General features: G+C 39.6%; 5 protein-coding genes across 7 annotated transcripts; 1 reads left to right on the top strand and 4 right to left on the bottom strand.

Annotated features, from left to right (window-relative positions):
• Nucleotides 1-28,740: 28,740 nt before the first annotated feature.
• On the bottom strand, nucleotides 28,741-71,137 carry LOC127015619 (melanopsin-like). The gene is given in 12 exon segments (XM_050895666.1): nucleotides 28,741-32,017; nucleotides 32,020-32,074; nucleotides 36,341-36,490; nucleotides 38,200-38,286; nucleotides 40,524-40,698; nucleotides 46,522-46,629; nucleotides 47,780-47,935; nucleotides 50,332-50,503; nucleotides 50,934-51,137; nucleotides 52,664-52,797; nucleotides 55,148-55,290; nucleotides 71,049-71,137. Coding segments are annotated over 12 exon segments (1,740 nt in total). The 5' UTR covers nucleotides 71,073-71,137; the 3' UTR covers nucleotides 28,741-31,685.
• Nucleotides 71,138-103,211: 32,074 nt separating this feature from the next.
• HPGDS (hematopoietic prostaglandin D synthase) lies at nucleotides 103,212-134,797 on the top strand. The gene is made up of 6 exons (XM_050895975.1): nucleotides 103,212-103,250; nucleotides 116,416-116,557; nucleotides 127,383-127,475; nucleotides 130,103-130,212; nucleotides 133,610-133,708; nucleotides 134,385-134,797. Exons 2-6 carry the CDS (start codon nucleotides 116,425-116,427, stop codon nucleotides 134,547-134,549), a joined length of 600 nt encoding a protein of 199 aa, XP_050751932.1. The 5' UTR covers nucleotides 103,212-103,250; nucleotides 116,416-116,424; the 3' UTR covers nucleotides 134,550-134,797.
• A 2,665-nt stretch (nucleotides 134,798-137,462) lies between these two features.
• SMARCAD1 (SWI/SNF-related, matrix-associated actin-dependent regulator of chromatin, subfamily a, containing DEAD/H box 1) lies at nucleotides 137,463-184,471 on the bottom strand. 2 transcript variants are annotated; one of them, XM_050896018.1, is made up of 25 exons: nucleotides 184,366-184,471; nucleotides 183,813-184,071; nucleotides 173,723-173,897; nucleotides 169,691-169,868; nucleotides 167,588-167,651; nucleotides 163,114-163,202; nucleotides 161,008-161,097; nucleotides 160,260-160,344; nucleotides 159,044-159,046; nucleotides 158,437-158,828; nucleotides 151,346-151,548; nucleotides 149,989-150,079; nucleotides 148,646-148,745; nucleotides 147,053-147,112; nucleotides 146,765-146,840; nucleotides 146,154-146,289; nucleotides 144,943-145,080; nucleotides 144,535-144,630; nucleotides 143,563-143,680; nucleotides 143,179-143,300; nucleotides 141,854-142,042; nucleotides 140,836-140,954; nucleotides 139,169-139,351; nucleotides 138,330-138,439; nucleotides 137,463-138,027 (listed from the first exon to the last, which is right to left on the bottom strand). In XM_050896018.1, the coding sequence occupies exons 2-25, from the start codon at nucleotides 184,012-184,014 to the stop codon at nucleotides 137,966-137,968; spliced, it is 3,081 nt and encodes a 1,026-aa protein (XP_050751975.1). In that variant the 5' UTR covers nucleotides 184,015-184,071; nucleotides 184,366-184,471; the 3' UTR covers nucleotides 137,463-137,965. The 2 variants fall into 2 exon arrangements, with proteins under 2 accessions (XP_050751975.1, XP_050751973.1); XM_050896016.1 differs by lacking the exon at nucleotides 159,044-159,046.
• Nucleotides 184,472-278,149: 93,678 nt separating this feature from the next.
• ATOH1 (atonal bHLH transcription factor 1) lies at nucleotides 278,150-279,031 on the bottom strand. The gene has a single exon (XM_050896595.1). It carries the CDS (start codon nucleotides 279,029-279,031, stop codon nucleotides 278,150-278,152), a length of 882 nt encoding a protein of 293 aa, XP_050752552.1.
• A 17,861-nt stretch (nucleotides 279,032-296,892) lies between these two features.
• Nucleotides 296,893-1,040,762, bottom strand: GRID2 (glutamate ionotropic receptor delta type subunit 2). 2 transcript variants are annotated; one of them, XM_050895938.1, is made up of 16 exons: nucleotides 1,040,675-1,040,762; nucleotides 886,968-887,123; nucleotides 609,309-609,593; nucleotides 592,599-592,804; nucleotides 536,587-536,640; nucleotides 528,396-528,569; nucleotides 523,119-523,280; nucleotides 514,780-514,899; nucleotides 457,334-457,435; nucleotides 437,211-437,408; nucleotides 429,925-430,237; nucleotides 408,132-408,270; nucleotides 397,557-397,752; nucleotides 368,033-368,199; nucleotides 301,623-301,863; nucleotides 296,893-297,516 (listed from the first exon to the last, which is right to left on the bottom strand). In XM_050895938.1, exons 1-16 carry the CDS (start codon nucleotides 1,040,760-1,040,762, stop codon nucleotides 297,094-297,096), a joined length of 3,024 nt encoding a protein of 1,007 aa, XP_050751895.1. In that variant the 3' UTR covers nucleotides 296,893-297,093. The 2 variants fall into 2 exon arrangements, with proteins under 2 accessions (XP_050751895.1, XP_050751896.1); XM_050895939.1 differs by lacking the exon at nucleotides 609,309-609,593.
• Between the last annotated feature and the right edge of the window lie 75,005 nt (nucleotides 1,040,763-1,115,767).

Genomic DNA, 1,115,767 nt, shown 5'->3' with positions numbered 1-1,115,767 from the left:
CTGCACCATACCCACCCATTGCACCCAGGCCAGTGCCACTCCCAGCTCAAAGCTGGGAGTCTCATCTTTTAAGTCCGTCGTCGCTTTTCTGCAGCGTGATCAGTTTGTGACAAATGAATCTGTTTTCCTTTGCCTCCAGAGACAGGGCACAGAAATTAGAGTTAACTCATTAGTTCAAGATCTCTCCGTTCTTGGTCACTTTTCAAATATTCTCCTCTTTGAGAAAAAGCTTTTCATTAGAGCTGAATGGTGAAATAAGAGATAGCAAGTTAAGCAAGAAACCTCAGCAGCAGCCCGAACTGTGGCCTGCCTGTTCTTTCTACCACCACCAGATTTTAGACAGAGCTTGCATTTTTCCCTCTGAACAAGGAAGGAAGAAGTCTGGAAATTAATTAAATGCAGTAGTCAGCTAGCCATGCAGATACAGCCTATCTCAAAATTACTCAGGCACTTAAGTCTTGTTTAAATGCTAATGAAACGCCTTAGGTGCCAGATAATGGGCACTGCAAAACTCTGTCAGAGAATATCACCTGCGGTCGTGAAGTACAAAAAGGCACTCGTAAATGGAAAAAGCAGCCCATAAATTATGAACAGATTAACAATGCACAGTAAAATGATTCTCAATTAAGCTGCAGTTAATCTAACATTAGCTTTCTGTGTACTAAGGCACTGAACTATGAGCTGTGCTTTTACAGCACTGCTACTTTCGCTTTTGCTTTTCTTCCAGAGGTAAAGCTAATGCAAATATTTACAGTCAGCATATAGCTGGGGTTCAGCATAAAGTAATGTGAATATTGTCTATAGCCTAACAGCTCATTTCCAGTTCCAAGCTAGCTCTCTGGCCAAACAAGAAATAAATTAGATATGTTCCAAGTGTTTCTGAGAAGCAGGGGCTGCAGTCAGCTTTTGACAGGGCAAGCTGTTATGCTTGGGTCATGGTGAAGCCCAAACTGCCTCGAACTGGTATCACAGAAGCACTTTTGGGTTTTTGTTTGTTTGGTGTTTTGTGGTTTTGGGTTTTTTTTCTTTTTCCTGTCCCTGGTTTGGAAAGATACCCAGTCCTGAATTACATCCTCTCGCATACATCCTGTCCACCACAGTAACTCCAGTTAGCCGAAAGACTTCCTCGTGCGGGAGGAGCCAGTGGTGGGGCACAGAGCGACCGGCCAGGGGGTCAGGATCCGGCCAGCTGGGCAGCTACACCCACCCAATTCACTTGGGGTCAGCTTTGCCAGCCAAAAAAACCCCATGGTCAAGTTCACTCTTACTTGTCACCTCTTTTTTTCTCCTCTTAGAGCCCTGTTCCTCCTCTGGCTGTGCCGACCACCTTCACTTTTCATCAGCCCATTTTTCCACCAGGCACGTTTTCTGGCATTACTCCTTCTGTAGCTGTCGTCCTCTCTGCCTGCAGTTCACTCACCATGTCAGTGGTCAGGCCAGTTTTTAAGTCCGTGGCTTTCGTCAGATTGAAACGTTACCAGCATAGGTCTGCCCACTTTAGATAGTTAGCCATTAAAGCTCTTAATGTTATAAATGGATTTATGGTCTTTTTTGTATCCTGATTTCTTCTTTATTTTACCTTATCAAGCCTTCTTTAATTTTTCTGGTGCTTTTCTTTTTAAAGAAAAAGTAATATTTACTAATAAAATACTCCTTATTTATAATGTCCCCCAGAATCTTGGTAAATTGTGTAAACAAAGGAAATAAGTGTATGTTATTACTGGACTCCTTTGTAGTGACTGAACGGACGCATCCGGAGCCTGGTCATTCATCGAGAAGCTGTAAGCTAGGCAAATCTGGTTTATTCCCTCCTTCTCAGGTAAAAGAAGGACCACCTATGTGGCAGCCACAGCCTGTGCTACAGGTTAATCATTTCCTCCCCACAAGTCCAAATCAATGAAGCTTTTAATTCCAGGGAACACGAGAAGCCTTTTGAGGAACTCCAGGTTACGTACTTACCACGTTAAACATGGCCCGTTTTAGGGACTGAAACCAATTGGAAGCTTCTAAGTACATCACAGCCTGGACAGCTTCATCCTCAGCCCCGCTGTGAAGCATTAGCCTCATTTTACAGATGGTGACCAGAGGCAATAAACATTTACACATGCGAGGAATCAACTGTCAGATAAAGAATTGAAACCAGTTCTTCCAAATTCCTGCGCAGCTCCAAACTACCAGATTACCCTACCCCGGGCTGACATAGCCCTTTCTGCTTCTTCAACCACAGCGATGCATGGGAAGAAAAAATTTAAAAAAAAGAAAAAAAATCAGACTTCATATTTACCATTCTTGACAGAGCCATGCATGTTACAGGAGTAATGCCTTCAGTTATCCACACTCTTACCTCTTGAAGCAAGCCACCTGTTTAAATTTCCTTTTCCTTAACGGCAGGGAACGGTTAATGCAGAAATCCGTGACTTGGTGTGGTTTAGTTACAGGCCATCAGCTGCACAGGAAGGGCTTGCTGAGCGATGTCTTTGAGCTACGTTTGACATACACCGCGAACACCAATTAAGTAGGGTTTGGCAAGGAAACAGCCAAACTTTCAGAGCGAACCCTACAGTTATTTATATTAATTAATGTCATGGGAGAAGAGGTGCAGCTTCGCCTATAATCTTTTATGTAATATATTGCCTTAGCGAGGGAGGGAGCGGGTGCAAGCTGTGGCATGAAGAGCGCTTTGCCTGGCAGGTCGGGAGCAGCCCAGCACACAGATTTGGACAGACATCGCAGGAGGGGAGCAGGCAGCTCCCCTGCATTATTCCTCTCAGCACCACTAATTCACACAAGCACGGCTAATTCACACAGCCTTTTCACAAGACAGGTCTGTTCTGCAGTTCAGGCATGGGCACCCTGGTAGATGCCGTTTGGGGTTCAGCCACCACGACCCCGTGTCACCTTCACCAAGTCAAATCACTTCAGCCAGTTCATGTAACTGAACTGGTACAAAAATGAATGTGGTCCAAACTAGTGAAATCTCAGTGCATCAACAGGTCTAACAATACATTTACAAGCGTATGGAAATAAACTAAGGAAAAAAAAAAAAATCAACATAGCTTTCCTGCTGCGTTAACTGACCTGGATTTTATAACTATTTAGGTAAGTCCATACAAAAACCTCTGCATGCAGGGAAACCTCTCTAGGCCTTTGTAACCACCTCTAGAGTTATATTTCTCTGGAAAAAAAATAATGAAACCAACCATGAGAACAGTAAGATCTGAGAACACGTCAAGGAGATCTTATTTTAGCTGCTGCCCACAAAAAATATTAAAGCAGCTAATAGCTATTCCCACAGTAAATAAAATACATCTAATCTTTACTGACAGAGGAGAATGGGAAGGAAAAAAAAACCACCAGAGAAGCTTATATTTATACATTTTAAGAATTTGGATCAAATTTGCACACGCCAGCAGCATATTTATGTGTGAACTACGTTACAATAATTTTTGTGAAAACACCAGTTTCTTGTTGGCTTTGCAAGGCTGGCTGCCACATAGATCTGGGTCTCACCAGCAGAAGAATGAAACCCGCATTGTGCCAATATTTTTGACTGAAACGCTGTACATAAATCAAGATGAGCAGGAGGGACGGAAGGGACCATAGGCACCTAAGAGCATCCTGCATCCCTAGCTGGCAGTCAGAAACTGTCACCTCTCTATGCACTCCTTGGGTGGATCCAGGAGTCACACAAACATGAAGTGTCACCAAGCCTGAGCCTGAGCCTGAGCCTTTCCCTCCCAAGGTGCTATAGTGTTTCTTCCCAATTGAATTTACATCTTAAAAGTGCTTGCGCTTTTCTGGTCCCAGCTGTTCCCATCGGAAGGCTGTCCTAGCCTCTGTTTGTTTTAATGGCCAGCAACCTGCATCTTATTTCCAGACTAAGTTTAGTCACAGACAAGTTTAAATAGTTGTTCTCCCTCACCACTGTTTCACTCCCGGGTATTTTTAGATGGAAACCGTATCCCCTGTCAACCTTCATTTTCCTGGGCTGAACAAGTTGAGCTTGCCTTGCCTCCATTTGTAAGGAAAGATCATGGCACTCCTGGCGATCTCAGTAGCCTTTCTTTACACCTGTTCAGATTTGTATTTTCCTTGGACATGAGACATCAAAATCATACGTAGCGTCCTGAGGACACCTTACTGATGTTGTCTTCTGTAATGGATATAGTGTTTCCACTGGAAACATCTCATTTGTCATGTCCCAGAATGACATTTCCTTCTTCAAAGAAAATCGTATCGGTGCTCCAGAGGTACCAGAGAGTTGCCCAGTTGATTCATTTTTTTCTACTTTTCTTCCATTTTCAGCTTATTGATAAGTAATCTCCATATATATGCTTTTGTCATATATGCTTCGGAATTTAGCTTCATTGCATTTTTGTTCTTCCCATAACATTTTTCAGATCTTCCTCCCTCCTGATAGTGCCTCCCAAATTTTTGTCATCCACAAATGTCATCAGCAAACTTGTAGTCTTTGTGCCTAGTTTACTGATGAAAACATTAAGCAGGAATGATTCCAAGACCTTTTAATTTTATAACCATATATTTATATAATTATATATATGTACATATATAAACTCCATTAACTACCTTTCTGCCTGGTACTTTTTGTTGCAGTATTACCTGCAGCAGCCTTCCTGCTCACCTTGCACAAAAACGATGGCCTTCAGCAGCATAAGGATTGGAGCAGGACATCAAATGCTGTCCTAAAGGCCAGACAAATGGGGTCTGACACATCCCTTTTGTTTATAATCACAGTGACGAAGAAAGCTGTGAGGTTAGTCCGACACAAGCTGCCCTGGGCGAGCCCAAGAAGCCGTGCTGGGAGGAAAGCGCAGAAGTGCTGCAAGCACTGTCTGTAGAGATGTTCAGACTGGAGCCAGCAGGAGTCAAAGGCCACTCAGAGGTCTGAGGGAAGAAGGAAACAGAGAGCGCCAGTATTAAAATATAGAGAAGTTTCACGATGTCTTAGGCACAAAACATTGCCTTATCATGCCAATGTTGGCAAGGCAGCAGAAGCAGAGAACTTGGCAGTGTCATAGAATCATAGAATAGTTTCGGTTGGAAGGGACCTTTAAAGGTCATCTAGTCCAACCCCCCTGCAATGAGCAGGGACATCTTCAGCTCGATCAGGTTGCTCAGAGCCCCGCTTGTTTCAAAACAGGACAAGGAACAAAAGAAAGATGGGGAAAACAGTACTTTAGAGTTGGTTTTAGGCTGTTAAAGCAAGGGTAAAAAACTTCCTTACACAGATTAAAGAAAGAGGAAAAGAAAGAAAAAGCTGTTGTTGAGAGGCAAGTATCTCTCATCCCTGCTTCCTATCAGCAAGGTGGTGGCCTAACATGGATATATCAAAACTGTGGATATCTGGGTTATTCTCTAAGAGCTTATTTACTATACCCACCTATGGAAAAACATATCAGCCAGTTCCTGTAGAGGATGGACAACATATAAACAACCACAAGTGAAGCAGGACCTAATGCAATTGGCTTTACATGCCGCCTCGTGCAGTCCGCAGCATCTGTGCAGCTACAGGTGGGACACAGTCAGATTAATCAATCCAGGGATAAACAGGAGCTGACAGTACTTTGGCGGAGTGTGAAGTGCCTGCAATGTATTAGCCATGCACAGGCCTGCACTTTCCTTCTCTTCGTATAAGGACAACCATCCAAAGCACAGTGATACAATACCCTCATTCTCTAAGCTTTCATTTGAAAGAAAATATGACAGTGACAGGAGGGTGGCATCAATCACCTTTGGCATGGCGTACATGTCGAATGTGTGACCCAGGTTGCACAGCAGTAGCTGCGGTGTCTGTGCTACATGATAGAAACATATATTAGAGACTAATTAAAGCAAAGTGGTGGAAGGGGAAAAAAAAAAGTGAAAATGAGAGGGGGAAGAGTGAAAAGTTTTAGCCACCACCAATTGCCTCTAAACTCATTTCTAAAAATACAAAAGCAGAAAGCCGGTATGAAATGTTGATGCCAGTAGCAAACTTTCAGCAGATAAAGGGCCATGCTGGTGTCAGTGTAAAACTGAGCCGCCTGAGCACTGGGACTGAATGTCCTAAAGCCACTGCTCAGCTCCACCATCAGCTTGACTGAAACTTGAAAGCCTATTAAAATCAAATAGAAACTTTCTGTGGCTCCAGCTCCTAAGTTTAAAATTGGCACTGGGCTTTGTCTCGCATTTCGCCTCTTCCCCAGCCCTGTAGCTCGATACCCCTTGTTAGCCCGCCCGGGATGGTTTCTGTCCGTCTCTCTGGAGAACATTTGTCACCTGGGACCGCTCCAGCCCCTGCTTGTTTCGCAGAGAAGGAATTTTGGCAGCAATTAGCTGAAGTGAGTTTCTGGACCTTCAGCCTGTTTGTTTGACCTCTGGAAGTAGGTGGCTAATTCAAGGACAATGGAAGCTGTCGTGTTACCTGTTTCCAACATGAAATCAATCAGGGGAGAGCGGCAGTGAAGTCAGCCTTTCTGTTTTGATAACAGGGTGGCCAAAGATCTCTGGAATGAGAGGCACTCCAGCAGCCACCCGGGCGCAGGGATGCCTGCTATTTATACACCCCGGGGGCAGGGCTGGGGAACAAAGTGGTTCTTCTGCTCCCATCTTATTTTTATTTGCCTGAAACTGAAGGGGAAGGGCACAGCCTTTATCATCCAGAAGCATGCATGGGCAATGTTCTTTTTTTTTTTCCCTTTTTGGTTAAAAAAAAAGTTATCAGTATAGCATTACGTTCTATACATATTATTATGATATGTCTAAATATTGTTTCAACTTTCAAAACCAGAATCATTCTAGAGACAACCCTTTTTGAAAAAAAAAAAAACAAAAAAAACCCCTGTGTCCCATGTGTAATGACGATGTACCTGGTCTGTGCTCCGCACATCAGCAAACAGAAGACTGCTTCGCTCGGGAACCGGGTGCCTGAACGACAGACACAGAAGGACAGGGATAGCAAAGCAGAACAGCTGAGAGAGACATAAGGCACGCACCAGTTCAGATTTTATCTGACAAAAGTCAAATTAACAGTGTTTTGTAGAGTTTAATTCACGTGCAGAACTATATTTGAAACTCAATTATACACATTTATGCTAAGCCTCATTGGAACCAGATCCAAGTCATCCCAAGGGCTGGGATCTGTCAAACCGACCCAAGACATAACTTACACTCATTGCAGTGTTTTTTGCCTTTGAGGAAGGGAGCGGTAGCACTTAATTTCATTCAAAAGTGCCCTTTTCCTGTTGACAGAGATAAGCCCCAAGAGAATTGCATCCAATTCTCCTGTGGTAAATATGACAGAAAAGAGTCTTTGGGAAAAGAAGCCCAGCACAAAACCCTAGAGAACACTAATTGTAAGCTTATTTTGAGCATCTTGCGTGGTCTGAATAGTTTACAAGGCTGTACCAGTTGCTGAGAAGTCCGAAGTTTTGGTAATAAAGACCCTTGGGAAACGGATCCATCAGTTTTACAAGTTTACAGCGCTGGTGGAAAAGGGCCAGCGAGCTGGTCCCTGGAAATGAATGAAATATTTCTGTATTACCTCATATAGCTTGCAACACTGTAGTAGCCGAGTAACTTGCAAGCGTTACCGCATTCATCGTTGCAGTATCTGAATAATCCAGGGAAGTGTAAGCACAAGCGGCTATAAAGTTTCACCTCTCTTTTGTGGGCAGGATTTCCACCACTCCTAGGCTAGCAGGGAAAAATCTCCTTAAAAAGCTTCCCTCCGTGGGGCATGACCCAGACCCTAAGCATGGAGCCTGGCCCTCCCCCAGGCAGGTTGCTCTCCCATTCCCACTCCAGCCTGCTCCCAGGCTGGCTCTAGCAGGGCAGCAATGCTCACCTAACCTCAATTCCTGTTTCTCACTGGACTAGCCAGTGGATTAATGACAATTTTCTGGGGAAACAGAGGCACATACAAGAATTACCAGATTAGCCTCTATGGGCTGGTTTCCTTCATCCCACAAACCATGTGGACTGAGACAACATGAACCAAACATGTTGCAAAGGGCACTTAGGAGCCATAGGAGCTTTTCATTAATAGTTACATGACCTATAACTTAGGCCTTCTCATAGATTATTACCACTACGTTATTTTTAACACTAGCAGTCACTGGGTATATATCTATGTTTTCAAACAAAAGCATGGCTCCAGCCCAGAGGCTTTTTGCAAAACAATTTGCTGCTCCTTCCCCCTCCACCTCCTCTTTTCCTTCCCTCTCCACCCATAAAATTTACATCCAGATTCAGTTATCTCTGTTTAGCTGACAGGAAGGGCAGAAGAAAAAAAAAATAATTGATGATAGATTTAAGAAAATAGCACATCGTGTATGCAGTACATACATACCATAAAACGCTTTAAAATGCCATAAACCAAAATATGTGCTAGGAGGAGGCTAATCAGACTTATTTCAAAATAGCTGCTGTTAGAGGAAGAAAAAGAGATGAGAGGAGCCGATTGCAAACAGAGAGAACAGAGCACATTTTCCATGTCTCACCAAAACTTTTGCAAAAAAAATGCTTCTAACCAGCTCTGTTTACGAGAGGGAAAACAGCATGAGAAATGACTTTTTTTCCTTCTTGCACAAATCAGAACTTGACTGCCGAGAACAATACGCCCTGTCCCGCAGCGTTAACCTTACAGCTTCGGGTGCTCTGCTTGAAATGCCTCATAAAGCAAACAAACCTTTCTGGAGTGAACCACCTCCTTATCTACTCAGCGAGAAAGGAAGAGGTAAAGGATGAGCAATGGCAGGAAACTTGCATTTCATTCCAGTGACGAATTTTGACCAGCCTTTCATTCCTGTTGCTGGAGATGCAAGCGCTTAAGAGGACCACAAAGACAGGGATGAATGTACACAGCTCCTTGTAAGGAGGAGAGAAGTTCTCTTTTTGGCAAATAAATGTGTTTCCACTGTTGTTCAGTCATCAGGATCACCAGACGGAGGGTGTGGGCTTATGTTTTTTCTTTTTTTGGGTCTGTCTAGCCAGACTTTTGCATAACTTCCCCCACCCTGCCTCACTGATCTCCCTGCAACGATTTGGGCAGTCCATCTGCACAACTTGCGTGTTCTGGCTAACCCGATGAGTGATTTTGTAGGAAATCAGCTGTGTCAGGTATGCCTTAATCCCTGCGTAGGTGCACCGCCGATCCAGGGGTTGGGGCAGGTCCCCACATCGCTGGGAACAGCTCTCATCACCACAGACAGCTCCTGGGGCTAAAGCAGCCTTGGGCAAGGCGGGCACGCCAAACCGTGACTACCAAAATTGTGGCATCTCTAGCAGGTGGGGACTGCAATCAGTCGCTTGAGATGGTGTTAGTAAGGTCTGACTTAAGAGCAAATGTGTGGGGAAAAAGGTGAGCTTAACAGCTATATATAGTTATTGCAAGCCCAGAAATATGCAAGACTGTAAAGAAGCTTTTCATATGACGGAGGTAAATACAGATGTGAATGAAAGATAGGACAAAACGAAGGATATTGGCTAAAAACAGGTGCTGTAGGACTCACCCCATAGCTCTCCGGGATAGAAGAGTCCCTTTGCTAGACTACGGAAATGAAGTAGATTTTATCTCCCTGCACTTCAGGAAAGCATCAGATCTAGGGCTGCTTGGGAGGCTATTAAACAAACTGCAGGAAATGGGGAAGTCTAAAAAAAAAAAAAAGGAAAGTTGGTAAGAAACTCCCAAACGGGAAATTTCAAAGAAACTCACGAGTCTTTGTAACAGTGTTGAGAAGGGATGTATGGGGCTGCAGGAGGGCTTCGTGTGGACTTACTCAGGCTAAGTTTTGAAACGGAAAGTATTACATATCCCATTGACTATGCTAATGCAAAAAAACTGTTTTCTTCTTTTTGATGATAAATAACTAGGGGAAGTATTCTTAACCTGGAGAGAGGGTGGAATAAATTAAGGCTGGGCATTGGCAGCCTCGCAGCCATCAGAGGACTGAAATCCTGGAGCAAACTTCAAAGCAGCTGGGACAAGGCAAGCTCACTGATTTTTCTGGATGGTGTTTGGTCTGTTTACAAAAGGCTGTGTGGTAGGAGCAGAATAGGAAAGCAGTGAACAAGGCTGTGTATCACAAGTTGGCTTGCTGTAGGGGAAATCAAATTTAAAGAAAATGCATTGCAAGTTCTCCACCTGCTTGAATACAGGTAGATCCTCTTCTCACCCCCAGACAAAATTCTCGACTTAAGTGTAGTTTCTGAAACATCTTCCATTTTCTCCAAATAAGAGCAGCCTGGCCCATCAAACTTACTGCTATCTCCTCATTCTTAATCAGAAAGAAAAACTACTGAACCTGGAAAACAGTTTTGGCTGTTGCTTTCAGCCTGCGCCTTTGGTGATTGCTGGCCAACCTCTTCATGGCTGGATGTGGCTTGTGAACCGTGACTTGGTCCCTTCAGCCTTTGGGAGCGTTTCGCTCTCTTAAACACCTCCATGTGTTGAGACTGACAAAGGGTTGGCGTCTACTGCCAGTTGTGATGCGGGTTTGCTCTTTAGGAGCAAAACCAGGAGTGCCTGTTTTTCACACAGCCTTGCAACTTCCAAGCGGAAAGCTGCAATTACTCATCGGTGAATTGGGATTGTTAAGGCCAAGACAAAAAGTCTGACAAATACCTTGTGAGGTGCTTTGCTATCATTCAGACTGCAGACATTGATAAAATTAGAACCTATTGTACCCGTTATCAGGAATAATAATACACACTTGCCCTTTATACATATTAATTGGTTTCGGAGGACAGCTATTTTCAGAGGAGAACGTCCTTGAATAATTTTACGTTTTCACTTTGTCTTAAAAATTTGTGATATTGAACATAATCTTTGATCCTTGAAACATTTAAAATATCAGGAATAAATTATTAGTTTATGGCTTTTCCCTCTTCCCCATATCTTTGGGAATTATCCATTTCTCTAGCTAAGGACAAGATACAGGATGTATCATTTCAGTAGTGATCGTTCTTCACATTCAACTTTATTCCAATGGCTAGAAACCTGGCTTGACCCTAGCTAAATTAAAAGAGGGAACTAAAACAAGCAGGAGTTTTAATAAAAGTAACATTGCATCAGGTGCACAAACTTTCTGGAACAGCTAAAGTTTGCAAACAGAGTCATGGATTTTGGCAAAGCACTGGCATGCTTTGATGAGGCCACCAAAGGTGTAAAGTGACCGTAAGGCATTGTATTTGATTATCTCTTAGATTTATGGAGGATTTGCTTGCTTGGAAAGAATTTTTAGAATGATTGGCATAGACAATTTGTGTCAGCTAACGATGTTGGGATTTTATATACAATTCTATTTATATACAAACTGAGGGTACTTTTGCCTCTTGATCTAAGCTTGTGCGTAGGCAGGGGGTGTGAGTCTCCATTTGCTGCTTGCACGTTCATTTGGACACATCCCCACACCGAATGCCAAATGATCCCACAGCAGAAGGGCAGCATTTTACTCCCACTTCAGACTGCCAGAGACCTAGTCAACAGCCACCAGGGCAATAATGAAATTGCTCTGCTGAGAAATGGCATTGGCCAGCAAGGAACTGAACAAGATTTATTAGTGGCCTTTATGCAATGACGCAGAAGACTTTGTGTACCTTTATTCTATCTATAACCTATCCAAGTGACGAAAGGAATTTAATGGAAAGATAGCTGTAGACCCTTGGTGCTTTAAAAAAACATGTCCTACGCTCTGAGTGTTTACTCTGTCTCTTTGCTTGCCCTCATCTTTCAGTTCCACTCAAAGGTATGTTTAGGCCATGTACGTATATGTCCATAAATTCCCTGAGGCTTACAGTAAAAGCAAGGAAAAAAGTATTCTTTTTAAGATATGAAGGGGACTGGGTGGAGTTACTCTGCTGACATTAAGTTATGAGTCCTCTTCCAAAGGACAATGGTCTCTTCCCAAGGTCTCACCACCCAGGGTCTGGTGAAAAAAGGATTGAACAAAATCCTCCCTTTTCCCATAAGTGTTCCTCAAAAATGGATCTTGAGCACCTTTAAAGGTAACTAACTGCTTTCTTCCCTCTGCAGATGAGTAAAGCCACACCTAAAGGAACAACCCCAGCATATCTCAGCAGGAGCAGAGGAACAACAGCAAAGGACTAAACACAAAGACTTCCTACTTTAGAAGCAGGGATTGCTTACTAGAAAAACGGCGAGAAAGGAGGAGGATCATGCCATAGGGCTTTTAGCTTTTTCCTTTTTTGTTTTTAAATGCTAGAGAAAGCAGTTTCACAGGGATGGAAACGACATAAGGGGTGAAAGGGAAACAGGCTGAAGATGGGGAAGCAGATGAGAATCAGAGAAACAAGGCCTCTTACTAGTGTGCTGAATATGGGGGTGGAGGAGAAGACATCACAGAGTTTGTAGGTGAATTTGTTGGATTCACTCCACTGTTGCTCTCCAGCTGAGGCACCTAAGTGAGAGGCAACCCTGTCATCCCTGTAGATAGAGAGTTCAGAGCAATAGAAATAAAGTTTTTGCCAGCTAAATTTAAAGGAGAAAAAAGCAGCTGAGAAAAGGCTGAGCTAATGCATCCCATAGGTCCACAATCGGTTTTCTGCATCTCTTGTTTTAAGAGTGATTTGTAAGGCACATTGTTAGTAAAGGACTATTTTGAGAGCTGAATCAGAGGCAGAGATATGGGCAAAGAACTGAAAAAATGGCCAGCTGTATAACAGAGGACAAAATGCAAACAGTGAAGCATGATTTTTTCCAGTCCCTCCTTCTCCAGAAGCACTGACCTTCTCCCAGAATTTACTCGGTGTTTAGTTGCAGTCATCTTGAGAACCACATTGCCCACCTTCCCTCTGGCTTTGTGAAACACAGCCAGTGCTCAGCAGCACGTGTGGCTCAGAATTACCACCTAGAGTCATTCAGGCTAGGGAAGTGAAGCAGACTATGGAGAAAAATCTGTTTCTTCATCAGATGGGGAGGAAAAACTGCTGTTTAGAAACCATTTTAGTTAGGAAGTAGCTACAGAAACTGGATGCTAACTGCAGAGCGTGATACAGGATCGTGGCAGCTAGCACTGTTCTACGTGGCGGTCCTTTTCCTAACAGGGTCAACTCAAAACCTGCTTCTCTGCTTAACTGTAATAGAAAGCTATTTTATCATTTGCAGCGCTCTCAGCTTTATTTTGCCAATTTCTATTTACAGCAGCATTCTCTCCCACAGATGCTGCCATCTCCTCTGCTTACAGCTAATTCCTCATGCGCTGCAGTTTCCTGAATGACTTCTTGTTTTTTTCATGAGTTAAGTGTATCCTTACTGTCTAATCCAGGATTTGCACCAGTCAGCTAAGGGGAACTGGACTAGGCCATACATTTACTTTTCAGATTCTGTGAAGAGAGTCTGCTTTGTTTTAACAGATGTTAGATTCAATTTTAGCTTAAATATAGATATTAGTTTTATAGATGCTACCACTTGAGCCACACTCCTTTTATAGAGGGGGTCTGAGATATTGCCGAAGCTGGTAGGGGAGGCAAAAGGGTTTTCTTCTAGCCCAGAATGCACGCTTTCTTGTGAAATGTGATGTTATAGAGGTTTTTGAACCTATATTATGGCTAGACTGTGTGTGCCAGGATTTGGAAGTCTCTAGTGCCACTACAGCTGACACCTGCAAGAACTTAATTGAGGATTTGGAGCGTCTGTGGCAAGTTTAATCCCTAAACACAAACAGATGAAGCTCCCTCATTCCTAGCAGCTCAGAGAGTGGATCTCCAAAAAAAGAAAATAAAAATCCTAGCGACCTAGAGGGTACTGAAAAAACTCTTCTATTTAGTATTAATCATACACATACATGTCTAGGAAAAGAAGTGGAAAATAGATAAAATGACTTTTCTCTTTTTGGCTGCCACCTCCATCCTTGTAATCTTAGCACCGGAGATGACCAGGAGGGAGAGAAAAAGAGCAAGGATCATTATCTAGAATGAAAAAAGTGGCCGCCTTCTTGTGGTCAAAAAAAGCCCCTTTTCTTCTCTGGGGTTTGGAGGACTCAGCAGGGGACAGTGAAGTCAGAGCAGAGGCAAAAGGAGATTTTTTCCTCCCTGAGGAGTTTTAATCTCTTTGAAAGTTGTTGGGGCAGCTTCAGCTCCTTGCATTTGTCTCTGTTCTCCTTGTAATTTTTATGTTGACTTTTTTTTTTTTTAATCAGTTTTTTAGTGAGTTCCCTGCCCTCTTTGGGGACAGAAAGTTCCTCTCAGACCAGGAGGCTGAGCTGTGCAGGTGCACTGCTGTTCACGTCTCAATGACAGAAAATAGCCTCTCTGAATGGCAAGGTAATTCCCATTTTATTTTAGGGACACAGTACTGCAACAGGGGGAGATTCGTGCAGAGAGGAGAAAGAGCAACAGAGAGAAAAGGAAAAAAAAATCCTCAATAAGATCTAACTGATAACTAAAAAACAAATAAAGGAAAAATTCTATTTCACTTGGTATTTTAATGATGTTTTCATTCTTCATAAAAATAGGCTTTAAAAAATAGCCTTCTATGCACTTAAAAATCAAACCTAATCCTGACATAGTTTTTACTGGACAACCTGAACTCTTGGCTAGACTTGTCTGGGATGGGGATTTCAGAGACTCTTCCTGGCTTTCCTGTAAAAACGCATCAAGATCCTGGGCAACTGCTCTATCAACAGCATTGCTGTGGGTTCTCGAATGCAGATGTTACTGCTGGAAAAAGAAACCTCACTGATGACACCTAGTGTTTTCCCAAATCACAGTTGAGAAGACTTCTTTAACGGGTACCCAAGAGGCCTGTCCTCCCACGGGTGGCCCTGCGAGGAGAGCGCTGGTGGGTGAAGCTGCAGGTTGTGCCCAAGGGCTCGCTTTTCCACAGCGACATCCATGAAGAATAGCTACCGAAACCACTTTGCTGCCATCATGTCAGTGGGGAAGGAGACCGAACCTCAAGGAATTCACATCTGCTGACAAAGCACAAAACCCCACCGATTACAGGCTTTGTCACTTTCCCAGCAACCTGGTAACCAATTCTTCTAGAGAATGTTTGTGCAAGGAGGTTTACTTGCATAAAAAGCAAATCACAGCCTTAGATACAGTAACATGCAACTTCCAAGTTGACTACGTGTGCTATAAACCCATAACAGCATCTGATAATAAAAACCACTGGAGGTGCAAGAAATGGTTTCTACTGATCTTCAGTAGAAGAAACGGACTTCTGACTGTGGATATGTAATGAGCCTAAGAATAGAATCTTCTCTTTTTACTAGTTTGAAGAAGAAGCTATAATGAATTTAACAGTGACCACTTTTAGCAGCAGGTATACAACTGTGTTTCCTGACAGGGCCTATTTAGCAGCTGAACAGTAGAAAAAAATTTAGAGTCAGACTTTTCAGCTGATGTGAAGCACTCAACATCAATATTACGATATGAAGTCCGAAAGCGCAGCTAGGAAAAAGCCAGATCGGGTGCAAGCCCGTCGTACAGGAGTCCTGCTGGTTCCTGCCAAGCGACAAGTGGAAGGTTTTGCTGGTTGTGGGAGTGGATGTATAAAGACTCACACATCTTTGTTTCCATCTCGCCCCTTCGGGCAGGGAGAAAACCAGCCAAAGCCACTGAGAGGATCATGAAAGAATGAAAGAGTGAATGAGTTTTCCCAAATCTCTTAATCCTCAGACACCAGCCCAAACAAACAGGACCAGTCACATGCATCGCAAAAGGCCGGTACCCAGCTAATTCCTGCAGAGTTAGAGACAGTCGATAAAGCTTTGCAAGCTTATTGTAAAAAAAAACCAAAAACCACACAAAACACCAAAACCCAAAAACCCAACATGTTTTTAAAGCATAAGAGCACTGAGACTAGCTGAAAAGGGGAGAGAGCAAATTTGTCTTTGCCTTGCACCATTGCACAGCATCCTGTAAAATTCAGCCTAGGTCTATAGATCTTGAAGGCAAATGAAGAAAGATACAGAATTCACACGTGGGAATGCAGATGCTGAGAATAAATCAGCGGAGACATTTCAATAGAGGTACAAGGCTGGCAGAGCAATGCATTGGCACAGCCTCTATTTAACAAATGAATCCTCAGGGCTGTGTATTTCTGGGAAAGCTTTTGGTCATTCCTTTCTCATCACTCCCCTGCACCCCGAGTGAAGCGACGACTGAGTATTTACAGCCTGGCCGTGTCAGGGGGTTGACAGTCCTGCTGATTTAAAGCATGGTTCTACTAGGAAAAGTGACTCTCTGAATGATAACCTCATGGCTTTCTATTTATTGCATCTCACTGATTTCCAGATCAAGTGAACTGGAGGGAAAAAAAAAATTTACAAATAACTCAGCCAGATAGGGTTCTTTCTTTTTTACCCATCAATGGCAATTAACAACCCATGAGTCAAGCTCTGTCTTTTTTCATGGCTGAGCAAACCAAAACTGAAAGGTTCAGTGTAGCTTTTCTACTTTTGCCGTTTAAATGAAAGAAATGCCTCCCTCCAGAGCTCCCTTCCCTGCAATATACAGCTCCTCCTTGGCAGCCAGGTGCGCTGGAGCCCTTCTCCGAAGAGGAGAGGCTCCAGGGTGTTGCCTCCCAGATAGCAGAGGAAGGAGAAGGGGATGTTGTACCTGCTCATTTCTTTCTTATTGTAGAGAAAAGCGAACTTTAGGCACAATTTTAGTGAATGCATTCCCCTCTACTCTTTTTTTAAGCTCTCCTTCCCGCCCAAAACTGTCCTGTACACTTGAAATGCCCATTGTTCTTTTACCTTAGTCCTACTCTGCTAGCTATATATATTGCATGGCAACATAAATCATTAGTAACTCCATCAAAGTAGGTGGGACCAAGCCAATAGAAGAAAAAGAAAAAACAGTCCCATTTTTTTCCTATTAATCTGGCCCATGTGTTCTCCATTTTCTTTTCCATTAGGCAAATAGCCATTGAGTATTCAATGCTGTATATAATATACTGCAAAAATGTAACCAGGCAGCTTAGTTCAGCTGCTTGAATCATGCAAGGCCATCAGCATTTTAAGACTGTCTCTCAATTTGCTCTTGATGAAACTCTAAGAGGGCTGAGATTTCATGGACCAGGACCAGAGCTGGCCACAGAATTTATTTTTTTGTTTTTCTTTTATTCCATTTTTGCACAAAAATATTGAATGCAGAAAACTCTGTTCTGAAGAGATTTTTCAGCTTTGTTTGTTTTCCATCAAAGCAGAAAAGGCTGGATTTTCTGTTGCATTCTTTCCTCCTGCTCACCCCCTTCGCTCTGCTACGTGGCCCAGAGATCCTTTTCCATCAGTTTGCTTTGTTATGCTGCAGCTTTTCAAAATTTGGCTATGTTTAGGAAAGCGTTGGAAAACAGCAAAAGGAAAAATGAAAAAAAGGGAGAACGGCCAAGCCATAGATGCAATTGACTCTATTACCTTCAGTGAGGAAGCATGGAAACCAAGGAAGAATCCTTTTAAGATGTAAATACTTCCTTTAGAAGTATTTCATGAGAACTGGGAGACAAACAATCCATATAAAGCAAAGCTTTAACATGTTTAAGGAATCTCGGCTTTCCTTTCTCACAGGAAGCTGAACTCGAACTTTGACCTCCAGTTCATCCCTCTCTCAGCTTTAGGTAACAGATGGGATCCTGAGACACTCTTGGAGCTGTTTCCATTTTTACGAGTTAAAAATGGAAAAAAAGGGGGCTCTGGTAATCCCCAAGGAAACATTGCTTCTCTTTGGGCAATATGCTTGAATAATAGCTTATATAAAAAAAGATTCACCCTGAAATCACAGGGTGATGCTGAAATCACAGCACAGAACCAGCAATTGGATTTCAACTTTTTCTTGCTGTGCTCATTTTGCATTTAGGGTGTGCGGCCACTATCGGTTCTCCTGCAGGTCAGAGCACATGAAACTAGGAATAGAGTGACAAGCACCACTTCAAAAATCTCTGTTTTCAGAAGACTGCTCTTCAATTAGCACATAGCTCTTCTGTTGATAAACTCCCTTGTATCTCTGAACACAACTAATGGTGAGCTGCAATCTCTCCCAGAAAAGACCCTGAAAGCAGTTAGTGGAAAAATGAGTAACTATTATTAATAGTTACATTTTCTACATCTACTGCTTTAATAGTAACTCCTGCTGCTATCTCATCCATTATCTTCTAGCAGCCTGATGGGTGGCCACGAATACTGATCAGACTGGGATTTTTTTACTGCACTGAAGAATTGGCACTTGATAGCAGACAAATAAAGTGGCAGAGTATCCTTTCTGTCTTTTTATAAATTTTGTCTGTCTAGCCCCTTCATCTGCCCTTTGTCTACTCCTCATCACTGCCAGCATGCTTCCCATTGGTATGATTGCAACCACGTATTAACGCCAGCAGTAATATGGTAACGGCTCCATAAGTGGCAAGACAGCCTTGGCAAAGCACATCAATTACTGGGATGCAGAGCATGACAACGAAGGAGCATCTTGATTAAAGGCTTAATTTGCCTGTACAACTCACAGTTACTGACCTATTAGTGGCTTCCTATATTACTATTAGTATTTCAAAGGCAAGCTTTCAAAGACACAGCAGAAAAAAGGTATTTTTCCTTGTTTATAGGATTTAATAATTTTCATGATAATTTTCTCCCAAGCTGCTTTGTAGCAACAAGGTTGTTAGAAGCCAGTTCTGTACTTCTTGCTGGCTGCAGCAGAAGTTATTATCAGCAGTGATTTTGCAGAAGAAATTCAACTCACCTATCACCTGCAGCTCCAGTAATTGAAGGTATCTTGTTTTCAGCTGGTAGCAAACACTAAGCATTTTTGAATCCGGATGTAAATAAATAATGTCCAAGTATAACAAAGTACCAAGGGCTGCAGGACAGACTGGAAAACAGTGCTAGAGACTTTTTCCAGGCCTCATAGTTGTGGCTTATGAGTATCTGAGATTGAAAAAAGCACAACACCTCTTCAATATCTCCTACACTAATAAAAGCAGCTGAGAAACCCCATAGATGTCTCTTGTACAACAGAAAAGGGGCTCAACTACAGATGTGTACTAAGGATTTTCTCCTGGGAAAATAGCCCTGTAACATCTTAGCATCATTTTTGCTGGGCCTCAGGGAGATAAATGTATGCTGGGAGGAGGAAAGCGTGAGGCACAGCACGAACCAGAGCCTGTGTAAGCGGGGGAACATCAGAGGCTCCCGCACCCCCAAGCTCCCCATGCTGCCTGCATTGGGCCATGACGGAGGGGATGCCAGGGGCAGCAGGGCCGTGACAACCACCAGTCCATGGTAAAATGACCTACAGCATGCTGCTCAGCCAGACAGAGCACCAGGGAGAAATCAGTCCCTCCAACAAATTCTCCCTCATTGCATCAGTTGAGCATATATATATATGTACATGTGCAGCATTTAAAGGCCACACTGGCAGGCACATTCTTAGACTGCTGCCTACTGAAGGGGTGCTGTCTGTAATCATGTTATCTGCCCCCTCAGATTTGCCTGTTCTTTTGAGTCTTTCTTGGCAGCATATTTGAAGGATTTCTCACTTGTCACATCTTATTTTGCTCACACTGAAATAGTCCATTATTTATTTCTTGTAGGAACTCAGAGAAATAAAAAGAAGTGTTACCTGACTCAGAGCTGTTTCTTCAAACCCTTTCTTTGCAGGAGTGCCCCTCCCAGCCCCAGTTTGTAAGGGGGAGCAAAATCACTCTGGTGTTGCCTGATGTTAACTTGAGACACCTGCCACGGTGGCAGAGCTGTAGCAGAAGAGTGTCTGAAAGAAAGGCTCAAGAGCTGAAACCGACTGTGAATTATCTTCCAGGTTACCTTGCTGTGCCAGTTTTAGGCAGTTTTCATCCTGCCTCCCTTTATTCTGCACTTGCTTCTTCCCCACTGTATTCCTGCTCACTGCTCTCTTCTGTGCAACTCTTCCAAGTTTCCGCTCACACCACTAAAGTTTTCTCGCTCACTTCTTGGTCCATACCTTTCATGCTTTAAAATGCCAACACCTCTGTCTCTCCCCCCAAAACAGTGTGCCTCCACTATACAATAGATTTTAGCTATACCATAGCTTTCAGTTCCGTTGCATACTCATCTTTCTTAAAAACTAAATTTTAGAAGGCGATGATCCCTGGTGCTTTTGCTCTGGACCGGGCTTTGCCAGACACTTTCTCGTTATGTCACTCAGATTCAATTTCACTTTCCTTCGGACTAAATATTGCCGCAGACACCTAACACTTTACTCTGCTATATAAAAATAGAGAGACCTTTCGTCCCTTTTTTTTTAAATCTATTGCGGTTCATGTGTAATACAACAGAAACCTTTGCAGCGAGCGTTTCTGGTTTCTCCCCAAACTACCAACCAGTTGCTTGCATTTAGACGTCTGGAATCAAGCCCTTCATTATTAATGCGGCAAGAAGCGTTTCCATTCACCCCAGTGCCCGGGAGCTGGATATAGCCTCTGCGTCACCTGAAATCCAAGAGCACCCCTGTGGCATGTGACACAGGACATTCCCGGGAGCTGCAGGCCTCTGCCTTCTTTTTAATGTGCTTATTTCCTCTGAGTGCTTTAGAGCAGCATGAGAATAAAAGGTTATATTTTTAAAAGATATTGCTGCTTCAAATTGCAGTAACATATGTGGCTTTTCCCTGGATAATGCCACTAAAGGGCTTTACAGCTTTCCTTGTCCTTTACCTATAAACCAGCCTCCTTGCTTTCACTGCTCCCCTCTTTTGCTGCTAGCGGAACTGGGAAAAGGTGTTTTTACTGGCAAAAAACCCCATGAAGTAGATGTGGAGACACTCATGATGAACTTTGTGTAGAGAGGGACTCAGTGGGACATAGCCAGGGGTTCAGGTGTGATACAAAATCCCTAAATCAATCATGAGGAATTTAAAAAATACCTGAAATATACACTCTTGTTGTGGAAGGGAAGAGATTAAGCCCAAGGTCCTGCCTGCCTGCCCCAGGCAGCCTTTGCAGACAACCAGGTGATGCATAGGTGGGTGCAGTTTGGGTCATAGCAGCATGAAAACACTCAGGACGTATCAGCTACAGAAGCTGAAGTTATCGACGGAAAGGTTTTTTTCATAGAATCATCATAGAATCATAGAATGGTTTGGGTTGGAAGGGACCTTAAAGATCATCTAGTTCCAACCCCCCTGCCATGGGCAGGGACACCTTCCACTAGACCAGGTTGCTCAAAGCCCCATCCAACCTGGCCTTGAACACTTCCAGGGATGGGGCATCCACAACTTCTCTGGGCAACCTGTTCCAGTGCCTCACCACCCTCACAGTGAAGAACTTCGTCGTAATATCTAATCTAAATCTGCCCTCTTTCAGTTTAAAGCCATTACCCCTTGGCCTATCACTGCATGCCCTTGTAAAAAGTCCCTCTCCAGCTTTCTTGTAGGCCCCCTTTAGGTACTGGAAGGCTGCTGTAAGGTCTCCCCGGAGCCTTCTCTTCTCCAGGCTGAACAACCCCAACTCTCTCAGCCTGCCTTCATAGGAGAGGTGCTCCAGCCCTCTGATCATCTTCATGGCCTTCCTCTGGACTTGCTCCAACAGGTCCATGTTGTTCTTATGTTGGGGGCCTCAGAGCTGAATGCAGTACTCCAGGTGGGGTCTCACGAGAGCAGAGAAGAGGGGGAGAAACACCTCCCTTGACCTGCTGGTCATGCTTCTTTTGATGCAGCCCAGGATATGGTTGGCTTTCTGGGCTGCAGATGCACATTGCTGGGTCACGTTGAGCTTCTTGTCAGCCAGCACGCGCAAGTCCTTCTCCTCAGGGCTGCTCTCAATCCATTCTGTGCCCAGCCTGTATTTGTGCTTGGGATTGCCCTGACCCAGGTACGTTTTCTGTGTAAAAAAACACTTGCCCTCAATAGGGGTGGCAGCAGCAGGGTGGAGGCAATAACCGCAATATTTGACAGTCTGCTCAAAAGCAAGCCCTCTTCCCTGGCGGTTAATGACCCTCTTTTTTCTCACCCCATGGTTTTGCTTGTGGGGCTACAACAGATCTGGTGATACCAATATAGTCACCACAGCAGCACCTAACTGTAAGCATTAGCCACAAAGAACAGCGTATGGAGAATAACTGCTCATTAAATAGGCTATTACTTCATGTAATGAATTCCAGGAAAACGCGTTATATTTTGATTACGGGCATTCAGAGCGGGAACTGCTAGTACAGCACTTGAGATAAGGAAGAGGCCAGATAGACTTAAATAGCAAATCTTCGTATGACTTCTTATGTAATTATCTGCCCCCCATCACCATGAGGTCTGCATGTCTCAGGCAGCTAAAAATAGAGCAGCCTCCCCCCGCCTTTCTCTCTGTCCAGCCTGTGGGCGGAAAGACTTGACTCACTCACTTATGTTTGGGTGAGCCCTGCGAGCCGCATTGGCAATGGGAAACAAGGGTCATGCATGCTGAAGCAATACTGGTCTCTCCCTAAGCTGCAGCAGACAGACAGACAGAGAAAATATATTCACCCAAGTTATTAGTTGACCTGAATGGGTCAGAGGCCGCCCCTGGAAAGTGTCGTTTCTCCATGCCCCAGCTCTGGGAGATGAATACCTCCTGCTGAGGCACCCCATGCTCCCAGCCACTTTGGGCTGCAAAAAAACAGCCAGGGCTTATAGTCACTTACCTTTGGGGTGTTTGGGGTTTGCTGCACCAAAAATAGACCAAGACTTTTCCTCGTCCACCTGTCTGTGAGCCTAAGTGAGGCAACGCCTGCCTGCAGCGGTGGCTCTGGCAGGGCACACTGTGCTGGCGGAGGCAGGATGGGGGCTGGGGATGACAGTGTTCCTCGCGCTTTACGAGGGCAGTACTCCAGGTCAGTACGAGGACATTTAGGCAGACGTGCTGCGCGTCCTCACCCTTATGCCACCCTCGGCTGTTTCCTTTCCAAGACAATATAAGCATAATATTGGTTTTCTAACAGGACAACCCATGCAGCACACTCACAAGACGCTGGGACTGTCACTCTCATTGCCAATGTTTTATAACATTGAGACTAGAAAGTTCAGTTACTATGCAAAAAAGAAAACATCCTATAGGCTGGAACAGAAGCATGGGCAACATGCTAATATAATATATTATATACCCTTAGAAATACCATTTTTATATTAGTTTCTGGTTACTGCCATGAGGCATGCCAGATTAAGGAGTGAGGATAATATTAAACCAGTGCCTGCTATTTAGTCATGTGTCCTAGAGCGGGTCCTAGGCATATGTTTTGGTGACAATTCCAGCTGTGCATTTGAATCTGTCATTGAAATTCACCGTATTATAGAAGTAGAAATATTAAGTGGCAAAAATTGGATCCCGATTGAGATCCAACATCACGGTTGTTGCATTGTTTGGATCTACGGGTTTGTTTTGTATTTTTGATGCAATACCTACAGCTGAAACCCAAGTATTTTAGTGATTTTGACCATGTGCTGCAGTCAGGGACAGTGAAGGGTCTGGTGTCTGGGCTTGGGATGGGGAGAGGAGGAGACTGCCACAACGCTGCTACCATCTGGGCACACACTCATGCTTCGTCCCAGCCTCTGCTAGTGTTAAATGAGGATAATTACATTTTCCTCCCTCCCAGAAGAGCTGGGAGACAGCCTGTTGATAAGTTATTCCCCAAAGTGCTTGCCAACTGCTTAAATAGTCTGTAAATATTTTGTAGATACTCTTTAACTGCAAGCACATCACATTTCCGCTGCAAGTTTTTCAGGCTTTTTCCCAACTTCCCATCGATGCTGTTGGAAGAGCAGGCGGAGGGGAGGGGCACACCAGGGTAGGAGAGGAGGGGGCAAAGGTCCAGACCAGGGCATCCAGGTGCAAGGACAAGGACAAATGACCCAGGACCTCCTCCTGGGATGAGCAACCAAAGCAGCTTTGCAGTTTGCCCGTGGTATCCAGTGGCTTCACTGTGCTGCTGTGCCGATGGGATGGAGCTTCTTGGTTCAGGTGGACAGAGCAGGACCCCTCAGCTGGGAGAGGAGACAATCAGTGGAGATGATGCAGCCTCAGTGGGTCTCCAGGGAAGGTGCCCACCAGGCAGCAATCATCCACTCTCTCACACCCTACAAGAACTGGAGGGCATCAAATGCAATTACCAGGCATTGCCTCAAAACAAGCAAAGGGAGGCTCTGTTTCGAGTAAATCGTGATTAAACTGCAGAGCCCATGGGATGTTTTGATAGTTAGGCTTTCACATGAGTCCCAGAAGTGATTCCATAAATCCATGGAAGAAAAAGAGGTCTGTGAAAGCTCGTTAAATACAATTTCTGGCATAGACCTGCTGAAGGCTGGGAGAGCACAGCAGAAAAGTATCAGTACCTCTTTTGCTTCTCTTCCTAGACACTTGTTGCTGGTCACTGTTGGAGACAGGATATTAAGTCAACTGAACCCTTGGTCTGAGTCTGCATGATTTTTTTTTTTTTTCACTTTTCTGCGCAAAAAATCATGTTTCTGTCTATTCAGGCTGGAGAGCAAAGCTTGAAAAGAAGGTCAAGACTCATGAAAATTCACTGTGGTAGTCATCTGCTTTTTACCCAGTTTCATGATTATTTTAGAGTTTGGCTTGTTTGAGTGTTTGCAGTCACCCGTCCTGAACCTCAGTGTGTTCGCTGGAGTCCAGGCCTGGACTTGAGGAGTGCAATGGAGGAGTCTTCTTTACTACCTGCCCTTTACCCTGATATGTCCATTGATTTCCACCTACAGACAGATTTTCTCCCTTTTTTTCCTTGGGTTATTGAAACCGCTGTTTTCTCAGTAGCCTGTAGTATCAGAGTTTTCAGTATTTTTAACACCAATGATGTTCCAGCAGTGCACAACAGCCTTTTTTGAAACAGAGGCATGTGAAGAAGAGAGATTCAAACCAGCAGACTTTGTGTGGTGGTTAAAATCACCCTTCAAATTTTCCATTTTCAGTCCTTCTCTTACACAAGTTTGGAAACAGCACCTCAGTCAAAACGGAAACATGCCATGGGAGTTTCTCCTCTGGAAATCTTAGTTGCTAATTCTTGCTGGACAGGAAGAGCTTCACCGAAAAGCAAATGTCTCGGTGCATCAGCAGCACCCGAGTGTGGCAGGACAACCCGACCATGAAGGACCATCTGCCAGGCACCTTCAGCAATGCTCAGAAGTTGTTCCAGGAAAAACCATCACGTGGGGAAAATAAATCCAGACGAGCACAAAAACAAAAGCTTTCTGAGGAAGCATCCTGTGCCAACAGGGATGCATGCCAAGGCATCCACGAGAAAAAAAGAAGAAAGAACAAAAGAAAGAAAGAAAAAAACAACCAGTCACTCCCAAAATAGGCAAGATAGTGAAACCATGGAAAACCACAGAAGACTTCTTTTCACCTGCCCATTTCCCTTGGCCTTGCAGACTGGCACATCTGGTAGACTAAAGGCTGGGAGGATAAGGCATGTAGCGGAGAGCCCCAGGGGCCTGTGAGGGGGTTCGTCACTTGCTGCCGGACTCTCTGATGCTGCAAAATAAGGTCTTAAGCTAGACTGTGATTGTAAACACAATTTGGGGCCAGGAGGAGAAGGCCAAACTAGCTCCACTCCCAGCCCCAGAAAAGTGTGTGGCTTTTAGGCAGCGTGACAGCGAGGAGGGAAATATAACAAAACGCAGGCTCGGCCCTTCCAGGCAGCTGAAGCTCAAGTTATTTTCACATTGCAAAATACCTTAGGGGACAGGCAATTTTTCCACTAAAGTTTGCAAAAAGGATGACAGAGATCCTACTGGTCGCTCAGCAATTTTTCCCCTCAGCAAATCGGAACCAGTTATTTGTTCAATGGCTGTACATTGTCAGGAAATTTGCTGCATTTCTCCAGCGAGACTCCTGCCTTGTGCACTCTCCTGACAGTCACCTGTGCACTGAGAGTCAAAACAACCTCAGCCTACTTAAAACCGTCAGCAAATTAGTCATCTCAAGACATTTTTAATACCAGGATTTGCTTCTGTGGGTATTTGCACTTTTGAAAAATTTATTATTATTCTGCTGAAGCAATCGGTGTCTGAGACTGGCCACTGATGGCTGTCACTGGGGCAACAGCTGGCCAGACGGCACCGCTTGTACAAGGCTTGAGCTCAGTATAAAACACAGTTGTTTCTTTTGTGTCCCCACAACGCACATGCCGCAGGCTCAAAAAAAACCCCCAACACTTAAAATCCCATGTAATTTTCAGAATACATTAATTCACAGTTTGTGCTAACTTATTCCTGTGCCAAAATTGACACTTTGCTTGAACAGCCTGTTTTCCTCCCCAGACACGTGTAAAGAGAGCAGTCATATCCCCCTCTGTCTTCTTCTGCTGGGTTTAACAAGGTGAATGAAGTTTGCTTTTGTAAGAGAAACTTTTCATCCCCCTTTCCTCCACATGCTGGTGCCCAGACAGTTGAGTCTGGTGACAGTGACCCAAGCGTGAAAAAGCTGCTGGTGGCTCTGAGTTCATTTCTGTTGGGTTGCCCGTAGATGGGGTTAGGCAAAAAGACCTGGGTGTATTAATTGGTTGGATACAGCTTTTTACATCTTTTATGAAGATGGAGTTGGCCATTTTGCTGCATTCCTGGTGGCTCAACAATTTCCACTGTAAGCTGCTGTTTTCATTTGTTTTACATTTACTGAACTCGAATGTGTTCAGTCTCACATTTTCCACACTTGTAGTCTGCTCTGGGCTGGATTTTTTTTTCTCCATCTCAGGAAGTAGGGATCATTTGTTTCCAAGAGCACACCCGTGGAAAATTAGTTGTCAACGTTAAATACATCCATCTGTTCCTTTGAAGAGCTTTACCACCTGCTTACAGTGGAAAGGAACCTGAAATTTGGCAAGGAGAAACTCTAGGGAGGCATCTTCTGCTGTCCCCGTGAAAATCTACCTACACTTAGTTCCTTATAAATTTCTGGAAAATACCATTTTCACATACACCCACTAGCACATGTGTCTGACTGTTCCATGGGGATCAGACATGCTCCTCGGCATGGAGGGAAAGGGCTGGGGTGCGTCACCCTAAGGACCATGCACCACTGGTAACGGCACCAGCCCATCTCCTCATGTGTTACTGCCTATGTCTTTGGCTCGTTCAGTCCAGCACAAGGTCCTGAAGATGACAAGGGTCTTCTGAAGCTTTGCTTTAAGGCGAAGAACACACCTGACTTTTTAAATAAAAATGTCTACATGATACATAACCACAAATAGAGAGTAAAAATGTTTCAGAATAAAAATGTCAATGTATTGTATAAGACACTGTCCCCTACAGAAATTTTCTCTCAGGAAATTTTACCATGAAGTATGGCACCAGGATTGCTGGCACACAGATATATCCCCACGCTGGCACAGGGGAGGATTAGTAATGGTGGAATTACACCTAACTTTTTGACATTTTGCAGTTAGCTTGTCATGTCCTGCTACCACCTGTAGCACTAACAAGTGCAACCAGAGTGCAGACATGAGTGCAACCCAGGCACATCATAAAGCAAGTAAAATACATGGACAGACATCCGAATTCTTAGTAAGCCATAGTGTATGTTAATACACAGGTAAATGTGACAGGCACAACAAAGACATCCCAGCACCAAACTCCCCACTTAAACACTTGTCCATTCAGGGTGTGCAGACAGAACATTGATGTATAGTCTGAGGCTATGGATGAGGTGCAAAGCAAGAAATAATCATCAGCTTGTGTTGACTTCATCCTGCAGTTACCTGATACATGCACATGCTAAACCAAAGCACTATGGTCAATTTTGATCTACTCCTATGTGAGAAAGGAGTCCACACTTAAAACACGGCATAATACACACCTAAGTTTCCAGCTCCCCACTAGCTTGCATGACGTTCACATATTTGTGAAAAAAACAGACAAAAAATGTCAAGGATAACCTATGCAGGGAATCAGTAAAGAGCAGCTGTAAAAGGGGGCGGGGGGGGGAGTAAGGAAATTAAGAAAGAGGGTATTTGCCTCCCAGTATTTTCCAGTTTTGCACATCACAACATAAACATTTTTCAGACAACAGATTGGAAGGATTTTCTTGTTCAGGGGTGTCTCCTGAAAGGAGGAAAATGCATGGATGTCTGGGAACTGAATGAGCTTTCTGGAAGAAAGTGGTATTAGGTCCTGCGTCGTACCAACCCAAGGCAGCAAGATTCATTAAGATTCAACTAAGTAATTTTTTTCTTCTTATTTGAAACCTTTATCTAACCATTGATTTAACTATAAAAAATAAATTCGTTGTCCATGCTAAAAGAAAATGTTTACACTTGTGGTCTGAATTTTCTCTTACTCATGAAAACTGGAACATATCCTATAACGGTGCTATACAAAGATTTAGCAGAAACAAACAATTGCTGGTTAACTGTGATTCAGATATAGGACAAAGATCAAAGACTGCTGTCACTGTTCTGATGTATTGACTTTGGTTATTTTTTTTCAATTTTATTTGTGTGATTCCTGACATCCCAGTTGAAGTCATTGTATTTCAGAAGTTGCTGAGCAACTTCAAATTTTACCAAGTCAGTGAACTCTAATTTTAGATGGTCTGCACTCAAGTAGGTGAGTGCTTGGTTGCACGTGAGCAGTCTAAATGACTTGAAAGGAGCTGCTCATGTAAATAAAGTTATGTATGTACCTTACTATTCACAGTATCAGAGCACAGGTTTCAAAAGCTTTGACTCAACTTTTTTGTTTCTCCTCCTGGCTCCTGAAATTAATGATTAAATAAGAAAAACAAACAATGGTTAGTTTAGTTTAACTCCTAAGAATTTTTTTATTCCATTTGAGTGAACTGATACATTCCTTTGTGAAATGGGAAGCAACAGTTAATATTGTACATTTTTATGTGCCATCTATTCTAATGTGGCAACAGAGAAGTTTGCAAAATTTTTCTGCATCGTGGTAGTCAATTTAAGACTCATTTACTCTGTGACTGATGTTTCTGCAAAAATCTCACCGTGAATGTAATAAGTCTATCCGATATTTCATACAACTTTATGTTTTATCTCTCTACTGCTATCTCATTTGGCATTCTAGCTTGCATCAGTTGAAGTAACCAGTAATCTCGACATTAGCTTCAGAAGCAATGGTAGTAATAGTGTATGACATTAACAGTATAAAAGTGAAACACTTCTTTGCACATACCTCAAGCCCACTAGTTTTCTGAGACACTTTATTAGTACCAGCACATATGCAAGAGATCACTGGAAAGTCATCTTGTAGGCTAACAAGTAGAATGCAAGACTTTGTCTGGATACGGAGGAGTTTGTTGACTGTTACTTCAGGGCTTACTTTCTTCATCCCATCGGAAACTACGGCAATATCCTGCCTACAGTCTTACCAGTACAAGTCTGTCAACATCTGACTGCACAGTTGACGGAGGGAAAAAAAACAAATCAGAGAGGACAGGTTCAGCAAAAAAATGAAAAGAATCAGAGATGGCAGGACAGTATGTTTAGCCTAGGATTAAGCCTCCCCCGTTTTCCATGAACATTGTATTTAACTAACATTTGATTACTCATTGTGGCCAAAACCACACACTGGATGAAAGCTTGGCACCAAGGAGCTGCAGGCAAGCATGTCCCCATCCCAGTCTGCAGCAGCTGCCCAGTGCTGCCTGCTCATTGCGCCAGTCCTCTAATGGAGGAATTGCCTTTGGAAATGCTGAGCTGATTGCAGATGACCTTGGCATGATTCCTGGCCCCGGTAGAAAGCCCGGCACCCGGTGGGCACAGCCTTGGCAGCCTGGCTGTGGGTACTGCAGCATGGTGCTGTCCCGGCTGAGCCCTGGCCCCTGGCACCACACGGCGGGGCTGCATGCAGACAACCACACACATGATGTGGCTCTACCACCCTTTTCCCCACTTTTCTACAAGGTAAGGAGGTATGTTGGCCTTGTTTCTGATGAGGGTCTCTAGACAGCAGAGTATGTCAAATAATAGCAGCATTAAGAGTGTTAGCATTGCAATAGGCAGCCTGTCTCAGCAATCACCTCTCTAACCCACCAGCATTTTTTTTTCCTAAAAAGAGCACAGCCTGTACCAAAAGCAAGTGTCTCAGTCCTCTCGAAGGTCTCCTGTGCCGATATCCTGCAAACCCTCGGGTCTGCAAGTTTGGAGGCATTCCTCTCTCTCCTGCACTGCTTTGGGTTTTAGTTTGTTCTTCAATGGTGTTCCTGTCTAGCTAGTTGCAAAGCAGATTTGTGTTATCTTCTTTTGTAATAAAAAATAACTTAAAAAAATACTTCTACCCTTTCCGTCTTTCCATCTGTTTTTGTGCATCAGGAGAACAGGAAAAGAGAAATTACTACTCGTGACCAGCCAGTGCATACACAAAACTTGGAAATGCTCTCAGTGGTCTCTGCACAATCTAGGATACAGTCAAGGGAATAAACCGAGACTATGAACATAAACTCTCATGCTCTTGTTGGATGTCTGAATGCTACTAGACTCACTGGACCAAATATTTGCACTACTATATCCAGAGAAACACCTGCTTTCTACTAAGATATACTGATATTATGTGGAGAACAATATAGTTCAACTTGTTGTCTACATTTGAAAGTCAGAGGCTGAAAGGGAGGATGTGGAGAAAACGTTATAAAAAGGGAAAATGAGTAATGAAAGGAAGAATGCAGTTAGGAGTAAAATGCTAGGAAGGTCTTCTGAGCCTGAGCCATAATGTGAAGCACAGATAAAATAAGCACAATCAGTAACCACAGATAATGGTGACTGCAGATCCTGTAGCAAACACCACAGTACTGTGGAGTTTTCTCCCCAAGATGATGTTTTACCTGCTCTGAAGGCCTCTGGTAAGTGACCTGTAGGAGAAGACATCTGCTGGGTCTTTTTAGAAGAGGAGAGGAGAAGAATCTCCTCTGAAGAGACAAGTGATATATAGCAGCCAAGGCTTTATTTTTATCAATGACTTGTCAAGCCAGCTGTGAACGTTAACCCTTTTAACCACAGACTCATTAAGAACCATACATATTTAATCAAGACCAACTCTGAAGGTGCTGTAAATGCTTCTACAGGTAGTAGTATATGTTTTAGCATATAGCACCTTGCATTTCGACATTCAGGTGATCGTGCTAATGCTGAGGTAAAATCCAGACTTCTAGCACTAAACTTTAAAAGCAAGCGGTCACTTCCCAGTTACATTGTCAGTTTGTTTATTTACGTTTAGCAAGCTGCCTATTTAAAAAACAAAACAAACCAAAAGCAATGCTGAAAATAATTTGATTAAAAGATAGTTCAGACCATCTAGCCGTCTGTGTTACCGCTGGGGCTGGTGGAAGCTGTGGTCTTGTGGCGCTTTCCATCACCGTCCAGAAAAGTGTTGCCAAAACAGGAATGCTGTTTCATGCACAGGTAGCAGAAACATTCAGCAGCTGCCCTTGCTCTTGCCCAGTCATTTTTCCTTCTGCTGGCACCTCCATCTGTAGTTACAAATCAGGGCCCCACGAAGCAGGCGGCCAACTCGACCGATGCCACTCGATCATGCTGCCAGATCTTCCACTGTTCATTTCCTGCAGCACAATCTGAAAGAAAGCCTGTTTCCATGCCTGAGCTGGTCTGAACAAAGATAAATCTGAAGGCTGCCTAGTGACTACCGTATAAACATACAAAAAGTTTGATGATCTAACCTACAAGGCTTTGGTTATTTGGTGTAATTAAGTGGAGAAGATGCCAAGAAAATAATTACCGGAAAGTTTTCTTTTGACAAACTCATGATAGAAATTTCTCAACAGCTTCAAGGAACTCCATGGATGAGCTAAGCCCTTCCAAGTCCAGCAGATTGCCCTTTTTGTCATGAAAGTGGAATAATTCAGTCTCTTCCTCTTCCAGTTCTTCTCGGAATAGGTTGGTCTCTGAGGTAGGAATGATGATGATGCGAGGGACTGTATTGCTAATGATAGAGCCCAGGACTCCATTAGCTTGACTTTCTTGAGTTGCCATCTGTGAAGTACCTGAGTGTCCTTCTCTGCTGATACTGCTGCTATTCAAACCGACAGGCAGAGAAGCTGCTCTTAGGGAGCTGGTCACGAGTGTTGCAGGGGACTGTGTAGGACTGGTTGCCCAAGCACCTTCTCCAAACAGCTGGAGGAGAGCGAAACCTGGAGCGGAGACATAAGTTTTAGTGTTGTCATACAGCATATGACTATGGAAACCAGTATTTGAAATATTCATTACCACTAGTCACTATTTGAGTCACCAGTCGTATTTTCTAAACACTTGAATCATTGACTAGAAGGAGGGAAAATCATGATGTGTTAACATCTACAGCTTGGAAAGCAGGATGTTAAATGAAGCAAAAGAAGACATGCTCAAATATCAGCAGAGACCAAAAAGAAAAAAAGAAGAAAAGAAAAGCCCATTCCATTTTATTTTATGTTTAAAAAAAAAAAAATTTATCCGTTTTTAACACATCTCAAGGTACTGGATAATTATACTTCTCTCTCTCTCCTGGAAGAGATCTCGCATAACACTCAAGCACACTCTATTCTTTATTTGCCTGAAGTTTCAGCATCCTTGTGACAATCTCTATCATGGTGTCCCCAAATGGTTCCTGGTACTTCCTTGGGGCAGTCAGTGGCTTTGCATTCATATATTGGACAGTATTTCCACCAACAAAGAAGGGAAAAACAGTGACTGTGATTTTGCTTTGCTAACCATTTCCCATCTGCCTATTTTGGGACAACTCTAATTTCTAACTTGACCCTGATGGCAACTCCCCTGTGACCTTTCCATAACTCTTCGTGCACAGTATGCAAATCCAGAGTGAACTAAGTAAGCTTTGAAAGTGTTAATATTTAAATACACTGGCAATGGAAGGCATGAATGATCAATTTTGGCTTGCTTTAGAAAATGACAGTTAAGGTTATAAAATCACTGTGCCAGATATAGACAGATGTTAGAAGTTCCTCCTTCCTGGGGAAGATCAACACTTAAAGTAAAATGCAGTTTTTACTTCATTACTATGTGAATTCCCATGAAGCCTAATGGAATTCAGAGTACAACTAAGCTTTACTTAGATTGCTATAAAGCCTCTTTCAGAGTTCTATTTATTTCTCTTAATACAGTTGTAAAGCGTATTAATTAGTTACACTGAGTCTCTCCATAGCTTGAGCTTCACATAATAGTTTTGTAAAATTTTTCCTCTATTGCAGATATTCCTGTTCTAGTCATAAACCTCATTAATTCATCTTTAGTCTTCTTGAAGCATTCAGGCATGTAATTCCCGTGGATTTATATGGGTTTGGTGCTGAAACATCTTTTAGAAATGTTAGATTAGTTTCTAGCATGATTACAGCCCACCAGGGGCTGTAATCTTGGCCCTCTTTGTCTCCACCTAGTCCATGGCCTGTGATACTGCCTTTATACTGACAAACTAAATGGTTCCTTAAGTCAAAAAAGGAAGGCTTTTTTGTTTGGTTGGTTTTTTGTCTTTATTTTTTAAGATTTAGGGGTCATAATCTCAGTCTTAGCAAGTAGTTGGCAGAATATGGTATTGCATAGCATAGATCTAGTCTGATTTTACAGACAGAAACCCAAACGCGTTTGTTTTTCACACAAATTTTGTTGTTTTAAAAAAAAAAAAAAATCAAAATTTTTAGTCTCTCTCCCCCTCTGTCTCTCTGTCAGTCTGGGTTTAAAATTAGGTACTGATATATACTGAAGCATTGTGTAGTTCTACTCCACAAGCAGGAACCATTTACCAATCCCTATCAATAATGATTTCTCCAGCCACTGTACCTACCCAAGTGGAGGGAAGCACAGTGTGCTAAAAAAAGTGGCTTAAAGCAACCTGACAGAGAAGAAAAGTCCGTTCTTCCAGATCAAAGATAACAATAGAATGAAAAAATCCAAATCCAGATCCACTCCTCCCTGCTTCCAGTGCTGTTTTCACCGCGGCAGAAGGATGGGTTTGTTTTGGATATGGCTTAGTGGGCAGGACACCACTTCCAAGGTTTTTTTAATAGTTTTCACGCCGGGTGATTCCCTTGACACAAAACCTGAATGCACAGAGCACACTTGGCAACTCTCCTTTGAAATCAAGTATACAGACCTATCTTATCCTCATAATACGTGCCTGCATTTCAATGCTTCCAAAAAGGCCTCTTCACTGCCACGCCAGGTTTCCAGGTGTCAGTCTACATCAAGTCTGTTACCATCCTAACTAACTGCAGTAAGTCAGCCATGGGGCTGGATCATATCTTTGTGGCAGCACAGAAAACAGTTGTGTCGTGCGTTTTTATGCTCTGGAAAGCACCAAGCCTGGGACACTGATAGGCTTTTTTACTTTCACTTGAGGGATGCCTTTTCTTTTTTGACAATCCATCTGCAACTGTGCATTAAGGAGTCTTGATCTCAGTCAGTGAAAAGAAATCAGAGGTACATGAATTTTTTAGATGTTGTTGAGATGGTCTTCTTAAAGAAAACAAAGGAAATGTAAGATTCTTTTCCTAAAAAAAAATTTATATTTTGTTAAATCAAAAAGTTAGGTGACCTTTCACCAAATTCATGCTTGTATTTCCATAATTGAGCATTTTTGGAAGTGCTATAATTGGAATTTAGTCATAGACAATCCAGTAATGCTATTAAAACCTTAAAATAAATATCTAAAAATGCAGTGGGGTTTCTTTAGGGTTGGTTGGGGTTTTTTTAAGGACAAATGGGTGGCCTCATAGTGAAACATTCTAACTGAGCTTGACAAATAAATATTTATTCTCATAGAATGAATATTGATGCATTGCATTTAGCTAACACACAAAGGACCTTCACACCACACAGGAATCTTTGCTGAAAATATTCAGAAAAGCAAATGAGGCTTTGAACATTCAGTGTAAATAAACTCCACACATCTCTGTGAACACCACTGAAAGCCTCAGCATGAAGGTACTCTGTTTAAAGGTTGTTTATCAAAATAATCCAACAGATATCTTTCAAAGACAAAGTATAGCATCTGAGCCTTCTTGTGGGCTACTCAGTTGCTAAATTCCAGAATACAGGAATATTTATTTAATTACTGAACACTTTTATGCAGACCACCTCAGATTTATTTTCCTTCTCCTTCCTTGTGAGACCGAAAGCCAGTGGTTCTCCAGAACCTGGAGACAATCTCTTGTCTTTGCCACTTCCCTACAACCTTGGACACACTGGGCTACTGATGGAGGGCAGCGGAGGTGGGTAGTAGATTTGAGCCCCTGCTGCCTGCCACCACATTTGAAGCCATTGTTTTTCCATCAATACTATTCACAACAGTTACAGGAAAAGACCAAGGTTTCTCAGGACTTGATCTTAAGGAGACACACAAAAGAAGACAGGGCAGATGCATGCAGGAACCGGGTCATTGGATGGCTGGAAATTTCCAGAACAGCTCCTGCTTTAAACTACGCTGTCTCTAGACAATTAGCCTCAGAGCTGGAAGGGAGCACGGGGGACAGAAGCAGATGCTGTAGCTGCCCAAGGTGCGGGTGTTTGGTTACACACACTACAGTAAACCCGTGAAAGGGTGCCTCCATCAAAAAGTGGGTGCTACTCAGTCCAGCCACAGACAGGGGATTGTAAGCCTATGTCTGTCTTTTCTTGAAAATGCAGCACTGATATATGCTTGACATTGTGCCACCCATACAAATACTCGTTTTAAAACTGGTGTTACGGTTCTGGCAGAAGCTGACGCATGGGTGGCCTACTGCTGCCATCCTCAGCAGTTCCTCAGGGAACGGGGTGCTCCTCAACAGCATGATGCCAAACCTCAGCGGTTTGGGCAACAAGCGTGATGCATCCACAGAAGATGCGCTGAGTACTCACCGTCTCCGCTTTCAGTGAGGGAAGTGTGGCAGCTGCCAGACTCTCCCACCCTTAGGGAGAAATTGGAGTTTCTTTCTCATCTTCCCCCTCAACAAAAATAAAACGTTTTAATGTACACGGAAAAGAAGAAAAAGGGTGGCTTCTATCACGTCAGATTCCATTTTGCAGCCCTGACTGTAATAAAAGGAGGCTGCCACAATGTGGACACAAGGGTCAGGATGGGAGGAACCAGAGCTGGGTTAGATAAACAGGCAAAGATGCAAAGTTAACTTCTTACATTTGATGGTACTGACTGTGCTTTAATGCAGCTTTAGAACTATGAGCTGATGCTGGCTTTCCAAAAATGGGCAACATATCAGTGAAAAAATTAGTAAGGCGTTATTGGCATTTTCATTAGTCACAAAAAAAGAAATAACAACAAGGATGAAGAGGCCATTGGAATCAGTATAAATAAAGCCTACAGATGAAACAGATGGGTATAAAAGGCTGAATTATTATTCCAGAGATGATGTACTGTAGCAAGATTAACACTAAAATGGAGAGTCACCAAGCAGAGACTTTTTTGTTACCTTTTTTGCAGTTGCTGCATCGCAGCTGCAGGTCTTTGGGAGCAGGTCTCTCTTCTCCTGTCTCAGACTTGTTGAGAAGGAATGGCTTCGGCAATGCTGCAGTTTCTTATGAGCTGGCTCTACAGGGTCAAGCTCTACATCACTGCAAGTCTAATCACAAATGATGAGGGATTTCAGACAGTTACATCCTTTCTCAAATTCTAAAAGTTCTCAAACTCTAGCAGAAACCATGCATTCTTACAGAAAACTAAAGATGTTCTAACACAGGTCTCACACTCAAAACTCCCCTGGGAAAGGCTTGATTTTTAATCTTGTTGCTTACCCTGGACTTTTTTCCTGAACCAAAAAAATCTTTGAAATAATGAAAAATCACTTAATGTCTTTTCACCAGGATGTTTCTCACCTTTTTTTATCTCCTTGCTTGTGCTATGCTTATAGCTGCATAGCACCTGAAGCCTAAAGGTGGGAGCAAGTACAACCAATCTGTTTAATATGGCTTATGGCATTCTGCATGACCATCAGCTGGTACAAAACTGTGGACATGGACAGGTCCAAAACCACATTTGTATACATCCCAGCTAGATACCCAGAACACACAGGGCTTCTCAAGCCCCATAAGTGTGCTGCTTCTCTGAACCATCATTAGTGGATGGGAGGCAATGGGTGAGCTCTGCACTAATTTTCTAAGAACATGCCAGTAATGGAGCACAATCGTGACATTGCAACCATGCTGTTCCATTTACAGGCTTGGGCAGAGGCCATCCATCATCCCTAACTTTGTGGTGACTTTTTGATTGACTATTAATGGTGAGATCATCCCACTATTTTCCACACCAGCTTTTAGATAGAGATAGATAGATAGATAGATAAATATGTAGATAGATAGGGCTCCACACAAGTGTGAAGCCAGTGCATAATTCCAGTGCATCACTTTGCTCATACATCTATGTATTGCCACCTGTTTATTTCTCCTCTCTTGTAGAATCAAACTGTAAATACAACTTTATATGACTCACGAATATGTCGGCTCCCTACACTAACGTGTACACAACACACAGAGGAAAGTGTTGGTGGCAACAGCTGCAAGCTGCGTCTTTTACAGTGTTGCTGGTGTCATTCCTGCCCGTCAATACTTTATTGGAGCATTCCAAAATCTCACTCAGTCCTGCTGTCATGTGAGAGTTGTTGAGCTTAGCTTTTATTTCAGCAGCTGCTGTTTCAGCTAAAATCTGTACAGCTGCACTGAGCTGTCAGTTGCCCCAAGGACAATTACCTTTTGCTACATCAACTCAGCACAACACAGTGCTGCGCATCGCTAACAGCAGGTGTTTTATTTGAGACTCCTAAGCCAAAGTTGTGCCAAAGGCTGAAGGCTCTTATCCAATTATCCCTTCTCTTTAAACAGCAACCCCAACCAAACACACACAATAACCTGCTAACCCCAATGAACCAAAATCAAGTAGTGACCAACAGTGAAGAACAGAAAGCTTCTTGGATCAGGATGGGTGATCCAGCTGAAATTACCTCATTTGACGTCAAACAAAGGATTAATGGGGAGAGAATTTAGGAATAAACTTTAAGTCAAGGAAAAATAAGAGACAAAAGGGGCAAAAAAAGGTTGGAAATAAGTAAATGAGGAGTCTCCTTGTTTTAAACTATGTCATCACATTTCCATTTTGCTACACGTGCTATCTACAACCAGTGAATGAAGCACAAGTGTAAACAGACAAGTAGTCCCCATGATCTCAAGGGGGATACAGATATGTGTGGGTGCTCTGTTTGCTCAAGCTGTTAAGCAATTCCAAACAAAATATACTCTTTTTTTTATGATAGGATATTGGCATGTTGCATATACTAACCTCATATTGCAAGGATAATCTGGGTATTTTACAGTTTGTGAAATCATCACGGTTGATACTCTCATGCATCATTGTGTAATCAGTGGTCTGTGAATGGAATTAAATCAGCAGGATAGATTATCTCCTTTTCATTTACATTGCAGCAGAAATATTTATGCATTTATTTATATCTTCAAGAGCCAAGACAAACGCTAAATTTCATAGTCCATACAAAGTGAGTCACTCTTTTTTTCTATCTCATTAAGGTCTTTTGCCCTAATATAGCAACAACCAGATAAACATGAAAGTGCTCCCCATGCCTTGAAGACTATGAGAGCCTAGGCAAGCAAATTTGGGGATCTTCATGCTGTGCAGTGTGGTACAGTAGCATCACACTCCACAAGACTCCCATCATACACTTCAAACTCACTTAGGGACAAATCTGAACAACAGTACACAAAAAAAGGCTTTGCCCAGGCTAAGAGAGGCCTTTCACTCTTCTATTTATTGTTTTAATTTAAAAGAAATTTTGTGGTAGACATATTTTATGAAACACTATAGAAAAACTTGTCACTTCCAGACCAGGTCTTTCCTGGGAAGTCGCTTGTCCATTGCATGGTATTTAAACACCTTCTAATTTTGAATGACAAAATGTGCCCCATTTAAGAGATTTCATGATCTTTAATTATCATCATTATTACCTGTCTGTACTACAGTAACCTGTAGGCTGTTTAGTGATAGCCAGGAATGCTGCTGGGATACGTGACATACAGTCACAAAGTGGAAGAAGATCCTTGTCCCCAAACAGTTCACAACTTCACAAGCTGTACGGCTGAGGCTACCCAGTAAAGCACAATTAGTCATTTTAACTGGAAGTCTACCTGATGCAGCTGTATGGTTATTGTGCAAGACAGGCAGCAGCAGGGACTGCAAAGTAACCTGTCTTTTGTAATGGGATAGATTTTGTTTCATTAGGGCTCAGGCAGTGAGCCTTCCCTTCAGGCACGTAAAGTGGTTTTTTTGTTCTGTTTTTTGATTTCACAGCCAGAAGGCCTGAACTTCTTGTCAGCACCCTGGACACAGTGCTAGCATTGGCTGGGACTGCTTGGTTTCCCAGTGAACAGTGCATTTTTTGCTCAGGTACGTTTGCTTTACTGTCTGTCTGCCATGAAACAGTTCAGAAATCTGCCTGGTGCTGTTACCTGAAAGGAACAACTTCCATTCTCCAGCAGAAAATTCAGTGCAAAATTATCTTGTTTGAGAATGGTGCACTGTTCAGGCTGGTTTTCCTGGTGGTCCTAGGTCCATTTCCAAATCAAGGACCCCAGTCTTCCCAAAAATACTCAACATAGTTACAGCCTCACTGAAATGTAGCTCCACGGCCTGACTCTCAGCGACAGCACCCTGAAAGCAGCAGCCTGCAGGCTGCAGCACGCAAAAAACCAAGCCCCATCCTTGCTCAGACCGCCGCCACCTGGCTCAAGGGGAGAGCCAAGAGTTTGCCACTCAGCCCGTCACAGTGATTTACACCTTTGTGAAAGGTTACTGACTGCAGCCGTCGCTCTGGGATGTTTCTTATGCCCGAGCTAAGCACGGAGCAGCGCAGGTCTCCGGGAGGGCCAGCCTCAGCCCAGCCCCTGCCACGGCTGCCATGCCTCCCCGGGAGCCGCCTTCCCAGCACTTTTGCAGGCAAGGCTGGCTTCTTGTGACTTGGAGAGGCAGGCGAGGTCATGCTGAGAGGCACTGTGAAGAATACCAAGGGATCCTTTTATTTCTACCTCCCTCAATCACCAGCCTTACTGAGACTTGGGGTGTGCTGCTTACAAAACACCCCACCTCGCTCCAGGTGCAGGAGTCTTCCAGTCCTCATGGTTAAAATCCAGGGAAACAAAAAAATTTCCTGTCCTACAGAAAATGGACTTCCTTTAAAATAATAAGACAGCTTTTGGATAGGTTAGAAAACTTTGGATGGGACACTGTTTTCCTGTCCTCCAGCCCCCTCAGATACTGAATTATAGAAAGTGGTGGGTGCCATGGGGAGTGCCTATCAATGGCTCTTTTAAATTCACATTAAAGACTTAACCTTAACATCCATGGTCCCAGTAGGCATCTGAACCATGCAGATATGCTGGTCTTGATGCTTTTTCTGATCAGAAATCATCACACATGAACTCCGAGAAAGGCTTTGCAGAAATGACCTCACATGACCCCAAAAATTTAGCTACATGCCCCCCCCCCCCCTTTTCTGTTCTCTAATTTTGAATATGTATTTATAGAGTCACTTATTTTGGGAGTTGGAGAAACATGATACTCACTTTCCTTCATGGAAACAAGAAAAGACTTACAGCTTCTCCAGTGGAAACTGATGAAACACAAGTGCTCTTGGTTCTGCCAGCAAGAGATGGATGGCTGGAGAGAGAGGTCCTGAATGATGACTCATTTATGGAGCCTCTCAGGAGGTCGTTCTTCGATATTCGTATTAGGAACCTCAAGCAGGGAACAGCATTGTGGATTGTTTTTCTGAAGGAAAACAGGAGAAGAAAAAAAACAAACGGCACATTGACGACGCGGCCTTGAAAATCATGTGGTGAAAGTACCGTCTCTTTCCATAACCTCAGCAAGGCTTCTGTTTTGGTTGAGGAGGTCTTAAAGGCTACATGGAAACAGCATAGTATATCTAGTGGAAACTACTCAACAGGCTGAAAGGAAAATAGCAGGTGGCTTCTGGGCCTTGGGTCAAAACACGTGTGGAAGAGCTGCATGGATAAGTAGTAAGAATTGAAAATATCTTGAAGAGCGTGATTGCTTCTGATTTAATTAAAAGGTTAACCCAGACAACTTTCAGGTTATCTGGTTCGAAGGTCTTCACTGTGCAAAGGCACAGAATGAGTGGAAAAAAGGAAGGGGGAGAGGGTCAGAAGAATCAGATATTGTTATTTATTTATATCACAGCAGCTCCTGTAAGTTCCTATCGGGAATTAACATTCCATACAAGCACAGAGGAGAAAGATGATCTAGGCCTCAAAGAACTTAAAACCTGCCTTATTCATTAAATAATAATCTCAGTCATGGTTGTATGAGTCTATTCCTCCTGGCCCCAGCCCTGGCCCCGCATGGAGCAGAAGAGTCCAAGAGCCTCCCCTGTGCGATGCCAGCTGGACTTGCTCCTCGCTGCTGCTGAGGACTGGCAGGCTAATGCTAGCCAGAGCGCTGCATTTGGTGCAACACCTCCCCAGTGCCTCCCGATCCATTATTTCAGCCCAACAGACAAAGCTAATACTGGCACAAAACTAAATGAACAAGTCAAGAAGCAAGGCAGCAACAAGGCGTATGGAAAACAACGGATTCACGGGACTTATGGATCAGTGGAGAATGTTAATATATTGACTTTATACTGAGATGCAAGTCAAGTCGACGTATGTTGTAAAATCTTTGCTTCTATAGTCACCAGGTTTGTTGAATAACTAGTACATTTAAAATCATCATTTCTATTCTCAGAAAAGATCACACACGTTAAAGTCTCAGAGACCTGATTCTGGGATCACAAGATGAGATCACTAGTTTGTCAATCCAAAAAAAAAAAAAAAGAAAGCTTTCTGCCCTCAGCATCAGGAAGATTCTGCCGAGATGCCTGCCGGTGAGCTGGCAGAGCCCCACCAAGCTGCTTGGGGGTGCAGGAGGCTGCCCACATGGTGCTGGATAAAAAAAAGAGCTAATGTTGTGCAGAAAGTAAAAAGTTTTGAGAATCAGCAAGGGTTTACAGGACACGAGAAAATGCCAGGCCCCCATAAGTTCATTTTCATGTTGAAGACCTCAGGCTAGTGCTGAAAAAGCAGCTGCCAGCTTTTTTCCCCAGCTGAGAAGCTGAACCACTTCCCTCAGACATAGACGTAGCTTTTGATGTCTGCCACAGCCTACCTGGGGCTGTAAACTATTCAATAACTTCAAGCTGGTGTAAAACTTACCATCCTGTTTATTAAGTGCGATTTCATGCAGAGACCTCCTCACGCTGGAGGTTCAGGAAATATATGTCTGATGGTGAATTTTCAAGGACAACGTAAGAACATTTTTGATGTCTTGAGGGACCAGAGTTTCAATTTTACTAATATTTGGGAGGACTGTTGAGGGACATTTTGTGGGCTGGGATGAAAGTACAGATTTTGAAGGGAGTTTTAATGCTGTATGGGTGAAATACAAAATAGGTATAAACTGAGGTGCTTATTTAATGATATTTTTATAATCCTCTGAAATAAGAGAGTCACCCAAAGTCAAATATGTAGTACTTGCAAATAAATTTTTGAGAAAATACTGCAAATCAAAATTATTCATGATTATTCAGTTACTTATGATGCAGCAATTTTGAACAAATAATTTTTGTATAATTGTGCTTCACTTGGGAGCAAGTTGGAAACATGGAGATGCAGAATTTCCCTGTTTGCTATGAACGAATGATTACAAAACCTAAAACTTCCAAAATCTAAGGAAGTTTCTGCAATAACTCTAACACAGCCAAGTGACATTCTCTCACATACAGGTTGTTAAAGGAGTGAAAACTTTCTTCCCCCACAAAACAGCATTTCATGAATTAAAACTTTGCAGACATTTCCTTACTTACTCACATTTGTTACTTCCAGTGATACCTATCAGGGAGAGAAGTGTTTTTCTCCTTTATACTGGTGGGGAGTGGATGGGCAGGGGTGTATAGAACAATTCACTCCTCAGACCAGTTCTTAAAAGCCAAGTGCTAGCACAAAGGTCACTATTACATTTTCAGTTACATTCATTGTAATGTACTTTTTTTTTTCATTGCTTAAGGTAAGGAAACCCCACAAAAAGACTTGTTTGATTTGTTGGGGTGTTAAGATGCAGTGACAGCAATTCTCTGTGCAAAAAAGCGTCTTGCTTTGGTGGTGGTACATCATTGATTTAAGCCATATCTGAACTCTTTAGATCCTGATTTCTAGATGCCTCTTTCCAGAAAGATTTGGAAAATAACTTAGATTTAACTCGGTTCAGTAGTTCCAATAAAAAAATGGCAATTCATCCCCTGCCCAAACCCTTAAGTCCTGGGCCTGAACAGACTGGCCCATTTATCTGTCATTGGATAAATTACTTTCAAGGCACAACGTGAATTATCAGAAGATTTGGAAATTATGCAGAAACCCTGATGTTTACATACATATACATTATTCACTGTTCAAGCAAAATTGGTCCTGCCAACATATTTTCACCAGCTGACTTGTTGGTGTACTGTAGCTGCTTTTTCAGTTTTAAAACTGCATGCTTGATTCATCGTGAGGGACCCAACATTACTTCTTTTCCTGACTGAATGACTCCCAAGTCTATGAAATGTCTTCACAACAATTCCATAAACACTTCTTTTGTTGATATGTCTAGAAATACAAATTAGGAAGCAGGGAAAAAAATAAAACAAAACACTTCAAGAGAGTGTCTGAAATCCTGTTGTGGACACCAGCCTTTTTCTTAATACAATCTTACTTAGAAAAGCCGATGCTGGTTGGAAAAAGCTTAAATGAAGCAGTTCACTATACAGTGTCTGCTTTGGAAACACTCACTTGACCTTGCAAAAATAATATAAAGAATCACTGAACACAATAGCTTTGGATCAGAAAAAAAATACCAGGTTCACAATGTGTCAGCCAGCCATGCAAAACTTCTCATTCAACTTCTGCAAGCCATCAGAGACTAGTCATTCTCCTATTCTAAACTAAAATGCTCTGCAACCTTCAAAAAATAAGATGGACTCAGGTTTTTGGAGGATGCAAAACGGTGTTAGTTATGATAGCAAACATTTTCAAACAAAATATGTTTTCACCATTTCTGGGTGTATTTCCACCAGCGTTCTGAGAAACTCCAACTGTTCTTACAACCACACAGTCATTCATCAGACGTACAAAACAATGAACTCAATTTCCAGCTCCCAAATCCTAGTTTTCAGGCAGTATATCTTAGCAGCTTTTCCACTTCTTGGGTGAGACAAACCTCATTCCGACGACTAACCCTGCCATCTAGTGGCATTTATACATTTATCACATTTATCACCATGGCATCCCCATGTTTCATCCGAACTTTTGATGCAGCATCTCTTTGTGGTAGATACGCTTTGAAAGACGTGCAGAAAAGTCGAGAGATATGCTGAATAGCAGTTCTGTTACAAGCATTTCTCCTTTCATATAATACAGTATTTTTCACTGCCAATGTTTCAAAAACACATTACATACATTATGGGAGGAAATTGCAAGGTCTGAACTATATCTTCTGTGTGAGGTATAGCTTCTTCTGAGTACACTGCTGTGAATTGTGAAGGTGAAAAAAGACTATTTAGGAGCCCACCTAATGCTGGAGATAGGGCTGAGAACACAATCGAGTTGTATCCCTTTCCTTACGTTAAACAAACAAATGAAAACTCAAAAAACAAACCCCAAAAAACTATTTTTGCTAGATTTTTGGAAACCAAGTATTTTGGAATTTTTAACAGAAGTGACTTACTTTGCCAGTACTTGAACATATTTCTCAGCTGAAGCTGGGAGGACATTTCTAAATAAAATGTTGACTTCAAAAAAGAAGTTTTAGCTTGCATAGTGTCTGGGAAGTGCAGGGTAAGTTTGTCCTTGTTTGAAACCATTCAGCAGAACACCATGCCAACTTATTCCCTTGCAAAAGTACTTTGTAACTCCTTTTAGGACCACACGACTGAAGATACAATCATTTTTGGTGTGTCCATACTACGCATGCCTCCAGGTCCTAGCTAGCTCAAACAGCAGATGACATTTCTGAAATGCAAGGTGATTCCTTCTCATGCTTTCCCTAAATGTTGCAGAAGGCTGAGCTGGTCTCTGGAGACCAATTGGGATGCTCTAGAGAAGTTATTAAAGGAGATTATAATGGACCTTCTTCTGCAAAGGGAAAGGTTTCTAATTCTTTGAAGGAGTGTATTTTACGGTATATTTAATTATCATTCTGTTCACCTAACCATCTTGTACGTTTCCCATCAGAGCAACAGGATAGAGATCTTTTTTTACAGTGCATTGTTACCTTTCTAATCATCTACTCTGTGGGAACAAGTTCTCTTTATACTCTCTATCCTTTACCTTACTGCAGTCAAAGGGCCTGGATAGAAAGCAGGATTCATACCTTTCAACTCAGAAACTCATTCACTGGCTGTGAAAGGCTTAAGAAGGGAATAAAAAGGCAAGAAAAGTTGGCTAACCATGCAGCTTATTGAGACTCAATAGTTCTTGAGTATTTGTTAGTGAAATTGTGCTGGGTTGGCACAGTGTTCTGTTTTAAAATATACAGTAACTGATATCTGTAATAGTAAGTAGAATTATAGTATAATTTGCTTATGAAGGCATAGGTTCAGAAATATTTCATATCTGCAAAAAAACATTGAAGCGTTTCAGAGAAGTGATCAACATTACATTTTGCCCATTGATACCCATTAGTGTAGTGTAAAACTTATACTTTTTTTTAAGTCAAAGCTAATATTTTTGAAAAAGATAAAGAATGGAAAGTCTTTTCCCTGAAACAACTAAATGAAACAACTATGAAAACAGCCTTCAGAAGAGACTTCTTTCCACAAAGTAGAGTACTTCAGAAATGTCTGCTTCGTTTTTTGAAGGCAAATACTTGACCAAAGTTAGCAAGGCTGCTGATGAAAAAGCAGTATTTTCAGTATATTTGGAAAACTTTCTCATTTGCAGAGAGCTCTGTCTGGATTACCAGCTTCCTATAGCTCTCACTTTGCACAAAACTTCTATGAAAGTGCTGTTTGCTTCTTACAGAGCTTCTCCCAAAGACAAGCAACTTGTTTACATTAGTACTGAAGTTGGTGTAAAGAGAATAACTTAAGTGCTTTAGAAAACCAAACGTCGAACATATGCATATATAGCCCCTTAAATTGGTGATGATGTGATTTTTGAGCCTCGTTGGTTGGGACCTATTATCTGGAGAGTGCTCTTTAGCAGCCGTCCCTGATATGGCAAAAGATGACCCTGAGCATCACCTCCTCCTCCTGTCAGTCATGGTGTTGTGCAGCTCCACAGGACAGAGCAGGGTTGTGAGGGGGAGGAAAGGTGAAGGGAGGGACTGTTCTCCTCTGCTGGCCACCCCTGAGGCCACGTCTGGAGCTCCATGTGCAATCTGGGCTGCCTGTACCAGGTGGATGCGGTGCAGGGTCTGACCACCTGCATCCCGTCATGGGGTGGTCAGGGCGGAAGCCTGCACCGCATGGGGTGAGGCTGAGGGAATGAGGGTAGTTCGTTCATTGTAAAAAACACATTTGCATGTACAGTTATACACATACCTATATGTTTACTGTACCTGTATCTTGGGTGAATTATTGCATATATGATGGGGTTGTAGATTGCAGAAGCTTTGGCAATAACTGCTGGCACAGATTTGGAATATGGTGTTAGGGTGTTGCCTCGACTAAAACAAAGCAAAAACGTTACACACAGCTGTGTCATGGATTAATACTAAATTACTAAAACATATTACTCTTTTTGACTGGTTTTGTGCTGTGATCTCTTTATAAGAAATACCTCTGAAACGTTAATTCATTCAAATGCATTCTTTGCTCAGATGAAAGGCTTGCATTTGACAGCATGTACTTGGTTTCATTCATTTGGAGAAGATGAAAGACATGCAAGTAATTAGTTATCTATTTGAGGATGACCAGGAACACAACGAATCACCTTCCCTGTTTCTGCACTAGGCAACGCCCCCCCCCCCCTGCCCCAAACCACCAAAACAGCCCCCATTGTGACCATCTGGGAAAAGGGAATGGCCATAAAAAAGAAAACAGAATCAAACCTAAAAATCTTTCAGCAGCAACATCCATGCTGCACAGTAATGGGTGTGAACGATTCAGTTGCAAACACTGCAAAAGGAAGAGAGGACTGGAAGTGGTTTGAAACCAATATTCTCCTCTTGACTGTAAGCTCCCACAGTCAATCACGTGTGATCAATGTCAGCACAGGATAATCACAATTAATATCATAGAATCACAGCATGGTTTGTGTTGGAAGGGACCTTTAAAGATCATCTGGTCCAACCGCTCTGCCATGGGCAGGGACATCTTTCACTAGATGAGGTTGCTCAAAGCCCCGTCCAACGTGGCCTTGAAATCAGGAACATGCATTGACAAGACAACAAGTCCCTTTGGACCAGAGAGCAGTTGAAGGAAGACGGGAGCTCAGGGGTGAATATCAGGGAATATAACCTCTTTTCTGCCCTCTGGCAGAGGCAGCAGTGTATGGAGGAAGCTTCTTAAGAGAACAGGTGTTAGGAGAGAAAAGAGGTAACTCCTCCAATTCATACAAAGAAAGTATCAGAGGGGAGAGGAAACAATGTGTACTAAAAATGCAGATAAAAAGTCATAACAGTTTTAAAATACATAGACAAATAATCCCTTTTCTGGCTTTATCCACAAGTATATAGTGAAGAATGCAATATCACCTCTAATGTAACAACTATTTAAAACCCTTTCAAGAGGGAGATCTGCTTCTTGTGGGTGACAGTGCTAATCATATTTATATTTCAGAATAATCCATGCTCTTTGGATTACGTTTCCACTTACCCTGCCCAGGCAATCAAGGTGACACAAGCATATGGAGACCAGGACAAGACAAACACAATGATGACGACAAAAGCAATTTTTGCCAGTTTCCATTCATTCTTCATGGACTGAGACAGGTAGGATTTCCGGCTGCAGGACCCCAGCTTTTGAACATCTCTGTGAGGGGAAAAAAAATACAGATATGTCAGCAGGAGGATGAAAAAGCGAGGTGCAAGATCTCTAATACGTTCTCAGCAATATGCAAAATGAAGCACATTTCATCTTTCCCTGCTCTAACTCTTCTTTTGTCCTCTGATATTTAAAAAATCTAGAAGGTAATTAATGTAGTAAAATGGTCCCAGGCATTCTGTCTGAGCTTTGTTTGCCTGTGGGACTGAGCCAGAAGAACCCCTGGGACTACCCGACGGGACTGCCATGTCCTTAACCTAACACAGGAGGGTTTCAGATTGGGAGGGTGAAGAAATTTGTACCCCTTGCCCTTCGTTGCATTCAGAGGTGGAGCAAGCAAAGGCACAGCTGGATGCAAAAATCAAATCTTATGGCTTTTCCTTTTCAAGGGAGGAACAGCTTGCAGAAATTCCAGCTCATAAGGCAACATGTACTGGAATACCCTGACTACTCTGACGAACCTGGCCCCAAAAGCTTACAGGGATATTTTTACTTCCCTGCAGATTTATTCACTGGAGAAGAGTATTTTCAGAGGGGAATACAACAGGCAGTCCTGATATTTTTGCCAAAAAATGTCTCATCAAATTCTCTTCTCACATCAGATAAACACCTCACACTTTATTAAAAAAAAGGTTTTATATGGTTTAGCATAGAAATAACAATTTTTACATATCAGTGTTGTTAAATGAAGATATATTTCAGGCTGAAGACAGTAATTACCAGCCAGCAGGGTAACAAACTGCTTCCTGGTTGTCATGGTTTAACCCCAGTCGGCAGCCAAGCACCACGCAGCCACTCCCTCACTCCCCCCACCCCTGCTCCCAGTGGGATGGGGAGGAGAATCGGGAAAGAAGGTAGAACTCCTGGGTTGAGATAAGAACAGTTTAATAACTAAAGTAAAATATAATACTAACAATAATAATAATGAAATATAATAATAATAGTAATGAAAAGTAATCTAACAAAAAAAAAAAAGAGGGAAAAAAAGGAAAAAAAAACCCCAGTGATGCACAATGCAGTTGCTCACCACCTGCTGACCAATGCCAGAGCCACGATCTGTGCCTCCTGGCCAACTCCCCCCTGTTTATATACTGGGCATAATGTTCCATGGTATGGAATACCCCTTTGGCTAGTTCAGGTCAGCTGCCCCGGCTGTGCTCCCTCCCAGCTTCTTGCACACCTGCTTGCTGGCAGAGCATGGGAAACTGAAAAGTCCTTGGCTTAAGATAAGTGCTACTTAGCAACAACTAAAACATCAGTGTGTTATCAGCATTATTCTCACACTAAAATCAAAACATAGCACTGTACCAGCTACTAAGAAGAGAGTTAACTCTGTCCCAGCCAAAATCAGGACACTGGTGCACTGTGAACGTAGTCATAAAGTGAGTTGACTGTATTAGTGAGCAAAAGGCATAGAAAAATCTTGTGGCCACTGTGCTTCACAGGTGTACAAGACACCATTGTTTTAAGGATGCCTTCTTTGCTCCTTCGCTTGGTATCAAATATGCATACACAAAACATAGTAAAAACCAAGACCAAGGCCAAAAACCAGAGTTCAGTAAGAACTTCAATTTAGCCATACAGCTAAACATGCTTGTAAAAACGGAATTTAGCCTTGTGAAACCAAATGACTTCAACAAGTGCCTGCAGATAGGCGCAGAGAAAAGCCATCGGAGCTGATGACACTGTGAGCAGCGGGAAGGACTCACAACTCCAGCTGGTGTTGGATCAGACCAAAGATAAATCATGTGCTCATTAGGAGAAACATAACTGACAGAATGAAGTTACTTTACAGACCTAACACCGTACTGATTTTTTATTTCAAATATAGACCAAGAATTTGGGAAAAAAAAAGGTGTCCTAACAAGCATAGACAGATATTGTGCGTGCAGTTCTGATGCTTGAGTGAACCACAAGGTTTTGTGGGATGCCTGCCTTAAATAAAACTGCCAAAAAATATGAGGACTGTTATGTTTACAGAGCAGCTCAAAAGCAGATGATGCCCCCATTGCTACACGCTATTTATCATCCCTTGGGGCTGAAAACTGTGCTGGAATGCACAAGGACCGTGTTCTTTGCATTGCAAATCTGAAATACAAATAATCCAAACTATCAAATTATCTAATGTACTATTAATTACCACACTCTGAGATAAGATTAGAACCATCAGAGACTTCTTTCCCTACTCCAGAATACATACATCCATTCCAGTTTTTACATTGGTAAACATATTTCTCCAGTTACAGCTGTTAATGATCTGCCACTTTATTTCCAATTTCATTTCAGATTAATATTTGATTCAGATTTTTCTGCAGCTAAAGAAATTGAGAAAATCTTCTAATAGAAGAAAAGGGAGATTTACTTATTTCAGCTACATTGCTTACCTGCCAGTACGTCTTATGGCCAGGAACATAAATAAATAACAATGGAATATTATTATCAGGGGAACAAAAAACACGCAGCAACACAAAATCATGGTGTAACTTCTGTTTGCAGGGGAGTAGGTTACATAGTCCCATGTACAGGATATCATCAAGCCCTCAGGCACATAGGAACCTATGAAATACATGGAATACATTATTCACACATACACCCAAAGCTTGCTCAGTTGCTGATCCAACAACTGAGCACTTAAAATAAACCCCGTACTGTATACATAGTCTTCAAGAGCTATGCTGGGCGTATTATATATGTGGTCTGAGAATGTGAGTGCAGACGTGGAGAGGAGGTCCTGCCTGCCAGACTCTCAGATACACCTAATACTCCATCTGCAATTTGTTCTGCTTGAGTACAACCTGGGGGTAAGGGAGGAGGGGGGTATCTGCACTGCAATAGGTGCAGATATATGGTATGACAACAAACCATCATGTGGTGGCTAGGCATCCACCCGAGAACTTGTCAAAAAACTCATTTTTTTAATGCCCCGAGCAAGGCTAAAACAGACCACGTAGGGAACACCAGAAGACACAGAGAGCAGACAACATACTCCACCCGAAGAGTGGAGCCACGCTCCATCCCAGCGAGTACAGCCACACGATGGAGATGATCTGCACGGTGCGTTTCTTTGAAGTCCACTGTATGGATCGCAGGGGCTTAGTGATCACAAGGTAGCGGTCAACAGAAATAGCTAATAAAGTCATCATTGAGGTTATTCCGAAGAGTGCCCCACAGAAAGCGTACAAGTCACAGCCTGAAGTAGAAAATGGCAATGTCAGGGATTTTCTTAAAACAGACGCATGTTTTCTCTCAGAGCCTGACATGATAAACCTCCCATTTTTTTCCTGGCTCAGGACTTCTCTCCCATTAGAAGAATTTTCTTAGCCTCACAATTTCATAGTTATTAAATGTTTGTTAGAAAAAAACCACAAATAGTAATAAAATACGAACGTATGTAGTTAACAAGTCCTACTCTCCACTGCGGCCTGCAACTGGGAACCTTTTGTCAATGGAAAACTGCCTCAAAGAAAATCCAATCTAATTAAAGTTACATTTTCCTGGACTGTTGCCCAATATATTGATCTTAACAGGCTGCAGCAGACATCTGTCTGCTAATGACAGATGGGTGTTTCAAAAAATGACTTTGGTTTATGTGGCTTAAAAATGTAGAAGTGGTTTAAATTTGATGGCTAAAAGACCAGCTGTAGAACATAGCTCCAGCTCCTATATTTAAAAGGAGCACTTTTTAAAAAAACTGACAGTTTTTACACGAAACAGGATTTTTTCGCCTTCTTTGCATTCAGGCATTGCGCTAGCAGATGAAAACTTGTAGAGCTACACTGTTCCTAATTTGGTTCAGAAACCTGTGTCAAATAATCATTCATTTTTTGAGATCTTGCGTCACTCCGTGTAGTTATAGACAACAGCCCACTGGGAATGGGAGGCAGTCGAAATACCAGAATCAACCTTAAAGCAGATTTCCTCTAAAGTCTTTATAAGTAACCTGCAATCAAGGACCAAATGCCACTCAACCCAAATCAATTGCTTCATTTGTGGCAGCATGATAATTTACACTGATTTTATCTAAGGGGATGAACAAGACCAAAAACGTCCTCAAACTAAAGAAGAGGGCCTGCTGTACTGCTGAATAATGCGTGGTCTCTGGGCTTGCTCCACCAATACACAGCCACTGCTTGGTGCAAATTTTCACCCAATGATGTGATAAGCAGTACCAAATAGAGCATCAAGCCTTCTGAGGAACTTGCTATACTCACATTTCAGCTATAATGTGAGCATGCATCACCTTTTCTTTCTTGCAGTTGGAAAGAAGGGAGCTCATATTTGCAGAGTCCTCAAATGACTATCGTTATTTAAATCTCTTAATTAAATGTGAGACTCCTAGAAGCATGCTAATGGATATCAACATACATTTCTAAATAAAAATATTAACTCCCTCTTAAACTAATACAGACAAAAATATTTATGACTTAATAATACTTTTCTACACATCTTTAGCCATAGCATCTGCCCTTACAAGCTAAAGGGTAACATGATTACATGTTGATGTTGACGCCTTTCTTTCCAAAATAAGTAAGATGAAAGAATCAAACCTATCACACATAACATGTTCCATCATGCTGACTGATGATGTCGAGAACCGGGGTTGTCACTCAAGAGTCTTGTGCTGCTGTCTCCACAGCACAAGCCAAGATTGTTATGGCTAAAATAGGCTGCAGACAGTGTAGAGCTGGTAAGGTATGAATTAGTGTTGAAAAGTACCTATATCTCCAAGTATCCACCCTCTGTGCAAGCTGTTGACGAAACATATGGGTGCCTGAGAAGCCGACATCAGGAAGTCGCTCACAGCCAAATTCATTATAAAGTAGTTTTGGGGTGTCCTCAGCTTCTTGTTGCTTAAAAACATGAGAAATACGTGATTTTAAATAGATAAAGTGCACAGTTAAATTTATAACTTTGCTTACCAGCATAAACAAATACCATCCAGGTTGGAATCGGTGGTTACTTACAGTCAATCAATTGCTAATCATCAGTCAATTATTGCAGCTACAGATGTAATGATTTCAAAATGACTGACAATAGCAGGGGGGATAAAACGGTTTGTTTCCTCTTCAAACTGAGGAGAATTCCTGCTGTCTTGAAAAATATGGATTTGTTCAGGAGAAGAGAAGTTCCCTGTAAGTGCGGTAAAATTGAATGTGTCCTGCACTGCACAAGACCAGGATCTGAAGCAGGTTACAGGGCCAAAGGACCTGCTTTTGGTGAATTTTTAAAAGCTGCTGACCTGAAGAGTTGCCACATTACCGCTAACTAAATGACCTTTTGCAAAGTGCTATGGCACAAGCAGAGCACGCACAGAGATTTGAAAAAAATACTTTTGTTCACATATGTCTCATAAGAGAGAACAAAAGCTTTCAGCTGCGAATGAAGAGGCTACATTAAATGCCACAAGGAGTGTGAAAGCAGCAACCAGTCTGCAAGCAAAGTTTATCCAAAGAAAACAAACATTAATTCCAGTTTTTTTCCCCACATGTCACCACCTCACATAGTCTCACTTCTTAGGGATATCCGGAGTTACAACCTCCTTGGAAACTTTCAGCTGGTATTCAAGATTACCCTTGGCTCTGGCTAAGAGGAATAAAGATACTGGTAACACGATAAAGAACCTCTCACTTTTACTTGGGGTTATTTGGTTGAATATGCCCTTGTTGCTCTGATCAAATACTATGTCCCACTAGGAAAGTTAAATTAATTTGTGACTTCAGCTCACCCAAATCTACCTTAAAACTGGCACTTTTAAGGGATATACTGAGAAGGTGTAATGCTGAACTAGTAGTCCCTCAACGTGAACCACTGTATTGGTTGCATGGTGAAGTAAAGAGCTTTGATACCTAGAGTTTGAATTCAGGACTTTTCACAGTGTTAGGTACATATAATACAAAAAGAGGTGACTTGGCACACTCTGTGAGACATAGGGAGGAAGCAGGATTTTATAAATAGCTTTGTTCTTGCTATCTGCATGCAGTAATTCTCAATAGTTTGAAATAATTGTTTCTTTTCCCCCAAACGCCTCCTTCAGTGTAGAAAGCTAAACAACTGAGGCCTTTCTGATGTGCTTTAAAATATCAGTATTTGCAGCTAACATGAATTTCTTTCATCATGCTGATGAAGAAATACTGAAAAAGAAATTGAGAAAGCCATTTTCAATGCTGCTGCAATTCTAACAAAATCTTGGGTCTCATAACTGCCTGCAACAACTGGGTGAGAGAGGGTGCAGAGTTCACACCTTTGCAGGTGCTCGTCTGCCTATGGAGATTTTCCTACTTTGACAATTTAATGCTTTTATTACACCAGCTAAAACAAACAAATTTCAAGAAAAATGGAGAGCTTGTGCTGCATTTCAAAAATCATGAAAGTATCTACAGCTGCAGGGAATTCAATTTCTCTTCTATCTCATATTAAAAGCCAGTTATTCAAAATAACTAAACTAATTTATTTGTCTTAAACGTTTAAGAATAGGAAACTTAACGCTTGGTTCATAACCCCACCGGTGCTTCTAGCGTTGTAAGCCCCCTCTGCATCAACATGCATGATGACAGCAAGCAGTGAGTGAGGAGGATTTTGAAATCCAGCACCGCAGTGTGGGACAGAAGGCGGCTATTTATTTTTTCCATGAGATTTTTGCATACTCCAGCTGCAGTAGCTTTGGCTGTCTATTACACTGTCAGAAGCCAAGCGAGCACACAAACTGACAGAAATCCTATGATCTGCCTGAAGCAGGGAATACACTGATGGCATGAGCTCATTTCATGTAGTGCATTGCTTTCTTGGTCCTTCCAGGACATCTGGGCTGCTGGGAAGAGTGTCAGTTTTTGTCAAGTATGTTCCTGCAAATCCTACAGGGTGAGTGAAGAAGTCTGCAACAGGGAGACCGTGGTTTCTATCATTAAAAACATTAAATTCTTCTTTAAACTTTCCGTTGGAATTGTTTAATTCCAACCAAGGAATAAACACCATGGTTTGTTTTCTCATTTTCTCTGGTTCCTTAAAACATGAGGAATTTACACTGAGGTTATCAGTGATGCGCATGGATGGGGGGGGGGGGTTGCCTTTCCCCCCCGATTTGTTGCCATCAGCCTTTGCTTCGAGATTTAGTCCAAGAGGGAACCAATGCAGAACATCTGCACACAGGCAACACGTGAACCTCAAGGCCAGTCAGATTAACTGTAAAAGGAATTTTTGTACCTGTAAAATGCGTAGAGAACTAGCAGGTTTCCGATGATGCCAATGGAGCCAATAATGAGCACACACGTTCCTACGGTATAAAGAACATGGTCGGGGATCTCTGCCTTGGTCACAGTGTGTGGCTGGGTGCCCATGTTCAAACCCTGAATGGAAAACAGAGGAAGAGGAAAGCTTAGCCCATTCAGGATACTTATTCCATGGGACACATGCTCAGCTTGTTGAAGCAAGGCAGAGCATTTGCTTCCACAGTTCACGCAAATCAAATACACACCCCTGAGCTCTTTTCACATGCCCTGTAATCAAATTTCCCTCAAGTAGCCTTCATTACTTTAACAGTACATATTTATATTAAAAAAACAACAACAGGAAAAACAGAATGGAAAAAAATACTAAGGAAGTTATGATGATGATGTGAAAAAGGCAAAGATGTGCTAGCATAAAACTCACTCTGGGTAACTGCCACACTTTAAGGGGCAGAGCTGGCTGACAACACAAACTTCAGTTCAACAAGGAATAGCCCATCATACTTTCGTTTTATTAGAAGCACTGATATCAAATCCCACACTTACAAACATTAAATCCCCCAGGTCTCCCCAAGCTCCCTATCCAGTATCTTATGGTGCTGCAAAACCTGGGAATTCCCCACGGAAAAGGTAGGAGACCAGAGGTAAAACAGCAGCAGTAGCATCGCCTGTCTAAGCACAAATACATTAAATAGTGTTGACACCTCTTTCACTGCCCTTTATCTCCAGCACATGAATAAAATCCCACCAACTCTCTACATATTTTTTTTTTTTAATAAATTCAGATTTATCACCGCCTAAATTCAGCAGCAGGGCAGCCTACAGCTAATCCACTCAGCTCTCATTAGCATTATTGATGAGTCCGAATTGCCTGATGAAGATTCTTATTTACTGAGTCAAAAGCAGCTAAGGCATGCACAGCGCTCACGCACGCAGTCAGATCTGGACAGCCTAGTCAAAGGTATGGCACCTTGTCACAGCTGAGGACCTGCTTCCCATCACCATGTTTTGCCGCTGGGCAGCTCAGCGATGTGCGGGGTGTGGGACAAGGCCGATTTTGGCCTGCGGGAGAGGAGCTGGGTGACAGAACAGGTTCAAGATGATAACTATCGCCCCACTGATAGTATTTAAGCGACCATTTGAAAATGGTGAGAACAGCCTTTTTTTTCCCCTGTTGCTAGCTCCTGATCTCCCATACTGCTGCTTCTCCTTTCTGCTTTCTATTATTCCTCACTCATCTATGAAGTGCACACGCTACAGCTCCCTCCTTGTACAACAGTTCTAGCTGTGGGCATTATCCCCTTAACTGCGTGATCCCACTGGGAGTACTCCCGAGGGCAGGTTGCATTCGTGATAGGGAGCACCCAGTGAGATGCATAGCACACCCTGATCATCCTCAGAAGAGCAGATCTGGAGCAGAAACGCTGACAGCAAAGCTCCTGGGGCTGAAGTGATGTAGTAAATGGTACAAAAGCTATGGCTTCAAAGCAGAAAGCTGCTTTCAAGCCTTCTCAGTGGTCTGACAGACTCTACCCGTAATAGGATGGCTACCACCAACGTGACACTTCACGAAAGTTAACATCACTGTAAAAGTAGAAAGAAATGAAAGGGAGTGTCTGCTGGTGCTGGCTGCACTAAGGGGCTGTCACTGGTATTTCCCAGTGATTAGGCAGAAAGAAAAAACATCACCCTGTATAGCATTTACCCTTGAAGAAGGTGTGAGAGGTAGTGTAAGAGTGGGCAGTGCACGGGGAGGTGGCCCAGCGAGGAAACACAGCTGTGGCCGTTCGGTAGCACCAGGCACAGACGGCCCCATGCTTTCACAGCGGGGCTGCCTGGGCATGCAAATTAACCGTGTTAAACTCCTTTCCTCTTCCCTCAAACCTAATCTTCTTAGCAGCATGCATGCACTAAATTGGAACCCTGTCTCATTTCTGACAATGCATACCAAAGAGGCTAAACTGAAGAGAAAGGAAAAAGATCCTTTTTTTTCTTCCTTTCCAGCTTATCTGTTAGGCATGCTCAGGATTTATCCCTATATAGAGGGTTATTATATAGAGGACTATTATATAGATGTTGTAATTCAGGGCAAGTAGTACTTGCCTGTCGTACGCATTATGCTTTACTTCACCATATGGGAACTCACTGTGGCAGAAACTCATTTGAGAAATGGACTATGAATTTCACACCCAAAGGCATCTCGCCTTATCTCTCTGCTGAAGAGAAGTTGACTTGGACGTTTTGGCCTCGTTTATTCAGTTACAGGTGGTGAGCTGTGTCAAAAGCTGAAAAATGTCCATGTGACACATTTGTAAACTCAGATTACAGTTTGCTGGCAATACTGGATGAAATATAAACTATTGATTCTTACAGAGTGGAATTTGGAAGGCAATAAATACCGGGGATTACACAGAGCCTGCAATCTCAGCAAGAAGCTAAAGTGAGGGATGTTTAGATTACACAGGCTTTGGAGAAGGGATCTTGCCTTCAGGGGAGTCCATAAAATACCATGGTCACTTTTGCTGCAATGTTAATAGCAGTAAGAACAACTTTAAGATCCGAATGAAAAGACAGCTCCTTATTCACTCTGTCGGTGCTACCCTGAGACAGCAGGATGTGGCAGGCATCCAGCTGTATGAAATGTGGCAAGCTGATAAAGACAGAAAATCATTTATAACACTGAAATTTGGGTCTAAGAAGATAAATGTGCATATCTATGTGTGTGTGTATATATATATTTCAACAGAAAACCTCAACTTTGATAAAAAATAATTTCATTAAACTAGTGGAAATTTTCTAAATAAAACAGGCTAAACCAGTACAAATAGGTGCAAGCTAATCAAAGAGAATTTATACCTCATTTTACTCACAAAATTTATTTCACTAATTTGATGTAATTTCACAATAGAAAACTTTAAGAATAAAGATTTAAATACTCTTAAGGCTGAGAATTTAAAATCTACTCTGTTGAACAAATGGTGATTTTCTAATACAGATCTGTTCTTGGTACAGCATAACACCCAACTGGAGACAAACCATCAGTATCATCAAGGCTTTAAGATACTCACAAAATTTAAGCTTTTTCTCTTTTCCCACAGTATCATCTCTGAGAAGCTGGCCTTTTTGGTAATTTCAATTAACAAGATAAATACTTGCTCATATAAATATTTTGCTGTATGAAGATGAGGACTAGAAATAGGAAAAAAAAATCTAAGCTTGGTGAGGAGCTCTAATGACAAGCTGTTTTTTGCTGACATTCTCAAAAGCTGTTACCACTCTATGCATTTTTTTGGTACTTCTAGTTTCTCCCGAATAACAGGAATAAAATAAAATATTCCAAGTTGCTGTGACTCTTTCCAACCCAAGAAAACCCAAATAACTATTACAAACCCTTCTAGATGACTTGGTAAGCAGGACAGCAGCTAAGTACAGCAGGTTGCATTCACTATAGTCACTGTTGTGTCTTACCAAGTTTTGTCTATATTAGCCTCTCTTAGCACCAAAATGATGTCTGGTCAATGACAGCTGGTATGAATCAGCAAAAAAATCAGTTGATACTAGTGGAAGGGTCCTGCCGTTTAGACTTAGCAAAGCACGGATTTTGGATCCATCTCACACCACCGCTCTCTAACTGCTAGAGTACACTGTGCAGTTATACTTCAGGCTGTTCATTTTCATTTTATTAACAGTGAACTTAGACCCCATGAGAATGCAATTGGAAAACTGACAAAGTTAAAAGACATGCTGTGAGATGCTGCCCCAGCTACAGCTCTTTGACACTGCCATGGTAATGCACGGCTGCCCTGGATTCAGCATATCCATCTCAATAAATTGTGTTTATGGGTGCTCAGTATCATCGCAGCCACGTAATGTAGAATGAAAAGCCTGTTCTGTATAACCACAGTCTTGCTCCTTCTCTTTAATGATGTGATTTAACATAAAGATAATGAAGGAAGGCATTACATTCTATTCAACCAATATATGGAATCTTTAATGGGTGAAGCGAGTTTTCAAGGGCTCATGTGGGATGTGTTCACCTGTCCCTTTTTCCCCCAGGTTGGCTTTGCCTCCCTCCATTTGTGGTCCTGCGACAGAATCCCAAGCACTCTGCTGAAGACACGTCGATTTCCTGAGTGAAGATTTTAAAGACACCGTCCAGAACGACCTGATTGTTTCACTCAAAAATACAAACGTAAACAAGCAGCCCATGAAGATGCCAGTAATTGCAGCAGGGCCAGCTTCTGGCATACTTGCCTGTCCTGTACTCGCTTTGTTTGGCTCCTTCTAAATTAATGCTACAATCACTTGTGTTTTGACTCTGTGAGATGTTGGACCTGACAACTCACATAAATCATGATGTGGCTTTACCCTTATATGCGATGTGACTACAACATCAAAACACTGTCACCTACGTGGCTGCTTGGAGGGCTTTCCTGGCAGGGTAACTAACAGATCTGCAGGCAAATGGAGGATAAACAATTAACAGCTGTCCCTCAACTAGCTGGCAAAGGAAGCAGGCACCAGATATAAAAATAAACTTGGTCTATTTCTCCCAAAATAAAGATGGAAAACTTAACAGATGAGGAAAGTTATTCTATGAAATCTTTTGTAATTTGATTTTTTGTGATGAAACAATGTCCAAATAATTAGAGCCATCTGTTTCTGCTTTCCAGCTGATAAGATTAATAAAGATTGCAATGCAGAAGACAAAAAATTGTGGTTAAAAAAGGAGGGCAACGGCAGGTCCCCTTCAATGGGTATGGGTAGAAAATAATGGATCAAATTCAGAAATGGTTGTATGATTGGCTTTAGGTGGATATAAGAGTATCTAAAGCTTTATTTATGCTCTGATTTTGGTCACGGATGCAAGCTTATCTTGTGGAAATGATTTAAACTGAAATGAGCTTAAGTAAGGGCTTGCTTACATGGGGGATTAATGTGCACTAACAAGGGAGTGAATTAACAGCATAGCAGCCTCCCTGTGCTGACCTGCTACATGGATTCACAACGCAGAAGTTTGATTTTACTGTAGAAAAAACTTAAGTCTATACAGTTACACTTGGAAATCTTAAAGAAAAATAGTAAACAACACTTAGGTATGATGAGATAGGAGCAATCCGTGTGTGTCAGCTACCAGATAGTACTTGCCAAGTTCCTTGTAATTTCACTGATGGTCAATGTAAGAGGTAATTTCAGTATGAAGCACCATCTGGTTTGAAATGATGACAAAATTTGAGGCTTAATGAATATCTTGTACGTAGGAACTTCTGAATCAGCAAACAGAAGACCGTTGCTATGTGGTAGCTATAGTAGAGCTAGTGATGGTCAGCTATTTTTCAAAACATGATGTATTTACAATGAATACTTATGGAAAACATTGTTAATACCTTTGGGTATTAAAAAAACAAAACAAAACAAAACAACTTTGCTGGTTCTGGTTAACAGTACTGCATTAAAACACCACACAGTAAGTACAGATTAATTCAGTCCTCAGAAAGTCAAATCAAACCACAATCATCCACATGTGGAAAAGTTACTTTTCTTATCAGTCTCCCCACGACACTCTTCTTCCACAGTTCATTCCAATCAGTTCACATGCCAAAGCCAGAAGCACTCAAACACATATTTATAGCATACATTTAATCAAGACGACAGTTGGTTTAGCAAACCGAACTGTGAATTTGATGCAGTTCATCCAAAAGTGACAAACAAGAACAGGAACTGCCAGTGCTGTGTACAACAGGACAAATAGCAAAGGCAGCCGGGTACCAGTCAGGCATCTGCTCGAGACCTAGGCGGGTATTTATCCAGACTGAGGTCGTAAGTTTGTGGAAAAACCTTGAGAATTTTTTTCTATAGTAAAATATGTATCTAGTTAATTCCATTCCACCAAGTGCTTCTGGGCTGTTACTGAAATGAACAGCCAGCTGAAAAAAAGCATTTAATATTTGACTTCAAGACTCATTTGGGGTATATATCCTTAAGATCTTGTGTTTAGCACAGCCCCTGCTTTGACAAGATGCTTTCTTTCAGGCCCTCGATATCTGTGCTTAAACTTCTTCTCATAGTTGCAAGAAATCTAATGGCACATGGCTAGGGGGGTAGAAAAATCTCAAAAAAACGCAAAGAGAAAACCATCAAAACCTGATTAAGTTCTCAATATCATGAAAATAAACCAGTTAGATACTCAACAAGGTAGGCAAACTCAGATGTCTACATATCCAGCCTTATGAGTCAATGAAAGCAAGGGGTATTAATAATTCATGTGTTTTATAATTAATAAAAAATGATATAAAAATTATTCACATAAGAATAATACAGCAATCAGAAGTAAACAATAAAAGTCAAAATAAGTAAAGTTTTAATATGTCTGCTTGTTACAAAGCTATCTAAGGGCATATTTTCATTTCTCTGGAGACCGACTAAAAGAACCTTAAAATGTAAAGTCTGGAAAGCACATGGACATTGCTTTCTATGCACATCCCCAGCCACACCACTGAAATCAGTGATAAAAGACACATTTGCTTCTCTGAGTACAAAAAAAAACCCAAAACCAACAATAAAAAATCAGCCCAGCTGAAAAACAAGCTGGCTTGTGTTCCAGCTCGAGCACTATCTGCGCGGCTTGGGCAGGGGGTAGCAAAAGTGACAGTTTACTCAAAAGTTTTACAAGTTATTCTACTGAGCGTGCCTGCACAACCCGGCCTTGGGAGGAACACTGTGTTACTCGCTCCCTTGTTTTTGTGGGGAAGCACTGGCAAGTAATTAGCACTTTTTTTTCCCCTGCCTTAGTCCGGGTTACTATAATCAAACCTTGAGGCAACGGATTTTTATTCCAAGACCTAAAAGTTTTAAAGCAAGATACCAAAGGCATGTTTTCTGAGGGCATTTCTGTTCCAGTACTGGTGTACTTGTACAATCAAGACAGGTGGCATTAACCAGGTCTTCACAACATTTTCCTCTACAGAAATTTTGTGTTCTATTTAAACACATCCACATCTAACCTGAGAGCGCAAAACCTAAAAGAACCAAATTCAACCATGACTTAGACTTAAGTGTTTTTGAAAAACAAGCAAATAAAAGCCCACTACCAGAAGCTGTTAATACTCAGTTGAGTTGAGGGCTCAGTCCATCTTCCCCCTCTCATCTCTCACAAGCTTGCACGCCAGCACAGCCAGTTCCTTAATGTGACCCCTGAGACACTCACCATATTGTCCCCTTGGCCATAAATGCGTTCAAAATTATCTTATGCTATGTCCAACTGCACCTTAAATTACAATACAAGCTATGCATGCTTAGGCAGGTAGCATGCTGAACAAATCTAATCAATGCTAACACTGCATCAAAATTAGCTGGACTATTACAGTTCAGCGCATATTTGTTTGGCCACAAGGGAACGGATGACTGTTAGCACAGTGCAACAACAAAGCAGTAGGCAGAAATCTCAGGATATATTTTTTAGAGCGTTAGAGCATGTTGAAGAAAAGCATATGTAATCAAAACATGATATCGGAGTTATTTCCTTCAATATAAGAAGTTTTGCAGCCTTCAGGGAGAAACCATTTATACGCTACAGCAAATATTTAAGTTTTTATCTTATTATGCATCATACTTTCATAGGTTATTTTTCTCCCTCTGAGCATCTTACTGCTAACTGCAGCTCTTTAGTAATCACACAAAGTTCACCTGAAAAAAGAAATCCCTTTGTTGTACGTTCGCCACTCGGTGGCAAGAGTGCTCTGAACTTGCTGGCACTGTAACCCTTTGGCATAACACGGGCTCTTCACCTGAGCTGCTCTCCCCTCTCTTGCCTCCTTTGAGCTCCTGTAGCTCGTCCTGGTCCATTTTACTCATCCTAGGCTGCCAGATGACTGCTGTTCCCATTTCACCAGCCACGGATGCCTCTGACCAGGATGCTCCAGCTCCAGCCTGCCCACCACGCTTCAAAAGCAATTGCATGGGCTGCCACTGTTTGCTGATGGCAACGCAGTGCCACAGCACCCATCACCTGCCCGGACCAAGCCCTCTCCTGCTCCCGCAGCCCCAGGCTTCAGGCCAAGCAGCAGTGAGCAAGACTGCTGTGCGATGCTCACATGTTACTGGTTTTAACAGGAGCACACAAAGAAATGTCTTTGCCTGTCCACAAATGTTGGCACCGCATTTTGAAATTCTGATCTCTGCCAGTGGATATAACATCCTGCCCTGAGGATTTTATAATAAAATATAAAATTTATAGTTTATTTAAAAAAAAGAATATTGTCTTCCTTACTATTGATAACTGAGAGTGAATCCTTCACCAGCCACCTCTGGCTTTATGCATCTTGTCTAGACGTTAGTAGTCTTTTCATTGCACTGTTCTGCTTCTCGGGGAGACCCACTCAGCTGCTGCCAGAAGATCTGTGTGTGAAAACTGCTCTGAGAAGTGGGTCCTGTGTTTTAAACAGATCCCATGAAAACATGTGCTTATTTTTAAGGGTTGTGGGAAAAAAAAAAATCATCAGCTGACATCAGCTTTTCAAAGGGTGATTACAAAATGAAAACACATCTTATTAAACCAGTTAAGGCAAGATGTTAATAACTTATACTAATCCTATATAGTCTTTCCAATGCTACTTTTAAAAATACATATAGCTAATATTTTTCATCAGTGTGGTCATTTGGTTCCTGCTGGATACTCTACTCCATATTTTTTCTATTCTGTCACCTATGACGAAGCCTGGTAAATGATGAAGGAAGTGCAATGATAATAGTAGAAATACACTTCCTCTATTAACTACATTTCAGTGAACTTTTATTTACAATTTTTACTAGCTGAGTTTAAAGAACTGCAGTTTTATCAAAGAATTCATCTCACTCTCTACCTTCCCCTATTTATAAACAAACTGATTTTTCTTCTGCAGGAAATATTCTTAACTGAAGGCCTGAAACCAGAGACATTCTTCACCAACTAGGGTAATTTCCATATTTCAACAAGAAATTTTGGTCATGGGTGGTAGGGTGGGGATGGAGGGCAATTTAAAGCAACCCCAGCTTCTTGATGCCATTGGCATCATTCCATTGTGTACGTTTAGGAACATGAAAACTGCTAAAAGTAGTCAGATCAGAGGCTCACCAACTCCTGTATCTTACACCTGACAGTGTCTGGCAACAGATGCTTTTAGGGGAGGAACATGGGGAATACAGCAAGTGCACATTCTCAATCTGTTATCTTCAAGCACATTTGTGATATTAGTATGAACATATGCAGCATTCAGTTTCTGTTTAGATCAAAGAAATGTGTAATCACTCTAAGCTGAGGATTATTCCCATGTAATATCTGCTTGCTTCTGTTTAATATTCCTCTATGCATGGAAGGGGGGTATGCAGAAGGCAGAGCCAAACTCTTCCCAGAGATGCACAGTGAACGGACAAGAGGCAACAGAGACAAGTCGCAGCAGGCAAAGTTTTCAATGAGATTGGTGAATCACAGAAACAGGGGCCCAGAGAGGCTGCACAGTCTTCATCCATAGCGAATATCAAAATGGTGAAGTTAGCCCTGCTTGGAGCTAGGAGTCAGTCTCTTGAGGACAGGTATGCTGTCTCAGTAAATTGAAATTCTTCCTACCTACCTTCTTTTACTTTCACAAGGAACTGGGAAGAGACAACAAAAGCCAAATGAACCTATATGCATGTTTTGCACCCAGACGCTGTAGATTAACTTCAATAGGTAATCTGTACAGGGACCATATTTCTTGGATAGGAAGGCTGCAGTAAGTGCTCCACTTCATTTGTAAGTTTTTCACACTGTGGCTTTAAGTCCTGCATGAAAAGACATATTTCCAGAGGTTTTTAGGCACTTCACACCTATTGATTGCACTGGTAGCAATACACCTGCTCTTCTCCTGTGTTGTTGAAAATACTCCTTGGTGTTTATCTATCTGCACTGTTAGATGCCTAAGTATCATGAAAATCTGGCTTTGGAATATTTTATGATTAATTTTAGAGAATGTAACTAGATCACTGATACACTGTTTAGTCCAACAGCCTATGCATTTTAGTCTGACAGATTCCCACTAGATATTCTAAATACTCTGTTTAGAATAAAGCACGTAGCCACCACAGGTAATGGAGATAAAGGAGATGACTGGGAAGAGAAGGAAATTATCAGGCGGGATATATTCAAGATGACCCATCTCTGCAATGAAAGGCAAATCTTTATTGCCAAATGAAAGCATTTGGCAGGAGCGCAACGTCCCTTAACTCTCCAAAACAAGAGTAAAACAAACTCTTATCCAGGAAGGAGATCATTGCTTTTCTAGTCGCCTGGAGGGTGAAGCACTTATGAATTCCTTGTGGATTTAGCATTGCTAAAGGAACAAACAGACCAACATCCAATGAACAAGTGAAACTGGCAACTCCATTTACGATTAGCAAGCTACTGCAGTACTGAAGACTTATTTCAGAGGAAGATTGAAGCAGCACTGGCAAACTAATAAGGAATTGCAGTACGGGCATAATTAGAGAGAAATTACAGCAATCAAAAGACTCCCAGATTTATAAAATACTGAAATAATGGAGCATGCTTTGACACATTTGGTGGGAATAAAGTAACTTCTGTATCTCTCAGAAAACTTAATTATCTCATGGCAGTAGTCATCTTGGAGGAAGAAACAATATCTCGTACAAAAGCAAGTGCCTCTACTTTGATCTGGAGAAGCATCAAGACAACTTTGATGATAGAGCAGTGAAGGAGCTTCATCCTTTCCCTCTCCACTGCTGTGTGTAGCACACTGAAAATAGGGATGATGTAGTTGTTTTAATGTGGTCTCTTGTTTTAATTCTGCAGACCACTTTTCAAGACTCTGCAAAAGGTAACAAAAGTTTTAGCACATCTATATTAGGAAACATCATCTTCCTCTCACCCTCACAATAATCTCCAGATATGAGGTGCATTTGAAGCAACTCCTACATTGCTTTTGCAACACCAGCTTGGAACCATGATCAACTGCCAGAAAAGAAAATCTCAGCACAAGGCAGCTTCCTTTTCTGAGTTAAGGAGAAAGTGCCATTTTACAAAAAGAGAAGGTTAGGTTGAAATCTGTTTTTACTGTGCCAAGTCAGAAAGCCTCAGGGAGTCCCCACAAGTTTTTTCTGCAGAGCCCTACCTCTCATCTCAGATGAAAACTAGCTGCTTCTGAACTTTTTTTTTAAAAAGCATATAAGCAAACCAGCAAAGTAATATGCACTGGAAAATCTTACAAAACAAACAAAAGTAAGTCTAACAAAGCATTGTGTGTGTCTCCAGTCATGTTCATACTAGATTTAAGCCCACACTGGGCCTTTCTCAGTCCATCCAACTCCACAAAAGCATCGCACTTAAGAGCATCTCTCCACGGAAAAACGAGCAAAGGGACAATCTGTTCACAACAGCTGTGGGGGTATGAGAGATACTCATTTAAGATTTCTCCACAAGTAAAGAGCCCATTGAAAACAAACAGTTACTGTTAATTGCAACCTTATATTGAACTTTAACAGTAGTTTATTGCTGTTAGTTTTGTTGTGATCAAACGGTAAACACTGAGCTAACAACACAGTTGAAAAGCAATTTCACAGCACTTGAACAGTCATTACGGCTGAGTACAAAATAATTCTATTGCAAATGGATTACCTAAGGGACTTGAAGCATCATCCAGGACACCATCAGACTGCTACCTTATGCACTGTTGAAGAGGGACTGCAAATACTGCAGACCTTGCAGCCCTCCAGCATTTGAGACAACCTGCCTTCCCTCATCAGCTGCTTTAGGAGTAACTGACTGGCACTTACCTGCAGCAGCGCCACTAGAGTTTTCCAAAGCACCAGCATTAATCCAGGGGCTCCCTGGCGCTCTTGCTGTGACTGCTAACCTTCATTTGCTAACGCTCGTCTTCTGTGCAATCGTCTACTGCAATGCCATGGAGGGAGGGGCTTTTTATGTCACTGAGGGCATGGTGAGGCCAACCCTGCATGTTTCTAAGCCATGTTCACTCTTTCCCTATCATGGTGAAGGTTTAGTCAGCTACGTTATCTGAATATTAGCACAAGTTTCAGTATAGAAATCTTAGCAAAAGTTATCAGGTATATAAGGAACTATGCATATTTTTCTTTCTAAAAAAAGACAAGTAATTTATTGATCACTAGAGTTATTGTTTGCAGAAAGTTCAATGGAAGTACTTCGTCCTTTTTATAATTAAAAACCAAATCAGTTTCCTTCTCACTTGAGATCAAGTCCTTTTTCAGGCATTGCTAACTTAACAGGGCGCAAAGAAGGCATGCTCCTTCCTGTTGCTCTATTAGCTCTAGACTAGCTGTAGCTGTTTCAATGTTGTTCATTTCATCATCCAGTCAGCATGGACTTGGTTTCATCTAGCCAGTCATTTCATTGGCAGCACAGCTGTGCTGATGGCCGTCAGTAAATTTCCATAGGCATCAGGCACGTATCCCTGCCTGGCATTCAAGTCCTCTGGTCTGCATCCTCCATTAACACAGCAGCCTCTTGCAGTGCTCTGTCCATTTGCACAGCAAACGTCAGAAAGGTCCATCTGCCTATTTCTTGGGCTTTCTACTAGGGCATGTTTCAACTTTGCAAATGCTGTCAAACAAAGCAGCTGATACCATTCCCTGGGTCTGCTCGCAGCAGGAGAGCCGGTGACTCCAGGCTTGGACCTCACTGCAATAGTCTGCCCCAGAGGTGTATGTAGTGATCCAGCTGCACAGCAGCCCAAGTCTGCGTACTGGAACCATGCCAAGCATCCTGCATGTGTCACATCACATGTTGAACTACTGACTACCATCTGGTATCAGGCATTTCTGACTAGTTACTTATCTACTTGCTAGGCATGCTCTCAAGTCCCAAGCTGCACGTGAAGTTTGAACAACATCTTTTTATTTCAGTGTTTCCCAGGGTGACTGTCCTCATCACAGAATTTATAAAAGGTGTCTAGCAGCCATATTCTTGAGTGCTTTAGTAAAGTGCCATCAGCTCGTGCAAGTCAGCCTGACAGTTGTGTCTCAGCTGCATTATGAGTAACTCCTTCAATTCACTTGTACCAGTATACTAAGATTTCCTGCTTTTCAGGGCTCAGAGAGCTTGGCTTGTATTGCCGCTGCAAGGTCTTTCAATACCATGGTTCTTGTTAGGTTCGCATAACTTTGAGAAACTCTTGGGTACATTGATATCAAAGGCTGAATCATCTCATCTAGTAACATTGCTTTGTCATGCTCTGGTGATTCAGGAATGTTATTAGCCTCATTTAATCACCTGCAACGATATGCAGACACACATTTCTATTCTGGGCCCAGTCTGGCATATGCAATGAATTCTGCTTCAAACTCTGCTTGGCCAAGGACTGCTGGATTAAGCAGACCATCTTCAGCAGTCACACTCTCTCTGCAGGCTGGCACCCCAGCACTTTGGAAGTACAGGACGTCCTGGCGGGGATAATTTGCCACCTCTGAAGGCAGTCAAACAATGTCAAAAAAATTGCAACTTTAAATCCCTTGATCAATTTACTGAGGTATATTTGCACATACACATGTTTTTGTACAGCTAAGTTTATGGCAAGAGAAAGTAATACAGAATGTGAACTAGTTCAAAATTTGGCGAGTATATAATGACAGGGAATAAATCTTGGACTTCTAGGAAACTTTAGAGAAAGTTCAACAGCAAAAATAACCCACACAGCCACCATGATAAAGATGTGATTAAAAGACAAAATCAATTAAAGTGAAGACCTTCAGCAGTGCCAGAATGCACTCAGTGCATTTAAATAATTTGGAGTTATGAGTTACATGCTTAAACTCCTGTTCACTTGCCACTTATTTATTACTTTGCTTAAGAGGACTCTATAAAAACCTTGCCCAACTTTTTTCTTTCTGATTTATTCCAGGACAATGACCTGTTGCAATGAGATGACATCCACAGCTTCCCTCCCAAGCTGGAGTTTCTCCCATACCATTCCCATAACCCTTTCTCTTCCACTCTTAAGACCAGAAAAAGAAACAAATATTCTTGGCAGACTTCTTTGAATGCCAGGGCTGGCTGGCTAATGAGATTAAGTTCAGGCAAGTCATCAAAGATTTATGAGGAAATCTTCTATCCTAAAATCTGTACAAAGTATTGCAATGGTATAAGGTCAGGGGTATACAGGGACAGGGGATTATGAGAACAGGGCTACACAAATTCTTCATATTTAGTTTGCTGACCTATCTCAGTCTTCTGCCCCAAATCATCATAATTAATTTGCCATGCACAAGAAAATAATCTTTTCTTTATGAATGTTTTCAAATAATCCTAGCTAAACATATAAACAATTGACAAACCTTCCTACAGTGCTTCATTTAGGTCACTTTACATTACATTAGTTGGCTCCACAAAAGGATAACAACTCTGAAATCTGCTTTAGGACTTCATTTATATTTCCTTTTTCATTGAAATTTTCCTGCTATTAATGACCAGATCACAATAAGGTTTAATCAACTAGATCTTGATGACGCAACAAGTACCATCATAAGCAATCACCTGCTACATCCTCCGCTGCATAGCCAGTTTTCCCATCAGCCAAAACTCCAAATCCATCCTAAAGATCTAAACAAAACAGCACAAAGAAAATACATATCCCTTTGGAGAGAGCTGGGTCAGCTGCACAAAAAAATAAATCAAAATTCATTACATAATAACAACTTCAATGAGATATTTTTTTCCTTTTAAAGGAGAAGCAATTCATTTAAACCATTCCTTAGAAAACAAAGCAGAAAAGAAATGCTCCCTTTCCTTCTCCCTGCCCAGCTCCCACTTTCTGAAGCCTTCCTCCTGGCACGTACTTTTTGGGTTCAGCCGAAAGCATCTCCCTTCCCTCCGCACATCCGCTCTGTGCAGGACCGCCGAGCTGCGACTCATCCCGACGAGCATTTGAAATCCGAGGGTTTAAAAAGCCACTCGTAAGCAAGCCCTCCTCCACTCCCAGCCTGACAGCTCCAGGAGCATATCGAACCGCAGCACTAGCCCCCAGCAAACCACCGATCCTATCATTCAGCCTGACTAGCCCCACCACAACTGTTTCAAGTGCAAAAAGGTGACTTAAAAACTCCCCAAAACAAATACCCCACAATTTTGAAAATAATTTTTTCTCTTTTTTTTTTTTTTTTTTTTTTTTTTTAAAAAGGATGGACACCCAGAGGAGCTCGTTTCCAGGGCATCCCAGCCGGCTACCTCTGCCCAGCCCAGCCTGGGAGCATCCCGAGCCCCCAGGGGTACCACCCCCGAAGCTGGGCATCCTCGGGCAGTCAGTGCCCGGGGCTCTGCTTGCTCTGTACCTGCTCGCCGCAGTCCCGGGTGGGCACTGTGGGCAGCCAGGGACGGAGGGTGGCGTCTGGGATTTCCCTTGCAGCAGCTCGCACCCGTGGCCTCTTATGCTTTTGCTGTGAGGAGCCTGGCTCTGCCTTCCCTGTAACCCCCCTTAGGTGGCTGAAAACAGCAGCTGGGCACCCCCGCCACACCACTACCCCCCCTCTCCCCCCGCCTCTCCTGGCTGGTCAAACCCAGCTCTGGCTTTCTCCTTGCATACCGTGTGCTCCGTCCCCACGGCCCATGAACCCCCGTGGCTAGGTCAGGGTGGCTCTGCCCTGCGGCACATGTGAGCAGCCACATGCCCGAACCCACAGTTGGGTTTCTTGCAGGGCTGTCAAGGAACAGGGACTGGGTATAAAACACAGCTGCTTCCCAGCAATTCACCATGGAGTTACCGAAATTTCATCTGCATCGTATGCCTTGACATTCAAGCATCTCCTGTCCTGGAGACGCTTGAATAACCACAGAAAATAAAGTGAACGGCACCAAATGGGGCACAGGAATTTCTTACCTCACAGCCTCTTGTTGGTGTCATGTTTGTAAAGCTGAGCTCTTCAGAGGCGCTGAAACGTGATGAAAAGAGCAGGGATCTGATGGCAGGCATGCTCTTTGAGAGCCTCTTTCTCTTACACTCTGGCCAGAAAGACATCGCAAAAATTGTTACATTTCTATCCCTATATTTTTTTCTTCAATGCATTGACAATATTTTCAACACAATTGGTTTCAGTGTTCCCCTTTTAAAAGACATGAATGGAGAGGATTTGTGAGACTGAGCTTTGTCTGGAGAAAAAAAGGCTCAAAGTAGTAGAGAAAGGAGTAGAAATAGTAATTTAAAGATCTTATTCAAGACACTTGCATGCCCCCTCCATCTGGGGCATGACAGCAGTCACAGCTTTGCAGGAGAACCTTAAAACTATTTCTGCCCACAGATTAGCTCTTTTAACTGATGATTTTAAAGATGACTGATAGAAATTCAACTACAGACATAAAACTTACAAGTATGGCGAACATATACCACACAGATAATCTGTAAATGCTGGAGAATACAGCAGAACTTCCTAAATTGGAGGCTTAGATTTCAAAACAAAGTTTGCTTTGGTGTTTAATATCCCAAAGACATGATAGATAAGTTACAATAAAATGAATAATGTGCCAGAACAGAAAAAAAATAATATGTGCTTCAGTGAAAACACAATATGCTGTTATGCATTGTATTATAAAAGCCAAAATTATGGTATCATTGTCATATATTGTCCTGGTTTTGGCTGGGATAGAGTTAATTTTCTTCCAGTAGCTGCTATAGTGCAGTGTTTTGGATTTAGCAGGAAAATAATGTTGATAACACACTGATGTTTTTAGTTGTTGCTAAGTATCGTTGATACTAAGTCAAGGATTTTTCAGGTTCTCATGGCCAGCCAGCAAGAAGGCTGGAGGGGCACAAGAAGCTGTGAGGGGACACAGCCAGGACAGCTGACCCAAACTGGCCAAAGGGATATTCCATACCATATGACATCATGCCCAGTATATAAACTGGGGGGAGTTGGCTGGGAGGGGCAGATCACTGCTCAGGAACTAACTGGGCATCAGTCAGCGAGTTATGAGCGATTGCATTGTGCATCACTTGTTTTGTGTATTCTAATTATTTTAATATTATTATTGTCATATTATTATCATTATTTTTCCTTCCTTTCTGTCCTATTAAACTGTCTTTATCTCAACCCATGAGTTTTTTTTTTTTCTCAATTCTCTTCCCCATCCCACTGGGTGGGGGGGAGTGAGTGAGCGGCTGCGTGGCGCTTAGTTGCCGGCTGGGGTTAAACCACGTGTCGTCCAAAACACAGCACTGTACCAGCTACTAAAAAGAAAGTTAACTCTGTCCCAGCCGAAAACAGGACACCACGACATATATGAATGTTTAAACATCGGTATTGTATGTTGATCATTATTACTTCATCCTTGGTTTTCATTCCTTATTGAACCACCTTATTTCCATTCAATTATTTGACTTGACAGGTTCTGCTTCCCTCCTCTGAAGATGCCCAGTAAAACAAAAGATCAGTGTTAGCTGCTGTCTCGTACAGTCAGTTGTACCTTGGCATCTTGATGCTTTATTTTTCAGGCCCCTCTGTTGACTTGATCTCTGTGATCTGCCAGTTGCAGACAGGTTTGGAAGCAAACTACAGTTCTTTCTATTGCTTTATATGCTCCAAGCTCAAATCCACCAAATGACACATACTTTAGACATCGTAACAGTTACAGTTATTTTTTTCTTTGTTCATTGCATCTCTCTATTACCTAAATGATGTGATCCATTAGATTACCTTTGTTGCCCTTAAAAATCTTATGTTGATGTTCTAGATGTATCATGAGGCATAAAGTTTTTGCTTACCTTACAAATTTTTCCATAAACATTCGCTTTCAGAGGAAAATTTATACACAATTTCAGAAGTACTATATACTGTCTTTGCAGTTTCAGAACCTGTAGATTCATCATTTGTTGGCTGATGATAGCATATTTTATCACTAATGTGTTTTAAATATTTTTTAAGGCAACAGAGGCTGCATGAGAAATGATCAGCCCTCTGACATCCACAGGCGGGTTCCCTTTTTTTCTTTATTACAGAAATGTGGAAACGCTGCTCTCTGAAACAATGAGTGACCTCACAAACTGTTCAGATGTCCTTTCTGAGGAACTGCTCGCTTTGTTCATGTTGTTGTTCACTCCTACATCTGCAAGTTGGAGCTGAAACTTCTCTGAGGTAAGACCACTACACACAATACCTCACAGAACTGGACTCAAAACGAACCCTATTTTGTGTGAGATATTCTAATTAAAGCTAAGAATTGGATGCCAAGGGAAAGTTAAATGCCAACTAAAGCAAACTTTTTCAAGCTTCAGACTTGTTTAGACTGACAGGTTTTTGATTGACGGTTTGACTTGGCTCCATGAGTGACAGCATTTAGGGGCAACTAAGCCTCCAGTTAGAGGCTTACTGGACCACTGTCTCACACATCTCTCTTCCCTGCCCTCACACCAAGATTAGTTCTTCATCAAGCCTTTCTGTTTCAGCTGTTTGTAATTAACCCTGGGACATGGGAAAATACGGTAAATCAATCAAGTGAGTACAACCAGACAAAGTATTTGGACTCACTGAGCATTATGAAGTGCATTTACATGCTTAAACTCATGATGTGTTTGAGTAAAAAGCACTGAAAATCAGTGCCTTAAAATTAATTACAGAAAACAGATTGCTCAAGTAACTAAAGAAGTAGGTAAGGTAAATAACTGCTTAACAAAGGTTAGAAAAATGTCCTTTCTGAGGGTAGTCAAGATCCTAGGCTAAGGGACTAATGGGAGTAGTTCCATGTGGAGGCTTAAAGAAACAAATGAAATGTTGAACAAAATGCAGGAAAGAAGTATACATCTTTTTTTTTAGAAAATGGAGCAGAGTCATTTAGGATGAATAATAGCATTTTACATTTCTATGACACCTTCCATCCCACAGGCTCCCAAAGCAGTTGGCAAATTCAACAAATTGAAGGACATTATCTACCGTACACCAAAATAACTTTATCTGTCACTAAAGGCATCCCTGCAGGAGCAATAAGCAGTATCTGTTTAACAGGTTAGATCTGTTGTGACAAACACCACATCTAAGCAAAGCTACAGGGAGAGTATAATTGTCAACAGCTGGAACTGATGCTGAATCCTGGATTGAGCAGTTTTTGGGAAAAGTCTGCTAGTATTTCTCCAGTTACCACTGGATATGAAGACTTTAACACAGATCTTGCAGACGTGCTGTGCCCAGGGCAGGCATTCTCACGAGCCAGCTCCTCAGGGCACCCACCTCAGCACGAGGTACTTTCATAACCCATAGCCCCCCTCCCTGCAACGCTTGAGTGTTATATTCACCGGACAGGGAGAAAGCAGAGATTGACTGTAAACACCCAGGCACAAAGACAGACCCAGCCAAGAGGTGCTGCACACTTCAACAGTCAACTTTGATCTGAGCCTTCACCAAGGTCATCTTTCTTTCATTGCAGCCTGAACATAGGCACTCCAGAAAAAACATTACTTCTGGCAACACAGCGACGTTCAAAGGTGTTTCACATCCAACAGACGATTCACATTTGCCCTTCCTAGGGCACATGGGTCTGACAACAGCCTGCCTGACCAGCTCCTCAGAAATCTGTGAACACTAGCAATACAGGGTAGCAAAGCAAGCTAAATTCAGCGTACATTAAGGACTATTATCTAGAACAGCAAAGGAAGCAGAGTCGCACTGAAAAGCTCCTCCAGGCTACAGATTCAGTGGGATGGGAGCAAGTTGCACACTCCCCTTCTCTCACAGTCATGCTAAGGATCTCAGTCCTTTGAAGGAATTATGGCCATACTTGTGGCCACTGATGCTATGATCACTGAAGAGTGCAAAACAAGGTGAACATGATTATTTAAAAAAAACCCAAAAACCCCAAAAAAAACCTGGCAGAAAGAAGAAAGTGTGATGAAAGAGAAATACATGGCCACTGAACTGGTATATTCTAGCTTTAAAAGGAAAAGAAATAGCATCCAAAGCCCTTTCCAGATTTGCTGTCGGACCAAAAGAAAGCCTAGGCTGTCAAAGATTGATGGATAATCTACAGTCACATGTTCATTTTGGGATGGCATAAAGGCATGTTTGGAAATGTGTTTTGAGCTGTAGAATAAGGAAGAGTGAAATAAAAAGTGGGAACAGAATCATATGCCAATGAGCAAAATGAATTAATTCAGCAGTCTGTATTTTCCACTGGTTTAAAATAGCTACAAGGTTGATCTGGGAATTAATCTCAGGATTGTTATAAACTGCAGTGCAAACACTCAATGTCATCCCACTGAGCTTCTGACAACTCTGAAAAGTCTCACATATTTCACATGGCAGATGAAACATTTTAATTGCAAAAGAAAATGAAGAGTTAGCATGGGCCAGGCCAGCTTGTCTTGTGAATGAAAGAACTGTAGAAACTTAAGGGCTTGGAAAAGCTCTCAAGAAATTGCCTAGTCAAGTGCTTCTCAGGTAGGGTTAGTCATCATGGAAAACCAACAATTTTTCAATTGCTGAACATCTAAAGTATAATCTAAGCTTTAGGATATGAATGAAGCCAGTTAATATCAAGGTACAGGTTAGATTCAATCACAGGATTAGAATGCATGTCTGTTACAGTTTGCTCACGAGGGACAAAGAAGATGACATGGCACTGCTTATCTAGGATACATTTTATGTACAGGTCATCTCACTAGCAAAAGTGGAAAGCTGTACAAGCTTGACTTTTTTCTTCTCCTCCCCCACTAACAGAGGTCATATGTTAATGCCAATGGTGGAATTTAATTATGCATTTGTCTTTTCTTTCTACTTTGCGTATGCCAAGCCTACAGAAATCCTTGCTTGCTGTCACTTTGATAGGGAGAAGCTGGGGGTTCCTAAGGTGGAACAGGGGCTTCCGCATAATTCCTATCCCCTTCTCCCAGCCTCCTTCCCCTTACCCCATAGGGGCTGATATCCCTCCTATCCCTTTATTCCACCAGCAGGAATGAGTTACCAGGACTCAGCCATGACTTTTCATCCGAGGTTCATCCTTTCCTAGAGTCCCTTCCATGGAAAGAAAAACCCAGTCAAGATCCACTTCCAATCTCATTCCTCAGGTGAGGACATTCATTTTCTCAGGTGCAGCAGAGGATTTTTACCCACATCTTATAGTCTTCATGGCCTTTGAAGCTTCTGCCTCCCAGGAGAGGGGCCTCAGCACCAAGCCACAGCCAAGGAGCGTTATCTGTGTTGGACAGACAACGGCAGAGGAAGAAATGCAAGCGTCAAAGGGCCAGAGGGCAAGGGAAGAGGAATTCAACTTCATAGTCCCCTGGGGAGACACTCACCTGGGGGACAGGAATCCTGGCTCTTAGTTGCTAGTTCTAGCACTGTTATGTACCCTCTAGAAAGGGTGTTTGAACTGGAATGGAAATGGACCTGTCCTGGAACAGGGTCCTCAGATCAACATCTTTGCTGCGCCACCAGTCCTGTAAACCAACCCCAAATTACGGTTGGTTGACAAAATTTCAGTAAACAAAATAGAGTATTTTTACTTTTAACACTCAATTTGGTTGAAAAACACATTTTGTGATACCAGAATTTTCCACAGGAAAGACATTCTGATTTTTTACTAAAACTCATACATTTTCCTGTGGCCCCATTCAATCACAAAGTTTTCTCCAACAACTTATGGAAAAACCCTAAAAGTCACAACTTTTGCTGTCAAAGTCATGGCAGTGACAGCCACACAGACATTTTTTCATTGTACTGTTATCTTCTATACTGAAGTTTTCCATTTCTGGTCAAAGGTGACTTATTTCTATAAACGGAAACATTTTCACACTTTAAATGCTTAAAACAAAATCCTTTTGCGTAAAAAGCCAGCCTGGAGAATTTCATCCTGAAAGCTGAGTGCATCAGAGTTCTATCAACGCTTACAAGGGCTCTTGGTAATGAGGTTAAAAAAAAGAAACCCAAACGTGGTACTGGCTCCCTAATTCAAACACTGTTTTAAAAAGAGACACGCAGAAACAAGGAAGCCTTTATAGGTCTTCAGTTTCTATATGCTAAAGGAGGGAAGAATATACTTGGATGTAAAGTAACTATGACCGGCACGTCCTTGAAGAGCCAGAGGAACAACTGTTAAAATCCAGAAGGAATACACGTTAGGCAACAGCCGTGCTACCGCCCCGACGTCCCAGCGCCGAACACTTTGCAGAAAATGCTCTACCCTGTTAAGTGTCAGCTCCAGGGGATCCACCACGGCACCAAACACAGCTCTGACAGTCCCTGGTGATATGGTGACATTGGCTCTGCGTGCGCTAAGCAGTATGCTCGTAGGTAATGGTCTGCCTTGTTCTAACTATGGCACTTTGCAGAGTGTGGCGATGGAAGCATGTGTGGTGTGACCTTCTTGAGCTTTGCCCTGACAGATAGCACCTCGGTGATCAGACACCAGTTCCAGCTCTGCAGGTCCCTTCATAGTGACCTGTTCCCACAAGCCAACTCTCAAACCAGGGGAACTAAAATCCAATTCCCCTTAAAATTAAGAGATAGTAATAAATTTCAGAAGCTCTCGATGTACTGTGATGCAAAGACCAACACATAACAATTTCTTCAGCCATTTTAGGCCCAATGTGTTTTGAATTGCTCTTCACATAAAATTGTCCTAAAACAAAGGCTGACTCAGAATAAAATAGAATTTGAACTACAAACTCCTTTAAAATGTTGTTTAGAGTCTTGTCTTAAATATCTTCAAGACTCAATGGCAAATACAAGAACCACTGTTGATTCTTACCTCAGAAAACAGAAGTAATAGTGTGCAGTAACTGAATTAGATGCATAATAACACATTTATCCTGAAGTGAGAAGAAACGTGAATTTCATCTCCGCTCTGAAAATAAGCCATCAGTAATACCTTCTGGATGACAATTTGACACGTGAATCTGAGACTGGTTTTCAAATGCAGGTGGCTAAAATTAAAGAAAAACAAACTCAAATTATCTAATCTTTCTTTCAGGCAGGATCTTCTGTGATTTTTATCTTCATGAATTTCAATTCTGCTCCAGAAAAAAAGAAACACATTTTGGAAGAAACACTTTAGAAAGAGATTTAATACTTAAATTCACTTTTTTTCCAGAAGAAACAACAAAAAGTAGGCTACTCAAAACCCTCTTCTTCCCTTCACCATACAATCTCTGGTCTATAATCTGTTCTCTGTCACAGATTGAGCCCATTTCTGGGCTTTTCTTGGTCTAATGCTACATGAGTTTCTGTAATCCCTATCCCATCTGGTGCAGAAGTCATCAGGTTGCACTTACCTTCTGCAGCAAAATAGATATTACTGAAAATCCAGCACTTCATTAAAATCAAACATTTAAGATAAACCCCCTTTCCTAAGAGCAGGGCATACAAATGAAGAGACTTGATGAATACCACGAAGGAAGTTGGTATGGGACTCAGGTGTCTGGGCTTCTGCGACCAGCTGGTGTCCTCCTTCCCTTTGCAACAGGCATAAGCAAGAACAGCTACTTCCAGAGCTTCTTTCCCACATTTCTCACAGAAACCGAAACACAAAGGTACATGTTCCCCGGGGAGGAGACCAAGCTTTGCTTCCTCTAGAAATAATTCATGAAGAAAGCTTTGAAATTAGTTAAACTTTTTTTTCCCCAAACACACAGTGAATAAGGGATAGCCAGAATGGAAAAGCAGCTACCAGTTCTAGGTGGTTTCAGGGATAGATACTCTTCCCCAAAGCTCAAAACTGCAGTGCAGAGAGAGAAGCAGATGGAATAAGATATTAAAACAACAGGCTAAAAGGAGATTTTTGTCAGGAGATGTGGTGAATTACATAGGGCTACTTTGAGGACCATTTCAGGTATATCTGAAACAGGGTTCATATTTCCTTTAAACCTTTTAAATAGAGTGGGGGTTTTAAAACCACAATTTTATGCATAAATGTTACAGAAAATTTTGGATTAGAGCTATAAGCAGGTCAGATTATACACCCTAAACTGCTGGGAGTGCCTGCATGTGTGTGCATGCACATACACACTTTGATAAAAATTCATTTCAGTTAAAGAAACATTTCCTAATATAGTGAATAATTCTCATTGCTGAAGTTAAGTGTGCCTTTACTGATCATTTCTTCTGGCAACTGCAATTCTGAACTCTCCATCTGACTGTTCAGCTCAGGAGAAGGCTGGCCTACAAAAGAAAACATTTTTAGCTCTTTCAAAAACATAATAGGATGTTAGACTGTAAAGTAAGCTTTGCTACAGTTAAATTCAATAAATATAGCTGCATAGGATAACAGGGAAACAGTATTAAATAAATTCTTCAGTTCTTTTATTCTTTTTAAGCTTTTTCCAATGCTCCCAAGTATTCTCCCCATCTTTTCCCCAAATGATACAAAGAAAAGGAACTAAATGTTTCTTTGTCAGAGGTACGCTCTGGCAGCAAGGCACGTGTCTTTGAGGTTTTAATACTTTAACAACAGCTATACTTCTATCCAAACTAAAAGAAAGGAGTAGAACAGTATGAAACAAAAAATTCAGAGATGGAAAAGATCCAGCTAGATTTTCCAATTCTCTCTTGCCCGCTTCATCAGTCAAAACAGTGTATTGCCATCATTCAAGCAATGACTGGAACTGGACTACAAAAAGAATTTACCAGATTTGCTTCAGAGGAACCAAAGCAGCCAGTGCCTAATGCAGATTCTGTCAGGCAGACAGCATAGGTTTGTGAGCTCTCAGGTATGTTTAATGTTGTAGTATTTGTCCAGCTACAGCATTAAGTTCAGTGTTGCAGCTCTGTCAGAAACCAACGGCTAATGCTGAGGAAACAGATGAAGACACCTCATGCAGCATCACAGCAATGGTGTAGCTTCATAAGCCAAGGAGGGAAAAAATCCTGTGCTCAACTGGCAAGATTTGCCATGGTTTTTTTTGTTATTAATAAAATAAAAATTACATTAATGTGTCACTCCCTCCGTCTCAATCTAGTAAAGACAAATGATGGCAAATTTGGATTTGGTATGATACACAGGAGAAATACTAAGCTGCTTTTCAGTGAAAACTGTTCATACAAATTCAGTTTTGTTATTCCTCCTATCGGTTTCTCCTTTAGCCATCGGGAGCTGAGTAACAAATCACTTTCCTTAAATCATGGAATCAAATTCTACTGTTATATCACAAGCTTCATTTGGGCTTATATATTTGTGTTGGGGTAGTGAGAACAGAAGTTGGTCTACAGCACTGATCTTCACACATGCATTAAAAACACAGCCTTATTCTATTTTCACGTTGCTGATGAGAGCTATTTCTGGGCACAAATCACTAACTGTTAGCCTTTATTTCGAGAGTATTGGCCCTTCTTTTTCTAACTTCTTCACTCTGTTCACTTTTTTCCCCCACCTAATTTCCAAATTTAAAAGTCTGCCCAACAGGGAGCTGTTCTCATCAAGCGCCTGCCAGGGCTTTCGGGCGCTGCAGTGGCTAACAGTCCTGGCAGAAAATGAGAATCTACCACCAATTTTGGAGGAAACAGATTTTCCAGGAAGCAACAGACCCTGAGCAGATATTGAGACGCTTGCGAACGTGGCGATTTAGGCTAGTAGAGTTAACTGCCAAAAGGAATTAAAAGTTACTGCAGAGTAATGTGCTGTGCTAGGAACCAAAAATGTGATTACTCGCTCAGGGCTTCTGAGTTTCAACACGAAGGTCAGATAAACTTAAGTCAGTGCTGCCTGCCAACAGAGCCCAGGATCCCTCAGGATATCTAGCATGCTGCCCTAAATCTATATTCAGTGACTGGAAAACAGTACCTCGTTCCATCACCAGCGAGATCTGCTCAGGTCAGGTTTCGTACAGAGAGTGCAGAGTAACAACCAACGTCCTGAGAGAGAAGGGTTTTGGCAACTTGGCAGTGCAGAAGAAAAGTAATACATTAGGCTACGAGAAACTGGCTGTGGAACAAGAAAACAAAATTGCTACAGCTCATGTTTCATGGCACTGCCTTGCAGATTTTAGAAGTGAGACAAAAACCTGCAAGTGTCATGTAGCCCTCCCTCTCCGGGCAACTTTTACAGAGAAACTCAGCGAGCAGCCCATACACAGCTTCCAAGTACAAAATGGTTACATACTGGCTACATTCAGTAGCTAGCTAAGACTGAAGAGTTACTAGAGCAAGGATTAATATGTTTTCCCCTCTCGCTCAGATGTCCGCTGAGCCTTTGCTGCCAGGTCTGCCGGGCAGGGGGCAAGGGCCAGCCGCCATCCCACTTTGGGCAGGCTGGTCCTTGATAGCACTGACCTACCAACTTCTAGCTCCCCGTCTTCTCCTTCGGCTTTATACCTCTTCATATCACTGTGTTTTTTTCCTTGAACCTCTGAGCTGCTAATCTTGCCTCTGCCTGCAGTTTTACCTTTCTTATCTTGCATGGCTCTCGTCTCTGTACTTTCTCACAATTAAGCTATTTTCTCAGAAGTCTGAGCCAAGGTTTTGCAGCTGTGCTGTATCACAGCAAGGTCTTGGACCACAGACAACTAAATCCTTCAGAAGAGGGTCATGGCTCTAGAATCAGGGCTACAAAGGGTAACTGGAAGGAACTGAGGTACCAGATGAAACGGCCAGCAGATTAAGCCTTTGAAAAGTGTCATGGTTTAATCCCAGCCAGCAGCTAAGCACCACACAGCTGCTCGCTCACTCGCCCCTCAGTGCGATGGGGGAGAGAATCAGCGGGGTAAAAGTGAGAAAACTCGTGGGTTGAGATAAAGACAGTTTAATGGGTAAAGCAAAAGCCACACGCACAAGCAAAGCAAAACAAAGAATTCATTCACCACTTCCCATCAGCAGGCAGGTGTTCAGCCATCTCCAGGAAAGCAGGGCTCCATCAGGCATAACGGGTACTTGGGAAGACAAACGCCATTACTCCAAACATCCCCCTCTTCCTTCTTCTTCCCCCAGCTTTATATGCTGAGCTTGACGTCATATGGTATGGAATATCCCTTTGGTCAGCTGGGGTCAGCTGTCCCAGCTGTGTCCCCTCCCAACTTCTCGTGCACCCCCAGCCTACTCGCTGGTGGGGTGGTGAGAGAAGCAGAAAAGGCCTTGACTCTGTGTAAGCACTGCTCAGCTATAACGAAAACATCCCTGTATTATCAACACTGTTTCCAGCACAAATCCAAAACATAGCCCCATACTAGCTACTATGAAGAAAATTAACTCTAGCCCAGCCAAAACCAGCACAAAAAGCTAGCCAGAAAAAGGCTACCAGGTAGTTAAAGGGGGAGGAAGAAGTGAAAAGAAGAGATAAATTACCAGTTGGCTGGGCTCGTAGGCTGGAGACAGAAGTGAAAGTCATTACACAAAGGAATCGTAAGGAAAAAAAGCAGAGCACAAGGAAACCTCTGTCTGACTATGACAAAGAAACAGAGATGAGCAGCAGATTGGAGGAGAAACTAAGGGGTAGGAGAGAATATGGTCAAACATAGAAATAGGCAAAGACTATTCAAATATGGGATGTAACATCTTTGTATGTCTTTTATTGCTGCTCTTCAGAAAGCAGCCATCTCAGACATGAAACTGCCAAAAGGGTCTTATTCATATAGGGCTTATAACGCAATGAAAGAAAAATCTCTGTTTTCTGTCTCCTTTGCAGCTGTGGATAACTACATAGAGATTTGAAATACTCCCATATATGTTTGTAAGATCCAATTTTTCCATTGGCCAAACACCACATAATGATCACAGAGATGATAGCTGAGGATGTAGTTTGGTGTGACCAAACTGTTTGCATCCAAAATGATTTGATAGTTTTAACAGCAACAACAGGAGTTGATAAATGGAGATTTGACCAGAATATTCCAGGCTCTCTGGATCCCAGCAACGCTGGATGGTGAAGAAATGTATTCTTGCACAGGCAGCTGGATGTCTATGACCTACTGATCCTGAAGGACCATCTGTCCATGGGCATGCCTCTCAGGATACAGGGAAGCAATAGCACCTGATGGTGTTACCACAGCCTCATGAGTTCCTGACTCAGCTGAGCAACATGAGCTGCTCACGCCTTTGCTCCTGGTCCATTGCATATCCAGATCTCCTTTTTAATGCATATTCACACATGGTAATTTGCAGCTGAAATAGGCTAGAAGCATAGATGCAACTGCTCAGTTAATTATAACATAGTAGATTGTGATAACCAGGTCAGGTGCAGTTGTCCCTGTTTGGGCAGGGACATGATACAGGCCATTGAGAGTCTGTTTCTACCGTCTGCTGTTGGGTGCAGCTTGCGGTTCCTCCCCTCTGCTTGGGGAGGCTCTTCGTACTAGCTAAGCATGGCCAGAAAGGGCTGCTCAAGTGGCTGATGTAGGAGCTCCCAATGGTCCTTGCCCAGGTGGGCTTCAGCCTCCCAACAACTGGAAAACTTCTTCCAGTGGCTGACTGCCTGGTCTCCTGTCAGGAGTTGTTTCACACTGTCTGTAAATAATACCGGTGAGCCCCAAAGCAGCTTTCCTACCTGTAAGGGGTATGGGAAACACATGCCCTGGGGCTTGGGAAAGCCTAACCCATGAGTCACCAGACTTGACTTTAAATGCTGGAGAAAAAAAGTAAAAGGAAAAGCACCAAGTTTATTCAATAGAGTCAAGGTTTAAATTTTGGATTACAAGCATGAAACAAAGCTGGAAAAGAAAAACACAGACATGACAACACTTAGAACAAACCTAACCACAGTCTGTCCTTCTAGCTTGACCAGGGATTTCTCCGAGGCATATCTTGGCCCAGGAAACCAGGATGGTGACTCAGCATGCCATCTCCACCAGCTTGTCTTGCCTGCCAAAGCTGACCTGTGGCCTTGTTCACCCACAGAGCCAAGACAGCAGCCCCCAGACCCATCTCCCTCCCAGGCACTGTCTTTCAGAGCCAACTTTTCGGTGTAACAGGCACCTCTGCCCCAGCTGCCCCTGGGCAGCATTGCCTGAGGTGCAGCTGAGGCTGCATCTTCTGCCTGTGCCTCTCACTTCAAACCTCCCTGATCCTGGTTTGGTCTAACAGGAACATAGCACGGTGCACAGTGCAGCACCGTGCAAAATTGTACAACCTCAATTTTACCCGTGCACCAACTTGTTTTTATTTCTTTTAAGCGGCCTCATTGAAGGCATGACATTTTCATTACCATTGTAGGGCTTTATAAACCATATATCAACCAAAGGATTAACTACATAAACATCTTGTTAAATTTGCTGTCATTATTTCACTGTGATCAGATGATAACTGCATAACTTATTGCTAATACTAATTATTAGTCTTGACAGATTTGGCATGTATAACGATTTCTACAGTCCCTTCCCAGCATAAGCATTTCCCTGCCTCCTGATCACCACTGACTTTGTGTCACCTGGAGAGCCTCCTGCTTTCTCCACAGGATTTCTTAACTCTTTCATCCGATCCCATAGATGCTCTACATCCACCTAATTGAAGTGGTCACATCTGGAAAGGAAATGTAAGCATGAGTTGATACCATATGATTGCTTCTGGACATGGTATTTTCTAGTGATGTCATACATCTCATGAGAAGACTGCAGGCAAAATGCATCACAGGCAGAACTGAAAAGAAGAATTAAAGTCAAAGAAGAGGAGTTGATGAAGGCATCTTTTTTTTTTCCTTTGTGGCAGAAAAATTACAGCCACTGACCTGGTTTAATAGTTGGCTCGTTAAAAGATGTACTAAAGTCAAAACTCTGACAACGTAGAACCTTTTTTTTGGTTTATAAAATTTACTTTAATGATGATAAAGTATTTTTATTTAAAAGTGGGAACTCAGCACACTTAACCAGGGTGCCAGCAAACTGATAATTTTAGCTTTACAAATACTACTACAAAATGTCTTCCAAAAAACTTTTGGCTTCAAGGTATGAGAAGTATGTACCTAGCAAACTTAACCTGGGGTTTAGATTTACTTTCCAAAACTATGTTTTTTCCGGGTGCTTATACCGACAAATAAATTTTGTGGTTAACAGAGGTTAAAAAAGGCACTGCTAAACCTTCTGGTTTGGATAAAAGGATATTTGGTACATTCTGGAGAGAAGTATAAAAGCAGATTTTCTGAATGAGAGCATGCTAGCTAGTGCATGTCCTTCACATTTTATAGAAAGCAAAGACTTCCCAAAAAGAGACCAATAGTTTCCAACTATGAGTTTATTGCATAGATTTATCTTGTACCTTTTTAAGAATTAAATTAATTTTGCTTCAGAGCAAAAAAGTATCCATATATATACTTTTCATATTAACTATATAAAAAATTGCTCAGACCTTTAGAGTATTACTACTGTAGTAAAAGCCACATTTCTTAAAACATGCTAGCATATATTAGCTAACAGATTTGCACAACACTTTAAACCCTCAGGATTCTTGCTCAGTATAAAGAACAAGGAAAATCTGTTAACAAAGCTGGTGCTGTTCTGTTTGTAAGGGCCAGCATAAAATGGTATTACATTCATAAAATGGTATTACATTCACCTACTGCTTTGCACTCACCCATAGATCAAAACGTGAATACAGAGCAGTATGACTTAGCTAAATATAACGGATTTGCGATGATTTCACCCGGCTATAAAGAACTGTTGAAATTTGATTAACCTGTGAAAAATGAAGAGACAATAAGTTATGGAGATTGCACTCGCTTCTCCCATAGTAAAGCATCTGCCGCATTACGCTGTTAAAATAGTGCTACTATTCAGGAGGCACTTTTCACAAAAGAATTGACACCTTACACACCACATGGTCTGCCCTTCAAAAACCACAGCTAGATGACAGACATCCTACCTCAGCAAATAGACTGCAACATGTTCACATCCCAGCATTAATGGCACATTCTTGTCCATCAGTGGCAAAATCCTGTCCAGCCTAGCTTTAAAAGCCTGTGGGTAAATGAGGGATAGAATCACTATAAGTTTAGCACATCTAAAAATGTATTAACATACTAGAAATTACTTAAATGGATTAATTTTTGTAGCCATATTTGATTGTATAAGTGCTTTTTTTCCTTTGACTTGCCTGCTTAAGAACTCTCTTAAGCTGTCTTCCAAAATGTATTTGCAGACATTTTCTATACTTAATCTGTTGCTGGTTTTTCCATTTCCTACCCTGGCTAAAAATTTAAAACATTTAATATTGCTTCTTAGTTCTAACTTAGAAAGTCAGTAATGCAATGAAAAAAAAAAAATCAGTGTGTTATTGCAAAGATATATTAATATTACTCAACATTCAAAGTTTTGCTAAAAACAAGAACTCGACAAAGGACTAAATACATCTTCAACATATTACATAGAACTAACCAAGAGCTCTTTATTGGGGTTATTTCAAACAGAAATACATTTTCAGTTAACTTTTTCCAAGGAAGCACAGATTATATGGGAAATTTTCTGTATTAATCTAGAATATTAAAAAAAACCAACTGTATTTAATTTCAGGTTGGCTCATACAGAAATTAGTGTATTTCATTTTGCTGAGCTGACTGACATGATTTACTTTCTGGCAGTTAACAAAACAGGAAACTACCTCTCCCTTTGCCCTAGACGTAGTATATTGACTCCCATTCTCATCCAAGGATGACATTACAAGTTTCTCTCTGGCTGAACTGCTTGATGTGTGGGAGTCACACAAAAGTAAGTGATTCACAGGAAAATTATTTTGGTAAGGAAAGCATATCTATAAAAGTTTTTTACTTTTTTTAAAGGACAATTTTCCCCTTGACCACCCCTCCAAGGCACTCACAATGGGAAAATCTGGATAAGTACTTAAGTTACAAAGTGTCTTGGGAGATTTCAGTAATTCAAGTCATGTGCAATTTATGAACTTGGAACTATTAAAAGATCTTGTTAAGATTGAAAATATTTCTACGTTTGTAAATTCTTGATTTTTAAGGACTTTGATTCCCAGGAAAAAAAACCTTGAAACATGAGCATTTCATATCAGCAAAGCTCTGCATGAAAATACCAGACTTTCTTGTGTAGAGCAATTCAAATCCTGCTTAGCTCTCGTAATAGTGCCCTTCAGTCTGAGAGATTTCTGTAGCATGCATTGGGTGAGTGTAATTATTGATCTCCCAGAAATTCTTCTATTAACACTTTCTGCTTATACTTCAAGGTAAAGAACATTTCCTCACTCAGGCTACTACTCAATGATACAACTGCAACTTCCTGAAGCTGAGATTCGTGTGTATCACTCTATAAATCCAATAAATTTTTTAAAGACATTTCTCAACTACATCCTGATTGTGCAAACACAAGTCCATGGAGAAAACAAAACAAAAACACACCCCAGAGCAAAAGCAGTTGGGCACCTGGAATTTCTTTGGACCTGCTGTCCATTGAAATGCTTGAAAACCAAAGAAATTCCGGAGTCTACTGATGTCTAACATTTCTAAAAAGTACTCTCATGTGTTTACCCATAAGGACACAAGGGATTCCCCATTCCAGCTCAGCAAAGAACTTATTCTGTGATCAAAGGGTAAAGCACCCATTGAAGTTTTTTGCAGTCCCATTTTTCTCCCCATGATATAAATCTGGATACATCAAAACAACGGCATCACTATTGCACTGACAACCCCTAAGACTGAGCTGTCGCTCACGTATCACTAAGTAAAACCTGTCAAACTGTTCTATGACTGCTAAACTAAGACTAATGACTTATTCACCAGCAGCCCCTAGGCTCTCACAAGCAGACAATGACTTTGATCTTAATCAGATCAGACACCAGCTTCTCTCCACTCTATCTCAAAGTCTATTTGATTTCATGCTTCATTATAAAATCAATTAATTGTTTCATTGCCTAATCATTTTATATTTTATTTATAAAACATATTGTGTTGATATTCAAAAGATAGCAGGCAGTCAGGATATTTTGTACTAGCCCCAGCAGTATGCGTGGAAAACAGCATTATTTTTAAAAGATGCAGCACATATAAACCAATGCCATGAATGAGTTCACCTGATCATCCAAAGTGGCGTGATCAATTGTACCAGCCAGCGGGCATTTCCTGCATGCCTAAAAGCCCTGCTTTCACTGGGCCTTCACAGCCTTTGACAAGGAGAGAAGTGCCATTCACAAATCCATCCTCAGCCTCACCTTTTGCCAGTGCACTCGCACTTCCCCGCAGAAAAGCTCAGCCTCCTTAGAGCTGAGAGCCGAAACATTCAGTGCGGTGAGGTATTTTAGAAGCTGAAACTAAGCATGGAACACTAAGTTAATTAGTACAGACATTGCAACATGATGGACATGTGGAAAATTTAAGCCACAATGAGGCTCTTTTGTTGTTTTGCAATAATTATTTCATTTTCCAAGCAACTTGGAAATTCGAGTGGATGTTTATGGAAAACGGGATCATTCACTCAAGCATGTGTTTCCAAATGAAGTTTATTTTTAAGGAAGTTATTTATAGTTTACTCTATCAAGTTTTTCATTTACATCTAGATTCAGTAAAGCACTTAGCCATGACGCATTTGAGTTCAAGATGCACTTCCATGAATATATAAATGGAAACATTCATTTCAGACAAACAGGATTCTAACATTAACAATAAGAGAAAGAATTTGCTAAGCTTCAACCCTGCAAAAAATATGCATATATCTTTTCTCCTGCAGGTAGTCATTGCAATGGGTGTGGGCTGGAAAACTGTATTTCTGCTTTTATCTTAACTTTTGTCCCAGTTGTCATGCACATATTCCAAAGAGCACTTGGCCTTAGCTTTCCTGAATAAGTGCTCCTATAACAAAGATTTGATTTTTCTACCTTGGATTTAAATTATACAGTGTAGTTTTATCCACTATTCCTTAAGCTTATTCAGTGATAATCTGTCGTGTTCTCTTCTTCTGTGATTTACAAATATTCTTTGGAAGTGGCAAAATGACATTACTTTAACCCTGCCCCACTTTTGAGGTATCAATAAGTTATATAACCCTGTCTTGCACCTCTTCTGAAACCATTCCCTATTCATATTGAAGCTGTACAAGTCGCAGTCAGAGCTGAGTTTCACCCAGCACAGTATCCTGCTTTTGACACTGACCACCACTAATTCTTTCAAAGGATGTGCACCATGACTTACAAAGAGATGGAATAGCTTGCTGCCTATAGAAAAATTCTTTGCCCTATTAATTGGAAGCTGATTTAGGTTTCCACCCACATTTTTATTTCGTTTAATCAATATCATGGCAGCTTTTGATAGTTGAATTATCTGTAAAAGCATGCCCTGGGTGTCTAACAGGGCACAATTGAGCATCCTGGGACACCTGCAAAGGCAGTCCACAGCCTTTCTCAGGCAGGACATCTCCTGCCAGTCAATATGATCCACCCCACAGACCTGACTTCAGTTTGGCAAGTACCTTACTGGCAATGCAGGGGAATGACTGAAATTTACAAGTGACTGAATGGCTTTCAATAAGCTAAGTAATATTCACCCAGAACACCAGTATTCTAGGGCGAAATATTAATGTCAAACCAGCTTAAAGTATCTTACATTTTAGGTGTTCCTCTGTCTTTTACACAGAGGCAGCTGAAGTCCACAGTGTTTCACATCCTCCCCGCTAGGTCCTTGTCTGCTGGTCAGAGTCTCATTTCTATCCATTCCCAGAAAGTGATCCTTACACATATGTTATATTTCTTGAAGCTTCTTCACTACTACTCTGTCCTCCTTTCCCAGTACAAAGCCCTAACAGCTGCATTTACCTGGATTGCTTAACTGCTGAGAAATTGCCTTAATCAAATTTGTCCAACTAATGAAAACCCCAAGTGCATAAGTTGAGGTCACATGAGGAGGACCATGTCTTGTGGTCCATGACAGATATGCCCCTGTGAATGAGATAAGCACACTTCAATGCTTGATTGCTGCTAGGGAACCTGCCTTCAAAGGACACGTTCCACCAGCTCACTTACAGCTTCTGCTCTGACTCTCCAAGGGGCCTGACTTATTTGGCATGTTGAGTAGAACCCTACCTACCCCATGGGCTCCCAGAGTGGGAGGGCAGCAAAACTTCCATGCTACAAGTGTAGTAAATGTCAGCTGGAAAGCATTGGAAAATAGGCTCTGAAGGAATGAATCTCACTCTGAACACCAGAGACTAGATAAGCCAATTTGACAAGTCCTTAGCTTCTGGAAGATGAAAACTATTACTTTTCTGGAGTGAGGATGTGCATATTACAAGTAAACACTTGGCCTCACCAAATTACGGATGGTTTCCATTGACTTGGTGAGGGATTTAATCATTGTTTAATTTAAACTATGTGCTACTAGGAGACATTTTTTTTAAATATCAATTTCCAATATTCCTCTGAGTCATAAAGGTCTAATACAGCTGGATTACTTATTCAGCAGTCTTTGTTCTCTTTGCTTGAAAGATACCGATCTCTAAGAATTAGGTAAAGTATTTCTTCTGGCAAATCTACTTGCAACAGCACTTTCATAAACTTCCATAAGTTAGGTTGATTGTATACAGTACTCATAAACTGAGAATTACATTTCCTCATGTATGTCATTCATAAGAACACGAAACTTTGCTTCCAGGCTTCTGCCTTCACTATTTCAGAATCAAAGAGTGATTCAAGACTTGCTAAATAACCCTCCCACCCTGTGACTAGGAAGATAGTCACCGATTTCAAATTCAGAGAAGAGACCACTTTCAGGACTATGCCCCAATAGGGAAGAGGAGAAAAATAGCTATAGATCATAACGTCAGTGCTTTTGACATCCACGATCTGTCTTCTCTACTCAGTTTATTAAAAATTAACATCACCATTTGGCCACTGCAAGGATGCCACTTAGAAATAAATGGTTTAAGCCTAACTTAATCATGAACAGGCCAGGTTGTTTTCACTTTTCTGTTGTGTAGAATTCAGAAGTCTTTTGCTTAGTGCTAAGAGCTCACATCAGTTGCTACAGAAATTGAGATTGTACGACACCTTCCTGGAATAAGTCCTAAATTTGCATAATTTACTTAGGTAGCCAAAGCTTTCCCAAAGGATAGCACAAGTCCACAAATATTTTTAGGTTCTCACTTCTGGTGAGTGTATGTTCACCAGCTCCAGTCACAGTTCTGGGCACCCCAGTAGAAGAAAGATGTGGACTTACTGGAGTGAGGCCAGCCCAGGGCCACAAAGATGACTAAGGGACTGGAGCATCTTTTGTACATGGAGAGGCTGAGCGAGCTGGGATTGTTTGGCCTGGAGAAGAGAAAGCTCAGGGGATCTTATCAATGTATATAAACACCCAAGGGGAGGGGGGTGAAGGTAAGGGAGCTAGACTCTGCTTAGTAGTGCCCACTGACAGGACAAGAGGCAATGGATCTATATTAAAGCACATGAAATTCTATCTGAACACAAGAATACACTTTTTACTGTGAAGGTGGTCAAACACAGGAACAGGTTGCCCAGAGAGGTTGTGGAGATATTAAAAACCCCACTGGACATGGTCCTGAGCAACCGGCTCTAGCTGCCTCTGCTTGAGCAGGAGGGCTGAACTAGAAGATCTCAAGATGCCCCTTCCAACCTAAACGACTCTTAACATTAACACCATAATCTGCAGCAGCAACACTAAAAAATTATTCTATTACTGCTATGTTCTTGCACATATAACATCAATTTTTGCATCATCTGTAGTTTTCTTTGGGCTACAAGTAACTGCAAATAGTTCCTATTGATTAGCCTCCAGTTGGCGGATAATGTGAGGAAATGAGGTCAAAGATAGCTTCAGCAATGGAACAAACACGTCATCTGCAGCATTAGTGGTCAGCTAAAGTGTTCACAGCCAAAGTCATACAAAGGGCAAATCCTCTTTCCAGCAACTCATTGTGCTAAAAGAGATAATCCTTGCATTGCCTGTGATTGCTTTTGGTTCAGTTCTCTGCTTAGGAGTAGAAGGACCTACGTAAAATAAACCTTGTGAGAAAGTGTAAACTATGCTAAACTTAGAGGGTGCGTGCCAACATTTTTTACTTTTTTCCCCCTGAAGAATACAAATACATTCCCGAGCCACTGAGTAACTAAATCAACAAATGTACTTCTGCAGGTGACAAAATTCTCCCTTGCTTTCAAAGACTAACATGCACATATAGCTGTTCTCAGATAAACTCTTACTGTACTTTCATTCCAGAGCACTGAGCTGTGTCTCATGCAGTGTCCTTGAAGCCCGTACCCCTTCTGATTTCTATCAGAAGGTAACTGATCCATCTCAGGCTGTAAAGAGAAATGTCACTCTTCAGCTTCTACTGGTGATAGAAATCTCCAGAGACAACTCAGAAAAGAGGGATCCTTACCTCGCTAGCTGGATTTTATCATCTGTGGACTCTTCTCATTTCCTTCCTGGCCAGAATTATCCTCACTCACGGTAAGAGCTCAGCAGTGCAAAGTGTAGGCAGATAACACTGTTCCTCTTTTTTTTTTTTAATATCAACTTCCTTAAATGAATGTACAACTTTAATTTCAGTTACTTTAACTCAACAGCTTTCAAAAGTTTGCAAAATATTGTATTAACTATCAAGAACACAAAGCTACTTCCATTTCTTTCAATACTGTGGTAAAAAAGTCAGAAGAACTCTCCAATGTTTTTACTGTTTCTTTAGAGGAAAAATAGAAGTGTATTACTGAAAGCCTGTATAATAGCAGAGTTTGGCTAAAAGAAAAAGTAAAAGGAACTTAGTAAGCTTACTGACATCTTAACAAAAGTGGAAATTTCAAAGCAGAAAGTACTCAGTAGGGAGCACTTTAGTATGGAAGAGCCGTACACAGCATAGTGAACATATTCTGCAATGTTTCTCTATTGCCTGAAGACAAGAAATCCATTTATCAGGATTATGTATTCTGCAGTGAGAAGCAGATAGTATTCACCACTTAAGGAGACTTTATGCTTTTCACACTCAGTACAGAAGGAAATGATACAGTATCAGGGAATCAGTACAGTATTCCATGTCAGGGAATGCAGCAATTGGGAAAACAGAATAAGGGGAAAATCGCATCTGAAGAGAGACAGCGGTACCTGAGCAACTGCTCTCTGTCTCTCTCTCAGGCGTACGCCAAGACTGCAAGCCTGCTTGCACACAGGCGAGGATCTGTGCAGGACACGGCACTCAGCCTGTGAGCTCTCAAATGTCTTAGCTCTCACTTGGCCGTGACTGTAGACTGCATCTCTCCAGCTCTGACTGCCACCCTTCAAGGAGGGATCTCATGCCCTGTCTGAGCTACTGGCATTTGCTGCGTGATGAGAAAGAAGCAGCTCTTGCTATATGTAAATCAGCAGAGAGACTGAGATGGAATTAAGACGAGGGTGGCTTGGGTGACTTCTAACAAACTCCGGACACTACCTGGATAAGCAAAAACTCCCTAATCACTCATTCAGACAGGTCAGGAGATCGGTAAAGAGGTGAGAAAGCTGCCTGCAGGCAAGCTGTCGACTGACAGTGTAACATTTAGGGTTGGACAAACACCTCTGCTTTATCTTTAGGCATGCAACCGGCCTGGTGCAACCATACATCTGATATTCAACCCCACCCTAACAACACAGACAGCTCCTCCAAGCCCCGTGTTGCAACCTGCTTTCCTCTCTTCCTGCTGCTGTCTGAATCAGTGGAAACAAAAGGGCGCATTGTCTGAACGGGGGAGTGGTTTCATCACGACTTCCAGAAAAGCTGAACACCGAAAAAGAAAACAGACAGATACGTTATCTTGTCTCAGTTTCAGTCCCCTACAGAAGTGCAGTGATTTTTTTTAACATACAGAGGGCTGGGGGGAGCCTCTATTGCTTGTGGGCTGCTGTATATTCACAATTTTGCTTAGTATAAAATAAAATTGTATGTCAAACCATGTGCCATGCAGTAAGACACTGACTCCACAAGAAATTGCAAGTAAGACATCTTAGTTATCAAAACAGTAAAAAAAAAACCAAACCACCATGGAGACAAGGACAACTTACACAGGTACTTAACGCTCTTGGAAAAATCTATTTTCACTAAGAAAAACACACTTACAGATAAAGATAATGTTGCGAAAGCCTTAAGATTACAGCAAATATTTTGGATAAGACATCAAAATAGTCGTAGTTCAAGCAATTTATGTTTTCCTACGACTTTATGAGGGTAGATGGAATGGTCCAAAATATGTACGAGTAAATCAAATGTTTTACATCAATGTCCAAGTATTTTTCCTTCCCGCAGTAGACAATGGCAAAAATATCAATGTCTACAACACTGCAGAACTTGGTCTTTTCACATGGTGCACTTTTAACTTTTTTGTTGTTGTGGTTCCTTTCTGTTAACAAAGGACTCTCAAACACCAGTTGCACCCAAACCCAGAAACATTTCTGATGAAGTGCCAATTGTACTTGTCTAACCCTTTAAGTAGTGCAATAGTAACACTCTCAGTACATGCAGCAAACATGAAGAGCGAGCTGCTGTGCAAATACCACTGCAGTTTGCCACTAAGGCTTTCTGTATTTTAAAATCAACAACAACAAAAAAGTGCTATAAATTTAACAGCAAAATATATGTAGCCCCTTTACAGTCCTCACAGGCAGTATTCAAAAGCAGGAGGCTCTCTTCTTATTTTCACTCCTTAAAAGTCCGCAGTTTATGGAAAAAAGGAGAGGAACAAATAACTGAAGTAGGGTGGCCATTTGAAAGTCTTAATATTGCTCAGAGACTGTTATGCTATCTGCACCTCCTGAAAAGCAAATTGGAAGGAGGAGGGAGGGCAGAAACAAACATTTTCACAATATCATGATTGATGGAGGACAAAGCAAACCTCTTAGGAACAACTCACCAAACAGGAATCTTGATCATTTCAGACTTCTGCAAGGGAAGCAGATGGAAGGTGGAACATATTCTGACTTTGGTGAGGCAATAAAAGTACTGATACTGATCTTGAAAGGCTCATCTCTGGAAAGTTGGAGGCATTTCACATTATTTTCTGTTACGCTGAGGAGAAAAGACAACAAATCCAGGAATACTAACAGGGCAAGCTCTGGTCTTCATATGAATTAAAGCTCAAATCACTGAAGCTGATGAATAAGTTTGCACTGAGAGAAAACAGTAATTGAATTGGTTTTATATAAGATCATTTTACCCACAAGTGACTTCCTCCAGCTACGTCACTTTGCTCAGTGCCATCTCTGTCACTTTGGAAACTTTACTGTTATGAGCAAATATCTCTGGCTGATTGCTGATGATGGACACATCTTGTCTACCCAAATGTATCCGAGGCACTTAATAATACCTCCAAATATCTCCCCAAAGCTAAAACGAGCATGTTACCAGAAAAGATAGTTTTTCTTCCATTTTGCCTCTACAAAAACAGTGTAAAGAGAGAGTGTTTGCAGTTTTGCTCTGCACTTTCATAATTACAACTATGTCTGGTTATTAGAGCGGGAACATAGAGCACAACTGCTGTTGGAAACTGCATTTTGACCCAGATCATCCTTCCATGCACCATGCTGGCAGGGCTATTTTGTGCTCTCTGGCACCTGAGAAAAAGGAAAAGGGCAGACATCCATCTGTTTTCCGGAGCTGCGAGAGGAGAGTCTGAAGCCAAAGGCAACCCCTGTTGCTCTCCCTGCAGAGCTCTTCCCAACTGATTCTCGTTCTAATCATGCCTGGTATTTCTTAATTTTTAATTGGTTTTGCAGTTTACACCTGTCTAATGTCAAACAATTACTAGCTCCCTTCCCCTTCTGCTGCACTAAACAAAAGACATTGCGTTAGTATATTTAACCTCTGGGCCTCAACAACTGCAGACAAGCACAAGACAGAGATAAAGCAGTAAAATATTTATGGCTAGATTTAGAAATGGCCTCCAGGTTTATGCACCTAGCTTTGTGCTTCTTTGCTTTCTATGGGCAAATCAGGAATGCAGTACCTACCGCACGCGATTACCTGTGGTTTTGCACCCAGAATTTCAAGCAACTGGAAGCAAGTAACCTTAAAGACATGCCCACAGGTCTGAACACAGCATCAACCCAAAAGAGGACGCAAACAAAAGGCTGGGAGGCCAAGTGATTGCACCATGGGGCAGGGCAGCACAAGTTAGCTGAAGTCCCCATAAGCCTCAGCCAGCCACAAGAACCACCATGTGCTGCGTGTGGCTTGTGCACAGCACAGCCAGCTCATCTGGGAACACACACGCTACGTGATCAAGCTGTGCTTGGGCAAGAGCTGTCTGTCTGCGGCTTCAGAAACCATCAGACAAATGAATGGGGCAAAGAATAGAGGAGGCTAAACCCCTTTTACCTACCTACTTTGCTTTTTCCATACCCAGTATAAATTCAGACAAAGAACACCTGAGTAATGTCTGTTTAAGCACTTCAGACTATTGCTTAACTCAGAGAGGAAGGAAAACAGTTACTAATCCAAATATGAGATTATTTTTATTTTGCCATGGTCTTTGAGAAGCAGAACACGCAGAAGCTCTTTCTCCTTAAGCACAAAAGAATAAATGGATGATTTCTTTGCTCATAAATCCAAGACAATTTTCTGTCCACTTATGCTAATTTTCTATTGACTTCCATACTCAAAGCTTCCCTGGTTTTTGAGCTCATGTTTGCTTCTGGTGCACAGAGACAGAGATTCATCATTCTTCTCCTCATTCTTCCTCCTGTCTCTGCAATTGGTTCCAAGAACTGCCTCAGTCCCTTGGTGTTAATTCTTCCTTAAGATTAACCATTCGTCAAAGACATCCAGTGTTTCAGCTAAACAAGTTCATTCCTCACCTAGTACTTTCAATAGGGTTTCCTTATATATATTATACGTATACTTCCTCTAACCTCCTTCAGCATACCAATACACTGAGAACACAGTGAGCTTTAAATGTAGGCTAGCTATGGAACTGGGCAAGTTCTGCCATCTGGAAATAAATGCAAGTATTCCCCTAGTGCATTTATGTTGGATTTACCAGTACTGGTTTCTATTGTGATTAGAGCAGTTGATGCTGGAAAGTCACTACTGGAGCCATGGGCGATGCCTCGCTCCTTTAAAAGTACAATTCTGGTTTTCAGGCAGGATGAAACATTTCACTTAGGTGCTTCGCAAGGCACCTACGGCTCTGTTGCGTGGTAGTAAAACTAAGGCTTAGACATTGATCCTTTTGTCTCGTTCACTTTGCCAGATCACCCCCACATACTTCCAGGAACAGAAAGCTTCTAGAGCAATAATCTGGAGAAGAAAAAAGAAACCCATCCAGCCAAACCCCCCCCGCCCCAACCCCAAACCGAAACACACAAAGTTTTTAAACCTGTTCTTCTTAATCCACTTTAGTTTCCTTGACAGTGATTGGGATATCAAATGATTCATTGTGTTGAATCACAAGGATGGCATACAGAGATTTTTGGGGGGAAGTCTCACATTTCAAAAGGTTGAAGTGAAGGACTTCTCCTCCTTCAGCCTTTCAGTGCATATCTGTAAACACAGAGTATGCCCTTCCTGCCCAGGTCCTGTGCCTGCTCAGGACTCCCCAGGGGCTTCCTAGTGAGACCATCCAGTACTTGTTCATGAGATGAAGCAGCTTAATGTTTTTAAGAAGGCTTCTCTTTAAAAGCTTTTGATATTTTCTTGTTAAGCAACAAATTTGTGTAATGTTATCCCTGCTGAAACTGATATGGATGGAATGGGGCAGACAGCACATATTATATTACATTTCGAGGCTTAACATTTCACTAATTGCATTGGCCTACTTCTGTGAATCACAGATTATTGTCCTACTCATAAAGCACATCTGATTCCTTTACATAGTCGTTCATGCAATGTGATACAATTGCAAGGGTCCACAAGGGGGTGAAACCTTGTGATTTAACTATCCAAACATAAACAGACAGCATCTCCAATTTTCATTAATACTTTGACCACATGCACGAAATGAGGAACAAAGCTCTCTTATCTTCTGCAACTTGTACACAGATATTTATTTCTTAACTCTTACTTCCCTTTTACAGAGGGATAACAAAACATTCATTGAAATAAGAAAAGCAGCTGACTGGCCCTGACACGGTTATGTGGTTTTTTCACCATGAGGAAATTTCTGCGGGATGTAATAAGAAACAAAGCATCAGTACAGAGACCACAAATGGGTATGGGTCAGTTGTCAGCTGACATACCAAGGACGTCCACTCTGTGTCTCTATGCTGAACTGCATCTTCTGAATAGATGGATCCTCTGGCTATTCATCAAGAATTTGTGCTTAAATGTCACGTATGTTTGTAACTCCCTATGAGCTGGGAAGAGTGTCATTGCTCCTCTGCTAAGCCAGAGAAGCTATTAGGATAAATGCATTCTACAGGGTAATTGGGTTTTCATTACCTTGGCCAGTTTCTCATAAATAGGAGTGCTAAGATAAAGAAAGTAAATAGTCTGCCAGCTAGCTCAGGACTGAGTGTTACTTACATGAAATGCTGAAGCAAATGCACTAGAAAAAGTAATTCCAAATGCTTCAACTAAATGAGCCATTATGGTCCTGCCCAAATTCTCAAGCGCAAAACCAGCACCCAAGACAAGAGCCCACTGAAGTTAGCACAAGTCCTTAAGCCAGCTTCACTGGGCTTTGGATCAGAGTCTTTCATATAGAACCACCTGCACCCGTGAACTTTCCTACTTCTTATGAATAAAACCAAGAGACCACTTCTGAACATAAAGAACTGTGTCTAATGGTCTGCTTTTTACTGTTCTTGCTCTCCATGTAGCAATTTGAAGATGAATCTTTCAGCTGATGCTTTCCACTCTTCTATGCACAAAAGCTCCCTGCTGCCAGAAGCAGAGGAAAAAAAGTTGTCAGCTAAACTCAAAACCCCAAAATTGCAGGCTTCTCTGTAGTTGATTACTTCTCTAAGCTGCTCTGCTTCAAAAGCAAATCTCATTATTGCTCATGTAACGATCTCATTGATCATTAAACATTGCCTTTTACTAGAGCTACAGTAACACTGCAAGGACGTTTGATTAAGAATGGATAATTGCTTTCAAATGCATTCATGACCCCTCTGTATACTTTTTACAAAATGTCGTAAACAAAGCAATGCAATATACATGAGCAAAGCGAGCTGCAAATGTTAGAACGTGGTTATATTCACACAGATAGTTTTTTTAAAATACACTAACCTTTTTTTTTTACGGTTATATTTCAAATTAGAAAAAAGCAACAAGAACATTAATTCACAATAAAAAGTTTAAACGTATGAACTTTTCCAAAAATAAATACCTGGTATTTTCAATCTCCCCACAGCACTTCTTTGAGAAAAACTGTTTGTAAACTTAAGTTGCATTTGCCAAACATTAGGTTTTTCTGAAGCTGTATTTCTCTGGCTGAATTTACTGCTTGCTAAAAGAAGGCAAATTGCTGAGCTCTATTAGATATAAACATAAAAGGTCAAGCACCTTTACTGCATTTGCAGGTTTCTAAATACAGGCCTAATATCCCTCATTAAGGGGCTTAAAAATTATGAAAGGTATCATTATTCACTTCCTATGTCTTATACTAAATATTAATTTGCTCAAGTCTGTAATAGCAGTATAACACTGTAATTTAAAAAAAAAAAAAGGCGGGGATGGGGCGAGGAAATTGCTAAGGAAGTGAACACGATGGCTATATCTAAATTTATAGTGAAACTTCTGGCTTGAGTGAATTTATTCTCCTGGACACACAAGTAGATGCACTAACTGCATGTTACCAGTCTCGGTAAGATGGTCACGTCTTGTGCGGTGCAAAAGCTGGCTCACCATAAAAGCCTGGTTGGGATTTCCCCTCCAGCAGGGAAAAGCCTGCAGCATGGTCATGTACTTTACTCCCATTTCAGCTCAGGGGGAGCTGGACCCTTACTGTTCCCAAAGCGAGCCATCAGGAAATGCTTCTGCTGCAGATGCTTCTACTGACACACACAGTAAGCAAGCTACCTCAACCTAGAGACTTACAACAAAACATGGGCAAAAGCATGAGATGCTGTGTCTTGTTTCAAATATTCTGCTTAAGTGTTAACTCTGGGGTGCAAGGCGGAGCAGCAACTGGGAAAGAAGAGGTGGGGAAGGGCTGGCTGCGAGTCAATAGCCAGAGTGATACCGCAACGCTTAGGGAATCTCGGGGCACGAGATCTGTCCTGTAGCTGATCTCGTAATAGCCTGTGAATGCTCTGAAAGGGACATCTGCCGAACTAAATCTTGGATTTAATTTTAATCCATGTGACTTCCCCTCCATTTATCTAGGGCTTTCGAACTGAGAGGAGAGCCTCTGTGCTGACCAAGAAAGAAAATGTGTCATTTAGCTAAGGTCTTTGTGTCCCTGTGTAAAACACACAGAAAACATCCTTTTGCTGACTTGGTGACCCCACGCAATCACCAGACACACACCTGCAAAGCTGTCCACAGGGCTCGGCCAACCGCGAGAAAACTAGACGTTGCTCTGGGACCAAAGGACAAATTGTCAAAATGCAAACCGCTGAGTCGCAGGGCGTTTCACCGCAGATCCTCCCATGAAAATGCCTCTGCCACAGTCCAAGGGGAAGGTGACCTGAACGGATGTCTCTCCATCATTTTATACACGCTTTATTTAATACATCATGATCTTGACTGGTTTGTTCCCCCAAACCTAAAGCTTCCAGAAGTTGGACAGAAGCAAAAGACACTTTAGGCGAAGAGCCTCGTGCAACAAACTGATACTCAGTCCCAGCTTGACTGCATACAACTGGCAGTTCAGCAAATTTTTCATGCCATCAACAGCTGTTGCAGGCCGAAAGGGCAATACAAATGAAGAGCTTAATCTGTAAGAAATCATGAACAGAGGGAGCTAAGGTTAAATCAGTTCAGCGCATTACTAACTTCATTATTTTAAACTTGCAGGCACAAATCACTTCCCATTTTAGGAAGCGCAGGAATTTATTTGATCATTCACATGTGCATTGAGCAGAATCTGGCAGAAAGGAAGAATTTTTCTTCAGAAGAAGGATACCTCCTGATCTCATAAAGAGCTCTACTCTTCTGCCTAATAGGTGCTCCTGAGCACAGCCTCTGTAAATCCCACTGTTTGTATAAACACACTCCCTGCCAGACCCTAAAGTGCTCAGAGCAACACCAAGGGCAGGGAATAACACCTGCCCATGATGCATGGCCTGAGCACGGCTTCCACTGGACAGGGACTGAGTTACCCATTCAAAACATGAAGTTAAAAATTTGGTCCCAGCACAGTTCTGCCACAGGTTGGAAAGCTTTTCTCCCTGATCCACACTGAAGATTTCCTACAGACAAAGGGAAAAAGGGCTTTTTACTGCCTTGTCAGTCATTTGAGGTATAATTGTAGCACAAAGAAGTGCTTGTGCTTCATACCAACTCAACAAAGGAAACTCTTGGAGTGAAGGTATAGTTTTAACTCATTAACCACCTCACATGGAAAGTGAAAGCTAGAGTACCAATGTTCTTACTAATGCTTTACCATGTATTATCACTGGTGACCTTGCCAAGGTAGGAGTAAAGTGCTGCCTGCTGAAAACAATTCCTGGAGAATACCTTCTGCTTCCCTTTGAGAAGGTTGAGAACCAGATCCCACAACATACTGCTGTGTTCCACACTCTGCTCCAACTTAAAATAAACTAAAGTTCTTAGTGGCTCAAAATCTTGCAAATATTTGTAAAATAAGCTTGTTTCATATTCCATTTGTCTCCAAGAGCAAAGTTTTTGAGAACCATAAATATTGCTTCAGTTTTCTGCTAATCAATTGAGGAAAAAATCTCAGCTGCTTCTCTGCAACTGAAGGAACTGTCATACCCCATAGAGGCTGCTTTATGTACAATCAACAATTAAAAACTTGTAAAATATGGTTTTAGCTAAACCACTTTAAAACTTCCCTTTTTGGGATGTACTCAAAACCACCACCCCCACATTGACACACTGGAGAAAATGAATGTTAAGGCATAAATCTGCAGCCAAGGCAAGTCCAAAAGCAAGGAAGTGCCACCGTTAAGGTAAGCCTTGGCAATTTGGCTCAAAACTCCGATTACACCAGTCCCAATTAGAATACACTTTGGTTTGGGTTTTTTTTTTTTAACTTTCTCTTAGCTGTAAAGACTGCTGGTGGTCGAAAACTCAGCTGTTGACACCAGGGAAAAACATACATTGCATCGAAATGAGTTGACCTGTGGCAAATGATTAATGGTGCAAGCTACAAGAATCTGGCACCTCCTCATCCCAGGGGAGAGCACTTTGGTTAGTGCTGCTCTCTGCACCTGCGAAGAATGCCCACAACCATTTGTTTATACAAAGTGAACAAGGCCTCAAAGCAGATTTGTGCGGTACATATCAGACCTATCTCTTTAGCACCAGAAAGCTTTGCTCCAGTGCTGCTGCATTCTGGTTGCACACAAAGAGGAAAGTGAAGCACAGCAATGTTGAATGGACTTTGTTAAGGTCAAAGTACAAATGAACTGGAAAAGGAAAAAACAAACAAAAAAGCACAATATCCATGACAGATAAGAAGCAGTAACATCACAGAGCTCTAACTAGTAATGTGCATTACTCATGGACAGAGTTTGCTCGAATTCTCTTTCCCCTTATTCACTGATAACAGCAAAAAAAAAAAAAAAAAATCTTAAATCACTTTGTTCTTTATGACAAAGGCTTGGAAGTTGTATTTTCTTTTTTTTGTTTTTATTTCTGACTCCTCTGTTTTAATGAGATTGCAGCTATTTAAGGCATTGTTCTATGATTAGATTAGCTACTGTAGGGCTTCACATTAGTTAGAAAAAATCGAAGACAGACTTTTCTTGGCTTGCTCCACACTTCTTACATTTAAAAAAAAAATCACCCATCATCTGACTCAGCTCCCCAGTGTCTTTTTTTTTTTTTTTAAACAGCACTTTAAAGTATTTCTTGCCCTTGAACACAAGCTGAAAAACTCCAGTACCCAATTTGCCATACTAGTCCAAAAAGTCACAAAGCTTGCTTGTTATCTGAGGTAATGATGCATTTGCTTTGTGTGTGTCTGTGTGTGTGTGAGGGGGGGGGGAGAGAGAGTCATGATGGCATACTTGTCACGGGGAGTGGTTTGCATATTAATAAACAGTATATATGAGCCTTTTCCACCGAGGCCGGCACTCAGAGGGACTCCTGTGCACTGAGGAAAGGACCACGTATCACTGCACCAGAGTGAGTTCTGTTTCGGCTTTGCTTACTGCCACAGTCTGGCTCCTCTCTTTCCCCTTTCTTCTTCTAATCCTGTTCTGCCCTCCCTAGGGCTACTGTTATACCAGCTGTGTGGGGGTTAGTCTTGTCAAATTATGCTACATGTAGAGCAAGTACTGAGAGCATTTCATTTTTAGAGTCAACATGACTCTCTGACTAGTACTACTGGCATAGTGAGGGATAACCATGAGCCCTGCACAGCGGCTGCAAGTGTAACTCAAGTACCCCATCTATAAACCTTCTTTGCTACTTAGAGGCGTCTTTAAACTGCCTGCTGTACTTAAGACATCTGTACAATCACACGCACTGCTACAATCAGACTTCAGAAATTATGAACTGCTTTTCTAGAGGCAAAAAGGCAGATCACTAGCCTGTTTTTACAGCGAGCCCCCGTTTCTCACCAGTGCCTGCTGCTATCAGTACTGAGCTACTTCGATAATCAGGGCACATGTCAGAGAGACACTTTCCAAAGAAAAGACAACCTCATCAGCATAGCAGCAAAAAGTTAATGTGGGGAAGCTCTTGGCATTCTGCAGGGAGTTTTCATTAAGTGAAAAACCATTTCAAAGCAATATTCTATTAGATGTAAAGGCTGACTTATACACATTCGCTTACATAACCAAGCCAAATCTAGGCTAATGTCAGAGGAATTAGATGAATATTAAGCAGCACCAACCAATTTCTCCAGGTCATTTCTGTGCACTGTTCTGTCCATTTTCCAAATTCCTGTCTTCTGGTTCACCAATGGATTAACATACGCTCATCCTAATTCCCACCATTATTCTATAGAGGAAAACCTCCTGCATCTGCTTCCACTCTCTCCATTTTTCTCCTTATCAAAACTCACAGGGGTTTTTTTGCTGTTGATTTTTGTCTTTTACTTCAAAATGATACTCTGAATAGCTGTTCAGGATTTTTTTTTCTCTAAATTCTAACTGCCATCATTTGCCTGTGTGCATAATCCTGCTGCACACATTTCCTCTGTTAAAAGCCATCTTTTATTCACTGCTCATTTCAAACTATCCAAGCAAACAAACCGTAGCTATAAAGTATTTTTCCTGGACTTCTATGGTCCTCAGAACTGTTTGTAAACACTGGTACTTTCATACTCAAAAGTTGCAACTTTTGTAAAGCAAAAAAAAAACAGATTAGACACAGAGATCTTTTGTAAGTTTACTTTCGTTTATTCTTTTGTTTTCTTTAATCCAAAATATAATCCACCTCTCCCTAAAAATGCATACATAGTGTGAATTACTCTCTGCTGCAGATGCACTCATGCACACCCAGACACACAATCAAATCTATTTGGATAGAAATAAGACTGAAGGTCTCCAAATTTTTAACCAAAAATATACACAAAGTAATTCTTAGAGTTCTGGGTTTGTGCACACGCAAGCATGTTAGCCAGTTGTCTTCAGTGCAGTACACTCCTGTGCCACCGATGAGCATACTCTGCTGCTCTAAGGGTTTGCTCTTAAGGTTTCTGGTTGCTGTCTGCCATACACAACCTTCTTCTAAGCAGTTAGAAAGCAGAAGTAATTGAAGACAGCGCTCACTTTCAAAATACCTTTGATCAAAATCTCACCGGCAAGTAATTACACTGCCTAGGAGCCACTGACATATTGCTGGTGTTGGATTAGCAAGTGGCACACCATGCCACTAAAAGCTGTGCTTATTCACATCAGCTGAAGACTTATCATATATGCTGCAAACCTCAAATAGGTGAATTTTTCACCCTTTTGCCAGTTAGTCCAAGAGGGGGGGGCGGGAAAGAAGGCGGGGGGGGGAAAAGAACCTGCTAAATCTCACATACATATTTTAAAGTGCCATCATTTTGAAGAACCTCACTTATCTGGAGTCAATCTGCTAAAACTCCCATAAAATAAGCTACAACAATGAACTGAAAAAAATGAAATGCTTAATTTTGCACCTCTTTAGAAGTAACTAAAAACATTGCTGGAATGACAGTAAAGCATGAGCATGAAGTGGGATAGGAGAGAAAACAAGGACATTCAGCAATACCAGACAGACACATCTACACTTTGGATTTGGGTAGCAGAAGGCAAAGGGAGAAGGAAAACAGAGAAAGGTATACAGAAAGGATGGTCTGAACTGTCTCACAATCTTTCGTTAGTTAATGTTTGACAACAGGAAAGAACAAATGTGGGATACCAGTCTCTGTAACTGTATGCCTCAGGTGAAGGAGCATGGGGTTTTGTGCCAGGGTACTCTGGGGCAGAACAGGGAACCCGCAGCAATGGGCACTGCCCCAGAGCCAGATTCTGCCTGGTGTTTCCATGAACAAAGGTGAAATCGGCTGCAAACTGCTGCTCACAAAGTACTTTCTTCTTAAGGGTAGGGACACATAGGTTAGGGTTTTACATACCAAGCAGTTTGTGACCATAACTCATGGGGTCTTGGACATTTACCACTTACAGCCAAATCTAGGTGGTCCCCAGGCTTCTGGCCAGGTGTTGCTCAGGGCTGTGGGTCCACACTTGCCAGCACTGGTCCTCTCAGGACAACTGGCAATGTCCAAAGAGCGCTTAAGCGAGGTCCTGGGTCTCCTCAGGCTCACTCTGGCTGTGAAAACAATTTCAAAATATCCAAAAATACAGGAGATCTGTGCCCCAGCCCACTGTGCTGGTGCCTCCTGGGCAGGGTGGTATGCACCAGACACCCCAGGGCAGAGCAGGAGGACACCAGGGATTCGTGACCAGGAGACCTGGTGGGTGGTGCTGGAGAACTCTGCAAAGTGCGTAAAACCTTGCCCAGTCTCACCCGTGCCGGCTACAGGGAACATCTATTGTGCTGAAAAACCTACCTAATTCTTTTTCTTTCATGCCTGTAATCTTGTTTATTTTTGGCAAGTTGGACAGCAGATTCACAACATGCAACAGTTCAAAAGCAAAGTAGTTTAGACTAGCAAGGGGACGGATTTGGTGTTTGTACTCCCCCTTGTACATATACACACACACGTACATGTGGCTGGGATAGGAAAAAAAGCTCGTTTTTTCACATCCAAGGGAAGATGCTAGGTGGCCAAGACAGTTGTTATACAAATTACTGTGCTGGACAAGCTTGAGAGTTCAGGAAATGGACATGAAATCATCCTGGCAAAACCAGCAGCTGCCTTTGGAGAGCTGACTAAACCACTTAACACACAGCAACATGACTCACAACTGCGCTCTTTGCTTTGTAGGGATATTGTGAGGGGGTGCTGATTTATCTGAAGACTACAGAGACAGATGCAAGGCATGAATTTTACAGGAATGACTGGTGTTGACAAGATTTAAGATTATTTAAGCTTTTGTTCTACCACAAAACGCTTCAGGGAATTCTTAAAACATCTGATGAGGAAATAAAAGGCTTAAATAGCTCTCCTGAGAAATTATCCTAACCACTCCTTCGTCTGCATCTTTCCTGAGATCTCTCCTCTTGCAATTTTATTTACCAGTATTTCGTGGTCTCAGGTGTGCAATTTATACATTTGAAGTTCATTACAGCTTGGGAGGCTGCACAAAACAATTTTAGAAGTTATTTACATAAAACTGGGGTCAAGTAGCTGCAAATCAAAAGACCGAGGATCAGACAGAAAGCAAAGTCATCACAGATGCTCAGGCCCTAAACCAAAGAGCCTGGCATGCGAGGCAGAAGGAGCAGCACGCTGCCGAGGCAGCCCAGTGAAGCCCTGTCCATCACCGCCTCTCTGCCTCCTTGTACCTGCTGACATGTAAGCACTCCCTCATTCACTTCGGTTAAAAGGAAGGGGTGAATATATGAATTCTTATCATTTTGACTGCAGTTGCCTGAGGGGCAGTCACATGAAGAGCAGCAGCTATGAAGTCACCTTAGAGAAACCCAGGAGACCCTGGTGTTCTCCTTCACAAGAGTCTTGACAGTGACCACCCATTCACTGTCCAGTCACATTGGACTCTCACCTTCAAAAAAAAAAATCTCAGAATAAGTATTTTTCTAATCTCCCTCTTTCACCGAGGTGTGTTTTTTCCCTGTGTTCTTGAAGGATTCTTCTAGAGCTTGGATTTCCCACATCAACAAACCAAGCCTGGAGCTTCCTTGGACAGATAATTGCTTTAAGCTCTCCTACAGCCTCTTTTTTAAACCCACACATTGACAGATCAGGCTTTCAAAAGCCCTTGCTCACACAACAGAGTTTTACTCATCAGGTCACTTAACATACTCATACAATTAGTACTCCTCAGCAATCCCACAGCAATGCCTCAAAAACTCTTCCCGTGTTAGGAGGCTAATTTCCACCACATGTTGCAAATAACCAGCACACTGGGTAAAGACATGCAAAATCCCACCAAAAAAAATATATGTGCTTTAAGCCATACACATATCTAATCTTGACAATCATGCTAAGAAGTATCAGGCCACAACCATCACATTCGGGATTTGTTATTTCAAAACTCAACCCTACATCAAATTGCATAAACATTTACTTCAGATGATTTGTGTATTAAACAGAAAGAGTGTGCAGATTTTTTCTCTTCAAGGTCCAGATTGCTATCTGGCATAGAAAAAGAAGGGATCAAATTAAAATGTTTATTTTCTATAACTGGGGCGGAACAGGAAAAGAGACCATCGCTTTTCAGAAAGACAGTTTATGTCAGACTGAGAGCTGACAGGAATTAGATAGAATTACTTAAAGCTTTTCGTTTTGTTCTCTGTCAAAACACAGACTGCTGTGGAAACCTTCCACTGGAAGATTTGCAGTCTTCCATTAATCTACCAATATTCTCCTATCCTTCTCCCCCAAAAGGGGGGCAGAAATTTTCTTATTTTCTTCACTAAAAAAGAATTAATAAAAACGTCTTTTGGCAGAAAAAAATCCACAAACCAACAAATTATTACTATTTTTAGTTTTCAAAGGCTGAAAATATCTCTTAAACCTCTAATATTTTTTACTCCATTTTAAAAGCAGGAGAAGTTTATGCTTAAGAAAAGGAAAATGAGCATTTTTCTTTTTTTGCTGTGCAATAAGAGAGGACCATCCTGATTCTTCAATTCTCTGTTTCCTAACGGGAATCCCAAGGTCATTAGCTTCCCCATTCAGGGAGTATATCATGTAAGACGCCTACTGTACTCTTCGTTTTTTTCCAGGGAAAGGCAGAAGTTATTCGTCTTAGCGTTACTTACTTACATCCCAATAAATAGCTTGGATTAAGCCAGTGCCTTCTCCAGGCAGAGTCGCCAACCTTCCTCACAAGTGAGGAGTCAGAAGGGGACCAACAGCCACCCCGTGGCTGGTTCTTGCTGGCACGGACGGATTTCTCACCATCAAACTCTTTTCTCTCCAAAAAGGGCCAAGACATCACTATTTCTGTTTGTAATTTCAGCTCTGAATTTAGACATGAAATATAAACACAGAGAGTCTTTAGACAGAATAATTTTTCATCCGAGAGAAAAAATTTAAGGCATTTCTGCAGCAACCAATTTGATCAGCAACCAGAAGGAGAGCTGCACCGTCCCCTGCAGACAGGGCAAGGCTGCTTTCCAGCTGGCTGCTGCCTTTTCAGCATTGCTCAAGCAGGAGAAGGTAACCAAGCATGCCTTTCCTCAAACCTTTCTGACTGTTATGTTAGGTTGGTTAAATAAAAAGGAAGTAATACTGGACACGGACATTTTCTATCTTTCCTACCTTGCTAAAACTGCAAAGTGCATTTTATAAAGTTATAGCTGTAGAAGCTTTCCTTTACTTGCCTTCTACAATAACTATTTAAGTCTTGTCTCTCTGGTTCCTTCCTCTGAAAACTGAAAATTTAAAAAATGAAGACAGGAAGACTCACTTGGACAGGGAAACCATTTTTAAAATTGAGGAAGGAGAAAGCTGCTTTAATATTCGGCTCTCCAATTATAGGGATGAGGAATTCACATATCTGAGAAGGACAATAAGCAAGACAGGCAAAAATGAACTTAATATTCCTAATGTTTCTCAGGTGAAATAAGGCAGAGTAAATCTCTTTCCTGGTTAAAAATCTTTCTTTCTACTCCATAAAGTAACACAACTCTCCCTGACCCCTAAGAATCAGAACCAAAAATCCATGCTTCATACTTGGGTAGGTCACTCCTGAGATAATAGCCTAAGGAAAAACTCTCCTTTAATGTGTAAAGACTCTTTAGTCTATATATACAAAGAAAAAAACTCATAGACCCAGCCAACTTCTCTCCTTTCCCTTTCTAAATTGAGTTTCCTAATTGACATTAGCACTACTGGGCCCTGTGACTGGGATTAAGAAAGAGAAGGAACAGTTTTCCCTCTGAAATGCCAGTGTTGCCATTAATGGAAAGTGTTCAGCTGATACTGGTTATAAGAACTTTGAGCTGTATATGTGGCATAGTACATCTAGGACGTCACAGAAACACATGAGTAAATATATGAATTGGCTGAAATTGCAGTGTCCCCTCCACACCAAGTCAGGCTGTTGGGTATGCATCTATTTCAAACCTACTCATCTAATTTCCAGGCCAACTTTGCAGAAACACCTTGTAAAGAAATAGCAACTGCTTTAAAAGCAGCACTAAGAACAAAAGGAAAGAAAAATGTCCACCAAGCTTTTCAGCTTCAGCTAAATTATTGCTTAGAGAGGGCACAAGCTCTGTTTCACACTTCATAAAGCAAGATGCTTCTTGGCAGAAAGATACCTGTAGGCTTACATGAGTGGAAGCTGATTTGTGGAGAGACTTTTTCACCTTCCTCGTCAGACATGGCAGTACCTTCCCTTCTCACACCCTTCTGCAGGCACTGTTTTTCCTCTGCGAGATCCCAAGGTCCAGCCTGCTCTCCCAGTGGCCAGTCACAGGCCCTGAGTTCACAGATGCAGCCCTAAGTTGTATTAGCAGATAGAAATGAAGTGGAGCTCCCTCAAGGACCACGTCTTGGTCTGGTTGCAATTCAAGCGAGGATGATGACACTAGACAGCTGAGACCTCCAGCTTCCCCTTTTTGGCAGGCCCACGGCCAGGGCAGCATTGTGTCAGGTGCTAGCTGCGGTGCTTTCCATAAGTGACTCCTAAATTAATGAAGAACCATCATGTTAAATAAATATACATAGCGCAATGCATCGTCTCTTCCAGGCAGACAGTTCGCATCTCAGATTTTTAGAAATACCCAGATGAACTTTAACCCAACCGTACCCTACTGGCCTTGCTTGCTGGAGGGAACAGTTGAGCTTTTTTAAATCCTCTAACAGTGATGAAACCTTAAGGCAAGAAAATCCTTAATTTCTCACAGTGCAAAGTACAATTAAAGGGGACTTTGCACCAAGAGGTCCTTTGTTAGACTTTGGATGGATGTGAACAAATAGCTCAACTTAGCTGGTTTCTCCCCCTCCACCCCAAGCTCAGGGAAAAGCTCTCTGCTGCCTGTCACCGCAAACATTAATAACATTATCCAAGGAAATGAAATGAAGTGCTGCCTTTTGTTTTCTTTTTTTTTTTTTTTCCTGAATTCACATACTGAGTATCTGCATCCAGGTTGTGGTGTCTGTTACTAGCCTGAGGAACATTTCCTTGTATTACTTTGAGGGCTGGATTTTCCAAAACAGAGATGAAACACTGTTCCTCTATGAAGTCCAGCAGAGTTTTGGTGTTAACTTTCACGGGGCAAAGACTCAGGCTAGGCGTGCACTACTGTGCACCGGCTGGCAGAGGCAGCCTGCTCTGGGTTGCACTGGGCACACACCCGAAACTCATCTTGAGCAGGCGAAATGCAGGCAGTGCACTTGTGAATTACCCTTTAAAACAGAGCAGGGACACATACACTGTCATCCAGTAAAAGCAAAAGTATTGCGTACCTTGCAAACACCGGGACTGTTTGCTTCTGTATCCTCCTGGTATGTTCATACAGTTTCCAGTCTGCTAGTGCTTTTTCTTTTCTGTACTAGTGCTATCTGAAATTCAGCATTTTAGTTCTTGGAGAATGACACTGATTCTTTCCTGGGCTCTGGTTTTTCACTCCAATCTTGCTTGAAGTTTTCAAATTGATTCCTCAGTCCTGCTTCAACTGGAGTAAAAGTATCCCAAATTCATCAGGTAATACAGTATCTCCATAAAGACATGAACAGTCTTAAATAATTTGAAATCTGTCCTAAGATGTCTGAGACGCTTGTAACTTCAACCTGAATTTTGACTCATGAGTAACACGGAGGATGCCACTTTTTACACATATTTGACCTTCTCTCAGATTTTCTGTTTGATTTTGTCACTGAGTGGCTCCAAAAGTTGAATTTAATCACGAGATCCACTAATCTTCTGTTTAAAGGTATGTTAAAGCCAGTTAAGCTGGCTTTAAGAAAGCCACAAAGGAAAGCTAGAAAATCAGCTAAGCGGGTCAACAACTTTAAAGTATTAAAGCTAATTTAATAGTAAATTCAGACTAGCTGAGTTCACTGCTTTGAAAGTTGTATGCAATAAGACTGAGGCTGAGGTTTCAGCAGGCGCTGTCAATATAGGGCAGGGCAGGTGTACAGGTGGGTCCTGGCGACATATTCATCACTTTAGAAACTGAAAAACCACTGCTTAGATGGCAGATTTATTGGCAGGAGGTAAATCAGCGCCCTCCTGCATTTATACACACTTGGCTTTGCAACAAACTCACCCAAACAGATTTAATAGCACTAAGCAGGTGGCTAAATGTTTGCAAGTCTGGGGACTAAGGTCCTCCCACCACCAACGTCTTCCAGTGTTTTTAAGCCATGACTAAACCTAAAAAAAGAGAAATAACTTTAAATAGTTTTGAAGATTCCCCTGCCCCCTCCCATAAAAACAAAAACACAAACTCAAAGACGCAAAATAGACCTTTTTCCCCTAGAAGTGACATTTTGCAATCATTTAATAATTTTGGACATTTTTAAAACTGTTTTAATTCGTTCCTCATGATCCATTCCTTTACAAAACACACTGGGAAAATGAGGTAAAGAAGGATAAGGAAAAAACCCAACAACTTACTTTGTATGTTTGGCAAAAAGCTATTCTGAACACAACCATTTCTTTCATTTAGAAACGTATCTGTAATTGTTTAGGAAGCGCTACTCCTGACATTTCACAATGAATACAAATAAAAAATAAAACCTACAAACATTTACAAAAACATGCTTACAATAAAGCTATAGAGGCATTTAAAATGTCAAGTATTTTTGGTAAACTCCTTGTAGGGTTAGGTTTTTTTTGTTCACAGATGGAAAAAAATCGTAAGCTTAAATGTGCATCAGCACTGCAAATATTTGATTACTCATTACGGTGTATTCATTAGAAATTTGTTTAGCTTTGCTTTAGAGATTTCAAACAGTAGTTTCCTTGACAGACCAAAATATTCCACAGGCTACTACAACATCCAGAAAGACTTCCTGATCTTCAGCCAAAATTCCCTTTTCTTTACATCATCTCACTACTCCTGATTGTACATGTCTTTGTATATAAAGTTCTCCCACGGTAAGAATTAGACTCTTTCAAAATACTCGCCACCAGAAGTGTTATGCTTCACTCATCTCCAGCCTGCTCTATATATAGATGACTATGTCATGACTTCCTCATGACTGTACCTTAAAATTTTCTATTCTTGTGCTTTTACATGCCGACAAAGCTGTTGACAACTTTCCACTAACACAGGGCTAAGCGGGCGAGAGGTAGCTGAGATACTGGAGCTATGTGTAAGAGGTGTACTAAGTCCAGGGCACTGGAGCTTCTGTTGCTGTTTATGAAAAAAGCTCTGCGGAGACCCCTAAAGAAGGGAAGCAGACATTGTGGGGTTTGCATGTTAAAGGTCATATCCTCTCCAAATGCAGATTGAATCAGTAGTATTCGCTTGCCTTTAAAAAAATTGGAAAGTAAGAATCAAGTGGGTTTTTTTTTTTTCCTCTTTTACTCCCAAATCACTAGGTCATGTCTAATTTGAACCTCAGATAACACATGCTCTTTTAAAAATACCATTCCTCGCTCTCAAATGACCACACAAAATCAGAAGCAGGAACAAATGGGAAAAAAAAAAAGCTATAATCTCATCCTCTCTTGTCCTGGTTTCAGCTGGGATAGAGTTAATTTTCTTCTTAGTAGCTGGTACAGTGCTGTCTTTTGGATTTAGTGTGAGAATAATGTTGATAACACTCTGAGGTTTTAATTGTTGCTAAGTAGCACTTATCCTAAGTCAAGGACTTTTCAGTTTCCCATGCTCCGCCAGCAAGCAGGTGTGCAAGAAGCTGGGAGGGAGCAAAGCCAGGACAGCTGATTTGCACTAGCCAAAGAGATATTCCATACCATAGAATGTCATGCCCAGTATATAAATGGGGGGAGTTGGCCGGGAGGGACGGATTGCTGCTAGGGCATCAGTCAGCAGGTGGTGAGCAATTGTATTGTGCATCACTTGTCTTTTCTTGGGTGTTATTTCTCTTTTTTCTTTTTTTTTTGTTGTATTCCTTTTCATTACTATTATTGCTATTATATTTTTGTTATTCTTAGTATTATGTTTATTTTACTTTAGTTATTAAACTGTTCTGATCTCAACCCATGAGTTTTACCTTTCTTTTTTCGATTCTCCTCCCCATCCTGCTGGGAGCGGGGAGGAGTGAACGAGCAGCTGTGTGGTGCTTAGTTGCTGGCTGGGGTTAAACCACAACATCTCTTCTTACATTAACTTTGTAGACATAAAATCCAAACTCATCCTGCATAAATGAAGTGTAATAATATATAGTATTATTACATAAGCGCAATAAAGCATAATAAGTAATAAATCTGGGCACAGAATTTGAAAATAGACTAGCAAAGTTTTGCCGCTTACCTAAAACACACTTGAAAATTTGAGAAAGAAACAGTTACACCTGCAATCTGCGAGCTGCATTTGCCAAGCAGCAGACAAACATATTTTCTGGTAATTAACACATCTAGAAAATTAATCACATCCTAATGTATCTCATTTTGCCTGCAGTTTCCCTCTTTTATACAGTGCAAAGGAACACACTTGCTTGACTTACTTAAAAAAAAATAATTGTAGTGGTGTCTTTGTTTTGAAGGACTTGTAGATAACTCCATCGGTAACTCGTCTCTGCTCCTGCTTCTCTGCTTGGCCATCAGCTGTGAAAAATCTCCATTTACTAATAATCTCTTCTGACCCTGCTGTAGGGGAACAGGTATTTTTCACAATAAATTAAGCAGCCTCCAGTGTGCTCATTTGCTGTGAATTTTTTTTTTTTTTGCCTTTGCTACTCTGAGGACAGAAAGTAGATGTTTTTACTTTTGAGGAGAAAGTGGCAAAGGCAGTTTGCTCTTTTCAGCATGAGTTAAGCACAAGCTTTCCCGGTTTCTGAACAAAGAGCCTCTCCCTCTAAAGTGAAAGCTGATGATACATCTGCCCTCAAGCATATGTTTTCAAAGGCAAGATGACTAAATAGGGGGTTGTTTCTATTGCAAGGTTATGTAGTAGCACTTACTCATTAAAAAAAAAAGTTCCCTTTCTTTCCTAGTGCAGATGACCTGTGTTGCGTGCTTTATTAATAACACTCTGAATCTGATGGATATAAAAGAATGGTAAATGACATGCAAGGTCTACTTTAAGGCCAAAATGAGAAAGAGTTTTGCTTTGAGTGAGGAGGTGGATGGTTGTTTTAGTTTCCTAGCCAGTACATTTAAATGTAAACTGAACTCATAGATCTTTCTTATTAAGGTCCTATGTGTGCAGAGTTTAAAAGCTTACTTTTAGTTTAAAGCGGCCTTAGCTGTTCACCTTTCCTGCACCATCCTTGTACAATCAAACTCATCAGTATTTTCTTTTGTTGCCTGTTACACTGAGAAACAAATAGAACCTTCCTGTTACATGACTCCTAACTAGAACTAAAGGAAAAAAAAGTCACATGAAAACCTAACAAAGTCATTTCAAGTTTTCTTTTGGCTTCTGTACAGGAAACTGAGAATTTGATGACAATTTTCTCAAAACAACAGTGTAGACTTGTTTCCATAGCAATTTTTCCTGCTAAGATAACGTGGGTGACATGGTTTAACCCCAGCCAGCAACTAAGCCCCGTGCAGCCGCTCACTCCTTCCCCCTCCCAGTGGGATGGGGAGGAGGATCGAAAAAAAGTAAAACTCGTGGGTTGAGATAAGAACAGTTTAATAACTGAAGTAAAATAAAATATAATACTAACTAAGAATAATAAAAATATAGTAATAGTAATGAAAAGGAAGATAAAAAAAAAAGAGAACTAAAACCCAAGAAAAGACAAGTGATGCACAATGCAATTGCTCACCACACACTGACCGATGCCCAAGCAGCAATCCACCCCTCCCGGCCAACTCCCCCCCCGCCATTTATATACTGAGCATGACATTCCGTGGTTTGGAATATCCCTTTGGCTAGTTCGGGTCAGCTGTCCTGGCTCTGCTCCCTCCCAGCTTCTTGCACACCTGCTTGCTGGCAGAGCATGGGAAACTGAAAAGTCCTTGGCTTAAGATAAGCGCTACTTAGCAACAACTAAAACATCAGTGTGTTATCAACATTATTCTCACACTAAATCCAAAAGACAGCACTCTACCAGCTACTAAGAAGAAAATTAACTCTATCCCAGCCGAAACCAGGACAATGGGTGAATTGCCTACACAACTAGGGTAATAGTCAATGAGAAAAATCGTAACAGGTTGGCAATTCTCATGATTTGGTCTTGGATGAAGGTCTCCGTAAGCAATAGAGGCTGAGCATGGCAGGCTTGAACAAAATTGCTGTTCAAGACAGCAACTATCTTCTGTTACAGTATACGATTTTAGATTTGCACTCTGAAAAACACTTTATAAAAATGGCCTGAGTTTGGAGTCACAAGAAAAGTAAGTGAAAGCTGAAAGTTCTTAAGGTGTCTGAAAAACTCAAGCCATCTTTCTGGAGATACACAAGGAGGAACCGCAAGTTTAACTGTCATTGTCCACATTTGAATATTGTGGCTGACAAATGCAGAACAAAAAGGTGTGACTAATGCAATGATTGCAAAGTACAACACATCATGGCTTAGTGTAATATGTCCTTTGCATTGTACAAGCATATGTTTCAAAAACAAGCATATGGTGCGCTTTTGTAAAAAGGAGCTGAGTTAGTCATATCTAAAGCAACACGGTGTCTTCCCTTGCAGGGATCCAGCATGCCACAGTACAAGCTGACATACTTCAATCTGCGAGGACGAGCAGAAATCAGCCGCTACCTGTTTGCCTATTCAGGCAAGAAGTATGAAGACCACAGGATAGAAGCAGCAGACTGGCCCAAAATCAAACCAAGTAAGTAGCAAGGGATCTTCTATCCAAAGCTCCGCAGAAATGCTGTCAAAAAGCAAAGCAATTGAAGAGGTACCTATATGTTTCATGAGCAGAAATACATTTAATTCCTAGCCTTAATTAAGCCTATGGGAATTTTATTGTCTAGACAGCCAAAACGTCATTCCTGATGCTCTCACAGAAGTCTGGATCCAAATTTTCAGACAATCTAAAATGACTTACCTGCTATCATCCAGCTGGGCTTTTACTCCTTGTCAATTCAGTTCAGCTTTTGTCTACCTAAAGCTAACCAAATGCATGCTACTCAGCTTCTTTGGAGGATTCGCTCTCAAAGGCCACGCTGCAGCCTTCACCCTGGTTTTAGAAAGCCAAATTGGAAATAAGTGTCAAGAAGGACACTCCTTTGCAACCAGAAAGGTCTTCAGAGAGGGAAAGTGATGAGAAAAACAAAAGAAATCAGTTGATATAGCAAAGAGATAATAAAAGGGTCAAAAGGAGTGCTAGAAAATAATTGTTCCTAAGAACAAGCCCTGCCAGCCCTTCCAAGAGTACTCTGCAGGCTACTATACCCCATCAATTTCATGTTTTTTAGTTAAAGTGACCTCTTTCCAGCTATTAAAACTATTTGTTATTTCTGTTCATTAAATTAGCCTTAGTTCAAATGAAACAGATCTTGAGTTTGGAGACTGGGGATATGAAATCAGAGATATCTGTTTCTTCATTTCATGTATTTGGCCTGTGTTTTGCTACACAGGCTATGACTTTTCACATTCAGAATGAAGAATAACACCTTTAGTTTGGGGAAAAGGCACAACTAATGCACAAGGTGATTTCTATTAATCAAGCAGTGTTTCTTGATAGGCTTTCACACCATTTAATAAGCCCAGCCACCAGGCTACCAAATTCTTGTAGGGTGCAGTTAAATTTGGTCTTTCCCATAATGTTCGCAGTGACTTGAATGACAAATACTCAAGCACCGCTGCTCTCCAAGTGGCAGCTGAAGCCCATCTGTGGTGCTCAAATCTAGAAAACACTAGCTAACAACCCACAGAAAGGAGTGTAAATGAAGCAGTGGAAATGGGATATTTTCAGTTAGGGATGGCTGACTTCTGAAACTTTTTCTTTTTAAGAGCTTAAACCTGTTGACCATGTGATATAGCTTATGTCTCTCCCACTGCAATTCTCAGGGAACCAAGGCAAAGCTAAAGGTTAGACTGAGAATTCAGAGGAATAGAGGAAAGCTCTGCATAGGCCTTTTCCATACTTAACTATGCACGTATTCACACATACATACACCCACTTATGTCCTGAAATAAAGTTCAGAGAATATTAGCAAAGTATAATTCTATGTAGAGTTTTGCATACTGATTTTTTAAGACAGACAAATTAAAAAGACAAAGCATAAGTAGTGACTTAAGGGCTACAGAGGCATTCATATCCTAGGACAAGATGTTCTAACAGCAGCTCCATCAATCAATATTGATGATGTCCCCAACGTCCAAGCCAGCACAAGAAACAATGCAGGAAAACCTTTCCTATGCTTTTCTTCAGTGCTCACATCATGAACTTCCCAGTGAAGCTTTATCTGTATGGTACTTGTTCACTACAGTGTATGCCCAGCTGCAACACCATTACCACCAAAACACTGGGAGCAGAGGCATCCTAGAAATCCTAAGCCATACGGTTTGTAGCTCTATCTGCTGCATTAATGAATGTTGGTCAAGTCATTTAACCTTTGGATGTCTTTGTTTCTCTTTCTGTGATGTGAAAAGTTTGTTAGCAGGTTTACCAAGGGTTAATTAAGATTTTTCATTTTCTCTGCATAATGGCCTTTCATAGCAGCCTCTACTATGACTGATCCCTAGATTAAATTCCAAAGCAGTTAAGAAGTTTAGTAAAATGTGGGAGCTGCTGCTCTCAGACATGTGAAATCATCTGTGCAAAATTTATGCTGGCCCAGGAGTTCTTTGAATTTCAGGCTTCTGTAGACAGTGTGCTTCCAGTCAGTCAGTGGATGGGAACTGGAATGTATTGTGCTATTTGACCAGGAAAATGTACACTTACAAAGAAATAGTTGGATGCATGTTTGAAAGTGCTATTACATCTCATACCAGGATGCTAAACTTTTGCTTCTGGAAGGCTACCTGAATCCTAGCTCAAGCACCAATGTAATGATGGCATTTGCCACCAGTGGCATCTGCATTGGAGACAATATGCAAGTTAAGAGGTTCATCAACTAAAACAAGAGTAAAGGTATCTTATTTGTATGCATAACAATGTAATGCTGCTAAGGAAATTGCCTGGAGATCAGCTAACTGATGATTACCTCCTCCTCCTCCTTTGTGAAGCCATCATTACTCATGGTATTTCCAGACAAGGTAATCTCCCACAGGCAAATCATTCAGCAAAACTCTAAGTAAAAGGTAGCAACAGGGCTTTGCAGTAAACAGCCTTACACTGTACAAGACGACCAACAGGCACTGCCCCAATCTGCCCTAAGGTATCTAAACACTGACTTTGCAGGCCATGACTCCACATGAGAAATGGTTGCCTCCTAGCTAGGGACTAGGTTGTATAGGGTTTGTGTGTCTTAACACTACAACAATGTTGCATACAGCAGAGATGCACCATTTGCCATAAGGAAAACATACCACTTGCATTCTCCGCTATCCTGAATTTTCAAAATGTGCCTCAGCTGCCTCTGCGGAGGTGGGGATTGAACAGGAAAAAGCACCAGTCCTCAGGAAAGCAGGTAAACAGAATCCTTGCCAAAAAAGTTCAATTACTGCTGTGTTCAAAAGTAAATATGAAATGAGGGGATCCCTCCAACCCACTGAGCATACACAGGCATAGTTCACTCTGTTCAGAAATCTTCTGCACTACTGTCATTCATATTCTGTGTTCAGATCTTTCTTATGAAGCTCAGGATTTTTTTTTTTCCATTGTGCCTGGACTGGGTCTACTTCAAAAAGAATAGAAATAAAGTAGCAGAGGCCAGTCAGTCTTATCCTGGTGAAAAGCAAACGGTGGTAAGTGTTTAGCAATGATAAGGGGAATTACGGCTGCGTTTGATGTAACAGCAGCTAATGTAATAGCAGTTTGGTACACCGCTTGTTTTGCAACTCTCAAAAATCATTAAAATTGGTTCAATTAATTGAACTAATTACATAATTATATATTGAAGTGAGATTAAGAAATACCACACAAATTGCTATGCACACTTGCATACAGTATGTTTGCATTTACCCACTTGCCTATGAAAGTTCTGAAACCAGTTTTGACTGCAGAATCTGCAAGTGCAACATAATGTCCCTCTCTTTAAAAACTTCAAGTATGATGAAGTAAGGTAAAGAAAAAAAAGACCTAGGGAAGAGGAAACTTTGATCTCTTAACAAGTTTGGACAAGGAGAGCCTCTTCATGATTCTTGAGCTACTTAGGGAACAAATCAAAGAGTTTGAGTTTCTCTAAGAGTACAAGCAGTCAGGTCTCTGCACAGAGGATAGGTTTGCTTCATCAATTTTCACAAAATTAGAGAAGGTTTTGCAACAAATACCACCCTCCCACGCAAATCATCATACCATATAAAACAGAAAATACTGTCATTATTCTGAAGAAAAGACTTAGTTGTTAGTTCTCCTGTAAAATTGGAGGGAAAATAGAAAATGTATGCATTAAGATTAATGCGCAGAAAGGCTATTCAGAAAGCAGAGTTGCAGCTGCTGCAAGTTTAATTTTGACCTGGACTGAAAAGTGCGATGGTTTTTGTTGTTTGTTTTGGCATTTTTCACGCGGCTCCCCTAAGCAAGCTATTGTCTTAATGGTCCTTCAGGCAAATAAGTAACTCCTCGGTCCTCAAAATACTGTCTCACTTGATTTTGTTTACACCTAAGTGGTGCTTTTTTTTTTTGTACAGGAGGAAGGCATATTATAACATAAAAACCTTTGTCATTTGGCTTATACACTCTGAAATTAAAATTTCTGTATCTCAACAGGTTATTTTTTTTCCCCTTCTGTCACTAATCAGATCAACTTTGGTAAATTTTCTGGTTGCTAATTTCAGGCAAGGATTGTAGTTTATAATTCAAGCAAGCTAGTATGTAAGTATTAGTGTTGGCTAGCTTTAGCACAGAATTTCAAGAAACAGCCGAATATCAAGTAGCAGCTTTACATGACTCTTCACTCGTTATATAGTCAATAATTGTTTAAATAAGTAAACAAACTCACATTTTACTTTTCCTTTTGAATAGACTTTGACTTGACCGTGCCACCATCGAAACCATACTTAATTCAAGATCTATGCACTAGCACAAATAGACTCATTCAAGATCTGTATTACCACGTAATGGGCTCCTCGCAAAAAAGCATTCTTGCACTGACATAAGTCATGATATAGCAGAGAATCCATTGTAATGGTGCACAAAGTTACCACCCTCTTGAGGTATCAGGCTAGCACGCAGTGACAGCTTTTGCTCTGTGGCTCATTCAGGGAATTTGAAGCAATGGCAATAACGCAGACTTTATAGTCATTGCAAAGGATGCTTTCATTGCTCTGATGGCTGTAAATGTGCCATAAACTGTTTAGGAGGGGTGGAATGGTGCTTGAAAGGTCCTCAGGAAACTTGACAGACTAATTACTGCACTGAAAATACTTCCAACATAATAGATAAATCTTGAAAGATACCTGACAGCAGACAAGAATTCCTCAAGGGAGCACTCATCCTGTTTCCTGAGTGATTTGCTGCTATGTAGCTCTAGCTAAGATGTGTAAATAGTTATCTTTGGGTAAAAAGCAGGGCTTAACAATCACTTCCAAGGAGAATCTGAGTTGTAATAGCTACAGCACTAAAGCTGGGCTGAGGCTAGATCAGAGCACCATTCTGGTCATCCCTTTCCAGAAGATATGGATTATGGATGTCTCTAGCTTGGGGCTAATCACTTCCCAGGGGCCTTGCTCCTCTGCCAGCCTTACAAAAAATAAATCTTTTATATACTTCTTATTGAAAGATGCAAAGTATCTCATATATTTGTTTCTTATGATCCAATTTAAATATTAATGGAAAGGAAAAGCAGTTATGATTAGTTTTCAAGGCAAAGAACTTATTTTGACAGAGATATTGTAGTAACAAGCATGGCTGTGACATTTATTTTCCCCCATCTTTGACCAATCCAGCTGCCTTACTATGACATCAACCTAAGCTGCTTGATTGAAAAACTGTTAATTATTCAGATTTTGAGGAACATTCAAATACTTAAAGACAGGCTGCTTAGTATCAAGCCTATGGACGATTGCAGTACAGGCAGGAGGAAGCAAAGAGGAGGTCAACTCGGGAGTGTTGGTCACAGGAAATAGGGGAACCTGAACTCATGTCTGGGAGCAAAGCTGAGGCAAGTCAGGATAAACATGGGGAGGAAAGAACAGAGATGAGGAGGAGAAGAATAATGAAGAAGAAAAGATGAGTGGAAAAGGAAGAAAGAGCTAAGGGAAGGAGAAAATTAAAAACTGTATCTGCGTAGGGGCTCCTCACTGGCTGGGGAAGAGCAGCGGTGAGAAGCATAGCACAGCACTAAGCTCTGGTTTCTCCCCACCAGCAGCCAACCAGCCTAGTTGCCAGGCTTGGACAAAACTGTGCTCAGCTCTGTGTTGTGTTTCCCCTCCCTGTCCTTGACAGAGAAACAGGCCCACATGAGCACCATGCACTGGGTCGTGCCCAGGAGGATAAGCGAGGAGCTCGTGGTCAAAGGGAAGGCCTGAACACTAGTGAGAACCTATAGGCATGCCAGGATGGGAATAGTTATCACAGCCCTTAGGGACTTCATGGGATGGAGACAATTTATACAGATGTCCTTCCTTTTAACACACATCAGGCCTCATCTCCCCTGCTTAGTATCCAGCAGAGACTATATAAACATCACAGTTCCAGTCACAAAAGCCAACCAAAATTAAAGTATGTATAAAAAGGAATTCATCCAACTCCTAAACACTGCACAGATACTTCAGTGAGTCCTTCCTAAAAGGAGAAGAGAGACTGCAGATCAGTCTGATGACTTACGCTCACCCTCTGTCAAGGTTTTCTTCATGGGGAGTGTAAAGTCTGTGCAGATTTCATTCCAGCATGCAATGCTAAAAACAATGAATAACCAAGATAATAGGAAAAGCAAGAATTTGCTGATGAAAGTTCAATTTAAAGAAGACTACAGGTTTAGTTATCCAAACAGCATGCTTTTCAAAAACCCTGTTCCTCTTTTTCAGTGAGTTTTCAATCTAAATCTGGAAATCAACACAAGCGTTCGTAGTGCCTTCTACTTCAGATGAGCAACAAAACAAGCAGAAACTAAAAGGGAAAGGTCATATATTTTGTGCATGCCTGAGAAATGACGCTGTTTGTATGATGACGGCAACAGATTTTTCTAGTTTTCCTTCTTAAAATGTATTTGCTCAAGTGGGAGTCGGAAACTTTGCAAGACAACATTGTTTTGAAAAACATGGAAAGGACATCCAAATGGATACACAAGGGTATAAACTGACATAAGTACGAAGCAGCCCCCTAACCGATCAAGGTTAAAGAAAAACTAGCAAAGTGACACGCACATCCTTTCAGTCTGCACCACTTTGGCTTAACTGTTCATTCACAATTGCTCTCCGATGCGTGTTGTTTCATGATTTTCCCCCACAACCCTCATTCTACACAAATGAGATCCCTCTCACACTCCAGCTTCACGTGCCACCTCTTTCACTTGCTCATCTAATGTAAGAGCCTGGCAGGAACCGACCTGAGTGCTTTGTTCATCTGGAGTCACACAAACCATGCCTTTCATCAAAACCATGTAAAATTTAGCAGTTTGAATACAATGCTTGTACACATGGCACATTCAGACATCCCCAGAGTTCCTTGAGTGTGTGTTGTCAATGAACAGAGCTAGAGCCAAAAGCACCACAGGAGGCTCAAAGCAAGCCACAGAAGCCCACATCCATGAGTCTCAGGGTAACACTGCTTCAATTCACGTACAGAGAGATGGTTTTCTGTTGTATTTTGGAGCCCCTGAGTAGATGGCCTGGCTGTGGGTTTTGCTGCGCTTCAAAAAATGGGCTACGGGCAAGGTGTCTAGAGGCCACATCAAGGTCATTTGTCACTCTGACCTTGCCTCCAGCAATCAAACTGCACCTGTCCAGTGTGAAGGCTCTTCTCATCCTTCCTTAGGATGAACTGTGTGACACAAATCCACCACCCTCTTGTCCACTTGGAAAAGGAAGTCTCCAGTTTTCACAGGGAATACATTCCTGCCACAACAGCCAAACTTATATATACAATCAATCTCCTGGTTTTGCTATGAATTTATCAATATAGGAAATTGTTCCTTTAAGTTACAAGAGCAAAAAGTTACTTCACTGCAGGTTACTAAAAACTTTGGTCTTGTTACATGAATTTTGGATAATAATGTTTCAAAGGCAAAGAGATTTTTTTTCCCCCCCCTAAACTTTTCCAGACTGAAAATGCAACTTTATAAGCCATTATACCTTCTCCTCCAATATGGAAGAGACATACTAGAAATATTTTCTCCCCCTTGACTGTTCTTTGCTATTTTCTTCAGCTGTAAAGCAGCCTGGATATCTGCCATACTTTCTGGTGTGCAAGAATAGCATGCCCTGCACCCAAGAAGAAACAACAGATTTTTACAATGATCCACACAGCACAAGTGTGATTTCTTTAAACCTCTCAGAATTGCACTCATTTACAGCTTATTAACTCAATACTTGACAAAAGTCAGTGTATAATCATACACATACCCTCTATCAGCAAGAAAAAAAATAAACTGTTTATATTCAAACCACAAATTTTTTTTCCTGTTCTTTAAAAGAAAAAAAAAAATCAAATGGCATTTTGAACACACAAGAAAGGAAGGAACATCTCCCATTTACCATCTGTTATGCTTTAAATAGTCCATTGTTTAGTAATGATGGGAATAGATATGCTGCCTCTTAGCAAAAAAACCCCAAGCCTCATTATAAATCAAAGCATAATGCCTTTTGGACATTTAAGGCTCATGGAACAATGTGCAATAAAATCTGCTCTCTTTTATTAATTTTATACTTGCATTATGAATCATGCAAGTGTATGAATATTTCTATTGCACACAAAACAAAGCTGTATTTGTATATTTTTAATTGTAAACTCAGTTTCTTTTCCAGGAACGAATAACCAGATCCTAATGAAAATAGCTCAGCACTGAGGAGGAAGCACTTTGTAGGCTTCACTCATGTTTTCAAGGAATGAATAGCAATTCCCTTGAATTGTGTGGACTGCTAGGGGGTAAAAAAAAAGTGAATCCAGAAATGTCCGAATTGCTGAGAAACAGAACATGAGAGATTACTACCATTCTGCGACCCAGCTGCCTTTCATACCTTAATCCGTGTTCCTCAACTGTCAGAAAGATGCCTCCGTCCTTTTGCTGTAATCAAGGGTTTCTTAAAAAATATATATATATCTCTATACAAACAAACGGGCTTTCATTTTCCTTGTATTGACTGACAAAGTGAAACGTCAGTCAAAACTGTGGCTTTTAGACTTTCCCCCGTATGTAAACACAGTGAAAAATGGTCTGTTCGGTTTGTAGATGAAGCAATTGTAGTTTCCCAACCTGAGCGGCGATCATCATGTGTTGACAGTTATTGGTACAGAGGCTGGCTTAGTCATGTTGACCTAGCCAAAACTGCATCAGCACAGTGGCACTCCTACTGGGGCCTCCGAAAAAGGCTGGTTAACTCCTTCAAGGGCGGTGGCTATTGCTCCTGACATGGCTGCACTTTTGCTGTTACCTGTTGTCAGGCATTGGTGTACAGCCTTTATGTGGTCTGGGGGGATCTGAAGATGGCTGTAGGCTGACCATGCTGTCGTGTCCAGCAGTCATGCACGCTCTCAACCCTTCTACTCGTGCTTGCTTGAAAGATGCACTGGTATCCTGCATAAGCAAACATTATTTTACAGCTCTGTGGCTTTGGAGGCAGTGATGCTCAGGGCACTCTGCACCATTAATCCACAGCACAGAACCAAGGCTCTTCTCATTTTCACAACCAGAGAGCTTTTCAGTTTAGCATTCGGGGATGCATCTTTTCCTCCCTGGATTCTCAATGAAGAAATACATGGACTTACCAGGACCTTGCTGCTCTCTGGGTAATAAACATGAAGTCTTCTGTGCAAGAAGTCTATTATTGTTTCAATAACTAGCAGTGCACACTTTCTCCCTGGGGTAGAGCAGCTAACGCCTTTGAGCTCTCTTGCTTCTGCCAGTCATCAGCATCAAAATTTATACCAGCTTCACAGTGTGCTGAACTTAGGGGGGAAAAAAAAAAGGGTATAATGAGTACTATGTTCAGATGCAAGAAAAAAATGCACAGAGGAGTCCTAGATGTCTTGTGCAGCTGCCAAATTCATTTTGCAGATACAGATTTGACATCTAAGATGCCGTACCTAATGTGATTCACATACTGCATGCTAAACCACAGAGCCACGTGGCAGTATTCATCATTGATGAAGTTGCCTTGATAAAACAGGTCACAAATGTATGAGGTTTCACTGTTTTTCCCTTTTCATTAAGAACTAAAACACCTCATGGAATAGAAGTGTCATTCCAGCTGTCCCATAAAGACAGTTCTCCTGGGTTTGAAAGCACCTTGCATGTCTCCAATAGCCAACGTTCTCACTTTTCTGCTACTGCCCTTTCACATCGCAAGACAGTCTTAAGATGGGCATACAACTTATTTACATAAAGTGTAATCCAGATGAAAATCGGGTACAAAGCATTTGGCTATGAACAGCGCTTGCAACCACATACTTGGAATTTATGAAATAGCATTGAAACGTAGAGGTTTAAAGTTCCTCCAGCGAACAGCACTGGGTTCCCATGAGTGGATTCTCACCGTGCTAAACGCGACAGTTTTTCCCAGCTTAAGCTTTGCTCTGAGGTTCCAGCCCCATTTGATATCATGCCAGCAGCTTCTCCAAAATGTAGCAAAACAGCAGTCCAAGTTTTCACGTATGTTATGCTACTAAATTAATAACTGAAAAATAAGATTGATTTCTTATCTCAAACTCTCTTACAGATATCCATGATGCCTGCTTAGTTTGTCTTCCCCTGTACTTAAAGTCTGGAGGCTTCTTCCCCATGACTGACTGAATTTTTTCTTGAATGCAAGCCAAGTCAAGTAAATTGGAGTATCTTCTTAGCATTTGCGGTTCAGTGTGAAAGCGGTATTTGTCTCTTGGTGATGACTGTCAAGTGAAACGTCTTGTCACAATATAAGTTCTGAAATACAGCTCCTTCTCTGAATCACTGCTTCTGAATTGAAAACGAGTGTAAATGAAAAAGCACCTTTGTAACCTTTACCCAATCTCTTACTTCATACCCTAGCTGGATCCTGCAATACAAATCTTCAGTAGTACTTTGCTTAACCTTGGCAGTCACTCTCCTGGGGAGGAAAAAGCAGGGAAGAGAAGGAAAAACCAAGATTCCACTGAAGTTTCCCTGCATAAAGAATTCAAGATATGTAGGAGCACATTCAGCCTTTACAGCACAAGGCTAGGAAAGAGCAAATGCAGTACCTGCTTTCTACGCTATAGTGGCCTTCTTGCAGTGCAATCTGGTTATACCCTTAACCTTACTTTTTTTTTTCTAGTCCATGCATTTCCCTACAGAAATACTGTGAAACTGTTAAGTGCTATAATAATGCATACCCTCTGAGCGGCAAAAGTGCAACTATTACAGACTCCCGCTGTTAAGGGCTATGATTTAACTTTTGGTTGTTTTTTCTTTTTTTCTTTCTCCTCCAAGCTATCCCATTTGGCAAAATCCCCATTCTGGAAGTAGATGGAGTTATTATTCACCAGAGCCTGGCAATAGCAAGATACCTTGCCAGAGAATCAGGTAACACATATTTGACTATTTTCTTGCTCTGTTCTGCACCCACCTTTAATGCTCAGGAAAACTACATCCACAGCAAAACCAGAAACAAACCAGCAGCTTGGCAAGCCCAACCACGCAGAAGTCAACAGCAGCGTGACAATACTGGTACTAGTGCTTTTCCCAGGCACAAACAGCTAATAGTTACCAGCCTCTCGTTGCATCTGTAGTTTGTCTGCCAGTGCCAAGGGCTGACCACAGAAACGCAGCGTACCATATAGGATGGTATTAGAGGTGCCACTCAAAGAGCAAAGGTTTAAAAAGCACTGAGGAGCACTGTGTGGTGGCATGCCCATGTTCAGCAGCCTTCTTTACCATAACTCGGTGCCAGTTTTGCTTGCTGGGTTGGGGCTACTGTGGCCATCCTGATGAGATCTCAGGCTGCATCCCCTGTGGTTCCAAGATCAGAAAGAAGAAACAGAGCAAGGCACATCCACTAGGATGCTGTATGACAGGGTTTAGAGTCACTCAAATGTCACATAGAAAGTAAAAAAACAGATAAAAAAAGATTCAAAGTAACAACCTGTAGTGTGAAATGCTATGATGTTCAGAGCTGAAGTCATGTGGTTGAGCTCCGTATTTGCACTGTAAGTGTGTACACCTAAAGCAAAACTCAGAAATAATCCCCCCTTACGTCTGATTGAGTTTCCCCTCTGCATACAATACCTGGGGTTTGGACTGACTTCTCCAGCCAATAAACTTTACTTACCTGTCACTGCACGACAGAAAGCGTGTACCTGTGGCTTCCCTAAGGCTCTCAGGGCAGTTTCCCCTGGAGCTAAACTTTGAGCTGCCAGAGATGACCAGGAGGAGGTGGGTTTGGAAGCATTAGAGATTATCGCAGTCAGCAGGCAGAGCGCTCTGAAGCAGATTTAGGTAACAATTCTGAGCTGGCAGAGAGATTAGATCAGATGGTGACATCACTTATATCTTTAAATACTTACATGCTATGGAAGTACTTGACTAGTTAGATAAAGTGATATAAGACTTAGTAATGCAAGTAATCAAAGAGAGTAGTCAGGGCTTGCTTTAGGTCAGCAAGCTGTCATTCAAAACCATCTGCAAAACTGGTCTGGCTGAAGGCAGATGTTTTCGTGGTGTGCTGAACGTCAGCAAATTGAAGAGGGGGGCTGGGAAGCAAGTACTATCCTACTTTTTTACACTCTGAGCAGAGAAATGTAACCTGCCTTTCAAAATATCTCACATTTTCCAACTGAGGAAACAAGCAGAAGTGCAGAGCGTTATTCTTCAAGGCGCTAGCACAACGTATTTTCAAGCTTGTCTGCAATACTGTGTTCCTGCCAATTTCCTCCATCCTTGATACAATCTACTACTTGCAAGAGAAGAGAATGACGAGCGTCCACCTGGTAATGAAAAACAATGAGAAAGTCTGCTTTCCACCCACGCTGCCTCCCTCCCTGTCTCCTATCGGGAGACTGATCTGGAGCTGTGCTCCTTTTACGGTCTGAAGTTCTGACTTAGGCATTCCCCTAACGCCTTTTCCATCCGCTTGCAACAGCCACAAAGGCTAGGGTTCTGGAGCACACTCAGACCATGCTGTTCTCCTTTCAGTGTTAATTGCACTGTCAGCTACAGCAGGAAAAAGAGCATGCATGGAAGGGGAAAAAAAATCTTTTCAATTTCATAGTCAAAACTTGCTCGTTCTGCCTTTAAGTCTGAATACATGTCACTAATCCTTTAAAATTTAGAAATGGTATTTTTAGGTGCCCATCACCAACAACTCTTTACTGAAGGCTCACAGAACTTGATGCCCAAAAGGAGAGGCACACCCCTCACCTTCAAAAGCATAAAGTTTCAGTAAGGGAGATGACTTGGCAGAGGAAGGGCATATGGTTTATGGGAAACACAGAGCTTTCAGGTGAGGCTTAAAGAACAGAGAGGAAGAGAAGGATGACCTGAACCTGCACAGAGGTGAAAGCATGAACGCAGGTCTGTGAAATGAGAGTGAGGGGAAAAAGGTAGTAGCATTAAGATGACTGCAGGCAAGCCAAAAAACAACAGGGGAGGAAAGCAGATTTGTAAACAAGACACAGTTTGGCTAAGGTGCCTGATTACAATGAAGTAATCAAAAGCAAGCAGGATGTCATGAGGAAGTTCTAAATGGGGCTGAATGGGCAGGATAGAGGGAGAGAGAAGCCGACTTTCACAGAAGCACTTTTGGAGGTTGTGTTGACCAAGATGGAAAGATCACAAGATAGAGAAGAACATTGAAAGCTAGGATAGAGAAAGATTAACAGAAAGGAATTAGTGCTGATCCTCACTGAACGTGCTGGGATGGTGGAAGGCAGAGAGAAGGATAAAGAAGCAGTAGTCAGGCTGTGGGCTCAGGTGATGGAAAGAAGAACTCACTACCTTGGATGGCTGTATGAGGCTGAAGGGGGAAAAAAGCAAAGGTAGATGAGATTGCATCTGGATACAAGGAGTCAAATGCATGTTGTCGGCATCAAAAAAGCCCTGAAGAGCATGTATTCTCATGGAAATGTTCACAAAGAACAGAGGTTACCTTTGGGATATCAAAAATGCCTGCTGATGCTGTCTCTAACCTCACTTCATATGCTTGCTTCCCATAGGTCTGGCAGGTCAGACGCCCGTGGAACAGGCGCTAGCTGATGCCATTGTGGACACCATAGATGATTTCATGACGCTGTTCCCTTGGGCAGAGAAAAACCAGGACGTGAGAGTAAGACAATCACTAATTTAAACAAAGATAGCACGTAAGCCATGACTCTGTACCTGAGCATCTCCTCTGGAGACACTGCCATGTGTCAGCTGCTGGGTCCATCACCTCACCTCAGCAAAGCTGAGCTGCAGGAGCTCTGTGGTTCTTCCTCGAGGCTAATCCAGCCAAGGCCTTCTGCTCCCTCCCACCTCCTCCTTCACCAGATTTTTTTCCCCCTTGGTGGTCATGATGAGGCCATCATGAGCCGCCCCTCACTAGTTTACCTTGAATCAAGGATGCCATATGTGCATACATCAAACTGCTCTTCAAAGGGGAAAGACAGGACAAGTACACTTCCACCCCAGCTGGCACTGTGCAATATCCGTATCTTGTCGCAAACAGACTAAGCTCAAATCTATCTTTCTGCTAACTCAACAAGATTAACAGCCCCATCCCATCTTCTTTTTGCGCTTCTGCATCTTGATTTCTTCTTGGTTTTTAATAAGTATCAGTCTTCAATAACATCAGCTGCCAGGGACAAATGCTTTTCAGTTACCAGAGTAGTGTAAGACAGTGGGCACCGCTAAAGAGGGGAGGTAGCACATCCCTCACTGTCACTGCAGCCGTGTTCTTCAAACCACTGCAGCCCCACCTCAGTCCTCTGTGGTGCTTCTGCAAATACTGATGCCGGGCTAACATCCTGCCGCGGCTACTTTAACACACAGTCACGGGCAAATCCTACAGTATTTGGTTTTTTTTTTTTTTTAGCATCAGTCCAGTCCCTCTCACCAGAGCCCCAAATGCAAGCACGCAGATCAGCTGCTGGGGGAGGAGGGTGATGGATGAGTTAACTCCAGCATCACAATGGCTCCACACAGCTCTGACCCAAGCAGATGACCTGACGCTTTTAGAAAAGTGGTAGTGTAACAACAGGTCTCACCATTAACTACCAGTGCAGTCACCTTCCATTTATTCAAAGGTAATGTTTCAGATCAACTAGGGTATCTTATTACAGAAACCATGGAATACAAAATGTTGCGCCAAACCAATAATAAATAATGAAATGATACAAAAGTGCTCTGAAATCTTGCAGGGGAAAATCTGAAAGTGTATTTGGAGGTTTTAGTATTCAAAAATGTGAATTACTTCATTTCCTAGCGATTTCCTGAAGTTTCCTAATTTGGGCAGGGGAGGTTGACTCATGATTTTTAATCATTTAGGAACAGCCACACTATTGCTAATGTGTTAGTGTAGAAGCAGCTCTACTGCCATAGTACTGCTACTCCTTTACAGGGAAATTCCCATGATAACGCCTGCATGTGTCCCAGCTCGTACTGAAGCACTTCTCCAAAATAAGGACCCAGATCATGTCACCAGTGATTAATTTCAAAGGGAAGAGAGTTCGCAGGCAACCCTTATATGCCTGTATACACATATGCAAGCAAGAGAGCATTTTGGGGCCAAGGAAGATTAAGAAACTTACTTTCTGGGAATCTCTAATTTTTCTCACTATTAGCTGTTCTCCCTCTCTCCTCCCGGGTCCACTGCCACCACCTTGTGGTAGAAGCGGCATGTCATGGTCTCACAAGGCCAGATTTAAGTAATTTACACACAGTAAAGTCAGAAAACTTCCCCAGGCCTGACAAGTGATTACAGGAACACACATCCCTCAGAGAAAGATGAAAGGATGCGTTATGCCATCTACCCAGTAGCAAAGAGAAAACCAGCCAAGGTTAAGGGAGCAGAGGTGGAAGTTGCCCATGGAAGCTCCCTCCGTGCCAGGCACAGACTCTCCCTTTACCCTACACCCCCCCCAAAAAATAGCTGGCATTGCAACAGCTTTGTCATGCATTACTGGAAAGCTCCAGGGTTGAGACAAGTAGGTCATGCCACTCCAGAAGGTGGATCCTGGTCATATCCCCACCAGCTTCACGGGTTGACTGCGTACTTCTGTAGTTGGGGGAGGTCATTACTGTCATGATCACACAATAGTTCAAGGGGTTTTTTTCCGGGGGCGGGGGAGAACTTACCTAAAAAAAGGAAATGCTACGGCACAGGGTACAAACATGAAATTTCTGGACTGCAAACTTCTGGCTAGTACGTGTAGTCACCACATTCAGTTACTAAGCTCTTAACAGACAGCAGAAAATGATGTCAAGTCTTCGAACGCATCTGCAGAAATACTGATTTTATTTCAGCCTGCATTTTTTGGGACCGTTCAGGCTGCTGCCTCTTCTACATTTTATTCTTTTTTTCATTAACCTGAATTTCAAAGCTGTTGAAATAATTCCATTCCTGTATAGCAGTGCTTATTTAACCAAGCCTGAGTATGTTCCTCCAAAATCAGGCCAAGCACATTAACTACACAAACTGTGCCACATGGGTCAGACCAGATGATCACAACAGTCTGCAATCTCAATTGCTTCCATACAGGTGAGAAGAGAAAACCAGAAACAGTTTCCCTCTCCAAAGGAAACAGCTAATCCTTTAAAAGCAACCTTAAAACTTTCTGCTATGAGGAACAGCTAGCGGAGAACCACCACCATACACAACCTCAGCCTTCATCCTTTAACATACAAATACTAAGGCCCATACCCTTCAATGCAGACTTCAGCCTTTAAAAACATATTTTAACCACCTCAAATCTCATTGCTGCAGAGACAAAAAAGCAGAATAGCCTGCTAACATAAAAGTTCAAAGATAAACCCAGCAAAAGCTCAAAACCCAGGTTCCACATCTCACACGAGAAGGGCTGGTAAGGAAAGAGAACTGACCAGCATCTACCTGACAGCACAGAAAGACTGAGCTTAAGGGATTCTGGAAATTTGAGACCCCGTACACTAGAAAACATAACATCCAAAAAAGTCCCCCAAAAATGACCGTGAGACATTAGGAATATATTTTATAGATGGATTCTTCCCATATCTATGGCAGGGGTCCTGTCTTGCCACAGCAGGGTGACTGTTAGCACAGATAAACGAGCAGCATTGCCCCCCACACCATGCCCCAGCATCTGGGAGCTCTTAGGTGTTCATTAAGGGAGCAATTGGCTTAAGTCATAGCTCACTGAGCCACAAATGCTGTGTTTTGGGCATCTAACCCACCTCATGGGTAATTACCTCAGCTTTCCTAAATTCTATAGTGCCCTTTTGCATGTATCCAAATGACAGTTACCTCTGCATTTCTTTACTTATCTTAAATAATCGCTGTTTGCTGTATTAATCCTTACTTGGATGTTAACACATTCCTTCTTCCAAAGAGAAGAGAGTACTCTGAAGTTTGAGTCAGACCAAATGATTTCACTGTCACCTTTTTCAGATTTCAGCTTTTTCAGAAGTAAGAAACCCCAAAAATTCAATTTTGCCGACTGCTGTGCTTATGCTTTGGTGTGCATCTTTGTGTTTCGTCCTTCCCCCAGAAACAAGCATTTGATGATATCCTCACCAACAAAGCACCTGAGTTACTGAAAGATTTGGATACTTTCTTAGGGGATAACAACTGGCTGGTAGGGAAGTCTGTAAGTATAATTTTTGTTTCTCCCATTCCAATCAGGTTGCCAGAAAAATAAAATCATTGACTATTGCTGAATTTCTGGATTTCATGCCAGCCCATGAAACAACTCGCCCCACTCTTTTAACTCTTTGTTCTTACCAATACATAATTGGTTGCTCAATTGCAAAGTGAAAATTGTTTTCCATACTATTAGAAAAGTGAGGCAAACCAGGACTAGGATCTGCATTTTCTAAACCAGTTTAGAAGTATGTTGACACAAAACATTATAAATGCCTTTGTACTAGTCAATACAGATGGGAGTTGTTTAGAACTCTACTTATAATCACTGATCAACTTATAGGACAATATGAAAAAACACCTCTGAAAATGTAATCCTCTTTTTTACCCAAAACTGTTTGGAACCTAATTAAAACACTTTTCTGCAGCACAGTTTCAGCAGGAAAGATTGATAATATAATGCAAGTAATATTTGTAGCAAGGGCTTTATTTAACCAATTTTTACTTAAGTCAAGCCTTGCATTGCAACCTAATTACTAGCTCTGTAATTATAGGCTTTAAAAGAAAAACAACTTAGACAAAACGGAACAATTTATATTTCTGCAGTTTGCTGAGAATATTAGTAGTCCCAGCTTTTGAGATTACCAACTAAAATTTACTGCTTTCTCTCCCATTTCCACCAGGTAACATGGGCTGATTTCTACTGGGATGTGTGCAGTACGACACTGCTGTCCTGTAAACCTGACCTGGCAGACAACTACCCTAGGCTTTTGGCTCTCAGAGACAGAGTGCAAGCACTTCCAGCTATTGCAGCCTGGATCCAGAAAAGACCGAAGACTATAATGTAGATCAGCTGTTCAGACTGGAAAAAACAAATGCATGTTTAATTTTCAACATGACAAGTATCCTAAGTTATTAATTTTAGAATCATTTAAATTAATTTCAGATGGGTATGCTATACCAAATCAAAATCTACCACTTGTATTCATTTATAGGAGAGAATCTAAAAAGCTGATTTAGTAGAGTCGAGTCTGAGGGAGAGGTGTGGTTTCAACCACATTCCCCCCACTACTAATAAAGTGCTTGATCAACCAAATTAATGTTCGGTGGGCTCTCAAAGGGAGAAGAGATGAATGAACCTTCCTGGAGAGGTGCAATCTCAACAATACTTTGTTTATTGTAGACTTTCAATCTGGAGGAAAGTAGGCTAATTAACAAGATAAATGTGTGGGAGGACTAAGGACACTAAGCAAAAAAGAAAAGAAAAAAAAAAAGACCCACTTAGTCCACAAACTTCAAGCTTCTCAAGCACTTTCTTTAGCCTCTTAAAGTTTATGCTGTGCCACTGCAAAAAAAAAAAAAACAAAACAAACCAAAACCCAACAACCACAAAAAAACTGAAAACAAAACAAAAAAACCCCAAACAAAAACAAAAAGCAGCTGCCCAGCTGAGCTGGTGCCCACACCAGCACCAGTTCTCCATAAGCACGCCAGCTGCAAAAACATCCAGCAGCTCAGTATCTCTTCCAGTAAGTAGGAGACACAAATTGAGGGGCGGTGGTGGCAGGGGTGAAAACCAGGCTTCAAATGAACAAACAAACAGTTTGTTCTTCCGGCACTGGGGAAAACAGGTAGGTGGAAATCCTGGCAATGTGGACAGTTGTAGATGCAAGCGGTTTACACAAACTCAAGGGGAGACAAGTGCTTGCAAGAGGACTCCACTGTGTGGTTTAAGCAGATAAACCACAACAAACTTGGGCAATCCTCTGGGCTGAAAGTGGCCACTGTTGGGAAAGTATTTCCCTTCACACTTGCTTCTCCCTCCCACCATAAGTATTATTTCATTGAATCACATGAATGACACCAACCAACCACTAACAGTTCAGAGACAAACCAGGTATTGGCAGAACTGAAAGCAAGGTCCAATCTTTTGCTCATTCCAACATAGTACCTCCACCTGCTTTGCAATTCCTTGCATGCTTTGTTCTAGCTCTTCACAGATTTTTCCTTCTTCAGCTCCCACTCTCCTCTCTTCTTCAGCAACAGACTTCAGATAGTTGTATTTTTTTTTTCCCCCTGTACATCTTTCCCAACCAGAGACATGGAATCACAGAATGGTTGAGGTTGAAGGGACCTCTGGAGGTCACCTGGTCCAAACCCCCTGCTCAAGCAGGGCCACCTAGAGCCAGCTGCCCAGGACTGTCCCCAGAGTATCTTTTGAGTATCTCCAAGGATGGTGACTCTACAATCTCTTAAGACCCCCAATTAAAGCGGGTAGAAACAGTTACAACAAACAAAAAGGCAGAAACACATATCAGCTTCATAGCACTTAAAGACAGATATCGACCCCAGGGGTCTAGGGATGTGATTGTTTAAGGAGTAACCACTGCTCAGCCAGACTACATTAACTGATTACACACACACACCAAACTGAAACACCACACAAACCACCCTACAGGGCAGGCATTTTGTTTCATTTCACAGCTGAAGCAAACAGGTGAGAACATGCAAATACAATGGGATAAGAGTTGGGTTAGGATCATGCTCAGCAGAAACAACCAACCTAATTAACTGCAGCATTAAACACTGGTGGTTGTCTTTAATCCACTATTTAGTCCAACAAAACAGGTGGAATTAAAGCACGGTAGACAAACTGATTCTTACCCTTCTCCCTTCCTATATAATAAGCTATTTCTTTACCCTATTTCGGCTGTGCATTTTGGAACATGCAGCACAGACAAGAAGTTTTCTAGTAAAAGCCAAGTAAAGTTTAGTTCAAACTTTGAAAACATTGTAAAAGCTTTAATTTTCCATCCATTTTGTACTTGCAGAAATCATGCATAGTTGGAAGAAACATCCACAGCCATAACCAAACCAAAAACACCAGATGCCCAGCTCACAGATCACCTCACTGACTAATCACAGCAGTATCTGAAGACAGGCTGAAATACTGAGCAACCATGGACTCCAGCTCCTCTTCCCTACTCTTCATATAAAACTGTTTCAGTTCCTTCAAAAGATGCAACAAGTGTCTTCTGACTGTGATAACCACATATAGAAAAGTGGTAACTATCAACCCCATACTGCAAATCAGAGTGGATTCTAGGACATAGTCCTCTGAGAGATTCAGCCTGGTACAGATTTGCTGTGCTCTGCACAGAGCATACAGCAGCTGAGGCTTTAACAGACAGCAGGAGCAATAAGGACTTCCCCATACTTTGCCTTCTCCCAGTTTCTAAAAAAGCAGCAGTCTGAATCTTAACTCCTTCGAGTTCAAAAGTTCAAATTTCAGTCTTTTCCTCTGTCCAGGGAAAAGGACATCCTCCTCTCCTACCTCCTCAAATCACATCCTTGCCAGCAGATTATAAACTTCAGGTGGAGGCACACCTCATCACTGACACCACTGAAGCTCTTCATTTCACAGAGGTGAATTCACAATTCACTGAAACTTCAAGAAGAGAGCAAGACATAAGCTTTGTGTTTAAGGCACTTCAATGCCAGGGCACAGATCTGGTATCTACACAAAGGACTGACAAAAAAATTGCAACCTGGGTGGAAAGTTCCATTTGGCAGGAATTCTGTTTTTATAATCAATATCCTAACACAACTGTGATTAGAGTATAATGAAACATCAGTAATTAACTACTGCCGGATAAAGCCAAGTCAGTACAAATGGAACATTTCAGCTAGTTTGAAAGCTGCCTATTTGATTTATAACATGCAGGTTATCACACACCACCCCCCCCCCCAATAACCACAAAATGAAAACATTTTGTTAATCTATGGAATTTTATTTGAACAAGTTGATACAAAACCAGTACGGTACATCAAATGAACCAAAACAAGCAGAAAACAGACTCAAGCATTGTCAAATAAGGCACATATAGAAAAATCTACACGCGTAATCCAGTGAAACAGACAGTTTATATATATATATTTGGAGGTAGAAATAATTACAAAAATACTGACAAATCTTAAGCAGTAGCAGATTTGTTAAAACAATTACTACTTAGGTCCCCATTTTGAAAAGTGATCTGTAAAATAATGTTTATTCAGCATCCAATGTTGGCACATTTGGGCCATTTATGTTTTTAAGCATCAAAAGAATGCTATTGGTGTTAAAAAGTTTCAATACCATGAGGAATACAATAAAGAAACTACAAAAAGTTATAAATGTTCATAAAACTCATGGTCATCAGTAATGTAAGAGTCCTTGGGGTACAACATCACCTTTCTTCCTTGAATTCCACAACATATTTACATTTTAGAGACCTAACGAAGCTTTTAATAGTGTGGCTATATCTGCTGGAATGGTTCCTTCTTCTCCTGCGGAATAAAAACAAGCATTAGTACAGCTCAAAATATTTCGCATAAACAGACAAAAGTCTAGATCCCCAAAACAGTACAAAATCCTCTACTTGTAGGAGTCTGTCATTGATTTCTGGGTCAGATTCAGAGGGCACTTCCGGTCAAACCAAACAATAATCAGCATAAATACGTCTTTCTAGTTTATTTAACATGAAAAAATAAAAAGGCTTGTCTGCATCAAGAACCTTGTTTTTTCAGAGTAATATATTGCAGAAACCTTAATTCACTTAAGCGGACACCATTATGTGCAAGAGACTTACCTGAATCTGCTGCAGTCATATCTTGTTCTAACTTCAATTTCTGCTGGCTGATTTTGAGCATGGATTCCTCAATAGTCCCCTTACTAATTAGCTTTATGACTTTTACTTCTCTGAAAACCACAAAATAGGATAAATCCATTTTTATAGTTTCTTTGGATTAGTGCAAAAGAGAAGGATGCTATGCCTTTGCTCAGCTGGCAGTGGTTTAAAACGAGAAGGAGGAAATGAACAAAAAAGGGCAATACAAAGAGCTTCTAGTTTTTCTGTCTGGACCAACTGTGTTCCGTACTGCCAAAAAACTTGTTTTCTCCTGCACTCCCAACCACTGCAGTCTGGACGGTCACAAAAATCTCCGTTAACAGAAACAACTCCACTTCTCCCTCATCCCATACTACAGTTGAAATATCAGTCATTAAACATATTCTATTGCTCATGTTAGCTTATTCTGATGGAGGACTCTAAAACAGTCCATGGTTTCACTCTACGATAGGGTGGCACTTTAGAGCTTAGCAGTCTCCTAAAGAGACCAAACAGCTTTGCCAACAGTCCCCAAGACTTCAGATCTGCCTTGAAATACTTCCTAGCACCAGAAATTTGAGAATTATGGAGAATTTGACAGTTACAGAGAACTGGGAAAAGGAGGAGAATGTAAATAAGGTTTGTTCTGGCAGCAACATGTGCTAAGACAATTACAATTACCTAGCTCTCATAGAACCCAGAGCTGGTTTACGCAAGTCTCTGCTTAAAATGGAATTTTTAATCATAAAATATTGTCCTTTTAGCCTCCTTTGAGAGCTTGCCTCCAAGAAAAGCCAAGCATTATCATTAAAAAGTCTTACCTTGTCTGACCTACTCTATGGCATCGGTCTTCTGCTTGCTTATCATTGTATGGGTTGCAATCAATGTCATGAAGAATAACAACATTTGCTGAGGTCAGATTAATTCCCAAGCCACCAGCTTTGGTTGACAGGAGAAAGACAAATATACCCATATCTGTATTGAACTGATCTATTAGATGTATCCTGCAGAACACAAGAAAACATGCATCAGGCCTTGGAGAAAGCACCACACCGGCTCCAGAGTTGAATACAGAAGTTAGGATGATGATCTTTTGAAAGGGAGGACAGCGGCACTACAAAGCAGCTCAAAAGTACAGATGCTATGCAGAAGGAAAAAGGGTACCAACACTCTTCAGCAGGGACCAGAGAAACATACTGAGTGACAGACTGATAGCAAAGAATGAAAAGAGGCTTGGACAAAGATTTTTGGATGATCATAGAATACAAAGTTGGAGGACGAGGGAAGACTGAAGTACATGAAACAAAAGCGGGGGGGGCATGGGGAATTTAGCTTCATGACTGTCTTCTGTACTAATTGCACATACAAGGGAAGTAACAGACCAGCTGTAAGTGGGAAGTAATACCACAGCAAGAATGACAGTTTTTTGAAATGAAGGAAAGAGCATCTAAAAAAAGTTTTAGAAAATCATGAAACAGGAAACAGCAGAAAGCCAGCACAGCTCAAATAGAAGAAAAGCATTGCTACATTTTCAGCTGTGAAGGACAGAGTAAATGATTTGTCCTAGAGAAAGAGAGAGGCTTATCTGCCTATTGTAATAGAGATACACTATACACTCAAGGAGTATCTACAGGTGAGCTTTTGTTATGGCATGCTGATACACAAGCAAATCGAACGCACCACGAACTGCTGAAGATACAAGTTTTCCGTTTCAATGGCTAAGACTGTAACCTGATCATCTAAAACTCACCTTTCAGCCTCATCCTTACTAAGGCAATCTGAAATCCAACATTAAACCCCTTCTATAGTCAATGCCCAGTGACCACAGAATTCTATACATCTGTCATGGTTTAACCCCAGCCGGCAATTAAGCACCACGCAGCCGCTCACACACTCCCCCTGCCCAGCGGGATGGGGGAGAGAATCGGAGAAGAAAAAAGTAGAACTCATGGGTTCAGATAAAGACAATTTAACAGGACAGAAAAGGAAGGGAAAATAATAATAATAATAGAACATACAAAAGAAGTGATGCACAATACAATTGCTCACCACCCGCTGACTGATGCCCAGTCAATCCCCGAGCTGCAGCGTCCCTCGGTCAACTCCCCCCAGTTTATATACTGGGCATGACATCATATGGTATGGAATACCCCTTTGGCCAATTTGGGTCAGCTGTCCTGGCTGTGTCCCCTCCCAAATTCTTGTGCACTCCCAGCCTCCGCTGGCAGGGCAGTGTGAGAAGCTGAAAAGTCCTTGACTTAGTATAAACACACCTTAGCAACAACTAAAACATCAGTGTGTTATCAACATTATTCTCATCCTAAATCCAAAACACAGCACTGTATCAGCTACTAGGAAGAAAATTAACTCTATCCCAGCCAAAACCAGGACAGTATTGGAAAACAAAGGTAAGGGTTTTAAGTTGCCTCCCCCCCTCCATGCACACATCCATTTTCTCTCTCTCATCTTCAGCAAACAAGTCACATACCGATCAGAAATCTGTGTTTTTCCATCCAACCTAATATATCTATGTTGCCAATGTTTTAAGAAAACTTCCAAGATATCCAGCATCATAGTAAACTGGCTAAACAATACAACTCTGTCACCCTGGAAATGACAAAGCAAAACAAAAGTTTTAAAACATGTCAATTACAGATAACAAACTACACAAATACTTTATTTGTGCAAATACGTGATTTTACTTTGACTGAATCCCTGTTTCCAAACTAAAAGACTAAGCTGAAATTCATCAAGTCAGGACTGACTTTCAGTGAAGATATCGTATCCAGTATTTCTGCTGCATTAACCCACCTTTTGTCGGTACAATAATTCTTTTAGTTACTTTGTACTTAGGTGACTCAAGCAATCTAGAAATCACATGTCAAATGCCTAAATGACAGATCTATAAACATCAACAAAATATTTTCATTAAAAACTTAAATTTAAGCTATATTCCATATAATACAGAGCAGTAGCACTCCTTTGTCTGAAATAATTGAACAGATGCACAGCATACACTTGTGCAAATTCAGGATACTCTGAAGTATTATGGTACAAGCTTATTTGTAAAATAAGCCACTTTGAATCTACGACTCAAAGCAGTGACCTGTTCTTACCTTTACACTGGCTTAACACATACATGATTATTCTAATGTAATACAGTCTTATTCAATTGCCAAAAGAAGGTCAAAGTTCATGAGCTGTGAAAATGATGCTAGCCCTCCACACACTGAGAAAGTAGTGTTAACTCGGGATGAGTATTCTGAAACTTGGAAAAATGGGAAAGCTTATTTCAGCTTTCTCAAGTGACATTCACAGGCAGGACTGCATATTAAAAGCTGTAAGTATTGCTTTGCAATACTGCACATGCACTAAATCACATTGTAATACTCCACAGAAAAGCAACTGGGTTACATATACAACTAGCAGATGTTAATTTAACCAGTTATTTAGAGCCACCCTTTAGATGGACAGGAAAAGATGTTTCAGCCATCTGTAGTACCAACCTTCTCTTTAAGGTCAGAGAGAATGCGTTCCAGTGCTCTAAACTTTCCAGAATCCAAGATCTGATCCATGTCTAACTTGAAGTCACTGACGTGAGAATATTGCTTACAAAGCAAATGTAGCTCAAAATCTGTCATTACTGTCATATCTTCAAAGATAAGGTCAGGGTTAGCATCACAATGTGTGGGTTCCTGTTAGCAAAACCGAAGGGAAATAATGCAATACACAATCTCACCAGACAGACAAGAAAAAACAAAAACACCACACAATAACATCCAAAGTTTCTGAAAGAACAAAGTAGCACAACTAGACATGGACAAATGCCAGAGCGTGGCTCATGCAAGCAACAAAAGGTGAACTCTGCAATCCCAGGTTTATAGTAGAGGATCATTACTTCGCAATTTAGCTTTTACAAGAACTTGTACTACCAAAAACTAAGAAGTATATGCTCAACCTCCATAGCAATTACCTAGTTCCCATCAAGCCCTACGACCTTTTACCCCTGTATCAGACCTCTTCCCCTGAAGACACATTCCCTAAAAGGGAGGTCCAATCCTTGGATAGATGGTAGAAGACATGGGAAGCCCAGCCCAAGATGTAGGGTGGGTAGAGGGATGTCATGCCTGGAAGAAAGAGGAAAAGAAAAGCCACATCTGGAGAGTACGATGGTATGAGTAGGAACAAAAAGGGACAAAAATCCTTCATAAACCAATGGGTCACTTCTTCCCTTCCCCCCAGCCTTGACTGGCTTTATTTTAAAACAAAGCTAAAGATATTCAAAGCCAGCTACAATTTTCTTAGAGCACCTGCTGCACATTCAGATTTTTTTTATACTTTAGAAAGAACCAACAGTTTTCCCCAAACTCCACAGGCATTACCCCCAGCCAAACTACAAAAAAAAAAATCCTCAACAGTTCAATACTTATGTCTTCCCTATTTTAGTTCTGTACAGCCTAGATTTCTTGCTACTCAGAAAATACCAGTAAACTCAAGTGCCCACCCAAGATTTTTTTCATAAGTACTTTGGTTTTAAATTTTGGGGTGGAGGGAAGAGGTGTTAAGGAGGAGCTAATGAAAAGGAGATGACTGCAGTCCCACAACTGTTCTCTCCATTCTAATATCTGATACAAAAATCAGTGTTAAACACATACAGAGCTTGATTAGAGCACTGGATAGATGCAGAGAAATAAAAAGCAGCAACAATGAATTAAGTTTTGCAAAGACACACTTTCAACCAGAGGACTGACAATTAAAAAAAAAAAATCTATTTAAGTTGCATTAAAAATTCTGGGAAATTAAGGATTGCTTCTGAATCTCACCACCTTACCTTGAGCATAAGCATGGACATTGTCCTGAGCTTGTCAGTCGTGTAATACTGACGATGCAAGAGAGGGTGATTAGCCATTTTTCTAAGTTGCATCATTACATTTCCCATATCAGAGTTTTTCTCTGTAAGCAAAGAAATAAGGTATATTCAGAAGTAGTACATAGATGCCTATCTGACACATATTTATCTCTCCGGAGAACTTTAATTGTAAGAACTGAATTTGACATTTCACCTATTACCTGAACTTAGGAAAAAATTTATAGAAAGGATATAGTCAGTTTATGAGTATTAGACATTTCTACAAAGCAAGGGCTTTGTAGTCACATTCAACAGATGCCTTGGCATGAAAAAAATCCAGCAAAAGGAAACGAGACCCTCACATACCATTACTGTTAATAGTTTTCTTGAGCTTGTTTAAGAGATCACAGTATAGTTGTTCCTGTTTCTCAGACATGGCACATAATTCAATGAGATCTTTTTTGGGAGGTAGTTGTTTAAGGACCTGATGAAATAAAAACATACCAGGTAAAAACTGTACTGTAGTGAACAGTCAGTAATTCTGTACTATCTTACAAGCCTGCTTTTAAGCTACTCCATTCTCCCCATCCCAACTCCTTTAATTGGCTGCAACTTCACTGAGTCAGCAGGTCGACTTATTCAGAACTTGATTTGGATTATACATCACCCCTCCATCAAGTAACGTGGTCTGCACACTCCAAAACTGCATGAAATAACAATACATGGAACCTACTCTCCTGTTAATCAGAGATACCCTCTTCCAGCCACTGACTACTAAAGTATGCAAGTACGCAGAAACACTTTCTGGATCACTATTAAGTTTTCCCTTTCTTTTATATATGCAATTCTAAATAGAAGAATTTAAATAGGTTTTGGATTTTAGAATGAAAAAAAAATTTTGATGATAGCAAAATAACTTAAAACACACATTTCTAGTCATACATATACACAAATACATACATGCACATTCACTGCCTTAATCCTTTCAGTTAAAATAAAACGTCATTACTATGAAGTCACAAATATTTTTGTGGTTAATGTGGAGGATTTCTCACTTCTCATCACTTAGCAGTGCACCGAATCATCTTTCGGTGATCCTTCCTAACTAAAATTCCCAACTGTAAATAGTCAGCAAACAATAAGCATCAAAACCCAAAGCTGCAGCAGGTCACATTTTTACTTACAAACTCCTGAAAGATAGCTCAAGTTTCTTGCTCTTCCTAGATAAACAGCTAAAACTAGCACTGACAAAATTTGACCTTAAATTCTACTGTTAGTCTCAAAGATTATCAGGCTTTTTGATAATATGAAACCATTATTTTAAAGATAAAACATTACCTCATCTTTTACTCTTCTCAAGATGAATGGTTTTATTATCTGCTTTGCATGTGCAATCCTCTCCTTTTCATATATACTTTGTTCTTCAGCACTCTTCTAAGGAAAATATTGCAAGAATTCAATTACAGTGTGAGGTTTTCAGTTGTAACAACAGTACCTTAACTATTCTAACTTGATGGAAAACCCAGCCAGAACAGACAGATCTAACAGGACCATTAGTATTCTGAGATACCCTGTTATGACACGTTGTTACTTTAAATGGTTTATTTCATTGTTTCATTTTCTAGATTTTCATAATCACATTACCTGTTTCCATAAGATACCAATAAAACAGAAGTTATGCAGCAACAGCAGTGTTCTAGCAAAAAAAAAAAAGTTATTTTCAAGAAGAGAATATATAATACTTACTGTTTTTGAAGAGAACATCCTTCGGATTTCACTTGTGCTACTGCTGAACATGTGCGGCATGACAAAATTCAAGAGGGACATCAATTCCAACAGATTATTTTGAACCGGAGTCCCTGTTAGCAGTAAGCGATTCTTTGCCTGTTTGTCCAAAGTGGAAAACAGCAGTGAGAAACATTAGTCAAACAGGCTAAAAATTAATATTGGCAGAAACAACACAGCTATGGAGAACTGAGAAAATGAGCTTGGTTTAAATTATAACTGTTTAAACGTAATATACATTTAGATCTCATGGAATAATTTCCTGGTTAAGTCAACAAAACGGTTTACAGACCTGTGGGGAACTGAGCACATATCAATTTAAGACTATTCAAGAAGCCTAATCCAGATGTAAGAAAAGCCATCCTGGCTCTATTAGGGTTTTTCTTGTTTGTTTGGGTTTTTTTCTGTTTTGTTTTTTTAAATTAATGTGCTAATTGTTGCTCCCATATCATATCTTTTTGAATGTCATACAGTACTTATGCACAAGTTTTGAATTGCAAGTACAAGCCATACTTTAATTGCTTAAAGATCAGCTTCTTAAAAAAGCTTTTGACGAAAATTTGATCTTGAAAAATAAGTTGTAGTAAGTGATCATAAGTATAGTATTACTGTACGAATACTACAGTGCTAAGTCACAATAATCAGAGAAAGAGCTGTACTCAAATTTTCTCTTTTTCAAAATGCTGCTGACTCAGGCTGCAAGCTACAAGAAAAAATTATTTTAAAGCTAGCTTTTCTTGCACAGTCCTATCAAAGGAGGTCCTTAAATACTACAATGTTTCAGCACAAGTCATCAGAACAGCATTTTTACTATCTTTACTACTGTGGGATAAAACTGGAAAATTGCTTAATACTGAAATGAACCACTACCATCATTGTAACAATGCTATAGGAAATTTATTGCATTTCTTTGGGATCTTGTCTCCCTGAAAGAGTTCACAATGCAGGGATCCACTCCTAAGACCACATCAACACTTGCATACTGTAGTGGCTGGAACTTGCATATCCACAAGTATCTGGACACTTGCATATCCACTTGCATACTGTAGTGGCTGGAACATCATGTGTATATGAACTTTACAGTTAATACTCCATTTTCCCCCAGCCTGTAACTACAAAACAGAAAAAACAGCAGTTGTCCCCTCTAACCCAACAATAACTAAAGCTCTTACATTAATTGTCATAAGGTGCTGGTAGCGTACAGAGCTCATGTTCTTGAGCATATGACCTTCATCAAAAATTGCATAGTTAAGCTTCAACCTGCGAAACAGTCCTCGATCATCTGAGCTGCTAATTGCACAGTTGTATCTGTCAGAGAAAGATATCATAAAAGACACATTAAATGCAAATTTAACACGAACATACTGTTATCACAATCAAATTCAATTCTCTAAAGTTGTTAAGAGTTATGGAGAGAATACGAGGGGCAGTAAGTAAAACTGCCTAGAAGTAACCAACCATAACACAGTTTACTATTGGCAAATAATTACAGTTTACTCAATGAGCCAGTGCTCTCAGTAACACTTTCCAAAAAACTGTGCAAATCTATTACAAAGTAATATGTATCTATTAGCATGTATGATGTAATTAATAGATAATATCTAAAGCATCTATTACATAGTATCTGTTACACATTAATAAAACCCTAGTTAACGATTACCTGAAACCAAAAATAAGTTCCCTTCCCATCTCACCAAACTCCAAACATTGTTTGTTTTGTTGTACCACTAGAGGTCAGCAGGAGCTAACTAAATCTCACTTGTTATTTAATTACTGTACTTACGTAGTTACAATCACATTGAAATCCACAACTTTATTACTAATGTCCACCCTGAGATGTTTCCTATCTTCTTGGGATCCTACAAAAGGACAAAACAAAATGAGTACAATTACATATATTTATGTACATATAAAAATTAAGACAGTACACAGAAATACATTCAGCAATACATATGTGTATTTAAGCAACTGTCTTTAAAAAAAAAATGCTTCCATGAGCAATTCATCTTTTCTTAGGCTGACCATGCAAGCAACTGTATTATTGGATTCATTTCTAAATTAGATTCCTCACCATAGTAAAAAAGGACATTCAGTTCAGGACACCACAGATGAACTTCTCTTATCCAGTTATCTGTAAGACATAATTAAAATAAAAACCAAGTCATTTATACTTTGTTATGCCTTACATAACTTCAGACACACCTCAGCATTAAACCAAACATCTGATTGTAAAGCAAATGCCTTTAAATTCTCCTGAAGGTTAAGAAACTTTCTGTCTAAACACTGGAAAACTGGTAATATTTAGGGAAATTAACCCACAACTGGGCTTTAAGTAACTCTTGCTTAACCAGCTTGCAGTTTAAACTCCTACAGAAACAGACCCTGCATGGTCTGTAACCATCACGCAAAAATAATACAATGCTTAACTTTTCAGCCTGATTTCCTTCCTAGACAGTTAATTCCTCAGAAAGCAAAACACTTCATTTGTCGGTACTCGCATCCAGAAGTGTTTCATCAGGAGAGACAGTGCCTCTGGGAGTAGGCAAGGAAGCCTGACAACTCGACCCAGCTCCAGGCGTGCAGCCAGCAGAGGGGCCACTGGCAACATTACCATGCCCAAGGGGAAGCTGCTTGACAGCCAGCACAAACGCTGACCCCAAACCATTGCAGAAGGGGGTCTCTGGTAAATGCCACTTGACCCGGGCCAGACCCAGATCACAGCTGAGGAGACACATCCAGAAAAGCGTCGGGAAAGCTGCAGGTAGACTGCACTTCCCGGGCATCCCCATGCTGGATGGCTTGGGCCAACCTGCCACTACGATTCATGAGCCTTTATGATTCACTTCACAAAAGCACTTTCATTTACACCTTTATGTACACCTCAGGTTTTAAGTAACGTGCATTTTTAAGAGTTATTTAAAAAAATGGGTTCTAGTGGATTTTAAAAGCACACTGAAAATGGCAATTTCGAACTGACATTGAACAACCGGAAGCTTTTCTGATGTGTGAAGAGAAATTTTTGAAGTCCAAATAAGTATTTTACATTAAAAGCAGTATTTTCTTTCTAAATTAAACTTGCTACTTTCTCCTTTCTATAATCATTCAACAAAACCAAATTTAACTCCACAGAGAACTAGTTTCTGCTCAAACTCATCAGCTTCGCTGACATATTTTATTCCATCATATTCTTCCTGCTTTCGACTGAGGTCATTAAACAACTAAAACACACAACTAAGACAGTCAGCCTCATCGTTTTAGGATTTTGATCTGCTTTGACAGATTCTGTGCAGCAGAGAGGAAAAAAAGACACTGAATGTCTCAAATGCTGTGAAACCTAATCCTAAGCACAGCCTGAAGACCAGGAATTTCAGCCAATATTCAGTAAGTAAAAAGACTGCTTTGCTAAACAAGTTCAAATTGTAACAAGCAGCTTTATTTTTTTTGAAGCATACAAAGCATATTAAAAAAAAATTCCATGTTAGGTCTAATTAATTCAGAACAAGCATGCCTTCAGTATGGTTTGCATTCCAATTCAACTTACTTAAGGAGTTGAATATCACCGTAAGAAAATTAAGTTTTCTTTCACAAAATTACCTTTGTTTCACAGTCCGTCCATCTTTTTTTTTTTTTAAACAAACAAATAATTTTGAAGCTTGTAACTTACCTAATGTTGAAGCTGGCACAACTATCAAATGGGGACCCCTATTGCCGTCTTGGTAGAGATAAGCTAGAAATGCAATAGCTTGAATTGTTTTTCCTAAGCCCTAAGAGAACACAAATCCGTTTAAACAAAATTTACAATCTGTAGAATATAATAGTGTTTTGTACTCATAAGACAATTACAGTGTACTTAATCTTAACTAAAGATTACAAATCTGCATAGAAAAATTGTTCTGTTTAGCTGCATTGTTTTACAGAAGACAATTCCTTCTTAAGTACAATCACACTCAAACTCAATTATCCTTTCAGCTCAACATTTGAGCATCAGGGATTCATCTTTTCCATTTATAAAGTTTTTCATTTTAGTTCAAGTTCATCCCTCAAATCTTCAAAAATTTACCTTCCTGAAACAGTGCTGCAGACAAAAGATTACTTGGAAACTAATTGCTTCTTTCCATTTAAGCCAGTTGTACAAAGGATGTTACAGCTATTCTGAAGTGGAATTAATATGGAAATCAGATTTCTTTAAGATAAGCCTATGTTTCTGCCAATACTCACTTTCCTGTCTTCTGTATCATGGATTTAAAAATTTATCTTATCTACCACAAAATATGCACATAAGGTAGTTCTTACAAATACAAAACATAGAGAAGTTGAGAAACACTGCCTAAGTCTTAGTGAAGCAAACTCATCCACTCACTCATGGTTCGTCACAAGATGAACAGCAGCCCGGATTGAAAGCAACTGACAACAAATTTAACATTTAGTATCTGCATCACTAAGTTTGTTCTGTTGTACAATTACTGGTGGTGTCAGCACCAAACAAAACCTCAAACCCATAAGCTTTTCTCTTATTTCAAAATGGGGACCATAATGACAAGAGATGGTTGAAATGCTGGAGAAGCAGAAAAGTTCCTACCCACTTAGTTTTTTCAGTATTGTTAACTATCTGTTTTGAAACTGATGGAGAAATACAGAAGATAGGGGCTTACTACAACTAAATGCTGGACAAGTAGAATGAGTTATATTTATGGGCAAGGAGCTATTAAAATGAATGGTTTGAGGATAATCTGTTGTGGTAGAAACTGCTTCCATTGCGTCAGAAGACACAATGTGACTTGTAATTACCAGTGTCCATAAATCTTAGGCTACTTTTGACTTTCAAATTGAAAGTAAGAAAGAGCTCAGCAGCTTCTAAACATCTGGAGAAACTGTTTGCAATTTAAGTTATATTAGCTAAAACAAATTACTTATAATCTGCTTGGGGTTTCTAGGAAATGAAAGAATTTAACAAAGTCATTTTAGTAAAACTTTTAACGATTCTTAAATAATCGGTTTCACACTTACCATTTCATCAGCCAATATGCCATTCAATCCGTGTTTATGCAGCAGTGCTAACCAGTTCAAACCAATCTTCTGATACGGCTTGAGTTCCAAACTGTTAAGAAATCAAGCTTAACGTGTTACCATCTTTTACTTGTTTCTCCGTGAAACACAACTTTACACTTATGTTATTCACAGAATGGTAAGTGTAACATTGACTATATTTTAATGCACTCCAGATCTCCTCGTGTAGTGAAAAATTTATCATATTTTATTTAATCAGTCACCTGAATACCAGACAGCATTTCTGAACTAAGTAGTTTACCTGAATTTTCATACATCTTAAATGATCAAAATGAACATTACAATAAATACCTTTCTTCTAAAATCAGTGATCCACAACCAGTCAAAAGCAGTTACACAACTGCTAATTTTTAAAATACACAAAAAATTGAGTGGCATTTAGCAGCTGCACCACTAAGTTTGCTCTGTTGTACAATTACTGGTGGTGTCAGCACCAAACAAAAAACCAAACACACACAACCCACAACATACACTCAACAGCAAGTCACCTAGTTCAGCATTTTTTGCCAAAAAAAGAAACATCACTGCTAAGCTCCCTCCAAACAACTCCCTCTTCCTCTCAGGTTTTATTTTGACACAGCTGAAAATCCTTTTGCTATGTAGAACGAACAACCTCCAAGTCTAACCCAGGTTGCTACTCCGGCCATGCCCACTTCACCTCAATGCTTGCTAACCCTTAGGATAATGCCCCCCACAATACCTATTTCCATTCCTTCCTCCTAAGCTCTCTATTCCCAATATCCATTTGGAGATCCTTACCATTTACCTCTCTGAAATAAATCCTTCCCCCTAACGCAGCCCCAGTGCCCCTCCCACTGGATAAAGAGTTCCAGATCATTTTGTGTATCTGAACTTCCTGACCAAGGTCTTCAGTCCAGCTGATAAACTTTACACATTTGCTCAGATTTATTTCAATTTGGCATCTTTGAAATATAAGGTCCCCCATTAGAAAAGCAGTTTTGTTCGGCCTTTTGTTCGAAATAAGTTGACAACTCATGATCCCATCGCTCAGGGTTGGCTTCTACATTCATCAAAAACTGGAGCAAGTAAAACAAGGTATTGAGCAGCTGTATCTTTTTGGTTTTATGTTCTTCTCCTCCTCACCAGCTTTCCTGATATACTTAAAAACATTGGTTGGATTCCCTCAAGTATTGCACGTCACTATCTAGTTCACTGAGAGATGCTAAGTGTCAAAAATTTGCAACTCTACATTTAGAGACTACAGGTTTGAAAACCCCAGTCTTCAAGTGTACCTTATTATCCGACACCCTTGTAAGTATAAAAAAGTGAAAGATACCTCTGATTCAGAATGGACGGTTGCTCTATGTTCCATCCACATCCTCCATCTTCAGTAATCCTGGTTACTTGTTTTGTCAGTTTATTTGAAATGTCTTCACATTTATTCATGAGCTTTAGAACCACATCCCTCTCCTTCAGCAGTATCTTGCAGTTCCACACTATGTCTTCTGATAAACCAGTAGTCTTAGTCATTTTTGTAAACTGCAAAATAATAATAATAATAAAAAAAAATACTATGAACACTGGTAATAGCAGCAAAGGTGCTACAGTGAAAATCCACAGCTGCTGCAGGCAGCAAGTAATTCAAGTAGCAGACAGCAACAGCATCCCAATCTCCTCTCAAAACTGCAGATATTCCTTACACACTCGGCCCACTGCAAAACTGTGTGAATCCACACTGAAGGTCAGCATTACAGCTCCTCGCGCTGTAAAACATATCTTAAAAGAGACAATTTCTCTGAAGAGTTTCTAATGTAAAATATAGGGGCTTTAAACTCTTAAAATCCTCAAGGGGAGGCAACGTACAGTGCAAAGCAAGCTTTGAAGGCCAGGCCCACTAACCGAACAAAACCACAAAAGGAAGAAAAAAAATGTACTGATTATCATCAGATCTCCTTTTAAGCAATCCCTATTAGATACTAAAGATATAAGACGTAAGCATAATGTAGGCATCAAGGCAAACCAACCTATGAAGAAGGCTACTAAGGTTTTGTTATGAATCTGTCCAGAGCTCAGCATTACTCGGTCCCAGTTCTAACTGTACCACAAACGGCACATTCAAACCGGACTTCGGCAGACTGGGAAAAAAAATAAAGATTCAGGGATAAGAAGTTTCCCAAAACTACGTCAGGTTTTTTTGTGTTCACCAAGTACTGACAGGCCCAGAAGATCAGCAAGAATTGGTTCATTCTTTTCAGATCTTCACATTTCAGTGTTGGAGGAGAATTTCTTCACCAAGCTAAGATTCACCTAAATTCTTTTTTCTTGCAATGAACCCGACCTCCTGTGAAATCTATGAAACACAAACTTACACAAATCTACCAGGTCATTAGCACTTACCGATACATTTTCATGGGCAGTACTATCATCCTGACCAGGTTTTAGTACCATTCAGTTTCTCCATTTTTTTTTTTGCACATGCACGTTTCAAGTCAGTATTGTCCTCATTTTACAGAGGGACAAGGAAGATAAAACACACAAATACATTTTCTAAATGTCATAGCAAACAAGCTGGCAGAGGACAAGTCAAGATACTAGAATCTCAGTGTAAATACAAACTAACACAAGGCCTGTCCACCGCTCCTGAGTGCGCATGGTTTACAAAGATGAAGCACACCAGTGTCTGAATCAAAAGCTTGCAGCTGAGCCATGTGGACAGCCCACATTCAGTATCACTGTGGCTCCCTATCCCGCAATAGGGTATTCCCTATCTTGGCTGAGAAGAGATCTTTGTGCTGTAACTGCTCTGCCACCATGTCCTCATTTTCTCAAAACACGTGTTCCCACCTTGACCAAGGCTAACTTCCTCCACTGCTTTGTACCCTGAGTCTACTACTAAGAGCAGAGGTTGCTTCACTCATGCTTGCTAGAAGATGTATCTAATCTATCATCAATTTTTATTTATTTTTTTTTTAAATAATGGCTCCATGTCACAATCCTTCCTACATCAATGATGAATACATGCTTTCTCCAAGAGCTCTTGATCTCTTTGTTGCTGTGAGAATTGCTACTCACAAGTCTCGTTCTCACAACCTTGTCCCAGCCACAGACCTACCATGTGACACCCTGTCTTTAAAACTTAAATTTTCCTTTTAAACTATAAGGCATTATTGATTTTGACATAGAAGCCACTTGCTTCCTCAAGTCCACACTAGTTACTTAATATTTCCTTCCTCTAAACTTCATATCTTCACTACAATATGGATATTCTCTGTTTCAGAGCCAAGAAGCCTGGAGTTGTGTCAAAACAGGCCCTTCAGGCCCATCAAGCTTCTCCTGGATTCCATGTAGGGCTGTCTGCAGAAAGTGTAAAACCTTCTAATAAATTTATTTCTGCAGTAACTGGGTCATATTTGTAATTACAGTATTTTCATGCGTATTTATGCATAAAGTTATTTCACGGTAAAGAACAGAAATCTTCCTGGTTTATTAATGGACTTAAAGAATTGAAGAATACAAGATCCTTTGGATTTGCCATTCTTTTGTTAAAACAGAAGTAATTTCCACACAGATTTTTCTGAATTTTAAATCAGGTACTTGTTAAAATTTAGCACAAGACTTCACAGGCATATATCCTCCTAGAATTCCTTCCTTAAAAAAAGAAGGGGTTGTATGACCCAGCTATTACATTTTAAGTAACTGATCAATATTGCCACATTGCAGAGTAAAAGCAAGCTTTGTTAAGCTGAAGTGCACAAGCAGGCTATGCTTTGACTCAAAAAAAAAAAAAAAAAAAAAAAAAAAGATAAATGGAGTGATACCCTCTACTGACAGCCTGCTGTTACAGTTTTGGGGGTTTTTTGGTTTGTATGTGGTTTTGTTCCATTTTAAACAAAACCCAGAAAGTTTACCAACACTCATAGCTTAAATCAGGCTATCAGGCTAAGGCACACATGTCAACACTTGCGAAGAAGTTTTCTAAATAGACATCTCTATTTAGAAATAAAAAGACATAAAGGACATAATTTTTAATAGGCGATTAAAAAATTTCAACATTTGTTTTGATGCCTAAAGCTTTGGTTGGCATGAATGTAAATCCTGTAAACTATAAATAAAGGCGTGGAGAATGAAGCCATCTGTTATTAACAGAAATTGTATTGTTTTGTGTCAGCACATTAACATTCATCTCCAAGTTACAACAAGAAAAACTTTAGCCACTGGTTTACATGTGAAATACACGATGTTACCCTGTCGTGCAGAACACGACGCAGATCCTCGAGTGGCCTTTGGTTTACTAGAGGTTCTAACACCCTCCCAGGTTCATTTTTTTCAAATGAGGTCCAAAAATGCGAGACCATCATGGACAACTGAACCTATGGGCTTCCACAGCGTGCTTTGAAGAAAGGTCCACTGGAGACCCGGGCTGAAGCAGTGCCCCATGCCGGCATGCTCTGCTCAGGCTTACTTTACACCACTTGAACATGACTTAGGATTTCACTTTACTGCTTAAGGGTGAAAGTCAGCCTTAACCTCAATCAACAAACTCCAGTTCCACTTTAAGCAGCTCCCATTTCTAACCTGATGCATTTGCTGCTTCCCTTCAGTTTGCTTTGGTGCAAGGTGCTTCTGGATTTCCTGCTAGTTTGGTTTTTGTAGCAGTTTGTACGTGTGCAGCCAAACAAAATGAGAGATGATAAAAAAGTCGAAGCTGTCCTCCCTTGAGTTTATATGTCCTAGCTCATATACTATTGCAGTATACAGAATATGATGGACAAGTTCATCTTTGACTGCTCAGTTCTCCCACTCCCCTAACAGTGATAAGCTAAATATATGCTATGTCAGAATTTCTCTGTAATATTTTGCGTCAGTTTAACTTGCGTGCACTCCTTAAGAATTTGTAATTTTTAAAAACAATAGACATTGTTTAATTCACATAAAGTCTTTAAATGCTAAAAGAGATGGCTTATTTTATGATAGAATAATACCGCGAATGAGAGAAATGAGAGGATACAGCAAATCTCACAGATACATATGTTTCTACGCTACAAGGAAATTCAAGTAGTTAACAATTATAAACCTTAAAAATAAGAAACTAAATAGCATTAAACTCCCTCCAGTTCGTACCTCTGCATTTACCAGACGCAGCGTGAAATTGCATTGGGCACACACAACAGGCCAAGGAACAGAACACCTCCCCAGACCCCAAAAGCTCAGCTGGGCTCCTGCTGGAGCCAGTCTTGGCTCTGCCCTTGTTCCTTGGCACGCACTGAACACAGGCAGGCATTGCTGTTACATGACCGTGTTTACAGCCTGTCTGCTGAGGAAACGGCGCTGAGAGCTGCTGTTTCCAACACTGGCCAATTCCAACAGTCTGGAAAAGAGAGCGCTGTTAAGCGCCAACAAGGTTTTTTAGAGGTGTGAAGGTGAGGAGGAAGGGCGATGAGTGCCCAGAAGTGCTTCCACCAAGGAAAGAAATCGTGCTGTCTGCTGGCCCGCAATGTGTGCCAGTGGGGTGTCACCAGGACCCCGAAGCAAACAGGAGAGGAAGGTGGGAAGCCAACATAGGAAAGAACCCGCCAGGAGGGGAGGTATCTCTAATGGCTGTCGGTTTACTAACGCATGTCTATCCCAAGGAGGTGTAGAGCATGAAGCTGGTACAGAGCAGGCCTGCACCATGAGAGGAAAACGTCTCTGAACACTGGCACCTTCCACAAAAACTACCTAACACCTGACATCAGACCAAGACACAGGGAGGTGAACTTTCCTCTTCACCCTGTCCTGCAGTCTGCTCTGAACCCTTGTCTTCGCCTTGCCCTCCACAGCGAGCCATGTTATCGGTGCTCCTCCCTCCCTCTCCTCCTAGCCCTCACAGCCCCACTTTCTGCTGCCCATCCTTTAGTTTGCCTACCCCTACATCCCCATCTGCTCCCCTTGTGTTATAATCCCCAATTCCCAGCAGGGGAGAGCTGCGGCTCATGAACTTCTGCTCTGGCATCTCCCATTTGGGCATCACACCTCCTCTTCGGTCTCAGTTCCACACTTGGGCTTGCTTCTAGAGCACAGGCACCTGGGACCACCCTTCCAAACCTTCTGCCTTCAGAAAGCAACGTGCAATTTTGAGTTGTGAATATGAGGAGTACTCAGAAAGGTGTTCTCTCAGAGCACACATCCCAGTCTATTTTGTTACCTACTACTCTCCCTATGCACACAATGTATTCTGGAGAGGGGCCACAGGTCCTTGCACAGAAAAGCATCACTTGTCCGAATGAGGAGACAGACACCTAAAGCCTCAAGGACATACCCGAGCACTCTTTATGCAAGTTAGTGTTTGAGAGGAGGCACTCCCATCTACACATCTCCAGCACTGAAGACTGGATAGAAATACCCCCCTGGAAAATGTAGTTGATCTACAGCATGGGCATTTCTAAATTGCCCAAGGAATTAATCCTTGTGAGTAAGAACGTTTTCAGCTCTCTCCATTTATTTTTTGAGAACCATGTTTGTTACATTTCTTCTGTGTATTTTAAGTGTTACTAGATCAAGTTAAACATCTGTCTTAAATATCTGCTCTAAAGAATAAGTATTTTCAAGCATTCTTAACTTCACAAGCTTGAAATTCATTTAAATCCATCTGAAAAAATGTTAGTCCAATTTAAAAAGCTTTTCTAGAATAAAAAAGCCATTTTAATTTACGTTTTCCTAGAACAACATTTCAATTTCCAAATAAGTAGGCTTTAGTCCTAATCTCAGGCTGAGAGCCTTAACATCTTCCTCAATTCTAATAACAAATAAGTGGTAACAACTTCTAGTGCTTTACACTATGCTACAAAAGATACCATTACAGTAAAAAGAGACCTTAAAACTAAGTCAATTTCTTTAATGCTGAAACTGAATCAGCTCTCTCCATTATTCTATCACTCTCATCAACTAGTAGGAAAAACGTTGGGTCACTGAGCTACTGGATCTTTATAACAATTAAATCCACACTGATACGAAACATCTGCTAAAATCTGCTGCAATACTCTGGGCAAGTATTCACAATACTACATAAACATGTGGTTGCTGACAGCAGCAATCTTTATGAAAGACAAATTTTGAACACAAACACGCCCATGCAGCTTTTTTTCTGTTAAATATTTTACACAGAAAAAAAGTAGAACAGCCCTGTAGCAAATATTTCTGCAAAGAATTAAGCTCAGGCAAAATCCAACAAGTTTAGAAAGGAATAGCCATACGACAGATGTTCTGTGAGAAGCCAAAGGCTTGGGGCAAAACGGATTTCTTTTGCAGCATACCTGCACCTTGTATTTTTTTCAAGTATCCTCCTCCTGTCTCCCCCCTTGCAACACAACACACAAAGATAATTTTGTTTTCCTTAAAAATCTGTTTAGTATCTCTTACTGTTTTGTGGTAAAACATTTCACACACTGAATAATAAATGCTATTGTTTTACACATATTGAAGAAGTTCTATTCTGCTCTGAAAAAATAAAAGCGGATCTTGCATACATCAGCGGGGGAGGTTTCAGAACACATACTGATGAAAAAATACACCAATTACCCTGTAAGAGGGCCTACGCACAGTTACTGCTTTAAAATCCAAAGCACTAATAAATTAAACCAAGAAAATCTGCCGTAATACACTTCAAATTTCTTACCAGAACATTGCTCTTATCAGGTCTGATGTCTTGCAGTTAACTAGAACTGCATGAAATGTGAAGGCAACAAACAAACCATGGGAAACATTTGAAAGTAACATCCCAGTGACAGTAGATAATCTACTTACCAAGAGACATCATTTTCCCTTCTGTTGTGGATTGTGGTTTAGCCTTCTGATGCTTTACCTTTTGTTAATAAAAACACAGCAGCTCGCTCCACTAAAAAATGGCTGCGTTGCTTAGCTAGCAAAACCATGCTAGAGACTAAGCTGCAGTAGATTAAAGAAAAAAGACAAAAAAAAAAGAAAAAAGACAACAACTGGTTCTTGTATGAAACTGAAAATATCCATGCTGGCACCTTCAATCATGGAGCTACCCTGGAAGCTGCTGCTATTCAAGTGTCTGCAGTAAAGGTCCTGCCACGTTCTTGCCTCCTGCATGGGTTTTCAGCTACAAGAGCTCAGAACAGGCTAGCAAACACCTCCTTCCCAAGTGAAAGCTCTAATTTCTTCTTCTGCAGTGAAATCAACCAACTTTCTATGCTACAGAGTGAGTGACAGTAATGTCAGCCAATCAGCTTGAGATTTCCAGGAAAATCACCCCTTAATTCATTCAAAATCAGGTCATATGACACTATTTGAAACGCTATTGGCTTAGGAGGAACATAGCATTTTAGCCTAATCAGGATAAGGCCACCCATTTAAGCCTCCCTAGGCTGAAGCCACCTTGACTCTAGGCAGGCTGGGGATAGGAAAAGAAGAATGCAGACCTACCAGAGCCTCCCAGCTGTTAAAGGGCCGGAGCGCTATTATCTTCTGAGCCTTTTTCTGAGAACACTGGGGAATCAAAGTCAGTTCGCTCAGGGAAGCATCCTGCAGGAAGCTGAGGATTTTCGCTTTGTAGCCATCCTCCATCACTTCGTCACCGCTGCTGTAGTCCTCATCAAGGGAGCTACCACCGTCTTCAGAAGATGACTCGTCCTCCGAGTCTTCTGTTTCTCTTTTAGTACTCCAAATGCTCCTTTTGCCTTTGTCCTTTTTCCGAAAGCCATTCTGCTCTTTCCCGGAAGATTTCTGCTTCGGCTTCTCTTTACTCTCGTCACTTCTGCTCTTGGTGGAGGCTTCGGTCCAGTCAGAAGCTTCACTTTTGGGAGGAAATTCCATGCCTATGCATGCAATATAGAAGGCAACAAGTCAACACATACCGATTAAATGTGAATTAAAAACCCACTGTTCTTCCAAAACAAAACCTACATAGATATAAAACACAATTCTAGTATTTAATACACAACTCAACAGCAGGTGAATAGTACCAACTGTGAATATGAGATGAGCAATGCTAATTTGTATACTGCTCAAATAGCTGAAGGTTTTAAGTAACTATCTTAAAACACAGATGATCAACGCTATGTAATATGTGTGAGCTGCAGAAGCTCTGAGGTAAGAGCAGATAGCTAAGAATGTATGTGCTGTATCGCTGGGATGAGATACTGGTCCAACTCCATCCAACTGCAGAGATATTAATTCTGCTGATTTCAAAAAACAAGCCTACTTTCACCACGAAAATTACATATTTTTTTCCGTTTTAATGCATCTCAGTACAGCAGTAGAGGTGGGACAACAAAAACATGCACTTGTTAAAGGAACTGGAAGAATGAGGTATTTCCAACCAAAATAACCCTACTGTCCTAAAGTAAGATAGAGGTTATTTAACAGAATGTGAGCAAGTCATTTTCAGAAGTGACTCATATGGCTTTTTCCTCCTTCTTTGGAAGAAGGCACTTGCAACGCTTTCTCTTCTGCCCAATCCCAGCTTGCTGCTGACTGAGTCCAACCCCAATGTCTACCTTCTCAGAACCAGCAGCAAGGACCCAACCTCATGCATACTGATAGCCCTCTCCACTTGTAAAGGATCCGATTAAGAATACTATCCTATCCCAAGAAGACTTAAATAGCTGACACAGCAAAACATATACATATCTGACAGTTGTATAACACTCTGAAAAGTAATCAACTCGTTAAATAGTATTTAAGTTATAACTTGCAGATTTACCTGGAATCACGGTTCTTGCTCCCTACCACATTTAATGCACTGGTATTTATAAATTGGTTGCATAATTTAAGGCCTATTTCTAGTGTTTGTCTCTCCTAGAATATATTTTAAAAGGATAAAATAGCATATGTCACTTGTCACCTATGCAGTTATTTGCAATTACTGATTAACAAGTTACTCCAGTTAAAAAACAAAACTTATTTTTAAACAAGCAGGAGGGGAGCAGGTGTCAGCTTTGACATTTCAAAATGTATTTTATGATATACCCATAGGTAACTACAACTTCTTATGTAAATCGGTATTCTCAAGGCAAAGATATTTATCTCTACTTGCAGAGCAAAAAATAAAATAATCACAACACTTAAAAATACATAAAAATTGAGCTTCCTTCTTTTATCCTCCCCATAATACTAATTTCAAGTATCAGCGCAAGTTTCTAGGCACAGTGCTGTCAGGACTGTCGTTGCTGGACATTAGAAAAGATTTGTATCACAAGTCTGTTTGTTTTATCTTGGGATAAAATGGATTATAAATCTGTCTTTACCCTCATCATCTTCTGCAAATACTCTCAGGGCCTCCAGTGCTTCATGAAACACCCAGTTATGTTCCTGAAGTACATCTCTCAGTTCCTAGTAAAAGATAAGAAATTTTGTACTGTGGTAAGATAAGCAAAAACTAAATTTCTGCGCATAATAATGTTAAGGCACTAACACTTAATTTTAATTGCACAAGGCAAAGAAAAACCCTGTGAATCAGATGATTCAAAATAAAGGAAATCAAAAGGAGAAAACCCTTCAGTTTATCCTCACACATTCAGTTTAGGCAGAGCTGCACTTCACTTTTCAAAAGGGTAAGAACACACATAAATAAGCTTTGCTTCCAATAATTTAAAGCACAGTATTAACATGCACTGACCAGCTGCTGAGTATCATCAGGTACTGAACTAATACAAAGTGCACAGTATATCTAGTCGTCCAGGGGAGAAGAGTGTGAGAGAGAGGGAGGGATAATTTCCCCATGCATTTTTATAATAGGTCATCAAATTTGACTATGCCAGGCTTGTCACGGGACCAAAAAAGTAGGATGAGAAGTTCCATATAGTCCTGATTACATCCAACTGCTCTCAGTTCAGGGCAAGTTACATTCCAAAAGCAGCAACAGCGAAGACCTTCCTACCCTGGGCTCTTTCCAAGAGTGCTGCTGGTGTAAGGACTGTTTCACTTGGACTATGAACAGCTGCAATTGTCTTAAGAAGTCAAAACCTGATGCGCCATCAGGAGACATGAGCTCACCTCCTTATCCAATCCAGGGAATGTATTTTGCAGCTTCTTCACAAGCATCTCTTGCCTCTCCCATTGTCTTTGGGGTTCTGACTCATCCAGCTACGTTAAAAAAAGAAATCTATTAGGTTTAATGTAAATTACAAGCATAGAAACAGAAAAAAAAATTATAAACAATCAAACCTAATCAATATTGCTTATCCTTAAAGACCCACTCTAAATGACAAAAGCACTTAAGACAAATCCAAGTTGCAGAAGTGATTCCTCATAGTCAACGATCAAAATAAGACCAAAACCTTCATAAGCATAGAAAATATCTTGTCATGAAAGACCAGCATTCTTTACTTGATAAGCATACACAGTGCAAAGTTACATACCAAAATATAAATAATTTAGAACTATCTAGTTTGTATTTCCTTAAAATAAAAAGTTAGTAGTGATGATTGATGATATTTAAGGCAGAAGATGGCAGGGTTAACAGTCAGTCAGTTAGGTTAGATTACCAAGCATGCAGTATTTAACCCACCAGAGTCTATAAACATGTCAAATGGTGTGTTTATATGAAGATTTACGGGTAAAAAGTCCACAAATACTGTGTCACAGCACCATGGAGTCACATCAAAAGCTGGCAAAAGTTTTCATCAACAATAGCTTCACTAACAGCTACTATCAGCCTGCAAAAAGGGAGGTTTCTTATGAACAAGTGCCAAAACTTCTACATGCCACAAGCTGCTGTTATGTATTCACCACAAAGAATTATGCAAGTTTCTTCACACAGCTTTGAATGCAAAGTGGTTACAGATCTACTTATCTACAGCAGAGATGCCAACAGGTTTGATCAATATTTACTTCGCTGAATGATGCTATTTGCTGAAAGAACACAAACCAGATCACCCAGAAGCACTCTGAGTAACAGAGGACATGGTTTCTTTCCTCAATGAGCCTATGGTATCATTAAGAGCACAGCTACAGTACGTACAATAGCTGGCAAAGTATGCTCTAGTCTTAGGAACCAGAGGAAAAGCAAGAGCGAGAAAAAAAACCCTGCAAGTTTTCTCGCACCAATTCTCTATTACGAATTCTAAAAACCCGTATTTCAGCTTTATTTTTCCCAGTCCTTCCCCTTTTAACTGTAATGGAACTGTTAAGCACAGAAATGAAACCAGGTCCAGTGAAGCACTGTTTGCTAGGCTGGCTGGGTCATAATTCAGTAAAGTCTCCTTTGTAACCTAACCCAGGGGTTTGGTGAGGAGGAAGAAACCCAAATCCCAGCAAATCTTGCCTCACAAAATTCACAGCTCTCCTCCAGGAAGCAGGGGAATATCAGAGTAATATTATTTTTGCTTTCATGGAAAACTCTGCATTTTCTTCATTTTGTTCTGACCGAGGACAATATTTGGTTAAATTTCAACACAAAGATAGTCACCATCCTCCATCCAGCCTCCAGTGTTTACTGTAGAATTCTCTTTCTCTACCATAAGTGGTTTTCAAGGATGACTATTGGGATGCCTGGGAGCTGGCCTCATGACAGCACTGTAGGACTGTGCATAAGATCTGCTAAATACCAACCTGAACACACCAGGATCATTACATAGTTCCTATTTATTAGCAGAGGTCAAAGTAATCATTCCTTTAAACATAACCAATTCATTCCTTTTAAAGATTTCCCTAAGTCACAGTTTCAAATATATACGTAAACAACATTACTTCTATAACATAGATGAACAGTAGCAACAGATGTTGAACTTCATCTATTTGAGGAAACATAATGAATGACCTGATGAGGCAAGGTGATCCACAGCCTACAACTCCCACTAATGTTCACAAGAACTGAATAGTACTCAGGGCCTCACATACTGCTACCTGTCATCAACCACTTCCACGAAAGCAGTGAACAGGCTATTGGGATACAAATCCACAAACGCTAAAGAACAAAGCGGGTAATTCCATTCAGAATTGCCAAGGAGAAGAAAGTAGAAAAACCTCATTCAGATGGCAAGATTTGAGTTTGATTGGATCTTCTGATAAAACACACGAAGTTCATGATACCACTGTCATTGACCAAGTCAGGTAATTCCACTTATTTTACAATGCACAGAGAGAAAAAACAGTACTTACATAATTAGCTTTTGGCTTTTTTGTGACTTGCTCATTTCTGGTTTTGCAATTTGTGGGAGAACCTTTTAGTTTCCTTTTACGAGAGGCAGCTTTAAAAAGAATCGAGGCAGAAAAGAATTAATTACTTTCATTAAGTTCAGCCCAAACCAGTAGGATCATTCAAACCAACGCTTATTAACCGCACAAGATGTTGACCAGTCTCCATAACAGTTTCCTATTATAGTCCACAGATACATTGAAACTTCAAGCAAAGCAGATGCTTGAAAGTACATGTTTATTTACCTCTAAGTTTTCTATAGTAATTTGTCAATTAATCAAGCAATTACCTCTCATACATAAAAACTGAAATAGCCTTTTTTTTTTTTTTTTAAATAATTGCCAAGGGTTTTACACACAAGTTGCATAAAGGCATATGCCTGTGTGTTTTTATTCAAGCTGACTGCTTTTGGAAAGTTGTATTTAATCAAAGCTGAACCCCAATTGTGAGTTGGAATATGTACATCGCTGCCAATCTGGAAGTGCTGATGACTGATTTCTGGCTCAGGTGCATACCTGAGAGGTTACCACCAAACAGTTTTCAACATTAAATCCAAATGTCTGAAAGAAAACTATGCATATTGAGTCGGTGATAACTAAATATCAGTGATAACCATACTACTTATGAATAGTTCATATGAGCCAGAACTTTCTGAGTATCTTTGGGCCCTGGTGATTATCAAGAGATTATCATCTTCGCATTAAGACCTGCCCAGTCAGGTGCATTTTCTGACTGCTGCAGCGCACAGCTCGTGAAGACAAAAACACATAACCACTGTTTCTGCACATTAGCTTTGCTTTGAAGCAACAATGGTTACCACACCGAATTATTGTAAAAATTTCTAGTCCATGATCTGAAATAGTACTGCAAGTTAAACCTTTTTTGGAAGAATAACTGCCTGCAGAGCTTTGATGTCTGATACCAGCATCTCTGGCCAACTGCCGCTCCCAGGCTGCCAAAGGAGACCAGTGAACAAGCTCACAAACAAAAAGCACGCTTGCTTTCCAATCCAAAAGACTGCCTGGATGATCAAAATAGTTTTAGCTGTGGAAAATTAAGTAGCCACATCTTTGCACAAAAAGACATTTTGTGTGGAAGTACTTTCAAATAAATTTTCTACTAGACTCATTCCCTCTGACATCAAACAGAGCTGTGACATAGACATATTTAAAAAAAAAAAAAAAATCATTACAACATCCCAAAGGCACAAAAGTAAAGCATCAGCAATTCTTCCTTAATTGAAGGATCTGGCAAGAGATACCAGAGAACACTGATAAGATTTTTTTCAAAGTCTCTGTATTTCTATATATATGTATAAATATATACAAGAGGCATAGTCCAAACCATCCAGAGAATGTGCCAATGGAGGGCAGGTGGCTCTCCTTCAGCATTCAGACCTTGACCTTTCTGCCCAAGAACCTTGTTTAAACAATATTGCCAGGAAAAACCATGCTTAAGTCTGAGAAATGTGCGTTTGTCTTGATAGCAAAGCTAAGGGCTGTCAGGCTGCTGTTGGGTAAAGCACTAGAAGTCATGGAGGCCTCATGCTATTACTGCTTAAGCTCAATTAAAACTGCATTCAGGATGGATAATTCTGAGTAAGAACAGTGACCCTGCAAACCTCCTTGCTCTAAAAAAAAAATAAAATACATGGGTTCCATATAAGAGTATTTTGAAGATCTCCCTGCTTTGAAGTCATGGGCTAAGCACTCAATAGTCTTTGAAGAAAGCCCAATCGCGAGCAATTTTAGAGGCAATTAAACTGTAGCAAAGGATCTGGATAGCCATGGTCTCGGGAACCTATCAACACAGAATTATTTAGAAATCAACCTGTGGTCTTCTGAAACCCCCCCCCATCTGCAAATGACAAAAAAAATCCCAACTTTCTGAAGACATTCACTTTGCAAGGTACACTTAATTATTCCTTCCTGTGCTAAGGGAGCATACAGCTGAGGGGATGAAAAAACTCTATTACTGCTAGACAGGAACTATCCTTCGAGTGGAGGCAGGGCACACTGGGCCTTCCAGAGGAATCTTTGTTCTCTCTATAAACTTTATTATTAACAAGCAGTGAGAAAAGCAGCTCCAGGGTTTCAACTTTATTATTAACAAGCAATGAGAAAAGCAGCTCCAGGGTTTCAAAATTTAGCGAGGCATCTGTAATTACTTCCACTGTTATTTGCTGCTACCACTAAAAAAAAAAACAAACCCTTATTACTGTGACTTCCTTTGCCATTACAAAACAAACAGTCATTTCTGCCTGTTCAAAAAGCAGTGAACATCAGACAGGTTTACATGAGGCTTCAGCTCAGAAGCAGCCTCACCGATTTCATGGTTTTCAAGATGTACAGAAAACAACAGCAGAAACAAATCACAAGCAGCAGGTATTACTATACCTTCACATCGGTCATTCTTACACATATTTTCAGTGTGTCACATCTAATCTTCATACCTGTAAGTCATCTGCAAGGCTTCTTGTTTTAGCTATATACAACTACTGAATTCAAGCTATAAATACAAGTTTTTATCATTTTGAAAGGACAGAAAAATTTGAGGATGACTCAGCCACACTTTTTTAGCAAAGCCATGCTTCACAAAACTGTATCTTGTCCCTGACCTCTCACAGTCAACACTTCACAAAAAGTAAAGCGTATCATAAATTGACATAGATAAGCAGATGTTCAGTAATGTCTCCATTTTTAATAAATGTGTCCAAAATGAGGTGATTTATACCATCACTTTCAGGCATGCTTACTCCTAACTAAATATTTTATACGACAGCTGTGATTAGTGAGAATTTTGCTGCCAAGAAGATTTTTCTGTGGGCTCGTATTGAAAAGATGTGAAACAGCATTCTTAGATCAACACAAAAATGGCCAAAAGGCAGGGCCTACATACCAGAAATCAAAGTGTTTTAGTTCAAACACTGTGAACTGCAACAAAGTTTAAGGATATATATTAGCTTAAATTGGTTTAATATTAATTAAAACCCTTGAAAAGTAATCATAGTCTTCCAGGAAGGGATTTTCCAGGAGCAGCAGCACTCAGAAGTACTGTGTCCCTCAAAAATATGCCAGCTTTAGTTTTCTATTGCCAGCATCCAAGAAGTCCCATCTATAGAATCTGATCATGCACACAGTGATAACCTCAAAATGTTAGTCTGGTTGGGTAAAAAAAAAAAAAAAAACCAAACCAAAACATAAAAGCAACACTTTATTAAAATTAGCCCAATGTTTTAAACCTTTCTGATAATTGTTAAAAGTCTTTGAAGTTGTATATAAAGATCAGAAAATGAATATACAATAAGTACAACAGGGGGAACTGAATTAGCAAAAAATCTTCTACTTTAGAAAGGGAGTAAAACTGTTCACCCTCAGCACACAAGCTTCCTAGACATATTGCTTCTGAATTCATAGGATACTGCATGAAAAGACACATGAACCACTTAGAACAACTAAAATAATCAAGAGTGATCACAAATAGCTTTTTCCATCGTATCCAAACCATGAAGATCTCTCAGGAAAACCATGGACAACTGAACTGCAAACAGATGGAGACTGCTGAAACGGATCAGCTTTTTATAATTACATTAATATTCATACCCACTTCCACTCTTCCCCCACCAACCCCAGTAAATCAGTCAAAAAGATTAATAAAAGAGATTTAACTCTGGACTTAGGTGATGTCAAGAAACAAACCCAAAGCCCAAGAATTATGACCCTTTTACATGCTTTCCACTTTCTACACACTCCCACATCACGTGTTGGGTTTTTTGGTTTAGGTTGGTTTTTTTTTTTTTGGCTGGTTGGGATTTTTTGATAACAGCTTGAGACTGCATAAATTCAGATGCAGAAAAAACCCCTAAATAAACTCTGAGGGCTCAAAGGCATGGTTTGGGGGATGTTTTCCTAGAGAACTGTGAGGATTTGTCTAATGTTTAACACTAATAGTTCTTATTTAGAATTACAAGCAAGTCTTGAAGTCAACCTGAAGAGAAAATTGTGATGGGCCTTGACATAAACAATATCTAGTTATGAGTGGCTACATACTCCAGTATATTTTTTCCATACCACCAGATTTCTCACCTGCAACATTTAGAATTACTATTGCTAACCCACTACTACTTGCCTCAACTTCTGGGCAAAGCAGGAACCAGCAAGAACAGAAATCATTTAAGGACCCACATGTAAAGCAATCCTGAGCTTCACAGAACAAATTCCCCTTTTTTGTTCTATTTTTGGATTTTGGTCCACATCCTTTTTTCATCTTTCCCCTTGCAAAGCCTGTAATTTCAGTTTTGTGTTATTACAATAAAGAAACAATAGTATAACTTTTAGCGTATGCTTTACTATTTTCTAAATACCTCCCAACTAAGTTTATTTCACTGAATTAGCTACAGCTTCTAGTTTTGTTTTTGGGTTTTTTTGTTAAACATACCTTCGTCATTGAACTTCAAGCCAGCAGCTATTGCTTCATCCATTGTGTGTGCTGATTCTATCAACTACAAAAAAAAAAGTCAACTGCTAAGTGGTGAGATTTAATCCAGTTGAACAGAGGAGGACAATGATAGATCAGCGTGATTGAAACACACTTTAAAAAAACACCCCAAGAATACATGTATTATAAAATCCAAGAACAAAATTAACAGGTACCAAATTAGCTAGACTGATCACATAAGCTGTATTTGGAAACACTTCAAAAAAACCTACTGGAAAACATTTTTAATACAATCTCATTTATTATCGCTTTTTTTCCTACTTCACAAACATACCATGCAGATTTATTTAAAAGCTTTTTTTCAAAAACTATTCAGCTTTACTATCACAAAACTAGATGATCCAAACTCCTAATTTCTTAACTGATAAATGTCTGTATACCTTTATGTCACATTGGTTGATTTCCTGAAAGTACATGTATGAAACTTATAACATGCCTCAAAGTTTATCTATACTTCCTTGCAGTCCTAGATTCTTTCTCTATCTATGTGTAATCTCAAAATAGATCATTTTTACAAATCAATTGGATGTTGACACTGTTAGAATGCTTTTTGCAAGTGAGATAACTGCAACAGAAGCAAATGGCCTAAAGGTTACAAATACGAAAAAACACAAAAAAATGAAGTTATGAGGAATCCTGATTCCCAAGTATCTGTCCACGTCTGTAAACAGCATCTTACAATTTTGCTATAAATACACGATTTCCTTTTCAAAAGGCTCATGATTTTTCCTTAATAGCCTACATCAGTTGCATAGAGTTTGTCAGGACAGACTGTTGCGGATCCTTCATGAAGGAAAAATAGGTTTGCCTAATATTCCTCCGTCTTCCTTCAAAAGTGTTGTGGATATGTAACTGCGGACAAAAATTTGCACAGCTTCTATGTACAACAAAGTTCTGCTGATACAGGAGCTATCTTCTACTCTCCTAAGAATAAATGCCATCAGCACTACATACCATCGAGTAGTTAAAAACACCACTGAAGTCACAAAACAGCAGTCAGACACACCACGTGTCATTTCTAGCTAGTTTCTAAGCTACAATGAACTGTTATCACTCTTTGGTTTAAATACATTCTACGTGGCCAAAAATTGAAACATCATACATTCCGGACATCTACAATGTAAATTTTATTACAACATCCAGGAGAAAAATTCCAAAACTGCTATTTGTAACCCCTTCTTTCTTCCTAAGTAGAAAGCCTAAACATAAAGCTTGATCCACTGGGAAAAAAACACCCAGCAAGGAGCACCAGTAAAATTTCTGTATTTCTTTAATGACATTTCAACAACCAGGAAACTTAACAGATTAATTTAAAGACATCTGGCTTTGAAAACTAAAGCAAGTGAAAACCTAGTTACATATCAGCACTGAAAAGTAACCTTGCTAAAAATATATTTTACTGTACTGAAGATATTTTACTGTAATAAGTTACCATAATGTTACCGTAGATTCATACTGTACATTGGACAATGGCCAAGAGTATCTCAGGTTCATATGCCAGCGTAATGAGAATAAATTATAGTAAATTCAAACCTACTCTCTTTTTGCCTCACTGGAAGTACTAAGGGCTTTGCGTACTAAATTTCATAAATGCAAGGGTGCGACGTTTCATCTACTGGAGAAGATGGCAATATCATCACTCATTCTGCATTTAATCAGTTAGTTGCACTCCAACAACAGCAGTTATCAATAGTTATCAACCAAGACAGCTATAACTAAGATTAAATGTCACAACAGAAAGAAATAATAGAAAAATTTTCTATACACTGGAATTCACTGTTGCTGAGTTGATCTAAAGGTTTTTATATATATATAAAAAAAATAAAGTGTGTGCGTATATATATTCATTTTTATATATACGTGTCTGTGTATGTATGCATATATGGAGACATCGCATGGCTGTAGTTCCCCTAAAATACATTGCTTTGATATACCCTTTTGCTAGTAAGAATTAAGGCTGTTCCCTCTAATAAAGCCAGAGGCTTAGGAATACTGCCTACAAAATAGTAATCAGAATAAATCAAAAGAACAGAGCATTATTACTTGTAGTAATTCTTGGTCACTTCTTTGGGGAAAAAGTTCCTTCAGTGTTTGCAGCTTTGCATCTCTGATGTCCTCCTCTACACCCTTCTTCACAGCTGGCAGCTGATCCCCACCATTTACATATGCCAACTGGGGTAGTTCATCTTGAGGCTCTTCATCATCCTCAGACTGTTCAGAGCTACAATGTATGGGGGAGGAGAAAAAGAATTAAAATTTATTTTTGCTTATGAATGTTTTACTCCATCAGAACATTACTGTAAACCAAAAACCAACAGGATCGCACAAAATGTGTTTAGATGCATTCAGTAACACCGAGTCAACTTGTACCCAAAGTGATACCTCCTATTCAGGACAAAATAAAGCTTACTTGATTAAGTACAGTCTTCTGTTTGCAGTAAACACATTTCAACTTCACAAAGGAAAGAAGAAAGGAGGAACAGACAAGGGAAATACCATGACTTACTCTCGTATTGTGCTATAAAAGGTTACTTGCCAATTTAGCAACAAACATCTCAACACATTTCAGCTACCTGACTTACATCAGACCATCTCAAGTTTGTCTCAAACAGTCTTGCTAGTATTTATTTGCCCAATAGACAAATGGATGTGTGTAAGTTCTTTGTAAACACTGTCCAGGTGCAGTATTAACTCTCTGTCCTAGTTCTCAGCTCATTGAGAAAGAAAATTCAAATATTCTTATGCAGCATTTTAAACATCTAAACATGGGAAGAACCTTTCTGAAAAAAGCAAAGTCCTGAACTTACTGGAAGATTTATTATTAGAGCTAACCTGCAGGAAAAGCAATCCTTATATATTTTTCACGATATTCAGTTGCACAGACAAGACTGAACGTAAGCACAAGTCTCCCATCCTACTGCCCTCCATAGACACATAAAAATCTCCTTTCCTGAATGAAAATTAATTGAACTGTATAGAATTTGGTATTTCATACAGACTTCACCATGAGAAAGGCTTACCTGCAGGTCTCTTTACACAGATATAAGTAAAAGACTAAAAATAAACCTGTTTTTCCTCACTATATCTTTCTTCAGCAGTTGCAACAGGCAGATTGCAATACCATTCTGAAAAAAGTAGTAACATGCCACTTACATAGAAGATACACACTATTTTGAGACAACTTTTCATCAAATAATCCTTTTCTCCCTATCCTGTTCAAAAGGCACACACAGCCACATGGACTCTCTGGTTGTGCTTCTTAGAATAAAAAAATCCTCAAAACAAAAAATAACCCAAATTCCTCTTCAATCCACCAAGCCATCTAGTTGTAAGCTTCAGAAGGGGAATCCAACATCCACTTTAAAAAAGTCTTAGTGAAATGGCATATTGTCCTGGTTTCGGCTGGGATAGAGTTAACTTTCTTCTTAGTAGCTGGTACAGTGCTGTCTTTTGGATCCAGTGTGAGAATAGTGTTGATAACACTTTGATGTTTTAGTTGTTGCTAAGTAGTGCTTATCTTAAGCCAAGGACTTTTCAGTTTCCCATGCCCTGCCAGCAAGCAGGTGTGCAAGAAGCTGGGAGGGAGCATAGCCGGGGCACCTGACCTGAACTAGCCAAAGGGGTATTCCATACCGTGGAACGTCATGCCCAGTATATAAACAGGGGGGAGTTGGCCGGGAGTGGCGGATCACTGCTCGGGCATCGGTCAGCGGGTGGTGAGCAATTGCATTGTGCATCACTTGTCTTTTCTTGGGTGTTATTTCTCTCTCTTTTTTTTGTTATCGTCCTTTTCATTACAATTGTTGTTATTATTATGTTATTATTAGTTAGTAGTGTATTTTATTTTACTTTAGTTATTAAACTGTTCTTATCTCAGCCCATGAGTTTTACCTTTTTTTTTTCCCCCCTCTTCCCCATCCCACTGGGAGGGGGGAGAGGGAAGCGGCTGCATGGTGCTTACTTGCTGGCTGGGGTTAAACCACGACACATATTAAAATTCTGTTAGCATATTTCAGAACTTTTTGCCCTGATAAGGAAAAAAGTTTCTTTAGAAACTGCATTTAAAAAAGAAAATCAATCCAAATGGAAATGGTAACACTGCAATTACCCTATCCTTTCCTATCGGGGATTAACATCTAGATACTTGTCAACAAAGCCAGAGTTGCACACATCATAAATCTTGTCCTCTCTGTATAATCACATTCTTATCAAGCATGAAGAAATACTCATTTAACCACTAAACGAGTATGACTCCGACCCACAAAACCTCGTGTTGGAGTTCTGCTTTTTTCCAACAGAGTCCAGACAGTGACTCTGATAGTGAAGCTTGCAGCACACTGCCTTTTAGGAAAGACATGCTTTCTGCTCTGAACTTCCTGCTTTCTGCTCTATCCCTTATTCAGGATAAGGGGGGCTGGGATACCCTGCAAAAAGAAAAAAATTCACAAAACCCCCAAACACTAGGTAACACATGCACTAAAACGCACAGTGCAAAGACACTCGATTGACTGATTCTGTGCAAAGCCAGGCTACATTCAGCACAAGCCAGAGCTCATAAGCCTGGCCAGATCCAAGCTAACTCCTGCCACGCTCTCAATTCGTTTATTAGCTCAATCGGAACGCCACTTGTGAGACAGCTTAGTGGGTTCAGTACACATCGATTAGCACCTGAGCCAACACAGCATGCCAAAGTGTCAGGCACTGGGGTGCCTGGTGCATAAGAGACCGGTGGCTACACAGGAATAATGAAGAGTACAAGAGGATGTAGCTTATGTTCATCAATCCCACTAGGAGCCACTTTGCCGTCCGTCTCTCACTTCCAGTAATCGGAACACAGCATAGAAATAGCAAGCTGTGGCTCTGCAAGTTGGATCCTGTATGGCTTATTAGCATCGGCTCCACATGGTACAAAACCGCTTGTCCTGCTTCCAAATTGGGTTGATCCCAGAAGCAGTGTAACTATGTTTACACAGCACTGCACACAAGCCAATCTGGTGCATGCAACCAGCTTGCCATCTCCGTATCCTTGCACAATCTACAACTTAAACCATAGACAGAAACAAGAGTTCACTCTGCTAACTACTAATTTTTTTTTTTCCTTACCAAATATCTACTTTAAGTTGAAACTTTGGGGAAGATGCATTAAAAAAAGTTCAAGAATTTCAGATAATAGCAGTAGGGAAAAGCTTTACTTCACTTCTGCTGACAAGCTCCAGTAACTCCATGCTCTGCATAAGGACTGAAAATCTGACAAGAGACTATGCCTGTTAAGGCTGCTATTCCCATAAAAGTTTTCTGCAGATTAGTTCAGCCAGACTATCAAAAAAGCAGGTTAAGCCATCTTGTTTTGCTCAGCACAAGAACATTTGAGGGGCACAGACAATTATCGCATTTCGGTCACAGAGACATATAACTAGCAGGTAATAAACAGCAGGGGTTTCTTTAAACCATTCTGAGTGGTTGCGCAAGATGTCTGTCTACATCTTGTCTCTCATGCACTCTCAATCTGCCTTTTTAGCACCCACAGAAGTGACTCTTGCACACTATTCTCCTCTCTCCCAGCTTACTCAAAAATATAAATTTCCAAATCACTAAAAAAAAAGTTTTCACTAAGCATAGCAAACACATCATGCAACTAATACTTAACTTTAACTCGGGAACTCTTACGCTACACACTGAAGCTCTACTTGCTTTCCTGTCTAGTATGGTTTCACAAAAAAATGAAACAAGCTAAAGTCAACTCCAACACAGTTTAAAACTAATAAAGCAAATATTTTATGGTTAAGCTTTCAAGTGCCAGTAAAAGGATTTCAGAGGGTCAAATGCACAAACAAATAATGAACATCACATGTATCATTCAACTTCACAGAACTCCTCCCTCCTAAGTGTCTTCTCTGAGAAAATGGCTTAAGAGCTGGATTCTTCTTCCCTGGAAATCCAGTAAAGTCTAGTTAGGGACAGGTAAATCACAAACCAGTAAATCAGAACCTATCCTCTGATTTTCAATTCAGTATTTCAATTTAGAACGTCACATCAGGTTGCACAAACATTACAGAAAACTGGCTTAAAGCATACATTACAACCGCTTCTCTCCTTGGAGCCCTGTTTTCTTTTGCAGCACTGAAGTTTCTCGGTTCTTCATCTTCACTGTCTGAAGACACATCTAGGAACTGTACCCCTCTTTGATGCTTGAAATAAGATCGTTTTCTTGTCCTCTTGGCTTCAGGAGTTTCCGGGATGGCGGAGTAACCTGTGCAAGCCATTTCAATAGGAGAAAAGATAAGAGACAATGACTTACGACTTCAAATATTTTTCTATACTTAGAGCATCAGATAGCTATGATTTCTTCCTCATACATAGCAACCATTTAAACAGAACTCCCATCCTTATGCACGGAAAATTCCTGTATTCCTTAAAGTAGTAACTTACCTGGCAAAAGATCCTCAGCCCTCTTACATCAAACAAATAATTTTTATACCACAAAGTTTAAGAGATCATGTATTTTAAGTTAATAACTACTTATAAATAAATTTTTATTTTTGGAAAAATGAATAATCAGCAAAATCCTCTGAACTACTCCCAGGCTGATCAGGGCACGGATAGAAACATACTGGTGTATCTGATGGCTGATTTATGATCTGCTTGTCTCGATAGCTTTTCGGAAAGGGAACGTCAATGTTATACTACAGAAAATTAGGAAGCTACACCAAGGAACTTGACAGGTAAGTTACAACTCCTATAGAGATATAATGTATTTAGCCACTCTTTTCCACATTATGCTCCAGATGATTCTTAACAAGGAAACTTAGCATATGGAAGGATGCTTCATGTTATATATGAAGCATCAGGATATACAGAATCTATACACAATCAGGGTATGTCACTGTGAGGACATCTCACAAATCATATACTACCTTCAATGACACTTGCAAAATTGACCTACTATGCGTGCATTGGCATGTATTAACTTATCAGTTCTGAACATGCTTGCAGGACAACCAAAGGCATAAGCAGCCAGTCTATTCATAAAATTCCTGAATTAGTCATGAATAATGCATGACTAAGTCCCTCAATATCAGCTACACCTGAAACCAACTCCATGTACATATCTAGATGGGGAAAACATGACCACACAGGGAAATCTACACAAAACCTGACATACACAATAGGTCTTGAACCTGAAGTGGAGAGAGGATTAAAACACTGTAAAACAAAATCAAAAAGCCTATGCTTTATTAGACTTTGCCCTGTTGCCCTCTTTCAGCACAGTACCAAATGCAGCTAAGGCACAGTATGCTCTAACTGCGTATATTGTGTATTTCAAGCTGGTTCTAACTAAAACTGATGCTCCCATATAAGCCTGGGCAATGCAAAACACAGGGTTCATTCCATTGCCTATGGAGGCTAGAACTGTTCTGCTACCATCTCTAGAAAACCCTAAGGGAAAAAACCCAATTTTTAGTTGATGCGTGTGGACTTGAACATGCAGCTTCTAGTTCTTCTGTCTTTAAACCTGCATTAAACAGAACTAAATACTTGGACGCAATTGCCATCTCTTAAGTGTGCTATTTCATGTCAGTAATTGAAGAAAAGCACTCAAGGCGTTTTGTGAAAAGTATGAGCCAAGAACCGTACGCAGCCTGACCTAGTGCAGCAGTCCCACGCATTCAAGACTTCATTCCTTTCTACTGCTTTACCATTTTTACAGCCAGTGCGGGAAAGAAAGAATAGCTGGTAAGCCAAGTAATTTTGTTTAAGACCAGACAAATTATGGACCCTGGAGGCATATGACTGAAGAGAGGAAGAAGAATGCATGGAGCTGAGAATGTGACAGCTGCAGGGAGCATTTTCTGTATGAGAGTAATCTTGCAGAAAATAAATTTAAAATAACTCACTGTGGCAACATTTGATGGAAACAAAGGTAAATCCTAAAAGTACAAGCAATTTGCTAACACGGGAAACTAGCAGGTGATACTGACTTTGAAAGGGAAAGGTACCCAATAAACTAAAAAAAAATGGTACCAAATGTTACATAGCACACTACTGAAAAGGAAGAAAAGAACTTGAAAATGGAGCTTAACACTGGTTAAAAGGATGGGAGTAAGCGTAACTCAAACTTCTTTAATATCCAGGAGGAAATGTAAATAAGGGTTCAATGACAGTTCAAGAAAGCAATCATTGAAGTCTAAAGTCTTCAGATGACCTTAGCTATGCATAGGAAAAATCCTATTGAAAATAGGAAACACACTTCTAACCAGGCATTAGTCCATCAGTTTGGAAACAGAGAAGCAAGAAGAAGGAAGAGCACATAATTATCGTCATCTCAGCTTTTAATTCACGAAAGAGCACCACAGTCTGTCAGAGAGTTAGTTACAAGTAGTAATTGTCTTGTTTCGGCATCCTGTTTCAGCAGAGAAACCCATGTTTTAATTTCCATCTTGAAACCTCTATAATCTGGTATTTCCATATTTCTTACTGACCAGGTTTAATAAGAAGGGGTTTGTCTTTCTTTCGTGCCAAAGAAGAATCTGCTTCCCAGGTGACTGGCAAGTTTTACCTCCTACCTGCTGCTGCTGCCACCCAGCCTGCACTCACTTCTCTGCTCCAGAACCAGGGGCACACAAACAACGGCCGCCTCCTGCTCCCCTCCCGGCTGATCAGGACAAAGGTCCGCTGGCAGCAAACACACACACACACACCCGGGACCTCTCCAGTTGCTGGCCTTAGACAGCCAGTCCACCCAGGATGGATCCTCAGTCTCCTGGCTTGCTGGCACCGGAGCCCCCAGGGCCTGCCCCACTCCGGTTGTCGGCACAGACCCCCTTGCACAGGCTTGCAGACACACACGCCGTGAATCTCTCCACCCTCTACCCAGTGGCTGGCACTGAGTCCCCTCATCTTTGGCTGCCCCATGCACAAACGGGCAACTCAGACCCTCTGGTCCCTCCCTGGCTTCCCAGGCCGCTTCACTCGCTTGCTGGCTTGTCCCCTGGCACCCCCACTCCCTCCGCAGTGGCTGCACAGGGGGCGGCACCACAGACACACAGGCCTCTGCAGCCCACACTGGCTGTCACTTGATTTTCCACTCACTTTGGGCTCTTCAGCTGCTGGCACCCCAGACACATGGGCCCCTGTGACCCCTGGTCCTCACCCCAGTTGCTGGCACTTAGACCCCCATGCACACAGAACAGACTCCCCTCACCCAGGAAAGCAGCTGGAAGAGGATTTTAACGAGACAACAGGACTGACCATGGTGATCACAAACAGGGCATGGCCAGACAAGTATACTGACCTGTCTACGTGTAACCAACCCCTGTTATCCCCTTATCCCTCTATTTTCCCCACACTTAGTCCTCTTCAAACCACTCTGATCCCATCCCTTCCCCACCTTCGGTTCCTCCCCTTAAACATCCCATAGCAAGTTTTGTATGAACCTAAAAAGCTCTTATCTGCATCTCATAATAAGTCCCATACCCCCAAAGGCAGCAACTGCCCTCAGTCTGAATGGTGCTCCCAACAGCCTTGCTGTTGACTCACGGTGATGGGCATCACCCTCAACTCATGGGGCTGACAGCCCTCCTGCAACAGCCCTGGGAGAAGCCAGGGTAGGGGCCATTCCTCTGACGGGGTTATTCAGGCTCCCCCACCCGCCACTATGCCTTTGTGCAAAGACAAGCCTTCTACCCCGTAATGTGACACAACAAATCCCACCTATGTGGCTGGTACCAAAGAAACAGGAGCTCCCCACTGTTGACAGCGTCTGATTTACATTGTAAGAAGATGCGTGGGAACACAGAGCAAGAGAGAACAGGTAGAAGAGACCCCAAAATTAGAGAAAGAATAGCTATGGTTTATTAAGAGCCTCAGTGAAGGATGACAGACAGTAATACACTCTGAACTGGGGTGGCAGATGGGTGAAAAAAAATCTCCGCACTCATTTCCTACACCAAAGAGCTTTGAATCACGAATAAGAAAACAGACCAAAACAATTACACAGGGAAGGTGCAGGAGAGTCAGCTACAAAACTCCTGGGAGAGTTAAGTTTTAATGGTACAACTGTCAGTGTTAAGTCCTCCTATGAAAGGATTTTACATCGTCATAATACAAATACAGCATCATGGGCATCCTCTCCCCTCTAGCGCGTCAATCCTTTCTTAAAACTCACGTGTCTATAATCCAAACACCAGTGGTGCTTTCTCAGCTGCTAACTCCGGAACCATAATTTTGGCTGGAAATAAAGGTAGTTTCTTCTGCCTCCATTCACTAATGCAAAAACTTGCTGAGTCAAGTTACTACAGAGCGTAACGTCAGTTTTCAAAGCTGATTTGCCAAGAGACTAGACACAGAAGAGACTAGAATAAATTAATCTGATAATCAAATGCAGAAATGAGCTACATGGTGTCTAATTCCTTCATCTGTGATAAAAGACCTCAATTTAATTAAAAAAATCTAAACCTTTTCTATCACTTTCAAAACATGATAGAGGATTATGGTAATGATTCTTAGAAGAGGCAACAGTCTCACTTTGCAAAGTAATCTTGTTATATTGAAAAGCTCATACATGCGTAAACTTTAGGAAGGCCTAAAAATTACTAGTTCTGAAGCAGTAACATACTGTCCCAAGACAGGCCTCCCTGCAACCAAGACCAACATGCAGTAGAAAGTTCCTCAGCGGTACCTTCTTCTATCTATCCATATTTGGAAGGAGACATGTCATCCTTGACATAGTCTCTTTGCTTTATCTGAAAATCATTTAAGTTTTAAGATGAATACAGGAGAAGAGCAAGAGACACCTTTGAGAACGTATCAAACATTTTTATTAGATTTAAACATAAAGATGTGGGCAAATTTATTTCAGCAATTCCTCTCTAGTAAAGAAAAATAAAGCAGAAAAATTCTGAAGGTTAAAGTTGGGCTAGCTGAGCAAGGGCTATCAAAATAGGACAGAAATATGAGATGCATAAAAAGATGTGAATGGAAACATCAAAACAGGTCTATAAGAAACATGAGTAGTTCACATCTCTACTGAATTAACAGAATTGATCAAGCCAGTTTTCATGATCTTTGCCTTGTAGGTTAGACTACATTCCAAACATATTCTTCCTGCAAGTAGCATGACACGCAAATAACAGGTACTCACGACAGCTTTGCTAAGAAGCATCCTTATTGGACTTTAAAAAAAAAAAAAAAAGGAAAGTTTACAAAAATAACATGGTCTTACAAATAATTTTACTCTTTACAATATAAAACTTGGAAGAGGTTTAGATTTAAATAAAAAGAGAGTATTTACTGTTTCACTTCATGACTTTTCATTTTATTTTTACTTTAAATGGCAATCACTGTCCAGTCTTCACAACGACTCCTAACTCCTGTATCTATGAAACACTGAGTTGCCTGGAAAAAGCGTTCTCCCTCTCAAGAAAGCAGTATTTCCTTCTCCCCCTCCTCCATCTATTCCACCGAACAGAATCTCAGGGGAAGAGAGCTGAAATCACCTATGTGATAAGGAGTCCTCATATTTAGAGCAAATTACAACCTTGTAGAGTAGTAACACATTAAACAGTTATTGCCACAGCATGTAATTATTGGAGGCAGAATTTCCTGATTCTAGGAGATTAAAAAGGACTACTAAGGAATACCTGTAATAAGACCAGTGTTTGACTCTAAGGCCAGAAATAAGAAAACACAGAAGTATCCCCAACTGGAGATGTAAACAACAAAACCAAAACCCAACAACAACTGATTTTTGCTATCATACAAAGAGACTCCATGAGAATAACTGGATCAAACTGTCTATGATTATATGGAGACAGCGTTAAGTTATGGATGAAGGTACTCAAATGCAACTGTTTTTATAATGTTAGAGCAAATATTTTGTTTAGTGTACTCAGTAAATGCACAGCTTCAACTGCTCTTTAAAAAACTTCACCTTGAAATTTTTTTTTTTTTTTAAATCATACTCACTACAGTCTTTCAGGAAGCATATACCTAGTACAGAGCTGTAACACATTGCCCTATAATTCTAAATATAACCTCCTACACAAACCATACATCACACTCAGAGAAAGCCAGCCTCTTCTCTCCCAAATAAAAACAAAACTGAGGTAATACTTAGAGGCTTACCACATTTACTAACACCGCACAACAAACACTGTCAAATGGAAAGTAATTTCCACCTAGTTTCGGAAAGCAGTATCAAATGCGTGCTGCTCAAGTCTACAAGCTAATTAATATTCCATTTGCAAAGGAAAGTCTTTTTCATTCGCTAAAATAATCCTAAATATTAAGTGTTACACTAAGGTGCTTCTTAAAGAGACCATTTTTAAATGATGATTACTTCAACATATCTTCCCATGAATCCTCAGAAAAGTTCACTAGGTACCGCAGTCACTACTTTTCTCCAGAAATGCTTTAAGTAGAATTATACCCTACGAACTGTGACATAAGCAAGAGACATGACTTCCTCAGATCATAAAGAAAATGACAACAGATGAGAACAAAAAAAGCAGTCCCAGTGCAAGTGAATGACGTGACACTCTCAACATCGTAACCTGAAAGTGCACTCATTTGAGTTATATATTTGAGCAGTACAGAGAGGATATCAACAAAATCAAACATCAATAACAGGATTATATATAATAGTTTAGTTTCATCTACAACTTTTATTTCAATTCATTGCTGAAGCTTTGAAAGCATGCTTTGTGAATACAGATCTCACTTTGAAATTCATGATCATAATTATTCTAATTTGTATAGTTCTAATACAGTTCTGCTCCATTTCTACAATTGGAATAATCTCATTATCTTAGTACACCAGGCTATTTACATAATTAAAAACATCTCACTGAAAATTAAGACGATAGCATCACTGTTTTCTTAACAGACTAATAGAAACCAAATGTGTGTATTTAGTAAATACTAATTTTTACAGAAAATTGTAGTAAGCCACTCCAATGCATTTTTCCAACTCTTTAGAAAAGTATCTTTCAGATATAATTTGGTAACTACCCCCATAGTTGGTTTGTACCCCTCAGTTAAGTGATTTTCAGAATCACCACCTACAACTTGGCTGCAAAGTCACTGCAAGCCTGTGTAATTTTGAATATACACAAGTGTATAGAGACGACCAATTCTTCTGGCCAGCATACTACAAATTGCTTATTAAAGTGTAAGGTATGCATGTTCAATACAAAGCAACAAGCAGCATTACATACATACATATCCAGGGTGCAGAACAATCTACAAATATTAGTTTGTTCCGGGAAAACAAAACAAAAAAATTAGCTAAAAAGATAAGTGTTTCATGACACATGATCTGACTATTTTTTCCAAGATGAATGAAATTAAAACAATCATATCTTTTCGTTAGATGCCTATTTCAGGACACTTGACAAAAGAGAAGTCTAAAGAAATCCCTAGAAAATGATACCGAACCACTTGCGCTCCTGAAGGAAAGTCTGATTTCAAAATTCTTTTTACATACACAATATGATTGCATGATACCAAATGAAATAGGACAAAAAAGCCAGCAGCTATTTAATTTTTTTTTTTTGGTGTAAGTGAAATAAAGAACACTCTCCCCTTGTTTCCCCAGTTTCATGTACCAGTATTTTGTGAATCCACTGTGCTTGTCTTCAGAAGAAATATGAGTAATTTTTGTCCTCACATGATTTATTGATCCTAGGGGCAAGTTATTTTTAGTTAACTTGGTGTAAACTGCTTCTTGTACAAAACAACTCAATACTTTGACTTATGTATTTAGCAGTAGAGAGAGCACACAGTGCCATAAGCTGGTCATCTCTGTACCTTTTCCATGATAATACAAGAAAAAAAAAAAAATAGCTGTCCATTTTATTTGATCCAAAGCAAGAAAACTTCTGTCTTCCTGTCGCTAATTAGGAAACAAGGAGGACAGGCATCTGCTAATCAAATCTAGTTCCTCTTTTACACTTAAGTGCCTCGTATCCTGCAGACAAAATTTGAGTGTTTTATTTTCGATTAACTTCTACAGATGTAGAAAATGTTATTTGATTTTTAAAATGGTTAATCAATTCCTTTAAATGGGTTACATAACATTGATGGGCCAATAAGTGAAAAAAAGTCACTAAACTACTCCATCTTCTTTAAACGCTCAATATCTGTGAAAGATGAAGCATTATGTAAATGCAAAGTACTAGCAATTACATCTCAATTTTAAATGTGAATTAGCACCCCAGTTCTACACCAGCATCTGTGTCTATGGACTCTTACTCAAGTTGGCCACTTGCTGTAATTTTGTCTGCACTTCCACTCTACTCTGTTTTACTGGTAGCCACCATCATCTCTCACTAGTTTTCCTCACAATTACTTAGCCTTCCACAACAGTTCCTCTTTTAGGCTGCCCTTCATCTTTCCTTTTATTGCCTCATGTCTAAACTCATGCCTCTAAATTGGATATTACAACCCTTCTCCTCCTCAGTCCTACCCCTGTAGGATATAAGCCAAGGGAGACCAGCATTTTGAAAAAACAAGCTCCAAAGTTTGCTGGCCTTGGTAGTTATGGTGTACCCACATGCTTCCACTGACAAAGCCAAGTCCACAGGCAGATTAAAGGAAAAAATATAATATTAAAAAAAAAAAAAATCACAAAGACAAGCCACAAAACAAGCAGCACCATCCATTACTTCACATCTATGTTCACAGTTCAAGAAGGGTACCTGCAGCATTTAGTAACTCCTACACCGCACAAGACAGTGACTTATCACAAACAGGAAGACGACACCTGTTCCAAAGTGCACTTCCTCAGAGTGCCAGTTTTTTCATGCAATGCATTACAAAGCACACACATGCAGAAACCATAACTAACAATTGCTTGCTTCTTGTGTTAAGTTCTTCCTGCCACCAAAACATCCTCTCTGCTAGTGGACAGGCTACCTAACTCCAGACTGACAACTCTCAAGCTAAGATTTAGATGTTTTTTATATTTTTTTAAACATAAAGCACCAACTGATATTGACTAATGTAAACGTGAGAGCACTCCAGTCAACTGAAAACAGTCAACCTGCACAAAACCAAAATTCATGGAATAGTAAATATCAATCTACTATAATATTGATTTGACTCACCCCTAAAAGAGGAACTCCTCCTTGTACATGAAAGGTTCTCTTTTATCGCATAGATAAAGTACTATGATAAACTGCCTTCCACCAAGGGAAAGTTGTATGCAAAACAAAGGTAGTTAAACAACACCAACTGATTTTGTTGCTCCATCACTGACTAAATGCATAGTCAAAGTCTGTCTGATTTCTCCAATAACACTTGTATCTCGACATCTGTATCAGAAGTTATATGGAATGTCTGAAATGTATAAAATAATCAGCAACAAATGATTTTTGTTCTTCCACTTACTCCTTCAGTAACAGAAAAGCTACTGGTGAATGTGATTATGCAGTTGACAGCCATTACAGTTGTTTATTAGTATTAACTGATGAATCCTAACAGAAACAGCACATCTCTAGCCAAACCAACCAATAAATTACTACACAAGCAAGTTTTTCACATTTCCATGAAAACCACAAGCTACTGCCAGAAAAGAGGACAAACACTGCTACAAAACTATTAACACAATCAGCTTGTGAGAATGAGCAGCAGGTTTCTCAGCTCTTTACAAAACCAGGCCCAACTGAAAAGAAACCGACTTCTTTCTTTTCAGTTTTATCTGTGATACTCCACATTCCATTAGCCTAGGACTCCAGTGAAAAAGTTAAGTTTATGTAGTGTTGCATTTATCAGACAACTAAAACGTTTTTTTTTCCTTTGAAAACCCTGAGATACTATAGTAACATAAGTATCAGTAAAGATAATTAATAAATAGGGAAGCATAACATACTTTTAACATTTAAATGGTAACTAGTTTACTCAACTAAAAAAAAAAAAATCATTTCAGCTTTAGTTATCAGAAGGTTTCCAAGTTGACTGTAAATGCACAGGTTCGGTTACAGCAAACATCGTTACAAATAAAGACACTTTTGTGGAAATTGCTGTGAAATATGTGTGCATAAAAAAGCACATTTGTAAAACAAGCAAAGAGGAAAAAAAAAACCAAACCAAAAGACAACAATTATTTTATTTCTAGAAATGACGTACTTACACTGTTCTTACGCTACATGCAAAACACCTGACTCACCAGTTATCTCTGCCACATCCGAAGCTGGAGTATCTGGCCTGTTGCTATCATCTGTAGCTTCATCCTCATCCCCTCCAGCAGCACCACCCGCTGCAGTAGAATTAGCTGCCTGCACCTGGGCTGCCGAAGGAGACGCAGTTTCCTGCTCCGCGTTTTTTCTCTTCCTCTCAAAGCGAAAGCGGTCCAAGTTGTAGAGACTCATATTCTTAACCTATGGCTCCTGTCTGCAGGAGCGAAGACGGGCTCGGCTGGGCAGCTTCTGTGGGAAAAAGCCAGGAAGAGGAAAGAGGCGGCAGGGCTCATCAGATACAGCTCAGAAAAACGCCGGCGAAGTGACCGGCGGCCGCGGGAGCGCCCGGAGGGCCCCGCCGACCGGGCGCTCCCGAGCGCGCGCCCCCGTTCCCACGGAAACGGGAGGCCAGCGACGCTGTCAGGCAGCGGGGAGGCACCTGCCCACCCCTGCCCACCGCCTTCCTCCCGCTCCCCCGGCCTCCCTCCCTCCCCCCGCGACGGCCGGCACCCCCCGGACCCCGGCGACGGGCCCCGCACGCACCTGCCGCGCACCGGGGCCGACACCGGCGGGGCGCGGGGGGCCGCGGGCGGGCAAGGGAGGGAGCGGCAGCGCCGCCGGCCGGGCCGGGCCGGGCCGGCCCCCGAGGCACCTGGCCGCCGCCGCGGCGGGGAAGGAGGGGCTGGCGGGAGGCGGCCCGGGCGGCGGGGAGCACAACGCTCCCCGATGGCGGCGGCAACGGCCCACTCCCCTCGGAATCGATGCGCGGTGGCGTCGGCGCTCGGTTATGACGTCACCGGCTCCCCACCAATCACCTCGCCCGCACGGGGCGCGCGGGCGCGTGCGCCTTCGCGCCTTTTCCCTCGAGACCGGCGCGAGCCGGTTCTTTCGCGGCGCGCGGGGCAAGCGTTGGTCTCCGCGGGGCCAGCGCAGGAGCGGGGCGGCGGCAGCGCCGCGCCGGCTTCGGGGGGGTCCGGTGTGGTGGCCGCGGTTCCTGAGGGTCCCCTCGGGTCTGCGGGTTCACGGAAGTCTCACATCCACGTGTGGGCGCTCCCGCGGGGCTTGAGCAGGCAAGGCGGCGGCAGCGGCAGCGGCAGCGGCGGGACCCGTCCTGTCAGGGCAGCTGGGCCGGCCCCGCCGGGGCTGCGCCTCGTTGGCGGGCTTGGCTTTCGCTGCCGCCTCACGCAGCTTCGCTACCGCTGTGACAAAGTAGAGTGGCAGCTTTCAGCGCCTGCTGCTGGGTGAATGCCGTTTTGATACCAAATGATAGTGTATTCGTCTCCTACCACCCCCCGCCCCCAAGTTGAAAAGTTTGGGTGGGGGACTGCAAAAAGACCATCATAAAAGCTCTGGAGCCGTAAAACGCAGGATTTAGGGCAGTTTCCAGCCTCGGTTCCTCAGCATGCTTCCAGGATTGTGTCCTGATGGCAGGATAGATGGAAAAACGCCTCCTTTTGAAGTCTTGGGTCAGGACCCGCTGCCTGACTCTGGATTTTGGTTGATGCCATGTGGCGGCGGTGCACAGGCAGCGTGGTCTGTGCAGGCAAAGGCCCGTGGGGTTAGCTGGCATTGCACTGAGAACGTTGCCGGGGCTGAAATGGTGTCCTTAAATACTGTAAGCGGCAGAGAGGTACCAAAGCTACCTTTATGCATCTGTCCTTCAAATACTAGCCACCTGTGAAATCAAGTGCTTCAAGGCCTGGCAGAAATGAATAAGTACTGTACTGGGGAGCCAGGTGCAGCAGCTATTAAAAACATTTTGGAGAGGTTGTGCTAGCTAACAGAAAAACAAAAAAAGCCACTTCCCCATCTGTCGCGCCAGCTCTGTAGCACCGGGCTCTCAGAGAGCTCCTTCACCATTGGCGTTATTTGCCATTTAAATTGCAGTAGCCCAAACGCCAGAGTGAGGGTCATGGCTGCGCTGTACTAGGTTATGTGCTGCTGTCAGCATTACTTACTACCAGGCTGCATGGAGGCAGGGCTGACTGTGTTGTCTGACAAGCTTGCTACAGCCTGAAAGCTGGAGGTGATCCAGGTATTTCCAGAAATGCCACCTACACATACATTGCCTCTACCTGGAAATTTCTTTCTATCAAAATTAGTTTCTGTCACCAGTAGTCAGCAAATCTAGGTCTTGCCTGCCTCATACTGAATCATCATCATCATCATCTTTATAATAAAGTTTGATTTTCTGAAGGGGACTCTGATGGAAGTTGTTTGGTGCTCCCTGTGCCACTGTGCCGTTTACAACACATTGTGGTGCTCGACAGTCTTGTTCACCCAGCATGAGCAGCTGGTTCGACTCATTTGTGCCTGATTCCAGTTCTCCTGCCCTTTCCATCAGGCAAATGGCAAGGAGAAGTGGTACGGGCTTCAAAAGGCTTTTCCATCTCACACATATAAGTGACACACCCATCTCTCATATTTATCAGTAGTGTCTCCTCTTACTCCAGCCTCAGGGCTGCAGCAGAACAGTTTGTCATTTTGGTCTGTGCTAGAGCAAGAAAATAAGACCCAGTACTGAACAGGCAGATAAGCTTTGAGGAGCAAAAGGATTTGGAGGAACCATTGTGTTAATCCCAAATTCAAAAAACAAGTTGCAGCTGAACATGTAAATTGAACGGAAGACAGATTTCCCCCGCCAAGGTGGATGCCAAGGCACGGGTGGATTTGCAGACACAGCTCGTGGTGGAACATTAGATGGTGCAGAGATCATCTGAGGTTATCCCCTGAGGTTAGCCTCTGAGGAGGGCTAAATTGTGCTGGAGAAAGATGAGTGCCTGGGCTAGAGGCACTATTGACGTATAAAAAGGCAACTGGTCTAGGGCTCTCATAGGAGAATTCTGCTTTGCAACTCATATCTAAGATAAATAATGCAAACAGCAGGTCAGTCTGAAAAGGGGAGAGGGACTTGCCTGTTAACACAGGGTCAGGCTACTACCAACTTGAAATTCCACCCACTTGAAAGGCAAGTTACCCCCAAAAATGGGAATAAAGCAGCTCGTAGGTACATCAGAAGCTAAGCTGGGTGAGGGTTGTAGGAGGAAAAAGGATGGACCATGAGGACATTTTGACTTGAGCATGTGGGTTTAGCTCCTTCCTGTGACCTGATAACCATCACAAAGCTCTTCAGCTTCTTTGCAAAGTGCTAGTACTGGTGTTAGCATCTCTGATGTGATTGCCTCACACAAACTTATAGCAACAGATATAAACATCCATAGTTTAAGAACCCTGACAAGACTTAGACCATTCTTTCCATGAGGAGAGGATAACAGAATACACGTGTGATAGATGTTAAGCGACGTTGCTTGACTGACTTCGAGCACACAGTCAAACGATGGTAAATGTACAGAGACAAATAGGCTGTGAAGCTGAAAAGCTGAAAGAGTAATAATAGAAGAGTTGAGAAAAGAGAGATGAAACTGGAGAAAGCAAGCGTAAAGGGGAGCATACACTCAGATCAGTCTGTATTTGTGACTCAACAAGGCAGTCAGGACCACCAGTCTTGCGGGGGGGGGGGGGGGGCGGGCAGGAACCAAACATGAATTCCAGAACTTAGGAGAGAAAGCAAGTACAAGCTAAGAAAACGGTGAAAATGGAAGGGATTAAATTCAACACTCCAGGACATGTCAGACTTTAAAGGCATTGTGTTAACAGGAATTAGCATGAACCTAGAAAATGCTGCAGCAGATTATTTCAGTTTTTTACAGTGCTTTGAACTTGAAAAGACTAGGTGATTGGTAGGTATTAGTATTATTAACAAGCTGTCTTGAATTCCTGGCAAGCAAGGCAGGCAAAACGTCTTTTTTGAGGTGCTAATGACACCAGTTAGACAGCTCATGCTTACTGGAGAACTGACAGCTTGCTGTCTGCTATTGTTTTGAAGGCTGATTTGTGAGATTTTTTGGAAGAATGGTAGCAGAAATTTCAGAAGAATATTTATACACAGAATTGCTTTACATGCAACATTAGAGCTGTTAAATTTGACTTGTTTTTACTTAAGCTACAGTTTTGTTGCTATGCCAGTGATAAAGAGGAACATACCAGATGGTATGTAGGCCTTCTGAGATAATTATGAAGGTTTATTGAGCAGTGATATATATTAATGGCCCAAACACTGAGAGGAGCAAAAGAAAACAAAAATACCAGATTAAAATTACTCTTTTTGAAATTGATGCGAATTGAATTTGCATTATCTTTAGTAGAAGTAAATTCAATTTTAAGGGTTTGATAATAGAAGTTAAAATCTGTCCAGATATGGAGTCACATTTTATGTTACATTTTACAAATTTACAAGGCATTAGTAAAATTGTTGTTCATTAGCAAACAATGAGCCAAGACAAAATGTGTCTATAGCCATTCCTAACAAGTCTCTTTTGTTTCAACTATTGTTCTTTCATCTTTGATTCATGCCCTTTTTGTGCCCTGTCACTTCAAGGAGTATTGGTCAGGGTGCTGTTTTGTATTAAAAAAAAAAAGTGAGGGGGGGAAAGTCTACATTAACTACAATGTGGGAACACACCGAAGTTGTACTGTGGTATAAAATCAACAGGGTCTGTGACATAGGTAGATCCTCATAGCACATCTGTTGGGGCTTGCCCCCAAATATTGTATAGGATTGGTGGGAAGTGTTTCTGCTTTGTTATGAATTGTGAGCAACAAGACAAGCTGTCAAATGCAGATGGGTTTGTACTTGATCATAAATTAAAAAAAAAAAAAAGAAAAAATCTAATAAAATGTTGAAACTAGTTTAGCTGCAGCTGGAAAGGCGATGGAAGTTGTACGTAGTACATGATGTTGCTGTAGCAACCTCACCATACCTAAATATACGAATATCCAAACTATTTTGATGTGTGAACTGCACAGTGATTACAGAGTAAGGCCTCAGGTCGGAACTGTCCCAGAGCTGTCTCTTTTCTCTCTTACCCAAGGGGGTGTTCCTTTTTATTGTCCATTGAATAGACAGCTTATTCTATTCAGCAGACAATAAAAAAGAACACCCTTTGGGGAAGAATAAGAGAATAAGACTGGTTTTGTAGTATGACTGGTTTTGTATTGGTATTACTTTACATGAGTCTCATTTTTTTGTGTCTGAAGATACTTTAGAAGTGTCTAGTGTGGTTCACATTTACTAGGAAAGTGTTACTCCAGTATCTTTTTTCTCACCTGAGGTTATTTGAGATCGTTTATTTCAAGCACTATTATTTCAAGATCTTACAGAAAATAAATTTTTTATGTTTTACTTGTAAAAAAATAAACACATCTTAGTTATTTTAATTTGCTCCACTTCTCTGAAGTAGTCAATTGCTCTTTTTGGTTTTATATGTATTTGATTAAGAAACAAGAAAGAGAAGAACTGACTGTAGAATTCAGGACGTTGTGCTTGTTACCCATTTCACTCACTTGGACAAGTGCTATCTCAGAAGTCAAGCTAAACATATTTTAAAACTGACTAGCTCTCAAATCACTATGTCTTGTCAGAAACTATGCATCTATGATACTTCCACTGATTTTTTTTTTTAGTATTTTGAGGTTTATTTTCATGTGTTTTCCACCATGATGCTCTGGAAGAAATAAGCAATATGATTCAGTACTTAATCATAGAATAAGTGGATTCCGCACCAGTGAAGATGGTGCTTATTTCTCCAGAGATCGAAATGACAGCATGCTCAAGCCTAATATGCACCACTTTCCGCCCTTCCGTGCTGTGCTGCCCTCCTCCTGCAGAGACTTAGATGCATTTTAAGTAGTCCTGCTGCTTTGTATGTTATTGTTTTACTTTGTAATGGCTCAATGAGAAGGTAAACAGCTTTATTTGGGAACAGTAGAGTTCATGAAGCTTGGTTTCCTATTAGTTTAGGTCTTTGTCCTTCAGCTCCTCCTCTCTGCCTCTTACTTAGTGTCCCAGCTCCTACTTAAATGTCCCACATGATACCCTCACCTAGCATAGAGAGCTGCCTCACCATAGCACATACTGTATATGCTGAGCAGCTGACTGTGGAACAGAAAAGTTCTACCTTGTCCTCTCCGAGTTTCACTTCCAAGGAACTTCTACTTATTGTGAGGACTTCTGTGTCTCTTTCAAATTTGGTTGAAATTTGGATGTCCATTTCAGAAGTTTTTGTGGAGAGCAGGAAGGGAGAGTTTGCCTGATTGGAAGCTTGTCCTCCTTAGGGAACTGGGCTAGATGTTACAGCAGCCAAACAGTCCCCTGTAGTAAACTACAGTCATTTGAAGATGCCATTTTGACACTTGTGAAATTATTTATTTACAATAATAATTATAGAAGGAAGGTGCTAAATTTTCTCTAAGCTCTTGGGAGACTTCAATTCTTAGGCATTCCCATTAAAACTGAATTTTTTTTTCTGTCAAAACTAACTTCGTTTTGATGAGAGAGGGTTGGGTATGTATTTGGAGGGAGCAGAGCAACAGGGGGCTATACTCAGAAAGCAATCTCAGAGAAAAGCCCAAAGGGCATTTCTGGACTGTTTAGGTGCTGAGAAGTTGCATCAGCACTTGATACCTTACAGGATCATGGTGGCATACCACGGTTAGGGGTGCAAACTAGAGTATTTGCACTGTCAAGCTCTCCTGGGGCATCACCTCTGGCCTTTATATGCAAGGTCTTAGAAGGGACACAGCAAGATCATGCCTACCTCCGGGGAGTTCTTCTTCGGCCAGGTATTACCTGTTAATGCTCCTGCATGCTTAGATAGGCTTTCCTCATTGTTTCTGTATCTTGCTGTTCATATGTAATATGATTCTTACAAATTTTCCTACACAAAGCAGGAATTGCTCCTGAAGCATGCTAAATGGTACTGATACAAAGGAGTAATGCCCAGTCTGTTGCTGATTGCACAGAGTAGAATTCCACTAGTTATTTCCCAGAAATATTTTCTACCTATGAAATAAAATTTTGAAAACATTTATTTTATCTAAATATGGAGACATTTATAAATTGTTTGCTTACAAAAATGTGAATATTACTTTTAAAGTGCTATATATTTTCTCAAAGTCCATTCATGATCTTAAAGTAATTAACCTGTGTGCAATACCAGCACTGGAATAATTCCTTAGGTAGGGGATTCAGTCCAGGGGAAAAAAAAACCAAAACAAAACTTTAGTGCTTTCCATATCTGTTGGAATAGCAATTGTATTGTGAGTGGCAGCTACAAAGATTGGTACCACTTCCATTTTATGTACCTCTTGAAGGTGTGGACCTTGTGATGTTACAGTTGACATTTCCTCTTGTTCTAAGAAATGAAAGCAGACTAGTCTGAACTAGCCTTGTAGGTTGCCTGATGAAAAGCTCAGTTTCATGAAATACGTTTAAGTCTATGGTTTATACCAGGTTTCTTCTGTCCAGATCTGTTCCTTACAAGCACATGCTGAGTTGTAGATAAATCTGTCTGAGGCTGGAATATCAGTTTCATTGGAACAATCAGGGAGTTTCACATTTCATTCTGCTCCTGCTGTATTTGCATTTGGGCACAGCAGATCACCCATGCAGAGTTCACCACAGGACTGCAGACTATCTTTAGATCATTTAAAACATTCTTGATAGGGCATAGTCAAGGATTATCATCTACTGCATGATTTGCCTCCCCTCAACACCCCTGATTTAGTGGCATCCTACATATCCTAAGCACTTAGAATCAATATTGGGTCAGAAAATTATGCTAGAAAGGAAAGCAGTCATTGCTGTTTATTTAATACTTAAGGAGTTAAATACGTTTGAAGAAAATGCAGCTTCCTCAAAATCAGTTTTGCCTGAACTGCTGAATATATGGCTGTTGGAACAATAAGCAGGGACATACATCTTCTATTCAAAGTAATTGCTGGTGTTATTAACTAGTGAAATACACAGTATAATAGTAAGCCTTGCCATTATTTTTAAAACAGCACTGGTCAGGAAGCACACTGGATTACATTTTGAAGATTATTCTAAGGTTAAGATGTTATTTTAAAAACTGGGGACATTTCTTACATTATAGACCTTTGTATGACAAAACCTGCTGTAACAACTGGGGAAGTTTCTTTTAATACGGATCTGTGGATGACAAAACCTGCCATAACAGTTCCTAAATTGTTTGGTTGCTAGAAACTTGACATATCTAAAAAAACCCAGGCATATGCTTAGGGTTTGATTCCACCAGATGACCACAGGATGCTATGGCAGTGAGCTTAAGCTGCTCTCTATAAAGCTGAGAATGGACCCAGAATGAGAACCTTAGAAAGACTTTTTGAAGATACTTTTCTACACAGCACCTTCATTTGCTAAGTTACATTGCAAAAAATGCCCACATTTTATTAATTAGATACAGTTCTTCAGCAAGACAGTTTCCATTGTTCATAAACACATTTTTTATTTCTCTTTATACTATATTCAGAGTTTGTACATTACCAGGAAAACTACTGGCATGTTAAGGCTATCAATAAAAGCCCAAAGTCAATATCTGATGACTGAAGAAATAACCATAACAAGGCTTTAGAAGCAAACTAGTAAGTATGATAAACTGGGTTTTAAAGGTGATAGCGATCCTGTGGACATCAGTTTGGCAGTCCTCAGGACTTTAAAGGGAACTTAGGTTCAGAAGTGCATGAACATACATCATTCTCAAGGATCTTGGGTTGGTCACCCGCAGCTGAGACCTCCCATATTATTTGCAAATCACAGAATAATCACATTTTGTTTCAAGGAACAATTTGATGAGGACCATAAGCTCGAAAGTGCATGCCAAAAAATATGTTAGTCCCTCTGACTCAAGTGAAACAAACAAGTTTCCGATGTATGCTTGCTTGTTTGCTTTTTGGCTTACTGCTATAAGGCTAGACTGCTATAACTCTCCTATACTGTTGCATTTTTGACATTGCATAGTACATAAGCTGAGAGAGTAAAAATGAACTGTAAAAAGGAAATGAAAGTTCTTTGGCCCAGCGTTCATAGAACTCTCCATATTTCACCAAAGCAATGTCACATAAATACAAACATAGATAACTACACATAAGCAAATACACATTTGCACAAACACACTTTTTTTTTTTTTACAAATTGTATTTGTAAAACCTGATCCAGCTGTTTTTTCCCAGCTACTTTTGAGAGAGAGGAGGACTGAACTGGACTTCAGAAAGAGTATCTTTCAAGGCAGAATTTGGCCTTAAGCAAATAAAATTTATTCACTGGCATATTATTAATGCATAAGCAGTAACAGAGTTCTGTCATGTAGTGTTCTGAATGTCAAAGAAACTGGAGCAAGGCATATACAGTCTTTCATTGGATACATTTACGTGTTATTTTATGCCCCTTCATTTGTCTTTAATTCATGCTTTTAAATTCTAAAACCTCATTTTACTGCGAATAGAGTGCTAAAAGAAGCCTTGCCTGCACTCGATAAAAAATCAGCTAACTCTAAATATACTTTAATCAGTTTTTTTCCTAAAATAAAAACTTAAATAGTTCTTCGCACTATTTTTATACTTTCCTCAAGTTTCTTTGTAACCTATTATAATTTTTTGCTTCAATTTTTGGTATTTAAAAACTTGAGTAAAGGTTTGGGTAAATGCCTTATTTTGCATACAGGAATAGATAAAATACAGGTGCACTTCTGCTCCTAGGATCAGTGTTGCTTCCTTCATTTCTGTTTCTGTAATTGGATTAATGCACTTTGTTTCATTTTATTTTGCTTTCCAGGAAAATAAGCCTTATTCCTAAAAACACATCTTAATATTAGAAAAATATTTTTACTTCTTGTTGCCAAACGATAATCTTGTTAAGAGGCTGTCTTTAAAACTTTGGAATTTAGAAAAGCTCACATTGTTAAACTGGGATTTACATAACATCTATTTTATTTACATAACAGTATTTTAATAGTAACTGCTTTTTAATTCAGTTTTGTCATAGTATTATAAACTTTGCAAGTAACAATTGCTGTTATTAGGCTGCATTTAACTGTTTGCCTACAGTAAAAGATTCACACATTTGGGGAAAGGATGACAACTTCCTGTTGGTATCTGTGTAGTGAGATCTTGTATTTACTCTAAAGTGACGGATAATTTTCAGGGCCACAACACGACCAGCTAAAGCTTGAAACACTTTTAATGAGAGGGAATGATTATGCCAATAAAATGCCAAGAAGTTATAAGCACTTAACGCACACCCACACACATGCCCCCCCCACACACCTAAGGAGCAACAGCCAGCATGGATTTGTGAAAAAGCAATGTCAAACCAATTTAACCTCTTTTGAATCAGAGCAGGAAGGCTCATGAATATGGGGAAAACAGCAAATGTTATATATGTTGACTTCAGTAAGGCTTTTTGCAGTGTGTCATTATGACATATCCATAACTTGGGGTATCCTATAGCATACCCATAAGCCATAGAAACACGATCCAAATTAAACTCCAGAATTGGTTAGTGGCCCAATAGTGAATAGTCAGCATAGAAGAATGTATCAAATGGGGTGTGTTCACATGGCTTCTGTCTAGCCCTTGTGTTTACAGCCCAGGTCAAGGGACACACACTGCACATACAAAATTTGAAGATGACACCAAACTGAGATGGGACTGTAAGCATGCTGGAGGTCAAGATTAAAATTCAAAGTAGTCTTGCAAATTAAAGACGTTGTTTGAAAAAATTACATGGTATGCAACAGCAAAAAGCACAGGTTCCACACAGGACAAAAAAAAGAGTAGGACAAATACAGCTGAGGGGAAAAAAAAAAAGCCTACATAACCATTCTGCAGAAGCAGATCTGGGAGTGATAACAGGCCATGCCACTATGAAAAATGGAAACACCATGTTTGATTGTATGAAAACAAGTACATCCCCAAGACTGCTCTTTTCTTTGAGTAGAACTCTTATAGCCAGTGCCCAGTAAGGCAAGAGCACTGTGTCCAGTTTGGGACATAGTTTGGGACATACAGCTTTTTTTGTTGTGGCTGAGTAGGAGATAGTTCAGAAGAGACCTCTGTTTATTCTCATTTCTCTAGATCATGGCCTTTAAAGAAAGATTAAATGAACAGGACGTGCTGAATATAAAGCAGAGAATACCGAGGAGAACATATCTGCAAGTACACAGAAAGATACTGCAAGAGGTAGAGAAACATCTGTCCCCTATTTTCATGAAAAACAGAACAAGTAGTGATTGCGTTAGGCTTAAGAAATTCTTTTAAATCATACAGATAATTAAACACTGTAGTATAACATCTGGTGAGGTTGTGAATTCGTCATCATTGGAAACTTTTAAGAACCAGTTAGGCAAACATCTGTCAAAGCTGACACAGGTATAGTTGATCCTGCCTTCAGGCAGAGAAAGGACTGGATGATCTCCTGCAGCCACTTCCAGCTACATTTTATAAATTATTCTTTCTCTCTCTTCCTCTGTTTCATTAGTATGCTTTTCCCAGCTTCTTAATCTGCCTTCTTGCACCTGATTTTAACAAGAACAACACAGGACAACTCAGAAAGCCATGTAGGCCTCATGGAAGCTTTCTTTAGTTTAGCCTTTTAATTAATTTTTACCATGTAAGACAACAATATCACATGAACAAGCCCATGCAGTTGATGTTAATACATTGCAGTTTTCTTTGGTCAATATGTATATACTTCAAATGAAAAAAAGTCTGTTTACAATATGGGTTGTAATTAGATTATTAGGGATGTAACAAACCACCAAATTCCCAGTTCCTGCTTTTGAGGTAAGAACAAAAAGAGAGAAAAGGCAAATGCTGAATAAGGGCTCTGTTTCTCAAGCTATGATGAACTGAAGTACAGCTCCTAGAGATAGATACTACTGCCTCTAGCTGCCTGCCTCTTCTCCCCTCCATGGTCTTTGCCTCTCTGTAACGTAGGGACAAAACGAAAGACAGGCCATGGCTTTGCGGGCAGGCTTCACAGCCCCGCACAGTAACTGCAGCTGCTGCTGAGGTCAGATGCTTGCTGGTCTGCTAAGGGCTGGGGCTGACAAGAGTTGTCTTATCCCTGCTGCCAACCACGCTTTGTGATGAACATCAAAAAGACAGACAGATAACCATGGCCAGCATGGAAACACGGCAACTTTCCTACTCCTCCTGCGATCCCAGCAAAGCCAAGAGCTGGAGCACAGAGGTCGTCTGGCTAATACATCTCCAGCCCCAGAGGTGGGGAAATCAAGCTGATGATATAGCATTCCATAAAGCAGCTATCAACTAATGGACATGACCCTATATAAATTCAATGTTCTCCCTGGTTTGTTCCTGTACTGCATGTTTATAAAAGGTCCCTTTTTCACTGTGAGAACCTGCACAAAAGGAGCTCGGTACCACACAGAATTCATCTCCAGGGTTTTTTCAATTTCTGACTTTTTATATTCGCTTCTTTTTGGAGGGCAGGACAAGGGGAATATTTAATAAGTGTTTCTGAAGACATGCTTCACATTTAAGGCTTTGTTGAGATTTTCAATTAAAACAGAATAAACCTTTTGGGATGAAAACAAATGTGCCTCTTAATTGGCATGGCACATTAAACACAAATAAACACATTGTATTGCCTACATAGCAAAAGCCAAGAGGATATTTGCTAAGTATTCCCTAGCAAGTACTGTGGTGCCTTATTTTCTAACTCATTGCTGACAGCTCAGTTTTCAAATACTCATTAAGTGAGGTCATTAACATTTCTGTCACTTCTGTCAGCTTTATAAACAAATGAATTTAAAGTACATTCTCTCCTTTAAAAAGACCAAGAATAATAAAATACATATTCTTAGGCTTTTGTCTTTTCTATGGCTATTTAGTTAAACAATCCAGTCATGGCAGAATTTTCCAGCAGAGCAAGGCAGGCTCCATCAGCTGCATGTCAAGGATTTCATTACTGCTCCATTAATGTCTTGAGTGCCACTGTGGAGAAATCTCTCGCCACTGCTATCTATAGCAAAGAATGACTTCTGTGCTAAATATTGGCCCACTAGCAATTTTCATTTTCGGCAGAAATCCTGTCGTCAAGCGCCTAAGCAGGGAGAGCGGGATCAGGGATGCTGCTGATGTGGAAACCGGAGCAAGCTCGTTCTCATGGCCACCAGGGGGAGAAAGCTGCCCCTGGGATCTGTAAGGCGCTCACTATCAGGTTAAAGACACACCTTTTTTTCTTGCTGAGACTTTTCAGAGACTTAGGTCCATCAGTTGTAGTAGTAGTAGCCTTACTGAATTAGTTACGAGAAAATGATGCATTTTAGTTTTTTTCTAAAGTACTGTAAAGCCCCCATGCAATACAATTTTACTTAATAAATATAAAATAATTTATTAGATGGATCATGTCCTCTCCTTTTGTTAATGTTGCATATTACCTTATTTCAAAATTAATCCTATTACTTTTAATAGGACTAAATGCATAGTAAGATATAGATTAGCGTAAGCAATTTAGTGCTTTAAGTGGAAAGAACAAATCTATTCAAAGCAACTATATAGCATAACACATACTTACACCTTGGCCTATAATAAACTCTGAGTAAGAATGTGAAAGAAAAAAAAAAGAAACATAACTCATTTAAATGTCGACTTGATACTCAAAAAGAGTAATGTGCGCTCACATTAAATTCAGAATGTAAGGAAAGAAGAAATTTAGGGGGCTCACATCTTGTTGAAACAGCTAATAAAAATGTATTTGACATTAAATGACAGTAATGTGAGTTCTTCCCATAGTACCTTTTATGGATATTGTATCTTGCATCTCTCATTCTGAGCAGGTATTCAGAATTATTTCCTCATATGTCTTCTGATTGTTTTTTCCACACATTTACGTTCATTGTGGGGAAAAAACGCGGAAAATAGGATGTATGGCACCAAAGCAAGTTCCATGGAGGAGCTATTTAAAATAGAGCTCAAATGCACCTTTTTAAGTGGCAACTGGTCAGATTTAAGAGCTGGCATGAATTTTTAACGGCAATTAGGACTAAAGCTGACTACAGCTTGTGGTCAGGCACGCGAACTTAGGGTCAACACCAGTTTTGGGGTGGTGTATAGGTAGCCCTCAGCTCTACTAACCAAAAAGGTAGAAGTGATGCAACAGCTAAATGTCCACTAGATGCCAGGCTTCCTTTGCGGAGCGGAGCAGAGCAGTCGCGCTGGCTTTCCACAAGCTTTGTACAGATGGCCTCTGTGTTCACGCTCTCACTGATGCAGTGGACACAAGCTTTAGTGTTTAGCACCAAATCCTGATCCCATTCAGGTTCAATGGCAAACCCTCCGGATTTATCTCTGGTATCTCCCAGAAATTTCCAAGAGAGGCAAAACACTTTTCAGAAGGATTAAAAATAGGAGTTATCAGTAAGAAGAATTGGGGGGTTTCTGTGTCCTTCTTTTCTGTATCAGCAGAAAGCTCCCAGTGAAGAGAAGGGGATGAGTTTTGTGATTGACATCCTCAATCAGCAAACAAACTTAGTTGAACAGTGGCAAGGAAGATTGCTGACTCTGCCTCCTGTGCTCCTGGTGCCGTCATCGACAGGTAGGTGACCTCCAACCTCTGGCTGTCATCAAATAGGCCAGGCAGCAGCTCAAAATATTGACGTAAAGCTACATTGGGGCAATATTTGCTTTCTGATTATCTCACTTCTGTAGTTGAGAGAGGCTTCCAGAGTGCAAGCATCCCTCTGCACGGGGGGGAGCAGGGGATGACGGACCAGTAGCTCTCCCACCACCAGCAATGCCTGGGGCAGGGCACGCTCCATCTCACGTGATGGACCAGCCAGAGCACCAGCGTGGGGCACACCATACTCCAGCAGGACCACACACCTCTCCAGGAGGTTACAGCTCTTTATGGTGCTACTCCCTCGTGCTGGCACAAATTCAGGCTTTTCTGTTGGGATTTGGGTTACCTCTAAGAAAACGGCATGGCGATCGGAAGCCACACTGGCTCCAATTTCTGAAGAGACCAGAGTTGTGTGGTGCTTGTTGTCTTATTAAATGGAGGGTCCGGTGGTCTGACTCCCTCATCATTAGTTCAGCTCAGTAGTTGTCTGCTGTGAGTAGACACCTTAATTTCAAAGGGCTGCTTCCAGGAGAAGAAAATACTTGATCTGAGTAAGGGCCTCTGGCAAGTTAAAAGCTACAATAGTTAAATTACCTGTTGCTAACTTAGAACATTAACTACTCAAAAATGCCTACCTATATTTTTCAGAAAGCCCTTTCTTGAATTCAAAATAGGATAACGGATATGAAATCTTTCTGGAAAACAAAACAGACCAATTAATTTGAGAAAAATCACTGATGGAAAATAATAATAAATGCTTGCTTCCATCTAGGAAGTTGCAGAACTCTGCAACTAACACATTTTCTTTAGTTTCATTTAAAAAAAAAAGAAACTTCTTTCGTTCATTCATTAAAATGCACTTTGGTGAGCGGACCGGTTTCCAAGTATTTAGTATTCGTATCCGTATTTCTCCTCTCAGCTCTCAGATTTTACCTCTGGTTCTGTGGGCCCTGTGTAGCTTTATGGCTTGATTTGCAGAGAGTATCCTGCGCAGCTCCCACAGCCTCCGAGCAGAGATCCAGGCGCTTGAGGGTTTTGAGAAAATCACTCGGAGTGGAGCAGTTCTCTGCTCACCTTCTGGCTCTTCCCGATAACCCTGCCATACACTACACGCTGGAAACAATTAGGGGGGATAGAATAGGGCTCTCTGCCACTTTGCCTGTCATCAGCTTCCCTGTTGAGATAAAGTTGCATAAATGTTAATGGTCCAGCCTGTCTCGTGCTTGTCATTGTCGCATCCCTAAACCCAGCAAACTCTGTGGTATTGAGTCAGAGTAATCAACATACATGAAAGGATTGCTGCAGTATTAAACTTTGTCAGCACCGTGAGCTGGAGATTTATTTTAGAACTCCATTTTCCTTGTGAGTAAAAAGGAAAAATGATAAAATCAGCTACTACTATCGCATACAGGAAAAAAGGTTATTATCTAAACACGTTCGAGAAACCAGCCGTTTTACACTGGGCAGATCCTCGTAGATAGAGACATTTCTTTATTCATGTATCTCAGTGAGTGGTAAATGAGGCATGCTCACAGAAGTTATTTGGGATGGAAATGAGTCTAATTAGTCTGTCCAACTTAGGAATAGCACTATGAGGCAAGTCTGGGGAAGATGGGAGTTAGCAACAGAAACAGCAGTGGAGAAACAGAGTTATGCGCTTTCCGCGGTTAAGCAGAATATTTATTTGAGGTTTCATTTGACAGAATAAACAATAGATAAGCGGACAGTTCAAGCAGGCAAACATTTCTAAGAAACTAGTTTAAAAACATTCTTTTTTTAATTTCAGGGTCTATAAGTAGCCTCCTACATATTCCTACCTTAGTTTTCAACGTCATAATTTGTTGTACAGTAAACAGTAAAAAGCTGCTCAGTTACTTCAGAGCTTTCTGAACGGGGCAGGGGCAGATGTGCTCCAAACTTAAATTATACTAATGAAAATTGGTATCTTTTAAGGTTAGCGAGGGCGTAACAATGATTTTAAAATAAGCTGCTAGAATATGTACATGTATTTTATATACTGACAAATCTTTTAATCTGCGAGAATCACATCTAGTAATGAATCACATTCTTGGAGTGAATAATTCAGCCCTTGACGCCAACCTCTGAGGGAGAATATTGTGGTCATGGTGTCTGAACAGTGTGGTAGCTATGGCTACCTATATAATTCTTAGCAATGGAAAAAAAAGTGACAATGACATTAAATTTAATCAGGTTCTCCTTTTCTGTGGTTCCCACTGGGATGAGCCACTAGTGTCTTGCCTTAAATATTCAAAGCCTTCAAAGTTTGCATGTGTTCATATACTGGGACAATATCCTGCTAATACAGAACAATGGATCTGTCATGTATTTCTCCTGTGGGTAGCCGTAAGTCTGAATTTAGTTAGTATAGGGTATTATGATTGCTGCTTCTTTAGCGATTGTCTTTACATTAGTCTTCACTTAGAAGGAAGAAGAGCAGTAATGAAATGTAGGCAAAAATACAATGAACTTGGCTATTTTGGTTTGGAAATATGGAGCAAAGGACTGTGTCTTCTTAAAAAGATCCAGCTTTATTTCCAGTCACACTTCATCTGATATGAATGAGCTGGTACTACATATCACATGGCTGAATACATTTGGGAAACACGACCTAATATATATTTAGGAAAGAGAGCTTAGAATCAAACTAGAGTAGTTAAATGCACAAATGCTTTGAATTTTCATTTGGTAAAATTCATAAATACTTCTTGTGTTTTGTTGACAGAGCTGTGAAAATGTGACTTTTATTAATAGTTACTAGTGCAGGAACTTTCATTTGGATTTCCTTAATGTGCAGTGAAAGTCAGTAGTGAAAAAGTTGAGACTGACTATAAATATTTGTGAGTATTGATTTGAAGTAGATGTTTTAAAACATAGTCCTTAAAAACCATTTGTTTTGTTTATTTCTAAGTGGGAAAGGAAAAAAAGAAAGGTATTTTTTGCTATTAATTTGGAGGTAAAAGTTTCACAGCAGGTAAATATGCCACAGTGAAAAACTGGCCTGTAACTCTGACAGTTAAGCACATTTGACAGAAAATTGTTCCCTCAGTTTATATTTGTTTTGAGAGTCCCTGTGATTAGAAAATTGTCAGATCTGTGATGATTTTATATTCTTTCTCTGACTTTTTGGTAGCTTAAAGGTGCTTATCTCTGTTTGTCTGGCATAGTAAACCCAAGCCTGTTCTTAATACTTTCTCAGAGAATCAGAGCTGCAATTTTGAAAGCATCCCTAGTGAGGTGTACCTTCTCTCACGCACATACTGACGAATACTAGTAAGTAAGTGAACACATAAGCACCTGCCACTATTTCCACATGCAAACCAAAACACTTGACAAGAGGTGACTACCTCTGCGTGCCACATTCTTACAATCTGTATCTCATTAAACAATGTGCAAATAGGATACCTATTTGTCCTATTGGAACTCAAACTAGAGAAAATGCGACTCTGATCTACAGTACAGTACATCATAAATGAAACAGGATGTTATCCACCTTTATTTATTTTTCTAGGTTATTATACGGTCATTTATGCTACTCATGATCTTGCTACCTGAATGCTTCTTATAGTTATGATGTGTTCACGTGAAAAAAAAAGTTTATTTCTGTTGCCCTTTCTTCGCTCCATTCAGAACAGATCAAGGACCCAGCTTTATTTTATGTTGTTTAGGTCACTTAACATGAAAGAGTTAGATGTGTATTGATCATGTAGCAAAGACTACGTGCTCTTCCTTTTATTTTTACATCATAAAATCCATTCTCTAGGGAAAACAATTTCCAAAAAGCTTGTTTGAGCCAGTGCAGTTTGCATCCTAGCTAGAAAACCAAGCTTCATTGTATAATAAGGGACATCAGTCTCATCAGCTTCAGTCCCTGAAGCTGCAGCACCATAGGTATAATCTAACAGTAGAAGTTTACGTTTAAGTTTAATTGAAAATAACAGCATCTTTTCAGGCACATTCTATCCCTAAGGGGTCACAGAAATGCCTGCCCAAACACTAGCAAGAGTAGGACTGTTCATATTTCCCAGACACACTTGCTTTCTCCACATGGAGATTTTCTCCAGGTGGGATACAAAAACTTTGGCCTTTTGTCGTGGTTTTTACAGGCTGCCCCACTTAGCGTGAGCCTCTTGTTCTGAATGCAAATTTCACACCAGTGGCTTTTACACATGCACAGACTGATGACACAGCATGCATGCACTAGTTACAGTTCTTCCTCAATTTAACACACACATGAAGGTCGGATGTCTCGGGCTCCCCATGGATGTGTGCTGCATAGCACATGCTTCTATCCAGGAGATGCCAGATAAAAATGGCAGATCTGCTCAAGACTTCTGGTTATCTTTAAGGATGAAGAGAGGAATGAATTCAGCCTGCTCCTCTGTTCCTCCTTGCTCGTTACCCAGATATTCTTGATGATGATTGCCCAGCCCTGCTGCATGTAATACAGATGTTGGTTTGAGATCCATCTACATTTTAGTCCTGTGTTTGGTCCTGTGGTATGGACACCAATTCAGATTTTGAACAGGACTAGATAAATTTATGTTTTCGAACATCTGTAGGACTAGTAATCCAGTTTTATTTTAACATACATTTTACTTATAATTTTCCTTCAACCCCCCCTCACCAAAACCAACCTACCCCTCCTACTGCCACTTCAAAAGCTTTGCTTTGCAGATTGTATCACTGATATGATAATGCCAGAAAAAAGGCTTAGGGGAATAATCACCCGAAACCTGTTGACACCACAAAGTGATGTCTGGTCTAATTAAGACCTAATAATAAGCTACATGTTAAGATGCGGAACAGTATGAATCAAGTCAGGAAGACTGAAAGAGAGTTTTACCTCTTGCCGAGTCAGAGTTGTTAACTGGACAGTAGTGCAAGAAACGACATCTGCTTTGACAAAACAACTTTTGCATCTCCAAAAAAGTGACACCCAAATTTAATCTATTTAAAGGAGTGCCAGATCTTTCTCTTAAACAGAGCAGTAGCAACTACCTGACTAGTAGTAGCAAGTTGAACAGATCAGAAGGAAATAAAGGGCTGGGCCAGTTGGTTAAAAACTGCTGTGCCCCCAAAACTGGCCACACACTTCCTACCTCTCTGCTGGCACCAGGGTTTCCTTAGGAGCTCAGAGGTATAAGGTGATTCAGCTCAGTTTGCTGATCTGACTGAGATCTAAAATGGATGGCAGGGGGAAAAAAATCCCATTTCAGATTTAATCTTGATGCGAGTAGATGGTGTGTTTTCCTTCATCTGTATCTTTTATGAATATTTGGAAGTGTATCAGCTAGTTGCGATGCTTTAAACAAATATTTTTATTAATATTTCCCCCTGGAATAAGTAAAGGGTGAGTTCAAAGTAAATGACTATTAACCAGGCATTTCTTACCCAGCCACGTAGCAATTCTATAAACTGGGACACCTAGATATGATAACTCCTGCTAACCAATATGTTCTTAGATGAACCCAACTGATAAAAAGGTATTTCCCCACAGGAATTGTATAAACTGGTTTGGGAGCAGATATCAGAGAGGTTGAGAGGAAGAAGAGTCTTCCAAGGAAGTGGTGACAACAGGAGGGTTCACTAACAGCCAGCAAGGTGTGGGCACCACATCTGAACCACAGAGATGCTAAGGGGAATTAGCATAATCATGAAAATATTACATTAGAAAAACACTATTCTCTCTTCCCTGGACAGATCACATCACTGACGGCCAAAACACCTCTCCTAATTGCCTGATGATCACTAATTGATACCTAGTTGACACAACTATACATCTTACAATTAATTTGTCATAAAGACTTTTTAGCCATGTTTTTTTCCTGCAGTAATGTATACTGATGATATAAACACGCTGACAGGCTTAGTTCTCATTTGAAATTGAATGATATACCACCAAGACCAAGAAAACAGCAAACTACAAAAAGAACAAATTTACTGTAAGAGAGAGTAGAAAAGCAGGTTGTGACAAAATGTTGTGCTCGATACAGAGAGACATAAATTCAAATATTGGGATATCAGTTTGAATTTTGTCAGAGATTCCTACAGCAATGGCTACAAGAAAGCATAATTTACCATTATCAGTTTTTTCTAAAAATTAGTAGTGGGCCAAGAGAGAAATGTCAGGGACTTTTTTCTTCCCCCTCCTCTTAAAAGTCAAGTCAGGATCTTAGCATTAATACAAAAATTACTTCAGAGTTAAACTTCCTTTGTGCATTTAGGGAAACAATGATGTTGCCATCATTTATTTTCTTTCTGGTTACACAATCAGATCTTAGTGCAGGCCTGTTTAAAAAATATATGTATTTTTCCAAGTAACTGCATACTTTAAGGCATGGTTGAATGAAACTTTTATAAGAATACATCTGTGAGAATGTTTAAATCGTCATTTAAAAAGTATGGATACTGGGATTCATTCTGCTATAGCATGATATCTAAACTTATGTTTGATGCATGTTCTATTTCCAGTGACACCAAAGAATACTGCACATTGTTCACTTATCCTCATTTGAATCTTAGAATTACTTCACCAATTGTTTCATTATCATCGTATTTAACTTCAAAGTCCTAATGTGGGCACAAGAATGAAATGAACTTCAGTGTACATATATTTACACTCTAGGATCTGTATGTGTTTGCATAAGTATTCAGTCCCGGTATATCAGCTTCACTCCTTGCATTTTCGCAAGAGAGGCATAAAATGTTTTAGATAAAATACCCAAAATGCTAAATCTGGCAAATGTGATCCCCGAAGAGGTAAAAGCAAATGAAATGTACTCACAGTGACCACTTCCAAAGCATAATAACAGTCTTTAAAATAGTCACATCATCAATAAAGCCATTTAAACCAGAGGGAAGTCTGATCATCTCAAGATTTAGTAGAAGAGCTGTGTTACTAAAATAACATTACCTATGGATAAAAAAAACAAACAGGAAGAGCCTTTCGAATCAAGGCAGCTAACAAGAGTCAAGGGATTTCATCTTGACCAAATGGTCAGAGAAGATGTAGACTCAGGCATAAATGAAGGGCTGGATCCTCACCACCCCACAGTAGCTGAGGCAGGATAATCTTATGTTATGTATAATATAGATTTCAGATTATATGGCTAATGGGCCACAAATTAATGCTTTTGCCTTCAACTGCTAGCTTCTCCAGCCCTGTTGTAAAAAGCATGCATACCCCAGCTATCTTTTTGTACCTTAGATGTATTCCCTTTTTCATGCAAACTCGGTCAATCACACAATCTTATCTGAGTATGATTAAAATAGTGGTTGGCCAAAATTAAAAACTCTTCCTTCGACTTTCTACATTAACCGTGGGGGAACCACCTGACTCGCTTTCTGAGGTATAAAAATGCTAACCAAAAATGATGCTGCTACAAACTGAGGCTATGCAGGCTTAATGAAGGTGTGGTTTTTTATTGTTCGATTCCCTGGATCCCTGTGATAGCTCTCCGGGGGGGAGCAATGTAATAAAAAGGGTAAGCTGATACAGCCCTTTACAATAACAATCTTCTTAATTGCTTTACGCATCTCTTCCGTGGACTCGCCTCAGGGGAGCACACCCTGTTGGCAAACAGCAGGTTCTGTAATACAGGTATTAAACGGTGATTCCAAAGTGCACCAACTTGCGTGTGCCCAGCAGAGGCCAGCTGATGCTTTATCGGCTCAGCACAGGGGTGATAAGGTTATTTATCGTCCGGCGGCGCAGCAAGGCTAGTTGTAGCCAATTCCAAAACACGTTCCTGCAAATCAGTGTAAGATTGAGTGTTGGGACCATGTTAAGCCTGGGGCAGGAGCTACACATCTGCAGCTCTGAATGTCCTGAGCTAACGAAACTTCTGACCTGGTGCCAGGTGTGTCCGTTTAACATCTTGAATCCCTTCAAAATGGGGAATAGCTTTCCTGGGATGCTGGGGACCACAGGCATACTATTGTTGTCACAAACTGAAACGTACAGTGTGATGTCTTTGGTGCCCTCTTTTTGGGTAGGATTTGGTGACAAGCAAATATTATACCTTTGTCATTATGACAAAGACTCACTGTTCTTCCCATTGCGCTAAAATAAACCAGCTAAGTTAGCCCAGTTGGGTTTCAGATTCCAGGGGACAGTGAGTCTCACTTGGGAGAAACTGTTTTTTATTTCACAGACTGACCGACATGGACAATATCAGTTGGAGACACACTGATTCTGTTTTGTTTTTCTGGTATTAGTGAACTGGCCTGTAAACTCTGCTTGCTTCAGAAGCCAGTCGCTCCAGAGCTGGTGGGATGCATAGCTTCCTTAGTCTCATAAAGGATCAAAGCCCCAAGCTTGCCATTATGATATGAGGAATTTTTAGCTGCAGTGTTTAAATTAAGAGAATCTGTGGGAAATCCAGGAATACCTGAATCATTTATGAACAATTAACACCATCAGATTAATCACAGGTCGAAGGGGAGAGGAAAATACAATATATATAGTGATTAGAAGTGGTATTACAGGCTAAGGATAATTTGATACAGTTGAAATGCTGGTTTATACAGTTTGCACAGATGCCACAAACACAACAAATAATTTACAAAAACCATCCTGTCAAATATGAACACCACTATCCTTCAGGAGAGTAACCACAAGAGTAAGGTCCTTTTGAAAGAGGACACTGGCAAATTAAGATTTTCACACGTACTTTTTCCCAGTGTGATTTTATGCTAAAAGCCAGGAAGTAAAACTCATAACTTCTCTTCTGGGCTTAGCATAATAACTGACTAGATGACTAATGGCTGGAATACATTTGCACTGCTCACTCCTCCCTGTGACCCTGCAAGGACTAAGGCAGCTCTGACAGGAGGAATGGATTCTGCACCGTGCTGGTGGGCAGCTGGCTGCAGCCTCCAACTTCCTCAGCCTTGCACTAAGTGTATTTTAAAGGGAAGGAGAAAAAGGTCTTCCCTTTTCATGGTGGGTCCTTGTAAGACTGTAGACAGCATTTCTTTTGTTTGCTTTGAGACTGAGAAAGTATTTCATGGGTGCTTCTCTCCGGCTTTGGGAGAAAGTCTACTCAGAATTGCAGCTTAAGATGACCTAATCAGGATCTGTGTCTGCATGGGTGGCAGAAAAAGCTATGCCCGCTGCTTTTAGAAGCCAGAAATAACCCGATAAACTTTTTTACTTTCCAGTGAAATAAGAGGACAGAGCTGTGACTGAGTAATAAAAGAACCCTTCCTTAATTTTTGCAAACAGACATTTTATGCCCCAGCGTGTACGTCACTTGAATCCGGAAAGATTTTTGCAGCTTTCATAATATGCTTCCTTGCACCATAGTTCAGTATCAAATGTTACGTACACTCTTTGCTTCTAAAAATATTTTCCCTTTTTTTTCGTACCGAAGATACTTACAAGAGCAAATCTGGTTGAGGAACAGGGAAAAATTCTCTTAGTAAGGATAAATAGAGAAAAATAGCTTGCTAAGAGATGTAAGCTGCTAAAAATTCACCAAGGCTCACCAAACAACATAAGGACGGTTTTTTCTTATCTTGTAATAGCTTGCTGGTTTGCAAGTACATTCATCTTTGTTCCTTTATGTCACTACACATTGCCTAAAATATGTGTACACGTGTATTTCCTATATTCAGAGTTAATATGAGCAAATAAAAATTTGTCCCATTAGGAATCTTTGATCTATTCCTGTATCGTGTTGATACTGTGATAAAGCAGACACCCATAGACAAACAGTGACAAACAGTGTGCTATTTCTCATATTGTGCCTATTACAGCCTTTGAACCTGCAACTTTGAAAAAGAGTGGCATGTGGCAATGTGGGAGTACAGTGAATCTGCATCAGTCAGGCAAAATTACTAGTCCAAGGGTTTTTGTTGTTTGTTAAAAAGCACTGACTCTCTCTGACCCAGCTTAGTGCTGTTTGCTTTTGTGTGATGTCAGGGAAATTCTTCGCGGTAAATAATAAATATTTAGTGAGCTTCCCATAGATTAGATATGTCAGCTTCTAGATACCTGAACATTTTGAAATGGAATAGGAAAGAAGGGGCTGTTGTTCCGTTAATAAAATTTTGTGTTTCAGAAGACACCGAAAATGGCAACACAGAGCCTATAACTTTCTTGATGATTCTTCTGGTGGCTTTCAACCTTTTTACCTCTGAAAGAGTCTCCCAAATTGCACAGATTAATGTGAGAAATCCTGCAGCTGAGTTGCTCTGTTTGCGCAAACCCTGGAGAAGCAGGGGCACCTGACTCCTGCCTGCTGCAGACATTGATGGATGTCCCCGAGCAGCGCTGGGTTCAAGTGCTGGGATTCCTGGCGCACAGACCGTGCACCGCTCTTCTCTCAGATGCCGTATCAAGAGCTAATGTGGCGACAAGGCGCGCCAATCCCTAAGGTTCAGTGTCTGGTAGTTAGACTCATTACAATTAGTCAACTTGATATATTGTTTACAATTTACACCAAACAAGCTTGGGGCTAATTATGACTTAGCTAGTTTGTCTCTTTGATGTCAAGATCCTCTGCAGGAGGCCCAGCTAGTGAACAGCAACTACGTTTAGTCTCAAGCTCAGGTACAGAGAATCAACATGGCCTTCAAATTCAATTGTAGCTATGCAAAGTCCTCAGACATTAAGAATTGTATTAGCACAGCTGATAAACTTGCTGTGAATAGATTTATTTCTACATCCTCTTAAAACACCTGCTATCCAGGAAAGCAGTGATTAAGAAAAAAAGCCCACAGCTGTGAATTTCAGCCATTGCTTAGTGCATTCAGACACAGCAAGACTTCATCCACACAAAATGCAATGAGAGTCCCGAATATTGCTTCATTTCACTGAAATTTATGGATTGCCTTTCTGGTTAAAGTTGCATTATTATGAAAGCTATAGCATAAAAGAGAGATGGTTTGATGCTTTCACACAGAATTCTAGGTTTACTCTACCATAGTGTTGCTAAAATAATATTGTATGAATGAAAGCTACGTGATCAGACATGCCAGTGTATTTATTCTACAATTTCAAATCACAGAAATGAATTAGTAAAGTTTTTAAGGAAGAAACTAGATCTAGTCAGAAGTGAAATAAGAAAGTAAAGGGTTTCCAACAGAACACAGTGCTCTTTCCCTCGATGAGAATAGTGAGTCGCAAAAATCCCCTTTGCCGTGGTCACCGCTGTCGGATCATTGACCTTGACTCTCACTCTCACCTTTGGCACTGGGTGCATAACTCACACTAAAACCGATTATCCCATCGACATGCCCACAGTGGCAAGAAATGTTGTGGTAAGAAAAGTCTAGCATCATATAAGCTTTCTTAACAACTCCTAGATGAAATATGTACATTTTGTAGCTACAAGGTTGGTTTTTTACCCTTCATTTTTGCAGCTCAGCATAGGAAAAACGTTTCATACTTCTTTTGACTTGGTAGCAGCAATAAAGAACCTGCAGCTAGAGTTTAGCTGACAACTATGGTGGTGAATCATGAGACAAAATAGCATTCCCTTTGTTCTTGCATACTTGGATGGAGTCTGCCCTGCCTCTCGCAGAAGTCAAAATGTACATCTATTCCCACAGTAAGGCGACATGCTGGAGTGTGGGTTTATTCACTAATTTGTGGCTTACAGGTCTAACCGCACTGGGATTATAGACAACATTTAAAAACTATAATCAGAATTTTTATTTTCACAACACCTAACCTTACAGAATCAGTTTTGAACAAAACCAGAAAAGATCCCAGCCTTGGCCTAAAAGATTGTCACCTTTGGGTGACAACTGTCACCAGTTGGGGGGGTGGAGGGAGTGAATTCAGTGGAAATGTCTCCTATCTCTCCCTGAAAAGTTAACTAAAAAACAACAATAAAAACTTAGGATTTCCCAGTAAACTCTACCCTATTCCTGAACAGTAATTTTATCAATTAGTACATGAATATTTTAAAAAACTGAAAGATGGGTGAAAACGAGTGTTAGAAACAAACTCTGAATAGTTTGAATTTTATGGTAAATTCCCAGCCGTTTTGTATTCTTTTACCTCTCTGTATTTTTATGTAATTACAGCAAAATTTGTTTAACAACTGAGGCAAAATGTAGTTAATGGATGGGATAAAAATTGTGGTCATAAAAACATTAAAATCGGACAAGATGGTGCCTGTAAATGCCACTTTCCTTGTCTGCCTTCAAAAAAACCACTGTGAGAAGCACTGACGAGGGAGAATCCCAGGTAAAGTCCCTGAAAAAAATACCATGCCTAAAGTGAAATCAGCTGCAGACCTTATTTTTAAAAGCTATTTCAGTTGCGGATTTATCCCTTCAAGTGTCAAAAGAAGAGATATGCCCCAAACTTGCAGTCTGAAATTGGATGCAAACTTTCCCCACCATTTTAGATAGCCAGTCAGCTTATCCACAGAGATGGGCATTAACTGCAACTTTCAGACCCACGGTTTGCATTAACCCATCTCCGCTACACAGAGAAACCTGCAAATTGAAACACCAATATCTGAGAAAGTCCTAACCAGCTTCCTCATGAGACTTCAGCATAAAAAAGGAGCTTTCTACTGGATCCCTTTGGGGAATTGCACACCGGGTCAAATTCTTCACAGGAACTGAACTGAAGTCCTCGTGAAACCTCACGTGCATATCTGAGAAGATAACTGCAGTCACAGCAGTTATTTTCAATATTGAAAGAAATGTAATGGAAAGTTTACTAGTTACAGATGGGATCTTCTGTTTCTTTTGAAGCTGAGCGACCATTGTTTTGCAGCTATGGCTGCTGTTATCTGCTATGTTTATTCCACTTGAAAATCTCTGACCTCTGCATTCCCTGTGTCATAAAAAGAACAAAGCAGTGAAAATTGATTAATAAAAGTCTTCGACTCTACTAGCAATGCAGCTACAAGCATTGGGAATTTGTTTGAGTTGAAGAGTATGTCCTTTGAGACTAAACACTTCTTTCCAGTCTTTTGACCCACAGGAACCTGCTCTGCTCTCCCTCCACTGAGTAAATTCACCTGGCCAGCTGGTAGCAAAATTGTATTTCCATCCCTCCTGCGATAAAGTTAAAGGAATGTTATAGTGCCTTTATAACATGAAAACCAGTGGTGAATCTGAACCACCTGAGTTCTGTCTCTGCAGGACAATGATAAATGTGTGCTTGAAGTGCAAAGATCAAGTGCTGGGAGAGCAAGGTCAGATGCTTTACATGACATCTAATGTGACTGTCATTTCTCAGGCTCGGTAGCCGATGGAAATGTGGCGACAGGATGAACCAATCACTAAGGTACCATGTCTGGCATTTAAATAGAGTGCTGTAATTCCAGCAGTGCCAAATGATTAGAGATCTAATTGCCATTGTCTAATGAATTCCTCTGTGGCATGGCGTGTATGTTCAAAAAAGTGTTAAGCTGAGTCTGGCAAGGTACTCTCACTAAAAATGCGTTTTTAAGAGATTAAATTCTGGTTTTCTACTCCTAAATAGTCTCTTGAATTAATAAAAGGTTCCGTACAGGCATATCTATAAATAATGGACGACTGTTTTGCTGTTTTATTGGGAATTACCTTTCTATAAGTTCCAACATTTGGCTCTAGGGAAATACAGTTGTCTGTATTAAATGCCCCTCCAAGATCATGAGAATTATACAATTCAATTTTTTGTTTTAAAAATCATTATCAACTTCTTTTCTTTGAAGAGTATATCACCTTATGATTGTTTCAATGTACTGGTGACAGATACAAGATATAAAGCATCGATTAAAGGAGTGGAAAATATAATTTATTGAGAGACTGAAGACCTCCGTGTATTTCAGTTAAGGTGACTTGATCACACCCTCTGAGCACCTCTGGGGGAACAGAAATTTGGTGACAGATTGCTCTTCAGTTGATTTAACGCAAGCCATTACACCATCCAGTGGTGTCATATAACAAGTGTAACTTGGGTAAACTCATCCACAAAATTAGATGTCCCTTTTTAAAATGGGATAGTAGTTAACCAGTCACACAGTTCCCAAAGACTGACATGACCTTTCTGTTCCTGGCGATGTCTAAATACAGAGGGAATTTTTTTTTTTTTTTCTAAAAAGCTATGTTCTGTTTCAAAGAAATACGAACAAAGTCAGGCAGTCCAATGGCCTGTGTAACACCGAGGAATCCCGCAGGCTGCAGCAGTGTGATTCCTGTCTGCTCACGTAACCTAAACATTTGCACTTGGATACAGATTTTGACACTTGCGTGTGCCACCTCCTCTTACAAAAAAATGCATTCTCTAGAATCCTGATTTTGATTCATTCCTATTCCTGAAAACTTTAAAAATCATGCAGATAACTAAAAGTCCTGTCAGCTGAACATACGCTGATGTGGGGTTTTATCTGCCACCGAAGTCCGCCTTCTTCATAAATGGGGAGGTCTTCTAAATGCCTCTCCACATCACTTTCTGGTCTCCTCCTAAAGGTCAGATCAAAGTGAACAAATGTAGGCAGATAAAGTTGAATGCAAAGGGTTCTGAGCTTTTTTCAGATCCTGTGATTGACAGCTAAGGCCTTGCACAGTGACAGTGTCACTTGAGAGACCCTACACTTTTTTTCCCAGGTTCTCTGCAGTCTCTGGTGTCACGGGGGGACAGCCCCCTGTGGTAATGCCAGGCTCCTCACTGTCAGGGGGCTAAGACCTGGACTAATTCATTGCGGTGCAGTTTAATTAAACTGCACCGGAGTTGTTTCCCTGGTAAAATAAGTGTGGGAAGAGAATGTGTGTCAAAAGAGACATGCCTCTTACTGTGTGTGCTTTATTGTTACACCACAGCTAATATATTGTGGGAATTCCCATGGAGTCAATGATAAACTATATTATCAAGCTCCATAAAATAGGCATTCTACTAGTGAGGGTTACTGTAGCCCACAATTCCATTAATCCTCCTAATTTATTATATTATAGCTGTATGTGAGGTCTCATAAATTTATTATACCCCTTTCATCTTGATAAAAATGCTTGTTTCTCCTCTCAAATAAAAACCCTTATTATTTGTTGTGGCTGTCTCTAAAAAAATAAATGTATCAGCCACTTGCAAGAAAATATGATTATTGGCTGAGAAATGTAAACTGCACTTGACATGTCTTCTGCCATAAAATTAAAGAATTTTATTAAACCTTGCTTTCTGAGTACAAAAACCAGTATATGAAGGCCCATTGAATTTTTATTTGCTTTTGTTTTAAAGCATTGCATTCTCTTTTATTTTTGTCTATATCTCTACAAGGTTTTTTAATTTAAAGCCGCAAAACCTGCATCTGTCAGCTTTGCCTTTTATGAAGAAGGCAATTTTTGAGACTCAACATTACATGTCTCTTGGAAATTGATCTAGGTGGCAAATAAAATGATTCCCTCTTTTAGGGCATTTCACATGAGTAAAATATTTGACAACGGGTTATGTTGCAGTAATCTATACTGAAACATTTGATGTATGCTGATATATGTGCTATGTTAGGTAAGTCTATATGATGAAAAGTAGCAAACCTTTCCCCTAGAGCTTGCGTCCCTGAAGGGGATAAAGTGGCCTCCATCTTTCACTGGGACTTAATGGGTGGGATAGAAAGCTTGCTTCAGCCATGGTCTAAAGAGAGGAAGTCCTCTGTCATGGTTCAAAGCAAAATATGAAGATGATCTTGATTTAGTGGTCTCACAACAGGCAATGTCACGTTTGGTTGGGGAACACAGGAAAGGCCATGGTGATTCAGCCTGAGGGCCCCCCTAGGCCAGTATCTCTGATGGTGGCCAGAAGCAGGTGCCTGACTGAGAAAAGGGCAAAGTATATGACACTTTCCCAGTCTACTATCTCAGACTGCTTTCAGCTCAGGAGATTTCTCGAGAGTGATGTGGTTTGTCTTATTTACTAATCCTCCATGGATCTGTCTTTCAAACATTTCTCGTTCTCCTCTTGAACCCATGTACTCATTTTAAATCCACAACATCCTTTGGCAAGGAGTTCCATGCAGCTACTTCATGTTGGGGTGAAGAAACCATCTCCTTGCATTCATTTTGACCCTGGTTCTTCCTCACATCATCTGAGAGCCCTAGATTTTGTATTAGGTGAAACAACAAACAGCACATCCCTGTCCATTCTCTCCGTGCTGCTCCTTATTTTGTTGATCTCTGCTATCCTCCCACTAAGTCCCCTCTGTTGCAAGCTGAAGAGTCCAAGCCTGCTCAGTCATTCCTTGTGCAGAAGCCACTCCTTGGACACCTACATTTTAAGAACAGGATTTCCTCACTTTCCTGTATCTTTCTTCCTTTTTGGATTCTACTCCCAATTACCAAGATATATTATAAAGCTTCATTATGTGATGACCACCTACTAATCCAGCCCTCCTTGTGAGTAGAGTGCAAGAAAAGTGCTTATCCAGAGCAGCCAAAAATATGTCAGCTTTTTCAGTGGATAATCTCTCTTCTTACACCTTGCAACAAATAAGGCAACGAGGTTGTTCGATATTTGTGCACTTATTACTGCAGTGGTGTTTTTCCCCTGCATACTCGATGCTTTGCACTGTCTGTGTTCTGACATGCACTGCTGTGGTTGAAGACTTTTGTCAATAACTTACTGAAAGAATCTCTCCATTTGTCCTCAATCAGACCTTAGATTTATGTTAAAATACAAAGGAGGAACAATTAATAAGCCCACTTACTGCCTGCTAAAAGCTAGGAAACTGCAGAAATGGGGGCACTTGTATCACATAAGAGGTACTTAAAGCTGGAAGGTCTTTGTGAGGAACTTGCAGGATCAGTGCATTAAGCTGGCTCAGACTGCTCCAACAGGTCACAGCCTTTCTGCCATAGTAGCCAGGAATAAATTGAAGCTCATGTCACCTGAAACATAGGGAGCCAGTGCTCTTAGTAGTTCTTAATGCTGGAAATACCTACCACCCAATGTACAGCCCACGGCATTCACTATCAGTAAATGTAGTACCGAAATCTGGTTCCAAATCCTGATGAAAAGGTTTGAAGCACAAGGAAATGATGCTGAAATCCTGCTGAACAGGAGACTTCCAATACTCGAGACAGGATAGTCTAAATGAATCGACCAAACGTAAGTCTCCCCTAGGTCACATTACAACAAATGTTGAAACTAGCACATCACATGGATCTATAAATTGTAAAAAGTTGGTAGCGTTAAAGATTACTTTTAAACATAAACAAAAAGGCTGAGGGAAAAAATTTGAAATGTTGTGATATGGTCTTTAAAGAGGAATAGGGAGGAACGGTAAGAAGGCTAAGAAATGGTCTAGGCAGAAACTCTAATGTGGAAGAGGATTCAGTGTTATCTCAAAAGCCACCCAATTTTCTGTTTCAACAGTTTCCTGTTCCAAGCCAGAAAAAGTAGTTTTTTAGAAGACTATAATTCCAAGAAAAGTGAAGCTGTTAGAAGTGTCTGATTTGGTGTAATTAACTGCAGTTCAAGAAATGAACGTGAAACAAATTATTTCATTGGGAACCTGGGAGGAAAATAAAGTATTGTTTTCCTAACAGCCTGAAAAATAACGTCTGGCAGGTATTTCCTAAGCATGCCTTTGTTGAGATCCTTGGGGAAGAAAAGGACAGATTTAAAACTGCATTGAGAGTGTAGCATCATGAGCCTGGGCAATTAGTAAGAACAGAAACAATGCTAAGAGAACAGTACCTAGTATCCGTGCTGGTGCTTACCCGGGCTGTGTGTATTGGGGGGTGGGAGGTGAAAAAAGCTCCTGTTCGCCAAACAGATGATAGCCTTTGTCACCATGGGGGAAAAAACTTTCCCCCTCAAGCTGTTTAGAATAACCTGATGAGAGTTGTTTTCTATAAATCTTTATGGAAACCCTCAATGTGGAATGTGCGAGTCCAAGAGCGGACTCACCCATTTTTGTGCTGATCTGCACTACAGTGCATGTTCGGACAACACTACTAAAACTAACAGAACGATGGGATTTTCTTGGAAGTGACAGAGATAAGAATCTGCTTCATATCATAAAATCTGCCTCTCTCCACAGCAGCCTCTTAGCTGGACCAGGATGGGATACTGGACTCTTAGCTGCCTTGAAATAACATTGTGTTCAGTAGAGAATGAGCTGCTACTCGTGTCGCCTCCTGGTGTGGCCACTTCTAGACTGTTTGTGTCTAAAAGCTTCTGATCTCGTAACAGAAGAAAGGACTTTTAGATATTAAACCAAGTACATGCCTTGAAAATCAAGAACATGTTATTAGTTCAACATTTAAACTCCTTAGCCACATTTCTGTTACTACTTCTGAAACTGCAGTGAGACATACCTTCCACAACTGCATTAAGCACCACAAGATAGAGAAATAGTTGTGGAAACCTGAAGTAGATCATAGGCTGGCTGTGCCATGAAATGTGGTACTACTTTGGCTGTCTATCAAATCTGTTAAAATTTCAACAGAAATTGTAAGGCTAAATAAGAGTGAGGTCTTGCCCACAGAGCTGGTACATCCTGGGACACTGCTTCATAGAGAAACTCACTGTTTGAATGGCAACATTTCACACACTGTTCCCCCCCTCGACCCTTTCCTTTCTGTCAAAAGATGATCTTCATTCTTCAAATAAATACATTGCTTGTGGTGATTTTATTGGGCAGCACAGGCCTGTGCTAAGTTGTTTTCTCAGTTAAGGACATCATCCTCCGATGTTAGGTGTGGATTTCCACTGGCCAGCAGATTATTTCCTGCCTAAAGATGCCTGGTTTTTTAAATGCACGTATCCACATCCTCCTTGTAATGACCAAAAAAAAAAAAAAAAAACCACTATGAGTTGACAATGTGAGACAATTTCTCATTCTGGATTGCAAAAATTGCTTTTTTATTACTGAACAGAGTTCAATAGCTATTCCTTACACTGCAGTCTTAAATTTGCAGTCCTATTTTCAGTATTTGAGCTTAGTCATATTTAGCAGCCAGGTGATGAAAACAACTGAAGTCTTTAAACCTCTGTACAATTGGTATCCTCAAACGCGAGCAAATTTTTTTCCATGCTGTATTAAAACGATCCATTTTCACATAGGAAATCGATCCATCAGAATTGCCAACCTAATAAAAAGTGTGGTTCAAAATCAGTTTTGTGCAATAACCATTAAATACAACCACAGTTCATGACTATCACCTTAACTGTTAGCATGGAAAGACTTTTAAGCAGTAGTTGGAGAACACGCCACTGCTTTCACAGAGAACATTTACTGCCTGCCTTTTTTTCTTTTAAACTACGTGAAATTTAATTCTAGATTTTGGCTAGCCAAAATCCAGTATTTGAGGCAGAAGGAACGTGGACCAGAATACGACCTTTTATCCCATTTATCCTTTTAGCATGATGCTAATAAGATTGAGTAACGCTCCCTGTTATTAACAGACATTGGCTGATTTGGGTGTGATTTGCATTGCTCGAATGTTTTGGGATACCTGTATGACTACTGCCATCACTGTACAGGGGCAGAGGAAATGGTCTTCACATAAATTGATGCTTTGCTTTTTTCTGCCTTAGTATACAAAAGTGATACTTCACGTACAAAATACTTGGCTTTTAAAGCCAAGCTGCACAGGTTGGAGGAGAATATAAATACACTCACTGACTTGCCTTGGCTAACATCTCCCACAGACAGAGTAACACTCCATTAGTCACAGATACAGGAGATAGGCTCAGGAGAGAGTTTAGTATGAACATAATCCAGTGGAGAGATAGGATTCCGATTCAAAAAGGCATTTTGGACTGACTGCCATTAATTGCAATAGAAATGAGGCATTGAGGTAGTATGTGGATGTGGGTATGAGTACTTCTGTATTACAGTAAGATTAATGAATATGCAAAGGCAGCAGGAAGAACTTTGTAGGACAGTTTTCTAGAAGTCTAACTTAGATGTATAGACTAGAGCGAGACTAGGACCACGTGGAGATTAAAGCTTTGTTTTCTCAAGAAGAAGGAAAGAAAATTCAGTAGGATTTACTGTGCACAGCTACAAAAGCACAGTTAGTGATTTTCACATAAGTCAGCAAGAGAAGGCAAACCCCACATTTTTCACCAGTGTTTAACTCAGCTCACTGAAACTTGTAAATTCTTTTGCCTAGTAGAACAGATGCTATTATTAGTTAATTAACTTGGAAAATGCGTGCTTAGGAAAAACATTGCCATTTCCATTTTGTAAGCACCCCTAACCCTGTAGGCTCATAGGACCCAAACTGAAATTGGGAAAAGAGATAAATAAGATGTTCATAGAATTAATCCATTTTTATCTGTAGGATGATTTGATATATTTGATTAAATTTGGAATTAACCTGTTATACAAGACAATTTTCCTTAAACTGTAGTGGACAGGTATGAATCTATCGCATGTGCTGCACATCCTATCTTATTGACACATTGAGGAACTACAACAGCTGCACATCTTGTTCAAGAATAGAAATGCACCAACATACTAATGAAGTTACCTCCAGCCCGGACAGCAATCTGAATCTCAAAGCTCACCTCATATACAAATGTTTGGAAGAACTGATTTGAAGCATGCCCAGAAGGTTGACACTGGAAGGCACTGTGAGAAAAGTGAACACTACCAAAAAGGACACTTCAGGGAAACAAGCATGCCACAAGGTTCCTTGCTCTGGAAATCAAGAGGCTTCTGCTTCGAGTCTATAACTTGGCTGAACTCAGTTGTGACATGAAGGGGTGAGAAGGGGTGATGCAGGCTAACGGTACAACTTTTATATTGCTTTCTATTTGGAGTCCAGAAATTTAGTTGGGAAAAAAAGATCAGAGGCTTACATGACTTGGCAAGGAAATAGAGATTTGGGGCAGAGAGGTATGCGGGCAGGGAAAGGGTCCAAATGTGAATTACTCTAATAAAGTTGAGAAACATTCAGTTCATACAAGGTTCTTCCATGTTTATTGGCAGCGGTCCTGAATTGATAGCATGTGGTGAGGCTTGAATTTAAATAGCCTCCAATGACAGCCATTTGAAGAGGTTGTTCAATCTTAAAACAAAAATAAAGCCATTACACTCTTTGTCTGGAGGAAAGTTCAGGGAAAAAAAAGGGATGAGAAAGCTGTGCAGCTGGTCAAGGTTAGGAAGAAGTTCTAATAGAAATATATGACACAGTTTCTCAGCCTGGGGAATTTTTTTCACTGTACTTCTGTGGGGACTTTGTTGGACTTGGTTTTTTTGCAGTACTGCTGTAACTTGCAAGTGCTTTTGTCATGACTAATACCTAGTGAATAGGTGAAGTGAATAAAGTTTCGCCCCTGCCTTCCAAATCTGTATATTACTGTGGTGGGTTGACCTTGGATGGCTGACAGACACCCACCCAGCCGCTCCCTTAACTCCCCCTCCTCAACAGGACAGGGGGTGAAGATAAGATGGAAAAATTAGTGGGTTGAGATAAAGACAGGGAGCTTGCTTACCAGTTACCATCATGGGCAAAACAGAGTTGACTTGGGGAAAATTAATTTAATTTACTGCCATTTAAAATAGACTTGGATGGTGAGAAACAAAGATTAAGTTAAAACAACACCTTCTCTCCTCCCCATTTTCCCTGGCTCAACTTCACTTCTTCATTCCCTACTCCTCTACCTCCCCAGCCCTCCTCCCTGAGCAGCAGAGGGGGATGAATTTGGGGGATTGCGGTCAGTTGAAACAGCCCCTCTCTGCCGCTCCTTCCTCCTCACACTTTTCCCCTGCTCCAGCGTGGGTTCTCCACAGGCTGCAGTCCTGCAGGATAAACCTGCTCCACCATGGGCCCTCCATGGGCTGCAGGGCAATCTCTGCTCCAGTGTCTGGAGCAACTCCTCCCCCTCCTTCTTTCACCTTGATACTTTCAGGGCTGTTTCTCACACTGTTTTTCCTCACTCCTCACTGCTGGGCAGCGTTTTGCCCTTTCTTAAATACATTTTCCCAGAAGCACATCTGTGCCCTGCAGTAGGTCTGTTGGAGCCAGCTGGCACCGCCTGCGTCCAGCATGGGTCAGCCCCTGGCCTCTCCCCACAGAAGCCGCCCCTGCAGCCCCTGCTGCCAGCACCTAGGCACCTGTACCCAATACTATTACTCATGAAATTTTAGTGATAAGGCCATAAGTTCACCTTTTTAAAAAAAAACCAAACAAACAGTTAAAGAAAGCGAAGGTGAGCGTATGCCAAGGGACAGAAACCCAGATATACATGTGATCTCCCTCCAGCACCTCCTGCTTTTCCCGTGCTTGACTGCTTACACTTCAAATTCCTCTTAATACATTAAAAGGGATATGTTAACATGTTTGCCATTGATAACCAACCGAGGCAAAGCAATTACAAATTATACTGCAGGTGACAATCCTGCCACTGGGCATCCAAGGAAACTTCTCCCAAAGACTTTTTAAACGTCTCCCGCTGAACTGCAGTCCCAGCGGGAGGAGGAAGGACTCGCCGCTAGCAGTTTCTGTGCTTGCCCTCAGGGCAGGCTCGATTCCCATACTTGGCGCAAGCACAGCCTGTCTTGCAATAACCTGAAATTCGAACACGCCCGATGCAACCCAAGTCCCACTAGACATAAATTTTACTTTCACATCTCCAGCCTGCCGCCGGGGCTGGTAGGAGCCTTGTGTCTACACTGAAGATGTGCTTCCAGGGGGTGGTGACAGCTCTCAGAAGAAAGCAGCGAGTGAAAGGGAGACATGACAGGGGGCTCTGTCTGACATGGACCTTAGCAGCATGGGAGAGGTTGCAGGGACGGCGGAGGGAGTCAGCGCAGCCTGGCGGGGGACAGGGCGGTCGGCATTAATTCTCACCCTCAGACAGAGCCTTCTACCAGCAGCTTGAATCAAAAAGAAAGTTTGCTTTTAAATCATAAGGAAAGTTTCAGGGTGTTTAAAAAAAAAAAAAGTAGTCCACCATAAATAATGTAAATTACAATAAAGCAAAATTTAAAATGGACTAAGAGTAATATACGTTTCTGATCAAAACAAAGACTATTTACCTCAAACTACTCACACACAAACCAGTATTTTTTGATAACAAGATCATCTTCTGCCTTGACTGTTGATGTATTTATTGATTTGTTTGAAACTCTTGTTGGGGACTGTTAAGAATTTGGAGTAAAGCAGTGTGTTGCTAGAGACCAGAAACACCATGTGTGTGAAATAACTGAGCGCGCCTTTTAAAACCTCAGGAACAGTCTAAGAAATAACTTGAATATTTTCAAATATAAGTTTTCTATTTGTAGAACTAGGAAGTGAAAATTAAAATCAGAGATCATAGCCAATGTTAAAGAAGGTAAAAGCTGAAGCTCAGCATTTGCATGTGGATTAATTTCAGCTGTTGTGATTGATTACTCAAGTCAGAGAGCAGTTTTGCTTCCACTATAAGCTGGCTTTTTCACTTACAGAATTCATCTTTGCTTAAGTGAGAAAAATGCCTGTTCACAGGTAACGCTTTCACCCCAGACACACTCTGGAAAGAAAACAGGCAGTGAATGTAAAGGCAATGGCAGCTTTCGGACAGAACGTCTTGGATTCCCAGGATTTTGCATTGCTCTGCCTGCTCTCGCAGATGGAGCGGGCTGGTGGAGCAGAGGCTACAGAAGATCACACTCCCGCATTTGTACCACAGACACACTTGCTGACTGAAGAGCAGCCAGCTTCATGAATCCAGCCTTGAACTGAGAAGTCTGAGTGCTGTTCCTTTGTTCGTATTTTGCTGGTTTCGGTTTTGGGGGGGAAATATCAATGCAGATCTAGCATTCCTAGATAAAAACTATAGTACAAAACAGTAAGTAAGGGCTGGTGGTTTTCTCTGCTTTAGTCGGAGAATCGGGGGAGCTGGCAGTCATTTGAAAGAATAATATCTTTATATTATAATAAATAAATGGGTTTGGCTGGGGTGGCGTTAATTTTCTTCATAGCAGCTGGTATGGGGCTGTGTTTTGGATTTGTGCTGGAAACAGTGTTGATAATACAGGGATGTTTTTGTTATTGCTGAGCAGTGCTTACACAGAGTCAAGGCCTCTTCTGCTTCTCACACCACCCCACCAGCGAGTAGGCTGGGGGTGCACAAGAAGTTGGGAGGGGACACAGCTAGGACAGCTGACCCCAACTGACCAAAGGGATATTCCATACCATATGACATCATGCTCATCATATACAGCTGGGGAAAGGTTGGCCGGGGGGCCACTGCTCAGGGACTGGCTGGGCATCGGTCAGTTGGTGGTGAGCAATTGTTTTCATTTGCATCACTTGTCTTTCTTGGGTTTTATTTATCTCTGTTATTTTCATTTTCATTACAATTTATTATTGTTATTTTATTTTATTTCAATTATTAAATTATTCTTATCTCAACCCACGAGTTTTCTCACTTTTACCTTTCCATTTCTCTTCCCCCCATCCTGCTGGGGGCGGAGGGTGAGTGAGCAGCTGTGTGGTGCTTAGTTGCCGGCTGGAATTAAACCACAATACAGAGATGCCCTTGAAGAACATTATTATGAGTTGGCTTCTGATGACTAGTGAAGTATGTTAAACATAGGATCAATTCTTCTTTAGAGTTCTCTAAACATAATTGCACAAATTTCAGTAAGTTTTAAGGTCATGGTAAATTAGAAATATGCACTTATCCTATTACAAAGTTCAATCAGAAAAAAACCAATGGTTTGTCATGGAGCAAAACCATCAGTATTTTGATTTTAACACAAATTCTTGGAAAACTAATTGAAAAACAACTTCCAAAAAACATATCTCACTTTCCTCATATATGTAAGCAAGCAGTGAACATCTTTATTAAGTGCAGAACACAGTCTTAATAGGGAGACACTCTTAGTACCACTGAATAAAAACCACAGTAAAACGTATTTCAGAGACATACTGGAAGTGTCTATCAGCAGTAGATTGCATTGCTACATTCAGAAAGCCAAATTGAGTCCCAGCGTTACCCGGCTGGTAAGATCTGTGAACAGCACCAAGATAATGTCTTAAGTTTGTTAGGGAAAAAAGCACGTCACCTATCAGCTATCATCTTTGGCCAGCACCTGGAATAAAACAAAATAGCTCTGCAAGGGGGCTTCATGCAAGTCTCCTCTGCCACAACAGTGCAAACACAAGAGGAGAGGTGGTAGGAGAAGTTGCACGACAGGCTGGAAACTCATCTGGAAAATAAGCAATTAAGAATAAGCAGCTGTCAGTCACTGGCCATGCCATCAGGCCCTTTCTGAGCATGCCATTAGGGCTGTACATGTCACGTCTAGCATCCCCAAGCATTTTGCTTGGCTGGAGTCTTTTAGGGACAGAAATTCAACTAGGACTCCCAGAAGAAGTCAGGGTCCATCCTGAATGAATAGAAACAGAAATACTGTCTCACAAGGGCCATGCTCAGAGGTTATAACATGTGAATGCACATAAACATGATGCTTCACTGGAGAGGAACTAAAATATTTGCCAGCACAGACCATCTTGAGAAGGGAAGGGCTAAGAGGAAAAAGTTCTTCCAAAAAAGAGGCTTACTCGGTCAAAAAAACAACCCAGATTCACCAACCTGGCCACTTCCCAGGCGTTTCCTAACGCAAGCCAAAAAGAAAGTGAATTTTTTAAAATGTTACCAGAAAGAATTACAGGAGTGGTAATTCTGAGCATTTGTGCTCCATGGACTTACCCTCCTTTTAGAGGAGTAGGGAAAGGGCTAACTCGGTGCTCTGGCAAAACTCGGTGCAGGTAACTCCATGCTGACTACTGAATTTCTCCATGTAGTGTCACAGCTGGACCTCAATGACAACAAGAGACCACAGTCCCTTTCACAGGGAGCTCTGGAAAAGGTCTGTCTGAATTAGTCTTGCAGGCACCATTTGTGAAACTCTATGAGCTCTTCCAAGTTCTCTAGCACATAAATTGCAATATAACTGCAGAGTGGTTATTGTTAAAGGACAAATAATTATTTAGCAATGAGTTGAAGACAAAAGAACAAGTAATTGCTCGTTTTCTTTATAGATTACTTAGACTATGAAATAGAACTTTAGGCAAAAAGTATCATTCGCCATTAATTTCTAGCTCAGTAGATGCAAAATATTTGCGGTATAAAGTGAATGTGGACCCCTGTTAAAGTGCAATATTTTCTCCTGTCTGTTTAAAGATATCAGAGAGGAAAGTGCAAAGGAGAAAAGCTCCTAAGAAAAGCCAGCTAAACTCTGCTTGCAATGAGAAGAGCCTGGAATATAATGTGGTACCAGCTCTCCAAACCAATCTTTGTGCGAGGAAGTAAATGTTAAGGCTTGAAATGGGAAACTGAAAGAGGTCACTCTGCTTTTATTGAGCTTTTCCTTCTTGTCAAACCAGTGGGTTGTGTGTTATACTCCTTATGGGTCACTGATAGCCTATCACAAAGCCCCCTCTGTTTGGATACCGTCCCCGAAACCCCACCAGCCAGCAGAGCAGAAACACTAAGGTGGAGCTACCATCCAAAAAGCTTCCCGGCACAATAGCTGCTGCTGTCACAGTAGGACAATAAAGTGGATTTTATGCTGGTATATTTTTCTCATCATATGCATGACAGAAAGTCTAATGGGCCTTGCTAGTTTCTTAGTGGCTTTTAAGGCCCTATAAAATAGCCTACTATCAGTTCGATCTGTGTTCTCAAGATGTCTGCCTGAACATCAGAGAGCTCCAGCAGGAGCTATGTTTTCAGTCCCCCAACCTGCATGGAAGAGATAAGCTAATTAGCTGAGAAATTAGAGAGGGAAACTATTAGCATCACAGAAGTGAAAACAAAAGCACTATGAGAATTTATAGATGGGGAAGACCTACCCACCTACTGCTCTCTAAGGTCTGGAGGGGTTTTGTTAACATACCTTTTATTTTCCAGGGGAAAGCTGTTCCTGCCAACAGTCCCGATCAGCAGGGACTTGTTTAGTGTTGGTGGAGAAACACTTTATCCTTCAATAGCCTACTTGCAGTTGAATCTCCAACTTTATGGAGTTTCAAAAGGAGCCTATTTCCAGAGGACAAAAAGATTGAGCTTCAAAATGGAGCTACAGACAGAGATTTGGGTAAACAAGTAGATCTCTTCTGATCAATACTTCATGTCTGGCCACTAAAGTTGTACCCCTCTCCCTTCTCTCTCGGCAGCCTAGGACTGTCCTGTGTCAATTCATTTGGTGCCAGCTCTTTTTGTGGGACTGGTACACCCTCATCATTACCCCGTATCCATCGTTATCCTCAATTCAGGACCAAGTACAAAACTTTTTATTTTTCCTTTCTCTCAGTCTTGGTTATACTGGGCCGACCTACTGCAGCTGAGTATGCAGAGACAGTGATCCAAGAATAGAAGACAGATGGATTGTATAATGTTTTTTGCAGCATAACTTAGTAACTTCATTCTTAGAAAACAAAGAGATTGATTTATTCTGTTTTCAGTTTTACATGGATCCAGATTTGCTGTCTTGCTCCTACAATCACACCTGATAACTTATTAATGAAAAGATGCATGTCTGAATATATCTACTGCACAAACACATGCTATCATTGACCCAGATTCTGCCAGACTCCCTCATAGTTAGGAATACCTTCCTTTTCAACAATTTCCCACAGATTTAGCAAAGTTTTCCATGGACTAAGCCTCATACAATTTGAACATCATTAGCAGAGTCAGAACGGTGGTCTGGACGATGCTGAAGTTTCACAGAGAACAGTTAAAACTTGTCTCTGAAATAGCTCACACGCAACTTCAGACTTTGAAAACTCTCAGGTTCAGGTTAATTTCCAGAGGTTACTTCCATAACTGACATTCATCCTATCTGAAATGAAGGCTGCAGAAAATGTTACACTGGAGTGACATTTATCTTGCAGGAGCTTATATTTGGACCTTACAGACTGATGGCAAAATATATCTCTATCCTGCAAGCAAGTGCATCTAGATGCTGAAGTTCTGCAGAATAAATACAGTCACATGGTTTTGACGATACAAAGCAGAGAAAAATTGGAACAATGAAATTTTTGTCTTCTCTTAAAAAAATGCAGAATATATTTTAAGTTCTGTAGCCACCACGTGAAAAAATAGGCAAAACAAAAGCATACAATCAGTGAAAGTCCAACAGATATTTCACACATACTGATCATACATATAGAAAGCTGCAAAACACTTCATTTTTAACTCCTCCCCTAGGAGATACGAAAATATCCTTGTCTCTGCAAAACACTGCAGAAATCAAGGTTGGTGGTAAAAAGGAACATAGAGACAGGAGCAGACCTCGTTCACCTAAAGTCGTTTCTCTCAGAAGTTTTGTTCCTAGCCCTGACCACAGTTGACTTTTCTTTCTGACTGACAAGGCGATCCCCTTTCCTGTCATATCTCCTGCCACATCTCTTTCCTGAGTTACGTTCCGGGAGGCTCCAGACCCCTAACAGAGGGAGTACTACCAGACCTGCTCCAGACTGCCCTAACAGCACTTCTTCATGACTATTCCCATGTTCCCTTCTTGCTGCTTGAGCGGTTCTCTTTTTTCCTCTTCCCTGTCTCACTCCAGATGCATTCCCATAAATAGATGATAAGGACCAAACTCATTCCCTTAAAGGAATTTAAGGGAACTATGTTTCTGAATAACTCCTTTTTCCCCCCAGCTCCTTCACAGAAAACTTCTGTACATAGCAGCAAAATGAATGCAACAATCAATGCTGCATCCCTTTCCACTTAATGTTCCTTTAAATACTTAAAACGCCTTCCTTGAGATATGCCCAGCTTTCTCACTGCCAGTTCCTGGAATTCCTCTTACCTTCGTGTGGGTTCACAAATGCAAGCGACTGTCTAGGGAGAAACATGCTCCAGGAGCCAGCTCACAGAGGGAAAGATACTGCTTCGCTGCAATGGTAAATTTGACGGCAGGGTACCCAGACTACTTCTACTTTAGGCTGAACGAATGAACAACTGCACTAACTCTGTCACTGCGCATGGGACTACTCAGCTCAGTGAGGTAATTACAAGTTAACTTTGCTGCAACATGTCCAGTACTTCCCATGTTGTTATATACAAAAAACCCTTGCAGCAGCTACCAGTGCTATTCCAACAGTGTCATGAAACAGGGGGCAGGCAGAGACAGCCCCACTTGTGGAAGTGGAGAGGTGTGTCGGTTTTTCCAGAGTACCTAGGTCGGAAGAGATGAGTATGCATCACAGCATGTTTTTCCTGGTGTGCCCAGGCCATTTTCAGGACAGAAAACACTTGTTGTATTACCTAAACATATGTATTACAGTGGTACCCAGCTCTTTCACAGACATCTGGGAACAACCTGGCTTCTGGCACTCCCCACCCCTCTCCTATGCATCGCAGTGTAAAGACACAGGATTTTGCGGCCCAATGTCCTACAATAGTCCCTTTGAAGAACATGGAAAAACGTAGAAGTTAATAAATCTCTCTCAATACTCTCTTGAAAAGGCAGAAAGTTTTTCATCGGCTGTTAAGGAAATGTTTCTTCTGTTGGCTAGTACTCACACTAAACATATATATATTTACATAAACATTTTGTATATTTACTGTTGGTTTTGAGAGACATGATACACATGTCACTGAGGTCAATAACATTTTAATTGCTAAAGAGTTTTTTTTCAAAGCCACCTGGGAATGGTTAAAACAGGATACAGGGCTTTTATTCCTGCTTGCCTTCACGAAGCGAGCTCTATTCTCTGCTGCACACATGATAGTCGCTATGCATACAGATAGAGTCTTAACAATACTATTCTGACATTTAAGTATTTCACCCTCTGCGCAGGACAGCCTGTTTGTATTTTTAAGCTTGGTTCTTGGGCCAAATGCAAAGAGACCGCTGTGTGACTCTGAGTTTATCTTCTGTACTCCCATCTAAAAAGTTAATGCGTGGGTGTGTCAGGTATCACCTGGGGATTTAAGCAAGAGGCTTTTTGCAGTTAACCCAATCCCATGACCTGCTCTGAATTACCTTTGATTTGAAGGCAGTTTAGTTAACTACCAAACTGCCCCTTCCATTAATTGGAATCAAATTCTCCTGAAACATGGGTGCACAATAATTCCTATTTTGTCTCCTTAATGGCTCTATACATACTCTGTTACACCTTAGAGCAAAGGTACTGGTGAGACACAGGTGGAGAAGGTTGTTTTGTTGTGCTCACCTTCTCGAATCTGGTTTTCTTTGCTGAACGTTTTCGAAGCATCAGCATCTAGTTATCCTGGCAGTTGTCTATACAGAGGTTAGTGCCTCCTTGGTAAAAGTGCTTTCTTGTTATTAAGAGAAACAGTTTATTCATGACCGGTTTCTATGATCAAACTCACTTTTGTCCGTCTTTCAGCACCTGGAAAAGCAGGGTAATAGGCATGAGCTCTGTCTCATTTCTCCTCATTACTGATTGCAAAGTTGGTATCCAACCTGTGTGCAAAGAGTGGTGGCCCTGGTCACTAGACAGGCACGCTTCTTGTTTGTGGGCTAAATAAAACCTTATATATGCCCCTAGTCAAGGGCTGCAATAGGATTTGGTATTGATGCCACAAGGGAACTGAGCAGGTAATGGAAGACAGTCTTTACAGCAAATTGTACAAAATGGCATAGGCAGCGGCTAAGTTATCATCAGCTGGATTTTAGACTCAGGCAGGGAGCTCTAGGGGGTTTTTCCAAAAGGATTACTGCTCCAGTGTCACTGTGAGCCGGGCTCATCATCCCACGCTGGGTCACTCCACGCTGTCGCTGTGTTAGCCCACAGAAGGCACGGGCAACTGCGGCTGCACTGACGTGACTCCTGCGGTGCCCTACAGCATCCATGGGATCGACTCTACCACTACAGCCAGGATCAGCTTCTCTTGCAAGTCAGATTACTCCATCACTCTGCGGCAATACCTCCTTAGTTCTAGCCACAAACTATTGCATTGTGCAGAATAGGCAGCAAGGGGATGTTTTAAGAAGTTATGTTTCAGAAAAGAGGGATATTTGATGGAACATCAGTGCCAGTTACTTTCAACAGTTTACCAAATTGTAACTGTTTTATAAATCCTTACTTAAGGCAAGAATAAATAGCAACTGAAAAAGGAGCATCAACCAGAATTGTGCCTGGAGAGCTGGTACGTTGCTAGATTCTCCATCCTTCACTATACCTGCTGGTTTTGTCACCTCTATAATTAGACTGTCAGAGACACATGGCACGTATCCCATCTCTTTCTTCTGCAGGCTGACTTGCCCACTTAGGGGACTATGTATATGATAGATATTCTGTGTCTTACTTCCACAACTGATGGCAGAGACAGAGGCTTTACAACAGAATCACTTATGTTGACCTAGGGGACACATGGACATGCTTGTACACAGCAGTTGTTATCATTTTGCCACTCTAATCATTCCTTGAGGACTGGTGCCTTTTGCTTACTGCCCTCTAGGTTTTTAGAAGCAGCCAGATTAGCGGTTATATTTAAGATATACATTAAATATAACTTTTGGTAAATGAACACCACCTCTTGAAAATCCTGCTAGGAATTGTCCCCAGGGTATTTCCTTTGGGAGAACCTAACTCAATTTTGGTGATTTAAAGGTTCTGTCTAGTTCTTTTAAATATTCCTTTGACGTTGTACTGCTCTGCTTGTAATAGATTGTTATTGCCCTATATTGAGTTTGCAGAGTGAAGGTAAATCTTTTGTGATGTGATTGTGCTACCCCAAACTCAATATTGTTCAGAGGTTCTTTATAACTCTCTGGTTTCACTGCAACAAGCAGGACAAATTTTCATTTTTACTCTTTTAGATTTTTATTCTCTGTTCTGAAACTCTAAGGGACCATATTTACAGGCAATGTCTAGTGCACTTTTCATGAACTGAGAACTCAAATGCCATGGTGGGACCACTGTTATTCCCTTTCCCCCCACCACTGATTTACAATATATATAGGGAGAGAGAAGGGGAGAGAGAGCACATGTGTGTCCTGGCATCTTATAGTAGTATTCCTAATACTGTAGAAAACAAAAAAGCTTCCGGTTCTGATATCAAGTATATCATGGCAATTCTTGCTTTAGAAATACATAACGTATACATTTTCATATAATATCACCAGCCTAATTCCTTATATTGGTACTGTAGGTATGGTAACTAGGTACATACCACAAAAGACTTGTTGATTTAGGTCATGAGCAAACGACAATCAATATACTATACAATATATAGCTATGTTTTTTCTATACTGTATCTATACATGCAAATGCATACATAAACACACATACAGTGGAAGATTTGCCTGTTTTTATGTATGCCCAAATGGGTTTTTTGAGGACCCGTCCTAGATGGACAAGTGGAATTTCACAAGTGTGGTGTCAGGTACAAGCACACAATACTGACATCTACATGTCAGGAGACCTTTCCTTTTTGATGGTATGGGCCCAAAATGTCCTGAAAGCATTCACAGCCTCTGAGTGCACAGGACTGTGGCACAAGTCTTGAGTTTCTTCCTAGGTTGCATGCACAGAGCCAGCAAGAACACCCGCTTGGCTCCCCAGCTCCTGTCTCAGATTGCCAAGAGCTCTCTGGGTCAGGGAGGGTAGCCCTAAGACTGTTTTTGCAGTAGGCTTTACAATTGCATTTCAACAAGTATGTATGGCAATCCCGCTTCAAGGGCACCATCCCTATGCTTGCTCTTGTTCATCACACACCTTGTGTCCGAACGGCTCCCCTGCTGCCCGATTTCCTAACAGAGGCTTAAATAAAAACAAGCAAAACTTTGGAGGCAGATCACATTTCTTAAATTAGGCAATCCACATATTAAATTTCCTCTCCCCTCTTTTTAGAATATTTGGTAATGACAGTGAATGTAGGATGGGGTTTTAAAATTTTGTCAGGGAATTAGTGTATTTTTGTATGAGGATATTTTCATTTTGCATTCTGCCAAGTAGCTTACTAAGACAGAAAAATAAAGAAAACTCTCAGCTTGTGGAGGGATCTCTTTAACTGTCAACTGTCCCCAAAGTCTTTGTGTTTCCCTAAATGCTTTGACCCCTTTTAATGTTCAGGTTTAATTTGTAAAGCCACACAGACTGCAGAGGCAGTGTTTCTTCCGAGGAAAAAAGGAGCATTCTTTTTTTCCTCATCCTTGTGTTAGCAAAAAAAAATCTGTAGTGCCTAAGGCTATTTAGGAAAGAGGCTCGACATTTATGCAGGTTAATAAAGCAAAGAAAGAAAATAGTTTGTCACTATTGTGTCACTCTTCTTGTTTCATTTTGGTTTTCATTTGGGGTCCCTGTTTTTTGTGTGCACACATACTTCTGGGGAGGTAGGATTTCATTAGAAATGCTAAAGAAAACCAACCTTAATTAGTCTGAAACACATCAGTAAACTCAAGCTTGCTGGCGCAGAGTCATGTAGTGTGAAAGGCCAATACACTGGGGTCAGTCATGGTGAGTTAGTGGTTTAGTAAGACTCCCATGAGTCTACCCTCTCAAATCTATAAGCGGTCAGCAAGACAAAATAGCCTTGATCAGCATTCAAAGTCATGCCTCTCTGGACAGGATGGTTAGCTACAGTTTTCTCCCTACTAATGTTGCAATTATTCGTGGTGCCCTTTGTATCCTGGGTCTCTTATTCTAAAATGTTTGGCTCAGACCCTTTTCCCAGGTGAGTGTGCTTTGACTTTCTGTAAGTTAAAGGTCCTTTGTGAGATGTGGCTTTGACTCAGAGAACATGATCTGCAAACATTTTATAAGACATTTTGGGCTACAATCTGCTCTGACATTCAGGCAGATACCCCATGCAGTACAGGCAGTGCTGGCTGGGCCAACAGACGTACCTGCAGTGTAGCAAAGACCTTGGGGTGAACTAGTCTGAGTTTTTATTGAGACCCTCAAAACATTTAGAACACAACAAAAATTTGTAGTGTTGTTTTGGTTTGGTTTTTTTAACATGCCCAGCTGAAAAACTGAGACTTTAGACTTGTTGGGAACGCTTGTAGGAGAGTGGAGATTGACACTCATCAGGAAAGGAAGAAGCTAGCAGGCAGGGAAGTTCCAGGTTGGATGCAATGAGGGTGTCTGTGTTTGGCATTGATGAGGGTGTCTGTGTTTGGCATTGGGCCACAGATGTTACAGAGGGGATAATGTCCTCACCCAGACCAGTAACTTGGCTCGATTCAGTCTATTTCAAATATTGGGACTCCATTCCAACAGAACAAGGGATTTGAAAACAAAAGTCTCTTGAGGGTATAATTTCTTATTTGGTGACTTTCATCTGGTCACAAAGCTGAAGCTGTCTTGGGAGGGAGGACGAGAAGGTCTAGTGCAGAGATTGCTGGGCATTCACATGAAGTTTGGAGCAGAAGCTTGGCAAAAAAAATGGGGGAAAAAAAAAAGAAAAAGTTTCAATGCTGCTCTCAGAATTCTGTGTTCTGCAATAATGTGAACTGAAAGAAATGCCCGGTATTGAATCAAAAAAATATCAACATTGTGAGACACGGAGCAGCACTGCAAAGCGTTGGCAGCTATAGCCTAAATAGACCCAACTAAGATAAGGACCCACAAAACCCCAAATGTGTTCCAATCTTACCTGTCTATTTCCTGAACATAAAGCAACAGACTCACTGAAGAACCCAAAAACATCCTTGCATCCTCAAGAGTTTCTGCTTCCCCTAAGAAAGCAAAGGAAGAAAAGGCATGTTCCAGTGTTCCTGCTGACATGACTGGAGAAACCACAGAAATGACCCTGGAGAGACTTCAGGGGGAGGTTTATTGGATTATGAGAAGCTGCCCAGAGTACTGCAAGGAACATGGTAAAAGTGCAAGATGCAAGACAACGGCCAGCACAGCCCAGTGGAGTCAAGCTCCTGGGGAGGCAGGGAGAAAAAGGGGCCCCAAGGCCAGTTTTGCCTATTTTGCTGGTTTTTTTACTTCCTTATCTATGTGGAGATCTCTCTGGCTGATGTTTAGCTTTCTTTGTAGCGATTTTATCGCTGCTACATAACACATCCCAAGGCATTAACAAAAGAATAAAGCTGCTGGGACAACTCAGCTGATCACGAGGCTCCGATACGCCGAGCTACCATCCTCTGTCTTTTCACCGAGTGCCTTGACTGAAAGGAAGCTGGAAATAAGAGGCGAGGAGCCAGTGCCCAGTGACACTGCAGGGACCACAGGAGGAAGATCACCTAACGCATTTTGCTTTCTTATTGTTAGCTTTGTCTGATCCTGAAGTACAGGTGCTGGTAGGTGAGTTTTTCTAGGGTCACTCCCCCTCTTCACACTCTGCATTAACTCCTTCGCTGCCCCATGGCGACAGCTGTCACGCACCCCGTGTACAGCATTTTGAGAAGTTATGCGGAAAATTGACAAAGAATTTACAAAAATCTTCCAGTGGTTAAGGATTTGGGATGGCAGAAGTACACTGAAAACAAGAAAGACTATACTTCTAGTCTTCCTGGAGCCTGCCTCCTTTGGGTCACGTATGTGCAATAAAGCTTAGTGATTTTGTTTCTTAAGGAAAATCATAGCTTAATTTACACAAACTGGAATTTCTGAATTGTGGAATGATTCTTTCTGCAATGGGTAGCAGAGAAATAAAATCAAGCATCACCTTTCCCTCCTTTACAGGTCCTTTCCCCATCTTCCCCAGCCTTTGTAGGATCTGTTTTTCCAAAGAGTTAAACTGGGTGGTTCTCAGGGGTTTACAACAGGCATAACTATTCCTGAAAAACAATCTGATACATTCAACTTAGCAAGGCCCTGCTCTTTCCCTCTAATCTTTCAGCAAGACCCAAGGGAGGCTAAAGCTGAGATCAGCCTATTCTCCCCTCGAACTTTGATTCGCTATTAAATTCCGCCTAATGACGATGCCTTTGCCATCTCACGTTCATCAGCGGGCTATGCACAGAACAATGCGGGCCCGGTGGTGTATAGAGGGACATTGTTGCTCCCTCCCAGTTGCTCTGTTTGAGCAGCATCGCATGAAAATCCTCATACACGAGAGACATGTAAAACCAGCAAGCAGTATTACTCTCCAGGGTGCGACAGTAACTCAAGTCATACCTTGTGCATGGGCGTTTGTATTTATGTGATCTCCTGTTGAGTTTAGAAAAACAACAACAAAACCTACAAAAGAATAATGTATAAGGAAATACCAGAGAACTCGGAAAGTAAAATGCAGCACTGTGACAGAGGAGTCTCACACACGTCCGCTGCCCAAGTGACTTAATGATCTGTGCTAAAATCCTATACCTCAGTTTGAACATTTATGCATGGCAGAAAACAATCTTTATAGCCTTTTAAATCCCTGATTCCTTACCTGTTTATAAATAGCACAGCCTTTAGCAAGTCGACAAGTTCCTCATCACTACTAACCACTACACAAAAATTCACATGCAGATTTCTATGCCATTTTACAACAGTGCCCTAGCCAGGAACAGCACTCGTTACTCCAAAGAATAACTCAGTTTTCTTTACTGTGCTGAGAGTTTATCAATTTCTGTCTGAGATTTCCCAAGCAGACACATGTGCATGTATATCTTATGTGATATCGGCAGATGCCACAACCCAAGCCGCACAGATCGTGCTGTGGGACGCTGTACACTTGAGGTCGGCACACACAGCAGCTCTATCCCTGGGACTATGGGACAATCATAAGGTCAGGCAGGTGGCCAAAATCCTCTTCTCCACCTGCATTATTCCACCAGATACCAGCCCTACCATACTGTAATAAGGACCACAGTTCTCAGTATTTGTCTGTCTGTTTTCTGCATCCCTATTCTGCACTTCCAAAGTTATGGGTAGGCCATTACGGGTGCACGTTGTAAGCAGCAAGAGCTGAATCTTCCATGTTACTTTAGTAGATACAAGGCAAGAAAACAACAAAAGCCTTACGTTTGCTAGACTCGCTTCCCTCTTCACACACTATGTAACTCTTTCACTGCCCTGCTCCAATAAATAACATGCTCAGTACACGAGCATTGTAAACTCTCTGGGGAAAAACCGACAAGGACTGGAAAACAGTAGTCCAGGCATGAAGCATTTTCGATGCTAGCAATTGCTTGGAAACTACAAGGATTCTGTGTCTTTCCATCATTCCCTCAGCTCTGTCTCTAAAAAAAACCCCATACCTTTAACAACAAACTCAATTTCATTATTTCAAATATTTTTCTAAACTACTTTTGCAACTAAACTAACTAGTTTAGTTTTCTGTTCACTGAAGTGTATACAGCTACTCGATCTAGGTGCTTTTTTGAGCTGGAGCCTGAATGTGTTAGCTCAACTTTTTACCAATCCAGCTCAAAGAGTATCCACTGCAAACAGGAGTTGTGTGCCCTTTATTTCTCTTTCTTATTTTTTTACACTAGCGAAGACATTTTTAAACATTTCATATAAGATGATCAACCCAAAGGAGTAGTTCATTACCCAGAGGCAGCAGCAAGACAAAGTAGAAGGAAAGTAAAAGAAAAACCCTAATGCCACATATCGAAAAGTATTAGATATTTTTAAGTTGCTCTGCATGCACACACATCAGCTTGGCTCAGGAACACAATGTCTAAAATTATGCTAGCATCAACATTGCTTAGCGACAAAGAAATCCATTCCCCCAAGCGCAAAGCTTAATCTGATTTTTCCTCACAAAGGCTATTATGAGTTTTTCACTTGAGTCACTAGAACAAACTGATGCGGACATCAAATCAGGTACTAGACCCAAATTTTCTGAAAATCAAATTTTAACAGGTTTGTGGAAGTTTAATATACAGTAATTAATATCCAGAATAACTGATCAGAAATAACTGGTGAAAATAGAACTTTATCCACGGGACTATCAACATCACTAAAATAACCAAGGTTGAAGCTACCTGTTCATTTATGAAAGGACTTAACATAGGCTCACATTTCATGAAGGCACTGAAATTTGTGCGCATTAGAACACAAAATACTGTAATGATATTACTCTCACAAGGGAAGAGAAACTGAACTTCAGAAGCTGGCTTTTTTTTTATTATTGGCTAAAAGGTCTTTTAGTCCTTTTTCTGATTATACCAACAAAAGAACAAAGAAAGATCTAAGTACTGGCAAAGAATGTTTTAACCCATGTTCCCATCAAAGAGAAACAAATTACTCTGCCCTTATCTCTGAAAGGAGATCCAGTCTCAGAGTAACTTGGCCTCATGCAAGGATGTGCCCAGTACCAAAAAGGAGAGCTCCAGAGTGAAAAGGAAACCATTTGGCCTTGTGATTATTTTTGTTACCTGCTACATCCTTTTCCATATCAGGCATTCACGTGTTAGGATTCATTTACTTAACTGGCCACAATTTCTCTCCCTTTTTAAGACAGTGACAAGTAAACCTCAGCTCACTTTGCGTGCATCTCACCCATTTTGAAAGATAAGGCACAGTCCTCCTGTGGGATTATCGCTCAAGTTTATCCCTCAGTTTATCAACCAAAAGCCAGAAGAGAGAGCATGTAGGCTAGAGAGCGCAAGGATCAGCACCGAGAGCAGTGCCTCATCACAACCTGCCTTCGGAACGAAAGTGCAGAGCCCCCATGAAACGCCTTTGCTTCTGTGGTTGCCATTTCATTCTTCTGTTTGGCTTATTTTGTCTGGTTTCTCAGCTGCTTGCTCCACAAGCCTGTTTTGTACTTTGGAAAGTGCTCAGCAGTACGCTGAGCAACCTATCAGACCTGCGGTCTTCCAATTATAGCAATTTAAGTTGGATACCAGGCAGCTCTGTTAAAGCTATGGATCTGCAAACCTCACATAGATGAGTCTGCTTGCAATGTGGGAAGTTTCTCCCCCACCTTCCCTGGGACAAGCAAGTCCTACCCTCGTTCCCAAAACACCCCGGGTTCAACCCCACACACATTACTCCCAACAACTTTATTGGTGGCCTGTGATGGATTTCACATCAAAAATTAAATTCCAGTTTATCTTGCATCGAAGCCGCACCCGTCATGACTTCTGCTCAGCTCAAACCACCTTGTACCACAGTGACACCTCGACTTGTCATTGCAACAGGGGCGGAAAGTGGCATTTCTTTACTACATACAAATATATAGGCAAGAGCCACCTATAATAAACAAACAGATAAATGATTCCTCAACATCTAAATCCAACCCGCACTGTCAGTTACATTCATGCAATTACACTGAAGCCAGGACAGGTAACGGAAACGTGAAATCACGTTGCTGGCCTTTAGGAAACAACAGACCTTTTAAGTATAAGTCACTTTTTAAAATGGTCTTTGAACAAAATATAACTACTTTGATCAAGAGGATTTAAACTTTTTTTTTTTCATTTTCCTTCTTTTTTTGGCAGAAGTGTTTGCAATCAATAATTATTTCATAAAGCAAATGTTATTTCAGATAAGAGGCAAATTTCAAATCTCCAGCTGGCCTATTAATCATAAAAATCGCAAAATCCTAAACTTTGGGTCAATTGTTTGCTGTGCAGGAGAAGCAAAAAGATTGCAGTAATATCATGTTTTCTTCCATCTTTCACTCATCTTTCAAAACTCGGATGTGAATGGATTTTTCCCCTCTCAAAGCCTCTCCCCTTTAAATGCTTGTTGTCTCTACCACTGATCAAGTTTCTGAGAAATGACTTTATGTAAGAGATTGAGCAAGATAAAGTTGCCACATTTCGTTTTATCTTTTTGGTTGAATTATTAGGACTTAAAGTTGTGGTGACAAGACTGCTACCTTCTAATAGGCCTTGTTGCCATGGGAGTGGGCTTTTTGAAAAGAACAAGGCCCACGGCCACCAAGACCTTTTTTGCTATTATTTCCATCCTCGGCCAACACAGAAATCCTTAGTCACAGACAGGAAAATGCGGTGTAGTATACACGGTAACACTTGCTGACAGTGAAAAACAAAAGGAGTGGAAACTAATACTGCAGAAAGCTGAATTGCATCACAGCCTACAAGCAAAAGCATTTCTCTTCTGTAAAAGAGATGCTTTGTGCATCTAAACAATTCCCTTGCTCTGGGTCTCTTCGGAGATAAAAAGGAAAGAGGGCTGTCATCGTACAAAGTAGGCATTTTGGAACCGACAGGAATTTAATTTCCTATGGGAAAAGAAAACACCATGTGGCAAAAACAGGCAAACGAGCAAAAAGCGTCTGCCAGTGGTCCACCAGCTCTGGTGCCCGGCCACCACCTACACCTGAAGCGGGATTAGCCACACAGAGAGGATTAACGGGGAAGGATTGCTGTTCGTGTGGACAGGGAGACCTGCTTCTGCCACCCGCATCCTGAGAAATGCCTTCAGTCGAATAAAGAGCGTTTAAAGCCCAGCTGGTGGACTCCATCCAGAATCACCCACGGGAATACAAAGATCAGGGGACAGGCTGGGAAAATCTGGTGCCTTTCTGTAGGCAAACATTTCACAGGCTTAATGTCTGCATTCAGTTAAACCTTTAATTAAAGAGGTCTATCAGGTAAAACTCTGACTGCAAACTGATTTTTGCGATTTAGCACATTCTTCGTGGGTGAAGACACTGAGATTTGCCTGTAGTTCAGCAAAGCACATTGCAGACTTCTGGTAAGAGAGTTGTAAATATCGTGTGGTGGCTGATGAAAACTGTAAACAGTTTACCTGTGTAACAGACATTCACTATTATTTTCTACTCACAGCAATAAAAAAAAAAAATCAGCTTTACTAATACCTAAGTATTCTTCTTTTTGAGGAAGATATTAATTTAGCTGCAGTCTAAGACAAAAAAAAAAAAATCAGAATGCTAGAAAGGGAGGTCTCCATGGATCATGCTGAAGACAGTTATCCATGCATTCTATCCAGCTTTTATAAATACAACAAAAATCCTAAGTGCTATGCTCCTCAGGAATTTCTCATATCAAAAATGGGCTTATAAAAGCACAAAAATATTTTTGAAAGAATGCATCAGTAGCAAATTTCACCACACACAGACATAACCACGCACACACTTTCCTAAGAAGCTATCTTTCCAGACAAAGGGTGAGAACAGAATTACACAAACAAATCAGCATGAAAGAGTACCTTAAATTGTAAAACGCATCTCATTTGGCAATGCCAGGTTGCTCTCAAAAAAATATTCTACTTGGTTTATCCAGTCAAGTTTTAAATGATGGTGCACTTATTCTTCCTGCGCATTCTCAGCACAGCTCTGAATATGGCATGTTTATTTGAAACCAGGTATCATAGCAAGAAAAGACTTAATTTTTATTACCCAGAACTACAAGTTAAAATTAAAATGTTTCCAAAAGGAACCACCATACTGCACACCTTTTGCAATTTTCAGATTCTTTTCAACAAACTCCCAGGACAAGGGATTGGACACTAGCTCCCCCGTAGTGCTCTCCTGAGCACAGGTTTGCCATATTGAGGCCAGTTAAAGCCCAGTGTTGAAGCAAAGGGTAGCAAGTGACCTCTGCCTCCCATGTCTTCAAGGATGATTGCTGTGTTTGAAATTCAAGCCCCACAATTGTGACAAATGCTACTCCGATTCTGCAGTGCATCTCCTGCGAGTACCTCGGAGGAATAAAGACTCCACAGGGCAGTAACCCACACACCTTAGCTGAGCCTTATGGCTGGAAGGCAGGGAAGCTGCTGACAGTAAGTGACTTGTCTTAAAAAAACAATAAGAAGAAAAACTCAACCAAAAACATCAAGACCAGCAGTGTATTGCACGCCAAGATGCAACAAGAACAAAAAAAGAACCAACACCACTGCTTTCTCTTCCTGCTTGTGTTACCATCTAACACACTGGTACATAAGTAAAAAGTTACTGGGTAGAAAACGCCTAGTGAGTGTCATCCCTTGGGAAACAATATTCAAAATTGACCAAAATATAAAGAAAATATTTTTTTTCCCCCAACTCTGGTCCTTAGTCCCCACCTTTAAAGCAACAGTACCAAGAAGAAAACTTAACCAAGCACCTTTACTTTACTGTTGCTTTTTGGAGGGTGACAATTGTTTCACCTCTCTGGGTTAATCTACCTGAAATTTGAAAACATCTTAACAAATTAGCTCAGTTAAAGCCAGGTTTATCAAAAAAAGAAAGCTTGATTAATATAAAAGAAACAAGATATTCAGTGTATGCCACCTATTTATCGCAGTATGGCTCCTTAAGGCTTAGCTCTTCCCATTTTTGCTGGTTGGCAATGCTACTTCTTATCAACAGAATGGGATTTTTTTTTTTTCTTCCCATGCCAGAAGATTTACTGCCAAGTCCTCTGAAATTAAATTGTATACAATGGTATTACTGCAGTTTGCACTGGAAGAAATTGTTTAGGATGTCACCAAAGGGCATAGTCCTGGAGAAGAGTTTAATCAGGCAAAATTACTGCTTACTGGTAGTTTGTTATAAGAACTGCAAGAATGTGTAAATCTGTAGGTAAATGAAGCTGTTCCCTTGTTACATCTGTGGATCTATACTAGTTTAATTGCTCTGTCTAGAGCAACTGTTTAGTTTAATACTCCGCCTTGAGCGGTTGACCTTGAGCAGCTTTTATTTCCTGTGAGTGAACAAACAGTTGCATTGAAATAAAAGACACATTTTTAATTGGAGAAGCAAGCAGCTGATACTGCAGGTTGAGCTGGATGGATCAAGGCATCTCAGCAGCTCTGGAGAATGGGCCAGAGCAAGTCTCCTGGAGCAGAGTCAGGATGTGGATGTGGGTGCTCCAGAGGAGGGCTCCAGGGATCGCAGGGGTTGGTAGACAAGGCAGTTTCTTTTCCTTTCTCCCCCCATCTGCCGCTACTGATCTGCACTGCTTCTGCAACACCCTCCTTCTCCTCTTATGTATGGGACACCCATCTTCAATCAATGTCTTTTGCTCAAAGAGGTGCCTGTATTTGCATTTACACCCCTGCAAAATGCTCTTTTGATTCTCAGTCTCCAGTGCATCCCCCAGTCACTTTCAGGCATCTGCCAAGTTTTTGGGAAAAGGGTTAAAAAAGGGATTGGGGCCAGGAGGAAAGGACCAGATACACTTTTAAAAGAAGGGTCAGGACCACAGGACTTCCTACTCCCGCATCCATGGGAAAGGGCACATGATAGCTGTTGATGCTTGGGATAAAATGTGAAGTACTGGTATTACTATCAGCTGTTATATATGTGACTAATTCATGCTTTGAGTGTAAATAGGTAGTTCATAATGAAACAATAAGCTATCTCTGAACCCTTGCTTACTGTTTGATGAGTTTACAGCTGGACTTGATGATCTTAAGGGTCTTTTCCAGCCTAAATGATTCTAGGATTCTCTTCTATGATTCTATGAATACAATGTTTAGTCAAAAAGTGTACACAAAAAGAATAGGTGTTACAATGTGAAGTAATTCTGATGGCTGTCATAATCTTTTTTCAGAATATATTAAGAAATATTCAAGCAAAATAAAGTCTCTAATGACAAAGCAAATCAAATAAATGAGGCTTATGAAACATAGATAGGTCACTCAAATCATACTGAAGAAGGATGCATATTTTAAGGATTAAAAGATTACGTAGGGAATTGAGGACTGGAAAGTACTGGTAAGATATTCACTAGCTAAGGAACATCACGGTTCTCTACTTTTCTTCTGACTACAAAGAAAAACATCAATTCATTTCCTGGTACATCTGTGCATACAGTGTTATTCCTCATATACACAATGTTGTTCTTCCCACTAAAAGGCCTATTTCATATTAGAAATACTTACTAATATCAACAAAATGCCAGCAGTTTTCTTGAGAGGCGCGGGGAGGTGCCTCTAATTCTCTAATCCTAAATTACATAGACATCACTTCAATTTAATTTATGTAGGAGAAATGTCAAGTGTCCATGAGAGTGGACCTCCTGGGAAGCATTCAGAAATGTAGATGTAAGGCCCATGCCTGTTCCTATTTAATCACATACATCCTTAGAAGCAGAGACTTGAAACTGAAACTGAATAGGGGTATTCTCTTGATCCACACCTTTTTCCAGGCATTTATTTCAGAACTGCCTTCATTTTTAGTGCTCAACTTACACTTAGTATTGGTCTTCTAAGGTAGTTTCATAAGGATCTGGATATAGCACTTTGTAAAGAAAATTGTCAGACATCTCTATAAAGGTCACTGTAATAAGTTCCACTGATATTTCCAACTATGCTCAGGTGGCTGAACATTTACACCAGGCACTTCCTCGCGGACCCCGAGCACCTCCCATGCAAGTAAACAGCTAAACAGATCCACATTTCCATCTTACCTCCTGCCTCCTACAAGCACATGTTTTTACACCGACTTTCTTCTTTTCTCTGAGGGGATGGTGTACTGTGGGGAAGCACAAATAAAAAGCCATGGTCTTTAAATTTGATTTGAAGGTGGCAAGTTCTGTGGTGGTTTTGATCTCCTCCAGGCATTCCATAATCGTGGGCCAAGTTGCCTAGAGATCTTTGTCTCCCACACTTCCAAGTCTCTCTGTTGTGGCTGACAGATCCATTGTTTTGGAAGCATGTAGCTGTCATGGGAGGTCATGATCTCCCAGGCGTGAGGCAGTCCCTTCCCTACTTTGGGTTGGGCTTTGAAGATAAAAATGGTAAATTTGAACTTGGGCACGAGTGCGTTTGATAGAAAGCCTTCCCTTTCGCTCCTTCAAAGCTTATGCCAGTAGGCAGTGGGCATTGCAACACCAAACCACAGATATGATGATTATTATTAACATTATGGTTTAATAGCCAAAGTCAGCTGGGTCAGGGCCCATAGCATCTGGGATAGTGCAAACATATAGTAAGTGGCAATTGCTTCGCCAAAGCACTTACATTTGACCTCTATATTCCTTCCGTTGCATCCCCTCACTTGTCACCAAAAAACATCTGCAATGACATCAGTGTAACATCAATGTGATATAGCCTTATAAATTTAATCTGAGAATGAAAACTGGAAGTTCCTGAAAGTGAATCCAGTGCAAACCATTTAGAAATATAGACATGAGGCTCATGCCTGCTCCTATATGATAAAATTAAAGAAAATCCACACCAAACATGTTTATATTACACCCCTGGTGTGGACTCTGTGTCTTCCTACATTGTATCCGTAACATTTACCATTTCAGGGCATATTACTTCCCTCTGCAGAGGGGAGGTAACATAAATATAAATACAGGCAACATTTGCTACCACTAAGCTAACGGGCACATGCTCAGTTGGTCCCGACAGAGCCCTTCCTTATGGATTTCTCAGGAACCAACCCTGCCGCTTGTTGTGCAACTTCAATTATTATTTTTTTTTTTCCTTCCTACGCTGATGCTCTGTCATCTACGGGTACCAGCAGAGTGGATTAGAGCTGCCTGTCAGCTTTCTCTGCCTGTGCGAGCTCACAGAATAGCCTGGGCTCACGGCGCGCTGGCCCTGCTCCTACTCCTCTTGGCAGAGGAATAAGCTCCAGTTTCTGGCAGTGCATCCCCCTGGCACACGACAGATGTGGGGCTGCCCTTGCCCTGGTGCAGCTGGGTAGCCTAACAATGGGACCAGCCGGGTGCTCCCCCAGCTTTTTCTGCTGTTATACTGGAAGAGGAATGAAGCATGTTTATAGCGGTATATCAGCGTGCATACGAAGGACTGAACTGGCGCAACCACACTGGAGTAAAACAGTTAAAAAATACAGACAAATTCTACAAGATTTAAGAAAAACACCTTTAAAAGCAACAAAATTACGTTGGCTCAAAAACTGGTTAATGCTGCCTGCACCCAACATCCCGTGCCCGCTTGCTCCCCAGCCCGCATCAGCAGCTCAGGCTTCACTGAATGCTGACCCCTGGTCATATAAACCAGAGAGCCAGGACTGGAAAAAAGCAAGCTGCAAAGGGAGCAAGCATTTGTGCTCCAGCCTGCTCTGAGCCACCTGAAGGAAGCTGCAAGGCAATCCCTCTGCTGACCACCGTCACACTTGAAAGCTGCTGGATCCCCGCTTTCAAAATAGACTCACCCAGTATGCACCCTCTTGTATCGAGGGCCACAGCTATACACATTAATCAACCAATGCTGCCTAAAATGTAGACTACTGCTGGAAAGGCAACCTGTTGCTGGCTTGTTATCCTAATGTGCAAACCCCGTCCTTCAGGGAGAGCAGGCGTGCCGTGCTCGGGGCCGTGCAGGGGGCTGGCAGCCTCCCGGCACGCGACATCGCTGCCTGGTACCACTACGGGCACGCAGTGCGCCTGCGACAGCCCTGCACCAGAGGGGGCTTTGGGAAAGAGCTGGCCACTAAAAACCCTCTGTGTCCTCAACGGTGCCCTGAACTGCAGTGTACAAAGGTCAAATTCTCCCTCGGCCAGGTAGCACTGCTGCATTACGAAGCCAAGCAGACGGGAACATTAAATTATAGTAGGTAAACACAGTCATCTCAGGGGCCAGTTTGGGTGACTCAGGAGGAAAGGAACCTTACTGGCATTGTTCATCCCTTGTTCACCCATAAAAAGTTTTATTTAGCTAAGTTGCCAGCCACTACTTATTCACATGGTTTACAAAATCTATAGATAAGTTGTCATTTAGAGATGAAAGTGTTGTTAATCATACTAAAATCGGAACAAACAAGGCACCGTATCATTTGTCCTTGCCAAGAAGATGTACTTGGCAGATGCTGCAGGTAGAGGTAGTTCAAAGTGCTGAAGGAAGCCTTACCAAGTCAACTAATGCCTCCCAGGAGGTGCGCTTGCTAAGCTTTTCAAGATGCACACTGGTTCTTAACAAGGGGGTAGATTTTGTGGTGCTTCCCCTTCCCCAAATGCATTTCTGCATAGAGGGAGTTATTCTCACCAAAGTCCAGGGCAGCCTTTTGCCCTCACTGGGCAGTGTTTGCAGGTCAGCATGCTTGGGATGAGGCAGCTGCACCACAAGTGAAATTTGAAACAGGAACCCAAACTGAAATACCCCAGTCAGTATGGTGGAGCAGAATATTTTGGCTTGGGGACAAACATTGTGGGTTTAGATTTTAATTTGCCAAAATCTCAAAAAAATACTATGGAAAGTATTAATGAAAACACGAAACCTTTAAAAAAATAAATCATTGGCTTTTCTTGTCAAGAAAAGGGGAATAACATAGCTTCTGCCCAGCTTTGCTTGCATCATTATCTACCAGGCATGAATGGCACAACTTTTCTGCTTTTTTCTTCTGTCTTTTTCTGCTTATACAGAACAGGAGCATTAGTACTTGCAAGTACAGTAAGAAATAAATAAATGTTAGTAAAAAATTAATAGCTTACAAAGCTGAATTACTTAGTGCAAAAATTGTCATTCCTGCTAGTAATGTTATAATTTTTTTATTTCAACTAGATTAGGTGATTTTTTTTTTTTTAAGGTTAAAAAAAAAAAGGATTAGTACTGGGGTTTAGGTTTTAAAAATTAAAATTCATCCATTATTCAAGTAATTAACTACTTGATGAGTAACACTCCTTGGAAGCTACTTCATTGCATTATCATTGTTTCTATTTTGTAATCATGCCTTCTCCTGCTGTTTTATAGTATGAGATCCTCTGAAAATGAGGCAGCTTTGGGTAGCCCAGGGTCCAGAGTTTTCCAGATATGGGATGAGACAGGAATTATCACCCAGCATGGAAAGGGACCCTGAACACTGGGGTAAGAGTCCACATATTAGTGGTTGAAGGGCATGGGGTAACTGTGGTGGGGAAGTGGGGAAAAGAAACCTGATGCGGAGGAGATGACGCCTTTTGTGATATCCTCATGTGTGAACAAAGGGAGCGAGGCAGCAGGGAGAGCTCTCAGCTACAGCTTCCAGTGACCCACTTGCTCTGGCAGGGCCTGAATTTGTTGACCTTCAGCGTCTAATTCAATTGTTAACAAACACTTAGGCTGCTTGCGAGGACGATGTTTGGAGAGCTTTGTCCTTTGAATTTTTATTTTGCCAGTTTATTCGGTTCAGTCTCTTTGGGTTTATAGCACAGGTACTTGTGAAGATCAAAACTGACAGACTGCAGTGTAAAAAGAGAACATGAAAAAATAAATTCTTCAGAGCAGAGACTGGGAAAAGGGAGTCTCAAGAGCTATGGAACACGAAAGTGCAGAAAAAAGTAGCTCAAATCTCAACCATGATAGCTCAATTTTGTTATAGCAATAAATAACCCTCTTAGTCTCTGCTTTAGTTTAATGTACATTAAATGCAAAATTAATTCTCATAGGTAAAGTCAAGAAATGCCAATTCTTTGAGAAGTAGACTGGGATGAGAGAAATGAACTCACCTGACAAAGTACAGCAGAGAGATTCAAAAAAAGAAATGAAAGAGAGAAAAACCCCCAGCAGAGAGGGATTGGGAGAGGTCTGCCAGAAGGACCGATATTCTGAACATCTGGCTTTTCAGTTGTTGATATCTTTTATGTATCTTCCAGGGTTTTTTTAAACTAATTCTTTTATAGCCAAAAGTACTTACGGACCTTTTCATCCCTAAAACTCAAGGCAGACAAAATGCTTTCTCCCTTTTAAATGGAGGGGAAAGTGATGCACAGGTGCAGTCATTTGTTCAAGGTCCCCCAAGGAAGTCACTGACAAAGTCAATTAACGTCTTGTCCACTAAGCTATAGTGCCCTGCAGAGAAGGCGCTTCTACGTGATGTGGGTCAAATTCATTGAATGAGCCATACCCACAGATATTTTAAGCCTATTCCTCAAAAAGATGGATAAAGCACAGATAACTTTTTATTTCCAAGTATTCCAAAACTTCCTCCTAGATCAGAGCTTCATCTTATGCCAGTGTTTCACCATCATATGTTACATTTATGTAGATGTATGTATCTCTCCATAAAATATACTGATGATGCAATATTTCCATTGTTAAGCTGTCAGCAGAACGTTGACCTTTGCTCCTTCTAAAACAAACTTTCCTGTCAATCAAAATCTTGTTATACATGGATATGACATTAGACCTACGAATAACAATCTTGTTGATGGACAGCTCATCTGCAATGACTCTCTTTTTAAATTGCCCAGAGTTTAAAGCCTTGAACAGCCAACTAACCACACTCCCCTCTAACCTGAGAGCTATACTTGAAAAAATACAGTTAATAGTCATACAGACTGTAATTTTCCCAAAGCAAACAAGCAAGCTGGAGAGTCATAAGCATCTGGAGCTACACCTGAAAAGCAGGGGAAACAGAGAAAAAGTGCAAGAAAACAGCTGAAGGTTTGGTAGAGCTTTTTTTTTTTCCCCTAAGGGGGCTGAGATTTAAAGTGGGAAATTTTCAGCACATTACTTTTAGCAAATACCGGTTTAGAAAAAACAAAAAGGTGAAACAAATAGTAAAATTTAGATCAAAAACCCTAGCTGATTTCTAAACCACGAGAGTCAGTGACAAAAATTAGAGTCATCTTGGGACTACAACTTCCACCAGCTTGATGCAGTCACTCTCTAGGAGACTTCACACCTTCTTTATCACAAAAGTAGTAGTAAAAAGCTAGCACCATTGGTTAACATGCATTTACCACTCAACAACAAAGTATGTGGTTACAGATGAACTCCTTGACTTCACGTCACAGGGTAATTTGGGTTGGAAGGGACAGCAAAAGGTGTCTAGTCCAACCTCCTGCTCAGATCAGGGTCAGCTAGGAGATCAGACCAGGTTACTTGGGGCTTTATTCAGTCAGGTCTTTAAAACCTATTTATTTTGGTTGAAAATTATCTCATTACTAGAGTAATTCCATGGAGCATGACTTCCAAAGAACTCTGCCTCTCCTACCTTTTATCAAATAAGGACACCAAAAATTACTATGATAGAAAGGGGGGGGGGAAGCATTCGTTCATCAGGATAAATTAGAAAGGATACGCTTGTTTGAGCCGATCGTTATAGCTTCCAAATAGACACCTGACTGCATTTTGTGCCATTTTGCTTGCTCTGCTGCCAGAACGGCATCAAAAAGGCTTGTCTGTTTCCTGCTATACCATTCATACGCTCTTACCCTCCTTATAACTAGAAAGACTTCAGTTAACTTGCCAGCAGTCATTCAGGCTTAGCATCTTACTTTAAAAGCTCCAGAGAAGCAAAGCCATGTAGGAGTGCAGAACCCCAGGGGTCCATGCAGCAGAACCCGTTCACACCACAGTTCCCCAGCATCCAAAACTCACCCACCTCCTGGCTGCTCCTGCCCAGCCAAAAGATCCTGCCCTCTCCCGTGCACCAGACTCAAAGACAACTACAGCAGGAGAGAGAATGGTATTGCTGCCCATTTAGTACACTGAAACGGCTTGGTAGAAAAGCACTAAGCTTCAGAGGCGAGCGAAACACTATGCTGCTGGTATCTACGGGAGCTTTTCAGCATCGCTCAGTTTTAGTCATGCCCCGGCCAACAGGACTCCACCGTGGAGAATAATTCTCAAAAGACACAACATGGTGGAAAAGGCCCAACTCCTACATGTGTCGGATGCAGAGTGATGCAGAAGCACCACGTTTATTAAGCACCCTGTCAGACACTCACACCAATATCATTTACATGCACCAAGACCATTTAACCTCACAGCTTCCTTTGGAGCGCTGAGGATTTCCTTAGGGTGCACTGGGATTAGGAAGTGGCTTATTTCCCAAGAGTCCACAGTGTGGACTTTCCCTTCGTCTTTCTCACATATACTCTCTTAGCTCTAACTGTAGTCCATGCTTCAAAGCTATGGGAAGGGAAAGCTTTAGAAAACAGAACATGGCTTGCTAATTTGCTTTTCTCCCACTTCTGCCAGCTTTGCAAATGTAACCAATTTTTTCTGTGCTAATGAGACTTCTCTAGGTGTAGGGGAAAGACAACACTCCTTAGCTTTATATGGGAAGAATGAATGTACTTGGGCTCTCCAAAGAATAAAGGATCTGGGTCTTGGGGAATATGGTGAAGCTAAATCATCTCCTTGCACTGCAGGAACTTAGTCATTGCTGAGTACCAGGACATCACCATCCTTGGTCAAAATCTGGAGTGCAATGACTGGGGATTCTCTCAAGTTGCTCAAATTTTAACTGAACACTCACTTTGTGATGATTTTGTGGAACTGCTAAGAAACTGGATTTGGGGACAGTCATTGTTATATTAGTGCAGTTTTTGTTGTATAAAGCAGTAAAAGTTGAAAAGTGCTGGGTGCTCTTTGACATTACCAGATCCATCCCTGCTTCTGTGCAAGGCAACAAAAACATGTTCCATCACCTACAACAGGAGCAGACTCAGGTACAGCCAGGTGGCTTGCAGGACAGATTTCCACAAACCTACCCCAGATGCTTAGCCACAGGGCTCCTCCATTCACACCTCTTTCCTTTCTGCAAACCTCTTCTTAAAAAAAAAAAAAAAATCATGTCTCGTATCTCAGAGAAAAGAGAGTCTACATTATTCATTAGAGCCACAACACAGGTCTGTATGATGTACAGATCCTGTAATTTAGGAGAAGGCAAGAGAGGGGGGATTGAAAATGGAATCAAGAAAGAAGGAAGCATTATGTTATTCTACATTTGGTAATTATAATGCTATAGAAACACTACTGTAAGCAGCAGTGTTTTGGTGTAACATCAGAGAAGATTCACTTTTACTAAACAAAAGTTTTGAATTAATGGAAGTTTCTGATGAGAATTAAGAACTATACCCCACAAGGAATCCAAAGCAAAAAAAGTTGAACGCACAGAATGCCATACCTGAAATATTAGAGTCAAAGTGTTGTTGTTTTTATGGGTGTCGCTTTCAGATTTGGGAAATTACAGGCACCGTGATAAATATTTCAGGCAGTTGATTACAATGAAAAGTAATTAACCCAGCTACAACAACAGGTGTTGTATGGGGAAATGCTGGCTTTTATCATGAAGTTGTGGGTGCATGTGCTAAGTGCATTCGTCATTTTCTCCTTTCTTTTATTCAGAGAATGCCCTGGGGAAAGTATTCCAGTGCCAGCATTTATAGGATATAATGAAACCCCATTAAATATGTATCTGACTGCTAACAACTGTGTAGAGAAAGAATAACTTAACTATGGTTATGTAAGGCTGTCCATTCAGCTGGCTTTGGTAGTAGTAGTAGTCCCGTCTGATCTCATTTACCCTGTACTTAACTGCTGGTTTTGAATTGAGGGGGAGAACTATTATTTTTTGTGTCACTATTTCATTTTCTAATTAACAAATGCACACAACAGGATTCAAAGCTCTGCTTGTTTTAACAGAAATAGTCCAAAATACCTGTAAGTATGAACATGGCTATCCGTAAATAATTAGAGAAAAATGTTAAAAGTGCAAAATAACAGATGTTCAGAGAGCTAGCACATAGCACACATGTGGGTTTGAATGTTGTTACACTTGTTCACTCAGAGCCCACTCCTGACAGCCAGGCTTAGGCACAGACTCAAGCACTTGCGAGGGGAGGATGCTGGAGTCGCTGTCAGAACTGCACTCACGTTTTTGATTCTCTTTTCCCGCAGAAATCACCCTTACATAGAAGATGCCAATGGACATACGGCAACCTTTTTTCCCCCCAAATAATGCAAAATATATGCAGAAGCTTCACTCTCCCCCTCCTATCTGCATTTGGAAGGAGATGGAGGAGCTGTGTGTCTGCTTTTCCTGGCTTCCTCTGACCTTCCCCGGGCTCTGAAGGTCTTGAACAGAAGACGAAATACAGGTGAAAAATGGAGCAGACAAGCCAGGTGAGCTGCTCCTGAAGAATGGCAGGGAGAAAACAACACTGGTTTTACTGAGCTGAGCTTTCTTCTCTTCCCAACAACGAGACCCCCATCCTTTCCTGTTTTGCAAGAGACATCTTGGGCTCCCTGGGCTGGTGCGTGATTGGCAATGGGTCAGGAGCAGCAGTTTAGTGCAGGGCATCCTCTGTGCATATGGACTCCTCACAGCCGATGGGGAGAAGCAAGCTCCTGACTCTTATGGGGGCGAGAAACACATATAGTCAGCATTAGTGAGTTGCAAACTCTCTGAACTCATAAACTTGGCATTTTCTTTCCCCTTCACGGGTTATTTCTCATTAGGACTATGCAGCAACATGGAAAAGAAAAACATTAGTATAGATTGCTGTGGTTTTCCTCGCCAATAATAAACTTAGCTACATGCATTCCCTAAGGAAAAGGGCAAAGAAAATATTTATGACTGCACTTGTTATTTTTCTCCAGTAGGAATAGATACAGGGGATGTGTTTGCAAGGCGGGTTTGTTTGTCTAAAGATAGACAGAGTTGTCTCCCTTAAGCCAGTTACGTGATTTATGAGGGAAGACTTTTCAGCCTCTAAACAGCCTTAACAGCCTCTAAACATGCTCATAAAGTGTAATGTTCCTCCCGTCTGAGGCTGCGTGAGTTCAAAAGTCATCTCCCACTTGTGCAGAGATCACTGCTGCCTCATAAACTGTGAATTTACGGGGAACAGGTTACATCCACTGACCCCCAGAGACAAAAGCCAAACCTGACATTGATTATTTAATATCTTACTGACAAATGCAGCTCAGAACAAAAAAATATTTGACTCTGGGCATTTGTAAGTCTGAGCTTTTGGGTTTCGGTTGGACTTGCAGGGGTTTTTTTGTGGTGCCTGCCATGTTACTTCCCATGATCAAATACAGACATGAGCATCCTACTAAAAAAAAAAAAAAAAAAAGAAAAGAAAAAAAAGGCATTTTCCTTATCACAAATGTAAAGTGGTTCAAAAAGCATCCAGTCACATGAAATGACTATGACTACTTACGATGGCTTCAAGAGCACACTTTGGCAGGTTGAAAAGAAAGAGCAGACAACGTGAGGCAGGTAGAAAAGATATTTGAGGGTAAAAGGCCCATTGCCACTAGCAGATTTGGGTTTCACTGTTAAGCGCCTATCTTAAACCTGCTACCTAAACGGTGACAAGCAGCTTGCAATCCAAGTACAAACACATTTATCTGTCAGAAAAGGCTTCTTGGGAAGACTGTGCCTTGACATCTCAAGATTGGCTGATAATTTTAATAAAGTCTGTTATCTGGCAGGGGGTTGTTTACCCCTGACATTCAGTAACACCACGTTGGTGCGTACGTGCATACGCACACCGCGTGTGTGCCAAAACCACGGTCGTTTTCTGGCACCGGGAGCCTTCCCCTTGCAGAAATACCGCCGTGCTGACAGAGGCAGAACGACGTTGCCTGGACGGCTCTGCCCTTCCCCGGCCCATCAGCACAGGTCCCAGCAGCCCTGTGCTCGGCACATACCACCATGTCATCAGCTCCCCGGCGTGCCTGGGGCTGCCCCTGCTTGCCTGGCTCTGCGAGGCTCCCCAGGAAGGAGCAAGAAACCCAACTGCAGGCAAGCAGCTCTCTTTGTTTAACCAAATTCAAACAGTCCCACTGGAAGGGAAGGATGGATGCTTCCTAGGAAGGGCCTGGCTGCCTGGTGTCTCCCACAACTGAGGCTGTTCTGTGCCGCACCGAATAAGGTCTTATGCACATTACTGCCCAGAGGTTTCTGCACACCACCACATAATCCTGACAGCTGGAAAGGCTGGTGAATATACTTGCTATTCCTCTCACAAAAAGACATCCATAGAAATTAAATCCATCATCAAGAAAACTAATTTCACTAAGAAAGCAAAGTAGCTGTAATGACAGGCAAGTGCCAGGTAGCTGTTGAATAAATTCCATGGTCTGAAGCTAGTAAAAGCCAAGCAATTTAGTATCTTTGGGGAGATTTTTCTCCCCATTTTATAAAAGGAAAAGTTAAAAAGATTTCACCTAGGGTCTGTTTTAGTATTATACATTGCATAATTTTGTTCACTTTTCCAATTCATCTTTGGAAAAACCACAATCCCAAGTGGGATATCTGGGAACAGCTTGAGAAATAGCAAGGCTAAGCGTCTTCAGTTGTAGCATCTCTTGCCATACATGCAAAAGTCCACCTGACTTGACCAAATTATAAGCCCCTGAAGAACTCTGCTTACAAAAGTTCAAATTGTTGACAGATGCACTCTCTGAGCTACTGAAAGGATGTGCATCCCACAGCTCTAGGGACTAAATAATCCTAAAGAGGTTCCCCTGCAGCTGCAGGCCTGGGCAGAGGAGCTGAGGGCAAGGAGACCATGCTTGCTCACACTGCTGCCTCTCGAAAAGCAGGGAGGACGGCAATGAAGACAGCTGGGACAGCAATGCGATGGGAGAGGGGAAGCAGGTCAAGCACGGGAGGAGCTGGGCTGCTGCAAGGGTGAGCAGTGCACGTGTGAAATCCTGGCAGACAGCTTTGGACCTGCGAGCCTCAACACTTCCCTGGGGGCAGCAATGACTTCTGAGCCCTGACAGAAGAATGGACTTTTAACCATCAGTAACAACAGTTTCCTTCCAGCTTGAGACCTGACTACGGTTACCTGTAACCCCGTAAGCTCAAGTCACAGAATAATCTAGTCCTGTTGATGGCCAACATAAATGTTAATATGAAGACACACAACAGAAACTCTAGTTTGTTTTACTAACAACTTAGAAAAATTAAACATAGAAATCACAATAAAGACTTTTGAGGGTGCAACATCACAGCCTAAAAATTTAGGAAATACTAGAACTGAAGTTGCTGTTACAAACATACTGCAACACCTCCTTTAGTTACGTTAGCACGGACCATTTTCTTTTTTCTATAGGATAATTGCCTCATTTAATGCATTTGGGGAACGAACCAGGACTGTGTAGCAAGAAAGGCTGTTGCCTGTCTCAAGGATTGCAGAAATCACAAGTGGCCGAGAAAGCAGTCAAGGGGTGGCAGAGTGGCCTTGCACTTTAGAGCAAGCACCAGAGAGAGCCCTTCCTAAACTGTAGACATGTCCTCTGCTACAAACATGCTTAACACTGGTGGGCAAGAACATGGCCAAATTCTTCACAGGTGGGATGTGATATCTATCCCTTTTGGAAAATGCTGCTTCTGAAAAGCAGAGTGGCAACAGCTGGGCTGAAGCAGTGATAGCTGTGATGCCTGCTACAGGACCATAAGCATCTTGGACTGACCACCCCAAGTTGGTCCAGACTTTAGGCATAGTCTCATTATTTCTCTTCCTGCCTCTGCCTCCCCCAAAAAACCCCAAACACCCCACTCTACTGCCCTATCCCAAAGAGTAGTCTTAGAGCTAAACCAGTATCTGTGAAGCACTCAAGATACTGAAAAGAAAACCCTGCAGAAAAAAAAAAAATCACAAATAAAATAGCTGCTTTGTATACACAATAGGATATAAACTGTGTACAGTAAGTAAGGGGCCAACTGAACCACGTATTCAGTAGGTCAGTACATACTCTCAAAACAGCAGTTACCCAGCAAATTAACCAATATTGGCATCTTGTGTGGAAGATTAATACTCCATGATCATGTAATTAACAAAAATAATAAAAATCCCATGAGCATTTAAAGACACTAAAACCAGCCTTAGGAAGTGAGTTTTCGTGACAAAAACTAGTCTGGCACCCTGTAACTTCTGTAAAAGTTGGAAAGACAAAGATTTAATTGTTTATAAAATACTTCATAGATGGTTACTTTTTGCACCTAACTGAGTGTGCAGAACGCCCTTCAGAAGGATGCATCAGCTCAGCTCCCGTACACAGGGGGGTTATATTACTTCTGGGAACCAGCTGCTAGAAGACTGCAGAACACACAGTTTTGTTTTCAGAGTGTTTTTAGACATCAATTTATTTCTAAAGAGACCCCTTTTGGGTTGCTTTTAACTAATTGAATGAAAAAAAAAATCAGATCACTTCCTTTAGCCTAGGCTTCATTCTTTATTATTTAGAAAAAAAATAAAGATCAATAAACTGACAAGCAATTCTTTTGTGATACGGACTCTAATTTAAACCTCACTTTAGCCAGGCAGCAGGCACAGAATTTGTGGTACAAGCTGTCGAGAGATGCTGAAAGTGCAGCCTTGGCAAAATAAAGGTTTGAGGGAGTGTATCTGTAGTATTATTTACAGACAGGACAGCTGTGCCGGTGACTGAAGTAAAACACCCTGACTAAATATAATCTGAAGCCAGAGATAAGTAAGTGTTTCAAAGCTACGTCCCTACAAGGGGCACATGTTTAGCTTTTCATGCATCACAATGGATGTCCCACATGAACTTTTTTCTTCTTCAGGTTTCCTTCAGCCCCCGACTGTCCCTGTCACCCTGTGCCAGATGGGAAGTGAGAGCTAAGCCGATCCACCTCTTTGTGGTGGAAACCCCCGAGCTTCGGCTACAGGTTACTGAAGCCTTCATGAAAAATTCAGAGCTGGTATAACAAGCTTGCTGAAAGTGAAATGCGTGTCACATTATCCACCCTCCCTTTTTGCTAGCACTGAACTACCATCACTGAGAGGTAGAAAACGTGCCTGTAACAAACTTGTACAGGGATATAGATGCAAAAATAAGTATTAAACTCATTCCTGTTGTCACCTTTTTATTTTAGCGGTAAAATTAATGCCGTGTTAAAACTAAGGAGCAACAAAAGAACACAGAAAATTGATTTATAGAGATGCATAGGGGAAATGGGCACTGAAAACTGCTGAGCTGCTAAAAAGATTGGGATGTGGAAGTATTTCGTGCCTTTCTCACTAGCTAAGCCCTTGTTGTCGTCATGCATTAGATGTCATTTATGAGTGGTTGTATACCACTTAAATTTTTGAAACTATTTCAGATGCTAAATTTACTGCCTTTTAGAGGTGTTATTTGCTGTAAGAGATCAAGTGAAACAGTGGAAGACAGAATGGCCTGAGTAGAAACTAGTTTTGTAATTTGGCCCAACCTTCCCATTTGTGCTTTCACCCTGCAAGTGCAAGGGGACACACGCTCCCAGCGCTTACTGCGGGCAAGCGGGCAAGCTCGTCCCTGCCGTCCGACACACGAAATACTTGAGATGGGCTATGGAAGTAATATAAATGCAGCACGTGGCTCTGTTCATTAGAGACTGTGGGCTCAGGGAGGTGGGGAGCAGCATTCCCCTTTCAGCTGACTGCCTGCCGTGTCACCCCCTGCGGACTTTGCTTCTTGCCTACATACTCTGTATTTGAGTATTTGTAGGGAAAAGCATAAATAAGAGTTGTGGATAAACCAGAGAGAGGCTGTATAGGGATATATCCTGGTTGGGATAAACAAGGACTGTGTAGGACATTGCTCCTTTCCTTAGCAAGGCTCCAACTTCCAAGACTTTGTCCCATATCCATTTGTCACTCAATGATATTTTTTCCCAAATTAAAATGAAGTCAAGCATGTCTCTAGATGTCCCCTCATATGGTGGAGAAGAAAGCCAAATGCAACGGGTGCCCCACATGCCACCTCCGACTCTGCCTGCCAGGAGAGCCCCATGATAGGCACACACCCAGCTCGCCGTGGAGAAAGCAGCGAAGTCCCAACTCTGGTTTTCTGAAGAAAACACAGTTCCTCAAAGATGCAGTTTGTCCTTCACATGGGAAAATCCCATGCAAGTGAAGTGTGGGCAGAGAGATCTCCATGGTCTTCTTAACACTTGACTAAAATCAGTGCTTCTTTCAGCCCTGGTGCTGACACGCACAGTTCATTTCAGGTCACGCACACCTATTCGTGGGGGCTCAGGCACACTTCAGAGCCCTTGGAGTGATCACAGACTCTGTTCAGCTGTTTCAGATGTATTATCAAGCTACCAAGATTACAGGCAAAACAAAAACCTTACAGCAACTACATAATTTGAAAACTGATTCTCAGAAAGTAGCATTAGTAACAACTGATCATTTAAACAGAAATCACATTATTACAGTAGAGAGAATAATCTCAGTGGACCTTTAACGTTGGGCAGGGCTTGACCCAAGTACGATGGAGATACAGGGAAAATTTAGCGCCAACACACAAACAAACTCTGCAACTGCCTACAGCACCAGTACTCTCTTCCCAAGTAAAGGGAAACCTGTGCTGCTCCCACAACCTACCCAATTCGCTACTACACACATGGGTGAGCATTGTTCTTTTTTTCCTTTTGTCTTTTTAACCTGCAAGTCTCCATTAAAATGTATCAACATCTACATCTTAATTTAGAAGTGCATTTACCTCAACAGTTTCAGTTCTGAGGAGTAAACTTACCTTTTTCTAAAGACAAAATTTAACAATAAAATTATTTCTGGCTGTGCATATAAATTGTATTTCTAAACATTCAGTGAGTATCAAAAGTCTTCCCTATCCAGAGAAATAAATATGGGGATTCAGGATAAGTATTCATGAACAACTTTAATGATCTCAGAGGGTCTATTGATGGAACGAATTGGGAAAAAAAAAAAAATATATCTATGGAGGGATCTTGTTATTTGCCACAGAAGGGCAGCTGTCTCTGAGGTGAAACAGCAATTGCCAGTGCTGCGCTGCAGCCTTACACAGCAGCTTAGGTCATGATTTGCGGATGTTGTATTGATCTGAAATGGCATGGGTAATCAAATAGGTTAAAAAAAAAAAAGAAAATAAAAAGAGAGGGAAACATGCAATGTTACTGTTGTTAAAAATACCACGAGACCATTAAATGCTTGAGATAACCTGAACTCAGAATCTAAACATCATCTTATAAAACAGCTCCCACAACAGAGTCCTCTGGAGGCAGAAGGTGCATGGTGAAGTTCAGGAGCATGCTTCAAATCTTAAAGCCCTCTCCTCATTAAAGCATTATGGAAATGATCTTCACTTACATCCCCCTCTACTATGATGTTTTATGCTTTGCTTCTCATCAGGTGAAAATATTATTACCTGCAATCCTAGTGCAGAACAATTTAATGGAGACAAGAGTGTCACTAAGTCACCTAACATACTTTTTATAGCACTTACACGGTAGCACGTGCTGCCTTAAACTCTGAGGCTATCGGTGGAGCCTAGAATTCCTGTTTTATATTTCATTTGCTGTTTAGAAAAGTAAAAAAATGCCAGACCCTCCTGGGAGAATAAAACAAGTCTTCAAGACATTTTATGTGCTGTCCCCTGCTGTTCCAAAGCCTCACACCTGCCGGGGGGGTACAGGTGTTGAGCGGAGCCTTCTCTTGGGCATGTGGGATGGCGGGAGCCAGGGTGGAGCAGACCCTTCTCCCATTCCGTCCCCATTAATTCCTTGCAGGGGCCAGCACAGCAGAGGGGAGGGACCTGGGAAGAAGCGGTTGCAGCTGCATGATGCCCCCAGCTTTTACTGCCTGGGGAAGCAGAGTTGAGCGGGAAGGGGTCGCAGAGGTGGCTGGGCATGCAGCGGCCAGTGGATTTCAGTAGCTCCATTTAAAAGGTGGGACCCGAGCATGCTGAGTGCAGCATACCCCAAGTCCACAGCAGGATAAGCAGCATCCACCTCCCTTGCCCCAACCCCTTTTCCCTGGAAGAAAACGTGGGTGCACGAGTCAGAAGGGCGCACAGTGCTCCCTGACCAGCTGGGCAGTCAAGGCCCAGGGTGGCCGGTCACACCGCAGAGCTCTCGTACCTCCTGGGCAGGCAGCAGCACTGCCAGGCTGGGCAGCCCTTCGACCTGCCAGCTTGCCTCGGCCAAGCCGGGACCCCATGTACAACAGCAGCCCTAACAGACACCACAAATATAATCTCTCTAACAGTTAAATTGTGCATGAGAAAACAGATTCCTGGAAGGCATCTCACTTACTTCTCGTACATACAGGCAACAACAAGTGTCACTCCATATCATTTATAGCAATTACTGTCTCCTGGAAAAACAGACCTTTGCCTTTATTAAATAGCATTTGGTTCAAGATACAATTACATGCTTGCTTGGAGAGTTTAGATAAGAGGTTTCAGGCTAAAGAGTAGCTTGTGCAGATATCATGTTATTTCTACACACGTGTTTCTTGCTTTTCCAATTCCTTCTTGCCAAGAAAACTTCAGCGTAATCATTTCTGCATGAATACTCACTGATAGGATGCCACATAAGACTCATATGCACACAGGCTACTGAAAGCATGTAAGTAGTCTCAGACACACTAGAGAGAAATCCACAAAGACTAGAAACTCATATGACCACGTCTGTCTTTCTACTCACTACTTCCTCCTCTTGCTAAACGCAGAATTTTAAAAAAGAAAAAAAAAAGGTAAGTAAAATTCTAAGCATTTTTTGTCCTAACCAAATCTGAGATTTGTGACATGGTTTTACTCAAACTTGAGGTAAAAAATGCTTGCAACTGTTTCCCCAAGTTACATCTTTTCTATTGATGTTTTGTAAAACTCTGGCTTTTGAAGTCATATCCATCATATCCAACTCTGTCGTCAAACACTGGTGCAATTACCTTAATGAAAATCATTAATAATTCACAGATGTTTTCTTTTACGGTATAGGAAGGCTTGTGACAGTTATGAATAACATTCAGTTTTGTTTGCTAGGGATTTTTTCCTTACTTTCCTCTATCTCTATTATCTTACAACCTAATCCTCTACCTACCTGCCCTGGCTGCTTTTACACTCCCTCATTGTTTACAAAATGAATAATTAATGGCTGATAACCTGCAGCCAAATCCCTCCCACCCTATTTCTCCTGCCTGGTCTATGCCATTTTCTAGTTTATTCCAGCAGCTTGGTTTACAGGACTCGATATCACTTACATGTTTGAAAGAAAGAAATGGGAGCAAATAAAAGTGTAACAAGGTGAAAGTTCATGTTAACATGAGCTATAATACTTATCTATTTGTAGGTCATTTTTGTAGCATTTGTTATATAGCAAAATTAAATATGTCTAGCCTTATCTTTAGAAAGTAATACAAAACCACACAGACCATCTAGAGCAGCAAGAATATCACTGCAAATGCCTTGACCAGTTTCTGAAACACTTCTCCTGTTTTCCAGCACCAGCCTATATCATCCCTGTCCCTCAGGGCATCTTCCCAGCATCCACAAATGCCATTTGAATTCTCCACCTCTCGTGGCTCAGCACAACACTCACATCCACTTATCACTTGTACTGTCATATTTTGTCAGTCAATGCACAAACGTCAAAAAATGATCTTTGCCCCAACCAGCACGTGACAACTTACAAGAGTCTATGAAGCAGAGCCATCTCATGTGCACGCACAGCCCTCCATGCAGGGACGAGCTTCCACTTCCCTGCACAGCAACAAAAGCTGGGTCAGGGGATGCTCATTTTGACTTTCCTGTGATGGCCCTGACTTCTGAAGGCTCATTTTTAATTTAATTTTCCAGCTCAGCATCTAAACTAAGACCTGGCCCTCTTCTGGCTTCCATTACTTTGCACTAGGAGCAATTTTGTTCGAGTCAATTGTGGGCATCAGAGCCCAGGTGCTGGCTCTCAGCTTGCCCTAGGTGTGTTCCTGAACACCTGCATGAGGAAGGTGAAGCTGCCCAAACTGCAGGTGAACAATAAAAAAAAAAAGTACATGTGATCCGGACTAAGCATGCCACGAAATTCAAATATTGGGCATCCATTTTTCTTTTTCACGCTAAAGTTGCGTACACTTCTTTTGGCATCAAAGAGGCACCCAAACTTTGGCTACAGCTGTACCAGGAGCGTTCGGATACTGCACTAGCAATGAATGCACATCAGCCCAGTTTAAGCCAACTGAAGCGGGCTTTTGCGTACAGAGTAGTGCTGATGAACTTCATATTGTTCACACAATACCCATTCAGTTGGGATTTTATGAACCAAAACAGTAAAGCATGTATTCGCGGTTTTGCTGGTGGTTCAAAAAGTTAAGACGACACACTTTTACAGTTGTCCCACTGATATACTTCATGCAAACAACTACAAAGCCTGTTAAAATTGTTAATATATATATAATTAAATGCATCACATACTGTGATCTTACCAACAAAGAGAACATGATGATAGAACAAACAAGTGAAATGCAAATAGTGAAGCTAAGAATTATTAAAATGCATGTAAATTGTAAAAATTGGTAATTTAGAGTTTACACTTTTCATGGGAAAGCCAAATTCATGCCCGCTGACAAATAATAAAAAAAGAAGGCTCTCTCACTTACAATTAATTTGGGGCCTTATCCTCTGTGATGCCCTTAGCAGAGGGCAGAATCAGATTTCTGGGTATTAGTGGCACTTTCACCAACACAATGAGCTGGTGGTAAATCCTCTGCCTTTTAAGAGAAGGAAATTAGTCAAGCTGGCTGGAAGATGAATGCTTTGAGACTTGATTTTGTTGCAGTGCCCATTCACTGGAAATTCAGAGAGAGACATGGTTTTCAACATGCCACCTCAGAGTTTCTGAAATGAAATCTATTGTGCATGATGCCTGTGCAATGAGAGAAATGGCAGTTTCTGACCGCAGCTGCCCTGCGGAGTCCCAGGCTCTGGGCTAGGTCCAGACACTGCCACTGCTTCAAATCACTTTTGTTTCAGGCTTCCTCAAGATAATCCAAGACCCCCAAACCATCCCCTATGGGATTTCAGGGACTTTTGCTGCCCCAGGTTAATGACGGTCCTGACATTGGGGGCTTCCCCCATAGCCATGCACACTGGAAGGTCTGAGTCTCTCTTCATCACGGCTGACTTCTGAAGGGCAGAAGACCTTCAAGCCTCAGTACCTTTGACAGAGCTACCGGTTCCTGGCAGCCTGCAAAACCTACCTACATCTCAAGAAATGTTACTTGAAACTGAGAGGTTTTCTGCAGAACAGTTTGCAAAACACGCTACAAAACAACACTTTTTTTCCACAAAGTTATTTAATTAGATAATCCTGACAAGTTTAATCGTTTAAAGTTAGAACTTAAACAGAGGGGCACTTGAGAAGGTTACAAGGGCAAGAGGGTTGAAGAAATGAAGAGTGGCCAGTGGGACATGAACACCTGGCACTACGTTCTGGAAACCCCTGGCCAAAATACCATTGCTAATGTCTCACTAGGAGGCAACATCTAACTTGTGATTGTTTCTGCTTTCAGAGACTAGCATGTAGCAGTAGGATGTTCAACTGCGAGTCAGGAGGTGTTGGCTCATTCCTGACTGTATCACAGAGCTTAGACAAGGAGCTCTGAATCAGGTCCTCCACATCTAAAATGGAGATTTTAATTCCAAACGTAATTCATCAGGATACTTAGGCTTGCTTCATCCAAGTGCGTAATAGGACTTGTAGTTTTTGGATGGCAAATGCTATGAAATACAAGAAAAGTTTAAAGAAAATAGAGTGGGGCTCTGTTGAGAGGAAAAGAACAGGAAGAAGGTAGAAAGCTTCCTGCAGTCACAGGTGAAGGAAAGGGGTCAATAAAAGATGGTGTAGGTATATGGCAGATAAAGAGAGCCTGAACATTTTTTTTAAGGAAGATATCAGAAAACACATGAAAATTTAAGATGACATGTGAGGACATAAACAGATAGTTGGAATGAGGTAACTATGAAACTACCGCATGAAATGAAGGGGCAAGAAAGGAAGCTTTTAGAGGGTTTTCAGAATAAGCAACATTATGTCTAGTCCAAATCCCAGATGCTAAGGAAAAAATGGAGAAGAGGAAGAGAGAGATACACTGGGAAAAGAGAAAGGAGTAATGATATCATCATGACAATACAATAAATCAAAAAGTCATCTCTTTCTTAACCTAGCAAACAATCAAAGCATTTTTGTAGGAAAAGCTTGTACTAAGAAAATGCATAATTGCTTAATTTCGAATTAAATCCAACAGCTAAACCTTTATATTCTTTGCATTAAAAAAATCAAATACTGACAAAACAACTTCTGAGAAATTTAATACTCTAATCCTCTCAAGAGACTTTTATAAAAGGATTTTTAGACTCAGCAGTTAAACAATTTCCACTAATAAGACCAAAAACATACAAAGACATTTTGAAAAATTATATCCACCTGTGTGTCCCATGCAGGGTTTGGGGCTTTTTTTGTATTCATGCTATTGCCAAAGTACCTGAGAAATAGAAGTAACCTATTAAGAAACTAAAAATTTTTTTTCTTTTCTTTCTGTGACGCAAGTTTTACACAAAGCTTCAAAAGGAAATTCTTTCCGTGTGTTTTATTTCAGCCATAAAATACACATTATAGTACCACTGAAATGCTACAAGACACGTTTATGCTGTGCTCATATGGCTTTATGCCACCTGGCCAAGAGACGTTGGTAAGGCAGTCAAGCACACACCCTGTTGTGTGCACTCAGTTTTTATTGCCCATTCAGAAAGCATCATTTTCATCATCTTGAAAAGGAACAGAACTAACGCCAAGAAAACCCCAACCTGGATAAAATTAAAGTCAGCTAAACTTACAGCCAAAATGCAAAGAAATCTGAATACCAACTCCGTAAGCTGGAAAAATATTTAGCTGATTCATTGACTTTTCCATTGTCACACTGTACCTCCCTGTTACAAGCAGGACTAAACCTTTCAGTGCTATCGATACCAAGTGAAGCCGCTCTTGAGTTATCCAATTTATCACCTTTTCTTCGGAACTACTTACCACCTCTTTTCAGGCTGAAAAATAGCATGCACACACATGTGCAGCTACGTGAATTTTCAAAACAGGCCCAGCAACAGGCTGGGCTCAGTACTGCACGCCGGGCTCTGCCTACCCTCCCGAATCCCCATCTGCTAACTGAATAGGTATTCATTCGTGTAGGGGGCTTTTGAAACACCCCTTATGGCTGCGTAGCAAAGGGCAGACATCCACTATAAACACCATTGTTTTGGAGCCCTCTAGTAGAAGATTCACACAGAGTTGTAGTAGCAGCCCTTTCAATGGGCAGCTCCCGTGCCAGAAGAAATTGCTGTGCTGGCAAATTAACAGTTGTGTCTGCTACAAAAACGGGAAGGAAGTAAATTTCTAAGTGAAGGAGATGAACGTTCCTATTTTGCTTTCTTCTTTTTTTAAGTAGGGATCTGTCCCACATGAAATGGCCCTGAAAATAAGTACTTTGGTACTTCAATAGAAGTATGAATCTGGTAAGGGATCTATTTCTTTTGCAAGGGGAGAGATGCGTTTTATGACTTAGAAGATCATCCAGTTTTCAGAAACCTAAATGGCAAAGATTAACTTTTACAAGGTTCTCTCAAAACGCACCACGAGTTGGCATTTGTGCAGTGTGAAAAAGACCTTCAAGGCACTGATCCCGTCAGTTCACCTGCTCTAATTTCTTTCAGATACATTCGTACATTAAGTGCATAAACGATTACGAGACATTCAAAGCCAGGGCTTACCACCCTTATCCGAGTGATCACATTAGAGTCCTAAGTGAGACACCTGTATGACTCCAGCTAAAACACACATACATTTGTTTGTGTGAGCAGGGCTTTGCAGGCCCTAAAGCCGCCCCCCTAAAATCACCAAAGCTAGAAATACATAGTGAAACTTCAAGCACCAACATCAACATGAAACATGCTATGATAGTTTTAAAAATGTTTTATAACATCAACAACAAGGACTTTCCCTTCATGCACGGGATCCTTGTTTTAATTACATTGGATAGCTTGTTTTAGCTCAGTTTATGGGCACATCCTGTGCACTCTCACACAGTTGAGTAATCCCACTCAATTCCAAAGGCTTATTTATGAGCGTAAAGATGACTTACAGTAATAAAGAGCTACACCCTTGTCGTTCCAGTGCTCACCTGCTTACCGAGAATGTTATCATAATACAAACAATGAAAAAAAAAAAAAAATCAGATTCCGTTTTCAGCCATGCCTGAGCAAAGCACAACTACGCAGGGAAGGATAAACAAGGATCCTCTCACAGCCTCCAATTCCTGCACTGGTTCAAGGTGAGAGAAGGAAATTGGAAGTACAGTTCTTAGAAGGATGAAAAGTTCTTGTTTCACTGTGGATCCAAGACACACGCTTCTGCCATTGTTTCTTTCATAGGAATGAAACACCTACTTTCGAATGCCATACTTCTGGTTTTTGGTTTTTTGGTGGTTTTTTTCATGCTAAGAGCATTTCTTTCTTTCTGATTTTATATCAAAACTAAATTCTTACGCAAAACAACATAATTTTATCAACATGCTGCTTTGTAATACAATTGCAAATTTGAACAGATTATAGTTCTGCAGGAACTGTGTTTTTTTAATCCTTGCTTTTGTTATATTTTGTTTTACCTTTTATACCTACTTATGTCAGTGGTTTTATTTCAACCAGCGATAAGCTTCTGTGTCTCTGTCTTACTTTTTTTCCCTATGGAAAATACCCCTCTCCTACCCAGTTTTTCATCCTGTTTGCTTCTCGTCTCTCTCAGATGGGGGCCCTGCTGCAGCAGAGGACAGGTTAACATCCTGGGGGTAGACCCAGCTCAGAAGGCTCTTTCCCTGCAAGCCACAGACTATTGGGATTCTCCCTACACAGAGGCAACTCAGGGAGAGGCTCCTGCCAATATAAATCCACTTGGGCTGTGTAAACAGAGAGAAGGACCAGCAACTATGAGCTCCAGAGAGAGATTTCTTCCTTGTCATAAACTAAGCTAATAAGTAAGTTTTAAAAAGATCCAGACCTCAAATGTTGAGAGCTTCGAAGAAGGATCGGGTTATGCAAAAATCGTGGGTGATATTTTGGGCAAAAATGTTACTTTGTATCAGCCAATTGCATCCTTTATTTAGGCTTCAGAGACTGATGAGAAGGAAATCCAGTTGAAGAAAGGAGGAAAAGAGCAAAGACCTTGCCTATAACTCCCCAGCTTACCCCTGCCAGTGCAACGTGCTACACTGGCATGTCAGAGCCAGATAGGGAGACACTGAAAAAGTCTGTCCCCTGGTTTGTGCCACCTGCTAATGTCTCCTAACCAATGTTAGCTTACAGCAGAGAGCTGCTGTTTCATATCAGCTAGCAGACTGAGGCACTGAGAAGAGCAAGGAGAGACTTCCAGTCATTTCAAACACCCGCACTTCTTTTTTCTCTGGGGGGTTGTGCTGAATTTTATCTTGATGCTTTGGGTCTATCAGCTCTGTGCTCTGAAAATATGATCCATGCCACACACAAATAATTAATTACTACAGTTACCAGTCCTGTCTGGTCCTTGTATCTCTCTCTCAAGTATATGCCAAAAATCACTCACTCAACAGCCCAAAGGATTTACTTTGACATGGTACTTTTTTTGGAAGAACAATATTGTTAAATTAAATCACCGAATGATAGATCTCTCTATGGACAGCATTCCTAAAGATTCAACAGTCTTAAGACTGGTTCTTAGCACAGTTATTGTAAGAACTTTTTATCTTTATATTTCATTCTGAGCATTTATTTTTCTTCAATATTTTGTTTCATATTAAACCTCATAAATTGAAATACAGATTGGATCAATATTGTCTGTTTTCAGTTATATCATAATGAAAATCATCTTGCACAGTTTACACAAAAGACAATCTGTAGACCCCAGAAGAAATTACTACTATGTCACCTGTGTAACGAGCCAAGCTTCTATGCTTCACGTCTCACTCAGGTCTTACGGCTATGGATGCGATATAAATTAAAAATAGACACTGCATTAAACAGGGTGGGGTGAAAAGGTTTTCAGTGTGGTGTTTGGTTTTGGTTGGTTTGTTTGGGTTTTTTTGTAGGAGTCGGTATGAACAGGAAGGGACTAAGCCGAGGGAAAAAAAACCGGAGTTAATCAGCAGGGATAAATAAATTTATTTTTAAAAAAAGGAAAGAAAAAGACACCACAACCCCCCGACGAGCCTCTAGAGCCCGCAGCACGGCGGCAGAGCTGGGCGGGGCCCGGGCGCGGGGCGGGGCGGGGCGGCGGCTACCATGGACAGAGCCCGCCGCGCCGCCCGGCCCCGGCCCCGGCCCCGGCCCCGGCCCCGGCCCCGGCCGGCGGGAGCTCCCAGCGCGGTGAGAAGGTGCCGTCCCCGGGCAGAGCAATCCCTGCAGGGCAATTTTTCTTCGTGCGGGAGTCCGAGGCGCGCCGCCGCCGGCTTCGGTGCTGGGAAGGCGCGTTACAAAGCAGGCGACGGGAGCGAAGCGGGCGGTTTTATTGGCGCGGCTTCGTGCTTTTTTTTATGGCGATTTCTGACTTAGGTCAGACTTCACTCTGTTGATTCAGGGCATCCTGCGGAACACCTGCCTCGGAGCAGTTACCGCGTTATTATTAGGCAAGCGCGAGAGCCATGAAGCTCAGTTGCAATAAAAGGTTAATAAAAAAGTTTATTGCAGGGTGTGTAAACCTAAAATTTTAAATTAATCAAGAGAGCAGCTTATAGGCAACTTCAAAGGTTATTTTGTTAAACATAAGTGTGTCCTACTATTTACAATACAAAAGCTTTGTTAAATACATTTCGTTTGGGGCAAACTATCCTTCCTACAGGTTGATCCTGTAGAAGGGGAAATCATGACCCCCTCATGGATTTTCATTTTGGGTATGCAGTATACTCAACACGAGAATTTCCTGTTACCAATTTTGTAGCCTATTAGTTCCGAAAGATGGTTGCCATTAACACCTACTTTTCATAGCTAATGTGATGCTAAAGGGAAATCTGAAACGACAACAGAAAAACTGAAATGGATCTGCTGACACTGCACTTCAAATACTTTTTCAAAAACTCCAAAAGTAGAGCTAATATCTTTAAACAGCTCTGCAGGGGCCAGGTGCTAACACTGTTATTCAAACCAATTAAGTATCATCAAAATCTGAAACCGAACTCAGAGGTAGAAATGAAAATATGTAAAGCTGATTAAACTACCTGATGCTGCCCATTAGTGAAATAAAATATTTCTTGCCCCAACTGAAGATTTTTCTGAGGGTATCAATTTTCTCTCCAAAAGATTAACGCTCAAGTAACCTCACCAAAAAGCCAGTGATCTTAAAAACAAATTAACCAAAATGCAAAAATGCATTAATTATCAGAACCAGTTTGCTTCATCTTACCATTAAGATTTGTAAGATTTGCAGGAAATGCAAACTGAGATTTACATGTAAGTGGGCCACAATTTTTGGTGAAGCCTGGCATTGCTCAGAATTGCCTCTGTAATTTTTTCTTTCAGTCAAATAGACACCTTGACTTGATATTTTTCATTTACATTTCTCAAATTTTAGTTTATGAAAATCAAGAGGATCCATCAAAATTGATGCTTTCATGAAAAAATGTTCTCAACTTTAATAATCATCTGGGTTTTTATTTGAATAAACAAATTAAAGGTCTGCCAAAGGAAGACAGCAAGCTATTTGTTCCCAATATTTGCTGCAGACTTTAAAAAGTCATATTCAGTGTCGCCTGCTGATCCTCTGTGTAGACCCTGATCCTGCACCACCATCTACTTCAGGAATCTCAGGGTCAGGTCCCTGCATCATCTCCACCAATGCTGTCAAGGCATGCAAGTATAATAAATACAACTGCAAAACGCACCCACAGATACCGCTTCAGTATTTAAGTAAGAAAGAGGCTGAATTTTCCTCCCCTGCTAAGCGCCCAGCTGCCACAGAAAGAACCGAAAACCTCTGAACACTCAGCAGCTTTTGAAATCCAGAAGCCTGGCTTTAGATGCTCATCTTTCATTTTTCTTATTTCTATTTTGGGGAATAACTTTTCTTGCTCCCTGTTTTAAGAACACTTGAAATTACAACCACAGAGCCTCAATGGTAAGCTTTGACCCACTGTTTTCAGTTCAGCCAGGACGATGCTCTTCTATTTATTTGCTCTTCTTTGATTACTTGGAAAACAAAAGGAAACCGAAGATAGAAGTATTCTTTCCAGCTGTCACTTCCCCTGGAGGCGGGAATACTAGTGGAAAAACTATGAATCACTTTTTAAACTCTTGTTTAACCAGGAATATGCGGAGGTTAGCGTCCCCTACACACACACCTCTATAGCTGAATAGCCACACACACGCACAGCCAGGGACCCTTCAGCATTGGAGAGGTTGTGCTCTGGGGCTGTCACCACAAGCTCCGGCTGTGGAAGTGCTGCAGGTGCAGGCCTAGGGATACCTGCCGTGGGGGTGTCACCCAAGCATCACAGCAGCCCCAGGCAGGTGCGTGGCAGTACTAGGAACTTCCTAGCATGCTGCCAGTCCCTCACAGCTGCTTAAAGCACACTGAACCATGCCCAGCCCCTGGAGCAGCCCAAACCTGCAGGCTAAGGTTATGAAATTACCATTAAAAACACAGCACAGAGTCTTCACACCCCTAAATCCTAAAGGAACCCAGCTAAGAAATGGGTTGATAGAAAAGATACCTGGTAGTCTTTCCAGGATTAGGTAATGAAACTAACTAAAACTGCCTTTCCTCAAAACATGCATCACTCCTGCAGCCTTGGCTTTGAATACTGCTCACTACAGTTCCCCTGCGGGGTGTCAGGGATGGAGTCAGCAGTCACAGGCAACAGCAGCATCCCAGTGAAGCGATCTTGCTAACCCCAAAGTTACAGCCAGCAATGCTTCTGAGCTTTCGCTATCTTTCTCAACAGGCAAACCCTGGGAACTTAATGACAATTCAGAGCCCTTCTGCCCCAGTTTCCACCCTCACAGCACCAGACTTCAGTTTTTCAAGCCTTTTTAAACAAAAAGCTTTCAGGATATTCTGCAACGCAAAGAGGAAGTCACCAAACTGTAGGGTAGGGAAGAGAGTTACTTGGATGCTTTGCTAGCCAAGTAGTAGAAGTATAACTGATTTCATCCAGAAGTCTTTCCATGACCAGAGAAGAACCACATGAAAGTTTGCTATGAGAGTATTTTTGCAAGACATTCTGACAAGTGGTGCAACATAACTATGCAAGTCTGGCTGTATTTATTACAGCTTCACCACAAACATTGCAGCACTGGTAATTTCAGAAAAATAATAGATATTCTTCCTACCTGAGAGGTGACTGAGGCCGGTGGGTACGGCATGTTCTCCACATCAGACTGTGCCTTACCCTCTCACATGCCCTGGAAAACTACCTCAGGCCCATACTCTCACCCACACCAGAGAGGAAGCTCTAACAGAAGCAATTGGTGCAGCCTGGTTTTGGCTGCTTCACCTCCAGGTACTCCTCATCAAACTTAACGAGGGAACAACCTATGGGTCAGGAGAATGATTTTGCTTGCAGAAGCCTGCATCTAGTTGCCATCCTTCCCAAAGTGTTGCCCATCTTCACCCTGCAACAGAACACTCCGCCTCTCCTTCCCTCTCAATCCGCCCTAAATAACAGGCTACGGCTGGGGCAAGGCATCTGCTCTGCATCCTGCTTCCCGGGCATTGGGAAAGGATGACCCTGCCAAGAGGCATGGTGAACCATCTCTCTGCTGGTGAAAAGTCAGCTCCAGGCTGAATATCCTTTGCTTTGAACAAAGTCTTGCAACTGGAAATGCTTTTGAAGTGACTGGAAGAAAGTGCGTGGTGTGAGAAGGCGGTGGCACGCAGCCTGCACTCATGCCCTGCCTTTGGCCTTGGGCTGCTGTTGTCCACAGCAAGTCGCTTAACATTGCTGGGCCTCGGGTCCTTCTCCACAGACAAGATAATACCTCCCCAGGACACTGAGGAGTGGCTTAGGGACTGAGAACTATACGAGTAGCCCCTATATAAGCTTTAGGCAAGCTCTCAACTGTACTATTTCTGTAGGGTTGAATACATAGTTATGACAGTCATCCTACAAATCATCCCAGCTTGCTGAGAGTCAGTATTTGGGGGGACCTTCATATAACACTGGCCCTTAGTTCAGCGTTAGTACTTGCATGAGAAAAATAAAATAATAGTAATAATAATAAAAGAGTATGTCGGTAAATACAAAACAAATACTACAGTGATACTTTTGTCCACAGCAGCTGAAATCCAAAGAAAACCATCTGTACGGAAGTACTTAGCCCACTTTCCATTGCTTTTTTAAAATGGAGCACAAAAGAGCCCAGTGCCCGCTCTGACAAGGATCCCTGCTTCCCTTGGCTCCCAGCTTTGCTCTAACCCTGTCGACAGCCTAATCCCGCTCCAGTGGAAACCAGCAGCAATCCTTCTCCCAGCCTCACCGCCGGCAGTAACTCTCCCTGCAAAACACTTAGGCAAAAGGACTAGCCTTTCTATGTTAAAAAAAAAAAAAAGCACCGTCACCACCCCTTTTTAAAAGGGGACTTTAAAGAAAAGTTGTTGCAGGAGACATTATCGTGCACGGCTCTTTCAGAAGCTGGGCTGGTGGATTTAATCAATAAATAAATAAGCCGGGCTCCTCGCACAGCTCCCAGGGAGAAGCGGGGGCGGCTCCGGCCGGGGGGAACCGGTGGCCGCCCGGCGGCCGGGGGAGCGGCGGGAGGCCGGGGCGTAGCTGCTGGTCGCGGATGCCGCCCTGAAGCCGGGAGCGAGTAGGATCCCTCCTCGGGGAGGATAAAAATATTGACTGTAGATAAGCGAGGTGCAGGTGGGGACTGAGGGCACGGCGCCGGCTCCGGGCGGGCGTTAGCGGCGCTCGCTCCTGCCCGGCTCCCCGAGGATTGCTTTTGGGGTTTTATGGGAAGCAGGTGATGCCGCTAAACCGTCTCAGGCTTATTTCAAAGTATCGCCTGAACCAGAAAACTCTACACCTGGGAGGGGGGCGCGGAGTAGCCGAGCGCTTCGTCAGTGCATCTATCTCCCGGCTCGGCAGAGCCCTGGAGGAAGGAAGCAGAAGAAATAATAAATAAAAGTTCAGAAACTTGCGGAGTCAAACGCTTTCCCCTGCCCGGGGCCGGAGCTCCGACAGCTCCGCTGGGTCGTTGTCGGGACGCACCCCCGGGGGGTGCCCGGGGGCCGGGTGCAGGCTGGCCCCCGCTCGGGATCGGCCCCGGGCGCACCGGCCCCGGACGGGGTAGAGGGACCGGCCACCCCCCGCGGCGTGTCCCGCCCCGGCGCGCTGCCAGCACAGCGATCACCGGCAGCGGTGACGGGGTCCTGCGCTGCCTGCCCGCCCGCGCGCTCCCCACGCGTGCCAGGGTCCCGCAGCGCCGGGGAGCACGCCGAGGGGCGACATGCCTCCCGCGCCTGCCGGGCAAGGGCTCGGTTACTACTCTTAAGAGGATTTCGCAGCGTAGTTTTGCACCACAGACCGTGCGTGATGCGCTGCTCGCTGCCCATCCTGTGCACCTCTTGCTCCTGCCTCTGGGTAAAACTGTGTTGCTGAGCACTGGATGGGAACAAAAACCCCCAAAACCAAAAATCTTGAAACATAAAAATATTAATGGGTGGTTGGAGATTAAATGATCCGCGCTGACCCGTTGGGATCGAGGGATTTGCTTGTCCCAAACAGATCTTTTAAACACCAATCTGGCAAGTCGAAGAGGGGGTTACCGGGCCGGTGGGCTGGGTGTCTTATTTCGGCGAGTCACGTACCATTAAAAAGGCACTTTTACAAGCTTGCGGTGAGGCGACGAGGCATTAAAAGCTGCTCGCTCGGGAGGAAAACCCGCGGCGGCAGCGCTTGGGGAAAGGGTTAACCCGCTGGCCGCCCTGCCTATGAAATGATGGTAAATTACCCGGCGCGTTCTCCCGGGGAAGAAATTAGACTTCAAAAGGGCTGGAGCCCTCCTGAATATATATCAAGCAGATGGGCTGATGCGCTGTCTCGCTGATGTGCAGTTGATTAACCGCCCCATAAAAGTGCAGCAGCCCCGCTCGCCCGCGGCGGGTGCGCGCCGCCGCCCGCCGCTCTCCCGGGCACCCCGGCGGCCGCGGCAGCAGCAGCGCGCCTCTCCGGGGCTGCTGCCTCGGTACACAGCAAGGGGGGGGGGGAAGGGGGTGTCCGCCGCAAGGGACCGGGAAAGGAAAAGAAGAAGGGAGCAGAGGGGAAATAACGAGAGGGGAGAGCCGGGGGAAGGAGGGGGGAAAAAAAAAGAGAGCGGGGAAACAAATTGGGGTGAAATGCAAAAAGAAATCTCTTCATAAGCGGAGGGGATTTGCTCTCCCACTCCCAAATCTCGCTTTCCCTGGCAGCGCTACAGAGAGCCCGCCCTCGTCTCGGCACAAGCTCCCGTCGCAAGTCCCGGTTACCCGCCGTGCTGAGGGTTACACACCGAGCATCCCCGGTTAAACTAAGCCGGGGGCGAAAAGCTGCGGGGGGCGGCAGAGGAGCTGAGCGCTCCCCGCTCCCGACTGCAGGACGGGGCAGGAGGGGCCGCTCCGCCGCTGGCGGCCCGCGGGGAAGCGCCCGGCTGCGGCACCGGGCTGGGGGGGCTGGGGGGGGGGTGTCGCACCCATCCCTGTAGCAGGTCGGTCAAAACGCCTTCTCCCTCCTCCCGGTCCTAAGCGGGGAGGGAGAAAAGCACACGCCAGAAAGCCACCCATTGTAGCGTTTAAATGCCTCGCCGCTCAAACCGCCTTTGACACGCCTTGGCTGGGCTCCCAAAGGCGTCCTGTGCCATTCGATAGCACTTCAGAAGAGGCCTCTCTGCCTTCCCCGCTCCGGGGCAGCCTGGCAATGGCCAACGCCGAAAGAGGCAGGGCATTCGCCGTGCAAGGGCAGCGCACTCAGCGGAGCCGCGCTCTCACCTAAAACTCCCCCGGGGGTGCAGCAGCTATGAAAAAAGGACTTTGGGAGAGTCAGCCCGAAGTTAAACGGGGGGATGGCGGCAGGACAGCATATATATGGCTTTCCGGGGCCGGACCCCCAGCTCCGGGAGGGCTGCCGGCTGCGCGCCCCGGTCCCGGCCCCGGCGGACACCCAGCCCCGGGCAAAGCCCCTCGCAGCGTTGCAAGGACTCGGCCAGGGCCGGACAACTTGCCCCCCTTGTCCCCGGGTTGCACCGGCGGCTCCTCGCCCCAGCCTGGGCGCTGCGGGGCTGGGCTGCCCGCGGAGCGGATGGTCCCCACGCCGGGCTGGCAGGGTTCCCGCCTCACCCACGCACAAGCCGCCCCCTCGCCCCTTTCCCCGCATTTTTCTCTCCCCGCTCTCCCGGGCAGGCAAGTCCCGGGCAGATGCAAGGGCGGGTGGCCGGACCCAAGGACGGCTCCTGCCGGGTGCCGGGGTCGGTGCCCGTGGGTGGCAGCGCCAGAGGTGGGGCCACCCGTGTCGGGGGTGCACAGCGGAGCCCAAGCCGGGAGGTGCCCCGCGCAGGGACGGGGCTGTGGGGTGGAGAGGAGCCGGGGCGCTTGCCCCTGCTCCTGCACGGTGGGAAGCGGGGAGTGACTGCCTGTCTCCATCCCTGCTGCAGCGGCTGGGACCCCCGTGAGCGTGTGCGCGCCCGTGCGTGCCGGCCTCCGCGTGGGCTCGCCCGTCCCTCTGTGGGCGCCTGCCTCTCCGCGCTGTCGGAGCAGACACGCTGGGCCGTTCCTGCGTATCCTTTTCTCCTCCTTTGTCTCCCTTTCTTTGGCTTTGACTCTTTCAGGTGCCCCGGCGGTGCCCTCGCGTGCTGCTGGTTGCTGGGAGGTGGCGTGGCTGCCACTGCGCTGCTGTTGTGCGAGGGGAGGGAGGGAAGGGGGCTTGAATGCTGGCTGTTGTGCTCGGCCGGGGTGGGGGGCCGCCGAGGAGGAGGAGGAGGCCGATGATGATGATGATGGAGGGGAGGGGGTGACGATGGAGCTCACCGCGGGCGCGCAGCTCCCTGGGGAGCCGCCTGAAAGGCCGCTGCGCTCACCAGCTGACAACGCGTGCTCCGCTCCAGACACGGCGCACCGCGGCCGGGAGCGAGGCCAGACCCCCCCCCCCCCCCGCTCCCCAGCCCCCCTGTCCCCCCATTGTCCGCCCCATTGCATTGTCCGCCCCGCTCTAATTAAGAAACACTGGCCCCACGGCCAGCTCCCCCCCACCCTCCCGTGGTCTCAGCGCTTTTCTGGTCTCCCCTCGCCGGGTTTAACCCTTTCTCCCCCTTCCCTCCCTCCTCTCTCCCCGAGGCCAGAGGTTGAGCAAACAGCAGCCGGAGAGCTGCAAGGCGGCGATGCCCTCCGGCCGCCGCGCTGCAAACTCGCCCCCCCACCCCCGCTATCGCCGCGCCTCGCCCCCCTCCAGCCCCCCGAAATCCCCGCGCTAAACCCCGCCGCCGAAACGGGGGGCAGAGCCCCGCACCGGAGCCCGCGCCTGCGGTTTATCCGGCGACCCGGGCTCAAAAGGCAACGGAGCCGCCGTGCGCCTCGCACAAAGGCGACCACCAACCCCAGCCACCACCCCCCCCCGCGGTCGTTTTGCACACCCCGGAGGATATTTAGCGTTCAGCCAAAATTTAACGCTCGGATAGTGCGCTTCTGACTCGCCCTTTTCAAATAAAAGCCCGTTTAAGATGATAAAAACCCCACGAAGCAAACCGGGCGAAACTGCTTCCAGGGGCTGGTGCGCGTCCCTGCTCTTGTTAAAAAACTTTGCGCTAGTCTATACAAAACAAACACTGTCGCAAGCTCAATAAAGCGATTTATCCATCTTCATTACTTAAAGAAATGTTGTCTCTTTGTTTGTTTGGGAGATATTAAGCATGCTTAGCTTGCAACACATAGTTGATTCCTTTGCTAGTATCTTGGATACTTGGATCTGACTTTGGAAGGTAGGAGCTAATTGCTAATAATGGAGAGAAAGGAACCAGCCAGCATAGCGGGAGTGGCCTGGCATATGGGGAATGAGCCGTCTGAAATACTCAATATTCAAGTTTCCAAAATATTAATGAGATTATAGCAACCTGCAGCTATACGTTACAGCTTGTTAACGGAGTGTAAGAGAGGGGGGCTGCCAAGCGGTTGTTATGCAAACTCTATAGCTGAACCTTAAAATGGAAATGCGGCTGGGTATCTCTTTCAAAGAAGTGTGTAAAAAAAAAAAAAAAGAAGAAGAAGAAGAAAAAGACCCTCAGACAGCAAGTGCCGCGCTGTAGCTGCGAGCACCAACTGCGCCATGCGGTGCGCTCATCTGTCGGGGGAAGGGACCCCCTCCGAGGGAGCGGGGAGGATTTTCATCTGCGCTTTTCAACCCCTCCGCGTGTCCGCAGCCGCGGAGGCAGCGCCCGGGACGGCGGGGCCGAGGGAGGGGGCGCGCACCCCTTCAACCCACGGCCGCCCCGCCGGCAACCCCGGAACCCTCTCCGCGGGGTGCTGCCCCGAGTCACGGCGGCGGCCGCTTCACCCGCGCTGGGCACACACCCAAAACAAAACAAAAAAATCCAAAACAACCCTCCCAACCCCCCCCAAAATTGGTGATGTTTTGCCCCGCCGCATGACTCCCGTGCTGGGAGCCCACGCGTGCTCCCTGAGAAGCGAGACCAGCTCCCACAGCCCAGAAAAAATGCGGTAAACCAAAGGTGACAAGGTGGCGTTTTTTAGGACGGGAAATGACCCTACCGATGAACTTTTCACCCTGCGGGACCGTACCCCGCCTCGGCAGGTACGGGGCGGCGGCAGCGGCGGCCGCGGGTGTTTGCGGCGGGCAGGGCAGGGCGGCAGCCCGGGGTTACCGGGGGGGCAGGTGCCCTGTTTCTGCAGGGGAAAGCGACACTCTCACGGGCTCCGCTCCCGCGGGTGCTGCTCGCTCCCGGCCGCGCCTCATTAACTGATGGCCCCCTAGCCCCCCCCCCCCCCAAGGTGTCACCTGCTGAACCCAACGGGACCCCGGCACCGGTACGGCACCGGTTTAGCCCCGGGTCTGGTGTCACGGGCAGGCTGGGCAAAGCATCAGCCCCTCCGCGGGGTTTTTGCCCGAGCCCAGGGGCCACACCCTGCTCCCCCGGCGACCCGCTGCGCGGCTCGCGTGTCCCCAGAACCCCGCCGGCTTTGCCCACCCGCTCCCAGCCCTTTCCTCGTGGCTTACACCTCCCCCGCGAGGCTCCGTGGGGGGACCCGCTCGTGTTCCCGACCGGGGGAGCGGGAGAGAAGGGAACGATGAGAGTCGAGCGGCGGTGCGGGGACAGGCGGCTACCGAGCAGCGCCAAGCCCCTCGCCCTGCGCTTGTTGCAATTACCCCGGCTCAGCTGGGAACGGCGGGGCGGAGATGGGGCCCGATCCCGGCGGTGCAGGCGGCGGGGCAGCCCAGCCCCACGCCGGGCACAGACCCCCCCCCGCCGCCCCCGGTCCCGGGGTCCGCGCGGTCCCTCTGCAGGGAGCCGGGGCGTCCCGCCTGCCCGGCGCGGTCTGCCGGCTCCCAGGGGCATCGCCTCCCCGGGGCTGCCCCGCTCGCCCTCCGCCGCCGGGTTTTGACACCGCCCCGACTCGGGGCGTGCGAGGAGAGAAGCTACACCCGACCGCGCTTGCAGGCTGGTTTTTGGTTTTTTTTCCCCACGTTTATTTGATCTCAAAAAAAATTTTAAAATTAAAATACATAAAACAATGGCAGCTGGCTTTTCTAAAATTATAATAAACGATTCTCGTCGTAGAAAAGTTGTTTTTTTTTTAAAAAAGAGAAGCAGAAATAGTAGCACACACTCCATAATAAATACTTTTCCTATTATCACAAAAGCAAAATAAAACGGACATAAAAGTTTGACACGACAAAAGTGTTTTCGTTTTGAAAAGAGCGTTAGGATTAAGTGGCTTAATTAAATATTGGTCTCCAATTGGCAGTTAGTTAGTAGCTTTCCTCTTGAAACCGCATCTCCAGCCGCTGATAAAGTGCTTGCGCCAAGTTTCCCCCCAAAAGACGCCGACATGGTGCGCTAAGGAAAATCCACCTTTTCTCCGCTATTTACAGGACAAGACGGTGCGCTATTTACTTGTGTGCGCGCGCGTGTGTGTTTGCACAGCAATACGACTCAGGGCAGGATCAGTGTCCTGGAAGACGCGGCTGTCAGCACGGCTGCACGCCCGGGTGGGGAGGGCGCCGGGGGCACCCCTGCCCGCCGGGCAGCAGCAGCAGCAGCAGCGGGACCAGACTTTCTCCTTGTGCATCGCCTGCTCGCCGGCGGCGCAAGCCAGGCTCCGCGCTGCAAGGTGGCGTGTTGGCAGGCGGGAACGGCAACGACTTCTAGGCAAAAGAAACTTTAAAAGTGGTAGCTAAAAATGAAAAAAAAAAAAACCAAAACCCCCCAACCAACCCTGACAGATAGGGCGGGTACAGTCACTCGCTAACAGCCATTCCCCTGCACAAATCCAGGAGCTGCCAGGGGTGGGAGGAGAGGGGGCGGATTTCAAAGCGGCCGAGGGCAGCCGATGCCATCCGAGACGGCACCGCGGCCGGCTGCTCACCCCACGGCGGAGTCCGTGCTCCGAGGGGCGGCCGCAGCCCCGGGTCGGCCCGGGGAGGTGCTGGGGACGGCGCCCCCGCCCTAGCTGGCCTCGTCGGAGTCGCTGTAGTGGGAGCGGGGCGAGAACTCCCCGTCGCTCCTGTGGGACCGGGGCGACGTTTTGCTCCTCTCCTGCGGCGGCTGCCCGGGCTGCGGCATGAGGAGGGCGGGGGAAGGGGCTCTCTGTCCCATCAGGGCGCCCTCCGCAAAGGAGGGGAAGTGCAGCGGGTCGAGCTGCACCGAGTAGCCCCCCGCGGCCGGCGGCGGGGGGAAGCGAGTCCTGCCGTGCCCGGGGGGCGAGGCTCTCGGCGGCCCCGGCTGCGGCGCCGGCGGCCCCGGCGGCGGCCCGGCTCCGGCGGCGCAGGGCGGCTCGAAGGGAGCCCCGCGGTGCTCGGCCTTGCCGGGGGCGTCGGAGGGGGCGGCGGGGCTGTGCAGCAGCTCGGCCAGGGCGCTGATGTAGATCTGCGCCATCTGCAGCGTCTCGTACTTGGAGAGCTTCTTGTCGTTGTTGAAGGAGGGGATGACGTTGCGCAGCTGGTCGAAGGCGTGGTTCAGCCCGTGCATCCGCCGCCGCTCCCGCGCGTTGGCCGCCAGCCGCCGCTGCTTCTGCACGCCGCTCACCTGCGCCCGCAGGCCGGGCCCGCCGCCGGCGCCGGCGCCCCGGGGCCGCCCGCCGCCCGCCGCCGTGCCCCGCGCCCCGCCGGGGCCGCTCCCGCCGCCCCGCGCCGCGCTCCCCTCCGCCGCCGCCTCCTCCTCCTCCCCGGGCAGCAGGTAGCGGGGCGAGGCGGCGGGCAGGCGCGCGGCGCAGCACACGCCCAGCCAGCCCGGGGCGAAGCCGCAGCCGCCCGCCTCCGGCCCCAGCGGCGGCTCCGGCGCCCCCGGCTCCCGGGCGCCCTCGGCCCACGCGGCCCGCGGCAGGCTCATGGCTCTAGCGCGGGCGCCGCGCGCCCATGGGGGCAGGGCCGGGCCGGCTCGCGGCAGCGCCCGCCCGCCTCGCGCGTGGCGGCCCGACGTCTCCGGTGTCGGCCGGGCGCCGCGCCCCCCTTTAAGGAGCGGCACGCGCCGGGGTCCCCCCCCCGCTCCCCCCTTCCCTCCCTCGCGCCCCACCCCTCCCGCCGCCCGCCCTCCACTCGCGCCGGTCGCGTGTCGGCGCGGCCAATGGCGCGCGCGCGGGGGACGGCGCGTGCGGGGCGCCAATGGCGCGCGGGGCGCGGCGCGCCCGGCGCGCGGCGCGGGGGAACAGAGGTTGGGGATGGGGGGGGGGGGGGGAGGGGAGGGTGGTGAGCCGGGGCCGGCGGCACGCGCGGTCCCGCCCCGCCCCGCCCGGGGAGGCGCGCGCTTGGCGGCCGCCCCGCGCGCGGCGGTGCGGGGGGGTGGGGTGGGGGGTCGGGGAGCGCCCTGACAGCGCGGCGCCCCGCACCGGGCAGCAGCGGGCGGCCCCGCCGGCACAGGCCCCACCCCCCCACCCCCACCCCCGCCGCTGCCACCGCTGAGGACGCTCCGTCACGCGCGCCAGGGGAAACACCCGTTTCCGTCCCCGCCGCGCCCCCGGCCAGCCCCCGCCGGCCAAACCCCGGAGGCTCCGGTAAATGCCCGCCTTGGCGGGCACGGCGCCCTGCCGCCCCGCGCCGGGCGGGGGTAGCCGTCGGTCCGTCCGGCACTCGCTTCGGCCGCAGCGACGCTGCCCGAGCTAGCGGTGCGGAGCGCTGCCTGCCCCGGGGCGCTGCCGCGGGGTGCCCCGGCGGCCCGGGCGCTGCCGGCGGCAGCGAACGAAGCGCTGCGGTGCTCTGCAGGGGTTTAGCTGCGAAGCTGCCGAGTGCACGCCCTTGATTTTAGCACGTGAATCCCAGGGGCACGCGGGAAGCCCGCGCGGGACGCGGTAGGTGAGAAACGGCGGCGTTTGCAGCCGGGACGGCACATGTGCATTGCACCGGGAGCTGCCACATTTTCGGCAGGGTCCCGATCCCCCGCGAGCAAGTTCTTTTGTTCGGCCGACAATAGCTCCCCAAAGGTGGTGGGGAGGGAGATAACTACGTGCACGCATCTTAACTTCCCTTCCGAGCAGCCTCCCCTCCTGCCACTGCCGCCCGCTTGCAGAGGAAAAGTGGAGGTTTACTCATGTGAACCGGCGTGGTGAGAACAAAGTGATGGGCACAGTATGAGGTAGATACGTTTTTTCAAACGTGAATAACTCGCAAGGCAAGGAGGGAGCGAGGGAGCACAGCAGCTCAAAGCCACGCGGCGGTGACATAAAATGAGCAACCTTATTAGTTTATTAGGCTGGCTGAGCGTGCTTAGCGCATTGCAGGCGCCTGGGGCCCACCTTCCGCAAACAACTGGATGTTTTTGAGCAAACAGGACGCTGATGGTTTGCTTTAACAAGAAACCGAGGCAAGCCTTCGCTATTTTTTTCTGCTTGCAATTATGTTTCCAAGGCAAAGCTTCTGGATTCCTCCCCCCCCCCCCCCAAACAAGTCGTCAATTTCTCATCAAAATGAAAACGTTTACTTGGTAAGAAAGACGAAAAGCAGCAGAAGTTTATGCCTTGTTTCTGTATGTTACCCATGAAGTTGGCAGGCCATCTATTTGTATCCGGCAGCAACTTTTATCAGCTCTGATCGTATTACCGCACACACATAGATGCTTTTATCATTAAAAAAAATCCTCTCTCCACCGTGCTGAACGGTACTGTTTGCCAGCTAAGTACCCAGCCCTCTGGCTTTTCTTTCCGTCCCCAGGCACCACGCGTTCCTTCACCGGGTCCCGGTGGTACAAGCTTGCTTTGCGAGGAGCCCCGCTGTACTCTCCTCCCCGGGGTTAAGCCTGCGCGTCCCCGTTTCGAGCGCCGGGCGCCGTGGCTGCGAGCTGCTCGATGCAAGGACCGCGGGCCGAAGCCTGGAGATGAGCGGGAGCTTTGCCAAGCGGGAGCCGCTGACAGGCGTTTCCAGAAGCCCAGCAAGCTCGCAGGCACAGGGCGAGCGATGGCGGTGCGGTGTCGAAGTCTTGAACACCTCACTCCCGGCCGGTGGGCCACGGGGCTGTCGTTCCCTGACAGCAGGCCCAATCCTCCAGCCAACAAGCCACCCGCTTCCCAAGGCTGCCTGGCCAAGACCCCAGGCACGGAGGGGAGCAGCATCCCATTAGCATCCCACGCAGATGCGGGGTGACTGGTGCCCAGGAGGGCACCAGCCTCCGTGTGCCCCACGCTCCCGGCAGGGCCAGGGCTCACAGCACGTGCTGGGGGGCTGCCCTTAGCAGGAGCACAGTGATTTTACGGAGCGCAGGGGAGATCAGCCTAACGCCCTGGCACGCTCCTCGGACGGTCAGCCCGGATGAGAAACACTACCAGCTGCTTATTTTTCAAGCGCGTGTTTTGTGAGCACGTGCGTTGAGACTGGAGGCATTTGAGACTCGCTCGATAGTTTGCCTTTGAGAGGGCGCGCACAAAAAGCCGTTCTCCCCACCACCTCCACCGCTCAGAGGGGGAAAAAAACTCTTTCATTGAAACCCATCGCTCTGCGTATGCCCATAGCTGCTGTGCACGCACATGCACTCGGAGTCAAAGTCAAAGGCAAAGGGTGGTTTATGTCAGCGCTGGGTTTAGCTCTGCTCTCCCAGAATAAGATAAATGTAAGTGATGAAGAACTCCTGGGGCTGGCTGAACTCATTTTGTATTCAACGCTGCCCGGCCCTTTTCTCTTCCCCTTTCTCCCTCTCTTTGTATGTTCAAGCCTACTTGAGTTTCTTTTTTTCTTTTGTAGAAGTTGGTTCTTTTGAAGCGGTTCGAGGCACGCCCTGCCGCAAAGGGAACTTCACGGGAGTCGGAAACACAGGCACACCGGTCTGAAACACTTACTGTACAATAGCAGGAATGTAGGAAGCCTTGAAAATGAATCTGCTCTCTCTAAGAAAGTGTCAAAGCTTTCAGAGGAAAACAAACTGAACTCATCCCCGTATCTTTATGCAGATTTCCCCCTGCTCCTCCATTCCCCCCTCCAGTCTGGTTAAGGGCCGAGGCAGCAACTCGGGGTCAGGCATGTATTAGTGTTACAGAAAAATGGGTAACAAAAGGGGGGGGAGAACAGACTTGCAAAAAGCCTCCTCTATCATTACAGCCAGAGACATTTTCAAAGCACACAAAGCACATGGGTCAGCCCTCAGCTTAATTGTACTGAATAGTCTAATTGCTCATTCAGCCCCATTTCAAGATCAGCCGGCTGCTCTGCAGGCATCACCACCGGTTAGGAAGTATTTTATTCCTTCTCTTCCCTTGCCCCACTTTCTCCACACGTTCTCCCGTTTCCTCCCTGCCTTTTGAAAAGCAGGGGGGAACCCTCTCCGTGCCTCCCCTGGCTTGTGATCTGGTCTTCAGGCAGTTAAACGCACGAGTGGATAGAGACAAAGTTGTGAGCGTCGCTTACCAAGGTCAGGTAATCGTCGCTGAATCCCAGCCGCAACCTGCCCAGGCCTCCAGCAAGAGGAGGGAAGGGGGATTCCTGCCCACCTGGTGACCGACCTGCGCCCTGGAATGGCAGACCCCATCTAGAAGCTGCTACAGTGAGCTACAACAAACACATAAAGACAATGCACAGCCTAATAATTTTCAGTCCCGTCGACTGCATCATCAGAATATTCACCCAAAGAAAGTGTTCATATTTCCATTATTCAGAGCAAGTGAGCTTAAAGCAGAGGAGGGTCCAGCAGCAAGTCTTTCTTAGACTCCTCCTGTGATCAGTGCCTGATGCTTTACTGTCAAATGTGTTTTAAATACACAGTAGAAGTGACGACTGCAAGGAACACAAAAGCCCAGCTACCTGCGACATCACTACGGACTCCAACGTTTGTGAAACCTGCCCCTTTCCGCTTGTGAATCACCAGGACCACGTTGCCGCTGAAGCAGACGTGCCCTCATTTCTGCAGAGCAATCTTCCTGGGCAGATCGTTACAATTACCCGATGTCATTCGCTTCGACTCTTTGAGGGTCTATAAAATTAATTCCCATTTCCTGGTGACATTTACCCCCGTAAAGATCTAGTGCAGACCTACGCTCTGGGGCTAACCCTGCAGACACTTTCTGCTGTGTACACTTAATTCTAGCGCAAGTACTCCCACTGCCTCCAAGAGAAATGCAAAGCATCGCTACAACAATACTTGCCTACCTCCTGGGGTCATTGTAAGGCATAATGAATTCAGCTTTGTAATATATTTGGAAATCTTATCTATAGAATTTATACCTACATACACTTTGCCCTTTTATTTAAATGGCTATAACTGAGAATTTAATTTATGCTCATATTTTAAAAATAAAAAGCTTCATATTCAAGGAAGCATCACTAATACTAACAACATTTTTCCTTTGGTCACTTTGTTTTAAACACTGTCTTGTTTTTACACTCAGCTTGGCAAGGAGTTTCCACTAAAATTGCTAACTGCCTTCGGTCCCACCAAAGTCTCGGAGAGCTGAGGCACTTCTCACCTGTGGGACACTTTCAACAACAGGCCTCCAGAAAAACAAAACCAAACTATCAAGGACCACCACGCAGGGGTTTGCAGGGCTGTTGCCATGGTCTGATAAGTACTGCCATGGCCCCAGATGATCAGAGGACCTGGTTTGGAAGGCAGCAAGCAGTTCCCTCCTGTCCTAAGCTCGGAAAATCTGACCGCAGAGGTCTGCATTTGCTTGGTTACTGCTTCTGACAGGAACTGTAACCCAGAGAGCTGGCAATAGCTCAGACAGGCAACTTTTGGATTAGGATCGGCATTACCAAGTATATCCCAGAGCTAAGCTCTTGGAGGAAGATAAGTTAATGACTTAAAAATAATTATACCCTGCACAGAATTGGAAGCTTTGCCTTGCAGTGCAAGACTGCTTTAATGCAATGGAAACACTAGTATCAGACCCAAGGGATCTGTTTGTGTCAGAGGCTTTACACCTTCCCCATCCTTGAGCTCCTCATCTCTTTAATAGCGATGTTACTCCAGGTGTAGTTTGCTCGCGCTTTGCAGCAGGAACAATTCTGCTGGGCCTGTGTGCGCTCACACGCACCACCCACCGGTCCATCATTTTAGTCACTCTTGAAATGGGCAACAACAGAACGCTAATAACTGTCCCTACTTAAGACACTGCATGTTATAAAGTGCTTTAGAAACAAGTGTTGTGTAGCATGCTTTCATTAGGCTGTTACCTAATAGGTTTTACTGATATAAATCACTTAACGAAGAAAATGACCAGTGCCATCAACAGTTTTACAGCATAAAACAACACTTCACCTGGTTTAAGATCAGAGAATTAACATCCAACCAACTATCCATCCATCCATCCGTCCGTCCGTCCGTCCATCTACAGAGACAATATATTCCCCTCAAATCACATCTGGTCACCTCCACTTGCTCTCAATGTCTCTTGCACAAGAGCCCAGGGAGTGTAAGTACTCCAGATTTCTAGGCACGTAAAATTGCCGGTACTAGATTTTTTTTTTTTTAAATGATCACCACAGCATTCCCTCTTTCACTGTCGCTTTAGCCATTGCACAGAGTACAGTTATAAAGGTCTGCTCTGGGAAAAGACTCTAATCATAGGCTTGAAGTATAAACTAAAAATTTAGCTTGCAGACTCTCTGTGGCACAGTAGTAACATTTCAGTGGACAAGTGGGAAAAAATAACAGTTGACATGTAAGCAAGAGGAAAAAGGGAAAAATCTGACATCTTAAACAGTCTGTGTTGCCTCTCAACAACAGCGTTACTAGCGCAGTAACCTGGGAGCGTGGGGTTGTTGCTTCAATCGTACTGGGCCTTCGCTATGGTGTGCTCACATCCATCACCCGCGAAGCTCTTGGCAATTAGGCAGCCCTGTGCCTGAAGGAGGTTTCTTAGTAGTGGAAATGCCAGGCTGGAATTTGAACCTTTGCAGGTCTCCTGAGGAGAGGAGGTTTCTAAAATGCAAAGAGTAAATATTTACAGTCACAGAAGCCAAAATAATGCAGAGAACAGTGGTCCCTCTAAGGAGAGAAAAGCAAGTGAAGGGACCCAAGCTGGTGCTGATCGGCACCTCACATCAATCCCCCAGAGCAGAGAGTATTTCCCCACGAAAGAAACACTTGTCAGCCAAGAAAAAATACTACCTTGCCATCCATGGGAAATCCTCCTGTTTAATCCCCAACAGCAAAGAGCATAGGGGCTTCTAGGAATAATCAATTTCCAACACAACACAGAACCAACACAACTTTCAGGAATTACCCCTGTGAAAGACTGTGAAAACAAACCCCTCTGAAGACATCTTCATCTGGTCTACTACCTCGTAAATTAGGATGTCTTAAGAATTTTTGAATACTTGTTAAAAAGGTAGAACCAGAATCATTCTTGTTCTCTTTTTTTTTTTCTACATGGGGTTAAGACACACATACATCCCGCAGAACAGAAAGATTTTAAAACGCTCTTAAACAAACCCTGCATATGACAAAAATGAAGCATTTTAAGAGGCTTAAGCTTTAGGGGCATCTCAAAATGCCAAGCTGCGCAGAAGACTCTTTCCAGTCTATCAGACAACAGAGAGCTTCAGTGGAGCGTTGTTTGCAGTGCCTGCGATGGGTGTCCTGATCGGTTGTGTTCAGCGACAGCAATGCTCAGTTGCAGTCCTGTAGCTCTTCAGAAGCAGTTCTCCTGTGGCAGTAGGCTTGCAAAAGCCTGCCTGTGGCAAGATCTGTACCTCTGGCATACCCCCGAGCTGTAGATCTGATCGCTCTGGAGCTGGAGGGAAACTTGCTATAGTTTGTAAGCATTTCTATTTTCCAGGCAAGCAGGATGTTTTGAACTCCATAAAAGTTTTAGGAATTCCCACAGGGTGAAGCCTAATATTCATCTGCAGTGTGCAAGATCTATGTTGAGACAGAAGGCAAGGCTAGACACAGCCGATGGCCTGCTGAGGCCAGGCACTTGAGAGCTTTCATCAGGAGCCCCCAGTTTTCACTAGCCTGGGTGTATAGCTCTCACAGTCCATGTGACATCCCCTATGTGGGTCACACAAGTGTTCAGCATGAGAACCCGAATGGCTCAGCTTTGGAGGGAGGGATGGCAGGAGTAACCACCATCCCACCCTGCCTCTTTTGTGAGCACAAAACCGCACCTCTTGCTTCAGCGCGGCTGTTGCATCCATGCCACTAGAAATTATTTTTGCTGCAGGCCTGTGTGCGTTTGCATCCCAGTGAGAGCACGAGGAGACGACGTCTTGCTGCGAAGGCGGCGCGCAAGCAATGTCCAGCAAGAGCTGCTTTCCTAAACAAAAGCCTGGTGTCTCCATGGGTCCCTCCGTGCCCTGCCACAGCCTGCCGGGATGGGCATGCGGGCGTTTCTCTCCTACCTCTCCCAGCAAGACGGGTCTCCCTGGCTCGGGGCGCCCGCTTTGGTGGCGCAGCTGCTTGGTGGGCACCCTTTGCCAGTTGGGCTTGCAGAACCCGGGCCACGCAACCGAAGATGCCCCCCCCCAAAGCCTCACCCCCGTGAGATGGCGGCGAAGCCCAGCGACCCGTCCCCGTCCTCCCCCCCGAGCCCCTCGGGTGGGGTGTGCGCCCCGGGGCTGCCCCTCTGCCGGCAACAGGTTGAATATTGTAGGTGTGGGCGATTAAAGTGTCGCCGGCACAATGGCGGTCTGTGTCCCATTCGCCACGCCCGGGCTCCTCTTTGGAAAGCGCACACAAGAGGTGACACGGCGCTGGCCCCCGCCATTATCCCGGCGGCATAGCGGCGCGGCCCGCCCCGTCTCCCGGGAAATGGGGCTCCCCCGGCCGCCGCGGGACCACCGCGGCCGCGCACGGCTCCGCGCGCCCCGCCTCAACGGCCCCCCCCCCCCCCGCCCCGGCTCCCCCCGCAACGGCTCTCGCCCTCAACGGCTCCCCCTCCCAACGGCTCCCCCTGGGGAAGAGGGGGGGGGGGGGGCGAGCCCCCGGCGCGGGGGGGGGGGGGAGCCGAAAAGCCGAGGGCGGCGCCCCCGAGGCACTTCTCGGGGACAAGGAGCCCCCGGGCCGCCCCCAGGCCGCCCCCGCCGCCGAGGCCCCGGCGAGGCGGAGCGGGACCCGAGCGCCGCCGCCGCGGCCGCCGTGCGGGAGCCGGCGGCGGTGCCGCAGCGCCACCATCCGGGCGGCAGCGGGCAAGGCGGGGCGGGCAGGGCAAGGCAGGGCTGCCGGTCCCCGCCGCAAAAACCGTCCCCGTTCCCTCACCGCTGCTTTCCCCCGCCCCGGTTTCCCCGCCTTCCCCCGCTCAGCTGAGGGTAAAGGCGGGTCGAGCGCTGGTTGAGCCCCTGTCCCTGGCGGGGGCAACAGCCTCCCTGGCGAAAGAGTGACTCCTCAAACTCAGATTTGCTCCCACACGACGCGCAGAGCTGATGAAATACAGAGCACTTTCCGGCTTGGGTTTCCCTGAACGGCTTCGTGTGGGCGCTCACCCTGCTCCCGCGGGCGGCCGGGCTGTTAGCGCCCCCGGGATGCCCGCGCAGCAGGCGGGGCAGAGCTGGGAGCCTTCAGCAGGATCCTGCCTCCGGCCGCAGCACCCCGGGCTCCCTCCCCACGGGGAGCGCAACTCACCCGTGCGAGGCCGTTAACAGCAGTGAGGAGCCAGGTAAAGGCAGCAGTGAGTAAATGCAATGGTTATCCGAGGCAGAGATAGATAGATAGCAGTAAATTCAGGCCAGGCGAAGAGACAAGGACAAATGTAGCCCCTTCAGTCTGTTTGTCGCTAACAGAAGCGCTGAACCAAGCAATGTCACTTTTGTTTGAGAATTAACCAGATTAAAGCCAAGACTCTCCGTAAGGGAAAAATCCAGCTAGGTGTTGTACAAAGAAAACAGTCTGCTGGGTTTGGGGGCTTCCGACTCCAACAGCAGAGTAAGCCGTGCTAACAGTGGTTTTTTTCCATCTTTTCCCTTTTTTGGCCGTGCTTTTGCAAATGATCACCACTCACTCAGGAGGATGAAGTGTGGGGCAGTGAATGGAGATTTTGTATGCAAAAGCACTGCACCTGCTAGTTGCTTACATGGCTTCAACCTGTGAAATAGAAATTCATGTCTGTACTCCAGGTTAACGTCCATTTATACTCCAGCAAATTACTATATACGATGGATAATAATCCGCTGGCTGTAATTTTTAGAAGGAAAGCTGCTTGTATGTGTCAATATTTATGGGATAACTGTTTAGAAATATTTATGGAAATAAGTTTTCCCTTTTCAAACAACTCATGTAACAGGCCTAATATACATATGAATAGGCCCACATTTGTCAGATGATACAGCAAGCCTTTAAAACTGAAGATCACAGTGATATTTATTGAAGACAATAAATATGTCTTTCAAAAGTCAGATTTCCAGGTGATTTCCAGCTCTACTTCTACCTATCTTTCATCTGGATGTAGGAAAAACAAAGCTCTCTGTGTCCCATATCAGCTATACCTTCTGTATTGTATAGATAGTCTAAAAGGATTTTTTTTTATCATATAAATGTTTTAGGGAATTCTGTTTTGTCGGCGGTGGGGAGAAGAAAACTTCATCTGCAGTCTCCTAAACCTGCAGAGATATAAAACCGATCCAAGCAACAGCAGATATTATTCAGAAAGGTCTGTAAAAGTTAGAGCAAGGCAAACCATTCCAGTGTTGCCTGAGCACTATTTCGTAAAGCAACATGCTTTTCTGTTACACTGCATCAATTTCTTGCTGTGTTCGCTGTCACACCGCAGAGACTATTCCTTAAAAACGTGTCGGATAGTAGGAGTAGCAAGTAACCACATTATTAGCTTTGTTCACAGTATTTGCTTTCTTTCTCCCATTCCCCCGTGTGTAAGCAAAAGAATTAATTAGTAACAACACGGGTCAGCTGTGATTACTCTTACTGTGGTCCACAGTGAATATTCATATACAAGGAATATTCAAAACCAAACAAGACCTCCCCACTGTGTGTGTGAAGAAGCATGTCTCTGGCCAGTGGGGGAGGAAGGCAAGCTTACCAGTGGTGGCAGGGCTACAATGCACTCACAGAGCTGCCCACTCCCCCTTTTTTTTTCCTGGCACTTGACAGGGACGTGAGCTGGACTGGCAGAGCGAGGCAAATATAACACAAACAACCCGTGAGAGGTTTTTTTTTTCCAACTCTGCTTTTTAATTTCTAGCAGTCGTATAACATTTACCACCTTCACACCAGGCTCCCAGGCAAAATGCTTGCCACAGCATCTTCTGGCTGCCTCTGGCTGTGCCGAGTGGGAAAGGAGGGTCCCTCTGCAGTCGAGTAAGGGGAGTAAGTGGCACCTCAGCCTTTCTTTGAGTGGCGACAAAAGTTAGATTCAGGTGGGGCAATTTCCTGTATGTAGAAGGAGGATAAGGTATTTCCATTCATGAGGATGGTTCCTGTGGATGTTTGCAGACAGGGCTTTGGTCCAGCTGATGATACATCCCGTACATAGTCAGAGAGCTCACAGGAAAGCCTGCGTAGTTAGAAGAGGCTGCTGAGAAGGAAGGGGCTGCTTTCCACCTCCCTGGCTTGCTACATTTTTCCAGTGATGTCCCATCTATAGTCATGTGCCAGCGTGGGGGACTGGAATACTGCACCCTGCGTAGCAATGATGCTGCCACAACCGCGCAGGGAGAGGAAAGGCAGGCAAAGTTTGTCTGTCCTAGTGGGCAACCAGCTGTGCACCCTCAAATTAGGGGTGGGGGGCATCCTTGCCCTGAAATAAACACCCCTTTCCTTTCTCCTCCTGGTTTCCGTAGCCTCCCCTGACCCTGGTGCTGAGGGTCAAATGGAGGTAGAGGTGGGGGGCAAGCAAGCAGCTGAAGCAGAGCTGTGAGGGGGAGCCCAGCTGCAGAGCACTCACCTGGTGGGCTGTAACGTGAGGCACTTAGGAGGCTGCGAAAGCAAACCCACGTGTTACACCTCGGCAGAGGCTGTATCTGAGCTGCCAGTTTCCACGCCCGGTGAGGCCACGTGATGACGCTGCCACGCCGGCTGTGACTTGGGCCAGGAGAGCAATCTAGGTGTATTGGGTTTGCGTGGCAAGGTTTTGGTAGCGGGGGGGGGGGGGGCTACAGGGGTGGCTTCTGTGAGAAGCTGCTAGAAGCTTCCCCTATGTCTGATAAAGTCAATGCCAGCAGGTTCCAAGACGGACCCGCCGCTGGCCAAGGCCGAGCCCATCAGCGACAGTGGTAGCGCCTCTGGGATAACGTATTTAAGAAAGGGAAAAGAAGTTACAGGGGAATAGCAGTTGCAGCTAGAGAGAGAGGAGCGAGAAGATGTGAGAGGAACAAGTACGCAGACACCAAGGTCAGTGAAGAAGGAGGGGCAGGAGGTGCTCCAGGTGCCGGAGCAGAGATTCCCCTGCAGCCCGTGGTGAAGACCATGGTGAGGCAGGCTGTCCCCCTGCAGCCCATGGAGGTCCACGGTGGAGCAGATATCCACCTGCAGCCTGTGGAGGACCCCACGCTGGAGCAGGTGGATGCCCGAAGGATGCTGTGACCCCATGGGAAGCCCACGCCGGAGGAGGCTTCTGGCAGGACCTGCGGACCCGTGGCCCCGTGGAGAGAGGAGCCCACGCTGGAGCAGGTTTGCTGGCAGGACTTGTGACCCCGCGGGGGACCTGCGCTGGAGCAGTCTGTTCCTGAAGGACTGCACCCCGTGGAAGGGACCCATGCTGGAGCAGTTTGTGAAGAACTGCAGCCTGTGGGAAGGACTCACGTTGGAGAAGTTCATGGAGGACTGTCTCCCATGGGAGGGACCCCACGCTGGAGCAGGGGAAGAGTGTGAGGAGTCTTCCCCCTGAGGAGGAAGGAGCGGCAGAAACAACGTGTGATGAACTGACCACAACCCCCATTCCCCATCCCCCTGCGCCGCTCAGGGGGGGAGGAGGTAGAGAAAATCAGGAGTAAAGTTAAGCCTGGGAAGAAGGGAGGGGTGGGGGGAAGGTGTTTTAAGATTTGGTTTTATTTCTCATTATCCTGCTCCGTTTTTGACTAGTAATAAAGCTAATTTTTCCCCAAGTCGAGTCTGTTTTGCCCGTGACAGTAATTGGTGAGTGATCTCCCTGTCCTTATCTCGACCCACGAGCCTTTCATTTTATTTTCTCTCCCCTGTCCAGCTGAGGAGGGGGAGTGATAGAGCAGCTTTGGTGGGCACCTGGCATCCAGCCAGGGTCAACCCACCACACTAGGGAAGCACCTGCAGCTGTGTGGTTACTTGAGGAGCTCAACAACTGTCTCATGCAGACATGCATGTGCATCCCCCCCCCCTTTTGTTAATTAATGGGTTTACCTTAAACTCCTTATTTTGATTTGGGGGGTCAGTCTTATAATGGGTGATAGCGGGATTTGCAAATAAAGCTGTTGTTAATTTTTCTTTTGGCACTCCGCAGCAGTCCCTTATCCCATGTAGTGTTGGTGCATCACCCGCTTGGAACAAGGAATGGAACACATGCATTTTTTTTTTTTTTTGGGAGGGGGAAAAAATTATCCTGCATTAAAAGAAAGGTTGGCTTTACTAGTGCTGGTAGGAATAATTAGCTGCAGGAGCACTGAGCTGTCATGTCATGGTGGAGGGGTGTCCTGTGCTTGCTGGGCTGCAGGTAGCTTTCTTTTTCCACTGGTATGGCAGTTATTGATCCCAAGCATTTGTACCGGGGCTCATACGGTCACTGCGCCTGTTCACATACGCCTTGCTTTGGGCAGCATGACCAGCACCTCTGGGGAAAGCTCCCTGTTGTGGGATGCTATCCTGGCATACAAAGGCTCTCCTGCCCTGATACGTGGCACTCTCCAGCTGCTGGGCAGCTCACACATCACTTCTGGTGGGAGCTAGGGAGAAATGTGTGACCTACATACCTGCCTCTGTAGCCCTGCTTACGAACCTCAGGTATGTCCGTAACAGCCCCTGCTGTTTTTAAGGGGCCAAAACTGGTCTGAAATGACTGCTGGGGCAGAAGGAGCCGTGGTGAAAGCGTGTCTCTGGCCTGTGAACCGGACAACCAGTGCCTCTTCCCACTGCCAGCCCACCCGGGTGGTGCAACCCTCTCCTTGGCTCACTGCTTGCCTCTCTCTCGCCCCAGTATCCTCAGCTAAAAGTCCTTCTCTGAGCATTTGGGGTGGAAAGATTTATTTTTCCCCTTACAGCAGTGAACTGGTTCTGGGACACTGAATTCTTGCTTCTGCCTCACATTTCCTGTGTGACCTGGAGCACAGTAGTTAATGACTTGACAGTTTTCCAGCTGTGATATTTTCCTTCCTTCTGACGAATGTTGTAGAAATAAATTCTGTAGTACACGCAAAGCATCATGCCACTGTGATGAATGGGATGGGGGGGGCAAGTTTTGTAAGTCTTGACAGATAGTTAATTTATTTTTATAACTATACCTCTTGCAAGGTAATTTTTTTCATGAAATTCATGGTTCCTGTAATTTTGGGGCATTGGTACGGTTTTTTGGTTAGGAATTCATCAGGCTGTGAAACATTTTGCCTGCACTGACCTTCCTTTGGAGGCTTCTATTTCTGACCTCACGAACGATGCCTTGGGTGAGACATGGCAAGCTGATAGGTTGTGATGATGTGTTCGCAGTTGCCCACTGGTCTTGATGTGACATGTGGATGCGTGTGTTCGTGTCCCAGTGTTTATCAAAAACTTTGTCTATGACTCATGCTTAGGAGCAGAGACTTGATTTTGACATTTATTTCAAAACAGCTCCTCAGAGTGAAGGGGAAAAGTGGATATCGGGACTGAGAGAAAAACGGGTAAAGCAGGGCTGTGTTGGTATGATGCCTTTGTTGTTTTGGAGACTCTATTTTTTAATTAGCTACACCCATGAGCGTGCACGCGGGAAGCTGGTTTACTTTTCATGTCATTACCTTTGTGCAGATTTGAGAAATTAAACTTATCCAGGGTATTAAGCTGCAGTATGCTGTATTGACCCAGCTACAGTGAGTGTTCACAGAAAGGCAGCTTTACGTTCTCATTACTTTGTAGCATCCTACATGAGTGGGAAAGAAAGAGAAGAAGATACTTCTAAAAAATCTGATCTATTTAGGGAAACGACACTAGCACTTTGTTTTGTGAAGACAGGAGGGAAACCCAGGAGACATTGGCTCTGGTCATGCTGCGGCTGAGTCAGCGACAGCTATAATCATTCCCTTGATTGGCGCAGCAGGACTATTTTTTATCTCCAGGTATTTCACTGTTGGTCAATAGAAACATCTTGCTAAGTGATTCATTGAAATCAGATAAATATGTCTTCTTCCACTGCTTGCTTTTTGTTTGTAGCTGGTATGTCAAAATGATTGTATGACTGGAATCACCATGCAAACAACTCATCTTTATATACAGCTGGCTTGTATTTCCAGTGGAGCTACTGCAGCAGACACACCTGACAGTCTTTAACACTATTACTTCACTGGATTTTTATTTAAAGAAAGAGAGGAGAAGTGTCACGTGGGGTTCGCCTTAATGTAACCTGTTATAGGGAGTACGTATGTAGTATCTGTAAAACTACCTAGCTCTAGAGAGGTCTGTCTGTGCGCGTGACAGGGACAATGCCTATGTTACAGTGAATGACTTATGATGCCAGCAGGACAGCACTTTCCAAGAGGTCGTGATTACTTTACAGATCAGGAATAGCCTAAAGGTAGGACCCTGAGCATGCAAGCGTCTTTGTGGCTGAGGGAACTCCTACTAGACACACTGTAATGTGCATAAGGGCTTGTAGGGTCAGTGCCTCAGTTTGCCACAGCTCTGCCTCAGAGAAAATAAGTAGAGCTTGTCTCTTGGCTGATTTTTATGAAATAATAAAAGTAGCCTGATTCTAAAAGATTCTAGCATCCTGTTGCTAGGCATTTAGTGCCCACCAACATACGAGCCTATTGGCATTAGCGTGCAGGCACCTTTAAATTTTAACCTCAAGTCACTTTCACTAATCTAACTTCCTTTAGATTTTTATGTTATCTGGATTCAGATTTTTTTTTAACATAGCAATGAATTGAGGACTCCTTCCAATGTATTTTTGAAACTATAAAATGAAATCCCCTGAACGCTTGCTAAGCTTAATAGAAAATTGTAAGAGCTCAAAAATATTAAGTGAATGAAATATACTGAATGTAAAAAGACAGCAGACAAACTTTGGATGCTGCAAGTTAAATCATCATGGCTGATGATATTGCAGTACATTCTGCACAACTTACTAATGACTAGGCCATTAAATTTAACATGTTAATCAAACTTAAGGATTGAGAAAGCCATAATGAGATACGGGCTAAATTCTCTCACACTAAAACTTTTGTCAAATCTAAAGGCAGTGTATGTCCAATATCGGAGCAAACTAACTTCTGTGCAAATAAGAATGGCAGAATGTGATTCTATAAAAATAATGACCATGTTCCAAGAAAATTCCTAGATTATACTAAAAAGGATGGAGGTGGGATGCAGTACTTCTACACATCATGTCCTGTACATGTCAGTGCCAATGAACTCTAAAATCATTCTCCAAAATGCTGTCTGTATACGTCTTCTGAAATCTAAGCCTGACGTTGATAAACATGGTAAATCTCGGTGATTTCCATGGATGCTCTACACTGAGCTGACTCATGGCAGCCTGGCGAGCTCATCCCATCTCCGTGGGCTAAATCACCTTCAGTAATGGTGTGGCAAAAACATTCACGAGTGGGTGCCTTGCCACAGACCAAAAATCCCGCAGCACTCAGCAGTTAAACAGGAGGAAACACAAGTTTAGAAAACAATTTTATTAGACAAATTATTTAGACAAATTATACACAGAAAGCTCTGCCACTTGTAACTGAGGCCTCCAAAAAGTGTTTTGTGTATCTGTATAATAGGCAACACATCAAAATAGGCCTATTTTAAATATTGTACATGGTTAACAGATTTTTTTAATAGCTAAAATCACTGCAACATCTGGTATGTCCCTACGTAGCTTGTTGGAAAGAAATTGTCTTTTTTTTTTTTTTTTTTTTTTTAATTTTACTCAGAAGTGTGAATGAGTTCATGAATGTTACAAGGGGGAAGCAAGTTGTGCATGCTTTTAGACGCTTGCTACCCTGGAAACAAAATGGCCTTTTGCACGATAAGAATTTGTTCTGCCTTACACAGTAGACAATATTTGAAGATTTAGTACAAAAAACAGTGACAGTACAAGATGCTCCCCCAGAACAGAATTAGCATCAAAATAGAATAGATCTGAAGAATATACCTTTTAATTTATCCTAAAGCAAATCACATAGGCTAATTCCTATTAATCCTAGCCAAAGAATGAGTTAGGTTAAAATAAGTGTATGGTTGCATTAAAAACAAAACCAAACAAAAAACCTCATAGGATAAACTGCTTGCTTTCTACTTAACTGCATTTTTAGTTTTAAGGATTACAAATTGAAAGCTCTTCCTACGTTTCTAACAGGTAACAGTGTTACTTTAAAAAGCTGGTGCCAAAGTGGGTACTGGTTTTGCTCTCACTGCTGTTCTTTCTCTTGTTCTATACAGTTGGCACTAATGTAAAAAATACATAGCTCCTCTAAATCTAACTTAACATATAAAGGGTTAAAATGAGCGCCTGTTCATATTTTTTTTTCCTTAGAACAATATGTGATTATAATTAAGGCCACATCTGTATTTCTCGAGGGCTTCTTTTTTTCTCCACTAACACCATTATTGTATTGATCAACTGTACTGATTTGGAAAATAATTTATTAACCTTTGATCTATGTTTAAACTTCTCTAGAGCTATATTAGTTGTTCATGAACGTGGTATACCTAAGAGAGAGTTCCATTTGTCTAATTAATTAAAAGTAAAATTATCAAGGTTAGCCTTATAGAATGCTCAATAGCCAATGCAAAACCTAACCAAAGGAGTTACATCTAGGTACAAACGTTAAATTGCCCCGGATGTTCTAATAAAAAAGTATAAAATATGCTCTGTTGGCAAACGATGCAAGCCAGAATAACATTAAAGCAACCTGTCTTTTCTAAATGAAAAGACCCCCTGCACTGTACATCTTTCCTGTATACAACACATTTTTACTAAAGCTTTATTAAATGAATTGCAATAGCAACGGCTGCCATTTTATAGCTATATATACATGTATATATATATACATACCTGTGTGTATATATGTATATATATATGTATGAGATACTAATTTATTTAACACAACAGAGGCTTCTGCCATATGATACAGTTTACTGTACATAAGAAAAACTTTTAACACTGTACAATCACATAAAGGTCATATGCACTGTTGCAGTGCAAAAGTAGATTTAACTGTAGTCTTTACTGGCATAGTAATGGCTTTTTGTAATCCTGCAAAACTGCATTCTCGTGTTATGGGGCCTGAACGGTCTTTTAACTTCATTTGTTTTGCATTCTTTTTTTCTTTTTTTTTTTCTTTTTGCCTTTTTTTTAATTTTTCCATTTTTTAAACTGCAGGGTTTGCCTTTGGTCCACAGTTAAAAGGACACACAGCAGTGGAGCGCTGACTGGATGCAGCAGAATACGTGAAAAGGACTTAAGTTATTGCAATTATAGTAAAAAATAGGCGGTGGGGGAGGAGGAATGAATGCCCTTCTGTAAAGTAATCCTCAGGGTTTTTCTATGCATGAATCGCTGCACGTTTCCTATATTTAAAGTATATGAAAAGCCTGAAGTAACCAAAACCTAACATGGTGATAAACCAAAGAATAAGTGATTCAAGTAGTAAAGAGAACAAGGGGAGACAGAGCAGACCAGACTGAGAAAGCAGAGAAGAGGAGGAGGAAGAGTTGTTACTAATAATCCTGATTCTTAAATAAAATAAAGGGGAAAAAAAAAAAACCCCAAACAGAAAATAACCCCCCAACAAATTAACCCTCAAAAAACAAAAAATAAGGAAAAGAAAAAAGGTTACATCCATGTTAGTCCCACAATATTACAGCTGCTCCTTGCAAAGGGAGTCCTAAAAAAGAAACAGTGAAGAAACTTGGTCTGATGCTCAGATGGAGGTGCCTCGGTCTGGGTCACTACCGATATTCAGCCCCAGAGTAGGAGTTGGTTGGTAAGGGATAGATGACATTGTTTTGATGGGGCTTCTGAAAAACCCACCGTTGGGTGCCCTGTGCCTGAAAGGGCCAGTTCGGTGCTCGGGCACACTGCCGAAGGAGAAACCCGAAGCGGCTTTAGCAGACAGCGTGCGGCTCAGAGTCTGGATCTGTTCTGGTATGAAGGTGGTTGTGGTGATGTGAGTGTTTCTGAAGTCACTGATTTGCTCCAGTGCCTGACGTGTGGGTAAAGTGTCAATGTCCAGCGGGGTCAAGTCAATCGACGAGGTGGAGAACTGTTTATGGGGACTGTCGTCGTCTGTGCAGAGGCTGTTCACGCGCCTGTGGAGGTGCTCCAGGTCGATCTCCTTGTCGTCCTGGGGAATGAGAAAAACAAGAGGCACCGCTCACCATCACCATTTGTTCTGGATGGAAGCTTCACAGTGCGATCAGAACTGCTTGGGAAGCACAACGCACAATTAACTACAGCTGGCTGTTGGCTGACAGCATCTCTGAACGTCACCAGCAAACACCCCCACCGCCTGAAGCTGGGTGGGCTAAGCCAAACCGAGGCAGACCCTTACGCCACAGCTACCTTCAAACCCTGAATCCGAACAACAAAACTCCAAGCGCTACCGGTAGGTTTCTGTCAGGAAAAGCCAGGCTCGGAGCTAGGTGGCTTGGACTAGCAACGGCTGAATAACAGTAAACTTTGTGCCATGAAAGCAAAACATAATCTCGGACGCCTGGGATGATGCCAGTTCTTCAACTCCGCAATGAGGACTAAATTTGGATGTCAACATGGGAGGCTCTGAGGGATCAGGTTGCCGTCTTTGTCATCCTCTCAGGGCTTAAGGAAGGGCTAAAAACATCTCAGGTTGCTTTTTGCCTTTATAATATAAATTGTGGTGTGGAAAAGCTGAACTTCCAGACAAAAAAACAAGCACTGGTGATGCATTGACATCACACAGAAAGGAGTACAGCAGGCAATTTTAAATTACGATGCCAACAGAGGGATTAATTCTCCCCTTACCTACAAAGAAGCAATTCCATCGATTCTGATGAAATTACGCTCTTGTGGGTGACAAGAAGAGAAGGCGGCCTGGGGTATTTATTAGAATATATCATCCCTCCTCTTACCTCTGTCCCTTTTCCTTCTTAAATCTCTCCTCCCAGAGAACTCAATTAAACAGGTTTGTTTGTTATAATTGAGAATTTAAATGCATGGTAGTTAAAAAAGAGGAGAAAGTCCTCGGTGACACAGTAAATCACCTGTATTGTACATACATATTTCTACTGAACTGCAAAGCTTAACTCGAAGCGGCATTAACTATACACGTACAGGGGTATTCCCTCAGTCTAGGTAGCGCAGCTCTTTCAGAACAAAAATCGATTTCAACTAACCTTAAGATTTACCTTAATCTCTGTGAAATCTACTGGCTCTTCCAGGCCACTAGAAATATCTCACACTCTAGGACCTCACAGAGGATAATTAGGCAGCCGATAGATGTGCACTGATGACTTCCAGCCTTGATTACTGCAATTCAATGACTGGCTTGATCCAGAGCTCCCTGAATGAATGGCAAAACTCCTAGTATACCAAATGGGCTTGAGATCCCTCCTTTGTCTAGGAATGAAGTCAAGCACTCTGAAAAAGTCCACACCTAGAACAAACTGCAGGAGTTCATCTACTTAGCAAAATGGATCACCAAATATTTGCACTGGTACCACGCCGAACACAGAGCCCGACTGGAAGGACGCTGAGAGGCCAGCTCCCCTCCGGGATTTTACCCTCCGAGGGCAGGGACAGGGAGACAAACTGGGGGAAAAGGGGCAGGGAATGGGGCATCAGGGATCTCCCAGGGACTGGATGATCACTGACCACAGAGGCTTTCGTTTGAGCTCATCATGGGAGGGAAAAAATGCAGTGCTCATTTCTCAGACTTAACTTTCTGTCTATAGTTTATTCACATGTGGACATAGACATGGATGCACATAACAACCACACAGGTGACACCAAAACCAAACGCATTCACCGAACGCTCTCTCCTAAAAACTTTGGAGCTGCATATGAATGCAGGAGAACTGGGGCCACATTGGAAGCTAAAGAAATATACAGAGGCTCCGTTAGCGCGTGCAAGTCATGACTATGTCTCTGAGGGACAGTCCTAAATATTTTTCCTGGTTTTTTGGGGTTTTTTTTTTTTAGGGGTTTTTTTGTTGTTTGTTTGTTTTCTTCTTACATTTTGAAAAACATATAAACACTTTGTAATTTAAAATGCCAATTGGGAAACAATTGGAATTTCATCACTTCTGAGCCTCTATAAGTTACTCAAAATATTCTTCTTTCTTCTCTTACAGAGATGCATTTGGGGCTAGGGTCAGACCAGTGAAAATATATAAGCGGTGATATTCTCCCATGCTTAGCCCACAACCCGATCTCCACCCAATCGATACACCAAAATGAGACCCACTCACAGTAAGATTGTGCATATCTCCATAATATGATCTTTCCTCTTCTCTCTTGTGTGATCAGTAGTGAAATATTCAGTAGTTTTCATATTTAAATTATCATCAGGCTTCAGAGTCAACATCCCATTGAGATTACTGGGGCGGTTCATACTTCTCTCAGAGCTACTGTTTAAGGCTGTCTGCAGACTCAGGCAGACATCATTGAATGGATTACTTCTGGTACGCAACCGAAATGTTATCTTCGCAACCATAAGACAATTTTTTTCAGTATAAATGCTTGCATTCTGGAGCACAAGATGGCAGCCACCAGGAAAAAGGGTTGGCTTGCTGACCACAAACTGGCCCAATCTGACCCCCGACTCTGGACTAGTGGCCTGGAAGAGCCAATGGATTTCATGGAAGCTAAAATGAATTTTAAGAAAGTTAGTTAAGATGTATTTCTTTGCTGAATGACCCCCACATCCAGGACAGTGGGGACATTCAGCACATACGTCTACGTTAAACGCAGTTTTGAGCCAAGCTTTTCAATTTAGCGTTGAGATGCAATTTTAAATGCTAAGCTAATGACCACGTAACAAAGATCAAGGAGGCCAAATTATACCATTTGTGGAAAGTATACACTTGAATTTCTCTGTGTTTGAAAATTGAAATAGGAAATTTTATAGTTATATAAAATATCCAGGTTGTTTTTTTCTTTTCCTTTGTTATTTATTTTTATGTTTTGCACCAGATAAATATGAAGTTCTGAAAGTTTGGATAAACAACAATCTAGTAAATTTAATTTTTTAAAATAATTTACCAGTTGAAAATACATGGTTTCCATTCCTGAGAAACCCAATTTAAAGACTAGAGATTCTTTTTTTTTCTTTTAATAATGGTCCGGTCCAGATCTTGAACAAAAAAAGCTTGGGAATTAAAACAGGCAAGAAAAGTTTAAACGTATTCTAACATCAGTGCCAATGCTGTCTAATTAGGTAGAGTAATTAATCCTGCCTGATTACACAGCATTAGATTAGCAGGAATAAACACAATGGAGAAACTGCAGAGAAGGTGAGACCACTGCACACAAATTAACAGCAATACCCCACAAGCTACACAGATGTGTCTAAGCTACACAGATAGAAAAGCTGTAATTGATAGTGCCACATTAAAGCTCATATTTAGGTTCAGCTTTGGGCATCCTTGCCAAGTACATTTTAATAACTTCTTTTTTCCTAATGTTTTTCTAGTATTTTGTAGAGCTAAAGACTTAATTATGAAGGTAAGAAATTTGTTGTGAGACTGCATAAGGCTCAGATGGCTGGTAAAGGGACAGGTCGATTGCCATGGGAAGGAAAGCATTACACATGCAGGTGTAGAAGCAAACTCATCTCTGGTGTAAAATAACATATCTACCGTGGTCTCCATCCAAGATTTTCTGAAGCAGGTCTGTAGTAGATTTCAGAAATAAGTCTGGCCTGAGTCTGAAAAATCTAACATACTCTTGCTTCCCTGAACTTCAGATGAAATAACGAGAACTGAAGTTCATGGAAGTCTCAAGAGGTTAATATTTCTGAAAATGGGGACAAGCTTATTTAAGAAGCTAACTACTGATTAAAGGGCTAAACTTTGCAAATCTATTTTGAAAGACTCAGCCATTGAGCTTAGGGGATATATTTTTCAAGAAGAAGCCAAGAAACCTTTGAACTTACTGGTGAGAATTAGCTCTCACCAATGGGAATAATGAACTAAATATTGATGTATTAATAATGTACTATTCTACAAGTAACAGTTGTGTTTTACTCAGAATAGTTGCATATTTATACATCATCAATATACATTTTTTTTTCATTCAAGCTTTTCTAGAAAGAATAGCTAAAGAGATTTTGAGGAACAACATTTACCTTAAAAAATCAGGAAGCTAAGGAAATATCTCTGAATTTGATTCCCCACCCTCTCTAATGCTATAAAGTCAAGGCAGCAATCTTTAGGGTGCATGAAAATTCCCCAGGAGAAACGGAGGGTCTAATACCTCTTTTGATGGAACCCGTGAGCCTTTCCTTTTATTCCACCACGTTTCCAACATTGCAATGAAACAGGATAGGACAATCCCAGCAGCAAGGATGCAGAAAACACCTGCAAAACTTTTTATGTCCAGGGCACCTCCTTTCTGTTTGGTATCCACAGATGAGTAAAGATCACATTGACTGTTCTTCGGCCACCACTTATGCTTCAGTATGTCCATGTCGCCATTCTGCTGCAGCTCCAAAATCCTTGAGGAGAAAGCACAGAGTCAGGGGTTACAGAGGGGCAGTGGAGGTGGCGCCTGAGAGCGCGAGGATGTAATCCGACTACTTGCAACCTTCCCATGTGTCTTGGAAAGCCAAGCAGCTGATGAATCCAGACGGACTGATTTAGCCAGAAAAGAAAGCTTGAATCTGGGGTTGCCTGTAAGACTGAGCATATGGATATCTATGCTCCACTCTAGATACAGGAAAGCACACACAAGTCTCTCTTTCCTTCTTTTAAGACCCTTAATGAAAATGCTTTACTTAATATACTGTATTTTCTTGACCGGCTTTCAATACAGACTATGTCAATTGATTTTTGTAGTGCATTAGATATTTGACAATACATATTTTGCATTTTAATCGCTGGAGAAGAGACATTTCAATCAAAAAAAAAAGGAAAATACAGTTCAGGTGTACCTTCAGGTGTACAGTTCAGGATACACATTACCTTGTTGTAAACTGATCTTTATCAGATTACCTACTTGCTGCTTTGGAGAGAGAGCAGAACCGTCTTAGTTGCAGTCAGTGACGACCTAAACTAATCATGCTCAATGGGAGCATGCAACCTGCTGGTAAGTGATTTTGCTGAGGAATTCACTCGTCCTTGCACCTACATACCCAGCCCACCGCCAAAGATATACCAGGCAGCTTGCAAGGCCAATATATTTAGCTAGACTTCCTGTGGGATGAACACTTTGAGAAATGAGAATTTGGTTTGGAAGAAGATTTTCATATTTAGTTCATTTATTCCTGAGGAGAGTGTTTTTTAAAAAACATCCAGAAGTGACTAGAGTAGCGGCTGGGTGCATCTGGTTACCCAAAATAAAAAATTCAACGATTACACTTAAAAAGAATAAAACAGCAGGAATGTTTTCCTTCATGTAATAAATTTGTTTTTCATTTCAGTGTTGGAAGGCAAACAATTACTTGTGCAATCATTTGACACAGCATGCAAAAAATCCAAGTGCACACAAACCAGCAGAGGTCTGGGATGTTGCTTCGAGACTCTACTGCATCGAAGGAGGAAGAAAAGCTGTCCCACTGACTCAGGACTACCATAACAGCTCAATGCAATGGTGTACCTCAACCTCGGAAAAATACAGTATTATGAAAGGGAGTTTGAATGCACCTCGGAAGCACAGGGCAACTGCTCTACACAGAGATCATTCAATCTCTAATGCCACTTGAACAAGTAGTCATGTCAATGAAGCCACTAAATTTTCTATGGCACATCCAAATGACCATATACTTATGCTGTGGTCCTACCAGGAATGGGAGACTTCATGCAGCCATCAGTGGCTTAAATCCCAGTACAGCTCTGGAGTGAACGTCTGCTTCCTACCTAGGAGTACCTATGGCTGAGCTCCTGACCTGTTCAGAGGGGAACTGCTTGTCCACCTCTGTGCTGTACCAAAGGGAACAGTGCCCGTGAGAAACAGACTGCAGGTGATACGTGTGGCTTTGGAGATGCTAGAATCACCTTGTTCGCATAGCTTTGTGTTTGTAAGAAGCGGGACAAATTCTGCGCAATGCCTGCTGACAGTACATCACTGAAGGTCCAGCCCTGGAGAACGGCAAACAAGGTCAGAGTTGCCTGGGCTATATTTTGAATTGTCCCAAACCCAATGCCAACTTAGGGAAGCCCCATCCTGAAGCTTCCTGAGGGGGCAGGGATAAGTCAAGGATGGGAGGACTCTCCGTTCTGTTGCAAGAGACAGAATAGCTTTTATGAGACATCCATGTTGAGTGGAGCTTTGGAGGCATGGGACCATACGCAGGAGACCAGTGACATGTGGCGTTCCTCAGGGGTCAGTATTGGGACCAGTGCTGTTTAACATCTTTGTCAGCGACACGGACAGTGGGATCGAGCGCACCCTCAGCAAGTTTGCCGACGACAGCAAGCTGCGTGGTCCAGTCAACACGCTGGAGGGAAGGGATGCCATCCAGAGGGACCTTGACAGGCTGGAGAGGTGAGCCCGTGTGAACCTCATGAAGTTCAACAAGGCCCAGTGCAAGATCCTGCACATGGGTCACAGCAATCCCAAGCACAAATACAGGCTGGGCGATGAGTGGATTGAGAGCAGCCCTGTGGAGAAGGACTTGGGCGTATTAGTGGATGAACATGAGCCAGCAATGTGCATCTGTAGCCCAGAAAGCCAATCGTAGCCTGGGCTGCATCAAAAGAAGCATGGCTAGCAGGTCAATGGAGGTGATTCTCCCCCTCTACTCCACTCTCATGAGACCCCACCTGGAGTACTGCATTCAGCTCTGAGGCCCAAAGCATAAGAAAGACATGGACCTGTTGGAGCAGGGCCACAAAGATGATCAGAGGGCTGGAGGGCCTCTCCCATGAAGACAGGCTCAGAGAGTTGGGGTTGTTCAGCCTGGAGAAGAGAAGGCTCTGGGGAGACCTTCTAGCAGCCTTCCAGTACTTAAAGGGAGCCTACAGGAAAGATGGGAGGGATTTTTTACAAGGGCATGTAGTGATAGGCCAAGGGGTAATGGCTTTAAACTGAAAGAGGGTAGATGTAGATTAGATGTAAGGAAGAAGTTGTTTACTGTGAGGGTGGTGAGGCACTGGAACAGGTTGCCCAGAGAAGTTGTGGATGCCCCCTCCCTGGAAGCGTTCAAGGCCAGGTTGGATGGGGCTTTGAGCAACCTGGTCTAGTGGAAGGTGTCCCTGCCCATAGGAGAGGGGTTGGAACTAGATGATTTTTAAGGTCCCCTCCAACCCAAACCATTCTATGATTGCTGCCTACAGCTGCCTATTGGGAGCATGTAGAGAAGCTGGAGCCAGACCCAGTGACAGGAAGAGATGCAACTGGGACAAACAAACATGAGCAATTCTGACTAGGTAAAAGGAAAATGGGAGAGGTCAAACACTGGAACAAGGAATTTGTGGCATCTCCATCCTTGGCGATACTTGAAGGCCTACTGGGCAAGGCCCAGAGCAACCTGACCTAGAGCAGAGGGCTGGGCTGGAGACCTCCAGAGGTCCTTCCCCCCCATAATTACTCCTCTGCGACTGCAAACACAGTCTATACACTACTCTCTATCATGGCAGACAGACATAACTCACCATAATTCTGGTTCTCGCTGCCCTAGCATCCTGCATTAGGACTTACGTGAGTATTTTGGCACAAATAATCCAGTCTGTCAGGTTAGCAGGAGCAGCAGATAGTCAGCATAAACAGAACCTTTTTGTATAAGTTCTTGTGGACTAATAGAAGGTTAATTTTTGATGCCCAATCCAAACATCTGGCATATGTGTTTTTATATTTAGGAATTACTGTACTATCTACACAAGGCAGTAACAGAACAACATTGTGGGGCTTATTTCTTCCAGCAGCAGCTCTAATCCCTGAGCAGGGCTATTTTCTTTTTTATTTAGTCAGTAATGGAACAAACCATCCAAATGATTGCTCTATTCTCATTAATTAAATGATTCTTCACTTGTCAGTGTAATTCCTGATTACACAAGACATCTTTTTAACAATAGGCATTTACATAAAGACACTGAACTTTAGCTTGTTCCTTAACAGAGATTTATTCCTAATTGTACTCCTGCTAATTACTGGCAATTTTCTTTATGGATGTAACATATAAATTCAAATATTTAAAGGAAAACATAAAAAAGAAGCAGAAACCAGGGATAATAATTGTATCATTACATAGAAAAGTTTGAGAAATGGAAAGCTTATAATGAAGCCTTGTAAAACTGCAGCTGAAAACAGATGTTGAGAGATAAAATACATATTAAGAGAAATTATAAGAGCATGAATATCTAACTATATTAACTTCATACAGAGAAAAAGGGAGATTCCACTTCTATTAGACTTAGTAAACACTTTGTTTCTGAATTCACCTGTTTGTGGAACCAAAATAATAGTTAACACATTAAGAACATTTAACACTACCAACCTGTTCCTAGTTATGAAACTTCCTATTTTTGTAGCACATTTTCAGAAATGAAAATCGTACTTCTATTGAAATTCCATGAAAAACAACATGAGGAAGGGAGGTTTCTTGCAAGCGTGCACAGCACACGGGCACCGCTATACTTGCGTGCTGCAGGAGCTTCCCACACGATGGCACTCTTTCCATAAAAATATGTGCTTTTGCTGCAGTTCCTGGTGGGTGCCCTTACTCTAATCAGATACCTGTTGGGTGGCAGACACTACAATCAGTTTGATATTTGATTTTCAAATTTAATAAATGACTAAAATAATAATGCATTAACTAAATGCTCTGAATGATAATGATGTGCTAAATGCTATAATTCCAGCAAGTGCCTCTTCTCACAAGTCCCAGATTTTTACAACTGAACTTTTCCTCGACAGTCTTGGCTCCTTTGAGCCTGCTGTATTGGCATGGAGTAGTGTTGCAACACATAAGCCAGTAGTAAGAGTGGTGGAAAGTAATAAGTAGGATGCATGAGTTCCTGCTGTTTTGAAATACCATAGCCTTAAAAAGCTTACAAGAGAAGCCTATATATTGAAATAATCTGATTTGTCTGAAAAACATGACCTTTAAAACTTGCTTATGGATAGAGTGAGGGTCTTAATATATTTTTCTCTACCAGGCAAACTGTTACAGTAACATTTTTCAAGGTAATGATGTAAAGTTATTAAGCTGCACAAAATAAAATGTCTGCATGCACTTTAACTTGGCCCTGAATTCACAGTGCCAAGTGATGTCTAGCAGATATAAGCACAGAAAACTAAACTGCCTGTGGTTTCCAAATCTGATAGCAATGTGAACAAATCCTCCTGAATTAGTGGGAATAGGGCTAGATTCAACTCAGTAACTATATACTTTGCTGTTGGCAGTGAAGTGTAATTACTCCTGCAAAATACCCACAGATAAAAAACCCCAACTTATGATAGCAAGGTGTCACAAATGCTACAAAAATGAGATATCTGTGACAACACTGTTTTTATGATCTTGTTTTATTCTTTCTGATTTTTCAGTAGTGAGCAAGAGACACGACAGGCCATTTACAATGAGATCAGAAATGCCAATGCATGGTCTGAGATGTTGAAGGTTACTGAATATCAGCTTTCTGCACCAGGAACGTGTTATCCAGAGGGATAACTTCACCGCTGGCACTGACAAGGAAGAGGAGATGAAGAGGTACTACTCTGGCTCTAGTCTCCAGGATCAGGCTGCTGCAGAGAGGACATGCGCAGAGCTGTGCAACAAGTGCCCACTGTCGAAAGGGGGAGGAAAAGTAAATAAATAAGTAATTTTAAAAAGCTATTTGTGTACCTCCGTGGGCTGTGCCTTGGGGGCCCGAGCCAAGGTCCCAGCCCTTGCGCCGGCTCCTGGGGAGCTCACACAGGTCACATTTGGGAGCGCTCGGTGCCTGCAGAGAGGGCCAGGAGGTTAAAAGAGCTCATGTAACTTCTCCAGTGGCTAGCCAAGAGTCAAATTCCTCGGGCAAAACCTCCACACCAGCGCTTTTCTAACAAAAATCTGGTACCAGGTCTTCACAGAATTCTGTTCCCCTCTCATAAAACAAGATATAGGACTAAGCTGATTTGTGACCTTCCTTCAGTTATCAAAGTAGACAGGTAGGAACCCACAAGGAGGTTTTTTTGTTTCAGTGAAGCAACTGCCTAAATCTTTCTTATTCACAGCAATAACTGGAGTGATACCAACTCCTATCGCCTCTCCCTGAGCAGGCTTTAGGTTTTGGCAAAGCAGGCCCCCCTCTCGGCGGCAAAGCAGCTTTCGCAGGTGCCACCTGCAAGGCTGGCTCAGGGCTTCGGTGCCAGAAAGGGATGGCTGCTGCCCAGCCCAGCTTGCTGCCTCCTGCCTAGGGAAGAGGCAGTCCCAGCCATGGGGAGGGAAACAGGGAATAAGGATGGAGACAGGCAAGTAGAAGGCTCTTGGCAATCCTTTTCACCTCCTCCCCTGCCAGCAGCACCTCATGAGTTTTCATTATTTTGACCTTATCCTTGGGTCCTTGCGGGAGACACACGTTGATGCTCAAAGCCTTGACTTTGATGCTATCCCCAGTGCCAACAAGTATTGTCATTCCCCAGCCTCCCAACAGATCATGTTTGCATCATATTACAGCCATGGACCATTATGAAGCTGCTGAGGAGAGGGAAGGATATATCTGTATTCACCTACAGGAGGGGAATATTCCTGTGCAATTTTGTCTTGCTCAAAACACACAGAATAAAGAAAGAGGAAATGGTCAGAAATAAAACTCAGAAGTGTTTAGAGAGCTGGTAGGAAGGTGTTCATCCAGAAATGGCTGCTTACCCAGTTAGCCACCCCTAGATCTAAGCCTAGAATTAAAAGGGGCACCAGATCATTGAAAAATACAGCCCAGAGGCAAAGGAGGCATTGGAAGGTGTAGGGCAGAAGTAGCTGTCACGAGGTGAAAGAGGGGAGCAGTGCCAGTGCCTGCTGCCGAGCAGACTGAGGTGATGCTAGGAGAGTTTGCAAGATGAGCAAAGCACCTGGAAGCAGAGAGATCATTGCTATTCCAGTCCTTCCTTTGACTACAGGTCTTGATATCTGTAAACAAAAATGCTGGTTTTGAAGAGACTGTTTTCTGTGTGTGTGTGTTTAAGCCAGCATTTTAATGAGCTGCCAATCACAGGCTCCATGAGAGGAAATTTTTCACGCCAGCCAAATGTAGCTTGGGCTGCCAGATTAGACGAAGCTGTGCTCCCTCTCCAGCCATTCCCACCACTTAACCCAGCAAAAGAGCGCCCTTGGGTCCAGCTGCAAAGCCTGTTTTCTGGCAGAGACTCCAAGCAGATTTAAACCCAACTAACTTGTGCCCCACGAGGGTGGGCAGGCAGTTGCCTTCCAATCTGCCCTTTAGCAGCGCTCGGCATCACGCTGCTGTCACTAGGAAGTCAGTACGCAGAAACAAGGATAAGCATCTCACCTTCTAGATATGATAGAAGAAGCAATAGTAAACCAGACCTGCTGTTCAGCATTAAGGATTTGCATATCAAACAATATTAAAAGAGAGAAAGCAGCTGACCTTCTGTTTTGCGCAGCAATAAACCATTAGCTTCAGAAGATGCAGCACTCATGACTTGGATCCCATAAATTAGTATCACTTTGTTCAAATTAGTGAACTTCTTTTTACTTAAATCTGTTAAACTTACGTGGACACTTTCAAATACAGAAGGCTGAACATAAATGAAACAGCATCTGCAGTAATAAGAAATGAGATATTAACTATATTTATTATACAACTGTGGTGGAATTTTATAAGGACACCTTTGTAATAGTTTTATTGAAACTGCATAGTTTTGCTGAATACTAACAATTCAGAAACCTAGATAAAGACAAAAATCAAGTTACTCAAGATCTTCTGCTTACTTTTAATACAGAAAAAGTTGAAGTGAGCTTAACTGGCCTTTCACCATGCAGATCTTTCCTGCTCAGGAGAAAGCAGCGATAAAAGTATTAGTACCTATTTATAAATCCCAAATGACAAGAGAACATCTACAGACAGTTGCACAAATATCATGAGTTCATTAAGCTCAGTGCTGTTATTGTAAACACCAAATTAATTCATTATGTCAAGTCATGGTACGCCACCAGCCTTATTAAAACAAAGAAATGTACTTTCAAGGTATATTGGTTCCTATGCACTACCTGTATTCCAGTCCTCTTTTAGAAAATTACTTGAAAAGTGACAGTTACTAAGCTTTATTAAAAAAAAAAAATCAGTACTTCATGGTCACATGAATGCCTGGGGCCTAATTTTCCTCTTGCTTTCATAAACCATAAATCAAAAGCAAGTCCATGGACATGAAGGCAGGGACAGCTTGTGGAGTCTGCAGAAGAACGAAGTAGACTTTGATGCGCTCCCTGCAACCAGGACAGCTCTGCACCTCCTCTCTTCAGTTTGCACTGGAAAAGGCTGCCTTGCTGGCTGCCATGCTTCCAACATCATCTCTGAGATCCAAGATCAGCTGTGATGTTGCACATGATTGCCATGGAATGGAGATAGCACTCCTTCCTAAAATTACACTTTCTTCATCAAACTGTCCCCTACAATAATGCTTGTGTGTCGTGGTTTAACCCCAGCCGGCAGCTAAGCACCACGCAGCTGCTCGCTCACTGCCCCCCACCCCTGGGATGGGGGAGAGAATCAGGAAAAAAAAAACCCTCGTGAGTTGAGATAAAGACAGTTTAATAGGACAGAAAGGAATGAAAAACAATAATAATGATAATAATAATATGACAATAGCAATACTAAAAGAATTAAACTATACAAAGCAAGTGGTGCACAATGCAATTGCTCACCACTCGTTGACCGATGCCCAGTTAGTTCCCGAGCCGCGATCCCCCCTCCCAGTTAACTCCCCCCAGTTTATATACTGGGCATGATGTCATATGGTATGGAATAGCTCTTTGGCCAGTTTGGGTCAGCTGTCCTGGCTGTGTCCCCTCCCAGCTTCTTGTGCCCCCTCCAGCCTTCTTGCTGGCTGGGCACGAGAAGCTGAAAAATCCTTGACTTAGTATAAACACTACTTAGCTACAACTGAAAACATCAGTGTGTTATCAACATTCTTTTCCTACTAAATCCAAAACACAGCACTATACCAGCTACTAGGAAGAAAATTAACTCTGTCCTAGCCGAAACCAGGACATTGTGCAACACCAGAGGCAGTCATAAATGACATTTTGACTATACGAGGAGACAGTATGATTACATACAACTTGAGGACTTGAGTCACGGGTCCCAAGCTGCATGTAAGCAAATCAGTAGCTCTTTCCAGAACTGAAATAATTGACAATTTCACACAAAAATCAGGAAACCTCAATGTCCAAAGTCAGCGGGAGTTTCACCATTAACTTACAGACAGCAGAGACCAACATAGAGCACGCTTGGGAACGCAACCCTTCTGGTTAGGCTGTGACAAAAGTGGCATTTTCCTGCATCAGTACAGGATACCTGAACTAGCCAAAAAAGGAAAGCTTGGAAAGTGCCCTTTCAGTTACCACATACTTCATAGACATCTTCTCCCCAAAATCTCACCTGACTGAATATTTCCTCCAGTGTCACTTGTCAACTGCCCCCTGCCTGAGAAGCCCTGTGGTTAACAAGCCATGTAAAGAACTGCTCTCCTGCTTAGCAGGAGAAAGCAAACAATTGAAAAAAGTACTGTAGTTTGACTTTGTTTTTTTTTTTTTTCAAGAGTGACATGCAAACAGACACTTATGTGGGTCAATTACTACTTAACCTATTTTTTTTTGAAAACAAAGTGATAAATTAAAGACCAAAAAGTTTTCATTAAGAAAACACTAAAATGAAATCTTAAAATGTTTGTCTTTTCTTTTAAGGAAAAAATATTATTTTTTTAAAATTAGATCATAAGGAATAACTTTAATCTGTTTAGACCATCTGCTGATGTCCTGTGAGAACGATAAACAAACAGGGAGTTCACTAAACCTGACCTAGCACTGAATGAATATGCAAGCCTCATCTTCAGCTAAGAAGCAATTACATGAGAAATCAAATTACTAACATGATTAATCTTAAGAGTTGTGGTGACTAGTGAACTTTAATTTTTATATATTTTATATGTTTATGCTACCTCTAAAAAGTCAAGCATTCATTACAGCTATGACAATATGGTCTTTGCTAATATCAAAGTTGGGCTCCAATGAAATGATAATGAGCAGAATGAAAGCAAGCCAAAAAGACACAAGAGAGCTGAGAAGGAAAAGACAATAAGTCCCACAGAGACCCAGAGCATATCTGCAGTCAGAAAGGGAACACCTTGGGTGGTCTTTGAAAATGTCAGCATCATCCTTAAGCACACTGTGATATTTGGGTTATTGGGTGCAGGAAGAGATCTTTCCTTTCAGTGTAAGAATCTGGAAATGATCATCTTTGCTTGGAGTCATGCTTCAGGCAGCACAAAGCCTCATTCTTATACAAACTACCTACCTCCACATTTTGAGAAACAGAAGACACATCACTCGCATTAAGTCCTGTTAACTGGCAGTCTAGAACAGTTCATTTTTAAAGTAAGAGATCTAGGTGGCACTTGCATATTTGACATTCATTTGCTACTTACATAAGCAAAGATGACAAAATATAAAGCTGATGATTCTCTCAGTTTTTTTAAACTGTTTGTCCAGTGCCTTTTTAAGCCCTTAAAAATGGAAACCAAAACCTTCAAAATTTTCTTTTAGATAGTGTTTAAATGATTTACATAGCTTGATTTAAATGTCATAATTTAGATTATAAAGAACCCAAATCAATAGTTTAAAGCTATCTCCAAGGTAAACAGAGTTGTTGATAGAATAGGAGAAGCTAGACAGATAAATACAGAGTCTGAAGATCAAATCACAGTAATATGCTTTCTGTCTGATATTTGACATTTAAAAATATCTCAAAAGCTTTTATCTTCTAGATACTTGGTTACAGTAGTGAAAGCTTACCAGATCCATTCCCATCCAGGGTTTTAAACACATTGGGGTTTGAAATCAGTGCTACTGAACATGAACACTGCACTAACCAACCTTATAGATTAATGTTATCCTGAGGAGAGCCCTCTCCAAACAATCCTTTGGAGACTGAAAGTGAAAAAGTTTAAGGTATCCCACACAATATATTAGTGCTTCAAAATTTAAGTCATTACTTTGATTTGTTTTACCAAGCAAAAACATTTCATAGAAGAACCATTTCTAGAGACACCCCCAAAATACATTCTTTCTTTAAAGCATTTCTCAAATCATACTAATGAATACTCTTCAAATATGCACAGCAGTATAGTGCCTATCTGGGGAAGCCCAAGGAATTGCCACAATTCTGCCTAGGAAATTATGAGAGTCCCTACCAAGTTTGCAGGAGGCACTGAAGAGTGAATTTGACCATCCTTAAAAAAATATTAAGCTTTCTTACACTAAATCTTGCAGTCTGAGAAATGCTACTCCTGCTGTTCAGGCTAAACGTGTCAAACCACACTTTTGACACAAGCCTGACCCAAGTTACCAATAGATCTGCCAGAGATGGGTGCCCCTGGAAATATTGCCTAGGGCACCTCGGCTGCTCTGGGGCTAGCTCTGCCTACTTTCCCTTCCAAGGTGCATCAGGTAAGCCTTCCTCAAAGACACATGAGATCATAAATTTCTCTACCTTGATGAACATTCAGATCTTTTAACCTCCCCTAGGTGTAGAAGGAAATGATGAAAGATAGAGTAGTACAGCTTTGCAAGCAAAGAAGCTGCCTGACTGCTGTGCTACACTCCATCTGTGTGCGGCCCTAACCGATGCGATGCATTGCTGCTGCCTTTCGTAACTGTTGCTCTTATGTATGGGAGATAAGCTAGGAATTGGCCTAGTCGCTCTCCTTCAGCAGACTTAGCTATTACCTTCAATAATGCATCAGTGTGACAGACTGCTGACCCTGTGTACGTAGGTTTTCTGCCGACAGGAGAGCTTACTGACAGATTTTGAAGACAGAGCACCTTTCAGTGCCCTTGCAGGGCTACCAGCAATACCGAGAGGTGAAGAAGCCTAGCACAGAAACCCTGCTAGCTACTGGCAGTTACAGAAGTTAATAATCGATGGTTTATTGCCCACCTTCCACTGCACTGTGTGTCCTGAGGGGCTGCAGTCTACTTTGCATGATAGGAATCAAGGCTTTAAGCAGCATGGTGTTTACTCCAGGATCACACTACGTGATATTTCCATATTACAGAGAAATGCCTTGATAAGAACCGAGTGCCATTCAATCCAGATAACAATCTGCAGGAGGCCCAAGTGTTTATTCTGTTAATAAAGGCATCTCCCTGGTAATGCTGCAGTTTTTCAAGAGCTGCAGCCAGCTAGCTTGGCTGTATTCTTGTCTCCCAAACTTTGCCTAATCAGGTCCCCTGGTCCCTTCTGCATTGCAATAAGCAAGGGCTGAACCCGTTCACGTGTGCAACAGTATTTTTTTGGCCTCTGGGTTTTAGTGCTTTGGAACAAGGCAGCACAAAATCCAGACCTACCATTACTTTCGCTGCTGGAGGAAGCGGAGCAGGAGGAATTGGCAGGAGGATCTGAAGCTTTGCATTTCACCTCATACCTTTTTTCCCCTCAAATCTAGGCCTATGTTATTCACACAAACTTGAGGGATGCCTGTTCTGTGCAAAACAAATTTGTTAGGCAAAATATACATGCAGCAGAGCCACTAGCATACCTAAGTCTTCTGCCAGAAATTTCAGCCCACGCAGAAGCAGGAGGAAATAACTGCTTTTCTTTGCAACTAATCCATCCATGTCAGAACTGACACTTTTCCATAGAGTAAGAACAGTAAATAAGAGAGCAAGATTAAGTTCTTGCCACCCGCAAGAATATACCCCTCTTATGCCCTACATTTCTAATATTTCATATTGGAGGGTCCAATGATTACATTTAACAGCAAACATACAGAAGCATAAGTTAGAAAAAATGTAAACAGGAAAAGTTTTAAGGAGTAATCTCAAGCTTAATTTTTAAATTGAATGTTTAAAAAAAAAAAATCAGCTTCCTGACAGAGCAACAGTACAATCTGAATTTTTTTTTAAACTCTAGAATGATTTTAAAGCATTTGACATTGTGACAAACTTTAGTGATTTTCATGAGGAATTCTGCCTTCTCTCACTGTGCATCTTCATTATCAAAGTCCATGTGGTTAAATCAAGTGATTTTCTTACATTCTGTTCTTAAAAGTAAACAACACAGTTTCAGGATTTAGTTTTTCAACCTTAAAGCCCTCAGTTGTTTCCCAGTGTTTGGGGGTTTTCTATGTTTTTAGAGGTGTGGGTTTTTTTTTCCCCCCTCTCTCACCAATCCATTGATAACTGACCTGAAGATTATATTCCATTCAGCTTAGGGGAATAGGAGACATACGAAACATAGGCTTGCATAGCAATGACAGCACACATCATTTGTATCCTAAAAGTGTTTTACAGCTTGACTGACCAAATCTGCAATTACAGGAGATGCCTTGAAGCAAAAATCTTTCATAGTCAGCCAAACTGGATAATGGGCACACTTACGCTCTGTTATTGTACCTACTGTCACTTGTTTTATAAAATGATTAATCCCACTTGCAGTTATGCAATTTCTACCGTCCAAATCTCAGAGGAGGAAGCTTGGGAGCAAATAAGTGAACCTTTTCCTCCTCCCTTTCCTCCCTCTCCAGTAGGTACAGCCCACAGAGCAGCTTCCCACAGGGGCCGCTGGGCTTGCTCATGCCCTCATGACACCGTGCCACAGCAGACTGGCATGGTTCACTACTACTGACAGAAAGCAATGCCAGGGTTTGCCGTGTAACATTACAAAACATATCCCATCTTCCTGTGCTTTGTGCCGGATAAACTGTGGCCAGAAGAAATAACCCCAGAAATAAAACACAAGGTAGTCCCAGGTGCTATTTGTCAACTCCCCCCTGCAGAATGCCAATGGCTTCATAGGGAATTTAACAGTTCTATAGCATAGCTCAAAACCAAGCAACTTAGCACTGAGATTCAATTTGGATAAGCCGGTGAGCCTGCTTAGACGACCTGTGCATATCTTTTTCAAGATCAAGGGCATGAGATCAAATTCTTCAGCTTCTTTTTGATAGCACTGAGAAGCGAGCTCCTTCCTTCTGCCGGCAGAGGCGGATCCGAGAGCTGGATGAGGGCTCCTGTTGCTGTGCCGCTGCATGTTGCTCAGCTCAGAGCACAGGGCAGGTTTGGTGACAACCAGGTCCCATCAGAGAGTCTCCCTAGTAAGATCCACTGCAGTCAAAAGTAGAGTTTGGAGGAGACACATAAGAGAAAGGGAGCCATATAAAAAAAATAAAGTTTCCCAAGTTTAGAGGAAGAATCAAGACTATCCTGACTTCTCTTGAAAAGCTGTCTGGCAGGAGAGATGGAATTGTGAATGGCAGGATATTCCCAACCCTGATTTCCCAGTTCCAGAAAGTAAAAGTTTATTTGTGGGAGGGCAAAGGAAGATATTAACAGGTTCTTATTTTTACCCAGCCAGTTCACCTTTCTCTACCTCTGTGTCAGACTGAAAATTAGGATTCCACTGAATGGCCCTGTCACTGTGCTGCAAATTCACAGCTGCAGAAGATGACACACAGTAAATCACTGTCCTCTCACTGAGAGCTGCCATAAATAATGCCACAGGAGTTCTCCCTCTGCAACCAGCATCTGCCTGCAACTGCTGGGAGCAGAGCTGTAACCCAGCCCCCAGGTAGGGAACGGCAAGAAAGTAAAACAGAACAGTCTGAAAAATAAGATCCTGGCATTTATCATCACATTAACTTGTAAGCCTTTCAAAATATTTGTCTCTTCTCTCCCACAGGAGAATTTCTATAAGCAAGTTGTCATCACTTCAGACAAATTTCAGGAACACGCTATGTTAATTTTCTAAAAGTACCTAATCTTAAAAGTATTTTCATTAACAGCAAGTATTATCACTCTGCTTTTACAGAGGAGAAAGCTGAGGCAGAGACCATGAAGCAGGCATGGCAAGATCAAACCTCAGGTGAGTGGTGGAAGCAGTGGCAGAACCCGGTCCCTACTCTCTCTGTTCCCTTTCGCAGTGAGTATATTTATTTGTTTTCCTAAGAGAAGGAGGGAAAAAAAGAGAAGGCAAGGAAAAAGAGCAGTTTGGCGGGCTACATGACAGGTGGAAAAGGCCAAAGACATGAAAGTGTATTAGCCATGACTTCCCGAGCAAGCAGTTGGCTGACTCTATTGCTCAGCCTCTACATCAATGACAGCTTTTGAAGGTTTGTGCTGCAGCACAGCCTCTCTTTTGCTGGTCGTAGGCATTTCCCAGGCACGGGCACAGCCCCAGGGTTACCAGCAGGGCCAAGGTCTGGGCAGGCTCGGTCCAGAGGGGGACCCCCGAGGCAATGGGCTGCAGGGGAGCTGGAAGGGACACAGCCCTCATGGTGGCCAGGCAGCCCCGCAGCCCCTCTCCAGCTCTAGGGGGATTAGAGTGGCAGTCGTGGCCAGGGACAAAAAGGAGTGATGGAAAATCCTTCCTGACATTCCCAGCAAAGCCATAACATTTCCCAGCCCTTTCCATCCCCACCTAGCATCAGCCCTCCCTTGAAACTCTTCACCATTCCCACCTTGCATAATGTGCTGTCCTTAACTACAATTTTTTCACCTAACTTGCGTCAGGCCTCACAAATACCTGGAGACAAGCTCCAATGGATACTTCTCTCCCACAGAGCACTTGTCTGAAGATGGAGACCAAGGATATGTATTGCAGTACATCTCATGGACACTGCCTGCAGCTGGGGGTAAATAGCAAAAAACCTAAGGTAACCTCAGATTCATTCCTCTCATGCTTGGCAAAAAGTAGGAGCATGGGCTTTTTGCAGTGCAGTCATGCTGCTCTAAGATTCATATAACTATGATCAACTATATAAAACAGTTTTAATTAGGATTTTGCTAATCACCAAGCATCTGGCTAAAGTTTCCCTTGAACATTTTTCTAGCCAGCACAGAGGGAAAGTGAATTTGCCAGAGTTCTGTAAATACCTTTTTTTAATAAAGATGTACCCAACCTCTGAGAATTGGGTAAAAAAAAAAAAGTCCAGGAACATTCAGATATGGGTGTGATTAACTGTGGAGATAGTGATGCTAGAGGGAGCTTTCCATGGCAATTGTTATATGGATATTTAGGGCTGAGCAGATTCCAATGAGTTTTGTTTAGACTAGTTTCTAATTCTGATTTCAATTACAAACTAAGAACTCTTCCCCCTTCCAATCTCCCTTTTTGGTCGAGCTTCAGGTCAAATCGGGTATTCCGGCCCAATTTCTCAGAGAGAAAGACGCACATACAGGATGTAGGCAAACTGGGCTCCTACCCTGTTTGCCCAGTTAAAAGCAAGGACTGGAAGCCAGATCTCCTTTATAACAGAGATTATCAGGTAGAGAAGTCACACCAGAGACAGTGATAAGAGACTCTTGCCCCTGCAAGTAACTCTCTAGTTTAGGAAACTACTGCAGGGTGCACAAAAATCAGATATAGGAACCTGCCTGCATTAAGGAGAGCTGTAAGCCTCTGGAAAAAAACAGATACCGAAGCTTAGGTTTCTTCTTATTTCCACCCCCCCAAACCAGAATTTTTGCTTTCCAGCCAGCTCTTCCAAAAACTGGAATTAAATACTCAGCACAGCATTTCTCTGTTGGAGAGGGCCACCTTCAGCTGTATTGCTGTTGGACCAGAGCCTGCACTAGCTACTCATCATCTTCTCTGGCACAGGGAGGACATGGATGTGAAAAGGCAAAGCTGACCCACACTGCCTGCTCAAGAAGAGCTCTTTATACCAGTTAGAAGCATTACGGAGGGCTGGCAGCAGCACTGACTACTTTTCAGAAGTCAGAGCAATCCCTCTGCCTCCCGACACCTACCTTCTCTCCATTCCCGTCTCTTATGACGAACAGAGCGCTGCAGCCAGAGAGATCCCAACCAGCAACACATTGAGCACGTGGCCATGCCTGCATGGGGGAATGAACCAACACCTGGTACCAAAGGAGCCTGCAATCATGGGCTGTGTCTTTTTATTGTGTAATTCCAGTCACAGGTGAATGGGATCAAAGAAAATGGAACCAGCTGCAGAACAGGGCAGCAGAGATTTTCCCCTTGCTGGAAACAGAAGCCAGCACAGCAAGGCAGCAACTAGCATAACAGGGGTGGGACATGTATTTTGTTTTAATGCTGCTGCTGGCGGAGGGGAAAGCCAGGCTAGGCAGCCCAGCACAGAAAGCTTTTGCAGGCAAAAAGATACTTACACTGGCTAGTTTTCTTCTTACACCCATTTTACTTTAGAGCAGTAATACTGGCAAAACAGTTGGTTGTTGTTCATAGCTACAAGAGAAGTCAGGTTTTACTTCTTTTCCTGAATAGATGGGCTCCTTAAGACTGTGCACATATTTGCAAATTGAATAAATATTTAACATGTTACACTGTGGATTTTTTAAACTTATTTTTAGTGTAAGCTTTGAGTTTGACAAGGTTTCAAGTGAAACTTTTTAGAGTTAAGAATGAAGTTCAGAGTTACTGCTTGCTTTTTGTTTCTTTTTCATAAATAAATAAAGCAAAGAATAAATCCCATGTGAAGACTCACCAGCTGATGGGGGGATTCAGTAGAAAAAGAGATTCACATTTAATTTTAAAATAATTTTTGGGATGCACTACATTTTCAGGTTTCTCTTTCATAATTTTTGTTCGGAGGACATGAACCTGCTTTGCATTTGGCACTATTACCTGTCTTCCCAGTCCTGTGCATGGCCCTGAGGCTAGGAGGAGACTTTACCGGACAAGTGGCCACCGTACAGTGGCTTCTGAGATGCTTCAGCCTTGTTTACCTGCTTAGATTTTGAAGTCAGGGGAAGGAGGGCTCTGCTTGCAAGGGAGAGATTTAAGATCACAGGGCCGCTTGAAATCTTATGTCCAGAAAACACATGGAGAAACCTCCATGCTCCTTGGACACGCTGATCCTTTGCATCGGCAGCGTTTCCAACTCTCGTAATAGAGCCTTTTCCCTAAAGTACACGCTGAGAAAGGCCAGTGAAAATTTCAGGTTTGCATTTCGTTAGCTGTTCATTGCTTGCAGTCAGCCTTGCTAGGGGGGAGAACCGCCACAGTGTCACTCTAAGATGCTTAAAAAACAGAGAGCAAAATGGAAGATGCATTTACTTTTCTTTAAATGTATCCCTTTTGAAAAGCTAGTATCTTTTGGGGGGGGGGCTCTGATTCACAACTTTGGGGTGTGCAGTGCTTTAGACCTTCACTATTTCTCTTCAGCCTGCAAACGAGGGGATGCAATACACTCCTCAGAATATGCATACCTCATAATATCACTTGACTTCTGCTTTATAGATCATGGATTAAAAAGGAGGCAAAGAAAGATGAGAGGATAAAGGGTTATGAGCTGAGGCTGAGACAAGCAATTGTACATTTAGGAAAGAGAGGCAGAGATGGGACATGAGCGGAGACTGTAAATACCTGACAGGCAGCAGCGCACCAAACAGGAGATGATTAGACTGGTAGAGATAATTGGGTGGCTGAAGCTGAGATAGGACATTTAACCGAGGCCACCTACAACAGGGGAAGGAAATCCCAGTGGGGGACAGGGACCTGTGGCACTAACCCTGGTGAAGTCCCACTTAGCTGCAGGGAGATGTCCCCAGGCTGGGAGGGCCGGCGCACTGAGGAGGCATGGTGCTGGCAGAGTCAATGGCAAATTTTTCCCTAACCAGGGCCCAAGGCCCCGTGGGCATTTAGTGCCTAATTCTCTGTCAAGGAGATTTTGACTTTCTGTGCCTCGTTGGAGCTGCTCTCTGCAACTAAAGGTTTAGCGGAGGGGATGGAGTCGTCAAGCTGATTGACCTCATTCGGCTGGAGAGGGACCGGTGACAACATGGGTAAGTAGCCAAGGAAAGTAAACGGGCTAATTTTATAGTCTCCCTGCCTTCTATCTCAGTAAATCATGTATGAGGGCTTTTATGACAGTCTGAAAAAAACCAGAGTTACCTGGTAAGTGGCACTGGAGAGACAGGTGCTCGTGTGCTCCGTAAAGACATGGAAAAATGGCACAAAGCTTGTTAGTCATGGGGCCTTAAAATGTAATGAACTTAATTTCTTTTCATACTGACACACAGTTTATAACATCAGGACATTATCTCCCAAGATGAGAATTTCAGACAATGTTTTCCAAAGCAGCTAAATAACATCAGCATCTCAGGATTTTGGAAAAATAGACCATAAGTTTGGGCAATTTTACCCTTCTTGCCACATTATAAACAGTGGTGGTAAAGGTCCAGCCAATCCATCTCTAACCACCAGAACAAGCCGGGCCCATCACTGAATCCCTATTGAATTTTCCCTTATATGACCGCATCTTAGACTCAACTATATTCACGACTTATATCTGACTCTATCTTGTATGTCACTATGTTGCAGCAATATCCCAGTGGAGCGCTAGCAGGTTTGGGGAATGCCAGCACCTCAAAAGGGGTGCAACTAGATCACAAGGAGCACATGTTGCAACATTTTCTCATGTGCAGATGCAGTTCAAAGAGAGATGACCATTTCTCGCACTGGTGCTTTTTTCTTTGGTACGATACGAGATCCCAGTGCGGGCATTGAGACCACCAGACACACGCACGCGGCCGTGTTAGAGCAGGGTAGCAAGCAAATTCCATCATCTTTATGGAGCATGCAGTACCGCACATGGCAGTGAAGCAGCAAAGCTATTTTTCCTCTTGTAATTACTTACAATAGCACTTCTTAACCTGTGCAGCACCGCCCCTCTCCCCATCCCGCCCTGCTGAAATGCTACGAACAGCAAATGAGGTGTGAAGCCCCCACCTCACCTCAGGAGCCATCAAGTATGATAAGGTACAAAGAGCTCTTAATTAGGCTACCGTGGTTTAGAGGAGCAATTTATACAGAAGCACGCATGAAGCTTTTGAGAGGCACTGAGAGAGGTCCCTGTCTCGTAGTGCTCGTACAACGTGAGCTCCAGGTCATTACTGACCTTGACAGAAAATACAAGATGACTCCCCAGCTCCCTCTTGGTTACAAGGGGCAGGAGGGAAGAGCAGCCATACGAAGCTGTACTTACAGTGCCAGATTTTCCTCCAATATACAGTACCCACTGTGCAGAGATAAAAGTGATGCAGCCATAGCTATGTCGAGCTTAGCTCGATGCCTTTATGGTTTGCATCTGATAAGATGCTGGTTCTGAAAAGGTCTCCAACACTGCCACTTCATTAAGAATGGAGACCGTGGCCTTTCGAACATGGAGTCTTTCTTATTCACTAGCTTATTATCTGTTCCCACTGGGCTAAGTTAAGCAAAAACACCCCTCAGCTGACTCATTTCAGCAGCCAGCAGTTGCTCGGTTTTTCTTATTAGCATCTTGTAAAAGATTTCCCAACATGTTTAATTTCAAAAACTTAATAGTTGAAAAAAAAAAAACCTAGCTAGAAAAATAAGATAAAGGGCAACTATAGAAAAAAAATCATTATCTTAATTACAGAGCAGCTTTGTTCTCTAATGGGAAGGTAATTTTTTCACAAGACAGCATTGCTGTAATGGAGGATGCACTTTAAATAGGACCGCAGTTTGCACACTGCACTGAACTTCTAACCCCTCACAACTTGTATTTACTGCATTTCGGAATTGTACTAGTGGATAAAAAACACCCATTTTTTTCCCCAGGATTGCAGATTCATTTTGTAGAGCTCCCCTGCTATGGAACTAAATATCCCGTGATATTCAACAAAGTAAATCAATAGCTCAGTGGGTTTTGGGGGTTTTTGGTTGGTTGGGTGGGTGGGTTTTTTTGCCATGGCAAGCATTGCTCTCTCTTCTCTGCAAATACAACAGACAAACTTGCAGAGGTGGAAAACGTGATCCTCTGTCTTCTGCCCCCCATGTGGCTGTTGGTCTGCTAGGTGATTCTAGGAGACTGCAGCTGAGCCAAAAAGGGTCTTTTCATCCCCAAAGAAGTATTACCTGCACACACTCATCCTTCTGAGATTTGGTGCCTCAGCTGCAAGCTGAGGGAGTGCCCTGGAGCCCAAGCTCCCTTTTTGCACTCGAAAATGGTGCCATTGCTCTGCCCTGAGGTGGCAGGCTGTGCATTACTGGCTGCTTTTGTCCCTGCTCCCATCCCCTATGGTCCTCTTATTCCGTCTGTCTCCAAGGTAAAGCCGAATGTGGTGGAGTACTGTGGATGCCTACTCCACAAGAGACTGCTGAAAAGGACTTATTGGCAAACAACCTTTTTGTTCTGTGATCGCTCTTCTGTCTTCTTGCCTCCAGCAAAACAGAGAAAAGAAAGAAAGTAAAACTCCACAACCCTCCTTGATGTAGGAAAGTATCCCTTCGCTGATACTGGGTATTGCACTGCACTATCCAGTTGGGAACAAATCTTGATGTTAATTCTGAAAAATCACATCAGCTGAAATCATATAACTTAGAACAAAGTTGTTGCTTTGCATGTTTGGAAATTCATTAAGGCCACCCTAACATGCTGGATGCTCAAGCGGCTCTGGCCAAGATCTGTAGCAGATTCTGAAGATATAGCACTATTTTACACAGCTCATATCCTAACAGAAACAGCATTAAAAGCATTCATCTGCTACATTTTTTCCTGCAATATTGTAAATACTCAATTAAATTCTCTAGTAGGGTTATCCTTTTAGAGGGGAATATAGAACCTGTCATTTTCAGATCTTGCACAAAAGCATGTTTCTAGAGAGCATCAGGTTAACTCTGAGACTTAAGGCCATGTCCTAAGACTTACAGAGGACATGCGGGATGGAAGATTCATGCAAGTCTTAAGCTGAAGTCTTTACACGGGAGATCCTTCTGATCAACAGTTGCTCCTGAAAGGTTCGAGGGCAGTTTATAAAAGAGGCATGCTCTTTTATAAGGACTGAAATGCACAACCATAGCTTGGAGGAATCCATTGTCAGTGAGGTAAGAAAACTCATGTTCGTGATTACAATGAGAAGACGTGACATGAGTATGAGGACTCCTGAAGAACACTGAAGCGCTTTAAAGACAGGAAGCTACTTGAAGATTCATAGCACTCCATAGGTTGGAAAAGATGTTTTGTTGCCACTAGCTCACGCTGGTAATCGACATCACCATAAAGTTGTCTGCTTCCAGCAGACTCAGATGTCCTTTAGCTGGCAGAAAACACATTCTGTCTGCTGGCTTGGATGTAGGTGGGACAGAAAAGAACACCAGTGCTAAAGGCCAGAGCCACAGCTTCCCAGTAGTATCTGTAACATCTGTAATATCCCAAACAGGAAGTTGGAGGTGTTGTATGATATTACTCCTCCTTGCAGCTGGAAAGTATTTCTTATTTGCCCCAATAGCTCCTGAAAACTGTCTGTCAAAGTGGAGAGAGGGCTGAAGCACAGATCTGATCTTCTGGGGGTATGCCAGTGGGAGGATGCTGGATGGATGGTCCCAACACTGGTGCCAGAAGCGCTCCTAAAGCTTTCAAAAGTGTCATTGTAGAGTGCCACAGGAGCAACTGAAGTCTGAAGGAGGCCAAAAGTATATTTCCCAGCAGGCTTGTAGTCAGGTTTAGTAATCCGCACTACTACACCTTTCTTAAATATCCAAGGAACTAGGCTGAAGTATACCTCCTGGTGCGTCACTAGAAGAAGAAACCATCATTGGATTTGGTCACGAAGGTGACCAAAGCTATCATCAAAAAGGCTCCACAAAGAACAGCGGGACTCATGGAAACATACTGGTGGCTTTCAGACTTGTGGAAGATCTGAAGTAGGGTCGCCTAGCTCACAAAAGCATTTCCCACCTGGCACACGAGAGGCGCAGCCACGGCACTGTCACAGGCAGAGATCCCATACCAGAATCTCAAGCCACTCACCTCTGGCAGACCCTCAGAGATAACAGAAACAGGATTTCCACTTTCATCAGGGATAGACACAATTTCGGGTGCGGCACTGCGTAGAGAAAGTGCACCTCCTGAACCTAACAAGAAGAGTTAGGCCCAAAGGTCATTTTCCACTCAATTTTCATGAATGAGGTTTTTCTCTCAGTGGTTCACTTTGAGTTCACAAGATGAGTTATGACAAGGACATTTCCTTTTCTGTCAAGAATGCATCACCCACCATGGACCCGTTCTTGATATGGACAAACCATAATAAGATCTATTTCTGATCCTAAGCACTGCTTGGGAAAGTAGTTGCAATTCTCTTAATTCATCTATGTTAAAAAAAAAATATTCATTTACCTGCTCAACATCTGGTCAAGATTCTTTTTGGTAAAAGCTATATATGGTGCAACATAAATAGGAAATCTAAATATTCCATGCAAATGTCAAGACACACTCTAAATATTATGATCCTACACAATGCAGTGTCAAACGTGACAATGAAGGCAGGATTTACTGCTCACAGTCCAAATACATAAGCCACCATTAACTCAAGTGCTGCCAGTAGCTGATCTACTTTGTGTAGAAAAATTACACTCAAATGTGAATCAAAATTTGAGCTACGCAAGCTGAGCTTTCAAAAAAATACTTGAAAACATAGTGCTGCAATGGTAAAAAAAACCCTACAAATTGTATTTTCAGCACCCAGCTTGGCATATATAATTACTCATTTCCGAGAAGGCAGTTTGGCTCAATTTTTGATAATCTTAACTCAATAATTTATTCATCATGGTGGCTTGTGGAACATGAGTTAAAATGGGAATGCTCATACTTGCAATTCCTCTTTTTGTTCAAATAGAACTGCTTGTACTTGCAATTCCCGTTTTTGTTCATGCACTTGCAGTCATGGTTTTCTTGCAACATTTTTTCCTAGGGATAGGTGTAATATTTCTGAACCATCTGTAGAAGAGCTGGTTCTGTGTTAAAGATTCAGAAGTAATAGCCAAGCAATACAGATTCAGTTCTTTACCAGGGAACAGCCGCCCTGTGCTCTCATATAGGAGAGACTGATTTGCAACTTTGTTGAAAAGGAGGCAAAATAATGCAAAGTACAAATCGATCTTTTATTCTCAGCTGCCAGGGAAAAATACATTTCCTCTACAAAAATGTAATTCCTTTCAGAGTTTCTACATCCTCATTCAAATACAATGAATAACCAATAGGCTATATCTACTCTCCTGTCTTGATCCATAAATGTCATTATGGAAAGTGTTTCTGCAAAAGAACTTTGTCTAAGGGATACTGCAAAGCTTGACTCTCAATTCTAGAAATCTGGGTTCAAACCTTGGAAATTACAATTAGGTCTGTATAATGTTGACATAAATTACTTCCTTTCTTTCTGTACTAGAATAACTTAAAAACACATATCTCCAAAATTGAGAAAACAGTCTCTTAAATGATGAATCAAGCCTGGACATTCTTCCTTTAGGCAAAAGTCTAAGTTTTGACAATAAGCAATGCTGATTTTAGAAAGTAAAATATGCCATCAAACTTTAAGGCTATTGAGGCTAGAAAGGATCATCATCACAGCATGGTCTCCTGCAGAAGAGAGGGAGGGAGAGACAATTCCGCCCACAGCTCCCACCGCAAGCCCAGCTGGTGCTAGAGCAAAGGCACATCTTTCTGAAAGATAAGATTTAAAATCTCTAACTAATAGAAGATCTTTCATGCCCCCTTCCCTGCCCATGGAATTGTTCCAAAACTTAATTACCATTGTTCAAAAGAAAAACAGGAACCAAAAAACCCAAACCCCAAGCTTTAACTCATGACTGAGTTCATCTGGCTTCAATTTCCAACCTCTAGACTTTGCTATGCTTTTCTCTTCTAGATTAGAGTACTTTGTTATCAAAATTTTCTTCCCACATAATCACGCTATAATCATACCACAATTGATCACCTTTTCTCTCTCATTTTGATAAGCTGAATAGCTTGAGCTTCTAACATCTTTCATGATAAGTCATGTTTCTCAGATTCCTGACTGCTTTTATAGCTCTGAATTTTTATGATGTATCTGTACCAGAAATGAACTTAGTATTAATGACCAATAAAAATCTCACCAGTGTTGCATACAGAAACAAGTCCTTTTTGCCTGCTCAGTAGCATCCAACCTGCATATTCAATTCCCATTATTTCTCCTTAGGACTCTCCAAATAATTAATTTTAGGGCCTGTTTGTAATAGAAAAAGATAATTTCATTTCTAACAGAATATTTCATCTGGCCTAAAGTAAAATGCTTTGTTTCAGACTTAAGCATCTAAGAACTTTCATTTTTTTAAAGTGAAATGAAAGACAACTAGATATAAAATTAATTGTGAATAGAAAAATTGTTATTAACATTTTTATGTCAATATTTAACATTCTTTTTTGGGCCCAATTTCTGAAAGAGAAAGAAATTTATGTCACCATCCCAGCATATTTTGTCTCCTCTTGCCTTCTTCTCCCTCCTGAAATAATCTCAACAATTTCACAATTTCTATGAGGGCTAATTCAGGTTAAGGCAAACTGCAAGACCGAGACACAATGACCACAAAGATCTCGTTTCAATGCAGTTTATTCCACTTCAGAGTGAACCAAGTAAGAACACGGCACTCATCTTTCTGAGAAATAATCTTTACGCGCACAGTTATTTAGATGAAGGTAGATTGTAACAACCTGAATGCAGGGCCCCAATACATGCCAAAAGACAAGGAGAGTGCACTGAGTTACTCAAAGCAAAATGCAGCTTGGAGAAACTTTATTAACTGTAATGCTAAGTTAGCACTGAGCTGGCGCAGCTGGCAGCTAGGGAAGCAAAGAAATATTCCTGTTTGAAACATGAATACCACTGATTTGAAAATTTTTGAAACTATAAACACCGGACCCAGTGATGTCATTTTAAAGTTAATTTTCAGAGAGCTAATACAAGAGCAGTCAATGCTGGAATAAACCCACACACCTCAGTGAACTATTTATTGTCAGAACAATAGCTCTTATACACACTGCCACTATTCTGGAAAACAGCCTTAGTGTTACTTTTTAAAAAGGAAACTAATGCAATAAAAGGTTCTCAGCCACTGCAAGAGCAATAACAATATTAATGTCATTTGAAAAGATGGTCAAAGCACTTTGCTAATGCTTATGAATCATCAGCTTCTTTTGCAATGTAATTGCTGTGTTTGGAAATTGCATTTCCCCACTCATTCATATTATTCTAACTGTTCTTCCAGTCTGTCTGGTTTTTAAAGAGTCACCACATGTCCAAGAAAAAGTAAACGTGAGCCTTGGATGTGCTTTTCTCCTGCTTTCATTACAGAAAGGGAAAATACGGTTGCAGGTGTCCCCTCTAAGCAAGAAAAGCTGTTCTTCCCAACAGGCAGCTCTGCAATGTGACCACGAGCTGCTGATGGAGTTGCTATGGTTATAAAGCAGTCCTCTGTGGGAGACATCTTCACTTGTGATTAGTTTTTGACAGAGGCAGAGGGATGCTTGATGTGGGAAGGAAGGAAGGAAGGATGAAAAGAGCTTCAGCCATTTTATCCACGTGAAAGCAGAGTTACGCTACATCTGAAGTGTGTTTGGAGAAAGCCCTGTTTCTCCAGGAGCAGTGCACCAGGACAAACCTTGTTTCCGACACACAGGGGATTTCCGTACAGGCCAGAAGTGACGACCATACACGGAAATAAAATAAGAAGTGGAGCTGGTCTTGATCTGTGGATTTTCCTGCAGTCTTCCGCAAGAGACCATTACACTTTCCAAAGGGCAATAAGACTAGAAAAAAACCTAATAGATGAGTGAGGACCTGGATGTGGCAGGTCCTAAGTGAGGGTTTGTGCCCCTGCACCAGAAGCACTAAAAGAAAACAGCATGTGGGCTTTTCATCCTAGCTGCTTCTACTTTTGTTCCTGAAACCGTGCCTCCTCACTAACGAAGGTTGCTAACGAGGGGAAAGGCAGAGAGGAGCTGGGGAAGACCGAGATGGCCTGCCCCAATTGGGGCAGAATTTAAAGGAATAAAATGTTGAGCATGGGACTGCAGCACTTACAGACTGCTGAGGAGACTGGTTAAATCATCAAACAATAAAAAAGCTCTCTTCCTTTATCTCCCTCTGCCTCTTCTCTGTCCTTTGGGATCTAGCCCCTTGCACAACAGTCCTTCTCTCTTCCTGCACACTTCTCTCCCTCCATCCTACCAGCCCCAGTCAAGAGGGATGACCATCTGAGACAGCGCTGGAGGGGAAGCTACGCTCCACTTTGCCATTTATTAAACTATTTGCCTCATCATATAAAACGCGTGGGTTTTGTTCCCTTTCCTCACATCCTCATCTTAGATCTTCAGAGTAGCCTTTTCCATGGGAGGATGGGGTAGGAGAGCTACATCTGCTATAACAGAGATCCACTCTTGCAAAAGGGAAAAATGAACTAAAATCTTTATTTCAAAATACCAGGAGAGCTCAAATACCGACAAGCAAAAATCCTTCCAAATGAAGTTTTAGTGAAATAAAGAAGGCTGACCAGAATGTTTCAGAGCATGAAAAATTGTGAATAATAAAAAATATGAGTTCTGTTTTACTAGCAAATCTCATCACATAAAAAAAATCGGTCCTGTGAATCATCCTTGATGATGGCTAGCCGACTCTATGTTCAGAGCACAATGTCTGCACTGTCCATAAATATTACTACGGCCAGTAAACTCAAGGCAATGGCAAGGGGGCTGTAAAACTATTGAGGGTACCATACACTGCAGTGGTTGTAAAAAATGCCGTAAAAGAAAAATGATCTTTTATTAAATCTTTTGTTTGGGAGGAACTTTGCATTTTAACAGGGCATTTAGCAACCAGGATAGCTTTCCAAAGTCAGCAGTCCCTCTGCCCACAGATTGGATTTGGAGCCCTATGAAGTCCTAAAATGACTTTAGCCAAGAGGTGATGGCCCATCCCCATCTGAAGAAGTAGGACGTTCAGTGCTAACACAAAGGTGAGCTTGCCATCCCCTCTTCCCTGGTCTTTTACAGCTTTTATCACACTTGATGTAAGGGGGAAGGCGAGATGCAGCAAAGAGCCTAAAGGAGCCTTTTCTGTTACAGTTTTGCTTTCAGCAAATGGAAACCCCAGTTTGCAAATTCGCTCTCTACCCAGATGATGCCCAGAGCCAGTGTGAAGCTTCACTGCAGGTGCAGAGGCAGGAGCTGGCCCCATGGCATGGTGCACAGTGTGAAGGACCACCGTTGCTTGTGAAGGAGGTACTTCGGAGCTGCTGCTTGCTCTCAGGACACACTTGACAGCTCAGGGTCTGTGGATGGCTGATGAGCCACATCTGTCCGTTGGTACCAATCCATCCATAGTTAGTATGGCAAGGCAGTGCGTGCCTTGCACTTGCAATGAATTCAAGTGAGAGTGTAGACTGCTAAGTCTGCCTGTAGTTTTCTACGTTCTCACCTGAGACCAAACCTCCGTCGCCTTGCTCAAATATTTTGAATTCAAATATGCAGAAGTTCAGGAAAAAAAAAATTATTTTCTTCTAAAAGCTCAATACACAACTGCAAAAGCTCAGTATGGAACTGCAAAGACTGACGTCTACAAAGCTACACACAAGCCAGCTAGAACTAAATCCCATCCATTTTATTTATCCCATATAGCTAAAGACAGTGGCAGTGTAAGAAAGTTGCGTGGAGCCTGACGGGCCAACTGTTGTGCTGTGGCTTAGCACCACAGCTGATAACCAGGCTTTTGTTATTCTTTTCCTGCAATGGGATACATCTGAAAGCACTCTGGGGTATCCATAAAAATCAGAATGGTGGGGGTTTCTGAAGTGCATCCGTCTTATAAGGTGAGAGAAAAATTTCATCTTGAACTCTAGACTGTTTCTTGGTCTTAAGGTAAATACTAAAGGACCTTCAATGCCCTGGCCAGGGTGGAGACAGCTCACGTGAAGACACAGATATTATAAAACTCAGTCGAACTGCCTTCAATTCAGGTGTCAGGTCTGGCAGGATTATGACCAAATTGAGGGAACTTTAATACTAGAAAGCCAGACACAGCATCCTCCCAGACTAGATAGACAGATGTTGATTATTTCAAATGAATAAAAATAAATATATTGCTTACAAAATAAATTAATATTTTAGAGGTTTGATAGCATTTGTCAACATGTGCAATCATAACAAAATACGATACACTCTAAAGATTAAGTATGACTCTCGTGTAATGCCAAATGAGTACTTTGGGAGTTGTTTTTGCATATCAGAGGTTTAGAACTTGGCCCTAAGAACATTAATATTTCCTTTAGGAATAGCACATTAACAGTAAATCCAGCAAAACCCTTCACAGTACACTATAAAACACGTCTAAAACAAACTCTACCTCACCCACAGAGATGTTAAATCTTTGGATAATTCAACACTTCTTATTCCTATTAAAAAAAATCCTTCAGATTGACATAAATTCAATCGGTATCATCTTTTCTATTACAACATAGTGTCTATATTAGGCTATGCACAGCCTATTCAAACACAAATGTTTACTTAAACTAGTCAAGCTCTGTGTATTTTGTACTAAAGCCAGCATATCGTATCTAATTAACCCTTCTGCTTTTCTGGCCATGTTGCTTGGATTGCATCTAACTGAGTACTAAACCTGTTACAATGGAATTTTAGTAAAGAGCTTATGAGGGAAAAATTGCACTCCGTTCACCTCAGCCTTTTGTCGCATCAGCTAGTAACATTTTTAATACGGCCTATATTCCACCAAAATGCATCCCACAAATACTTCTGCAACTGTGCTGAGGGGGGAAGAGGGCAGCACTGCTTTCATCCAACAAGATTTGCAGAATCACACTATAGGATATAAGAGTAGTATTTGCTCCTGCAGGCACAGTAACTGAATTTCCAGGCTATAATTGGATGATGTGGTTTGCACCATCTCCAGAATGCCTTGATGGAATTACATCTGCCTGATAAATTATATAGTTTTCAGAACTGTATTTTACACAATGCTTGGAGCCCTGTGTCCTAAAGTCTCGATGGGTATCATCTACCTTCTGCTCCTGACATCCCAAGAGGGGCTTAAAATACAATGAGCCGCCCTTTGCTCAGACGTGAGGCAGAAAGGGAATGCCCACGAGCTAATGGGAGCCTGCTCCTTGCCTAAAGGACCTTTCCTTTCACAGAGCACCGTTCGTTCTCCCTCCCTGGGCTAACAAGAGAGACAGGAGGCGGTGGGGAAATGGGACGTCTGCTGCTGTCTACAGCTCCTTTTCTTCCCACAGAAAAGCAGTACAAACCCACAGAGCATCAGCCACCAGGTTTTCATACACTTGGTAAACTGCAAACATGACCAGCATCAGTGACAGGCTGCTGAGTTTGGCTTGACCCATTATGTCTTTATTAAAGAATCCCAGTGTTCTTTTATAGCTGAAATTTTAATATGCTGAAACAAAGTGGGAATGAAGCAGGATTAAATTTTGGGTTCCTCTGATGCCTTTAAGTAGAGGACAGTATATGCCAAGGGAGTGGATTTCAATCTGAGAATGTAGAAGGAATTGAAAAATAACCTATATATAACTGTAATAGTCCTAATGGCAGCCTAAGCCCCTGAGAACCGATGAAAGAACAGGGTCTGCCTTCCTCTATCTATCCCATGACTAAAAGAGAATATGCAATGAGGTTGGACAGAGAATAAATGAATGAGAAAATAATCATTTAGTACACTTATTTAATTAGTTCTTTCCGCTTCTAATGGTAATGTGGCAGAATACAAGACTGAACAGAACAAGGTAGCTGCCTATGGCATAATTAGGCCTTTTAAGGAGGGGGAGAGAGGCGTCAGTCTGCACGGGCTGGCAGAGAAGGGAACTCCAGTGAGCACCTAATTTCCATAGCTGGAAACACGCAGCTTCTTTAATTAATGCATCTGATAAAGCATTTAGGTTGTTTTGTTTTGTTTTAAATTTTTACATAAAACACAACCGTTATCTGTCAGTTGAAAAGTACTTATTGGGTGTTCTTTACATTAGATGATAATGGAGTCCCCACACAAAAAGATGCTCCCTGGCCCTGAATATGTAAAAGATTACCTTAAGTTTTAAGACCTGAACGCTTTTTAAACAAGAGAGTGATTAGGAATGGAACATGAAGAATGGAGGTCACCAGAAAGGAGGACTGTCCCAAACCTCTCCTCCTCCTCCCCTTTAGAGCCAAAAATAACCACTTTGGATTTTGACTGAGTGCCCTGGAGCTGGGTGCTCTCCCTTTTCTAAGATACATAGAGAGGGGCATCTTAACACACAGCCACACCCCCCCACTGCCACCCCTCGCCCTGGGGGAAACCTGGGGAGAACAAATACCTTTTGAGAGGTTATTCAGCCCGCTCAGGACACTACTGGAAACACTCAGATAATTTGGTTACCAGCAGCTTGTAAAACAAAAGCAGAATAGGATAAAAAGCTGACCTTGTAAAAGAGCGCTCGTAGATCTGCGTGACATGTTCGACACACACCTAGTATCAGGAGCAAACACGCTGTCAAAAATTCTAGTTACAATAAAGAAGTGGCCTTAACCAAAATTCTTTAATTAAAAATACTATTTTGGGCAAAACATAAATATTTTCATTGGGCCAAAATGCATACGCATGCTTGCAAATACTCATCCCCAGGTAAAGTGTAACCCTATTATAACCCTACATCTGTAGCATTAAAATGCAGAGACTCACATAAATTGACTTTTTAATGGATGTTTGATCTCTGCAAAGAATCCTGCGCCAAATCTCTCTTTGCTGAGACTTCTCCTAATGTGTTAAGCCTCCAAACAGCTTCAGTGTCCATCTGCAATATACATTGCAGCTTGGCAGAACTCTGTCCCTTCAACTAAAGTTTTGCTCTAACCTACACTCCTGTGAGACGTAGGACAAGCATTATCTTAAGTGCATCTCTGTTCATTTAACAGCCTAATTTAGGGTACACAAGCACAGATCAGGGTCATGTCGGGCAAGAAGCTGCTCTGACTGAAGTTGATAAATACCTAGCAGCAGATTTTAGTTGGAATTGGATGGAACTACCCAATAGGTCAGTAAAATTAGTATCTACCTGAAAATTACTAGAACTACTCCAAATTGTCTCATAGAATTGCATAAAAATAACACACAGGATCAAATGAGGAATTCATGCCAGGAAATTGAAAACAGCCTAGAAAGTAGCATTAAAAAAATGTGGTCTGATATTGATTACAATACTCTATTTATTCCTAATCCAATGACATTAATGTTTATGTCTTTCTTGGTATTAATAAACCTGCATTTCCCTGCAACACACAGAGAGATACTTTAGAGATCCTTCAGTCTTATTTATCAGGTAGATAAGCATTTCATCAATTTTTTTTGCTTAGCCATGCTTTGCAGAGCGTTGCCCTTTCATCTCTTGCAACAGTCTAATTATGCAATTAGGCAGTTTTTTCCTTTTTTAAGATTCAACTCAGCCTTGTATTTCAGCACATTATCTTTATCTGGGGAGATGAGTAACATCTCTGCTTAACTTTTATGGTTAAATTTTCAAAGTCTGCTGCTGTTGAGGCCATTTCTGGCAGATGTTTGGCATCGGCTTGCTCCTGTAGAGCAGGTACCTGGATTTATCAGCTTGCAGGATTGCAGCCAGCCTCCCCAGCTGCTCATAAAGCACTGTATCAGGTCCCTCCACACTAATCTGCCCTCCTATCCCACCACCCAGGACTTGGACTTGACATTTTCAGTCCAGTCTGTAAAGGGGTGCAAATCGCTGTGACCACAGGGCACGTTACTCGCACCTTTGTGCAAACACAATAGGTATTGGTTAGACACCTGGGGGTCTGACTGCACCCCAAAATCAGTCTCTCTGGGCATCATGATGATGTCCACCATGCCTGCATAGGAGTGAAGACCCAGAATTGCACTGGTGGTAGTTTTCCGTTTGGAAACCAGAGCTGAACGGGCGGTCAGTCCATAGCAGGCAGGTAGCAGGCACGCTGCCCTCACGTGTGTGTGGCAGCGCTTGTGGCAACAGACTGCTTCATTTTCAAGAACTTATCTTTGTTTTTCTCCTAAAGGGAAAAAAAAAATCAGCAAATAAGCTGACAGGTGATGGGGGACTAAGCCAATGTCTACTAAATTCCTGGAAGGGAATAAGTGACTTTGGTGTGTTTTGGATCTCTCCCTCATTTTGCAGGATTACTATTTTATCTTATGTATGCATTGCTTTATATAAGCTTCAGTGCCACTTCTGCAAATACCCTGCTACACCTGATTTTGAAAAACCAGAGCAAAGTGTAATATCGTTGGCGAAGAGAGAGAGAGTTGATAACAACACTACAAAATGGACTGTATATCTTGCAAAAAAATATTAGTATCTGAAGTCACTGCCATTCCTTTAATCATACTAATTAAACTGGAACAGAGATTTTGCAATTTTCTGAGTGAGATTTGCTCACTGCTAGGAACAAAAAGTGAGCACAGTTAACATTAAACTGGGCAGTGCACCTTTTGGACATGTCTGTAAGCTTCTTACTGGAAGAAAATAGTCATACACTTTTCCAGTCATGCTCCTGGGACAAGGAGCAGCTCTTTCCCCTTTCAGATGGGTTTTACTTACAACGACATATTTACTGTTACATGTACCAAAGGGAACAAAATAGTAAGTAGGTTTTGGGTTTTTTGTCAGGTCCAAAGCATCATTTAAAATTGCTGCGCCTAGTATCACTTTAAAAAACAGAACAGGTGAACATAGCATTATTGTTTCCAGACCTATATGCATTTGTCTCAGAAACCAGAATATTGGGGGTTTTTTATAAGCAGAACTTTAGCATCTCACTGTTCTATTAAAACTGGGATTTGCTAGATGAATTAATGGATTTTGTTTACAATTTGTATTCAGTTTATTTATTCTAAATAAATACTTAGGTGAGAATGACACAGTATCAGCAAATTGAAGTGATAAATTTCATAGTTAGTTGTCATCATGTTACTTCTTTTTTACTATTAATTTATTAAAATGATAACATGTACTACATAAAACAATTTAATATATAACATGTAAATGTTTTTAAAAATGTACATAACAATTATTATTTATTACCAGCAGAAATAGCTGCTTTCAGGGTTGGATTCATGGAAGTCAGTGCAGAGCCCTGATCTAACCTGAATCAATAAGCCCGGATAACTGGCAGCAGCTTTCTAATATGAAGCATTGATACCAACCCAGTATGATGGTACAGGAACCGTAAAACTATTATTCTTTGAAAGGCGTTTGGCCCATAGGTTTCACACAGCGTGTCTCCATTTCTTCTGTCCTTCCTTCCATATCCTGGTCTTGCTGCCTGCTAGAGCCTGGCAGTGCATGTGATGTGGCTGTTCAATAGACCAAAGTATGAAAAATACTTAATAATGACTTTTTCTCACCACGGTTAGCATGCATGAAATGAATGAGGCTTCCTGCACAAGGGATAAATCTATAACGAAATGTCAAAAACTATAACTCTCTCTGAAGGTAGCTTATTAAGAATTTGCTATGGTTCATTTTACAGTGACACTTCCATATTCAGGAGTGTCAGAGTACAGAGGAGCAGCCTGGGATCAATTCATTCTGACATAAAAAAAAAAGGAGATTAAAAAAAAGGGAAAGGAGGGAGAACAGAACAAAGCATCTGGACTCATTCAAAGACAAAGCAGATTCAAGATTCATTATTGAGCCCCCCCAGTCCCAATCAGATAGGCTCTGTGACACAGTCAGGGTGGTTATAGCTCACTGGAGGAATGCATGGCAGTCCTAAAGCCCCATTTGCTTAAATAGCATGATATAGTTCTTCCTCCCAAATCACGTATTAAAGCTCTATAGAAAAATAGCATAAGAGTGAAATACACAGTATGCGTATGCCAGAAAAGACCAACACCAAGGCTGTGGGGAGGAAAGTAAATTAATGACTATAGTAAACTCAGGTTTCTGATACTATTAGTTTTTAAAAGCAATACTGGAAGCAACGCAAGGTTTTGCTTAAAGGCAAAACGCAGCTCTCATTCTGCAAACTGAAAGAAAGAGAGCAAGAACATAGGTTTGGGGTTAACAAGAAAAAAAATCAGTTCTAGGGGTGGCTAAAAAACTGCAAGTGAAAACTTCCCCTCTGGAAAATGACATCTTTGTAGCAGTGTACCAACGTCAGGAGCACACTGATAGGGAAAACTTCAACACCACTGGAAAGGGGAATGTCTCTCTATACTGCCTCCCCCAACACACAAACTTGATTACTGTTTTGTCATCATCTTCTGGGTGGAAAATGAGGGATGGCATTTTCCACCTTTAGAGAAGCTTTCAGACCTCTGTAAAACAGAAAAATTGCAATGGAGTTCAGGCGCAGCTTAAGGGAGCACTGCTCAGCTCGTTTGCTACCTCCAAACTGCTGCAGAGGAAAATGGTGAAAAGGAAGGGGAAATAGGAAAAGCCACAATGTGTCCCTGCTGGCTCAGCAGGACCCCCCGGCAACGTGTGTCAACAAATGCATGGTCCTGAAGGTATTTATTTATGCATTTGCTTTCACAATAGCTGCTTGATAGCTGAGATGGGACAGTTACCAAACTACCTGGGTGGTTATTGGCTGAGTACTCAATAAAAGAGAGTAAGACATGTTCTAGCAGCTCTGTGATATATAGCAGTATTCCTGGGAACTACCATCTCTTACTGCCAAAAGTTTGATGCCACCTTGTTTGCATTTAGTGCAAACTCCTGGAGCAAGCCTGAACCAGAGATGTTTGCAACATATCTTGGCTTTGTTCAGCTCTCAGACTTCTCCAGTTCTGGGGCAAACAGTTTCCCCACTTACATATCCTATTTCCACTGAGTTTTTACACTGAGCTTTATATCCTAGCATTTGTAAATAATAATAAAATAAATAAACAGCCATCTCTTAATCCTTTTTATCTTTTGGGGTTATTTGTGATGCCACATCAGAAATGAAACCCATCTTCTAATGAACTAAAAGCACCAGCACTCCCAGACCTGTGCAACTTTTATGGAGGTTGATGTGTAAGAGCCTGTTTATGAGAAAGAAAATTAATGCCTGGCCCAGAGCTTGGACTTTTAGGTGCTGCCTGCCTATGAATTTGCAGACTATCCATCAGAAAAGAAAACACAGGGAGAAAAAATTGGGATGCTCTTAAAGGTTCATAAAAGCAATGGTAATTGTAAACCACCCCACATACCTTTGTGGTCTTGAGTGGGGATAACGTTATCAGTAAAAATGCACAGCTATCTCTAATAAGCTAGCAATTTTCTCCTGGGGCCTCTCATCCCATATTGGCAGTGTCTCACCTCCACAGCTCTAGCTTTGTGTGTCAGTGAGGCTGGATGGGGCCTGGAAAGGAGAGATGGTGCAGGGCTGGGGGGAGGCCCCAAAGAAACAAGTCTGGGGAGAAGGTTAACACGGAGGGTCTCTTCTTGTCTCCTTTTATGAAACTGTAAATAAAAGTAAATGGAAGGAAAGGCCCTTGACTTTCCAGAATATAAAGTCTGGTCAAGGCCATGAGAAATTACCTGTGATTTCTAACAAGTGGCTTTTCACTCTCTCTGTCAGAGAAGATATCTCAAACTGATCACAACAGCATTACCCAGGCAAGAACAGCTCAAATGCCGCTTCTGCTGATTTATCTCTCCTTGTGAAAATAAGCAAAATCTGATGTTAAAGAATCACCTGACATTGCCAAGGTACCACTGCTGCATCCAGTGCCAGTTTCTCAGATGCTTTATACTGTTTATTAACGGAGAGAAAAAGTTAAACAAGTTTGAATATTTTAAACAATGAACAAGCCAACAACTGTCCACCACAAATAGATACACAGAGATCAAGTGAAAATGAAAAGATTAAAAAAAAAAAAAAATCATTCTTTTAAAAAGGATGTTTAAACATGTTGCTAAGGAATCTCCCAATTCCCAGGGCAACTCCACGTGCTCTCATGGAGGACGTGGCAGCTCTAGCGCCCGAGTACCTTGCTGCACAGAGACTGTTGCTACATGGACCATACTTAAATGCTCCCCATGTTTATTCTCATGTGTGTAACCACATTAACCCTGGCTTCCCTTTTGGCAGCGTACTGCCCTGCGTATTTGCTCTACGCTTCTCAGCGGCTGGAGCTGACTGATGGGCCATCAAAAGCAATGTGAAGGGCAGTGCTGGCTAGGGGATTGTCTCAAGCCCTACACTTTTTGCAAAACTCTTCCCAAGCACGTCCCGGCATGGCAGTGACTGTACCCACACTCGGGTCCTGAGCCTGGTGTAAATGAAGTGCCTGGAGAGGGACCACTGTGGTTTAAACCGATAGCAGTGTGAGCACTTCTAATGCCCTAATGCAGGATAAGAGGCTTCTTTAGTAGCTCCGTTAAAGGATGATTCACATCAGCAAAGTTAATTACACGAGCACATGTTTCGGGACAAAGCTGAAAAAGATTAGATAAATACTTCATTTCAAAACCCTTTCCACTCATGTTTTTTAAGTGGCTATTGTCTATTATGGCACTTTTGTGCATTTTTAATCACACATTTTTTGAGTACAGAGGAACAGGATATATAAGTAATATATATTACACATATATTATATTTTATATTAAAATGATTAAAAAGACACCTCTGATGCACATAATGCAGTAGGGAGTCTGTGCTCTCTCCAAGAGGCAAGGCAGGAGATTTCTTCTGGAAACTTCTGGATGGGAGACAGTCACATTTGCAAAGCAACAAACTGAGAAGCTCTCTTCTCCTCTCACCTGACAATTTTCTGCCTGCTTTCTTCTGCCTGTTTTAAAAGAGCTACTTTCTCACTCACATAGAGAAGAGATAATAAGTCTTATCCAAAAAAGCTCCCCTTTTAATCACATTAGCATTAATTAGCAGAAAAAAATTGATATTCTAATGACAATACTAATTACTTGCAGAGATCTCAATACCTTCAAAGCATTGCATGAGAATGAGTAGAGTAATGCATAACTGTGCATGCCTTTTATCAACTCCAGTATTTTTTGATGTTCATTAAATATTTTCTGGAATTAAAATGCATGGTACTTTATAACTGAAAGCCTAATTGTTTAAAAGAATAGAAGCCACAGAAGCAGCTTTCTATGATGGAAGAAAGTTTAATTTTCTCATCAGAAGAACAAAACATGTTTAGCTTAGCACATTTACTGTTTATCTTATTATTCGAGGGAGCACTGTACATTGCAGTTGTGTGTCTGTTTTTCAGAAGGACTGTGGATAAGTACAGTTTATTAAACCCTGCTGAGACAATCTGTTGTGTCTGTCTGTTTTAATGTTGTTATAAGTCAGTTAAGCATGTACCATACTTGTTAGCTGCATATATACTAATTTAATGTATTGATGGGCTGTCAGTACAAATACCTAATGAATATTAAAATACAAACTCAGATACAGAAATGCAAAGCAGAGCCAGCATGTGGTCAGCATTTTGAGGGACAGGCAGAGAAAGGAAAAGACCAGAGTTCAGAGTAAATGACAGTAAACACTCATGAAATGAACCTGAAAACAAATCACTAGCAGCTTCCTGGGAAAGATGGAGGAAAATAATAATTAACGGTCTCAAAAACATGGGCTCTAAATATACACTGTGAACTATGTCTTCTGCCAGCTGATTTCAATATAAATGAAACAAAGGACGGTTAGAAGACCAGTATGCCAGTAAGACAAAGAGAACTAGAGAAAACAGAATAAAGACACTGTACCAGGGGAGGGAGGGGAGGGGACAAGGAGAAATCTCCCACTGTCTCTTCCGCAATGCTAATTTTCTGTTTAACAATGACTCTAAAAATGGATAGCAGTCAATACTTTGCATGCTCCGCATAATACAGTCTTTCAGCAAAAGCATGTACGTACAAATCTCTCCTCCTCCAAGTGAATGTGGCAGGAGTTTGTTGGGCATGTTTCTCCCTATTAGATCATATTCAGAGCTGCAGCCAGCTGCTTGTTAGAGATTCAAAGCCTTGTACACCATTCAGTCCGAGCTCAGAGGCATGCTGTCTCTCCTTCACGAGGTTTGAAGTGAAAAGTGAATTACAAAGAGAAAGCCCTTGGGCCAGAGGAGAAAATATCAAACGGTTTTGAGCGGGGAGGCAGCAGGGTAGAGACACGTGAGCAGCCACAGGGCTGATGAAACCATGAGAAACAGCCCAAGTTGTGCAGGATCTGCTTGGAGTTCGACCGCTGCTTCCTTCTCCCTGTCCCACCTCTCCGAAATCAGAAAAGCATCTCGAGGGTGACGGGGAACTAGTACATCTACCAGTTGCAGAAAAGGGAAGAAGAAAAGAGCAGTTAAATAGCAGGAGAGCAGGAGGGAACTCATGGTGGGCTCCCACCTGGGAACACCCTGCCAGTGCAGAAGGGACACCGAAAAGGGCTCAGTCCAAAAAGCTACCCCCGGAGCTGGTGGCTCCTTCACGGGTGGAAAGCCTGTGTGGACCTCCTGCTCCCACCCTGCGGGGTGGTGACCCACCACTGCCCATCCAGCAGGGACTGTAGGGATCTGCAGCATCCTGGGGATGAAGGGACTGCAATGCAGATGCTGTGTGCTCATCAGCGTGCGGGGACACGCGGAGGCATCGGGAAATCTCTGCCTCCACAGGTGACAAGGGAGATGCAAAGCAGAAGCGGGCTCGATCCACGGTCGTTAGGGAGAGTGGTCAGCTTTGATTTAGAGGCGAGTGACGTTTCTCAGCGGAGACCTTCGCATAGGAGACAACGGTGGGAAAATCTGCAAATTTATCTATGGCAGAGTCTTCCTAGTTTGCAGCCAACAGCTGTGTTTGCTGATGGGGAAGAGAATATGTCTTCATGGATGAAATGCACAAGGGCTTGTCAAAATTTCAAGCATTACGTAAACCCTCAGTGGAAAGACAGACAGCAAACCTTTTGAAATGAAAGGGAAAATCAGTGAAATTGTAAAATTATGTTAAGAATCAGAATCCCATATCACATTAAATATATGCTTCCCTTGTGGCATCAGTCACAAAAAGATTTAACAATAATCTTCTGATTCAAATACAACTTAATATGATCAAATACCTCACCTTATTGTTTGAGCTAGAAGAGAAGGGTAAACATATAGGTTTCTTTAACATCTCTCTGCCCCTTTCGCTGCTCCTCTTCCCCAGTTCCTCTTCGAATGACTTCAAATGTCCCCCTATAAAGCTACGAGGTGTGAAAAGCTCTCTGCTTCCCCGATCATTTGGGCTCTGGCTGCTCCTTTGCCAGCCCAGGAGAGCAGTCACAGCAGTGGTCATCAGAAATCTGCTTGAGGAACCATGGCTGGGTGGCAGGCTGGGATAGTAAAGCAGAGGAGGAAAGACTAATCGTAGCTTGGCAAGAGGTACTTCATCACCTTGACTTTACAGGTAAGCAATCTCCCTGGGTGAAGCAGTACAGGCAGGGACATTCCTGGTAGAAGAGAAGAACAACCTGCTGGGAAACTTCAGGAAAAAATGACTTTTTGGTCCTCTGGCAGACGTTGGGTAGATGATGGAAAACCTAGCTACAGAGACCAGGTGAGGAGCAAGAGCACGCATTTTGAATCCAAGGGGACCTACAGTTTTGGGACAGTGAAGAGCTGAAGTTTGCACCCGTTGGAGCTTTCTTACTCAAACGAAAATGTGTGTTGCAGAGACCTCAGTGCAAAGCCACTACCAGACTTTTAGTGAAGAAAAATGGGATCTGGACAAGCACTACTGCCTAGGTCCAACCAATTTGTAAGTCACTGTTCTTATCCTAATTTCCAGGTTTTTTTTATTTGCTTTCTGCCATCAGAATAAGGCCTGGTACACAAAGTAGATGTCAAGCAAACATTCAGTTCAGTTTAATATGATAGAGTGTAAATAACACAGACTCTACATTCGACGCTTACTAAATAAGACTGCATTATTCCTGTCTCCTGTGGCTTTTTTCATTGTTTCTGGCAGGAAAACATAGAAAGGCAGGAAATCACTTACTCGGAGGTAGAGGCTTTGCTTCTGTAATAACTCACTAAAGGCCTAATCCTGTTGGGTTTGAAAAACTTTGATGGGACAAAGGATATTTAATTTAATCAAGTATTAAGGTCATGCACAAAACAAAAAATAAGGAAAATAAAGACGAAATAAAATGGAACCCTTCCACCAAGAGGCTGAAGGCAAGAAAAAGAAGTAATAGTCTAACTGATGGCTTCATGGATGAACGGCTAGAAATATTTGCTATGCCCAGGAAATAACTGAAACATCTCAAATCACCCTTTAAAACAGAAAACAGCTCCTATTGCTGGAAACAGACAAGCCTGTAAAATGCTTCACTGTGCAGCAGCAGCGCTGAACTGAGCAGCGGTGCAACTGTGAAAACAAGGCTGCACGCAGTAATTACCCTGAAACTAGGGAGGAGGGGAGGAACGCAGGCTCAGCTCCACAGGCCTCCACCCAGAGAAGGATGGCGGCTGCAGGCAGCTAGCGCGGCTCCCGAAGAGCGGGGCTAGAGGGAGATGGGGCCAGGGCACCGCGGGGATGTGCTGAATGAGGCAGAATAAATCCCCGCTCAGCTGAAGCTGACCTGGTGAGCACGGGGAGTTGTAAGTGTGCCCACTGGGGCGAAACATTTCCGAATTCAAGCAGCCATCCACGCATCCATCATCCAGGCACTGGGTCAATGAAAGTGACCTCACAATGACTCACCCATTTCCGTTGCTCAGTCGTCTTAACAGCAACAACAACAGAAGAAACCACCTTGAAAGATTGGCTTAGCTAATATATGCAAACTCAGGTTCTCACCCGTGTCACTGCTGCCTGCTGCCTTCTTCAGCCCTGCCGCATGCCAGGCCCACTTGTCTTGTGTTGCTATTACCTGGACACTAGGAGTGCGGGTTAGCTACTGTACAATCCTGCTGCTTCAGCTGCAGACTCGAGCATCATCTACTGAGAGTTTTCACAATACCTCTTTTCGCATTGCTTTGGTCTTGCAATTTCCGTGTTGTTAAAGGTCCAGAAAATAAACTGGTCTCTGGCACTGTCTTTGGAGGAATTGAGTAAATGGAAATGTATCGCAACTAAATTTCACATTTGAAGCTACATAAAGTTAGTTCCAATCAAGCCATCACTTGTCAAAAATTAAGAGAAGGCCATCATTAGGCCTCATTTCAGCTGGTTCGAAATCAGTAATTAACTTCTCAGAGAAAACAGATATTTTGCAGGTAATCAGAGATGACATTTTTATGTGTGATGTACTTTTTGAGCCAAAGGAGGCTGCACATTGACAGTAAATATTATGCCAACAAACCTCAGTAGGTTGGAAGAATCTTCTTCTGCCCTAATTGGGGACGGTTTTCAGCAGTGGGGAGATTAAAGCTGAAGTAAAGCAACACATTTAAACTGCAGTAAACAGAGCATTAGCAATGCGAGGTGTTCCTATTAACCGCTAGCAGAAACAACAGAGGAATAAACGCAGCAGCGATCAGCTCTGCTTTGCGCTGCTGCCAGCTGAGGAGCCTTGACCCTGGAAGAAGAAAGCAGGGAGGGAGGCAAAGCGACATTAGCCCATCACAAACCCTAAATTCCGGGTCCTCCAGGGTAGCAACGCTCTGGCTCACAAGTGCTTTGCTCTTGCTGGGATCTCATGTGGACCAGGCCGAGGAGCAGTTGCAGGCTACAAAACTGCTGGCAGACCTTGCTGGGTGAGTTGCACCAGTCACAGACGTGGAAAGGCTGGGTTTGTCTGTAACCACAGAGCCCAGCTGCTTTTGCATTGGTTGGTTAGTTGTTCCTCATTCACTTTTTTTAAAAAGCTGGGAATTTGGCAAATGATAGAAAGGCCTGTCTTATCTCACACTGGAAAATGCTGATACAGGCTAAAATCAGCAAGCTCTGTAAAATGCTGCAACTCATTTAAACAAACACATCCACGCACACAAGCATAAGTATTAAGAATAGAGCTGACAATCATAAATCATGCCAACTCACTGTGCATACAGGAAGGGAAAAGAAAGCTGTCACTTTGGTGCTTAGACACCACAGTGATGGGCACCATACAAATGGATAGTGCTCATCTAATATAAATTAGATAGCGGTTGCCTAAAAGACTACCATTACAGAGTACAAAGCACTGAAACTTGGGTAAACCAGTAATATAATATTTCCTGTAGCAAGAAAGACAGGAGTGCCACAGGAGAGTGAGGTTTTTCTTATTAATGACTAGATAAAGGACTTGATTCATTCCACTTAGAAAAAACCCAAGACAGTAGAAGCACAGGGAAATGCAGAGGACGGATGAAAAACCAGGAAAGGCAGAGGACAGATCTGCTTTGTCAGGGAAATGAACTGAGTGATCTAACAAGCCTTTTCCATCTCCAGCTCCTGTTCCTGTGTTAAGGGCAGGGTTTTGTTCAATTTGCAGAACTGCCTCTGCCCCATTCAGGGCAGCATGGGAGAAAGCATGCAAGGGCAAATTTCCTGGCCTCTTTCTTGCAGGGGTAAAAGCATGCAAACCTGCTATCCTGCACCCTCGCCTTGTCTTGGAGTGTCTCAGCTGCCACGGCTCTACCCAAGTACCAGTGCAGCCTTTGCCGCTCCAGCTAAGAATCAAACCGGTAGCTTTTAGGTCGTAAAATAAATTTAATACAACTGGGAAAATCAATTTTATTTTGTTTTGTTCTAAACTGAGATCTACTTGCTGACATGGATCATTAAGTAAAGTAGAATGAAAAGGACTGGGAATGAATGAAAACCTATTTAACGCAGCAGCAGCACTACCTGTAAGGAATAACAACAAAAAGACTATGCAGAGTATTTAAGGTGGTGGATGACATTCCATGTTCATCTCATCATGCTAGCATACTCCAGCTACTCTGAAATTTGTTTATGTAAATCAAAAAGACAGACACAACATACTGTGGCAATATGCAATTTGATGAGAGAAAATTAAATTCTGTACAATAGCGACACCCAGCACTGTTATGGATGTAGACCCTTGGAACATTTTTTATTATAATCTGTTATTCAAGGCTTTGAAATGTGGCCATAAAAAAATTGCTTCATAATAAGACTTGGCACACAGCACAAGAAGATCTTAGCCCAGAAAAGAGTTGTTGATTTCCTTTCTTCTCCCTGCACAGACCAAATCCTAAATTCACTTACAAAACGAAAACAAATAAATACTTTTTCATTAAAGATGAATTAAGCATGACAGTTTGGCCTGTCTTACACGTAAAAGAGAGAAAAGAAGGTTGTTCATCATTTAGAAATGTACTGCCTTCATGGGCCACGATGGCAGGTGGGACCTAAGCAATGAAACCTGGCAACTCTACGTAGTGAGTTAATTGCTTAGGGTATTTTAACAAGTTCCATAGCACACAGGATAGCTATCGTTAAAAACAGAGTTTGCTTTCTTAAAGCTCCCTATTATGCTTCATCTAAATATGTAATCAGAACTGGCCTAAAGCCATTGAAGCCTGTAAAGCTACAAGTTTTGTATTTCCACTGGGTCATGTGGGTAATTCAGCCCAAACAGACCTTGCAAAACCAGGGCGAGGGAAGGAATCTCCGAGATGTTGCTGAGACAGAAGAGCTCCACAGATCCCTCGTGGTAGTACAGCCCTTGTTTGGTCTACTTTCCCAACAGGGACTTTTTGCAGAATCTGACTCTTCTCCCCACAGAAAGGATGCTTGGCCTGCTGGAACAGATCTGTGCCGAACGGCAAGAAATCTTAAAGGAATAAACAAACCAGGGAACAATGTTTTTTACAAACATCCTCTGTACAGGCTGACATATACAAAAGTTCTAGTTTTAAGATGACCAGAGCCTGCATACTGCTATCTAAAAATGAAATCTGAGCATATTTATATTCATTAAAGAAGTGGCTGTCAAAAGCAAGTATCAACTTCAGCAAATAGTTGCTTCAGTAACAAATTGCACAAACAAAAACCCCCAAAGTTTGCTGCAATGAGCCGATCCTCAGGGCTCTAGTCAATGATTGAGCATAAGTGAGAAAAGACTGGCAAAATTCTGCATTATCCCTGCCTTTTATCCAGTCAGTCTGGAAGGTGATGTTTTAAAGTACTCTTTTAAAAAAGGGCTAGAAATTAAAGCTGATTTTGCAGGACATGGAAAACTGTGAATTCTGAAAAATGAAAATACAGCTCTCCTTTTTACAAATACGACACTGCACGAAGTTAAATGCTTTCCATAGTTACTCACGCATGTTTACAAAAGATTTAAATAGCAGCTTTACCAGTTTTAATGAAGGCAGAAGGCGTCCAACCTGTGAGACTGCTGTGTTAACAATATTGGCAGGGACTGTACAAAAGCAAGCATTTTCTAGTAGAAATGGGTTGCTCAGTATATGTAGCTCAGACTTTTGAAAAACAAAACAAAAAAGCCTCTCCATTTGGTGAATTTGATTCCTGGCTATTGTCTCCCAACTTTGCCAATGGCTATTTTATACAGGTATCCTTTATGCAATAGATCCCTCTATTACATTTTATTTTCTTGGCTCCCACCAACAGTTTCCAGAAAGAATGCGCTGTTATTCACTTAAATCGGACAATTCAACAATAGTGGAGGGAATAATGGAGAGGAACCACAATCCCTCAAAGTGATAATAACCTGCAGAGATATTTCACTGCTCATTTTTAACCAAAACCTGACATTTCTCATTATTTCAGAGTGCAGACTGCCTAATCCAGAAGTATATCTATCACAAGTAATTCAGTTACAGAACTGACATTGCAATTATTTTTACTAGTACTAGCCAAAAATGAACTATGTCTCAATGACCACATATCAAATCTCTCCTACAGATATAGCAGTATACTTGCATTGAAAACTTCCAATTATTGGAATAAAAACATGCAGTTGTTGATCCAAAGAAAATGTTTAGGGAAGAAAGTGTCTCTGACTGACTCCATTTATTACTTTCCAATAGCCCATCCCTGTCAAATAACAATAGTATTTTATATGTTATTTAACATGTAAAAATCCATCAGAAAGCATAATGAATTTATCTATCAAGCAGAGATAACAGTAGTTCTAGTGCAAAATGCTCACAATAAAATTTCGATCCACGGGAAATGCACCAGAGTCTGGCTTTTGCTGGAGACTCAAAAGCAAGCCCGGTTTTGCTAAAAGGTTCAGGACCCAGGTGAAGAGCGCTGAGACAATTTATGTTTTTCATCTCACAGCTCTTACATGAAACCAGGCTCTTGGTGGCAATCACAAATACTACCTCTATAAGAAAAAGAGAAAAATAGACTTTGTTCTACTTTCACCAAGGCTGTTCTGCACTTTTTTTGCAATGAAGTGTAGTAAGTCTCAATGGCACCATAGAAAAATTCAAGATTCCTGTAATTGTCCTACTACAATGAATAATCAGAGACCAAACGTTGTGTTATTATCATCAGCTACATCTCTGATGCAATCTGCATTTATTATTCTCCAGGTTTGCAAAGAATAGAGATTTGCTTGGAAGAACTATAAGCTTTAGTTTACAACAATGGCATTTTCTTCTGTGCTACCATTCTCTTTATGCTGAAGGAGTGTGGGTGTGAGAAAAGTGAATGGAATTGAGTTCTCTCTTAAAAAAAATTGAATAACCAAATAAAGTTTTTTTGCTGAACTACAGTAATACATTCACATCAGACCTTTTCCTACACGAATGAAGAAACTGATATTACTACATTGCTACTTAACTACATGATTGGGATTTTTCTACCAAAGGCCATCTTCAGTTTCAGAGTAAAAACAAAAAAAATAACAACACCCCTATATTTATGCCTCCTATATTTATCATTTTTACCAAGTTTTCAATAAAAATTATTTACCTCTTGGAGGGCTGGAGTGCACAGCTGATGAGGAACAGTACACCATACCAGCTAGGAATTCATCGCTTGGACATGAATGATGACAACAAAGGTTGGGGTGTAATAGTGACTAACAACCACTAGCACGATGAAGTTGCAAAATGGGCAAATGCTGTGCCAGAATACACTGAGCGAGGTATTTCTGATTCAAATTGTGGAAGGTACAGGCGCGATCTCATCCGACACACTCTGCACAACTGCTCTTACCCACCTTCAAGAAACCAGAACCAGTGCAGATAAGATACAGGGATGAACAGGAGAACAGAGACCTTATGTCAGGAGAATAAAAGCCTTTCTGATATGCATGAAAAAGAGGAGAACCGAGAGAGAGAGAAGGCAGAAACAGTGACAGAGAAAAGCAATATGAGGGAAAAGCCAATGTTAACAAAAGCAAACAGTTACACACGGGGTATGAAGAAATCTGGACTGTAAAGAATGCCCTGGGAGTAACACGAAGGAGGAAAAGCTTCCCAGCAGGAACAGCACCAGAAAAACAACAGACCTCCTAGGGGAAAACACTCAAGTGAACAAAAATCACCCAGACTGGTATTGAGATGGCACTTGATGAAGTTATGAAAGGGCTCATATGGTGTGCTTGCCTCTCATAGCAGGACAATGGATTCAGTGACCCAGCAGATCCCTTTGATACTTACAGTCATATAACAGCAATAAAGCAAATTGCCTGTAGCTTGCTCACTTGGGTCTTCTATCAGACAAATGAAGATCTTGGACTGCAGATCTAAAACAAGCACCCCAGCGCAACAGTAATGGGTTTTGACATGCCCCATTTGTGTTCCCCCAATGGTAAGGGAGACATGGGGTGGATAAAGGACACCAGACCTCTCATCTCACCGCTCCTCCCCTTCTCTGCTCTGCCCTCCTTCTGCCAGTGCCCCTTGGTGCTCCCCCTCCGTGAGCCTGCCTGGGAAACCCGGTGTGGGGCACCCAGCTTGCCCAGCTGCAAACCCCAAACCTAGCTCCTTGTATAGCCAAAACGTGAGAGGGATCTCTGCCCAAAGACCACATCAGAGGCAATTCAGAGCACCTAAGGGAAAGTAACCTCTGGAGACACCTGAGCGGTGCACAGCTGGCAATAGCTGTCTTTTGAAAACAGTTTAGCTTTCAATGGCCTAGAGTAAGTGGTCTTTCTAAATAAAAACGTCTATATAATAGTAATGAACCATTAACTTTATTAATGCCAACCAAGCTTACTTAAAATATTATTATAAGTGAGCATATAAATAGCTAAGTAAATGCAAAGTTATTTCAGAGCTCCGCAGGGGATATTAATAATGATAACTTCACTCCGGTGAGACCCTGAAGACTCTACTCAAAAGTTAAGGTTTCCTTATTAAAAACACACTTAAGGCTTCCTGGTCCAGCAGAGATTTATTTACAGCAACCCACTTTTAGTACTGAGGGCTTATAACACTATTACTTTGGCTTTATTATTAGTAGGTAAAACACATATACTAGTGAGCTGAAGGTCGAATCCAAGTGTTTGATGGATGGATGGTTCAGGGACCACCCCTCCTTTCTGTGAGGATTTTACATTCTTTACTCTGTGCTAATGTGATACTGGGAAGCACTTTTTTTCCTCTCACTCATTACCTGACCACAAAGGAATATAAGATTAACTCTCACTTCACCAGCCCTCTAAATATCTGTAATCTCAAACCACTATCTCTAGTGCCTTTTACTGATAATAATTCTTGATATACAATGTCAGCACAACTACGAAATTAAAGGATGTTACGGCAAAATGCCTTCGAACACTGTTAAAATTTTGACCTCCCACGTGAAATGAATCATTACAGTATTAGTTTCCTTTTGGCTTTGCTGTCAAGTTCTCTGTAGCAAAAAACTGCCAAGGGTTTTATAATGGCTCCTGTCACCTTGCATCCGACTGCCTCAGAAACACGTACAGTTGACTTCAGCCATCGCTTTATCCATAATTTCTTCCTAAACAACCCCAAGCCAATAAAGGCCACAGAAGAAAAATTCCCACTTTATTATCATATCAAACATGTCATGTTCTTGAAATAAACTAGCATCATGAGGCTTTAAGCCTCTTTCAACTTCCCATAAATGTCATCAATCAGAAAACTGTCAGCTCAAGTGTGACAAGAAACCTGCTTCCATTCCCCTGAGATGCTGGTGAAATGAGTATTATTAGCCCATTTTTTCCTTTAGAGGGGTTCATTACAAAAAGGTGAAGCATTGAGAAATGCAGTCTCCAGTACAAGACCAATATTGATACATCCCCTGTTGAGAGGTTTTAAAACGCTACCCAACATGTGGCAAAAACCTTTGCTGTTTTCCAAAGCCTGTGGTTAAGAAAGGCGCTGGAGAAGTGGTGGTGTGACTTCAGCAGGCGTGTAACAGAGTGTCCCTGCAGCAAAGGTGAAACATGTATGTGACAACCTGTGTGTAAAGACTCCTCTTTTCTCTCCATTATGAAAGCCAGACTCTCAATAGAGAAGCAGACAATGCTTGCCCAGACTTTTGCCAATCAATAAGCTAAAGATCCTTCTTCTCCTCTTTGCCTAAACATAAACCAACCATCAAGCAGCCTGGGATATTTCAAAACATCTGTTTGTGTCAAGCTGCTCAGCAAAATAACAAATCCATACCAAGATATGCCAGAGACATGATTTTGTCCTATTAGGTGTATCTGACTTAAAGGGCTGTGAAGCATTTTCTCCAAATTCTGACAGAAATTAATTTGATCCTGTCTATGGAGCTATGGACTGAACAAATTTATATGCACTTTTCCTTCCCAGACTTGTTTTGCATGGAAAGTGTTGTTTTATTTTAAGAAAAGAAGATCCCAGGAGATGTCGTGGTTTAACCCCAGTCAGCAACTAAGCACCACGCAGCCGCTCGCTCACTCCTCCCCCCTCCAAATGGGATGGGGAGAACCAGAAAAAAAGTAAAAGTCATGGGTTGAAATAAGAACAGTTTAATAACTAAAGTAAAATAAAATATAATATTAACAATAATAATAATAATAATTGTAAAGAAAAGGAATATAACAAAAAAAAAGGAAAAAGAAAAAGAAATAAAATCCAAGAAAAAAACAGTGATGCACAATGCAATTGCTCACCACCCGCTGACCGATGCCTGAGCCGCGATCCGCCCCTCCTGGCCAGCTCTCCCCTGTTTATATACTGGGCATGATGTTCCATGGTATGGAATATTCCTTTGGCTAGTTCAGGTCAGCTGCCCCAGTATGCTCCCTCCCAGCTTCTTGCACACCTGCTTGCTGGCAGAGCATGGGAAACTGAAAAGTCCTTGGCTTAAGATAAGCGCTACTTAGCAACAACTAAAACCTCAGCATGTTATCAACATCATTCTCACACTAAATCCAAAACACAGCACTGTACCAGCTACTAAGAAGAAAATTAACTCTATCCCAGCTGAAACCAGGACAGGAGAGCATATTTGAATAAGTATATATTGTAATATTGCTTCAAGGCCTCACTCTACTAATTTTCTCTGTCATTGTTTTACTGAAAGGAGCATTGATAGATTACTCTTATGAACAGCTGGCGTGTTGACATGATTTTCTTTATCTTGCATTTTGTCTATCAATTTATGTCTATTTACAAGGGTTTCAACTTCCTCAGTCAACACAGACAAAATTCCCATGGGGGAAATTTAGTGGGTGGAGAGGTTTAGTAGTTGAGGGTACGAAGCCTTCTATTTTGTGTTTATCATCTGGTAAAAACAATCCATAATTCAGTTAGTGGTAATAGCATGCTGTTATCACGCATGGATCTTCTTCAAGCTTATGCAAAGAAGTTTTCAGACTTAGTTCTGCCTCTGCTTCATAAAAAAAATAACCAAACCAACCCACCCATGTTAGAAGTGTCAATAGGTAGGCCCAATGTTTAAAAGCACTGAGATGGAAATAACAGCCTGTGGGCCCCATCCGCAACGTAACACAGTCAGATGATGCCAGATGCACCATCAGTCTCCACTTCTATAGTCTCTCTTCCCCAGAGCATCAGGGTAGCTGGGGCTAAGCATCATGGAGAGGCTAAGGGACACTAATGAGAGTCCATATTTTTTCAAACATGCCTTGGGGCTCCTTTGTAAATTATTTCCTACTAGAAAACGGACAAATCGCATGCAGGATGGGCAGATGTATGACTACTATACCAACTCGAAGAATGACTTCATAGAGAATGACCCATTTCTTTTATCAATTGTTTCAAATGTCATCTTGATTATTAAAACCCAATAATATTCATCTAGGAAGTCATGTGAAAGACACACAGGATATTGATTCAAGTCAAATGATCTACCAGCCGCCACAGCCCCAAACATTTTGGTCACTAAGCAGTATTAGTAACTGATATTTTATGCTTCTTTGAACTGCTGCTTCTTCTTCTGGCTATCATCTTTCCTACTCTCTTCCAAGCGTTCAAGTTTCAACCATCTGACAGTAATTGCCATGACAACCGGTGCTGGTCCCAAGAGTATGAAAGACAATACTGCCAGCAAAATTCAATAAGCAGTGTAATGAAGTAGAACAGATCAAGGGAAGTTAGTTGTGGGTTCATGGTATGGACCGTGAGCAATCTGGAGGATTCCCTGGGTGTCCCAGACTTATCCACGTCCCAGGCTGGAGCATTCACATATGCTGCTGAGGGTGACCTAAGTGCCCTGAATAAGATGGAGAGATGCTGCAAAGGAGCAAACTATAAGCTTGGAGGAGAAATGCAGCAGGCTGATGGCAGGGGAAGAGCAGTTTAAAATGAAGTGAACAGATTTGCAGACAGTAGGGCCGGAAAGGCCATTACAACACCTAGTCCAGCATCCTGGTCCACAAAGGATCTCACACTGATGTAGGAAAAGCCGGCGGAAGATTTTCAGAGCACAAATCAGGATTAGGCACCCTCCTCCCAAGCATTTTCAGCTTCCTAAGCTTTCAACTTACTCGTCTTCCCATCCCTGCCACAAAGTAATCAACTGAAGACAAAAATCTAACATGTTCTTACAAAATTGAAATGAAAAGAAATAAGCACACTTGTTTTTATCTACTGAAGTTCTAATAACTAAGGAAAAGCCTTAATTATAAGCATAGGTTATCTGCATGGCATCATTATAGGGCTGATTTGGAGTTGGCTGACTAAATTAATTGTATCCCTTACCTTCAGGTTTCTTTGATGTAGAACCGTAATTCAGACCTTCCTCAGTTTACGTTGACTGATTCTGGAATTAATATAAGCATTCTTTTCTATTTCTTTCTGTCCAATAATGGGTTTCTACTTTCAACTTTAACAAAGATTTCAGTTTAAAGGTTTCTAATGGCATTTAAGTATCTAGCTAATACTAGCTAATTCAGCTAACTACAGTGTTATCGTGGAGCAGACAGGGTAAAGCAGGAGAAATAGTGTGCTAAGAGCAGCAGTTCTGATTGACGAGGCCTTGAGCAGTCACCTCATAATTTCGTAATTTGTTCCCTATTTTGAGTTAAAAAATAATCCCTGAATATCATACTATTTCCTCCTTCAACCACAAATTACCCCATTTCATTAAAACCAAGTCCAACAACTTAGCTGAAATTTCTTTGAAAGAAAGCCTTGCAGTGGCTCAAGTTCAGAGTGAGTAATAAACCTCCAGCCAGGAAACAATTCTCTAGAAAAGCAAACGTTGCCAAGAAAGCTTCCTGCAACCCTGTTGTCAAAGCACTATGACTCAAGGCAATAACCACTAACGCCCCAAATGAAAGCGATGCAGACTGCCAAAAAGAACAGCAGACAGAAATAAGGAACTTTCTTGCCCAGATGCAATGTTTATATTAGTGCTGGCAGTATAGCAAGAGGCTCATGAAGTCCAGCATCAGGCCCACAGAGAAAAAGACTTTGGTTTGTAGGCAGCATACCAGGTATATTTCCATATCCACAAACAGTAAATCATCAGTTTTACCTCCAAGCATCACAAACTGAACTTTAGGAAGGCGCCTCCAGATAGGAATAAACTATCCTGTTTATCCAGATTAATATATCAGTGCAGACCTGCAGCATTTCTTCTGCTAAATAAAGATACTGCACTATTTACACAGAGATAACCTGCACCATTACTACTAAGATTCAGCCCTGTGATAATTCCAGCTGTAAAGGATTGGCTAGATGTATATTAGTGATCTAAAGGGCTGTAACATTTAAAAATTTCAGCAAGGAGCTTACCATTGCCTAGCCAAGATGAAGGGCTGGCATCTCTACTTTTTCCTCCATTTGGAAAAAGATACTAGTGTGTATGCAAGTGCCTGTGGGGGATGAGAAACCTTCTCTGTGAGCAAGCAAATCTTCAGAATTGAACCTGAAATGCAGCACTGTGGGAATCATCTTGAATTGCAATATGCTGAAAGGAGCACAGCATGGTCTGCTCCCAGTCCTGCCAGTCCGGGACAGAGGTCTCCTGGTGAGAGTCGCTTACCCAGGCTTTATTTCAAACACAAGCAAAAAGACGACAACAGTTCAGCCCAATGAACAGATAAATCACTCACAGTTCCTAGAAACTGGGAAAAAAAGGAAATAAAAAATCCTCTCTCCTTCACAATGAACAACAGTACTGATCCCAAACATCAGCTTTGTTTTTGAGATGGTTTTGAGACCACCACCCCAAGTGGGCAAGCACTTACAGCCCCCTCTGCACCTCCCGGACCCAGACCTTTCCCAGCTACACCGGGGGCTGCTCCCTTGCACCCACCCGGGGCTTCACCCCGCGGGGCACCACTGCAGGCCACCATCCCTATCTGGCAGCGGAAGGGACAACAGGTTTCTACACAACACCGAAGCAGCTAAAAGGGTCCGTGTTAACTGAAGCAGCGGTAGGAAAGCACTTTGGGCAGAAAAAAGGAAACAGTTGGTGGTGCCAAGGCACCAGGTAATTTGAAATAAAGCCAGCAGGAGGGAAAGGAAGGATGCTGTGCCGCGCACAGCCCGTGGCTGTGCTGGCTCTGCAGCCTGCAGCCTCCCTTAGCAATCTCAGCTATTGCAGCTCTCGGTGGAAGCAGAGAGGCTGCTTCTCCGAACCTCAGCCCATAAAAAAACCTCAACTCCAAAACGACCCTGGAATTTTTCTATGAAAAAAGGCCTCAGAGCATGTAAACATTTAAGCCATGCGGCCTGTGCTAGGAATAGAGAAGGAAAAGCTGGGAAAATGGGCAGAAAAGGGATGGTGAGAGAAGCAATGGCTTTGCTAGCTGGCCGAGTGATTTGTGGAGTTACCTTGAATGCGTCAATCATTCCCGCAAGCTTAGTTTCCCGCTGCAAGTTGGAGTGACAGCCCCTTCGCTTGTAAAGCAGGAGGAGAGGGTATTGCTACGCTTTATTCCTCTGCTCTCTGCTGCCAGCCCAGCTACGGACACAAACATTTCATTTTGGGGGTGAGAATAAAATACAAATGCTGCTGCCAGCACGGCGACTTACTTATATATACAACCATGGATATATTTGTTCTTGGGTTAAACACCTGTCAGTGGTTCTTTCTAAAACCCCTTATTTTCAAGAGGCCTTATGTATTTAACTTGGAGTAAGATTGCTACACTTAAAAAAATTAAAAATGAGCATTGTAGATGTTTCTAATTTAAGAGGGACATGAAGATCAGCAAACCTTCACTTCCTCTGGGTTTTAACCATGCTTCATTTTCAATTGCTTTTCTTCTATGGATTTTACAATTTTCTCGAGATTTATATAAAATGGTGGAAGAATGCAGGGGAATTTGATGCTGCGGGTGAACCCCGATGGCTTTCTGAAAGCCCTGATCGCTGCACAAAGCGTGACGGTCAGAGCTGACATGTTTCTGTAGCTTTGCAGAGTACTTCACAGGCAAAAAAAGAAATGAACATAAATTCCCTGTTTCATGGGGATGTTAATCTTGAGCCTTACATCTAAATTATGCCAGAGACACATTTATAGGATTAAATTCTCCTGTCAGCTAAACCAGGATAAATCTGGTGTAATTCCATGATCTGAAGATCCACTGCTAATTAACTAAAGTCCCCCCAAACCCAAGGAAATTAATACAACCAAATAGTATTAAAAATAGAGTGCATGCTTCTCAACTAACTCAAGGCTCAGTTCTGCACGCTTCCTCTCACATGTTGCTCTAGGAATACCCCAAGCAAAGCCAAATCAGTCCTGGACCAGGAACTTCTAATCCTTGTTCTCAAGGCTGCAAATCCGTGCTTACTACTCTGCTACTTTTCTCTCCAAATATTACTGTAATGGAATCTGTTTGGTTTTTTTAATTAAAAGATGTGAATTTTTAATTAAAAAAATAAACCCCAAACAACAGCTTATCTGTCTTACGGGCTTTCTGTAGGAATCTGATGTCTTTGGAGATACCGATGATCTCTTTGGTCATGTTTAGGCATCCCACCTATGAAACCGCAGCCAATGAAGTTATTTTGCCTTTTCGTGCTTGTTACTAGTTGAAACCTTTCTGCTTTGGTGGGAGCAGCTGTAGTATGTAGTTATCTACAAAGCCAGGTAATTAAGTGGCAGCTTTTCTTCGCTGCTTTGGAAATTCACCTATTGTTATACTATTCTTTCAGCTGAAGACAACAGTAGCAAATATAAGGAAAAAAAAATTAATTACAATAAGCATAAAAGGATCATTACCTTTCCAAACAAGTGTGCTTCCCCCTGGGTTCAGGTCTAAATTGTAAAGGCTTTTAGAGTGAACTAGCAAAGCCCCTGTATGCTATTAAGCACATGCGAGAGAGAGATGTGCTCATGTGCCATGATAAATTACTACCACTAGGACTTAATAAGGAGTGTAAGCACCCTCTTGGGCTAGGCCAAAACCCCTTGTTATACTGTGCTGTGACTATAATGGACTGATTATTAAAATCCTTCTATTGAGAGTGATCATTAGAGGAATATGATAAAGTATTTGATTAAGACAAAGTCCAAGTATGACATACTTTACTGACTCACTACCAGGCAGCAGAAGAGAGCCATTTTCAATACCTTGCATATGAAGTTAAAAACTTAGGTTTTTCCTGATTAATTCTATTGTATGGGATTATAAATCCTGCCTTGTCCTCTTCTCCTCCTTTTTTTTATTTTTTGGGCTGGTCATTTAAACCATCTATTTCTGTTCATTTACTCTAATTTTATTCTGTTCTATCTATTGTTTTATTGAGCAATTTCAATATTCTGGTTCTATATAAGACTTTTCCCTTAGTCAGGAACTGCAGTCTGTAATAACAGCAATCAAGGCAGTTCATTCTGACAAAAGTATGTCAGAAAAAGACTGCTGTGACTTTGAAATATTGAAAGTGACTGATAACATAATGTGTGAAGCAGAATAAATGCATACAAATGGAAGTTTTAGCTGAGCAGTCAAAGTATGAACTAAATACAGTGTCAGAGCTCTACACTGAAAGCTCTACGTGCAGGTGGTTACAATGGCAAATTACTAAATACACTTTGCAAAAGTGTTTTATGAATAAAGTGGCAAGCACAGTTTTTCCTCGGCCATATCATCCTTTTTTTCTGCTTGCACTTAGTCATAAAGCAGAATGAAGTCATGTTTAAGTAAAAAACCTGGGTCTGGAAAGGCACTTGGTTTTTAGAAAAGTCATCAAAGCTATGATGGCTGGGATCAGGGCCCTGCTTTATTTTGGGCTAACCTAATCCAACTGGCACTAAAGCAGCATATAAAACACATTGTGCAAACAAGGGTCCCCAACATATCTAACTGGTTCATGTTAGCAAATGCTTCTGTCTCTTTTGACCCCACAAAAAACTACAGAGCCAAATTGTGCTTGTTTGGGAGCCTGTTCTGAACCAGGCCAATGCTAGGGACTAAGTCTGTGAAACATTTCAAAGGAAATTTGGATCAGATTGGCACAGCCTAGTTAAGCACGCCTGCTGCCTGTGCCTGGGTTTCAATGTGCTGCAACCTCATGCTCCTTGTCGTGCTCGTGCCAGGACAAGCTGCAGCAGTGCTATTTCTCTGCCTGGGTTGGGCAGAAGGTCTGTAACACTTGCAGCAGCAGGATAGCTGGATGTGTGCTCCAGGTGCCTGTGTGCCCACTTCCTATGACTTAGACCTCTGGGGGCTCTGGTACATGGTGCAGCCCAGCCGGGCTATGTGGTAACTGAAGCACACAGCACAGAAGTTTTCCAAAGCCACTTACTGTTTACACCATGCTAGACAAAAAACTTGACACAAGCCTCTCTGCATCTTACTGCCTTGGTTTCCTTGCCACCACCAAGTCTTCTTTGGTATTTGGACAGAGGTCCTTAAGACCTTGTGATACCTCATCCCCAGAGCATTTTTTCCTCAAGGCTACTGAAGTCCCATACATTCAGAGAGTAAAGGCTTCCCCACCCCATCTTCACCTTCCAACTAATCCAATTCTTTCTAACCGCCATGCTCTGACATACTGGTGACCCTGCTGGGGACACAGTCCGACTGTTCCTCCCAGTTTCTACGTGATTGCTCTGGGGAGCAGCCTACCCCACGGGCTTGCTCTGAGACACAGCAGAAAGCTTCTCTGGGTAGTTTCCTTAGATTTCTCACTTTGCTAATCTCCTCCCTGCATGGAGCTGAGCAATAATGCAGGCTCCATTTATTCACCCCCCATAATCATTCACAAGCACCCAGCTCCTCCCTCTCCTTGGTGCCTCTCCTCTCACTCCCTCTGTCCCTGCAACCAGCTTTATTCTTCCTCACATCCTATTTCAGCAAGGGAAGACACCTCTGCCACAAATCCTGCTGCCACTCTTCCTTAGCTCTACGTTCTGGAGACTTTCCACACACTCTTTTTTCCTTTCCCTACCTCCGAACTTGACTGAAGTCATCAAGCAAGGCTAGCACCTTTCTTTGTCTACCAAAGATTCAAGGATGGGTGACAAATAGCAGATAGGTGGTTTACGGCAGGGGAAATCTCTGCAGGCTGAGGTAGCCCCTGTTGCAGCAGTTCCACGGACGGAAGCAAAATTCTTAGCTCAGGTATGGATAAATCCCTCCAGTTGTCATACCATCAAGTTCACTATTTACCAGAGCACATTTCAGCTTTGAAAACAAGCTTTATTTTCAGGCAAAAGCCTTTCATTTTTATCTGGAAAACAGGACCAGCTGAAGACTAGCTTTATGGTCCAGCTAAAGGTTAATTACCTTTTAAGCCAACAAAATGGGTTAGGAAAGATCTATTATTCTCTCCTGTTTTGCTACTCTTGCTTATTTTAACTGAAATAGGTTGACCTGTGTTTTGAGCAACTTAGGTCAAGAGTCAGGAACCTTTGGCAGGTAGTGCTGGTATGAGGTAGATGAGCTAACCCCTTATTTTTGTGGTTATTATGGTTCTGTTGTCAAGACAGCTGCATGGCTGGATCCTTCGTATTTCCAGGGAAAGCTTTGCACTCGTTTTCCACCCCACTTTAAAGGCAATGCTGCTGCCCAACTGAGTTGGAGTGAGTAGTTAAACCTGTTCCTCTCAAGACTGACACACACAAACGTAAAAGAAGTTAGCCAGAAAACAAAAAATGTACTACAGAAAAGTGTGCATTAACTGTAAACCTAATCTCTTTAGGAATTCATAAAAAGGCAAGTTCTTGAAGGGAAGCTACTCGCTGAGACTTCTTTTAGCTTTACTGTCATCAGATTTATAAGTTTCAAATTCTGCAGCCATTTATTGTAAGCTGCAAGTTATTGGCTTACAATAAATGTTGCTTCCATATAGTTGGATGAGCAGCACCACTTCCACTGACTGCACTGCACACACGTCGCTAGGTAATATCTGGTCATTTTACATGCCAAGTCTGAGGTGCCTCAGGCTATAGAAGTGGATAGAAAGTAATAAGAAATAGCTTGCAAAGTGATATCTACTGGCAATTTAACACATTACAATTAGACTGTTTTCTTTGGGGTGGTTCATAGGTAATGATGGGGAATTAATATGCATAAACAGCTTACCTGGCTTGCGTTTCTGAAACTTTGAATGCAGTGTCCTTTCTAAAAGCGAGCAGTGATTAGGAAAAAGAGAAGACATGAAGCTGTCTTTTTCATGGCACCTCTTTTCCAATGTGCAGCAACTCCTTCACCACAGCATCGTTTGGATGCAGAAGTGCCTTCCCATGATGAAGGTGGCAGGCAGCTCTCTGATTCTCATAGCTCTATGCTGTATGAATGCAAGAAGATCTAATGCCTTTCCCTTACGATTTTCTTTTTCATGCTTCATCTCAGTGCTGCTACTTCAGGATCCTTTAACTTACCCCATCAACTAATATTATGGTATATTTAAAAAGCCTACTAATCTGATCGCTGCCTTTATATGTTTTCATTAATTGATTTTCCATTATGTGCATGTTATAAACTTCAGACCTGCTGCATAATCTTTTAACCCACCTCATCAGTTAATATTACAGCAGATTAAAATTTGCTAAAGCCTGTGTGTCTGTAGGCGTCTCCATCTCGTTCAACTTCTAATCATGAATTTACTGTGAGACCTGCAAGCACCAGATACACACCATCAGGAATCAATAAAACCATTTTTCCTGCTCTTGCAGCGTGATATATGGGAGCATATCGCAGCTTCTCTGTGGTCCTACAGCCAGCAGCCCCCACTAGCAAGTGAGATGTGAACAGATAATAAAGCCAGGAAACACTTCTGATGACAGTGCAGGAATCTTCAAAACCTGCAGCTCTGCATTAGGCAGTTAGTGGAGTAGGATGCAAAGGGACAACGTCAGATCATCTGGTCCTTGGGGAAAGCTATTAGCAACGTGCTCATACAGGATTACAGAACACTGTAAGCTTGGATCAGATGGTCATGGGCTTGGCAGAAAAAAGAAGAGAGAATAGTGGTGGGACAAAAGCCTTCTGCTAGGGCTTTATATGAACTAATGGATGCAATTTTTATAAATCAGAATGAAGCTACATGTTTTCTTATGATCCATTTGAGGTTACAGGTCTTCAGCCTGGATTCGGTGGCCCGGGAGCGAGCTGTGCAGAATGTGACCACCCTGCGGCTCCGCCGGGGCAGACGGCTGGCTGTCTGAGCAGCCGTTCCACAAGGTGAGTTTCCTGCCATGAAGGCCAATTGCAGTTTATCTTGGAGGACTTGGGTCAGGAAAAAGGAAGGTGGACGTGTTTTGAGACCTAGGACCTGGTGCAATTCCCAGTTTCACCCCTACGAGTCTAACGTAGACAGCAAAAAATAAGGATAGACTGTGTTATTTAGGATGGTCAAGAAACATTACATTGGTGTGTTACTACAGGTTTTTTTATTTAGTATCCTGGTTATCTGAGAAACTATCTTGTTATTGTGTGCTACTCTGAAGTTAAAGCTTTTATTAACAGTGACTATATCTGAATCAATTAAGACTGGATTCTCATGTCAAATTGCTTAGAAATCTGGAATTAATTTTGGTTTTTTTTCCTCTCACTAATGTAATTTCAGTTATATGAACTTGTGACATGATCTAAGGGCAGGCTCTAAGAATTAAAGTTTTCTATTTAAATTCAGGAGTTTGCTTCAAGTCCAATAATTCTCCTAATTTACAGAGTTTTCTAATTTTCCAGAATAATAAGAAAAAAGTTCTTTGGGTGAGGATTTTACTAGTTTCTCTACTATGTTTTTCAGAATGTTATATATACAGTTCAGAATAGTATTTCAATTCTAAGCAAATAACCGAGGCAAAGCAAAGCTGAGCTCTAAGGCATCCACCGTTCTGCAGATGATCACTGTATTTAATCATGAAAAATCCAATTAGATCATTATTGTCAGTCCTCTGCAGGGTTAGGATGTAATCCAAACCTCTTATGTTCCCCATAGCTGGTAAAAGATAAATCAGAGAGTAAGGGGCACTCTCTTGCGTTTTCATTAAAAAAAAAAAAAAAAAAAAGAAGAGGAGGGGAAGATCTCCTCAAAGAAAGGGGTACATAGTCCCAAGGACTCAGAAAAAGAAATCAAGGTAGTTAGGAACAAAGTAATTTTCCTTGCGCTGGAGTCTTTGGACATCAGTGATCTCCAAGACACAGAATGAAAATCTAAGGAGAGAGAATTAATAGTGAGGAGACAGGAAGAACATATATTTATGACTCAGAGCAGGAACTTTCTAAAACTCACAGTTTTGCTGATGAGATAAAAAAAGGACAAGAGGAAATCCATACCATTTGTTTAAAGCATAGTGTTAAAGATTTGCTAAGGGGGAGTCTGAAATGCTACACGAGGGCTCTCTTCTTTGCCTCCAAAGTTTTGGACATCTGAAAGTGCAACACTTGCTGCTAGTGAGGTGTCTTTAGGTTTGCCATGAGGAAATCATTGTAAGTTTCCATTTCTTTTTCTCCCCAGGACAGAAAGAAGTGACTGGCTTCTCTAGCAGCAACACAAATTCTTTGCGACCTTTTGTGATTTATGCCAAATTCAATCTGAGGTTTCTGCAGAAGCTATATGGTAGTTGTACCTTCCATACATTACACCATCACATACCCCACCTCTCACAGATGACCACCAGTAGGTATGCAACTGCTGCTGCTTCTTTTGACACACAGACAACTTTAAGTGTCTGTAAGCTTGTGCTCGGCTGGGGTAAGTGCCATTCAGGCAAACACAGCTGATGAACAACAAGCAAGAGTCCCACACTGTGGGCTCTGAGGGCAACCTTGCCTTTTTTTTTCTATTGTCACTGTTTCCTTTTATTTAAAGGTGAAGTCTTTGGGGCAGAACGCGCATGAATGCTCTTGGGATTTGAGGAATGCAAAAAACTATGACTTGATTTTTCAGCAGTACTGGGTGTTGACAGCTTCTAGTTACTTAAGTGAAAAGCCGGCTGCTGGCCTCTGATGAGTATGAAATCAGTGTTTCCTCTCCCTCTGCCTCTAACGTGCCTTGTGGCCAGGAATGTAGTGCAGAAGAAGAGAGTCAGCCAGCAGAGGAAACGGGGACGTGAGCGGGATCTGAGCACTTTGCTGCCACCCCCTCCCTGACCCCCACCAAAAGCCAGCCATCAGTGCAGCACCTGAGCCATTGCTGCTGCACTGTAGGAAGCACAGACATCCTGTGAAATACTCTGAAAAGAGTTTGCAATTATATTTATACCTCCCAGGGGTGCAATGGAAGTTTTAAAGTTTAGGGCTGAAAAGACTTCTTAACAGGTGTCAAATTTAGTGTCAGCACACAGTTCCTCATGAACCAAATCACACATCCTCTTCAAACTCTCCTAGGAAATTTGGCAGTTCCTATTATTAAAGCCCCTGTCATTACCTTGAAAGAAAAATATATATAGAGAGAAAACTGACATGCTGCCTGGAGGCTGCTGGTGCTCAGAAGGTTAAGTCTTAGTGGCAAAGAAAAGGGGACAGCAATCTACCTGAGCACATCAACTGGCTGCCTAATGGCATGGCCAGATGTGTTGGTTAAGATCTGCAGCACGTGAATGAAGTCGTCAGGATGCTATGGCAGGTCCATCATTCAGATGTTACCCAGATTATTTTCTATATTATTTGTGCTACAGCCACACACCTATTTTCAGGATGGACTTGAAGCACCTGTTTTCAGAGAGAGCATTAGGCAGAGAGTGGTCACAGGCGCTGCGTGGGACCCCAGCTGGCCACTTTGCCATTCCAATACAGCAAAAAGCCAATCTCATTCTGCAGTCAGACCACTCACTGCTGCTCATGTCTTTGTTCTGGCCTAGAAGAGATTTTCTGCATGCGAAAAAGAAAGGTCTCAAAGACCAGTTTCTTCACAGTGCTTTCAGTTTGTTACCCTTCTCCTTCACTAAACTGTACCTGCACAAAACGCTTTTTTGAAGGCATATTGATATTGCACTTTGAACAGTATAACTTTTCTCATCAAAACCATTTTGTTCATCTCCAAAATGTTAGATTTCCTTGAGTCTGGAAAGAATAATCCTGAACAGCATTTCATCTTCTGTGGTGTGGCTGGAATTAATTTTTTAAAAGCCCAGCAAATGTGCATGGAGTTTCTAAGTGACGTGCATTTTGCTGCACTCTCCACTAGTATTTCACTATACCCAAACTTGCATTTGCAAGAATAATTCTGATTTTAAATTGCATCAGTTCAAATATGTGGGAGTACTCAATCTTCTCTCTAAAGGATATAGGCATCACCTTACACTTGTAAAATTATAAACACAATATGAACCAATGGAAGAAAGTGTACCTCAATGGCAGCACATTCCCGTATGATACCTGCTTAATTGCATCAATTTAAAATCAAGTATACATTGAACCTTTTGTGTTAATTTAGCTGTAGCCTAATATAAGCATTTTCACTTTCTGGTTCCTTGGTAACTGAAGGCTCGTTCCGTACTGGTAGGACCGCATCTCATGCAAATACACGGGCACTAGCTGGCAGCAGCAGTTTGAGGCTGGGAGCAGGGAGGCTGTCAGCACCGGCTCCGCACCGTGCTCAGGGCACTGCAGCTTGTCTGCTTCTTCAGCGCGGTGGGTACCAGATAACCAGCTGCATCATCAGCTGCGGTCCCACATCCCAAATGCAGGCACCCGGCCACGAGGATCATCACCACAGCTTTGGTTCTCACAATGTTCTCGGTTGTTTCAGGCTTCTTTTTAGCACCTCACAAACTGCCTGTGGTATAAAGGGGCACTCCATCACGATCAGTTACAGGAGGAAATGGCATCAGGGAATTGAATTTTTGCAAGGCCCTGGATGTCTTTTGATGGCACCTCAGCATTTCAAACTGGTCGCAGGTTTAATGCCGTTCTTAAGTGGCCTAACTGATGGGTAAACTCCCGTAGAGACTGGAATACTTCACAGAGCAGGTGAATATCATTGCAGTCCCCAAAGGCCACAGTATTCTGCATGTGTTAATCCCCTGGAGAACAACATAGCAGACATCCCAAACATAGAGTGTTTTTGGAAATCCCCAATGCCTAAACTTTACCACAGTGTTATCTTGACTGCAACTCATGCCCCATAGCATTGGAGAGAAGGGGTGGGTGTTTACACCTCTCTATCTCTTTTCCTGTTTCTCTGGGAATTGCCTGAATGTTCAGAAAAGGTAATGAAAAGCCTTAAACTCGTGCCCATGCTTCTTGCACTGAGACCAAAATCTCCTGTTAGCTTGCCAGACCTTTTACAGCTGTACCCTAGGGATTTAACACTGGGCAGCTTATGGGTTTATATGAAATTTCATAAAAGAAAAGCCCTGTATTTTCACATAAATATATTTATTTTGGGAAAGATCAAGAAATGTCAATATATTTCAAACCAGTTCCCTACTGCATTAAAGAATGTGAAATATCCATGTGAACGTTTGCTAATCCTATACAGTGAAATCTATTTCCCTCTCTGTTTAGCATGCAGGTTGCAGCAGCTGAAGGTTGTTCAGCCTTTTCATTAGGAGGAAAAGTAAGGATGATTTGTGAAAACCACAAGGAAGTAATCATAAGGAACAGTACTGAAGGGTTTTTAGAACAAAACCTTGTAAGCTACCTTGTAAGCATGCTTTCTCTTTCATGTGTTTGTTTCTTATATGGTGTTTCACAGCTTCAAACTGTAAATTTATATTTATGGACATAATTAGAAGTGCAATATAATATGCTTCTGTAATACAGAAATAAAAATTTAAGGGGCAGCACACACATTTTCAGAATATATATCTCAAGCTTTCTAAATTCTCCAGTAGGTAGCATCACTCCAAGTAAATTCCAATTTCTCTGTTCAACCATTACTCTTTATAATGTAATGAGTTACTTTCTCATCAGTGCTAAGTTTTGCGTATCCATCCAGACCCTCCTGTGGCCCAATATCTCACAAATAATCCCTTTTTTCATCCACCTGAACTCTGATAACTATAGCAGGAAATAGAAAGTGAGGAAATCTGAGTGCCTATGATCCCTGATTCCACCAGCGAAAAACACCTGACCTTGGGAATTCATTTAAGTCTCCTTATGCTATGGATTCCCTAAGCATTAAATGGAAATGGCATTTACTTTCCACTGACAGATGCTAATATTTAAATATTGCTTCGAAGATCCTCAGATAAAAAGAGCTATATATGTGCAAATTTTTATGCTTCTTTCTGCTTTCCTACAGCTTCAAGATATAATAATACACTGAAATGCCGAAATTTTGTTACGAAATAAAATTGTACTTGGAAATGTCAGGCCTGCACAGACCAATGATCCAGAAGTCACTAAAGGCAGTGTATCAGAAGAAGATGTAACCTAGCCTCTCCAGGTACTGAATACTGCGACGAAGAAGATAATTGCTTACCAGAGTCAGCCGTGACCATTTCCTCCATGTACCGAGAACTGCAGCAAGTACATAAATGATGTCAGAAGCAGTCCCTAAGGGGTGGTTTGGATACATCCACCTTGGCTTGGAGAGCGGTGGTGGCAGGGATGAAGAATGCTCATCTGTGTGGGCATGAGCCATGCCATGCCACATGGCAGGTTCACTGTATTTAGTAATAAAGACACAGCCTATGAAACTCCCCTATGTCTTCAAATTTTTGTACTCAAGCTTACATGGGTAATGGTCTGAAGAGGATGACTTAACACCTTGGCTAGCACCCAAGATCTCTAACAGTTGGAAGCATTTCTTAGAAAGATTACAGGAAGAAATTTTACTCCTTTTTTTTGCATGGAGACCCTGAACATTACAGAGCCAGAGATTTTTAGCAGAGCCAGCCTGGTCATGGCTGGAATATTAAAATATTACAGTATCCAGTAAATAATTGCCTATAATGTAATTGTAATATATAAAACATATATATATTTTTCATTGAAATGAAATTTTTCGTTGATCCTGTGAACTTTTGTATTATGTTACTGCTATGTCAGCACAAAATTCAGCCAAATCACTCCCAACATAGAACAGATTCAAAGAATTCAAGCCTTCTCTGTTCATGCAGTATGTGTGAGCAGACAGTGATTCCTCTGAATCTGCATATTGTTACTTATTAACTACTTTTTCCCTCTACCTCATATTATGGACTGAAGGCAAAGGCAATAGCCTGAAGGAAGCATATTCGTATGACATAAGAGTTCACGTTCATTATGGCAACCACACAAAAGAAATTCCATCACAGCAACTGTAAAACTTTGTTATGTGCATCTAACACAAACCATTAGAAACCAGGTTGAGAGAATAGGTTCAGAATGAAAAAGGATCGTGAGATTAGCCCACATCTTCCCCTAAAAGCCAGACCGCAGATATCACACTTTTTAAATGTTTGGTTGTTTTTTGCATTTCACCCACATCCTGATTTAGGACTCAATACTAGAGCGAAGCACAAACACTGCAAAGGCACAATGCATACAATTAATTTAGTATTTCCGATCCTAGTAGAAACACAGTACCAGAAGCATCTCTAGAGATCTCATTTTTATAGCCCAAGAGATCAATTAGTATTGGGATAAGCATCTAAGCTTTTGGGTACTAATAGGGGTCTTTTCACTGAAACATCAAATGTTCTTGTTCATCCCCTTCAGTTTTCCCATCAGTGTCCAAGTTTACTTTTTTCTTTTTAAGAAAAGGCTCCTGTAACAGGAAGGGTTGAGTTATGCTGTTCCACTATAACAAATGAATCAACTCTTTCCTCATTTTCCTGCTAATGAAGTTCAGCCTATCTCATTAATGTTTTCCAAAAGAAACAAGAACAATTCAAATAAGAGCAACACGAAGTATTTTTAATGCAGTTTCTAGAAAAGTGAATAATCCTATGTCTCTTAGGAAATGAATGCCTATTTAAGAAATGAAGTGGATTGCAAGCACATGATGTTTTCCCTTCACAGAAAATTAAATTATAAGAAGGGTCCAGAGCTGAGAGAGACCTTCCCTTAGGCCTGCTCCTCCTTCTCCAAACCCTTACCTTTGTGAGAAAACATCTCGGTAGGGGCTGCCGTGCTGCAGTGCGATCCCATATCCTCTGTCCGCAACAGTGTTCCCGACCGTGTAAAAAGAGCAGTCTGCATCATTGATGGCCACGTACTCCAGTACTGCTGCATCCCATACAAAGGCATAATTCCCATATTTCACCTGTGGTAAATAGAGGAAGAGTTCAGACAATGGACTGTCAAGTTCAAAGGGAGGTTAGTACACCTACAAATGTGGCAGTTTCAGCACAGTCTGTTCTTTAAAGAAAGTGAAGTTTGGGTGCCCAACAGCTGTCAGCACAAAAAGTGCACTGTGACTGGTGCCATGCGGTGCTTTGGCTGAGCACCTCAGCAGAAATGGAAGAAACGTGATCTGAGAACAACGTGCCGTCAGTGAAACCGCGCTGTGCAGGAAACCTGTACTGTCCTTCTTCAGGGAACAAAGGAAACATCAGGCTCCCTCCATCAATGCTAAATTCCACCCCAAATCCCCCACTAAGTCTTTTCTTTGAGCTGTAAAAACAACCATTTAGAGGGAAGGTAGGCGTTCACATTGGGAGAAGCGTGGGAGGGTAGGCATGGCTATCCAGATGGAAGACCACCGTTCAAGATGGTCCACATTTCAGTCACGCTTCAGGTTGCCGTAGACGTCGTGAACACCCATTTATCTTTTGGGCTCTGTGCATGATTGTGGGCAAGATCACGCCAACTAGATTTTTTGGGATTATTTTTCTCAGCATGAAGCATTTTCACATATCTTCAAAGACTTTCATACAGCAAGATCATGTAAGCCATTTTAACTGTTTGACTACGACAAATCCAAAACAACTCATTATATTGAAAAGCTTTTAAAGTAACATTTTACTATCCATTCAAATTTGAAACAAATCCAGATTTTTCTTTTCATTTAAATATATGGGATGTATAAAAAATGTCAGCATTTATTCAGCATTTATTCAGAAGCAAGCTTATCAAAATAAGCAATGTCAGTACATCATTTAGATTATGCTTTGACGATGTAGATCATGTTTTTAAAGACTGTTTACATACAAAAGTTACTGAAGCAAGCCACACTGGCTTCTTGCTCACAAGATGTAGTGCACAAGGAACGCTTGCATTTGAGACACATTCCTTTTCATGCATAATCAATCTGAATTAGACACTGCAGGCCTTGAAAGGGAATATTTCCTATTTCCATTTGTAGGCATGGTATGGGGAGGATTTGTGCAGATTTTGGAGCAGAAAGGGAGCCATATTGTCTGTGGACTCCGCATGATTGGCGGGATAAAGAAAATTCTTTTCAAAATACGTACACAGAGACAAATGCAGGACTGGGTCGGTTTTAATCTTCAGGCTCTAAAAATGGTCAAGAACGGGGTTTTTTTTGCCTCCCAATGGACGTTTAGGTCTATCTAAACGGCCAGAGAATAAGGGATAGAAGTGAACTTGCTGTTAACAAATAATACAACTTGTATGCTTGTCTTATAGGCACTGCAATTCACAGAGCTCTTCCTAGCTTGGGTTATTCTCATCTTCCTACAGGCACCACTAGGCTAAGAAATAGATAGCATGACTGAGAAAAAAGCCCTTCCTAGGAGCATTTAAAAGGATAATGACTCAGCCTGAAAAAGTGTCATGATGTGCAGACAGCAAGGGAGGGAAATAAGAGACAAAAGCAGAAGATCAGAAAGGGGGAAATAAATCCCGAAAAGGATCAGATGGACTTTCCAAACAAAGGAATTAAGGAAAAGTGGGGTTCAAAAGACGAGTAATTTTACATGCGGGGAGATAACCTTTGAGGTGATGGCAAGAACAGAGGGTTGTTTTGACTGTTTTGACACCCGCTTTTGTCCTAACCCACCCTTTTAACGTCCTAGTGCATTGAATTCACCTAAGTGCTTGTAAAGAGACTTATCAGCTGCTCAGCTGGTCAGGAAAAATTCTCTTCATTTGGCTGCCTTGCTGTAAAACAACTCACAGTGAGAATATATAAAAGTGGTAAAAGCACTTACTGTCAATAATATCTGTGATGAAGTGGTATATATAAGATCCTTAGAGCAGACCTGATAATATCACAGTTCAGGTTCCCACAAAGATATTACTTTTCATAGATAAGATCACAGTGAGCCTCAGTTAAAGCGCACGGGGCAGGAAAGAGATTGAAGAGCCAGAAGGGATCATCCCAGCCATCTACCTTCAACACATGATTGCTCCATGCAATGAAATACATCCTTTTTAGCATTTTTTCCCTATCTATTTACAAATCTAGGGAACTGAAATCCATGGGGCAAACCTAAGTTGCAATTGTCATGCTTGCAATCACTCTCTTTTCGGAACTACTCCTCAGTCTAACAGTTTTCATTGCTATTCAACGTATTTATTTTTACTACTTGTTTTAAAAAATGACTGTCTTATGTCATTCCTAGTTATTTTTCCTTTTGCATTCCTAAATACTCTCACTTTGCGGCTGACACCTTTCATTATTGATGAACCTTTCTGTTACTTAGCTGAGCTGGATATAGCTTTCTTTAATCTTTCCTTGCAAATCCATCATTTATCCTCCCGTTAGCAGTGACACTACTTTTGAACTGTCTCCAACTCTTAATTTTTATATATGAGAAAAATACCCATCTTGCTAAGAGAGAATCAGTTATCTGGCAGCTCAGGAGCCATATGATTCCCTTTTTTGCACAGCCTTCTTCTGAGTTTCATAGTCTAAACCGTCTGCCCGTGGATCTTTCACACAGATTAAGACTGGTTTTAGCCTAAAGATCTAAGAATAAAATTTTGCTAGAGTATAGCATATCTGGAACACTGCTGATATTTTACAGATTTGCACCTACAAGTAAGGGGTAGCTGTACTATGAAAAGGGGAGATGATGCTCTGTGTGAAAAGAGAAGGGAATTTCAGAACAAAATGTCAATTAAAAACCTACATCCTTCTCTCTCTCCCTCTTACTATAAGAAGCACGTATTTTGTAGCTTTCCAATAGCTATGCTGAAGACTTCCGCTTTGGGCCTCAAAATGAACAGCAAAAATTCCAGCTCTGCATTATGAGAAAAAGTTAAAAGGAGCTTACAGTCAGTCAATTATGGGGGCTAAATGAAAGTAAAATCTCCTTGGAAAAAGAAATGGTTCTTTGTAATATATATAACTCACTACTCGCAGAAGATCTGCATCCCTGATTCTACATTTCCACATCATTTTATTGGCATTTTGTGTTGAGATAATAACTTTTCAGGATGGTGGCAAATCTGAATGCTGTTCACACACAACCGCGCAGCCCAGGATCGCCAGGGAAGCATTTGTAGGAGGGCAGCGTATTATCATTCAGCAGCAACCCCAGCTTTCCAGTCCGCCAGGGCATGGAGAACTGACACTTCAGTCTCTTTCCCCATGGCATCCCACCTGTCAGTATGGCAGAGGCTAAAAAGATTTTTGGAGTTTCTGATGACTATTGCCATAAGAAGAAAAAAAAATTACAGGTAAAATTGAACCTGTTATTTGTTCATCAGGGTATTTTGAACTCCTGTGCTACACTGGTCGTTAAGTGAAACTGGGAGGTATGGTACCAGACAGAAATGCTTGACTTGACTTCATGGTTTTGTGAGCAATTCCAAAGGAGTTACTGTAAAAAGAGTTTTTAGACAGAATAGGGGCCATCAGCACATAGATGGTAAAACTATTTCTATAAGGCTGTTATATTTCTTTTTTCTATCACTGCACGTTTACAAGATTTTTATTTGCTGAAGCCATGCCTATAGATATTAGTTAAAATTTATCTTTGATGACTCCACCAAAAACCAGTTGAGTTATATGAGGAAAGCATTTAAAGCCATTACACTGTTGCATATGCACATATTTTATGCCAACACGGATGTGGATAGTATTTCTTCTTACAGCCAACCCGTTCATGCAGAGTAGGCTGAATAATGTATTTGTGTACAACTCCAGCATTCTAAAACCACATTTCTAGGTCTAGAAAATTATAAACTTCAGAAAAAAATAATTGTAAGTAAACAACAACTAACTACTGTAGTTTTTCATACTTGAATTCTTGGACAACATCTTTTCTGTATTTTAAAATTCCTCTTTAAAAGACATACAAAGAACCCTCATGAAAGAAAAAATGTACACAGTAGGCTGCAGGTTAAACAGAACTGGCAGTTAATTTTCCTGCAGACCTCTTTTGAATATTTCATCATACATAAAATGCGTTACCTGTTATAAAAACAACACAACTTTTAAGGCCAGGGAAATCTTAACTTAAGTTTCAACTGATTAAAATGATATTAATTTCCTGGAAGAAAATCCAAAAATTATTAGATAATGCCGATGCAGCACATTTTCTGAATACCCTGTGCCTACACCCGGTGGCACAGTGGTGATGCTTTTTCTACTCATTTACATTATGAGTCGAGTGCCATCCTTCCCCTCTGACTGCTGTACACCTTTCCCTGCCTACGAAGATGTCAGTTGTATTTTAGCCAAGAACACATGAACAGAAAAAGACTCTTCCACAGCACAGTAGCAGCGACTCCAGCTCTGACCTAAAACCACTCAAGGACACTGATTAATCACCTGCCTCATACAGTGCTTTGATGGTCATGTTCTCCAATACGGACCATTCCACTGCACTGACTACCCAGGGGAAAAACACCATCCGATGCTGCTAGCCCTATGCCTATCAGTGTGGACCTGAGACTTTGGCATATATAAATACAGAAATGAAATTTTTGACATAATCTTTGCATATTCAGCAAGCACGCAGTAGCTGCAGCCTGCAGAGGGCTGTACTCCATTCTATAAAACAGCCTCGCCAAGGCTGCTATTACATGAGGAATGAAGAAGAGGGAACAAAATTGAACAAACATTTGCAAATATACGAGTGAGAGCTAATATACATAATGTGGATATCGTACTCTGAAATGGGAAAAGGCAAAGATAAAATTTGTGGTGGAAGCTTAAATCTAGATTTTCATGTTGTCAGATGTTGCCAAACAGCTTGACGGCATTCACAATGGAGGTTTTTTTCAGCAGAAGGGAATGGAAACACATTGATCTCCATAATCCTGTTGCAAGAGGCCAATGAAGTTGTTGTTTATTGGACTGAAGCAGAAGTCAGATCTTCTGCCTTCAGAGAAATTCTCATTTGCTAATTTGTTTTCCTCCAGGGACAAAGGTTTCAAGTCTTGGTTTTGTTCACAAGGGCACAGTTCTGGCTAACTTCTATTTGGATCCCAGTGAAATAAAATCTCACATTTCAGCTTTGTTGAATAAACTCCACTAATTTACAGTTCTCTCAAAAATAAACTTTCTGTAGTTCTGAAGCATAATTTTGGAGCTTCTTGCCCCACACTGCCTTGCAGGCCAGCATGTGTGGCTGATCTGCATAACGTAAGAGTGAAATGCAGTCATGCAATCGGGGAGGCAGAATACGAATCTGACCGACAGCTCTCTGCAGTGCATGATGGGAGCTGGATTCCCATAGTGGTATTAGAGCACAGAATAAAAATTCATATGTACATAAAACTCTATTCAGTCATCAAGGCAAGCAGTTAATTAAATAATAATAAAAATAATAACCCTTTAGGATGTCATTTTGCAGTGTCTATAGAAAGCTATTTAAATTCAAGGGGCACTATTTGACAAACATTGAAACTTATTCTTTGTACTTATTCAAACAGAAAAGTGCAGAATCATTTCTAAAAGCGTTATTGAGCTAGTGCCCAGGAGTGAACAGCAGCAGGAAATGAAACACCAGGGAGCTTAGGGGAAGAAAGAAGAGGTTAGAAATCCCAGCCTCATCTCCTCTTCAGTATGAAGTTTATCTTTCATCACATTGTCATATCAGCTTCAATGGCATGTCTATTTGCTCCAGACAAAACTTCATCAGGAACAGCATTAATTCATCATATGCAACCTGCCACCAACTTCTCAAGAAAAGCCTCATGATCACACATTCGCTTGTTACACTGGGCAGACCTTGAATAATTCATTTGGAATTAGAAGAATTACTCAGGTATGAGAGCTCTGTATTGAGAGGGCGCCTTTGTGTTAGAATTTTTCCTGTGCTCAGTGCACGCGCATTTTGCCCTTGTAATGAAATGCATCTTGTAAGTTACAAGAAAGAAAATAACAAGCAGAGCAAAACAGAGCAGAGGTCAATCAAAGGTACAGTTTCTGAGGGTGGTGGGAGAACGGAGCCAGCTGCTTCTCCAGGTAATCACAGCAAAGCACTAAAAAGGTAGCAGATCACACTGATCGCTGACATGCAGCTGAACCACAGGTTCATTACAGCTAACATTAATTTCAGACTGAAGAGAAACAGGAGAAAAAAACAACAGAAAAAAAATAAATCTCAGCAAAGCAGACCTTTGAAAGGTAGGAACCAACTTTTTTTATGCCAGCTTCTCATTTATTTTATGACAACTAAGTGCTGCAGATAGTAATGGAGACTATTTTAAGGGTATCACCAGTGAAGGCCATATACAGAAATTATATGAAAGCACTTCAGGTTCCTCAAAAATTTAGATCTGTGATAGCCAAGTGGCAGTCTCAATAATGAGGCAAATTTAAACCAAATGTCACTAAAGTGACTCCCCGCTTCTGATATATTTGTATTTTTGTGGCAGCTAATCCCCAATAAAAGAACATTTGAATGAGTAAATGTACACAGATCAATCCTCTTCATTTGTGTGAAAAAGTAAAATTCTGTGGATTAAAGTATCATGAAGAAGATAAATGCAGGTGAATCTAGAGAAGCAGCATCCCTCTTTAAATTAAATCAATCCGGTACGACACTAACTGAACAGTTCTTGTCCCCATTCTTTAGAACAGGAGCAGAGTCAATCTAACTGCAATTCTTGGGCAGCATTCCTTATTCAAAGAAATACTTACTGAATACCAACTGCAAGGATAGAAAAATCATCAAAAGTCAAAAAACTACTCATCAAAACCATTCATCATCTGAAAAAGAACTTTAACCATAAGAAAATTCTTTGCAAAACTACCAATGTTACTCAAAAATCCTCCAGTAAAAGCCCATTTGAAACCATACAGTTTCATTTTAGAAACTTATTTTAAAGAAACTGACTTAACTTTCAGTTTTTTACATTCCTTGTACAAGAGCTCTGACCACTTTCATAGTGCTAATAGGATTCAGGATGTCCCACTACTCATGCAAAAGAATTTAACTATCTTCTTTTGAACAATTTTATCCTTCTCTCTTTGATAAGCATCTCCTGCCCAGGTTTGAATGGAGCCAGTTTGGCACTGCAAATCTAGACACAGTATCTTGAAACTCCAAAAGAAATGCTTCCCATCTCCTCTTTTCTCCCCCTCTGAAATTACATTGCACAACAATTTAGCATGTTTCCCCTCATTTTGGTACCCTGCAGGAGACAAGAAGCACTAACTGCTGGCAACCTGCACTGCACCTCACAAGCTTGGGCTGGGGCATGAAGGAACAGGTTCAGATCATAAAGCTCAGTGCTTCCACATCAGTTTGCTTTCATATAGACTTTGTTGGTCTTGAAAGCTACTTCTTCCTCTGGAAAACCTGCACGAAACCATCAATCTTCTCTAGCAGTGAATCTTCCCCTTAAGCGCAGCGGTTTATGTGGCTACAGAAACAAGCAGACTGAGATTTGTCCCAACCCCTTAAGGTTTCTACCTTTCAGTGATACCTGGCATCCCCTGTCCCTGAGAGTTCAATAAGGGTTACCACGGGGTGTCTCTAACTACGTATTTCTTTCAGGCTTTAAGTTCAGGCTGCTGCACAGACTGCTGTCGTGGACGGTTTCCAGCAAAGCACTCTGGAAAAGCTCCACAGAGAAAGTTCTGCCCTATGGTATTTCCAGCTAAAGCAACCTTTTTAAGTCCGATCAGGTCTTCTGCATGCAGGTCAGTCCCTTCTGACCATGCGGCCCAGATGGCGGATGTTGCACAAATAAATGTTCCTGTATCCCCAGGTCAGTGCATTGTTAAGAGCCGTTATTCCTCTAATGTGTGGGTTCCTAATACCACCACACTGCCCCTTGTCACCAGCTTGTCAGGTCTTTGGAGACCCCACTGCTGAATGCATTTTAATTCTTGCAAGAAGGTACTTTCAACCCACAGGAAAGGAAAACATTACAGATCTGAGCTAAGAAGGTTTTCTCTTTCTTTTGTAGTTTAGGATCCATGGAAAACATTAGGAGCTGTGGGAGCAGGAAGACCAGTGCCAGCGGCATTTTTTACTCAGTTCAGACTGCCTGCTTGCTATTACTATGCAGACAACTGAGAAGATGACACAACCTAACAAGTTGTCACGTATTGTCCCTGTAGTCTTAAAAGCTAGTGCAAGGCCAAGTGCAAGGTCCTGCACATGGGTTGGGGCAATCTCAAGCACAAATACAGGCTGGGCGATGAGCGGACTGAGACCAGCCCTGAGGAGAACAACTTGGGGGTGTTGGTTGACGAGAAGCTCAACATAACCCAGCAATGTGCATCTGCAGCCCAGAAAGCCAACTGTATCCTGGGCTGCATCAAAAGAAGCGTGACCAGCAGGTTGAGGGAGGTGATTCTCTCCCTCTACTCCGCTCTCGTGAGACCCCACCTGGAGTACTGCATTCAGCTCTGGGGCCCCCAACATAAGAACGACATGGACCTGTTGGAGCGAGTCCAGAGGAGGGCCACAAAGATCATCAGAGGGCTGGAGCACCTCTCCCATGAATACAGGCTGAGAGAGTTGGGGTTGTTCCCCAATCTAGTACCTAAAGGAGGCCTACAAGAAAGCTAGAGAGGGACTTTTTACAAGGGCATGTAGTGATAGGCCAAGGGGTAATGGCTTTAAACTGAAAGAGGGTAGATGTAGATTAGATGTAAGGAGGAAGTTCTTCATTGTGAGGGTGGTGAGGCACCGGAACAGGTTGCCCAGAGAAGTTGTGGATGCCCCCTCCCTGGAAGTGTTCAAGGCCAGGTTGGATGGGGCTTTGAGCAACCTGGTCTAGTGGAAGGTGTCCCTGTCCATGGCAGGGGGGTTGGAACTAGATGATTTTTAAGGTCCCTTCCAACTCAAACCATTCTATGATTCTAAGCTAGCTCCTCTCTGCTGCTGCCTGCCCCACAGCAAGCTGCTAGGGAGCAGGGTGCCAGGGTGAAAAATACAGACAGCACACCTCCTGCAATCCAAAACACTCAGCATTTCACGGTCACCAACTAGGAAGTCAAATCCCTCATATAAAACAGTTAATACAAAGAATATGGCTACAGTCATTTAAAATGCACAACTAAGCCTCTGCCAGGCAGAGCAAGTCCGGGTAAAGGAGCAGACACCTGGGTTCTTTATGTACACAGGTAAATAAATGTGTAAATGGTGTCCAGGAGTTTCAAGTTCTGACAGCACCCAAACCAGTGTAACTTATGCATCTGAGCACTTTTCACATCCAGCTAAGGATTTTATATGTTCATTACAACTCTAATTTCAGGTGATGGTTGGGCTTTTGCATCCTTACAGAGTGAAATACTTACAGCCTTTGCCTTAAAGTGTACACAACTTAGTTCATCTCTGGCTACAACCTGTGCAGGCATTTCCACTTGTCCAAGGCTGTAACATTCATTTTGCACACCTTTGTAAATAACGAATGAAGTGCAAGTCACAGACTCCCATTATACTTGTTTCTAATTCATCCCGACCTGCCCACACAATAGCTCAGTTGCCAGAAATGAGTTTACAGTTGACAGAACTAGGAAACAGCAGCCAAACATCAACTTTAAAAAAAAAGAAAAAAAAATTTTTGTAAAACAATTACTCGATTCCTTATCGTGCTGGAGGATTCATTCAGGACTGATATTTTTCATGAAAGATTTCTAATCCCTTCTTTCTCCTGAAAGAGAAATCAACAGAAATTCCTGGGCAGTATGCTTGACACAAACTCAGAGAGATAACGTTAAACACAGAGCTTTTGCTTGATGAAAGTGATAAATGGAGCTGGACAGAAACTAGTTATCTTTCTGCACAAGGAGTTTCAAGATTTTGAATTAAGGAAAAGTATTGCAAATTTTGGGACCAAAACCAATAAAAAAATGCAAACTGGAGAATATTTTATTCCAAAAAGTTGACTTCAACCTGAATTATTTTCCCTGCAACAGATTAACATTTCAAAATGAAAAAACATTTTGATCAAAAGTTAATAGTTCAATAAAAATACCTCTTTCCTTACAAAGTTTCAGTTTCAATTACTGTAATATTCCAGTGGATAAATCTCTAATGACAACTCACTCTGGTTTACTTGATCTATGTAGGCATCTTAAAAAAATCTAAACATATATAAATAGAATCATTAATACAATAAGCAATTACATTTCCTGCTTCACTCTAGATTTCCCATAAGTCTGCTAAATCATGGAAACTTATGTCTCCTTACATTTTGCCCGAGCCTCTCAGATTCAAACTTGGACAAAATATGCTGTGAAATCTCATTATATCATAAACAAGAATAGTTCTTTGGTAAATATACAAAGCAATTAGTCAGCCAGTCTTACTTGTTTTCTTAATTTAAGTTTGATGCGTATACCCTGTGTCACTGGTGTTCTTTTGAAAAATATAATACGATTGGGTTAAATCCAAGTACTTGTTCTAGTCCTACCACATTAATAAAAATGCCAAGGCGTCTTTGAGATGAGTAATGAGAAAAGTGGAGTTAAATTACTTATGGAAAGGAAAAAATGTTGGTACAGGGGTTTTTCAGTTTCAATCATGATGATACAATGCAATCAGCTGATTTTCCTTCTTAAAATGAAGTAGCATTTCACCTAGAATTAGGAACATCATTTGAGATTTTCTCAGTTATGCAATGCACTTACAAAGCAGGTATTTGTGCATGCAGCATGGACAGCTAAGTGCCCAGTTAATCATGTACACGAGTAAATATCTTACTCGAGTGAATGAAATAATTTCATTAGTTAGCACCAAACAATGGGAAAGGAAAATGAAAAACACAAGCAATAGCATCATAAAATCATCAACTTGACATTCTAGCACTTCTTCCAATGTGCAGCAGGTATCACCTAGCATACCTATAGGAATGGCTTTAAAAATGCCACTACCTTGTTAGGAAATATAATCTCATTCGGTGTTGTCTTATTTATTTTACTGAAAAACAAATTGGACCTTGACTATAAGAAGAATGAATAACTAAACTGATGGTTAATTGTTAGTTACATTTCTGTCATAACCTAACTTAAAAATAACTTCTCTTTTACAGAACTATGCCATGAGAGGGATAGTACATTGGACACATATATACTAAATGCGGGGAAGAACTGCAGTTTTTCTCTGGCTTTGGAAGAATTAGAGAGAAGGCATAGTACTTCACTGCACTTCGGAACATGTGAGCTGCCAGCACAGTGGTGAGGGTGGAGAAAAGGCCTTAACTGGCTGCCAAAGCAAAAAAATAACAATTTACTTGTCCAGGTCTATTGTATTGGCATGCTCCTCATTCCTTCAGTATGGATTTTTAAATGGAAAACAATGAACACAATTTTCTTCTTCACTTGTTTAGGGATATATTAAAGGATGCTACACAGCTTGTCACAAATTGGCGATATATGCCTGATCAAGTTTTCAGGAAAAGCAGCTGCGTGCCTGCATCTGTACGCACAGCCCACATAAACAGCTATGCAGCTGCATGGTGCTCTGTGTGTAGATACATCTCCTTTCTGTGTTCAGTTATATTAAAACATCATACGCAATGCAACTGCACACACATGGGTTCTTCTTCCAAAAATATGATCCCTTCAGACACAAATGGAAAGCATAATTCCTACTGATGGGCATCTACATCAAGTCCAATGTAGTGTCTTCGTTGCTATATCATTCATGTTAAATTTTAGAAAAAGTTTAATTCACAAGATGTATACAAGAAAGCAGAGGAAATACAATGCCAGGAAAATACATCCTCCTTTATCTTATGTATGACATATCTATGAAGAGCGTATTTTATTTTAGCTGAAGAAGATAAAACCACAATAATATTTTCTCTTGTCTCTTTTGACTTTTTTAGCTGTGTTTATTCTTTTTGTCATATTTCAAACTATTTAGAGCCCAATAATGAAAGTTCAATGGGAATCTAAGGCCCAGTACAGGCATCTACATGTAGCAGCTACTGAGTAAGTAATAGTTCAATGGACTTACTCTGGACCTACACGGGGCACACAGTCAGAGCAGAACCTAGGTCTAACAATGTTCAAGCTGAATGAACCAAGAGATAAAACACAGACCTGTAAGGGCATAAAAATTGGCAAGAGCATAATAAAAATAAAAAAAATCTACAGATTGAGTATAATATGATAAAGATTAAATCAAAACTGCAGTCACATAATGTACATAAAACTTGTCATGGGGTGTTAGAAACACCTCATAGCTTACAAATTTTATTGAGCAGTAATAACTAAAACATACTGAAAGCCGTACAGAATGTGTGCAATATAAATCATGAAAGGATGCAAAACAATTTGGCACAATATCTGTCAAAAAGTGTACCATGTAAAACTCTATGGAGACTGAAGCAACTCCACCAGGCCTAGGACTACTATTAGAAAGAAATTCAAAACAAATCTGCAAGTTTCTCTGGTATTTGGATGTAATTTGTCTTCATTCAGCTAGGAATGGATCTGGATCTTATATAATGTTATATAAAGTAATTCTTGCTCTTATGAGATTTTCCTTCCACGTTACTTGGTTCATGAAGTCTGGAACACTCAAGTCAGCTTCCAAACTGGTGGATGCAAACAGAGCCGCGGTCTACCACTGACTGTTTTCAATGGATGCCAAATTTGAGCTAATGATTTCTCATGCTGGATGTAGGGAGCAATTAACTCTGAGGATATGAGAAAGGGTGTTGTAGAAAGACAGGGCAAACTTTTGATGGGATGTTCTAGGAAGGCAGAAGAACAGGTGGAGAAACCAGTTGATGAGAGGCTGAATTGGGCGATTCAAGATTTTGAAAAGCGGGATGTTAGTTTGGGAGTGGAGAGGTACAGCAAGAAGGGTAGTAAAATCCATCAGATGCAAAGAATTTACATGATCTTGAGGTATATGCTTGGCTGATGTTTCCACTCCTTTCCACTAAACTTCATTTTAATTTTGCAAAACCGCTATCGGGTCTGATAATGTAGGGAGACTCTCAACACCACAGCATGAGAGGATGTATTCAGAAGTACAATTCTCTAAATCAAGATCATTTCGGCATCTATGGAAAGACAAAATAATACCCTGAGTATCTTCCACAACTGTTGTGATTCCCAAATATATGTTATATGTAAGTATTTTAGCCAGAATTTTGGTATGAGCTCTTTTGATTTACTTTTGGGTTTGTCTACTTTGATTCTCTTCCATCATCTCATATCATGTTTCATTTTTTGTTGTTCTGCTCTCTTGGTTGTGTTCCTTCTGCTGCTCACTTTGTTAAATCCAAAATGATTTAATGATCAAGCTAATTGAGAATAAGACACTGTTTAAAGAAAACCATCTCCTTCATTTAGCTTTCAGCACAACTATAGCATAAGCAAAGATGTTCAGTTTAATAATAGCATCATCTGAAGGACTGAAAGCATTTTGCAAACATTCATTAACTGATGCTCACATTTTCCTTTTGTGAGAAATTGTTCCCACCTTTGCTGTTTACACCTGCCCAATCTGCACCTACGTTATTGTGTGTTGTCTCCAGACTATGCTGTGAACTGCAACATTTGGAACTCAAAGAGAGATTCATATAACAACTTGTGTGTAAAGACAAGACTTAAGCAAAATTTTAGCACTTGAGGCCAAAATTTTGATTCTGAAGATACTGCTGCTCATAAGCATCTAATATTTTTCATGCCAAATTCTGCTTTTGAGCAAGCAGTAGCTCTGTGCCTCTCCTCTATAAGGGATGAGCAGACTGGTGTCCTCTCTCACACCAATGCTCAGTGAAGACTCACGAATGAGGTGACAGGGTACCAGTGCCCATTGAGAGGCCCAATCCAGCAGCCTTGCCAGTGCATACTTGAAGTGTCACATAAAACACAAACACGCTCAGAACTCCTGCCATGTGTGAAACAAAATTTAGAGGTTTTCAAATTTGGATTTGTCATCTTCTTCTGACCGCCTGCAGTGTAGGAAGCTAGCCCACACCATTTCTCCATGCTGCAGGACACAAATTATTTTTTTCAGTGTCTCCCAGAGGTCACAAATTCAGACTGTTTTGGACCAAGGTATGTTGCAGTACCTTGGATCAATCACAAGAAAGATGTCCTGGCCATCCATCTCCTATACAAAGGAATACTCAGGAACCGCAGCCAGTGCTTAGTGGAAGATTGATGAGAAATTTTGAGGTTTCCTGGGAATTTGTATCCCAGTTAGGGACAAGACTCATTAATGGGAAGGTGCCATGTCCTAGATTTGTTTACTCACAGGTTGAGCGTTCTTACTAGAAAGGTATTTGTGCTGGTTTTGGCTGGGATAGAGTTAATTTTCTTCATAGTAGCTAGTACGGACTATGTTTTGGATTTGTGCTGAAAATAGTGTTGATAACACAGGGATGTTTTCATTATTGCTGAGCAATGGTTACAAAAAGTCAAGGCCTTTTCTGCTTCTCACACCACCCTGCCAACAAGTAGGCTGGGGGTGCACAACAAGTTGGGACAGCCAGGACAGCTGACCCCAGCTGACCAAAGGGATATTCCATACCATATGACATCATGCTCAGCATATAAAGCTGGGGGAAGAAGGAGGAAGGGGGGGGACGTTCAGAATTATGATGTTTTGTCTTCCCAAGTAACTGTTACGCGTGATGGAGCCCTGCTTTCCTGGAGATGGCTGAACACCTGCCTGCCAATGGGAAGTACTGAATGAATTCCTTGTTTTGTTTTGCTTGCGTGCGCAGCTTTTGCTTTACCTATTAAACTGTCTTTATCTCAACCCACGAGTTTTCTCACTTTTACCCTTCCGATTCCCTCCCCCATCCCAGTGGAGGGGGAGTGAGCAAGTGGCTGCGTGGTGCTTAGTTGCTGGCTGGGGTTAAACCACGACAGTATTACAAGGAAATCCCGTCCTGAGGTCAGAGCGATAAAACAACAAAAGCTTCTGCTCTTTGATTGATGTTCTAACCAGAACCCTTTGGTACTTACAGACTTGTATAATACAGCTGCTTATCTACTCTTTTTTTCTTTACAGATGCATTATATTTTCCACCCATCTTGATACAGTCCCTGGTACTTATATTCCTCCCTCTGCTATATTCAGCAGGGAATGGGGTCTCTTTTATTTGATTAACTAGCCATTCTGCAAACAGCCACAAACACCAATCAGCCCCTGTGCAGTGGGAAAGCTTTAGAGCCAGGAATGGTAAACAACCCTCTCCTGCCATTGCAATCCCAGCGAGGGAGTTGTGCAGTCTATCTAGATCGGGTATTTTATGCAAACTGATAGACAAATGAAATGTGATTACAGCCTGGTTAAAATGCTTCTTAAGATACTCCACGTGGCACTTTAATCTTCTCCTCCCATAGCTCGGCTATTAAAAAGAAACTGATTTATTGTAGTCACATTTTCAAACCGGACAACTCTGCCACCTAATTCAAATACAAAGAGACATAAACTGCTTGCTGGCAATTTAAATAAAGAGAATAAAATGGTGGAAAAAACACAATTATCATTACTCTTCAGCCTAAGGAAAGATTCTGCTTATTTAACAGAAGAATTTTAGCTTTATTTTTAGTTGACACACTTAAAGAAAGCCAGCTTACCTACCTGGTATACCTTCCTCAATGCCGTGCTGTTACTTCTAAATTTTTAACCTGATGGCTGGAAAGTTCAGTCCATGTACATTTCTTTCCAAGAAAAGCACTCAGAAAATATCTTCTCAGTTGCTTGAATCAGGTCAGAAAAAGACAGTAGCAGGAGGCATCGTAATATGTGGTATAGAAAAAACACATTATTTTGTTTGCCATTCTAAGGATTTTGCTGCATATGAAAGGTGCCAGGCTAATGCCAGAGAATGAAAGGTCTTTTATCATTTTTATTTGTCGCTGCCTATGCAAGTACACCACTGACACATGACAGTCTTGCAGGTTTGAGTAACAGGAGAGAGAAAACTATTTTTCTACATCCATTTGATCCACTGCTCTACTCAGCTGGGACTGCCCCGTTGGTGGCTATAACCATGCAAAACCTGCAGGAGCTGAAAATACTGTTTAGGTAATGTTTAGAAAAGCTCCTCTGCACACCCACAAAGGAGCTCAGAGAGACAATGTCAGGAGGGAGAGCCCATATAATGCCCTGCTGGGCTACTCCCTGGTCCATCCCAGGAGCTGTCCACAGCCTGTATGCCCAGCCACGATGTGCATGCGGAGTCCCATTTTAGTTCAAAACACTCCTCTCCTAGATTTCAGAGCCCTGCACAGATGTTAGGGAGAAAGCTGTGTGGAACTTCTGGCTGAATGGGATTTGAAACCCCCCTGAAATATTCAGGGGTTCATTTCACATCGCTCCACACGAGGCAAGTGAATATGCAAGAGCCGCTGATCATGTCCTGACACCAGACCTTAGTGCAGCCTGACAGCCTCTGCACTGGAGGCTTTCTGCTTACTGTAATTGTCCTTTAAAGAAATAATTCCCTACATCCCAACCTCAGGATTTTGTTGGCATGGGTATGGTTTAAGGCCACAAAAGTTAATCATATGTTCTGGCACTCTGCTGAGTAGGACACCAAATATTTTTGTGTAACAACTATCCAGTTTGAACCACCAGATCTGGTGCTTCAAACTGGTTCTCCTCCTCCTCTCTCCCTCCTTAAACACAACACAAACTTTTTTTTTTCCTGAAAACACATGGGGTTCAATAAATTGATATATTCCAACAAAATGCAGGTTTACTAGAATATTTCCCCACTATGTATAATCAGATGACTGAGGACAATGTCAAAAAGCAGCCAGCAGCAAAAGTCTGCTCAGTCTCCAGTCTCCCAGACCAGATGTTTTAAGATCAGATGTTAGAGATCTCTCTGGCTCTACAACCTGTACTTGCATTTAAATGCACATGGGTATTTAGAAGCACAGACCTGGAGTTCGTAAATATAAACACCATTTTGGGGATGCATAGGTAAAATTTTGGGTTCCTCTTTTGTGTTTGAAAAATTAGCCTTTTCTGTGCTTTATTCCTCTAGATGATATCTTAAACCACACTGGACTTTCTCCTCCCTCCTGTTTTGAGACTAGGATGACTTTAAGGGCAATCATCGGTTTGAATGAGAGCTTTTGATACTTAGATACTTGATACTTACATATGTTAGAGACTAGAAACGTTGATTTTCCTAAGTATTCTGCCAGTGCTTTTTAGTTTACAATTTAATTTTCCTACACCATCCTTATTACTTCACTAGCATTTCATTGCCTACCAATATGCTTATTAATGTATTGATTATTTAAAGATGATAGTCTAAAAATTTGGTATCAGAGCAGCTGCAGGTTCTCCTTAAGCTATCTTCTTTTGCTTTCCTATCACTTACAGCTGGAAGAGTATTAGAATTTAAAAATTCTGAATGATTTCATGAGGGACTATTAAATATCTTACAGTGGAGACTTGCTACAGATCTACTCACTGCAATTGCATTTCCTGGTTTCTGGAATAGACTTTTTGCTTGTTTGGTTATTTTGGTAACAAGTTATTTAACAGAAATTATATAAATCCGTCAAACTGTTTTATGAATGATTGGTATAGCAGCTCCAAAAATACGAAACAAGATCTCTCTGTTACCTCTTATACCTCTCTCACCGTTTTGGACTTGCAGACTCATAGTTCAAGCCATGCTTTAGAGTTGGAATATACAGCGCATTTTATACATCCCTTTCTCATTACTTCTATTCATGTCTTTTTTCTGTCGCATATATCCTTCAAACAACCTTACATTCAATCCCATCATTTGCATTCGTTAATGCATCACAATGTATTTGGGTATTATTAAAATATGTTAATACACAAAAGTGATAGCTGGAAACATTTAAGCAAGAAAGTGAATACATTACCAAGTTCTGTGCCCGAAGCAAGAGTGTGCTCTCCTGTCTCCATCTATTGATCATTAGACAGAGTCTGCATTTCCCCTGATCTGTGTGTGATATGTCCCCAGTGCAGCCCACCAAACTGTGAGCCTGCAACTGGGCTTCAAAGTGACAGTCAGAGTTTTGGAAAGCTTCATCTGATTGCAAATTGAGAGTCGCAGACTTGATTGCACAGATAAAGAGGGAGACAATGTAAGCTGATGGAGATAGCAAAGGGGATGTGTGACCGTGTAGAGAGGTGAAGGGTGGAAAGAAGAAAGGCTAAGAGAGCTGGGAAAAAGTTGGAGTAGCTGGCATCCAAACAGAAGGGACAGAGGGTCAAAAAGTAGAAAAATTAAAAAGTAAGAGGGAAGGAACAAAGTGAAGCGAGAATTCAGAAGGAAAAGAATGAGCCGAGGTTGCTGGAGCTGCGTAGGAGTCTGTGTAGTCCCCAGACACCCTTGGTATAGTGGTGTTACTCATCTTCATGAACCTGGAAATGTTACAGAACCTCCGTAGGAAAAGCGCTAAGTTAATGGAGATAAAACAGAGAAATAAGAGCTCACAGGACCAGAATAATAGATGCCTAACACCTTTCGTGTCCCCTGTAGCCAAATGAGAGGGCTCCAAATGCCAAACTACTCTTCTCCATCAGGCACTTTATAGAGTTTTTCTTCCTTAGGATACTGAGAATCCAAAATGAGGAATCAGAGCATGGACACATCTCTCTGCCATGGAAAGGGACGTGAGCCACAGAGAGGGTTTGGTGAGGGAGCTGTGGCTTTACTACTGCCTTTGCATGAGTGAGTTAAAAAAAGCAGGGGAAGGACAGGAGGAACAAACAAAGGAGGAGACATAATCTAAATTTCTATTTGTCCCTCAGGCAGCAATTTTTGACAGACCTTTTCCACTGATGGTTTTGAAAAAGGGATATGGAACTAGATCTGGGCACAAAAGAAAATGTGTGGTTGTTAAACTGCACAAATTCAAATCTTTTTGTCACCCTCCCATAGGAAAATGGCTACAAGAAGTGACCTGAAGAAGTAACAAAAAATACTTCAAGGAGGACATTTTACTCATCCCAAGCTTTGCTTCCCCATAGGTTACACAGAAATGGCCCACATCTGATGTGAGCAGACTAGGAAAGCATATTAGTAGGAGTTTGTAACTTCCATCAGGAGTCTCTCTTGTTTAATGAAGAACAATCTCAGAGGCCTAAAGGATTACAGGACTTGTTATGTCATATTAATTCCAATTCCTGCTAAATCAAAATAAATGACTGCTTGCCAAAGTGGAATGACATGCAAGCAGCACACCCAGTTTCTGAAGACACCAGGTGCTACCAGAGCAGAGCAGCGAGTGCTGAGCTCAAAGTCACCCCGCAGTAATAAAACCTGAGATAACATATGTGCTACTCAGAAATCCAAAGAAGGGTATATCCCTCCACAAGCTGCTGACACAAAGGCGAGGTTCATTGCTCTGCTAGCATCCCAGCACAGCTTGCTCATCCCTCACAGTTTTAGGTCATTTAAAGCTGTTGGTCATACTCTTTTTTGCCGAGGCAATGCCATAGATGGAAGAGCCTAGGAAGGTAGTACATAAAATTTTAGCAACTGCATTAGAAGTAGATTTATGGGTTGGAAAAGTAGCAGAAGTTTATTATCTAGCAAAAGTTTCCCTGTATTGCTTTTTCATTATATATACCCAACATGCTTTCACTGTAAGGTGTCACATCAGGACCAACGTCACTCTAGCAGCAGTGCCCAAATGACAACTGACACCCTACAAAACCGCCCCCTCAATACCTTTCTGTCCCAAAGACTCTTCCTCTCCCAAACCCTTCCTGGCCTCTGCAGCTGATAAACAGAAGGGAGAACATCATCTTGTTCTGGTTTTAATTGAGAGAGTAACATGCAGCAGAACTTCCATTTTACTGCAAATATATCTGTGAAGACATCTCCTGTTTTGCACACTTTACTAAAGCCTGTATTTTACTCATGAGATGCTTTGTAACAGCACCCATGAGAGCTGTTTCTCTTTCAGACCTCTCCTGTGGCTAGTGCATAATAAATGCACTTATCACATAGTAAACACTCAGAAAACTTTTTTTATGGAATATGACAATAGCGTTGCTCTGTTAGACCCAAATATGCACAAATTAAGCTACCTCTTTGTAGGGGTGGGTTCAACATCCTTTTCTGTTTATGCCACCCTTTCTAACAGGTGCCTCCCTAGTACTGAGTGTGGCCAGCTGAGAAAACTTCAGCAACAAATAATGCTAATGAAAAAATTTCCTTTGAGCATTATCCTGACATACTCATGCTCTGCGTTTACAATCACTGACTGAAAATGCACTCTTTTTCTTAAATTATTTCCTCATTGTCAGTTTTCTTATTCCCTGCTCCCTTCCAAAATTTCCCATGCCCTAAAATCCCCAGCTTCAGGAGGGAGCTCGGAATTTCTACAATTAATCACTTGCCAGTGCAAATGAAAGCAGCAGTCATGCTGCTTAGTTATTCAGAAATTTAAAGTCTCTCATATATAAAGCTCGGGATTACGATATTCAGATGTGATACAGCCACGGAAACAAATGGGGATATGGCAGCAATTCCCAAAGTTGCACACTACCAGAAGAAGGCACAAGGAGATATAAGGGGGATAAACTAAGCATTGCCAGCTACAAACTCCTCATACAGGTAGCCACGAGCAGTTACTCTGCATGTTGTGGTCTAGCTACACTCGCCATCAGAGCGTGGTGTTACGGTCCTACCTTCCCCACCTATCAGAAATATCCAAAGTTCTCCAGGAATAAAAAAAAAAAAAAGGGAAACTCCTATTTGTTATCTCTACAGGTAAAGACTGAGGGCTATTTAACACAAAACTAATTCTACTTTTTGCGTGTGCATGAGGATTGTTTTAGACAAAATGCCTGGCAGTGCACCGTGTGCCTTATAGTGGCAGCTACCAGCACACTTCTACAGAGCTGGTCTCCTACTGTCAGGACAGGGATGCACTCCAGGTATTTCTCTCATGATACCATCCTAATTAGTTCACTTCTACACAGGAGAAATCCCAAGTGAAATCTCCACTGACAAAGGAATCAATTTTCCTCTCTGGACTGTTTTGCCATTTTAAAAGATGACTACAGGGTTAGAAAGAGGCTAAGGTGTGAAGTACTTAGCTTTGTGTTTGGCCATCAGGACTAAGGGTGGGGACCCCCCCATTCCACACTCACTCCTCAAAGGGCTGTCAGCCGTCCTTTCTCCAGCTGAAAAGTTTGGACTCAACTCCCTGCAGAATGCAATTGTACAGGATTCAAGCAAAATTATTTCCTCAGGGTATATTTTGCTATTTCTTATTTTTATTGCTATTTCTAGTCATGCAATATGATTTTATTTTGATAGGTATTGTACAAAATAAGCCACCAAGAAAAATAGGTTCCCAGCTTAAGCACTTTCAACCACTCTCTAGAGAAGGAAATTGTCTGTCTATGATAGCTAGGAAAAAAAACTTGGGCACCTAAATTAGGCACCTAAAGTTACACATGATGGGAGTACAGTTGTAGCCATGACAGTTTAAGGATCTAAGTGAAGCAAGGTTTTAAGAGAGAATTACCTTTGAACAGAAGAAGGGGTATACCTGTGGGGGCACCCCTAAATAACCAAGCTTTCAGGCAAACAAACCTTCTCTGAAAACAAGCAGAAAACTTCAAGATTAGAAAACTGTCTCTGAGATTAAGGCAATTATGTTAATCAATGAGACAGTTCAAGAGAAAGATGTAGCTGGCACCATTGAAGCTGGAGAAAACCAGACATAATAAGGACCGATTGCTCAATAAAATCTTTTTTTCACCCCTTTTTATATTGTATCAGACTGTTACGAACTTTAGCTCCCATGTTTATCTTTTGAAGTTAAGCTGTAGCTCTCCTTTGAGGATGAAGGCCGAAAGGTCAGACACAGAGAGGTTGTTTTCTGAGAAATACTCTTCATCTGATAATGGTCGTATTCATTAACTTAGTTCATTCTGGGATATAGTAGTTCTTTGGTTTCACCCACATCACATCTATGATGGTATTTAGATGACTATAGTGTGAGTTCCTCTCTCCCCTCTTATTTGGCAGTTATAAAATAAGTCAAATGAAAGGAAAGACCATAAAGAAACAACAAAACAGAGCTGCTCAGTTGATGGGTAGCGATCGCAGTACACCAGAGACCTAGTTGTCAAAGTTTTTGTTAGTGTAATAACAAAGGAGAGTGTTAAGGAGTTTGAAGAAAAGACAAGACTACTGTCTTGAGGGAAAACTTCATACCTTACAGAAGAGTCCTTGGAGAAAGCATAAAGAAGCTTGCTTGAAAAAGGAGTTGCGCTGGAAGCTCACACGAACGGTTTCCAATTCAGAAATGAAAAAGCTACAGGGAGAGTCAGAATCGACCATGAAGGGTCTTGAAACTCAAGACAACTTCTTTTTTTTTTTTCTTTCTTTTTCCCCCGGACCATTTTCAATAGAACTAAATGTGGAAAGAGTGCTTTGTAAAGGCCCCAGAAAATAACACTGAAAACTACTGAAGCGATGGACTGGAGGTTGTATGGGTAAATCATAGACATGTTATGGAAGGTCAGTTGGCAAAACTTAAATAGACACACAAGCTTAAGCAATAGAAAGCCACAGGAAAGAAAATGAAAATGATGAGGTCAGCTACTGTAGGTTTTAGGTTGAACTAAGTCAGTGGTTGGACGTAAAAAGACAGTAGAGGAAAACACACAAATTTTATCTCAGATAAAAGGAGCTCAGTTCAGTGTAAGAGAAGCAGAACTGCAAGTTGTCTCCCTGGGGCCACTAGCTGAATTTGTTTGGACTTGAGAATACTCAAGGATGAGCTACAGATAGAAAAGACTATGGTCTTGGATATAGGATGGCCCACAAAAATTGGAGAACAGATCTGAAAAATTCTCCAAAATGATAGAGAGATAAGAGAGACAGCAAGCAAAGACAGTCATGGAAAGTGGAATGGCATGGCAACACAGTCAGTGACATCTGAGGCTGTTAAAGTGACTGGCAGGCACATGCAGCTTGACTTTTGAACAGAAGTCGTGAGCAACTTGGATGGCATTTCAGTGAGAGCAAAAGGAGGAAGGTATTTGGGAGCATGTAAGATGAAACAGGAGATGAACTCAGATAAAATTTTCAGGAAACTTTGGAGACAAGAGGAATAAGGCAGTAGCTGGCTTGCTTAGTTGTTGGATGAGCACATGTCCATGTAGATCCATTTCTTGATATGTAGGCTGACTCAGATTTTGACTTACATTTTCATTTGAATAAAGCGAAACTCTGCAGAAAATAACTTTTACAAGTATTCTACTCAAGATAAAACCTGTGAAAACTCTCTAGAAAGTCAAAGTTAGATCAAACTTTAGTATATGCTTAGGAGCGATTGTGAGGGAGAGCAAGCCTTTTGTTGAGCCTACCTTGAATTCTGAGAAAATGAGGCAGCAGGAAAACAGTTTTACATTTCATTTTAAAAGCTATGCACAGAATCTTCTTCACGCTCTGTTAACTGTCACAGATCAGTTATTACACATCCAAAACACATTGACCCCTTAAGCTAATCCAGATAACTGTTAGCCTTTTGATAATGCCTGAAAGTAACACCACACTGGGTTTGTAGTGCTTTCTGGTCAGGATTCTAAATTTTTGCACTGCTGAAAGTTTGTTTAAGCCCTAGATATGGAAGCAAAGATACATAGGATTATAGGAGGGGAAAAAAAAAATTCTTTCTCCAGGCTGATTATTCTTTTGGCTTATGCAAACTGAAGCAATTTGTGATAAAGCTATGAGAAATATGCTTTGCAATGAAATATACCCCACTTCTCCGCCCCCATAAACTGACACGCTGACAAGCTATGAGACATTAAACATGCTAGTGTCAGTGAATCAGGCATTCCTCCTGTCATTATTAACAGCACTTCACTGGTAAATCTGGCTCAGGTTTTATGTTGAGGCTTGCTTTCCAGGAAGAGGACTCTATATGACAAATAAGATGGAGCCAGACCACCCATGATAATTGTCGTGGTTTAACCCCAGTCAGCAACTCAGCACCACGCAGCTGCTACCCCCTCCCCCCTCCCAGTGGGGTGAGGAGGAGGAAAGGAAAAAAAAGTAAAACTTGTGGGTTGAGATAAAAACAGTTTAATAACTCAAGTAAAATATAATACTAACAATAGTAATAATGAAATATAATAATAATAATAGTAATGAAAAGGAATACAACAAAAAAAGGAGGGGGGGGGGAAGGAAAAAAACCAGTGATGCACAATGCAATTGCTCACCACCCGCTGACCGATGCCCAGTTAGTTCCTGAGCCGCGATCCGCACCTCCTGGCCAACTCCCCCCTGTTTATATACTGGGTATGACGTTCCATGGTATGGAATACCCCTTTGGCTAGTTCAGGTCAGCTGCCCTGGCTATGCTCCCTCCCAGCTTCTTGCACACCTGCTTGCTGGCAGAGCATGGGAAACTGAAAAGTCCTTGGCTTAAGATAAGCGCTACTTAGCAACAACTAAAACCTCAGAGTGTTATCAACATCATTCTCACACTAAATCCAAAAGACAGCACTGTACCAGCTACTAAGAAGAGAGTTAACTCTGTCCCAGCCAAAACCAGGGCAATAATACAAAGTGAGGACAGCAGGAGCATTTGGTACCCCCAGGCACCTGTCAGCTCCAAGTCGTGGACCATGCAGGAGACGGTAATTGCGAAATAGATAAAGTGCACCTTCAGCTGTGGGGCTGAACACGTCAAGGTCTTAAGGGTACTCCTGAACCTTATTACCTGTAGAGCAGCAACTGAACATCTCATCTGCCCAAGAAGCATCACCTCTGGAGGCAGAGGGGAACCAGGGAATCAGTGTCTGGGCTGATAATTAGTTTGCTAACCAACAGCTGCATAGCGTAGCTGATCCCCTTGTAGATCTACGGGGATATTAAGATATACATGGGACTGGAGTACAGTCCCAGCATTTTTATATGCTCTTGCCTTTTTTGCTTCCTACCCTTTTCTTAGCCACTGTCAAACTGCTGAATCACAGTACAGATCCAATATCCAAAAAGTCTGTCTTGGTTATCTCTTGTTTTCAGTCTCTTTATATTGGCCAACTCCATGGTCAGAAATGTTCACAACAAAGGTGTATGGACTTGCATATATTAACTAGATCTTTTTGTGGTGTGATCAGTGTATCTGCCACCAGAACAGAAATTCCAATGGCAAATTTGTGAGTAAATCAGGATAATTAGTTAATTCAGGAGGTTTTTGGCTCATCAATAGAAATCTTCATGCTGTTGCTACTGCTGAAAACAAATTAAGAATAATGATGTCCAGTTATTAACAATTTGTTCTAGCACAGAATCACAAATCTTTACTACCCCTTTCTTCCCCAGACAAATCACCTTAGCAAAGCTTTGTTATGGCTTATTCATAGGTATTTTAAACAATATTATTACTATTACAGTATTCTCAGGAAGGTAAAAGTGTCATCCACAGTGTCCAGGCAAAACAAACAGGCTCAGCAGTTGCTAGCACGTTTCCACTGCCAATGCAAGTAGGATCACAAGAAAATTGAAATCTCAAGACCAAATTCCTTTTGAAACAGTGTGCAAGTTGAAGTGGAAATATGAGAGCCTAAGAAGAGTTTCTTTTAATGCACCATCCAGAAGCATTCTTTCACCTGACAGTCATTCACAAGTTTCCTACTGGCTAAATATTTTGCAGATGGAGTTAAATAGACAGAGGTTTCAAACGCATTCGGATTCTGCCTGTGCAGCCTGGGAAAGGAATTTTCCACTTTGTACTGCTGAGAAAAACGCAGATGCTGTAGGCTATGGTATCATGTTCAGAGGAACAAGGTGAGTAGGATAGGGCATTAGGCACTATTATACTCTGGGGAAGAAAGAGCAGACAGGGGCACAATGGAAGCGCTTCATTATATTTTAAATGGGAATAGTTCCAAGGATAGGAAAGCCTGTGGTGCTTGTAAAGGATTAAGCAGGGTAATGTGCTTTTTAAGAAGACATAAAGAGGTATGTAATGTGATATGTTTAAGCCTAAATGATTTTTCTTGGAGTCCTCAATGAATGTTTAAGCAGGCATGACTTAGGCCTCTGTAAATCCTCTCCGAATAAATAACTTCCGCAAAAATAGAGATTCCTTTGACAGAATGATATGCATATTTCATAACCTATGCAAAAAAAGAAAATCAATTTGAGATACACGAAACACTTGGGAATAATAAAGAAAAAATAAAGATAAAAGTGAATATTCTCCAGAATAATCCAAGCATATATAGGAATACAGATACCTCCCCATCCATTTTGATTTGACAGAGCAGGAAGACAAAAAACTGAATGCTTCCCTACCTTCAATTCAGATCTTCAACTGCTTTTTGATGCCTTTTGAGAAAGGAAGAGACAATAAGTGGCAGAAAATTTCTAAAGTGCCTGCACTTTTCAGGCTGTCTCCTGTTTAAGGTATTTAAAACTCTGCTCTCTCTTCAGGGTAAATCTACCCAGCTGCTCTCTAACCAGACCTGATGGTGTATATAGCTGTTCACTATGGATGGAATAGGAGCACACACAGTGATACGTATGCACCTGATTTATGAGAAGAACAGGACCAATAAATATCAAAACCTGAAAACTTACAACAGCATGATCTTCCCATCTTATTTCTCTTGCCTGCCTTGCCCTCCTGCCAGGAAAAGCAGGTCAAAGCGGTAGATTGCCTGATGCAAAATGGGACTACGCAATCATCGTCATTTGGCTGTATTGTATTTTCACTCACACAGGTGCCAGTCCCCATGAAGTCACTGGTACACCAAGCATGCAGTCCTGCTGAGTGAGTGGGATGATGGGATGAGTAAATCAGCGGTTGATCCCCCTCCCCTTCCCCCTGTTTATATATACATTAGTATTAAACTGCTACTTTCCTCAAAATAAAGAGAGCCAGCTCCACTATAATTTGCAGAATAAAAGGAAGACGAAACTAAAGGATGTTTAAGATATAACATGTGATGGCTACTTGCAAACCCCATTTAACCTTGGAGAGGGTGCAGCAGGGAGTGTTGTTAAAGAAAAGCATGTCTACCGTGTCCATAACATCCTTCCTGCACACCGCTCTCCCATGGTGGTCCCTCCTATCACAGTCCCTTCATGGTCGTTAGGCAGCCTAGTGGAAATCCCTTTCCCCATACCCGTTTGGAAGCACTCATTAAGTCTCAGCTCTCACTTGGCACTCCAGGCACGTGTGCCAAGGTAACAGCCTCGGAGAGCTTGGACAAACTGCTGTTCAGTCATGCTTTACTGCTGATTAATGGTAGAAACAAAATGAAGCACGGAGGGCGACCTGTTGGCTTAGCTTGTCCAGGGTTATAATCTGGTTGAGTTAATAGCTCTGATGTGGCCAGTTAAATACATTCAAGACCCTGAAGAATGTTACGAAGTATATAAATAGGCTGAGGGGACCCATGAATTCTTTCCTCTGAAATGTTTTCATTTTTTTGAAGTATGTTACAGAGATTATAATCTCTGCCTCTTATCAGCTACCTTTTTAAGTATTAATTTTCCTTGCCTAAGATTAGCTTTTAACATCACATTTTTCATCCAGATTTCTTCCTGAGCAGGCCAAATACAATCTCCCAAAAGCTTCTGTGTGAACAGCAACTGGCAAATAATCTTATTCTGTGTCATTTCTTCCTGTAAGGTGAAAGAAGGGGAGAAACTGCACACACATAGGTGGATGTGTATGTTCATTAGAATTGGGCCTGAGCCCTCTGATATTTTAAAATTTGAGGTGGTTGGCTTGCTCACATGCTGTAACTTGGTTTTTCAACATCATCATTTGCAAGTGCTTATTCCTGGGAAGCAGAGGCATGGGAAATTAAAGAACTCAGATATTTCTGGTTTTGTAGGTTTTAGGACAGCAACCGCCATGTTTCCAGAAATGAGAAATCAAAGACTGTAATCTGGAATTACCTGCCAGCCTGATACACCGGTTGCTTTTTTCAGCTAAAAGCCATTAGTCAACACAGCTGTGTTTGACGTGCTCTGGTTTTTGATTTTTCTGAAACCCTCAGTATAACTTGGGAAGGCAAACCAGAAGGAGGGCAGCTTTTTTTTTATACAAAAGGCAAAACCCAGCTTTATCAGCCTCTTACAAACTGAGCTAAAATATATATTCTCAAAAAAAGCAATTTCCTCTAGCCAATAAAGCTTCAGACTGTCTTTTTTTTCTTGCTTTTTCAGCTTATGACTTTATCTAAAGGAGTTTCAAAAGTGAAGTTCCCCAGGGCCTCTCTTGCCTCTTCTTTCATGCTGTTTAGTCCTTCAGAGGAGAAAATATGATCTCAGTTATACAGAGGGTGGATTAGTGATTTTTAAAACTCCAAAGAATCTTTGTTATTTTGTAGTTTTTACTATCAAGAGATCACCAATGATTTCATCATTCTTTTTAACATATTCTTTTCTCTTACGTGTTTGTATCCAGTGTGAAAACACCAGAAATTACAGGTTTTCCTGGCAAATGGATTTTGGTGGAGACAAAAGACAGAGTTTGTCTGGATTTTTAGAAGTCTCTAAGCCAAGCTTAAAACAAGTGAACACGATTTCATGGATATTTGCTCTAATCAATCTTCCCATTTTGAAGTTTAAAATAAAATCTATAAAATATGATATTTCTCAGATTTGATTTAAAACTCTGAGTATGAAGATATAACGGTACGGAAAAAGTTTGTATACAGTCACTCATTAACCCGTATTCACTCTCATACTGAACCCTTTCATGGACTAGTATTCTTATAAAAGCTGCAGCTGTCAACCAAAAACATGGGAGGAAACTACTGTATTCACCAATGTGCCTACAAAAATTGACTCCTGCTTTCAGAGTATTTTCCTGCTGCTAAATCCGCTACAGAAGGTGGCTGTGAGACTCTTCTTTAAAGCCAGATCATCTTTTTCTGCCTGCCTCTCTCATAACATACATGACTCTGAGCTACAACTGAAAGCCAAGATTTTCAGTGTCAGGAGTCTACAAAAATAAGTTGATCAATGTCTTTTATTCAAAGTGCTTTAAGCTTTGTACAGTACATTACCACATCTTCTGGAGTTATAAGTCCAGTGATCCTATTCCCATTTTGCATCCTGACAAATGCATTCATCTCTCATATCTATAAATCCTTTTCAGAGCAAACACTCCAGGTACCTACATTTTAAAATGTTGTTGAAAACAAACTACTTAGCTGAGAAGTCCCAATCCTCTGTGCCGATGCAATGGGCTTGCAGAAATTCGTACCAGGCATGATCATTATCTGAGTGCAAATGCATCCCTTATAGTTAAAGAAACAACTAAGCAAATGTGGTGTTACAGCAGAGCATCTCCAATGGGAAGCAAAAAGTAAGTCATACCAGTACCTTTTGAATGCCTGCGGTCGACTCCAAGACGTTGTTCTCCGAGCCGTTACTTCTGTTAATCATCCGCCACATTTGGGAATACATGCTGTCCCTCTCAAAAGGATTCATCCCTTTCACTCGGACGTGCTCATAGACTGCGGAGTCCAAGACGGTGCCATAAGGAATATCCGTCTGCCTTGAGAGATCCTGGAGAGACCTTAATTGTTGGTGAAGAAAAGAGACACAGGAGACTTGAAGCCACATTTTCAAGAGGAAGGAGTTGCAGGCAAGCAAAGGGCAACACATAGGAAGATGGCTGTCAAGCCAGTTTCTTTTGTTGTTTGGGTTTTTTTTCCCTTTTTTTCTTAAAAGACAAAGTGAGACTGAAAAATTGTTTTTATGGTTTAAGACACAAGGAGGAATATGAAGTGAAAGGAAGGGGTGGAAAAAATGAAAATGGATGAAAAGAGAACAACGGAAGGAGCAAGAGGATCCTGTCAAATGTCGAGCTCCTTTGAGCAGGGGCAAAGGAGAGAAGGGAGCACTGCAGTCCCTCCAGCCATACGCAGCAAGTTCAACGGAAGCTGGGTAACCGCCCACGAGAGTACGGTGCCACCACACACCCTGCTGCTGGGGAGCAGGAGTGTTAGCGCCAGAACTCACCAAATCTAGCCCCAAGCACCTGGGCTGAGTACTTCTATGTGCTACTGGGTTACACAATGAAGAGCAGGTTTTGGTGGTATTTCTGCACCGAATGGTGCACCCATCACACAGGTCACATCCTTCACTATTTTCAGCAATAGGAAGATTTCTGTTGTGGTTTCATGAACTGCCTTTTCATCACAGTTCATGTTATTTAGTCCAATAAATTTATTCTACTTTACAAATTTTCTAGTCTTATCCGTTCCTTATAAGCAAGAAAAATTAACCAGTTTAGAAGTTTCTAAAGCATCCCAAATACGGTTTTGTCAACCCTGCTTTGGACTTAAAAAGGTATATTAGAACTCTTTAAAGTTTCCTTGCTTCTTGGCCTTTATTTTCCTGTCCTGTAGAATTGCTCTCCCGTACCTTTGGTTGTTTAATGGCATTCATTAAAGTTTCAAAATAACTACTGCAATGTGTCTACTGCCTAAAACCCATTACAGCTTTCCTGGCACAAATTAACTTTGTATAAACTGCACAAATATAGTGGATGACACCTAAGGACAAATCAAGGGGCTGGATGCTGTCTTAAAGTAAGCAACAGCAAACTGTAAAAGCTCATTGCAGCCACAGAAAATGCAAGCACAAATGTAGGGAGCTCATCAAATTCCAAGTTGTGTTTCTGAAACATGTAAATTTAGAGGCTAGTGAAAAAGGCCCTACGAGGGGTAAAAAGGAATTCTTAGGTGTTCCAGGGATTGCATTGAAGAAAACAGTAATCTGATCTCAAAGGATATGTATGCCTCCGAACACAACAGAAAGCAGGAAAAGAAGAAATCAATAGAGTTCAATGGCAAGGGTTTAGAGGTTAGTTGAGTGAAAAAGAAATCCTTTGAAATTCAGATATATGGGATTAGAAAAACATTGAACAAGAGCTAAATTCTAAGTAGAAAATATATAGCAAATATAAGGAAGGGATAAATCTAATTTTGAAGAGTAAATAACTAATGGCATTAAAAACCCCACAATCCTCTCCTCTTTCTCCAACAAGATGGCATTCCTCTTCAAGAACGTAAGCAGCAGGAAACCTGCAAAGAACCAGTACACATATGGGATCATCAAAGGTGAGCTGCTAGATGAAGCTTTTCCTGAAACCAAGTATATATTGGTCTTCTACCAGAGGACTGAGACATGCCCTTTTCTAGGAAGAAAAATGTGAGACTCTAGTAGACTAAGGTATCAGGAGAATAAGTACTGCAGCTAATTTGTAATTGAAAAGTAAAAAAAAAAAAAAAAAAAAAAAAAATCAAGTCCAGATAAACACCTATGAGTTCTGAAAGTTTAAATATAAATGGCTGAGCTGTTAGCAAAAATGTGAAACCTCATTACAGCCAGTGTGTGAAAGGGAAACAGTAAATATTTTTAAAAGGCTCTAGTGGTAATCAGGGGAATTACAAAAGTAAACTACTAAGAAGTTATACTTAGGTTTAATAAATAAACTGAAATAAGGCGTGATGAAATTTTAAAGAAAGATCAGTCCTGAAGATTAGACGTAGCCACCAGGTAGGTTTCTCCAGGGAAAGCAATTCAATCATCTATTACACTTTGAAATTACTAAAAAACCCCAAGAATTTCAAAAAGGCCTTCATCTCATCAAGCAATATACAGAAGGTGGAAGTATGGACAGGCTACAAAGGAGAAATTTAGAAACACTTCCTGGCAACTCTGGATAGCATTAGGAAAGCCAATAGTCAGCTAGAGTGGATGCTCTTGAGGGACTTCAGGGGTAACAAGAACAGCTTTTGCAGAACTAAAAGGCTGAACAAGGAAAGTGTGGACCTGTTGAGTGGGACAGCAGACACAGCTAAGGCTGAAGTGCTCAATGTCTTCTTTGCCTCACTCTTCCCCAACAAGGTCTCCCAGGTCTCTCTGACTAGAGGCAGGGTTCAAGGAGGCAATGAACAACCAGCAGTAGGTAGTCAGGTAAATCCCAACCAGACAAGGCAGGGACTGATTGAGAGCACTAGACCCATAGAAGTACATGGGACCTGGCAGGCTGCATCAAAGTGTGCTGAGAGAGCTGGCAAATGTCCTTGCAAGGCTGCTTGCTTTAATTTTTGAAAGATAAAGGAGATTGGAGGAGATCCCTGACCACTGGAGAAAGGAAATGTCCAGACTATATTCAAAAAAGATAAAAAAGATGATTCATGGAATTAAGGCTGGTCATCCAACATCATGGAGTGAGTCCTCCCAGAGCACATTTCTGAGCACATGAAGGAGAAGCAACTGACTGGGAGCAGTCAACATCAATTTACCAAAGATAAGTCATGCCTGACCAATGTGGTTGCCTTTTACAGTAAAATGACTTGGTTTGTGGACAAGACTAGAGAAATGGATGTAGTTTACCTTCACTTTAGCAAGGCTTTCAATACTGTCTCCCATAATATTCTTGTATCCAAATTAGGTCATTAGGTCTGGCTGGGTGGGAAACCAGATGGATAAATTCCTGGCTGGATAATCAGGCTCACAGGATAGCTTACCTGGAGGCTGGTAACAGGTACCACAGAGGTCTAACCTGGGACATGTCTTTACCAATAACCTGGAGGAGGTGAGCAAGCACCCTCTTGTCAAGTTTGCAGAGACATGACATTGGGGGACCAGCCACTTGCTCAAGGACAGGCTGCCATTCTGATGGACCTAGAAAGGCTGGAGGAACGGGCTGACAGGAGTGGTGTGAAATTTAGCAAGGACATATGCAAAGCCCTGCACCCGGGGAGGAATAACCCCCTGCAACAACCCAGGCTGGGGCACAGCTCTGTGGAAAGGCACCCTTGTAGACAGCAGTGAGCCTTGGTGAGAATTTCTCCCAGTTTCACCATTAGGCAAAGTGTTGTGTAGAAGTAGGTGTATTACTGTTACATTGACAGTCTATCTATCTGCCAAAAGCATCACTGATGAAAGGCACTAGATAAATACAACGTACTATATTCATCCATTGTGTGTTACTGCTGCTGCTGCCAATACACTTCTGTATCTCCTGGCAATGTTCAGAAGTGCAACGAACTGTCACAGGATGCATATTGTAATGTCCTGTAATTGCTGTGTTATTTGTCATACATATTGCTAAAAAAGTATACAAAAAGTATTTACTGAGTCTCCAATTTCTAGTGACAACACCTAGCAAAATTGCAGTCATTACTTTACAAGACTGTATAGCCATATAATTTCTAATAAAACAAGCAACAAAGCATTTTTCTGAAATATTATTGCTAACTGGTATATAAATGATATGTGTAGCTGCTGCCACAAAAGAGTACGGTTAGAAACAGCACAAAAGAAAAACAGCTCCTCTATATATCTGGTGGCTATAAAAGCAACCTTGCTATTTTCAGAAAGGCAAACCAACACAAGACATTAGCTGTTAGTTCAGAAGTGTACTACAATCAGGTATGGGAAAAGTACTACAAACAGTCTGAGAAGCAAGCAAGAGTACCTTCACACACAAAGGCATCACCAGCAGGGAAATAACAAGGAGAAGAATTATGTCGATGCCTTCAGGAAGGCATGTTGTAGCTGCCAAGTCTGGCATTAACTACAGTCTGCAGTTCTTTACTGTTTGATGTGCTATCCTAAAACACAGGATGCCTCTCAGCTGGCCTGCTCTGCATCTTTTCACAGTTGCAGGTGCTGCTCTATGCTGAGAAAATGATGGCAAGAGGACAAGAGCAAGACAAGTTTGAGTGTAAACTCTATGGATGCGCTAAACGCTGTCGTCAGCAGTAAACCCCAAGTTTTGGTTCACCTGACCCTACGCTGAGGAGCGAGAAAAAAGTTTTGCAGCCTTTGAGGTGTACATGTGTACACTGTACTGCTGCATAGGCAAGCTGCAAAAATGGAAAAGACCTATCACATCGTGACTTCATCCTCTCACACAAACACGTCAAATGGGATCATAATATATATGACCTCCTTCAGAAACTGTTTGTTATAACCTGCAACTCTGCAGACTAGTGGTATGACATTCACAACCTAGCAGCTAAGGTACAGCAAAACAAAGAGAAATGAGAATCCTTGACAGAACTAATAAAATTATTAAACCATTGAGGTTCCTTTCCAGAAGAAGGAATTTTTATAACTACTTTGCCTCCAGCCTGGTTTGTAGGTTACACATTGTTCTATGTACCTTTATTCCTGGATTAAACAACTCATTCTCTGTTCAGACAAATAAATTTAGTGGAGACATAAAACCCCAGCCTCACTATGTTACCCAGTCTCACCACACAGCTGCCACACCAGATCTCAAAATAAGGAAAAAGTATTTGTCAAGCTGGTTAATTCTTACGGGGTATCCTTTGATGCCCAGATTCTGATACCATTATCCACACTGGATGGGAATTTAATGTTGCGATAGTTTTACTGATCTCAGTTGAACTACCTGCAAAGCAAAGCACACATCTAACATGAGTAAGGGAATTATAATCCCACATTTTAAAACATTTATCTCTTTGAATTTATACTTTTGAAGCAATAAGGTAATGAATGATAAAAATTGTTTAAACATAAAAAAAGGCAGATATAGTTGGAAAAATTGTTATAAAATACAATACCTTTAACTGAGCTTGTATATAGACAAATTCTACTTCTAGGGAAGTGACCATGCAGTCAGGTCACAGTTCAGCTTATTTTTGGTTATTGCCCATGAAGCATTGTGGGGAAAAATGTTATGTGTGGTCTTTATGGTAAATTTTTTTCTCATTACAATTACTGGGATAATAGCAATATTATCCCATACAAATCAACTACAACATAGGGCTATTCTGAGGATGAATTGAGTCACTTGAGGATGAATTATTAACAGATACATGTCTTTTTCAGCATTTGTTGATTTTGTTTAGTATTCTGCACCTTAATCAGGCAGCAGTTGTGAGGTCACTTTCATTTTCTGGCTTAGTACACATTAATTACTTTGTAATTTAAAAAAAAAAATCTCTGCTTTCAATTTGAAGGAAAAACCCCCCCAACATAGTAGGATTTGCATATGTTTCTTTCCCCAAAGATAAATTCAAATCCTAGATTTAGAACTGGTAACATGTTGTTCATATATGTCAGCCAAAAGTATTTAAAAAGTACACAGAAAATGTAGAAAAACAAAAGGTCAGCTCCATAAAGGAATGACCAAATTCCTTTTTAGGTGATTAAATACCACTGAGGTCAGAGTCTTGGGCATCAAAGTATCTTTGTAGATCTGGGTTATAGATTGATTTAGGCTAGTCATGTTGTTAGACTTGACAGTTGCACAGAACTGTCTGCAAGAAGTAGTCACTAAATTTTAGGAGAAAATAACTGATGTCATGGCTTACACTGAAGTCTTTATTTATGACTAACTCCGATAAAGCTTTCCAATGCTTTTTTTTTCTTTTCTTTCTGGGAAATTAAGGATTAATTCACAGGCAGGCTTAGGGAATGGGGCACAGTAAGCCAAGAGATTTGACTCTTGGCAGTGACAGCTGTGTCAGAAACTAGTAATACTGCTTGCTAGCCAGTTTGAAGATCTGGGTGAACCACGTTAAAGAAAAGGTTAAAGAACATCCTGTTTTTCAGTGTAAGGAAATACCTACTCCAATTACTGCATTCTTGTATAACCCCCCATCGCAGAAAACTTGTAGGCAGTCGTATTGAGCTGTTTAAAGCCTCAGGGACATCTTAGCTTCAAGCGAATCGTGGTTTAGGAAAAATGTTGTGAAAAGAATGACTAGGCAAAACAAGGAAGACAAAAGACATGCTTTACTGCTATGTCTCCATTATTCAGAGGCAGAGGTCTCACCTATCAAATAAGACACTACTTACAACATGGAGAACGTAATGTGAACTTCTTATTTTACAGAAGACACAAGACACAGACTCTGCCCCATAACGTGTACAATCTAAAGTCTTATTCAAGCTGCCACATTTTTAGAAGTGGATTAGATTTAAACTTGAAACCACCGACCACCGGCCTTTCATATGACAAATCCTTTGACTTCCTCTCTGCCCACCCCACTCCCCCAACTTTCCTGCAAAATTTCAGTGCCCATGAGAAGATGGTGACACCCTCCCTTTACCTGGGAAAGCAGTGCAGTGCAGTGCAGCAGTCTGAGTAAAATCAGCCTCTGCCAATGGACACTAATTCCATTCTAAAGGAATCATAAAACACAGTAATGGCAATACTGGCTCAGTGATGAAATTCACAGCATCAGCACCTATGAGAAATAGCTCGAGACCTCCAAATTTATTTGGCATTTACCAAGAAAAGCCACTCTTAATTACTATTCATTCATGTTGCATTTGAGACAGTGATCTAAAGATTTAAGGAACATAGAAATTATGCTTTGCTTTGCTGCCACAATATTTTGGCATTTGAAATGTTGATTGTCTTGATTTAAATGTCATCTGCAATGTGGGTCAAGTGTGAACAAAAGATGCATCTAGGAACTACTTTATGACTTGCATGCCTCTACTCCTGATACTGCCTGTTGGCAGAAGATGAAAAGCTGAGCTACCAAAGATATTAAGAGTAGCCATTTGTCTGGAAAAGGAGATTAACGCCCACTCTTATTCTTCTTCTTCCTCCAAGTTCATTTAAAAACTGTAACAATTTGATCTAAATTAATCAGTGAAGCAGGGAACAAATGCCATCAACTTCAAGTGAGCTTATACAGCAAAGATCTTCTTCGAGACTCTCTAGGGAAAAGGAACATTTCACTAGTCCTCCCTTGTGCATTGCCTCACAAAATTTTGTATGCTTTTCTTCTCAAAATAGGCTTCTGGATACCATGAGGCACTGACTAGGAAGAGTGGCCCAACCTTTACAGCAGCCGAGAAAGGGAAGCTGCAAGAGCTCTGAACACAAACTGGCTGCACATCCAAAAGCTGAAATGCAGTAACTACCAAAATGTTTCATGGAAATGAAATGTGCTGTGGGCTGCTTGAATCCTCCTATCTTTCGTAAAAGATATCACAAGGACTGTACCTTCAACAACACACTGCAATATCTGATGCTAGCTGGAAATCTGAAATGAAAACCTATTAACTACTTGTCACATCAGTGCAAACCCACTGACTTCAATTTCATTTTTTCTGACTTCTCTGAAGCTGGCTGGATAGCACTACAAGCAGAATCTGGTTTATTTTCTTTAAATACTTAAACTCATTTCCATTCTGGCCTTCAAAGCTCCCCAAGGTACAATTTGATCTGTTAAAAAAAAAAAAAAGAGCATCAGCTTTTTTCTTTATTGCTTATTCATGTTTCCCACTTTGCAGTAATTCAGCATGGTAAACAAACAGCCTCTCTCTATGTGCTGGTTTGAGTTCCAATTTTGGCAGTTTTGTAAACTAAAGTTTTACACTCTGTAGTTAGGATAACTTCATTCCCTAATGGATACTTAACACATCTAATTACTCTACTTTTGAGCTGCAAGCGCTGTTGAAAAATGTCTCCGTTCTTTCATTCCAGGAGCTTTCCAGCTGCAACATTTTCTACTGAATAAAACATTTTCAGTGACTTTGCCCATAAATAATACAGCACAAAGACCAATGTAGTCCCAACTGTACATAATAACCTCAGAATTCCACTGAGGGTTTTCTAGCGACATCATAATAAACTGCAAGAAAAAGCTGAAGATGTATTAAGTTATAGCTTGGGTATATTTTATTCTTTTTTACACATGATAAGAAAACTCAGACATTTGTCACAGTAATTTGAACATTTTTCTGGACTACTTCAAAACTAGAAGGGACATAATTTCAAAGCAGGATGCAGAGGCATATTTCATATTTGTAAGGACAAACTGAATGACTGAATATATCATTATTATTTATTTTGCATGTACAGATTCCCATGTTGTTTCTTCATGCTCCTTAGTCAAATGTAAAGCTTTTTAAACTTAAAAAAATCAACCTCCCTCAAAACTTCAAGATCAATGTTGACAAACATTGATGCAGAATATCATTCTACTCCCCTATGAATTGTGAAAGGATTATAATTGGGACTACTGAGTCAAACGGTTGGGTTGTGTGAAAATACCCCTGCAGCACTCCATGGTGTGAAAGTCTGTTATTCAGATCTCAAAAGAAAATGATAACTTGATTTAACTGGTAATACGACTGTTTATCAGGGGAATGGTTTGTTCATGTGATTTTAGTCTGTTTTACATGTCTCTGTCTTAGAGTGCCTAGCCCTCTAATAGATGAAAGTGTTGAGGTTGTTAGCCCAGAAAGGAATGATAACAACCATAGACACTTCAGGTCCAGTTGGGAATGAATGAGGACTGGTAACGCCTGGGCAATTTGGGCCATGGGACACCAACTTCCCCCTTTGCCCCCCCCTCACCCAAGGAGCAGGGAGAAAGAGAGTTTATGAAGTGCAAGAGGATGCTCCCAACGGGGGGAGTCAGGAGATAACCATGCACTAAAAGTGAGGAGCTGCTTCTGCTCTTGGGTCTGAGCTTCAGCTTCCAATCGCAAATAAAACTTGGCTGCTATTGCAGACGTTTACTTGTCTATGTGCTGTTAAAGCCTGGATTGGTTTTAGTATGTAGAAAATCCTCATCTAGAGGAAAAGTGCCTAAGTGAGACTGCGGTGACTGGCTGGCATGCAGTGACACTTGAACCTAACCTATAAATTCACAGGAGGCCAAGGCTCCCCTTGCCCAGTCTACACTAGTGGCTCACTGTCTCGGGGCATTTCAAAGAGATTTGGAAAGCAGCTGAACTAGAGGCAGCAAGACCTTAGGTGATGACACACAGAAGACAGGGACTTGAATCAACAACTGGAGTGAGAAAACTGAATTTTCCCTAAGGTCAGCATTGAGCCTGATTTGAAGGTCAGGTTCTTACCTTTCTGGAGGAAGAGATACAGCAGAACACGCCTCTATTCTTCAAAGTCACTCTATCATTTTTGCAAAGAAGGATTTATGGGAAAGGCTAACTTTGTCACTCTCACATACTTTCATAGACTTGTAGCCTCAAGATTAAAATCCTGTTACGGAAAAATGGCCAGCTGCCCCTTGGAGTGCTTGACTAGCTAATGCTTCACTGTATCTTCTAGTCTCTGCTTTGACCCAAGAGGAAGGATTTGGGGGTGGGGGAGGTCACTGGAGCAGCGGGAGCAAGGATAACCCAGCACGCAGCTTGCTGAAGGAGAGGAGACTGGGGAACAAAAAGGCAGAGAGAGAGGGTAGCAGACCTGGAAAGGTTCCTGTGGTATGGAGAGATGAGATGATCTGGAAAAAAGGACTGGAAGGTGTGACAGAAAAACAGTTCACCATAAAAGGAATAGGAGAAGACAAGGACACTCACGTTAGGGAGGCATGAAGCAAAAGAACAAAAAGACAGAAAAAAGAGAACAATTTGATCTGTTAATGTAGTAAGAGAGCATCTGGGAGCAGAAGGAACAAGGATGACTAATAAGTGAATTTTTATTTTTTGTTGCTGTTAATGCATCTTTGCCTTGGCAAGAAAAGGTGAACTCAGCTTTTGAGCTCCCCATACATTGAAGACGCATTGGGCTCCTCCTGATCAAAGTGTCAGAGCACAAGTATTGTGGGATGCATTTGAATGGAAAGCATAGCCTGAAAACACACAGCAACAATTTATACTTTCCCATTTCAAATACTGATACACTGGTTATCTCAAACTCAATTGCTTTTTTCAAAATGTGTATGTGTGCATACATATGCATGTATATGTGCCACAGAAGAGTATCTGCCAGAGGCCAACAATTCTGATCCTGAAGACAAAGTGTCTCCAGTGAGACTGGCAGTCTATGGTATATTGGTATTTTTTTAGCTTCCAAACTACTTCTCAGGATGATAAAAATGTCTTCCTTTTCTCACATTTAAGTAGAACATTCATGTCCCTCTACATGTATATACATGTTCACCCTCCTTTCCCTCGATTTATTCTTTATCAACTTACTGGATGGAGTTCTCAATGCGTGTGATGGTGAGGAAAGCTGCTAGGTTTGCCGTGTAGGAGGAGATGACAATCAAAGCAAAAAGCCACCAAGCTCCCATCATCAGTCGGGTTGCCAGGGTTGTGTACGGAACCTCTCCTCCTGTGGGGAAGAAGAAAAAGCAAGAGCTTTCATTTGGCAGAAGGAAACCAGAATCTCATTGCTCATGCTTTGCTCAGGAGAATGAGGCCCCAAGTTCAACAGGGTAAAGCAGTTTACTAAAGCACCTTGCTTTAGTAAACTGAGCAGGACTTGGAGCCACACTTTCTATGCAATGACAAGTACTGAAGGAAGCCCACACTGTCAGCTGTCATTACTGTATTTAATCTCTTTTGCTATTGTGCCTTTAATTGCAATTCATCTGCCAGTCCTGTCCAGTAATGGAAATAGGCTTCAAGATCTCAGAACAAAAACAGCAAAAGTAAATTCTTACAATGTTCTTTCCTTAGAGATCTTATCTACCAATCTTAATTAAGTTTTTCTTGCATTCTTGAGAACACAAAGTTAAAAAAATCCCATCAAAACACAATTACTTTTCACAGTTCTGTAGGCACGCAGATGCTCATGAGCACCATATGTATGTGTACAACTTGCTGCAAGTGAACTTGGACGTGCAAAAAAAAAAATAATAATCACATGTATTGCAGAAGAATGCAAAATTGTTTTGTATTCCCATAGTTGCTTTCCTTTAAAATCCAACTGCCATGTAAACAAAACATTAGCAGCAATTAAACCTACCAGGATGAGCTGCACATCACCACCTGTGTGACCAGAGCCCAGTTTAGGAAGCCATGAAAAGCATTATTTTTTATTCAAATAGCTGCCCCCAAAACGCACTAGTTCGGAGTCTTTGAAAGAGCTCTTTCAGTTAAAAACATATGAATCACAGATTTTTAGATGAAGGAAAATTCATTGTTTTAAAAATACCCATTTTGTCTGCAGTATAAGTTTTATCACAGCTACAAGTAACTAGGGGGGACAGGTGAATGCAGCAAACACCCACAGTCAACTGCTCAAGATGTTCACCCTTTGCCTCTCCCCCTATACTCAGCAATTTGAAAAGTTGTCATTTTTTTGAGGTAGCTTTCTCAGATGCAAAATCTTAGGATGGTACAGTACCTGAGATTTGCAAAAGCAGTTTGTTACAGATTCAATAATCTGTAAGTATTTTGTGCTGGATCTTACGTAAAACATCCTTCATGTTTCCCCAGCAAGCAGGTTTAAAGGGAATATAAATCACAATTATTCCCATTCCAAGTACAAATAATTTTCAATTATGTACACAAACTAGATATTTAATCAACACTTGAATATAAAGGATCACCTTACTCTTTTGTTCAAAGCTTGTCCTACCTCTACAAAGCATTGGGAACTCTGCATCACCACACAATAAACAAATTTGAAGCTTTTTTCCTCCTTTAGTGATGTGGAGTTGTACCATATGTGAAATAATAACTGACTCCATTCATTTATATTTTTGTTATATAAGTATTGAAATCCTTTGCTTTTTAAGAATTCCAGTATTGAAAGACAAAATCTATATTAGACCTGCGCAGTTGGAAATAAATTTCCTTTTATTTCCAAGATGCCATGTAATTATCTGAAATAAGAATCTACTGATCAGATCGGGAGATATTATTTCAATATAAGGACTTTCAAAGATGAACATTAACTTCAACATCTGAAGATTTGGTTTTCTCTCCTGCATAAATTTTAAATGATTTTTAATAGAATATTTCTACTTTACAATAGTTTTTGCAACGGCTTTGGAATACTTCATTTAAAAATGATTTTTAATGAAATGAAAAGAGCAGACAGCTATATCAATTTATCGGAAAAGGCTGTTTGTCCTTTTAACTTTCAGGTGCCAATCCCCGCAGATAATCTTCATATTGAATTGAAACAGGTAGAGTGATAGAGAAGAAGCCAATGAAATCCTGGACATCCTTGCATTTTCATTTTTCAGCTTAATAAGTAAAACTTCACATTCTCACATTTTTTTTATTGAAATGAAATGTCAGAAAAGAGAGGACCACTGAAAGTCACACACCTGCGTTCTGGTTTTCAAGCAAGGATGCTGTGCAACAAGCGACCATGAAAGCCACCATAGGCCTCTCAGCCACAGCATTCCCCTACTGTTCATACAGTGTAGTTCTCCCATACATCGGTAAGGTTGTCCCCACTACTCACTGTTACCTTTTCTTTTTTAACACCTATGTTAACAACAGACTTTAAAGAACTGTGAGTGCTGGTCATCCCTAGTGCTTTTAGTTCACCCAGGTGTTTGTGAAGGCTTGTTCCTAATTCACAGTTGTACCTTGTATATCAGCAGTCAATATATGAAGCTTGAGGACAAAGCTTGCATCCAAGCACATGTACAATAAATGCATATCAAAATCACTCCTGCTCCTACTCTAAAATCTTTGCACTGACGCTTCTTAAACCACCATTTCTAAAGCAGGACTGACACTGCCACTGCATAGGTGCATGATTTTTAAGCAGTACAGGCAGGGTGCCCCACCTCTCCCAGTGAAAGAAAGAAACAAAAATCAAAGGAGAGGTTTTACTGCCATAGTATCATTTCTTGGGCATCTATTAGGAGACTTAATGTAATACAGTCTTGTTCTATTGTACTGTTTGCTAAAACACTTCCTGCACCATGAGAGCTCACCTTAAGAAACTTCTTCACTCCCTTCCCACAGTTTTGTTTCTAGGGATAAAACTTTCCAGAGTTTTCTTTCAGTCCAGGTTTACATGTTTTCTCAGTGCAGAAGAGTACCAAGTCATTCAGGAGAACAACAATCATTGGTTTTCCATTTACATTACCATAAAAAAGAGCTACAGACCTAACAGTCGCTACTGTTGACTGTAAATTAGTGTGCAGAAGGGACATGCATGTAAACCTCCCTGGGCTCTGCTTCCCAATATCTAGTATGAGTTTCAGGTGCACGGACATCTTTATGGATGACAGCATATTCTAGTTATGAGGGGCTATGCACAGGACACACAGTGCAAGGGAGGAGGGAGCCAAGAAGATGAAACAAGTCTTTCCCTGCTATTGTCTTTCATATACCAGCAAAGCTTAATAACCCCTAATGGCAAAGGGGGCCACCCAATGCCATGTAAATACACGTTGGTGACGAGAGTAGAATCTGTCCTATCACACCTCATTCCTACAGCAAATCTCATCAATGGGAGTTAACATGTGGTTACACTAAAAACACTACTGTTGTAGCATGCTGAGCAACACTTAAAAATACTGAGCTCTACTCATTAAACAAATGGAAATCAAAGACGACATTCAGCAGTCCTGGAGTTGCTTTGTCATCTTAAGAGACAGACCTCAAATGAATACAGAGGCTGTATTATTCTTTAGCCTTGGCCCTTCCAATACAGTGGCAGAAGAGTACAATGTGTCACAAAATGCCACTACCTGTAGATCACCTATGTTGTGGCTACAGCTCCTAGTATAATTCAGCTGACACTTTTGATGTGTACTAAAAATCATCTAAAAATCTAATCTGCCTTTAAAATTTTCAGATTGCATGTGCAGGAAGGAAAAGATATTTTCCAGAGTAAACTGAACTAGCAAAAATCAATCTTATTGGGAGTTTTCTGAAAGAGTTGAATTACCATAGAAGTGGCAGTGAAAGAAATTACTTTTAGTCCTCCCACTCTCATCTAATGCAGCTCTCCTTCATCAATCCCAGACCAGTTTAATGCTGGCCTACTTCAGATGACAGGCTTAGACTGCAACTTATGAATTTTTGTTTATTCCCATTTCTTTCCAAGCGCTTCAAGCTAAATATCAGAAAGTAAGAAAAATAACGCATTGTCTTGACAATGCAAGCTTTATAATGTATAATTAGGACAGACCTAAATATCAGAAAAAAAACACCTTGGGAGATAAAATGTGAACCTATACAATTCCCATACAGATTTCTAATACCTTTTAAGTTATTGTCCCTTGTTAGCAGTAAGTTTAAAGGTTTCTTCAAGTCAAAAATCACAAGAGAGGATTACAGGCAAGAAGGAGGAATGAAATCATGAGAAAAATGGGCAAAACAGGGAAACTGAGGATCACAGCCTGGTGAGATCTTGGTATTTTATAATTCTGGACTAAATTTGAATAATTCAAAATGCATAGGCTGTTTCTCCAAACGTCTTGTTCTCAGGGATTTGTCAATTGTTTGCCTGAAGAAAAACTGCGTTCATCTGCGTAGTCCAGGACTATGAAAGTGTTTCAGATAGAAATGGCAAAATTTCTTTTTTGTAGACAAAAAGAAATGGTGAAACATTTCTTGGAGAAGTTTTAACCGCAGTTGGCATTTCTGAGATCAAGTCTGGTGGCAGCCGTCTTGCTGAAAAGTGATGCAATTTTTGTTACTAGTCATCCAGGCAGTAAATGTGCAAGATAAGGTCTCTCTCTGATTTAATATCAATTTAACAACTTCATTGGGAATGCACAATATTTATAAATAAAATTAATTTGCTTAACAGCTCAAAAATAATTTTTTTACTATTATTAAAGCAAATAGCTTGGCAGTATAGAGCCCACAATGTTGAGAGAACTCAAAATTGATTATTGAGAACAATAATGCCTTTAGAAGATTAATTATTGAAATGTACTTTATAAACAACTACACACACAGAGAAAAGTCATAAACCACCATTATTCTATGTCCTAAATTTGATAACTCTACTAAACGATGTTTCTGGGGGGAGTTGAGAGCCGGACTGGGAGTCTGCTGCAGCTACTCCATATGTGAAGAGAGAGGTTTGGATGAGAAGCCTCTGCCCTTCTCCTACAGGAAGGACACTACAAGAATCACGGCTTGCAATTTCTATTTGTGATAACCACAGCTGCCAGGGAAATCCCAAAGACTAGGTTCTTATTATAGACAAAACTCAATTTGTCACCAATGCTTACCATCAAGGCTACCCTACCGTTCTCACTTTGAGAATGTATCTCAGTTGCGAATAACTTGGTCAAATTTCAATCATTTGATCTGCAATAGTCTCTGCTAGAGGTCTGCAGTGAGCTGAATTTCTGTGTAAGAAGTTTTAGTCAGATTTTTTTCAGACAATTTTGAGAACTATGAAGAGGCTGTTAATTGTGACTGTTTTGTTGAGGAACTCTAATACTATCAAACTTGAAAGCAAGGATCTTGATTGTGCTTGGAAAAGAAGGTGAAGAAATAATACGGTGGGTTATCTGGGGACAGATACTGGTTTTGCTTTTTCTGGCAAAAATTCTGTCCACATTCAGTGAATTATTGGTCTTTGGAAAAAAACACAAAGGACTGGGAGCTGGCTGCAGTTTAGCCTTTAGCTTGTTAGAACAGTCACATCAATTATGCTGTGCATCTGCAATTTCCATTTGCACAAATATAAAGTGTAGAGTTCTGTTGCAAACAGTTTAGATCAACGTACGTCTTATGTTTTCTTTGTGAAAGGGACATTTAATAGAGAGTGGGTGTAAGGGGAGTAGTTTGTATTAACAAAGAGGCAAAGGCATTTTATATTTCAGCTATTTTTGCCATGAGAAACAAAACCTGAAGTTTGACTGAGCTCTGTTATCTTTACAAAACTCTGCAAAGCAGAGCTCTTCAAAGGCAGAATCTTTCAGGGCATTAGCTATTGCTATTGTTCCGTTAAAAACTTTCTTGATAATATAAAATCTTCCCTGTTTTCAATTGGAAATGTCCAATTCAATGTCGGACAAAAAAAACCCCTTTACAGTCAATGAAGCCTGTACCTATTTCTACCAGCTGTGAAATAAATGCAGCTTGGAAGTTGTTGGAAAATCTCTCATGATGAATTTTTCTTCCTTTCTTTTCATTTTTCACCCATACTTTTCCATTCTTCCTTGAACTGTGCAGAGTGCATTCATTTCCATAACATATAAGCTGGCATATCACAACCTGAGTTTGTAATATTACATTGTGTGCGAAGTTAACATCCATTGACCACAGCAGGCATGACATGTATTCTTCAACAGGAGAATACAACCCCTTGAATTGGTAATGCCTTCCAAATAAGCTTGTAAATCAGTGGCTGAATTCCCTAGCCTTGCAAATATTGGCAGATTGCAGGGGATTGAGAGTAGGGAAGGAACTGAGCATGAGGCAGGGCTGGCAGCCAGATTCTACAAGGTCTGGACAAGTTCAAGAGCCAGCTATTGCTTTTATTCACCACACCACCTGTTTCTACCCTAGCATTTTGTTTTTATTAAAATGTAGTAATTTTTTTTCTTTTTTAAACTTATATATGAAAAGAGACATTCGGATATTTTGTTTCACACATGCAACTTTTTTTCATGTCTTACCTCCTAAAGAAAGAGCACTGTATCTAGGTATTATTACTACCATTACTATTAATACTGTGACAATACTCCAAACATATTAGGTATTAAGTTATAGGAATTGTTTTTTTGGTTCACTGGAAGTAGTAGGAATGGAAGGGAACCAATTTTTTTTACTGAAGTGATTATAAAAGCTTCCATCAAATCCAACAGATCAAGCAACTTTTTTTTTTAATAAAATAGTAAAAATCATGTGCAGTGGGGGTTTTCATTGTCAAGATATTCTCACATATTAGTTTTCTAAAAAGAAACGTGAAGTAAATGAGAAACAAAAACCACTTCAAAAGAGATATTTGAAACATTTAAAAATGTTGAAATATTTAGAAATGTTCATATTTTCTTCTATTTACCATAAAAATAACTTAGTGGAGCCATTGTAAATTCATGGAAATGTTGGTATTCATTAATCTTAAAATTTGCAATATTAGATAAAATTTTGGTGTCTATCTTCCTAGTACACAATTGATAGAGGAGACATTTTCATATGCCTACTCCAACAGCATGAAAGCTCTTCTGAGTTTATAGCTGGCCTATTCTTTTTGCTGAACACGAGTCCTTTATACGTCAAACACTGTGCTTAAGGGACAAGCCAAACATATCTTATCTCTGTCTATACTGAAAATCTCCTTGTGTATCCTCTGTTACCAGCTTCCAGCAGTATTCTCTCTCTTCAGGTACTGTTCAGTGTCTGGCTCGGGTGTGGCTCCCACCAATACATTATAAAGCATTTTTCTTAATGCTGCTGGTGTACTTACCATGGACATGTTTTGGCTTCCTTTTCCCTGTTATTTCTACAGCCTTCCTCCTCCTTCTCTGGATGATTTTGAGGAGAAGGACTGTTGTTGTACTCTTTGAGAAATACTAATGTTTTGTATAAATATATGTCTTTGATACCAGACTTTTTAATGGTGATATCTTTTGGAACTGTCCAGTGTCTGTCTATATTTGCGAAGTCTTCCAAGTTGTTACATCCATATATTAAGATGGAAGAAACATTTGAATTGAAGGTTCAGTTTGGTCTTTAGGTTTTACATTAGATTTTTTTTTGTCAGCTTTCTAAAACCTGCCCAACGCTCCAGGACTCAGATCAAAAAACAGTGGTCCTGGAAGCTCCTCAGCAAGCTCTTTTAAAACATTTGGGTGAAATCTGTTTGGATTTGCTGATTTGAAAATGTCTGACATTAGTAGCTGCCGTTTAACATCCTCTTGCGTTGCTCTTGACATGGAAAGTATTTAATTTGCTTTTTCATAAACACAGAAGAGAAATATTTATTGCCTTTCTAGCATAACTGTTTTGAATGGTATCACCTTCACCTAATGCACCATTATCATTAAGGTTTCTTTAGCTCCTAATAAAATTTTCAAAGCTCTCCTTCCTGCTGTTCTCATCTCTGACTCACCTCTATGTACACTTCCTCCTCATGTCATTTTTCCTGAAGTTTGTAGCTTCTAACTCTTTGGTGCGGTCAATGTTCCTTTTTCTTTCCATCTGCTCTATACGTGCATTCAAGATGCTTCAGCATGGGCAGCCTGAGACTTGAAACATACATCATTCAGATTGAATGCTCCTATTATATCTCACATTTTCCCTTATGCATTACAGATATGCACAAGAGGAGCCAATCATCCTCTACTCCAGTGTGATTTGGTGGTCTACAGCAGACATTGACTCCCATCTCATTTTGTGCTCCAGCCGTTAGCACATGGTCCCACAAGAAATCAAGATCAATTTTTTCCAAGTTCTCAAAGCCTTCAATGCCTCTGAAATACCTAATGCCATTTTGACACAGTGACACTCTTCTTCTCCTTTTGCCCACCTTGTCCATCTGTCTTTCAGTAATTCATAGTGTCATATGTTCCTACTAGATTTCAGTAACACCATAAAGACCAAATCTATATTCGTGAGTAATTCCAACTGGTCTTGTTTATTACTCAGATTTCTCGCACTGGTCTATAGGTAATGAAAGAATGAATTAACTTTGTCATTTGGTGCCCTGATTAATTTTTTTTTCCCTTTAATGTCTTACTTCTGAACTAAACAATCACTTACTCTCTCCCATTTGTTGTTGTTAGGGTAATGATCCCCTGACTAATCTCATTACACTTGCTCCCTGGAAGATTGTTGCTTTTCAGCTGGGTGGGAAGCACTGCCCTCATTGCCCTCCCAGAAGGGAAGCAATGATCCACAAAAGAAAGCTCTCCTTATTTATTTCTCCCCTTTATGTGACAGGGAGAATATCTGAGACGATCTTTCTTCTCCTTCAGGCTTACTTCAAATCACTCCTAGTGATCTGAAATCTGTAAAGCAGTTTGAGAAGCTGCATCTTATACATGCTTATAGATCCTTATCAACAACTCTGGAAGCCAGCTAACCTGAGGGTATATGGACAAGCTTGTGCAGGTAGATGTAGGCTCGCTCCCTCTAACCTCCTACCAAGGAGGCCAGGCATGAGCCAGCTCCAATCTGAAAGAGAGATTACCATGCTACCTTGTCACTCTTGGTTACTGCTGGCCAGTAATCATCTCCAAGTTATATTTCATATCTTGCAAACTCCCTCTGAAAATCCTCCATTTGCTACTGCTGTGCGTCTGTTTGGATGTGCCTTTGGCATTTGACTTGCATACTAAGGCTCATTGCTCAGCTCTGTTTCCTCATTAATAGGACGAGATTACCCATGCTGAGATTTCAAATGCTGGGGCTAATCAAGGACCAGTGGCACTGCCACTAAGTCCTCATCAAGTTGCAGCCTGGTGTACCCATCTTATAAATCTGGTCGGAGGGCCTTGACACATAACCTGATGGACACACAGAAATATCTGAAAGATGGCCCAAAAAACTACTCACAAACTATTTTGCTTGAAACACAGGATCCTAGTCATGTTCTTTGAAACCCTCCCCTCTGAAGCTAGAAAATGCTCTAGCACAAAGGAAAGGGCTAGTGCTACCCAGTGCAAAGCATTTCAGCCTACTACAGTGTTAGCTCACGGCTCGGTTAGCAACCTACAGAATGTTTATAAGTTTGAGTCTCTGCTACTTCTATTGTCAAATTATTTTTCTATCTGTCTTCAAATACCAAGCCTGCCCAACTTGCTGTCTCTACTGCAATGGCTTCATTCTAGTGACAGAGGGCTAATCATTTGGCCACTAGACTCCCTTGTAAAACTCTGCCAAGATACAGCAGGAACTGTCATAGACGTCCTTGACTAAAATTTTGTTTGAAAATTAATCTATCTGCAAAAGTCTGTCAGACACAGCTATTCACTATATGCCTCCAATCACTTGTTTATGCAGAGCCCCCCTTTTCTCCCTGGATCTAATTTATACACAACAGTAGTTAGAGGCTCTGTAAACTGAAAAATAATTCGTGACAATAGCAGTATTAAGGGCAAGTCAAGGAGGGCAGCCAGATGCAACGTCCCTTTACGTAAATGGGAGTTGTACCCATAAAGGTCAGCTTTAACTCTGTCTTAATCCTCAGGTACCGAATATAGGCTTTCTATAATGTTCACCATTTCCATTTTGAGAACGAACGGGTCAGAGTGTCTTTTAAATCACTCCTAAGCTGTGACTAGACAGTGCAGGATTCAGCCTCAGAATAATCTAGATAGAACTGCGCTCTGTCTGCTACTACTTTTTAAAACTGCTGCTTTTTTATAGCTGTAAAACCATTCCATAAACCAAACCCCTATTCATCCTAAACATAATGATCAGGTTTGCAGAGAGGAAAGCAGAGAATGAAAACAGAGAAAAATTGATTCACGGGAGAAGAAATAGCAAGTCAAAACCAAAATCTAATGGACTTTGTTTAAGGCTATATTAAACAGAAATTCAAGCCTCTGATTAAAAATGAGAACAGTACAATGATGAACATTTTTACTTACTTTTTCTACTCAGGAATTTTTAGATAAAACCCAAACATTTAAATATATACTGAAAGTATAAAAAAGGGTCTAATAACTGCATTCCAGCAGGAAGGGATCTAATGTGATAATGGAAAGTCTAACCTCTTTTCAGCTGAGCTGAGATTCCAATTTTCTGCATCACTAGCAATGATAATGTTACACAAACAGTGTTCAATCGTTAAATTAATTCTCATTAAATCAATGTCCTTAAAGGCCAAACAGTCCTTTAATAATTACCTGATTAAAATGATGTTAGCATAACATATTAGTTATAGTATATTTATAATTCCCTTCCCAAAAATAAATCATTTCTTTCCACCCACCTTGCTGAAATGGTGACAATGAGGCAAAAGTTGGGAAGGGAAGCACATCATATCGCCTCGTAGCAAATGGCTATGGTCTAGCTTCTTCTGGTGTCGGTGATACTTCAACAACATACATTAATCAGATTTGCATTTCTATTATGTAATATTTACAGTATGAATCTTCAAGAGCTATAGGAATTAATTCTTGGCTTTTAAGCCTAGAGCCACAAAATAAATGGCTTCTTTCAGATATTAGCAACTTTGCAGTGGTCAAATTCCATCTTTCTGCAGAATTAGCAAAATACGATGTTTTCAGTTGAAAATCAAAGTGCATTATACATAAAAGAAAAAGTTACAAATAATAGTGTGCAGTAATTCAATGCCAATACATTGTAGTGACTTGTGCAACATAATTACACAGAGACAGGGGATGGATAGACTTTACAGTGCTTCTAAAAGTTCTGGAAAATATATCATAAAAGTATATTTTGTTTTTCTCTTTTGCTGTCATTATAAAAGAAGAGTAATGACTGCAGCTAAAGTTTGAAAATGGAGGCATCTACTTGTATTTGCTGAAGTTACTGGGAACTCTTAGATGAAGCATTACTAGACTTATACTGCACATATCCAGATGCTGAAATATCATGCAAGTCTTGATATTTGAAAGTAAATCTTTTGATGGCTATAACTATGACCAGATTGGAACTGTGAGGCTTGCTGCCCACCTCTAATGAATAAGTTGGCCAAAATCTCTCATATTAATGCTGCTAAAATGCATTGTTTTATCAGAAGACTTAGCAGGGTTTCAAATTTAATTTTAGGGTTACCAAATACAGTACCATTCAATTACATAATCATAAATAATTGCCCACTAAGCCTAACAATTTTACCAACATCTGTTTGCTCAAAAGCAGCTCTGACCAGATCTTTCGTTGCCACTTTTACAACACAGGACAATAATTTTACATGATATAAACATACACACACGCAGAGGCAAACACAGACTAGAGCTCCATGTGCATGTGTAACAAACACAAGGAGCTTCTGGGGATCTTCTTCTATAACGCTGTGATGTGCTTTTAAGACTGCACTTGACTGCATGCCCATACAAAGGTGCTATTTGCAGCCACTGTGAATGCATCAAAATGATATACACTTGCTATTATTTTAGAGAATATTGGCACCTGATCTTAACAAATAACCTTGCACACTGGCAACCTTCTGATTAGATTTCAAGGGATGCTGAGACCCAGTCTCCCTATTACTAATGGCTGGATTCAAATGCTCTAAAGCCTCAATCAATCAACCACAATTGTCATCTATGGTACATATTCATAAGTGGCTAAGAAGCTAACTGTCACATACAGTTTGCATAGTGGTGGCCTTTCCATAGACTACTGACAGTGTTACATGTATGGCAAAAAGAACTGTGCACAATGGACTGAAAACAGGCCATCTGTATATACAATTAACATTAAACTGAACAATGGCATTAATGAGGTATTAAAGTGCTGCTTTAGCTAAGAGCCTGTCAGGGAGGACATTATGAACACGAGGGAGAAAGAGTCCCCTTTGGCTGAAATGGAGCAACTATGAACCAAGCAAAACAAAAGACAATTCACTCACAAATAGTGAGACCATAAGGACAAACAATAATTCCAGTAAAGCCTCTGCATCTTTTGACAGGTACTTTTCCCCATCATCTTTTTTTTTACCTCTACACAGCTCTGTGACTCCAGATTTTGGGGGTTAAGGGAATTTTTTCACATACTGAAAGATAGTTTTTTGCTTGAACTTTCGAAGTATTATGAAATGCTTTACAAATCTGTTCTTGCAAGATTTCCAAGCATCCATCATCACAGAGTGGCACCTGACTACTTCAGAGGCAAGTGAATCACAGACATCTCAGATACATTAGTTCAGTTTTCATGTCACTAATTCTAGTTATCCTTTAATTTTCAGAGAGCTTCTCTGCAATGAACTCCTAACATTACAGAATTCAATCATCACTAATGCGGGAGCTCTAATTATGTTCCTAAATAAGACTTTTTAAAATTTAGACTAAAATTCCACTTCAGGTGCATCCTGTAATGTTATCAAAGTGATCTCTAAAACCTAGATGACCTAAAGTAGTACTATGACAGTTCATAGTGAACAGAGGAAAGAAGAAAACCCTCAACCTTTTAAGTTTCCCTGAGAATAATGCTCTAATGTCATTTATTGATGAAAATCATTAATACAAATGCTTATGTTTGAAAGTTGAATAACCTGTTTTTTTCTGCAAATCAGCTATCACCCTGCTTAAGATCATGACTCAGATTTGTTAGAAGTGAAAAGCAACTTCAAAGAAGACTTTACTGGATAGCAAGGATTTTCCTCTTTGGAGATAGATATAGAAATGAAAGAAGCTATTGTAAGAACAGAATACATGCTTATACCTAAAAATGTTCTGTTAGCAAGTATATCCGGGCATGAACAATGAACATTCCCAACTCAACAGATTTATTATCACCGCTCCTTCACAGCCTGTTTACAGAAGACTTTCTGTCTTTCCCCTTCACTGTTATCTTTACTGTATCCTAGTGTGGGGGAAGCAGACTCTTCGGTCAAAACCACACATGTTCCTTCATCTCATTTTTTGTCTGGTAGATGAGGTATCACACATTTTTAACCCAACACCATCTCACTAACATCGAAAGTACTGAACAGGTAAAGTCCTACTTTATGATCTCTCCCTCCCCTGTTGACAGTGGAAGAATAAAAATTAAGCAGCAGGAGATTCCTATACCAGGATGCTGCTGTAATGAAGGCAATCCCCTTAATTTGCGTGCTGGGAAGCTGACTAAATAAAAAATACAAATAAAAAACCCAACAGCTCTCATTTTCCCATATTTACTGAGAGTGGACCTTCATATAAGCAATCAGGGAAAGCAATGGGTTGGTTAACTTAATCAAAAGATTCATTTGGTATCATTATTTGCTTCCTTTCAGTATTAATTTTGGTCTACTCTTTTTATACACATTTTAGTATTACAAGAAGTCTGAGGAAAAAAACTCAACAGCTGAAGAAGGGAGACTTTCCTGTCAGCAGCTGCAAAACCTCTTTGCTACTCCTGCCTTTACAGTTTGCAGGTAATTTTCCTGGCACCTACCCACCAGTTGGTGTTATGAAGAAGAGCTGCATGGGTGGATATAGCTATGGCACAGCTGTTGCAGAGGAGGGACTCCCCAAAGACTAGAAAAGCAATGGAAAACTACCGTGGGTTGCCCTTTAAACCCATGTTCATCTAGTGCCTTGGATATCCTCCACTGAAAAGGCTGATCCGTTTGTAGATGAAATTGCTGTCATCCAAGCAGAGGGGGAGTATTTTAATAAAGCTAAAACTCATTTCTCACTTCCTCCCTGCCTTAAACAGCCAAAAATGCAAACTTAAGTGTAAGCTTCTGTGCAGGAAAATCAAATAGCAGGACAAGTAAGGCTTGCCTCTTCAGCTTCTAAACATCTTTGCAGATAAAAATGTGGGTTACAGTCCTCCTCCATACAAGAAACATTCAGTTCCTGGCTAAATTGTTCTTCCTCGTTTCCTCAAATAAATATGTATCATACACAGGTGAACTCTGAAAAGTCAAAACTGATTACTTAATCTGAATCTAACTTATCCATTCTTTACCCAAATATAGTATAAAGTCATATTAGAAATCATAACAATTAAAGAAAGTGTTCTGAGTAAAATATTCACCTTAGGATGCTTTTGAAAGAACACAGAAAGATGGATAGATGCCACAGACATCCAATTCTACTTTCCCTTTTGCCTCATTTGGTCTTGATCAGCATTCATACTATAGCCAGACAGACATTACCTTCTCACAGTCAATTAATCAGGCTTGGAGCTAGTCCTACGGGAATGAAGGTGTTTTTTGGGCTTTCACACTGCCATTCATTCTCCTCCTCCTCACAGAATGTGTGTCAGACACAACATCTCTAAATATACTGCCTCATGTACCCAGTGCTATTACTCAAGCAAGCAGGTGCACATAAGATATAGAAATACATTATTTTAGATGCCTCTGAAAACTGCCTGAGTCTTAACTTCAATTTAGGGGAAAATCCAAGCATATCCCCCGGCAGTTTAACGCTAGTGATATCACATTGCTGCAAACAAATGCCCACACTACTGAACATTTTACTTGGAGCATGGTTATTCCTTGGAATTATGTTTTCAAAAAGAGACAATCAAATAAACTTCTAAAAGTGGTATGTACATAAAGCTACATCCAATGTTTGTAAATGTGTACTGTATACATGACAATAATTCTCAGTGTATGTTGTCAGTTCCAGTGATCACCTGTAGTTTCCAAACACATTCGAGACATAGGACACAATTGCCAAAATTTAGTTATTTTTTGATGCTGTTAAGAGGGCTGGCCAAACCATTGAGACTTGCAGAAAAGGAGCATGGGTACCACAGGGCTGCAGTACCTCTTTCAGAGAGATGACTCTATGAAGGTACATATACATACTAATATGTAAGCCTAGACTTAATATAATAAAATGAGAATTTGGAGGTTTCATGTTTAAAGGTGGAACTATAATGTCACAAATATACCTGCTGGTGTATGTGCTAGAAAAACGTGGAGACTGGTTTGTTTCCTAACGTGTTTGGTATCTTTCATTTTCCCAGCTTAGTGCTGTGCATTTTAGGCACAGCAAGTCTGTTCCCCTTGTTACAGGAATATGTCAAGACCTGGCATTAGTTTGAAGAGCAATTAAAATTGTTAGTTAATGAGACAGGCATTTAAGTTTTGCTTTCTATCAGAAGATATAGGACATGTTTTTATGAAGGAAGATAGGTAATGTCTTCGTTTTACAACTGAGAACTGGTACACAAGATATTAAATGAAGTTTCTATGGTCAGCCAGCAGATCAGATGCAGAGTTCAAGCTAGGGACTAGGTCTTAGTCCTAAAGCCTTTATACTGGATCTTGTTTGATTTTCTAAACTTAAAAAATAATTAGGTTTCACCACTAAATATCACATGTGAAGATATAATTGATTTCTAACATGGTTTTTTCAAAATGCTTTTAGAATTTTCCTCTGAATATTAAATACATAGAGATTGGTGTACAGTTAATTAAGAGAAAGTGTCACTAAGAAAATATGTTGTTACAGCATAATGGTTTCCTGCTGATATGGATATGCTGAGAGTGAGATAAGCAAGATGGAGTAATTTATTAAGCAACACCACACTCCAGGCAGTGCATTTCAGGAGGATTATATCACGCCTTGGGTGGTAATACAAGGAACAAGACTGAGAATGCTGAGCGGCTTTAACCATCCGAAAAGTATTATAATGACTTAGAAGTGCCAAGGCTTGGAGTCTATTTTATTGCTCTTATGAAATGTAATTTAAACAAGGCAAACAGTCAGATTTGCTCATTTACTGGGCATTATGAACATAATTGGCCATTACTGACACCACTGATGACCAATCAAAACCTCCAGTTGAGACCAGCATTTTAAACTAACCAAAATATAAGGGGATAAAAAAATGGCCCACCAGAGATGCTTTCACATCATTCATTTCATAACTTTGCTAGGTTAAGCAAGAGTATTAAGATCTCTGAAGAAAATAATACTTTTGCGGGTAATACTTCAAGCACCCTTTATCCTGTGGTCAAACTCTATTTATAAAACTATAATGAATGTTTTCTTGCAATCACTGAGGAGTGATTAAACCTTGAATGATTCAGTCATTTTAAAGATATTTCCTGTTACAGCAAAAAAAAAAAAAAAAAATCATCTGCCTGGTTCTCTTTCTTACAGACATTTCCAAGCGAAACAGAGCATTCTTGAAGATGGTTGCATCTTCACCTGCATAATCTAAAATCCTGCCAGCCCAGTTCAGAAATACCTCCTCTTATAGAAAAAATCAAAGTAAAATGAACAGAGTGGGATAAGAGAGAGACAAAGTCTTTCTGTTGTGTCTTTCATATTAAATACAAAACATTGTAATTTTCTATATAACGTCATTATTTTGTCTACATTCAGTTGAATTCTATTAAACTAAGTAAGCTTATTGCTGTATTCTGGAGCAAAATTTGAGAAGCTGCTCTCAAAATAAAATCCTCTAGAACATTCCTCTGCAAGTTCTTAGTAACAATTATGGAGCATTTCACCTGTCTCAAAAAATGATCTATTATACAAAAAGGGTCGGGAATAACTCTAAATCCTAAACTTCTGTTTCTTAAATCATTGGTTTTCGCCAGTAATGGTGAGAGCAGAGTGCTCTCTAGAGTATTTCATAACAAGAACTCATAAAGTAGTAGCAAGCTAATAGAAAACTTTCAGGAGATTAAACTAGGTTCTCAGCAAGTATAAATAGACATTGTGCCATTGCAGTGAGTTGATTCAGTTAATCTTGATGAAGTTTTTAGTAAAGTTTTTAGTAAACCCAATTTCCTCTCTGAGATAGTTCTTTGGTCCCTGTTCATATGGCAGATTTCCAACATTGCCATGTTCTAATGAGGGCAAAATTTGAGGGAATAGCAACAATATCAGGGCTGAAGAGAAAGTAAAACACGGTTGTATAGAATAGTACAAAAGTTGAGCAAAGACTGTATAATATACCATTATAACATATCACTCAGACTGGTTGAGGTAGGAAGGGACCTCTGAAAGTCATCTTGTCCAAACACCCGTCGCCCAAGCAGGGCCACCTAGAGCCAGTTGCCTAGGACCGTGTCCAGACGGCTTTTGAATATCTTCAAGGACAGAGACTCCACAACCTCCCCGGGCAACCTGTGCTCAGTCAGCTGAGTGGCCCCGAGCATGCGCTGGTGCATGGGGTTGTTCCTCTGCAGGGGCAGGACTTTGCACTTCTCTTTGTTGAGCTTTGTTGAATATATAATAATAGAGGCCTGGGGAGGAGCCAAGTCAATGCGGAAGAGCAGGAGCAGCAGGACCAGTGGGGTCATGAGTAATACCCAAGAATGCTACAGCAATGGTGACCACCAGCTGCAGTGTGAGGCAGGTAGAGAGCAAAACCTGTGAGGAGTGGATTGAGAAGCCAAGGGGAAATATGGAGGGAGAAAGAGAGGAAACCCACTGAAAAGGAAACCTTAACAACATTTTCTGTCCAACTGGCAAAAGGTAATTTTGAAAAGAAGCAAAATACAGAGCTTTTGCCACTTAGTTTTCTAAGATGAGCAAGTGGAAAACAACAAATTCAGAAGCCATGATGCTAAATTTCAACATAACTGAAATCCTCCACAGTCTGAATCTATGAATTTGCTTCATCTTTAGACACAAAAAACCAACTCGGAGATAACAGATGTTATCTGAACTACTCATGCTTGAATGAGTAGTTCAGAGTCAGAGTCAGAAGCATTTGTTTTTAGTATAATCCACAGGATTGCATGGCCAAAATCACTGAAGAGTCTCTGTCTTCTTAGTGGTCACAGTATATTGCAGATTCAGTGGGTATATTGGGTAGTAAGACAAAGCATTTCAATGCACTGGCCATCATTTTTTGTTTAAATGAAGGGCTTAAGTACAGAATAAAAAACCTCACTTCACAGTTTATACACTTTTATATTAATTGAGCCTCCCCAGTTACATTGCAGCTTTATCCTGAAAATTGTCTCTTCTAATAAAAAATCACATGTATCTTACAAGTACAAAAATAATGTATATAAATACATACACACTGATCTCTGTAATGAATGAACATAAAATTAAAAGGGCAACTGAGAGAAAATATACCTCTATATTATGAGAGTCTCAAAATGGTATCTAGACTGGTCACTCTAACATGGGGAAAAAAAAAATTGAAAGCCAAGTTCAAGACTTAAGTTTAAATTATATAAGAAGCAGTGACATTAAGTTTCAGTCTACCTTTAAGGAAACAATTAAAAATATTTAAATTTTGCAACTGATTATGACAGTAATCATAGACCAGCCTTAAAAACTATTGGACTGGTCTATGCTGACTCTAGTCTACAGACAATGACACAGTATTTTTCTCTGATGTTTCAAAAATTGCAAAAGGTTAAAACTTGTTAACAGAATTTGATCAGAACATCAGAGTCAAGGCTGAACATCAGAGTCAAGAAAATAAGAAGTGACACAGCGGACCAAAGCTACCTGCTAAAATCTACAGAGTTTTTAACTATTTCAGAAGAAACAAGCAAAAGAAGTCCTTTCTGTTTCAACCAAAATAGGTTATGAGTTTCCTTAAAGAGTGACTTGTATTTTTTCACCAAAGGCCTCTTTTGTCTTTGGAGCCGTGGCAGGTCTGGCCCCAGCCTGTGTGCTTGCAAATCTTTCCTCTAGCTAGAGGAAAGAAAGAGAAGACGATGCCAGAACACGCTTGCTAGCCCCAAACGAAGAATCCAGCACTATCAAAGCACTAGCAATCCTCGGTTCATGCTGCTTTGTTTCTGTCAGTGCAGGATATAAAAGCATCTTTGGCTGCATGTTTTGATAACAGAAATGAGTACCTTGTCATGTTTTAAATCAGCAGCTGAAAGACTTCTAAAGTGAACATGACAGTACTTGAAATGTCCCATGCTGCCACACTTAAGATATGCCCATCACAATTAATAGCAACAGATTTGCTATTCCAAAACAAATAAAACCTGCAGCGTTTTTCTGCTGAATGAAGAGCTGATGAGTGAAAACAGAAGCAAAATTACCACAATAGCCAGTTAGCCTGTCAATGGAAATTACTTTCATTTGTCTGTATTCACAAGGGTTATTAAACAATAACACTTCAGCTAATATAGTTTTTGTTATATTCAAATTGAATGTGAAATACAGGCTGACATTATAAATGGATCTTTTACTCTTTTGCACTGGATTTCTGAGGTCTTCTGAGTCTTTATGTTTAAATTGGTCTGTAAGTTTCATATATTTTGGTATCAACCTGATTAAATTTGTGTCTTTTTTCCTTCTAGCAAATTAAGGACTGTCCTGCTTGTTGTTTGAAGGAGAGATGTATCTATATCTTCCCCTCACTCAGTAGAAACCAAGTGAATATTTTATATTATTCTAGTGGATTCTAAAGAGTTGTGTTGAAAATCCACTTGGTAGGGTGGTAAGATCTCTCTCTCTGTAAATGAATGCTTCTCACCTTCCAAGTTCTGTGGATTTCTTTTTCTGAAGTCCCACAACAGTTTTGGTGCTCCCAGCTGCCATGTCCCACCAGTGGGTTTTACTAATACTGAGTTGCACCTCATGACCCTCTTACCATGGGGAGTGGATGCAGATCTCCTTGAGCAAATTCCTTTTCTTTGCTTTTTCCAGTAAATTCCACTTTTTTGTCATCTGGTCCCACTTCTTTTAATCTAATTTCTTCCTCATCTTCATGCTTAATTCAAGGCTTCCCTCTAAGCCCTCTTCAAGCACTCATTTTTACTGACTGGTCAAAAAACCCTTTTCTTTGTAAGCTAACTGAGCATCTATTGAAGGGCTCCCTTGTGGGCTACTGCTCTGGACCTATGACTTAGGAATCTTTGGGACACCAGGCAACACAGGCTTACTTGGATAGACATAAGGCAAACAATTCAGATAATAATTCATGAGATTGAAGTGTGTGATTAAACTAGTTTTGCCTCATTTAAACCTTTGCTGGGCAGTCTCCTATAAAGCTTTTAGGGACTAATGATGTTGGGAGTACAGCAGGGATGCTAAGGCTAATACCAAGCAATAAACCTATGTAAAATTACTCGCATTCATGCAGTAAAGAAACTAATTCACAAGTTTTAACCTAACAGGCAGACAGATGTAATGAGTCTAGTCTGTAACGGACCAACTGCTCTCTCACAGTTGGATTCCCTAAACAGTTACACTGGGAATATTCTGGACAGAAAGAAAACTTTATTAACCTACCCACATACATTCAAAAAACTTTTGTAGCTCTCACCTGGCTCTGAAGACTTTGATTTTCTTTAAAAAAAATCCACAACAAACATGAAACAATCTCTTCAGCTTTCTTCAGCTGGCCATCACTGCTCAATGTAAATGATAATTTTAAAACTAGTATCTCTAGGTCGATGTGTTTAAAATCATACACCTTGTGGAAATTCTCAACTTCAGCTTTTCTTCTTTTTTTGGATGGTGGTGTTAATTTAGGTTTTTTCCCTTCTAGGAGTTTCATACTTGATTTTCTTGCATATGTTTAGCTTTTATGGATGTCATCTGATTGTTTCTAACAGGGAATAATGTAATTTGTAAATTACATGTTGCCAGTGTTACATAAAAATGATGCTTTTACCTACAGCTTTCCATCCAAATTCATGTTAAAATCCAGAAAACTGTCTGGGAGTTTTGAGGCTGCAGTGGCCATGGCTCTTTGTAGAGCAGATGCTCCATGCCATTACAAACAGGTGTACCTGCAGTGCCAGCAGTGACTGATGAACAATTACATGGATATGTCAGAAGGTATTTGTTCTGTTTTGTCATCGAGTGTTATTATCTAAATCTTCTTTGTTCTCATATGAAGCTGTGTTTTCTTATTCCACTTTGCATTATAACCCTAATTTGTAGACCAGAATTTTAAGTAGTATATACCAAGCCAAGATCTGTCTTTAGGATGCATGGTTAAAGCTCTGCCAGAAGAGGTAGGTTGTGAAGGACTTAGGAATATAAACAGAATTGGGGAATAGCCTGGGCTACACCAGATGCTAGAGGGGATTGAGAAAGCATCCAGGAAGGCCAGAGAAGGTTGAGTCTAAACATTATATAGGAAAATTGAGATAAATCGGAAGAGGGAGGAAAGAATATCAGATACAATAAGACGATTTAGCACTGGTGACTAGTCTAAACTTAGTTCAAAAGCCAAATCCCAACATTTTCTGTCCGACTCCGTAAGAATGTAGCACTCACATTAACTATGAATAATTCTCCAGCAGATGACGAGAAATACCTTTTTTTCCCCAAGAAAAATCATCTTTCTCTAATTAGACAACTACAAATCAAAACAAGCTAGCATGTAGTGCTCCGAACTTCTCACGGTTCCCACACTGGGCAGCCAAATGTCCTAGAAACCTTACAGCACAAGGCTTTCCAGTGCTCCCAGTCCCTCATGGGCTGTGGCAGTGAGGCAGGGAAGAGGAAGGTCTCTATAGCAACAGAGAGGATATATAGGTTTTCTCTTGGAGGCAGAGTCTTCCTCTGTCTCTTACCTTGTTGCACAAAGGATCCGTACACAAACCACATGGAGTTGTAGAGGGTTGTGGAGGTCATGGATCCCATCTGAAGGCGTGGGGGGTTGAGCCAGTTCAAGAGGTAGACCAGTAGCCCTACTAACAGCACAGTGCCAGCTATGCATGCCCACAGGGAGAGGTCAAACGGTGCCAAGCAGGCAAACATGTCCACTGTCTTCTCCGCCTTTCGAAGCAGCACGCCCACCGAGTAGTCCATGTAACGTGTTGTGAAGTCCACCACATTTTCCCTGTCGGGGGTGATGGTTAGGGCAGAGATCCCTATATCAGCTCTCTGAGGTAAGAGGGAGAGAGAATGACATGTATAAGTAGGAGCTACAGAAAAGATCTTCATTCCTCTGTGGTTGATAGCAGCTAAACTTATGGAGAAGCAGATGCCAAGGCCAACGTCTTAAGCATCATATATGTGAACACAGAAATGTGACTAAGGCTTAAACAGAATAGCTGTACCACACATCTTAGTTTCTGTAAGCAAACCTCACTTCGTGGACTCAGGCACATTAGCTCTCCATGTTGTTATTTTCCAAGGAATCAAAATACTTCAAATACAGATAATAGTTGGAGGAAATCTACTTCTGGTAATTTTTCTCAGCCTGGCTTACCGAAGCCATCATTGTCATTGTGGCAAAAGGCAGACCTTGTGTATAGTATTTCCAGTCAGAGGAAATTAGTTGCCTGACAGAGCCACATGATATCCAACATTTTGATGACATGACAATCATGACAAAGAGCCACTGCACTGGGGGCACTTGAAATTCTGAAAAACATCAATTTTGGTTGCATAGTCTGAAGTGCAGAAGAGCAGATATTCCACACAGTTCCTTTACTATTAATTCCTCTATATCCTCCTGCTAAGCAATTCCTTTCTATGCCAACCTGTCCTGCAGCTACCTTGGACTTGCTTTGTGCCATTTACTTTTTTTGTAATTTAAAGAACCCATTTCAGATGAGAAGAGGATGAATAACATTCCTTGATCTAATCATTGTATTTCACAGCATATCTGGGTATTAGGTCTCCAGAGACACCAGGCACAACTACAGCAGGTGCTATTTTACTTTTCACAGGTGCAATTAGAACTGCAGTGAAACCAAGAAAGGGTATTTAAAGCACACACTTTAACACCATTTTAAAAAGCCCAAATACTGAACAAAAAGACTGTAAATTCTAGATATTTTAATATGAAAAAGAGTAATTAAAATACTTTAAGCTGCTACTAGTTTGGTTTAATCCATTTCTGTTCTGCATAAAGCAGTGTGTGGTCCTTTGGAAGGGGGTGAGGCGAGCACAAAGGCTTGAAAGCACTGTGTCAAATGTTATTAACGCTCTTGAATTTCTTTCTTCTTGCCCAAAGAAGGCAGATATTACTAGCTCCTTAGAAATGTGATGTGAAATATTAAGTGGGAAGGTATGGCAGCTGAAACTGATTAGAATCAAATTTGCAAATCTTCTGGGCTCTTTTAACACCATCTGCAAAACACTCTGCAGCCCATGGTACAAACATACTTGTAATCACAGTGCACTTAAGACTTCAGTTTAAATTATGTTACTTTAACTTTATATTAACTGTTCACTGGCTTGAGAAAGTGGCAGAAGGTAGCTGGAGGCCTGATGATTTGGACAAAAAAGTGTTTCAAAATATTGATTTTCTTAAAAGCCATGAATTAGAGCTTCAGCTTTAATTTGTGGGTTAGATTCTCTAGTGTCTTAAGTGAAGCTGTGTTGATTTGCATAGCTGAAAGTATGGCTTCATCAATTCACTTCATGTCCCTTCCTAACAATTTTTTGTGAGTGATGATATAACTGCCCTTTGCCCAGGGGCAGCAGCAAACTCAGTCAGTAATCCAAGTAAAAATTTCATCAGAATAGTCCATGGAAACATTCAGATCATCTGAGTCTCTATCCTCTGATTATAAAACTTCCGGTCAACAAGTGACTCAAGTGATTCACAGTATCTGCTAATGTTTAAGTCCTAGCTCCAGCGAGCAAGTTGCAAAGCAGTCATCATTTGAACTGTTTTCCACAACTGTGAATATAAATGTACTTTAAAAATAATTTACAAATGTAAAAGTCCAATGCTTTACACCAATAGTTGTCAAACTGGAAAATATGGTTATATTTAATGAATAGGGTTGTTTGGGGTTTTTTTTTCCTGAATGTATATCAAAAAGTGGAGTAAGAATTCAAGGTTAAAGGAGGACACATGGAAACAAAAAAATCCTAGATTTAGCCCCTGCTGTTTAACTTTAGCTGTCTTAGTAATTATCAGCATGTTACTAAAATAATTCCCTACCACACTAGATTATCATGAGGTATTAATTCAAGTTGTACTTGTAAGATATTTAAAGATTCTCCATTGAAAAACAATATACATAAGTAAAGATACGTTTACCAAATACTATATTACTGTAGGACTGAACGACTATTAGATTTTTTTTCTGCTTTTTTCCCCCTTTTTTAAAAGAGAAACATCTTTCTCCATGAAATATATTGAAAGGCATTGCATGAAAAAGCACAGTATGTGGTATTTGTGGAAATACTGCTTCTATTTTATATCTCTGGGGAGCAGTCTCTCCAAATTCCCCAACATTATGGTTGCACTCTGATTATCAGCCAGTTATGACAGAGGAACAATGTTGTCCTAATGGAAATGTTGCATACTGCAACTTTGTCATACTGCAGCAGCAATAGTGATATAATTACGTCTTGCGATTAAAAAGTGGTGGTAAATTAAAAAATAGAAAGGAGAGAGATAAGTCCTGACTTCTCAGTACTCCTGTGTTTAGCTATTTTTTAAAAAAAAGGTTACACTGAAATACGACAACTCATATTCTTAACTTACTAAATTGAATTATAAACACCAGTTTACCAGAAAACTATACGTTTAGCACAAACCCAAGCTTAAGCTTAACCTAATAGTTGATCTACTGACAGTGAGCATTCTTAATTACATATAGATTCTGTCAACTTGTATCAAAATTGGAAGATGAAAAAAATTAAATGCTTGTCATTAACATGTCAAATTGGATCAGAGAAGACATCAGTTTGAAGAATTCAAGGTTCACTTAGTGCTTCTGAGATAGAAAGGCAAATGCATGCAATTATGTCAGTATTTAGATGTAAAGCTGCCAATCTGAATTATAAACACATAAAACTCTCCACTCACTAAGTTTTTGTAGTGCCAAAATCAACCAACTATCAGCATCTTAGATGTCTGTTTAACACATTTCTGATGAATGAAACTGTGACTCCTGAAACCGACTGAAAAAAACCCAGCAGAGGGCAATATTTTTCATTACGTGACCTGCTTAGGCATTTATATTCCTTAACAGCAGTTCTCCTGCGGTCACTGTAGAGCAACATTACCAGAATCAGAAAATCCAAAATGAATTACCAAATGGGTCTGATAGCATTGTTACTGGTGTCACAGAACCAGCTCATCAGCAAAGCCTAGAAATCCCTGAAATGCCCCTATGCTATTGCTTAAGCAAGCACATCTCATACACATAGAAGGCAGTCTTATGATGATTCCTGTGGTTCATGATCAAGAACAAGGAAAATAAATTAATCTACTTTAAATTGCTCCCTGAGGCCTTTCATTTTATCCATTTTCAATGTTAAATCAAGTTTCAACGAATGCCGGAAGCAATAAACCACAGTCCCACATGTTACGTAGTTATTAATATGGACATGCAAAAATTAATCAGAGAGACATTTTTGTTCAAGTTAACACACATACATTCAAATAATTCTCCTTTTACTCAGCTATTATTTCTTCTCATTTTGTCCTCCCTGTATGCTTTCTTCCTTCCTATGCTACTCCCCTTAGGAAGATGCATTAAAAAATGAGCCTCATAAGAGGCTTCTACTTGGCTTGCAGTTTCTCTTAGAAATGTTTAGGCATGTATTTAGTTTTCCTTTTCTGATGGACCTAAGTGGAATCAGGGAGTTTTCCCTATGCTATTTGCTTCCTGATGGCTCCTCATTGGAAAAAAATCCTAGCAATCAAGGTAGCATGGTGAAATGTGGGAAATAATGGTTGATGGATGTGAGTATCACCGGAAAGTCCAGAGCCATGCTGGAAAGCCTACTGTCCTCTCCCAGAAGTGGCACTAGCCGCTTCTCTTGCCTGTCACACCGGCTCATCCCTCTGGTAATGTGGACTTGAGGGCAACTAAAGGAAGCACTGTGAAAAGACACAGATAACTGACAGCAAGAGAAAGATTTGCGGTAAAGCGCTGCTCCCCTGCAATGGTTTTAGCCTCTCCACAGAAAGCTGCTGCTCTCTGAACTAATCCTGTTTGTGAGCTGACGCTCTGTGGGATGCACCGAAAGCCCCTGTCATTTGACAGGAGAGGGGCAAGAGCACCACATGCTTCTCTCAAAGAGCATTTATCCTCTGTAGACCTTCTGGTTCAGGCCCTCAGCAAACAGAAAGCTTTCTATAGCATGGTTGCATACAGTTTATTTTGACAGGAGAAGGTGTGTGGAGCAAGCGTGTACCTAATATAGGTCTTGACAATCAAAGGAGGAGAGGCTTGAATCAGTTTCCAAATTCAAATTAAAGACCAGTTGCTTTGATCTGCTCATTCCAGCTCCCATTTTAGCAGCCAACAGGGACCTTGTCTCCAAAGCTGGAACAGAGTGAACTTGGCATAATGTCACGTCCATGAGGCCAGCTGTGGACCTACGGCATGTACTTGGCACCGCAGTGTTTCTGCTTTGCACTGCAGCTCAAGCAGGGCTGCTGCAAATGACAGCAGCCCGGGACTGCTCTCACTGATACCAAGACCTGCATCAGAGCCTGCTGCATGCTGAATCAGGTTAATGCAAACAGCATATATCAATCTTGAACACAGAAATAATGTACTTGCTACAGCAACTGCGTTTCATATGGCACATCTTCTGTAGTGGTCACAGACATCCTTCTCAATGAGATGCACTCAAAAAGAGAAGGCCGCCATTTTCCATTATGCTTTAGTGGGACTTGTCTTTTGCAGAAATACATTGTTCCCAACTCGTTTCTGGCTCACGCACTAACAGGCAAAGAGCACTCCCTCTGTTTCTGGATTTCCTCCACGTGTTGGCCAGACTATCATGTAAGGCTTGGTTGGGAAAACAAGGAAACACTCTGTTTTAAACAGGTTAGACCTTTAATTTAAAACTATTCCCTGCTCCTTTGCTTCCCTTTACAAAGTTGCCAAGCAGATTTTGAGTTCTGGGAGCAGAACTCAGTTCACAGTGAACAAGAAAGCAGCCTTTCAAGAACAGCTTGCGCTTGGTAAGGGGTAGATATACACTGGCTGCTCGCCCAGAGGTTCTGTTTTGCCTTAAGAGGGACAGAAAACGGGAGAGGACACAGTGAACCTTTACTGTTAATTATATAAGGGTAAGGAAGACAAAAAATTATACACTGCCATAGTATTAGGAAAACATGTTTTTTGAATTCTGAATGCAGTTCCATTAACTCTTCATACTTTCTAACTGTACAGAGAGATTTCATATCCATTAAGACTCATTTACAGCAAAATTGTAGCAGACTGGTAAATCTGTTCTGCTCATGATATTTATTTACAGATTGGTTTACAGATTATTTACAGGTAACTTAGGTGGTTACCACCTTAAGTGTGTTACTAGAGTTATATGAGTCCCTGCCTACTAAGGGGACAAAAATGCCATACACATTTTTCAGTAAACCATTTGATTTCAGTTGTTATGAGTTCTGACTTATGAATCATTCATTTCAAATAAATAAAAAATGTTCCAGGCCCACTACCATCTCCAGAGCCATCTAGCACTAAGACCCCTCCAGTTTGTGTTATGCAGTGGCCTGCTGAGTCCTTTGCTGAGTACTGTAGAGAGCAGGGTATAGTATAACGTCAGATTTAAGGAGCAGAAGAAATGGTAAAAATAAATCAATAGGCCATTGTGGTATTACGTCTCATGATTAGATGAGGGATTTTTAGTTGTTAAAGTTTAGAAGATGGAGGAAACCATACTTTTGTAAGTGGCTCCAGCTTACCATCTATGATCACAGCATTCCACCTTCCAGCTTTGTAAGGGCATAGGGAGATGGCAAAGGAAGTTTATTACTACAGTGGAGATGTATGAACCATGCCACAGGTACAGCATGTGTGGTTGTTTTCCATTCCAACAGGCTTCCTACTGCTCAGGAAGGCAGAATAGGTTAAACCTATCATTAGTCTTTTTTTTTCCCATGGGGATAATTTTTTCATTTTTATTTTTTTTTCCCCTTTTTTTCCCCTTTACTGCAAGACTTATTTTCCAGCATTTTGCTAAATTTTAGCTTAAGTATTTAATGATTAGGTCTTGTATCTGACCACATTGCTCCTTATTCTTTGCTGTGATTATCAATTAAATTCCACCTGCAGATTTGGAAAAGCACTTCCATAAACAACAACTAAGTTATTTACATGAATATCTACTGCAGTTATTTAAGGAAAAACAACAAATGTAGGTCTCTATTGCTGTAAAAGCTGCCTCTGCAGGTTAACTAAGAGCAAATAAAATATATATGTTCATGGCACAAATGAGACATCAGCAGAATAGAGTCTGCATAGCCCCTTCTCAATGGGAGAAACTGGAAGCAGGTAAGATGTAAAGAGTGGAAAAAAAAAGAAAAATATGGTACATTTATTTGGTTTAATTTATTTATGATACCATATTGAACATTTAGTGTAAAATTAAGTAGACTAAATCGTCTATTAATTACAGAATAGAGAATATACTACTCTTGATTCACACATCTACATAATGTGTTATTATATACCAATAAAACATTTTCTGTTGATTATATACTTCATGTATTCATCACACCAACATTTTTCTAAGTGCTATACATTATTTATGTAATGTATCACTAATTACTGCAACACCAATTTTTCCTCTTTCGAACAGCCTCTTCAACTCATTTGTGTCAGGTCTTGCCAAATTAATTAGGATGCTGTGCATCCCATTATTTGACTGCATTCAGATTTCATACTGCTGTACTTTGGTTGGAAAAAAGAGATTGCCCTGCTTCTTAAATAGTTACCAGCAAGCACTATTTCCAGCTTTTTCTTTACCGCCCAATGCACCTGGGCATACTATCAAATGCTGGTGACATGCAATGAAAAATGTGCTATCAATGACTCATTAAAAAAGGTTACTGGCTGATGCAAACATAATAAGCCACGTATTATTTAGCTTTATCACATGACCTTATTTAGTAAGTTATTAATAACCTTACCTTAAATACCAGTTCTCCTATCAGTCCATTCCATGACCCATCATCCTGAGGACTCCCATACTTGTGATCCGGTGCAACATAAATTTCATATTTAAAGCCGAGGTAAGTGGCCAAGGCTTCCAACACGTCTATTGAGAAGCCCTGATACTTCTTCGGTTTTCCCAGAACATTTTCAGACACCATGACAAAGGGCTCTTCCTAAATAGAAAACAAAGGAGGCAACTGTTGGTAAAGCAATTACATGCCACATCTGGGTGCTGTTTTTTTTTTAAAGTAAAGGAGGAAGTATTTAAATACTGTTTATACAAAACTTTTCTATAACACATTGTTAGCCGTGCCTCTTGCATTCTGCAAAATGCTATTTTGTTATGTATTTACTTCAACAGAGAAATTTTATTCTCTGCTACGTATTTCAGAAGTAAATCTTCTGCTGTAACATTACAACTGAAATGCTTTTCAGTAATGTCTTCTGCCCGCACTTATGCTCGGCAGGGCAGACACACACTCATATGTCTGTCCATAAATACGGAGGATTCTACAGCGCTGCCAGTTTCCACTGGCTGGGCAAACACTGTATCCGACAACTGCAACTACTAATTCATGCTGTAAGGAATGAAAAGCATGGCAAAATAGGCCATACTGCAGAAACATGCATTTCTCTTGTCCTTCTACTGTAATCTGAATTTGAATATAAGCTGGCTGATTTTAAATAGTTCTATTCAAAGATCATCCATTTGATTAGTTTAGGGAGAATCAATTATGGGACTTAAGTTTGCCTATAAGAATGATTGGTGAATATTCATCAAAAAGATGACCATAATAAAGGATACAAATAGATACTGAAAGTTGGAATTCGTTGGTAAGATTTCCAAACAATATGCTTTTCTTTACCTTTTCCCCAAGATCAGTAATTGTTTTCTCTATTTTTTTATTAATTTTTCTAACATTTTCAGAAAGAAATTATTTTTTGGCTAACTTTAATTTCTTTTTTCCCCTCTCTATTATTCTTCCTGTTGAGTATTTAATTTCTAGACATTCTTCTTCACATCTTTTTAAAATGAAACACAAAAAGAGATCATATTTCTGAGCACAAAAAATATATTTGCCATAGATGGATCTCACTTATGTTTGTTCTTTATTTTCTGTGAGAACATCTGTCTGATGTACCTAAGTAGAGCAAAAGTATCAAATCCCCCAAAAAGCATGAGAGCACTGTAACACTTAGGGTTTTTTTTTTTGAAATATGCTACATTTCTTCCTTTTAATTCTTTACATGGTGCTGTAATTTAGCATGAGTCTATCAGAAATATCTATTCTGAGGTGCAAAAAGTTAGCTCTGGCTTGTCATGGCTTGGCCATGACAAGCACATGAAATCACTTCCTGACCACTTCCTCCTAGTCTGCATAACCCACAAGCATACAGAAGAAAACAGAATTGATTTTCTGTAGTATTTGTGGCCCAAACTTTAAATGTATCTCCAGAGGCCTTTTTAGCAGTGTTTAAATGATTTTTTTTCTTTATTATTCTACTACTTATCTCTGTCAATTACTTTGAAGCCAAAGTACTTTTTACTAATACTTCACTGAATATTTTTAGTTTGTTAGTATGTCACTGTATATGAACAGGTATCACTGAATTGCAGGCAGGATGTTCTCTGAATAAGAAGGCACCATTTGTAAATGCTTGAGTTAACATTCATGAGGATAGCCACACGCTGAGGATGCTGCCAAAGAAGCAAGGATGCAACCAAACTGCACTGGCAGGATGTTCTTTTCTGACTGCAGGAAATCCAGAAAAAAAACCCCCAAACCCCCAAACCCAAAACAAAACCCAAAATCAACCAAACAAAAAAACCACCAGAAAAAAAAAAAAAAGCAGAAGTATTGACTGTCTCAAGCTATTATTTCCCAGTTGTCAGATAGAATTTCTTTCTTCCAAATTATCCAGAATCAGCCAAATGGAATAAGAATGGAGGACAGCAAGTGCAAGTGAATTTTTAAAGTAGTTTTCCAGTGCCTGGGTTCCAAGAACATTGAAGAAATTGAGACTAAGTCTCTCCTAAATGAAGACATGGAGTTACTTCAGCTTTGCTGATCACTTGGATGAGAGATTCCCTACATACAGACTCAAAACTACTCGAAAAAAATGTTTCCACAAAAAATAAATATTGTAATTTATCAATCTAAGCACACTATGCACAAAATTCTAAAGATTTGTGTGTACAAAATGTTTTTTAGAAGTTGATAATTTTCATATTAGAAAGGATTTATTCTTATAACTTCTAAGTTATTAGAAAATAGTTGCTCATAGACTGAATTTTTATTCAGTTAGTTAAAAAGCAATTGCTAATTGTACTGATTTAAAACACTATTTAAAATGCAGTTTGTCATGACTAATTTCAGTCTTTTATTAAGTTATGTAACGTTGTTTGCTGTTGAGAGATTTACCAAAAAACCCCAATGTCCAGTGTGCTATATATTTAAAGGAATATAAATAGTCAAACAGCTTTATGCAAAGCAACTAACACTTCCCAATTTCTGCTGAAGCTTGGAGCAGCAAAATATTTAATCATATTCCAAACAAAACAAAACAAATCTATTGCTATGTTTTTTTGTAATTGTTTACATTTCTCAGAAGGCATTGAAAGAGGAGAAAAATATTTGTCTTGATTTTTTCCCCCCATAAATGCTGCAGGCTGAAACTATGCTAGTTGTGCTTTTGTACACTGGGAGGGCGTTATGGGAACTCCTATGTAAAGACATACACATCTGTCCTGGTTTCGGCTGGGACAGAGTTAACGCTCTTCTTAGTAGCTGGTACAGTGCTGTGTTTTGGATTTAGTGTGAGAATGATGTTGATAACACTCTGATGTTTTAGTTGTTGCTAAGTAGCGCTTATCTTAAGCCAAGGACTTTTCAGTTTCCCATGCTCTGCCAGCAAGCAGGTGCGCAAGAAGCTGGGAGGGAGCATAGCTGGGGCAGCTGACCTGAACTAGCCAAAGGGGTATTCCATACCATGGAACGTCATGCCCAGCATATAAACAGGGGGGAGTTGGCCGGGAGGCGCAGATTGCGGCTCGGGAACTAACTGGACTCCGGGCGGCAGCGGGAAGACTCGGGCTGGCTGTGCCACCGCGATCGCCTCGGCTCGGTCATAAGATTCTCCACTCACTCTTTGTAAAAATGGATTAGAATTCCTTCTCATAGGATCAGGAGTAAGATAGCCCTTCCACTCTGTCTGCCACACCGCTCACAGTGCTCACTGGAGCCTGAAGCAGCAATCTTCCTGGAAGAATCCTCATTTGTGGTTGTTTTTCCTTGCAATTCACGTACCTGTGCATCTAGGACCGAGGTAGGTTTTCTATCCCACTTCATCATATCCTCTCTGTGCTCACGCAGGTAAGACCACAGGATACCCCGTGAGGTGTACCTTCTATCTCCTCTCTTGAGCAGAGGGACGCTTATTCCTAATAGCTGAGATATTGGTGTGTGCAGGTGGGAGGCAGAACTTATCCTCAAATCGCTGGAACTCTTGGGACAGTTTCTCGGCTATTATGTCTGGCAGTTTCTCCACAGCCGCGACGAGGGAGGAAGTGAGACTTTCTTCGTATTGCCGAAGTCGGCGAGCCAATTCATCTACTGTTGGTCCCTCCTCGTCTTTCCAGTCCATTACTGCCAATGCACTGGCATATGATGATGGTGCACTTCGTACAAACTTCCGCCACATGGGTCGTGCACGTTGGACTTCATCTGGATCTGTGGGTAACCACCCATCGTCTGGGTCATAATAAACCATCTCCCGCATGGCTAATTCCCTCAGGTACTGGATACCTCTCTCCATGGTGGTCCACTTGCCTGGTTGACATACAACATCTTCCTTGAAGGGGTACCTTTCCCTCACGCCTGATAGAAGTCGCCTCCAGAGGCTGAGGGCTTGTGTTTTTTTTTCAATTGCCTTGTCAATGCCCCCTTCCCTAGAAAGGGATCCCAATTGCTTGGCCTCCTTACCCTCTAATTCCAAGCTACTTGCCCCATTATCCCAGCATCGGAGCAACCAGGTGATAATGTGCTCGCCTGGACGACGGCTGAAATCTTTTCGCATATCTCACAGCTCACTCGGGGATAGTGACCGGGAGATTATCTCCGGTTCTGCCTCTTCCTCCTGTTCTCGTGATGGCCCTGCTTCACCTTCATCCTTTGCTAAGCGAGCTGTCTTTTTTGAGTATTTCTTCTTCTGTACAGGGGCAACTGATACCGGCATGGATTGGTTCTCTGGTTCAGCTGGTTAGTTCCCGAGCTGCGATCCGCGCCTCCCGGCCAACTCCCCCCTGTTTATATACTCGGCATGACGTTCCATGATATGGAATACCCCTTTGGCTAGTTCAGGTCAGCCGCCCTGGCTATGCTCCCTCCCAGCTTCTTGCACACCTGCTTGCTGGCAGAGCATGGGAAACTGAAAAGTCCTTGGCTTAAGATAAGCGCTACTTAGCAACAACTAAAACATCAGCATGTTATCAGCATCATTCTCACACTAAATCCAAAACACAGCACTGTACCAGCTACTGAAAAGAAAGTTAACTCTGTCCCAGCCGAAACCAGGACAACATCCCTACAATATTGATGTTAGAATGATTGTCTCCATCCTTGAGAAAGCAGATCTTGTAGAAAGAAAATTGTGTTGGGTTTGTGCGGCGGGAGTTTGTGTAGCAGGGGAGGGGCTACAGGGGTGGCTCCTGTGAGAAGCTGCTAGAAGCTTCCATGGCTCCAACTCGGACCCACCTCTGGCCAAGGCTGAGCCAGTCATCGATGGCAGTAGCGCCTCTGTGATCGCATATTTAAGAAGGGGAAAGACTGCTGAAAAGAAGAAGAGCTGCAGCAAAGAGAGGAGTGGGATGTGAGAGAAACCACCATGCAGACACCAAGGTCAGTGAAGGAGGAGAGGGAGAAGGTGCGCCGGAGCAGAGATTCCCCTGCAGCCCGTGGAGGACCCCACGCCGGAGCAGGTGGCTGGGCCCGGAGAAGGCCCTGACTCTGTGGGAAAGCCCGTACTGGAGCAGTTCGTGCAGGACTGCAGCCTGTGGAAAGGACTCGCGTTGGAGAAGCTTGTGGAGGGCTGACCCCTGTGAGAGGGACCCCACGCTGTATGTAGCAAGAGAAGAGTGTGAGGAGTCCTCCCCCCGAGGAGGAAGGAGCAGCACAAACAGCATGTGATGAACTGACCCCAACCCCCATTCCCGTCCCCCTGTGCCACTGGGTGGGGGGAGGAGGTAGAGGAATGGGGAGCAAAGCTGAGCCTGGGAATAAGGGTGGGGTGGGGGGAAGGTGTGTTTTTAAGATATGATTCTATTTCTCATCATCCTACTCTGATTTGGTTGTTAACAAATTAAATGGATTTCTTTTTTCCCCCAAGTCGAGTCTGTTTTGCCTGTGACCGTAATTAGTGAGTGATCCCTCCCTGTCCTTGTCTCAACTCAGAAGCCTTTTGTTGTATTTTCTCCTCTCCATCCCACCGTGGGGTGGGAGGGAGGAGTGAGCGAGCAGCTGCGTGGTGCTTTGTTGCCGGCTGGGCCTAAACTACGACAAAAATACACAAAACAAAACCAGCCAATACATTTCTCACCTACTGAACAGAAAAATAATGAGAACAAAAAATAAGCTCGTAGAAAGTAGGTGTCAAAAACTGACAAGCTAACTGATGAGTCTGAAGGTGGCAAAATTCACCTAGATGATGAAGCTTCCATTCAACCCCAATAAATTCAAGAAAATCCTGATACACATTCTCTCCAAAGGAAGTATTCAAACTATATAAGCAGGTCTTTCTCAGAGAAGCCATACAATCACCATCCTTGGAGATACTCAGAACTCACCTGGACACAGTCCTGAACAACCTAATCTAACATTAACCCTGCTTCACACAAATGCCATCCAAGGGTCCCTTCAAACCTAAATTGTTCCAGGATGCAGTGAAGTGATTAAAGGAAGGCCACTGTTCCTGCTTCTCCTTTTCTTCCACTTTTGGAGACACCTTTCTAGGGGACTGATGAGCCTCTGTGGGGCAAGAGCAGACTTCACAGTCTGTAAAGTCAGGGAAGTCTGGAAAAGCAAAGTCGTCACAATGTGCATGATTGAGGAGGAAAAGAAAAGGAAATTAATGGATTGCTTCCCCTCAACTTCTTGGTTTTGCAAGGTGGGTGATCTGCCTCACTGGGCCCCATAGCCATCAGATATATTTAGGGGATGGCTTTGCATCCAACCTCGGTGGAGATCCTTTAAGAGAGGAGCTACTTTCCTTCTACTTTACCCTCAATGTGCCTCCTTGTGAACTGAATGCAGCACTACTAAGCCCATGAAAAGGGCTCCTTCTCAAAGTGGCTCTACAGTTATCACTGTCTGGTTTCTTCTTGGGATCTAAGCTGTGCTGCCCTCTGTATCACAGAGGAGGATGGGTTTAAGACTTAATGTGAATCAAAAGATTTTACACAGTGTTGTGGGTTAACCCTTGTAGACAGCTAAGCACCACACAGCCAATGCTACCTGCAACAAAACGAAAGTCAGTAGCAAACAGGTGAAGTTTATATTGGATGAAGCTGTGCATATTGCTTTTTACAACTGTAAGAAGGCAAAGTCTGGTTCTAGAGATGATTACCCTCTGAGCAAGAGAAGCTGCAAAATTCTAGCAGACTAGCACATCTCAGGAAGGCTAAAGGTAGACCCAAGATTAAGGCAACATGACATAAAAAAAGGAAAGCGTTGCAAAAGATGACATGATAGTACAAGTACATTGGAGAAGCAGCTCACAAACCCACTTGTCTCCATTCATTTACCTATTATCACTAGGCGTATAAAACTTTTTAAGGAAGAAGCTACACATTAAAACTGACATAGGTTAACAACATGCTACATATTAAGACTGATAAAATTTAACATCTTTCCCCACCAGAGCAACTAGCTACCTTCTCACGCAATAGCTCTGCTGATGCTTGGTTCCTTTATTAAAGTAATTCTACTACTCAAACATCATAAATCTACTCAATTTTTGTCAGGTGAGTTGATCTAATTGCCAGGGGTCCAGACAAATACCAGAGCCAGTGCAAGCGCTGGAGTAAGACTGCACAAGCAGAAGTGAGGGAAGTACCAAGAATGTGCCCTTTATGGTATCAGGGAATGGTTAAGCAGCTCAGACATCTTACCCAAACCTATTTTCAGCTGTTCAGCACAATATTATTTGAGCACATTTCACAAATTAGGGTTTATCACTGACATACTTGGTTGAGTAAGAAGAGTTGTCATCACCATTTTCCACATGCAGAACTGAAATGCACAGATTTCATGACTTGTACAGCTGAGAAGTGAATCCAAGTGTGCTGGGTCACAGACACATGCCTTAACCATAGACTGTTTTCCCTCTATCTTATTTTAATGCTTTAAAACATTTGTACTTACATACGTATCTGTGTTCTGGTGAACCATGAGTGTAAGAGCAGGAAAACCAATAGTGGAAAGTAAGCATTAGATGAGAACAAAGGAAGGTGGGATCCAAAAATGAGATGTCTAGACCCAGGGAGAGAAAAGTCTTACTCTTGAAAGGACTGCTTGCCTGGGTAAAACTGCAAGTGGACAACAGAGATTGTAACATGCCCTAGTCCAGGGAGAACTGATAGCAGGGCAATATAGGCACAAAAAGGAATGTCACACATCCAAAACCCAGCCCTCAACCCCTGTCCTGAATTTTACACAGTGGGATGTAGGGTGTAGAGAATATTTTGTTTTATTTTAAACATATCAGCGGAAATCAGAGGTTGATAGGATAGAGCTTGGAGCAGGCTAAATTCGAGATTAGTAGAAAGAAATGCTGCACTTTATTGCTTTTTCCAACAAGATAAAGGGCTAACAGTTTTGCCTATTCAGGACTTAGGTTCTGGTGCACATAAAAACGAAGTAACCTAAGGTTTTGTAAGTGCTTCAAGAGTCTAAGATTAAACATACAAAATATAGTTTTTATTTACTCTGATGAATTTCTCAGACACGTGCCAATAATTTGGATGTAATAGTTGGTCTGAAGTAATCTTTTTATATCCTTTACTAGACCACGTAATAAAGTTAAAAATAAGAAAAAAGAGAAAAGCTTTTGGGCAGAGAAGACCTTCACGTTTGAAAACAGAAGGGGCAATACTCAAGCTAAATAGCAGAAAAGAACAGTTACTCTGAGTTTAACTTGGTTATGTTAATTAATTAGACAATCAAAGAGAAACATTGGTTTGTAACCATGCTACAGAGGTGGGTGATGAAGTTAAGCAATAAATTCAGGCCTTAGAGGAGGCAGGGAGAGAGAGCAAGAGAACGATTGCTTGTGAAGCGTTCAGGGACAACTGAAATGTAGGGAAAAAGTATATCCCTAAACCCAGAGCCTCTATTCAGGATGATTTTTAGCAGCCAGTAAAATAGTGACTTCAAATTCCAAGCTTTGATAGTCATCTTTTAGGTCTTCAATGAAAATCAGGTTTTGGAGGTTCCGGTATCTTTGTATAGATTCTCTCTTTTGGGACAAATTACAGAAAACTCTCTTGAAAGAACAGAAAAAGCACCATTCAAATCTTCAACACAGCACTCTAACTAAATACATGACAGGAAGAAAAAGTTGCATTCGGTGGCCTGTTTACAATGAAGTGGTGGTCTCAGCCCAGCTGTTAATGATTTTACATGCACACCACATCATCAGGAGATCATTGAATGGGCAACAAGGCAGATTTTCTCTGTAATTACAAGGGTGGATTCTGCAGCTTTAAGTTGAGACTTAGTTCAGGATATATGGGGCCATAATACACTGCTCTGCTGTGCTCATTTATGAAAGTCTTACACTTTCTCTAAAGATAAAAATGCTAGGATGTAGTTTATAAATGGAAAAGCAAAAGCAAAACAGAATGCTTGGGATTATTCTCCTGCTCAGCTGAATCCTCTTTTCCCCTTAGCACGGGCAGAAAAACTGCCTAGCCAGGAGGCTATATAGAAATTATTAAGCGAACAAAAAGTTATTGGCTTGTGAGATCAGAGAAACTGATCACTGCTGGGATTTACAACATATATTGGGGCTTGACTCTAAAACTGCAGATGGATGGCCTTATGTGCTTCTACTATGTTTGGAAGAGAGTTTTGAAATTAGGTAATTATATGGGTGGTTAGAATTCATAAAGCATATGAAAATGACCTCTGTGTCTACTCATCAGAAATTTCTGAACACACTGGAATGTAATACTTTAATATTGACACTCTGTATTCATTAAACAGGACTCTGTATTCATTAAATCTTCCCTTCTCTACTGAAAGTAGAAAGAGAGAGAAAAAAACAGAAGCAAGAAATGAAGCTCAGTTGTGGGCAAGACTGTCAATCTGTGCTTGGCATTGACTCTAGAAACAGTGGACAGACACATTAAATGATTCACATAGCCCAAGCAGAGCCTCGGCAATCACATGAAGTAAATATTCACTGTGACGCTTTAAAACTCCCATCACCTGCAAATGCTAAGAAACTGCTCCCAAAACTGAAATTCACTCTCATTACTGGATCTCTCAACTCCCTTCCAAAGGCTGCTGAATGACCAAGCGCAGCCATTATAACCGACAAGAAGCACAAAAAGTCTCATAAACCATAACCAAAACATTTTCAAGCACAGGATGCTATTGTCTTGTTGCTTGCTAGGCATAATTACTTTTTTCTTGACTCATAAAATAATTAACCCCCCACTTTTAAATGTTAGCCATTTTGCATTTCTTTCCCCAAAAGATTTCAGTGAAATATGCAGCCCCAAATACTTAATTTCCTCAAGTGCTTTATTGACCACCTTTTTGGGGATTTTATTTGGCTAGGAACAGCACAGCAGCTTGTTATTTTTAATTGAACAGCAATGTACATTACTTCATGTTAGAATCAATGACCAAAATTTAATTGAAACGTTTCATTCTCTCATTACAGAAATTCTCCCACTAGCAACGGTTATAAAAGTTGCTGCAAAACATAACACAATCCCCACCCCTTAATAACACTAAAACAAAGATGAAGGTTTCAAACCTACAAAATCTTGGATAATTAAAGTGTTATACTCATTCAATATCCTATTGTGCCAACGGGCTGTGTAACAGTATTGGCATCGAAAACCACTGTTCTTGGATTCTGTGCTTTTCAAATAGACTGATTAGAAACTCAGTTGTACTAACAGAAAAGTCGCCTTGCCTGCAGCAAGAAGCTAGTTCATGTCCCAGAAGCTGAATACAATATTAAAGGAAGGGGATTTTACATTTGGCCTTTGTTTACCACTGTCCTTATGCATGTGCGTAGTCTCTCGCTTTTTTTAATGACAGTTTTATTGTCATCTTCAACAAGACATGAGTTTGTGCTTTCAGTTACAGTACTTTAAACAGTGTTTTTTCTCCTGAATGAAATGGTGGCTTCTGGATTTATTATGCTATTTAGTTTAGTGCTATTTAGTAGAAACAACCAAAAAATGTTAGCCCCCCTCCCTGATACTTCCCATTGCTCTGCAATGGGACTAAGTCTTTATGGCAATGGTCTATTAGGATGCAGCCAAGCTTTGTGTATTGATTTTAATTCACAATAACTTAATGCACCTAATAGCTCTTTCTGAACCATTATAGTTATATGATAGGAATATGGATTGAGATTGGAATCGATTGGAGTGTTTTAGAGTATGTCTAAACAGCACAATGCTAGCTTTAATGTAGCTAGCTCAGATACTGGAATTAGCAAAAGTGTAGTATGGGTATATTAACCTGCTGGGAGCTGCATTATACTTCTTCCAGCAGCCATGCAAGAGCTCCTATTCATAACGAATTCACAATGTCACTTCATGACATTGCACTGTCATGCAGTTCACCTCCTTTTCTATCTTGCATAGTATGGAAGGATAATTACAATCAGAATAAGAACCTCTTTCTGTTTAAAAGCCAAATTTCCTGTGTGCTCTGTGAACTATATGAATCACTCTGGAACGCAAATATGCCCACAGAGCAGATGGGTAAGGGTCAGTGAGAAGATAAGCGCTAAGGAGCCTTAAGAAGTAACCCTTGACGTACAGATGAGTTAGGTTGGTCCTACCAGGTTTTGCATTGCACCTACCTTGCTGTCAAACTATGGCCCCAGCCAGGTCCCAAAACATTTGAATTCCTTGATATTCACCTCATCTAGTATATAGCACCTGCTACTTTAGAACAATAGATTGGAAATATTAATTAAAATCAAAAGGGGCTGGGTTTCCCAGCAGGCTCTGAGATTAAAGCTTGTAAAACAAATGATCACAGTAGGCATGTGCAGTGTGAATAACTGTAAGGTTTATGACCTACCTGTTTTAATACAAGCTAGGTAGCTCAAAGGGACATAAAGCAGCTATTAAACGTAACCTGTGCCCAGTCAGTAACAATTTCAATTTGGCCCTTGTACAGGTGTGGTGGGGGGAAGAGGAATGGAAAGACAGGCTCTGCCTCTATCAAGGGATATTAACTTCTGTTGTTATAATAATAATTTTAATTATTAATATTTTAAGGAAATCTCATCACAGTACAGTACCACTTGAGAAAAAAAAAAAAGTATTTTCCAAAAGAACCCAAATGTATATGCAAATGTTTGCAAAGAGAGGAAAATGGAATGGGAGGATTAGGGGGAGGAGACTACACCAAACCTAAATCTCTGGCAAAGTGAGGAATACCTAATCAAGGCACACTCTGCCCCGATGGGTGCTTGTTTGCTAATTACGGTGCTCAGTTTTCAACACTGATCAATTGCAAGGAACAGCTGAAATGGCTCCTGTCCCCATTTTCTGCTTAGTAAAGTAACCCTAAACAGGACTGGCAGCCCTTGGAAGAGAAGCAGGGCAGACGGCTGAGGGCAGGAGGCATTTCAGGAACCTTATTTTCTTCCATGTCTGTTTATGTGTCATCGTTCTTAGTCCCCAAGAAAGAAATGCACAAATTCTACTCCTCTCCGCTTCGTTGCTTTAATATTGCCACTTTCTCTGCAATGATAAAACAAACTTTTTAGTAGGGCTTGTTGCAATAGGACAAGGGGTAATGGTTTTAAACTAAAAGAGGGTAGATTCAGACTAGATATAAGGAAGAAATTTTTTACAATGAGGGTGGTGAAGCACTGGAACAGGTTGCCCAGAGAGGTGGTAGATGCCCCATCCCTGGAAACATTCAAGGTCAGGCTGGATGGGGCTCTGAACAACCTGATCTAGCTGAAGATGTCCCTGCTCATTGCAGGGGGGGTCGGACTAGATGACCTTTAAAGGTCCCTTCCAACCCAAACTATTCTATGATTTTATCCTATATTAAAGATGCAATTTTTTCATTAAGCACCCAAGTATATTAAATACATTGATGTGCCTGTAATGACGGCATGCTGTCTGCATATATGGAGGGGAGGAGTAGTGTTGAAATATGGCCAATATAATGGTAGACATCAGGTTACAGAGGTCTGGAAGGGATTAGCATCCCATCTGACTAGCACAGTGTAGAAAGTTTGGGCCTAATTCAGTGTATGGCACTAATATGTATTCTGGAAGTTTGTGCCTGTGCAGTAAGCTAGGACATGTACAGTCAGTGCCAGAAGGCACCAGAGCTTAAGGAGCAATTTTTATATGCTGATAGCTCCTGAAATGCTGAATGGGAGCACAAGCTGGAAAAATAGTAGGTGCTATTTGCTATGCAGAGTAAGTAAGGAAAAAGGGTGAAGAGGGAGAAAGACATATATCAAGTCTTGTCTTGAATGTTCATAATAAGTGCCAAATCATGCAATTATTACCAACTTTCAGCCTTAAAGTTTCTATCTGCTTGAAAGCATAAGCTAAAAACTAGGGAACTTCAGGAAAAAGCTGTCTCACTGTGGAGCTAGTATTTCCCAGCACTATCTCCTTGCTTTCTAAAACTACTTGGCTCAACTGAAGTCTAGGTGTCTCCTTATTTTCAGAAATTAAAGTCTCTGTGTGAAGAGCATGAGATAACATAATCAGGCTTAGAACTACAGTAAAAGTGCCTGGTTTTTACAATGAAATTGTTTCTAACCAGTACCTTCATAAGATGAAATCTTTACTTAAGAAGCAGTGTAAAACACATAATATAGAGTCTGGGGATAACAACACTGTTGCATTTCCTGCATACTCTATATTTAAAAATACCTAAATTACAAAATAATTCTGACTAAAGTTTCTGAGCAGTTAGGTCAATACAAACTGCTCCTGCAAACTCCTCTCCTTAGTTTGTAATTGTCTATACATGTTACTATGTTCTTCTATTCCAGTAATACCAACCTATTTTCTTTTATTTGCCTAGAAATAGATATGGTTGCATGGAAATGCAAGCTAGAAAGAATCTCTAAAACCTTCTTTCCTTTCTCTGACTCAGGATAAAACTACCTAGACTAAGCAAGAAAAACATGAACCTACTATTCCTGGACAGACCTCTGACAAAGCAAAGTCCACAGCCTTCTTACAACTGGATGCCTAAGTATTCTTAGCATTAGAAAGTATAATAAGAGGTCTGAGAGCTACGCTTACCTTGTGATGGGAAACATTTGCTGTAACTATTAATAGTTTGCTTATCCTTAAAATCATTGAGAAAACTTTTGACCAACCAAAGAGCAATTAAGTTCCATTTTTAATTTTAAAGATATGATAATAATTTTTTAGGAGAGTAAAAAGTGATTCATATTGTCAGCATACATCCCAAGCCATTTAAAAAAATCCTCCTTACGTTAGGAATGAGCAAACTCTTATAAAAAGCTGTAAAAGTGAATAATTTTTTTAATGTCAAAATTTCAGTTTCAATAAATGCTTGTCCAGAATCATGTCCTGAAATCTGAATTCAAATTTCAAAATTGGGAATTCTGCCCCATGAAAAGATATTCCAATACCAACTGACTTTTCCATAGGTGAAAGCCAGTCTCCTCATGCATATCTCATACACGAATGACAGCTTTCATGTCAACAACCAGGGTAACTATGAAGAGTAGTAAATAATGAGCCTAATCCTGTCATGCATCATTACTCCTGATGATTTCATTCCTTTACCAATGAAATGAACACCTCTACCAGTGTTGCTATAATTTACCACCATTTCACTGAACATTTTTATTGGATGTATTTGTCTATAAAAGATCCATTCTTTCCAACTTTCTTTCAAAGATGGATAAGGGTAGCAAAAAGGAAGAGAAATCAAGACACAGGGATTTGTTGCTGCCTAGGAAATTTTGCATTCTTTACAACTAGCAATGGAATATTCTAAAAAGTCAAATATTTTTGAAATATTTTAACTACAGCACACATGGTATATACTAAATACATTACAGAGTTGTAGTATATAGAGATTTTATGACAGACTCCAGATAGAATACACTACATCACTCACAGCTTTTCTGCCATTCAAACTCAGGTGCATAAATAGCCATCAAAGAAGGATTTATCCCTTACAGGTAAAACAGTAAAATATGTTTGCTCAAAACACAAATACTGCAACTGATGAAGATAGTCAAGTAACGTTTCTTAACTTTACCACCTCCTAAGGCATTTCTGCTGCCATAGGAAATTCACTACGGTGCACTATAGTCCAATATGCCAATAATGTTGAGACACAGAGCAACATATAATTTAGTATAATACATGCCTTAATTAAAATTATTTTTTTAAAAGATTGTAGGCACTGGTGCATAGAAACTGCAGCCTGACAAAATTAAGAAGTATTCACAGGAGTGCACACCATTCAATTGTGAAAGTGGGGACATGAGAAAAGGGAGCACCAAAAAAATGGGAGAAAATGGAAGAGGCATTATCTATGAGACTATTCTGATTGTACACTATTACAAAATATTTATTCAGTATTTCCTGAGGTATCCCACACATAATCTTTGCTGCAGTTTATCTTTATTTTACAGTCATTCACTGATGTTTTTGTCCTCCCATTTTTTTATCCTTTATCACTTCTGACTGTTTGTTCTTCTGCATATGCTTAAACACTGTCTTATTTCATCTCTCTTATGCCTTTCCTTTTTCCTGTCACTCTGAAAGCTGCTCCAGCTTCTTGGAAAGGACTTTTTTAACTTTGTTTAAACCAGTGTTGGAAGTCAAATCCCAAAGACAGTCTCAGCTTTTAAAAGCAGGACTTAGCTTCATATCTTACTTTTCATCTTTTCTCTGAGTGGTAAGTTCAACAGAAAAAGGGACTGAAGATGCAGACCTCCTGCCAGCTCACATCCCTAGAGATATTGTCTGCTTTCACGTTTGCTTCTTTCCTAATCTGGGCAACAAATGCTCATGCATTTAATGCCGACCATTGAGAATTAAACTAGTCCACACATGATAATATTTTCCCTGGTGTAAATGATGCTTTTTTTTTTTGCTATGCTTGTCTACCCTTCTGCCAGCCCCCCCACTACACCACATCCCACAGTGCCCACCTGCAGCCAAGGGTCACCAAACTGCCTCTGGTCCACTTAGCTCTGTGCAAGTAACCTAGGTAATAACTCTCAAGAAATAGTGCATAGGGATGTATGGCAAAGCATAATTCAGTATCGCTTGCTATTATTTTTCTTTCCTTCATCCTGCCTGCATTTTCAGAACCATCCAGATATGAAAATACATGTCTCTTGTTTGGGAACTGTCTCGTATTTTCATGTCAAGTCACAAATATATTTTGCATCATTAGGAAGTTATACCTTATGCACTTTCAGAAAAGGCTCTGTACTTTTCAATCAAGGTGTTAATTCTTTAAAACAGGGAATTTCAAACTTTTTCCTTTTTCAAACAACAGGGGCTTTTCTAGAAACATGATTTTTGCGAATACCTGCTGGCCTATTCATTGTCAAACAGGCCAAATCTCATTCCATTTCTGATGGCTTAACATTCATATGAATAATTCATTAATTGCCACTGCTACTAAAACGATATTATGAGAATATCTGCTGTATTCTAGCTCCCTTTCAATAAAACTGAGCAGCTGAAAAAGAGGAGGATAAACTGAAATAGCCAAAATGGATATCTAGCTAAATTTGTTCTTGGACAATGGTTCATTCAAGACACTCTGAATTTGTTTGGAGTTATTATGCTGATCTTTGATTGAGCTACATTTCAGAAACTCAGAATACATTTCAGAAATTCACCAGCAAGTCACTTCAACTTAAAAGTAACTTGTCAAACACAAAGTTCAAACTTCGGCTGCATGTGGGGAAGCAGTCCAAGGCAGAGACATCTGATATTTAAGTAAGACAAAATAAACCTTTTCTAGAAGTGTAGAAAGTGTGATACTAATCCAAGTCAGATTAAAATGTTGAATCACATGTACACAAGCATGACTATCGTTCCCCTCAGAATAAAACACAAAGAATTATTTCTTATTCCTATTTATGCAAAGGAGAGAATTCCCATTAACTTCAGAGGAGCCAGGATTCACTGTCAAATAAAACCAGAGATTTCCAATCTAGGGACACACTGTATTCTGTCATATTCACAAAGAGGTTTTGGGTTGGAGCTGCAGATATGTAGCCCATTATTATTAAATTTATCTAGGGAAAGGAATTAGTAGATGGATGCAGATGATGGGAATTGTTCAGCACTCGCTTTTTGAAGGACTGCTTTGGGGAAATTAGTCGCAATCATTTATCATTTTCAGACTGCAGAATGTTTCATTTCATAATAAGTATAATGCAGTATAGCGCAGGTGTTGCAATTTGCTATCCTCTCAAATTCTACTGCAATTTTTAGAACGAGTCCTTTTCAACCTGAAGGCATAACAAAATTAAATTGGAAGAGGAGAAGGGTTGCTATCTAGAAAGACATGAGAGATTTGAAGCGTTAACAGAACAAATTAACGAATTAATGTTAACTTCTCAAATCTCAGTGCAAAAAGAAACCTATTCATATTCAAAGGTATTATTATTTAATTTTAACATAAGCCCTCTTGTTTCCTTGGATCAAGACCATACCATTAGAAACTGGCAGAATTAATAACAATAACTAGTCATTCATAGTCAATAATAGATTCTTTACTTTTAACAAAAATGTATTGACTTAATTGAAGAACTCGGAGAAAGATGGGAAAGGAAGTATGACAAACATCATTGCTAAAATAAAGTTGATGGGTGAAATCCTTCCTGCACTCACATCAAAGGCAAGAATCATACATTTTCATCACACAAGTTAAATATAAATCTCCAGTTTTGTCCTATCCAGCAGATATAAAACCAAATGAACACTGCACTTCCACATACTACTATGGCCTCGATTTACCTGAAAGAGTTCTGTTGATTTGTCCAAACTTTAACGTGAAATTTTTATTCTATTTCACAAAATTAATGGCCTTAACAGCAAATTTCCTGTGATAAGAGCTGTAAAACGAATAGGGCTTAACGAAATTCTGGTCAGTGTCTTTGTTGACCAAGTTTTTCTAAGAACAAGTTTTTCTAAATTGAATAACAACAAATAGAGAGACTAAAAGTCTAATTTTAAAATGAGAGAAAACAAGTATTAATACTTCTTTTTTAATAGCTTTGCTTCATTTCCAGTGTTATGGCATCCCAGCTAAGACTCCACTCAAATTCAAATATTATATCTATTTATTAATTCTATTCCGGTAAAAATAACATAAATGCACCATTGTAATAAGCTATGTGAATAAAGATGGGAACCAAGCTATAATTAGCAACAAGTAAAGGCCTTATAAATTTATCCTATAGCAACAAGTATGTTTGAAGTAATGATATGCTAATGACAGCTATTTAGAAGCCAGCATATCCTCATGAATAACCCTTACTTATGCATAGTAAGAACGGTAAGAGAAACTGCTAGAGGGTAAGCACCCTAAATAATGCTCTGTCACCCACAGGGGTGGCAGTAACATCTGTGGATATCCAAAGATTAGAAGAGGTTAGAAATAATTAGCACTTTGCAGTTCTGGCATCTGCACTGTCCACTTCAGGCTTTTGGTTAGTAGCTTGATTTTCTGTCAGTGTCTGTCTGCCTGCCTGCCTGCCTGCCTGCCTCTCTCTCAGCCATTAGAGTTTGTGGATGAGGGAGAAATGGTATTTTATCTTCCTGATTTCTGGCATTTAGGGGAAAGTACCATCAGTCAAGGGAACTGCTAGTGAAAAATATTGGTTCTGGCTCATGAGTTTAAATAAGTATTTGCTTCCTCCCTTTATTCACGCAGTTTACAAAATCCTTGCCTCTCATTTTTGCTGAGTAAAATCAAACGAACCTCGATTTGTAGTGTGGCTCACAGTTGATTTTGTGTAGATTGCACTGACCAGCCATGCAAAGCTCTACAATTTTAAGAGAACAAAGGAAGTTTTATGCTATGAAGCCAATATGAATCATTTGCATCTTCCCCATATATTGCCTTCAGTGCATTCTACATAAAATGAGAGTCAGTTAGCAAAATGATAAGTTAGTAGATTTTAACAAAGCACAATTCAAACTAATCGTGTTTTTCACTAGTTGTGCATGGAAGCTGTCACCACTTGTGCTTTAAAACAGTCAACAAAACCAAATGGCTTTTGTGTGCTCACGTGAGGCCGTGCATGAGGACTGCAATGACAAGACTGAACTGCCATGTGTTGTGTGCTGAACTTTAAATGTCTGCCTTCTGTTTTTATTATTAATATAGAATCCTATCAGCATAACTAATGACTTTTTTGTATTTTTGCAAGTTGCTAAATATTCATGCTATAATGACTTGAAAGAAGAATGCTTTCTGGCAAGCTAACTAAAATAACTGGGGATGAAATCAGAGGAATAGACTGGGGAGAGAGGGAAGAAAAAGAAATATGAAAAAAAGTCCAAGACACTAATTTAAATTTATTTTGCTAGACAACATCCACAGATCATTTTTGTCAACAGAAAATTATACTGAATCAATTAACATGAGTATCAGGCAAAACAAAAAGACCAGCCACTGCCACCATGATGCTATTTTGATGAACATGCAATTGAAGTATAAAAAACCCACCCTACTGCTTTGTCTTTTTCTGTGCATTCATCCTTCTTATTTGGTTGGGGTTTTGTTTTGTAGATATTATCACGGGAAGTTCTCTAGTGTACTAAGAGCTGGAACAGACTGGACACCCTGTCAGATAATAGCTTTTAAAGACCCATAAAACAATTGGAGGGGTACAAAACTGCTCTGTCTGTGGCACTGAGATGCTCTGGTAATTTCACTTTCCGCCCCTGACTGAGCCTTTTCCTTCATCACGCAAAGTCAGCAATGCAAACCGTGGAAACCACTCTTGCCTTGTTCTTTATAAGCAAACGGCAGGCCCTCAAACAGCGAACTGGTAATGAAAAACACAAGTAGGTAGTAGAGAGAGGGAAGTAGCTCAATATAACCTTTACAGTTCTGCAGCCCTGGGTCAACTTTGTGTTTGGGCATTGGTCCAAAGAGGCCTATAAGTCTCATATTCATTTCTTTTTCTTTATTTCTTTCTTTTTTTCCGCTCTAACAACTTCTGCTTAAGCAGCCAAAGTTTATGACAGGGAATACACTGGCCTCACATCACAGAATACCTTCCTATTCTGGTAGACATTGTCTGTTCAGCTTTAAACCAACAACTTTGCTGCAGCTGCTTAATGCAAGGTGTTCACACAGGGGTAGAACCTGGCTGAAGAAGAGTGAGGAGCGGACAGTAGATGTTTTACTGAACTAATGTTACGCATCCTAGGCTGACCTTGAATATTTTCCGAGTGTGGCAGTTTGTGTCAGATTGCACTCAATTTGGCAAGGTAATTGGAAGGCAGGTACATCTCATGAATCATTTAGAGTTTCAGCTAGGTAACTTTAGCTAACAGGGCACTTGAAGTTGCCCTTTATCAGTTCTTATGGTTGTGTTATCTAATTTAGTATGTGTCTGTGGAAGAAATGGATTTTAATGTGTTTGATTCACTCTGAAATGAACTGTACTGATAAATAATTTTATTTTGTGGAAATTGCTCCATTGCTCTGGTATTGACAAGCTGAAATCAGACATTCGAACACCGACTAAGTTCTTGGTAAAATGGTGTACTTAATAGAAAGATGAGGCAAGAGGAAGAAAATACATTTCTGCTAGTGCAAAAGGATGAGGATCTGCTTACCAGCACAGTCACCACACGCAGAACCACTCCTCGCATGTTATTCTCCAGCTTTCTGTCTGTTAGTGACCCATTCAGACCAGTGATGGGATTCCAACAGCCAAGCTGAAAGAGAAAACAGAAATCATTTTCTCATTACCCATAAAACTTTGCCAGACATTCCTCTTAGCTGGCTTTAAGCAGGAATGTACGAAATAAACAGAACACCTTCTGGAATCAATGGGATGGAAAGTCAGGGAAGGGCTTGAGCACAGATTCATCTTTAAATTGCAAAGGAAGCAATTAGGGATATCAGTTTGTGTTTTAAATACCAGTGTGCAACGGATGACAGCATCCAGGGTTTGGGGGTACATGTATTGCTTTAGAAGAGCTCAGGGAGGACTTCTGTATTAATGAAAAACTTTTAAAAAGTAGTGTGGCTATAACAATATTTCTACCTTACTTTCAGTAATACACTAATTGGAGAAATAATAGCTACCATAATTTTAGCATGCTGTGTGCTCCAGCCCATCTTTCTTAGCAGAACTCTGATGAAAGAAATTACACTAGTTTTAATTAAAGCTTATACTACTCATTGATAATGAAACAGCAGTGATTTTTAGCCAGGTTAAAAATCATATTTAAAGATGACTGAGGAAAAGACCATTGGATAGGTGCATCACAGTATTGAGAAAGGACTGCAACAGATAATGCAGAAAAAGGAATTCAGCTACGAGATGCTTTGCATTGGTGCTATCGTATTTCTCGGGCTTCTATAGGCAGAAGCTTTTTCTCAGGGACCTCTCTAGGACTAACTGTCTTTCAATCTGAATTTAGTAGATACTGACCTGTAATTTAGCTTCTCTGAAAATATAATTTGCCTACGTTTTTACATGATGGTAGATGCTTACCTTGGGTACAGAGAAACAGGCCAACCAACCGCTTATCCCTTAGCACCACATACAAACATTACTGGTTTCATTTTTTTAATTCATTACCACATTCATCTGGCCTCTACAATTACCAGTGTTAAATCCAAAACCCAACAGAAGGACAATGACTGACTTCAGAGGACTTTGGAGCAGAGTCTCAATTATGGCATGTAAACTAATTGCCTATGTAAACCTGTTATACGGTCAAAGAGGTAGGCACCTGCAGGTACCAGTTCTTGCTCTGAACTGCCTTCTCCATGGACTGTGCATGAAATCTATGGAGGGATGCTCATCATCTGACGCGGGTAGCTAACTTAAGCCTCTAAACCCAGGTGGTTTTCATGTCCCTATTTAAAGGCACAAAAAGGTCTTGCTCTGACAAAACCAAGATTAACATCAGTAGGTTACTGCTGGGCCCAGTGGCCTCTACTAAGACTAGTCTCTCAGAGAATTCAACCCTATAATCTGTGAGAAATATCAACTGTAAACCATCCAAAACATTACTGTACTTTAACACACAGTCACAGAAATGGCAGGGTGCCTGAACCAGCTCAAGGGGTCTGTGAAAGAAGGGGAGTGAGTACCTTTGCTGACCGTGATTGAACACAAATTTTCAGAAAGTGTTATTTTCAGTCCTTCATGGGAAAAGCCTTTGTATATGTGTTTCATAGATCTTTCAAAGTGAGACCAGAAACAAGGAACAAACTCCAAGTACACACATTTAACAATTTAAGAAGTGGACCATTTGAAATATTTGTTTTCTTCATTACACCCACTAGCCTATTTTAGAGCAACTTCCAAATAATTTAATTTCAATTTATTCATATAAATTCTTTGAAGATGCCTCCTTAAGAAATGGGTGCCTCAAAAAGTAAAAAAACCAAACCTTTCCGTGAAGATACAGAGGTTAGGTTTGACTCGATGATCTTAAAGGTCTTTTCCAACCTAAATGATTCTATGTTTCCCAACAGGAGATGGCCGTAAAACAATGTAGTCATTTCTCTCTGCCATTTTCAGAAGTACTCAGAGCTGTCCTAATTCTTGCCACTTTGAAGTTAAGGTTATACTATTGTCAGGGAGTGAGCAAGGATAATGCTGACCATACTTTTAATCTCAAGTAATAACTAAATGAAGGATCTACTGCATTCAGAAATCCAGCGGAAATCATTGGAAGTAGCAATAGGATATGAGGAGGGACTAAAGTATAAGGCATCATATTCATCTCTTGCAATTACTCATCTTTCCAATAGCTATTTGTAAGTAAAAGCACACACTATCACTGCTTTGTTTCCTCACTTCATGTTCACATCTGATCACAAAGACCAACAACAGATTATAGTAGCCATTTCTTCTTCTTCTATACATCCACAGTGTGTCTAGCTGTTCACAGCAGTATGGATGGACTGCTGACATGTTCCAGGTCCTCGTCACTCCTCTGGCAAAGCCCTCCAACACTTTGAGCTGAATAACCTAATTGCTGAAGTGTGTTACCTGTAATAATGCAGTGAAATGTAGTGAATGTATTTGAAGTGTGTGCACTGTACACCGTATGTGATAAACCACTGCCATCCTATAAAGCAAAGCATTTGATAGTCTACATTTTCTGTATTCAAAATATTGAAAATGGCACTAAGTTCAGAACAAAAGTGCATTAAATTAATTTGGCGATTGTCGTTCTTAGTCACACAGAGAAACTAATTAGAACTTAGATCCAATTAGCATATCCAAATGTGCTGGAAGTATAATTACCGCAGAAACTGTACCGCTTTTGCCAGATTTAAAACCCTAGGAAGTTACTGAAGAGCCTTTGTATCCTTTTGAGGTTAAAGTCCATTTTTAATTACGTACATTAATGTGTACATATTTATATAATTAACTTTTTAGCCCGACCCATTCTACCTTTTTAATGAAAAAAACCCCAACATAACTGATTCCTGGAAATTTAGCATAGCACTCATTTTCCTTTAAAAAGGCACATTTTGTTTTCAATTATTGTGCATTTAATTTTTAATTCCATTGTTCCTTTATGCAGCACAGTCATGGCGAAGACAAATGTGCAGTGCCTTGCCAATAAAGTTAAAATTGATTTTGAGTGGGAGCTGCTTACTGTTATTAGGTGAAAACAAATCAACATTTATTGATGACAATTTGAGCTTGTCATTGCAGCAAGGAGCAAATGTAACTATTGCTGAAACAGCAAGATGGGTGTGGTATGAAGCTACCTCTTCAGCTCTACCTCTCGCTTAACCGCTTCTGCAAAATATTTGTTGCTTCTGCATTTAATTCCTTTTTCTTTTGTTCTGTCTCTGATAGTTGAAATGAGAGAATAGATCAGGCAATAACAGAATCTCACATTAATTCTGATTGATTTGTGTAGAACAATATGGGTGATGGGAACTCTCTATTGAGCACAGTACTTGTCATCTTCATACCATATGAATTTTGTCATTTATAGTGCTTTGTACTTCAGTTGCAGTTTCTTTTATTTATTCTTATGACAGCATTCACTCTGCTACATTCAGATATAAAATGATGGAGATGGAAAAGTTGTCAATGTTCTGCTTCCTTTGATATCCAATTTACAATCTCTTTCTGATCATCCCACCTCCCAGCTTGTTATCCCCTCTATCATCATTATTAGAATGGATTTTGCTCTCTTGTTTTGCTGGCAGAGCCAAAAATTGACCTCCCTTCTTCATTAGAAATTTTTGCCTATATGAACTATGCATTATGGAAGGTCTGTAATTTGTATATCGATATTAAAATAGGCAAAATCTGTTTTAGGTATATCTGCAATTTCCAGACACTGATTTATAAAGAACTTGGAACACTAAAATCTATAATGTCTTTATGACAGAGCTTACAGACAGATTTTCTCCCCTACCTCCTATGAAATCAGTGAACTCTGCTGAATACCAGTGAACTCTGCTGAATACCTGAGAGCTTTCACTTTTTTTCTGGCAGAGTAAAATGCAGATTAAAACTGTGTCAATTAATCGTGAAAAATACATTGGCCTGGTATGATCACAGTTGAGGACAATCACAGAAGATAAGTAAAACCAGAATACTGATACAAATGCATTACTTAAGTGCTTGTCACTACAGGAGAGTGTAGAGTGTTCTGTTACTTCAATTAATACAGAAAATATACAGGAACTGGTTCATCCGGCACTGCAATGCAACCACCTCTGAACTCAGACTGCATCACAGCAAAACTACAAAACAGTCAAGAGCAGAAAACACTCTAGAGAAGCTGCAAGGGAAATCTGAAAGATAAAATATCATTACATCTGCAACTGGAATTGATCAGGACACCAGGATTACTATCACTCCTCTTTCCTTTATTTTCCTGGCATTTAAAGGAAAAAAAAAAAAAGAAAAAAGAACAAGATCTTGGTTTTACTACAGACAGCCTGACAAAACATTACCAGTGGAAATGCCCACCACAGAGCACTGTTGAGGAACCACTCCATTAGCAGCTCATAAGAGAGCCGGTCACCCACAGAAATACCAGCCCCCTTGCCTGCAGTACCCATATGTCCTTCAGAAACTCCCTCCTCAATTTTCACGCAGGTCCAATCTGCTTTAGGAACTGACTTTTTCCAAGATATGACTTCAACAGAAGAAATGTGTGTTAATAATGCCCTTTTCCATTCCAAACCATATGTCGTGGTTTAACCCCAGTCAGCAACTCAGCACCATGCAGCCGTTTCCCCCTCCCCCCTCCCAGTGGGGTGAGGAGGAGGAAAGCAAAGGAAAAAAAAGTAAAACTCATGGGTTGAGATAAGAACAGTTTAATAACTCAAGTGAAATATAATACTAACAATAGTAATAATGAAATATAATAATAATAGTAATGAAAAGGAATACAAAAAAAAGGAAGGGGGGGGAGGAAAAAAAACAGTGATGCACAATGCAATTGCTCACCACCCGCTGACCGATGCCCAGTTAGTTCCCAAGCCGCGATCCGCGCCTCCTGGCCAACTCCCCCCTGTTTATATACTGGGCATGACGTTCCATGGTATGGAATACCCCTTTGGCTAGTTCAGGTCAGCTGCCCCGGCTCTGCTCCCTCGCAGCTTCTTGCACACCTGCTTGCTGGCAGGGCATGGGAAACTGAAAAGTCCTTGGCTTAAGATAAGCGCTACTTAGCAACAACTAAAACATCAGTGTGTTATCAACATCATTCTCACACTAAATCCAAAAGACAGCACTGTACCAGCTACTAAAAAGAAAGTTAACTCTGTCCCAGCCGAAACCAGGACACCATAATAAATTTACATGACTGGAAAAGACATCATGAAGCTGTCATGAAACAGCACTCAGCTAGGAGATTCTAACTCCCAGGTGTTCTGGGAAGACTCAAAATGGGAAACACAACAAAAAAAAAAGAAGAAAAAGGGTGGTTTTTGTGATATGTGGATTCAGCGTTTACAAAATTTACTAGGACACCAGTTTAGGCAAAATTCAAGCAGGACAACATAGAAATAGTTTTGCACAAAGTATTGCTGATACCTCTTGTCAGCTGTTGTTTAATATGTCCAACAGCAACTGGGAAATCAGAGCCTAAATCCTATAGATGAAAGACTATGTCTCACAGAAGAAACACAAGAAAAGATATGTTTCGGTTGTCCTTCTGATACTGTCAGGTATGTAAAATTTAGTCAGACACTCTGTCACCTGGTTAGAGTCCTTTCAGTTCAGCTCCCTAGCCAGCACCCAATAGTTGGTCAATCAAATGTGCAAAAAGTCTGATGGCCCCGGGTTAACCAAGGGCCTTCGTACTCCTGGGCTTGATTAAAGAGACAAGGATCAGTTTTGTTCTTCACAGCAATTTCCTAATATGATTGGTTAGCAGGAAAGCTTTCTGTGTTTAACGTCTCCCTTCACTGGAGCTTAGGTAATAGTCAGCAAATAATAAGTTGTTAAAATCAATAGAAAATACTGTGTTCAACAAATTGGATAATGTATAGCAGCACTTGTTTCTCCTACATTCTGTGTGGTGAAACCTATATAGTTCTGTGCATTCAGTTAATTATTTTGTACAGTATGTTTTATTGCTTTAATTTGTCTCTGGACTAGAAGGAATGACCTGCCCCTAGACTCGCTCTGTTATTTTCAAGTTCTGTTAGGAGAATGTGAATACCTAAGTTTAGTTTTATATCCAGTGGCTTAAGGATTATAATTGCAGCAGTCAAGGTGGTCTATTTGTTTTATTAACTGATCATAGACACAAGTGCAAGTGACCTAACTAAGAATTTCTTTCCTCAAAGCCAAAGCACATGGCAGAATAACGCTGCACACAGTTAATAAAATGTTTTGCTTTGGGGACTGCCCAAATTTCCTTTTCTTATTGAATTGAAATAAAGAAGCTAATGGGAAGTTACCTGCTGGTAACCTGCTGTTTGTTTGCCTACCAGCTCTTGACTCAATATTTTCTCAAGGACTCATGCACCCAGACCGGTGCCAGAAGTTATAATTGGAGGTTTTAGATCACTGAAAAATGTTGAATATATGGGGAAAAAAGCATAGAGTGCACAGCTGTTCTCACACTGCGTGCTCCACTCATGAAGCTCATGCTTAGTGCTTAGGCCAAGCTTCCAGAGGAACTCTAATAGTATGATTTTTGGAAAGTATAGTAAATCACCACATCTCAAATATAATGAACCATCTCCCCAAGCCAGTGGTGTCATTCTAATGGTCCCTCACTTTTTCCCCCCTTCATCTCTAGCTTACTTTCTCTATTACTACTTTCCCTTTCATTTGAAATTTGGTGGTTTTAATCTATCATTTCCCACTTCTAAGTGTCTTATCTTTGGAAAACACCCTTTTTTCCTTCTCTAGCCCTCTCTGTGAATTCAGTACTCCCAGCAGTTCCCTAACCTGTGGTTATCTTGCTCTTTCCTATATTGCAATACCTCTTGCCATTTCTCTGTGTACTTTCAGCATACTTTCTTTCCTCTTTGCTTTTCTTCCCCTTGATCTTCCCTGCTGTTCCCTGTGCGTTTTTCCTGTCTTGCTCTTTTTGTTTAGGGTTTGGGTTGGTAAAGGGACATCGCTTTTCACTTCATCCAGCTTTGACTCATCTTTCAAATCGCTTTGGGTCCTTTCTTCTTTCTCTTTAGCCCTTGGATCTCCTTTTCTCTCAGGCAGTCCTCTCAGGAAACTTCCCCTCAAGTCCTCCCTCTCCTCTTATGTTATGAAGGAGATGGGACTTAACAAAATACATTACTGTATAGCCCTGCTTCTCTTGCTTTCACCTTTCATATTTTTTCACTCCCGTCCCCTGAAATCCTTACACAACTCTGAAGAAAAAGACCCAAACAAGGATATTAATGAGCCAGACGGTGATCTCTTTCCCATTGCCTCCATATTTCAATTGAAGTCAAATACTCAGAAAAGCCTGTTCTTTGACCCAATACAGACGTCACCCCTCTGCCATTTGGCGACTTCACTGCAGATCGCTGTGCAGGAAGAGCTCCCCTGGAAATCCCGGCGGTGCTCAGGGATTGCGTGGCAGCAAGCATTCACAGGGAAAGTATCCGTCCTTCTTCATTCGTCCTGTACCACAATGCAGAGCACAGGGAAAGCACATGCATGCAGGCTACTGGCATGTTCTGGCATTGCTTGAATGCCAAAATGACCTTTGTGAGGAGGCAGGTTTTGTTCTCCTTTTGCTGAAAATTGAGGTAAGAGTGTAACAGCTGACAACAGCATGTTGCTGGTGGCTGGGGTTTTTGGTCAACACCTATAAAGAGGCCAGTAACCACCCAAGATTAGTAACACACTTGCCATTCAGACTTTATGATTCGACCTGACTTGGCCATATATCACCCAGAATACACCGTGAACAACAGGAAGTTGGGAAGGGAAAAAAAAAGCTTCAATGAAGACAGATATTAGTCATTAAGTCTAACGTCTACTTTTATATGATTTTTTAACAGTATATTTTACTGTCTAGAGTCCATGTTATAACCTTGTTATGGTTTATCAGGTGATGTAAATAAACTAACTTAAAATGAATAAATAGACTCTTCCTCCACCAAAAAAAGAGAAAGTAATAATCTTTCCCCAAAACACACATACATATACTTTCTGTTCTCTTCAGGAGGCAAACTCTCCTTTAGACTATCAAAGTTCTTCATACTGCCAGAGTAAAACTCATGAATATCACTTTCATTTTACACTGAAAGCTTGCTCACTGATGTCTGAATTATTCCAGGGAAATTGATAATACCAGGTAAGTTCAGGTTTGTGTGCAGTTTAAGTACAGTCACTTTGATTTTTAATTGCAAATCCTTGTCTCCTCTCTCATTAAGCATATTAAGCATTCAAAAGGATGTCTTTTATCTAAATCATGTAAGGTCTGGAAAAAAAAAAATTAAAAATCAGGGTTTATAATTGAACTTGGTCCATCTCTGCTGGGACACCACTGCATCTTTATGAAATCAAAGAGAAAAATATTCAAAGTTACTACTCCAGCTCATATTAGATCACAATATATAAGATTTTTGTATCATAGTAAAACTTTTGATCAAACCTGATCAGTGATAAACAATGAAAAATATTGTTTTCCACTGGGTTGCATGAAGCTCCCTCTCTACAGGTAGCAACAAAACAAGCGCAGCACATTTCAGTTTCTCATCAGTTCCCTGGGAGTATATGAACGTTCTTCAATTGACTCCCAGCTTTCACTTCAGCTTAGTAAGGTGCTTTTTGGGTATTTGATTTTTCAGAAAGGGTTTGACAAAGTGGAATATCAACAAAGACCATTTGCACTGTTGCAGGGCTCAAAAATTCTGGGGGCAGCATTCCAGAAATAAATCAAAATTGTAATAGCAAAACAGAACAAACGCAGCACTGTTTCACTTGGAGAGAATTGGGTTTATGGAGCAGGATTCTGAACAAATCCAGTCCAATAAACCACATAAATGAATCCTTCAGAGTAGAGTAAATTGGCCTATGCTGAACGCCCTGCTTCTGCAGCAGACTGCTGCCAGTGCTGTTACTTGGGTACCTCCAACGCTGCATTGCAGTCAGCTCTGTGAGCAGGCATGCTGAGAAGCACCTTGGCTTTTTTTCTGCAGTGAAAATCTCCCCTTGAATATAATCACAGAATTAGCAGTCCGGGAGTAAGTTCTGGAAGTAAATCCACATGGAGAATTGTGTATTAGCTTCATCACTCTCCAAACTGGGAAGAAATAGAAAGGCTGTTGTCTAGCTCTAGGCCAGGAGCTGCAGTAGTAGAGCAGTAGTACAGACCTGTGCTTGTTTTAAAGGCAGCTGACAAGGAACGCTGTGTTTAGGTACAGGTGGGGCCCAGTGAGGCTACAAAACATCTGGACTAATCTCAATGGAACCTCTTTAGCCCTATTTTTGAAGTTTAAGCAGAATTATCACACCACTGCTCACACAGAAATGCATCAACAAACTCTACATCCGGTTATTTTTTCATATGAAACACAATGTTATGTAGTATACTTTTTTTCAGGTATAACCTATGGGGATCTCCCTTTTTCTTTGGCAGGCTAAAGGATTTTAACTGAAGCAATACTCCACCACTACTTACTCAAAAGTAGATTTATTTATTTAATTAGCTACTGAATGCACCTTGAGCAGTACTGCTGCTCTGGTTTTCCTTATGCATGAAATACAAGAGTTGCATTCACAGGACTTGGGTAAAAGGTGGGAAATATTCATAGGATGCACATACCATGGAAATACATGTTCTGAAAACCTTTGGAAGAGGACACCCTCGTTTTAAAATATATACTTATACTTAGCATGTTTGGCATTGCTACATAATTCTTAACTTCAGCATGAAACACAGAATAAGAAACAGACACTGAAAAACACATCCCTGCCTTACTCAAGGCACTGATGTACTGGCATGGAAACACTGCTTCCAAATCCCAGATAAAAAGTCAGAGAGGCACGTGTGATAAGATACTATTTTTGTCCCAAAGAATGTGGGTCCCTGTCTCCTCAGACACATTCACCCTCTCATCACCAACATGAGAGGCAAAGGAATTGGTATGGAGGTAGTGTGAGAACATGCACCACGGTTCAGTACAGATGATATACATATCTTAAAGCATATTTGTACCTATCTAGAAGCTGTTCAAACTTACACAACATCAAAGTAGCTTACACTCTCTGTTGTTCAGCACAGAAGAATTTGCCAGCTCCTTCTTAAAGGTAGTACAAAGAAAGAAAGATCTGATGAGAGCATCTCCTGTTCATACACGCCAGTGCAACATGCTTCCCAGGCACAGGGGCTATGAAACACCTGCTCACAAAGCATCAACACCACCACCAAAAAAAAAATTAAAAAAAAAAATGCTGATGGAGCATGAGAGATTCACATGAAAGGCCAATTTAACTCATTTCCATTTTATACATGCGTATGTGAAGGCACTCCTGAGAGTGCCTAAAGAATGTAGAGCTTTGGTGAAAAGGGGTAAACCGAAACAAGTTGTTACTTGAATATTGCCTTCAAGTTTCTCACTACAGAGAAGCTAACATGACAGTGCAGCAAGCATAGCACTAGATGATAAACTATTTTCTGTTGATTCTCCAGATTCCTGCGATGCTTAAATGGGAAATACAGAGATTGAAACAATCTTTGGTTACACATAGATCAATACTCTATTCCTAAAATCCAGGATTTATTCTCAGTGTTGGCAGAAAAAAAGAGACTTGCTAAGTCAGATATGTCACAGACTTACTAGCTTGATGCTGGCTAGTAAATCAAAGCAGCATTTTGTCACTGATATGTTAGAAAATATTATTCCAGTATAACCCACACTCACAGGGTGTATGGCTAGAGTGTCATCAGTTTTCAGTGCATTATGGACCAGATATTACAAGTGATTTACTGGATCATATATTTTTGAGAGTTTGGTAGTAAAGAAAAAAAGGTTGTGGGGTGTTTTTTCCACTCCCTCAGCACAGAGCAGCTTTCTTAGGAATCAGAACTGACAGTGAGGAAATAAAAAAATTTAGCACAGTTGTGACCAAGCAGAGTATCAGTACCAAGCAACAGCTGAGAAACAGCAACAGCTTCTTCTGAAGACTGTTTTTGGACCATGAGGCTTGGGGCAGTGGAGAACAGAATTTGAGTGAATTTGAGGAGATGGTCATGGCCAACAACCTGGATTACAAAAGGGAACTTCTTCCCACTAAATGCAACTGCAATGAGAGCAGATGTGTTCACCTAGAGTCCTAAAGATCAGCACGGGGGCCAGGAGCACCGAACACTGGGAAATCTTTGAGGAACTAGGTCATGATCAGTGTCACACCAGGCATCCCTCCCTCCATCGGGTCCAGATAACCCTTTCTAAGATTTTTGCTTCCAGATGATCTAGCCTTAGTTCCAAAGCATGGGCCTTTTTAGCATCAATAAACTGTTACTGAAATTATTTCTGTGCTAGATGCCCTGACAGAACTGCTACACTGATAACCAAATGTTATACTGATAACGATCAAAAGCAATTTCCTTTCTAACTATTAGCACTATGAACTCACCTTCAGCACAGACAATACATTCAGCTTCTTTCCTTTCTATATACCACAGGACATCTGCTACATCATTATGTAGCAGAAAGGCTGCCCCTAAGACAGACCTGTGCTCCTATGGCCTTCTGATGATGCCCTCAATGACACTTCAGAGGCATCATCATCTGACCACCAGGAAAAGCGTAATTCTGATTGCACAGTGGTTTTTGCTGGTGGTGATGCTGTACAGCAATCACAGCTGAGAGTCAGACTGCACAAACCCTGTTTAAAATGTTTATGTTACACTTGTGCACATTACACAACATACATAGTTTAAGGCAAGTTTGGAGCCCACTGTATTTAATACTAATCAGTGCTCCACAGAAGAATATCTAAACCCTAGCAGGATCTGTTAGTAGCTAGTTCAACAGAGCCACATACAGGAATGGACGCTTCTGTATTGGAGAAACAGAGGCATGAGTGAGCATAAATTTCATACGCTGAAGTAAGTGTGGGAAAAAAGGTTGCCTGTTAAAGAAGGGCTCAGATGAGTAGTATAACATTTTGTAAAAAAGTGAAACATTTCTATATGCCTATTATTTACTACTGAAAATTTTAAAAAGCACCACAATAAAATAGCATTACAGAGGCAGGCTATGACTTTCTGATGCATAAAAAACTACTCTGACAATTAGACACAAAGTTTCTAGGAAGTCTTTGAAAAATGCTAACAAGAAAAAAAATCTCTTCTGCTTTACCATCAGCTGGACAAAACTGGAAGGTTAAAGAATTTTGGGAAGGAAAAAGCTGAGTTTTGCCTACCAAGACAAAACATTTTTAGTAGATTGCTCTGGAGAACCTGAATGGCTGACAGTGTGAATGATTTTACAAATTCGTTGCTCCATACAGTGCAAGATTTGCTCTTATTATGGTAAATAAGCTTGTCAGAACAATCTACATATCATAAACATTTAAATGGCAAATGATATATAGTAGAATACCTGAAGGCTTAAATAAAGGATCCTTGTGGAAGATAGTAAACCATTAGTTTAAAAGATGAATTGACACTTCTAATAAGCCTTCTCTAGAATAGCTGAATCAGTAAAATACATTTTTATTACAAATGAAAATAACTGCTTTAATGACACTGGAATTTGCCACAAAAATAAATTAGCAGTATGTCTTAGGAATTAAAACTACAGAAACACATTATAAATCTATCTTGCAAAGGATGGGAATTATATTTGCTAGTACACTATATTCCCACAATAGATCCTGTTTAGCATACACAATGCTGAAATTGTGTAAAGAAACTAAGAACTTTAAACTACTGAGATTTTTCTTAGTTTAATATTGCAAAGATCCTTCTAACAACATATTGTGGCATATATGGCAGTGATTATTTAACCAGCTAAGTAGTTATACCGTGCTCATCGCTACGGGGTTTCTAGGATTTAATTTTAAAGGATAATATGAATTTTAAAATCATCTTTCCATTTGAAAAGATCTACTACTTTTAAGAAGGGAGAAATGTCTATCTTAAGATTATATTAGCAAATCAGTAATTGGGCTCAAAGTACCTTGCTGAACACATTACAGCTACTACACTCGCCCTTTGGGCACATTACAGCTACTATACTTGCCCTGATTGCTTATTGCTTCCTATTTTCAACAGCACCCACTTGATATGACTGTAAACAATCTGAAGTAGGAACTACATTACTGTACACATTAGTAACCTATGTAATGGAGCTTTTTACTGTAATCATAATTATCATCAGAGATATAGCCAAAATCAAGTATTTTCTCCTCATTTTTCCCCGAGTTTCAGCTATACTTTGTTTATGTTGCCTGCCTGATAGCTATCAGGCTGTTTCTCCTGTATAACCAATTACTGAGGGGTTGGAAATGTCCAAGAACTCTCTCTCTGTATGATCTACCCATGGGTATGCCAGAATCACAGCCTTTATGCTATGCTGATGAAAGTAAGTATGCTAAGCTCCTTCCCAAGAAAAGAGAGAAATTTCTTCAGTTGGAAAGGTGACTTAAAAATACTAATATCCCTCCAAATGTTAGAGACAGCCCAGGAACAGAATCCCGGAGTCCTGTTTGTCAACAGCCTGTGGGTACCACTGCATTATCTTCCAACGCACACTCAAAGCTTTTTATTGGGGACACTAATTACCTTTCAATCAGTAGGCCCTAAGGTTAACAGCCACACTAGAGAAGGTGTAAATATCTTCAGGGCTAAGAGTGCTTGCTTGAAAGCTGACTCTCGTCTGGACTACTCTTGTCTGAGTGTTCATCTCCATTATAGTTGTGACAGAGAATTTTACTGGTTTACATAAACTTAGAAAGAAGACATCATTACTGCAGTTTCAGACTTTAAAACAAACACAAACTTCCCCTATTTAGTATCTTTTTTTTTTTTTTTTTAATATCATGGTCTTTTAAAATTTCACTGTCAGACTAACCTCCATCTATGCAATTCCAGGTAATATGCTTAAGTCCGCTACTTCAGGCTGAAGAGAAAAAAAAAGTCAAAAGAGCCTGTTACCTGGTGTGACATCTATCCATTGTCTAAAGTGGAGATGAAGGCTATTAGCCTGTCAGCATTAGATCTGATTTAAACACTTTACTCTAGACACTTTCATTAACTGTGTTGACATAGCTATATATTAATCATTTAACCTGCATTTCATTGCACTCCTAATATGCAATCACGTTTTGCAAATGTGAACCTGAATATAAGGCATTCAAGGAAGGCTAGAGTCTTGGTTGGTGTAAGTCAGAGTATTTTAGTGAAAATAAGCCTCACTAGTCTGGCTGAGGATCCAACCTTATCTCTACCCCTGCAAATGCAACTATATTTCTTCCTAGAATAGGTCATGAATATGTCTCCATTTTTAGTACAACACCTGGGATTTATGCTCAGCTCACTTTGCATTGCATTAAAACACTCATTAAAATGAGACTTTGTACTGTTATAGGAAAGGTAAAATGCCTCTATGCAAGATGCACTAAAACTAAGTGAATAATTCATGTATTTTTCATATACAAATTTATTCATGGAGTAATATCCTCTAATAGCTCCTGTTATGGAGATTACAGGCAGTTTCTCCAGAGTGTTCAATAATCAGGAAGCTATGCTGGTTTATTTGGCTGGACATATTGCTGTCACAGAACATCTTTGTCTTGTGATTGGACTATCAGGTTTCTCGCATGAACATCTGCATTTATCAATTCAATTCTTACCAGCTTTAGAACCCATGAAAATACAGACCACATACTTTCTAAAGTAAGCATTAACAGTAACTTAGTGTAAGCATTACACAGCACAGGGTAGTCCTACTCTTAGTAATTATCATTCTGAGTTTTTAGCAATTTAAAATTCTTGAACAATCAAAACTGACTAAGTCCATAGGCAAACAAGCAGTGGTAAATCCAAGCCCCGGCACCCATACCAGTCTGTCTAGTTGTTTTGTGATTTTTTTTTTAAAGATAGATTTGAAAACTCAGAGTACTATTAACAATGTATTAAACTATAATATATTCACTCATGTCCTTCTCCCCAAGCTAATGGGATTCATAATTATCTCACTTCAGTAGCTAGGAGAATTTCCTCAATATTTCTTTGCAGTTACTTCTTATATGCTATTTCCCTGATGAAAACAAGGTTTAAGCCACTCCATCAGGTCTATTCCTACCTTTAATGCACTGGCATCTTCTATTCCCACCTCCAGATAGCTATTAGGGTCATATCTCTTTTGAAAAAAATTCTCTAATCAGCCCAGTCTATTTCTGTGCTAATTATCGCTATGCTCAGAATGACTATAGTGAACAGATAACCTTAGCATATACACATTATTTTGAATTGTGTAGGCTTCTGACTCCCTGCTTATGTAGAAGTGTCGTTGTAGCTCTGCTGGTGTAATTCTATGAACAGGCTAGGCTTGTAGAGAGAAGTAATATCTTGTATTAGACCAAGAGGTATAGTCAGGGGAGAGAACAAGCTTTGGGCTCAGAAAACTAATGAAAGTCCTCTGAGACAAAAAATCTTTCTTGTTTTTCCTCCAACTGTATTAGTTGGTCTTATAAAAGATATATAAGACCTTTTCCCTATAGGCCTGACTGTCCTTGGTTGTAATAGATTATTTACGATGGAGATAGGTTAAAAAGGAGTTGTAGAACAAAATAAACCACAAAGCCAAAAACACAGTTAGTGAAGGTAAAAACATGGCCTAGAAAAATAGCAACTCTTTACATAAAATAGCCTGCCTGACAGTCCTGAAGATGGTCTCTTCAACCTCAACACCATGATAGGATTGCTTGCCAAGACTACTAACCTCTAGACCAAAACACAACTATCAGTTTTTTGGAGAGAGTGCACAGGCGAGTTGCCAATTAGCACACTGTCAGCTATCTGCAGAAAGCTGGCAGGAAATTGGATGGCACTCAGGTGAAGTTATGTGCATCTAGGAGATTTAAGGAGATGAAGGCACTGAAAGAAGGGCTCCCCCATGCATACCCGTAGCAAAAGGAAGGCTATGGAAAACACAGGCTTGCTGCTCAATGGGCAGGGGACCTAGAGACAACAGGCACAGAAACAGCTGAGGAACATGTTTTCATTGCCTGAATGTTTACTGTCAAGGTCTGTTCCTGGGCTTTCCAGCTCCTGCACCTAGTGTCAGAGTCTGGGGGAATGAAGTACTACCCATGATGCAGGGAAATCAGTGAGGGGATGCTTAAACAAGCAAATGAGTCCATGGGACTGCACAGGATATATCCGATAGAGCTGAGGGAGCTGGTGGATGTCACTACAAATCTCTGATGTTTGAAAGGTCATAGTGACTGGAAAAAGGCAAACATCACACCCATCTTCAAAAAGCATAAGAAAGAGGACCCAGTGAAACAAAGACTGGCTGACATAACCTCAGTTCTTTGAGGGATTATGGAGCAAACCCCTTTGGGAGGCATTTCCAAAGACACAAAGAACAGAGAGGTGCTGAAGAGCAGCTGGCAGAGATTTTCCAGCCAAATCATGCCTGATCTGCTGGTTGATTTCTGCAGTAAGGAGGACTGGCTTGATGGATGAGGAGATGGCAGTTTGCTTGACTTCAGCAAGGCTTTTGACATAGTCTATGTTCTTGTAGCCCGGACTACAGTAGCAACAGCATAGCCAGCAGAGCGCTAGGTTTGTTCAGCCAGGAGAGGAGGATATGAAGAGGACTCTTATTGCTGCCTGCAACTGATGGAGGGGTGGGTTACAAAGAAGATGGAGCCAGACTGCTTCGTGGTGGTGCACAGTGAAAGAATGAAAAGCAACAGTCACAGGTTGCAGCAAAAGCAATTCTTTGCTGTTAGAGCGACCAAACACTGGGAACAGAGGACCAAAGAGGTTTTGTGTAAAAGAAACAGCTTTTGTGTCACTGCAAACTATGATGTTCCCAAGAAAGGAAAATGATTGCAGATGTTATTACTCAAAGGCCATATAGTCACCATGGTTAACAAAACTAAGAATCATGGGAAGAAGGGAAGGACATGATCCAGGTTTCCAGTCAGACAGCAATGAGATGCCAGGCATAATCTAAAAGACAAGTGAAGGACAGCCCTTTCCATCTGAAGGTGATGCTCTCTGGGGATCAAGGCAGGACATCCATGCTTCACAGGCAGTTGATGTCTTTGAAATGGGAAAGCAAACTTCTGTAAGTAGAGTGAAGAAAAATGGTGGAGATTTTAAAGCCTCTCCTTCACCCAAGCAATTTCTCTCTGTGTCTTCTACCCAAACAATCCTCTTTTCCTGTAAGACTCTGATTCTTCAAATCTCAGTTTATCAATTAATCGAGATTGCTTTTTACAGTAGATAACTGGTCCTCTAATTATCTGCAAATTTTACCAATGACGGTTGCCTAGTTTCTTGAAGAAGGTTGAGAAAAATATTTAAAAGGAAAATAAGCCATTTTTCTTGAATATAAATAGACCTCAGAACTAACAGCAGCTGTAATACAGAATCAGCATAAATTGATGTATTCCCAGACAGGTATAATAGATGGAGGTTTAATCAGTAATTATTAAGGTCATCCTATGATTTGTGCTATGAAGCATCCTTTTTTCGTTTGTTTGATACTGATTTGTTTGATTTGAAATACATAGGCTGAAGTTTTCCATACCAGATGTCAGTTCAGGGTAAAATAAACTCTGGCATAACTCACATACACATGTCTTTTGAATTACAAAAGCTGGTATTTAAATAAATTGGTCATTTTCTAATTTCTAAGTAGTATTCAATCTTGGAAATGCTTTAAATCCCTTTTTTAAAGTGATAATACAGTAGGTAGTGTTTTAGCGTAACTTCTACCAAGATCCCCTCCTACTATTTTTCTACTTGTTTCGCACTTTCTAGATGGAAAAGTTCCAGGTTTTGTCTTCAACTAACGTTTTGGGTTTTTTTTTTAAACTAGGGCAAAATTTTTCCCACTCTACAAAAGGAAGATTGCAGGAAAAAAAAGTATTCTCAAAATTAAAAAAAACCTAAAGGTGTCATGACCTACTTTTAATGCTATTTGGGATAGGAAGCTCAATTCAGCAAGGAAACAAACAGTCTGTGAAAAGTTTGCATATGCTAGCTGAAGCATTTCTAAGATAGGCAAACAGCTCCGTTTGCTATTTTCACTTTTAAAGTCTCCTACAGCTCACGTGCTAAATTATCTCAGTAAAATCTGCTTTAGACAAATTTTAAAATCCTGCTAATATGCCTTTTCTTGACAGAATGGGACAGAAGTCTTAATTCATAGCTCAGAACACTAGAATTAGAGCTTTAGATTTTAGCAGGCTTTTTAGAGATTGTTTTCAATCACACCACAAAAGACACTTTTAACAGTATGTATTACTAGCATTGAAAACCTGAAATTTCCTGTGGACTTCATGAAGCTGTTTCTGACAGATTAGATAATGGTTTACTACTAATCAGTCATAAAAAAACCCACAACAGTATTTTATGGGTTTGGTTTCTGCCATTTCTTCTTTGATGAAACAATTCTTTGAGCATCAGGAATGGCTGTTTGTTCTTCAAAGCAAAGAGCTCTTTTTTCTTTTTGTTTAGTAGAGCACAGGGTTCTCATGTAAAATACCTAAGGAAAAATGTCTCTTTGAATAGGAGAAACTTGTCTTTTCTAAGGTAAGCTTGACTCAGTGATTTGTAATTTCTCGAGGCATCATGCTGGCTATTTTACTTTAACTCAAACTCTCCCACTTTGAAATCAATCATAGGTGCATATCATAATTTGAAGTAATACCTTAACAACACACTCTTCCTTAAATGTAGAAGAACAAAAGATAAAGCAACTTCTGACACTCAAGAAATAATATCTTTTCTATTCTTTAGCTAGTACAGAATCATATTAAAAAAGAATTTTGCAAACAGCTAAGTCTTTCACTCAGATCCTAAACCAAAGACCCAAGAAACTGGTGAAAGTCTACTGACTTCAGGCATCTCTGGATCAGAGTGCTCCAGCTTAGATGCTCAGCCCCATATTTATTTTGCTTTTCTCCAATTCTTAAGGAATGTGGCTGAAAAATTCACTGTGAATAAATTATCTCACAGAATGAACTGCCCCAGTTCCTGGTGATTTGTTCGTAGCTTTTAGGTATTGACAGAATTAATACAAAACAGAATATGGCAGAGCCTCAGACCGTCACTTCAGCATTTCACTTTTTTGACTGAAAGTCTGAAACTCTTTATCGGATCATCTAATAATAAAGGACTCAGTGGTGCATCCTTGGCACAAGTATTTAGCAGAGAATTCCTAGCCAAAGCGGGAAGATGAGCTATGATGGATGGCTTCAAGCTGTCCCCACAGACCTCCAGCTCTGGGCTGTGCCATGGGCCTGGCAACAGCGCCAGCATTTCTAGCAGCCCGTGTAGGCTACAAAACTAGATGAAATCAAACTAATATCTGCAAATATTAATTTTGGAGTCATATATTGGTTTTAATCCCTGCATCTCTTAGTCCCAGCATTCCCAGACAAAACACATAAGCAAAACCTTCAGCATATATTTTAGAATTTAGGAAATGAGTTAATAAGCAAAGAAAGTGAAATTCCGTAAGAAATAATGGGTGTGCAGTGGGACCACGAAGGCTGGGATTAGTTGGAATACAGAAATGCTCTCTCCTGAATTTTTTGCGTTAACAATTTTGTAAAACCTCTAATTATTACAGCACAAAACCTGCAATTCTAAAATCTAGAGTTTAATATCAGGTTTCTCGGATTTGCTTTTGTTCTTATGCCAAACAGATGCATTTGCTATGTATTTTCTATTCGCTTTCTCTGCAACAGTGAAACGGCACAACAACAACAAAAAAAAATCCAAAAAACCAGAAGATGACAGAAAAGATACTGTGTGTCATTACAATAGTAAAATTCATTGCAGCTGCAGAAATCTGTACAAGCTGAATTCATCTGCAAGTGTAGAGAATGCACAGAGAAAAAAACCCCAAAACAACTCTTTTGACTCAGAGCCAGGTTGCACAACGTGTAAATTGGCTAGTTCTCACAGACTTCTTCCTAAAGCTTACTGCTGCTATATCAGGTACCTCCTTAAGATTTATGGATAATGGATGCATGTTAAGGCAATTTACAATTTCTTCTTGCCTCATTCCAATTACACGAATCCAGCAAAGCCCATAAGCACAAGGGAACTGGACTTATAAAGCATAAGTTAAAAAAGGAGTTAGGCTTTTTCCTGTAATGAAGCTACTGTCATCTTCCTCCAAAACACAGCTATGATGAACATGAAGCCTCTTCTGTAGCACAGAAGATTCTGCACTTGCAATGCCTATAGTCCCAAGTGGGATATGTGGGAGAAACTTAAGAGTGATGAAGAGCTTCCCACTGTCCCATATCCAATATCTTGTCTGAATGCGCAGGATCAGACATAAAGGTGTATTCTTGCAAAAGAGGAAAACACAAAAAAAAACCCTCAAGGAAAGACACAAAAAATAGATGAAGGTCCTGGCCAAGCAGTTCTGGATCCAATTAACTCAATGAAAATTCAATATCTTTTCATAAGTCTTCATTATCTCCTTTGATCATGATCTGCCTCTTTATGACCCATTCTAAACCTTAAAGGGTGGGTTATCATCAATGTCACATTAAAGAATCACTGTTCCCTTCCCACGTCACACTCCTGCTTTTGAAACCATAGGAATATAATGAACCTCTTAAAATGTATATAGTCAAAGGTAAAATGTTGACAGCTGTGATGAGAAGAATGAATTTCCCTTTATCTAAAAGTTGTGCTTTTTAAGCCATATATGTCTAAGAGGAATATGTGTTGAATTTCTTCCTCGATGCAGCATTCATATAAGAGCAGCAATTCAAATAGCCATGGTCAATGCTGGTGAGAACTGTAGTACAATATAGACAAAGTTCCAACAATTCTTCTATAGGGCTCTTATCACTCCAAGTGATCATTAAACACAATTCAGTAGGAACATGTAGGTAGTGATAAGATTCAAAAGAAAAGAAAAAACATAGGAAAAAAATATTACTTTTAAAAAAAATTCTTCTCTTAATGCTGTCCAACACACAAGTATCTCATTGCCAAAGATAAACTGAGTAATCTCTATTAACTGCAGCCATTCCCAACTATTACATCAACATGGTCTGTATTCAAGTCATATCAAGGGATTCCAACAATTTGAATGGGCATTGAACTTAGTGCCCGAATTCCCATTCTCTGAATCAGGATAGATTAACTACCTTACCTCATTAGGATGCTAGGAGTATAGTTTCATAAATGCCTATCACCATTTAAAAGAAATAAATAAACTTTTATGAATACCGAAGTGACACGAGTATTTGGTTAGGTAACTACAGGCCTAAGTTTAAACTGGAGCGGTTCAGCATGAGACTCCAGAACTCACTTTTGTACCAAAATTTTCCATCTTTTTAGGAGTTTGTGACATTCCAGCACTCCCTTTGCCACAAAATCAGCCCTGAGCTGATTGCCTAGAGAGTCTGAGCATTCCCTTGCTTCCCATATACATTGACAACTGTAATACTGACCTCACTACCTTCCAGTACAAACTATCTCCTGTGAAGCTGACTCACACATTCACACAAATTCTATTCACATTCACTGCATATAGCACTCATGACAACACCGAACATCCTATTGTATGATATTTTGGTTTCAACCCTGTGGCCCTCAAAATTGCATGGTTTATTACTTGCTGACAGGCAGTTGATGCTATGGAAAACACAAGTCAAACGCCAGATTACTTTTAAGAGAGGCTGAAAACTGTTAGATAACACAGATGGAATTCTATCAACGCAAGGTATGACCTGGCCTGCAGAGTTAATGCAAGAATAGATTTCTCTTCTCCACCTTGTAAATTCAGTTCCCACTGCTGTTAATGAGAAAAGTGCATTTCCTTTTCTTTGCACCATATCGACAATCTGATATCACAAACATGACCAAGTTAAATGCTTCCTACCCTGACTGCTGATTTATCAAATACACAAAAACATATCTGTAATATGAGACTAGCTTAAGTGCTATGTTAAATAACTCAACAATATTTTAAAAGAGTAAATCAAACAGGAATTGTGAAAGAAATTTCAGTTCAGTGACGCAAACTGAACTATGATGTAGATGTGCTTAACTTATAAATTCCTGAGCTACACAAGCTGATATCTATTATATCTGTACTTCAAAATAAATGTCATAAATTGCTGTGGAGGCCTAGGAGATTTCTGAAAGTTTCCAGAGACAGTTCTAATTTTGGCAAAAAGGTACCTTTCTTTGCAAGATTATGATCCATCATCATATATGAAATCCCAAATGGTATGCGTTCTCAGAAATAATGATCCAGTATTAAATATTTAGTTTACATACTGAATTACCTGGGAGAATTCTATGTGATCATCAAAGATTATTAATCATATCAAGTTGATTAATTTTAATGTGAAACCCAATAAATCTTAAGCATTTTAGACAGCACTTCTATTTTAACATAATGCTATTGACTAAACTCTGTCCACACCCTAAAAATAATATTGATGGAGAAAAGTTCAAGTATCAATATGCATAAGACTGAAGATATTCACTACCCAGCACCAAATGAGCAGTAATGCAAGAATTTTGATACCACAAATACCAAGGAAGTGTAGAGTCATAGAATCATAGAAATGAAACCCAAGTAAAACAGAACATGGCTTTACCTGCCTGAAAGAAAAGGTTTTTTGGTTCTTTTTATATAGACACACTAAATCATTCAAGTAAGACCTCAAACTCTATCTTGACTATATTTTTGAGACATAACTGATTTGTGTGACTAGACTTGATAGTCTTACTTCAAAGCTTGGTGTAAAAAGCAACTAAGATTCACCAGGTTTATTTCTCTCTTTTTGGAGCTTCTAAAAGTGGGTAGAGAAGAGTATTATTGGCATGTTTGTTGATACATTCCTCTATTTCTCATTATTAGACGTAATTGGTAATAGTACTTTTAATGTAAATTACTACCTTTGCTATTTATTATGTGGTGGCTTTATTATGATTATTGCTGTTGTGTTTAGATGCATAATCAGTACTAATATTATCATCATAATGGTGACTGGGAGAAGAACTAAAGCTCCCATTTGGTGAATTAAAATACAAGAAAGAGTAACCTCTGTTCCTCAATCGTTTTGAGATGTCACTGTCAATCAAGTGCTGCCTTACAGTTCAGCATCTGCTGGAAATATTTTCCTTTTCCACTCAAACTCAGCTGCAGCTCAACTACACCATATGTGAATTTTTAGATTTTTCTCATTCACATTCAAGAAATATTTCATTTATAAAATTAAAATGATTAAGACTCTCTCCAGTTTCATAAGGGTTATTTAGGGATGACAGTCAGTCACTAGTAGCTTGGACTGGATTCGAATCAGTGACGTAAATAAGGGACATTTTGTAATTTGTTATCATTTCCCGAGCCAAGGACAACGATGTTTTACATCTTCACATCAAGGAAAAGCATGTAATTTGATCAAGCTGCAAGTGCAAACTTCTTGGCAGAGCCTGAGGGAAAGCAATGACAATAATAAAATGGATAGGCAGGTTGTCAAGAGAAGTGAAAGTACTTTCAACTGCACACTTTTAAAGAAAATCCTGCAGTGGAGACGCTGAAAATGTTCTCTACAACAGTGCCCACAGCTATCCTGGAGGTGAAGGATTAGTTTATGAACTGCGGACATGTTATTATTAAATGAACTCAGATAAGAGTTGAATTCATTCATTTACTTAACTCTGTTGTTGGCAGTGGAGCAAATCCTCAGTGATGTAAATTGGAATTGGAGCTATGACAACTGCTAGCATGAGAGTATCTGACCCTAGAAGTATTTATTTTGCTTGAAAAAGTAAAGACAGTTTATATGTAAATGAAATGCAGCTTTCCAGCTCTGTATAATCTGTCAACATGGACGTTAATTTCACAAAGACTGAGCAATCTCTATTCTAGAATAATAATAGGACTTGATCCCACCAACCCTCACTTGTAGCAGTAATCTTATTATGGTGGTGGGACTAGAAGAACAAGATAAAGGCTACTATCATGAACATTTTCAGGTGCATGCATATCATATGATACTTTCTTTTATATAATGTCTTTGATGTATTTCCTGGTCTCTTTCAACATAATGAGTGATGCTAAGAGCTAAAATGAAATGCTAGGGCATCTATTAAAAGTCAGCTTTTTGATGGATTTTCAGGGACTAGTATTTTTTGCAATTGGATCTGGATGTAGGTAAAAATATGATTTTATAGGGGAAATCTGGTATCAAAACTACTGCTACCGTTTCTCCTCTTCATTATAAAGGGATTTATACCTGAATGCAAAAGACATTACGGAGCTTAAACCTGTCACATGAAGTGTTTCTTGGGAGAATTTCCTCTCCTGGGAGTTTCAGGTATAAATCCAGGTTCTCTGATTTATTCCCACTCTTGATAGCACTAGCCTCAATCTGCAGACTCTGCTTTTAAGGGTTTGAAAAGAGCCTTAAAACATCTTTAAAAGTGAGAGTGCTAAATCCATTTCAAGGTGTGTCATAAGATCATAATACACGCTATAGACATCATATATTTTTCAAAAAGGACACATTTAAAGTGTTTTCTCAGACACAACACTGAATTAAATCACTTCACCTGAGAACTACCAAGAGAAAAATGCCAGGTGCAAAAAATGAATAACAGCATAGTTCATTTCCATTTTCATTTCACTTTCTCCTTAAAATGTTTGAATTTATTTTGTTTTCATTTTCTTCTGACCTAATTAGCATTGACTTCAGGATTTTCAGTTGACTAACAGACAGATCCGTCCTGATTGTAACATACATGTTGTGAGACTCTTCCGATAACATTTTCTAATAATCTTTCTCCAAATCATTGTTTGTAATAAAGTTTCTAACAAAAACAATGCATACTTTTGTGTGATACATGCATCCTGTTTAAATATGTTTAAATTACCTAGAACTCATCTCAAAATAAAGCTTACAAGCATCTGTTCTGTTTCAATAATTATTCTAAGCCTCTGTGTCTGGGGCACTAATTTAATTGATGAATTAGTTAACTTAGTTAAACACACTGTCTTTTTTAATTTTGCTTTGTTTTGTTTATTCCAAGTTCTTTTCTAATATGCCAGTATTATTTCTGTCCTCTTTGGGTCTATGACTCTCATTCGTTCATACTTTATATCCCTTCCTTTTTCCTTTCTTATTTCCTGCTATCTGCTAGACACAATCTCTCCATCCCTGCAGAAAGCAGTGGATATTATTCGGGAACATAATAAAAGCACACAGTTAGGCTTGGCTTCTATCTACCAAAATGCCATGGATGTCACTGGAATTTTAGCTTGTACTTAAAAACAAGAAAGTGCCAAAAGACTCAAGCACTTTTCAGAGTGGGATGATCAGAAAATAGTAACCTAGGAATCACAGCAGTAATAACATTTATCTGGACTCAAAAGTCAATTGCCATAATTAAAAACAAAGGAGTTCATTAGTTGGCACTGGATAGAGAATGGTCAACTTGTATCATACTGACAATATTAAAAAAGGACAACCAGCATCTTCCAGAAAAATTTTTTTTCTTACTCTTAATGTCACTTCAGTATTTATAAGGTCATTTGCCAACACTAAGACAGGCAGAGTAAATAAGTATCTTCCAGCCCCATATGGTTGCTTGAAGTATCTACAGAGCACAAAGCCAGAATGCAGGAAGACATATCAACTTTTTTCTAATACTTTTTCCTTGGCAGCGACTACTGCCATTACCAGAAACAGGCTATAGGGCTAGGTTGATTTTTAGTCTGACTTCGTACAGCAGTTCTTGTCCTACAAAACCAAAAGACATTCATGCCATACCACAGAGCATCGCCAAAAGAACATCACCGATGTTCAAACTTCATCTATGAACCTTATTTAGGAAACTAGCTTTATGCAGGATAGCACATACCACATAAGCCTGCTTAGCCCTATTGGAACTTGAGCACATTTTAAACAACTAAATACATGTTTCATTGCTCTATTATTATTTTTAGTAAGGATGAATTTAAGCATGGCCTTAACTGTTTGCCTGAATCTGGCCCTGTACGTATTTACTTCTAACATTCGTACTTGAAACTTAAATCCCCCATAAACAGCCTTGTGCCTTCAAAAACTATAAAACATGAAGCATATAATCCAACATCAGTTGCTTGCCTCACTGAAACAAACAATGTGAAATCAAGCTCAAAAGACCAAAGGCAGTTTTAAATAAATAAATAAAAGCTTTCTTTCTTTTCTCTGAAAAAGGTGAGTTGCCCAGGGAAAATCTCCTTCCCTTTTCAGCCCCCTCTCCCATTGCCTTCCCTTCACTCTGCAAATAAATAAGTAGCACTTATTTTCTCCAGTTTGCTGCACACCTCTCCAGGAGACTCCTTTTACGTATGGAGCCGTGGGGTTGCAGAATTTGGAACAGGGATTTATGAGCCACGTTCTCTTCAATTGGGAAAATGTTAATAGCTTTTAAAAAAATATGGAAATGTGAGTATCTTATCAAAGAGGATGTAGCTAGAACTTCCATGAGCCATGCCTGTGCAAAAATATTATAAGGGTATAAAACCAGAATTCTGTAGGTCATTAAATAAGGCTATTTTTTTCTTCTTAATTTATTGTTCATTAAGTGCATCTATTTCTTTAAAGACTTACTATAATGCTGTCTTAGCAGGCAGCACGTACCAGATTTGTGGTCTTCTCTTGTGTAGATGTAGGCCATGGGCCCACACAACTTATATTTTGCAGTCACACTTACAATTTGCAAGTTGTCAGATGTCTGTACTATTTATTATTCCTGCTATCATCTCAGAATATTTTTATGAGCCAAGACACTTTTTTTTTTTTATCACCAGGAAAAAGAGCCAGAAAATATACCAAAAGCAACGTTCACATTTTCCCAGACAGAAGTTTCACAGAATGCAGATAAAGGTGTCCTTGATGTTTCCAAAATGCGTATGTTCCCTTGATACTCAAGTTTCAGTATCAGCTGACTGGGAAATAAAAATGAAAAACCCAATTCTTCTAAAAAGACTTTTAAAAAAATGTATTTGTTGGCCAAAGTTATACTTTAGAAAAACTCTATCTTACTAAATTTTCCAGTGAATGAAAAAAATTATATACCTTGCCTGCCCTGCCAGGTTATCAGGCAATTCGGTTATCCCATTCTCTGATAAGTACAAATTACTCAGAAAGAAGAAAAATAATGAAGGAAAAAGTTCCTTGGTTTATATCACACATTTCACAACATGAAGCTCTTTGATCAACACGTAAGGAAGTGGAGCACAAAATCACGACACACACAAACAGATGAAAATAAAAGAAATATGGATACAGTTTAATTGACAGTGCTGAGGTTTATCCTTCTGTTAGATACCTTTACAAGAAAGCGACTGACATCTATTTTGGTAGATGGGTATGGAAGTGGCTAATAGGGTCTAAGCATTATTACTTTTATTTAGATGTCTGTCTCTTTTTCCAAAAAATAACATCAAGTCCATTGTTGCCCAATTTGATTGCAGATGGTGAAATGTAGTTATTTCCATCTTTTATTCGATTTCTGAGAAAAGCCTGAAGTAGATATCATATACCATGTACATAAAAGACTGGATGTCAGCACTGCAATCCCCTTTTCTCCCTCCTCTTAAAGTCAGTTTGCCTAAATTTCTTCAAATGCCAGATTTTTCAGTTCACTCCATTGATTTATCTTTTTTCTTAAGTAAACACTGACCTTTCCTTCTACTCCCAACTTTTCTCTCGAGGTGTTTTAACATAGCCCTGTCTTTGGAAAAGTAAATGTGTTAATTTTAGCCAGAACCAGACAACCTGGCATTTCCAAATTAATGATCTAATCAAACAGGCCTATAATACTAAAACTGTGATGACAGGTAACTTGGTCATTAGTCTAGCTGTTTGCATTTTGCTTGCATTTCTTCTGGCAGGCTTTTCAGCTCAAGTTAAAGAGGCATGCAGCTCTCCCAGTCCGAATAATACCAGTCAGTTCTGCACTTGGGTCGGGGATACATGAAGAAAACCCAAACTGCATCACGAAATGCAAGATTGGTCTTCAAATGCTGTTGTGTTTGGAGAGAGTTAAAAGTATAATTTCCAGCATTAAATTTGCATGGACGTACTTTAAACAGCACTGTGCACTAACTGTGCACTTACACTGGCTTTTACTGTGTAGAGGTACTTTTCTACTGATGTTTGCATCTTACTTTTGAACAGAGATTGCTTCAACGTATCAACGAGATTTTTTTCTTTTTTGCAGGTGGGAGGAGACTGTTTCTAACAAGATGTAGAATAATGACCTAAGCACAGCAAGGGGGTTACAGATAGGAGTGAAAATCTCATCTCCAGAACTTCGATATAGCTGGGCGCAAGCCTGTCTCACAGTATGTCTGTGCATCAGGCTCACTCGAATGAGGAGACAGCTTCTGTGTCTAACACCCTCCCTGAAATTGGTTGCCCACGAAAAGATAAGGCAGTAATTTCTGATGAAAAAAGATTTCTTTTTCCTGTTTCAAGTAGGTGGAGAACATCAACCTCTTTTGCACAGGCTGCTGGAAACACATCAAATGGTTGTAATTTCTGCAGTAGGGTCTGAGCCAGGATTTAACCATAGGCTGAAAGAAAAGCTCACGCTGACATTCCGTCTCTAAAATAAAATCCCAATGCACAAGGAAAATATTTACACATATTTCTTGGATTCAGGCTGCCTCTTATTTAATCAGTGTAAAACTTCGTGACGTCTCTGGCAGACTGTAAAAGGATAGATTTTACATTTATAGTACCAATAAACCTAAGACAAGTTTACACAATTGCAGTTCTGTCTCACAATGAAGCTTTTTCATCCAAAACTATTTAAGGAAAATATATATACAATTCTTCATCTACAGTCAGACAAATAAAAGTGCTTTTACAGTAAACAGGCAACATAAGATATTTAACAGCAACCCAAAAAGAGGCTATAAAACCACCACTTTCAACTTTAATGGAGAAAGAAACACTGTGATTTCATGATTAGTCATAAATGCCATCCAGTGCGAAGAGTTTCCTTTACAAAAAAGGATGACTCAAAATGAAACACAAAGTAATTCAGACCACAGCTAAGACGGGGAATGATAGCATAAGAGCAAAATGAGAGAATAACCAGATATATAGTTAAAAAAGAAAAAAAAAGCCATTTAGAAAAGGAAATGTAGGTAGCAGTTTGATCTCAAGACGTAACAATGAATTTGCCTGCACAACATCAGGATGCCTTAGGACAAGGAAGAAATCACAGCAAGTGCTGAACAGGCAGGGCCCGCTGCTCCACTCCACTCTACCACGCCAGAAGCTGACAGGAACCATCAAAAATGCTGCAAAAAGATGGGGCCACTCCACTGCTTTGCACTCCACAATAACCTGAAGAGCTAGCAGGCAACCTCGGCTGCAGCATTATAAAGCTAGGATTGCCACGTTTCTCCCGTGTCAAGGTGTAACATCCCTCTCTTGCTAAGGAGGATCTTGCCTAATCCTATTCTAGAGTGGCTGCCAGGCACCTGGGTTTTGTTCAGCTTATATATTATCTATTTTTGGATGTCAGTTCAAGACTTATGGACAGAGCTATAGTTGCACCTATTGCATTCCTGCCCCTCTTCCTCAGACTCTTAACTAGTCACTGCTATACTGCTGCCAGCAATCCTTCTTTTTTGGGGGTAGTAGCAGCGAAGCATGCATCTGGTGGAGCTCAAGAGTATTTGCCGTCTAGCTGGTGTCCCCTCTCACCTTGCCCTTACTACAGCTTTACTTACACAAACTATACAAATCAGCATACTACACAGATTATCTTCTGAATATTTTATTAGTAAAAACAATATTGCACAGTAATTATTCTTTTCGCACAGTTCACAAGTGATTATCAGTGCTCAGAATTAAATCCTGTTACTATTACTGGTAGGACAATGATTGCTGACCACAAACGTATGTTTGTACACACAGGTAAATGCATTGGTGTGGAGCAATGAGGGAGAATAAGTGAAGATAAAACCATATAGTAAGAAATTAGGCCCTGTAGAACATCAAATTTTGCAACCTATCAGATACAATTACAGAGGGATGAAGATCTTTGCAAAAGCAAAGCGAGTATAGTTGATAACTGTATTCCATCTTGCAGCAATATCAAGTTTTTAAGGTTGTGGTTTAAAGCATTTGACTTCAGTCATTCATAAATATGGTGCTAAAAGCCTGAAGCCAAATATTACATTTATTACTTATGTGAGTAGTTTCACTGATTTCAACCACTGGAATAAATGAAGATAAACGAATGAATGAGGATATGTAAAAGGAATTACACTGTTACACACCTACTTCTCATAATACTTTAGCATTTCTGATGTGCTACATTACAACTGAGTCTTAAAATTAAGAATTAGGGGCAAAAAAAAATCTTTAAAAATCTTTTTAACAGAAGTTTATATGAACGCACATGTCCATGCACATACACATATGGATATATTAATACACATCTGATGAACATGAGAAAGTCAAAGACCTGTGCTTACAAACACAGCCACAGATTTAGAGTACGTACATTTCGAGATACTCAAATTTCCACAGACTAGGCCTGATTTTATAGAAGTTCCATGAAGAGACAATATCAACTGAAATCAACACCTCATTAGATCAATCTTTACTGGGTAAAACAATTCAATCACTTTACATCCAGAGGACAAAACATCCAGCTTTTTGACCTGTAAAAAACCCCCCAAAATCTCTAGCGGTGTCCACAGATTTGTAGTTCTAATTTTATCTAGAATAAGCACAGAACAAGCAAGACACAGTGCATAGGTCAAGTGAACTTGGGAATATGGTATCCACAGAGACAAATTTCTCCTACCTTTCTTCTACCCATGTCAAATAGGCGGAACTCACATCCAGGAAATAGGGAAAAGGAAGAGGCCAGGTTGTCAGTAACCAGAAGAAAAAGAAAGAGATAGAAAGATTATTCCCTGCCTAAGCATTGAGGGAGGTAAAGAAGAAATAATTGAAGAAGAAAGTGGAGGGGACTTTGCAAGGCCACCTAACTTTACCAGTTTTTATAAGGCAAAGGTAATTGTAGCTATACAAACTTCAAAGAGACACCTTTGGCTCATATGAACGTGTTAAGTCATCATATTCCCATGCAATGTTTGCTAAGCAAACTGCAGTTCACCATCAGAGTACAACATGATGCACTTTATTTTAAAGCTCTGTATGACCTTGCTGAATGAAGGGGTTGGCTTCTGGCTGTTAAAGGTAGACACATCTACTTTAAATACAAGTCAAGGGAGTTTAGAGCATTCTGTGACTGGATGCACTGAGCAGTAAGAAAAATAATTCTTTTTTTTTCTACCTGGCTGTTTTTTTCCAGGGACTTTTCACACTGAGCGTCAAATCTGAAATGACTATTCTTTTCCTCCTATGAATTAATCCGTTAGAAAAATCACAATCAAAACCATATTGGGTGTAGTTCCTTCTTATACAGCACAATATTCAAGTCAGATGAATGGAAATGTCTACGTGAATCAGGCTTGCTTATTAAAATCCTTCATTCAGTTAAGAGGAACACATCACTTGATTTATTATAGTCCCATGGCACATCAGTAGCCTACAAGTGCCATGTTACAATATTTAACAAAAGATATACTATTAAATAAAGTATTTGTGAATAAATCAGCAGCGATTTATCTGCAGTGTTTAAGTATGAGCAAAGTATTTGGCTGATGACTTTTTTCCTTTTGGTACAGAATGAAACTGCAAAATACATTTTAAAATCTTCAATTATGTTGCAAGTTGCAGAGTTTGTCATTGACACTATCAGTCTGACACTTATCCTTTTGTTCAAATAGCTCTGCCTAATAAAATGTCCATATCTTTAACTACATAGCTTTCTTATACACTTGAGGCTTTAAATGCATTTTAAATATTAACAAAGCTTTCATTAAAATGCAGAAACAGGGTGGGGGAGCTACTGGAAAAGGCTTTACTCTGTCTCCTTTAGTTTTATGTGGAAGTATTAATCAAAACCTTCGTTAATGTTGTATGAATTCAGAGCATTTGCACAATTGGAATGCACATTACCTCTTATTTACACTACTTTTACTTTACGGTACTCCATTTAACAAAAAATTTAGGAGTCTGAGGATATTTATGCACATGTAGAAAGTGCTATATTGCAGAACTCGTGTTCCAGGCAAACTTCTGGATTTACGAAATAGAAAATTGAAATTCCGTAGGAATCTCAAGCAGCATTTCCAAAAATATGCATTTGATATGACAACTCCAGCTCTGGGAGAGACTGATTATTGAGTGCTCAAGATTTATGGTTAAGGTTTCCTTCTTTCCTTCCAAGAGTTGGGGTGAAAAAACGTGCACTGTTCACAGATAGAAACATCTACAGCCTCCAGGAAACACAGAATTATCAACTGTGCTGCTAAATACAGAATTATGGAGGGAAACAACATGCCTATTATAGATTAAAGTCACAAATAGCAGCAGCTGTCATGGCACGTAAGGGGAAGTCCTTTGTTAGATAAACAGTGTTAAAGGACAAAAATGATAAGCAACAGTTTCATATTAGCAAGATATTACTAGTATCCTGCTACCTGTACTAATCTCCTGGGATCTGTGCTGTTTGACATATTCACACATGATCTAGAAAAGCTGATGAACAGCAGAGTGACGAAGTTTGTGTATTGTGCTAAAGAATTCAAAGGAGTAAACATGAAAAGGGATGACAAAAAATTCAGATCTCATGGTACTGAGTGACTGTGATATTACAACAGATGACATTCAGTGTTGATAAATGTGAAGTGAAGTACATCAGAAAGAACTATTTTAACTATAAAAGGACAAAGGAAGGGCGGGAGGTGTCCCAGATTTGCATGAATACCAAAACCTTAGAAGGCTTCAAAAAGCATAAAGAAAAATCCATTAATCCAGGTTCATTAAACACAAAGGCACTATCTTAGTCTAAGAAATCTTTAAAACTTGCACTGCTGGAAGGCGTGACGGTTTATGGAGGGACTGCAATGTTTTTCTATTCTTCCTTAAGCATTCTCCATCAGTCTTCAACAAAGCATATTGGACCAGAAGACCTTCCCAACCCCTTCTTACATTATCTGAAATAGATTTGTTGCAGCCAAAATCCGACGTATGTTATTTATTATTAAATACTACCATTATCTTTTTGTGATAATAATATTAGACTGCAAAACACTGAAACGATATGTGCAGTTACTCACGCTCACCCCTTCTCCCATTAATGCAACTCTATTCATTCCTCTATAGTACTGCCTCCCCTCCCATGCCTACAACCCTTGCATACCCAGACAGAAGCTTCACAAATTGAACAGTATTTTTTTTTTACAACATTGGTTCTACTAGATTAGTCAAGCTCTACATATGAAGAAAAAGTCAGAAATGACTAGTTTTGAAAAAATATAACCTGGAAAAGTGACATCCTGTGGGAATTCTGCTACTGTACTTCACTGAGATCAAAATTTCACTTGTGGATTCAAACAGATAGTTAAGAATTTCACTAAAAGGCTTTTTGGAATCAAAGGAAGAAGAGGACTTGGGATCAGGCTTTTAATTGGGGAAAAAAGATTGCACAACGGACAATTTCTACAAGATAAGTAGAATGCAGCAGAAGTTACATGAAGTTGCATAGTTTCCCCCCCCCCCCCCAATAGGACTTATTTATATCTTCTGGCTATGACATTTTTAATTCCAAATAGCAACAGAAAAATGAATAGATAGATATGAAACCTAAAACTAATCTGTGAGCTCCAGTCAATATTATGACTGTACTGAGTGAGCCAAATGATATAAATAAGCATATTAAATTTATATTCATGGTTCACTTGTATGGTGTAGACTTATCATTATTCAGTATGTGAATTTTATAAACAACGTGTCCAGTTATTTGCCTCTGCTAGAAACCCACTTGAGCATTTTCATTATATGTATTACACCTAATGAAGTTAAAGGATTTTTTTTTTTAATTTAAGTGTCATCATATGGGAATACAGAGCTTGTAATTTTCAGTATTTTTATTTGCTTTTGTTAATTCTCTAAATACATAAAGTACAAAGCTGATCTATATTTACACTGGATGTTGTAAGGCAGCTGCTTAGCTCATGCTCTGAGATAAAAAAAAAAAAAAACAGAAAAAAATTGCCTGTGTTAGGCCTTCTCCAGGACTTTTACTAAAAATCAAGTTTACTTAGTTTGGATTTGACTGCACTCATGTAGCACATGGATATTTTTCAGTTCAGAATGAGCTTATATTTGCCTACAAGACTACACTGTAAACATAATTATAAAGTCTCCATCCCAGAAAGCAAAAAGGAAACTAACTTAATAGTGGTTCCTCTTGAAAAACTGAGATATTATGTTAGAGTCAATAAGATGATTAAGGGAAAACTTAGAACTTAATAAAATCTTTTAGACTTATATAATTTGCCTTATTTTACAAAAGATAAATGAAACTTTCGTACCCCAAATCAGCACCACATTCTATAATACTTGAAATACATTAAATGCACTTTTAAATTTCTAGATTATAGCTGGCTGTCTCCTAATGCAGATTTCCAAGGTGGTAAATTTGCATGCAGCAACTTCAAATTTTAGTGTAGGAATATATCCAAGTACCATGCATATTGAAAATGAAACTGAAAATGTCTTATAAAGCAAGTTTGACTGTGTAAAATTTGCAGAATTTGTCATTTGAGATTGTTCTTGTAATCTTCAAACCAGAGGTTACTCTAATTCATGATATACCTAATTGTTGATGTTTGGGGTGGAGGGAATATATTTCAAGAAGGGACAAGACAGAAAAGCACCTTAAATTTATTCTAATAAAACTACTCACATTCTGTACACGCAAAATCAGAACAGGCTTGAGGAGGTCACTTGTTTGAAGAAGCTACAAACCTTGTGGGGAGCAATTAACATCATGCTCCAGTTCAAGCTCTTCCCTTTGCTTCGTTATGCCCATCTATTTAGAGTTAACTATTTGGGAACACATTTCCTGGCGTCTTTCTAATTACACGTCAGAGCCCCCATGGTAATGTACATACCAATTACGCATTTAAAAGCACTTCTGCATTTAGTGACAGCCTAGCAGGCAGAGAAATGAAGTAAAAAAAGAAATGTGAAAAAGAGGGATACAACATTAGGACTTAGGAAAGATGTATTACACTAAAATAGAGGCAATTGCTTTCTCCAGTCAGAATAAAATTACATAAAAGTATATTCACATGGTAAATAAACATCAAGTGCCATAAACACTAAGGCCAAGGAATATGAAGAGATAATCTTATCTATTTGTGTGTATATATATATAAAACTGGTTGCAGAAATCAATGAAGAAGCCATGATACACATGGGTCTGGTGCACTAAAGTTCATACTGTAAATTCTGGGAAGCATGAAGTCTACACTACCTAAGGAATTTCCAAGCTCCCATTTTTTTTGAATCAAAGTACAAAAAGGAAATGTCTCCATTCCAGGCTGGAGTACTACCTCAACCTGATGCTGAGGATGTAGCCTACACCATTTGATACCTCCTTGCATCTGATACTGCTGTGTAGATACTAACCCCATACTGTAGACTTAAAAATTTTCCAGTTCTCTCTCTATATACAGCAGATGTCTTGCCCTGTCTTTACATCCCATGAATGGTGTAGTTGTATAGCTGGCCTCCTTTGCCAGTTACCCAAGGTGTTACTATATGTCACAACAGACTTAGCAGGTAACAGCTAATTATCAGGCAAAATAGTTCAGGCAATCAGCTCAGTTCTTTAAAAAGAATAATAATAAGAAAAAAGACGATTTCTATCAAGGTGTTAAGCTGCATAGAAATTGTAGTGCAATAGAAGGACAAGAATAGGATTGATTAGAAGCTATGATGTGTTCACAGATCATGCTGGGAATCTCTGGTAAGCACAATGCATCTTTAATGCAAATCAATATAGACAGTCTGATGATGGCCCTTAAGAAGGGAAGTGCAATCAAGCTGCTGCTCCAAAAGACAGAGCCGGTCCAGCAGTGAGCACACGGGTTCTCTCTTCCCAGCATCAACGGGAGTGAAGAATTTGTCTGATAATTATGGCCGTTCAAATGATTTTTGCTGTTAAGTAGGCTGTGAAATTCAGGAAGATGTTCTGGATTTTGCCTTATAATGGCACAATTACTCATTGACAGAGCACGGTAGCACCATTGTGGTGAGTCGCTAGCAAACATCAGCCTCACAAGCTGCAGATGATGTATAATTTGAACAGAAGTTGTAAAGTTTTCCCCATATTGTCTTGGGAGCTTCAAAAACCCACTCTCAAAACCATGAAGTTTTGCAGTAGCTTTTTAAAGAGAGAAGTTACAAAATGAAGACACATATACCTCCAAACTCCCCAATCTTATTTTCAGATGCCTAGCTGTAATCGTGTAGGCCCTGTTCACTAAAGAACAGTAGGTGGGTAGCAATTTTTACAACATTTACTCATTTATTTCTACATGGTGCCTAGAGTTATACTTCTTTCTATGAAAAATCTTCAACAGTCTCACTAAGTCCCTCCAAAACATATGGTCCTAATTCTACTGGTTTTAGTAACAAAATGGAGTGGGAGTAAGCAGTGATATTCAGCAAAGGAAAAAATGCTTACTTTGAAAAGTCAGTAAAATTTTAAAATGTAGTTTACATTCCACATTAATTCAGGACCTTGAATTAAATGCAGATTTTAAAAATAGGTTGAATCAATTTCCTCTATGCCCTGTTCTCTGTAAACTTGTATGTAATTGAACTTGCAGGATTTTGAAATCAAAATTGGGAGGAAAAAAAAAGCATACTGCTCCCCTAACAACCACATTTCTGTCTGAAAACATTGATGTCTTAAAGGTATTTCACTAACATTTTAAATGCCACGAACTATATATAGGCACACTGTTGGCAGCAAGCTCTGTTCCTGCAGACCAAATGCAGGAGGAGATGAGAGGGTTTGCACTAGCCCTTGCAAGAGACTGTCATGGTGATTAACTGACTCTATCCTTCTATCCCCCTGCTGAATAAGTGTGGTGGGGGACAGGAGTCAGAAGGGGCACCTCTGAGATCGCTTCAGACAGGTCCAATGCGAATGGTTCGTATGCATTGCTTGTGCCCAGGCCCTTAGATCATGAAGAGTGGTGTGAAGAGCGGCACAATGGCCGAAGCAGCTGAAATGAGCAGAAAACTTTCCAGGACTGCACTGCACATGCTCTCTGCATATCATATATCTTCACTGGAGGAAAGATGCAGGGGGAGAGCAAAGTTAATTATTACCTCAAGGAGTAAAACTCACTCCATGCAATCTTTGAGACTAGGAGCTACTGTTTCCCTTTGGTTTTTCCGGTATACTACACCAGCTTTCATCTGGTGAGGCATCTGAAAATGTTGGATGATGGTAAGTTAGACACCCAAATTCACAGGAAATAGCTTTGCTACCAGAAAGCACATTTGCTTTTAAGCAGGTACTTTTTTTCATGGTAAAAAAACCCCCAAACAACAGACAAGTAACCAAGAAATCACAACTTAATATATAATGCTTAAAATTCACATGGATAAATCATCCTTGGAGCTTAATTGACCATACAGTCCTGAACATTTTGTTAAATGGATTAAATACCTGTAAAGTTGTAAAAATGCCTTAAACATTATTACTTCTGCACCTAAACTTAGGAACTTAAATCTTTAATTGGCCATATAAATCTAAGTGCTTTCATCTTCTGAGATGCTTAAGACTCTTAGCTCTCATTAACTTCGTAAATTTAGATATGTAACCCCTACTAAGCAAAAAACAACTCTCCATGCTTCTAGTGTTTTCATCTAGTATACTTTTAGTGTGGTATGATATTTCCCTCTCCAAGGAACAATTATGTAAATAAAATTAACATATATGTATTTATTTATATTACACACACTCAAAAACACAGCTAAAATTGCTTTTACACAGTGTACTGTTTCATCTTACAGTTTAATAATTAACATATACATTTTTTTTCTTTTTTTAATTACTGATGTGTTAATTATATAAATATCCTACCACAAGAAAGAATGGGAACTCTGGCTATGTGGGCTTTTTTATTTAGTGTATATTCCACCACGCCGTTTCTAAAGTACCCTAAAGGATCATAAATGAAAATTTACACCTAAAGGGAGTCTAATATATCTAAGGGTTTTCAAGCAGCTTTTCTGAATTTTCTGGAGATAATTTAGTCTTGTTGGAAGAAAAAAAATGAAATTAAGCATTCTGGCAAAAAGTATATATTTAGGTATGTATTTGTGTGTGTGAAGAATTCTATCTAACCTACAGGAAGATAAAAACAGCTTACAGTGAAGAGGATCTATCACAAAGAATAACTCAAACCAATAGAAAAATCAATCCAATAAGCCACAGATAGAGCATGCAGTCTAACAAATCCACTAATGCTCAAACATCGGGAACAAAATTTGAAGAGTAAACATTAAGGAGTACCACATGGCAGAAAAAACCAAATCCGAAACAAGATAGAAAGGACCATAATAAGTGATATCCAATCATGACCAGAAACCATACCATGACATAAGATAAGAGCATAAAATAAAATAATCTCCTTCTCGTAAATCTGTTGTCAGGACTCATGGTAGCTCTAATGAACTGCTCCATCAAAGCCTAAAACCAAAAATAAACAGCAAGTGACCCTCTTCTAATTCCCCATTCAAGTCATTTGGCTCATTACACACTTACATTAGAGTGAAAAAAGTCTGGTGAGTCATTTGGCAGAACAAGAAGAAAACACAGCTTGATAGCTTCCCTGAGTCTGTCTGTCTATCATCATGTTACGGAGGGGCAAAAAGAAGGAGAAAACTGATGACAAAAATATTAACAGTTAAGAAGGTAAGGACAAAAGTGCTGGAGGTTAAGAAGAAAAGAGAAACCAAGAAGTAAAAAGGCTCCCTGTAAAGCTATTAATCTCAGAAGTTAAACCCCAGGCACAATTTCCTACGAGTGTCTCAGGCATAATGTATTCATTATTGCTATAAAAAACACTGTGATGGCAAAGCTCTGCATTTACCATTGGCACTTGGGGAGAGAGGAGATGGGGTGACTTTCCATTCAAAGAGGGGTCAATGGAAAGAATAGGAATAAAACCAAAGAAAGGCCAATAATATGTGCTACTGTCCACAAGCAACCCATGAGTCTTTTGCAGATTTGCAGCAAGTGATCCCTCCCAGGAACTTAGGCACCCTCTGAAATAGAGATTTCCAAAACGTGTATGATCGCCAGGAGGTAAAAGCCTCAGGGCTTTAGAAATAGAAAGAGCTGGAGTCAGAAGTCCATCTCACCTTTGGGGCATTCAGGATTTCTGAACATCCTCTATTTGAGGCTGGGCAATCTGTTTTCACACAGAGAGCTCTGAGGCCTAGGGCTTTATAGGAAAACTGTAGGCCACCAGCTTTTGTTTGCATGCACCAATATGTCCATATGTATATGTGCATACATATTAATGAGCTTCTGTATGAACTTAAAATGAAAGTGAGCTCAGCCAAAAATTTTTCTCAGCTATCCCAGGTCTTCCTAGTGCTCTGTGCTTTAAAAGAGGGGTGCAATTTAAAGATATTATAACTATTTCTATGTAAGATATGCAAATGATAAATTATTCGAGTCTTAAAATTACAAGTAGGCACTGCACTGGGAATTCTTTTCATTAGTTGAATTACGGGGAGAAGTCTGAGGGCAGTGGCAAAAAGCTAAAACTGTATGTTTCTTCCTGATTAGTTTTTCAACTTATTAGGAAGTCAGTAGTAAAAGCTGGACAGTGATCTTCTAACTGTGAAGGGGAGGAGAGGAGATATCTGTATGCAGCTTTTGGCATTTCACACTGACTGCATGTACTTGGAACCCTTGGACAGCAAAAACAAAGCAAAAGAAACAACATGGAAAGCCAGCATCGGAAGCAGCCGTATTCATTCCCTTCCCATACTTCTCCCAGAACAGTGTTTCTTCCTCAAAACTCTTCTGTTCCCACATTGACAACAGCACAGGAAAATGAACATCCTTCTTGTCATATCACCCAGTGATATCAGAAACTAAAAATAAAGAGGAAAAGATATGTCTTGCCATTCCACAACATTATTGAAGGGCTTCTCCCTACCACCCACTTTGATCTACGTGCTTGCCCCATGCTCATGTCTCTAATTTGCACCAGTTCTCAGCCTAAAACTCACCTTCAAGTGGTGATCGTCCAGACTAGTCAAATCCCATACACGGGCTATGTGGAGAAATGCACCAGCCAGCCAGGTTTGTATTTCAAAGTTAAAACATTGGCCTTTCTACTAATACAGAAATAGTCAGTAGAGATTACTAGCTAGTCGTGAATCTGTCTCCTTCAAAAACGCAGTAGGGGATGGGACGTATCCCACAAGACTGACTTGAAATAACAGCTACACAAGAAAGAAGGCAGGGAACTGTGTGGCAGCCCTGAGGCACTTCGCAACACTATGTACCAAGATTGCTGCATCAAATATATTGCATTTTTAAAACGTGTCATGGTTCCTCTTTTTCTGCTGTGTTGAAAGAGATATGATTGTTTCCCCTTTCAGCAAAGACACAGACAAAAAAATTAATAACCATCTCTCAACCTGGTTCTTGAATTGGTTTTGCTCCTTCTAATTTCCTGCCAAAGCGTGTAGTCAGTTTGCAAGGTGACATTTGCAGAAGCTCCTTACAGATTGATTGGCTAAACTGCTGGGGAGCTGAGAGAATTCATATAAAGAATTACCTTCATTCATTATAAAGTCAGACCTGCTGATATTGCCACATGCCAGAAAAGCGCCCCCGCTCCCCACTCGATGCTCAGAGAGGGCCGCTGCTGGATGCGGATCACAAGCAGGACAGCAAACAATAGGCTGGATGATCTGCAGAGTTCCTGATAACCCTCTGGTGAAAAGTCAGGTCATGGTGCTGCCTACTGAATGCTAGACAGGAAAGGAAAAAAGCAAACTTTTCTTGGAAGACATCCTGCATAGTAGCAAAGAGTTACTTGGAGGGTAATAGCAACGTCGGGCAGTAAACATGCAAATCCCTTCTCTTTGTCAACATCTGCAGGCTCTCCTTGTCTTTCCATCATGATTTGCCTTCCTTTCAGCCTTTTCCTTGGAAGTTGCTGCACTCTTGGTGTAGCTCAAACTTTCTACTGCTGACATGTCTACTCCTCCATCCTTTCAAACCAAGCAGCTCATGACAGGGGCACTTGATTTGCATTTGGTACAGAACAAGTCATCACTCTGTATAAAAACTTCTAACATGGATTAATAATTTTGCTATGCTACCAACAATGGCAAATTGCGTTTTAAATATTTCTCAGTACAAAGCAGCATGTCTGTGCTTCGGCAACAGAACAGACTCTGAACTGCTTACATGGCTCTGGACATGTACCAAATTTCTGTTTTCTTTTACTTCTTTGGCTTGAAAAAACACATTGGCAAAAGACAAGATGTGTTCGTTTATTTTTGCCCATTCACTCCTTCGCAAATATTGCCATAACATAGACCTCCTGAAATATATGGCAAAACATAACTTTCATCAAAAATGATCCCTTTGGGAGTTGCAAGCTATAAATACAAAATCTGTGGCGTTTCTAAATTATAGTCCCTCCTGCAGTATAAATTCACAGCCTTTCTAAACCAATAATGTTACCATTGAAGAATTTGCTTGATTACTTTGAAGTAAAACACAGAATTGACTGAAGTTTAACTACAGTCCTTGATTTAATTTAATCAGATTTAATCATGGCACAGAAATCAAAGCTCATGTTTTTGTGATGTGTTTCACAAAACCTTTCATAATAGCATGTGGTTAGGAAATCAGTCTTGGTTTAAAGCTCCATGTATGACTTCTCAGTTCTCCCAAATATCAGGCAAGAAGCATTGGTTCAGGGGTAACTCAGGGAGCTTGCAAAACTTGATCTTCTTTTCACAGAGATTTGGAGGAGGAAAGATATTTATAGGCTTTGAAACTAAATTGTGAAATTAGCTAGCTAATATCTCCAGATACCTTTCGCAGTTTTGAACTGCCTTCTAGGGCAGCACCTCCCTCTACATGTTTTAGAGGGAGATTACTAGTTAACATATGCACCTGAATTAGCTGTGTAAAATTGACAGGTTTTAATAAAATAGCGACTAGCTCATTTTTCCAGCAAGCAATTAAAATGTCATTAGCTTTTTCACTGCTCACAAGCCACACAGACCTTGTTTAAGGTGTTTTTACAATATTTCTATATAATTATGGAAAAGGATATATTGTCATGATGTTTGATATAAGGTTGATACATAAACAAATATTCCTATACGCATATGTCCACACATTATAGATCAAACCAGTGAGCTCACTCACGAACTTCAAGCTGAAATAAGCAGTACAACCATCACAACTTAATGGATACTTATTAATCCACAATATCTAACTTGCTATGATTTAGCAAATAATATTTGAACCAAAGGAAAAATCGTCTTTGCTCTTGGGTTAAGGTTTGTGAAAAAGAGACCAGTTTTAACTCTCACCAAGAGAGGGCAGTGAAATATCTCGAATTATTAGAAGATACCACACAACAGCCATATACCTTTATAGCAAGCATGATAGCAAATAATCTCTGCAGACATTTAATTTTAAATTCTGTGGAGCATTTAACTGATGCTGTATTATTTTTAACCAACATCCTCCCACCCTGGAGTAAGTGTACTATTGTGTTTGGGACTGGAAAAAATAGAAAGAGATTATGGATAAAATGATGAGTCCTTATGAAATAAGATTTTACTTTTTTTTTTTTTAATTTGAAACAGGTTTTTCGAAGCAGAATATTAAGAAACACCTGCCTTCTACAGCCAGGTTCATAGCAGCGTGTAAGTTTTATTTTCAGTTTTAGCTGACTTCCTCAGAATGTGGGGACTTTACCACTTAGCTCTATCCCATACTTTCTCTTCTTTCAAAACTCAAATGGCAAGTTAGAAGGCTGCTTTTGTTCCCTACTCTTAATGATCTTGTTACAGGTAAGCAGCTGTGCTATCCGTTCAGGATGATTGATTTCTTTGAAGAAGTCAGTATATCCATTTTTTTTGCCTAAGATTATCTCAAGAGTTTTAGGTTGAGAAGTTTAAATTGTCCTACTGCAAAACCTTTCATTAAAATATCTGTCATAAGTCTGCTGTTTGTGGTCTCCAAAGGACTGCAACATCAAGTCAATGGCCTCTTGCAATTCTGAGTCTACTGCTATCCCCACCGTTTGAAAATACAGCTGGCAAAAAGCCAGCACCTTTCTCTTTTTCACACCCAGGTGAAAATTATTGTTTCACCGAGCTAAGACAATAACCAACAACTAGACATGTAACCTTTCAATGGATAGATGTAATCCACAGGAAAATATTTTGTCTTCTACAGAAAGATTTTGGGATTTATGTTCAACGGGATTTAAGAGAGATTACACTGATGATAGAACCTGGCCAATCTGGCACATGATTATATATATTGACACTTGCCAAGGCACTTTTCAAAAGATATGATAAAAGTGTTTTAAAAAAAAGAAAGGGGGGGGGGGGAAGAAAAGAGAAGGAAAAAGAGAGAGGGAGAGAGAAATACACTTCCATCTCATTTTATCAATGGTCTTTGAAAGTTTAGAGTGGTTTCAAGTCCTTTTTTTAAAATGGATTTAACTAGACCAGACACTTATATATGGGCTTTTCCTCTGTTTCGAAGGCAAATGGAATGAATGAGATAATACAAATTAAAATGGTGATGAGGACAAGCATTTCTTTAACAAGGTATCATAACAGTCTGTTTTCTTTATCCATGTTTTCATTTTCTCTTGCAGAAATGATTTGCCTCAATATGCTGAAGTGGCACAACAAACTAGAAAGCAGCTTCTAATGACTAATGGACTGACTGACAATTTAGATGTTACAAAGCTGTTAGAAAAGAGCCTAATAAAACTTAGGAGGAATATACAACCGGAACCAAAAAGAATTTGGAGGAATCGATCTGTAATAAATGGGGAGTATGATGTTACATACTGAACACATTAAACAAATGGGGATGCGGTACACTACCAGGAAAAGAAGATCAGAATTTCTTACTAAAGTTTCCCATCATGTTTGTCCTCATCCCCCCCAAATTGTAAAAGCAGCATGAAAATCTTTACCATGAAATCAGTTTGATGTGAAATTCATTCCCTTTTGGACTGAACAGAAATGCTTCAGTACATAGAGATGCTAAAACCATTTGTATTCAGTGCATCAGTCCCTGTTTAATGCAATCTGTTGGTGGCCTACAGTCACAAAGCAACATAAAGATTGTATTCTCATGTGGGAAGATATCCATCTCTTAGTTGGTCTTGTCATGTTTGCTTTCCTGCAGACACAATAAGTGGCAAAGCTAAAAGCAAGCAGGGTGTAAGGTCTTCAGCAGTAAAGTTAGTAGCGAGAGAGGACAATAACTTCCACATGCTGTTCAGCATACAACAAGCCCCAAGGCCAAACAGAGAAATCAATTTAACTATCCAGAATCAAGCGTATCAAGAGACTCATTATAACTTTTACTGTAGACCAAACTAGCTATGAATTATTCTAGTCTTTCAAACATATTTGAAAAGGTAATTTGTGAATAAATAGGTCACAAAATATTGGGGAAATACAATTTACCTTAGTCTACACTGACCAAAAGGCTGTACTTTAAAATCTTTTTGCTAGCAACCAGACACGTTGACTATCCAAGTATTGTAGATTGGGCTTTGGCTAAAATATTTCCATATATCATTACCACTGTAGAACAGAAAGTCCACCTTATCTGTTCCTTCCTCTCCAACAGACTGTTACAGAGACAACATAAAAATCCATCCATGTGGCACTTTGTTTTCCAGGTTGTAGCCCCATTCTGGAATAAGCTTCGTGGAATTACACCCACCGACCCCCATCACTAGCTAAAATCCACTGTGTGAACAAAACTGCTCTGAGAGTAAACTGGAGCCCCTCTCTAATTCAAAGCTTGGATTACCCCTCCTGTAACCTTCTCTGAGCAGGTTTTTCCAGTGTGCAAATGAAGCTTTCATGCATTTTATGCCATTGCCTACATCCCTGCAGCAAAGCATGGAAATTCTCAGACGTTATTCTTTGCTAATGCGACATTACTTGTGACACACTTTCAAGACAAAGCAGGCTTACACAGTCTCCAATGTCAGAAGCAGAACTCGTAATTTAAGGAAAAAAAAAAATGAATGAAGCAGCAAGAAACATACAGCTAGCAGCAAGCCTGGATGGCTGGTCCAGGGATTGCAAGGCAAGGTAGTTGCTGCAGAGCAAAGATGAATAGGAAGATGAAGAAAACTCTTAATGTGTACAGGAATGGATACAAGGAGTTTATAAAACTGTTTAACCTCTGTGGCATGAGTGGGACTGATACTCCCTTTAAGAAGTTAATAAATATTCTAACAAAACTGCATTCATTGACACTGTTCCAGTGAGTGATAAGTGTGGTTTAATCATGGGTATATGCTATTTAACTAGATCCTAACTAAAATATTTATTTTCTTACTTCGTATGTTTATGTCAAATATTTGTCTCAAGTAATATAATACACAGCTTAAAATAAACTGACTAATGAGATCTCAGACATGCACATTCAATGGGGAAATCACACATTTTATCAGTAGTTAATAAATTTAGAGAGCTAAGAGTACCTGAGTACTAATTCAGAATACTAATAAGTTTAGAGTACTGAAACATTCTAGAGCCAAACTGATGCAAAACACCAGTATCAAGGCATTAAAATATAATCTATTATTTTTAAAAGCAATTAAGTTATAATGCAAAACCAGTAGAGGTGTATACAAACTGCTCATTGCATGAAAGTATTAATAGAAAACACTTATGGCTCATTATTAAGGCACTCCATTAGAATGCATACTTTAAATCAGATTTTTATGAGCTATAAGTACATTAATTATTATAAAAGTGCATTTAAAAAAAAAAAAAAACACAAAAAGCCAAATCCAGCACTTCAGACTAATGGCTTTATGACGAGATAAGGTGCAGAAGCAGCCTGGTTCAGTGTGGATCAGGAAAACGCAGCAAAGATGAGACTAGATATGAGCTACATGGGACACCATGAGGAAGCAAAGACAAGATGGAAGAAATACAAAGAGGTAAAGCAGCAGGTAAATGAATTGGAAGCACACAAAACTGTCAAAGATAATACATATAAAGGGTAGCATGATTAGCACAGGAGAGCAGGGTGTGGCAGTAATAGAGAAGAGAGAACTCTGGCAATATCTGCAATAACACTGGGATCACTCGTGAAACAGAGAATGGCCCAGCCATAGCAAAACAACCCTTATTTCTTGCTCTAACCATGGCTTGGCTCCTAATCTCTGATTTTGCTTTGCTGCTTTATCCATCTCTCCTAGATAGAAATGTTGGATAAGTCCATGAAAAAACAAGGGGCTTTATTTCCAGGGGTTTAAGGGAGACTTCATTTCCTGTACCATGCACTTTACTCTCAATATATGTTTCGGCTGTCTGCAAATATGTTAAAGTTATTATCTATAGCTAGTAAGTTATTCATTTAAATCCAAATGTTATCAACTTCAATTTATTTTTTTTTAAATCAAACATACAAGTTTCAATATATTATACTACATTTTTCTAAACCAAGTCATAAAATGCTTTACATATATGACCAAAATTAAAGTTAATTCGAGCTCAAATTTCAACAGAAGACCTTCTGCAATTTATCCCATCCTATCCTTTTCTGTTTACACAAGAAAAATATTCTATCCACTGCTATACTTAAGAAAGAAACAGCCATAATAATTTTCACAGGTTTTGAGAAACAGAGAGAAGTAGTATTGGAAGTAACGATGAGACTATTTTCTAACAGACTTCTCCCATAAGTGCCAGACACACTTTGCAAATTCCTTAAAACATAGTATTTCCCCCCATTTACTTCTAGCCTAAAGAATTTCAAAGCCTTGTTAGTGCTTACAATTTCCTGAAAAGCTTTATTTTTCAGAAAAAGAAGTTCTATCAAATTAAATTCATTCTGTTTACTTAGATGAAAATGTAAATTATTTGAGACTTAATACATATCACTTTTTCTATTACTTCTGCTGTGCATTTTAAAGCAGGAATACACCATGACAAGGGAATTTATTATTAATTTTTATTGTAACTTACCCTTTGATTAAGGCATTATATCATAACTTTAGAAGAGGCAAAAATCTGAGCACTGTAATTTTAAGGCTGAATCATAAAAATCTTTCAACACTATGAAAGAACTATAAATATTATGAAGTCATCAAAAGCTTCATCATCCTTGTCTTTATTATTTGTAAAGAACTCAAAAGGTGCAAGGAGGTGGCCCTTAGCAATTACACAGAAGTAACTTTTTATCTCTGGAAATCACTTTTAGGATTCTTTTAATTGCAGGATACAGCTATAACCACTTTATGGGAAAAATATCTCAGCACTGCCATAAATGCAATATTGAGACAAAATGACGTATCACTTCTACTTCTGAAGTTCTTTTGGCAGATAAGAAAATGTAACCGAAAACTTTTATTTTACAAACGATGATTTATGCCTAGTAAACTCTGCCATATTTTGAAATACATGAGCTGAGTAATTCAGCTGGAAACTACAGCACATTATAAACAATGATACAGCATCCAACTTGAAATCACAAGGATGCTTCTCTTTGTCTTCTCAAATATTGCTATTAGTTTCTTATCTGTCTTAAAAACACAACAACAAACAAAGATTTACTGTACTTTCAGCTGTGTTGTGCTAACAACAGTGGAAAGCAATTTCCACAGTTCAACGTATCATTTCTCCTCTTCCTCTTTAGCTAACCACTGTACCCACATGCATTTTCTGGTCCAACCCAAATGTGAGCCTCCCTGTCGACTCAAGCTGTTCTCCCTGGTTGGCACCACTCTCGTCTCGCCAGGGGACAGCTGGCCCTTGGCTCTTTGCTAATGTAACTCTTTCTGACACTTGCCTATAGATGCCTACGTCCTTCTGATGAATTTGGGAGCCTTTAGCAGCTTCATGGATGTTTTCACATTCTTGCCCACTGTAAATCTACTCCCGCGGCTGTGAAGGCTGAGGGTAGTAGATATTACATAGAGATATATATAGAGATACACAGATATATAGAGGGTGTTCTCAGTGGAAATCCACAGACCCTGCATTTCCATTGAGTTCAATTACCAGTTTCCCAATCAGCTTATGACTTGGCTGGCTCCTCTAGATCCCACAGCCTGTGGAGGTAAGACTAAACAGATTAAATGTTTGGGTTTGGGTTCTCCCTGCTTTAGTAGAAAGTGACACTGAATACTCTATGGACACAGAGGCAAAGGTCATTGGGCTTATCAGGGCCGCTTACCCCACTGCAGGAAAACATTGCCTACTACTGTCAACAAAATATCATTCAGCATCACGCTCAATGAAATACAGTCTTCCCACACAAAAAAAAAAAACAAACCCCAAAACCCCCCACAATCCCCCCCCGCCAAACCTAAACAAAAACCAAACCAACTTGCTTTCTTCTCTGCTATACACAAATATTCAGTGTCTATTAAGACATGTTTTCATATTTTCCTGCTAATAGGCTAGCTTAGAACAAAGAGATCTTACTGTGAAAGAAGACAGTTCTGCCTACTTTAAAACTTGTACCAGCAAAGTTTTGATCAATATGAGCTTTCCAGACCTTTCAGATGTACCATAGGGGCTCATCCAACATTCATCAGCCTACAAGACAACACAGCCTTCAGGAAGAAGTCTCTCACAAAATGTGCAAATTAGAAACAATTTATTGAAAGGTTGGACCAGATGATCTTTGAAGTCCAACCTGGGCTGTTCTACAATTCTATGATTCATTATTGTGGGGACACATGCTTGGCAGGACATAACAGGCCATCTAATCGTGTCAGTCTTGGCTTGTGGTTCTTGAAGAAAAAAGCAAGTTATCAAATCTTGTGAAATCAGTGTAGCTCTACTTCCACGTATTATGGACTAGGATCTGTGTTATAACCCTTAGACATATCTGCCTCCCCAAGGCTGTGCATTGAGCTCTTAATTCTGAGAACTGAACAATACCCTTCACCACCCTCAAAAGCTAAAGTTAAATGACCCATTTCCTACTACCATCTCTTCATGCCTCCTGTTAAAAGAAGCAGCTCAATTTTTTATCATCCTTCTCTCCTGTCTACATGGTTTTCCAATTACTATTAATTTTTGACTAGGATACCCAATTTACTTCCAAATTTGGATGGAAATACATAACTTACCGAAGATATAGTTATTATCTCCCTCTTCACATGACAAATTAGCTACAATACCCCCTTCCTCTGGATTAATGGAGGGTTAAACGCACTTATTACTTCTTCCTACAACTGGAAAATGTATGTCTGTTCCAGTTACAAGTATTCATGAAATGAAGCAATTTTCGTCAGATGATAGCTTTGATCAAAAACAAACCAACTCTGAAGAGCAAAAGACAAGCGTTGAAAACTTCTGAAAACTTTAATTCTGAAAGGTACCTATAATTAATTGAGAATCCCCACCTTAAAACAAGCAATTCCAAGTTGAGCTAAGTGTTTTATCCTATTAATTTCAAGGATGATGAAACACATTCTTGAAGCAGCACCCACCGAGTGCTCCCTTAAAGGTGAAGTCCCTAATGGGATTTCCAAAATCACATAGAAGCATTACTGCCTGAGAGGTCAATGAAGCATTAAGTCCATTCTTAAATCATACACAGTTCCTTCTGACATTATTCAAAATGTCAGTTTTGAGGTACTTCAAAGTTCCCAAGCACTTCAGATCTCTGAAGTGAGTTACAAAGCTAATTTGCTCAGCTGAAGTATTTGAGGATAAAAATTCACCACAACTTGCCAGCCAGTTCTGCACATCCGTGTTCACGAGAAGGCTTTCACAGCTACTCAAGCAGAAGAAAAAGCCATATAATCATAGTAAAGGTATTTCAAAAGTGGCCCAACCAATCATACTGAAAACCGTAAAGGGTTACTAACTGCAAATATCAAGGTTGGAAAAACAAAAGTGATATAATCCCTTGGCCTGGTTGACCTATGGCCTACTGCAAGCAGTTCAAGAAGAAGAGAGGAACCCAAAAATGAAGGAAAAATGTCTAATGGATACGAATGAAGTTTCACATGCCACACTAACCCGGCCAATATTCAAATCCAAATTCTCTTTCCCACTGTAGTTATTAAAAAAACACCACACTATTTCTGCTATTCAAAATTTTTCAGGACAAAAAAAATCTCTGCTGCGAAAGACATGAATGAAGTTCTGTATCATTCTTTGCTCTTGTGCCCATTTTGAAGCATAGAAAAATCACACAGGAGCCACTGTGGTTAGGCACTTGCCTAGCAGCATCAACAGAAAACAGGAGTTACTGATACAATTCCTAGCTTTTTTTTTTTTTTTTTTAATTATTTTTTGACTGATCTTTCTCCAGTTTCCATTGTCATAACAAGATATTAAAGGAAATTAAAAACACAACTTTGAAAGTGGAAAATATTTCTCCTGTTCTTTGCTGTCAAGACAACTGCATTTTCGACAGGAGACAGGTAAAACGTAACCTCTTATCCCAATGAACAAAAATGAATAAAAACCATGAAACGATATAATTTAAAGATTTAAAGATACATAAAAAAGATTTGTCTCTTTCTAATGAAAGCAATCAGTCAAAATAGGCAGTTCCCAATCCACTGAAAGCAGTTTTCACTAAGAACATTCATATCAGTTTTGACAAGAATGGAAATTCTGAGCAAAAGAGAGACGGACTCATCCCTGCCAAAGTTGCCAAGAGAAATGCTACAGAGCACCAAGGTCCCAAGGGGAATTTCTGTTTGACATCAATGCTTCTCCCCAGGGTCCTGTTGCACTCTCCCCTCCTGCCACCCTACATTTTCCCTTTTTCCCCACTGTTCCCAATGCAGGAGCAAACCCCTTTTCACTCCAGAGTGTTGCAGTTACTCAGAGGCTTGAAAGATTTTTTGGGGGTTCAAATCCCACTCCTCTAGCCCTATAAATGTCACTGCTAAAAGCCATCCAACCTGCATGCCGAAAACCGGATAAACCTGTGTCTTAATTATTTGAGTTGAAGTTGAACCCAGGCACTTAACCTTATTATTCTAGACTGGGAAATCTGGACACCCGTTTGACTTACAGCCTAAAATCACCTTGCTGTTTTACAACAGGTCCCACTATGTTCAAATGCCTGGGCACACGAGCTCAGCAGACATGGCTGACTGTGCTGCTTCTAAAGGAGAAATAGGTGGGATAATACGTCTCTATTGCACTATGTTTTCCTTGGCTTTGTGGGTATTAGTTTGCAGTTTGAGTTCTGGGTGGGTTCTTGCTCATAAACCTGATCCTGGCTCTCATGTATTCCTGGTGGATGTCCTGCTCCACAGGTGAGTAATTCATGTGAAGAAGCTTGCTCATAACACTGCCTGTAGTAGCAGCTCTGCTCTGCATTTATTAATGATCACTAAAAGAAGGACTTGAACCTTGGTCTTCCATATTCCTGTGGCAGCATCCACCAAGCCACCGAATCCATCTCTGGCTTCTTTACTTTGCACTTGTTATGAACACTGAAATACTCGCTCATCCAGACAAACAGCCCAGGGTGAGGGCAGGCACCTGGACAGTCCAGCACCAAGATTTAGATTTCCCCCCACCCCCATCTGATTCAGAGAGTCCAAAATCTGACAAATTCTCCAGGTGGTACACTATTGATTACTTTGAGTCAGTCTGTCTCTCTTTCTGCAGTCTCAGATTTTAAAAGAAAATGCTTTATTCAAAAGCAAAGAGAGGGAAATTTTTTAAACTTCTAAATTTTTTTAAAATTCAGGAATACAGTTATGCATAGAGGCATTTTTTCCATTTTTCATTAGACTCAAATATGCATTTAGTTTGACTTTTAAGCTAAACAGAAGTGCACTTTCAAGTAAATCACAGTTCTCTATTAACACTAGTTTCATTGTGATAACATGCAAATTCCCAACATTTTCCAGCCCAATTAAAGTTCACTGAAATTTCACAAAGCTAGCAGAAAGTAAAGAATCAGTCACTGTATCTTCATCTATTGCATAACACTAAATAAAGGAAGGAAATGGAACTCTTCAGCAGGTTTACAACAGATTTAAGTACTGTGCTGAACTGAAACAGCAGGTCCCAGTTCACCAAGGTATTTAATTACCTCTTAACCTTTAGTACTAAATAGTTTATTTTATTTCTAGCAGGCTGCTTATGTATTTAAAGTTGCTTTAGAGAGAATATCATGTTAGTACTGTGCCAGGTCCATCTTTTCTATCAACACTAGAGGCAAAGCAGTCAGACACAGCAACATTTATTTTCAACTCACTAGAAAATACACCATCAATAATGTCTCTGTAAATAGCACGTATATCTTTCAATCACATCATAAATTGCATGTCAGCCTTTAGAAACAGCTGAAACAGATCACAGCTTAAAGTACCAGGTGCTGATATATATACATTTTTAAAATCACATTACAGAGCTCTACCTTTGATCATGATCACAAAGGGAACAGGTGAACCCATTATTTACCTCAAGCAGCTAACCAAGAAGCTAACCAAGAAGAAAATACTTTGTCCACTCTTGGTTATTAAATAGTGTTAGTTAATAAGTGTCAGCAGAGCTGTATAACTTCTCTTTTTACCTAATGAAGCAAAACGGAATAAGAGAGAAAAGATGCAAAAAAAAAGTTTTAACTTTATAAGAAGAGACAGCAACTTCCCCAAGATCAAAATATACACTTTGAATATATGTTGCTTCGTGATGCAAATGTAAGAAAAAATTATATACCGGATAACAAAGCAATGCCACGATTGTAATCAACAACTCTTCTCAGATGAAGTGGAAGTAGCAATTATTTTACTAGAATGAAAACAAAAAATGCAATACAATTTTCCCATCTCTGAACAAATAACACAACTATAGAATGTTCCACGTAAGTCTGTGAAATAAAACCTGCATGCATTGATGCCACAGGGAAGGTTCTGCCATTCACACTGGCAGAAGGAGAGAGGAACAACACATCTGTCAGGCATTATGGCCTTCAATCACATTCACATGAAACACTTTGCACTACAGATATCCCTTAGATTAAAACAGATAACATTTCCTCCTTAAGGAAAATTTTAAGTTAATTTAATTTTAAAATCAAAATAAAATCATTTAGGACAGAGCCCTACAATCCTACTGGACAAATGTGGAGGGCTCAAAGCATGCTGGGTTACCCAGGTGCCCCACCCAGGGTATCTCTTTTCCTGCATGCCTACAGCTCTATCCTTGCTCCAAGGCATCCCTAGGTGTCCTGAATGTAAAGAAAGCCTTGACATGGACATCCTGGTGCAGAGAGGAAGAGATGCGAGAGCCTGGCATGTCATCTCATTCCCCCACTGGGAGGAAAAGACAGAAACCATCTTCAGAAGAGAAGTGAAACTCACAGGAGGTGGGTGTACGCTAACAGGGATATGGAGGTAGAGCAAAATGCACCATGATCTCCAAATGTCCACACGTGGTAAGAAAACCAGTGTGGGAACAGGAAGAAAGTCCTCTAAACTTCGAAAGGTGTAGCACAGCCTTTGAGGATGAGCCCATTCTGAATTACAAGGAGCACTGGAAGAAACATGAAAACCACTATTTCTGCAGTACTGTTTTCTACACCACTAAGAGAGCAGACAGTACTCCTCTGAGCTATCAACTCCCTATTGTTCATTTGTTTGTTGGATGGTTATTCACAGGAATGGTAGCTTTTATTTCAACAGTATAGATAAAAGTATTGCACTGAAATTTAAATGTCAAAGAATACTCAAATGTCAAATACCAACAGACAAATGCCAACAGAGAAATGTCAGAAATACACCCGTGTCTCCCACTGAATATAACTATATCTGCACAAATGCAAGCCACAGCATGATGTGTAAAAGCAAGAGTTTTTCTGCAGTTCCTTTGGGATGGTAACACCACTGTTGTCAATAAAATCAGTATCTGGCAGCGATCTGACTGTATTACTCCAAGTACCTGACTCTGGCAACACATATAGCCTAAGCAATCCGTGGTCTGCAAGGTGATGGATAACATTTACAGACATAACGGTACAAAATTTGTATTTCAGGCAAATCCCACTCCTGAATTTGCTAACTTGGCACTAGATGAAGGACCCCAACACAACAAACTTCCACATGAATGCTCTCACTGCTTTCCAGGTATGACGGTAGTCTATCAAAGTTGAAGGAGGGGACTTGCAGACAGTTTCTGCTAGATGCATGGTTTAATTTGGCCAATAAAACCAAACACAAACATGAATTCTTGATGTTTCCTAAACTGTTTGCTTTTTTGAGTCCTAGGAATATTAACCTGTGAATATAAGGGAACTTTTCAGAAGGAACCAAATGGCTCCAGAACCCAAACAGAACTAACTTCAAGCAGAATTTGGACTCCTGAGAAATTTGAGTGTGTTTTAAAATTTTACTGGCTTTAATTAAAATAAATTGATTGTTCCTGGGGGGGGGGAGTGGGGGGGAATTTCTTTACACACTTGACTTGGTGCGAACTTCTGGTCCCAATGACTTCAATGGGCCTTTTGTCATGATTTCACCCTTCATTATCTCCTATAAAAGTACTTGGAAACATGTTAATTAGGAAAGATGCATTTGTTTAGAAATTTCAGTCAGTCTGCTAATTGCAGCTGTTTCTACTAGAATTGAGAAATAAAAATGGTTAGGTAGTTCTGTAGTCAGACCACTAAATACATGAAAATCTGAAGTGCACTTTAATTAGTGTAGCTAACAAAAATATATCTGACTCCTGTAATTATTGTGATTTGTTTCCAACACTAGTGGCTCATACACTGTAAAGTAAAACCTAATCAAAGATAAAATATGTGAACTTTTGTCAAAAGAGTAAAACCAACATATGGCATTTTCCCCTTAAAATTTTTCTTCTCTATCTCTGATGTAAGTTTTAGGATCCTCAGCTTGGTTTTTTGACTTTGTGACATTGATTATAAATACCGTATTTATTTAAAATCCTTTTACTATTCAATTTAGTGTAAAAAAATACAATATTTAATTGGAATTATTCTGAATTTTTTTTTTTTTGAAAGACGCTTCCAAGAACAATTATCACATTCTCACAATATATACAGAAATTTCTTTCTGAAGAAAATTCCTTTCTCTACACCAGGACTCTTTCTAAAGCTTTCTCTGGATCACTGAATGCTGTTTAGAAAAAAAATTGGAAGATATTAAATCTGGTCTGCTCTGGACACTTTCTTCTTTTTAACCAGCTGCAGCGCATCACAAAACTCTAAGGATAGACATTTATAGTGCAACCTTCAACATGAAGATTTTCTTATAATGTCTATATTTATTTTTAAATGCTCATCTTGGCAAACATAAAAAAATGCACACTTTCAGTATCTTACTTTTTAACTTTGCTTTTCTCCTGAACAGGGTCTTGTGACACTGAGTTTCGTGGTCTAATTATATTCTGTGCAAAACTCTGTTCTCTTTGACCACCTTCAAATCTGTTTCCTTTCAAAGACAGTGAATGTCTCTTTGTCCTTGAACTATGATAAAGGGTAAACAAGGAAGGTTCAAAAAACCTGTTTGTACTATCTCATTGTTTTGCACAACTTACATGTGCCCATAGTCATTAATCTCTTCTTTAAAAGTAAACTGTATCATAGTTTAAATTTGCACTATAAATCTAAATTATACCATCGGAAAAGAGTTAGAAATGCTAGAAAGTCTTTTTGTACTTCCATATTTCCAAGACCTTTCTGTGGGTCTCTCTTTTTTTTTTTTAAATGGAAGAACACAATGCTTCACTCGGGCATTGACCCAAACAGGCCTGAAGTCAAAAACCAGCCAAAGTCAACCAATTAAATTAAATTAAGAGATACAGATTTGTCTTAGGAAGGACAACCTGGTTGCTCTAAAGAATGAATAGCTCCTTGATGCATAGCGTGGAAAATAAGTCAAAATATGTTGAAACAGGCTGAATTTATAGATGAGGGAATAAGGACTCGTCCAACATTCTGGTCGCCTAAAGACTTTGCGAAGTGCACCTCCAAATATCAACAAGATCCAATTCTGTTTAGTTTCCAAAGCATCTGTCAGGATCTCTGCTTAAGGTGATGTAACTATAGGCATGTGTGTACATTAAGGTATTGACAACAGATGAAACATCAGGAACGGAATAACAATTCCAATGAAGAGCAGAGGAGAAATTTCAGGAGTTTAGACATACTTTTAATTTCTTATTTATCTCTCCCTTCTTTCAGAGCACTTATCTGTTACTGCAGAAGGCATGCAGACAAATGATGTACTTCATCATATAGTGACACTGACACATGGAACCAGTTTACATATATTAAGATAACTTTCTCCGTCATTTGCTTTCAGACAATCACTTCATGTTCCTCACATATAAAAACCAGTGTGATCTGATACACTAAATGAAGAGATCTTGATATTATCTTTCAGGAGGTCTGTCTTTGAAGGAGAGTTGCTCCTGGAAAAGCCTAGTAGTCTTTTCTTTTCCTAAGAGGCACCATATGATTTTTGCTACTTTTGCCATTCCAGATGGGCAGTTGTCCAAAGTTAAGGATATGCATTGCAAATAGAGACCTGCTTCCACCATTCCTTACACATGACTTAAATTTATTTTTACAGACTAACAAAACTGAAATACCAAGAAAAAGTAATTTTGCTGGAGATGTATGCCATTTCCTCAAACAATCTAAGTCCAGGTATTTGGACTGTGTCTGGCAGCTGAGTACGTAACACTACACTTATTCTGTAAAAGTTAATTTCTACTAAAACATTGTGTACTTATTTCATGAAGACAAGAGATTACAGAAATTTTGTCTATGTTACAACAGATTTTCTCTTTCTGTACCTATGAATTTTAATCATCTAACTGTTGCAGCATCCCACTTTGACCATAAGTATCAACTGCCAATCTGGGTGCTCTAAACATAATTCAATGTAAAATTTGCTATTTTGGAAATGGGTTGCAAGGGTTACAAAATAACAGCTTTCGCTGGTCTTTTGGGACAGTCAACCAGCAGCTTAACACGTTCTGTATTACAAACACCACCTCGATCAACACAACCTACTGCAAGACCTCTTTGCAATAATAAAATAGATAGGTATCTAGAAGTTCAAGACTTTTCTTCCATTTCTTACTCCTCTTAATGATACACAACAACACGTTATCTGCCATCAAACAGTTTTCTATTAACATGGAACACAAAAAAGGTTTTAAAAAAAAAAAAAAAATCGGTAAAATATTCTCTTGTTTGAACGTATGTAGCCTCACCTTGCGGATGCCTCTGCCAAGATCTTCTCCATAATTTGTCCCCAAAATTTCAAAATGCACATTGGGATTCCCCCCATTTTCTGCAAATTCCAGTTCTCCAGTCAAGCCATTCACTCCGCCCTATTGGAAAAAAAGGAAAATGGAGTGAAAACTCAGAAGCAGACAAGTATAATAACCTTTTGTTTCTCCAGGGGATTTGTGCGCTAACTATGCAGAATACATACACAACTACCAGAATTAGGACAGTTTTCCAAAGACCACATTTCCCTAAAAATTCTGAAGCCTAAATTGTTCCTGCATCTTTTAAGTTCTTCACAGAAGAATCAAACTCAGCAATGCTAAGCAGATAGTCTTACTCTTAGTGCATTTGCACTCCAATTTTTGTTCTTTGACCCATCAGCATATATGTATAGACATTCTAGCCCCATTAAAAAAAAAAAAGTTTTGTGACTAATTTTAGTAGAAGCAAAACTAAAGACAAATATATAAAAGAAATTGCACAAAAATTAGTTTCGTTTATCCTTACTTTTCCTCCCCAAATGTTTCTCACCCAAAGAGATTTCCACATGAGATCAGGTTGAGTTTTGGATAAAGTTACATGGTTTTTGAGCCCAACATAAGTGCTCTGCACAAATGAAGAGGGGCTTCTCTAGCTGAATATAGTGATTTTTCTGTTTTCCTCCACGACTCTTCTCTACTACTAAGAATGCATGAGATGAGCAACAATGCAGCATATTTTCAAGCTTGCTTTTACTTTTTTACCTTTTTGTCAGAAGGGGTTAAAATACTAAAGATGAAACAGTGAATATTTACTGTAAAGAATCAGAGTTGAAAGGGCTATACATGCCACAACAATACTCAAAATATATTCCAGGGTTAATACAACATGACACACATTTCATCTTTGTGTAAGAACTGTGATAACCTGAACTGTAAAATCAACAGAGCCATGTGAAATGCCTACAATGAAAACATTTAGCCTTAAAAAATTTCTTCAGTTTTCAGATTCAGGGAAAATTAGATGTTTAACCCACTCCCTCCAAAAAACTGGAACAATATTTTAAGTATGTACAAGAAAAAAAATCTGCCTCTGGTGTAAAACCATATGAAATGCATAGCTTTTCTTCAAAACAAAAGGCAAGAGTTTTGCAGTTGCGATTGCTCTTTGAGGTAAGAACCTTATTATTTGAACTGAAAAAACTGGAAAATAGACTCTCGCAATATAAACTAACTAGCTAAGCACATGAGCCTTGCTGAATCATGATTTTAAAAGCTCTATTCTCACATCTTCAGTTTGGAGAAAATCCAGGAAGGAGTACAAAATTTGCATCTCCATTGCAGATTAGTATGAACTAACAAAATGTTGTCATCTTTTTATAAAACATTAATATGATTATAATAAAAATAAGGAAGTTGATCGTTGAGATAATACCTTTAAAACTTACTAGAGACTACTAGAGACTAGTATAGTCAGGGACTAATACATAAATATTTAATGAAGTGCCATTTTCAGTTAAAAACAAGATAGTACTTTGTGTGTGTATCTATGTTTAATTTTTTTTTAATCTTTTCTATAATATTTACTTTTGGGATGAGATACTAGAATAAAAATAAAACAAAAAAAGGAAAAAACAACATCCTGATTAGGGGTACATCTGCACAGTCTTTTGCAGGAAGACTCCAAGTCATTTTGCCCTCGGTGAGAGCCAGCCAGGCAATTTTGATGCATGTCGCTATGGTTAACATGACATTGAGGTTACTTATCAGCTTGAGCACAATCCTGTAATAATCACACCTTCATGGCTTTTAGGTTGGGGTTAGCACGCCTCTGGCTGGCTCAGAGTAAAGACAGAGTGAGCTTGTCTTTATCTGCAAAGTCATTTGAACATATCCTTAAGTAAATAACTGAGTTTCACAAATATAAACCTTTTCTGCTAACTTAAATTTGACTACATCCTATTCATGAACCAGAAATAAAAACCTGTTCCACACACCTTTTTTCTCATATGGTCTCATCTGGCTTTTTGATTAATTAAGCCAGAATTTCATGGTACATGTGATGTAGAAATGCCTGCAAAGCAGCACAAATCTGCAAGGCTTGGGATGTCCATCTGACACCCGAAAGCCTCCATCTGGCTGACTTGCCCTCCCTGACAGCATACACCTGCCTAGTCCTGCACCACTCTGACCTCTTACCATGTACTGCTTTTATTATATTATACCTCATATTTCCTATATCACTTCCTAAAACTTTTTCCCCCACAACGTGAATTAAACCTGTGGGTCTGAGGTAGGTAAAGTATGAAAATTAAACTGTTATCAACCACCTGAACTGCACAGTGATTTCAAGTGAGCCACAAGGAAGGTCTGGAAAAAGGAAGGGAAAACTCCGGAACAAAATGATAAAATAAAGGAAATATTCAACAAAAAAAATTAAAATCTGTTAACACAGATGTTTTGTACAGCAGAAAGTGTTTTCCTTTTTTTCTTATTTTGTGACAAAGTAGTTTTAAATTGGGAGCTTTCAATATAGAAAAATAAAATGACTTTATTTTCCAGATTGAGAGTTCTCCCAATAATTTATGGGACATGAAGATAGAATCACATCTAAAATGTAACTGATTTTTTGAGAGTTGACACAGCAATTTAAAACGTTAATCAACTTTTTATTTTTTATAACCTTTGTACTTATTTGAGGAAATATGATTAAAAAAAGATCATTTGAAGAAGTATCTCACCTCAGTTACATTTGAAGTAATGAAATCCACTTTTTAAGAAAACACAGGATTCTTTGGAAATACACGGCCCCTAACATATAGTACAGGTTAACAGACTCACCTACCATATTTTGGAATTGAATCTCTATCCAAAACCATTGTGTAAGTTTATTTACCTTGATTTTTAAATGGCTGCAACTGTTGGGGCAAGATGCAAACTGTAAGTCTGTTAGCTATTTTTATTTGTCTGAAATCCAGCGGTAACCATAACAACAATTTTTCTCATTCATCTATTTTGGCAATTTTATCACGCTTTGAAAATTTCTCGTGTAAGAGTGTCTTTGATTAGAGCTTTCTTTCCTAGACTGTGTACATCTGGAAATAGTGTAATAAGAGCTCAGATTAGATGGGAATGCTCCTGGCTTAGAAAGGGCAGAGGCAGAAAGACAAAACAGTGAAGAACCACCCATATAATACCAACAACAATACTAAATCTGACAGGAAACTTCTTGGAGGTCCTGATGCCTCCTCCCTACCTGGGACCTACCTTGCTGGACCTGCAGGCCAGGCAATCCTGTTATTGCTCTCTGCTAGTCCTCATTGTCCCGCACAGCCTTTTTACAAGGCTTACACGAGCCTGTTTTATTGCTTAGGGCTAATGGAGTAGGACAGTGTATTGCCTAGGAAGAGTTTCAGGACAGTGCTCCAATTTTTCTGCATAGTCTTTCACAGTGTGGATCCCTCTAAAACACATGATTTATGGCGTGTGTTTTATCCCTCTGCTTAATGCATAGCGGAAGGAGATCACAGAGGAAATGGCCATCTGTATGACAGCTACTGAGCCAGTAACTTCCTGATGAGATTTTTCCAAGTTATTTTAGTGTTAATTATGATAATGCGTAAAAGTCAAAGAAATTTTTCATTTATTTAACTTACAGAAACAATGCTATTTGGGGAAAAATGAAGACACATTTATTATCTACTCTCTTAAATTCCTCTAAGGTTGGGCTGCAACCACGCAATTTCCTGACACATTCAAAACTGAAGAGTGAAATGTCAGTTGTTAGGACAAAAATGTTTTACTTATGTTTCTGATCACTGCTCTGGGCTTTGCAGAGCTGTTATAAAGCTTGGCAATATAGTTAAAGCCTACTTGAGTCCCATCTAGACTGGCAAGATAAACTACAGTTTATATATGCTTAGGCACTACTATAGTGTAAGCCCCTGAAGAAAGCACTATTTACCTAGCAGTCAGGACCTCACTCAGGAATGTCAGCTTGCCAGTCATCAATTATAAAATATTGTACTTGCTCTCACAGTTCCTGTTCAAACTTCCTCTTTTTTCCAAAATATGGTTATGCTCAGACACTACCTATTTTGCAATTAAGGAAAAAACTGTGGTTACAGGCAGAAAAAATGCTATAAACATTAAATAGGTGTTTCACATTTTATTCCTGAAAAAATCTGATATTGAAAACATCGTTGAGTTTTCAACTCAACACACCATTTTTAGCTGCTAGCAAAGAGAGTTTAATCTACCTGAAAAACAATTTGGCATCTTGTTTGCACGTCAGCGCTGAACATCACTGACATTGGTGAGACCAGAACTAGTTGACAATTCTACCTATGATTCATGAAACAGCATGAAGTATAGCTCATTTTCCACAAAGGAATAAGCTCTACATTGCTGCTAGCACGAAAAATTTGCTGGTTTTCAGCGAGCTAAACAAATATGACTGGGAAGAGATAAGGTAAATGTGAGAAAAGATATATACAGTAACTTGATGTTATTTTTCTGAGTTGATCCTCCATATAATCCTACTTACATTTATTCTCAGGCTATTCTGGAAGCTTAATTTTTCCAACAGTAAAATTATTTTCTAGTAATACTTATTTCTCTCACTGTGAAATAAACAAGTGAGCATGTGTTTGGGGATAGTTCCTATTACAGAAGTGAATTTAGAACTAATTGCTAGAGCTGGCCAAATTCATTAGAAGGATTGTATTTCCTGATGAATTTAACTATTTATTCAGTTCCAGAATGGGTAGAAACAAATATTAGATTTTAATAATTGTAGTGGGCTTAAAATGTTTTTTTAGGCTTTGTCCAATCAGCTGGAGTTGTTTGTAGAAATAGCGACACAGGAATCAAATGTTCAACTGTGAAAAGTAACAAATGACAATAGGGAATGATTCAGACAGCTATTTTGCCATTTCAAGAAATGTTTGAAACTCTAATTCCCCCTCATTCCCTACTCTTCCCTATTAGTTCGTTAATCATAAAGAAATTATTTACTGCCAGAGTTATCCTATTTTTAACAAGGGCTGCTGCAGGTAGAACACCAGCATCCCTTTCTCTTACTTTCTTCAGTGTGAAGCTTTATAGGGATTTCCCATCTCTTTTCTTATTTTCCCCTCCAGAAATCAGAGAGAGATTCCCACTGCAGCTAAAACACTGCCAGAGATTCCTGTTTCTGGATCTCTGATTCTAGAAGATAGATTTTTCTTCTAGAAAAGCTTCCTCTAGAACTAGTTTTTCCTGCTTTTTTAGCAGCAAGAGCTCAGTTGTGCGCAGCAGTAGATAGCAACATCACTTCCCCTTTGCTGCTGCCAGGAGAACAGCTACTTCAGTTGCTAGTCCTTTTCTAAGGCAGGCAGGCTGGAATTAGGCATCTCTTCCTTAACTCTTTCCCCACCACCACCATGCTTGGCTACAATGCGACACCCACTGAAACTACATTGAGGTGAGGGACAATCTGGGACAAGACAGTGATTCCAGCTCTGCGACACAGGTCGTTATGAAGGTAGAGTTAAAGTTGTGCAGAGGATGGAAGTTCTTTTTCCACGAGCATTTAAGAAATCTCAGAATGTATCTTCACCCTGAACTATAACAGTATCTTCTTATGATATTCCATTGTACACTACGTCTTTGAAACAGTGATGATTTCAAAATGAAAACGCAGAACCTTTTATTCAGAAACTGTTTAAATACCACATGGTAACTTTTTCCTGTTTTCTTTCAAAATTAAGGAAAACTGTTATGTTTTTGAGAAAAACTTTGTATTTCAGTTGGTTTTAGAGGATGTTCCAAGATGACAGGAGAGAAAAGATGTTTAAAGAAAAAAAACAAGATGGAAAATGGCAGCATTCTCAAGAAGAGAGATGAAGAGTTTTTTATTTTTCCTTTCATTACTTTTTAATTTTAGTGTTTTACAGATACCTCATCAGACATTCATCAATGTCAACTTTTTAATTTCAACAGTACACAGCTGTGATCCTGAAGTTCTTCTACATAAGTACTTTAGTGAAACAAAACGGAAAGTAGACCACAAAACTAAAGCAGAATTCCTCTTTCTTATGCAATTCCAGCTCTCAGCTGTAATCTTTAGCTTTCCTCTGCCTAGGAATTGAAATGGTAGACATACACACACATATAGAAAATTTCTGTATTTCATTTTGGATTAAATTTTGACTTTCAATTTTAGTATGTTACTTCTAGAAATTCATCTCTGTCAGCACAATGCAGTATAAGGAGTATTTGGATTATTCAGTTTACACTAGTAAAATGGCTTCTTATCAAAGCCGTCTCATTCAAATAGCAGCGAAAGTAACAGGATGCAAGCCTGGTTAGCTGCACACGTCAGGAATTTCCTTCGCATTTGATTCATTTTTTAGCAAGCTAACCACAACCCTGGAATTTCCACTTGCTCCTGCCTTCTTGAATGCTTTCATATTTCTCCTGGCCATTTCTCCTCATGTTTCAGGGTTAAGAGCTACATAAATTGATCTTCAACACAGTGCAGCTCTTCTGTGAAAGGTCACAGAAGGAGTTTGTTTTATTAATCACATCATTTTAGGAGGTGAGAATTGGAGGAAGATAAACTGGATAGCTAGGACGATGTGGCAAAGAAGGGAATAAACTCTGTTTGAGATGCAAAGAGATGAGATGATGGTAAGAAACAGCATAAAGGATGTTTATGTAGGAGAACAGGATCAGTCTCACATGCACAAACACCACAAGCAAGCAAATAATAGTAATGCAAAACAGTCAGCAGCCCTTTCCATGGTGGAGTACTTCTAAATTTAGAGATGTCAGTAGTGCTACCAGACTTCGCGTGAAACTCCAGCTCAGATAAGTAAATTCTAATTCTAAAGTGGAAGTGGGTATTTTGACTTTTCCGGCTCACGCATCCTATTTGGATTTGAGTAAGTAGAAATAGCTTTTAGTTTATTAATGAAAAAGTGTGCAATAGTATTTACAAAACGCAAGTTGAGAAGAAAAGTTCCAGAACCAGCCTTGCCTGAAACATAGCTTAAAATACATAGGACTGCCAAATGTGGATCTGAAATTGCTCTGATAGGTTAAGAGCAATACAGTTTAGAGTCCCTTAAAGCCATATCCAGCCCCTGAAATAAGAAATGTGTCCTGGATTATCCTTGCAGTCTCATGACTTCAAACTATTAGAATGAAAACTGAGGACAGCCACAAAGAAAGCCTTGAACTGTTATTTTGGAGCTAATGCAGATTGACCTGGGACTGGGGAAAAAATAAGCAGTGTTCAAAGGAGCCTTACATTTTGCCTTCATCATCGTAATTTCTGGTGTAATTAAAGACCTAATGCAGAACAGTAACTTATTGAAAGAACATTGTATTTTAAATTATTTTTTATGTCCTTTTAATGAAAGCCATAAATAAAGCACCTTTTTTAATTTTTTTTTTTTTTCCCTGCTGTCCTGGGTTGTTTTGTATTTACAATGTAGGCACTGCCAGCACTTTAAATATAAGTATACATTACCAGGAAGTACATGCAGACAAATGAGAAGGCAGTTTTATGAAAGACATCAATAACATAAGGAGACTGAACCAAATAACTTACAGGGAAGGGTAAACTACCAACCTATGCATATTTTGACTAAATACAGACCCAGAAGGCTGTGATAATTGTCTCTAAGTATGTGGAGGCTGTAAAGATCATGAAGAAAGGAAATAGCTAAGAAAAATATCTTTAAGACTTAAAAATATCTTTTAAAGACTTAAGAACACGTCTTGGGCATGAGCATGATTAAGGTATGAAATAATAATCACAGGGAAGCAGCGAGAGCTTAAGATTGGATAAAGCACTGTAGAGACTGTTATAGGGAACAGTTCTGCAATGGTAGGGTGTAGACTAGATGAGTTAGGGTTTTCCTCAGCCTCATTTCTATTATTTCACTATATTAATGTCAATAGCAGTGCAACAGCAAATTGCACAGAACATTACCCAAGTGTAATTCTGCAACCTTTTTTTTCTTTTACAAATAAAATAGTAAATTTCTCTGCTTTACCTCCTAACCTGTGACGCTTTTTCAATAGGATATTATTCGTACTTGAAAATTCTACTAGTTTGGTAGTTTTGGTAAACAAAGTCATTGACTCTTCATTTCAAATATGCTCATTATGACACGGAAAAAACCCAAACCCAATTAAAGACTATTTTCATTCAGAAACTGTAAATATACCAAAACTATTGCTTTGAAAAGACACTGCTGGTACTGGCAAGAATAGTACACACCTTAGAAGAAAATACTGCCTAATGCAAGTATTTTTGAAATTGAAGATGGGGAAATATAGGGAAAAGATACCTTCTTGATTGTTTCCAACATCGACCGTCCTCCTTGCCAGGGTTTAGAGTTCTTCCTGATGCAGGTGAGGCTGGCCATGCTGTGCCACTTCCTGTCCTCCAGCTTCTTATGAAAGGCATTTGCCAACAGGAGGACAGTGTCATATATATACAGGTTTGAAATCTGCAAAGACGTTAAAAGGTGAGTATTAGCATTATTATTTGTGGTCTCCTGCCAGCAGCCAGAATTTATCATTTGTTTTGCCTCATTCATAATCCTCTGGTAATTAAACAGCTTATTTGGTATTAAGAAGAAACTGTAAGAGTCAAGAAGTCATATCTTTGGCTCTGGTAAAAACTGAAGCTAGGGGCTGTCACACTACAAGTGATTTGCAGCAACAAACTACACATGTGAAGTACAGGCAGCCCAATCACTGGCACAGCTCCACTTGCAGGATTTAAAGCCCTACTCGTGCACGTAAACAGACTTTCTTTTATTTTTAACCAGTTGCCTGCAACTTTCAATTTTTCAGTCACCAGATATATAGACACCCTCAAATTCTCTTCAAGATTGTTTTGTTCTTTTGAAAAACAGAAACTCTGAAAACTTAAAATAAATCATTTCATTGTGGTTTTTGTTCCTGATTTTTGCAGTCGATTCTGATTGAGGTAATTTCTGGAATGAAACATGACCCAATGAAATCTTTCTCAGTGTGCAGTTGCACGTCGATTCTGCAATTTATAGTGTTTCCTGTCAGAGTATTTGGCAATGGGTGTTAATTCCTTGCAGGACGAAACTCTTACTGAGTAAATGTGTGTATGTTTCACTGTGAGTATAGTTACACACATATAGTGCGAGGAAGTTCCAGTTTGGCATGAAAGAGAGAACAGTTGAACTCAAGAAAAGAAATTACTTGTGTGCCAGTTCCACTTACCCATGTACTGTTTCTATATATGTACTTTTAAATGCACATAGTACAAAGTCAGATGTGAAAGATACAATTCAATGTAAAAGAACAGAAGCTCAGAATTCATGAATACTTCTGAAACAAGTAATTTACAACATAGCTTTATTTCAGTCATTTCTGTCCTCAAATGGCAGGAACATTTAAGTTACTAACAGCATCATAAAGAGAAACCTCAGCTCTCCTGAAGAGAGGTTCTCGGGAAGAGAAATAATGTTCAGAAATGAGAAGGACCTTTGGGAATATTATTTTTAGACAACCTATTTGTCATTTGAAGCCATGGAGTCTGAAGTTATTGAGGGAAACTCAGTTTCCTCAGCTGCACTATGAAGGGGGCTGTAGAGCATTCCTAGTGCCTGAAAACAAATTAGCCAGCAGCAATTTCCTAACTGAGGCAAGGTTGCTGGTTTTTTTCCTCCATCAGTCACAGATAAGCCAAAAGACATTTCCCAGATTTGTGAAATATGTTGACTGCTCTGTGTAAGGGTTTCTCCATACAGATGGTCTGCTCAAAACCTTAAAAGAAGGAGGAAGCTTACAATAGGAAAGTATGCCAACTTTGTGGAGAATGCCCCTATTCTCCCTCTTAAAAATATCCAAAGACTGGGAAAGTCCTGCAGCTATTGGGACGGGGTGTATGCCAAGGAAGGACAATAATGCTGATGATCTGAGACAATGACTAGCAGGTCCACACATCACCTTAAAAAAAAGGAAAAAAAAGAAAAAAAAAAAAGAATAGCCTCTCTTCCTGCCTAATTACTCCTTTCCATATAACCTATTTTTTATGTTTTTATTTTCTAATGTAAATTCCATCTTTATGCTGGCTTTGCCTGTATCATCTGCAATCTGCGCTGTACAGTTCTCACAGGAAGGTTTTGTGACAGACTCCTTCCCTGCCTAGCATCCAGGAAAGAGGTCGTCTTTCTCCTTACCTTGCCAGAATTTCCTGGGGCAATTTGCCTTCCACATTTTATTGAAGGAGTTCTAATGGTCTCTGCTTTCCCTCTTGATAAACTCCTGTGATCCTCTATTGCCTTTACAACTCTACATTGTTAGTACCACAAAAGCACAGAACTTATTTCCCTTTTTCTTTAAATGACAATGATCCTTCACTCTCTCTTTCTGGAAGACACTTCTTTATTCTTACTCGAGCTTCTCTTGTGACTCCAGTGGCTGTGAATATTTCCATTTCAGTATTCATCCAGGAACTAATTTACTTTCCACAGATGCACAGGCCAGGCATCACTGTGCATGACAGGATTAAAAGCATGGATTGAGGATCTGGGTTCAGATTAATCAAGCATTTTTAAAATAACTTGGATGATTTGTCTGCGTATTGTAAACCTACAAAGAATTCAAAGCATTTCAGCTAAAACCGTATTTCCCCAAAGAAGTCAGCACCACAAGGACTTTTGTTTGAGGGGGAGAGAAGGAATTATTACTATGCTGTGAGGCAAGTTTATTTCACATAAGCCTTTGCCAAAGGAAAAAAAAAAAACCTCTAGAGAGCACAGACAATAAGGTCACTAATGAGACTAAATTGGTACATGAAGGGCTACAGATGCCAAGTCATCATTTCCCAACAAAATGACATTGCTTTCAAGGTAGCTTCTGTAACCTAATGTCTTGGGAATAGAAGACTATTGTCACAGTTCATGAGGAAGGATGCACTCACTAATCTAAGAGTAATATAGCTGGGCCTTCATCAAGTATTATCAGGCCTCAGGAGTACAGAGTTCAGCAATTATTAAGCATTGTTATTCCTTCACTAATAGTTCAGCTTAACATTTACAGCAATCAATCACTGATAATGCAATGATAAAGACACTACGATTAATTTCTGCTTCTCAGAATCACCCTTTCCTGTCACTACCAGAAGAATGCTTCATTAGTAACTGTCCTGATGCACAGAGTGGGGCTGTAATTTAAAGTCACTTTACACTTTTATTCATTTTCCACATAAATTTACTGGGATATTTAATGCATTGCCTGGTATCCATTACTGATCTTTTATTTATTCCAAGTCTCTTAGACTAATGGCTGGACACTTGCATTACCAGGCAGTATCTAACTGCATAACCTCCTGTTGATGCAATTCAAAATTCAGATGTGATTTTTTGTTCCAGAGTGTAGAAGAAAGGTATTTAACAATCAGATTAAGTATGAGTGATTAATCTGGATTAACTGTGTTTATTTTATGTATACCTAGACTATTGCACACAGTTTTTAGACACAAGGGTTATGGTACTAAATACTTCTGTGAATCCAGTTTTTAACTTCCTGCCTCCAAAATGATACAAATTTATAGAAGTTGTTGTTTCGACTAGGGCAATCCCAGAGACAAAATGAGAGATCTTCACCAAAATATTTTTCATTTTTTTAATAAAGATGCTGAAAAAAAATTAATTATTCACACAGACTTTAGGGGGAGTAATTCAGAAAAAGTAAATCAAGAAATCCACCCTTATAATTTCCAGAGAATATTTCTGATTAGTCACACTTCAATGGCATAAAAAAAAGCATTAGAAATTTCTATTCATAAACTGTTCCAACTCTCCACTGGAACAGAAGTTAATTTATAATATTGTTGGGGAGAACAAAGAAACAGCAAACAAACCCCACAGCTACTCAAAGGTCTGTGCATCGTATGAAGACACAGGGGAAACTGTCAGAGTTTTTCTTCCTTTCATTTTTTACTGTTGTCTCACTCAGCTACTAATGAAGTGCAGCCATCTCGGGGAAAGCATGAAAAAAGCAACTCAACTGTGCAGAACAGTTAAACCAGTCAAGCTTCCATCATTCCTTTGAACCAAAACATTATGAAAGCCTTCAATAGGAATATTACAGCTCTCCAAGCTACAGGTTGATCAAGAAGCACAGGTTAAGGTATAAGGTCCAATCTAATACATTAAATGGAATTTGCCAATTTGTAGAGAATAAACTTTGATTTCTAGAACTTTTCTTTCCTAGAGTCAGTTCACTGTTGAAGTAAAAAATGAAATGAAAGTGAAGTTGAAGAGAAAAATAAATCAAAACGTGAAGCCTCCCATTTATACACAATTCTTGTTTTCCACCTTACTGTAGTTAGTACCTTTGTTCATGAAAACTGCCCTTCGCAATCTCTAGCAGCTGCACGTAATCACACCCTCAGTTTTTATGCATTATCCATACACTACCAAAGTTCCCTCTAGGACCATGCTGCCATAACAGAACGGCGCAACCTAAAGAATTTTCACAGTTCCTAAATAGCCTCTGGAGATATCCTATGCGTCTATTGACCTTACAGAGTCCTGTTTATTTTAAGAACTCTAATAGGATTCACTGTGCAGTGTGCTACAGCCAAAGTTTTTCATGTCATCAATAGCTGCTTACTGGCTGCTTTGTGAACAGTAAGTGAGGCAAAGGCTCTTATAGGTAACCTGAAACAGGGCAAGACCACCCACACTTCTCCTTTTCCCCTTACATATTTTTGTTTTAAGCAAGGACATTCTTCAACACCTCCCTATTTCTCTCCCATTGTTTTCTCTCACTCCTTCCTTTCAGCATCACAAGACGACTGCTCCTTGCTGCTAAGTCAGATATGCTCCTCCTGCACAGCTGCCAATGCGGTCATCTTTCCACAACTTCATAAATGACCACACAAAAAACCCCCTAATAGTAAAATCAACATCTTAAGCCAATTTCACACTCCTGATTTTCCATAGCTTTGTCATGACGAAGCCTAACCAGATATACAAGAGAGAGAGAGGACTTGCCCTTGGAAAAAATATGCGAAGTCAGGAGGACAGTGACCATGATCCTGTTGCTGATTTCATGTGGTAGGAAGGCTCTTATAGTTTAATTGTGATTTCTAATTAATAACACTGAAAATAAGGCCTCTTGGAACATAGGCATAGATTTAGGTGCGTACACCAAGACGCTTGAAACAGATGATGCAGGTACTCCCCAGGAAGTGCCTTCCTATTGACAACACATTTGAGGCTTAGAGAAGCACGGCAACTCAGGAGACATTGGCTATGGGGAGGAAATTCTTCTTGGTGAGATGACAAAAACCAAAATTTAGCAGGGCAACAAACATCTACCCCACTGCCTGGAGATCAGGTGACTTTTTTGGACTTTTTTCTCAATTGCTGTGGAGCAGGTGAGTTGTTCTTGTCTATCAGTCACACTCTCCCCCCGCCCAAGTATTTTCTTGTCATGCCATGAGCCATTAAAATACACGTCAGAAAAAACATGAAAAATAAACATTAAATTACACTAAGCTCCTGGGGAAAAACCTTGAACTTATCTAGAAAGACAGTTCCCAGGTGGGAATAGACTGGTATATGAACTACCTCCATGCTTTGGGAGAAAGGGTCCTTCGGATCACACAGTGATGAAGATATTCTGTGGTTGCCACGGAAACAGCGCTGACTTATGTTTTGGGGGACTGGAAATGTCTGTCGAATAATTGTTAACCTTCCAATTGACCTTCTCACCAGCTCCTGCACATCCACATCATTTATTTCCTGGAAGATAAGGCAAGGGAGAGAATATGCATAAAAGTTAAAACAGAGAAATGTTACCACCAGATTATAAACAAAAAATAAACTGAGAGGACCAAGAGGTGTGTGATTGCTACACAGCTATTGTCAAGCTCTGCCATAGCCTCAAAAAGAACGTATGCATGCTCATTAAAACAAGTGACATACCACTCTTACAATAATTGCAAAAGTTTAAAATGTACTGTGCCCAAACCTCACCGAATCTTTGTAGATGTAACTGGGCTTAGTTGTCTCATTTTGGTTTTTGTCTCCCTCTCCTTTTACCTTTGATCTTTTAGTTAAAAGTGTTTCATGGCATCCTTGGCAGATAATGTGTAAATCAGTAGGAAGTCATACCATGATGTATTTCTAAGTGTAACATTACTTAGGAGCTGTGAAGGTACAGACAATTATTCAGGCCTTAAGTGTTCATTTCCTGGAAACAGAATATCAAGAACCTATAAACAATGTGCAAGTTAGCAAACATCATTTACCAAAAGGGCAAAGAAAATGCATTAGAACATTCTAGGTGTGTATGTGCTTCTTTATAGCAAGATCTAATTTAAAACCAACTTTTTACTCCACAGGGTACCTATTAAGACTTACAGCTGAACACTCAGCTCTACGGACACACACTTTAAAGAAAAAAATAACTAGGTAAATACATCAATATGTGAAATATTAAGCTTAAAATATTAACTTTAAGGCAGGTTAGGGAAACCAGAAAAACAGTTCTTTACACAGTATAAATTCCTGCAGTTTGGGAACATGGTGTTTTACACCACTGAATGATGCGGCCCTCGGGGAACATGGAGGGAGAGGAGCGTAGGCTCACAAGCAACAGCAACTGACTCCAACCTTCACGTAAGAACTTGAACTTTAGTTAAACAAGGGCTTTTTCTGACAACTCAGATAGGGTCAGCTGGTAGCTTTCAAGGCAATTCTGTGTCTGTATTTTTCTGTAAAGCAGAAGAAATAGTCTACAAAATTGCTCAATTTTTTTAACTAGAATCCGTTTTTCATGATGCTGAACTGTTTGTCCATAATCTGTCTTAATTACAGCAGCTGACGCCCCAAACTTTCCAGACGTTTGAATTTGCGGATACCCCCCTCCGGTAAGGGAGGTGCTTGAGGAGCTGCTATTAGCAGCCTGCATTTAACATACCCTTGCACACAGCCACAGTTTATTGAATATTTCTGATTCTCATTTGTCTATTTATAGCTTTTCATTTTTTAAAAGATACAGTACATCTGTACTGTTATACTTGTAACTAAACACCATCATCATTTTTGCCTCTAGCTTCCTGATCTATACCCATAATCAAGAACTTAGAAGACACCAGGAGATGGACTTGAACTCAAATTACAGAATCTTTCTTGTGAAAAGGAAGCCAAGCTTTTTGAAAAAGCTACTCTTTAAATGTTAAGACAACTATCCGGGTAATTTTGGCGCTTTTTTTTTGTGGAGCTTCAGGTAACATTATTTAAATTAATTATTTTGAAGCAACTTCTTTGGACATACTGGTATTTGTTTATTTCCTTTAAATTTTGGAAGAAAAATACATGAGATGTAAATTTTAACTCCTACTGTCTTGACTACAGTAAAAGTATTTTATTCGTCTTCACAGATTATCTTAGTTTCTGAATTCATCTGTTATTAATGTTCTTTATGAAACACAGATTTTTCTGCAAACAAAAATAACACATGGCATCAGCTGTGTCCAGTGTAATATCTTGCATTTCTGGTCGATTAATTCTTAATGTACCACAGATAATGGTTTCTCTCAGCTTAAGATGACGTGTTTTCATTTAGTCTGTATCATTTCACTAGCTGCAAGGTGAAAAAAAAATAAAATGCTGTTTTAGCAAAATGCATGTAATTTTTTTTATAATACTTTCAATATAATCAGAAAAGAGAGCTCAAGAAACTTATCTTGATTTTAAACTATATCCTTTCTCAGAGGATTTAAAAAAGTTTGCCTGGTTTATTATACACTGTGCCGAAACTGTAACAGCAAGACTATTAGACTCGTTCTAATAATGTAAAAACTGATACCTGCATGGCCTCATTATATTGCTGAATAATACTTTAAAAGAGATTTTGACTTTCAGCTGCTGAAACATTTATCTTTTCTGTCTCAAAAGTGTATTTATTTTTTCTGTATTCAGCAATTTTTGGTGCATTTTAATTAGAGTGTTCTCATTTTAACCTTTAGGTTACTGTCTCGTATTTTTACACATCACTTGGGAACTAATAACAGAATCCAAACACCAAAGAGATTTTTGTATGGTTGCCAAGGAGGTATATACATCAATAGATTAATGACAGCTATTATTTTAAATGCTGTGAATTCCACTGATTATATCATAAATTCAGATTTTAGGTTAACAACAAAGCAATGCCATGCAAACCCAAATTCAGCTTTAGTAATTGTCTATATATTTCTTTGTCATTTTTTTAATACTTGGCATTGACTGAGTGACGAGCCTTTTACATAATGATTCTCGAATATCATCTCTCATTCTTGAATTTTGGATCTGACTTAAGAAAACTATATAAAGCAACTATTGTATGAGAGGAAACAATTTTCATTTGCACTTCAGAGGATACAGTATAATGATATAAGGACGGCAGATGATCTGTTATACAAGCACCGAATGTCAAAAAAATTTACAAAGTTGGCCAAGTTGAACTGATTTGGCACCTGTATAAATTTAGGCTAGGTTATGTGGGGTTTTTTTTGGAAAAATCAGGAGTTCAATATATAGTTCCAAACCTTTCTTTTGTTAGTCTGAACTTGGAATAAAGGGAAGGCTGTCCTATTTCAGATGGAACAAGGACAAAATTAGATGTACATTTCATCCGAGTAGGCAAATAAATAAGGAAAGAAATGTTATTTTAAATTGATAGCTCTTTATAGGTGAATTAGGAAAAGGAAACTGAAGAGGATCACCTCAACATATCAGGCAGAGACTCCAGTGGGAAGCAAGACTATATACTGGACACCTAATATACATTGCCATTCTGCTTTGTATCATTATTTTAAGATAAGCAATCTAGGCAGAGACTCACTATTCACCACAGAGCAACTGCATCAGTAGTGAGAGACATGGAGGGAAAGAACTTATTCACATGCTCCTGTAATAAGCACCAAACAAAGGCAGCGATACCTTTTCTTATGGAAACATCTTAACTTAGGGCCAAGAAGTATTTATCATATACTGGGCATGCCCTATTTTCCAGTGCATGCCATGTGTTCATCATATCCTTCATGACACTCTGAGAGGAGAGTGTTTCTTCCTTCTCCAAAAGCCAGCAGCAGTGAGCAGGGGGCAGAGCGGGAAAGGGTGGCCACTGCACACCCCCCTTGAGGCCTCTGGGCTGCCACTGCCCATGCCACAGCATACTTGTGCTATGCCCTTCCTGAATTTCTCAGCACTTCCCGAAGAGGAGTAGTTGAGGGGAAGACATAACTAGATGAAGCTCCAAGACAAGTAAAGGGAGATCTTGAACTGCATAATCATTTGCTCCATTATATCTCCCTTAGGTTTCTTAGGTTCTGGGGAGGATGATGAAAAAGAGAAAATTGACAGGACAAGGAGAAATCAAATTTTAGCTTTCACAGAGAAAAAAAATCCAAGAGTTTGGAAAAAGCAGGGCTCTGTCAGTCTGTCCATGGGCTCTCACTTGTCTGAAAAAAAGAGCTGGCAACTTGGTCACCAACCTGTACGAAAGAGGGTGGCATTTCACACCTGATCTGCCATCCCCAATGTTCAAATGAACCTCTAATGCTACTATTAATCAATTATCCATATTAAAATGTAGAATTATGTGAGCTCCTGCAACTGAGCTGTGATTTTAGGACCTGATCTAGCTGCTCGAGCTTAAAACATAGTCATGCTCTATTCTTTTCATGATGAAGTGCATTGGGCTGAAACACAATGCAACAAGCTGAATGCATCAGCCAAGGACCAGCCCTCTCCGAGGAAAAACATGTGTTCATCTGAAAGTAGCCTTTGAATACAACCTTGTGGGTCCCCCAGTCCTCTCTTGTGCTATGATGGGCAAACCTGTTGGGTCTTTTTCCATAAACTGTTCTTTAAAAGAGTTTGGGGTTTTTTTCATTCTTTCCTCAAAGAAGGAGTGTTTCCAGACTCTGATGTCTCTGGTAATTAGAAACCTTCTACGAACTTTTGCCCTCAATTTATTCATGGGCAGTTTGAACTCATTTGTTCTTGTGCCAACCTTGTCCTCTAGCCCTTGACAACGATGCATTTATTCACACTCTGTATGTGTTTATAAACAGAGAGCATATCCTCTTGCAGTCTTTGTTTTCATAGACTAATCAGACCTTTTCAGTCTCTTCTCACACAAATCAGCTCTTCTGTGCACCCATTTCATTCTAATTTTAATAGAGCTGGTCATAAATGTGCACATTATTGCAGATGAAATCCAACCAATCCTTTGTACAGTAGCATTAATATTATCACCTCCTGTATGGTAACTGTAGGCAGTGAAAAGTGTTTTGGGCTGTCCTTGAGTAAACAATAGTAATACAGAACTAGTGGCAGCCTTGGGCGGAGTAAGATGACCCTGAATGTTTTAACAAAGGAAAATGCTTGAGACACATATGGATTTAAAATTTAAAAAGGACATTTCTTTCATTTAAAAAGAGCAAAAGAAAGAAAAGTGATGAAAATCATACAAATGCTCCTTCTTCAGTTCCATTAAAAAAAAAAATCTAAGCTTACTGTACACTTGTGATTTAAGAGTCATAGAAGAAATATAATCTTACTATCCTGGGCTTTTTGAGGTTATATTTACTACTGGGCAGAGGAAAGGAAGCAAGCAGAGACAGACAGACAGAGGGAAAGAGAATGTGAGAAATCCATTCTCACATTTTGTTAAGGCGTATTTGATCATGACTACATTCAAATCTATGACTCCTGCAAGCTTTAAATAAAGAATTGCACCATCTGCTTTAAGGCCCTGAAGAAACAGGAACATTTATTTCGAGTGTGTTTCCTCAGCTGACTGCACTGATCAAGAGAGATTTGTATTATTTGCAAAGGACTAATACAATGTATTATGCTTTAGCAAATTATGAATCCTTTCATTTTATGGGAACAATCCCCCCTCCTCCCACACATGCATTTCCCTTATGATACACAGTCTTCAAGCAAATTTGCTGTATTACATAAAATAGCAACTAATGGGACAATAAAAATTAAGGAACTCTTTCCAGGCATTATAGCATTTAAACCGAGCAATTAAAATAACAGATGTTACCTCACAAAGCCTAAGCAGATTCCTGATCACAAAACTGAAGGTGGTATTTCCTTTTGTATTACTATACTCGGTAAGTGTGTTGTATCCCCTTGGCACAGTGATGGAAAAGGAAGGATAATTCCAGCTTATTTTGGTATCTCAATGCAAGGAATTATTTGAATCATGTGTGCATTTTGCAAAACAATGCATTTTCACTGTAATAGATCATCTTAGAATTTCAAATTAGGAGGCCAGAGAAGCAGTGTTACAGTTACTTAGTTGACAGTCTGATTTAGCCAATACAGGCACGCAAACACAGATGTCTAAGTTGTCTAAGATGTCACAAAAGATTCATGTAAGCAACAAAACAGGCAGAGCTCTGAGATCATTTCACAGTCATATGGAAGTACTGCGGTCATCAACAGTTAATGGACAACCATATCAAATGGACTTGGATATGAAGATAGCTATTTTACATACCACACAGTAAGGGGCTCGTAAATTACCGCATTTCCAAATCTTGCACTACCAAAGTGGAGGCATTGTGATCTCATTACTGAGCTGGTAAAATGTTGCAATAAGCAAGTAATGTTATGCAACATTCGTCTTTCACGAAATATTTAAATTTCTGTTGTAATTTGAACATAGTGATAAGGAAAAACAGGGCAAAACATGATTCTTTCCATATCATTATCTACAAATCTTATTTATTGTTAATCTGATTTTTGTTTCTGCAAAATACTGAGATTGTTAGCACAAACAAGCAGCGCTTGAAAGTAAGTTACTTAAGTGGGAATATGGATTTAGGTCCAGAAGCAGATTAAACTGAGACGGCATTAAATATGTTCACCTTTAAAACTGACAGCAGGAATGACTGAATGAGATACAGAGATTTTAATGACTATGGTTTACAGTACAGTTTGTCAGAATGAACTTAATCACAGCTTTCACCCATTTCACACACAAGACTATAAAACTAAGAAGGGACGATGTACGTTTCTCTGCGTACATCATTCAGCTCTCCTAGCTGTTGGGACTGCAGCCCAGAGAAAGAGTTTTGGAGCGGAGAAGGCAGTTGAGTGGTAACTACTTCGATCACTCTGCTGTTTAATCTGCTGCAATGTGCAAACAACAATGCTCAGAAAGCAGACTTTTTTCCACAGAGACACTAATTTCTGAATAAAAAGCAAAGAGAAAGCATGTACACTAGGAATGGATCACCAGTTTTATTTTGCTTTTTGAGGGTGGAGGAGCTGACACAGCTAAAAGCAACCACCTTCTTTTGAACTTTCCAATTCAAATAACATTTAAAATTAAAAACCAGTGACAGTGTCTTTAACTTGAACAGCAAGCCAATATCTGGGCTCCGCCCGAGAAAATGTCATCTAATCTATTGATGCAGAGGTTAATGGTGGACTACTTTAGATTTAGGTAATGCTCTTTTTAAAATAATAAGTGTTAACTCTGAAGAGTAGAGATGAACACTCTACTTCAAGATTCCACTCACTACAAGTGAATTCTAGTTTAATCTGACAGGAAAAAGAAAACACGTATGTTGTTCACATGACTGTCTGTAGCTTAAAGCTGGGTTCTCAACCAGCAAGGTCCCATTCAGTGCTGGAAAACACACACATTACTGGTCAGGAGCAATGCAGGGCCCAAACCAATAATTTCTGCTGGGTAGTCTTCACAGCACTTTCTGAGGCATAATTTTCTCCAGGGAAAACTGGCTACAAATCCACTGGTTTAAATGAGTAGGCCAAAGTACAATCCCACTGCAACAACATTATACTTTACTATAACTTTGAAAAAAAATGCTTAGGATTAAATTACCTCACCATTAGCACACTGTACTAATGAAAATCTAGTAAGTATGAAAACAGAAGTGCACAGTAAATCCAGAGAGTAGACCTGGAATTTACAAACAATATCTCCAGGCAATCTTTTAACCTGAGAATATACAGAAGTCACACGACCTGTGTATCACTCTGGGAGAGTTATCTCCCCAGGAAATTCAGCCATTCTGGACCTAAGTTGCTTTTCATAAACAAAAGAAAAATCTGAATGTTGTCAAATCTAAGAACAACTGCATTGTTCAATGCTTTATATGCAAAGCTACTTCACATATTGACTTGTCATATTTTAGCTGACAAGCATTCATGGATGAACCTATTTCACAGCTTAAAAATAGGATCTCAATTTAACTTACTTCCTTTTTTTCCTTCATGAAGTCCACCAAAAAGTCTCCCACTAATATCAGTAGGTTTGGGTATCAACCATAACTTAATTCTAGTGGAATTCTTAAAGGAAAGGGAAAGATGGGATTCTATTATTATTATTATTTTTATTATTAAGAAAAGTCATTAAAACATAAATGAAAAACAAGCTCTCCACTACGAAAGATTACATCTGAAAAGAGACCTTAAAAACATCCTCTAAAACCAGTCAGCTCAAGTCCAATGTGAAATTTCAAGATACCCAGAAGGAAAGAGGTTTTTTCATTTTATTTTCCATTTATTAATTCAAGGACTTCTGTTTAAAATCGGCAAGACAAAACAGAGAAGTCCAAGAACTTGTCATTCTATTTTTATTAAGCAACATCCACTCCTCCAGCATGCCTGAACTTTGTCGTAGCTACTGCTTCCTGTTGGCAAAGTCAAGATCAGCATGAATATTGTCAGTAAGCCTGAAAACAAGATTCATGGTTCACAACAATGTTCACTTGACAGTTACCTCATTTATAATGATCCAGTGACAGTCAAAAGCAACCAAATTAGTCTCCACGACCTGAAACAGAGAACAAACCAGCTATCAGTCAGCTTGCTTGTGAAAGCCAGAAAAAAAATTAAATGAATGCTCTCTGCAAATGACAAAACCCAAAGCACATGCTTTCGAAGACCTTTGTTATTCAACTGAGGATAGAGAACCTTCAGCAAAATTCTGCAGAAGCATTTGTGTTATTGTTTGACTGCTAATTAAACTTGTAAAAAACCATTTCATTGCTGGCATCACAGAAAAGAATATGTTTCGGTTGATTGAGGAGAAAATGAAATCGTTTTTGCCTTAATATTATGTGTTGAGAGGGAACAACAGAGAGGAAGGCAGAAAATGAATATCAAGTAACTCTTGTCAGATTTCTGTAGCTCCTGCCTCTAAGGCCTTTCCAGTGTACACCAACCCTGGAAGCCTGTGAATTAAAAACACCAAACCAAACCCAAACCAAAAAACCCCACACCATAAATACTGGGGGTTCATAGAAATGAAAAAAGCAGGGAGGAAAGGGTTCTCTTGAGAAAGAGGGCTGTCACAGGGATGATGAATGACGGCCTGTCCCAGGCTCCATGCACAGAGGGCCTCTAATCCTCCTCTCATGCATCTTCTCCTTTCCTTTGCTGAAAATTATTCCAGGAGCAGCCTCTGTGCTGGACTGAAAACATACTTCCTAACTCATCTTTCACTCAGCTCTATTCTTTCCCTCCCTGAATCCACTACACTTTTGTGGTGAGTCATGTTTGATTCACCTTCACAGTGAAAACAGAGGGAAAAAATTACATTTGGTCTACTTTCATTAGCTAGGAAAAAATCATCGACAGGAGGGAGGCCAGAAACAAACTATAGAAAAGGCTGGACACCTTTACGTTTTTTTCCTAAATGAAACTGAATTAGCATTGACACTGAAATAGTTTTAAAACCAAATTAATGCCATTTTATTTGTATAATCACCACGCTCATCCTGATTCACAATTCAAAACTACTGGATACTTAAAACTGTGTTGAATCCCAGAAAAAAAACAAAGACAAAAATTGAAACAAGGCTTGGAACTTACACTGTTTTAACATTCAAATAGATGACTAGTGCTAGGCTGTTATTACTTGGACTAGTGCACAGCAGTCATGTTTGGCTTCTAATGATGACCAACACAAATAGTGGTTGCCAAGGATGATTGCAATTTATACTGTGCCATATCCAAAGGAGAACAATTTAACTGGCCACAAATCTTAAGAGCAGCAAAAGACCCCATACTGATAACCTTCATTATTAATTCAAAGTCCATTAGAATTGGAGTCACTGCTTATTTACTAGAATGACAGGCAAGATTGGAAATTCTGATCTGGAGAGACTGGGAAAAAAAAGCAAGAGCAGCAGTATATGAATTGACTTCTTATTTGAAACTCTCACAGCACCAAGAAGAAATGAGGGGAAATGAAAACCACAGCTGCTAATGTGCTCCTGGAAAATTTCAATATTATTAGCAGTGGAGTCAGGGTCCTCACTTTACGTGGAATTTAGACTCACTACTCTTTCTCTGTGGTGACAACAGTATATTTTGTCATTTTGCTTTGACATTTTTCTTGCATTCTCCACAGTAGGCATCCACACACCACATATAAAGGAACAGGATAGAAACTGAATAACTAAGTGATGGGAGGCATCACAACGGGCTCAGCCAGGATGCTTGAACGGGAGCATGGCTGTTCTAATCAGATCTCTCATATCAAACCAGTTGGAAGAGAAACACATCCAGGAACAGAGAAAGGTTAAAAACGGACAGAATGGTAACAAAGTTCTCAAGGGAGCATTTGCTCCTTATATAAAGTTTCCAAGCATAGAAAGTTTATGCAATTCGCAACATAAGCAATGCCATTTAAATTTTCCATAAGACAAAACAAATCAACACCTTACTGAAGCAGGAACAATTCTGCTAGTCAATCTACATATATTTCTGCCGAAAGCAAGCAGAATTATTAAAAAAAAAAAAAGCAGCACATCTGACATATTTTCTGGTTTCTTGTCAAGTTTCTGGCAACCTTGTCTCTCCTAACTTCTGGCTCCAGGATGTCCTGCCAGGAATGTCTGCCCTGCCCTAACTACTTTGCTCAAGATGAGGTCTCCTGAGGCTCCTGTGGCTCCGAGGCAGCCTGCCAGAGAGACGCCCTCGGAGTCAAGGCTCCCAGTGGTGTTAGGGGAATAACAATGATAATTATGTTCCACAAAGGGCTCCTAAGCTCTTTCTCTGCTTCAAAATGGCAGTCAACCGAAACTTCAGAATGAAGGAATCCACAAAAGGAAAATTCACATTTTCTGTTCAGTTTTTAATAACACAGTAAAAGTGGGGTTGATCACTTCTTCGTGCCTGAAGCTTAGGCTGATCAGATTTTAATGCACTTCATCTTCCATTAAAACTTTGGTTTCAGTTCATTTAGTTTCTTTATAAATACTTGGTTCTGTGTATCTACTTTGCCTAGGCTCTCAAATTTCAATTAGACAAGGCCTTTTCAACAGAGTATGGTTCTAAGTGTCACTGTTTTCGTTATGTACAGCTCACAGACCACTTAAGCCAGACTCTGGAAGAGGCTTACTGGTCTCACAAGTCACTCGTTATTTCAAACAGCTCAGGCTACCTGTGACAGATTTATTCACAACTTGCAAATAATAAGATGAAATGCATCCATTTTTTAGTTACAGTTGAAACTCCTCAGCAGAAAGATCATGTTTTATCCATTAAAGTGTATGCATTCATGAATATACTTAATATTAAAGCCATTTTCAAAAAGCTTATGTCAAATTGAGATGAACTTGCAATGTACTCAGAGACACTCAAACTAATATATTCTAAGTGCAGATGGGCTACGAATAGCCCTTGATTTAAGAAATCACTTTCCCTTTCATTCTACCAGAAGCTGCTTTTTGGCATTTTCCTTAGCCCATCCACCCAAAGGTTGTTCTAGTATTGACAGTGGTTGCTTAAAAAGATGATGAGATGATGGATGAGGCCCTGAGAAAGTTGCTAGCGTTTTTTTTTTTTTTTTTTACATTTTATTTTATTTGATGAAATACAGATTTACATCTAAACTGGGACTCAGCATTAGACTGGAATTTCAAGGCCATCTTTTCATCCTTGAGTCATTTGGTCTTACCTGATGAAATCCCAGCCCCACTGATACCACTCACAAAAGAGCTGTCCATTTCAGCAGGATCAGGATGCTGCATCTCAATCCCTCACCTCTGAACATCTCTTCTCCCAGTATGGCCTATATTGTCCATTTAATTGACGTTAAAGTTGGGCAGTGCAAATTCTGACTGTGTCTGTATGAATTGCAGGGCACTATACTATTATCATCATCATTAATAACCTTCCAATATTTTCCAGTTATTGTGCTTCTTACGTTTTTCAGTGTGGAAGAATGCATAGACACATCTACTGTTTTACAGAAAACAAATAAATACAATACTATGTAAACCTTCAGTTTTGATGCTTGAAGGAAAAGGTTGTTCAACCTTAAAGTTTTCTTCAAACACTAACAGTAATCATATGCATAATCTCACAATCAGAAAATTCTCTCGATCAGCAGTTATTAAGCACAAGTTTACAAGTTCGAGATTATATTAAATCAGTTTAAAAAAACCCAAAAAACTAAAGCCAGCAGCAACACAACCTAGATCCAATTATCCGTCAGTAAAACAGTCATTACTTGGACACAGCAAGCCTTAACAGTCATGACACAATGTTCCACAATGCCCTTGTCTATCTACTAAGTTTGCTGTTTTGTTTACTTGAAAAAAACACTGCATTTTCACTTGGAAGGGATGATGACAAATAAGATTAAAGTAAAAAAACCAAAAGAGCATGGCTGGTTCTGCTTAAAATTGATCATAACCTAAAAGCAGATATAACACAGCTTCAATAGAAGTATATAATGCAGTTGTGTAGAAGGTTTCTATGACTAATATGTTCAGAAAGTTAAAACACGTATTTGTTATCCGAGTGACGATGAACTTCTGGTTGAAATTCACATCTGCATGCACATCAAGTGAGCTGGCATGAACTTGTGTTCTATGCCAGGGAATAACGACCATACAAAATAATGCTTGCAAAGGCATGAGGGCAGTAATGAAAAAGAAATCTGATATCCTGTATATTAGAAGCAATAAAAAAATTTGATGGGTGTGTAGGAGGTAGGGGCTTCAAGACCCCAAGTGTTTGAATACAATGCAAGTTTCAGATTCATCTGTTGGTTCTGCTGGTTCTGTGACAGGAAGCAGCACTGTGCACTCCTGAAAGGCAAGGGACATATTGGAAATTTCCATACAAGACAAAAGGCAGGTGAACATATTTTTTATGCAGCTCACCTCTTAAGCTAAAACTGAGAAAAACTAGAGTGTGCATTCATAATGAGGGCTGAACACCAAAATCCTATACAGATATTAAATGGAGGAGAGTTGACTCTTTCCAAAACAAAGAAAACCATGCACATATTTGATGAATTTTCTTTTCACACTTCCTCTAGGGGAAATCATACAAGAATTCAGCTGTGGGTTACTAAACACACAAAGCTATACTCAATGCAGAAAGCTCTCTAAAGCTAAACATAGCTGCTAGCTGGGAGAGTATTAAGAGACTATCATATATGCCTACCCTGGTCTTACTGCTCCCTCAGGCATTCGCTTACGGACACCTTTGGAGATCAGACACTGAAACAGTCTTCGGTCTAACCCAAGATGGCTGCTTTCATGCTTCCAAATATATTTTGATTTCTTAACTCTGATGAATCATACCAGCAGTAGCTAAAAGAACCAGAAACTTATTAATTCTGTATCAAGTGTTGTGCAGTTCAGACTGTTTTTATTTACTGAAAGCGTAAATATTTGAAATAATACTAAAAAAGCATTTTGTGCTGTTGAGATGGCATTTCTGCTGTGCCATCGACTACCTTCACGGTGCAGGAACATACATAAGCAGATGAACTCCAGTATAAACTGGGGAGCTGCGTCCTTGCAGTCTAATGCCCATAGCAACTCACACATTCCTGTCTCACCAAACTAAATCAGTGTCAGAGAACAGGAAGAGGACAGCCAATACAGCCAACAACTTCAGAGAATGATTTTTCTGAATTTAGCATTTCTTCATCTGTAGGCTGTTAGTATTCAGTTATTTTTAATGCCATATCACATAATTCTCTAGTACTAAGAATCAAAGCAGCAAGTTAGCAGGCCAGTTCTCAAATAGACTTCATGAAATTGTGGAAAAACTGAAAAAGAAATTCACTCTTTACCCACTCAGCCACTTCTCAGACTCAGTGAACTCAGAGAGTTCACACCGGAGTATTTGAAAACATTGTGTCATTAGTTGCATAAATCCTGCAGCAAAGGATACAGCCCATCGAGTACGCAGTGCCATTCATACACAGTCATAGAAATCCACCGCAATAGATATAAAAGATCATTCTTAACATCTTTGTAACTTTAGAAATGTGTTCATGTCAAACTCCAGCAGTTCTCCTAACACCCTATTAAAATAAATCAAACTTCTGCTTCATGGGGAAGGTGTTCCACTTAGTCAAACACGGATGTTATTGAACCGATGAGCAAGAACATGGATGAAGCAGAAAATAATTTTCTTTTTCTAAAGAATTCAACTACACATGAAGGGAGATTTTGCAGAGAGCAGAAAAATGCTGTCAAGAAGACAAGTGATGAGCAAGGACAAACCATCTGTCATTGGCAGTAACTCCAGAACTTCTGAATCTTTGGAAGAGCCTGACAATTTATCACAACTATTTCTATTGTTCATGCTCAAACCTTCAAACAGGCTAAATGCAAGACAATCTAAAGTAAATAAAGCAGTAGTAGTGCCAGCATGCAAGCTTTTTGCATGTGCAATAATAAGCAAGAAAGCAAAACAGCTGCCCAAAAAAAAGGGCATGTGATTTAATGGAAAATGACATAAAAAGTTCTCTCCCACACTCACAGGTGTGGGCCAAAACTACAAGATACAGATCGGAACACTTACAAAGGAAATCCAGGAAAACTGTTCTGGATCTTCAAAATTCACCTCCACACATATGCAACAAGTCGGACAAGCCTTGCAAACATCCAATGAGCAGTAATGTTGCATGTATGAAAAGATCCATACAGAATCTGGCCATCTCAAGTATCTCCTATTTGAAACATAGGGGAGAGCTCCTGGGTTCCAGTTTTACCTTTGCTACAGTTGGGACTGCTCTACAACAAGCCACCCAGATGCCATGACTCATTTCTCAAAATGTTGAAGAAAAGTGTCTCCAACTAGAGCTTGCCTTCCTGTTAAATTTCTGCTCCACCAGGAGCTGTGGTAGTGACTGTGAATCTCTTTCTGCTGGACCACCACCGAGCAAACCACATTTTCCATTTGATTTTTCACAAAAGCCAACAGATGGCATTGTATAATCCCTTGTTTTGGAAATGCTGATATTGAAATAATTTAGAAAGTGATTTAGAAAGTTAGTTTTCCCAAGAGTTGAGCTGGGACACAAACTCCCTGCTAACCTCTTCCAAACATCCTCTGTCTACAATATGTTCCATTTATGTGGTCTTGTAATCTGAACTGCACTCTTCCAGCTGGAAGACTGGTAAATTGCTTTCGTCCAATACCACTAGATTTGTTGCCCATGTCTTTTCATAGACCAACCTCTTGGAGTCGCCACTGCTGTTTTATAGGTGAATATATGCTTCGACTTAATTTTCTCTCCCAGGGACATAGCTGATCACTAAGATATGATAAAAACCAGGCTTCCCGTACACATATGTGAGACAGGAAGCCATCCCCCCACCCCCCCCAAAAAAACCCAACCCAACCCAAAAATCAACGACCAAACAAATCGAAGTCATCAGAGGCCATTTCTTAACATTTCCTTTAACTGAAGAGATATGATTTGACCAGTTTGGGCACCTAGAACAGTCTCCTGTAGTATAGATGGCTCCTCAAGCAGTGGTATGCAAAGCAAAATATGAAAGTTAAAGACTATTAAATAGCTAATGTACAGGTAGTACTAAGAAAGTCAAGTGATAAGCTGCAGACTACCTTAACTGATCTGAAGTCTGGAAAGGTAAATGCATGGAGTTGTACTATTTAGTATGTTGTACTATGTTAAACGCTGCAGGACTTGTGCATGGAAATCCTGAGCTTGTCTTCAATTTTTTGGGGTTTGGTTTTTTTTTCTTCCCTTTTTTCCTTTTTTTTGGTCTAACTGCTAGTTCATTAAACCACCACCATTTTATCAGGCTATCTGTACCATTTTTTCCTGCTGGTGCCACAGCAGGACCTTTTCTGTGTCTCCGCTCTTAGCCTTTGAGCTTCTCAGTAGGGAAATCAGTTGCTGATTTATAAAGCTCATCTTGCACACCAGAAACTAAAGCTCATAAAAATCTCTCTTCACCGAAGGCAATATTTTTGGAATCTAATTTTAATCTCTATCCATTTCCACTCTTGAGAGGGGAAAAAAACCCACACATGGCAATACTTATTTTTATTCTTATGAAGCATCATCTCTTTCTGGGATTCCTTTCCCTCAAGTTCCTTCTAAGCAAAAAAAGAATACATTGGGTGAAACATGATAGAGAAATCCCTAGGCCACTAGTCATCTAGTTAAGGATCAAAAAGCAAGCTTCTACAGCACTTGGGGAGGGAAAGACATCTTCTAGTCTCCTCCTAAGGACAGGTGAGATGGCTGAGATGGCTTCATTTGCTTGTCTCATGAGAGTGCATTTCTTTGAAAAAGAAAGTAGTAGTTGAAGTACTTGATCAGTTTTCCCTGTTTTTCAGATTTATTTCAAAAGGTGATACTTTTAAACTAAAAGAATTGAGTTATTCCACTAAATAATTAGTTTTATATTGACTTGGCTTGCCATCCTAAATATATTTGAAACAAGTCAAGCTCCAGGGAAGATTTCATCTCCCTTGCCCTAAGATTTTGATATGGAGGCAGTTCAAGTAGAGAAATCAGCCCCATGCTAAAGAAAACAAGTCAACAGTTAAATGTTCAATAAAAGTAAATAAACATAGCATTAATACTTCAGTGAATAAGACCATGGGCTGGTATTGAGAACACAAAATAAAACCGCATTCTGTCTGGTAGAAATGGCTATTTTAAATTTTTCATTTCCTTCATCATTGAGAAAAGCTAATAATGTATTTATGTTATAGGAATCTAAAACAATGCATCCTGCTCTGAGGTCAGCCTGTAGACTATAGGTTTAAAACAATACCTATAAGTAATTTAAGCATCTTTCATTTTAAGGATTATTTTATTCTTACAGTCAGTTTTGCTATTTCCAAATTTTTGTTTTGATTTATACTTCAATTATCCTCGTGAAAAGTGTTTGTAATATCTACTCTGAAAAAAAAAACAAACCAACCCAAAACCAACAAAACCACCACAGATCTGTTCTGAAACTACTTGACTTTAACTCAGAACCATGTGCACATTATGCTACCTGCACTGGAAGACAGTTGCTAGAAAGTAGAAGAATAGTATTCTTAATGAATAATAATGTACCTCCCACCTAGAAACTGCTTATTTCAAAGTAACAAAGTGATTCAAACCCTCATGTAAATTCAGAAATTCAGATTCATTACTGTTGTACAATTACCTGTACCTTCCTTTCCTGTGAAGAATTTCTTGTAATCTCTTTTATACATAACTAGATTTTGTTCATAGTGATAGTACTAAATTGATGCCCGAAGATCTCTTGTTCTTTATCTGTTACTTTGGTTTTTTTTAAAGCTGAATTCCATTTGGAAGTCTGAAATCTAAGCAAAAAACTTGATTATTGGGGTTGAACACAGGCTTTGAATCAAACTGGTTGTCATCACCTTTGAAGGTGAAGAATCAAACATAAGAAGCCTAAATTTATGCTAAAGTCTCAAAATTTCCCCCTCTGTATGGATTAAGAGCTGGAATCAGAGATTTCTCCCAACTGTGTTGTTTGTTTTAAACACCTCACTATCTCCCACACTCGAACACATTCAGGAGCTACCCTAGAGTGAACTCACTCTATATTGAAAGCTGTTGACAAGTCCTCCAATAGAGAGAAAATAATTGCCTTGCTGATTTCGACATCTTTGTAACCAACTTTACCAAGGCCAGAATTTCTCCACAACAGAGAAAGCTGAGGATTAATGAAGCTTTTTCATAGATTTAAATTTATTCTATCCATACACATAAGATATTTTTCTAAGCAGAATGAAAAGTTCAATTCCTACTTTTAACCCTTTGCAGACTTTATAGGTAGCAGCAGGTTTATTCCAAGCCTTACTGATATGAAGAAACCTTTCAACCTGTTAATGTGACATGAGAAGCTCAGACAAACAGCCATTAACTCTAGGCTTTAACTTGTAGAGGAAAAAGGAATGTCAGTTTGACAATGGATCATTCTTAATGTACGCTTTAGGTAATTAAGCTGCTAATGAAAGCTTTGGAGGCTGCAGGAAAAAAATACAGATAAAATGGTATCTGTCATAATGTCAACATATGCTCTTTTGGTAACTCATATAAAAATATGCAAATTCATATTTACTATCTCTTTAGACATGTTACCAGTATGGAAACATATACATAATGTTTCTAATTGGGAATCATGATTAACCAGATATAGTTATCACTTCAGTAAGGCAGTAAACAGTTAAGACTGAAGAAAAATACATTTGTGAGGCACAAGATCCTTCCCAGTGTGCATTAGTATGGGTTGTCTGCACTCAGCAAAAGGACATTGATTCAAATAAAACCTGTAAAGGAATCATGTAAGGGTAGTATTTTAAATAACCTTGCCCTTCTCATCCATATCTGATTTTATACCTGAGTAATTCTACAGATTGTAGTGCAGTTACTCTTGCTTTACACTAGCTTAAATGAGAAGAAGAATAGTTAATTAGGATGGAAACCACTGTCAGAAAGAGGGTGAAAAACATGGGGTTTGAGGAAGAACTTGAAGGAAGGAAGTGGAGAACAGCAATACAAGAACAGGGTGACTGATTCAGAAAGCTATTTGGTAGTGTGAGCAAATACTTTTAGACTGCCACTGTTTAAAAGCAAGCAAACTAAAAACCCAAAGACCAAATACCAGTTTTCTTAATAGCAGCCAATTTCCATGAAAAACTTCCTGTCCACCGCAGGTATCAGTAACCCAAATTAATAAAAAAAAAACCCAAAACTGATTAAATTTAAAATAGTCAATTCGGCTGATTTCTGTTGATTGTTTTCTGATACTAGGTGTGGGTGCTGTTGTTTTTAAAGGTTTGAAAGAATTTAAGTATAAGAACTATTAAACATATAGGTTGAATTTATGTTTTCAAACTGAAAATGGAAGGCTTAGTTCACCTTCTTTTTCCAAGAGTATCAAGGGAATATTTTAGGGCCAGACCCTCTGAATTGCTCAGCATCCTAAGTTAGCCAGATTTTCCTCAACAGGGGCTGCAGGATGCTGAGTGTTTTTGAAAACTTGCCCATTCCATTCAGGTTTTTAAATGTAAGTTGAGTGCCTTGAAAATCCAGCCCTGATTATGCTGACAGCATGTTGTGTATTTTATTAGTGATACGGAAATGTGGTTTCAACTCCTTTTGCATCTGTTAGCAAACTCAAGATCTAGTCTGACTGTGTAGCAGGGAAAATGTTAAACATCATACACTACAGAATATAACGGTGCTGCTCTTTTTTCTTCTTCACTGTCTGCCTTAAAAGCATGTTGCCAAGCATCAGATTGACATTCCTGAAACAGAAAGTATTTCATTTCCCTATCACAGGCATTATTAACAAAGGTCACCATTCAAGTGACAAAATATCACTAAAGCCATCAGCTCTTTTTGCTCCTCAGCTTTATGGTGGTGCCTCTCCTGTCATTTCACATATCTGTAGAGAACAACAGTGGCAGAGGTTCAAGTGAGATAGCCTGCATTTCTGACTTGCACATAACTTAGCATTCAGCTCCTCTCCAAGTACGCAGGCTGAAAGCATTTTTTCTGGTAATAAGAGTTCAAGAATCAAGAGCAGTTTAATAGAGTTCTAACTGGCTGCAGGCTTGAAGCTCCCTATGAAAAAAATCCTCCCAAAAGCAGACATACCAAGACAAAATCTATTCTAAACATATTGAAAATATTCTGCCCACCAAATTGCAATATCATATGCAAAGCCCGTCAGCCATTTTGGTTTCTGTGCTTCACGACAGATCAATAAAATGTATCACTCTTACTAAAGGTCCAAAGGCATTGCAAGCCCAGAAGATCTGCACAAGGACTCACTGAGTCTTAGAGAGGGCATGGATCGAAACAGCAGCCTTTTTTCATAATGGTTCTAAATTTTCCTAATAAAGTACCGCTACATTTTGGGAAATTCTGCTCTTACCCGACTTTCAGCCAGTCAACTACATGAACCTAAGCCACAATTTAAAGATTTTTAATATTACCATAACGTATTTATGATAAGCAATGTCTGTCCTAACATCAACCACGCAACACAGTTCAGATTCAGCTTCTCCCCAAAAAACTGCTGCCCAGAAATCTGTTTGCATACCTTAGATCTGAAATCCTTCATATATATCATTGAAAGTTATTAATAAAATAAGGTTCAAGGTGAATACAAAGTATTCTCTGTATTACTACGTTCCTATAGCTGCTAATGGTTAAGCTAACAGAAGTAAAACAACTGAGCAGAAAATGATACAGGTTAAATTATATTCCAGCCCTAAAAAGAAAGAAAATATGTACATTTTTTTCATCTTTGTTTGACGTTGGTTTAAAAGCTGGTTCCACACAGTAATTGCATCTAGATCCAAAGTGTCCGAGCAGCGTCTATCTTTTTGAAGGACATACATTGGGGATACAAACATGCCAGAATTGCAGGCTCAGGCACACCTGAAATACTGCTGCGGCTGGGACATCAGCGCAACTCTAATATGGGACAGATCCTAACAGATTGGAAAGAACTTTATCAGTGAAAGAATAGCACAACTGGCCAACGTGTTCATTTACAGAAGAAGATGAAACTTTCTAGCCATCAAGTATGGGTAGATATTCTAAAATACTTCTGTTTTAAGGTCTTAAAAACAAAATGCAGAGGTATTATAGGAGAGGCAAAGGTTGCAATCATAAGAAAAACAGAAAACTACCAGCATTTCACATACACAGCGTAATTTGAGCCATTCTGTACAGTTCTTTAATAATTTATAGGGATTAAGTTGCTAAGAATTGTTTCTCAAATTTTCATTGTGGAACAGTTGCCCATTTCTTTTGGCTTACTGAAAAAAAGAGGCTTAAATTAGATCCTTGTTATCGTCTTGTAAAAATAAATCGGAAAGCTTCAATGGAGAAAAGTGAAAAGAGTAGGAGAACTTTAAGAGGATTTGAGCATTCCAGAAAAGGAAAAACAGCATGCATTTTGTTAAAAATACAATTAGTTCTGCATTTTAAGCTTGTGAAAGCGATGATAGCCTTAGCAAAATGAGCTATAAAGAAAAATGAAGACCTTTTTAACTTTTACAGAAAGAAGTATTGAAGACCATTCTAGCCTAGGCCTGAATTCCAACTGTATTTTTTCATGGAAAAGAAGCTAAAAACATAATTTTTAATTGCTTTTTTTTGAGTTTAGATCGATAAACATCAGTAACTTGACTCATACTTATGGTAACAGTCCCTCTAAAGTCAGTGTAATTACTCAGCTGATGAAATCACTCATGTGAGGAAAATATTTCGTATGTATAAGAGATTACCGGCACAAGTACCTTGATGTAAATTATAAAAGGCACATTACAGAATGTCATAATTTTTCTAGAATCACATTTCTTTTTCCCACAGGTACTGTCAAACACCTCTTTACCTTTAAGCACTGCATTTTTGTAGCATTCTTTCAATCACCATTTTTGACTAACCTGAACCAGAAGTGATATATCTCTCCTATTCTGACTATTAATATTATGGGCACATGGTCTTCGCTTTTGGACAGTGATAGAAGCAAACTGACAGAACCAATAGCCAGACAATCCTTGAAGTGATACATGAGCTTTACACAAGAATGATCAACAAGATAGAGCACTATTCTCTCCAGACTGATTGATAGGAAAAACAAGTTGGCTATAAGGCTGTATTTTCATCTGGAAACAGGTACATCAGAACTTCTCTGTGGGCCTCCAAGTATACAGAGTGCAAAGCTGAGCCAGTCAGAAGAATAAAAATAAAGAAAAAGAAGAAAGGCAGTAAGAAAAAAAATCACAATGATCTAGGAAGGTCATTATTTGGTCTACTATGCAGGAAGTAGGAGAAATACACATCCGCCATGAAGAAATAAATTACAGTGAAGTTTGCTGTTCACCTAAGCAAAATACTGAATGTGTGAGCATAATTATGGCCCATCTCAAGTCCAACTAAATCCCAACTTACCCGAGGCAAACGGACTGACACAGCCCAGGAGAGCTGTGTCAAACGTCAGGTGACTACTGAGCACCAAGCCTTCTCCCTGGCTGTCACAGGAAGAGCAGCCAGGGAAGCTGTGATACATTTGCTTCCACTTCTTGCCACTTGGATAGGCAGTGCCTTCATACCACATCTTTTTATGGTACTTTTTCTTATGTGCATACTAAGCATTGTGTCTAAAGGAGTCAAGAGAATTATTAAAAAAATAAAAAAGAGAAAAAATTAAAAGTAACATCTCTTCTGCTATCAACCAGAAACTTGGAGAAGGGAAAGGGAAGGACTTTCTCTAGATATGTATTAAAGTTCATGAGAGACAGATACGGATTAAAGCTCAGTAAGAGAGTCAAAAGCTCTAAGGAATCATGAGAAATTCAAGTTCAGATCATTTTCTGCACTGGCATCCTGGAACATATTAAAAACCTTCGTTACTGCGATGTCTGATGTTTGCAACGTAGGCTACAAAGTACGGCTATCTGAAAACATAGCATTGTGCCAACTAAAAAAACCAAGCTTATTTTCCTCTTGTCCTACAACACACAATTCATGCATACATATATGCATGCACCACACACTTATTCCTATTTGTTTCATCTACCATGTCTTGTCCTAGATGCTGTCAACTTTTTCTGAGAGATCAGAAATGTATCTTTGTACATGTGAAAATGTACATGAGTTATAATCCAGCCCCTAAATTTATTTCCCAAACCAGGCATTTTCCAGGATCCTGGAACACAGAAAATTTTCCTCATAAACATCACAGAAAATTTCTTCTACTGAAAAAGATTCAAACTTTGATCCATGACCCTCTGCACACCAAAACATGTCTCCAAAACAGAAGAGAGGCCATCAAAATTGCTTGTTGTGTATCTATTTCATTCTCCCCTGGGCAAAAGAAGATAAAGCAGAGCAGTACCATATTTCTGTCAAAATATGAAACTTCCTGAATGTACGTTTCAATAGCCAATAGATGACTTTTTTTTATATTTATGGCAATAAAAGATACTTTTATCACTATTGTTCTGTGCTTGTATGATGTCTAACAATGGCATCCTGGCACGTGACTGAGCAATAACTGAAACAAATGAGATAACTTCTTTCTGGAGAAGGTATCACTGTTCTTATGATTATACTTTGACATTTTAAAGAAAGGACTATAATTTTTGCCTTTACTTCAAGAACAATTGCAACAAAAAACTTGGAATTAAATATGCAGTACCGTATCTCCCAACCCCAAAACCAAATTTGACCTGAGAGTAGCTAGAATTAGAGGTATCATGACAATAACTCCTGCTTTGCTTCAGTATGAGGAGGGATACATGGAAAAGAATGAAAAGTCATACTCCTTTCACCTAATGCAACTAAAATAAGCGTTAACTTCTTGGAATGTTTCATGTTGTAAGCACAAAACCTCTTTTTGGAGGCAGCAGGCTTTTCATTACATTCCAGGATCCACTCTATTCGTAGTATACCCTTAGATATGCACCAAGGCTGCCCACAGCCACCCACAGCTGTGTTTCACTTGTTTAAAGGGCATTTAAAGTACAAATGTAGCTGGCATCACCTATTTGAAAAAAAGTGCATGGATTGCCTCCTTTGGAAGTCTCTGAGGTTTTGTTCAGTCTGTGGATGTATGCTTCTTGAAACCCTATGGTGTTTTTTTTGCAAGTGCATACATATTCAGGGAGATAGAGGCACTGAAAACATTATGCTACGTTAATCAGACCTGTAAGTTAAAGTCCCTACAAGTAAAAATATTGTGACTGCATTTTTTTTCTGCTCTTCCTCTGGTCCCAGGGACAAGTAGAAAACACAGGAAGGTGTCACACCATGCTCTCACATGCTGAATGAGCCCATATTTCATGTGCAACAAGTTCCCATCTGTTGCACTTGAGACAGAACAGTGCTTTGCAGATTTGCAGGCATGGTGAACATGCACCAGACCACCTACGTATTAGCTATGGGTGCTGTTTTGCACTGGGGCATGGAGCTTGGGCTTTACACCACTTACAACTGTCACAATTCATTACTGAGATGCTCAAAAAGGCTCTTAAGTAGGGGTGCTAGTTCCCCTCTGCTCACTTCAGATTCTGTCATGTTATCCCCTTACCCATCAGGGCGCATATAAATGGGAAAGAGGAGAGAGGATGTATGACTGTACCTTCCTTTCCAGGGGTAGATAATACTGAAAGGAACAATTATGAAATGTGCTACAACAGTTACATGGAACATAACGTAACAGGGAAAGGTTTTTATTCATTTTTAATACAATTTTGTCCTCGATGGGATTCTGGTCCTAGGCTCAGCTGGAAAATGCATTACTACAAATAAATTATAATAATGGTGAGGTAAAAAAAAAAGACTGAATTTTCTGAAACCAGTCTCCTGCTTTGAAAAGCAAGAAAGAAGGTATTGCCTACCAGCTACATGAGCAAAGCAGGAGCATTCTCAGCTATATTCACAATAGCAAAGGTAATATTCAGTTTCCCAGCACTGTTGCAGCTGACCTGGTGGGTACAAGTGAGCACTTAAACAGCATTCAAACCTTATTAATGCTGACTGAACACGGCCTGAGGTCTGTCTATGTTAGAGCATGTGTTGGTGCTAGTATGAATGCACCTACAAAAGTAGTAAATCAGATAATAAAGTGACCAACATTGATGCAATTGTAATGCATTTTTCTATATTTTAGTCTGAAAAGCTTCCTTTGTAATCTCAAACACATCAATTAACTGGAATTTTACCATCTCTGCTGTGTAAGCAGGGAGGAAACCTGAAGGAAGCCATAAGAAAAAGGACAAGGATGAAAATGAACACAGAGTCATCACACTGCCTCTGGATTAAACGTACACACTAATAAATCCCTGCTAGCTGTTCTGAATAAGCACTATTGAAATATTATTACTCAGTATCTATAGTAAGCGTCAGTAACTACATATATGAAAGAATACATCCAAAAAACTATATCTGATTTTAAAAATGTGACCTATAAAATAAAGCAAAAATTACTCCCTCCTAAATGGAAGGAAACATCAGCGAAATTCTGTGGGTATTGAATCGCAGAGCACTGAGCCTCAGACAACAAAAAATCTCAGACAGAGAAGAATCATTTACGGTTTACACCTACTTGGCTTATTTTGCATTGTGTTTCAATCTCAGGAAGGGAACACAAATCTTTGAAAGTCTGCACCATCTTTTTCAACCCTCTGCCTTCCTCTTTGCTCAAAATGATGATATAAAAACAATAGAAAAAGGGTATGTGGCCATATTAAATTTGGTCTCAAATTATATCCCTTACAAAGATAATTTTAAGAAGCTTTTGTTCACACTAAAACAAATTATGTTGTTTCCATGACAGCACAGAAAAACCTAGTAAAAGGAACTTATATTATGCTATCTGAATTATTTATGACAGTGTCCAAAACTTAGAAGTGAAGGTTCTATGTTGGCTAGTGAGATAATGAAGCCAATATAAATTAGTTCAGCCTTTGTCCTTAAATAACCTGGAAAACTGCTGTGTAATGTTCATTTAAACAAGTGACTTCTCTTTACCACAGTACTGTGCTGTAAAATAGGTCCAATAAGCTAATGTTTTACCATCTGAGCTTCTGGTCCCCAAAAAGAGAGCTAAGTCAGCAGACCTCTGCCAATTTATACTTGCTCAGCTTAGAGACCTAGATTTTAATATGCATAGTTAAAATGAGATAAGATTTTATATTTTTTATATACATATATTTTATATTGTGGAAAGTAGGTGCGAGGAAATACTTCCCTTAAAGGTCTATTTGCTGCCTCAATCTTAAAGGTAGGAACAAACCTTTATCTACAGCTTCAGGACCTTTGACCATGCTTCATGTAGTGGAAGCTGACTGTTTTCAGCCAATTGCTGTTGTTTGCCAGTGCTATCACTTCATTCCCAGAATGACGGGATGATATTAGGGATTTATTGGGGCAGTAGCACAACTTGCTCATGGGAATGAAGAGAAAGTGTCTCTGAAAATAATCATATACAGATACTTGAAAAGACACTTGCAAATAATTTTGAAAAAAACAGAGTTTCAGTGTGAAGGGCTCTTATATGCCCTTGCTTTTGTGACAGTGGTATTTTCCCATGCTGAGATACAAAGAAATTCACCTTCCTTGTGTTACTGTGTCTTTTCTTCATAGACGAATACCAATGCAAATGACTAAGGACAGAGGGGACTACAATGAATTAATTTCTTAAAGTGTATCTAGCTCTGTAATTAAGGTAGGTAAAGCATGTAACAAATACTGACAAAGAAAAGTTAGCCTCTACCAAGCTTATATTAAATAAATAAATAAAAATCAATCCCAGGCATACACATCCCCATGTGGCCATGTCTCATTTTATTAGGTTTGTGCTTTTTCACGGTTTATCCAGTTTCATATCGAAGGCATCAAATTCCTGCAGTGCAATGCATTGAGCCAGATGGCTGTACGACACCCCCCACCCCCAGCATAAATCATGGAAACTTATTATTATTATATTTAAACCAGATCACCTATAAGTGCTACAGTGAAAAAGGCAGCATTCTCACGGTGACCACAATTAGCCTTGTCGTGGTTTAACCCCAGCCAGCAACTGAGCACCACGCAGCCGCTTCCCCCTCCCCCCTCCCAGTGGGGTGAGGAGAAGGAAAGGAAAAAAAAGTAAAACTCGTGGGTTGAGATAAGAACAGTTTAATAACTAAAGTAAAAATAAAAATACACTACTAACTAAGAATAATAATAATTGTAATGAAAAAGAATACAACAAAAACAAACAAACAAAAAAAATAAAGAAGAAAAGACAAGTGATGCACAATGCAGTTGCTCACCACCCGCTGACCGATGCCAGAGCCATGATCCGCACCTCCCGGCCAACTCCCCCCTGTTTATATACTGGGCATGATGTTCCATGGTATGGAATACCCCTTTGGCTAGTTCGGGTCAGCTGCCCCAGCTCTGCTCCCTCCCAGCTTCTTGCACACCTGCTTGCTGGCAGAGCATGGGAAACTGAAAAGTCCTTGGCTTAAGATAGGCGCTACTTAGCAACAACTAAAACATCAGCATGTTATCAACATTATTCTCACACTAAATCCAAAACACAGCACTGTACCAGCTACTAAGAAGAGAGTTAACTCTGTCCCAGCCGAAACCAGGACAAGCCTGAAGTTAAGCCCCCAGATAGAATACGATATTCCCTGTGAACCATTTCTTGATGAGATTTGAAGCTGGATCTGAACTTTGAATTCAATACGCAAACTCTTTAGCTCATGGATTGCGGGAAGTTGCACATCAGAGCCCGGAACGGTATCAATATACCAGTTTAGATCTTACAAAATAGATCAAGAGTACACCTTCTCCTTCTGAGGACATTAATTACTGACATACCATGCCAATGCTTGGGAGACACAGGGAGAACAGAGGTTTGGGTACAACCTGTTTTAGACCTGTTGATTTACTTGCAGTTATTCAATCAGTTACTGTGCTAAACAAAGTCTTTGGGGTGAAGCATTTACAGTTAATTATGGAACTGGTATAATCTGTGTTGCTTTCAAATTAACAATTTATCATAGCAACAAATTAATTCTCTCTTTTTTTTTTTCCTTAACAGCTTATTAGCACATCAACCATAGTGGCTAGCCTCATTTCACTCCCATTATTAAGACAGTTTTTCCTTTTAATTTAGAGAAAGCATGAAATTTTACCACCGGATCTACAATTCAGCTATGAATAACTTACTGAGAAAGTCTTCATTTCAAATACAAAATGAGTTACAGACACTAATTTAACCAAGACTAAGCCACTGTACATAGTCCTGGTGATGAAACCATTAACTTTTTGGATAATAGGAGATTTTCTATTTACTTCTTGCTTAGTTAATACTTTCACACAACACACAAGTAATTCCAGTAAACAGACAATTAACAATTCTCCTAATAAAATGTTTCATTATGGTTCTTTTCACAAATTCATTGCCTTCAAAATCTGTAGTGCTCACTACTCAAAAAAAAAAAGTAGTAAGTAATTACAGCAAGCAAGATGCTTTCATGTAACAAACTGGCAGTCTGATTGAATCAAAGAGTGAATGGAACTAAATTCAAGTTATTCCACAAAGTTTTGAAAAGAGTTTTCTCCAACAATAGTTGATTTTCAGTTCCAAGGATTTGACTGAAGTTAAGTTTTAAAATACACCCTGAGACAACAGTTATTCTTGTAGTATTTGTGATCTTGTGAGAACCTAGGAATATTATAACAGTTATTGAAAACTGATTCTTAGGTGTTTTCCAGACTAAAGACTGTTTAGTTAGCTGGACATGCCCCCTGATGCTTATTTTCACCAAACTTTGGGACTGTTTGTGGTTTACCCATTCATATTACCACATACTGAAAAACACTCTGAATAATCAGAGAAAACAGAGCTTTATTTCTAGGTTTTTCTCTTTTGTGGTTTAACCCCAGCCGGCAACTAAGCACCACACAGCCTGCCTCTCACTCCCCCTCCAGTGGGATGGGGAGAGAATCAGAAGGGTAAAAGTGCAAAAACTCGTGGGTTGAGATAAAGACAGTTTAATAAGTAAAGCAAAAGCCGCTCACGCAAGCAAAGCAAAACAAGGAATTCATTCACTACTTCCCATCAGCAGGCAGGTGTTCAGCCATCTCCAGGAAAGCAGGGCTCCATCACGTGTAATAGTTACTTGGGAAGACAAACGCCATCATTCCAAATGTCCCCCCTTCCTTCTTCCCCCAGCTGTATATGCTGAGCATGATGTCATATGGTATGGAATATCCCTTTGGTCAGTTGGGGTCAGCTGTCCCAGCTGTGTCCCCTCCCAACTTCTTGTGCACCCCCAGTCTACTCGCTGGTGGGGTGGTGAGAGAAGTAGAAAAGGCCTTGACTCTGTGTAAGCACTGCTCAGCAATAACAAAAACTTCTCTGTATTATCAACACTGTTTTGGTCACAAATCCAAAACATAGCCTCATACTAGCTACTATGAAGAAAATTAACTCTATCAGAGCCAAACCCAGCACATTCTCTCAGCAAGATAATTGCTTCTCAGAGTACTCCTGCAGGAGAATCAACAGGGACATACTGCTGAACACAAAACAATGGCTTCAGTGTTGGAGGCTCTGAGGACTTATGAGGACCGGTGGATAGTTGGCACTCCAAAAAAATCAGGCTACAGAGAGGTACCTAAGTTATCCCAACTAAATGCAAACATATTAATGCTAATTATGTTTGCCAATACAAGTATGTGAATATGTTGTCAGAAAGTGATTCTTTTGCTCATAGGCAATAAGTACACACGTCCTGCAAAACTATGTTTGAAGAAGTGTTTTGATATATAAACAAAAGTATTATGTTTTTAGGTAATATTGAGAAACCGAGCTTTTTCCAGGATAAATTATAACTATTATATCTTAATTTTATAGCTGTATGCGTTTGAAGAAAACCCTTCAGCTACAGGGGAAAAAGTAGCTCTGCATATATGTGTACGTAGATGCATTTCATGCTAAACAATCTATTTTCTGTAGTATACTTGCAGCAGAAATGGAGAAAAGTCAGAAGAATAAAAAAAGTAATTGAATGAAGAACTATTTGAATGAAACACAAAAAGCAAAAATCTCACATGCATCCATATATCCTTCTATTCAGAAGTCTCTCTGGGGTCCTGAGCCAAAATGAGTTATACACAGAGTCCTATACATACTCTACAGCCTCACTGAATTCTCGTGGCAGTTGGTTAATCCATGTATAAGAATATATTATCTGGGGAGTTTACGTTAACCTTTCTGACAATTTAAAACAAGAAGAGAAGACAAAGATAGACACCCCTCTTAGCCCAAAACCTGAAACAAAACCCTATTAATTATGTATAATGACTTTTGCCTTAGCCCACTTGCTCTTTTATAATCACAAAGCTACCTGTTGCTAAGCCCTTCTCTTATTTGCTCCAACCAGCATGCTGCACTTTCATGTCAAATTATATATATCCAAAATGAAAGTTCTGTAGCACCTAAGGGAATGATTCCCCACAGCTTGAATCAATGATAGGAATGCTGAGATCTTCACCTGTAAGCTTTCAAAGGGCATCTTAAATAAAGCTACCTTCAAAATGAGAAATGAACTAGTATGAAATACATACTTAGATAGTTCCACAACTGCATGCAAGAATATGTGCACTTGCCCTTACATGCATACAAAACATCTAAACTTTCAATAACAAAGTAATTGGAAAACACTGAATGTATGGTCAGTACACCCTCAAAATAAACAAGTCCCTTGCCCTCTCAGCTAGCCTAAACAAAATCAAATATGAAAACACAGGAAAGAGCAAAGGAAGTGACAATTGATAAGAAAGCAAGATATGGGGCATCTGTGACACTGACCAACTAAGAGGGAGGAGGACTGTCTTCCCCTTATATTATCTACTCACATGTAATAATTCCCACATGTTTGTTATTAAAAAAATGCTGTTAGATAATCCACAGCAACACATATGAAAATACAGATTTCTGTGTTTATGGCGATGCTTACTAACTGCTAGATGCCTTTAGCCACTGCAGTGATGCTCTCCCCCCACCTCAGAGCTGATATCAGAAACAGACAGGCAAGCAGTGCAAGCTCAACAGAGGAGCTAAGCATAATTTTGTGGCACCTCAAAGCTCTCCCTTGTACCTTCCAACCTTTGCTCTTTTCCTTCCCATTTTCTATTAGTGTCCCTTGCTGTGCTTTTCCTGAACTCCAGCTCAGCATAAAATCCCATTACCAAAATGTCAAGGCAATAACCATATCTGTATCTCTCGCCTTCCTTTTTTTCCCTGCAAAATATATACACACTGAAGGTGTTATTATGGCCTTATTATTTTAGGTAATTAATAGTTCCAGTTCAGGGTAGGCATCGATTATGCTCCATATTCTGTAGTGCATTCTGGAGAGCTTACAGTCCATGTTAATATACAGTGTACATTACCAATTATATGTAAAACATATAGTTGGTATTCAGTGGAGAAATATGGAAATAATAGTATGGCAACTATGAGGTTACTTAAGAATTTCAAATCTTATATAAATAACAGCAGGTACAACTCAAATGCTTAAGGATCTGTAAGTTTATTTGCTAGAATAGACAGAGTTATGAAAACTGATTTCTTGTGCTTTGCCTCAGACACTCAACACATCTTGATAAAAGCCTGTAACACGTCCTTTTTTCTGCAGGAGAAAGGACGCTTCTGGTGGTCAGTGGGAAGTTCTTGATCACTCCTTACACACACATCCTGCTGACTGCAATTCATTAAATCTTGATCTCAATCAATACAGCCTCAATGCTTCTGTGATACTGCTAACAGACAATTATGAAATGGGGAGGATCCCGTCTGGCTGCTCTGTCGCAGCAACGTCACTTGCCCATGAACCCACCCCGTTCACCTGTGAGAAAGCCCCCTCCTAAAGTGCCTCCTTTCCCGTCCTACTTTGTTTGGTGAACAGGCAGAAGAACTGATTCAGGTTTAAAATGATCACAGAACTCTTTGCGTGCAATTTCTAAGCAATCATTCCTTGTTGTTGTGGTTAATTTTTTACATCTTTTCCCTACACAACAGGTGCTTGCGGGTCAGCAGGCAGAGACTGGATTGGTCAAGAGTAAACAGAAGAGCAGACAAGGCCAGTTCAGTATGTATGGATCTATATTATATACATATATACACAAAGTCCCACTAACTTCTATTGTATCATGAATGCATAGCACCATTAGAAGTGGAGTATATCAAAAGCAGGAACCCAGTAATAGATACGTCTGTCCATCTGGAATAAGTGAGAGCTTCTTCAACTATTTCTCTATACTGCAGCTTTCAGAGCTGAAACAAGAGACAGAATACAGCCAATTTGCTTGATCATTAGTCAGCTGTCCAGATATTGGTAATGAAGACATTTCAGGTATGTTTTTTTCTCTCTTTTTTTAAAGTAATGGATATGTCCCTGAATCCCCCTCAAAACAGGTTGCCTCACTCAGTGCAAGGAACCTGTATATAATTCTACTTGAAAAGACATGGACGCACCATTGTCAGTGAAGCATCTCTGCTGCCTCATATGAACAAAGACAAAACACTCAAAACAGCAGAAAACAGGGACAAACTGTTTATGAGGAGCAACAATAATATTTTTCTGGCTTGCTTTACAAATTGTAGACAGAGGGCAAGTCCTTTTACCCTTTGAAAATGACAGCATAAGCTCTACCTGGCAGAGCAGGGCAAAGAGCCAGAGTACCAGATCCATCTGTCTTTCTTAAAATAAAGAAATAAATCAGGATTAAACCCATACCTGAAGACTTTCATTTTGTATTTTAAGACAGGCTTGCAGTGTTAAGATTCGAACACTGTTCTGTGCCAGGCTACCTACTTGCAATTCCTGTAAACAGTGTGAATTGACACCACCGCTCCTACTCCACCCCCAAATATCAGTGTCAAGAAATGCTGCTCTTGAAGGTCTAGCCAGCAGCACTGTAATGTGGAAAAAGAACAAAATGCACCTGTGATCCACCTCTCCTTTCACACCCACGGTTTCTTCATCCACCTGTGAAGAAGGAACCATTGCTGGTCCTGCAATGCAAAATCCCCAGTGCGTGGCTCTGTCCCTCTGTGAGCTGCAGGGTCCCGCTGTCTCTGTGACACCTACTTGGAAACGTCGCCCTCCCTTGGGAGGGCGAGGGGGAGCGAGGGCTCCCAGGGCAGCAAGAGCCTGCAGACTCGACTGCCTTATCTCAGCATTGTTTGTATTTTCCAAGAATCAAATGCTGCATCGAATTTGTTGTGCAAAATGACAGCCGAGCAGCTGAGCAGCTTCTTTCTCTTCACTGAGTTAATAGCATCAGACACATATGCCACTGCAGAGTGCGGCCTGCTTGGTGACTGATTTAAGTCTCTTGCTTTACACATTACCTGGATTTTTAAGGTTAAAAGGCTGTCACAGTACAGGGACTATGTCATTCTTTGCATCTTGTATAGAAGCTAAAGTTGGCAGTAAATTAAGCACAAGACAAGGACAGTGGCAGGATGTTGACAACTACCTGTTGTCAAAAACCTCACCATAATAATAACCTTTTCTGCTAAAAAAAGCCCTGCACATTTGTTTTAAAACACTTCTTTCCATTTTCTATTGTGGTCTTTAGAGATCATATTCATCTTGGAGCCTCATTCTCTCACCTGGCACGTTCCTAATAAGGCTGCTGATGCAATCCATATTAAAACTAAATTGTTTTAAGATACCAGGAAAACAAACAGAACTGCAAGCTGGGGATAAAAATAGGCCATGCAACTTCAAGGGACCAGCAAAATTTCTGCCTCTAATGTATGTTTTGAAAATTCACCTCAATTCCCATTCTCTCCCACCTCTTTCTTAGTACACTGTTTGAATCATAAATGCCAGCAAGCAACAAAATTACTATCCTGAGAAATAAAGAGGAATCCTCTGTAGCAACAGTGATTTCTTTCACTTCCCTGGCTCATTAATTAGCAAATATTTTCTTCTGAATGCCCATAGACTATGTCCAGGAGAGTGTCTAAGAGGAGAGAGTTTAAAATAAGCAATGGCAGAGCTGCTGTAACACCAGCTAATGAGGTGCCATGAAGCCTATATGCAAACAATTCCCACTGTCTGCAGTTTGAATTTACAATGATTTGTAGGATCAGACCTTCTATTATTAGAAGCCATAAGCTATTAGCATTTTGAAGAAAGTAATAGCAAACAAAAACTTTCAAAAGGTTTATTCTCCCATTTCATCATGTGCTGGTTGTTTAAACTTTATTTTAAGGACAGGGCATCTCAGAAGTTCTGTCACCTGGCCAATTTAAAGCAATTGTGAAAGTCTGTTCCCATATTCCCAAGAACTCGAGTTCACTAATTCCCAGGTGTTGCAGCAAAAGCAAGCCGGGAAGTACTTTTCTAAAACACTTAGAAAGCTGAGTGGAAAGAACTACTGGATTTCAGAAAGGAGACCGGTATCTGCCTCTATAATGCTCCATATGAGTATCATAATGAAAGAAGCAGTTTAACAGAACAAGTATTTGCTAGTAAAGCTATAAGTGATAAAAAGAGGAAGACAGTTATTTAGAAAAGCAGTATTAAGGAAATTATGAGAAAAGTTTGGAACAGACATCAAATTTTCATATGGGATGAGATAACTTCATGTGCACTTACACTGATCAAGTTGTCTCATGTACAGGCATTAGTCTCTCATATGTCCTAAGACTCAAATTATGTTTCCGTAGCCAAAGTCCTAAACTGACCCAAAATTAAAGTTCCTTTCATTTTAAGATAATTTGACCCAGCTCAGTTGAATGAAATAGCCAACCATGGACAAAAGTGATGTCCAGGAAAATAAAACTCAATGTATTTATACCTGAAATTCAACTAACATTGGGTTCAATGTTTTTTTAAAAAGCACAACAGACACTATGCCTCAGCATGGCTTTAAGAGTTAAGCCCAAGATATGTGTGTCTTCATCTTTGGTTTCATCAGAAACCTTTGCTTTCAGAGAGAATTAATTTGTAATGCAATAAAACATTCTATTCCAAGTGGAAAAGTGGATTGTAGAGAAATCATTCTGGAATAGCTTTTCTGGAACAACTGTATAGATTGAAAAATCCTTATTCTTCGCTCATACAAACTACTCCACTACCCCTCTTACATTTTCAGTCACAACTGAGTAAAAGAAATGGAATATGAAAATAAAACTAAGCGGAGTGGCTTCAGATGTAAGTGAGAGCAGGTAAAAATACAGAACTTGCCTCCTAAAAGCATTTCTCAGCTTTAACCATAGCTATACAATTAGATAAGAAAGTTGGGGGAAAAAAAAGAGAAGACAAGAAAGAGGTGTAATTTCTGTAGGTTCTTGACAAATCCTGGCAAATTCCTTTGTTAATCAGACAGAAACCCAGAATGGTGAAAAGGGCACTTCAGTTAACAAGAGAAGGCTCTTGTGTTCACTTTACTAAACTGATGTCCAAGAAGAGAGAGGGAGATATGGGGAGTAGGGGGGGAGATGAGCTAAACACAATATCCCAGGACAATATCATAGTTATGTCAGGCACAATATCATATTATAGCTCATAGACACTTGACTACCTCTGGAGTAGATCTCTTGCTCATGCACTACTTTTTTCAAAGCTGTATCCTGGATTTTTCTAAAAACAAAACCAAAAACCCCTGGTCTCTCCATCCTGATCGTAATATAGAATTTACAAAGGGACAGTAAGAAATAAACCATGTATGACTAGGACGGTAGCCTGAGAACGAAGATAAAGTCAGAGTGCTTATTTTCTAAAAAGTAATAATCATTTGCATCAGTATTTAAGGGGGTGACCACATTTTCTAATTAGGCTGCAAATGTTTTGCATACAACTGTTTCAAATGGTTTCATGCAGCAACTCATTCTGTAGTCTAGGTACTTTTCATTACTCTAATTCCACTGGTCTAATATTTCAAAGTGATTCTCTCCCACTCTCTCATGAGAAGTTTATTATATATATTTTAATTTGTGCTGATATTTTCTTCTAAAGTGTCAGTTTCTGGGTAACAATTTTAGCCATTGCTTAGCTGGGATGCTACAAGTGAAGCCAGGAGATCTCAGAGGAAGATGTATTCATTTTGGCATTTCTCTCCTGAGAATCTGACAACCAAATATTTTTCAAATGATATTCAGAAACACTTGGCTTACCAGACAGGGAGAGTATTTCTTCTGTTTGGCAAATGCAGCAAGCTGTTTGCATCACCTGAATTGCCCTTTCCTGAAATAAGGAAACCTCATGAAAACCCGTTACCTAATTCCTAAGGCCCTTGGATTTATAGCATAATAATATAATCATTCCCAGCTTACCGACAGTTAAAAAAGACAATTATGTGAACCTGATGTTCTGATCTGAGTAAAAATCCATTATGTCCAAATCTATGCAAAAGATTATTTTTCCCTTTGACATGTGGAACAATCTGCAGATAAAAATCTTTTTTAAATGTCTAAGGAAAGGATTAATTCAAATAATAACAGAAATCCCAACTTTTTGAATGGCCATTTGCATCTACATTGCTATCTTTACGTCTTAGTCTCCAAAATTATTTGAGTGGAATATGAAAAAGTAAGAGGTAGTGTCAGTCTCCTCAGGGCATCCAATTGCTGGTTCAGTTCTTCCTTCTTCACTGCCCAGTTCTGCCAATAACACACCAAGCTTAAATTGTAAATCATAATAAAGCCAAGCTGAAAACCTTTCCCAGGGGCAGAACATGTTGCTTCTGGTTTTGGTTTTATTTTGTTTTTTCAGATTTATTTCAGTATAAATAGTGTTTTCTGTAATTGCAATATATGGTTGACGGGTATTCTTCAGAGAGCAAGTCAGTTACATATTTGACTTCTCCTAAATTCATCTGCTGTGTTTGTGAGGAAAAATAGCAATATATACACCAATATTCCATGCAAAGCTATTGCGTTGGTTGGCAATATTTTGACATTTTAATAGTATAGATTCTATATAGTATAGTATCTTTTTTTTAGAATACTTACTATAAGATGATTTCTGGGCTAAGATATAATCTATACTATAAAAATATAGGAGTGTTGCTTTTAAAAACATGTGTATTAATAATAATATCTCTATAGCTTTCAGCTTGCAAAAGCTTCTTACGTGACTACTGGTAAGGGGATTCATTTCTTGCTCTGGATTTGCATGTTTCTGTTCTGTTTTCTCCAAGGTACCATTAATGAAAGCTTCTTTACATGACACTCATTGCCAGTTTACAGGATTTGTTCAGGGTATTTAATATGCATATAATGTCAATATTGGTCAACATTTAGATTATATGCAGAAATAAACTGCATAACTACTCAGCATTTTACCTTTGCGTAACTACACTTGCTAGAAGGAACCGAAAACAGCGGTTAACGACTGCTCAAATTACTAAGAAAAATGTTTTTTATTACCTAACATGAACAGCAAGTTTAGACAATCCACTGATGTAGAGGATGGAAAATGGAAGACGTATAGAAGAAAGGAGAGGAGCAAAGGACTCATTCTGAAGGGACTGTTTCAGTTCATAGCCCTCTGTTCCTTGAACACAGCCAAGATAAGATAAAAGAAGAAAGGAGGACCTCTGCACTGCTGCTTTCTTCTCTACCTTTAGTGGGCACAGATGCAATAGCATGACCTTTTCTTTGATAGTAGAAAAGACAGGAGGAAATTCTAATAGCTTATATGATGTAGTTGATATCAGTAAGAAACAAGTCCTGTTTTAATTTCTAGTCCAACTTCCCCCTCTCCCTAAAACAACCCACAACACAGCAAACAACAAAGAAAACCCTTTGAGAGTGATTATAACTTGCTAGGAGTGTCTTAGCCCATTGTTTCGGCAAGGACAGCAGGGAGTCCTCCACCCATCACAGGGTCATACTTGCGTGTTTTCTCCCACAGTGTCAGAGCATGTCATGACCATTTCTTGTAGCTCACTGTGCTAGCTACAATCAGGTTAAAAGAGAGGGAAGACCCAGAAGACCTTCTTCCCCTTCTTGCTTAGCTCTTCTCTCCACTGTAAGCAGCCACCTTTCAGATAAAGGCACAGCAGGGCTTTCCTTCACCTGGACCTTCCACTATTGCAGCTCAGCATTTTCTTAAGATGGAAAGAGCATTATATAGAAAAACAGTTAAGCTGCTAGCACCGTCTCTACCAGGCGCTCAGGTTTGAACTCCAAATATGCATTTCCTCTAAAATACTAAGCCTCTACCAAAAAGGCAGCTATCAATCTTCTACTTACTACTGTTTCTGAGACGACCTTTCAATTGCTGTCAGGAGCATGAGCCCTGTGTTCTTGCTGTACAAAACCAGAAATAAGAAACACAACAGAAATGCCAGAACAGGGCCTAAGAATCCCTTCTTTTTTCCACTTTTTTGCTTGCATGATAGTGTAGAAGCCATGCCACTCAAAAGGAAGTGAAGCAAAAGAAATGGAAGGGACCTTTCCATGGAAGTGCTGGACTTCATTCCTCATTCTGTAGCCACTGAAAACACATTAGAGACCTAGCAAAACACCTTCTCTTTCTGCAGCTTTCTAGCCTGAATCACCAAGTAAATATTTCAAATGCTTTTTACACTTTCGAAAATTACACATTTCAGACACTAGGCTAATGAGAAATTCCTCTGGGAGTTTGTTAAGATGCCAGAAAAGTTCCTGAATTACAGTGTTGACTTAAGCTTGTTAAAGCAGCTATTCAGTAACTTTCCAAATAACAAATGATTGCACTGTCTTCTAGGTAGAAGCAGCATTTACTGATGCATTTGGACTACACACACCGTTCTGACTAAAAACAGGCTTTTTTCCTGACTGTTCCAAATACTGTTTAGGAATCTGAAGTGATAAAGATGATACATCACTAAATTGCCTCATTTGAAGCACAAATCTTGAAAACTGCATGAGAAAAAGGTGTCAGATAAGTTATCACAAGACAAATTATATTTCACATGTTTGTATTATTCAAACACCTGAAAGTGGAATGTAAGACAAAGACACTTTGCTAGAATGCAAAACAGTTTTTGCATTAATCTTGGTCTAGTTTCTTCTGCATGACAAAAAATTGGGACTGAGATCTGTAAGTCACCTATGCCAACATAGCTTATTCAGTGGGAGATACAGCTGAGGGTCTGGCCTTTGATGGGGTTGGAATCACTCCAATTTGAAACGACTCAAGCAAATGTCATTTAAGATCAACCTACTTTCCACACCTTCAATTACCCTTGAAAATAGAAACATGCTCCTGCATTTCACAGCACTGAACAGCTTTGTTATTAGGTCATTTTACCTGGGCTAAACTAAGCCAAGTGGCTAAAATCCATAGCAAAAGGATCCTTTCCCAAATACTTGAATTTCAAAAAGATGAAGATGTGGCAGCCACCAAGAAGCGAAGGGACTTGTCCACCTTTACAGAGCAAGTCATTAGCAGGCGTAGGAGTTTAGATTATCTACCCCTACAATTCATGCAAGAGGTCATCACATATCTTCAAGGTTTCTTTTCTCTATTTTATTATTAAAAACCCCTGCTTCCATGATGACAGAAGTTTTCAATTTTTCTTGGAAGTAAATTTTAACTTCTGGTTTTACATAACTCTGAAAGCCAGAGCTTGTAAATGGAAACATCAGCAGACCCTGAAATGCAGCGAAGCTATAATGCTTCTCTAATGACTTCATCTTGGCTAATGCAAGGTACTGCCAGTCAACAGAGGGTAAAATTTCATTTTGTTATTTATGCAATATGAATAAAAAAAAAAAATTAGTTTTTTGCTCAATGGCGTAAAATGAAAGTGCTGAATTTTAAAGTCCACAAATCTCATGCGGATTTCACCTCAATTCAGATATTATATTGGTGTTTGGTAATATGAGCCTTTCTGTGAAATTTCCATAAAAATTCAATTTACCTACTATATATTTTTAAAGGCTTAAACTATAGTGCATGGTTTGTGTTCTCTGCAGCCTTGAAACTGATTTGGTGTTTTCCTAAGCTTTGTTGAATAGTTTGTGACCTTCCCCCTCTCCTCCAAATGTCTCTCTCTAAAATATTAATACTCAGAAGTCAAGGGGGAAAAAAAAAAAAGCATGAATGTCTGACAAAGAGATGAGGACAGTAGACCATGGCTCTTCAGATGAGAAAAAAAGACTCCTGGGAACAGCTTTAAAACATATTTAAAAATGAAAAAGCTACCTAATGAGCAAATGTACTCAAAAAGAGGCTTCCCCTACTTCTGTCTACATTATGTGATTGCCCAGTTTGGACTGACAGCATCACTTCAAGACAGAGAAGTGATCTGGGGAGCGGGGGCGAATAACAGTACTTATTAGGCAATAGAAAATAAATACATTAAATGAAATTGTGGTACAGACCATTAAGTATAAAACTTTCTAATTACTCAATTGGATTTCCAAGCTCTCCTTTCTGTTATAACACATCACCTCTCAAGACTGTAAACATTTCTGTAAATATGGATGAACAAGTATTACAAGAATCAAGAATTGTGAAGCGTTTTATTCCTGAAAAAATGCCACTGAAATTTCCATTATAAATACACTGGTTGTACCCAGAAGAGAAATTTAAAAACCTGGAGGAATTGTGATCAAGTTTTAGCTCTCTCTAAAATAATAAGACTACTCAAAGATCCATTTAATCTGATCACAACTTCAGTAACCCAGAGCCACGTGTACTCTAAATGGTATTTTGATTAATTTCAGGTTTTGTATCTGCACAATATATTATGAACAAATACGTGCTTGCTCCACCCACGCTCTGACCTGAATGAAAGTCAGGAGAAGCACACGCTCCATATTAATATACCCTTCCTGTCAGCAGAGATAATTAAGTGGTGTTCAGCATTATACCATCTGAACTTGGTTAGCTTCCTACCCACCCTAACTGTGGACAAAGAAAGCTCATGTCTGCCAAAAATGTATTCCATAGGCACAACCCGTCAGAAATTCATCTATTACCAACCTCCTGCCCCAAACATAAAGGCAATTACCTGCATTACAAAACCTCCTATGTGTGTGTGAACTCACAGTTTTATGAGAATGTCCTAGTTGTAACATGTTCTCTCTAGTGAAATATCAGAACAATTTAATTTGATTTTCTCATTTCATCCACATCCAAACATCTTTATATTGTTGTTGCTATGGATTTATGTTTTTATGCCTATACATTTATTATTATTATTAATATAGTATTGTATTTATATTTTTAGCTATATTTTAGCATCATGAAAAGAGAATGCTTCAGAAGGATTTCTTTTCCTAGCTTCACATTCCAAAATAAACTATCAAATACTGGCTTTTCATTGCAGCTCAAAGTTTAGAGGTCTCAAAAATTATCTCTGCTGATCAGGTCCCTTTACAGCTAAAGTTGAAAATATTCCCTTCTTTATATACACTTAAACGTGAACACTAACCCACCTGCTGGGATTCAAAAAGGTCTACTTCATATAAATTTCCACTGAGGAAGACTGTGGGTAAAAATCAAAGGGAATTTTAAATGTTTAACCTCCCTACATGCCAGCGATTGATTTTCAGGTATCAATATAGATTTAATGGCAACATTTTTAATGTTTAATATATTTAAGAATTTAAACTGAATGTTGGCATGCATCTCAAGTCATTTTGCCTTCAGATTCTGAAAGTAGATGATTTAGCCCAATCTATATAAATAGCTTGATGGACTACTGCCATTTCATAACATCAGGAGCCTACCGTGGGTATCTAAACGTAGATTCAAAGCTTACTTCCTTGTCTGCCTTGTAGAGTAGCAGTTACCTTAAGGACTGGTAACATTGATATTGGAAACCTCACTGCTGTCTGAGTCAAATGCCAGAATATATCTTCTCCTTTTTTGGTTCTGAAATTAAAAGCATGACCTGTCTCAATTTTCCTATTGCAATGTGAAAGCATGTTGAATTAATTGTGTTTGACATTTTTTAATGAGCCTTTGCTTACAGCCCTAAATCTTTTCTAAACTAATTTCAAGTAACATACATAAAATCACATGAATGAGACATGTGACAGAGGTCGTGATTGTTTCTGACTGTGAAGGACAGATTCTTCTAGGAACCCCAAGTGCTGAGTGGTAAACTCCCAATTTTAATGGTAATTTGATGCCCAATTCTCCTAGGTTCTTTAAATTTTATGTGAAGTTTCAGTTTGAGTCACCTTATTTTTCCTCTACAACTTCAACCAATCAGAATATTTCTGACTTTCTGCTACATGATACTACTCAAAACAGTAGACCTCATCTCAGGGATACACACTTCAGTACCTTAAGTGTCATGTTTGACACTTAGTAACTTTGAATTATTGTTGCTGTTCAATTGTATGAAGGGAAAAGCACAATTATTAGAATTACAATAAAGGAAGTTAAGGACAGTACTAATCTATATTAATCAAAACAAAGACCATTTTACATTTGCTCACTATTTAGATTGTATATGTTTGTTTGTTATGTCTAAGCATAAAAAAGAAACAAAAGCTCCAGCAACTTTGTGACAAGGAATGAGCTTCAGCAAAGAAAACTGCAGGAAAGTATGTATGAAATATCACATAAAGCCTGAGAGCTGTCATCAGAGTAACCGTCTCCATAACTATTTCAAACAGGCTTAAGAGCAAATCTCTCTGATATTATTCCATACTCATAAGAAAACCCTGAAAAATTGAAATAAATTTTTCTTTTAATAGTTCTCCAAACCCACTCTGCAGTCTCAAAAAAAATTTGAAAGTCTCAGCTCCAGCCTAGAGATTATATGCGTCTAATACAAGATGACAGGCACAATTTACTGTCGTAATCATGAGGTCTTTTACTGGTTCAACAACTGAGACAGGGTAATTTGATACAATTCTGAGCTACCATATTTGAAACAATAGGAATCTCATGTTTGCTGCTTTTATAATGAACTTCACATTTTCTAAGTAGCTGTGTCACTGTCCTGGTTCCGGCTGGGACAGAGTTAACTCTCTTCTTAGTAGCTGGTACAGTGCTGTCTTTTGGATTTAGTGTGAGAATAATGTTGATAACACGCTGATGTTTTAGTTGTTGCTAAGTAGCGCTTATCTTAAGCCAAGGACTTTTCAGTTTCCCATGCTCTGCCAGCAAGCAGGTGTGCAAGAAGCTGGGAGGGAGCATAGCCAGGACAGCTTGACCCAAACTAGCCAAAGGGATATTCCATACCATAGAATATGGTACGTATATAAACAGGGGGGAGTTGGCCGGGAGGGGCGGATCACTTGTTCTTGGCCTCTTTTTACTGTCTTTTTCCTAACGCCTCCAAAATCAGTTTCTATTATACAGCAAGAAAGCTGCTACAACAGCAATGCAAAACACCGGATTTCTTAGTTAAACTATTAACACTTGTGAAGTAGTTTGAAAATGTAAGAAGTCATGGATATGGAAAGTAATTTTACTAAAAATAATAAAAAGGCAATGGATATTGGCACTCCTATTAATATAAAATATTTTCTTATTGTACATCTAATTGTTTCAAAAAAAGAAAGACAGACATTGTGAAATCTTTAATCTTTAAAATTAAAATCTTTGCCAAGCTTGTGCTTAGAACTGCACAGGTAAGAAAACCAGTTCCAGTGTCACAGGACACAGTAAACCAAACTGTGTCTCTATAAGGGATGGACATTGTCTGAATAACCTCCTCAGCCCAAGGGCTCCCTGTGTCAGATACTAACTGGCACAAACTAGTGCCAGAAATAGCAGTCGCCTCTTTGGTGTGAATGGGCATAGGTTAACACAGCTTCAAGTTCACAACAGCAAAATAAGTGCACACTCTCTTGTCACTGAACATCATGGCAAGCATCTTTAGGGAAGTCAGTTCAACACCATGTCCTTGAAAGAATTATTTTTTTAGTAAAGAGGCAGCCTATTTTGAGGCCACACATGCTACCTGAATGAACTTTGCTCCCTTATATTGTTCTCACTGTTTTTCCTAAGTTATGTATGACTTGGCATCACTAATGCCACATAGACATAAAAGTAAATGACCTCTTAATTATCAATTTTGAGTTTTCTGTTATTTTCAGTTTAGACAATAAAGATTTGTGGTTTAGGCCATCTTCCATTCTCTTTCTCATACTGGCAAGCAGTTCTTAATTGATATGTTAATCGCACAATGTATTGTCCTACTGAAATAAAGAAACTGCTTTAACATTATGAAGACTGATATAACTTGAAAACACTTCATTGTTACTGAAAACAAAAGGTACATTCCTTGAAAATAATTTCATAAACTGTTTGGGGATTATATATACATATAAACAAATAATTTGTTCATACAAATTAAAGATACTTCACTGCACAAGTGGATACTGCAGTGTGAGAGAAGATGGTCCTGTGCTTTGGCATGTCACGTAGACTCAGGTAGTCTGTGCTACTGACTTCCACCTCTGATTAACCTCTCCCTTGGAGTGACTTTGGTATTTGAGATAGTAAGTCTACTTCAGCATTGCTGAAGTTTACAAGCATAACTGCCTGTCACATTTCAAATGAGACTTAAGGGCCTTTAACATCTTACCACTTCTGAAAATTTTCCCTACAGTCTCACTATGCCAGTTCCACCTTGTTCATGAGATGGAAATAGTATAGAAAGTTTAACAAAGATGAAATAAAGGTATGCCTTGAAAGAGTTTGATTTAAAGACTGTAATTAAATGATGCCCCAACATTCCACATTACCAGAAACATTTCTTGTTGGTTAACCAAGGGAAAATATTTACCCATCTGTCACACAAAACAGTGTTCCTGACATTCTATGAGGAACTAATTGCTATGGATAATTTGATCTTTAAAAATGAAAGATTTGTGGTTCCATCATCACCAAAACTGGAAATATCAAAGATAATTCATCTGGGATGCAAGAGGGAAGGAAATGCAACCTTGGAGCCAGAGACACATTGTTGTCTCTTTATAGGAATATAGAAATATTGGAGAACACACTCATTTTTGGAAAATGTTAAAAGTGAGAGCACAAAAGGCTAATTTCTCTTTCCAGAGAATGCGTGTATGCAGAAGGCCAACTGTGGAGGTAATGTTGCACTAGATAAATCAAAATGTATGCAACTGTCTACAGGAGACTAACAATAGAGAGAAACCCACATGTAACAAATGTGTTCAAACTGCAGAAAATTAAATGTTGTTACTTTTACCAATGACCTAAGAAATTCTCTACGATAGCTTGGTTTATGAAGAACACCTAGGATTTAATCTGAACAAATGTTTGTGGCATTTTTTTCCCTTTCAGTAATCACAATGGATAGAAGGAAGATGTAGACAATAATCTTTCACCTCAGTGGCTATGGCTGTAAAGCAGCACAAGAAATTAAATCAGGATATACACATTGTATAACAGTTTATATCCAGATATAATGTTCTGATGTCTACAAATAAGGCAAACCATGATTTAGATTGAAGTATTGAACTAAGTCTTAGAGGAGAGGTATTTTATCCCTCCTATGCTTTTACAGTACCTAATGCAAGACTCAGCAGGACTAGTCTACAAATATTACATATGAAATTGTAATATGCAGTGTATCCTGTAGCTAAAATTCCCCCCAGAGGAATCAGAGCTGACAGAATATGCTCTTGGAAGATGAGGAGTTATGACCAGGTCAGGTACCAGAGAGATAAGTGTCAATGAACAAAACCTTAATAAATCAGAAAAGATGCAAGTTGCATGGTGCAGTCATTACAACTGCACATACTTATGCATTCAGTATTACTCAGCTCTTTTAAATATCATTCTTTATGTTACAATATATTTGAATGCATTAACTACAGGAACTGAAACCTCATTCTTCCTTCATAACGATACAGGAATTTAATCTGCTAGTTTTATTGGAATTTCCTTTCACTTTTAACTATAAGGGGTTTTGTTGTATTTTGTGTTACCTGAGATGGTTTTTGATTATCTATTTTATTTCCAAGGTTTTCAGTAACAATTTAGTTTGCAAGTGCTACACACATTTTAATAATTCTTTGTACCAATCAATTCATACTAGAGCTACATTAAATATTCTTATTATTTCATGGCTTTATGACAACATCAAGAAACACACTTCACATTTCAAGTTTTAATTGGTGATACAGATGCAGTAAAAAAAGGTATTTCAGCTATTTGAAGACTGTTGATAAAAAGTAATATTGTAGCCATCTTACATGAAAAGTGGATAATTGTCTGCTGGGTTAGAATCTCAGAATCATAGCACTTTGGAACAACTAAGCAGTCGAACAAGTGAAAGAGTTGGCACAAAGGAGCTGCAACATGCAATTAGGGACAGAGAGGAGAGTGGGACCACAGCAGTCAGGAAATTAGACTAGTGTGGGACCTTAGCACAAGTAAATTCTTAATAGCGTTGCACAAGGAAGTCCTATAGGTCAAAACCCATCTGGGCACATGCATAAAGATAAGAAAGAGAACCTGCTTTCTGAAAGACAGCATCTGAAGTGTAAAACCAAGATAGATAGGTTATGTAGGTAGGCACAGAGAGGGGTAGACAGGTGAACGAGGAGTACAAAGAAGCAAGGAATTTTAGTCACCACAGTAGGCAGTTGTCTCAGCTTAACAGCTGCTTGTACATTGGCAAGTTAATCATAGGCGAGGTGACAAAAAAGTTCTGAGGAAAGATTTGAAGTAGGATAATTAATTGGTTTAGTGTGAATTAGTAGCATGCTCTTTCCACGTGCAAGGGAAAGTCATGGCAGAAGCAAGATCACTAAGAAAGCAAGCAATGAACAATAATAGATGGGCAAAGCAAACAAGAGCTGACAACTGAACACCATTTGAAATATAAAAGGCAACGTTCAGTACTTCAAAAAAGGCTCTGAGAAAAAGCAAAAGCTTTGTGTTCTACACCACTAAGAAGGCAGACCCAAGAACAGGTAGATGATTAGAGCAACAAGCTAGAAAAATAACCTTTCATCAGTATTTTGAATAGCTTCAGACTGGGTGAGATTGTATTTATCAAGACCTTAGAAAGATATTTTGCAATTGCAAGGAACACATTGTAGCTGTGCACCTTTTATTGAGAAAGTCTGCACCTCAAAGTTACTTTCTAGACAGGATTATCTATATTTAAACACTGGACAAATGTGAAGATCCTGAGAAAGGGCAAAATTGAGCAATACGGGATGGATGAGCATATAGCGGCTTGCCTAGAATGATTAAACTAATGAAGATTAAAACTTGCTTAAGTTTAGGTGATTAGACATTGAACAGATGTCTGAAAGACAGGGAAGACATTTAATTTGGACAAAGATCCAGAGAGAGGGTAAATCTTTGAGTCATCAGCACAGAGCAGGTCCTGAATTTATGTTCACAAACATAATTTTCCAGACATTACGTACATAGAGAAGACTGCAGGAAATAAATACGTCCAATTGCAAATCACCAGGATCCATACTGTGAGAGTCATCCATAGGATGAAAGCTTGGGTTACTAAGAACTATTTGATTGATAAAACTCACCATAGTAACCTTGGAGAGACAAGGACTTACTGATGTTGATAAATTTTGTTGACTAATAACTATTACCATAAAAATCTTAATGAGAAAAGAACTTCCTTTTCCATCCTAAATGTGATTTTTCCATATTTTAAAATTATCATGTAGTAAAGGGATGATGTGAATATATATTTATACCTTTGTTACCATTAATAAACAGAGAACTTCCATTCATAGGGAATTACCAGTATGGAAAAACATAATACATATCACTAATGTAGAAAAAAATGAAACATCCTTGTGCAGAATGTGCAGAAATGTGACAGAAGAATCAAATTCTACACATTGAATAAAAGATATTAACAGCAACAGGTTGTGTCAAACAAATCCACCCTACAGCTATCATGTGAGATATGAGTTCCTTGAAAAAATAAGCACCACCAGGAAAATCAGTTAAAAGTCATACAAAAGGAATCAGGGAAGACTTTTTGTGAGAAACACATTAATTGTGGAAAAGTAGAAAAATCCTATTTGCACAGATATGTTTTGGTGTGAAATATGCTTTCGTGAAAAACATCTAATACTCTATTTGTCTTAAATTCATCAATTATCTTCTGCCTCAGAATAAACTTTCACCACTAAGTGCTGCATTTTCTAGCAAAAGTGATGACGTTTTCCTTGGTGAAAATCTGGTATTTTTGTATATCACATAATATTAACTCAAAATAGCAAAACCCATCAGGACAAGAAGTGAAATCCTTCAGCAAGTAGAGGTGCAGGACTAAGCAAACTGCAGAATGAACTCAAGTCAACATGGTAAAGGAGAAGCAGGCTGCAACAGAAGTTGCACTATGAGCTGTGAGGAGGTTACGGGGTTCTCCACCCTGACTCTCGAGGAATATGAAAACAAACATCAAATTTGATAGATGGATCAAACAAAGAAAACCAAAAATCTTCAAGCAACCACAGAAGCTAAAAATCCCAGTTTAGTCTTACTGAGTGCAGTAGGTGTGATTGCCTCGGGCAAGCAAGAAATGTGCGCAGAAGGCAGACAGCTCATCATCTTCAAATCCCAAGCACTCTGTCTTGAGGTCAGATTGACTGAACTGGATAAATTCAAAAAGACAAAGTAGAATATTGATAAAGTTTGCAGGGACATCATAAAGAAGTCATGTCTCCACCCTAGCAGGCTGTGTGCTATTAAGGAGGAAGGGCATCTCAAGTCATCAGGGCATTAACTCCTGGCAAGGTAAAAAAAAAAAAAAAAAACCCAACAAACACCCCACCCCCCAAAAAAAACCCCACCCCACAAATGAGACTTTGCGTGAACATCACCAGATCAACACACAAAGGAGGATTTGACTCAGTCACCCCATGAAAAGCAGAACTTCATTTGATCAGAAGGGACAAGATATAGAGAATTTTATTGTCAGATACAAAATAAGTGGGAGTTGCATGCTGATTTTCTGTCTGACAATACGCGGTAGGGCCTACAAAGAGAGTGAACTGTTGGCTGTGGCCACACGGGCACCAGCAACAAAAGGAGAGAAGGCAGCAATGTGCAGAAAGGGATCTATCCAAAGCAATATGGAATCAAGCAGTAATCACTTAAGACTGAGAGGCTGTAAATGATTCCACAGTTAGAGATGAAGACAGAAAAACGTTGTATTCCTAAGAAAAGGAGGTGGCAAAAATCTTCTTTAAAATTGGCGTACAAAAGGAATGAGACCATAGCCATATTATATGTATGTTTCCATGCAAATCTTAGGTCAACAAGGCAAGAAGGATGAAGTGATACACCTGATTTTAAGTAACAATTGAGGTACAGGGCATCTCGAAAATCTTGCTCAATGGAAGATTTACCAGGCTAAAAATTAAAGGAATTTCATAATATATGGTGGTAAAGGGAAAATTCACTACTGTAAGACTTACCTTAAAAAGAAGAGGTAAATCTATACAAAAGAGCAGTCAAAAGAATAAAATGCTCTTAAGTGGAAACTATATGAATTGTATTGAAGTATAAACTATATCAAGTGTTCAGAATGCAAGCAAACTATGGAAACACATTTATTTTGAATCTATTCACTTAAATTGATACTCAACAATCATTAATTTTCCTTGCCCTTCATTGACTCTTTCCACTTTCTCAAGTCTTTCTGCAACAGAGTCCCTCAATCAGAAAAGTAGTTTTTCACATCAAGCAATATTACTTCCCAGTCCTGTGAGGGGATGCACATTGGTACCAGGCTTAAAATTGTATTTCACACTCTTACTACATATGTGTATATTTGAACTCGACAAATTTAATCTTGTTGAATTTATTTTAAAATCCAAACAAAGTATTTGTCAAAACTGAAAACAGCTCCAACAATTTCTCCCAGGGGAATTCTATGCCTCTACTCCTCTTCTCCCAAGGGAAAGCATTATGCAATTGAGACATATCTCTTTTCCCTATTTTTTGTAACATACATTAGAATTATCAAAAACCTTCAGTATACGTATCTTTTTAGTACTGTGCAAACGTAACAAAAAATTCCTTGAGCAAACACTAACAGTTATACCTCAGGGAACACCACTGCACTGATAGAGACAGACAATATACTGTAAAGCCTCTGATTTCGCTGCTTGATATAACAAGGATAGTGAACAGAAATGACAATGTGAGATTAAGTTTTAATTTTGGATTCAAATAAAAATTCAGTTAGTTTCATACATTCTTAATACTGTTTTCTGAAAATAAAACTCAGTTCATCTCTCTCAGATCTCCAGACTGGAAAAAAAAGTTAGCACAAATAAAAGCATCTGTAAGTTATCAGAACTGACCCTATATTTCATTACTAGTTCTTTCACTGAACTTCTGTACTATTAGTACCTATATTATATGTAAGTTTGCTTGTAGCAAAATAGCTGTAAGAAATCAGATATTAATGTCCTTCCTTCTACCTGTCAGTTTACCTTTAGACCTCAGGCCTAAACAGGCACTTTCATATTTCTTTCTTCAGTTGATCGTTTCCCTCTGATAATGGACAGAAGTCAGATGACAGCACTGATTTTTGGATCTGTCAGCAGTCTCTGACGTGGTTCACCAAGTTTCCCATGGTTCATCTCCATGGGCAATGGCAAAGGTAGGGAATATAGTCTGAGGGGTTTGTCTTTTCACACACTTCAGGTGTGATCAGACAGCTGGGATGGGAAAGTGGCAGTACATGCCCCATCCCTGGAAGTGTTCAAGGCCAGGTTGGAGGGGGCTTTGAGCAACCTGGTCTAGTGGAAGGTGTCCCTACCCATGGCAAGGGGCTTGGAACTAGATAATCTTTAAGGTCCCTGCCAATCCAAAGCATTCTATGATCTCTCACCCCATTCTGCCTCCTCTCTTGTTCAATGTGTGTGTGGTGGATCCAGCTGCACTTTAGCCTGCATAAGTCTGTCAACTAGTTTGAAGACAGCACTTAGCTTTCTGCATTCTCTTTGAACACTGGTTTGACAGTCTGCTTGGATTCACTGTTGCAAACCTAATTAGGATCCTCAGTAATGGCAGGCTGGCAGCCACTATCTAAACAAGATTAAAATGAAGATTGATGAAACGGACAATGAAAAAGTACTTTCAACCCAAACTTAGCATTTGGCAATACAGATACTTAAATGCCCTAATATGGATGCCTTAACAGCAAAGACAGTAATGTTCCCTCTGTAATGAAGGACCCATGACCGTAATACACCAGTCTGAAATGTAAAGCGCTCGGCTTGGAAGTAAATTTAAAAACTAGTCGGGAGAAGAGCAGCATGAAAAAAGGTCACGTAACTCTGCAGAGGATGTAGATATTTGAAAATCTGGTTTTATTCTAGCTTGGAAAGAAACCCAAGAGTTTCAAAATTCTATGAAAGTGATTTCAGAGTCCAGGCTCTCAGGTAGTCTGCCCAATTACCTTGGAACCACAGACCATAGGAAACTTGAAATTTTTTGATGGAAAAAACCTCTTAGCTGGCTTCAGTCAGGATCTGAGCTCTTAAAGTCAATGAAGTTTTTCCAACATTTAACTAGTTTACAGACCTGAAACCACAGGCTTTATTCCTTAAATATTGATTCCAACAGCAGTGTACTGCTGGCATGATTTCTGCACTACAAGCATACTTTTTGGCTTACGTATGTGTTAGACAAATATATGTGAAACAGTATATAAATAAAAGATGTTTTCATTTTATAATTATTAATTTCCACTTCCTAAAATTAAGGCAAACTGTTTCCAAAAAAAACCCTAAAAAAAAAAAAAAATCAAAGAAGCACAAATCAGATCCACATTTGAATTGCTACCATGAGGATGCACCAAAGAATTAACAGGGGATATGAAGCGTGGTGTAATTTACACATTTTAAGTGTACATTTTAACCAGCTGGTGAGTGTATTTTGCAGGCTCTTCTCTGTGCTGATCTGCAGAACACAGACAGGCTCAGTGACTCGGCTTTTCCAACACTAGCTAATGCTTTTAGCTCTAAGGTGCACGGTTCAAATCCGGCTGATGGCTATCGCACACTGGTTCTTCAAAGTTGCCCCATTTAGAGTCCGACAAACAACCACATTGATAAAGAGCTGAGCATGCTCTACCTACCCTCCAGACTACCATCTAAGTTCATCTGAGACCAAACCACCAGAACATTCAGAGAAACAAATCTTCACTGAGAAGGCAAAAATGACTCTAATATTTTACAAACCATAGAATGGTTTACAGCAAGACTGACACATTGAATCACACTCTGAAGGAGGCTAGGAGCTACTGTACAGCTCAGGTTTGAAGAGCTCACGTCAGTTTGAACAGCTAAAGAGATGGAAAGTTGTATTTTGCCCTTGACAGAACATCAAAGCACCTGGAAAAGTTCTGACCTGAAGTACCCTGGGGCTTCCATGAGGTACCTCTCTACCATGTTATCACCTGGGGATGCTGGAGATACCATGGGCCCCAGCTGCAGGGTTCTCTGTGAAGCAGGAATTCTGTAGACCCAACAGCCCCTCTCTCCTGAGAGAGGAAAATTTCAGTACTACAGTGTTTATTTATGAAAAACATATCTATCTCTGAAAGCTGCAAGAGCTCTCAGGATGCATTATCTCTCTTTGTTCATACGTATCCAGGCAATTCAAACATGAACTCTGTTTTAAGGAGATCACACATGAAAAGCTTTCATTCCTCAGAGCATCTCAAAATGCCAAGTACGTTATTTTTGAAAGTCTCTGTTTAAATTAGAGCTTGCGGGAAGCTGCTTTCATCATTGGTTGATTGAAACTGGAGAAAGCTTGAATTACCCACTTCCCTTTCCCTTTTCCTTCCCCTACTTCCCCCTCAGCACATCTCACTTCTTGTTCAATGCAAAAATGGCGAACAACATATGTAATAACCTGTGGGATTTTTTTTCCACTATAATACCACAGAGAAATGCCCAGTCACACAATGAGAATCAGTCTACTTCCCTAGGCTAAGGCAAGCTGGCACTGTCTGAAAGCCTTCTTGTGGCCTGCCTCAAGCTACCTGAGGAAGAGTTAAAAGGAACCCCTGCTCTGGTGCCTTTATAACTAAATGAATGTCTTATGTGAACCACTCTTTAAGGCTACTTCATTTACCGAATTCCTAAAGAAAGTTGACAAAAATCTCTCTCTTCATTTAATCTCTTCTGAATTTGTGTCCATCTAACTCCTCAGTAATGCTGGCTCAGAAGCCAGATAAAGCACAAAAGACCAAGGAAAACAGACTTCTTTCCTCTTTTAACACAAAAGGCCAAGAGTATCATTTTGCAAATTTTCTTTTCCTCTTTTTCTTTCTCCTTGTGTTTTCATGTCCAGCCACTGCTTCTTAAATTAATTTGTGCTGACAGCATAAACTCCTACTGCTTCTCATTCTTTATTTGCTCTGAAATACAGGAACTTGTGTAAGATAAAAATATTTATCTATCTTAAGATAAACATTGATTCCCTTACTCAGCAAATCTCATGTGGTTCTCAAGATTATGGTTCAAGAAACCCTATCAGTCTGGAGCATGGTATCACTTTTCAGACTTTGTTTCAGAAAATTATAGAATTATAGAATAGTTTGGGTTGGAAGGGACCTTTAACAATCATCTAGTCCAACCCCGCATTGACCACTGCTTCAACGTTCAGGTTCATTGGCTATGATGTATCACAACTAGTGCCAAAGCTAACCGATGGGTCACCATTGAACACGCCAGGAGCAAAAAGGATGCCGTCTAAATCCCAAAGAAGGGAACTCAGTGACTTCGTGGCAAGTTCTGTCCTAGAGGATCCTGAAGAGGTAACACCACGTGATGCGCTAACTACTTTTTCATATTACCATGGTGTTTTGCATTCATCAGAGCACAAATTTTCTGGCAGCTTACACCAGAGAATCCGGTCTCAGAAGGCTTAATGTTACCAACATTCCAAAAGCAGGCTAGCCTAACACACACACTTTAGTACTTGTGTAATTAGCTCTTTCATGAGCAATAATTAGAGAGGTCTATGGTTTTTTCATTGCAGAATTTGGGTTTATTGACAGCTTTAGTAGCACTGACTGCCCAGTCACTTGTAAGTAGAAGTAAAATGAGTGAACCCTCCAAGGAAGTGTAGGGCTCTTATTAAAAGATAGGGCCCTTAGTGTGGATGACATAGGAAACCAGTAGATAACTTGTTTTTATAAAGTCAAAGCAATACTTTTTACATCTATTCTCACAATCAGCAGAAGCAGCTGTTATTTTCATTTACGGAAATTCTGAGATGAATCACAACCATTAATTAGTTTTGCATTTGAAATGAGAGCATCCAGGACAGAAAACCAAATCTTTTGAAACCATTTATAAATAAGCTAAATAATACAAATCCTAACTAGGGAAAAATTATGTGGGGAGGTGAGAAACTAATATTGCCTAAAGCTAAAATCAGCTCTTGATATCAGCAGTCCACAGCTCCTTACGCTCTGTGGAGACCACAAAGTCAGCTACTGTTTGCTAAGTACTTCCAAAATAGAATAAATTATCTTACAACAGTCTTCAAAAATATCACTGCTGATTATGAAGTGTCCACAAAAGCAAGCTGAATCTTGAGGTACCCATCTTTATAGGAATTTTTTCTAATGGCGTACTAAGCATTTTTATTAATGTGCTGTTAATCTATTTGCAGATAATTATCCAACGTGGTTGACCAAATTTTAAAAGAAAATTTAAATTGACATGAAGATTACTGAAGCATACATGGCAAAAACATTACAGCCAGAAAAACTACAACATGCATACTGAAAAAAGGAGAAAAACATGGGAGACTCTGCTCAGCTAAATTTCATAAGAAAACTCTCAGCAAACACTATGAAAGGGGTGATAGGGTATAAACTTCTATCTTTACTTTAGAGCAAACTAATGAGATAGCTTCATCAGTGCCACAGGGAACGTTTTTAAAATAGAAGAAATAATGACTATTAGTTCTCCTCATTTCAGTCTAACAGATGGACAAAACGATCTAGATATTAAATGATTATGAGTCAATTAATTGTGCTTCAGGGTTAGCAACGTTGAATGCTGAATTTTCATGGTAGCTAGGAAATCAGTTATGTTTTAGGGAAACCTAGGTAAGCTAATGCACTGGCTATACCTCTGTTTACTGGTGGGAAGGAGGCAGAACAGTTCTGCCAATCAGGCAACATGACTTTGGAGGAAGAATTGGATTAGAAATAGTTTTGTCAGATCTTATCTCCACTTTAAGTTAATCCTCTCTAGCTGTCATTTTATTTCAAAAAGACACTCATCCTGTGGCAGTCAATTGCATATTATTTTTGCAGATATTCAGAGTGGGCTTTTTATAACACATGAATCAGGCACCCTCGGTTTTGTGGAAAATATGAGTGTATATAATAGCTTTGTTTCATTAATGTGTTTTATATCTTTTTTATTTATTTATTCTGTTTGACTGGTTGAAGCAATTTGCTCTCTATGGGAAGACATTTATCTTTCAAGAGGAACACAACACAGGTGTTTACAGTGAAGCTATAAAAGCAGTGAGGAAGGATAAGCAGTAACCAAGACTATCAGATCCAATTAAAATCACTGGTATAACAACAGGAGAATATAATTAACTATGATAGCAATTTAAGAAAGCAGGACAAAGAATAGCCAACACAAATAGAAGAAAAGAATTATTATGTCTTTACAGATCATGGTAGGTCAGCCCTTCAGTTATTTGTTTTAGTCCAGAAAAAGGCACACCCAGCAAGACCCCAAAGAAGAGAATGTCAATGACTGAGTCATTAAAAGCCACGTAGAATAACGGAAAGAAATTTGTAGGAAAGCATAACCAAACAGTTGTCTGCACAACAGCAAATACTATGAGATCCTCATGAAGTACATAATACATCTTCTCCTCAGTACTTAATCACTAAAGCTCCTCTTCTTTTCTCTCAAATAAACACACTAGCAGTTCAACTATAGTTTTTGTAAATATTTGTAATAAATTACTTATGAAATGGTAATGAAACTAAAGAGTTGTGCTTACACTCATGAATCTGCATTCCAAGTTACAGATTGGCATAGAAAGAGAATTAAGGATAGAAGCAGAGATCTAAAAGCTCATTAGGTAGTTCCAAAATTCGAAGAAGAGAGTAGGTTCAAACCCAGAATATTGGTCAAAGCTTACATATAGCAGGGTATTTTTCTTGTTTTTTTATGCTACAGGATGAAGAATTTTATTGTGTAACTACAAAAATTCTGATAGTGTAAATATTTGTACTCATAAGACACAGAACAATTATAGTCATGCATATTGTCATGCATACTTCTACATAATGATTGTATGGGTGGTTTTTTTAACAAATAAGTTATAATAAACAAAATAATACACTACAGCTTTTGCTGTTGATACCAGAGAGGTAGACCTGGTTCACATCTCACAATTGTGTTACCCTCTGGCATAAGCTAGAAACCAGCATCATGTGAATATCCATCTATAACAGATGTCACATCACTAAACACCATAAATCCAAAATGAAGAAAATCCAGAAAGAGCCAGCTCCTGTTCTACTAGATCTAGACCCTCTGTGTTGGGACAGATTTCCCATGATGTTTCCTCTTCATTTCAGATACTAAAATAAACCACCTTAGCTACAGTGAGCACTGCATTCTGCCCCAAGAACCCCAATGCTACCTTGCAAACCTGAATTTCACTCTCCTCCTGATACTTTCCTGAAAATACAGAAACAGAAAGAATTGCTTTAGGTTACAGTCACATAACGACGCATATAATACAAATCCCTTTGAAGCTGACTTATTTCACCAGTGAGACTTATTTTCCTCTTTCATTTGTCGTAACTAAAGTGTTTTATCTTTGAACTTGTGTCCTATGGTAAGCAAGTGCATATAAAATCTATACCAACATCACTCAGTTCATTAAGCATAGGAAAATAACCGGAATTTTCACATCCAATCATTCAGCCATCAGCTGGATGGCCTACATTCAAGGCTGCAAGAGCATAAAAAGTCAAGGAATTGGACTAAACGGTAAATCCAAGAATTTTCTCAGATTTTTACTGAAAGGTAAAATCTAGAATCCTCCAAGACCCTTGTTTCCCTTCTTGCAGATTAAAAAAAGTCAGCAAGAGACTCTCCTGCTACATTTAAAAGATGAAAGTTCCAACTTGTTCAGCATTCTGAACATGTTTTCTGAACATCCCTTTACTAGAGATTTGGAAGATCCTATGAAGTAAAAAAATCCTTTAAGCCTCTAGCTCAGTTTGTAGCTATAAATTCTGTGTTTAATGCTGGAGAAAGACAAAAAAAAAAGAAGATATATTTCATTACAATGTCACTAACAACAACAAATTACAGTGGAGCATGCTGAATGGGATTTATTCTGCCACAAGCTATGATGTAGAGAATGGACTCCAAAAAGGCAAGTATGCTGTACAGGAGAGTGCAGGTCTAAAAAGCTCAAACACTTAAAAAAAAAAAAATTGGTGATAAAGATGACCTTAAAGATTAGAGCATTCAACTTACTTATAAGAAAGACAGCGGAGCAAACAGAGTCATTGACAGTGTAAGATCTGATTTTGCCTCTGAGGACCATCTCTCCTAGATAAATTCTCGTATAATCAACATACACACTTACAATAAAATGATAGGAAAAGGAGATAAAAATAGCAGTAGGCAAGTTCATATGGCTGCTGCTGATCCTTCACCTTCATCACTGCCACCTAAGAGAACTGCTTGAACAGCTGTTGCCTTCAGAGACTTCAGACTTGTATTTACATAAATAGGATTGTTTAAAAATTCCCAGAGATCATGAATAAACTTTCACAACAAAAACGCTCAAAATCTCTGAAGGAAATGATCCTTCATATCTGCATGATGGAAAAACTACCTTTTTCATTATAATTAGCGTCAACTAGCTACCAGCTACTACTACATTCAGCAGTGCCCGGAAAATTATGATGTACATACAAATGTGATAAACCATCAAGTCACCCCACAGCCTAATGGGAAATCCAACAGGCTTCCCATGAGACCTGTGGATGCTTTTCCAGTCCATCACTGGATCAGTTCATCACTGCTGAATTCAATTGACAAATCCTTTCTCATCCAATCTCCATGTTGCCTTGACAAGAAAAAACTCTTCAGGCAGTAGAGTTCATTTAAAAACATAAACCCAGGGTGGGTTTTAGACGGTAGATGAAGATGCTTTTACTTTTGCAGAAAACATATGGATGTACACAAAATAATGTTACTTTTTAGCTCTTATGCACTATACACTGGTATGCAGGCATTCCTCTTACTTTTTATCAAGGGAAGAAGTAATGAAATGTGATTAACACGTTGAAAAGTCACGTAGCACGTGCATGGCAGAAGAAGAGAATCCAGCTTTCCTAAACCCCAGTTTGATACTTGTTCCTTAATGTACCTGGGACTGGAAGCTTATGGCACACATGTAAAAGGCAAATCAGCGGATTTTAAATGGCAGAAGATCAAAAGCTCAGCTTTACAAGATTTTAAAGAGGTATCTGTGGCAAACAGTAGCTAATAGCTGAGCTACAAATTCAGCTGTGCCGCAACTAGAGGCAAGGTACCACCTAGCACATGCAGTTAAGGGATGCATTAGATAACATCTTCTCCAGACCTAATTACATGGACTTGATATCTATCTGGAGTCTTCCACCTCTCCCTGCTATGTATGTTATTTTTCCACACCTGAACAAAAACTACTGCCATCTGCTCCCACTGGAAACTACAGAATTTTTGCCACAGGTGTCAGTGGAAGTAGCACCCAGGTGCATTGGATTCTTAACTCCTATTTTCAGCTGCATTCACTTCACCTCATGTCCGTATATCATGCTTTTGACTAAAGACAGGATAATTTTCTTTATTAATAAAAAGTAAGAGAAGAACAAAACAGCTAAATGTCATCATAACGTTCCTTAGCATACATGTAAAATCCCATGAGCACAGCATCACAGAATAAGGTTAAAAAAAAAGGACTGAGCTTCCATGAACTTTGGACACACAAAGGTGGAATAAACCTTGTAGAGAAGAAGTTGATTAAACTTTCCTAATTCACAGCAAATAAGTTTTTTAAAGAAATAAGCCTGTTTAGAGTGCTATGTAACACTAAAGTAAATCCCTGTCTTTAGATCTAAGCCATCTGTGATTTGCTGCATGATCAGATCTAAAGCTGAAACCTGGTAAAACAATAACTATGTCACTATATGAAAAAATTGTCTTTTTTCAAATACTTAAGTTTAAAATGACCTAGTATTTTCAACAGAGGAATAATAACCAAATATAATAAAAACCAGGACACTTGCCACCAGGAATAATCTCGTTTCACAGAATAAATGTTACTTCTCATTCTGTTCACAGTAATCATTAGGAAAAACATGGTGAAGGTTCAGTAACATAAATATCTTTAAATTTCATTTGCTCCTTAAACATCCACTTTTCTCATTCTTTTTCACTTGCCCACTACATGGCAAGAACTCTTCAGTACTTCATTTATATACTTTATTCTATTTTTCCTGTCTATTTTAACATTTCATTTATAAAGAGTTCTTTTATTCATGAAAGTAGTAGAGTAGCTTCTCTTCATCCAAGGTAACCTTATTTTAGTACTGTCCCACATCAGCCTGGGGTAGAAAAAAATACATTTTAATTTGCAAAAATCATGTGTAGTAGATTGTACTAATGCCTAAAAGTTAATAATTTTAATTTTCTTTGAAAATCAATAGAGACAAAGTAGACAGCATCTATAGAGTTTAGTACAATAAAGCATGTCTGCATACACACAGGTCAACATACAGGACTTACTACTACAACTCTCAGGTTTGGCAGCTGCTAGTCTTGTTGAATATACATTTTAAATAATTATAAGCCTGTTCTGTGATACATGTGAGTTTAACTTTTAATAGATGTTTAACTTTTAATGGATGTTTAACAGTAAAAATTTCTAATATCTCTAGCATAATCACTTGCATGCTTGAAGTCCTGACATTATGGGGCTTAGTAGCTTCAAGTTCATTGCACAATAGAGCCTTTGGAATAATAAAAAGTTAATATTTTTAATTACACAAAATATATGGTGTACAGTGAGCTGACAAAAAGTACTCTCTCCAGTCTGGGAACTGACAATGCTCACTGCATCAATGGCTTGAAATTGTCAAGCCCTCACAACAGCCTTGTTGGCTGATACATTTTGCCAATGCTCTGAAATTTTTGCTAGATAAACTGCTGAATCTCGCTGCTGCAGTTAAAAAGTGTTCTCACCTCGTTCTGTAAGAGGTCGCTACCCCTGCAATAGAACCAAGAGAAGAGACCTAGCAAAGGGCAGCAAGGTATACAGTCACATCTGCTGAGTTTGCTGCTGGGATGGTAATCCTTCTGTCAAGGGGAAGAACTGACAGCTGGAGGTGGCAGTGTCTTCAGCTCCTAGACCAAGGCCTTCCAGAGCTTGCCTGTCAAAACTCCAGCAAAATCCCTGGCTGATGCTAGGGCTCTTTCACCCATGGCTTACTAGATTTTCAATGTGTAAAGTCTTCCACTAGTCAACATAATTTTCCTCTATACCTGAAAAACCAAATCAGCTGCATCATCCCTCCCTTGTAGTCTTGTTATCAGCTCCTGGAGTCTTTGCACAGAAGAACACATTTGTATTTCTGCACACAGTTGATAAGGTAGTTTCCTCAGCTAAACAGAAATAAAGTTGTAAGCAGAGATGTACTGACAGTATTTTGGCCCCACTGAGGACACCTGGCTTGCTTCCTAAAGTCTTACTTCCCAAAGTTGCTTTGTTATCCCCAGAACCTCAGTTGCAACTTGAGTTTCCTGGCCTGTTCCTCCTCCTACCCAGCCTTCTCACACTTGGCTTTAGAAGTCCTTGCTTTGCAAGGCGGGCTCAACACAGGGGTGGTTTCTCTCTTCCCTTTCCTAAACCTTTCTTACTGTTGTTTTGAGATGCCTTCCTGCCAAGGCTGACATGGTGATAGAGAATTTCTTGGCCCAAAGAGTTCCTGCTCTTTTGCTAAAGCACCAAATAATTTTTTCTCTTTTTTCTACTTTTGTTTTCTGACACTTGACCCTAGATTTTTGTTCTCGTGCTGAGCTAGCAAGGACATCCTATTCCTTTTCCCCTGTATGGCTTTTCATATCCTGCAAGTTCGCCACGGATCAGAAGAACACGTGCAAAAAAACCCCCACCCCAAAATAAAAAGCAAACAAGTAGCACATAGTTCACATCAGTCACCTGTGCTGTCAGATAGCATAGCAATTTTTGTGCAAGATGGTTCTGAGGTGCTTTTCAGTAATCACAAAAGTTTCAGTGGGAATATTTTGCTTCACCTGTGGGACCTGCGTGATTATTTGAGGGTACAGAAAGACCTTACCTTACTGAAAAAAACTGAACAAGTTACCAGTATATCCCTGGCAAAGCATTTTCCCAGATGCTGCCACAAACTGAACTGGGGAGAGGTCCCAATCTCCGCTAGCTCCATACCTCCGCACTCCTTAGCCCCACTGAATGTCATTATTTCAGCAGAATTTTTTCCCTTCTGCTCCTCCATCCCCAGCTCAAAGCAACAAAGAACATTAGAGAATTTGGCTAGCCCCTCCCTCTTGCTTTACATTAATCTTTTAGCCAGTAAGGAGAGATGCTGTGATACCTGCTCCCAAGTCTTCCTGCTTTTCCATGCCCTACAGAGGACAAATTAATACATAATGGTTAAAGAGAAGGTAGGTTTTTATCTCCATAGCCAGAACAGTGTATTTACATCTTAATCTCCATTTTCTTGAGTATATAAGTATAGATCTCATCTCTGCAAGCTCTAAAGATACAAAAGCTGGAGAGAAAGAAGGGATTTAACATAAAAAAGCAATGCTACTTTAAAAAAAAAAAAAGAAAATTCAAACCCAGAGTGTTCTTACTTAAAAATAAGAATTTCAAAGAGTCAGAACAAAGACAAATTCTACCACAAGGAATCTCCAATTTACAGACTGCCTATTTACACAGGCCAGTGTCTGACTATTTACCCTGGAAAAGTTGTTACTTGCATAGTAATCAAGCCCACGCTTACTACAGCTGTTGCAGAGTGAATGAACCCTCTTCTCAGCTAAACAATGAGGGGGTTCAGCCAAATCAGTCATCTAAGAAGGGACCAAGCAGCAGAGGCTATGTGAGGTTTGGGGAGAGAGGCTGACAGCTGAATCCAGCTAGGCAGCCAAAAGCATCTCCTGGGCAGAAAAGCCATAAAAAACCCAAGGGCTTGTCTACATATGCACTTGTTTCTTATTAACTTCGTAAGGTTTACATGCTAAATTCACTAGGTTAAACTGAATTTCCAAGTTAAACTGATCACGTGCAAGGCACAGTCTTTGGAATAAGCATGTCCACACTTGAATTGTTTAGGAATATCTTAACCCGTCGGCAGTCCATGGGCTTTATAACTTGTTTGCCCATACAGTACAGCTGCTGATTCAACTGCGAAATAACAGTTTTTAATATCCATTGGCAAAGCTATCCCAGCAAATTTCTCCTTGCACAGACACTAAGTATTGGAGCACAGTCATTGTGTAGTTCATTCCCTGCCACCAACAGAAACAAAGTAGGGCAGTAATCATACTTCTATTTGAGTAACTCTTCCTATTGAGAGGCTCCTGCTGTCGGTTTTACCAGTCACACATCATACTCCAAATAAATGCTGCTATGCTGGCAAAGCCTGTAATGTAGTGCCTGATGTGAGACTTTCTCTTTGAACCCCACTCACAAAAGAAAATAATGACCTTTCCTGGTAGTCTTACAGTCTCCAGGAAAGGAGAAACATTGGGAGTTTTTTGTTGTTGGGGGTTTTCTTGTGTTTCGTTTTGGATTTTTTGGGGGGAAGGGGGATTGTGGGTTTGGTTTAGTTGGGTTTTTTTGTTGTTTTTTGGGGTTTTTTTGGGTTTTGAGTGGCCAATGCCAAGGTGAGAACTCTAAAATAAATTGTTTATTTTCTTCACAACACATACATGGCAACTTCAAAAGATGACAATGACTTTGTTACTATGCTTGAGTGTGTAAAACTAAATGATAAGGAAAGTGTATTTTTTTTAAAAAGAGTATTTCTCTTTAGGAACAATACAGGAGTTTTGTTTCACTGAGTTATTGTAGTTGGAGCCCTGAACCCTGCTGCTTTTGGGTTGAAATGTGAAATATCTTACAATGCCACTTACCAAAAAACAAAACATTTGTGACTTGGGTGATGAAAACAGTGCAGAACAATCTAAAACATGCCCACAAATTGTTTACATCTTATAAGGAACTGCAGACATTTGGATTGAGCAGCAAACCCTCATTACTCAGAATTAGCAAGCTTCAGTGTGTAATGAGTACAGCAGAATGCCTAGCCAAAAAAACAAGAGCAAAAAAAAATTCAAAAAGAAACAAAAAAGCCTTCTAACTAATGTTCCTAAAAGGCATTCACTTGAGACTACATATGCAGAGTTAGTTTTCAAGCCTCAATTTCTGAAGACCTAGGCAATAGGAAAGTATAAAAGAAAAGTAATGCAAGTTACAAAGAGATCCAAAGAGAAAGTGTATTTCTATGGAACAGAAAACAAATATATTTTTAACCATATGTTGATGATGAAGAGTATACACACATGTAAAAAAGCACATTTGAAACAGCACAGTGCTGTGTAAAAAGAACCATGCCACTCATTTAAAAAAATTATACAAGTCATAGTCGAATGCAATATGCAAGTCTTCCATCTCTAAATCCTGAAGAGCTTTTTGAAAATTCCGTCCATATTGCTTGCAGTTTTTGTTTAAATACATAAGCATAACTTTAGCCTGTCATCTTAAATTCTTCATTCAGATCCAATCTTTCATAAATTCCATTACCTTACTACTACTCAGTGGTACATAACAGATCATTATCGAACATTATTTTATATAAAAAATAAAATGTCAACCAGGTTTTTATATAAAAAATAAAATGCCAACCAGGTAAACACATTTTATCCACAAATATATATTATAGATATATCTAAATAATAATAAAATTGTCAGTTGTAAAGATTTTTTATCACTTCACAATGAGCAAGGAAATAGCAATACAATACCCACGAGCTTCAAACAGAAGTTTGAGGGCGAATTCTTCTGCATATTTCCTAAACGCTTTTGCTCATGCAGAATGTAGTTATACTGTTCTGGATGCACAATTATGAGTGTCCTGGTTCCAGCTGGGACAGAGTTAATTTTCTTCTTAGTAGCTGGTACAGTGCTGGGTTTTGGATTTAGTGTGAGAATAATGTTGATAACACACTGAGGTTTTAGTTGTTGCTAAGTAGCGCTTATCTTAAGCCAAGGACTTTTCAGTTTCCCATGCTCTGCCAGCAAGCAGGTGTGCAAGAAGCTGGGAGGGAGCATAGCCAGGACAGCCGACCTGAACTAGCCAAAGGGGTATTCCATACCATGGAACATCATGCTCAGTATATAAACAGGGGGGAGTTGGCTGGGAGGGGTGGATTGCTGCTTGGGTGTCAGTCAGTGGGTGGTGAGCAATTGCATTGTGCATCACTGGTTTTTTTCCTTGGGTTTTATTTCTCCCCCCACACACACACACACTTTTTTTGTTATATTCCTTTTCATTACTATTATTATTTTTTTTTGTTATTATTGTTAGTATTATATTTTGTTTTACTTTAGTTATTAAACTGTTCTTATCTCAACCCATGCGTTTTACCTTTCCCCCCCCCCAATTCTCCTCCCCATCCCATTGGGAGGGAAGAGGAGTGAGGGAGCAGCTGCGTGGTGCTTAGTTGCTGGCTAGGGTTAAACCACAACAATAAGCATGAAAAAACACCCTTGCATGATGATCTTTGAAGAGAGAATATTTAAATTTTTAGTTGGGGTTTTGGGGGTTTTTTTGTTTGTTTGATTGTTTTTATGAAGTCAAATAAACTGAATCTTTTGACAAACAGCTGCAGTCTTGGTCAACAAAACAAGTAGTTACCAGTGATAAACACATACCTCTGTTATGAATGATTTGGCTGTCGAGGGGTTCATTATAAGAATAGCCCGTCTTAGAGTATCCCGGTAGCGGTTCAGTTCTTCTATTCGCATAGTGGCAAAGAGCCCCGTGATCATTTTATTGATGTTGTTTTCTACTTTCTGCAATGCTACATCCATTCCCTGTTGAGATACTTTGTCCAAAAACTCTTGTATTCCACGGATATCTAGGAAAATCAAAAGCCAAATAAGATGTTAATTGGTAAGTGGAAAAAAGGCACAAGTAACTGTCCATTTCATCTCACAGAAGCATTTTGTTCAGCATCAGGTAGAGCCCTACGGGCTTTCACATTCATTGGAGCTCTTCATGAGCTATGCTCATGGCATTGCTTAAAGTACTAAACCAGGAGAAAGAATAGCCACACATCAGCTACTGTCCAAAAGAACCACTAGAAAACAAACCTACAAATATTTCTAGCAACTTTCCTAATTTGGTCATTCAATCATCACACTTGTTCCTCATTTTTCTTAAAGGACTTTCATGCTAAAATCCATAAAGATCAGTGAAGCTATGATGACTGAAACACACAGTGCTTCCTTTGAGTGAGGGTTGTCAGAGGGCAACCGAGGGGGAGAAAGGTAGGAAGCAGATTGTTTTCTTTTGCAGGACTCAAAATTATGTTAACCACTGCAACGCTATGTAGCTTAATGTATCTAAGTGAAGCTTGGGCTGTTCACTCATCAAAAAGTCATAACGTTGTTCTAAATTGCACAGCTATTTATTTCCTTCAAAAACAAACCAATACAGTTGCAATAGTACTGCCTGCTCTCACTGATACCACCACTGCTGGCTGAATTTAACAAGTTCTTCTACAGCAAACTGCTCTAATAGAGCTTTCTGGATTACTCTGAGTAAATCCTTCCTTAAAAATGACTTGGAAAGGAAGAATTGATCAGCAAAATGTTAACTGTGTTCACCACGTAGCTTGTAATATCTTTAACGTCTCCCAAACTGAAATGGCTGGGTAGCCTCACATTGTGATGCTACCTCAAGCTGGTCCAAGCCTTTGAAAGGCCTTTTCCAGTAGTGAATTCCACAAGAGTGAGCAAAGAGCTTGTTTGGGGTTTTTTCCTGCTCTTTTGAATGGGTTTATCTAAAAATCCAAATTTTAAGCTTAAAATTTAAAATCATTCCATGACTTCACAAGTCAGAGCAGGGTCTCCTGGACCTCAGGAAAATCCCTCCAGCCTCAGTGAGTCCTCACCTTCTGACCCCTATTCACCACTGCAGTTTCTCAATCTTTTTTCTAGAGCTAGGTCACCAGTTTCCTGATGTGACTCCTCTCCCCAGCAGTCGCTTAGACCTGCTCTCACAGAGGACATTCAGCAGGACATCCTTCCTTCCCTGCTGGCATGCCAGCCTCCCACACACCCATCTGATCTCATTTAGAGGAACAAGACACAGCCTTAGAGCCAACAAAACAGATGCTGTCTGTCACAGGCACTAGTTATGAAAAAAAAATTTAAAAAAGGAAAGGAAACCAGTAACCCAACATAAAAAGGAATTTCTGAAGAAACATTTCTTTGAAAATAAATGTTCCTCAGGCTTAGGAGGGCATTTGTGGTTAAAACCCACCAAAAAAATATTTCTCCCATTAGAATACCAAATCTGGTCTCTCCCAGGCATGTGGTGTTCAACCCCATCCCTGGGGGATTGCAGTTCCTGCTCTGCTTCCCTCCTACATCCCTGGTACTCTATCAGTTCCTTGTCTGGATCACTTGTTTTCCAGGGGAATGGTCAGACCTGAGGCCACAGGCTGATCATGTGTCTTTCTTCATGAAATATCTTATATTTGAGAAAGCTTCCAATTAGATTTTCACAAGTGCTTGGCTGCTTTGATATATTTCATCCTCATCTATCATATTCCCCTACTCCCTGCCCTTCTTATATGGGGTGTGTGGGGGGGAAGGCTCTATTTAATCCTAACATGGGATGCGTAAATATGGGATGAAGAATCTCAAAAGCGTTCATACTACTGGAAGCACCTTAGATGCAGTTCACACATGATGCGAGAGGACAGCAAAAGTCTGGAAAATCAGACTGAAAGCAGACTGGAGGGATGCCTGGGCATGATAGACTCTAAGCCCTAGAAGAGATGTTACATGAACAGCCATAAACTCTTAACAGGAAAGGGCTCTTGGCTAGCCCTTAGGGTGGTCTATTTTGCAGGTGATACAAGCGACACCATGCTGGCACATTGTGATAACAGCTCAGGGTATCCCCAAGACAAACCACAGAGAATAGTGGAGCATGTAACTGTTGTTTACTTATCAGGATTGCAATAGCTACATTCTCATAGGGGTACGCTGACAGGTGACAGCTTTTAGAGGAACTGAAGTTCATTTTAAGACCAGAGGAAATAATGAAAATCACTTCTTTTGAGAAAAATATTGTGAGGAAGTCTTCTAAAATTTTCCCCCCAAACTGCCTAGACCCCGGCACCCTCCACTAGCTGTCAAGAGAGCAGTGCTACCAGCACTCAGCTGTGACCAGTCCTACAAACATGAGGCAAATGTGGCCAGAGGTCTGGGCTGCAGAGGGAGAATTATGTGACTCCCCCCACCCAGCAAAGCATCAGCAACATGACAGAGAAACCTGTCTGATATACCCTTGAGAAGATTATGGAGATGTCACATGTGGATTTAATATGGGATCTATGACAGTGAAAGTATAAGATCAATGCAACTAAGGTGTGACTAGTAACCATGGCAGATGAACACTACACGGCCCAAAGGGAGCCTAGTAGGAATACTCCAGCATCCAGACCTGATGGGCCTTCAGGGAAAAGCTGGAAATACCTGAGCTAGAAATCTTTATGCTGACTTTGCTGAAAAAAATGTACCAAAACTAAATTCAAGCTTTCGTCTTTTCCAAGCCTAGTGAATACTCTTTTAACTGAGCTATACAATTGAGGATTGGGGGGGGTGGGGCAGGCAACATAATCTGAAGTTTAAATGTTCTGACAAACACAGGTGATTTTGGCATTTGACTTCAGGTTATGGCAAAACAAGATATGTGAGAAGTTCTGGGTTTCACAGAAGTCCAGCAGCCTTATCAAGAAGATCTGAGGCTTAGACATTCACACCTTGATCTGCTTATTTTCGGCCACAAACAGTAGCATAAGGAAGACAAAGTTCAGTCTCCACAGTAGAGAAAACGCTCTGCCTGTCTCCCCAGCAATGATGTACTAACTAGAGAGCATTACAGACAGCCATCCTCTGGCACCAGATTACTGAGATACTTCAAATTATAAAGAAATAACCATGCAATAGCTTATAATCAAAGAGTCCACCAAAATAATTCAACAGGGTTAGTCTTGGAAGTCAGACCGTCACAATCAGCAAGTTGGGTCTCTTGTCTAGAGCTCTAAAATACCATGAACTGGAAAGAAATGGTATTTTAGGCGTTTAGGCTATTTTAGGCATTCAGCACTGCAACCCCATTCTTCAGACACTGCTGAAATACCAGTATTACTAAACACTTGAAAAATAGTTTAAAGACGAATGAAATACATGCTTACCCTAAAAATAAAGTTCCATAAGAGAATCAGATACTAATTACAGCTTCTATTTAATATCTAAATCAGGAAAATTAAATTCAATCTAATCAGAGATGTTAGAATTTTTTTTTGGCACTTTAAATACCAATTTAAGAAGCAAAAAGATTATTTGAACGGCTACAAATATGCCTAGTTTTATGCAAATGATAAAATAACTCCTTTCCACTTTAACCCCTTCATTCTAAAGTTCCTGAGGCTCAGCCACTCTGACAGTTACTCAACATCCAGACAAATGGAATAAAAACTGGATAAAACTGACTAGTTGGAGTCAAAACTATTGAACTACAAGGAACACAGGTAGGAGGGATCTAGATACATTATCAAAATATCAGGGGGAAAAGTTCCTTAGGTTATGAAAGCCTTTTTAAAAACTTAAATTCTATAGCATAAATCCATATATTCTTCTCCAACACCAGAACAGGGTAAGCAGGAACCACCAAAGAAAGTTGTATTTGTCCTTTCAAAACAAGAATGTAATTTCACTTGACCCGAATTTATAAACACATTGGAGTTACTGGCTGATATTCTGTATAATCTGTGTTGTCCCAGAAGCCAGATTATGGGATCAAATGGCTTTGTTTGCCACGACTATCTGCAAATATAAACAATGAAACAATTACATTGAATCTTCACTAAATGAAGGGACAAAAGGGTCAGCGCTCCAGTATTATTCTACAGTTCTACATTTATTAGGTGACCATGCCAACAGTATGGTATCTGTGTGATACGCTTTTAGGAAAACAGCACCATTCTAATGGAAAAGATACCAAACCAGGATTCATAAAACCTCTTTACTACTTCTACCTTTGGCATTGATACAACAGAAAGCTGTGGGCAGGAAATAAGTACAGACTTTGCTTATACCTCAGCTTACCCAGTAGAAGAATGGAGGTATTGGTGATGCTCACCTGCTGCTATGAAACAGCACAGAGCACATAAAACCACCCTGCTATTTAAATGCTATTTAAATCATGATGGTGCTTCCAATATTTCAGCAGCAAGTCACTAGCAATGATCATATTCAAAGCGTATGCCAAAGAACAGATGCTGCCACTGAATGGGCAGCATTATCTTTCCTGCGTGGATTGTCTGAAAGTGGCACATATCCACACTGCACTGTGGAATCATCTTTCTAATAGATAAACTCCTTCTGCAGAAAAATCTGGCAAGCAACCTGTGGCACAGATGGCTCTGCTGTGGAGATGCAGGACTGTTCATGTCTAGAACACAGGTGTTTCTTGCCCTGAATTTGCTAGCCAACCTGTTGCCCAACCAGAAGATGCATTTCTATTTTCTATTTAAATCAGATGAGTCACAGTCATTTCTAGAAATGCAGAAGAGCTGCCCATTATGACCAGTATTAATTATCCTCCTTACTGATGAAAGCCAAAGTTACCACAGAGACAGACCAATGCTAGACCCAAAGTTGCTATCTCTTCCCCCAACTCAGTGTCACTACTAGTTAGTATTATGTTTTCTGTTTTTTCACTGTATAGCCATCACTTCCACTCTACATATGCGTGCACAAGAACATAGTACCATTCTGCAGTCAGATACTCAACATCAGCTATAGGGTTAAACCAGGCTGGAAATTTAAAAGAAACATTCTCCTCTTAACCAAAATTGTGGCTTATTTAAGAGATTATTGTTGTTGATTGTTTATTGATTGTTGTTAAGTTGGGTTGGAAAGTCTAATAAACAAAGAGCAGGCAAGCAAAATTTATCAAGGTATCTGTTGGAAATGACCTTCCCTGACTACCCATACGTAACCATGCCACCACAAGGCAGAGGTCTACAGGAAGGTCTTATGCTCCACACCGCTGGTGCACAGAAGGTCCAACACTGGGCACAGCAGACTGGCTGCAGCCACAGCTGAGGTGCATGTGCAGAGCATCTTGCGCAGGTGAGTGCAAGACCCATGGCCTCCTAGGCTCTGAAGACCTGACTGATATATTCAAATGCAAGTACTCAGCATAACATACTCAGCCTGAGATCTGAATTCAGGTGCCAGCTTTACCACAGACTGTCATTACAGTGTCAGTTACTGTGGACCTGACCTAAGAAAGAGCTTAGGAAATGCAGCGCAAGTCAAATCAAGTGCAAGCACCTAAACTCACACCATCTTTTCATTGAACAATCTTTTCAATACTGGAGAAACCACAAGAAACAGGTAAAATGTTAAATGCTGTTGCAGATCATGCTCAGAGCAGAGCTAAGCATCCTTCACAGACTACGGGTTCTATACCTAAATCTCCTTAAATGACCGACCCAGCAGGAACACTCAGACCTCACCTAATACCAACAATAGCACCATTTAATGGAAAGCTCAGCAGTTGCGTGGCAGAAAATATGCACAGCCAGGTGATAGGGAAAAGAAGCCAGTATTTTCAGGAGACCAGGAGGATTTAAAATCTGCAGCTTTCCTCGACACCAGATTACAGGAGAAATTGTGTCTTTGCTCTCTTTTCATTGAGGTCTCCACACTGTATATGTGATAAACCCGGAACAAGAAGATTCCTGACTTCCATGACCTGGTCTTAATATAAAAAAAATAAAATGTGGTCCTTCCACAAGGGTTTTATCATCACTGGATCAGATGTTCCTCTCACTTCTTTGTTCTCTCTGGCCCTATATAACATTCCTGTGCCATCTCTGTTTCTATGCAGAGGAATAATTTCAGAGGGAGTAAGTCCCCTAATCCATCTTGGGGAAAGTCTAATGATCAGGACGTCCTAGAACAAAATATGCTGGGGTTCAGGCTTCTCATATAGGAAAACCAGTATATATATGCAGTAAAGATTTTAAGCTGTACAAAATTAACAGCAAATATTAAATAAACAACTCACATGCTAAGTACCTCTTATACCCTTATTAAAAATGGGAAATCTACAAGTTAGAAGTAGATGCAAAGTTTCTAAAAAAATTTCAGATCACACTATGACCAGGAGAAGAGAAAGATGGCACTATTCACCAACGGTAATAAATTAGTCCATCCACTTCTATCATTGTATTCCACCTAAATTACAAGGCACTCAACTCAGCCCTTTGGTTATCTCAAACCTGGTTTACAGTCATTAGCTCATCCTCCCTCTGACACCATTTTAGACCTAAGAACATTTTCCTCACAGTATCCAGATGATAAATACCAACTGATTCAGCTGTGACAGTAAAGGTGAAAGCACCTGTCAAATATTCACTGGCTGATTTACACAGAAGACCACTTTATTTGTACAGTTGATGAGAAAAGCTATTGTGTAACAAATGACACTGTTGCAATTCTTCTCAAGAAAACTTTAAGTCTAGCACCGTGATTCTTCCTTACACAATGATGGCTAACATAACAGCAACTATTAATTATGGAAATGCACTGTACACAAGGGAGATGTGCAGCTCCAGCCGGACTCTGATGGTCAACAGACCCCAAGGCTCAACACAAAGCCTTGAGCAGTGTTCGCATTCCTGTGCACGTGTTGATATTTATTAACATGGTTAAGATCTAGACTGAGGAAAACAACAATTTAGCATGATGATTCAACAACAGTCCTTCATCCTGCTTTCACAGCAGTGGGATTCCCTCTCATTAGTCAGCTTATATGTAATTCAGTGTACCTCCAAAGTAAAACAAACAAATAATAATAATTAAAAAAATCTACATAGCTCTTTCATATTAGCATTTGGGAACTGAGAGGGAGCAGTTACCTGAACTATTTCAGCTGGATGATCTAGCTTCAGAGAATATAGCAGTAGTTCAAACTCATTATAAGTAAATTCAAGCTCAAATGTTTGATTGTATATGAAGTCTTATTTATATTATCAAAATTTCTGGAACCTAACAAGTGGGGATGATATTTCCTGGAGGAAACTGAAAATTTGTAAATGGTAAGAATGACTGGTTTTTCCTCCCTTGCTTGCAATTTTCTGAAATTTCACACATCCAAAAAAAAGACAACAAATTTTCTCAAATTTCTTAATATCATCCAGTTGAGAAAAAGGAAGAAAAATATACATATATACTTTTTTCTTTTTTGAAGATGTTTCAATTTCAAACTGTAATAAAAACAAGTAACTTCAATTTTGTTGTTTGATATGAACTATTGTAGCACTACTGAAATGTCTATGTAATCCTTATTTTAAAGGATCATCCAAATGTCATTTATATTAGCTACTTTTTGTTTCATACGATATATCAATTATTAGAGATTATCCTTTAAAGAAGAAAAATCAATACAGATAGTCTCAAGTAGCTGAATCAATGTTGGGGGAGAGATATTAGCTTTTGCAGTTTTCAAATCCTGCAAAACTTAAGTTTCCAACCTTACTGGTGATTGACACAAGATTTTTCCTTTGAGTTTCTCAGGTTTTTTTAACTGGAAACAAAGAGGAAAAAAAAAAAGCAAAAGATAAAAAAGAGAAATAAAATTGAAGCTAGAACTAATCCTTAAGAGTATCAGCTGCTACCTTAGCTTCTCAAAAATAGAAAGGGAGTCAGATTGTGATCACCCCTCACTCGTGGAGGCTGACAAGGCAATATATTCTATAATCACGTACTTTTGACTGTGTAACCTGCTTTCTACCTCTTCATTCAATTTGTTTTTGGCTACAGTTTGCATTAGAGATTTCCAAAAGACTTCTAGGAGTTGCCTTTGAGTAAAACAACCTCTTGCAAAGAAATAAATTTTCCCTGCCTAGTGCCTCCAAAGATGATAATGGCTTAAAGCCTAGTGCTGTTTATCTTCAGCATGTACTCTCCTGTTAAAAATTATGTCAAACTTGAAAAATTATACTTAAATCCTATACAACTGTACAACAGAGCTCTATACCTCTGCCTAGATATATGCCTTTATTTAATAGCAAGTAATCTATACTTCTGTCTATATGATACACCAACTCTCTCTGTAGGTCACTACTGCTCCCTGTGGGTTTTCATAAGCATGAGGAACCATACATCCCCTTCCAAGGACGTGGTGAGGAATAGCAAAGTGACTGTCCTTGCAGACTTCCTGGTAATAAACCAAGTGTGACTATGTGTGTTATAATCTTACTTAAGACAAATTGTTCTCTGACTGTGCAGCAATCTGCTCCTCAATAATCTTTTGATTAAAAGTTTACACTATAGAAACAGGGATATTTTATGAGTGGACTGGTGCTGTAAAGAACATAAGCTACGAAAGCAATACTGATAAACTAAGATTTAGAAATCCTGTAATAAATATTTTCTAGCTTTTTCCTGTCTCTCTGCTTCCTCTTTTTCTTGACTGGTTAAAACTCTCAGAGAGAAGTTTTCTTTTCAATTTATGATACTACCTGACATTTACAATGTTATTATGTCTAACTCATGCCTTGTTTCCCAATGGTGGTATAATTCCTTCCATTCAACATGCAAAGTACTTTGTTCGATAGTTTCCTCATTTGATAACTGTTCATTTACTGAGTTGCCAAAATATCAGTTTAAAAACTCAATTTTATACTTCTGAGAAGATATTAACGCAATGTGTTAAGAGTTGAAAAATACTTAGAAAACAGTAGTGGAGATCAGTACAAGGTTCAGGTATTCAAATATTCTTAAAATAAGTCACTTTTTCTGATGCTTGCAGACTATGCATATACAAAAGCAATCTCATACCTCTCTGCAAAACCTCAAGATACCACCTCATTTACAGCGATTACCCATTACACAGATATTAGGAGAACATCTAAAGTTTTATTTTCACCTCAGCACTGCAATTCTAGATACAATAAAAAATTTGGTCTTCCTTCCTTACTGACACAACACAGATGACTGTCAGGCCAAGCCTTTGAATACTTTATCCATTCCATCCTTAAAGACAGCAACATGAGCGAATGACAAACCCTGTCTTACCTTCCTACATATTCTATTATAGCTCCTGGAAAACATTTCCCCAACTATTACGTGGTTAAAAACAAGAAGCATGGCCATTATTCCATTAAAGAAATTGTATAGAATAGTTCAGTTATCTCAGAAGTTGAATAATTTTAGGGTCAACCAAAACATATATTCGATTTCCAGCGGTAATGTCAACCAGCACAAGCAAGCTGTTATGAAAATTCTCACAAAGAGCTGCTAACTTGCAATATAATTGACACATTAAAGTTACACAGATGAAAAATACATGCTCCTTTCCTTATCTGGATGACATAATAGATACTAATAAAAAAAAAGTTCAATAATAAGCTTGAATTAATTATATGTTTATTGAGGCACAGTGAAGTAAATGAGTATGGGAAGTTGGCAAAGAACCAGATGAGTAATAAACAGTTTTAAGACTGTCTGGAGACAGACTTGAGAATATTATAGTCATCAGGCAGCTGAAAACAGCCTCAGGGTAATTATAAGCATTTGCAATCGATTAAAGAGAGCGTGATTCTTTTATGAATCTTTATTGAACTTGCATTAAAACTTTAAATGATTTGAAAATGTTATGGTTTCAAGCACGTCTTTGTCAGTGGTCATCATATATTTATTTCTGGAAAATGTGTGTGCAGGAAAGCGTCAACGGAATTACTTATACTATAAGGTTTTTAAAGGAGATACTAGGAATCCAGAGCCCATATGTACAGACGGGCATCATCTCAGAATATCACTCCTCTTACAACACAGGAGGCAGTCTCTCTGCAAGCACCTCAGCCTTTCAAGTTCCAGGTATAATCCCTTCTTTTCCAGGATCTTTAAAGAACAGTACTCCAATCTTATAGCATTACACTCAATTTATTTGAAAACAATCACCTTCCTGGGGCAGGGATGGGGAGAATGCTCTCTTTTATCTTCATAGTTTCACGGATGTCTTTACTTAAGCTGGAATTCTCACTAATACAGATCTCACTGCTCTCTTCCTTGAGATTGTATTTTATTTTGTGTCTTTCTCCAAAATCCTCCCTTAGATTGAGCTTGAGACATCTTTTTAGTGATGTGACCAGGTACCTCACACCACTGACTTCATCCTTTCCTAGTGCACAAATAATCTGAAACTGCTGTGTATGCTGAGGAGCAAGAGGGGAGATCGATGAGGAAATTTCTGTGAGACAGATGCCCTCTAAACTCTTTCCTACTGCTAACCTCCTTCCTTCCCTTTCAGTGAAGTCTTCAATTACTTCTTCAACCTCCATTTGCTATGGGAATGCCTCCTTTAGCCTCACAGAGCAAATCGCCTTCATAGCCTTAATGCTTGTTTTGTTTCTTTTCTTTACAAAATTTAGAATTAAATTACCACCTAAGGGAATGGCAAATATCCATTGCCAAACATACATAGTATTAGTAGGAAGGTCAAAAAACTGTAAGCAAAGATATCTTAGTCCTGGAATCAGTAAATATCGCATAAATCAACTGGGAGGGTTGCATATCAAAGGCACGCTGGGTTGAAAAACACAAGGTTAGACCAGAAATTCGGACAGATGTGAGGTTTCTTAACTTTTTTTTAATATAAAATACAAAAGGAATACAGAAGGGTTTTAAAATGTTACTGCCACCACTATAAAAAAAAGAATAGGGAGTAAGACAAAATTCATTCTCCAGAAATAATCTTATTCCCCCAGCCTTTCTAGATAAAGTACAGAATCTTTCTATCTACTTTGGCACCAACAAAACATTAAAAATAAATGTTTTCAAACAGCCAGACTTTCTCCCTTTCATCTTAGAAATGCAGAGATACCTACACTGTAAATTGCACAAAATTCAAAATTATGTTCTTGCAATGATTGACTGGTTTCTTCATAAAGAATTTACTACTACAGAAAAGTATCTACGTATTCCTGGAGAATACAGTGAACTGTAAACTGCCTGAAGAGTAAGACATGAATTACAAAAGCTTGCCCTCTGTTGATACACCACAGAAATAAAAAACAGCAATATGATGGGATTCTAGGTCAATTACTCTGTTTATGTAGCCTGGGCTCACACATTCAGTTCTCAAATGACTATTTTATTTGTTTTCCTCTGTGATTGAAAGTGTAAGGGTCTTTTTCATGTTACTATTTGGGGACTGGCCACTGTTAGATGCCCGTCTGTGAGGCAGGATTTGCTGTTTCAAACTGCATTTTGTTTGCTTTGAACTTGAAACCATAAAGTAAAGATATAATAACTTGGCAAAGCTTGCTCAAAATATTTACAGATGTCAGTGGATCTTTTTAGAAATCTAAACATTGCAATTTCCAGAGGTATAAGGTATATATTAATCATGTCCAGTCTGAAAATGCCTTCACTGAAAAGGATGCTGACAGTCCTTAGGAAGAGTTCAGAGACTTAGTGGAGGAACTGCCCAGTCCCTACACCCACTTGTAAGAAGGAGATGCACAGCTACCCTCTGCAGCACAGTGATCCTTCAGTTTGAGCTGAGCAGTCAAGAATGAAAAGAGTAGGAGCCAATTTGGCTGCTTAAATGAAGTAAATTTGGCTTGTACATACTGTGTGGATAGTACTTTTAATAGCAGGTTGAGAAAGGCATCAATCTACTGCATAATTTTGCTCCATTTCATGCCGCCTACTCTTTAACTCTGCAAGAAGACTGTCCTTAATGGCTTTTGAAGAAGCACAGAATCGTCCTTGAACACTTTTGATATCCTTACATGAAATTTTCTTAAACAAAATCAGATTTCATGTCCTGGGCAGGCCTTTATCTTGTTTTACCCCAAGGAACAAAACACACTGAATGCAAGGGGACTGACTGCACTATTTTCACTGGGAGTTTGATCTAGATCATCCCAGCAGAGAGCAAGGACGGGGAAAGACTCATTCTGATTTTCACAAGTTCATCTGAGTTTATACACTAAAGGTAAAGATACAATTGTAGTAAATGAAATACAAACAAACATCACCTAAGTCTGCTCAAGTTAAAATGTTCTCTTTTCTTACCTCCTCACTCATTAACTGTTACTGTGTGTTAGCCTCACCTTTGTTACTGGCAAGGCTCTACCACAGACAAAAGACTACGGCTTTACTAAAATCTTTCACTAGTTACTCAGCTTAACTAAGTCAATAGCAGCAAAATACTTTTTTGATTATCATCAAGGTGTCTTTTTTTCTGTTTTGTGTGAGAATAGTCAGCCTACCTACAATTCTACTTGGAAAAAACCCATCAGTTAAAAACTTAGATGTCAGTTATTTCAGAAATGCGTTTCTACATCACTTCTTCAACACCCAGCTGGTTATGATTTAATGAAAGAATTGCTTCCTTCAAAGACTTTGAATTTTTTTGTTGGTAAAGAACCTTTAAGTATAGTTGAATCTTCTAGCATTTAGATGGAACTGTTAAAATGTTAAAACTGAATATACACGTCTATTTATATTCAAAAAATAATTTGGGAGTTTTAAAAAGGATAACATCAGGGAAATAACTCTTGGCCCTGCAGAAAGACACATTTCCAATTATGAACCATTCTCTAACTCTCTGATAATGAAAAAGAATTTTTGATAGACTGCAAAATAAAAATCAAAAGCAATTCAGTTCATAGGATTAAAAAACTATGGTATTAGTAAATTGACACATAAATGGTTGCAGCCTCTTTTAACGGTGCAAGGGGTCTGGGTTAGCACAGTATTTACTGTGGATATGAGCCAAATTTTACTGTATTAAATTTTTTTTTAAATATGAAAGGCACATTTTCTTTCTTAGAGCAAAATTATTACTGGAAATAATTTCAGTAATATAACTAAAGTATTTTGTTATAAATCGTTAAATTAAATCACTATACAAAATAATTTCTCAGAAGGGAAAGTATTGGAATTGTGCCGGTTGCTGGAACCAGTCACTCTAGCAGTGTTTCATGTTTTCTAACTTACAAAAAGATGGCAACAATGGGAGAAAATAAAGGATTAACACATATCAGAATCTATATTCCCATTACTTCTCAAGTGCCATTTACTGCTATGGAGACATCACTTAATGTATGATACAGATCTTGAGAAGGAAAGATCACCACATACAAAAAAACCCCCACCAGGGCAAGAAATCGCTCTGTTTGCAGAAGTGTCAGTTCTGCAGAGGACTGTACAGAACTTATCAATAATCTCTTCCTAATATGAATTTAATTCTAATGCAAGTGTTGATCTCCCACCTACTTTAATGTTTAATAATAAATGTTAAATTAAAATGTCTAATATTAACTGCTGCAAGCAGTTAAACTGAGCAAAGCTTCCAACCAGAATTTGATTTTAGGTCTGTATGAACGGAGAAAAGAAATAAATCTCATACTGCGGCTGATCCTCTCAGGCAAGCTGAGGAATGGGACTGGCACCTTCCAGACAGAATTGCAACCACCCTTAGCTGCACTGACACTGACCAACGGGATGGCTTGTCCCTGGACTTCCACCCCAAGTCTGCATGCACAGTCTTGATTTCTTTCTACAACAGGCACAGAAGCTAACGGTAATGTTCCCTTCCTCAAGCTCTTCTGGGGTTCTGGGGCCAACTCTCTTTTATAAAACCCAAACTGATGCTGGGATTTTTTTATTTTTATTTTTTAAAAGTATTTCACATCTATAGACCCATCTAAATGAATGGCTTTCTCAAACATCACAGAATGATAGAATAATGAGAGTTGGATAGGACTTCAGGAGGCCACATAGTCCAACCTCCTGCTCAAAGCAGCGTGAATACTGAATTCAGACTTCTCCACTCTACAATCCATTAAGAAGTGATTCCAGCTCCTCTTTTCACGCCCTGAATTTCTCTGCCCCTCCCTCTGTGCAAGCCCCTCTTCAGTCAATACAGAGCCTGGGAAGAGAAAATGTGCACTGCTAACATACTGGAAATGCTTTGAGTATATCAATAAAATAGCAAGAAAAGGGGAGAAAGTGACATAGTTTGTTAAGATTTATAATAAGCTTCTGGCAAGATTGCTCTCTAGAGACTGCTAAGAAAATAATGTCATCAAGGGTACGAGAAAAACTCCTGGCATAGATCAAAAACTGGCTAAGAGAATTAAGAACAGGCAAAATACTGTGTCAAGTCTAATGATTTAACCTGAAACAGGGTAGTGAAGAATTAGAAAGGCATTCCAGTACAAGCAAGAAGAGGGATTGGAGAGACAGACAACAACTCTCATGGTAACGGAAATAACAAGAGAGGCCTCGGGTTAGAGATGGTGATCAAACTTCTGCTCGCTTCTTCCTTATCAAAAGTGGAGGAGGAGATAGTCAATGAAATCAGTAACATAAAATTTTATAAAGAAAATGTAGGAAGCAAAAAGAGAATAGATGCCCTAGGATGGCTATTGAAATCAAGAATTTAGCACAATTTAAAGAAACATTACACCTTTACACAGATAATAGCCCTATTCAGAGTTGCAAGTTAACTTAAAACTCAGATTGCATTTAAAATCTTTCTATTCATGGTATTAGTCCCAAACTATGCACACACACAAACAAACAAAAAAAGACAACACAAAACTTAAAAAAACCCACAGAAAACCCACCCAAAATACCCAAGCCACACAAATGGTTAGAAAGGGGACAGACTACTCAGTACATACTAAATGCAGAAATTTTTTTTGCATCTTTTCCTGATGTACATGACAGTGATCACTGATCAGAGTCAGATTACCAATCTGTCTGGGCCAGTATAGCATTACTTGTAGACTACTCAAGTCAGAATGCCACAGAGGCTGGTAGAAGGACTTAATATCTGCCACAAGTCACGTCTGGGAATGATGTGTCACTGGGTGAGCTACTGGTCTGAAACTTATTCCTTCCAGGCAGGCATCGGTGTTATGTAAGTCACACAATAATGAGATTCTTACCCAGAAATCAAGGACAGAATGACATGGTGTCTGAACTGCATTCTCAAATTAAATAATGAAACTTGAATAATTTAAAACTGGTATTTATGAATATAATTATTAAAAATATTAATTATAATGTTTGTTTGAGGTTTTAAAACTCAGAAATACATGCAAAAAGGTATCTTTTAGCTGGCAAGATTATGGTCGTCTTCATAGGTACACTGGTACTTAAATGCTAACTCACAATACTAACTCACAAAACATGAACAAAAATACTCTTCGCTGAAAGCTTTTTGGATGGTTTTTTTTGTGTAGGTTCCTTATCCTATGGCTGGCACTTTTAGGTGCTGCTTTGTTATAAATAGGAATTCTCCTATTCATCATTTTCTATCATTCTAATTTAAGAATTTATTATGTAGCCAGGGAACAAAAATCAATAACACCTGACCTGAGTGAACCAGATATTATGCACAGCAAATCGCTGAAGTGAGCATTTTTCCATAACTTAAAGATTTAACTTTGAAAATAAGTTTTAAAATGTTCACCCAAACCAGTCATGATTACTTATGAATAATGGATGCATCTGAAGAAAATAGGTCTGGTTTCAAAGCAATTTTCCATAGAAAAAAGACCATAAAATTAGTTAGATAATGCACCTATACTAGAGAAATCTGTCCAGCTCTCCTCTCAGCTATAGAAAATATCTGTACTGAACTTGGCTGAGTCACCGAGCTGGATGGCGCAGTCTTGTGATGCCGCTGTCTGTGTCGCACTTACTCTATCACACAACAACCATCAATTCAGCACCTTTCAGAAACACTGAATGAACTCAAAAAAGAAGGAACATTGTCTTCTCCAGGCCCTCCTCCTCAAGTTCTTCACTCTACAGAAGTTGTCTCTACAAGTTTTACATTTATGAATAGCAGCTCATTCTTGCCAAGGCCTCTGACCTACATTCACTACTGCTTCAGCTTCTGGCCATCAAATATATCGCAACGGGAGAGATTCACCATGCAATAAACAATTCTACAGAATGTAAAATCTTACATGTTGGCTCTTGAATTGTCATCTTATATTTCTACAGTCCGAAAAACAAAAGAGCTTGCTAAAATCTTTTATGCTTCATAAACACTGGCAGAATAGAAAGCCAGATAAGTTCTCCATTTATCAGCTAACTCTAACAAAGAAATTATCAAATAAACCTGTAAACGTTGATGGATTTTAGAAATAGATTTCTCTGAGGTGCTGTGAAATGCTGACAGAACCATAAATGTTCACAAGCAAAACATAATCTATTGGAAGACTATAAAGATGCAATGTGACTGCTTTCAACAGAATTATGGATTTGCAAAAATCACCCTGCTAAGTAAATACTTACCATAGTCATTATCATAAAAAATAATGAATTTCTGCCAGGCATATTCTGTGACCACCCTCAAGATGACATCATTTAAGTAGACAGGGGGGCGGACGGAGAGCGTGTAGTCATCGTTGCGGTTGCTCCTGGTGAGCCCGCAGCCGCTTCTTGGCGTTCCTGCCGTTGAGCGCTGGATGAAGAGGTGAGGGATGTGCATGGCATCTGCCAGTGACTGCAGGGATCCTGCTGACGTGCAGCCAATGGAGCTGACAAGGGCCAGGATACCTTGGTTCATCAGGTCACAGGCTGTAAGAAAACACAGCGATATTCGAGGTGAGAGTCATTCAGTGCACAGGGCCTATTTTGCTGTTGAAACACAGACACTGGGAATTGAAACACAACAGGTTCAATCAAGTGAAACATGGATAAAATTTTGCACATTGAGTAATTCAGACCTAAAATTCATTAAAATCACGAGGCTTCTCTATTCATTTTCAGCTGTCTTGTGGTGCAAGCTGGAAGACTGCCCTGTCCACCTTGCCCGGAAATGAATTATCCCTTGAAAACGAGACCCACCCCTGGGTCTTCTGAGGAACATTAAGAACTGATTCCAGCTACTGAATTAACATGACCGCCCAAGGATATACGTATTCTTCAAAGTCTAGCACAACAGCTCCATGAATAGGATCTTTGCATTATACAGAGAAGAATTGAAGAAATAACAGCTGAGGCTTGCTGTCAACTTTTGAAGACAACTGAATATGATTATGTACTTTAACTTGTCCAAGCAAAAACTGAGTTGCTTTTGGGTTTTAAGAGATATATGCAATAATCCTATGTAACTTAAAAAAACAAACCCAAAAAACTAGTCTTATAAGTAGCAAAACGTTTTCAAAATTCAGTGAACAGTTTATATACATTTACCCTCCACACTTCTGTAAGAAAGGCATGCAGTTGTTTATGCAAAAAATAACAACTTTTAGCTAATAGTCCTGTTAATGAGGGCTGAGTTACAGCAGACAGTCTGAAGTACAATACCAATGACATCCACATTAATACCAAAGGTGTTTATCATGATTAATGTTAATGCAATCAATAAATATTAAAAGAATTAATAATTATTAGGTCTGTAATTTTGAAGGATACCCTGTGAAATAAAGCAGAGTCAAGTGTTTATATTGGGTTTCTAACAGACTAGAGAGCTTGAATGAAGAAAGAACACAGGCTTGCAGCATAATTCCCCAGAGCACACCCAAGGCTAAATTTTGAAATACTCAATTTGCCACTGGCAAAGCTACAAGTGCAGTTAACTTACGTTTACACGTGTAAACTAGGTAATGGGATAGTAAAGAGTAATATGTATTTACATATCAATACCTAATACTAAACTGTACAATTACTTATTTTGCAGGAATATTCTGTGCACACAACAGGTGTAGGCAAAACCAAGAAACCCACATGTCAGAATATATTCCCCTAGAAATATGAAAACATATTTTAGCGCCAGACCTGTTATCTCATATCATATGGCTCCTGCTCACAGTGAGTAATGTTTTACTTTGCAAACACTTATTGATCTCAGTGGGAATATTTACAGTGTGAGGAATGGAGTTCCACATTCAGGCTTACGTGGAGATTGACTTTGTAGCCAAAGGACAGCACCGGAGGTCATGAATTCAGAGAATCACCTTCTCCTAAAGCCAGTGCATTATTCTTGTTAAGATACAGAGATCTGGAACATGCCATGGTGGATTCCCAGGGCATACTGATGCTGCTGAGGCTCCGTCTGATGGGAACACTTCTGAATTCCTTCAAGCAGATAAATATGGCAGGACGAGTGTTCCCACAGACAGGTTTTAAAGTGTTTTGGCTTAAGATAAAGTATTCCCTCTGTATATGCTCTGAACATAGCTCAGCTTTTGGGCCAGCTTCTGGGCTTCAGGTTAAAGGTAATACATTTTCATTAACCACAACTGTCCTTTTTCAGAAAAGTACCAAATATCATTGGCAATTGGACAAAAAAAATTATCAGTATCTCACAAGTTTCTAATATTCAGAACATTTCAAACCAATCTTATTAGCTATTAATCTTTTATGCTGCTTGTTACATTCTTCGTCATCACTTTCAACAAAGATAAAAGGCTTTTCAAGTTATCTTTTTAGGGAGATGCTGAATTCTCTTTCCTGATATGGTTCTCCTGTACCAAGTACTGCAATATCTAGGTTGCATATCCCAGTGAGAATGCTACTGCTTGAGAAACAAACTATTTTTATTGATATAATGATCTATCCATCAATAAATACCTGTGGCTATCTATAAGTCAATAGGTATCTTTATAGCTAGATATCGATAGATGAATAAAAGTGATGTTAGATTTTGCAAAAGCTTGCTTTTAATTCAACGAAAATTTAAGTCTACATGGTCCTGATGCCACCTGTTCAAATAGAACATGTAGTGTGATCCTCCAGTCTCTCAAAAATAACTTTTAAAAATATAGCAGAGTCGAACTGCATTACAAAAATTGCTTGAAAACGTCTAAATTTCCAGGCACACTTTCAGACTGAGAATAACCAGTACACTCCCTGTAATGCTATGAAGTGGGAAACATGCTTTTTGTGAAAATTGTTATTGAAACATGAAGGGGAAGAAAACAGCACGGAACATTTAGCTCCACAGGGCTGAATGCCAATACTGGCAAACAAACTGAATAAAGGATTAAAATCTTCTCTCTTGACACTGCACCACATTTGTTACAATAGCCTCAGGACTGAAGTTACCCATGTGGCTCTTTCTTCCATGATACGCTTATGAGAATCGTGTGTGCTGGACTGGGGCAATATGCACTTAATTATGCTCGCAAATAGACCTTATTCCTGTACACTTAGAGACTATTTAACACACAGAGAGTTAGCTGCTGGAGAAAGGGCTGTTATCTCAGAGGCAGGCTTTTCTAGAAAATGAGTGCATGAGTTGCAGAGTTTGCCTCTGACTCAGTCTGACTGGATTATTCTTTGAACAGAAATATAATTTCTACAATATATACACATACAAAGTAAAGCTTAGATGATATGTCAAACTATCATGTACAATATTCATATATTCCTTAGCCAAGCAGAACTTCTGTTGGCTCCAGCAGAAGAGTTGATTGGTAAAAAGCATAAAACTGAGGTCTACATGTTTTCTTAACTCTTTTTTCGCCTCACAAACAAAAGCTCTATTAAATCCTTTTCCCAGTGATCTAAATCTTTCAATTGTATCTTATCAATTCACTAAAAGCTCTAGTTCAAACATATTTGAAATCCTGGTTGCATTCCCTTCTTGAGCCTGAAATATCCAAGTTATATTTTGTCCCATCTGCATTAAAAAATCCACACACTCACACACACACACGCATATATATATATATATAAAAGGACTTAAACGCTATCTTGCCATTCAAAACTCTGTTGCAATTTAATTTACTGCAACCTCCTTAGACATTGTATTTCCAAGCTGGTATTTAGTCTACTGCCAATATGATCAAGGAATATTAGTTTGCCGTCAACTAGAGAAAGAAAAATATTGCTGTGTCTTAAGTTCTCAGTCAGGACAGCAGAAATGTCAAATCAAATGGACTTGTAGACAGCTCCATTGCAAGTTTAACAAAGAAGGAACAGAAAATTAGTAATAGTGTTTATAAAACACTACTGTTCCATACCATGAATTATGTTTCAACATAAGTTGTCCAGACATTAATTCACCCTCCTAACTACCAGATAGCAGATGCTATTAAAAACTGGATCTTCACCAGCTAAAAGAATAAAACTAATCACAGAATTTTACACATTGCGTAGAGAGAATATCAAGAATGTCTATAAAATAATTTAAAATGTTTCTTCATTGTAGATATACATAACATGTATAGCACACAGCATGTATAGCACACACTGGCATGCACCCAGCATTACATTTAACTCTTCAGCTTATCTTGTCTTTCTCAAAATGCAAAGTTACTGAATTTTCAACACTGATGGGCCGTTCACCATTAACAAAAAAGCTATCTTTTAGACTAAAATATCTTCTAAGTTAGTTTGGCACGGCATCTAAAGAAAATAAAAAACCTAATTTTGTGTTCAGTATGCTATTTTTTAAAATAAAGAGCATAGCCAATGCAATTTGAAATAAATAATTTACATCTAGGCTATCAGCTTGTATAAGCACTTCCAGCAAAGCAGAATTTAAATGGCTGTGGTTACAAATGTGTCCTTAAAATGTGTTCTCTGTGAAATGGAAACAATGGTAGGTCCTTAAATAACTACTAGTTGCTGTAATTTAGAAAAAAAAAAAATCCATAAATAAGAGCAAGTTTAAAAACAGATGCAGGAATAAAAAAGGAGCACCAAAAAAAAAGACTACCGAGATTTAACTATTGCTACGAATGTGAGCATTTTCTTTCTTATTTCTCCCTTTTTCTTCCTGATAATAAATCATAACAAATCACCCTCATACACCACAAACTGAGGCGGCAAATTGAAAAAAATTAATATAAGATCTCCAGAGACTTCAGTAACAGCGTAATTTTGCTCCCATTTAAATTGCTGGTTAAACAAAGTCAGGCCAACTCTTAACATAATTTTTTTTGAAAATGCTAAATACTGTGCATAAAGAGGGGGTAGTATCCCTTTAAATAATCAGAAATGTATTCTGGAGTCCTTTCATCTTCTATAATTTAGAAACTACCAGGCTCCTTCCAGAACCATAGTGTTGTTTGACCGAGTATATACTGGGTGAACAGAAATTAGATCTAAACCCTGTTCCCAGAGTACTGGTCCCATGGGCCTGACTTGGACAACCCAATGTCATTCCTGTGGACCTCCTTTTCAAAGCTGGCATCATTTCAGTCTCACTGCTCCTGGATGTTTTCCACGTATTACCCACATAGATTAGTCCCTCAAAGCTATTTAGCTGAATGTGAAGCTGGGGAAAAAAACTCTCTTCACCGATATATCTGTTTTGGGATGGAGAGTGAGGGGTTATAAACAGTTTTTTCCCTGTGCATCTGCTCTGTATTTTGGAAGTGCTCCAAGGACTCTGAAACCAGGAGGGCTCCATACAATTGGGCCAAATTAACTTTCCCTTGATTTCTGCAGAAGGTGAGTACAGCCTTTCCACAGAAACATTTTTTATCTTCTTACTCTCTTTTGGGGCTGGTACGATTCACCACCAGATGGATTACAGGTTCCCTGGAAGGATACTCAGATTCATTCCCCATTCCAACAAAATAGCCAGGAACCTATAATCCGGTCAGAGGTCAAGGAGAAAAATGTAGTCCGTAAGAACCTCAATTTTTCCCCATACATTAGCCATGAAGAGAGTATTTACAAATTTATTAATGCACTTTGGAAATTCATCATCCTTTCCATCACCCTATTTGTACTAATCCACATCCAAATCAGGATAAACAGCTGATTCAAGGGGCAAAATACAACATCAGGCGACTTGGGCACCTATAAATGGATATTAGGCAACAAGAACTTCTATGTAGCATTGAAAATATAAGCTATTATTTCTTGTTTACTTTGAGAATAATATGCTGCTGGCTGCTCCTCAAATCCTTTCTTAGTTTCAGGATGCTGATGAAGACTGAGGGACCCTAGCATGCAAATTCCTTGTTGCAAAGGGTAAGGAATAAGGTTAAAGTCTGTATTTCTTTCACCGAGATGTTCTGCTCCCTCATCAAGTGGCCGTGCTAACCACAAAGCAATTTTTTTTGTCTTTGTTACCTTTAAACAACAGTCCCAACACATTCATGAATTCGTTGTAGAAAGACAATATATTCACATGAAAAAAGCCATGAACACCTACAAGAAGTTTAAACAGATAAACTACAGGTCTTTTTGTTTGGTGTTCATAATCTCAGATGCAAGAAGTAAGGATAAAATGTGATTATGAGACCAATGTTCAAGTGAGCCCGGCCTCAAATTTTCAATAAATCTTTTTAGTCACTTTTGGATAGCAATTCTGTTCTTGCAAATTATTTTTTCCTTCATAACACAATGGTTCATCCCAGACTTAGAACTGAATTATTTTGAGATGAGTGACAGCACATTTTTAATATATCCTGAAAACTATTCAGAAGGAAATAAGGGTAAGACGGAGGGGAAAAAAAAAATTGACTGGATTTTAAAGAATATTCTCTGCAGTGCAGATAACAGAGTCTATCCTGTTCCTTTTTTTGATAAGGTTATAGAAAGCCATTTCATTTACATCTTCTCTGTAAATATTAGCCAATCTCCCCCTTCACTACATTATACACAACGTGGACTGCTAACAGTATTTTAAATTCACTTGTAATTAACCTTTAAGGGATTTTAGTTTGTCCTGACTGTAAAACAAACTTGTGTTTGCGTCTTAACAGCTGTGCTTCCTAAGCCTTGGGATTTCTTTGTTTGGGAAAAATAATCCAAACTTCAGATATCTAAGAGTAAAAAATATTACCAGAAAACACATTTATATCTTTGTTGCACAAAACACCACAACCACTTTTGGATGTTTTTGTTGAAAAGCATTTTGGAAGAGTCTTTTCTGGGTCAGATTTCTTCCTATATACAGGCTTTGCCAATTATGGTAACATTAAATCCATCACATCAAAATTTAATAATTCATCTGAGCCTTGAAAAAATAAACTGGAAGTCTCACAAGTTTGGAGGGAGGCAAGATTTATACACAAAAGGTATTTTGACACCATCTCTTGCAGGATGCAATGGGAGAGCTTGAAAGAAGCACAGCTTGCAAAGGCTACCAAACGGAAAGCTTCGCAAGTTCTCTTTTTGGACAAAAGTCCAGATTTTTTTTTTTTTCTGCAAGCCAACCTGCAGCATTTCTGTTCAATTCTACAGAGGCACACAGAGGGCACGTGTCTTGTCAGATTACCACCCTAGACAGAGAAACAGTAGTACAGCTTCTTATATTTTTCAAATTTGGTTTCACCTGGTATTCAACAATTGCACCCAGGCTTTGTCTCAGAGGAGTGATGGCTTCTAGCCCTTCAAGAAGCCTGAACAACTTTGAAAAACGTTAACACACCCTCCCCAACATTTTAAAGAAGTTACACAGCCAAAAATCTTCATCTGAAGAATGGCTTTAGCTGCCATCTCCTCTAGCATGTGAACATGAGTGTACTCTGAAAAAAGTGCCACAGCTTTTCAGGGTGCCTATGGCTGAGAGGTAAAAAGAGGCTGTAGTGCTGACCGACTGTCGTGGTTTAACCCCAGTCAGAAGCCAAGCACCACACAGCCGCTCCCTCACTCCCTGTCCCCCTCCCCTTTCCCTCCTCGCTCCCCCCATCCCCCAGTGGGATGGGGAGGAGGATCAGGAAAGAAGGCAGAACTCGTGGGTTGAGATAAGAACAGTTTAATAACTAACGTAAAAACATAATACTAACAATAATAATAATGAAATGTAATAATAATACTAATACTAATAATAGTAATGAAAAGGAATATAACAAAAAAAAGGGGGGGGGGAGGGGGGGGGAAAAAAAACCAAACCAGTGATGCACAATGCAATTGCTCACCACCCACTGACCGATGCCAGAGCCGCGATCCACCCCTCCTGGCCAACTCCCCCCTGTTTAGATCCTGGGCATGACGTTCCATGGTATGGAATACCCTTTTGGCTAGTTTGGGTCAGCTGCCCCGGCTATGCTCCATCCCAGCTTTTTGCACACCTGCTTGCTGGCAGAGCACGGGAAACTGAAAAGTCCTTGGCTTAAGATAAGCGCTACTTAGCAACAACTAAAACATCAGTGTGTTATCAACATCATTCTCACACTAAATCCAAAAGACAGCACTGTACCAGCTACTAAGAAGAGAGTTAACTCTGTCCCAGCCGAAACCAGGACACCAACCTGGAGAGAGGAGACTATGCCAGCCAGCACTGTTGTAGAAAGGTTCGATACAAGTGCTAATGGGTGAAGAGGGGCAGGGAAAGAAGGAGGTTAAATCAATTAAAGCCAGGCAGTGACATTCCTTGGAGAAAAGGCTAAATATGCATCACAAAATTGACCTCTAGGATTCTGGCATCCCAACAGGGATGTCTATCTGCAAAGCTAGTGTAACCCATTGGAAAATAAGGAATGCAAGGAAATCCAGGCCTAGATTCCAAGAATGAATCCAAAATGTTCCTTTTTTGTGCTGATCCCTCACTGACACAAGCCAAATCTCATCTACTGCCAGCATCCTTGCTCAAAGTGTTGCATGAGCAACTTCCATTCATCCATTCAGCAAAACGAAAACTTTTCATTTCGTGTGTAACCATTGGTAGATTACACTTGATTATCTATTTAATGATGAAGCATATACTACTTCAGTATACTGTGCAACTTCCTCCATCCCTTACTTTGTTCATCTTCATCTTTGCACTGTTGCTGAATCTTTTAATTTCCCTAACCAGCACTGTTTGAGAAGTTATTAAGCAGCACATAGCGTCTGATACCCTTTTTAATAGCTAGCTTGCCTGCTGCAGAGCACACAATTGCTGCATAGCAGCAATTATATGGAAACAAAAAGGCTGAGTCTTAAAGCAGCTTAATATAAAATTAAAGACAATTTTATCAAAAGATAACATCCTGATAAAATCATGGGAATTTACTCTAGTTCTGTGTTCTCTGAAAGTCTGTGTGGAAGTGTTGGGGAAAAAACGTCAACAACAAAACCTGTTTAAACCTTGAGCATCAACAATTCTCATTTTATGGACTTGCTCAAAACAAGCCAGGGCAACATTCTTGTTAAGAGAATAAAACACTGAACTTGATGCCATTTGACAAAAATTACACTTTCCTTGCCACCTATCAGTCAGATTGTCAGGCAATTTTCCCTTCCAGCCTTTCTATCTCGGATCTAACTTTACGTTCCTATCTGCTTTTTCTTCCCCTGAGCATTGCAGAACATTGGCTTTCAACCTCCCATTGCCAGGCAAAGCAACTTGCTCTCCCTCTTCATGTTTCCTCCTCCATCTCTTTTTCAAAATTTTTTTCTCCACTTACTTCACCCCATCTCCTCCAATGTAAAGAAACAACGAGATCTAGAGGACTTGGTACCAGACTGAGAATCTGAAGGCTCATATTCTGGTCCCACCTCTGCCATTACTTTGTTGTGTGACTAATTTTGGATGAGTAATCTGATTTCTCTTATGCTTTGGTGATTATGATACTTTGACACCTTTGTAAAACACTTTTGCATGATCTAAATACAAAGGATTACATTTGTGTTCCCCCTCAACCATTTTTTTCAAGGTTAGAAGGTCCATTTCTCATTGCCAGAAGTTCCTTTACATCCCCTCTCTTTTCTGAATGCTCATGTTTCATAGCTCCCCTTTCTTGCCCAAACTATTAGTATGGAGACAACAGGCTCTGCTGGAGAGATGCAGTGTGAAGCACAATACCACAACCTAGTCCAGGGCAGACAAAAGAACACACAGCTGGTAGCATTAGTTTAATTGGAAGCCCTACAATGGAAAGAGCTGCCTGTGCTGCCCTGGATGAGCTTGGCATTCACCCAAGCATAGATATTACTGAACAATACTGCTCAAAATAAGACCATCCCCCAAAGGAAAAGAAATCTGTGAAGAGCAATCTGGGAGAGCTTTCTTTCCTACAGTGCAAACAGCAAACATTCAGGGAAAGTTCTGCTAAGGGGACAGTAGAGCAACTTTTTTTTGTTTTTTATGTGGCATTGTAGAGAGAGAAAAGTATTTTCATAAGCCAAAAAAAGGCACACATTTAGGTTTTTATTTTAAACAAAAAAGAAAGAAAAAAGAGGCAATTCTACTAGACAAGTCAATCGAACAGAGCAATTTGAAGAGCAAACAATACTAAGGCCAGATCTTGCATTTGCCATGAAAGAGGGAAACAGACTCTACATCAAGATAAAGGAGCTTTGTATGAGAATAAAAAGAAAGCAAAGAAGACAGCACATCAGTTGCAAAAAATACGCGGGTGTGAAAAAACTGAGAATTCTGTAGGAGTTCAGAACATCAGTTCCATTAGCAACTCAAGAAAACCTTAGACGAGTCAAAACAACTATCACCATTATTATTTGCTAAGAATAGACATTGCACTTATTTTGCTGACTGACACACAGAATAACAATCATAAGAATAAAAATATCAACTACCTTTTATAGAACACTTTTATTTGTAGCTCTGAAAATGCTTTGCAAAGAAGCTCAGCATCTTCATCTCTATTTCACAGAAGAAAAAAAAACAGATGTGCCAAGGGGAATTACTTGCCCAAGGTCAGAAAGCAAAGCAAGGAAATTGTTTTCCATGCCAAGCTAAAACATGCACAAAGACTGAAAACAAAGTCTTTTGTTGCAGCTTTTCATTGTTTGTTTTGTGCATTAGTGTGCCATTGAAAGCGTTTTATGTTCTGAGCCCAATATAACCAAGCTTTATGAAAAGGAAAGATTTGAAAGGCAAGGCGATGTGGCCTACAACAGTGGGATTAAGCAACAAAGAGTTCCAGATGCGTAGCGACCCCAGAGCAAGAGCACTGTTGATTATGAGGGATGGGGGGCATGTGCCACAATATTGAGACACAGGCATGTATGTAATGGGGAGTGAATGAGGTAAATAAGAGCAGAGCTGTAGGTGGGAGACAAAGTCTTGGCGGATAACACAAAATGCCAGCAGACATGGGGAATGTATTATAAGTAGAAGTATTCAATAAAGGAGTAATCATTTCACAAGGAAAATTACAGATACAGTGTTCAACTGAAGGGAAATCGTAAAGTATTGAGGTAAGAGGGGGGAAAAAAACCCATGCATGGAAAATTCAACTCCTGGGAAATAAACACTCATGATCAGGCATTTTGGAGAAAGGCATATACTTGTATCAGACTGGGTTTCTGGTACCAGTGACAGAGGAATCCAGCATCTCAGCTCATATTAATTGCGAACATCCTCAACATGGTTACATATCCGACATGCAGCGTGATTCGTCCTAACAACCTCAGATAAGCTACATATTCACTAACAACCACATAAGATGGTGAAACTCAGAAGAACACATTTAAAAAGAGTTGAGGGTGCAATGCTTATATGGTGAATATATGAATTCAGAAATGTTAAAACAGTACTAGTGGAAGGCATGGGGATAGCAAAAAAGAGAACCCATAGGTTTTTGCAAGGAACAACAATAAAGGAACATGAAGAGTAAAGGGATGTAATCACAGCTTTGAGGTCATAGAGAAGCATGTTAAATGTTAGCTGGTAAGTGATGAGGCAGTGAGATTTGCAGCTGGGAAGTAATAAATCCATTGAGACATCAAGGAGGAGGATGCAGGTTGCTGCAATGTGGGAGTAATGGAAGAGAGCAGAAGATACAGCAAGGAGGCCAGTGACAGTGATACTGTAACAGCTGAAGTGGTAGACAGCCAATGCATTGACAAATGTGTCAGTTAAAAGGGCATTGAGGAAAAATCAACTTGGTGCATGTTATAGACAAAGCAGCAGCAGGGCTTGGCAGCAGCCTCAGTATGCGAAGAGAAAGAGAGAGAAGACAAAATGTGCCTAAGTCTGAGAGTCTATTTTTGCTCTCTTACTCCAGGAATAATAATGGTGCAGTGTTCCTTTGGTGCCAGTTGCAACCTTTTACTGAAATTGCTTTGACTTTAACGGTTGCAAGAGATGCCAGGAAAAGAAGGTAATGCAGCTTTTCTTTTCCCTTGACTTTTTCCAATGTCACAGAAAAAGAAATTTGGATAGGTCTGAAATGGAAAATATACATTTTCAATAAGGAGCATTTGGGTAACACTAAATACTTAACCTTAATTCGAAGCAGCAGGTGTTCTAAACCATGCACACGATGGTAAAACAGGATTGCCAGGAGATTTAAAACCCATCTCTGACAATGAAGAGACGTGTCCAACAAAAGACACACCCAACCAACTATCAGAAATCAATTGACACAAATCCTATTTGGAATCAGAGGCAAAGCTTCCCTTTGCCTGTAAGTAGCATATTAGAACTGTATCTCTCCCTGACAAACACAAAACCATGTGGGGAGGAAAAAACAAGCGGTCTCAGCTTCCAAGACTGGAGCAGAAGTAGTTTTCCACAGCCTGTATAGCACAAGGCAGCAGTGCCACGTGCAGGAATACCACATGGAGTGAAGCAGTTGAACTGCTGAGTCTACTCAGCAACTACTCACAAAATGGAAGTTACAGTTTTCTTCCTAGCTCTCTTAAAACTTTTAATTGTTATTGGATCTAAGCACCACTGCTCACTGTGTTACTTCAGATACCAGCAACTTTATTTCTTCATTGCAGTCTTCAGTCCTGTGGGTGAAGCATTTCATGTAGTGACTGGCATGATTTTCTCCCCTTTCTCCACCTCTTTCATGCAACGTGCTGCCAAAATAACTCCGTACAACAAGAGTATTGACTCCACTACAGGATTCTGCCTTCTTGGCACATTTACTAATTTTGCATTGGTATCACCTCACGAGTTTCAAGTGAGTTAGTCTGTCACTACCAGATGTGAATGACAGGGGAACCAGGCTTATTGTGTATATCGAGAGCTCCTGGTTGTGGATTGCAAATAGTGTCATTCCCTTCAGCTTGCTTTTTCTATGCAACATCACAGGGGAGGCACAAAACTCAGGGATGTTTGCTTCAGATGTCAAATGCCTCTGGGGCATTACACCTGCGTGTTTAGCTCCAGTAGAGTTCTGCACCCATGTGGAAGAAAGGACCCACCATCATTTAGCTTGCATAGCTTGCAGGGATGCCCTGAAACTGGCACTAAACCAGCGTACTGCATACCACTGTCTGATCTGCAGTACTACAGATATTATGCTGTGGGAGAGCAAAGAGGCAAAAAAGAGAAAAGGACTGACATAAACAGTATTCTTTTCATTCAGGCATGTCCATACTTTATGAAAGCAAGGAAGTATATTTATTCCCATTTTACCACAATATCTGAAGTATATAACAGATTAAGCAGCACATCTGAAAAGCTGGACTTACAAAACACAAGTCTGTTTTTCTGCCCAGTACTTAAGTAAGCAGTAAAAGGCTGGTCCATATATATATGTAAGTGGCACTCTAAATGCCTAAGTCTGCTGTTTGAATCCTGCGTGCACAATAGAAAAAATGCTGAAGTTTCAAAACTGTTTCTTTAGGACTGAGTAAAGCACAATTTTCTTAGTAACGTGAGTACTGCCAAGGGCGTTGTAGTAATGCCTACATGGTCTTTCCGCCATTAGGCTGGTCTGATCAAAGAACAGACATTGCCTACCTTTCCCACTGCATCTCATTAGTGTGCTGCAAGAGGCGTTCCACAGAAAAAAGGAAGAAGGTCAGTTTTCAGAAATTTAATTACAGCTGACTAGCTGCCAAGAGTAAATAATTTCAAAATGCATTGTAATGCATGAGTTTGCATAATTCTAGTACATTATTCCATTGTCTATAAGTCCGTTTCTGCAGAACTTGTATAAGGAGGTTTAAGCTTAGCAAATAGCCCTGATCTCATTTCACTAGTTTTGAAAGGTGTGAAGTTTTCTGACTTTTCCAAGAGTTATGCCTGATCTTCTCCTATGAATTAGTGAGGAGAGAGCCAAGTCCGCCTTGCCATTTCTCAAGTTCCATACAATCAGTTATTCTCATTTGTTAGCAGGGGAATTTCAGACTGCTATATACTAAGGCACTGTTAGTTAGCCTGTATTTTTCTCTTGTTCTCACCCCCTTGCTGCTTTTGATACCAGCTTATTTTTAAGAGGAATGTAGTTGATACACCAGAAATTTTTTTTAGGAATTAGATGCAAGCATTTTCTTAATTGGTATGTCTGCAGCACCCATACACACAAATATGTATGTATACACAGAAAATATCACATGACTGTCTCCAATTTCTCCTTGTGCACAGCAATATTCTGGGACAAGCTGCATGGGCCAAACGCAAAACCAAGAGAAAAAGACAGGCTTCAACTTTAAGAACATAGTCTCCATCATTTATGGAAGCTGCCTGCATTTCTAAGCCTCTAAGCCTTATGTCTGTGGTTGGCCACAGAAAAAGTCTAAGGTCAGTGCTTTGTAAAGCTTCAATTAACATAGGTGCATATTTAGTATTAGTGCAAGAGATGACCCAAAATCCAGTGATTTTGTCCCCACAATAGAAAATGAAAGCCTTTTCTAGCCTGAAATTGACATTTGAATTAATGCAGCTTTCATTCCTTGTTATTTTGTATGAAGGCAGATGAGCAATGTCAAATAGCATGGAATAAGATGATTTGCACAGAAGTTTGAAACACATATAAGGACTGTCAAATTACCACACTTCCCAAAGTAAGAAATAAAAGGGGAGACAGAGCAGACAGAAAAAAACCACAAAACCAAATCCTCTTATTCTCAGTGTCAGTGCCATTTCTAGAGTCAAAACCAAACAGTGTTAAAATCCAGGGACGTTTAAATAAAGAATGGCAAAGAGTAAGCCTAGTATCTTCATGCATCTCTAAGATTTGCAAACAACAGAAACTGGTAGAGTATTTAAAACAGAAAAAAAACCCCAAACAAACAAAAAACCCACCCAGCCCTGTTCTCAGTCTCTATCTACTTAAACAAGGACATGGTCCTGGAAATGCAGTAAAAAGCCCTGCTTAGAGCAATTTTCCCACTAAGTTAACAGCCTCAACGGTTTCTTCCAGTAAGAAATGCTTTTTTTCCTATCACCTCATATTTTTTGGACTGCTTGGTGCCAATCGGCACTTAACGCATCCCAAGATTCTGAGGTTTTGGTGGCAATCTAAAATTGTGATTGCAACTCCATTAAATGCCTTGGGAATGCCTCCTAGGTCTGGCATCACCAACATGCCTTATCTCAACTCCATCCCGAGAGGCCTTTTTTCCCCAAGACTTCCTTTCTCTTCAAAGGAGATGCAGGTATAGAGCCTTGAAGAGACCTACATGAAATGCTTCATCCTAGTACCCATTTTTGACAAAATGGATACCTACCGTTCCCAGTGGAGCAAACCGCAGCCCCAGTTTCACGATGTAACTTGTGTGTTAAGCTCACTTTTGATGTTTGGCATAAAGACAATTAGCTATATAGGTATTCCTCTATCTACACCATGATTTGCAGTAAAGTCCCCTATGTGAACTTCCACAGAGGAGCCTGGGAGCTCCGTTCCCTTGTATTTCCACGTGCAGATTCTTGGGAAGGTCTCCAAGTCTGCCATCAAAAGCCAGATTTGCAGATTTCACTGTAGAACAACAATGAAATGTACCATAAAAGCTCTTATGAGGTGGGAGGAAGTTTCAGAGGGCTGCAGACCTCAAGCCATCCTCACACATCACCTTTTCTAGGATCTGATTCAGCTGTTTCTCAAAAACAACAAACATGCTGTTCAGGTCATGGTTTGTTCTGAGATACAATCCCCAATCGACCATATCCTACTGCCTTGTAATCACGTGTATACTGAGATGTCACTGTATCGCATATTTCTATCAGCTAAAGGACAGCTTTCTTCACATGCAAATTTTTTATACCTGGGAGTATAACACAAATAGAAACTCCTCTGGCTGCAGAATATGTAAACTGCCCACTGCCTTCGGTTATTGTCTTTTTGCTGTTAATAGGAGCTGGCACAGGCTTAGGGATTCACACTAGCACATCCTGTTGCAGAGCTAGGGACTACTGTTATTTGTAAAGCATCTTCTTTCACGAAGGAAGATTATAGCACATAATGCTGTTTCAGCCGACTGATACCATTGTTTTATTTTTAATAGATACAACTGCAAAGGGAGTTGTTAACAGTACTGTTGTTACGAAAAATAGATTAGACAAAACAGTATGCTTTATAGAGAACGCTGCTCATATGAAGAATGATAAAATTAGTAGAGCAACTGTTTTAAAATACAGGCTATGAACACTTTCCTGCAGCTGAAATAAAGAGGATTAGCAATTCTGTGAATCTGAAACCTGACCATTTCAAGTGAGGGGATTTTTAAATAGCACGTCCTTATGATGTTAAGTAAGCCTGGACAAACTAGATCAGGGAAACCTTTATATAAAGACAGACAGCCTGGCATTGGGGACACAGACATCTGTGAGAGAGAAGGAGGAACTGCTGGCTGGCAAAGATCGCCTTTTGTCCGACTTTGCCATTAGTTACAGACAACCATGCTTCTTTCCACATTCATTTAAAACACCAGCCAAGGGGCACTCCACCTTTCTAGATTTTATTGTTTTCACCCCATAACTTCCATCTACAATACCACTTGGTTTTCCAAGCTGGTATGAACAGGAAGGGGTCATTGCCAGATATACTATAAATTATGGCAATTTAAACAAACTAAAGGCCAGGTCTTACAAATTGAACTAAGCTAGCACATACCCAAAGCAATCTAAATTACAGGGAAAAAAAATTCCAACCAGTCCAATGCAGGCACACTGTAGTATTATGTTTACTTTTTATGCCATGCATTTACTCCATAATATAACATTAAAAGAAGGACTATTATAGTTCATAACTGCATTATGAATTTTACCAATTCAGGTCAATCAGTACAGATGTATTTAAGGCTATATGACAGAAAGTGGAATTGAAAGTAAAGCCTTGACTTCATCTTTTCGGGAAATCTATCACTACTACTAGAGTTGTTCCAGGCAGGATGGGTGAAACCCCAAGCACAGACAGGCTGCTGCAGGATTTTAGCTATCGTGTTACAGACACAGTGTTTTAGAACACTTAAGACAGGACCTCTGCATAACTCTTACCAGCAGTTGTCTCTGCAAGCAAAGGTCACCAGTTTTTCATTCAGAAGGCTGCTGATGCCTTCAAATTCCAGAATTAAATTGGTTCACCTGAATCTGGGCTCATAAACCCTTCTCTTTACCCACTTGCTCTGCCACAGTGCTAAATTACTTTTCCCTTATGTGATACAGCCCTTGCAACCCAAACATAAATATTCATTGAGGGCCTGCAGTACTGGGAAAATTTTTTCATTGATTATAAGCTTGCTGGAAAACACCATTTTTGTTGCCCTGCTTCCTTGGAGAGACTTACCACTTGTGAGTAATGTCTACACACATAATCAACACAAGTGATTAAAGCGATCATTCAGGATGTGGAGGATTTAGACCCAGTTTTCTTCTTTACTTAACAACACCACCTCGTGTGTCCCAGTCCAAGGGAGCCTGTTACTACTCGGACAGGAATATACTGGGTGCTGAAGCCCCAGACTGCCCCTCTGACCATTTCACTTTGCATAGGCTGTCAAACATGTAATGGAACAAGGACTGTAACACAGGGGTCCAGCAGCCTGCTCTTCCCCCATCATACACTCCGTCCTTATAGTACAGTGATTATGAGAGATACAAGTTGAAATCTTTTGTGGCAGAAAAGAATTTGTGCCTCCTATATCGTGACTGTGTGCACGAATCTCTCAGCTGTCATGTAAAAGAAGAAAATCTCCTCCCTTAGGAATTCTGTGAATATAGACTCTCACTTCCCTTGCTGCTTCTTGCAAAACTTCAGACAAACTATTTTGCTTTGGGTAGAGCAGATACTTCTTGTCTACTGGAATAAAGTTTTTTCATATTTTATTCTTCTAATCTCTTCCTTTCAGCAGCCAAACCAAGAAGTCTAATTGCACACAGACAGGAAGTCCCACATCATCCAAGCTGTCTTTAGTAGACTGCTGAGAAGGTATATGGAACACATATCCAGCAAGCATCTTAAACAAACAGAATTACAATTGCCTCGTTCCTCTCAAAGAAAAATAATACAGCACTCAAGTGAGATAGGGTAAATGCACATTGCTACCATTGTAATTCATGTATTTAATCTTACCCTGTTGTGACCTGTGAGAACAGTAAGGTAACATCCCCTTTATTGCAGATGGTCACAGAGCATTTGACAAATGAAAACTTTACACTCCATCCTGTTACCCAAAACACACTCTCTATGCCATAGTCTTGTAATCTTCTTTTCCAATGTAAATGAGATGTCCCTCTGAAATCCATGCACAAAAAAACCTGATATAGAATCTTCAAATCCAGCAGTATAAAGAATCCTGTAGTGATACTTTACATAGATTTTGAAAGACAAATGTGTATTATTTAATTTAATTTAGGGTAGACGACATTGTAAAATCAAAATAAGTATACAACAGGATTTGATGTTTCCTCCTTACTTACTACACACAGGCCATTTCAGGTTGCTGAGTCATTGGATAGGATCTAAGCCACCAGATCATCCTTAGAACATCACATTTAATTAAAACTTTCTTGTCTCCTTACTCCTTTGTCAATCCTCTTTCATCAAATGCAAGCCTGGACATCGAACCTCAGAACGGCATCTTTCTTTGCTGCTGCCAAAACTAACCCTGGCACAAGGGATATGTATGTTTCTACATGGCTCAGGTGTGTCCCTAGCCTCAATGTACTTATAAAAAAGCTTACAAAAAGACGCAGCAAAATAATCTTGATTTATTTTTTTTTAATGATTCCTTAAACGATTGCAAGGTACTGCCACACTTATTGCTTCATAGCATCTCTCTCAAGGACTTGTAAAGAGAATGTTGTTAGAGATCCACGCATCTAAACAACTTCAGGAGGTTGAGAGAAACATAGATAAGAAAAAAGTGGAGCAGGGACGAAAATGTTTATTTTTTTTTCACTCCCTTTGGCATTTGTAGAGAGGCTTTGGAGGAATCAATATTCTCAGATTTATAAGAAAAGCAAGCAGGGGCCCCCAAATTTCATGGCCTTTACAGAAGCAGACTTCCTGTTAGCTCCACCAAAGAAATGTCAGATCACAATGACAGCCCACATCAGCAGCTACCCGAGAGCCATCACATTGACTAAATAGCCTGGAAATGGGGAACTGCGTGAGTCATCAGCTGGAAAGTGCTAAGAAGCTGTTCAAAAAACCACCAAATCCAAAACACGTATGCTAGGTACTGTGTTGTTTTTAGCCAGAAGTGAACATAGAAATAGGTCTTCTAGTTATAAATTATTTTTGGTGCTACAGAGAAGTGATGCGCAAAGGTGATCTCACTAGGTAACAGCCCTCTGCAGAGCAAACAGAGACAGTAACTACTCTTGCTAGCTCACTGGCTGTGGGGTGATTGGCCATGATGTGCCAAGTCCAACTTCAGGAGCAAAATCTTCTCTGTGGGAAACAGTGACTAATGTTTGACCACAAGCACTATGGTAGCATTATCATAGAGAAAGCAAACAGCAGATATATTGCATCCCTTCAAAAAGAACTCAGAAAGCTGCACTGATTTTTAGCTTATTTAACAGAAAGAGAGGAAAAAAGAAACTGAGAAAAAAAATCCACGTAAATGCATATTAGTTACGAATGCTCTATTGGCTCATCTGGGCAAAACCCACAAAAATAGCAACTTGTGAGAATGGTTATTGGCCTGAGTGCAGGCCAATCAATCCGTTATAATTTAAGTGCAAGCTGCTCTGATAAAAGCATTAGTTTCCTACTATATTGCATTTGCCAGTTTAAGGGGGTGGGGGGGGAAGATGTTGGAGCCAGCGATCTCTAGGACTGGGGCTCACCAATGACTTGCAGATGTTAGAGAGAACCTTGTTCATCAGATGCAATGATTTGTCAAAATGTCCCATATTTACAGCACATGAGAAATGTTCACTTTTCAGAATAACTGATTTCCTAGGAGTAGGGGCATCTAGATTATATATTCTCAGAACATCTAGGATGGAAGAAATTAAATTAAAAAAACTGTTGCCAAGCCAACACATACTAACTCTCATCAGAATGCAATTTTCAAACAGCACACCACACCCACCATGATGTGAAATATGTAATAGATTCCTTGCCAGAATGACAAATATTTTTCTTTTAAAAACAGAATTTGGGGATGGGGGGGGGAGTTGAGAGGAATATAACCAAGTAAACATACATATTATCCAAAAACTTCACTAAAATCAAAGTACAGAAAGAAACATCCACATGCCCAGAAGAATATGGCAGTATACCCTGCATTCATTAACAGCCAGCTTATGGCTTGCCAACTACCTGAACTTTTTCCAAATGCTTTAGCTAGCTCAAATTTGACTGCAGTCCATTTTGGCCACAAATTTAAAAATATGTCCTTCCATTCATGTATATTGCAACCATTTTGTGAGTGCTAAAGCTAGGCATTACAATTACAACATGCATTACTCAAGCATTTATGTGCTCTATTTGGTTATATTTATCACATTCATGCGTGCAAGCGTACATCTCAAATCATTCAGACCACATCAATTTCAATTCATTTAAAGCATAGAAAACCGCTATGTTCGCTTCAGAAATTAATACATCTAAGAGATTCCTTACTCAGGAATGGGAAACATTTCTTTAAACGCCTTAGTTCTAAGGCAATCTGTGTTTATTCTTTAGCTTAACTGGCAGTCACATTAGTTTAGTACGTGAAAGTTGTTTTCGACAATCACACCACTTCACGGACGGTACTAATCTAGGGTCATTTTCCTGTACAACTTTGATGTAGGAGGGAAATACAGGGAAAAACTCAGATTATTTTCATGAGACTATTTCATACTCTATGGAAACTTGTACAGCTGAACTGAACTTGTTTTCTTGACATGGCAGTTTCCCAGTATACTTCCTATACTGAAAAATGACAGTAAACTAAAAAGATACCACCAGAAAGATATTTGTTGGCTTTTTAACACCTGAGAACTTCTTACAAAATTTTTTTTTTTTTGCACTGATGAAAGTTACATTGCCAGGATCTACCACTCCGCACGATTTGTGTAGCACGGGGGGGGAACTGTATATAAAAATACATACCTAGTCCCATTATTTACTTTAGCAACTATAACACAGAAAATAGTCTTGAATATTTGCTTGTTTGTCAGTATCCTCTGATGAATGTGAAGAACAACTAATACTGTCATTATAAGTGCAAAACACTGTATTTTCAGGGTGGCCTGTTATAATTCTCCAACAGCATGCTATCTCCATCAGCAATACCAATATTGCATCTTGCATTTCTGTGTCTGCATGTGGGTACACACATGCAGTTACCTCCCCCATCTTTTGTCAAACCTGTGATTCTCCTGCGGAATTATTTTCTACTTCTTTAAAATAGCAAGGTTGTATTGGAACAGTTTTCCAATAATGTAACTGCTTTAATATTCTTGGCATAATCTTCTAAAAAAAAAAACCTAACCCAAACACAACAACAAATGAAATTACATTTGCTAACGGGTGCATGTCACAAGGCGCTGGCAGCAGGTGGCTGCAGGGTGGCCCCTGTGAGGAGAGGCTGGGGCTGCCCTGGGCTGGACACAGCCGGTTCCAGCCGGCTCCAGCTGACCCACCGTAGGGCACAGCTGAGCCCCTCAGCCAAGATGGTAGCGCCTCAGGGAAAGTGTATTTAAGAAAGGGCAGAAAACACAGGAGAGAGGAAGAGGGAACATGGAGAGGGGCAGAGGGCGATGAAAACAGCAGAGAAGACCAAGGTTGGTGCAAGAGGAGGAGAAGGTTCTCCATGGCAAAGCAGACATTCCTGAGGGACTGTGGCCCATGCATCCACACAAGATGAACACCTGATACCTGAAGGGATGGGACTGGGGAGACAATGGTCACTGCTCTGGGTATATTGGTAGCCTGCTTCCTTGTAGCATCAGATTTACCACAGCACAGTAGCAGTAAACATTCATTTTCATCATGTGTATTGTTACGAATCTCACTTAAACATGATTCTGACATTTTCTAGTAGAAATCCTCAGCTCTTCACAGATCTCTTCCACATCAGTAATGAGCTTCAGCAGTGACAAATTATACCCTCTGTGGTTTTTTCTCACTCATCTTCTCAATATCTATTTTCTTCAGTATTCCCTGCTGAGTACCCTTTAAAAGTTTGAATCATCTTTTGACATAACAGACAGGCTAGTGGTTCAATAAAAAAATATTAAATCTTGCAGGATCAAAACTCCAAATACTACTGGAGGAGGGAAAGAGGCATTCAATAGGTGGGATGTCTATGCCAAATCAAGTCACCTTAGCTGAAAAGTTCGCATAGTTTGTTGTTGAAGACAGAGGCTGATTCAAACCTTAAACAATTTTTAAAAGAAAGTATTGCTAGAGATGAACCATTTTACTTTAGAACTGTCTGTTAAAAGACATAAATGTCTCCCAATAGAAAGCTATATATTTTGTTTTGCTCTGTTCAGTCCTTATATGTACCTCTTTTCAGGTATGAGGATTTAATATTAGGAACCTGTTTTTCATATTTTTACACCTCTCATTCTAACAGCTAATATCAAAGTGCATCACTTTTAATTTTGAAACATGATAGCAATTGCAAAGTTTCCAAAAACTCTGTAGAACTAATTTTGTGTATATTCATCTAGAGATTAGATACTTACATATGTTTATTTCTGTTAGCCTATGTCTCCTTTGCCATACATCATTCCAAAGAGTATTTCCACCAGCTGGCAAATAAGCTTAAAAATTCGCTGCTATGTACAAGACACGAAGAATACCTGTTAACCATGATCACTTAACCAAACAGCCACAACTCTTTTCACCCAGACGAAACTTGCTATCTAAAATCAGTTCCTCCTTTTAACAGATAGTGCCTACCAAATACAGAGCAGGCTAGAAATACAGACAAGACTGTAAACAGTATCCACAGTCAAATTCCTCTCAACTTGGGGCAAAATATGGATACAAAGGCCCCATTTTCCCTTCTTCTGTGTGAATATTTGCAGGCTGCCTCACTGCCTGACCACCTAATTCTCCATATGTATTTGATTCAGAAAGAGAAATGTCCTACTTCCCTGGTGTCACTACAGTTTGGTCCATGGCACACACAGCCATGACAATAACTGCAATCTGGAAAGTATTTGGCTAGAGACAGACTTGACAGACAAAAGCAGATAGCAACAGAAATCAGACAATAAGGCTGTTTCGAGTCAAGTTTCTTTATCTGGACATGACAAATCCCGTACCAATTCAGTAATAATAAATATATTAACTAGCTGTATTATTACATATTATTGCAACATTTTACAATTGTTTAACTTGGTGTTATTAATGATATCATACAAACATATCCATTGCCATGAAAAACAGTTTTTCATGACTGGGCTGCAGCACTTCTCCACAGAGAAAACTTAGTTCTACTGAAGGTAATGGCTAAACTCTCCTCCTTCGGAAATCCTATTCCTATCAACAACCTCCCTTTTCTTGAAAAGCAAGGGACTGTTTGCTTACTGTCAGACTCTTATAGTTTTATAGTATTAGAAGGAATGTAAAAAAGTTCACAATCACCTACTCCAAAGTATACCTGAAATGCCAAATTCTGCTTTTTGTTTCAATGACATCAGAAATTTGGCTGAGTTGCACATCAATTATTAAAGGTAGAAGAGGAGACTTTTGTAAACTGCCATTGCTTCTGAATTTCAGTGGTAGCCTCTCCCTCTTTACATGGGTGTAATAAATGCATATGTATTATACACGCACACAAACATGTAGCATACACTTGACATGTATTTATTATGTAGAAGTCTCTGATGATTGATAAAAATAATGCAAGACACAACAAAACAGACTAAAAAGTCAGGGTGACACACATTATCAGAGCAGCCTTATGAAAAGAGGATTCAGGTCTGAAAAACCCAAGATGTTCTAACATAATGTAAATCCTACAAAACTTAAACACAGTTTTAGATTGAACTTTTTATACTGAAGCACAGTAGCCCTCCCTATAATGAAGAAATCTTCTACTTTTTACATGCTATAAAGCTATGAAATATAAGAAGTTCATGGTGATACTAGCAATCCTTCCAATACCTCTGGAAACAGTAATTCACCCATTAAATAAAAATTTCTAAAATTTTACCATGATTTTCCATCTCTGTTTCTTTCCCTCCCCCTCCGTCTACTTTTTTAATTAAAGCTTCTGAGGAGCACTGATTGAAAGGTCTTTTATCCTCTTATTGCTTTTTTAATTCTTTACCTCAGTCCTTTTATACTCCTCCTTAATCATGAATGCAAATAAAATTCAAAGTGTAATCAGCAGCTGCCTAAGGAGAGCACTGAGCTCTGTTGCCATGGGAACAGTCAAGTCAGTCCTTGACCAGAGGAAGAATCACACCTACCTTCTTGCCGTATTCCCTTCACCATCCCTCATCACCTTGAGTTTCAAACCACACATGCTTCCGTGGAACATGCGGTATCTAACAACAAATATTTGCCACTGATCTAATGACAAATGATAACCAACATGAAGGTCTTTTATATACAAAATCAATCACCAGCAGCAGTGGCTTGTGCGCTGGTCCTCCACATTGAGCATCATCCTAGGGCTCATGGGTACGGGGTAAGGGTCCTGGTTGCCCAGAGGTGACCACTCACCCAGACTCTGTATCTCTACAAACAGCACTTCCTCAATCAGAAGCGCTACATCTTTTTCACTTCAACGTCTAGAGAAATTACATTATTGCCTTCCTATTAAATGTCTCTAGAAAGGTCTGATTGGCCTGTTAAAACAAACTTAAAGGTCCCAAGACAGAAGAATTTTCAGATATGAACAGGAAAATTCACATGAACTCATGACTCCTTTTCTGTTCTATCTATTTGTCAAAGTATATCATCAATACATCAACAGTGCCCATCATGTTTTAGGTGCAGCTAGCAACTCACAGTGCTGCCGAAGTTACAGAGCACTAGATTTTAGTCCAGTTATTAACAGGAGATGAAACTAGACAGACGTTCCTGCAACATTATAATGCAAATGTTTTCAATTCAAGAGAGATGCTTCCAACTACCTTTATCTTGGTGTTACTCTATAGAGAAAAAGGAACAAAGTATAACAAAACTGCACAGCCAGGGCCATAGCGCTGTTCCCCCCAGGTCTAATGGTGCCCTCAAGAGGTGGGTTGACCCTGGCTGGATGCCAGGTGCCTATCAAAGCCACTCTATCACTCCTCTCTTCAGCTGGACAGGGGAGAGAAAACATAATGAAAGGCTCATGGGTCGAGATAAGGACAGGGAGATCACTTCACCAGTTACCTTCATGGGCAAAACAGACTCAACTTGGGGAAAAATTAGTTTAATTTATTACTAGTCAAAACGGAGCAGGATAATGAGAAATAAAACCAAATCTTAAAACACCTTCCCCCCACCCCTCCCTTCTTCCCGGGCTTAACTTTACTCCTGAATTCTCTACCTCCTCCCCCCTGAGCGGCACAGGGGGTGGGGAATGAGGGTTTGGGTCAGTTCATCACATGTTGTTTCTGCCACTCCTTCCTCCTCAGGGGGAGGACTTCTCACACTCTTCCCCTGCTCCAGCGTGGGGTCCCTCCCACAGGAGATAGTCCTTCACGAACTTCTCCAACATGAGTCCTTTCCACAGGCTGCAGTTCTTCACGAACTGCTCCAGCATGGGTCCCTTCCATGGGTTGCAGTCCTTCAGGAACAGACTGCTCCAGCGTGGGTCCCCCACAGGGTCACAAGCCCTGCCAGCAAACCTGCTTCAGCGTGGGCTCCTCTCTCCATGGGGCCACAGGTCCTGCCAGGGGCCTGCTCCAGCGTGGGCTTCCCATGGGGTCACAGCTTCCTTTGGGCATCCACCTGCTCCAGCGTGGGGTCCTCCACAGGCTGCAGGTGGATATCTGCTCCACCGTGGACCTCCATGGGCTGCAGGGCGACAGCCTGCCTCACCATGGTCTTCACCACAGGCTGCAGGGGAATCTCTGCTCCGGCGCCTGGAGCACCTCCTCCCCCTCCTTCTTCACTGACCTTGGTGTCTGCGGAATTGTTTCTCTCACATATTCTCACTCCTCTTGCCAGCTGCAATTGCTGCCCCACAGTAACTTTTCCCCTTCTTAAATATGTTATCACAGAGGTGCTACCACCATCGCTGATGGGCTCGGCCTTGGCCAGTGGCGGGTCTGTCTTGGAGCCAGCTGGCATTGGCTCTATCAGACATGAGGGAAGCTTCTAGCAGCTTCTTACAGAAGCCACCCCTGTAGCCCCCCACTACCAAAACCTTGCCGTGCAAACCCAATATACCTCAACACCTAGATCTCTGGCTTAGTGGCTCTTTCTTACTAAAGAGTGCCACAGCCCTCAGTGGTGCTGGCACACTACAGGAAAAGTAATATATTCAAATAAACACACATTATATCAACTATTTATATGATTTTCAGGACAATTTTTCTAACATCCTGCACTTCCACCTGCTCACTGCTTTGCTGAGGTTCTTGCCATACTTTTGTACTTAGCATACTTTGTCAGTGTAAATAGCTTAGCCCACTGTTTCCAAAAAAGGGGGAAAAAATGACATTGAATTGTTTCTGAAAATCCCCAAACAGAGCTGGTTAAGATCACCTTTAGATAAACTACAAAAGATCTGAAGAAGTGGAAGTATCTGATAATGATGGAGAGTTTTGTCGTATTTCTACATGCTTCACCACAGCTGGAGCTTTTGCCTAGCATTTGATAAATGACTAACTCTTCTGTTGTTTTTTTGTTAGTGCACTGGGACTCAATAAATTGTAAATATGCTTGAGTCATTCAGCACTAATTGAACTTTTCAATAAATAAATAAGAAACCCTGTAACCTCACAAACTCAGACAGAATCCTCAGAGGACAGCCATTGTCCTGACTGAGGCAACTGGATATTTAAAGCACTTACATACATACATATATATATACACACACATATATATACACATATACACACAGATTCAAGAAAGTAAATGAAAACAAAATAATAAATACAAAAATAATCATTTATTTCCTTTAATCTTTATCTGGAAATACATTAAATAGCCCAAGTCTAGAATTTCATGCTTATTTAAGACTTGGTTAATTGCACTTTTACCCCTTGGTACTTGTTGAATGCATCTTCATTAAGTGGAATTCTTAGTTAAAATGTCCCAATTAGGCCACAGTCATCTCCATTCACTTTCATTATGCCAAATCAGTCTCATCAGAATGTCCCACTGATGTCCCAACTCTAATAAGTCTGTTCTAATGAAACAAAAGTAAATCACACAGGATGCCACTGCATACATTTGGGAAAAGGCAAAAGTGAAATACACCATGTTCCCCTGCCGAGTGAATTTCATTCCGAGACATTCCCAATTATATCTCTGGGAACAGAGAGAATCAGCTTGCTCCTTCTTTTTAAATTGAGATCTGACAATTAACTGTACACGACTACTTTCCCATAATATCTTTATTCCTCTTTCAATCATTTGAGGGCTGAGTACAGCACACAGCATCCTTGCAAGGAAGACAAAAAGACAAGTCCTTGAACAGAACCATGTGCTTTCTAACACTTCATATAATTAACTGTGTCATGTTAAGAAACTAGGAGGCCCTTAGGTATAAGCAAAGCTTGACATTCAAAGTGCGTGTTAAACATTGGCTACATAAAGGCTATGAAACATAGTATGAGGTCTATGTTGTGGTTACAGACAGTATTTTTTGCTGGCTATTGTAAACTCAGTTTGCTTTTTGAAACACCCACCACAGCAAGAAGTCTTCAAAACTTTATTTTGAATGTTTATCTTATTTTTAGCAAAGAAGTCAACAGAGAAACCGTCACTAAAAGAACAGAATCAAAATAGGAGATAAATGAAAGATAAAAACCAAGAAAAAGAAAACAATCTGAGAAGAAATTGCTCTGATACCCTATTAGAATGACACTTGTTTTGGCACCATCTCTTCCTGGCTTTATGCCAGATGCTTATTTCAAATAAAAATATCATGCAATGGTATAAGACTTGATGTAAATATGAGCAACAAACCATAATATAATCTAGCAGATTCATCTAACATTGCAATCTCTTGTGGACAGCCATTGTCTTGTTAAGAAAGTGTCCTGGTTTCGGCTGGGACAGAGTTAACTCTCTTCTTAGTAGCTGGTACAGTGCTGTCTTTTGGATTTAGTGTGAGAATGATGTTGATAACACACTGATGTTTTAGTTGTTGCTAAGTAGCGCTTATCTTAAGCCAAGGACTTTTCAGTTTCCCACGCTCTGCCAGCAAGCAGGTGTGCAAGAAGCTGGGAGGGAGCATAGCTGGGGCAGCTGACCCGAACTAGCCAAAGGGGTATTCCATATCATGGAACATCATGCCCAGTATAGAAACTGGGGGGAGCTGGCCAGGAGGGGTGGATCGCAGCTCTGGCATCGGTCAGCGGGTGGTGAGAAATTGCACTGTGCATCATTGGGGTTCCCCCCCCCCCCTTTTTCTGTTATATTTATTTTCATTACTATTATTATATTTTATTGTTATTATTGTTAGTATTATATTTTAGTTATTAAACTGTTTTTTATAACAGTATATAACTGTTGTTATCTCAACCCATGAGTTCTGCCTTCTTTCCTGATTCTCCTCCCCATCCCACCAGGAGCAGGGGCAGGGGGGCAGGACAGGGAGTGAGGGAGCAGCTGTGTGGTGCTTGGCTGCTGACTGGGGTTAAACCACAACAGAAAGACAGATATTAAAAAAAGAAAAAATAATTAATTAAAGGGAATGACTATAAATGGTAATGAGGGACAAAAAGGAGTAAATGGGAATTATATAGAATGTATAACTTGATTCTTAATTTCTCTGATTGGGTATGATTCTCCAATGAAGGAAGTACAGGATATCATTAGTATAAAGGACTCCTTTATGTGGTCAGGCTTCCTGTTTTCTGGCAGAGTGGTGAAGACAGGGAAAAAGATGAAATAGGTTGAAAATACATTTTATCTTCCAGTTTTTATTTAAAAAAACCCCCAACAGTAATGTACTAACTTCTCTATACATATTTGGTTTGTTGAGGCAGGGCTAAACTGGAAAGTCCAAACTCTATTAACATATTTAAAAAAAAAATCCACCTATCTCAGAACAACTGGTAATCACAAAATAAATGGGGGCACTCTGCCCTTCTCTTACAGCCTATGATTCTTTTCTATCTAGACCATTAAACATGATAAAACATGATGTCTGTACCTACAATTATGCCAACACTGCCTCTGGAGGGCCCATGAGTTCTTTTTCTCTCTTACTGTTTACCATGTTGTATATTTATAATTCATGTCCTTTAATTACACTAATATATTTTATCCGAAGGTTGCTATTGTTGCTCTTGTTTTTTTTACTCTCACTCCTGCTTAATACATTCTTTCAAAACCAAACCCAGATGCTCATGTCTTTCCTAGGTATCAAATTTTAAATCAGGTTCACTTGCAGTTAGTTGCAAGCCTTTGTTAGCACCGTACATTTTATGCTCTTGTGAACATGGCATGTAGTGCACACCCAGCTCTTACAATGTCTTTTACCATTCTGTTGCTGTACATTCTCTAAAACCAGCCTTGTGGGAGCACAGAGAAGTTACCTACACTAAAAGAAAGCTGTAGAGAATCACATCACACACTGCCTTCTGGAAATCACCTGAAGCTTCAATTGGATGATAATGATTAGTGATTTACTCATTCCCTTTGTACACAATACCTAGAAACTGAACCCCTTGCAGCACTTTGCATCCTGATCCCATTGGTTTGAGGCACAGACAAGCTCCAGAGTTGTTTCACGGTCTGAGAAAAGGAGGTGGAAACACTATTGTTTTCATTTGAAGCAATGAAGTCTCAAGACTTCACTTGGTCTTCTTCAAGAAGACTAACTCACACGTCATTTAGCTAGATGTAGGAGCTAAACTTTTAAAAACTTAAGTTCAGTGTGTAGAATAATTTCCCTTTTGTTTTTTTATTTACTTGCACAAGACAGATGTGAAAGATGAATCGTTCACTTCTATTGAATATTTTCTTGCATTCTGAAAACTTAAAATCAATACTTGGGGCTGCTTTTAGAACAAATCTCTGTCTTTAATTTCTACTAGTGCTGCGTTATGGCACATTTCCCCTAGAAATGTCTCAAAACTATTTAGTATTACTGGAAGTCATGCATATACAAAATGTATATTCATGATTTGCTTTCTGTGCATTGGGATGGTTATGAGGTGAATAGAGAAAAATTATTCTATACTTTTCTTAAAATTTATTTTAGGCTTAACTGTATTGTGCCCTTTTCAGGTAGCTTCAGCTCATCTAAATCTCACATAAATGTTTATTTTTTCCCACTTAGTTTTTTTAAAAGAACCCTCTATTTTCCCCTGTAAAATCTAATCGGAAAAATTCTCCATCTTGTATTAGAATGAGAGGCAGGCTGTGAAGAAAAAACACCCTTCAAAATGAAGTAAAAATGTAATAATAATTACAACAAATGCATTTTAGTACACATCTGCCTGAATAAGATGTCAAAAGTCATGTCACCACTAATTGTTATATATCTTAAATTTTAACTTCTGAAACAGTTTTTTTCCCTGTCAGTACCAAAATAAGCCAGTTACTCTTTTAATCTAATAGCCTTCAGTTTCTCTCTTGAATTAAAATGTCGCTTTAAAAGCAAAGGTTAGTTTGATGAAAAATAATTTTTGTTCTATTTTTCCTTTCTGATCAAGCATGTCTCTGCAATTTCAACATGAAATTATCTTCATCCTCTAAGAGTAATCAACATTAAATGGATTGCTTTAAAAATAATGTATCTATTGTTCTGACTGTGAAATGTAAAGGAGGATGGCACAGCAGTCAATTTTCCAGTGCAAAAGAATAGTGTGTAAGGTACTGAAATGCTTTAGTTAACAAATAACTCCAATATTACTTCAAACAGCATAAACCTGATTGCAAGGTCAAATTAAAAAAACAACAACAAAGAACCCACACTCCAAACACTCAACTTCAAATCTGCATTTGGCAACTACTTATCTGACTGATTCACAAAAAATTGCACCTTTCATTTCTCTTACGGCTGAAAGCTACTTCTGTATCAGACATCATTGCCCCTTTCTCCTTGCCTAAAATTAAACAGAATGAAAATATATTGCATTCTCAGTAACTAAGACAGCTGATAATCAGCACAAGCCATAACAATGTCAGAACTCCTAGTAAAGCAATATGGGGTTTAATTGCCATTTCTGGGAGTTCAGAGCTACAGTAAGTACAGCCAATTGCAATACAAATAGCTTGAGTAATTCTAGTTTAACAAGTCTAGTTCATTTAAATTAAAATTTTTCTAGTCACTTTTGTAAGTCAGAGTTGGGTGGAATTATTTATCATACAATCATAGAATGGTTTGGATTGGAAGGGACCTTAAAAATCATCTCGTTCCAAGCCCTCTGCCATGGGCAGGGACACCTTCCACTAGACCAGGTTGCTCAAAGCCCCATCCAACCTGGCCTTGAACGCTTCCAGGGAGGGGGCATCCACAACTTCTCTGGGCAACCTGTTCCAGTGCCTCACCACCCTCACAGTAAACAACTTCTTCCTTACATCTAATCTACATCTACCCTCTTTCAGTTTAAAGCCATTACCCCTTGGCCTATCACTACATGCCCTTGTAAAAAGTCCCTCCCCATCTTTCTTGTAGGCCCCCTTTAAGTACTGGAAGGCTGCTAGAAGGTCTCCCCAGAGCCTTCTCTTCTGCAGGCTGAACAACCCCAACTCTCTCAGCCTGTCTTCATGCGAAAGGCCCTCCAGTCCTCTGAGCATCTTTGTGGACCTCCTCTGGCCCTGCTCCAACAGGTCCATGTCTTTCTTATGCTTTGGGCCTCAGAGCTGAACACAGTACTCCAGGTGGGGTCTCATGAGAGTGGAGTAGAGGGGGAGAATCACCTCCATTGACCTGCTAGCCATGCTTCTTTTGATGCAGCCCAGGCTACGATTGGCTTTCTGGGCTACAAGCGCACATTGCTGGCTCATGTTCATCCACTAATACTCCCAAGTCCTTCTCCACAGGGCTGCTCTCAATCCACTCATCACCCAGCCTGTATTTGTGCTTGGGATTGCTGTGACCCATGTGCAGGACCTTGCACTGGGCCTTGTTGAACTTCATGAGGTTCGCACGGGCTCACCTCTCCAGCCTGTCAAGGTCCCTCTGCATGGCATCCCTTCCCTCCAGCGTGTTGACTGCACCACACAGCTTGCTGTCGTCAGCAAAATTGCCGAGGGTGCACTCAATAACATATAAAATATGTTTGATATCAAAGTAGATTTAGGGACACATCAGTATCATAAGACAAGTTTGGGGCATTTAAATGGCTTTTATATACTCCACAATTATTGCTAGTTTGTTTCATCTTGTGTTTGCATACCCTCAGAAGAGAAAGGTCTAATATATATGGGGGGAAAACAAAGCAATTTATTTGCATCTTGTTTAATGTGACTATAGAAACTGCTAATATTTTTCCATTGTTATTGCCTTTCTAGGTTTCTTATTTATATGCTTCAGCTATCCTCTTTAGTAACAAAGTTAGTCTCAGGAAGCAATGCCTGAATATGAAATATTATGGATCAGATTGTTTTTAATGTAGATAAAAGCATGGCACAGTAAAATAAAAAATAAGTTGTAGTGCCCCCCAAAAAGGGAATTTACAACTCAAAATCACTCTTTGCAGATAACGCTTCATTACAGCTGTACTCACTTTGTTTTAACTGGAAATTAAAGCAGTATTTAAGCAATAAAAATAAAACTTCCATTACAAGCTAAGTTAGCAAAGAACACAGACTCTAATGACAAATCAAAGACATCCAGAAAAAAAAACAACCTCTCCTTCACCACAGAAGGAGACATTTTAACTTTCATCCCATTAGTAAGTTTTCCTTTGCTTGCAAAATTTCTTGACATATCTCCATTCCCTAAAAGCTAAGTTCTAGAATACATAACTTCTTAACCAGTAGACTCATGTTAACAGCTGTTTCTGTAGAAAGGCAGAATTTTGCATCTCTCCACTTAACCTGGAAGCATAGGAGGAAGTTACCAGGCATGAACATTAATAAATGCTATTTATAACCAATTAAGGCACACCAAAACAATCAAAGGACATAGAAGTTGAATGAAATGCAACAATACTATGGCCACTAACCATACTGCAAAGAGCAAATGCAATTGTTTCACACCATAATGTAAAAAGAAATAATTTCTGGTTCAAGGGACAGAACTGGCCCTGAGCATCAGGCATTGACTTCAGATAATAATTTTTGAACTATTTGAACTAAATAGAATTGTAGTTCTCTATGCAATATTCCTGATGCAGCAAAGCTTAGACGTACATGTTAGGATGCTCTGCTGAATCAGGCCCTTTCAGCACTTATGGGCACTTAGAGCACTGATCTATAAAAGGAAGACAAGCATTTGAAGTTATAAAGAGCTAAATGTTACCTGGTATATTAAGAAAAAAAATACAACCAAAGATAAATCTTTAAAAGCACTAGAAAGATAATTTTCTTCCAGTCAAAACTCTTAACTGCTGCTCGAAGTTATGTAAATATTTAAGCATAACCAATTACCTGCCATGGAGTTCTTAGCCATAAGCAATGCAATGCTTTACAACTCTTCAAACATACCACTTTACATTTCTTTTATACCATATCTTATCTGCAAATGTATCCGTGCTCTTCTGCTATGGCATAACATGATGAAGACTCCAGCTCAGACAAACAGCTAAATGTTTTTTTTTAAAGGATTGATATGTCTGTATGCTTTAGTCTATTCTGCTTCAGCAACTCCACAAACATTTATTCATTAAATCTCCACTGTACAAAGGCTTAATATACCGATTTCACTTTTCCCTACTAGCCTAACAGCCTCTGAAGTTTATACATTTAACTAACCATCTCAGATGGTTCCCTTTTCATCATTTCCCATGCTGACTCTTGGCTCAGCTTATCAGCTAGCATCTGCCAGTCAAAATGGTCATGCTAATATAGAGCTATTGTCAAGGTGATGAGTGACAGTTTTACCTCTCTCTGGTGACAAGTGATATTTTGGGGGGTGAGAAAATACTAAGATATGTACTACAGGCTTGTATTTCCCAGTTTATGACTGAGTGATAATCAGGTTTTATTTATTTGGTTAGTTAGCTAACGCAAAAGATGTCACTTCTAACTTTACCTCTAACTTTATGAATGCTTAAGGTGTAACTCTTCCTCACCCCTTTAGAAACAGATCCAGACTCTATGTCTTTCCTCAAGGGTCTGAACTATGCACTACAGGAAAGAAGAAAAGTGTGTCTTCTCAAACAACAAAACAAGCAGGAAATCTGCTTGACAGATTTGACCACTACTCTGAACCAGAAGTATCTTCTCTTAGGGTTGACATGAGGATTTCTTTGAGTACCTGTTGGCCATCCTAAATCAACATCTTACTCAAAGGACACAACACAACTTCAAGTCAAAATGGTATTCACATTTATCTTCTGTCAGACAAAATGTAAGCCTGCACAAGCCCAGTAAAACATCTGCATGGTATCAACAGACAGTGGAAGTGCTTGAGGTAGGAAAGAATACCTTGGAAATTATGGGTTGGCTGGATATTTTGTAGAAGACTACCTAAAACCAGAAATAATTTCCCCTACATACAGCATGGGGAAACCCTTTGTAAACATTGATGCTATTATATGTACAGTACTTAATGCTTTCCTAGTTTATGTTTGATTTACAGGTAAAAATGTTCTGCAGATTTCTCCAGCTGTGCTCCCTTAGCATATTGTGAGATGCAGCAATCTGTTTGAGAGCAGCTGCTAGTTCACATGTAGTTTCATTTGCATCAGTGTAAAATAGCAGCTTGCTACATGAATAAAACATGCTTTCTCTTTGCCCTATTCTGGTAGAAAGATTTATCTATTTAATTTAGTTTTACATGGAGGAGAGCTTTATTATTTTATTTTTTAAAAATTAAAAATAATTTTCAATTACGTATTTTAAGATTCTGAAAAGTCCATGTAGTCTTTTTGGAATGTGTGGGATTTTATTTTGGTCTGAACAGAGATACCTTTGCAAATAGATTTTAAAAGGTGTTCAGTCTATACTTTGAAAAGCCCACCTCCAAGCCAATCATCAAAATGATCAAACGCACAGTAGACTTTCAGAGTTACACGCAGAAATGTGCCATCTTTGATAGCAATGGTAACTACATAATACTTTGGAAATTTTCAAACAGTTAGTGGCTAATTCTGAATATCTAGGGAGATATTAATGTTGATCTGTTATCCCAATGCCACAGGTGCAAATCAGCATGTAATTTCAGTTGAAATAAGTAAACCATAGGAGACCTCAGAGAGGTTTTAAAGTGTTCAGAGCCCACTTAAATTGGATTTATGCCCATCAGTTCCCAGCAGGACTGACCCTGACCTTCCACACTCAGTGATGTCTGTTAATACAGTGAGCCCCTTGCTGTACAAGGCCACTGATCTCTCCTGTAACTTCCCTAGGTTTTCAGTCTCTCCCATCAAACTCATCTGGGAACTAGGCTCCAGCCAGGAACCTAAGAGAAACACTCCAAACAGCAGCTCCTGACAGCTGTGGGCCATTTTCTGTACTCTCCCTGAATGCTTTCAAACCAGCTCTGTTTTGTAGAGCGCACCCGCCCTACTGGTGCCTTAATTTCTGTCTTCTTTCTGTCTTAGGTTTCTTTCTTAACCCTGCCTTTTTACTATGTAGGTAATATGCTAGACAGTTTGGAGCTGGTTATGGCATATAAATTGGATAAAAGCATTAAGCTACTCCCCACTTCATAACCTAATGGGCAGATTTACCTACTTTTTCCCTGTGCTTCTTCCCTCCCAGACAGTGGGGAGTATACCAAGATGAGTGTAAAAAAGCCCCAAGTTTTGAACTCACTTTAACTTGTTGCCTACAAAAGTTCCTGGAGCAGTGAGTCCCACTTCCTATAGACCATTCTTTTGTTCCTTTAGACACTCTCTGAGGTGATTTCATGGACTTTTCCCCACCATACAACCTCCACTGAAGTACTGCGAGAAACAGTGAGTGAATAAATTAATAATTCTTCATCTTGTTTATACCTCTCATGGTTTTCGACAAAGCGATTGTATTCTCCTGAAGAATCCTCTTCTGTTTAAACTCTCTGTGCCTAAAAATTGCAGAGTTCAGCTAATCTGAATTTCAGCTGACCATCTTTTTAATAGTGCTATGTTTGAAAAGTCAGTCACAAAGCCTCAGCTGAACCCAACTGCATTTGTATACTGCCACTATGGATTTTACATTCCGTTGAAATATCTATAAAAAGGCTTTTCCCATTTAATCGCAGTGAACCTTAGGCTAGTAGCAAGAAGTCAGTATATTCAGTCCTCTGTCCCTTCACTGTTTCACAAAAGAAATACACTCCAAAATAAGCGTATAAGGTAGAACGGTGAACATGATAGCAACAGCCTATTAACATCACTAAAAGTGATGGGAACAAAACATATTGGTAACTTTATTCAAATAGTGAAGGATAGGCATGAATTAAGCTAATTGGAAGGGGTCGATAAATCAAAATAATATGAGGTTAAATATGAATATACATACTGAGTAAAAAGACTGGAAGGCAGACAGAAAAACCAATACAAGTGAGCTAAGGTTTATGTTACTGAGGACAAAGATAAGTCAAATATTTTTACCAAACCCCTCTCTCATACTTACTGCTGATTCTTTTTGCCATATTTCTCTACCTGCAGCATTCAGCCAGCATGAGCTGTAGAAAGTGATCTAGAGTTCACTGAAGCAGACTAAATACCCAAAGCCCCTGTTTTCAGTTTTCACAGTGTTTTTCCAAGTAATTTCTTATTGGTATTAAAAACATACCAGCTAAAAGTGACTGAAAATTAGTTTTAAAAAATACCTTTCATTCAAAGTGCTCAGGAAACATAACATCCTCAAAAGCCAGACTAAAAGAAGAGTTATCACACTCATTCCTACTCCATTTTTCAAAGACAAGGCATTACATTTTAATTCCTGGCTCCAAATACATCTTCTGGTTTGGATCTTATGAAGCCTTATGAGAAATGAATAACAGGGTTTGAAATCAGATAGAACTCAAAGTAACAAAAATCTTGCGGAACCAGTTCACTGCATAGACTGACTGACATTTGATCTGAAATCCACCAGAATGGCTCAAGAGATTTTTGTGCCCGCCAGTTCAGATTAGACCACTGACATTGACTCTCAAACAAATTTAAATACAACTTATTCATTTCTCATCTGCTCTCACTTTTTTCCTATCTGCTATTGTTCATTAGCAGCCAGTCCTGTTTTGAAATCAGATTCCTACTAAAGAGCAGTGTAACTCCCTAAACTTTGAAGGGCAGGCTTGCCCATTTAATAAAATAATGCATTAAAAAAATATTCAAATTATCTTAGGGAAAAAAAACCAACAAACCCCAACCCTCAATATCAGCCATGTGCCAAAGTGTCCTGAAACAACCCAGCTTGCCAGACCTTTACTACAGCATTGGAGTTATGTGGTTTTCCCCCAACCTTGTTAGATCTCAATATGGGTCCCCTTCCAATCTCTATCTCCTTTATACCTGAAACAGCCTTTATGCCACTGACATCCCATCCATCATATTCCCTGGATCTTGCAAGTGGCCAAGGGCACAATACATGGTTTGGAAAGGATAATGCAAAGTTAAGATAAGGACCAGGAAAATATGGTGCTAAAGCCAATCTGTGCTGCTTCCTGCCTTCAGAAATGATCTAAAGCTTTTCCATCTTATGCACTCCACTGAAATTCAGAGAAAGCTATTCTGACAGCTCGGTTTGGTAAGACGTCTGGCTATTGTGGCCGTAAGACTGGAGGTGGAGTGATTGGTGTTAACAGAAGGAAAGTAAAAGCCCCACAGAATTACTTACTTTCAGCCTTCCTATAATTACCAGGCAATCTGAAATACATCAATAGACTCCCACAAATAATTTTAACTAAAGAAAGAACTGGCCCTATGTCCTACACGATACTGAACACAGAAAAACAGACCACTTTATCTGACTTAGCACTGATAGAGCTGCTGCTGCTTCTCCCTCCCCTACAGGTTTTAGGAGAACATTTGTAGTTCAACAAAGCACCCAGTCACCACATCCTTGGGGGGGGTTGAAACAGAGCACCTCAGTTCTGAACTCAACTCTTAAACCCATGTCATAGGTCCAGGATTGCTGCACAGCTGCCAAGGGACGTTTCCTCCTGCTGTAGCCTTTGCCATTTTTCTGCTGCAGCTAAAGCGTAAAGATCAATGTCAAAGGGAATATCTCAGCAAGCAAAGAGGAGATGATACTAGTTTCATTTCTAGTGGCGAGATTCTGCCACTCTGCATCAGAAATAATCGTGCCTTTTTACCGTAGAAGACCACAAGGCCATACACAAGCTCAGGCACAGCTTGTAGCAGAACTCTGCTTTTTGGGAAGGTCGGTGAGAGATGTGTTACTGTAGGCCCACACAGATACGCAGGCTCACAAAATCCCCATTTACATTTTTTAAAAGGATTTCTTACAGCTATCCTTACAAATAGAGCGATTTTTTTTTTTTTTTAGAGACACTACACAGTAGTAATGTTGCAAAGCTATACACACTGCAGGTTAAAAATGATCAGAACCTGCAAACTATCCTAAAAATCCACATTCTCCCCCAAAGTTAATTTAGTAAAGTTCTCACAAATGTTCCTGTTCTATAATTAAATGGAGTATAAAAAAAATAATAAAACCTGGCATAACTGCAGTGCTGAAATAATCCTGCATCTGCCCAATGAACTGCTTGGCAATCAGCCAGATGTTACATTTTATTTAAATGCCCGTATTACAATACTGACAATATCCCCGTGTACCTTCTCCTTTCCTTTCTTTTCTTTCTCCAGTAGCACCAAAACTCTCAGAATACCTCCTGTGGTTGATCCCGATAGTTCAACATCAGCTTCTCAGTTGTGACTGACTATATATTAGGCCTGGATCTCAGCCAACTTGAAATTATGTACAAAAAGTGCCGTACATAGGAATAGGAAAATGAGACAAGCACATGCACTTCACCTTAGGATATAAGGTTACATATGCACCACTACATTTTATTACAACGTGAATGACTTTTTCAGCTATAGCACAACCTCCTTTCCCTCAAGGGATGTAAAGACATAAGCAGAAGGTATCAACCAACGGGCCTTGATATTGCAATGTATTAATGTTTTAACTGCATAATTTAACAAAGTGGGGAAAAAAAAAAGTAGTATTTGGGACTGACTAGAATCTATACATTTCCTCAGTCGGCAAATGTGCGCTATATGAGATCTTATTGCACATCATTCCATAAAACACACTTTTCCCTCTGTTTTTCTCATTACCACAAATGTCACTGTGCTTTTGTCTCAATATTTGTTTGAATAAACATTACTTTTACGGTTTACAAATGTGGGCAACAAAATCAAGCCTGAAAAAAGGCATCTATCTTCTCAAATGGCCTTTTCATTTTCATGTACAACACAATATTCTCCCAGAATTTTCTTAAAAATAAAAACTGTTGGAAGACACTTATCTGAGATTCAGAAAGCTACTTGTAATGAAGTTATTACAGATGGCCACAATGATGTGTTCATACCCCAGTGAAAAGTCCAAAAGGTGAATTATTACAAAGCTTAAATCACCCCAACCCTTAGGCTAAGATCAAGTTGAGCAACAGCTTAATATCAGATACACCCTCTGTCTGAGAGACAGCAGAAAACCAGATTTTATGATCTAATAGGTTTTTTCCCCTTCTCCAAATATTTTATAATTCTAAAGGTTCTGATTCAATGAGGTTTTCACCAAGGTCGAGTATCTAAACTGAACTATTATGAAGCATTTCAGAAGAGTCAGTCTTCCTTATCATGTCAATAAACTGTGTATTAAAAAGGATTTATATAAGACAACACTTGCAGACTAAAGGGTCAAATCCTCATTTTGTAAGGCAAAAAGTGTCAAAACACCGTCAGACTATAACTGTGAATTTTCCTGGTCCTCAAACTATTAGAAAAATTATATACACTCTCAAAGTTGTATTTGTGCTTGTTAACAAAATGAAGGAGCTATTTTAACCAAGTGAGGCATTATATATATTTTTTTCTCAAAAATCAAGTGAAGATGCTCCTTGCCTACTGCTGACTTTAGAACATTTTTATCGAATATATGTAACATTTTTATTTGCCCAACATGAGATTTCATAAGGAAGCTTTGTCTTCAGAAAGTGCCAGGTACTCCATTTCTGAAAATGCAGCTCGCTGGAGTTTCCTGTGCTCCTTACTCTGAGTGAAGCAATGAAAAACACTAGTTAACTTTTACCTCTTCACCATTCAGTGAGCCTCACACCTGTGCTATCACTAAAGCATGGGCTTTTACATGTCTCATTATTATCTGGGACTGCCACAAATATTTCATTACAAAGCCAATATAAATGAAAACAGTGTTCTTTTTCCCTTCGAACTAGGATCCCAACTCTAAGAAATACTGAGCATAGCAAGCCTTTATCAGCAAAAGCAAGAAAAACATTTCCTCTTTCCCTTCTGAGTTATTCTTCTAATTCCACTCAGTTTTAAAATAGCACAACTTAGAAAAGGTAAAGTACGCAGGTACTAATAAACAGTGTATTTTTATACTCTGTTATCCCCTTCTGATCTTCCTCCCCCCCACTACTTTTAATAACATTAATTAATGCCCAGCCACCCACCAGCTGATTAGAGAGCACATGAGGGAATCATTGTACCTACACTAGACTCTATGCAACAGTTTAACAGGTGCAAGAGAGATGTCCAGCTGAGGTATTACAACAACAACTTCACACAGTACTTATAAGAAACAAAACCAAACAAAAAAAGAGAAGAAAATCCCCTTTTATGTTCCTCACACTGCAGAGACAAGTGCTGCAGCTGCACAGGTACCACCACCATCGCAATACAAATTTAGCAACACATGTGCCTTTGCACATTATACGATCACTCCTTAGTACAGTGATTTAAACATTGGAACATATAGCACCTGATATTTAGGTAACTGTACTCTTGCTGCCGACCTCTTCAGTTTCCCAGCCTAGAGGACAGAACACCCATGGAAGGACTCTCCTCCGACATCCCTGCTCTGCTCTTACCCAGGTCTATGGGTCTGCAGCTGTCACACATTAGCAGAAGACTTCAGAAAACATAGGAAATGCCAAATGGCCAACTGTATGCATTACAAAACCAGTAACTGCCTAGACCACTGCCTTGTTTGCTACTCCGACACCATATTTTGCACACTAAGACAGTACTTTTCTTCTTTCCAGAATACACAATGACTTTATGCAGCCCAAATTAATCAATCAGTTCTGGTCATGGTGAGACATAACAGACCATGATTTATTTATTTTCTCAGCATTTATTGAAAACTCTTTTCTCACCTCAGATATAAAGATCTAAGCTGTTTTTATCTAACATGTCTCCTGTCATTTCTCATCTAAACCAGCAACCTTCTCTAAGATATTTCATTATCCATTGGTTTTTCCCCCCATAAAATAAAGTTCTCTCTCCAGTAGTTCCAGCAAGCAGAATACATTAATACTTTTTAATCTATTTTAAAATATTATTTACAATGAACTATATGTTTTGTTTTTGATTACTCCAGCAGATTAAAACTATTTCTTTACCATGCCTCTGTATTGCAAACTTCACATTAATCTGTTTTTGTTAAATATGTAAAGAGAGATTAATTTGCTCACACTCAAATCTTTCTGCATTTTCTTAAATCCATTACATTACCTACTACTTCATAATCCTATTTCTGTACAGCAGAAAATTCACAGTAAAGATTGATTATTGTAATATTAATAATACTCTTACACTCACCTTCTTGGAAATTTTTCATATATGGATGCATCAGAAAGTCAAAAGTCTACCAGCTCCTGTCAGTTCCTCTAGTTGAAAGTGGCAAAAGCAAAGCAAGTTGTGAAGAACCAATTTATCTATTGCTTCATTTCCTGATACAACCCAGAACCTGATAAACCCAGATGATAATCTTTAGAGTCAGGTGTAGAGGTGTAGCAACACTAATGAGCTACAGGAAAAAAAAAAAATCACAGGGGAGTAACTCTAATGAGCCCATAAGAAAAATCCCTCACACTCTACTTACAACATTTAATGTTTAATCAAATGTTTTCTTAACAATATGTGGCAAATAGGTGAACACTCACAGAGTAAACAATTTAGCTGTTAAAATTCTGTTTGTTCACATTCACTAGTTTACACTATTAATTGCTCAATTCTTCCATCTGTAGCATCAGCACTGGCTATTCTGTTACACTTTTCAAGGATGCCAAAGAGACCGACTTGTTTGAAAGTGACAGCATGAAAGGTGAAATTGAAATGCAAAGGACACACTGATTTGGGAAGAACAGGCTTAGCAATCAGTGTCCTAACTCAGTGAACAGCTCTTTTCAGTAACACATATATGTTACATTAAAACAAGGTTATGTCATACATTGCATCCAAGTGTTTCACTATAAAACAATCAAGAGACAATCTGACCAGAGAAAGAAAATACCCTAATCTCTACTAGGAAAATGTTGCTTTTACTGATTTTCACGACTTTTTTTTTTTTTTTTAATCAGTTGTGTCATATTTTGACATATCAATCACATTGTGACCTGTCAAAAACCATTGTCATATTTTGTGCTTTGACTGATGTCATGAAACACCACACAAATGAAAAAGCAAAGCTTGGAATTAAAATGAAACTTTGCTTGAACTGAAGTGTCATAAATTTCCCATTATATTTCTCAGAGGGAATTTTAATCAAAGTCTGTACAATGTAATATAGTTTTTTTCTGTAACTTTTCCCACTGAAAATTTCTTTTGTCAAAAAAGTAGTCCATTCCTTTCTATTCTTGGGACATATTAAATCATGTTTTCACTACATCAAACTTCTTTACTGTTAGTATTTAGCAATAATTAGTGTTATTTGTTCAACACCAAACACAATGACCAAACACAATATGACCAAACTCAATACATAATCCGTTACATTTTTGAACACAAAGTATTTCTGATTGTGGCAACAAAGATAATATAGAAAATTTGATTTTCAGCAAACATCTTGAGAAGTCTGCACAATTCATACTATTTACAAAGAATCAGAAAAAGAGAGCTGGAATGGATCTTAAGAGGTCATTTAAGTCCCCACAGCACGATCAACTGTGTATAAACTATTCCTGTCAGATATTTGTCTAATCTATTCTTAAAAACCTCCAAAAGATGGAAATACTGCAGTCTCCCCAGGCAATCTATTTCAATGCTTCACAATCTTTCGTTTAAAAATATTTCTCAGTATCTAACCTCAGACCCCCTTGCTGCAATCTACTTCCATTATTTCTTGCCCTAAGTACATTTGGAGAATCCTTTGTTCCTGCACGCTTCCAGTCATTTTTTACATCACTGAACAGTGTTACTGTCTTCAGTTTTTTAAGTTAAATAAACCCAGTTCTTTCACCTTGCCAAATATATTCATATTTCTAATATGGACAATCCTTTTTGTTCCTTTCTTCTTCATCCCCTACATAGTAGTTCAGTTCATGGAACAATACAACTAAGGAATCTTCAAACTTACGCAAAAGCAGTTAATTTAGCCATACAATTTACTAGACCACTAAGTGAGCTGCATTTCTGGAATAGGACCAAAAAAACAGGGACAACATACACAAGCAAGTCTTGTTGCTAGTTCATACCTTCTTTTCACTTCTCCTACTAAAAACTTGTGAAGGGGTTGCACTAGTCAAAGAAAGAAAGAAGGGAAAATTGTGCAAAGGTACACCCATGTGCTTCACTGAATGTGGTGCCCTTGCTATAAAATGCAGGTCCTGAGGCTTCTGTGAAATACAGGCTCAACTTCACTCTTACAGTGAATTATGGAAGTCCACCCTGGAGCAATCTTACAGCTTCCGTGCAAATGAGAGATCAACAGTGGCAATGGGGTACCTCGTCTGGAGGACTAGCTTTATGCTTTAAAGCTTGGAGGTGTAACTCTGACTTAGAGGCGTGAATACCACAGACTCCTAAAAGCAGGGATCTTCTTAACTGCTTAGAAATGCTGTCCCCAACAAAAGGCTCTAAAACATAAATTTTACTATATTACTGATCTCTTAAATGCCCTCTCCACTTATTAGCTAGTAACAAGCTACAGAGCATTTTTAGGTTGATAAAAGGAAGGGAACTGTGAATGGTGTATACATTCTTCTTTGCAACAGTAGATACATTTCTTTAAGGTTAACTGAAAGTTCGTTTCCTCAAACTCTTTTGCTAGTCAACAAAACTAGCAAGTCACATCCTTGAGACAGCTCTACAAAACTGCAATACAATATCCTTAACCTCTTTGTAAACCACCTGTTAAAGATATTATGAAAGCTTAGATAGAGTAATTCATTAACTGTTCTTTAAACAGATTGATAAACAGTTATCTGAAAGCTATTAATTATAGGAATACTGTATACTTGCACATTAGAAGCGATCAGAAAATACATTAACATGTCAGGGTTGTAAACAAAACAAACTAAACAGTTGTCATCATTCCCAGTTTCTCTGGGTTGGCAAAAATGAAACAAATGACAGGTGGCAGAGATTCCAGTCACTAGAGACAGCTACTCCTCCTTCGTAACCTACAGTTGTGCTGCTTTGGTCCTAAACCATCCCACCTCCCTATTTGTCTGTAAGTCTAATTCCTTGGTTATGTATTTAAGAATGGTAATAAAAACTTGTTCTAGAAATTAATTATATACTCCCATCGCTCACTCCTGTGCCAAAATAGATCAGTCTCAGGGCTATCTAATATCACCTTTATAACTATCCTGAAAAAACACAACTTAGTTCTAACAACCAGAGAAAAGCAGAAGAGTATATGTTGGAAGAGACCTTTTAAGGTCACTTAGTCCAACCCCCTGCTCAAAGCAGAGCTAACTTCAAAATTAGATCTGGTTGCTCAGGGCATCATCCTGCTGACTCCAGCAAACCTCCAGGGATGGAAATCCCATAGCCTCTCTGAACCCCTCTTCCAGGGTTTGACCTCCCTCATAAGGAGGATATAAGGAAAGACGTTCCTCAATATAAAACAGGACATAATGTGTGGGGGAAAATAGAATCCAGCTCTCAAAACCATCTAAGTTATACAAAGGCAAAAGGAGAAAGAGAAAAATTTTCTCATCAGAAAATGCTACCAGCAGCAAAAGAAAACATCATACATAAATATTCCCATGTAAACATTGTCCTTCCCTGTAGCCAACCTGCAAAGGATGGCAATGTCATTCATTTTATAGTGCCCTAACATCATGTTCGAATTGTTTCTTTTCTACAGATATGGCAAATGAGTCTCAGAGACATTTATCATACTCTCAGACAAGATCTCCTTCCCTGTTAGACATGCACTCCATTTTACACTAAATGTGATTTGGACAAGCCTGAGATGCCGGGTGAAAGAGCTGCCCTTGCTGCCAGATCTAAGAAACGCCCGAGAAGCTTCCCCACGACTGCGCCTTTGGGAGTTGCACCATAGCGTTACTCGATAAATTGCTGACTCCACAAGAAGCATGGCCCTACAAGTCGAGTGTGCTTTTTGTTAAAATAGCCTCCTTACACTTATTGATTAATTAAACACAGAAGCAAAATCTGTCTGCTTTTACTTCTCTTTCTACAGCCTCATTTTATGTAACACACACAAAAAAGTGAAGCTTCATTGCTTTCTTCTTTCAGTAGAAAAATATAAAACAATCTCCAAGCATGACGGTTACCACCATGATGCAGACTAGCTAAACTGTACAAATTTTGTAACAGGAAGATAGTTTCCTGAATTGAGACAGCAATTATGCCAGCTTTAGCTATGGAAATTATAGTACGCATAATCTAATTCCTTTTATTTTTCAAAGGAATTCAAGCCACTGAAATTTATGTAGTTCATTCAACTATTTTATTGAACAAGCTCCTATATTCATCTCTCTTGCACGTAACAAAGAGACAACGATACTTTCCATTTCCGCTTTCAAAATGAAAGTTACTGTAGGAATGAGTTGCAGTACTTGCAGCTATTATTGCCTCTCCAGCCCTCACTGTGGAGGAACTAAAAGCAAAAATCCGCTCACACACAGAGTCAGCTTTATGCTCAGATACGACTTTGTGAAGCAAGCAGGCACTGGCAGCACACAGAGGCAAAACAGGCAATGCGTATATTCAAAAGCTGTGCTACCTTTTCACTGAGAGAACTGAAAGTATTTCATTTAAACAGAATATGAAATCATTCAAAATATTGTGCGGAAAATTAATACTGACAGGATAAAAGTGATCGCGTTTACTTAGCCCCATTTGCTGACTTATTTCTAAACTGCAGACTAAAATGCAATTTAAAAATAAACTCTCTTTGAAATATGATCCTTGAAATGTTGAACATGACAGAGGCACATTAACCAGCAGCCTCAGTAGACTAGTCTGCATTTAAAGCTATTCAGTTCTATTAAAAAAGATAACACAGCTCAGGATGTATCTAAATACATCTCCAAACTGTTTGGACATTTCAACAGATATGTGGGTGTTCTAAGTATGCCCTTAGTTAGCTACATAATTATACTTAAATATCAACTTTGTTATTGCTGTGTAAGGAAATATACAACCAGATATTTTTGCCACAAACTTTTCAACACCGTGTAGTTCTTTAAGGCTGGGATCATACGTAGATCTCAGCATAACTTTTTTTAAAGTGAAAGATGAGAGTATTCAAAATAATAACTGCAGATAGGATCTTGAAACTATACACTGGAAAAACGTAAACCAAAAGTCTAAACATCAATGGAGAGGGAGAAAATAAAAAATACTCCTTGTGCCCATCCTACAACTATGTTTGAATGTGCAGGATTGGCAATACTGAGTCCCTCTCTCTGATGCTTCTTCCTGGAAGACTCTTCATCAGTTTGAATTTAACACAGCAAAAGATTTGCTGTCTTTTTGGGAAAAGACCTTTTCCTTTCCCAAAGCCCCTTCTTGTTTTAGCTGTCTTTCCACTGAGGATTGGTTGCATTGGTATTTTAGTGTCCTGGTTTTGGCTAGGACAGAGTTAATTCTCTTCCTAGTAGCTGGTATAGTGCTGTGTTTTGGATTTAGTAGGAAAAGAATGTTGATAACACACTGATGTTTTTAGTTGTTGCTAAGTAGTGTTTATACTAAGTCAAGGATTTTTCAGCTTCTCGTGCCCAGCCAGCAAGAAGGCTGGAGGGGCACAAGAAGCTGGGAGGGGACACCATCAGGACAGCTGACCCAAACTGGCCAAAGGGATATTCCATACCATATGACATCATGCCCAGTATATAAACTGGGGGGAGTTAACTGGGAGGGGGGATCGCGGCTCGGGAACTAACTGGGCACCGGTCAACGAGTGGTGAGCAATTGCATTGTGCACCACTTGCTTTGTATAGTTTAATTCTTTTAGTATTACTATTGTCATATTATTATTAACATTATCATTATTTTTCATTCCTTTCTGTCCTATTAAACTGTCTTTATCTCAACGCACGAGGTTTTTTTGGTTTGGGTTTTTTTTTTTTTTTTTTGAGATAAAGGACTGTCATGGTTTAACCCCAGCTGGCAACTAAGCACCACGCAGCTGCTCGCTCACTCCCCCCCACCCGGTGGGGGATGGGGGAGAGAATAAAAAAAAAAAAAGAACCTCGTGGGCTGAGATAAAGACAGTTTAATAGGACAGAAAGGAATGAAAAACAATGATAATGATAATAATAATAATATGACAATAGCAATACTAAAAGAATTAAACTATACAAAGTAAGTGGTGCACAATGCAATTGCTCACCACTCGTTGACCGATGCCCAGTTAGTTCCCGAGCCGCGATCCCCCCTCCCAGTTAACTCCCCCCAGTTTATATACTGGGCATGATGTCATATGGTATGGAATATCCCTTTGGCCAGTTTGGGTCAGCTGTCCTGATGGTGTCCCCTCCCAGCTTCTTGTGCCCCTCCAGCCTTCTTGCTGGCTGGGCACGAGAAGCTGAAAAATCCTTGACTTAGTATAAACACTACTTAGCAACAACTAAAAACATCAGTGTGTTATCAACATTCTTTTCCTACTAAATCCAAAACACAGCACTATACCAGCTACTAGGAAGAGAATTAACTCTGTCCTAGCCAAAACCAGGACATTTAGTTATACAGAAGGCAGGAGAAAAGGTGGTTTCAAGGAGGGTACTTAGTAGAAGAAACAGCCAGTATTGCATGCTTCTACTAAATATCCTCCGTGAACCCACCCTTTTCTCCTGCTTTCCATACAGCTAAAATTCCTGTTTAAACCTTCATCAGTATAAACTGAGGTTATTGTAACTCCTCCCACCAGAGCCTTTTCTGTCATCTGTGTTGCTCTGCCTGTTCAAATGGAATTTAACTGTGAACTTCAACTTTTCTGGAGTGTAAACAGGTCCAAACTTCAGCACCTACCTTTGGCTACTTTCTTTTAATCCATCTGGCCATCACTAGCCAAGCTCACTACAGATCTTGCCTTCCTAACAGCAGGAATTGCCTAATCTTGCCTAATAATGCTGCCTCATTTCCTTGTCCCCAGGCTTTTTACCGTTTGGGTTACTGCTTCCACCATTTCAGCAAAGCCAGCATCTTCTAGTTTTGGCCAACTGCTTACACGATCGTTTGGCTGGATTATGATAGCCAGAGAAGGCAAATTAAGCTTGCTGTTTTCTTCAAACAAGCCAAGGGAAAACTGAAATCTGCACAACAGCAGTATACACCAGACCAAATTTTTCTGTCCTTAGACTGAAAGGGTTTTTACAGCCAAAAGAAAAACCTGTAACTCTTTGGGAAATGCTGCTGAAATTGGTTTTCTACATATAACCTTATAAAGGATCATAATAACAACAGATAAAGTTCAGCCACTGTGGTAGGTAGCTGTCATTATCATTTGTTGAGTGTAATAAAGATTTTTGTGTAATTAATCAGTCATGAATTTGTTACACTTGTTTTTTCTTGTGTGTTTTTTCATGCAGGCAGATTTTTGCTCATGTATAAATGTCACAGGCTATGGCTGGAATTCCAGTGCCATTTTTAGGTAGAATTTCAGAGCAGGAGAACTGTGTATCATCACATCTTCTATGTGGTCTTCAGAACAATTGTTGTAATACCACATCCCGCTACACACGTGGGGCCTGTGACCACAAATTAACATTAGAGTAGCAGCTAAATATTTTATGTTTTCTGAACAGCTCATGCAACCTAAATCTATATTTAATGAGTGCATCAAATATAAACAGAAGCAAACATTGGCCTCATTTGCCCAAAACATCTGTTATTAATGTCATTATTTTTTCTTGAGGAAAATTCCTTGCTTGCTGTAATCAGATTCAAGAAAGTTCTTATCTGATGTTTTCCCTTTTTTTTTTTTAAGTAATTTTCCACACAATTTGCCATAACACGATAAATTAGCACCAAGGAAAAAAAGGAACATGCTTCTAAGCCCCTGCAAAATTGAGAAATGTATTTAAAAATCTTTGGTTGATGACCAGACTCTAATATAGAGCAAGCCTCACTTTTATTTAGAGGAGGAAAAAGAAATAAAAAATCAAACTCCTTCACTTTGCACAGAGGGATTGGAAGTTGGTGTAGCAAACCTTCCTCTTGGCCAGCATCCTCTTTTAGGTCGAATCAAAATGTTCTGAAGTCACAAGGGAGTAAGAGATGTGGGAAAAAAAGACACAGTGTAGAGAATGAACAGTGGGAAAATGAGGAAAAAGCTATCAGGGAAGTGGGGTTGAAACAGATGTGAAAGTGGATTTAGGAAAGAAATGGGACAAAGAAAGATACACATGCTTCGAAAAACAAGTAAGAGAAGACTGTGTTGCAAAACAATGAAGAAAAAAGATATATAGGGTATAGATTGAAGAAGAGTAGATCATGTGAAATCAGGCAGCCATGTGAAAACCTAGCAGCCAAAGCAAAATCAGGAAGAAAGTAAGAAAAAGAGCCGGCATTCAGACAAGCTAAAATTAAGAAGAAACAGACGCTGTTATACTGAAAACAAAAGGCAATGAAGCTATCGGAAAGTGCTAGGAGAGGGGAAGCAGTAGCGTGGGAGAATCGAAGAGACAGTGTAGAGACAATCTAGACTTTCAAATTTAAAGTGGTTCAATTACTTTTGAAAAGGAAAGGCATGGGTTTATTACTTTCAGTAAGTGGAGGAGGAGTGGGGGGAAACTCTTCAGAGCGGGATCAGTTTTGAATCTGAAGAACAGCAGATACAATATTCTAAGAAAAATGAGTACATTAATCATTTACTGCATCACACAAGAAGCAAAACTAGACAGTCCTGCAAAGTCAAGAATCCTATCTGAGCACCCAGGGAATCTAAGAATTTAATATAACACATTCAACACCAATTCTGCGATGGCTGTTGATGATCAAAATGGCTGTTTGATTATGTAAAATACTGTATCAAAAGCTTTATGAATTTTGGCTCAGGGACTTGGAATGTTTGATACTTGAAATGTTAATAGGTTTGAGAGAAGAAAACTCTCCAATGAATAAAGCTGTTTTATCTTACAGGCATCTCATAAACTGTTTAAATAGAATTTAAAATATGTTAGCTATCAGAACCAAAACTGTTTTAAAAATTGACGTATGATGAGTTTAGGGGTTAATTTTCCCACAAGAATCTCAAATACATCACAAAGGTATTGTATAATGTATATAATGTGTCAGCTGCCTTTGTAGCTTTTAATAATTTATTTCTTAGCCTTTAGAGACCTTTGCTCCTGAAGCACGCACTCCACCTTTACCATAATGCCATCTCTGGATGCCAAGTGTTTTTACTATGGGAGGAAGTGATGATGCATGCAGAATTATTATGTGGCTCAATGAGCTGTGACACAAGGTACAACAGTAATACACTCAGGGCTGAGCGGTGAATTTTAAGGCAAAGCCCAGATTTGAGGGCAGTTAAGACCCTTGTCACCACATCAAGGAGAGTTCTGAGTAGACATGGATGAAAGGAAGGTGGGGTGCACTGTTTGGAGGTCAGGCACTGGCCACTGGCAGTGGTCGACCTACAGTGATGCTCACCAAGTTTGACCTTTTGCTGCCAGGATGATGCATGCTTTTGGGATGGTTTAAATGAAGAATAACACTGCCTACTGCTGCTGGACTCCAAAAAAATGTAGCAACAGCTCTTCCTTAGGAGATGAGGAAGCGGACTGCACCTGGCTGGGATGGAATTAACATTTTCCATAGCAGCCCGAATGGTGCCATGCTCTGGATTTGTGGCTAAAACAGCGCTGATAACACACCAGTGTTTTGATTATTGCTGAGCAGCGCTTGCACAGCTTCGAGGCTTTCTCTTTTTCCCATTCTGCCACCCTGGTTAGTAGACTGGGGGTGAGTAAGAAGTTGGGAGGGGATTCAGTTGACCCAAATTGACCAAAGGGATATTCCATACTGTATGACGTAGTCAGCAATAAAAGCTCAAGGAAATGTGGAGGAATTCAGGATGTTTGTGGGTCTGGTGTTTGTTTTCCCAAGCAACTGATGCTTAGGTCCTGCTTTCCAGGAAGTGGCTAGACAGCTGCCAGTCAATGCGAGGGAGTGAATAAATTCCTTATTTTGCTTTGCTTTCACACATAGCTTTTGTTTCATTTACTAAACCGTCTTTATCTCAATCCCTCAGTCTTCTCGCCTTCCTTCTATTTTCTCCCTTTCCTGTGGGAGAGAGGAGTAAATAAGCAGCTGGGTGGGTGCTTGGCTGCTGGCTGGGGCCAACCCACCTGAGGAACAATTTTTTATTTCTCACAATATAGCTTGAAATTACAATCAGAAACAACTTATTCCCCCCACAATCAAATGAGAAATGCAGGAGCCTCTCTTATACCCAGATGCTGCAGCACAAATATTGCAACAGGTTGATGATAATAATAATAATAATAATAATAATAATAATAATAATAATATAAAAGCTCTTCCCTGTCCCGAAATTCTACACCACAAGGTGCATGGTTCCACTCGGGAAAATAGCTTTAGGCCTTTATAAATATGTTTAACTTTTCTGACTGACTTGTTTGACAGATATTTGACTACAAGAGCCAGAGGCAGAGGAACAAAACACATGATTAGAAAATTTACTGTGCTTACACAACTCTGAAATATGATACTGTGTTGGTGCAACCTAAGGGCTCAGACTCCCAGTAATCTATCTGGAATGCTAATTAATGCTGAAAACATATGAAGCCAGTTTAACATTCCTCCTGGGTGGACTTCCTCAGAGATAAGGATTACTACATCATCAGTCAGATATATTTGTATTGTATTTCTCGAAAATACGGCATCTTCTCAAAAACAAATATCAGCTTGTTGAGCTTTTGTGAACCAGTGCAATTTTGCCTGCTGCTATTTTCCTAGGATAGGAACATGATGAAATACTGATCGGAATGATAGATCAATGTAGTACTCAGATGAAACCCAGTTGAAAACAACAGTTGCTACCTCCACAGTATCTGTGCATTGATCTTAAAATTTTAGATCCTGGATTCAAATCTGGAAAGCACTTTAATTTCTAAATACAGCTGTCAGCAGACATCTGCCTGCCTTTGTATTGAAGACAGCTGGTGTGGGAGAGTTACTAACAAGGAAAAAATATAAAAGGAACAGAGTCCTCCATCATGATTGAGAGTCAAATATTAATATTTTCAACTACAGACAAGTCCAACAAGCTATAATTTTTATCTCTTATTGATCAACACAGTCTTAATAAATCCTAGGTACGAAACAATGGGTAGAAGAGACAAGGAAGGCCATAATGCTAAACATTTAGCATTAGTCTAAAGAAAGAGCTGAAATATGTAAATTATGCTGCTATTTTCACTGGATCTTTTGTCATTGTTCCTTCATGTCCTGAATATGAGGGACAGAAGTGAGGAACTTCAAAAGAATAGATAACATCTGAAGAATGGACAAGCTGACAAAAGAGATTAGTGATGAGATGTGAGAGATCAGCCCAGCCCGATAATCCTCAACATCTGTGTAAGAAATGAAGGAGAACATGAAGGTTATGTACAGGATTACTTTTCCTAGCAAGAATTGTCTGAAGGACAACACGGGAAATAAAAAAAAGTTAACATTAAAGACAGCTACCATAAAAAGGTAAGTTTAAATGTTAAACAGCAGTCAGTGCTGCTTCATAAAGTAGAAGCCACAGGCTACATGAACAGGACTTATTACACGTGAGGCAAGAGGTCTGTGCCAATATGGAAAATGCCACGAGGAAGAGGAGGAAAAATGAAACAGAAATGTACATGTCAGGAGGTTGCTAGTCTTTGTTGTCCCTTAACATTAGGCACCTCTCCCATCCACTAAGTCTTGGCTGTATTTCATAGACTTTTCTTGTTTTCTTTCTTGCATGATTCTCTCAGTATACTCTGGTGCTGACACTGACTTCTGGAATCAACACCTTACTGCTACATGTAGGAGAACTTTATACTTCTCAAATTAGTATTTTGGGTTGTCCACAGGCTTGCCCAAACTTCCTCAGTTAGGGCGTACACCTTTTGGTTTATCCTAAAAGGGCTATTGCACAGTTGTGTGAGATACAGGCCTATCAGAAGTGCATAGTTTCTGCTGTACAATGGGGCAGCTGCACAAAAAGTGATCACCGATTTCCCAACCTACATTCACACACCAGGGAAGTAACAGAACTTGTCCATTTTGCCACTGCCATGTATCACAGTCTGACATGCAGCATGTATTAACTAGAGAGAAAGAGCCATGTAGAGTGAGCAAGACACTTGGAAAAGGAAATCTTGCAATTCTGCACATGCTTAGCACTTTGATGTGCATCAGTAATTTGAGGCAGGTATGCAAACAAATTTGTGAATCAGTTCAGGAATTACTCTTTAGAAATGATGTGGGACCGTAAAGTCTCTTATACTTTATCAAGAATAGCAAAACTTTGATCTTCATGACTTTGTACAGGAACCATTTACACCTGGGAGCAGAGATTCTCATCAGTCCCCATACAGAGCCCACCAAGTGTTGCACCTGCCTTGTTCAGAAACCTGGGTCATGCCATGTTACTAATCCATAAATTGTAAAGCCTGTCTGCCTAACAGGTTTTTCTATGACTTAATGCACTAGCATTCTTGGCAACTGTGAAAGGTACTCAGATACCATGGTGAATGCTGCATTTTAAAAACCTGAATAGGTAGAGCAGTTCGATTATTTAGCACTACATCTCAGTAATACCCAAGTGCTTTGGAGTTTCAGGGAAAGGTTGCATATGAAGAAACCTATGTAACTGTTAGATGCAATGCATTAACTTGAAAAATTACTTCTGGAAGAGTCTGTTCTGTAGCAGCAATCAGATGTTGCTATATCATCTTATAGCTATCATCTTTCACTTAATTGTTGTAGGAACAAGTTCATCAGACCATCAAAAAAACACCTTTGAGAAGCAGAACTGATATAAATCAGTGTAGCGCTAGTGATTTTAATAGAACCACACCAATTTATGCTAGTTCAAAGCAATAATTTAGGCCTTTCGTTATTGTTGAAACTCACACTTGAAAAATAAATAATTTTACGTGTATGCTGTAACCAACAAGGACTAGAATCATACCACATATGGCAGACAGAACTGAGCTATAGTCAGGCCCCCCAAAATCTCTAGTAAATCCCACAATGCTACGAAACATCTCAGAGTATGGCCTGCTACTAGTGTTTTTGTAGTTTGTTTTTTTTGTTTTGAAATATGTTTGAGTTTACCGCTAGTGTTGTTTATATGGCAGCCCGTACAGAATGCTGTTAAGGTATTTTTTCTAAACATCTGCAGAATTCCCCTGGCTGTAAGTAATTGCTAGTGCTACATTGACCTCTTTTTGGTGAGGGACCTTACATTCACACATTAGGTCAGTTACAGATAACTTCCACTATTGATTTTTTTCCTGTGTCCATGCCAATACTTGAAGCGCAACTACAGATTCCTACTTTATGGAAACGTATTTGCAATCTTTTCCTCATTAGTTGGAGCTACCTTGATTCTGTCAGCCTTGGTTAGGAACAATTTCTAGCTCTTTCAGTGTCTGACTACTGCTTTATGAATGGAAAGAGGAGGAGGGAAATCTAGGATTTAGAAACAGTTGTGAACTCTCTTTTGCTTCCTCTCCAAAGGACTATTAAAATATTTTAAAATGAATGTCTGAAAGGAATGTCATTGATGCACCTATAGCACAAGCATTAAGATAAAATAGTGGCATCTAGACTATCCATTTACTGTATTTTCAAGCAGTTACAAAGATTTACCTTTATGGATGAACAATCCCTGGCAGAAGAATTCTTCTGCACAGAAAGATTAGAGAATAATAGAGATGATCTGCTTTTTTTAGGACTAAAACTTGTGCCTTGCCATACTGTGAACCCAAAACACACTGCATAAACTGTATTACTGTTTCCCTAAAGGATCTGATTTGCCACAACAGGTAAGTATGTGCATAACCTGAATTGAAGTCCATCCTACTGTTGTATGCCTTTTTCTTAGATTTCTGAAAACATAAAGATTGAACATTACCTAGTAATACAGCACCAATTTGTTGGAGGAGCTATCTGTGGCTGGAACGGTTTGAAGATTTCTTAGTAACGGCTTCCAAGCACATAAGTAAGGCAACACCAAAGGCCAGAAGTTTTTAGATAATGAGAAGCAAAGAGGGTTCCTGTAGTCCAGTATATTGACACAGGCTCATACAGGTTTGCTATGTAGTTGGCTTCACCACAAGCTTTCATTCATAAATGAAAGCCTCTGTGTTTTCTACATGCTAATCATGAATCTCTTTATAAGTAAAATGATCAGAATATATAAAAAGGTCTGTGCATAAGAAAACTGACTGGAAAAAAGGAAGTTAAATTTGAAAATAACAGCTTTGCCTGAACTCCTGGACAAATTATTTTTGTGCTTTTCATTTCTATCCAACTCTACTTTTTATTTAGATTGCTTTCTTCAGAGAACTGGAATATTATCTCACAAGGGTTTTCTACAATCCCGGTGATCTTCATTGCTATTCCTCCATAAACTTTCTTTTAAAAGTTGTTATTATTATCCTTACTGTTTTTTTTTAATTATTCTTCCCCAACAAATTCCCTCCAACACTTACATATTCTTTTTGTGAACATTAGTGTTCCATAGTAAACTTTTTATCATCAAAAAAGAATAAAAGGAAAATAGTTATAAATTTATTCTAAATATGAATTTTAGAGAGGGAAATCTCATTGTATTATACGCTTATTGTATTTGGAAGAACTTAAGGATGTTAGAGAGAGAGGATGAAAGTCTTTAGATCTGTCAGTCTTGCTATATGTGTGGAGCTCTAGCAGTGTCATGACCTCAATTCCCCCATGATACTTCCATCAATAATATTAAGGATGTGGGTAGAGTTTTCAACCTCTTCAGCTCTTTCTGCTAATTTGTCACTCTCCAAGTCCTGGAGCTAAGAAACTCCCAGGTTTTCTGTCTTCTATTCATATTTTATAAAAAACTTAATTACAAGACTTAGAAATTGAAAAGCTGAATGAAGCTCAGCTGATTTTAATGTAAGGACAATGAAAGATAATTATCTAATCTATAGCAAATTCAGTGGCATGTTCAGCAAAAGAAATGGTTTTAAATATATATTTGAAAGTAGACATTTGTTGGCCAAATACTAATTTCTGAAAATGCTCATCTGATGCAAATTAATTACCCAGCCTATACATTTTCAGTATTTGGAAAATACATTTACAATGAAGTAAAAATATATTTTAAAGCATGCACCAAAACCTCACCATCCTCTTTACAACTAAGTAAGCATATACTAACATAGCATCCTTTTTTTTTAGAAACATCTTCTCTGATTTCTGTCATCTACTATATTGAGGTACCAGAGAGCCCTACATTTTTAATAATCTTTCTAGATGTAACTTCAGATCTTCAAAGGTGTTTAGATACCTAATTCCCTTTGATTTAAATGAGAACTAGGCAGTTAATAAAAGGTGCTTGAATATGAAAAAAGAAATTGTCATCTTTTTTCAGGAAAATATTATTTAAATTTTTAAAATATACCTTACATAACTACAATCAAGCAAACAAAATGTTATCACAACTATATAGGAGGAAATTTTCTGCTGCCTAGGATGCTTTTGTTACTGAATTCAGTGGATTACTCAAATGGTCATTAACACCAGTAGGTCAATTTTGGGGGTAGTCTTGGAGACTGGTTTGGGGAAGGTCTGGATAATGAAAAATGGCACTACCCCACTACCTGAGAAAGTCTTCTTCTCTTCTAATCTGCCCTCACCTGACATGTCTTCCCCTTTCTCTCTTTCCCCTGTGTCCTGGTTTCGGCTGGGACAGAGTTAACTCTCTTCTTAGTAGCTGGTACAGTGCTGGGTTTTGGATTTAGTGTGAGAATAATGTTGATAACACGCTGATGTTTTAGTTGTTGCTAAGTAGCGCCTATCTTAAGCCAAGGACTTTTCAGTTTCCCATGCTCTGCCAGCAAGCAGGTGTGCAAGAAGCTGGGAGGGAGCAGAGCCGGGGCACCTGACCTGAACTAGCCAAAGGGGTATTCCATACCATGGAACATCATGCCCAGTATACAAACAGGGGGGAGTTGGCCAGGAGGCACGGATCACGGCTCTGGCATCGGTCAGCGGGTGGTGAGCAATTGCATTGTGCATCACTGGGCGTTTTCTTTCCTTCCCCCCCCCCCCCCTTTTTTTGTTATATTCCTTTTCATTACTATTATTAGTATTAGTATGTTTCATTATTATTATTGTTAATTTTATATTTTACTTTAGTTATTAAACTGTTCTTATCTCAACCCACGAGTTCTGCCTTCTTTCCCGATTCTCCTCCCCATCCCACCAGGATCAGGGAGAGGGGGACAGGGAGTGAGGGAGCGGCTGTGTGGTGCTTGGCTTCTGACTGGGGTTAAACTACGACACCCAGTCACCTTTGTGTTACTCCTCCTCCCCTAGGTTATGACCACACTAGTATGTGAAACGGTCCCCACACCAGCTAGCAGCAATTCCCAGTCATTGTGCAGAGGTTAGGAAGTTCCAGGGGCAATTCTCAATGGATGTTTTTATTCAGCGCCCCGATTTTTGGAGACAAAGTAAAATCACTGGAATACACGGTGGCTATTCATGTCAGTTGAGTCAGTGCCTGGGGACACAGTGTAAGCGTCCTTTACGTCTTTGTCTACATTGACACTATTTCTGCCTGCCCTGTTTCTTATTTCTCCCATTAAGTCAGCTTTTTCACATCCATGTCTTTCTCACATGGGAAAGGGAAATGAAAGGGTGAGGGTCTTCTCCTGGGCTGCAGTAGGACAGGCAGGACAGGTAAATTGAAAAAGAGTGAAAAGAGGAGGACTGAGAAGTACTAGAGGTGAGACGAATAGGGCTTTCTCTTCCTGCTGACACTGGCAAAGAGATGACTATGGTTTCCTCGGAAAAGCTGCCCTCCATTGCTGCACAGGACATTGGCAGGTGCAAAGGGTTAGCCAAAGACGACATTCAGGTTGATCGCTTACTTGAGACATCCAAAACTTGTCTCCTTTGGCTTCAGCAACACAGTCAGTCTGCTGCTGTCTTTAGTGCTACTGCTTACTTTGTCTGCTGTTTGGAACCAACCCTTCATAAGTAAGGACAACAATGACAACAAAGATCTGAGGACTGCAGGAAGGCTCAAATATCAACTTAAGATAAATTATTTCTTTTTTTTTCTTCCAGAAATGAGTACTGCTAATGAAATCACCTTGATTAGTCTCAGAAAGAAAGTGTCAACATCTGAATGATATCATGAGTGGATGTTATACTAGAAAATTCAAAATGTACATTTGCCATATTATCTTTCAGTTACGTAAAAATGATGTTAGTTGAATGAGAACCTTTTAATGTATGATGAGTAGGGGAAAACCACCATTTGAAAAGTTCCAAAATACGCATTAGCACTAATTAGTCTTCTGTAATAGGATTAAAGAGCCACAGTTACGGACAATTTAAGCTTATTTCATATTGATTTAATTCTTATATGGCATTTCTCCAAAGTGCCATTTCACCATCAACCTCTCAAGTTCAGTTAAACCAACCCAAAGCAAATCTTTACTAAACAACGAAAGAAGTTCAGTCTCTTTATTCTTGGCATACTAGTTATGTGCCTGAAAGAACATACAAACTAACTGAAACTGCACTATCGGAATCTGTGTATGTGTAGAGACATAATGTTAGGAACGCACTTTTGTAAGGCAACAATGTATAGGTCCCACTAGTTTCAATTAAACTTCAAAGAAAGCTTAAGATTACAGAAGATATTTTAATTTTATAAACCAGGACTAACACTTGTTCATACAGCAGTATTCAGAAGTGGATCTAAGCAAGCCTAAATAAGCCCACATAAATAATCTAAAAAGATACGATTTATGTGTTTTTCCAGCTCTCAGTCATATGTGAAATCAACTTGGGCTTCAGGTTCACATTCACTTGTTAATGATGCAGGTCATCTGATCCCCTTGGCCAGGCCAGTATACAGTATGGAAAGTAGTACAGGGTGAACCACAGAAGAAACTCATGAAAAAAATCCAGCCAGCAGAAATGACTAAAACACATAGATAAAGCACATGTGAGAAGAGTGGAGAGCTACCTTCTACCATAACTTTAGGGTTTCTTTTTTTACGGCTCAAGGCCATATAAATGGCATTGTGATAAGTGGAACTCATTGTGATATTGGAGTCCAAGTCTTGAACTACATCGCTTTCCACATCTATTCTAAATTCAGCCTCAAATGACTACTGTATTTTCATAGTCTTCTGTATAAAATACAGCAACTTTCAGAAAAATACTGTCCTAGAATAATTTACTCAATGTTTATATATTGTTTGGGTTTTTCAGAAAAAATTTGCAACAAGACTGAGGTATGAAACAAACATTCTCTTTTTAATCTGAACATACTCCCACAGCAATGTCTTTTTTAAAAGCAAATCTGGTAAGTCATGTATTTAAAATGTGCCCAAGCTATATAAATCCTTCTAAGACTTTGAGCGACAAAACATTTAGAACAGTATATCACAGGAAGTTTTGGGGTTTTTTTAAAGATTCAGAGGAATAGCTGCCTAGCTCTTCTGCTTAAGTGTGTTAAAAGCACAAAAATACATCAATGGATGAGGCAGCAATATACAAATCCCTTACATCTGCATGTAAAGTACTAGGGTTTGGATGTGCAAATGTCTTGAAAAAATTCCTGCTTGTTATATCATAAGTAGCCATTGCATTTTCTGAAACAGAAAGTATGATGCTTTCATGTCTGGCTACATTCCAATTCGGGTAATTGCATCCTACCTGCATAAATTGCATTAGCAGTTTTCATTAGGCATGATATTATTCTTTATTTCCAAGCTTACATTGTTGCTATATGCTATTAACACAAAGCTTTTTGTGCTTCAGCCAAGAAGCTGCTGCATGTCTGTGAGGAAAAGCCCACATATTCATTGTTTCTTTTTTATTCATCCATTCCCCACTGCTCCCCAAAACCAGTGTTCTGGATAAAATTAAGAAGCAACTGTGAAATCAATAATACATTCAGTAAGTCTCTAATTTTACACTCCTCCCTCCTGCCTTTTTTAAGGTTAAAAGATAACCTTAATAAATAAATAAATTGTTTTGCTGTTTTTCAGGCAATTGTTGAGGTAGTTATAAGCTTTTATGTGTTTGGTTTTGTTTTGTTTGGTTTTGAATGTTTAGGTATTTGATTAGCTTATGGCAAGAGGAATGAAAAATCAAAATGGTATTCCATCAGAATTTCATCTGAAATGAAATACTAAGAAAGTTTGGAAAAACCTAAAAGAAATCGTCCCCCCTACATAACATACAACATGCAGCCCAAGTCCTGATGCAGAACCTGAGAAAATCACAACCTGTGCTGATGGACTGAAAACAATGGCAGTAAGGCTGTGTCTCCAAAGCAGCATCTGTCCTGAGAGAGATCTTTCTGTTTATTTTGATATGCCTCTGCAGATTTATGTTCATTTGTAAAATTCCACACCAGGCTAGTCTATTTCTTTACAGTTATAGTACAGTTGCTTTTGCCCATAGTTTGCAAGTAAGTGTTTATGAAATACTGATTTTCAACTTTTCAAAGTCAATTAATTAAAAGAATAATTAATTAGATATGCATTAGCATCTCTTCCAAGATATTTGTTGAGAATAAAAGTCTGAGCGGATTTGGTTCAGAAAAATTGTCTGTCATTATGTAGGAAAATTCAGGCTCTGGTAATAGAGTCAGGAAGGCAGTTTGGACTAAATTGTGGCAAAGAACAATCTCCCTAGCTTGTTTTGTTTTGTTTTTAACTCTGTGGCCTCTGCAACGGAAGATAAAGTATCAGGACAGCAGCATTAGCCCCATTTTGCAGCATTGGCAGCATAAATAAAAAGGTAACTTAAGGACGGTGCTCAGCTGTACATTCTTCACTGCCTTTGTTCTGCCTGAAGTAGAAGTTAGATAAGGTAAGGTAGTTTCATCTTCATTTATCCAAAGATCTTGTTGACATTCCATAAGCTAGACTCTTGGAAGACATTTTTTATAACATCAGCTTTGATGAGCTGAAGACAGGAATGAATGTGTTCTCCCGTGGCTGCAGAGAGTTTTTCAGACCATCTACCACAATTCCATCATAAATGATAACCAGAAGGAGGTTATTATTCTCTTTCTCCCCAAAAGTATGATTAGACTAGAAGCTATACCCACAGTTACTGATCCTAGAAAAATATTTTCTTATCTGTTAACGTATGAAACCAGTAATGGATTTGGGGGAGGAGGAGGGGAGAGGAGGAGACTGCAAATGACAGATTATCCAGGACAGTCAATAATCAAGTCTTTAGGCAATTGTAGTGAAAAAAAAAAAAAAGAAAAAAAAAAACCCAACATTCTAAATGGACTTCAATCAGGCCCTGAATTTTTTTTTTTTTTTCCCCCAGCAACTTTATCAGATCTAACATAATGACTTAATATCCCGTGGAAGACGTGTTATTGATAAAAGAGCTCCATAACGACGTGACATCAATAAGGTAATTCCCAGGGCTGGAACTAGCAGCAAGTACACAACATGGATCCACATTGGCTAGACTGTGGCTGTCCATTGATTTCTTGATGGATAACTGAAGAAATATCTTTTCTCTTAGTGGCATGAGACTACCGACACCACATGAATGCCAAAGGCATTCTCTCATAGGTGCATTTTGCTAATTCACTACAACTGACAGCCAAGGCAGACAAAGAAGCTGTAAATCCTTCTAGACAAATTTTTATCTTTGCCAATAACTCCTGAAGATTTCTATGAGATGGAGATGCCAGTGAAGAATGGCCATCACCATACTTAAAGATTGCGATTAGCCTTTCTGGAGACACACCAAATATTCTTTCAAGTAATGAACCTAGAGAACTTAATTGTATGGCCTTATAAATACTAGCTAAGATGTTTAAAGACTAGCAGAGAGATTGAGTATTACCATGAAAGCTCCATCTTCTGTTGTAAAACCAGATCAACAATGATACTCACAGTCAAAACCAGAAATCACTTCCACTGATACTTGAATTGGCTTAGTACACACATATGATTGAAACTAAAGAAAAATATGGCAGAAAATGTGCTTGCTGAGGAATGCTGTTTCATAGCTAGCAAGTCAGGTGAGCACTAAGAGTTGTGGTGATATGAAAAGAAAGATGACTGACAGCCTGAAAATCTCAATGACTCAGCAATCAGTTGCAGTGCCATTTGATCTGCAAATCATTTTTTTCCTCCCGGTTCCAAGGAGGTGACCTTTCCTTTGGGGTTTGCCTCAAAGGTCATAATGAAAGAGGACAGCTCTCATATTCTAAAGGTTGGAAAACAGTTTAAAGGTGCTCAGTGTCTGACGTTTTAGCTCTTTTAAATTAAGACTACAATTTTTATCAGCAGAGATCAGGCATTCATAATTACAGAGTGCCACTAAGTAATCAAAGAGCTGTTCTTTTAGCAATGGAAATAAATTTTCTGGTTTTCTAAATCTTAAAACCAAATATAATGACTCTATTCTACATTTAGGCCCATGCTTTTCTAAGTTTTTACTGGAAAGAAACTAAAGCTTTATATCTTGTATTCGTACAGCCAGTGCAAGTCTCCACAGCCTCTGCTGGACAGAGAAACGAGTATGGTGAGGGTAACCCATTCAGAGTACTGCTGAAATCTCTGTCGTTTGTAAATTTTAGTTTCCTTTTTTCTGCTAAAGCCTTTAAAAGTGAGCAGAACTATGAATATTACTCATCATCTTGCACAGGTGAATCTCCAAGGTTCTACTGCCTCCACTGCATCCAGAAAGGATGTGCATTTCCAACGTTGTTCCAGTGGATGTCAGTGGAACCTACAATTTGTTTTATTGTGTTTGTTCTATTAAACAGTTTAACTCCCAGTTTTTCTATGAATTCCAAGCCATGATGTTGTGAGGTTATAGTAAATGGCAGAACCATTAAAGTATTTTCAAGTGCAACTCTGATAATGGTTTATGGTGGTTTGAATATTATGTTTGAGAACCAATCATAGTCCATTGATTCATAAAGACAGAAAACACAGTTCTGAACAGAAAATGCTTTTACCATAGATATAGATAGTACTTCTAGGACTACATGCATTCTTTATTGGTAACAAAAATGAATGCTAGTGACCTATGGAGTGCATAAAAGACTAATTACTATCAGCAAACAACATCTCTACATCAGTGAGATGAAGGAGAAACATTACAAAAAAATTAATATTTAGGAAATGTTTCAGCAGCAAAACTTGAAACAAAATCCCTCCCTATCAAAGAAATTTTAGTGCACTGAGCATGCCAATTAAATTTCACAACAAAACGGTTAGGGTAAAAGCCTCTTAATGTTCACACGAACTCTTAAAGTAAATATAAAATGTTTCAAGATGATGTCTGTTTTCTCGGTTTTTACTTCACATCTCTGCCATAAATTAATCAATTTCACTGTAATTCCCTGAGATTGCTCAACTTAGTGGCACAGTAGGCAATATTAAGAACTGCTTCTTACTTCAGGACACAAAAAAGTTGACCATTTTTACAAATTGGGAATAACACACTTGTATCTTTCACTACAAATTCTCTCTGTCCCATTTGTGCTTTATTTCCATTTAAACCTCTAAAGCATATTGTCTGCACCGTCAGACTACACTCTAGATTTGATATTTAGGTTGAGGTGAAGTTAAAAAAAAAAAATGAAAAAGATATCCCTAAACATTGAAATGTGATTAGCCTGATGCAACTCCCCCTCTTCCTCCTCCAAGGCCTGACATCATCTAACTGACTGCTCTTGAGGGTACTGGATTTTTAAAAAGTGGGTATTCAACCATTTCAATGCACTTTTTTTGCCTCTTTTGGGTGCCTCTAGAAGGAATATCCATCTCAAATCAGTAACACTTTTGGTTTCTGGCCAAATGCTAGCACACTCATTATCTCCCACAGCTTGCAATTAGAGCATCTTTTTCCTCTCAGGGAAATGAAACCCTTGGCAATGGATGGAACCAGAGCACTTCCACAGCTTTCTGAAGGTGACTGACTGATCAGCTGACCCATGGCTGTAAGAAATATCTTTCATCTTCAGAAGATCATAGGTTTTAGGAAGTTTTCTTCACCAATTGTTTCACTTATATTCAACAAAAACAAAGTTATACTAATCCTAAGTAGATGGCAAACTGAAAGTTTCTCTGCCTCTGTCAAAGTTCACAAAAACCTTGAATAATAGTTTTGTTTTGAATCCTTGACATTTATTAATGCAACAAGTTTTCACTAGCTGACTGATTGAAATGCTTTGCATCCTATGTATAGTAATTATTTTAAAGATTGCTGATACTACTTGTTTATTTGGCCATAATAACCGTCTGTGACAAGAGTGCGTTGATTTCAAAGAAGGTATGAATTCTTCACGTGCATTTAAGTTATTACTGCTTACTGAGGTGTACTGGGTATATTGCAAGATTTTATGAGACAACTCTCAGGCAACAGAAGAGCTTCAGATCTGCTTGGACTGCCTAAGCCCATGTGTATCAGTTACTACATTTCTGTCAGCTGTCTCTGTCAGTGTCCTAATAAGGGGGCAATGGCCATCTGCCCGTGCTAACAGCATCACAGCTAAGTGCTGCCCTACAACGGAATAAGAGACATCAGGACTTGACCGCAGTTATACATGGATGTAGGAGGGGATGATCTTCGTGGATACAATTTCTTACCAATTGAGAATATCAAATAGCACTCATTCACTAAAGTGTTCTGGCTATCCCTCTTATCAACCTTAAAAATGACATTATCTGGAAGACTGCCATAACAACGTTGCTCTTCCTGAATGCCCAGGAATAATGGAGCAAATCTCAACCCAGATAAGGCATATCTCTTATGTAGTCAAACACCACCTCTTTGGTTATGCAGCAGTAAGAAGGTGCTCTTTCTTATTTTTAAACTACCACACTCTATCTGACAAACTGAATTCTAATATACTCTGGCAAGACAAAATTAATCAGAGGAATATAGAAAGAATAAATGCACATAAAACCCACATTTTGTCTCATGCCTGCCACCATCAGATAAATAATGTTTACTAACCGTATTGATGCGTATACATTTACTATCTGCCATCGTATAAGCTGAGAAGCACAGACCAACTTATGCAAGCAGCCATACAAGCTATGACAAAGATCGACTAAAATATTTTTCAACATAAAATAGTGAAAGAGCTTTATGCACTCAATATACTACAGTTCCATTTAATTTCAAGAGTTCTATTAAGCATTGCTCTAATTGTACATCACTTATAGTTCTTGATCTGTGAAGGGGGATAATAGATGTCATGTCATTGTGCTAGTAGCCATTCATTCAATTTATATTTTCAAAATAAAAATCATACACGATTCAAAAATCCTTATGAGCACACTAAAAGCATCATCACAAAGCCATCTGTTTTAGGCCATGTAGAGCTCAGTAACAAAACAAATGTTGCATTTCATTTTCAGATCCAGGCTTATTGATTATTTTATCTCCTGTGCTGCAGAGTATGCCAGAAGGCCCTGCTCTGGAGGCAAGTTGCAATGAAAAGAGACAAGAATTTTATTAGTGCTAGAAGATGCATAGCTCTGCTTTGGGAAAAATTACACAGCTCTCCAATGGAAAAAAATAATACAAATGAATGAGGCCTGACAAAAAGCAGAAAAAAGCCTGCAGCTGCCATAAAATTGATAAACACTGAAAGGGATCTCAAAAATAAGTGTAATGATGCCTAAGCCAACGACATTTCATTATTATTTCTCCATAGTTGTCCAGGAGAGCAGGTGAGTCCGTGATGCGTTCTCTACCATGCCGATCACTATTTTGCCAACCAAATTAGAGATGAATCACCCACAGGTTCTGCAGAACAGTCTAGTGCAGCTCCTTTTGAGAGAACAGCTCCTTTTGACAAAGCAAAACCTCCAGTTACAGCATTACTGCCAGTTTTATTACCTGCTAACAGTATCTAGAGAATTCATTGCCTTTATAAATCTACATTTTTTAACAGTTGGGAATGGCACAAGGAAATGTTGAATGCTCTGTGAGTGGGTGCTGTTTACAGCACTGTGATCTTTAAGAAGACATCGCAAAGTCTCTCTCTGCTTCACATATTTTCCAATAGAAGAAAATAATTTGTCTGGGGATGTTTTGACCCACTGTTTTCCACTGACAGAAAGATGTCTTCAACAGACATAGCTGGGAACAGCAAACGGACTATTGACCACTGCAACCCATTCAGGCATGCAGGCAGTCCCTCTCTGTCACCATTTGTGAAAGGGCAAAACTCAGTGTTGTTTCAGCTGGGAAAGAAAAGGTATTTAGGTAAGTTGGTATATGCCCCTCATCCCCAAGTCAGAGTAAAGACAAGTTGCTGTTTCTGTCAGTTGTGTAAAGATGACGGTTGGACATCAGATCTAGTTTTAAGAAACCTTGATATGTAGCAAACACGGCTGTACAAAACCAAATTTGTCCATAAGCTAACTTTTTCAAAATCTTGCTCAGCTCCCTTTTGGACCAATTTACCGAATGCTGACTCAGAACACTGGGTCTGTTTTTCACCTGCTCTCTGCATAGAGAAAGTGATTCAATTTCTTATGAATTTTCTTCTCACTCCACAAATTCTTAGATATCTTGGTGGTTTAAATTACTTATCTCTCATAATAGCATATTAGCATCAATCCTGTTTCCCTCTCTCCCAGGGTTTTATGCACCTTGATGATACCCCCCTCATTCTAGTCCCCCTAGAGCTTCACAGATCAAATTTGGCTAATCTTTCACATCTTGCAGACTGTAAATTAGAAGTCTCTGCTGCAACCTAATCTCAGCAATGTCCTTCTTATTATAAGGTCACTGGAAGTGCACAAATTACTCCAAATGCAATTTTATTATTTCTTCAATTTGTGCCAAAATAATTTAAAATTAATTATAAGCATAATTGTCTATTTACAACCCCATTTCAAGACTTGCCTCTTTTTTCTGCTGCTATGTAGTATTCTATGCAGACTGTATTACCTATGAATAATTTTCTTAAGTTAAAGTCTACATTTCTCTCCCTTTTCCTGTTGTAGGGTGTGTATTATTACTTTTGGGTCTCAGTTTCATTGCCCTTTAAACTTTTATGTCTCTAATCCATTAAAATAATCCAGTACTGCTTTCTACTGGCATAGAATACTGGCATACATACTTTCTACTGGTACTACATATAGGGCTACAGCTTGATATATCCTCACTAGATACTGGCATAGAAAGCAGTACTGGATTATTTTAATGAATTAGAGACATACTGTATTTAAGGACACAACACGAAGTCTGAGTTATCAGCATCAGCCAAAGTTTGGTTTTGCCAGTGGCACAATCTTTTTGTAATATGTCCTTCTCCAAGGTCATTTACATATAAGGTAAACATAATAATTTCTAAAAATTATTGATGCTGCCTACAAATTCAGCCAAAATTTACTGGCATTTGCCCATTAAAAGAAACAACAACCAAACCCCACATTTTAAAGCACTTGAAATGTTCCTATTTTTATAGCTTGATTTCACTTTTTTATAGCAGTCCATTTTGTATTATAGTAACAAACATTCACTTGAAATTTAGCTGATGAATACCACATGAAATAGTCCTATGAATATAACAGCAGGGCTCTGTGGAGAGGCAAAAAAGGTTTTACAGATACCAGAACTGAATGGTTAAATTGTGATAAACTTTCTACAGATTCTTTTTACAATTCTCTACAATCTGACAGGAGGAATTTAATTCTCTATTAAATTCTACATAACAGTTAAAATATTCAGCCTGATGTACGAAGCATACCTTGAATTGTAAGTGAAATGTCTTGCCATTCATCAGCAATTATGCCCTTAATAAGTTCTGACTATTGTCAAAGCTTTCTAGCTTGTCAGTGAAGGTATGCAAGAGCTGATCTCTACAGGAGGATTTATTAATTCAAAAAACTCTCCAGAAAGCTCTCAGTAAGATTTGCCTTTAGGATCTACCAATAGTTTTTATGCACAGTTTCATGAGAATTACCCAGTCTTGGGTCAGAGTGAATAATTCAAAGCAAATGCATATTATTCATCACTTTAGGAAAATATTTGTAAGTAGATCACAGTTTCTCTGAATGTATTCATTACCACACAGAACTGCAGTAAGCACTAACTCTTCCCTTAATTTTAGTGGGCTCTGGATTAGATCCTATTTTAATTTCCTCTAAATGCATTTTAAGCAGGATTTTACTTGCTTAGAAAGAAACTTCTGTACAGAACTCATTTACAGAGCACTGACTATTTGCTGCTTGGTTTATTTGGATATCACGTTGTTGCTCATGTCAACATGAATGACATGACACCACGCTTTCCCATTGGAGGAACGCAACTCTAATCCTAATGAAAGGGAGCATGTAAAGGTAATGGGATATTTTAATCTCTCTAGAGAGGTTCGGGGATGAACTGGATTAGGGTGTTTCACAAAATTCCTACACCAACTCAACATTGCTTATCCCCAGAAAAACTATGTAAGTTGTACTTACATCACTATGTTATACTGACAGTGTGCCATCCTTATATTCAATTTTTTCTATCTTTGATGGAGATTTGGGGATCAAAGAGTCAAAAATATAGAAGCAATGGTGAGACTATGTCATTTCTGGGGTGACAGCATTAGAGCTCACAGATAGAAATTTGGGGTCCTGCTCCTTAAGCAGTATCCCACATGGAAAAAAATATCATATACTTACTGATTTTTGCCTTTCTCTGTACCACAAGCCTAACAGTTTCTTACACAGATTATGAGTATGCATGAAGTATCCTGGTTAGAGTGGGCAGAGGAATACAAATACCATGCTCATTTATGAACTTGGTGTATGTTTTCAGGTTCCTGGCAAAATCTTTGGGTGTGTCTGCAGTACACAAAGCATACCTCTATCCCTGTATACTCTCTGAAGGAAGAAGTTTAGCATTCTGGTCTACGAGAACAGCTGTCTACGCTAGCATCCTGGGAACATATCACAGTATTCACCCACTACCACAAAGTATATACTACAAAACTTGCTTCTCACTTACTTTAGTTCTGAATCAGAAAATTTCAGTGAGCAAGTGCTTAACTTAACAACTCACTAAAACAATTCTTCCCTCCATGCCCTCTTGGCAAATATATGGAGACAGGAGTAAAGGCAGCACCAAGTTATATGAACAAATACAGTCTTTGCTATCCAATGCAAAGCTGTAAGCTGGTCATTTATCCACTAAATAATTTGTAAGATCATGTATTTTACTAACTACATTGTGTTTCTTAAAGATTCAAGAAACTTTCGTTTAATTTAGCTTTTAAGCTATTTACTTATTCTTTGTTATTCTCCTGTACGTGGATTTCCTCTCTAGATCTCGGAATTACCAACAGGTGTTGATGTTGATTTTATCTCCTTTGTGAGTGTATCACATTTCATTTTGTAGCAGGATATTTTTTAATCCTTTCATCCTAAAGTTCTTCTCCCCTCACCAGTAATGATTTTGGATATATGTATGACAGATAATCAATACTCTGCAAGCACTGGTCAATGCAAACTAAACTGCATAATGCTTCTTGAGTCACCATCCTCCAAATGTCAAAGCACCTACAAAGAATCCAAATTCGTTATCTTATTACTTATCTATCTGTGCATTTGGTTCATTTGAACTTTCCTGCAGAATTGAAGGAAAACTGTGCAGAGACTTTCAGCTAGCCAAAGCCCACTAATTGCACTGTGTTCCCAGGATGTGATTACTGAAGTGGAGTGTAGGAATAGAGTAGCTTTTGTTAGTTTTATTTCCATAATCACACCACCAGAGAACCATAGCTAACGTCCACTTGCATTTATAACTGAAGACTACGTTTCATATTGGAAGTCAGTAACAGCGATAATAAGGGAAAGCATCATTAAATGGATGTGGTTTGGTTTTCCTCCAAAGCTATGGTCCAGCCATATTTCATAGCTAGATGGACAAGATAAAACCTGGTACAGTGCTCTGCAGTCAGGTCAGCAGCAGGCAGCACTTCTTGAGTTTATGATTTGTCTGGAATAACACTACACAGACTTTACCACAAAATTATGAAGTGATTCAGAATTGTGCAAGATTGAAATGCATGTATATGCAATACATACACCTTTATGTCACAGGACTAAAACTGGGTAAACATACACAGGGGAACAGTAAGGGGAAAGTGAGAGAGTGAATGAAGCCCTCCAGAGATTTTGCTCTTGCTGTATGTTTGAGAAAACAGCACATGCTAAAAGCGATAATGGCAAATTCACCAAATCCTACTACACTTTGTGGATATTTTTTAAAATGCAGATTTACTTAAGAGTGTAAGAAATATCCTACTGGCCCTGCTCTTTTGATCAAAGATCGCTCTACCCCACATGAAACTGAGTACACTGATCTACCTTGTCTCTCTGACTGTGGCAGTAGGAAAAGCTATTTGGGAGCAGATATCTGCAGTCTGTCCATTCCCACTTCCCCTTCCCAAGCAACTCCAGTCACTCACCCAGGAATGTTGGATGGAAAAGGCTTCCCTGTCTCTTCCCCGCAATGCCTACTGTGAATCTGCTGCCCACAGGTTTGACTAATCCTCTGTGAACCTCCCACTCTTGTCTGTCTGCATTTTCTGCTCTGGCAACAAATTCCAGAAGTTCAATACCACTGTTACAGAAAATAAACAAACAAAGTACTTTCTCTTCTACATTGTAAATGGATTTCCCATAGTTTTGGCACATGCAGCCCTGTTCTACTTTATGATTTTGTTCATCTCAGTCATATCCTCACTGCAGCGTTCTCTTCTCCAAACCAAAGAGCCCCAATTATTTCTGGGGCTTATTTCGATAGCTTATTTCTTATGCCAAGATGACGGTTACTTGGCTCTTCTAGAGCTACTGACAGCCCTGCCACATTCTGCGTACCTTGGTCCTAGCCCCAGAAAGTGTGTTTATCAGCAAAACAGAAAATACTATGGTCTGAGACTTCTACTGGAAGAAGGGTTTTTTGCAAAGTCTGATATTATTTAAGAACAGAACAGCTCTGAAACATCAGATCTTTTTCTGATACCTTGGAAGATAGGACACACAGCTTCATGGAGCAAATTAGAGTAATACTTTCTGCAGTCATGAAATGAAACATTTAAAAGTGAAATAAGCAGAATCACATTTTCAAGAAATAATTGTTTTCCCTGGAGTAACTCCAAATCCTCAAGAGTTTTGTGCATTTCTCATGCATTCCAAAACAGGAAAAAAGGCGGATCTTAGTAATCTTGGTGAAGCTGAGGGCTACAGAGAATAACTTGGTGAACTGCATTATTAGTGTCAATGTTGATAAATACATTCAAATATTTTCTCATTTTTGCTGTCTCTGTAGATTTCACATTGCTGTAGTAGAAGGATAAGCAGACACCATATCTGTAGAAACCCAAGATTATGAAAGATACCTAAAGTGGACCATTATAACATAACAACTGTGGGTCCTCTGGGACAAGGATATATTACTGTGATAACATCTGAAATGCTTACACTTCAAGATTAATTTAGCATTTATGGAATACGACACAAAACCTGATCTCAGGAGACCTTTTCAAGACCTTAGCACTTTAACACAAGCTATTTAATAAGTAAGAAATAAAAGTAAATGCTAATTCTGTACAACTTTCAAAGCAAAGAACTATGGGACAGATCCAAAAAGTAATTTAAGTGCTTACGCTGTCAAAATCAATGCATCTATGTAAATCTTGGCCTACGTGTTATAATTTGTCAGTTTATCAAATATATTTTGTTTAATGTGAAATCACTGGTAGTGTTTAATTGGTTTCTAACGTCAATGCAAAGTATTTCTGTAGTCAATTTGCCAGGTTGTGAATTGAAATAAACAAACACAAGAATGGTAATTTGGGAGAACTTTGTTTTACAGGTTGTCAAAACTGGATACAATTTTCCTCAATTAAATCTAATTATTAAATTATGCAGTTTTAATTAGTTACAGATTTCAGATAATCTTTCTCACCAATGTTGAAAGTACCCAAACCATGCCACGCATATATGCGTTCCTTAGTACAAAATTTATCTTAACTAATGACAGCTCATAATACAATGAAAGATTTTTCTTTCCCTCTCCTTTTCATGTCTAAAAAAGAATGGAAATTCATTGCTCTTTCCAATTCACTATGATGACTTCTGAAAGTAACCACTCGACTGACACAATACAGTGCAGAGGAGCTCATGCTGTTGTGTTTTTCATTCTCATCCTCCACACAGACTCTTGGGCTTTACTTAATGAAATGTCCACTATGTCTCTCTTTGTTAGCCAAGGGTGATCCTGAGTAAATTAATATGACAGACACTTTCTGTAAGTAAATAAATGAAACTCCTGAAGGCTCTAGTACAAGATACAATTATATACTTATCCAAGAAGAAATGATTTGTTCCTTGCCAAGTTTAAAAACAAAGAGTGCAGAAAGAGAACAATTTTAAACTAGAGACAAAAAACCAAAATGACAAACTTTACAAACAAATCTTCAGCTCAGATTTTCCACATAAGGACAGAGGGTTTTTTTACTTGTGCGTTTTACCATCAATAAAAAGTCACTGGTTCTAAATATATAGCATTATTATTATTATTATTATTAGAGACTTAAATACCTTCATCATGCCCACAGAGTAAACAGGACTAATGGTGACACAGCAGATCTGAAACACCAATCCATACACTCCCTTGAATATTTGGAAAGAGACATAAAGGAATACAAATAGGACTAAGGTAAATTCCTTCACTAATTTCATCAAGAATTTACAGAAATCTGACCTATTTACTAGACTGGAGCATCACAGAAAAATGAAAGGTTGGACCATCAAAAAAAAACCAGAGGACCCATATCCAAAATGAAGACCATGAAGTTGCTATATTTTTATATCATCTTTAACAAAAGCGCACTGTTTTCTGCCCCCATTCCACCCCTCCACCACTGGGCTCAGCTGGGACCCAATTAAAGCTGAATATATGGTTTTTCAATACCCACAAGTTTGACCCCAGGCACATATTTCAAAGCACTAATTTTCATGTTTTATGTATTTCTAATTCAGTTTCAAGTTTCAAAATAACCTAAATAATATACCCTCTTTTAAAGTTGTTTTTGTTTTTCAAATGAATTTGTTCCTTTTAGCAAAATTGGTAATCCAGAAGAAGAGAAGGGAAGGGAAGGGAAGGGAAGGGAAGGGAAGGGGGAAGGGGGAAGGGGGAAGGGGAAGGGGGAAGGGGGAAGGGGAAGGGAAAAGAGAAAAAGGGAAAGGGACACTCTGGACTTGATGATGTATATTTAGGAAAGAAATGGCTGAGAGCAACAACTGTGCCACTGCGGTCTGCTTTCCTGAATCATCACTTCTCACCAATATCATTTGTATGGGAACATACATCTGTTGTAGAGCTGGTTTTTTAATGCCTTTCAGCGCATGTCAATCTAAGTTGATCAATGTACTACATGAAGGTAGGATTTTAGTCAGGAAGACAAGCCCATATTAGCTTTCATTTAGCTAGCACAAGAACAACAGCAAAGCCAGAGGTGTGGCCTTCACTGCATCCATCAACCTGCCAGGTACTTCAGGCTAGAGACTACCGAAATCTGTGCTTTCAGTGGTCCTGCTCCCTTGGCAGGCTAAAACAATGACCACATAGTCCCACATGGGGTAATCACATATTCATTTACTAGCTGGACACATTCTCCAAGTTGAAAAAATCTGGAGGAAAAATGGACGTCTTTGCCTCAGATATGCACTGTCTTTCCAAATGTTGTAAAATGAGCTAAATGTGCCCAGAACTAGCGACAAATAGATGATCCTTTATCTAAAAAAACCCTGTAGAGTCTGAAATTGTATGATTGTGTATTATAAAAAAGGGAAATACTTTTCAAATGTCATGTATGTGATGCACATCCTTTCCTTTCTTCTTGAGGAATTAAAATCTGTGATTTTTACAATTCAAGCTAGTCATTACATTCATCAGTTCTGGGTAACCTACCTTTCAGATCTCTGCGTCGAAATTTAAGTAAAGCCTCAATAAATCTCTGCGGACTAGATAGTCTAAAACTACTTACAGTAGCAAAATAATAGCAACTGTCTTTTCTTCTTATAAAGCTATGTTTTTGCAATGAAATATGTAAGTCTGGGATTATTATCCCAACTGTAGCACTACGTTAGTGCAGCTGTACTGTGCCTCTGGTCAGCATTAAACTTGTTGCCAAACTTTGTTCACTGTACGATGCCATTTTTATACAATGTCTTTCAGAGCACAACAACAGGACTACAGGTCCTTGCTGTGATGAACAGAAGGTCACTAGGTCATTTCTAGCAATTAAAGTGTTTTCATAGAACAAAAGCTTGTTGACCAAACTAATCCTTTGATATTATAAAAAAAATTCCTCTAAGACTCAATAATGGGAAACTGTACACTGCTGTTCTGTATGTATACAAGGTATTTGACATATAAACTGTCCTGAAAGTAGAGGGGTAATGGAAATAAGCCAAGTGTCTCTTCAAACTTCTCATTTTTACCTCTGTTTTGGTAGTCCCAAAGTATGAATTCAAAGTAAACTTGTATGAACAGTATGTTTCAGTCAGCACCTGGTTTAATTTTATTATTTAGACATACAGTAAGATGCAGCTATAACTTAGAAGTGAAGTTCATATGCACGTTCACATGTACATAAAGCTTCAGTAATCTCCCACAGACTAGCCGACTAATAAAATCACGGAATCAAAGTAGTAACTGTTTTAATATAAACAAACTTAACCAAAGGTATACATTAAAATGTTTCATATGTGGCATCACCTCTTCACGCACAAATTGAGATCAGTTTGCCATTGTCTCATAATAAATAGAAAGGAGGGCAGGAGGTGGAATTGCAAAGAAATAAAGACATTTAGTACTGAACTGTTTCCTACAAAGTAGGAAACAGTTTCTTGCTGGAAGAAATACTTCTGTGAAACACAGATACCATGCTGTTTATCTAATGACAAAGGAGTTGAACCAGAAAGATGGATGGATTCTCACTAGCATTTCCTGCTGACCACGTTAAGTACCATAGCTGAGAGATTTTTAGACTTTCCTGGAATTACTTTCCGTAAGACTTGATTGAACTAAATGTGCTCTATGCAAATCTCTGAATATAATGAAAACTGGAATCAGCAAAAAAGGTTTTCCTTGCACTCACTCAAACTACAGCAAACATAGCTATGTAGCTTAAAATGCATAAACAGTGCTTGCACAAAGACTTCATGGTTGATAATAACCTTTCTGTGTATCATCAGAGGATTCGGGCGTTTTTAGATTTCACTCTGAATTACAGAGGAAATGAGGTTGAGTTTCCACATTACTCAGAGTGCAATCAATTATAATACTTCGAATTAAAGCAACTATGTCTACAAACACTCATCACTACCCTGCAACATGATGTCGACATGCTAATTTCATTAGGACGTTTTGAAGCCTCAGTTACACATCTCGCAATGCAGTCCTCCAAATGAGCTACTGTCAGATTTGCCTAAAATTGCCAAGAGAACAGTCAAAGGCAGCTTTTCTATTATAAAGCTTAAACAAGGTCGAAAGATAAACTGGGACTACCACACTGCTAAGGTCTTCAGCCAGCCAGCAACCCCTCCTCCTCCCCCAAACAACAAAAAAACCCAGCTACAGTTAAAATTGACATAAGCATCACTCACCACTCTGTGGTTAACTCAGTGGCTAAAGTAACAATGCAGAAAATTATCTCAAACGACTTTCAGAGAAGAAAGAATATGATCGCTGTCGTTGTTAGACTGTTGAGACTATTGTTCTCAGAATACTTTAGCCTCACTCAGATCTACCTTCCTGTGTTAGTTTTTAAGTTCAATTTCTTTTCTTTTATAGCTGTAAATCAGTTTGCACAAGCCTATGCAGCCGTTCTCAAAGCACTGGAGCTGTGCAGATGAGCTGCACTGATTTACATCATCTCAGAATTGGACTCAAAGACTTTAAGTAGCATGCTGAGATTGGATATGTAACATCTATACCAGAGCATCTAGGATTTGATTGCAATATAATGAAGAGTCATTTAAGTAATTACTTTTGCATAAATTACTCTATGCTGGTACGTTCCAATCTATAATTGCCGCACATTACAAGCACCATGGTTACTAATCAAGGGGAGAAAGGAATTCGAGACCTGGAAAGAGCAAGAGAAATTAGGTAAAGCAAACATACGGTTAGACTAAAGAACACATTATTCATCTGCCATCTTGACACGTACTATGCATATAAGGAGGAGGATAAGGAAAAGGACCCAAAAGTGACACACCTACCTACTCCAGCCCAGATAACACATACTTCCATGTGTCACAGAATATATAAGCAGACTGACTAGATTCGATCAATACAATAAATTCCCTCATCATGGCTTAAATAAAAAGATAAATCAAGATGCCAGCTTTGCCATGTTCCCTAATTCCATAAACCCCAATAACCTTAAAAGAAATTGTTCCATTCTTTAGAGAAAACCCTGTGTCCTAGATGTAGCAGCCTCCCGGCCTTCCTTTGTTTTAGGAAAGGAGTCTGTGGCCATAGCAAAGTCCTTATGCTGATTTCCAATAGCAGAGGAAACCACCATGCAGGACCCCAGCAAATGCAAGGAGAGTAACATGAAGTAGAGCACTGGTAACCTGAGGGAAAGCCCACCCATTCCACAGCCAGCAGGGGGGCAATAGCAGCTGCTGACTTCTGATGCATAATTTGCAAGCTTTTCATGACCCTGGCTTAAATGGCAGGTTTTGCAGTGAAAGCCAAAGCAGTTTTGACTGGTACTCATTTTTTGTTAGGAACACTTGGCACAGCTGCTCTCTTATGAAACTAAATGTCTTGTGACAGTAAACGTAGCATGATGGAGGGGGTCTGGCAGAGATGCCGAATGATCTTTGGCCTTTATTTATATGTGACATTTCCAGAAAAACCATTTTATTAGATAAGCCACTAGGGAGCAATCCTTCAATAGATGGCTATGGCCGTGTTCTTCTGGCAAAGATAAGCTTCTGAGAATGCAAACCACAAGTTAGGAGGATATGTTCTGCAAAGCAAAGTAGAAATGGAAGAATAGGAAGGGACAACCCTTAAAAGGGAGTCATATTTGGACTGAATGACTCCTGAGGCATCATCACATTAAGAACTGCCCACAGCAATTGTCCTGGTAAAGCACTGGCACTACCCAGCAAGCTCAGCTCTCCCACAGTTCATAGAATCACAGAATGGTTTGGGTCAGAAGCGACCTTAAAGATTATCTAGTTCCAACCCCTCTGCCATGGGCAGGGACACCTTCCACTAGACCAGGTTGCTCAAAGCCCCCTCCAACCTGGCCTGCAACACTTCCAGGGAGGGCGCATCCACAACTTCTCTGGGCAACCTGTTCCAGTGCCTCACCACCCTCACAGTGAAGAACTACTTCTTTACATCTAATCTATGTCTACCCTCTTTCAGTTTAAAGTCATTACCCCTTGTCCTATCATCGCATGCCCTTGTAAAAAGACCCTCTCTAACTTCCTTGTAGGCCCCCTTCAGGTTCATTAACTCATGTTAAATAAACCATCCATTTGTCACCATTATCACAAATAATTATTACATACCCTCAGACTGTATTAAAAGCAGAGTGGAATTTGAGGTAAATACAGACAAATTGAGAACAAAAGAAGACCAACATGATACACTGAATTTCCAAAACACCACAACTCAAGGTGGTTTTCTTTCACAAATTCCATCTGCAGTCCTGTCTCACATAAAAGTGTGCAAGTTACAAAGTCAGTAGGATTATAAACTATGAAAAACAACATGTCGAAGAACTTATCATGTCGTTGATAACAGTTTCAGTCATCATCAGAAAAAATCATGACCATATATTCAAGAAACTGGGTCAAAGTCTGAACTGCTTTGCTATCATCTGGAATGGAAAGAGATTCAAAGTTTCTGCATAAGGCATGGAAAGAGTAATTAGCAATTAAAAGACATAATTAGTGAATACAATGTAGAGTGAGGAATACAGAAAAGAACAGCTTCTCCCCCCTTCCTTACTGGTTGTGTTGGTGGGATATGTTGTCTAGCAATCTGAAGTTAAAGCTAACAAAGTCTTCTGTGTGGGAATAGATTTATATACACATATCACACATACAGCTACATAAACACATATGCCCAAACACAAGCTAATCCCTTTAATGATTCCAGCCCACAACAGTCTAATCATTACAAGTTTTCTTTATAGCAGAAGCTATATTTCAGATGCACAAACACAATGCAATCCTGCTTGTAAAGTACTACAAGCTTTATCCTTTCAGAACCTGAAAATAAGGCCTGGTTATGTTTTCTCCTGAACTTTCAGGTCTCCTTGGGCCCAGATTTTAAATCTTCCTGATGTTAATTTCTGCAGCTTAATTATGCTACCATGATTCCTCTTCCCCACTAGACATATAGTGTACAAGTCTACAGAGAAAACATTAGTTCCTGGCAAGAGCTCTTGGCACAGTAGTGAACCTTCTCCCTTTCTCAGAGCCTTTAAATATTAAGACTATGCACAGAAATACTGAAATTTGTCATGAGATGGTTAGGATTTGTTGAAGCCCCCTTTGAAGCCCTGTTGAAATGTTTGACTAAACCCTCCAAACCTCTACCCTTCTAAAACTATTTTGAACAGATGGGTGAAGGTGTATTAAGCCAAAGCTACTTTAGATGAAACCTGCATTAGATTTAGAAGTTTCTGCTGCTCAGTAGTACTACAAGTTGCACAAAGAAACGGCTTGCAATATACTTATATGTCTGAACATTGCTGGCTAATATTGGGTGTGGCCAGCTATTAGAAGTTTCCGGTTGGAATTGGACTAAATATTTGATCTATATATCCCAGCTGATATTATAACCTGTATGATACGAAGGAATTTTCTCCCAGAAGGTAAATAAGTAAATAGAGTAAACGAGACAGTGACAAAAGCAGAACTTTATTAAGCGAGTTACGGTTATCCAGTCGTTATTCCATTTTGTAAAATTATCTTTCAATAAATACAGACTTCTGAAAATGAAGAAATGAATTATTATGGACAGTCATGTAACCTTAGCTCTTCCCTCTACTCTCCAAAATTAGTGATAATCAGTGTGATTTTTTTTTTTACAAGCCTCCCAACTGCATTCATTGTTACACATATTTGTATGTGTATTGAATCATGAGTAATTAATTGCAACCAGCTTAAAAAAACCCCAAATCTAGAAATGAGGCTATCAGGCTAGTCATGATCACTGAAAATCATCACTGAGATAAATATTTCTCTCCCAACACCTCTGCCTATGATATGGAAAATTCCTGAGAAATACAGCATTGCATGCATAGATTGTGCCAGTTGTCAAGTAGAGGAGGTTGTCAGCAGTTGAAAGGGAAAAAAACCAAGAATCCCAGCTTTTATTGACAGAAAAATCCTTACTTTCATTCTTCTTCCAATGAAAAATACTGTATGAGAATCCAACACTAAAAAAACATTTTCAAAAGTACTAAATTCACTTATTAGAATAGAGGCATTTAGGTAGTCAAATCAGGGTACAACCAGTCATGGAAACTGTTAATTGTCCAAAAGGACACAGCCCTTGTATCATATTTTTCATTCTGAAATATGGTATCTTCTATAGACAAATAAATCAGACTTTATGGGGACTAGATTTACTGCAGTTACAGGAAGAGAAGTATTTGCCTTATAAATTCTTGCAGCGCTCTTTTCTTCATCCCCACTAGCTAAGCACTGGTTAAACAAGATGAAATACTGATATAGTATGGCTACCTTTGTATTATTAAGGCATTAAAAACCTTGTTATTACTAAGACGTCAAAAGCAAGACAAAATTATTTTCAGTTGCCATTTATCTTTCAGTGGTTTCTCTCAAAAACAATTTCAACTTTCACATTACGCCACTACATATTGTTGCCTATACAGCATCTATTGTTTTCAATACCCACAACGAGCCACAAATGCTTTTTTAGCCACAGATGTTAAGGGTAGCTAAGATTTCATTTTAGAAGAGCACAGAAAATAAGCTAAGGTTTTTCACCTCTGTCTCCCTAGAGAACAACCAGGCTGCGTGTCATCTCTGCTCATCTCAGTTGTGAGCAGATTTTAATACATTGTCCATGTTACACCTGGGACAGCTTCAGTGGCCACACAAAATAAATTTCTGGGCTTTTCTGTTTTATATTACATTTTTATATTACATTTATATGCTCTATTACTAACATAATAGTTTGGTCTGACCTACACAAGGATATACGGACTGTCAATGTCAGGTGAGCAGAACAGATCAGGGACCAGAGGCATTCCCCCATCTTGTCTGCATTACTCACTTGAATTCAGCACATGACTGCCAGAATAAATCACAATTTCCAGCTTATGCGAGATATTCTTTTTTTCAGCTCTTATTATTAACAATTATGGCTGTTTTATTTAAAATAAGCTCATGGAGTACTCAGGGAGGAAGCCATGAATTAGATTCAAAGTGCTTGGTTTCTCACTAAAATAGAGATTTGAATTTTTATCAGCGAATAGAAAGATTTATCACCTAACTCCAAGAAGGAGGACTGAAGTTTTACTTACACACTGAGACACACAGCCAAACCCCAGAGCTATCACGTGGGTATTTTAAAATGTACTACTGCTAGAAATTGCATCGTAATAAGCCAGTATAAAGCATATTCTTTAGAAAGCCTGGGAATAACTCAATTCCTCAGGCTCTCTAGTCCCAGCTGATTGAAGATTACTGCACAGCAAAAAGGTTTGCTGGAGATTTTTTTGGGTTGCTGCCAGTTTAAGTTGTGGTGCAACAAAAGGCGTTCTTTGCTACAGGAGAGACAAGGACAAGATGCAGCACCTGATGTGATCATTAGCTGCCTACCTGTTTGCTTGCATTCCCCAGCTGTACGTAAGGCTTGGGCACAGAGGAGAGTTTGATACAAAATGCAAGCTCCAGTTGCTGTGTAAGTGATGGACTTGTCAAAAGATGAAACACAGCTGCAAAATACCGCCTTATCTGTACAACTCCACTCCAACTAGAAAAAGCAGCTATATACAAATAACATGGCAGCAAGGAAGGAAAAAGAAGGAAGAGAAAACGAAGAAAAAGAGTGCAAAAAGGTGAAGAGTGTGACAAAGATCACCACAAAGGATACCTTTTAAACAATGAAGTGAGCTGGATGTCCAGAATTGCCCAGCTAGGACCCCGATATGACCTGTACGTTCAAAATCTGTCTAAAATTGCTTGTGGCTTTAGGTCTTTCTAGAGCACTAATAGGCTGGAAATGTGTGGCTCTCATGCCACTTCTTTCCCCTCCGTGCATAGAGACACGTAGCAGATGTGTGCAAACATCTAACTGACTAGGTTTTGCACAGGCAAACAACTGCTGAAGATGCAGGGAAACAGAAAGATGAAGACTTAAATGGCCACAGGAAAAAAAAAAAACAGATCACAATCAAAAAAGCATAGTCCAAATATCTATCATGATTTAATGTGTTGAAATAATAATACCTCTATTAACCAGTCTAGTCAGCTTCCAAACTAGAAATACTTTCTAAAAATATTTATCAGTGTTAAGGCAAGTTTATTATTCAAAATTGTAAAGACTTAACACCAAACAGAGAGAGTCTATGTTGCAAAAAGAGTAGAACTATCAATCTGGAAAATATTTATGATTCCCAGTTGAAGATGATGTTTAATGAAGCCAGCAAAAATGCAAAACTATCTTCTGAGTGCAAACTCTCCAAAACATTTCAATGAATTTATGTCGAGAACAGCCTGCTTTCAACAGTTACTAATACAAACCATTTCCTTGCAGTCTTGGAAACAGGCATTTCAGACTTTTATGGCCATATTTTCCAAGTCATGTACAGTTTATGCTAAACACATCTGTTTGAAATTAACTCATGAACATGATTATTTAATGTGCACAATAAAGTCAAAGGGTCTAGCCGGCCATATGCTAACAACTGAACTGTACAGCTGCCCTCAACTTCACTATAGATCAGTTTATGCATCAAACTACAAAAGCCTGGGGAATTCTGGCTTTCTTCTGGTTTTATTTTTCCCTCTGTATTTGTACACCACTGACAAAATATAACAAACTTTCGGTCTAAGATGCATGTTTTCTTACATGGTCTTCAGCACTTGGAGGATACTATCAGCAGGGTTTGCTTTTCAGAGCAACTCTGACAAAAAATTGCCAGCATGCACTTAAATATGTGTCAATCACAACAAACCTTACAGTCTATAAATATGTAGAAGAATTCATTGTGCAATTTTATGTGACACTACTCAGGATTCACAAGGAAAAAACAAGCCAATGCCAGAAAACCTATATTCTGTAATGATCTGCTTCCCAGTTACAATGAATCAAATGTAACTATGAAGATTTACGCTGTGCTATCAAACATTAATGTTGATGCTTCATGTCTTCATGCTGCTCTTAATTAATTTATCAGCAATATTCTTTAGAAATGCCAGCACTATGCTCAATAGCTTTATTCACCTTTCGCTACTGAACTCTACATTCCTAAAAGCAGTAACGAGCAACAGTTTGAGGTCTGACACAATACATAAAATACACTTTTTAAAAGATTTGAAATCCCAGTGTTACTTGTGAAGACAGAGAATGAACTGCAGAATCTTTGGGGTTTTTATTTTTAAAAATGAGAGTATCACAGGAGTTACTTATCAATATTTACATTAAATTTATCAACTGAATCTGAAATATTTTTTCCTTCAAAGTACAAATGGAATCTTACTATTTCATGAGCATACAAGGCAAAGAGGAATCATCCATTTGTCTGGTATTTTAGATAATGCACAATATCGTACTGAAACAGATTTTCTAAATGGATTTTTTTGGTATAAACTTGGGCGTCCCTGGCCTGACTTGAAACATACTCTAACGTTATCATTTGGAAATGAGATCCAGACAAAGCCCAGGACACAGGATAATTAGAAAGTAAACACCCTGCTAGCATATTTGCCCAACCTTCAACTACTGTTGGCTAAAAACCAGAGTTCATGTCCTCTAGTTAATAGTCCTCCCGGGATTGTTTCGTCCTTGAACTTGTCTAATTGCTTTCGATTTGTTTTAAACCTATATAAACTTTAAGTATCCACATCATTTGGCAAGAAGGTGCATAGCATAAATATTTGTTGTGCAAAGAAGTAACTACGTTTTGTGTACAAAATGTACTTGTGTGCAAGTTAAGTAAGTTCTTGGCTATTGTTTACAGAATTCTGAACATGCAACTGGGCCAATAACAGATAGTTGAGATAATTTGGGTTAATTCTATTCTGAAGAATATCTTACTATAAACTACAACTACTGGGACACTATAGTTAATACCTGGACTGGAATTGTGTGATAACAACGAATTTTCTTTTCAAAACTAAGACTGAGGAGGATCTTTTTTTTGAAATGATGGCTATTATATGTGAAAGAAAAATCATAATATTTGGCTTACATGAAAATAAATCTAGTAGAATCAATATATTGTAATGATAATTCATGTGTGCTGGAGGACCTGACCCTTCCATATTAGAAAAAGCCACAGATCTACAAAGCCAATGTCTTGTGGATTATAGCTATGCACTCTCAGGTGTTATGCTGTAATGAGGACAGACTTGTTTAATATTCATTACTCCTCTTCTTGTTTGCTCAGTAGAAAGGGTATTTGAACTCCAGTGTTCAAATGGACTTTACAGACTAATTTCCCTTGGCTAGTCTTTTTGTTGAAATTCCTATAAATTGATATCTAATCAAGGGAATAAAAGGGGATGGGGAGAAGTAAACAGTTGCAAAGCTTGCTAGGGTTCATGAATTGAAAAGTATTTTTCTTTTCTGAGAGCACTGAAATTTCAGACATCAGAAGATTATTTGAATTTTAGTCTTAAATTAATTCTATCAGATGGTGCTTTCTTCTTACGTTTGCACAGGTGAGGAAAAGACCAATTTTTAAATGATCAGTTTCCTTAACATGAGTAAAATGCACGTTTATAAATGAGTCATTCTGTTACAAAAGACAAAAACCTCAGAAACAGAGGGCAGTCCTGCCATTCTATTGATCTCAAAGGAACAGAGGATTTGTGACAAAAGATTATCTATTGAATGAAGTAATGCAACAGGTTGCCTCTGGCAGTGACCAAGAGTTGATACTTTAGAACACAGTAAATAAAAACACAATGCATTTAGCCACCCATGCAGTGTTGTACACAGAAGAGGGTTGGCTTTTTTTTTTTCAATTGATTCTTGCATCAATCCGCTTATATTTTCTAACATGTGATTTGTTTATTCTTACTTTCACACAAGCAACAATATACACATCTTGGAGGTGGTGGCCTAGAACCCACTTACAAGATGCATTCTTCTATAATACAAGAACAACCCAATGCAGAAAAATTAAAATCATAATCCATAATTAACAAAGCAACAAATGAACACAGCAATATACCACCTTGAATAGAGAAAAGAATAATACTTTTAAAGGCTTTCTTGGTTATCTTAGCCTGATGGTCTTGTGACTGTTCTCATCTTCCAAGTTTTTCTTCTATTGTTCCATAATCCACCATTTGTCTTGAAAAACAATTTCTCAGCATTTATAATGCTCCTGTGAGCAGAAATGTTTTTCTTTGTTGTCTAAGATTAATTTTTTACCCTCCAAGATAATCAGTTTGACTGAAGCAAAAGTTTTCTGAACATCCATAGTGAGCCAATAGGAAGAGAAAAAGGCAAAATTGAAGATAGGGCTGAAGCCACCTGACCGATGAATTACATGTGTTTAGTTGGCACAAGTCCAAGGTATCATACTGAAGAGACCTGTCTAACTAAATGATTAGATTTCCAACTGTTATTATTAATACCGAAGCACACTGAACGCTGAAACTTCTACACTGACTTGTAGACAGTTCCTTATTGCTAGATTTCCAAGTGATATAATGGATTATATTGGAGCATACTGAACAGTGCAACACTGAAGCCTCCGTAGTGGTTCAGACAGTTCTTTACCCTCCTTTGCCATTCAGATGTTGCATTAAAAAACAACCAAAGCATACAAGTAAAAGCCAACGGCAATTAAGCAAAAAAGCCAAGTGGCTAGTGTTGTAGCCTTCGAGTGAAAAGATGAGGAGGATCTATCTTTAACACCATCTTTTTGTATGACATGAAACACCACACTTCCCCTTGCTCTTTTGCCTTCTCCCATTCTCTGCCTGAGCTACATGGTCCTGCAACGTGTTTGTGTGACGTCTGCCTAGAGCAATGATGTCCCAGTACCAGCTAAGGCTCTGCTACCTTCTATAGACCCTTTACTCATTAATCATGGTTTGCTAGTGACTCCAAAGTTTGGCTGTGATTAATAACAGGAAAGTACCAACAGTCTGGGAACTGAGCTTTGATTTGAATAAAAGAAAGCTATTTACCAAGCTGCACTAACTTGAAAAAGCCCATGAGAGCTAGCTCCTGTGTAATATTAGGTCCTCTTTTTGCCCTACAGTCAGAACCCAGAATCAGATCCATACTGATGTTGTTAACTCACACTACTTCTTTAGAGGACCTTTGACCAAATTCTTCACTTTCCCAGAAAAATCGTGTCTTTTTTGGGGGGTTTTTGGGTTTTTTTTTCACCTTTTATTACCATGGTTAAGTTGGGAAAGTAGTTCTGACCCTGGGCTGTCAATCTTTAATGAAAATCCTGCAAAATGGGTTTCAGAGCTGTGTCAAAAATTACATGAAGGTTAACAGAGTTTAATAATTTAGACCAGTCATTCACCTACATGATATTACAAGTACTTTTGCTTTCCATAAATCTGCATCGAGAGTCTTACATAAAATGCACCAGTAGCTTTCTTTGTATTTATCAACATTTCTATTGCTCATTCCACTTTCATGCAAGTGTTTCTCAAAACTGTCCCAACGACTGAGCCATCAGTGTCTCATTTTCAAAGGAGACTTGAAGAGAAGTTCTCAAAGCGTCATGGGAGAATTTTGTCCCAAACCACTACTAAATTTAAATCTGAGCTGACTATTGGCTGTCTTTCAGGCTGGTGAGAAATCTTCTGCCTTAGACATTTAGAAATTTATGTGTTCACCTGCCCTACATGCTTAGTCATGGTCTAGAAAGCCCTGACCTGACACGCTCGCAGCATGGTCAGTACTACATATGACTGACCCTGGAAAGCCTTACAGATGGCCAATGCACTAACACTAATAAGCCCTCGTTAAGAAGGGTGGCTTAGCCACACAGGCACCCCTTCCACAGCATAGTTTCCAGCTCCCGAGGCATCTCGGAGAATAGCCCACATTAGCTAGCAGCAAGGCCCAGCAAGTGCCAACCTGAGGAGTGACACAGTTGACAGTGTCCACATTTCCCATGTTTTGGGCGAGGGTTAACTTGGAGCTGTGCTGGGCCTATGGAGTGCATGCCCTGCAGTCAACAGGTTAGATCTGCCAGATGAAACTCACTTGAAAGAAGTCTAGTCAGGGTGCTCCAAGTTTACTCTAGGAGGTGGGTGAGGATGATTAGAAGACTGGATTTGAAAGTGAAATCCCCATCTAAATTGAAAACTCAGCAGCGCCCGGCTCCTCACTCTTTCCTCCACTGCAGAATGCAAACATGCCTGTGTCCCTTTTAAAAAAAAAAACAAACTTCAGTTTTCCGTATTCTGCAGTGAATTTACAATTCACACTGATCTTGTGAAGTATAACCAATTACCAAACAAGCTCAAGTCCATCTACACAAGCTGTAGTTGCTGTAGTATGGATCCTCTTAAGATTATGGTGGATGATTAAGGGCAATTCCCTAAAAATGTTGAAACTCGCATAATTATTTGAAGCTGGCAGGACTACTAGAAACACCCAAAGTTAATCACTTCATTGTCTGTAGGACCAAGGAAAGGAGTTTGATTTTTCAGTAAGGTTTTAATATTTGATCCAAGTTCAACCCAATGGGCACAATTCTGCAAACAACTCAATAGGATGAAGTGCTCTGATGAGAGAAGTTGTGCTGTGAGAAAACATTCATGAGACAGGGCTACGGGAACTATGACCCATAAATTAGATGTCACTGAGTTTATCCAGAAGAAATCCTTCAACATAGGAGTGTGTCACTGCTGGAGCAATTACTTTTCAATGGTTTGTTGGGGATTTTTTGGTCCTTTTAAATAATTTTCTAACCCAGCAGGGTCACATTAACTCTGAGTCCTGGTTCTGTTGGAGCTTGTCCAATTGTAAACTGAAATTCCCTGACCTTTGAGGCTCAGAGAAGACCTGTTAACATAATCTGCACTGATCACTTTTCCTAATTTAAACTGTTTGGGTTTTTTCCTTCATTGTCTGAAAAACCACCACAGTGTGTGTAACAGACACTTTCGGACTCTATAAATTAACCTGTCTTGACCTCCAAGACAGGAAAATGTTTTAAAAGGGAGAAGGAGTAATTACTAAGCTTTTTGTCTGTGCTGCTTGTCAATTTGCATAGCATTATCTGTAATGCTTTGCAAAGCTTTTTTTGGAGGTCATCTAATCTTGTTAAATCTGTCACAGGGCTGCCACTGTATCAGACTTAGATGACACATTTGCACAACACAACAAGTCCCTAGCAATGGTGATAAATGTGTGTGTTTCTGGCAGTCCGACCACGCAGATGCTTATTATGTATGTATGCATGCATTTACATTATTTCATCAGCTTCAGAAAGGAGAAAAAGGTCTCAGGCACCCAAGATAGAGTTTGCTTTTGTATGCACTTACAGCCTGCTTGTGATAGTTGTAAGCAAGCATTATTTGCCAGATGATCCAGAAAGATCATGAACTTCTTAGGGATTCCACACCGTTCGTATTGTTACTGTTTATTTACATAGACCTAGCCATGCGGATGGAATAATAACCAAGAGTATCTTTACCCTGTCTAAAACACACCAACTGGAAACTAAAACATAATAAGCAACATCAAGTTCAGGGGAAGACAAATGTTGCTAGCTAGACTATTTGTACCAGAAATTTCCTGTGGCTAACAAAATACATGAAGCTAGTAAGTGGACTGTACACAACTCAGCTGCTTTTATAAAGCATGAAGGATTGAACTAATTTTCACTTTAGGAATCCAGTCCATAGGCATGCCAGGATCACAAAGAGTTGAAGGAAAAATCTACAGGCAGAGGTCAATCCTGCAAACTCACACAGACAGGAAAAAAATGTTTCAGTCACATATAGGACTAGAAAAGGCAATTAAAAAAAAAAAAAGACACTATTCAGAAGTTGGCATTTAAAAGGTAAATTGCATGCAAGCCATTCATTCTGCTGAATGAGAAAAACGAGCACATCTGTGTCTCAGCATTTCGTAAATCCAAAAGCTAATATCAACCAACCTGTTTCAAGAGCAGCTTAAGTCCATAAACTGCTACCAATTGAGACAGAAAACTTCAGTTTAATTATTGTCCTGAACTAGCATTTCTTATTGCTAAATTGTGATTGCTTGACCATGCTGATTAGTATTGAAGATGGTAGCTTTTATTTGGTCAAACTTACAAAACCAGAAAATGCATATACACATGGAGAATTAGGTTCAGTATTCCCATGCCACATGCATTTACAGGTGAACAAGGTCTCAAAACTCATAACTGCTTAGAGATAAAACCTAATATTTCCAGTATCTTCCATTTCAGCTCAAATTGATACAATAACTAGAAAAATGGAACAATACTAGTTACTGTATAGGAAAAGTATCACATACACGTAACGCTGTCGACAATGAAGAATGTTTTGATGGACAAGTAAACAAGTAATTTGTTACTAGTTACAGTCATGATAAAGAGTGGATGAATTAAGGGGACATGTTTTCATTTTGGTAAAGAGTTGAATTAATGTAATTACCAAAAGTATTATCTTAACATAGCCTATGGTTTAAATGGACTTCACAATTTGAAAGACAATTTATTCTCATCAATTTAGTGACAGAATGTGAAGAACTGAAAAAGACGAGCTTGGGGAGTCTGAATACTGACTCCTGTTCCTTCATCTCCTGTGAGGAACTTCAGCGAATAGACTGGTGGAACAACTGTTTTGAGATCAAATGTTGTTGCCCTCTGTAGAAAGGTCTGTTTGCTGGGCTTACTATGGAGTTAAATCTGTTTCAAACTCGATGTTAGATCTTCATTTTCTTTGTATGTGGTGGGTTGACCTTGGCCAGCTGCCAGATGCCCACTCAGCCGCTCCCTCACTCCCCCTCCTCAACAGGGCAGGGGGAGAAAATAAGATGAAAAAGCTCGTGGGTTGAGATAAGGACAGGGAGATCACTTACCAATTACCATCACGACCAAACCAGACGGAACGTGGGGAAAAGTAATTTAATGTATTGCCAATTAAAATAGATTGGGATGGTGAGAAAAAGACAAAAACTATACCACCTTCCCCCACTCTCACCTTCTTCCCAGGCTCAGCTTCACTCCTTCATCCCCAGCACCTCATCACAATCTTAGCTATTTACAGCAGACACTAGATATGCCTAGGTAAAAAATGACATAGTATTTTGCAGGAAAACACTGATATATTAATGCCAGTTTATGTGAGACAATTTCCATACTCATATTAGAAGATACCTCTAAATGACAAGCTTGAAGATCAACTCGACTCTGAAGACAGTAATAAGTTACCAAAGTCTGTAGATTACTTTTACTCATTTGCCTTTTCAAATCAAGACCCACTGTCACGTAAGAACTTACGAAAAATTAGAGGAAAGCGAAATTAAGAACTCAGGGTTCCATATTCCCATATTAGAAATCCTGTTAATAACAGAAATGTACAATGATGATTAACACAAACACTACATACAGCAATCTTCCCTGAAAATATTACTTTCCTTTATAAGTAGCAAATGACTGTTAAAAGCAGCATGAATATTTATATAATTTATACTTAATTGGTGTAAGTCTGGTAATTTCAGTGGATTTGCCCATATTTTACAGGGGAGACATCTAACAGTTGATTCAAACCTAGCTTTTCAATCTGCATAACTGGTTTTGAAAGAATAAAAATCACAACTAATCATTAATTTCTATGGATCAAAATGACTTTCACTCTATTTCCAACACATAGTAAGTTATTTTAGGTAATACGGTAAAATCATAAAAAGACTTTTGACCTTTATTCCAAAAGTGAATTTTTAGTGTCCAATAACACTTTGCCAAGAATCTTGTAAACATAATAGATTTCAAAAAAGCAAGTTTGTCAGATAGTATCATGCAGTGTCAGGCACGGATTGCCAGAAAGAGAGGATGACAAAGGGACCGCATTCACACTACTGCTGGTGAGCTGATCTGCCAAAGGTTGCAATGGAAGCTGATTCCCAGCTCTGCGATTATCCAAATACAACATTAATTCATGTTGCAAGCTGAGAATACTGTAGAACAAGACAGAGATGCATTCTGGTTATTTTTATACAGGTTAAATAATCAATAAGTGCAGAATGGAATCAATCACTTTTCCACTGATACAGACCACTATGTATATTCCTACTTGTACAGCACGAGGAGGTGGATTTTTGAAAGATAACTGGGAGATACAGATCATCAACAAATTCTGTTAAATGATAAGATATGACATTCTTCTCAGCACTTTGAAAATTGCCCACATCAAGTGTTTCTACTTCTAAAATAAGAAGTGAAAATTACAGTGTTTCCAATATGGCCTTCAATCTTTCTCTCTTGGTTATGATTACAAATGTCTAAAATTTCTGGATATATTTTCTCAAGTGAGAAAACAAACATTCATTGGCCTGAATATACTGGTAAATGGAGATATATAGCACCTATCATTTGCCAAGAAAAATATTTTTAATATATACAAAATATGTGTATGCATATATATCTCAGATGGTGGACTATGCAGCATATTGTTTATATTATTGCTGTTTCTGTTTAAGAAATAAGCCAAAGTATTCAGTACCAAGTCATAAATTCCAAGTCTTCCTTGACAATCTTACTGATGGTTATTATACTAATATTGACTCAGATTATCTCTTAACAGAGCTTTTCAATCTTTGCAATATTCTAGAAATTAAACATCACAAGAGAGAACAAATTCATGCTCAAGAGTCTGTATCTTTTGTCCGCATTAATGCCCAAAGTGGTAGAGGAAAGGAATGGAGAAATTTGCCAATCAATTAAAGTCTGAGTGTTGTTTAGGAGGCAACTGTTGTTCGCTGTAAGTCAATTTTTGTCCAGTCTCATTACAAAAAGGCTGGCGCGTCTTCTTCTCAAAAGAAAGGAAGCAATGAAATGTTAATGGCAATATAATGATACTAAGCAGACAGGATATTTTAAAGGAAAATCCCAACTAGGGAAAAATATAAGTACTTATCATCCATTTAATAAACTACTTTTGAAATAGCTATTAAAGCAAAATTAGGTTTCTTTACAATTACATCAAAGCAATCACATAATTTTGCATGAATGTGAAAACAAAGTGGAGTACTGTCATAACTCCAGAAAGACTACTGTTTGTCTGATGGGGGGGTCTCCCGTCTTGCACAGTGTCAGCAACTTACTATTCAAAGGAATTAACCCTCCAGGCAAGAAATTCACCTCAAAACAGACAGAATGGGGGGGCAGGAGGGGGGAAGATAGTACACATGCTTAAGGAGGCATGAAATACTTTATTTGAAATATCTCTGTACCTTTAAATAAGAGCTGATTGACAAAAGACTTGATCCAAAACTTTGGTCACATGCAAAGATAATTTTTTGCTCTGGTCTGCTCAGAAACACCTACAGGACAATTACCTTTGACTATTAATCTGGAGCAATTTAGGACATTGATTAAAGAGAAGAAAAAAGTATTCAGTGTTAAGCCACATGTATGAAAAATGTAAGTCAGCCATTCAACATTACTAATACTTTAAGTGGGCTGTGAATAACGTAGCTATGAGCAAGGCAGAACTCTGGATCCGGACATGCTTTTTTCCCCGACAAAGAAGCTGGGCGAGCTGGGGAAATAGGCAATGGAGGCAGAAAAACACTGAGCTGTAGAAGAGGTGGAGTTGACTTTTGCTGGTAACACTATCATTTGCTCACAAATTGAGTTATTCCTAAAACTCTGCTTATATCTGAATCAACTCACCCCCAGTAAACAAACTTGATAATATTTCTATAAGAATAAAGAACTAAAAGGGTGGGGGGAAAAAAAATCCCCTCAATCTTCCATTTGTCAGACTATTACAGAACTGATTCCTAAAGTAGGCTTATGAGCCATCAGTAAAGTAGGGACAGATTTTATTTTTTTTAAAGTTTGCTTATGTTACAGGTTAAAATATACACCATCTCAATTTCAAGGTCTCCAAGGAGACAGGAAAAAACATGTTCCACTTTCAATCATAAAGATATAAAAATGTTTGAAAGTGTAAACTCTAAGAAAACTTTAAGGAGGTAATCTTTAGGAGGTGATCTGAAAATCATTTTGAGAAAGATCTCAATTTTCTCACCTGCTGCACTGGGGGTGATATAAGTTGACGAAGTATGTTCTTTTGTGATTTTGACAACATTATATCTTCCTAAAGAGGTCAGGAAGCGCAAGAGAAATTACAGACTCTGTTATTGATCAGCTCAGTGAAGATGCTACCAAAATAAAACAGAAACTGTGAAAGATGTATGAACAATTTCCAATAACTGTTACTCTACTACAGAGATGCTCCATGGGATTCACCCTACATGGGCTCAGGTAGAAAAAGCTGCTTAGTCATTCCAGAAATACAGCACAGTCCATACATAAATCTGTAAGAGGATCATATAAAATAAGTGAATAATTGAACAAAAAGTCAGTTTTTTTACCAGAAGGCTTTACAATGACAAAACTAGAAACTATAAGAAAGAAGCAAGAATCCACATATCCATTTAAATATTACAAGAATCAACTGAAACCTTACTTCAAATTACTCTGAGATTAAAGAAGAAGTTTAATTAACTTCACAAATATTTGTGCTGAATCAGGTTAGCTGTGATCCTTCAGGGGAGGACAGGCTGATGAATCTATTACTATCCTCCGGGCTTATGTGTGCTCGTTGAAGAGCGAAAAGTCATGTTTTCAGAAGAAGGGCACGGCTCTGGCAGAGAGAAGGAGGACTCTTAGCAAAGACACCTGCTGATAGTTAGCTAGGTGTCACAGAGCAAGAGTTTCAGAGCTGGGAAATGCCCAAACTGAACTCCACAGAGCTGGAGAGTATCTCTGTTTATGTACCTTATTTATTCAATATATCACAGTTGGACTTGATAATCTTAAAGGTCTTTTCCAACCTAAATGATTCTATGATTCTATATGTACTGTGCAGCATGAAGTACATATATCTCACTATACACAGTTGCCTTTGAACACAAGCCACTTTTGAGTGCTTGTGACAATTCATTTCTGGGTGCTAGGAAAAAGCCCTGGTGCTGTAGCTCACATATAACAGCACTTGTTTACATGTACCATGTGCATATTCTTTCTTACTATGTATATAAGTCCTGTTACCCTAAGAGAATACATAATTCTGTACTCCTTCACATTTTCTGTTTCCATCTAAAGCTTAAAGACAGGGTGGGAATCTAGTCTTGGTTATTTCCATCCCAGAAAAAAAGCAGCAGCAGGATACTTTGCAAAACAAGCTGTCCCTGTGAAATTCCTGCCTACTGCAGATTCAATTGGCAGCCTAAGCTTTGAATAAGCTTCTCAATTTCTAACATGCTTTTTTGGAAAGCTGCTGCACATCAGAGTTTCCAAACCTGTGTGAGACATACAAACTGTGTAGTTTTATTTTTCATGTCAAGATTATTAAATTATTCAAATCTGGAAATACATACCAGCAAAATACACTTGCCTCTTTGTTTTGCCATTTAATCATTTACCAAAGACATTTGAAGCTGGAAGTTAATGATACCACCAACTAGATGGTCACATAACTTATGCTTCTACATATTAAATTATTTACCCCTAAGCCGTTGTCTGAATTCCACCTTCCCAGAAAACTCCCTCTGAGAGCCCGACTGCCTGCATCTGTTCCAGAGACTTTTGGAACCCTCTCCCAATGCTAAGACACTCTAAGACGCTCAACGCATGATAAGAGGCCCAGGTCTCTGTTTAATATTTCTCCCGCAACTTATCAATAATTTTGTGCACCATAGGCCAGGGAAAACCAGTGTCCCAGGGCTCTGTGTGGGTTTCTCCTCTTCCTTCTCCCATATTCTCAAATTTCCTGAAGTAACAGGATCCCTTGTTTACTCTTGTTGCACAGGGCTCCGGGCCACTCAACATCACTCTTTTATCATAGCATTCTTAATTCTTTTCTTTCTATATGAGGAGATGGCATTTAAATTTATATTTAAATATGCAAAGTTGAAAGCTAGTAATGGTAAGCTGGAAGTATCAGTGGTTTCCACTAGTTAGATCTTGTTCTGTATCTAGAGTCAATTATATAGCTGGTGGAACCAGCCATTTCCCTGAATGAATGGCAGACCTCAAGGATGACCCCTTCATTTTAGGCTAAACGAATCTTTACATACCTTCATATGTAAAGTTAACTATAATTCACTGAAGATGACTTCCAATTCACAAAACCACAGATGTTTGACTTGAGATCGGCTAGGGCTGCAATCATCACCAGGGGGAAATGCATATTTCCACAGCATAACACATTCAAGGATCTTCAGCATCCAAATAAAACTGATGTTTGTTTCAGCAAAGCACTGCAAACTCATGGGAGTGTGTCTCTTCGGCAGTCCCCCACGATGAAAAACACAGCGCTTTACAGGCTGACACTTTGAGGTTACTGGTGTGTAAGAGCACCCACTGGACAATTCGTGAAGATTTTTGTCTATTGTGTATCAGGAGCTGCCATAATACATCTTCTATAGCATGCGTGTCATACAGAGTTGCAGCTTGTCGAACATTTGGAGATGCTTGACTGTTACCTTGTAGCCACTGCTGCTGTGGTGTAGCATGTCAATAATCCATGTTACTCAGAGTGGAGCATCAACGGATTAAAACATTCTCCAATTACGCCATACAGCACAATAGACTATAACAGCTGTGAACGAGCCATTGTGTCACTATTAAGTGTTTTGTCACGGTCTGTCAGAGAATACTAAGGAAAATTCAAGTCTGTAGATTGCTGGTAAGATAGAATGCGATGTCTCATTCAAATACATATGAAATCTTCTTGTGAAAGATTTACATGCAAAATTCCTCTTAGTGTTATGGGAATTAGCTCTATGAATTCCCCACACACTTATGGCAGCAGGATAGACCCTTGTGACAGCATGGCAACAAAGGGTTTGGAAATTTGTTACTGAAAAAGCATTGAGAATTTACTGGTAGGTAGGCTTGTTGTCTTTCATTGGCTCTTTTCTTCAAATGAAATAGCAAGTTGTTTTTAATCCTTTTGTACTCAAACACCCAAAAGGCACTGGTATTTATCTTGCAAAACTTCAACTAAGTCATTTTTCCCCCCTCAAGACCTCCTTTGAAAAGCATCCGTACTCCTAAATCTCTCTTGCTCCCTCCACCTAGGTATAAAAGGAAACATTTCTATACGGGTATATACAAACTTATTTGTATCATGTTAGTTCTCAGGGCTTCCAGCAGCGACAGAGAGAGGATTTCCTGACACTTAACACAAAACAGCACTGATGGAGTCACCCTACATCAGCGAAGCATACCCGTGATACCAGTGCAAGCAACTCTGCCAGCACCAGGTTTATGGCAAATCCAGGTTGACTGTGCTCATGGCAGGTTGTTAGGAGCCTTTAACCAGTCCCACTAAAGGAAGATACTGAAAGCTAGGGTGTATGAAACATGCCAAAGCAGAACCCAAAGTCGTTCCTGCAATGCCTATGTATGCTCTAAGATTACCATTGCAACAGGGTACGACAACCCCTACTGTCACAGGCACATAACATTCCAGGGAAGAATTCAGCAATATTCAGAGATTTACCTTTCTGTCTTGTCTTTGCTGGTTTTAGATACAAGAAAACCAGCTATGTAAACAAGTCTTTTATATGAGAAAATATTGGGTTAGTCCTTGAGGTCCTCTTTCATACTCTTTCAATTTATTCCTTTATATACTAATCTAATATGTCGTTTCATACAATCAGAAGCCTCCAATAAGACTTAAAAATACATATGACACCTCTAATGTAATTTTGCTTCTTCCTTTAGACAGATGGTCACACATTACAGCCCACTCTGTTTAGATTCACACAAAAACTAAATAAATCTTGTGCATCGTACTCACTTTAAATAACACCCAATCTTAAGACTAACTGAGCTAAGGTAAGGCATATTTAGGGTGATGTTGTATACCAGATACAACACGGCAAGGCACAGGCAACATTTTCACCAAGTCTATAACTCACATTCGGTTAGAATTAACACTGGGTGGTTTGCTTTGGGCACCCATTATTACAGGCTTGTGTTTCCTTTTGACCAAGTTTGTACTAAGTCTTTCCATTCAATTTTATGCAAACCACAAACAAATATGTCACCTCATTTTAACTTGCAGATTTTTGATTCACGAGAACAATGGAAAAAAAGTTAGTTGCCAAAAGCAGTCTGACAATGCCAGACTGTCAGAAAACACATTAAATTAGAAGTTTGTGTAGTTTCTGGCCTCTCATAATGAAGCAGAGAACAGCTTTGGCTGCAGGGCCATTCTAATACAGAAAGATGTGTTTTAATAATGGATGCAAAGTATTTTATCAGCACAACGAGGAGGGATGAGGGTGGGAAGATGATGAATGACACAAAATTCTGCAGGGGGTTTCTACTGCTGTAGTTGTTTAGAAAGATGCCATACTCTGTCACACTGCTTTCCCTTTCTCCAGGCTATAATGAAATGAGTGCAGCTAGGGAATCATAACCTCATGCAAGAGCACGGCATGGTCTTATCTATCTTTAAGATCTAGTGCTTTACTATCTGCAGTCATGTGGCATCAACTCAGAAGATGAATTTCTTTAAAAGAACCAAGTCAGAGTCTAGTCCCTTTGCCTGCAAGAAATGCAGTTTGGATTAGCAATCACAACACGACCTTTTCACTGCACTCAGAGACAGAGTCTATTAGGATACACCAGATTTGTTTCAGACGCTTTACCTGCATTGCAAAACACTAGGAACTTTTTATTAACTACCTCAATGCTAAATATTCAAGGGACTAATTATCTATAATTACCGTTCATGAACTATATCAACGACACCAACCTTACATGCTTTCGTCCAAAGACTTGCTCCTTTTGACAAAACAACTAAGGCGTACTTGTCTCTTTTGCAATTTATTTCATGGTAGTGTTCTGCCGAGTGCCTAACCTAGATATTGACCCTTAATATCAACATTAATATCAGTTGAACTTATATGTACGTACACATTCTGTTTAAGACCAATTCACATCGCTGCCAGTGATCCCAGAAATGCACATTTACAGTTTACTTTCTCTAGCACCAAACTAAAATCAACAAAATAAAAGCTAAAACTTCAAAAAGCAATACCTACAAGTTGGATATGGAAATTTGAACCCCACTATTCTTTTAAATGTAGCCTGCTTCTAGGGCGAAGATGCACTTATGGAATATGGGGATGCTTACACCATTTTAGAATCAACTATTTTGTATTTACTGTACAACAACAGAAGTCATAAGGGCTTGAATTTTTTTTCCTTTGTTCCTCTGCTAGCAGCTAAAATACACAAACCAGAATGCTGTGTTTCAGCAATAGATATCTCTGTTTTAAATCACAGGCAGTAAGAGGGTGGACTTTCACACTGATTTCAAAAGAATAATTGTAAAATTTTTTCAGCTTATTTTTGCTCACCATTTCTTAAGAAAAGAGTACTTTGCTAACTTTTAGTAATACTATTCCATAGGTTTCCCAAGGAAACAACTGAAAAGATCCAAGACTAATTAATTTTGGAATGTGTAACCAAATAGTTTCACATACAGTACCTTGGAGCATGTCACTGTATTAAATGGCACGTGCAACACTCCTAACAAATAACAAGCTGCAAATGCTGTGGCTAAAGCACACAAGCATTAGACAACAAATTAAATCAGAGGGAAAAAAAGCCATACTTGGTCTTTAGCAGGGAGTAAACCACAGGAACACCAAGTGTTGCATATAACATGTATCAGGTGTCAGGGATTTCACACAGCACACTGAATGCAAATACTGGTGTCATTATATGGTGTCCCATTCAGCTGCAAATCAGAGTAAACAAGCAGATCCTGAGTCACAAACCACAACCCCCCTAGCAAATTACACATAAAATATCCAGGAGGACACCATCACAGAAGACAATTCAACAATATTGGAGATGATAGAAAGATTTAAAATTAAGCTGGAATTTGAGTGCAAGGCCTGGAAACTACAGTAAAAGCTGCATTACAAACAGGTTAGAGACAGAGAGAAACTAACACAGAGAGCCGGAGCCGGCTCCACTGCTTGTGCAAATGAATGAATTTCCCAGTATTTCACTCGAGCTGGGAATCTGACTCCTGGCCCTCCTGAAGGCAGGAGATCCAGCCCATCATCTCCTTTGTACATTTATCTCACAGAAAGAGCTCGAACAACACAGGCTCTCTAGTAAGAGGTTATGCTTTTGAGGGTCTAAATGGCTACGTAGCCAGTCATTTGCTGACTGAATACATTGTGTTTAACTGGCTTTGAACACAGCAGAAGAGGCAGCATCATTTGATCTATTGAACTGTTAAAGGTTGTTTATTGCAAATTTTAGGAAAATACATGCTTATATCAGATTCCAGAGAGTAAAAGAATGTGTTGACAAGGGGCACATTTATTAGACGACACCTAATTGCATACTTAACCTTAGGTACATGCTGTCTTAATGGCAAATGAAAATATGCCAAGCATTTTATATTTTTCAGAATAAGGGCCAAAGGCAACAAAAGAATCAAACTCTTAACACAGAGAAACCTTTTCTTTTTCCCCATTTCATCATGGCTGAAGCAACCTCTGGATGCCCTCAGATTAAAATATCTGCATACTAATAAATAAGATGCTTCACAGAAGAGGATATCTGTTCTCTGCAGTCCCAGCTGTCCCACCCACCGCTCTGCATATATACTGCATTCTTATGCATCTCAAAGGCGAAACAACTGTTCTTAGAACTAGTGGACAGTATTTGGTAAAAGCAGTGTTATACTTAATCTGTTTGCACCTTCCTATCTCCATTTTGTGAAATTCCTATCAAACCTTGCCTGTCCTACCTGTGCATGGCAAAGCAACATGTTACACTGAGGGAAACTGCCTCCAATCATCTCCAATTAACCATTATGCCTCTCAGTAGCTGCTAAAATCACAGGGGTACAGGGACCTAAATTGTTCTCCAAGGCTTTGGAGGGAGATGATGCATAGTTATGTATTGAAAAATTCTTTCTGAGGGTAAAAAGAAACAAAACAAAACAACATCCACATTCGCTCAAGAATAGAAAACTGCATTGGGAGAAAAATCACAACACTGATCTCTCCTCTGCTTGAAGTTGATCACCACGATCATGTACCAGGCAATCGACTCCTTGGTCCCAGAGTCACTCCGCTGGTTTTAGAACTCTTTTATGAACTAGTCCCTGGGGAAATGAAAGGGACAAAAACTCAGTCCACAGTCACGTCCATCTCCTCCCAACAACAAGGGACAAGAGTGGGTATTTAAGAGGAAACCTGCCTGGAAGGTGCACGGGGAGCCAGAATTTTCCTCCCAGGGTGAGGGGGGAGGATGTGAACTGCTTATTTACAGAAAAGACACTGTGTGCTCCTTGTTCTGTGAGCAAGAATCATGTCAGTGACCAAACAGAAGTGAAAACAAAAATTCTGTGGAAAAAGAACCTGTGAAGCATCAGCAGCTGTGATCCAAGACAAAACAGACAAAACCCATGTAGAGAAGCATGCGTGTCTCCCTGGTTTCACAAATCAACAGTTCCTCGAGGAGAAGAAACCCTTGTTATTATTGGCCCACAATAGCTCCTGACAACCTGGATGAAAGAAGCCTGAAGATAATTCAAAGCAGACCAGCACAGAGGATGGGGAACTAGCACACAGAGATTTAGATATTTACCCCAGTACATCAATCTTTAAGATTGTTCCAATCTTCTTACCACGTGCTAGACATTTATACCAAACCTGGGGCCTGGTCCCAGAAGATATTTGACTTGCTGAAGAATTCAGAAAAGAAGAAAAGGAAAAACTAACAAAAAAATAAACACATTTTTTACTGTATTCCCTCTATCTTCACGCCCTGCTTGTGCATGGGTCGTAGGGGCTCATCAGTAAAAGCTCTGTGTGAATGTGTGATTGCAAACCCTCCTGAGACTGCCAGCCGCTGAGCCGATGTGTGCTGTGTATGCACCCTCCTGTGTTAACACAAGAAACCTAACGGCATAGCGACACATTTCCCACCGTCAAACATTAGAATATAAAATAAGCAGGCATTTGAATATTAGCAAAATAACTTAAGAGCCCGATAATTTATCCAAGTGAATATTAACTATGCTTCTTCCTGTGACAATGGCAACCTGTAGTAAAAATAATGCTTTCTCTCCTCTTGCAATGCTGTCAGCAGATATACAGAGACTGAAATTTCAGTATGTGATAGAAGTTGTATTTTTGTATTCTCAGAGGTAAGTATGGAAAACAATGAGAATCACAAGATAATATGAAATACCAATAATATTTGAGCCTAAAATAGTGTTTTGTATTGTGAAAATAATGCACAAATATTACTTAATTCTAGGAGCACTTTAGTAAGCAAGTACATATTTTCCTTCACAATTTCAGATGGGAAATGGGGGAAGAGAATTGTGCTTTTGAAGTCAGACAGACACCCAGGACCCCAACTCATATCTTTTTAAATTTCCCAATCAGGTGTGTATTAACCAATACCATGCATTTATTCTATTACCTTGTATTTTGAGATTTCACAGGGAAGGAAAGGTTTGCTTGCTTTTAACAGCCTTCTGATATACTGTCATTTGCATTTATTCTTGTAGATTTTATCAGCGGTGTTAGTCACCTCTTCCATTCTGTCCATATACCCTTCTAAGTTTACCATGAATGGATGGGCAGATCATTTCATTTACAAAAAAAATTTCCCAATATTCCCAAGACGGGGAGGGAGGGAAAGACTGAAAACCTGTCCAAACTTTTCATTAAGATCCAATGAAATTTTAAGGTATTCTAAGAAAGGTGAAAAACAGACTAATGCAGAGGAAAAAATGGTAAGGTTTCTACAACCATGAAAGAATACATGAAGAATACAGAACAGCAAAAGGGGATTAAGAAAGAATTTATTTAAGAGAAGAATAATTAAAAAGTTGACATGTGCCAAGGCTGGAACTGCAGCTTATCTGCATAGTCTTAGGCTCCTATAAATAACCAACCAGGCAAACAAACAAAATCTACTTCTGGCAAGTTCCTAATCCCTTAATTACCTGAAAGAAATCTGTTCACTCCCTGAAAGTTCACTTAATAGCAGAATGTGTACTTTGTGATATAAAAGCATATTTTAAAAAATCTTGGAGTTATGAGAGTAACTGTTAACACGTTTGATGGAACACAGTGTGTAATATATTGTCTGAATGGAAGATGACTGTAAGCAACTCGTTTCACATACTAAAGGGATGGCTGAAGAAAAGGAAGTTTGACATTTCTCAGAACCTCAGGAGTCCCCCAAAAGATGGTCTGCAACAGGAGGAAAACCTCATTTCTCTGCTCATTTCTCCCTCCTTCATCTCCTTTAAAGTTTCATTCAAAATAAAACTCAAAGCTAAAACAGCCCCTCAGTAGGTTAAAAAAAATGCTATGATTTCCTCCATCAAAATGGCAGAGCTCTGTTATCCCAATTAAGCAAACTGAGCTCATGATTTGAATCCTCTGAGGGCAACTAAACAGAAGCTGCAACCATGTGGATAACTTACCTGAGTTGAAGTCTTATTTAATAGCCAGTGTAGCCCTCTTTCCAGGGGTCAGTCTGAACTGTGGATCTGATTTTGAGGAACTGCAGTATTTCATAGTCAATTGAGTGGAAGCAATACTGTGAGATTAAAAATCCCCATTCCAAGAGGGGAAAAAAGAAAAAAAAAAAAAAAGCTTTCAAGTTGACATGTTACCATTTGTGAAATACTTCACTACACTATATCTGCACTTTTCTTTCTACTGAAATTCAAGTACTAAAGAAGAAAAGTATTGTCAATTTATCCCTCCACTAAGTGCTATTTTGTAAGATTTTTTTATTCTCTTCATTTTTTCCACTTGCTTAGGTCCAGATTCTGCTGCTAACACTTACATTTTACTGTTTGTCACATAGTAGGGTACAAACACCAGCATCAACAGAAACAGGGCAACTAAACTGTTCCTATAAGGAATGCTTTGCAGTATTTGATTTTAAAATCTTGTCTATACCCTTGCCAAATTTCCAAATACACTTTAAAGGACTTCTACTTTTATTGCACAGTTTTCTTCCATGAAGTATGTGTTCAGGCTAGTTAAAGCAGCTCCTAAAAAAATTCTGCTTCCATACAGTAAAAAAGTAGGTACAGAAAGCTTCCAGAAGAAACCTTTTTCTCAGCGATGATTACAGAAATGAATGTATCACACATGATTTTTCAAGATCACAAAAACAAACCAGGAACTTCTTTTTTTCCTTGCAGAAAACTTTTATTTAAGTCTAACTCAGAGAATTCTAGGAATATTTTAATTAAAGCCTACTCTGTGTTACAAGCAGTCTGAACATGTAAATTCAAGGATAACTGCTGAAAGTAGGAAAATATGCTGCAGAATATCTTTGATGCTTAAACAGTCAATAAGGGTACAAGCCTCTTTAAGCTATTTAATTGCAAATTGCAAAAACTGCTTAATATCATAGCTATATATAGTACGTTGTTTTATGCATAAATATGTCAAGGTCATTTGGTGCCATTACTAATATAAGAAGCCATTTCAGTATAAATGTTATTAATTGGGGGATTAATCAGTCATACAGCAATGCTTAAGCAACTTCTTCATAAACCTTGCAAATTCAAGGGTCACCTCTCCAAATATTTAAAAAGGACAATTACTTCTTTCCCCAGTTTATAAATCTCTCAAGGACACTAAGTCGGGTCCCAGCTATCAACTTATGAGGAATTTCTGCCTCCACAGAGGAAATCACTTCATACCTTTCAAGCAACAAATAAAACTGTGTCTGTTACTACTACTCTCTGTCCTCAATAGGTTATTTCTTGCATGTTACTAATCAGAAGCCCTTATTATGGTTTCATAAAATTAAGTACATTCACCATTACCCACTTTAGCTTATCCATGACAAACTAAAAAGGATCAAGTGTGGCAAAGCACCTTTAAACAGTGTACCATTTCCAGGTGAACAGCCTCTATAAATTTTAAAAATAAATAAAATCATAACTAATTATAGAAAAGGCTTATCTTAGTTTAACTACCCTAGAAGAGTGTTGCTATATGAGACAGTCCTGTTTAATGGTGCAATCATGATGACAAAAAAGCCCACTATGAATAAAATAATGAAAGATGCATTACTGAGAGATTTAAGAAATGACTGAAACTTGATCTAACCTTTATGTTTTGCTAGTATTTAAGAGTTTGTAGCAAAAAAACCCCCAAAACCCCAAGAGCATGATGTGAACAGAAGTCTCTAGAAATGAATGAGAACCTTAGGACTTAAAAATTATTTTATTCCTATTTCTACCAGAAATAATTCAACCTCTTGTTTCTTTCCAAAGACTACTAAAATTGGAACAATAAAACCAGCACACATGTTAATCACTGGTGTTAACTTCCAAATCCTATGTACTGAGCTAACACACTCCAGAAGATACTGGTTTAAAATGTAATCCAAAATAAATTACTGTTCTGATTACTGGGGTTTGTATGCATATTTTTTTAAAGCTTGATAAATTTTTCAGTGTTCACTTTACATTGGGACATCTGATACTGTTGTGGGAAGGGAATAGCTTTTAGGTCAAAGGAAAAAAAATGGAATTAATTTTTAAGCTGCTCATCCTGCATTTTTTAAAAGTAGTAAGAGAAATTTTAAGATATTTGATAAATACTTTTTCATAACCACAGTCACTAAAGGCTTACCTGAAACTAATTAAAGTAAAATGCATAGGCTTTGAATTAACATTTAAAATGAGTAATTAGGATGTAGTTAAGGTAAAATCTGAAAAGATGTGTATTTTTAAATTTTGGAAATTCATCAAAAGCATATTGTGTTTCCAGATTCCTACCATGTCTGCCACTACTTCAAAATGGAGATGAAGAAAACAATATTAGGTCAAATAACAGGAAGAGGAGCTCTAGTTTTTAAAGCATAAAAAAATTAGCAGATATTAGAAATGAGTTATTTGAAGTTATCCATTCTATTGTAAATACCGTTCATTGAAACACCATTCATCTGCTTTTTTTCCTTCACTAGAGCAACCTGCTACAGCTAGAAAGCACAGACCCGATTTAATTGTTTAGAGGTTGAGATGAAGCCCATATAAATTCATGTTTTCTCACGATGACAGTAGGCCTTGGGTTGGTTCCTTTGGAAATGTTAAATCATAGGATTTCACGTCACTCAAAAATGAGTTGTTGGGTAATACACACAGTTCATAAACTTTGGCAGCATCCACCCATGCAGAATACAAAACCCCTTAAGAAATTAAATAGGTTTAATATGACAGTAATACTTTTATATAGAATCTATACAACATTTTATATATGCACCTGCATGTATATATAAAAATTTATACACACATGCTGTATGTACTATCATCTACTTACTGTTTCTTAAGAAGACTGTGCAGCTGAAAGTATCATTTAATTTGAACTCAGCTAGCAAAATACGTCTGTCAAACTGTTACTCGCCGATCATTTTTCTTCTACGGTTTACTCTCGCCTGTAACACCACAACAGCTTCAATATACACATATTTACAAAGGCTGTAGTTTCCAAAATGGCCTATTTCTGTTCCTCTCTCTTCCATCCTGTATCTATCACAAATGCAAATCCATGACTCTTTTATAGGTGGCTTTAAATAACCTCCTCGTTTCCCTTCATACAGCTGAGGAGAAGGCAAAGGGCGGGAAAGCAAAGCATTGACTCCTACCATCAGATACAGCTGGTGAGTCAGTCTCTTCATGTTAAGGCTCTATGTAAAATGGGGCAATTGGCCCAAACTTGCACTGTGACATTTTCTAGGCAGGAAGATATAGTACACACGCAAACTAACTATTACCTAGATAGGACAAGCGCTCCGAATGCGTCTTTGGTTTTCTGACTGCAATTCTTTTTCAAGTTCCACACCTGAACTCAACGTGGTAATTCATCTGCTATTTTAGACAGAAACTTCACCACACACAGCTTTACCTAAAAGAGAAGCGATACTGGCAGCATAAGTCTGGTCTTCTTGGCCTGCTTTAATACACGACACTGACATAAAGTGCCTTTTAACTCTGAGGTGGGTTTGCTGGGTTTTTTTCCCTGCCCATTTCACATCTACTTTTTATAGTACTTGATGAGTCACAGCAAGACAGACAACTTAGATAAATTGGATCATAGCCAGTAAAACCCATCTCACAGCTGCTCTCTACCTCTGCAACAGAAACATCCTTCATCATAAGATCTGTTAAAATAAGCTGTCAATAAAAATTCCCCACATTTATCTGGAAAAGAGTTGCTGGCAGAAAAGGCCAGTAGCAATAAAATCAGAGATAAGGCACTGCAGCATCAGTCAGCGTTCAGTGAGGAAACAGAATTACACCACTGCTTTACATGTAATTAAGATTAGGCAGAAGAAAATATGGGGCCAAGTATTCAGTGTTTGTAAATCACCTGAGCTGCACTGAGCTTTACCTAGTGACATCCACTAAAAATACAAGTCTCTTTCTCTAGAAATGAAATCCCATATACACTGATCTGGAAGAGAGATGAAGGTGTTTATACACTTATTAACATCCTGTACATCCCGTCCAATGTTTCCCTTTCAATGCAGTGCCACACAGACATATACTAGCCTACCCTGGGCAGGTCAGCAATTTCCACACAGAAAATGGCAGCCCCTGGTCCTAGATGTGGTAGCTAGCTTAATTGCAGGCAAGAAGCTGTACTGCCTAGGCTGTTCTAACGCTAGGTATGAAACAACACACTATTTCTCTATGCACTGCACAGCCATAGGAATAACCTTAACAGTCATTCTTGTTGCAAAAGCACTAACGTAGTCATTTCACATGTGATGGAAGTAAGGCAGAGAGACAGTAAGTAAATTGTCCAGCCACAGGCAAAGCCAGGAGTAGAAAAAAGATTTTCAAGTCCCAATCCATTGCTGCCACTTCTAGACTGTATTTTCGTCTTCATAATGGTCCACTATTGATCCCTGTATAGCGCTCCTTTCAGACTCCACATGTCTTAAGCAGTAAAGACAAAACCAGCTGATCTTTATTCGCATGAAGACACTCCATTGTCTCGGACTGATCTACTAAGAACAAAACAGTGTTCAAAACAATCCAGCACAAGGCACTACAGCTGAGGAAAAAATAATTAATCTCCTATTCTTCCAATGTTTCTCAATACTTCTTTTTACTTATAGAAAAATACTTATACAGTATGTCTAGAATTGCATCACTACTGTTTAGCTGAGAGCTAGGAAGAGGCAAAAAAAAAATGACTCTCAAAATGCCAGTTACAAAAAGAGACTGTTTCAGACCTTTGAAGTACCTTGTTGCCCCACATAAGCTTCTGAGGTCTCAACATTAGCAACTTATCCACTCCACACAAGTCCTGTCAAGACCATTCAAATTGGGTGGACAGAGGAGGTCTGCTTCTTTAAAAGGAGCAGGCAGAGCTGCAACTCTCCGTGTGCAATGTAAGTCCCAGTGAAGTCCTCAAAATTGAATTTAAAGAATACCGAAGGGCACAGATCTCTTGCAGGCTCCTTATCAAGGGATGCCTATCATTCAGACACCACAGAGGCTTAGTTTGACTAGCTTCCAACTTCATACCCAGCCTCTCTAAGAGCCTGGACAAGATGGGGCATGGCATTAGCTAGGAATGTCTACTCTCCTTCACTGAGCACTGTGGAACTTAGTGAAACACAAGTGCTTTTCACCAGTTAGGCTGTTTGTTCAAAAATTTTTTCACTTCTGAAATTAACTGCTAACTGAAGCCATATTCACATGATAGTTTGAAACCAGATTTTAATGTTTGAGGTTTGATTGCAAAACTGTCACAGATGACGTTGGTTGGTGCTATTTCCCACTGCCAATAGTTAGGGGGCTTGCAAAGAATACGAAACTCAGGTTCTTCCCTTTTGATCAGAGGGAGTTGAAGCTGTATCTCCCACTGTAACCATCTGGTTATTTCATAGGCTTGGGTAAGGTGTTCCCAGTTTCTCCCAGTGACACTGTTCTTTAGAAAAATGGGCTTGAATATTTTAAAGAAAAAGGACTGCAAGTCTGCCGTTCATCATCTTTTCCTTTTAAAGCGACTATGGATTTGGCCTTTGCATTTGTCTTTGGGCATCCTGTTCATCCAGAGATAAAACACTGCAACCCACTCATGGTTTGAAACCTCTGTGTATTCGTTTCTGAAGAGCTTTAGTATAACTTGGTTTTGTTTACCATGAATTCCTTTTTCTAATCACTGATCTGAATCCTTCCCTCTGTGCATAATCCTTACTTGAAGAGAAAAAAAAGTTTCAGTGCTTTCTTATCATACATTTTATTCTTGTACTGTGAATCAATACATTTTGCTTTAAGGCATTTTCCTTCACATGCTTTTAACCAGTGATGAGCTGAATGTTCATCAGTAGCTGTGGGATACAGGAAAGAGAGAGCAAAACGAAGTGCAGGGCTATGCACTTCTTCCTTTGGGAATGAGGGATCAAATCCAATAAAGGACTTACACATCTTTAATCTAACTTTCCAATGACTGCATCACAGAGCACAAACAGCATTCAGGGTACCCTACCCTGGAAATCGGCAGATTTCATAATTCCACTGACACTACAAACTGAGCAAGAAACAGCCTGAAGTCTGCAGATTGATCATACAACTGCCAAAAGTTCACCAGCAGAAGTAGACCGAAAATGGTGTCAATCCTTGTCACGCTACAGTTTCCATAATGGGAGGCACCTTGAAATGACATAGTCTACCAGTCACAGCAGTCTCCTTGTAAGGCACCTGCCTATTCCCTGTTTGCCCAAGACTATATAATGTTCATTCTTATGGTTTCATAGCGAAACACAGCAAAGAGTGGAAGAGATGGCAGTGATGCTGTCCTTACTTCCCTTGCATAAGCAATAACCTAGTGTTGGGAATTCACAGCGAGGAAAGGACAGCTCTTGGTTCACCCTTGCTCCTCTACCAGAGGGAGGTTTAACTCTATATCTACCAAAGGAAAGATGCCCCATGCAGCACGCTGAACAAGGAGCTAGGAGGTGCAGCACAGTGAAGATAAATCAAGGTTTACAAAGCAGAGGAAGGAATGCAACTTCATACTTGAGAACTCACATGAAAGATGTCACCTTAATCCCTTTTCCTTAGACTGCCCACATGCATCATCCAGCAACTGATTACCTGGGAAGTCTAAAGCAAAGCCAGAAGAACAGTCAGGCCTCCTAGGTGCTAAAAATCAAGCACTAGTCAGTGTGTCAGCGCTCCTTTTCCTGCAGTACTGTTCCACTCCAGGCTCACTAAAGCCCTTCGAGCCTCTTCTCCACTGGTCTGAGTGAGGTCAGTTCCATGCTTACCTTCCAGGAGTCTCTTAATAATGGCATTACTCAATGTCTATTTTTTCCCAGTAAAAGCTTGATGGACTTATTTAATAAATTTTACAAATACCTTATTGGAAAAAAATGTTATGCCTTTGAAGTCTACAGCATTTCCAGCAAATTCCTTTCATTATGCAGTATGCTTTCTACTTTGTAATTAAAACAACTTTAAAAGTAATCTGCTGTTTTTTATACTCAAGCCTTCTTAACTCTTATCTTTCTTTATGAGTAATAACAGCCTTCTACTTATATAGCATTATTATGAGAATTTTCACGTTAAAAAATATGAACTTTCCACAAATGCATAGGCATTTTTTGTCCGTATAACTCATACAGGAAATTATTAAGTTTTCATATTGAAATTCAGTATGTATAAAAAATGCTGATGAGGATAGTTCTTATACTGATAAAAGGAGGTTAGGAAGTTTTACTTCAGACAGAGAGAACACTCAGTAGTCTCTTGAACAACCCAGCTTCAGGAGGCTCCTTGTCTGCTGGACCCCTGTGAATAATATGTCCAGCATTACATTTCCGAGGGCTGTTATGGTCGAATTTCATTGAAGTTATGACTACATATAAATATGTATGTGTGTCTGTGTGTATTACTAGAAATGGTGACATGAGCTATCTTCTGTATTAGCTGTAGAAAAACAAATTTTGTTCCTCATGCTGACACCTTCAGGAACTCTTATAAAAACAGTATCTCTTGCTGACCGTAGGTCAGTATAGGATATAGAGAATGCATAAGTGTGGGTGTCTGTCCCTTATATATAAAGATGAAAAAAGATGATGATCTATAAAGATTAAAAAAACCCTAAAAAAACGAAGACTGTAGCAAATGCTACTTTTGCAATAAAAAGGTGCAAGAAGCATTACAAGAATACCACCTTTATGCTAACATAGGTCATCTAGCAGAACCTTTTATTGCAACAAGTGAAGTTTCATGTTTGACTATGTCATTTTACACCAGAAAAGGCTCAATAAATAACCACCACCACCACGCTCCCCATCAGGAATATATCAGTTTTGTTGGACCTTTTTTCATAGAAGATTTTTTTCAGGCTCAGAAGAGAACTTTCATCGCACAAGAGCAAGTAATGCAGTTCCACCAGGGTTTGAAGAGTTTCCAAATGACTCTCTTGAATTCAAGTCTGCCATATTAAGGTCAATAAACTAATGGACATTCCAGGCTAGGTGACCAACATACTCTAATGACTTCCACCTACTGTAGCTAGCCTAAGCTTCCTGCAGGGCATTGGACTTATTGGACTGATATGTAATGGCCATTCCAATTTTTCACCTGCACTACTTTTCTGGAAAAAATAAAAAGTCAACTACCTCTCATATAACTTGGTTTTTGGCCTAGCTGTACTGGGTCTGGCTGGGATGGAGCTAATTTTCTTCATAGCAGCTCCTATGGTGCTGTGTTTTAGGTTTGTGACCAAAGCAATGCTGTAACACACTAATGTTTTAGCTATTGATGAACAGTGCTTGCACAGCATCAAGGCCTTCTCTCCTTCTCACTCTGCTCCACCAGTGAATGGATTGGGAGGTGTGCAAGAGGTTGAGAGGGGACACAACCAGGCAGATGACCCAGACTAACCAAAGAGACGTCCCATACCATATAACGTTATGCTCAGCAAAAAAGGGGAGAGGAGGGGGTTTAGGGGAGTTAGCCATCTTTTGCTCAAGAACTGGCTGGGGCATTGATCTCCCCATGGGAGGCAGTGAGTGATTGTCTTTGCATCACTTGTTTTATTTTGTTTTCTTTCTCTCTTCTTCCACTTCTCCTTCACTTATTACACCTATTTTATCTCAACTCACAAGTTTTATTGCTTTTACTCTTCCTTTCCTCTTCCCCTGTCCCACTGGCCGTGGGGGGGGTTAGGGGTGTGGGGAAGTGAGCAAGCAGCTATGTGGTGCTTAGCCGCCTACCAGGGTTAACTCCCAACGCCAGTGTAGTTCAATGATACATAAAAATTGTTTCCTGCTCATTTTTGCTGCCTGGAACTTAAGTCAAAAGAGAGGGAAAGATTTGCCTGTTCACAACTGTCATAGTGCATGACAGAGAGGGAGAAGAAGAAAATGGCAAGAGGTTTGGTGCAAGTCCCCTGTCACTCTAAGCACCACCGAGAGTAGCAGACTTAGACAGACATGCAATGAATAACTGACTACTACCGCTACACATTTTGAAATGGCATCTAGTCCTGTGTGAAGACATCAAGACACTGGAGATTTCCCTGTTCTGTCTAGTGGCTTATATCATTGCTGAATTAACACATCATCATCATTAAATCTTTTGATTTTACCTGCCTTTAGCTCTCCACCCTTACTTTTTGTTATACTTTCCTCTTCCGATTAGAAAAATATATCCTTTATTTTCCTTCTTGAGAAGGTGTTTTTGTTTTGTACTTCTCCTGTACTTACCCCTCTATTTTATTTAAAAAAAAAATTAATCTCTGGTGATATTTATTTTATCACCAAAAATATTTCTGTCATTCTTTCAATCTTTTTTTGGATCTCATTTTTGGAGTTAAAGATGAAGTCATCAGTACACTAGAAAATTATAGTTGCCAAGGATTCAATGTAATGATTCAAAGTAGGGGTCAGATGACCAACCTGGTACACAAGAAATAATCTTATTTGGTATTTCAAAGGGCCAATTTCCCAAAGCTATTCTGTATTATTTTAAAGAGCTCTGAACAGAATGAAAAGTGTAGGAAACTCTGCCTTCTTTGGACTGGTTTATTAGATGATTTCCTAAAATTTCTGATGACTTTCAAATAGCTCCGTAATACCATACTGACGGGAAACGTCACAGAGAGGTAGGTGGACGGAAAAATGACCCTGTATTTCAGACAGCTATTTATTCAAACTACTTATGAATCCTTGAATCTTTTCATTTACTGTCTCCATCCTTTTGCTGGAAAGAACTTGTTTTCCTTCATCCATTTTCCCTGGGGAGTCCATGCTAGTGACAAATCAAAATACTCAGTAGAGATTTTTGAGGCTTTCCAGAACAAGTAGAGCACACCACAAGGATATGTTGCAGAGGGCACCACGTTCAGCATGGACATCCACCCCTTCAGCACTGCGCTTATCAGTTGTATGGGGAAGGGACACAAGAAATGTCCTTATGGTGGGGGGCTGGAAGTAGTCCCGAGAGACTTCCCCAACAGGTTAAAGAACTGCTAATTGTATTTTGACCACAAAGGACGAGGAAAGGAAGATGTGAAGAAAAGCATTTGAATCTCTGGGCATGCACCCACATCTCAGTGGGCAGGACATTTGCTAAGCCTTTGACAAAGAGTAATGCTACAATGAAGTGGGTCAGCAAGATCAGGAAATTTGAGATTCCACCAGTACCTTATGACTGTAACAACTTCTTATGACTATCCTGTGCCATTATCTTCACACATATTGTAACATTATATATAGGTAGTGAGGCACTACACATCTGTGAAAATCCAAGAGTATTCAACATGAAAATACTCTTTGCTATAATTTTTCAGTATTAAGAAGAGTATTTTTGATCTCTCAAACTGAGAGCAGAAGTTTAGGCTGGTGTACTTCAGGGACTTTTTTAGCCTGAGGGCTGAGAGCAAAGTATTTGAGCATGCTCAAATTTCAGAGCTGCTCTACATTTTCACAGAAAGCAACTCTGGCCCATTCAACTGCACTCCTCCCAGTGCTGAAATAGCTTTCAAAAGCAACACAGTTTTTTGGGCAAGAATTCTCAGGGATTACCCTTTGATTTCTCTTAAAAATAGATGAGCTACGTCAACGGTTTGTATCTTAGCCTCTTCTAACCATCTTGTAGTGTTCAACTTGGATGGCAATTTTCTTCTTGCACACTGCAAATATATACACTATGAGTATATAAATGTGAATTTCCATATATTGTGCAATACCTAGTTATTGACTCTGCAAAACTAGTAAACTCTGTTTCTTAAAATCTACCCAAAAAGCTAGCACTCAAATTACAAGCAGTAGAGCCTACTAGGAATAAACTATATTAAATACCTTCTACTTAGGCATAATGAACTATACTTTCAGAAACAGACCATTCGAAGGGCTTCCTGTAATTGTTTCACTGATAAAAAAGGCTCCACTCATAAAATAGATAAGTCTAAACTGAGAACAAAGTAGCTTAAGGATTCAAATAAAGAATTCTTTCCAAGAGAGGTTCACTACCAACAAGCCATTACTATAATCTCTTATTTGTGATTTGTAAAATGGTAATTTTAGCAATAGATCAATTTACTGATTTGAAACTAAACCTTTTGCACTCTTGAAGTCAGAAACTAATTTTTAAATGAACTAAACCTTACATATGTTTCTCTAAAAAGCCTCGTTCAAAACAGAGGAGCGGAGAAGTTTACGGGATAAATGATTCCGTTACCCAAGAACAAACACAATACAAAGCTGTTTATATTATCTTGCCTACACAGCAGAGTGTAACATTTTCTTTCTATATAATAGCACATTCTGCATTTACAGAACAGAGATATTATATGTTATGACAGAGCTGTTTTATCTTGTTCAGAAAATGACATGCATCAATGGGAAAATATCAAAAGAGCACAAGGAGGAGATTTTTTATTATTACAGACATGGTAGTCTGTCGTAAATTAGCAAGGCCATTATCAGCCAGAGCACCGATATATGCTCCCTGACAGGAGCTCATTTCAGAAGCTGTGACATCTTGATTAATGCTATATACCAGCATTGCATTTTACATGCTATATATCTTTAGAAAAGTATATCACCTTGGACAGGATTTCGTCCTAGTTCTTGGCAGCCGACATTAAGGAGCTGGGTATATGCCTTAGTTAAACATTTGATTGTGACTACTAATTGTCACTCAAATTAAGACAAGGAGCAAAAGGCTAATAACTGCTTTTTGAAAGAAAGGGTTTCTTATTTTTATACTATGGAAATAAATGCAGAAACAACATCCAGTGAGCTTAAGGCATTAATAAGAGATAATATGTTTTCAGAAGTTAAAACAATTCAGTTGATTGCGTTAAGCACTGGTTGTGCTTGCAAATTTTCTTAGATGCTGTTTGCTGAAAACTGTTTCATAGGTGATCTGTTTCTGTAACAGCTCCATTGCTTCATCTTTCATATAAAAGCAAGTCAGGGCCTTATGAGAAAATCTGCATCGGAGATTTGAGACATAACACTACTGAGTCATAAACACATCGTGTGTTTTGTAATGCCTGCATTAAATTTGGAATTACTATTCTGCTTTACAAACGTGGCTGAGCTTGAGCTGCAGAGATATTCAGCAAAAACAGGTAGAAAACAAGAGATAGCTGCCATTTTTTAAAGAATATAGAAAGAGATGTTTAAAAAGAGATTTCCTATTTAGCCGCCACACCTCCCGGGAAGGGTTCCTGCTACATCCATTCCCGCGTGAGGAATAACTGACAAGGAATGAGAAACAATGTGCCCAACACCACATACAAATTGTAGATTAACAAAACCAGTCAGAAGTAGAATTCCACAATTTATCTGCCTCCAACTTCCTAAACCATGTCCCTGATCCACCCTTCACAGCAACAGCACCGCAGCAACCTCATCTTCACAGATGCCTTTCCCACCTCTCAGTCTGGATGCTAGAAAGGCAAGATCAAAAAAATACAAGCGATTTCACCATATGGGTAATCTGCCCAAATTCAGGAGAAAAATCTAATTTATTTTGCAGGAAACAAGAAAGGAATATTATATGTTTTAAAATAATACAGCTTTCAGATCCCTTTGGCCAGCAGCCAGGGTAAGGCACTCTCAAGAAGCTGAGACGCTTCTGTGGGTTGTTAATTCAAGTGAAGCCAGTGAGACACATCACTGTATCACAGGTGCAACTTCAGCAGACCTGCATGATTTTCGTTTGGCTTCTTTACTTTTAAGCCGATTGGGTTGATCAGTTTTGAGAGACAAATTGCCTTTATGTAGTGTAATCTATTCAACTGGCAGGTACAGAGCTCCAGTTGTATTTGGGACACGCACGGTGCAGGTTATGTCCAGTGATGGCAAACAGGGTATGTTGTAGTCTGTAAACCTTGGAAATTTGTGTTTCAATAAGAACCACCTGAAAAGGGAGAAACAATAATCAACTCACTTTCAACAGGGATTCCCAACCATACAATGTGGATGGTTGTGAACATCTCACACAGTACACGCCATTTCCCTTGCTGAGGACCACAGGAAAGAAAGTAGACACAAAGAAATTAATTTCAATTAATAAGGAAAGCACTGTCTGGGGAAGGCTGATTTTAGAAATGTAAAGGCATGCACCCTCACGGTGCTTCTTTTAACTGCACCTTTGTTTGAAATACATTTGTTACTGCTTTGTGGGACTTTACAGTGGCTCAAGACTTCAGTTTCTTCACAGCTTCCCCCGACGATCCAGCCCTCGGGCGCATACTGGCATTCTCCCTCCTTGCAACTTGTGCAGGTAGGTCAAATTCCTTATGTTGGGTCAGCCTAAGACTGTGTATTTTTCTTTTTCCTGGGTGGATAGTGTCAGACGAGGGGAGATTAATGTATTATCACACAGCTTTTGATTTTAAATTAGCTTATCTATTAAATGTCTTTCAACTGGCCTTTTAAAAAGGATAATATATTTCAGCCACTGAGCAAAGATGTCTCCTCTGGCATTGATTGAAATAAAAGAGCAGTTTTGCTTGAAGAGGATTCCCTTTCTGACCCTTCTTTCACTTGAGACTTTTGCCTGCAATTTCAGTAACCCGGAGCAAATCTCTAGCACATAGTCATTAACCTCATGAACCAAAGAAGAGTGAAACTTGGCAAGAGACATACCTATTTCCACACTTTCCCTCCACTGGCAAATCCCCCATTTTGCTCAATTTTCTAATCACTGTTCATTTATGCTTTACCAGCTAATCTCTCCAGTCACAAAAGAAATAATTAAAAGATTGCATTCATGTACAATTAATGTTCAAATTGATTGTGAGTGAAAGTCAGTTTTTGCTTTGACATAATTATGTAAATGAACACTAGAAAGAGTTAGACAGGTGAAGACCACAGGGTCTGATATGCTGGCTTAACCCAGCTGGGTTTCTTTTCTGCTTTGATGCACCCATACAGAGAATTGACAATTATTTTACAATGGAAAGTCCTTATTAATCCCATTACAGCCTATACTGCCTGCCCGTGTAGACAAGAATACTATATACTGGGAATGAAGACTATACAAACAACTCGAGCTATACTAAATTTAATCTATCACACCAGAAAGGATCGGTAATTAAATTTGCATAGAAACAAGTCAAAACTCTCACTGATCACATATGCCCACAACAGCATACATGCTTTTATAAAATATAAGGAAAAGCTCTACGTTGGATCCTGTACTTTTGCTGTACAGCATTTGTTGATAATTTTAGAGATGAAAGGTTTCCTATTGTCGAGTGATTTAGGGCCAGAATTAATACTAGGTGTGCTAAAGACGTTTAATGAAAATAGGATTTTTAGAATGCCTTTAAAAAAAATTTAAAAAGGGCAAACAGTGGAGAAGTGTGAGGTACAGCATTTTTAAGATCTTACTGAAACTTTCTTCAGACTTTAGCTAATGTTCAAGAGCAAGTACATTTACCACTCCCTCAGTTGCCAGCATTATTGTAGGTGTTTCTCATTGAAGCTACAGAAATCAGAAAGTGCATTGTTAGGTGATATCAGCAGGAAATCTCCTTCCCACAGTGAAACTCTTCTATTTCCTTTGACAGACCGAGATTCAGAAAAAAGAAAGCTTGCCATTGCTGACTCTTCAAATGCACAGCTCAAGTGAAGGTGTGCCGCTCAAAAAGCAAGGCCCTGCAACATTTTTTTCCAAGTAGATTGAGGATGCACCGAATGTTTACATATGCTGTGAAACATTCATGCTTGTTTCAGTCATAGGGAGCTAGCAAGATTCAAAGGCCCTCAGGTCTTAAAAGACCATCAAAAGTACTGGCTAGGAAAGGATTTTATTACTTGGAAAACAGACCTCCCAGATTTGCAAGTTGCCCAACATAAGATAGCACAAAAATCTACCCCCACTCCACAATGTCTGCCACGTTTTTTCAGTAGATAAAACTGTTTTTGCTCCAAGCAGATATACTACTAATGAGTTTGAAGTTTGAGATGTTTTATCACATGGTATGAAGTAGACTTTAGCATTTTTAATGGAACAGTTGATTTCAGATGGTACACAGTATTTCCTCTTTATCATAGCCTGTAAGTTATAGGAAGCTCATCTTTAGTTTTAATACCTGTTTTACAGTGATATTTTCCAATTATGGTTTTTTTTTAAAAATCTTTCATTTCCAGCATTTTTACAATTATGTGTTCTAAGATTAATGTGAATTACCATATGGTTTAAAATTCAATAGGCTTCAGTGAAAATTTGCATGAAGCACACCTGGCTAAGTTTGGATAATGGCATTTTTGTCTGTATCATATTCAGTGCTTAGCTCGTAATCAAAGCTTAGTACAGATCACACAAAACTCTTGATGAGCTGTAAATAAGCCTCCATCAATCCACAACCTTAAAGCAAAATGCACCTTGCTACTTCAACATTTTTACATGTGCCACCCTATGTGAGGGCAGTAGATTGGTGATAGACCCTATGAGGGTCAAGTTCTTCATGCTAACTACATTTGAGACTCAGCAGCTGACTTTAGGAGCCAGAAACCTAGTGATTACGTGCAAAAGTGTATGTGATACTGCTTTCTCAGTTTGAACCCACAATTTGCATGAACGTACACACATACTATTTCCTTACGCAGAATGACTGAAGACCTATGTACAGAAGATCCACTCAGATTTTAGCTGTCTCGGTAAGTCTTACACACCAGGTTAAGAAACCTCCTGCCCAGATGCTTATACGTGAAAGCATTTAAAAGTACCTGAAAATCATACTGTATTACAAGACTTTTTGTTATTGCACATGACCGTAGGCACTGCAATATTGGCAAGCCTGAACATCATGGTGGTTCTACTGCATAAGGCCAGTTAGGATACATAAACTACGTGCCACTGTACTCACATCCTGTGAGTAGCTCAGCACACACCTGACACAAGCTCACAACACCCAATTAAGTGCAAAGTAGAGCAGCAGAAACACAGTAGGAGAAAAAGAAATATGCATCTTTGCAATAGCAACCTATTGGCAGCAGGTGAAGGATTGCAGGCTGAACTTTTCCCTACCAGAAGCAGTTCAAACCTTCTGTTTCTTCACTGCTGGTTGATACAAAAGTCTAAACTGGGTCCCTCAGTGCATTTTTTCTTGAAATGGAACAAGTGCCTGAGAAACACTGCAAAATTCAAAGGCACAGAAAGAAAGAGGCAACTTGGTACATGAAGAAAGGGAAGAATCCAAGGTGCACGCCATTCATTCCATCTCTGCGAAGGGCAGAAGCAACAAGAGACCTGCTGGCCTCTTCCTGGGGACAGGGCTTTATCTATTGGGCTACAGTCATGCATTTTCACAGCTATTCCTGTCTTTACTGAAAGGCATGCTATTCTTCCCTCTTAAATAATGATGAAATGAAGTAAAAACACTACTCTGCAGCAAGACTCTATCGCTCCTAAGGACCTAATCACAGATGACTGAGTAAAGCATACCCCTGTATATCCCAAGATCACTTTATAAGTGAATATAAAATCATAAACTTAGCCAACAAAATTTTATCAGGTCATCTATTTCCCTACCAACCTTTTCTTCAAGCTGCAAGAATAAAAGTAAAACTAAACATCAGAAGCCTTAACCCATTTGTCTGTACAACAGTTGGAGACTCTGCCAAATTGATGTGCTGACCTTTGGAACGCAAAAGAGAAAGGGGGAAATACATGAAAAATTATAGGAAGTTGCAATGCATTTAGGCTGTCTCTACTGTAAATGAAGCAGCACCTGAGTTCCTAGCCATACGCCATCCCACCCAAGTCAGGTAACTGTTTCTCCAATATCAATCTCATGAGAAAATGTTTTGCAGGACTGGAGGTGCTCCAGCACAAACACCTCATTAAGGATGAATAAGATCTCTGCAGGGAAGGCTCCTTTTTGTAAAAGAAAAAGTTAGAGAGCTAAATTTTAATGCTACTCTCATATTTAAATTGCTCTCAAGAAAGAATACTTTGCATTTTTATAAAACCTAATTTATAGGAATTTCAAAACGCTCCGCAGATATGAATAAATTCTGTTTCTTACCTCCCATGAAGTGTGAGAACATTATCCCCATTTTAAAAACCAGAAGCTTAAGGTGTTGAGATTAAGCAATTTACCACGGGTTACAAAGGAAGTCTAAAGAGAGGAGAGAACAAATGATACGACCCTCTCAGCTCCTCTTCCCCCCTGCTCCACATAACTGCAGCTTTGCAGAGTAATTCTAAAATGTATCTCCTTTTTTAAAAAAAAATTAAATTGAACTTTATGTTTGTTCTCAATGTTAAAAGAAATATCCTTCTGACATAAAGGGGAATGCACAGCTTTAGCAAAAGGGAGGGGATATGTCAGCATGTTCTCAAGGTCTTCCTTTCAGAAGTCTTCTCCCAGCTGCACAGTTCATTTGTCTTCAAAATATTCTTCCAGCATAACTGACTCCAAACCACCCCATCTGCTAAACAACAAACTGTTCTGTTTCTTCTCAGTGGGAACACTGAAGTATAAAAGTCAAAGGTTATGCAAAGGTACCCAAGGACTCATTGTGAAACATGGGATTAGCTAGAGATGAACAAATATATTTATTAGTTTTGATGGTATAAGTGAAAAATACTTAAACAATTTTGTGAGTGTGATTTTAGGTCAATCTGGGGTTCTTTTTTCCTCTGTTGTTGTAGTGGGGGGGGAAAAGGCAAAAAAAAGGAAAAAAAAAAAAGTCCCCCTCACCTGAAATTAAATGATACTACATTTCAGTTATTAGAACTGCTAATAAATTTTACTTTTTCCAAAATAAAAAAAATATAATTAAAGATCGTATGTTATTGTTTTTAAAAAACAAATTGAAAACTATTTTGGAAATAAACAATATATTTTAAAACATTTCTGCCACCTTCACTCTAATTTGCAGTCTGTCTGAACTAAAGCTAAAGATCCAACTTTCAGACACCACCTTCAGGGGCTATGCTGACCAAGGAGGTAAGAGGGTCACTGAGTAAAGAGCCTCCTATCATAGCTCAAAAGCCACTTGTGCTTACACCACAATTTCCTTCTTAGGGCTAGCCACTGGTGTCCAAATGAACTGACCCTGTCCTGTGCTTTAATAACCTTTTGATATGCTTTTCTGACATGTTTTCTGCATCAGGGAACCAAGTCAGCTACAATAAAAGCCTACTTACAAACCTTCCTGTTGCACAGCCAGCTGTGAAAAAAGGAGAATTGGTGACATATGGACCTTCAGCTCCAGGGTTGTAGATGTTATGGTGTGGGCTAAAACTAATCTGGAAATCCCCCCCATTGTAGTTGGATACTTTCCATTTCTTCTGACAATAGTAAATACATGGATAAGCAAAAGGAGCTGAAGATAAGCCAAAGGGGTCACCCCTTATCACATCAATTTTCTCTTGGAAGAAATTGCAGGAAGTACAGATTTCCAAGAGTGAATCAAAAAATGCAGAAATATGGCTGAGATGTGCAACAGCCATATAAGCCAGAAAAGTCAAGTTGTTTAGTTACAAAACTGGTAAAACCAAATTGAAGGATTTTGTAGCTATGGAAGTCAGCCTAATCACAGGATTGCAGGGATGCTCCCCAAAATATTTTACTGGTCATTTCCTTTATACCCAAGCTGGGGCTTATAGTCTGTGTGGCTTTTTATAACTTTGGTTAATATGCTTCAAAAATTTCAGCTGGATTCCACCTTGAGTTTTTTGTGCAGTAACAATAACATAAAAGCCCTCTTCTGAAGCAGCACATTAATTGTGAACCTCTTTAAGGCAGCCATACCAGGGCTGAAAGGTCAAGCTTCAACTGCATTAATCAAACACCAAGGTGACAGGGAGTAAGAGAGAATGGTGAATTTTGGTCCTAAATATCATCAAACACACAAATACACACACATATTATTTTCTTAGAAATAGATAAACCAGCAGGTTTCAGTGTGTCAGAGGTAATATTCAGATTGTCATGAGTGGCTGTGGATTGGGCTCAGAAATGAGACACGTAGGATTGATCGAGAATTTTCAAAATACCAAAACCTCAGAGAGAATATGTATAGGGAGTTATTTCTATGCACCTAAAATAACATCTCTGTTTATCATCAAACAAGAATTGTTCTGGATATTTACTCAGGCCATAATGACTCTTGTTTACTATATGAGCCTGGCCAGATGAAATAAAAAAGCACAGTTCTACCACTTCTAGTACCAGAGCTTGTTTTCCACTAGTTTGGAGTATTTCTAATATGGTGTGTTGCCCTGCATCCACCACTATCCCTGTATCTGCTCCTGCCCAGGAACAGAAGGCAGACAGAATTTAGCCTTGCGGAAGTCATTCCTGCATGGGATACAGAGCTGATGAAACAACCCTGTGCTATACAAGCTCCGCGGTCCCAGTGGGATGCCAGGTTTTGCAAGGGGGAGAGGCATGTGGCTGTTTGAGGGATGCAGGTCAGCCGCCGGCCACAACCGATTGCTGCTGCAGCAATCCTGCAGCCTCTGGGGGAGCACAGCCCTCCTAAGCCTGAGCCAGGATGGCTCTGAGGGTGCTGTGATCTGCACCCACCACTGCAAAGACTCCCACAACAGCCCATGCAAGCAAGGTGTGGAACACTACCTGAAATCCACTTGTCTATTCTCTACTCTTGACGTCCCTTCCCCTCTTCCTACAGGGGACACGTTAACCCAGAAAGAGAATCCAGGGTGATATTTCTTAAAGAAAGGTGGAACAATTGCCCATGAACTCTTCTGAAAGGTGAATGCACAGGACCTTAAACTCCAGACTGACTATCACCAACCAGCTGCTGGCCACAACACTTCAAGCGAAGCTGACAGTAGCGGAAATAACAGCACATGGCAACTAGACTCTGTTCTTTTGAGAAACTGCTTTCTCCACAGAGGCAGATATTTTAGTTCAGGCCTGAAAGCCATTTATCTTCAAGCTAACACAAAGAATCTCAAACAGCAAAGAAAATTCAACAAGTGGAAAGGAAGTAGCATGGGTTTACAAAGACCCCAGCCCTACAGAACCTACTCTTTTCACAAGACTTGAAGGAAGATTTCTTATTTCCACTACTGAGTCTTAACAACAGATGAATTCAGTCTCCCTTTTATTTGTCACTTGTAAACCAGACTGTTCTTTGAGCTCAAAAGCAGTTGAAAAAACTTTTATTGCCCAGTCTATTTAGTCTATTAGTCTTTGGGGTGCTAAAGCTCCCCAAAACAGAGCAAGTTCCCTCCCTGAGATAAGTCCTGGAGTCAGTAACTGAACTGTATTCTCCTAAAAACCAATTGGAAACTCAGTAACATTAACTTTCTAGAGAAAACTCTTAAAATAGCAATACTACAATTTATTAGAGATGAAGAAGTTTCAAAAGCTGAGTGAACTTTTCGTCAGTTTTGCTCTTGATCCACTTGGCTCCAAGCCTGCTTGAATGGTTAAACTAGCTTAATTCACTGTCATTCCTAGATACAGATATATTCAATTTGCATGAATAACGCAGTGTTACTCATGCTGGAGGTCATACTAATACATGTTTATGTTTAATTTATTTATTTTTTTTAAGTTCTCTTCCTTAAAACCCAAATCTTAGCATTTTTATACTGTTTTTGAATACTATTAAAAAGTACTTTGCTAAGTTATTTATTTAAAGAAACATTGTCAAATTAGACTTCATGCTTTAATGCAATTTATATGTAAAGACATCAATAATGCAGTAAAAAGGAATGGACCGAAACAGCTTAGCTCTAAAAAACATGCCTGGAAAACACCTTCTATGATTACATTGGTAACCATATGATAATATCCGTAACTTCCTAGAGGTGATGAGTTTGTGCTTTTCTTTAAACCTGGATGGGAAGCTACGTTTTTGCAAACCTGTTATTTCACTCTGTACAGGAATAATTCTGGGAAGCTCTATAGCCAGTATCGTACAGCATTAATGATTTACCAATCTTTTTTCCTTCCTTTTTTTCCCCTTAATGAAAAGGAAAAACCTGCATTTAAGTGTTTCCTGATTCAGGACCAATTTTACTGATGCAAGACAAAGTGTAACTCAGAAAAAACAAAGCATGATACATGTGGCTTTGCAGTTTTTAAATGGTCTCTACTTCAAGACACATAGCGTCTAATATACTTCCTGTGTACCAAATTACAGTACCTGAATTTCTCAAAACATGGCAGGGGTGGTTGTTTCTTGTCTGCTTAAATACATTTCAGGTCATTCTAAGTATTTAATGACAAGACATAATGGGCAAAGGAAGAAAAAGCTGTATAGATATTTTAATAGAGTATCATTTTAATTCACTTCAGTTTTGAAACTGCTTTTTTTAGCAGGTGGGAGGATGTACTTTTTTTTTTTCCCCTCCTCATTTTAAGGGTAAATTATAATTAAATCTGTCATTTACATATGAGAGTAAACCAAGGATATTTTGGTAGGGGAGATACTGTTCTGAGAGCTAGGTGCTCCTTTAAACATTTCACTTGTTTTCACTCTCATAACCTACAGCCTACAAAACAGAAACACGAGAAAAAAAATGCCATCACTATAATTAGTGAGAAAGAATTTCATCCTTCATGCATCTTAGACCTATCCTGCAGGAGATGACATCAAGTGCCTCTCAAGAACTGCATCATGCCAGCAATCCTCACTGATGTCATGTGTACGTTGCTACCACTCGCCACCATTCAGGAGGGCATCAGCACCTTTAAGGAGTGCGATCTTCATGCAAGTGGGAAGAAGACTATTTTCTGTGTAGCACCCACTTTCCAGGGGCAGTGGGAGGGGTGGAGATGGAAAGCAACATTACTACTGCATTCTGCTCTCCTATGGTTTATGCAAAGAAGAATGGCATTTTCTTTGCAAAATGGAAACAGCCAGTCAATTGCAGGAAAAGTAATGAAGCCTCATGCAGCTGCCAGCCATGTTCTCTCTGGACAAACATTTCAATTCAGTCATGTTTTGTAAATGGCCAATGATGGTTTGGGAGGATTTTTTTTTTTCTTCTTCTAAAAATCAAAAATTTCTATATAAAGCCAGCTACAGAAGTCTGCAACAGGCTTCCTAATGAATGCTACCAATGCCTCAAATGCATTAAGGAAAAAAAAAAATTAACCTGCTATATCTCAAGAATTCAGATATGAAGACTTACTAGAAAAGGCTTTCATTTCAGATTCATGAAACACTTTATGAAATAAAGGCTTTCCAAATTTCTTTTGTATGATCCCAGTTTGTAAGGTGAAGCTATAGGGATGAGCAAAAAAGGGCTGCTGAATGGGTTAAGAGAGTAGCTAAGAACATCCTTTGCTCACCATCCCGACTTGTCATAATATGTCCTTGCTTTAGGAGGAAGAAGACAAAACAAATCATGTCCAGTTGCATTGTTGATATGATTTTAACCTCAGGATAAACATCTGGACCAACTCTCAGCTTCATTATTACTTGTGGCGAGTATTATCCCAGAATCCACAGTTCTGGAGCAAGACCACAGCAATGCTAAACCAGCGTGTGTTGGCAAAATAAAAAGTCTCTTTCCCCCCCAAAACACAGATATAGCTAAACAAAAGGACAGAAATTATAAAAAAACCCCAAACAATAAAACAACCCCAATGACATAATACAGATGAGAATGGTATATCCACTCCCTTTCTATTGTCTCCTTTTAAATAATCATTTGTATCTTTTCATGTCTCTTCCTAGTACACAGAAAGACATTTGTAGTTGAGGAGGGTCTTTAGGAAGCCTTCTGAAATAGCACAAATTTTACTGTAATTTCCACTACACAGAAAGAGCCTGTTAACCACATCTGTAGGCAAAAACTCTTGAGAAACACCTTAATCCTGAAAGGATGAATGTGATTTGACTCAAACACCAACAAGGGAATGTGCTCATTCCCTCTCCCAGAAACTGAAACCAAGACGTAAACCCAAATTAGACACTCCAATACCAGACACTTTCTTCAGTCTCTCTCAATGTTCGTTAGACAAACCTTTGCTAAATTTTTGACACTGAAAGCTGAACAGCCCTTCTGCAGAATTGCTTCTGCAGACCATAATTACTGAATGCGTTTAAAATGTGTCATAACTGTGACTTCAGTACATTATCTCCATTAGGTTTAAAATGTAATCTAATGTAATATTAAAATGTGCTCTTATATTTTATCTGTGTGATTATCACCAAAACTAAAGAGAAACTGTAGCCAAAGTCCGTGTAACTCCTTTAACATACCTTGAGACTGACCCCTAATGTAGTGAAGCCCATTGGCATAACAGAGGTTCCATCATTACACCTGGACTAAAGAAGGGAGGGGCAGAAAGTTTGTGCCAGCCTCCGAATTAGGCAAATGGAAAACTATTTGCCTCCCCATATTCAGGGAGAATGCATTTCTCAAAAACAGCCAGGATTTTTGCAACAAGTTCTATTTTGAAATAATTGTCCCATTAAAACAGTAGAGATTTATCTTTACAGATACAAGATACATTATACTAGCTATTTCTCTAATGAAAGAGATCTTGATTTGTTTTGAGAGTTTTTGGGTTTTGTTTTTGGTTTTGTTTTTTTTTTTAAAGATTTTTCTGAGCCTTAAAGAAGATTTGTTCTTCCACCTTTTCAAGCTAAAGGACAATAAGATCATATTTTGTGTTTTAGAAGCCTGTAAGCCTTCCTTTTGAAAAGCATTCAAAAAGCATTCAGTTTATTCACAAGCATTGAACAGTACCAATTGACAACTTTATGGTCAACAACCTCGTTTTCCTCTCAGCAGGTCCAGCATAGGAATGCAGCTACAATACAGTCCTTAAGTCAACTGGTATTCAACTGAATTGCAAGGGAACTTGGGAATCCATGTACTAGTATAAATCCCTTTCATTATTATGAAATTTCTGCATCACTGACTTTCTGAATTTATTTTTTTTAAAGCAAAAAAAAAAAAAAAAAGCACATTCATTTCTTCCCTGTCCCTCATTTCACCTACACACAGGACAAGCATCTTTTCTCTGGCACAACAGAGGGCATGCTGAAAAGTTTGAACTTGCAACTCAGTTTTGTCAAGTTTTTCTGTGAAAATGGGATTACTGTAATCATTAATCATAGGATCAGCCACTGTCTCTGAAAGAATGCTGATATGTGTTCATCAACATGCCTCAGAGTGAAGGAAAGTATTCAAATGACTATTTTGTCTAGCTGTATGCACATCTCATGCTATTTAAAATGAAGAATGATTGATTTCAGAACATCCACAAAATTTGCAATTGGGATATAATGGGAAGGAAAGAGAAATACTGATATTTGAGACCTAGGCAAGTAGGATGCATAGCAGTGAAAGACTTGTGAGCCACAGCATGCCTTAAAAGAGAAGAACAAGGGCTGCAGCCTTCCCTGATGAAGGATGGTTGTAAACACATAGGCACAGCAACATGACAACCAACACAACGATCTGGTGAGCATGTAGTGATAAATTTTCAAGCAGATTTATGACAGATGACCTAGTATACTTCCTTTTACCTAAGCAGTACATCCCAAGCTCAAGAAAGGTTATATGGATGGTCTAGCAGGGTTTATTTCTTATATAGCAGCTCTGAAATGATGTTCCAGAAATTGACTTTTATGTCTTTAAAAAGTTTTCTAGCTTTTTCTTTTTTAATGTTCCTGTGACACTATTTGCGTGCTGACTCCATCAGTTTTGAGCAACACCACCTGTGTGACACAGATTACAGAACATATGTCTACTTCAAGCAATATGTCTTCAAGCAAGATGGGTTTCCCCCATACATTGCACCTCAGAAGTGGTCTTTCCCCATATATTCTGTGCATGCCAACTGCATTGCAAAGACTGCTTGCCAAGGTGACTGAGAGCCAAGGTACTGTGATTCCATACAGATGTGTTATGTATGTAAATCTGCAGCAGCAAACAAAAAGGCCAGGATAAAGCTCCTTTGCTGCCTAATCTTGTTGACATTTGAATCACTGCTGCTGATGGTGCTTGTGTAGGTCACCATGACAGCTCATGAGAAGACGTGTCACCTGACTCACAGAAAGAGATCTCATGTGCTTAGCTCCTGCCTGAGCAGGACATCAGCGTGAAAGGACATCCGCTCTAAGTCATGGTTAGCACTTCACAGAAAGTCTGGCATCAAACAAGCTTCCCTAGTTACCCGAGAGGGAGCCTGCAGGGAAACATTGCTATTTGCTGCTTCTGTCCTAGATAGAAATGAGCTTGCCTGCGCTGCTGAAATGAGGTAACTATTACCACTACATCATACATCACAATCTCATTTCAAACCACGTTATTTCCCCTGTTCAACAGCAAAGTCTAAAAGGGAAAACAGGAGAGCATGAACTAAGTAATATTGACAGGTTCAATTTAATAAACAAAAGTTTTATGAATATTATAAATCACAGTCATTCAGACTTTGAAGACTTCTGACAAATATTTCACCTCTCCAAAAAGAACACTTGAAGAGATTAGTCAGATGAAACATCTTTGTGAGTCCTGAATACAAACTGATCATTATATACAGTGGCAGGGGGATGTCTTCCTATGTCCATAAACACACACTTCCACTGATATTAATGGAGAGAAGAACAGTCTCATTAGTGTCGTATATTTATCTATTTATTTTTTTAGTCTTGGGATTTCTTGGATAAATTTAATTAAACTGTGCCTGTGCTTTCACGCTTTGAGAGCTTGGCATGGGTGGCTGAAATGTGTGTGCTTACTTGATAGCCTGTTCCATTTGCTTAACAGTCTTGGAGGGAGGAAAAGAAAAAAAAAAGGGAGAAAGAAAGCACGTCCTCCAAGTCAATTTGACTAAAGCCTGCATTTCTGCTTCACTCAACATTTACATAAAATCATTAAACTTGCTTGTCTGATTATAAAAGGACAGAAACTGATTTTAATTCCAATAACCTGGTCACTCCGCATTAGCGCTATATAGAGAAGACATGATGACACCATTTTTCCTTTTCTTTTGTGTTTTGCAATGTTAAGTAGGTTACGTACCATTGCATGGTTCTGTAATATATCAGTACCAGCCTAGAAGCTGCAAGCACAATACAACCTTGGTAAGCAGGTAAGAATACACAACACAGTTTTTAATTCACTGTTATCTAATTGCTGACTCTTTTTCTGGAACAGCCATTATTTCTCTGTTTGTCAGGTTTTTTTACTGTGAACTCCGAAGTGGGTAATCTCACATCTGAAGTGCTTATTTGGGCCTAAAAATTGAGGATAAAATCTAGGTCCTGCTAAAGTTGAAGGGTGTTTTGTCACTGACTTCAAAAGTGTTACAATTTCACCTTGTGAAATTTAAAATCCTTTTGTGGTGAATCTTGCATATGTTTTCCATGAATACCCAATTCTGTCAGCTCTGAAATACTAAGTATAAGGGGATGCTGCAGGAAAAGTACAGGAGAAAAATGGAGCACTCGCTGTAGATGGAAACAGATCTGTGTGGAGGACTTGAGTGAGAGGCCAAATTTGGGGAGTCTACAAAGGAAATAAAGGAGAAAATAGAAAGGCTGTAACATCAGCAATTTACTTGACTATCAACTTCACGTACGCATTGTAAGCACACTGCATGTGAAGAGCTACACCATTTCATGAGCTGGTAAATTCTGCTACAAAAATCTTTAAATGCGGGTTTTTGTTAAGATGCTTTTCATCACTGAAAGCCACACAGAACACAGAAAAGCAGTTTTAATTACTACCACCTTTCTGTTCATCCTATACTTTTCAGGGAAAACGATATTGCAATAATATTTTTTGACATTTTACCTCACTTAATATGATGAGAAAAACTTTTCAATGCCAGAACTTTTCAATGCATAATCAGTCTGCTGTAAATTTTCACTTAGAAAGAGGCTCTGAAAAAAACCCAACATATGAGCAAATTTCACTAGGCAAGAAACACAACCATATTTTCATCCAAAAACCCGAAAATACTGAACCCAGATGTGCAACACCAGAGTTTAAGCCATTCTTTCACTTTATAGTCTTTGAACCAGAGTCTCCCATCTATTTTAGTTTGACTGCAGTAAAAGCAAAATAATACTCTTATAGCCATAGTCATTAACATGCAGACTATAGATTCATATAGAAGAGGGGATTCAAGAGTGGAAAGCAAGCTAACCCCACATTCATCAACACAAATAATTTACATTTAGGTAGACTGCAAAGCCAGTTACCTAGTTTTGCCCTGATTTCACTTATGTCAACCAGTTTAGCAACTTCAGCACAAGGTGAACCAAATTCTGTATGCAAGTATCATGTATGACAGGCTAAGGGGCTCGTTTCCTTCCTTCTGTCCTCAAATTGAGCCAAACTATTGTATTCACACGTCCCAATGGCAAGACCTTTTGTGAGCCAACACACATTTCTGCCCATATAGATAACGAAACACCTAGAGCACACTATATGCAAACACAGAATAAAAGTGCGCAAACAAACCTTTGCATTGCATTCTCATAGATGCAAATTATAATCACCTCCTCTTTCACCTTGTGGCAAGTTACAAGGACACCCCTGTGGAGCCTGCTCCTGTCCAGAAGTACAGACAATCCTGATCTCCAGGCACGATGATTGCACAGATTACCTTTCTCTGGGTATGCTCTTATCAAACTCAGACGTTTCTCAGTTATCCATGCAACTTAACTAGCACTATCCCACCAGAACTATCTTCCCTGCAGAAAGGTGCTGCACCCAATATCCATTCATCTCCGCATTGCTATAATTAATGCTAAGCTCCAAATTGGATTAGCCATGTAAGGCAGCTCCGTAAACAAGTTAATAGGATCTCTCTGCTAACAACAGTGTTACCAATATCCAATTACTGTAACCAGGTATTAATCTAATGCTGTTAATCTGTCAGATTCTAAAACTTAAAGCACACTGCTGTAACATTTTAATACAATTAAAAAGTAATTTTTCCCCTTGACTAAAATAGATGTACTAATTAACATTTTATTTTGATATCATAACAATGGATATGTAGAAAACAAACAAAAACCCCAAATCGGCTCAGGGCCTGGGACTTCCATTACTGCATTAGTCAAACAGTGATTTTGACCTTTTTTTTTTTTTTGCCTGTTAGGTAGAATAAGACCAATGTGTCCAACCCACTTCTTTGAACAAATGGCAAGAAGTTTCTAACAATTCTTCTAAATTCCTTTAAAAACAATTAATAAAAATAATAATGATTACTATCAGAATCCACTGTGAAATAACAAGGAGAAAACCTGCTCATTATTGAAAACTTTTCTCTCCTAGCTTCGTTTACCCAAATGTTAAACACAGTCTATCAAAGAAGAAATGATAAATTACTAAAAAGAGAGCCAACAGCTCATTTAGAATAGACCATAAATTGTATCAACCAACTAATTGTTTTTGATGTTCTGTATGACAAAGGGACTAACCCAATAATTACAGTTTCTGTTTGTTCGTTCACTTTTAGCATAGCAAGTCATGAGCTTGCTAAGCACTTACACCATCGTGGGTACAGGAAGCTATTGTAGCACATCAAGATACAGCAAGATGAGCACAAAAGAAAAAACAAAGACCCACTAAAATTTGCATTCCGTACAGCACAGTTATCTCTCAAAACCCCATTATTTTCTGAATATCCTTCCCACTGTAAAAAACAAAACAAAAAAAAAGAAAAAAAAAGGTAACAATAGCTAACTTATCACAGATTTCACGTTTCTGAATGAATACTAATTCCATTCCTGCTCCCAGTCGAACATGCTCAGCTCAGCTCCAGGAAGGCAAGGAGATGCACTCTGCTGGGGGCAGTAGCTGTGGGCTCATCTCACTCCTCCTATGGGCTCCACGCTCAGGGCCTCCCAGGGAGACCCATCCTTCCCCACTGCAGCGAGGAGCTATCTGTGTGTGCCCACCAGGCTGGTGGGGATGGCCAGGACCCCGCTGCCACCCCGCTGCCCTGGGGCCAGTGGTGCTGCTGCTGCTAGCTGGTGCTGGGAATGCTGGAGAGGCAGATGCAGAGAAACGGGTCACAGCTGTAAGCAAGCCAGATCACAGTGCGAGGTTTACACACCATAGCATGGGTAAGGGATTCAGCTTGCCCTGAAGCAGAAAGAGCTTTTCTTTAGAACTGACAGAAGCACTCTCATGGAGAAACAGGGAAACAGTGGAAAACAATGATCTTTAAAAGCCAGGGACTTACAGACCAGCAGCATGAAGGAGCAAAATTGCATGGCAAATGTATAAGCCCACACAGATTCAGAAGTTGCAGGGTTACATTCTCAGTGTGGTGGGGCACAACTAATATTTCCTGGCTGCCAATTTACTTAATGTGGCTTTAGTGCTTCTTGACCTGAGTAGGAGTATTCATTTTAGCACTTACTCTTCTGGTACAGACTTACTGACTCAGGTCTCTGCTCAATCTGGAAGCACAAACCTGTGCTCCAACGCACAGCATTGATATGTCCTACAACTCTTTATATGGAAAACAACTCTACTCATGTCTACATTATATTTCCCTTCATAAAAATCAATAATTTGATAAAGACTTCAAAATCAGTAATATGAAGATAATAAACATACCATTCATCAGCTTAAGTACTATTAAAATGATAGATAATGGTATATGCTAGTAAATTCCTAAAGAAGTAGTCCTAACTTTCCTTTCCATGGGAGAAATGGCTAAGATTAAAAAATTATAAATAAAACATTATCATGTCATTACAAATCTGACGCACAAATTATCAGAGGTCCATCAATTTCTCCTTGTATAACACAAGCTGTAAAAAAAGGACAATTGCAAGACTGTGAGTTGTTGGTCCACCCTTTTCTGACACCCCGCATAAACCTGTTTTACAGTAATAGGAAAAACCCTTAAAACTGACAGAACTCCAGACGACCACTCACTGGTCCACTAATAATGCTCAAGTAAATCTTCCTGAGAGCTTCTACATGCCTTTCTTCATATGCTATACCTCACACTGCTTGTACAGTACTATAATAATAAGTGCGGTTATATATTTTTAAAGGCCCGATAAACAAATCCTTCCATCTCTTAATACAGCCCAGAAGTCTTTGTTTCATGTTATACTTCCTTAGCTAACATAGCTCATTGAAAGTGTACCACGTTTAAAAAATATAAGTATATAGACTTACAGTATGTTCCAAATAATACAAGTGAATTGTTAATTAAATATAATTACTACTTACTCAGGATCAAGAGAAGAAGGACTTTGGAAAGTGTATTCAAAAACAAGTCAGGAGGATCAGGACATGCAAGAACAGAAACATAACTAACATGTCACCGGAGATACACCACAGGGAGATCTCCACGTTTGGCCATCAAGCATAGATTTGACACAGAAAAGAGACTTCATAAAACTTCCTCTCCAACACATCGGTCTGTACTGGACAGCTTTTACCTTCATCTCCATCACTCCATAATGGGAGGGCTTATATTTTCTTTCAGACAGTTGCTACAAAGCAGAGTCACTGAAACACCCACATTCAAAATATCCACACACACATGTATATAAAATACTGATTCTTCTAGGATGAATGAATAAACTGTATAGCCAGGAGAAGTTCTCTGATTTTGAGATGTCTTGCTGTCTGCAACAGAACAAGTCAATGGTTCAGAAACCTTTTCCTAACGCTTCCACAATCCCAAAGTGCCCTACATAAGAACAGAGAGGCAAGCTGCAACACTTGCCAGTGCTTGAGGGTTTTATTTTAGTTTTTTCCTTCTCCAGGCTAAAAGGCAAGCAATGGGAAGAGAGATCGCTATATATCTAATGATTCTGCAACCTAAAAATTGAGACTTACAAATGCTATGTAAAGTTACCCTTTCTAAATATATCTGTATTATTTCCCCATCTATAATTCAATCTTCAATAACTCTATTGGCATGAGAAGTTATACAAGTCTTGACAAAGTTAATACATCAACTTTGGCTGTATAGGGGAGGTATTATAGTGGCAATGGGTTATACTGTCTTATACAGCATCCCAGCTACATCATCCTGGAAACATTCTGTACCTTGTCTATTGTTAAAACTATGACCGCTAAAGGATGCAAGTTTTCACTGAATCCCACTTACCAACAGTTGAAACCTAATATCTCCAATCTAAGTAAACATTGAACATTGTTATATGCACTTTCTAGAGCCACAAAACAATGAAGTAGATGTAGGTTTGCATTTTTTATTTTTTTGTAAAGAAGCAGATTTGAAAAGTAGCCTGTGGAGGTACGGGACACAGGACTACAAAAACATAATACCTTCATCAAAACACATTTTTGTTGTGCAGTAAAGAACAGCTGGGAACAGATTCCTATTTCATACGCAAATTAAATTGGCCAGGTTTCTCTCTAGGAACACAGTAAAAGTAATACGGTCTGTGGACTGGGGCCATTAAGAGAAGATACTTCCACTCCATTTTGATTGTCAGACCCTCCCCAGCTAACAGGAGGATTCATGCACAACCATATCAGGCAGGCAAGTTATTTACATAACATTGTCATGCCTCAGAATTTCACATGTTCCTCCCAGGACATGCCAGGACGTAGGTAGGTACATCAGGGCACCTATTCCTACTGTCACATTATTTTCAGTCCTCTTCTGACGGCCAGAGTACCAAAGGAACCCTTAGCCAAGAGCGCATTTCCTGCTGGGTGCCTGAGGAGTACATCATCAGACACTGAGAAACCCCCCAGCACTTCTTGACTCCGCCACCAGCCCTTGCTGGACTTCCCTGCCTGATCTATTAAAAGATGCTTCCTTCTCGTACAATATAAATATACCACATGAAGAGCATCACTTCTCTTCTGAGCTACTTTTTAACCTGTCTACAACAGGGAAGAGGCCTGCTTGTACCCTTCCCCCTTATATCCTTCCAAACACACAGACAAAAATAATTTCTCCTAAAAACATAGAACACTCTGCGGTGCCTTAGCCTATGTAACCGTGTGTCAGGATGAATACTCTTTTCTAACACAAGATTCCCTTGTTGAACTTCCTAAGAAGTCCCTGCCTCATGCACACACCTTCTCCGGCCTTCTCCCACTCATCACGTTGGCAGCCCAGGGCCACAACGAGGAGGAATGGGAGAGCCGGGGCACAGCAAGCAGCCTGCCCACATGCTCATTCACCACAGGGCCTGTGTACAGTGTTACCTATACGCTGCCCAAATATTTCCCTACCCATGGTGCCATCACATAGTCTGGACCCAGATGGTATTGGCCCTCCCCAGCATTCACTCTTCATTTTCTCTCCTGCATGTTCCCCGTCTCTGTTCTCTGTTACTACTTTTACCCAAAGCAGTAACTTGTCAGAACCTACATTCAGCTTAGTTTCACTGAGAGCAGGTGATCTACTACTCAAGCAGAGATGTGCAGAATTCTGGGGAAACACTCAGAGACATGTAAACACACAATCCCAGCTGTTCAGCTGCTGGGCCAAAAGCACTTGGAAAGTTGGGGTACTTGAAGCCCATGATGTTTTGCAGCTTCAGCTTAGCACGTGGCAAGACAAATCCCGCTGGCAGCTCCTGGTCTTAGACCTTTTATAGTCCCCTGGCTGCCAGGCCAAGTCCCTGCTGGAAGCTTCTGCAGTTGCAAAGTCCCATTAGGGGCCACCACACTTGCATACAGGGCAGTAAATCCAGAAAACATGTTATAAACCATAAAAACGCTTTGTTATCAAGTATAAAAAAATATCTTGTTATGTGCAAGCAAACTGTACTGGCTTTGCAAAGGGACTACTTAACCTTGAAAGAGGTTCTACATTCAGCAGCACTGCATAGATTTACCCATCCGCTGAGAGAACAAACAAAAAACCAAATACAAAAGAGAACATTTATAAAAAGGTAAGTCTCTGCAGTGACACTGTGATATTTTACTCACAGCACAGTCAGATTACCTAAATAAAATTATTTTTATTCTTCTTACTAGACAAGTATACAATATTCAAAGCACAGCTATGAAACACTTTTATACAGGCCACCTTTATTTACTGTGGTCAGTACAAACGGGTACTATTCCAAAAGAGAGCACTTAACCACAGAAAAAGATCTCTCAATATCTTTGCAGATTTACTTCTATACTAGAGGCTATTACCATGGAAGGGTAGACAACTCAGAAAAGGAACATAAATACAAACCATGTCTGTCTTGACCCTTATAGGAAGTTGAAAAATAAAGCATTCCTTGGAAAGACTGATAGTCTGAAAGACGATCTAACTATGCCAAACAAAAATTCAGTTACTAGTCTCCCCTTCTTGTCTTTTTCAGTCCTTGCATCAAAATTATGAGCCATTACACATTACATTACAAAATATGAGCCATGCACTCAGAACATGTTTGTTACCAGATTATTCATCCTGCTCAGTTGTGTGTGGTATCATGAAAAGCCATGATCACACAGCTGAACATGGAGATTGAATGATCACACTGCTGATCATTCAGCAGTCCAGAGAGCGCAGGACATAGTCTGGGAGCAAGTACAGTTGCAGTGGAAGAGGACATGGTGGCTGATCTCCCAGTTCTAACCACTGGTAGCCAGAGACTTATGGTCTTAATGTCTCAGTGCCAGTTTAGATGCTGTGGGATCTCAGACTCCAGCTACCACTCCAGAAGGGCATGACGACAGTCTTGCCGGTCCAATGTTATTGCCTCCCTTTGTACCCTAGGCAGTCTGAGACATTCTCTGAAGCATTTGTAATCTGGGATGTAGCTCTCCATCTCTTATTTCCAGATTAAAGTCCACTCTGAGTCACAACAAGCAAGGAGTGCACAATAAGGAGACACTACTTTTTCTGCAGTCTCATCTTGCGCTAGAGTGAAAAGAGATGACAAGGTCAGCATAAATCCTTGTTCTCAATATGCAATATTTTGGAAAGAAAAAAGATGAAAAAGGCTGTCACTGCTTAAACAGGTCACCAATATTCCTCAGCTTTTTTATTTTTATCTTTTTTTAAACCTTATGCCACTCTGGAAGACAAGAGCACTTATGTGAGGCTTGGGTCAGGAAACCCTCATATAGTCACTGCCTCTTAACTCCATCTTGCAGTCCTCTTTCAGGATCTTTCACCTAGTGTCAACTGATTCATAATATAAGGTGATCCAGAAATGGATTCACCGACATGCTGCTCCTAACTCCTTAAGGGGCTGGTATGGGTTCCCTAACAGAGACTATTGGCACAGGCCTTCCTCTTCATTCAGGGTGAAAAAAAGGTATCATCCAGATGAACCCTTGTAGCTCACTGTGGATTCCTCCCGGCTACCTTACAGCTCTAGAGAAGAGCTGGTGAAGACATTTTGGCAGCTGCAGATCCACAGATAGACTGAGGCACACTCTCCCCAGAAAGAGGTTTTCCACCAGCCATATGACATTTCTAAGGCTGTCTAAAGACCTGGTTAAGGGGAGCTTGCAATTGTGCAGACTTGCAAGATGTTTGACCACTTTTCTTAAAAGACATATCTCCATTCCTGAAGTTTGATGTGTTTCCTTTCCCCCTCTCTTCTCCTCCCAAAGATGTGCTTTTTCCACATTTTAGACAGCAGCCTCTTTGTCAAAGCCCTTCTGGATCTTCTCTGCAAGAGGACTACCTCCTTGAACAGTTGTTATTACTTCAGAATCGACCTCCTTTACCTTCCATGTGGCTTTGTGAATAACTCTGTTAAAACTGTTCTGCATGTACACACTCTATATTGAAAGGAAGGCATAGACCTTCTCCCTGAGCTTTGGGCAGAGCAACTCTCCAAAGAAGCACGCCGTGTGTGGAAGCATCCCAGCAGCAGTGGGAGATAGATGGTATGGGCCACGCCATATGGCCTTCAGAGAGATGTGTTGGCAGAATTGGGTCATTCCAAGTGGGTCCCTGCGAGGTGCGAGTCATCCAAACTGTCTGCACAGACTTTGGAGGGCGGGTGCTCCTGAGGTTTCACCCACACAAGCCAGATGGGGCACCCTACCGGCACCACTATGCACTAGCCAGGGAAACTGAATCCCTGGGGAAGCCTATCAGTGCAGTACAGACATGCCCACAAACACCTGAAGTCATAGAAGACACACTGTCAAGATTGGTGGATGCTGATGACTGATAAAAATCCATAGCTGCTTTTATAGCATTTCATAATATGGTAACTGTACAGCAGAAATAGCCAAAGTGCTTTTTCTTGGGCATTTTCCCAAGATGGTGATTATGAGCATGGGATAGACTCTAATGCCCAATAATGACAGAGAGTCACCAGCTATACATGGTATTTTTTAAATGATTCTTCAGTATCCAAAGGCTTTAGTCAATAAATGTTCTAAGCTGACAACGTAGCAGCTAAGATTGAAAAGGGGCATTTTTCATGCTCCTATATGCCCTTAAAAATTTCAGTTAGCCTATATACCTTTAATAGAAAATACAGCAAAAATCATGATAGACTATGCACCTAGAGATGGCAAATGTGTAACTTTGATGTTCAATGTTTATAGTACAGAAAAAAAAAAACAGTTTTCTGTTTTCTACTGGCTTGCTGTCTCACATGATGAATTAATCACTTCTGGGATAAATTATGGAAGTTCCCTTCTGTAACAAAATAATAGTGTTCATCCAGCACAGTATGTAATGGGAACTACAGAAGAAACTGATCTATCCAAGCACTGTGTGGATTTATTGAGACTGATTTATCAGTTTTAAATCATCTAAGCTCAAAAACATCCTGAGCTCTCACAACATATGAGAAATTACTTTTATTTGGCTCCAAAATAAAACATTAATTCAGGTCAGTTTTTCTTGAGATTTGTCAAAATAGTTTTATGCCCTCATCAAGACTCTTAGATTCATTCAAAATTAAAAAGAAATCCCTGAACACAGGTGCATTGTAAAAGCCACACCAAAATTTCAGGAAAACTGTTTAAATTACTCATACTGGAATTTGTCAAAGACGTTGTATTTAACATACCTTTTCTTTCAAAAGTACCACAGGGTTTAAAATGGTGTGCTCGGTTCTTTAGCTTGAGCTCTCACTGTAAGCACAACAGCGCAAATAGCATAGTACTTTTAAGCCCCATTACAGTATAAAATAAAAAGGAAGAGGACACCTCACATTATTTCCAGCAGTGCCTGTGTTGATACCAGAAGTCACAGGTAAACGTTGTTAAGCTTATGAAATTCCATAGAAGCACTACACAGATTAGTAGTAGTAAATATAGTTATTCTGTATACCAAACTACCCAGAAGCACTTTGATTTAGTTAGATTAATTCAGGTTTGATAACATCAAAACTTCAGGTCATTTTGCCGGTTATACATGGTTTCTGCCTAAGGTTTAAAGTGGTGTTAAAGATTTAACATACAAACTGCAGTTCTTTTGCTGTTTTTACTCTCTGGTACCAGCTCCCGGGTGTCTGCAGGTCACCAACAACTGAATGTCCAGACATGTACACACAATTTAATTCATTAATTAACTACAGACTTTAACATAAGGAGAAAAAACATTGTATTAATTGCAAACAAGAGAGAATCAATACTATTTTTTCCCCAGAGACCTTTATACTATTACTCTACTTGTCTACCACTTGAGACAGCGATTACCCTCAGGAATTATGAGACAAAAAGGTAAGTCACTTCAGTTCAACAGACAATTCATATTACATGGAACAGTAATTCATACTTCAGCACATACGAAGTCTCTTACCTCTGGGGTTTTCCTTCCCCATTTTTTCCAGTTAAACACAGGACAAAGACTATGAAAAATGTGAGTCAAAACTGTTCTTTTAAGCTCAAATATTTACAATCCAACTATAAAATTCACAGTATGGAGAACTTTCCCGTAAGGCGTTTAACATTATTGATCCCAAGATGTGCAAGCTAAATAAAACAATGCTGTGTTCATCCTACTCACCCACGGATTCTCCTAATGGTACCTTTTGTCACTATTACATAGTCTCTATAGACACAACATCTGTAGAAATGACCATGTTGTTCCAGGAAGAAAGTTACTACAGGAACAGCGGTTAGAACAAAAAGTCTCGAGTTCGGTCTCCTGAATTTTATCCCTAACGAAAACACAGTGTGTTATCTACTATGAAGCATTTAATTGCCTCTCATTTGGATTGAGGATGGGCACAGTAACATTTACATGCAAAATATCCATATGAATCATACACACATGCATTTTCTACATATTTATCAACATCACAGATTTGTTACCAAGTCTTGTAATCAGTGTCCTTGCCTAAAGTTCCTATGCAGACATATAATTATTACATTAACCAAGTAGGCCTCCAGAATTATTATACACAGTGATTGAAGTTCCATGTAAAAAAAAGTTCATTACAGTTCACTACATTAAGTAGATGAAAGAGCGCAACACAAACTGTTGTGTTAAGTTCTGACTTGGATCATAACTTCCATCACTAATTCATATCTTTTTTTTTTTTTTTTAAATAATATTGTAGTCCCAATGTTCTATCCTGTATTGGTAATAAAACACAGATAATCATGTGCTGTCACAATTTTGCTATTTATGCGGTGGCATTAAGCAGCCATAAGCAACACTAACTCTTGTTGCAACTGTCTGCTGGATTCTATTTAATAAAAACTGTCTACAGAAAATATCCTAGACAACGATCTACTCCTGCTGCCTTGGCTCTGGATAACTAAAAATAATAACAAAAACAAGTATCATTACTTTGTTAGTGCAACGATGAGTACATAGCAGGTCTCAGCAGATGACAGGGTGGTTGCAGGACTTTGGTTCAGCTGCAAACCCAGCTGGAGCACGTTTGTATTTACTTGGAATACACCATTTAACACACCAAAAGTGTAGTGACCCATGGGGGACCAGCAAGTGACAAGTCATCAGCAAGTGATGTTGTTTACACAGATGCTGGAGAACATCAAGAGCTGCCTTTGACTGCTTTCAGTGACAGAAAACCCTGAGTGCAGAAGGCCCCTAAAGGCAGAAAGCAGAGTCTGCGGAGTCCAGTACTTGAGAGCTTTTTTGTACACAGAGACCCTGATGGCTTCAGTCCGGCTCTCAGCTCTTTGACCCACCCATCCCTGACTCTGCCTTGACCCCTGTATCCTGAACTCAGCTGTACTCCTTGCACATCACTTCAACTTGCTGCTGCCCTCAAAGCCTCCTCAACAGAGCTCATCAGCCACACCCTGAGGGTATCACGTCGCACAGAGACAGCTAGGTTTGGGTGTTTTTTATAGTTTATCTAAGCAGTTAACTTACCTGAAAGTCTTAAGCGATAGCCAGTCTAACAGTTCTGAACATCCTATTGACTGGAAAATCTACGGAGTTGTTTTCAAGTTCTAAATCTTGATGAAAATGTGTTTGGCAAACTGATTTAGATTAAGCAGCGATTTGAGTGTCTGAGAGTCAAACTCTTTTCCCAACATTTTCTTGACACAGAATCTATTATTATCAGGTCCTCAGGGAAACCTGAAGGAGACCAAAAACCGCACATCTTTGTCTCTCATCTCCAGACCTTAGTGCTCCTTGATGGGCACTGCAAGAGCAAATTGTCTCAATGTAGAAGAGTAAATCTGTGAAACCAAGGCATGCTTCATACAATAAACAACACGAAACTACTGACTTTCTATATTTAGGTTACCTTCCAGGTATTTAGCAGAAGAATTCACTATTCAGCTCTGTTCTTCAAACATTTTTCCTTGGTACTATCATTTTGACATTCTGTTTTGAATTAACTCCCAAGGCATATTGATTCCTTTTCTCTTTTTGGTCTGCATTTTCCAGATTAGGAACTGTTCATTTGTACTCTCAAGTCAAAGCTTAAAAAACTACTACTAATAATAATGTCAACTTCTTCCCAAACTCCTCAACTATAAGCCTCATAGTACCTAGTATTTCGAACATGTGTCTAGGTTGCATATGATTTTAGAAACAGTTGCCATTATTGCAGAAATTATTTAAATACACAAGCACACGAATACACACACACACATATATATAAAATAAAATATTTCACACTCAAAAGACCTGCTGTCGTGGTTTAACCCCAGCCGGCAGCTAAGCACCATGCAGACGCTCGCTCACTCCCCCCCCCACCCCTGGGATGGGGGAGAGAATCAGGAAAAAAAACTCGTGAGTTGAGATAAAGACAGTTTAATAGGACAGAAAGGAATGAAAAACAATGATAATGATAATAATAATAATATGACAATAGCAATACTAAAAGAATTAAACTATACAAAGCAAGCGGTGCACAATGCAATTGCTCACCACTCATTGACCGATGCCCAGTTACTTCCCGAGCCGCGATCCCCCCTCCCAGCCAGCTCCCCCAGTTTATATACTGGGCATGATGTCATATGGTATGGAATATCCCTTTGGCCAGTTGGGGTCAGCTGTCCTGGCTGTGTCCCCTCCCAGCTTCTTGTGCCCCTCCAGCCTTCTTGCTGGCTGGGCACGAGAAGCTGAAAAATCCTTGACTTAGTATAAACACTACTTAGCTACAACTAAAAACATCAGTGTGTTATCAACATTATTTTCCTACTAAATCCAAAACACTGCACTATACCAGCTACTAGGAAGAAAATTAACTCTGTCCTAGCTGAAACCAGGACACCTGCACTAAAAGAATATTAAGGATGTAATGCCAACTACTCAAAACCTAGGCAAAACGCATGCATTCAGTTCTCTCTACACTATCAGTTTTTAATTTCACAAAGACACTCTTTATTCCCCTCCTGTGGGATGAGTGCTTCATCCAGTGTGTAGTGTGGGACCATACGACACGAATGAATCAGGGCTGAGTAGTGAAGGTTGCTGTCCATGCCTCATTTGTTGCCAATGCTGCAAGGAGTTAATAAATGGAGTTGGAGACAGACGGAAGAGAAATGAGGGTTTGATGGTGAAGACAATAGAATGCTACTCTGGAGAATTGGATTCCATCCCCATCTCTGCCATCAAGCTCCAGTGTGATGCTGGGCAAACATTTCACAGATGGCTACTAATTGTGTCTTTCTCATTTTCTGCATGCATAGTGGGCAACACCTGAGGCCAGATTTACAGAAGTGCTAAGCATTCAAACTGCAACTGTATTTGACTGAAGCGGTTTTCTGAATGGAAACACTGCGGATACTTCTGAAAATTCAGATCATGCCTCTTCAAACAAATGTTTGCTTGACAATTTTGGTCATCTCCTGAAGAGTCAATCCTGTATTTGTAAAATAGAGATAAGGCAATAACTTCCCTTTGGATATGGTTAGGATAAATTCATTAAAGTTTATGCAGCACTTCAAGACCATGGCCCTGTAATACAAAATTCCCACTACAACACTGCTAATGATGATGTAGAGTATTTAGTGAGAAGTTGCAATGAAGTGCACTAAATGCAACATTCAGACATACATCGGGGAGGATTAAAAGTACAAGTACATGGACTGAACAACTGACATTTTCCTCACTATGTAAGACTTCTGACAAAATAATGCGTGATCCCACAGGAAAAACTGTTTTACAATATAACTATATACAAAAAGGTAATGGATTACTGATAGAAGGCAATTTTAATTCTGATATCTCCTATCTTTCAAATATTTGATTTTGGCAATCCTAACATTCATATTTTCTGACACTATTTGTACTTACATGAATGCACGTATATTATAGAAAGATTCCTGTCAAATTTCATAACAGTTTGCAACTGTTGCCTTGGCAACTAAATTTAAACAGATCAGCTGGCTGCAATCTTGACCCTTTCTTTCTGAAGTTGTGTTGAAATTTAGCTTTTCAATACTCCTTGATATTCTTTTGCTCTGAAAATGAAAATATACCACAGAGTGCAGCAATACGGTTCCTATGAGATTATGGGCAATTTCTGTCCATTGTTGTTGCACACTTCATGAATCAGGCTGGCTGACAGTAGAAGTCACACAGGTTTCCTGTTCTCATCTAGTCCACTTGAAGAATTATTTCTGAAATTAGCCGTACCCCCAATTCAGGCTGAGGAACAGGTATGGAAGTTTTATCTCTATTTTTCAAACTTTGTAACTGAAATTTATTGGTTTTGTCTTTACTGTTTGTGCATGCTGTCTTTCTACACTGCCGTTCAATAAATTCAAAATGAACATTTCACAGTAGGGCTTATCCTGATCCTGTTGATGCACTGGCAGCTATACCTTGGCCTTCCCCTTTTCCTTTCATCATCAAATCACAAATTGGAGCCACGTCAAGGCTGCTCTAAATTGTGCTCAAGTGCGATAAACAAAGCCCTTCTCGACTCTGGGATTTACTCTAGCCAAATTTTTTTTCCCCTCCCCCTGCTCCCCAAGGTGTCCTCTGACACATATTTCATATTGCAGGCTGCAAAGAGGAGTGAAATAAGATAGCTCTCCTGGCACGATGCCACCGAGAGATTTTCTTCCCTCCAGCACACTCCCTGGGCAGTAGGCTGTGCCAGCTGCCCTGCTGCTCCTATCTGCCGGAACAGCGTAAAGCAGCGTGAAAGAAGACGGAAGATCTAGGCCATGATATCTTTTTAAAGAAAGCCATAATTCCCATTCTGCATTTCGTATTCAGGATGTTTCAGATTAATGCTTTTAAAACCATAGCGCTCTGGCTGAGAAAAAGCGAGTTTTGTGTTCCCCTCGCTTTGCATGCAATAGGCTAAAGTTTAGGGACTTAGAGCACACAAGTCAATGGGTGTACATATTAGCAGATAATGAACACAGATTTGCAAGAGTTGGTTAAGCAGTTGTCAATCTGTCACCAACAGCAAGAAACACCATCAACAGTTCCTACATCTAAGGTATTTTTTTAATGTTTCCGTAAAGAGCTTTCTTCCTGTAGAAAGAGAACCATGGTTATTTACATGCTCCTTATGTCTAAATAATTACATTTGCAGGCTATTTTAAATAATATCAGGAAACTTCTATTAAAAACTCAACAACCTATATTTCTGCTGATAATGGTATTCACCAAGTGACAGTTTCTGAAGAAGCTCTGTGTGAAGAATGTCAGTTTTCATTTGAGTTTTGCATTAGAAGGATGCATTTGGAATGATAAACTGTAAATTACAGCAAACTGGAACAAAATTTCATAAATATTAGTTATATTAATCAAAGCATGATTCCGACACACTTAATACAAGACAATCAATCAAGCTCAGCTCCAATTAAGCTCAGCTACTAACCAAATAGCTGCCATTGTCAGAAACAGGGATTGCTTTTGAAGTTCTGAGTTAGAAGTGGAAAAAAAGTTTTAGCATGTGGTATGTCATGTGGAAAGGGAAATCCTTGTGTCTTGGATACACTGTGAAAGGGAAACCCATGTGGCTAAGAAACACTGAGCAATGCTATAAAGATAGAGTTTATGCATATTTACACTCCAATCCAAATCACTTCCATGTTGTTTCTTTTCCATGGCTTGACATACTTCTCTTTACGCCCTTCTACCTTTTGACCAAGTTGTGCTCAGCTGAAGTCATGCACTGAGTGAGACTTTGATACATTGCCATTCTGGCCATGGAGGTCCGCGTTTGCCAGTGGCAATGCTGAAAAAAACCCATCAGGCAGATAGATGTATTTCATTCTGAAAGGAAAAACTTTGGTAAGAGGCAAATCAGACATGCTGCATGCTATTCTGAGTTTGCATTTGGTATCTGTCTAACTCTCTACACACCTAAAGACCAAAAGCCACGTAGAAGAAGAAAGCTGGCTTTAGAGATAGCATTTTTTATTAAAGGGCAAGACCTGCACGCTTTGATTAATTTCCCATTCAAAGTGAATAACAATAATTAAAAAGAAATAAAATCAAGGACTGTACTCTAGTATCAGCTATTTTAAAACAATTATCTCTGGAGGAAAATGGATGGATGTACTGGCAAGAAGTCCTCCTCAGATTTACACACACTCAACAGTGAAAGTGGCAACAGATCCCCAGTTTCACGATTCCATCTGCAGCATTCCAAATTCTTGTTTATGCTCCTTACAGAGACACACACACGGAAGTGCTGTGCTCATCTACCAACCCTTGCAGTCTGTACCATAAGCTTTCATAATACAGTGCCTGATCTCCTTTATTTACCCCAGTTTAGTCTTGGAGTAAATTCTATTTATTTATTTATTTAAATGTTAAATATACTTAGCTTTAGCCTAATGTTCACATTTGTGACAGTAGACTTTGATCCACTTCATGCATGTCTATTTTGCATCAATGAGAACAGGGCAAAACTACCTGAGTCAGTACACCTACATACATTAGCTTTAGTGTAGTACAGTGTACAGCTACAGCTGTACCTCCTCTAGTGCTAGCTTGTCTTCATTTATTTAGAATTTCAAATTTTATTCCAATCTCACATTTTAAAATAAGAGCCTGAACTTTCCTCATAGCTTTACCCATTTAGAAATGTAGTTCTGTATCACTTTTAAGTATTTCTGCCTGGCTACATGAAGGATTTATCTAAATTCCTTCTGGCTGTCAAAATCTTACAGCAGCAACTTCCCATGACATTATTTCCTTTCATGCTGAGCTTCCATCCTACGAAGATAAATGGGGCATACAAGAAATTGAATCCAGACATGCACACAATCAAATGATAATTGTCTTTGCATGTACTGTAGCCCTTACTTAAGTCACTGTTCTTTCCCAGATGAAGACCGCCCTTCTCAGGGCAGGGGTTATTCACTGAGGCTTCACACCATGCTAGCACACTCCTACCACTTTTTTCTCTTGCTCCAGTCACTGGAAAAGGGAGCTGCTAAGCAAAACAAGCTCAGACAAGTAGATAATATGAGTGTATGAGCAAAGTTTGCATCTGGCTATGTCCCCCAAGTTCTGCAGCACTTCATATTATTTCCCCCCTAATGTGTTTTGCTTTCTGATCAGAAGACTAGAAGTCTGCAGTTCAACCTTGAAGTTTTTTGTTAAAGCAAAACAGAACCACACACTTAAAAAAAATAAAGTCACACACAAGAACAAATTACTTTAGGTTCGCAAGGATGCAGCAATGTTGTACACTTTAAATGCAATATAACGCCAAACCAGCACACCTCCATAGTGCTAGATACTTCTTAGACATATTTTAATGTAACCTTTCTGGATCGACATTCGTTGTCATGTTTATTCACCAAAACATTATTTCCAGCCAGTGAATTTTCACTACAAAATATCACCTTCCAAATATGCTCTCTCCACCAAACCATAAATCACTAACTCATTACTAACCAGCACAAGCTAAAAAGAAAGTAACCAAAAAATGTGCTGTATGTGGAGTCTTAACATAGCTATTTTGGAGTCCTCACACACTTCTGGGCAGGAGTGTTGATCTGCTTGAGGGAAGGAAGGCTCTACAGAGGGGTCTGGATGGGCTGGATCGATGGGCCGAGGCCAGCTGTATGAGGTTCAGCAAGGCCAAGTGTCGGGTCCTGCCCTTGGGTCACAACAACCCCATGCAACGCTACAGGCTTGGGGAAGAGTGGCTGGAAAGCTGCCCGGCGGAAAAGAACCTGGGGATGTTGGTCGACAGCCGTGTGAATATGAACCAGCAGTGTGCCCAGGTGGCCAAGAAGGCCAATGGCATCCTGGCTTGTATGAGAACTAGCGTGGCCAGCAGGAGTAGGGAAGTGATCGTCCCCCTGTACTCGGCACTGGTGACACCTCGAATACTGTCTTCAGTTTTGGGCCCCTCGCGACAAGAAAGACTCTGAGGTGCTGGAGCGTGTCCAAAGAAGGGCAAGGAAGCAGGTGGAGGGTCTAGAGCACATAGGGTCTTATGAGGAGCGGCTGAGAGAACTGGGGTTGTTTAGCCTGGAGAAAAGGAGGCTCAGGGGAGACCTCATGGCTCTCTACAACTACCTGAAAGGAGGTTGTCGCGAGGTGGGTGTCAGTCTCTTTTCCCAAGTAACAAGCGATAGGACAAGAGGAAATGGCCTCAAGTTGTGCCAGGGGAGGTTTAGACTAGATATTAGGAAAAATTTCTGCACCGAAAGGGTTGTCAAGCATTGGAACAGGCTGCCCAGGGAAGTGGGGGAGTCACCGTCCCTGGAGGTATTTAAAAAGCGTGGAGATGTGGCACTTAGGGACGTGGTTTAGTGGTGGACTTGGCAGTGTTAGGTTTACAGTTGGAGTCGATGATCTTCAGGGTCTTTTCCAACCTAACTGATTCTATGATTTTAACTATAAACCTGTGTGCTCTGCTCTCTAGGCTCCCATGTTTGCACACAGAAACTACACAAGACTTGAATATAAGCTCTGTCGACAAGAAGATCTCATCATGCTAAAATTAACAGAATTTTCAGAGCAGATAGAAACAATAAAGCTTGACAACTTTTTTTATTTATTTTGAGTTTGCATCCTCAGGAAATGAAGCATAACAGTATTTATGTCGATATTTCATATTCTATATTCATTCAGATTCAAGAAATCAGGTTTCCCTGGCAACCTCCTTTGCTTTGCCTCCACAGGTTGCTTTAGTCTACCATCACCTTGGCACCTGCGACACAGTGCGACCAGTACAGCTCAGACAGAGCTGCGCTCGCTTCTGCTGCTACCCGCAACAGCCGCTGACCTTCAGCTGGCTGTAGAACCCATCACCAAAGGACTGGGGCTCTGAAGCCTGACCTTGCCTTCTTGGTGGAAGCCAAATTAATTTTCACAGATCTTTCCCACAGCTTCAGGTTGTCAAACCACACAGCACCAGGCTGGGTTAAACTGCCTCTGAAGACACAGCAGCTACAGGCCAGCTCTCTCATACAGCTGGCAGTCTATTTAAATGAACTGATATTCAAGAGCTGAAGGGAGGGAATTTGAGAGAGTGACAGACAGACACAGGGTGAAGTCTTTGCTTCCAGAGGAATTGCTGTAACATGTCTGAGCAGGTGGTAACAATGAGAAGGAAAACCTATAAGAAGAATATGAACAAGTTGTTAATAGTAGCTGAGGCACAAGCCCTTTCACAGCTGAACTGGCATTTGCATTGATCAGTATTGACAGCTTGTTTACCGGGAAGATCTCAAGAACCAGAAGTGCTCACCAAGTAGCTTAAGCTTCTTCCTTCTAATGCAGGGAAAACACAGCGAGTGGGAGGCTAGCTCCTCACACTGCTGCTGCAAGAGGAAAAGAAAACCTTTTACTTTCTGGTTTTGCATTGAGTTTAGGAAATTTGACTTGCTAATCTTTTATACGTTGGCATTCTTTCATCTTCTTGAGAGATAAATATTTTTAATCAGGCAATTCCCTTCAGGATAACAATAATTCAAATTATACTGATGAATGATATCAATCAGTTAGTAGGCATGAAAAATGTGTATATCAAAGCCTAACAATGTTTATACTAACAAAAGTGCAGAGCTTTTCTCCCCTTCTTGAAAAAAAAAACTCTAATAGTTTTCTTATACACTCAGGAGGGGTTTTTTTCTTCAAATGTTAGAATAAATCTAGCAGTCAACTGGTGAGTTCTGTTTACAGTAGAATATTATTAAATGTGGAATTAGTCAAATTAATGGGAGATACCATGCCATATCCCTGCAGATATATAGAAGATGATGTTTTCAAAGGCTGCTTTTTAAAATGGAAAATTAACATTAAAATGGCACTGTTGACTTTAAAGCCCTGGACAGGGTTGCCTTTACTTCTCCATTATTTTGCCAGATATCTGTCTTGACTCAGACGGCATCTGACTTTTAAGGATTTTAAATGATCAGCATGTCAGGCCTTCTCCCTGGGGAGTTCAGGCACAGAGCTCTTCCTCTCTCTGTCCCTCATCCTAGGAATCGGACTGTGACCCTTGCTGCAGAGAAGGTGGCTTCAATAAAACAGGGCATCTATCAAAGCTGTTCATCACTCAGCTTCTTCATGCAGCAAGGAGAACCCCTGAACCACACCATGAGGTTTTTATTGGCAAACACCATGCCACACAAATGGCTGCTCCAGGGCACCTTAGCTATATCTGGCCATTTCACAAACCAGCTAGGAATTTGTAGCGGGCTGCTGCAGAAGATGATGTAATGAGGAGACTGTGATTTCAGGCAGAACCTAGGGACAGTATAACCACAGGCCTTGCTTGTAGATACCCGTATGTTAGCATGAGTAACCACTATATAACCTGAGCATATACTATGATTGCCTTTAACTTGTTCCTATTGAGACACATAGGAAGGCACTGCTCTCAGCAGATCTCAGTGGCTGCTGGACCAACTTAGCTGATGAATTTGTAATGGAGGAGCCTATATGTGGTTCCCATCTAGTCCATGTGCATGACACAATCTACATACCTTGTCTTACCTTTAGATTAAGCAGCATACGTATATGTAACATTCCTTTACCCAACAGCAGAAACGATGAATACATTTGTTTACTTTTAAGAAAATCCTATGAAACCTCCAAAGACTGCAATGCCGGCAAACCTCATCGTGGACAGGATCTGCATAGTGTGATCAACTTGAAGGGGTTCGTCTGATGTTGCGATAGCCAAGGTTCCTAGCATCACAAGGGACTTAAGCTTGCTATCACTTTTCCCACTACTTCTCTTAACATCAGAAGGGACATAAGATTGCTATCACCTTTTCTACTACTTCCATTCTTCACACAATAAACTCATTAATCAACCTCGAGTGTCTGTGCCTTTCTTATTGAGATCCCAAAAGAACCTGTACACCCTCTGTGAAAAAAAGAATTCATGATGTGTATCAAGCTATTCACACGCTTCTGTCAGCTACCATACTTCCTTAAGTTAGGAGAGGGGGGGGGGGGGGGAAAAAAAGAAAAAACCCAACTCTCATTAGCCAAACCATCTGTTTTGAGGATAACACAAGGACTAAGATCTGTAACACAGGGCTAGAAAAAATACATTGCAAAATCAAGTAGCAGACCTGTTCTTTCCAGCTGTGCTCAACATGGTCTGCTTTCTGCATGGGACCAACATCAGGAGTCTGATCTAAGACACCACTTGTGCTTCACCTACTGTTCACAGAAGACTTGTCCCTCCCCATCTCCACAGTCACCAGTAAGAGTAAAGTGCTCCATGAAAACCAGCTTGATCATTGCCATTATTTTAAGCTCCCTCTCAAGAGAAACAAAACTAAATCTTAGAGCTCCAGCATTCAAAGAAAGGAAGACTTCTTAATTGATGCTCTCAAAAGGATCTCAGTAGAAGACGAAAACAGTAAGAATCTACAAAAAAATGACATTCTGAAAGTAAGTTAACAAGCACATTCAATATCCAAACAACTCCCTACAGAAGGGAGATAGAGGACAAATAATGCTCATCTAGATTAAGTTATAGTAAAATTAATTCATTTTGTAAAGAGAAAATTCATATCAGTAATGAGCAGTATAAACACCTAAAAGCAAAGCAAGATGTAGCTTCAAATTATGGCATAACGCCTTCTTTACAGCTACTTTCTTTGTCATTAAGGAACTAAGCATATTGTTTAGCTCCTGGTTGCAGGAGTCATTTTTACGAAACAATATTTGTTTTATGCACAATACATCTGGTACGGAGGATAAAAATTCAATATACAAAACACATACACGAAGATATTTTGCTTAAGTTAACACAGTCATTTGAAACATCCCACCTTCATAAAGAAAACCAGAACTTCCAAGTTTAATTGTCTATGCAAAAGATATGTATGTTAGCAGGGATATCTCACAAACCATAAATCAGAAGGTGTTGTTCAAAGGAAGGTATTTGGCACAGAGAAGTAGTAAAGACGACTACCAAAAATTCTTGCTTAGAAACATTTTAACCGAGAAGGAGTGCAGAAATACAGAAAATACAATCCTGTGCACAAAGTTCATTTCCCAGCAGTGGGTAAATGCCTAATCCAAATTGATTCTGGCCAATATTTCATGCTTTAATCAACAAATATATGTTTCAGAAAGCTATCTGGGGAAATTAAAAAAAAAAAGCAAAACATAACAAAACATGGGTCCTGATCTGATGCCATGAAGGATATTCATTAATGCAGCAACAGATGGTTAATCTGCAGACTTAAAATATGTCAACTTCATTTAATTAAAAGTCAACATTATCATAATATTGCCATCATAAAATCAGGTTCTGACAGTATGCCAAATTTTATTGCTGTTTTACTTTTAAACAGAAACTTTTTGATGAGGAGCAACACACTCACCACTTCTCCTGTGAGCATTCGCATGTCTCAATAAACAGAGAGCAACTTCTCCTGTGGGCTCCCTCCTGCAGCAGCTCTCCCACGCACAGCAGGATTTTGATACCTCTACTCCTACACTCGGTAGTATTTCAGGCTGCGGCAGGTTCTGGAGCCAACACAGCTACCCTACTACTGGTACTCAAGCTAACTGGTTTTGTTACAGCTCAACTGTCACCCTGTAATTTGCAGTGTAAATACACAGCAGTGGGTCTAACTGTAGGTGAGGCGTAACTCATTGTAGGGCTATCGACAGCTGACAAGCTATTTGTAAGGAACTCAACACAAGGATGCATCCGACATCAAGTAATACTCATTCTTTAATGTCACATGCCACCAAAGCAAACTGGCACTGAGGCATGAGGGGTAAGTACTAGAGGTGGCTGTTAGCACTGGATAGAGCCGTCATTACAAAACACCACACCACCAAAGTTATCCTGATCTCAAGTCCATTACGTGACCAAAGTTTTGCCCAAGGCTTCTCAAATATTTCATTAAGGAACACCTCAATTCATCCCCTAACATTTCTGGACTTAAAATCCCAGATGGCAGGGACTGTACCACTGAGGGACTTCAGCCTCTGCTGCACCTGTAAGCTCTGCAGGAGCTTTATCTCAAAAACCTCTTCTCCTTGTGCAGAAGACTCCAGATCTCAATGGGAGAAGAGCATCAGCCACAGCGCCCAGCAGAGAGCAAGCACTTGGCACCCGCTGGTACCAGACCAGAAAGGAATCAAATCTTCATGTGTGGGCCCTGGTGATAGCTGGTTAGGGGTTGCAAACTCTGCCGTAAAAGTAATAGAGAAAGAGACAGGCAAAGTCCCATCTGCTTATGGACTACTTCTGTGCTCTGAGGTTTGGTGCAGACCCAGTTCTGTTAATAATATGAAATACCATCTTACTGGCTTGGATTAATTTGTCACTGTCCCAAGAATAAGAAAATAAATATAGTACTTTTATCTAGAGGAAAACCAAAGCTTTCTTTTTTTTTTTCTCTTTTGTTTTTTTTTTTTTTATTTTAACTAACAAAAAAGCACCCAATAGTTCTGAAGTATAACCCCCCATATGTCACTGACCCACAAATATAAAGTGTAACAGCAGCACCAGGACGTACTGGCTTAGGGGCCAGAGTATGAAAGCTTATTTTCATGTTCTAAGAAAACACCTATAGGCAGTCTTTTAAAACCATTACAAGTGCGTGGTCTGCAGAGAGACTGTGAAAAAAAATTCAGACTGTTGTTTTGCTGTATGTTCGCAGACGTCAAACAGGGAGCTAAATTCCTGACAGTCACATCTGCATAATTACCCAGCAGCCGTCTAACCCTTCACTAGCCCCTATGGACAGTTTCACAGCTGCTACAGTTCTGAGCAACGGAGCTGGACAAGAGGTCAGAGAGGAGGACAGAGCCAATCACCCAGATGCCACGGTTGGAAACAAGCAGCCAAAGCCTATATTTTGTAGCTCCTAAGCACACCTCTTATCTGAACATAGTGTCTGTATTCAATCAACACAGCAGGCAAATGCATTGGGACAAATTCATCACTGCTCCAGTAGGAAGGTGTGCAATGACAATGAATAATACAGTATTTACATGTGCCTCAAAGTATTAAAGGATGCTAGGCAGAACTTGGTAGATGCTACCAAAACTTGGTAGATACTAACTTCTTATTTACATTTTAATAACTGTGTCTTTTCCTCCAGAGTTTTTGAAGCTTACTCCTTGGATGCACAGAAGAACAGTGACAGACACACTCCTTTTAAAAATATCAAAACAAAAGACGTACTAAATTCTTCAAAGCTGAAGGGAGAAATGGGCTGCAGGGTCGTCTTAGCAGTTTGTATTGGTTCTTATTTTAACTAGAGACTAGATCAGTCACTCCAGATGCCAGTCCCAAATCTGAATGCCACAAGAAGAAAGTATGAGCATTACATACATAGATGGTAAGAAGGCAGGCACCGGTAAATGCTGGTATTGCAGACCAGGTGGAAAGGCAGAAGCTGCAGGGAGCTGATGCGTTCCTGACTCCTATTTCCCATGTACAGCCTTGGGTGAGTTTGCTGTTAACAGCTGTAGAAACATGGCTGTGCAATAGAAGCAGTCTCTTAGGTAACCACATCCTAATCCACTTGGAGCTCTAGTATCATGTAGAGATTTTCTATTATTATCAGAGGACACATAAAAACCTTAGTGGAAACCCAAAGTACAGCTCTAAAGACAAGATACAGGTCTAAACCAAACATGATTCTAACAACCCCATCCAGGGTTTCCTGAAGTCCTATAAAAGAGTGGAATTCAATTGGGTCCAACTGTAAGAGAAACATACTTTCTGGTAGAAAAATATGCAGTGAGCCCACCATCTCTCTATTGTAGGTTGTGTGCTAAATAGCACAGAATTTCAGCAAACATGATACCTTGCTGGGTACAGAGATGTACTCAACTTTTCCTGATGTTCAAAGTAGTAAACCTGGATTGAACACTAATTATGAGTAATACTGCTGTTTCCACAAAGAAAGCATTTGGGGAAATAGGACTTTTTCCTTTTTTGTAATTGAATTTCTAACACTGTGATTTACTTCAGCGTAAGAAATCATCAGCCAGTTTTAATGGTTTAAAATTTTTTATTTCTTTTTGGTGAATATAATGAAAAAATGGTAGTTTTCATATCAATAGAAAATGTTTACACCAAAAACCTCACTGAGATCAACTACCTTAGTAACTCATGTGTGTGGGAGATAGGTAATGCCCTGATGCTTAAATACTCTTTCAAAGCAACGAATGAGAGTCCAAGGACATGTCCAGTAAAGATAAATTTTTTAGAAGCAAAAACATTCAGTTCCCAGAGCACTTCAGGATACGTCCCAAGTATGTCACTATGTCAAAGAAAGACGAGAGAAATAACAGGAGAACATGAAATGCTTACAACCTGATCCAAAGGTCACAGGGATCAAAGGAGACACTCAATGACTTCAGCAAACTTTGGGATTTGATCACAGTCACTCAGAAAAGGACATTTCAGAAATTTTACTATTTTGTTATGTTATTGCCAATCTAAAATAAGAATAGGTTCAAAGAACTAACAATAAATACATACAAATAGTTGATGTACTCAGTACTGCTCAGTGGTAATAACACTATCATTCTCACAGCATCTCTCACTAAAGTACTGTGAGTATTAAACTCATGCAACTCCTATACATTGTAAGTATGATAAAAAGAGATCTTAATCAAAGATAAAACATATGCTGATTACCTGGTATCTTTGGATATCACAAACTTCACTTTCTAGTTCAAGTCACCTATTTTAATCCTAACTAAAAATAGCAGACTTGTCAATTCCTCTGCTAGCCTGACAAGTAGTCTAGACATGATTAGATAATAGCATTCACCTTTGACAGTCCCCTCTGAGGTATTAAACATTTGTTAATAGTTAATAAATTCCAGTCAAATAGTGTTTTATGACAGTCAGATCAGTTAATAAATTCCAAGATGTTTATAACTACAAAGATCAGCTTTGTCCTGAGACACCAGAATTAGCATAAATTATGAACATACATATGTTATTGACATATGGAATAGAAACATAATTGATTAAAAACATATTGCAAAATTCTCTTAATGCTCCCACAAATACAGGCAAGTAACAGTTACATTTGTTATGACAGATACTCTAATGAGCAAGTAAACATCAAGATATTTTGTGCCATTCCAGAAATCCTCAGTTTTGCAAAAATGTATTTAAAATTTCCCTAATATTATTCAGCATTCTGTAATCCTCACGCGTGAACAGCTTTAATGAGAGGCAATTCTCTCTAGCACTTAGAGCCACAAGTCCACCACACATTCCTCTACATCTTGCAGTATTTCCTGAAACAGTTTCTCTTTTCCTCAAAATCCATATATCCTTGCTTTTCTAGAACTACTTAGCTTTGCAAGCTACACACAGTATCTCCGAATAACATGCAGCATTTTACAAAGTGAAGATACAGTATATTTTCTTACAAGTACACCAATCCACATAGCAAAGAGATTTTTCACATTATTGAAAAATATTTGAAGATGCATGCTATTTCCAGGATAAGTATTTATCTAAGCCTTGTCCTTCAGCTTTCATATATAACTTCAAGCCATCACTGCCCAGCAGAAGGTTTAACAACAAGGAAGGAAATATTGCCTCTATGTGACTCAGCAGTGTCCTAATACAGCAATATCTAAACATGTGCTGACCCTAAACCTGCAAAGAGCATCTGTATTAGTTGATAAGAGATCTATACAATTGTTAGGTCACAGATCCTTCTACCTGAATGTTTCAGTTTGTTGCAGTAAACCCTGACAGCTTCAGCAATCACAAATGCTTTCTGGCTCCTACAATAAAAGGTTTAATATTGCCAAACACATTTATTCCCTCCAGCCTTCTTTACCCCCAAACACAGTGCATGAAAAACAGCAGCCTGTACAGTATGGCTACAATTAATGAGCATATGGCCCTCCATTTAAGAAGGATAAATTTGTTCTCTGCTGATTACTTAGAGAAATATAATTGGTGTCCAGCTTCTGCAGCTACTGCAGAACATCTAGGTTTCCCCTACCTCTCTTTTTTGTAGACAGGAGAAGGATGAAAATTCCCTTTCTGTCTAATGACTCTGCAGAAAGGAGAACATTGCTGCTGTCTTGGTGGGGAAGGAGGAAATTCGATTTATTGACGTTAATCTGACAAGACTTTTGGTTAGGATTGTTCCCATCTATTTCAGAAAGGCAAGGCAGGGAGATTAATCCACTGGTAGTTAAACTGAGAAAAGCAGAGTCATAAGTGATTTCCTATACAATCCTTTGTTAATTTTTGTACCTGGTCACAAATCAAGAGATCTGATCACAGCACTTTCTGTTTAGAGAGTTAAGGTCAACTGAACTAGTACAGCACCTGTGGTAGGCAGAGGTTGGTCTTCAGTGTGATAAAAGCTGACTTGTCTAAGACAGAGAGGGCAGAGATGCTTTATCCTTTTCAGAAAAGCTCTTTCAAAATGTCTGCGAGTGCTTCAGGATCTAAAATACCGACTTACAAATTGGTTCACAAAAAAAGGCCCATGGTTGAAAAGATCTAGAGATGGCCAGTCCCACAGGTGTTACATTTCTCAAACTATCACTGCATGGTTAGTGACTATTACTTTCCCTTTTCCACTCCTCATTAATTCTTTGTCCAAGAATACCAACATCAGTCAAAGCATCTGAGGAGTCCCAAGTGACAGGATGAGAGGAAACAGCCTCAAGTTGTGCCAGGGGAGGTTTAGATTGGATATTAGGAAAAATTTCTTCATTTGAAAGGGTTGTCAAGCATTGGAACAGGCTGCCCAGGGAAGTGGTTGAGTCACCATCCCTGAAGGTATTTAAAAGATGTGTAGATGTGGTGCTCAGGAATATGGCTTAGTGTTGGACTTGGCAGTGTTAGGATTACGGTTGGACTTGATGATCTTAAGGGTCTTTTCCAACTTAACTGATTCTATGATTAACATCCTAAATTTGCCTCTGTGGCTTTGTGTCCCTCCTCCCCATCAATGTCATCCTCTCTTTCTCCCCATCACCACCACTGCTCCATAACCCTACAGGGCCAGGTTTTCCCTTTCCATCAGGTCCCTATCCTTTCTCTCCTACTTTGGCTGGATGCTCCTCTCTGCTCAGACCTCCATCTGTCTTATCCTTCACCTCCTCCACTTTCCCTTGCTCTTGCTTTCTCCTTGCTCTTCTTCAGAACAGCCTCAACACCACCCTTCTCATAGCACTCAGTAGCAACTGCACTGATAAAACAGAAGAAAATTATTAATCTTTTTTTTAATCTGTGATGTATCTAGGTTTGCAACATCTCTCAGGTGTTAGCTAATGCCTAACTCTTCAGATCTTTTCGCTCAGTAACTCCTGCACTATAAAATGCACGATTTACTTACATGTGTCTTTGTTCTTGCTTGCAAGTTAGCTATATGCAAATGTGAACTCATAGACACTGGTGCAGGTTTCTGAATTTTGGGATTCTTTTTTCCTGGAACATATTTCTCCAGATGAACGAAACACTCAAGACAAACCCCTTCAGAGTATTTATAGTTGAATAAACTGTATGGTTCACTAGCAACTACTCCCTATTGCATTTGGTTAATATAAGCTAAGCAGCTTTATTTGCTTTACTGCAACCCTGTCTTGTTTGTCCTTTAATGGCTTTTTTGTGTGTGGCTTTTTTTCCTCCACCATCACTCAACAAAGAATTTTAAGACAGAGAACAAAATCAACAATTCCTAAATGTCCCTGCTCCCAAATGGGAGTTTCTCCTACTGTCACAAACACTTAACTGGCTCAAAAGCACAAGGCAATTTTTGCTTTTGTTTACTAGAAAAACACATTAAATACATGATAAAGTTGAAAAAATAAAAAATAATTTTAAAAAAGCAATAAAAACTACCAAGACCCTGTCCTCAGAAAAACGAGCAATCCACTTTGGTACATGTTTTGGGAATGATCATGGGAAACTTACTCAACAAAGCTAGAAGCGAGACATTTTTGCAGGTGCATAACTGATGATTTGACACAGACACTGAATGAACAGCAATTTTCCAGACATTATGCACCTGAGTTCCCAGCTAGAACTGGCAATTGCATGCTTAATTGGGAACACGCACACTTAATGTCTTTCCCACACAGAACACAAAACATCTTCCTTGCCTTAAAGCAATCACTGTTACTCACAAATAGGTCTGAGAATGCATACAAGCATAGAGGTAACCATGCAGAATTACAATATCTTATTTAGGCACTATGAGACTGATCTCAAATTCCTGGTGAATGTTTTTTCAGCAGAGAAAACTTGTAAGGGTCAGACCCTAGCATTATCAGATAACTCCTCTGGTTCAATGTATAAGTGTACTCATCACCCATTACCTCTGAGCTGCAGATGCTCAGCACTTCTGGGGGAGTAGGAGGAGGGAAAGTCTCCTGTAAGCATAGTAATGAAAGTAATGAAGGCAAATACCTCCAAATCCACCCGGAGGAAGAGATATTTACAACTATATATTTTCTTATATTCTGAAATGGTTTTTAGTTCTCCCAATCCATTACCTCTGAAGGTAAAAATTCAATATTAAACAGATGGCATCAGCACGTCTTATACTCCCCCTGAATAATTTCTCCAGAACAACAAAACAAGTTTAATAATCAAGCAAAGAAACAAAATTAATGCAGAAAACACTAAGACAGAACTGGACAAATCACTGATAACACAAATTGTAAGTTATTTGATTCTCATGTATTACTCCTCAAGTAAAGAACCCATGAATATACATTGTAGGTAATACTTCTGAGGCTTCTCTACATAGGATAAGTTTGCATATAAATAGGCAAGGACATTAGTGGATATCACACTCTCCCTCATAACTGCCTTTTTTCTTCTAAGGATTCTTACCATAATTAGAAAGTATCTCTCTGAAATGGAGTAAAGAACTAAGAGTATCGACACTGAGCACAACCACAGACTGGCTAGTGAACTACAGATTGACCTCTGTAAATTGCCTGACTGTAATTATTCTTTCCAGCTAGAGAGAGGGGGAAAAAAGAACCAAAACTTATCTAAATCCCATCATCCCACAAAACAGGAAAAAGCTACCACACTTCTGTTTCCAAAAGAAAAAATGCCAAAGGGCCGAATATAAGGAAAATAAATTGTTTTCATCAAATTCTGAGACTATGGAGAGTTTCAGGGATGGTACTTCTGAAAATCATAGTTGATATTTAGCAGACGTTCTGTGTGATTCTGAAGAAAACTGATTAATATTTTTGTGATCACTGTCAGTAAGAAGTATTTCTGTAACTAGAGTCAATATTTTCTGCTAATACAGTATTTGGATGTAGATGGAAGAGAGGTGGTCGAAAACAGGAGAAGAACCAAGGCCATACTGAAAGCACAAATACTCTCATTCAAAATGTGTTCAGTACCGTATTTTGCAACCAAATTGCCTAGAGAGGAACTAAACAACAATTCGGTCAGTTTTCTCTTCTCATCCAGTTCTTAGATTACTTCTGAAGTACGTCTATTCACACGCAAACACCAAGCTAGGGACTTTACTAAACGATGCCAAGTTCCTGCAAGGCATTGTCTGAGAAGTATATCACTTCAGTTACTTTTTCCAGGAGAAAACTCTCCTCTTTAAACTTAATCCCATAATAAATCCAGCAATGTTAACAGAATGCTTTTTGATTTGCACCACAGTACCCGATTCTGACATGTAGTCCTTGTTGCCACTGGCATGTTTTAAGGACTTTTACTCTATCTGGAGATCTAATACACAGTGGAAAGAGAAGATAAGGACAACATACCAAAGACATCCTAACACATTTACCTAAAAACTATCCATGAAAGATAGTTAGGTTTTCTTTATTGTGCCCACGCCTTTGTGTTCAATTCCAAGCCCTTCACTTACATCTAAGAAGAAAAAAAGCATCAGGGACAAGATTCCCTCTTCCTAACATAATTTCTAAAAGTGATTTTATTTAATTCATTGCATTAACTGAGCAATAGACCCCATTTTTTAATAAAGTGCTGAGTCATTCTCATATAAAATCAAAAACTGTTTCCTATAATAAGCCTATTATCTGCAGTGCATCTTGTTAGTGTCAGACATCTTTAAACAGTATTTATCACGCCAAATGGTAGGGTGCAGCTCCAGTTTTTGTTACTAGTTTGTTCTTTGTCTGCCAGTTCACTAACAAAATAGAACACCCAAAACCAGACTTTCTCTTTTTTCTTTTGCAGCATCAAACATTTCCATAAGATGTATTATGAAACATACCTGGAGTCTTTACAATAACATTGAGCTGTGTTATGTTTCTAAATCAAACTAAGGAAACTCATTAGAGCTGTTCAATGAGTGCAAGAACAGTTCTTCAAAGAAGCATCAGTAAATTATAAATATACATATGCTTACTCCAAAAGCTCTCAATTTAACAGGAATTGGATCTTCAGAAATACTTCAGGATCTAAGCAATGTCAAGGAAAGATGAAAAAGACAAGAAAAAGCAGAAAGGAGCTTTTTCCAAGAAGTGACAGGGAATCAGACTGAGCAATGCAAAATTTTCAGAATGAGGCCAAACACCCAGGGAGGAGAGAGCTGCTCTCCCAGAGTTGAGAAAAAGGCTAAGATTGCCTCCTAGGACTTGGGCATCCTAAGCCCAGATGTTTAGTTTTCATTATACTGTACTGATGTAAAGATGATGAAGAGGCCTCCCATGATAGATTTGCTACTGTCCTATCAAGTTCAGTAGTATTTCCAAACCATTATGCATCTTACTGTTCCTCACGAAGCAAATCCTGAAGAGAAACTATTTCCTAGCAGAGATGTTAGAACATCATAACAATAGCCATCCACTTGAAAAAAAAGGAGGGAAAAATAAAGTGTCTGCACAACTGCAGTAAATACAGATGTTTCCACGCAGTTGTTCAATTTAATCTCCAGAAGTGCAATCTTGCCCTCTTCCCACTTGCCATAGATTATCTATAAACTGAGATGGTTACTGGGGGAAAGAACTTGTATTACATGTCCACGTGACAAGTGGCTGCATGCAAACACAATGGTGACCAGTCAATTTAGCTGACACTGCACTGAGGGGATCAGTTTCCAGGACTTTGGTTAAATCCTGATGGGAAGGAAAATACCTGTACAACAAGCTGTTCCAACTTACAAATGTGAAAGTACTGAAAATAGTCAAATTTTGTCTTACAGCAAAGTACAAGAAGAAAGATGCAAAAGGCCCAGTTGCAATGCTGCTTTTATCACCCCAGGAAAGTGGGCAAGTTTCAAAATTTCCATGTATCCAAATCAGAAAATTACATGAAGATCTGAGGCTGAATTTGAGCTGACAATTAATCACCCATTATTTCCTATTATTTCATCTCATCCTTTGCAAATAGCTCAATGAATCATATTATCCTGCTATACAAAATAACATACCTGCCATGAATCGTCACATGCAATATGTTGAAAATTGAATGTCTTCCCATACAAGAAAGAATGTGCATGCATGAATACTGGTGCAAGTAATTAATCTCAATTAACTTTATACAAATTATATAATTTTCTTCCTCCCATATTCATTAACACTGATTCCTTTTCCTTCAACTTTATTTTGACCGATTTTTCATCCAATGCCTCTAACAACTCCTGCAGGGACCATAGCATATATTGAAATACAATCTGGGCTCTGCAGCACTGTATTCCGAGTCACACAAAGCCTTTGTATCTTTAAAACATTAGGGGTGGAGGAGCATGTACCAGAGAATCTGAAAGCTCAGTAATGTATAAACAAGTACAGATGTTCTCTGCCACAGATGTACTGACCTACTAGAAGGCACTCCAAATACAAGTGATAGCTATATAAATGGACAACAGGTGGTCTTCCACATCTGGCCCAGCTTTCAAGTTCACCATATATGCACACAGGTTCTGTTAGGAAGTAATTTCAGGGGCATGAGCCTAGAGTTCAAATCCATCTTGTACTTGCCTGTATAAATTTTTCCCCTTTTTGTGACCTCCAGCCACCAGGATTAACCGACAGTTTCAAATGTGGGACATTGTCCAAGCCCAAATGAAGTAAAAGAGAATCCTTCCAGGCCCAATGCAGGTACCATCTGTGATGCCCAGAAGCAGCAAGCATGCTGTAAATACTAACAGGGTAGTCCACAGCAAAGTCAACAGCAGTTGACTCCAAAGTCAACAGCAGTTTTGCTATTCATTTCAGAGGTGCATGATAAAATCCCACACGTGCCATTGCAATCCCCCAAAATTAAAGAAGAGCATAATCTCTTGGGTTTTTATTATTACTATTATTAATGATTGATCACCCAAAGCACATTGCAGTGAACAGAAAATCACTTGAGCAGGTTTTCGTGCATATCCACTTACATATATAAAATTTCTACAGAGCTATCAGTGTCAAATTATATTATGTTATAATCCAAACTCAAATAATTTCAAATAGTGACACAGGGGATGCAGTTAAGCATTCCAGTAAAAAGCTATTGTTGGTCATGAGTATAGGGTTCCCACTGAAGCTTACTTTACCTTTTAATATGAAATACAGGCTCAGCTACTATGTAGTTAAGAATAAAGCTCGCGTTTCTAGCTACAACCAATGTATTAATGCAACAATTTTCTATACACACAAAATGCAAAGACACAAATACTGATATTTTTGCTTAAGGTAGTTACTCTAGTAATTCCATTTCTTGACTATGGCCAGCTGGGAAGTACTGAATTCAGTCCAGACTCTGCTGTTAATGATCACTCAGTGGCAGTGGTACTTTCCATGATGCTCTCAGCAATTATATGCCTGGTCTCAAATAGCTGCATGTAACAATAACACTTTCAGGGCCCTGCCCAGATTCTCCTCAAAACTTTTACTCTTAAAAGAAGATTTCCCATTAGTGAAAGATTAGGCCAGGCAGGAAGATGACTCACTAATGGCCACCCTCCTCAGAGCCCCAATAAGAAAGTTGATTGCATGCTAGGCACACAAGAATACATAAGTCTGAACTCACCTGAGCTAGCAAATTGCCAAAAAGTAAATAGCAGCTCCTTTGTTCAACCTTAGCAGGCCATAACAGAAGCAGAGTCATCTGTATTACAAGCACACGGTCCTGTAATACAGCAGAGACCAGCAAGACTGTTCTTTCATGATGGACAAGGACTAACCACATACTCCTCCACAGCATCAGGAAAAAACAGAAGCTGCCCAGAGCAAGTGTTCCTCTGCTGTGTCACAAAGTTAGCAAACTATTAAAAGACCCAGCAGGTGAGCTTTAGTTATTAGCCACTGCAATTAGGAGATCCAGAAACAACCTGATGGCTCTTGAGCCATGGCTAAGAAAACCCATTACAGAACCCAAGCTGGCAGACCATGACCTTGGAAAGGAGGAGAAAAACACTTCAAGTTCAGCTGAATGCATCTCCTTGGTTCCCCCCCCGAAGGATTTTTTTAATATCCTCCCCATCTTGGGTGGTCACCTAATATCCATGTACTAAATGCAACCTATGCTCAATTACAGTAATGTCAATTACATTGTAAAAATAAAGCTACAACCTTAACACATGTGTCTATGTCATCCTACACTGTGTGTCCAAGCCAATGAAGCCATGGTTGTTGCAATCTGGAAGTCTCAATTTTATTTTTTCCCTAAATTAACATTGAGAATCTCAATCTCTCTCTTTTACACACATGATTAATTTCACCTTGTAAAACCCTCTTAGAAATGTTTGAGGGAATCTCCCATCACCTGCTTGTACATTTACAGGAAATCTGCAGCAAATCTGCAATTACCTAGGAGGCCCTCTATCACACTAGCAGGTCTGGCTGTAACCAGCCAGATATACACATAAATAGATAAACACACTGACACACACACACGTCAACTACAGTGCTCTGGAAAAATCACTTTAACCACTTCATCTTTCAAAATCACTTAATTTCTTCTGGTGAAGGAGACTCTATGAATCACTGTTGTAAGCCCATTGACAGAATGCTTAGCTGACACTTGCTCAATTGAACAAAAATGTAGAGACCAATAGAAGTTGAAAGTAGAACAATTCAGAACGTGACTGTCTAAGGTCCTTTTTTCTTAGTCCTCCTAAATCACAGCACTGCAAAGGTTTATGTCATTCCAATTTGCCTATCAAACTATCAGATCTGTCTGAGACCCTTTTAAGCTGTGCGTTGTTATAGTTACTAATACTTCACAGACAGATGAAGAGTTGCTTGTAAGCTGCAAACAAACAGTCATAAACCTTTACATTAATTTCTTACAGTCATTTTGTTTCAAGTTGCTTATCGGTTCTAGCATGACTCAATTATCTACTAAGCATTTTCCTATTCCTATAGGCATACTGTGCTCAGGACTTTTGTTGAAGCTTCCCAGATGGATGTTGTGTGAAAGAAGGAAGCAAGCAGGAAGAAAATATAGGGACCAGACTGTGCCTGACCACTTCTAAATGATCATGTTCTGCAAAGAGAAGCAGAAAGCTTAGAGACATACATTGCTTCTGGCAGTAGTGCTTCATTAAAAATAACCCACAAAAGTGAAACAGGATCAATAATTTCTTACTGAAAAAGTAGGTCTTAAAATTAACTCTTCAGGCCCCTTACTGAAAACCTCACCTTTAAAACTTCTACACTGTACATAAATGAAGCTTGGCTTCTGACAGAAGTGTAAAACAAGGTACGGCTACTTGGAAGTCCAGCCCTCCCAGAAGGTTTTGTTTGGTTTTTGTTGTGTATCCTTAGGTCTATCAGGTTGTTTACTTCTCGTCTTTGCTCTGAATATGTTTCCTCTTTGTCAGATTCCCCCCCACACACCCCTCTTTAACTCAACTCAAGGAAAAGCCCTTCATATTTCATTTTCTCCTTCATCTTTACATGTGATATTTTTCTATGTTCGTTGTTCTTTCTAATTTTATATATTCATCTGCAACCCCTTCAACAAGCTGCATTTTTTAAAGTCCAGAGTAGAATACATTTGCATCCAGCCACTGAGTTAATTCTGCTAACACAAGCATAACTCCTGCTTTAAAGATGTCCTACACCTGCAATGAACATAGCACTAGCTTAAAATTACAGAAGTCCAAGAAGCTTTGATATAGGACTTAAGAAAAAGAATACCACTGACCTACAGCATTTACCACATTTGTTCAGTACCCTTCTCTCCATCCGCAGCTCTGCCACAATCACTTGTCAGTAGCTTTGTAACTACATCTATTTGAAATCTTTATCCTATGTTTTTCTTTCTTCACCTTCCCCTCTTAACCTCCCCTTGCCCTCTTTCTTGGCTCCAAGCTTCTCAATCCCACCATAATAAAGGTTTTCGCATTCTTTTATGGCCAACAGTGCTACTGTTTCATCATGATTCTGTTCCAAAACAGCTGTTAGAGGAACTTGAAAATTCATCTTGTAATTCATTAATTTTTTTAAAACAAAACAAAACACAAACACTTCTGCTCTTGGAGCTGGTGTATTTTCCATGAATGCCCAGCAAAATTTCTCTGTTTTGTTCACTCTTCTCTGCTTGTGCTTCCAGTTCTACAAAGATACCATGTGGAGTTGCCTAGTTTCTCCCTGGCTTTTTCTTTTTCTGAGCTGTACCAAGTAGCAGTAACTTTAAGAAAATCTTGAATTTAGAGAGCAAACAAAATATTTCTCTGTTAATGTCTTAGAAGTCCAACCATCTGCCCATTTCCAATAATACCATTCTTTATATTAGTTAAATTAATGGGGTAAACTAATTTCAGCCTTTAAAAATAAAAATCAGGCCCAGAGCATTCACTTTGTGTTGCTCACCAAGTATTTAACATACCATGCTGTAAATAAAATATTAGTTTCCATATAAATTGACTGTGGTCTTTAAAAAGATGTCATTATCTCCCTGTTTCGACTGGATTAATTCTTCTCAATAAATCTAATATTTTAAAATGTCATGTACATTTTAGCAATGATGTCTTGAAAAGGATTGTTACTGCATAGGGTTTCATTTCAATGAGGACATTACATTAGAGAGAGAGAGAAAGAAAGGAGAAGGGGCTGGATGAAGAAGGACGTGAAAGAATCTATCATCCAAAAGACATAATGAGGGTGGATTGAACTCACATACTAGGCATATAAATTTCAAAGCAGAAAATATGATTTCCAGTGATACATATTTTATAAGTCTCTTCTTAGCTAAGCTGAATTTTCAGCCAAAAAAGCCCAAAATCAAAATGCAAAACAAAATTAAATGAGACACGAGAAAATAAACCAAACAATGTCAACTCTTCTCCTGAGCAGCTGCTGAAACAGTGGATTTAAGCTGTTCATATTGAAGGTCAGGATACAAATCAAGTTGAATTAACAGATATTAAAAGTTGAAATAATTTTACACTGAGAAATCATACAAGACACATAATCTGAAATATCAAAATACATCTCCCACACACCTCATGCAACCCTGAATTGCTGGGGAAATATTAATTGTACTCCATCTATAATTACTATTGAAACAATAGCAAGAAAAATTGTAGAGAACACAAAATACTTTGAGAATCATCAGTAACGGTACGCTTCGTCTTTGGAACAACATCCTTAATATCAATTAACAAGCAGATAAATAAAAAGTGAGAACGCAACTGGATTTCAACAGCCCTCAATCACTTTCTTCCCTTTTAGGTTGCCCTACCTGTACATCACTGAGGAAGGAAAGAAAAGGAAGCACAGGATATGCTGTGCTGAAAAAGTGTTTTGGAGTTTTGGTTTTGGTTTTGTGTTGGTTCTTTTTCTTTAAATACCTAGATACCTTGTTGGAATCACCTTGCTGGTTGGGTTGGTGTGTGGGTGTGTTGCCAACCCTCTTTTGTGTCAGTTTATTCGAGCATGTGCAAAGAGACTTCGCCAGCAGTACATGCACAGCTTAAAAGTATAAAGCAATTATTTATTGATGAGCACACACAAAAGACAGCAAGTTTAAGAGTTGCTAGGCTACTCACTACCCTGATAAAAGACTCAGAGGGGTTTTGGTGGTCAGGCAGACCCAAGCCCAGAGGAGAGGGGTCAGCCTCTGGAGCTCCCTGGAGCAGATTCCCTGTGCGGCCAAGCTGCCACCCTCCAGCACCTCTGCTAGCACCAAGGACCTGACTGGCTCACAGCTACATTTGCTGACCTCCAACCAGCCTCTCCATTTTCTTTACTTTAGTTTTTTATGCTTTTCCACATCGGCTCTTTTCCTTTCATTTCTTTGAGGTACTAACAATCCTTGTCTCTACAGCTCTGCCTCTGCCTGTAATTTTACCTTTTTCTTTTTTTTTTTTTTTTTTTTTTTCCCTTACAGGCTCTGTCACAGCTCTTTCTCATAACTTCACAATTTTCTCTGACTTCTGAGCCCAGGTTATGTAGCTGGGCTGTGTTAGAGCAAGACCTTGGATCCCTGGAAGATACACAGCTGAACTGGGTAGTTCAGGAAGAAGTTACAAGGCAGATCCAGACAGAGGGTGTTACAGTGTACAGAGAAATCGATACTACAGGAGTAAAATTCTCATTTTGACACAAGTGTCTAGATGCAGCCTAAGCCAGAAATAAAAATACCTTGAGTGTTGCATTGGTGGGGGGTGTGTGGAAACGCAACAAAAAAACCCCCAACAGTTAAAATATCTAAACATGGCTTATATGTATTGTAACACTTGATCTTCAAACTTCAGCATTTATTGAGTTATGGAACTTTCTTGCTAAAACAATTTGCCACAAAGGACTGATACTCTCCTTACCAGCACTGGAAGACTTTTGCCCTTCAGCAATTTCAGTAAAATATCAGAGCTTATAATGTTGTTTGTCACCTTGCCCTGATTGCTTATCGCTGAAAAAGTAACCTCAGAAACATTTTCTAGCAGTTAACTTACTAAGCTCAGATGTTAGTGAAAGAGTTAAATATAAGGACTTTAGAAGAGTGTTTTTTGCCCTTCCCTATGACCCTATCCTCTGTTGAAAATTGGTTAAATCTTTAGAGCATCTGGTTGGATTTGTTTGAAATCATATTTCTCTTCTTTTGTGATTTAATCTTTACTTTGATCTTTAGTATTCCATTGCCCTTCTGCCCTGTAAACCCACTTACCATTGCACACCAAATTTCTTGGGGTACCCTTACATGCTGTGCCATAAATCCCGTTTCTTGATATGTACACAGGATACTTTGGTTCCTCTTATTGAGACAGAATAAGTCTAATTCTGTGCATTAATACATCCTTATATTTGGAAAGTTATTGTTTAAGTATTTCATGTAGAAGTACCTCTTTTCTTTATTTCCTGGAATGAAAGTCTGAATGATCTGAAAACTGAAATGCAGAAAACAAGTCGAAAGCTAGAAAATAAATATAATACCATCTGAATAAATACAAAATTACATTTTCTTCTTGAACTAGCATATCTCAGCTCTTCATCAGCTTCTTGGATTTTTTTCAGAAAGCACGAATAACTTTTTGCATCATGAGAACAACTTCTAAGTTTCTTAATTGCACACACAGATACTCTGATGCAAAGTCAAACCCGTTTACCCACTTAAAAATACACAACTTGAGATATGTAATCTCTTCAAAGGCAGCCAAACTGAAATCCAAGCACATATGTACTTCTGGCAGTCCTAAGAAACTACAAAGAAAAGACCATATCTGAGATCTCAAACTGCCATGTTTCCTCATACCAACACCCACATGGGTACTGAAATGTGCCTTTTCGCCTGAAAAGCCATCCCTTTAAATGCTGTGGACAGGTAGCAGACTTGCCTACAAGGCTCTCTTTTCCCATTATGTACCTGGCTTTCAAAAGAAGAGTGATCAGCTGTAATAAACTTTATAATAAATGATGCTTTCTTCAACTCAGCCCCAGGCATTTATGAAGTCTAAAATATCAAGATACATCTTGGGATTCTTCCAGAATCAATAATCAATTAAGAAAGGATGTAAATATAACAATAGACAAAAAATTCTGCTTTCCGGCCAGAAATTAATACCTTCCCTTTATTTTCACCTTGAACTTCAGAGCTTAAAAGTCTTTAGCAGGAGAAATATTTTTTCTATAAGACTAATTGACAGATACACAAGTTACATTGCCAAAAGTGACAAAAACACTTCAGAGATTCAGAATAGCAATGTAACTTACCCTGTCTGTGCACTTTAATACATAACCAATGAGATTGCTGGTTTTATGTTCAACATGTGCTCACGAGTTCTACCAAATCTTAGCAGCAATTTATTTATTTTAACCTCTGTCATATTACTTGTTCACTAGCATAAGGGATTTCATTTTTTATCGTATCAGCAGCCCTTTCAGAACAAACATTTAAAAAATATATGTAATTACTACCCAAAATACCTGTGATTTTGTTCTGATTCTCTTTCTGACCACTGCATGAGTGAATTAAAATTATATATCACAGCTATACTTGCAAACCTACAATTAGTATTTCAATTTTTTAAGATAATCTAGAGAGGTTTTTCAGAACTCGGATTTATTATCACAGCTACAGAAACATGGAAATTTCCAGCTCCCCAGGCCATTACTCTCTAACAAAGATCCCCAAATGACACGTGAAAGTAAACTTCCAATTCATTTTGGGGTCATAGTTTCTCAGATGGTAGGGGCTATCTGGAACTTACTTCAGTATGGTTTATGAACACAAAGGAGGAAAGAGTATATGGTCTCATTTTAGTTGCCCTTGAAATTTAGAAACTCTGAAGTTTAACTTAATGTTGTGTAAGCTATCACCTAAATCTCCCAAGCAGCAAAACCTGCCAGTTAACCTCACCATCAGCACTTCAGTGCTCCTGTTATTGCCTTTATCCCACATGTTTTGAGAAGGGAAAGTCAGGCTTTGCACCTTATAGTAAGACAGAATATAAAGTATTTGAAAACTGGGCTTATTAGGTCACTTCTTTTGTATGAGGCTCAGCAGCACTAAAGCATTATTGGCAAGTGATACTTGTTTAGCTGTTCTTTCATCAAAAAAGCTCTTTGATAGCAAGACTTCAGTTGCTGAAAAGGGTAACAATGATTTCTAAATTACAAGAATATGAAAACAACTGCAAGACAAGTTTTCACAATTACACATTTTACAGATGCAGCTGATAACTTTCAAGTTTGAGACCATAATACCATGAAAAGCGCTTGGGCTAAGAGGTCTCACTGGTACCACAAAGCAGTTGAAATTTCCCTAAGAAAGAAGCGATGACTACCAAAATGTTTTTTTGACAAACTCTTACAGTTCTTAGCCCTACATTGTCACTAGCAAATGATCCCATTGAACAGAAAACAATTCACCTGTGTTACTGCAAGCAGACTCTGCTATCTCATTACACATTTAACCCCACACTCAGTTAAAACAAAAAGTTTGCCTATTGTACCTCAGTCACTTTTACAGGACAAAGCCAGGTAGATCTGTGAAGAAAATTTGTTCCTGTCTTTTAGCCTAGTGCAGTAATTCACAAGCATTGGCAAAGACAGGAAAAGCTATTATCACACAGTTTTGGGGTTGTTTTTTTAAAACATAACTTTTTCAAAGTTCTGTTGGAGTTTTTTCCCCCCTGTTAACCTCTAACGTTTTCCCAAAGTCACCATTTCCTATTTGGAGAAAGTAGTAGAAGCCAGAAAAGAATTATTGTTCCCCATTAACAGGCCTATCTCAACAAACACTGATCACTCCACTTCTATAGATTCCTGAGGCTCACACAGCTGGAAAAGTCAATGAGCATTGAGAACACAGAGCTAGACCAATGAAGGGAATTTGAATTTGTGGAGGTGAGTATCACCCATGCTCATCTCCTACCTAGGCTCTGGGGAAGACTTAGGTGATTCCAAAACAGGATCAGCAACAATCAGTGTAATCAGGACACTGCCTAAGGCAGCCAAAAATAAATCAAGGAAAAGAAAACCTAATTCCATCAAGGCCAGGTTCACAGAGAAACGTAGAGATTTAAACATGATTTCAATATACTTAATCTCAAGACAAGGTAAATAATCAGTAGAATCTGAGCTCCACTACCAGGATGGGGAGAGGTGCAGAGAATTTCAGGTTCAAAAAGCCCGTAACTTTCTGCCAGAGTCAAGTGCTTAAACTACTTTCTACCTAAAAAAGAACAGAATGTCACTCTTCTTCCTTCAAAATATCAAATAACTCAGCAGGAAGAGGACTCATACCAAACATGAGACACCAAGATTCAGTTTCCTCCTCAAGCTTTCAGTCTTCTCCCATCAGTCTCAGGAATACATCACTATAGACTTAACCTTTTTAAATGACTCACTATCCAAAAAAGAACTGCAGAGTTCATAGGCCATTTGAAGTGGCTGCGGCCATCTAGACTTTGTCATTGTCTTTACTTTATCTGTAAGTATGCCAGGGTATGCATCCTGCGCTGCTTTTGTGTGTTAAATTGAAGAGGTAATGGCCAACGTACAGGTACAGATCAGAACAGATGCACAGAAAATGGCTCAGTGTCTGTCAATATAGATTCACGTGTGATGGTTGTGTCTGTGTTAACTTATCTAAAGAGACCACTTCCTTCTCAAAGTCATTTTTCTACTGAGATTAAATTGTTGACATACCAGACTTTCACAGCAGTTACTTACTGGGGAGCAGGATTTTAAAGGTTTTTCTCTGTTTTCTACTGATAACATAACTGAAAACAAAATAACTTTCCTTTTTAATGTGACAGTCACTTAGACTTACACAGTTTCTCCTTTGTTTCTGCGATGACATTGATATGCTTCATTTTTACATGACTTCCAATTCGTTTTTATGACAAAGCCCTTAATACTGTTAATTTTCTCTCATTTTGTAAAAGCCAATGCTATTCAGATTGTTCCAGTTCTGAAACTTTCAGTACATCATTTTAATGATATTTTCATAATTTTATGTGTGTCTTCACTGGCAGCAAATCACACAAATGGCATGGAAAACTGGGGAATTCTTGTTTATCTTTCAGCTCAGTTTTAACCATCTCACCAGAAGCTATGGGAAAAAACTTAATTCTTCCATTGCAAATAGACCTACCTCTTACTTTAGTTTTTAAACCTGCATCTCGTATTTTATCTTGCCAGAAACAAAATGCCAATAATTCAGAGGGAAGCTCTCTTAATAGTGAACACATTCCATATCTCTACTGTTCTTTTAAAAAACACAACCAACCAAACAACAACTTTAATTTAAGTGCACTCTGTAAATGCAGAATCTCAAGATGAGAATAAGTTCAGCCGCACCACTACAGTCAATAAGCTTTGGAATTTAATCAATGATGTCTTCCATGAGTGGCGAAGTGAATAATTGCAGGTGCCCTACTGTAGTCAAAAACATCATTTGCAGATTCATTTTAGCCTTCTCTGGAATAACACAGCAAGTAAATCTCCATCAAGTCACCTAGCAATGCTTTCCAACTTATTTTAGCCCTTGCAGCCCCAGGTGAAAGAATTAATTTAACAACAAAGCACTCCATCTGACTGGGAAATCATTGCCTCATTGATTTTTTTATCACTTCATAATATCACACCAATATTTCTTAAAGAAAATTTACTAAGCCTTGGAATGGCAAAGTGCACTGGGCTCAGCCAGGTGTGCAATTCTATTGACATCTTGTGTGTTTGAGGTTCAGATTAGAGAGACTTATTTTTCTAAATAAGATAACCTCTCACAGAAAATATTTACGATCTCATTTTGCTAGTCTCACATCTTACATGTGTCATTTTGGTTTGTGATCCCTATATCCTTAATACTTTAATCACTGCTCAGCAAAATTTCCACTGATAACAGGTTTCCTAGGCTTTTCAAGCCTGAAGTAGTAGCTTAAACAGGTATGGAAAACAAATGTCAACTTTACTTTGAAAAGTGAACCACCACATCCTCTAGACAGCTTTAGCTTTTCCCTTCTTCTGGCAGTCCAGCTCAGGACTAATTCATGCAGTATCCCACCTTTTTAGGACTTTGTTTTGAAAAGGCACAAAACATTTCTCGTAGTAATGCCTACCAGATCTCCTAATGGAAATCTTGACTAGGAAGCCACCGAGGAATCAGCACAGAGCAGAGGAAGAAGTCAAGATAAATAGGATCTATATCTATCATAATCAACTTCAAGAGGGCCAATTCTCTTGCTCTCTAGTTATCAGAAAGGAAATGACACCTTATCTCCCATTTATTAAATTATTAGAAGGTATTCAGCCACAGCTGCCTAACAGGCTACTTCCAAGCACAGCTGTGACTTGTTACTGCCCTATGCTGTCAAAGAAACTATCAAAAGTCGGCTTTCCAAGATGCCTGAGTGACTCCCATTCATCTCAGCTCCTTTAACAGATTCATTAAGAGCTCATTACTTTTATTACTTTGTTCTTAGTTAAGAGGGTCTGTGCTATTGAAACAAGTTATTGTCGGAAGTTTGGATCTACAGCTGAACCATCTCACTGCTGGAAAACATTACATTCCGAGTAATTAATCGCCTCCAGTTCTGCTATTAGGAATTTATTTCTTGGAGTGTAAATCTCTGATAAAGAAAAAGAAATCCAAAAGAAAGTACCACATTAAAAAAGTGTCATGAAAATGTACTACGGAAGGTCTCAAAAATGTCCTTAATGAGCCATTCAGAAATACTAATAAAAATCCACAGTGAATTTCAAAATTGTTTCAGTTACTTATAAATACACACACACACACACACACGTATATGTCTTTCTCTCTATCCAAAGTTATTAACAGTCCTGGTCTAGAACCTGTGTGTCAGCTAACAAGGTTGAAGCATTTGTACACAACTAAATTAATTTAAAATACATAAACACATAAAAGTTAGGAAGATGCACCTTTGAGAAAGCAGAGGGAAGATTTTAATTATTTATAAACAATAAAAGTTTCAAATAAAACTTGACTGTATCAATTTAAGGAATGTATTCTGACAACAATGATTAATTTTTAGAGAGCTCCCAGTAGGCCAAACAAATTACATTTTGGACACTTAGAACAGTTTCTACAAAAGATTACTGTCCCTTTAGAATAACCCATTCATAATTGTCATTATCATCCCACTAATATAAAATTGCCGGTCTCTTGATCATTCCCCTTTTAAGTCTCCAAGGTTTTCCTGAAAATTCAACATTATAGTCTGTTTACTTGAAATGGATTTTTCTGTTTAAGGTCTGTCCAAAAGCTTGTGAAAATAAGATCGGAAAAATAAACGCTATCTAAGCTTTCTAATAAAGTCATACTTCCATTTGTTCTCATGATAGCCTATAGAAGCATTGTATTAAAATTTAACCTATCAAGTTTCCAGCAAGGTTTACCAAAGTAAACAGATGTTATCTTCATGTGTTAACTGCAAACTACTCTTCCCTTCTTGTAAAATTAATGAGACAAATGCTCAGCGGCTCTCCTCTTTCTTTGCCTTGACAGAAAGCAATTTTCTTCACGTTTATGGATCTGATGAACATCTAATAATGAAAACACTCATTTGTTCCGAGCTGCTTTTTAGCTGGGCAGGAATACACACAACCAGCCCAATTAGAATAAAAAAACCCTGTGCTAAAATCTAAATACGAGTGCAACATTATTAATAAGCACATTCTCACAACATGTAGAGTAGCAGTTCCCATGGTAACCATAAGTCTCACCGCACATCTATTAAAGTAGGGCCTTTCTTCACATAAAGAAAGTGCCAAAAGCGCAGATAACTTGCCAGCAATTTGTATAGTATGTATTTATATGGGTGTATATGTATCCTCTATTGCATTAGTATGAATCTTACTAACTGTAATTAATGCCACAGTTGTTCTCTCCCCCACGATCACTGAAAAAACCCACTATGGAAAATTGTTTATCATGTTATACACCGTTTCTCAAATATTTTGACACGCCTGTCATGACTGTGTGACCTTCAAACCGCAGACACTCTTTAAACATCCCTTGATGCCAGTTAAAAGGGTCAGAGTCAATATTTCAGAGTAGCTGCTAATACTGCATGCCCTGTCCTCTTTGCAAATACAGCTTCATGGTTCATATGCCACTAATACTGGTTTTGGTTCCTAAGAACCTTCCTGCTTTCTCCTGTCAACTTATTTTGCCTTTGACAAAACACTACTTCAATTTGTATTTAATCAAAAAACATAAGTCTCTCAAGTCTCTCACCATCACTCTAATAGCCCAGACCTCACTCGTGGAGCAAGAACTGTTCAGTTTTGCTACTCTACCCTTATTTCACTGCTAAATTTTTGCTTTCTCTATTGCTGTCGCCCCCCTAACACCCTTTCCAGTCTGCTACAGAAAGCAGAAGAAATATTCATGCTACTGTCGGAAATATACTTTGTGATCTCCATCATGCAGCAGAAAATGCTGGAAAAAAGCTTCAAGAGCTAACAACACACTTATGTCTGGGTCAGGTTCAAAACCCAAAGCGTAGGCCTGGACCAACCGTCTCAAATGTTTTCCCACTCCTGACTAAGTATCTCCTTTGGCAGCCTCTTAATTCATCAAAGACAGAAATCTGTCTATGAGATCATCTAGATTAAGCATATGTTACGTTATTATAATCTCAATGCTCTCATCCCACTTTGCATCTTTTATAAATACTGATGCTCCAGGGAAACCTTGAGTTATATACTGCATGAGCAAATTTTGAGAAGTTTTATTATGCAGATACATTTCAATGCTTTTCCAAATAAAGTCTATACAAAAAGATGGATCTTACCTAACTCTCCGAAATCTTACAACCCCTTTCTAGAAGTAAGAAGTAAAATAAAGAACACTATTCTTTAGGACATCTGGAAAGTCTCACCATGGGATTCATTTAAAGCACTAACAGGAATGATGCACGTACCAGAAAAATCACCCTTTTAAGACTGTTCCCAAATAAAAAAATCTAAGAAACAAACAAACCCCCTGCATTCAGAATGACATACAGACCAAATCTGACTCACTAGACATTTGGAAGTGCTAAAAGACTCAAGTATTTAGTTTTAATGTTGAAAACATGTTGGGATGTACACTGTAAGTCTGACCCTGAAGTCAATTATCTGCATTGCAGATATGAGCGAAGTCATGCTTTTGAGAAATGTATGGTACACATATTTCACCACCTATGTCTTAAACTAAGAGTAAATAACTTGGTGATGCTCACATTACCTAATCATTGCAGCAACAGCTGAAACACAGTGCACTGAAACTTCTTTAAACTAGTAAAATACAGTTAATTTCAAGATAGCCATATGAAAAAAGCTCTTCAGAACAACTTTCATTCCTAGCTTGAAGTTTATCAGAACAGAAGTTCAATATTTAATATAAAAAAATCCAGAAACTCTAAGCAGTTGGAAACAGTTGAAACTTAATAGGCAGGCCCTATGGTACAGTAATAGGATACTAAAAGGGAAGTAACAAGATTTGCCTTCTGTGTTCCACTTCTGAGTCTTGCTTTTCCTAAAACTGAAAGGCAACAAATTTGAAAAAGGTAGATGAAGTTCTCTGCGAGAGGACTTTATGAACCCTGAGTGTGCTGTCACTGTGACAGACTTAGTAGCCCTCAACCAGTCACCGCACCTGTCCAGTGGTCCCTTCACTTGTTATTTACCAGTTAAGTAGGCTCTTTCCTCACTGCCAAACCTCTTACATGCACTATTTCTGAACTCGCCTTCATAGCTATCTTTCCATCTACTGCCCCATACAGCTCTGCAGACCTTCACAGATCATCTTCTCACCTTATGGAGAAATGTCAACAGAGCTATCACGTTCGATACCTACTTTATCCCAGGCATCTCTGGCATCTATTTTCAGTTTCCATCCATCTCTCAGTTTTCTTTTTAGAAAAAGGAAACAATAACTTGCACATGTTCTCTTGAGCAACATGTAAGACATTTTGATGACTAAAAAGAGCTCTTTAAACATGTTTTAAAGTCTGAAGTACGCTTACTGATTCAGTCTGCAGTCACGTCCACACAAGGACTTGAGTAGTGCATACTGGATGACCAGCAAATCCCAAGCATTGCAGAACTTCATTCTAGATGTTCACTCAGAAACACACACTTTCATCACATTTGTTATAACCTCTCCTGTCTACAAGCCCAACCTAGAATTTAGGAGTAAAGTACTTTAGACCTGTCAAGAATAGAAAATGTGAGACCATCAGAAAATAAACAGCTGCAAAAACAGTGGAGCATTTTCTTCCATAAGTATAAGGTCAAACAAGTTGGTTCCCATGGGCAAAAACTCAAAACTTATTCCATCCACTGGCTTGAAAATGAACAGCAATAACACTAGCACTTTGGATAACAGCATGCTGTGGAACTTCACACCTCTGCACACTCATTACTGCATTCTCAAAAAGCATTCAGATACAGAAGTATGACTAAACTTCTTACTGGATTACGAAACAAGTATGTGGTGAATTTCTGACTTTCCAAACTGTTTATTGTTAGAATCATAGCCTTAGTCAACAGAGATGGGAGGAGTCTTTTAGGAGATATTAGAAGACAGATTTATATAAAAAAAAGTTCAAGTCATCACTCCTAACATCTATGTTCTTAAGAAGTTGAAAATGACAATTTATAAACCATACCATATCATACAAAGCTTACAAAAAAAATAAAAAAAAGAAAAATTGTCAGGGAGTGAGCTTCGCTCAAAGAATTTCAAGCATGAATTGTGCAAGTTATCAACAAAAAATACAAAGGATGACAAAAATGTTACTGGGTTTCTGAAACGAATAACAAAGGAAGTGATTCCAAACAAGGAGGAGTAACAGAAATAGGGAAGGAAACCTTGAGGAAAAAAAAAAAAAATTCCATTTACTGTTAAAGAGCTTCAGATATGGCAGATAAAAGATAACGTATATATAATGCAGTTGTGCTCGTAATTAATCTGTATTTCTAATATAGCAGAATACGCATACTAGGCCTATATTACGAGATATTGACAAAGTGCATATGCTGCATAAAAGAACACTCAGATACAGATTTTCTCAACATCTTTACTTTTCTTTTGTAAGCTATTCTCCTGATTTCTATTTTTTTAATCTCATTTACTTCTTTCTCACCATTCTTCTCTGTGTAATTTCCCCCATCTATTGACCACCATTTTTTTTACTTCTGTACATGTTATTTGTTTACCTTCTCCCCCATTAACCAGGTAAAAACATTTGGAAAATAAATAATGATACAAGATGTTCCTGTAGTGAATGTTATAGGAGGATTACAAAGCTGTTAATTAAATTTAATTAAACTTAACAACGTTCCTCTGCCTGCTGCAAAGGATTACAATAACGAGTTTAAAGATGGAAAAAATGAAACCCAGAGAAGGTAGGGTCTGTCCATAGCTCCTGAAAGAGAAAAAAAAAACATTTGATGTGTTGATTTGAGATGCTGATGTCTCAGACTTTCCATTTTTTTGCAAATTCACTGCTTGCTTCCTTCCTATACACTCTGCTGAGCACGAGTATTCTTGTAATGTAATGGGCATACAGAAGGAGGCTATGCAAGACTAGACTACAAACCAAAGGCACATAGTGCCAGAACTAATTCTGAGTTAGAGGGTCCCAATTCACTAACAGAATTGACAAAATACATCATGCATTAAAGGTAATGTTCTCTGATTAGGAGAGTTGTAAAAGCATCATATCCTGAGGGCTGCCAGTCAGGATTTGCAGGAGTGGAGTACATGAGGCCAGAGGTCAATACAGAAACTTCTGTTACCTTATTCACACTAGTCATACCTGCATAGTCACAATGACCTGAACAACAGCTTGGCTGGCATGTAACAGTCTAGAAAGCTGAGAACCTATCATTACAGATAAAATTAGAAGTGGAAATAAGATGTTTCTAAAGGTTCAAATATGTTTGATCCAAGCATTTGATCCGGAAATTTCTCCATGTTCTACTTCAGTTTATTTTATATCAATTCAGCTGAAAAAAAAATTCCTTAAAAACTCAAGCTGCAGCAGCTTAGCACACACTTTCTGGATTAACCTAGTGGTAAGTTTTCAAACAGGAAAGTAAAGAACTATTGAAGCTATGCAAACTGGTGAAGAGTTACAGAAATCATTATGAGCTGTACTGTGAAACTTCAAATAATAATGCATTTAATACTCAGTGACACTAGCCTCATAAATCACATCAACTAGATCTTATTAAAAGGGGCACGGTCTTCACCTTATACATAATAAATATTGACACTCGGTCAGAAGAAAATCACAGCAATGGAAGACTTTACCCAAAGAAGGACTAAAATCAGATAGATGTTTCTTCTAAAATGAAATCAACTGACAAAAAAGGAAGAATCCATACTTTTTTTTTTTAATGAATTTAAAAGGAAAAAAAAGTAAAGCTTTCTACACTATGGCAGAAAAGGTTATTTACCTCTCTGAATATTCTAATATTCTTCCATAAAATTAGGAATTAATTTTGACTCATCCAGAAAACACAAAGGATTCAAACAAGAACCATGACTGAACCAATGGCTGATTTCAAAATCAAAATTGGGATGTCTTCTTTCACTGACCTTTGTATTCTGTTGCCATGTCTTACAGCATCTTGATTAATGTCATTCATAGATGAAGGAAGGAACCATGTCTGTAAGCAAGAGTCATATCTTGTAAAGGCAGTATGTTTGACTTTCAAGCAAAAGTGAAATGGAGCTTTGCTTTTTCTGTATAATTAGCCCATTGATTTTCCAGGAAATATCATTCATCTAGTTCCATCCTGTCCGTGTCCTCTTAGCCAGAAGTGTAATTAAACAGCCAGTTCCCTCAGGTACTGGTAAAATTAAATGGAACGTGGAATCTCACAACACAGGACATTTCCCAAAGCTAGTAGATAGCAAAGAGAGGTTAAATCTTTTTAATGCTCTGAATATTACGGGTCAAATTAATTCCTAAGGTAGCCGTTTGGAAGTCACAGTAATTTGCCCCAAGGGTAGACTTACAGAAGATATAGGATTGTCTTAGTGTTTATGATTTCCTGAATTGCAAACCAACGGCTGACATACTGCAGGTTTAAAATTCTGAAACAGGTATTTGTTGCTCTGGAAGAAGAAAACAGCACTTGTTACTCCAGTAAATACGTCACTGCTATGACCTTGAACAAGTCTCTAATTAATATATTTATAACAATGCACAATCTGAAATACAGCTGCTTAGTCTTTACTGTGATGCTTAGAATTTCTTAACAGAAGTGACGATAGACAGGAGTACAAATGAAGAAATAGCATTAATACTATTAAAATTAAGGGAGACAACATCACGATGCTGACAGGGGAAAAAGCTGCCTAAATTCACATCTTAAGTGTTCAGTCAACTTGAAAGTGATACACTAGCTGAAGTGAATGACACCAAGTTATAGTGAGAGTTTATGTAGCTCATGTTCAGCATTGACTCTGTCAATTTTGTAAGGTTCATGTTTTCTGGAATCCAATTGATATTTCCCTTGGAAACTGGGATTTTGATGCTAAATATTAATGCATTCAGTCTCTCTCAAAGTTTGCAGTCAAGGGCAGAAAGCCTGAATAATCTCTTTTAATAAACTGTGATGTTTGCTAAAAGAAAAATAAGAGCATTCAGTAGATTTCCACCACCTATAATCCATGTTCCTTACATGCTTACCCTATCTGATATAGGTTTGTCTGAAATGGGGCATAAAAAGTGAACATCATGTTCCACAAAATACTGCACCAGTGATGCACGCGACAGCTTTACAGTATTTTCAGCATTTGTCTCTATTCATTTGTTAATACAGCCTAATGTTTTTATGGTTCCTGAACACTAAACAGATGTTTTTACTGGAGTAGTGACAACGATGTCTAACTTCTGGGGAATACAGGAGGTCCCTGACTAGTTACCTTTGATTAAAGCTTCTTAATGCATCAGAGTTTTTGTATTATTATTTTGGAGCTATTTAAAGTAAATCAGTAAAAGAAGTTAATTTCCAGATATTATAGCTCTTTCCTCAAATTTCTGTCCATTTACCAGTATTCAAGATACAGCCTGAATGAAAGACTGCTTCAAGAAGTTTTTCCAGGCATATAGCTATCACCATATTTTTAAGAGCTGTTTAAAATTTCTTTTTCAGCTCTCAGAAGTTGAATAAGTACACAACCATTCAGTTATGAAGAGATAAAAATGTTTCAATTAAATATCATTCCAACAGCTTTCCATGTAGATTTGGTGTAGTGTCTAACTTGTCTCACTTTGACCGCACGCTGTATTACAGCTCACTGATGCCTCTCCCTACAGCTCATTTCTAGTAATATGGGTATGTGCTGCAATTCGATGCCTGAATTCATATGTCCATCTGTTTTCTGGTGCTCTACCTTCCATTCCATGTGATTCCTTCTTTCCATTGGTACAAGTTGCTCGCTTATCTAGAGACTAGAAATATTTAATGCCACATCCTTTCTGGTTTGCACCAAGATTTCTGAGAGTGTATTTTTGTATTGTCATCAGAGGATATGTTACATTTGTGCCAAATATGAACTACGTGCACATTACACAGGTAATACGCTACAAAGCAGATGCTTCTGGCTACTTCCTTGTGTGTTCCACCATCAAAATTTCAACCAGTGTAACCCAGAGTAAGAAGTAAGAAAACCCACACAGAAATATGGCCCTATTCAACCTTCAGTTCGCTTCAGGCATCCTGAAGTAAGAATGTACATAGATTGACTTATCTGTAACAATTACAATGAATTCTGTCAAACTGGCATTGATGGTCTACCACAATCACACCTAAGTTTCAGATGTGCAGTGTCACTGGGGAAGACTAGTAATATGAATGAATAGCAGAAAACGTAAGTGTCCTCCTGTGAGCTGTAAGACATTTGTGCAGAATCTGTAGTATTTCATATGGTACTTTAACACTTTGTATATAGGATGTATACAAAATTTGGTATAAATGCTTATAGAGGCTTTTACAAGTCTGAAAAAATAAAATTGGTAATCTATATCATTCTTAAAATGAGTTAAAAGTATAGTTTTAGGTGCTACATCTGCTCTAAAACCTTTCTACCAAACACGAAAAACAACTGAGTAACACTACAGGCACTGGCTAACTGGTTTTTACAATATACAATGAACTATGAAATACAAAAAATAACTGTACAGAATCTGTCTCTCTGTATTTACACTGGTTTTACTAATTTAGAAGAAGTCCCTGTTTTAAAAGAAAGGGTTTAAATGTGGTACAAACTGCCTGAGTAAGTGACAGGCATCCTTGGACTGCATCCAGGGGCAGTAGGTGCATCTGGGAAAGTGGAAGTCAAAGAGTATTAGTTATATTAGAGGATTTTTAAAATAAACTGACTTACAAATCTAAGTGGGTTTTTCTTTCAGATTCGTATAAAGAAAAGCAGGAAAGTCTTTCAGAACTGTGCAATTCATGTCAAGTTCTATCTGGTTGAGATATACATTATTCGGGTATTAGTCAATTGAAGAGTACAAAACAGTTCAACCTAGTGTCAGTAATAGCCAAAGCAGGGTTCCTATGCTTTGCCAGTGAAAGTGCCTGCTAAGAAATAAATGCAAAGAACACTAATAATCTATGAACATACTTGTTTTCTCTTACGTATACCTATATCACATCCCTTAAAGTACCTACCATGGAACAGAGCGAAACCTTGGCAGGATGAAAGGGCGGAGAGGAGTACGGGTCCAGGGAAACTGCACACAAGTAAAATTCTGGTCCCAGTAGTATTAATGCAGATGCTTTTCTGCCTCTAATAGGATCAATTCATTTCACTCTAGTATGCTTGCAATAGTGAAACAGCTACCAATTTCTCCCTTCCTAGCTGCTCAGTCTGTTATATACACATGTATATTTCTCATTTCAGTTATTTTCAATTACAACACTTCACTCTCTGTCTTCTGAAACATTTATTTTTCTAAAGCCTGATATATAATACATAGCTTGCAGCTAAATATTTTTCTCTAATATGATTTGCTAACACAGTCTTTTCAACAGAACTTTTTCATTGCTGTTGCTGAAGGAAGAACATTTTGCCTCAAAAATGCCTCTGTTTTTCAGTCTGCTATTGGACTGACCACCATACAAAAGAAATCTGAAACTGAAGAAACTACAAAGCTTCCAGCACAAAGAATATTAAGAAATACAGTTGAATATTTGGATATTCTGTGAGAAGGCACATCTTAATGTCAGATTTACATAATCTGTCTGAAGATAAAGGTAAGTAAAAGTCATCTTTTATCTGATCTTTTTATTGACCTTCAAGCAGTGATGTAGAAACAGTAAAAACTTCATGGCGCTATTTAAATGAAGGTGAGCTGAACGCATAAAACCTCATGATAATCAGTTACTGCAAAAAACACTCAGTCTCAGGCTTCCTGGTAGTGTTTACCTAAACTTTTTCCCCATCTTAGTATATTTAGATTTTTGGGATGAGTTTGCTGATGGCTGAATGCCCTTCTGAATAGGACCTTATCGCTTGTTTGGTCCTTAAGCTCTTTAAGAGTTGAGGTGAAGAATTATTCTTGAAGAAACTCAATGAGTACGTCTGATTTGAACTATTTACTAGTGACATCAGTGAGCTTCACTGTCTGAGGATCATGGACCACTGCAGCCTAGGAGTAGAGTATTTTGTCACTGCACATATATACAAAAAGGTTGAACCTGGGAAGTGAGATACCCCGATTACAAAACCTCTAAGAGTGGTGTAGAATGCTGATAGTCAGAGAGGTACACATGATAGTCCGTAGGATGTATGGCCATATATTTGTGCGCATAAATCTTATCTGTTGCAAGAGAAAAGTAAATCTCCCTAACAAATTCTTCAGCAAGGGCAGACTGAAGTTATGGGAAAGAAAAATCTGTCTGCTGAATGGAATACAGTTTTTCTAGTGCAAACTTCATTTTATTTATATGTCTATAAAACCTGTCCTACAGGGAAATCCACCCAGCATTAGACTATTACTCTCTTGAAAAAGAACTGTCAAACATACAAGCGTGTAAGAAGCATCAGCTGTGAGATACTATCAGTACTACTCTCAGAGTTAGGAATTATTTTACTATAATCAAATGGTACTAGATAAATGAGAACATCAGTGGGATATTATTTTGGGTGGGCAGAACACTGAGAGACTGAGGCTTAATTCATTTGAGCTAAATTAGTGCACCAAATACATATTTTTGTTAAACATTTCTTGTTATGTCAAATCTTTCCTCTTAAAAAGAATTAAATCCACAAAAAGGATATTCTTTTTGTGCTTATAGCAGTACATATAGCAGAGTAGGAATGGCAATCTTATCCTTCTCAGCCTTATCACACTTTTGCTAGTAAAACATCTGCTAAGCCTGCAGCATAAAATACGTCCATTGATAATGCTTTGCTGAGCTCCTTAAGTTAATAAGCTTATTGTTTATAAATTGTCTAAAACAGCGTAATCCATTAACTGATCACCGGTGAGCACTTAGTCTGCAAAACTGCTATGTCTCTTTCTGATCATATATATGGTCACAGTGAAAATACCTGGACTAGTCAATATTGAAAGGATGTTCTAGCATTACCATTATCATCTAATTCAGAAACCACAGCAGGATGTTCTCCACTCACGATGGCAATAACACCTATATAGTCTCTTGGGCTGCTTTTGCATTCTTATATGATGCACAACATAGATCCCTGATCACCTGGGATGGCATCCACGCAAAGTGATGCTTGGGCCATACCCTTAGGTTTTCTGTGAAGAGCAACCAGTGTGCAACAGCAGCAGGGGCAGGAGGGGAGGGCTTGTGCACATTGCGGAATCAAGACACTGCTGGATGCACATCTGGACTCTGATTGGTGTGAAATAATTTGTGAAATGCTCTGAAACATATAGTATGAAGGACTGCCAACTTCTCCTTCTTTCAAGCAAGTATCCCAGAAACATATACTTGCTTAACAACAAAAATCATCTGACAACTATGTTACATACCAAACCAATTTATAAGTACTTGTGAAGACAGTACAGATATGCGAGGTTGACTGGGAAGATCAGGAAAAAAGCATAAAAATAAATAAGTGAAGTAACTTTAATATCCGATTATCACTACATTTTATGGATACTATAGATATACACATCAACAGAATTGTGTTCTTTTGCTAAACAGTAACCTCTCTCTTAGCTAAATTGTCAGGCATTTGGACTGTACAGTAATGCATTACTGAACAGTAATGCAGTCCAAATACAAATACAGTATCCTTGTTTACTTTCTGATACCTATAGATGTAAAATAACCAACCAGGTGAGAAAAACCACAGTAACTCATTTGATCAAGGTCATAAACTGTTAGGGTTTTAAATATAAACCTACTTTGAGGACTAAAATGTCTGTACACCAAGTACAGCTGTTAGCTGGCCTTGAATTAAACAGTGTTATACATTCACCAATTGAGCTGATAAACCAGACGTGATGATGTTAAAAAAGAGAGCTAACTAGTTTCTAGCTCTAAAATAACACACAAAGAATGAGAGAAGAAAATGCATTAATTCTATTGTTTTTAACGAACCTGTAGCAAAAGTTGAAAATGCAAAACTTGAGATGTGATTGCATATAAGAGATGGAGAGACCAGTTCAGCTAAAATGCGGAACATCACGGACCATAAATTACCCATTTTTCTGAAATTTAAAAAGTTCAGCTTTAGAGTTTTCTTTTCCTTGCTTGATTTTCCCAAACAAATTAAAATTTGAAGAGAGAAAACTACAAATGCGATCGAAAAACTCTACATTTTTCTGCTCCATTTGTAATTTTAAGGAGCTATCAGAAAGCTTTTTCCCAGGAGATTTCTGATCATTTTTCCAAGAATCAAAAGTCCCAGAAGGATAAAATCTGAGATAAAAAAAATGCCTTAGTATGTTATCAAGTGCCAAAAGCATAGTTGTTATACATATAAAAGTTGCCTCTTTTTTAAGAGGAGAGGAACAAAGAACGAAGTTTAATGCTATACAGTCCAAAGTCAATTAAGAATAAAACCACACAAAAATTGTACTTGTATATCATTTGTCTCCTCAAAAGGGCTGAGGTGGCAGGTGTAATACAAATGCTATTTGCACTAGCCAGCCTGTGGCGTTCGGGTCAGGGACATCATGTCAAAGGCAGCCTTTAAGAAGGTGGAGGGGGGGGACAGAAGCCGCACTTTGGTGCACACATCTTAACCATATTTAAACAATTTAGTTAGATGCCTAAGAGATAGTTGTTTAAATCTAAGCCACTCACACAGAAGGAAAGAGGAAGCTCTAAAGGGCTCTTGAGTTCCTCTATCTTAAAATAGGATGAATTACCCTTGGAAGGTATCTACCTTTCCATTTATTTTAGAAGGGCTTAGACAACTATCTTACACACTGAATTTAACATAAAAACTTTTATAGCAGCTGGTGAATGGAAACAGTCTCCCCGAGCTGCTGTTACACATTTCAGGTAAAGGTGTGTCTGCAAAAATTATCAACATCTGGTTTGTAGCACATATGTTTCAACTCTGCAAAGCGCCAGAGCTATATCTGTGGGGCACTGAAGTTCTCCTTACACTGTTAAATGGTAGGAAGCCTTTTTTTTTCTGGTCCTCTTTATGAAGAAGAATTTCACTCCACAGAAAAAAAAGAGTGAAAAAAATCCATCAAGAAATGCTGGAATTTGGAATTGCGGATCTGTCGGCCTGTAGCCATGAACCTAAAATGCAAGGCTGGGCAGATCAAAAATAGAAACTGAAAGCATCCAAACTGTGTTGACACTTTTAATTTGATCTGGTGCTGAGAACAGGCTGCTTTTGAAGCGGCTATGTAATTTCCCATATAAAAGGATAGAGAATGAGCAAAATGAGAAGCGTACAGTCTTTAATATGTTTTTCCTCCCCAGCCTTTAAGATGTTGCAGCCCTTGCAGACACTTGGAAATATCCTGCTTAAAATGAAAGTAGTAAACAACACTGATCTCTACCAACTTAGAAGTACCAAGAAAGAAATGAAAAAGCAGCTCAAAATGCACAGGGGAGATAGAAAAATAAGGTTGAAAGGGTCATTGTGGACCAGACTGTAGGTTATAAACTAATCTTTGAAGATTAAAACGCATCCTAAAGAATGCAAATAGATTATCATTATCTACTCTAGCTATTTGCTTCCTATTAAGAAGCTCCATTTCTTGCAGCATATTACTTAATCTTTTCCAGCAGTGTCTCTTCATGCTTTCATTGGCTTTAGTGAGAGCTACTGTACATTATGCATGACTTATGTGGGAAAAACCCGTAACTAAAATGCTCATGGCTACCACTTTTATGGGATGCTGCCAGCAATACAGATGTTTTCTTTTGCTTGTTTGTCTTAGGTCTCAGATTAACTTGCCACATTCTAGTTGAACAACCACATGTGACCCTCTGGCTACCAAAAAGGGGAAAAGAGACTGATTTTCATTGACTATATTATGATCTGTGAAGGACATTAAAGTGCAGAAGTTTCTTAAGGTGAACTTTTGATAAAAGCTGACAGAGGGCACTTTCTGTTTAGATTGTGAAGTGACGCTACTTTAGCAGTGACCTTGCAAACTCACTTTACTAATAAAATATGCTGGGAAAGAGAATATGCATGACTAGTTTTTCTTATTTGATTTCTATCATGTTTCTTTTAAACTTGAGTAAGCCATGTGCTGCAGCACACATTATTCCCATTTTCCCATTCGCATTTTCCCCGGGATCATCATTTTCGGCAATACCAAGCTCCTCCCATTTCCTTCAAAGTCAGAGTTGCTGTTTACTGCATGGGAAAGCAGTAAGCATGACTCCTCAGCATCTCTGCAGCTGAGGTGCTGGCTGCTGTGAGATGCCAGTTAAATCACACGTGCTCCCTCCTGCCTCACGCTCTCCACCCACACAATGGTGATAATTCTCTGTACCTGCTTCAAGTGCCGCAGAGATTAAGTAGGTTTTAATGGGGATGGCCTTTTGGTTCCCAGGACAAAATTAGTTCTGCATCTTACTTTGACATTTTGGTTGATTAGGGGGCTTTGTTGTACTGCTGTGAGCTTCTACACTAAGTATATGCTTTAATATGATTCTAATGTGAAGTGTACCAAATTTGCTGTCATTTCATCAGCAAGAAGCAAGCAACAGCTTCAGCCACTACCTTCCTTCAGCTTCAAAGTGCAATTTGGCTAGCAGCAGTCCATGGGAAGGGACAATATTCTCAAGTATGTTTGAAACAGCTGGCTTTTTTGATACTTCCCTGAGGGGATGGAACATATGATTTCTTGGACATACACATGCTCCATTGGCCCAACCAACAGCAGAGCGAAGTTATTTCTAAATTTAACTTTTGTTTAAAATGGTAATTCTATTTTTTCTTTTACATTTTTTTACAGAACCTTAAGCATGGTTTTATTTTTCCTGAGCATAAAAACATTAAAAAATGGCTGTCAAAGACTAGTGGTGACACAAAAAAAGCATAAGATCGGCAGATATAGAAAAAAAAAATGGAAGGAGAAAAACCAAGGAATAAACAACAGATAAACAGCACCACAGAAAGTGCATCATAAATGCTTTGTTTCCTAAACAAGGAGAGATGAAGATAGGCCAAAATGAGAGAAATTTTGCAGGCTTCTTTTCAAAAGAAATGTATAGGGTTTGGGTTTTTTTAACTGTCTAAGTAAAATTCAGGTGGACTCTGCTGACTGGTGATATTAATTCAGAGCATGCAGGAAACAAATGGCTTGTATTCAAAATAAAACAAAACGTTGCTTCTTGGCAAAACAGTCACAATGCAGTCTAAAAAAAAATCATGCTAATTCATTCTCAAAATGATATATCAGATTAAAATAGTTACTTTCTGGTATCATTATGAGGAGACAGGAATCTAATGTCTCCATCATACTATAGAACAGTGATAAGCTTTATTGGCAAAGCTTTCACTGTATTTACTGTAAAATTGTCAGTTTGCTCTTTTGTGGAGATAGCAAGACAGTTTGTGTATGATTCAAAGAGACAACCTTTGCCTGATAATTTAATGTATTTGGTTTTGGTGAGTTTTTCGCTCAGGAATGGAAAGTGTCGTACACTATCAAGCTTTTCTCTCTTCCCTGCAAGACAATCAAAATAGTTTTCAATGTGGAAACAAAACTGATAGAGTCGAAACATCCTTTTGAATTGTATTATTCAGTTCCAGATACAATACAAGGGGAGAAAGGTATTAAATGCTCTGTAATTCACAATTGCATTGGTCAAATCTAAATTGCTTAAATTATTCTGCAGAAAGGTATACTAGCTTACATTATGATCCTTCAATCCACAGTATGACTTAAAAAAACAGTAACAAGAAAAAAGAGCTTCAGGGTAAGTATTGTGTGGAGTAATTAATTATATTATATATAATTTCACTTTCTTTGCATGACTGGCTCTATAAAATTTGGCTAATGCACTTATAGCTATATTTCTTGAGTTAGTTCTTAATTGCCAAATGGATCTCCTACCACTCTGTTACGAAGATTTAGTACAGCTAATAAATAAGATTACAAGCTCCTTGGAGCAGGACTCACTTTATTATTTGTGTAAAACTTAAGCACAGTGATAACACTACAGTAAGAAAACACAATATTATCTATTCATCATGGTCTGTTCCAATGAGCCAGTCAGAATTGTGGTCTTGTGCAGAGTTTTATTTTCAAAGATTCAAGTATTCCAAAGGTTCAATATGTATTAGAAAATACAACTGTAGCTGATAGTGGATGAAATGAGGCTCAGTTATTCATCATGCTACAAAAACAGGACAATGTGCAAATTTCTGGTCAGAAAACTGGTCTGAGGCTCGGGAGTGGAACAGAGCAATGATGAACGGTTGTGCAGAATTGCTAACTGCAACTTTAAGTGACTTCTAATGTTTACTGATAACCAGGATCACCACCTGTAATGTGTAAAATTACACATTACCACTGAGCAGTTTAATATCCCTAGATTCTGCTTGACAGTTATTTCAATACATCTATGAAATATTATGTGAATTTAAATATTTTTAATTCTAAACAGTGAGATGACTTTTGTGATATGAAAATCTTACACACAGCCATAACATTACGAGGTGCTCTCAAGCACCTTTCCATTTTCAATCTCAAAATGTATTAAAAATAACAGTAAAGTTTGAAATGTCATCATTATTCTTTTTAGTAGCTTTTAGCAGCAAGGCAACATCCAGTCAGAAACTAAGAGTCAGCATTGGTTTATATAAGGAAGATAGCTATATATGGAGTATGTCTGAAAATAGCCCATCACCATAAGGAATCCACCAGAGAGGCATATACACATACATACACAGGATGGGGATCCAAGCAAATCCTGGTGTTCCTCTCTCCAGCTTTCATCAACTTAGAGAATCCATGGTAACATAAGGACAGTGTAACACATCAACAGTTAACGCGAATGTTGGATTATGATTTATGCATTAAGAAACCACGCAGGCAATGTATACAGAGCGCAGCACTAGTCCCGTGCCTCTCCTCTGCAGGAGAAAAGCTCTTCCTGCTCTCCCTCCGACGCTGCCATACTCTGCAAAAAAGGAAAGCGGCCTCCCACAACACCGCGCCTGGTAAGAAGTGGGCAAAAACAAGGCAAATTGGGGCTCCCTGCACCTGGATCACGCCACAAAAAAGGTAATGAAGTGGCCACACTGCATTCAATACGCAAAGGGAAGCTTCCTCTACGTAGGTATTTCTTAAAAGAGTTTTGCAGTAAGCTCAAGCTATTTTTAAGTTGGAAGCACTAAAAAGCACCTGTATAGCCAGATTTACAGATCTGTTTACTTCAAAGCTTCTGAAGCCGAGTGCTCCAAAACCACATCATAAAACTGAGCTAGCCTCACCACCGTGCCCTCACTACTTCTGATGTTAATACTAGAAGGCGGTGCAGGACCCTTGGCCTCCCTGGCGTGAGTTTTGCCAAGGTCCACCACTTATATTCAACACAGATCTCCTCCCCCAACAGAATGGCATTACAGTCTTGCCCTCCTCCAAAACCATTATACTTGAATATTATTAATGGTTCCTTGGGCTACAAACAATTTTTCTGAATATTTGCCATGATTAATAGCTAAAGGGACATAATGCGCATCCCCACAGATTAGCCATTCGATCCTTAAGTTGTCAGGTATGGTGTTATTCTGAAGTGAGATAACACAACTTGGGTATTTAGGTGACAGTTGAACAAACAGAAGATTAACATGATGTGCCAGTGTTTAAAGCAAAAAAACAAATAGGATACAATTTTTCCTTTCTTTCAAAAATAAAAACATTAAAAGGACTCATGTTAATATCTGTGTGTACAATTTATAAGAGCACGTAATGATTTTGCTATGAGTTTCTTTTTGATAGAGAGAGAAGAGATGCAAATGACAATGGGAGCTGGAGATTCTCTGCAACTGAAAGTCAAGCCTTTACCTTTCAAATTATTGGCTTTTGTTTTTGAAAGAGTTAATAATGTTTTAAAATCTAGAAGCACAGTCGTCTTGTTTAATTTTTTAACTCTCTTTTCCAGTTCTCTTCTTCCCCCTCTCTCATCAATTCTGTTTTTCTCTATTTTCCTACTTTACAGAGGAGACTACTTTGAGGCCACTTATGCACCTGGACTGCAAGGAGCCACACAGAGCTCCTGCTGCGAGGAGATTAGAACAAAGAGTCAGTTTAATCTGTGCATGTAAAATAGGGCAGTGCTATTTAAAGTGACAAATTTAGGCCTTGATTCTGTAAAAGAATTATGCATATGCCTAACTTGACACACATGAATAGTCCCTTTGCTTGAGTTTATTGTAAGGTTAAGAACAGTTTTCAGTGGCTTAGGTGTTTGAATTCCATTTTCATGTTTGTCTTACATGCCTATAAGACTATGGTTTTGAAAACAGAACTTAGCCTTGGTTGTCATTTCAGTGCTTGATTTTTTATACTAACTGAATATATATTGTACAGTACCTTCTAGTCATTCTTCTTATCTACCAATGTAAAGGAATGAATTCTTAATACAGCACCTCTTTGGAAAGGGACTGCCTGCTGCAATAAATAACACCTAAAATCAATGACAGTTGTATGTTGCTTAAAAACTAGTTCCGCTTTTTTGTCATCTCTGTTCATCATTTTCAGGCTTTGGACATTTGGTTAGGAAAAACTTGGGGGTTGTCTGACAGACGAGGCTCTGTACTCAGGTTCATGATTAATATGACAAATAAAGTAAACACACTGTACAAGTCCCAAAATTTAACATTCAAGAAGTAGATGAGTTAAATTACATAGAGGGGAAACAGAAATGTGTATATATATATATAAAAAAATCTTAAGCTGTTGAAAACATCATATTGGCAAAGATCTAGGATGTATCAGGCACTTCTGTGCCCAGTAAAGAAAATAATCTTAACAATTACATGTACATGAATGCAATTTCAGTTCTCTAGAGCACTTCTACTGTGGATTATATGTTTACAGATGAAATACATAAGATAATGCAAAATTTTAGGAACACCCATAATGGCTTTGGCCAAAGGTCCATCCTCAGTGTGCTGACTGTGATGTGCAAAGATGCAAGATACCAGAAAACTGATACCTCCCCTTCAGCACACCCCTTATGCTTTTGGAAATCAAAGATTTAGAGATATCAAGAGCAAACATCATGCAAGTCATCTTCTACACTTGGAGAGTTAAAAAATTTCACATGATAGACAAAGGACGAAGGGCCACATTCTGCAGCATTCATTTGAATATTTCTTTATCTCAATGAGTTCTTGTGATGCCCCCTAGTATTTTGGAGCATATGGATTTCGGCTGCATGCTAGCTCAAAAATATATACTAGCAGTGACCAACACCTCATTTAACTTGATTATGATATGTAGAATTGATTGCTTTGGCAAAAATAATGCTATAAAAAGTGGCTAATACTGTGAGAAAACTGCACTTGTGGACCCTATCAACTTCTTGCATTTTCAGCTGACAAAACACACAGGTTTTTCTCCTTTGCAAAGCACAGCACTTGACCTGAGCCTCCCAAAGAGTCACTGGGATGAAAATGATAACAGGCTTACTCAGCAAGTGGGGCACTGCTTCACCATGCCCGTGCGGCACTTCTTCACCATGACCATGGGGCCCTTCAGCAGGCATGAGATGCCTGTGTAGGGCAGAGGGAGAGCCCTGCACTACCCAGCCCTCAGCTGCCATCAGTGACAGGCTGGCGAACCCCCAAAACACAAGGTATAAAATTCTCCCTTTTTTATTTGTGGTCATTATATAAGTGCTTTCTTACCCTGATGTCCATTCCCATCAATCAGGGCCCGAGCATATCACACTTCTCCCACCCTTGCCTGTGAGGGACAAGGAACAGGAGCTACCAAGCTGGCCATCGAGACAATCCTCTACTGATTTTGCAATGAAAACAGTTGGGTAAACAACTGCAGTTTTTTCTCCTTTAGACATGTTCCATGTGCTTGATCATTCACAGTGAAATCTGTGTGAAATTTGGAATTCCAGAAATTCTGGAAATTGAATTTCCTGAATTCAATGGAATTAAATTATTCAAAAACTTGATAAACCTGAAATACCGACTTCCAGACTGCATATACATTTTGGCACCCCTCATTCTAGAAGAAACGATTTTAGAAAAGCTTATACCATGAAGAGATTATTTTGTTACACACAAGATTAGCAATGATACCTCATTCTCACATAACAAGAATTAAATTCAGTTTTAAAAAGAGTTATCAAAAACAGTAATGCTGCCATAGTGAGTCAAATTTTCCTTTCACTGGAAATTCTTTTCAACTTCCAGTTGTCGTTTTGCCGCATTATGACGGTCGAAGCATCTTCAATGCTGCAGCAAATCATACTGTAAAAATGACAATGTGAAGGCTAAAACCTACCAAGCGTTTGCCATGTCAACATGTCCCCAGTGAAAATCCCTTCCACTTCATGAACTGGACAAGCCGTATGCTTCATTATGTCACAGACAGCACACTCATTAAAGATCAATGGCATCTTCCAAATGCATTTTGTTTTTCTTTAGTCCTAACATATGGTCATAATAATGCATCTAACAGTAAGCTTGGGCACTGATTTTTAATGAAAAATAATGTTCAGACTGGCCCATGTAATTTGCTTTTATGTTTCTGACCTCGTTCTGAAATGAATCCCCATAGTTCCAAAACATTCTCATTCCAGGTTCTCAGTTCTCTTGCCAAGAAAGGCAGATGTCATGTTTGTAACTTACAACGTCTCTATTTAAATCATACCCCTTCACATAATGCTGGTATTTGTTTTCCCTTCTTTTGTGCACACCAACTCCCAAAGAAGAAAAAAAGAAGTCCAAAGCATTACCCGTAAACTAACGCTAGTGATAGCAACACAGACATCCCTCACAGAGGCACGCCGTGCTTCTTTCTAGCATGAGAAATGTTGTCATTTCAGAGACATACTACATCAGCCTATTTTACCATCTGTGTAGGAGCTCCATGAGCTCAGAAATAATCACAGTGAAGAGTGATCAAAGATCTGGCAACTATAGCAACGTATTTCATTTTTGAATGGAAAAAAAAGTCCCACTGCATTTGCTACTAAGGCACTGCAAAGAACAACTTCATACAATTGGAGTCTTCTTCCAAGTACACCGGTCTCAAAGCACAAACTCTCAGCTTACACTTTCACTTTTGTTTCTGTCACCTTTGCTAATTCCATATACAGGCAGTGTCAATCCTTTCTCCACTCATCTTCTTTTCTGGCATCCACTTGATGGTCAATGCTAACATGTACAGCCAAAGTAAAAGCGATACAGCTGCAAGATATCAAGTACATAATTTTAAGGTGTATCTGGAGTCTGTGCACAATATTGCTGTTCATGGATGAGTTGAAACAGTCACTTGTCTCTAAGTTTCTTCAGGGCTGTATCCAAGTGCTAGGCTTATAATCATATTTCTCTTAGGCTAGAATCACACACAGTTTCAGTTCAACCACTGGACTAAACTACCTACCCAGTTATCTAGCTTTTAATCAGTCTTTAGGTACTATTCAACCTTCTATTGAATAATCATTAGAATTTAAACACTTACCTCCCCTTGTGGAGATGCTGGCTTCTAGAAGAAAAAATTAATGAGGACATGTTTTTTATTCCACATTAGCTTAGTTGAACATTACTCTTTCCTGAAATACTCATTGAGTCCATAAACGCTTGCTCTTCCAAGCCTTAACTGTAACTTTGGCTTTAACTAAAGTTCTCCAGCCCGCATCTTCACCACAGTGTGCTTACATTCCTCCAGGCTTTGCTCAATAAACTGACCTCCTAGATTTTTAATTTCCCAATCTCCAACCCTGATCCAGAAATATAAGGTACTTGTTCCTCCAATACAAGGAGTAGGACCCAGCACTTTGGATAGTCCTACAGTAAAGAGGGCACTTTGGTCGCTGATTTCCTGTGCTCTGATACTAACCATAGTTCTGTATTTAATCGTAGTCCATTGGCTACACTCCTACATCAAAATAAAGTTACGCAATCTGCTTTCATATCCATCTTCATTCTATGTAACTACATGACTTTTTTAAGTCTTTGCTTCCCATAACCCTAATTCAATCTTAACAAAATGGCAATGAACCAAAATGCCACCAAAATTAAGAGAGTTGTTCCTTCTGTCATTTGTGTTATTCCCTGAGACCCTGCAATAAACTGAGTTTTTCAATCCTTTATTCCCAAAACCTAACCTGACCTCTAGCTTTAACCACTCAACACAACGAGCAGCAGGTAGTCCTGTAGGTCTTCTTTTATTACATAATTGAAAGTATCTTTAAGTTCTTACTTTCCAAACCCCTTACTTTAACTGGAAATGTGAACCAGAGCAATGCCTCGTACTTTTTACTACATAGTGAAAGCAGAGTCAGCTATTGCTCCTCCTCGTACCAGCACTCATCCAAAATCTGGGGCACTGGCCCAGCACAAAAAGAAATACAGTGCTTCTACCTCTGATTGCTGGAATCTTACTCCTAACTGCAGCCCCAACCCTAGTTTTTATCATAGCTGAAGGAATCTTAACTTTACAAAAGCATGGAATAACTAAACCATTTCATCAGTAGTGTTCCACCTGGTATCAAAAATAATCTTAGTTCAGTAAGCCTAAAGAAAACCAGAGGTCTTCAGTAGCTCCTTTCTCAAACCAGTCCTAACCTTTGTTTTAATTATAGTCTAATGATGCATGTGAACACATGAACCAAAGCATCCTTCAGATGCCAACCACCGTCTTAATCCTAGTAGGTTTGCAAGACTCTTCAATAAATAGACCTGTCCAGTACCTGAATTCCCAAATTCAGATTCTAATCCTACATTTAAACATAGTTTAATGACCCATAACTTCACGAATACAAGCACTAAAAAAACCTGCAGTCCTTTGCAGAAGGGCATAACTCTGTCCTGTCGATTTTTTAACTATATCAATGACAGGTGCAATGAGCAAAAAGCTGAGAGGTGACTCCATCATCCTTCTTCCAAAGAGATTTCTAAGAATCCTTTCATAACAAGATGTCACTAAGAAAAGCATTAAAAGTATAAAACCAGGATTAAACCTGCTCCAAATTTCCACATAATTTTGATTAGTTAAATGACTTTTCTTGTGTTCCTGATTTTTTTCCTACAAGGTACATGGCTGTGTTTAACTTTTTTATTACATGTCATTAACATTCAAAACTGGAAATGAAGTTTGTATCAAAGTCAAATGAATTAACACTAATTCAAGGAAGAAAAATGTTCAATTAAATTCCAATACTTCATTTTTACAGTTTGATTTCAAGCTTGCATGTCACAAACCAGACAGGACATATTTAATCACTTTATGCTTTTATGAAGAAGCAGTATTTGAGTAGAAAAATCTTTCAGCAGTATATTTATCTGCAAACTCAGACTGTTTGGACTGTCTGGAGTTCACATATGGGAAATGGCTCAGATATTTTGCTCAATTTTCAGTTTTGTTCAAAAACTATTTGTCTCTTCCATCTAACCCTGTCTTAGAAAGCTGCCATTTTTCATGTACGGATGTCTTTTTAGTAGTGTTGTCATTAGTTTGCAAAGCACTTCAGAACTTGGGGGCTGGAAGGCACTATGCATATTTAAGTTGTTATTATCACATTCTGTAAAATTTATTCTTGACAAGTGTTCTTTTGTGGTTTTAATATCTTATTTTTCTGCTTTCCCCCAATTTGTACTCACTTCCCTAATCCTTCAGCTGTCTAGAGGGTTTTCTAAGTGGTTGCAGCAACTGGATATTGTGACATTCCTTTGTGTTTTCCTACAGCTAATGCTCAGCTTCACTCACTTTGTTGCTCTTAGAATTTTGTTAGCTTTATTTAAAGATACACTTGTTTTAGACCTTAGAGTGGTCTACCTGCTGAGTTAACAGTTGTTATTACCTGTAAGGGGAAAATGTGTTTTGAAAGAAACGAAAAACATGCATTAGTGAAGAGGCTTTTAGATCAGCAATTAAATAACTTACCTGAATTACAGTGACATATTTGCAACTAAACTAAAATGTCACTTAAAAATGACACTTATAAGAGCATCAATGTGGCACAATTACTTAACTTGCTGTAAAGGAATGTAATTCCTCCAGGAATGAACAATACTGTAGCAACCTACAGTCCACATACTTCATTATTTTAGTAGAGCTGAAAAGACACATTTTCCCCTCACTTTTTCATATTCATTTAACAAAAGATATAATTTGTAAAAGTAAATGTGTTACTTTATTAGTTGTTGGGTAAGATCTTGGTGAAGCCAGCCATGAAGCCAATTCTTCAATTTAACAGGAGGAAACACAACCGATGAAAAAGCAAAGACGACTATTGCTGAAACATCCTCATTCTCAGAGACAGAAGTTTTTAAGGAGAGTGTCTTCAAGTAGTTTGCCAAGAACCAGAAGTACTAGCGCATACAACTCCCCTGATGGCAGCTGGGTGTCAACGTGATTACAGGTACACACAAGATAGCCAGCACTGGCTGCATAGTGCTGGTACTGACATACCCAAATCCAGTGCAATTTTTCAGTAGTAAATACATTGACTTCACTGAAACTATTTAAGTGCTTCAAGTTAAGCATGCATTTAATTGCTGTTGCTATACTAGAGTCATAATTTGTGAACTGTTCTGTACCCTCCTAGGATTAAAGATACAGCCTAATTGCAAAATATGCTAATACCAGTGGTAAAGAGTATTTTTGCATTATTCGCATATTGCGTAAATAGCATATGTATAATTTCACTGCAATCAATGGAAATAACAGATTTCCATATCACATGCTAAACGCTGAGGTTGATTACCATTATATTTAATTTATAGTAATCAGTGTGAGCCAAGTGGGGCTTTAATATCACATGGAGATTTACAGCAATTATCTTTTTTTTCTCCTTTTTTTTCTTTTTTTTTTAAGGGAAAAAAGCAAATGTACATAGGGCCAGAAATGGGTGTTCATAAACAACACACACAATAGGTGCTTAGAAAAAGATAATATGTATTTTAAAACCATTTGAATGTTGCTATTTGAAAATATTTCAATAGAAAACTTTGTCTTTCATCTTGAAGATTTCTCCTGAGCAATGACAAAAGCATTTAGTAACCTTTTTAACTGCATTTATTTCTAAAAGTCTCTAGAAATAGTTTCTTATCTTTCTCAGAATTAAAAAAAAAAAACAAACTTCCACATATTTTTTATATTGGTGAAAATTACAGATTAAAATCAGATCAGCACATGTCAGCATATGGTAAGTATGTATGTAACTTCAGTATAGATTGTTTTATTTTATATACTGACAGTCTAAGGCTGCATGTGTCTAGTATTGCAAGAAAAAAAGAAAAGAGAGTAAAATAAAAATAATTTTCTACCATACTACCACAAGACTTCTGATCTTTCTAGTGGTGCAGTTGAAAGAAAGGAAATTTCAATTGGTATGACAACACCAAATCTCTGATTCTCAAAATACTGTCAAACAACTGACATCTCTCACACAACTGAGGTGACCCCGGAAGTAATTACATAGAATACAGAATGAATCAACACTGGCTTTTCATAATTTATAATCTGTTTGGTTAGGGTTTTTTTGTTTGCTTGTTTGTTTTATTTTGGGGAGGGCAGGAGGTTGCACTCCCTCCTTGTGTAGGGAGGACAATGAAACAATTGGTCTATACAACTTTCTATGCTATCTACTACTTTTACAGGAAAATAAAGAGGCTGGTTTTCCTCTTTGTGCTTTGTTTCAAAATTAAGTGTTAGCCATAATGCCATACTAAACGGAAAATAACAACGTGTCTCTTAATATATCTAGATTTTCCTTTTTATTGAACCGATTCCTATTTATGACACTAGTGTTGCAGAAAAGTCAGGTCCTGTTTTTTTTACACAAGCTTAAAATCTGCTCCCATACAAAATAAGGTGAAGTCAACTGAATTAAATCAAATCTGAGGTCACAGCTATTAAACCGTTGATGTTTCAGCATTAATGTTTAAGAAGCTAGAGGGTACTAGCGGGGTAGAAGCACAGACCAGAGCTGGAAGGCCAATCAAAAATAACAAGATTGCAGGATGGATTTCAAGTCAAGCAAGCTTACATGGCACATAAAATTATATAGTCCATTTCAAGCCTATGAGGCAACATGAAAAACAAATCAATGGGTAACCTGTGGAGAAAGCAAACCAAGGCCATTGACATAGTGTCTACACTTGACAGTATAAAATGCATTTGATGCATGGGAAAAATAAAAGCTTGCTCACTTAAGACAGAGAGGGTAAGGATGACAATTCTGAACTGAAGCCGGTGGAAGGAACTCGAAAAATATGGTATCTTCTCACCATGAGAACCTGACAACCTATACTGGGATCATGAAAAATTGTATACATTCATATCTTTCTACTGAAGCTAAAATAACCATTTACTTTTTTCACGCACTGACTTGCAGAAAATGCGATAGACTAAAGACATATGAGACAAGGATTACCTAATTAGCTCTTTGAAATTGAACTATCATGAAATTCTGAATTTAGATCCAGAGCTCTGGATTAATTCTAACTTTCAAATTATTACTGCTTGAAATACTCATCTAATTTAATACTAGCAATAGATGAATTAAAAAAAAATAAAAAAAAGCAGAGAACTTTAGTAGAAAATACTATTCAAGTTATGTCAGAAACTGTTTTAACTTGGACAAAAGTACAAAAAAATCCCATGCATAGGCTACCTTCAACATTTCAACTATTCGAATTGCAATAGCAAATAATAATAAAAAAAAAATTAGGCAGCCTTCCTTTGGGACTATTTTTTTTTAAATCAAGACTGCACAGCTAACTTTATATGAACTAGTTCACACCATTCTGATTTAGAGATGAAGGATAGAGTCAAAGAAAAGGACAGCAGGCAGAGAAAGGGAGGAACTCTGATCAATCCACAAACATTTTCAAGAGGGAACTCGGAAGGCAAAGGCAAAAATAGCAGGTAAGGCATGATGAAAATCAGAAACACGTTTTGAAAGAAGATTTGCTTCATTAAACAACATGATGCTCAAACTCATCCATTTCAATTTCAAATGCCAAACCACTACGGTTCATCACAGCTTCCACACTCTGTCATGTCAGATTTTGAAGGGGATTTCCAAGACCTAATAGGGTGCAGAAGACATTTCAGAAGCAAAATGTTTTCCATAAGGAAATACCTTTTCATAGTAAATAAAGAGCAAAATACTCCAAGATACCCCCCCCAATCCTCATCCCCCTGCACCACTCAGTCTGGGGAAGGAGGTAGAGGAGTCGGGGATGAAGGACTGAATTTGAACCTGGGAAAGAAGGGGAGGTGTTGTTTTAATTTTTGTTTTTGTTTATCACTAACCAGATCTATTTTAATTAGCAATAAATTAAATCAGTTTTCCCCAAGTTGAGTCTGTTTTCCCCTGACAGTAACCGGTAAGCAATCTCCTTGTCTTAACTCACAAGTTTTTTCACCTTGTTTTCTCCCCCTGTCCCATCGAGAAGGGGCAGTGAGAGAGCGGCTGGGTGGGTGTCTGGTAACTGGCAAAGGTCAACCCACCACAGTTACAGAGGCTGTAGTAACAGGGACAAGAAAAGTGCAGTCAGCAACAAAATATTCAGGAAGTGCCTTAATGTGTTATCCTAAAACTACACATTGCAGGAAAGTGAACTATGACGAGAAAAAAGGTGCCTACATTTTTAATGCCTTCCCCTATCCAGGTTACCTGGAAGCTAAAGTGACTCTGAATGTCAGAAGGCATCATATCATAACATGCAGTTAGTGCTGAAGGATCGGGCGATGTTAATTTCTGCTTAACATTAATAGCTGCATGGGTAAGGAGATATCAGGTCAGGTTTGCAGGTCCACATATTACCTACACTAGAGCACACAGTTCTGAGAGTTCCTATGTGAAATCTCCATTTCTTTGTTGCTTAGAAAGATATCGATTTCCTTATGGTGATTCAGTGTCTGTCATCACAGAGTACAAGTAGAAAAGCATAAAACAGGACCAATATGTAATTGTAAGTTAGGTCATTATTTAGAGGTTTAAAATTATATTCAGGAATGCAGAATAGCTGTACTCTTTTTAAGGGCAATATACCACATACACCTATATCTTATTACAAAGTAATAATATCAAAATAGATTTATGATCCTGTAAAATAATTAATTAGGAAGGGTAGATTTTGTATAATGCCTTTACATTTATCAGTATTAAAACAAATGCATAACATTCATTGGACTTTGTAATACCAAGAACAAATGCAGATCAGCTCTTTCATCAGAGTATTCTTACATTGCATTGCCATAAAAGCTGTTTTCTTATAATATGCCTTTTGCTCTTTTTGTTACTGCTAGAAATTAAAGACAAAATTACCTTCCTGAAACCCCTTACAAGAGACTGAATCCAATTATCACTCAGCCAGAGAAGTCTGAAACTTAAACTCATGCAGAGAGAACAGCATTTTGGGGTTCAGGTGCACTAAACATGCTTGAAAGCAGAATTCTCTATTTTCTGCTCCTCACTACACTCTAGGTAAGACTCTAACCAAATTTTTGCAGACATCTTTTTCAAAGATCAAGAAGAAAAAGGGTAGGGAAGTGGTTTTGCCTGGGTAGTCTATAACAGAACTCCAGACACTTTTGCTTTTGGGATGGGTTTCGTATTCACCACCTCAGAAGTTAAGCATCCAATTCTTACTGGAACAAGACAGAGAAATTGAGGATCTTGGCTCAGATTCTGTCCAAAGGAAATGATGCATATCAAGAACACACACAAGGCTGTCTTCTCAAGGATACAAAAAGAGTAGTTTTACTGCTAAAATTAACTCAGTCTCAACAGAAACCAGTGTCAATACTGCTTGGTCCTATTTCTGTCTGTTTGAATAGTTTGTTGATTTTGAACACAAATGTAAAAGAAAAGCAGTAATTAAGATTTATAACAGTGTTCTTTGTTGCTGTATGCAGTTGGAGATTTGTCTTTCAGTTTACTTATCTTGATTTTATTTCAGTCTCTAAGAATATTAACAAAGGCAACAACTAATGCACAAACAATGAAGCGCTACAAGTAAGATCTAGAAGTGTGCAGACAAAATTCTATACTCAAAATTATTACCTCAGATACCTATCTCAGAAATTACTGTCTGGACTGACTAAAGCATAAGTGAGACCAGAATTCATCCAGTTGCTTTGAAAATGAATTCGTAGATATAAACTGTATTAGTAGTTCCACACAACACTAACTTTCCTTCCCCTCCGTTACTTATTCTTACATTATTTTATTCTTAAAAGTGTGTTTCACAATTGTATTTAACCAACAGAAAATTCAACTTGTAGTACTGATACTGAATATTGACACTAAATTCTCATTATTACACTGCTTAGTTGTATAATCACAGCACTTTTCATGGTGAGTTACAATATCTAAAAATAAAACTCAATTTTTGTTTTGAAATTTATCATCCAAATTCCAGCAAGAATATGAATCACAAACAGAAGAAGCTAGAAGAAAGTAGATTAGAATGGTTATTAATATACAAATGTGGCAGAGGTTGGGTGAAACTTGTCCAGAGCTTTCACGTGATTCTGACACATTGAAACTTTCATAGAAAGCAGAGATGTATGAAGGGCAGTAGTGAAGCTCGTCAATACTATCAGAGAATCAGAGGGAATATGATTCTTTCACGTTGCATGGGAAAAGTCAGGATCATGACATCTCGAGAGGAAATGCTTCTTCATGGTTTTTCAGATATGTTATTTGAGATAACTGGGCTTGTGATCAAATGCCCTTCAAGTCCAACAACCAAACCATGGACTCAGTAGGAGACCAGAGACAGGAAGATCACACATGCCTTGTCCAGATTATATAGGAAAAGCAGGCCAAAATTCCCACTGAATCTGGCTCCATGCATATAACTGGAAGACAGTAGTGAGAATGAAGCAGATACAGTCTGTTCCAAACAAATGACAAATGCCATTTGACTAACTATTGTTAGCCACACGAATCCCGTTCAAGAAATCTCCAGAAATCTAGCAGACAATAGTCAATGATAGCCTACTGAGTTAGATGTTTTCCTGTTTCCAGTGGTACAGCACCACTGTAAAAACCTAATACTCCTTGGCACATTCTTGCTGCTTCAAACACTACAGGCGACGAAAAAAAAAAGGATAAAAAAAATACAACGAACCGGTTCCCAGCCAAATCCTATTACTTGGAAACGTAAATTTACATGCTGAGCATGTTTTTTCTTTCTTATCTCCATTTTCTCATTTTGCAGCACTAAAAGTAGCTTCAGGGTGCTTTAATATTTAATTCCATTGAGAACCTTCAACGCTTACATCTAGCTTTGTAAACTTAATAAAAAAAAATAAACAGAAATATTGCAAATACCATTGCTAGCGCCTCAACATCTAGAAAGATCAAAAGAGAGAACACATGCATTAACACATCATCCAATATAGCTTTTGATGCTAATAGTTACCAAAAAAAATGACTGCCACTCACAGTATTTTAGTAATTTATCTTACATTTAACTTTGACACAAGACAACATATCTGCACGGATGAGAATCAGGTCACACAACAGAGCAATTAGGATGCAATTAATACATTATATTACCTTTTTTTTTTTTTTTTTTTTTTTTGCATAAGAGATTGTGAAGAACCCAAGAACATTCTCTAATCTAGGGGAATTCCATAAAATACTTTTCAAGATTTGAAATGAGAGTTTACTCTCAAAGATTTATCGGTGCTCTGATACAGGTCTCTGACAGATGCACTCGACCCCTTAACCAAACTAGCAGTAGTTTGGTAAAGGCTCCAGAAGAGGCAAAGGCCTGAGCCACAGCTGGGCCAAGAACTCCTCTAGAAAACCCACAAAGGAGCAGAGTGACACAGTGAGAGTTGATGCATCTGAGCTTGGAACACTGATCATGTGATTAACACATGAACAGCAGGTGGTTTTTCCAAGACTCATTTATCAAGGAACAAAGAAAGTTGTGTGCACAAGAAGTCTCGTGCATACCTCTCCCATTGTAGGCAATTTGACTATGATCCAACCACTTTATCCCATAAATATGACAGCCTAAGGGAGCCTTCTTTGAGCTCTCCCCGCTAGGCAGTGTGGCTCACGGCGGTGATCTCCCCTTGAGCTGGGATGCCTCTCAAGGTTTGAGATTCTTTACCAGAGACTAAGACATCCTTCCTTACCCAAGGTGGAGACACCCCTTATTCGCAACAGATCCTTCGTAAGTGACTGATAGCGTGCTGAATTAACACTAATGCAATCCACGTGTCTAATTGCATTAGACATAAACCGTTGACCAAGTCTGGGACTAAGTCTGGATCCAGCCGCACCTAGACTCCTCTCTGAGAAGGAGTTTAGAAAGCAAGGGGGTCCACTCTGAACCTCGTGACTCAACGGGAGGGTCTCCCTTAGCCTTTTGCATCTCTGGTTAGAATAATTCTAACTCGATTCTAACTCAATTTTCTTTTGTATGTTTCTTCCATGCAGTAATTAATAGAATGAACCTTGCCATCGAACCTTGTTAAATCACACTTTTACACAACATATTAAAATCACTTTTGCTAATACCTTTGATGGTGATTCTTTAAGCAATCCAAATCACTCATCCACAACAAGGTCGTACCAAGGAATCCTTCCAATGAACACAAATTTCTTAGGGTGAGGATCATGCATAGTTGAGAAAGTTGGGGACCGTTTAGCTGGGAAAGTTGCTGGGAATAACTTTACTTTAAATAGTGAAACTTATGTCTAATTACTGATCTCGGTTAAGAAAAAAATGGACTTGTTCCATGGTTATGCCAAAATGACAGAAATAAAAAATGACTCAATGCATTCTTTTAAAGGGAAGTGTTGCATATAATATATACACCAATTATGTCAGCAATTCTCAAAATATTTAACTGTAGAACTGTTTTACCTTCTTCAAAACGTATTTAGACTATGCATTAACTTCTCTACAAGTCTATATATACTTTTTTTTTTTAAGTGTATCACACCTTTTTGCCCTAAAAGGTGAAATTAGTTTTAAAATAGCAATTTTGTAAGGTGCTTCTTTTTCAACAAGTTTTATGGGGTTGAATGCCTTTCAGCCTACCACCCTTTTCTTTTTTCCTTTGCCTTCCAGACTTAATGAACGCATTCACACTTTCCTTTAGAAAAGCAGGCAGAAGCTTTGCAAAAAAACGCAAGAGAAAAAAATATAATCTACCTTGTTTTGAAAGCTATCAGTCAGGAAAAATACCTGATCCATTTATAAAAAAAATAAATAAATTGCATCATACCGCAGCCTCCTCCTTCACTGTGCCATTAAAAAATTGTACTAATATTCATCTTTCAATATCTCTTTAAGTTTTACTCAGCTCCTGAATACATCGACTAAACAAATTTCCCAATAAGTCAGAGACTTAAAACGTAAGACATTAGAAGCCCCATTGATTGAAGTTAACAAATATCACATGCAATGCACCTGTCTCTGAAGTCAAGAGGAAGGCTAGTGTTTTGTACATTGTTTTGGCCTTAAAGGTAATGTATTTCATTTTTCTCCCCCTTAATCAAAGGAAAGACAAGCAAATTGTAATCATATTCCAAGAATTAAATCAGTAACTAGTTTCAATACTGGCAGCATTAGAAGGGAGCTTTCTGTTCAGGCCTGGTTCAAAGGAGCTGTAACCACAGTAAGTTTCTTTTCCTTGAAGGGGGTAGAAGGTTCACTTTCTCAAACATATTCATGAAAATAGGACATGTTTCTGTTTAGAAAAAAAAAAAAGACCAACCTGTTTTTCAAGACTTGATTATAGTTAGAAGTACCTATTGAATTTGTGGATATCAGTTCAGTCTGAAGACCTCACTAGAAAAATGTTTTCACAGCAGATAAGTAAACCTTTATTTCGTGCCTATATTGAATGTTTTTTTTTAAATTTTAAAATATTTAGCTGTGGGTTTTTATCTTCTCAGTTTTGAGAACATATTAGATCAATTTTCCTATGATTGAGGGTGCAACCATCAGCTGAGAAAACAGGTCAACAAACATATTCAGCAGCCTGCAGGCAAAACATTTTGAATAAAACAAAAATAAAGTTTGATAATATACAGACAAGCACTATACATGGTCCCCTATGAGCCTTCTCCAGCATTTTTCACAGAAACAGATGGCTGAAAGGATATTAGAAATGCTAAGAAAAATTTATGCTCAAACAATTTCACTAACTTCTAATTAATTTCAATTTACTGCAACAAATTGCTGTCTTGCAATGTAAGACAACCTCACTGAGGACAACGTTAATACTCATCAGAAAAATGTTTTCCCTTTAAATCAGAGCAAAGACATATAAAGCCTACCAAAGATATATATGGCATAGAAAAAGCTTGTAAACTTCAGACGTCGAGAAGGATGCACCTAAGAAAGAACTAACAACTTAAACATCATCAATTTCAGGTTTTCATCACAGACCTCGAACTCCTCCCTAATTTAGCAATCTAAAGGTTGTACACAACATAACTGATATGAAATAACGTTTGTCTTTAATGCCAACTCATGTAAGATTTTGTAGTTTTAAATGGGGTTCGTTTTTGAAATGTGAATGTCAAAGTAAAGCTGAGTTGGTTTGAAAGAATCAATTCAATAAGTGAATAAAACTTAAACATTAACCTTAAGGATGAAATCTGAGCAACATTTGTAAGAGTGTATACAATTTTATTAACTGGTATAATTTATGAATTCATTCCTTTTCCCACTCCATAGCAAAGCAATGGTAAGATTAAAGCAATATGTCCATACAAGTATTTGGATGTATAAAAATTATCTTGCAATGGAGCTTATTGTATCTCATAAACTGTTTCTTCTAAGTCATAGCTGTATTTTTTTTCATTAAATGACAGTACAGCAAAGCTTTTAACATAACATAAAAATTGTTAGTAACTAGAACTGAAATGCCCCCACTATAGATCACTTCAGGCCTGGGCAGATGTTTGGAGATATGGCTATGAGATACTTCCACTTCTATCTCTTTAGTAGACTTAAGCCCACTTTAAAAGTCTTACCCACAGATTATCAGGGAAATAACCAGGTTTTTTGACTCACAATTATTTTACAGATAGGAAAAAACAGTATCAGTGAAAAATGACCTGGAGTCATTTATGCTGTCAAGCACATGGTTTTTCTTTACCAGGAAGGAAATGAACAATGAAGAAAAAAAGAAAAAAAAGAAAAAAAAAAAAAAGAGCTGACAAGATGGAATTTATTGAGATCTATGTTTGCTTAAGTGTTAAGATCACCAGCTGAGGATGCCAGTTTTGCAAGAAAACCTTCACCTCACATGACATTACTGGAAACTCTCACAAGCACGGGCTCCAAGAGCAAGGTCTGAGCTAGCACATGAAGGTCCAACTACGCAAGCCACAGGAATATGAAAGCTATGGAAAACAAATGATCAGTCAGCCACCAGCCCATATAGAGCATCTCCTGGGTGGTACTTTAACACTGGAAAAACCAAAACCAGAGCAGCAAGACGCTGTTTCTGTAGCTGAGCGTTCTCCCTGTGCCATGCCATTGTGCTAAGCTGCACTGAGCACAGGCCAAAATGCATTTAAATCCCAAACGGTGCGGAGCTTTCAATCCCATTTGCAGGCCCCCAAGGGACCAGGGCTCCTAACTGAGCTGCACGCAGGGAAAACACTCTCTTCCATCAGCACTCCCTGACTAACTAATAAGGAAAAGGGACCTGTCTACTTTGAGCACACCCAGAGTGACGTGGCTGCTCCTCTGAGATGCATTTTAACAGCATCTTGAGCGGTCCTGCTATTTCGTGCTGGGATTCCTACGGCATCCCTGTTGTCTGAAAACATCCCCCCTCCCATAAACTGACAAGAAGGAATGAGAAGAGAGAGATCTAGAAAAGCATGAACAAAGATAATAAGAACGTGAAATATTTCCTCCTTTCACCGTTTCTCTAAGTGTGACTCTTCCTCTTATCCTCTTTTCCCCACCTTGCATTTTCTTAGACGATCTTCCTATTCCAAGACTTGAAGATGATAACAGATTGAGAGCAGATAATAGAATGAGGATCAGTATTTCAGCTTCCTTGGGAATCTCATATTCTGATTTCCAGAAATAAGATACCTTATAGATGAGCTCCTAAATACATACTTAGCTGCCAAAAGAATAGGTCTGACTTTCAAGTATAGAGTGACTTAACCCACGAGCTGCTGAATGTTCAACTCTTTTCAACATCAGTCTATATACTCAAATATTTTTCTTTTAAAATTTCTGTCTAACCATGTGCTTACCATCATTCCTCACAAATACCCACAACCGTACTTGTTTATTGACAAAACACCAACAGGTCCACCAGGTTTCCAGATTCCCATTCACCCAAGGAGTCCACATGGGAGGAGAATGAAAAGTTGTGACCATGTCCCAGATTTCTTTAATGGATACAGATAGTTAGAGGAGGCTTGGGACTGGATTTTATCTTGAAATGGGTAAGGAATGTATCTGAAGACTAGAAAGCCCTCTTGGGTTCAAAATTACAGGCACAGTCAGAGAGAGAAAGGACACACTTCAAAGCTAATTGAAGTCATTAGCGGTACTTTGAGGACAATAAAATGTATTTAGGAAGATTTAAAAAATGATTAATGAATTGGTCAACACACTGACTTCCCCAGTTGTTTAGTGTTTGTTTATTAAACAGGAAGTGATCATTTGCCATGGAAAATGAACTTTTCCAGGATAGCACACTTTAACTGAAAATTTATTTTTCTATTTAAAATCACCTACTGCATCTATTGTTTATTGCACGCTTCCAGTAGTAAATTCCTAATTGTAGCAATTCTATTATGGATAATACAGGTTTTAGATGGAATTAGATAAATTAATATAGCTTCACTGCTGAGTGCATCTGTGCTAAGTATTATTCCTAGTATCTATTTCTGTGAGCTAAAAATACACATCACTGAAGCATACATTGTCTTCTTTTCTTTTTTTTTTTAAATAGATTCCATGCATAGGTGGGGGACAAAAAGATGAAGTATAAGAAACCACTCTTCCAAAAGCTGTATTGAGTGTCTTTAGCTCGTCTGTGAATCTCTTGTAAATATTCTCATACAGACAAGGAATTTGAACTGGCTGATGTAATGGATTAATTTGCTTCAGCAACCACGTGGTTCCAGACACAATCCATCTAAAACGTAATTAAAATACATTTGGTAGATTTGAGGCTAAGCTTTTTGAGAACAACAGATTACATTAGAAAGATTTTAATGAGGACAGGGCTGATTAAATCCTTGCTTCCTTTTTTGGATAGGAACTGGGGAATCCCCTGAATGAGGTTAACATACCATTTACCAACTAGAAGTATATGGAAAATAAGAAGAAAGGAAGGACTAAAATAATCATGGGGTCTTTCGAGATTTTAGTAGCATAAAATGAACATGTTTAGTATGTATTCACTTCACTAGAAGAAAAGCAAGTGGCTGTTACGTATCACTGTCACCAGAGCACTATTATCTAGGTATTATTCCTGTATCACTTCCACAAAATACTGCTGTTTTCATATTATGTCAGGTATGTTTTAGCATGCATCATCCTCCACAGCTGAACTAAATGCTAAGTACTCGGTGAAATAAAAATTGTCTGGGTAAAAATGTGCCACACTTGTGAAGTAATTTACATGAATTAGAATTCATATTAGCAATGTTAAATACCCTCTGATACCTCTAGATGAAAAGTGTTGAGTCTTCTGTGGGATGACAGGATGCTCTTATAATTTTCAAAACTTACTGAGGAAGACAGAGGTAAGGTCCTCCCCAGAACCCAAATGTTGTGGGTTCAATTCCCAGCCTTGTCACATATTTTCTATTTCTTTCACTTTATGCAAATCACAGATAATTTCTCTACTGTCTTCAGCAGATTTGGGAATGTAGCAATGCTCAATATTTGTTCTCTGTCTGCAAACTGGAGATAATTTTTTTTTTCTATTTACTACCATGCTGCATGGATGCATTCATTAGCATTTGGGAGACATCCAGATGCTAGGGTGGCAGAGATCATATTAATAATCTCCATGTTAATGATCTAACACTTACAAATTTCAAAACAATCACCTGAATAAATGTCCAGATGTTCAAAAGTATTTACCACTTCAGGGTTCCTGTTATAGACATCTTGCCAGCCCCTCCATCCCCCACCAGTACTAGAAACAAAAGCCATTGATTTTGGCCTCTAACTATGAATTCAGAAGACCACTTTTTTTTTTTTTTTTTAAGATCCTATCCTAAGCTGTCTGCATTTCCCAGAAAGAATAGGTGAAATAGAATATCTGGAATAGAAGATTTCCCACTGTCATCTTCTTTTAAAACACACAGGAAAAGTGCGGGCAGTCACAAGCAGTGAGTTGGGACTTCACAGATTCAGAGGTGTTTTAACAACGTCATCAGGTTATCAGGCAATAAATCTTCACTGGCTCACTGTAATAGTTTGATTCCCCATTAGAATACTTACATAGCAAGATGAACATTGCCTGATGTTCACCTGACCATTTAAACTTCCCCATTGTCATCACACACAATTCCTCGAAACCTGCAGCTACTACAACCTCTTTAGTATATGATCATAGAGTTGTAAGATATTACAGAATTACCACTTAGCACCCAATGTTGCACTTAGTTACTATTTTATTTCAAAATTTTATTGCGAAAATCCCTTTTGTAGATCACATAGGTAAACTGTCTAATGCTATGTACAAAAAGCTTAATATTGTGTTCCATCTTAAACATTTACACCATGACTCTGCTGTAAATCACCACAATGATATGCTCACTTTGCATTTTAACATTGAAGCAATCTTTCCAACAGTAAGATTCAGATGAACGTGCAGACAATAGTTCTTATGGCTGATTGAAAGATGAAATGTTTATTATGGTGGTTAAAAAATAATGCTAAAAAAGACTACTGAGCTTATATGCAAGCAGATCATAACCAAGGGAATGTATTTCTCAATGTTAATTTGTTAGATCACTGAAATTAGGCATAACTGAAATACCAGACATGCACGTACTGCAGAAGGAATAAGCTTATACACAGATCCCAGTTATAACTGGGATCTTTTAACAGTATTTTTCAGACTAGAGCTAAAATATCTCACAATACCGTGAACGTATTCTGCTAGTATGAAAATTTAACTTCTAGTAACACTTAGAAATGTATCTCAAGAAATAAGATAATTTTTTGAAAATACAGTTGAAAAAATTAAAAAACCCAACAGATTACAAGAGTTAGGAATAGCAAAGGTCTTCAAATACAAAGATACATTCTAACAACCTGTGGTGGGTTGAGCCTGGCTGGATGCCAGGTGCCCACCAAAGCCGCTCTATCACTCCCCCTCCTCAGCTGGACAGGGGAGAGAAAATAAAATGAAAGGCTTGTGGGTTGAGATAAGGACAGGGAGATCACTCACCAATTACCATCATGGGCAAAACAGACTCGACTTGGGGAAAATTAATTTAATTTATTACTAGTCAAATCAGAGTAGGATAATGAGAAATAAAACCAAATCTTAAAACACCCTCCCCCCACCCCTCCCTTCTTCCCAGGCTTAACTTTACTCCTGATTTTCTCTACCTCCTCCCCCCGAGCGGCGCAGGAGGATGGGGAAGGGGGGTTTGGGTCAGTTCATCACACGTTGTCTCTGCCACTCCTTCCTCCTCAGGGGAAGGAGGACTCACACTCTTCCCCTGCTCCAGCGTGGGGTCCCTCCCACAGGAGACAGTCCTCCATGAACTTCTCCAACATGAGTCCTTCCCACGGGCTACAGTTCTTCATGAACTGCTCCAGCATGGGTCCCTTCCACGGGGTGCAGTCCTTCAGGAACAGACTGCTCCAGCGTGGGTCCCCCATGGGGTCACAAGTCCTGCCAGCAAACCTGCTTCAGCGTGGGCTCCTCTCTCCACGGGTCCACGGGTCCACAGGTCCTGCCAGGAGCCTGCTCCAGCGAGGGCTTCCCACGGGGTCACAGCATCCTTTGGGCATCCACCTGCTCCGGTGTGGGGTCCTCCACGCGCTGCAGGTGGATATCTGCTCCACCGTGGACCTCCATGGGCTGTAGGGGGACAGCCTGCCTCACCATGGTCTTCCCCACGGGCTGCAGGGGAATCTCTGCTCCGGCACCTGGAGCACCTCCTGCCCCTCCTTCTTCACTGGCCTTGGTGTCTGCGGAGTTGTTTCTCTCACATCTTCTCACTCCTCTCTCTCTGGCTGCAACTGCTATACCCCCCTGTAACTTCTTTTCCCTTTCTTAAATATGCTATCCCAGAGGCGCTACCACTGTTGCTGATGGGCTCGGCCTTGGCCAGTGGCGGGTCTGTCTTGGAGCTGGCTGGCATTGGCTCTATCAGACATAGGGGAAGCTTCTAGCAGCTTTTCACAGAAGCCACCCCTGTAGCACCCCTGCTACCAAAACCTTGCCACGCAAACCCAATGCACGACCATACACACATACTTAATACCAGTTGTAAACAATCCAAGCAAGAGAGTGCGTTCAGACTCAGTGTCAGTGAACCCAGAATCACTCAGTATAAAACTAAAGACAAGGGAGCAAATTCAGAGTGACCCAGTGTGTGACACAGTCACACAAAAAAATAGAAAGCATTTTTCAGATAGGCACACACTTACCCCGTGTGCACTCACAGTTGACCAAACGAGCGAGACTGCCATTAGCAAAACCTGAGCCCGAGGAAATAATCTGCTCAAAGAGATGGGATATTCTATCCCGGGTTCAGGACTGTGCTTACCACATTCACACAGCCTGCAGGTAGCTCAGAGCACAGGCTGGGGGAACTCACGTCTCTCTGCACAAAGCTGTGCTAGCACACACAGATAAACAGGTGTCGTAGAAAGAACTGAGCAAAACAAGGGACAACGGACAGGTTGGAGTGTGAAAGGAGGAAGGCCAAGAGAAAACGAATTGATTACCTAGGACTCCATCAGCAAACCATCATGCACATCCTCTGTTTTTCTACCATGAGCTTATAAATTTCTCAATTCAACAGACTACGACCTTAAGATATGCCTTATTTTTAGGCATGCCACGCTATACAGAATTATCTCTATCTTTAAAAACTGCAAGAACTACTACTACAATGAGAATTTTCCCATTAAATATTAAAGTTTTTCTTTACTATAAATATTTTATATTTTAAAATGTTGCATAATACTTTTAGTACTGAAATTCCACAGCCACAAAGACTTAAAGTTATATTGTAAACCTAGAGGATTCTTTCAATCCAAGTTGCTCACAGAAATTCCGCTTATCCTCTTTCATTTAATTAGTGATTCAAATATTAAACTCATTTATTTTACTTCTGGGGAATCTCATGTGCAAAGGGTTTCTAATGATATAGAACTGTATTAAAATATAATAATAACAGGCAGGTTATTTTTTACTGGGACTAGTACGTCTTTGAGCAAAGCTAAGCCAGTCAAATGCATATGATTTAAAGGCTTAACCTAGTGCATAAAGAATAATCCTCAAAATTTTTTATTTTATTGATTCAAAAGCCATGCATCCTCCAATTTTAACTTCATTAGGCTATTTACATTTCATAATTCCTTTCCTTTTTATATTTTAATTAACTGACATCCAAACTTGCCTTGATTTCTGATAGCTCTTTATGAATGGCAGGATTCAGGCTGTGACTGACTTACTCTCTCCTGCAAGAGTGAAACATGAAAAACTTGTCCTTCGTTTCCACTGATCCAATGTGTACTTGTGCAAACTAAATCAAACCACAGTGGCCCTTAATTTCAGTCTTTCGTAGCAACATGAGCATTTTATACTGGGTCACTCCGAGAGTCTCCATTCTCAATATGGCAAGCGAGTATGACATCTTTTTGAATGTGCAAGATTTTTTAATGTGGAACATTAAAATAACATTAAAATAAAGAAATGTGAGTTATGAAAAGTGAAACTTTGGAGAAAAGCTGGCATGTATGCATAGTCCAGTGACGTTACAAAAATAGCACTCACTTCCATTTCATTTTTATTACCTATTTTCCCCCTTGTTTTGTTTTCTCTGCAACTGTATGCTGTGACATATACTTACTTCTTTTCATTTCCAAGCTCTCTAATCAGTTTCAACTACATACTTGTACTTCAGTGAGGCACTCAAGGAGTGAACATTTTTCATTTCAGAAACTTCCAAAGATCTTTCATTTCAGTATACAAAGGTCAAAATACAAAATTGTTTAATGAGAGATGGGCAGACTTCTGACATCCCAGATAATACAAACCAGCAGTTGCTTCTTTATATTTCACCTCAGGGACACTTTCATATGTGACACATTCTCCTGCACAATTTATGTGAGTGAGAAAGCCCAGCCTACACAAATAAAAATAAAATAAAAAATTTGCTGATATTATTTCAATGACTACCAAGTACTATTACCAGTATTTTTAGTAGCAGTCCTGCTGAAGGTAAGTGGTGTGCCTTTCAGGATACCTCTGACTATGGCCACCTAGACTAGCACTCCCAGAGTTATTAGCAGTATTTAGCTAGATCCAAGTGACGGCTGGTTTTTTTAAAAAGTATTGCTAACAAGGCATATACACAGTGCAAGTGAAAAAGGGGCTGAAACGGAGCACCCATCCTTTAGCAAATCTGATCTCTACAAAAGGAAGGGTTCCAAGCATTGTCTTTCTAGAAATTGTACATAATGTTTCAAGTCTATTTCCTTTAAAAGTAGAGAATTTTGTTTTGCAATTTCTGCTAATAATAGAACTAGAGAGATAAAGGAGAGCTATGAGGAACTGTTCAGATAATTAAACATTTTCATGAATAATCCCTCAGCCTGCTATGCAGCTGAACTTTCCTACAAAGTCTGAAAGGAAATAATATACCTTCCACTGAGCACTATGGGAAGATTCAAGAAAGCTACACAGGGTGTTATTCTCTATTCAGCTTCAGAGGTGTTCTGAATTGTTTCTTTAGACCCCTGTTATATATATCTATAAATCAATTTATATATCTAATACTTCATATAGGCTTTTTGTTCCTTGGAATTATTTGATGGAAAAAATCTTAGTCTTTGAGACTATTACTATTTGTGTGGAGTTATTTTGACACTAGCAGTTTTTCAGTGTAAAGCCTCTTTGCTGATAAATGAGGTTTAGTAGTTTGGGATGATGAGCTGAGCCACACTACTCCTGTGCTTTGAGAATCTCCACGGCTCAGCACAAAAGCTAAAAGGCTATGGAAGTTCCCATGCATGCATGAAGGTTTTTTCTTGAATAAAGCAAAAAGAGCAAAGCCATACTGTTAAGCAGAACTGTCAATCATTCCACGCTCACCTGGGAGATCCCAAGCCAAGGTCCTGAACAGACCAATTTAGGCTGCACTTGAACCTACGTCTCCTTTGACAGAGGACAGTGTCCTAGCTGCTGCACTGCTGCAGGGATGGACTTTTTCCTCTGCTTGGCATTATTACAAATAATTAAACATTATTTAATGTCACTCACCTACAGCACAGGACAGTAAGGCTCAAACTCCAGATCTAATGAGTAGTTAATTACTAATACAACGTGGCACACTTACAAATGAGAGGATTTCAAAGAACACAAAGCAGGAATGTGGCATATTCGAAACCAGGGTTTGAATCAGGCAAGGTGGGAATTTGCGTCCTGGCTTTCTGTATCGGTACTTTTGGGCCTTTACTTTTGATGAGAAGTCTTAACACTGCCAAAACTGGCAGGAGTATTCCTGCAGAAAGTTTTGGTTTGACAAACCTGCCTGATCTTAGAAGCAGAAGCAGCAATTTTTCTTTTCCCCAACTTATTCCAAACGTCGTTGGGAATTTGAACTGCAAGAATTAGATACTTTCTGGGCTGACAGTCTGACAAAAAGGAGATACACACTTCAGATTGACACCAACAACTACCAGCGTGCCTAAATAATTTAAACAGAAAACAAACTGAACTGGGAAGGATCTCTAATTTCAAATGAACACGAAGCAAGTCTCATGCCCAGATCACAGAAGCAATAAAGCAGGTCTAGCCTGGAGACCAGAGAAATGGCTACTTTCTGGAGAATGTAAAAGATTTGAGAAGTATATAAACAAGAGGAGGGGGTGCTCCTGACTGGCAGGAACAGCAGCTTGATCAGCGGTCGACAACCAGATCTCACTAGTATCGACCTGGTATCTAATGAAAAGTAAAATATGAAGACAAAAGAACACATACATGGTGCCAGCATAAGGTTTTGTATTTAAGGTTTTGGAAACCACATTGAGCCTAGTACATAGAAGGCCACTGGTATGGCTCTTGTGCTGATGGCACAAGACAGGACATTTCTGTGGTTTTTTAATACATGCTTTTCACTATTTTTTTGAAAGACCAGACTGAAATTGCACATTCCCATATCATAAATACAGCCTGGTTCATTTCTTCCCCGCTTTGCTACCCATTCTTCATTAAAATTGACACAATGTAGACTTTCAATAATAATTGAGAAGGAAAAGAATTCATAACCGTCACTTTTGCTGATAAATACCCATCTTATCTTAGAAAACCGTACTTGTCCTCCCGTCTGATACACATTAGCCTCCCTGTGCAGAGAGAGGATCTATCTTTGAATTGTACAGTGCACATAACTGATTCCTCAAGAACTGATTCCTAATCAAAGAAAAAAAATGCTTACAGCATTCAGCTGTTTTTGTAGGAAAGCCTGCTTCTTTTCATTGCATAATCTCTGTGCACACATTTAAGCTCTTTACAATATGGAAGGAATACGTTCTGTCACTTTAAAAATCAGTCATTGGGAAATGGGTAATGTAAAAACACGATAGGCAAGCAGTGCGGTGTAATGGAATAAGCAATACCCAGAGAATGTCCTACTCTGAATTCCCCAGTACTTTGCTAGCATCAATTCACAAGAGCTTATCTCTCACCCTGTGTTAATCAAGGCCTCTGACACTGACTCTGCAGAGCGTACTGATAATAACAATAATGATAAAAAAGGTTCGGTGCTTGGTCCCGTGTTTGCTGTTGTACTGTTGTGACAAATATGACACACTCTGCTTCCCATGGTGGTTGGGGTTAAATAGCCAACAATAGATGCAACTTCCAATGCACTACTAGAACTGTTCAACCATAAAATAAACACTGCTTAGCACGTTTTAAATAAATACTAAAGAATTAGAGAGCACATGGTAGAAACATTAATCTCATAATCCTCCTAGCATGTCCGCTGTTTATGTGAACACAGACAGGTGGTTCAGGCTGGGGCTGATGGCTGCCATCAGCTCCAGCCTTGAAATACACGCAGGTCCTAAATTTAAAAAAACAATGAAAAATCACATTCTGCCTGAAGCTGTTGGATCTGGCCTGATTGTTCAGGATAGCCTGCTAACTGATGAAGGCGAGATGTGCCTAAGTCCAGCCTGGATACATAACAAATAAAAGATGCAGTTCTTGTGCCCAGAACCCCTTATAAAGAGAATAAGCATCTGCCTGCTTTCTGTTTGTAAAAGGTGCAAAATACACAACTGACAGCTATATCCAGATTTCAGCCTCTAAGCCATATCACACAGTAGGACTTCATTAAACATTATTTTTTGCAATCCACCAATGCTGCTGCTTTGCACCTCTTTCTAGAGAGCATAAGCAGCTACTTGGTGTGACACACTGAAACCACATACATGTCCCTAAAAGTTGACATGCAGTAGCTAAAGAAAACTGTTTTTCCCCAAATCAAAATCAGCATGTCACAAAACAAATGTATGTACTGATCTTTATTTTGAATATTATGTTTATGACAGTCTAATTTTATTTCATTCAAAATAATGGCAAACTATGAATGCAACACAGATCAGATTTCTGTTGAGATTTAAAAGTCTTTTGAGGTCTTTTCTGATCCATTAGCTATTGTCTATCAAAATACTGGACATGCTGTGCACAAATGCATGCAGGAGGAAAAACTGCAGCTGATTTATATTTTTATTACTTGACACTAGCAGAGTGTACCGCAGCTCCGAAAATGCAATCTCTAAAATGATTTAGGTCTGGATGATTTTATGTCATTAACATATTATAACCAGAGCTCAGAGGTGATCTTGAACTGGAGGTATTCTTTCCAATTAAATGGAAACTGACATCCATTAGTCTTGAAAATAAATTAATTAATTCCTTCCATAAGAAATCTAATTCCACTTCTACCTGTAAACTCCACAATATTTGGTTTCTCACAATTGCCAGCAAGATTTCTACAGTAGGACTAGTTGATCTTTCTTAAAAATAAAAAATCCTCCCCCCCTTTTTTCCTTTCTTTTTTTTTTTGTTTTTAAGTTTATTTAACAAATCCCCAAATTAGCTGCTAGGACACTGCAGAAAGATTGTTACATGTGCAGTTCATTTTGACAGCAGGTTTCCGCTAGCTACAGCAAATACTGATGGTAGGAGCCTCTCAGAAGCAGAGTAACTAGTGAGAGTGGGAGCAGAACTGGTCCTACAAGGAAACTCTTAGTCACTGTCACATCCAGGTGGAAATTTAAAATTAAACCCTTAGAATTTTTTGTTGTTATTTAAAAGGAAAATTATTTCCTTACTCTTACACAAATCCACTTATACTATTCATTATCAGGGCTTCACTTAATTTATAAATTTCCAACTTCATGACTCATCCCTCTAATCCCTCTCTGCTTTGTTTTGTTTGGGTTTTTTTGTTTGTTTTTTTTTTAATCTAATAGCACAGGAAGAAAACAGGAGTGTAAAGAAGGAAAAGAAATAGAGGACAACATACACAGGGTTCTCTTTCGAACCGAGTTATAGGATGTGTGTGGATGGAGAGGGAGCAGAGAGAGCAGTGATACTAGGGGCAGCGGTGGGAATTGAGGAGCTGTCAGAGTAATAGTTTTCTTTTAAGCGATGAAGTCCACAATCTTTTCTCTTCTCTACTGAACCTAGCAATGCTTACTCTTTCCATCAATACTTTTCTTTCAAATCCACACTGTCTCTACTTCAACGTGATTTTGCTCAAACCTTCCACTCTCTGGAAAATTTGGGTCAAGCTTTGCATTGCATTGCAATTTTTAAAAATCATGCAGCTTTCTCCATCCCTTGCCAACTCTCCAAAAGCACAGGAAAAAAAGAAAAAAAAAATGAAACTGCATGTTATTTTGCAGAGGCAATGAGCACCCTTTCAAATACAAAGAAAATAAGTATTAAGGCATTAAAAGCAACATTTTAAAGCAGTTTTAAAATCTTCTTTTTTTTTTCCTCCTTACTGTTATTTCATGACCAGAGAGTTCTGTGTGGGGAAGAATTATGATCTTTCTAATGAACTTTCCAGTGTTAGTGAGGTACGATTTGAATATGGTTCTCATAACAAATAGATTGCTTTCTAGTTAACAACATAGCAGAAGACCAAAACATGAACCAAGTCTTAAGGACTCAAGAATATTCTGTGTTTATCATTCCTTTATTTTGATAAAACTAACTACTGCAGCATGCATTACAGAATCAAACAGTGCATGAGCTCAGCAATGGGTGCATTTAGTCATACAAGTATATTGACGTTAATTGCTTACGTGCAGGAAAAAGCAAAATAAATACTCCAAGAGAGTCTCTCTTTTTCCACCTTCCTTAAGATTCATTAAGTGACTCTAAGACTGTTCACTTTTTACAAAGCCTTCAATATTTCACTGGGATTTTCAAAAATACCTACATGACATGTGAGCACAACTCCCATTGATTTTTCCAAGAAACTGCTTCCAGATTACTTGTATGCTTCTGAAAATCCAACCTCCCATGCTTAACCCTCCCTTCTGTTCCAGTCAAATATATACGAAAGCTTTTGTGCTGCAAATACAGTATGTGCTGCTTAGGACAAGCAGTGATTAAAGAGAAGGGGAGGGATGAACCATGCTAGGGGCACCCCCAGAATTGAGAATCTGAGAAGCGCATCTCGCAAGTGAAGGCTGTTCGTGACTAAAGTGTTTAATTGCAAAGACCAACAGCACAGTTCCTGCATTCTTTTCTGAAAGGATGCTTTGTGACAAGAGATGCCCAAGAAATTCAAATAAGCTTTCCCTAAACATCATACACCTAAATGAATCATGTCCTAGTTTCCCCCAGCCCTCTTTGGCCACAGTGACTGACTTTTCCAGAAATACTTGGAATGGTATTTTGGCTGGCAAAAAGGGCTGAAATTTTATTGATGCGACAAATCAGTAAATACATATGCGAGTGCATCTTTGTTTCTAGTTCAAGATCTGTGATTCTCAGTACTGCTTTGAACCAAATCCTCATTTCTGCAATCTGAGAACATCTGGGAAGCCTGGGTATTACTTATCTCCTATTTCTTAAATGCATCCCGAGGGACTCTGAAATAGTCTGAACCAAACTCACTGCTTCAAATTTAGCTACCAAACACTGTAACATATAGAAAAGTTAATTTCAAAGAAAGCGAGCTTTACGCACATACACACGTGAACCCTCACTAACTCATACAGAGCTCAGAATATTTCAAAAATGACGAGCCATATCTTTCACCGCACTTAACATTCAGCTTTATTGTTCCAATAGCAAAATGTGGACTTGAAGTATTTCAGGAAGATGGAAAGAAGATGGGAAAAGGGGATGTGGGTGGTGTGGCAGCACTAGGTCTCACCAACACAGTTGATCTAGTGAAGTCCATACTGCCGCTTAGCCTGAAATCACAGGTCACTTCAGCCCCAGTATTAGGGGACAAAAGAGAAAACTACAGGCCATCTGCCCCTACATTGCACAAGGTGAACACGGTTTTGCTCTCAATATACAGCAGTCCCTTACCCTTCAGCTGAAGCATGGCTATGGACATGCTGCATTAAAGAGTAGATGCCAGCAATTAGCATGAATGAGTCCTATTAAAGTAATTTTTAAACTATTATCATTATCACTATAATGGAATGAATAAATGGGAATGAAAACGCTTAATAATTTAAATAATGCATTGGAATAAATAATTCTCCCATGTTTTTGCCAGGCATATTTCAAATGGAAATATTATATATTGGAATGCTCTTTGCTGTATGTGTGGAAGAGAAGCTTAAGTACTATACATGGGTACAATTACAAATCCATACCTGTTTACTAGAGTGATGACAAATATAACAGCTGGATTTTCATATGCTCTACTGCTACAACTATGCCTAAAATAGAAATGCAACTTCATACTACCAAAAATAACACTGCAAGCACAGTAGCACAATCATTTTAATAACTTGAAGCTGTCTATTTCACTGGTATAGGAAATGTAAAGATAAATCACTAAGATAAAATAAAATAGTTTATTTTCCAAGTACACTGAGATAAGATTTAGTTCCCTTTCAATTTGTTTTCTGCAGAAAATATTTATATTACGAGTTTGCAATTGGTAACCTGTATAAAAATAGAAAACAGTCTTTTTCATTTAAAGCAAGAAAGCTGGAGTGAAGAGGCAATGTCACACTCTTGGGTGTTAAGACTTCACCACAGAGATCACAAAGGAATACTTCCTCTAGAAATAGCTTCAGATCTTCAGCAAGACACCATGTATGTTTTCCTGCCCTGTTTACCTCTGACACATCAAGCATTAGCCATTGATGCAAGTGGGATCACAGCCGCAACAGGCCAGTTGCTTTATCTTGTAGAGCAAGTCACATAGCTACTCCAGTGGTGGAGAAGAGCAAAGACAGCATTAAAAAAAAACCCTAAAAAACCACAGGAACCAAAAACCAGCTGGAGAACCCTGAAAAGTGACATTATACTTGAGAGGTTGGAAATACCACTGTAGTTTCATTTCCAAGAAGAAATGAAAGCAGCAATGCTGCAGCAAATTATTGGAACTTGAAAAAGTGGAAGGATAACAAAAAGATGGCACTGCAAAAGAGAAAGACTCAGGAAGGTTAAAAAAATAGTCTTGGAATTTAGCTCAAAGATGATGCTCAGCAGTAAACCCCACAAGGTGGAGAACTGTATCATCAGTGCCTGGCTCCTAAGGCTCCAGGATGCCAAGAAGAGGTCTCACTTAGAAAGGCTGAAAAGTAAAAAGCTGAAAAAGCTCAGTTGCATTGATAGTTACATTTGGAAGACAAACTTAATTTGCCTGAATTATACCCTGTTTTCTTCTATTCTAAGTGGATATTATTACAAGTAAAACATTTTATCAAATTAGTCAGAACAGTGAGCTTTACACAAATATTTCCCAAGTGTGTAAATCAAACAAGTTTTCAACAGACACCTGGTTCTCTTAAGTTATAGTCAATACAAAGTTGTAAGTTTGACACAACAAATCTATCCAACAGGGTCGGGTTTTTTTAATTCTTCTTCTTCTTCCTTTTTCTGCAGAAAAAGTTCAGCCTGTAGATACATATTTAGATAAGGCAAATAAACCATCCTCTTACTATATATAGATAAAAAAATTTCAAAGCAATGGTAGTGTGTGAAAAGGTGAAAAGACAAAGATGAAAAATATCCATTCCTCAAAAGTAACAGACTTCAGAGGCATGGCTCTTCTATTAAAAGTAGCCATTATATAACTACCAACCTGTATATTGGTCATTTCTAATATACATAATCCCTGTATTTTTAGCTTTTTTTTATCCTCTTGTACTAACTGGGAGCCTTTCCTGAGTCCCTGTTAGACTGCAAACACAGAACGAAAAGGACAGTCTCTGCCCTAAAGACCTGCTAGTCCACGTACAAGGCACAAGACGACTGATGGAGAGAAGCCAGAGAGAATATGAAAATGACGAGATACTGGTAGTCAGCATGACAGGCACACCAGTCGCCTGACTGTTGTCAAGCTTTTTCTAGAGACAAAGGGTGTATTGTGAAAAGATATAATGGAGAAATAAGGTGATGGATGTGTTTGTGTGTCAATGCAAGTGCTTCCCAAGCTAAAAGGAGGAAGCATACTAGCATGCTAACGTGTGGGTGACAAAATCCTTACATCACGGGCTGTCTGAAACAGCATGCAGCAGCTTGATATCACACAAACAATACATAGGCTGGGAAAGGCCTTTGGCATCATTAACAGAAAAAATAAGCATCTTATTCTGATGTGATAGAGAAAGGGAAGGCCATGAGAGAGGTTAGCCGAGAGCAGGCAAAATACTCTAAGTCATAGGTTAAGAAAAATATTTTGGCAGCAGCTCTGAATAGATGTGGATCAGAAAATATGGCATCTGCCAAGATCAGAAAGCAGAATATTGCATTATTGGGATATGAAATGTTATGACTTTTAGATTTGCACATGGCTAACAAAAGCTGTATGTTAGAGCTGTCATGTAAAAAGAAAATCATGTAAGAAGAAAGCAGATGCTGGGATATAAAAGGTAATCAAAACTGAGAATGAGATAGAGGCTATAGGCCAAACAACAGAAAAGAGATGATACTGCCCACAGCGACTCGGAAGGCTGTACCCTGCACTAATGGAGAGGAGATAAAGAGCTCTGCTTTAGCCCCTTTGAAATGACAACAAATGCCAGGTGAAAATTAAACATTTCCTGAAGACAACACCACTGTTTAAAAGGACACGAAGACAGAAACAACACTGCTATCAATGTGTTAATTGTTTCTTACAAAAATATCTTTCAAAGAAAGAAGCTGCTATAGACGCTCCTGATACCTCAACCACTAGCTGGACCGTTACTGATAAAGGAGGGCAAGCTTCCTCTTGCAATACTTTTTATGGGGACGAGGTGTGTGCAAAGCAGTTCCTATCCACCCCTACTTTAACTCAGATACACTGCCTTCATGTTTTTCAAAACCCCACAATATCTCCAAGCTAACTCTTTCTCAGGCTGAAGAGGGCAGGGCGCAGCATCCTTATTGTCCTTTCAAAAGGCTCAAAAGCACCGGCTACTTCTGTGCGACATGAAGTTATTCTCAGGGACTGTGATCACGATCTTCAAAAGCACCGCCCCACTCCGCTCCTCAGGAAAAGACGGCATTAATTCCGGGAATCCAAGTAAACTTGAGAAGAGAACACCATAAATGTAATGTCAAACAAACAATCGTAAATACCTCACAAAAACCAGGAGACCTGATGCAGCTAGATAACAGATCTTAAGAGCTGAATAAATTAAACAAATGGCATCCCCCACAGACTGTTTTTCTTACACTTTGTAAGTACTTAGGCTTCATTTATACAAAACACTAAAGAAAAAAAAGAGAAGGAGAAAAGGAGACACTTCCTATGATGCCTTTCAGTTCAGTAAAGCAAAGGTTAGCTTAACCAAACTCTCCTTTTAGGAAATATGTGGAGATAGCACTGTGTGTAAGAATGGACTGAAAAGGGGGAGGGATAAGATGGACAAATGATAGACAGGTGGGATTAATTCTTTCACAAGGAGAAGTGAGCAGGTGCCAGTCTAGTCTTATCTATCTACAGTTCTGACTCCAGATTACGTCTCCTTCCCCTTCATGAGAGTTTAAAAGAAACCTCTGTTCACAAGCCATATGAAATCTAATGTTCATGCAGATTCTACCAAACGTGCTTGTACTCGCCTAGTAAAAAACATTAAGAGCTTGGGAATTAAACATTAATTTTCAAACACCAAAAGAACAAATCATCAAGCTTTTAAACCCACACAATTTTGTGCATCTCTAAACACACACCCACACTGTTCTGTACATACAGGAAATTCTCATTAAATTAAATCTGAGCCCATTTGCGGAGCTTGCAATGGCACCACAAACAAAGTGAAAGGTGTTACGGAAAGTTCATGAATAATTTAAGAACAACAGAACAAGCTGTCTTAAGTGTTGCCAAAATGCGATAACGTTAATTTTGAAACTGGAAAAAATATTTAAAACAATATGTTCTTAACTAACTACAGCACAAGCCACACTGCCATCCTAAAACTAGATTTGTAGGTGTTTCTTTCTGTACATAAGCACAAGATAGTCTAAAAACTTGAATCTAGTTATTTGTCTTACCATCAGAGGTAATGATAGATACACTTGCTACAACACTTCTGCATTATCTTCCCACACAAAGAGAAAGGATCCTCCTCTTTTTCATCATCACTGCAAGACATTTTCAAAGGTGCCTTTTTGCACCGTGGGGCTAAAACAGTGACTTCCGTAATGTGCTCAATTCTTCAGAAACAATTTGAAAATCACAAGTGGGTTTTGAAAAAAAAAATTTCTTTAATAAAATATTTCATCAGAATATGAATAGAAAGAAAGGCTCTGCATTTCAAATATTCATTACCTAGGTAGAGATTTAAGGTCAACCACAAGCACCACATTAGAGCCTAGACTGTTTTATTTCCTCCATGTGTATGTTTTTGCTACCAGTTACTATGTTTCCTCATTTTCACTTCATGCATGATCCGGTATTTTTCTATTTCTTATGTCATATTTGCTCCTTCTTAACAAGGACCTTTCATAACAAAGTAATGCAATCTATTTGTTTAGCCAGGTTGACCAAAACTGTTTGTGGTTACATTTGACTACTGTATGACTGCCCACCCTCTCTCACGTACTCACTAACCACATGACCTCCACCAACACGCCTGGCTATGTACAGAAAAAGAAAAATCACATCGTCTTTATGTCAGACAGCATGTGTGATTATTTACAGCTTTCTATTTCAACACAATTACTTTGTCAAGGCCATTGTGATTTCCACTATTAGGCTAGTTATCTGTATCTTCCAAGTTTTATTTGCTCTAATGTCTGGCAGGATATTATATTGAGAAAAGATATTTAGGAGCCACTCAATGAATGGCAAAGAATTTAGATGCAAGATAAACAAATAATAGGACAACCGTAAAGATGACCTATAACTTTCCTAAGTGAAACTCACTTAGTACCATCAATTCTCATAAGTAAATAAATAGAAATTATTATTATTATCACTGGCATTTAATAACTGTGGAAGAATAAACCTTGTTTCAGATTGGTAAACGTATGACGAATGGATTAATTCTCTATTTTGGCAAAGAAAGTAGACAGTTCTTAGTTGCGATGAAAGCTATGAGTCCCAAATTACCTAAGAGTGAAGAAATCACTCAAGCTCCACCCTCCTGAACCTTCCCGGAACAAGATGTAAGACTTTGGGACTAAGCAGATATATCTGAAAGAATTACGAGCCTAAGACATAAACCTCAGAGATTCAAGAAAAGAACTGATCAAAGACAATAGGAAGTGGCCTGAGACTAAAATCTTAAACCCGAGCTAAAAGTCCAAAAGGAGTAATTTTTATGTTCCCTCACAACCCTAAACTGAACTGATCTTGGAAGTACCTTTTTCAAGGGTGGAGGGTAGGGCTGTTTGGTTTTTTTGTCCATAAAATACTGTGGCAACTAGACAGCAACAAAACTGCTCCACGAGGATGCATAAACCAAGGCCATAGTTTGCAGGACAACAAAGGCAAACTAGTGATTTTAGCTCTGCTTTTATGTATCAAATCAGCAGTTCCAAACAGTTACAACTCCTCTTATTGACTGAAAATAACAGGACTTCACAGGTGGAAGCAAAGGACAATTATACAATGAAAAATATCATTTAAGCACAGCAACATCATTAAAGTTGCAGCACAGCCTGATTTACAGCTCCCAGAGATACCATGTAGGGCTGGCAGTTTAGAAAACACATATTGTTACTTGTAAATTGAGAATACTTTATATGAAAACCCCTGAAATACAGAAATGAAATTCTAAAATGTCATGGTTACAGATCCACTTCTCAGTCTTGGACTTTCACCCTCTGAATATAGTACTGATTGAAGGAAAGGCTTGCATGTGGGGATGCAAGATGAGAAGAGAAGAACAGAAGGTTCCTAACACAGAAATGGTGCTTGGACCTTGACCAGACTCAAGAGCCTTAAAGCTAATTTAACATTTCTTTCTAGATGTCTTCCAAGCATGTGGGAACATCAGAAATGCATGTCCTTCCAGCAGCACTGGTGAAGCAAGTGCATTTTCCCCATACATCTTCAAAGCCAATATAGGTTATATTAAAACTGGTTTCTTCTGTAACAAGAAGAAACCTGAGAGCAACAGCAGTGGATCATAAAACACTTTAAGATAACTTAAGTATCATCAGTATAACAGTTCTTGTCATTCTCTAATACCTCTCCAAAGACTGCGGAAGAAGACAAAGCTTCCAGAAAGCAAAATCAAAAACAATACCAAGGATAAATTAAATTTTGAATTTATTACTAGGCATAACTGTGAAGCATTAACAATGTACAAAATTTCATTTAAAGTTATGAAGAACATGACCAATCTCCAGTGTTTTTTAAAGAAATCAAGCAATAATTTTATTCTAAGTGAATGTTCCAGAGGGTAAATGACTTCTGCAGTGCAATAAATGGTACAGCAAATTAAGGAGTGTATTTTAAAAGTAGGAGCAATTTTCCTTCCTTAGCCTTCACTTGAAAGAACATTATTGCTATTTTATTAAATGGACTAAATGAAAAATAAATTAGAAGGCATTTTATGGGGTTTAAATACACTTAATATCACAGTAAGATATGTGGATTTAAATGGCAACTTCCTAAATTATACTGCATTGGCAGCACAGAATATACAGAACATTTCAAAGAAATAATCAAGTGACATGACGGGACATTCACTATTGTTTCCTAGAGGACCCATGAACAGTATCAAACATCTATTCTGTCTCTGCTTGTGCAGAGAATTATTCAAAATTCCACTTCATATAAATCCAAGATTTTGGCAGGTTATTGCTCCCCTGCTAAAAAAATTGCGGCAAAATTTCATATCTTCAGGATATACGGTCTCTACAATGCATGTATGGGGGAAACTGTTAAGTAAATCTTGCATGGCAATCTGATGCATGTCCCAACCAAGAGAAAGAACATACCACTGATGTGCCAAAAAAGTTGCTGAGCAAGGTTATTTTCTTCATACAAGGAGAGAGAATCAGTTCTCAGAAAATAGGCAAGGAGTTTTCGATGTTGCAAGATGTTCTACAACATAGCACAAAATAATTCGAAAAATAGGTCTTACATTGAAGCTGCACAACAAAACAGCAACTTATGATTTTTTGCCAAGTTGCCTAGTGAGAACGTCAAAATTAAGGACTTCTTGTTTCATTACAAGAACAATGTCTGTCATGTTTACGTAACTTGTAGGTAACTAGAGTATTCATGGTTCCATTGATGTCGTGGTTTAACCCCAGCTGGCAGCTAAGCACCACGCAGCCGCTCGCTCACTGCCCCCCCACCCCTGGGATGGGGGAGAGAATCAGGAAAAAAACCTCGTGGGCTGAGATAAAGACAGTTTAATAGGACAGAAAGGAATGAAAAACAATGATAATGATAATAATAATATGACAATAGTAATACTAAAAGAATTAAACTATACAAAGCAAGTGGTGCACAATGCAATTGCTCACCACTCGTTGACCGGTGCCCAGTTAGTTCCCGAGCCGCGATCCGCCCCTCCCAGCCAGCTCCCCCAGTTTATATACTGGGCATGATGTCATATGGTATGGAATAGCTCTTTGGCCAGTTTGGGTCAGCTGTCCTGGCGGTGTCCCCTCCCAGCTTCTTGTGCCCCTCCAGCCTTCTTGCTGGCTGGGCACGAGAAGCTGAAAAATCCTTGACTTAGTATAAACACTACTTAGCTACAACTAAAAACATCAGTGTGTTATCAACATTCTTTTCCTACTAAATCCAAAACACAGCACTATACCAGCTACTAGGAAGAAAATTAACTCTGTCCTAGCCGAAACCAGGACAATTGATTTAGTTTATTTTCATAATGTAGTTAATAAACTTATACAAAATGGCCAAAAAGTATGGGGCTCTCCACTAAACCTAACCCTAAAAGGAAGTTGTTGCCTTATGCAGAAAGAGAAAAGCCACTAAAAAAAAAAAAAGCATTGCCACTGTACAGTGGCATTTTTCATCGGCCTGTACTTGAGTCCCTGAGGATTTTCCAAGCTGTTATGTGGCTGTAAGTTGACTCTGAAACTGTTGCTAAGGTTGATGGCAAAGGTAGGAGCCCCCAGGTGAAGAACTGCGTGGCCAGGTACAGTTTGCCTTTAGCATGTGTGAATACAGAGCGCAGTGTCATGGCGTTTTACTTTCTCACATAACTCTCATTGCATTTCTTTACAAACTGTCATGGTTTAACTCCAGCTGGCAACTAAGCACCACACAGCCACTCGCTGCTCGCTAGATGGGGAGGAGAATCGGAAAAAAAAGTAAAACTCATGGGTTGAGATAAGAACAGTTTAATAATTAAAATAAAATATTATAATAATAATAATTGTAATGACAAGGAAGATAACAAAAAGAGAGAAAAATAAAACCCCGGAAAGACAAGTGATGCACAATGCAATTGCTCACCACCCGCTGACCGATGCCCAGCCAGTCCCTGAGTAGCGATCTGCCCCTCCCGGCCAACTCCCCCTGGTTTATATACTGAGCATGACGTTCCATGGTATGGAATACCCCTTTGGCTAGTTCAGGTCAGCTGCCCCGGCTATGCTCCCTCCCAGCTTCTTGCACACCTGCTTGCTGGCAGAGCATGGGAAACTGAAAAGTCCTTGGCTTAAGATAAGCGCTACTTAGCAACAACTAAAACATCAGCGTGTTATCAACATCATTCTCACACTAAATCCAAAACACAGCACTGGACCAGCTACTAAGAAGAAAATTAGCTCTATCCCAGCTGAAACCAGGACACAAACCTACACTAAAATGTATTCTGCTCCTTTTTTATATGCTGGCAGTGTGAGACTGCCTCTTTGCTTCTGTTTTGTGTTTTTTCTTGGCTGAAAGTTTTCATACGATGCTTCACGAAGTTGCATAAATATGAATATTTATTACTTGAGCTGCACACAGTGAAAGAGGCATATGCAGAACCATGTGCAGAAATACTCATTGCTGATTAAAAGTCTGTAACTCTGACTACTCCTAGCAGTTTTCCGTGATGGTTCTATCAGTTTCTTGTTAGCTCCCATCAGGATATTCAGCCTACTTTTGCCACAATCCCAATTTTGCAACAGGATGCAGATCTTCACCCTTTTATGCAGACTGAAGGCGACCCTTTCTGACATACAGAATGTTTTCTCAGCATCTGAATACCAAAGAAAAATGTTTATCGCTACAAAAACAAGTATTAAACAAACCAGTGCAATGTGCTTAGCCTAATTTTAAGGAAAAAAACAGGGGTCCACTATTGTTCTTTCTGCTTTTCTCCGTTATTTTTAATTCACTGATCAATGCATTCTCAAAAAAAAATGTGCAACACCTGCTGGGGGGTAGAGGAGGACCACCACCAAGAAGCCACTCTGGAAAGGTTTCTCTAGCCCTTCGCCACCTGGGTATCTCTCTTCGTCGCTGATAACAAAAAATTATCACCCACGGGCTGAGCTCCACAACCTGAACTAGGGCCCTTTGCTGCAAAGTCAAATAGTACCTTTGGAGAGAGGGACAAGAGGAGAAAGTCAGACAAATGTTATTAACACTTCTTTCAGTCTAAAACCTCTTGAGATATCATGATATTTAAACAGGCTCTGACTGAATCCGACAGGAATCTCGTCATAAATCACAGGTCTGTCCCAGGCCTTTTGAACTAATACACTTGAAGCACAGATTTTCCTGTGGTACAAAAATGAGTAACATCTAGAATCATTTTGAGACTTCCTCGGACTCCTAGTACAGAAAAGTGAATTACCAGTAATAGTTTCAAAGCTCAGACTCACTCCTTTAAATCTACACTGAGCTAACTGAACCACTTTCCAATTTCTCTGATAGAGCCTTCTTATAACTCTTCCTTGCAAACCAAAACTTGCTCCAAATCTTTCAGAGTTCAGACACAACCTGTGCTCCACAAATGTATCTTAAACATGCTTTCAAGTCTGTCACAATACTTTGCAAGCTAGGGATAAAAATCATACATATGTCAGGAAGAAGCTTAATTCTGTGGAACAGCTATATTTGTAAAGTATAAACATAAAGCTTTTTAAAGATATGTGCATTTTTTAAAATTGATATTTACAGTTTCAGCAAATATTTGCTTTTTAAAATTGCAAGAGAGAAGTTTGGGAGCAAAACAAGAAGCCTTGAATATAAATAGTTCTTTGCACATGAATGCAACAAGCTGTCCCCCATCCTGCAGGATCCCCACGGTCTGCTGTGCCAAGGGCAGCTTTCCCTATGCTGAGACAGAGTTTACAGTGGCAGATGTCTCACCCTTGTAGTCCAAATTAATCTGGCATAGTGAGTAAAGGATGCAGTCTGAGAGGAAAAAAAAAGTTGTTTCTAAGGCAGTTTCGTAATACACAAGTTGTTGGTTTTTTTTATTTGGGTACCTTGCTCTTCTATGCACTCTGCCTTTTTCTCCAATAAATCTCTCTTCAGGATTAATTCTTGCCTATGATTCATAAAAGCTATTAATTAAGAAATTATGGCCAAACTGAGTGGCACTTGCAGAAAACTGGTATAATTTATTTATTGACACATGTAAAGCAATACTTTGAAACTATAAAGCTATCTTAAATCATGGTCATATTTTGTTATGCTGAACTTTATCATTCCTCCCTTCTCCTATTTTTAGTCCTAATTACTGTGTTTTCCTTTTAACGGGACTAAAAGACTAGATGGCCCATTCATAGGCAAAGGCAGCTAAGCACAGAACAGATAATGACAGCTCATTTCTGACTGGGGACCTTTGGTGCTGGAGTTTCTTCTAAGTAGAAATATAGTTTATACATAGAGAGAGTTATCTAGATAGATCTTATCGTTTAAGTTATCTAAATATCTCATTTTCTTCCAGTAAATCTCCAGCAAACAAACCCATAAATCACTACCACCGTAAAAGGAAAAAAAAAACCCAAACCCTGACTCCTTCCAGATCAAAATGGTTACAGAAAACCTACAAGCGGTTGGAGTTACGTGAGTAACACAGCTGGCGTATTTCTTCAAACACAGATGAATGTAGGTAAACAAATTGACATTTTTTTTTTCACTGTTTTATGTTATTTCAGCTTCTTGAAGCCAAAATGAATGTGTATTCCCATTCTAAATGGCAATAATTAAATATCCCACCACAAAGGTACTTGTCCATTTGCTCTTTGAATGGAACTGAAGAAATGCAGTACAAAATGCCTTCTTGATAAAATCTTCACCTGAAATGTATATCCATGAAAATGGCAAAATTAAATTTTAAAAGGTTCTCCAGAAACTGGAACATGGTCTCTCAGGTATTTACTAAAGTAATTTAAAGGCACAAATGCAGTAACAAATATGGCTTTGTGCTACAATAGTAGCAAGTGGGCTGAGTTGCATCAGAGGTGAAAGTTTGAATTTCCAGTAGAAAGGAAATTGCTAGAAACAGACAATAACCAAGATGTTGCATAGACAAGTAATTTGCTTTGTTGTTCAATAGTTATCTATTTTGAAAGCAGAACTATAGTAGAAGATCACTTATACTCCAGCTTGATTGATGATTTGTCACTTTTGCTACCCTTTTACTGAGCAACAGACCAATAAACAGATAGTGACTCTGAGTGACAGTAAACCCAGAATTTCAACTAAATTAGAGGAAAATAATCGTACAGATAGGAGTCAAAACAAATACCAAAGTCTGATTTTTTTCTCTTCTCATACAAAATTGGTATGTAATTTAATTTTGTAATGATAGCTTTGAACTAAACCATCTGCTTTTTTTTTTCCTCCTTATTTTTCTTACTTTTCCATGGAGACTATTATACTCTCATGTTCCTAGGAGTCAACACCAACAACTAGATTTACTGAACAGCAACACTTTCCTAGGGAACAGTGTCTGAAGATTAAGATTTACAGGTCACAGCACCTAGTCAGATGAACCTGAGCAACTCTCTGCAATGGTGTAGGTCAAAAAATGAGTTTGGATGTGTATATGTAAGCAAATACTGAGTAGGCTCAGGAAGGTCCTGGTTACTTCCGCATCTATCACTGAATCAAAGTGCTACTGCCTGGCTGTTCATACTTCAGAAAAATTGTCGAAGACTGAAGAAGATTCAAAAGGCAACCTCAAGCCCTGAGCCTAAAGAACCAGGAAAGGATGCCATAAAGAGGAGCAGTAATCTGTTTCACTGATCTAAAGGAACATGAAGGAGTGACTTGATTACAGTCTTTAAGAACTACATGAAGCAGAAAAAATTGATAATGGAAGAATCACAAATGAATGGCCAAAACGTGAAGTAAGATTAATACAGTCTAAAAATAAGGAGGATATTTTTAACACTGGAGGCAATGAACCACTGAAACACCTTATCATGGGTTGACATCAGCTCTGCAGCATTAGAAACATTAACGTTAAGCTCGGTGCTTTCCAAAAAGCACAGTTCTATAGTTCTGCAACAGCTCCTTGAAGAAGGGTCTCTAGTTAAACGGCAATAACGACCCCTCACAATCTCCAACACTGAATCTAGAGAAACGATCCGGGGGTGCAGGGGGAGAAACAACTGCGGTGAATGGGTCTCGATTAGGTGGCAATCCCGCACGCTGAAATCTCATAGCAGAGCAGATGATAAGAAGGTAAGATCGTTCAGTTTCCAGCAGATAATATAAACAAATTGTAATAGCATCCACTTCTTAATTGTTTTATTTTAATGTATTTCAAGTTCAGTGGCATCCCTGAATGATTCCTATTCAGGAAAAAAAAAAAAGGCAGCTTAATTAAATTCTATGAACTCAAGAATTTGAATTGACAAAGGCGGCCAAAACCAAGATGTGTTGTCAAGGCAACATGGGCCAAGAATTGCCTTTGATATCTGTTAGACCTGACAGTTGATAATATTAGGCATCATTTGTACAGAATACTGATGCATCTAGCTGTAATTTTAATTTATAATGAGGCGAAAGCAATGCCTATAAGCAAAGATAAAATCTCATGTTTTAGAAATGTGATGTAATTTTTAGTTTGATTTTTACTTATGCCAATCAAGCAATACTGAATATAACCCCTGGATGTTGGTGTCAGATTCAACACCACCCTGGTAATGAAGTGTTATCTCTAAGGGCCCAATTTAATTTTTAGCAGTTTAGGGTTTGATAAATGTTGGAAGTTAAGCAAAAATAGAATTGCCTCCAGCTAACTCAGTCAGATAGTTTATTACAGCATTAATAACTCCATCTTTGTCATGTAATTAGAAAGTAAAATGCAGAAAGGTATTTGAAAAACATACCTTCAGGAGCAACCCAAAAAAAGCAAAAGGAAATACAATACAGAAAAGGGAGAAGGGGTATTATTCTAATTTGCGACAAGCACTTGAGCAAGCCAGAAATAAAATCAAAGACACTTAACATACAGAACTAGAGCCATTTCAAGTATACGATAGGCTGAAAGGCTGGAAGACAAGATTTAACCCAGACCCATCACAGCCAGAGGAAAAAAAAAAAAAAAGACAAAATTAGTGTTTAGGGCAGAGTGTGAATATTTGCATCAGAATCCTAGGGCATTCACTAACTATTTTTCTTGCTTTGTGAGGCATATCAGTAGTGTTGGACAGCAAATGTTTCTCCTTTTACTAATTATTCATTGTTAAAAGATCTAACTGGAATAAGCACAAACCTGGAGCTATACAGTTGTCAGAGAACTTCTGTTTTTCCTCTCTCCCCCTTCTCTCTTTACTTTAGAAGAAAAATATGACTGACAAAGCAACTGATATTAATACCTCTTTAGCACTACCCTGTTCCAGTTGGTTTGGAAAATAAGAAAAATCTTACAGGAATTCAAGAACAGGTGAATAGAATAATTCCCAATGTCACTATACAGATTCATCTGTATCCAGATATTCTTGAACTCCCTCAAACTACAGTTGCTTCTTAAGAGACTACAGATTAAAAGTAGTTCCCTGAAGATTTTCTACTGAAGTTTGTTTTGTTACTCTGTACTCAGACAAGCAGAGACATTAGAAGTTCATTATAGCTGTAATTACAGTTTCTGCAGTTGATATTCAGAGAAACAGTTTGGAGTTTCCACACTACTTCATTAGAAAATGAAGGTTCACTGAACCCCTTTCTATCATAAAGCAAATTCAGACACTACCACATTTGTCATGCAGGCCTGCAACACATCTGTTGCAGTTCCCAGAGATCAGGTCCCCGGGCTGGATGGGGAAGGTGCATTCTCCATGATCCCTGCATATTCTCCCAGCACCTTGTACTTCTCTACTAACTCAAAGAGTAAACTGTACCATTCTAGAAATAACTAACTTTACAACCTGTGGTGGATTTTACCTTGGCTGGCTGCCAGATGCCCACTCAGCCGCTCTGTCACTCCCCCTCCTCAACAGGACAGGGGGAGAAAATGAGATGAAAAAGCTTGTGGGTCGAGACAAAGACAGGGAGATCACTTACCAGTTACCTGCATAGGTAAAAAAGACTCGACTTGGGGAAAATTAATTTAATTTATTGCTAATTAAAAATAAACTAGGATGGTGAGAAACAAAGACAAAACAAACCTACAAGACACCTACACCCAATACACAACCTGAAGGCAAAACACCAAAGAAAGCACAGTCTCTGCATGTCAGACATAACCATAGATCCATGATTATTAGTGGTTGTCCAAATGTCACATCTGAAGTGTCCCATCTCAGCTAAATGACAAAATTCAGAAACTGTTTGCCATAATCGCAATGGACTAGGTCTTCAGCTTTTGTAAAAAGGTTGCATATATCTGCTTTGCAAACAATAAACAGCAAAACACAATTTCTCTCCTGAGCAAACTAGTGAGGAGACAAATCCCTGGAAACTGGAGTCTCCTGAACTGGCAAAAAGGAAATGTTCCACCCTGTTGGCTGAGGATTTGGTAACAGTGGTAATCAGCACCAAAGTAATGAGTGGAAAGTTATGTCCATACAGCCCAAGGCTTGATGTCTAAAGATTTCTACTTGAAAAAGTTCCATACAGGGTTTTGGGAAAAAACAAACAAAAATACATAAAATGTGGACAACAGCCTTGCATATACAGGACTGTGTGAAAAAATGGATGGAACACTAGACTGCATTATGGAACATAAGATACAACCCATTAGAGGAGAAAAAACATATGAAAGTGAACTTGAGAGAGATGATTCATTTCTGTGAAGTAAATTGAACCTCTGGAAATTCATACATTTCTAATTAAAAGTCCAGAAGAAAGAATTAATTATATTTCTGGCCTGGCCATTAGTTCTTCTCTGTGCTTTTCTTATTGGATCTGATTGCCAGTGTTAACCATGTAAGAAGCTTCATTATTTTGTTGTTTTAATAAAGTAGTGTGAAGATGAATGGCCCTACCCATGCTCCTGAAAGAAGATTAAATGATCAAAACAAACCTGCAGTTGAAAGTTAAAAGCATGTAAACTTATAACAGACTAAATTAAGGATTATCACAATACATGAAAGAAAATTACTTTCATGAACTATGCTTTTCTTAAAGCCAGACAGCATCCTAGAATTGCATTTAATTAACTGAAAATGAGCACAGCTATCTACAGTATCACTAACACTCCACTTTCATAACTGTGTTTTATGAGAGAGAAAACAAGGAAAACGAAAACAGAACTGTCTACACAAGACCAAAGATCTGCTTGGTACATTTATGTCTTTGAAACAACATCAGTTTGCTTAGCCCATAATTAGTACACCTGTATGTCCTAAGACCTCACTTTCAACTACAAAATACATGCATGTCGATTTTCAAATTGATCCCTAAAGAACTTACAGCTGAATTTCTGATCCTTCTTGCTTCATGTAACTGTAAAGTACACTCACATATTTTTTGCAGATGATATTTTAGGTAGAGAAAGGTTTTTTGGTACTTCCATCTAATACACAGTAAGTTCTGCTGTCTTGGAAATTCATGGCAGAGAAACTGAGATGAGAAAGGAATTATTGGAAATTAAGTATGTAATAAAAACGCATAATTTGTTTTTTTATTTTGGGATGGTTTTTTACAGGCTACATATGCAAGCATATGTGCATTCAAAAACAGATTAACCAACTTCATGGAAGCCCACCCAGGCCTGAAAAGCACAAAGAAGCAGCTGTAGCAGGAAGGTGAGAGAACAAACCAAACAAAGTACTTGTCTATTCTTTTCCTAAAGACCTGCCATTACCACTGTCAGCAAACGACCCCATGGGACAGTCATGCTGTTGCATTTAATGAATTCTTTAAATTGTTTTGGTTTCTTTTAGCATTGCTAAATTACGTTTGAACCCTCAAACCTCAGCTCAGAAACCTCATAATACACTTAAGACTGCCAAGAAAAACTACAGTCATACAAAACAGCAGCTTTGATATGAAGATGAAGGCAGGCAAAATACAGCAGAAGGAAGAGAGAATACTTTTATTTGTATCTTTTATCAAGAATATAGAGGCAAGACATCTTCCTTAAAAATCATTCTTTGCTAGTCACATGTGAATGCCTAACATTATATGACAAACTGTTCTGCAGTTTAAGAACTATGAGAAAAGAAAACCCATCGTGTATCTAGCCCAAACTTCTACTGCCTCCAGCTGTGGCTGTGAATTACAACTACAGGTCTTTCCTCCAAGTAGAAAAGAACAAGTCATATTTCATATTCTTTTACAGTGTATAATATTTAATGTGTGTAGAGAAAAAAAAATGAGGTCATCTCTCAGTCTCTTATCCCTCATCTAAAATTTTATCTTTGCACTGTTTTTTCATAAAATACATTTTTGTTACCTGCACTGACCCGATCACTGCTCATGTATGGTCTTGCTTTTCTACTTGCTAATATAACAGGTAGTTATATTAGACAGCCAAAACCATACATCGTATTTCAAGTCTGAGGTTAACAAGACCATATATCATAATGCTAAATACATTTCCACTTTATTGATATTTTCTCTTTTATATCCACTGCACCACCCTTTTCACTGCAACTCTGATTATTCTTTTTATTCCTCAGGGTGTTTTAAGTAAAAGTAACTAAGGCCAAATCCAGTTCTAATGAAATGAGGGAAAGCTTTGCCATTGACCTTAGTATTACCGTGAATTGGCCGTTAGTGAATAAAAGCTGTGTACCTTTTTATCCTCTGCATATTATTCAGTCTTCACAGCACATCCAACACTTCCAGACTCTTGTTGATTTTCTAGTGTATTTACGTTCTCCTGCAAACATGCAATGTCTTGCTGTGATGACCACCATCTGTTTTATTTTTAATTTGCCATTTACTATATAATGTACTTGTATATTGTATAGGGTATGTTATAACATAGCGCATTGGGGGTGCACATTAGGGAGAAAGCTGTTATTTGCCTTGTCCTGCTGCTGCACATTGGGTCATGATGAAGCTTCTGGGGACAGCAAGTATCTCCTTGGGGCTGAGATGCAAGGTGAGTGAAAAGAGGGGAGGAAGAAGAAGGACTGGGAATGGGAACTTACCAAAAGGACATGAGCCTGGAGAGCAGAAACGGCTGAGTGAAGTGAGAAGCAGACACACAGCCAGGCCTCGGAGGTGATGGATAAAAGCCTGTATCTGGAGACCCAGAGGAGACCACATAAATGTTGCTCTCTAGCCACAGAATTGTTGGGGTGAAACCAAGCCTCGAAGAAAGGCTGTGGTGGTAGCAGGGAAGGAATGTCAAGACTGCAGGCAGAGAGAAGTTGGGCAGAGTAAAATTTGTAAACTTTTAACATCAGTTTCAGTTTACATGGCTATTTTGAGGGTTTTTTTTGCTTTAAAATATTAATTGCTATAACTTACAGTCAAGGTGAGTCTGGCTGTTGGATTTACAGGTTTTTTTGTATTTTGGTTTTGGTTTTTGTAGCTGACTCAGTCTCATCACATCTACAGAATGCCAAATGTTTGTGAGACTTTTCTATCACGCAAAATGTGAACTCATGTGCTCTCATCTGAAGAGTGAGAAGCTTTGTTACCCACACACAAACTTGCATGTCTGCTTGCACCCTCTCTCCCATAGATACCACAACTCTGCCAGGAAGCCTCCTAAATTCATGACTCTTGCATGTAGGAACTGCAGTCATGTTTTTAAAATTTATTATGTATGCTCATTGGAGAGCTAGCTTTCTAAAAAGGGGTTTGTGTACAGTAAGTTTTAATTTCCAAGACACTTGCCCTATTGCACTCAGTGCCAGTCTCCTTCATGACTTATTGTTATTAAGTAGAACTCCCTGATCTTTCCTGCAGATAACGCTTGATCTCTGTCATAATTTCAGCAGTAGTACCAGCTTATTTTGCATCATTAAAAAACTGCTTTATTTATCAAGCACTTTGATGAAATTCACGTTTATATGCATTTATAGCAAGGTGTTCTCTAGAACTTTATTTGCACTTCAAGAAATTCAGTCTGAAACATTATCCCCCTCATATTTGGTAAATATTCTTCCCTATTTGGTAAATATACCAATACACAAAATACATCCAATAGTTGTTTGGTAAGTACAGTTGAGTTTTCTCTGCTAAATAACTGAAGTGTTTTTCAATAAAAGGAGAGGAGGGGAATATACAAATTTGGAACTACCATATACATGATCTATTTTATAACCTTTCAGAAAGGTTAGATTAGTGTATTATCTAAATGTTACCCAAATCCATTCATTTTCCAGACAGATCCACAGCAGTTTTTGACAAATCTCTGGCCTTTTACCTTTCCTTGCCTTCCAGGAGGCTTGCTGTTATGCTTACAGAGTTCCTGCAGCATGAAAACTTTCAAAAATTAAGGCTATTTACATGGAAGCTTCTCTGATAGTTTCCTGCAGAACTAAAAGAACTTTTATTTTTCCAGGTTTTATAAAAATCATCCAAGGATTTGGAGCACAGTCTTCTCAGTGGTTCAAGAGGTGGAGATACAGTAACTAATGTTTTGAGGTTCTGCCTCATTGAAGACTTAAGAAAATTTGGATGAAACATGAATCAGATACAAAATTTTAAACAGGGCACAGACTATAAAACCTGTTCAGGACAGCTAATCCTACAAGGGGAACTGTCTGAGTACACCAGAGATACTGCCTTACTTTCAGATTCAGCCTCTGACACAGTAGGTTATGCACTACAACACCAAAACTCAGTCCAGATACTCACTGCCCACCTAATCCTCTTTCAGTCAGTCTCCTAAGAAGCTGAAAATATCTGCCTAGAAAGGAATAAAATGCAGGCATCAGTCTGTGAAAAGAGTAGGTAGGGAAAACATCTTGGCAGTAGTGACTGGTCATTATATTTAGTTTGTAAGAGAAGCCGAGGAAAACCATTACAAGAATGAACAGATTCTTGCAGACTCTGGACTGAGATGTCAAGATGGGACTGCTCCTCTATAGTTTCTGCCAACTAAATACTCGCAAATGGTAATGCCACTTGCATGTACAGCTTTTACAGAAGGAATTGATGAAAACCCTTATAATTCAAATATTAATCTAATCGAAAATTCCATTAACAAAGAATGTTGGAGTGGCGGTGTACTACAGATTAATCAGAATTCATTACAGCTCTCTCCTGTGGTGCTAATGATTCATTGGTCTTTCAGTAGAAAACTGAGGGATATCTCTAGCAGCTTACAGGAGTTGTCTAAGGAAAAAATGTATTAGCACTAGCTCATACTAGCAAAACGCTAGCAAAGTATTTCATCTTACAAGGGAAATACCATACTGAAGAATAAGCATGTTCATAGCACATATTGGTGTGGCCACACACACAAAGAAAAGCAGGTGCTTTAATCGCTGAACTCTCTCAAAAATTAAGAACTCACTCAGTTCCCTCAGTAGTCTCAACATAGCAACAAAAATCATAATCATATTAGAAATCAGCTAAAAGAATGGGGGCACCGGGAAAGTAGATATGTGCAAGTTCAGTTTTCGAGTCCCAGTGTTTACTTAAATTCTGGAGGGAAACAACACTGAGCATGTGTGTTTTGTATCTGAGGGGTTTTTTTTTTTAGTTCTTTTTCTCTGAGGCAATGCACATTTGATTGTAGTGGCATGCCTTTTAATAATTGAAGGCATTTAAGCTGAATTGCAACTCAAACAATTTTCTTCAATCTAATTTACAGCTCTTCAAGGCACAAGTTCTTTGCACAAGAATAAGCAAGAGATAGACTGTGGGCTGCCATGATTTTGCCATTTGTTTTTTATTTTTCTACTTCAGAAATTGTCAACTATGCAGTAAAACTAGATAATATTTTGTGGCAGATTATACAGACTGTGGTACGTACAGGTACTGTTCCAGAGTTGTGCTGACAGTGACATGAATAAAGACAATTTGATCTTCCCTGGAACGCATTACAGCAAAAATGGGATGATAACATGAATCAACACTATATTCCATTTTCAACAAGAATATAGACAACTGTATTTGTTACCTTTGCTTTTCCTTCTCCATCCACAAATATTTATACTTTGTACATGCAAAAATAGTAAATAAATAACACATCAGACATAAGAAAATGCATGTTCTGTAGGCTTTACCCACTGTAGGCTTTACCCAAAGGCAACAGATAATCCAGGTAAGCACCTAAATTACTGTTCTACAAAAGACATAACAGGATACCTGTTTTTCAGGTTTTCCATCAACGTACATTTGCCAGTTGCATGGAATGATATGGAAAATACATTTTTATAGGCCATAGTCTGCAGGTATCATATCAAAGTTGAGGCAGTGCTGAAAATATCACTGAATGAGAAAAGGCCAGATTTTATGTTCAGATGATATGTAACACGCAGCATGTCCTGTCATATGTAATTCTTTTTTGCTCTCATAAACACAATCCTTATTGTGACATCAATTAACATATATGCTGAGGAGTGAGGGAATGAATAGATGCTAATGAGGCCTAGCAGAAGAACAGACTTAGATGGCCTAGTATGTCTTTCCCAACTCTGAATTCTCCAAATCTTTGAACCATTTCACTGTACTTAAACTTGTATGTCAATAAGAGAAGAAAAGAAAGAACATAGGATATCTTAAGCAAACTGAGTTTAACCTTAAGCAGAGAAGCAGCTGAAAATAACCTACATCAATCTTACATTTAAGAGACAGAATCATACCCAATTAATTTTAATTAAGTTACTCCATTAGCACTGATTTTCTTTGACACTGCAGTGCGTGACCTCCTCTACACTATGGGTTAGCACCAAGGCTAACCCATCATAACAAACTACCTCACTTAAACTTCATTACTTTGTTGCACTAATGGAGCGGAAAGGATAAAAAGAGCATCATACACTTCTTTTGCCAACATCTCTGCCCTCGGAGAGGTATTCTGCTAGTTCACAAGCTCATCTATGCACTAGAAAGATGCTGTTGTCTGCTACAATAACTTCAGTATAAAATTCTATCTTCTGCATAACTTATTTCTATCATAACATGGCTACAGGAGGCATAAGTTAGCTTATCAAATTTTTCTTCCATTTCAGCTGCTTTATTCTAACCCACTCATAGCAATTCCGATTCCCCTGCCATCCCATGTGCCTCTCCTTCCCACCCCAAACCTCTTCCCACCCTTGTCTGGAGTTAAAATTTAAAAGCATTTTGAAGTTAGAATTTAAAAGAATACAAATATACCCCCCTTCTGTTGTCATCATGCAACGTGTCCCCTGAGCAGAAGACAGTAGGCTTCACATTGTGCCCTACAAGCAAAAGAAACATTCACTTGCTGGAGAAAAAGCACATTCCTACCTCAAATTTCTATATCCAATTTACTGACACCTAAGATGATAACCAAGAATTTAGAGAAAAGACGTTGGCCTCCTTTTTCTTTCAAATATATTTACTCAGAGCATTGGCAACTAATCCAGGTGCTAAAAGGGTCCATAGATTTTTATAAGATCTCTTAGATGGAGACAGTGCTTCCTGAAACCTAGTAACTAATGTAATATTTTATAGCTCAATCTAAAGGTAGCTAAAATCTATCATGAGAGATTGCTTTAGACCACTGTGGACCTCCAGAGATAATTTCATTAGATCATTTGAATACTAAGCTTTAAATAGCAAATAATGCAATTTTGAAGAGACTGCTTTCTTAAAAACAGTATCCAAAAGTTAAATTATAAGCAGAACTTAATATTAAAGCCCTGGAGACTCTTTAAAGCCATTTCTCCTAAGAAATGAGCCAAAACCTCTTGAATTATCAGAGGTGTCAAATCTGCGTTCAATAGAAACTTTCCACAGATCATTTCAGGAAATCATTTAATCACTGGCTATTAAATAAAAAAGGAAACAATTTTGCAGGAGAGCAGAGAGGGAAAAATAGCTATAATTAAGTATAGCAATTTAAAGTTGCATTCTTCACACATCATTACTGTCATTGGAAACATACTAATATGCTAGCAAAGTTGCATGCTACAACTAGTGAATAAGAAAAAGAGGATACAGAGTTTGTCTGAAGAAGTTCAGCAAAGTTCATTTATCCCCACAAATATCCGAATGTAGGAGACCAACTGAAAAAAACAAACTTGTGGCCCCCTGGAACAAAGAGCTAGCTGTTCCGAAGGATAACGGCAGGAGACAAAACTTGATAAGGGTGCAGGAGAGGATGTTAGATCCCCTGAGCCTGTCCGAAGAATGTCTCAAACACTCGCAATTTACGATCCTTGAAGAGGAGCTAAAGACTGATAAGAGGGAGTAGCCTGTCAAAGGCTGGATGAATTGCCCAAGAAGCTGTGAGGCCAGCAGTAATTGCCCAAGAAGCAGCGAAGCCAGCAGTAACTAAGGGAAAGGTAAATGTGGCAGGGGGAGATCGCGACCACCGACTCAATTTGAGACCAAAAAGTCTTGCCCCCCCACGCCTGCAAGAAGCATGCGTGCTAATTTACGCAGCAAGTGAGGCTAATTAAAATAAGAGGCAGTCCACATTGAAGGATAAGAATATAAGGAGAAGGTAAGTGCCAAAAAAGGGGGAACTAAGAGGAAAAGAAGACGCCCACAGACCAGAGACACCCCCCCCGTTGGCTGGACCTACGCTGGAACCCGGACCGGTGTGCGTGCGCTCACTCTCGCTCTCTCCCCCCGCCCCACCTCCCCCCCCTTGAAATATATTGTAAGCCTAACCAAGAAATCCAGTCAGAGTTTTGCCAAGTGCCTTATTCGGTCTGAAAGTTTTAAAGTTTGGAAGTAAAATTACTTTGATTAAACCTCCTGAGAACTTTGTTGTTTCTCCCGCACACCGCCCAGAGCATATCAAACTACCTTTCCCTAAACCCGCCGAGCGGGACAGGACACCGAATTGCTTGCTCAGCTTTATATGTGGAAATTTTGAAAACAAAAATATTGATCAAGTGGTACCTGTGGCCAACTTTCTGTACTTCTCCATCACTATGTAGTCTGGGATTATTGAAAAAAGTGCAAAATAATATTTTAGGATTTTGATTCATCTTCTGCTTGGTACAAATTGTGTTCTACTCTCCTTTTTAAGAACTTGATCCAATTTCAAATAATTCATATTATTTGTACATATATTAACAAATTGAAATGGAATTCATACATTTGTGGCATGACCTTGTCTTCCATTATACAACTCTGGGTCTCAGAGGGCAATGACAAAGCACCAATATGCCTGCTACAGTTTCAGTAATAAAAACTGGGGAGAAATGAGGGAGAAGAAAAGGAGAATTCAGCTGTGTGTATGAAGGGAAAAGAAAGGTGACTGTCATGCAGAGAAAAGGAGATTACAAATTTGCTAAAATGCATAATTTACAATTACACAAAAATGCATTCAAATATGTTTTTCCTTACGTGAATCTTAAAAACCATACAGAAACCACATTGTTGAAGGCTTTAACACAGAGTTTGCCAGACTGCATCAGGCTATTGGTCTATCAAACCAGTAAGCCAGTGAGAGAGGCTTCAGGGAGCTGGACCGTGCAGCATCTACCCAATTGCTTTGGACAATTGTTGTTTTCTTCTAGTATTTGTTATGCATCCTGAAAGATAGGTTTTGCTTATTTTTTCTTAGTATGCAGAACTATAAATGTTATTGAAGATAAAAAGAAGTCCTTGTATTACAGGCTGATTCTGTTTTGCCTATCTTCATGGCTGCAAACACAGAGGAACAAAGGAGACTATACTAAACGGATGATGACAACTTTTGTCTTCACCAGACCTTTAACAGATAGTTCGGAAGAGAGCAAAAACTCCATAACACATCCTATTGTACACCATTATACTGTTATAGAAAATGTCTCCGTACATGTTGAGGCTATTAATTCTTTCAAGTATTAAGACTGAAAGTCCAAGGCAGTTTAAGAATCAAGAGTGCTGTAGATCTTCCCCATGCACACATAAAGAAAACCTCTTAACTTCCTATTCCAAGAAGTACGGACTCCATACCAACTGAATTAATGTACACGATTCCCTGTGTCAGAAACATTTCACAGGACTGCAGTCACATCCAGAGCTTAGTAACTCTCATCATAATGTGGACATTTTCTGAAGTTATTTTTTAAAAGCTAAGCAAGAGCTAATAAAAATCATTTTTATATAAGCCTGGACTGCACTTCACTGCCAGGAGGAAGACCTCTGCTGAGCACCCTAGCCAGGGAGTGCTGAAGCTTTGACTCCTGAAACTGCTCTGACCATGAAGTTTCACAAGACAGCTGATCCAACAAGCTGCTGTTTATAAAAACAGGTAGTTATTAAATCCCAGTCTCCTGGCCTCCTACTCACAGTCATATTTCCACTGAACAGGAGACTCACTTCTTTTTGGCTGAGCTTGTTTTCTCCTAGATTGGTAAACTGAATTGCCTTGCCAAGGGAATAAGTGACCAATGGAGATCATTCAGGAGAGGAGAAAAAGCATGTGGCCAGGAGTAGAGGAAGGGAGGAAGTTGTTAGATCATGCAATCTGACTTGCACATTAAATGTCATAATTTAAGTCCCAGCACTCCCAGGCCAGACTGAGATAACAGAGAACCACCTTCTCAGGTACTAACCACCTCCTCAAATACATCTGAGGAACGAAGACTGAGACACCTGCTTACTTATTACCTGGCAGCTTCCACATTCATTTACACTTGCACAAAGGGACCGCCACCAAGTTTAGGGGTATTTTATATCCCTTCTTTGCAATCTTAATGATAGTACAAGCATTTAATGCACTGCTCTGGTCCATTCTGGTAGGGAATATTAAATATATATTTTTAACAAGTCAACTGATAGATTGTATGACAAAGCTGTAAAGCTTGAATACTAGAATTATGGAACTCGGAGATCCTGGCTTAGGTGACTTGGCTGATAACCAAACTGTCACTGATTCCTTTTTAGGCACCAGAAGAGGACAAAAAACCCCAACAGCAATAAGCATTCTGCTCAGTTTGAGATATTTTAAAATTCTTACCTACGAGTCAATAAACAATCACTATGATTAAAGAATCCATCTTGAGTCCTGGCAAAACTTTCTTCTGTGGGGAGTTTACTCTTCTGCTTAAAGCCCAATGATACCACTTCCCATCAGCAAAAGATCTGGGAGGGTGCCATTAGAGCATCAGATTGCAACACAGATTCCATTTCACAACTGCTGGGGCTGTAATCTCATCTTTGCAATTTTTTCACGTTTTTCGTGTTTCAAAGACTTCCTGGTCTGTGCCACCATCACACCTATGCAAGATAACGCAAACACCTGGATAGTCTACCAAGTCATTCCGCTTAGTCCCTGTCTGCTTTACATCCAACAGAGAAAAGGGGGACATACTTGCAACAACCTGGCCTTATTTAGCTATTTCTCACCTTTAGTTCATAGTTTGTATTTAGTTTGTTGAGACAGACAGATGACAGGCAAGAGAGACAGATATTTTAGTGCCTCTCACCATGGCATCTAATCATGGATCTAAATAGTGTTTTGGGCAGAAAAATGAAATGAAGGTTGCGATGTGAGAAGGATGAGATTGAAACTTCTTGACCTCTGATCTTTTAAGCTGAAGAGTGATGTGTCCTCTAAATTTCAAGCCAAGGAACATAAAAGGAAAAAATATGTGCTGCCACCATGGTCTAATCATGCATAGTTAGGTGTTCCTAGCCATCAGCACTTTAGCATACTTGACTAGTGATGTATGAAGTAGGCCACCCCTGGAAATTGGTTTTCTTGCCCTGTGTCCGGCACCAGTGTAACCAGAGGCCATAAATACTTAGGCTGTTCAATATCCTCTTAGTTTTATTTTTTTAGAATGATTTATTCACGTAACCAGGTTAAAATTGCAGCAGTAATTCAGATTGGGGATTGAAAAGCTGTCTGGCTTCAAGGCACTTGGGAGTTATTACCCATTTAGACTACAGGCAGAACAAGCCCTGTAGCCTGATTTGCTGACATTTGTCCAAAAAGGTTTCAGCACTGCTGTGTTAATCGACTGGCCTTGATTTGGGAAGGGGACAGAGCACAGATTTACTCCCCTCTTTTACCATAATCTCAATTCCTACTTCCGTCCTCTTTTGGACCGCTTAAAATCTGCCACCAGAAATAACTAGTGATACTGAAATGAAATGCTCCTGTTGATTCTGCTACCCAAATTGTTTTAGGAATTGTGGTTCACTGAAATTAGCCATCAGCTACAAAGTACAGTAAAATAAAGTTTCTAAGATAACAATCCTGTTTACAGAGTGCTAGCTAGTGGCCTCAAGTTGACCCTCGAAGAAACAAAAGATATTGCAATAAAAAGGAGGTGCCTGCTTCAAGCTTTCATAAAAACAGTCCATCTTAATTTTCGGGCACATCACATCTAGAAAGCAACTGCTCCAAAATTTTCATAATTTTCAGACTATATTCCAAAAAGTGACTTGACTATCTCCCTGACACAATCCTGTCACTACAGAGCCAATTTTGAAAGCAGAATTACTCACACAATTCATGGCAACATAATGGCGTAATATCTGGATTATATTCCCCTCCATTTCACCTACCGGATTCAGTGAGCTTTCCATGAAGCCACCTAGAAAGCGAATAAAATTATATCTTCTGTTCTAAACAGCAAGACAATTTTGATTCTTCACATCTGCAAAATAATATTATTAGCTGAGTTGGAACAACAATCCCAGGAATAGCATATTTAAGGGAGCTGGAAAATCAAAGGACATTCAAATTGAGTATCTGCCATTAGCTGCTTTCACTCCTGCTTTAAAATTGGATAAACAACAGCCTATCCCTTTCCTGCCAGTGATAACACAGTAGCAACTCAGATGTAGCAAAATTATTTTATAAATATGGGCCTATCAGTTCTGTTCATGTTCTTGTTCTCATCTCAACATGGGTTCATATGTGATTGAACACTTTCCTAAGCAACGTGTTGATTCAAGTGTGAAAAAATGCAAAAAGCAGTGAAGAAGGTTAACTCATCTAGGAGCAAACGCCAACTTGACACACAAAAGTACACTGAGAGACCTTTTTCACCCTCTTGTCTGCATGCTGGGGTAGCCATCCTGATGAGCACTTCAGATCTGTATCATTTCTCCTTCTGTCACCACTTCCACATTGCTGACAGATGCAATCAGTATTTGCCCAAAGAGCAGATCATTTTTCAACTGGACACCATAGAGTACACACAAATCGTGCAGAACTGGAAAGAATAGGGGCATAATCTGTTTTATTTTGTAGAAATAGTACTTCTACCTCAGTTTACCTCCTTGACGCTGAGCTGGCTAACTGCACAAATTACAACAGGGGAGGGGAAAGATGATTCCATCCCAGAATGATGTTCTGAAGTATCCTGTTGACCTGACTTGAGATAGGAAATTTCTGCCAAGCTCTAAATCTGATGACTGGTATCTCCTGTATGTTAGCATAACTTACGGAAAGGCACCTGAGATAATTTTCTCTGCCTCCTCATAGCTTACTTAACATCATATCTTAAACCATAATTGCAGAGCTTATCTACAGGTATCTCAACGGTACTCTCTGCTTGAAGTGCAGGTCTGTAGGTCTTTCCAAAAGTTACATTTTTCTCCCTTCATTCTGAATTTGTCTGATCAAAGAAGCTATTTTAAGCCTTTTTAATCAGATATTGGTCAAAGACCTTTATCCTGGCATGCAGGAATTAGGAAGCCAAACCTCTGAGATCTGCCTGCAATGGAACAGTTGGCTTTAAAATAACAAATCCAAATAACTGTGATGGCACAGAGCTCAGTGAGCAATATTAATTCAGTACCAAGCAGCTCTCAGAGGTTCTGCTGAGCTGCATCCTCATGCAATCTTCAGTATCGACAGGCTCTGTGCATAGTGGGGTAACGTTCCCCTTCACTTTCACCGAGCAAATGCAACAGCTCCCATCACTTGAAGGGTGCAATGGGTATGGAGCGACAGGACATAAAGCAGCTTGCTGTGCCAGGGTAGTGGAAAAAAACCTGCACTCTGGAAAGGGCGTGTGTGAGTACACAAAATTGCAATCTGGGCAAAGCACTAAGAGAAACACTGGGTGCACCAGAGCTGCACTGTACCCTGTCCGAAAACCTGGGCAAACTTCACAATACCTACAAATGCAAAAATACCAGCTTGCACTTGACGGCCTGCTCCTCATGCCAGAGGTAGCAAAAATTAACATTATTCACAAATCTCCTGCAAACATAGGTATTTGTGCTAGACTTAATCGGTCTTCAATTCATGTTGCGAGGAACACTTACTGGGCAGTGAGAGAGAAGCTAGAAAACCTGTATATGTGGAGATAAACAGAATACTAAACGCTGCAGTAAAACATAAATATTTCCAGTGATTTGGAAAGTGTTTTCAATCACTGGAACATAGAATCAATTTTTAAAAAGAAACAAAATGAAACAAAAAAACCACCACAAAAGCCCCACCCCACCACCAATCTCCCCAGCTGGAAGGAACGCTTGAAGTGCTTTCCTTTCAGACGATTTTGATTGCCAGGTTGCTTTTGCAAGAAAATAACGGTACTGTAGGATTTTCAAGTGTTCAGCACAAGGATGCCCAAGGAACTCTGACCTAATGTTGATTATTTCTGTCACCAGTCAAATTCAAAACTTCTTAGCTCCTCTCTACCTTCAAGTTGTACCTTTCTGTCGTTTACAGTTTTAGTCGTGGACAGAGTATCCTGCACCTTTGGACTAGCATGGTCATTACGCTATACAAAAAACATACCCATGAGAAGCACAGAGTTATAGGGTATATATTCTTCCTTCTTCACTTATGAACACAAGTATTTTGCTGCATGGTGTTGGGAGGAAAAGACTGCTAGAAATTTACCCCTCAGTACTAGATTCACTATATGAACAGCTGCAGGAGTGGGAAACTAAAAAAGAAAGAAACAATCAGTGCCAGTTTTCTTCTGATCTGAAAATCTAGAACTGAGATTTTCACCCATCCTACACTTGATGGGGATGACTCTGGACAGGTCGAGTTGCCCAGCTGCTTATGATAGCCCACATCAGAAAGCTTCTTCAGGTAGAGCAAATATAAAATCCAAAATAGATGTGTTTTATTTACATATATATATATAGGATATATATGTTATTACAGCAGCCTCTAATTGCTTCTTGCATCTTTCTAATGATAGAAACATATTTTGATTCCTACCTAATATATAGGATAGATTAATAAGCCGCTTTACTAATTTATTTGATAGCAAAGGGCTCCTGTCTTTGATGCTTTGCTGGTTGCAAAGCAAACTAATCTAAAGTTTATGTGCAGACTGCCAAATGGGATGGCTAATGAGAATCTATGAGACACACAGTAGACAAAGACGGTGCTTTGCCTTGCTGGCTCTCACACCAGATTGCTTTTTTTTCTTTTGAAGAAACTGATTTTTTTGACTGAGAAGGAAGGAGGAAAATCACCACTTAACTAGATTTAATGAGCCTTTGCTTTTCCCATTCAGTAATTTCTTTCACTGTGGATAACTTGGTTAGCAATATATCTTACAGTCTACATGATATTTGTGCTGTTCTAAATTAAACTTTTTTGGATGTAATACCTTTGTTATTTTCCCAGCCTAAGCAACTTAGTCAGTAAGAGATATAACAAAAAAAAGGGACACGGACACCACAGGAAAAAAAGAAAATGTGAAAATCTCCACTCTTTTATATGGTACATGAATTATATCTTCTTGATCTATCTGTATATCACATTAAAAAGATTCTACTCAATATACAGTAGATATAATTTACGCACAACCATCTCATAAGAAGCTATGTCACTGATTTTCAAAGGCCTAACTCTCATTCCAATATCCTTGAAGAATATTAGCAGAAATTAGGTACCTAAATACCTTACCAGATCTGAGCCTTTATGATTATGCTCAGCAAATATATAACACTCATGTATTATACTACAATAGATATATTCTACAGTACAACAAAGTTATCTGACTTGTGATGCAGATTTTACGTATTTTACTTTTCTTAATGTGGCTGAGATCTGTTAAGGCTTCTTCTGTTTGTAATAAGAAAGGAGTATTTTTCCTTTATAATTTATCTTTCTTAAGGAAAATGGGCAAGAAAGAAACAATAATAATGAGCAGCGAAGACGACGTAAAAATAATTAACTTTTAAAAGTACCCTCTGGAAAATTTCACTTTTTGCGTTACATCCCAAAGGAGAGAGATTAGTACTAATTGAGAGCAGTATTACTGCAGTAATTCCAGGAATAAATTACAAGGCCTTGGTTCAAAACTAAGAGAAACTCACTGACTAATACACACCATACAGATTAGATACACTCTCAAAAAAGAGAATCTTTTAATCTCAGGCCTCTCACATCTGTGGTACAGGGTCATGTCTACCTTTGCCAAACACTGTGTTCATTCCTGTTGTCATTTTTATATATCATTTCTGTTTTGCTTTTGCTCTAACTGCACTTAATAAGTTTATTGAATGTATTACCAAAAGTAAACTGAATTTACTGAATTATTTTGACCTAGGCATCGGGCTCAGCAGTGCTCATCCTGTCTTTCTCATGCCCCATCAGTGTTCATAACAATATCATTGCTTTCCTTTTGGAAGTCACAGACAGAAATGACATCAGATAAAAATTAAATCCTACTTGGCAGATATACCAGACATTTTTCCACTGGATCTGCTGCTCATCTTTGATATTTCCACCTTGGCTGACAGGGGCTGATTTTCTCCTAATTAGCACCTGTGTATGGTCCTTCACAAATTATGCCAACTGGATTGAAAAATACCATCATTTTAATCTGGTAATGTTTTCCATCTAGATTTTGCAAATAATTCATTTTGAAAGGTTTCAGAGAGGCATTGATTTCTTTTTTATCTGGTATGCCTCAGTGATCTCACATAAATAATTCTAAAATTCCCTTGTTTTATTATGTGGAGACACATACAGGTAATGCAAGTCAGTGGACCATCACAGCCATACATATGGTAAAGCTAAGAGTATAAATGGCAAAATAAGCCACAGACATCATATTTCTTTTCAATCATAGAGCAAACGTTGAGTACATTAAATGGCATTTATAAGATTTTTGGTTGGGGTTTGGGTTATATAGCTCAGCTATACAAATCTGAACTTCCAAACTTGCATACTGCTCAAATGAAAAAAATCTCTTATCTTGGGATAGGGCCATCTCTCGCTTGGATGCAGACCATGCTGCTATTTATCATATATTTGGTTAGAATTTGTATAATGAAAAAATTCCCACATTGGTATGAAAGGTCCATACGGAACGACAGTAAATTATGATTTGTAAATCAAAAAATATCCAAGCTGATGAAAAGGATCATGGAGAAATAGTAACTGTTGCACTGGTTTGTGGGAAAAGAGGAAAATACTTTAAAAAAAAAAACAAAACAAAAAAACCCCTAACTTACACCAGACTTCCAAGAAAGGAACAGTATGTGATCAAATGAGAAGCCAACACTGGAAATAATAGCGAATTTTCTCATGAGTTTAATTTATAGTAAGTCCAGATTCACATACACATATTAAAAAAAAAAATGGCAATTTGGCTAAGGTCTATTGATAGATTAGGTCACTGCAAAATTCAAGAGAAAAAGAAGCTTCTGATTATTAACATCACCATATTCAGCAATTACCAACAGTTTGTAAAACCTAAGGAACTATTTCTACTGACACCATCTTACTTTATCTCAAGGAAATTGCGTTTAAGTGATTTGACCACAGTCACACATGGAATAGAGGTGGACTACATCCTCCCTGTCTTGCCTCTACCTGAAGTTAAATAGGCAAGGTAAAACAGAAAGTAGTCCATAATGAACACTGACTTTGTGAGTGTGTGTATAACTTTGTACTTGCAAAACATTAAACTGAAAGCAAAATACTACTACAATACTTTTACAGTCAAATTTTGCAATGCACTGCATTCCACTCTGTACTTCCCTGAATCTAATGGACATCTGTTTGTAAACAAGGACATTTTCCTAGCAATGAGGCTGGATATGGAACTTATCAAACAAAAGAAGAGAAGGAAGCAAACACTGTTTCTTATTAGCATCTTTTCACGTACGTCAAGAAATCATAACCAAAATTTACACCTGTCTCCTTCCTCTCTCTGTAAAAAAAAATTGAAATAAAATCCAACAAACCCTAAACTTACTCAAAACCAAAGCACAGTGTCTAGCCTTTCTGAACCAGAAGAACAATGGGGGAAACAGAGCTGCTAAGTGAGGAAACAGTATAGGTCAGTGGAAGAAACTTCTGCCAAGGTAGCCACATACAAAAGGACAAATGACTTACAGAAGCATCCTTCTGCCGGTGCATTTTCCGTCATGCCAGGAGCTCTCCGAGCAGAACAGAGGTGGACTCATTTTTCTTTCTCTGCATGGTTCACTGGCTACTTCATGCTGTTGGAAGATTTCTAATACAGATTGGCTCTCAATTATTTCTGGGATACATCAGCCTACACTACAAATGGTGTTTCCCTTGCAAGAATCACACCAGATTTTGTATGAAATCAGAAACTTGCCTCTAGCTGAAGGAAAGAAAACAAGGCTTTATACTCTTTGGGTGTGGGACTTTGCAAAGGCACACATGACTGCCAGAATACTCATTATCCAGCGATGAAAAGAAGCTCCACAGAAACACAGGTGCTTTTCCACTACCTTACTGTGAAATCTGGCACGAGCCTCAGCAAAATTGAAATTGCCAGTGCCGATACCCACAAAAATAAAATTAAGTATAAATCCTTCTACTAAACAGGTGTGAAGTTCTGCTAGTCCCAATCCGCTCCAAAAAATTCCTTTTTACCATAAAAACACACAAGCAATAAATTGACATTAAACAATAAAAGCAGCTTTTTAACCATTTTGAAGAAGTGTCATAATTTTGCTTGTACACTAGTTTGATGAGCAGAAGTCGAGCTTCTCACTATACTCAAAGCTGCACCATTAACATAAAAATGTATGACATCTATAAAAGTTAATAGGCATAACGCTAAAAGCTGCCAAGTATAAGAGCAGAATAAAAATGAAAGCTCTTGCCTTCAGAATCCTCGTAACTGTGAAATCTATACCCATCACAGCACTGTGCCCTAGGTTTTTCTGCTCCAAATATAACACTGCCAGAATGTTATTTAAGCAGTGCTGTGAGAGCTCATTACATTTTAGAAACACAGCCACTCTTCAATAGACAAACTAACAAAAAAAATACATGTTCAAAATAGACATATTTCACAAAGGGATTTCAAGTCACACACCAAACTGGGAGTAAGTCTTCCCACTCTATTTTAAGTACTACTGTTAGCTTGCTTAAATGAAGTCTGGCATCATGCATTATCTGTATTCATGCTTCCAGAGTGGTGGCAATACTCAGTAAAGAACAAATCCAGTAAGTCCATTAACGAAGGTTTTGTTATTACCATGCTAAAGGGTGGAATGGTTGATGTCTGCAGTCTGTCAGCTCCTCCAGCAAGATCTGATCCCTCAGAAGAAGGTATAAATTGCTCTCCAATTGACCTACTCATCTGTATGTAGGCATAAATTATCTCATTGAAATATATGGGAGATCAATAACAATAGAAATTGGATTTTATGCATGTTTATCTCATTCCACAATTAAGCCTCAATTGTTCTACATGCCTGTAACAGTGCTTGATGCTGTCTCTGACAAGAAATATAAAATATAAGCTCAAGCCTAACTGTGTTTAATTAAGAAATCCCTACACTCCAAAATAGATGATTGCTTAAATTAGACTTACAAAATCACCATGAAAACTTATCAGTGCAGATGCAAAGACTCATTGTTTCCACTTATAATGATTATGAGAGAAGAGGATGATCATCTCAACAACAAACCAGACAATGAGAATAAGCACATGCACATTAACATCACATCAAACAAGTTTGATGGGGTAGGCTGGCTGAGTAGAATTTTATGATCCTCCTAATAAAATATTTGTTGAATTCCCCAATAGGTATTAGTGGAACAGGACATTAGTGGACCAAGCACGAAAGTTGGCCATTTGGTCAGGCAAAAAATGTTTTCTACTTCATGTCCCTGTTACTAACCCAGCGATATCATTCTCCTGGAACCATTAACAAATTCCCCTCTGACTATGATACTGCAAGCAGAAAAGGAAGAAACCAGTTTTTACACATCAGTAAAGCCTGCATGATCTGCTTCTCTCTGCATAGCTTGTCTCATCAAACAGGAGCTCAAATACAACCTAAACCTCATATGGTATAAAAGAAATTACTGTTCAGGGATCAGTTTGTCTAAGTCAATATCCATCCACCTGTGGATGAAAACAAAGACACTATTTGATAATATACAGTAATGCTTTACAGACTTCAGGAGGCATAATTCTTATTCTAGCTAACCACATATGGAGTTAGACAAGATGATCTCAGTTTATCCCTTCAACCAATTTGGCTTTTGCTCTGTCATTCCATAGAGAGAGAGTAATAGGTAGACAGAAAAGGTGGACAAATAGAGTTAACTGAGTCAACAAACATGGAAGTCCAGAGCAGACAAGAAGAACCAGAGTTTGGAGGAAAAAGACATGGAGCAAGACAGCAGCTCATGGGGACTTGGCACTGAAAGCTCTGCTCAACAACCACAAAGGGGAGCTTTGGAAGCAAGCACAGGAAGCCATGGACAAAAAATACAGGTGTTGCCCAGCACTTCTCCTGTGTGCACATCTGCTACTGAGATGCCTGTAGAGCCGAGGCATCTATCTCTACAATGCTTTGGAAGGAGTTCTTGATTTAGCACCACATTGGTTTGATGGCATGAAAAAATTACCTCCTTCCCAGCAATGCCAATTTCAGCAGCATGGTGTGTACCTATGTCAGGACATTGGACATTTGTACCTTAGTGAAGAAACACATTACTTGTAGATTTTGAAAGTGGAAATACAATAAATATTCTTAACAGTTTCTCATCAGTCACCATTTTATACCTCCTCTTCCTTCCGTTGCTGGAATCAAGACATTTGATTGCCAGTACCTCTTCCCCCATTCCTTCCACTTGTCTGCAAAAATGTGTACATCATAGCTCTTTTCTCCCCTTCTCTCTCCGTATAGGGAGAATATTAGGGACCTTTTCAGTTTCCAGCAGCTCTTTGTATCCTCAGATGTTTGCCCTGTGCTGCCAGATATATGTGTACCAAGTTGAATGTAAAGTCTTCCTACGACCACATAGAGCAATGAATGAAGTGATGAGATGAAAGGAAACAGCAGCTCCTTCAGTGTAGGAGTATCATGAGGCAAGAAAGTGTCATAAAATATGTTCCTCTAGTCTAAAACTGTTGCACTGGAAGAGTGAGATAACAGAAAGTTGCCTGCAGTTACATTTAATGATATCCTGAATGTCAGTCAGTCACAGAAAGTTGTTATACATCTCAAGCTTTGGGTTCAGTTCTTTCCCAGGGGTGTGGGGCTTATTCGGTATGTGGATCTACAGTGAAAGCACAGGCAGAACTATTCCTCGGATGAGAAGTTCTCATCTCTCGCCCTGCAATTCCTTATGGAAATAAATTCCTCTTACTCTATGTTGAACTCGCACAAATTACTTTCAAAGGTACCTAGGCGAATAACAGTGTTGGGCACTTCTGTAACTTTCCGCGTATGAAACCCTAGCCTGCTGAATCACACTGTTATGATCTCCAAGCATCAGTGGGGCAAAACCTACCACCACAGGAAGAAAAGACTACGAACAGTCGGTCTTCCCTCCTCTTGGAGCCAAGCCGTTGTCAAACGCTCTGCATCAAACCCAACAAGCCACATGCCAGTTCCTGTCCTCCTTATCCCATCATGCTTTCTCATTTGCTGATTTGGCCTATTAACATAGTCAAAGTAAAAATCTTAGCTGGAAAAATGGTTTAAAGCACTACTGATGTATGACAGATAGATAAGTAATGTCTTAATACATGTACCAAGCATTACAAAAGGTTGCTAAGCCTTCTGTTTGCTGCAATCTCACGTTTTATTTATATACATTGCGGTGTATCTTAAACATATCTTAAACAAAAACACAGAAATAAAATATGCAATGAAAAGACAAGAAATTATTTGGTGCCAAGATTATTTGGACAGCTTCAAGGACAATTCTCAGTAACCACTCTTTACATGGCTCTCTCTACATGTTATAGTTTTTTAATAATACATAATGTTAAAGCTTCTTGCTTTAAGAGCTTCTGCTTGAGGCCTTACTACCTTTTCTTGTAAAAATGTTTCTAAATGACAAAATCTCCTGTAAAACTGTATTTGCACCTAGACAATTTATCAGAGAGCTCTTTGGTTATAACTGAGCAGGGTAATCTCAGGGGAAAAAACCTGTATCACGAATGAAAGAGCCTAACACTGGCTGCCTTTTGCCAAAATAGCATGTAGAACTCTGCTGCTTGTTTTAAACATGACCATGACATTCATTAATGCCATTTTTTAAACCAATACTTCAGACCCAGAATTATTCTTTCACTATAAATACAGACAACCCTTTGCACAAGTGTTTAACCATCTCTGCGTGGTGCCCTTCAGGCTTCTTATTGTCCAGTAAAATTCAAAATAAAACAAAGGCACACTTAAAGCAGCGCTGTGTCTGTCAACCCTGAAGCCAAATTCCCACAACTGCTTCTTTAGGGATTTCATGCTCATTTAGCCAGTGGATGCTCTCCCCAGAGCTCCCAGTGCTATGCAGGAGTTGGCTGGAGGAAGTTACCGCTTGTGTTGTGGAGTTACTTGGTGAAGTGTCCTGCTTTTCCTTCAGAACCCTGCACTGCAGTATACGCAAATGAATTACACACTCTCTGACCGCTCTTCATCTGAAAGCACTAGTTCATCATATTAAAAATTACAAGTGTCAAATAGCATAAGTGTAATGAAAATAAATTTGCTCTCCCTTGATTTTCTCTTCATATTTTTGAATAGGTTATTGCACTGTATATGCTGTAATAATACAATTTCCAATGGGCCTTGGTAAATTGTTAGTAGAGAAAAATATATTACACTGTGTGGTAACGTCTTGCAAAGACAAATATTCTTGGGGGAAAGAAAAGGAAAGAGCGATTGGTAGAAGAAATTATAACTGAACAGGCAATAAAAATTAAGTAACTTTCAAAAGAGACCAGTGACTTCAGAAAACAGCCACAACTGGAGACAGCTTTGACTGGAGTTTATTACTAATGTGCCTGTAATAATAATTTTAACAATTGCTAGTAGGTGGGATGACACAACAGTACTAATACAATTCCCAATCAATTTTCTCTCCTCCCTCTCTACCTAAATCCGCACATTAAAAAAGATGCTGCAGATTTGCATTTTATTAATAGAAAGAATAATTGAAAGAATTTAAAAGCCTGGCAGACAAATTTCTTTGAAGTTTTCTGCTCTAGAGCCAAATACTCGAGTTGACTTCAACTCACTACAATGGATAGATGGGTGAACAGGGAGGCCTCTGAGTGCTTTCTTGGCATGTTGCCATTAACTGAATGGCAGCTGGTAATTAATAACCTTTATCTAAACAATAATTCATATAGGATTAAACTGCCTTACAAATGCTATAGCTTGATGATGCTGAAATTATTGTGACCTAATTTTAAATCAGTTTTTTTCAATGAAATCATCCCCTGACCCATTCTATGTGTATATTTTGGCTTACAAGGGGTGGTAGGAGGTGCAAGGATATTTGATCTGGTGAGTCACAACACACCCACCTTTTTTTTGGTGATTCTTATGTCAAATACACTACAGAGTTAAGCAGCCTAAAAATCTGCCTAATGAAGAGAAAGTTGATGAACAAAATGCTAACCTCCTGCACATTGTAGAGAACATCTTTGTCAACTTCAGATAAGTAATAATGAGTATATTCATAATTCTGGCTTTCAAATGGTAAAAAATATACCAGAAGGACAAAATTAATAAAGAAGATATATCACTGTAGGAACAGACAGGAGAGGAATCTTGGGAAGATTCACCCCCTTCAGGTAAAAATTTTATTTTAGACACTTTGGATATTTTCATATCCATGTTGCAACTATCAATTTCATACTAAAAAAATCTCACATTTCATGGATGCTTCAAAAGAATTGAAGCTTTAGAGAAAAGAAGAAAACAGTAAAAGATGTGTATTATCTGCTAGTCTAGAACTAATAATTGGAATGAAGATGTAGAAGCAGGCTTGGAAGAGAAGCACATATAGTGCTTCTGTAAGTATGTATGTAGTTCAGTACTAGGACACCGGCTTTGCTGACATATATCTTTTTAAGCAAACAGAGGCTTACATCTACCACCAATGTTATAAGTAGTACAAAAAAGGAGGCACTCAGCCATATTGAAGAAACACTGTAAAAACAGTACCTAATTTCTTTTTTAAGTGATCTCTATTTTGGTAATCACAGCTTGATAAAGGGTGAGCAGTACAATTACACACTATAGATAAATAACCTCTTTGGACCAATTTTAACTACTTTAATTTGATTAAAGACATTTTTCTATCTGAGTTTGCAGTTCAGAACATTTATTAGCTGGTTGACAATATGATCAGCTCGGCACCTACTTTGGAGAATGCAGATCCTTTTGCTTGATAGAATTTTCCCCTTTCTTTAAGTCAGGAACAACGTAGCAAAAGGCATGCACTAGCCATCAGAAGTCCCAGGGTGTATTTGTCTCGTCTTATTTGTGGTATCTTTCACAACATGCAGTCTATACAGGTAAAAAATGCTGTCTTAGAAGCTCAGATCTTGCAGGCAGACACTGGATAAGGAGACATAAATTTCACTACCACAAACTTTATATACTCCCTTTTAATTTGGGCCGTTTTTTGTTCCTCCATTTCTCAGGCACACAAGTAATAACTTCAAAATTATAACCTCAACCATTCCCAGTGATGGAGAAATTAAAGGAAGCATTCAGCAGTGTTTAGCGTGCCTTGGTAGCCTCTATTCATCCCTTTAGACTTTGTTTCTCCTCCTGCAAACATTTAAAATGAAATGAACAGGCAACACTGAGACAGCTGTGCAGTTGTAATTCCCTGCTGCTTCGTGGGGTGATGGTGACAGTTTAATACAGGTGAGGTTTTGACTGGTACACTTGTTTAAGGCTCTGCAAGACTTCCCAATGAAGTCATTTCTGAGAATCTTAGGATTGCCCTACAACCAATTAAATTACCATGTTCAGCATTACTGAAGCTGTTATCCTTCACCTTCAAAAACATTAAAAATGCAAATTAAATCTACATTATATTAACTGAATAAAACAGGAAGCTCTCTTGCCCTCTTACAATAATGCAGGGCAACGAGCAAAAAGTGATTCAGGTAATAAACTTGGGCTTGTCTATGCTGTATTCAGAGTTTTAGCTGGAATAAACAGATTTAATTTGTTTGTACAGCTATTGAAAACAACCAGAACATGATGCCATAGGAAGCGAGTAAAGGGAATGGAACGGATTCACGATGCTCAGGGATGTCAAATTCTTGCTGCTCAGGTACAATGCCTTTCAAGTGATAGCAATTATCCTCTGAAACATCTCCTCTCCCCCATCCCTGGATTTCTCAGCCTCCAACAGCACGCATCACGCTAAATGGCACTCTCTGGAGCCTCCAAACTTGCGAATGGCAAGTGGTATTAACTCAGTCTGGGGAACATTTCTCTCTTCTACTTGGACATCTGCATTGCATTATCATAGCCTTGCTTTTTCTGACGGATCATCATCACACAATGCGGACAGCCCTTCAGAACAGCCCAAATACTGATGCTGTAATCAGACAGGAAGGCTGGGCTGCTGGCTGCTGCAAAGAGATACAGTGGGGAAAAACAGCACTACCATTCATAAAAGGATGCTTTTTCAGTATCTGTTTACATCATTTTCTGGAAACAATCTCATTCATCAAGGAGAAATGCTTTCAAATCAGTAAAGCTAAATGTCTATAATCTAAGAAACCTAAAAGTTAGCTGAGTAAATAATTGCTAATATGCTGGTACTACATTTTAAAATAAAACTTGGAATAGTGGAGGTTTTCTGCAACACTAAAAATGTTACTATTGCAATACTGAAGGAGGGTGACCCGATAACTACAGGCCTTTCACTGTGGTATCAACCATCACAAACAGAATAATGAAAAATTATAGAGGTGATAAAGAATTAGAGGACAGGTTATAATTGGTACCAATCAGTCTGATAACTGTATAAGGCTGAGATACAGTGCAGGTACACTCATGGGAAAATACATATTTTTTAATATATTTTAGAAAATTCCAAAATTAGGCTTTGTATAAACTGCTATTTACCTGGAGAGGCAAAACTGCATGAAATGACAACTGTCCCTAGAGCAGCTCCTAGTAAGATCACAAGACAGTTTGTCTGTAATGAAATCTCATATAAGTTAGTTATTCTGCAGAAAACTAAACACTATCCAAAACCTCATGAGGTTGTATAGGTAGAGAGCCAAATAAAACACTAAAACAAAAGATAGGAAAATTCCACCTCCAGGAGCACTAAGAAGTTTTCTTCTGCTCCCTCCTGACCCTCTTCTCCAAACCAGGTAAGTTGTTTACACATGAAAATATTAAGAAAAAAGAAAACCAAAGCAAACTGTCCTAAATAGTAAGGGATTTGTTTGTTTGTTTGTTTGTTTTCCCCTACACATTATGGTGAATCTTTGTCTCAGGTAGTCTGAAATTTGAATACTTTAGATTCTGCCCACATGGAAATTTGTTCCAAAATAGCTATTCTTAAGTAAATATCTTCGTGGACATTCATATCCAATAGTCTCTGCAGACTAGAAAAGACCACAAAAAGATTCTATCAGAAATAGTTATTCCCCTTTTAATTCATATCCTAGTTTAACATAAATAAATTTCTCTGGGTACAAAGTAACCTTCATCCCACATTGGCCCACTGTAGACTTCTTGTTACTAGTCCATATGACCACAGCCCTGCAGATCTGTGATGAGGAGGTCTGCCATAGGGAACTCAGCCAAGGAGCATGCGCTCCTTCCAAATTTAGTGAAGTCCAGAGCACAGTATACAGAAAGACAAAACTTGGTTCAACTGTTTCAAGAGGCAGCCTGGAAACAGTAAAGGTAAACCTCATAAAACAGATCATTTAATTTTACACTTATATACTTATGCTCTATATAATTCTATAGCAACCTTCAAGATATGAAATTTTATTATTGAATTTAACTTACATGAATCTGGAGATAAAGAAACAATTTAAGAAATAATCAGACTGCAGACTTTGAGTGAGCTCTAGGAGAGTTGATGACAAGCTGCCAAAACCAGGTAAACATTTCAAAGTTCACTTTGATCCAAGTGTAACATACAACCTGGGAATCATATTTTACTTTTCCAAAAGTCTGATATTTCCAAAATTGCAATCTATTCTATCTAGATATATATTCCAGCTGCTAGATGTAATGACTCTGCATGACAGATACTTCTGCCAAGTAATTTTTATGCCAGGTAAAGCTTTAGGAAATGTCTATTTCAAATGCTCAAGTTGCTGCTACAACGATAGGTTTAATGGAAAAGATTATTGATGCATTTTAAGATGACATCATGCATGTTCTTGTAGCCTTGGTAACTATAAGAATTTTATCACAAGTTAGTATCCTGTACGTACCCACACACATCTCTACCCAAAACTATTCTTTTGGGTATTTTTCTAATTGCAGTACTTTCTTTTCCATTAATGCATTGCTAGATATAAATACCAAGAATTTATACATGATGACTGATTTGAAGAAATATCCTCAGATTCCTTATATTAGCTGAAAAATGCAAACCCATTCCTTTCTTGCAATGTCACTGTTCAGGCTTTCTGCAGAGTCCAACAGTGGTTACAGGCATGGGTTTCTATTCAATTCCTATTTTGAAAGTGAGAGCTAGAGAATTAGGCTTAAACCCTTAATAACTGTTTCTGTGATCTACATACCAATTAAAAAGATATAACCCAGCCCCATAGGAGATAGCTTTTCAACTCTATTAACAGAATTTGAAAGTCCTCAGTAGAAATTGAGAGAAAAAAAAAAAGAGATCCTGGGTTAGTCAGCCACACCAGACAAATTATTCAACTCATGACAAGTAGGTGCATTTCGTATTTTTCTAAAGGTTTCTTTCATTTCCCATTACAAAAAAAACAGATACACAAATGCATTTTAGACCTTGGAATGATATAATTTACTCTTGCTTGATAAATACTTACAGTTAAAGTAAGTTTGGTTAATTTTGTCTAAGTTCTTCTGTGTGTCACAACTGAGGCCCTCAGAGGCTGCAATCCTTTCTTCTTCAGGTTCCACAAAGAAACAGAAAGAAATAGCTTTTCTGGTCTTTATAGAATATAGCTCTCTACAGGAAAGAGATAATTATTTAGTACTAAACTCTTCTGACTTAAGTGAAAAGTCTGTTCACCCCTTCAGTAGCCACATGCAGACACCTCAATACTTCTAAAGCTCTCCAACTCTGCAAAGTCTGAATAGTAGTATGTGTGTAAAGACTTACACTTATCTTTTGAAATCAAAATGGCCAGCCTAATTCACCTCAAGAAACAGAGCAATTTGAAAAGCTGGGGAAAGTGATAATTTCCTAGATAAGAGAACCTTCATTCACTCTGTAATCCTGCAGCTGAGTAGCAAGTAGAGATCTCCTGTGATGCAGAGATCTCACCAAAAACTGCATTCAAAATCTCTTGCTTCCAGCTGGGATGTTTATCTCTCAAAAATATACAACCCCTCTTATATAATATGAGTCTTGCAATGAATCCTGCACTGCTTCCCAAGTGGCTCCATATCAACAGTAATGTTCAAAATCTGAGGAGGCTGCAGGGAAGGAAGACTTCAAGCCATTTTTATTGTGCTACAGTCAATAAACACCTTGTTTACTTTGCTTCTGCATCTTCTAGAAAGCATTAAAAAAGCCACCATGAACTTTTTGCATTTGCCCTTTGCACAGTTTATCAAAATCTCTAGCATTAACACCTCTGCATTCTAACGTGCATGATATTAACCATGTTTGGAAAGGCACTAACAAATCTTTAAATGTTACTTTCACATTTTTCACTTTGTACCATCCCTCACTATTTTCCTAGACATCAGTGGCACAGTTCAGCTTGTCAATTTGTGAGAAAGAAATCTTCTCTGAAAAAATATGGTGGCAGTCTGTCTCATTTGCTACATTGCTTCTTTTCCTTTTTAACAGACCGTTCTTAAATTTCCTGGATTTCAGCTACTTTTACTAAGATTGAACACTCCTTTGCATTGTGAAGTATCTGTGTTGAACTCTGAAATAAATTCTACTTAAGGGTGGTACCCACCAAGATCTCATGCAGCAAGAAAACTTTGCAAAATGCACAAAATACTACAGTAAGCTGATAACTTACGTTGATTCCATTTTGTTTCTATTATGTTCAGCCTTAACTTCGAACAAAATCATGACAGACACATTGTTGAGTCCATGGATCTTTTATGTGTAGTATTTGCCAACTTGCTATTATACAACTGATCTCACTGAAGTTATCAGAAAGATTTGCTGAGCCTGGTGCTTCCAAGCTTGAGTAACCATACTGGTTTTCAGAGGTAATTTAGAGTCTGGAATTTTCATTCTTTCATAATGACAGCTAAAGCCAAGTACTTTTGTTCTAGATTCGTGTATACTCATGTCATAAAAATTGGCCAGATAAAAACAAGCACTGTCAGAAATAACCAATGACCAGCCAGAAATAACCAACAGGAATAAACTGGGCAAGGGGAGAGGAGCGGATATCTTATGGTCCTCCAAGGCTCTCCAAAAAAGAAGTTGACAAATATTGAAAAAGAAGTGTGTGTTATGCTTAAAAAATTGTGAATTGAGTGTGACTCATAGGGCCAAGCAGCAACTGTGCACGGGGCTTCCCTGAATGCCGACCTTCTTTTAAAAGGTTAATCCTCCAAATAATGAAAGTCAATGAAAAAAATGTTCCAACTACAGAATTCCTGTGAACTATCAATACAATGCTGTTACCTGGTATTGAAAGACACAATTTGCCTATTAGGAAGGAAGATATTGTTACTAGCAAAGACTACAAAGACAAGTCTTGCTTCCTGGAATACAGAAAAATGCTTTTCTGAATAGTTATATATTTTTTTCAAGATAAAGATAAGGTAGAACAGTACATCTTTTAATGCCATAGGTGAACTAACACAGCAAAGAAAATTACTTTAAAACGTTTTCTTAAGTTAGTGTTTTCAGGGGTTTGTTTTACACTCAGTTACTACTATTCTAAATCAAGGTCACTGTGTTTGTCTAACACGACCGAGTTAGGCAAGGTACTACTTGCTCCTATGCTGCATAGGTATCTCTAGAATCAATCCCTCTCTCATCAGAGAAAGTAATTTCTGCCCCATGACGTGTGGAACTCAACAAGCCAAGCACACAGAAGAGTATGATTTTGGCTCAGCATTTGATCCATCAGTGCCAAATGAAGATGAAATGAAAAATATATAAAAAAGATAGAAAATATTGGAAAGGCAAGAAAATCAAGTGGAGGATGTCTTCTTTCATCTACACCCATTTACTCCCTTTTCCTTTCTCCTATCAGAGAATTAAGATTAGCAAAGACTTCAGGAAGAAACTCAAATTTCATATGTTTCAAGTAGAACTACCGAGCCTTTTTACAAGTGTCTTGACAAGTCCGTCTCTTTGCATCACCTCACACTTCAGATTGCACCCGTTAGAGAGCACATTAGCTGTTATAATCTAGGTAATTTTTTTTTTTTTAAACTCCTGTGGTAGTCTGAATGGATTTCTTCTTCTCCAAACATTCCTCTTCTCTGTTCAGGAAACAAAGTTTTGGCAACCCTTTTTACTGAAACGGCATCTCAGAAATGCAAAAGTCTCTTCTCTTAGGGCAGCTGGCTGCTTCTGTATTTGAACAATTAACAACTGTTTGCTTACAGCTTCTGGCACCCAACATTACAGCAAAGCTGGTCCAACATCTGGCTGCACCTGGAAGGGGGGATCACGCTCCCTTCGTCTGCCCTTTGCAAGTGCTGGCTATCACAAGGCTTGCCATTGACCCATGTGGTGGGTTGACCCTGGCTGGATGCCAGGTGCCCACCAAAGCCGCTCTATCACTCCCCCTCCTCAACTGGACAGGGGAGAGAAAATAAAATGAAAGGCTCGTGGGTCGAGATAAGGACAGGGAGATCACTCACCAATTCCCATCATGGGCAAAACAGACTCGACTTGGGGAAAAATTAGTTTAATTTATTACTAGTCAAATCAGAGTAGGATAATGAGAAATAAAACTAAATCTTAAAACACCTTCCCCCCACCCCTCCCTTCTTCCCAGGCTTAACTTTACGATTTTCTCTACCTCCTCCCCCCCTGAGCGGCGCAGGAGGATGGGGAAGGGGGGTTTGGGTCAGTTCATCACACGTTTCTGCCACTCCTTCCTCCTCAGGGGGAGGAGGACTCACACTCTTCCCCTGCTCCAGCATGGGGTCCCTCCCATGGGAGACAGTCCTCCATGAACTTCTCCAATGTGAGTCCTTCCCACGGGCTACAGTTCTTCACGAACTGCTCCAGCATGGGTCCCTTCCATGGGGTGCAGTCCTTCAGGAACAGACTGCTCCAGCGTGGGTCCCCCATGGGGTCACAAGTCCTGCCAGCAAACCCGCTTCAACGTGGGCTCCTCTCTCCACGGGTCCACAGGTCCACAGGTCCTGCCAGAAGCCTGCTCCAGCGCGGGCTTCCCACGGGGTCACAGCATCCTTCAGGCATCCGCCTGCTCCGGCATGGGGTCCTCCATGGGCTGCAGGTGGATATCTGCTCCACCGTGGACCTCCATGGGCTGCCGGGGGACAGCCTGCCTCACCATGGTCTTCCCCACAGGCTGCAGGGGAATCTCTGCTCCGGCACCTGGGGCACCTCCTCCCCCTCCTTCTTCACTGACCTTGGTGTCTGCAGAGTTGTTTCTCTCACATCTTCTCACTCCTCTCTCTCTGGCTGCAACTGCAACTCCTCTGTAACTTTTTTTTTCCCTTTCTTAAATATGCTATCCCAGAGGCGCTACCACTGTTGCTGATGGGCTCGGCCTTGGCCAGCGGCGGGTCTGTCCTGGAACCCGCTGGCATTGACTTTATCAGACATAGGGGAAGCTTCTAGCAGCTTCTCACAGAAGCCACCCCTGTAGCACCCCTGCTACCAAAACCTTGCCACGCAAACCCAATACAAGCCACAACTTGGTACTAAAGAGACATAACATTTTTGAAAAAGAAAGTAGCTTCTTGCTGGTTTCCTTTCCTGCACCAGGTCACGAAGGGATGGGATAAACATAAATTGTTTACCTGTAACATGAAACTGCAATTTCTGAGTACAGCTCTCTGGTACTTTGTGATGACTGAGCCCAGTACATCATAATCCTCTTGTCATAAAATATTGTGTCAGAAGCAAAACCTCTGTAGGCTTTTACTTATTTAACTGTGTTTTGTGGCCTGGCACTCTGGAAGATTTGTTGTGATTTCAAACTGTTTTCTGGATATCACAGGGCACGGCCATGACCTGCAGCCACATTTTCTGCTTGCAGCAATAGCAGAGGAGCTACAGCCACCTGGCGCAGTCATTTGGGCAACCAGAGGTGCAGGATGCGAAAAAGCTGCTAAGATCTATAAGTTTCTGGAGAAAATATGCCCTTAAAGTAAACAAAATAATGAATACCAGCTGCCAAAGAAAATTAAGTCACTGATTTGGGATTGCTTAAGTATATCCCTGCTCAGGAAAGCCTTTAAGCAGGTGCTTAATTTCCATATGAAGTTAAGTCCCATGTGTTAGTGCTTTATACCCTTACATAAAGATCCCAAAGTCAAACTCCCTCTTGTGTGTCAACAGCACATGAGAGGCTCTGTAAGGCTCCCCTGTCTATTCCAGGCTCAGAGTAAATGTTTTCTGATTACCATCAACACTACCTGTTGCATCTCCCCCTGCGAATGCTCCGCTTAACAGCTGCAGCCTTCCAACACTCTTTCAAACTACACAATGAAGATTTGCAAAAGATTGGATCTTAAGGAGAAAAAAAAGTTTCAGAAGGGCCAGTAATCACAGAAGCTAAAGGCACACTGACAGTCGAACAGAATGAGCATTAAAATCCCACAGCAGACATCCTTTCAAAAAGATAACATGAAAGGTTATGGTTTTCTGATATGATTAGTGTTTTAATAAAACACTGCCTAGTTTCAAAATCTGTCCTTGTAACTGCTCTCTTTTGCTCAGATAATTTTTCATAAACTGATATTTAGTCAAAATTACTTGGTAGTGTACAATATAAAGGGTCTAAGTAACAGGGAACCAGGCTAAAATATAATTAATTTCCCCATCTAAGAGAATGACCTTCATAATTCACTTCAGGCTTCACCTCCAGAGTGTCATGGCTCATTTCCTCATTATCAGAATTAGATTTTAAAACACTGCTGTCCTCCATAAAGTACACTTTGTCTCTGATTATATACATAGAGGAGTACGTTTAAAATTATTTGCATGACATAAATACCCAATTGCCTCAAATACAGATCAGTGTACTTACTAAGAATACAGCCTGTGCCCAAAGAGCTAACAGATTACAATAACAACAAAAATAGCTTGTAAATGAAACAAAAGATACTTGAGAAGGGAAGGAAGAAGAGCAAGGAAGGCTCAAAGGGGAGAATTAATTAAGCAATTAATTAAAATTAATTAATTACATTGACTTTTAGACAAACACAGATATAGATGCATACAGCAAATACGGATCTGTACGCAGTCAGATACATATTTGTACCTAAACTGTCAAGTGAAACAAAGGCTTAGTGACTTTCGCTTAATTCAGAGAATTTAGTCAGGAAAAGCAAAATCCCAAATTAACATTATTTTATGAGAGGACTCGGGAGGACTCCATATAGCAGAAAACAATTGAATGCAGCAGTTTATTGCTTGGTAGTTGCCACAACCTGCTGCAAGCTGCCAGGCTGTGAGGCCTGTCTGGGAATATACATTTCTGGTTGGACAGTGATGATTGACTGCTGTAGTGATTTTAGGGGACGTTGCTTCACAAAAAGCCGGGGAGGAAATCTGGATAGGGTGTCCATTACTTAAGGAGACTACTTTGGGGGACTGATAGCCTAGGGTGCTAGATAAATAATTGGCATCTAGGAAGATGAAGCATCTCTCATTTGCTTTGTCTCTATACTTCTGTTTGTTAAAATACCCCCAAAGCCTTCAGGCACAGTGGCTTTAAACATTTAAATGTACTACTGATATTATTTAATCACATCACAATTTGTATAGCTCTCTTAAAAGTAAAACACTAGCAGTGTGTCAGAGTACATTAACACAGCAGACAGAAGCACTGTGTATAATGTATGAAAACATATATTGGGCACTTGTGAACTGCAAGTGGAAATATGCATATTGCAAAATCAGAAATGATCCAATCTGGATTTAAAGTGTAAGTACTGCAGAATATCAGCCTATCTAGCTACTCCTATAGTAATGCGATAAAATTCACTCTGCATTCCACCATCAAAGAGCATCACACTTGTCCAGTTATTTATTCATTTATTTGATTCACCTTTTTAAAAGAGGTAAAGAGGTTAATAGCCTGCCTCACAGTCACATACTTTTTAAGCAAAAGCCTGAGAAGGAAATTCTTTCAAGCCTATTAAAATTCCTGTCTGTCATTTGAAAGTGGAAGCTCTGATAGAAATGTCAAAATCTGCCATAAAAATTAATGTTGAGCCAAACTTTGGCAACTGGCAATGGCAAATGGCATCAGTGTTAGGAAAACCACTCTTGCTGTTTTAAAGTCATGAGAAAGCAGAAGGAAAAAAAGACTGCAGAAAGGTAGTGGGGTAGGTAATGAAAACTCTGAAACACTAGTCCTTGGTTTGATGTGTGGATATATACCACAAATGCCCCCAGCCGTAGCATTGCATCTGAATGCTGTGATGCAGCCGAATATAACAGTGGGATGCTACTGGGTTTCCTGGTCACCTGAAAAAAAGTGGTTTCCATAGAAACACTAATATTCTTTCCTTAAACCACAACAAAGACATGCTGCAGTCATAAAGCGTATGTTTGGTGGGTTTTAGGTACTCTGTGAGACAAAGCGGATAACAGTAACTAAAAGATGGCAGGATCTTGCCCTAGCCTGCACTGTAGAAAGCCTCTTTTTTTCCCCCTTTGGCTCAGCGATTTGGCAAGCATACTTCAGAAAAGGCTCTTCAACTGCACTAGTATCTGTAGTTTAAATTTTTTAGTTTTGCTATCTGTGAATACTAAGGACTGCTGAAGTTTGCATCTCTTTTCCTTAAGCAATGTGAGAAACACGGTTTGAACCTTCCTGGAGAAATCCATTCTTGATGGACTGACTTTTTTTTTTTTTTTTTTTTTTAAAGGGGGGGATTTTTTGTAGCTGAAGATAAAGGATTTTTTTTATCTTCAAGTATCTGAAAGTCTAGTGCAGCTTACAGCTGCCAGAGTTTGCTTTCAAACTGGAAACAAAGATAATGGAAGTTGTCTTGCAATTGGAGAAAACATTACTACAGAAAGAATTAGGAACTAGAAAACACTGGAGCCCAAAATTCAAAGACTGGAGAGCGGTGGAAGTCTTGCAATTACTGTAACTGCTGTAACAGTATGAGGCCTTACTCAAAATAAATCTGATCCCCTTTTACAGTTTGCAGTATGCTCTGGGTAGATTACTTCCAGGCAAAGGAAGGTCACAATAGCTTTGAAAATGTTGCTGAAAATGTGTTAAATACGCATCCTACTCCTCCTAAACTAAGACTCTATTACACGACCCTTTTCTAGTTCAGTCAGTGCTCACTCTTCCCTTCTCCCTGATCTTCTCCCATGCAACCACTGTCTTCCCAACTGTCATGATGTTATCACCAGTGTTGTAAAATCTTTTTTCTTAAGCTGCCAACACCCGGACTCTCGTGGCACACTTATGCAAATAGGAGATCTGATTGATTTTGTGGGGTTAGCAGGACTAAAATGAGAACAAAGCCTGTGTAAGAGGCTTCTCACCCAGCACTTTGAGAACAGGGCACAGTGCCACCACTGCTGGTACATTACATGGATGCACAGAGGATAGGTAATTCAGAAGATTTTTTGCCGTATTTTCTGAAGTACTGATGATACAAGCAATTTGCAATTGCAAACATTTCCAACAGTTTCTGAGTTTACAATGGAATTTTATATCACTATTGAAATGTTTCTCCTCCTCTTCTCCCTTAACTTTTTACAGTTCAGATCCTAGTTGGAATTTATTTTTTTCCTCCTCAGTATTAGTAATATCATTTCACATCAAAATCCGTTTTATTGGGAAATAAGAAAGCAAACCTGGAATGAAATAGAAGGGCAATGAAGAAGTGCAACCCTATAAAGCTTTAATCTCAAACCGAACATGTACTGGTTAATAAACAGCACAAGGAAGGCTGAGAAATTTGAACAAATGAGTGACACAAACCAAAAGAAAGTTCAGCAGTCCATGAAATCTGTGGATTTAAACAGGTTTCTACAGCAGTCAGAGAAACGGGAAAGGACAATCTTATTACATTCATCTAGTCCCAAAGGCCAAAGCAGATGTATCCATCAGGCCATAATTTCTGACCATAAAACTTTGCTTGAATAAAATCCTGCATGTGACCTTCATCCATATTGCTGCCCTACAAACCTCTGTTACTCTACAGCTGAATCCCATTTAGTTATGACTCACTGCCTTATTTACTTCACTGATCACAATAAGCTTTCAAAAGCCATTACGAAGGCTTGAGTTGGTGTCTGTAAGCATACTCTGGTGACTAACCTGAATGACAAAAAGGTTGGTTTAAAAAAAATAAAAATAAACCCCACTTATATATGATTGCAATAGGAAAACTTGTCAAACAAAGAGGATTTCGAACAACATCAATCAAATCTATTTGTCATGCGTTATAGGTAGCCTATAGAAGAAAACTTTGGATTACTATAGAGATATTATTTAAGACAGGTAAAATGTGATATTGTCAAAAAAGGAGGTAAGAGAAAGGAGCAGGATAAAAAAAAAAACGTCAGCACCAAATAAAATGTTTGCCATGAGGTTTAAAATATTGGCAATGGATCTCCGAGGACCCTATACATCTTTGGACATAGGTCCTGCCGAGCTCCAACAACCCTCCAGATGCTGTGGATGCCTCAAACACCTGCAGAGTTTGCTCCGTAGCTCTTGGCGTGCAAGTGGAAATGGCAACATGGGGGCTGTAGAAACTGTGCTGCCCAAGGAGGCAGATCAGCACGAGCCAAAGTATTACCTCTGGTTCACGTTACCAAAGCCCCGCTTCCCTCCACTTGCCTTGGGATAGGAACTATGGCAGACAACAATACCTGCATCAATTGAAAACATTGTCCCCCAAATGTAAGTAAATCAGTGTTGCAAGATATGACTTTGTGGAAAACATTTAGAAGACAAGGAGGGTTTAGAGAATAATTAGCAGTGGATTGAAATAGATATTTAGTAGTCTGTCTACCAAGGTAACTCAGCAAAGAATCCCACAAACATGCACAGGCTATTGCATATTTCACATTAGCCATTCAGTAACCATATGATCATATTATTAATGAGAAATTAAGGATTGGAGGAAATAGTAGGCTTTGAACCATAAAATTTAGCCTTTAATTATTAGTGTATTTTAGTAAGCACAACAATAATAGAAGTAAGAGAAAGATAAGAGAACATAATGATTTTATGACAAACAAGAAAGAAGCGATGTATTTATTTCAACCAAATTTCCCAGTGAAAGGAAAAAAAAAACCCAGTCCATTAAAAAGAAATACAGAAACATAACTCTTTTCAAAAATAATTACAGTTTAAGTATGTTGTAGAACTCAAAACCTTTTGAAGGCCTATCCCACCCCTGTTTAAATACTGCTGTAAATTGAAGTCTCACAGGAAAGGAAGTAAAGTTTATGTTAATATATATTATTATTGCCACTAGTATGGATCTGGCATTGTAATTCCTTGTTTCGTAGTGCTAAAATACTGACTTGCTACCATGCAAAAAGTGACTGTCCCTACCTTCCTTTATTGTCTGTACAAAGAAAACTTAAATTCCTGCTTTCCCTTTGTAGCCCCCAAAGTGGGCACAGCATAAAAAAGCCAGCCACAATATTCTTCCTCTAACAATCACACAAGCACACAAATATTTCAAGACATCACATAAAAGAGAACTATAAATATTGTAAAGTATTTTGTATTGAAGAAAGAAAGGAAAAGAGGAAGGAACATGCCATGTTGGACATTTCCACAGAGGCGTGTCACTGTGACACATCTCAGTGACTGGGCTGCAGCTGCTGTGAGGACCTGGGATGCACTGTCTATGTGCCTCAGCCACCCTTCTCAGCCACTCTCCTCCTCTGCAAACTCTCCCCTGCACCCATCAGGCTGGAGCTACGCACACCTGGCCATGCACCTTGCCGGTCCTCACCCTGACCTACCAACCGGGCTTGCCCTGGACGTGCCTCCCCCCTCGCAGGGTAACCTCAACCTCATCCCATCCTGATGGGTGCCTGTGCCACCCCACAATGCTGACATGCAAACATGAGTCGCACAGTAAACCACATGCATCACACTTGCTGTTGGCCCTCTCCGGCAGAGCATATACCAAAGGGGGGAAAAATTTCCCTAACTTAAAGAAACTCAACTTCACCTCCTATTTCCGTGCACTAGAACATGCCTATAAATTGTCCCTGAGGGCACTTCCAGTGATATTATGGGGCATGTCATTCACAGCTCTTCTAGAATAAAACCACTCAGCTTTGCAATACAGTCTCATCGCTCCAATCAGAACTGTTAATGAGATGCCCTAAGGTACAAATGGAAGACATTTCAGGGCACCATAATAATGTTTAAAAACAGATTCAGAGGGAAGAACAGTAAGTATCGCACATTCATTCTCTTTACATTCCAAAATCAGTATTAAGTATCTGAGTGTTCCTGTTTACATTGTTTGGGAGTTACTTGCTAATTTTGCTAATAAAATGAAATAAAAGGTAGAAATAATACATGCTGTCCATTAGTGGATCATTATGAAAAATAAATTTGTAGATATCTCCTCTGTACATAATGTCTTGTTTTATCAGATGTTTGCTCATGACTTTGTGTTTTTTGAAATTCAAAATCCTACGCAAGTTTTTTAAGAACCTTCTCTATTCACTAAAAGGGGCATATTTTAGACAAATTTAGACCAATTTTAAGTTATTATTCTGGCTCTAATACTTTAAATTAACATTTTACCAAACATTAAAAGCTCTTTTTTTTAAAGGCTATTCTGTAGTTTAGACAAGAAGAAAAAAGTCAAAACCATAAAAAAACCAGATATTGTGAACGAAAACAAAGCAAACTTCAAGCAGTTTTTATAAAAAATAATATAAATAAATAAACAGTAGAATATCATCACAAATAAATAATACAGTTTTTGCACGTTAGGCTCTACCTGCTAGGACAGGCCACAGTACCTCGGATTCATATTTGTGTTGTTATGCTTCTAAGGAAAGGGTCATGCTGGCATGAAAACGGCAAGTTTGGGCATACTGAATGCCATACACATTTAAAAACATGAGCTTTAGCCTCATTCTAGTATTTCTTTTACAAATGGAATATAGAAATGGCCTGAGTGTTTAAATGATCTTTTTCTGGTGTTTAGTATAGTGCATTTTGGATAAGTGTTTTCCCAAGGGATAAACCATTAAATATGTGGCAACAGTTACAGAGGTCCCCTTCCCTGCTACTAACACTTGTAAGAAATCCAATTAAGAACAGGGGGCAAGTGATACAAAGATGTGGAGGAAAGGAGACAGGGAGGAAACTGGTGCAAAGTAATTGAAACGTTACAGTGCAGCTTATGCCTATATTCAGCTAAAACAAATTAAAAGAAAACACATTAACTGTGGTAAAATAGTTCGACAAGCAAAATTTCAGACATATGCATGCAACCTTTGTTCTTCACTCAAATTATGCCAAACAAAACACAGGGCACTTAAAAGATAGTGAATACGAGGATTTGCTAGCCATGTAGCTGTATTTGACCATGCATTTATAAGAAACAGTTTTTACTGGCAAATGTTTTCTTGAACTCATCAATATCACAACAGACCTTTTCCCCCCAACACATGGTAATAAAATTTATGTCAAATCTACTCCATTCACATTTCAAACATTGTCTATACAAAGACATTTTAAAAAATGACAAATGTAACTTTTGCAAAAAAAACCCTAGTTGAACATTGAAATATCAGGTCATTAACTCCTTTGGAATGTTCTACTTTACTAGACACTCCTACTTTCTTTAAGTTAGAAATAAATAAGTTGCTTAAAACATTGTTCTGTGAAATAATTTGCAACTGCTCTAACACAATGATAAAGGAAATTAATTGCTAAGTTTCAGTGTTAATCAATGTTAATCACAGAGCATCAGCTAACATTATCCATCCTGGATGAATTGGAAAAAAGCTTAAATACTAACAGTGTGGAAAGTATCTAAAAAAGATTGACCTCACTTACCCATTTTCCCCCTCTGGATTCTAAAAGTATCCGATTGCTTCAGTTTTTAGGTTGGCCTTTTCAGATGGAAATAGATTGAATTGATTCTGATTGGAATACTTTCAAAATAATTTCTTTTTCTGCCTCAGCCTTATCAAGCCCAGACTATAACACTTCTCATTACACAGGTCTATCCACTTGTAAAATTTAACAAAACCAAATAATTCCCAAATTCTCAAAAATTAAGAATATCACTGACAAAATATTGTCATATAAGCATTAAAGACCTTTTCATTAACATTGCCTTCTCAATAGTCCATTGAAGCCAAACAGGTATTGACCTTTGAATTCACAAGTATTGGAGCAACTGTTTGCAAGTTTGCTGCTTAAATCTCAAGTTCTACCTCAAGTATCAATACAGAGCCAATAAGGATATAGAAAGTCATAAAAATTTCTGTGCCAGAACAGCAAAGAAATAAAGAATGCTTAGGAAACGAATTTGAATCCATATTTCTGAAGACTTCATATAGCTGTCTTACCAGACAACTGCTCAGTCACACCAGTGATTTACTAATCCAGCTCAGAGGGATTTCAAATATTGAGTCTTGTTATCATCCTACCGCTATCACAGGAGCCCAAAGCAACATTCGCAGCTCTTGTCCAATAATTGGGGAATGACAAAGGATGGACTGAGTACAAAATCATATTGGACACAGGTGGCTTTCTGAGTCATCAGGTTATCTCTAATCCCTCCTATAAAATAGGTAACTTTTTCAGGTGCATGTGCTGAAAAGGTTATCCACACAACAACTTATGTTTTCCAACTAAGTGCTGTTAGTTGCATGAAATGAAACTGAAAGTCATAAAGTAAGGACTATCGGTTTGACAAAAACTTCAAAACAGCCTGCAAAAGAGGGATGATGTAGGCAAACTGTGTCTGACTTCTCTACCATTTTTCGAGAGCCTTTACTTACGAAATGGATAAAAGCTACGTTTATAGCTTGAAATCACTAGACCAACACAAACCATAGCAGCTAAATCCAAAATTAAATGCAATATGTGATATTCTCTGTAAAAAGAAGCCAACAAAATTTACAAATTTCTCATAAAGCTAGGAGACTATCAGGGTAGTATTTTGCATGTCTCTGCAGAAACAACAGCAGGAAATCTGTTTAGATGTCCTACCTTCTTGAACCGCCTGAAACGGATTGTTGCCATCCACAAATGTCACTGAACATGTGATTTTCTCCGTTTGTAAGATTTCATCATTCTGGTTGAGATCAGCAACTGCCATTCGAAAAACTTCCTCATCTTTTTTGGCAGATTCATCAAAAATCGCCCCTGGGGGGGAGGGGGGGAAAAAAGAACAAAAATCACGTTGCACCTTTCACCTGCAGTATCCCAAAGCATTAATCATAAGCACTTAAAACATTTTATGCTATAACATCATCCCTTCACTCACTCCTGAAAAGCAGTTCTCTCAACACAGAGCCCAGAAGCTACTTCACAATATACAGAATTTCTACATTTTTACATAATTTAAGACATAAATAGAAGAGGAGCATTGATTCCAGCTAGAAATATTGGGGAAATCTTGTTAAGCACAAAACAAATTATCTGTATAGGAACATGGCCAAGAAATGAGAACTAATTACCTTTCCAAAGGCGCCATTTAATACATTGAATGACTGCAACGGGCTGGGATATACATTTAACATCATGTCTAGTGACAATTAAAAAATATAAAGTTCAAATGAGGTGAGAATAAGCCTAAAATGGTAGCAGCACTGGGAAAATGAGTTAGAATTGACAACCATGATCAATAGACAGGTCAGCAGGTGATATAAACTATTTCAGGTCTAATTCCTATTGGATTTGTAAAACAACCACTCCAGCTAACTGTCTGACTCTTGAAGTCAGTAAATTAAGTTTAAGCAGTTAATTAAAATAATTTCTACCTTTATAAATCTGACAGAAAGTGACTGTTCTGCCTTTTTCCCCAAAACATTCAAGCAGAGCATCGTAAACAGGAAACCATTAAACTCAGGAGAAGCTGGCAGAGTGAGGATGTCCAACTCTCACACAACCAATTCTTCAGGTATATTGAAAAAGAATTCCAAGGCTAATCCAGAGATTTTAGCTTTTTTTGCTTTCTTTAAACTATAGTGTCACTTTCAGCATCACCAATTTCCTATTATTTTACATTTGCTTCTTGTATGAACTATTTATGCAGAGATGGCTCAAATTACACTGTTATAGTCCTACAAAGAATGCTATATTGTTTAAAATCCTCAAATCAGGGCTGTTAGATTTTCAAGCACCTTTAAAGCTTTCATTTCCAGGCAGTAGATTAAAGAGACAGAAGAGATGCTTCAAAAACAGACTTTCGAAAACTGTATTTAATCATTATGAAATTTCTTCAGTTTTCAGATTTATTTATTCTTGAGTGTCTGTTGTCAATACAAAACTCAACTAAGGCAGCGTATGTGGTGAGGCAGCCAAAGATAATAGAAAATGCTGATCACTGATAATTTCGGGTAAATACCTGCAATCAGTGCTGAAAATAACTGAAAAAGATTCATTTACAGAAAATGGCTACTTTAGGAGAAATAAACTTTACACACAGTGTTTATCATGTTTTTCCCACTGACCTCCAACACTCATCTCCCTGCCAGCACCACTCATCCTACATGAGCGTCATCTCTTCCTACAATCTGACCGCTTTGACTCCAGCATTTTCCCTCCTGAAGCTGCTGCCATCTGGAACAGCTGTTCTTTACCTCTCCACCTCATTCACCTGTCATCTCTGTGCAAATCTCAGCTGAAAACATTCATTTTCTCCTTTGCCCCCATTTCCATTTCCCTTGTTTTATTTAGCTCCATAAAGCAAAGCCGCACATGGCTGAGAATACGCTTGGTATGCAAAATGCTGCAAACCATGTCTTCTCCACAAAGAAGACTATTTGTGTATCCAGGTAGCATTTAAGTGTACAAAAGACTTTGTCCAATGATATACCTTAAAACATGTTTGTTTCTAACCTCATGGAACAGTTCAAACCAAAACCACACATGCTTCATTTGGGGGATACACTTATACTGATGATGATGACATAGCCCAGCAAACATTGTTAATAAACCTTTGAAGGAACAATTTTACATGGCTACTAAGTAACAAGGCTAAAATTAAGAAGGAAAAAAAAAAGTTGGAAAATAATGATAGTAATTAGTCAAATTCTGTCCCTGTAGAGTAATTCTGTAACAAATGCCACACTGGAAGGAAGTGAACACGCACAGGTTTCATGCACACACACAGGGCAGCTGTTGACTGTGTTGCAGAACAGCATGGCAAAACAAAGACCTTCCAGCCAACACTGCAGAGTACAGCTTCTTATTCTACAGCTGCGAAACGTCATCTTAAGCCTGGCTTTGTCCCCAGAATAATACAGGTCATTTATTGAGTAGAGAATACAGAAAAGTCCAAGGTATCTAGTGTTTCTTTTGCATGTGCCATCACAAAAATCCCCTTCAGCCCCATAGCTCTTCCACTGGGCAGCAGAGAACTTCTCCCAAGAGAGTGCATTCGCCAGTCCAGCATCAAGTTTCTCAACAGATGAACCTTCTTGAGAATCTTTCTTGTTTCTTTGACACACAGATATCCCTAATAAACTCCTATTGTTTTTCTCCCATTTCTCAGCTCGACACAAATCCTACCTCTGATGGCATCCGGGTATATAAGGAACCGGATTAGATGAAACTCCATGCAGCCTTCACAAACGACGCGCTTTCTCGCTGTAGTACAATTGCTCCAGTTTTGCTCTGACCACTGCTTATTTCATTTACAGCTCCATGTATCAGACACAGATTTTAAAATTCTCCTCTAACCAATACTACATCTGACATTTTAAACAAGCTACCTCACAGAAAGAAGACATTAGTCCTACACTAGAGCATGGGTATCTCCATAGGTAAAACAAATAAATACATAGGTGAATTGCAAAAAAAGTCGTAACCATAGTTCCCGCCTGAGCATCCTAGCAGAAATTAGATTGTCTTCCTTCAGAAACTAAGGTCTTATTCATTAGAGTATCTAACTTAGCTACACAAAAAGCCTTTTAAGATGTAATAAAGATTACACTGTTCCTTTCAGGAGATGGCAGTGCACAGCAGCACATGCATTACACTTCAAACAGTAATAAGAGAAATTTTATTTCATAATTGATTCTCAAAGTTTAATTTCAGTTATTAAATAAAATTGGAAAGCTAAAAATAAAAAACAACAACCAAACCACAAAAACCCTGAATCATTTGGAAATTGTTCCTATTCTCATATATACATTTTTAAGTCCCTGTGTTTATTTCAACTATATTCCACGTATCTATATATCTTTCTACATCACACAGGTGGGGGGGTGTATTATTTTTGTTTGTTTTCTAAAAGAAAAGCCATTTCAATCAAAAGGTAAAAGGCATTGTTTGGATTGTGCTAACATTGCTGGCATATTTTCCTTTTTCTGTGGTTTCAGGAATCATCTTCTGGTTGACAGGAGTGAATTTTCTGATGTGAAACAGGTCTATCGAAATTTTTACAGCTAGCTCAAAATGCAGCCTTTAACTACTTTTGTATGAGGTATGATTTTCTTTCCTTGTTGAGGCCTGAAATCACACTGAAGTTTTGATGCTTGTTCTTTCAAACATAGTCTTTTAACCAAGTCAAACAAACAAATAACCCAAGTGAGCAATTAAAGGCTACCACACTTTAAAATTACTTCTATAACGAGAGCTACATGCTCTCTCATTTCCTCATGTACAGCTGCAAAATGAGAGAACTAGAATGACCACAAACTTATTTAGAGTACGTGTCCAAAATGAACCCTTTCGGCTGTAAGAAAAATTGTTACAGAAAGTAATGAACAGCTGAGGAGAAAAAGCAAATTATTCCTACAGATACTGTAAGACACTCGCTCTCTAGAAAATGATGCAACAAAACTATTTACAAAGGGAAAAAGTCTTCAAAGTTATACAAAAGTAGATGCTGTTCGTGTCTCTTCCACCCCCACTGCTCACCTCAGCTGAAACAGGCCTCACACTAAACATGTCATTTCTAACTATACTCAAGGAGTATTCCCATGATTGCATCAGGAGCCAACATGCTGACACAGCAACTACTTTGCACCAGTTTCCCCCTCCTGTTTTATTAGCATGTCATTACTTTCAGCTTTATTTCAGAATCTGGATGAGGACAGCAGAAACATAATTCTCTACTGGCTTTTTTAAAACCCTCAGCACATCAATAATGTCCTGTAGCTTAGCAGAGAATCTTTGTGTTTAACTATCTCATTCGCACTTGACCATGTCACCAGAAATCTCTCAATTTAAATGAATACAGATCAAATAATACAAACGCTCAATAAGTTCACCAAGTACCAATGACATCATTAGAAAGGCTTTTCAAAGATCGCTTGTCTTACTGACCCACACATATAAAAATATAATCCAAATTAGATATTATCAGCTATTTCTAGAGTGATTTGTGCAGTCTAGTGGAATCAGCCCAGAAAACGTAAAAATGGGACAGAAATGCGTCATGAGTGCAAGGATGAAGTGTGAAGAGATTTAAACCAATGTTCATCTTTCTATTGACTAAGAAAGGACAAAGTCCACTGCTTGCAGTGTTTTCAAGTATTAGAATTTTATTATCTATGAAAGTATGACATGTCTGGACCTCAGTGCCCCGTATTAGTCTCAGGAAATTAAGTACCTCATTTCAAAGAGGAGGGGGAGTACGTGGATTAAATGCCATTATGAATTGAGGTCACAGTTCAATTTCAGCACATAAGTTTGATTTTTACGTTATAACATTGCACCCACATACCTCACCAATAGAAGCAATATACACTTTGCCCAATAATTTACTAGTTCACAAATCCAGGAATGTTCGGAGAGAAAAGGAAGAAAATAGGGAAGTATAAAACACAGTAACATTTTGAGCAACTATCTGATATTCTCAGCAGCTGCTGATTCTATGAAAATTCTTTGTCTCACCAATATTGCCAGCCTGTTCCAGTGTCTGAATCCAATTCCACTGTATTTTCTCAACTGCTGCTATTACATTATTATTCTGAATGAGAAGCTTAACGCAGCTGCTGGGAGAAGGATGGCCATGCTGTTAACACTCAGAACTGGAAGCTGGGTGTTTTGAGTCCTCATGGCAAACTTCATCTGAGCTGTCCTTCAGGGCTATGAGCACATCGCCACAGGTCTAGCTCCCCAATATGAAATAATTTTAGGAGACATTAATTTCTGGGGGCTTAAATCAATGAGACTGATATTTGAGATCCTGAGATACATTGTACAATAAAATCCCATGTTATTTCTAGGCCACATGAGTATCTGGTTGGGAAAATTTTTACAGAGCCCATTCATTTTTGACTATAATGGCAAATACCTGGCTATACCGCTACTATCACGTCTGATTGAATGAATATATACATACAGCTTTAGAAGGCCAATTATATTATAATGGAATTATTGTCAACAAGAACAAGAGGGACTTGACACATTTGATAGTCTGGCTGCGCTAATGTAGGAACTTAGAAGGTCACATACAGAGACCTTCCCTTGTGCATGCAGCTCCCATTATCATGGTATTCAGCATGCACTAATACAGCTGGACCCTAAATTTCACTTGTGACACATTTAGAGCTGCTGTTAACTTTCTCTATTGACTGATAGGCAGTCGAGTACATGCAATCACATCTTGATTTTGTCAATGAAGGGAAAATCTTCCCTTCATTGCTTCACCTTTCTCTTTTAAGTTGACTAAGTTTTAGAAACTGTTTAGAAAGGGCACAGTAAGCTTGATTTTGTCGTTGCAGCACAAAGGGAGTGGAAATCCTCTGTCTCCTCTGTATCAGGAGGGAGTTTCCAGCAGATGTGTCCTCAGCTACCTCGCACGTCACACTGAGGATGCCAGCCGCGGCACAGGGCTTGGCCATCAAGCCCCCCAGCCCTTGGGGACCACGGCTGGCTCACACGGGGCCAACGTGAAGCTCTAGCTCAGGGCAGAGCCAGTCTCTTGCATCTGAAGTCATCAGCCTCACATGTTTGCTCCCCAGAGGCTCCCTAGTCTGCACCACAGGGATCTCGGCACCAGAGTGCATCTAGGCCAAGCTGAAATTTTTGAAAACACTACTTGTTTGTTCATTTTAACTTTTCAGACTTTCACAGCTCCCATCATGATGGTGAAAGAGACAGCAGGGTAGGCCGAGGAGCACTTGTGCCAGCTCTTTCTGCAGAGAAAGTAATGTCCCCCTGCCCACCAAACTGTAAAGGTAAGATTTCTCTTTCTATTTTATATATCTCATATTTTTACAAGCACAGCTCAGGAAATTGAGCAATATGTCAGCACATATCTTTCACTATTTATCATCAGACATGTAAAAGAAAATTAAAACAATCAGCTTAACAGAATGTATTTGCCAACACTAAATCTATACATATGTATGGAAGGTCCACTTGTGACTTTAAGCCGCACAGGTGAGATCAGAGAAACTTCACTGCAGTTTCTGGATTACCACTAATACAAAACTGCTCAAACAAAAGAAGCATCAGGCCCTCTGTCATTTTTTTTTACAATGGACTTTTGTAAAGGTCTGCTTCTGATAGAGAAGGGTTGATGTTTCTCCAGGCCATGCCGTGGGCAATGGCAGTTTCCCTGAGATCACTGACAGTGATTGACCATACATTACATATGCCTGCATACAGATTGCTGCTATCTCCAAAACACATTCTTTAATCAACAACGACTGCATCCATTTTTAATCTAATGAAAAAAATAGCAAAATTAGTAACTACACAGTCCACACCTAACCAGAATACATGAAAACAACCCACCCCAAAACAAAAAAAACCCACATTATTTTCCAGGGAAGCCACCCTCCCTGCAAATCTTTCCATCTTGTTCTGCAATCTGGTGGACATACACAAACGAATTGTACGTTACTGGTATTTAAGGAATTAGAGAAGCTACCCTTTTAGTTGGACACAACAACTAAATCAAAGATTAAAGAGCTGGATTGGAGAATGAAAGAGTTTTCCACCGCATTTCCCCATTCACACCCAAGCTCAGCAAATGCTTTGTATGCACAAGACTAACTTTAGGCATATGAATAATCTCTTTCAAGTCACACTTTAAAATGAGACTTTCCTGAGCTTAATACAGTACTTTGTATGGCACCACTTACTCTAACCACTGCAGAATGTACCTCTGCTCACTCTGGGAGCTACACCATAAAAATACACAGTCCATTTCTGTTCCTTTTTTAAGTGATTAACCTCCTGTTCTTAGTGCAGCTATATGGCTGGAACATCATGTAAATGATACAGCAATTCCTTCCCATTGTTGCTTTTTGTTTTCTAACTTTAAATATTTGAAACAAAGAGGTGAATGAGGAATTTTACAGGTTTTTCAATCTGGCAAACTGCTAGAGGCAAAGCCTGTGTCAAATACAATGAAAGTAAGAAAAGTACAGTTATCATCTAAACACAGAAAATTCTCTCCATTCTTCTGCTGAAGCATGGTTGTTTTTTAATGTCCCAGTCTCACAGTAAAACAATCAATATAGCTCTGCTTGTTTCTGAAGTCCATCATTTGTTTTAAATTATTTGACTACAGGAGGGTATTCCACTGTATTACACCCTTTCTTTTTTTTTTTTTTTTCTTTTTTTTTTTCTCTAGAGTACACTATCCAGTTTTGGAAGTATTAAGGTGGCTTGACACATTGACAAAAAAAATAAAGACTCAGCTTTTTATGAGCTTTTCTGAACAGATTTACATACAGTGAGAGCCAATGCTTCAGGTATTGTATGTCAAACCTATTAATTATAAAGCAATATAGAATTTCTAGGAAAGCTGAAACACAAGCCTGAAGGTATGGAATCAATTGTCTTTGCATTGCCTTTACAAAATTCAATTTTAATACGTTTAGGGGTAGTCTGGGGTCAATTCATTTGGCCACAACAGGTGCTGGAGATCTGTGGAGCTCTTAGGAAATTTTGAGAATTACTGCTCTCACAGTTTGCAGTACTAGTACACACACTGGATTTTTTATTTTTTTTTCTGTTTAATTCTATTGCAACATTGTGGAAACACATCACTGTCATTGGGAATTACGTTCACATTTGGAAAGAACAGACCCTAAGATCTTATCGTCCTTATTTACATTGTCTGTCGGGCACATATGCACAAGCACAAACACTTTCCAATCACCGCTGATTTATTTTAAGCTCATCCTGACAGATACTTCTAATTGTTCTCAAGTTCTAAACTACTATTTTACACTTATATTTAATATAACAAATAGTGCAATTTGTCAAAATCATCTGCTGAGTCTCGTTACTCTTGTTAAAAAACCAGCTGTCATTTGCCAGTCCCTTTTTGTGAAGGGTTATTGTTGGCTAGAGAGTACAAGGAGGAGGAGAGCAGAGGGAGAGGAAGGCAAAACATTGGGCTCCTACTAAAAAATGCATTTATTCAGGTGCATTTTTTTTCTATGCAACATATAATCAAAGGCATCTTAAAAAGGCGATTCCAGAAAATCTCCTAGTAAATAATAAAATCCCTTCTTAATTGCTCTACATTCTCATTAACTCAAGTGATCCTTCAGTAGAAAAGGAGTGTAAAAACTACTATATCAAAGGAATAATAATTGACATACATCTTGCATTTTTTATAGCCGACTAATTGCACAAATTGCAGAGCCACAAAGAATTTGTTCCTGCAAATTGAAAAATACTGCACAAACACCTGTTGTGGCATTGGAGACTATCTACTTTGTAGATGCAGCAGGGCACAATATTATCATACAAACATTTTATACACAATGTACCTTTCACAGGATAAGAATTAAGATATCTTCTGTGCACTGTTCCACTATAAACTTGATGTGGTGATTAACTACAGTGATAATATCTTCACATTCATTACGCAACAAATGAGCTGATAATAATGAGAAGCTTTTCATGTTTTCTATCATATCCATAACTATCAAGTTGGGGTCTAGCTGTGAAAAGCATCTGGTTTGGTAGACGTTATTGCCACATTATTAATATCCCATACAGAAAGTTAGTGTGATGATCATAAATTTGCTGAATAGTATCTGCATTCTTGAAAAAAGTATTAAAAAGAAACCTTATTACGTGCATTCAGAGCTTGCTTATATGTTGTTTTAGAACCAGAGCAAACACTGATTCAATATACTATTTCGCCATTTTTATTAGCCCCTACTTGTAAATGCAAGAACACCTCATAAAGCAATGTCAACAAGGATGACTGCATCCTAAAAAAAACTTAAATTTTTGTTAAGCATTTGTCATTGCTTACTGTCTTCCACTCTCATACTTGTTGACTCTACATGCAATTCCACTTTGTAATTTTTGAAAGACAAACTAATGCTTTAATTAATCAAATGATGCAGACTGCTAGGTAGAGATGGAGGGAAGACTGCTGCCAAACAATTTCTTTATGACATGGAGCAGCTGCAGCACCCTACTCCACTAGCAGCTGAACTTTGTGGAGAATGAGATTACCAATATACTAGAGATGTTGTTAATACACAGACATATGCCTACATACACACACACAGATATAAAAGTGCAAAGATTCCAGTGTGAGATTTTTCTGGAGGGCATTTTTCTGCTTTTGCCTTCCTATTTCACTTTTAAAATTTACACAAACCTTTTGCTGCAAATAGTTTAATCGTTTCATGCAGTAGAGCAGCCTGGCTTACAACACTGAAATACAGGTGTTGACATTAAAGATTGCCATTGGGAGGGTACTACAGGAATAAGAGGTTATTTCTTGAGTACCACACAGTATATAAATCCAGCCTCCTATTCATTGTAAAAATGAGTCAAAAGGTGCTGAGTCAGCGTATCATAGACTCACAGAAGGGTTTGGGTTGGAAGGGACCTTAAAGATCATCTAGTTCCAAACCCCCTGCCTTGGACAGGGACATCTTTCACTAGATCAGATTGCTCAAAGCCTCATCCAACCTGACCTTGAACGCCTCCAATGATGGGGCATCCACACCTTCTCTGGGTATCACAGAAAAATACAGACAGATGCCTGTTAAATATATTGCTTTTAAAAATCTATCTGATACCACATGTAGTGTTATGAATGCCACAGTCAAGAATCAAATAACAACAGGGAGGAAAGCAGCAGTCAAAAAACTGTTTTATGTGCCTGACTAAAAATACAAAGGCTGACTCTGAAATTAATCCTTTTCTTAAACAGCTTTTCTTTTTGATTCTTTAGAGCAGGTTTTTATTCTGCTGGAGGAGAGGCATTCAGCAAATCTACACACAAACACAGTCTTTGAATGGTAATGGGAGAAACCAAACAAATTAGTCTCATAGTCATCTAGCCCACTTTCTTGCCAGGGCAGGAATGTCCTGTAGAGTGCAATTTACATTCCAGTTGAAAATTAACATATGTAACCTCTTTCACTCTTACGTCACACAGAGCATAACAAATCTGGAAGCAATCGGTTTCCAATTTCAACACAAAAAATACATACAAAAATGCCCTAAGAAATAGCCACTTTCCAAAAGGGGTACCAAATGACCCTGTTTCTACTAACATGTTTCTTATTTACTTCTCAATACAGATTTTGCTGAACTAGTGTTACTCCCCTTAATTGTAAACTTTGTATTTTATCATTTTGGTAAAAGGACAACCCATGCTGCTCTAAGATTTGCTGTCCAAATATTCAGGGCTATGGGCTCAAAGTGATTTCTTGATCATGGATGTTGAATACTTAAATTCCTTACCATTTTTTATAGAAGATAGTGCCATATCATCTTTGTAGTTCTTACTCATGTTAGAGAAAATAATTTCTACTTTCACAACTCATAATTTACATGTGTGTATAAAAAAAAAAAAGACTCTCAATATAACTGACAGATAAGCTGAGTTAAACTTTTTATTTCAAAAATTTCACCCAATAAATTCTGGTAATGAAGCTTCTATTTTGGAAAGGGCAAAAGAAGATGTGGAGAATAAAGAAAGCTTAATGTCATTCTACATGAGACACAGCAAATATGACCAAAAAGACTTGCTTTAAATTCCTTCAACTCTCACTACAATTTGACTTCACGCTTTGTTTTTAATAACCATACAGTTCTTCAGCAATGTATAGCTCTTTGAAAATTGTAACGCTGTCATGTGAAATGCCTGTGAATTTACATTTCCCAAAGCCTCACTGCAAGTCAATTAAATGTAGTCAAGTTCTGCTAAAATGTCGTTTCCAGGGTGCAATATATGTCTGTAAAAAATTTTTTTTAAATCAAGCCATAATTTCTGATTAAGACAGAAACTGTGTGAGGAATGAAGAACACCTGTTTCTTCCATTGGCTTCTATTATCTTTATGCTCTTAGAAGGCAAAATTAAAAGGTAAGAGTGAGGCAGCAGCTGAGCTATTTCCATAAACTGTGGATGTGTCAGACACTTCTTTCAGTCCAAATATTCCTTTCCTTCTTTCCCACATTTGTAGATGACTTCCTAAGATAGCGCTATACAATAGGCTACTTACAAACCTGAGGCTGAGAACCTATTGCTCTACCGTTTAAAGAAATAACATGGAAGAAATAAATGAAGCATAATGTCAACCTCCAGCTCCAGGTCCACAGTTGCTATAAGCTCAAATCACCCCAAGTTCAGAAATATCTTTGAGAAACTAGCCTGACCTTTGATTTTTTTTTTAATGAAACCTAGAACCATGCATTTGGTTTAAGTTATCTCCTGTCAAGAATCACTTATAAAAAGCCATATGCAAGTGAATAATTATATTCCCATTTTAGAGATTAAGGAATATTAAGCAGATGTGCAGTGACTTGCTCCGACACTCAGTAATTAGTCGCCTGTCAAAATTGGAAGAATCTAATAAAAAACTGATTATTCAAAGTACCTGTCTTTATTTCTATCACTTAACACATATAATCTTGGAACACTGATATTAAAATAACAGTAAGTATGCTATTATTATAGGTCCCACTGTATCTGAAAATTTCATAGGAAAAGAAGTTCGGGGGTTTTTTTGTTTGGAGAGATTTCGGAGGGGAGGTTGTGCTTGGTTTGGTTTGTTTGTTTTGTTTTTTTTCAGTGAAGTGGTTGTAAACTGAAGGTGACAATAATCTTCTGTGTAATGTCTTGAAAATCATTCTAACTTGAATAGACTTGATATCCAGTAACCTAGGCAAAGACTTTTTTTAAATTTTAACATCTTATTGAAATTAGGAAAAAAAATGCAAGCTGGAAAGTAGCTAAGGAAAATAAAAGTTAAAACTATATAGGAAAAACAAGAAAAAATATTGTGTCATTAACCATATTCAAATTTAAATATTCAATGTAGAGACTGGAAAATGAATTAAAAAAATTCCAGAAGTGATATTTGTGGAGGGATAAAAATTGTTGTTATTATTGCATGATCTCTACTGATCAATTCAAGATTGTGAGGAGCCAGAGTGAGAAAGAAGCACTTTGACAGCAGCCAGTTGTAGCCAGCAGATTATTTTGAAAAAAATTTCTTATTAATTTACAAAAGTGATAAAAAAGAACAAGCAAAATCCCCACTATCATAAAAAATAGATTTTCTTTTTAGCAAAACACTAATATAACCTAAAATAGTTTCTGTTACCAACATCCTAGGAACAGATCAAAGTTTTATTTTCTTTGAGTCAGCAGAACAGTACGTGTAAACAATGTGCATTTTATTTTCTGTCACATTTGATAAGTACTCAAGGGATGAATGCACAGGGAAACCCATGCGAGAAGCATAACCTTCATACTATTCTTCTTGTAGTCACTTTTAGTATTAGCGACTCTCCCAGCTCACTAGTTTAAGAAAAGACATTTCTTATAAACTACTTCTGCAACTTTGAGAAAACTACACCAATAACCACTGTACATTGGAAATACGAACATTAAAAGAAATTGGGAAATTATTTCACAAAGCAGAAGGACACGTTCAACCCAAATTCTGCCCTCATTTGCGCTTAAATACTTCAGTGGATACATTTAACTCCATTTTCCAGTTATTTCTGCCTTAATCAAGTCCTTTTATGGTTTGGGAAAAGATGAGTAAACTTAGCTCACACTGACTTTGCCTGCAGGCCTGTCACATGATTATACATAAAGCTTTAAAATTTGTCTACGTGTTTTGAATTTCATTATTACTGCATGACTTAATTATTACTGCATCATTTTAATTAATTATTACTGTATTATTACCAATTAATACAGAATACCTTGAGTATATTGTGGCACATTTTATCCAGGAGAATGTTGGATTAATTTGCCAAATTACTCCACAAGACTACGCCAGAATTCTACCTAATATAAATGCTTCTTGTGCCCATAACTCCTGGTACTTGATTTCCTTACCAGAGGTTAGTAAAAACCCTGCAAAATTAAGCACTGCTACAGGGATTCCCCAGCAGACTGTTCCAAACACAACTGGTTTCTTAGAAGATTTTTTTTTTTTAAATACATTTCTCTTGTTGGCTTGTTTTCAAGCAGAAAGAGAATATCTAAATATCCTATATTTAATAGTAAAGGAAAAGGCATTTCTAGGAATTAGATTGCAGCTGCAGGCATGACTCCAAATCCCTCATTTTTAAAAGTGGGTATTTGTTTACTGAAGTCATGATTTCCCATGGTAGATCATCACTGTACAATCATTTACTGTTTGTAACAAAGTGAACTTTACTGTAAGATAAAATTCCTGAGGAAGATGAAAAGTATACTGTTCAGGATTTGAGAGCTATGTACACACTGCATAACAACAGGGTATGTATACTAAACTGACCCTTAATGAAGGGGAGTATTTACTGAAAAAATGGGACTACCGCAAGTATTCACATCCAGATCTCCTCTTCCATATCCTGTGTTCCAGATACAATGCAATGCGAGTCTGTACTTAGATATGCAGCTCTAAAATCAAATTGTAGGTTGCAATCCACAGCGTCATAAGCAAAATTCAACTTCCTTCCTCTTGGGGGGGGGGGATCAAAACTCAAAAATGGTTAATACTCTATAGAAAAAAAATATTATTCATTGGATTGACAGGGCAAGCAAAAAGTATTTCCCTGATTCTTGGATTGTAGAGGATTTTCTTTCAGTATTACTCTTCCAGCCTCTAGTCATCCCAGTGAAACATCTCTTGATGGTTCCTTCTACACGTTGAAGAAAAATAAGCCTCACAAAGCATCTTACACACCATTCATACATAAGCATTTCCACATTTCTCCTTTTTTTTTTTTTCCCCCCCTTTTTCCCCACATACAGATAACACAATTTTCCTCTTTGGTCTTAGAAATAGAATGCCAAAACAAGACTCCTGAAGCATACGGTAAAATTTACACAAGGCACTGAAGAAGGGACAAGAACACAGAGCCCTGCCAGGTGTGTCATTAGCCTACAGAATCTTCCCACATTTCTCTTCCCATCCCTCCTTCACTTTCATGGGCTTTGCATCAATAAACTTTCAATTATTTTCTGGACAGTAGAACATCTTCACCAGTGCTGTAAATAAGTCTGCTGCAGAGTACCAGGACGCTGTGATGGTGGCCAGGACGTTTTCATGGAACGTAGTTTAAACTCCTGAGACAGCATAAAACTGAGCAGAGATCTTGAGTGCTTTTTACAAGTTCTTTGATAATGTCCTAGCATGCAAGAGGAAATTGCTGGACCCTCCCACATTCCATTGTGTTTCATAGGTAAGGGAGTTCATGCATCCAACTCCTGTAGAAGATTCAAGGCTGTAAATCCCAAAGGACTTTCATATTATACTTCTTTGCTTCTCACAACTCAGGAAAGAGCTAGGTTTGAAAGTACACCTTTGTCATCAGCTATGCTTACAGAAACCAAGACGCATTCTGGCTGAAGTTTCAGCTTTCCTCTTTGGTCATCTCAGAACAAACATAACCACGATACACACGTGCAGACCGTGAGTTTTTCTGATCTACGCTCCAGTAGCTGACACAAGTTTGATGCCTGGGTAACTTTTTACCGTGTTGAATACATAAAGCTGGCTATTCCACCTCATATAAACTGGCTTTGGAATAACTACCTATACTCAGAAGCTTTTAATCTGTATTTCTGCTTATCTTATTTCTCTGTGTCTGAATACATATGTGCAGAAAATCAGGAAGAAAACTATTACTCAGGCTTGAAGATGAATGACTTACCATATTTTGCTTCTCTAATTACTTTTAAAAAATCCCTCAATACTTCTTTATATAAGGTGGCAGGGAAGTTCCCTTTTCTATCTATGCAGGGCATATAAATAAAAACATCACTCTAAAAGGTCACATTGTTATATTCACAATCTGCAATAAGCCACCCTGCAATATAAAGTTCATGGAAACTTTTATTAAAAAATGAAAACACACACACAAGCTCGCAGAAGGGGAACACTATATAGAATTATCATCTGTGCATGCTCATGCATACGCACTCTCTAAAAGAAAGTGAAGAAGCAAAAGAACATGTTTCCCAAAGAGAAATGGCACATAGCATTTTCAAAGTGAAGGCAGAGCCTTCTAAATGTGTAGTAAAAATTGGTCAAGTAGAAGTCATTTGGGGTTTATAGGCGCTATCCTAGAACGTATAAGAACGACAAAGCTAATGAAGACTAACTATTCCATTACAATTCTTGAGTGTTAGCATATATAGTCCATTATATATGAGTCCACATCTCAAGCTTCGTTTTTCAGAGATGGTTGTAATCCCCAAAAATAAGGACCCAAAAGTAAAATAGCAGCAAATCTGAAAACAAACTTGTGGGGTCAGTTCTGCTTCCTTTAAGTAAACACTTATGCTACTGAGTCATTATAAAACCTTATAATTTTCACCTAAATTTCCACAAATAAAATCTTCCAACTTCCTCTTCCATATGACTGTAGAAGAGTCTGTTTACCATACTACAAATATAGATTTGCATATTACCTGCCTTTTTTGCACTTGTTCTTTTTATATAGGTTACTTTATTCTCAGAAATATGCAGAAGAGTTAGCAAGAATTCCAGGAACAAAAATAATACCTGAATTCACATTAAGAGATGGGAAAATTTATGTACAATAAGATAATCAAATAATGATTAAGAGTGATTGAGCAGCCATAATCACTGCTTAAATGCAAAAGGGAAAATATTTTCTAATAAACTCCCATAATGAGATTATTTTTTCTAAGAATCCAGCAGTAAACAGCTATCCATGCACCCTTCATTGACAGTATCTTTATTTTGTAGCCTGTTTCCAAAAACATTTGAAGAATCAATTGCAATCTGCAATTCTACTCTCATTTAAGTAATAAATAAATCTGCTTTTGAAAAATATCTTCCAGTATCTCCTGAGCTGCTTTTCACTATCAAATACTATATTCAGTTTTTAGCAACTGTATCAAAATCTTGGTATCATCTTCTGAAAGTAAAGGGGAGTAGAATCAAGTTTCAACAAGTGTGTGGTGGCTCTACTGCAAAGCATGCAAGTAACAGGTTACCCTCAGATACTGGAAATAGTATCTGTGTTTTTAAAAAAATATTTATTACCATTTCAATAAAAAGAGAGCCTGTAAAAGAGGTTTTTTTAAGCAGCAAGCAGGAAAGTAATCATGATAATCACTGTAGAGATGCTAACCCGCCTTTCACCTACTTACACTGTTCATGTACAGAAACAGTCTTGGTAGAGATATGATCAAGTGCTTTGAGAAACTAGAACCAATTTTCAGAAAGATTATTTGTGACTCATTTCCTGAGAAACCTGAAAAACTCTATGGGTTTCAGGAAGAGCTTGACATTTGGGCCACATTCTTCAATAGATTATCAGTGCACAAAGGACTGCTCGGTATCTCTGCATGGCTCGAGCACATATCATCAACTTTAAAACAAAATCATTCAAAACCAGATTCTCACCAAGCACCAGAGACTCAATGCTCGTAGGGCATGGAAATTAAACAGACAGAAAGGTTTTTATCAACCATGGGAAACCAATGCTAAGAGCTTAGCTCTTACTCCAGGGAGCAACAAATCACCAGAAGATACAGACTGAAACCCTTCATCAGGAATCCTCATACATCCATCAGTTTAAATTACACTATAAATGAATTGATTATACTTGAATATATATTTTTATACATATATTTGAATATATATTGAATATATTTGTTTTAATTGCAAATCCTATAAACAGGAGTCAGCATGAAAAGAGCAGCTCTGGAAGCTGCAGATGAGATTAAAAAACAAGAGGCAGAAATGGCAAGCAAGTTACTAAAAAAGAGTTTCTAGCTTTGTGTTACTTCCCATGGATTTGCAGTGGCGTTGGAGGCATTATCCAGGCAGCCTGAAGTGGCCGCAGTTGTTTTGCAACAGAATGCTATTGTGCAAGTGAAGTACTGTGCTGAAGTACTGCAAATATAGAGTAAAGGGAGGTTCACTTTTCACATGTCCTTTTCAGGCATCTCTCTTGCCAAATTAAAGGGTTTGGCAGGTGATTAAATAGTGGCCTGAGTTGTACTTAAAGGAAAATGTAGCATGGACTGCATGTCAGCTGCAAGGTAAACACATTCTTGAAGGAGCAGCTGATCATGTGCCACCCTAGGACTCCATGTAGTTGAGGTAATCTGAACCAGAAAAACAGAATTTATAGGGTGCAGACAGTGTTTTTCCTATACATTTCAGCAGGCTCAAACACTGTGCTGTGTAGCACAAGAGAAAAGCTTACCCAGTCAACATTCACTAGGCTGATTTATATAATACGCCTTTCTCATGCATGCATATTATTCTTTAGCATCATTACTATTAAGTTATCAGATCTTTTAAAGCTGCTTGCTAATCAAAAACCCACCAGGACCATCCATTTGCAGCTGAAGAATATAGTGTCAAGGAAGCTTCTCTATATATTGTGTGAGGAAGAGACACTTCCTGCAGCTTTGCTGCCTTTGAGAGGCAGGCATGCCAAGCGCTGACAAGAGAATGAATAGACCCAGTCATGCTAAACATGCATCCTATTGTTTTGGGCTGTGTTGGTCAGATCCACTGTCAACACATTTTCTGTTTCTCCCTCTGCCTCCCCCTACCACCATCTTTTGTTGCTGTTGCTGGCAACTTATACTCATCCCATTGGATTCAAGAAGAATATGCTGCAAACCATGCTGCATCTGCCAGCGCCGCTCTTTTAAAGAAACACATGCACGTTTAATTTAATTTTTTTCCAAAAGGACTCCAAAAATAACCCCTTGGGACGCAGGAAGTGTTTTTCCCCTTTTAAAACCAAACCAATCTCTTGGGGAAATTCACTGCGTTCCCTCCTCACTAGAAGGACAAGAGAGCTTCAAAAGAAGGCGCTGGCTGGGGGGACACACCTCTCCAATGCATGAATGTGTGCTGCCATACTCACACGTATACACGTAGGTGTGCATCTATTATTATTGCTTTACAACGACTAGGTTCTGAAGGGAGCAGTCTCCCAAAATTTAATCATGCTCTTTTTAAAGACAGGCAGCCTGACCAGTCATTTGATCAGTAACTCAGCCTAAGCCAGCTCTGTGTTTGTGGGCAGAAAGAGCTCATGTTGAGTTAGAAACCTCAACACTGGACACACAAGTTGAGATTCAAATGTGAGCAAAGTCTGAATGCACTACAGGTATTTGACACAATTCCTATTCTACCACTTCTAATGAAAAACTGCACCTCTTGTATATTTTTTTCCCATCCAGGTAAAGAAATAGTTCTTTAAGCCAAAATAAAATGTTAAAAAAATGAAATGAGACTTAGTAAATGCTAATGAAAACTGTTCTATCTTGTGAAGAGATTTACAAATGATGAGATGAAAGCAAGGAAAAAAGGTGTTATCCTCTAGGAAAATATTTTAGCTGCAGTGTCACAAGTGGACTCAATTCCTGAAAAAAACACTGTCCAGGACTTCAGTAAGGTCTGGACCTTATTCAGATGTTTTTTTTTTTCTACTGGTAAATGAACATGTGGGTGAACCATCCCTCAAAAAAGCATGAGGCCTAACATAGATTCAAGATCAGAACTTCTGGAGCAAGGACAGTGACTTGCAAGACCTTAAAAGTCAATGACAAGCCAGAAGGCAGCTTTGGTTTTGTTTCATTTTCAAAACAGATTAAACTGGCAACTAGCCTTGAGCTTAAAGAACAACAATAAAATGTATGCACACTGCAAACGGGTTCCTTTCAGGTTTCCCCTTAGGGAAAGCAACACATTTGTCAGGGTAGGGAATGCCATCTCTTGCCTTCCCTGTGGCCAAGTAAAGGAACTGCCTAAAGAGATGCTTATACAGCAGCAACTATGAATGAAATAAAAAGATGATAAAAAGATAAGTTGCCAGGGTTCTGGCCTACACACATTTGAAAGAAGACTGAAATTACAACCTACGGGGAGAGGCTGTCAAAGCAATGGATGGCAGAAACTCACCCTGCTAGACAAAATAGGTAAGACTGCGATATCTATTCTTTATCAATCACACAGACTGCATCACATTACTCTTTTTAACCTTCAAGCTTCAGCAAGGAGAAGACAGGCTTCTAAGGACCCCTAGGTTATTGCAACGACAGGGAATCAAATGAGAAATAAATGATGTTAGGGAGAGTGGGAGCAAAAAAACCAGAGGCCTATCAATCTGTTTCAGGAAAGCTTGGGCACCTGCAAAAAAAGAATATTTTCTAAACTGCAAGATATCCTAGAAGTGACATCCAGAAGCTGAATAAGCAGCATAGCTCCTCCTAGGAGGAAGGAGGGAAGGAGATGTTCACTTAAGGTTACAGGACTTAACAGGCTACCCCTGATCAGCAGGTTACGCATCGAGAGATTTTTAAACTTCACTACTTCTTCCCAACCTTATGCTGCTTCTGATGACACCGCTGAAGTACAAAAGATCTGCTAAATTATTGAGTAGTCCCATCTTACACCAAAGTCTACAAATTTATAAAGAAATAGGGAAAAATGAAATGGCTTGCCAAGGCTGAGTTCTTTGACAAATGTTTTGAGTGGTATTAAAAGACTTGACAGTGCATTCTGCATTGATCATGACCCACTGAAAGTGATTTAAAAAAAAAAAAAAAACAAAACCAAACAAACAACAAAAACTCCATGTATTTTTAAGGGATTATTGAGCAAAATATCCTGAAATTTCTGGGGTGCACCACCTACAGAGTTTAGAAACAAAAGAACAAATACCCCTTGATAATTTTTCCCACCCACATGCTTCAACTTTTAACTTGCTAACTGGGTAACAGGATTGATTACCAAATAATACCGTTTTCATCCTGTGGGAAATGTCCCTGAAAGAAACTTGTTATGTGACCTCAGCCTATGACACAATCAAGCGTGGGTCCTCTTAAGAAGTCTCATTAATTTCTTCTTTAATCTTTGTTTTCAGTATTCTGTTCACCAATGCCTGGATCCTTTTTTGCACTCTCTTCTCATCTCCTCTCTTTCCCTTTCAGCCTTAGCTCCAATTTTTTTCTCTGCTCCATTTACCACACTATCTCCCATCTATTCCTAACTTCATCCGCTAAGCTTTTGCATTCCTTTGCAATCTCTCTCAGGAAGATGTTTTTCAATCATACCTATAAATCCTAGTCTGCCTTTAGAATATAAATTCAATGCTTAAAAATGAAATAGGAAAAGGTAACAAAATAAGTCTAATCACTTCTATATGTTTTCTGTTTTCCATCCCACACTTTTACTCTCAGTTACACATTTAGAGTGACTTCTTCAAAACAAAACTGTTTAAAAGAAATTGTGACTTCAATTTCCCTGGTTTCCAGCTGTAGTATTACCTTAGAGTTGCATATCTATTTCTTTTCCATGACAAACCCTAATTGCTGTGCTCCTTCTACATCCACTTTCTTGTAACCTAAACACAAATAAGTAGGTGAAGAAGTAAATGGAGGTTACAAGAAATGAGTGCAAGCGTTAAGACAAATCTATTTTTGTAAATCAACTCAATTCAGAAGCCCACATCAGATTTAAATCAACATAATTAAATTATCATTGGCTGCTTGCAAATGGAAATAAGAGCAGAGTAGGTCATCATTTATACTTTGGTACTATTTTCTAAAAGAAAAAATAACAGTTTTCTGAAGGGTTCTGATAATAGTCACTGTCCAATCTCACAGAAATTGTATGAAGATAAGCACATGGAGAACTGTGCAGTCTTTTGATACTACGGGGGTTTGGGCTAAGTATCATCCATCACCATTGGAGCGCTAAGGTGGAATTTGTCATGACCTCAGATTTGTCTAGCGACTCAAAGAAAATCAGTAAATGTCCATATTCTAAGGGAATGCAAATGAATCTATCAGAATGAGAATTCAGAAAGTCAGGAAACCTTAGCCTGGATTCCTCTCTGCAGCATTTGCTTGCTCTTATCATCCAATAGCTAAAATCAGAAAAGGTTTAGCATAGTTATCAGTTTTCTTTCTTAGAGGTGCACTAGGCTAGACTTGCCCCATGTATGAACTTCTAGTGATTGCATACTTGCCATTTTATCAGGAGAAGATTTTTACCTGTAATAATTACTGTTGTGGCATCCTGCAGCATTGCTAATCTGATGTTACAGGTTAGCTCAACAATTCCAATATTAGGTATTAATAACGAAATAAATTGTAAAGATTTTTATATAAAGACTTAGTAACGTGGAGCATACGTTTTTATTTATTCTAGAAGGACTTCAAAATAACATTTTACATCACAAGACTTAGTCTGGCTTTATTTAATTTAAATAGAAGTACTACATTAAGACTGAAATCAAACAGTTTCAGTGCAACAGCAAAGATTTCTATCATTTTGCAGATAAGCCATTATTTCAGAGATGTCATTTCTCTTTTCTGAGAACAATGGTGCTAATTACAATATGCAATGAAGAGCATCTGGAATCTAAAAATCAACTTATGTCTGTGTAAAGACATCCATTAGCTTCACTGGGCATTGAATCAGGCTGTTACTGCACATCGGTCAATGTAATTCTCCTAGATGTGTCAGACATTAACGAAGTTAACATGGTAAAGAACAGCACACAGCAAACAGCTGATGACAAAATTGCCCAAAGCGCTCACCTACCACTGAAGCCTGCCCATCAGGCACAATTTCATAACCTTCTGAAAAGCTTTCAGACTCCAGACAATATTCTGTTGCTGTCATTAGAAACGTACTTGGTGACTTTTCTTGATCCATTAAAGGTTAGTACTCACTGTTATTTCTGGTTACCAAGAGGGAGAATTCTGGCACTGCTTTACAAACATTGATTCGAAGTGGGAATTTTTCAGCCCAAGTTTATGAAAAGTTTCATTCTCTGCTGTTTACAAAATCAAAGTAACAACAGGATAGATTTTTACCACCTCCCAACTCATCCCTCCAGCAGACAGAAGAGATTAAAAATTCACATCCATCTTTCCTCCTGGGGGCATGCTGCTCTAATGGAATTTATGTCATCAGTTTGGACACCCTGCATTGCACGAATTGCGCCTCCACTCATTCGGGAACAAATGATTTTGTTGAAAAGTCACAGGCGCGCACACACACACATACACATATATATATAAACACCCCAGGTATCATTAACCTTACAAAAGTGAACTTGCCTTTGAAGACAAGCTTTTAGATTCCTCTCTAACTCAATAGCTACTAACTTTATTGAAAGCCTAGTAATATTAACCTTTGCAATCAAGAACCTAGAGTCTTCTGGTCTACTGATAACATACTAACACAGAAGGAAATTAATGGCAAGTCAGTCAGCCTATAGCCTCAGTACAGTGTACTAACTCAGAGTATATACTTCCCCAGCCAGATTAACTCAAATGACATATTAAAACAGGTGTAAGGCTTCTAGTATTCAAATTACCTCATTTAGGTACCCAGTAATCTCTAGAGCACTGCGCCATGCTGTCTGGACATTCTCTGCATTTTTCCTTATAAAACACCTTCATCTGCAAATATTTTTGTTGCTGTTCTCTGAAATCCCTCATACTTGGAACCTGAAACACTTCCCTTGCTCTGCCCCGTGTCTGACATGCTGAACACAAACTCAGCATTTTATTTCCTAATAAGAAAGGATAACATGTACTTAACTTCATGTAATGGTCTTAGTAAAATCAGTATTGTTCTGATTTCTGAAGTGAGGCATACGCTTGTATGCAAGCAGTGTTTTTAGAAGGCATTTGAGATGTGCTCCATTCACCTTTTGTGTGTGAGATTCTGGGTACTCAGCACCTCTAACCATCAGATCAATACTGCATACTAAACAGTTTCTTTGTCAAAGGCTCCTCTGTGCTGGCACACTTAAGAAAGTTAAGATCAACATAAGTAATTCTAGTGTGAAAGATTTCTTGCAGAGTATACTTTTTAGAAACTTTCTTCTTCTACACAGCTATCTTCCAGTAAGGACTGAATTGCAGAAATTTAATCTCTTTCATTTGATTTAGGCTCATTTTTCACTCTCCTCTTGCTTTGATTCACCTTAACTCTGTTTCCAGTCAAGACTGAGTAGCTACAAGGGATGTATTTCTGTTCCACAGCAGAGCTAGCTCACTGCTGCTTTGATTCCCCTAAGTCAAGTCTTCAAAGAGATTCTGGGGAATACCTCCACAGTGCTAGATTCTTTTGGGTTTTTATTTTTATCCTTTTTGCATCATTGTCCAGAGGAGGTGTGGCAGTACTAAGGCCACCTCATGCACCTCTTACTTAAAAATTTACTTATGAAACAAATGAAACGCAGAACGTCTGAAACAAACCGGTAGGTCTTCAGATGGGAAGACCATGTTACTGAACATAAAGATTAGAGAGCTCTGGCACCTTTGGGGAACTTTTTTCTTGTCTGAGAAACACTGAGTCTAATGATTGCAAGATCTGTGCCCTGCATCAGTAGGGCGTGGAGGGGTTTCAAGAAACTGAAAGCAAGGTTTCTCCACTCAGAAGAATGAGGGCTCAAGGCAATGGAAAGCAGACACCCACTAGTTCCAGAAAAGGGCTTGTAGATTAGAGAACCATATAAGTGAAGGAGATTGGCCAGGAGTAGATTTGGATGGTGACAAAGAATAAACTCTGCAATCGTTCAAGCCAGTTGCCATGCATACAGAAAAAGAATTAGCAAGAAACTAGGCAAGTTTCTGATGGTATCTCCTCTCCAACAGGAAGGTTTCTGTTGGAACCCTGCCTGGCTTCTACACGGTTTTCGTCACCACCAGTTTCTTATCAAAATTGAAACATCATGCAATTGGCCGGTTTCTGTGGAAAATACTAACTCTGATTTATTTTTTTCTTTACTCTAAATGAAAGCCAACCTGATGCTGACTGCAGTTTACCAAGCCTCAAATGACTCAGACCGTGAATTGCTCCGGGTTAGAAATATCTTTCTGCCCTCGCTGCAAAGCTATTTTCCCTTTGTACAGAACAGAATCAGACTGAGACTTGCAAGGCTTCTGCATTAAGGTGAACAAGTACAACTTCAACTGACCCAGCACACCATTCCCTGTTCAGTAAATCCCAAAGACATTTTACGATTCTGAAACTGCAGAGTCTAAAGTACCAGGCTTGCCTTCTAGCTCAAGATATAAAGGTTCGTGTTTCCAGACAAAGAGGCCAACAGTTCTCTCTTTTCAGATGACCAGTCCAAGGAACATTATTACAGTTTGAAGATGTATTAACCTTTAGTCACAGTTACTCATTTACAAACCCACTGCACTGAATGGATTTTATTCAGTTAAAAAGGGCTGATGTTCATTTGAAGAAGTGAGTGCCACTTTATCGGTGTTACAAACACACTACATTAACTGTATCTAAAAATACTGATGGGGAAAAAAAAAATCAGGTATTCTTTTGTTCCTTACATTAACTTTATGAACTACACTTACAGTTCCTTATACAGTAATTGTCACACCTCTTTTTATAGTCAGAAAGTCAGCTTTCATTTTCATTGGTATATTACTATTTTAAACAACACTGCAAGGGAGATAAAACACATGAAATTGCATTTATAAGAACACAACAAAATTGGCAGGGTGGCCCAGAATCAGATGCAGTATCTGAAACCACTGTGAAATTGATCTTTTAGAAAATGACAAGATTCTGAATTGTCAACATCCCTTTAAAGTATTACTTTCCACCAATGCTTATAAACATCTGCTATAAAGGCACAAAAAAAGAATAACACTGTAAATTAATATCACGGTAAGGTTAAAAGGGGAATCGAAGTTAAAAGTAAAAAAAAAAAAAAACAAAAAAACAAACCACCAAACCAGAGCGCAAGTAATCAGACATTCAACATTAGCCAGCCCCAATAAAGAAAAATGGTGAACGCTTCCATATTCCTACTTTCATTAGACCAGCAAACTGCATAATTTATGTCCGAGACAGGACAAGCTTTGCCATATAGCAGAATGTGGTTTTTCACAAGCTTCAGAGAAGGTAATTTTACCAGATTATATAATCTTCCATTGCTGTTTTAACAATATAAAAAATTAAAATATAGTCAGATATAATTAGTTTACTGTTGAGCTATCTAAATGCTCAAGGATCTTAAATTATAACTTGTGTGATCACCTGGGATATATTGTTGATAGTTTATTTTAATCCAAATAAAAATGAAACACACAAATTTATGTCAATTATTCAGGCTTGATTGTGGTCAAATTTTGAGGGACTTAACATGATCTGGTGGCATTTTTTTTATTATCCCAAATAGGGAAGAGTAAAGATCTGTCCTTTGAATTCAGTTGCTTATACTGGTTCTGTATAATAAACTGAAAATAATACACAATCCAATTTTGCTGTTCTTCAACCACACAAAACTTATGGCTACCTTCTCCTGCAGAATGTTGCTAAAATATCAAGTTATCGTCATTCACTTACAATAAACTGAGCACCTGTCCTGGTTTCGGCTGGGATAGAGTTAATTTTCTTCCTAGTTGCTGGTATAGTGTTATGTTTTGGATTTAGTGTGAGAATAATGTTGATAACACACTGATGTTTTAGTTGTTGCTAAGTAGTATTTATACTAAGTCAAGGATTTTTCAGCTTCTCATGCCCAGCCAGCAAGAAGGCCAGCTGACCCAAACTGGCCAAAGGAATATTCCATACCATATGATGTCATGCCCAGTATATAAACTGGAGGGAGTTGGCTGGGAGGGGGGGATCACTGCTCAGGAACTAACTGGGCATAGGTTGGCGAGTGGTGAGCAATTGCATTGTGCATCACTTGTTTTGTATATTCTAATTATCTCAGTATTATTATTAACTTTTTTTTATTATTACTATTATCATTATTTTTCCTTCCTTTCTGTCCTATTAAACTGTCTTTATCTCAGCCCATGTGGTTTTTTTTTTTTTTTGATTCTCTCCCCCATCCCACTGGGTGAGGGGAGTGAGCGAGCGGCTGCGTGGTGCTTCGTTGCTGGCTGGGGTTAAACCACAACAGCACCCCATTTACGATATCTAACCATATAGGATTTCAGCTTCTATTTGAAAGAATCAAGTAACCCTAAAAAAAAAAAAAAAGAAAAGTGCAGCCAGAAGACCTGCACTTCTTGTCTGGATGTTAACCAACCCACAGCATTTCAGGGCAGTTCACCCACTGATAAAGAACAGGTTTGTCAAAGATTACAGCATGAAAAAATTCATAACGCTTCAGTTTTTTCTCATACGCTTTATTAATGAAGTAAAAAGGCCTTTATTTTCCAGTTAACTGTGCTGTTGCGGCATGTGTCTTTCCCATTAAAATATAATTCAAACAAGACTAAAGCAAACACCTGCTACCTGCCAAACACAAAATAACCAGCATAAAACTCAGCTAATGTCCCTTTCTGCATTGCAGAATGCGTGCAAACCCTAGGAAGGGAAAACTGCAGGATTCACTCAGATATAATTAGCTCTTCAAAGGGTGTATATTAATAAAAAGGGTTTTATAGAAAAACCTTACAGTAAAAGGTTTATAGAATTCAGTTCAAAATGTCATGAGGATATATTTTCTCTCACCCTATAGCCTAGATAAATGTGTAAATCCTCACCACAACATATAAAAACAATTTAAGAATGGCTATGGTTGGGTTATCCAGACCATGAACAGCCTTCTCCCTAGAAATACCCCTACATTCGCTTCACTAGCAAGCCAATGTCAGAATTTTGGTCTCTTATCATATTAAAAAAAAAAAAAAAAAAAAAAAAAAAAAGATCTGTCAGTCATAAACCAGAAAGAACTTGGGTACTCAGCTTACCTGAGCACTGCCATGACTGCTAATGGTCTCAGAAAATGTTTCTTCTCAGTGCTGTATCTCTTGAGTGCTTTTGTCACTCAGTTGGGTCCAAGAACGGATCAAGAATGCAACCCTGCACGGGTACTGCATTTAATATTACAGCTGATAGACAACAACACTGACCTCTAGAGATGGGCCTGGAGTGCAGATGTGCCTTTTTTTAGAATAAAAAGAGCTACTCCATTGCGTGAGCAAGCAGTCCTGCTGTCAGCTCTCTCTTCTAATTGCCTGCCGTGGGGTGTTAGAACCAGAAGCCCTTACAACTGCATTGAATATAGAAGTACTTATGTCTGGGGCATGTACAGCTTCAGGTAATGTACAGCCATGGTCAGCTTGACCCTAAGCCACCCATCTCTCTGTCTGATTCCTTTTCTCTACCTTTTTGCGAACTAAAAAAATAGATGTGGCATCAAGAGAAGACTGTTGTATTATAAGTATATATTAGCACATACCTTCTTAAAGTTAAGAATGCTTGTCTCTCAAAACTGTTTTCAAGTGGGAACAGAAATCTCATTTTAGGAAAGCCAGATCTTCAACTGACTCTACCAGCTTGTCGTTAAGTTATTGCACTGTCACTGGTACCAGATAATATGCTCTGAACAAACAACTCAAAAGGTGGAAAATTCCAATAATAAAAATCATCTTAAAATCAGCCTAATAGCCAGCAGACAAATCTCTTCTTTGCTTTTCTCTCTTCCTCAACAAAAATGGCTCATCATTGACACCAGTAAGTGATTAAGGATGATAGCCGTCTGCTATATAGGTAAAATTTTGGACATCAGTTCGGGTTAACAGTCAGGTGGGTTGGATGGGTCACAAGGAAATTTGTTGAAAGGGTGGTTTGCATGCATCAATTAGAGAGGGAAATTGGAGCAACTCAGTTTGAAAATGAGCTAATGATTTTTGTCTGAGAAGCCTGAAATGTAGACAAACAAGAAAAGAAAAAAGACAGAGCAATACAGACTTTAAATGACAGGAGATTCTGTAAGACCAAACACAAATACTTAACAACATAGAAACAATAGTCTGCATGTATTTAATTCCTATCTTATTAACTGTATTAACATAAATCAAAGAAAACTCATTTGGTGTGAGGATATGCATCATAAAGCAGAGATGCCTGTATCCTATCTAAACTTATGTGGTTTTGTAATTAACATCTCTAACTGACAGTAAATATTACTATAATGATTTCTCACCTGCAAAGCTCAAAACTATAGCTTACAGTCTTAGGCAGCAAGACAAACAACTGACGCCTGAACGGTAAGCAAAACTTAGTCTTGATGCCTGAACATTACCTTCTAACCAGAAATAAATGACCCAAAATAAAAAATAAAAATAAAAAATTAGAACTAGACTCTCCTTTGCATAGAAATTCTTCTATGGATCCGCATTAATTCTGCATGAATATTGTAAAATCTTTCCCTGTGGCTGTTTTCTGTGGGATGACCTTGTGCAAAAAACAACAGGGTAAAAAAAGCATAGCTGGAACTCTGAGTAGCATGGGAGTGCTAAAAGACCAAAGCTGTCCATGGGGACTAGGAATAGAAAAATGCTTTTTTCTACTGTTCAGTGGTAAGCCATGGCCCTTGTACTTGCTTGCCGATCCAAACAAGATGATACTTGCCCCTATCATAATTGGAACTGTAAAGTCGAAAGTACATTTTCTATTTAGCTGGCTTTCTGATGTCAACAGTGTTTCATGGGGATAAGGAAGACTATTTGGAAAAAAAATAAAAATCTTATAATATAGTGCACTGGACTTTGCAGGTGAGGTGACTTGCTTATTTCTGAAGAATCATTAGCATGGCTGGGCACCAGTATATTATAACAACAACAAATAAAAAATTCACATCCAAACTTTCAAGCAGGAAAAAAGGTGCTGTTGGTGGGGGTTGGAAACCTTAAATACCAGACACCTTGATGATACTGTTTCTACTACCACAGAAGGAAATAAAAGTCAGAGAGTTATAACTGAGATCTATTTTCTTAGCTCCTCCAGCAAAATGTCAGCAAACTGATTCAAATGACAGTGACAGTTGCTAAACCTTTCTTCAAGGAGTAGTTCAAAGTGTCAGTGTGAAACAAACAGGACTCTCGTGTTTTCTATACAGATGCTCATTGCCTTTCTACTGTACAGGTTTTTTGTTCTTTTATGTTTTGGCTTTTTTTTTTCCCCTCCCATTCATTTTCAGTACAGACACACTGATGGGCTAAATTTTAGGTTAAGAAAAACAGTGAGAATGTTTCTGACAGCTTTTGAAAAATACCAACAGAATAAATAAAATAGTGTCTTCATAGAGCTGTGTCTTGAAGCTCATTTCTTCCCCATCCCAGCACAGCTGGGAGATGATCTGCTATTCCCTTGTAAGAACAGACAGGGAAACACACAATTTTCTAGAAGACCATGAAAAACATTTGAAACCTTCACAACGCTGGTGTTCAGGTAACTTTTGAGCATCAGACTAGAAAGCCCGTAACCATCCCAGGGCTCACATGAAGCTCCTGTAGCTGGCAGAGTGCTGCTGAAGGTGGGCATACAGGGTGACCGGCACCTGCAGCTTCCACACCCAGGAGACAAACTTTAGTTTGTCTGGATCCAAACCTGAACAGCATTAACACCTCTTCTAGCAGTCCCACAGACACTACTGAGGGGAGCCTGGCTTCCGCCAAAATTTTATGCCACCAATGTGTCGACCTCAACACCCCAGATGCTCTCTTTCATGACAAGAGGCCAGGAGGGAGCTGGCATAATATCCAGAGTCTGACAGCAAAGCACCCTGCCTTCCTGCAAGCCAAGACACAAGTGCTTGATGATTTTTAATGACCCAGGTTGCACTCTAACCTGGAAATCCAACAAATGCTTTGAAATATCAACCAGATTTAATCTGCTAAGTGCACCTGAAAGCAACAGTTCTCTGGATTTAATACTGGACATGAGAAGCAACAACATACAAATACTATCATCTGCTCTGATTAGCTTAGTTGTATCTACTGTACTCTCCTACTGTGTGTCTCAAAGTTTTTCAAGAACATGTTTTCCCTAAACGGTGCCAGTCCTTCAGATTTAATGCCTTTGTTTGGACAATGATCAGTCAAGAAAGCTTCTGAAGCCCAGGATGAAAATTCTGGTTGAGACAGAGCTAAAGACTCAGTCCTGATTTGGAGCTGGATCCTTCGCATTTCAAGTGAACATGATACTCCCTACTGGTTACCTCAAAATGCTTTTCCTTTTCATTCATTATTTTCTTCCTATATGGCCTGAAAAGAAATACGAAAATAAGAAAGTTTTTAATGAATTAAAATGCCTGATTCTTGTCCACCCTATCTTTAAGAACTCTGGGGGCCAAGTCTGCTTAGTGCATGTTTAACCTTGACGGTACTTGCAAGCTGAGAAAATCCCTTGGCAAAGATCTCCTCGGTTTTTTACGTGGATATCTGAGTGATATGCAGAAGTAGGAAGTAGTAAATGACGTATATCTTTCTGTATTTTAAAGTGAGTCAATAATGAGTGTCTCTGGAAAGACACAGAAAGGCCTTTCAAAAAAAAATTCTGTAGGATTTTTTTTTTCCTCAGATGAATATGCATTGGAAATCTTGTAAGAATTATGTCTTCAGAACCATGAAGAAGTGATATTTGACTTAATAAGCAAGAAAGTGACTTTTGTTCAGGTTTCTTAAATATTCTGTTTTGGTGAACACATATTTAAATCAGAGATCTGGCAAAGCAGTTGGAAGGAAATCCATGTGATTAAGGGCCAAAGGAGCTATGAGCACTGGGAAGATCTCCAGCAAAAGAACTGAAAAAACTAGTACGGAAAAAAAAAAAAAAAAAAAAGAATCTAAACCTTCTAGGCCTACATCATAAAGAAGCAGGATAAAAAAAAAAATACAGCATAGAAACTCTACATTCCCCTCCTTTTGTTTCAAGTTATTTTCAGCTCTTTCCGTCTGTCTGACCACCTAATTGATTTTTTTTTTTTTTTAAAACCATTCTTATCACCTGTCTCTGGATTCAGATCAGGCTTACTGCCATCACAGAATGGTGCAGCCCTAAGGACACAGTAGTACAAGGTAACACACTTTTCCCTTCAAAAGAATGGCAGGAAACAAAACTGGCTCAGCCTTTGAGTGTTTTCCTACATGCATCACTCAAGGGTTGTGTGCCTCATAGGATGAGCTGTTAAAAGCAAGTAGTCTCTGCTCTTATGTCTGTATTCCATTAAGGCATTTAGGGCTGTCAGAAATTAAATTCAGAGTCAACAGTCAAACACACTGTATGTAAACGTGAACCTGAACTCTTCAACCCAGCTGTATTTCAGTCCGTGAAGAGGATGCTGCAGCAACTTAGTTGAATTACACTTAGCAAAACCTCATGACTACCTCTTGTTCAATTTAATTCTTCATTACTTATAAAAAAAATAATGAAAACTAAAACCAATTAGCTGTAAGAAAGCAGCAGGGAACTGCTTTTAACTGTTCGCTCCCCCAGCCGTATTTCACCTTCTAGAGCTGTCTTTAAAACTCTTTGACAGCTGAGTTCTAGACTTGATAGGCTTCTAAGAGCTAACAGTTCAACCCATGCCCAAGGTTTCAAACTGCTCATTAAAACAGGATGGCTATAAGCAACAATGAAACTAAAAGAGTATGCTACAGTCTGGTTGCTTGAGGGAAACCAAGATATTTTTGAGAAACTCAAATCCATTAGTACTTGAGAAAGAAAATAGTTCTTTCTGGAGAAACTTTGAAAGTTACAGATCAAGCTCATCATGTTCTTTCTCAACTTTTTTTTCCCCCTATCCCATACTTCTCACTGTATTTGCTTACTATAATTTCTTCTTTCTTGTACTTAAATTAGAGGAAAAGACCTCAGAGCAGTACCTACTTGCAGCTAGGAGAAACTGTGACCAGTGCATATTTCATAAGGGGGCTTTGGAAATCTATTCCAGATGTCATGTTGCCTATATTACCGTGTTGAAAAGCTCATCTTTGACTTGGTCTGTTTTTCTGTTCTGAAAGGATAGTGGCACAGGGTAGAAGCAGACAGGAAACATTTTACTCATTTGTCTGGATTTTTTTAATTACTGGACTAATGCCCCATGTGCTAGATGAGCCCTCATGTTATTTTTGAAATTTAAAGAACTTCTTCCCTTAAACAGTAATTACGACAACATATATATATATGTTGATATAATGATAAGTAAAATCTGTATCTGAGTGCAGAGACAGAGGCTGGTTATGTGAGAAGGGAAGCAAAGAGCCAAGCAACATATCAGTCAACTATTCCAACCATTTTAACTATTTTAACCAATGGAGCAGGCTTGATTGAAAGGTTTTGACCACAATGCAATATACATAATCACAGGATCAAAAAGACACAGCACTTGCTTTGAGGTTTCAGGCCTGGATATGCTTGAAGGCCCTGAAGCAAGACGACTGTCCTCTGCACTTTTAGCTCAGACATCTCTCTGTTGTCTCAACACTCAGCCCAAAGTAGCTATGAATAAAAATGACATTGAACTGAGCAGTTGTCAGCTAATTTGCACCAAATTATGTAATGGCATATAATCTGAGATGCCTGAGCTCCTGGTGGTCACCCTATGAAAAACTGATACACCATTAATTAGTTCAGTTTCCAGATATTTGAAGGGACTGAAGCAACTCCAGAGAATGAGGCTGGAGGCAGAGAAACAGAGTAGACAACATAAACTTTTCAAGCACTAACAAGTCTTCCATGCTACAAACGAGAACCCAAGCATCCCTAATGCCCAGTCAACAAGGAGTGAAAGGAGACGACATGAGATTTTGATAGGCAGAAGAGAAAAAAGAAATTCTGAGGGAAGAAATGGATGCAACTGTATCTGGGAAACAAGAAGGGTCTGTGACCCAACATCTCATTCCTTTAGGCAACAGTTTCTCAACAGTTCCTCAAATTTACACTAATATTTATATACACTTCTTCCCTTAAAAGCGTATTAAAATGTTATAGATACTTTCATATGAAACTCTAGGGAAATAGTCTGACAAGACTGTCATCAAAATTTAGGTTGAACAAATTCAACATTAATAAACAGTATAGCAATAAACACTGATCATTAGCTTAGCTACAATTATTTCCTCCGGAGATTTTAAATAGGTACATTTTATTCCATATTTTAAAAGCATAGTAAAACATTTACTGTGAGCTACACTAGACAGGAATTGTTACAAATATTGAGCTTTTGCTTCAGTGTGGTTTACCCAAATGGAACTAGCTCCTTACTCACAGCTCTTCAGACTGCATGAAAGGGCCTTTTCTAATTTCTGGTTTCTCTCTCAAGATGACCTTATAAAAATCTGTATTTACTAATTTTTTTCACTTTTATACTTTCAATTGTAGTTTCTGCCAATGTTAGGGAAGTAGCACATAATTTTGCAACAATTAGGACCATTTTTTTACTTTAGTCCAAAACATAGTATTTCTCAGGCCTCTGGGCTCTTGAGAACACCTGGAGAGTAATCAGAAAAAAATATCTAAAGAAACCTACATAGAGAATGAAAAAAAGGATCAGAATACCCAATATATCTTATATATTGTTGCTACTTTAAAGAGCCTCATACTAATTTTTATCATTGCATTGGCATTAAAAAAAAAAACTTCTGCAGAGAATGTGCTACTAAGAAATGCAACCCAAGGGGTACCATTAAAATATAAAATAAAATAAAAGAGAAGCTAATTTGCCTGGGGATTGAAAATAGCTCTCAAGTTTAAGCCAAGATTCTTCTCCTATAAAGCTGTATCTTAATTCTGACAGATTTCTCTATTAGATGGTTCCCCTAACAGTTTTATAATGCTTGTTTAAAGAACAGTCTGCAAAAGTTTGTGTTTCCTTTCCCTACACGAGGCTCCCTTCCCTTTGCGACTAGCTGACTCCAGGGCCAGAATATAACTTACCAGAAAATCTTAATTGAAACCTGTAAGCTCTGTAGGCCAGCTACTTCACCAGCTAAAAAACCCCCAACATTATTTAACATGTGGGTTTATTTGGCAAGTATGTAGTAATCAGAAGCTTTTCAGGACATTAATGAAGAAAAGGCAAAGCACAGCATCAGCAAGATAACCATCTTCTGAGCAATTAACACTAAATAGAAATCACTTGCATACTAAAGTATGTTTGCTCTGGAGGGATTGTAGTATTAAGAAGAATGGGGAAAACACTATAATGAACTATAAACTACTTGTAGATTATTTATAGTCCTTAGATTTATTCCTTGTGCTGCCCTGAAACCCGTAGGTAAATTTAATGACTCAGAGTTTGTTGACATCTCATATGGCTCAACTAAACCAGATTTTGAACCAAAATTTTTACTTGCTTCCTCTCTCTAGAGTGGTCTGCGCTGGGAAAGGAATGTTATTCTGCGCAGAAAGTCATGAAGATATTTACAACCATGCATCATTTTAATAAAATGCAGTTTTAAAATCCCCAAACCTTTCAGTGTTGAAAACTTGAAGCTGAAAAAGCAGGAGATACACACACAGCTGAGTGTACCGTGCCTAAGTAATGAGAGAGATGTTGTTATGCAGCATTGCTAGAGCCCTCTCCACAAAACATCATCCAGAATGGCAAATATTAGGCTATCCATTCCTCAAAGCACACTGCATTTTTCAACAAGACAGAAGTCCTGGCAATTGGAAATACTTAAGTAGCACTTTAATCTCTCAAAAGTTCAATAATACCACAAAACAGGCCGCATTCATCATCACCAGATTTTAACTTCCTACGATACTCTGACATTTGTGCTGGTCCATATCTAAATTTGTAACTTTGAGTCATACAAAACAAGGATATACTCCATATTTTTTGGTCACAACACTAATAAGTTCCACTGCCGTTTGGATTTTTAATCATATATATATTCTAACATGTAAATGGACGTAAAATGTGACGAGAATACAAACTAACAGTTGTATAAATGCATGCATGCCAGATAAACTGAGATGCTCATGGCTATTGCCTCTGCATGCACAGCTAGAAAAACTGGACATGATTATGTATATATTGTTTAGTTATGATCTTAACTAAGAAGAGAAACAGAAACAATTAATGAACTACATATGTGACAGTTCATAAGAAAACCCATCACAAAATCTTGACAGCATTTTAATTATCAGGAGGCTTAATGCTATGCAAAAAAGATAGTAAATGTCATCAAAACAAGTAAAATTGAGAGTATGTAAACAGGAAAGACCTAATGAAAACCAATAACATCTCACAATATGCAAGGGTAAGTACTATGACTAATTTTGCAGAAACTGTCCTATTAGGTTGATAAATTGTCCTTGTGAAAGTTACAATGACTGTTAACCTGTCACTTCGCTGTTTCTAGAAGCTTCCACAGTTCCAGCAAGATCATAAATTTAACCATAGATATTAAGTACTTGCATGATTCGCAGATATTGGTTCGTTGCTTAGACCACCTGATTCATGTTAAAATTGAAACCTCTTTTCCATCAGCAGAACTTCATCAAATGAACTATAGGTCAGTTCCCTTGACTTAAAAAACACAGTTTTTTTCCTTCACACTGAGTACAAGAAAGTTCAGGGCAATATCAAAATAGCCTCTACCTCTAAAGTCTCCTCTGAGCCATAACCATTTTATCTGCAGAAAAAAACCACAAGGTGCTCTGCTAGAAGTGGTAGGCATGACTATGCATCTACAGAGTTCACCTATCAATATCTGAATGCATAAGGTGGCACACAAATGCCAAGTCACCAGTTAACTGCATCCAACAAATTGATAGATTTCTTTTTCTCCCTCTTTTATTAGATCTGGAAGTTGACCTGCGTGTTGAATTGTGCATACTAAACCTAGAAAGCTTATTTTATCTTGCAAAGGTCACGCAAGTACTCAAACTGGTATGAAAATTTAAAACACTACATTAGTGCATTTCATTTTCACAATTTATAATCTTCATGACTGATTTAGTATTACTTAAGAGTTACAAAGAATATATTCATGAGATTGAAAATATCCATTAGGTTTGGATGACAGACTATGGATCAGCAGTCATTATTTGATTTCCTCCCCTTCTTTATGTTGGTCTTGTCTCAGACTTCTTAGTTTTGTATCTTGAAAATGCAGACTTAGCCCTAAGCGTGACAGCATAGAGCTGAGCACACTGTCCATGATGCATTAAAATTACAAATCAGTTAATTTTATGTGCATGCCACACAGTTGTGACTTAAAGAATCACCAGAAAAGAAAAAGAAATTGATTAGCTGCAATATTGGCTTGAGAAAAATCAGATGGCACAATCGTGAGGTTGAAATACATTACACCTGCCTGGACATCCCTGCTAAACCTCTCTTTCCATCACAGGAGACAAATTAAAAAAAAATAAGAAAGAGATAAATTATGATTTGCCAAAGGTGATAAAACACATAAGCGGGGAACAGATTTAAGGAGCTCCAAAGTCATTCTAAAACCATGAGTGAACAGTACCTTCTGGATATGTGTTCACAAGGGAGTGTGTGGTGCACAAAAAAAAGAAATACATACTTTGAGTACTTGATTACTTGCTTTCTTCAAGAGCCAACACAGTTTGTCCCTAAGAGTATGCTACACGTATATACGTAGTTCACTTTGTCAAGCAAAAAAACCCAAAACAAAACAAAAAACCAAAACATAATCTAATGCAGATTTAAATTCAAATGATCTGCAATGGCAGATGATCATTAGCTGCTGGTAAGATCGATTCCTTAAAGCACTTGCATTATGTAAGAATAAAGTTTTCTGGTCCAGGTTTTTTGTGACAGAAATGTCAGGATGCTGCAACCCTGACTGAGCAGCTAAGAATACAGAATTGTCCTGGCACAAAATGATATGGAAAGGTGTCACACAACTTTAAGCCAGAAGCATCCTATTATCAAGAAAAATTAAAATGCAAAGAATATGAACTCTCTGAAGGAGAACCAAAGTAAATTAAGTAAAGCCTGGCAGCTTCTATCTTAGTGAAGCATGCTAAATTTATCCAGTAGGTGGAGACACCTCTTCCACAGAGTGAAACAGAACTCAAGCAGCATCAAGCTGGCATCATCAGTGTCACTTTGAATTCAAGGGCCAAGGTAACCAAAGGCTACAAAGAAGGAACTAATAGTTCTAATTCAGGATGCGAGTTACGTTACTTCAGTGTTAATTCTTTTAATATTTTATTGCTTTCGATACCTTCTTGGTCTTTCAAGTTATCAGTTTCTACTTTTGAATCCTTCAAGGTAGCTCAGTAAGAGTGCCAGGCTCTGTAAATAAATTATGCACCCCTGTATTTATTTCTCTACTTTCTGGATATTCCTTTTGTTTTAAAAAGTTGCAGTGATATAAAACAACAGATGATGGTGTAATTAATTTCAAGGAAGAGAGCATCACAATATTCAAAATAGAGCTGGGAAAATTCACTGTAAGCCCTGAAAATACAGCATATTGTGTTACTTCCTACAGAAATAAAGAAAAGGTGGGATAATTATAAATAGATTTAATTTATTTTACCTCAAGCTGATTGATTGGACAGTATCAGAGGCTACCCCAGATCATCATCTACAATTAAAAATATAAAACAATGTACAAGTGCCAGTCTCAAATGTCATTCAATGGCCAACCCAAACCCTCAGGAATGAAGCAAAAATGATCTGTCTTTACAAATATGTCCTCCATCTGGAATGAAAAGATAGCTGAAGAGTCATTATTAATTCTTTTTTCTAAAGCTGAGCATACAAAACCAAAATCCAGTGCAAAAAGCTTGACAGTAACTGGAGGTGACCAATCAAACTATCCAGAGGCAAAAGTTAACTGTGGCACTAGAAACTGAACCGTAGTTCCTGAAGAAGCAATAAGGGTTCTTCAGTGGTGGAAGACAAGTGGGAAAGAAAACACAGGGCAAACAAAGTATACTTGCCTGATACGTGTCAGTAATATACAACAGGGTTATCTAGAAGTGTGATTTCTTAGCCATTCAGAAGCCTGTGAACCTTCTTTATATGGTAAATACACAAAGAGTATAACAAAACTGAGTAGCTTGGCTATGCAAGTTGCATGTGCAAGCATCTAAAGCCTCAGATGCTTGTTGGAATATATGCAGACCTCATGCAACAGCTACGATCATAGTTTTCCCAGAGTCAGAGAGACAGGCTTTTATATGTAAATACAGAACCACGAGAAATCAAGTATGACCAGCTCAAAAAAATTGTCCAACACTTCCAACATCTAAAAGAGTCATTCAGAGCCTGGACAAGATTCTATTCTGCTTTTTATTTTCCCTGCTCTAGTTCACACAAAGCTATTGTCAAATGCTTTCAGAAGACTAGCATTATTATTTTTTAGAAGGCAAAAAATGATTTGTTCCTCTCTTCACAAATGAAATTTTGTCCTACCCTAATCCATGGTAAGACTCCCATTGATGTCAATGGAATCAGGATCTGAAATCACACCTTTCCTGCTCATCCTCTAGCAACTGAGTTATTGGTGCTACAGTTACCAGCTATGGGAGAGGAGCAGGAAGATGGTTGATTCTTTTTTTTAGTCACATTGGCTGAGTTACCTAGCAGTAGGTCTTAAAGTAAAAACCAAAATTAAAAAAAAAAAAACAACAGCTAGTCACACATGTGAAATACTGACTAATCATCCCGATCCTCTACTCATTTACACAATAGTTCTTCTGGGTGCTATCTTGGCTGAGAACAAAAGCATAGGAAGAGGAAATTCCCTATGGTTATTTAAATTGTAAGAGCCTTATTTTGAGTTTTCAAATGAAAAATCCTAATCTTCAAAATGGGTTTGCCAGTAAAAGCTATCTTGAATTCTGTCTTCCAAGGGAGAAAGCCCTCACAGTCATTTGAAAGCTTTAAAGGTTTATTCCTACTGGAAAATCTATTTAAACATACATTCAGGCAGACTTTCCTTAGCGCAAAAGGAGCTTCTGAAAACTTTAAAAATAGCTATAGGGTTTTCAGCCTCCTGAGGTCAGTCTTCCTTGCACAGTGACTGCCAATCTCAGTACCAATCTTCTTTGGAACTGTCAAACCTATAGCACTGCTTAAGAAATGTTCTGCCAAGTGGAAAATATTTCTCTTGTAACACCAATAAACATAAGCACGAAATAAAAATCAGTTATCTTTACAGTAACAATTTAAATATAAACAACTTACAGAGAAAGACAGACATCCACTATATGAATGATATCACAACTATCCAGCATTGGTCTATGGCTAACCACAGCAAAAGGTTACCACAGCCTTAAACACAGTCAAAACTTATTACAAGAACTGAAGTATCCAGAAGGTGAAGTATTTAATTTAAGGACAAAACATAAGTCCTTATGAGAACAGGAGAAAAGGGGTGCTTGAATGACTATGTGAATGAAGGTTGTTGTTAAAACAAAGTTTTCCGTGTTTCAAGTAACCCTTTCAGAAACAGATTACTGGGATAAGTGCCAAACTAAAACAAATTCATTTACCAAAGGATATGTTATTTCTGTAGCGTAAATGTGTATTGTACTTAAAAGTTACCAGAAGCTGACACAACTTCCTTGTTCTTCATAGCTTTTCCAAAAAGCCTCCATAGTAGCTTTATTTGATTTATAGTCAGATCCTTACAAAATGAACGGACATTTAGAAAAAAAAAAAAAATCTATAAGATTTTTTTTTTTCTTTTTGTAAAGCTTCACATAAAGCTATCCAAATGACTTACAGCAATATATCTTCTGCTATTAGGACATTTGTCTCAACTCGATTAGAAAAAGGCAAAAGTAGTATGCACTTTCTTCCCACTTTTCCACATTTACAAAGTTCTGGGTTAGACTCAGTGCTTTTTCAGCAGTGTCAAAGTATGCATATTCCCCTGGGCCCTTATACAAATCAGTTATTCATTATTTTTGTTTGCCTGCTGTGCTGATCATGTACATGAGCATAATCGTAAAGGATTATTCCAACTTCTTCATTGCTTCTGCCTTAATGATCCTTACTTAGGGAGCACAGTCATTAATACATCTCTTTCAAATCTTATTCAAAATAATGTTATGATTCTGCTTGTCTTGGTATTTTGTGGGACTAGAGTCTGTGCTGTAACGTGTAGTATTCTAACTTGGTTGCTTCCTGACCTCCTACTTTCCAAAACTGAGCGGGGAGTTCAGGAAACTACAGTACCCATGTTACCCATGTGGTCCATAAATATTTCTATTACACTTTGCTCATTAAAATTAACAATGTTTCTGATATTTCTTTGCAATCATTCTGTTGTTTCTTGGATTTATTTTAATTTTGTGTAACATTTTCTACCTTTGTGATCTAGTCCTTTAGTGAAGCCTTAAGCTCTTTCTGGATGCTTTCTTTTTACCTGCAGGAAACTGCTGTTGAAGCACCATTTAATAAGTATTTTCTCTTTTTCTCTCTTGCCTTCTCTGTGTGTGTAGATATAGATATATAGACACACAAAAAAAGTGTGTGTATATAAATATACTCGTACATATACATACGCATGCTTGTGCATGTATATATGTGTGCATACACATACATATTTGATTGTAGTAAACAAATTTCTGAAGCAATGTGAAAAAACAGCTAAGTAATTTCCATGTTTTGTGTTTCCTAATTTTACTCTTTAGACCAGATACACTTGACAGCTTATGAAGATGTGCTGGCAGGTTCCCATTATCTAGCAGACTCCTTTTACTGAAGCTTCTTAGCCACAATGCCTCCTTTGGCATATTAATCTTTACACCTCCCCTGAGAGATAAGATAAATGCCATTATCCACTTTCATAAAACCAAAACAGAGAGACTGCAGACTAAACTGGTCTGTGAGTAGTAGTGGCAGCTACACTGGACTGTGAGTAGCTGTGGTGATGACCTATTTGCCTCGCTGCCTAGATTCAGGTCTTGGTTAGACTTTGGCTTCCTGATTTGGCGGTTTGTAGTAAATTCTTTTCATCTCCAGAAGAGATCTCTCCTTTTTCATTTTTATCACATCCCATAAATATTCAGTGTGTCTAGCGCCTTCCCTGCTCTTGCTCACAGATTCAGTGCCTTGGCTGTTGGGGTGGGGGTAAGCTATGCAGGTCCTCAAAAACCACCAGCAAAATGTTGCTTTCTAACTTTACATACAACGATCCTTACTCCTTCCCACTGCCACTCTGTGAAGAGAAAGAAATTGAAGTATAATGTCAAAACAAGAATGCAGAGAAAACTAAAATATAAGCTACAGTTAGAAAAATGTGCTCTTCCATGAATTACAGGAAAAAAACAGGTTTCTCTTCCTTGGGAAGGCGTTCAGATTCTGCCTCCGTGATTGCTGCAGGGACCAACAGAACTGTCTTTACAACAGGAAGTTATTTTAATACAAAAAGCCATGCTTTAACTGAACCTAGAGCAGATTGCATACGGTTTTCTCCTGCTGCGCCTTCATAATGATCCTTCTGAGGTACAATGCAGTTGAAAGTTATGGAGGTACCTTTACAGAAGAGAACAGGTCAAAGCTAAGATCTCCATCAGCTCTGCCTACATGTACTCAGCAGGTGCTATTAAAATAGGGAGTGCTGACCATCAGCTGTTTAAAAGAAAAAAAAAATCCACCTGGAAAACTGCTCATGGCAAAGGCTCTCAGCAACAGCATGTTCCTGCCAATTCCAGCTACAACGGTCTGCACTCAAGGATCAACTCACATCATCAGGGAGTAGGAATAAAAATTCAGAAAAATGCATTACCCTTGGAATGAGATATTACTAAATTGCACCTTCTGCCTTGTTTTTATAAGTTAGAAACAAGAGACAAAGAAACACACTGCTAGAAAGTACCTCAAATAACTCACTTCACCTGTCTCCATCACCAAGAAAGTCAGACAATCCTGTCCTTGTTTTAGCCGTTCTAACATCCCCTCCTAGCACAGAGAATTCACAGCCTAGTCCAGTACTTAGCCATTCTTGCCCCAAGAAAGTCTCCTCTTTATGTCCAGTTTCTCCGAACTAGAAGATTTCCTCCGTATACCTTAACTAAATCTCACTTTGGCTAAGGCAGCTGATTCCTTGAATACAAATTTGAATACTTCCATTTTTGTAAAGGGTTTTTACACATAAAGCAATCACATCTCATCCCAATGGGTTTTATTCCAAATTTTTCAAATGCAGATATTCCAACAATCAAAAAAAAAAAGTTTTCTAGCATTCCTACTTTTGTCAACTTCTTACAGACTTTGTCCAACTTTTTCTTGGAGTCCAGCGGCCAGAATGAAACAGAAAACTCTGCATAAGATTTTCCACTGCTAATGAAGAGAGTGAAATAAATGTTTGCAGCCTTACATTTGACACTACACTCCTTAATTAAATCCTTAATCACCAGGTCCCAGGTGATTTTCTATCACACTGTTTTCAACCCAGCTATTCCATTTTCCAGTCTTGAATCCAGTTTTTTTACTCCTAAGTAGGAATATAAATAAGCCTTTTATATTCACTCTTATTCGATTTCATCTTATTGATCTCAGATAATCTCTGAAAATTTATAACAATACAATTTTACCTCCTTTGCGACTGTGATTCCTGTTTCTTAATGAAATGACAGAGAACTAGTGATGATTACTGTAAAGAGGGTTACCAATAAGGTGTAATTATCTTAGAATCATCTTGCTTTTGCAGTATTTACAATTTTCTTTTTTTGAAAGTCATGTGTGAGACTACCAAAGAACTCACCATATCGCATGTGCTAGGCAAACTTTCCTACACAGAGGAAGTCACATTGGTTTGACGTTATTTTTTCTTTGTAAAATGATATTGGCTTATTCTTGTTCTCAAGGTTCTTAAGAACCAGTTGTTTGTTAATTTGTTCTAGCCTCTTTTCAACTCTTGAAGTCAGGAAAGAAAGACTGTTAGATCAGTCACGCTTGCTTTTCCTCTTTTGAAAGATTAATTACTATGTTTGCCCTTCTTCAGCCCTCCGGGGCCAACCCATCCTCTATGAGCTCTCAAAGATAAACATCGCAGGTTTCTGAGCCATTGATTCAGTTAGTTCCTTAGGGATTGTAGGTAAACCTCATCAGACCTAGCTGACTTATATACACCAAGCTGGGATAAATATTCTTTGACTTGTGCTTTTCCTGTTCTGGCCTATGTTCTCATCCTACTGTTGATTTTAATTATGTTAAATTGTTGCAAGAAACTTTTTTCAAAAGGCTTGAAACACAGAAGAAAATGGAGCATTTTAGCTTCATTTGAGCTACCCATTATTTTCTCTTCCTCCCACTTAAGCAATGTATTTATGGTTTTCCTTCGTTTTCTTTTAACACCTAATATGGCAAACAGAACGCTTTTATGGCCTTTTAATGTCTTTTAGTCACTGGAACTTTCTACATCTTTTTAATTTTGTCTCTACATGTTTGTGTCACCCTTTTATATGTGTCATTAGCAAGATGGTGCTATTACCACTTACAATAAAGTTCTTTCTGATTTTAGAAAGCTCTGATTAAACTATATTTTTCTTCTAATATACTTCCTATCTGTGTTTAACATCAAAATCATTTTGTGTGGTGCTTTTGATATTGCCTCTTTAAGGAACCTTTCCCAAGACCTTTATCCCTTAAATAACTTCTATCTAATTATTTTATAAGTTGGCTGAAGTCTACCTTTCAATGCTCTTTGCTGCTGATTTTCCGCTATCATTCCTTCTTTTTCCTAGTCAGAAAGATGGTACTCAGTGGCCCAAGTGGTCCTTTGAAGTGTTATGTTTCTAAGGTGTTTTCAGAACACTTTCATCCTAATGGCCTTCTGCTTTCAGACTCTGAGCTCTATCCTTGCTATTTGTTAGAATCAAGTCTGAAATAGTTGCTCCCTTGGTTATTTTCTCCACCTTAGCAGGTCACTTTTGTTTGCTGGAAATACAGAGAAAATGAAATTTATTTCAAGGTGTTTTAGCAAACACTGATTCTTTTAGCAAATCAGGTACTTTGATCTCAGCTGTACACGTCAACTATCCTTCCATGTACAAATATATTATGGTAAGTTTCCACTTATTAGTTCACTATATCTTAATTTTTTAAATCAATCCCTAAAACTGATGTTGAGCCAGCTTTAGAGTGAAACTCTACCTTCACAGTATTTAGTACACTTCTGCAAATATGTTTACACAGTGAACGCATTTTTTCTGCTCCTCTCTTTCAGGTAGAAACTGAAATCGGAAGTTCCACATATTTAAGGAAATCATAGAAAAATGTTTGGGGGAAAGCTGTATAACTTCTTACTAAAAACTGTGTGTAACCTCCCAGCACACAATATTGTGGCAAGTTCTATGAATACATCACCTCAATAAATTCTTCAGACAGGAAGGGGGAATAAAACAAATTATTTTCATATTCTGCAAATCCTTGGTGTAGCCACTTAATGAATACCACATGCAGCTGTGATCACGGGATCTCAAAAAGCCTGTCCTAGAACCGAAAAAAAGAAAGATTCTTATATCATGAAGAGTTCATTGGGGAGAGGAGGTAAGAACAATTGGATGTAGCAGATTAGGTGACATGTTCACTGAAATAAAAATGTAAAATCAAGCATTTGATAACTACTATGTACAACTACATGAAATCTCGCAGTTGTTTCTTGTGTTCTGTTTTGTCTCTTTTTTTTTTTTTTTTAATTTGGAAAGATGCACATGTGGATAACAGTTAAAGACCACCAAAGAATCTGTGATGAAGTCTCTGATCTAACTTCCCCTTCAGTGCTTTTTTAGAATCACAAACTTCTCTGTATATTAGAGAAAATGGTCACATTTTAAGTAGCATAGCATTAAAAAAGTATTTCAGAATACTGGAAAATAAACAGTGTTCAACCAGGAATTATATCTTTACCATTACAATTTGCATCATCCCCAAAGAGGAAATGGGAACTCTTCAGCTAACATACAAAAATGGTATTACTGCTTTTGTATTTTTTTAGTATTAGCTGAAAAAATGCTGTAAGGCCCCAGTCGCAAGTGCACAAAGGTAACCCACCTTCCTATACCTTGCTTCAACACTGCCTTACATTGAAGGCCAATAAAATGAAGCGCCTCCTGAAATTTGGAAACTCTTTTGGCAACTTTCCAAAGAATTCCCAAGGAAAGAAAATTTCTGATACTTGGGATTTGGGATTTAACAATGGCTTCTTGTTTGAGTAATATTGTCACAGCATGTAGTATATGAAAAAGGCAATTATCTAGAAACAAAAGTATATTTTCCTATTACACTGTAGACAGAGTAGTATCTTTCAGAATTAATCTGTGCATTATCAGCTGCAAGTAAAAGTGCATTGTCAAAGTTCAAATGTATAATATTTACTTTTTCAAATATACCTAAGCATTTCACTGCTCAACTGATAATGTTTGAGCAAACAATAGATTAGTCCCCTTGCAACTGGATAATAATGAGCAACTATGAGAAATATTTTGCTGTACTCATGGACTGAGGCACCAGAGAACAATATATTCTTTCCAGCTTGAATGTTTTCTTCTAAATTTGCCTAGACTGTGAATAGCGCAGGGCAGCACCCTCCCTAGCTACTTGAACAGGATCTAGTGTAACGAAAATGTAGTCTGCATGCAGGATTTATGCCATAAAATAACAATAGTAAAAATAAATATTCAACATTAACAAAGATTAAGGCCTGAATTAAACACTACATAAAGAAAACTGAGAAAGTTAAAATACACCTCATGGGAAAACTTGATTAGAAGTAAGTAGATGCAGTCTGAACTGGCATGCTTTTGCTACCACTTATATTTTGCTGGATTTATGTCACCAGAACTTGCATTCTAAGTGTTTAAATTACAGTCCTGCTATGCTACTGCCACAGCTTTCTAAGTTAGAGAAAATACTGGGATCAGAGTGCCATACTTCACTGAGCAAGAAACATCTCTCTGTTGCATTCTGGGTCAAGTATTATTAAAATGTAATCTATTGTTTCAATTCAATGTTTCTTTCATTGCATGAAGCCCTGTGACGTTGATAAGAAAATGCATTTGAAGAAATGCAGAGATGACTTCCAAGATGACATCTAGAAGACTTCACTCTCGGTATCAAATAGACAGTTCTCAACTGACTACAGAAGAGCCCACAGCTAGACCTCTGCAACGTGTCAATTCTTTTGCATCTTCTTTGGCTAGAAGTAATGCACAATGACAACAAAAAAGTAAAACTTAATGCAGGTTCAGTATTTATTGCCTTTCACACTACTCAAGCAGTTGAAACTTCTGTCGCTGGTGAAGAAAGTCTGATGACACAAATATCAGATAAGGACACAACAGACCTGCTATAAATTCCACAACATTTTTGGGGTAGAAGGAGAGATTACACTAAATAAGGATGGAAAAAGACTACAAGAAATTTTATACCTCTGACAGAATAACAACATCCTGATCTTCCTAGATGAAGCCCAGTCCATGTAAGTTATTTGGCACATTAGCTGTGACATTATGGTAGCCCTTCACACTTTGAAACTAAAAGAACTTTCAGGGAAAAAAAACAAAACAAAACAAAACAAAAAAAACCCAATAGAAACAAAAACCCCTCTGCAGTTCTCAAAAAAAGAAAAAAAAAAAAATCAACCCCCCCAAGACAGTTTTTGAGAGGGTTGAGTTTTTTATTTGTTAATCTCATATTTTATTTGCTAATCCAAGATGTTCAGAAGGTGGATTCTGAAAACCAGACATTACTAATGATTGATGTGATTAACAGTACTGGTATAATCATCACACAAGCCTCTGCAGTTGGATTTCAACTGCTAGACAAGCCCTTACAGAGGTATGATCCTTTCAGCTAAGAAAGATTGTTTTCTACAAATAATCTTGTTAGCTTCACTGGGAATAAAAATGATGCTAAACTTTATACATCACTGACTAATGCTAGACAACATACGGGAAATTGTTTGACCTGTTTGCACTCATAATAAAGAAACCATTTTCCCTAAGGACCTAGAATCTTTATGAAAAAATTCAGTGCTGAGGTTTCCTAGTTAATGCTTGTGAAATGTGTTGAGGTCTGGGATGGTAGCCACTACAGAAACACAACATAATTTCCTCTGATAAAAGAAGAGAGAAATACACAGAAAGCAAGCCTCCAATCTTGAAAGCAGAAGTGTCATATGAGCTCTTAATTGTTTAGCATAATTATAAACATATGAATTCTTAAAAGACTACTGCCCCATTGGGTGCAGCATATTTTCTATAATAGAAGATGAAAAATGACAAGTTAGGTAATATTTTTGCAGAACACAATTTACATATTATAATGGATCACAAACTCAACATAAGTAAACACTGTTATGTTTTTACAGGGAAAGATAAACATCACACTGAGATGTACAAAGTGGTGTTTACCCTATAAAAGATATCAGTTAATTCTTTCCCTCTCTGCAGTGCTCTCAAGGAAGCTGCAAGAGTGCATTCCACTTTGCACACATCACTTAAAGAAAAATATAAGTCCAGTGATGGACCATAAGATGGTCCTTTGGAAAAAAACAAACACACACACACACCACAAAAACAGGACATCTGTGAGGACAATGAGACCTAGAAAATCTGATCCGTGAGGAAAGACTGAAGGAAAGACAGTGTGGTGGTAAAATTATTAATATTTAATATTTGAGATGTCTGGCTAAGAGGTTATCTTTACTAAAATAACATTCCTTTTAACTAAAAGCTGAGTCTGTGATCGTTTCCAACTCCCCACTTCTGAGCTAAGGTAATACCAGGTGTGCCACTCCTATGGGCTCCACCAAGAGCCATCTCCCCACATTGTCACATTATTTACTGTTTGATTCTTTCTTTGAACTGTGGCAGTTAGCAAGCTACTTGAGTTCATCCGTCCCAGGGATAGATACCTGGCTTTGTTAAGATTGAAATGCTTGTTTTTCCTCACCTCTCTCTTTTTTGCTGAAACAGTCTATAGGTTGGGTCTCTGCAACCACTTGGCAGAGGACAGGGGCGCTGAGGGGGAGACGCCATCCCAACGTTCTCTCACTATGACCTTAGTTAATAAAGCTTCTGTCTGACCTGTCCGAATTGGTACTTGCGTTGTTACATGCTTGAAGTACTCAGATTCTCCGACAACAGTATTAATCCTGGAGAAGGAAAAATAGCCATTATGTGTGAAGGAAAACAATTCTGGCTTCCCTGACTCCTGAAGACAGAACAGTCAGGGGGTTTCATTGGGTTTTAAGAAAACTCATATGGAATTCCCCTCACTCTATTTTTTATTTTTGTTTATTTATTTTCAACTTGCTTTATCTACCTAACATAAAAATGTAACAACTTTTGTGTTAGGATTTAGAAGGGATGAGTGCCTGACCTCTTCAGGTCCTTTGCAATCCTATTAATTATGATTTTATGAAATAAAATCTGCTTTGGGGCGAGGATACAGAGCAGTCACAAAACACTCATTTGCTGGTCATTGACAGAATGGCACAGGACCCTATGACTGACAATAACCACATTGTACTCCAGAAACAGAATGCCTTATAGTCTGCCTCCCTTACCCTGAAATCACCTCCAGGGAAAAACCATCAGAGATTAATTTATTCACACAGTCCAAATAATGACAGCATGCTGACAAAAGCTTTAGAGATCCCTTAAAAAATCTAAGACTAAAATTTTATCTGATTAAAGATGAGAAAGCTTCCACAATAGTCATATGATAAATGGTCTCAATACCATGAAAAGATTTCAAAGCAAGAAAAGAACTAATCTTAATTTTCATATGACCATTCAAAGCTTGCAATTACCACATCTAGGATTTATATCGGAAAAATCAAATACCTTCAATTAACAATACATCTAGTTCAAATGATAAATAATTTTCTCATGCCTCTGTTTAAAAAAAAAACTTGGTAGAAAAAATAATCTAGACAATATTTCTCGCATTTTCTTTTGATTGGGTAATGATTGAAAGGAAAATCCTCAGAAAAAATTATTTTAGAGAGGGAATGTTAAGGAAAACTAGATGTGTGAAAAGAGGGAGTTACAATGGAAAGTATTTTACAGCAGTTGCTACTAGCAACTGATATATTGTTTCACACACTGTATAAAATTGCTCTGTTTTAGCTTTAGATATCTTTCTTTGAATATTAACTTTTGTATTATAATCTTTACTGCCCTTTCTACCTTCAAGGGGAAAATTAAGAAAGCAAAGAAACACCTCGAGAGCTTACATTTTTAGCTATTAAATTTCCTACTCCATCCTAGGAATACATTTCTTCCTTCTCCCCCCAAATATTTTGACGAGAAGGCAGAGTTCAGCACAATAATCCCACAGACAAGTAAATGATACCAATTACTACAGACACCATAGACAACCTCATCACTAACCAACTTCAACATCTTTCTTTCCTTATCTTGAAATTCCAGGTTTCAAACACAATTGGTCTGTTAAAAGTGCATGCTTAATAGTTTTGGAGTTCTTTAGTAATTTTTAAAAGTTGAGCAAATAGAAGTCATTTAGCATTGGGCTAAAGATGACCATTTTGACAGCTCAAAAACAATTGTTTTATGTTAATCTGGTTTGTTTTGCTTTCAGAAATTGTAAAAAGATTTGTTAAGTAAAATAATGGAATTTGGAAATCACGTAGCTCTATGTCATAAATAAACAATACGAAAATGGAACAAAGCATTTGGGGTGAACAATTTACTAAATTCATTTAATAGGAATTAATTTTCTGTTTCATTTTTTAAAAATCTGCATTTTTTGCAGCGCAAGTAATTTTGCGCTAACTTTTTGCCCAGTTCCATTAGTACACTCTGAGCAATCTGGCCACAGTTCAAAGAAAATACTCCTTTTTGCCCAAAATGCTGCACTACCTCTTCTATTTGCATTGTAAAAATTCCTTCCCTCTTGCTTTAATTGGAAGAACAGAAACAAGAGTTAGAGATTTCTACAGGATAGGTGAAATTCATCACTTTCCCTATGTTCAAGTCAACATCCCATTAGACCTTTTTTTTTTCAGAGCCCTCCTTAATGCCACAGATAACATCAATTACTTATTTCCTTTCTGGTCTGTAGCCTTCTGACCCAACGGCCAACACAGAATTTTTCTAATTATGCAGAACTTGAGATTTCAGTTATTCCATTTAAAGATATGGCGGGGGGGGAAGGTTGGGATAGAAACTGAAGTTAACACACCCACAAAATGGGTACGGGCACATGGTCATTGCTGGTTCCTCTCACCCTCCCTTCCCCCAGATTTTTCACAGAAAAAGGCTAATTGTTACTGCTAAGAAGCTTTTTAGTTTTGAAATATTTATTCCTTCCAAATTTTTAAGTCACATTTGCCTTCCGTGGAAGCAGAAACATAGTATCACAGGCACAGATCATGGTGTGAGATACAAAAACGATACCCCACAACCAGATAATCAAAAAGACTTGGCTCCCTCCCTTGCTTTTTTTTTCGTCTGGCACCTGAGTCTCACAGGCTTTGCTGCACACTCAGACACATCAGTAGCCAGAAGGTTTTGTGACAATTGGATAACAAGTGAAAGCACTTGCTCTGAAAGGGTAAGAGACTAAGGTCTCAACAATTAAGAAGCTGAAAAATTTAGTTTAAGTACAATTTTTGACTTTTGTTTATCTCCACTGTCATTCCCCCTGCTGTCTTCAAGGGTTCATTACCAAGTCTGCGCTCTCAGCCCTTTCACCAAAGAACATACGAACATATAAAGTAGTAGGATATGCACCAATGTAACAAATAATGTGCATCTCACAACTCCCAGAGAAGAACCCTTCCAGGGAGAAGAAAAGTTAAAATATGAAGAAAAAGCAGCAAGGACAGAACAAAAACTTATTTCTTAAAAACAGTTTACTCCACATCACTCTGAAGACGACTGTTTACACTGAAGGAAATTCAAAGCATGGAAAGAATTTGGTTACAAATGCTTTTTGTTAGAGCAAACAGTATAAGTTTGTCATAAAACTGAACCAAAAATATACGACAATGAAATTTCCGTATCTCAAGGAAGTTTCAAACCAGAAGAGCAAACAGACCAGTCCCCTTTCTGCTGCCTATGATATCCCATGAATACGAATATGCATATTAACATAATGCACGCTTAAAAAAGTTATTCCTACTGGGAAGTCATTACTATAGTCAATTACTGGTAAAAAAGAAAACAAAAATCCTAAAGCCTGAAGTTAAGATTTCTAACCACTCAACTGATTTTCAAAGGTTATCCAATGACACTGAAACCAGTAGAGCCTCGCCTCTGATCTCCATTAGACTAGGCTGAACTATTGGAGTCTTTGTCACTAAAACCTTTTTCTTTCTGAACTAACCTGTTTCTTCTGCTAACAGATTAAACGATGGTGTAGACCTCCCACTTTCTGAGCCGAGCTGCATTTTTGGATGAGTCACGGATGCAGTTCTACTACTTTAGCTTCAGTGAACAAATCGCACCAGACTAGTGTGCTAATTAGTGAGGAGATTACTTATATTGACAGGCAAATATCATTCTAATTACTAATGATGAGAAAAGAACTACAGAAAATACCCTTGTGGTTTAACTGTACCACCATCACTGATGAATAACATAGATTCTATTTAACTATATGAAAGTTGTGCACGGAGTATTCTCCAGCTCCTCTTTTAATCAAAGCAATCGCTACAGCCTCCTTTACAGACTAGGCTCTTCTATAATTTCCTCTTCTGTCTTCAAAACTACAGAAAAGCCTGAATCACCCTGCCACCCCTTTCAGCAACTGGGTGCCTTAACCTCTCCTCTGATGTTTCAGTGATATCTACACATCACATTTTACCCACCCATTGAGCTTTTTCTAAATGGCTCTGAGCTCTGACTTTGCCCATCCCCAATTCCAGATTAGCTTTCCCCATATAAGAGGCTGGTTGTATCCAGTAGTGAGGAAGTGAGATTTTTTAAAAATATGTGCTGCAACTGAAGAAATTTGTAAGGAGGAGGTACAGAGAGTGGCTAACCCCGGCATAAAATATCACAGCAAGTCACAAACCTGTATTTGACACCAGCCTAAAGCCCACATATTTCCAGATGAATCTACAAAACTGCCTCCCTCTCATTTGGCTAGAAATGATTCAATAGGTAGATTAATAAGAATTTATGAAATGCTTAGAAAACAGAAAATCAGATCAATCAGATTTTCCACATTCTACTTCGCTATTTTAAAGCTCACAAATGATAAAAATAGATTGATCAATTTATCCATTAATTTTATTTTCAGGTTCTCAACCAGCTGGACACTCCTGTATCATCTGGATCTCAGACACTCTAGGGAAATATTTTAAAAAGCTGAAGAGTGATTCTGTGTAGGAGTCTGTAGTAGGGGTTGTTTGCCTCTTTAAGAAGTCATTACAGTACTTCACTTAATGGCGTGTTATTTCAATTTTACATAACCTACATTTGAGGAAAAATCTGACCATAGCAGCCCCTCTGCAAGAAATACTAAGGCATAGTTACACAGTTTCCTTGCTTTCTCTGCAGACACATTTGTTTGATTAGCAACTTCCACTCAGAATCTTAATGCCTCTTACTACCTGTCTAAAATAAACGGGACGTCCATCCAAGCACCACTGAACACCTAGGAACCAACTTCATATCAATGATTTTCTGTTGTCAGTGTAGCAATAATTCTCCCCTGCTGCTATTATTGTTTTGCATGCATACCTCGAGATTAGTTCATTTGAGAGTGCTCAGCACTTGTGCATGAATAAAAATTATCTTGTTAGCAATTCAGTATCATGTCAGACACAGCTCCGGGGATGGTCACGACACCAAGGCGACTAGTTAAAACTGCAAGGAGCCACAGCAGGAAGGATAAATGGCGATACAGAGTCCTCAAGATAAGCGGTTACACTTAATGACCACTTATAGCATTAAGCAAATACAACCCTATTTAAGTGTAAGAGTTAGAATTAAAAAGCCAGGTATGACTTTTGGTGTGTAGTACTATCCTCAAGAGAATAAAAAGAATATGCTTTAAACGAGAAAAAAAAGAAGGACAGGCATCGGCATGAGACACTGCTGCAGTGATAATTTTCTAGAGCTCTTCAGTATTCCAGTAAATATAAGTCAAAAATGACCTCGACAATAAGCAGACTGGTGCTGAAAGTGTGTTCAGTGTTACAAGAAACTATTGAGAATTTGCTAAAACTGTCTGGCATATGTCTCACCTCTGACAATCTTAACCTCCTTCTGCTAAACTAAATATATGTTAAGGTCATCTTTTGCCTTATAACTTTATAATTCCTTCATATAACTTGGTGGGTTTATAATAACTAAAGTTGTAGCAGAGATTAGGCTGGTTGTGTAGAAAATTACGTGGATTTGTTAATGTTCCACAGATTTCTTTTTAATCCTGTAGAGAGAAATACAAAATTCAATACAATCAAAGAAAATAAGCTGATGACTGCCACTGTTAGTCCCTTCTTTGGAATAAAAAATTAAATGGTTTCAAAGAATTGCTGGGAATTTCATCATGCCAGAAAAGCTGTTCTGGAGAAATTTGTTTTCAAAGATGATCTACTTCATTCTAACTAACTCTTCCATGGTGAGTTGATCATGAATAAGAAAGTAAAACTCTTGCCTTCTCTTGGACAACACCTAACCTCCAGAATTCATATTTTTAGTCAACTCTTTGAGGTGGCTACTTCATTTTTAGCTCTGCTGTCACATTTTCACCTACACAGACATCAGGAAGATATATTTCTTTCTCTTATGCTTAAATTAGTTCTTGGTTTCAGGAACCCTAACTGCACAACACTTCTGCTCCCCTAAACTAAAGCAATCCATCTCCATCATAATCCTGTCATTCTTGGAAACATTGCTTCCTATTCACAGTGCAAAAATCACTCTTTTGACCTGAAGATCTGAGTTAGTAGTCACTTCTTTCAGCATCCCTTTCTCCTTTTTAGCATGGAGCATAGCATTCTCAATGCACACAGATTAATACTGAATTAATTCAGGTGCAGACTGGAAAGGTCTACAAGGTAGAGGAGGAAAGAGTAGACACGGCTTTAATAAAAAAGGTAGAAGGCAGAGGGCGGCCTTATTAACTATGGATGACTATATTTCTAAATTTTTTTGGTCTCTTTCCACACAGTGACATCTAGTCCTAAAGCTACAGATTGTTTTGTGATTACATTTGCATGAAAAAATGCAAAGCTAAATGAGGTTGCACTTGTTTTTTCCCCGGTCAGCTGACGCATCTCTAGTTTTCAGCACCTTGTAGTCTTCACATGAAGACTACTCGCTATGCAGTGCAGGCTCTACTTAGCAGCCAGACTTTCACACATCCACTATCCCCTATAAGCCCAGGAATGGAATGAGTCATTTCATTGGGCTTATATTACTTGATTGCTTCACAGTTTCCTAATGATCAGCAGACTGAAAGGATAACCCAAATATTGTGAGAGGAATAGCAATGACATTGTGTTTTATGAGACTGTTCAGAAGTGCCTCTGAGGTACATAGCTCAACAGCCCCTAAATCTTTGACATTAGCTATACTGTCTGCTACTCTCTTAACAATAATAATAATAATGGGGGAATAATATCTTTTAACCCTTTTTTTCAATCAATTGAATTAACCAATTATCTATAGCTGTATTTGAGATAGATATTACTGGCCTCACTGTTTTTCCCTGGAATTTGGGGCCAGAATGCATTAATAGAGATGAAGCACAATTTTATCCCGCTTTACTGAAGTAAAAGATAAGAATCTAATCTATTACCTGATAAAGGGATTATTTCCTAAACAGGTATCCTACACATATACATATACTTAGCCTTTCTGAGCTCTTCTGAGTAGTACACATCATCTGTGCAGATTACATTTTTGTCTATCCCTTAGCCAGCATGACTTGGCTAAAGGCATATTTCAAACAATAAAAAGATTTTGTTTTATATATACATATATTTGATTTATATAGACATGTATACACATATACAGAGGTAGACATGCTCTCACACACACATATTCCTTCTGCCACGAAGTAGAAAATGTGCTTAGAAAGCAAAGCAAAAACTACAATTAAATATGCAATTTTATTAAGTCCTCTCTTTGCTTTGTTCTTAGGTTTTTTAATTCATTCTTAGGAAAAAAGTCACACCATTTCCATTGATGCTTAACCTAATGTGTTCCTATCATAGAATACAGGAAGTTTTTTCACATTAAAGAAAATCACCCTCAGAGCAGAGACACCAAGAAAAAAAAACCACAAACCAACCAAAATTAGATTCAGGCAGATGTCTAGAATCAGCTCTGAGATCACTGAAATCAGGACTCTGCAGCATGTGTTACTGAATTGCAGACCTGCACTGCAACAAGTGCAATATATATATTCCAGGATACTGTCTCTGCTTTTTAGTTGTCACTATACTACTACAAACAGTCTATGAAGTGTACCTATATTGTATCTGTATTCACAGACTCAATTATATTTGATATGTTGACAAATCTTCAGTGCTTATTCAGGGAACTATTAGCCACCAATTTACCATCTAACTTTCCTTTTTTTAAAAATAAGAAGGAAATAATAGGTTAAGGAAATAAACTGTTCTTGGCAATGTTATTGAACATTGCCACTGCAAATTAATGAGATCTAAGCAAGGTGCAACACTTATGTTTCATCTAATGGGAAAAGAAAAACCCATAGCAATAACAAAAACCAAATTAGTCTAGTTGTGTAAAAGCTTTGGTGACAGGTACAAGCGCTGCACCAAAACATCTACTTTGAAATTTGTGAGGTTTTTCCTTCCTTTCTGTTTTTTGTTGGAGAATCAGAGAATTAGGTTAACAAGTGAACTAAAACCCAGCCACTAAAGAAAAGCTAGGCGTGTGCAGTGAGGCAGAGCCATCTCTACATCCCCTGTGTAGAATTAGCATATATTCATTTAATGCACATCAACTACTTGGTCACTTCTTTCCACTTTCTATAGGCAGGCAAGTGCCTTTAATTCATCTGCTTAAGATTGTCTCAAACTGGCAGAACCTTCATTACTGAAAATAAACTGCCAATCATGACATGGCTCACTGGTTTTTTCCTGTGCTGAGATTAAGGTAAGGAGAAACTTCCTGGATCCATTATCATACTGGATACCTAAACTTAACTCAATCTTGAGGTTCTATAGTCAAAATAGGTTAATAAAAATATTGATCATCTTCATTTTCACAGTTTTGTGACTGTGTTCTTGACAAGGCTAAATACAACACTAAGAAAGCCTGACACTTCCCACAGTGGAAGCCTGATAAGAAGAGTATTGTACTAGATATCTAGAAAAAAGAATTCTTCATTACCTTCCCAGATTGCTTTCACAGCTTTGGGAGGTCTGGAGACCATTAAAACATTTGGTAAGATTTAGCAGTTCTCCAGTATTGATGCTTGCCCAACTGTGGCACAAAGCTGAAACTCCTTCTTACCAAAAAGTACCGGGGCAACCAGTCTTCAGCTCACTTTGTTTTGCTTCCCTTCTTGCCTCTTCCAGCTGCTTTGACATCAGAGAGGCAAGTCTGTTCAAACCCATCCCAGGTTTGGAAGACATCTGTTAGAAATATGTATTTCAATTGTTCTTCCACCTCAGAAACCTGAATGGACAAACCAGGGCATGAGAGCCAACAGCAGCATATCTGCACACTTAGACAGACAACTTCCATTTGAAATCCCACCATGTCTGTAGAGCCTGGCCAGAGGACTGAAAGCAGTTCTCACACTTTCATTCACTTCCAGCAGAAGTTCTGGGACACAATAGGCTACTTACAGCTAGCTTAAAAGTATCTTCTATGAAATGGCTTCAATAAATGTGACTAAAACCATACCTTTAGATACACTCATGGTAAATATACTAACATTTAAGGAAAAACAGCATTCTCCTCCCTCTGGTTCTAAGAACTGAGAGAACTACTGACACTAGGAATCCTTTACATGCAAATGACACAAGGAATTACTGCTAAAAAAACCTGAAAGCATTGATTCAAGTACAATATTGATGTTTAAGAACCTTTAAACTGTTCTTCTTACAGTCGGAGCTTTTCAACTCATGTGTCAAGTTCTCTCATTGCCAAGATGGCAAGCTGTTTTGCTGCTGTTGCTCTTCTAGATCATCAACAGAAAGACTGAGATTTAAGTTCCCTTAGGCTTAAACACACAAGTTGCTCTTTCAGCTGGCTGCCAGATCTCTCCTGCTCAACCACATTTATAACAAATGTTCCTCCCCCAGGTGGGTGATGTGCAAAGGAAATCCAATCAGAGCTTCCTACTTGGAATTACCATTACTAAACATAATCGTTATACAGTCAATTTTACACCAAAAGGTATACCAATACCTTTCTGAGATTCCAAATAACTCCAAGGAGAGCTGAATATACAGAATCTCACTTTCCACTGCTTGTGAAGTCCTCTGTCCTCACGTGGAATGATCTGCAGTCCCTTTGCACACATACACCATAATAGAAAATCAGCCCAAGTCCTTTCTGAACCACTACTGCTTCCTTAGCCATGTCTCCAAGACTGAGCTGCTTCTAGGTTTTTCCCTACAAAGGGCTTTCGTGCTTCCTTGCTCTAGATCTCAGCTTTCACTGCAATGCACCTCTATTAGCCCTGCCCAGCATCCGTAAGTAGCTAAGCATAGCAGTATCAATGAATAATATAGGAATTATGCTGCCAGCAACATTTCCTTCAAAGGAGAGAAAAAACATGAACGTAAAACGGTAGGGATCAATCCTTTCAGTTCCTTATCCTTAAGTATGAAGCCAAGAACAAAAACTAAGCTTCTTACCAGCACTTCCATGTGTCATTTATGCTACAGGGCTACTATGGCTAAAGAGCCCAGCAGCATAAAAATAAGTCTAGTAAACTTGCTTTCCTGTCTGCTTGTATTATTTATAATAATTGCCAGGGGATGGGATGTTAGCAAGTTCTTTTCCAGTTTGTCCATGAGCCCTGCCAGTTGATAACAGTGATAAAGTTGAGAGTGTTGGAGGAATTACATTGACTTTAAAACTGCTTTGAGATCTTCATACTTTGATGAAAGATATACAAGAGGAGCCAGTAGTTACATAAGGCACAGATTAAAAAATTGTGTTTAGTATTTTTACCTTGGCAATAAAGGTGTTTGGATCAATCCACAATGGTACAAAGCTTTCAGAATAATTTAACTCCTTCTGAAAGTGTTCTACAAAATAGCACACTGAGACCAAATTCAGGAGCAGAAAGACAGATGAAGTCACTATCAGAATTCATTTTCTTTATCGAAGCAAAGTGATTTTAGGTGGCCTATAGCACATACAAAGTAATATAAAAAAAAAAAATGCAGAAACTTCATGCAGCAGGATCTCGGCAGGCCTCAGAAATGATAGTCTATAACTCACAATTAAATAATTCCAACCAGTCTGGGATGAAAAAAGAGCTGATTTCCTGTCAGAGAACAAAAATACTCTCACTTATCCTTGATTATTTTTTTCCCCAATGGAAAATATTTTTTATTATTATTATCGGTCATTTTTAAAAAGTTTACTATCATACTTGTAGTACTTGACAAAACAGCACCACATGAAGTGCTCTTAGAACCAGTCTTTATTTTGGGGGGTGTCCTCTAATAGAGAATTGACTGCACAGGGCCCACACCATGAAAAGGTGAACAAGAAACAAATGGAAGAGGAATGCGAGGAATGCAGCCTCTCTAATAACAGATACATCTGTTTTGAGGTACTCCCCCAACTGGCTGCAGCTCACCTTTACCCCTATTCTTTTTTCTGTTTATTTCCATGGCACAGACCAGTTGTAAATGAATGAAGATAAATAAAATAGGCTTCAACATCATAACTTCTCTTCTATTTTCACAGTTATATCTTAAAACATGTATCATCATACGTTCTCAGATTCTATCCTGTACATATCCTGTTGTGTATTTTATAAGGACACTTCAGTAAATCAGGATCCCCTCCCATAGGATTGTTCTGTGGCTATCGTTATACAAGAATATTGATAACAACAGATTCTGATGATGCTCTAGAAGGTGGGTATGTAAGGAGAAAAAAAAAAAAAAGGAAAAAAAAAAAAGGACACACAGGCCAGAATTTGAAGTTACCCTTTGCAAGAGAAATGGCTAGTGGGGGGGGGGAGGGGGGGCGGAATCAGAATTCTGACTTTACATTTATTTTCTAGGGTCATTTAGACCAAGTTAGTATCAAGGGTGAACTGTATTAACATAAACAGTAACAGTTCCTGCCACAGACTAGGGTCAAAAACCAGGATAATCAAAGCATAATCAAACTTAGAGAAAGCCGAGAAGTTTAAAATCCCAAATCCACTTCAGTCTCTGCTAAGCTTTTCTGAGAAATCAAAAAATGTAAGTCATAGGCGATCCTTGCTTCTGCAGCAAAACCAGCACACAGAATAGGAATAGCCAGGTAGGGAGGAGGAAGACAAAATTACTCACATGCTGCTTTTATTTATTCCTCAGAGAGCACTGCAGCCGCAGGGAATCCTGAGTAGATGTTCACTTCCAGAATTAATCTTACATAGAAAGAACAAACATGAAACTCTCCACTCTCTGTTTTGCTGCTAACATGCATCCTTTACATATCTCGCTGCATGCGGCCATCATTCTTTTAAGTACTTGACAAACCACTAAGCACAATACCTTATCCTTCACTGAAAACAGCTCAATAAAAAACTGACAACGGTTGGCTTGTAAGTATAGTCATCAAATTAACAAAATGCCTTTTTGTTTAGGAAATCCATCATTTAAGGGGAGGCAAGCAGGCAAGCATAACCATACACAGCCACCTAATTGGAACAATTACGTATTTGTATGAGTGACTCATTTCTATTCATACTTAAGTGCACATTGTATAGATGGAGTAATCCATTGATACTCAAGCTTTGTGTGTTAACATCATGCATCCTCTTCAACTAGATTAGAATTTAAGTCAGTGAATCATAAGCAATACAGGTAACTGGTAAAGGAGGAAGACTATTCATGTGGCTAGTTATAACGACTCCCTGTCCTTCACGGGAAGGGTTCCCATCAACAACAGTAAACTTTATCACAATAACCAGTCTACCTCCAAAAAAAAAACCCCAACCCAACCACAAACCCCAGGTAAACTAATAATACAAGGGCTAGCATGGTGGAGCATGTGAGAGTAAAACCTTTATATTCTTACCAGGCCTCACTGTCAGCATACTATCTATCTTTACATCACAATTGCTCTTTTTTTTTTTTTTGGTTCCCCTCCTTTAAGATCTGACTTCTTCCTGCTATAGACTGTTATCTTTTGTGTGAGCAGATTTGAATCTAGTATATTTTACTATACACTATTAGAAACTAGAAACCAGTGATGATATCTCTGTAAAACTCAAAATACTCTTTTGTTTAAAGAGTGTATTTCTAGAAAACACTAGATCTGTCACATTTTACTTCTGAGTAGTGCTACTATACTAGTAGTTCAATAGATTTCTGCGAGATCATTGCCTAGGTGTCAGACACTAGCTAGAATCAAGCCCTATATTATTATTCTGAAGTTTGTTTCTGTCCAAAACACCCATCTTGCATGAGATGATTAGGACTGATCCTATTTATACAAGGGGACCCGGACAGATTATACTTATATTCTCTATGGTTAAACATAGAGCCCATAGCAGAACTGTAGACAGAACAAGTTGTATGACCCTGAATCCACAGGATAAACAGGATAAAACCTGTAGGACTAAAAGAAATGAAAAAAGAGAGGAAAAAAAGAACATACAGGGGAGATACTGTTCCTTATTATCTTAACTATTTCTAATTTCCTACTTGAAGTTATAAAGCTGTGCTTGCACTGTGGCTTAACTCAAGTGGCGTACCAGGAAGGATATCCAGCACAAATAAAGGACTGAAAAAAGCTCAAAGAACCAAAAGCCTAATATTGTGTACCATAACAGAAGAATAATTTTCAACCTAATTTAAAATAGCAGTAAGACTCATTATGGAAGTAGATGCCTGAGACTATGTCGAGCTCCAACAACTATTGGTACCACAAACTAAGGCAAATGTGAAACTGCCCAGAGACCTAAAGCATAAGGTATATGTAAAAGCGAGCGAGCGAGAAAGGAATCTCAGAAGAGAAGGAAAACAAAATGAAGAAGCAACAGAAAAAAATAGGAAAAAGTCTAGGAAGAGACTGTTGGTGTATTTTAAGACAAATGCTTCCTGAAAAATGCTGGGTGATGTCAGCAAAGAAGTTCCCTCTTATTTGATTGCACTAGTGCATGGAGAAATTGGACTTAATACATCCTTTGTACGTAACTAGGATTGCATCAGATATACCTGCTTTCATCAACAATTTCTCCTCACTGAAACAATCCACAGATACTGTGACCAGGCCTTCTTTTTTTTAATGTACATTGAAAACAATCATGTGAGGGGATACAGTCTCCCTTTGTTAGGCTGCACTGATGCTGAGGCCCTTAATTCTTGCTTTGGTACTAGAAATAAATAATCAGAGGAGACAGGAAAAGTCTTATATGCTAGGATGGGGCATTTTTGTCCATGTAAAAAACAGCATCTTAAAGGTGTCCTTTGTACTAAAAGGACGTCTTTATACTCCGTTTCAGACACCCCAGAAGTTCAGTTGCCTTCTCTCAGAATTGTAACACGGTGAAATAATGAAAGCTTCAATTTGTATGGCCATTATGTCTGGTACTGGAAGTAGAATTTTCCAGTTATTTTCCAAGTTATGTTCGGTTATATTTCCAGTTCTAGAAAAGTTAAATTTCAGTTATCTACTGAAAAAGCTTATTCTTTCAGCCCAATATTGTGAAGAGCTTCTGACAGAAGGCATGACAATGCGTTTTAGGATTTACTGTGTAATATAAAAAATATATCAGATACATGAAATGATTGTTGCTGGACAGCTTTTATCCAAAACCAGCTTAATGTTACCTCAGGAAACTCAGCTGGTAGGAACTACCCCATCAGCTTGTCAGCTAAATCCACTTTCATAATTGCAGTCTGAGGATTGCTATCAAGACTGATGCAAACCTAAGACACAATGACCCTGTAGTCGTGCATGATCAAGCATCCCTTTTTTCCCCCCCCTTACAGTGGGATATAGCTTTAGTGAAGAAGTCAATGACATCATAAGCATTGTTGTCAGACGCAAGACTACAAAAACTGGCCCTAAAATGGAAAGAGGAGATTTAGACAGAGGTGACCAAATACAACTCGGGTGGTGTAGCGTGCAGCAGTGTGTGAACCTGCAAGTCCATTAGGCCCATCACTTCCTCTGGTCCCACAAAGCTATAAGGAGGGGTTTTAGAAGTGGCTGCAGTTTCCGCTGAAGTTTCTATATTTCAAATTAAGGTGTTAAATCTTCCTCAAATAGATTGAGCTTAAAAAAAAAAAAGAAGAAAAAAATCCACACACACGCCCATGTATTTACAATCAATGTCTCACCAGGCACAGAGCACATGCAGGTGTGCATGTGAATGTGCACTTGTATTATCCATGTGTGAATTCTACCTAGGTGAGTTTAGGCTCTAAGTATCTTTCAGAAAAAAGAACAGAAGAAACTACATGCACATTTGAGGGTGGGGAGGAAATGTTTGCTCACCTTTGCATACAAACTTTTCATAGGTCTCTTACTTTCAGGTTCTCGTTTATGGGATTTACCCAAAATGGAAAGTTCCAGAAGAAAATATAAGACTTAGTGTATTGGGTTTGCGTGGCAAGGTTTTGGTAGCAGGGGGGGCTACAGGGGTGGCTTCTGTGAGAAGCTGCTAGAAGCTTCCCCTATGTCTGATAGAGCCAATGCCAGCCAGCTCCAAGACAGACCCACCGCTGGCCAAGGCCGGGCCCATCAGCGACAGTGGTAGCGCCTCTGGGATAGCATATTTAAGAAGGAGAAAAGTTACTGCGCAGCAGCAATTGCAGCCAGAGAGAGAGGAGTGAGAATATGTGAGAGAAACAACTCTGCAGACACCAAGGTCAGTGAAGAAGGAGGGGGAGGAGGTGCTCCAGGCGCTGGAGCAGAGAGAGATCCCCCTGCAGCCTGTGGTGAAGACCATGGTGAGGCAGGCTGTCCCCCTGCAGCCCATGGAGGTTAATGGTGGAGCAGATATCCACCTGCAGCCTGTGGAGGACCCCATGCCGGAGCAGGCGGATGCCTGAAGGATGCTGTGACCCCGTGGGAAGCCCGCGCTGGAGCAGGCCCCTGGCAGGACCTGTGGACCCGTGGAGAGAGGAGCCCATGCTGGAGCAGGTTTGCTGGCAGGACTTGTGACCCTGTGGGGGACCCACGCTGGAGCAGTCTGTTCCTGAAGGACTGCACCCCATGGAAGGGACCCATGCTGGAGCAGTTTGTGAAGAACTGCAGCCCGTGGGAAGGACTCACGTTGGAGAAGTTTGTGGAGGACTCTCTCCTGTGGGAGTGACCCCACGGTGGAGCAGGGGAAGAGTGCAAGGAGTCCTCCCCCTGAGGAGGAAGGAGCAGCAGAGACAACGTGTGATGAACTGACCCAAACCCCATTCCCTGTCCCCCTGCGCCGCTTGTGGGGAGGAGGTAGAGAAAATCGGGAGTGAAGTTAAGCCTGGGAAGAAGGGAGGGATGAGGGGAAGGTGTTTTTAAGATTTGATTTTATTTCTCATTATCCTGCTCTGATTTGATTGGTAATAAATTAAGCTAATTTCCCCAAGTCGAGTCTGTTTTGCCCATGATGGGAATTGCTGAGTGATCTCCCTGTCCTTATCTCAACCCATGAGCCTTTTGTTATATTTCCTCTCTGCCTGTCTAGCTGAAGAGAGGAGTGACAGAGCGGCTTTGGTGGGCACCTGGCGTCCAGCCAGGGTCAACCCACCACACTTAGTATTGCCTCAAAATGTTCCTCTGTCTCCTGGTTTCAACTCTAGTCAAAAGCAAACTTTTTTTATTATCGATCTTAAAAAATAATTATAAAAATCCTGATGTTTTACACACATCTAGCTTGTGTTTTTCTCTTCAATATTTAACTTACCTATTTTTCTATAAGTAGCCCCAGTACTATTTTCTCAAGGAAAAAAAAAAAGACATTGTGATTGACCAAGACCTTGTCACTTTAGGAAGCAAAAATGTCTCCATGCACTTGTTTTTCCCTTAACATACTAGAGCCATGACTTCCACGATACACCTTTAATCTAATACACATAGACGTTTCTTTCTGAAATGACACTTGATATCAGGCTGAATTTTTTCATTTACAAAGACAACAACGGTAATTTCATAATCCTTAGAACATAGTAGTTCACTTTGTATTCTGCAAGGATTTTTCTTTTGATTTTATTGTAGCTCATCTTGCTTTTTAAGTCCCCATAATCTCCTCAGAACTGCAAACTATTAGCATGTTTTTCAAATTTCAAGTTCTGCCCAAACTCCATTAAAATTATCACCTTTTTATTTCAGATCTTGGCATCTTATCTTTTTAACCTCTACCTGGCTCTTTATTATCATTGTTCATCTTTTCAGCATGAAAAGATCCCTTCCCACAACACTTTCTCAAAGAACCCTACATTTTTTGCTGTGCAGCTGAGTTAATTCAACAGCAACAATGTATTTTAATTTCACCTGGATTACAATTCATTATTTCATTGGTTACATTTATAATTTGAGATACTTTTTAAAAATAACAGAAATAACTGAATATACCGGAGTAACAGAGAGTAAGAAGCCCAGGAGTCTTTAAAAGTTTATATTTAAATTCCTATTTAAAAGCAAAAAACTATGGCATCTTCCATTGAAGAACTGTTGTCAGTCACCACAGTTTCATTGGTATTCATTTTGGGTCATGAAAGGCAAGGATTGCAGACAGGAGAAGGGGAATATGGTTTGCGTGCAAAGGCAAACTGCTTTCCTGCAAGGTTAAACAAAGATAATTTTAGAAACCATTCCCAGTAATGTATTTATGCAGGTTTTACTGACTTAAGTGAAAACTTTAAACCAAAAAATGCTACAATCTTTGAAAGACCGGGGGGGGGGGGGGGCGGGGGGAAGGTCTTGGGCATTGTTACTTTCAGCTAAAGAAAGAGGAATTCTCTCTATCCACATATAAATGAAGGAGCCAACAGCTTAAACATGCAATATGAGAGCTTTTTATAAAATTAGTCTTTTTAAAATAGCATTTTGTTATGGTCCACTTATTAATACAGACCAGATCATAAATACCAGTTCTTTTATTGTCGTGGTTTAACCCCAGCCGGCAGCTAAGCACCACGCAGCCGCTCGCTCACTCCCCCCCCCACCCCTAGGATGGGGGAGAGAATCAGGAAAAAAACCTCGTGAGTTGAGATAAAGACAGTTTAATAGGACAGAAAGGAATGAAAAACAATGATAATGATAATAATAATATGACAATAGTAATACTAAAAGAATTAAACTATACAAAGCAAGTGGTGCACAATGCAATTGCTCACCACTCATTGACCGATGCCCAGTTACTTCCCAAGCCGCGATCCGCCCCTCCCAGTTAACTCCCCCCAGTTTATATACTGGGCATGATGTCATATGGTATGGAATAGCTCTTTGGCCAGTTTGGGTCAGCTGTCCTGATGGTGTCCCCTCCCAGCTTCTTGTGCCCCTCCAGCCTTCTTGCTGGCTGGGCACAAGAAGCTGAAAAATCCTTGACTTAGTATAAACACTACTTAGCAACAACTAAAAACATCAGTGTGTTATCAACATTCTTTTCCTACTAAATCCAAAACACAGCACTATACCAGCTACTAGGAAGAAAATTAACTCTGTCCTAGCCGAAACCAGGACATTTATACATTTAGATATAGAATTCATCCAACAAAAACCATGCTATCTCTCCTCTCCCCCCCCACACACTTTCTTTCAATTCTGTTGAGGTCTTACAAACCCCAAAAGGCTGCAAACCTAGACAGGTGTTAGATAATATAAGAGACAATCCACACCAAGTCAATTTTCCTTTTTCTTTCTCAATATTGCCAAATTCTGATTCCTAGTCATCTATAATCCATTTACATCCCTATATAAATGTCATAGATATTGCCATGGAATGCAAGTTCCAAACCACTTTTTCCATCCTGGACTGGCATTTTGACAAACCACCAGATTTCCATCACGCTGCTGCTGTTGTCTTCTAAACTGTTATTTCTACTGAGAAAAAGGACTAGGACTGTCACCGAACCTAACTATATACGCACATATATATATATATATTCCTGGAATGTGTCTTCAGCAATGATAATGAGAATCATATCACTTCTAGGTACGTCAGCCATTTTTAAAATGTAGATAATATGCAACACTTAAACTGCCTCTTACTGATGCTGCAAGTATAATGATAAACATCACTGATATCCTCAGATGAAAGGCGGTACACACACACACACAAGCCAGTATCCCTGGAATCACAGCTGGAAAAATGCATTTACAAATACGTTTGCTAAAATATTTTAATAATACGTATATTATCATATGCATTCCTAGTAATCTTGGGTACCAGAAACTTATGATTGGAAAAGTCTGTTCTGCAGCTTCCACTGACTACATCAGTAGTCAAGTAGAGTAAGAAGCTCCATTTCAATGCAGGAGAATGTGGTATTGCACTTCTCTTGGCAAAAATGATGCAGAAATCAGCTGGCAGACCACAAGGATCTGCATGGCACTTTATGCTGCCCTCGGGTTCACAACATCCCTCTTAACGTTACCTTATTCCGTGAAGAAGCAAACATCAGTGTTCAAAGCCAAGACTCTAGCACTCTAAATTTTTATGCAGTATTTCACCAGCTGCTTTTTCAATGACTTTTTTTTTTAGCAGTACCTTCAAAAGTGGTTAGACAAACCACAGCTTGGGGTCATCAGCTTTCTCCACATTCACATAACATTAATTTTAGATAACTCAAGTTTTCACCAAAAAAAATATTGTGTGATAAAGTGTTTTATTTCATTTAACTAGTTATAAAATTTTGATGTGAAAAAGTGCAAATCAAACACTTCTGTAAAAACTAAATCAAGGATTTTATTATCCAAAAGGAAGAAGCAGAGACTTCTACATCTTAGTATTCTCACATTCAGACCTGTATTTCAAAAACAACTCAGTAATTCATTATCACATACACATAGTATTCAAATAATCTTCGTAAGAAACAAAATATGAGCCTATACTTTCCGCAGTGAGACTGAGAAGTCCATCATTAAAAGAAGAAATCCTCCCTCATGATTTTGTAAATAAACACTGCAGTAATATACCAGCTTTATACACCACTTAGTTTAACAACATTTTACAATAAACTCATCACACCAGAATGCTGGATGTCTCAATGTAGCCACAGAATACTGAGCTAAGTAAGTAACAATCAAACCTTACTAAAGCTATTTTTTTTATTTAAGAAACAAAAAAAAAAAAACGCCCAAAAACCCCAAAACCAAAAACATCAAAACTTGAAGGCCTGGATTTTTCTTTCTTTTAAAAAATACATTCATAATAATTGTGACTCTCTTCCGTTACCCTGCTCCAACCTGCAGTCCAAACACTACATCAAAGCCTTGAATAAATGAAGGCTGTAGCCAAGAAGAATCATTTTCCATGTTGTGTTCATCCTTTCTGCTATTTAGGAATGAGACACAGTCCTACTGTTTCCATAACATGACTCTGTGATATTAATAGATACAAAGAATCAAGGACAGAAAGCCAGCCTCTGACATGAATTTGCTCCAGTTAACCAAAGTGTCATAGACACTTACATAATTTGGAAGAACTTTTGATGGTTTAATCCTTCTATTTTAATGAAGCTTTACCCTTGAGATGTTACTTAAAATCTGATTTGGCATTGGACCAAAAAGTACTCTGCTAATGCAGAAGAACAAGAAGTTCCATATACTGTAGTAGAAATTTCCTTGATACATTTTCCTTACATAAATTTGACATAGATTTATAGTGTTGACACTCTGCAGAGAATGAAAGTAAATGTATTTTTCATTTTCTTTGTCTTTTTTAAAAGGAATGAATCATCCCATTTTCACTGGATGCAAAGGGGGAATGGGTAAACAGGTCATGCCATTAAAAACTCATCAAAAAGGTATCTTGAATGGTATATAATCACTCATTTAAGGCTCTTTCAAAAAAGGAACAGACTGCATATCTAGATTTTCTAAGAGGACCAGCATTCTTCAAGAGTTGTGATGGTGTGTGTGTGAATGAATGGGTCTTCCCTCTTGCAGGCAGATGTCTGCCTACTAGAAGTTGGATGCTGCTGCCATATTTTCAGTTTGCCAACAGCAGATAATTCTATTTCTTGTTGATGGTGTTTCATTTCTTTAAGCCCCAGAGTTGGGGGCTTTCTATACAATTTCTTTTTTGGAAAAGATGGAGGTTAACGGAAGCCAAGCTTCTCATTCACACACCGATTTGCATTTGAGAGAAACATGAACCAAGAGATCATCCCGATGGGTTAAAAAAAATCTAATTAAAAAAGCAATTATTCAAGACTGCACATTTGGAAAGGTAGCGTGTGTTAGTTTTGCAGCCATATGTGCATCCAGAAAATCATAGGTGTTACCATAAAATCATTTGCAAAACCTTTAAAATTGGGATAGGCCAATAATCACAGTGGCAGACTGGTCCCTTTATTTATTTTAGGGTGAACTCCTATTCCTACCCATCAGTGGAAAGACTAAAGCAAGAATCCAACAGTAGATTTGTTAGAAAGCTGGCTTTCATAGAATATCCCAACATTTCAGTTTTTCTTTGTTTTGACTCCAACAAAAGTAAAAATTTCCCATGAAATTCTATTTTGAAAATATTTTTATTTTTTGACTACTGAAATGTGAATGTAAACTTAGTATTGTTGAATCATTCAATTCAGATTAAAATGTTGTATTTCAGTAAGTAAAACTGCTGTCCCTTCTGCATATTTACAATTCATTTCATTCTAACATTTTTACTAGAACATTTTTATTTTATTTTAGTCTGGATATTGTACAGTTACTGGCAGTAAAATATGAAATGTTTTATCAAAGGAAACTATCCTTTTTCTCTAAATACAGCTTCTCAACTCATTTGGATTTTTTTTTTTTGCTATTGAAAATTGTCAAAGTTACATTCACACAAATCATGTAATTTTTTAGATGAAGTATCTCTGAAAAGAAACTATTCTGTTTGAAAGTCTGAATAAGTTCTAGGTGTGAGGCGCCTGCTATGAAAACAACATGGAAACTTTTACCCTGCCATTGCTACAGCCACCCAGTGCCAAAGATTAGAACAGCAGCATCACCCTGTAGACTTCCAAGCATAACAATGGCCTTCACTGGAGAGAAAAAGCAACCTAGCAGATGAAGAGTGCACAGGTTCAGATCAAAAGTAACTAGAGGGGGAAAAGAATATAAAGAAAGAGGGCAATAAACACATGCCTGAAAAACCTACATTGTAGGCATCTCAGACTTCCTTAAATTACTTAGAAAATTTATTGAATGCTGATTCTTCAGATAAAAACCTTAAGCTTCTGTTGTTCCTATTTAAAGTATGATGCATTTAAGTTTTTAAAGTAAGGATTTAAAGCATTTTATTAAAAAGTCTACATGTCTCTACACTATTTTTTATTTTCTGACAGAGGGAAGAAAATATCATTCTAATGGCCTTGCAAGCTGCACTTTTAAAGTGAAAGAAGGACATGTATTTAAGCGGTGATCATAAATTTATGTCTCAAACATATAATATCTTTTTGTGTTACTGGGAGAGAACATCTTTGCCTCCATACAGTATGTACTAATTTGTAACTCCCAACCATAAAATAATGAGGTGGCAGAACAGAAGCAGCAGAAAAGACTGGTAAATTGGACTGTATGTTTAACTCCAGTCTCAGACTACACACAGAATAGGTGGAAAGAGACCTGTATTGTTCCCTTCTGGTTCATTCAATCAGCTTCCTTTATAGGTTAGTTTTATTATTTTTCACAGCTGCAAAAGTTCAAATATCCTAAGAGCAAAAGAATGTGAGATTCCTTGGAGGTTTTTAAGTGGAATTTTGAGATGAGCGATCCCCAGAAAAAATTCCAATGCTCCACCCCAAAGGTGATCCACCAAAGCAAAAAGATGGATTAGAGCTGTTGGCTAAAAGAGAAGAAAATTTTCTAATATACTCAAAACATTCACAAGTGGTCAGGTTTCTATTCAGTGCCGTTTAGCTAGAAGGGAAGAAAAAAAGATTTTGACTAAGATAGCTAGGTATAACTGAAAAAATAATGTTTTTAATTATTTATTAAAAAATATTCATAGTGTGAAAAGAGGAAATACTGACATTCTCATTCAGTTGCAATTTGGAAATCAGCCCACCTTTATGAAATTGCCCGTGAAAAATTTCGAACAATTTTATTTGCTCTATTCCACCCTACTTCTTGAAGAATAAGCTGAAAGCTATTACAAGCTACTGTTTCTAGACACATTTAACATATCAGTAAGATGCTAGTTTTATAGAAACATCAGTAATACTGTGGTCTGCTCTATGAAGTAACTATGTTGAGCTAACCTAGGCTAAGCAATGAATCCATTAGCCTTCTTTGATTTTCTACTGCCAGAATGGGAAAAGCAGTCACCCAACAATAACTAAGTCACAAAATATTGTTCGTTCCTAATCGGAGCACTTTTTTAAAAAAATTTTTTATTATTATTGAAAAAAAAACCCACACACAAAAAAATCCCAAAACTAACTGCAAACACTGACAAATTCCCACCACGGGGTCAACACCACCATCTCAAGCTGTTTGCTAAGCTTCAGAGACAGATGGTTGAAGAGGTTGTAAGAATGACTTCAGGGATACTCACTGCTAAGAGATTCTCTCTTTTAGGAAAGAATATCCATTACTGCTGTTATTGTGCCAATAACATTTATATTAAAAACACAACAATGGAAAGAAGCAAGGTCACTCCTCTGAATCACTAAACTCCCAAATGACCCCTATATAATTTTCATGACTGAACTACTATGATTACTTACTTGCTGTTAAACAGAAATCTGCAAAGTGACAATAAGAATGAACAAATATGAGTTCTGTTAATGCAACTTTGTACCATGCACCACCATTAAGCATTCCCTTTGTACCATGCACCACTCCCTTCTATGGTATTTTCTTTTAACATACATGCATGTACGACATGCACTTGCACATATTGCATGCATATCTACATAGTCACTTTTTTAAAAGATGAACTTTGTATTTATACATAAACAAAACATGGAAAGCTTTCTATATGAATAAGCAATGTTAACATGCTTGCTTTGAAGAGAGGTTAGACAATACGAAAATCAGGTATAAATGTACCTGGTACATACAAATAAAAGTAATTTTCACTATTGGCAATGTTTGTAGTGCTTATCTCTGAAATACTGAAGTGTACCAGACATGTCAATGTAAAGCAACTCTTAGTCAGGGAAGCGTTGCTTCAACTCAAATTTCAGTCTCATTCAGACTAGAGACTTGCTCTTTTGTAAGTTTATACTACAATGCCAAATGTGCAAACATTAACTAGTAATAGTGAACTAAACTGAAATCTTAAACCTAGTTTCACCCATGGAAAATGCCTCACAGAATTCAGGTGGACAAGGTTGTCAGATTTTAAATTTAGACTCCATGGCTGCTCTGGGAATTGCACGAGGAGCCAGTGCCACATAATGTTTGGCCCTTTCTTCTGACAGTCCATCTAGAAAAACTACAAGAATCCTTCTCTCTGTAATTTGCCAGGTGACTTCAAATTTCTCACTGCATGAAAACTGTGGGCATTTTAAAGTGATGCCAGGACCACACAGTGATTTAAGAAAAAGCTATAAACAGTTAATCTATTCCCAGGGAAAACTGAAATAAGATGGCTACTAATTAATGAATTATAACTGGAATTTATAGATATTTTAAACAATTTAAGACTTTTGAAGACAATAGCAGATTGTAGATCCAAACAACCTACAGCAATCTCTCAGGTATCTTTTTCATTACAACTAATATTACAGTACTCAACAAAAGATTTTCAAGTGTGTAATAGCTTCTAGTCTCTCTTCAAAATTTTGCTTGTTTCAGTTGTAAGCTGTGACAAAAATATCATGGCAACATACTTGCAAATAAGCATTAAGTTAAGGACAAATGAGTACTGAAGACAATTTTCTAAATTGTCAGTTTCACTTATGTGGACTTACACTATTCTATTTCACTCCTTCCAGTTATTTCATTTCTTCTGCATTACAAACTGGTCTACAGAAGTATAATTGGAATGTAATTTTTCTCTTTTTTTAAAGTTATTGTTATTCTCCACATACTTACAAGTTGTCTGTCTGCATTAATAACAGGGTAAATACCTCACATCTTTAATGCACAAGATGAAGAGATCTAAAGCATCTCTTCATTGCTGATACAACATTGAGTTCAGCCTTTTATGAGTTAAAAGGCTTCTTTTAAGCGGGGTGTTTCTAACACAGCCCTGTTGACTTCGGGCTATCTATGTTAGTCACCATGTGTCACATGACACCGCCAAGATACAAGAGTTCCTCTCTATGCATGGGTGTTCTCAACCTTTGCTTTCCTACTTCTCCCCTGCTTCCTGCTACATCCAAGTTTCAAACACAACCCACAAGTTTCCCTTTTTTAATCTACATTAGGAAATCCTTCAGCAGCAAATGATAATTAAAAAGAAAAAAATCAGCCTCAATTAAAATATCTTAAAATATTATTTCAGTTCAAAATTCTTTTTTCCCCCCAAGAGAAATATTTAGCATGAATACTACAAGATTCTCCTGTCACCTTCAGGCCCTGCAACAGGCGAAAAGGTACCATCCTTCATCACAGGACCCGTCAAGATCGCTTTTCCTCCCTTTTCAAATACTTTCAGTATGTAGCATAATGCCCTCCAAAGGGCTCAGAGTGGAGAGGACTGGGTAAATTAGAGAAGCAGTATGAATAACACAGTCAGTCAAATATTTTAAACTATGAATATGGAGGGCTGCACCTAAGACCCACTGGCATCCCCAACCAAAAGCCCTACACAAATTCCATGAGTTTCTACAGCTGCCTGTGCACACCCTGATCGTCACTCCACAGAAGCAGAAAAACCTGTTCCAGAGTAGCAAGTCTGCAAGCCAGCGACCCCTTTCATGTTAAACTGGTAATAATCCAGCTTAAAAGCCTTGTGGCATCATACACAGAGACAGTGTGATTCATATATTAAGGTCTTAATAAAGTCCTTGGAGATCAAAATGAACACCCTATTCCTATATGCAATCCTGTTGACTAGCTACTACACTAGGAAGTAATACTTCTAATTTGGCATACCACAATTTCTGTACAGGTAAAATTCCAGACTAATATAAGGAATTATTAGGAAATAAACTATTCAAGTTCCAGAAAGAATAAATGACAAAACTCTGCCTTCTCATCTAATAAAAATATACTGCTTTGGTACATGACCTTTTTTTCTTTTCTTTCACTCCAGGTCTATTTTTTCCTCTCCTGATGAGCTTCAGTAGACCATTTGGAAAATCAGTTTCCTTTGAAATATCAATAGCTGTAAAATGATAATAATTTTATTGGGGAAGGGATCCAATTTTATAGGACATACCAGTTAAAAAAAACAAACAAAAACCAACCCACCCCACACCCAAAAAAATCCCACAACCAAGCCTGGGAAGTTGTAGAGAAAGGCAAAATATACCAAATTGCATTTTGTTGACACTGACCATCACTTTCGCTGATAAAAAATGAAAACTACAAGGTTTTCAAGTGCCCCTGAGGAAACTTATTTCACAGTTACTATAATTTGCCATCTGTAGTTTCCTTCTTTAATGAAGTCTTCAGAATAGACCTCATTGCAGATGAGTAGGAACTGTTAACTCTTCACTGTGGGGGCTTTGACAACTTGTGCAAGCTCTTCTAAATTAGAATTTTTTGCATACTAAAATGCAGGTTTATACTTTCCTATATGAATCATTACACACTTTGTTTGTTAGCCTGTTAGTCAGGAAGAACATACCAGTTGCACTTTAGAAGCTGCAGATTTTATTACTATCTAATGATACATTCAAACAGTCTGCTACAGCTGAGTACCCAGAACTTCACATTCAGGTATGCTATAATAATATAGGCATGACTGATGCTTCATATATTCTATTCTTCACATTATTAGATGGGATAAATTTAAAGAAATATGGAAAAGATTCTCTTAACTTAAAACTATTACAGGTTGCTTCTGTATTTTGGCAGTCAAGATTAAAGTCATCACCTAATGCTTTATTGAATTACAGAAAAAAATATACTATTGAAATAGCTCAAAGACCATTTGACAAGTAGCATATATTACAAAAATTAATTACCTGCAATTATTTTAAAGCCTTATTTGCTTTCTAAACAAGCATCTGCATCAACATGATGTTGAGCTGAGATACACGTTCATTGCTTTATTGTCACCTCAACCTTTCATTCTCCATCTGTCTCATTCATCTCTTTCAGTCTGTTATGACCTATACAAGGAGTTCTTTCAGGAATATCCTTTAGCTAACACAGCAAACTAAAATGAATAATAATGCATACAAGCAAAATATGAACAGGTAATATTGAAAATGATGTGGTTTAATATGTTTGTTATTTAACTGTTCGAGTCATGGTCACTTCCCTTTATTTTCACAATTATGATCATCGGCACATTTGTGACAACCCTCATTTTGTACCTGTGTCTCATTTACCTATAGTGTCTTCCTTATCTGCAGACTTAACAGTCTGTTAAATCCACAGGTTATACAAAGTCATAAAATAACATGTAAGTTGAAAACCTGCTTCCTACACAAAAGCATTGATTTGCTATATAGTCAGCATGCCTCCAAGACATAAATTAAAGGAAGAAAAGAGATAAGCAGCTAAATCATTGAATACTCCACTTTCCACGCATCAGTTCCTCTTTCCAATCTCACCCATATCTTTTTCACTCCCCCACCCCCATCTATATATTTCAACTCTTACCTCCTCCTGCAGTGGTGATCATGCCTTATGAAGGCCTAGACTGAAGTCTGGACAGCTGTGTATATATTTATGGCCCAAGGTAAAGCTATATACCGGCTGTTTAGGAGGAAGAGTGGTCTGTCAGACTATCATAATGGAGGCTGAGAATAGGAACATAAACATGGAGTAAGATGGGAAATGGAAAAATTCATCAAGTTGCACTATCTCAGTGTGTAAGATATCCAATCATAGCCACACAGCTAATAAAATTTAAGTGGAAATACACAAAGAATCACAGATATTAAAAAAAAAAAAATATGGCTAACCCTAGAAAGCAGTAGCCCTGTATTAAAAACACAACCATTTTCTTCCTTTCATGAAAGCTGTACATTTATGCAAACAGAAGATATCCTCCAACCGCTTTATATTTAAAATTGCTGTAATATAATCTAATAGCCAGTCAAATATGAACCATAAAATACTCAATAAGTAAATAGTTCCATTGCAATTTTTAAGCACTTGCATTTAATAATACTGTTTTCTTGATTTATAATCAAGATAGTGAGATGTACTTTCACTGTTATCAGTACTATACCAATGGAAATGTAATTTACCAAAACAATTTAAATATATCATCCAGCTTCAGAATACAGTCTTGTAAAATATAATGTCAGAAGCAACCTTTTTTCTGTGCCATTTCTTTGGATACACTATATATAATGAGATCATTTATAAAGTTCTAGTTTTACAGCCACTTTTCATACCAGTATTTTCATTTACTTTAGTAAGTAAACCTGAACTTTCAGCAAGATGTTACCTTTTTGACACCATATGCTTGAATTTCAATTAATGCCATGTGAATAAGAACATACTTATTTTCCTCTTTTTCCTCTTGCCAGCTACAATGAGAGAACACTAAAGAATGTAAGGCAGCATAGTATGTGAAGCTTTATCCAAATTTCAGTTTCAGAATATTGAATTTGATTGCCCAATTCCCAATAATTTTCAACTTCCAGAAGTTACAACCACTGAGTTTCAATATACACATGCTGTCCTAAAAGCATGGAGGTCAGATGACTGAACTCCATAGAAAATTCTGGTTAAGTGCCAAAGTTATTCTCTTGCATGGAAATAACACTAACCCAGTAAAAGACGAAGGAAATTTTATTTTACAGTAAGCCAGAAAAGGAGACTTCTTTCTGTTTTTTTTACTGGACTCAGACACTGAACATGTTATCCTCAGGATTCCAGAACTAAAACACAAGCAAAATGAAATATACCTTGAATACAGAAAGTATTAGACTTTGAGAAAATAATGTCTTCTTAGTCAGTCTTCCTCACAGAACCTAACACAGTCTCTGCATGAGGGAAGAGTGGGGACAATTGCACAGCTTGCACAATTGCAACCATGTCATGATACACTCCCTGATACCTTGTGACGTGAAGTGCTTGAGTAACCCGGAGCAAAACTCAACTTGACTTAAAAAGAACTTACTATCCTTGAGTAAGAAATACCGTAACTTCACATTACATTAAGCATATCTAAGTCTCAGTGTTAACTTGATCAATATCTGCATAAGACAGTTTGAGAAAAGGGGAAAAGTGCAGAAGAAATCATTCAGGTTACTTATTCTTTCAAAGATCTAACCATGAGAAAAACTGCCTTCTGCAAAATAGAAACTGCCCAAACTCTTACTGGTGCTTAAAAGCTTTACCATTCTATTGCACTTCCTGTAAAATCTTTAGGTTAGTGTATATAGGGCCTATCGTTACTATGAAATTTATAGACATTTTGTAGATAGAATTTAGAAACATTTATGGAATTTACACATAGTTTTGAAACAAGGGTTATGCGAAAACATAATAAAATAGTTTAAAAAAATCAAATATTAAAAATAATATTTTATAAAAATTAAAATCAGTTAAATAAAATCAGGGAAAAAATGAAAGACAATTTTCTCCAGTGTTGTAACCATGTTCCAACAGTAAACCAAAACAAACAAACAAAATATCACATTTTCCTTTTTATACTTCCCTTCCGAGTGAACAAACAATAAATTTTTCTGTAGGGGAAACAGTAGATAGACTCAAGCAGAAAGAGGCACTTCCATGGTAAAATAAAGAGCAGTGAAAAATATTGTGACTTTTATGACAGGAAGTTCTATAATTATTTTTTCATTTCAATGTTAATCGATTTTCTAGAGTATTTTGGTTTCCCACAGTCTCCCTTCACAAGCTCTCTCAATTCACAATTCATGTCAAACAATGAAATTTCCCGTTTTGTGTAGCAAACTGTAAGTAGATCTATAAATCAAGATCTATGCAAATAAAATTAGAGCTTTTCACGTTAGTGTAAAATAGTTGTAAATTGGGCAAACCTCTATATTAGCTTTTCCCAAGCTCATTATTTGTAATAACGGCAGCCAATTTAGAACCATGACAAAGTGGAAGTACATGTCAAATACAAGTACAATGCTCTGTGAACTACATATACATATTTGAGAGGAATATTTTTTTTAAGTTTTTTAAAAGATTCAATTAACCTAAAGCTGATCATCTTCCAGTTCAAAAAGAATCAAAAATCACACTTTGGAAGAATTAAGTAAAAAGGACACCTTGAACAGCTAGATAGTTCCTGAAACAACCCAGGCTTTTATTAAATTATCACTGTTAAAAAAATTGAAGCTTCTTTCCTATTATCACTTCTCTGTTAAAGTCTGCTTGGAAGAAAAAAAAAATAAAAAAAAAAAAATCACCAGTCTGCCCTTAACCTCTCTATTGCCGTAAGGAGAACATCTAGCATACCTTAAGTATAAATAGAGAAATTTTCTCAACAAAGAGTCCACAGCAGAGCGTAAAAAAATCAGTCAGCAACTGCTAGCAGTAGCCTATTGAGGCATTTTTGTTTGGTATGCTAGTCCTTTTCTAAGGACCCAATCATGCTAATTATGAAGTACATCCTGCAGGGCTGAGTACCTCCAGTTCCTGTTTGAATCTGGGCCTCTTAACCGCAATGCTGCTCTCTGCCTGATTTAGAAATACGTAGCTGTGCAAGACCAGTGTACAAGAAAAGCATATGAAACGTGTAAGAACCTGAGGAGAAAGACTTCGGAGTCCTTATGGACGAGAAGATGAACACGAGCCAGCAATGTGCCCTTGCAGCAAAGAATCCTGGGCTTCATTAGGGAGGACATTGCCAGCAAGTCAAGGGAGGTAAGAGCCTTCCCCTCTGCTCAGCACTGGTGAAGCCACACCTGGAGTGCTTGGCCCAGTTCTGCGCTCCCCAGTACAACACAGTCATGGGCATACTGGAGAGAGTCCAGCAAAGGACCTCAAGAGAAGGCTCAGGGGGATCTTCTGGATGTGTATAAATACCTGATGTTGGGCAGTAAAAGGATGGAGCCAGACTCTTCTCAGTGATATCCAGAGAAAGGACCGAAGGCAATGTGCACATATTGAAATACAGGAAACCTCATTTAAACATAAGAAAACACTTATTCACTGTGAGGTTGGTTGAAACCTCTGGGCACAGGTTGCCCAGAATCGTAGTGGAGTCTCCATCCTTGGTGATATTCAAAACCCTACTGGACATGGTCCTGGGCAACCAGCTCTAGCTGACTGTGCTCTGAGAAGGGGTTGGACTAGACGACCTCCAGAGGCATCTTCTAACACCAACCATTCTTTGACTCTGTGTGTGATACTTTGAAATCAATAAAAAAATTTTAGGGACTTCAGATGCTATTCTTTACAACCTTGTATTTTCACATTTCTGGACTAGGCCTCAGACAAGTAATTTTAAAAATCAAAGCTTACAGGATTAATAGTCTACAAACCTTGCTTGCAGATTTTTGCATGCTTTTCATTTTCTTAGGATACCTTGTAGAATTCCCTCATACTTTCAAATGCATTGAAAGTACTAAACACCATCCTTTTAAGGTCTTGATGTTCACAGAACTAAGATGCCATCCCTTTCTTGCCTCAATAGGGAAACACATTATGTTAATCAATCCTATTTCCACCTAAAGAGAAACAGTGAGTGCTAATAGAAGAGAGTGCATCAGCTGGTTTACCTTTGACACAAAGTATTTTGTTGGACTTTAAAAGACAAGCCTGGCTTTGAGTCATTTTGGCTGCTCTTGGACTTTTTTACTGTCAACAGTGACGTTGTTTGACCATTTTATCTCAGAAAGCAGCTGATTCTTCTACAAGCCAGAAATTGGTTTGAAGCACAAGGTTAATGAAATATTACATGTATACAAGGATATAAATAATCATATAAATGTCCTGTAACCAGGACAATCCCTGGAATATGGCGGGGGGGAAGTGGTGCAATATGGAAAAAAGCATACCTAGCATTGGTATTTTTAGTTTTACACTCCCAGAAATGGAATTCCCACCCGGAATGTAGGAGAGAGACAGCATTTCTCCCTTCCTGAGCTCCCACATACTGAAATCGATTATATTTTGTTTTAGTGATCAATTGCTGTAATGCATATTGCTATTTGTTTCCCTTTTCAACACAACAGAGGACTACTTGCTTTAAAAAAAAAATACTCTGCAGAGTCAGAGGAGAAAGAGTAGGGGACAAAATTGCTAAGAAATTACATACATTTTCCAATCTGTCAAAAATAGACCTTTTAATTTGTAAATGCCAATATGTACAAAAATATCTAACTAGGAAGAAGAGCATAAACACAAGCTTGTTATGGATAATGAACTGAAATTGCCCACTGTGTAAATAGGGCAATACTGCTGAGTTAATACAGCGTTGGTAGAGTGAATAACACATCCTCCTCACTTACTCAACATTTTAAAGCTCTCAGAAAAAGACTGCCCTGTAAACCAAAGAAAGTCAATTTAGACATACTGTCTTACAGGTGATGGTTATTGTGAGCTCTGTCTAAGGCTTCTGAATTAACTCCTGACCTCAAAATTGATTCAAACGATAATCCTTTATGAGCCTATTTGAAAGCACCTCCCCTCCTCCTGAGTGGGTTTAAAAGTGCCTTATAAAATGATAAAAAAAGAAACAACTTTAGATCCAGTAAGAACAAATAATCAGAAATCAGGATACAGTAAGAAAACCAAGTGCTACAGCCATGACAAGGTAGGATTTTCTCCTTCAAAAAGAGTAGCACTCATTTTCTGAGTAAGTGACTCTGTTCCATCTTCAGAGAGTCCTACATGTTAGCAGCAAGTAGCTCTGTGAACATCAGTGCCTCCAGGATGATATGGCCACTTATGAGGAAGACTTAGATCCTTCTATCTACCAAACATCCACTCAGTTCAGTTTTCCTCACTTACTCCCCCTTTTTTTTCCCCCTCACATTTTCAATGACAGCAAACATATGCAGTTGAACATCCTCCTTTCAAAACATCCTCCTCCTCTCCATCAGAAGAACTCCTGACTGAATAGGTCATACCTGGAGTTAAAGCAAGGCAAACACTCGGGCTAAGTTCTACATGAACTAACCTATTCCTGAACGGGTATTTTTATAACTAAAAGGTGACTCAACTAAGACTCACTGACCACGTTTTGCAAGGCAGATCAGTTACTGTAAGTCTTACAATAGGACAGAATCTGTCACAAGTACATTGTACCATGTCTGTGCAGTCTCCAATAAAGACAGAAGAGACAGAAGGCAAACAAGAGTAGTTACACACAGTAGTACCGACAATTCCAAGTGTGGAAGTGTGGTGGGTTGACCCTGGCTAGATGCCAGGTGCCCACCAAAGCCGCTCTGTCACTCCCCCTCCTCAGCTGGACAGGGGGAGAAAATAAAACGAAAGGCTCATGGGTCGAGATAAGGACAGGGAGATCACTCACCAATTACCGTCATGGACAAAACAGACTCGACTTGGGGAAAAATTAGTTTAATTTATTACTAGTCAAATCAGAGCAGGATAATGAGAAATAAAACCAAATCTTAAAACACCCTCCCCCCACCCCTCCCTTCTTCCCAGGCTTAACTTTACTCCTGATTTTTGCTACCTCCTCTCCCCCTGAGCGGTGCAGGGGGACGGGGAAGGGGGGTTTGGGTCAGGTCATCACACGTTGTTTCTGCCGCTCCTTCCTCCTCAGGGGGAGACTCCTCACACTCTTCCCCTGCTCCAGCGTGGGGTCCCTCTCGCGGGAGACAGTCCTTCACAAACTTCTCCAACGTGAGTCCTTCCCACGGGCTGCAGTTCTTCACAAACTGCTCCAGCATGGGTCCCTTCCACGGGGTGCAGTCCTTCAGGAACAGACTGCTCCAGCGTGGGTCCCCCACAGGGTCACAAGTCCTGCCAGCAAACCTGCTCCAGCGTGGGCTCCTCTCTCCATGGGTCCACGGGTCCATAGGTCCTGCCAGGAGCCTGCTCCAGCGCAGGCTTCCCATGGGGTCACAGCGTCCTTCGGGCATCCACCTGCTCCGGCGTGGGGTCCTCCATGGGCTGCAGGTGGACATCTGCTCCACCATGGACCTCCATGGACTGCAGGGGGACAGCCTGCCTCACCATGGTCTTCACCACGGGCTGCAGGGGAATCTCTGCTCCGGCGCCTGGGGCACCTGCGCCCCCTCCTTTTTCACTGACCTTGGTGTCTGCAGAGTTGTTTCTCTCACATATTCTCACTCCTCTCTCTGGCTGCAACTGCTATACCCCCCTGTAACTTCTTTTCCCTTTCTTAAATATGTTATCCCAGAGGCGCTACCACTGTTGCTGATGGGCTCGGCCTTGGCCAGCGGCGGGTCTGTCTTGGAACCCGCTAGCATTAACTTTATCGGACATAGGGGAAGCTTCTAGCAGCTTCTCACAGAAGCCACCCCTGTAGCCCCCCCCCCCGCTACCAAAACCTTGCAAACCCAATACAGGAAGGAAACCTGGTCACATATTTCTGTAAAAAATCTGGCACTTCAAGGGATATTAATCACTATAGGGATGATATAGCACCTCTGACATTCTTTGAAATGGAAAAAAAAAAGTCAAAGAAAAACGAAAAACAATTGGTTATGCTAATGACTGCTGAGGTCAAGTGGAAATTTGAGAAAAACTGTGTCATTTGTAAAACCTGGTTAAAAAAGGTGCTTGGTATGAATGACCTAAAAGCACAGGCTCTACAAGAAATGAAGTTTTTATTCACAGTGGCAACCACCTTTTCCAAACATTGCCTAAAAGAGTGTCCTCACAGTGCCAACTAGAAAAAGAAATTGCTGATTTTTCTGTTGATTTTCTAAATTTCAATATAACCATGACCTGCATAAAGGTGTGTTCTTTCATCTCAATTAAAGCCATTATTTATTTTTCTGTGTTACCCCATACCCCAACTTGTAAGCCACTGAAGAACATAAATACTACATTTAGAATCAAGGTTCAATACCATAGTTCTACTACTTGTTCACTAGAGGTGGCAGGAGGAATGTCATGCCCTGACAACTTGATGGGAAAAAAAAAAGTGAGAAATACAAGCAGAATCTTTGTTAAAGGTAGATAATAGACCCGTGACAAGGTACAAGTCTCTTAATTTGCAAGTGAATGTCTTATCTACTAAGACATTGTTTCTCTCCCCTCATAGTGATAATACTTAATACACAGTATTGTAAAAAAATATAAATGCTTTTACAGTTAATGCATACTACTATATGAATTTTTTTAAAAATAGTTTTGTGGTATGTCTCAGCATCATCATACAATAGCATCATAATCCTGCCCCAAGCAGATAGAATTGGGTAACTTCCTGAGACTTCTCCTGGTCTACCTTTCTATGGTTTTTTTGTGAAAATAGCTTGTAAGACACACTGTATAACAAAGTACAAATGAATTAAACAATACACTATTGTTATACAAATAAATATTGCATGAGGAACCTCATGAAATTCAACAAGGACAAAGCAAAGTCCTGCACCTGGGATGGACTGACCCTTTCCACTGGTACTGCTGGGCCTAAGTGCCTGGTTAGGAGCTTTGCTAATAAGGATCCAGGGGTCCTTGTGGATGTTTGGCTAAAGATGAGTCAGCATTGGACTCTAGAATAAATGAAGGCTGATAAGCCTACTGGGCTATAAGAAGAAAGATTATGGTAAACTTGAGCGAATCCACTGGACGGCCACCAAGATGGTCAGGGGCTGGAGAAAACAGGATTTGTTCAGCGTTGAAGAGAAAAGGCTCCAGGGGGCTTAACAGCAACCTCCCAGTACCTATAAGGAGGCTATTGAGAAAACAGAGCCAGGTTATTCATGGTGGTGCACAGTGGAAGGCTGAGAGACAACAGCCATGAACGGGTGGTTCCAACAAGGATAAAAGGGGGGATAAAAAAGGGTTTCACCATGAGGATAATGAAGCATCAGAGTCCAGAGAGGTTGTGGAAGGTCTGTCCTCAGAGACTTTAGAGCCCTGGACAACATGGTCTGAATTTAATGCTGACTCTGCTTTGAGCAGGACCTTGGACTAAGGACCTCCTGAAATCTCTTCTGACCTGAGTGATTCTGCAATTCTACATCATGAAACCAAAGAGATACGCACAAACTCTTTAGAAAGCACAGCAAGAAAATCCTTTCTGCATGATTATTTATATAACCCTTGTACTGCTAATGAAGCTGTCTTTTCAAATGCCTGAACAACTGATTCGGAGACTAATGTATTTGACTATGCTACCATCAAAATAGGAGAAGAAAGTTGCTCACTTCTCTAGCATTATTTAGTTTGGAGAGGCAATTTAGCAAAAAGCATCATTAATGTTGTATGAAGAATAGAAACATCTGAATCGCCAGCAAATACAAGCAGCAGGTTAAATTTTCTGCTAACTCTCACATGCTACATAGCTTGGTCATTCTCAGGAAATAAACAGTCTGACACACGAATACATCTCCTTACTTGAAAGGCCAGTAAAACAACTTACCAAAGAAGAAAAAAAAAAATTTACACACATTCACCCCAAACTATGACTTTTTTTGCTTGTGGGATGCAGGAAGGAACAGATAGGAATGAAAAATCAGGAAGTAAATTTTGAAATGTTCATTTTAACTAAAACTGCTTTTCACCTCTTTCTAATATTTAGCTCCAACTGCTACAACAGTGATTTTTCTAGAGTTGCTTCCAATACTGCACAAGTCAACGCTATATCCACAGAATTCCCCAGAGCATGTATGTGGATATTCTGTAGGAAGATAATACACCCCCCGTTACTCAAATGCAAAAATACTAAGGTTGTTCTCAAACTTTAATTCACGCTGACATGAGTTATTCCTGAAACATACCAAATCACTTGGGGTTTTTTCCAGTGCTTTAAGGTTAGTTATATATGATATACATTAATTCATGCAATGACAAGCAAAGAAAAAAAATATTCTATATGCAACCAGTAATTCAACAGTGAAAACAAAACAATAAGTTTCACAGAAGTATAAATGAATGCTTTGTCCTGACACTGGCTTCCCTGCAGCAAAACACAGAACATACCCCTCCACAAACACACAAATGTACTGATTTTACATGCTGTGATAGTCCTATTGACTTCAAATATCCTCCTTATTCCTACTTTCCTGAAAGTCTCACATTTTTCAAGGAATTATCCAAGGGATCTTCTCATCCCAGGGAAAAAAAAAAAAAACAAACAAAAAAACCCACCAACCTTAAAACCCAAAAACTTCTTCTCTGACACTTGGTGAACACTATTCCCATCAGAAATCAAAAGACAGCATTTACCTGGCAGAACCGTTGCATTATAAGGAGACTGAAGTGCAGTAGCTAAAAGATGTCACAATATCATCATGCTTACTTGGTGTAAAGGAAAATTTCAAAAAGAGAAAGATATAAACAATCATTCTTGAATCACTTCCATAAAATATTACCATTTCTAACATCAAAAACTACTTGCTGGTAACAACTCTCACTTCAAGGCAACAAATGTAATTCTTATGAATATTCTCCCGGAAGGAATGCCTTAAAAGAGAAATATAATTCTTTTGCTGCCCCAAACACCAGTGTTTCTTTTCTCAAAAGGAATAAAAGGCTAAGTGCCTTGCCCTACAATTTAAGGCACTTCAGCATGTGAAATCAATTGGGCTGTTCAAGCACTTAAAATTAGATAGTTGCTTAAACACTGCTGAATTAGATGCAAAAAAAGGTAGAAGTGAGCACAAAAGCCTCACTTTCACTCTAGGGCAATATGCTTGGTTATATATTAGTTAGGCCTACTTATTTTCTAGGCTAGGGTGCTACTCAGAGAAAAGTTTCCGCAGAGACCTCTTGCAGTGACTGTGAGAGCCACCTTTTTCTACACAGTATTTATTTCCCACACTTCTGCTGGGCAAGTAATGGAGAAAACTGATTTCCAGTAAGCTTGATCAAAAATCAAAGCCCAGCACTGCTACCAAGAACAAAATTGTATTGATTAAACAGAAAAATCATTCCAATAATAACCTGATACACACATAACTGTGACTTCTGTACAAAGCAGTGAAAAAAAAAAAAAGACAGAGAAGATCTGGTAACAAGAGAAAAACAAAAGATTGGAGCTTATATAGGCAAAACTACAATTTATTTCTGAAAGTGGCATTTGAAAGTCCCAGTCAGATCAGAACACAATTTTCATTCTCAGAAGATAGTAGGTGTTACATTCAAGGTACCACCAAGTAAAACTAACCTCACCGTATGAAGATCAACAATGACAGCATATAAAATCTCATTTAATTTAGCTTAACTCTGTTCTTAATCCAATTGGAACTCTGCTGGCAAATTTCTGTATTTTGCAAATTTCATATATATAACTGAAGGCAGAGGAAGAGGTTTGAGCAAAGTGTTTTCTGAGGACAGGATGCAGCAGAGCAGAATTGAATTTGTGGTCAACATTTCTAACCAAAATGTTTCATTAAGCTGAGGTAATGTGCTAACCGAACAGCTCTAGGATAGGTATTTGATAGCAAATACTGTCTGCTTGGTTTTTTAGATCCCCTTTAGAAAAAAAGAAGCGTTATAGCATACTGTTTATAAATAGCATTGGAAGGGGACTAGGTTTTCTTCTCCATGTCTTTAGGGAACTGTAATCACTACGTGATGAATCAGAAGAGCTAGGCAGAAAGGGTGTTGGTTTGAACTCCAAAGCATGTTCCTAGCATTGCACTACCTGCCTGTGCAAGGCATAAGACCAGATCCAGATAAGACAACCAACTCAGAAACTTGAAGCATTGGCCCAGGGACAGAAAGCAGCACCAAACTGACTCATTTGGGTGACTGAAGTCATTCTTGACTTCAGAAAAAGAATCTTGAAAAAAAATGCAGTTAAAGTGTGTAGACTCAATTTGAATGCCTGGACCAAAACAGGAGAGGTCCTTTTTGAGGTCACTTAAAAAAGGCAAAAATCAAACTGAGACAAAATAGCCTTAAGTGATTTAAACTCCTGTAGAAACTTAAACTTAATTCAGCTGTAATCTAGGTAGTGATGTTAATTATACAGCTGAGGTAAAGCAGTCAGAGGATGGGCACAAATAGCAAATTTGGCAACTGAACAACGTTTCTGGCACAGGCAGCGAAGGCAGGGGAAGGAGCAGCAAGAAAAAGCAAATAAGCTTGTCTTATATACCATTCCAATGTGCCAAGGCCAAATACATCTTTTGTGAAAGTGCCTCCCTACTCCTATTAATTTAAACACCTGTTTTGCCATTTGTGCCATTTACCAAAGTGCTCAGATTCAATCAATACAGTATTTTGATCATGCAGATTACAGAGTGGTGGCTGGAGTGCCTTATATGCCCTTGGCATAAAGTCAAAAGCCACTGTCCCACCAAGTCTCACTTTGCCTTCGAAAATAATGGTACAACTAGAGATGAAATTATATAATAACTAAGTTCACATTCTGCAGCAAAGAGGTCCGTGAGCTAGATATCAATTAATTCCTTTCAAGAAACAGTTCAGACTCAGACCCGAGTACCTCTAAACATGTACAACAGAGTCAAGCATCTGCTTGATACATGCTAACATAATAGTTAGCACTTTTGGTAGGGCTACCTTTCATTTTTATTCATATGTACACAACATAGGTAGCATAAGGTCTTTTACTAGAAAAAAAGGGGGTTTCACATACAGAACTGAGGCTCAGAGATACCTCATTGGTTTTTTCCCCAGGACTTGCCTCCCTCTGCAGCCTTCACCAAAGGACTTATCTCTCAGACAGTGAAATAAATAGCATCTGGGAATGAAACTCACTTACTATAAATAAGTTGTGACAATGCTCATATAAATGAGCTGACTCAGAGATGTATTCACATTATACCTTCCTCCCTTCTACACCAGCAGAAACTGTGTCCTCACAGAGAAGTCACCACAAAAACCCCCTAAGCCTTATCCCAAAGGATCCTCCTCCACTACTTCTACAAAGCAGAAATTGCTTTACAGGGACTTAATGAAAAACTGGTGTGTACCATCTGACCAGCGTGTTTCCATCACATTCCCTCTTCATGCAGCAACACCCGCTTTTTAGATGATCTCTTACTTTCCGAATAGGAGTTGGAAATAAGTTATAGCAGGGAGGTGCCCTCAGAGAGGTGCCCTCAGAGAGGCCTTTCTACCACATGCCATCCATCAGGTAGAAGTTGAAGCTCAACTGCTGCGATTTTAAGAGTTATGGAAAATGTGCACATTATTACAAATACTGTTCTGTTCTACAAGGAGCAAGCCATGCTTACTTTCTTCGATTGTAAAGTGGATAAATTCCTGCAGCAGCGATGCGCATAGGAACGGTGCAAGGTAATTTTACACTAAGTAACATTCATCATAAAACTGTTAACATAGATGACAGTATCCAAGTCTCTTGTTAATTACTTGACTAAAACTTTAAGATCTTTAAGTTGACAAGTGTTCTCAATGGAACAGACACAATTAATTCCCTAGGAAGGAAAAATAAACAACATTTTAAAAAATGCATACTTCTATGTAACGATGCAAATGATGTTTTTCAAATTTCTACCTCTTCCTTCTCATCCCCTCACAGAACAGAAAACATCTGTAAGATTTATAACAACATTTTAACAGTGGAAATAAATGTAAAAGTTAACTTTCCAAGATTTCAACAACAGCAAATATGAGGTATGAAACAATATTTAGAACTAAGAAAAACATTATTCTGTGGAAAGGTCTGTAACTATTGTTGAAATAAAGACTATATTTCATTAAAGTGAGACCAATTTCTATCACTACTAAATAGCTAGTCTTTACTAACAACTAAAAACCAGAACAAAACAGAAAAGGAAAACCAACAAAATAGGATCTTCCAGGTATGCCACATTCTCACATGGCTTTTAACTTTAGTAAGCAAGAGGTAAGGAAAACATCTAAATCCATTATTTTTACTATTTTTTGTTTTTTTCCAAGATTTCTAAGTGACAAGACCCAACAATGTACTATAAAGATGTTAATGGAAATGGAAGTAATTAAAGCAGTGGTATTTTTAGAGATGCTGTGAGAAAAACAGAAGGCAACGCTTGCTGTTAGCAAACTAGTGACACAGGATTTTCTTTTAAATAGCAAATGGATATTTGAAGAACAATAGAATGTTTTAAATAAGCTATTAAGGGCTAAGTTTCCCATAATAGAAGTAAATCTTGTTGTTTGCAGTGTGCATTTTTTAAGTACAAATCAGAAAAAAGGGTCAGTTTTAACTTTTTATATAACAAGGTGTGACAGAAGAATATTCCTTGCACTTTATATAGGAAGAAAAACGTACTGTCAGTTTTTCTTCCTCTTCCCTAATTTTTTTCTCCTATTCTATAATATACCATATTGGCAAATGGAGTTAAGAAAAGCTCCTATTCCTTTCTCTTCTCTAATGTCTTCAGAAAAGAGCCTGACTTTTTAGGACCCTCATCACACTGGGTAGAAGAGGCCATCTATTTCCATCCACACATTTACCCCACTTAAATTTTCAAGACACATTCAACAGAGCTTGGAAAACCCATTGGGTTTTCAGTCTGTCATCAAGCTTACATTATCAATCATGACTGTGTTATCATGGAACTGAGCTCCTGAGTCCTGGTCCTCTAATTTTCCACACTTACAAACTGTCTTTACAAGCAAGTCAACCAGCTCGCTCTGAGACAATTTTGCTCTAGATACTATTTCCCATACGCAGTATGGATAAGATTATACCTCATTTGACCCCCCATGCACACCTGGAACATTTTTTCCAACACTTTCCCAGCAAGCTCTGTGCCTTCAAACACTCTCATGCATCCTTACACCAAGTCCCATAGCATGTAACACCTACCTTTGTTCTCTTGCTTCAAAAATACAATTTTAGCAGACCGCAACACAGGCTTTGCATTATTTCAGTTGGTCTGTACCAAAACCAGACAAAAAAACCCACCCAAAAAAGACCAGAAATAATCATTATGATAAAGGGATGCAGAGATTACCAAGGGCAAGCATTCTGTAGCGTTCACTTCGCTGTAGGACCAATGACCGTCGTGAGACAGGTTAGTTTTACCCTACTTTGTTGCAATAGTAAAGGCAAAGTCAACTTTGCATCTGGTTCGGGAGTCAGCCATAGTGTGGACTTAGTCAGAGATGACAGTAACAGCTGAAAGTGCATTTCATTAAGAACCAAGGCAACAAATTACTAGCAGACTAGAAAATCCCTACTCCATTTCCCATGGTTAGTAAACTTTAACTTTTTCAGACTCAAAGGGGCAAAAATTAAGGCTGAACTGTGAGTAGTTATAAGGCGACATAAAAGCCCTCTGGATCACTCAGCTGCTCCTAACAAGGTATTCCAATAGATGGGTTATCTAAAACTCATAGTAATTTGCAGGAGGTGATACTGGTTTTGGATGACAGCTGGACTCACAAAAGCTTTGTTTCATCTTGATGCTATTTTACCCATAACTTTTGCTGGCAGACAGAACACGACAAAGATGCTGATGAATGCAAAGGGCAAACAGAGAATGATCCTTCTTCCTTTGCCTTTGCATCTCCTTCCTTAGGCTGTTCTTGTGACACATTGTGTGTTTTAAACATCAAAGGTTCTTTCTAGGCCTGCAATGACAATTTTGAGACAGAAAATACAAAACTAGCACAAGCAGAGTGTAGGGAGTATGTCTTTGCCCTTCTCCTGCATATTTTTTCCCAGAGCTTTCATGTATGCCAATGTTGCATGTCATGAAGAACTATATTGAATGTCATAGTGCATGACAGAGTTATATAATTTTCACATTTGGAAAAGTTGCTGTGCCTGTGGCATAAAATCTTTTTTTTTTTTTTAATCCGTATACATCTAATACAAATTTTGAATAAGGATGGTTATTTACACAGAATGCTGTGAGTAGCATATATTTCCTGATGCACAGCAAATCAGCATGATTGTTGGTGTTGAGAAAGTGTAGTTAACTGATTATAGCTGGAAATTAAGGTTTAGGACTCTTGGATTCTTTTCATAGTTGTGCCACTGCTTACTTTACAACTGGAGTCCACAGTACTTTATAATATTGCAAAGAATCCTGAGGCATAACTAATATTTATAGCATAATTTAAGGCCCCAGGTGAAAGGCATATTCATCAGGACATAGTATGACAATTAAAATTTGCTAGTTAAAAAAAAAATCATTAGTGACATAAAAATTCAGGGTAAGAGTGAAGTGATCAGGGCTTATCATTTCTGAAGGAAGTCTTCTGAATCATGCCAGCTGAAGATCTGCCCATGGCATTTGGAAATGTATGCTAATAGTTTTTCACAGAATAATTCAGGTTCAAAGGGACCTCAGCAGGTCATCTGATCCAACCTCCTGCCCAAAGCAGGGTCAGCTACTCTTTAATCCTTCATAAAAAGCCATTTATCATTCCCTCAGAGTTATCAAGAGCATTGTGAATTGTTTCGAAACCTGATTACAATGATGAATTAATCAAGCCTGAATTTTGCTAATCCAATTACAGTACCCTCAAAGAATTCAACGCATGTTTGGATGCACAATGCAGTTACTAGTGATACAGGGCAATTCATAACATTTTGAAGATAAAGACAGTGTGGTTTACTTAGCACTGACTCTGCTAAGAGAGTGTAGACATAGGCATTCTCTGTTAAGGAGCCAAAGGGTTTAACACTCTGTGTTAAGTGTATATAATAAGAGAGAATGCTTACAAGGGATCTTCTATGGATGGGGAGCCAGAGCTCAAGCAGCCATGAGGAAGGGGAAACATTACTACAGGTCTGAGAGTGAGGGTGCACTTCACCAGCAGTAGCTCATGATTTATACACTGGGGCACATGAGTCACAAACAGCATAACTGGCCACAACTGCCTTTTAACACGGAGCTGGTAGAGAGCAGCCTTGCCCTGAAAATATGGAGAATCACTTGGAATATATTCCCTCTGTGCACTTTGGGAACAGCTGTGAATGACAATCTCTTTCATTTGAGCTAATGTGTATATTTATTTTGGGGGAGAACAACAACGGGAAGAAAACTGAAACTACGATCTTGTCTGATTGATCACAGAACTCAATCCATGCAAACCTTCTTTACCTCAATATGTCATGTATCCTATAAAATCAGTACTATTCTGGTGTTCCAGGAAGACAAATAATATTATGAGCAGAGAGAAGTTATGAAGACACAGCTTCTGTAAAGATCTTTGCATCTACTTGCAAGTTAACTTATGCTAAGTCTTTACCTAGTCAGATTCCTCTGACAAGACTCTTCAGCTGGCATAAATCGCCATTGTCCTATTGCCGATTTCTGAGTTTTAAATTATTTGGTCCACCAGAACGTAAGTCACATTTTCACCAATACTTTAATGTGCTGTTTACACAAAATTGCTTTGAAAAAGACGACACACATAACTAATGTATGATGAACAACCACTTATTTGAATTGGCATTTAAATTTACTCTCTAATCCTGCAACCATTGGGGATCTAAACAATTGTGACCTGATCACAACAAGCAACCATGAATATATGGATCTCAGTCTAACAGGAATACACCTAGCAGAAGCACACTTATTTACCATGCGTGTTTCAGAACAACTGGGTTTTTTGTACAGATAGGAACTAAGACATTAGTTAAATTTTATTTACCAAAAAATGAGTAAAAAAAAACCCCAACTTTAAAATAAGATATAGTTGCAAGGTTTGATTTAATCTAGTCATGTACAGGTGGAAAGTTTAATGCATATTAGCCAAGATACAGAGCAGGTGACAGAGAAGCAAGCTAAAAATCAACCTGCTGCATGTGGATCCAAGATAGAGATTTGTGTGCGTTAGCAGAAAATAAAGTACATTACCTGACTTGAGGTACAAACAGAAAGGCAGAAAAGAAAGACCAGCAGAGGCACTCCATACCCTTCAGCTGGTTTAGCCTGAGAATTCTTCCCAAAACCATACAGAAGATCTCCAGTGCATCTAGATAAAGGCTACTTCTAAAACTGTTACCATAGATATCTCTGGAGTATTCTTTTTCATCGTTACATCTGTTGATTTCTCTCTCCCTTTCTTTCTCTCTCCCTGCCTTTAACTCTCCTGCACTTCCAAGTCTGTGCTTGTACTGAAGGTAGCCACCTCTCTGGGTATCTGGACTTCAGTGACAACACACTGAATCTAAAGTATCTTTATTTAAATAATGTTTTAAATTATACTGTACTTCATACTAAAGCCACAGTAACCTGCTGTTTCACTTCTGCTCCTGGGATGTTTACAATTAACCAGAGCATAATGCTATAATGTCATCCCACTCCTAAATTCACGGGTGTGTGAAAAGAGCAGATAGGAATACACACTGCACTCCAATACACGTATTACGTGCTCCCCAGCCCCCAAGTTTAAGAAGGCTACATTCAAATCCTCTGCAATACTAACATGATTAAATGCCTATGTTTAAAAGCTATAAGTTCATAAGCTGTACTGAAATCATTTGAGTAGAAATGACACCATTTCTCTTCCCAAGCACAAAACTTATCACACTCTAGCAAGAAAAAGCAGTATTTTTCATTCTTTATACAAAGGAAGCAATCTTCTTAACACTCTAAGCAGGTAAATGCTATACATTTCATGCATATCCAATCCAGTTGAAGAGTGGGGACACGGCAAAAATATCTCTTTCTGGGTCTGTAGAATTCCACCAGGCAAACAATGAAGCAGTGCTTTGACTGATTGGGGCACTTTGACCAAAATTTGCTCTTTCCCATCTAACATAATAAATCAAAGTATATTTTAGGTCATGCCCAGCTACATTAATGTAAGTATACTTGCAGCTTTATGCACCATACATAAAATATCCCCATAAAGCCAGCCACAGCAGCGGTAGTACTATGCTCCTTTGCATAGTCACTCTGCCCTTGCAGACTGGGTCTTGTACAGTCATAATTAAATTCAATCAGCACTAATTCATCTTGTATTTTAGCCAACATTATTATACTGAGGTGGGCTGACAGTAGCTGTAGGGCTTGCTTTATTCCGTTACTACAGGAATCATATTTGTTTCCAACAACTAATAAATAGTAGCCAATACAGCTAGAGGACAATACAGTGGCAATGATGCCAAGCTATGTAGGTTAAAAAACATTTCCAGATACAAGTAAGAAGAGCACTTAAGAGTGGCGGAAATACAAACTTTTGATCTAAATGTACCGTTAACAAATTCAACCTTTCATTAACGAAGGCCAAACCAAAGACTTCCAAGTTGTCTCTTACTACCAGAAAGGAAAGGATTGCTCAGCACAATATGTAAGAGTCACACTGTGTGAGCTTTAGATATACCAGTCAGGCAAATATCTAAAAGGGAATAAATAAGTGAAAACAAGCCAGTACCAAAGTAATTGTTCAGCATTTGTAGTAACAAATAGTCTTGACTTCAAGAATTAACCTCCCTGGCTGTTCTTTCCACTCATGCCAAAAGAAATGAATTAAGAAGTAAAGACAACTGCACAGCAAATAATAAAAAGGCACATAACTAAATACTTCACAATTTCATCATGTAAAAAGAAGTCTGGTTGTATCAAATAATGTTATATTTTGATCATCTAATGCTATTGCTGTTCTGCTGTATGTTAAAAATACCTCCACGGATACAGAATTATTCTTCAGCATCTATATTACTGTTCTCCATAGAGCTGTAATGATATTAGATGAGGATTTAACCCTGTTTTCTTTCCTTAAACAAATCCAACATTTCACATGAAATCCATTTTGAAGAACATCTGTTTACTCTTCATTATTAATACATGATCATCACAGATCTCATTCTGTTATCTTCTGTATAAAACTAGCATCATGAAAGAAACAGCTTATTTATGAGGCTTTCAACATCTTAAGTACATTTTGTCCTCCCCAAGTCATAACATTTTTTTCTAACCAGATGAGCAGTTTCCTAAATCCAATTATATTCTAGTAATACCTGAGGTAATTTTGCCTCTGAAATTGGTGTTTAGGCATTTTAAAGCATGATTAAACTTACAGCAAGATGCTGTCTTGGTCCAGGTGAAAAAAAAAAAACTTTCCCTAAAGCTGCTACTGGGGAGGGGGGCAGAAGTTCAAAGAATGCTCTACCACCAATGCATAACATTTACCTCTTTATGCTAACAATGCCTTTTAAAAGAGTTCATAAATAAAAAATATACAAATAGATCAACTGAATGAGAGGAAGCTAAGGACAAGACGCTACAGAGAAGTATTTCCTATTCTCTATTAAAACCACACAAAAAAAGTTAAAATAAGTTGGGCAACCCTACATAGCACCATGGATATTACATATATTCAGTGGCTGTATCTAAGTGATGCAAATGGTAAGATACAGTTGAACGCAAGTAAAGAAATATTGTCTTTGGGAAATGTTCACTTTTTTGAGATTTTTGCTGGTACACAAGATCCCATAGCCAAAGACATGCCACAGCCTCAATCATTTAAGTGTAGTTATAAGTCAACGCTACTTGGCGGTAGTGTCACAAGTACTAGAAAGTCTGGCTGAATGCTTGCCTCAACAGATGAAAAATCTTTCAAAAATTGCTCTGTTGAGTTTCACCTATTTTTTCACTCCAGATTGTGGGGAAGGGCTTCCAGTTCAAAACAGAAAACGTAGAAAGCCATAACTAGAAAGCCATAACTAATGGAAAGAATTTAGACTTTCAGTCATGAATTTTATATCTTTGTTAGAATAGGAAAAAAAAATAATTCTAACAGCCTCCAACATGTTGGATAGTCTTAACCATGAAAGCAGCCCCACACCATGGACGTGAAGTGCTTTTAGTGATTTATCCATAAACTTTTAAACAGTCTTAATTGTTTTGAAATCTTTTATACTAAACTATTTTTTCTGTTAATAAGGGAAACATAAATGCCACTGCTTTATGTTAATTACATGTCCTGATAACAATAAGTAAATAATCTTACTTCTCCAGATATCTTTTTCCTCTCAAAATTGTCACCTCTCCTACTAATGTTATAACTTATATGCAAATACATGTAGAAATGCATGACTGAAGTGTATTTAGTGTATATATTAATTTGAAACATGTAATGCAGATGAGTTCTGATCAGCATAAAGATTAATATAGGATAAGTACATAAAAATATGCATATAAAATTTATGTTGTTTATACTGTGCTTTACATCAGAGAGAATAACAATCACTGATAGACTGGTTTGTTATATAGGATTACTTTTTCATAGTAATACTGATTTTTTTAATATCCCGGTATAGGAAATGGAGGCATTAATCTACTGTCCAATTTCACAAACAAATTAATATGGTTGGGGCTCAGTTCTCATTTTTTGCCTTCAGACATAAAGTAGAAGAATCATGAATTTCAGGATTAAAACAGAAGCATTTTGTCTTCTGTGTAGAAATAAACATGCTAGAGCTCTCTGATGGTGACAGGAGCATGTTAACAACTTTACACACATTTTGGAATGCCAACACATTTTTGCATATGCTTTTCTATTGCACCCTGTGCATCTGGCCAAAAGCATCACCTTGTTTTCCATTATCCTTCAGCCCTTCCCACTTAAGACTGGGATATCAAGCAGTACCCTGACCTGTGCCTTGCTGTACTCCGCGTACAGACACTTCTGTCCATTCTAGGTCCAACTGTCCAAAGCTGGGGAGAGAAATCTCGCTACCTCCCATAATAAATCCATATTAAGGACTACTCAAAAAAGAAATGACAGGCTATAACTCTTAATTTTGTATGGCATTTGGGATACTAGAATAATGTTATTATTTTGATAACTGCGGTTATTTTAAGGTAAAACCTTTTTAATCTTACTGTGCTTCAGTCAGTGCTTTCAGTGGAGGGGAAAGTCCATTTCTAGACCTAACAATAATTCACTTATTGCCGATTACATAGGAATTAGGTTAGTTCAGGAAACAACAATTTTGCTGCATTCATAACTCTAGGTAGTTAATTGTTTGCAAAATATAAAGGGTTTTTTCCCGCATAAATACCCCAATATCCTTTTCTTCCGAAGAAATAGCCAATATTGACCCAGCCTTGCTGAGGCCCAGCAGGGGTCCAGAAGCAGCATGATCTCTGGAATTTAGGCATTCAGCTTAAAAATTTCACTGTGTCCTATCAACAACATGTATCTACAGCTATTAATCTGCTAGCCATAAAGCAGTTGGTGTAGTGGTGGCCCTGATTTTTTCTGTAAATAAATATCAGCATAATATCTCATCTCAGTCTTTCCCGGGCAAAGCAGCAAACAGGCAAGAAGACTTGGGGGAAATCTTGATAATTTTTTGCATCACCCTGAGATAAAAGTAGAGCTTCACAACCATATTTCTTTTGTTGAATATGGAAATCTTAATAGTTCCCTCAAACATACATGTGTGATTATTACTGCTTTGGTTAATTCACTAATTCACTGGTGATGCTTTCTTCCGGACTGTAGCTCCCATTACTCTGATGAGCCAGTGACACCCAAAAGCCACAACTTAATACTGTTCTTTCCCTTCCAAAAACGAGGAAAATCTTTCTACCCTCTCAAAAATATTCTCTGGTTGCCTTCCCGATGTCCAAAACACCTAAAAAAACATGCTTTTTTCCCCCGCAATATGTGAGTCAATACGTCAATATGTGAGTATGCAAAAACAAATAAATACAGAGTGTATATATATATATTTTTTTATAACTATCAACTTGCTTTCAGTGTTGTCAAATCACGCTCTGAAAGACAGATTTGGTTTTGTTCCCCACTGTACATGAATGCTTAAAAAGAGGAACATTTCATGAAAAACTCTGTAACAAAGCCCACAAAAGACAGTAAACTACCAGCAGATGGCAGAAGTGGTTGGACGCTGTACCAGGTGCCGGCGCCCAGGGGATGGCAATGGGGGGGCTGCAGGGCGGCCCCTGTGAGGAGAGGCCGGGGATGTCCCGGGCCGGACACAACCAGTTCCAGCCGGCTGGAACCGACCCACCGCAGGGCACAGCTGAGCCCCTCAGCCAAGATGGTGGCGCCTCGGGGAAAGTGTATTTAAGAAAGGGTAAAAAAAACCTGTGTAGCAGTTAGTAGAGAAGAGTTAGGGAAAAAAATGTCAGAAACTGCCCTGCAAACACCAAGGTCAGTAAAGAAGGAGGGGGAGGAGGTGCTCCAGGCACCCGAGCAGATATCCATGCTGAGGCCCATGGAGAGCGCACGCTGGAGCAGGTTTATCCTGAAGGACTGCAGTCCATGGAGAGGAAGAGTGTGAGGAGGAAGGAGCAGAAGAGAGGAACTGTTATGAACTGGCTGCAACCCCCACTCCCCATCCTGCTGGCACCACTCAGCGGGGAGCAGATAGAGGAGCTGGGAATGAAGAAGTGAAATTGAGCCGAGGAAGAAGTGGGGGGGGGGGGGGGGGGGGGGGGGGGGGGGGGGGGGGGGGGGGGGGGGGGGAAGGTGTTTTAGTTTTTGTTTCTCACCATCCCACTCTGTTCTTAATTGACGGAACATTAAAGTCATTTTCCCCAAGACATGTCTGTTTTGCCCATGACATAATAGGTAAGCGATTTCCCTGTCTTTATCTTGACCCACAAGCTTTCTCATCTTGTTTTCTCCCTCTGTCCTGTTGAGGAGGGGGAGTGAAACAGCGGCTGGGTGGGCATCTCCAACCCACCACAGACAGAATAGTAACATGAAGGCTGCAAGCTGCTGATACAGAAAGACAAATTCTCATTGACTGCAATACTCTGAGTTAGAAGAACATTTCTCCTCACAGAACTGCTGATACGTTTTTCTCCTCATATGCTGCCCACTGTGAGTACCATACACATGCAAACGGAGTATCAGACTACAAATTTCCCATCTAAATTTGAAAACGTTACCTAACATTGCAGCTATGGTAAATTTTTTCACACTTATGTGACAGACATACATAATGGATGTGAACTTTGCCTTTGAAAGTCAGAAGACTTCAGTGTTCTTGCAAATGAAGATCACTCCATTACGAAGTACATAAACACATGATTAATTTTAAGCACATAATCCCACTTACTTCAAAAGAACAACTCGATTCAAGTTAGCTACTCAAAATTTAAAGTAAGACACGTGATTATGATTTGATTCTTCATTTCTTAAAGATATGTGGAGAATGTTTGGGGAGTGGTTTACCCAAAAGTAAAAATAAGATACAGAACTTAAATGTTTTAACCAGATATTTAAAAGCACACATTTTATTCCAGTTTTAGGTCTATTTTATTTGCTGACTATGGAAAGTAAATTTCTTCCACCACAACAGAATGACTCTACATGTGTCTTACCGATTGTAATTGGATTTTAGTTTTCCTATAGGCTCTACTAACCTGCCCATTAAGTGGAAAAAACTGTACAAAGTAAGTGTTAAATATGACTTGAAATTGAGTTTTACCGACTCTCTGACAGTGTACTGCAAAATATAAATTCTCATCTGCAAGAGAAACTAAGTGTCCTTATTCCAGGAAATGCAGTTTGGCCATAACTTTTATGCCCTCAGAAATGTGTAATTTACATTCTTTCAATTTAAAAAGGTCACTGTAAAAGGTGTCACCTTTACAAAAGCTGTTTCAATAAAACTTTATTTCCACGCTGTATTTTAAAATTATTTGACCTTGAATTCTAAATTTCAGAAAGATGAGTATATAACACATCTTTCTGGACAACCATTTTAAAAAATATATAGATATTTGACAGTGTATCTACCGCATTTTAGACCACAAATTAGGACACTTGGCAAAGAAAGATGTGTTCCACCCTAGCTTTTAGGAAAGTATGTGCTATAATTTGGAGTGTACTACATCAGTTCACTTAAAACAACTACAGGGTTTTTTAACAGTTAATTAAAAATCTCAATAGACTTGCATTTCTGGCTTCCCAAGATGGTAGAAGACAAACCAATTATTTTATATAATTATGCCAATAAGTGGAAGGATCTGAATCCCTTCAACAGGAAGAGTTTAACCCCAATCTTGCAAGGAAATGTATAAGGTACATATCAACATAGAGCAGCAAAGCTAACATCATCAAATACTAGCTTAATTAAAAAAGAAAAAAAAAAAACAAAACACAAAAAACCCTGAAAAAAAACTAGAAGAAAATCAGCTTCTTGTATCTCTTATAGCACGTATCTCGAGACAGTCATCAACTGGCAACTCTAAGTGAGCATCTTCAAAATATCACATTCTTTATTACCCCATAACATCCAATATAGGTGCAGTGAAACAATACCTCTTGCTGAGGTGTAACTCACCACAAGACAAGTTGTTTTTATGTACAGCCTGCCTCCTGTGGTAGTGTAATATTGTTCATTTCTTAATGGTACTCACATTATGGGCCAACATCTTTTCTTCAAGGATCACCAGATTTGCACTCTGAAGTGTTTTTCTCTACTCAGACATTTAGCCTTACCTATGTTATTTCACAGTTAGCAGCTATCAACTGCATTCACATAATTTCTTTTTGTACATTTCAGTGCATAAATTATATTTGATATATCGCAAGTCCTCGCATGCCCTTTTCTCCTTGATACTGTCTTACAAATCACTAAGTCATTCTTCATAGTTAATCTGTTATCTCCCTACCCACTAAATGTGACACTTCATACCCTTAGTTTAGTAATTGCTCTCATGGCTTTGTCCTCAGCTGAAAGACATCTTCTCACTCAGTTCTTCACATTTCAGTTCTCTCAAACTTTTGGTAGCACATAACATTATTTGTGAGAACCAGAGCTTGCGAAATGATTGAAGTGATTTTAGACTTCAGTTTCTATGGCTCACTTCTAGGATATATCTGACAATATATCTCTCTTGGGAAGGGGAAGAAAAGCACTCTCCTTAAGATTTAGGATTTTTCTCTGCTTTCTTATATATAGGCTGACAAAGCAACGGCGTTTTGTCCTATGCTCACAAGGAAAGCACTAATTGGAAAAATGGACAATAGCAACAGACAACTGGTGAAAAATACCTGCCAGTTCAACTCCTACTAAGCTGTTTTTTAATTCCTATTAGAAAAAGCAAAGCATCTGTGAAGACAGGAAGATTTTTTTGGTTGAGTGCAATGCCTGTTTGCAAATATACTGCCCTTCTTATTAGCAGCTGTGTTTGCAGTTTGAATGTATGCTATACTTGATGCTTTCATAAATTACTGATCTAAATGGTGCATGTGAAAAGCATGGGAAGATATTCCTAAGGATTACAAAAGCATATAAATAAATATGCTATAATATACATATTATTTTTCTTAAATATTTTGTTCATAGTGTTCTCAGGGTTATCTGTTTGCACTTTATAAAAAGAAGTACATTAGTCCACTATAAACATCTACAATAAATATTGTATGAGAGTACTTTCAAATGTAGAGCAGATTCTAAAATGTACAAAGAGCTCTACATTGGTGGTATCAACTAAAAAAAAAAAACAAATTGATGGAATATTTTATTTTTAGCTTCTTTATATAATTATGCATTTACTATATCTGTTGTAAAGACTATTCAAATGGGGGGAAAAACTTTTGGAGCTGTACTAGTATACTTTCTCAAATATACAGAAAGAAGTGAAAAGATGAGATCAGCACACAGACTCTGTCAAGAACATCTAAGTGTCCTAATTTCCCATTCTGTAAAGACTTACGTATATGCATCATTTTCTACACACGTGCAGATTTCTCTGTAGATACCTGAGCTTCTGACATACTTGAACATGAGCATGATATGTGAGGCTTTGCAGGACTAGGATCTTTTCCAGCTCCTACTGACTTCAAGGGGAATTATCCTTCAGCATATATTGTCTAACAAAAAGCATGTTAATATAATTGGACTAAAGATAAGAATAGATCAGCTAGAAGTATCAATAATAATCGGGGCTGTTTCAAAAGCCACAACACCTAAATTTTCCTACAAATCATTGAACTGAGAATTCTTTAGCTTTCCATGTTACCTTTTCTCCCTGGTTTTTGTGCTTCAAATGCAGGCAAGATTTAACTTTTCCATTTTCAAGTAATGCATTTTGCACATCAATACAAACACAATACCAAGATAGAAGCATCACCATTTATAAAAAAGGACACGCCAGCAGTTCATTTTTCTCTGCTCTTTGAATTACCCAGGACATTACAGAAATACATTTCTCCTCTCTTACTGGAAAAGATGATTGTGGTACAAATTTGGACTGTGAAGACAGTCTCCAAATTGAGACAATCATCTTTAAGATTGTTGCTATTCAGTCATAAAGAGAGGTCAATATTTTTTTAAATTTTTTTTTGAAAGTGAGAGAAAGAGTTCAATACTGTTTTTATGTTAGAATCAAGACAACTTTGTTAACAGGCTAAACCAAACCATACTTCTTAAACATCATGCTTAAAAGGCGATGGGCTGATACTGTTAGCCATTTCTTCATATCAGCAAAGAATCCCGCTGTCATCATTAAGACCATGTAGAAACAAAGAAGCCCACAATCTGTACCAGGGATGATGGTATTTCTTGCTGAATAAGCAAGGCTCTTAACAGAGATGGCACTTAGACTTACCATCTGGGTTTCTGGAAAAATTGAGGAGGAAATTGGGGTTAGGAGATTAAGAATTTTCAAAAACTTCTCTAAAATGATGGGATAATCCTAATGTTTATACAATAAGCTAATAATAATCCTAAATTATTCCTAAACAAACTAAACAAAAGATTTATTGAGTGGGGTCATAAAGCAAGTATGATTTTATTGTATTACTGTTATATTACTACAAACTACTCATGACTCAGTCCTAGCTGAGAAGTGGGAAGTAAGATCAATTGCAAGGTGATATTCAAAGCATTTGAGACTAGAAGTTTCCTATAAATAGCAGTCATTCCTACCCCCTCCTCTATAATAATAATTATCCCTACTGCCTGCTCTGAATAAACCCATAGACTTGCCCTTCAGTGAGATCCTATCTGGACAAACACCTTCTCTCACACAGAGTAACAGTCCAAAATTTCTGAACCACATTGTTTCACCGCTGCAGTCCTTGAAACACAGCCAGAGTCTGATCCAGTGGACTACGAAGCAAACAGGCCGGCCTTCATGGCCAGTACAGAACCATGACCAATGAAGTATCCACCCCTGTACAACAGTCATTGTAGCAGGTTACTCTGGGTATCTGCATGAAAATGTCCAACTATCCTGTTAGATCTTTGAATTCAAGCCAGGGCTTTGTCTACATTGCCATGTGCCACCCCTTTCCCACAGATGTTTTTGTGCATGCATGCATGTGTACACACACACACACACACAAAATTTAAAATACTCTATTCACGGGTGTGGGAAGAGATAATTGGCTTTCTGTCAATGTCAGTAGAAGCAAAGTAGTTCAGCAGATCTAAAAAGCAAGTAGAACAGTTCTGCTGTTGTGGTACAGAGAATTCCTTTTCTGAAAGGGACAAACTCTGAAAAGCTTTGCTGATTTTAACACTACTAGTCTCCTTCCAGTTAATATGTTTAAAATCAGAATCTCAAGTAAAGATGATTTATTCAGAAATATTAATATAAGATTTTGGTTCATTATACTCAGCCTTTTCTCTAACATAAATTGGACATTACCAACTTAAAAAAAAAAAAATCACACTTCTGTCTGCGTACTTTGTGCCTGACTTGCAAGAAATAACATGAAAACCATAGTTGTTTTGCTAACTGAGATTAAAATCTTTTCCTTATCCTCCAAGGAGTGTATTTTCTTTGTGCATGGTTAGTAAACTTTCTTTTAAGAGCTGAACAACATTGAAAATGCCAGAGCTCAGACATTTTATGTTATTCCCTTTCCATTGCAATGCATGGTCTTGTACAGAATCCGCAGGAATATTCATTTGTATTTTCAAAATGGCTTCTCTATACCGATTGTCCTAATGCTCAAAAGACAAATTATTTGGAAGAAAACAGAAAAAACGAGTGTAAGTTTTTCTGCAATCGATGTCTCTAATATGTATGAGAATGGGACATCATTTCACCAAAACAATCCATCTGTGAAGTATGCTAAGGGATGACTGCGTTTGGATACAGCAATTAATCACCACATTATTTATAGCACTTCAGAAGCAGCTTACAGTACATTAATCAGGGATAACTTCTGCTTAATTAACAGAGCTGCCAAAAACGTCAAACAAGAACATAAAAAATAGAATTAAGAAAGAATTATCAAGGGACTGGTAATGATGAAATATTCAAAGTTCCTCTTCAGCAAAGGTCTTCCAGTTTCACTTCCTTCAGCACCAGTAAGCAACAAATTCCATCTACAAACAACTGCGCTGGGTATCTAGTTACTAGATACTCACAAGTAAAAAAAAAACCAAAAAACCCCCAAAAAATCCCCAAAACCAACAAAGCAACAAGAAGTTGAGTACATCAGTTTTAGTGCACTGCCATGCACACACCCACGTGCCTGCGGAAGACACAGGAAACAAAGAAGGAACTTTTGTTTTTAATTATTTTTTTAAATCTTCCTTTGTGTAATTAGAAGGACCACTGGAGCGAGAAGGTGCATGGCTTACGCCTAAATTCATTGTCTCTGCTACTGCACGGACTCTGTTAGAGGGAAAGAAAAGGAGTAGCGTGGGGTTTGCTATTTAATCTGCTTTTCAAATCACGATTTAATGGAAGTCTCTTTATTATGTAGAGGCTCATAAAATAAAATCCTATTTGCCAGAAGTGTGAAAGACAGCGTAACTCTCCCATTCAAAGTACTTGAAAAGAAGTTTAGCAATTAAAACTAAGTAAAACATTAGTGAGATATGGGGAACACGAGTAATTTGCATGTTAGGCATATGCAAATTAGAAAGCAAGATCTGGTTTAAAGGAATAAAGAACTTCATAAAATTACATGGCTATTAAAAGTAGCTTATATGCTAAGAAGTATTCTGATTTACATAAGCAAATTTATTTCAATTACTACATGCAAATGGTAATTATATCAAGTAAAAACAAATTTTTATTGAAAGCACATATAATTACAGAAAACATTAATGAATCTTTCAAGTTTAGGTCTTCAGTAAGAAGGGATAATGAATAAAATATACAAAAAATGCTTTTATTATTCAGCGCACAGCTGAAAGTTTAACTATGAAGCAACTGTAATTAGGTTTCATCAGTCTTTTTTAGCATGGTGTCTATAGATCTCCAAAGGAATTAAGATTTCCACTGGAAATATCAGTGAAGTGTTTATTGTTACTTGCCATACTTTAACGTCCCATAATAAAAATACTCTTTTTCTCTGTTGAAACTGTTTCTGTCCTTATGTAAATAAATATATCGAAATATATGATTAGTCTAACATTTTACATGTATAAAGATGGTACATTTAGGAACTTATCTTTAGTCTAACAGCATTCACAGAAGTCTTCATGAAACTGTCACTTGACACCAGAACATGCATTCACAAAAACCTCTTTAGTGTGTATGTTTGTATGTATATTGTGTTTATGAGGTGGAAAAAAATGAAATGGACTGAAATGAAAGTGGAACCCTCTACATTTCAGAAGCGGTTGAAGAAAGATCCATCAATTGATGTGAAAGAAATTATTTCCGTGTCACTTACAGCTGAAGGAAAAAGAATCATAGGACCTATAAAGACGGAAGAAACCACCAACGAATTCATTTGCAAAATACAGGTCTACGTAAATACCACACCAAGCTCCCACTGTGCCCCCTCCTCTCCCCTCCCGGGTTAAAAGTTGCTTGTCTAGTAGTAGAATTTTGGGCAGTATAAGAGAGCACTGCCAGAGCTTTTGGTATAGTCATTTTGAATAGTATCATTCACATGGTTATCATTTGTCTTAATGGGTCTTGAAGTGCATTTGTCTTGTCGTACTGGTAACAAAGATTGCCATGAGGTCACTCAAAACACACTTAGAGGGCTCAAAGTAAATATTCAGGTTACCTGGTAACAGTAACATCTCCAGCCACATCTTTTCAAATTATTCTAGAAAATAATATTCCTCTCCCAATACTTGTGTTTTGATGACCTCACTGAGCTTTCTCCTGACAACTCAAGTGCGTTTGAGATCAACGGGGCTTGGGGCAGGGGGAGGGAACCCTGTATAGTTACGTACTGAAAGGATTAAGAAATATGGTTTACACTATTTTGTCACAATACTGTTTAAGTGAAACTATCAATCAAGAGGCCTATACATTACTCCATTTTATTTTATCAGCACTGTTTTATGTGTTGTTAGTATTCATCAAATGAAGGATGACAGCATGTGAGCATGTATAGTAGCATTCCCTGTCAGTGATTCAGAGCAATAAAACACCACATTAGTCAATTCTCAGCAATACTGGGCAGATGGTATAGATTCTTCAAACAGGTGTGGGGACCTAAAATGTACCTCTACCTTTACCCAGTGACAGTTCACTACAATGAATTGCTTAAAATAAAGAAAAAAAATCTAAAGTGGATGAAACAACCTGATTATTCTTCAGGCATCCCAGACTCACAGTGACTTAAATGGCAGTCCAGCGTGTACTAGAAATGGCAGATCAGTCTCTAAGGAATCTTACAGTTCCTACCTAAAATGCAACTCAGTTCACTATTTCCTGACAAACCCTTTATGCCTGAAACCAAACACTATCCATCTGAAGTCACTATTTCGATAAAAATTGTATCAGGCCCCCAGAATCACAAATACAAAACATACTCCTGAATACCTCTACAACTCATTGTAAAATATCCCTTTCCTTTCTTTTCTGCAGAAGTCCTTTTATCACTGATAACTGCTCTTAGACAGGCAATGTTCTTTCACCACTGATAAGTACTCCTAGATGGACAGACTATGCCAGACAGATAAAACTGATGCAGATAAGCAGTTTGAGCATTTCATAGAACTACAAATAAAAAGGTTTCTAGAAATGAACAATAACAGAAGTAACACCGCAAGCCCAGTGAAAAACCTCTAAACACAATAAGGGGTAGAGTAATTGCCTTCACTTTACACAGAAAATTTGAAAAATACAAATAAATATGACAGAAAAGGCTCCATCTGTAGAAAAACAGCATTCTGCTTTGCATCAGAATGCATTTAAAAATGCAATGTAAGAAAACCCAGTCAGGCAAGACCTAAGCTCTCTGTAAGTATACCAGCGTCAAATGAAATAACTCACCATATTTGGCCACAAAGTCAAACCTAAAAACTGGGACTATTATGAAGGCCTATCTGAGGAAGTAACAGCCACCAAATGGTCTTGTGAAAGGTTCTGTATGACACACAAATTAGTTACCTGCAAACCAAATGACATGGCGTTAGCTTTCATTAACAACCTCAGAAACACCTTAAAGTCAACGGGAAGATTCTCCTAATCTTATCCCTAAAAAAAGGAACAGATTATCTCCTTATCACATGCCAGCTCTGAAACAAGAAACAATCTTAGACAACCAGTGAAAGGAGGAGAGATGTTTTTGCATCTCTCAAGGAAAACTCAAACTCACTGAACCTCCCCAGGTCCTAGAATAGCTGCAGGCATTTATATAGGCAGATAACTACCAGCTACCAGGCAACTTTGTCAGGTTGGCCCAAAATCATGATCACAGTCCATCTGAATGACAGGCAAGACCTAAGCCTCCCTTTAGTGTGAAAAACTATTGCAAAATCGTTATTCCTCATTCAAACCTTGAAACCCCAGGGTTACTTGCATTTTCACATGTAATCCAATTAGTAACATTGAGACTAAGATAATTGCAGTAAAAAAACCCAATCATCAGGTAAACCTTGTGGTTTCTGTGGTTTCACACTTTGCCTTTAATACCTGTCCAACACATAATACAAGATTTTCATGCTGAACCAGCTCCCACTGCAGCGGGACAAATAAATAACAGAACTACTTAGGAGTCATGTGCAATGTATTCTGCATAGAATATTAGGTTGGAAATGAAACCATGCATGCTAGTAATCAAAGGAATCAGCTTTCATAGGGAAGCTAATCCTCTTTTAAATCTGAGAGAGACAAATAAATCTAGCAAAACTGTACCACACAAAATCTTTGTCTTTCACTAGCAGATGTTAGAGAGCAATCAACACGATTTAGCAGCATTCCTGGAACTGATGTTTTACTGGATAATTTCTGATTTGTATGAAATACGTAATTGGGAAGTATTTTGCATGTCTCAATTAACTAGACATTGGAAATGACTATATTAAGGATTAACCAGTATTTGGGCAAAAAAGCTACTTGGTAAACAAAATGTCCTCTTCCCTGCTTCCTTTATTAGCTATGACTTTGAGCTTAACTTTAGCATGCCTTTGAAAGCACTGTGTTTATCAGCCTTAATTTTATGTCTCAGCCTAATGTAAAACATAGCCACTTACCTCATACTCAGTGGCCTTTCCTGAGCCTCTCTGTAATCAACTCTTTGGAAAGCTTATAATATCATTTCATTCACTGGGGAATTTTTTTTTAAAGAATATGCAGCAGCGGAGTTCATATCTATTTTCTTTTCTTGGATACCTGGAAGATTTTGATATTTCTGTTGATCCTCGCTATGCTAACAAGCTAAACTGACTGTGCTCTGACAAAAGAAAGAACTAATGAATAAGAGAACAAAACAACATAAAACCAAAATACTATATATACTACTGATATGAGAGGTCTGTGACAAGACCAGGAATAAAATTACAGTATGGGCTCTGCAAATCTACTAAACTAGCTGATGATCCCTATTTCATTATCATACATGTGAGAAAATACATACTAAAGAAACTTTCACTATACTTGAATTTACATCTCAGCGCAGTTCTGATTCTCAAAGTTTCTTATGTTACTTTCTTTAAACACAATAGCCCAGAAACATACCTTAAATACAATTCTTGTACTTTAAAAATGTTCAATCAATTTAACATTTCAAATCAACTAACCTACAGTGTACTATTAGGTCAGGATCAATAGGCTTTTTAACACTCAATCCAAGAAAGAAATACTGCTATACACACAAAATATATGCATTTTCAACTCTCTTCCTTTGCCATTCTCTTGTGGTTTTCATGCCGCTCCTTTTCTAAATGACACCAATGCTATTCAGCATTGGTGCAAAATTCCCATTCTTGTTCTTTCAGCCACCTGCAGTTTCTACCAGCTCTGCTCACTCCTCTTCCTCTCTGTCTCCACCCTTTCTCATACAGCACATTCACACCTTCCCATTCTTCACCACTGTTATTATTTGCTTCTTTTCATGATAAATCCACAGTTTTTCCTCTCCTTTCCTATACTTGTGCCATCATTCTAAAGCTCCTTACCTCCAGCTATTTGTTGCTTAGGAGCTTTCTCAATCAGTGGTAGTATATTTATATTTAACAGCCCTCTGAAATCTCTTTCCCTGCTTTTGTGCACTTGCTTTTTTAGATCCATAAAACCCACTCAGCATTCCTAACACCCAACAGCACAGTTTTGCACAGCTTAATTATGTCTTCTGAGGAGCATCTTCTCTTGCTCGTTTTGAGACTGCCTTCTGCTAGCTTCATTTGATGCCCTGTTGTTCTTGTAGAGAAAGAAACTGTAAATAATTCTCCGTTCATCTTTGCTCAGCCTAACAATTTCTGGATTCCTGTCATATACCCTTTAGTCATATCTTTTTCTAGTCTGAAGAGTCCTTGATTATGCAATTGCTACTTAGCAGAAAGTAATTCTTTAATAAACTTTATCATTCTTCTTCTTACCTTTGCAAGTTCTAACATATCTGTCTAAGATAGTCTTCAAGACATGGGCATACTGGGAACATATACAAAGCCACAAAATTGTTTCTGGGTTTTTTCCACTCTTTTCCCAATAATTTCTAATGGCCTAGAGTTATTTATTGTAGCACCTACATCTCATTCTTAAAAAGCAGTAATCAATTGGTTACCCATCATTGCGTATGATTGCATTTTGGATGTTTTTCTGCCTCCATTTGCACCTCCTCACATTTACTTAGAGTCAATTTCATCTGCTTTTTTTGCTGCTCTTAGAAGTTGCTCCTTCTCTTCATTATCCTGACTAGCTTGGCAATCTCATGAGAATTTCATTATTCGTCACTATAAACCCACTTCTCCAGAATATTCAGACCTCAGTATAAAATCCTATGACATCCTCTCCATTAAGAAAACTGAACACTAATTCCCACCCTGTTGTTTTGGTGAGGGTTTTTTTTAAGATATTTCTCCATGTTGAGTACCTCTAATTTTCTCTCATGGCTAGTTAGTTTTTTCAGTAGTCTTTTTGGTGAGAAACCTTTTCAAATGCTTTCTGGAAACCTAAGCAGATTGTATCAACAGGACTACTCTAGCCCCCAAAGTGAATTCTAACAGTGAGGAGTGACTAAATAAGCCATGCTGAGTCTTCCCCAACATATCATATTTATTTATATGTCCAATAACTATTCCTTGTTATAGTTTCTATCTATATGCTGAAGGCAGGCTTACTGGTTAGTAGTTCCCTGGATACTCTGAAGAAACTGTTTTATAGCTTGACATCACATTAATCTTACTCCAACTCTTTGGTACCAAGGAAGTGTTAGGCAAGAGGCAACACAGTAAAAACCGTTCAGTTTAACTATTTCAGTCTTAAAGGTCCTCTAGAACTCTTGGGCAAATGCCACCAGGTTCAGAAATTTTTAACCGATATTTACTGCTTATTTTGTCAGTTTGCTGCCTCTTTTACTGAATTACATTCTCTAATCAACTCCTGGGAAAAAAAAAAGTCACCATGTGGGAATCTGCCCAATTTATTTTGCATTTACTGTTACTGCAACAAATCCTTTTTGTGTGTGCGCGCACTGTGCTTCAACTTCTTATACTCTGATCATCCACTGGCCTTACAGGCTACCTGACAGGCACCCCACACCTGATGAGTTAGAGAAAAGTCTTTGGAAGTTCTTCCTCAATCTTGTTTGCTCTGCCTTACTGCATTTTTTTGCATTTAACCTAACAGATTTTACATTCTTTTTTATTTTTGATATTTGAATGGGGATTCAGTTTTGTGAAGAACATTTGTGTATTTAGTAATCTCTCTAATCTCAGTGTTAAACAATGATGCTTTTTTAATTCGGTCTTTCTAAAATGGTTTAATGCATGATTTTTTTTAGCTTCCAATACAGTGGCTTGAAACAATATCCATGTCATCTGTAAAGATGATTTTTTAGCTGCCTCTCAGTTTCTTTTTAACAAACATGCTCCTTTTTCTAAAACTCCCATTTGTGGAATTAAGTACTGCTGTATTGGTTCTTCTGACTTCTGTTGTTCCTGAAAGGATATTGAATTAAGCACGCTGTTACAGAACGTACTTTGGTAATAACATTGTGTCAATAAACTGCCCCTCTATTGATTCTCTGATTAGCTTCCTCAATGAAAAGTCATTTATGGTGTCTAAAAGTTTAGTCTGAAATGACTTGACAGCTACTACTCAATTGACATGGGGAGGCAGCAATCACGGTGAGCTGAAATAACATGTTTCGCTTGTGTTTCCTGACAAGCGTCTCTGACCTCTCCTGGTATGCCACATTCACTGATCAAGCACTTATCAACATAGTCTTATTACTTATACTAAATCTAGGCCTGGAAATTCAATAGGGATTCTTAATTAGCCCCTGACATAGTTAATTTGTTTATCTGATATAACCTTGCATTTCATTTACTACATAGCACTATTTCTCCATGTGCATGACCTACTCTTTCATATATTACCTTGTTATTATCCCAGTACTTTTTTCCATTCCAGAAAATTCCCAGTATGCTTTTTACAGCAATAGACTAAATTAAAGCTAGGCATCCTATAAAATGCAGGTATCATGAATTTTACAACCCCCTCACAGAAACTCTTAGCATTTAAAGAATAGAGCAGTGGCAAATTCAATACCTCAGGTGTTGGAAGATTCCAGAAATAAGCCTGTCTAAACAAACTCTCCCTGACATCCTTGTATGCATATGGCATATTCTCTATTTATATTCAAATACTATATGTCTACAGGACATCTGTTTTGTTCAAAGGAGGGTATGGATAGTACTCAATTGATAGTTATTCATCTTTTCTTTCCACATTCACTACCCAGAGTGTAATCCCACAGTGTATTTACTGGACACGATCCAAACCCTGTGCTGAATACAGAATTATTACTTTCCTCATGGGTTTTCTATGGTTCTCTTATTGTATTATCTTAGTGTGCTCCTCTTTTAAGCAAACATAATTAATCTAGCTTCATAACTCTCCTGTAAAACAAGGTGGTCCATATTATACACAAGGAGCAGAGGGGCAGCAATTAATTGTAGCTGGCTAATTAGAAAACAATATCTTAGAACCCACTATATATCTCTACGAAACACATTTCCAATGATATGATTAACACTATAACCACTCAGAACTTCCTCAAGTGAAATATCATGTATGTCAAGTGGGGGAGCCAGAAAAGAACAAAAATGAAAGTTTAAGTTTGTGTGGCTCACTGCATATTCAGCAAATGCTGGTTCTCTATAGCAAAGTTTTCCAGACTATTTTGCTTTCTACTCCGTTGCCTGTTTTTCCATGTGCCTTGCATCAAATAAAGAAAACAAAGGACAATCTATGCAACTTTGCTTCGTTCCCATAGCACAGGTGGTCATCTATATAGCCTTTAAAAAAAACAACAAACCAAACCAAAAACCAGCTGATCATATAATTAGATTAATACAATAAGCTTACAAAATAATTGTGAACAAGCACACTGTGATCCTCTGTGTAGGCAGTCTGTAGAAGAACGTGAGATGTCTACCCTACCATCAGGTCTTGCCGATCCTGACCATCAACTGTGAACGAGTTCAAGCCCAGGCTCTGGCAAGTAATACGGACAAGTTCAACTGCTCTCCCATTGCACCCCAAGCTTATTCCTGTCCTCCTCTCCTGCATACACCTGCTTACACCCAAGCTCATGCTTCTTTACTGTGTTTCACCAGGGTGGTGAAGTCTAAGGCTGCCAACTACTGAAAACCAAGACAGGGAACCTGAGAAAATGGAGGTGAGGAATGAACAATCCTCTTGCCATGCAAACAGGGCAACAAAATGTTTGGCTCAGCTTATAGGATGGGGAGCACTGAAAACAAGTGCAGCAGGTCCATGCTGCTGGGCAAAGCAATTGAATAGACAGTTGTGCTTAGACACCGAAGCCACATGTTAAAATTTAACTATGTTCTTAGTGTTCCCTCACATTGCTCGAAAAATGTAAAGGAGCTAAACAGGTTATATCCTCTGTTGTTTGTTTGCCAAACAAATTTGTCTAAATTTCACACATATAAACAGACATTTTTTTAACAATTGCTTTCTTTTTTTTTCCCAGAGAAGGATGTAGAAGTGTTTTGTCTAAGCAAAATTTTTTTTTTTTAACTTAGTTCTCAGTTATTTCTAAAATGCATTGAACTCATTATGCAGTTACAGAAGCAGGAGCACCTTGACAGTCTGAATTTAAGGCAGAGAAAAAGTCGCTGAAAAACCTACAACAGACAGTGGAAAAAAGTCTGTTAGGGACAACAAGTTAGGTATGAAAATAGTCCACAGAGATCAGAAAGAAATGTAGTAGAGAAATTTTCTTCCAGGTAAACAAGGAGGGCTTTTTTCAGTCCTTTAAATCTACCCATCTGCCTGCCTAGATATAGTATCTGCCTTTTCAGAATTTCAAATAAGTGCCAACAAATAGTACTTAAGAAGCTGGGATAAAATTCTCTCATCTGAGATCTCAACGATTAGCAAAATAACGCGTAGCAGCATTGAGGACAGGCTACAGATAAGCTAGAGGAGATGCAGGATGATAATCCACAGGTACATAAAAGGCTGCTACAAAGAGGATGGGAATAGCCTGTTTTCCATGTTCATTAATGGATTCAACTTGCAGCAAGAACAATACATATTAAACATAATGGAAATTTTCAAACAGTGAAAAGAGTAAGACTGTGACAAATTGCCTGGTGAGGATGTGGAAAGTCTGTAATTAGAACAGGCAAGACAGATATCTGCTAGGAATGATGCACATAAAATGACTTGGGGCAAGAGGATTACCTCTTGAGGCCCATTCCAGTCCTAGTTTTCCACTTTTCTTTATACTCTGTAACAACATATCAAAATTAAAACTATTTCCCTAAAATTCTTTCTGTAAGGAGTGTATATTTAGAAGAATTCACCTCTCCCAGTAGCCATGACTATTCAACAGAAAAGGAAAAAAATGAACATTTGAGGTTTCCTTACACTAGTCTATATCAACTGAAATACTGAGAGCCTAGGAAATGCTTCCACTTTTATGTTTACCAACAAATGGAATAGTTCTCTGTGCATACAGAAGTTGGGTAGCTGCATAAATACAAACTGATGACATGCTAAGTCAAAGTGCAGTGACACAACAACATTCATCAAAAGTTGATTACCTGATGCAAATATGCCTCATCTACCTTTGGCTGTTGAAAAAAAAAGGGGCGGGGGTGAGGGGTGCCAAGGGGGAATCTGTGTGCAATCGTGTCAATTTTTCACTCAGACAAATGTATTCCGATATAACAATTATAAATTCCTTATCATTGTTATAACCACCTGAGCACTTTTTTTCCTCTAGTGAATATCTGTCTGTGTCTGATTTATCTTTTTTAAATAAAGGCAATTAAACCGGTATTGTAGAAGAGATAGTGTTCCTCAAGTTGCTGTCTCAGCATCCTTTCCCAGTCCACCCAGGTTTCATTTCAAAGGTATGCCACAGCCACCCTCATGGACCTCTGACACAAGAGGGTTAAAATGTACACTGACATCTGATTCACAAGGTTTCTTCTGATCTGAATTCACTACCTACTCCACATTGGTGAGCTCCAGCCCAAGATTGACTGAGACTGTCCCTGAAGCTGCAGTTTTAGTAGACTGCAGGCAAATCAGGCCCAGGAATGGGAGCAGAGAACAGGCAGCTCGTTTCACCAGTACTTTTCCAAGATTTATTGGAAGAGGAGGACAAAGCATGGTGAAGGAACCTTCGTGACAAGAATACAACAGCGGGACAAGACAGACATCAGGAGGGTTATAGGGGAGTAAGGGAAAAATGGAAAAAAACAAAGGTTGTGAGTGGTAGTCATAGGTAGGCAAGAAAAGTGACTGAAGAAGAAAACTGGCAGTGGGAAGTTGAATGGAAATGGTGACGGGGGTCTGAAATTCAAGGAACAGATGCTTGGGAAAGGTATCCAGAATCCGCCCCCGTGGGAGAAAACTGGAACTTCTTTAGAAGCAGAAGAAGCAGAAATGAGATAACACTTCGGACGAGGATTGGAGCAAACAGGAATAAGAGTGGTGGGGTATGAGAAAATGGAGATGATTTCGAGAGTAGGAGTCTGGATTTGCTTTGCAAGAAACCTGAGAAGGAGGAGCTAAGAGGAAGAAATGGAACTGATACGAAGGAAAAAACCAAAGATCTGAACTAAACCTAGGACTGTCAGAGAGCCAGAGTGGTGGTGTAATGGGACAACGGAACAGGAAGGAGACAATGAAGTCTGGAAAAGGATCCAAAGGACAGGGAGAATGGGACAGGAGTCTCATAGTAAGAATTGGAAAAAAGAGGAGGAAAAAAAAGAAGAGAGAGACTGACTTATACAACGGCGGGAGGGGGAAGAGAGAGACTCACTGGCAACAAGCCTAAATAGTGAAAACAAGGTCTCAGTAAGTAAAGAGAAAGAGCCTAGAACAAGGAAAGGAGAAAAGCGGCATCAAACATGGGATAATTTGGAGTAAATGGAGTATACTCCACCAGAGCCTGGCATGCAACCAAAGAATCCCCAAGTCTTACCAACACTCTGCTGTCAGCAAGCATCTATGAATCCCATCTGAAAAAAACCCACATGTAGTGGGCTTTCACAGATAGTCAGCAATTGCATGCTCTCATTTTCTGGTTGCCTGCCTGGAGGCCCTAGAGTCTGATTTGCAGAAGTGCTGAGCACTTGCAACAGTGACTGAAGTCAACGGAAGTCACTGTTGTGAAAATAAATTCATTAATGTTTGCGATGCACTCAGATACTATGGCAATCAGTGCCATGGAAAAGCTCATGAGAAAATGAGTAATTCTGACTTCAGAAAAAATTTAAATGGAGTGCAGTAAATAAGATATAGGGATACACATTGAACATCAAGGTAAAAGCAAAGTATCAAAGTTGCTCACAGAGGGAATCCATTCAGTCTATCCAATGCACTGTGAGGTAGAAGCTGTATAGAGCCAAAAATAGAATAACATAATATAAATAAAGACTATTAATGTGGGTACACAAGGAGAATATTTGTCTAGCATCATGAATGTTTGACTTTTGAAGCTATATTAGCTGATTGGTGTTATTTGTGTGAACGTTACCTACATACTCCACTCGCATAGACAAGTAACTGGTATGACCTCAACATACAAGCCACATCTAAAATGCAGTTCCTGTCTTGCAGACTTATTAGTACGGGTCATACACACTAAAGTCAATGGGCAGTTTGGCAATGACTGCCATCAACATGACTTCAATTCCATGATTAGTTCTACTTAAAGTAGTAATACAAAATATTTTTCTCAAATCTGTAAATACCCTGAAAAAGAATAGTGCTTATTGGCCCATTACAACCTAATACACATTAACAGAAATGAAGTGAACAATTATTACAGAATCCTAAAATAATGAAGTGATAGTTTTAACAGTGTTGGAGGGGTTTTATTCTGCTTAGTACTACCTGATTCCTCTTTTCACTGTTCTCAATTTGGCTAACTAACAAGGCCAGCTTCATAGCCACACTTCCTGAGGCTACTCAAATTCATTCAGTTTCTCCCATATTTGTTTGCTAGACTGGGGCTCAGGTCAGTTTAAATTTTGGCCTGCTTCACTGCTAAATTTATTTTCTTTTTGTATTACAGTCAGTTTACCATTCTGGCTTTCAAATACTGGTACAATTACTGTTACATGACAGTTTTCCAGTAAATAAAAATTTAGCTGGCTTAAGAACTAAGTAAAAGATTAAAGTCAACATTTCTGGAAGGGACTAGTGATTCTGCCCAAACCCAGAAGACAGAGTTAGCACTCCTGAAAAGCAAGATGTATTGAGTTGCGCAACCCAAACATTTACCAGCTTAGGAAAAATCTCCATCTGATTGCTCAAATAGAAAATAAGCTGGAATGTAAGTCACATGTAAATCCAATTCCTTCACTTTCAAAAATCCAACCCTTTGATTTGGAATGGAGCCAAAGATGCACAAAATCATTCACTGCTGATCCAAGTGAATCATGAACGATTTAGATCCTTATCAGGATCAGCGTTTTTTCAAGCTACAGTCAAGGCCTATTAGTTTTTCACATTATTGGATAATTTTTTATCTGTGACAAGACTGCTTACATCAAGTATTCCTGTAAAAGCAGTAAGTCCCATGCTATTCGTACAGCACTGGAATTTTGTACTTACACATTGCAGACACCTTAGAAAACAATTTGAACTCCTGTGATTATCAACGACACTGAACAAATGCAATTTTCCTAAATGCTTGTGTAGCATCTGCATATGGGCAAACACAGACCTATAAGAGAGTGTCTTCCTGCTACTTCCAAGAAGTAAAATTTCCCACTACTAGATAAAAGCATTTGTTCAGAACTTTAAAGTGTGCTGTTCCCTAACAAAGCAGTCATTACATCCATACTTTATGGTTTGTTTTTTTTCTTTAAGTACAACAAAGAAGAAGGCTCTCATGAAAATGTTCTGTGCACTAATTTTCGCTCTGGATGAGTGAGCAAGTTCAAATAAGATATGAAAGAAACTCCAGCTGAAAGCTTTTTGAAACTCCATTTTTTAAGCGCTTCCTGGTTCTCCCCAACAACGCTTCTATTAGCATTGCAGTAGCACCCAGTGACTCCTGATGTGGACCAGGACCCAAATTAACATCGATATTACTTCAGAACTTTTAAATTTCATTTGATATAATACATACTAATCTTGGTGTCTACCACAGGTGTCATCTAGCAATCCATATCTTAAATGTACACGCAGCTAAACAGAGAGATCAGTAGCCTTGGCAGCCATGAGCAATACCCTTGCCCATCAGTTCCCTGTCATGTTACACACATACATAATAGATGTTCTCATTTTTAAGACCTTAGTCTAATTCTCTAAGCTGTTTGGGGTTTTCTCCTTGTTTAGATCAGAGATAAAAATGGACAGGATAAAGTGGGTAAAAGGACTGCTGTTCTGAAGATACTGAGCAGATTTAAAAAGCAATATCATGTTATTTGCATCTGACCTGCAAATTTACCCCATCTGTTGAGAGCTGGAAAGAACAACTGAAACACAAAATACGTTCTCTTACATTATGGCTAACCATGTCCCAAAAGATTTTCTTAAATCCCCAGAGGAAATTCAAAATGGAAGCAAACAATGAAGAAATGCTTGAAAAGAAAAGGTCTAAGGTCACCCCTCAAATCACAAAAGGAATATCACAGGGTAGAAAACATTTGTAAAATTAAAAATAAATAAATAAATATATTTTCGCTCCTGGTGGAGGAAGGAGGCCCTGACTGAAAAACAAGATAAAACTTAAAACAAATTAAAATTTAAAAACAATGAGATTTACCACAATTTGTTTGCTTCCCATTTTAATCTGCTGCATTAAAAGGGATCGGGATTCAGAATTTCACACTTATTTATCACCTGGTTAAACAACAGTTAGTAGCACAGCACCAGGGAGCTGCTGCGCCACTGAGCAGAACATAGACTAATTCTACCCTGATCAAGCAGCAGTCATTGCATCTCCATATCATTAGGTTACCCTCAGAGAGATATCCCAGTACTGCGGCTATTCTAATTAAGTTTGTTATGAGTAAGTGAAGTGTGGTGCACAGTAATTCAAACGTTTCTATGGCAGAACTATAGAGAATTTCAACAGGTATGCAAAAAAAACTTTTTGGCTTTTTTTTTTTACTGAAAATCTTACTATACCTCTGGTTTGCAGCTATTGGAAGGAGAAACATTCCAGATTTGCATCTTCAAATCTGCCTTCAGAAAGTCAGGACCAAAGTCAGCTGATAAACTTTAAGGCTTAATTGAAAGGAAAGTCTGTCAGTAGCTTTCAGTCTCATTTTGCTTCTGGGTGACAGACTCAGTTTTCATTTGTTGTGCAAGATGAGCATGAAAAGGTAAGACTGGGTCACCTAGTGAGTCACCACACAAAATAAATGACTAATGGGTCTATCTGCATTTGACAGATTAAGGTTCAAATCCTGCTGCTCCTTCAGGAAAGGCAGATCTACTGTTTGAAGTAAAAGACGTTCATGGCACAGGTTATGCAGACAAGTTTTAAAAAAAAAAAAAAAAAAAAAAGAGCCAGCCACTTTCTACATGCTGCCTGTAGAAAGTTCCTGTTAACTTTATTAAGAAGAAAACATGATTATTGTGTGTGTAATCATTTGCCTCCACACAAACTCTTGCACTGACAGATACCACCTTCTTAATTCTGCTGATGTGACCATGGCTCTTATCTGCCCCCTCCATTGATTGTCCTTTGTACAGTAGAGATTAAATTTCTTCGTAGGCTTCCCTGCTTGCCTATACAACTCTGTTTTCCTATTTGTTTTTTCCCCACGCTAAACCAGTCTGTTCAGTCTCTGTATCTTCCTCTCACTTTTGCTTTTCTCTCAAATTTTGAATTCATTAAAATACAGAGGTTTACCTTACCGTCTTTAAATCCCCTCTCAGAAAGTTTTGCTTATCATATACAGACAGCTATTTCCTAAAACCAAAGTGGTTTTCTGAGGTTATCTACTTAATCTCCTCACAGCTTCTTTCCAGTACTGAAGCATTATCCCCAAGTTACACACAGAACAGGGAAAAAAAAAAAAGCAACACACCAAAAAACCCACACACAACCCTGCCCACCCCCCCCCCAAAAAAAAACCCCAAACCCCAAAGAAAATGGTTTAGAAGACCTGCAGCAGTCCAGAGAACCAGCAATCACACCTAGATTAACACCAGTTTCCAACCCTGGTGTTCAGACCATTATATATATTCTGCAGAATGGAAATATTTTGTATGTGTACACACCAGTCGCTCCTAAAACCCCACACAATTACCACCGTTATTTTCTGTTGATCTACAGGAAATAATCATCTCAGACATAACTGTTTTAAAAAAGTTGCTCATTTTTAATAGAAGCAACTTGAACATACAGGTTAATTAAGATCACAGAATGGCTGAGGTTGGGAGATACCTCTGGAGATTGTTTGGTCCAACCCGCCCTGATCAAGCAGGGCCACCTAGAGCTGCCTGCCCAGAACCAAGCCCCTAGTTTCAGGCACTCCTTACCAGGTTGGCCAGCCTTCTGGCAGAGATGCTTTTTCCCAGCTTTGTAAGGTGGATCCTGTCTCTTCCAAGTAGCCCTCAGAAAGAGTCCCATGCTCATAAAACCCGAAAACTTTCCATTAGTATTTTCCTTTAAAGTGAATGGGAGGACACAGGCAGAAAAAAAAACCCAGGCACAGGTCTAGTCATCCTGTTCAGATGGCCAGCTTACTCGGACTCCTACTAGAAAGTTTTAGCTGGATAAAATAAATCAGCACTGAGCCTAGAAAACTAGCATAATAGCATGTCCTCTCTTCCTTGTACAATTCTTTCAATCGGAGAGCTGCGTGTAATTCTTGTTGCTTCGGTGTTCAAGCCAGAACCCTCTAGTGTCAGTGTCTACCTCTTACATCAGCTCTGATTGAAAGTACTTTGGTATCATTTGCTTTAAAGTTGGTAATATTTTCTTTTAGATGCCAACCTCGCTGCAGCAGTTGAGGACACTGCTATGACAGGATCACAGAGTTAAGCATTTGAGACCAAGTGGAGCTTTTCGTTTGTTCCAAAAAGAAGCAGAGCAGTGCTGAATAACATTTCTAATAGAAATCGTCACCCGACCGCACCTGCATTAGCAGTTTGTGGGGAGGAAGACAACTGGAATGAAGGGAGGAAAATTATCGCTAATAGCAAAGAGGAAGAAACAGATTGATGACTTATGGTTTTGTTTCACTGCCCACAAAGGCAGCCTGAAACACTGATTTATTCTCAAACAGCAAGTGTTTTTGTTTAGAGACTTAAGTTTTCCTGATTACGCAAATCTTTATGATTTGGTTTTATTTAATTTGCTGGATATTTCAGAGATGTGACCAAAATGCTGTTTCATTCCTCCAAATGGAGACAAAGTAGTGAATTCGTAACAGAGACAGCTTCTTTCTTTTTTTTCCAACCCTAGCGCTTTAATTAAACAATAAGAAAAAATTTAAAATATTAAAATTTTATTCCTTTCACTGTTATTCAAGTGTTACTTGAATAACATCTTTATGTCAGTGCTTTGTTAGCCAATTGTACTACTTAGAGTGCAAATATGTAACAAAGACCTTTACTCCAAGAAGCTTATGAAGGATAAAACTATAGATAACAGCTGGGTGTAATTAAAGTACAAAACCAAAACTGGTATCTCAGAGTTCCACAGTCAATCAGTTTCACAGTACATCAAGGTCTGAATTTTTAATTAAAAAGAAAAAAAAAGAAAAAATTTTAAAAAGGAACTCAGACCTTTCTTGCATATCACAGATCCAAACACTGCAGAAATTCATTGGTGGCAAAAAAAAATTCATTCTGTGGCACCAGAACATGCATAATATATATCAGCAGGAATATGCTTAAACTAAGAATGTGAATTTCCACCTGCCAAGTTCACTGAGCTGAGCAGGCACCATAGTCCAGACCTTTAAAACGGGTATGAGTACAGCTTTGCTCATCTTTAGACTTCTGAACTCTTTCAAGGCCAGTTTTGCTTTTTTGTTTTGCTTGGGACTTGTAGTCAACTTAAGGGAAGTAGCATAAAATATCCAAATGAATGCTTCAGTACTACCTATTGACAGACTCCATGAGGACTGTCAAAACTAATGAACAATGAAGAAAATACGCTACTTCACCATCTGAAGTTCCTGTGAACTTCAGATTCTTTCTTTCTACAAGAAAAAATCATCACGCAGTGTTAAATCCACCTTCCATTCTCCATGTTGGTGTTTCATGTGAACTCAGCAGCTGTATTGAAAGGAAAATTATTGACACAGACTGCAGTATTAGCATCGGGGGGTTTTTTCAGAAAGTGATGTAGTAAACTAACAGACTCATTGAGGCTTAAAGAATTACTTAAAATCAGTCACTCCAACAAACCCAGTGTTATCAAATTAAAACAAAAAAACCCCAAAATACTCTTAACAGTAGTTACTTCCCAGCTTTTCACTGGCAAATGGTTTAGAAACTAAAATAGCAAAATCAGACTTAAAAAAAAAAAAAAATCACATCTAGATAGTCACACAACCTCTATTTCCTAAATCCCTTCTTCCCCACTATTTTATTCCTTTATCATACTGGCTTGTAAAGCACTGCACTCTTCTTGGCCTGCCTCCAGGAGAACATCAGTGTGAAGTTAAAGTTTCCATGATTTGACTGTGAAGGACATGCCCCTTCCAGTCACAGCATCCCCGAGCTTCTGTCAAAATAATCTCTTTCTTTATTATTTGACGCTGACATTCTGGAAAACATTACTTGAGAAAAAAAGGCAAACACACACACGTACACATGCTAGGGAGACGGATTTGGGTGGGTGGGCATATCTGCCAAAACCAAAAGAGCACAATCACCTTCCACAGCAATGAATTTGAGAGGAGCCTGAGGCTCAGCACCATTATAAAGCTGCTTCAGTTTCATTTGGGGAACACTGATGTACGGTTTAAAATTACTTTTGAGACTCTTAATGGATAAAATAAGTTGTTGGGAAAACAGCATCTCTCAAAGAGCAAGCGTCCAGTCCTCCATGTGTGAACATCTCTGTTGACGCCACTGTCAGTTCAGGGTACGCTGCAACATTGCCTTCTTTTCATCTCTGACAATCCAGGTAACAGCAGGAAGAAGCAATGCCCACATCGGTGGTGCTTACTTGATACTGATGATCACTGATTATAAAGGATCATAAGGTCATTTGGAGTGAAACACATACCTCCATTTTCTCTGTAAGTTTACAAGACAGCATTTTGGTGTCATCTTTCCTACTTACTCATCCTTTGTTAGCAATAATTCAAGCGATACTAGCAACTAATGTCAGTTCTGATGCTTCATTGATGCTCAGCTGATAAAAAACCCCACATTTCCTCCCCCCCCCCCCCCCCCCCCCCAAAGAAAGTCTGGACCTGTTTCTCCTCTCCCTTCTTACAGTAATGTTTCTGGGACTGCCTACAAAGCTGACTAATCGAGTCCCACAGTATCTGTCCACATGTAACTGCCTACATCCAGCTGTTGTCTCATCTTGTATTCACACTGTAGGCACTTTAGAATTTCAAGTTGTCTTTGTTCTTTATCAGTTTAGTAGTAACACCGTAGAATCCCTCGTAAAGATGAGAGTCTCCAAGTGCTACAGTACTACTACTAATTCCAGTACCTACAACTGTTCACTGGTTTAATAGCATTCTGTAGATTTAGTCCACCACAAGAGTAAATAATCAGGTATACTCTACATAAATACAGTAGTTAAATCCTGTTGTCAGGGCTACTCTAAATGTACTATAAAATGGCTCCGTGATTCAGAAAAACATGTCATTCATAGATTAACTTCTAGCCAGTTTTACCTCAAACAAGCGAGCAGAAATGAACTTTTCAAATTAAGATTTAAAAATTCTCCTGTTTCCACTAAACAATATAATCACCTCACAGAGACTTAGACAAAGATGACTGGTGACTAGAAAGAAACAAATATTTTCGAGTTCTATTCTATAGAATGTAAATATGGTTTTCTTATTTATAATATGCAACTAAGAATGGTAAAGCTACTGGTAACAGAAATATCCAAACAGCATTTAGAATTGAATATGAAAATGTATATCCTCCAGTTCTCTTCCCACTCTACCTTATAACTGAAGGAGAGTTTAATTGCTAATTTCAGTCAGAGCAAAATTAAACCCTTGAAACCTGCTGAGTGTATATATAAGGCACTATTAGTGCTGGGAATATATCTGTCTGGGTTACAAACCAGAACAAGCCCAACTCCATTTTTGCCAGCACCATAAATGCTGCTGTAAATCCATGGCTTATGCTAAGTCCAAGGCAAGGGTGAGCCCTTTCATTTCCTAGAGTACTTCCTCATGACTTGGGTCAGAATGAGACCAGGCAGGAGAACTCTGAATGCCTGAGAGCAGACCTGAACATCCTGCCTGTGCATAAGCCAGGCTTTGGCTGCTGAAAGCGTGTCATGTCCAGCCTTGTTCCTCCTCTTATGAACCAGGTTACAAACTAAGTTGACACCTAACAAACCCAATATCCATATTGTCAGACTAAGTCTGGGTCCCATGCAAGTCTACTCAGCTACGGTTTAGGTTCCACTGTCTGCATGTGAGTATCCTGATTTAAGAATAAACTGTTCATCTAAGTGTGAGCACAGTGGTAGTGTAAGCTATAGAAAGCAACTTTAAGCTCACTCCACATTTGTCAAAAGCAACATCTGTCAAAAGCAGAACAAAACATGAGGAGATACTAGTAAGTCTAGCTGAAAACTCTCAACTGTCCTAAGTTTCAGTGACTACTGCTTGTACAAATTAGTTCGAAGTACTTCCTTGAATATCCTTTAATAGCTACCTGCTGCTGCAGGAGAGGGTTACACGTACTGGTCAAACAGAAGAACAACTAACTTGGATAGGCTTTAGGTGCCATGGTCATGCTCTCTGAATTCAAAAGCCTAGGAGCATTCTGAAGACGATGTTATAAAGTGTGAGCATACAGAAATGCTAATTTTGTCGCTCAGTAATTTTTGCTGGAGTATTTCATAAGGCATACAATCACTCATAAGCACAATACTTAAAGTACTTAAGAATACTAAAAAAAAAAAAATTGTACGTCCAAGATTGTTATTAGAGGCAAAATAATAACAACAGCTAAGATCACACTAGCATATTAAAGGCAGTTGCACTTTCAGAAGTCCCTGGAAACGTCAATAGTCATTACCTCAGTTTTCAATGAAGAGGGTAAGATCTTATAGGACAAAACATGCCTATTAAGATTATTACTGAAGAAAGGCTTTGTAACTAATGAACACAGTGCACTTATTTTTCTCCTCAAATCCCTAAAACTCTGTCAATGTATAGGGGTGTTTGTTTATGCTAGACCCCAATTCTCTCTTATTACAGAGTCCATAAGCTTCCTCTTTTAAATCTATGATTTATATTCTTAATTCTTCTTAACTTCTTTCTTTTTCATGTATAATTTATATTCTTTGGTTTTCTTCTTAACTGGCAGATGCCCTCTCATAATACTATCTTTCTTTTCTGTCCAAAAATCAAGACAGGGAAGAACTGCTGTACGGATGATAAACTCAAAGACTTTTTCAAAGACCGACTTTGACTATCCATAAAATTATTTCAACATAAAACCCAAAATACATCTGTCAAGACAGCAATAGGTATGAGATTTCACACAAACATGTACATGTAATACTAAAAAACCACACTAAATCTGTTTCTTTGAAAGATCGCTCTTTGGAGTATACCTCTTCTGTACAGCTGTCTGAAAGCTTTTGTCATTCCTACAATCATCATAGGTTTCTTACTTGTAATTAAATTCTCTGAAAGGTAAAATGTTGCCTAATTTAAAATAAAAATAAGAAAGACTGACAGCAAGTACATTACATGCTTTCCTAAATTATTTAGGTTTGTGTTGCAAATATAAACTTCTGTAAATATGAAGCTTATATCAGTAGTGACTCTAATGTTTTTTAGCCAGAGAGGGTCTCAAAAAAAGAAGAAATAAAAATCTACCCCATTTATCTTCATCATAAAAAGGAGAGCTGAAACACACACTTGGATTATAAATCACCACCACTCACCCCAGAAATGAAACCATAGGGCAGCCAGGCTGCTGGGGCCTTGTAACGTACCCCCATGCATCACATTTTCTGCTCAAGTTGAGTTGTGGCATGCCAGTCTCTGAGACTGTGGGAATAGCCAGGGAAAGCCTCACTGATGGCTGCTGATGGTTTGAGCTGCCAGCTTTAGTGCCAGCATGTGTGCCATCCACAGTTAACAAAGGAGGGAAATAAGGCTCAGAAAAATTTTAAAGGGTTATAAAGGTCTAGTGGCATTAGACAACACTCAAGGTAGCAGCCCCCTAGTTTCAATTCAGACCCATAAGCTCGTCTTCGTCTACTCCTTTAAGCTCAGAAAAGGTGTTTGGATTGCATCCTATCCCTAGGTTCCCACCCACAATCACTATTTCGAATATATTCTTCCAAATGGTTGGAAAAGTTTCTTCCCTCATGAGTTCATCTATTTTATTAAGCAGATCTCAGTGGTTTAGCAGCAAACACTTATTCTATTAATGTAATAAACTGTAACCTCCTCAGCTGTATGATTATAAATTACCCAGTCCCTGATCTCATTAAGAAATGACTCTGTAGAAGAAGTATTAATGAAACAAAGGAGAGACACCAGTTCTCTGATATGTGTTACAACAACCAGACAGTTAGTGCTTGTCCAGAAGGGGGTCAAACAAATTCATCAAGGGCAAACTGGTTTCATCTGGGCAGCATCCACTTAACCCAATGATTGTAGAAGAGTAAGTAAAAAGAAGTTTGTTTTCATTATAGTATGAATCAGCAAGCAAGAAAAAAAAAGGGGAATAAAGTTAAGATTTCTGTTAAGTTATGCATGTGTCTTTGAAACTCCAGTATTGTGTTGGGTTTGTGTGGCGGGGTTTTGGTAGCAGGGGAGGGGCTACAGGGGTGGCTCCTGTGAGAAGCTGCTAGAAGCTTCCCTGGCTCCAAACTCAGACCCGCCTCTGGCCAAGGCTGAGCCCATCAGCAACGGTGGTAGCGCCTCTGTGATAGCATATTTAAGAAGGGGAAAAAGACCACGAAAAAGACCATGAAAAAGACCTGCAGCGGAGAGAGGAGTGGGATGTGAGAGAAACAACCATGCAGACACCGAGGTCAGTGAAGAAGGAGAGGGAGGAGGCGCGCCGGAGCAGAGATTCCCCTGCAGCCCATGGTGAGATGGCAGGCTGTCCCCCTGCAGCCCATGGAGGTAACGGTGGAGCAGAGATTCCCTGCAGCCCGTGGAGGACCCCACGCCGGAGCAGGTGGCTGGGCCCGGAGAAGGCCCTGACTCCGTGGGAAAGCCCACACTGGAGCAGTTCGTGGAGGACTGCAGCCCATGGAAAGGACTCATGTTGGATGGAGGGCTGACCCCTGTGAGAGGGACCCCACGCTGTATGTAGCAAGGGAAGAGTGTGAGGAGTCCTCCCCCCGAGGAGGAAGGAGCAGCAGAAACAGCATGTGATGAACTGACCCCAACCCCCATTCCCGTCCCCCTGTGCCCACTGGGTGGGGGGAGGAGGTAGAGGAATGGGGAGCAAAGCTGAGCCTGGGAAGAAGGGAGGGGTGGGGGGAAGGTGTGTTTTTAAGACATGGTTCTATTTCTCATCATCCTACTCTGATTTGGTTGTTAACAAATTAAATGGATTTCTTTTTTCCCCCAAGTCGAGTCTGTTTTGCCTGTGACCATAATTGGTGAGTGATCCCTCCCTGTCCTTGTCTCGACTCAGGAGCCTTTCCTCATATTTTCTCCTCCCCATCCCACAGGGCAGGGAGGGGAGGAGTGAGTGAGCCAGCGGCTGCGAGGTGCTTTGTTGCCAGCTGGGCCTAAACCACAACAAGAATAAAGGTCAAAGGTGTGGTATTCAAAAGGAGGGAATTTTGGCATAGGTAAGTGTGGTGGGTTGAGCCTGGCTGGATGCCAGGTGCCCACCAAAGCCACTCTATCACTCCCCCTCCTCAACTGGACAGGGGAGAGAAACTAATATGAAAGGCTCATGAGTCAAGATAAGGACAGGGAGATCACTCACCAATTACTGTCACAGGCAAAACAGACTCGACTTGGGGAAAAATTAGCTTAATTTATTACTAGTCAAAAACGGAGCAGGATAATGAGAAATAAAACCAAATCTTAAAACACCCTCCCCCCACCCCTCCCTTCTTCCCAGGCTTAACTTTACTCCTTATTTTCTCTACCTCCTCTCCCCTGGCCCCGAGCAGTGCAGGGGGAGGGGGAAGGGGGGTTTTGGTCAGTTCATCACACATGGTCTCTGCTGCTCCTTCCTCCTCAGGGGGAGGACTCCTCACACTCTTCCCCTGCTCCAGCGTGGGGTCCCTCCCATGGGAGACAGTCCTCCACAAACTTCTCCAATGTGAGTCCTTCCCACGGGCTGCAGTTCTTCACAAACTGCTCCAGCATGGGTCCCTTCCATGGGGTGCAGTCCTTCAGGAACAGACTGCTCCAGCATGGGTCCCCCACAGGGTCACAAGTCCTGCCAGCAAACCTGCTTCAGCGTGGGCTCCTCTCTCCACAGGACCACAAGTCCGCGGGTCCAGCGCAGGCTTCCCATGGGGTCACAGCGTCCTTCGGGCATCCACCTGCTCCGGCGTGGGGTCCTCCACAGGCTGCAGGTGGATATCTGCTCCACCGTGGACCTCCATGGGCTGCAGGGGGACAGCCTGCCTCACCATGGTCTTCACCATGGGCTGCAGGGGAATCTCTGCTCTGGCACCTGGAGCACCTCCTCCCCCTCCTTCTTCACTGGCCTTGGTGTCTGCGGAGTTGTTTCTCTCACATCTTCTCACTCCGCTCTCTGGCTGCAACTGCAACTCCCCTGTAACTTCTTTTCCCTTTCTTAAATATGCTATCCCAGAGGCGCTACCACTGTTGCTGATGGGCTCGGCCTTGGCCAGCGGCGGGTCCGTCTTGGAGCCGGCTGGCATTAACTTTATCGGACACGGGGGAAGCTTCTAGCAGCTTCTCACAGAAGCCACCCCTGTAGCCCCCCTGCTACCAAAACCTTGCCACACAAACCCAATACAGTAAGATAGCCACATTAAAAAAATTAGATTAAAATAACAGAATAGTGTTCATATGAGGTTTATAAGTGAAAAGGCTTGTTAAGATGAAACTAGAGAACATGCCTAGTTCTTATAAATACCTTTAGTAAAGACAACTTTTTCCATTTTATTGTCCACTGACATGCAAGTCACTTCTAATTAAAGCAAAATTTAGAGCTCTAAAATAAAGCTGGATGATATGTTTTTAAGCAGATGCTACATGAGTACCCACCAGAAAGCAGAAGATTCTGACTCTAGCATGTAACTGATATAATTTCTGCACGAGCCCATATGGCTCCCGATTTTGAAGTTCCAATATAGACTATTCTATTCCTATTCAACAGAAACAATAAAACTGCATGTTTACATGAGTACTTCTCAATATTCTTAATACTAATGGTACTAATACTAGAAATATCTGCAACTGTGTGCTTACCCTAAGAGTCCCTCACCAACTCAGAGGGCAAAACATAACATAGTAAAACATCATTATACTGTTGTTTTGCAAACTGCCCTATAGCCAAGTCCTGGGGCAATGCTGCTAGGCTTTGGAGACCTGTTAAGGTGGATTTATTGTGGGCTGTGTAATAGCATTACAAGAAAATCCAACCAAACCAGGAGATGCTGTTGGAGGGACTATCACACACCAACAGAATTGCATATATGAATCAATATGCATTACTCTGGTTTGATATAAATCAATATGGCATGCAGGAAAGTTATATGCTTTAAACTTCCTAATATATAGTCTTGTTTTAAGCAGCATCAAATAAACATTATAATAGCATTTGATTTCCTTAGCTGTCAATTGATTACATGTAACCAGCCCTCCACCAGCTCTTCATTCACACAGAGAATCCTAAGTAGCGATTTATTGTGGTGTTCCAGTGGGGACAGCAAAACCCTGTATAAAGAGTCAGGATGCTTAGCGAAATATTTAAGCCTTAATCACACTTGCTTCAAGCTGTCACACAGAGAAGTACATGCAATACAATAAAATAACAAGGCACGGTTGTACAAGTGTGACCGTGCATTCATCCCTGGCCTTGAATCTTGTCAAAGCTCGAACGTGCACCCCTGGCCTTGAATGCTGCCCAAACTCAGCAACCCTGAAAGCTCCTCTCCTTGAACAAGACAAGCTGAAACACTGAATCCTGTAAGAAATTGCCACTCGCTAGACAAAGAACACCGGCTCATGGTATGACCTGCACTGCCTGCCGAGAATCGAGCTATAAATACGAGCTTGCTTTGCTAACCCTTCGGGCTGGGAAGAGGCTGCTGATGGCTGTGCCGGAGGGGCTCCCACTACCCCAACAGGCAGGGTCAGCTCCTGTTGCTGGGAACACCTGCTTCTTTCTGCAGCATTGAGAGGGCAGTGATCAAGACCAGAGACTCGGGAATTTGTTACTACTTGGTATGAAACAGTTCTTACTTGCTGATTACAGGTTATTGTTAATCCCAAGTGAGCATATGTGTGTGAGATCTTGTCCTTTCACCAGGGAACCCATGAACCCAAGTCATAAATCATTAAAGATGGTGTGAAAACAAGTCACTCGGAGCCTTGTCATTCTTACACTAAGCAGCACTGGTGAGATTCAGCATGTTTTCTAAGTGACTTTGTAGGGTTCAGACAGTTTCAAGTCTCTGGAGAGCTAGTTTCACCCACAGCGTGGGATCATCCTCTGGAAAGTGGTCATGTTTGTGGGGTAAGCTACCAGTGTGACAATTGCAAACGTTACCATCACCGTTCCTCTGAAGCTGCATTTACACCAACAACTTACTGAAATTCATAGACCGTGGTTTATTCATTTCAGACATGCAAGAAGTTCTTAAGCAATCCTTGACCAGCAAAATCCTGAAAAAGCAATTTAAAAGTTGTCTGTCTTCTTCCATACCACTTCCCCACACCTATCGCTTTCCTCTGCCAGGAATTTTAGCTTGCTGGGATTATTTTGTTTTTACTCTACATCAGCGAATGTGGCACAAAAAGATAAAACAGCTGCGTGCTACTTTTCCTCCTCTCAGATGGAGTGTATTTCCCACCTGGAAACAAACAGCCCTGTACAGAAACAAAGCAAAACACAGCCTTGCTGACTGAAAATCAATTGTCTTCATATACTTCATGCTTTTTATACATAGTACATTTAATTTCCTGTTTAATTCAGCAGAATCTGTTTGCTTTCTGCTCAACCAGTTTGTCAATTCATGACACTTGCAACACACCTAAAACTAGAGTCTGCAGTTTAAAGACAAAAGTAACATGACGCATATAAAGCGTTTTTTATTACAAAATATATACATAATTATAGAAAAATTATTTAATTTCTTTTTGTGTTTAAATTTATAATCATATTAAATTCAATTTGCATGTCAGCAAATTGAAAATCTTTGAAGTTCTCTGAAAAGTGTTCTGCATAGGTATGCATGCCCCAGTCTGTTCCAAAGTCAACATGAAGTTGAGAGGCAAAAGAGATCATATTTCTTAAACTGATGAAAATTATACAGAAAGGGACTGTTCAAGAAGAGACAATCCACGGCCTTTTTGAGACCCTCTGATAAAACCTAGTGTCTAAAGCCAAATATAGGAGGATCTGCATATTTCCTATGCTGTATTGACTTTTGTTTGTCTAACTTAGCTGCATTAGTGGTAGGAGACCTGTCTAAAGAAAATCAGTAATGATGAGAGAATACTGTTAGGAGAGGTTTGAGGAAGTGGAATGAAGATTTTTTGTTTCCCCTAGGATGGAGGTATATTACTTTTTATCCAAAGACTGCTACAGGTAGAATATATACTTGCAATTAAAATTACAGCGCAACAGAAACAAAAAACCCTAAACTTTTGATAACTGAAAGTATATATTAATTCTCTTTTAATTAACCCAAATTACTTTTATGTGAATAATGAATGAAAATTTCTTACAGTTTTATGGTATTGGAACCACAGGAAAAATTCTCACTTGCAGATTCTTTTCCATGAGTACTGTGAAAGATACAGCTTGAATAATCTTTTCCAAGGCCAGAAATGATTGCAAAGAATCATTTGCAATCCTCACTACAACCTAAACTTAGTTCCCAGGCCATTAGATCAACATCAGCTCAGTCAATAAGACACTAGTGGAAAAGAACCAATCTGACCAAGAATGTTCCTCACCACCAGGTAATTTAAGCAAAGTCCTTTTCTGTGTGGTTCCCCTGTATTTCTTGGCTTAGTAAATATATTAGATTACTAAAGTTATTGTTATTTTTTAACAATAAAGTTAATAATATTATTTATATTTCAATTGACTTCTTGTCACTTAATTTTACTGGAGCTGTATTCATTTCTGTCTCTGTTAAACTGAGGGACTGGGCTAGCTGGTCATCCAAGCTGAATTAATGCATATTGCTTCCCTACATGCCAGTGATACCATCACAACTTCTTGCACAGAAGTCAACAGTAGCAACTGGAAATAAGATGGTAGGGAACCCAGATTCACCTCAGATACTTGGAGGCCACTGGGATACCAAACTCTGCTGAGTAGCTGAGCCAGGTGTCTTCATCCTAAAGCACTGTAACTATTCAGTGACTAATCTGGTAATTATTCAGTGACTTTATACGTATACATAGAAAGAGAAAGAGAGTTTGTAATTTGGCACATGCTGTGGACACTGAAGCCGTTTCTTTACAGAAGCATTCATGAAATATGCATGAAGAGTTTAACTTGATTTTGAAAAAGTCCAAGATTCCACTGATTTTCTAGCAAGTTACCTCAAAGCCATTGCCCTCAGAGGAACTAACTGAGCCAAGAAATGCTTCTGAAGAAACCACAGGCTTTCTTTAGTCCAAGAACACACTGAGGTAACCTGCTTCCTCTGTCCTCAGCTACCACTTACTCCAAGAGCAACAATTCTCTGGAAAACCTTACAACAGAGTGAAAAGGCAGCAGTGGCCTGGCACCTGTGATTAAAAAGAATGTGATATTTTGCAGAGGGCTGTACATAGGAGGGAGAGAACAACTAGAGCCCTTATGGCTTTTCTTTATTTCTGCTGCAGAGAAATCTTTTCAAGGCCATCACTTGCCAGACAGGAAAAAAAAAAAAGCTTTCCTACCAGAAAACAAAAACCCCAAATTACTTAGGGCAGAAGTTGTTCAAAACAGCAGTTGGAAGTCAAGGGGCCATGGAGTCTGAATTAGATGCTGTGAAAGCCAGATTTTGCTGACATTTGACTGCAAGCAGCCCAGAAGCTACCAGTGGCAGCAAACACTGCTGCAAACAAGTACTAGAATGCAATTATATTCATATTTTGAAAGTACAGATTGAATAAATGTATTACTTGTCATGTATTCATCGTTTGTTTTCCACACCAATCTCATGTATGGTAAAACACACAAATCAAGTAAACAATTCTGCAAATTGTATTTGTCTTTTCACTCTTCATAACCTTAAATTCTTTTGCCTTTTGCAGACATCAGATAGCTGCACAATGGTATGGCGATTAGGTAAACTGCAGAGTAGTTCTCTGTAGCATTTTAAAAAATGTTTCTAAGCACAACAGCTAGCACAAAAACAAATGTCCTACTGAGGGCAAGTGTCTGAATCATAATCTGAAGTCTCCAACTCCTTAAGTGTTTTTCAATTGCTACAGACATATGTGTTGATGGAAATACATCATGTAATGAGTTTCCAGCTACTTTGACTGGTCCATCAGCCCTGTTAATAGAAGTGTGTTTCTTTGTCTTTTTCACATTGCTAATGTGCTAATGGCTAAAATTTATCATCCTCCAGCACAACTCTGCCAGCTAATCTAACAACTCACAGCATAATTCCAGAATGGCTTAAAATGTTAAAATATATAGGCTAATCTCATCTAGGACACTCATTTGCTTCCTCTTCGGAGTTCAGGGAATGTATTTCTCCTACCTTTTTACATAGCAAAAAAACCATCTTTTTTCCATTCAGAGTAAAGTCAATGGGCAAAATTGACACAGAGTCTTGTAGGACGTTTTGAGAACTGCTGTGGTCCAGAAACCAAATTACTTGCTTCCTACAGAACTGGATATTGCATTAGGTCTAGTTCAAGAATATCAGCAAAACATTGCTAAAGCCGGTAGGGTACACAAAAATAACAATATTTACATACAGAAGGCCAAGTTACCTGCTAATGCTACCACCTACCTGCTAATATTACATACGCACACACCCCCTCCAAAAACAAACACTATGTTTAACTGATAAACAGAGTTTATAGCTGACTGTCCCTTTTAATAGGCAGCTACGGATTTAAAGAACAATCAACACACTACATTTCTTCCCTCGTCTTAATTATTGTTCTACATCGTTACAAATGATGAATAAGGAAGAGGAAAATTAGAAGACAAATTAATTCCTTAATCTATCAGAAAACACTGTAGGATTATACAGACAAATACAGAACTACCCACAAAAGAAGAGCTACATATGCATATTGGAACCAAAGGAAAAATACTTGGTATGCAGGAAAAATAAATGTTAGTAAGTAGAAAGAACTGTTTACCCTCTACAATAACCACAGTCTTAACATCACCAATTTGGGTAGCAGATATCCATGTAGCCAGAGTACTCAAGTCTCAGTCTGGGTTGAGGCATCATTTTTAAACACCACAGCATAAAACAAACAAATAAACAAACAAACAAACAATCTTACAAGGCAGTTTTCATTAAGCTATAAAAATAACCAATGCCCACCAATGTAATTTCTTTGTTTTTAATAAAAAGAAAAGAGTAAGGTATGGGATTTTTTTCTTTACATATAACTCCCCTCACTTTTGATATTAGTATGTGAGTCAGCCATGGTTCTGTAACAAACCTTCAATCAGAAATGGGGAAATTCTTCAAATAATTATTTTCAATCAGTTGTTGAAATAGAAGCAATATTCCATTTTCAGTAATGGTGCAAGTAAATTGTCTCTCTGAATATTGTTGGGGGAACAAAATAGTAAAAGTATGCAGTTGCATGTGACTATGTAAGTAAATATGTATATGAACAGTCTAGGAAGTATTCCCACTGCCACACTAAAACATTTTATATATATGCTGTCATCCCCTTGTCAAGATTTGGCAATACCACGTTAGTTACATATTACAGATCATATCATTCAGAGGGAACAGAACATTCTGAGTGCGCCTCAAAGCGACATGAAAAAGCTCAAGTCATGGGCTTTTGTTTGTTTGTTTTGAAGCTCCGTATACTGCTTGTCAGTTCAGGATGTCCCAACTTTTCCATGTTCCCTTATAAATCCTAATAATTGCAAAATAATATTCTGAAGATAGTGACAGAGCCAGTGCTCCTCACTGTTATTCACACAATAAAACAAGACGAGTGACATGCCCAATGTCACCCAAGAATTTGTGGAAATGTCAAAAAACCACGGGAATCTCCCGAGTGCAAGTCAAGTGCTTTAACCACAGCATTATTCTTACTTCTAAAGTGTGCTACTAATCTGACCTTGTTTGCTCAGAAGATATTCCTAAAGCTAAAGTTCTACAGTGAGTGCTAACATTCCGTCCTATGAGTATTTTAAATAGGATTTGACTAATCCAGCCAGCATAATAAACAATCCAAATCTTCCTAAAATGTGAATTCATGCTTAACATTTAAGACTTACAATTGTTGGGTAACTTTAAAAAAATCCTACTTTTACACTGCTTGGCCTGACATGAAATAACATAAAAATATTCATTATTTTAATGAGACTTCCAGATGAAGACTCTGAACTACTTTAAAATAAGCTGTGAAGTACATGAACTTTTGAAAGCTTATTCAAACTTAATCCCTTCAAATATTTTAAGTATATGATGCTGCAAACCTGTGGACTTCAGTGTACAAATAAAGAAATATGTATATGATATGCTTTATACCTGTACAAGGCAAGCACAGATGGAACAGGAAAAGAAAGTTAAGGGGAGTTTGCTGCCCTTAAGAGACACAACTGGAGATACTGACACATGCACACTAGGACAGCCAGATGAGGACGATGAATCCCAAATTATAGAAACTCCAGGCAAAAAAACAGGACAGTAGGACATCCTTCAGAATATAGCAGTGGACGTTATCCGAATCACAGAAAAGGCGAAGCTGATCAAGTGGCAGCACAGAGGTAAGGACATGCAGAGAAAACACTTGTCATGGATGCGCCCTGTTTAGTGGAAGAATACATAATGTTTCCTTCTCTGCTCAGGCGACGTGGCTCACCTCTTTTTTTGATACCTACACCAACTCTGAACTGTCTTTTTCCCCCTCAGAAAAAAAAAAAATCTGAAAAATTAACATAAGCAATGACCCTACAGATGATTTTTATCAGTTGACGCAAGTCAACTGATCACTAAGATTGTTTTACATGTTGTATACACTTGCGGGGTGCACGTCAATTTAGTGGTGCCCTCCCTTCAAAAACACACAATGTTTGTAGCAAGCTATTTCTGTTAACTATTACAGCTTCTTCTCTTAATATTTCTAATGGGAATGTAGTTCTCAAAAATACTTTTGAGTTTAAAAGACAGCACCTTGATAAGAAGAAAGAAAGGTGTGAAACGACACAAGCTTGTAAAGCCCACCTGAAATATAACCAGAAGTTCAAAAACAGATGTGCGCTTCTCCGCACTAACACTTGCTTTGCATTGTAGAATATATGACAGGGTTTTAATTAGCCTGCTATTTGGTGGATTTACAATGCTGGAATACTGTATGTCAGAGAAAAAAAAAAACCAACAAACAAATAACACTCTGGTAATTCAGGAAATAATTTACGATTTTCAGTTTTAGGTTTTCAAACTGGATATTCCAGATTCTAATTGAAAATATTGCAGCAAATGCAAACTAGAGCAATTCCTTCAGATAACACAAGTTTGTCTGCAACAGCAGATAAGAACATGTAAAAAAGAAACGGGTAATTTCCTATAATTGCGGAGATGCATTTACAGTGCCATCTGAAACACTGTCATAGCTACCTTTAAACAAGCTAGAGGTTGACTGCTTTCATAAATACACATATATATTTGTAACTTGCACCTAAAGCCCCAATTTCTGCCCATAACTGTATCAATCCACATCAGCACTTTCCACCCTCCAGTATAACTGAGCGAACAGTCCAGCTCCACCACTGACAAACAATCATCTTGGAAGCATATCACAGAATAAGCTCACTGCTTGCATCCAAATTTTGCATTCCTGAAACAGAATAGCTTGTTCTAGTCACTGATGCAAAAAATACATTTTTACAACTAACAGTTGCACAGTAAACTTCAAAGCTCTCAGCTGAAATGATATCACTGTGATTGGCCATGCAGATACAACACAGCATGAGACAGAGCTCTACCTGAAGAGTGCAAACACAGCAGACAAGACAAAAGGTGTTCAGTAAGGGGATATAACTATCCACATGGAAAACAAGAGGTTCAGCAAGTCAAGACAACAGCTGAACAGGGTGCAACACTAGCTCATAAGGAGCCCTGATGGTTTCATTTTGACAGCTCATGCGCTTCAATTATTGTATGACTTCCTCAAGGTCAGAAAAGAGCCCAAAATTCAATCCACCTTTCACAAATTCTAATCTTATTCCTTAACTATAAAACTGCTTTTGTCTCCTTTCCTATTGGTGGAAATAAGAACAAAGCATGGAGTAGGAGATACACAGGGGTTGCCCTGGACAGACATCAGTGTAGACCAATGGTCCATCTTGTCCTGTCTTTAGTAGTTGATAGCGATCGATGCTTCAGAAAGGCATTAAGCCCACTGAAAATTAACTAGCTTCTGAATAAGGTTTTTGCCTCTTGAGACAAAAATACTTAAAGCAATACAAAAGATTATAACAATAACAGGAATAATGTGTCAGTGGGATTTCCACCTATGTTTAAATCTGGAAATGTGAAGGTTTCCCTAATCAGTCTCCCTCAATTCACACACGGATGAATACTCCACATGCATTACTGAAAGGCTGCTTATGAGTATTGGCAGCTACTAATGACTTTGAATAAAAAAGGGCAAGGAAGTAGTTGATGAGAGGGAGAAGGGAAGGATAAAAGGACAAGAAGGAATCACATAAACATAGAAGATGTGATCCAAAGTCCAATAAAGCCAATGGAATGATTCATACTGACTTCAGAAGTAATGCGAGACGGAGTCTGAAAAGGCAGAGAACAGATTTCAGGCCTAATGGTAGACATGTTATTTCTCCAAATGTTCTACAACAGAGGACATGATGTTTACTCTAAAATAATCATGTGTAAGAAGAGAGTTATAGCCCATTTTGTTTCCTTTTAAATGGCTCTGGCAGCTTTTTCTAACATGTGATATGGGAAATCTTTTCTTTTTTTCCCCATCATATCTCCTAAAAAACATACCATCCACACACACTCATATCTATCAGACTGTTAGTGGCCACACAACCACAGCCCTCAGGGATTATGAAAATAACGTGAGCTATGAATTACATGCCCTGCTTGAAAAAGTGGCAGTCAGCGACTGCTTTGAAAATCTTGTTAGCCCTTCGTCATATTCTAGTTAGAAATGAGAAAAAGGAGCATGGCCAGCAGTCTTTATCCTGATGACCGTTCCAGTAGGAGCTATTACCTAGAAAAGAAATAATACAGGAATAAAGTTCCATCCGAATCCAGCAACATGTTCAAATGCACACTATGGTCTGGGTTGCTCAGCAGGTGAGATGAGATGATGACAAGGTCTTTCAGATCTTTACAGAAAAGGAAAAATTTAAAGTCCGAGAATATTTCAAGGCTGTATTCAGTCAGCAGCCTCGGTGGTCAGCAGCTGAAGGCAAAAATACTGTTTTGCATGACAAAAACAAATCCATGCAAAATCCTTTGTTGTGCTACTGCATAAACTTCTTGGCTGCACAATTTATAATTTTCTGTTAAGAAAAAATAGAATTTCTCTATCTGCTCTTCACTTTTCATTGTGTGTAAAAGCAGTTGAATACAGACTGTACACTGAAGAGAAGACCAAGGAAAAGTGAGTTTGGTACTGTGCCCAGGCGAGTTAGCCCTAGGACCCAAACCAGTGCTATTTAAAGGCATCGTAGTATACTATGGAAATAACACCAGCAAGAACCTAAAAATCCTATTTTACAAGGAGCAGACGGATAAATAAGCAATTTAAAGAGGATTTTAGTAAGTATTTTGACTCCAAAAATTATGTTGTGCTAATAAATATAATCTGTCAGCACACATGGGGAAAAATAAGAGGTAATAGAAGCAGAAACATTTCCCAAATAGTTTCAGGATAAAACTATTATTGAAGCTTTCCCTTGCCTTTCTGGAAACATGAATACAAGAGCATTGTCCTGGGGCATGAGACCAAGTAAATGAAGCTGACAAGAAACAACAAGACAACAAGGTTACAGAAACTTCACGACGGACTGCTTTTTACTATGTACACAGACAGAACGTAAAACAGGTCCATGATCTCAGGTACTATCACCACAACATGGATACTAAGCAATGCTGTTAGATGAATAGCACCAGGGAACACAAGGTACATTTCTCTTGCTGTTTAGCTACAAATTTCAGTGACAGCTCTTGCCTGAAAAGCTGTTGCCCCAGAAACTTCTCCATTTCCTTCCTACCATCATGCCAGATCCCAAAATAAATATACTTACATGCCAATCCACAAACACGTAGTCACATTATCTTAAAAGTCTGGATCTCCGTGAACCAAGGGTATTGTTTGCAACATAGGTACTGTGATGATCAATGTCATTGTAGGTATCAAATTCAGTCTGGAGGGACTGGCCCAAGACACGGACAACTGCTTGCGATAAGTACCTTCCAAGTGGCAGAAAACTCTCCACTTGCTTGGCTTCACCTCTTGGCATTTCACGAGCGCAAGAAACTGCTGGCATGCAGATAAAGCCTTAACTCTCCCCTGGAAGTGGCTTCCGTGGTAGGAGGTTAAGGGCAAACCTGGGATGGGATGAGATAACAGAAGTTTGCTGGGAATGAGAAAGGTAGGCAGTAGCATACACAAAGTGGGATGGTCAAGGGTGGCAGGAGCGTGTCCTAGTTTATTTGGTGAGAAGGTAATGAAAGGAGGGCAACATTACACCTGCCCTGTATTACCTGCAGCCTGATGCAAAGCTATGAGCTGGCTTAGCTACCATGAGTGGCTCCTCAGCAAACTGTACCAGGATATTCCTGGGCTAACTCACTCTCAGTTTTGTCTCATTTAGGCCTCCGACACTTTGAGCCAGGCTGCTCTACCTTTTGGCAATCATGCTTTTTAAAAGACACTTGCTTATCTATAAGTAGAGGTAGGTACTGAGGAGGATTCACTGTAAGGACTATGTTTCTGAGCGCTTCTAAAACTTTTTTTTAAAATCTCACAGAGCACCTTTCTGCACAGTTTTAAAAAAAATGTTTAGACCAAATGATTCTAAAGGAAGAAACAGATAATGAACATGTGCCCTGTACAGCATTTCACTATTTTTATACTCCATCATGGAGGCAAGAACTCCATGATGACCTGCAACCAAACCACCTCCTCCCTTCCCTTGCCCCTTACTCTTTGGTGCTACTAGAACAAGCACTTCCTTCCCTTGCTCCTAGTGAAATCCATCCCATTCTTTGTCAAGGTGCTGGGAATGAGAGGTATCAGTAAAAAGGTAGCTGCTAGAAATAGCTGTAAGTCCTTCCAAAAAATAAGGGATTCCTGAGATGGAAATTGCCCTCCCTAGTCCTATCACAAGTTGCCTCTTAATAAAGTTCCGTTCCTGCTCATATATGCTTTGAATCTGTCAGTACTAAAACTGTTTTTAAGAGGAAAGATAAACATTTAAGTATGAGGAGACAAGCAGGGAAAATGATGTGGGAATACGTCTGACTTGGTTCTCACGCAGGGTCACCATGCAGTAGATCTGGTAAAGATTACTCAGCACCCAGTCATGATAAATGGAGATCCCTCAAAGGGGCAGGTTTACTGACTGACAACTGTGGACTGGCCAATTTTATTTCATCAGCCTATTATTCACTGTAAATGTGTGGAAAATCCATCTGTTCTTACTTCTCCGTATACACCAGATATGAAAGAAAACAAAAGCCTGTCTAAAGCAGGCTCTAAAAAGCAAGAGCATGACAAGAATACCCTTAAAATAAGACCTTATTCTCACAGTACAAACAGTCTCCATTCCCCATGCCTCAGATAGACGTTTGCTAACACAATAGGAGGTGGCTCTCTGTACTCCCTCTCTGACATCAGATAAACCAAAATACCTCTCAGTGATAGTACAAGACAACGTAGTTGCTTGGACTGAGCAGACAGCCAAGGAATCTTTCATTTACCCTGGCTCTACAGTGACTTGTCTCAAGCAAGTAACTTTATGGGTGATCAGCCCATCTACATGAAAAACAAGGAAAGCAGTGTGGGTTCCTGAGGGGCAGTTTGGAAGAGGTGAAGATCTTTATACCTAAAGTAACAAGTGAAAGAGACCTGACTCTTCAAACAAGCAACCAGTTCCAGTTGTACTTCCAGCATGGAAAAATAATTAAAAAGAATAATAAAAGGTAGAACCGGTATATCATCCAGGAGAGTTGGTCTTAGTATGTCTTAGCTACATGGACCACATAGCCATTGTACCAACAGGCATATGTATACACACACACTACCTGTACCCCAAGCAAGAAATATTGATGAAATTTTTTTCAGCTAAAGGCATATGAGAGATATGATCTTCTTCTCTGCAGAGCTAGTTAAAAGTATTAGTTATAGTCCGTGCAAGACTGTGAATAAATAGAACTCAGTGAATCCTTTTTAGGAGAGGGAAGAGAAAGACCAAAAATGCTTCTGTTTGGCCACATTTTACCTTTTCTTCTCAACTGGAATTTTTATAAAGTACCTCTTTTAATATGGAGCTCCAAATTCCTTCCTAAACTAGGCGATCAACAGCTACATGTAGTCTGTCATTACTAGATTTCTCTTCTTGCTCCTTTCTTTAAATATTATGCAAGATTTAGCTGTTCATTAATATGAGTAAAGCAGCCTTAATACTGTCAACAGAAAGCATTTCCTAACAGATACCAGTAAGTTATGCTGGCTTTTGGAATACGTTCAAAACTGGTCTGACCCTCTTCTTACTAGACTTCAAATTATTTCTGCGTGTTCAGCTGAGAGAAGTCTGGGGATGGAGATGTTCTGCTACTGAGAACATTTCCAGCAGCAGATCATCCTCTAAGTGTAGACCAACTTACACGTACAGAACTAGCTGAGTGTTTAGGTGGTGTTCAAAACCCCATAGGAATACTAAGCAAAGAACTGTTTCTCAGTCCACGAGAGCTAAATGATAAGGAATGAAGCTTTCTAAATACCCATGGTGAGCACGTTACCTTATTATTTTGCCACAAAAACTGTGTTTGTAGTTACCACTGAATTGTTACTGTGATGTGAATTGAGAAGCGGTTGTAAATAGAAAGGATTCTGCTGCAAAACTGGTGGCCAAGCTAAAAACTGTTAGAAACAGGCATCACTAGTCATATACTACAAATATTTACTCCTTTACGTGAGCTGAGATTGTGACACAAAATCTCTTGTAGGCAGTGGTCCCCACAAAACGTTTGCGACTCCTTGAACTGAAACACTAATTTAGAGTTAGACTTTTCTTCACGCCATGATTCCTCTGCTCTTTCTGGGAATTATGGAGATTTTTAAATAGTACTTATCCTCACTAGCAGATGGTAGTAGCACTTTGTCAGAGCATTATTACATTTAAGTTAACACTTTGGAATTTTAATGCAACAGCTCCAAGACATACTCCTCAAACCCCTCCATAAAAGAGCCATTTCAAAGCTTACATCTACATCTGCTGCTGTCCACTGACTTCAAACCATCGTGAGAAGTAGCCTTTGAAACAGCAGTATTAAAAATTATAAAATACCTTCAAATCCAAAATTGTCAGGGGGAATTTGTGAAATGAACCGCAACCAGTAACCTCTGTTGTATTCCTAAAGCAACACTAACAACAAAATACCTCTCCATGGCACTTACTCCTGAAGCTGCCTCAAAAAACCCGAATACTGGTTATTCCTAAGTAGCAGACATTTGATTATTCATTGCAGATATGTGGAGGTGAGAGGGAAAGAAAACGGCACACGCTTGTTCTAAAGAGAGGATTAGGTGGAATGAAGGGATGGGGGTTACAGGGATGACTTTAACAGCTTCCAAAGCACCGACACTTTCAATATTCTATTTGTTACTCCAAGCTAGTGGTACAAAATGACGCAAGAACCTTGTTTATATAAAGTTAGCCTCTCTCTCCCTTTGATGTTCTGGATGGGAATCTATAAACCCAGTATTTTCTGAAAACAGTTGTACTCCTTCCTTGACACAACACAAAGAGCCAATTAATTCTAGCCTCAGGGACATTTGGCAGTCTTACAAAAAATGGGGGGAAAAAAATGCATCCCTTTAAAAAAATGCTAAAAACACCCCACGGTACTTTAATGAACAGCTTTTTTTTTTTTTTTTTTTTTAACTCCTAAATACTGCAGAAGATGATTTTCAGCAATAGCCGTTTCCAAATGCTATCATTATCTACCTTCCCCTGAGGAAGTATTTACCTCCTTCTCCCATACATCATTCAGCCCTGTTGAATCATTGATCAACAATGATCATTGATCTCAAACAGAAAAATATTTAAAAACCTATTATCCCCAACTCTTAGTGTGTCTCATTTAGAGGAAATACAAGTCAGCGGCTGTCCCTTTGCTGCTTTGAATGGGGGTTGGATAAGGCTGATGTTGACAGAAAACCAGACTTCAGCCTCAACAGCCCAAATGAGGACATATGCCGCAAGAAAAATGTGAAAGCAGATTCACTCGCCACTCTGGAGCTTCACTGAAGAGAGGCCTAACTTTTAATGCAAGTTATGCAGCTACTTGAGATAAGGAGAAAGCTAGAGCTCTCCCTCTCGCTCCACGAAAGAAACGGCAGACTCTGAGTCCAGAAGCACGCTGCATTATTTTCCCTTTCCTTCCTTCCTAAATTAGGTCAAAAGTCAGTGGAGCAGAAGCTGTGGCTGCGTGCATCCATTCCTCCCACTCGCCAGCCACAGAAGCTGAGCTTACATGGAGGCACGGTACAGACCAGCAATAAACTGCTGCACAGAGGAAGCAAAGGAAGATTATTTAATCAGAGGGATAATGCTAAGGCACAGGAAGGTACAATACGCTCGGAGTTATTCTGGAAGCAGAGGGGTGGAAGATGACACTTCAGTATTCATTGTTTGTATCTGTGTACAACAGTACTAGGCAATACAAAGATAAAATGGATCTCGCTTTTCTGAAAAGTAACCAGGTACAATTATCAGCTAAAGAAAACAAAAAATTAAGATGTACCGCACAAATCAAATGCTTTACAGTAAAGCTATAGAGGCTGGATGGGGAGAAACAATCCCATTTTTCTAATCTATAATTTAGTTTCTTTAAAACTTAATATTACCTTCTAGATATATTGTTCTCAAAGCATCGTTTGCATTATATTATTATTCTTTTCAGTAATATTTGGGCCATTCCTGTGCCTCACTCCTTTGGATTTCCCAACTTTCCTCATAGGTGTACACATATACCTCCTCTATACAGCCTGTCCCAAATGTTTAAAGCCCAGTCTCCAGCCCACATAACTGTAACATTACCTGCTATTCCCTAGAATTATCCTGTACTCTTACAAAGCTAGCGTGGCCCATCACTCAGGCTAGCCCCCTCCAAATGTTTCCTGCGCCCCTTCACCACTCAATCCACTCCCACCACTGCTAACCGCAACGCTCCACCCCCTTCCAAAACTCCCACGTAGAAGGCACCACCAGAACCTTCCCCACAGTACTCCTGCTCCCAGAGCCTCTCTGCTGCAGAGAAACCCCCGATAACATTTTCCTTCCTGCCAACTCATGCTGTCTTCTACCTGCAAACTCCTCCTCTCCTTGCAACTAAACACAGCATCAATGACGTCCCTAAGCCACCACCCTCCATGACGGTGACACCAAGTGCTGCTGATCATTCCCTGTCTAACATATACATTTATACGGGACACGCTTTTCTCCTGCCCACTCCCCTCAGCCATTTTATTTGACATAGTCCCTATACTCTTTGCAGCACTCGCAAAAATAAGAGAACTTTTTCAAGTAAATAAGTGTTTCTCATGTATCGCCAGGTTGCAGTCCAATTCCGTAACAGGAGAGCTACTCCAAGGAGTTGGAAAATAATTTCTCTAGTTTCAATAATATTTCAATAACATTCTAGAAACTCCGTGAGGCTAGCTAACAAGGCTGCAGATGTGCTCAGAATTACTGATTATATTTAAATATCTCTTTTAAACAAAGTAGGGCATTTTCCAACATATATATTGTTCCACTTTCCCAAAAAGGGCTCTCTTCTTTCTAACTAGATGTCTTCCAAAACTGTACTATGAAATATTCGTCCAAACAAAAGAGACAGAGACAGAGTGCGCATGTGCATAACCATGCATTTGTTCCTGTACTAGGTAAAGCCAGAGAGTAATATGTTGGCAGCTGATGAGATAACAACCGATTTTATTTTGCCAATTTAACCAATGTTATTGGCAATAAAGCATTGTAGGTAATGATTATACACACATTGCTGGCCTTCATTTCCTGTCAACTCTCTTACCTCACAGCGCTGTAACTTTTGTTATCACGTGCCCCAACAGGAAGCACTGACATCAGCCACGCCGCCATCTGCCATGTCAGTACATCCCTGTAGACATATCTATGTGCTTTCATTCCTTCGTACCCAGAGTGATCATTCACGTACATGAATGAATGAATCTGTCTCTCAAAAGACACCAAAAGATTTGCAGCTTTGTCCCCTGGTGTACAAACTCTCTGAGTCGCAGAGAGATCCAAGCCCTCTCTTTTACTTCATCTTCAAATCTTCTGACAGCCAACTTTTTGTTTCATATTTGTACGGCTTCTAGCACAGTGGGGTGCCATTTCATGATTTGTATTCACGTTATGACTTCCTGCCTGTAAGTAAAAAGCCTCCCAAATCTCTGTTTTTACTTAAGGTGGAAACTAATGTCATCCCAAATTAAAGAAAAATCCAGTCAAATATTTTCAAAAAGAACAATCCCTCCGATTACTGAAAAAGTGTGTGTTTACACATTGTATATGCATACATTAATACATACCCCATTGCTTGTTATTAACCTGTAGCATGGAACTGGAAATTTAAGTAGTACCTGAGCAGTACATTTTTAAAGATATTTATAGCAAATATATTAGTGGATATACTGCAATACTGCTTGGGTCTATACGTTCACAAAGGGGAGAGCTGAAGAAAGACTAGCCTTAAGCATGATAACCAACTTTTGGAGGTATATTTGTCTGAAAAGAGGTCAAATAAGTGGAATTCCAGAGAAATAAAAAGCAGCTTTATCTGTCCAAATAACAGATATTTGTGTTATGGTATGTTTAACTTTATTCTTCCTGGACAGAAAAAAACATATATTTAAGAGTATAGAACACAGCAACCATCACAACTGCTTGCCATGAATTTGGAATACGAGAGAGAAAGAAATTAATAAAAACAGTGAAAGGGAGAAGTATGTGTATTTTAATACGACCAATAATAGCTATCACCTTTCACTTGCCGTTTAACACACAGTCCATAACGTACACTGGCTGTACACTGCCAGTACTGCCTTTGATATCTTATTTTCCTCCCCTCCTTGCATTTTTACTCGTTTTCTTTTTCAATTTCCTCTTGAGCATAGCTTGTCAGATAAACCCAGCATAACTTTCAGGAAACTTTTTCCCTTTCATCTTTTTTTCCACCCTACTCCCCCATCATTCCAGAACTAATGTGTGCAATGGAAATCTACTTTAAAATCTAACCCTGCACTTACAAATCCATCAGTTTACAGTTGACTAAAACTACAGTATTTGTCTCTGTACCACCTCTTCCACTATAACTTTAATGCTACACAGAAATGCTGCAGCTACTGTATTATCCTTTCTCATTAAGTAAGTGTCACTTTTTATGTAGGTTTTTTTTTTAATGCAACACTTAGAGCTCACAGAATATCCCTTCCTTGAGCTGATGCGGTAACCCCAGACCAAAGCAGGAACAAGACTCTCCAGCTGAAGTGCACTCTGTGGTACAATACAGAATACGAAATATCTCCTTCTCTGAATTAAGTATATTATCACTGAAACTACGATATAAATTTTGAACCTTACAAAATTACAGCACTGCACAATTTCAAGCCCGTTCCCTTGCCAAGTTTCATAACTGTCATCCAAATGCCAGTACATTTCATCTACTAACCTTCAATTTCAGCCTGTGTCCTCCCTGTTATACAGATCAGTTATAACTCTCCAAGTCACATAAACCATTATTAATTATAGTGGTTGCAGACACAAGAGAATCTTTCCCTTACTCTATCATCTCTCACAGTTGCTTGGCCAACAATAACCAGAAACCAAAGCCTGACTCCTATAATGAAGAATAGCAGAGGAAACTGCCCTGCTGGTGCTCATGGGAAGAGACTGAAGTACATAATACAAGATACAGCTAGAAAGACACCTTTTCCTCACCCACTCTTCCTCTAAATGCTTCTATTTTAGTTTCTGTGTTTAAGTTACTATGTCAAGAATACACAATTAAATTCTACTTTGTAGTGGGAGACAACAGCACTTCCTCTTCTCCGCGTGCTGCTTCAAATGCACGAGCCAGCTAAGAACTGTGCCCAGAAGGTTTTGCCTAGGCCTTCCTTACTTGATGCTGAGGAGGGTTTAACTAGCACAGCACCACACTTATTTAACATGCATTTAGCACATTCTGTGCCAACTATCACATTGCACCAGCTCAGTATGGTACTTTCTCCAATATAGTCTACTAACCTAGATGAGCAACGAAGCCAGGGTCAGCATTGATCTAAAAAAGGCCAACGTAGCTAATTTTGGCAGCTATTGCAAGCAACAGGTCAACTCGTGCTTGCTAATAGACATAGTAGATGGTGCAGGAAGATAAAATAACATCACAGGAGGAAAGGAATTGCATCTGTATCCAAGAAGCCCGATAGGAAGCCAGTTGCTAGACAGCCAGTCAGTCTAGGGTACAAAATGCCCCAGAGAAACATGAGCGTTCATGCCCAGTTCCCAACCACTACAACAGTTTGCCAGCAAACTGCGTGTTATGCTTTACTGTTGGGCTGTGACTGTCATACTTGGCTCTTGGCACTTCTAGATAGCACAAACAAATGAGTGTATCTGGGGTTCTCAGAGATGGGTGTCAGCGTGACTGGAGCCATGAACTGGACTAGAAGGCCTATAGGATGCACAGGCGTGGAGCCATCCAGGTTTTGACAGACTTGCCAAGCCTGCCTCTGAAATCAAAGTTTTCTTCCAATTTCACCAGCTTAGATAACTTATTCCTTCTGGAATTCAAAACTAATTAAAAAAAACCCAAAAACCAAAAAGCAACATCTGAGTTTGCAGATGCAGAAAGTTATCCTAGTTTGCCTCATTACCAGGCTATCACCTGAAGTCAACATTTTGCACATACCAAGCTATCATGTATCATAATATGCTTACGTAACATGTTTTCAGAGTTTGATTATTTTCTCATATTTGCTCAAAATATAGATCATTTTATGAATACTGTTTCCTTTTCCTATTGGTCACTCTTAAGTGCAAACAGCAACAGTAATAGTCTAATAAGTTTTTTAAACACTGAAGATATAAAACACAAACTATGTTTGGAGAGTGTGTAGATGAAAAGAGTTTTACCGTGCTGGCATATATAATTCAGGTAATTAGGAAAATTAACTAGAAACTGATAGCCAAATAGAACTACTCTTTCACATAAACTATTTTTAAAACCATTGTTAGTGTGCTGAAAAAAAAAATAAATCAAGCAATGGAGTAGCAGTGACAAAGAGTGAAAATACAAACCTTAAAAGGCAAAAGCCTCCAATAAATTTCAGCAAAAAACAGACTGTCATGGCAGATTATAGATAGCCATATATCAGATGGAAGAAAATGATGTAAATTCAAGTCTATATCTAGGGAGTAACCTAATGGCTTACAAAAGTCATCTCCTGCCAATACCACTTGCTTTACAGGGCCAGGGAGTGGAAAAGAACCATACTTAATGCCTTTGTTCATTAAGTTAAATGAACCTTAGTTGGTAGGTTTATATAGTCACAGTCTTAAAAGATTTTTCTCCAGTGTGTTTTTTCAAAGATGGCACTGTGAGAATAAAGACTCTGTGCATCCATAAGTAGTCATCTGAAAGCACACAGCAGCAGTGATTGCCATGTCAGGCGTTTGTTAGGACACCACTTGAAAATGGATGGTTGGGTTTTTTTTCTCTGTCTTTATCAAGGACAAAGAACTTGAAATAACACTAAGAATTATTTAAGAACATGAAAAGGAGCCACCTGCTGCAGTCAGCAATCCACGGGCTCAGTTTAAAATCTTCTGAAGTCAACTAAGCGACTCACCCGGATTATGACGGACTCTGGATCAGGCCCTGGTGATCACTAAGAAACACTCCAGAAAGCAGTGACACCTAATGGCAAACATGCCTTTGGAGGACAGCAAGCTGTAACCCATGGCATGCAAAATTATCCCTCTTTAGCTGCAGAGTAACTAGCACTAAAACACATCACAGGGACTGAAATACTATCGCAAATCTAAGCACCTGGGAGAGTTTAAGAAATAGCGCACATAGAAACATAGAGTATGTCATACATGCTGTGCATTTAAGTAGAACATAGTTACTAATAAAACTTACTGGCTGCTAAGCCACAGCGCGCTGTATTGCAGGTCTTCATTCGTACGTATGTTTAAAATAAGCAAGTAACCTCAGCACATTCTGGAGCAGGGAAAACAGAGACCTAAACACTCATCTGTAGACACTGTAGGCACATAGAGATTTATTTGTTTTTAATAAATCTGGTTTGCTTGCTTGTCCTGCGCTTTACAAAATATATGTGAGAATACTGTAATGAACAGTTAGTGACATATGCTACATACCTTCTAATGAGGCTTTACCAATAGCACAGCAAATTAAATTCCTATTACCAATGTACAACACAATACAAGCCAAGCTACATTGTAGTACACCAGCTTACAAGAAATGTGGACATGCATACCACCAAGCTAGAAGACTCCCTTCCCCTTACAAAAAAATTTTACATTTTAAGGGCACTACCAATATCAACAGAAGTAGTAAGCTATAGACCCCATGTTGGAATTGCCCTGATATTATTGTCCACGGTACAGAAGAGCTTAAAAGTATAAACTAAAACTCAGGACCCAGCAATGCTGGGAACTTGTCTAACACAAGGAATGCAGCAGTCCTGGCCTGCAAAGTCTAAAAGCTGAGAGGAGTAAGGGAAGAGCAGATCTAATTTTTTCTCTCAGAAAAAAAATATAGTATGTATAAAAAAATATATATTAAAAGCATATGTATAAATATATGTAAAAGCACATATATATATTATATATATTTCTGAACTTGCCATTGAAAATAAAAAAGGTAAGGGCAGTACACAACTGACTGCGTATGACTGAAGCCACTGATAAACATAAAAAACCCAACTTGAAGTAATCAGGGTGCCTGACCTATTGCTGCACACTACTGCGATGAATTAGCGTTTAAAAATACTTTACTGTATTTTTCAGCAAAAACTCTTGTACCATACTATGTCACTGCTGCCCTAGGTGATTTTGCTGCACCTAATACACACGTATTTGCACATATGTTTCTATAGGCACAATAGGAAATCCATATGCACATACAGATGTATTACTATGTACATGTCAAAGGAAAAAAAATGAGCACAACGTACAAAATATAAAAGCATGAGACTATCAGCTGTAGAAGATAGAAAGCATACACAAATTGTGCAGTTGACAAGGAATGCCACCTAATCCCTGCTTAATTAAAGCACTGTTCTAAACTCCTGTTTAGGGAGTGAGGAGTGTGGGACGACTGATGTATGAAGAAAATATCAGGCAGCGTGGCTAATCTCAAAGACTTTGGAGCTTTTGAGCTACATAAATCAGAGCGACTTTTTGAATAGCCTCATAAACCACAAAATCATTGCCATTCCACTCACGACTTTCAGATTCTTCCTACAGCATACAGATCATTAGGAAACTTCTAAGCAATCAAGTAATGTGGGGCTGATGAAATTACTCAATCAATGCATGGGCTGAGAGAAGCAGCATAATACAGAATTGCACAGTTTTGACATGGTAACCCTGCCCCTTTTTTTATATAGGGGTAAGGAAAATTACAGTGGAGTCGATTCATTTCAACATTTTCACAAGAGTGCTTCATGTAGTCTTTCTGAACTGCCAGTTCCTATTTATAATAGCAGGGCAGCAAAAATGTACAGACTATAAGCAGCCCTACTAATGTTTAAAATATGATATAGGAAAATGTTTATTTTTAAATGTTTGCATTTACATACACACAGACCTACTCTAATGATCAAAAGCAGCAGCTGTAACCATTCAGAAGACAGAAATATGAAACAGCGTATCATAGATAAATACCAGTCACTGTACCCCTCCCACTGCCATCACCAAGTCGTTAATCTCTACTCACTAAATTGTAACATTTTTTGTTATTGTCTAAGAGATGGCTGATAACATACTTTGATACAGAAAACATCCCTTTACAGGAAACCCATCAAATAATACGTAGGCAAGGAAGACAGTTAGTGCATTATACTGAAAAAGTACGTGCTATCAGAAAAAGGGTATGCACAGGTAACATGTTATTTCTTATGACCATCTGCCCCTCCCAAACATGGCAAAATATTTTCCACTTGAATATCTTAACACTGTAGAATGAGAAAAAGATACTGCATTTATTTTGTTTGTTGCCTAAGGCATCAGTACTATCTCTGGTAGTATTTCTTTTCCCCTGAACTGAGCATTTTTTTTTCCCCTTTGGCTTTATGAATTCTTCTGTAGTTAATTTGTTCATAGAGTACCCTGCTACTGCTTTTGCTAACTCATATTAAAAAAATACAGTTTATTATTTATGTCTAAACGTTTTATACGTAAGTTTACTCAGTACAAGTGGGAAAAAGCAAAAGGGGGGCAGAACATCCAGGTCACAAAATACAGTGGTGTTACTAGGGGCCAAATTTTCATCTGCGAGTCGTACAAGTTGGAATATTTAGCTGTCTACCCATTTAGTGTTAAAATAGTTCTAATTTAAGGTCATTTATTTTCAGTGTATTCATTTTAGTAGATTTAAAGCTCTGTGTAGCAATTATGAGTTTGCCATTTTCATGGCAACATAAACCAGTCTATAAAAAAAAAAGAGGTAATCCCCTTGTCAACTGTACTAATTATCTCTCAAGACAAATTAATTGTGTGAGAAGTAACTACTTTGGTGGGTTTTTTTTTTTTTTTTTGCTTTCGATGAGGATTTACTGTGTTGATGCATCTAATCACTAACAGCATTATAAAAAACATTAGTGGTAAAATGTGTTGCATCCATCATATATAAACAAGTGCAACAAACAAAATTGTCATTAACACGGAGAGAAAAGCTGTCGTCTCCCTTGATGCTGGTGCAAAGGCATACTGCTTGCCCAGCAACACTCCTTTAGCCAGGAGGATGGGAGACATGGGATTGCAAAGAAACTCCTCATCTGCTACACAGTCAAAATCCGCCCCCCCCCCCCAAATCCTAAGATTTGATGGGTTTGTTACAAGCTCCTAAGAAAGAAATCGTGTCTCCTAGTGTCGCTTTAACAGTCTACAGCTGGGAAGCATTAAAAAAGAAGTCATTCTCCCTTTAAAAGGAGGGCATAAAGCGCTGCCTCCCCTGTGCAATGTTTAATGCTCCAGTCGCACACAGCTATAAGGACTGACCCCTATAAAGTTGCGGTACCTAAGGGGAGCGGTAGCCCGTGGGCTCGAGGGTGGGGAGGGCTACGCGAAGGGCTGGCGCATCGCTGCCCAAATATCGGTGTCCAGCAGGAAAGCTCTCGATGGCCGGGCTTTCCAAACGCTCTTCCCGCTTCCACTTTCACAGAAACCCGCTACAGATCCCCACAACAGGCACCGGCAGACATATTTATAAAGCCAACCCCGGGGAGAGCGGCAGCTGCCCCACGGCCGGGGCCAGCGCCGCCCCGGGGACCCCCCCAAAATCCCGGCAGGACTCTACCCCCAAATGCACCTTCCCCGGGGCAGCGCGGCGCCGGCCGCCCGCCCGCCCCCGCGTTTCCAGGCTGCCGCTCCGCCTGCGTGCGGTGCCTGCAGATGGGCGAGCGGCCGCGGGGGAAGCGCCCTCCTCGCCTCTCCCCGCGCATCCCCGGCCGGCGCAGGGGGGCGACCCGCTCTCGCCAGTCGCGGGAACAAAACGCCGCTCGGCAGCGGGGCTCGGCGCTTCCCAAGAATGCGCCCGCCGAGAAGGAGGGCTGCCGGGCCGGGGATGGCTCCGGATAACGGGGGGGGGGGGGGGGGGGGGGGGGGGGGGGGGGGGGGGGGGACGGGGGGACGAGCGGCGGGAGAAAGCCCGGCGCCCTTCTCTCCGGCTGGGAGCGCGGGCAGCGCCGTGCATGGGCATCACCCGAGCTGCCCCCGCCGCGGCCGGGAGGGGGGCCCGCCGCCGCTGCCAGCTGCCCCCCCCTGCACCCGCCGGCGGCGGGGGAGGCCGCTACCCTTCCCGGGCGCCGCGGCCTCGGAAGGCGCCCACCCGGCCGGCGGGGTGGCGGCCCGGGAAGGGGGTGCGGGGCGGCCAAAGCCCCCCGGCCCTGCGGCCGCCCCCCCCGCGGGAGGGGAAGCGCTCACGTTGCCAAACCACCTGTTCCGCCGCGGGAGAGGAAGGCGGGATGGGGGGGGGGGGGGGGGGGAGGAAGGAAAAGGAGGGGGGCTTTACGTGGCTGTCACGGTAGTGTGGGAAATACGGGGAGGCTTGAGGTCTCCCCCGCCCGAGGGCGAGCCGGGGCAGGAGGAAGGCAGGCTGGAGCTGAGGGGCTGAGAGGAGGAACCGGAGAAGTGCCCGAGCCCTGGCCCCCCCAGATCATCAGCCGCGCAAAACCTCAAGGTCTAAAGCACGCACATACCCCGCCGACAAGAAACCTTTACACAGAGCAGTAGGGGAAAAAAGAGGACGCCTAAGATGCTGGTGGAAAGCAATTATAAGAGGGGAAACAAACAAAAAAAAGCAAGCGACCAAGGGATAAAAAAGAGGGAGGGCTGCGGGGGGAGGGGGGGGAAGCCTGCCAGGAGAGGGAAGGTTGCAAAGGAGAGCTGGAAAAGTGTCCAGCAGCACCAGCAGACGCAGCACCCCCTTACCGATATGAATGATTGAATCTGCAATCGCCGCTTTCCAGGTTCGAGTCCAACAGACGGACACGACCAGGATGAGGGAGAAAACTTCCATCTCCTCCGGAGGTCCAGGCTTTGTAACAACAGATCTCTTCGCCAAACGGTGCCACCGCGGAGGATAGCGCGGCGCAGGAAACCCAAGAGTTTGAGGTGCCGCCGGAGGAGCGTGTAAATCCCGGTGGCTGGCGCACAGCCGCGGCTGGGCAGGGAGCGAGCCCGGGGCTCCGAGCGCCTCTCTCCTCGGCGAAACCCCGCGTCACTTCGGGGGGCTCCTGGGCAGCACCAGAGTTGCTGGGAGCGCCGGCAGCAAATCCATCCAGCCCGGGCGCCGCCGCGGGCAGCAGACGCCTCTGCTGGTCAGACAATCCCCATCCTTCCGCCGGGTCCAGGGATCCGCTCGGTCCCGGCTGCTGCACAGCAACTTCCAACCCACACCACGCACACGCTCGCACAGACACACACACACACGCAGACACAAGCACACACACAAACCCCCTTGGCCAGAGAAGCCCCAGGAGCCCGCAGCAAATAGCTCGCCTTCAGCGAGGGAGGAGGAGCGGGCCACCGGGAGAGCAGGCGATCCCGCTTCCAGCAACCAGATTCCTGCAGGAAAAGCCCCCCCGGAGGCCAAAAAACAAAGTGAACTTCAAGGTAATGCAGATAGTAATGCAGAGATTTCCCCCCACCCTTCGCTTAAAAAATTGCTTCCTACAACTGGAGGAAAAAAAAAAAAAGAAATCTGCGAATCAAGCCCAGCGTGCTGTCTCTGTCGCGCAAGGTAGTGGTTGGACAGGGCAGGAGCGAGAGGAGTGCCCGGAGCAAGGCAGAGGAAAGCAGATGACGGTCTGCAGGTTGCTCTTGGAGCTTGCTTTGCTGGTGGGATGCAGAGAGCGCTGGCAGCTCCAGCACCAGCCAGCACGTTGCCTAGAAATGGATCACCTAGGAGAAGGAGAGAGAGCGAGAGATAAGTGCTATCAGCCAGAGAGGGAGAAACAGAGAGAGCGAGCGAGCGCTTCTCTCTAATAACCACCTCCTCCCCCTATCTGCAATACAAGGGAGAAACAAAATAGAGCTCTCATCTCCCTTGAAATCTTCAGCTGGGACTAAAGAAGAGACATAGGCAGGAGTGCATACAGCCTAAAAATACATTAGGGGGAGGGGGAAGGGGGGAGAAGATCTTTCTGAAGTGTTATGCTCAGCTTAAAAAAAAAAAAACCAAACCAAAACCACACCACCCCATTTATTTAACCTTGTAATTCCATTGCAGGTATCAAGTTCAAAGCTAGACGGGCACTTTTGCTTCTCGGTCGTTGACAACTGAGTCAGGGACATTGCTTGAAGGGGAAAAGGGAAAAAAAAAAGAAAAAAATCAGGGACACCTGGCCTCAAGGGGAAGACGAAGACCTAAAAATCTATTAATATTACTTTAATTATCTGTGTTCTTGATGGAAGTCTCACAATTCTTTAAAGCAATGAATTGGCTTTTTTCTTCCTCTCTCTTTAGGTACTGGAGAAATTTCTATGGGAAAACATTTAGAGCGCACTTTTCATGCTGAGGGTACTATGAATTCATTAACCAATTAATCCTCAGACTTCTCGTGCTGTAGTTAAATACATTATCCCCATTACACAGACAGAGAATTGCACAGAGAGATTAAGTATGTTCCTATAAACTAGTCTAAATCCCCACTTTATGTCTTATTACACTTTCTTCTGACTTTGGTTTTCTGAGTCACACTAGAGACAGGATGCAGAAGTCAAAGAGTTGCTCCAGCATAGTAGTTATATCCTAAACTCACATAAGCCATTGATAAGACCTGGTAGTCCTTTTAGAAGTCTAAATAGAGGTTGATCAACCCCTTTTCTTCCAAAAGAACCTTTTTTGAAGGCATCTCCTTAGTTATAGCACTTAGATTAAGTTCATCATATCTAACTTGCATATTTCTCCTGACTTGCATGTGTCTTCTTTCAGCCATGGGACTAGTTAGCAAGCACACTTGTATACCTACAAAATTTAAGAATTTAGTTCAAGAGGAAGAAATAAGTTTTTTAAGAAAAGACAAACTAAATCAGTGTTAAGGAGCAAGATAACTGAATCTATAAAAAAAAAAAAACCACCAGCAGCAATTTCTACTTTGCTTAGGTCCACATTAGCAGGTAGGTACTTCCCTAAAAATGGTAACATTCAAAAGGCTTCAAGCCAGATCCAAAGCACAAGGCAAGGCTCATCTTTTCACTGGCTAGAATGGGCTTTCTCTCTTCTAAGAGCTGTAACAAATCACAACTAAAATTGACTTTAAGAGACAAAAGAAAAGGTACTTAAAGAGAACAAAAGATGATGAGCAGTGTGAAGCAAAAGTCTCACAAATTATGTCACTCACGTGCTGCATTTGTCCATATCCTCTGTGCAAGTCACAGATCTGTTATTGATAACAGCAAACAGTAAAAAAGGCTTTTTTTCTATAAATGATAGTTTATGCACAGTATCAGTGAGTATAATGGGCATTAATTTTACAAGTAATAAATTCTGATTCATCTGAGAAACTTTTGGAGCTGCTTGAGTCATTATTACTTCTCCACAAAAGAACAGAGTTCACAAGAAATGTTAATTCGCTTCTTTGGGGGGCATGTCAGAGCAGTACTCTTTAATAATGTACAATGCACAGTAGGCAGAATAGGAAATGTGATGGAAACCTTTGGAAAATTATAACTTTTTAATCCTCAGTTTAGATAATACTAAGAATTTTGAGGCCTTATCTGGAAACCAGCTATCCTTCCTGACTCTTTAAAGCATCCAGTATCCTGAATTGGCCACACTAAATGGAAATTTTCACTTAAGTCTGTAGACGTACTTAACAGGACAGGAGGCACAGCTAAGAGTTTGTAGCTCACAAATACCCTCCAACTAATAAAAAAATGCTTTTGGAGTGTAGCTCTGAATAATAATTCCAGTGGTAAAGAACACTACCTGAAAATCTGAGAGGAACAAGACTGAAGTAAATTTTAAAAGTAAATTCAAATAAACTTACTTGAAGTAATGAACACATTATTGACTTAATATGCATCCACCACAGAGATAAAATCATTTGCACTTCCTCACTTTCATTCTCTTCAATTCTTATTCATTAAAAACAAAAACTGGTGTCATCCTTTTAAATAGACTGAAAAAAATCTTATGCTATGTGGTTAGTTCAAGGTATCAGAGAAAAATGTTGAAAAAGGATAACAGTCCCTTCTATTCAATATATGCTAAGCATTTGTACAAAGGTAAAGTTAGGAAAAAAAAAGAATTTCAGAGCAGGAGTTACTGATACTGTGAAAATATTATTTTAAAAAAAAAAAAAAAGACTACTGATCAGACCTGGGCGAGAATGCAGGCCTCTAATAAGCCATGAGCACCGTTCTCAGGACTTCGGTGATTGCTGCCTCAGGCACTTTGGAAACTTAATTCCTGCAGGTTTCAGCCACACTGCTCTTCCTTCACTACAATTTCTCGCCCAAAATGTCCTCAGTTACATCAACATCACTTCAGCTCCACCATTAGCATCCATGGGAGAAGCACTACCATCAACCAACCAATGTTTCTAACAACAGGGAGCAGTTGTCTTCTTTCTAGTAGTCTAACTAAAATGTGGTTAATGGTTGATGTACCTTATGTTTCCACTGATCAGCTATTACAGTGTTGCACATTAATGCAAGCCCTAGAGGAGCAAAGAAAGGATGTTCTTGTAAAACAGATGCAGCAGGGGGAAAAAAGTGTCCATCTAATGTTTATTTCCTCATACCCACACATAACACTCTGCTACCTTAACCAAGTCAGCTTGGGACCTGAGCTTCTATCTACAGAGGAAAGATAGCTAAATACAGAAGTCTCATATGCCTTTCATTCATCTAAAGCCTTAATTTTGACAATGCTATGCCCCTTTTCCCATCTGGTTGGCCGTACAAACAGATCTGACCATGCAGAGGTCAACTTTCGATTTGTTTAATTCTAAGTCCCAGGAGATCCTTCAGGTATTTGAAGAACTTAACATAGTGATAAAACAGTCTCACTTACAACCTTCAGTGTTGGGAGATAAACAGAATAGCTAAGTGTTACAACAGCAGTCTCAATTATGTGGCAAGTATTTACCATTCCCACACATGAGCATTAAACACGCCTTTTGCACATTAGAATTCAGTATTTTATATTCTAGTGTATTGCTTAAACTTACAAAAAATTTAGATGAGATGAAATCAGGTTACTCCCTAGGTTAGTCCACCGGTCCATTTGCTCCAACACCTTTTTCATGAAGGCCCATAAGTTATTACTTCAGAGGAAAAAAAAAGTATGCCCCCATCCTACTGTTCTGTGCTGTGCACAGTGGGAAAGGGAGATAGGAGAAATTCCTTCCTGACCCTACTAAGCCATCATCTCCTATCTTGAAGTTTGATATTCAATTAACCTTTTCATCTTAGCTTGCATAGTTATAAATCTTGTTAACAGTCACAGTTATCCTAAAAATAAAATAAATAAAAAATGGAAAAAAAAAAAGCCAGCAGCATTAAACTCTGTGACCTTCTGTAACAGTGAATTCCAGCAGTGCCAACTGGCCGTGAAAAATAACATTTCTTTTACTTGGTTCTAATTTACTCCCCTCTCTTTCATAAGATAGTTCAATATTATTGCATTAAGAGGCGGGATTAAAAAGAACTGATTATCTGTTACAGGAGAGAACCATCAATCACAAACATGTAACAGTCATACCCAAATTGTTATTGATGCCATCTGAACATGGGAGAAAGGCCAGGAAGGCCCACCTACTATTGCTAAGATTGGTTTCTATTTCTGGACTTTTAATATCATTTGTTTTCATTTTCACTGCAGCTGCTGCTTCTTCTTCTTCGAGTCTTTGTGGGTCACTTTTTAAATGAATGCTTCTGACAGGAAAATTAACAGTAATTCCGTGTATCTCCATATTTCTTTGATGGCTATACAGAAGCATGTGATTTTTTTCTCTCTTCACATGATATTTGGAAGTTCGAATCTGTCACCAAATAGTAACATTATAGATGAAACGCAGGACTCTCTAACACCCTCAGTACTACAACTCTCGAAAGATAACAAGCAGATTTGGCAACCAGATCAGCATAGGCAGCTCCCTGCAGAGAGCCATTTCAGCGGGCACAGGATCTCCCGGTAAGGATGCCATTCCCAGATCGTATCCTAATTTACATGTGATGAGGCAAAAAAATTTATCATTAATATTAATTTAATTCTTGCTACTTATGATTATTATGATGTAGGGTGTGAGAAGATCTGCCTAACTTTAAAACTTAGTGTACTGAAGGCTGGCCATATAAATATTTCATGATAGTAAGACAACCAACCATGAGCCTCCACCCCCTAATTTATGTAGGACAACATGTTCCATTTGACAATGCTATTTCAATCTAAATAACACCAAGTTTCCCCCGCTTTAAAAACACAAACTTACAAATATCCCTCTCCTTGCATTGCTTTTTTTTTTTTTTTTACATAAATGCATTCTTAAAGTGCTGATATAAAGCAACTGACTGACAGACCTATCAAGAGACCATGTGCCACAAGCAAATGTTCCTCTGCCACTGAGCTGGTGCCCAGACTCTCAGGGAAAGCTGCTAGCTCTGAGAGGTTACTTCAGTTGACACGTCTAGTCAGTCTTTGCTTTACCTGGCATAGCTTCAAACGAAGTCATCTGGGAGGGCTTTAGTTAAGAGGACATCTGTCCATTAGGAAATAGACTTGCTTCAGTGACCGCCAAATAACCTTTAAATGAAAGCTTTAGCCTACTGCCAACTTTAAGGTTGTTCTCTGTATTATGAAAGAGGTCCAGGTTAATAGGACCATTTGAATTCTAAGTAGTGGCCCAGACATTGACTCCATCTGTCCTGTCACTCTGAAACATGCACTCTTGGGCCTCTGTCACCACTTCTGAATAATGGGGATAATCTTGCCTTTACTTAATGGAATAGTTCGGGGACTAAATTAGTTCATTTTTTCAAATGCAAAGTATTATATCCTTTTTCCAATTTCCCTCATTCTGTTTCTCTGTAGTTTAAACTTGTGAATGTGTGTATATCTGCAAGAGTGTGTGTACGTGTATGTGCACATGCAAATAGATAAATAGATAGAAAGTAATTTCATTTGGCCATTATACAAAGAAACAGAACATTAAATATTTACTGCATTTCAACAGACAGTGCATGTTGTGGCCTTGAATATCTTATCACAAAGGAACAAATACCAAACCAGAATCAAGAGTTATTCTGCTGGGCAGAAGAAATCCAAAAAATTTTGTGCAGTACATAGCAAGGATTTCAAAGCTTTTTGCTTTTTTAAGACTACATTATTATTGAGTTTAGTTGAGAGCTTGTGTCTTATCCTTTAGCCTCACTACACAAAACTCAGAAAGTGGTTATGAAGTAAAGTCAACCCTTAGAGCAACCAGTGTTTTCAGAGGGAATTAGCAGGGACTGATGCTGAGGTAGATTTATTTTGCCTCCCTTTAAACTCGTATTATAGATCTCCTGTGTTGCCTGAGCCATCCTTTTATGTACGTCACTTAGAAGCTGTTATGCTACTGGAGGGAGGACACAGTGCCTAATAGCAGTAAGACTTCTTGGGCATGATCTGAAGAGAAAAAAAGCTTGAGAAAACAAAACAGAAGGAAAAATAGTGTCAAGTCATTCATTTCATTGGCACAGGAGAGAATGCCGTGCTCCAAGATATCTATATATGTAACATCTTTTCAATCTAACCTAGGTTAAAAGGAAACCAGAGAATAAATTCTCCCTTCTCTTGCTTCATCTGCCCAGTGAGTACTAAGTATCAAGCCAAATTCTTCCAATGCCAAATCCTTCTCTGTCTCTGTAAGCATCCAGCTGGTCGCCCTCCTTCAACACTGATAATTTCTCTCAAACTCCTCCTTATTCACCACTTTGCAGAGTTGTTTTCTTCTCCAGGACTTTCCTGGTTCCTGCTGAAGATGTCTTACCATACCTCAACACTGTATACATACAGTTTCACTCTTCTCTCTTGCTGCACTTCGTGTCTTTCTAATATTCCTCCTCCTATTATTCACCACATTTCACAATCATGGCCCTTGCTGCTATCTTCCCTTTACTCCTTCTTTCCTCTCCCTTCAAGAGCTAGAGAAGGGTGAAAGAGGTGCAAGGCATTTTCTGCCAAAGCCACCTCAATTATGCTGGGTGAAAAGCAGGTCACAAATGGTGGAGAAAGCCAGTAGGAGAAGCAAGAGAAGCAGGGAACATGCTGACACCTGCAGCCACAGCTACAGTTTCTACCTATGGATCTTCTACTGGCAGCAGGAGAGGAGTCAATTCAGCAAGTGCTTGGTCAGGTCTAAGAGCTTCAGTAGGGTATGGATGGCAAATGCAGAGACAGTACTCCTAGCAATTGGCAAAGGACATATGTGTGTTTTCTGTCTGATGTCTGTCCATCTCACTCCTAGCTCCTCTCCCAATACCCATTAATGACTTTTGACTCATTCTAGCCACAGGTTCAGCCTATAATAAAAACTAGAACAAGGACTGATTCTGTTCTCTGGAGAAGCCACCAAGCCAAATACACCAGTCACTGGGGAAGGTGTGCACAGAGGAAAAGTCAGGAAGGCTGGAAAACTAGCTTTGAGAACATGATGCGTTATAGTGGAGAGGAATCTGTAGAAAAGCTTTGATGAAAGACAGACAGCAAAGTGGTGGCAGAGCACAGTGAAGTCATAGTTCAGATCTGAGTAGCTCTTCATGCAGCCTTTTAGTGTCACGCAGCTGAAGGATTCAAACTATTCTGGATAGTATATGGAGTGAAAGAGCCAACCAAGAGCAAACCATTTTAACTGATCTCATTCTACATCTTCACTGCTGCTGAGAAGAGAAGAGGGAGTTTCAGCTGCAACAGTAAAAGAAAGGCCAGTCAGAAGTCATCACTGAACCAGAAATGCCACATGCTGTCTGTTTGCTTCATATCATGCAAGACCAGGACCAGCAGTCTTTACTACTGTGGGCGGTGGAAGAGACAGTTGGAAAAGCTTAGTATTGGAAAACAGAATTATTGTTGCTCTGTGAGCCCATGATTCAAGCAGGGGAAAACCCAGCACATTAGATTCTTTTACCTATTTGGAAAAGTTAGCAGGAAGCCTGTTAAATTTGGTGGTTTAACAAAAATATGACTCAATTATTTGTGAAAGACAAATAGCGCAGGCATTGCTAGTTATTTAACACTGTAGTTAAGCTGGCACCTGCAAAGCTGTATGTATTTCTCTATTGCATCTTTATTTAACAGTAATCATTAGTGTTATATTGGGACTTCTAGCAAGACCAAGATTTCATTGTGGCAGATACAGCACAAAATGCGTAGCAAAATGGTCCTCACCACAAATACAGTACACTGATTACACAAGAGAAACAAGAGTCAGGAAAGGAAACAAGAAAGTCAAGTGTATTCCCAAAGTCACGTGTCATAAAATCCAAAGCAGAATTTGGATTTCCCAAGTTGCAGTACAGGAAACCCCCTGCCAAAACTATCCACTCTCTTTCCTGGATGCATTTGAACACTATCTGGTCTCTTTCGAGCAGAGGCAGCAACATGAGAAAAGTTACTTTTACCTGTAAACTTGCACATGGTTTTAGTATCAGGATCCCAGAAACATTTGAGAAGTTGTTGTAACACAAGATTTGAACTATGGTGTGCGCTACTTTCTGCATGCTGGCTTTTAAAAAAAAATTCTCTGTACAAAATAGATCTCATGCCTTGCCTAAGATTTGCTGTCCAGTACAATTATTGGTTCTAGGTTTTCCAACAAACAAGAAGTTAACTGAACCAAATGAAGACCCAGGTAGAGAAAGATGACTGCTAAATTTGAGAACTGTATAAATCCCTACTCTTTATGTGAAGAGTCAAATAATTCTCCATGTCAGAAGGCACTAATTAGTCATTACATAGTTGGATATTAGTATGTGTAGTAGTCTCTGAGAGAGTTCATGGGTCCTTCATCTATGAGAGAAATATGTTTCCATATCTAAGAGTCTTTAACCGTTCTTTATGAAGCACGTTTTCACACAGTTATTTTTCAGTAAGAATTCCTCACCTTTCCTTCATTCCTTTCTCCCCAAAAGAAATACTAAATCAAGGTAGCTGAAATAACCTATTTGAAATTTCTTGCTTTGATGCATTAAACATAATTTTCTTCTCTCTGTGTTTTCATCATAACAGCATCATTATAGTTGACATTTACCTTATTCCACAGTATTTCTGTCATAAATTAAGAAAGAACCATTAGATCTGATGACATGGCAAGGAAGAAAGTACCTAACTAACATGATAAATTATTTGTGGTGATTTTTAAGATAATTCAATTTTGTCTGTACAGTACCTAAAATTAAAATAACCTATTTTTCTCAGTTGGACCTGCCTTCTACAAGTACTTTTCGCTTAATATTTAGCCTACATAACCATCCCAAGACGACCGGAAAGGCCACACAACTCTGAAGTGCTACTATTTCAATGAAAGCCAGTCAGAAAGGCTTCCTTTCAAAGAGCCTCTTGAAAACATACAATTCTAATAAAACCCCACAATAGATGGAAGAAAGGAAACACAAAGTAAAATTATCTTCCTAAAATGACCTACTTTTCATTGATGCCTACTTCATTTGCTTGGAATTACTAACAAGTGAGTTTTGAAAAGAAAAAAGCTGCATTTTCTATTTTGACTAGGTTAAACATTTTCTTCACATTAGTGAAGTCATGCTGATAAATTGAAACAATTCCTATTAGTGTGACTGTAAAATGTGTTTTGGATGACTCCAGATATTGAATATTCCTGCATCATCCCCATCACATGCACACAAAAATTCTACACTATCTATATTACAAGCTTTCCAGCTGTTACTGTTCTCCATGTTCTTTAATCTTTTTTCACTTTTCCTCTTTAATGTTTACTTTTCTGGTCTGCCTCTTTTTCATCAGCTTAAGTCACAAAAAATAAGCAGATGGTCAGTATACATTTAGGTGACCAGTGAAGTATAAGACATTTCTGAGCACTTACCTGTTGGGTGAAACGCTGAGAACAATTTCACCACTGGGGATGATGACAAAGTGCCCCATTCTGTTGTCCTTTGCCTTTCAAGTTTGTGGTGTATTCTGAAATGGCAAGTAGTAACAATAATTTAGCTCTTTCAAGTATTACTTGCACTGAATACTTTCTACATCCCAGTAATTAAGAGCATACCCACCCTCCCCTGTCAAAAGTTACTCCATAAAGCCTCATTTTAATCTTCAGAAAAGAAGATATTGACAGTAATATTGTCAAAGCGTAGTGAATGGCTCAATAACATTCTGTACTTCTATTGGTCATTTGGCTATGTCAAAAGGGGGAAGCGTTCAATAAACAGAATACTTGCATATGTTACACTATAACAAAAACATAATTCGAATGTTTAGCAAGGTCTGAAAGAAGAAAATGAGCACTTTATGCACCTTAAAAAAACCCTACCTTCTAATGACTTTATTAGACAATTCTCCAAGTAGTGTAACACTGCAAATGCATATAAATTATCCTTGTAGATAAGCAATTACATGTTTTATGACCTTCCTTACATGCACAATTCTGAATGGACTTCTATTGACACATGAGCTACTTATTTGAAAAACTGTAAACCATTTAGCCTGAATATCTGTGGCCTGATTGCATACTCCTCTTGGGTATCAAAAAGTTATTCAGGTTCAGTAAGTTCTGCTTCACTGAAGGTCTGCTGTAAATACTGTGTTATCATTTCCCACTTTTACTTTTTCACATATACAGACATGGTGATGTTTATGCAAATACATAGAGTTTTGGTCCTTTAATATACGTTACTCCTCAAGTAATTGCAGGGAAGCATACTGGAATTGCTTAAGAGCAAAGGACAGCTGATAGCGGTATGCACATCAGACTGTGGCCCTTGACTTGTCCAAGTTAATTGACAAGCTGCAGTTCCAGATTTTAAACTGCCACTCTCGCAGAGTGAATATCATGCTGACACAGGAAGCACCCAGTGAGGGGGAAACAATAATTGCGTTAAATCACATTTAAAACATTTTTGACAGGTGAATCTTGACACAAACTGGAAAGCAGGAAATCACCTCAGAGGTTTAAAACTCTGCATGTATCCAGAAACTTGTGTTAGCATCAAGACTTGGTTACCTGACTCCCTTTCAAATCAGTTAAAGTCTTAACTAGATCAAGGCTAAACACATCTGCTCAACACTCTGCTTCAGAGAGTTTCAGTGAAATCAGAGGCTTTTCCCGTATACAGAAAGCTGAACACACAAATACATGTTTGAAGGACTGGAGTTTAATGGCATATGATTTGTCTATCAGTTCTCCATAGCATTTTTTTACTGCTGTTCTTAACAAAATGAAGCATAAAAATCAATAATCCATAGGAACTGCCATGTGTTCTTTTTGGCTGTCAAAGTTAAATGGAAAAAAAAAAAAATGTACTTTAGTAGAGGAAAGAGCATAAGCAACTTTAATACAACACATCGTCAGAGAGATTCTTCTACCTCCAACTTCAGGCAGAACTACCAGGCACAAGACGAAGTAGAAGTCTGATTTCAATCTCACTACAAATAGAAAGCAAGCAGCCGCTCATTTGTAAAAGAAAGCAATTTTGCAAGAGGCTATCAAACTTGAAAGTGAACTTAAATATAGTTGTTAAAAGGGTTACACAGATGAAGTCCAGCAGACAAAACAATTAAAAAAATCAAGTAATGAATTAAGCACTTCAGACTAATTAGCTCTGTCTTCTATCAAGCTAGGTATAAAATGAGAATTATTTCAATATAAAAATCAGACTTTTAGTAGAATGAAGTGAGAAATGAATTTTTGGGTCTACTCAGGGGAGCAGAAATAAGGGAATGACATCCTCTATTTGCTAGAAAGCCACCTTTAAAGAAAGAAAGAAAAATAAGTCTCTAGGGACTTATCATAAAAGCATCCAGAAGAAGCAAAACTAGTTTCATGTGGCAATATGGTATTTTTCCAGCATTTTTGACTAAGGGGGAAAAAAACCCCCACGTCCTCCTTCTTCTGGATGACCTTTTGTTATCCAGATCCATGTATAAACCAACACAGGGCTGTAGATAAGGACTGAAGCAGGAAGGGACTCTTATAAACCCTACGGGAAATAATACTAAACCAACTGATGGATGCAAATTTTGAATCGCAATGTCAGTTTCCTGTGGCATACAAAGCAATACAAAGGGACTCATCCAAGAACAGTGTACATTTGAATAGATGGTTGGAGTTTTGCCATCAATTTAATTATTCTTTAAAAAAAAAAAAAGAAAAATAATGCAAAACCTGCAAGTTGAAAAAACAACTTTGCGTGATACCTTGCTATCCAAAAAAACCCAACCAAACAAAAAAACCCAGAAGAGGCAGTATCGTCACAGATTAAGCTCTAAGGCAACACAGTGGCTGGAACCTGAATCTCTGTACATCATGTGACTCCCTGAATTATTAGGCTATAAATAAGTTCTGGCTGAATGGTGCTCCGAGCTCTCAGGTCATGGTTCCCTGAGAGGGGACCTGGCCAGAACAGAAACATTTGCCTTCCGTAGTTAACCAAATCACTGGCAGGACAGAGGCTCTCATACACACCTAGGACTAGAGCCTGACACAGCGAGGGTGAAAATGCAGCGCTAGGAGCTCAGAAGTACTCCTTTGTACAGCAATTTACACAATGCACCTGAGCTTCTCCTGACAGAGCTGTCCCACTTTCTATAAATAATGCTCTAGCTAAGGGAGATTGACTCTCTGCTTAGGCCATTCTCGCATATGAATTAATTTGGACCTTCTAATTCTGCACTGAATGGCCCTGTCCATAGAAGTAGCAGTTATTCTGAGGTGTCTTTTTTTTTTCGTCCTTTCTCCTTTTTTTGTTAAGGATGCACTTGGTAAGATTTAAGATTAATTACAAGAAGGACACAGATTTAAAAACTTTGAAAACATTGCTTGAAATGCATTGAAATAGACTGCTTGTATTACATACCAAATCCATGTATATTATAAATGGCTGCAGAATTTTTTTTAAGGTGTTACACTGAAGTTGCCATAACAGAGTGAGCCAGTAGCACTGAAACGGTTTTGTGTTTTCAACTTTGGTTTTAAAAGTGCTGAGGGACATAAGGCAAAAGACAAAGATGTGCACCCATCTTTGTTTAAAAAATAGGAAATGAAAGACCGTGAGATGAAAGCATCAAAGGTATAAATCAGCTGGTCTTTGTAAGAGTTTGCAGTAAAAGTCAGTAAAAGTAGAAGAGCCCATCCCCAACTTGATGCATCCCCAGCAGGTCATAAGCATTCAAAGGAAAGCCAGTGTATAACATACAGACTTCTTCCTGAACTCCAGCCTAATATCAAAGCGACTACCCTTTGTTTCAGCTCCTTTTAGTACATCTAGAGGAGGGACAACAGTGCTTTAAGAGGGAAATTGCCAGGGAGACAGAGAAACAGGGTCAGTGTTTAGCAACAAGTAACACTCCCCATTGCTCTTGGCCATTTGTACAATTTTCACCCCTTGGTAGAAGTCAGTTTGAAAAAATCTTTAGAGAGAAAAAGCTAAAGAATTGTGCCATGGGCAGAGCTAATGCTGTGCTATGAAAAAAGTTTAAAACTATTAATAAAGGTTAAGTGTTGATACAGAACAGCTGTCAGGCAACTTTTGGTTGTTTGATTTTTAACCAAAGTAATTTTTGCATATGCATCCTCATACAACTGAACCTCCACACACACATTTCCAAAACATGCATCTTAGCCTCAAATAAGGGGGGGAAAAACCCCTCCAAAACATTTCATCTGGTTAGTGACATTTATGATACCATTTAGACTATCACACAGGAGACCTTTAGCTCTCCAGTTTTCAGGGAAACATTCTGCTTGATGATTTCTAATGGGTAGTTCTAGTCCACATCGTCTCAGAGTTACTGACACATACTGTATGTGAAAGCTGTCTGTGTTAAATAAGTTTCCATGCTATTTTTAACAGTGCCTGCTCAGCATAGTAAGCCATCTTTTTATCATAATAGTACATAACAGACACCACAGTGATGTAAAAGACAAGGTAAGTTACTTCATTGGGTTTTGTCTGTGTGATTAGGAAACTTCAAATGTATTCACATACGTTCAGATGATATGCTTTCCAAGTATATCATATTTCATAATTTGATTGTGGAGCAGAGTTAAAAAGGAGGCAAAAAAGTGCCTACAGTTGATAGGCAAATATCCACATATATTTACCTCCAAATCAGTATTTATGTGCTCTTTGAATTTAAATTTACATGTATACTGATAGTGCACTTCTGAGAGTAGATCTGAGGTTTCTTTAAAAAGAAAACCTATTCTTAAAGTACAAAACTATTCCAGTTTAGAGTACTAGCACTAAACCTTAGAAAACTTCTGAAGTTAAGATAACTTTACCTGTATTGTTTTCATATACAGTATAAAATATAAACACAATTTGTTACTGGCTTTGAATTTACCTGGGGTAGTTCTGTTTACGTTGAGGTAGCTTTCAGTTCTTGCTAAAAGTTCCATCAATACTCATTTTCTTTCTATGCTCGATGCCTTGGATATTTATGTGACAAAATGTTATACTGTCTGGCTAGGGAGCCGAGCAAAGTCCATTTCTTTTATAGGGGAAAACCTGCAAGTTCCTTGAAAGATGCAATATTTTTGAGCCTCCATCAAAACCTCCCAAACAAAACTTCTAAAAGTCAAATATGTGCTTATACCATTTTGAACTAAAGAAGCTACCAAAAAGACAGAAGAGCAAAGCTACAGCCTGTTATACCAGCAGTAAAGTCTTCCCTCTCAACATTTCAATAACTTCTATTTACTTTCAATAAGGCATGCAAATATTAGTCTTATCGCATATTTACTTACTCCCCAAAATAGTAAAGAAACAAAAGTAGAGAAAAATCTCAGATAAAGCTGGGAGCATTAATATTTCACAAGTCAATAAATAATTTTTAAATTTTAACTTTACATATATATACACACACAAATATATATATAAAAAAATATATATGTATAATACACATATGCACAAATATTTCAGCAACCAAACACATTTTCTTTGAAGTCTGGTTTGTTTTCACTGCATGAAACATATCTTAATGTGATCTGCCATTCAAGGCAAGATTCAAAATTTTACTTTAAACGTTCATGAATTCCCAGAAACATTAGGGTTTTTATTTGAGCTGTGGACTTAAGCTACTCCTCTTCAGAGCATCAATCAACTATTTTCATTAATCAGCAGTAGAATGTTGGTAGTTTAAAATCCAGAACTCGATCTCTGTATCCTGGAAAGGTGTATAGTACATACTGAAAGGCGATGGGATAGCCCTGAAGTATTTCATTTCTCTGAAAGAAATGTCTTATTTCAGCTGTTCTTCCGTATCTTGGAAGTTAATGATCATGCCGATAATAAATGTACAACATCAATCAAACAGCATTTGGAAAAAATATGACTTCCACTCCTGGTGTCTTTTTCTCAGCCCAGGAATTTTCCTGAAGGCTTTTCCTCTCATTAGATTAAAATTTGCTGAGTTCATCTTATACTTACTTCAGTGCTTATACTCATCATTTTGGCTGAAACACAAATATACTCTGGTCAACAGCAAATGAGCATCAAGAATATAGATGAATCATAGGTCCACAAATCTTTGAGATCACTTTTAAGAGAGACTTGGGAAAAAGAACAAGCTAATTTGATGAAAACAATCAAAAAGATTGTTATGTACCAACTTATTTTTTCCTTGCAAATTTAATCGCGATAGGTACATATCGATCATCCCTTATCATAAATAAAATCTGCTCAATGAGATCTAACAGATTTCTTTTTATATATTCTTTAGATTTGTCTTTTATGTCTAGCAATGCTACTTTGATCACCAAGAATACTTATAAGTAGGTGTGGGATCCTGACAATTATGAGGATCCATGTTTTGCTAATGTAATACTCTGCTGACATTTTAACAACTTATCTAGATACATCAGACTGTTTCCACATCATTTGTTCACTTTCAGACATTCTGATTTCTTTCAGTTGATGTATTCATTTCATTCAAAGCTGTCAATTTGTGCTGTTCCTTCAGTGCATAAAAGTTCTTTAGTAATTGTATCATGTATTTTTACTTTCCATTTTTTAAACACATACTTTGGAAACTTACTCCTCCTCACCTGGCATTCACTTAGTCTCAGAAAGGTGTATGTCTAAACTTTGTGCTTTCTCCAAATATTAATTTTGTGCCTAATTAAAACTTCTCAAGTTGCCACAGTCAGTCAACATTTTCAATAGATTCGCCAGCAAAGGAATTTCCTCCTTAACTGTCTCATTCCTACAGAGTTTGGAAAATACCTGATTTTTTAGACAAATCTAAAGTGTTAACATACAGAGTCACTTATTGTAGGTTGATGATGTTCTCCGGTAGAACTGAGGGTTGTGAAACTCTTGGTAGGGAAGCAGAGCAGAGTTTTGCTTTAGAAACACGGTACTTCTCTAAGACATCCCAAGCTTCCCTGAGCAGTTTTTGTTTCTGTACATAGGGCCCAAGCTCATCTTAATTTTTGTCCAAAATATTTCTTTGCAGAGTCTCTCCTAAATATCCTACAGATGGTTCAGAAAGTCGAAGAGCATTCACAACAGCTCAGATAGCTTCACCAGTTTCTCTTACTACTTCCTCATTCCTCTCAATTATAGTTTCCTTTTTCTAATCCTCAGATATCCCATATTGGCCCTTCTTCTATGTAGTTATGTCAATTTTTTAATTGTTCCCCACTATTCTTTTAGATTAAAAAAAAGATGACTGTTTTCTTTTTTGTCTTGTGTTTTTGTGTCTGTCTCTGACTACACACACGCTTAAACTTTTCTTAAATGCTTTGAAAATTACATTAGAATACTGGGTTTGGCATATCTGAAGATACAACTTCTATTACCTAGGGCAAACTGTACTTGTGGACTAAATGTGTGAAATTTAATTTCTACCTCCAATTTCTTATATTACATAAAAGGCTTTGAAGAGCCTATTTGAAGATGCATTACAAAAATACGTTTTGTGTTGGCCATTCTGAGATTAACTGGAGATTTGTGGGAAAGATCTGTTGAAACTACTGATTCTGAACTCAGATAACATAGGATCAGCTCAACGACCTCATGTGTATATCATGCAGTATCGTTGTTATTGCAGCAGTGAGCTCACATCATGGATCTGGATTTTACTTGCACTGATGCTATACACTCAATCAACATGGGAAACAACAGTATAAAACCTGGTAAATCAGCACATTTTTAGCACACATTGTGAATAAGAATATAAAATAAAACCAGTTAGACTGGTTTCTAACCACTATCCTCTCTCAACTGTGGCCAAAAGCAAATATCTACTTTCTCTAAATAGTATAAGAAGTAGAAAATACAAGAAATGAGGCAACCAATATTTTCACAAGATTGTCTCTGAACTTCCAAAAATCTAAGGTCCAGAGATTTCCTATGCCTTTCCTTACCTCCTTGTACAACTATTCAGTTCAAAAATAAAGTTTGAAATAAAGCACGGGTTTAGCAGTTTTTCCAACTTTTATGCAATAAATTTGGCTAGTCTTTGTAATTTGCACTCTATTATGTAAAACAATAGTGAATTTTTAATAATTTTCTATAGAGAGAGATTTGCTTAGTCAAATTTTACTATAAGCAAATTTTACATCTCTCACTTCTTTGGCCAGGCATTGACAGTTGCTTCTTTCTCATGAACACTGATTTCTCCAATTTACCTCTCCGTCTACAGTCAATTTTTTGTCATCTAGTGTCAGAGCGAGATTGAGCACTTTTACTTGTGCAGCACGTCACATTTCAGATTGCCATTACACCAGGGTAGGGCTCTGAACTATACGCTCTTTTCTCACATATACCTGAAAGCTGAGAACTCTTCTAATCAGCTACACTTTTCTCTACTTTTTACTTCCACCCATCACATGACAAAGATGTCAAACAAAGCACATTTTAGAAGTTAAGAAATAAATACATGCAAATTCTACACATTTTCCTTTCTTAAAATGTCAGTCTTCAAATTATTTTTTCTCTGAAACATGAATAGTTTTTCTCCTTCCCCACACAATATATATATACACTGTTGAACTTTTAAGTGTGAACAGTGACCATTACCAGCAGTTCAAGATATACATCGCTTTTCAAGGGATCATTAGCCATGGCTGATGGTTTTGGCAATAACACATTCTTTATCAACTAGTACAGATTCAAACTAAGTTAGAATGTAACCAAGATATTTTCAAGGTATTTTCAGCACTCTGTGTTTGTTCATTTCACATTAGAAACAAACAAACAGAAAAATCCCCAACCAAAACCGCTGTTGCTATGAAACCATACAACTTTCCAGGGAAGAAGAGAGAAAGAAAGAGACACTGAAACTAATCTGACCAGATTCATAAAAATGGGAAAAATAAGTACTCCAGAGAATTTGCTTCAGTTTATCCACTTTAGACCAGGGTATATAGGAACAGCCCACTGAAGGATAGCCCCTACCACAATGATTAACTGCATAACTGGCTTAAGGCAATGCAGATACAGTCAGTTCTGCAACTCGCATTAAAGCGGTAAGGCTAGCATTTATAAACAGGTTCATCTTAGTACCTTGAATCTCAGCTTTCTGGTATATTTACTTTGTGTTATAAGGTAGTATTTCAGCCTAGTACTTAGCTCTATCTAAATAGATGACAGTATGATCCATGTTCATGGGAGCCATGAACAGTTAGGTCCACTGATGCTGTATTAAATTATTTGATTAATGCTTCAATCAACAGAGTATCTAGTAAGGCTTTGCTGTAATCACTAGGACATAGAAATTATAGAAAATGGTTTTTTTAATTATTCTTGGTTTCACTTCCTATGGCAGGAACATCAATTTACACGGAAATTAGAAAATTTCAGATCTGGCCAATCTATTTGTCACAGAACTTCCAGGAATAGTGTCAGAGTCTGATCTTATGTGTAGTTCTTGAGAAAATGCCTTTGTGGAAACAACACTGGAAATTCCATGGGCAGGGTTTTTCCACTGACTTCTCTAGAAAATATTTATTACCTATAAAAACATTAGCACTGTGAGCTCCCTGGGATCAGCTACTCCTTTCTATCAGCTTCTTCTCATAGAAGACATTAACCTAAGTAAGAGAGGGACTGCAGACCCATGGGTACATCTGCGAACCACCCTCTGACTTCAGCTCATTCACTCAGTTACACACGTACATACCTATTAGTCTTAAACGGGTTTGGATCAGCAGCCCAGGGGAATAATCCGAAAAGATTTGGGTTGCGCAGGAAAAGTTAAGGGAAGCGACAGGCCTGCAGGCTTTCGCTGACTACAGACAATACATGAAAAGGAAAGAAGTCAGTTTGACTATTAAATCTAAGCTATGCTTGCAGGGCTGCAAGACAGATTTTATGTTACAAATGAGGATACATTAAACAGGGAGAATAAACAAAACAACTGCGATATAATGAACACAGAATCCTACAAAGCAAGTATACGAATAGCCCATATTTTACCTGGAGTGACAATTTAAAAAGACATACTTCTGATATCTTTCTCATCTCCTGGCAAGACCTCACTGTATAAATATAACATTAAAATGCCTGTAGGATTTTATTTACAGTGAGCTGAAGACTATGCAAGTTCATCCAGCAGTTTTATCTTTCAACAATAAAACGATAGGTCACCAAGTCCAAAGGCTTTTATTTATTTTCATGGTTTGTGAAGAGATATTCGAAGCTTATTTTGCTCTGTACATTTCAGTAACAGATTCTGCTTAATATCAGCTTAGTGAGAAACCATGTGAAAAAAAATCTGGGTTCTACTCTTTATTCAAGCTACTAGTATTTTCACATACATCATTCTGTATTGGTAACAGAGATAAGGATTTTCACTGGCATTTGTGCTCCTAAATCAGTGGGACACTAAAAAAAAAAAAATAAATTCCTGTAAAGAACCCTTGCAGGTGAATTCTATGCCTCCAAGTGTAAAAAAATGGTGGTCAAACAACAGACTATCAGCCCATTGCTTTACTCCAAAGCTGAAGGAGTCTCTTACCACAAGGCATGCACCATTCATTAATATTGAATTTCAACACCTCAGGAAAGCACGACTTCAATTTCTTGGTGGCTCTCATGATTGATTTTGTGTCAACCTTACACGATCTGCTAGTAATCCTGTGCAGCAAATCCCTTCTTGGCGTTACTCTATCTTTCCTCAGCTGTACAGAAAACCCCATGAACATCAAGAGAAACATCATATGACAGTTAGGGTAGACTTTGGAAAAAGGACACCTCGGTGTTCCCAAATCAACCCAGGGCCTTTTGTTCCTTGTGTATATATCTCTCAAAAACATTGTGGCCCACAAAATTTTTAAGCAGATACTGCTTTCAGTGTTTCTTGTTTGATTATTTGCATTTGAGGCATTCAGCTGAGGTGTCAAAGCCAGAGACAAAAACCTATACCTCCTTAAATGTAAGTAGACAAAATAGGTTCCCTGCAATTAGAGCAATGGCATTTGTCCTGTTGCTGAAAAGTGCATCTCTGGGGTGGTCCACTTTTTGTTGTGTTGTGCAATACAAACATCCAAATGTGGCACCTGCCAGAGGATTCCAGTCATTTTTCTGGAAGCATTCGATAGCACCATGGGAAAAGCACCCATTAAATTCAAAAGCTGTAGCACCCAATCAACGACTGCATAGCCATCCAAGGAGTAGGATCCTACTTGATATTCGTCACCTTGTAACTCATGACAGATTTGAATATTTTACTTTTTAGCTACATATATAAACCATTGAATGGAGGGAGCTGAATATCCCCCTTTTTCCTCTGATGATAACCATCTAGAGGAGAGGAAGGAGTGCAACCATGTTAGGTGTAAGGAACATAAACAAGTACATGGACATGCAAGTAGAGGCCAGTGTAGGATCCTGAAAGGGATCTATACAGCAATAAGTTGTCACCTTTCCACTGCCCTCTTTCTCACAGGATTAATCCCATTCCTGTATGATTTGGAGGCCTCCCTCAAAATTTTTACATCTTGTTGGCAATAGTAACTCAGGGTTTTTTTTGCAAGTCATCAGTGTTGAAGGAATTGGGGGAATAACCTTTGCAGCCCTTAATGCCCAAAGCATGAGGGAGGCTGCTTAGTTTCATAGGTAAAAATTTTGAGGAGTCTATGAAACATATACTCAGGTTGGGTACTTCTATGCACATGTATTTACCACCTTGCATGGTTGTTTGCACACCCAATTTTTCCTTCAGAACTGACTAACAACAAAGCATGGGGGGCTCTGAGCAACCTGATCTAGTTGAAGATGTCCCTGCTCATTACAGGGGAGTTGGACTAGATGACCTTTAAAGGTCCCTTCCAACCCAAACTATTCTATGATTCTATGAAAGCAGCCATCATAGCCTTTGGCATTATATGCCAGGAAAGTGTAGCCCCAGAACTTTGTGCCCATAAACAACTGAATAAAGTCCACAAGACCTGTCGTGTCCCCTTTAAACTCCCATTCTTGTTCAGTTTTCCCTCCTATCTCTTCTTCATCCTAATAGGCATCCAGTAATCACTCCATGTCAAAAAATGTAGTTCAGGATATGCATCCTGGTCGTCTGCATGCATTCCACATCATAGATAATACAGTCCTGCCGTTCTTCTGGATTTTAGACCACAAGCATGAACCACTGGTGCTGGTTTACATTACAGTTCTGTTCATAGCACATGTGCACTTCCAGCTTTCACATTTATGAGGTTTTTCTACATAGGCGCTAGACTTTTCACAGATAATCACAGTCAAACAATCAATTTCTTTTTTAACAGCTAGGGTCTTGTGCCTCCATAAGCACCCCCCAAGACCTGCACAGCAGCCTGCAGCTGGGGCACCCTATCCTTGTCCCCCAGTTAACTGCACGGCCATGACAGAAGTAGAGCCAGCAAATACTTTCTTGACATCCTTAACACCATAATAATATTAATCATGTAAAAGGAGGAAGCAAGTGCCTGGAATATCCAAGACTGTCCTTGGGCTTAAAAATCTCCCAACTTTTTTTTGCCTCAAATACAAAGATGATGCATATATTAACATGTAGCAGATCCTCAGACAAGGGAATGTCACTCAGCATGACCTTCCTGTGCACAGACCAACCCTGTCTGACACATAGCTCCTTTGCTCTGCATCTGTGAGATCCCTCAATGCTGTAAGCACTGTGAGACTCCCAGCAAAACAGAGATTGTCACTGTTATTTGATGAATTAAGTTTTTGTCTGTAATTTTGGGAGGGGGGATAGACTCCAGCGTTCTGCATACCCTGTCCTCAATGGCTTTTATAGTAACGATAGCCAGGCAGAAAGTCTGATCAAAACATAGTTCTCTCTTACTTTGCAGGAGTACTGATCCAGTCTAAAAATTTCACCGCATTCATAACATTTAAATTAATAGCAGGAGAATATAAAGAGTCACACAAGCTGACAGTTGCAAGATAGAGCTAAGTGTAATTACCATGTTCTAACAGGTGGCATAAAGGATCAAGAATTTGCTCTACACCCTGAACAAACGTTTCGTAAGCTTCACATAGTGATACTTGGTTTCAATTAAGAAATCTGTATTCTTCTAGCCCCAGAACTCTGGATCAGCCATTCCCACCACCAAACATGCTCCATGGAATGGTCTGAACAGTAGTCTGTGTCTTGCACAGGGCAGCACTCAACAGCTGTCAAAAAAGCCCAAACTAAATATTTAGAAGTCTGAAATCTTGAGCAAAGGGGAGAGAAAGGATGAGAATGAGATGTATGACGACTCTTCCAACTTAAGAGCCAGAAATGCAGCTAAAATCCCAGTTCTGCAATCACAAGAGAGAAAGTGTTTCTGTCCTCAGATACAGCACCTAGACTTGTGCAATTACAACAGCTGTAGGAAAATGCTTTATGCTTCTGGAACAGATAGTTTTTAGCTACTCTGTAGAGATGATTTATGAAGAGTCTGGTGATTTCTGGAATCTGCTAGAAGCCTAAATAGATCATAATCTGAATAATTTAGCTGATGAACTCTAAGCTGAAAATCTAGTGAAGATTTACTAGAGTTCAACCTAAAATAGAGAGAAAAAAAAGCCAAAAAATATGGTGTTTTCTGATAATACAGTTGCACTTCAATATAAAGACTGTACTTACACTGTTGCTTGGTTTGTCTCCTGCAGTGACTAATCAGAATAGTTTAGGTTGGAAAGGACCTCTGGAGGTCATTTGTTCCAACCTGCCTCTTGAAATTAGGCTAATGGCTCATTATTTCTATATATTTTAAGTGTTACTTAGGCTTTAATGGAGTGAACAGCAGAAAGCAGTCTCAGAGACCTGCCTTTTCTTAAGAAACACATCCCTCATTTTATCAGTATTCATAGATGAAATATTCTACTGAACTGGAACAACAGACCATAGAGACATAGCTTTTCTATTTCATAGAAATACACATTTCTCTTTACTCCCATTGAAATTAAAAGCAATCCTTACGTCCTGCTTTACATATAAGAACGGATACAGGCCAATGTGAAAGTAAGGTGATCTCTACACAGAGGAAAGGTGGCCTCTACTTGTAACTATCCCCATGTGGAATGGGGATTTCATTTTTAGTCTGCAGTCCAATATATTTTCATCTCAATCTCCCTTTATTTCTTTTGTCATTTAAAGAGAAGAAACCAATATCTGCTTCATCTTATGCTTCTTGACACGGTGGAATATCTGGATTTATCTTCACTGTAAGAAAATGGGGTTGTCATGATTTAGGCCCAGCCGGCAACAAAGCACCTCGCAGCTGCTTGCTCACTCCTCCCCCCGCCCCCCCCGGCGGGATGGAGAGGAGAAAATACAACGAAAGGCTCCTGAGTCGAGACAAGGACAGGGAGGGATCACTCACCAATTATGGTCACAGGCAAAAACCAGACTCAACTTGGGGAGAAAAAAGAAATCCATTTAGTTTGTTAACAACCAAATCAGAGTAGGATGATGAGAAATAGAACCATGTCTTAAAAACACACCTTCCCCCCACCCCTCCCTTCTTCCCAGGCTCAGCTTTGCTCCCCATTCCTCTACCTCCTCCCCCCACCCAGTGGGCACAGGGGGACGGGAATGGGGGTTGGGGTCAGTTCATCACATGCTGTTTCTGCTGCTCCTTCCTCCTCGGGGGGAGGACTCCTCACACTCTTCCCTTGCTACATACAGCGTGGGGTCCCTCTCACAGGGGTCAGCCCTCCATCCAACATGAGTCCTTTCCATGGGCTGCAGTCCTCCACGAACTGCTCCAGTACGGGCTTTCCCACAGAGTCAGGGCCTTCTCCGGGCCCAGCCACCTGCTCCGGCGTGGGGTCCTCCACGGGCTGCAGGGGAATCTCTGCTCCACCGTTACCTCCATGGGCTGCAGGGGGACGGCCTGCCGTCTCACCACGGGCTGCAGGGGAATCTCTGCTCCGGCGCACCTCCTCCCTCTCCTTCTTCACTGACCTCGGTGTCTGCATGGTTGTTTCTCTCACGTCCCACTCCTCTCTGCTGCAGGTCTTTTTCGTGGTCTTAAATATGCTATCACAGAGGCGCTACCGCCATGGCTGATGGGCTCAGCCTTGGCCAGAGGCAGGTCTGAGTTGGAGCCAGGGAAGCTTCTAGCAGTTTCTCACAGGAGCCACCCCTGTAGCCCCTCCCCTGCTACACAAACCCCACCACACAAACCCAACACAGGGGTCTTGTGTCTGATATATGACAGTGTCTTAAACAGCTCTACTCATGATGCTCAAACTATGATGATGGTCTAGTTAATTACAGGTTTCATCCTCAGCTGATGGGGCTGAATAACGCATCACTTAAAAAAAAAAAGTTAGACATTTCTCTGCAGTTTGATAAATTTTCTTAGCAAGTCTCCCTGTGGCTCATTCTTTTTGTAAATGGTGGAGAGAAAGTTACCATTGATATTTTAGGTTAATATGGTGCATTACCCTGGGTAACTGTGGAAAGAATTTTAGTAGTTTTAGTATTAAAAGATTTTTGCAATTTTAGTTTTATTAGAAAACAATATTTACCAACACCTTATATCTCAAGTTTCCTGTTTGATGCCCTATTAATTGGAGGAATGGCACCATTTATTCAGGCTGATAGAGTATCACTTATCCTTTGGCAGATCTCAGCCCTTTGAACTTGCACATGCAAGTAAATAAGAATCTTCCTTTGGACTACAGTAGGCTTCAGTCCAAACACTTTATTTTAAAGGCGTTTCAGACAGAGAATTGACATCATTTAAAAGACACAACTAGCTACCCACTCAGTGATACACCATGTTACATACTGCCTGCCACTATTTTAAAAACAACAACAAAATAATCAAGAAATACACACCACACACATAAACACCCAGACACAAAAATGAGAAGGGAGAACAAAATACACCATGCAAATTTGTTCCGTCACTGGTGACTCCAGTATTCTGCATAGGCAGTGAGCAAAGCTGAGAGCTGCTTTCTGCAGGACTTCTGTAGAGGGAATTTTTCTCATAAGGGAATTAAACAAAAATGATGTCACAATGCCATGGGGTTTTGTTGGCCATAATGGAGCAAAGATTACTTCACAGACTTACATAATAGAATAAATAGTCTTTTGAGAAAAAGACTGTCTGCTGACATAAGACTGGCTGACATAATTGCATAACTAGAATTCCACTGGAATGAGGGGAAAACACACATCTAAACTATCAGAATCTACTACCAAGTAGAGATTTTTTTCCCTTTATATAGTAAAATAATAAGTGAAGTTCTTGCCTTAAGGATAATACTGAGGTGCTCTTCAAATGAGCTTGGAAGTGAGTAATAGCCAAAGAAAAATTACTTCAAAAGGTTAAAAGCCACCCTGTCTCCATCAATGTAAATGCTAAAAGCTTAAAATGAAGAAAGCCTAAGCTAACATAGTCTCCTTGTAATATACCTGTCTACGTAAAGAAAATTGAGTAACTGCTCCTCTAAAGTGCAAAGGGGAGGGGACAGCAACCCCCATATCATACAGGGAAATTTGTTACTGTTGCATTTTGTGGCCAGGTTGTTGGCAGATGCTATCAATTTAAGTGTTTCACAAACAAAATTATTCTCAATGATTTCTCTCAGTATTCTTAAAGAATAGTAAGAAATGGAGGTGATTGTTTGTTAAGTATGCTGGCCTACCACTTGAACAAACAATAGCTCTATGTTTGTTTCAATACATCACAGAGCACCAAGAAAGATATTAAAAAGCTCTGAACATCAAACAAAGATTATTCGTGTTTTCAAGAAAATTCTGTATATCAAAGGCCCGCATTGTTAACTGCTGCAGCCTCACTAAGGAAATAGTTCTACCTGCCAAATCAGAATCTGCATTTCCGTCTAGACTCTCTTCAGGTTTCTGAATATCTGCCTGCTACAGAAATTGCACTATGTCTTTTTTCTGTAGGATTCACTTCCCTTGGAGGATTTTTTTTCTAGACCACATTACTCAGAATTAGACTTGCAAGCATCAGACACACTCAAATCCATCGTGTTTTAAGGCTACGTGTCGAGTTCAGTGAGATGTGGCTGCTCATCTGTTTGTGGAATCAGGTCTTTAAACACAAGGGTCATGTCTACTCCTCATACTACAATATTTTAATTATATTATGTACTAATATTATCATTTCATGCAAAACATTAATGAATTAGTTTATGCAGGTTACAAGTATTAAATTATATTCTATACTAAGTTACTCAATTTACTGTATTTTTCAGTAATTCCTTTCTTGAGAAATTATTTTATTCTGTACACTTGCAAGGGGAGAAATCTTATTTTTACTTTTGTTCTCTGTCAGTAATAATAATAATTAAGTTACATGATTAAGCATCCTCCATAGTATTTTGGCTATTATTTTCATTCTTTTCTGCTTTAGGTGTTTCCTCTTAATTCTCCAGTAGGCCTTCATGGATAAACACACACAGTAAGCTATCTTCTGGCTAGAGTATATATTCCAATTTAGTCAGCAATCATTGGTATACCTGTTCTCTTCAGCTTTCAAAATATATGTATTCCCAAATACCTTTTAAATTGTAAAGCTAGCTCAACTGCAGATTCAGGTATCGTGTGTCAATAGTTTCTCTCTCTTATTTTACATTGTTATAATTAACTTTTGGCTTGTTGAATAGGAATTGCTTGTTGGGCTTTTTATACTATAAACAATATGAAGATACTCTGTTGCCATAAACTGTAGTTAATCCCATGAGAAGATGAGTGTCTATATTAGAAATAGCTGTATGGTACTATAAACATAATTTGAAAACACATATGTGTCCTGATATACGCATGCAATAGGTAAAGTTAACACAGAGCATGGAATATTAACTTGATCATTTCCTGCCATCTAGATACTTTCCTTAACCATATAATTTTTAGGTTAAGACGACAGCATAAAATTAGCATTATTTGTGTTTTGGAAACAAGATTTTTTTGGCACATTCCAATTAAGTGTATGATCACTGGAGCATTCACTTGACAGATTATAAACTACCACTCATTATAAATTACTTAGTTTCAGAGTTATAATTGCTGGAAAAGTTTTTAAAGTATTTTCTTTTGTTTTGAAGTAGAGAAATAATATTTCATTAGTTTCCTTGTATTTTAAAGCAACTTCACTTGAAAGAGCTGATCAAAAAGTTATCTACCCAAATTGAAACTATTCAGAAAGTTTTCAGTTCTGATTAGAGGGAATTAAAACAAAACCTCAATTCTACTGATTGCCACAGTTCTCACCAGCTCACTCTTTGGTAAAGATAACTGGAAGGCATTTTGATTGCTCGCGTACCTTCTATATTCTGTAACATATAGAGACAACTAACCTACTGCTGCACAATCCTGTGCAGAACTTCAACTGCCAAGTTTTTCAAAGGCAGATATTTTTATATGTATGTGCATATAATTTTTTAAGCTTTGTAAGAAAAAAAGCAAAAAAGGAAAACATGTTTGAAGTAACTGGGATGGATCACCCTGAAATGTGGTCTTCTAAGTTTTTTAAAATGATGATATGGGACTCACATGTCATTAAGAATATTGTTCAGCTACCAATCAGAAAGAACCAGACTGTTATTCTCCAGCTACATGCATCATGATAATTCTGCAAGTTACAGTCTGCAACTTTGAAATGGAAATGAAACTTTGAAATGTATTTCTAACACAAAGGCTGCAATGAATTATCCCTTTTTAACTTGACTAATTAGCTTCACTTCCCCTGAGTCCCTGTTTAGTAGTTTCTTTTAACTTCAATGTCACCCTTTCATGATGACACCGCCGATCCACATACAAACCCATTATCACAAGTAGGCTCTTGTTTCAATGATTAGTACAGAGAAAGAGGGGGAATAAACAACAAACAGGAGTATTAGCTTGACAGGTATAATAAATGAGAAGTGTCTTAAAAAATAAGAATTACATCTGCCAGCAGACATCAATCCTGAAACTTTTTAACATTAGGACTTGGAATATAAGTATCTTATCTTTCACTTTCTGGTATGTGAGAAGAACATATATTTATATGAATATATGTATTTATTATATATTGCACTGAAAGTTACTAAAAATTATTCTTTTGCACTTTGACTAGAACAGTACTGCATGCTGTCCTAATCTAGCAACATTTTTTTTTCTAATGGTCGGTAGTTTCTTTCATATACATTAATTGTGTTCACTTATCTATGCAGATCCTTTTCTACAAAACATATCTGTAATTTATATTTAGGGCTTTCCCTCTCAAAATGTATTTTGATGAGAGCAAGTGTCTTAAAGGTTCAGAAACTAACATAGGCTTTTGTAACCACTGGAGTTAATTGCTGCTATGAATTTTTCTTCTATTTTGTGAAACTACCATATTTTCTACACCTAGATGGGCTATGAAAAGACTGCGGTATACAGTAATTTGTTATTTCCAAATACACAAACAAAAAAATGATACAAAAATAACAATTCTATTAAATTAATCAATAAGAACTGGTAATTTATTCACTTATTGCTTTGCTCTCAACTATTTGGGATCTATTATTAACCTATTGGATGTGTCACTTTAATCATACACTATTTAAGTATTTTGAGCAGCTGACCTAACTTCACACAAGGGGCTGGGACTACTGTTTTAATGCAAACTGCCCTGTGAACAGAGAAAAATTAGAATACCTCAGTTTCTCTAGCTCCATGTGTGCCCAAGAGGGACAGAGCAGAAATAATTTCTTCTCGTCCATGGAAAGACCTGCCTACCTCCTGCTGTGAGCAGGGACTGAAGTCAGATTTTCTTCTGCTTTCCATTCCCCCCCGTCAACCTATTTACTCTCAGTCAGGAAGTTGGAAAAGTAGGAGAGGCTTTCTACAATGTGGCTGGAGTCACAGAGGTGGCTGGGATAAGCCTAGTGCCTACTCCTTCATACTCTTCTTTACCTCTGAACATGAGCAGAGATAGTTTGTCCTTAACCATTAAAGGTATTCTACCCACAGCCTCAATTTTCACATTTTAGAAGCAGTCTCCCTGGCAAAATATTATCCTCACTAAAATTAGCAAAAAGCAAATGGCCATAATGCATGGACAGGAAGCAAAATATTTGGAAGCAATTCAAACATCCAAAAATAAGGGGTTTTTTGTTTGCCATTTCTCACATTCCAGCTAAAAATTCAATTCAGTGCTGCTCATTCAGCTGAAGGCCTGATCCAAATTTTTAATGAGCCACTAAGACTATTTCAGCTGTACTAGCGTTTGTATTGGTCACTAGTGACTTAAAATACTGAGTCAGGATTATTGTGCCCAGTGGTTTTTCGACTCAAGCAGGGTGAAGCTGTAGATCAGATACAGGGTTTTTAGGTTTGAAAGGAATTCACAACTCCTGTACAACACCAAGGAAAAGAGGAGCATTTGAGTTTTCAGAATGCAAATGGATGCCTTTCTGTAAGTTAAGCATGATTCAAATTAAAAAAAAAAATATTGAGTGTTAACCAGTTGTAACAGGGCAAAATGAAGAAGTGGCTTGTAATACAAGAGTTAAAACCTAGTTGCAGCTTGTGACTCAAAATGCACCATGTTGCTCTTGTGTTATCAGTATCTTCAGTTCCAGTTTTTCCCATCCTGGTCAGGCTCCCAGTCAGTCTGTTCAACCTGTCGCCTCTGAGCACTGCCTCCTCTGCTGTGCTGGTTCAGGAGTTTGCACAGCTCAAGCCTGTGAGATGAGCTCCTATCTTCAAGTGGGGACCTGCTGCTCCTTAAGTAAGTAACCCAAAGAAGTCCCACTGGCATAAAAATGGTCTTCAGGAAATCAGGCAATGGGAGAAATAACAGAGGACTGGCAAAAGGAAGATGTGCTAATTGATGATTGAAACATGGAAACAGAACTCGCAGCTCTATGTTTTAGCAAGAGTAATCAGGCATATAAGTAAGGAAGACAGTATGTGAACATGTGGGAGTAAACGTGTGAAAATCAATAAACAGCGTGGGTTTGTTGAAAACCTGGTAGGTCATGCCAAAAGAATCTAATAGCTGGTTTGTGCATATGTTTACTTCTGATTTTACTTTAAAACAGGAGCAGTAGATACTGAAAACTGAGTTAGGTTTGGATTGGACCATGAGAGCATTACAGGGTAACAATATAGTGACATTACCTTATGGCATACACAATGGCATTCAAATGTAGTACAATGTAACATGCTCTAACCATTGTGTAGCGCTGCATATGTTTCAGTGAGCAATACACCCTTAAAAAAAAAAAAAAGACAGCAAACCAACAAATAAATGTTATTTTGGCAAAGATTAAAAATGCCCTAACGAAATTCACACTTACTGCATCTACTGCCTTCTCTTATCTGCATGATCAACTAATTACTGAACGTAAAACACAGAAGTTTGTTTGACATGGCTCAGTAGAAATGTCATAAACTCATGTTGTTTATCATTTAGACAATTTTTCATTCTGAATTTTTACATGCTGCCATGTACAGAAATGGCTTTAGTCACTGGGAAAGTATAATTGCTCACCCAGCATACAGCTTATTTACATTGAGATGTAGTGATAAAGAACAGTGCATCCAACTGAAACCGCAAAAGAAGTTGTAAGCAGTTAGACTCTAAAGAAGGTATCTGAAATCTCCCAAGACTAGAGCATTTTGATGAAAAATTCTTGATTCCTTCTATTTGTAGAAGTGGTGAATACCTCAAGAGTAACTCTCAGTAGAAAGTCAGTATCAGAGTTGCACGTTATTTGGGGAATTTTATCCCATAGCACATGGTCAGAAAAATGCATCTTTAGCAGCAAATTTGTCTTCATAATTTTTTTTTTATACAAGATTAAACAGAACTACTCTGCTCTGCTTGGTTTTATCAAACAAGGTATAGGAACTTAGATTTGCACAAGAGTGCACAGTCTATTGCCTTCTAAAAATACTGAAGTGATTCGCAGAACTACAGCCAACTAGATTGAGACAAAGAAAAACTCTTAATAAAGTTAATACAACTGGAATGCTACTGTAGTGAAGTGTTAGTGTAGCGTTACAGGAACAAAAACATCTATTTTTGGAATTATAAAGCAATTATGTGTACAAACTATTGGAGCTATTGCTTCAAGTATTTACTGATTGTATTGCATGGTCACCTACACATCTCCTACATGGTCTCCAACAATATATTGAGTATTGTTTGTGCTTTCTGGAGAAGGCTGAAAAGCATACAAAAATGTTTTTCAAGATTACCACCAAGTACAGCATAACATAGTATATTCTATAGCTAAAAATGTAAATTTTAAAGCAAAAATGTCAATCCAAGAATAATCAAGCACTGTAAGTTATACATATCTCTGAAGTTTAATCCAACTTCATGGAAAAAAAATGAAAGCACATACCATGTTAGCATGAGGAAAATCTAGGAAAGTCCCACTGATGTAAGGTATTCTAGGTTTTTTCCACATTCAAAGGCATGCTGTATATAGTATATTTATGAACATATAGGTATCCCTCTGATCTCAGCTGTTTTCAAAGGAGCACTCCAAATGGCATGGAAGAGATAACCCAAATGACATCTACCAATCCCATTAAAATGTGCGCTAAAGGTCCTATTAATTAACATGTACTTTAACCTTCAAGTATAGGCCCCCAACACTGGTGAATTTCATAGGTACTATAGAGCTATCTTAATTTTCTTCAGAAGTGTTTGATTATGTCAGAGAAAGCATATACTGTAATAAAATACATACTGTGATTCAGCTGGAACATTCTTTCCTGCTATGAGAACCACCAGTTCCTGATATAACACTAAGTTTGTAATTGCATCAAACTTACAGGTGGCAGCAATTTGTTCTGTCCAGAAAACCAGAAAGCAAATTTGACAAAGATTGGATGTCAAAGCTGATAGAGCAAACTGAACCCTTAAGAACAAATATGGGACAGAACTGTGAAAAAAACCAGTCACCTTTACCAGAATATTTCAAGTTAACTGCCTATTTTTAAAAAATAAAAATAAGCAAAGACTACTAAAAATATTTCAGGTGACAATGTTGTCCAAGTGAGTAAATACACCTCTTATTTAATGTTAACATGACACATGAGAAGGTGTGGAGCTAAGCTCTCAGTGCCTTTGCTTTACATATAATACAATAAAACTAGTGCAGAATAAAAGATAGTCAGACACTCTATGCCTAAAATATGACCAATAAAACAAACCCCTCAAAATTCAGTCACTTATATGAGACACAAGCTTCACGTCATGAAACAATATTTTCTATTTATGCGTTTTCAGTAATTCCTGAAACCAGAGAAAAGAGGCTTTTTCTTGTGTCCTGCAGATTAATTCCTTGTACCAAGGAGAGGACTGTGAGAACTATCTCCACCAGAGAGCATGTGGCCAGGCTCCCTGGCCTTCAAACGAAGGGGGCAGCAGTCTCAGTTCTTTACCAACTCTGCTATTTACACAATGGCTTTGCAAGAAAAGCCTCTGGAAGAGGCAAATTCAATACCATTTAAGGGTCTGTAAATTCCTAGCAAATTCTGCTTGTAGTTCAATGCCTACTCAGTGCAGATTCAGGATTACCAGTGTGATTTACATATGGTCTGAAACAGCACTCTCCAGACTGAAGTTGGATGAAAGTTAGAGAAGTAAAAAATTAAACAAACAATCCCTCCCAAAACACACACACAACCAACCACCACACTTCAAACCCCCTTTTCTTGTGTGAATAACAATCACTGTAGATACAAAAGCATCAACTGCAACAGAAGACACTCCTTAATGGTAGCTAAATGATAATAGAAATAAGGGATGTGACTATCCTACTGTGACCTACAACTCCTCATTAACCCTTCCAGTCATTCTACAGAAACATTGAAGAAAACTGGGGAGAACACCAGCTAACCAAATACAAGAAACTTCTTATGACAGAAAACAATTTTCCCCAAAGTTTTTCCTGATTTTCCCAGATTCTAAAAAACAAACATATGTGATAGCCAGTGTTATCTTCTCCCCCTTTCTTTCACTGGTAAGTTAACTCTCTTTGTGACCAACATATATAAGATAGTGCCTTACGCACATATTCACACAAACGTGATTTCTTTTTATTGCAAGTAGAATATTACTGACCAGTTTCTGAACCACGCCCAGAGAGTTGTCCTAAAAGTGGTAAGTATTGTATTTGAAACAGAACTGCTCTAAATGCATCTCATTGAACCTTTCTGTATAATGTAAAAAAAGATGAACGTAAAACAGATAATTTACCACAGGCACACAGGAAAGCTCTTTGACAACGTGACCTTCCTAAAGCATTCACTGACATACAGTACAAATAGTAGAAATACATACCTTTTCTCAAAGGAGAGTAAGAAAAAAACCTGAAGCATTTAATAAAAACAAATCAGTTGCAAGTGTGCAACACATAATACAGCTTTCAATCTGTCACTCAGAGTCATCACACAAAAATTGAAGGGCAGATGCACCAAAGACCAACACAGCTCAAACTTCCTTCCCTCTTTGTCCCTTGATAATTCTGTCTGTGAGTATTTGCTTTATGAGATCTGAGAGCTGATACAACTGCTTTGTGATCATCACACAAAGATATTCACCTATTAAGTGGATAGGTATCTTTGAAGGGCAACTTACAGCAGAGACATCTATCTTCATCAAACTTTGCTTCAGAAACTGTTTCTAAAAACACATCTCCTTCACCTCTGAGCTTTCACTTAAGCTTTCATCAACTTTCATAAAAGTTAAGCAACTGGGGGTCAAATTACCCAACAGAGTGCCTTATTTAATCTGACCTTTTAAATGGTTGAGCCTTTTCTAGCTGCATTTGGTATTTTTGTGTCTTTGAGTGACCTTTATTTTTTTCTGAACCAACTTCCCTTTTCTGGCAACTGTTAAACATTTGATGAAACTACATAAAATAGCGTAAAGATAAGTGCAGGAAGGCAGGTGACAGAAATTCCAATCAACAGCATGAATTTAACCCTTGCCATTAGACTAAAGATTCGGCTACCTTGTCTAACTTAGTAAAGAATTGTATCTAGACATGATTTATAAACCTGAACTGAAACATAGCGGAACCTCAAAAATTAGTAGAGTTTATTTCCATTGGCAATAGGAAATTGGAAGAGATTATTTTTTTATCTTTTTACTTGCTGTTGTCAGGACATGGATTTTATGTCTAAATAAAAACAAGTTCACAAACATTAAGTAGGATTCAAGCTTGAGAGAATATACCTACTGTACTACACCAGCAGCACTTTCTCATTTAAAAACATTTTTACCTACGCAACAAAAAGGAAAGTTCACATAAAAGTAAGAAAACCTGGAAGTGAACAGGGAGGGGGTCCCACTGACCATTTCACTACCCTATAATCCTTCAAGTGTCTCTCATCCCAACAGATTAAGTATGTGTCCATACTGCATGAGTGAATGGCAGCAGGCCTCCCCCAGTAAACCCTATCACAAGCAGGGAGCAGTTTATTTGATTAAAATCCTAGGGCAAAAGAAGAGACAAACTTTTTATCAGATTTTGCAAGAAAGACCAATTTGTCTATACTTTCCTCAAAGACAAGATGAGCAAATAAAATCTGCCACATGGCATTTACAGATAAGAGAAAGCATTTCATTCAGTGGGAAAACACTTAATATTTGATTCAATATAGACAAAGGTTGCTTTTAGCTCTTGAGAAACAATATAATCGGACTTCATTGCAGTTCTTACAAACATATTTAAGAGTTTGCATTATGGATCTCCAGAAAGTGTTGCTTCTCTCTAATATCCTGGTAGCAATATTGGCGGTGCAACTTTGGAGAACTTCAGCCTGTAAGTCAGACACAGGACAGATGCCAGGCCTGTACCATTAAAATGCCTATTTAAACAGAGGGATGAGATACTGTGGGCCAAGTGAAGTGTTTTAAAAGAAATCTTCCCCAAACTTTAAATTGAGTTGCTACAACAGAGTTTCCTACCACCACTTGCAAAACTAAAGCTTTGTCTCTCTACCAGTTTCCTAAACTTACTGTATTCTTTGGGAATATCTCAAAGTACATGGAAACCAAGGTGGGACAAATTAAAGAAGAGAGTGAGTGCCTTCTTTCCTCCTTCACTGGTAAACAGAGCTGGCTCTCCTCTCCAAATGAATGCTTCAAATACAAATACCAGTATCACTGGGAAGGCACATGTACCTTCTGACCTTTTATGCTATGGATAAGAAATTCAGGGTTAGGCACTCCAGCTAATTATCTCTAAGCATGTATCTGTGAGGGAGAGATTTCTGCCTCCGTTATTCACACCACACCAAAAAAACTTAAATACTTAAATAGCTTGCTAAAAGTTGTCTGGGAAGCATAGAATAGCATTTCTGCAGGAATGTAGTTACAAGGACAGACAAAAGTATCCAGTTATATCTAGACATAATACTTAATATTTTGATATAAAATATTTATACACCACTTGTTTCCATCCTTCCCCCCCCCCCTTTTTTTTTGCATAACCTCTTTTGCATACACATTCTGTTCAGTGAAAATCCTCCAGAAAATAGATACTTATTCTATAGGTACACTTATTCCAAGGTGGAAAACTCCATTTAAACTTTCTCAGAAAACACATAAGAACTCAAGATGAATAAGAAATACCTATTAAAAAAATCATTAAAAGTGAGGAAGCAACAGCAGGTCTATTTGTTTTGCTGGCTAGATGGATACCAACAACATCTAAAGGAATTAAGAATCCCATAAAAGAAGAGTTAAAACCTCAAGGAAAACAATTACCTGCATTATAGTAATTGGTAATTTCGTCAGTTGGTGGCTTGCATTTGGTGGATGCAATAAGTGGTAATTTTGGTAACTGGCAATTCATTACCATAAGCACACAAGAGAAAAGCTCAACTCCCAGTCTGGTATAATAGAAATTACAGCAGAGATTTATAACAATCCCAGATTTATAACAGTCCCAGATTGTTAGCCAAGGTCTGAGAGAGAGAATAACCTAAGCATTGCATAATCTGTCTTTGCAGAGATAGATGTGGGCCCACTCTTGCATAATGAATCCAAACATACAGTAGTCGACGTAATGCCCGAGCACTTCACAGGTAGATGGGTGTTAGTAAGCAGTGCTGATTAGCTCATCCTCTAGATCATTTTAGTTCTTTAGTATAGTGGACAAAATTTAGTGACGTCCATGCACTGAAATTCAGAAGCTAATTGGCTAGATATTATGGTATCCATATTATGCATATGAAAACCAGCAGCAAGAGGAAGCAAAGACACTTGTTCAAGAATACACAGCTGGCTCATGCAGAGGTGGGAGCAGGAGCCATGATTAGACCCACGCTTAGCCCATCAGATCAAATATCTGTAAGCATCTTTTGAGTTGTTAGATTCTTGTAGAGCACAACTACATAAATCTGAGATTTCTCCCCATCTGCAAGTTGAGGGGGAACAACAACACATACCTTTTGCTCTGAAGTGTTGTTGAAGGCTTCTGAAAGGGTTTCTGAAGTTCACTTTCTTCCCCTGGAGTTGTCTCATAAAGGACAGAGAAGCATGAGTCTTTGTGGAGCAGTCTTCTCTGGTACATTCTCTTTCCTCCTTCCCCACATGCCATTTCATGATAAAGAGCTTTTCCTGTTGCTCCCACCATTTCTTACTGAAGACATCCCAGTGTCAAACCCTTTAATTATCCAGAATATATGCCCCGCTGCCTCAGACCTCTACTCTGCACCAAGTAAGCAAGCAACCTCTACTTCAGGTACCAAGTCTGAAACGATGAGGTGGGCAGGAGAGAAATCATCTGTTGCATCCAGATGATCCTGATACACAACACTGGGAGACATAAGCACTCTCATGGTTTTCAGCTTGGCCACTCTGTCTTCCCTGCAAGTCTCTTGCTCCCCTGGGCCTCATCTTATACAAGGTTATTGGGAACAGAATACCACAAATGCCTTTTTGCAAAAACCAGAAAGGAACAGGCTGCCCAGGGAAGTGGTTGAGTCACCATCCCCAGAGGTATTTGAGACGTGTAGATGTGGCACTTGGGGACATGGTTTAGTGGCGGACTTGGCAGTGTTATGTTAACAGTTGGACTTGATGATCTTAAAAGGTCTTTTCTGATCTAAACAATTCTATAAAAAGGAGTTGGGACAGGTACAGTAAACAGTGGACATCTATGAAGAAACCAATGCAGGGAAAGGCTGGGAGCTTGAAGAATCATAGCAGGAGTCTAAGAGCCCAGAACTGCACTGTGTCAGTCAACTCCTAACTGTTCAAAGTACAGTACATTAGATATACAAGGGAAGTGTCTTCCTGGGCCAGGGAGCTGAATCAATATTAAAAGGGATCAAGCAGGAAATATTTAACCGCGCTTTGAATAGGTAATTTAAGGGAGATGAATCTTATCCTTAGGGCCACATTTTGCATCCTTTCTTCCTTCTGAGCAGTACATTCCTTAATCCAAAATGACTATTTGCAAAGTATATATCTTTGCAAAATGAGCAAGGCTATTACAAGCTGACACTTAAACTATATAACTCTGGAGCCAGGGACTAGCTTTCATTGTATGCAGAACAAGCTTTGATTGTGCTGTTAGGCACTACTGAATATACAAATATTAACTAGGCAGTAAATAAGCAGTCTAAGCAAGCAAAGAATCCTGAACTTAATATTTGTTGCTGAGTTCTCCTAATGGCAAAACGTCAAGTAAGGAAAGATGGATTATTTCCCCCCCCCGCCCTGAACTTTTTGGTTTCTTCCTTCTGCTAAACTTTTACGCTTGAAAAATGCTGCTGTATTCTTATACATACGAAAGGACACAGGACAATTGAAAAAAAGATCTTTGTTATCATGACTACAGTCTTAAAGACAGTCAGACAGTTTACAGGAGCCTGGCAATGTGAACATTGTGTGATCCCATCAGGTTGATTACAGTGCTCTGTACGCTACAGTTGGGGTTAGAGCACCGAATTTAGTACTGCACAGAACATTGGATTTAATACTGAATGATGACATTGCATATAAAATTTATAGTGCAATTTACAGGTGAACTTTAAAGACCAAAATCAAGATTTCATAAAAGAAAAAAAATACATGTTTTATTACCTTTTATTACTTAAGAAATTGATTGATAATAGCATTAAGTCAGGCAAGGTGCAAATTACTAAACAGATGTAATCACACCATTGCCATCTCCTAGCAGGAGCTAGATATGAGTCAATATATTCTAGTCTTTAAGGCATCATTACATCATCTAATCTGATTTCCAGTATTTCACAAATTAAGTTTTTGCTCGTTTTCCCTGTAGCATGCCAATAATCAAGATTTGACTATAGTCAACAGAACAAGAAATTACGATCTATGCTTATTTTAGCCCTCCCACATCCAAACTCTGAACCAGTGCTACTGCTTCCTATGACCCACTGGTTACACCTTCTACTTAAACCAGGGGCTGATATCAATTAAAATCCAAAAGGAAGGTCAGTAAGTGATAGTGTGGCTGTAGCAAGGTGAGTGGAAGAAGCCAAAATTGACTGGAAGAACTGTTAATGAAAATAAACCAAAACAAACCAACTCCCAAAACCCAACCCAAAACAAACATCAATTCCACTTCTAAAAAAGATTAGACTATTTGTGGACTGTTACCAAGTCTAACTGGAGCCTAACTGGCAGAAACAACATTAGTTATTAATTTGAAATCTTCAGGAAATACACAATCCACACTTCCCCTTGGCAGTTTGCTTCAAAGGTTAATCACTCTCAGCATAAAAATCTGTCTTATTTCTAATATGAGTTTATCCATCTTCTGCTTCCAGTCATTAGTTCTTGTTATGATTCTTCTATTAGATTAAAATAGTCCATTAGTACATTCTCAAGCCTGTCAATCATTTTCTATGGCACTTTTCCACATTATCTTCAGGTTGTTGTTCCATTAAATACCAACATCAGATTGTGCAGTGCAGCAGAATCAGCCTCAACATTACTTTTATTACAGAATAATGGAGGTAAAAATCACTTCTTTACTGCAGATGATCTATCCTGCATAAAAAAAAAATACAGAAAATATCTGCAAGAGACCATCTCCTGATGGCAAGGCAGTAGCTAGTATTTCTATATTGTTTCTGCAACCTCTTTCTAAAACCTCTACTGATATAGATTCTTCAAACCTTCCTTCCAGCTGCTTCAAAACTTGTCCTAGCATATGACAAAAACAAAATATCTTTATTTCGTGCCTATCATTTTGTGTTTGATGCATGGGAGAACATGGAAAATACTGAATTCATTCTGTCACTGCAGCTAATTCGCATATTCTTGAAAGTTATCACCTTACCTCCTCTGTCTTCTTTATATCCCAGAATCCGTTGCCTTCAAGACTTCTCCAAACCTTACAGTTTCCTAAGCTTCCTATCATTTTGTCAGTGAAATTTTCTAGACTTTATTCCCTTAGTCACGAATTTCATGAAGTATGGTACAAAAAGTTAGAAATGATAATTAAGTTAAGGTTTCACCACTACTGCTAAAGCAGTAGGCAGGTCTTGTTTCCTCATTTTGCTGATGATCAGCATCTGTGTAGTCTGTTTACCTTTAAGCACAATCACCAATAATACCATGTTATTCCTCACAGGGCTATGTGTATGACATTAAAGATAAGCCCAAATGTGGCACATGTTTAAATAAGGTTTTATATAAAAGTTAGACAGCATTCAGCAATACCCATAAACAGCATGAAGACTCTGTTCAGACACAGTTCTACAGATTGGTGAAAAGGTATTTTTTACATTCGTTGAAGAAGCGATGGCAGATGTGAAAGGATGAATGGGTAACGGGCTCTATACCCGCTATTGTCACATCTCACCTGGCAAGAAAGTTTTATTTGCCCTAAGCAAGGGGAAAGTTTAGTCTGATATGACCTTAGTCTTTGTGTAATATACTACCTCTGCTTTACTTATTCTTTGATGAAGAATGTGCCTTTATCTAGTTTACTCCCTTTGATAGCATCAGATTTGAGTCCTTGTCCACGTCTGGGCCATCTTTATATTACTACCACTACAATCAAAAGTGGCATACCCATGAAAGCGTATGACCTATGTCATCAGAAGCACATCCAAATGAAATACAGCATTATCAAAGTTCCACTGTAACAGGTCTACATTAGAGATATAAAATTACAGTTTCCTAGGATAAAATTTCAGATTTTCTAAAGCCTGATTATAGATGTGCTGTTTACAATACATACAACAGAAGTCTTATGTGGATAATGAATTCCACGATTTAAACATATGCTGTGCTATTCACTGCAAAATGCTGTAATTGTACCCTTTCCCCCAGTTTTAAAAGTAATTGAAGGAGAGTTTTTCTGTGATACATTTCCTCCATCATCTTCTATCTTTAACATCATGTTAAGTACAAGGTCTTGTCTTTTAATCTTATGTCATTATTATGAATATTAATAGTAGAAAGACAGTTACTGCTTTTCTTATAAAAACTCAGTTGATATAATGAGCTCTCAACTGAAGCATAAAATATTTTCTATGTTCAGATTTTCAACAAGTACCTGTATTTCAGCTGGAAAAACTTTGCACATATGACTTTTCTTCACAAACACAACTTTATCACATATAAAATCTTTTCTTGCATGTCCTGCAGTTTAAAGGGGCTAGTTAATAAAAGAGACAGGTACAGATATCTAGGAAAGGAGTGAAGAACAAAGAAGAAAATACCATTATTACACTCTACAAACTTATTGTGAACTTGCATCTCAAGGACTATGCAGCACGATCCTTTGTCTACACAGGCTCTAGTAAAACTGGAAAGTCTTCGAAAAAGGAAGATGAAAGGATTAGATGGATTCTGTACAAAGAAGTGAGGTTAGACTTGAAGACCTCCTGAAATCCTTCCAACCTGAATTAATCTATGAATTAATAGGTCCAGGAGTATTAGTCTGGATAAAGAGAAGGATATGCACCAACTGTCTACTGAATCATGAATGGTGTGGAGCAAAAAGGTATAGAACAATCACCACCTCTTCTGATACAAGAGTTAAGTTGTCCCACGTAAAAATTACTAGGTGGCAATTTTAAAAGAACCAAAAAAGTAGGTGGTTCATCACATAGCTTGTAACAAAGCTGTGGGATTCCTGGCCACAGGATGCTGCAAGTTAGTACAAGTTCAAGGAGAGCCTGGGTATCTTCGTGGAAGAGAAATCCTTTGAGAGTTAAAAAACACACAGAAAGCCCTTCTACCTCAGAAACTTTCCAAGTTATAAATGGTTTGAGCCTGGGAAAGTAATGAAGTATTACTATGCACTTGCCTCAGCAGTCTTATACTCTCCCTCAAGCATTTGCATTTCCTCCCCAACCACTATCATAGACAAGATATCAGACTAGATAAATGTTCAGCCTGTCCCAATACAACCTTTTCATTATATTACCTTCCTTTGTCCTTAAGCTAAACCATTGACTTCCATGTTTTAACCTGAATTTTGCTCATGAATCTTTCATGCATTCATTTGCCCACTTTAAATGAAAATACCCCCCTCCCACTAAATCTTGTCTCAACTTCGATCTGCAAATGAAATGTACTTTCTTGAACCAGGTTTTACAAATCATTAGTATATTTTAATTACATTTCTGAATTTTCTTAGAGACTACTTATCTGTGAATATGAGGGCCTGACAGGTTTTCACAGTATGCTACCTAAAGAGTACGTCTACCAGACTCCCACAGTTGTCAAGAAACACTACTCTGGTGCAGCTCACTCTTGCTCTCAGTGGAGTTCATGTCAATCAATCACAGGAGCTGGATCAGGCCCTCAGAGTGAAATACTAGTCTCACTAATGCGAGAAAAGTCAAGTTACACCTGAAGTTCTGCCCAGAAAGGAAACACTGCTGACCACAAGGAAGCTGAACTAAGCATCTCTAGAGTACCATTGCACAGCACCAGAATGGACAGTTTTGCTTTGATTGCCTCCAGTGTTTGTCTGTCCTGTCTATCAGGTCTTTTAATTTACTTCTATTGACTACTATCTAATGGTGGTACCACCTTCAGGCTCTTCCCTCCCTCCACAGTATGCCTTCTGCACATGAGAAAACACTCCTATGGAAGACAAGTCTTCAGAAAAACTCTCCTTTTAGATCTCTTCTTAAATCTTAACTTTATTGTGGTCATGATGCCTAGAAATTATTCCTGTCTGACACTAGTTAAATAAAACCCTATTTAAACTGAATCCATTATTCCATGTTTCTGCCACGCCCTATGTTTTGTAGAGCTTGCCCTGTTTGTGTGCTTTATCTACATCATCCTTCTGATAGTCACTCTCCTGATGAGACAAAAGGACACATACTAGCATTTTCAGTAGAGTACATAGTACAGAGATGCCTTACTCCTTCCTGTAGTTAAGTTGCTACACTTAACATATACTTTAATCAATTTAACGTATACTTTAATCAATTTAATCTTCAAATCTTGCTGGAATGGATACAGAAATCAGATATTTAATATTATTTGAACGTATTTACCAACAGTTCAATCCATCTCAGCTTCAGGACCTCTTTCCAACTTGAACTTCAGTTCAGCTTTTTAGCTTCAAGACTTTCAAATTCAGTCCTCTTAAGATGCATACAGTATTTAAATGGCACTTAACGATGTTTGAAGGAGCAAAGCACAGCTCAGAGGGTTTAATACACACATGAAAGTTTCACCTTCTAGCAACATCTAGCTATACTAACCAAGCTCTTAATAATTGGTCTTGACATGAATGCCTTAGTCTTGTCCTTATGTGGTTAAAATTTAGAGTAAAAGTGTGTGAACACTGACTAGATACTACTCAAACTGAAGTCTAAGCTGGCTTTAGGATCTATCTCTGTTAAATTCAATCAAACACATCTGAGCAGTGAAAATAGGTTTTACTTGGTTTGCATTAACTAAAATGTCACATTCTATACCATTTTCCCCATTTTATATTTTGCCTTTGTTTTTTTTTTTTAATTCTGTCTGAGTTCTGGGTTTGTTCCGTTCTTGCTAACGAAGGGGGGGGAAAAAAAAAAAGGAAAAAGAAAAAAAAACAAACTAGGAAAAGACACAGCCCTGCACTAACAGTTCCAAAGTCCAATCAAGACTTGGTTTCTGTTTGAATCCATTCTTAGAGAGTGCAGCAAATCCTTTTTTTCCTTACAGACCTATGTCTTTAAATATCTTTGAAGGAAGATGGCATAAAAACATGGTCTATAAGCTTACAGTGAACAAAAAGGTACACTTTCTTTAGTTTGCACCATAAATTACAGCTATTTTCTGCAGAAAGGTCTAATCTCTTTCCTGGGTCATCTAATTCCATCACCTTTCAGATATCTCTTGTTGATAAGCCTAAGAAGCCTCTGTAACTATCTACAGTTTCTATGATGCTGAGCTATAAATATAGAAAACTAAATAAAACTGAAGTACTGTAGCTGCAAGCGAAGAGACAATATCATCCGCTTCGAAATTTCATATACTCAATTGTACAGAGTTCACGTTAAATACTCAGAGCACAATGATTCAGGTAAAGGCCTCACATACGACTGCTGTAGCAGGGCAGTGATTATTGTGGGGTTTATCCTTTCAGCAAATTCTAAGGCACAAATGTCAAGGTATTTAAAAATAAGTTGTCATTCTGAATACTGGGAAAGTTACCACTTAAAATGAAGCAATCTTTCTAGTAGTCTATCTCCTGTCGCCAAATGTACTCTGGTACACAACAACGTATGTACATGGGCATTTTAACATACAGGAAACACAAACTTTGAACCATGTTCCACATCTAAAAACCCCCACATATCAACTGACTAATTATGAGCCAATAATTTTCTTTGAAATTGTGATCTGGGATAGCAGTTTTTCCTGGTAGAAATGCATTTACACTACTAGCGTACTTGATTTCAGCTTATAGAAAGCTCCTCCAATGCTGTAATATCTCTAATGAATACTACGTCTTTATTAGTCTCTGATTTATTGACTTACGTTCTTGCTGTCATGAAGAAAAGGTACCACAAAGTCACTTCAAATAGAATGAAATATGCGTTATGGGAGAAAAAGTGAATAACCAGATACAAAAAGTATATAAACAGACATATTTATATTCTATTTTCCACTTCAGAAGACAAAAGTAGTTCAATTTTCCTCTGCCTAGTGATGCTTTATAATCAAGTTTGTACAGAATAAATATTTTTCCATTCAGACAGACAAATCCATGTTACAAAACAAAGCGAATTGCTCATGAATTTGGGGCAGAGAATTAGAAACAAGAATTTCTACATTTGCCAACAATTGCTGGCTCTCAATGTCACATTGAGGCAGACCCAAGAAAAATCAGTGATGACCAGATTTTCTGTAGCCCTTTGCCTGGTAGCAAAGTGATCCATGCAAATCATAGCTAAATTAATACTAAAAAAAAAAATAATTCAGTTCCATTTTTTATAAAACCATAAATGCTAGACAGCTAGAATTTTCTTTATTTGCAATGTCAGCAAGGTAGCCAAACCTTTTAAATGAGGGATTGATGCTTTAAATGCAAGCAATTCTCATAATCATACCCTTCTTATATTTTGGGGTCTGGTAGAAGAAATATTTTAGCATAGTACATTGCCAACAAGCACACTTAACAGAGAGCACAAGTTAGAAGTGAACACTGCAGAAAAATTATAAAAGTTTTTTCAATCGAATATTTTTCATTTTGGAATTATTTTTCCCATTGCAGTCATTGGACTACTTTTGCAATATTACATTAATAAAACAAAACTATTTGCAGGTTCTTGGCAGTTCTTTTGCATCATGAGGCTTTAATAACACACAAGGATTCAATTTAGACTAGAGTGCTAATGCAGTCATTTGGAAATCCATGGTTTTGAGATTTCAACAGAAGTACATATTGTGAAAACAACTCATGACAGATATAAAGATTAGGAAAAACACAAAGCTGATTTATATAGGGAGGAAAAAGCTCTTTTTTTATTGTTAACTATTTTATCAATGAAGAAAATTAGCTTTAGATAATTAATACAACTCTTACATAACCATTACGAAGAATGAGAAACACAGAAGGTAAGAGAAGCAGATAAAGCCTTAGATATCGTGAATAAAGTACAGGTTCCAGTCATTTTAATATTATGTAGTATATGAGATAGAACAAGAAAAGCCACAGCTTTCACCAACTGTAGAGTGAAGACATGATGGCATTACAGCTGATCGTTATAACATCACATTCTGTCTGTTGCCCGAAGATAAAAAAGCAGACCATTGGAAATCCCATTTACATTTGCAGCACTATTAAATGCTTCAGAGCAGTCAAGTAGAGAAGATCAGTTTTAGGATCCCAGTGCATACCTCTAAAATCATAAATTAACTAGTTAGACTAACACTTAGTTTCATTCCTACAGTTTTGAATTGCATTGGCTGAACTTTACAAGCTTCCATGATTTTGACTGCTGTTATTCCAGCTGCTGGGAAGAAGGGCACTAGCGTGGTTACCTCCACCCAACAGTGTTCAAGCCACAGCTTTGTCTAAGAGCACCCATATAACTGAGGGCAATCTGAGACCTGGCAGGAGTACACTGCTTCCTCCTCCATTCTGGACTATATAGATTATTATTTTACAGGGGCAGTCTCAAGCTCATCAGCAGTAGCCAAGATGTTTACATGCTGCTGCATTACAAATAGTAATATTAAGTAATTTCATGCAGGACATTGCTTAATGTTCAGCACAGAAAGCCAAATGGTGTGTTCTTATGACCTACACCACCTTAAGTTACAATGGCTTAAAATGCACTTGCATTCAGTAATGGGAGATCATGTTGATGAAAAAAATTGCTCATGAATACTTGAGAAAAAAATTCGCCAGTTCTGATATTAAATTACTTAAAACAGTAATTAAAATAATTTCTCTTTTTTAGACAGTTCTGATGCTGAGTATCCTGGAGTGCTTGTAAATAATTGTCTGCTTCATTGGAAAGACACTCATATTTCTATTACAGCAGATAGTGACCAGGTTATTATTATAAAACTCTTTCTTAGTTTCACAATGCATACATGAGCTTAATCACTTTTTAATTTGTCTAAGCTGGAAGGTTCCTATCGCATGAAAACTACTAGAATAAGATCTCTATTAGATGAAACAACAAGAGTATTTTTGTTCCAATAATTTAATTATTTTAACAGCCATTAACACATACATTTTCCTATAGTTTCTAATTGGTTTCTATTCTCTAGTGTTTAGAGATGTCCTTTGGAGGAAGAGGAGGGAGAGAACTCCATTTACTGGAGAAAGAACATTACAAAACAGAGTAGCAAGTCCCAGTTAGTGAGGGCCTTACTCTGCAATTGCTTATAGTATAGCACAGGATGTCATATACGACCATAGCAATTTGTGATTAAGGTTGCCCAAGGAGAGGATGACACGTCTGCAAGGACAGCTAAGGAACATTTATAGTGCAGGACTCGAGCTCATTTTCAGAAGTGGGTGAAATCCTGCAAAGCACTTGCATTTTGCACATCAAGTTTTTAAAAGGACAAATTCCACACCATTGTCCTGAAAGATAAATAACTAATCTATCTGAACCATTACTTTTACAACCTTGATAATTATCTTTTTTGTTCAGTTATGAAAAATAAACTTGGTATATGTAATTTATTACTTTTAATGTTGGTCTGATGACTAAATAAGATAGTTTCTCATACTGAGAATAGCAAATTAAGACATTTGTGATTTATTAATTGGTACATCTTAAATTGCAAATATTTCTGAAGCTAATGCATAGAACAGCACCTCATTATTTTGAATATACCTTGCTAAAGGGCCAAGGTCTTGCCTCTTTCCCATGAGGAAACTGTCACTTCAGATAGTGCACTTGAATTTATAGCAGCAGTAACTCAAGTGAGCCAATGTTTCAATTACAGGGCATCATATGAGTATCAAAGTACTTTTTCTCTTCTCTCAGTTATCGAGGTTTCAGTCTCAATGGATCTATGACTTGCTCTACATTGCACTTCCTCTTCTCATATTATAAGTTATATTCTTCAAAGTCAAAGTTCCATGTGAGCAAAGTATTTCTAGGTCACAGAAATAACTGGGATAAAACACATGTGGTATAGGACAGTTTTACTTGACATAATTGGTCCAAGTCAGGCGAGGCAACAGTATCTGTTCAAAAGGAAATCTATTCACTTGTGTTCCCAGAGCTGATAAAGTTGACCTGGACCTAATCAATCTTTATGTCGATACCTTTCCCATCATGGAAAAGAAGCATAATAATAATTTACTAGCAGATACTGCATATGACACTTAACCTTTGCATTCTGCTCTAGGATCATACTCTAATCATCATCATTATCCTCCTCCTTATCCTTAAGGGTCCCTGCATGGAAGGACTCCCCTAAATCCTTCCCTCCCTGTGTTTTCCAATAGTCTTCCAATCTGTCCTATAGAAATAACACAATCTCTTCTCAGTATGTTTGGGCTATATCCACTGTGCTTTTCAAGATTTGGCATCTGTATTGGGATTCTTTTTTCTCTTTTGTTTTCTTTGTGCTAAGTGTCTTCAAAAATAAAGGGAAAAAACACATGAGGAAAGTTGCACCTGCTTTACCCAGATTTTGAGTTTTGTGGTAGTCATGGTGCAGATACTGTACTCATGCAAGTCAGTCATGTTTTGATGTAGGAAATTCACCAGCTTAGCCGAAAATGTCATCTAACATTCACCTCTTATCTCATCCTCACCCACCCATGATTTTTCTGCTTAAGATGCATCTAGCTCTCTTTTGCTTCAAAACAATGACTTAAAACTATGCAGCATAAACAAAACAAAACAAAAACCACACAACAAACAAGTGGTTCCTAATCACTTAGGCAACTCTGAAAGTTTACCAGATGTATAGTCTTGCTTCTGATAGTCATGGTTCCCTCCCATTTACCTCTGTACAGCAACAGAATCATTAACATAATACTGAATAGAAATGGAGAAGTAATTACTTGGGGGAGTCTAGGTTAAGAAACTTAAAACAGAAGGCAGGGGAAGCTGTTATTCTAACTACTCTATGGGGAAAGCATTACAATGGCAGCCCTCCGTCCTAGGGTTAATTGATACTGGTATCACCAGTATAAATAAAAGCACTTCAAATCAACCTACCAGCACCTCTCACTTGTTTTCTATTTAACAGATCATCTATCCTAAAAGATATTTCTAAACATCTTAAGTCATACTCTTACCCATACTGATCTGTCTTTTTCACATTGCTCTGAATATAGTGTATAGGAAAAGCTATGTGCTGTTTGTAAAGGAGGAATAAGTACTGGAAGTCTGAGGGGACTTCGCTCTTTTTGATGATGCCATGGTTTTGTGTGTCCAAAGAAGGGTAAGGAAGCAGGTGGAGGGTCTAGAGCACAAGTCTTACGAGGAGTGCCTGAGAGAACTGGGGTTGTTTAGCCTGGAGAAAAGGAGGCTCAGGCGAGACCTCATGGCTCTCTACAACTACCTGAAAGGAGGTTGTCGCGAGGTGGGTGTCGGCCTCTATTCCCAAGTAACAAGCGACAGGCCGATAGGAAACGGCCTCACGTTGTGCCAGGGGAGGTTTAGACTAGATATTAGGAAAAATTTCTTCACCGAAAGGGTTGTCAAGCATTGGAACAGGCTGCCCAGGGAAGTGGGGGAGTCACCGTCCCCGGAGGTATTTAAAAGGCGTGGAGATGTGGTGCTTAGGGACGTGGTTTAGTGGTGGACTTGGCAGTGTTAGGTTTAAGGTTGGAGTCGATGATCTTCAGGGTCTTTTCCAACCTAAATGATTCTATGATTCTGTTTTCTCTTTTTTTTTTTTTTTTTTTTATCTGTTCACATGGAAATAAGAAGTTCTTTTGTCATTTTTCTCTTGAGATTTTGAGCTTTAATCCATCTGGAGTTCATTCTGCAGCTTCCATTTTGGAAAAGTAAAAGATTTCACTATGTGCTGGTACTGTACAGCCCCCAATAATAAAATATCCTTTCTGGAGAATATTTTAAATCTTCCACTAAACAGCAACACTTATCCACAAAAAAGAATATCAATTTGTTGACCTGCATATGATAATGTCTGTTGTCTTGAAGAAGCAGCCACAGAGGTTTCTAGCAGTGGGATGTGTGTCCAGAAAAATAGTATAATAGGATAGAGTGAAAAAGTAAGTACAGATCACACAAATCATTGAAGGTCAAACGTTATATATAGGACAGTAAGATCAAGTGCTGCATAGCCAATTTTCTCTATTTCATCTCCTTTTGTTCTGATTTGTTTATGAATTTTACAATAAAGATGTGAAGAATTTGTATTTTAATATGTACTATTATATAGCTAGATTAAATAGTATTGACTGAGTTTCTTTAAAATTTGGGTTTCAGTCAAAATACAGAGACTAAAAAAGTTTCTAAAAATCACTGTTGTGGCCTGAAACAAAACAAAATGTTCAATGATGCTCAGCATAGCAAAACTAACCAAGATCCAAAACAAACACTAACACAACATTTTTCTCCCCAGCAAAGCCTGCTTACTGTTTTTGAACTCTATTTTATTACCAACTGTTAGATTAAGAAATCATGTAATTATCCTGATATCCTCTGTAGACTGTATAAATTTATAACAGACTATGTAAATAATGAATTAAAATGATGAAATAAAGAATAACTGCATATTAAAATTTCTTTCCTTCGTCTGAACACTACCTTAAAAAAACCTGTTTCAGATCAAAACATTAGACTCATTCTTTTCATTTTCATTCATGCATTAGGGACAGTGGGATATAATTAGACAGCTGGGCTGTGACCATTTTTAAACCTTACAATCCTAAGCTACAATTTTGTAACAAAATAGATTTATTTTCTTTAGGAATCCTATCTTTTGTTGCCCTGTTATGCACTTTTCATGCTCAATTTCCATTTTGTTCCCTTAATTTGAGTGTCAGGAAGCCTCCATTCATCTCCTATCACACCATATGAGCTGCAATGGATTCCGTGTAAACAACTGTTTGTCCTATAGGTGTGTGCGCTACTGAAGTTCTGTGACATTTATGATGTAAACTAACTCAGATGATCTAATAAAAAAAAAAAACCATGAAACGCCATTGTCGTCAGAGATCTTTTCATACAAGTATGCTGAATACACGTTAAACCCATTCCTTTTAGGTACCAGCACTTTTTATGTGCATAAGAGCAAAATAAATGGTCTTGGTCAGACAGCCATGCCAAATAATGGCTTTTCAGATACTAAACAAGCTTAATTTCAAAGTCAGCTAGAATTTGACCTTTACCACACATACTGGACAGCTGTCCTAAAAATCTTACCAGTCTGATGGTGAATTTTTCATGTTTGTATCAGTCCTCATTCTCAGCAGACAGCACACCACCTCATTGTGCTCTGGTGACAGCTTCAAAGTTATTTATGACACCTCATCTTCATACTGGTGTGAATCTCCCATCTTCTCACATGCATTTTTGTCTTTCCTCAACCCTTTCACTCCTCCTCTCTCTTCATCTACTATCCTTAGTCTTTGTCTAACTCATCTCCAAGCCCTCTGTTTTTCTGGTATTAATTAAATTCTGCTTTGTAAAATCTTCTGTTAAGCCTTTACTGTTATTTTTTCCTCAGTGCAGGAAGTTTCTTTGACAACTATATTGTTTTCTTCTCTAGCCAGTCTCTTCTTTTGCCTTGCCCTTGACAGCATAAGCTTCTATGGATTGCCCTTCTGCTCTAGAGTTCTGCCCCCTTAAAATTTTGTTCAGTAAGTATTTGCAAGTCTGAAGATTATCATCTATTCTTTTCCATTGTGTTCCTTAGCTGCAACCTATCACTGCCTCCACTTGCATCTAAACACAGTATAAGGAACTAGACATAAGGAATATTAGACACTCTATTAGTGTAGGATTATAATGCTATGTCTAATATTAGTTATAATCACATCATGCTTTTCATGTTAAAGTCGTTACAGCTTGTTTACATCGCACAAGTTATGCTTCTGATCTGCAATCACAACAGACATTCAATGGCTTAATGGATGTGGCAAAGGGTAAAAGTCCATTTAGGACTTGTAAGTATCAGGCAACTTTTCATGAGTAATTAGCTTCCCTGAAGTGCCTATTTACATGATAACTCTGCATCCTCTCAGAAGTGAAAGAGAACCTAAGAAAGAAGGCAACTTTATCAGCTGATGTAGTTGTGACCGTGAAACCGGTGCACTGCTGTGCACAGTTAAGCCATCCCCATACATATTTGTCTAACCTGTGTCAAAAAAACTACTTTTTTGCCTCAAAATGTCTTTCCTCAGTTTGAATAGACTGTCTGAAACTGTCTCTTTCACTGCTCCACCATTGCTTTCTTTTTCTTTTCCTTAAGTTTAAAGGAGAAGAGGAAAGAGAGAATTGCCTTTTAAGTTCAGCAGCAAAGTTGCTCTTTTCCTTTACCCACCTGCATCCTGTCATTGCTGATTCTCTGGCATTTTAGGCTTTTTGTCTAGTTCAACCTTGTTATGCCAAGAAGTCCATTGTTGTGACTAAGAGCAGGTAATCACCTTCACCACCAAATGACTGAGACATCTAGAGGCACGCAGGGCAGGAATTAGTCAGCTCATATTTTGTATACATATACGACCCCTGTTTTATACTCAACCTAAATATAAATGTGAATTTAATTAGGCATAATCTGAACTATAAAGGATTGGGGGTGGGGGTGGACCCCAAACCGTCATTCCCTCCCATTGTGGAACTTCCAGCTAAACATCCCGATAAGAACTAGACAAAAACATATTCTACTTGACAATCCAACCATGAAGTCTTTAAACTATGGTATTATTGCTTATGTTTTAGTGTAGTAGCTCAGGGAAAATGTCTACACCTTGATTGCTATATGCGAATAGGTTAAATCACAGGAGGGGAAGTTCAAACTAATTTGCATCCTTTGCACATCTATTAGACTACTGAATTTCTGTTGAGATATGGAGAAAAAATGTCCCTTATACCTTATAATCTGGACAAAACAAATTACACTGAAGGTGTTCCAGTGTATAAATCTCAAATTATTAATATTACATTTCTAACTCACTTTAAGAGATCAATTTCCCCCCATTTCCAGAAAGCAAGAACTTCAAATACAATAGTATTTGCACAAGATTAACAACTTAGGGTGATTTCAATACCCTTAATCATGTTGAACAACACTTTGCTTTACCAGTAGCCTGAGTAACTATTTGCAAAGAAAATTACTACCCACCAGCAGAAAGAATGGCAGATTTTGGATCTGAGTTTTAATAAAATCCAAATTTTAAAAAAAGAAAATATATAGTGTAATTACTATTAGGGATATTAATATAATAAAATGGTAATAGTGTTCCTTATACTTTTGTTAGATAGATAGCAGCAATTCAACATGCACAGGATTGTTGCATTTGCACTGAGCTCTAATATAGTTTGTTGAACCTTCATTGCTGAGAAATTACAGATATTTGTTTCCTACAACAAGACTGAGTCCTTAAAAAGCAAAGAGAAGTTGTGTCCTGTAAGCCTGGATGTAAAGTTACCACCAAAGGTGAAACAGCATTTTCTCTGCAATACGGGCAGCAGGAATAGGTTCGATGTAGGAGGCTGAACGAAGTTTAAACTGTATGCTTTATTTTTCAAGCTCTGGTTAAAAGTGTTTATGTAAGGTTGAACTGTCAAACTAGCGGGGTCTCCTTCCTCAGTTCTTTGCTTTTGTTACTTGCAGAACTAAATGATACTTCTCAATGGTTACTTGCATAACATACCTTAATGAGACTGAAGAAATATTAGCTAGGAAGAGAGTTATAACTGGAAACTGGCACACCTTAATTGAAAAAAAAACCACTTATAATCACGTTACATAGCATACTCCTTGATAAGGGGATAATGAAATACCGTATCATGAGCTGAGTGCCCTGCAATGTTCCTTAAGACTTCTATTGAACAGTATGAATCACTTTCACAGGAATTGAGATGGCCACATTTGTGAATGTAAATGTGTCATTATCATCAAAAAAATATTATAAAAAAATGGTAGTCAGCTATGTCAAAACAGAAAACAAGCAAGTTTTAATAATTATTCAGGAAGTTAGAGCTTACAAGCACATTCTTTCCTGCAAATTATTATTTTTAAAATAGGTTATCATCCATATGTAAAGTTCCATATGTTTAAAACTATCAGCAAGCCTAGGTTTCTTTGTGATCATGCTGGAAAAGTTTAAAATCCTCCAGTTCTATGCAAGTAACTAAATAGTAAACAGAAAAACTTTCAGAAAACAGATGTGCCTTGCCACCCTCAAGAAACAAAGCTGAAAAATTATATTTTTCCTTATACCAATGAAAATTTTAAAATTTATAAATCTGGGAAAGCAGTCATTTACAAAACTTTTTTAAAAAGGTGAAAAAAAAAAACCCACCATGAAATAATTCCCTCACATTGCATATTCTCATTGCATTCAGAAAATGGAGGCAAAAAGAAAAGCTGAAAATGTCAACATGTATGTCATGGTTTAACCCCAGTCAGCAACTAAGCACCACGCAGCCGCTTCCCCCTCCCTCCTCCTCACCCCACTGGGAGGGGGAAAAGGGAAAAAAAAAAAAAAAAAAGTAAAACTCGTGGGTTGAGATAAGAACAGTTTAATAACTAAAGTAAAATAAAATACTAACAATAGTAATAATGAAATATAATAATAATAATAGTAATGAAAAGGAATATGACAAAAAAAGGAAGGGGGGGAAGAAAAAAAAAAAAACCAGTGATGCACAATGCAATTGCTCACCACCCGCTGACCAATGCCAGAGCCGCGATCCACACCTCCCGGCCAACTCCCCCCAGTTTATATACTGGAAATTTGGGAATTGAACCCACAACCTTTTTGCATTATTAGCACTACGCTCTAACCAACTGAGCTAACCACTGGGCATGACCTTCTATGGTATGGAATACCCCTTTGGCTAGTTCAGGTCAGCTGCCCCAGCTATGCTCCCTCCCAGCTTCTTGCACACCTGCTTGCTGGCAGAGCATGGGAAACTGAAAAGTCCTTGGCTTAGGATAAGCGCTACTTAGCAACAACTAAAACATCAGCGTGTTATCAACATTATTCTCACACTAAATCCAAAACACAGCACTGTACCAGCTACTAAGAAGAGAGTTAACTCTATCCCAGCCGAAACCAGGACAATGTAATATATATATATTTCTATTTTAAGAGTTGAAGAAAGTGCTAATCTTTACTGTCATTTTTCCAAAAAAATGGAAACCACGGAAATTCTAACAAGAGGACATTAAATTATAAAATGAAGGACTACAATAAGTTCCATCTTAATCCTACCCCTTTTAAGTAGGTATTATGATACAGACACTCATTAGTCAGTCATGTCCTCTTTTTCTTACAAAAGCTGTCCTACCTTTGGGATGCACACAGAAACGTAGAGAAAACACGTCCATGTGTAGAATTAGTATTCTTGCAGTTAGTATTCTTGCATTTTCTTACTTTCAAATACTTGACTTTTGATATACGTTTTGAAGAAGACACAGGACATTAAGCTTTTTAACCAGGAAATCCATCAAGGACTCACTTTAAGAGCTTAAAATTGATAACATCAGCTTTAAAGAGTCACTTTCCCTCAAGAAATCCTGTAGCTAGCAAACCAAAGACTGGTATAAGGACAGTTACCAGAGAAGGCTCTTTACCAAATCATCTTTGGGTAGGTGAAAACTAAACTAGCTCTTCAAGGGGGTTATTTCACTATGAAGTTGCAACTAGGTCCTGCAAACACAAGCACCATGGCAATCATATATAGTAGCAGAAATGTGAAGTACCACGGTTACTACCTTGCCCCCAGCATATTCTAGGGTTCACAGAGAGAGGGGAACAAGCATCATTGCCTGCAATATCTGTTTGCAGACCTTGACTGACCAGTCATGCCTCCAGGGTCTAACACACTTGCCCCATCTTTCTGCAGCTAAAGCAAGTGACAGAGAACCAAAGGATAGAAGCAGCACACTGAAGCCATGGTGTGCTAACAGGCTGCTTTGGAAGTCCACAGAGCCCTAATTAACCAGCATGGTTCCAGCAACACCAAAACCAGCTTGCTGGCAGTACACATTTGCAGTGTTATTTTGAAAGCTCTTTACCATATGTAGAGCACGCTCTGGTGGAGGGTGGTCTCAAACTGCATGCGTGAGGAGAGGGAGGAGCAGGCATGCTGAACTGGACCCACCAGGATAACTTGAAGTGTTACTCATTAGTTCTGCAAGGATTATTTGGCTGTTTTTATCCTTTAGCAGTGCTGCACTGGCAAGGCATGCAAGGCCAGGATCCTGCAGAGCTCTGATATGCTCAAGATTGCTCAGGCTTGTATTCTTTGCTGATGGCAATTGTAATACATTACTAAGTTAATTGATGCTACCATCAGTGAGATTCATTTGCCTATCATTCTTTCAAGGACCCCACTTATTTTCTGTTGTTGTACATGATGAAGCTGCACTCGTACCACAGGCAGGCCAAGTACAAAATACAGTTATATGCTAAGCAGTTAGATGAGGGTGATTGAATGAGCACTTGAAACGCTGAAGGCAAGATGGCACTGGCTCCCAGTTTGGACGCAGTGGCTCAAAACACTATTTATGACTCTCACTGGCTACGTACTGTCAGCACAGCTAAAAGTGGATGTTTTCGTAAGGCATGTACCCTGCAGACTGATTATTTTTCTTTACTGATTTGTCCAACTGGAAATCAACACAACTAGTAATATCAGCCCAGCTGCAAGAGAAGCAGTCAGTGATGGACACCATATGTGCACGTTTCCAATAACAAGATTTACATCTTGTATGTAAATCTTGTCTTGTGCATTACCATGGGATATACTACATCTGCATGGTACAAGAGTTTAAGGCCATAGTTATTTTAAATTTCTGGGATGCTGTAAAGTGTAGTATTGGCAGAGTGTGTTGTGCCTGTAAAGCTTACTAGGCTTCAGGCAAGTATGGATGTGCTGTTTAGTGAGCGTTACATCAGAATTCCTGTAAAATTAATTTCTACAAGTAATTTAATATTCTCCCAAATATTTAACCACATCTGTTGATTTCCTCATAGATATGCTAAAGACAGCCAGCTAATAAAAGCAAAACTAAGCACTTAATATATTAAAATATCATGGAAAAGGAAGTTTCAGACAGACCATCTTATCACTAGCAATAGTAATACTATCTCATAGTAATCATCATTTAAGATGAACATTCGAAAAAAATTTCATGTACTAAGAGCTGCTACGGACAACTTTGATGTCAGCAACTTTGTATCTCTAGTCTGGTGATAACAGTCTGCCTTCCCTTCTCCTATTTGTTCCTTCACATATGGTGCTGTGAGAAGGTGGAAGGGTTGTCTGTCTCCGTATGCACCCTGCACTCGCCAATGGCTTAGATCCCACACTGTCTGCCGCCTAGAGCAAGGCAGGCAGAGCGCCTCATGCGTGCAGAGATCCTCGAGCAGCAGCACGGGCCACTCCAGGGCTCTGCATCCCAACCCCTGGCTGCCCAGCAGGTATTTGCAACTGTCACTGTCCTCCAGGTAATGACTAAAGTTTGTGGGCACTCCTCAGGCCTGCTACCAAATTGCACATCATTAGTACCTCTGTGGTTTGGCACAGTAGAAGTCATTTTGAAACCCAGGGTGACAGAAATAACATCTGCAATCTATCACTGTCTGCAATGAAAATGAGACTGAACAAGGTGACATGGCATGCCATCCAGCTGCCAGAGAAACAGGTGGAAAGGCTGGAAGATGCTGGAACAGAGTGGGAGAAATATCACCAAAGGTGTCTCTATAGTCAAACTGTGTTCTACTGGGATCAAGACAAAACCATGCATCTCAAACTCTTCTTGAAATAAACCAAATACTTCCCTTTTTATGCTGTGTGGTACAAACCAGGGAAATTAGCACAAATGTACAGATAATTTGGCAGTGTTCTTATGCAATGGATTGACAAACATAGAAATGAATATTTTTCAGTTTCACATTTCATTCCTTTTTAAAAAAAATTGGAAGATAGAAACATAACACTATTATTTTCTAAAATTTTCTTATTGGAGAAAGAAATAATTTTGATAAATTTCTCTGCTGTGAAGAAAAAAAAAGTACCTATAGGGCCATCTGCAACATTCTTTAACAAGATACACTGAAATGGAACTACTTAAATGCAAAAGCAAGTGGGGGAGTGGAGGAGGAGTGAAGCTGGCCCCTCAGAGAGATAAAGAACAAGTGACAAAGAGACAAGATATGACATTTTCTTACTATGTTCAATTATAGGTGACCACTAGAGAGTGTCCAGAGCTGCAGAAGCATTTGACACAAACTATTGGTTTACAGAGTGACCTTTAAGAAGCTTGGATTTTTTTCTCTCCCTAAAGGCAGTGCCTGAAAAAGTTAGTTACTTATCTAGGTACAGCATTTACTTTCTGAGAGCAGTGTCTGCAGAAGACTGTCTTCATTATGTCTTCATTACTACAAATGCTAAAAGCCCTCAAAAATATACATAAGCCTGAAGAAATCAAGCAGTGGTTAATCTGTGGATCTTTTTAAACGAATCATAAATTCCAGGTGTGAGTTTACAAGGAGAATGTTTTACACTATCATGCTTCTTCTATGTACAACCTTACAGAGAAAGGGGTTCATCTCCATTCTAAATAATACCATATATAAATAATTTGTATAAATAATTCAGATGTTTAATTTTGGACTGCACTGAAATGAATGCCACAGTCCACCTCACGGGCTGGTGCACAATAGTCTGACATGAACAAGCTGTGGATGACGCCAAGAATCCACATTTACCTTCAGGCTCCATTAAAAAAAATAACGTGCAGTTTGTTTTTCTTTTTTAAATTAGGGAATTACAGAAGGCACTACCCTACATAGAGCTCCTTGCCTGGCATTCCCAAGGCTCCCGTACATGGTAAAAGCAATGCTAGCAGAGTTCACCTGCCAAAAATTCTAGCCAAAAAAAGGATCGTGAGACCTGACCTGAAGTAGTTATTATTTCTCCATGGACAACCCTGACTTCCTGAAGATCTCAGGGAAATGGTTGTATAGCTATATAGCTTTGCCACTGAATTACAAAGTTGGTATCATATACTTAAACATACAAGTAACAACTTGGAATAGTTTGGGCATTTGTGTTGAAATCTACTGTTGACGTCCTATAGGAAGTGTTCACAGGCTAATGGGAATCAAAGTGCTGATCATAAAGCCAAATTTCTAAGCTGAGTGTAGTCTTTCAAATTTGCTATGTAAGCTTAAAACTTGAAAGAATTCCTGGTGAAGAAGAATTTATTTCCACTGCCACCATTAATAGTGGGGTCAAGTAAAGTGACAGCCAGTGTAATCCAGTCTCTTAAGAGGAGGAAAAGAAAACTTATCATTTTTAAGCAAGAAGGAGGCACAGAAAATTTTAATCTGAAATGGGAAGATGCCAACAGCTCTGAAAATCCTGGTGGGGTGGAGGGAGCCTGGGACACCACACTTCAGATTTAACGCTAATAGTTGTAACAGGGCACTGGGACAAAAATAAGGATATCCACACTCTATTACTACATTCTTCACATATACAATAGCCTTCACTAATTAGCCTTCTGATAAATGTCACACCCCTCTAATTGGGACTCCTGCCAGAGAGCAGATTCACCACAGTGTATTGGCATGGCTCTAAACAATAAATGGTACACCTGCCTACAAAAGACCTTAATTATAACCCTGCACTAGGGACAGCACTAGATTATCTTTATTTACCCACAAGAGAAGAAAAGCCTGGTGATATGATCTAATAGGTTAGAACATGGTTTGATATAATGGATCTGGCTTTAATTTTCCTGACACAGAGAGCTGAAAGTAAAGTGATTTACAAAATGAATAGCACCTGCTGAATAACTGCTCTTGGTTATTAAAAGTGCTAAGTAAGGAGCCTTGCATTAGTACAGGTTAGATACAGAAACATCTGAGTTTTTAGGGGTCTGGCCTCTCAAGTGGAATCAAACCCAGTGTTAGGGGCCAAGGTTTTGCACACTATGTATGAGGAAGAGCTGGGCACCTCAGAAACCTGTACAAGATGTGGCAAGGATTTCAAACTAGTCAATGTAAAATGCCATGTTAACAATGTCTGTGAACTGCTTCCCTTCCCTGGGCCACCGAACCCTGAACTGGGCTCACACTGGGCCTGCCGCTGAGCTGCTCCAGCCCCAAATCCTCCCCAGGAGTCAAGGGGCAGAACTGTTCACAAGGCCCTGATCAATTTTTCCTCTCAATCAGGTGCTGGTTCTGGTAATGCCAAAGGTGGTTCCCTTATTATGCTAAAGATGAGTTATTAGTACCCTCAATTCAGGAAACTGGAGTTCAAGTTCAGTTTCTATTCTAGAGCCAGAAAGAGCATGATGCTATTGATGCTCTATCATACCAAGTAGTGTGCTCAGCTTGGGGGAGGGGGAACATTCTGTTTTCTTTCCAAAATACTTTATATACACACACACATATTTATAGCTATATATACACACACAATATATGTAGTGAACACTGAATGTTTGGTAAAGACTAAAAAAAGTTTACAGAGCAGTGTCCAGACCTCCTCACCTCCCATCTGAGTGCCTTTGTCACTGGACTGCACACCCCTGATTGCTTCTTCCTGAAGGGCTTAGCATGCAGCTGTGCAGTAGATGTCATACGGTACAGTTCTGTATTAGCTGTACAACCTTTTCCTGTCAGGAAGCATTTAAGATGCTTTTGTATCCGGCTATCAAACAAACTATTTTTCAATTCCTGATCTCTATAGCTGTACCTTCCAGCAGGTGCTGTAAGCACCAGGCGAAGTGTTATACATTTCTTAATAAATATTAAGACATTGTTTCCAATTCTGTGACTTAACTATCCCTCAATAGGGATCTAAACCAACAATTTGCCCATACATTTGTTTCAATACATGCTACTGTCTTTCTATATACCAAATATCTGCAAGTAGACTGTAGTGAAGACATTGATAATAATGACAAAGTAGAAAACAAACAGCTTTGGCAGCAAGTAGGAACATATGTAAACATAGAAAAGGACAGCAAGTTCCCAAAATAGTTATCAAATTATAAAAGTGAGTAACTAGCTCTTTCTTCTATTAACTGCAGCTTCCCTTGTCCTGCCCAAGTGCATTAGTTAGTGAGCTTCAAACAATATCTAGGGGCTTGGGGCAATGTAACTACCCTACAACTATGTCATAACAGAAATAAAATTAAAACAGGCAAACAAAAAACCACAACCCCAAATGTGTCCACTAGAGTAAATAATTTCAAGCTATTATATTTTAAAGATTTCGGGTTTAGTTCTCAGGTAGGGGAACTGCACAATTGCAATGGTCTCTAATTTTCAGAATAAAAGTGCTTGGGCTCCAACAGATCATGTTCTAAAGGCATATTTTTTTTTTTCATGACTCTTCAGTTGAAGAACTTTGTCCACTGAACTTGAGCAGAATTAGAGCCCTACAGAACTGAGGACAAGAGAAGGGCTGGAGAAACTAACATAGTGACATGCTCCCTCAAGGCCCTGCATGCTTCTGCGTGGAAATGCGATTGGGAAACTGTGGTAAGTTGACCCTGGCTGGATGCCAGGTGCCCACCGAAGCCGCTCTATCACTCCTCTCTTCAGCTGGACAGGGAAGAGAAAATAAAATGAAAGGCTCGTGGGTCGAGATAAGGACAGGGAGATCACTCACCAATTACCGTCGCGGGCAAAACAGACTCGACTTGGGGGAAAAAAATTAATTTAATTTATTACTAGTCAAATCAGAGTAGGATAATGAGAAATAAAGCCAAATCTTAAAAACACCTTCCCCCCACCCCTCCCTTCTTCCCAGGCTTAACTTTACTCCTGATTTTCTCTACCTCCTCCCTGCCCCGATCGGTGCAGGGGGACGGGGAATGGGGGTTTGGGTCAGTTCATCACACGTTGTCTCTGCCACTCCTTCCTCCTCAGGGGGAGGACTCCTCACACTCTTCCCCTGCTCCAGCGTGGGGTCCCTCCCATGGGAGACAGTCCTCCACAAACTTCTCCAACATGAGTCCTTCCCACGGGCTGCAGTTCTTCATGAACTGCTCCAGCATGGGTCCCTTCCACGGGGTGCAGTCCTTCAGGAACAGACTGCTCCAGCGTGGGTCCCCCACAGGGTCACAAGTCCTGCCAGCAAACCTGCTTCAGCATGGGCTCCTCTCTCCACGGGTCCACAGGTCCTGCCAGGAGCCTGCTCCAGTGCAGGCTTCCCACGGGGTCACAGCCTCCTTTGGGCATCCACCTGCTCCGGTGTGGGGTCCTCCATGGGCTGCAGGTGGATATCTGCTCCACCGTGGACCTCCATGGGCTGCAGGGGGACAGCCTGCCTCACCATGGCCTTCACCACAGGCTGCAGGGGAATCTCTCTCTGCTCCAGCGCCTGGAGCACCTCCTGCCCCTCCTTCCTCAGTGACCTTGGTGTCTGCAGAGTTGTTTCTCTCACATATTCTCATTCCTCTCTCTCTGGCTGCAATTGCTGCCCCACAGTAACTTCTTTTCCCTTTCTTAAACATGCTATCCCAGAGGCGCTACCACTGTTGCTGATGGGCTCAGCCTTGGCCAGCGGTGGGTCCATCTTGGAGCCAGCTGGCATTGGCTCTATCAGACATGGGGGAAGCTTCTAGCAGCTTCTCACAGAAGCCACCCCTGTAGCCCCCCTGCTGCCAAAACCTTGCCACGCAAACCCAATACAGAAACATTGAAATAGGTCCAGATCCCCTCACATACTTTTCACAGGTTCTATCAAAAGGTTGGGGAAACCTCTGTTTGACTGAAAGGCCATAGCTATCACAGCATGGAAGAAACACCTTGCAGCTATGTAGACAGAAAGGTTTATCAAAAGGGTGAGAGAAATCATTCTATTTCAAGGCAATTCCTCATAGATCTTTCATGAGAGGGAGAGGATACTCTTCTCAAAACAAGTCTTTGGGGCTAGGTCATTTGAAAGCTCCTGGTAATATTCTTTGGAGACTCATCTCTGTAGCAATTTTTCACAAACAAGATAGTTGAAAACTAAAAAAAAAAAAAAAAGTGGCAGACTTTCTTATCCTGTTGTAGTCATGAATCAGAAATGGAAAATATTAATTTGTGATGCTTGACAAAGTGTGATTTTTCTAATAGCGATCTTTATGGAGTTATTCTCTGTCTACAAAGGCAACACATGACCTCGGCTTGATATCAGAACTAGAAGGAAGATATATTAATTCTCACTGTAGAGTAGTGTATTTAGTCCAAACCCAAACTAATAGTTCAAATTTGATTAAGAATACACCTTAAAAACTTTCTAGCAGTCTACTAGGAAAGGAATTCTCCTTTGAAAAGAACTGTTAATTTGCAGTCCTCTTCAGAAAAATGACAATGTGAAAATGACAACTTTCAGCTCTCTTCACAAGCAGCCAGTCTCACATCATCTGACTTCAGGTCAAATAAAAGATGATACATTTTACTCATCTTTGTCCTACAGGATTGGGATAGATTGAATAATCTGCATGCTATTTCTATACCCGACTGACAGAACAGTCACTAAGTAGTAATCAATTACACTTTGCAAATGTATTGTGAAGCAGGTTTAAATTAGCTTGCAGAGCTCCATTTCCAGTGATCAAATGGATGCTAGAAAGACATAATCGTAATTGTACCCATAGCTGTTTACAGAGCTGGCAGTTAGTTTGCAAGATGAATAATTTCTAAATTAACTGTACTTGTTTACTAGAAATAGACATAGTTGATAATTAGCTATTAACTGACTTAACTAACTCAGTGAACAGACAAATGTGTCTAGAATAGGTATCTTTCTATCAAAGAAGCCAGTGACAATGATATTTTAACTATAAGTCCGCTTTCAAAATAAAACTCCCCTTTACCGCCATTGTCAATATTTAGGTGCTGAATGAAACAGCCACCTTAAAATGCAATTCTGTAGCTATTGATCCTGAAAGGTACTGCACAGTCCCAATTCCAGGAGGAATTAAAGGTGTTAGAGTAAAATAAAGGAGCAGCCAATAATATATAGGCTATCATACCTCATGGTTTGGAGTTCATTCTGTAGATCACAAGATTTCTGAAAAATTTTGTATCAGACGGGTGCAATAGACAGAAGAGCCAAGCAGCAGCCAAAGTTAAAATTGGTAAATATCCCATGAACCTTCCTCTAAAGGGTTTTTCTTGCAAAGAAAAGCAACAGTTGATTTATTTCATTTAGACAACATGCTGGAACTGATTGAACAGAAGTGCTTTGAACATACAAGACATAACCATTCTGAGGTTTTTTCCCCCTTTAGGATAGGCCAGCAAAACATTATTTTACAGGTGCATTCTTAGAGTTTACCTTCCTTTACAAGGTTACCTTTTATAATTAATGATCATTGTGATTTTGCAAGTGCTCCATCTATGGAAGCATTCAGAACTGTAGAGGCTTTAATCTTGGCACAGCTTTTGCTACCAAGTTTCTTGCTAAAGAAAAAAGACAGACTTTCATATGCTGCCTTCCTCCAAGCTACATTTAACTGTGATCATTGACCTGATTTAAGGATGCAGAGGCTAGACAACAATTTCATACAGAATTATGCCTTCAGCCAGTAAACCGAACATACTGCACACCACAGGTGTGATAAGCTGGGTACCTACATTATCCATCCATGTCCTGACCCTCAGGTGCATTCACACTGTGTAGTCATATAACCTTCCAAATTGTCTCCGATGTAGAGGCCTCTGAACTCAGCAGATCAGGGGCACATGCTTTCTTACAGCAGGTCCCACATATTCATGCTGAAGTGCCAAGAGTACTTCAAATCTACAGGAGAGGAAGACGCAGGATTCAGAGGCAGCTCTGGCTGCCAATGAGACAGGTTGCACTGCAGCAGCATCCAAGAAACCCTAAAGACCACTTGTGATACTGAACATGAAACGGAAGGAGACTGCTGCCTGCAAGGACTCGGAATGGAAGCGCAATCATGAAAAACAACAGCTTGAGGAGAATACTGAATTACAAAATTGAGACACTACTTCGCATTTCACTTTCCTCATGGTAATAAGAAAGTCTAACACATCTACATGAATCTCAGACCTGACAATGGCCACATACCATTAGTTCACCTGCACAGGTTGATTGTAGCTAACCTACAATGTAACATTCAGCCACATTGCACAGAGATCAGGATGAGATAAAACACTTACCTGGGAAGCATCTTGCTGTTATTAATCTACTTCTGGGACCTGACCTAACCAAGCGATATTTACTGAAACACATCTACTGACCCAGAGTCATTACTTGGCCTGTAATATTAGTCTAGCTTTGAAGTGCTGCCTGCCTTTATGTTTAGAAAATGAAGGTGTCTGGTGCTTGACCACACCAATACATGCACATTGCATACAGATAAGTTGCTTCAGAGAAACTAGTACAGGATGTTGACATTTCTGGTTTAAATTAAAGCATAGAGACACTACAGAAGTTGGGGGAGAAAGATACTGGAATAATGTTAGAAAGATTATAATCAGTGTGTAGAAATACTATATAGGGCCATAATTCTTATAATACTGACAATTACCTTATTTTCTTGCTCTGATTCATAGTACTGGAGTCAGCCCCAACATTCTGCATCACTAACACTGTCTCTCCTAACCTGGTACTAGATCCAGACTACAAACAGTTACAGGGGAAGGATTTAATCTTTAGATGGATAAATCAAGGCTCCCCAGCAATCCACAGCACAGTAAGCAAGCAGGAGCTGTGTTACTCTCACATTGTATCTTAAGCCTGCTTAGTGATAGCATTGACTGTAAAGGGAGGTTATTGCGCCTTCATGCTAAGGTACCCTAAAGACCGTTTTGATCCCGAAACAGCCTAGGGCTGAGAGGGCATGAAGATGCTGTAATGCTAAAGCCTACTCTGCCCTCTACTCTCTAAATTATCATGCTGTTCTGGAAAAGGCAGGGCAAACTTCTCTTCTATGGCCTTTTTTGTTTTCTTTTTTCTTCAATGACTGGGATAAAACTGACATTGTGCAATACAAATATGCCAGAACAGTGTTTCATACTTTTCTAGGAGCCCAAAATTCACGTGGCTCCAAGCAGTGGAGGTACAAAGACAGCACACCAAAATTAAGTAGCAGATATAACCTGGCAGTCAAAGTTGACTTGAAAAAGCTTTTTACATCTGCCAATATATCATGGCTCGTTGCAGGTGAGCATAAAGAAAAGCTTTTAGATATTATAGCAGCACCTGCAGCAAAAAGTTATCCTCAAAGTATGACTCACCTTCACAGTTCCATTCATAACACGGCTAGCACCTACTTCTCAAGTGCATGGCTTTGAGAAAAGCACACACAGCTAACACACAGCTGAGCAGAACCAGATCACTACATAGCCTGCAGTCAGCAGAGGGCAGTGGAAAATATTTTCTTAGAACCTTCATTTCTGAATGTAATGCTTCTATTATCATCTGCATTTAGAAACATTTTGTGATGCTCTGCCCTGATACATGGTTTTATAATGAACTGGGTAGAAAAGTGTCCTGGTTTTGGCTGGGATAGAGTTAATTTTCTTCTTAGTAACTGGTACAGTGCTGGGTTTTGGATTCAGTGTGAGAATAATGTTGATAGCACACTGATGTTTTAGTTGTTGCTAAGTAGCACTTATCTTAAGGTAAGGACTTTTCAGTTTCCCATGCCCTGCCAGCAAGCAGGTGTGCAAGAAGCTGGGAGGGAGCACAGCCAGGACAGGTGACCCAAACTAGCCAAAGGGATATTCCATACCATAGAACATCATGCTTAGTATATGAACTGGGGGGAGTTGGCCAGGAGGGGCCCCAATCGCTGCTCGGGGACTGGCTGGGTATTGGTCAGTGTGTGGTGAGCAATTGCATTGTGCATCACTTGTCTGTCTTGGGTTTTATTTCTCTCTCTTTTTGTTATCTTCCTTTTCATTACTATTATTATTATACGTTATTTCAATTATTAAACTGTTCTTATCTCAACCCACAAATTTTACTTTTTTTTCTGATTCTACTCCCCCTCCCACCAGGGGCAGGGGGGAAGGAGTGAGCAAGCAGCTGTGTGGTGCTTAGTTGCTGGCTGGGGTTAAACCCTGACAAAAAGCTCCTTTTTTTTTTTTTTTTTTGTCTTATGCCTTCAGACTTTTGGCAGGTATTAGTCCCTCACCCCTCCTTGATTTTAAGTTCTGCTTCATAATAATAGATATTCTGGATAATAAATCTGCTCAAGTATTTATTTCACCACATACTAAGTAATCTGATTAAGAGATACAAAGCTTTAGAAATAAAACAATTCACAGCTCCTGAGCAATCCACAGCAAGCAATTTCCCCAATTTGATGTTGTCACAGTACTTCTACATGCAGCAGCAGAGACAGTACTAGTTTAGACAGGCCAGGGGTCATCATCAGCACAGGCACTGCTTGAGCTAAAGTCTCATCCCAGCTAGAACAGCAACTGCTAATTAAAAGAGATCAGTTCATCTACTAGGAAATACTTATAGAGCATTATTTCATGTTATTTGGCCAAATTAGCTATCTGCATTTAGTAACTTCAATTTAAAAAAAAAAAGGACAAATTAAAAAAACAGAGCAGTAGTATTGCCTAATCCATGATTCCCATCTCTAACGCATGACAGCATGTAACAACCTGGAAACCATTTTTCTTTGAGCTTCTTCATCATAATCTATACTGCTAGATCATTAAATAGAAGTTACCAGGTTTTTAAAATTATTTTTTTAACTGGACAAAATGTTTAAAAGATGAGAAAACAAGTCACTTTGCAGCATCCAAATACCATATTAACCCCATTTCCAATAAATGTCCTTTCCTTGCTGAAATGCTGTTTGAACATTTTGAGAAGAACAGAATATTGCTACAGCAAAAGTAAATTGTTAAAGATTTGCAGCCAGTTTATTCTTTCTAAAGTAGAAATATACAGAGCCAGAACGGCCAGAGCAACCACAAACAAATCTGGACCCCTGGAAAGAACCACAACAGCTAAAGGTCACTTTGGTTTCTTAGACTTAGAGAAAAGTTACTGTACACAGTAAGGAGACTATCTTAAATGCAGTCATCTGCTTTCTGATAAGCCTTTAGCATGTCTTTTATCAGAGGACCATTAGCCTTGATTTTATTCATAAGCTATAGAGGTGCCAAAGAAGGGAAGAAAGACAGAAAGGGAAGACAGATGTGCCTTGTTGGGAAATAAAGCTACCACAAGCAGCTTCTTAGTGTTACTTTTAGGTCTTCAGCTTCTTTGCAAACCTTTATCCTGTTTTAGTTCCAAAATGACTAAAGATTTATGGAAAAGTGTCTGAACAGACATTTGGCATCCAAATTCTTGTGTTAAGATCAGCATACTAATTTCTTTCTGCAAACGTCTTTTAAATCACATGAACAAAACTAAAAAAAGCAGTATTGTGACCAAAACCAGATAGCATGTCCTATTAAACTGTATTTTACAATATTTACAGCCTGCACCAATAAAGCAGTCATAATTAAGGTAGGAAAACTATACTGTGAAAAGCCTACTCCTTTTACTAATCACTCCTGGTGACAGGAATGTGTCCAGTAGTTTTCAGCCAGGACCACATGGTGCTAAAGCTTCCATAGTCCATACTGTAAATTGCCCTTAAATTGTTACATTATTACCTGCTTCCTATAAACCCTAAATGCAAACGCAAGCTCTACAGTGTTTTTATTTTTCCTCTAGCATTGTCTTGATATTGAGATAGAAAAATTACACTGTGTCTTGCTAAAACTTAGTCTCATTCCTCTAAATTTCCAGTGTTACTGATAGTACATGGAGATCACTTTATGTAAATTATCTTAACTTGGTGTAGGGGGGGGGCAGCGAAGACAAATACAGTTTCATTTATAATTATCATCCACTCCTGATACCCCAATTTATCTCAGAGTCATAAAGCAACATCAAAAGCTTGCTTGCCTACTTTCCTGAGGTTTTATGGGTTGTTGTTTTCGGGTGTGTTGATGGTTTGTTTTTTTAAAAAATTTATATGTAGATAAAATTGACATTGTGTCAGAACACCACAAATAGCATCTTACAAAAAAAGCTCTGTAAGGATATCAGTTGCTGACAAGTAAATACAGACTATGAAGTCTAATCTTTACAGCAGTATAATACCTCAGTGGGGACTGCTGTTGTCTCCTCAGCAGCACCGCAAAAAGCCGAAATTAACTCAGCCTCACCTTTTGAAGTGAAGCAGGTAGAGACAAACAGCTCAAAACTACCCCAATCCTGCCAAGTATCAGTGCTTCCACTAGTCACTTCAACATCACGATTTGTTTTCTAGGCATACACACAAATGTCTACAGCCTGATTACTCAGCATCTAGTTACGAGATCCTTGAAAGGCTTTTCATCAGGAAAGGAAAAAAAAAGTTTTGGCATCCTAAGAGCAAAGTTAAAATTAATGACATGCACCCAATAATGTTAAGGCTGCTTACAGTCATGAGGCACAGAAAATAAAGGCAAAGGGAGCACAGACAGTCCATCCAATTCTCCATCCCCTTTCCACTGCTGAATGCCTTATGCTCCCTTTGAGCAGTTATCAGCAGTCTGATCAGCATTTAGCTTAGCTTTACCCAAATCTGACCTTGCTTATTTTATAACAAGTCTCTGTGAAAATCCTGCAGCTTGTGGAGCAGCTCCAGCCAAATAACTTCACTAGCTGAGAGCTTCAAAAATATATATTACATCCCATGAGTTTGCCCTATTCTGAAAGAGGGTGTAGGCACTCACCTGCAAAGGAGATTCAGAATTACAGCTCCAGAGTTGAGCTTGCAACCCTGCGAAAGAGCTTAGAAAGGTCCCCAGTCAGTGCTTATTTATCAAAGCTTGCTGTTTCCCATGCCTACAAATCCTAGAGATTTTACCTCACTAAAGTTTAGACCAATGTGTCTTCAATGCCAGGGTTCCTACAGCCATATAGCAATATTGTAACTTTAATAGGGGGGTGAGCTGGGAGCAGTATTGGTCCCAAAATCAAGGGTTTAATGAATTCCAGCTGGTGGCAAGGCTATTTAAAGCCAGTTGTTGCAAAGTGCAAATCTGTGGCACTGAATTATTCCATGACATCAGCAAAACTTAAAGACTTGGACCTTTTTTCTTTTGCTTTTTCCTTCATATGCTACTAGTCAGAAGACAACTGTCAAAAAAAAAAAAGGAAAAAATTTGAAAGTTATATAGGTTGTTCAGGCTGTTTAAAGCTGTAGGAAAGTGCACCTGAACCTTTTTCACTATGCTAAGCAATCCTGTGCCCAAAGTAGTTACTGAGAATTAACTGCTTTCCAAGCTCATGGAGTTTACACAACCATTCACAACTGCACATAATATTTCTTATATTGAAAAAAAGGCACTTTTTCATACAAGTATTTTCCACTCTCTAGTTTTAAATTTAAAAGTTTCTTTTGCTAGGTGCTGTCACATTGCAAACGTCAGATTTTCTCCATTTCCAAGCAGCTATAGGGTCTTCACATGTCTGAGTAGGCAAAAGAGTCTCTCAACAGATCTTCTTCATATTTCAGGTAAGGCTGAGAGGAAAACACCTAGCAGGTTTACCCTTCCCAAATGGTGCAAGTCCTCAATTTTCATGCCAGCAGCATTTGACATTGCCTTTTTTGGGGCATTCTTTGGCGACTCTGCTATATAGGAACCTAGTTTGCTTTCCCTGCAAGGGATAATCTCCTAACGCACAGCCTCTGCAAAATCATCCTATTTGTCCCAGGAACAGCAGCAAAATTTAAGACTTTAAATATGGCAACACATAAGTGCATCTCTATAAACTCTAGAGAGTTTCCCAGCACAGATACACAGCTCTCACTGAGAATATTCTTGCCTTTCAGGTTATGAACTCCCTGCTGTGGCCAAGCTGTACAGCTCTGAAAGGCTTTGTGTTACAGATTATGACAAGCCTAGGATATGACCTGTAGACAGCAATATAAGAATTCACTAGGGCTCAAGCTTATGGGTTTAGTTGTTTTTGTGGGTTTTTTGTTTGTACTCCCCAACTCTTCCTACTTCATAGGGAAAATACAGTATATAAAACCAATCTGAGCCAATGTTATATCATCTACTGGAAAGTGCCTGTACAGGGATAGATTATAATATATAATTATTCAGAATGGCTCTCATACCCTTGCCATAAAAATGCTAAAATATTAAGACTGTCGTAAAGCAAATTATTTTGTGAGTTACAGAACTATTTGGCACTGGCTCTTTCCTTTGTTCTTGACTTGCCTCATCTTTACCCTTGAGTGGTATCTGCTTACCAAGCTAAGCCAAGAGCTGTAGCTATACCTTTGGCAGTGAACACAACCTGGATTTAGATGCCAAGCATATGAATACTTTGCATTTTACTCCACCTCTCTATCACCCTCAAGAACAGACTCGGGGCCCGCAGATGATCTTTTCTGATCAGTTACTTGGCAAGGTCTTTGGCAAAAATTGATCATTGACAGTAGAGCAGCACTGACAGTAAAGAGAGCTACAGAAGACTCAGAGAACTACATTGGGTTTGATACCACTTGCTTAGACCCTGTGCCCAACACAAGATATCCTACCATACAGCAAAGTTCAACAGCATCCTCAAACTTTTATTACCAAAGGAAAAGTGTTTCATGGTAAATCTCTTTTAGATGCTATGCCTACTTCCAACACAGATATTTCTCTTCAGTAGACTCAGTTGGCGAGAGTAAACTCCAGCCACAACGTTCGGTCTTGCACCCTTTACCCAGAGCTAGCTGACTGATTCCCTTCCTAGAACATATCCCTATCCACAACACTCAGAGTTGATGCTGTATGCAGTAGAATCCACTTAATCCTATATATTTCCAGCCACAAAACCTATGAGAAAGACTGAATGGGAAATGCCAAAGGAAAGAGTAACCAGAATTGCCTTTTTCCTCTCATTTTTGGAATTATCCTGGCTGACTGGGTCTGTACACTGCAAAGGCATGTGCAGAATGGGAGAAAAGCAGTCTTTGTATGTGGAAAGGGTTTGGTAGTAGCTGAAATAACTGTTCTTTTTTACAGTGACTGACAAGCAATTTGGTAGGAGGCATTTTAAACAGCAGGCATTCTAAAGTAGTTGCTATCATTTAAGAGCTCATTCAGTCGTTAGAGGTAGCCAATATACAGCAGTAATGGGATCTGTGTGCATAGTCATGTGAGAGGGCCGATAGGCACATTCATAAACCCATAGAGAACTATCTGCCAACACTGCATCCACAGTCACAGTTGCTTACAGTTAGTCTACTGCAGCCACAGAGAGCCAGCGCTGCATTGTGCCTCTCTGCATCGGATTCCCAAATAATTTTTCATATACACACTGCAGTGAAGAAGATATGTAGAGCATTCCTCTTGTTCCGCAAACTTAAGCGATCTGTGTGTGCTTATGGAATCCATGCATGCATGCAGTCCCTTAAACCAAAAATTTGCAGCAGCACTGACACAGGTTCTTTTTGCGCACAGCATTATCAAGTCAGTTTTAAAAGGAGAAGCATAAAGACTCTGAAGGAATGGATTTGTACTCAAGTGTGTCTTCATCAGAACCTTTGGGGGGAAGGTTGTAAGTAAAGCTCATTTTTCATTTCAGCAAGAAATCTATCATCCCATTGAGTCATAACAGCATAGAATGACTTGTTATTTACGCACACAAACACTTCACATTGAGGCACCGTAGTAACAAAGGAAGAGACAAAGCTACGAGCAGCCTCTGATAAAGTAGCAAGTACTAAGTAAGAAGAGGTAAGTAAGCCAGTCTACCATGAGACTATGTTTGTAATATTGTGACTCAAGAAGTTAATAAAACACCTGCTTTTTCAACCTAAATAGGGAGGTCCTGCTGCACAGAAGCAGCCTCTGAATGACCAAAACAGCCATGGGGCGGGGGGGGGGAGAATACAAGACTATTTCCTGTAATTATTACATTTATTTTTATGAACTGTATTAAAATACTTTCCAGGATAATTCTGCCATTGCAGTATTCTGAGAGGACAGAAACATATTAACTGTTCCTAAGCAAGTGTTAAAGGGTGAAGATTTTTACATCCCACAAGTTATTTGGTGCTTGATACAAGAACTGTTTTATCTTAAACACCACAAATACACCACTTCCTAACACAACACAGGCTGCACTCTGCTAAGCATCATCCAACTGCCACTTAATGGTGAAAACCACAGGTCTAGATAGCAACAAGATGAAGCCTAGCCTACTTACTTACAACTTGATATAACCCATTGCAAGACATGGGGTCAATTTTACAGTCTTTGGGTAAAGCTCCTATTAATTTCTAAGATGGTTTTGCCTTCTCCGGAAAGATCAGGCCCTCTATTTGCCCAGGGAAGCATACAGAAAGGAGTCAGCTTTGTCATGACCAGAAATAAATGCCTTCAGTATTAACAAGACATACAGGAGATATTCTTTTAAATGGTTCAACTCCAGATATTATTTGTTGAGAAATAGCTGAGACTGAAGAGAAGATGGGCAAAGGCTAGGAAAAACCAGAGCAAAAGGACAGACCAGAGCACTTAAAATCAAACTCACTTCAGCCATCAGCAAGATTTCTCTGTTCTTCTACTGCCACCTGCTCTTGGTCTAAAGAGAGAGCAAGCACTTCTGTTTAACTTATAGGTTAAGAAGGTCTCACAGACACTGATCAGCTGTGCTGCATGGAGACCTGATTTGTGGGTGCACCAGTCAGAGCACAGCAACGCTTACCTGTCTTAGGAATCTGACCTAGGCTTCTCTCTCGCTTTTCAGGTGTTTCTGTTTCAGGCATTGGGTTTCATCCACTGGAGTTGCTCATAACATAAAGTCAACAGCACCCTCCCTTCAGAGTCCTCTACATTCTTCGGGGCGGGGGGAATTCCTGTCACCTAATGCTCTCCACCTGCTTCCCCAGCACACAGGCCTCTCCTGTCTTTCTACCAAAGAGGTATACACAGCTGTCAGACTGAAGCTAAACTACACATATGTTCAGTAACCTCAAAAGATTTTCCTGCATTTTATGTATGTTGTAAACCTTTATGTACCTTTATAAATAAAGCCACTAGAAGCCTTGCCAGTGGGATGTCTTCTGAAAAGCAGCAAGCCTTGCGCACATCTGATTGATAGCTACGTATGCAAGCACCTGAATACTAGCATAGATAAGTGGGCACTTAGGGAGGGGCAGAGAGGATACCAGAGAAAGCCTAAACTATATTAAAGCAATCTACATTACCCTTTCTACAGTAATAGTAAGAACAAATAAAATGTGTAGACAATGTTTGTAGTGTAAGTAGAAGTCCAATGTCAATACATACAGGCATACTTGAACAAAGTTTAGTCTCTCATAGATAAAAAACAGTTCTCAAACTCACACTATTGACTACCTAGAAAATTATCTTAGAAAATGATCACTCAACTTGTTTCTTGTCATTAGTCTTTCTGGTGTATAAGCCTCTTCCTATCAGTCAGAAACTGCAGTGATGCAGGCTGAAGCTCACTGAAAAGAAACAGAATGAAATGATACCAAGAAAGAACTGTAAAATACAACCCCCCCCAACAGATCAAGTCACTGTGATCAAAATAAAATCTATAAAGCAACAGATGAACTATAATAATAAATATCACTGAGACCAGTGAAGTATGCATATTTGTTGGAGAGAAATAAACTTTGTTACAAAGGACAAAGCATCTGTGATGTTTTCCATAAGCCTGAAGAGGAACTCTACCTGAAGGGCTTCCCAGAAGAGCTGTGTGGAGCACCTTGGGGAAATGCTGACAGTGAGAGCTTTAGAGAAATCAAGACAGAATTGCATGCAAGACTAAACCAACACATGGCAGTCATCAGCAAAAGCCCAGCCAGCTCCCAGCTAGGAAAACATGCCTTATCCACAGGTTATAGAATAAACACAGATGCAGCAAAACGAGTCACCAGAGGAAAACAAAAATTTAAATTGGAGGCAAATGAAGCTTTTTGCACATGCATGACAAGAAATTCATTGAGCAAAACTAATTTTATGTCTGTGCTGGAATAGCTGTCTTGCATGTTAAAAATAAAAAGACTACAATGGTAAGAAGGGAAGTACCATATACACTCAGATTCTAGAAAAAAAAATCAAAAATCAAAAAGCCCATCCAAATAAAAAGGAATGTATATCCCAGATATTTCATAAAGAAAAAATATTAAGAATAGAATAAAAATAATTCAGCAGTCAAAAACAATGTGAAAGGAAAAATTAAGGTGCACATAAAATAAACATTCATACTTCTTTTAATTCATTTCAAAAAAGTTAGGTTCTTTTCATGGAGCCTAATGTTAATGTATGTTACTTTCTATATAC

The sequence above is a fragment of the Gymnogyps californianus genome, chromosome 4 (assembly GCF_018139145.2).
Source record: "Gymnogyps californianus isolate 813 chromosome 4, ASM1813914v2, whole genome shotgun sequence".
In the NCBI taxonomy this organism is placed as follows: domain Eukaryota; kingdom Metazoa; phylum Chordata; class Aves; order Accipitriformes; family Cathartidae; genus Gymnogyps; species Gymnogyps californianus.
Note: the sequence above shows the minus strand (reverse complement) of the source record. Positions and strands in the feature narration are given on the sequence as shown.

What these genes read in the sequence shown, in the direction of transcription:
- HPGDS (XM_050895975.1), top strand. Translation starts at nt 116,425, where the DNA reads ATGCCACAGTACAAGCTGACATACTTCAATCTGCGAGGACGAGCAGAA. An exon ending in AGAAAAACCAGGACGTGAGA is followed by an intron (nt 130,213 to 133,609) that starts GTAAGACAATCA and finishes TCCTTCCCCCAG; the next exon opens with AAACAAGCATTTGATGATAT. An exon ending in ACTGGCTGGTAGGGAAGTCT is followed by an intron (nt 133,709 to 134,384) that starts GTAAGTATAATT and finishes CATTTCCACCAG; the next exon opens with GTAACATGGGCTGATTTCTA.
- SMARCAD1 (XM_050896018.1), bottom strand. Translation starts at nt 184,014, where the DNA reads ATGAGTCTCTACAACTTGGACCGCTTTCGCTTTGAGAGGAAGAGAAAA. An exon ending in GTGACCAAGAATTACTACAA is followed by an intron (nt 167,652 to 169,690) that starts GTAATAATGCTC and finishes TTTTTTTTGTAG; the next exon opens with TTGATAGAATCAGCACACAC. An exon ending in AAAAGCCAAAAGCTAATTAT is followed by an intron (nt 161,098 to 163,113) that starts GTAAGTACTGTT and finishes TTTTTAACGTAG; the next exon opens with CTGGATGAGTCAGAACCCCA.
- ATOH1 (XM_050896595.1), bottom strand. Translation starts at nt 279,031, where the DNA reads ATGAGCCTGCCGCGGGCCGCGTGGGCCGAGGGCGCCCGGGAGCCGGGG.
- GRID2 (XM_050895938.1), bottom strand. Translation starts at nt 1,040,762, where the DNA reads ATGGAAGTTTTCTCCCTCATCCTGGTCGTGTCCGTCTGTTGGACTCGA. An exon ending in CGCATTGAGAACTCCATCCA is followed by an intron (nt 397,753 to 408,131) that starts GTAAGTTGATAA and finishes CCAACAATTAAG; the next exon opens with GTCTCTCCAGGATCTCTCAA. An exon ending in CGACCGCAGGCATTCAAAAG is followed by an intron (nt 368,200 to 397,556) that starts GTACTGGTATGA and finishes TATTTACCACAG; the next exon opens with GTGAAATATGGGAATTATGC.